The 1,082,970-nt window shown below is 46.4% G+C and overlaps 3 protein-coding genes, 10 long non-coding RNA genes and 3 pseudogenes across 31 annotated transcripts; 8 read left to right on the forward strand and 8 right to left on the reverse strand.

Annotated features, from left to right (window-relative positions):
- The first annotated feature begins 17,210 nt into the window (after positions 1-17,210).
- Positions 17,211-34,616, forward strand: LOC129380458 (uncharacterized). Its single transcript, XR_011895317.1, has 2 exons — positions 17,211-17,524; positions 32,633-34,616. It is a non-coding gene; the product is annotated as an uncharacterized lncRNA (long non-coding RNA).
- Positions 34,617-34,954: 338 nt separating this feature from the next.
- On the reverse strand, positions 34,955-38,888 carry LOC129382685 (uncharacterized). Its single transcript, XR_008610723.2, has 2 exons — positions 38,278-38,888; positions 34,955-38,247 (listed from the first exon to the last, which is right to left on the reverse strand). It is a non-coding gene; the product is annotated as an uncharacterized lncRNA (long non-coding RNA).
- Positions 38,889-69,975: 31,087 nt separating this feature from the next.
- LOC126523407 (cyclin-dependent kinase 8-like) lies at positions 69,976-199,151 on the forward strand. 5 transcript variants are annotated; one of them, XR_008610724.2, is made up of 7 exons: positions 69,976-70,217; positions 97,321-97,418; positions 114,708-114,792; positions 126,589-126,693; positions 156,131-156,179; positions 167,270-167,338; positions 198,375-198,464. XR_008610724.2 is itself a non-coding variant. In XM_055066789.2 (7 exons), exons 1-6 carry the CDS (start codon positions 70,173-70,175, stop codon positions 167,284-167,286), a joined length of 399 nt encoding a protein of 132 aa, XP_054922764.1. In that variant the 5' UTR covers positions 69,981-70,172; the 3' UTR covers positions 167,287-167,314; positions 198,375-198,461. The 5 variants fall into 5 exon arrangements, 4 of the variants coding, with proteins under 4 accessions (XP_054922764.1, XP_054922763.1, XP_050027987.1 ...); XM_055066789.2 differs by having other exon boundaries at positions 69,981-70,217; positions 167,270-167,314; positions 198,375-198,461; XM_055066788.2 differs by lacking the exon at positions 156,131-156,179 and having other exon boundaries at positions 70,011-70,217; positions 198,375-199,151.
- Positions 174,042-174,221, forward strand: LOC126523763 (U2 spliceosomal RNA; annotated as a pseudogene).
- On the reverse strand, positions 179,065-183,329 carry LOC140218897 (uncharacterized; annotated as a pseudogene).
- Positions 199,152-220,425: 21,274 nt separating the features above from the next.
- On the forward strand, positions 220,426-222,438 carry LOC129382582 (uncharacterized). Its single transcript, XR_008610632.1, has 2 exons — positions 220,426-220,559; positions 222,111-222,438. It is a non-coding gene; the product is annotated as an uncharacterized lncRNA (long non-coding RNA).
- A 15,215-nt stretch (positions 222,439-237,653) lies between these two features.
- LOC129382686 (uncharacterized) lies at positions 237,654-283,636 on the reverse strand. Of its 8 annotated transcripts, none has more exons than XR_011895318.1 (7): positions 283,259-283,636; positions 274,038-274,089; positions 272,984-273,108; positions 267,574-267,651; positions 246,251-246,399; positions 242,751-242,880; positions 237,654-238,359 (listed from the first exon to the last, which is right to left on the reverse strand). It is a non-coding gene; the product is annotated as an uncharacterized lncRNA (long non-coding RNA). The 8 variants fall into 8 exon arrangements; XR_008610726.2 differs by lacking the exon at positions 283,259-283,636 and adding an exon at positions 242,980-243,019 and having other exon boundaries at positions 274,038-274,991; XR_008610725.2 differs by lacking the exon at positions 283,259-283,636 and having other exon boundaries at positions 274,038-274,988.
- A 38,716-nt stretch (positions 283,637-322,352) lies between these two features.
- Positions 322,353-326,023, reverse strand: LOC129382583 (uncharacterized). The gene is made up of 3 exons (XR_008610633.2): positions 324,559-326,023; positions 323,729-323,941; positions 322,353-322,576 (listed from the first exon to the last, which is right to left on the reverse strand). It is a non-coding gene; the product is annotated as an uncharacterized lncRNA (long non-coding RNA).
- Positions 326,024-332,474: 6,451 nt separating this feature from the next.
- On the reverse strand, positions 332,475-346,885 carry LOC129382688 (uncharacterized). 2 transcript variants are annotated; one of them, XR_008610733.1, is made up of 3 exons: positions 346,802-346,885; positions 334,450-334,509; positions 332,475-332,723 (listed from the first exon to the last, which is right to left on the reverse strand). It is a non-coding gene; the product is annotated as an uncharacterized lncRNA (long non-coding RNA). The 2 variants fall into 2 exon arrangements; XR_008610732.1 differs by lacking the exon at positions 346,802-346,885 and having other exon boundaries at positions 334,450-336,008.
- Positions 346,886-381,615: 34,730 nt separating this feature from the next.
- On the reverse strand, positions 381,616-856,204 carry LOC126523413 (solute carrier family 41 member 1-like). 7 transcript variants are annotated; one of them, XM_055066791.2, is made up of 10 exons: positions 856,128-856,198; positions 768,505-768,546; positions 733,273-734,066; positions 685,822-685,966; positions 517,472-517,618; positions 462,189-462,333; positions 460,111-460,184; positions 458,999-459,133; positions 428,075-428,223; positions 381,616-384,012 (listed from the first exon to the last, which is right to left on the reverse strand). In XM_055066791.2, the coding sequence occupies exons 3-10, from the start codon at positions 734,020-734,022 to the stop codon at positions 383,776-383,778; spliced, it is 1,782 nt and encodes a 593-aa protein (XP_054922766.1). In that variant the 5' UTR covers positions 734,023-734,066; positions 768,505-768,546; positions 856,128-856,198; the 3' UTR covers positions 381,616-383,775. The 7 variants fall into 7 exon arrangements, with proteins under 7 accessions (XP_054922766.1, XP_072144983.1, XP_072144980.1 ...); XM_072288882.1 differs by lacking the exon at positions 768,505-768,546 and having other exon boundaries at positions 856,128-856,201; XM_072288879.1 differs by lacking the exons at positions 768,505-768,546; positions 856,128-856,198 and adding an exon at positions 793,529-793,727.
- On the reverse strand, positions 407,825-412,847 carry LOC140218898 (uncharacterized; annotated as a pseudogene).
- Positions 428,234-434,404, reverse strand: LOC129382689 (uncharacterized). The gene is made up of 3 exons (XR_008610734.2): positions 434,214-434,404; positions 432,385-433,003; positions 428,234-431,208 (listed from the first exon to the last, which is right to left on the reverse strand). It is a non-coding gene; the product is annotated as an uncharacterized lncRNA (long non-coding RNA).
- A 6,359-nt stretch (positions 856,205-862,563) lies between the features above and the next one.
- Positions 862,564-864,576, forward strand: LOC129382690 (uncharacterized). The gene is made up of 2 exons (XR_008610735.2): positions 862,564-863,275; positions 864,446-864,576. It is a non-coding gene; the product is annotated as an uncharacterized lncRNA (long non-coding RNA).
- Positions 864,577-926,190: 61,614 nt separating this feature from the next.
- Positions 926,191-966,195, forward strand: LOC126523415 (U8 snoRNA-decapping enzyme-like). The gene is made up of 2 exons (XM_050172034.3): positions 926,191-926,739; positions 965,550-966,195. Exons 1-2 carry the CDS (start codon positions 926,542-926,544, stop codon positions 966,012-966,014), a joined length of 663 nt encoding a protein of 220 aa, XP_050027991.1. The 5' UTR covers positions 926,191-926,541; the 3' UTR covers positions 966,015-966,195.
- On the forward strand, positions 947,148-956,581 carry LOC129382691 (uncharacterized). Its single transcript, XR_008610736.2, has 2 exons — positions 947,148-950,728; positions 953,811-956,581. It is a non-coding gene; the product is annotated as an uncharacterized lncRNA (long non-coding RNA).
- A 58,887-nt stretch (positions 966,196-1,025,082) lies between the features above and the next one.
- On the forward strand, positions 1,025,083-1,028,964 carry LOC126523702 (uncharacterized). Its single transcript, XR_011895048.1, has 3 exons — positions 1,025,083-1,025,463; positions 1,025,624-1,026,292; positions 1,026,603-1,028,964. It is a non-coding gene; the product is annotated as an uncharacterized lncRNA (long non-coding RNA).
- The last annotated feature ends 54,006 nt before the right edge of the window (positions 1,028,965-1,082,970 follow it).

The following is a 1,082,970-nucleotide window of genomic DNA, read 5'->3' on the forward strand; positions in this document are numbered from 1 at the left end:
GTGATATCAGAAGTTGATGAAGCCTACATGGTTAATGTATAACCGCTTAGGCCAAAATTATTTAGCTACTTTTTATGAGGACTACATATTTACTGGAAATCTCAAAATAATTATGTTAGTGCAGAATACCTTCCACTAGTTGTGACGTCCTTGAAAGAATGAAAATGTTTGAGTTGCACTTGTGTGGTGCATGAAGTTACTTTAAAAAAAAACAACTCAGCAATGGAAACAAAATGCAAAGAGTAGTATCCGAAATAAATTGCCACCTCTTTAGGGCTAGATGAATTCAAATAATAATAATAAGCAAATGAAGATCGGGCATACAAGATAGATGTTTCGGCTCCCACTTGAAAGCCTTGTTCACAAAGGTTGTGAACAAAGCTCCAGTTGAACCAGTTCTTATTTTTCATTTTTACGGCTGGCATCTAATTTTAAACTACTTACCGTGCCTCTTTTGACCAAACCAGACAGGCTGCCATCAAACTCTTCACTACTTCAATGCAAATAATTGGAGGTTGGCAAATAAATTTTTCTAATAGGAATAGTAGGTAACGAATAGTCAAACACTGATGCATACAGTTACCGCAGGCATATTTATCTTCGAATTAAGCACCATGCTTATATTGTCTAGTAAAAAAAGGACAGCTATCAAGGAAGATTAGGATTATTTTTAAGCAAAAGTAATTATACCTCATATACTTGAAGCAGATGTAGTGCTTCTGAAGAATCACGTCCAAACTGCAAACACTAAAACATTAAGCTGGGATATTCAAAAAGACAAGTACATGTTTTGCTCGCCAAGTGACTTTTAGTGTGCTCAATTATGTAAAGTGTGCTATTATATGATTAATGTAATTTGCTAATGTAAAGAAAGAACAAGCCAGGATCTCTTGCTTCATATATATGCGCTGAATCAAGGAGGTAATTAAGGAAGAAGAACACCAGAAATAAACACGAATATTTGTGTGCTTTCTGGCATAAAATAATTATCATGTAAGCCACATAACATGCTTTCCAAAGCATCCCCTACCTTAACTTACAGCTGCATCACGTGAAGGCACTTTCTAAGAACACACATGCTTCATGATCATTCACTGTGTTAGTGACTCCCACTGAAGTAGACTGAGAACATATCTGGGCATTGCATTCAATAGCTGATGTAAAGTGAAAAGACTGCTGCTTGTAGGTATGAATGAACCAAGTGAATAAGAAATATAGGTTCTCAAACTTCTAGTAGTAAGTGTGGCAGCACTTAAGAAAAACATATTGCAACTAAAAATTGCAACACATGATGAAATAACTGAAATAGCTAGGGAGAGTTTAATAGACCAATAAACAAGAAACTGCAAATTCCCAACATTTCTGAATACTTTTCTTCACATGTACTCACCTCATAAGTATGACTTCCCTTAATGCTCGAACCTCTGCCTTAATTTCATAATTCCCCATTCTCACTGCTTCGCTCATGCTGATTGACATCTAGCACAAAGGTTGGCGAAAGTAGCTGAGCATGTGCATGTGTTGTGAGGCAAGCTGCCCACATCTGGTAGCCGCATGCCAATTTCTCAGAGTAGATGAAAGGGAAGCCTTGAGGGTAAACCATAGAGAAGACGGATACCTTGGTTCAATGATAACTGAAAACACCAACATGGAAAATTTGGACAGCCCACAGAATCAGCAGAATTGACATAGTTTGGAAAAACTGAAAAGATGCATTGTGATATTTATGTTAGACAGGTTCCAGTCAAGTTGAAGATTTTCACTGTCTAATAAACTTATAAGACAATACATGACCAGCAATACTGTATGGAACCTAAACAAGTTTAATAAAGTCACCTAGAAGTCAGGATGGAGAAGTGACTGAATTGAGGATGCTAAAATGGATGAGGTGGAGGCAGATTGTGAAGGCAGGTCTTAAAAAATTAACATTCAACACACACTTAAGTTGGCAAAGATTGGACTCAATGTTCAAGAAGAAATTGACTAAGATAATTTATTGGTATACGTACATGAGAGAGCAGCAACAATACAGCAGAGATAACTGTCATGCAAGAGGAAAGGACGTCAGTCTAAAAATTAACATTTGATCAGAAGAATGGTTATGCATGGGCTCAGGCTCATGTACAATTCTGTATGGTACGCATGATGTCAGAGCTGCATAGCATAAGGAACTGTGGACTTAGATGCCTCGATTATGAAATGATGTGGGCCAAGAGTGGAACAAGGATAGCATCAAAAGGGGGCCTCCTCCAAAAGGAGAACCATAGGGAAACAGGGTGAGAGAGGTTTCCTACGCAACAGATACAGAGTCATAGTCATAGAAACCATGACCCAAGGAGCTGCACAACAAGGTATATAAATTCAAATCTCTATACAGTTAAACCTCAGTATAACGAAATTCTAGACATAACGAAGAATTTAACTTTTCATAACCTCTTCTCCATATTACACCATGCAATTAGAGCCTCAATATAAAGAAGTGTGTTTGTGTGCAATTTCAATATAACGAAATTTCGCTTCTGCCGCAGAGGAGTGCCACTTGAGACAATCAATGGTAACTTCCGCGGACGCAGATAGTCAAATGACTGAATTACAAGCGGCTCCTTGCAAACGCACCTCTCAAACTGCGTGCAGCGCGACAAGAACAACAGCTTGGAGCCGCATCATGTTCCGTATAAATTAAGTCCAAGTGCGATCAGATCCTATCGCGCCCCGTGCACTTAATTGTGCTTTAGGTGCGAGTGAAAGTGTGTGCGAGGGTGAGACAAGAAAGATGGTGGCTTCATAAGTGCGGCCTTCCCACGCGAGCAATGGCAAAGTGGGGAAGGAAAGCGAGCTCGCGGTAACGCGATCAAGCGCGCGCGAGGGGGCGGAGTGGGGGGGGGGGGGGGTAAGTTGGCGCGCGTCTCGGCCATGACTGGCCGAGACGCGGCTGGGCGCATACGCAGCCGCGCACCCTGCTCTAGAGGTAATCTGCTGCGTGTGGAAAGAGCGGGCATGCCAAGACGGCGTGGCACCATGTAAGCTGTTTTCCCGCACGTTTAGTATTGAAGGTTGCGCAATCTCGAGTTTTGATGACCCGTTAGAACGAGAAGCAGACGAAGCATTCGCTCCCAGCTGCCGGCGCTTTTCATGATAGCGTCGTCGCAGTGCGACCGGGCGACGCTTTGGGGGCGGAGTGCACGCGAAAGCATGGCGCCACTCAATTCGTACCGCTGATGTAAAAATATCAACGTGGCATATGAAACCGTATCATTCATCGCTGACTCCTATATTTGTCAAAATAAAATGTTTTCTCATTCAAACTTACTTTTTTTTATTGCCCAATAATTCGGAAAATTGCATGGCCCCTCTCCGTGCAACAAAAACGATCGGCGACTGTACTCATTTGCATAACAGATCGAATTTCAATACAAGGAAATTTCTATATAACGAAGCGAATTGCCGATTTTACCTACTTTGTTATATCAAGGTTTAAGTGTATAAAGAAATTTCCTGTTCTCTACACGGGAGTGGCAATGTGGGCTTGTTCGTTGATCATCATGGAACGGCATGTAGTGTAGCACAGCAAAAACAAGAACACAAGAAGAAATGAAACACAGACACAAGCGCCTAATTATGTCTGTGTTTTCCTTTTTCTTGTGTCCTTGTTTTCGTTGCATTACACTACACGACATTCGATACTTTCACTGTCACATTCATGAGCACTGAAAACCTAGAATCAACTAATATCTTGCCTGATTTGCCATAATTAAAAAGAAAAATGTGGGTATAGTAGGTCTAATTGAGTTCTGGGGATTTTAGTATCACTGACATATAGCTTTTAAGAATGTTTAATCGTTTCTTCCGTTAAGGCAGAGTACATGCTCAACTGCTACAATAAGTGTGAACGTAGGCAAAAACGACATTTTTGGCCCTTGCATCAATTTTATGGCATGTTGCGTGATCTAATCAAGTGGTTTCAATTTGACGAAGTTCTCGATTTAACAAAATAAAACCTCACATCCCAATAAAATTTATTAACTAGACTTACTGTACTTTATAACCAAAGTACTGTATAACTATAAGCAGCTACAGCCGCCATGCGTGGCGAGCAGAATTGAAATAAAATTGCTTTAGTCGAAACACGCCGAGCGCTGCTGCTAAAGTATGCGCCACATGCATTGGGCAACTGTGGGAACCGCGGTACCACACGCAGTTATTCAAAGCAGCACATAAAAGTGCCGTGGACTCAAATTGGTTAGTAAATGCATTCGGAACCAGTCTTTCGCTTACTCAATTAATATATCAGCCACACACTCGCATAGCACGGCCACGTGGCAAACGCGGCCATGCGGACGCTTCACTATGCGCGGATTGGCTGGTTGCAATATTGGGGCACTCTATGGGTGCATGTTTAAAGCACAGCGTTTTTTGCCTATCGCATCATTGTTGCGGGTGCTCCATGGCTGACTGTATTGCATGGTACAGAATTGGCCCCAGTACCAAAAGTACACAGGTAGGGCGGTCCGTGCAGATGAAGTGTGAACGCGAGCTCAACATAACCACGTCGTCATTATTCTGTATAGCGATTATTTATGCGAAAGCGTCAAATGGCCCATTGAGCAAAAAAGCCGGCGTCTGTCGTCTCAGCGAAACAGCGCCTCAAATCCCATTGGCTGCGACCACGTCACGAGCGCGCCTCGACGAAACAGAGCAGGTGAAAGGGTACACCTGCTGTCGCTATAGTGCACCAGGTGTTGCATGAGGGGAGAGAGCATCGCCGCGATGCCACGTCATCGCTGCTCTCGCAAGCCGCCGCCCGGTCCATATCTCCCCCCCCCTCCACTGGGCTTAGCTGCTGCGCGTGCCTGCCGGCCTTGGTGGTCACTGCTGTTTCCTGGTCTCTGGTCATGCAGCATGTCGGTGGCATGCGGTGTTGGCACCGCAGGCTGCTGCTGCTTGCTATCTCGGGCCCAATGTAGCTCTAGGGTGCATCACTTGCAGCGTAAAACTCGGACTGCTCAGTGGCGTTCAATTGGGCATTAATGCTTTCACAATCACAACTCAGATAAGACATGCTTAGCTGTCCTCATATGTTTTTCTTTAGTTGCCAAGTGGACGCATCATTGTTCACCATTCACAGTCTTCAATCTGTCGCCATCATTGCATTGTCATTTCAAATTAGTTGTAATATCACGCCGTTGGATGCTGCCGCCTTCACGCTGTGTGGTAGATACGCAGTCATTGCCATGCATGCACTCATCATCCCAAAGTCGTTATGCCTCAATCGTGATGACTCTAGAATTGTCATGCCATTGTTGTCACCGCATCAGCATCATACTGTTGTCGGCATTCGACAGATGCATTACACAGCTTAGCATTACCTTTTCAGCTTCTAGAACAGAATGCACGTGGTGATCTGCCGCAGTAATATTATGAGAGACACTTGGGCGGAACAATTGCTGGCCTCAATCGCCAAGCCTCCCTGTAACATCATTTATTTCAATCTCCATAATAATCCTAAATTGTGTCACAAAACTTCTACAACAAATGTCAACATGGTTGCCATAAGACCTTGTCTCGCATGAAAAACACAACTATATCGTCATGTTCACTAACTTGATCTCCTCCATTGAACTTAGTTCTTGCGTTGAATGGATGCTTCTAGCGTTTTAAATTCTGCTACTTTGTGCCACTGCCTCCTTCTCCTGAATAAGCTAACTTAATATTGATCCACATGCAATTACTAAAATTCACTGAATGCTTTCTTCATGACTAAACACAATTTGTATGTTAACAACTCCAATTCACAAATCTGTCTTTTGTCACTTCTGGCATGCCACAATGCTGAGTGTTTAGGCCCTTGATTTTTCTCATTTTAGATCTCGCAAAGAACTTAACGTAGAAAACTAAACTTTCTGTTGATGACTGTGTGTTTTGTCGTGAAACAACCAAACTCTGGCAGGTCCGTTTCTGTTCAAACAGACTAAACAAATGGCCCACTGAGTAAAAAAGCCAGCGTCTGTCGTCTCAGCGAAATGGAACCTCAAATCCCATTGGTTGTGACCACATTGCGAGCGTGCCTCTACGGAGCAGATCGGGTGAAAGGGTACATCTGCCATCACTCTAGTGCGCCAGGTGTTGCGTGAGGGGAGAGGGCGCCGCCGCAATGCCACGTCATCCTTGCTCTCGCAAGCCGGCGCCCAGTCCATATCCCCCCCTCCCCCCACTGGGCTTAGCTGCTGCACGTGCCCAGTGGGGCAATGTCTCCACTAATGTCTCTTCGGAGTGCCATCACTAGTTTAAAACCTAATATCAGTACCCTAGCAAAAAAAACTGATAGAAATTTCTACAAGTCTCTTAGGAATATGTATAGGTTGTATGGGTCCTTCTAAGAGTGATATATATTCCTACCTGACCCATAGAACTCTTTACCAGACTGGCAGGCAGCAGATAGATCTCACTGTGCTGCCTACAAGACCAAATAGCATGATGTATCAGTCTTTTAAACCCAGATAGAGATTATCATATGACATACAGGAATCTGATTGAGGCACTGATAAAGCATGTTAGAAATAGCACACATGCCGGTGCCCACACGCCTGAAGAGACGTTTTTAAAATGAACTGAATATACAACCCTGAATGCATTGCCTGCCACGTGAACAGATTAACAAACACAGTTGGGATATTAGAGTATCAAATAAAAATGAAGGGTGTAAACTGTGCAATTATCAAAACTTTTTACAGCTTGTATGCAGATATATTATCCTAAACATGTTTCAACATAAATTAAAGCACACGTTTTCAAAGCACAGCAGCGTTACTTAGCCTGTGAAACTACATTGGGGAAGTTGCATGAAAAAGGTATCAGTCCATCTTTGTAGCAGGTGTGCTCCAGTTCTTTTAATACAAAATTACATTTACAAATTTTGCGAGACGGATGTGCAACATTTAATGCATATCCAAAACAGGATTACTGTCATCATCATCATCGTCATCATCATCATATTTATGTCCACTGCAGGACGAAAGCCTCTCCCTTCGATCTCTAATTACCTCTGTCCTGCGCCAACCGATTCCAACTAGCACCCGCAAATTTCCTAATTTTGGCGCACCATCTAGACTGCTGCCATCCTCTACTGCACTTCCCTTCTCTTGGTACCCATTCTGTCACCCTAATGGTCCAACTGTTATCTAATCTGCGCATTACATGACCTGCCCAGCGCCATTTTTTTCTCTTAATGTCTATTAGAATATCATCTATATACCCGTTTGCTCTCTTGTCCAAACTGCTCTCTTTCTGTCTCCTAAAGTTATACTTAGCATTCTTCGTTCCATCACTCTTTGCACGGTCCTTAACTTGTTCTCAAGCTTCTTTGTCAGTCTCCAAATCTCTGCGCCATATGTCAGCACCCATAAAATGCACTGATTGTATACTTTCCTTTTCAATGATAATGGTAAGCTCCCAGTCAGGAGCTCACAATGTCTGCCGTATGCGATCCAGCCCGTTTTTATTCTTCTGTGAATTTCCTTCTCATGGTCAGGGTTTCCTGTGATTAGTTGACCTGGGTAGACGTACACCTTCACAGACTCTAGAGGCTGACTAGCGATCTGGAACTCTTGTTCCTTTGCCCGGTTATTTATCCTTATCTTTGTCTTCTGCATATTAATCTTCAGCCCCACTCTTACACTCTCCCTGTTGAGGTCCTCAATCATTTGTTGTAACTCGTCCGCAGTGTTGCTGAATAGAACAATGTCATCGGCAAACCGAATGTTGCTGAGGTGTTCGCCGTCGATCCCTACTCCTAAACCTCCCCAGTTTAATAGCTTGAATACTTCTTCCAAGCACGCAGTGAATAGCATTGCAGAGATTGTGTCTACTTGTCTGACTCCTTTCTTCATAGGTATCTTCCTACTGTTGTACTAAAGTTTATTTAGAAAAGCAAAACAAAGCACTTTCAAGACTGTGGATACTAACTGTAGGTCTAACGTGTCAGGCTGAGTTTGTGAATGCCATAAATTAGACACTACCAGCGTGATTTCATTAAAGCTACTTTCTGGGCTAGTTGGTGCATACTTGATTTGAAAATTATGACAACGCTAATGCATCCATCCACAAAGGAACAAGGACAAGACACAAGCAACGTGACTACCAACATGACTAGGGTTTATTTTACACTCCATTATCTAAAGAATAAGCAAGCAACTTTAGCCACATTTAAACAAGCACATAAGAGGAAGAACACAGACTGAAGTACCAACTTCACCATGCCCATTTGTGCTCACAGATGCTGGATAGAACGCCAGGTCTAATTGGCACATGCTTTTATCATATTACAACTTCATATGAAGCTATTTTCTTTAGACTATGCACTTTTGCATTCATCCCAAAAGTATTGTGATATGTGACAGAACACAAGTGAGCTTGTGCAAAAAGAACAAACTGGCATGGCACACTGACAGGAAGCAAGGAAACAGGACAAGCATCGCTATTGGTACAAGATCTACAGCAATATATCAGAACATGACAATACAGCAATATTATTTAAGCAAAAGTGAGTACAGATCTGAGAATTTATTCAAGTAAGAACATGGATTTACCATTTTTAAAACCACATATTCATGAACAAAAACAGCTAAACATCAGTGCACATATTGCAAAATCAGAAGACACAATTCTTCACTGGGTGCTAGTTCAACCACCGCACGTTGAAATGTGTAAAAGTATTTTAACCTGTGTAGCTTTCAGCACGCGACAGCAAAGAAGACTATCAGAACAGGCTTCATATATAGTGTTTGGAGTCTTTGATTCAAACCGTAATACACTGTTAAAATAAAATTTCAGAGTTTGCTTGTTTCATTCAGAAAAAAGATAGTGTCTTAGTCATGCCGCCACAGTTAACGGATAAACTAGCACCAGCTACATTGAGTCAAAGGAGAAAATAAAGTGAGGAAGACAGATGCATGGTGTGAAAATGATGCTGTTGTATCAAGTAGCATAACTGCTCACTTAACATTCAGCTGCTTTCTATGCCTCTGCATACAGACTGAGAAGCTTTACCTCTTCACCATCTGCTAGTGAAGCACTGTTTGTTCACTGTGATCACCCACTCAAGGCAGTCACGTGGTTAAGTAGAGCCCTTCGCTACATGTAAGGACACCGACCCGAAACTGTGCATAAGTCCTGTAAAATATTGTCATGTTTTGGCTACTGCAACTGTTCATCAGCAGCTGCATCACTACTGCCAACATGCAGACCATGCAATTCCCCAAGCACTTAATCAACAAGAGTACAATAATGAAGAGTGGCAAGCTAGCTGGTTCATTAGGAAAACAAGAAGCTATCGCAAGAAAAAATAAACACTCTAGAATTTTGATGGCTCTGGCTTGTGTAATATATTCAAACATCAAAAAGCTGATTATTACAGAATGCCATAAAGCGTGGTGCACTGTTACCAACTGTTGTTTTTTAAAGCTATAACCTGTTATTACCAGACATTCATGTACCATGGCTGAAGACATACTGTTCATCGTTGTCATGTCTTGAGCACGGGAATTAGTCTCTTTCATAATGGTTTCATATTTTTCATTCAAAAATATAGTTGTCTATTTCTATAAACACATAAAGGCGCATAACTTCGCTGGGTGTTACGTAAACTAGTGACTCCTCTCTTCTGACGCAGACTGAAAGGTGCTTTGCATGGAGAATTTCAACAGGAAATAGTTTCTTGCATTTCAGAATTTGTGGGGTTGCGCGACCCTCGCGCCTCCCCTGATGTTTTTCCCGCATAGCGCATCCCCTGATATGCTGTTTTCCCGCACGACTCGCGTGGCCTGGCGCCCGCGGCGGTCGGGTGGTACAAGCGCGGTGCTAGAGATGGCGCGACTGTCGCGGCGGGGTTACTCGGGCGCCGAAAGGGAAGGCGCTTGCGCTCTTGGGTTGGAGACAGCAAGCAGCACGGACGTGCCGTGCCGCGGGTGGAGCGACCTTCTTTTCCCGGCGGGTCGGGCGCACGGCGTGGACGTCCCACGCGCGCGCGGCGACCCATGCTTCTGCGAGACCGCCTGGCGTGGCGGCCTTCGAGCGCGCCTCCGTTGGCGTGACCGAACACGCGAACGACCAGGCGTTGGGATCCAGCATGGGGCGAACATATTCGCTCGCTTGCGGTGAGTCGGACTTCTAGATTTGTCGCGCGCCCATCGGCATGTTTTGGGGGATAGCAACTCGGCTAGCAGGCATTGATCTATGAAAGGTGCAATAAATGCCCTTGTGATTGTTTGCACTACTGTGTTGTCGTTCCTTTGTCCCAAGAGTACGGAGGAGAACCCCGTATCTCCCACAAATTATACAAGAATTCGCTCCAGTAAGAATTCTACAAATGAGAGAAAACGCACCTGAGAAGCTGACAAATGCACTGTTTTTAGTCTTTATAGTTCAAGTGTGCTGGAGAGAGTGGAATGTTTGTTGGTTGATGACCATTCGGTAATATTCCGTGACACTTGTTGAGTCACCGCCACGGTTGTAGACTACAGCCTGTTTTTCACTTTCATCCATGTTCAAGCACAGCTTTCCAGTGCCTAACAAAACTGTCTGCTGACCAGCTCTCCTCTCCTGTACACCAAAAAAACTCACTGCTTCTGGTGAAAGATTTAAACTAGCTTTACCTGCCTGTAACTTTCGAGCAAGTACATAACATTCCAACATTTGTAAAGGAACATCATTAGCTCTGCGTACCAATTTCACAAGAAGTTCATTTCCGCCTTCAAATACAAATGAAGAATGCGACCAATGAGGTCCTAGTTTAGCCGCACTTTTAAGAAGATGTAGGATTTGGTATACATTGTATGTCATTGCACCCAATCCATACAAAGACTGTGCTCTCACAACAAACTCCGAGAGAAGATCAGATGATCTCATTATGGTCATCTGAAGTGACGGTGTCCAGTAGAAGTATATAGACACCCTCCACAAGCAAACTGGAATGTCTGACATACTTATCTGGCAAAAAGCCATGAAGGCATGGTAATGAATAATGAAGAACCCACCACTTCCATTCACTAGCTTTCCAGATTGTGAAGTCTGATAATCTTCGTGGTGTACGTGTGAACCAATTCGGTGGCTTGACTGCCAATAACCTCCTGTTTAAAGAGGCTAAACTTTGTTGTGAACCAATGTAAACATCTCTTCTCTTTTAAATGTGATCACATTTTTATTCTTTTTAAGCTGTTGCATGGTGTGTAGTTGTTCCAACAATCTTTCCTTTCTGAATCCTGGGCTTGATATTTGATTTGTATGTATTGTCTTTTGTGATAATATAAATGCATTATTTCTGACTCATTTTTTGGGCAAATGAGGAAGCTTGCTTCTCCTTGAAGCACATTACACCTATACAACACATATAGATACTGATAGACTATAGATCTGGCAAACTAATATGAATACATTATTACACTAATAAAAGGAATACACTAGTAGAATGGTACAAGCAGAATAGCACAAATACGTCCAGAATAGAACTAAAAGTAATTTTATCAGTGTATCAGTTGTATCGTTTCATAATGCAATAGAAAAAAACTGATATAATTTTTATTAGGTCGCCCTATCAGATTTTTTGCTAGTGATCTTTCAGTGTAAATGCATATCAACTTTTTGACTAATGCTAATAACTGAACACATGGCTTTTTGTGCTGCAAGTTTTCTTGGACTCCTGCTTCCCTTAAACTTATACTGTATAATATGCTTGCAAGATCAAAACTGGAGTATGCTTCATCAATCCGGGATACACCGACAAAAAACACAACTCTCATATTTAGTTGAAGCCATACAAAACCAACCTGTAAATTTTATTGTAGCTGCTTATTCCCATACCGCAAGCATATCAACAATTAAAACTTTCCTTGATTGGCCAGGCTTGTCAACAAAAAAACTTACCCATTTATTTCACAAATTCTCGATTGAAACATATGTTATTACCTCCTTGTATCTCATTGAGAATGAACTACAACCTCAAGGTACAGGTGCCAACTTGCCAAACCAATCTTTACTATTCCTGTAAAAGGCAGCCTCAGAACACACACACGCACACACGTATATATCAATGAGCTACATGGAGGTAATAAAAACATGTTTCAATTTAGAATTTGTGAAATAAACGGGTAAGTTTTCTTGTTGCCTAGCCAATCAAGGCAACATGTAATTGCACAGAACTGCACACATTGCACACAACTGGAACTTGCACCACGATAATGTGCTGGCCCACAGTGCCTTCATCGTCACCGACTACCTGGTTAAAGAAGGGGTGCCAACGATCCCCCAGCCCCCGTACAGCCCGGGCTTGGCTCCCCCTCGACTTTTTTGTTTCCATGCCTCAAAACACCCCTGAAAGGCAATCATTTTGGGACAGCGGACGTGATCAAAGCAGCTAGCACCACAGCATTAAAGGCCATTCTGGAGGAGGACTACCGCAACGCATTCGAGAGCTGCAAGTCTCGCTGGAGCCGATGTATTGACGCAAAAGGAGAGTATTTTGAAGATTTTTAAACTTTTTGTAACAACAAATTCAATAAATGATTTTTAATCGCCTTACTGACACTACTCTCAGGACAGACCCTGTACATGCACCTTGAAGGTATGTATGTGGAAAGCATTTCAACCTATGCTTGCTTTTCTGGCATGGAATAAAACGGCCTTTTGTCTCAAAACCCCTTACTTTTAAACTATTCCATTTGGTTCATTTTTCTAACTTCTGCAGAGTTGCATTCACAACTTTCATAGTTAACCGGCTCCGTTTTCATTCTTGCTTCCTAAAATATGCCCTCCTGTCATGCATAATTTGGAAGGCCTTCTGTTAGCAATGGGTATTGTATTTCAAGACTATCAGTGCAATGTTGCATGAAGAAACCTATTCTTGGAGTGAATTATTGTTCAGCTTGATATCATGATACTGCTGCATGGTTGTTATTTAACTCTGCAAGAGAATGGTCCTGCCATGCTACCAAGAGTGCATTTCATGGGTATTACTCTCTTTCTTTTGACATTAGTTTATGAGGCTCACAGATACGTATCTGTGTCAACAATAACACCTGACATCTAATTTTGTGCAACATGCACTACATTTAATCAGATAAAAGTTGCATGTTTTGTCTCTTGGACCAGTCTGCTCAGTGGTAGGAGGTCGAGACGACAAATGAGAATGGCTGGCCAAGATCTGTGGTGTATGTCCCGTGTTGTGCATCTGACAAGATTTCATGGTGGCAAGAAGACATGTCAGACATGATGTGATCTTTATAGTTATTGTGCACAGAGTTATCAGCATGATAATATCCTTAATGCTATAAAGAGTACCTCCAGCAAGCAGTCTATATGCTTATGCCTTTTTGTTGCTTATGGCAACAAAATCCAACATCCTTTGAAACATGCTCACTTGCTGTCTGATGCACAAAATGAAGAACGCTGCCTTCTCTAAATTTATTAGCAACAAGAAGGCCACTCTGGAAGCAATTATATACATACACAGCAACACACACTAAAACCTACAAATGGGAGAAAAAACACAAACTAGGCTAACAATAAAAGAAACCTGACACCCAACAAGTGTTACATGTTACTCAAGTATGCACATTCAACCTGAGTTAGAGAGATAGATGGTCGACTCCCGCACTCCTGTGCATGCATGTGGATATGTTAAGCCTCAGCTACTCGTTCTATATAACTATCCCAATGTTTGTGAAATATGCTGTACAACCGCAAGAACAATGATGGCTTGACAGGTGGTTTCAATGAGTTCTATAAGGAGGATGCATCAACTCTTCCAGCCATTGATGTACACATTACCACATGAAAGCAGCAGTTTATACAGCACAACACCATACAGCACAAATTATATATTTGCCACGTGTTATTAAACTTACATCATTAAAGTACATTAGAATTGGTGCTAAGGCTGGTGCACAATATATGCATATACTTTAAACAATCATAAATAATGCAGGAGCTTGGAATATGATTGACTATTCTCGGAACTGCTTTGATAATACAAAAGTCAAGGCTTTGTTTTTGGCATCACCCACTCCAATTCGTTTTCTTTCTTTTTCCAATTGAAGCATTGGCAAGGTTTGTGCCATGCGCTTCGACTGTGATTCTTCCTTGTTCGCGCACGGCCATGATCATAATAACGCAGTGGTCCCTGCCTACTTTTTCATATACTTTACCGCAATACATTACGTATGCTTCACCGCATAACATGACTGTATTGCGGCAAAGCTAATTTTATGGAACTGACATTATGTAACGGATCTTTTGTCCTTCTGCTGCTCGCATGAGCATAAGCTCGAAAAACCACAAAATACAGACTTGGTTGCTGCTGGTTGATTTCTAGTTAACATTTCGAGACGTCCACGTTGTTTACAAAAAATTCGGTGAAGTTTCTCGCGCTCGGACGCGCTTCAAAAGGCAGTGTGACCACCTATAATTAAGGCAGTCATAAGCGCCAACGAAATCCACACAAGGTACATCAACTTCCACAAAGCTTCTGCGCAACGCCATCAATAACTGGCACAGGGGCCACCCAGGAGCTGGCAAACGCTGCGATGACATCCACACAAACCACGTCGCTTTCCACAAAGCTATTGGGCAACACGATCAGTCACAGGCACAGGTGAAGTCCGCAAAACACTACATGGGCAGAACTACTACGGCCATACTCAATGACTTCGCCACAAGCTCTCACATTTAACGACATCAAACAGCTACAATCACTTCTCCACAGCCACGGACACAAGCGAAGACCGCACCATACCGCACGGGCAGAACGGAAGCACCGATTCGCGTTCATCGCTTTAGCGCCACCTATTTAAAAATAATATACGGAGCCAAGCCAAACCATTATTTAGCGTCTATTTGGGTGAACCTAACGCTTTCGGGCCCTAAGCGTTCGAACGACCAGGGCACTATAACGCTTACCCCCACTTTCCACTCCGTCGACCGGGTCGCAGGAACGGCGGCCTAGTAAATAATTTGCGTAACTAACCAGAAACGCAATGGAAGTTATACAAAGTGGTGTCTTAGTGGCACTGCGTTTAAGATTGGTTCCAATTGCAGATGCACAGCACTGTGCGCGTCTTACCAGGCTCTTCTCGCTTGTTCGGTAGGCAGGATCCTGCCTCACTTCGTTTCGGGCCTTACACATGTACACACAAAAAAAGAACAAAATCATGAGCCATCCACTCTGTCAAGGTGGTTGACCAGCGAAGCTGTTTACCATGCGACGCAGAGGTGACACATAATTTTGAACAAAAATACGAACTCATTTATTGTCTTGATGGCTGGTCATCGTTGAAGTTGAAGTTCTCCGGCGCAATGAAAATCCTGCACGGCACATATACCGATAAACCCAATGCTTGCTTGCTTTGAAGGTGGAGCTCGTTAGGCCTTTTTCTCTCGCAAGCTTCCTGGCTTTTGCCTGCATGAGCTCCACGCTCACAGCAAGATGCGCGGCTCGCTGTTCTCGGACGAATTCCGTCAGTTTGAGTTCAATTTCAGGGAATGCCCCATTCTTCGGGCCGCGAAAGCTTCTTCGCTTTCCGCTGCACTCGAAAAGTGCTTCTTTTTGCCGTCGCCATCCGCGGATACTTCCCTCGGTGACGCCAAACTGCCTCCCGGCCGCGCATTTACATTCGCTCGCCTGTGCAGCCGGTCGACTGCAGCGCCGCCCCCGCGGCACCAACGGGAACTATATATCTAGGTAACTTTTTGCCCTAGGGGAGCATAGGTCCCCAGTTGTCGTGTAAAAAACGCGCCTAGCTCCATGCGCAACGCCCTAGCCCCTATGCGCGCGCGCGTGCGGCCCATAGAAATATACCATAGCGCAGGGTTTAACCCGCTGGAGCAACAGGGTGGGCGGTTCATTGCGCTTGCACGCAAGCAACACGACCACGAACGAAGCGATACAAGGTGGAACAGCGCGTTTTACGGCAATCGAAGTTGTGTGCGTGTGACGCGTTTGGTGTGCAAAGAGCAGTTTAGTTGCGTGTGTGACGAAGGTGTATGCGCAAAATAGCACGACCACGAACGAAGGTGGAACATCGCGTTTTGACGTTTGGTGTGTGCAGAGCAATCGAGTTGCGTGTGTGACGCGTTTGTTCGCGCAAACAGCACGACCACGAACGAAGCGATACAAGGTGGAACAGCGCGTGTTGCACAGTCGAGTTGTGTGTGTGCGTGTGTGTGACGCGTTTGTTATGCGCAAGGAGCACGACGACGATCGTCTTCTAACTGCGCCAGAGCAAACCTATTGTTGAGTACTACATGCGCAAGGTGGAACATCGCGTTTTGACGTTTGGTGTGTGCAGAGCAATCGAGTTGCGTGTGTGACGCGTTTGTTCGCGCAAACAGCACGACCACGAACGAAGCGATACAAGGTGGAACAGCGCGTGTTGCACAGTCGAGTTGTGTGTGTGCGTGTGTGTGACGCGTTTGTTATGCGCAAGGAGCACGACGACGATCGTCTTCTAACTGCGCCAGAGCAAACCTATTGTTGAGTACTACATACGTATTGCGCGGGCGTTAAAACTAGAGAAACACGGGATTGAGACGCGACCAGCCGCAGTGTATAGGACTGTACGTACGTAAGTTTCCAGCACCGACTTTTAATTCGGAGTGAATAAGGGACACACCACGAGTGATTTGTATGCGGAGGTTAACACATGTGCATTAATTAGCGGTGGTATAGAAAAAGAAAGGGGGGGGGGGGGAAGCGGAGTGCGGCGGGGATTGCGGAGACAGGTGCTCGAAAGCATTTCCGTGCAAGTTTTGTCGGTGTACTCGATGAACTAAATGCCGCATTAAAGAAATTGTGACGAAATGTTGGCACGTGCGTAGTGGCGCAGTTTAAAATGTGTCCGAGAGTAAATCCGAAAAGAACCGAAGCGTACCATGTGTAAAAAATGTGTGAAAACTACAGCTGCAAGCTTGCGCTATGCAGCATTGTCCAATGTCGAGATATTGTTCTTATGAATGTAGCACCCATCGCCCTTGTACACATATGTTCTGGCTTCGTTGCACTATCATCGAGGCATTGATCGAGGTTAATAAAACTGTACCCACAACGAGTGCGTCGCCCTGGTTTCGGTTTCGGTTTTCGCTGCCATTCGTGATAATAAACCGTTTGTAAATCGTACTTTTTGTTGGCAATTCTTTGGATAGGGAACGAAAACAAAAACTGGCAATTAAAATAAGCAATACGTAAAATGTTTTAAACGAAAAACTGTTTCAACATTCTTTAAAGTAACTCTAACATTCTAGGGCTCTGTTTCCGCTAGTCAAAATGTGTCATGGCGGCTTCCTGTCAATTGGATGTGAGCGTGGACGTGAGCGTAACATGGGAGCTTCGATGGTACATCTAAGCTTTCTTGGTTATCCCAAGCTGTTCCTTATCCTTCCGCGTAATAACTCGCGTAATAACTCTTTCTTGTACCCAATAGAATACCGAATAGAGATCGTATAGAAGCTCAGAGGCTGCACCTGTCATTCACATAGACAGGTAAGGTAGCTGTTTGCGACCACTTTCAACTCATCTGGGGCGCACATAATTTTTTTTTGTGTGTGTTATTTATGCATGAATAGGCATGATTTTTCACGCCGCCTGAAGTCCTCGCTAAAAGTACGCTTTAAATGCTCTGCACGCCTTAAATTGACACCCATCTGTAACGTGTTTGAGCCGTTATTTATAGCCCATATCTTGCGGACTACGATTTTGACCTTATGCGCACTACCGCCCCTTTGTTCTGTTGCGCGCGCGATATCAGTGTTTTTAGATCCAGAAGGCTGCTTCCGCATGCAAAAAGAGACTCGCCGTGTTAGATTGTACACATGGAGAGCGAACGCTGTGACACGCTCTTTAAATTGGCCGACTGTTGCAAGCGCTGGCATCATTGCCGTCGCCGAAGTATATATACAGGCACACTACAATAGAGACATACGTATTTACAGTGCCAAATGAACAATTTTCGTCCCTTGGCGCTCTTCTGCTTGGCCTGACAGGCAGAGGTCACGCAGTGCGTTGCAGTGAAAGCGCATGAGCATACAGCGAAATCTACGCGAACGTTTTTATAGACAAATGCTCGAAGATTTCTATCACCAGCTGCCACTTGAAAGTGCGTTTAGCTAGCAAGCCAGCACTAGTGTCTGCGCTTTCAAGCATACACTTGATAATACGAAGATAATGCGACAAAGTGTACACATATGAATGCCAGATTCAATATTTCTTGACACTCGTAAATCCTCAAACCTGCCAGTTCTTGGTTAGTGCATGAAAAAGTGGAATTTTGTGTTGTTTGAAAGCAGACATTGGTTCATCCAAACGTGGCTTTGCGTAGGCCGTCGCATTGTATCAATGAATTATCAAATGCTTGGGCATTGGAGCAATGAGGCGATGTAGCTCCAAAAATGCACCTTTGTTCTCTTTTCACTTTGCCTCATGCTATTCTGTCTCAAGTTTAGCCAATGTCAAAGCAGCAATTTCGACTGGCACAGCAACGCTCATTTGAATGGCATCTGTCAATGTCGTAAGTTGTCATTGTTCCTTTCAGCACATATGTTACATGGCCTTTGACATCATCATCATCAGCCTGGTTACGCCCACTGCAGGACAAAGGCCTCTCCCATACTTCTCCAACAACCCCGGTCATGTACTAATTGTGGCCATGCCGTCCCTGCAAACTTCTTAATCTCATCCGCCCACCTAACTTTCTGCCGCCCCCTGCTACGCTTCCCTTCCCTTGGAATCCAGTCCGTAACCCTTGATGACCATTGGTTATCTTCCCTTTTCATTACATGTCCTGCCCATGCCCATTTCTTTTTCTTGATTTCAACTAAGATGTCATTAACTCGCATTTGTTCCCTCACCCAATCTGCTCTTTTCTTATCCCTTAACATTATACCCATCATTCTTCTTTCCATAGCTCGTTGCGTCGTCCTCAATTTAAGTAGAACCCTTTTCGTGAGCCTCCAGGTTTCTGCCCCCTACGTCAGTACTGGTAAGACGCAGCTGTTATACACTTTTCTCTTGAGGGATAATGGCAAACTGCTGTTCATGATCTGAGAATGTCTGCCAAACGCACCCCAGCCCATTCTTATTCTTCTGATTATTTCAGTCTCATGATCCGGATCCGCGATCACTACCTGCCCTAAGTAGATATATTCCCTTACCACTTCCAGTACCTCGCAACCTATCGTAAACTGCTGTTCTCTACCGAGACTGTTAAACAGTTTTCTGCAGATTAATTTTTAGACCCACCCTTCTGCTTTGCCTCTCCAGATCAGTGAGCATGCATTGCAATTGATCCCCTGAGCTACTAAGCAAGGCAATATCATCAGCGAATCGCAAGTTACTAAAGTATTCTCCATTAACTCTTATCCCTGATTCTTCCCAATCCAGGTCTTTGTATACCTCCTGTAAGCACGCTGTGAATAGCATTGGAGCGATCATATCTCCCTGCCTGAATCCTTTCTTTACTGGGATTTTGTTGCTTTCTTTATGGAGGACCATGGTTGATGTGAAGCATTATATCTTTCAGTATTTTTACATACGGCTCGTGTACACCCTGATTCCGTAATGCCTCCATGACTGCTGAGGTTTCGATTGAATCAAACGCTTTCTCGCAATCAGTGAAAGCTATATATAATGGTTGGTTATATTCCGCATATTTCTCTATCACCTGATTGATAGTGTGAATGTGGTCTATTGTTGAGTAGCCTTTACGGAATCCTGCCTGGTCCTTTGGTTGACAGAAGTCTAAGGTGTTCCAGATTCTATTTGCGATTACCTTAGTAAATACTTTGTAGGCAACGGACAGTAAGCTTATCGGTCTAGAATTTTTAAAGTCTTTGGCGTCCCATTTCTTATGGGTTAGGATTATGTTAGCGTTCTTCCAAGATTCCGGTACGCTCGAGGTCATGAGGCGTTGCGTATACAGGGTGGCCGGTTTTTCTAGAACAATCTGCCCACCATCCTTCAACAAATCTGCTGTTACGTAATCCACCCCAGCTGCCTTCCCCCTTTGCATAGCTCCCAAGGCATTACTTCTTCCGGCGTTACTTGTGGGATTTCAAATTTCTCTAGACTATTCTCTCTTCCATTATCGTTGTGGGTGCCACTAGTACTGTATAAATCTCTATAGAACTCCTCTGCCACTTGAACTATCTCATCCATATTAGTAATGATATTACTGGCTTTGTCTCTTAACGCATACATCTGATTCTTGCCTGTTCCTAGTTTCTTCACTGCTTTTAGGCTTCCTCCATTCCTGAGAGCATGTTCAATCCTATCCATATTATACTTCCTTATGTCAGCTGTCTTACGCTCGTTGATTAACTTCGAAAGTTCTGCCAGTTCTATTCTAGCTGTAGGGTTAGAGGCTTTCATACATTGACGTGTCTTGATCAGATCTTTCGTCTCCTGCGATAGCTTACTGGTATCCTGTCTAACGGAGTTACCACCGACTTTTATTGCACACTTTTTAATGATGCCCACAAGATTGTCGTTCATTGCTTCAACACTAAGGTCCTCTTCCTGAGTCAAAGCCGAATGCCTGTTCTGTAGCTTGATCTGGAATTCCTCGATTTTCCCTCTTATCGCTAACTCATTGATCGGCTTCTTATGTACCAGCTTCTTCCATTTCCTCCTCAAGTCTAGGCTAATTCGAGTTCTTACCATCCTATGGTCACTGCAGCGCACCTTGCCGAGCACGTCCACATCTTGTATGATGCCAGGGTTTGCGCAGAGTATAAAGTCTATTTCATTTCTAGTCTCATCATTCTGGCTTCTCCACGTGCACTTTCGGCTGTCCCGCTTGCAGAAGAAGGTATTAATTATCCGCATATTATTCTGTTCTGCAAAGTCTACTAGTAACTCTCCCCTGCTATATTTAGTGTCTATGCCATATTCCCCCACTGACTTGTCTCCAGCCTGCTTCTTGCCTACCTTGGCATTGAAGTCGCCCATCAGTATAGTGTATTTTGTTTTGACTTTACCCATCGCCGATTCCATGTGTTCATAGAAGCTTTCGACTTCCTGGTCATCATGACTGGATGTAGGGGCGTAGACCTGTACGACCTTCAATTTGTACCTCTTATTAAGTGTCGCAACGAGACCTGCCACCCTCTCGTTAATGCTATAGAAGTCCTCTACGTTACCAGCTGTATTCTTATTAATCAGGAATCCGAAAACATCTTCAGTACGACCTAAATGTGTTTCACAGCTGTGATTGCCTCAGTGCGTATAGAAGCAGCGAAGTGATGCCAAATACTTTTGCAGAATAACTGAAATGTGGGCAAGTTCATTCGGATTCATGATTATGGCAGATTTGAACCCAACACTGTGTAACACTACTACACAGACTGGTGTTTCGGGTAGTCGAGACAAGATTCTTATTAAAACCTCTTTGAGATTTGGCAAACTGTTAGCTAGGTGGGATAAAGTAATTGGATTCAGAATAGTAGCCTCAACATTGAGCACAAGGCAAGAGGTGAGTTTTTTATTGTGATCATTTTCTACAAGCATGCACATTAGCCTTACAGTAGTATGAGCATCTTTGTAGCACATCTTTCCCTGTATAAAAAGGGTCATGTTGCTTACTGTTTAGTTGGTGTTATGCATTGTCCACTTCTGTGGTGTTGATGCCCAGGATCTCTACAAAACGGAACCTATTTGGTACAGTCTTGTGGCTGCTTGTGTTCTCCCTTAGCCAGAGACATGAAGGGGGGTTCACGGTCACTGACCAAGTCTGATGTATGTATAACCCGACGTTTTGGAACTGCATACGGGCTCCTTGTTCACTGAGTTGGACAGGAAATCGTCGTCACTTATGTAGCCAGCACGTGACGTAACAAACATGCGTAAATGGCAGGCATAGTCCCTGGTGTCTGGTTCATCGTAGCTGGCGTTGATTGAATGGTTAGCGATTCTAGCAGCTGCCGGGATGACATGTTCTTTTCTTTGGCAACAACAGTGGCATTGTCCCAGTCAATCTTGTGACTATGTTCCTGCACATGTTTGGCAAATAATAGTCGTGTGACTATTATTTCTTAGATCACATTTTCTTTTCTTTTTTTTTTTTTTCCCGTTTCCATGCCTGATCAGACGAACTTTCGTCGAACCCTTGATTATGTAGCCAGAGGCAGTGGCACTGGTTGTGTCCTGTTTGAGATGAATGGTCCTTTTGTCCGTCTCTATCCACTATGACCTGGGCTTATCTCCTGGCTGCTGAAGTGTGCCTGCATTTTCCAGGTCAACTACTCGGACATTCATGTCTGGATACAAATTGGGTAGATCTTGCATGCCATGCCCAACATCAGAGTAAGTTTTCTGTTTCTGCCAGCACTCTTGCTCATGCACTTTCATTTTCCTCCGGTCCGGGAGTTGTGGAAAGAAGCTGTCTGCAGTAGCTAGAAGTGTAGTCCTAAGCCTTCGGCTCGTAAGCATTTGCACTAACGAGGAGCTATATTTCAGAAGGCTCAGTATATATATCAAGGGAGTTCTTGGATAAGTTTACAGTGGCTTCTGTGAGATCACTGCGGTGTCGGTAGTGTGGACTGCATGCCATTTGTTGGAATTCTTATGAATTCTGCGAACAGCGAGCTGCGCCCTTTTCCAAGCTACAGTTTGTTGTGGTTCACGGCCACTACACTATTGCACGCCTTGTGAAAACAATGAGGCATTGAGTCACAACCACAGGTCCTGTCAAACTAGCCAGTACTAGCTCAGGATACCCTTACTAGTATTTTGTTATGATGAGCCACCGCACCCCTCCAATAGAAGATATGTCCATGGTGAACTTCTGTAACAGCTTTTCTCAGAATCCCAGTTGCAGGAGTGTCACCCTTCTCTTAGCCCTGTGGTGCTAGCATGCATGACATGACTTGAAGACATTTGCTGTTTGTATGTATTTATGATGCTGTACTTTGTCGTCTTGCTAGGCATTTATTGATTCCAAAGTGGCCTTCAAGTGAGAAGTGCTGGGTGAGTAAGCTCCTGTAGCTTTTTGGGCGCTATGGTTTTGTTGCCACAATATCAACATGTCTTGGACTACATCGTCCTTGTGAAGCCAGAATTTTTTCAGACTTTGCAACACCTTGTCCAGCTCTTTCAAGTGAAGATGCAAAGTTGGCAGCAGCATTAATCTAGTACTTGTTCTTTCTTCAGTTCTTGTAAAGAAGGTGGGGAGAGGCAGCATGCATAGCCTTCAATCTTGGTAGGCCCTTCTGGCGCCTGTTATTCTCCTTCACATGAGAACTTGACAGTGTATCAGCTGCGGGAAAGTCTTTGCCTAAGATGTACATTATGCCTCATAATGTATCAATCATATGTGCATTTTATGATTTGGGAAACAGATTGCTGCCCCATTTATAGAATTTATCTCAAGCTTGCAAGAAAGAAAGCACTTCTTTCTATATCTAGGCATAGCCAGGCATTCTGTCTCTGCAAAATATCTTGAGGCGTATCTAGTAACATGTTGCCCATCGTCTTGCTTTTGGCTGAGCACTGCAACTAGACCACAGCACAAAGCATCAGCTGTGATTAGCAGCTGGTTTCTCATTTTGAGGAGCGCCAGCCAAGCACTGGATCTGAAGAAAGTATTTCTTTCCATTTTGAGAATTCTTGAACCTGTGTGGGTTCCAGATAAACCATGCTTTGAAAACAGCATGCTGGGCAATGGGTGTAGTGTTTGTCATGTTAGGAGCGAATAAACCTAGATAGGTGGTCATGCCCATTAGCAGCTGTAGTTCTGGAGGATGGTCTTGGCATGTCTGTGACAGCTTTGAGCTTGTTTTCGTTCATGATATGCCCCAAGTAGGATATTATTGTGATGCCAAACTTACATTTCTCTTTGTTGATGGCAGCTCTTGCACAGTGGGTGCCCTCAAATGTACTGCAGAGTTTGTTGTGTTGCTGTTTAGTTGAGCATCAACTGATAACCTCGACCATATGACAAGCAACACATGTAAGTTCTGGATGAATATCATTCATATACCATTGTATTTGATCTGGGGCACGCCAGATACCAAATCGCATGAGCAGTTAAAGTGAAACCAATGGAATGGTGCTGTAAAGGTGGTCAAGAACTTTCCGTCATTTCTCAGGGATTTACCAAAACCCTGAATTTGGGCATCAATTTTTCATACACCAAGCTGTGACTCGTAGTATCTGAAGGGTATGCTCTACTGCAGGAATTGGATATGATGCTCATAGAACTTGCTTGTTCAGTTTTTGTATAATCCATAAAAGTGTAGAGTGCTCCTGATGGCTTCGTCACCACTACCATAAGCGTGCACCAAGGAGTTGGCTCTGTCATAGCTGTCGTAAAGGCAATCTTAAACCTGGAGAAGTTTGGCTTTTGTCTTCTATGAAAGTAGCCATACAAAACAGTGAAATATTAGTCCAAAGGACGCAGGCTTGAGCTTCAACATTGTCATGCAAGCTGCGCAAAGTATTTGAGGATGCGGCTTTGAATCTCCTTAACCATTAACATTCTCAATCTGGAAGCGCTCGACTTCACCTTCACAATCACCTCTGTGACCTATTTAGCAAATTTATTTGGAAATAGCGGCATTCTGCCTGATGCACGAGATGGAACTTGATGTTGTGCTAGTCGCCTTACACAGTGACCACAGTAACTTGGAGATCACCACCTTCTTGAAATGTCACGAACCACATTGTTTTCAGGTTGATACAAGAAATCGTGTCTAATAATCATCTCTGACAAAAAGAAATAACTGATGCCCGTGGCAAGGTGCCATTCAAGTGGTTGAGCTCCTCCGGGAGGTAGGGGGTGATACGAGTGAGAACCCTCAAAAGCCGATTATGGCCTTAGCCAAGCAGCCCTAGGTGACATAGTAAAGCTTTTTGGGCACGATGTCATTAGGCACCACCCTATGTAATTTATTTGCTTCCACAACCCCTGCATGGCTCACGAGTGTCTGGTGGTAAATTTCTGAAGCCACATCAACCTCAATGTAGCATTCCTAGTTCCGAACACTTCAATCTGCATGCCACTATGTATGGCAGGTGTTACTGGGAAGGAGACTGACGAACAGCTACACATAGATAAAAACTCTCTAAAGGCTGTTATTGCGAAAACACTGCCCAACATCAACACACGCTATATGATACAAGAATGTTGCTACTATGAAAGATGGTTTTACTCAATAGCCTTATAAAAAATGGTAAAAGAAAGCTAATAAATTTGGAACTCATGTTTCAAATCTTGTCTGGAAAAAAAATCATTATGTCTTCAAATATCTCACGCAGCCGCTAATCCTGTTCTACTTCATCACCTTCAGGTATGCTAGAGAAGTCTTTCTCGTCATTGGGCTCCAAAATGTAGTTGAGCAAAAGAAGTAGACCTAGGTGGCTGACAGGATGGCTCTTCTTTAAGTGTGGTGCATAGAAGAAAAAAGCATGCAAACATCTTCAACACTGTAATGAGCATTAACTGTTAGGGATGAAACATGAAAAACCCCAGGGAAAACATTTAGGTTTGGTGGAAATGCAGAAAATACACAGAGACTAAAGACAGTGAAGGAAAATGAAAAATGTTTGTGTAAGCTTCTTCAGCAGTGCGTTTGTTGCCTGTAGACAACACCAGGTAGAACTTGGAAAGCGACCTTCACCCTGAGTTGACGTCAATTCTGCGTGCAATTGGTGCATATTGACACAAAGATGTGGGGCTCCCGCACCGCAGAACGGCGCGCGCAAAGGTCGGCGCTATGAAACACGAAGTGCGTAAACTGCACGCTCTTGTTCTGGCCCCCTATTAAAGAGAAGCGTATATTTTGCAAGACTCCGTCTCCAATCTGTGTTACATTTTTCTGGTGGAGGTGCGGGGTACGTGCTACCACTCCCAGATCAAACACTGTCTACAAACCCAGTACGAAGTCCGGTCAAGCTGACTACTGTGCAAGTACGGACAAGCTGCTGACTTCAAGGACTGCCGCCTGAGCATGAGCCTCTACGCAGTCAAGTAAGAAGGACGAATACATCGGTTCCATCTTCCTCGACCGCGCCGACCGAGGTCGTCCTCAACCAGCCACGAATCCCCACGTCCTTCCATGGGGACACCTTTGAGGATGTAGAGGACTGGCTCGATCACTTTGAGCGTGTTGCAGAATTCAATGGCTGGACTCCAGAGCGCAAGCTACGGAACGGCTACTTTGCCCTCAAGGACTATGTGTGGACATGGTTTGAGAATCGTGAGGCGGTGCCCTATCGACATGGGACGAATTCTGACAACAGCTAATCGGCACATACGCCAGCTTCGATCACAAGGAGCGAGCTGAATCTGCAATTCAGGCGAGAGTACAGAGGCCGAATGAAAGCGTCGCAATGTTTCTCGAAGATATATGCCGACTTTTCCGACGCGCGGATCTATCCATGCCGGAAGAAAAGAAGCTCAGGAACTTGATGCGCAGTGTCAAGCAAGAGTTATTCGGTGCCCTAATATGCAACCCACCAATGACTGTTGCAGAGTTTCTCGCGGAAGCCGTATCAATGGAAAAGGCACTGCAGCAGCGAACAAGGCAGAACCGCGACGTGTCGACCCTATCGCGTGACTCTCTCGCTATACCCCTGGACAATACCGACGCCTTGCGGGAGCTCATTAGGTTTATCGTTCGAGAGTAGCTTCAAAATCTTCAGGTGGCTCCAGCATCGGTACAGCGGCTCGATCTGGCTGAGGTCGTCCGGGAGGAAATCAGGCAGTCAGTCGAAGTCCCAGAGTGAAGCGAGACACCACAGCATGAGGTACGGCAGCCACAACCTTGCATGTCGTATGCGGAAGCAACGTGGAGTTCGTATTTTTCGCGATGTGAGCGACGTCCCGGACTTTCATGGTGTGCACGCCGTTGAACAAGCAACTGGCGACTTCAGGCCTCGCCGCATGCCATTCATGGCTGAAACACGACCACTCCGCAAGAGCGACGTATGGCGCACCGCAGACCGGAGGCCCTTGTGTTTTTATTGCGATGAAGCTGATCACCTCTACAGGGCGTGTCCTTACTGTCAAGCTGGGCTCCTTGGATTTTCACTGAATGCACCGTGCCCGTGCAATGGTGAACGCCCCCTGGAGTTTGAAGCATACCTCGCAGAGGCCAGGACCTTGTTTGCTCCACGATTCCTTAAACCCCGGTCACCGTCACCCGCCCGAAACCGGTCTTCCAGCCCCCTCTTCACATCGAGAGCAACGAGGCGTCGCTCACCCAGCCCTGCCTCCCAGGAAAACTGAGTCCAGCGACCTGCTGTTGGAATCGCACCGCTGGCACGAGTTGTTGTAATCTCGGCGCTGACACCCGTTGTTGCAAATGGGTCGCAAGCCCCAAGGGTAGCGTTGGCCTGGCGGCCTGGGGCACAACTGGAAGCATCCGAAGGTCCCGGCAAAGCATGAGTCGACTGGTAACAGAACAACTTGTTTATTCTAACATCGCAAAAGAGCGGGCGGTCAGGTCGACCGAAGTGGAGAGATGGGAGAGCACGTTACACAGCAGAAGAAATCGGAGCCTCCCTCTCGGTGTCCGGGGGCAGCTGCTCTTATACTCTCGGAGTCGAGGGCAAGAGGAAGGCCTCATGACGAGGCCACGTGATGGCGGGGCACGGACACGCTGAGAGACATGTTGAGACGAGTGTAGTGACGCATCCGCCGAGCAGGCGCCGGTCGGACCTCCTCGCTTCACACTTGGGGAGCTCCTCTCCCCGGCTGCCACGCTTTGACAAGCGTGGGCACCAACATGCACACACACGCACACTTGAAGACACATGGCACTGAAACATGCCTGGACGCGCGTGGCGGGGAGGCGTATCGGCGGCGCTGAACGGGCCAAAATGTCTGCCGCTTTGAACGAAGCCCCGGCGTCCGTTGCATCCGCGCCGGCTGTACCGCGCATCGTAGGTGAAACGTAACACTGCGCAGCTGAGGTTGCTGACGTTGCGAACGCTGAAGATCCTCCACTACGACGACCGCTATATGACGTAATTGAGATGCAGAGAAAGCAGTGTAGTTCCGTGTCAGTATCCTGCGACGTACGAGTTACCATAGATGACCACGAAGTCACGGCGTTAATCGACATGGGTGCAGACACGTCTGTCATGAGCCAGAATCTCGCGTGTATGCTGAACAAAGTTTCGACGCAATGGACCGGAACTCGGATTCGTACTGCAGGAGGGCATCTCATAACTCCAATGGGTCGGTGCACGGCACGAGTCAACATGCAGGGCTTCACGTACATCGGCGACTTCGTCATTCTTCCTGAATGTTCAAAGGACCTTATACTCGGCATGGATTTCCTTGAGGCGAACAGTGCCATCATCGACCTGCAAGAGTCTAGAGTCAGCTTCACGACTACGCAAGTTATGGCGAACAGTAATGACAATGACCGTGACATCGCGCTTTGCGTAACTGACGATCACATCACGTTGCCACCCAAGAGTAGCGTGCTTACCCTTGTCCGATGCGACATGGAGGACGCCGCCGAAGGAATTGCTGAGGCAAACATGCCCCTGCTTCTTGAGCGCCACATTTGTATAGCCAGAGGGCTTCTTCGGGTGCAAAACAAATGTTCAGTCATTTTGCTAACAAACTTTAGCAACAAGTATCGGCATGTACCGCGACGAACGAAATGGCTGAACTGAGCTCATTTCCTCGCGAAATCACTAACGTTACTGACATTGCCACATTGGAAACCGCATCGTCTCAGCAATCTGGGTTACCCAGCCTAAAAGAACGGATTCACTTTAACGCCGCTCTGCCAGACCATCAGAAAGACCGTCTACTGAGTCTTGTGAATGAATTTGTGGACTGTTTTTCAACGTCATCCAAAGTGCGGCGCACGTCCATCACAAAGCACCACATTATTACGGACGAGTCTGCACGTCCTGTCTGTCAGCATCCTTACAGAGGGTCTCCAGTGGAAAGGGAAGCGATCAAGCATCAGGTGAAAGAGATGCTCCAAGACGACGTGATCCAGCCATCCACCAGCCCGTGGGCCTCCCCTGCAGTGTTAGTCAGAAAGAAAGACAACACACTACGCTTCTGTGTAGATTACAGAAAGTTGAACCGTGTCACCAAGCGTGATGTTTATTCATTGCCACACATCGACGACGCAATGGATCGTCTACAACATGCCAAGTTTTTTTCTTTGTTGGATCTTAAATCAGGATATTGGCAAATCGAAGTTGATGAACAGGATCGTGAAAAAACAGCATTTGTGACACCTGATGGGCTTTACGAGTTCAGAGTTCTCCCCTTCGGTCTCTGTTCCTCACCTGCCGCCTTTAATACCACCAGCATACCGTGCTTGCTGAACTCAAATGGCAAACCTGCCTCGTATACTTGGACGATGTCGTTGTGTTCTCGAGCACGTTTGACGAACATCTCACATGACTCGAGAGTGTCCTCACTGCGATCCATACTGCCGGCCTCACCATCAAGCCTGAGAAATGGTACTTCAGGTTCCAAGAGCTCAAATTTTTTCGCCATGTCGTTGGTCCTCAAGGTGTCCGACCAGACCCCGACAAGTTAGCTGCCGTCGCTGAGTTTTCACCACCCACAGACAAGAAGGCTGTCCAACGCTTCCTTAGTTTGTGCGCATATTATGGGCGCTTCGTCAAGGGCTTCTCGAGAATTGCTGAGCCTCTGACAGGGCTTACATGCGACGATGCGCCTTTCATTTGGGCGGATGAGCAGCAGCAGTCTTTCAATGAATTGCGCGTTTGCAAGAGGCCCCGATACTTGCTCATTTCGACGAAGACGCTGACACTGAAATCCATACTGACTCCAGCAATGCGAGTCTCGGCACTTGTGCAGTGGCAAGCTGGTACGGAACGCACCGTTGCTTATGCAAGCCGCAGTCTCACCAAGGCTGAGAAAAACTACTCAACTACTGAAAAGGAATGCTTAGCGGTTGTGTGGGCAATTGGCAAATTCTGACCCTACTTGTACGGTAAACCCTTTAACGCTGTCAGCGATCAACCACGCCCTGTGCTGGCTTGCCAACCTCAATAGATCCTTCAGGCAGACTAGCCCATTGGAGCCTGCACTTACAAGAGTATGATATTACAGTTGTCTACTGATCTGGCAGGAAGCACAGTGACGCTGACTGTTTGTCACGTGCACCACTCTCTACGACCTCATCGGACCCTGACCATGACTTGCCATTTGTCGGCGTTATTGACGCCATAAAGATGGCTGAGCACCAGCGTGCTGACGCTGAGCTGCTGCCGCAGATCGAACACCTCCAAGGAGTTGAAGATGTTTTACCCCGCTCGCTCGTGCGCGGCTTATCATCATACTACTTGTACAACAACGTCCTTTACAGGAAAAACTGCGTAAGCGGCCCCAATACGTACCTCCTTGTCGTGCCATCGGCACTACGCCACGACATTTTGCGAGCCTGCCATGATGAGCCATGTGCGGGACACCTGGGATTCGCCAAGACTTTAGGCAAGGATACGACAGAAGTATTACTGGCCCCGGCTTTATTCCTCTGTGCAACTGTACATGAAGACCTACCGCGACTGTCAACGCCGCAAGAAAGCACCAGTTAAACCGACTGGCTTTCTCCATCCTGTGGACCTTCCTCAAGCACCGTTCCAACAAATAGAATGGATCTACTTGGACCGTTCCCAGTGACCTCTTTGCGCAACAGATGGATAGTCGTCGCTACCGACTACTTAACCCGGTACGCCGAAACTGAAGCTATTCCGCAAGCAAATTCATATGAAGTGGCCAAGTTCTTTGTACGCCACATCGTCCTACGACATGGTGCACCGTCTGTTCTCATCACTGACCGCGGTACAGCATTTACAGTGCAACTTATGCAGGATGTTCTCCAGCTGACGCATAGCTCTCACCACAAGAGCACTGCATATCACCCTCAAACCAATGGATTAACGGAACGTCTGAACAGAACGCTGGCTGATTTGTTCTCCGTGTATGTCAACGTAGAGCACAAGACGTGGGACGCGATCTTACCCTATGTGACTTTCGTGTATAACACTGCTGTACAGGAGACTACACAGTTTACGCCGTTCTAACTTGTATACGGGCGCCACGTCAGGTCAACACTTGACGCCATGCTACCACTGGCTGATAATAGCCCTGACACCCTTCGATACAACTAGGGTCGACGCGACATCCATTACAATACCGGCGGCTGCGTGTGGGTCTGGATGCCTGTCCGCCGCCGTGGACTCTCAAAAAAGTTGATGCGCCGGTATTTTGGTCCTTACAAGGTTACACGCCGCCTCTGTGACATGGCCTACGAAGTGGTCCCCTACAGTTCTAACCCCAGTTCACTCTGTCGTCGTCCTCCCGCTAAAGTTGTTCACGTAGTGCGCATGAAACCATACTATGCGTATACGTGAATGCCGAGATGCACCTGAGGAGCTCCATTTCTCATGTCACTGAAATAACTTTTTGACGCGACCGAGACGGTCGCTTTTCTCATGGGAGGCAATTGACACAAAGATGTGGGGCTCCTGCACCGCAGGACGGCGCGCGCAAAGGTCGGTGCCACTAAAGACGATGAAGTGCGTAAGCTGCACGCTCTTGTTCTGGCCCGCCATTAAAGAGAAGCATATATTCTGCAAGACTCCGTCTCCAATCTACGTTACCATATAGTCCTTGTCGGGTGTACAATTAAACTTCATATTGCATGTTTTACATATTACTTATCTGATGTCTTAGCAGCATAGGTTTTTCCTCTGCCTTTCTTGTAAAAAAATGTTTGGGAAGTGCGCAAGTGCATCTACTTTGATTTTTTTTGTGCATGGCACATGTGCTGTTGGCTTGGAACTGATTCACAATATTAACAGCCGTAGCGTTCAGGGCCCCATGTCGCTGAAAATCCAGCAGTGGTGTTGGCGACCTTTTTCATGAGAAAATTAATCCCAAACCATGCATCCCGATTCATGCAGGCCCTCCACGTGGCATATAGGCGTTACTGAACGAATTAAAATTCTTAAAGTAGAATGTGTGAAAAATTCATGAAGTATGACTTGCACACAACCTCGAGACATGATAGCGTTGGATTGTAATTTGAATATGCGAGAAAACATAATTCTGTTGTGCAGAAACTCAAACACAAACCCCTTTTCCAGCTGCCATTTCAGGTCTGTCTTAGGAGTGGCACGCCCCAGAAAGCTCGCCTTCGTGCATAGCATTTGCCACCAGCATTTCCAGGGAAACATTACAGAAGCATAAGCTGCAGCTGCCCGGAAGCGTGAGAAGCAGCCAGGGATCTTTTAATGCTATCGTGTTCCACTCTTAAAGGCGCAGCTTAAGTGTCCTCCAACCTTTTTTTTTTTTTTTTTGCTGTTTGGGGACTGCCTTCTTGAAGGTGTTGCTTCGTTTCCTTTCTGCTGTAGGGCGAATGTAATATCTGCTTTGAACAACAGCAAAGCCACATTTTGATTGCACTTGATGCTGGCTGCACTAGTGCGGCATCTCTCCTGAACACTATCCAACAGTTCACTATGATGTTATCACTGAAATAGAATACACAAGACACCTTCGTGTACCACTTCAACTACCTCGAAGTAATATGCCATAGCTCTATGATCATATCCTTAACATCCACTACTTTCTTGGATTCATTTCAGATAGCTGGAATGTACAGACTAAAAAAGCTCGGAAGTGCTTGCGCTCTTTGGAGAATTTTGTATGAGCATTTTCAGGCTGTTCTGGTGACACTAAAAAATACTGGCTCTCCTGTAATCGAGAGTGGATGTAAGCACGAAATGGCTGCCAACAAAGCAGATTGATTGTAGATGATACTAGCCACAATCTTAAAATGGGTGTAGCGTACATTCCCAACGGCACACCCCACCCCACCGCACCACGCAACTGTACACTGGTCCATATGGAAGCAAGTTTCCTGTCAAAGACAGAACCCCATTGCAAGTCTCGTCTTGGTCCACCAGATGCGCCGTGGACCTCGCGGACTGCTGGCATTGAAAAGAGCACAAGCAACTGTGTCTCAGTGCCAAAAAATGACAATCAAGTGTACAGTGCCTTGTATCTGCCTCTGAACGTCGCTATTAGAAGTGACCAATAAAACTTCGGCGTACTAGAAGTTACAGCTTGAGTGATATTGTGAGCAAATATTTAGAACTCAGAAGCAATATTTTTTGTAACATGTTTGGGAAGTAACTAGCATATGTATTGCAGTCTTGACTGTTTGCCCGGATGAGCTGGTTTGAGTGACAGGATAATGACTCTGGCTTTTGGTTCATTGAAGGTGGCTGACAACAGGAGCTAAAAGCATTTCATGCATAAAATGTCTGCAGCAGCGGCACTGTTCGGTTAGTCAAGGACCTCATTTCATGGCCCTCATTCTGACACCTTCGAACGCTGTTTCTGCCTTTGTAACGCTTCCTAGAATTTATCCTTCAAATTCTTATGTGAAAGAACCATGCATCAATTTTGGCGTATTTCTCAAACTGTACGAGCAGAATTGCTGCTGATTTCATAAATACAACCTATAAATCAATACAGCAGAATTGTTAGTTGAAATATGTAATCCAAATCAAGGAGCCATTCTCAAGACAATGTTCCCGCTGGCACTGATGCGTGGCATTCCTGGCGTTGGTGAAACCTTTATTCTACATGATAAAGCATGAAACATTCACACGTGCTCTTCTTTCCTTCTTTTTTGAGCTTTGCTGTTTCAAGGAGCTTTGCCCTTTGAGTGGCAGCAGCCTGATTGACATAGCTTCCGACTCACATATTTAACATTTTTGCACAGATTGGTCAAGGAGTAGCCAGATTTTGAGAAGTACATCTTTAGCAGAGTCTATAGGTGCTGGCTTTTGGTGTGGAGAGACAAGCAGCTTCATAGCTTCCCTCCTGTCTCTTGTCATTGTGTCAGCAAACTGAAATGAAAACTCTCGAAACAGTATATTTGCTAATGAGGAATCTTTGCAAGGCACATTGTGAAGCGCATGCCGATGAATTGCTTCAACCTTTCACATTAAACAAATTATGCCACGTGCTGTCGAGAGGCAAATAAAGCTGTTCGCTTTAAAAATTAACAATAATATCCGCAGTTTGTGAAGTGATTGAGATATTGTTACCCAGTACCTTCAACAAAGATATTATGGGAAACAGTGCAAGGAACTAGCATACTTACACTAATAGCAGGTATTTGGCGGAGTTGTATGGGAGACAAGATAGCCAACCAATTTTCCTCTAATGCATGTGAGCTTTGTCATCCTCATGGTGTAATGTAATCGTTTCAGGTAGCGGATAAAGAATGTGTGGTAACATGAAATGGCCTTTGATGACACAGGCGAGTAGTGGATGCCACACTTCAGTTCTAATTAAAGTTACATCAGCACAGAGCATGTATGCTACGACCAAGTTGGGTCCATACTTTGGATTACTGTGTACAGTGTCACACTCTTCTGCATTGCAGAAGATGGAAGCCAGTGTTTCTTTGCTGTTGCCATTTCAATTTAGTATATTTTCATGTTTTCATGCTCTGCAAAATACAGCCAGAGGTTGCACGGTCTTGAAATGAAGACTACTTTTTGTGTTTTCAAGATAAAGTTTTAGCTATAATAAACGCAATTTCCAAAAAACAAATTTTATGTTTGGCCTGCCTTCTTTTGGGTGATCAGACATGGGAGCCATTGAGGCATCATGGCTCATATGTGCTCCATTTATGCTTGAGAGGTGTGTGCACAATGCTCCTTGCATGTTGAAAAAAAAAAAAAAATGGAGACCACCCATAATTGGTGTTGGTTTGCTTTCTTAGCCACAAGTGTTATTTGAAAATATAGCTGGTTTTTGTTACTCTTTCTGGCGGTGCATTTTAGATGCATAAAAATTATGATGGATGTGCATGTTCAGTGTGATTGCAGGAACGAGAAACTTTACTAGAAGATCCTTTGCAAGAGATGCAAGTGCTTGCCCATTTAATGAAAAAAAAAGGCTTTGTTTTCATTGTATACAGTAAGCTAAGGGTCAGGCGGACTTCATCACAAAAGCAAAGAGAGAAATTGGTTGACAGAGAAATGCAAAGCCTGCTGACCACATCGTAACTGTCTAGCGCATAGACAACACCTGCACGTTGGCCAACAGCATGGGAAAGGAGAAGGGATGGAAAGATGAAAGAGATTGCCATGAAGCACATGTGGTGAAAAGGAGAATGAAGCAAGAATTGGTAGCATTCAGAAAAAGCTAGATATTCTTGAGAAAACTGAAACATTGGACAAATAATAGCAACCTTTATCAAGTCTTACCGCCGTATTCAGCAATACATCTTGAAGCTCATGCTTGACTTGATATAAATGACGTATGGTGTGAATGTGCCCAAGATGCTCATTGCATTGCTTATGGTGTGTTCACGACAGGTGTCATTTAAATCGAGTCAAGCATGGGCTTCAAGTTAAGATGCATTTCTGAATACGGGGGTTAGTGTTATGGCATGGTGAGGCTCTCTGGAATGAAGACTTCATGAACTAGAGAATAGATGTGCCCGTGAGAACCTACTTTTACGTATTATCGCAGACATCTGAATCACAGGAGCAGTCTGAAGCATGTGGTAGGTTTGTGAAGAATTTCCGAGAAACCTGCATGGGTTTTCTCTGTAACAGTTTGCTACAATCGGGTGTATGACTCATTTTACATTTCCTGATCACCTTGCATATTTCCGCACAATGCTTTCGTCATTACTGTTCAGATTCATTACTGTTCAGTGGTTCTTGTTTAACAAAATGGAGTCATGAGAAAAGAAGGAAAAAGGGAAATTTTAGGCACTGAAAAGGCAATACAGGCATGAATGTCAAAAGAGGCACTTGTAGACAGGATAAATGCAAGATTACCTAGTTTACATGGCCATAGTTTGTGCTTACAAAGAAGGCAGAAGAAGGATGCGAGGAAAAAATAAGCATTTCGTCTGAGGTTCCTCTCATTATGAAGCTGTTTACAATGATGAGAGCTAAATACAAAAAGTGTGGTCCTAATGAACGGACACGTTCTCCCAGTTGCAATTCATAGTTTAAGTAAGATTTTGAGGGACTTCAATCGCACCTCAAAAAGAAGTCCATGATCAATAAACAGTGCAGAAAGCCAGTATAACAGTTTTCATTGACAGTGAGTTGGCCCTAGGATATGATCCAGTTTGCATCTTCAACAAAATGGCTATTGATTGGCTACTATTGATCTGTACAATAAGCGCAGCACGCATACAGAACAGCACACAGTCCCATTTATGCCTTGGGCCTCACTTATACCATGTTAAAATTGTGGAAATACAACAGATTCATAAAACCAGCTCTCTTTATCACCTTATCTTAGGGAGGGACTTGTCGATGTTACAGTGCAGAGCACGAACATTTCCTTAGGAGAAGGCTTCCAGTTATTTATGTATATGGCAGAGGTTCATTACCTCTTGAAAACTGTTCTGCATAACACTCGTGCTTCTTCACACATCTGTCACGATCCATCAAATACGGGATAAGTTGGGTGCTGCAGATAAATGGTTCCTGCAGAGCCTAAAGCTACAGCATCAATAGGTAGCTAAATTTTCATTCTTGATGTTTGGTCCAGTTCTCTGAAACATACACATAGAACTGAAACTGTTCAATCTGAATACCAATATTAAATGTGTTATTTTGGGGCTTCAATGATTTGCTGAAGTTGATGGAAAGTGAAGGACTGTATAGAAAAAATGGCTGTAAGGTCAACTATCATCTGCGCATAACCTTTCAGATACTGCACTAAATATAATCTAAAACACATGAAAAGTTTTTATAGAACAAAGTACAGCCACACTGGATCACGCTGGCATCATTATCATATGTCACTGGTGTGGCACTTCAACACAATGTGGGAACCACCATGGCTTGCACAATGCTCCGAAGGATACATTGCAATAGCGCAACTATGCTCAATGGCATTTGAACTGTTCCTTGCAATTTACAACTTCTAGCCATGCACTTATTCATTTATAACTTGGATGGTCGTGAAGCCTAAGTGCTTTTCTACCTAGCAATACTGCAAGCTTGTCTGCTGACACTAGCTGCACAAAAGAGCAACAGTAGCTTGTGCTCCAGCAGAACTTGAGGGCGGATTACAAGTTCTTGCCACACTATAGATAAGAAATATGAACATACTCCTAAGCTTCAATATCTTAGCTGGTGTAAAGCTGCAATACAGGTACTGCACTCCCTTAATTGCACTGCTTACAGCTGTCAAACTATACCTCTGGTGATATGCACATTTTGGGGATGGCAAGAAGTTCCACTAGACAAGGTATCAACCACACAGGCATCTAAAACATTGAGTTAAGGGTGTTTAAGACTGACTAAACATAATTTGCCACTTGGCTTGGATCGCGATTCCTTTCCCCTCTAGTGTCATTGACTGAAGAACCACAACACTGAGGAGTAAAGTAGCAATGCTTTGTTGTTTTGCCAGTTTACTAATAGCAAGAAACTACGCTCTAGCACTGTAGCATAATGAAAGAACAAAAGGTCAAGTATATTGAGCAAGCTTGATCAACCAGCTCTCCAGTAGTCTGGGCCCCACGTCAGAGGGTATCGTCGTATGGTGTCATGACTACAAAAGTGCATGAAGCCTACTAGAGGCTGCAGTTTCAGTAGAAGGTAGGGGATAACCCCTAATTAAGGGTAAGCCTTTGCTTTTGACAATGATCGGCCAAATTTAATCACGATTTCCCACTTCTCCGCCGGTGCAGAAATGCCATCGTCCTTTTAAGATTGGCCACATTAAAAAACGTACGTACGTACCAACGTACGTACAGTCCTATACACTGCGGCTGGTCGCGTCGCAATCCCGTGTTTCTCTAGTTTTAACGCCCGCGCAATACGTATGCAGTACTCAACAATCGGTTTGCTCTGGCGCAGTTAGAAGACGATCGTCGTCGTGCTCTTTGCGCATAACAAACGCGTCACACACGCACACACACAACTCGATTGTGCAACACGCGCTGTTCCACCTTGTATCGCTTCGTTCGTGGTCGTGCTGTTTGCGCGAACAAACGCGTCACACACGCAACTCGATTGCTCTGCGCACACTAAACGCCAAAACGCGATGTTCCACCTTCGTTCGTGGTCGTGCTATTTTGCGCATACACCTTCGTCACACACACACAGCTTCGATTGTCGTAAAACGCGCTGTTCCACCTTGTATCGCTTCGTTCGTGGTCGTGCTGCTTGCGTGCACCCTGTCGCCATAGAATAAAGACTAACTTTATGCTGTCGCTCCGGCGAGTTGGCACAAACCCTGCGCTAGCGCATACTTCTATGGGCCTCGCGCGCGCGCGCATGGGGACTAGGGCGTTTCAGGAGCTAGGCGCGTTTTTTGCACGACAACTAGGGCGCTAGGCTCCCCTAGGGCGAAAAGTTACCTAGATACATAGTTCCCTTTGGTGCCGCGGGGGCGGCACTGCAGTCGACCGGCTGCACAGGCGAGCGAATGTAAGTGCGCCTCCCCGGCCGCACTGTTGCCGATTTCCTCTGCCGCTAAAATCACATTTCGCTTGAAAGCTGCCGAGTACTGCTTCCGTGCCCCCGACATCGTGCTCCTTCACTAAAAACGATGCACTTCGCGAAGCGCGGTTAACACGTGAACTGCCAAGGTCCGCACTCAACAAAGAAAGAAACGATGCCGTAGCCACGCTGCAATAGCGAAGGCAAGCCGTAGCCAGGCAGCAATAACAAAGCCAAGTCGTAGCCATGCAGATATTACGAAGCCAAGCCGTAGCCACAGAGCAATAACGAAACCAAAACTTCGAGCCGAACTTTGAAATTTTTGTCCGGATCCGCATATAGTACGAGGCGGAAATTTGGGACGCTAATAACAGGAAAAAAACCTCGTACTATACGCGGGTTTTTACGGTACTTGTCGAAGGTTCTAGTGTAATCACTAGTGCTCGCGTGGTTTCCAGAAACTTCTACACGGTTCGTGTCGCGCATGCAATCTGATAATATAAGGTTTGGTGAGGACATACACAACAGATAGAATGAACGATAACATTTGCGTAAGTTCCAGATCATGCAGGTGCATCTTGTGCTAAGGGATAATGTTAAACATTTGTGAGCCCAACGCCTCCTCTATTTTTTCATTGCCAGCACAATCGCTCGCTCCCCAGTGGGAGCCGTTGGTGCGCCTTAGTTCATTGAGTTGCCGTGATGCAGCGCTACCCAGACGGTACAAATAATTTAGGTACGCCTGCTTGCGTAATGCAGATATCTGAGCGCGCTCCGCTGCCGTTCCCAACGAGAAGTGTTCGACGCTCCATCACTGTGTCTATCAGGTAATCACACATCTTTCAGTCTTCCGCCGACTTCTGCTGTGAGGTGCCACCCAGATGGTACTTTCCCCCCCCCGACCGTAAAGCAGGTACGAATGCTACCCGACGGGGGAGAGTAGGAAAGGACGATAGGAGAGGGTGGTGAACAGTCTGATCGGCCGCATCTGGCTAGCATTGAAAAAATAGAGGAGGTGCTGGTTAGCCTGTGAATGGCGGCCACCAGAGCAAGATAAACAAGCACACGTGTCAATACCCCCCTCTTAAAGAGCGTCGTCCCAATGCTGCATACAAAAGCGGGAAGAAAACCACGAATAATAAAGAAGAAAAAACAAAGAAGCAGTCTCTAAGGTAGTCAGCAGGCGTAGAAAGGCTTAAGGCGCATTATGTACACGACTTCAGGTCATGCATGGTGCTGCTGCGATTGCGAAATGCTATCTGGCATGACCTCATAGTCCAGTGTGCCAATACTTCGAATAATCTTGTAGGGTCCGAAATAGCATCATAGCAGTTTCTTGCTAAGTCCTCATCGCTGTATTGGAGTCCAGACGCAAACACAGTCACCGGGTTGGTATTCCACGTAGCGTCATCGAAGATTGTAGTGCCAGCTGTCAGTTCTCTGCTGGTTCTTCATGCACAGGCACGCGAGGGAGACCGGCAGCTATCGGCCTTCTTCGGCGTGCTGGAGATAGGTGTCACTGTCTAAGTTCTCTTTGTCGGTGATCTGTGGCCACGGTTAAGAGTCGCCCTAGGGTTCCTGCTGTAAACCAACTTGAACAGCGTGATCTGCGCTGTTTCTTGCACTTCCATGTTATAAGCGAAGGTTACTTAAGCAGGATGGCCTCCCATGTCCCCTTCAAGCAAGTTAGGAAATCAAAAACGATACGAAAACCGTGGATTATGAGTGAGCACATCAAAATGATAAAAAAGAACCGCCTTTATCATGCATTTTTGCACTCCAGATCAGAAATTAAACTTAAGGAATTCAAGACTGAAAGAAATAAACTGAATAAAATACTAAGGCAGGCAAGAATAGATTACTATCAACGTCTGTTTTTTGAAATCAACAAGAAACGTCCGGATGCGGTTTGAAAAGTAATAAATAACATTTCAGGTCGTCAAACTAAAAGTAGTGTACCCAAGTCAATAAGCTACGCAAATTGCAAATTGATCTGTAAACCACTGGCAGACCATTTCAATACTCATTTTGTGAATGCAAGCGTTACGCACACCCATGACTCCCAAGTCATGTATTCACTAGATAAATGTGTTTCAGAAACTATATTTATGGAGCCAACTGATGAACATGAGGTGTTTACAACAATAAAAAAATCTTAATAACAGCAATGCATTGGATATTGACAATTTACAAATTAAGCCAATAAAGTATGTCTTACATCACTTGCCATTTATCTGCACGTTGGTCCATATATTCAATTTAGCAATAGAATCGGCGACTTTCCCAGATGGCATGAAACGAGCTAAAGTATCTGTGCTATACAAACATGGTGATATAAATAATGTTTCTAATTATAGACCAATATCTGTCCTACCCATTTTTTTTAAAGTGCTAGAAAAAATTATTGCTACGCGCCTAGCAAAATTTCTAAACAGACATGATGTAGTAACAAACTCACAGTTTGGTTTTAGAAAAGGTAGATCTACGGAAGCAGCCCTTTTATTCTTGAAAGAAAGTATTGTGCAAAGCATAGACAATGGAGAATTCGCCCTCGGGCTCTTCATTGATTTTAGCAAGGCATTTGATTGCACCAGTCATGACATTCTTAAATATAAACTATCAATATATGGAGTACGCGGACATCCACTCACTTTAATGGAATCATATCTCAGAAATAGAACTCAGTGTGTATGTATTAACAACATCCTATCTTCTTTCTTAACACTTAAAAATGGAGTGCCGCAAGGGAGTGTTTTGGGGCCCACTATTATTTAACTTATATATTGATGACTTAGTAAATATAAATCCTACAGTTGACGTCTTTATATATGCAGATGATAGCACTATACTCTTCTGTGGAAAAGACGCAAACGAACTAATTATCAGGTGTAATGCATTGCTAATGAAACTATCTGATTGGTCACATTCAAATGTGATCAGAATTAACCCCACTAAAATGAAAGCTATGCTTTTCAGAGCCAGAAACAAACCTTTTCAGTTGGAATATTCAATCACTTATTTAGGCAAACACATAGAACTAGTTAATAAACACAATATACTTGGAGTTATATTTTCATGTCTTTTGAGTTGGGATGCTCATTTTAATAACCTTCGAAACAAGTTTTCTGCAGTCGCCGGTGTACTATCTCGCTGTAGAGCTTACATGCCGACAAAAGCCAAGCTACAAATTTATCATGCATTGTTCACCTCGCAATTTAATTATTGCAGTTTAGTATGGGCAACCACAACACGAACTAACATAAATAAAATAGTTACAATACAAAAGGCGCTTTTCCGACACATTGCTAATATTGAAGCCCGATCAACAACAAAAACATTGTCACAAACACACCAAATCATATGGGTAGATCGATACTACGAATATCGTCTTTTACAAATATTTTATTTTGCAAGGAAAGAATGGAGAGATTTTCTTACATCACTAGCAACCTTGCAACACCATGACATACCTGTGCATCTCAGGAACCCTGAACCTTGGCTTGTACCGCGCTTTCGCACCGAGTATAAGTTACAATCTATTAAACACAATTTGCCGAAAATTCTAAATAATCATGTTCACACTAATAAATTCTCTCGTAAAGAATTGAATATGTATTTCGTTAACCTATAACATATATATTCATCTATAACAATGCATAAAAATGACCATGTCTTCTTTTTTGTCTTTTTGTTTTATTTGTTACATGTTATTATATTATTGGATATGTTATTATATCGATATGTGATTTTTACATATCCTGTCATAAGCATGTATTTGAGTTTTCAAATTTATGTTTAGTTTATGTTTAGTAAATTTCTGCTTAAGTTTTTTGTACCAAAAAGGTTACTGTTATCGCGCTGCCATGTATAACGCCTCCTGGGTCCAGTCAAGCTGCTGACGGCAGCTTTTAGCCCGGGAGGACGTTTCTAGTCTGTGCTAGAAGAAGAATAAACTTCAACTTGAAGTTGTGCTCAACATCAACATACATTGCTAGCTTGTTGGCAAGGGTCTTGCTCAGCCGCTCCGTAAGACTATTCGCCTACAGGTGGTAGGCAGTTGTCCTCTTATCGCTTTCTGGCTGTATTGTAGAATGGCTTGTGTGAACTCTGCTATAAAGGCCGTTCCTCTGTCAGTGATGAGGATTTCTGGGGCACCATGTTACAGCAGGATGTTCTTGATGAAGACCACTTCTGCTGCACTGCCTTTCGGCAGAGCTTTCGTTTCTGCATAGCGGGTTAGGTAGTCAGTAGCCACGATGATCCACTTGTTTCAACATGTTGACGTCGAAAAGGGCCCCAACAAATCTATTCCTATTTGCTGAAATAGTCGGCAAGGAGACTCGATCGGCTGTAGTAATCCTGCTGGTCTTGTTGGTGGTGTTTCGTGTTGCTGGCAGTCGCAGCATGTCTTTACGTAACCGCCGACGTCGGCAGTCAGGCATGGTCAATAGTACTTCTCTCATATTCTTGTTAGCGTACGGGAAATGTCGGGGGGCCTTGCTGTGTGATTGTTGTTCAGGGCGTGCAGGACTTCTGGCCGGAGTGTTGCGGGTACAGTGAGAAGGTAGTTTGCGCGAGCTGGCGAAAAATTCTTTACGAGGACGTCGTTGTGTAAAGAAAATGAAGACAGTCCATGCCAAAATACCTTAGGGACAACGTCAGTCTTGCCTTCTAAGTAATCCACGAGGCTTTGTAACTGTGGGTCTGCTCGCTGCTATTCGGCAAAGTCGTCTGCAGTTATTGTTCCTAGGAAGGCGTTGTCGTCCAGTTCACCTTGCAGTGGCAGGTTAATATGTGTGCGCGATAGGCATTCGTCATCAGAATGCTACCTCCTGGACTTATATGCCACAGTGAATGTCGAATTCCTGGAGCCTGAGACTGTGATGTGGTAGGCGACCTGAAGGATCCTTTAAGTTTGCTAGCCTACACAAGGCATGTAATTGCTTACCACTTTGAAGTGCCTGCCGTATATGTAAGACCCATACTTGAAGAAAAGGGCTCTACGAAGACATGAACTAAAAGAGAAACATGTACGACGAACAAGGCGCTACTTCCAACTAAATGTTTTTTTGAAGAAACAGGATTTTTCAAAAAGAAACATTTAGTTGGAAGTAGCGCCTTGTCTGTCGTACATGTTCCTCTTTTAGTCCGTGTCTTCGTAGTGCTCTTTTCTTCAAGTATGCAAAACCAATTCGCCCACATCAAGCTTCTGCTGCTTCAGATGTAAGACCCAAATTTCGGCATAGCCGAAGTAATCAAAAGGCACGCTTTCTCGGTTGTAGAATAATTCGCTTCTGCTATTGACATTGACTGGCTACCATAAGCGATTACGCTTTCAATTCCTTCCTTCCTTTGAGCTATCACGGCACCAAGGCCTATGCTACTAGTGTCAGTGTGCATTTACGTCTCGATGTCTTCGTCGAAGTGTGAAAGCACCGGCGGTGACTGCAGCTGTCGTTTCAGCTCCTCACATTTGTCGTCTTGCCTTGTTTCCCATTTAAAGTCAATGTCGGCTTTCGTGAAGTGAGTTAATGGTTCCGCAATGGTCGCAAAGTCTCTTACGAAGCACCTGTAATAGGCACACAGGCCGAGGAACCTGCCCACTGCCTTTTTGTCGACGGGCCACGGGAACATACCAATGGTAGCCGACTTCGCTGTAGATGCTTCTTAGGTCATAGCTTTGGTGGAATGTGCGTATGAGCTGGTGTTGATGATTTTAGGTGTGTGTTTCTGTGTTGTAGCTAACTGAGACAGAGGCTTAACTGGTATTTGTGGTTGCATCGGTTTAAATGAGTTCCTGAGTGTGTACTTGCTGCTTGTAGGAATTATCTTGATGCCATAAAAATTGGGGCATAGTCCATCCCTGGCAAGCAGAATGTCAGGGCCCTGGGGTATTTCAGCATGGTGGAGACTTCAACATTTTTGTGCTGGTGTCCGCTGTCCAGAAGAAAATAATTGAGCTAACATGTTCCTAGTGCGTGAGCTAGGAACCTTTAGAACCCTACACAGCAGAATCTCGTTCATAATTTTTGGGAAAATACGCGAGAAATAACATACTAACCAGGAAAACGTACGATCCGAAGTAACTAAAAGAATTTTACAGACTCAACGATTGTTGACATCTATGATGACATCTTGTAATGCGAAGCGTTGCATGGATTGTTGCAGCATGAGACACCGACGCACTTTCAGCTGGTTGTGCTCCGGCTGCCTGAGATGGGTTTTGTTGTTTTCCTATTGCGGGGTGTTTTAAGAGGGCGACGGGAAACGGAAGCGAAATCGAGCTGGTGGGCGACGCCTGATGCCGCATAAGCGAAACGTGATGCCCACGTCATGCTGTCTGCAGCAGGGAATGGCGCTACATTCAGATTATCACCTACTAAAAGCATGCACTACACTACCAATGGCACTACGCACCATGCACTGTAAAACAGATAGGTGAAGGTGCTTATTGCAATAGGTTTGGCGGCGATATCTGTGAATGCGACGTGCGATGACCCTGGCAGAGATTTGCTAGTATCGGAATAAGGAACTGTTTGTGCCATCATTTTCACGTGAGGCGGGTGGCTACACCGGTGGAAAGTTAACATTTTTCGGCAGGGAGGGGGGGGGGGGGCTGGGATCCAACAGTCTTTTTGGACCCTACCCACGTGTGTGTGTGTGTGTGAACGAGGAGAAAGGAAACCAAGGGCCAGATTTTTATTAGTGATATCATAAGAAGCCAACAAATGACACCAAGGACAGCATAGGTGAAATTGCATGTACCCATTAGTTGAATTGAAAATGATAAATTAATGGGAAGGAGAGTGGATTAAAAAACAACTGGCTGCAGTTGGGGCACGAACCCATGTCTTAACTTAAGCGTGCAATGCTGTCATTGCTGTCTTTCTTTGTTGGCTTCTTAAGATATGACACTATATGAAGCAGACGCGCCCCTGTGTATGTGCTGACTGAAGAGGAAGACGAAGGACCGTGCTGTTATTGCGAGGGAGCCCCGTGCTATGGACAGCCTTTGCAGCGCTTTCCTATACCTAGCGTTCCAGCAGCGTTGGCAACGACAATAAACCTCGTCGCATTTGGTGGAGATTGCTGAGATCCTTCGTCTCGTCCTGGAGCTTCACACTCGAACCCTGCCAACAAGATCACCCTGCACTATGCCTGATCCTGCCACCACATTGCCTGCACCACCGGCTGCCACTGTTGTCTGCGCCGGCGTCCCTCGTCAACGCAACTCACCCATTTTCAGTGGGACCACCAAACATGATGTGGAGGACTGGCTCTCATTGTACGAATGTGTAAGTGCCCATAAGTTGGGCACGGCAGCACTTCAGGCATGCGGACGTCTAACAATCCGTTTCTCTTCCTCGTGCAGTTTTTCCTCGGACTGCTTCCCGCCATCAATGGAGGCACCTTGCGGTTCGGGGAGAGCACCAGTGCGCAGGTTGCCAGCGTGACGTTTTACCATGTGCTAGTGATTCTGTCCTGCACGTCATTGGAGCTGTTGCCTCATCATTTGCCGTTATCCCACCTGGTTCTGTCAGCGCATGATCACCACCCAGCACCATCCCACGGCTCGCCTACAAAAGGACGATCACCACACTCGACGCTTCTTGAGCCCGGCAGCACTTCAGGCATGCGGACGTCTAACAATCCGTTTCTCTTCCTCGTGCAGTTTTTCCTCGGACTGCTTCCCGCCATCAATGGAGGCACCTTGCGGTTCGGGGAGAGCACCAGTGTGCAGGTTGCCAGCGTGACATTCTACCATGTGCCAGTGATTCCGTGCTGCATGTTATCGGAGCTGTTGCCTCATCATTTGCCGTTATCTCGCCTGGTTCTGTAAGCACATGATCAGCACCCAGCACCATCCCACGGCTCGCCTACAAAAGGACGATCACCACACTCAACGTTTCTTGGGCACGGCAGCACTTCAAGCATGCGGACATCTAACTATCCATTCCTCTTCCTTGTGCAGGTGAGAAAACAATATGGCAAATGTATGCGCTCGGAGAACCTTTTCTTGCTTGTGCTGCCGTGCCCACGGTGCTTAGATGTCGTATGTAACCTCAAACTGCTCTTGCGGAAATTACTGCTCCTGTGTGGCGAAATTGAAAAGAATCCAGGACCTACCCTAGACCAAATCACAAGCTCGTTGAAGGAAATCACTGCGGATATTAAACCCATCAAGGAAAAGCGGCTTGCTGATATAGATAAAAAACTAGATGCCTTAGCAAGACTCAAAGATAGGGTTGGCTTGTTTCAAGAGGAAATTGTCAACATGAAGCGTGCATATGAAAGCTTGGAAAGTCGACGACCTAGAAAATCAGAGTAGGCGATCAATTTTAATTCTTTATGGCGTGCCAGAAACTGACGCAGAAACGAGTGAAATTCTTGAACAGACAGTGAACAAAACTGTCATTCAGGACACTCTTGGCTTAAATCTGGTCACTGTCGAATGTGTACAACGTCTAGGAAGAGCAGGACGGAACAAGAATAGGCCAGTAATTTTCAAGCTGCTAGATTTCAGGCAGAGATCAGTCATACTTAAAAAAGGTTATAAACTGAAAAACACCAACTACTAAATCGGAGAAGATTTTTCACCCAGAATCAGAGACATTAGGAGGAAGCTGTGGAATAGCACCAAAGAAAACCGCGAGAAGAACGATAAAGTATCGCTAGCATTTGATAAACTGTTTATTAACAATCGAGCCTTCTTTTGGAACGATGAAAAGAACGACAAAGTCCCTCTCCAAAAAAAAAGGATGAGGTACCACTAAGGCCGCAAACTCGCCAAAGTCATCAACTACAACTGAAGCCCTAACCATTTTAAATGTTAATGAGAGAAGCGTTCTGAACAAAATAGAAGCTCTGGAAAGTCTCCTACTGGAAGGTGATCCTTATATAGTTGGGGTTATGGAAACCTGGCTTTCTCCTGAAATATTTGATCATGAGCTTGTTCCTCCCACCAATTATGTCATTATTCGCAAAGACTGACCTTCCTGTGGTGGTGGCGTCACTTTAATCATTAAAAAATGCCTTTCATATGCATGCCTTCCCATTGTGACAGACGCCGAGGCCGTATTCTGCCGGCTTCTTTGTGATGGCACCCCCATATTTGTGGGATGCATTTACCGAAGCCCGTCATCAGGTTACGAGGGCATCACCTGTCACGAGGATCCCATCCTCGTCGCCAGTGTCACAATACACCTGGGCTCGTGAACGAGGGAGGGCTCGAGGCACCCTCTGTTAGACGGACACTCCGCAGCGTGGTGGTGCTCAACGATGACTGACTGACGAGCAGCCTTGCTCGTCGGTGTTTATTGCGGTGTGGTGACCAATGTTGCCTGCCGAGCTTGGCAGGCCACCGAGCCTGGCGGCAAACGAACATTATGCCTGAGGGGGCGTCACATGCTTGCTACACCCCCTTACCCCCAGTTTGTTTGTTAAATAACAGAAACAAACGTCTCTGTTCAAATTATGAGGTTCTGCCTCCACCCTAGCTGGGTCGACGCTGCCTGCTATCCAGGCGAGTAACGGTCCAGTGGCCTCCACCATCGAGTACTCCGCCTGGGCACCGGTGTTGATGGGTTGGGTGTGGCAACGCCGTGTGCTGCCTGAGCCAGCCTTGCTCCATCCGGAGGGTCCGTAGTGGTCGACCTTGCGAGTGGTGCCGGGCTCGACACCGGTCCAATGGGTGCCGCACCACTGGCTACGGTTGCCGCATCCGAGGTGGGTGGTGCTCCGCTGGAAGCGACTGGTGCTGCCGCTAGTCCTCCTGCGGGCTGGAACTCGGAAGTGGCTTTCGAGGGTGCTGACCAGGTCCCGAGGCGAGGCCTGCCTGACATGGTCGGCGTGTCTCTGCCACATGGCCCTGTCTGGCATGCGGACGAGCAGCGATGAGGCGCTGGCAGGAGACGCCACCTGTCCGGCAGACCAGGGTGGGCCAGGACGGAAGTTCCTGGCGAAAACTGGAGATCCTGACTATGTCAAAGGCCCGGGACGGCACCCTTGGTCAGCAGCCAGCTTCTGCTTCAGCTGCTTCAAGAGCACCGTGGATCTGAGGTTCGGATGCAAGACGTCCAAGGGTGTCTTGACCATCCGACCCAGCAGGAGCTCACAGGGGGCACGGCCAGTGACATCGTGGGGCGTAGTCCGGTACTGAAACAGTATCCGGGCAATCTGCGTCCGGAAATCCCCAGTCAGGCTCTTCTTGAGCTTGTCCTTGATGGTACAAACCACCCGCTCGGCTGCACCATTTGAAGCAGGGTGGTACGGCAGAAGCATCATCTGGCGAATTCCATTCTTCGTCAGCCAGGCCAGGTACTTTGTGCTGGCAAAAGCAGGACCATCGTCTGACACGATGGCGTCCGGCAACCCCTGGGCGGCGAAGACCTGCCGTAGCACTGCAATGGTTGCGCCTGCTGATGGAGTGGTGACAGGTAGAACTTCCACCCACTTCGAAAAGGCATCCACCACCACCACCAGGAAGTAATAGCCCTTGAAGGGTGCCCCGAAATCCACATGCAGGCGGCACCAGTGTCTCTGTGGGAACAGCCAAGGGGTGATTTCAACATGACGTGAGGCCCGCTGATGCTCCTGGCAGATTTGGCAGTTCTGCACCATGTGAGCGATGTCCTGGTCCAGGCCAAGCCACCAAATATGGGACCAGGCCACCATCTTGGTCTTTTCCACACCAGGATGACCTGCATGCTGCAACTGCAGGACCCTGTACCAGAGACCTTGTGGATCACCACCCTGGAACCCTTCACTAGTCAGCCCTGCTGTAAGCTCACCTCGGTGGCCTTGTGGCTATAGGCCTGCTGCACCAATTCCTTCCCACGGGACACCGCCTTGACCACCTGAGACAGGACTGGGTCCCGGCTGGTCGCTTGCGGTACCGCAGATCTGGAGAGCACCTCCAGGTACGCGTGCTCCAGCATGAACACTTCAGTAGGTTCTGGAACAGCATCAGGCACCTCTGGCAGGGCCAGGCTGCTCAGAGCATCATCAGATCCCAGGTCCTTTCCTGGACGGTAAACCAGCTGGTAACTGTAAGTCGCCAGCCTCAAGGCCCAGCGTACCACTCGAAATGATGCCTGCACAGGAGATTCCTTGTCAGGCCCTAGCAGCCCCAACAGCGGCTTGTGGTCCGTGACTGCCTCGAAGTTCCTGCCCCACAGATACTGGTGGAAGCGTTCGACACCGTACATGAGGGCCAAGCCTTCCTTGTCCAGCTGGCTGTAGCATTGCTGTGCTGCATGAAGCCTACAAGAATCAAACGACACAGGGCGTTCCTGGCCATCCTTGTCCCTGTGTGCCAGGATGGCTCCCACGCCATACGGCACCGCATCTACGGTCAGGACGACAGGCTTGGCAGGATCGGAGTGTACCAGCACTGGAGCCTTAGTAATTAGCTCCTTGCTGCGCTAGAAGGCCCGTTCCTGCTCCTTCTTCCAGACCCATTGCTGACCATCTCGAAACAGAAGATGGAGGAGCTGTAGATGCTCCGACAGGTTCGGCAGGAAACCCCTGTAGAAGTTGATGAGGCCGAGGTAGCTCTGAAGCTCCTTCTTGTTCTGGGGCCTTGAGCACAGCATCCACCTTGTGGGTAGCCAGGACTAGGCCAGCCTGGGAAATGACATGTCCCAATACTCAATACGGGGCCAGGAAAGTGCACTTTTTCAGCTTTAGCTTGAGACCGGTGTCCAGCAGTCGTGCCAGCTAGGACATTGTGCAGGTTCTGCAGGTGGTCCTCATCGTCGCTGCCAGTAACCAGGGTGTTGTCCAAGTACACCGCCACGTGACTCATGCCCCTGAAGAGGTTGTCCTTCTCCCTCTGAAATGTGGCTGGGGCTGAAGCCACATGAAACGGTAAGCACGTGTACTAGAAGAGCCCCAAAGTTGTCATACTTGTCATACTAAAGTTGTCGTACTGTGACATACTTCCCGGAGGCATCCTGGAGCACCAGCTGCTTGTAAGCATCTCTGCTGTCGAGCTTGGTAAACTTCTGTCCACCGGACAACGCTGACCAGAGATCGTCAATCCGAGGTAACGTGTACTTCTCAACAGTAGCGACGGGGTTGATGGTAACCTTGAACTCCCCGCAGATCCTGACACTGCCATCTCACTTGAGGACTGGTACGATAGGAGCGGGCCATTCAGACGTCTTAACGGGCACCAGGTTGACCTCTTGCTGTAACTGTTGCAGCTGCTAGGTGGGCGAGGGCGAGGCTTGAAAAAAACATGGTCGGGCTCCCTCAGGTACATAGATGCCAGCCATTGTGCCGGCGAATGTGCCCACCCCTGGCTGGAACAGGGACTTGAACTCGGTCAGGAGGCTGGGGACGTCTTTCACCGCATGCAGGCTGGCTTCCTGGTACTCTGGCAGACAAACACCCAGTGCGTGAATCCAGTTTCGGCCCAGCAGCGTCGGCGACGACCCCTTGGTTGAGTAAAGGGGAAAAGTGTCCTCCCTTTCGCCAAAGTGAACGCTGACCTGTACCTTACCCTGGACCTGGGAGAGCTGCCCAGAGTAGCTGCGCAGCATTATGTCTGAAGCCTCGACGGACATGCCGGGTAATGTACGCTTGAACCATTTCTCGGCCGTGACAGACACGTTGGCCCCTGTGTCCAGCTCCATGGAAATGGGGTGCCCGCAGATTTCAGCGGTCAGCATGTACGGCGGCACAGACGACAGTACAACGCCTGTGTGCCACATGCCAAAAATCGGCGGGTCCTGGGCCACAACGTGGAGCCTTGCTGCGGAAGAATCTGAGCCTGCTGCCGCACGCCCTCGCCGCGTACCCTTGCGACGGCTTCCCTGGCCACGGGCCTGTGTGGTAACTGGGCTTGAACCAGGCTGCTGCAGCTATTTGCTGTTCGCCCTCCACCTTCAGCATACCCGTGCCAGGTGCCCAATTTTCCTGCACGTGAAACACTGTGCTTGAGAGAACTGGCACTGTGAGGGGGAGGGGGCACAACCACAGCGACCCTTTGTCGCCAACTTCTTGACCGCCGCTTCCGCCAACGGTGAGCCAGTTGCACGGGGAATCTCGCCGGCGTCCTTGGCGGCAGTTTTCATTGCCAGCAGCTTTCATTGCCAGCGCTGCCTTCTTAGCGTCGTCCAGCGCGGGGTCGGGAAGCTCCAGGAGTCGCGTCTGCATGGTGGGGTTGTTGGTGCCACAGACGAAACGTTCCCGGAGCAGCAAGTCCAGCTGGTTCCTGAAAACGCAGGCACTCGCTAACTCTCACAGCGCAGCAATGAACTGCCCGAGGGTCTCTCTTTCCCAGTGGCTCCGGTTGTCGAAGCAGAAACGCTTCATTAGTGTGGACGGTGCTGGGTTGAAATGTGAGTGCAGTATGGTGAGCAGCTCATCATCATCGTCATCATCAGCCTGGTTATGCCCACTGCAGGGCAAAGGCCTCTCCCATACTTCTCCAACAACCCCCGTCATGTACTAATTGTGGCCATGTCGTCCCTGCAAACTTCCTAATCTCATCCGCCCACCTAACTTTCTGCCGCCCCCTGCTATGCTTCCCTTCCCTTGGAATCCAGTCCGTAACCCTTAATGACCATCGGTTATCCTCCCTTCTCATTACATGTCCTGCCCATGCCCCATTTCTTTTTCTTGATTTCAACTAAGATGTCATTAACTCGCGTTTGTTGCCTCACCCAATCTGCTCTTTTCTTATCCCTTAACGTTACACCCATCATTCTTCTTTCCATAGCCTGTTGCGTCGTCCTCAATTTGAGTAGAACCCTTTTCGTAAGCCTCCAGGTTTCTGCCCCGTAGGTGAGTACTGGTAAGACACAGCTAATATACACTTTTCTCTTGAGAGATAATGCCAACCTGCTCTTCATGATCTGAGAATGCCTGCCAAACGCACCCCAGCCCATTCTTATTCTTCTGATTATTTCGCTCTCATGATCCGGATCAGCAGTCAATACCTGTCCTAAGTAGATGTATTCCCTTACCACTTCCAGCGCATCGCTACCTATCGTAAACTGCTGTTCCCTTACGAGACTGTTAAACATTACTTTAGTTTTCTGCAGATTAATTTTTAGTCCCAACCTTCTGCTTTGCCTCTGCAGGTCAGTGAGCATGCATTGCAGTTGGTCCCCTGAGTTACTAAGCAAGGCAATATCATCAGCGAATCGCAAGTTACTAAGGTATTCTCCATTTATTTTTATCCCCAATTCTTCCCAATCCAGGTCTCTGAATACCTCCTGTAAACACGCTGTGAATAGCATTGGAGAGATCGTATCTCCCTGCCTGACGCCTTTCCCTATTGGGATTTTGTTGCTTTCTTTATGGAGGACTACGGTGGCTGCTGAGCCGCTATAGATATCTTTCAGTATTTTTACATACGGCTCGTCTACACCCTACACCCGCCAGTTTCTCTAGAACAGTCTGCCCACCATCCTTCAACAGATCTGCTGTTAACTAATCCTCCCCAGCTGCCTTCCCCCTTTGCATAGCTCCCAAGGCTTTCTTTACTTCTTCCGGCGTTACCTGTGGGATTTCAAATTCCTCTAGACTATTTTCTCTTCCATTATCGTCGTGGGTGCCACTGGTACTGTATAAATCTCTATAGAACTCCTCAGCCACTTGAACTATCTCATCCATATTAGTAATGATATTGCCAGCTTTGTCTCTTAACGCATACATCTGATTCTTGCCAATTCCTAGTTTCTTCTTCACTGCTTTTAGGCTTCCTCCGTTCCTGAGAGCATGTTCAATTCTATCCATATTGTACTTCCTTATGTCAGCTGTCTTGCGCTTGTTGATTAACTTTGAAAGTTCTGCCAGTTCTATTCTAGCTGTAGGGTTAGAGGCTTTCATACATTGGCGTTTCTTGATCAGATCTTTCGTCTCCTGGGATAGTTTACTGGTATCCTGCCTAACGGAGTTACTACCGACTTCCATTGCATACTCCTTAATGATGCCCACAAGATTGTCGTTCATTGCTTCAACACTAAGGTCCTCTTCCTGAGTTAAAGCCGAATACCGGTTCTGTACGTTGATCTGGAATTCCGCTGTTTTCCCTCTTACCGCTAACTCAATGATCGGCTTTTTATGTACGAGTTTCTTCCGTTCCCTCCTCAGGTCTAGGCTAATTCGAGTTCTTACCATCCTATGGTCACTGCAGCGCACCTTGCCGAGCACGTCCACATCTTGTATGATGCCAGGGTTAGTGCAGGGTATGAAGTCTATTTCATTTCTAGTCTCGCTGTTTGGCAGCTCACCGCTGGAACAGCTCGCCCAGCGTCTTAACATGCGGCGTGGCTGGCTGGAGAAGGTCGAGCAGGAGACTGAAGACGCGGGTCCCGAAGCTGGCCAGGAAAATGTCCCGCTGTTTGGCCTCGGGTATGTCGTTTGCCCGGAAGAACACGTGGACCTGTTCCTCGTAAATTGGCCAGGCGGATCCATCTCCCTCGAACGGCTTGAGCCGTCCGTACGGCGTCAAGGCGGCAGCAACGGGGGGTGGTGTTTCGCCGCTCGCGGTGGTGTGGGATGGGCTGTGGGTACTCTTCACCAGTGTCATGATCCGCCCGGGTTCGTGAACAAGGGAGGGCTCGAGGCACCCTCCGCTAGATGGACGCTTTGCCGCATGGTGGTGTTGAACGATGACTGACCGCCGTGCTGTGCAGCAGCTGTGCTCGTCGGTGTCTATTGCGGTGCGGTGACCTTTGTTGTCTAACTGAGCCTGACAGGCCACCTAGCCTGGCGGGCCAACGAAGATTATGCCCGAGGGGGCGTCACATGCTTTCTACAGCTTGGCTGTTTTTGTAAACAAAAATGGCGGCGCCAACCTAAGGGTAATGTGATGGTAGTTTATGCAATTTTAGTGCCAAGCAACTGCATTTGAGCACATTTTGGAGCCTAGTAGTGTTGCACGAGTAGGTAATATGCAGGATATGTTTATGGCAAATTTCACTGATGGGGGATTTCAGTTCGGGGACATTTCGTTGTTGAGAGGTATGAAATGCACTGAATCGTATGGGCATTTGCCAGGGATACGAAAATATTTCATTGTTGTGATAATTTTGTTGTCGCAGGGTTTTATTATCGTGGATTTCGACTGTATCTCTTTCGTAGTGCTGGTGTTTGTGGTACAGGGTAACATGTAAGCCTACTAGCATGCCTTTAATACCCGAAGGCAATAATAAGCGACAACCCAAATGTGTTGCCGTTGCCTTTGGCAGGCGGTGCAACATGCGCCTCATGTTTGGCTCAGGGGGCATTGTATTCCTGTGTCGACCACCACCTCGATTCCGTTTCGGTTTCCCATGCCTGTCTTAAAACCCTACAGAAAAAAAAAAAAAAAAGATGACGCGCATCCTCTGGCTGCCCAATCTTCAGCAGCGGCTCGATGCATGTCAGCGTCTCGTGCTGTAACGATTTATGCAACGCTTTGCATTACTTACGTATCGACTACAGTTGAGTCTGCCAAATTTTTCAGGGACTGTGAGCCATACGTTTTCCTGGATAGTATGTTTTTTTCGTGTTTTTTTTTCAATAATGTATGAAACATATGATCGAGGTTCTATTGTAAATGGAGCTCACTCAGACTCACTCACAAAATGCAGCATAGAGCGCGATAGTCCGTCACTTGGCCATAGAGGTAAGGATGAAACTTGGCAACAGCCCAGACAACAAGAATGCATTCCTGTTCCGTAATGGAATAGTTGTGCTCTGATTGTGAAAGGAGGTAACTGGCATAAGCAATAATGTGATTCTGGCCACACTGATGCTTGGCTAAAACAGCTCTTACACCATGACCGCTGGCATCCATATGCAATCTCCAGGGGCATTAGGGTGAAAGTGGGTGAGGATCAGTTTTGGGATGAGATGTGTGATGGGACGACAAAAGGGGGACCCCAGGAGACAGTTACGCCATTCTTCAAAAGATCAGTAAGGGGTCGAGCAGCATCTGCAAAATATTGAACAAAGCGACCAAAGCAAAAGCATAGTGTAACAAAACTGCCAACGTCTGGGACTGACTTCAGAACCGGAAAGTCTCGGATGGAACAAATTTCGTCTTAGTCATTTGTACACCAGAAGCATTGACACGATGGCCCAAAACGGCAATTTGGTGACAGCCAAAATAATATTTTCATAAGTTGCGTTGCATCCTGATCTTATGAAAAACATCAAGTATGGCTGAGAGCATTGGCAAGAAGATAATGCCGTCGAGGTAGCAACTTACAACCCTAAAGCGAGAAGTCAATCATACACTCAAAAATGGCAGGAGCAGTCCATTATCTTAAGAGTATAGTATAGAGGGTGCAAAGGACATGCCCCCATATCACTTGATGGTGGTGCCCTCCAAAATGTATATATTGCACATTGAAAGTAAAGTCGGGGTTCTTCGTGTCACAGCAACAGCGTGGTGCAGTCACTCCTTGCTGACGCGCTTAAGGTAGCTTGACCGTGCTCCAAACAGTGACCCTTCATGGTGTCAGAATGTTGAACACTGAGCTGCCCGCAAGTTCATTGGTAACTGCCAGCATTGACCTCTGCTCTCCGCTGCCCTTCATGTTCAACGACCCGAGTCAATTGCTAACGTGGCTACTCCAATTCGAGGACTATGCGTTCACGTCGGGCTTTCTGCCGCTTCCAAATTGACCAAGGCCCATGTGCTCCTGTACTGGGTACTCTAGCATTCTTGCTTTGTGCTCATGAGTCACTTTGTGCATCAACTTAATGAAGTATATGAATCTAGCTGGTTTCATCGATCTACGTAGACGCCTGGCAAAACGATGGATGCCTTCTACACAGTGCTCCGGAATATGACTGAAAAAGTGCAAATACTTGTCAGCCGCAGTGGTTGAATGCCTCTTATGCGACCGGTTCGTTGTAGGTCTGCTTGGCATTCACTTGTCTGACCAGCTTTGTCAAAACCCCAAACTGATGTTCCAGGACATGCTCACTCAAGCTAGGCAGCACGAAGACGCTGAAAATGACAAAAGACGGCAGAACGGTAACTTGCATCTCGGCTTCCTCAACGTCGACATCATGTCCCGGATGCAAACCAAGACTATCGCAGGGTTACGGTTTTGGGAAGCTTCCAGAAGCAGAGAGAGCCAGCACTGTGACCAGCCTCAAGGTGGACTGATGGGCTTGTGCAGTAGGCTTGTAGCGCAGCTCAGAATGAGCAAAAAGGAAGTGGAAGGGGTATTGAAAAGGAACGGAGAACAGAGTGAGTGCTCACTCTTCTCCGTTCCCTTTCATTACCCCTTCCACCTTCCTTTTTGGTCATTCTGAGCTGCGCTACAAGCCTAAAAAAGTAATGACATACCAACTCACCCAAACTGCCATGCTTTTGTGCAGTTACTTTGGTAACAAGCAGCATTCACGCTTCATCTACCCTGCTCGAAGAGCGACCTGCAACCTTTGCAGAAAATAGGGACATTTAGCATCATGTTGCCGCTCTGGGATGAAGCATCTCAGATACATACAGCTGCTCTCTGTCAAGTCATCACAAGAACAAGGCTGACACGTTGTGGTACAGGTGAACGTCTACTCCCTTAATTTCAATATAGACTCAGGCGCGGACGTTTCTGTTATGACCCACTCGTTTTTGGGATGTCCCTTCTCGCTCGACCAAGCCACTAGGGAACAGCTTATCGGTTCAGGCCGCTGTAAACTGCACTTGCTTGTTATGTTCTCCACTACCCTTTCTTGATGAGGCTGCTCTATCGACCAAAAACTGTACGTCGGTGGCAGTGTTGACATGCCCTTCTTAGACTATGATGCAGTTGTCATGCTCAGGATAGCCCACTTCGTTGACTCTGTAGCAGATGCTCTTGTCGTTGTTACGCTGCCACCCCTGCATGCCGCTTTTCACAGGGCTAGGTACAATGCTGGAAGATACTAGGTAGGATGCTGAAAGATCCACAAGGCGGATACCCATTCCGCTCGGAGAGGGGTGGAATTAACTGGACGAACTGGAGAAGAAAGGTGTCATCCGTCGAGTAGACACTCCCACACCATGGTGTGCAGGTCTCATAGTGGTCCCAAAATGACAGGAGGATACTGTGTGTGTATCAACTTGACCACACTCAACCAGGTGGTCCTGCATGAGGAGCACCGCATGCCTATTGACCAGGTGCCCGGACTGCAGGCGTCTCCAACAGCCTTCTTCAAGCTAGATGCCAGGGCAGGGTTTCATCAAGTACGAAAACTCTCCGAAAACTCGCAAAATTACACTACATTCATTGTCCCCTTTGGTCACTATTGTTACTGCCATTCGCCCTTTGGATCGCATCGGTGTCGGAGCTGTTCCAGTGCCAAATGTCAAGAATTCTGGAAGGTATTGAAGGCTGTATGAACATGGTGGATGACATTCACGTGTTTGCATGGTATTGCTTTGAGCATGAGCCTGTTTTCAAGCCATCCCCCAGAGACGGCAGGAAGCTGGAGTTACCTTGAATGTAATACAGTGCAGTCCACTTATAACGATATCAAGAAGAATGAAAAATCCTATCATTGTAACCGATCATCGCTATATCTGGACTGTTGTAAAAAAATTTAAAAATAAAATGCTGCTGTACATACTTTTGTAGCCCCAAAACCGAATTTTTCATCTACAATAAAAAAATTGACGTTGTGGAAAGAAGGCTGTGAAAAATGAAATGTTTATTTATACCTCTAAACAATGTGTCAAGTGTTCGGCGCGCTGAAATAGTAGAAAATCTGCACTTGCTTTCGCAGAAGTTTCAGGTTCACAACCGCGGTGTGAATCACGTCCAGCGGCTGCGCAAACATTGCCGGCTATAGTTTAGCGTACAGGAAATCAATGAGTGACTCTATCGACAACAGTACACTTTGTGTGTGTTTGCATTGGGGTTGGTGTCAAAGGCGGGCCACTGTCAATCTCGTCACCGTTTGTCGCGACAACAATCGTGTCTTCGGATATCTCTTCGCAGAAAGAGGCAGCACTATCAGCACCCAGAAACTCCTCCATATAAGCACCGCCTATTTTATTGCCAGTAGCGACATGCCCCCAGAGTTCAGTAATGTCAGCGGCTGCCACCGTGTTTGTTTCACACATGGGGGTTTTGGCTGGGCACACAAATCCCACGATTTCTGTTCATCGGCATGGTCACTACTGGTTCTAGAGTTCATGAATGTAGTGCTTGCGGTTTTCAGAATCATTGATATCATTGACTGCGCGAGCTGGTACTTTGAGTCTTGCAAAATTTGCAGCTTCTTCTAAAGCGACACAGCTTTGCGGTTTGTCGGGGCACCTACCGCTTGCTTCCGTGGCGCAATTCCGTGCTCGCTGAGGGAGAGAGAAACATTGTAAAAAGGGAGCACAGGTGTGATTTGCTTCTAGGTGTTTTTTTTTTTCTGGACGCTTGCCAGCGACGCAGACGCGAAGCAGCTGACGCCATCTTGTGGCACGCTGCACCAACTTGCGAAGCTCTCTGTGGCTTTCGCGATCGGCACGCTGGCAGGACGTGCTGTGCGGTAATGGCAGCAGATACGAACTCGTGTAGGCAAACTTTTCGCCCGGTCTCGGTTAAGGGGAACTTAGCAAAGGAAATTTCTTGATTATTCTGCATGGAAAACCCCTTCCAAAATACAGAATTTCGATCATTATATCCGATATGCAGTGAATAAAATGTTGTTATATATGGGTCTTTTCTCATAGCCCTAATGCATAATTTGATACTCTCAAGTCAACTCGTCGTTATAGCTGATATATCACTATATGTGGTATCGTTATAAGTGGGCTGCACTGTATAGCAGAGTGTGGGTTTATCCAGTTGGTGATTCGTGATTTGTGAAGTTACCACAAGGAACACACTAGACGAAAAGGTGGAAAAGGTGGGTTTTCCAAGCTCTCTTTTACTTTCAGTTGCGGAATCACTGCTTGTTAAGCTTTGAAAAAAGGACAAAGAACAATCAATTTCTAATGAACAGGCTAGTAGGAAGAATTTTCCAGTACTTCCCTACATACATATAGTTTCCTGTAATCTTAAACAGATTTTGGGTAAATATTGGGTTGATGTCCTTTCAGCACTTCGTAAACTTTCTAAGTTGTGCAGCATGGTGGCGAGGGGAACTACAGGCTCAGCCTCCTGTGAAATGAAGCATACAAATTTGCATGTGCCTTGCATGACTCAACATAAGAAGCCAACAAACACTGACACCAAGGACAACATAGGGGAAATTACTTGTGCTTAATAAATGAAATAAAGAAAAGATAAATTAATGGAAATTAAAGTGGATAAAAAACAACTTGCCGCAGGTGGGAACCGAACCAACAACCTTCGTATCTCGCGTGCAATGCTCTACCAATTGAGCTACCTCGGCGCCGTTTCCCCATCCACTTTCCTGGGTATTTATGTGTCCTAGTAGAACCCTGGGAGTGTTAGCCAGCGCCACCACTTACTGACCTTGGCGGCGGACGTGGAACGTCCTTTTTGCCGCAGGCTTCACGAGAATGTGATCTTTTTGGGTGAAGGCAACTGGTCAATGAACCCACACATGCTACCTAAAGGCATCAATATTGCCGGATTCGAGACCCTCGTTATGTAATAAACGAGAAGAAAGGGGGCTAACCGAGGGGCCCGATTTTTATTAGTCATATCATAAGAAGCCAACAAACACTGACACCAAGGACAACATAGGGGAAATTACTTGTGCTTAATAAATGAAATAAATGATAAATTTCGCATTTCGCATTTCGCGTTTTACGCTAAATGCAAAGGTTGTGGGTTCGGGTCCCACCTGCGGCAAGTTGTTTTTTCATCCACTTTAATTTCCATTAATTTGTTGTTTCTTTATGTGAAGGAGACTCAAGAAGGAGGATGCTGGCAGGACAGTCTATGAGGGCTGAATGTGCTAAGAAAAAGTCAAGGCTGGGAATTGGGTCATGTGGGCAGTGAGCAAGTACGGTGAAAAGTACGGTAGTGTGACGGCCAACAATGCCGACGTGTGCGTACACATGCCGTCAACAGGTACTTCATCTGCGTGTGGACGTTATCTGCTATGTGGACGGCTCGTGTTAGTGCAGGAGTACAGAACTTTTTGGTCCGTCATCGTAGGGCAGCACTCATAATGGAGGCTGCGACCAAAAGCTGATTTTATTCAGCAATTTATATAATCGCAGGCACACAGAGTTGTCAACTGAATACTGAAACTGATAAAGAAACGGATGAACGAAAAGCCTGGAACAGGGTGAACAAAATAAAAGACTAGCAAACTCATCCTCTGCCATTAGTAAGTACACAGGGAGACACACCCTTGGCGACCAGGTGCACTCTTCGAGCATATTTGAAGTACATCCCCTACACAAGTAGATATTTAAGATACCAGCGACAAGCACAGCAACTGCCTCTGGGTTGAAAAGGCATGGCCATTGAAGTGTGCAATCGTTCATTTAGCATGGCAGAGTTTCAGGCTTCACTGAATTGTTGTCATGTCTGCTCCAGGAAATGACAGAATACTGTGCGAAATGATCAAACTCTTACACCCTGAAACCCACAAAACACAACCATCACTGTTTGACTCCATGTATTCTGTCCGCCTGGAAAGAGCTAATCAGAATTCCTTTTTTCAAAGAAGGCGAGGACCCATCCTTGGCCAGTAGTTACAGGCTTATAGCTGTGACAAGTTGTCCATGCAAACTCTTCGGGAAAATGATTAAGCGGGGGCTTTTTCATTTTCCTGAAATGAACAATATAACAGACTCCATATGGTGCATGTATGGGTGTATCTACCTTCAGAGAAAGTAGAGGCACAGCAGATCACCTTGTCTGCATCGAGACTAATATCTGTGATGCCTCTGTGCATAAACACTTTTTCTTATTGGTATCTTTATATATGGAAAAGGCATATGACACAACTTGGTGTTTCGGAGTTCCCCATGATCTGGCTGGAATGGGAGTTCTAGGCAACTTGCTGAACACGATTCAGAGTTATCTCTCTTATCGCACATTCTATGTTAGAGTGGGTAATGTCCCGTCTCGTCCATTTACGCAGGTGGCTGGTGTACAACTAGGTGGTGTGCTGAGCTGTACTTTATTGTCAAGATGGACTTGCTCTATACTATCATACCAAGTACAATGTTTTTTATCTGTATATGTGGATGACATCCAAATAAGTTACAAATAACGTAATCTTAGTATCTGCGAGCGACAAGTACAGCTTGGCTTACATAAATTGTCTGAGTAGGCTGGGGACAACGATTTTGAACTAAACCCTCTAAAAAGTATGTGCGTCCTCTTTTCAAGCAAGAGAGGTATGTACTACCGGACCCTGTGATTGATCTCCATGGAGAACGACTATCTGTGAGCTCCAAACATAAGTTCCTAAATATTATCTTAGACAGTAAACTAAATTTTATTTTCCATCTGAAGTATCTTAAAGTGAAGTGCTTCGAGACTATGAATCTGGTGAAGCTCTTGTCACGCACATCCTGGGGAAGTGACAGGAGATGCCTCATAAGCTTGTATAAAAATCTAATATGATCACGCCTTGACTACGGAGCCATAGTCTATAATTCTGCTGTGCCTAGTACTTTGAATATGCTAGATCCGATCCACCACTTGTGTACCTGCCTCGCTACAGGCACCTTCAGGACCAGTCTTGTACAAAGCCTCGACGTTGAATCTAACGAATGGTCTCTATACTTCCAAAAGACATACTTAAGCTTTTATTATGCCTTGAAGATACAATTATATGAAAATCATCCGTGTCATTCGATTGTTCGTGACTTGTCCACGGCCAGGCTTTTCCGTAGCCTCCCAGCCACTACGCCTCCTTTGTCCCTCTGGTTGTAAGCACTGTCAGAAGAAATAGGCATACCTCTTCTAGAGAGTGTCCTAATGGCTCCTACTCAGCTTCCACTGCCTTGAGAGTGGCAGACTATCCAATGTGGCATCTCGTTCATAGAAATACAGTAGAACCCACTTATAACAATGTTCAGGTGCCACAAATATTCCATTGTTATAACCGATAATTGTTATAACTGGGTTGCATGAAAAAATCAAAATAAGGCAATGGCAGAGCTGATGCAAGAAAACTGTAATGGTGGGGAGGCAAGGGCCCCTCCCCCACCACCTTGCTCCACCCGGCTCCTGATTGTGATCACTCTAACTGCTTCCTGGGCCCTCCGATCGCGTTTAACAAGCCGCGGCTGTCGGCGTTAAAGAATGGCGCTGCTATAAGAGGGGTCACGGGTGGCAAGCGATATATGAGCACCGCCGAGGCATTGCTTTGGTGGCCCCAAAAGGGGCCTTTTAAAAATGCGAGAAGGTTGCTGCAGCAGCCTGTCAGCTTGAGAAATCAAGAAGAAACGCTGAGGCGAGATCGCCACAAGCATCTTGCCACGTAAATCTCACTGGCTTGCACAAGAAAACTCTATGTCCATCAGCGTTGCATGCTTTACGCTAAGCTTGCCAACATCCTTCTCCAAGGCATCCAGGTGCACCATCTAGTGCAGCGGAAGGTTCTGTGCGAAAATGGAGCCACGGAGGGACTGAATTATTTGCCGGGCCTCCTGTGAGGACAACACTGAGGCAGCCTGCCCTACCACGTCATTGCTGCTGTCATCACCGTCGCTATCCAATGCAGGCACATTCGCGGCGATTGTCTCATCGGTTAGAAGCACTTAGTTTCAAATCTATAGCCGTGCGCTTTCTTTTCACCGGCAACGTCGTGCATTGCCGATGATCAGTGGGCAGAACAATCGTCTTCCGTTTCGGTGACGAGTCATACGAGGCTGAGTTACCCGTGGCCAGGAACAATTTCAATGCAGCCAACAACGACGAACGCGAGGGATTAAGCTGTTTGCAAAACTGCACTGAATGAGGAGCCAGTGAGCAACATGCGAGCAGTGCAGTTGGCGCGGTTCATTCGTGTTTCGGAGGGTGGCGCGGCGTAGAGCTATGGGCGCAGCCCATTCGTGTTTGGAGGGGTGGAAGGGTGACGGAAAAGAGGCGCGCAGAGAAGGCTTGAAAATGAGCGTGCCGCAGCTGTTGGAGCAGCAGGCAGTTGTGCTGCGGCTTGAATTTCTCTTTTTCTTTTTTCTTTTCAAGGATTTTGCATTTCGCTACCTTTCGGCTCGGGCACCCAGCAGCCAGACTTCGTTATAGCCGATAATGCAGCAACAGGGCATTGTAAGTGGGTGTTTTCATCATGGAAAACATACAAAAGTTGATGGTGCAGCTTCTTATTGTTATAACCGACATATTGTTAAAACTGGTATCCTTATAAGTGGGTTTGACTGTGTCAAAACGAGCACCTGAGGCTCATGTTCGTTTGCACTTCCTCAAACTGCAGACAAGGAAGTCATGTGCAAAATTTTATACAGATGCTTCCAAATCTCTTACTGGTTTTGCTTACAGAGCTCTAGGACCATCTTTTTCATTGTGTGGTGCACTGAATCTGCTTGCAAGTACAGCGGAAGCATACACAATCCTCTTGGCATAAACACATTAAGTAAATTAATGTTATGAGAGCAGTTGTGTTTGCAGACTCAATGAGCATCGTTAGAGCTCTGATGAGTCTACGAAAACACAGGAATTCAGTTTATGACCAACTGTTCAGCCTGTTACGCTAAGCCTACATGGACAACCAAGTCGGTTGGGTACTTGGCCATAGAGACATAAAAGGCAATGTAGCTGCAGATGAAAGTGCCACGTCAGTAGTTCTTGCATACACAGACACAAACATAGCTATTCCTCCCACAGACCTAAAGCCTTTCTTGTGCCCTGAGTTGTGGAAATCTTGGCAAAGGCAGTGGGATACTGAAGTGTCTAATAAGCTGCATATGATCACACCAAGAATAGGGAAATGGATATTCGAGAAAACAAAAAGTCACAAGGAAGTGCAGGCTAAGGATAGCACCTGCCTATGGAACACACTCTTACCTCCATACTGGAAGTGATCCTCCAACGTGGGGTAGGTGTGATGACATTCTTACAGTCCTCCATCTTCTTGTCCAGTGCCCTGAAATAGAAGCGCAGCGTAAAAAGTATTTTTATCCCGCATATTGTGTGTACATCCCTTTTCACCCTACATTTTTCATGAGCCATGAGCCGCTTTTTGATTTTAAAACAGTCTTAAAGTCTTCGGCAGATGCAAACACTGTACAAAGTATCTACTCAGGCTATCTGTAGCGCAGCCTCGCATTGCAGGCTGCAGCTGCAGTACAAAAAGTTTTCACAGCATGTGCCTCTCAGCCCTTTGCTTCAAGGACCCTATTGAGGCACTAATGCTATTGCATATGTTTTATAATATTTTGTGACGTCTCTTTGTGACAGAACCTTTCTGTTCATAGCTCACATCATTAGTCATTCTCATTATTTCAATACTCAAATATTTTGTACAATTTACAGCAGCTTGTTTTTAGACTTTTGTACAGCCATGTTGCATCTGCCATTTGCAACTCATTTAATCATTTCATACATAATAGACAATTCATTACCATATGTCATGGTGCTCCTGGCCCTTATGTCATTAAGCACCACACATCACTTTTTCCCATAATTTTTATATTGCACCAGGGCTGTGAGTGATGGTGCCTGTTGGCTTATCTGTTCAATTAAAATTTTTCTTTAAGCATAGGTTTGTTTGTATACTTTGGGCACTTTGGATTGTTGGACGAATGTTGCTTTTGCACAATAATCTGGACAGAACAAAAACGGGAGTAATGTGGAGCAGAGTGGAAGCACAGGGCACCTGATTGGATGTGTGATGTCACCGTATTATCACTGTTATTTAGTTATTGCCTTGCATAAAATGTGCTTACTGTATTGAAATTTTTTAACGTTGTCACTGATCCTACCGTGAAAGAGCCTTGTCTGATCACGGGATTGCACGGAGATAGATAGTAAGGTCACATAGGGAAGCTGTTGATGGTGTCTGCCATCATAGATTTTTTGTCTGTTTATGCACATGTGTACACCAAGTATACATATATATGCATTAGAGAAGCAATTAAAACAGGATACAATGAGTAGTACAGGGGTGATATTCTCAAGCAATCACTTTCAAGGATACTGTCACTTTTGTGAGATTTGGCACGATTTGGCACTGGACACATCAGCATGTATGGCTGAGTGTGTTTCTGGCATTGTGCCAAGCTTTTTATTTTCACACAGCGCAAGGAGCGCAGTGGGCTGTATACTTCAAAGCATGTGGTGCCAAGTCCCTCGAAATCTTGTGAAAGGGGCGGTATTATCCCCAAAAGATGATCCCTCGAAAATACTGACCCAGTATTCAGACATATGCAGTGTGACAGAAATAGACACAAATGACCAAGTGATTGGTTGAGCTAAGAAACAGCCTGGGCACCGTTTAAGAAAATTTGCAAAATTTGGTGCAGCTTCTTAAATGAGCTTCTTCAGAGCAAGGCATCATGTCCGTCATCCTTTGGCATTGATCTTGTACTGCCTCCATGCAATCTTGTCCTCTGAGAAGAAAAATCTGTTGTGTGGGATCACTCAGTGATTTTTTTCATATCAACATTGCAAGTTGCTTAGATGTACAAGGGGGGATTTTGAGTTGTACGCATCTGCTGGCATGGATGCTGTTTGAGTACACTTCCCACATAACTGTGGCTGTGTATGGGGTCTGTGCTCTAAACAAAATACTGCTTATGAAGAAGTTTGTGTCCTGTCCCAACAACATTTTGCAGTGAGCTGTGGTTCAAGAAAACAAAAATTTCATGCAGGCACTGAAATCAGCTTTATAGGAAACTTCAAGAGCTTTGATATATAATATTTTGCTTGAGTTTGTGTGTGAATGGCACAGGGGCGTAGCAAATTTTTGTTTTAATATGAAATATCCCCTTCAGTTACTACATATTAAATCTGCTGTATGTTGGCACACATATTTGTTTGTCTTTTATTGGTGACGGCGTTTCGCCAGCTAACAAATGCTAAAAGATATCACTCAACTCAAAGCGCACCTTTCTGTATCTGAATATTTGCGAATGTTGTCGCTGTTTCTATTCGCTGTCATTACCGAACTTGTGTAATCAGATTCTATGTGTGACATGAATTGCGAAGTACTTTCTGGAAGGCACACGGGCACCAGTGATTATGCTGTAATCTATGATATGTCATGTATAAAAGCTGACATGCTTAAGCCGCAGATCAGACTTTGATGATCACCACCTATACTCTCTGCTATTGTTGTGCTTGAGTATTAGTAGTTGTATTGTGGACACAAATTCACCCAACAGAGTTGGTTTCGTTATTAACAGTTTTTGCTACTGTGTTCTTCATCGTCACTACAATGTGACAATATAAAAAAAAATGTATGGCTGCCATTTCGAGCTCTCCACATTTCAGAATAATCTTGTTCAAATGGTAGAAACTAAAATTTATAATTTTCCTTGTTTGCTGCGAAGTTAGTAATGTACAAATGTTGAAGCGCAACATTATGCATACAAAAAAAAGAGAATAAAAAAGCAGATAGGATAGTACTTTTTTCATTTTATTTCTTGTGTGCGTACTAGTGTGCTTCAAGATCTGCTCATTATGAACATCAACCAACTAGCCCGATTCACCATCTCGTTGCATCGTATTTCTGTGATATCCACGTAGTTTGTGGACATTGCACTTGAAGTCAGAAAGAAGTATTCCACAGAACAAACTAACTATTCACAAGTGTGCTTTGCTAGGCGTGAGGCACAAGTAATTTTTGACACATTCCTGTTTCATTTACAGTCGAATCCCATGATAACAAAAGTATTTTCTTGTCACAACAAAATACTTTTGTATCCCTATCGAATGCCCATAGGTAGGGGTGTGCAAATGTTCGAAACTTTTCAATAACGAATGGAATAGTGTCCTATTTGATACAATCTTCGAATCGAATAGTCACTATTTGTAAATGGAATGTTTTCTAATCGTTTTTCAATATTTCAAGATTTCAATTGTTCCTAATTAAACACAAAGTTTTAGCAAAAGTGTGGTAATTTCCAACCCCGTAGGCAAGTACAGACATAAACTTGTGTAAAAACTTGTGCACTGGAGCAGGCTGGCGTCACTCTGGTGGCCATACTTTACAGGCACTACAGCAATCATTCGCACTCTGTGAAGAGTTGTGTGTATTTGAAGAAACTACTTCCTTGCTCGTAATCCTCCATTTGTGCTTTTAATAAACAACACTTCATAACATACTATGTAATGACAGAAACTTTGTAACATAAGGAATACTAGGATGTGAACATCATTTTATATTAGTTATGATAATGGCTGTTCATTATTTGAAAACTGTTTTAAAACTATCTGATATTCAATTTGATTTGCTTTTGGCACTATGAATTTTCTCCCAACATAAATTGTGTAAAATGGCATCATAACGCCCTTGCGAGACCAACTGCCATTTTTGTTAACAAAAACACTGAAGCACCGAAAGTGATCGTGTGGGCCGGAAACACGTTATGGCTGCCATTTTGTTTGTTGATCGCTCATTTTAAATGACATGACTGCATGTCTTTACCAACATGTCAGAACATTTTTTGCCTACCTAGCGCAATGCTTAATGTGCGGGTCGGTGAGAAAAGTGCAGCAAAAATTAATAAATCCACGTCCCACCGACATAGACTTTCATATGACGTTTGTGCTCCCACAGGGTCTACCATGCCCTTGGCCACGATTGATTGATCAATCGAGAATATGCGTTCCCTGCTCTAAGAATGTTGGTTTTGGTACCACTTGAACAGTCATCGCATGAGGATTCGGTGTTGCAGGATGTAGATTTATGAAAGGGGCCGTATTCTTGGTTGATAGCTTTCGAGGATACGAGATGCGATTACTTTCGCACTCGGCACCGGATGCGTCGGTGTCTATGGGCAAAAGTGTGCACTGGAAGAGCGCCCTGTCTGGTGCTTACACAAAATATTGTGAAATTGATTGTATGTCCAAAAATTATTGTCCGATAGTACTGCTCCGTGGTAGTGCCGCCATCGATGACTGAGATATAAGGTGCACGTTATGCTCTTGCGCGTAGTCCTATAGCCTCAAGCAAGGCTTACCAAAGTATGCTAATGGAATCTTGACACTAAAGTTTTGTTTGTTACGCATTCTTTGTCTGTGCTGTCCCATTTCGCAACAACGGAATTACCACAAAAGTGGATTTTTTTCGCCTTGCCTGCCGATGTTATTATTGCAGGTTTCAACTATATGCTCTACCTTGTGTAAAAGTGGGAGAACCAGTGATTTAGAGCTAATGAATTAGCTCAGGAAAATGCTACATCCCTGTGCAGCTAATCCAGCACTTTGCTGTGAATCCCGGATTTCAGCAGCACCTGGGTATGTAGCTGGACATGATCAGGCTGCGTGTGATGCCAGTTTCTCCAAAGTATTTTTCTGGAGGAGCTTCTCTGTGCCTCGGGTATTGTCACTAGCTGTTGTGCAGCCCGAGAGATCCACGTTGAGTTGGCTCTTTACACACATTGTTCCCTCCCATAGAGTGACATGAAGTGGAGTTTATCAACTCTACCTTGAAGCAGTTTTTCCGCCACATGACGACTTCCTCGTGCACTGATGCTCCTTGAGGTTGATAGCTGCATTCGGTGTCAGTGGGGCAGAAAGCTCTAAATTCACCTCACTTTACTGCATTCTTTTCCAATAACACTTTTGATCACACGCTTGCCATCTGTTCCTGAAGCATGAGAAATTAACACTCTGCACTGCGACGCTTATAGCAGCATCCTGTATGAAACCATTACTAAAATAATTGTGCACCTTGGAAACTCCAGGCAAATCCGACATGTCGAGTGCACTCAACCTTGGAGACATTTGTTCCAGAAAGGTCATTGTTTGAATTGTTGCAAAAATATTCATCATAGTGTTGTCACCAGGCTTTCTTCTTTCAGGACCATGCTTGCAAATAGCATCTGGGAAAACGAGAAGTTTTGACCACGTCAAGATGTTACGTCAAATTGTGGCATTGCCTGCAACACTTCTGAATTCATGACACGGATAAAAGTAGTTATTTTGCATTCATGGGAGTACCTTGCCTTATTAACTGAATTAAAATATGCTGCGCTGCATCTTTGTTAAGTGTGATACCATGAAAAAAAGTAAAGAGGCACGTGCTGCTGATTGTGCAGAACATTGTAACATCCTTTTTCGCCTTTTTTTTTTCAGAAGCATTTCTGTTCATGGACATTACTTATTCATTACTGATTCATTTGACAAACACATGGTTTCGTGGCAAATAAATAGTAGATAATAGGTCAAGAGATGGTTAACTTTATTCTGGCCCCTGTGATGCCGCATATTGTTGACGTTGGCTCATTGATGCCGCCCACTGGCGGCACTTTCAAAACAACTTTCTTCATTACAGTTTTTATGTAGGAAACACTTGGAGTAATATTCGCAAATGTGATCACAGTACCTCAAGGGTGTTCCTGTGAACTGATGTCAACGTTCATGACATTGTTATATAGTGCATCTTTCTCGTTGAGATTTGGTCGCTGTATCAGGTCACACAGAAGCATGGATTTCTTTATTCTTATTTGTTTCTTTCAATCAATGTTGGGCTCAGTGCTGTGTGCGTTCTGTCTCTATCCTTTGCCTGAGCCTTCCTAAGGTGTTTTCCCCTCATATGTGTTTCAGCACAGCCAAGATTTTCTGTGGTTCCCCTTATGGTTGTATAAGCAATACTGTGCTGGTGTCGCAGTTATGCCAGCTGCTCCCTGGTGAAGTACATGGAGAAGCACAAGGTCAAGCCTGACAGCAAGGCTTTCCTTTTGGTAAGCACTAGTTTGGTTCGAAAAAAATAAATGTATTTGGCACAACTTGTACAAGAGGAAGGAATGGACCTCATGGATGTGTTTTTTTGTGGCGGTGGCATGCCTTTCACTAAGGCATTCATGTTGTGCCAGACCTAAACTGCAGGAAATGACTTTCAATACATGTTGCACTGTCTAACGGCACTCATGATAAGCTTCTGCAACTTAAAAAAATATATACGCAAAGTAGCATACAAAAAAAAAACTTCCATTATTCAGTGTGTGTTGTTCCTACTGTGTCTATGTATGCTGCTTGGCTTATAATTTCAGAGTGAACCAGCTAACCCAAATTATTACTTTTTATTGCAACTTGTTTTCATCAAGGTGGCAGCTTGTGTTTTTTGCATGGCTTCCTTCTCTTCCAAAGGTGGAAGGTGGAAAGCCACATGTGAGAGGGGCGATTACTAGTTGAGTGAAATGGGAAGGGGTGGTTGCAGAAAGCAAAGCATCAGAAGGAAGGGAATAGATAAGCATTGTGTCTAAGTAGGGGTTGTACATAGAACTGTCGCACATTTGAAACGCTGAAGATGCGACGGATAGCTCCGAAATTTGAACATCTGTTGAGCGTCCCAACAGTGGCCAGTGTCGATACAATGCCGCCTACTGACTTCTCGCCGACAATACGGCAGATTGTAAGGGAAAAATTGCTTTGATGTCAGCTAATCTCTCATTGCCCCGGTGGCTTTCATGACAGCTATGCAACAGAAACAGAACGCATGCGAACGCCGGCCGCTCCGGCTCCATAGCAGCCATCAGTTAATGCAGCAGATGTCGTCGATGGATACCAAGGAACAGTGTGATCTGGGTACTCATATCGAGCACCCTTCAATTACGAACGCCGTTTTCGCTCATCACGTTTCTCTCAACGAATGTCAGCTGGCTATCGTCCCCATGAAGAGCGATACTACCATTCAATTCCTTCTGAGAGGCCTGGTTACTCCGAGCTGCCGCAGGTATCTTGACCCCTTCTGGTGTGCTACAGCTGTGGCGTCCCGGGTCACATCTCGCGCATTTGCCACTACTGCCATTCATACCAGCGAGAGCCCTTGCACATCTTCCCAGCCTTTTGACTGGCCGTTCTCTACGCCAATGCCAGCACGCACACCTCCCGGTTTACGCTACCCATCGGCAGCCTCTGATCGAAGCTAAACGCCGCCACGAGCTCCCCATGCTCCACGATACCCATTGCCGTGGTGACGCGCCAGAAAACTAGTCGGTGCGGCCAGTGGGCGTAAGGCCGCAAAATGCCATGCGCTATCGACAGATATACCCCCGTCAGTGTTTATGCTCAAGAACAAAGTTCACATACATAATGATGACGTACCTACCATGGCAGTTGTGGATACAGGCGCGACAATATCTGTGATGAGTATCAATTTTAAGAGGCGTCTGGGACTGAAAGTGATGTTTTCTTGAAGGGGGAACATGGCTTGTTGAGATAACATTGTTATTTCTTTATAAAGTCTGAGAAAACTGCATATGCTTATTCAGTGTTTCGTGTTTATTTTAAATATCTAATTGCATTTTGCATATACATAGTAGTTGCTGAGATAATTAATAATTACCTTCTATTGTTTGTTGGAACAGTTAAAATGTAGCTGCTAAAGGGAAAGTTGCAAACAACATATACTTGGATACTAGAGTGCATAAGGATAGCAATGCTGCAAACAGATTCTAAATTGAACAATTATTTGTCATTTTACAGCCCATTGAAGTTCCGTGTTCACAGTATCAATAATAAGAGCAAATGTAAATGTAAATAAAAAAAATTTGTAGCTGAAAATTTAAAAAAGAATGCTCTCAGCATTGCATTCTTAATACATTTAACTTTGTGCCACAAAAGAAATAATAGCTCTAGCCGTTTTAGATCCAAAGATATTGATACAGCAACCAAGCAAAGTGACTAAAAACCATGTTTTGAGAAAAATGAGAAAAAAAAAGCTTTGCTCAGTGCATTGCTATTTACATATTTGCATTCAGAATTGACTCCTAAGCCTCGTAGTAATCTGCTGGCAGCACTTCAAGCTTAATTCATTTAGCTTCATATACATACAAAAATATTACAGGTGTATTAATGTTGCCACAAACAGGCGAGCGAAAAGTTTGTGCGGAGAAAAACAGACAGCTTAATTTATTCAGGAATATAATGAAGTATTTGCAGCGTACCAGTTAACAGGCTAGTATGCCCCTAGCACATGCCCCAGCATTTATGCCCTATTGTGAAACGTTTGTTACCGAAAAAAAAAAAGTGTCATTTGCTGATTACCGGTGCTCCACATTTCGTGTGCAGCGAGATTGTTCACGAAGAATGGGTTGCATGTTTGTTTGACGCAGCACCACCGAAGATCGCGCACGAGATGAATATATTTCATTGGCAAAAAAAAAAAAATCATTTAATGCTATTTGCGAAGGAACGGTACTCCGCATTTTGTGCACAGCGAGAGAGTTTACGAGAAATGGAGTGCACGTTTGGCTGCTGCTCGCGTGCGGCGAACTCCGCGCCAATGCGGCATCGCCGCATATTGCACACGACATGACTATCTCTTTGGGGAGACCGCAGTCATGTTCACCTTTGCCCGCTGCCGCACCGCAACTTGCGTTTCAAACAAGACAGCAGAGCAATTATAGAATCGCGACTTAAGGTAACGAACCCCATCTACCACGCATCCGAGCCAGCCGCAACCTCAACAGCGTGAGGGAGAAAATCCGATTTTTGCTTGGTAGCTGGCATTGAAGCAAAGTCCTGCCATTTTTCTTGTGCCTTCTTCACTTTCTCCAAATCATTGGGGTGCATTGGTAGTGCTGGAATGCCGCATGAACACCGGTCGCTGCCAAAAGCACTTTAATCTGCAAAGCCTATCCTGCAGTCACGGGGGGAGACACTGGCGGGGCTTGGCACGGATAGCAAACTGTTGCCGGCATCTTCTAAAACTACTGCGCACTTACGAAAGTTTAAAACTCCTCTTGTTCTATTCGCCGAATATATAGCTTGTAGCAAACTGAATTTGATATAGTTTCGTGCCGAGTTTCACATGCCCGAGCAGACGACGGTGAAAATCCGCCAATGGCATGGCGTTATTACGGTTACGTGCCACAGTCGACGAATGGAATTGCGCATGGGAACTACTTTTTTGCAGACTTTTTCTTCATAGCCATTCAGCACACAGAGTAGTGAGGGCACAAGAACTAAACAAGAAAAGTTGCTCTTTCAAACAAGACCAAGATGGCTGCATTCTGAAAGTTAGAACGGCAATTGCGCGTCACGGAACAAGGCACTTTTTTGCGCGTTTGTCAGTAAAAGTACAGCTCGCCAACGCGGTATAAAACACCATTATTACGAAAATATTTGTCCAAGGTGCTTGGAAATTTCTGAGATGATGCATCAGACACTAGAATCCAAAGATAATTTTTTCAAACAAGTAATTTTTCCACGATTTTTCGGTCTCTAAGACCTGTGTCCCCCCTTAAGCCGTGGTGCGACATTCCACAGTGTGAGTGGTGATGCGTTGTGTCCTGGTGGGAGTCTGTTCTGTGGACGTGTGTTTGTGTGGTAAAGTGTTTCTCACAGAATTCGCAGTTATTACACGATCCACACATGACGTTATATTGGGAATTTTTTTCAGGAGTGTGGGGCAACTGTTGACTGTAGAAGTGGGCCCCTTTCCATCTCCGGTAGTTTCCCAGCTGCGCTCTTGGAGAATTCATCACGTGATGAATGCTTCTTTGTCGTCTCCGAGGACATGGTCGTTCCTGCATTTTCTCCTGTGTGCGTTCCAGTAACCTCTTCTAGTAACAACCTTGCAATGTTCGATGCCACGCTGGAACCGACTCAATTGGCTTGTGTGGAAAAAAAAAACAACACCACCATTTAATTCCCCATTGCATGGTGTCTGTAGTCAAAGGAAGCGCAAGTGTGTGGACCATTAACAGTTCAATTGCGCATGTAGTGTTGCCTCGTGGCATGAAACTCACTGTATTTAAACCTGAATTCTCTGCGACGCTGGTTGCACTTGTTGCTCCTACAGGGGATAATGAACATTCTCAAGGTTCAGAAGATTCACAACTTAGTCACTTAGTCAAAGCGAACGTCATACACTCCTGGGCGTTCTCTTCAAGCACACGAAAGTGTTCAACTTTTCGAAAAGCTGCAAAATTCCTGTAATTCCAGCGTCTCGAATACGTCATCGGATCAACACCGCTTTGGCGCATCCCATACTGTAGAAACATTACAGAGTGGCACCGTCAGAGCGCAGCATCATCAACGAACAAGTGCAAGAGATGCTAGGAAAAGGAGCAATTCAAGAATCGGCAAGTCCCTGGGTCACTCCCATCATTCTTGTGAAGAAGAAAGCTGGTACGGGGAGATGATGCGTTGATTACTGCTGACTGAATTCTATTACCAAGAAAGACGTCTATCCGTTGCTCTGCATTGGTGATGCCATCAACTGTCTGCATTCCGCTTCCTACTTTTCTTCCGCGGATCTGAGAGCAGGTTATTGGCAAATACCGATGCACCCTGCTGACAAGGAAAAGACTGCATTCGTTACGACTGATGGGTTTTACGAATTCAACATCATGCCATTCGGATTGTGCAATGCGCCGGCGACATTCAAAAGATTCATGGATACTATACTGTGCGTTTTGAAATGGAAGAGTTGTATGTGCTACCTTGATGATTTCGTAATTCTTGGATGCACATTTCAGGTGCACAAAGCTCGTCTCGTTATTGTACTGGATTGCATCGAAAAGGCTGGTCTCGAACTGAATTCCGAAAAATGTTGTTTTGGCGGGCGCCAAACAAACTGTGGTGTTAAGACATCTTGTTGATAAAAATGGCATTAGACCTGACCTACAGTAGATGGCGGCCGTTGAATCATTCGAGCAACCTAAATCTGTCAAGCAGCTTTGTAGCTTTGTAGGGCTCTGCTCATATTTCCTGTGGTTCGTACCTGGTTTCGCAGATGTCGCTCACCCGTTGACGAATCTTCTGTGTAAGAACACTGTTTCAGTGGACCCCGGAGTGTGAAGCTGCTCTTCGCCAGCTGAAATTTTTGTTAACTTCACAGCCAATACTTTGGCACTTTGATCTTTCGTCACGAACAGATTCACCCAGATGCAAGTGGCGTCGACATCGGTGCCATCCTCATTCAGCACTCTAGGAACAAACATGTCGTCGCATACGCAAGCCATTCTTTAAGCAAGGCAGAACGGAACTACACTGTGACGGAACAAGAAGCAATAGTATTTGCTGTGCAACGGTTTTGCTCGGACGTCTATGGTCGCCCGTTCACCATCGCTACAGATTACCATTCTTCGTGCTGGCTGGTCAATGTTTGTGACCCGTCCACTCACCTCGCACAATGCGCCCTGCATCTACAGGAATATGTGTTCACTATTTCTTACAAGAGTGGCCGTCGACACGCTGACGTGGATTACCTTTCTAGGATGCCACTACGTACGACAGATTGTGAAGCCGACAACTTTGATGACCTTATAGTTTCCCTTTTGCCTAACTTACCCATGCCTTGACATTTGCCGCAGAGCAGTGCAAAGACTCAAGCTTGAATGCTCTTTTCTCTGTCACACAAGGGCCTATAACCTCAGGTTGATTTTGCGTTCGAGATGGTCTTTTTTTACAAGAGGAACTTCTCAATGACTGGCGCCCGCTTTCTACTTGTGGTTCCGGAGTCTCTTTCCACATCTGTTCTGTGTTACGCACAATGACTCGACCTCAGGTCACTTAGGGACCGCGCGAACACTTAGTCGTACCAAAGAAAGATTCTACTGGCCTCAATTGACACCTATGTGGCCAGTCGTACACAGTGCCAGAGCCACAAGCGACCTACCTCAGCCACAGTTGGTCACCTGCAGCCAATAAAGCCCTGCAGTTCCCCTTTCGAAAAAGTCAGCATAGACCTGATCGGACAGTTTCCACATTCTTCAAGAGGCAACCGGCGGATGATTGTGTGTGCTGACTACCTGACGCAGTATTGTGAGACGGCAGCTCTATCCTCCGCCACTGCAGCCCAGGTTTCCCAGTTTTTTCTGCATTCAATCATACTCCAACACAGGCTGCCTCGTGTGATAATAAGTGACCATGGTCGCCAATTTATTGCCGATATTGTGGAAGTATTACAGTGTTCATGTGCCTCCACGTTCCGACACTCAACAGCTTATCATCCACAAACTAATGGGCTCACCGAGCGCACAAACCGAACATTGATTAACATGCTATCAATGTACGTCGCTTCGGACCATAAGAACTGGAATGAAGTATTACCGTTCGTGACATATGCTCTCAACTCTGCAAAACACGAAACAACAGGTTTCAGCCCTTTCTTCCTTCTTTACGCGCACCCACCTCGTCATACGCTGGACACTATCTCTTCTTTTGTCATCCATGATGATTTGTCTGTGGCGGAGACTTTGTGTCGTGCAGAAGAGGCTCGTCGACTTGCTCGCTTACGTACATTGACCGCACAAGGCCACTCTAAAACACGCTACGACTGTCACCACCAACATGTTACCTATGTTCCTGGTGACTTCGTGTGGCTGTGGACTCTAATATGCAGACGTGGCTTGAACCAAAAGTTGCTTGCCGACTATGCGGGGCCGTTCGTTATCCTCGATCGTCAAAGTGAGGTGAACTACATGATTGCACGGCTGGCTCATTTCAATGGCCGCTGTTTACGCAAAACTGAGGGGACGCCTGTTGCCCGCCTGAAGCCGTTCACACGCAGGAGTGACTTGACTGGAGGGCTTGGTCTGGGGGAGGAGTAACGTTACAAAGGGTCGCTGAAGAAAAAATATGTGGGAAGCATGAGTGGAGAAAGAGGAGGATGACGTTGCTCCGATTTCCATAATTGTTGTGGCTTGGTGATCATTAAGCAGCCCTTTAACCCTCTCCAGAGACCGTAGCAGATAATATTGACATCCGTACTTGTTTATTTTTATTGGGTGACCACTTTTCACCATCTAGCAAATGTTATCGCTCAGCGTGGGACACGTCCGCCTGTATCGGAAGTTTCTCGAATGTTAACGACAGTTCTATGGGCTGTCTGTTGTCACCTAAGCTTGTGTAATGGGATTACTTGTGCGACGCGAATTGTGTAGAACTTTCTGGCGATTAATCTGGGCCCTTCAATGACTAATGTATGAAAGCCAATGCCCTTGACCGACATATCAGACTTTTGAAGATCGCCGACTGTGTTCGCCACTATCGTTGTTGTTTCAGTGTAGCCTGTTCTTGAGGGTACAGGTTCGCCCAATAAAACGCTAGTTTCATCATTCACAGTTTTCCTGCTTTGTTCACCGTCACTACTACGTGACAATATGATTAGTTTTGCCAGAAAATAGAATAATTTTTTTGGTAGTTTTAAAGTGTATTATAGGGAAAATGAAAAATAATAATAATAAAAGAAAAGAAAGCTTGCATGGGTATTAAGCGATGTGGAGCTTAAAGGGAAAGAAAATCCTATATAAGAAGAAGATACATTTGTGCATAGCTTTTTTCTCCTAGTGGCATTTTTGTCCATGACAACTCTGGTTCAGATTATGCAACGCTAACCATAGAAGTTGATTTGACATAATGAAAGTTTCTGTTCATTTCACTTATGTATTTTATCCTCAAGGTAAAATAAATTTATACATATAAAATGAGCAATACAGTATTCAAAAAATATTTAGTGGGACGAAAATAAACACATATTGGTGAGCTTACATGCAAATGCACAGACAAATGAATTTAGAAATTAGAGTACCAGATTTAAGAGGAGGAACTTCCTGGAGGCATTTGACTGAAGCATCTCTGACATCAATATACACGACGAGAATAAGTTAGTCCTTTCTTTGCTGGTTTAAGAGGGAAATGAATATGTTATAGTGTGGACGATGATTGAGACTAGAGGAGGTGAAAGGGTGAATCGTTGAGGAACAAAGTGTAGGGTTAGGGTGATACATTTTAGGTGCGAAGACCACCACTGGAAGTGCCAGTGGTGCCATCGTTCTATCACCTGACATCACTATGACTCGGCGAGAGAAAGGGCCATTTTATTCCTGCGATTTAGAAAGCTTATTTCAATTTCGTTCTCCGTAAACATTGCGCCTTGTCGACTAATAGTACTGACTACCGCATTAGGAGAGACAAAGAAGTTGCTCGGGGCCTGCAAGATGCTCTTTAATGTGCTCGTTGGATATATCCAACCAAGGCAATGTATTGCTCAGAGTGTTAATTTAGAATGCGGTGACAAGAGTGGGTCTGTGCAAAAGTAAACTGGTCAGAGCTTTTCTTGCCATCCTAAATGGATTAAAGATCTCTCTTCACAGAGCTTCTTGTTGGGCAAGTTGATGCTTAGATCTCATGCTTAGCTGGCACTAGAAAGCAGCCAAGGACATGAACAGACCAACAAATGGTCTTTGTTCGTGTCCGCTTGCTTCATGCTGGCTATACCAGGACATCTTTTCTCATAATTTTGTTATGAGGAAGTTAACTTGTGGTCAAAGATCTTTGTGCTGTCTGTGCCATAACATCTTTGCTCAGAATGTGTTATCACGAAGTTAACTTGTCACAGGTTTGCAGCATTCAAGACGCAGCCATGTTGCCATTGTAGAAACAAAAGTACAGTCGAACCTGACTATATCGAACCCGTTTACATAGAATTATTCTATATATCGAGCAATTTATGAACACGGTATAGTTACAATCAGTATTTATAGCAAAAATTACACTTACATCGAACAAACATAGCAGCAACTCCTGATATATCGAATGTCAAGCGGCAGAAAAGTGCCTCCAGAAGTTGGCTTTCCCTCGCGATGGACCGGAAACTCGGCGGCACGGCTCCATCCAACCGCTCTTCCTACTGCGACTGCACTGCCTCAGACGAGCCGTTGACACCCCCCTACAAGAAATGATCCTGGCCCACCCGCAGCGCTTGCTCAGACAGCCAATCAGAGGCTCTCGTGCCCTCATCGTGCAAGATGGCGAAAGTGCGAGTTGTCTCGCCGCTTTTCTGGTTCATTGTGTGTGCGCCTTTTGGGCCTTCTCCTGCAGTGCTGCCGTGATGAAGCGGCAGAATTTGCCTTTCTTCGTGAAGCTCGAAATCGTAAATCGGGTCAAATGCGGTGCGAAGTCGGATGTCCCCGCAGCGTGCAAGATTCCGAGGAGCACTCTCAGCACGATCTTGAAGAATAAGAGGGAGATTAGGGCTAAAGCGGCCTAACTCGCGACCCGGTGCCCGTGGCGGCCGACGCGTACGTACGTGTATGGCCGTGTACGAGTGGTTTATCCGAAATTGTTTCAGCCGTGCCGGCTTCCGCGTGCTCGATGATGACTGTAAATTCTGATGAATGTGACGAAGCCGTTGCTGGTGTTCCCAAAGTTTGGAGCGAGCTGTCAGAATTTGCAGAAGCTGTTGATGAATCAGTAGTGGATGAGCTTGTGAGTGAAAATGATGGTGTCGCGACCACGAGAGAGCCTGAAAACAAAGACTACATTGCCGACATCGTACCGAGCACAAGTGAAAGTAGGCACAATGAGGAAAGCAACGATGGTCTTTTGCCCACATCCTCTGAAGTGATTGGTGCGCTCGCACTAGTCCAGTGCTTCTGTGCAAATGCGGGAGGTTGCGGCCTCAGCTGCTCTGACTCCTTAGACAATGTGGGGAAGTGCGTGCATCGGAGGCACCGAAATCGCCCAAGCAGAAGAAAATGCAGGACTATTACATGTGAAACTAAGCTAGTTTCATCAATAAAGTGATTTTATAAATGGTATGTGCTTTTATGACATCCAATTATTTAGCAAGCTTATATCGCATTATGCTCTGTATCCAACTGATCAGCTTTTTCTTGCGAGTTCGATATAGCCGGGTTCAATTGTATTTGGCATTTTTTCACATGCAGCACAAATAAAGGCAGCCTTGACTACTGTATGATACTAACAGGAGATAAAATTACACTATTCTTACAGTACGATGGTAAAATATGGCCATCCCCCACCTCACTTTGGGATTTTGAGGGGTTTTGTTTTCGTTTCTTATCTTTGGCTGCCCGCTATGCTAAAAACAAAAAATTACAGTGAGTTTCATCTCTGTAATCATGCACTGGGGCACATGCGAATTAGACACAACTACGGAGCACGTTATGCTTCTTATGCAGGAAATAATAAAGGGTGTTGATTCTGATGGCCTTGCATTGTAAGATCTATAAGCTTAGCAAAGCCACTAGAGAAATTTAGCCACCAGCAATATTTCTAGTAAGTTAAAATGGTGGTCCCATTCCTGCAGCATGTGCTCCACATTTTAGCCCTTGTTCGCGGACACACTGTGCTTTTGGTCTCATTGGACGGATCTGAACTATATTGAATTTGGAAGCTTACTTTCTGCGATTTCCAGTGACACCTAGTACTATCGCCTAGCTTGAAGCGTTACCTAATGGCAGTCAAAACAGTCTGAGCAAAAAATTGCATTTTTGCTGTACTAGCCTCCGTTGTACTACATTTCTGGCAAAACTGACATGAAATTGAAGTTTGCTGTGCCTCTAAATTAAATGTTATACAGGGTTTCTATGAAGACATATTGCGTGTAAATCAATTGTAATTTATGTAGGCTATAATAAAAATGGCCAAAACAATAAAAATTTTGGTTTAATATCTGTTTGGCTTTTCAACTCAGAACAACAATATTTAGTGGTTTTCTAGGCAACAGTGCTCTTATCATCTGTGCGAAGTTGTTTTGTGTTCTGATAAACAGTTCATGAGTTATTATTACTTCAAATTGGCAATTTGTGGCTATGATTGATCACGCATTACTGAAGAAGGGGCAATACTATTCAAGCTGGAACTTCTAAATTTTCAATAATGAAGCCGCAAGCCCTTCTCTCCGATTCTGTGTAGAGAAGCTTGTTGTACGTTTATTAAGAAATCTGCAAGGGAGCAGTGAATTTAGCTAATTTTTCTGCATGGCCAGGTCCATGCAAATTGACATTCTTTTTCATGCACACGCTAATTTACAACTAGTGTTGCCCTTTTGTAGAGCCATACAGTGTCCTGTCCTTACTAGCACTCACGATTTTTGCTAATCAGTGCTTGAAACAAAAGATTTCCCATAAATAATAAATCGGGGGTTTTTGCTGTTGGCATCATCTGTGCAAAAAAATGTCAAGCTGTTCCATGTCAGTTCGAACATTTGTCAAATGTGGTGCCACTCAACATTACAAAGGGGGGAAAACGCAGATGGATTCTTTCTCCATGCTTGAGTGTTTCGCTCAGTCTTGTCGCCGTGCCTACCCCACATTTCTTCAAGCACACATGTCTGCAACCAGGCCTCCAATGTAGTGCTAAGGCAACTCACTCAATTGTGGCTGCTAGGAGAAAAAAAAGCAAATGAAAGAGAGAAAGAAAGTGCTACGCATGATACATCATGACTGCATGCCAGCTAGACAGCAGGTTAGGTTTGCCATTGTGCTGTAGTGCCCAGGAAAATTGCCGATAAAATAAGATTCCTTGTTCACTTTTGTTCACAGGAGACTGTGGAAGTGTTCTTGAAGTGCACGCAGAACTTGCCCTTGCTTTCTTCTATTTGCGAGGCTCGTACGATGATATCTGCAAACTTGCTTTCCCCACACGATGAGGCGCGGCGTGTTTGGCAGAGTACTGCGCTTGCCCTATTCTACGCGCCACCGATTGAATGATAGGATGAGCAGCAAACAATGAGTGAGCCTTTATTTCCCAGACTGCAGTGAAAAGCGCGGTTGGCTGTGTGACCTGCAGCATGCCAAGGCGTGTGCAACAAACCGAACGTCATGTATTCCGACGCCCAGTGAAGTTTTGAAACACAAGATTTCCAGTAGGTGGTCTTCTCGCACAAAGATATATCATATTTACCCGCGTAATCATTGCACTTGCATAATGCTCGAACACCCACATTACCCACTTTCTTTTTCGAGTAATCATCGTACCAATTTAGTGCAGTGATTGCTGTCTGCTTGTTGCAATGCATGGCAGTCGATCGAGTAGAGTTTTAACGCCATTTCTTGTGATGCATTGTATGTGCAACAGTTCACACGTGCTCGAAATTCTCAGAATTCAGCAGAAAAACTGAAAAAGAAAGAAAAAGCACGGCAGCGCGATAAAGGCAGACGTGTGCACAATTTATGCTATATAAACTGATGACTGCTAGAAAGAAGTATTTTAGCAAATAATCTGTTTATGCAGTTCCTGCTTGTGCAGAGCCTGTGATCTTATTCCAAAGGCCAGTGTGAAGACTTGGCATTGGATGCCTATGTCATGGGGAAGTAGAGAAACTGTCCTTCGCGAAAGCAACGAAAACGTCTGATGGCTCTGCGCAAGGCTATGCACGAGTGCGATGGCCATTGTAACCGTAACGGTTGAGCGATCTGTGCTGACAGCGGTGAGCACATGTACATTTCTTAAAGCGAACATTCTGTACTACCACTTCTTTTACCATTTCACTGTACCGCAACTCTGAAACTCGATTGATGTGATCTCCCGATACCGTGCACCTGGGCTGAGCGGGCTCTACTAGCGGGTGTGCCGATGCAGCAAAGCACCTACGCCAGAAGTGTGTGTGATTTCTATACCAATAAAACAGCCCAACCACCTGCACTATGCTGTCTATTTTGTAGGGGTGCACAAATAGTAACTTTTGACTCTGAATTTAATACTACCAAAGACAAATCTGATTCAACAAACGACTCTAATAGGACATTAATATTATTACGGGAAGGAAGAAGCGTGCGTCTATTTACAGATGGCTTTAATGGCTGGGCCAACAAGCGTAGTGCAGCAATAAAAAGCTACCCTGTTCCTCGTCATCTCTCAGGCCACCATCATAGTCCTCTTCTTCACACATTACCGACTGTGACATCACCCCCGTCGAAAAAAGCACCTTATTGGTGCGGCTCATCTGTCCGAGAGAGGTAAGGTTTGAGGCGGCTGACGTGGATGATGTCAGAGAGAGGTGAAGGCACCGTGGCATCCAGCGGAGACACTTCTAATGTGACAGGGGTCACCTGGCGAAGGATGCAGTAAGGGCCATAGTATCGCGAGAGGAATTTCTCCGAAAGACCAACACGCCGAGTTGGATACCAGACTAGCACAAGAGCACCTGGTACGTAATGCACGTCGTGATGGCGCTGGTCGTAACGGCACTTCTGGCGTGTCTGTGAAGCAGAAAGACGAATGCGGGCAATCTGGCGTGCTTGGGTCGCTGTGGTTATGACATCCCGAGTGTACTCTGTCGGCGAGTCGAGCGTGGTCGAGAGGAGTGTCTCGAAAGGCAAAGTTGGCTCACGGCCGAAGAGGAGATAGGAGGGGGAATAGCCAGCTGTGTCGTGGCGCGAGGAATTGTAGGCGAACGTGAGAAATGGTAGAGCAATGTCCCATTCGCGATGATCAGAGGAAACATACATTGCTAGCATGTCAGTTAATGTGCGGTTCAGGCGTTCGGTAAGACCGTTAGTTTGAGGCTGGTAAGCGGTTGTGAGTTTGTGTTTAGTAGCACATATTCGAAGTAGGTCGTCTATGACTTTGGAAAGAAAGTATCTGCCGCGATCGGTGAGAAGTTGACGAGGTGCACCGTGGTGCAAGATAACGTCGTGAAGCAAGAAATCAGCGATGTCTGTAGCGCAGCTGGTCGGTAGGGCTCTAGTAATGGCATAGCGAGTTGTATAGCCCGTAGCGACAGCAATCCACCTATTTCCGTCATTCGATATAGGGAATGGTCCGAGGAGATCAACGCCAAAGAAAGGGTCGGCCGGTATATCCAAAGGCTGCAGCTGTCCGGCAGGAGGCACAGCTGGTTTTTTCCGGCGTTGACACGACTCACACGCGGCAACATAGCACCGAACGGTGCGGTTGAGATGGGGCCAGAAAAACCGTCGCCGAATTCGGTCATAGGTCCGTGTAACGCCAAGGTGTCCAGCGGTGGGAACGTCGTGCAGTTGCTGCAGTACAATCTGTCGCAGATGAGACGGAATGACGGTTAGGAGCTCGGGCTTGTCTGGGTGCATGTTGCGGCGATACAGGATGCCATTTTGTAGTACGAACATGTGAAGGGATGGGTCAGACGGATCAGAGAGCAGGCGTTTGATAATGGGGCGTAACGACTCATCGCGTCATTGTTCAGCGCCTATGTCTTGCAAGGCAGAGAGCGAAAGAACGCAGATCGGTGTGACATCCACTAAGCCGTCCGGTACATCGACGAGATGACGAGACAGGCAGTCGGCGTCCTGATGTAGACGACCCGACTTGTAGACCACAGCGTATGTGTATTCCTGCAGCCGTAGGGCCCAGCGACCGAGGCGTCCGGTGGGATCCTTGAGGGAGGAAAGCCAACAAAGGGCGTGGTGGTCGGTTGTAACTGTAAATGGCCGACCATATATATAGGGTCTCAACTTGCCCACCGCCAAAATGAAGGCGACACACTCGAGCTCTGTAATCGAGTAATAGCGCTCTGCGGGAGAGAGGAGGCGGCTGGCGTAGGCGATGACGTGGTCGTGCCCACATTGGCGTTGAGCTAAAGTTGCGCCGATGCCGTAGCCACTATAGCGTCAGTGCGGATTTCTGTCGGAGCGGAGGCGTCAAAATGGGCGAGAACAGGAGGTGTGGTGAGCAGCGTGATGAGCTGCGAGAAAGCAGACACTTGTTCAGAGCCCCAACAGAAAGGAACGTCTTTCTTCAGGAGGTCAGTCAGGGGACGGGCAACATGGGCGAAATTTTCCACAAACTTGCGGAAGTATGAGCAAAGGCCAATAAAGCTGTGAAGATCTTTGGCACAAGTTGGTACGGGGAAATTCTGCACAGCATGAACTTTAGCGGGGTCGGGGCGAATGCCTGACGAATCGACGAGGTGTTCGAGCATGGTTATTTGGCGGTGACCGAAGTGGCACTTGGATGAGTTGAGCTGCAAGCCAGCGGTGCGAAAAACAGAAAGAACAGATGAAAGTCTTTCAAGATGAGTCGCAAAAGTTGAAGAGAATACGATGACATCATCCAAGTAGCACAAACAGATGGACCATTTCCAGCCACGCAAGAGCATGTCCATCATCCGTTCAAAGGTCGCCGGGCCATTGCACAAGCCAAAAGGCATTACCCGGAACTGATATAGGCCGTCTGGTGTGACGAATGCGGTTTTTTCACGGTCCATCTCATCCACGGCAATTTGCCAATATCCAGAGCGAAGGTCTATAGGAGAAAAATAAGTGGCACCGTGGAGACAATCCAGAGCATCGTCAATGCGGGGAAGTGGATATACATCTTTCTTGGTGATCGTGTTGAGATGACGATAGTCAACGCAGAATCGCCAGCTGTTATCCTTCTTTTTGACGAGAACAATAGGGGACGCCCACGGGCTGGAAGAGTGTTCAATAATCCCTTTGGCAAGCATCTTGTCAACCTCGCTCTGGATAACGTGTCGCTCAGAAGGCGACACTCGGTATGAGCGTCGGCGAACAGGTGCTGCATCGCCGGTATTTATACGATGCTTCACGACCGTAGTTTGACACAAAGGGCGATCGTTCAGGTCGAAAATGTCGGAGTAGGACTCGAGGAGGCAATGGAGCTCTGCGGCTTGTTGGGTTGAGAGGTCCGGTGCAATCATCCTTGTAAAGTCGTCGGTCGGGGCTGATGTAGAAGGCGCAGAATGAGCATTGGTCGAAGACGGCGCAGCAGATAGAGCGGAAAAGTGGCATTCGTGCGTCGGTGACAATGTGGCAAGAGACATGCCTCGAGGAACTACTTGTGGGCACTGTCCGAAATTTAGGATGGGAAGACATGTCTGATTGTCCGCAACAGAAACGATGGTGTGCGGAAAGGAGACATTGTGAGAAAGCAGGACTGAAGTCGCGGGAGTAAGGACGTAGTCTCCGTCAGGTACAGGTGGGCAGGCTAAGACAGGGATGCAGGTTGCTGCAAGAGATGGCAGGCGTATAAAATCCGCGGAACAAAGCTGAGTTGGAGCTTGAGCAGGAAGGTCAATGGGAACAGGTAGGGGTAGGTCAAGTTGTACAACGCCAGCGGAACAGTAAATCAGAGCAGAATGGGCGGCCAGAAAGTCGATTCCGAGGATCACATTGTGAGGGCAACGTTCGAGCACACTAAAGAACACGGACGTGTGGTGACCGGCGACACTGACACGAGCAGTACACATTCCAAGCACAACCGGAGTTCCACCGTCGGCGACTTGGAGCAGTCGAGTTGGAGCAGGAGTCAGTACTTTCTTCAAGCGCGTTCGAACCTCCGCACTCATGATGGAAATTTGGGCTCCCGTGTCGATGAGTGCTGTAACGGGCAAACCATCCACGTCCACGTCCAGAAGGTTCCGATTAGTAGGCAGGGTCAACGGAGGAATTTCAGGCCGGGGTTCTAGAGCAGCGTCACCTCCAGGAGCTGCCCCAGTTAGTTTCCCGTCGGAGAGCGGCGACGGTAAGCTGGGGATGGAGAGCTACGATGCTGGGGCGAACGGGAGCGGCGACTATGGGGTGATGGCGAGCGGCTGGTCACGGTGGCTCGAGCGTCGTCAGGAGCGTCTTCAACCTCGGTGGAGAGTGATGGAGGGCGAGGATTCAGCGGGGAGCGGCGGTAGGCGGGAAAGCTTGGTCGAGAGTGAGCTGGCCAGGAACTTCGACAGTGGCGAGAGATGTGTCCCACATGTCCACAGTAAAAGCAGATGGGTCTATCGTCATGTGTGCGCCATTCGGCCGGGTTGCGATAGCCCGGATATGGACCGTATTGGCTCCGGTGAACAGGGGCAGAGGCAGCAGACGAAGCAAAGTCAGGACGGCTAGCGGAGCAGATGGACGGAAGACCCACATTGGCCAGTTCTTGGCGAATTACCGACTGAATGAGAGACACAAGCGGCCTGGAATCGTCAAAGCTCTGCGTCACTGGCGTGTCAGGAGACGCTGCTTCAATTTCTCGCCGAACAATACGCACGACGTTCTCGCAGGAGGTGGGCTCACGCGGTGGACAAATGTCTTTGCACGTCGATGAAGCTGCGGTATTGGGTAACCGCGTAAACTGTTGAACTATGCGGCGACTCTTCGCGTCTTCAAAGTGGCGACATTCGTTAATGATCTCATTGACCGTTGTCACGTTCTTGTAAACAAGCAGGTTAAACGCGTCGTCCGCGATGCCTTTTAAAACGTGGCTGACCTTGTCTGCCTCTGCCATATTGTTATCCACTTTGGGGCAAAGGGCGAGGACGTCCTGGATATACGCAACATAAGATTCAGTGGACGTCTGTACACGGTTCCCAAGGTCCTTCTTCGCAGCACGTTGGCGGCCGACGGGCTTGCCGAACAAATCTCTAAGCTTCTGCTTGCACTGGTCCCAACTCGTAATCTCTTCTTCGTGTGTTTCGAACCAGACCCGTGCCGTTTTCTTGAGGTAGAATATTATATTGGCCAGCATAAGCATGTTGTCCCACTTGTTGTGTGCGTTGACCTGTTCGCAATTCTGCAACCAGTCATCGACGTCAACGTTGTCGATCCCGGAAAAAATGCCAGGGTCGCGAGGCTGGGCCAGGATGACCGTCGGTGGCGACGACATGGCCGTGGTTGAACTCTCTCCTTCGGATGACATTGTGGCCAGGTTACGTCCGCTGCGGAGCTCCGTCTTGCGCAAGTGATTACCCCGCACGTCCACCAGTGATGTTACGGGAAGGAAGAAGCGTGCGTCTATTTACAGATGGCTTTTAATGGCTGGGCCAACAAGCGTAGAGCAGCGATAAAAAGCTACCCTCTTCCTCGTCGTCTCTCAGGCCACCATCATAGTCCTCTTCTTCACACATTACCGACTGTGACAATATATACGCTATTAAAATTTCACACACCACTACTTGAATTTCATTTCTGGAAAATTTAGCTTCTCAGTACATCTGCAACCTTTAAATTTATAGCTGCTGTCCTATGATAGAGTTCTATGACTGTAGTATAGTTGGGTAAAGAACCAATAAGTGGACATCTGCAATTGACAGATATAACCCATATAATAAACATTCTTCATGTGCATGCATACACATATTCATCATGCCATTGAGTGACACTTATCAGTTGAATTGTAATGCCCTTTTTTTACTTTTTATCTGCAGAGAATACAGTGACACGCAAACAGTATTCATTGGGTTGCATTCCTTCCTTCATTTGTTCGCTTGTAGAATTCTTCATGAATCTGACAAGTAAGTTGCTTAGGCAGTGGCTGCGCATGAAATGTGGATGATTTCTGTTAATATTGACACGAGGCCAGCTGGACGTGGTTTTCGTCCCCTTTTGCACGTGCACACACGAGGCACCTGCGACATGTGCCCTTAGGGCTTGCAACGGATTCAGACGCAGGCAACACCAATGTCTGAGGCGTCCAATGTCTCAAACCTCCCCCTCATGTGACGCTCCCGTGGTCGCACGCCCCCGCTTTCCGAACACTTACGCGGCGAGTCTCAAAGACGAGACAGCAAAAGAATGAGGGCACCAAGCGCCCCTCTACAGCTACGTACAATGACGATGTGGAGTAAGAAGCGGGGCACTTTGCAAACAAGGCTATGCACACGAGGGAAACTAAACCTATTATTCAAACAAGAAGAAATACAAGCACTGAACAAACGGGCAAACGAAAGCACATGCGTCTTTTTGACATCTAGTTAGGGCGGGCTGGAACCGCGGCGCGCTGGCCTCTATGCGGGAAATCCCAAGAGAAAAGAAACACTCGCTCGCAGAGGCAGAAAGCAAGAGTAACGTGTTTCTTTTACCAGAAAGGTCTGGAAACGTGAGGGCGAATTCACAATGGTGGTCATCGCCTGAGGGGGTATCTATGCGACGGCTGAAAGCGGTCGGAAACACCGGATGTGCTCTGTTTCCCGAAACACCTGAGATCGCTGGGCTCCGGCGCCGGCTCGACTGGCCTGCAATGGTAGGCTTTGAAGTCGGCAATGTGAACGCGGCCCCTGGTTCTCCCCGTCTGAGGATCCGTCAGCTCATACACAAGTGGTGAAAGTCGTTTCTCCTCTCGGTAAGGCCCCAGCCATTTAGGAGCCAACGCTGCGGAAAACCCTTTGCTGGTGTCACTAAGAGCGTGGTTGCGTTTAAGCACCAAGTCACCGACCTGAAAGCAGACGTCGCGATGACTCTTGTCATACGGAGCCTTCTGCTGGGCTCGGGCGGCTCCCAAGCTGTCCCTTGCTCTAGAGAAAGTGCGGGCAAGCCGGGAGCGAAGCTGCGCTGTGTACAAGGAAAGGTCCCCTGGCGAATTCTCAACCCCTGCTTGGCGCTGCGTAATAATGGTTAGCGGATTCGCCAGTTCACGGCCAAAAGTGAGGAAAGCGGGGGAGAAACTTGTTGAGTGGTTTTCCGCCGTCCGGATGGCGAACGCGAATTCGTTCACGTGGTCTGCCCAATCCTTCTGGCTCCTGGCAAAGGCCGTGAGCATTGACTTCACAGTACGATTAAAGCGTTCCGTGAGGTTGGACTGGGGGTGGTAGGGCGATGTGAGGCGATGCTCGATCTGAAGGGATGTGCACGTCTCACGAAACACCCGAGAAGTGAAGTAAGACGCATTGTCAGTAATCGAACGCTCCGTAAATCCAAAGCGTGTGAAAACTTCCATTAGCTTATCCAACACTGCCCAAGCCGTCGCCTTGTGGAGCGGAAATAGCTCCACCCACTTTGTAATCTGATCGACCACTACCAAAAGGTGCTGAAAGCCCTGCTTACTCTTTGGAAAAGGCCCAATTAAGTCGCAAGCAGCAAACTGCCAAGGCCGCTGACTGTCAATCGGCTTCATTAAACCCGGCGGACGGCCACAGCGAGATTTCACCTTCTGACAGACGTGGCAAGTCCGGCAATAACGGAAAACGTCGCGCTTCATACCGGGCCAGGTGACAGTGTGGCTGAGTCTTGCAAAGACCTTAGAGCCACTGAGGTGTCCAGCCAGTGGTGCATCATGAGCGTAGTGCAAAAGTGCGCGCCTCAGACTTTTCGGTATCACCACCTTAAACAGGTCAATAGATTCGTCCTCGGTAGCGATATATCTAAGCACGAGCCCATTGTGGTCCAGCAGGTAGGAATCTTCGGAAGTACCAGCAATAAAAGCTGGCCCAGGTACTACAGCGCTCGTTGCAACACCAGCAACGTTACGGCGCTTCGTTGCTGCTACTCTACCAGCAATTTCCTTGCAATATGAATCCTCCTGCTGGGCCTTTAGGAGCTCTTCTCGGCTGAAAATAATCGCGGTCCCTCCAGAGTGAGAGCCGGTTCCATTACTTCCTTTTGGAGATACTGCAAAGGCCTCGTTCTCCGGTGTCTTGGTACGCGGCTGTCTTTCTGCGGTTAACTCCTTGTGCACACGTGCGAGAACATCATGCGCGGTGACATCGTGTTCATTAAAGGCACAGTCATGAACGGTTAAGTTACCACCAGTTACGGGTGATGTATTCACAACGCTCCCCTTTGGCTCGTTTACAACTATTTCCCGCGCTGATGGAGAACTCTCGTCACCGCCCGGCTGTACAATGCTGAAAACCTCTTTTACCGCAGTCTCCTCTATAGGTGGGGACCCGAAGACGGTCTCCCTCTCTTCCTCGGCCACTTCACCGCTCGCACAGGCGGGCGTGTCGGCGGCTTCAGTCTTTCGCCACTCCCCTCCGGCATCAGACGGGTGGGGATGCGGCGCATGCGAAAGCGCGTCTGCGACGACGTTCGTGCTCCCCTTTCGGTACTGCACCGAAATGTCGTAGTGCTGTATTAGAAGTGCCCAACGTGCCAGCCGACCCGCAGGTTTGCGAAGCCTCATGAGCCAGCTGAGCGCGCTGTGATCCGTCTGCATGACGAATTTCGTGCCGTCTAAATAGACGTCGAATCTCCTCAGTGAAACACAATCGCTAAGCACTCTTTTTCCGTCACGGAGTAGTTCTTCTCCGCAGGAAGCAGCGCCCGACTAGCAAAAGACAGAGGGTGAAGGACACCATCGAATTCCTGAAGGAGGACCGCCCCCAATCCCAAATCGCTCGCGTCAGTCTGAACGACGAAGCTCTTGGTCAGATCAGGCAATCTGAGGCGAGCTGTCTCGGCGATGGCTCGGGACAAGCCGCGGAATGTCTGCTCCTGCTTTGGTTCTCAACGCCGCTCCACAGACTTCCCCAACAACTTTGTCCTCGGTGCCTGGAGTTTCGCACAAGATGGAATAAAGGACCGGTATAAATTGGCCATTCCCAGGAAGCGGCGCAGGCCGCGTACATCTTTGGGGGTGGGAAAATCCAGGAGAGCCCGGAGCTTCTCCGAATTCGGCTCAATGGAGCCTCCTCTTAGGGTGAACCCCAGCAAGTGGACTCGAGTTTGCGCCACTTGTGCCTTTGCCGGATGTAGCGTCATGCCCGCTGACCTGAGCTTCCCAAGTATGTCCCCAACGTGACGTATGTGCTCCTCAAACGTTTCGGAATAGATCACGATGTCGTCGAGGTAGCACATGGCATGGGGCCATTTGGCATTACCCAGAACCCAATCCATTAGCCTCTGAAATGTGGCTGGGGCGTTGCACAGACCAAACGGCATTAGCTCAAATTGAAAAAGCCCACGATGGCGCGTGAAGGCGGTCTTTGCTTTGTCCTCAGGTTCCATCTCTACTTGTAAGTATCCCTTAGCAGCGTCCAGAGTCATGAAATACTTCGCTGAACCTAGGCTGCCCACAATTGACTCGATAGTTGGCAACGGATAGGCGTCTTTGCGGGTAAGTGCGTTCAGTCGACGGTAATCAACACAAAGGTGGAAACTACCATCTTTTTTTGGAACCAGGACGACAGGAGATGCCCAGGGGCTATCGGAACGCTTGATGACACCGGTTGCCAGCATCTCGTTAAGCACACCATTGATAGCCTGTCTCTTGGACAGGCTAACCGGCCTTGGGTTGCACTTCAAAGGACGCATATCCCCAGTCTCGATCCTGTGGCGTACAAGGTCAGTGCAACCTGGGTCTTCTGTGAACAGCTCGTCATAGCTGAACAGAACTTCGGACATGTCAGATTTCTCTTTGAGCTCCAGCCCTACCGCACGGGCGATCAAAGGGTGGAACGCGCCACCTCGCGCAGGCACGTCTATCTGAGCGGTAGTGCACGCAGAATACTGCGCCAGAAAGGGCTCAACGCCCTTATCTAGCACGCCGTGCAGGCCCGCCACTTGCTCCGTGCCGACACATGCAGGAGCCGGAGGGTCAGCGAAAAGCCTCAAAGGGGACAACGGTCCCACCCTATAGTCTCTGTTCGCAATGTCTACCACTATATGGGTCTTACTAAGAAAGTCACGACCCAGAATCATGGGAACACTCAAGCCAGGCAATTGAATGAAGCGATGGCACCTCGTTCGACCATCCCAACAAACAGACAGCCTCGCTGCCCTGCCTGCAGGAACGGCGCCGCTGGCTAGGTTAAAAGTTGCTCGGCATTCGCGCAAGAGAACAAAGCGCTGCTGCAAGAGGGTCAAAACGTCGTCGCCAAACAAAGAGGCACTGGGCCCTGTGTCGAGGAGCGCGGCAAATTCGCGACCGGCAATAGTGACAGTGACGAACGGCGCGAATGCATCCGTGGGTAAGCCCGCACGACACACGGAGGGAGCGACAATCACTTCGGTCGGACGTGCGTTCACGCCCGAGCCCCATCCCTGTTTCCCTGCCGGAGGGGGCGTCTGGGGCAGTAACGAGCAATCTGGCCCAGCTCACTGCACTCGAAACAGCGGACTCTGCCGCGCGCATTCCTGTGGTTGAAAGCACTCTGCCCTGGTCGTCCTCCTGCGCCTCAGGCCGTTCGGGACATGCGTCCTCCGCTGGGTGCGCACTGCTGCGGAATGCTTCGCGTATTTGAGGGGGCGGATTGAGCCTTTGCCCCGCACTGGCCGCGCGCCGCACGTACGCATGAGGGTCCAAGGCGCGTTCGCTGATTCCCCAAGCTTGCCGGTTTTCAAAGCCCACCGCAAAGGTGGACTGCGCGGGCACTTGCTGTTGGCGTGAATGAAAAAGAGTTCCCGTCCACGCACAGCGCGGCTCTAGTGCCTCGCTTGCCGGCGGTGGAGGGCGGTAGGCACGCATGGCTAGCAGGTCGCCTTGTATACGTTTGGCCTCGGCGGCCATGTCCTCCAGATCACGGAACTGACTTTCGCGCAGGTAGGCCGCAAAAGTTGGGTGAGCCTGCCTTTTCACCCTCTCGACTCTCTCGTCGCTGGAGGCCGTCGGCTCCGCCATCCGAAACAGCTCCTCCATCGCTCTCACGTACTCGAGGAGTGATTCGTCCGGGGCCTGTGTCCGCAACTCGAGCTCACGCTGCATTCTACGATGGTAGTCAACCGGCAAAAATTTCTGTTGGAGAGCCGCCTTGAAATCTTCGAGCGTCGTTGCGCGGTTGCCGGAAAGCCTGTACCACTGTGCTGCTCGCTCTGTAAGGGCAACGGGCACAACACGAGCCAGCATTTCAAGCCCTACAGCTGCCTGATAGTGCGCCAAACCGTTGAGGAAGTCCGTGGCACTAACCGCATCTGCGTAACCACGATATGTGGGCACTGCCAGCTTAACCACCGGTCGCGGGTGCCTTGGCGACTCCAAGGAAGTACGGAGGGCACTCGAAAGGGACTCAATTAGTCGCGTGGCTTCGCTAAGCAACGCCCCCGCGTCTGGTGCACTTGTCTCACCAGGGGCGTCTGCAGGCGGGATTTGGGCATGCTGGGGCACCTGCTACCCTCCCCTCATTTCGGTTAGCGGTACCTCGCTCAACTGGGTGCGATTCGAGGCTACCTCGCCACCTCGCACAACGGTGCTCGTGGCAGGCGGTAACCCCCTACTCCCCCTCCACGCTTCAAGGAGTCGTCAACAACTTCAACTTCAAGGAGTCGTCAACAATGACGACTCCTTGAAGCTGGAAAACATGGCACGGCCAGACGATCAAGTGGGTCTCCGGCTCATTACGCACAGCAGCAATGCAAAGGCAGTTACTGCCCCACGTTGGGCGCCAAAATGTGGGCTCACTGTATGTCACCGCGCACGGCGTCGCCAAGTGGCCCTCGAGAAGTGGAGCCTCACGACGCAGCACGACGGCACACGGCGATAGACCCACCGCAGGTTCGAGCACCGAGCCGAAAGACCTGGCCGGTTCTGGCCGTACGCATGGGCGCTCTCCCAGGAACACAAGGCGTTCAGGACAGTTCAGGCGTTTATTGATCACAAATGGACAACACGTACCAGACTGCACCCAAACACACGGAGTACACTCGGCGCCCGCGGTTCCTGATGGCGAGGAAGGTGGGTTACACGCCGTGTCGAACAATGGTTTGCGCACGCGGGCCGAAATGCATTCACGAACGCTACCTAGTGCTTCCCGTCACTGACAATGGTCTGCGACAGTTTGGACACGCAAAATGTGACGCACTGAGCACCTGCGACTACCGCAAGGGCGGAACGCAGAGCCACTCAGCAAGCCACACTTACGCAAGCTGACAAAGCACGTGAACATCCCCAGGCTGGGGTGTTGGGGACACAAATAGCTGGTCGCTCACGTACCTTGCAGCTTGCCTCTCGTGACCGGCGCTCGTCCCTGCCGCAGCACGCCTGCAGCACGACTCTCCCGCGCAAGGGGCGATCGTCCCCAGTCGGGGCTTCTTCCCTACGTCACGCCCCACGACCAAATCGGAGGGCCGCGTAGCATGACGTCGCGGGACGCGGTCGCGGCGCCCGGGGAAAACGGCGCGCGGTCGAGGGGCAGGCATTTGGGAGGGGTTTTCCTCGCAATGGCGAATATAAGTCTCGAGCCTTAGGCACAGCAACGACTGCGCCCCGGTAGACCGAAGGAACTCCCACAATGTGTACTTGTTTATCTCCTAATAAAAGTTAGTTTCGTCATTCACATTATTGCTGCTGTGTTCTTTACCATCGCTACTACGTGACAATATCATAATTGCAAGACACATATTTGTGCTAAGTGGTACACAAATAGATGCACCATGTCTGGGAGTGTCTATGCTTCGTCTGTTGGCAGTACAGACCATAAATCTCAGCTATTTGTGACATCTGTATTCTCGCGCCTGAGTACTGATGACTAGCATTCCGAGGACTTTGTCCGCAAGCTTCGACGTGCCAACGATTGCCAAAAACCACTCGGCCAGCTCGTGAGACAACAGGAAACACGACGACTTTCGAAATGAAGAGGAGGCAAGATCTCGCGCCCACGAGAAGGAAAGCATGCCATCGACAGTATAGGGGTGCTTTCCGGCTGCGTCCACTTACCTCGACCTTTGTGTGGATAGCGACAGCTCATCTTGCTTCAGCTTTTGATGCATTTTTGGTGATGAACTGTTGTTAGTGTGGGGAAAGGAGACATCCCTCGCCACCGTTACTGTAACTGTATTGCACAAGATGAACATTTGAACTATTCCATGGCAGGCGGAGCTATCATCAGTGGGCGTTCCTGGAGGGGGCCTTCCTCCCAGGTACTAGCTCAGACAGATCAACGCTGCTTAGCTTCGGCAATTGCAGGAAGTGGCACTCTTGCACGAGAACATGGCCAATGGCCTAGAAACATTTGTTCACCATCCTAATTCCCATTCATGTTCATGCAATTTGAAAACAGCGCCGAAATAAAAAAAAATGAGGAAGGAGAAAAACGCGCTGCCCCTTGCATAAACCACATGTTTTTGGTTGCATGATGCACGTGGTCTGGAGTAACTTACGAAAGCTCTGCGACTTCTTCGAGCAGCCGGGCTTCGCTGCCCCGCTGTTCCACGCAACTTAACAGTACTGATGACAAACTTTTTCAAGGAATCTACTCCACAAGAACTGTCCTTTTTTTTTTTACTTAGTCGCTCTGTTGTAAATATATATAGATTTTTTTCTCTACTAACCTTTACGCCTCCTTCCACTGCTGTTCAAGTGTCAGCAGACTGCGCTACACACTTACTGCAGTCACAATCAGTTTCCTTCCCTTTCCTTTATTTATATATCTAGCTGTCTATAGGCACAAAGCTATATTTACCATTTCAAGCCTAGAACCTTCAATTAGCAGGCCCGTACCTTGCAGAATGCTAAAAAAAAAGGGAAGAAGAAAGTAGCCAGTAGGAAGAAAAAAGAAACGGAACTAGTTGACGATCAACGTCACTCAAGGCTATGTCCATTTCAGTCTCAATCTGTCTTTATTGTTACAGGTGTTGTGTAGGTAGTGAGCATTGCAGCCTGCATGCCATCTACCGAGACAACTTTCGAAGCAGTGGCCCGCACTCACATGACAGCCACGTCAAAAGTGGCAGTGATGAACTCCTCCTATAGGCACTGCCAGCCACTTTACATAGAGAAAAGTTCAATGGAGCCATTGTTGAAGGCAGGTTGAAAACCACCACATGCAGCAACAAAACAACAATGGTGCCAGGCACAACTCGTCCTGGAAAGAAGGGGGCAGGGGGCATTTTCCTCAACTACAGCAGATCACTTGTCACAGCGTCGCAATAAGGACAGACCGGGGCATGCTGCGATGGTGAAGAGCACATTTCTCCCCCTTTTTCCAAACATGACTGAGGGTTGTCGCCTGGTAGGAGAATCCGAACTACACGTAAGGTGATACCTTCATTTTAAGTGACAAAGATGCTTGCATCATAAAAATAGGCAGATGATGCAGCCACATTTCTTTGTATGTTAATGACCAAAGAGAGTGATCTGATTGAATCAAATGGTACGATACAGACTTGTGTCATTATGCAAAAAAGAGGTGAGGCACGCAGACAGGACACAAGAGTAGAGAAGTGGACAACACGAATGCAGACTTGTGTGCCTATTGTACGAACTTTATTTACTTTTACGAAAAAGTATTAAAAGAACATCAATAAATGGTGAACATCCACGACAACATGCCTTTACACCAACTAAAGCCCGAAAACTTAAGTGGTATGTCACTATGCCATGCAGATGCATGTGATCCAACTTCTCACATCGTTTAAGTGCCGGTGGGTGTGACCTCGTGCCCATTATCTCATGAAGCAGGTTGAGGAGGGCTTAGTGGCGAGTAAAGCTAAGGATTAAAGCTGTGCTTTGCAGCTGCAGAAGCTGCTGCTGATGGACCCAACCAAGCGGATCACCTCGGAGCAGGCCATGCAAGACCCCTACTTCCTGGAGGACACCGTGCCTACTCAGGAGTAAGCATGCTTGCTTCTATTGGTGTAGTCAACTATTATTGGGGCACTAAAACAGTTTGAGATAGCAAGTGGCCTGACATTGTTAGGCAGAGTGCTGTGAGGCGTGCCATGTTTGTTCATCCATTGAGCCCTGCTCATTTTAGGATCCTTCAGAGACAGGCCATAATGCCTGAGCCATTGCATTTCCTTCACCTCATCTACATGGAAGTCTCCTGTCGGCAGAATAATGACATCAAATGCTGTTTTTCAATGAAGCAATAAGGCAGTAACCTGGTTGTGCTATGACTCTGTAAATGTTAACACATATCATGTTTCATAGAATGCTGTTGCAGTAGTGCCAGCTGGGTGTGTGTTTCAGCATGCAGTTAAATATCAGGCCATAGGCCTGCGGCTGGTGCACAGAAAACAGGCTTGACACATCTAGGAGCATCTTGAACTCAAACTGCTGACTATGGTCCAACTCTTTTGGGTTGGACCACTGAATGTCACTTCAAGCCATTTCAACGAATGGCCTACCACAGTGACTGCGTACCTGCAGCCTCCTAGTGCACAATCAAAAAGTCCAACTATGCTGATACCCTGCTTTGTCCATGGTGTATCAGGGAGCTGAATACGCTGGAGCAAATTTGCTGAAACATTTGTGCTTTCATCAGCAGACTACAGACTTTACGATGGCATGCCATGTTTTCAACTCTGTGGTCAAGCCCTGGCCACAAGTAGTTCTCTTTACAGGATTTATATATCTACAGTACTTCACAGGCCCTGGTGATGCAGCATTGATTAAGGGGGCAGGGGGGTTACAAAAACAGTTTTTAAAGCAGGAACACAATGCATCAATTTACAAACATATTAAAATATATGAGTGGTAGTTATAGGAGACAGGTCGTGGATACACAGAAAAACAAGAAATACGCTGTAATATTACATTTAATAGTGAAAAAGTGCCAGGACAACTGGAGTGCAGAACAAAAGTAAGAATCTGCAGCAATTATTATACATTTTAAGAAACAAATACTGCTGCATTGTTTCCAGAAAAACCACTGGATCATGTAGTTAAACTATTTCACCGGGAAGGCTATTCCAAAGGCAGATAGCACGAGGAAGCGTGAATGAATTGGGATCTAGTAAAGTGAATGTGTCGGCTAGTTGGTTGAACATCTTGAACTAGGGAACCATGCAAAAGATGTGGACACAGAAGAGGCACACAACAACCACATGTAACGCTACATGTGGTTATTGTGTACCTCTTCTGCATTCTCGTCTTTCACGCTGTTCCCTCGTTCAAGATGAATTTGAAGCCAGCGTGCGACTTAATATGCAACTTAAGTAATTGTGAAGCTAGCTAGACATGCGCGATGAGCTATAGATATGAAAAATATACAAAATGGCTAGAGAATGGCGTATCTCTAAAGGCTCAAGGGAGATGTTGTGTTTAATTTTGGTGATGCTGGAGTATTGATCGTAGTTGCGTGTTAAGAACTGAGCTGCACGGTTTTGCACTGCTTGGGTATTTTCGAGCAAGGGTGGGATTTATGGTTAAGTTCTAGAAACAGAGGCATCAGTAATGCACTCCGCACTTACAAGCAACACCTCCAACTGCACTCGAACACTTCTCATGCTGGGAAGTACAAAACCAGGTTATCGGACGACTTGTTTTGTAGTGGCCATGATTTTCGTGAGACGTGTCACACTATGTGCTCTTACAAACCTGAAAAAGTCGCTGAGTACCCATGCAAAACAAAAACCGTTCAAGACTCATTCCTCCCTCGCACTATCTCCGACTGGAATGAACTGCCTGCAGATGTGGTCACGACTCCAACATTTGACGTATTTTTGAAAGCACTTAGAAGTGTTGAACTGTGCACTTTGTGCTAATACTTTTTCTCATGGAATCAAGTAAAATCTATTGCTACACAGCTTCGTGTTCTCCCAAATGTTCCTGCATTACTTAATTTGATCATTCCTATATATGATACTCATGTTGTTCATACCTGTACTTTTATTTTACCTACATGGTCTAATCAATATTATTACAGCAGTTAGCATTTTTCAGGTTCTGTGTTGTAAAACTTGTACTTGAATGTATGAAATGTGTGATTAGCATTTTTCAAAGATGGTGTTTTAAAGCTTGTGCTGCTCTTTCTTGTATATACCGTATTTACACGATTGTAAGTCGACTCGAATGTAAGTCGACCCCCCCCCCCCCCCCCATATTGCGTGTGACAGGCGAAAAAAATAGAGCATATCTGAAGGCACATTCCATAACGAAAGTTTATTAGTAGCTGGCGTGGTCACTGGACTACTCGTCTTCACTTGTGCCATTGTCCTCACTAGTGCTGCCACTGTCATCGCTGCTACGGTCCCACAGCACGTCGTCACCAAGCGAAATTCCACATTTGGCAAAAGACCGCACCACAACATCTTGCGGAACAGTAGCGCACGCTGAATGCACCCAACCGCACGCAGCCATCAGGGAGCCTCTTTTGACAGGTCCGGTTGTCTTAAGTTCGCGGTCTTCTGCTGCCAGCCACTTGTACTCACGGCGGAGCAGGCCCTTAAAAGGCGAAGATCTGAGCTTATTTCATGATCATGTCGCACTTCATTGACAGGGACTGATCACGCATTTCAGCAACGTATGCCACAAGCTTGGCCTACAACTCTGGAAAGCGTCCAGACTTTGGCCAGTGGAAAATTCCTGCCATCGCAGGTGAAAATTTTGCTTCGCTGCAGTCGCCATTCTCTCGCCACCCATTCAGAAACATTGAACTTGCGGCCCGCTACGCAGTGACTTGTATCTTCTTCGGCGTAAAGAATGGCAGCCCTCTTGAATGCTGCTGTGAACGAGTGCCGAATGTTTAGTGGGCCTGAAGCACTCATGACGACTGAGGAAGCATGGAAGTAGCACATAACCAGTAGTCAAGTAGAATGCATCAAACTAAGAGCTACAGGGAAAGGGAAACACGTGAGTAGCGTCTGCTCTTCCATGAACTATCGATACTCCCCACAAGTGCCGCAGTTCTGAGGGTGCCGCCACGAATGGAATAGCGGCACTTCCGTGAGCTATAGTCACCCCCCCCCTTGAGTGTTGTGTGCACTGTAAAACTCTCAAAAATGTTGAAAAGCCCTTCCGAAAAGTGAACAAACACATGGGATAGCGAAGAGTGTTGGATCTGGAGGACAATCCCAATTGCTGTCCCCCAGATATTTGGACCTTGCCGTTGGGTGCGGGAGTTGTCCGAGGTTGAGGAGGACGTCGGGATGAAAACTGGAGGTTTATTTACATTATTTACAGTGAGAGTACAAATAAATTAACAGTCATAAAGTCATTACGGGCCGGCAGCAACTCGGACGCTGCGGCCCGTGGCAAGAAGCTCGAAACAGATGAATGAAGGAATGCTCTAGGAATGCTCTCTTGCTGCTCCCGGTCTCTGGCTTTTAAGCCCTTCGGTGTCTCGAAGTCACGTCACGTTCGGCCAATCGGTGAGCCTGCTCAGGTGACGCCATTTTCGGCCAATCGGCAAGCCCGCTCAAGTGTCGTCATTTTCAGCCAATGGTAGGCGCCCGTGCGATTCTGTCACACCCAGCGCCGAGGGTCGCTCCTTGGGCCCCAATTGTCCGAGTGCTTACTTCTCTCTGCGGTCTTGCCTTCCCGGCTTGCAAGCACCGTCACAAAGGTGGATGGGGGGATAGCTGCCAGGCCTTCACAGTGCATTACAGCCGTCTTGCCTCGGGACCCAGAACACTGCCAGGCTCTCGCTACGCTTTCGGGAATAGTCGAGCAGTGAATAACTCCACCTGCGGCACATGAAGTGGGGGACGCCAACTCGTTTGCACGTGCCATGCCTCGGGAACGGGGTAGATGTGCTTCTGCGCTCCTTAATTAGTTGTGACGCGATTCGATGTGGTCTGGTGAACTCGAAGTAGGCTCAGGAAAAGGTCCCGTATCTAACAAGAGCTATGGGAGGGGTCATAGAGCAAACATAACATTGTAACTATGTTGTAGCTCCCCTGATATCTCGTTGGTCTCGCTTTTGTGGCGGTGCCATGTTTTGGTTTTGATTGCAAGTCGACCCCCACTTCAGACTTTCAAATTTAAAAAAGATAGGTCGAATTACAATCATGTAAATACGGTAACATGTATATTTTTCACAGTGTATGTGACCGTAGATTCTTGTAAAATCATGCTTGTATTGGATTTTCACACATGTTCTGTTACGTAGTCCTGCGCATGTTCTGATACACTACTGTAAATTGTATTTAACACCCACTCCTGCCTAAGGCCTGAACTACAGGCCGGCAGTACTTAAATAAATAAACAAAATAAAATGGCTGAGCATACTTGACAACTTTCTGAAACATATTGTCCTCAGCATTCTTATTCATTTACTTATTTATTTACATATACTGCAGCCCTAATTTAGGGCTGTAGCAGGAGTGGGAAACGTTACACAATATCAATAAAAGACAACAAAGTAAATACAAGGAAATAATTGAACCAAGTGTCATTGTAAAGCAAACACGTACAGAAAAAGAACAATACAGATGAAGCAATTTACATATTAACAAGGTGTTTGCCAATGGCAACTAAAATCTCCTCTAGTGGTAAGGAAAGAAAGTTTACCAGGCAGAAAATTCCAAAGCTCTTTTATGCGTGGGAAAAAATTGTACATGTGTTAGTACACACAAAAAAGGTCTTATGTTCAAAGTGTTGGAGCTGTAGGTACAACTTTCTTTTGTATGGGATATGGTTACAGCCACAAAGATTAAATATGGTGTTAATTAGTGCATAGAAAAATTTCAGAGCTTCGTTGGGATAACGCAAAAGCAGTGGTTCCATGTTCACTGATTTTAGAGTGTGTGTTTGTAAGAAGTTATGGCTGTAATTTTGGTAAACAAAGCAAATGGATTTTCTTCAAACATTTTTGAGTGAGCTTATTTCATTGTTTGTAGGGGCACCAAACCACGGATGCCTATTCAAGGATGGGGCGAATTAGTGTTTTATATAAAAGCAGTTTAGTGTCACAAGGGATTTTAGTGTGGCAAAAATAGCCTAGAGTCTTGGTGCTTTTCTGCTTACATATTCAATTTGGTGAGACCAAGAAAAATTTTCTGTTTGAATAATGCCTAAATATTTATGTTCAGGCACTCTTTTTTAAGTTCAACGCCATTCAAAGAATAGTCAAAACAAAAGGGCTCTGTCAGTTGGTAAATGACATCACGACTGTTTTACTGCAGTTGATATTCATTTGCCATGTTTTACACCAAGCGCAAGAAGACATGAGGGATTGGACAAGATGGCAATGGTTATCAATAGTATTAATGGTTTCATGCAGTACACAATTATCTGCATAAAGCCTAATTTTAAATGAGGTGCTACAACGTAGGCGATCGGATATTGGAGCGCCGTGCCTGGTCGCTGATGACTCCGCGTGGCCAAGGCTAATCGCGTGAGGTGGAACTGAATGCCAACTGTAGGCGTGTTTCAATGATCGCCGATCGCACCCCAGATAGGCTGAAAGCTTCAGGTCGCTCAGATAAACTGACGGTGACATAACTTTCTCTTTGTTAGATGTGAATGTCAATGCAGGACCTATGCGAAAATGAAGTCTCCTCTGCACTAGCCGAGCACAAGCATGCTTGCTGTCTACACTGGTGTGAACTTTATGGTGGGGCTACTGCAACTCAGATTTTTTAACTGTTGGAGAACTATTTGCATGCAAAAAGATTCATGGCCCCTCTGGTACAGAATAAAATGAGATCGGTAAACCTGTGCCTCTTAAACTAAATCAAAGAAGCAGGGTGAGATGCATATAAAAAGTTCTAACACTTTGTGTGTTCACAGCAACCAGTAGTGCCTCAGTGTTAGGTATCCCTGCAAGACCCATAATTTGGCTCTCATTATGGGGACGAAGACTGTTTGCAACTCATAGAGCGACATGGCCATCAAATTCAAGACCCGAGCCCCCCTGATGGCTACACTGATGGCTCACTAACGAGTACCAAAACATGTGACAGAATAACTGATGGCGAGCTAAATAGAGCAAGGAAACAGCTAACTGGGGGTACAGCTGCAGGGAAGTATTCTGTAAGAGTCCACCCAGTAGACATGTCCATTCATCTGCTGCTGAAGTGCTGATTTGCTGGTCTGCGGTACGTGTCAGAAGGAGGCAGGTACTCCAGCCAATCAGTACTTCAGCAGCAGACAAAATGGGCATGCTCACCAGGTGGACTCTTACTGAATACCCTCCCAGGACTTGGTAGAATTCCTCGCTGCTCCTGAAAAGGTTTAAAAGAAATTCCTTGCAGCCCCTTCATGAAGTTTTGAATGTGATCTGCAGAGGAAAAGCGCCTCAGAGTTGGACCTGCTCCCGCGTAAGTCTAACCTACATGAAGGGTGGAAACAAGGCACTTCTGGACAGCAACCGGTTGATCTCTGCCTGCCCTGCACAGGCTGTTTCGTCACATCAATACATAATGATTTCTGGCCTGGAAGTTGCCTCAAGGACAGTCTCTTTGTGCTAGCACAGTCCCTTAGAGAAATGAGGAAATTGGTGCTTGGAGCGGTGTGGAGCATCACCTGCTGTAGCTAAGGAAGCTAGGTTTACCAAGAAGCTTACTGAACCTTCTTGTATCACTATGCAGTAGCAATGAAGCTGTGTTTCAGCAGGAGGAAAGTTCAACACGCCCGAATAAGATGTTCCGGCTGTCCGCACTCCTCTTCGTATTAGACCTGGATCTGTCAGAGAAGACCTGACCTACACTTAGCAAAAGGTGCCACCTGCAATCGTAGCCTGCCCGCACTTTTCTATGCTGATTAGTGCTGGCAGGAAGCGAGACTGACCTGCATACACTACTGGACCGCTCTTTGAAGTAAGGCACTAACCTTGGCCTGCAGTCCAGCATGTCTAAATCTGCAGCTATGAGTTTGGTCCAGCTGTGAGAACTGGTCCAGGTGCACCTTCCCTAACTGTACAAAGGCAACTCCTTAAATGGTCACTGGAATACAAATACTTGTGAGCGACACCTTCAACAGGGCCAAACTGTAGCCACTGACTTGTCTGCTTACTAACCAGTTACTAGCGTTGCCTAAGTGTTGCTTAATTGGGTCGGCAACATTGGTGTATTGATTAAAGTTTCGTTTGTTGTGTGCTGCAACACGCGCTCGCCTTTTGTTGCGGCCGACTGCATGCTGCTATTGTGGCTGCGGCATAGTTGCTGCTACTTCTTGGCTACGCCCGCATAGCCTGTGACATTTTGGCGATGAGGGAAAATGCCAATGTACCGACAGCTTCTAGGTATGAAACATTTCTGTTCAGCAGCGCAGCTGCAATGAAGTTAGTAGCCTCAGTTTGTGATGCCAGTGTACGGCAACACCAAGCCCTTTGATGGCACTGGTGAAGACTGGCCATGCTCTACAAGGAGCGCCGGAAGACCTTCTACATTGTGAACAATGTTGAGAAAGAAAAGAAGAAGGGTGTCTTCTTCAGCTGCTATGGGTAAAGGACATACGGAGTCCTGTGCAACTTTGTCAAATTCACAATCCCACGAGATAAATCCTGTGAAGAAGTTCTCACTGCTCTCAGCAGTCACTACGGCCCAAAGCCTTCTGCTGTAGAGCAGTGCTTCAGATTCTACGATCGTGTTTGAACAGAAGGAAAGCCTTTGAACAACTTCGTTGCATCACTGAAAAACTTGTCTGAACATTGTAAATTCGGGACAGACCTTGAGAACATACTGTGGAACGTGCATACTTCGGGAAAACGCAGACCTAACGTTCGACAAAGCTGTGAAAGCTGCACTTGCAATGGAGTCTGCCAGAAAAGATGCAAGTCAGCTTTGTCAGGCTGGCTGAAGTACACTTCTAGGCATTTAGTAACGCACATGTCCAAACCTAACATGGGGATAGGCTCCAAGGGTGTCGCTTGCTAATGCTGTGATGACCAAACTTACGCTGTGTCGTGCTGCAAGCACATTAATTCTGCATGCTACTACTATGACAAGAAAGGTCATTTGTCCATTGTTTGTGAAATCGCAAGCTAATTTCAGATTATGTGAAGCTGACAGTATTAGGAAGGCCCAAGCAAGAGTGCATCATAGCAGTGAAGTTGCGTGGACTTGGTCTTACAGAGGGGTGCCTTTCACTCAGGAAGCAGAGGAGACAGATTGTGTACTAAGACCTGAAGTTATAGACAATGTGTTCTTCAGGAAGCTTGACGTTACATGCAAATCAATTGGCAGAATTCATCGTCTCGGTAAACCAGGTGAAGAGAGACCAGTAATTATTTACTTTCAGGACTTCAATGAAAAACAACTAATTCTGAGTAATGCCTACTGGCTAAAAGGAACTGTAGTATTATTGCAAAATGATTACTCACGTATCACATGTCGCAAGCTTCTATGAGATAGTGCGAAATAAAAGAAACAGCATGGAAATAAAGTCGGTTTGAAAGATGACAAACTGCGTGTAGACGATGAACTGTTACCTGGGATGATGCCCATGTCGGGGGGCATCGTGAAAAGGTAGCTGCCGTAGCCACGGTTTATTTAGGCCGGCCAGCAATGGTGCAGCGGAATCTTGGGAGCGGCCGACACTGCGGCCGCTTAGGTCGAGCGCGCTAGCATGTTCTATTCTCAAACCACCTGCACGTGAGCCCATCTTTGCCTGCTGTGGAGGTGATAGTCATGCCTCTACAGGGCCCTCCTCCTATTGCGAAGCGTGATTGAAATAAAGTCCAATGGTAAAGTCCTGCTAAAATGTGCGGACAGTGTTGTAGGAACACCAAGTCTAGACACAGGACGCATTGTCCTATGCTTTGAGGACATCATGAGTATTGTCGAGTTCACGCAATCCAAGAGAGATGTACCAGGCAGCGTAGGTTGTGAGCGAGACACAGCCACAGTGATATGTTAGTGTGAAATCATGACCTTCTGCAGGTTCTCATAGATGCCTGGGCCTGTAGAAGTCGGAGCTCCAAAAGTAGTTCCCCCTGGCACCTCAGGACTAGCGTGGAGATAGCGCAAGTGTTGGTCACGCATGTTGTTGACGTAGAAGTGATTCCAGAGCTGAAGAAACCGGATGGCAGAGCTGCTCCTGCAAAACTTTGGTAGATCATGCATCTGCGGGAGGTGTGAGCACAGAACATCAGAAGGCTCACCTACTGCTGCTTACGATGAAATCTCGAATGGTGATAGAATCAGGGTTACGGTGGTCGCTACAGGCATTGCGAAGGTTGTGTTTGTGGCGTTGTGCATGTGAGAGTGAAATTTGCACCTAGTGGAGCTGGTGGGAGGGTCTCTGAATCGGTGATAAGTGAGGTGCCCCCAAACGGAAAGGGGTCATCTTGCGGGAACGTTCAAGGAAGGACCGTGGCTGGCCGTAGAGTAGCTGAAAGCGCTCGCATTTGGCCCAGTGAATTCCTTGGAAAGAGTTGTGGTGCAGCTTCCTTTGAGCTGGGGAGAAGGTTCACAAACTGAGTAGAGGTCTGATGTTGGGGCCGGCGCCTGCTGACAATTGGCAAGGATGGACGCAGGCGATGTGGGCCGACAAGACGCAGAATGACACTACGGTTGAAATGAAGATAGTTGTCTTAGTGAGTGCTTGAGGGTGACATAGTGAGCAAGGACAGCTGCCTGCAAATCGTCGTAGAAGTAGGGGCCAGGGGGTGGCAACCGGAGCCTGGAACCGTGTTGAGAAGGAAGTGGCTGTCGAGCTGGATGAACCAGATGTCCGTCATGTCGATGTAGAATTCCTGGACATCCTACAACTGCGGGACGTCTGCCGAACTGCTGAGGTCACATCACCCGCCTTGGTAGGGTTGGTATGCGGACGCTGGCATGGCTGGGCTTGGTCGTCTGGGTCACCAATTTCTGAGAGGCAGTGCAAAGAGGGAGCCGCCGTATTCATTGTTTATTTAGGCTGGCCAGCCATGGTGCAGTGAATCTCAGGAGCAGCTGACAGAGCGGCTGCTCAAGTCGAGCGCGCTAGCGTTTTCTATTCTCGTGCTATCTGCACGTGAGCCCATCTTCTTCTTCGCCTGCTTTGGAGGGGATAGTCGCGCCGCTACACCAAAAACGCAAGAATAAATATTCGCAGTCATCAAACTACTTCTATGAAAGCTGACTTAGCTTAACATGTTGCAAAGAACTGAGAGTCCTTAATATGAATGCGTGCAGTATCTTTAATAAAAGTGACCGACTAGAGGTGATTATTTTAGGATACACCCCTCATATAATTGTGATAACCAAAACATGGTTACAAGATATCAACATTGTGGGTGTTTTCCCTCCTCCTTAGTGGGCTTATTGCCGTGGCAGACATATGAGAGGAGGTGGAGTGGCTATCTTGTTCAAAAAACATATTCCAGTTGTATTCTTGTGTCAGGCAGAAAAGATTGACCCTGTCACTTTAAATTACATGCTGGGACATGTCATTGTTGCTGTTTGGCATCTGCCACTCTCCTGACTCGCTACTGCAGTTCAGGCACGAATTGTGCGAACACATGGCATCGTTTCCTTACGACATTGTTTCCTGGTTTCTAGAAATAGATTGAGAGCATGTGATCCCGATTTAGCTACTTAAGTGATATCGTATTGTGTCATAACTTGCAACAAATTGTTAATCAACCAACATGCATCAATGCACTTCAGCGACTGTACTTCGATCTTGTCTTCACCAGCCAGACCAATGGCGGGATTTTTATGTCTATTGAACCTGGTACCTCTGATCATTACATGATGTGTTTTTCTTGTCTACTTACTTCATTTAACAAAAATCGATGCAAAAAGGTTACTGTTGTTACATTTGGCCTCTTTGGTGAACAATTTGTGTCACGCCGCTGTGGAAATGGCGAAAGCTTAGACGTTTTGAATATGCCGAGCTGCCCACAACGGTTAAAGAAACTCCCAGGTGGCCGCAACGTCGAAAAGACTTTAGCATTTGTGCATGCTCTCTGGCCTCCTTCCCCCACTGATGCCTGTATAAGCTCCACACTACCGCCTCTGTTCAGCGAGCAGAACAGTTAAGCTTTGCACATGCATTCATTCCATTCCATTCCATTCAAAGAAAGCTCCCTAGGTAACGCAAGAAACTGTACATCATAAAAGAAAAATCAAATGCTTAGGACGACAAGGTGCCTCTTGTAATACTAATCCAAATATCCAACCTAAATTAAACCACTAATAAGAGACGCAAAAGAAAAGTATTTCCAGCAGACTCTGCCAGATTTCATGTGGAATGCAGTGGAAAAGTTTTGGGCATTTTTGAAGGAGAGATCTAGGTCAGTTTTCCAAATTATGCACGAGGGGTGCCTGGTCTTTGAGAAGCAAAGCATTGCAGAGCATTTCAATGAGTATTTTCCACAGTATTTCCACAGCGCTTTTCCCAGATCTTGTGATTGACCATATTTAAATTTTATGCCATATATTGCACCGCCCGATATAGTCTTGCAACCAGGCGTAGTTTCTATGCTACCTAATATGAAAACTGAATCCTCACCTGGACCGGATTGTATACCAAATGTTTTCTTGCACAAATACACAGAAAAATTATCCCACTTTTTAGTTATTATTTTTCATGCATCATTGTCCTCTGCATTCCTTCCTAGCAACTGGTTAAGGGCACGTGTTGTAGCTGTATCAAAGAAGGGTGATGCTACACTTTTAACAAATTATTGTCCGAATCACTAACTTCTTGTTGCAAACTACTAGAACATATTATTGCCAAAGAGATCAACAAATTCCTTACAGATAGAAATCTTCTAACTGCCAGCGAGGATTTCATAAAGGCTTTTCTACTGTTACCCAGTTAACTAATGTCATTGACAACTTCGTTGATGTTCTTGAAAAGTATGTGGAAATTGATGTAATTTTCTTATATTTCAGGAAAGCGTTTGATCTTGTTTCACACTCATAGCTTATAAAAAAACTTGAACTGATTAACCTTCCAACACATCTAATTAATTCGACAACTGTGTACATAACTAATCGTCAGCAGTTTGCTGAAATTGACAATAACTTTTCAGTGCCCCACCAGGCAGCATTTTAGGACCCCTCTTTTTTCTAATATATATTAATGACATTGTTAACATACTTAATAACCTTCAGTAAGCTCCGCCTACTGGAGGTCACTGTGGCGTGCAGTTGAAATTTGATTTGGATGTTCACATAGACGCCACTGCTTCCGATTTGGGGCCTACAATGCACACACCGAACTCAGAGGCTATCCCTCAGCTTATGGTTGACTTCACATGTCTTATTCCTTTGCTGTGCTACAGTGTACTAAATAGCTATACATGGCTGTCCTTGCACCGAGTGACATGAATAGCACATTTTGTTTTGCACTTATCTCTACAACAGCCATGTAACTTCTGGGGGTCGAACAAACTTCTTCATATTCGCTCATGCGAGTACGTTGGCAGTGGGCACATTGGCTACGTGATGGATGCTGCACTCCGGACTTGCGTTGGAAGGATTCCTGATGTAACAAGCTTTGACCATGATGGCAGCACACCTCAAGGGTGTGCAACTTGGGAAGCAAATGACTGGTTCATCAGATGTTGGTGTTTAGGCCTTGAGTCACGTCACCCACAGATAGCATTCGGAGCACGCTGTTGTCCTCAGAGAGCGCACTTGTCACGGCACCCTGCAGTGGCTGCAGTATCTACGCTACGCTGCAGACCCAGCTACGTGCAACTGTAGTGGCTAACTATGTGCACGACAGGTCTGGAGTGTGTGCTTGCGCTTATGTGCTCCAGTCTGGCTGTGCTATCCGGTGTGGACTGGCTTTGTCTTGCACCAGCTTGACCAGCGGATAGTCGCCAATCCAAATTGTGCATTTTGCACAAGAGCTCAATGCAAAGCGAAGTCTGCCAAGGCATGGAGTGATCAGGAGTGAGTGCGCTGGCAAGCGTATGTCTGGTCTGACTAAGTTTTGCGTGGTGCGAGGCTAGTGGAGTGTTTAGAACTAATCGAAATTAGTGAGGCCTGACAGCTACGACAGTGATAAGTAGTGTGTGGTCAAAGCTTCAATCCTACATGGGTGCGTGCAACCAAGCGTTAGCTTATGATAGTCGGAGATATTACGGTCGCGGTACTTCTGAAAGTACATAATTATTATTGAAATTTAAAATGCAGATTTTCTGTTACTTCAACCTGTTTATTAATTAAACTGCCTAAATAGGAAGGAAGGAAAGAAGAAAGCAGAAGGCAGGGAGGTTAACCAGAATAACATCTGGCTGACTACCCTACTCCGGGGGAATGGGAAAGGGAAACCAAACATGACAGGGAGAGAGAAGAGGGAAGGAAAGAAGGAAATTAGCAGTGAGTTCGCTGACACGTGTGGTCCAATAGTAATTGCACTAATAGTCACAGATGTTCACACAAGCCCGTCGTCCTCAAGAAGCACAAAAGCACCTTCACCACTTTATGGGCCGACGAGCGATGGGAGTGGTGTTCCAGCAGCACCTGCACGAAAAGCAGCTGATTGTCCAGTTTTTGTAGAGCATTAGCAAGTTCTTGTCTTTTGGGGCATATCCTGGACAGTGGCACAGCAGGTGGTCGATATTCTCTTCGGTGCCGCATACCTTGTACGCTGCACTTTGCAATTAATGCTGCAATTAATGTAGTATATGCCTTTGTGAAGGCAACTGCGAACCAAAAGCGAAAGAGAAGCGTAGCTTCACGTCGAGGAAGTCTGAATGGAAGTTGGAGTTGCAGTGAGGGGTTTAATCGATGCAGTCGTGTAAGTCTTAAGTATGGCGAGTTCCACTCGGTCAATGAGAGACTGCATGCCAGGTTTCGAAGCTGTCTTGCAGCGTCTGTCCTCGAAAGCGGAATTGGAATGCTGCGCTCTTCTTGATGTGATGTGCGGGCAGTCTTATCGGCGGAGTCATTGCCACTGATTCCACAATGGCCAGGTACCCATTGAAAGACAACCTTGTGACTTTTTCGTTGGAGGTGATGATGAAGTTTCACGATTTCGTATGTCAGCTGTTCATGACATCTGCGTCGGAGAACTGACTGCGTGCACTGTAATGCCGGTTTTGAGTCGGAGAACACAGGCAATTTTCTAGGTCTTCCAGAACCAATTAATTCCAGTACATGACGCAGAGCCATTAGTTCTGCCACCGTTGAGGTCGTGACATGCGATGTGTTGAACCGCAGTGTTATTCCTCACATTGGTATAACCACCGCACCACCAGAACTGGACGACGTAGTCGATCCATCTGTATAGATGTGCACATGGTTGCTGTACTTTTCATGCAAGAGGAGTAAGCTCAGTTGTTTTAGAGCAGGGGCTGGAAGACCTGACTTCTTCTGTAGTCCTGGAATCATTATATATACTTGTGGATGGCTCAAACACCACGGAGGAAACACTGGCTTGGTCGCAGGTGCGTACCATGAAGTAAACGACGCACAATGTGCACTGACAGTAGCGCTAAATGTCAGGCAGGGCCTTTCAGCAGTGAGGCTCACCAGGTGGTGGGAAGGGGTCCTAGCAAAATGTCTGAGATGTATACGCATTGTCTCAACGGTAATTTGCGTCATGATTGGGTAATCCTGCATAATGGCAATGGTTTCAGCCATTGACGTACTGCGTGGTAAGCCAAGAGATATCTTAGGGGCTTGTGCTTGAATGCTCTGAATCGTACGCAGGCAAGTCTTGCAAGTGTTGGATATTGCAGGCGGGCTGTACCGCAGGAATCTAACGAACCACACCATGTACAGCTGTAACATAACCTGTATAAGTACTCCCCAACTTTTTCCTTCAAGGAACCTGAACAGATGACAGATAGCAGTCAGCCGCTTTTTCACGTAATTCACGTGCGGATTCCAAGACAGGTCTCTGTCAATTACGACTCCCAAGAACCTGTGACTTCTGCTGTATGGTATAAGTTGTCCATTAATTGATATGCCGTAAGCAGAAATTGGCTTCCTCGTGAATGCCACCATTTCACACTTTCCGCATGTAATTTCAAGACCTTGTTGACAAAAGTAGCAAGATGTATTGTGGCTGCCTTCTGAAGCTGAGTGCGAAGCTGTAGTCGTGTTACACCTGATGCCCAAATGCAGATGTCATCCGCATAGATGGAAAGTCGTACGGTGCTTGGCAGGTTATCAGCTAATCTAATGACGGTTAGATTGAAAAGCATCGGGCTAAGCACTCTGCCTTGAGGCACTCCTTGAGGCACTCCTTGAGGAACTGTCTGAATAAATATACACAGTAACAATAGGAAGAAAAGCACTGGTCCAAACACGCTTCTTGAATGATGTCAGCTAGTGGCCAACAGCTGCTGCATATGGGAATCCGCTTTATGGCAGCCTGAGGATAGTTAGGAGAACGCTTCTGTTGAAAAGAGCGTGCTTGAGAAAAATGTGACTTGGCGCTCCGTTCACAAGCTTCACGTGTCACGCATGACCGAAAAATTTGGCTGAGATGTTCACAGCAGCATATGCTATCTGCGGAATGGATTTTTTTCACCAAACCCAAGGGCTGCTTCAGGACCCCTGTAGGTTGTGGTTCTGGCATGACATTTTGATGACAAGTGCTTGGCGGAAATGGGAATTTCACTAGAAATAATCATATTGTGCCTTTGCTGCTACATATGGGAATCTGCTATATGGCAGCCCAAGGATAGTGAGGAGAATGCTTCTGTTGAAAAGAGTTCCTAGAGCTTTCCTCCATTCAAACACAGTCAACTCTCGTTACAACGGACCCTGATAATCTGACAAAAAACATCTGTTTTATCCGAAGTACGTAATATCCGAAACGCCGCACTTCCGAAACTTTGATTGCGATGTCTAAGAATGTTATTGCAAAGAGTGAGTGGCAAACATCCAAAGTAAAAAAAAAAAAAAAAAAAAGAAAAGCAGTTTCGTGAAACATCGATTGCGATAACAAACTAGTAGACAGCTATGTAAAGTAAAGATAGTAGTTTTATCTCGCTCGATGACTGCGAAAAGTCTCAGTCAAAAAGTTGCAGTGACGAAGTGCGGCAGCAGCAGCGAGTGAATTGACCTAAGTGCTGTCTCTCGCTTCAGTGCAAACTAAACGTTGAAAGCACAGTGCATACAAAGCTACCGGTACTGGGTGCACTTTGTCTACATCGCGGATTGCTTTGAAGGTGAGGCCCATGCGCACTTTGTCCACATCACAGGTTGCTTTCAAGATATGGTGCCAGCGTGGGTGAGCACTGTGTCCACATTGCAAATCGCTTTCAACATACGGTGGCTGCGCAGTTGTGCCATAAACAGCAGCCGCCACAGTAGAATCCCCCTCTCCCTTACCTCTCCTGGTGCCTCGTGCGCAAAAGAAGACGGCGCATTTCCGCCCCGCCTTCCTCTTGCGCACGTGATATTGAACTGCAATCGTCGGCTGACCCTTGCAAGTCCATTGCCAGCTAATGTCGACAAGGCAAAAGTACGTTTTATACGCCAGATTTTGAAAAAAGTTGCCACTTATTTTGCCTATTGTAGCCAATAGCCTGTTATGGTGCGGTCCATTAAAAGCAAACTTCTTTGCATAATAAAATAGGTAGAACAAACTAAGGTTGAAATATGGTCCGTTATATCCGAAAGTGTGTTGTACACTGGTTCATTGTGACGAGCGTAGACTGTATCTGCTGCCCAAAACGATACCCAAAATGCAGTTTGAGTCATCCGTTAATTCAAATTATGGGAGTTGGAAATGTCAGGACATGTGTATCTGGTGAAAACTAGAAAGTGGAACATGGCAGTTTCTTGTGCCCTGTGAAATGGGATCTTTTGTGAATTTAAGGCAATTTTCAAAAACCCTGCAGGAGTGGATCCAAACTGAAAGAACTGGTGTAATAATTTCGACCACTTAGTTCATTGATCTGCTTCAAATTTTGAATATTCCATGACAAATAAGGTGCTACAGTTTTGCAATTTAATGCTCCAGAAATGTCCTTCAACTTGTAATCTGCTCCAAATTCATAATATTATTTATTTTATTTAGAAAATACTGCAGGCCTTGTAGTGGCCCTTGCAGGAGGGTCAGAAGTACAGAAAGAAACAACAAGGAAATGCAAGAATACATGAGTAGCAAAACAGAAATAACAATTAATTATCCTACTCTAAGGCTTTTGTTTTTCATTCGAGTGGGTGATTTCCTAATTATTATTGTTTCTTTAAAGCTGCACTTGGTCAGGCAAGGGATCGGCCTTGCAGAGAGGGAAATGCTTGCACTTTTTATGCAAAAGGTTGCCGTAGCTGCTGTTTCTGTGTTTGAGGGGATTTGGAGTGCACTGCACGATGGTGTTGCCTTTTCAGTGTGTTCGCAGGTGTGCCCATTCCATATCCGAAGCGGGACTTCCTTACGGACGAGGAGCAGGAGGACAAGTCTGACGCCAGCAAGGTGAGCACTGAAAGGGACTCCTGCTGTGCACATCTGTTTTGTTGCTGCCATGCCTATGTCATGGTATTGCATGCCATGACATAGGCAGCCGAAGCGCTGGTACTGCTTTGTGCAGGAAATGTGGCAAGGTCCACTTAGCACTGGCCTCACTCATTTTTGAAAACACGGCTTCGTTCTGTTTTGTTTGCAACCCATACTGAGTGCCAAATTACAACTTTTTTAAAATATTCTCTCAGGACAGAAATGTTGAAGGTGGGAAGTAAAAAGGTGCTGCTGCGTTAAGGTGTTTACAAGTTACAGTACAGCCTCACTATAACCAGAATGAAGGTGTATCTGCGATTACTTAGTTATAGCAATTGCTACCCTCATGGCCAACATTGCCCACATGGCGACTCAAAAGTGTACTTCCTAGAGTTGCCATAGTTTAACTTCCTCTCTCAAATGCAGCAACTCTCATTCGCATCTTGTGTGTGCTGCCCCTGTACTCTATGCAGACGATACTAACCTTATAATAGCTGTTTGTGAGGAATGCAACCTAATTAATAAGCTTAACTCTGAATTACAACATTTTGCACCGTTGGTGTACACTGAATGCCCTTCACCTTAACCCAACGAAGAAAGTTTTTATCTTATTTCACTCTGAAAAAAGAAAAACGACTATTCATTCAGATGTCGTTTACAATAACCATCTGATAAAACAATCTAGTTAGACAAAATCTCTTGGTGTTATTATCGATAACCATTTAAAATTCTGCCTTCATGTGCGTTCTGTAGTTCATAAGGCTTTGTATGGCTTGCATGTGCTGTTGAAGTGTCGAAACTATTTCCCTTGCTAAGAGATTTATTAGCATTTATTAGCAACGGGCGCGAACGGGTAGCCGTCCCAAGCGTTCGGCGAAAGACAGCAACCACGAGCTCATGCCGGTAGCGATGGTGCTGTGGAGCAGGCAGGCTACTCTTTTTCGTTACAATCGCCGTCCGCAGAAAAAGGCGCCATCCTGGCGGCTTAAGGCGAAGAGACTACTATTGGGTCGTAGTACGACTTAATGCGAGAGACGTGGACAAGTTCGTGGCCGCGATGGCGTAGGTCTGTCGATGGCGTGAGGGGCTCTACGATGTAATTGACGGAAGACGTTTGCTCCAGAACGCGGTAGGGTCCTGGGTATTTTGCGACAAGTTTTGAGGAGAGGCCGGATGTAGTAGCGGGTACCCGAAGCCATACGAGAGAGCCAGGCGAAGAAGTTGGTACAGAACGGCTGGCAGGTTGACGGGATTGCTGCTGCCACTGGTCCTCGGTGGAAAAAGAGCGGGCAAGCTGGTGGCGTTCCTCGGCATGACGAGCAGCTTCAGATAGCGGAGTACTTTCGGAAGCGTCAGGTGTATATGAAAGAATGGTATTGAGCGTAGTAGAAGGTACTCGTACGTATTGGAGAAAGTAAGGGGGAAAACCAGTAGTTGCTTGGGCCGCAGTATTGTACGCATACGTCACGAAAGGGAGAACTTGGTCCCAGTTTGAATGATCAGAGGCGACGTACATGGAGAGCATATCGTCAAGATTACGGTTGAAGCGCTTGGTCATGCCGTTAGTTTGCGGATGGTACGCTGTACTGGTGCGGTGAACGATTCGGCATTCGTCGAGTAGTGCCTTCAAAGCATCGGAAAGAAATGCGCGGCCTCTATCGCTCAGAAGTTCGCGAGGGGCCCCGTGGCGAAGAACAAACTGTCAACAGAAACGATGCAATGTCGCGTGCGGTGGCAGTCGGCAGAGCAGCTGTTTCAGCATTGCGGGTCAAGTGATCCACCGCAACAATAATCCACTGGTTGCCTGCTGGAGTGGAGGGTAGCGGTCCGTATATGTCTATACCAACACGATCAAAGGGCCGACTAGGGCAGGGAAGGGGTTGTGACGGGTAGACTTGTCCGGGAGGTAATTTTCGGCGTTGGCACTGAGCACAGGAGCGAATGAACTTTCTGACGTAGTTATACATGCCGCGCTAATAAAATCGGACGCATAGTCGAGCATAGGTCTTGAAGAGGCCGGCATGTGCGCACTGAGGGTCTGCGTGGAAAGCGTCGCAGATAAGGTCACGGAGGTGGCGGGGTATCACGAGAAGCCACTTGCAACCGTGAGAGAAGTAATTACGACAATAAAGAAGGCCGTCGTGAATGCAGAAGTGGGTAGCCTGGCGGCGAAGAGCGCGAGATGGTGAAAAGGTGGATGGATCAGAAAGGATGCTGATGAGAGCACTGATCCAGGGATCCTTGCGCTGCTCCGACGGCATGTTGCGCAGTGCATGAGATGGAAGTGTGGGCTCAAGGGCAGATAGGCAAGCGCAGTCAGCGGAGACCGGTGAGCGAGAAAGGGTGTCAGCATCCGTGTGTTTGCGGCCGGAACGGTAGAGAACGCGGATGTCGTACTCCTGTAGCTTAAGGGCCCTGCGAGCAAGTCGGCCAGATGGGTCCTCAAGGGTAGACAGCCAACAAAGGGCGTGATGGTCAGTGACATTGAAAGGGTGACCATACAAACAAGGACGGAATTTTCCAAGGGCCCAAATAATGGCTAAACACTCTTTCTCTGTAACAGAGTAATTAGCCTCGGCCTTTGTCAGAGTTCGGCTCGCGTAGGCAACGACATATTCATCAAACCCCGCTTTTCGTTGCGCGAGTACGGCGCCAAGTCCGACGCCGCCGGCATAGGTGTGGACCTCTGTGGGCGCTGCAGGATCGAAGTGGCGGAGGATACGTGGCGAGGTTAGCAGGCGGCGTTATTTCGTGAAGGCGTCATCACAGGCGGGCGACCAAGTGGAAAGTTCTTTGTCGCCACTTAGAAGGGCTGTCAGGGGTGCACTTATGAAGCGAAATTTCGAATGAAACGTCGGAAGTATGAGCATAAACCAAAGAAACTTTGAAGCTCCTTTAACTTCTTTGGTTGCGGAAAGTCGGTGACAGCGCGGAGCTTCGCTGCATCTGGTAGGACGCCGTCTCGCCAAGAATGGCCAAGAATAATGAGCTTTCGGGCACCGAAACGACAATTTTTTAAAGTTAAGTTGAAGTCCCACATCAGTAAGGCATTTCAGAACTTGCTCGAGACGGCTGAGATGGGTTCGGAAATCAGTGGAAAAGACAACTATGTCATCCAGGTAGCATAAACATGTGTTCCATTTGAGGCCGCGTAAAATATTGTCCATCATTCTCTCAAAAGTGGCTGGAGCGTTACACAGGCCGAAGGGCATTACGATGAATTCTTACAATCCATCAGGTGTTACAAATGCTGTTTTAGGTCAATCAGATGGTGCCAAAGAGTCTTGCCAGTATCCGGAACGTAAATCTAGCGAAGAAAAGAACTCAGCTCCCTGCAAACAGTCGAGGGCGTCGTCGATGCGCGGTAACGGGTAAATGTCCTTGCGCGTTGTCTTGTTCAGATGTCGGTAGTCGACGCAGAATTGAATAGAGCCATCCTTTTTCTTAACGAGGAAGACCGGTGATGCCCAGGGACTGTTGGAGGGCTGCACAACGATACGCTTGAGCATGTCAGCAACCTGGTGGTCAATGACACGGCGCTCAGAGGCGGATATCGGTAAGGGCGCTGCCGTAAAAGTGCATGACTGCCGGTATCTATCTGGTGAAAAACGGTCGATGTGCGGCCCAAACCGGAAGCATGGCTGTCGAAAGAAGCCCTGAACTCCTGCAGGAGAGCAATAAGCTGGCTTCATTCTGAAGATGACGTGCCATCATCGATGGAGCAGTGGAAAGCGTCGAGGAGTGACTGATCAACCGCAGGGTCACAAGTAAGTGCGCCAAGGTCCGCAGAAGTAGAAACGGCAGGAGCTTTAAAGATGCAAAAGGCGTCGACCGGTTGAACAAGGCCTAGGCATTCACCATGAAATAAAGCTAAAGGGCAGGCCGTGGGATTGTCGACGACCATTTTCGTGACACCATTGCGAAGAGTAAGGAGAGCAAAGGGCAACGGAGAACATCGGCAGCGAATGAACAGTTCAGAGGGCGTAAAGAGAACAGTGGCATCAGAAATAGCGGCGCACAGGCACAAGCAGGGAAGAGCGTGGAGGGATGGAATTGTCTTCGGAAACAGAGTTTAACACTAGAAGGGTCGTTTTCGATTGTCTCGACGTCGGGAAGTGCAGAAAGTTCGAGTTCGGCGTGACAACAGTCAATAACGGCGTTATTATTTGCAAGGAAGTCCCAGCCTAATATAATGTCATGGGAACACGAGGGCAGCACGACGAATTCGATGGTACACAGTAGACCATCAATGAAGACGCGAGCAGTACAGGCAGCGAGAGGCGTTCTATTTTGAGCGTTCGCGGTTCGAAGGGAGAAGTCGGAGAGAGGCGTCAAAACCTTTCGTAGTGTGCGGCAGAGTTCGGCGGAAATTACGGATACGGCGGCTCCTGTATCTACAAGTGCCAGGACGGCGATTCCTTCAACAGAGACTTCAATTACGTTGGCTGGAGAATGACGAGGACTTGGGCATTGCAACGTGGACGTAGTTCGTGCCTCGGGAACTGCGGCCATCAGTTTTCCTGCTCGGTGGACACGGGACGGCGCTGCATCGGAGAAAGCGAGCGACGACGGGGAGATGGTGAGCAGCGAGTAGAGGCGGTTGGGCGGTCAGGGGAAAAGGAAGAGGTAGGAAGGCTGGAAGGCGAAGAGGAAAACGGAGTGGGGAAAGGTGGCGCTCGCCGGATGTTCTGAAGAGGAAGCATGCAACGGCGACAATGGCGCGCCACGTGACCAGCACCACCGCAAGCAAAACATATTGGGCGGTAATCGAAGGTGCGCCACTGATGGGGGTAAAGGGCAAGATATACTCCGGCGTAACGCCCGCGCGCGGCGCGGTTAGGCGACGTCGGTGAAAAGCGCGGAGTCTACAGTCCGGCGTCACGGCGTAGCCGGTGTGCCCAGGTGCGCTTGGCGAACTCAACGCCACCGGCGCGGACGTAGAGCGTGTTCTATTTCACGCGGCTGCCGCTAGACCAGAATGCATTGCGCGCTGCAGCGGCCGCGAGTGGAGGCTGAATGGCGGCCTGTGGTGCGCGTACTGAGAGTGCGGCTGTGGTTTTTTCAACATCCGTGTGTGATGACAGCGCGAGTGAGGACGCCTGCTTGAAGCGATTCGCAACCATCCATGTGTATACGATGTGAAACGCATGGACTACCGCGACACAGAGCGGAAGAACAACGCGTGGGAAGCTATACGAAAGCAGTGTGGTCTCGCCACAGGTAAGCTGCATTTCGCAGCTCCTGTACTAGCTGGTGGTAGTCGCCGAGTTGAGGGCGCTTGTCGAATAGCTCTCGTATGTACATGGTCCGCTTCCATGTTCTGGCTGTCAGGCACGGCGGCCGCATTTCGATGGGGGTGAAATGCGAAAAACACCCGTGTGCTCAGATTTAGGTGCACGTTAAAGAACCCCAGGTGGTCGAAATTTCCGGAGTCCTCCACTACGGCGTGCCTCATAATCAGTAGTGGTTTTGGCACGGAAAACCCTATAATTTCTTTTCTGGCTGTCACGACAAGTTAACGCCATGCCGCAAAAGTTTTCGTTTTAGGCGCACAAACAGCGCGCGGAAAGAAAAAAAGCGCGCGCGACCCGAATGGCGCGGGTATATGCAAGACGCGCATGCGCCATGGAAACAGCTATTCGCCGCGGCCGTGAAGTTGCCCTCCCGGACGCACAGATGGCGCCAGCCTCGAGCTGCGCGTGCACGCCGAACTGTAGAGGAAGCAAATTTCTTGCACGCCTGGCGTCGCTAGCGCAGCGTATCCGACTTCGCCTGCCGCGGCCTGGCGCGCCGAGAACGCCGGACTATATCTTGGCCTTAAGGTCCGGGTTGCGGTTGAGGATTCGGAAAATGCTGTCGGTCGGGTAGCGGCATAGGAGGAAAATGCCGTCGGTTGTGAAGTGGCATAGATAGCGGCAAAAATGTCGGTGGTCGATGCATAGATGGCGGCAGGGGCGTTTGTGGACGAGATCGGGAAACAGCTTCAGCTTAAGTGAGAGGAGCCGTGACTGGTGTCTGCTCAACGGCTGGAGGAACTGCTTGAGATACTTGCTCTTGAATGAAGTCGCGGATCGTAAGATGCAAAGCAGGTGGTGGTTCCTGGACAGAAGATATCAAGGATAGCTGGCGGGCGACCTCTGCGCGAACGAATTCCTGAATTTTTATGAACAGATCAGCATGATTGTCGTCAACTCCAAGGCTTGACAGAGAGTCGGCAGGCGGAGTGGGACGCCGGGTGTGAAGCCGTTGCCTGCGCAACTCGTCGTAACTCTGGCACAATTCTATCACTTGTGGGGTTCTCACATCCGTACTCTTGGGACAAAGGAACGACAACACAGTAGTGCAAACAATCACAAGGGCATTTATTGCAATTTTCATAGATCAATACCTGCTAGCTGAGTTGCTATCCACAAAACATGCCGATGGGCGCGCGACAAATCTAGGAAGTCCGACTCACCGCGACCGGATAGCGAGCGAATATGTTCGCCCCATGCTGGATCCCAAGGCCTGGTCGTTCGCGCGTACGGTCACGCGAACGGTGGCGCGTTCGAAGGCAGGCCACGCGAGGCGGTCTCGCAGAAGCATGGATCGGCGCATGCGCAGGACGCCCGCAGCATTCGCCGGCCCGCCGCCCAAGAGACAGCCTGTTCTCCCCTGCGCCCCCAAGCAATCCTGCCGTGAGGCGGCTTTAGCAGCGTAACACTCGCGCCATCTCTCGCACTGTGCCCCAACCACATGACCGCTGCGGGCATCACGCAGGCCACACGGCGAAGCCGCACCGCAGGAGCTATGCGGGAAAACAAGATATCAGGGAACGCGTAAGATATCAGGGAACGCGTAAGATATCAGGGGATGCGTCCGTAAGATAGAATGCGATGTTTCTTAACTTGGTAACGTCGTCCCACTGGTTATGGGCACTCACTCGCTCATAAGACGAGATCCAATCTTCAACGTCTTTGTCATCTGTGCCGGAGAAGATAGGGGGATCTCGCTGACGCAAGGCACCGGCACAAACCAAGGTGGCCGGCGCCGTTAGAGGAGCTGGAGGAGTGCGTGCGTCGTCGGGCATGATGGGGGGTAGAGTGCGACTCCGAAGTTTCAGGGTGGTCGAAACCCAGCACGTCCACTACTTGCTAAGAGATTTATTAGCAACGGGTGCGAACGGGTAGCCGTCCCAAGCGTTCGGCGAAAGACAGCAACCACGAGCTCATGCCGGTAGCGATGGTGCTGTGGCGCAAGCAGGCTACTCTTCTTTGTGACACCCTCCTCACATACTTATCAATGTTTACTATGCACTTGTTCACTCTCACATTAATTACTGCTTAGCGATCTGGGGTTGCACATACAAAACTCTACTGTCTCCGGTGTTTACACTTCAAAAAAGAGCTCTTTGCATTATAGCATCCAACAATATGCAATTTAAGAGTGAAGATTTATTTAAAATCCTGATCATCCTCAACATTTACGATTTGACAACATACAACATCACCTCCGTCATGCATCAAATAGTTAATGAAAAACTAGCCTTGACAGCAGTCTCGATCCATCCCTCACTTCGCAATGTTGGGAATGCACCTTGCTGGTGTTTTTTATTGCCTAAGGTCAGTGCTAATTATGGTCGCTCTACACTACAGTTTACAGGCACCTCAGTTTGGAATAGGCTTGATAGTGACCTAACCACTCTAAGAACATTGCATACATTTCTTAAACAATTAAAGCACTCACTTATCGACAATGCGTAGCACTGTGCATGCTTGCACACGTCCTCACTTTTTCTTTCTTCTTTTCCTGTGCTGATGTTTTCGATGATGTAAAAAAAGAAAATTGTTAGAAAAATGTACCTCATTTGTGAAATTTTCCCTACTACTGTATTTTCTTGTTTTACTTACTTCAGCTATTTCAGTTTTATGTGATTTTACAGTATAAAAAAAAACAGCTGCCGTAGAAGCGTTTCTTCCTAATAACAATCGGTAGGGATCCTTTAACAAATATGTTGTGTCCCAAAGGTGTGTACTTTGCAACTGTATACGTTAATTACGTTAAATAAACTTTTAAACTTTCAAGCTTTTCAAACTTTCAATCGGTCCAGGAGTATTCTCATAAAAGCATTTCTTCATTTTACATCTATTTGAGTAAGTCCAAACGATGTTGGCCTTGAGCTAAAGTTTCTTAAATGTATAGAAAAAAAAATCCATAAATATGAAACCTCACATCATGCCAGAAAACCAGTAAGGCTCTTTATGATTGTCAACTTCACAGCATTTGTGAATACACTTCCCATATGTAGTGCAAACAAGACGATAGAGAGATAGAGAGAGAAAGAGAGAGAGAGATCTTTATTTCTGAACTAGCAAAAGAGAGAGAGATCTCTCTTTGCCCTCGAGTGGGCAGCTTCCTGATTCCAGGAATCCGTGGGCTCTCACGGTCCACCAGCTTTCGCTGGTCATCCAAGCCTGGGCAACACAGCATGGCCTCCCACAGAAAAAAAAAAAAAAGAAAGGAAGAAACATTAATGTGGAGAGAGCCTTTGTGCAGGCCTATAAGGAAGGTAAAACTAGAGTCCTCTGGTACTTTCTTTTTACTGGTTTCAGAACTTCTTTGTCACACTATGGGAGAGCTTCATATGCCGCTAACAGTGACCGCATGGAGGCGCCATGGGTTCACAAGGGATGTGTTGAGAGGGTACCCGGCAAGCGGCGCAGCATTTGGCCCACATGTTTGTGTGATTTTTTTGTAGCGGCTTTATGCACTCTTTCTGCCTTTTAGCCATGGGCAGGGAAGCTTGAATGGAGTTCAGGAAAAGAAAAGAAAAACGGTACATGATGCGATTAGGAGACCTAAAGTGTTCCGTTGTGGAGACCGTGTTTTTCTTTTTAAATAGATTTGCTGGGACATTTGTTGGAACACTATATTTATTTGCGCTTAAAGGGAGTTGAAACATGCTCTTGAAGTTGAAAAGAGTGATTGTCAGCCCCTGCCAGCCGTTGAAGTAGGTAAAGGCAAGGCGCAGAAGACCAAGATTTAGGAAGAAGAACACAAACGACAAGACGGGCGCCACTCGAGACTGGCAAGCTGAGATGGCGATCAAGTTGACGCACAAAATGGCAGGATCGGTGCGAAAGCTTTGATGAAAGAAAGGGCCCAATGTAGAAGAAATATGCTCAAGTAAAACTCTTGCTTGGGCTAGTTGGTTCATGCTTGAAGTAGGTAAAGGCAAGGCGCAGAAGACCAGGACTTAGGAAGAAGAACACAAACGACAAGACGGGCCCATTGGGCCCTTTCTTTCATCAAAGCTTTCGCACCGATCCTGCCATTTTGTGCGTCAACTTGATCGCCGTCTCAGCTTGCCAGTCTCGAGTGGCGCCCGTCTTGTCGTTTGTGTTCTTCTTCCTAAGTCCTGGCCTTCTGCACCTTGCCTTTACCTACTTCAAGCATGAACCAACTAGCCCAAGCAAGAGTTTTACTTGAACATATTTCTTCTACATTGGGCCCTTTCTTTCATCAAAGCTTTCGCACCGATCCTGCCATTTTGTGCGTCAACTTGATCGCCGTCTCAGCTTGCCAGTCTCGAGTGGCGCCCGTCTTGTCGTTTGTGTTCTTCTTCCTAAGTCCTGGTCTTCTGCGCCTTGCCTTTACCTACTTCAAGCATGAACCAACTAGCCCAAGCAAGAGTTTTACTTCAGCCGTTGAAACCAAGCTTGAGGATGTGTATATCTCGTTAGTGAATGTTAGGCCTAGCGCAGCAGACAAATTGGTACACTCACTACCAACGAACCGGAACTGAAAAATAAGAAATTAGGATGAAGGGAACTGCCTTGGTAGTCAAGTTCTGGCCACAGCGATTTGAAGTGTTGTATTGTGCGCACACAAGAAGTGGGAAGTGGTGACACTGCATAGTGCCATCAACCGTTGTCGATTGAAGGCTGCTGGTCGCACTCGCTGGCACTTCCAAGAACGAAATGCGACTACATATATATAGGGGGGGTTCTATGTTTTAAGGACATATAGTGGAGGTTGTGATATTCTGATTCTGACACATTTGTTTGCCTGTTATGCCAAACGACCAACAAGTGAAAAACCCCACAGTACTCCAGTGCACTTTGCTCTACTTCACGGAAGTTATAGGTTGAATAAGTAGTCAGGTTCAGTTGTCACTATAGGAACACTTAGAATAAACTAAGCGACTGTACAGATCCGTTTAACTCTTTCCCTATGGGGGGAATATAGGTGTTTTATGTATGTTACACCAGATTTCTTTTCTGAAGAAACTACTGCACTCGGTGTTTTATGTAATACACAAACGAAAAGCAGAATAAATGCACTTTTCAAGCAAGACAGTTTTCTTAATGAGATTTATGTCACAGAAAAGATATAAATTGCCAAAATCAAGATTAGCAGATAAAACTGAACAAAGTTTGTAAAGACATGCTTGTATCTACCAAGAACAAAATCTAAAATAAATTATGAGATATATAAAATGTTTTGCCATCTAATAGGCACTATCTTGGAAAAAATCAAAATTTTTCGTTGAACAGGTTTTCAACTACAAAAATTTAACTGCAAGCACTGCAGTTGGGCATGCCATGTGGCAAAGCAGTTCCTTGATGTAAAACATAGCAGAATGTTGCATGCCTTGCAGTAAGCTCTTGTTTTCTGCTCGGTTTTCTTGTAGCATTTCTTGCAATTTCTATAAGTCTCCATCTTGGCAAGCTCTCAAACATTCCGAACGACAACAAAAAGACGGGCTGAAGCAAAAAGCGCAACTAACCGGCCTGTGGCCGCCAGTGTTGCGGGCTGGTTTACATCATTGCTGTGAGAGTCGAAGTTCGGCAAAAAGGCAGCATCCTCAGACTTCCTGCGGATTGATACATCAATAAAATCAGCTGCAGGCGCAGTGAAATCATGAAATCTGCAATCTTTCAGATCAAGCGCCGCTTCCGGAGGTGGCCATTTTAGCCTTCTACTTTGATGATCACAAAACTTCGGAGCGCACTCAAAAATTACTGCGAAGCCCGAAGAAAGCTAACTACTGAGGAAACAAAAATGTAGTTCTCTTCTTTCATTCCTGATGGTGCAGTGCGTACATGAGCAATGCGGAAGGTCTCGAAAGTGGTGTTTCACATAGATAGTGGGCTAACGATGCGTAATGGGTGCGGTAGGGAAAGAGCTAAAAGGTTTACAAAAACATACCAGCTTTGTCTTATTACTGTTTACAAGAATGATGTATTACGAACCCATTTTGCAACTTGTCTTTCACAGTATTTCTACTGTGTTCTTTAACGTCACTACCACGTGACAATATAAATTTGAGAAAAATTTGTGATGTAAACTAGCTGTAAGCACTTCTTGGGTGGCCTGCTGTGAAAACTAATTTGCTTTGTTTTTCGGGTGTAGATCATCATGTTTAAGATGATGTCAAACATAATTTCATAGTTTACACACAGTACTTGTGAAAATGCACTAGCACAAACTATGCATTAAATTTTTATCCAGTCATTCTAGTCCCACTCTATGATCTATCCAGTGCACAAAACCTCTGCATTGTGGCAGTTCTACCTAAGAAGCTTTCCCAGCAACGTTGCAGGGCCCCTTTAAAAAATTTGCAAGAACACATAGTGGTGTGTAAGTGTTAAGATTGGCCTATGTTATGAACCATTAAGCAATGCTGAAGTCCCAGTTTTTATCTGTGCCATCACAATAAATCTACAATAAAACTTGTGGAAAGTAATTGACTGTGAGTGGCCCCCAAGGAATTCCTGGCTTGCATTCTTTCAGACGGCGGCTGCCAACAACCAAGGAGGCACACAAGACAACAACAACCATGGTCCTAGTGCTAAGCGAGTACGGATGGCACCACCTACTACGACAGCAGCCAATCAGGTGAGGCCATGTGGAAAGGGTGTGCTGCAGCTTTTCTTTTCTTCTGAACCCACAGCACATCTTTTGTTTTCTGGTGTGGGGCTTTGCTTGGTGTGGGTGTCTTTGGAGACTTGTGGTGGTACTTGGAGATGGGCTGCCTCCCTTCTTGCCATAGCACTGCACCACTATCACTAAGCGAGCTTCGGATACCATGGCAGTAGCTGCCAGCAGCCTACAAGTGGAATCCAGTCTGTGGGTGTATACCCATCTTGTTCATATCAACTTTATTTCAAAAGTCATGTTGGAGTTTCATATCGCAAAGGTAGAACCAGGACACTGACTAAAAGGTTTTAGCGCCTTTTAACGTTTCGGCTCCCATGGAGGAACCAGAACCTTAAAACACTGTTGGCTCCTTTTGGTTGGTGTCCTGGCCCCTTCCTTTTTACTATGTACCATCCCATTCTATAATACTCTTCACTTCATGGCACAAAGATTATCAGATCCACAAAGGTTGCAGGGACAGTTGAGCCGATGCAAAAAAGTACCAGCTGACAAAGGTGAGCAGAAGTGCCGCTACTGTTCCACTGCTTCTTGAGGTGCAGTGACCAGTGAAGGTACCCCCGAGTGTAGGTGTGGCTGCGTGCTCATTTTAAGAAGGATGGACACACAGACCCATGTGAAGTAACAATATATGCAAGTACACTGGCGTGTGCGCCAATATTTTTACTGCAATATAGGTGGTAACCAGAAATAAGCAAGTACGAGTAATGGGCTTTCATTTTGTACTTGGTGTTAGCACACTTTCAGTAGAGCAAACAACAGGTGCTACTTATACAGTTAAACCTCGATATAATGAACTTTAATATAACAATATTTCAGTGCCACCATGAAGGAATGCTGAGGGAATAAATGGAAGCTGCCACAGATGCAGATGGTCAAATGGTTGATTTACATGCATTTGCTTGCAAATGCACTTCACAAAATGCATGCCATATAACAGAAAGTGGTCACCAAAGCGGAGTAGCGTCTTTGTCAGTAGCGGTATATTTAGCTGGTGATGTCCTCCGAAGTCTCACTGCGGGCATTGCCTGATTTTGGAGGTTTTCACTGGCAAGTGCGGTATCGGCGCAGAATATTGCACGTTTGGACTCACGCATTCTAGGCCACTTATAGTTTTTTATTCCGTGCATGCTTTGTGTTAGCGTCCGATTTGGTGTCTTTGTTATGGCCAATTACGCTGCCTCTTCTGGAAACAGGCCAACGGTGATAAACGTCAGTAGCGGTAAAGAACTAAACGCAAAACCCTCTCATTGTCATGTTCCTTATAAAGCCTCAATGCACCAAGCTCCTATAGCAACTTGCTTTCGCAAGGTGCTATACAGCAGCTTGCTATACAGCAAGGTGCATGAGCGAACCAAATTGGCTGATGGCTTCATATGCACTGTATTCTGGTGTGCTTACTGCTGGAAGTCGTGTTATCTAGAGTTTTGGAGACTCATTGAAGCGTGAGGCAGACAAACCATCCACTCCTGTCTGCCTGCACTCGTCGTCATGCCAACGTTCTGGCAGCGTGTGGTCGCAGTCACCAAGTGAAATCTGTTCATGTCTGCCTGTGAACTCGTGCCATCATGCTTGTTAATTTAGTAAGTAAATGTTTACTGCAATTTATAAGCCTGATGAAACTAAAGACCTTTGTGTAGTTGTTAGCACTTTACTATCGCTACCTGTGCTTCTCATTCCTGTGCTTCTCTTCTAAAAACAATATAATACGGATACCGAAATTTCACAGTACCAGATTTTGTTTAAATTCTCGGACATGGCATGCACAATGTTGCAATTTAACAACAAACATGGCGACCGTAAATAAGATGTTTCACCTGTCACCTCACTTTCTTCGTGCAATTTAAAAGTGAATCTTTCTTTCTACTGTCCAACGGGTTTTGATGTTACATTAGTTGGACTGTGTGAAGAGCAGCTTGCTGATGGCGCCGTTCCACTGCAGGCGACACTATCAGCCATGGCGGAAGGGTGGATGCTTAAGCTTCACAGGCTTCGTTTCGTATCTCCGATGTGAAACATTTTATGGCCCCTTACGACTAACAAAGAGCTGACAGCAGCTTTATATACTGTAAAATATAGTGGAAGCGCCCAGTTTTGCACAAGCGCCCAGCGTTAACATTTCCAAAACTTCATAATTCTGAAAAATTATATGTTGAGCGGCCGACCCCTCTAAGGCGCCAGCATCAGCCTAAATGCATCAGCATCAGCCGCTGCGGTCGCAACAAGACCATGAGGGGCGATGACGGGGATATTCGCTTCCTTGTGGTGGAAAGGGAAAGACCGATGGGGGTGAAGATAATGCTGAGTGACAATGAACAGTTCTTGAAAGAAAACCCAGTGGTGGCAGGGCTTTTCTGAGACACATTTTGATAAAGCGTGCATGCAGCCACTGTTCCTACACTTCTTGCGCAATTCGCTAGCCGCACGGCGCAGTCCTACACCGTCGCCAGGAAGGTCGAAGTTGTCGAGTGCATCAGGAAAGAATGTGGGCTGCACCTGTCGACATTTCAAGATTTCATGAGGAAGGGAGAGAAGACTCCTAAAAGGAACCTCTGGAACCTTTCCCGCCAAGACTTACTGAACTTTGTGTCAACTGCTTGGGCGGCTGTGTCTGAAAAAATGGTCATGCGATCCTTCAAGTGGTGTGGGGTCAGTGTCGCGTTGGATAACGGCGAGGACGGGCACTTGCATAGCCGTCTTGCAGGCACTGGAGAGCCCATGGTCTGATCAAGTCGCACGAGTGTCGGCGACGAATACGTTGGCCTCCTATTCTGTGCCGACTATTCTGCACCGACTGTTCACTGGGTTCAGTGACGATGAGTAGGTGCCAGTGTATCCTATCACTTACATTTGAAAACAAACATGCTTTCTTCGATTCCATAGCCACCTTAACCCTGCCTCGAAGTTTTTCGTTGGCTGCCATCTTGGTTTTTGGTGCTTCGACCAGACAAGCGCCCATATCTAAATTAACCCAATCTTCAGTGAAAGTGGGGTGGGTGCTTCTATGGTATTTTACGGCATTTGCACGAGAAGTCGAACTTTTATAGAAGGAAATTTTGATAGAGCGAATTAAAGTGCCGATTTTACCGACTTTGTTATGTTGAGGTTTAACTGTATCTGCATTTGTGGTATCAGTGGTGGCTTTGGTAGCAAACTTTCGCAGCTTTTTTTGGAAGTCCACGTACATTGGCACATCAAATTAAAAATAATTGGCAGAATGAATTAGGATGCTCTTTCACCAGTATTTATTAATTAAGGGGGACGATGGGGCAGGAGAAACAAATGCTGTTTGTCCTGTGAATTTCCTCACATTTCGTGGCATTCGTAAATATGTGCCCTAGTTTGTTTACATACAGCAAGTTGTTGCATTACTTAAGCCAACTGAACATTATTAGAGGCTACATACAGATAGTGATAATAATTTGGATACCAAGGAAGCAGTAGCCAAATTATATTGCTGGGCTTTCTGACAGTGTTAAGCACACCTTTACCTGTTGTGTTGTTTCCTTTGTTGTTGTTGTGTCATTTTTTACCTGTTGTGTCATTTGTAGCTAGATTCAGAGTGAACTAATCACAATACAAACATAAAAAAAATATTAGCCAATAAAAAATAGTGACACAATGCCAGACAGCATGGTCACACGATTCAGGCATCCTTGCTGTGGTTTGATCCTAAAGCGGACTTGCTAATGCATCTGCACAGCTTGCAGTTGCATCAGTAATTGAGAAAAAGAATGTTAGCGTGAGTATGTCGTAACTTGCGGCACTGTGTGTCACAAACATGTTTACAACCAAAGTACTGGACCTGTTTAATTGTAGAGTAGTTCAAATGGTTACTACTTCGCCTGCCTCCCTTAAGACCTGGTCCCTTTTGAAAAGAAAAAAAGGTGCCAACCAATCTTTTAGACCTGCTCGACTATTTAAACTTGTCCACAGCATCGTCATAGCCTCCATAAAGAAACTGTATAACAATGACCAGAATTTCGGACATTGTGGGGTGCCTTGCTTGAATTTTCAAACATTATCATTGGCACATCATAAATCCTAGCTTTCATCCTGACATTTTGCTTACCGACAGTAACGGCGTCATAATTAATGAGTCTGAATGTGCTCAGGTTTTTAATGACACCTTTTCATTAGTATTCACCGAAGAAGACATTAGCTCATCCCCTGACTTAAATACAATCCATGACATTTGTATGCCTGAAATTATGATTAATGAAACAGGTATCTTAGCTTTATTAAACAATCTTAAAATTACTAGTAGTTCGGATCACCTCGGCTTTAACAATAAGATACTTAAGAGTACATCTCAAAGCATTTGTGCTGTGTTGTCCTGTTTGTTTTTGCAATCATTATCACACGGACTAATTCCTAATGACTGGCAAATAGCCAAAGCAATACCTATATTTAAATCAGGTGAGCGTTCCTCTCCATTGGACTATCGACCCATCTCGTTAACCAGCACCGTTTGCAAACTTCTTGAGCATATAATTCACAGCCAAGTGATTAACTACCTCGAAGATCATAACATTATTTTCAATTATCAGCATGGTTTCCGCAAGGGATTTTCATGTGACACTCAACTAGCTGGCTTCGTTAACGACTTACGATTATCACTTGATGTGGGCTTTCAGGTCGACGTAGTGTTTCTAGATTTTTCAAAGGCTTTTGATCGGGTTCCGCATCACAGACTTCTACTGAAACTAGCACAGCTTAACATCCACCCTATCGTGCTCGCTTGGATTAAGGACTTTCTGTCATCTAGAACACAGTTCACCTCCGTTAATAATTCTAACTCCTCCTCTGCTTATGCGACATCTGGTGTACCACGAGGAAGTGACCTTTGCTTTTTTTTAAATCTATATTAATGATTTACCTGCCTGTGTAACAACTAGAATTAGACTCTTCGCTGATGGCTGCATAATTTACCGTAACATTACTAGTGACAGTGACCGCCAATCCCTACAATCTGATCTCAACATAGTAAGCTTATGGTGCTTATCCTGGTTAATCTCATTAAACATTTCTAAAACAAAAGCCATATCTTTCACTCGTCGCATGGATCGCATTCCAACCAATTATATTCTTAACGACAATACTGTAGAACTAACGACAACATACAAGTACCTTGGTGTGCACCTTCAGTTTGACCTATCATGGCATCGCCATATCAACCTCACCCTAGCGTCTGGTAACCGCTCACTTGGTCTTCTCAAACGTAACCTCAGACACACCCCTATGCACGTTAAAAAACTGGCTTATATAACTCTAATACGCCCTAAAATCGAATATGCTGCGGCCGTCTGGGACCCTGAGCAAGCCTATGTTATCAATGTTTTCTGCTCCATCACAATCCAGTACTGAATCCATAGTCTCCCCATCGCTTTGCTCGGAAGAGATGCCAGACGTTGAAGTCTCATATGAGGGAATTGTAGTTCTTCTACTTAAAATTGACGTCAAAAAATCGGTAGGCCCCGATGACATACCCAATGCATTTCTGCGAAGGTATGCGGAATGGGTTGCGCATTAAAAATTGTTTGACGCGTCACTTGCGGAAGGCCGAGTCCCTGATGACTGGCTTCAGCAAAGGTTATACCTGTGCACAAATCTGGAGATAGACAGATCATTGAGAATTATCGTCCAATATCGCTGACCTGCGTTTGCTGCAAGCTCCTAGAACATGTTGTAGCCAAGTCAATTTACACGTACATCGAAAATGCGAACTCATTTTTTTCCAACCAACACGGATTCCGACAGCGCCTTTCCACAACAACACAGCTTCTTGGAACAATCCATGACTTTGCCAGCACATTAAACAATAAGAAACAGATATATGCCATCTGTCTTGATCTGTCGAAAGCATTCGACAGAGTGGTACATACAGAATTGATTGCGAAACTGACTAATATGGGAATAAACGCTGAAATAGTAAAGTGGATAACCGCGTACCTCTGGGGCAGAACCCAATACGTAGAAGTGGAACGCATTAAATCAAAGCCGTTGACCATAACGTCTGGTGTCCCACAAGGGTCTGTGTTAGGTCCTGTACTATTTTTAGTATATATTAATGACATTTCCTCTGCAATTGACGAAGGTATCGCGGTGCGACTTTTAGCCGATGATTGCTTACTTACAAGGAAATTAATAGCACAGAAGATCAGAAGTTGCTCAGTGACGCTCTTAGGGCTATAGAAAAATGGTGTGACAAATGGAAAATAAAAATAAATGAGAGTAAAACTGTTGTATTGCGCATAACGAATAAAATAGATAATATTTTTGATTTTAATTACACAGTGAATTCTTCGGCGCTTTCCACGGTTGACGTGCTGAAATACTTAGGCATACATATATCCGTGAATTTAAGCTGGTCGAACCATGTTACAAAAATATGCCAAACTGCGGAAAAGAAGCTTTGGTTCTTGCGACGGAAATTGCAGTTCGCCTCACAGTTAGTAAAACTAACAGCTTATTTAACGTACGCTCGACCCATGTTAGAATATGCCAGCATAATCTGGGACCCTTATCAGTCAGGTTTAATTGAGAGACTCGAAAGAGTTCAACGTCGAGCAGCAAGGTTTATTCTATCGCGTTATGCTCGCACAGATTCAGTCTCCGAAATGCTTGGTTTGCTGAACTTGCCTACGCAGGCGCAGAACGCAGGCGCACAGCTAGGTTAAAGTTCTTTTTTCTTCTCACTAAAAACACATTCAACATCAATAGCGAACAGTATTTGATAGCACGACAAGGTAGAACACTACGGAAAAGCAAATATAATACTTTTCAAATACCTCAGATGCACATTAACGCTTACGCATTTTCCTTCTTCCCAAGAACCATTAAAGAATAGAATGAATTACCGGTATCAACGCGAGGAAGCATCAGTGCGGAAGAATTTGAGAAAAACTTAAAGCAACATCGAAAGATGCACGCACGTATACGTGCTTTTTCTCTTTTTTTCTCCTTTTTTTGAGCGGAGGGGTGTATGACCTCGTTTATTAACACTGCATTTATAATCATATTAATTGGAGTATCTGTAGAATATTTCGCTTATGTATCTTCTTTGTTCGCTTTTCTACTATTCATGTACTGCCTTCATGTACTGTACTAATTGCCAAAATACTGCTATTTACTTGTTTTATTTTTGTGCTATATGTATTATTTTAATACCATGTATTGTACTAATTGTTGAAGTGCTGCTTTGACCCACCCTGTAACGGCCGACAGGCCAACAGTATGAGTAAAAAAAAAAAAAAAGTAACATCGAATCCTTGCAGAATCACACTGTTCGCCTCATATTTTCAGACTACTCTCCCTTCACAAGTGTTACAGCATTAAAAAAACATGCCAAACTGGAAGATTTCTCATATCACTGCAAACTTGCTCGTTTAACACTTTTCCATAAGCTTTATCACCGCCCCTCCCTTCAAAGTGATTTTTTTTAGTCACCTCATGCCATCTTTCCATGCCGTGATCATTCTTTCAAAACGAAACGTATGAAGTGTCATTCCTCGTCTTACGCCATTTCATTCATTCCCTGTACTATCGTCGAATGGAATAATTTACCATCTGCCATTGCCACAGAAACTGACATCATAAAATTCCAAGAGTTTCTTCGCTGTGACGCAAATGTGTAAAATTTGCTGTTTTTGTTTGTGTTCATTTTTCCTTTTTTGTGTTATGCCTTATGTTTTATTGCACTTATTACTGACATGTATCGCGTTTATTAAAAGCTATATTGTCTCCCCCCTCCCCCATGTAATACCCTCTCCCGAAGGGCCTTTAGGATTAACGTGAATAAATAAATAAATAATCTACGCATACAAAGTCTGGTGAACTTGAAATGATGGCCGTCATGGGCAAAGTTTGTGCGATTCACATTGTCACTCGTATCCGTGCTTTCACTTGTGAGGCATTTTTTGGCTTTCTGAGTGTCATTTGGACACCGTAAATAGATTGACTTCGACCTGGAACTTAACCCTAACTTTGGTGCCCAGCATTCGACTTCGTCCTCATGGCAGAGTTATATGGGCAGTGGCCGTAATAAAAATTCATAACTTGGCAGTATGGAAGCGGTAGCAGGTGACAGGCCGTGGCAGGAAGCATGTCATTAATACGCTTATACAAGGGGCCCATCGGTGATCTTGTGCATGTGTCAGATTGCCAGCCATACTAAAGCAGCCCTTAGTGCAAGAGTGACCAGCAGGCAACTACCACCAGAACACCTACTAAGATCACCTGTGTGTTTATTGGACAAAAAAAGGAGACTTCATGTAGACTTGTGGGCAGAATGTTCCCAACGGAATTTGTGCTAAACAGCCTGCACTTCTGCACTTTGAGGCATTGCCACTACATACAGAGCTACCTAGGACAAACACCATGTCAGTGCTGACAATCACAAAATTTCAAGTGGGTATTATTTCACTGAAGCACAATACTGAGCAAGACTCTGCTAATGGGACGTTTAAAAAGAAAAATAGCTGCACATATGGCATTCATGACAAAAGGCCAGCTAGCCACAATACAAGGATCTTCCTGAGAAGTCAAGCTTCAACTCATCATGCAAGTATACTGAATAAATAATGTTCATGACCATGCCAGAGACTGACAAGTAAGTCCGTTGAATGGAAGCATGCTTAACCCTTTTACTGCCTCTCCCAAGATAACTAGGGCACCCACCCTCGCACAACACCGAATACAGTCGAACCCGACTATATCAAACCCGTTTACATCGACTTATCGAAAGGGGGCTGCATCGAAAGGGGGCTGCGGCTTTGTCAAGCTGTTTCTGACAGCTTTTTCCGCGCCTCCGCTGTCTGTATTGTACAAGGCAGAAATTAAGAATTTGAATTTGAATTTGATTCTACATATCGAACAATTTCTGGACACGGTATAGTTACAATGAGTACATATAGCAAAACTTACGCTTACGTTGAACAAAAATAGCAGCGACTCCCGATATATCGAACTTCAAGCGGCGGCAAAGTGCCCCCAGAAGTTGGCTTTTCCTTGTGGGGGCGAGGAAACGCGGCAGTGCGGCTCCCTCCAACCGCTCCCCCTACCGTGACCGTGTAGCCTCAGGCGAGCCGTTGACACACCCCTGCAAAAAATCATCCTGGCCCACCCGCAGTGCTTGCTCAGACAGCCAATAAGAGGCTCTTGTGCCCTCGTTGTGCAAGATGACGAAAGTGCGAGTTGTCTCGCTGCTTTTCTGGTTCATTGTGCGTGCACCTTGTGGGCCGGGCTTCCTCCTGCAGTGTTGCCGTGATGAAGCAGCAGAATTCGCCTTTTGTTGTGAAGCTCGAAATCATAAATCGGGTTGAATGCAGTGAACAGTCAGATGTCCCCGCAGCGTGCAAGATTCTGAGGAGCACTCTCAGCACGATCTTGAAGAATAAGGGGGAGATTAGGGCTAAACAGCGCTGGATTAAAGGGGGGGGGTCTAAGGGGGCTGCAGCCCAGGGCCTTACCTCGGACAGTAGGAGAAGGGCGGCCATTTATTCTAACCTGCTTAGTATATGGAACCATGGGCAACAGAACTTCGAGCGACATGTATGAAGCGAGAAAACCAGAATGAGCAGACGGGGCCCCCCGCCTAATGTAACAGCATGTGTTTAGCCTGATGATTTGGGGAGAGCTTGTCAAGCTGCACAAACAGGAATCCCCCGCCACCCCGGCGGGGCCCTCTTTCTTACGAAGTGAGGTGTGTTTGCTTGGAAGAGTTGTCGTGGTTTCCTGTCAGTCCGTCTGTCCAGTGCTGTCTGGAGAGGAGGGGCAAGGGGGAAACACCCGAAACATGTAATGTGGGATGAGGACCTAAATCTCCCTTGCCACTCGTCACCACCACGCCACCCTCCACTTCTCATATAGTTCCGCCGCTGTCCTTCTCATAGAAAGGATGCGCTGCAGTACCCAACAGTGCCTCCCATTGGACTTTTCTTTACCATGATGGTAATTTGGGCAGGGGATGATGAGTCTGATAGCAGATGATGATGAGTCTGATGGCAGAGTCTAGGCAGGAAAGGAAAGAAGACGTCACACGTGCAATGTTCGCTGTTCGGGCTTGGGTTGCGGAAGAGTGAACGGGGAAGTTGGAGAGCTGGACACAAAGGCCTGTCTCCAGGGCTCATTCCTGCCTAGTGGCTGTGCGTTCAATGGGAAAAGTAGGTCAGACTGGCCGCCGAACTTTCCAGAAAGAAGTAAAAAAAAAGATGACTCGGAGGCGACGGAGGGCGCGTAACTTCGCCCGGGCTAGGAGTTGCCCTCTCCCGTTCGTTCTCGCACTCGGCATCGACGGGGTGAAAGAAAAATCGAGAACCTCCCAGAACAGACTATTGCTCCTAGCCAATAGGAAGACAAGACCGGAATGAGTGAAGGAGTGAGTTTGTACGAAGAAGGAGGGAATTTGCACAAGGAACTCTATGTGTATGTGAACGCTTGTTTTGGCGCTAGTAACAGACAGACACGGCGCGCGTCTATAAAAGGAAGTTGATCACTGGTTGCGATTCAGCCCCGAGCCGCCAGTTAAGCTTGCATAAGCCCGCCCGCTGAGGAGCTCCCGGGAGACGCACCACTCTCGGCCAGCCGCGGACCATCCAGGCAGCGTGTGCCAGTCATCGGTACGGCCATCGTTGGACACCTGCGGTCGTGTCAGACTGACGAAGTGCCCGGTGAACAATTAGCATCCATTCATGCGAAAATGCTCGGTCGGAAGCATCAAAGTGGCACGTCTAAATGAAACGTGAAGTTAGAAAGAGAAGAGCGTGAAAAGAAACTACCAAAGATGACAAAGTACCCACTGAATGCAGCTTCCGCAGAGCAGTAGGATCGCTCTACCCAGAGTCCGTGTCAAACTCCCAATAGTACTGACTGTGCTTCTGTGGAGGACTTGCCAACTCCATCACCATGGTTTCCTGGAAAGAAGCAAGATTTGACTCATCTTGGTTGTCTGGATCCTGTGAAAGCGGTGCCAACCTCGGTCGTCCATATTTCTGAGCAACCTACGCTAACCGAGCCCTGCCCTGTTCCATAGTCAGCAATGTCTATGCTACTCGGTTGGTCCCCTGCCACAGAGCTCCAGGTGTCCATTCCGCCACCCCCGATTTCTACTACTGCTGATCAACAGGTGCCAAACCTCCCCGATGAGCCTCCTTCTACTGACGAGTGCCAGGAAACAACACTCCAAGAACCGACTCACTTGTTTCCTGTTAATTTGGCTTCAAATAATCATGTTCCCACCCACAAAGTATGCCTCGAGAGGATGAATGAGACGGCTTCTCGTTGCGACAACAGAGAAGTACAGACACCCCTGCAGCAAGAGGTACGTTGCGAGATTCTCCGAAGTGACCCTGCTAAGTGGCCGGACCTCATTACTGACAGCTTTCGGAGTGTATGCCTTGAGAAAGTGCCATTGTATTTTCAAAATCGGGCAGAAAATTTTCCATCCTCTGAAAGGCAATACAAAACTCAGAATCGCTATATGCCACCTCATCTTTTCATGCGAAAAGCTGTAATGGGGAGGCGTACGAGCGACACTGGTTAATTTACTCTGAGTCCAAAGGTTCCGTTTACTGTTTCATGTGCAAATCATATATAAAGGTCTCTGAGACCAGGTGGTCAAGACACGCTGAGTCATGTAAGGCCATTCTGAAAATTTTCAATGCAGTCTTGTGTTGCCTTGAAGCTATATCAAAGAACAAGGAAGAAAACGGTGACACTAGGAACGAAGCGCACTTTCTCTTCAAGAAGATGACAAAACTAGAGACTGCATTCATGCCGATTTTGTGGAGTGAAATTTTGGAGTGCTGTGACAAAATGAGCGTAGCACTTCAGAAACCAGGCCTAGACATTTCAACTGCTGTAGACCTGCTGAGCTCTCTAGAAGGCTTTGTTAATTCTTTGCGACCTCTCTTTGATACCTTCGAAGAGAGAGCATGCACGCTAAGTTCTAATCAATGTTATCAGGATGAGGGCAAACGCATCGTTTTGAGTAAGCACCTGGACGGAAAAAGTGATAGTGCACTACAAGGTAGAAAAAAGTTTATCGTAGAAACCTACAATGGTTGTACTTGACAGTCTAGGCTCTGCTTTGCGAGTGCGAAAGGCTGCCTACACTGAACTCTGCGAAAGGTTCAGATTCTTAATATTGCTGGCAGAAGATGAGAGCGGGACCTCCTTGGCACAGCAGGCTGAGAAGTTGGTGAAAACCTACAAAAATGATTTGGAGCCAGCATTTTCTGCTGAAATCGTTCAGTTTGCGAACTTTCTGCACAACTCTGTGTGCCAGGACACGAGTCCCCTGGGAATAATGAACTTGCTGAACGTAAGAAAGCTTATTGATGTGTTTCCGAACCTTTCTATTGCTTTGAGAATACTTAAGCATACCCGTGGCAAACTGTGAGACCGAACGATTGTTTTCCAAGTTGTCGCTGATAAAAAATCGCCTTCGTTCGAGCCTCCTTGACGACAAGGTGAACTCGCTTGCTATCATGTCCATTGAAAGTGACCTCCTCTGCGATCTATCCTTCGAACAGACTACCATATTTACTGGCTTAATGATCGCACTCGCATAATGATCGCACCCCTGAGTTTTGTCGTCAAAATCCGATTTTTTAAATTTCCCGTTTAATGATCACACCCCGAACTTGCCGCAGCAATATGTCGTGTGCCAAGTCTAGCTAATAACGATCGCGCTTACCATGTGTCGAATGCTACGCGAATGACTCTCCAAGACAAACCAAGCGGTCTGCACACGCCCATCAAACATTCTTAAGTAGATGCCCCATTTCATTACTTTCATCACTTGCCGCACTTCCATGACAAAAAGAGGTTTAACCAGACTTGCCTTTGTTATGTGTAGATTTTATAATGGTTGTGGTCAGCAACAACAAAAAAGGCGCCTTTCGATTCTTCTTATCTACACTCATGGACACGCAACAAATCGCGAGCGGCAACGATAGTAGCCATGTTTACACTGATACGTTAGAAGTGTACCCTATTCATACGCCAACGCTTGTAACAACCTAAGATATTTGCTCACCCTTAGTGGAAACATGCCATATTAGGATAGTAGTGAAGACAGATGCCGCAGTTTTCGCAGCATGCCGGCCATGTTTTTATGTCACTGGCAGCTAAGCGCCCATCTGTTTCTGTCCTCTCAAAGTGGACATGGCTACGTTATTGCTGCAAACTTGCCGATATTAACGATAATATTCATTACTGATATGGAAGAAACTGTTTCAATGCACGTAATGTACTCACTAGAAGAAAAAAAAAATCGCGTTCGGTGCATTCGGCTTGTTCCACCCGCCGCCATTTTTGTTTTGGTGTCCCGTACTACACACAGTGGCAGCTGCCTATTTGTTGACCTGTTGTCATCCCGCAGCAAACGTGGGGATGAAAAAAAAAGTTCTTTTTCTGCTCGCGGGAAATTTAACATGCGTAATGATCACACCCCTGAATTTGCATTAATTTTTTTAACAAGAAAGTGCGATCATTATGCGAGTAAATACGGTATATCTGCTTTCGCCAAAGCGAACGCGCGAAAGATGCCATTTTAAAAGAGGACTGTTTGTGCTATACATGAATAGTTCCAATAAGTTCGTTGTGTCGCCTCCCAGCCTCCACGTTGCCAATGAAATGCTGAGCAGTGTAATTCAAGATATGCAAATCTTCGTTGTTCGTGTCTTGTTTGTTCTTCTTGTGATATTGAGCGTGCTTATAAAGAACTGTATTTTTGTGTTTTTTGATAGTGCCACGCTTATTTGGTGTCGTCCTTGCTTGTCTTACCTTTAACGAAAATATTTTCAAATAATGTTTTGTAATTACAGTTGGTAATTTTCATCTGTATTCTGGTGCACTTTTATGGTGTTTGTATTGACTTAAGTATTGTATATATCTATTGCATATTTATAGGGCAACATGTATAACGATTACTGCAGTGTGATGCTTGAATTTTAATAAATAATGTTTTAGATATAACCATGTGTCTCCTCATGGGATTAAACTTAGTGATGCAAACAAAGCCTAGCTTCAGAAGGATCGACATCTGAACTGTGTTGTCTTTTCTACGTTCTTGTTCGTCTTGAGTGCACTAAGCTTTTTCTTAACGCCCAGCTTTTGCTGAAAAGAGAATGCAGATTAATCACAAAGTGAACATATGTGTTGTTGTTTACAACAGCATCCATTTCAAGCAAGTTTTGTTGTTTTCCTTATAATAATAACAATAATAGTAATCCCGGTGATCGCACTTCATTCTTTTTAATTTGGTGGAATTAAAATGAAACATGGCATATTTCCAGTAGCGTAGCAGGCGACAGGGGGGGGGGGGGTCAGTATAGGGAAAGGGGGCCTGCATGCCTGCAGGGCCACCATTTTTCTTAATCCGGCCCTGGGGCTGAGGCAGCCAAACTCGCGACCCGGTGCTCGTAGCCCCCGATGCGTACACAGGGCCATGTACGAGTGGTTCATCCGAAATTGCTTCAACCGTGCCGGCTTCCATGTGCTCGGTGATGACTGTAAATTCTGATGAATGTGACGAAGCCGTTGCTGGTGTTGCCAAAGTTTGGAGCGAGCTGTCAGAATTTGCAGAAGCTGTTGATGAATCAGTAGTGGATGAGCTTGTGAGTGCAGATGATGGTGTCACGACCACGAGAGAGCCCGAAAACGAAGACTACATTGCCGACACCGTACCGAGCACAAGTGAAAGTGGGCACAATGAGGAAAGCAACGACGGTCCTGTGTCCACACCCTCCGAAGTGATAGATGCGCTCGCACTAGTCTGGAATGCATTCTGCATTCCGGACTAGGAATGAGTGAATGCGGAAGGTTGTGGCCTCAGCTGCTCCGACTCCTTGGACAATGTGGAGAAGTGCGTGCGTCGCAGACAGCAAAATTGCCCAAGCAGAAGGAAGTGCAGGACTATTGCATGCGAAACTAAGCTTGTTTCGCCAATAAATTGATTTTATAAATGGTATGTGCTTTTATGACATCCAATTATTTAGCAGGCTTATATCGAATTATGTTCTATATGAACCGATAGGCATTTCTTTTTTGCGAGTTTTATAAGCCAGGTTCGGCTGTATACTCGTTTTGTGCTTTCAAGGCACTCCCTGCCTCCCCAGAAGCAATTTGGGCAAAAAAATAACATAGCATACCTGTTTTGCCATCTATGGAGAGATCATGTAAACACAGAAATACCTTGCAAGTTAATTTCTGACTGCAAGAGAAGCAAATGTCTCAGTGCTTTGTCACTCTCTCACGGTAGGGCAGCTACGGGGAACCAGTGTGGCAGATCCATGCGTACTTAGCCAGGTGAATAGATTTATGAATACTTGAACTATGAATCAGAAGAAACTGACAATGGAGAACCAGTTTCCATGTAGCATGAATGTCTGCTGAGCCAACAAGAGTAAAAAGAAAGAACTGGGCAGGACTGAGTATCAAAAGGGCAGTTGTGGCCATCATGAGCGTAGCATGTTCGTCGTCCACACTATGACAGATGAAGAACTTCATGGACTGTCCACAAATACTGAAATGAGTGAAAACTGCAACGAAAAACCAACACAACATCCATGTAGCATAAGATGTCCACTGAACCAGCACGTGGAGAAAAAAAAAAAAATACCAGCAGGGGCTATGTAGCAGCTGGAAAAAAACTTGGCAATCAAAGGGTGAAGCAATCATGCTTGACCCAGCAGCACCACTCTCCAAGCCCTTTTGCCGGACAGTCTAGTGAAGTGCACTGACAAGTGTGCAGTAGATCCGTGTACAATGCCACCCTGCCATCAGAATGATGTAAACAGGTTACCTTTGCACTCGTTTTACTGTGCTAGCATCGCAACACTTGCCCCATCTCTCGTCAGAGCTAGAAATTATGAACGTCCTACTCCCAACCATTGCATGTCATGCACCAAGCTGAAGGCTTAATCTGAGAGCTGTGCGGCAAAGACGTACATCATGGGATGTGAGAGAGTCGAGTGTTTCCACATACAGTCGAACCCGACTATATCGAACTCGTTTACATCGAATTATTCCATATATCGAACAATTTCTGGACACGGTATAGTTACAATGAGTATATATAGCAAAAATTACGCTTACATCGAACAAAACTAGTAGCGACTCCCGATATATGGAACGTCAAGCGGCGGAAAGTGCCCCCGGAAGTTGGCTTTCCCTCGTGGTGTCGGGAAAACCCGGCGGCGCGGCTCCATCCAACCGCTCTCCCTACGTGACCGCGCTACTTCGGAGCCGCCGACACCCCCCTACAAAAAATGATCCTGGCCCACCCGCCCGCAGCGCTTGCTCAGACAGCCAATCAGAGGCTCTTGTGCTCTCGTCATGCAAGATGGCGAAAGTGCGAGTTGTCTCGCTGCTTATCTGATTCATTGTGTGTGCCTTCTCCCGCAGTGTTGCCGTGATGAAGCGGCAGAATTCGCCTTTCGCCGTGAAGCTCGAAATCATAAATCGGGTCGAACGCGGTGACAAGTCGGATGTGCCCGCAACGTACAAGATCCCGAGGTGCACTCTCGGCACGATTTTGAAGGGGGAAATTAGGGCTAAAGCGGCCTAACTCGCGACCCGGTGCCCGTAGTGCCCGTGGCGCCCGACGCGTACGCACGGCCGTGTACGAGCGGTTCATCCAAAATAGCTTCAGCCGTACCGACTTCCGCGTGCTCGGTGATGACTGTAAATTCTGACTATTGCGACGAAGCCATTGCCGTTGTTGCCGAAGTTTGGAGCGAGCTGTCAGAATTTCCGGAAGCTGTTGACGAATCAACGGTGGACGAGTTTGTGAGCGCAAATGATGGTGTCGCGACCACGGGAGAGCCCGGAAACGAAGACTACATTGCTGACATCGTGCGGAGCACAAGTGAAAATGGGCACAACGAGGAAAGCAACGACCGTCTTTGGCCCACATCCTTTGAAGTGATTGGTGCGCTCGCACTAGTCCGGTGCTTCTGCGCGAATGCGGAATGTTGCGGCCTCAGCTGCTCCGACTCCTTAAACGAAGTGGAAAAGTGCGTGCCTCGCACGCAGCGAAATTGCCCAAGCAGAAGAAAATGCAGGACTATTTCGTGCGAAACTAAGCTAGTTTCATCAATAAAAGTGATTTTATAAATGGTATGTGCTTTTATGACATCCAATTATTTAGCAGGCTTATATCGAATTATGCTCTATATCGAACTGATAGGCGTTTTTTGGCGAGTTCGATATAGCCGGGTTCGACTGTAGTTATAAAGTAGACTTGAATATTAATACGCAGATGACCAATACGAATGTCACGTGGGCAAATGTAGTGTCGCTTCTTCAGTGCACTGCTGCACGAGAAATGCACGAGAAAAGAAACAGCAGCAATGCTGAAGAAGTTGTTCAAAATGCTGAATGGTGTTCGAATTGTTGACAAGGAGGCCATTGTGGTACATTTTAACTTATATTTTCACAGCGTGCTTTCCGTCCCTTCTGAAACAGTCAGTCACACCCCTGTACCGTGCTCTGATCTCGAAGATATTATATCATTACAAGCTGTTGTGGCTATGCTTCTTAATGGAAGACTAAAGCATCACCTGGCCCTAATGGTCTTCCAAATGCGTTTCTTCGATGCTACACGGAAATACTCACCCCATTCCATGCATGCATTTTTCCCATATTCATATCATCTGCGGATCCTACCGGCTGACTGGCAAATGGCACGTGTGGTGCCCATACACAAGAAAGATGACACCGCTGATTTCAAATTATCGTCCTATATCTCTGACTTCGAGCTGTAAGATGCTTGAACATATTGCTATGGAACAGTATTTGCAATGACGAGGAGGTGAGCAGTGTGAAGCCGACGACGACGATCAGAGGCTAGCGCGGACTGTTGCCTATTGGCCAAGTGCAGCGTATTCCCTTGTAAATATACTTGTATATAGCTTTTCGTCTGCGTCTTCCTACGTAACATATATGGCGGAGGTGGACGTTCCCTGTACCTCATCGCGGAGCTTCGCAGTGGGCGGTACGTCGAGCCTTCCTTCATGGCTCCTGGGGATGACAACTCGAATCCGCCGGCTCCAACACCTGCTGCCACTACGACGACCTACATCGCTCTCCCCGCTCTCCATGATCCTGGCGTATTCTCGGGCAAAGATGGGGAAGACATTGAGGACTGGATGAGCCTATACGAACACATCAGCCGCAATAACCAGTTGGACCCTACTATCATGCTCGCCAACGTAGTCTTTTACCTTGGTGGCACACCTCGAGTTTGGTTTCAGACGCACGAAGATGAGCTCAGCAGTTGGGATTCGCTTAAGCAAAAGCTCCGAGATTTGTTCGGCAATCCCTACGGTCACCAACTTGCTGCGCAGAAGGCGCTTTCTGGCCTTATGCAGACGTCAACAGAGCCCTACATCATGTACATTCAGGACATCCTGGCTCTGTGCTGCAAAGTTGACGCACACATGACTGAGTCAGACAAGGTTTCCCACATCCTTAAAGGCATTGCCGATGACGCCTTCAACTTGCTTGTTTTCAACAACGTGGCGACGGTAGATGCAGTTATAAATGAGTGCCGCCGCCTGGAACTCTCTATAAACCGACATATCAACCAGCAGTTTGCCTGTCTGCCCAACACCCCAGCAACATCTTCCTGTACCGATTCTCCTCATGCCAACAACACTGGTGATGTTACCAGGATCGTCCGGCGTGAGATCGAGGCCGCCTATCCAGCTGCTTTCGACTCCAGCCCCTCCAACGCACCTGCAGTCATGGTTTCCCCGATCCAGGCAGTTGTCTACCAGGAGTTCGCAAACATGGTTCTTCACACCATCTGCTTGGCCCATCGCCCTGATACCCACCCGGCTTCTTTGATTCTGCCCCATCCCGCATCTTATAACCAACCATGTTTCCGCAACCCATCTGAATGGCGCACTGCTCATAACAAGCCCATTTGTTTTCACTGCTGTTGAATCGGGCACATTTCTCGGCACTGTCGCAGTTGCTGGAGTTCCCCGACCCGGTCTACTTATACTGCCTACTCTCGCCTCCCCCAGGTGGCCCTTCTCGTCCCTATGCCGCACGCTCCGATAATGCCACCACTGATTCTCCTGCGCTTAACCGCCGCTATTCTCGTTTGCATTTGCCCCAACAACGAAAATCTCGCTCTCCCCAGACCCGTCGCTCCTATTTGCCAACTCCCTTCGGACGCCACTCCCAGCCGCAAAACTAGACAATGCAGTACCTCGAGGTGACGTCGCATTGCTCCCTACACCGCCAAATCCTCTACTGATGTTGCCCACTCATCTGAACCTTCTTGACGTGCAAGTCGACGGTGTTTCTGTATCTGCTCTTATAGACACTGGGGCGCATTTGTCGGTAATGAGCGCTGACCTTCGTAACCGGCTGAAGAAAATAATCACGCCTGCCTGTTGTCCGTGTCGCCGATAGCGGAACAGCCCCCGTAATTGGTACATGTTCCGCCCACGTCTCCTTCGCCGATTGCTCCACTATCGTGCTATTCACAGTCATCGCCCACTGTCCCCACAACATCATCCTCGGCTTAGACTTCCTCTCCGCACATTCTGCTCTCATCGATTGTTCCGCCAGTACTCTCTGCCTTGACCTGCCTATTCTGGATCCCGCTGAACCACACCCCAGTCGCCTCAGTTTCGTCGATTTCGTTCGCTTGCCACCTTCGGCACTGACTTACGTTGACTTAGCGTCATCCCCACCAGTCCCCGACGGTCACTAAATCACGGCTCCTATGCAAGACATCCTCCTTACACACGGGATCACAGTACCTCACACAGTTGTATCTATTACGGTGAATTGTGTCTGCCTGCCAGTGGTCGATTTTGGCTTGACGACACAAGGGCTGCCACGCGGGACGTCTCTGGCCCAGCTTTGCTCATTCGAGGATCACTCAGTAGCATCTATTGCAGTAGACAACAATTTAGCCGACCCTCCTCTACCATCGCAGTCGGCAACTTGTACCATCGCCGACTTACAGAAAATGATCGCGCCCGACACGCCGTCCAAGCACGCTCGTGAGCTCTACCACGTTCTGTTTTCCTACCACAATATTTTTTACTTTAAGGATCATTCTTTGGCCCAAACTACAGCTGTTATACATCGCATTAATACCGGTGATGCCCCTCCTATTCTTTGCCGCCCGTATCGAGTGTCACCGGCTGATCGTCAAGTTATTGACGTCGAAGTTCGCAAAATGCTTGCCGAGACCATTATTGAGCCGTCGTGTAGTCCATGGGCGTCACCTGTTGAACTGGTAAAAAAGAAAAATGGCTCATGGCGCTTTTGCATGCATTATCAGCACCTTATTAGGGTTACCAAAAAGGATGTGTACAGTGCAGTCCACTTATAACGATATCGAGAAAAACAAAAAACCGATGATCGCTATTTGTGGACTGCAGTTAAAAAATAAAAATAAAATGACAAACGTGGAACATACCTTTGCAGCTCCGAACTCGAATTTGCTACTTGCTCTAAAGAATAGATGATGTAGAAAGTAGGCCGTGAAAAACAAACTTTATTTCTAGTGCCAATGACCGTGTCAAGGGTTAGACGCGCCGAAATAGTCTGAAATCTGCACTTGCTTTTGCGGCAGCTTCAGCTACACAACCGCGGTGTGCATGGATTTCAGCTGCTGCGCGAACATTGGCGGCAATCCTTTAGCATGCATAAAATCAATTAAGGAGTCAATCTACGAGTGCGCTCTTTGCGTGGACATAGAGGTCGGGGTCAAAGAGCCACTGTCAATCTCGTCACTGTCCCTGCTGCCGTCGCCACCGTCGCACAACTTTGCCATCTGTCGAGACAGCACATCTTCGGTGATCGCCTTGTCGGTGACCTCATCGCAGAACGAGGCAGCACTGTCTGCAGTCAAAAACTCCTTTTTCGGCGCACCACCTGTGTCACCAGCAGGAACGAGCTCCCAGAGCTCGGTTATGTCAGCAGCTTCCACCGTGTTCGTCTCAGTGGGTTGAGGAAGTTCGTCCTTACGCACAAAGCCCGCCTTTTTGAAGAAATTGGTGATGAACCACTGGTAAAGCGCCTCTTCAACATCGGCGTACAAAGGGTCTCTAAGCCTTTTCCACTGATCGGCATGGCCGCTGGTAGCTCCTGCCTTCACAATCGCGGCGCTCCCGGTTTTCAAGATGGTTGATATCGTTAACTGGGCGAGCTCATACTTCTTCACAAAGGCGCTCACCTTGAAGCCGCATCGAGAGTCCTGCAAAATATCCATCTTCGTGTCAAGCGACACAGCTTTGCGCTTTGTCGGCACCATCTTCGAACTGGGTTGAACCGTTGGTTGCACGCTGCTTCGGTGGCGTCAGCCTGCTATCTGCGAGAGCGAGAGACGCGGGACAGGCGCCACCGCGCTGCATTGCTTGTCACTTTTTTTTTCTCTCTCTTTCGGAGCGACTGTGGCCGACGCGCATGAAGCAGCTAGCGCCATCTTGTGGCACGCTGCGCCTACCGGTGCGCGGGCGGGACGCGTTGCACGGTAATGGCGGCAGATACGAACACGCAGAGGTAAACATTGCCTCGTCTCGACATCGTTCGTTTCAGGAAACTAAGCAACGCAAATGTTACGATTATTTGGCACGGAAAACGCCGTCCAGACGGCAAAATTTTGATCGTTATATCCGATATGCGGTGGATAACCTATCATTATAAATGGTTTTTTTCCCCATAGACCTAATGCATAAAATGACACTCTCATGTCGACCCATCGATATAATCGATATATCGTTATATGTTGTATCGTTATAAGTGGACTGCACTGTATCCCCTACCTTGGATTGATGATGCCCTTGACTGCCCCCACAGCGCTCGCTATTTCTCCTCTATTGACTTTCGCTCCGGCTACTGGCAGACTGCGGTGGACGATCACGACCGCGAGAAGACTGCTTTTGTAACACCCGACGATCTTTATCAATTAAAAGTGATGCCGTTCGGTCTATGTAACGCTCCTGCCACTTTTGAACGTATGATGGACTCCCTTCTTCACGGTTTCAAATGGTCCATGTGCCTCTGCTACTTGGACGACGTTATAGTAGTCTCCCTAACGTTCACTACGCTCCTCGAGTGCCTCTCAGCAGACCTGGACGTTTTTCGTCGAGCCGGTCTGTAACTCAACACATCGAAGTGCCAATTTGGCCGTCGCCAGATTACCGTCCTTGGACATTTCGTTGATGCGAACAGAGTGCAACCGGACCCAGGAAAGATCCATGCTGTTATGCACTTCCCTGTTCTGAAGTGTGTCAAGGATGTGCGCAGCTTCATTGGCCTTTGTTCGTACTTCTGCCGTTTCGTGAAAAATTTCGCCGCCATAGCACGACCACTAACCGACCTTTTGAAAAAAGACACCCCTTTCCAGTGGGGCGATAACGAGGCCTCTGCATTCTCGCATCTAATCGACCTTCTCACAAGGCCTCTTGTTCTGGCCCATTGCGATCCTTCTGCGCCTACCGAAGTCCATACTGATGCCAGCGGTCACAGAATTGGCGCAGTACTGGTACAACTCCAGTGCTTCAATGACCGTGTTATCGCTTACGCCAGCAGGCTCCTCTCACCCTCGGATCGCAACTATTCCATCACTGAGCGTGAGTTTCTGGCCCTAGTTTGGGCGGTTGCGAAGTTCCGCCCATACTTATATGGCCAACCCTTTTTCGTTGTTTCAGACCATCACGCGCTTTGCAGGTTATGCTCACTGAAAGATCGTACAGGAAGACTTGGTCGCTGGGCCTTACGCCTCCAAGAATATTCGTATTGTCACCTACAAATCTGGCCAACTACACAAGGACGCTGACTGCCTGTCTCGCTACCCGGTAGACGAGCCTGACAATGCTGACAGTAGTACCGCCAACGGCATTTTCTCTGTGCCTGCCTTTGCTAACATCGTCGATGAGCAGTACCGAGACCTATCGCTGCGAGCACTCATCGAGCGTCTGCGCTCTACACCTACCGATGCATCCGTTCAGCGATATGTCCTCCAGGGCGGCATTCTGTACCGAAGGAACTTCCTTCCTGACGGATCTGATCTTCTTGTCATGCCAAAACATCTACGACAGACTGTGCTCTTTGAGATGCATGACACATCCACTGCAGGACATCTTGTGGTAATCCACACGTACGACCACGTCCGCCGTCACTTCTATTGGCCTGGTCTTGCTCGCTCCGTCCGACGCTATGTTGCTGCCTGTGATCGCTGCCAGCGTCGGAAAGCACCTCAGGTGCTACCTGCCAATCATCTCCAGCCGATCACCGTCCCTGTGGAGCTGTTCTTTCGTGTTGGATTAGACCTCCTCGGTCCCTTTCCCACGTCATCCTCTGGGAACAAATGGGTAGCCGTCACAACTGATTACGCCACCCAATACGCTATACCGCGGGCTCTCCCTACCATAACTTTGAGGTTTTTAGTGCACGAATAGGGACGAAAGACAGATGTACGATGCGGACACAGCGCTACCTCTGTCTCTCGTCCCTTTTCGTGCGCTGAAAACCTAAAAGTTATGGAATACCAACAAGCCCAAACCTGCGCTCTTTCTTCCTACCAGTTGCGCCACTGACGTTGCGGACTATATCTTGCGTGACATTGTCTTGCTTCATGGTGCCCCACGACTGCTGTGTACTGACCATGGTCATAACTTCCTCTTAAAAGTTATTGCCGACATTGTGCGTTCCTGCTCCATTCAACACAAGCTGACTATCTCATACCATCCTCAAACCACTGGCCTCAGCACAGCACAATGATAGCGGCGAACACGGTCGGCGATCGTCTAAAATCTGATCAGCGGGTCAAACGCGTCTGCTTTTATACAGCAGTCGTCGAATGTTCCAGACTAATCGTTGGGAACAGCGTGCCTTCCACAAAGTTCTACACCATTCGCGTCAGGCGATGAAATCAGATAACACAAGGTTCGGCGACAACAGACAGCGGATAGAAGCATTGATAACTTTCCAGAAACTTCGGATACATGCAGGTGCGTCCCACGCTGTGCGATAACATTTGTTAGGCGGCGAAACGTGGCCGCCCGATAAAGATAAGTACACATGTCAGTATTATGCCTGTGCACCAGCCACATGAGAGCCATAAAATTGCGTTGCTTTGGGAGAAAAAAAAATTCTATGCTTGAAAGGTAGAGTGCCACCGTGAACCATTACCGAAGTAGCACTGAACAGTGGCCTCCTGATAACAGCGTAGTAACCGCGAATCATTTGCAACATTGCATGGCGGCAGCACGTGGTGCAATGTTCTCATAGACTCGGGGCATGTGGCTATTGACAAGAATGCTTGAGCGACCCTTGTTCTTATGGTGGAAGGACATAGATGGTTGTTCCAAATTGTTGAAATGGATGTAATGCATATGGTGCCGCACAAACAATTGCGTAAAAATGAGTGTGCCACTGTCATGGCATCCGATATCGCACTGGCACACGCACCAGTGCAAGTCCCGTATCGTGCTATTTGTCCTATACGCCTCCAAAAGTATAGGTATGTGCACATGGTAGCAAAGCTTTCATAAAAGCGCGTACGTCCTGCAAGGGTGGCTTGTGGAGCCACGGCAGCGCCATCCACATGTTGCGGCGCCAACTTTTCGGAGGGGAAAAAATAATGTTTGCCTTTCCAGGCTTGTTCTGCTCAGATCACACTGCATTTACTACATACACAGAGCACACAGCAGTATAAATGAAGCGCAAGCAAGTGAGAATGTTTGGCACAATCCAACACCAATTGATAACTGACCCGTCTGTATTTATAGCCCTCATTCTATAACGGCAGCAATTACACCAATGAGCCTTAAGAGTTATGCATGAATTCAGAGCAATAGGTTCACACATACTTTCAACTAAAAACCACATGCATAGGCCCTTAGTACCTACACGCATCTGTTATTTCAGTATCAAAATAAAATCAATGCCACATTGAAATAATTTACAAAAACAGCACTTTTATCTTCACTAACACAGCATGTATGCCACCCGTAGTTTTTATATTGTTCTGAATACATGACTAAAACCTGTTATTTAGTGAAAATGCAGTTGAAAAATAAGGTTACTGACCAAATTTGACATGGTTAATATTAAAAATAATCCTGTTACATTTTATGGTGACCCTTAAAAGGGTTTTGACAAGATTACAATGTTAAATATGGTAATACTGTCGCAGCATATCTCAGCACACATTGCTATGAGCAAACTGTGAAACGCCTGCACAGTTTCTATCTCAGAATTATTCGTGGATGGAAGCAAGCAGTCTGACTTCACATTTTTCTATTCTAATGACATTGTCTGTACTTTTTCAAATGTTTCAATTGGTGACTTAACGTATGCATAACTTTCATCAACTGGTGTTTTGCCTTGCGAGATGTAGTCGTGCTTCATTCGCAACACAATATTTGATGTCACTGCTCATTAGTTTTGAACCGCATTTCAGCCTCACTTTCATGACTATGTGAATTGACTTTGCACCTCCTCTCTGTGCCTTGAAAGTAGAGTGATTGACATTGAAGGTAAAGGGAGTGACATTCTTTGCGGCTTCGAAATCTGCATGCGGCAGTTGCGTGCTCATCTCGAAAGCCGTGTCATCATCGCGGTTAAACTGGAGTGAAGCATGCGCTGCCGTGCGTCCAGTTTGGTTACGCTTCCATGCTTTGGTACTTCGTGCACACCCTCTTTCTACCTTGACTGGTTTCGAACTGTCTTTTTTTAAGAGTATGGCAATTAAAAAAAAACATTACTAATTATATCTGGAAGCAGTGTCAATAGTCAGGGTTGTAAAATTGTAAATGCACTGAAATGTGGTCATTATAACCAATAAATTGTTATATCTGGTATTGTTGTAAGTAGGTTCGACTGCATATAAATAAGAAATAAAAATGGGCCTAAAACAGACCCCTGGGACAATCCCAAGATGATCAAAGCCATTACCATGCACATATCGAGAATGGTTCGACAGGAAGTATTGCATCCAGCTTAAAAGATTAGGATCTGTAATCAGTTTTTGACATCTTCTTTAAAAAGGAGATCTTACGAGAGTGTATCTAATGTCTTTGCCAAGTCTGAAAAATATACAGTTCATAACCATTTTTCTTATGGACTGCTGCAACCAAGTGTCGGTAAAGAAAATTTCTTGTGATTTGAAAGGGCTAAACTTTATGAAGCCATGCTGACATGAAGGAAAATATTAGTTAGGTTCAAGAAAAGACATGATGTTGGAATGTATAATATGTTCAAGAAGTTTGCAAGGCATGCTTGTTAATGATATTGGTTTGCACTAAAGGGGTGAATGTGAGTTACCTGACTTATGCATTGAAATCCTTCCCTTCATTCCAGTCGCTTGGTAATGACCAAGCTTGCAATGACTGCAGAAAGAAATTTCTTAATGTAATGTAACCACTTTACTGGTCACCATGCCAACCTGGTGCATGCTAGCTGATTCGCACAGCACCTACTAAGATGTACTGTGTGAATTAGCCAGCAGCTGGCTGCGGCTAGTTCATTTAATTCTCCCACAGAGCATGCTTGTATGGGGTGGTGACCTGCATGCTAATGATCATGTTCATAACTCCAGGGAAGATGAATAAACATTGCACTTTAAATTTCTACATATGTTTCGACAAGGCATGACACACAGCTATACTAACGCTAGGCAATTGTTGATAAATATTTGGCATAGCTTGCAGTCTTCTCTACACTTGAAACATATATGCTTGATTATTTACTATTATATATTGTCACAGACAAAACCACAAAAGACTTCAGTCGACGCTGTAGATCTTTTTATGAAGCTGTCCTGGCACCTTCGTCGTCGTCTTCTTCTGGGAGCAACCCAACATGCCTAGCATGCTGCACCGGACTGCACCGAGTGGCTGTCAGTTGTGTCAAGGTCGTGCCATTACCCCCCTCCCTAGAAGCATCGTCTCGATGCGGAACATTTATGCACTGGAGATTGCAACAGTGATACTGTTAAGGAAGACGTAGATGGTGAGTGAGGTGTAGAGCTTTGTGGTCAGTGGGAGTAGTATAGCTTCAACCTAGAGACGTGAACGACATCAGACAGGCGTGGGTGTCGGGGACGGCGAGTGGTGCCTTCTCCTCCAGGAATCACTTCGTATGTGACGTCGCCAAGTTCTTGAACGATCCTATAAGGTTCAAAGTAGTGGCGCAATAGTTTCTCCGACCAACCACGCTGGCGGATCGGTGTCCACACCCATACTTTGTCACTGGGTTGATATGTGACGTCTCAGTGACGAAGTGGAGCGGTCGGCGTCATTGTGTTGTTGGTAGTGGATACGCATTCGTGCGAGCTGGCGCGCGAATTCGGCAGTATCAGTGACAACATTAGAACAGTGGGCGGGTAAAAGCATTGCATCCAACTTTGTTACAGCTTCCCAGTCATGCACCAAGCAAAAGTAACATATGGGAGAACGTCGTCCCAGTTTTTGTGGTCGACGTTAACATACATGGAAATCATATCAGCAATCGTTTTGTTTAGCCTTTCTGTGAGCCCATTCATCTGGGTCTGGTAAGCAATGGCTTTGCAGTGAACTGTGCCACTGAGGTGCATGATATCTTCTGGTGAGCTGCACTGTAAATGCTGTGCTCCGGTGGGTTATAACCACTGTTGGAGCACCGTGGCGAAGCACGGTGCCATGTACAAAGAAGGTCGCAATATCATTAGCAGTGCCTCGTGGGGGAGCTCGGGTTTCAATGTAAAGTGTAAGGTAGTCTGTGGCAACAGCAATCCAATGGTTACTAGCCCTCGACGTGGGGAATGGTCCAAGCATATCTATGCCAACCTGCTGAAAAGGGATCCACGGAGGATAAACGGGATGGAGAAGTCCAGCAGGACGCGCGAGTGGTGTCTTGCGTCTCTGGCAGTCGCAGCATGTCTTCACGTGTTGCTTTACGTCACGGCGAAGGTTAGGCAAGAAGTACGTTTGGCGTATGCATGAAAACGTCCGTGTGAATCCCAAGTGGCTCAAAGGTGGCTCATTGTGAGAGGCCCGCAGGATGTCGTCACATAGTGTGGACAGCACTACAAGGAGGCAGGCGGTTGCGGTCAAGTGGAAACCCAGTTTGTAGAGGATGCCATCGCAGAGAAAAAACAATAACTTGTGGACAAACATACGAGGCGGCTCTGGTAGACGGTTCTTAAGATAGTCGATGAGAGGCCAGAGTTCAGAATCATCGCGCTGTTGCTTGCTGATATCTGATACTGTGATAATGGAATGAAATGCGTCCTCTTCATCAACATCGAATGGCGACGCTTGAAGTGGAGCACGCGACAGGCAGTTGGCATCAGTGTGTTTACGTCCAGACTTGAACACTATCGTCATATCGTATTCTTGCAAGTGAAGACTCCAGCGTGCAAGACAGCCAGATGGATCCTTCAGATTGGCGAGCCAGCACAATGAATGGTGATCTGTCACAACTTGAAACGATCGGCCATACAAATATGGTCGGAACTTAGCAGTTGCACACACAAGCAGCCAAGCATTCCTTCTCCATAGTGGAATAGTTCCTTTTAGCTGGAGACAAAGGGCAGCTTGCGTACACAATGACATGCTTGGCTCCATCTTGCCGCAGTACGAGGACGGCACCAAGGCGCCACGTTGCCGGCATCTGTGTGCAACTTGGTGTCACTGTCTTCGTCAAAGTGTCCTAGAACTGGAGGTGCGTGCAGACGTTTCTGGAGTTCACAGAAGACCTCTGGTTAGTCCTGCTCCCAGACAAACGGAACATTATCCTTTGTTAACTGTTGCCAAGGTTCGGCTATCCTTGAAAAGTTAGCCACAAGGTGTCTATAATATGCGCGAAGCCTTAGAAAATGGCAGAGTTCGTGTTTGTTCGAAGGTGTTGGAAACGAAGCAACAGCAATGGTTTTGTTGGGGTCTGGTCGAATGCCTTTGTAGCTGATGACATGGCCTAAAAATTTGTGTTGGTCTTGTCTGAAATGGTATTTTTCAGGCTTTAAAGGCAGGTCAGCAGGACGAATTGCGTCAAGAACTGCTTGTAAGCGCTGGAGGTGCTGCCCAAAAGTTTCTGAAAACACAATGATATCATCTAAATAGACAAGGCATGACTGCCACTTGAGACCTGATAGAACCGTGTTTATCATGCGCTGAAAAGTAGCAGGCGCAGAGCACAATCCGAAAGGAAGAACCTTGAATTCGTAGAGTCTGTCAGGCATAATAAATGTGGTTTTCTTACGGTCACGGTCATCAACCTCGATTTACCAGTAGCCGCTGCGAAGGTCCATCGATGAGAAGTATCGGGCACGTCGAAGGCGGTCCAAAGAATCATCGATGCGGAGAAGGGGATAAACGTTGTTAAGCTTACTATAGTCAACGCAAAAATGCATTGTACTGTCTTTCTTTTTCACCAGAACCACAGGTGGCACCCATGGACTGGTGGAGGGCTGTATGATGTCGTCGGTAAGCACTTGTGAGACTTGGTTTCGCATGGCGTCTTGCTCTTTCCGAGAAACACAGTAGGCACGTTGGCGCACAGGTCTTTCATTGGGATTTGTAATAATTTTGTGTTTCGTAATAGATTTTGGTTTACCTTCGATGTTGAAGCGAGACAGTCCTCAAAAGACTGTAAAAGGCTTCGAATGCTAGCTTGTTGCTCACCTGATAATTTAGAATTCATATCAATTTTGCTGTTGGCTGGTACGTCACAGTTAGAATCTCCAACATTGTGTCCTACAATTAAACTAGCATGAGAGTCACAGACTGGCTCCAAATAGGCGATGGCAGTTCGTGGGGCGAAGTGCTGGAATTCAGGACTGAAATTGGTCTCTAAAATCTTAGCAGTCCGTGACGACAGCTGCAAGATGCTGCGGGCTACGTAAACCTGTTTAGCCAACAAGACTGACAGATTGCCTTCAACTATTCCGAGATGGGGAGGGTCATCGTCTGCTTCTACGGTGATCAAGGTAGTGATCCGTGGTGGTAAAGTAGCGCAGTCACCCGAAACGCGTAACACTGTGGACTGTGAGTGATAGTCGCTCGAATGAGTTGTGTGTTTGCTGGAAAAAGTGACAAGCAACTCACAAAGGTTTATGATTGTGCCGCACTCCCAGAGAATGTCCATGCCGAGTACGACCTGCCTAGAGCACTCTGCCAGTATAAAAAATTAACCGACAAAGGTGGCCTCATGAATTTGTACCCTCGCTGTGCATTTGCCGATCGGCGTGAGAACATGACCGCCGGCTGTATGGAACTTATGTCCTGGCCACAGTGTCAACACCTTGCGAAGTGCAGTAGCCAGTTGTCCGCTCATAACAGAATAATCAGCACCAGTGTCAACAAGAGCGGTTACCGGTTGGTTATCTACAGAAACGAGTATGTCAGCTGAAAGAGGTTCACGGTTTTCAAAGGAAGGGGCCAAAGGTATGCAGTTGTCATTGTCGTCATCGTTATTGTCGTCGTCGTTGGGGTGTTGCAGCGGAGCATCTTTCGAAGTGCGTCGGACAGTGGCCCCATCCCCAGAGGTCACTGTTCTTAGTTTCCTCGACTTGGTCTCTTGGGCCGGTTGCCCACGTAAGCGGAGAACGTAGTGTAGCTGCTAGGTGACGCCGGTCGTTGAGGAGATGGTGAACGTGACTGGCGGCTCTGCGGAGATGGAGATCGGGTCGTTGGCAGGGACTGTTCAAACGGTGGGAACTGCACGTACAGCAACGAATGTTGACTGGCCAGATATTGCTGGATTTCTCTTGGGCGCTCTCCTTCACGTGGGTGACGAGTGCCAGGGTGATAGCCCTGCACTCCTATTCTTTGGTAGTAGCAGGCACGGTACAAGGGGCCCGCTTCGCCACTGTGGAAGCAGAGTGGCTGATAGTCAGATGTGCGCTACACATGTGACTTTCGCGTATTGATTCGGGGGCTCGTGGACTCATACATATTTGTATGTGAAGCTTGGCCCTGGAAGTGGCACAACGGTTCTTCAGAAGAAGGCGGGTTACGGTGGTTCACGGGCTGCGCAGGTAGCCCCACTGCTTGCGCATAAGTCAGTACGGGGGCGCCTTCAGGTCTGGTGTGCATGAGTGGCTGTGCCGCCTGGTGGACTTCTTCGCGGATAATATCTGTGAGGGATGTTACGGTCGGCTGAAATCGCACTCCCTGTAGTTGATCGAGGTCCTCACGCACGACACTACGCACAAGCTCTTGAAGCGCATCGGTGTCACAGGGCAATGAGAGTGAAGATGCTGATCCGAGGGTGATTTGGCGATTGTAGACCGAGGAGCGTTGCTGAACAGCTTGCTCCATTGTTATCGCTTCACTGACGAACTCGGGAACTGTAGCTAGAGGCCTTCGCATCAGTCTAGCAAACAGCTGCTCTTTCACTGCACGCATCAGCAGGTGGACCTTCTTTGCTTCTGTCATGCCAGGGTGAGCATGCTTGAAAAGCTGCGACATGTCCTCTACGAACATGGCTACGCTTTCATTCGGCTTTTGAACCTTACTCTGAAGGGCTTGCTCTACTCGCTCTTTTCTCGTGGGACTGCTGTATGTATCGCGTATCTTCTGTCGAAATTCTTGGCAGGTGGTGATGGATGGCTCGGGGTTAGCGAACCATGTTCGGGCAGAGTCCTCTAGGGCGAAGTACACATTCCTTAACTTTTTCTGTTCATCCCAATAATTGTCGTTGGCCACACGATCGAAGTCATCGAGCCAGTCTTCCACATACTCAAAAGGCTCACCATGGAACGGCCGCGGCCAGCGACGCAGGAGGCTGTCCCGTACCATATGTATCCTGTGTCTGGCTTGCGGTTGTGGTCAACATCCTCGGCAGATCTTGCAGGCCATATTCCGGGGGCAGTCTTTGAAGCCATCGGCTTTTGGGGAGGTTGTCCGCTTCCAGTTCCTTGGGGTCACAGTATATAGACGCGTACCCAGCAACTCCACCAGTTTGTCACAGACAAAACCACAAAAGACTTCGGTCGATGCTATAGGTCTTTTTATGAAGCTGACCTGGCACCTTCGTCGTTGGCTTCTTCTATGAGCAACCCAACATGCCTAGCATGTTGCACCGGTTTGCATCGAGTGGCTGTCAATTGTGTCAAGGTCATGGCAATGTACTTGAAAATGTGTGCTTAAGTCGCTTAAGGCAAGTACATCTTATTAGAATTCTGTTACTTGAAGTTGTCTATGCTTTATTGCATAAGTGCATCACGTGCGATAAACTTCTTTGTTTGTTGGCAGGATAATCAGATAATTATGAAGACAGCATGTTCGAAGTGCTCGCAAGCACACTCAGAAGGTAGCTTCTTTTTCTCTTTCTGAGCTTCACATTCTGCATGGTGCCAGTTCTCTACAATGTGTAGAAAGGGGGGTTAACCGAGAGGCCCGATTTTTATTAGTCATGTCATAAGAAGCCAACAAACACTGACACCAAGGACAACATAAGGGAAATTACTTGTGCTTAATAAATGAAACAAAGAAACAATAAATTAATGGAAATGAAAGTGGATGAAAAAACAACTTGCCGCAGGTGGGGAACGATCCCACAACCTTCGCATTCCACGTGTGATGCTCTACCAATTGAGCTACCATGGCGCTGTTTCCCCATCCACTTTCTTGGGTATTTATCTTTCCTAGTAGAACCCTGGGAGTGTTAGCCAGTGCCACCACTCGCAGACCTTAGCGGCGGATGTGCAACATCCTTTCTGTTGCAGGTATCATGAGGACGTGATAATTTTGGTTGAAGGCAACTGGTCAATAAACCCACACGTGCTACCTTGAAGGCATCAATGTTGCCGGATTCGAGACCCTCGTTATGTAATAAACGAGAAGAAAGGGGGGTTCACCAAGGGGCCCGATTTTTATTAGTCATATCATAAGAAGCCAACAAACACTGACACGAAGGACAACATAGGGGAAATTACTTTTACTTAATAATTGAATTATTAAAGAGATGATAAATAATGGCAATGAAAGTAGATGAAAAAACAACTTGCCGCAGGTGCGGAACGATCCCACGTCTTTGAATTACATGTGCGATGCTCTAACCAATTGAGCTACCACGGCGCCATTTCCCCATCCACTTTTTGGGGATATTTATGTTTTTACTACTAGAACTGACCTTGGGAGTGTTAGCCAGCGCCACCACTCAAAGACCTCCTTTCTGCCGCAGGCATCACGAGAACGTGATCTCTTTGGGTGAAGGCAACTGGTCATGTGAAGGTTGTGGGATTGTTCCCCACCTGCAGCAAGTTGTTTTTTCATCCATTTTCATTTCCATTAATTTATCCTTTCTTTATTTCATTTATTAAGCACAAGTAATTTCCCTTATGTTGCCCTTGGTGTCAGTGTTTGTCGGCTTCTTATGATATTCTCTACAATGTAGCACAATAAATACAAGTGCTGTTTACAAGTTCTCTAATGCATTGATTCTGTCTATGCTGACCACAGAAAAAAAAAAGAAAAAAATCTTAAGAGTTATAAAGACATATACCTTGTGCACTTGATCTGTCTGTGTATTTATGTGCTCATTATAACTCGCGCTTGTCACACCTGTCATTGGAAATGAGCATGCCAGACAACTCTGATCCAACTATGATAGCGTGCAGGTTACGGCCGTGATAATGTAGTAACTTCTGCCTTTGGTAGGTTTACGCAAGTTCTTATACTCTGTGGCAACTGTAGCCACAGCGGCACAGAAGAGTGCCTTTTCTCTCTGCACATCTCACTTTTTGCTGCCAGACACCAACCAAACATTGCGTGAATGTGCGTAACATGCTCTTTGCTGCCACCTGCCTTAGATGGTGCCACCTGTCTTGATCCGAACAGCAGTGCACAAGGCCTATAATGGCAAGCGAAATTTTGAACACTGCGCACCGTGCCACTTGATTTTTCAGACACGACACTGCAAACATGCATACATGATTTTAGAGTGGAGACCGGAAACACAAAAGGCTATCCAATTCTTTACCGTTTCTGAGTGTGAGGAGCTGATAAACAAAACCTTTTCTTGTCAAATAGACATGGTGTCGGGATCTGGGTTTCTGCCACATAACCCGAGTGCTGAATGCGAGACCCTTTTGAAACAATTAAAAGCGAGGTTTAGGCCTCATCGAAAAGAGAAAACTAAAAAATGTCACCATTATCGCTTACACTCATAAAATATCGCACGGTCTAAAAAATGTAGGCTCTCGTTCTGGCATACAAGCTGTATTCAGTGCCCCAAATAAACTTGGCCCTCTATGTTTCTTGGTTCACAGAAAACTCAACAAGAAGTGTCGAGACGAGGTAAATAAGAAGTGCACTACAAAGCATCAGAACATATTCGTTCCATCTGTTAATAGGGTAGTATACCAATTTCCCACACTATGCACGCAAATATACATTGGTCAGAGAGGGCGATGTTTAAGTGCATGACTTGGGGAGCATAAGAATAATTTAGGTGCAAATTATAGTTTGCATTTGGTCACACTGTAAGTCTTGCAATTGTTTGACTTTGTTTGATCAAACTATTGTTCTGTTTCGGCATAAGAACAATTTGGCACATGAAATAATAATAGATTTTTTTTTTCATTTTGAGTGCCAGCAATTTGTGCATTAATGTTCCTTGGTGGCTTCATTGCGAAAAGAGATGAATGTTCTCGGGACAAGGGAGGGTTACATTTGTGGTCTAGTTATTATCACTTTTAACAGTTTGACGCCTGCACCTTGTGTCCTGTTTCATTTTTTCATTGGGCTTGATTATATTTTTAATATTCAAATGTAAGGAGCAGCCTTTGTTAGACTTTGTGATTGCACAGTTAGTTCTATTTCCTTTATATACGTGTTTTTTCCTTCAATGAACTGTTAGTTGTGAGTAAGCACTTGTGTTGTCCTTTTTTTCGACTTCACATGTGCTTTTGGCACTCTCCTAGTTCATGGAATCATATGCGTGGGCTAGACTGATGGTCGTAGTAGTGGACTATGGATTCATGCGAGGGCACCTCCATGTCTGAAAAGTTTGCCAGCTGCGTATGTATTTTGACCAGTGGCTAGACTGAGCTTGGCAGGGTTGGGCCGCAGATGGCAAGCCGACGTGTTGATCCTGCATGATAACACTGATCACACCATTGCATATTTGCGGTGATGCAGAGTCTGTGTACGTAAATTTTTTTTCCCTCTTTGCCTTGTATCGGCACGGCAAGCTGCTGATTGGTGATCCTCGGGAGATCCCTTGGTTTGGAGGCACATTTCTATTGTGGGAACTTGACTGCTATTTATTTGCCATTAATGAGTATTGGATGTAACAAAGGTATTTTCATGTCCAATTTGGCTTCCTTATAACGAGGTTCGACTGCACAGCCTTTGAGTCGAAAGGTTTCTTTAATTGGCTACATTATGATTTGTAGCTATGGTGTGACCGCAGTGCAACATTTTACACCAAAGATTACATTGAATAGTTGCCTTATTTTTCTGCACATCATTGCCAGGCATACAAAGCAGCGCTTTGTGCCTTTTTGTTTTTGAACATTTTTCATACCACTTTGACTACACAAAACGTGACAAACTCAGCCAGCAGGCTTTGTGGGAAAGCCAACCTCTGAATGGGAGAAAGGGTTAGCGTGAGCAAGAAGAATGGTGTGAAAAGGTGCAGCAGGCCTGATCCACTATATTGATGTGTGTCCATCATTCCGCAAATGCCTTGGCATGCAGCTGCGCCTTTGGACGTTGGATCAGACTAGTAGTCGATTATGTTCCATGCTTGGGTGACAAGGTACTTATTCATGTTTTTTGCACTGCTTTCAGTGCAAAGCAATGCAACATTCCTTGTCGCATGCACCAGTGGTCCTGCATCACAAAAACAAATTGCCCGTTATACTGCACCACACTACATTCTAAACCCAGTGGTACAGTTTCATCACACAGTACTTGCATTACAATCATAATGTGATATACACACCATGTGTCCTGACAAGCGCTGTCTTTGGTTGTTAAATGTAGAGGATTCAAGACAACAGGCTCAGGCTTCACAGCAGTGGCAGACATCAGCGTTTGTGATAATTGCCAGTACACCTAGTAAAAAAATTTCAGTGAATAATATTTTTTGCTGCTCAAAGTGGACCATTTGCAAAAAATATTCTGCACATGTGGAAGAAAGGTATTTTCCAACCAAAGTGCTCTTGACCACAGACTGTGCAATAAATTATTGTTACCATTCAACAGCTTTCTTTGCCTTTTCTACTGCCAAACTCTCCTACTCTACGAGGATTCAGCAGTAGTAAAGGCTGTTGAATACCTGCAATGTATTCTCTCTTGGTGGCTAGATTTGGGGGAGCTATGATGATGTAATTTTGGAGAAATTATTGGAAAGCCCTTGTGCTTGCACTTCCTTCTCTTAGGGACCGCACTGAAAGGGAGAAATGTAGTCTTGCATTGACGAGAGCTGTTGGTTGAGAGATAGCCTTGAGAGGCACCCGACTTAGTTTTTTGCAGATGGTCTAATAGACCTATCTCTGTGCAAATGGTCTAATTAAGCTTTTTCTGTGAATGGAAAAAGAAATGGTATCTTCAATAATTATTTGACACAGAACTTTGAGTAAGGAAGGAGGCTGGAAGGGGGCTGGAAAACAAGGCAAAGTGCACGAAGAGGACTAGTTCAGTAGAGATAACAGTGGGGATAAGCCTTGTTTTCCAACCAGATTTTCTAGTAAGTGAATGGGCTGCTGCACGAAACGGTGCATGCATTATTTTGCAAGTCATCTATTCCTTTTTTAATTAATGACCTCAGTGGGCAGAGCCTATTCTTTTCCTAGAAACTTTGGGACTAGCACAAGTTTCTTGACATATGGGATAGATGTATGTAAATGCCTACTGTCTCTTAACATTTTCTGTATGTGTACCTACAGTAAACCCTGGTTAATTCGAACTCTCATAATCTCAACGTATCGGTCAATTCTAAACTGCTTTCCTGGCTTGGTGTCAACTTTATGTATTTTTCACCTCCTATCTTGAAATCTCAGCTGCGAAAATGTCGGGATTATTCAAAGGTTTTCCATATTTTGTGTGCAGCTGTGATATCGCCAAAAAGTTACAGGACCATAAGTTTGTAGCGAATTCCGCCTCATTCTATGCCACTCATGTCATCCACTATTCCTGGCTGGCTGCAATCTCATCAATAATGCAAGCAGAGTGTCTCTCTGACCCTTGATGAAGCGTGATAAGTGCAGGTTGGTACACGTGACTTCCACAGTATGCATGCTCACGTGTGCGTGGAGCGTCATCAGTGTGCTTATTTGCCATGCTCTGTGTTTCTATGTTTGTGGATCCGTGCTCTTCGCCAGCTGCAACGAATGTTTGGTACCGTATTTACTCGAATCTAGGCTGATGTTCTTTTTTTTTTGAAAGGACGATGTGCAAAAGTGGAGGGGTCGGCTTAGATTCAAGTATCATGATTTGACCGCTAAAGGCCCGGCCGCGCTAGCGGCATAATGTCTTGCCATGCATCGATCTCAGCCTGCCATGTGCAGGCAAGGAGAGGTGACGGCGGAGGAGAGAGTAGGTGGCGGTACTTTTCTTATATAGGGAATTTAGCCGGCAAGGGTGGATTGTGTCATGGGATTACGGCGCCGGTGATTGCCATGCACTTTGACACTCCCTTCTCTCTTCCTCCCGCGTGGCGCGGGCACGGAGTTGGCAGTTTTCTGAAAGCGATCGTTCAGTGCAGTCGTGTTGGTTGAGTTTTGGAAGTGTTGCACCTTAACCACGTGCTCGCGAAATGCCTGCGCCACCTGTGCTTTAGAAGCGATGGCACGAACCAAGCGGTGCTCCTACAGTGCGGCCTTTAAGCGAAAGGTCATTTTGCATGCGGAGAAAACTTGGAACCTGCAAGCACAGCGCAAGTTCGGCGTGCACGAAAAGAATGTGCGACGATGGTGCAAACAACGGACCGAACTGTTCAGCTGTGCAGCAACTTGCTTGGCATTCACTGGACCAAAAACGGGCCGACACCATGAGGTGGAAGAAGTTGTCGCCGATTTTATCACGGAACAAAGGGAAGTAGGAATGCTCGTGATGACAGAGATTATCTAAGCGAAAGCCAGGGAAGTTGCCAACGTGAAGGGTGTCGCACGAGCCAATTTTAAAGCAAGCAGGGGCTGGGCAGCGCGCTTTATGAAGCGGTTCGGGTTCAGCCTGAGACGACGTCTGTGTGTCAGAAGCTGCCCGCTGACTTCGAGGATAACCTTGGCAAGTTTCAGTGCTAAGTGATTGACAAATGGCGGGAAAAGGGTTACCAACTGGGGCAAATTGCAAACGCCGACCAGACCTCGGTGTTCTTCGACATGCCAATGGCACGCTCCATGAACAAAAAGGGTGCGAAGGAAGTCAAACTTAAGACAGCGGGTTATGAAAAGCAGCGAACGACAGTAATGTTTTGCTGCACGACCATTGGACGAAAACTCTGCCCATACATAATATTCAAGTGCAAGACTCTACCAGTGGGCGAAAAGTTCCCCAGAAATGTGGTTGTGCGTGTTCACAACAAAGGTTGGATGTCCAGCGGCGTGATGGAGGACTGGGTGAGAATGTTTCGGGAACACCATCCAGGAGCCGCGTTGTGCAAGCAGTCACTTCTAGTCCTCGATTCCTACTGCAGCCATCTGACTGACAGCGTGAAGACCACGCTTTCTCGTGCTGGGACAGACATCACCATAATCCCTGGTGGCATGACTAGCCAACTCCAACCGCTTGATGTCACCATTAATAAGCCCTTTAATGATAGGCTTCGCAAGGACTATATTGACTGGCTTACGTTGGAAGAACATCAGCTCACCCCAACCGGGCGCATCAAGCGTGCTTCGCTTTGGCCAGCTGGCGGACTGGATCGCTGCAGCGTGGAATGAAATTCCAGACGAAACAATCATTAGCGCTTTCAAAAAGTGTTGTATTTTAAAGGCGATGGACGGAAGCAAGGATGATGCCCTCTGGGATGAACTCAGCAACAAAGAGGACAGCAATGTTGCCGACAATGATGACGACGACGACGAATAAACTTTGTGCGTGCGTGCCTGTGAAATGTGCGCTTATGCAATAAAAATGCTGGGTTTTCTGCCGATGAAACTGAGTTTTTTTAATTTGGCCTACATTCGAGGTAAGTTTTTTTTTTCTAGCTTCGGACTTTAGGGGGGGGGGGGGGAGGGGGTTGGCTTAAAATAGGAGTCGGCCTAGATTCGAGTGAGAATGGTATGTCTTTAGAATTTCTTGAAATCACAAGTCCAGGGTCGCAATTTTGTTGTGATGTCTTTTCCCTTGCTGTTTCTTCTTGCGCTTGATTGGTGGTCATGGTGACACTCCGCCCGCGTTATCAGTGGGATGAGCCAGCTGAGAATGGTGGGTGAAAGAAGCATATAATTGAGTGGAAGGCAGGGCTGCAAAATCGTGGCCCAGGTGCAGTAATCTCGGTCGATTACATTTTTGGGATACGAGCATTTTCGCAATATTTCATGTCGCTAGGCTTTGGACACATCGGTGCCTATATGCTGCCTACATGCAACAGTCTTTGCTTGGTTCTGTGCCTAAATCACTGTTGCCTGTAGACGCCCAACGTATCAGGTGCCGTGTCTCACAGTGTCTTGCAAAAGTGATCTAGCAAAAATACCACTCCTGGCGTATTCAGCTTTTGTGAGAGATTTAGCGGTTGCTGGCACCTATTTCAGAAGGCCCTATGTGGTTGGTCTGTGTGTGGTCAGGGGCATATATTTTCGTTAATTCGCTTATCTCGAAACTTCACTTATTTTGACATTTTTCTCAGTTTCTGCAACTTCAAGATAACAGGGTTGTACTGTATGGTCAAAAGTCGTCCATCGCAATAATTCATGGTTGCATTGTACTTTGTGCAAAGATGGCTCATATTGAAGAATTCATTGAATGTTTGGAAAGTAGGCAGTGAAAGGCAGCTTTGCCCAAATGGTATTAGTGGGCTGACTGCTGTCATGTTTTTTGCAGTGAATCTCAAAAGAGGCCCTTATTGTGATTTTGGTTGCTGGCGGTGTCCTGGGCCATTGTCACATCACAGTGGCTTAGAAGCTTGACAGATAAACAAGCACATGCATGCACATGCCACTATCTGCAGCTGTTCTCTCTGTAGTGTTGCTCAAAGTATGTCTGTTTCTGTGGCCATCATGCCTGGATGCTGGGACAAGGTGTATAGGTCAATCGTAAAAGTAAGAAAGTTTGTTGTTGCTCAATTACTGAAAGGTGTGGATACAGCAGCCGTTGTTAGTGTGCTAGGTTCACTGTGTTTACATGTTAGCGATAAACTCAAAAGAGCCAGTGAAGAGAGTTGTCAAGAGCTTTGCTGTGCTAAATTTTGCGTGTCGTATTCTCCACGGCTTGGAGTGGGTGTGAATGACTGAAGCTGTGAACACAGTTTGTGGCAACGCTCTTCTCAGCCCCCTTTTATTTCAATTGGTCCTCACTGCCGGCGGTAATGTTTGTTTTATGTTGCTGTGGTGCAGCCTGGCAGCTGTGCCATTTTTGTTAGCTCCACTTTTATTGTTTTTTCTTCTTCTCCTCCCCTTCAGATGCAAGGTTACAATAAAAATTATCATGGTTTCAAGAAGCCCGAGGTAAGAGTCCGCCTCCCAGCCAGTGTGAGTTCCCATCCCCGATTCCTTCCTCGTAGCTGACATCATCATCATCATTTCATCTCCCGCTTCTTGAAACCACAGGGACACAGGTGCTGTCGTGACAACTTGCATGACAGTGCTCCACAATCCTTTTGCCTTAGCAGCTGTGTTCATAGTCGCAGAGCCATACGTTGTGACCAAGCATCATGTTGTCTACAAACCATCCCTTTAGTTGCCTCAGCTACTCATTGTCACTAGAGGAATGCTGCTGGTCAACAATGCTCAGATGGTGTGAAGTTTCGCAGTGCCCACATGCTGCACAATCCAGCAGTTTCTGCGCTCTCTGATAGGGAAATTCACAGCGGTTTGTGATACCCCTGCATCATAATTATAGCATCTTGGCACTCCCTGCTTTGGTGGCAGCAGTGTGTGCATGGATTGCAATTTTGTGCTTGCTCTTGATTGTGGTTGTTCCAAAGCTGACAATCAGGCACATGGCTTGTTGCATTGTAAGCAAGCCTGTGAACTAGCTGGAACGAACTTGCTGTACAGGTTAACAGTAACATGGATGGAGCAGAGATTCTTAACACTTCCAGCTGACACATTCAAGTGCTAATCAATGCATGTCAAGGAAATCCTAGTGTATTAGCCAGCAGTGTTGTTGCCATGCACAATGTTGCAGCCATGGTGAATTTTCAGAACAAACACATAGGAAACGAGATTGGCGCCGGCAGAGATGCCACTGAAGAAGAGCTGTGGCTGTCGGCTCGAAATGCTGAATTTCTTACCTCCTCTTCTCAGGAATTTCTTCCTTTTTTAAAGTTTTATCAGGCATTGACAGTCCGCAGTGCTGTGACGAGTGATCACAGTATGTGCATAATGAGTGGGCAGTGTAGTCGGTGTGAACTGCTTGGATCATCTAAACTCGAAGCCAGTGTAATATAGACTATGCTATATGCTACATAATGTTCTTACGTGGTTAGTACTGAATATGCAAAGGGAGTAGCTTGATATGTTGAGTGCGTGAACAGCAGCTGACAGTCACTGGTTATTCAAGTTTTGAATTTGCAATGTGCTGCCCTCGACCTTGCTGTGTTTCTTGCATCATTTAAGGAGGATTTACTGTAGCGATAGCTTCAGCAGTGCTCTGCATGGTGAGAACTGAGCAATTTAGGTGAGAACTGAGCATCGTGTGGCATTAAAATGTGTGAACAGCATAAATGGCATGAGAGTCCCTCGCAAAATTCTAACAGGTTCTCATGTTTTTGATCAGCGAACAAGTGCAATGCTTGTGCGTTGTGGTACGCATACTGCCATTTTGGTCATCATAAGTGCACTAGGGAGAGCACAAAGAAGGCGTGGCAGCGTTTTTGCTGTCGAATTTGCTTTCTCTGTTTGTTTTCATGCATGTGCCAATGCCATTCATTACATTAAGCCTCTGTGATAGTGTAGAGTGCTTATAATGTAGGTTACACTGCACTACTATAACAGATGCAGTAAATTCCCACTACTGTCAGTGTCCAACTTTTCGGACTCCCTAGGGGATCGAGAAAATGTCAAAAAAAAAAAAGAAGAGTGAATGCATGCTTTTTACTGCCCCCAAGGACTCGGAGTGCTACATGCACATCCAAAATAGCTCTGAAAGCCTGCCAGTACACTTTAGGCATATTGGGGCTCATACTGTGACAGGAGATAGTGCATGCACACGTGCATAGTTAAGAAATGCATACCGTGTATTGTAACAGTGGCCCTTGGTATCGTGTAACCCCACTGTATTGCGGTGAAGTTAATTTTTGAGAATGGGCATCTTGCAATGCTTGACCCTGGCCATGCTTTAATAAAGGGAAAATGAGACATCCACCGAAACGTGGCAAATTGAAATTTGCCATGTTTGGGTGGATGTCTCATTTTGTCTTTATTAAATGCTTCTCTCCACCTTGTGGGCTTCCACAGAACTATTATGTCTAACCCTTGCCATGCTAACCATGCTTCGAAGCCATCGGCGAGGATGACAGAGGCGGAGTTGGCGCTATTGCTGACAGCAACAAATTCTTTCAATGAAAAACATGGTACCGAGCAGGAAGCTTGGTAGTGAACGTGGAAGCAGCTAGGCATAGCATTGTCACGGGGGTGGCTATGCCAGTGGTCCAGCATGCGAGAACACTGGTTTTAGGCTGCGAGGTTATCAAAATGGCGGCGATGATGACTTCGATTAATGTTATTTTGGTCCTGCTGTCATGGAAAAGGTCAGGAAAATTGGATGGCGAAGGTTTTCATTGTCCAAAATTTCTGATGTTCTTATACATGGCTCTCTCATGAAATCATTTGAATTATAATGCATGTCCGAAAAATCGCCCGTTGACTGTATTTGTGCTTCGTACTGTACTTTGTGCTGTGCCTGTATTCATGTACAATGAAGCTGAATGGGAAGCCCTGCTTACTTCGTTACATTGCCCATTTGGTAGGGAAGGGTATTTAGTCGCCCGTAAGCTGATGCAAAAGCTCACAGCACACCTCCGAATGACCATGAAAGATTATTTTCTGCTGTGCTTTCATGAGTGAGGTGACTGCTTTCTCTGGTGCAGCTGTCAACACTATTCCACAGGTGATTTGGGCCAGTTCAGTCATGATGGCGGTCAGCATACTATGCAAAACAAGGGGCAGCAGCGCCGTGTCCTCATTACTCTCTTGATTTTTATTGTTCCTTGTTTTGTATAGTGCACTTACTGTCATCATGACTTTACCATCATTGTGGGAGCACTAGTGGCTAAACAGCTCACACAGCATTTCGTAAGCCTGTTGGCAAAGTATGGCAAGCCTCCAGTTTTGTACAGTGCACGTTTCTGTACTCAAGTGGACACTTATAAACAACCCACAAAAATAAAAAGCTGTATTTCTTTACATTGACATCTAAGACCAGGCGTTGCATGAAGTCAGAGGCTTGTAGCACTGCATGAGCATGTTCATGAAATGCCAAGCCAAGCGACGGCCGAGAACTTGAGCAGACATTGTATTTTGCACAGATCGGCCCACTCATGCTTATTCCCCACTGATTTCACAGACATGGGATAGAATGTGAGTGAGCGAGCAATAATAGGTGTGATTGGACGCAAGCATAAATGAGCATGAGTGCCAGTGTGAAGAGGAGTGAGCGGTGATCAACATATCAATGAAAATTGATGACAATAAGTTTGAGTGGATGTGATTGTGAACATGAATGACTATCATTGAGTACTAGTTGATGCGAGTAAATGCTGTTGAATGAGTGAACGAGAGTGTGGGCTTGAGTGAGTGCCGGTAATTGTGAATGAACACAAGTGAGCGTTGGTAAGCATGGGGGTGCGTGAGTGAATGCCAACAATCGTGAGTGCACATTAGCATGAGTGGGTGTTGACTTATGGTATTTTGTGATTATCCACATAATTTTCCATTCTTGTCATTCGTCACACCAAGTGTAAGGTCTTGGTGCAGTGCGGCTTCATCTGATCCAGTGTCAAAGGGAGGAAAAATAATACAATTCCAGTATGCGTCCTTGGCTGTGCACGTGCAGCAGCTTCATGGTGACTTAGGTTACACGGTGCAGTGTGCGCCAAAGCATCTTTTTTTTAGATATGCAAGCCATGCGCTGTTCTGTTCATGATTCATTGCAGCTTAATGCACAACCTTTGACCAAACTGCTAAGTGCACAAGAGGGTGCGGGCATCTCCAGCATTGATAGAGCTTGATGCATGATGGCCACAGTCGATGCATCCGTTGCTGCCGACTTGGCAATGCAGACAGTTTGACAAGTTACTAGTGCAGTCATGTGCCCGAGATTCCGGCCTAATTGGGGCTAAATGATCAATAAATATTTGTTTTGAAGGAAAAAGAAATTTTTGTTAGATCTGTCTGTCTGTCTGTCTTCGAGTGCATCCATTGCTGCCAACTTGGCAATGCAGACAGTTTTACAAGTTACTAGCGCAGTCATGTGCCTGAGACTCCGGCCTAATTGGTGCAAAATAATCAATAAATATTTGTTTTGAAGGAAAAAGAAATTTTTGTTAGATCTGTGAGACGGACGGACGGACAGACAGACAGTCTCTGTCTGTGTGTGTCTGTCCGTCCGTCTGTCCGTCTGCCCGCCCGCCCGCCTATCCATCTATCTATCCATCTATCTTATCTATCTTTCTATCTATCTATTTGAAAAAATTTTTGTCATAATAAAATGGCATTTGGCAATTCAAGGGGAGTTACATTTACTTCATTATATTCATTAGTTTGTTGTAAACCGTGCTTGAACAAAATATTTTCAGGTCAACAGGGTTCTTGGTGGGCCACAGTCTGTTGGTTTCATAAATTTGCAGGGTTCACACGATCCGCGGATAGCTGACAAGCAGATTCTATACCTGAAAATAGATTGTTTCATGTGAGCAAGGTGCTCTGGACAATCCGAGATTTTAATGCACTCACAAATCAAAGATGTAGCTCACTTTTGTCGTCTGCTCATTCCAATTGCTTTAGGCCCACAGAGCCAATAGCTTAATATCGGCAAATTTAATCGACACAGTGAGTGGATGTGTATTAGCAAATCTCACTTCCTTTACACAGACTTTACTTGCTGTACATCTTAAAACAGTATTGATTGTTGTTTCTTTTTCTCTCAGTGCTGTCCATAATGTGCCATGTTGACATCAAAACACCTAAATGTGGGCAAGACTTCAAATGTAGTTCACATGCACAGCAGTTATTATAAAATGAAAGCATTATGTGGTTAATTACTAATGCAAAAAGAAGAGCAAAAATACATTCGTTGAAGAAAGTGGGCTGGAGTCCCCGTTATTGATGGCTGCAAATGATGCATAGTGCTCCATCATCTGCTTTCTGCCTGAAAGCCATAGTCCTCCGACTATCCTCGAACTAAGCATAGTTGTGACAGAAATAGGTTGCAGCTGCTTTCAAACTGCTTGACCACACTGCTCAGTCAAATTGAATATAGAAAAGCATCTTGGACAGTCTTCGGTAGTTCAGGGCGACAAAATGGAAGAGTCCTTATCTCAGCCACCTTATTACAATTCAGTCGCCTGTCTCCCTGCCGCCATTTAGCTGCTCGGACTGTTTTCCGCATGTGTTGTACATTGTGCATCCCACGGTGTGACACGTGCCAGTGAACATGGGGCACTTCTGTGTTTGCTACTGGCCATAGCATCTGGATGGAAATAAAGCACTGTATGTGTGGAAGGAATGTAGTGCTCCATAAAGGTAAAGGTCTTTTTCATTTCTGTTATTTACAGATTACATCTTGCTACCATCTCTGTTTGATTACAGGCAAGTTGGAATGACTCAAGCTGAGCTGTTTCTCCAACGTCATAGGCAGAAGTAGCATATGGCAAAATGTTGTCCTATATTTGAAGCTCTGCATCCTCATATATTGAAATCTTGTCGGCAAGCATTCTATTCATTCAGCGTTTGCAACTGGTTGTTATGAGTTAGCTTCCCAATAAACTGCATTAAATGGGCAGTGGAAGCTACTTCTCTGTATTTTACGAAAACATAAGGTGTACCATGCCATTATACTATGTTAATGATGAAAAATTGGCCCACTTCTCTAGTGATTCTCTTTCTTTTCTTCTTTTTTAGAAAGTAGAGACAAGTTAGCATGCAGAGTCAGGTGGTTGATCGCTACTATGATCTGCCATTTTTCTGACACTGAGACAAGAAATGAGCAGAGTAAATTTATTTCCGCCTGCTTCAATAGCACCTTTGGCAGCTCCATTGCTTGGAGAAGACCTGCTGTTTTGAGTGACAGTTTAATCCGCCGTTGACATTATTGACATGATCTGACATAGTGCTGCACAAGAATTAACTTTGGGAAGCAATAGTTAACATGGGCTCTTGTCAAAATCCTACTAAATCCTACGCTTAGTTGTGTTGCTTGCTGATGTGTCATCATAAAATGCTTCTAAGATTTCACCTCCCGGAGTTTATACAGGGTGTGTCAACTAACTTAGGCCAAGTACTAAAAAAAAGGCAACATAGGTGCTACACATGTTGAATTGGTGCAGTATTGTTCTCAGCCATATGGAGACATATAATATTTTTTCCAATCCGCCAATCTTGGTAATTAACAAAGATTGCTTAAATAATTTTTAAAATAGTAGCCCGAGCAAGAAATCCCCATTACAATAATTGTAGCGCTTGTTCAGAGACATTGGATTATTTTATCTATGCTAAGATAACTGCACTGTTAAATTTTTTTCCAGCCTTTCTTTAAAGCGCATGAAATTTTAAAAAATACCACGGTACTGCCGGCTAACACACCGCGCTTTTAGTGCCCTCAAATGTAAGTTGAACAAATTAGCAAAAGCTGCTCTGCACACAGAGATCGATTAAACAGGCTGTCGGCGACTGCGATGGATGTTAAGTGACAGAAGGGGCATACTGTATTAAAAAAAAATATTCAACGAAAAAAGTGACTGCCACGTGTGAATGCGATGTGGCTATGTTACGAATATCTGCTGCATGCACACGACTCAGAGGTGACACAGAACGTTGACCAAATGTACAAACTCATTTACCATGATTTTTGTATACATTCACGTGGACGACTGGACAGCTGTCCCAATGAGCCAGAGGAAACTAGACACCCATGATGTTTTGACAGGACTGCCGCCGCGGGAGAGTGGAAGGAAAGGAAAGTAGAAACGCAAGTGCTTGGAACGCCGACAAAGAGAGTGGTGTGAACGTAGACATGGCCGATATGGGTCAAAGTATAGTATCTGTTCTTATCGGCTTAATATCTGATATGGGTTCTATCTGGAGCCAAGATATTAAACTTATTTTTGCAATTTGGCGGAGGGCTTGAAGCCTGCTTTACCTCCACCACAGGTTGGCGCGGTATTGCACTATCTCCGGGATTGGCCCATGGTTTTTGCACCTGCAGAACAAAAAATGCACAGAACCCTAGCCATAAACAGCTTCACTGTAAAAAGTAAAAAAGAAGGAAAAGTACAGCAAAAGGTTGACAGACGTATTTGCATCATAGAAAAGAATCGCTTATTGCACAACGTGCAATGATATGCACTTACGATGGGTTAGACAATAAGAATGGCTGAAAGTCGGAGCATGTTTTACGTTGAACAGTATTCTTGGGAAGCTTATTCCCGTGTGTTGAAGTAAGCAGGAAAAATGACTTGTGGAAAACATCAGTGCATCATTTGTTGAATCTCCAAGTACTGGGTGAGCAGGAGCAATGCAACTTCTACTTTCTTGTCTGTTCCTTTTTCCTCTGTACAGTGTAGTTTGTGCGTCTTTTAAAAAATGTGCAACATATTCCAACTGGCCCAATTTTCACTTCTACTGAGCAATGCTAAGTCACTCCACTGATGTTTAGCCATTTCAAGTACATTCACCCCTCCAAAAAATCGGACTTTGTTTCATGATGACAGGTGACAACCATTCATATTGCTTGCAACCAAATTTGTAAACAACTGTCCTGTCATATCTTTGTAGCTGTGTAGGCCCCATCTAGCAGATGCACCAGATGGGTTTCTGAGGCTTACCAGCCAGCGCAGTTAATGATTGTCACCAATTGCTTTAAACAGTCCACTTTATAAGTGCAGTCCACTTATAATGATACCATATGTAACAATATATCGGTTATAACCATAAGTCGACTTAAAGGTATCAGCTTATGCATTAGGGCTGTAAGAAAGAAAACACTTCATAATGATATGATGAAGCCAAGGGTCTGACAAAATCTCGTCCGATCGAGAAGAATTGTGGCGAGAACAGTTCACTTGTTCCTTGAGAACCTTGTTCACTTCGTTGTGAACAACACTCCCGTGTGGGGGCCAAAAGGTCAATTAAAGGGGGCATGACAAGGTCACCCAACATTTTGCAGTTTTCCGCGAGAAATCGTAGTAAAGGGTCTATTGTGGCTGTACACATGTAAAAACTGGGTGGTAAAAGCACATTTTTGTTCAAAATATGAGCAAGAACTCGCTGGCTCTAAGCCTTGCCCTCTGGCGCCCACCAGCATATTTAGAACTGAGGTTGAACAGCGTGAATAATGCAAGGACACGAGGAAACAAATACCACAGACAATCACTGACTGCCAACTGGAAGTTTATTTGAATTTCTCCAGCCATTTTATACCTTTTCCAGCATAGGCATGCATACACCAGTTGCAAATACATCTGCAAATCGGCTACACCGTAATCTTTCATGCAAGAAAGCTATTTCTTTTTCTAACAAGGCTAGAGAGGGAGCGCTTACTCATTTATCTCCTTCCTTTCATTTCATTTCATTTATTTTCACGTTAAAGGACCGGAGGCATTACATAAGGGAGGGCTTTAATCACCAAGACAATTTTAGAACAAATGTACAGAACAGTAAAGAAACAACAATAAACAAAAACAAGCCAGGAATAATTGTGAAAAAAGGGGAACATCGTGTTAGAGTAAGGGTAGGTGGGATCGATAATTAAGCAATGTGGTTATTTATCATTTTACGGAACGTTTTACAGTCAGTGCATGACACAATGTCTTCTGGGAGATGGTTCCAATGGGTTATTGCGTCAGGGAAGAATGAAGTGTTCATGGCAGATGATCGGGAGTTAATGTGTGCTATGGGACGACTGTGGCTTAAAAGTGAGAGGATGTATGTAAGGGTAGATTTGATAGGGAATGCCTGGAGTGTGGATGGTAATAAGAGGTGTGAAGCAAGCAGAGATGAGAGATGATCCGGCGGGAAGCAAGTGATGGTAGTTGAAGTGTACGTTTTAGTGTGGTTATGTTGGCTTCATGAGAGTAATGGATGTTATAAACCAAGCAGCGCGATTTTGTGTTGCTTCTATGTCATAGGTAAGATATGATTGGGAAGGGTGCCAGATAGACGACGCATATTGTAACTGCGGATGTACGAATGTTAGATATGCTAGCTTTTTTATTTCTGGTGATGTGGCTTTCAGGTTACGTTTTAAATATCCAAGGGTACATGAAGCATTAGAACAGATGGTGTCAATGAGTTGCCCATGATAGAGTCGATGTCATGTGAATGCCGAGATATTTGTAAGACGGGGCATGATTGATAGGCACTGAATTTATTGTGTAGGTGTGACTGGTTAAGCTGTGGTTGCGGGTGAATGACAGAGCCTTGCATTTAGTAAGGTTAAGTGGCATGAACAATTTCTCGCACCATACTGCGATGGAATCGAGATCCTGTTGTAGTGCGGTGATGTCATTCGAGCCTTGGATAGGGGAATAAAGGACACAGTCATCCGCGAAAAGGCGTAATTTATTGTTAATGTTAGCAGGTATGTCGTTGATGTAGATGAGGAAAAGTAGAGGCGATAAACCAGCGCCTAGTGGCACACCCGATGTTACGCTGCTAAGGGATGAATTAAGGTCGTGCGCATATAATCTGGGATTATATGCCTAGCATACGGCAAACAGGACAGTGTTTCAATGACACAGCTCGTCAGCACAGCAGTAACCTAAAGAATGACTATAGGAGCCATTGAGCAGGACATTGTAACAAGTGTCCTTGCACTACCATATTTGAAAAAACAAAATTCATAGAGAAAGGAAAAGATAAGAGAGAAAAGGAAATAATAAAGGCTTATTACATTAGACAGGAAGGAGAAAATGGGTAAGCGCTCCTTCTCTTGCCTTGTTGGAAAAAAAAATAGCTTTTTTGCATGAAAGATTATGATGTAGCTGATTTTCAACTGGTGTACGCATGCCTATGCTGGAAAAGGCATAAAATGGTTGGAGAATTTCAAATAAACTTCCAGTTGGCAGTCAGCGCTTGTCTATCGTATTTGTTTTCCCATGTCCTTGTCTTATTCGCACTGTTCAACCTCAGTTCTAAATATGAACCAACTAGCCTTCATCAAGATCTTACCACCGCCATATGTGACGTCATTTACCGAGCCATTGTCTGCTACAAAATCAGCCACCACATCACATGAGGGCGGAGCATAGCTGCCGTTTGTTGCCGTATTCGCTTCAAATATCACGTGCCATGTCTTCTACAAAACTAACTTCGCGTGATCAAGCAAGCGACGAAGCAGCACAAGCAGTGATGGCACTAGGCATTTTGACTTGGACCTTACCGCCACCGGCTCAGTGACAAAACATGGCCTTGGAGATATGCACGCAGCAGCCATGGACAAAGCCGGCACGTGCACATCTTGGAAGCCATGAACAGGGACAGCCTAGTAAACATCGTCAACATAAGATGGCGACGTTGCTGCTGCATGAAGTGCTACTAGTGCCTTTCTGCACTCTTATTTCATGCGTGCAGCACTGCCTAGCCAGCTGTTCACGGAAGACGAAGTCTGGTGCTACTTTGCACAATGCAAATTGTTACGTGCGTAGATTGTTTGCTGGCTCTTGGATCCGTACTCAACAAAACTACAATTTTGTTAAGCTGCTGCCCGTTCCCAGCAGTATTTTTTTCCTCTGTAGTTGCGTGCGGCATATACAAACAAATGCTCGCACAGAAGTGTTTGCGGTGCAAGGATTTTGTGCAATGTAAGCTTTGGCTGAAGCAGTACTTGAACTTGCTTTATTGCACAGGATATCGGTTAAAAGAAAATGGCAAGGCTAACGCTTGGCCAGGGCACTGCCTGCCAGATGGGTCGGTGCGCGAACACGGTTGGTATCACGTCTGGCTGCAGCCTCTGCTTCTTCACGGGTATTCCAAACTCGGCAAGCAGGAGCAAATCGTCATAGCTGTCTAGCCTGAAGTGTTGCGAGAACTAAACAAAAGCGTCGGATGAGTGGCAGTCCTTCCTTCCCACATTCATCTCCCAAGCCTTACTCTTTACAGGCTCCTTGGGGAACCTGAAGTAAAATATGAAGCACTTCTTGCTCCGTTCGTTCTGGCACCCAACAGTGCCGCGGTTGCATTACTTCAGCTGCTGCAAGTTGAACAATTCCAATGGCAAGCTGAACAAAGCAAAAGCTTCCCGCATGCCCGCACAGATGAAACACGGATTCTTTGCCAAAATATACATGCTCGCTTGGCAATCATGAAGCCTATGACGTCACAGCTCGCTACCGCGCCAGTGTTGCTCAACTTCTATGCCATTTGAGTGTAATATAAAAAATTAAATTACAAGTTACGTGGTGGCTTAAATGCACTAAAATTTTGTCAACATCTTCTTGAACACACAAGGTTTATCTTACACCATACAGACTATGATCGAAAATTGGGTGTCATGCCCCCTTTAAGGGGGGAGGCTACCCACGCATACCAACTTTCTTGTTTAATGAAAATTTCAGAATAGACTCATAGCAAAAACATTAGCAGAATTACAAAATTTCATGCAGTTATGTTCACTGGTTTTCAAGTTACAGCAATATGTCAGAATGGTGCACATGGTTTTCTCATTCCAGACCTGGAGAATTTTCAAAAGGTGCTGCAACTGTGAAATTCACCATGATGATTCCTAGATAGATGCCTCAGGGCAAGACAGAGCCCTTTTTTTAAATTTCCTTGCTGAAAAATTTTAGCAGACCACCGAATTTAGTGTTGGTGATTAAGATTTTATCAATCAAATTTTGGTTAAATATCACACATCACAGACACTATATAAAAAATGGGCTTTTCTTGCCCTCAGAAATTTATTCAGATACACAATAATAAAAAAACTTCTGGAAATCTGATGAGCAGTTACAGAGATATGGCTGGAACAAGCAGCCTCACCAGCCAAAAAAGCCATTTTGAGAAAATGAGCTTTGAAGATTTCGAGCACATATATTGGTCTAAAATGACCCTGCAGCGTAACTGGAGATGTGCTTAGACACTCTCTTCTTTTGCCGCCTTTCCACCTTCTCTTGCGATTGCTTGGCCTTTTTCAAGTGCAGAGAATCTTTCTCGGCTGCCCGTTGAATGGCCAGGTGGCCAGGTGTTAGCCCCACTGATGAACATAACTCTTGGGTGGCCCTGTGGCAGCCAGCATTATATCTTAAAACTGCCTCATGCAGTACTGTCTCCACAGCAATCAGCGACACATGTTGCTCTTTGGGCATCAGGGACCACAGCACGGACTTAAAGGTTTCCGATGCATTCTGCGCCTTTGCTCCTAGGCAGCGTTGCAGAAGAGAAGCCTGTGAGAGGCACTCATAAACAGGTAACAGTACTTCTGCGACATAGCCTGGAAGATTGTACCGATGCTTCGGAGGTGGCACACCATCACTCTTGCTGGCATTATGATGACACCACGAGTCTGCACCCTCAGGGCACAAGTCGTGGTTAGGATCCTCGTCCGTCGATGTCACGTGGTGGTACAATGCCATCGCTGCATGCTGCATTGCAGCCACATCATTGGAATTGTTCCATAGGGCCCAGCCATAATAGTCGGTCAACTTGTCGTTGAGGGCCTTTGTCAGCCTGCCCTTCCTTCCTAAATCCTTGTCACTTTTCTGCACAAGGTTGCGCAGTGCTGTCCCCTTCCTCATCTCGACGTGGTTCAGGCATTCCTCTTTCAAAATGGGGACCAGTTCATAGACATTTTCTCGCACAAGGGCAGAGAACGTGGTACTATCTCCATCAGACACGAGCGTTGTATAACGGAGGTTGTGCTTTGGCACCGAACATGAGAAAAGGATGACAGCTGCCTCAACCTCCATCCTCCCAGGCTTAGAGTCAGTGTTTTTCTGGCACACATGATCCTCCTGCCAGCTTGCGTAACCTGGGTCTCCAGGCTTTGGTCCTACTTGGCAACCAAGGCACTGGTTCGATAAAACAATGGCGTCCTAGATGAGGCCTGTATGATATTCAATTATTGCACCAACTCCAATATGGGACGTGTCGCCATGCTTGTGCCATGTTCCATCAAAGTTTATGGTGATATCCCTGCTGAATTATGGATCCATTTCCTTGTAGGTGGTTGTCACAGCAGAAGCAGATTCTGCATAGAACTTGTCTATGCACTGTGTCTGCGGTTCCCTGAATTTCTTCAAGTGCTTCTGAAAAGTCTTATGATGCAGGCCACGATGGGACACGCTCATTGCTGCCCGAAAGTCATTGAGCGCTGTTTGTCCCTTCCCTATCTGTTTTGTTGCCACAATGGCTCTTATATTCACGTCAAAGGCCATTGAGTCATCCTGACGAGCAGAATTCCATGAGCTTGCAACTACTCCACAATGTAAACATAGCAGCTCAAGCTTTGTTGCAAGTCCAAGTTGGGTGCCTCCTTCAACCTTCATCCCAGGCGCGAAGCAATGCTGGAACGGGGTCCCAGATAGCAGGTCACCTAGGGCATCCATTTGCACAAGGAGAAATTTTTCACTTTCACTTGCAGCGGTGGCAACTTCAGGATCACGCTCCATTGCTTGAAATTTTCGCTCCGTTGCCGACATAGCGTGAAGTCCTCATTGCACAGCAGTGCATTTTTTATCCACTGCCTCTTTTCCTCGCACGTCAGGAAACGTGTTTTCAAGTGCACAGTGGACGGCACGATCGCAGTGCCTGAGGCAGATGAAAGAGAGTATGTGGAAGCCGCTGTCGATGAGCACGAGACCCCAGTCGCACTCGTCACAACAAATTCTTGCGACAAATTCGTAAATCCTGGCGACGAAAACAAGTGCCGTAAACTGCCACAAAAACAAGTGCAGATTTTGGACTAATAAAGTGCACCTAATGCTTGACATGCTGTTTAGAGGTATAAATAAACATTTTATTTTTCACCAGCCTGCTTTTTACATCTATTCATTGGTGCTAGTGGCAAATTTGCATTCTGAGCTGTAAAGATATGTTTGGTAGCTTTTTTATGGCATTCCAGATATATCGGGGATCGGTTATAATGATTGGACTTTTTTGTTCTTTTTTATATTGTTATGCCCGAAACTATCGTTATGATATTGTTATGTCAACAATTGCCAAAACTTACTTATGGCCCATGTAACCATGAGATCATCTTTCTCTGTAGCTGTGTAATTCGCGTTGACTTTTGATAGTGTACGACTTGTGCACACAGTGACTTTTTTCCTTTCTATTCTGCGAATGAATGATGATGACAATGCCACGTTGGTGTGGACACCTCTTCCAGCTTTCTTTAAAAGTGAGCAAGTTATGAGAACATTACAAGCATCATTGCAGCATACTGTCTTGTTGTTCCTACTACCACACGAAAAGTGCATCTTTCAAAATTGTATAAGTGGTTAGGCAATTCTTGAGTATATTTTGAGATTATTGCACCAAGACGTGACATTCCTTCATAAAATGTTCAACACCGTGAACCTGCTTTAGCTTTTATGCTGAAAAGCACGGCATTTGCTTCATCCTCGACCCATTTCAAAACAGTGCTGTTCAGGGAAGTTCCAGCTGCTTTGCAGTGAGCACTCTTTTTGCTCTGGCTAGCTGTAAAATGCATGGAATATGTCAAAATTTATTTAATTGGAAAGCACCTTACACTTTCTCAATGCCATCAATAAAAACATGGCAGCACTAACAAAGACTGTTTCACCAAGCACCTTCGCAAGAAAGTGACTGAATCTACATGTATATAGAGGTGCGTTTATTGGGACTGACGAATGCATACTTTTGGTAGCTTTCAGCTTAATTCCAACCAAAATTTGACTGTTGACTGCGACCTTGCTACACTGTGGATGGCCAGCTTGCAATGGCGGCAGTATGCCACACCATTGGTAAGCATGTGCCCATGTAGATGAATGAAACCTGTTCAGCTAAATTGCATGTTCATGGGTAGAGAATGATGACAAAAGGAATGTACTGCAGCAACGTCTGAATCTGAGCTAGTTGGTTAGGCAACCTCTTTGAACGAAACAATGCAAAAGACGGGTACACACTGCAGTGTGTTTGTTCGTTGCTGTCCTATCTTTTGCACTGTTTCATTTAAAGACAGAAAGGAAATTTACTGCTTACAACTTGTGATCATGTCTTTTTTGAGGTTCTGAAATCAGACCCGTGTGGTTTCTTTCAAGTGGAAAGTTTTGTTGGGTAACGTAGAAGTCTGATGCCATGTGCTATTTGCGCTGATGTGCATGTATATCTGAAGGCAGTCGTCAACACCAAGGCTATCAGTCTTGGGAAACATCCCAGGGTGATAGGGATGATTATGGGAGAATTGTGGGCATTGAACTCATTGTTGCCTCCATCAATCCATGTTGTTCTGGTGGCATGGCTTAATCAGCTTCAGATTGCATGGGATGTTGCATTAAAATGTTGCGTGAGGAGGAAGCAAAAGGGGTAGTTTGTTTACTACAGTGTATTTACGAGAGGGAGGCTTTGTTTGCAGCATCACAGGCAGAAAACTCAAGCTCTGCTTCCTCATTTTTTTGCATAGTATTGCAGAAACGTAACAATGCCACTTTTGTTTTTGGGATGAAAAGTTCCTTTTTGAAAGTTTGTTGGACTTGCAATCTTCATTCTCTCTTGCGTTGCTTAGAATGTTTCCCGGTACCATTTGTCATTGGCAATTTCAACTTGAGCTTCTGTTTTGGACAGGAAGAGTTGGTGGTTAAATGGATTGTATTGCTCAGATTGGAGCTGCAGTGTGTGGTCAGCACACAAATTTCCCTTGGACACTCGCATTCTGACATTCTACTTATCTTCTGTACATATTACTGATAAGCACTGAATTTAAACACACTTGCTCATGATTAACTCAGGTAAGTGATAAAGGAACAGTACATTTACAAGTATTCAACACAATACAGGTCACATGACATACAGCACAGTATATGATTGTGTAGAACCTGAGCCATAAAGGAAGTCCTGTGTACCATTTTGCATTGATTATAAGCAGGAGCTTAATGACCCAAGTGAGTTGAACGATGCAATGCTTTCGATGCTTTTGTGCATGCTTCCTTGCTTGTCTTGTTGCCTTGCCTGTTCTGCATGTTCATTGCTCTTTAATTGCCTGCCTGATTGTTTGAAACTGGCGCACATGTATAACACTTGCCGCAGATACCGCAATTCTTTTGTTCCGTTAGTCCTTATGTGTTTGATGATCATTCCTTTTCCCCCAGTGCCTACCATTCACCACGGCTGGTGTCTCTGCCATAACTGGTCATTGGGAATGCCCGCTCCTCTGAAAGTACTTTTGCAGCTTGTCATAGAATAATGTACATAAAAACTCTTTTATGTTTGATACAGCAGCTCTGATGAGGACGACGTCTTGTACAGACACACATGTCAAAGTAATTAGCTATCTAATGCTGGTACTAGGCCCACAGAATGATATGTTATCTTTACTGTTATGAGTGGGCCCCAATTTTGGGCTCTCTAATTACATGCTAAACTCTGCAGGAAGCCCTATTTCAAGAAATTAAGAGAGATCAGAATGTTTAGCTCAAGTCTGTGCAAAGCAGCAATTATCTGCTATTCTGAAATTGCCATAAAATCTGTGTCAACGCTGCGCATGATGACCTACCTCACATGTAAGTAATGTCTCCCTTCTTGAGAAATCAGCAGACGCTTATTTCAACAGGACGGAAGGAAGATTACACATTGCTGACACTTCCGTCCTGTCAAAATGAGTGCCTGCTGATTTCCTGGAAAGTATGAGCCAGCTAGCTCAGCTGAGAACCATTGCAAAATGTGCTCCCACATACAAGTTACTGGTGGCAATCACTGCTCTGTGTTCTTTCCATAGATATCTGTTGCAAAGCAGATTATCATTGAAGCTGTTGACAAGATTATGTTTTTCTGCATTTGTTTGTCAACTTTTTTGATGTCTTATGCCATTGCAACATGCTACTCTACCAGCTTGGCCAGCTTTTAATATTGATATGGAACAGCCGCCACAGTGTGCCTGTGCTTAAGAGGAGGAAGACGTGTTCCCAATTGTATTTAGTGTCGCCATCTTGGCCACCGTTAGCCTACGTGTAAATTTATTATAAATAGACGTGCATCAGCTACACATAACATAATTTGGTGGAGGTGCAGGGTAAGGAGAGTAGTGAGAGGAGAAAAGGAATGGCATGACCAGGACCCCAAGAAAAAAGCATGTCGTTCTTCAGAAAGTCTGTAAGGGCAGGTGCAATGTCCACAAAATTCTGTACAAAGCACCGGAAATAGGAGCGCATCCGTACAAAACTATGGATGCCCTTTGTAGACTTTGGGACAGGAAAGTTCGTAACGGTGCGAATTTCATCTGGATCAAGTTGTACACCTCAAGTTGCATGCACGAGGTGTCCAAGGATGGTGATTTCGTGGCGAGCGAAGTGACATTTTGAAGAGTTCATCTGGAGACCGGCCCGGCAGAACACGTCAAGAATTGCTGAGAGGCGAACGAGGTGCGTGTCGAATGTGGGCAAGAAAATGATGACGTCGGCCAGATAGCACAAACAGGTGGGCCACTTCAAATCCTCAAGCAAAGAGTCCATAATTCGTTTGAAGGTGGCCAGCACGTTACAGAGACCAAAAGGCATCACCTTAAACTGATAAAGACTGTCAGAGATAACAAATGCAGTCTCTCGGTCCATGTCGTTGACAGCAATTTGCCAGTAGCCAGATTTTAGGTTGATAGAAAAAAAATAGGTCGCACAGTACAGGCAGTCCAGAGTGTCAATACATGGCAAAGGATAAACATCCTTTTTTTTGTGATTTTGTCGAGGTGGCGATAATCTACTCAAAAGCGCCACGTTCCATTCTTTTTGACAAGTACGACGGGAGAAGTGCAGGGACTGCAGGAAGGCTCGATAATGTTCTTGGCAAGCATCTTTGTTACTTCCTGTTGGATAACTGCTTGTTCCGACACAGAAACACAATATGGACATCAGTGAATGGGTTCGCATCGCCAGTATTTATGCGATGGGTCATTATGCTGATCTTTGTTTTTAAATGCATTCTTCTGCTTGCAACTGTATCCAACGTAGAACTTCAGGCAGTTGCAAGTGGGCATTTACAGCAGACTACCGTTAACACAATTCCGATTAATTCGATTTTCTGGTTAATTCGATCCCGGCCGAAAGTGCCGGTGGCACCTATACATTCCTATAGGCTCAAGCTTGCGTTATTGCGATCTATAAACTGATCTTCGCATGATATTTCGAACTTGACTAGTCAACTTCACCGCAATACAGCTGTGTCATGCGTTGAAGGATACGCACTATCATGCGGAGAAGCATACTAAGAATGGAGAGGGGCCACTGTCATGGAACAGAGTATGTGTTTCTTAATTATGCAGGTGTGCACCGGTCACAGTCGAGGACCTAGACGCCTAGTAAGCATACTTGTAGCCATTCAGAGCTGATTCTGCCGTTGCAGTGGCGATTTGAGCCCTCGCTTCTCCCGCCATGCCTTTCTCACATATAAGACCAGGGCCTAGTACGCGTTCCTTAATTATATGCGCTCGTACGCGCCGTACACCGAGAAGCGGAGAAAGACTAGCTGTGTTTGGGGAAAGCTAGCGAAAAGGAAGATGGTAAAATTAAACTCGGAAAATCGGGGAGACGTTCAAAGCCAACAAAAGAGTGGGGGTCTATCTAAAACTCTGGGGGCCTGTCAACAAACTTATTAGGTGTCTCGGTGTTCGTACTGTGACCAGAAACGGCACATTTGCGTGTGGCAACAGAGGAATGCGTGCTACGTCCCGCAACAGTAACATCTTTCCCTGTTTGGTATCCTGTATTGGCTGTATTGCGGTGAAGCTAACTTTATTTATTTATTTCACATACTGTCAATTCCTCATGGGATTATAACAGGAAGGGCAAATACACATGGTAGTATTTGCGAACAAAGAATATAAATACATTATATAATCATGAGTGTGTTATTACAAAGGTATTGGCTTCGCTAAACAAAAGAATTAACTACTTAATCACAAATGCCACATTTGGGTACAATATACTATAACGAAAAAGAATCTGAGAGAATAAGAAACCAAACAAGAAAAAAATACATCTGAAAACACGTGACATAAAACACCTAATGGACATTAGGTGTTTAGACGGGTGGTGCTAGTCGGAGGTGCCTTCCAAGAAAGAAAAGGCATTTCATTGCAGTCGCTGTAACATTGTTTATATGGGAATTCCATCTGAAGTCATGTGTTAACGTTAATCCGAGGTACTTGTGTTCATGAACTCGTATTAGTGGCACGTCATCATGTGGCAGATGCGTCAGCAGGCGTTTGATGTGTTGCGACACCACGTACCCGAGCACACGAGGGTTGGACCCTCCCGCGTGTAGCCGTGCGTGGCTTAGCTGTGCCTGGAGAAAGGGGGATCCTGGGGGTTGAGCCGATGCCGGGTGTTCGGACCTTTAAGGCCCCCCGGCGCAGGCAACACACCTCTTTGACCTCTGCTTCACATGGATGGCACCTGCAGACTGACTCACCTGGAGGAAATCGGCAATCGCCTTTTCCTGTCCTCCTCTTCAATCTTCGTCTTTTTCTCTAGCCTTTTCATCTTTCCTGTCTTCTTCTCACTTCTTACTTCTGAATTTCCTGGCGGCAAGGGTTAATCGTGTGTAGTATATCCAGTCTTGGTTATATGCATTATGTTATAGTGGCGGTGCATAGCTGGCGTGTGCAAGTTGCTCAGAAACTGTAGCGTCCCTTTGTTGGGCTCGGTGGTGGGTGGCTACCACCGCCGCTGAACTTTGAAACCATGTTATGGCAGAAGCTTTCCCGCGACTTCCAGATGGGCCTCTGAAAAGAAGCCGCACCGATTCACCTTTTCAATTTGCCCTCAGAACCGACCTAGACAACTTTCCACATTACCACATCTTGCATAGTGAAGGAACACTATGCGTAAGCTATCCGCTTTTTTGGTGGCGAAATGCCTCATAGAAAAAATTGGAAAAGACTACAAAGCCTCGAAAATGACCAGTGGAGACCTGTTAATTGAATTGAAGAAGAAAGCACAAGTGCAAAAGCTGTCCGAACTCGCCAGTATTGGTGAAATCAAAGTGACAATTTCTCCCCATCGCTCATTAAACACTTGCATGGGCGTTATCTCTGAGGAAGATTTTCTCAGCTTGAGTGACGAGGAACTCCTCGAGGGGTTCCAAGAACAAAATGTGATCAAAGTGCAAAGAATTACAATCCGAAGAAACAATGAACTCCCCACCAAACATGTGATCCTCACATTTGGTACTAGTATTCTCCCCACCTCTCTCGACGCAGGATACCTAAAGATAAATGTCAGGCCATACTTACCAAACCCAAGGCGGTGTTTTAAGTGCCAGAGGTTCAGACACGCATCACAATCATGTAGAGGCAAAGAAGCATGCACGAAATGCAGTGCCAGCAATCACCCATCAGAAAACTGTAACGCTCCCCCACGCTGTGTAAACTGCAAAGGGGATGATCCAGCGTATTCACGATCATGTCCCTGTTGGAAGAAGGAGAAGGAAGTGGTTGCTCTTACAGTAAAAGGGAAGATCTCATATTTTCAAGCAAGGAAGAGGTTTTCGCTCTTACCTCAAATAAGCTATGCCAATGTGGCGCGGCAGGAGGCAGCACCATGTCGATCTCAGGAGACTACAGATGTCACAGTCTGTGGTCCTGTAGCTACTCCATTTGCCCCCTCAGTGGCAGCAGCTAGTGCTACTCCACCATCATCCAAGACGGCCCTGAAGACAGCTGTTCCACAGGTCCCCAGACTAAACAGAACGCCAAGGCCCGAGGCGCATGTCTCGCCACCTGGCTCTCGGATCATCCAGCACCTCAGAGAAGGCGATGGAGGTCAATACCAAAACCCCGGCTTCATTGACGCCAAAAGAACAGCGCTCTTCTGAGCGCTCTAAGAAGGACAAGGTCCTTATAACTATACAGAAAAAGGGACAGGCAACCTGAACGGTTACTGCCCATTAAACGTGTACTGTCCCATATCGCATGTCACCCTTAATTTTTAAGTTCGCAAACATCACTACATTTTTTATTTTACAACCATGGCTTTCATTGTACACTGTAATTGCAGAGGTCTTATACACAATATAGGTGACATCAAAGACATTATCAGCACTTTTTCGCCAGTTGCAGTGTGTCTTCAAGAAACGAATCTTGGTCCAAAAATAGTAACATTCTCAAAGGTTTTACCATTGTCCGAAGGGACCGCGAACACTCTAGCCGTTTGTCAGGAGGAGTCGCCATAGTCGTTCAGGGCGGCACCCCTACTTGAAATGTTCAGCTGAATACTTCTTTCAAGGCTGTCGCCATCACTGTTCTCTCATATAAAACCATCACCATCTGTTCACTTTATATCCCACCCCATACTCATTTTACTACTAAACAAGTGGAAAATCTTACACGCCAGTTGCCGGAGCCTTTTATTTTAGTAGGAGATCTTAATGCCTATTGTAGCTTCTGAGGCAGCGATAGAACAGACCAAGGGGGGCAAGTAATCGATTTTATTTTGTCTAATAGCAATATGTCTTTTAAGCTTGGGTTCAACAACATATTTTTCACCAAGCTCACGCAAATTTAGCTTTCTAGATTTAGCCTTCTGCTCACCGTCCGTCTTTAGCGATTTTAAGTGGGAAGTCCTCGACACTTCATATGGAAGTGATCATTTCCCAGCATTTATCAAGCTATCATCCACATTACCTACCATAATCTCTAAGCCACGTCGCCGGAAAACACATCTTGCTGACTGGCCGCTTTTTATGAAACATGCAAAACTCGAAGAAGTCTTTTTAAATGAACTCAGCGTAAATGAAATTAATGAGAAGTTCACTGCGGTTTTAATTTCAGCATCAGAAAAGTCAGTACCTCAAACATTCAGCCTTGTGCGCAAAAAAAAAAAAAAATCCCTGGCAGACTCCTGAGTGTACAGAAACAAAAAAGCTTCAAAATATTGCCTGGGGTATGTTACGAGGACACTCCAGCTATACCAACCTTTTATGCTTTAAACAGGCCAAAGCAAAGGCACGATTTATCAGAAGGCAGGCAGAAAAATCATCGTGGAAGAAATACGTATCTTCCGTAAACAGTTCAGTCACGTCTATACGCATGTGGGAACAGGGTGGAAAGTTTCGGGGAGATTACTCACTTTGCACAATACTGTTACTTACAAGTCCAGACACACAAACAAGAATACAAGAACAGGCAGATATACTTGGCGAACATTTCCGTGATGTATCCAGTTCAGGGAATAATACAAAGGAATTTTTACAGTACAAACAGTCTGCTGAAAAACAGAAGCTGCCCACTACTGGCGCGTCAAATGAACCATACAATTCCCCCCCTCACACAACAAGAAATAAACAGAGCTCTTTCTGTAGGGAAAAACACAGTGCCAGGTCACGACCGTATTCACTACGCCATGCTGGCTCATCTATCTCAGGCATCTGTAGATGCTCTCCTTAAATTTTTCAACATAATCTGGGAATCTAGTATAATGCCCGAAGAGTGGAAAAAAGCAATAATAGTTCCATTTCTAAAATCCGGTAAATCCCCAACATCTGCAAGCAGCTACAGACCCATTGCCCTCACATGCTGTTTGGCAAAATCATATGAAAGCATTATCAATATAAGACTCTAATTTATTTTAGAATCAAGAAACCTCATAGACCCCCATCAATGTGGATATAAAAAGGGTTGTTCAACTACTGACCATCTTGTCCGTCTAGAACATTAAATTCGATATGCATTTTTACACAAACAACACAGTCTTGCAGTTTTCTTCGATTTAGAAAAAGCCTATGATACCACATGGAGATATGGAATTTTAAGAGACCTGGCTGCCCTTGGCATCCGTGGCAAAATGCTGAATTGCCTAGTTGATTTTATGTCTAATAGAACATTTCAGGTACGTCTCGGTATGGTACCTTCTCATATATTTACGCAGGAAAATGGCGTTCCACAAGGCTGTGTTCTCAGCACGACACTCTTTAAGGCAGCTTCGAATGGCAAGAAATAAACTTACACAATGGGATAACAAAAATGGTTTCCGTTTCTCCACACAGATAACTGTTACTGTTTTGTTCTCTCAGAAACGAGGGCTACGCAGCGATCCAGTCATAAAATTGAACTACACCATACTGCCGGTGAAAGAAGACCATAAGTTTTTAGGAGTAACCTTTGCCACCAAACTTAACTCACATAAAAGCATTAAAGATTAAAGCAAATAAAGCTCTAAATATGCTTAAAGTTTTGTCTCGTGAGCACTGGGGTACCGACCGAACGTGCCTTTTACGTGTTTACTGGTCTCTTGTGCGTAGCCTTTTAGACTATGGCTTTGTGGTTTACGGCTCAGCCAGACAGTCCTACATCCAACGACTTGATCCAGTTTATAACCTTGGACTGTGACTGGCAAGTGGTGCCTACAAAACTTCACCTATTCAAAATTTATACGTCGAGTGTAATGAACCCTCCTTACAGCAGCGCAGGGCATTACTCGCTTTTTCTTACGTAGTCAGAATTCAGTCATCACCACAACACATATGCTACAACATCCTCACACAATGCAACTCACGCTTACACTATACAAATAAACCAAACATGATTAGGCCACTTGTCCTGCGGTATAAGCAATACTGTCAGTATTATGACATTCACCACGAAGTTCTCCAGGTTGCCAAAAAACCACAACGGTTGGCCCCGTGGTATGATTTCACACACTTATGTGATTGGACGTCAACACATCTAAAAAAAAGAGACATCCCACACGAACACATTATACAAGAATTCCGTGCACTTCAGGACAAATGTCAAAATAACATGCAATATTACACTGATGGCTCTAAAACAAAAAATCACATGGGTGTGGGGGCCGTAACGGAAAATTGGGAAACAAGTATTCGATTGCCACAACACGCCTCTGTTCTCATGGCCGAAGTTTACGCTATATGGATTGTTGTTAAGAGTATCACTGATAAACACAAACATGCACTCATATACGCCGACTCTTTAAGCACACTGAAGGCTCTACATATGAAATCTGAGTGTGAACCCTTGATAGGAGACATTTTAAACATGGTCGCGCTTAATAAATACGGGAGATCAATCCGCTTCTGCTGGGTACCAAGTCAGGTGGGGATACCGGGTAACAAAGCAGCCGATAGATGTGCATCTATGGCAGCGTACAAAGAGATAACACAACACTTCCATACAAAGATAGCATCCATGCGATTGGAAAAGCCTTAACGGCAAAATGGCAACGCGAATGGGATTGTTGTGCCGACAACAAGCTACATCTCACTAAACCCATAGTTGGCGAGTGGAAGTCATGTTATCATCAGGAGCGGTTCATAGAAGTAATTTTATGCCGACTACGCATTGGGCACACACACCTCACGCACAATTATTTACTTACGAAAGAAGACACACCAACATGCGAGAAATGTCAAGAGCCACTAACAGTTATGCACATATTACTCACATGTACGCATATTGAAACACACAGACGAGCACTTTTGCACAAATTATATCAACTACACATACCTTTGCACCCTGCTCTAATTTTAGGTGATGATCCGCTAGTCCCATTATGTGACGTCCGTAAATTTCTAGATGACACTGGCTTTTTACATAAAATATAGATTACTAACACAGCCTTTTCCTTCATAAACTGGATATTAAAACACCTCGTGTTTGCGCAGCATAGCCTTAGCCGCTTTTGCGCCATTAAACCCCATCTAACTAACTAACCAAGACCAAATTTAGCGAAAACTAATGGTATGCTATAGAAACTCTGTGGGAAGGTAAGTATGCTTAGATCATACACAGCCATTGTAAAAAAAAAAAACAAATTATTCAAGTGTTAGGGCGTGTGAGTGTGATATGGCTGGTATAAATTATGCTTCCCAGTGTCCCGACATAGCTGTACTTTACAACAGGTTTATACTTTTTGGAAAGCGGTTGGGAGACATGGTAACTGCAACGTGCAAGAAAATTTTTGCATTCCTGGTCCAGTTAGAAGCGTTGCAAATAATTACTTAGCCGTCGTTTTTGTTTCCCTATATCAGGCGTCTAATATGTTTCAACTGGGTTTCAGTGATGTCCTCAGTGAACTAAACAAGACATTCTGTTTATAATTGGCGAAAATAAAGGGCACGCTGTGGGCAATATGAAGGTAAACTTCAAAGACAGGGGACGAATTATGGCATTTGCAGCACATTACGCATGCAAGCTATCCAAAGTTTTATGAATTTGTTTTGCGAACAGAGAATTTATGCTCTCGCCCTGGGAGAACTGTGAACTCAACCGATATCAAATCTAGCGAAAATTGAGTTGGGGATGGGGGGGCGGGCAGGGAGGGGGGGAGGACGCCGTAGTAAATGTTATGGCAAAGTAACGTGCGTTGTTGAATTACTGGCTTTTTAAAAATTTCCTACAACAAGTGCTCCAAAGTATTACTTGTGGGCAACGTTTCAAACGGAATAGTCATATATAAATGGGCAGCTTTTTATAGTATGCGATACAGTCACAAGAAACTGCAACTTTTGTTGCAGCTGTGTGAAAGAAAAAGCTTCGCTGGAAATCAGGTTGTAATTCCCCAAGGTCGCACACATCTGCTGCCTTTTTTTCTTGTGGATATTGCAAGTAATTTATGTTAATTGTACTTCGTTGCGTATAACCTCGACAATACTACTATGTAAACTAACGATACATTTATGATGCAGACTTAACATCATATACAATTCTTTGTTTTTATGTTAAAATTGTTTGTAACAAATGCACACTTCCTATGTGCACGGTACTGCTGCTGCTGGGCGAGATCTAGGACATCTGTGAGGCACTCATTGCCTTTTGTACATGTATCATCTTGGGATTTTACATAGTTGCAAGAAATAGATGCAAATTCAAATAATTTTTCAGGCCCCCATGGCTCACCATGTGTGGTTCATTAATAGGTATATTTCAGTTAAAAATAAGTATAACTGACAGAAGCATTTCCAGACTCTCACTTATTGTAATAGTAATGTGTGTGGAGAGAGAGAGAGGTCAAATCGTTTGTAGTTTGCCCCCCCCCCACCCCCACTAGAGAAATTGTTGGTACACCACTGGGGAGTGACGTTTTCTTTTTATTTATTTTTTGCCATAGTAAACTCTGAGGTACACAAGGAAAGTCACAGACACACAAAGGTGTGTGCCTGACAGCCATATCGTGTCATGTGATGAGAAGAAGACAGGCTCTGTGAGCATGATTCATCATAATCATCATCAGCAGCAGCGGCGGCGGCGCCTATTTTATGTCCACTGCCGGAGGAAGGCCTCTCCCTACGATCTCCAATTACCCCTGTCCTGCGCCACCGATTCCAACTAGTACCCACAAATTTCCTAATCTCATTGCTCCACCTAGTTCATTCTCTTGGTACCCATTCTGTAACCCTAACGGTCCAATAATTATCTAACCTGCGCGTTACATGACCTGCCCAGCTCCATTTTTTTTCTTTTAATGTCATTTAGAATATTGGCTATACCCATTTGCTCTCTGATCCAAGCCTAGCATTCTTCATTCCATCGCTGATTGCGCGGTCCTTAACTTGGTCCCAAGCTTCGTTGTCAATCTCTAAGTCTTTGCCCCATATGTCAGCACCGGTAAAGTGCACTGATTGCACACCTTGCTTTTCAATGATAATGGTAAGCTTTGAGTCAGGAGCTGACAATGTCTGCCGTATGCAATCTGACCCATTTTTATTCTTCTATGAATTTCCTTCTCGTGGTCAGGGTTCCCTGTGATTAGTTGACCTAGGTAAACATGCTCCTTCACAGACTCTAGAGGTTGACTGGCGATCCTGAACTCTTGTTTCCTTGCCAATCTATTCATCATTATTTTTGTCTTCTGCAAGTTAATCTTCAACCCCACTCTTACACTCTCTCTGTTGAGGTCCTCATTCGTTTGTTGTAACTCGTCTGCATTGTTGCTGAATAGAACAATGTCATTGGAAAACCGAAGGTTGCTCAGATATTCGCCGTCTATCCTTACTCCTAAGCCTTTCCAGTTTAATAGCTTGAATAGTTCTTCGAAGCACGCAGTGAATAGCATTGGACTGATTGTGTGTCCCTGCCTGACCCCCTTTTTTATAGGTATCGTCCTGCTTTTCTGGTGTAGAATTAAGGTAACTCTAGAACCTCTGTAGATATTTTCCAAGGTATTCACGTAAGCGTTCCGTACTCCTTGATCATGTAATGCCTCTATGACTGCTGGTATCTCTACTGAATCAAATGCCTTTTCATAATCTGTGAAAGCCATACAGAGAGGCTTATTGTACTCTGTGGATTTTTTGATTACCTGATTAGTGACATGGATGTGATCCATTGTAGAGTATCCCTTTCTGAAGCCAGCCTGTTCCCTTGGTTGACTAAAGTCCAGTGTTGCCCTTATTCTCTTGGAGATTATTTTGGTGAATATTTTATTTAATACTGGGAGTAAGCTAATGGGCCTGTAATTTTTGAATTCCTTAACATCTCTGATTATGAACATGATTATGTGCACAAATTGGTGCAAGGGCTCCTAGGGATCCACTGCCATGAGTGCGATTGTCAATTTGAAGAAAGCATGCAGTTACCGCCACACATTATGGGTGCGTAGAAATCTTGGGGTACCACCGTATTGAAGCCGATACCACCGGCTTCAATAGTGCTGGGGAAAAAAAAGAGTGTTTAATGCAACAGCGTTAAGGACCCCGTGTTGGAGAAAATCCGGTGTCAGCGTCCAGCGTCGGATGTCGCTTTGGCAAAAACAATTTCCAACCATGCAGGCCCTCCATGTGGCGCAAGGAAGCTATTGAACTAATTGAATTTCTCTAGGTAAAATACGTAGAAAAATTATAGGGTACGGCTTACAACCTACAGACATGATAAGGTCAGATTGTTATTTGAATGTACGATAAAGTGCAATTCCGTTACGCTAAACCTAAAAAAAATTAAAAACACAAACCACTTTTCCAGCACTTCTACAATTCATAGTGGCCGTGGCCTCCCAGATTTGCTTGCACAAATCTCAAAGGCCATAAAGCGGCGTGCCCGGTTCCTTGCAACACCAGATGGTGCTCACCTCTGCTGCATTGCTGCCCATGCAAGAGGCCGCGTTTCTACCAGAAAGCTCGCCTTCGTGTTCAGCATTCGCTGCCAGCATTTCCTGGAAAACTTTACGGTTACATAAGCTGCAGTTGCCGGGAAGCATGAGAAGCAGTTGGGCATCTTTTAATGCTATCGCGTTCCACTCTTAAACGCAAAGCTTAAGCGTCCTCCAAATTTTTGCGTAGGCTGTGTTAACCCATATGGTACACTTTTGTTAGTTTTCTTCATTTGCTTGTGTTATATATTTTAATGTTGGGCGAAACATTAAGAGACAGGAAGAGAGTGGTGTGGATCAAAGAGCAAACGGAGATGGGCGATATTCTAATTGACATAAAGAGACAAAAAATGGAGTTGGGCAGGCCATGTAATGTGTGGGATGGATAGCTGGCAGACCATGAGTTACAGATGGGTGCCAAGAGAAGGGAAGCACAGTCGAGGATGGCAGAAGACTAGGTGCGGTGATGAAATGAAGAAATTCGCAGGCGCAACTTGGAGTCAGTTGGCACAGGGTAGGGATAATTGGAAATCGCAAGGCGGGGCCTTCATCCTGCAGTGAACATAAATATAGGCTGGTGATATACTTTCCCATTTTCTTTGTACCCTATCTATGACACTAATTTTGCTTTCAATAAGCTTTGTAGTTTTCTTGTTGCTGCAGATGTTTTCCTCTTTAGCTCTGGCGATCATATTTTGTTCATCAGAAAGTCTGTGCATGACCAAAAACATAAAGTGACCAGCCACATTTTAAGGGGGTGTGATACACAGAGAATGGCCACAGGACTTGCACTTGGCATTGCTGGTCCCTCATTAACATCCATAAAGAGGTCTTCCAACACTGAGGAAACTTGGCTTCTGCATCCGGTAGTGTACGCTGTGTCCACATTCACAAGGAAATTGCTGGTGTCATTATTTGTCTAATGTGAAAAAGTTGGCAGGTTGTGGGGCTGTGGTTCAGTAGATTTGGAACTACAGGCTTGGCAAAGCAGTATTTCCGAGGAAGCAAAGGTGTATTTTAGTTGAGGGCATTTTGTTGAGGAGAAGTAGAGCGAGTGGCAAGTTCATCGAGTGGTACCCAGAATCCGTTAAGAGTAGCAGAATGAGTACGAAGGGAAGGAAAATTGGCAGTAGCTGACTACCGCAGCTAGAGTGATGGGATTAGAAAATTGCAGAGTTAGGACAAAGCTGGCTGATGCAGCACACAGGATGAGTAACTAAAAGTCACTGGGATGGTCCTTCATCCTGCAGTGGGCAGTTGTGCTATGGCTATCACCACTTTTGTGCATCTACATAAATGTACATACTTGTATATAAATGTATTCCACATAACAATATTGACCTAGAACATAGAGTTTCTCACTATAACACCTAGAGGGTAATCTGGCGTCACCGTCTATGGGAGTTTCTTAAGGGGCACCGTGCCGTCATGGGAATGATGGTATATGTGTCTGCGAGGCTCGCGTTGGCTGGTGTTGTAAGAGGCTTCATCTAAAACGTGGATATGGCTCCGCAAATAACGCGTTTTAAAAGTAAAATCTTCATAAAATGTTTCCATTCACGCATATTACATCTTTACTCACCCACGATGCATGACCAAGTGAAGAAAATCAAGAACAGACAACTGTTTCAAAGCGAGCGCGAACCTTGTCGTCTGTCCTCCAACTTTAGCGGCCCGCAGATACTTTTTACGTAACATGTAGTCGTACACACAAGAACAAGTTCTCATAGTTAAACAAAACATGTTTTCGCGTAATAATAAAGCTAAAACAGCTTTTCACGTGTTGTTCTAGTAGAAGATGAATCATTGTGACAGACGGAACGGTACTTGCCAAGCGCGTCTTCAAGGTGTCCTGTCTCTACGAGAACGATGCCAATCCGAATCCACAATATACCGGCATTCCCATGCATGCCACAGCGCAGCAGCGCCAGATTTCCCTCTAGGTAATGTAGTGAGAAACTCTATGACCTAGAAGGCACGTGAACTGAGGTGTGTCATCTTGAAGTGGTGCAAATGGTGGGATGAAAGAAAACAGTGGTACAGCTCAGCATCCTTCTGTTGCTCTCTGTCTTCTTTTTGATTCTGTTGTTGATGCTCTTTCAAAGTGTCAATATCAACAGCTGCCCTAAACTTTGCCACAAGAAGGAAGTGGCATCATCGTGCAGTTGACGCCTAGGATAAGTAACACTGATCTACAAATGCAATAGCACCCATAAATAATGATATATGGATTTGAGGCCTTGGCTGAACTGCTAGAAGCAGTCAGGGCCAGTGGTTGGCAGTCACTTGTGTTCCACAAACAACAAATTTAAGAGTTACAGTAATTTTTTTTCTTGCATATTTAGGCAACTGTCATGGTGTTGTTCTTTGCAGTATATTGAGTACCACATTGTGCTGTTGCATTTTGCTTTCATTTCATACTTTCGGGATTAGAAAGGCATGGCTGTTATGTGTCGCTTGCAGGACCATCATTCAACAATTAACTTTCGCATGCTTTGAGTCTACCTCCTAAGTTTCTTTGTATCACTACCTCCTTTGTGTCACTGTAAGGTGAATCTGTCATTTAGGCACTTTTCTGCATAACTCCAGTTATATTTTCACAGTTGCTTCATCTTATGCAACATGTGACTTTGTGGCTTGCTGCTGGCGAAAAAGTGGAAGAGGCACTTCTTGAACATTGCCATTTACATAGCACATTTCTGCACTGTGCATGCTTATGTCTAGTGGCCTTAACTTTTGAGACATTTTTGAGACTGAGTGTTCTTACTAGACAAAGTTCTTGCCTGAAATGTCTGCACGGGAGCTATGTTTTGCTGCAGGTTGTATTGGGAGAATTTTATGCATTACAGGGCCTTTTTTGTGTGCTCTAGCTGTGCAACAAGAAAAACACATGAATTTACTGCTCAGTGCAAGTGGGTGAGCAAGGAAAGCTGCTACAGGGGGAATTGATGTTGACATCTGAATTCTTGGCTGTCATAACAGTTGTCTTATCCAAGTGCCAACATATGACGTGTACAGAGTTAGCTGTTATATGTGTGGCTGCCTGGGAGTGTAGGATTTTGTTAGCATAATTTTCTTTCCCCATAAGATTGCTGTAGTCATGGCACTTACTGTGATCTCTCATCTCTTTGTTAACGTAGACTCACAGTAGCCTAAGCTCCGGTGTGCCACCAACCCAGCCACCAGTGTTGGCATTCACCTCAACGAGCGGTACCACCCAGCCATCTGGCGCGCCCACCTTTTCTCAGCGGTTCTGACAACACCAAAGCACTGTGCTGCCTGGGGTGGTGCGATGATGGACCTCTTGAGAGAGACTCTGTTAGGTTTATTCTAATTGTTTCTTTGAGCTGATGGGTCCCCCTTTTTTGTCTGTTGTCCGGATGTGCTCTAGACATTTTTGTCCAATGTGAATGAAGTGCATGGAAATTGACAGCCTCATTGTGATCACTTCTCTGCAACTCATTGTTATGGTCTACCACACTGCAGCATGTAGTATGTGTCCGTCTGCAGCAGAGTGATTGCTGCATGTATGAATTCATGGAATGGAATTTTGGTTTCTGAGCTTGTCAAATGCCAGACTACCAAGCACTCTCTGGAGTTCCAACGAAGTCTTAATAAGGAGGATGTGCAGACTGCAGAAAGTTTATCATGCTTTCATTGTGTAAACAGCAGAAATTGTGATCACGGCCATCCCAGCTGCAATGAGAAGTGCCAGAGGATGAAAGTAGAATGTCACAACTCACATATGCTGTGTCCTAGTTGCTAGAATTTCACTACATGCAAATGTTGGGAAAATTTGCTTTGCGTGAGGCATTTTTACATGGTACTGCATACAGTTGGATTTCATTAGTTGAAACCTGAAATGAATTTGTTTGTTGGTCGAATTATTGAACAGACAGAATAAAGAATGAAATGCCGATGAAGTTACTGTCATCTTGCTCACAAAAATAACTTGCAACCATCTGCTTGGAAGTAAAGCCGTATAGTGACACTTTGAGCCTTATATTTTTTCACACAGTGGACTCTTTAAATGGAACCTCAAGGGACCAGGGAAATGGGCTCTATTTATCAGGAGTTTCATTTACCGAATGACTGAGCTTAGCTTAAGATACACGATGTATTTTAGGAAAGGCAGGTACTTTATTGCTAACAGCAGATAACAGGTGTAGCAGATATGATTACAAAGCTGCTTTTTGCAAGCTTTCTACTTCTACACAGCCACTGACTAAAGAGATAGCAGCACAAAACATAATTTAAAAAGAAGTAATTATTTTAAGAAATATGCATTTTTGTAAAGCAATCACTCGAAGTTATTGCTAACTTTGATCTTCATCTCCAGTTTCAATGTATTGTGCAAACATTTCTATGCCGCCATCGGAAATGCTAAGGAAACTCGCAGCTCACCAGCGTTTCCGGCGCAAAGAAACCACAGCCAGCTACGACCACAGTAGAGCGACATGAATGATGGCACCAACAACAGCTGCCTTGACAAGAAAAAAGGAAAGGCACGAGAAGCATAGAGTAATACGGGAGAAGCACCAGCAGGGATGGGTGTCGCGAGGCCACTGAGATTGGCCGCTCAGTTCTGTTTTTGGTAATATTTTGAGTACCATTTACTCAGAGTGGGAAAGAATGTGGTTCCGTCTAACCAGCTTTCTTTCTTCATTGCCTTGATACAAAATCAGCCTATCATAAGGCTGTTCTGTTAAAGTGGCAGTTCCGTTTAAGTGATTTCTGTTTACCGAGATTCTACTGTTATGTGCACATTTTTCTTGGCAGTGTAGAGATGGTGCCAAACAATAGTAAATACAGTGGAACCCCAATTATACGACTTTCTTGGGACCACGAAAAAGCGTCGTAAAATCCGAACATAAATTATGCCTATAAAAATACTACTTATCTCGCGCGACGGATTTAGGAGAAACTTCAATGTAAACTACTAACATACTCTGCAGGGCTTGTAAACCCAAATTACCAAAAAAGTAAATGCGATAAGAATTAATGCTGCAGTACAGGTACCAACCCTTACGGCACTCCACCACCCACTGCCGCGATTCCCGCCAGCCGGCGCGAACTTTAAAAAAAGTTGCTTTTTTCTTTAAAAAAGCAAAAAGTTTCTTTTGGACCTTATTTGATCTGTGAACCAAGAGCTTTCGCTCGAGTTGGGCAACGTCCAAAAGGAGGTCCTCTGCAGCGTGGCGTGAACAGATGAAGTTCCGGATGCCGTCTATGTGCCGTAGCACCTCGGCGAACGTGGCAGGCACAGGCATGGCATCTGTGGCGTCGTCGTTGTCCTCCTCCGATGTCGCAATGGGGTCAGCACTAGGCAAAGCCTCCTCGATGGTGTCATCCAGCGACACCTCGCTGCAGATCGCAACATTGTCGTCGGCCTCCACATACTCGGCGAAGGTTGTGGTGAGGTTTAAACCCTCGAAATCGCCGTCGGCATAGCCCGCATTGGCCTCAAGCGGCATCGAGGTTGTTGCGTCCCCAGCAGAGGAGGCAGTCTCTCGCTTAAAGCCACAGTGCTTGAATGAGTTAGCGATTGTGCTTTGTGACACAGCATTCCACGAACCGGTAATAAAATGCATGGCGTCAAGCACAGTCATCTTTTTTTTATCAGTCGCTGCACTCCATAGCCGCCAGCCGATGCTGCACTAACCGCTTCCGGTACCCTTGCTTGACGCACTTAAAGGGCCCCTGAAACGGTTCGGACAAATTTTGTAGACGCGTAGGGTACAGCTTAAGTAGAACATTCACACCACAATTTAAGTGAAGCGTTACGTATTAATGGAGCTACAAGCGATTAGAAGTTACCCTCCTCCCTAGTCATGCTTTTCCTCCTCAACTCGTTCGCCGAGCGATCGGGGCTAAGCTCCGCCTTCACTGGTTTCGCGTCACGATGCGACGTCACATCGTCCATTTCCGGTTGTTTTGGAGCCCGCCCCCGCCCGCGTGAAGCCTCTCCGCTAGCCGCTTGGCCGTCGACTCCAAGCGAGAGCTATCGAAGCAGCGTGCGTTGCGAGCATTCTGTCGTAGCGCCGAACGTGTCTGGTATTCCGGTAACCACGGGCAAGCTAGTCATTTCGGCAAATGACTGCAGGCATAAACTCAAGCTGATGAAGGAACTTTAGCGTAGACGTACGTGCGGCCTGATCGGTCTGCCCGGTCCAGCCACTTGTTGGCGCAGCGCTTAACCAGCCAAACAAAGCGCTAATATTGCTCTAACCAAGTGTAAAACATTTTAAACATACATAAAAACAAAGTGTTGATGATTACACTCCTGCGAAAAATACACACCAGCAGCAAAGAAGAATACACTTCGTTACTGCTACTGTGTATGGTTGAGCTCTGTGCCACCAGGTGGCTGCACCGTGCAGACCATTCGCATATGCGATTCTGCTCATCCCATGGCTCATCCCGCTACGGCACAGTCAAGCGGCCAGACCCTGTCCCCTTGCGCTTGCATAAGTCCTAATACCGGACTCGCGAAACGCTATTGCGTTAGTAATCTTCCGGTGTAAAGTGACGGCCACAAACGCGCAAACCCTGGCGCCGATCGGATAGCGGCAGTCCGATGCGCAGCAGCCAGCTCGCTCGTATGCTGCCTTGCAGATGGACACGATGTCGCAGCTTGACATATTGCCAGTCGCTACGTTTGCAGTCCACAAAGTAACAAAGTCGAATCATAGTGCTCGCGAAAAGACTGAGACCGACTCTGACCGCGGAGCTCTCGTCAAAATGGAGTACGTTGTAACACAAGCAGACGACACTTGCTGTGTGCCGGAAGTGCTTAATTGTATTGAAAAATCGTTCTTGTGCATTCTCTTTGTTACTTTCTGTTTATAAAAACAAATGAACTAACATTCCAACTATTACGAAGATCATTTGTTTACCATAAAGTTGGAAAAATTATTGATCACGCGCCCTGGTCAGCCAATCGGATAGCTCGCCCCACTGACGTCATATGGGTGATTTTCGTCATATGGGTAGGGGCGGCTTAAAATTCCGCCGAGCAGCGTGCTCCGATCGGCAGCGATGTGCATGTTTAAAACCTTATAATAAATTACACGCTTTACGCGGAGCACTTAGATGTGTCAATTAATGATCAGAAGGACCTACTCTAACGACTCAGTACGTTTGTAGAAAATCGTCAAAATCGTTTCAGGGTCCCCTTTAAAGGGACCCTGAAACGATTTTGACGATTTTCTACAAACGTACTGAGTCGTTAGAGTAGGTCCTTCTGATCATTAATTGACACATCTAAGTGCTAAAGGGACCCTGAAATGATTTTGACGATTTTCTACAAACGTACTGAGTCGTTAGAGTAGGCCCTTCTGATCATTAATTGACACATCTAAGTGCTCCGCGTAAAGCGTGTAATTTATTATAAGGTTTTAAAAATGCACATCGCTGCCGATCGGAGCACGCTGCTCGGCGGAATTTTAAGCCGCCCCTACCCATATGACGAAAATCACCCATATGACGTCAGTGGGGCGAGCTATCCGATTGGCTGACCAGGGCGCGTGATCAATAATTCTTCCAACTTTATGGTAAACAAATGTTCTTCGTAATAGTTGGAATGTTAGTTCATTTGTTTTTATAAACAGAAAGTAACATAAAGAGAATGCACAAGAACGATTTTTCAATACAATTAAGCACTTCCGGCACACAGCAAGTGTCGTCTGCTTGTGTTACAACGTACTCCATTTTGACGAGAGCTCCGCGGTGAGAGTCGGTCTCAGTCTTTTCGCGAGCACTATGATTCGACTTCGTTGCTTTGTGGTCTGCAAACGTAGCGACTGGCAATATGTCAAGCTGCGACATCGTGTCCCTCTGCAAGGCAGCATACGAGCGAGCTGGCTGCTGCGCATCGGACTGCCGCTATCCGATCGGCGCCAGGGTTTGCGCGTTTGTGGCCGTCACTTTACACCGGAAAATTACTAACGCAATAGCGTTTCGCGAGTCCGGCATTAGGGCAAATGCAAGCGCAAGGGGACAGGGTCTGGCCGCTTGACTGTGCCGTAACGGGATGAGCCATGGGATGAGCAGAATCGCAAATGCGAATGGTCTGCACGGTGCAGCCACCTGGTGGCACAGAGCTCAACCATACACAGTAGCAGTAACGAAGTGTATTCTTCTTTGGCTGCTGGTGTGTATTTTTCGCAGGAGTGTAATCATCAACACTTTGTTTTTATAAATGTTTAAACTGTTTTACACTTGGTTAGAGCAATATTAGCGCTTTGTTTGGCTGGTTAAGCGCTGCGCCAACAAGTGGCTGGACCGATCAGGCCGCACGTACGTCTACGCTAAAGTTCCTTCATCAGCTTGAGTTTATGCCTCCAGTCATTTGCCGAAATGACCAGCTTGCCTGTGGTTACCGGAATACCAGACACGTTCGGCGCTACGACAGAATGCTCGCAACGCACGCTGCTTCGATAGCTCTCGCTTGGGGTCGACGGCCAAGCGGCTAGCGGAGAGGTTTCACGCGGGCGGGGGCGGGCTCCAAAACAACCGGAGTGGACGATGTGACGTCGCATCGTGACGCGAAACCAGTGAAGGCGGAGCTTAGCCCCGATCGCTCGGCGAACGAGTTGAGGAGGAAAAGCATGACTAGGGAGGAGGGTAACTTCTAATCGCTTGAAGCTCCATTAATACGTAACGCTTCACTTAAATTGTGGTGTGAATGTTATACTTAAGCTGTACCCTACGCGTCTACAAAATTTGCCCGAACCGTTTCAGGGGCCCTTTAATGATGCCGGCATCCAGCGGCTGCAGCCGGCTTGTGCAGTTGGGTGGAAAAAAAACAACCTTTATGTTCCTCAGGCTGGACGTATCGGCTGGGTGGCACGGTGTGTTTCTCACGAAAAGCAATTTTATTGCAGGAAGAAAGCAGGCCCACGAGTGTAAAATAATGTATATTTACAAATGGTGTATATGGCGTTCAGGCAACTGCCAGACTTCGTCTTCCTCTAGTCCAATTCAACTTCTTCTTTTTCTTCACCATAACATCACCCTCCCGCTGCAAGTTATAGAGCCTTACTTAATTGGGGGAACATAGGGCTTGAGCCTGGCAACGTGAATAACATCACTGGCGACGTTGGGAGGCACTGAAAGCTGACCGACTGGGGCGCTCTCGTATGTCACGTCGGACAGTTGGCGTAATATCTGGTACACACCAGATTAACGAGAAAGTAGTTTTTCCGACAAGCTGACGCGATGTGAAGGCGTCCAGAGAAGAACAAGGGAACCAGGTGAAAAATGGTGGTCTCAGTGCCGAAGGTCGTAGCGTCGCTTTTCAGAAGCTTGCCAGACTGAGGCGATGACGGGCGACATGTTGGGCCTGGGCTGCTAAGTCAATAGCTTCGTGAGCGTAACCAGTGCTGGGTGATTGTACTGCGGAAGGTAGCAACATGTCGAAAAGCAAGGTGGGGTCGCGGCCATAGAAAAGGTAAATTGCTGAAAATCTGGCACTGTCGTGACGGGACAAGTTGTATGCAAAAGTGATGTATGGTAAAGTGACTTCCCAGTCGCGGCGATCGTTGGAAACGTACAGGGCCAGCATTCCAGTTAGTGTGCGGTTGAGTCGCTGAGGGTGGTACACGGTAGCAATCTGGTGTTCTGTAGAACAGGAGCGGAGCAGATCATTGACGACCTTCGAAAGAAAGTAGCGGCCGCGATCCGTCAGCAGCTGGTGAGGGGCGCCGTGGTGCAGGATGACGTCGTATACTAAGAAGTCGGCGACATCTGTAGCATCCGACATCTGGACAGGCCGCCATTGGAATATGAACCTGGCAACGTTTAACGCTAGAACATTATCTAGTGAGGCGAGTCTAGCAGTGCTATTGGAGGAATTAGAAGGCAGCAAATTGGATATAATAGGGCTCAGTGAAGTTAGGAGGCCAAAAGAAGCATATACAGGGCTAAAAAGCGGGCGCGTCCTGTGCTACCGGGGCTTAGCGGAGAGACGAGAACTAGGAGTCGGATTCCTGAATAATAAGAATATAGCTGGTAACATACAGGAATTCTATAGCATCAACGAGAGAGTGGCAGGTCTTGTTGTGAAACTTAATAAGATGTAGAAAATGAAGGTCGTACAGGTCTACGCCCCTATATCCAATCATGATGACCAGGAAGTCGAAAGCTTCTATGAAGACGTGGAATCGGCGATGGGTAGAGTGAAAACAAAATACACTATACTGATGGGCGACTTCAATGCCAAGGTAGGCATGAAGCAGGCTGGAGACAAGGCAGTGTGGGAATATGGCATAGGCACTAGGAATAGCAGGGGAGAGTTATTAGTATAGTTTGCGGAACAGAATCATATGCGGATAATGAATACCTTCTGCCGCAAGCGGGATAGCCGAAAGTGGACGTGGAGAAGCCCGAATGGCGAGGCTATAAATGAAATAGACTTCATACTCTGCGCTAACCCTGGCATCATACAAGATGTGGACGTGCTCAGCAAGGTGCGCTGCAGTGACCATAGGATGGTAAGAACTCGAATTAGCCTAGACCTGAGGAGGGAACGGAAGAAACTGGTACATAAGAAGCCGATCAATGAGTTAGCGGTAAGAGGGAAAATAGAGGAATTCCAGATCAAGCTACAGAACGGGTATTCAGCTTTAACTCAGGAAGAGGACCTTAGTGTTGAAGCAATGAACGACAACCTTATGGGCATCATTAAGGAGTGTGCAATAGAAGTCGGTGGTAACTCCATTAGACAGGATACCAGTAAGCTATCGCAGGAGACGAAAGATCTGATCAAGAAACGCCAATGTATGAAAGCCTCCAACCCTACAGCTAGAATAGAACTGGCAGAACTTCCTAAGTTAATCAACAAGCGTAAGACAGCGGACATAAGGAAGTATAATATGGATAGAATTGAACATGCTCTCGGGAACAGAGGAAGCCTAAAAGCAGTGAAGAAGAAACTAGGAATTGGCAATAATCAGATGTATGCGTTAAGAGACAAAGCCGGCAATATCATTACTAATATGGATGAGATAGCTCAAGTGGCTGAGGAGTTCTATAGAGATTTCTACAGTACCAGTGGCACCCACGACGATAATGGAAGAGAGAATAGTCTAGAGGAATTCGAAATCCCACAGGTAACTCCAGAAGAAGTAAAGAAAGCCTTGGGAGCTATGCAAAGGGGGAAGGCAGCTAGGAAGGATCAGGTAACAGCAGATTTGTTGAAGGATGGTGGGCAGATTGTTCTAGAGAAGCTGGCCACCCTGAATACGCAATGCCTCATGACCTCGAGCGTACCGGAATCTTGGAAGAACGCTAACATAATCCTAATCCATAAGAACGGGGACGCCAAAGACTTGAAAAATTATAGACCGATCAGCTTACTGTCAGTTGCCTACAAACTATTTACTAAGGTAATCGCAAATAGAATCAGGAACACCTTATACTTCTGTCAAGCAAAGGACCAGGCAGAATTCCGTAAAGGCTACTCAACAATAGACCATATTCACACTATCAATCAGGTGATAGAGAAATTTGCGGAATATAAGCAACCCTTATATATAGCTTTCATTGATTACGAGAAAGCGTTTGATTCTGTCGAAACCTCAGCAGTCATGGAGGCATTATGAAATCAGGGTGTAGACGAGCCGTATGTAAAAATACTGAAATATATCTATAGCGGCTCCACAGCCACCGTAGTCCTCCATAAAGAAAGCAACAAAATCCCAATAAAGAAGTGTCAGGAAGAGAGATACGATCTCTCCAGTGCTATTCACAGCGTGTTTACAGGAGGTATTCAGAGACTTGGATTGGGAAGAATTGGGGATAAAAGTTAATGGAAAATACCTTAGTAACTTGCAATTTGCTGATGATGTTGCCTTGCTTAGTAACTCAGGGGACCAATTGCATTGCATGCTCACTGACCTGGAGAGGCAAAGCAGAAGAGTGGGTCTAAAAATTAATCTGCAGAAAACTAAAGTAATGTTTAACAGTCTCGGAAGAGAACAGCAGTTTACGATAGGTAGTGAGGCACTGGAAGTGGTAAGGGAATACATCTACTTAGGGCAGGTAGTGACCGCGGATCTGGATCATGAGGCTGAAATAATCAGAAGAATAAGAATGGGCTGGGGTGTGTTTGGCAGGCATTCTCAGATAGTGAACAGCAGGTTGCCATTATCCCTCAAGAGAAAAGTGTATAACAGCTGTGTCTTACCAGTACTCACGTACGGGGCAGAAACCTGGAGGCTTACGAAAAGGGTGCTACTCAAGTTGAGGACGACGCAAGGAGCTATGGAAAGAAGAATGATGGATGTAACGTAAAGCGCGGGCTACATGGAGCGAATTGTCACGGCGAACGCGGCGCGGCGAACAGGGGCGCGGCGGCAAGACGTCGAAGATGCGCTGCATAGCAATACATGAGGCGAACAGCGGGCGGACGCCGCCGCGAGTTTGCCGTGTTGGCGCCAGTGTTATCAGACTTAGCATACGCGTTGTGGTAAACGATGAAACAAATATAAGCGCTTTTTAAGGTGGCATATACCGCTTTTATAACTGGAAAATACACCAACACTAGCGCAGACACCAACGTGGTTGCAGAAGACGAGAAAAGGCCCGCGCGCGAAAGACCAACATGCCTACAGCGACCGGAACTGGCGCCTCCCGATTGGCTGTCGTCCGCCGCTGCGCGCTCGACGCTTCCGGCGGCCCGACGAAAATATTTGGACAGGCAGGTCGGCGGCGGCCGTCAAATTTTTGGACGCCGGCCGTCGGGCGTTCGCCGCCCAAGGAAGTTCGTCGCTCGGACGCCGGTTATTCGCTCCATGTATTCTGGGCTTTAAGGGATAAGAAAAGAGCAGATTGGGTGATGGAACAAACTCGAGTTAATGATATCTTAGTTGAAATCAAGAAAAAGAAATGGGCATGGGCAGGACATGTAATGTAAAGGGAAGATAACCGATGGTCATTAAGGGTTACGGAATGGATTTCAAGGGATGGGAAGCGTAGCAGGGGGCGGCAGAAGGTTAGGTGGGCGGATGAGATTAAGAAGTTTGTAGGGTCGACATGGCCACAATTAGTACATGACCGGGGTAGTTGGAGAAGCATGGGAGAGGCCTTTGCCCTGCAGTGGGCGTAACCAGGCTGATGATGATGATATCTGTGGCGCAGCTGGTTGGCAGCGCTCGTGCGATGGCATATCTCGTGGCATAATCGAGTGCCACAGCAATCCATTTGTTTCCTTTGATGGAAATTGGAAAGGGGCTAAAGAGGTCGAGGCCCACACGGAAGAATGGCTCTGTAGGCATATCAATTGGTTGAAGCAAACCAGCGGGAGGCATAGCAGGAATCTTCCGGTGCTGACACAGGTCGCACAAAGCGACATACCTGCGCACAGAGCGATAAATGCCGGCCCAGAAAAAGCGGGTCACAGGCGGTCGTAAGTATGAGTGATGCCCAGATGTCCAGCAGTAGGAGCGTCGTGAAGTTGCTGGAGCACAGCCAGTCGAAGGTGCTTGGGAACAACTAGGAAAAGCACTGTCCGTGAGCACTGTCCGCACGACGCAATTCTCGGCCTCGACTTCCTTTCGAAACACTCTGCCCAAATTGACTGCTCCGCAGGTGTTGTACAGTTGGATCTCCCGCTTCCTGCCGACGCAACCACTTGTGCTTCCCACCGCTTATGTTCTGCTGAGTTTGCAAGGCTGTCTCCACAGGCGGCTACAAATGTCCTCCTGACGCCCTGTCCTCCCGTACCTGATGTCGCGCGAGTACGTTGTGTCGCCGTTTACTGACGTGGTTTTGTCGCGCAAAATTGCCCTACCGAGCACCTTAATCCGGATCCAAACACTGGCCCGTCAGGACGAACGCTACGATGGTATAAAGTTCCATCGCGCAAGGTGAACATCCGGAGGGACGGATCATTGGGCGAGGAGCTTAGGCATTCCATAAGTGTTCAAAGAACAGCATCTTTGCATTGTTCGTCGCCAATACGGAGGAAGCCGGAGGTGGATAGAACACTGATGTCCGTGTCTGCATCGGTATTGTCTGGTTGATCCATGGGATTGCGGGACAGGCAGTCAGCGTCGTTATGCAGGCGACTTATACATAATAGAAAATGTATATTCTTGTAGACGCAATGCCCAACGTGCAAGTCGTCCAGTTGGGTCCTTCAAGGAGGAAAGCTAGCAGAGGGCGTGATGATCGGTTACGACACTGAAGCTCCAACCGAAAAAGCACGGTCGAAATTTCGCTACCGCCCATATGTGCGCGAGACATCCTCTTTCAGTAATGGAGTAATTTCGTTCGGGCTTGGGAAGAATGCGGCTGGCGTAAGCGAGGACAGCGCCGATGCCATGACCACTCGCGTCAGTTCGTACTTCAGTGGGCGCAGAAGGGTCAAAGTGTGACAGAATTAGGGAAGTTGTAAGCCGCTCAATCTGGGTAGAGAAGGCTTTCTCCTGCAGTGACCCCAAGAGAAAGAGACATCTTTCTTAAGAAGGTCAGCGAGAGGGTGAGCGATGTCGGCAAAATTTCTCTCAAATCGCCGGAAATAAGAGCATAAGCCCAGAAAACTACGGACATTGTTTGTTGAACAAGGTACAGGAAAATTTTGCACGGCGTGAACTTTCTGTGGATAAGGTTGAATTCCGGCAGCGTTTACAAGATGGCCGAGCATGTTAATTTCACGGCGAGCGAAATGGCACTTGGAGGAGTTTAGCTGAAGGCCAGCCCTGCGAAACACGGAGAGTATGGTTGTGAGGCGCCGCAGGTGGCTCTCAAAGTTCGGCGAAAAAACAATCACATCATCGAGGTGACGGAGGCATGTAGACCACTTCAAGCCACGCAAGAGTGAGTCCATCATGCGCTTGAATGTAGCTGGCACATTTCATAATCCAAAGGGCATGACTTTAAATTGATACAAACCGTCCGGTGTGACAAAGGCGGTTTTCTCACGGTCCATCTTATCTCATCAAGAGCGTCATCAATGTGAGATAGGGGATAAACATCCTTCTTTGTTATCCTGTTGAGGTGACGGTAGTCAATGCAGAAGCGCCACGAGTTGTCTTTTTCTTTACTAAGACAACCGGTGAGCCCCACGGGCTACTGGAAGGTTCAATGATGTCCTTGTCCATCATCCTGTCTACCTCTTTCTGTATGATGGCCCTTTCTGTTGCAGAGACACGATATGGCCGCCTATGAATGGGGTTGGCGTCACCGGTGTTGATGCGGTACGTGACAACAGATGTCTGGCCAAGTGGATGGTCGTCCAAATCAAAGATTTCCTGATAAGATGACAGGAGGTGATGGAGAGCTGTTGATTGCTCGGAAGGAAGGTCAGGGGCGATCACCTTAGAAACATCGCCCGCAGGCGTCGAGTACGAAGGAGTCTTCCCTTCACTTGATTTCCTTAAAAGACCCCACAAGGGGGTGTTACATAAGGGGTGGGTTGTACAGAGTTGTTACTAATGCCACAGGCTGTTAACAAGACAGGTATATGGATACACTTTGAATACAACATGATGGTCAGGTGATTGAAACAATGTATTGGATATTGGAGTGGGGGCAAAGGTCCGTTGGTACTGAGGAAGCATTCAGAGGTCAAAGAAGAAATCTCAAATTCTTCCAAAGGAGTGATATGCGCTATGGCGATACCGTGTGGCAGCACATGCGACAAAAATCCATAATTGAGGATGGGCACGCGAGCGCATTTCGCAGATCTAGATTAAGGTGCTTAGTAGGGTAATACTGTGCGGCAAAACCACCTCAGTAAGCGGCGACACGACGCACTCGCCATCAGGTATGGGAGGACAGGGTGTCAGGAGGGTATTTGTAGCTGCCTTTGGAGACAGCCTTGCAAACTCAGCAGAACATAAGCGGTGTGAAGCACAAGTGGTTGGGTCGGCAGGAAGCGGCAGATCCAACTGTACAACACCTGCGGAGCAGTCAATTTGGGCAGAGTGTTTCAAAAGGAAGTCGAGGCCAAGAATGAGGTCGTGCGGACAGTGCTCAAGGACGATAGTTATCGTATTTACACGATTGTAAGTCGACCATATTTCTTAAATTTGAAAATCTGAAGTTACAATCGAAACCAAATCATGGCACCGTCAAAAATGCGAGGCCAACGGGAGCTACAACGTAGTTACAATATTATGTTTGCTTTATGGCCCTACCCGTATCTTTTCGCTATCCCGCGTGTTTGTTCTGTTTTTGGAAGGGTTTTTCAACGTTTTGAGAGTATTACAGTGCGCGCATGGAGGAAGGAAACTGAGGAGAGGCCCTACCCTCTTCGCGCGCTAGGAGAAAAGTGTGGATGAAATGACGTAGTAGGTTCTCCTTTGTTTTGCTGTTTTTCTATTTCTTTGCTGTAGTGGCCCCGCCTTTCGGGCCACAATGACGGCTTTGTTATTGTTCTGTTTGCTCACGCGTGTTGCTCCGTAGGTTTCGTAGCGTGGCAAAGGCGCCGTGCGGGCAGGTTTGCCTTGGTCTCCGTGTTTTGTTGCGCTGCGTTATCTGGACCGTGCTCTATACCGAATGTTGCTGTGGCCAGGTGGGACAGGAGGAACTAACGTTCGTGAAATGAACGCGGATGCAAAGCTGTACGCAATGTACCGCGCCACGGCAATGGCAACGGACGAAGGAATATCCGCGGGAAATTTTGCCCTCTTTGGCGGAATCATGCTAACGTGCTAACGATTGTTTAGTGTTGCTGCGGAGCGCGCAGGTAGGGTGGCTAGAAGGGGAAGTGTGAATACCGGCGGCGCAAACGTGACCCCACAGCGCACCGATGCCGCGGGGCGGCGCTGTTGACCAAGGCAAAACGTTGCCCAACTGATTTGGATTTTGTGGCGGATCGACGTGCTTTTCGTGGCTCCGTGGCGACGACGAAATCATAAGTTTTTGTGCATGCTTTGAGCTTGCTTCTCTTTTTTATTTGCTGGTTTTTTGCACTTAAATAGTAATTGGGGGGTTTTCCTTTCCTTTCCCTTTTTTTGTCTCTCGTATTTCGGGTGCGCGGGTGTGCATCGTGTAAATTTGTTTTGCAGGATGATTAGAGCGTCCTTTCGTGCCACGTGTTCCAACACGTGCAGCCGGGTGGGACGTTGAGTGTTTGTAGTCTTTAACTAGTAGCTTGGAAGTGGCAAGACAAATAGCTATTAGCGGTTTTACTGTGCTTGTTTGGTAGAAAAGTGAGAGCATGGCCGCGTGGTTGAGCGCGTGCGAGAGCGTGTCATACCTTCGGCCTCCACGACATTGTTTATTTTTGAAACAGTGGTGACAGTTGCTTTGCGGCATTTTGAGGATTTGGATCCTGTGCGTATCGTTTTTTTTTTGTAAAAGGCACGTGCTCTGCATTGATATAGTATTATAGTATTTGCAAAAAGCCGTGCAATACATGGCGAGAAAGCCGGTAAAGCAGGCAGTACGGGGGGGGGGGGGGGTCCCTCAAGGCAGATGAGGAGCGGGTGAGAATGGAGAGGGCGTCGAAACAACCGGCACACAATGTGATGTCAATACTAGGCTGCAGAAAATGGAGGCTTTTCAGGAAGAGCTTCTCAAACAGGTGCAAGAGCTCAAAAATGAGCTAAACAGTGAGCGTGAGGCACGGAAGGTAGTTGAAAAAAGACTTGAAGCAGCCGAGGAAAAGCTGAACAGGGCCGCCATTGTGAACGACGATGTGCGTGACAATAGAACGCAGACCCCCGACGCGACACGCGAGGGAGGGTCAGAGAAATACGTCGAACGCAGGCAGGGTGATGAAGGGTTAGCTGGCAAGAGCAGCACCTACCTTGAGGCCGCTACGCGGAAAAAGCAGGAGCCCAGACTTCGTGACCAATGCGTTAGCACGCCGTCCTTGTTTCTGACAAAAAAAGAACTTGAGCTTTTGCACGTGCAACCGCGATCTTGAGTGTATAAAAGAAAAAAAGTGCTTGTTTCACATGATGTGCGATCACGTGACTGCGACACGTGAGGGCAATGTTTATAAGAAGCCGTGTTTCTTTTGGAATAAACGTTGTTGAAAGTCAGCGCTTGTGGTGTCTTCTTGTCTCGTCCCTTGTCTACATTTTGCGCTGTTACTAGCAGGATGGAAAACCAACAAGCCCAAGCTGCTATTCTAGCCAGGGGACAATCCCCCTTGTCGAGTCCGAATCACGCGGAAAATGACAAAGGGAAGCAGGGAGAGGTAGGAGAAAGTGAAATGGTCATTATCGCTGGCGATTCAAACCTGGCTGGGTGCTCAAAAGCAATTGTGGAGAGGGTGAAAGGCGACAGAAGAGTGGCGGTAGGGACATTTCCAGGGCGCACACTTGGTTCTATCATGGAGCGAGCAAAAGAAAAGCTCGCGGATAATGCCCACGTGCGCAACCTCGTCATAGTAGCAGGTGGGCTAAATGACGTCCTAAACAGGAAAGGGCCAGGACTAGCCCAGCGCTTGGCGAAGGGGGTGGACGACTTGCGTGAGCTATCCCCTCAGGTGCAGATCGTGGTGTGCACGGTACCGGAGGTGCCTGTGCGTGACATTCACGTACAAAGAGCCGTAGTGGCTGCTAATGAGGCAATCTGGAAAATGAGCCGAGAGAAAGGCTTCGAGGTTGTCGAAGTAAACAGGGTAGTGAGGAGTTGTGGTGGTTTTAAACGAGACGAGATCCACTTCAATTACAGGTTAGCACGAGAAGTGGGCTGGCGACTTGGTGGTCGCGCTGTTGCTTTTTTAGGGGGCCCGCAGGCGCTCAGGAGGTCAGAGTAGATAGTAATGAAGAAGGTCCCCTAGGGGAACATCAGAAGAGCATCGCCGTCGATAATAGAAAAAGGAGGAAAACAAGAAAAAGAGCTCGCCATGCAATAGGCTACATAAACATGCAGGGCGGCAGAAGAAAGGAAAAGTGGGCAGAGATTGAGGAGCAGTTACACAGAGAACAAATAGGGGTGTATGCGGTTACAGAAACGCACCTTAGAGACTCAGAAGAGCCGCCAGTTATTGAGAATTATGTTTGGGAAGGGTGCAACAGAACTAAGTCGGAAAGAAAGGGAGGGGGAGTCGGAACGCTCATCTATCAGGGAGCCAAATGGAAAAGAGTAAATTCACAATGTCAAGAGCATCTTTGGTTATCAGGTACAATGAGTGGGAAAGAAACTTGGCTGGGTGTTACGTATTTGTGGACCGGAAAGAATTGCACAGAGAAGAATAAAGAGTTAGTGGAATGCATAAGCGCTGACATTAAGGGTTTCGGGAGTGGTGCTGAAATTGTCCTATTAGGTGACATGAATGCCCACATACAGGATTTAGATGGCTATACCGACAATAACGGGAAGTCAATGCTGGACCTTTGTGAGCAACATAACCTCGTGATCGTGAATACAGGGCCTAAGTGTGAAGGACAGGTCACGTGGGCAGTGGGAAACCGGCAATCAACCATTGATTACTGTCTGATGACAAAAGGAATTCATGATAAGTTGAGAGAAATGGTCATCGATGAGGAAGGGTTTAACAGCATAGGGAGTGACCATAAACGCATCATATTGAAAATGGGATATGTAGTTGGAAAAGAGAGCAAGGAGAGCAAAATGGCCAGTCCAAATTTGAACGCTGAACAAATAGCAAATACAATCACTAGAGTTGAGGAAGAACTTGGCAAATGGCCAAGTAAAGAGTGGGAATATGGTGAGCTAATAACGTGAGCTAATAACGTAATAATAAAGTCTAATAACGACAGAAATACGGAAAGAGAAACAACATGTTCGTTGGAAAGGAAAAAAGAAACCAAAAAGCTGGTGGAACAAGGAGATACGAGAAGCGATCGCCGAACGACAGAAAGCATCTCGAGAGCACAGGTAGGCAAAGAAGGCGCAGTTGTCACAGGATGAAGTAACTAGTAAATGGGAAATATACCGGGAAAAAAAGTGTATGGTTCAAATACTGGTGCAAGCAAAATTAAAAGGTGAAAGTGAACGTTGGTTGTCAGAAATACGTGAGAAAAAGAAGGCCGCACCTAGAATATTCTGGAACCACATAAAATTATTAGGCAGGAAGTCGACAACAATACAACAACATATCCTAGACGAAGATGAAAGCAGACTGGAAGGAGAAGCGGCAATAAATTACATCCGAAAAATAACAACCGAATCTTTCCAAGGCAATGACGAGGTTGTATTTGAGGAAAAAAAGAGCATGAAAGAGACCCAGGAAAAGGAGCTGGTTCTGACAAATTTAAACTGGAAGAATGCGGAAGAGAAAATTCCTAAGCGCACAGCCACAGGGCTAGACGAGGTTCCCGTCAAGCTGATAAATGAACTAGGACCAAAAAGTAAGGAAGCTCTGGTGAAAGCAAGGTCTGACTACGGGCTAGTTGGAATTCCATGGTATAACTCGTCACTTACAGCGCAAACATAGACGGAGGACAAAAAGGACGTCTTCGTCGTCCTTTTTGTCCTCCGTCTATGTTTGCGCTGTAAGTGACTGGTGAAAGCAGTGGAAAAAACTTTAAAAGATAGACGGATACCAGACAGTTGGCGACAAAGTAGAATGAATTTAATTTATAAAGGTAAGGGGGAGAAAGACAGAATTCACTCGTATAGACCGTTGACCATTACATCGGTAATATACAGGCTAGCAATGCAGGCAATCAAATTAAAGCTTCAAGCATGGACAGAGAATAATGGCATTTTGGGAGAGCTTCAGAATGGCTTTAGAATAGGTAGGCGTTTGGACGATAACTTGTTTGTTCTTACTCAGTGTATTGAAATATCAAAAGCAGAAAGCAGACCGTTGTATGTGGCCTTTTTAGACATTACAGGAGCCTACGACAACGTAGACCGCAACATTTTGTGGGATATTCTGGAAGCGGAAGGCTTAGGTAACGATTGTATACAGCTTTTGAGAGAGATTTACCGAGAAAATACCGTTTGCGTTGAATGGGAAGGGATGAGGAGCGCGGAGAAAGTTCATATCAACAAGGGATTGAGGCAGGGGTGCCCTTTATCCCCGCTGCTGTTTTTGATGTACATGGTGAGGATGGAGAGGGCGCTGGAAGGAAGTAATATCGGGTTTAATCTCTCATACAAACAGGCAGGTACAGTAATAGAGCAGCAACTCCCAGGTTTATTTTATGCGGACGACATTGTGTTGCTCGCTAACAAGCAAAGCGATTTGCAACGTCTGGCTAATATCTGTGGACAGGAAGGCAACAATTTAGGTTTGAAATGTAGTGTTAGAAAATCAGGTGTTATAGTATTCAATGAAAACAGTGAACAGACAGTGGAGATACAGGGCCAAGAAATACCTCGGGTAACAGAATATAAATACCTTGGTATATGGATAAACGAAGGCAATGGATATATGGAAACACAGGAAAAAACCATAACAGTCAAGGGGAAGAGAAATGCAGCCATAATGAAGCACAGAGCGCTATGGGGATACAATAGGTACGAGGTCCTCCGAGGTATGTGGAAAGGGGTAATGGTTCCAGGACTTACTTTTGGAAATGCGGTTGTTTGCTTTAAATCAGGGGTACAATCAGGACTCGACGGGAACCAAAGGTCAGTGGGTCGCCTCGCATTGGGCGCTCACGGGAAGACTACAAATGAAGCTGTGTAGGGGGATATGGGCTGGACTAGTTTTGAAGTGAGGGAAGCTCGCAGTAAAATTGAGTATGAAGAACGGCTGAGGAATATGGAAGAAAGTGTATGGGGTGGGAGAGTGTTCAGGTATCTGTACAGGCAAAACATTGATTCACATTGGAGGAAAAGAACTAGGAAGCTTACCAGCAAGTATGCGGCCTGTGGGGTGGGCAACACAGCAACAAGGAAGGTCAAGCGGAAAGTCAGAGAGGCTGAATTAATCTCGTGGGTGGCGGCAATGGAAAAGAAACCTGCCATGAGTAACTACTTAAGAGGAAAAAACGAAATCAGGAAAGAAACCATTTATGATAACTCAAAGGGAAGCTCATCACTTTTCGAAGCGAGATCGGGATGCCTTAGAACACGCACCTATAAAGCGAGATATAAGAAGGAAGAAGAAGCATGTGCTTGCTGCGGTAAAGCTGGGGAAACGACGGAACATATTTTATTAGAATGTGAACAGGTCTACCCAGCGGTCGATTTAGGCACCACTGGCCTCCTTGGAGCCCTTGGGTTCAGCGAGAGCAGTGGTAAAGCAAACAGGTCCGCAATAGACATTAGTAAGAGACGATTGGAGGATTGGTGGACGAACAGTAGAAAAATGACAAAAGACGGGGACGTACAGTTCGCAATAGGGGATCAGAAAGTTTGAACGTGGTAGTTCATAGTGCTTTTTTTTTCTTTTTTCATTGGTTAACCTAGGTAGGATATTAGGCAGCATAGTAGCAAGAGCTTGGTGGCGCAACCCACCGCCCCGTTCCAAAGGGGACGCTCATAAGATCCATCGATACGGCTAAAAAGCGACTTCCGGTGCGTGATTGATGGGCGCGCTCTACCTGTGGCTCTACGCGCCCCATGCTGGAAACGGTGCGCGAGAGCGCGCGCCTGCTACGGCTTCCGGAAAGGTGGCGTGTATCCTACTCTTTCCACTGATGCAAGTCCGTTCTTGCTCACTCGTTTCTCCCGCCGCCGCGCAGCCGGGCGTGTGAAGCTAAAATGTGAAGCTGCTCTCAGGCGAGATCGGGAACGTGTTGGCGCTCTTTGAACTTGGAGCGAACGTTGAGCTTGCATCGCATACGTAAGCCGCCGCTGCTGCCTCCGTCGCCGTGCGTCAAGTTCTTCTACCTCTTCGACTAACAAGAACTGCAGGAGTACGGTCGGCGGGGCCGTTTTCGAAAAGCGCGCGAAGTGCGATAGCGGATGCCAGACGGCGCGTTCGTCCACCCAATAAACAGTCGACGAATATGGTCGTTAAGCTCCGAAGGCGTCGCACTCGAGCGTGCTCCTTTGGAGTTCGGAGCGCGCTAACTTAACGCGCCCGTTGGCATTGGCGTGGCATTGGTTTGACGCGTTCCACTTGACTGCCGGCTACGTGCTACTTCTATGCTTCCTCAGTCGTCATGAGTGCTGCAGGCCTACTAATCGTTCGGCACTCGTTCACAGCAGCGTTCAAGAGGGCTGCCATTCTTTACGCCGAAGAAAGAAATCACTGCGCAGCGGGCAGAAAGTTCGTTGTTTCTGAACGGGTGGTGCGAGAGTGGTGACTGCAGCGAAGGGAAATTTTCACCTGTGACGTCAAGTGAGAAATTTCCCACGTGCCGAAGTCTGGACGCTTTCCGGAGGTCTAGGCTAAGCTTGCGGCGTACGTCACTGAAATGCGTGATGGGTCCTTGCCAGTGAAGTGCGACATGGTCGTGAAACAAGCCCGGACCTTCGCCTTTTAAGGACCTGCTCCGCCGTGAGTACGAGTGGCTGGCGGCCGAAGACCGCGAAATTATGCCAACCGGACCCGTCAAAAGAGCCTCCGTGACGGCTGCGTGTGGTTGGGTGCATTCGGCGTGGGCTGCTGTTCCACAAGATGTCGTGGTGCAGTCGTTTGCCAAATGTGAAATTTAGCTGGACGCCGATGCGCTGTGGGACCGCAGCAACGATGACGATGGCAGCACTAGTGAACATAGTTTCCTACAAAAATTTTTGTTCGAAACTCTGCTAGTGAAGACGAATAGTCCAGTGACCATGTCAGCTACTAATAAATTTTCGTTATCGAATGCGCCCTGGGGTATGCTCTCCTTTTTTTTTTCCTTTCACGCGATATGGGGGGGGGGGGTTGACTTACAGTCGCGTAACTACGTAAAACAACGGTATAATGGCCCCCAATGGTCACAGGTGCTGTGCACATTCCGAGAACAGGTAAAGTACTCCCATCGCCGACTCGCACAGTGCACGGTACGGCGGGCATCGGAACCTTTTTGAGCCTTCGGCGGAGAGCTGTGCTCCTATGCCAACTAGAGATGTAACGGGAAGGCCATCAACTTCAATGTTCAGTAGGTTTCCACGTGTAGGCAAGGTCAACAGAAGATTTGTGGGCCGGGTCGGAGTTGCAGCTTCACCTCCGGGAGCTGCACCGCCTAGTTTCCCGAAGTGAAGCGACCGGTTGCAGAAGGGGACGAAGAGCGGTGAACGAGAGGAGAACGGGACCTACGACCTTGCGGAGACAGGGAGCGGCTGGATCTTGGTGGAGCACTGTCGGGCGTTAATGTTCCTAGTCGGCGTATAATGTATCGTAGTGGTGACGTTGAAGAACACAGTAGCAATACTGTGAAAGACAAAAGTAACTTTTATTGGGCAAACCTGTGCCCACAAAAACAGGCTACACTTATAGCGGCGAATACAGTCGGCGATCGTCGAAAATCTGATGAGCGGGTCAAGCGCGTCGGCTTTTCTACATCAGTCGTCGAATGTTCCAGGGTAATCGCTGGGACCCGCGTGCCTTCCACAAAGTTCTACATTATTCGCGTCGCGCACACATGCAATCATATTACACAAGGTTCGGTCACAGACAGCGGATGGAACCATCGATAGCATTCCAGAAACTTCCGGTACATGCAGGCACGTCCTGTGCTGTGTGATAACATTTGTTAGGCGTTGAAACCTGTCGCCCGATAAAGACAAGTGCACGTGTCAATAAGGTGGGAAAGTACGATTGTCTGGTACTTGGCGGTAGTGACTCGGAGACGACCACCGAGGAGGCGACAACCAGTGGTTGCGGAAATGACGGGTGATGTGCCCAATACCGGAGCAATTAAAACAGATGGGTTTATAATCCGCTGTGCGCCAGTCAGCTGGGTTGCGACGGAGTTGCGGAAAGTTTTGCGTGTGGGAGCGAGTGGCCGGAGTAATCTGGTAGGCGTTTGTATGGCGGACCGCGCAGAGAGATGGAATGCCCGAACTTGCTATTTCCTCCCGAACGACCGCTTGTATTAGGGAGATAGCGGGCACGCTTTCGGAACAGTCGGAACGAACTGGAGCCGGAGCCATGGCCTCAAGCTCATGGCGAATGATGCGCGTTATATCTTCCGGTCCTGTCGGCTGAACGAACCGCGGCGGGTCTTCGCAAGAAGATATCGCGGCGGTATAAGTTTGCCCGCGCGGCACCAGCGCCGAATGCTCCCCTAGCGGACCGATGGAAGTTTCGAGGGTCGTCGCTGCGCGAGCGCGCGCCCGTGATCTGTTCGGCGGGAGCGCTCGTGCTGGCTCGGGCGCTTTGTTTTCGCGATGGCGAGTGCGACCTCATCAGCAAGGAAAGGTGGCACGCAGTACTGCTGTATTGTTGATTGCCATAACAGCCTCGAAAACACGAAAGGTCGAACGCCGCCCGTGAAATTCTACAGATTTCCGGGGAAGTGGTACGAGAAGGTCAGACGACAAGCATGGATAATTGCAGTGCGCCGAGTCAAGTAAGCACCATACTTTCGTATTCGCGTGCAATATCGCGGCTGCTCGATGAAACGGAATAGTGATATGCCTGTTTTTAGCGCCCAACCGTTTGTTTAGTCATGTCGCGTTGTTGAATTGTGTTGACATCCGCTGCTTGTTAGCGGTAAATGCATGCGTGTTGCGACGCTGAGCTTGACGACGCGAGCTCGATTCCCGGCCACAGCGGCCGCATTTCGATAGGGGCGAAGTGCAAGAACGCCCTTGTTACCGCGTGCTTTGATTTTTGTGCACGTTAAAGAACCCCGGAGGTAATAAGTATTCCTGAGACTAACCATTACAGCGTGCCTCATAATGATTTAGTGGTTTTGCATGGTTTTGGCAGTTAAAACCCCCGAATTTATTTGATTCTACTGTGCCTTCACTCGCAATCGGCATGGACGAGCTTTAGAGAATTATTTCCATTTTCCAAACGCTGCAACTTAATCTTCTAGTTGTGCAGGTAACTAAAGGGGACGCGCGCTAGTTTTGTCTGATAGCAGACAGCATTTAATGCAAGCCGCGGTCGTCGCGTGCGTCGGTAAGCGGCAGATCGGAAAGCAGCCGATCGAGATGTGCGCGTTATGTTTGTTGTTTGGCCATGCTTTCTAAGTTCACAATATCCAAGCTTGCTTTAAGGCAATTACCACCTTGCACATTCTTGCTGATTCACTCTTCCTGCCAAAAACCTTCGTTTCCTGTAGTAGCCGGCCATCGGTGCAAGCTTACTTTAGCTGTTCGCCCGACGACGCACTAGGTTTGCTTTGGTGAGGCATGTATCTCTAATGCTTGCGCTCGTGCTGTTGGTCCTAAGGCCTGTTAACGTGGTCTGGGTTCATTTCGCGGAGCAGTCTGTACGAGCCGATCCTCATTAGCAGTGAAAACGCACCTTGCTGATTAATGCGATCAGTTGCAATGACTCCAACATCTGCATTGAATAAGGCGTGATATACACTAAATATTTATTGCAGCATGATTCAAAGCAATATACGCCTATGTAGTATTTAAATTGTTAATTTTGAGCAGATGTGTGTTTTGGCTGTTGTGTTCTAGGATTTCGTGTATCCTGGGAAGGAAACTGCTTTAGTGTTCTGATGAAGCAGCGTACTGACCAGGACAAGGCAGACACACACATGAATACAAGACACTCGCTGTGCTTGTGTCTTTCCTATTTGTACTGGTCAGTGCGCTGCTTCACCAACACGGTATGATGATTAATCACCAACTCGCCCAACTTCCCACATTACTGCGTTAGCTTTATAATGCAGTTCTCTTCGTGCTACGCAGTGACGTTATTGGGGCAAGAAATAGGCATCACAAGTTACAGGCACTAGCATCTCCGAATCACCATGTATTAAATGCATGTACAGTTTGCCAAAAACAGCTTAATTTGTGATTTGCCTGAACCTAAGCCTGAGAGTGTATAATGAGCTATAGGCTAGGCCACGTTGTTGAAGGTGGGAAGATGGTCTTTCTCGTTAGTAACGTTCCATGCTCATTTGTGCGTAATACATGTGTTCTTTCTGTGCTCGCAGTGCTGATGACACTCCCTGGGAGCCATCCAAAAGCATGCGAATTTACAAAAACAAGCAGGCTTTGCGAAGCAAAGACATCGATAACGCTTGCCGTTGTTCGCTGACAGCTCCGCGCAAATCAGAACGAACACAAACGTGTAATTTACTAATGCTCCAGCCAAGAAATTTAGCAGCAAAAGGGGGAAGCACAAAATGAGAGCAGCCGTGTGCGCGCACTCAGCTACCGAGGAAACTAACGGCAATCGTCACCGTCCCTCCACATCTCTGCAAGTATGCATGACCGCTTTGTGCCTGCATCATATAGAAATAAAGTGGCTAAACTTCTGAACTTGGTGTATACCTCTAAATCGACATCGTATACGATCTTGGACACCTGTGACACGCACTTGGCTTTCACTGTCACATCACCGTCCACGATTTGCTGAACGCCGTACACGTGCGCAAGCAGACGCTCCCCTTTCGTGAGATTGCCGCCACGAAAGAAACTGTCCGCGTCGGCAGCCTTCTTGAAACCGCATTGCAATCTCTGCGTCGCTGTTGCGCAAGCAGGCGATATGCCACCGTCGAAAACTGAGCGCCGTGAGAACGAGCAGCGAAGAAACGCGCGGGCGAACCGGTGTAAACAAAGCGGAGACCGCGCCACGGCACGACCACGCTGCATCATGTTTCCACATTGGGGGCGCTGTCAGGAGGCGCAGTAGCGCCGCCTGGCCATGGTTTTCTCGTCTATTGGACAATCTGTCGAAAGTTTGAGCGACGCGGCTTCCCTTCGCTTGTTCGAAGTGCCAGCACTCCTTTATAATTGCATCCACAGTAGCACAATCCGGACACATCGTGAGATTGAAGGCATCGTCTGCAGTATACCTTTTACTATGTGGCCAATCTTGTCTGCCTCGGCAATATTGTTATCAACCTTGCGACAGAGGGCCAGCACATCCTGTATGTACACTACATAGGATTCTGTGGACGTCTGAGAGCGGCACGCAAGTTCTTTTTGTTTGCTGCCAGCTGACAACCGACAGGTCTGCCAAACAGGTCTCGCATTTTGTCTTTGCAGACATCCCAGCTCGTTAGGTCAGCTTCACGTGTATCGTACCATTGCTTCGCAGTTCCTCTCAGATAAAATATCAGGTTTGCTAGCGTCATTGTTGGACCCCACCTGTTGTCGCACACTCGCTCGTACATCGTAAGCCAGACCTCGACGTTGGCGTTGTCCATGCCACAAGATGTCCGCGGCTGAGTGAGGATGACCGTTGGCACCGGCTGCTGAGGCGTTGTCGCTTGTGTCAGTTGATTTGCCATTCTGGCGGCAGGTAGATGACGTCCGCTACGAAGTTCCGTGATTGTACCCAGCACCTTCCACCAAAATGTTGCAGGAAGAAAGCAGGCCCACGAGTGTAAAATAATGTATATTTACAAATGGTATATATGGCGTTCAGGCAACTGCCAGACTTCGTCTTCCTCTAGTCCGAGTCAACTTCTTTCCCTTCACCGTAACAATATTTTCCTCGCTTTATCACCGATTTTGTTATCCAGCTGCTGCAAAAGATTGCTGAAGAGCGAAGACGTCATCTACGCCTTTTTGTTGAAGTAGCTGCACGGCAGCGTCTTCAAGTTCTTAAAGCACCGTGGCTTTGCAAACTTTCCAACAACGAGCACGGGCAGCCTTTCGGAACCGTCCTCGTTAGCACAGAATAGTGCCGTCACACGCTCTTTACTACGCTTGCCACCATGACAGCTGTCACCCTTAAAGGCAAGGGTTTGCTCGGGCTGCATATGGTAAAGAATACTGCTCTCATCGGCGTTGAAAACATCGCAGGGCTTGTATGCAGCACTCATCTCCGGCAGTGACTCCATCCACTCGTTCACCGTCGAAACGACCACGGAAGTGCTTTCTCCGCAGGAGCGGCTGTACACAATCCTGTTTCGTTTTTTTAAAGCGATCCAGCCACCCGTTCGATGCCTGAAACTCGTCGATGCCCCGACGCAATGCCACAAGGTCCGCCTTTTCTTTTAGAATGGCGCCGTCAACATTAATCGTAGAGCTCCGTGCTTGATGCAGCCACTTGACGAGAACTTTTTTCAAACTTCTCATGTTGTCCTTCTTTTGCCGCTTTCCGCTTGAGCCCGAACTTGTTGGCATTCTGCGATATCACCACTTTGTTTGCCAAGATCGTCTTAAGCGAAGATTCGGGTATCTTAAGGTCCCGGGCAATGCTGGCTTTCGTGGCTCCATGCCGCTTTTCCGCTTCCTCGATAATATTTAGCTTATCGCCGAGCGACAGAGCTGTCCGCTTTCGGAGCATCGTGCATCGCGTTGCTCCACACAACTCAAAAGTTCAGCTGAACGCAGTTCGCTAGGGTTACGACGAAGAACACGTGCGATAAACCTAGGCCTCCCCGCGCTACCTTGTCGGCGATCTGCTGCTGGGAAGCTGGAAGGAGAAAAACACTTCCCCAACGCGACGAGAGGCGACGCCGCCGAGTGGGAGAAAGTGACTGTGGAGAAGAGAAGGCGCTATTTCAGCACAGCGCGCCTCGCGGGCGACTGCTTGTGGGGGAGAGAGAAACGAACGATGAAACGAGGCAGGGAAGAAAGCTGCGCTGGAGCGAATCGGTCGAGCGGTGTCAAGCGCTCCACATACGGAGAGACGGAGCGAGGAAGGAGACCCGCGGCTCTTTTCTTTCGTCCGCCGTTTCGTCCCGCGCTTCGTGAGGGTCATCGTATAATGCGGGTTAAGCATGAAATTGCGTCAGATAACCGGGGAATTTAATGCATTGCTTCTTTGGGGACTTCGTCGGAACTGCGCTAATCCGTTGTAAAATCCGGGTCATCGCAAAACCGGGGGATGTAGGCTAAATGTCTTCTCAGTAAAGTTGGGACCTCCAAAATATTTTGTTATAAAGTTACTTCAGTGTTGAGATTGTAAACGACCTTTATTTAACATGAATTGAAGAGATACTTATTCAGCAAAGTGGCTAATTTTCCTCCGCACACTTCGACCAATGATCTGTGCAGGTATGTCGGTCGACAAAATGATGCAGTGAGAGAAGCTTACAGAAGTTTTGGCAAGTACGACGACAAGTATGAGCAGACACATAGCAGAATAAAATTCAGCTTCAACTGCAGCGGCCGCACTTCGCAAGAAAACGACTGCTGAATTTTAGAGCAAAAGCTCTGCTCCTCGAGGTACTACTGCCAAGGCCAATCTCGGTGCATGCTTGACCTTCAACCGCCAGTGTGGAGGTGTGACGTCACGTAACGTGATCCGCTGCGGAGAGGCGTCACAGCTGCGCTCGCTCAAGCCTCGCCGCAGTGTACCGTGTGACTAGGCGAGAGTTTAAAGGGCTAAATATAGTCCGACGCAGCGCGTGCGTGCAACGTAGCGTGGGCGTGCACATGCTACGCCACGTCGGCGAGAACAACAGCGTCTATAGTTCGACCGATGGTTCGATCTACTGGCACAGGTAACGCGACTGGACGCTGCGAACGTGCTCCAACGCACCTGGCATCGAGCGACGCTCGTCCACATGCCAATAACATCAGGCTATAAACACACCTTAACAGCTGCTTCGGCGGCACTTGGGTGCTCGGTCTCGCCATGGATGAAGCACGCGCCAGTGTGAGTAGATCAACTCTGCCGCAGGTGCCAGGTTGAGTCTGAGCACCCTGCCCATATAGCTCGCCGGGAAAAAGCACTGAAGAGCCGTACCTAACCGTGCTTAACAGAGCTTTCGCTCATATAACTGGGTTCAAGCCACGTTGAAGCCCAGTGACTTTCTTCCTTTTTCCAGCTCCAGCCTAATTCTGGACTGGTCGCTTGTGTGCAGCACAAACTTGAACTTGCAAACAGCATCACAAGGCCAATCCATTGCTTTCCTGTACTTCCTTGTGACAAGCAAGAACTCTGCTTCTGAGCGTACTCCGGAAAGGAAAAAGCTTGTATGCTACACTACACGTATTGTGAGTGCTTTGATGCAGTGCCATGTTTTAAGGCTATAGTTTGCTGTAAAAGCTTGCCGCATTTCGGGTTTACATGTGCAACCTAAGAATTACCCTTTTGCATTCAATTATATGTATAAGACCACAAAGAGTCCACTATTATTTTGTATTCTTCAACTGCTACTGTCGTCCTAAATCATGCAGTTAATCACAGATCATCGAACAAGGTAAGAAATAAATTTTTTACAGAAAAATAAGTTTATTTCTATTGGCAGAAAAGGTTGTAGATTTACTGTATATTGCGAACTTGTACAGCTCGACCCAAATTATCATACATTTCACTTATAATAGCACTCATACGGGCAAAGAAATAAAGCCCGGGAGTTTAGCTGTGCGAATATCAATATTTATTTCATTGTATTTTACATTCCTTCAGCTCAAGTAATTTTCATCACTCATTTCGTGGCATATAAGAATACCACGCAAATTACCAGCATTCCATTGGGGGATTACAATTTGAAAAACGATAGTAGAGACCTTTAGCGTGTCCGGTATTCGGGCAAGCGCGGGCGGTTTTCCGGTTTAGCTGGGGCATCAAGGTGAGCGGCCAGATTGGTGGCGCCAGCTGGTGGCGCAAAGCTCAACCACACAAACACAGAGCTAATTACTATATTCTGCTTAGCTGCTGGCGTAAATTTTCGACAGTGGCGTAATCGTGTTCACAATTACGCCGCTGCCAAAAATTTGCACGAGTGGCGAAGCAGGATATGGTGAGTTACTGCAGTTTTAGCTATGCGTTTGTCTGGTTGAGCTCTACAACACCAGGCGGCTTCACCGCTCACGTTTACGCCCCGACCATCCGGTAATCCGCCCAAACCGCTCCCGTTTACCGGAATAGCGTACAAGCTAAAGGTCTCTAATATCAGCAGCGTCTCAGTAATTTCTCTCGTCGTATTCGAGTGCTGATGGCCGTGTTATAGTTTGTTAACGAAGCTTTCCCTCAAGTCTAAATATTTTAAGGCAGTTCGTCGTGTGCGTATCATGACACGAGACGGTCATTTGAGGAATCGCCAGTCGTTTGTCGGGTGCGAGAGGGAAAATCTGGGGGCGTTTGCGCCTTGGATTTCCCCCTTTGCCTAGGTACCACGAAGGAGAAGTTGATTTGCTTGTTTTGTACGCGTTTGTCTCTAGGCGCGCATTTTGCCGTGTGTCGGCTGGCCATGCTTCAAATGTCTTTCTTGACGAAGCCGTGTGTCGTCCGCAAGTTTTCCTCCTGCGTCTCCTTGGATGTTGCTGGTAGGTTTGTTGCGCTTTATGTCGCAACGTTAACATACGGAACGTGCGACGGGATCAGTGAACCTGTGATATCGAGGACCAATCGGATAACTTTAATGCCAAAGCATTACGCCGTGTCCATCGTATGTTGGTTATCGGTGCATACTGCACCCTTCAAGAGATTCGCGTGAACATGCATGTCTGCATGTTGAAACAGATTTAGCACCCTGTAGCTGGGAAAAGCGAAAGTCGTTATGCAATTTATGGCTGTAGACCACTCTGAAAGGTGGCATACGTCACCGGCAAACGGAGCCCTCACGAGAGCACCTGAGCTTATAATAACGCTCTGTCTAAATGTACGTCCGACGTGCCCGCTTTGCTTCCGTTTCGCTAACTCTGCGGCTCCCGCTTACAGATTTATTGCACATGGTTTTGCTGAAGAACCTTTATTTATATCGAAGGGGACCATTCAAAAATGCCATTTAAAGGTCACGGAGAGCAGCATACAAAAAGCCTTGCACGAGCGAAGGTACTGCTCCAGGAGGGCATGCCTGGTCTACACTATGGCCCCTACTTCTCCCCCGGGAAGAGGCACAAAACATCTTTAATGAGACGAAAGATTGCTCATTAAATCAATAATCCGCAATCACCGACTCGGCACGAGCGCCGCACGGGCGAGAAAGTCTTTCCGACGTACACCCACTTTAGTAGTACATTTCAACTCGACATAGGCGACAGATTTCCAGAAGCACAGGCTGGTACAGTTGGCTCACTGTAGCCCAGTACTGCCTGGTACTGCTATTATTATGACACACCTGCTGCTGCTATCCGTTGCCACAACTGCGCCTTCACTTCCTTAACAGCGCCAGGACATGACGCTTGGCGTCAGTAGCATATGTGACAGAAAATGCTTGCTCTTTGGCAACTGATGACCCAATTAATTTGCTACTTACTTTCTTCCGAAAGTTGTGCTCATAAGTACTGCTCTTGTCGTCACTGTCAAACTGATCTCCTTTGTGTGATCCCTTGTACTTTTTCTGTACCCTTCTCCCTGCACATGCTTGATCACTTTTTGTTGCTCTTCCCTGTCGCCTTTCCTCTACAGTGGCACTGTATTTTGCTATATGTGCCTGACTATTGCTTATGCCGCATGTTCACTGTAATGATTTCCTTCGCCAGATACGTGAATTATTAATTGCTAAAAAAAACTTGTATATGCAGGGTCTCTTGGAAATTCATCCACAGCTGGAAACCGAAATTGTGCTTCATCCTAGACCACAGCTTATCTCCACATCAAAGCCTCATATCACCATTATATCTCCAGTCTCGCTCACGTTCGCTCTGAACAGAAAAAAAGAAAACAGTTGCTGCACTTCACAAGGCAAGAATCCATCTCATCATTTTCTCCTGGGGGGGTATTCTGTAAGAGTACAGCTAGTGTACTGCCCATTTCGGCCACTGCTGATTGGACGCAGCTGTGTGAGAAAGGAGAAGACGAGCAGCCCTAGCCAATCAGTAGTGGCCGAAATGGAGTCCACTAGGTGGGCTCTTACAGAATACCCCCCCCTCCCCTGCTCACCACATCTCCTTGCCTACTGCTTTCTCTTGTCATGCATGGCTTTGCACATACTTTTCGTTTCCTTTCTGCTTTGGCACTGCACCTATGCTTCTTTTTTTTTTTTTGTTCAAGCAATAGCTCTTCATTGCCATTGCTATTTTCTCGGCCTTCACGTATTCTATTGCAGTCACTAGCGTCATACTTACTAATCAGTGCGGAAACAACGGAAGACACACAGAAGGGCACAGGACGAGTGCTTTCTAATAACTGAAATTTATTGAATACTAGCATCAAATGTCTCTTACCTTTGGTTGCTCCATATAACTTGCTAGAAATGCAATCGAAATTTTCATCATAGGGCCTTCAATCTTGGAGCATACTGAAATTATAGCTATTTTGCTTTGTGATGAAATATTGCTTTGGTAAAAACAACTAATTAACTTGGCAAGTTGTTTCCAAAGACTGCATCCTCTGCATGTCCAAATGTCCACACCTTCCAAGTTCCGAAAGAACTTCACAGCTTCAAAGGCTTTTGCTTCATGATTTTGCAGCTTAATTTCGCATTTTACCCCCATTGTTCATCTCATTAATGTGGCTGTTGTGTGACAGTACCGAACTTATGACTTGGACCTTAGCATGAAGCAATGCTTAAAAACTGTTGTGCTCTTACACGCTTTATCAAATCGCTGCTTTGTTTTAATGTTTCTGGTGCTGTGGCTTTGGTGTTGGCTGCTAAGCCCAAGGCCGTGGGATCAAATCCAAGCCCCTGCGGCGACATTTCGATCGGGGCAAAATGCAAAACATGCTGTGCGCCATGCGTTGGGTGCACGTTAAACCCAGGTGCTCAGAATTAATCCAGAGTTTCTCACTATTGCATCCCTCATCATCATTTAGTGATTTTGGCATGTAAAACCACTGAGCTTAATTTTTAAGTATTGTCTTTGCCCAGTACAAATCTAGATTTTGGACGTCACTGCAAATGTAACCAATACACAAATTTAAATACTTTGTCATCTAAAGAAGAATGGGACACTATAAAATGCAATAATCACCATTATGTGCCTTGCAGCCAGAACAATATCGGCACGCTAGGAACCACCATCGCTATTGCCTGTTGCTTGACGACTCCAATACACCTCGACACAGTCAAACAGAACAGCTTTCACCTCTAACTTTCGTCCACTCTCCTTTGGCTGTTGTCTAATCATCTCGCCAAATTCTATAGTTGCTATCCTGTTCTGCGGCTGTGAATTGTGGTTGAACCACTTCAGACGTCTGTTGACTTTTTGATCTGACACGGTGAAGTAAAAGTGTACTGCAGTGATGTTGTCCTATACTCTTGCCAGAATAACCTACTTTTCATGAAATCAGAGTAGTAGTCAGAAGGCTGGAATTTTATGCCAGCTGCATTGCCAAGCTCCTGCACAAAAGCAGAGCTCAGCATCTGAGCATTCGCATCATTCTGAGTATTCTTGCATATCATTTGTGCTCGTTAAACCTTGCTACAAGACATGAATTTTCAGCAGCCAAACCTGACAGTTTTGGTCAATCTTTTGTGCTCTGAGCTGGTTTGATGCAATACTTTTAATGGAATTTCTTTATTGCTGTTTATTATGTGGTCAGTGACAGGATTTTTTTTATGCGAGAGTGTTAAATGGATCCTTCAGTGAAAAAGCCGGCAGCAACTGTAGCAGCAAAACGGTGCCTAATTTGCCATTGACTGTGACGCCATGTGAGCACACGAGGCGCGCTCATGACTTTAGCTTGCACTTGCTGGCTCGTGTCTAAGCAGAGGAAAGCGAGCGAAGGGGAACATCTGCTGCCGCGCTACTTCGCGAGGGGAGAGTGCATTGCTATGACAACACATCACCTTCCCTCTCGCAAGCCTGTGTCCCTTGTCTGCTCAAGCTCTTGTGTGCGTTCTAACTGCGCCTCGGTAAGGCTAAATCAATATGTGCCAAGCGTCTTAACGTGCCCGCTTGCCCGCAAGGAGTTCATAACTCGACAGTGGCGTTCAGTTGGACATTAAAGTATTCACAACTCGTAAGAAGTGCTTAGGTGTCTTCGGATTTTCTTTGTACTTAATGCACAAACTTCGAAGTCATTTTTCCAGGTAGTGAAATTAGTTAAATATCATCGTCCCTTGTCTGCTGTCCAGCCTTTGTGTGAGGCCTTATACATCTTCGCAGCCACTCCTGTCATGCACAGTAATTTGTGTACTTGTGCTTGTATCTTCCATGGCATATGATTAATTAATACATTTTATTTTCATGATCCAGCTAAATATAATCTCAAAAAGCTTCACTTGACTGCTCACTAGTCCCTGTGGCTACATTGTGTGGATGTACTATCAGTGTCAAATGAAACGCAAACAGCAGAGCGCGTGCCTGTAGCATCACTGAATGTATAGTGCACACACTTGGCCAATCATCACCCTCACAGGCGTGCACATCTGGTTTCACACACTGTGTAATGATGCTCGCCCCTATACTGAGGTATTTTTCTTTCTGTTTTGCGTCTTGTTTTCTTAGATTTTTTTGCTTTCAAATAAAAGGAAAGCATAACAGAAAGAAAATTTGATTGTATTCAATGTGTTAGAAAATGTTCACTTAAATTTTTTTTTTCTCACACTTGTATCAAAAGCAGTGTGGCAACACTGAGTCTTGACGAAATGAATTGGCACCCTCGGAAACTGTTCCCACTGGTAATCTGATCTTGAAGGCCATGCTTTTGCCTACTGCAAACACTGGAACTGATTTCAGGAGCTGGGAAATATGTTATGGCCCTCATGCATTGTTTTGCTTTTGCATGTGCATCTCTCGGCAGTTTGCTGCTGCTATTTATAGCACAAGTGAAGGAATTGTAGCAAAAGTAACACTGACACCTGTGCTGCCCTTTTTGGTGCCAGAGTGTGTGAAGGAAGGCTGCTATCTGGTCTTGAAATCCATCGAAGCAGCCTTATTCCCCGACATCACACAGCCTTGCCAAAATGGCGGTTGGCACGAAGTGTCTAAAGGCAGCGACTTGAAATAGAATTTTCGACTTAACATACCAGAAATGGTTTTATTTCCAACAAACTTTGTTGAGTGTCCTCCAGGCGAAAAGCTGCAACATACAGCTTTAATGTGCCTGAAGGCCCTCGCATGGCAGCAGTAAGTCTCCTATCGGCAAACGTATAACATACGAAACACTAATCTATTAGGATATACATTTACAATGTAGCAAAAGAAATGTGTGAAACCTAAAGAAACATTCATCTTTTCAGATAATTATATAGTATTTATAAAATAGATTCCTCTTAATGTGCAACAAAGCTAAGATGCCTATTATATGTATTATACATCCCAAAAGATCAAATTTCAGAAATAAACACTACAGACAACATGTCTGGTATGTACACTCGACCACAAAATATTACAGGGTGCACGAGCGTGTGGAAAAACGACCCTTCTCCCCTTCTAGCTGTGCACCCATGGTATCGAGCCTGCACGCATGCACGTCCCTCCGAGACTGCAAGCGTGCATGTTTCTGCACTTCCTCCTCGTGCGCCGGTGATATCCGAATGTAGCCGTGAGGTGCCCCTCTTGCGATTGGCGCAAAACTATGTAAAGCCTGAGCTTGTGCGTGCTGCTGCGGCTGCTTTTTGTCGAGTCACGAGCGCCGACACATACGGCCCGGTGGCGAACCCAAGTAATTTTTTTTTCTCTGAGCTGCACCATTTCGTGTCCAATCTTTGTTGTTTCTTTTTATGAACGGGGCATTCCCCCACAGAAGAGCATGTCGGAAAACGCCCCCTATAGAAGGAGACGGGTGAGAAGAAAATGAACTCTCAATTTCCATTGTATAAACAAAGTCTTGCCCGTCGAAGCCGCCACAGTGCCAATCACAAGAGGGGCACCTCGCGGCTACATTCGCATATCGCTGGTGCAAGGAGTAAGCGTGGAAACATGCACGCTTGCAGTCTCGAAGGGGCGCATGTGCGCAGGCGTCAGTCTCGACACCAGGGGTGCCCCGCTAGAAGCGGAGGAGGGCCGTTTCGCAACGTGTTCGGGCACCCCATAATATTTTGTGGGTCAGTGTACATTGTATTATGAAAATACTGAGTGTCAATGAATATTACATGAAATAAAGAATATGAAATGTCAATTAGTTTTCTCTTTATTGTGTATTCAATCAAGTTTATAAAGATGCACTCTATTTTCACAACTCGTATAATATGTGCTGAGAGACGTTATGTTTGTCTCTATGACCATGTTGGACCTTTACTCTTGCAATAATAAACTTGGGCCAGTCACGCAACCGTTTCACAACCTCTTGAAGTACAAACCGCATCATAAATTCAGTGTACATACAGCGTAAAACAAAAGATGTAAGCAACAAACAGCACTGATAACCCTGACTTCTAACTGAATTTACCCGCCATGGTTGCTTAGTGGCTATGGTGTTGGGCTCCTAAGCACGAGGTCGCGGGATCAAATCCTGGCCACGGCAGCCACATTTCAATGGGGGAAAAATGCGAAAACACCTGTGTACTTAGATTTAGGTGTATCTTAAAGAAACCCAGGTGCTCCAAATTTCCAGAGTTGCCCACTACAACATGCCTCATAATCACATCGTGGTTTTGGCACCTAAAAACAGCGCAATAGAATTTTTTTTTTCTAATTTAATGTATAATTCGCAGAAGGAACAGTTATATAACTACTGTGCAGTGTACCACCAAAACCAAAATGTACAGAAGCAACTTTGTCCCTAAGTCATGCTACATGGAACCACTGATTCTTTGTCCTATTAAAGGCCGATGTCATATTCACATTTCTTTTATAGTGAGACCAATTGATGGCATACTTATACATTGTCTTATTGCGCCATCTGGGCTACCTGAATCATTTCCCTTGTTGTCCTCTTGCCATTACTGCATAAATTACTGAGATCAAATGCTCTTCTATCATGCACCTTGCATTTTTATGTTCACACAGCCAGCTGTTTCCAGCTTTGCCCAACAGTATTTGCTGCACAAAAGCAGGATCTTGTACAACATGGTTTGCCTTCCATGTAATGTACGACATATTACTTCTAATTTTGGCAGCTGCATAGATATTATGGCTTTCTGTTCTTTTTTTTTTTTGTGATGTCTTAGCATTAGAGCGCTCATGAGAAGGAAAACCCATCTGTCACCTTGTGTACAGCAAGAAAGGGGAAAAACTGGAGAGGAGGACGATGCAGTTGCGAACTGAGGAGGCACCTGATGGGACAGGAGAAAGTGTGCCATGGGGATGGGAGCACCGATTCAGCATGGCTGGAGGGGAAAGGAGGAAGCATGCGTCATACATCATTTGCTCCTGATCCAGGAGAGCCCTCCGCCACCAATGAAAGAAAAGGTGGGGTGCTGATGCAGCATGCTGACGTGCCGCACTTTCAGATAGTCGTGCTAGTGGCTCCGTTTGTGTTCTATGTACTCTATCATTAAAGCTAATGTTGGATGCAGCATCTACTATGAATGATCCTGTACAAGAGTGTTGACTGCTATGCAATGAAGAGGCTATCATGTCTCATCATTTCCCGTAAAACTGGAATCTTCAACATTTTAAGCCTTTGCATGAATCTTCAAAACAGAAATAAAAAATATATATACTGCGCCTTTCCGGAAGTGACCGGGCATTCAGTCTCCTCCACCCCTAGTTTGAACCATTTGTTAGTGCCACTTGGCGAGATTGTTGCTATGGCACAACTGCACAATCTTTTCATGAAGCAATTTGCAGTGGGCTGAATTGTAGGGCAGAATTTGTTTCTTTTTTTCCCATGTGTTTCATATCTCTAACTCAGATGATTTCTGGTGATTTGAAGCTTCAGATGTAAATACTTAATTGCATTTTCAACATGCTCATCATGCATTGCCTGAGAGCGAAACAAGACATGTTAGAATGTGCTTAATAGTTCCAACACACATTTTTCTGCCAGCTTAGTATCAGTCTCTAGCAACCTTGTATTTATCTACATGTATAGATATATTAGTTCCACAAAAATTTTTCACCTGTGGGATTAGCTTCTCAAATTTCAAGTTCAATTTACAGGCGAATGAGAAAATTGAGTTTATTGCACAATCCGTGGTCCATATACTTCTTGCTCATGGGCATAGGTCAAGGTATACATTTCGGGACCCGTTCTAGTGGCTTAGAGGATGTCCAATGTTCCTGCTGGCTAAGAGGTTGCAGCTTCGATTATGGCCATGGTAGCTGCAGGGGATGGAATGCAAAGATGCTTGAATAACATGCTTTGGGTGCATGTTAAACCTCAGATGGGCAAAATTAATCCGTAATCACCCATTATAGCATTCCACTGGGCATTTGCAGGATTTCAAATCCCCTAATTTAATTTTGAAATGATTGAAGAAGAGATGGAGCTATCTTGCATTATGTGCCATGGATTGTTTTGATTGTCCCCACTTTTTATATAAAGAGATGAAAATCATGTTTTTTTCTGTGAAATAAGGGAATCACTGGTTTTCTGTCCTGTGATCAGGTGAAAAATTTCCTCTGTACATTTTAATTATAGTCTTTCATTGCGCACTAGGTACAATAGTGAACGAAAAGGTATATTTTGCATTTTGGTTCCAGTGCGCTGAATTCCTAAGAATCTTGGTGCTGCTTTATGCCATACCACTAGCCTAGGGCAATTTTCTCTTAACATGCACTGCACGTTGCACTATTCACACTCCACAGCTCACCCACTGTGCACAAAACTTGCATGTTCTGAGAATGTATTTAATTCCATGTTTATTTTCCTGAAATTGCCCATACGTGCACATTAACTAATGTGAAGCAAATAACATGGTATTGAAAACAAAAGAATGGAAGAAAACAAGAGGCTTAATATGTATAAGTGTTCTAACAGGCTATTCCAATATTATTACTAATGAGTGAAATGCGACAAAAAATTCAGCAAAAAGAAAAGGTCATAAAATATACAACACACTGTTTTGCAACATACCACATTTTGGCAGAATCAAGAGCCCTAACAGCTTCATTAAAATCCTCTACCATTGTATTGGGCAGCTTGTTCCAGAGCCTTACTGACTATTACAAAGGTGAAAATTTAAAAAATTTATCACAAGCAAACCGTACACATCAACCAGTATGTCAATATATGTCTGCACTCGCAAGAAATTGTAATGGTAGGTGGAGAAGTTAGCCGAGCAGACTTGGCATGCTATTGCCAAGTTGTTGGCGATAGCCAAGTAGTTGGCATGTTTATATACTAAGAGATCAAAAGAAGAGAGAAAGGGAAAACATGCACATGCATCCACTCGCACACAAACGAAGGAAGGGCAAGCAGTGAGTACTACGAAATGAACAAATTCGAAGTTGAATCTGTACGCCACTGTCAATAAACAAAATGTTACCCATCTCTGAACAGGGCTGAAGAAACAGAGGGCTGAAGGCAAGCTCCTGATCTAGCCACACACCCGCATTCCCTAGTACTCCGCAACCCGTACTGCAGGTAATCATAGCTACGTTGGGTTTTGACAAATTGGGTAACCAGTGGTGCCAGCTACAACATTATTTATTCTGGAGAGCAATAAGTAGCACTTGCACAGAGAAGGTTCACTTTCTAAAAACATAGTAAATAGCCTTGCCTTGTTTGCGATAGTTGGGCATGGGTCACTCATAGGTTGTGGCAAGTATTCATCGAATCCAGTCATGGCCAAAGTCAGGGAGCCAGTGTCTCTTCCGCAGAGAGAGATACTTTCCTTAACTCTAAAGTCTGGGGAAGGGCAGTACGCATTGCGAGAGTGACAGGGAAACCAGAAGACGAGTGTATTACGCAATTGTCATGCTGCCTGCTGGATCTCGACGCGGGAGGAAATGGGCAGAGAGGCAGCACTTCTTGCCCAAACCTATGGCATGGCCTAGTGTATGGCATCAAGGCAGAAGCCTTATTCCAAAAACACGTTTTTTTACCCCGCTGCACCTGTTCAATGCTGGCGCACATAGTCCTGGTCTCTGTCTCCCGTTTCTTTTCAGATTGCTGCTGAAAAGTGCACCTGTATTCAGAGGATATTAACAATTAAAAGGTGTAGTCTCATCTGAGGCTACTATTTTACTGTTGCAGCACAGCATTAAAGATGTCTATCTGTGTGACTTATTTATGTCTTGCATAAGGGTGTGTTCAGATAACTTAAGCCAGCCACATATGGCGACAATTTTTAATTTTGATTTCAAAAAGTGTATTTTACCACCCTAGTGTTCAGGACAACGAAAAGAATCTTAGTTCTGCAAGAAAAAGAATTTATTTCACAAACAAATAGATGAACTTCTGGTGGAGAATGGCCAAGTCTTTAAACAGGCACTGGGAGGACGAAATCTCATTTCCATTAGTGTCTTTTTACTTCACTTCGGTGCCGCAAGTTCCACTGCGCACTCTCTCTCATTCATAAAGTGATAGCTCTGCATTCAACAGATTCAACTGTTCTTGGATGCTCTCCACATGCAAGAGATGCACTTTATTGCTTGATATCAGGAGCAGGCCCTCTAAAACCCAGTGACAATGCCCCACCATTCTCTCACTGCACCCATGCACTGTTTTGCGACCCCTGCCCAGGAATGTTCCAAAAGCTCTCAATCATAAATTTTCTGTTTAGGCGATCGTCGAGCCATCATGAAGTGTTCTGGTGTCTTAAAGGAAAAGAACCTGCATCAAGCACCTACAAACACTCTATGTCACAGCAGTGGTGGCATTTATTCAGTCACACTACTTTGTAAATGCACTAGCAAACAAATATAGGAACATGTTTTTCCAGATTGCGTAATTATGTCAATACATGTAATTTTGTAAAATTAAGGAAAGCTTTTCTTTTTGAAAAAAGGTATTTAACATAGCACTAATTCAAACATGCTGAACATGGAGCACTTGTGAATTTTCAGCTCCGACAAGAGCAAATGTATTTTCCTCAAACTTGATGGCTCTTATCGCAACAGGCTGGAAAAATTTTAAGGCATCTTCCTTGTACATGTGGAAGCAAAAATCTGAACTTTCGTCAATCTTTTTCAATGTTTCCTTTTTGTGATTATTTTATTCTTCATGTGGTAATCAGTTAATATTCTTAAAACTCTAGCGACAGCACTTCTTTCTTTAGGGGCTAACAAAATGCAGGTTCAGCAGAATTTGCAAAAAGCACTTGTGACTGACTGGGCACTCCTGCTTTCTTTTCTACTTTATTTTGTGAAGACATTATTGTTTTTCATAAAACTATTATTATGTAAGTTTTCTCGGTTATGAGGCACAAAAAATTCATTTTAATCATCAAAATTAAGAATGCTCCTAGGACAAGTCCGGCCAAACTTGTCAACACACCCATAATCATTCTCAAGGCAAAAACAAGTCACTGTCAGGCCAATGTTCAGCTGTTTGCCTTGCCCAGCAGATATATGTGGTAATCTGTGTGTATGTTCCTGTACACTGTCCATTTGACAAACCTGTAAAAAGATATATAATGTGCAGTTCACACAAAAGCCCATTCTGGTGTAATTCCACTGAATGAAATGCATAGCATGGTTAGAAAGAAGGAAAGAACTGTGCCACCCGGTACTGTTTAATATTTGAGTTTTGCAGTTTTTCTCTACCAGATGACAGTGAGCCCTAGACGTGATCCACGCACCTACTCAACAAGGCAGGTATGACGTAGTTGCATGACTTGTACGACTTGCATGACTCTCCTTTAAAATGTGCAATGCACTGTGCAACCTGTATGCGGCCGTACTTGTTATGCTTGGTTTGAAAAACATTGAGCAGACACAGACACATCAGAGTGGCGAGTTTAGGTCATGTGATCAGACTCCAGTGAACAATTACGGTGGCTCATGCATACAGCCATTCTTACAAAGGCAGCTTTTGCCTGTGGCAAGCAGTCACCTGTGGCTCCTTTGCTCATGTCCATATAGCTTTCAAAATGTCCCTCTTGCCACACTACCTGCTGTTTAATGGACATCTTGTCAACTACAAGGCTCCACATATTTTGATGGTCTCGCTTGCTATTCTTTGAGCAACTTAAGCGCACTTACACCCCCCTTGGAAAATCCTGCTTTTCTATTACTGCTATTGTCCAATTGCCTAAAGTTCAAGGATGTGGCAAACATGCATCAAACACTTTCCTCGTGTACCTGTATGCCTGTTCAGAGTAAAGTTTAAAGTAAGAGCAAAATATCTCGACTTAAGCAAGCAGTCTGTTGGTGTTTGTTCTCTTGTCTGCTTACCCATTCGTTGTTGCAAAAACAACTGATTTGCAGCACCAAGAATATCAAGCACAAAAACCTGCTCTCTGAATAAAATATATTGTGTGTTTTGTCTTTTCAGAACGGATTTCAGTTTAGCATTCTCTTTTTGAAAATGCCACCTTGACTGCTGCAGGCTTTTCATCTCCTTTCTTTGCTTTTGCTGCTTAGAGGCAAGTCTTGCTGCACGAGCTTGCAAGGAAGCCTTCTCAGGGGTGTCGACCTACGATGTAAAACCAAGTGAAAAAAGAAATGCTAACTTGTCAGTCAGTATGCTTTCATATCTGTGCAAATTTAAACTTCTGTTAATGCTATAAATAAGCCAGGGGACATATTGGGCTGCATTCTTCTCTCTTTCCTGTCGATATCCATGTTAATCAAACCTCCCAACTTTGGGACCTCGAAAGAAAATTCGCCAACCAAAGGTGGGGAGGGGGGCCACTGACAATAAAATGATGAAATCACTCTTTTTTTTGGCACACAGAAATGTGAGACTGAATGGCTGCCAGTACAGCTATTAGCCGTCTCAATGTTTGTACTGTGACCGGAGACTCCGCGTGTGCGCATGTATATTTAAGGACCGCATGCTAGGTTCCGTTACAGTGGCCCCTTTCGACTCTTGATATGCTTCACCATCATTTGTGTATTCTATCAAGTGCTGCAAAGCTGACCTAAAAGACCCGGCTGTTATGCAACACCTATTACACCTTTGTCTCACACACATGCTCTTCAATGAATGTCTCCATCTGAAACGAATTTGGCTACTTAGGCCTACACACAAATGTTTTGAATTTAAATGGCACTTCAGCTAGCTAGCTTTCTAGTGCACAATGGCAATTATGACACGGCTGTGCTGCATGATACTCCTTTTTGCATTGGGGTCGGGGCAGATATTTGGGAAATTTATGGCCGTGCTTGTACAACTGGAGAATTGGTTGGAATTCAGGAGTCCCCCAGGCACATTGGGAGAGTTGGCAGGTATGATGTTAATTGGTACTTCAAACTTTTCCAGCTATGACAATTCCCTACAATTATATCATAATCCTGCTTAAAAGAACACCGCACTATCACAGTTACCACTTTATCCACATCAAAGCACAGCCCGTTTAAGCTTTTAATATTCCATGTTCATGCGGATAAATACACCACGTCTAGTTAGTATGCATTATTTGAAATAAAACAATTTTTTTTCATACACATCACTGTCTTCTGTTAGTGTACTATACTGAACTAACGTAATAGTTCTGCAAAAACCCGCAAGGTGGAGAGAAGTAATTCATTAAGGGAAAAATGACACATCCACCCAATCATAGCAACTGCTACAAAGGAAACCCATACGGGTTCCTCCAAAGAAAAGCCTCGTAGTTGAAGAAAATTCGACCTGGTTCATGACTCGGACCCGGGAATACCGCCTTTCTGAAGCAGCCACTCTACCATCTGGGCTAACCAGGCAGCTAGCAGATGGTAGGGCGAAGTCGAATTTGTTGACAACTCGATGCAAAGGCAATTTGACTTTGCCCTGCCATCTGCTAGCTGCCTGGTTAGGCGGTGATCCCGGGTTCGAGTTCTGGACCAGGACGAGCTTTGTAGCGAATTGCCTCACAGTAAATATTCCCATGTTGCATGCTGGCACATTGTAAGAAAATACTCAAGACTAGCATGTCATATCATAACAGGTTACACTACTCGCACTAACACAATAAATGCACTACACTAGTCATCATGTGGGCCACGCACCTCAAGGTAGCACCGTGGCTGAAAATGAGGAAGTTTGCTGGAAACACCAATACTTTACAGTATTTTACCTATTATTAATCTCCAAAAGCATGATCGTACTATGAAAACTTCATCCTAAGTTTAGTTCTTGAAAAAGAAAAGAAAGAAAATTGAAATGCCAGTAAAACATCAGAAAGCAGTCGTGTATTTAAAACAGTTCTGTAAGCTTGTTTATATGACCTTGCCAGAATACCAACCACACTTACTCGTGCCTGCTAACTATAATTGGTAACAGCGACCTATAGATTTAGTAAAATGGACTGAACACCAGTTTTTGTGGAACTCATTTTTTTAAAAATGCAATGGAAAGCTTACCGGTCAGTGTATCCAACCATACAGAGGTAATGTGGAAAATGCTGTGGAAAATTCTTGATATAAATTTTTTTTATCTGGGAACCTGCCAGAAATAGTGACAGGTGGGCATAATAGAACTTATACGCTGGCATTGGTGGAAAGCAGACAAGTGCAGCCCTAGATCTAAGGAGGAGGAGGAATAAACTATTTTAGGACAGCAGATTTCAGACCTAGGCCTCTCTACCTAGATGATGGCCTCGAGCCCCTGGACCATGGCGGCATCTTCGGCCTGCTGGATTCGCTTAAGTTGGTCTTCCGGTGCACAACTGAGCTACGCGGTCTTCCACTGCTTTCTGGTCTTGTGTATTTTATTCTGCGTGGGCATCTGAGTATAAGCCTAAACCATATGGTGTAGGTCTGCCCTTTCTTGACAGAATCTACATCAATTCGTGTTAAGGTCCGGGTAGTAGCAGTGGTAGGCCATTGGGTTTGAATATGTATCCGTTTTTAAGAGGCGCCATGCCGTTGCTTGCCGTCTACTTAGCGAGGATTGTGCTGGGAGGAAATGGGCCCTTCCCAATTTATAGTGTTTATAGCTGTAAGAAAGTAATCTTTGTGTAGAGCCAATGCTCTTGCTGTTCATGTTTTCAGAAGTGTTGAAGTATTTCTACAATAATAGGTACATCCTTTTATCGTTTCCCATCCAACTGCTTTCATCATGTACAAGTGAAAGCTTTTTCATTTTATTTAATCAAGCTAACCTGAGTAGTATGCCAGTAGTGCTATTACTGTAGTGCTGCCAGCCATCTGTGGCACAGTACTCGGGGTATTCAGCTGCAAACTCCTGCTCATACAAAAACACTCACGTTCGCCACCATGCAGTGAGGAACATCAGCACTCTGCCCTTCCACTCGTTGCCCTGAAGGCAGCGCCGCTTGTTAGTATGAACTTTTTATTTACTTCCTAATATGCATACACTAAAGCAGGAACATATATGTAATACAAAGGCTGCAATATTAAGCAATAAGTACGCTGCTCTTGATAACAGGTGACTTACACAGTGACCTCATGGACTAAATCTCAAGTAAAAAGCTTTCATGGCCAGTTTTTTGCAACTTTCTGTGCCAATTCAAAACTATCATTCCTACTTGAACTACAAACAGCATGCTTGGTTCTATCACTATAAATGGCGGTCTTTTCATTTCCACTACCATCTTGTGACATGTTAAGTAGACGTTAGGAACTTAGGTTGAATAAGCTCATGGTCACCTTAAGCATTGGATTTATCAAAAATTACTTGCGCCTTTGGTGCACAATTCTGCTGCCTTCAGTTCTGTTGTGATTCTGACCAAGCTAAAAAAATCGCAGAACAACTTCAATGTTACTAAACCATTGTATTCTGGCTATAATACTGTAAGCTGGGTTCGCTTCATACATGACTTCTGATCACAACATTGAAACCACAGACATAACCAGAAAGTCCTGGGTATGTTTGCAGTCTTCTTTTACAGACGAGGTGCGTTTACCTCCTAGTGTCAACTCCCATTGAAGACCAGCAGTTAGGACACATGGACCTGTGACAGAGAAGCTGCCGGATGGATCTTGGACAGCGATGCTAGCCTGTACTTCCCTATCTTCTCCATTATCCATGGCACCCTGGTATGAAGAGCATGTGTTAGCCATTTATGCTTGAACTACTTTTTCCTGAAAACAGTTAACAAAATGTTTTGCATGGAACAAAGAAGGTATGTTCACCTGCACAAGTAGTGGCTCATAGGGAAGGCTGGCACATAGGCTGGAGGGATCAAGGTAGGACATGTTGATCTGGACTGCACTATTAACTCGAAGTCTATGGCAGCCTGAAAGCAAGAGTGCTTATGCTAATTTTCTGTTTGCCCTACGACATAGAATACACTGCCTACTTAAAGTACTCGGTAAAGCTGTTGAGCAAGTCCAACTTAGGAGGAATTGTAGAAGCCAGGTAACCTGGGAAAGTTGGTATGATTTCACTGAGAGGGAAAATTAATTTGCACCCATTCAAATCTGAACCACTGGAGGCACCACCACCTAAGCCAAAGAACCAGGGGTAGAGAGGCTGGCCAAGACTGCTTTCATCAAAACTCGTAGTAACATGATGGGAAGACGTCTGCCAGCCAATAACCGCTTCAACCAAAACTGTGCAGCATAATGTGGACAAAGCAAGACATAAAAGCTATAGAGACAAGCCCACGATAACTATGCTCATCCCTGTAATGTTGTTTTCCTTTTTCGACGATGCATGGCACAGTTTTACTTCAAACTCATGTTTACAAAATGGCCTGATACTGTTTTATTGTGGAGTAACTGTTTATTCTATCACATAGTCAGCAAGATCATTACAACAGTCAAGTGAAATGTTTACCTCTGCAAGCAGCAACAAGCTTGCATGGGCTGTGAATATGCACAGAGTAAGTGTACGACATGGCTTGTTGCGTCAGGTGTGCTGTCACATTGGGCCACTGTATGAGGAAGCTGGGAGGTTCCAAGCTTGAGAGTATTAGTTATAGTAATGGAAAGAATGTCATATAGCAATAATTCATTACAATTGAACCTTGTTATATGAAACAATGATAAATGGAATTATTGCTTAAATAACAGGTGGTGAATCACCAAGAGAATGACATGTATATGAAACTTCATACATCAAACTTGTTCTGACATTAAATGGATATATTGAACTCCGCAGCATCGGACATTGGGACACATATTAAAGGCTTCACTGCAGTACATCAGCAGAACCTAGGACCTACAAACATAGGACCTACAAATTCTGCATGGGCTAAAGGGTAGAAGGCGCTGCTCTGAATGTATCTATGTAGTCAAACGCCTTTTTAACAAAGTGCTCGCACCTTCAAAATCCTTCGTTACGCAGGTCACGTTGTGCAAAAGGTTGCACAGCTCACTGTTCACAATAGCTAAGCACTTTCAACAAAAGAAAATCTTCAACAAGAATTCAAGAAAGACTTAACGAGATAGGCTGATAATTTTTCTCCGCACAATATCCCTGACAGCATGTTCTACTGTAGCCACCCTATGCTCCATTGAGGTTCCCAGCTTGCTCTCCAACCAAATGCAGGAGCCATGCAAAGCGAAGCCCCCGATTGTCTAGTGCCACTAAGCCTCCCTTGCTGTCAAAATTTTTGGTCGCCTTCATTGACATTCGTGGCCTTTCCATGCATTCGTCAGCCGTTGATGCGTTACAACAAGTAGCATAAGAGTTGAGTGAATCCTGGAGCAGGGCAACAGGACTAGTAATATCAGCACGCTCTTCAAATATGCTGCTGTTAGCACTAGCGCACAGCCTACCCTGGTGAAATCTTCACAGGGCAGTGGCGGCGCTGGTGTGGCATTCGTTTTATAAACATAAATCAGCCGCCAGGGACGCATAAGTTTCTTTGTTGTACAGGCAAATTCATTGTGGTCTTCGTTGTAGAGCTGTTAGACTGTAATCTAGTGCTTATGCTGATGCTACTTGCTGCATGCAGCGGTTCGTTTTCCTCACATGATAGTGTGTGACGCTGTTGTATCTCAGCTTTTGGACTTTAAAACTAGCAAGCATCTAAAACATGCTGCATAATAGACACTTTTAGTTTAGTGTACGCTATAAAATAGTGGGTCATCACTGCGCATGCGCAGAACGCTAAACGACCTATCGCGTATAGTGTACGCACTCTATTTCTCAGATTTAGCGTTAGCGTCTTTGCGTGGTTTGCGGAGTTTGCGTGAAACATGGCGGCGGCCCGGCTGCCCACTTCGAATTGAATTTGGCGTTGCTTTTGTAAAATGCACTTTGTTCTTAGCAAATGACTGTGTAAATGGCTTTCGCTTAGTCTCAGGCTGCTTCGACGACAGAGTATTCTGGATAACCGTGTGGTGTTTTTGAGATCGCTTCTCATTTCGAACGAGTCGAAGCCTAATGAAAGAAACATTCGACATGTTAGCACTACCTATAGCTACAGTCGGGAGATAGCCGCAATGACGGCACATGGCCTCTGAGATCCGAACATCTCACAGGCCAACTAAACTAAAAAAATGTGCGCTGCTTAGCATACGCTATACTATAGCATATAGCGTACGCCAAATTAAAACTCTCTAATGTGAGACCCATAAGTTAGCTTCATCCCAATACAGTAGTGTTACACATTCAACTACGCACTTAGCATTGTGATGAAGTATACCAACAGTGGGAAAGGGTCAGAGACACTGGACATAGCAATGTTACGCAGTCAAGCATACCATAGCGGTGAAGCATACTGAAAGTGGAAAAAGATAAAATTACATGCAGAATATCCTGTGGGATTTATCTAAATGATGCATAAGCATTTGCTACTGATCACCTACTGTTTTGTCATTATATGCTGCTGTGTTTCATATAATTGCGAAAAATGCCACGAAAAAATCATAAAATGGAGAAGCGCAGTTGCAACACTGAAATGTTAAACTGAGACCATCATGAGTATGAAGCAGAGGCCAGTAGTAGCACTGTTCACTCCTTTTATATCATGGTGCGTTTGGATGATGTTGCTGCCTCGTGGAAGATGAGCATTGGCCAATGCTTGCTGTTCTACGTGACGTAATTGAACAGTGTCAAGTTAGGTAGACGTCATACGTAGATGTGGTCAATGACGCTGCCTCCTCTCAATGCAAACCATTATCAACTGTACACCAGCCGCCGCTGCGTATGGCGCGGCTGCGCAGGCCCGATCTTACAATTCACTCGCTCATGTGGGCCTTATCTTGAAAGCAAGCATCTTACGTGACGGACGGGTTTCCTCATTGGGTAAGCATAGAAACCTCTACGCATTTTGTTTTAAAGTGAAGCTTTCTTTGTCTCTTCCTTTGACTTTCCCACTCCAGCAGCTGCTGTGGGCTGCTGCTGATGTCACACACACCACGTCGGGGGGGGGAGGGTGTTCAGTGTGTGTATATACATGACAGGCACAAGTAAAAGAGGAACGGACATGGGAGAAACTTGTTTTCACCCCACCGCATCGAGTGTGCACAATGCCCTCTGGAGCTCCCTGGCCGTTGTCACATTAGCCACTTGACAGCTGCAATTATCCGTGACTCCCCTCAGAAGCACTGCAGAAACTGCAGTGAAGCTTACGTGTGAGGCGAGAGGGGATGCAGATAGAACTGTAGAGAGGAGACGAAGAGGGAGAAGAGGCAGTTCCCATATAAGACGGGGGAAGCGACTTGAGAAGGCAAGGAAACTCCACTACTATACAACAGCGGTTGCAGGGTGCTTAAGTTCAAGGCACGATACAATACGTTGCTGCTATTTATGAAAAATAAATGCCATGCAAGTATGTCAAGCGGGCAACTCACACAGGGCGTGCAGAAGCAGAGCTGCATTAATTAACGTGCACCGCAGCGTCCAGGAAACACTACAGAAGTGGTTGACTGTGAAATCAACACTTCTGTGCCCGCCGCATTAGCTCTGCGGCTATGGCATTACTAGAGGTCATGGATTTGATCCCAATCGCGGGAGCCACATTTCAACGGGGACAAAATAGAAAACCCATGTGCACTTAGATTTGGGACACATTAAAGAACATCACGGTGTCACGGTGTCAAAATTAATCTGGAGTCTGCCACTATGCCGTGCTTCATAATCTGAGTGTCGTTTTGGCACGTACAGCCCCATAATCCAATTCGTTTAATACTTCTGCCATAATGTGATGTGCCATGTGAGGAAATGACAATGCTCAACCATCTCAGAGGTTATAAGATATGGTGCACAATAACGCCTCATGCAAACACCTCTCCCTTTGTGTTCTGCCTATTACGCAGACAAACAGCAGTGGTGCACGCAAGGTAACGTTTAACGTCAATTCGCCAATCTCGTGTTAGCCTAAACGTTGCAAGAAATTAAGCTTTATCCGTCAACACTGCTAAATATCATCAGTCAGACCATCCAGCATGGAAAGCTTCACTTACATCAATTCCCACAGTGTGTGGGATCTGCACAATTTTTTTCTTATTCCTCGTTTTTGTGTGCGTAGCACGAACAGGAAGATGTTCCAATGAGCTCAGTTTTGAAAATATAATCTTATATGTGCAATCTCCGATCACTGTAAAAGCACCGAGACCCCTAAGAAGTGTACAGGCAGGGATTTAGAGCTACTTCCGGCAGGGTTGTGGTGATTTGGGCCTTGCTTCGCCCATCTTGCAAGCTCCATATACGAGACTGCAACGCAGCCTTGCACATGTTCCCGACTATACATGCGCACACGCGCCGTCATCTGTCACAGTATGCGCACCGAGACATCTAATAACTCATCTGGCACCCATTCAAAGCTGGTTCTGGCGTTGCTGCAGTGATGGACCGCAATACATTACGGAAGCTCCAGTGCATAACACAACTGCATTGTGGTGAAGCTCAGTCTAGGGCATTAGCATTGAAACTTGTTTAAGAAATGGCATCTTCTCAAGCCACAACCAGCATGCGTATCCATGCTCTTAAACTGCACAAGGGCCAGCCATGTCTACATGTCGGAATGTTAAGTCAGGTGTAGTTCCGACCAGAATGCGCATATTGTTTGGCTCGTCTAGAAAGTGTTCCTAAAGTCACCTCTGCCGCATTACAGTTGAGTTAAGCAGGGAAGCTTATGCAATGTATTGCGTTGAAGCATATTTAAAAGCGAAAAATTGCAATTATGTTGCAGTGGTGATTTAAGCCCCTTGTTTGGGGGGCCATGACTGTGCCCCTCTGGAGGGCACAAAGGAGCGAGGAATCATGGTTGGAGCGTGGCACTAACCTGGCGATGGCGAAACAGCTTTGATGACCTGCTCTACCGAAACTGCACTGCTTGTTCAGCAGGTGTTAATCAAGAAGCTGCAAAAATGAAACCTAGTAGTCTGGATATTTATTGACTACAGCAAGGCTTTTGACCGTCTGCGACACAAGATTCTATTAAGAGAGTTGACTGCCAACGGTGTACACGGAATGGCATATTCTTTTGTTGTGTTCGTATCTGCTTGATTGCAGGCAATGCGTCGTCATCGGAAATATTATTTCCTCCAACAGGGCAATATTGTTAGGTGTCCCACAGGGCAGCATTTTAGGTCACCTTCGACATTTACATTAATGACATGATGGATGGACATACGAGGGTTGATCCAGAAATAAGGTTCCCATCAATTTTAGAAAGAGACAACACTGTTTATTCTCATAGCAATTTACATTATTGGAAAGATGAAACTTACATAATCGCCATCTTTTTCTACGCATTTTTGTATACAGTGCTCCAATTTCTGTATCCCAGCGTCGTACAAGTCTGCCGCCGACCCATTGATTAAGCGTTTCACCTCTTCGACTTCTTCATCGCTCCGGAAGCGTTGGCCACTCGAATGTTCCTTTAGCTTGGGGAACAAGTGATAATCACTAGGCGCGAGGTCCGGACTGTACGGTGGGTGGGGCGTGACAGTCGAGCCAAAGTTTGTCAAACGTTCCCGGGTTTGACGGGAGACGTCAGGTCGGGCGTTGTCGTGAAGCAGTGTAACAGTGGCTGCCAGTCGTCCTCGCCGGCGGTTCTGGATAGCTTGCCTGAGTTTTCATAGTGTTGCACAATAACTCGCAGAGTTGATTGTTGTCCCACGTTCCATTAAATCGATCAGCAGTACTCCCTTACGATCCCAAAAAACAGTGGCCATGACTTTGCCAGCAGGAGTTTGAACTTCTTTGCGACTGGTGACTCTGGGTGACGCCACTCTTTGGATTTTGTTTCATATCAGGATTTTTTTTTCATTCGTCTCCCATAAAAATGGAGCCCAACAATCCTTCCTTATCTTCTTGACAATTTTGAAGAAACTGGCCAGCACAGTCAAGGCGTTTCTCCTTGTAGTCTGATGTCAATAGCCGCGGCATCCATTGAGCACAACACTTATGATACTCCAATTTTTCAGTCAAAGCTCTTTCTACTGTACCGTAAGAACTCCCAGGAATCAGAGCAACAAGTTCACAGATGTTGATCCTCCTCTTCTGAAGCACTTTGCATTGGGCCATCTTGATAACCGAAACTGACGGTCTTCCACTCCGTTCATCATCGTGGACTTTCTTTCAACTGGCACTAAACTCCCTGAACCACTTTCGGACGTGTTGAACGGACATGCACTTGTCGCCATACACCTCTGTCAACTGACGATGAATATCCATGGGTGGAGTCACTTTGGCGTGCAAAAAGTGAATTACGGAACGAATCTCGTACTTGGCGGGATCAACAATGGGAACCTCCATATCGGACGGGTGCTGGGCCAAGAATGAGCGGTGCAGCGAGGCAAAGTGTGGCTGGGGGGAATAGAGAGGGGGGGAACAGCCGCGTGCATCAGTGTTGCCGAATTTCACCTCACACCTTCCAGTGTGGCTGGAGCTCTTTGGGAACCTTATTGCTCGATGAACTCTCGCAGAAAGCGAGGCAACAACCATTCTATATGCAGATGATACCAACCTCTTTGTCTCTGGTCTGGAGGCTTGCAATGTCATTCCTAAAGCGAACGCGCTCCTTTCCACTTCATTGGGATGGTCCAGCCACAACGGCCTTAAAATCATTATTTCTTTCCAGAAAAGTTGAAATTACAAATTTACCAGGCACTATTTGCGTCTCACATTAACTACTGCATGCGTGTGTGGGGCACCACTGTGAACACTAACACACACAAGCTTTTTCTTCAGAAACGTGCACGTCAAATTATTGCCAACGTTCCATACCTCCACGCAACATCACCACTTTTTACCAAATTTAACGTTATCAAACTGCCAGATGTATATGGCCTTCCTTTACTGCATTCATATTTTTTTTTCCTCTAACAAATTCTCTTCACTTGTAAAGTCACTGTCGGGACTACAGCCAGGATAGATGGATACTTTGTTTAGCGCAAAACAACAGACACAAGAAAGACGACAGGACAAGGTGCTGCGCCGTGTCCTATCGTCTTTCTTGTGTCTGTTCTTTTGCGCTAAACAAAGTATTCATGGATTCGCACCAACTAGCCCGCCAGAATAGATGGCTCGTGCCAAAAAGGCTAACAATTTATCTAATGCAATCGCTAACCTGTAATGTTCCTTAACTTCCAAATAAGTATGAAAACCAAGGCATTATTAATGTTCATGTCTTTATCCGGAAAGAAACGTGAAATAATTTTTGGTCTACAATCGTTCATTACATGATGCCTGTGCGCGGGAACAAATGTATGGATATCCATAACTGGAGTTACTAATGCGCTGTTCTATCTCTCTCTCTATATATATATGTATATACATATATATATACTGTGTTCATGTTAGTTTCGGTTGAGACATAGAGTTGCACTGTCCACCCTCTTTACGATTTTAGAACTGTGCAATTACCATTGTTAAGCACGATCTAATATAGTGTGTAGTATATCACTATATATAATATATGATTATATACATGCTTTATTTTCTTCTACACTGACTGCTGTGCTGTCAAGGACGTTCAAGCTGTTTGCAACAGCTTCTCGCTTGAAGAACCCCAACAAATTGTAACAACTTGTTAGAAATAAAGTTCTGGTTATTAGTTGTCTCCGTGCTCGTACTGACGGAAAACTGGAACGCACGTGTATAATTAAGGAACTCGTGCTGTGTCCCCTCACAGTGGCCCCTTTGCATTCGTGGTATACTTCACCGCAGTGTATTACGGCAAAGTTGACTTTAAGGAACAAAAATTGGCAACGCTTCTAGACTCGCCTATTTTTTCATCGCTGCGTCTAGCCATAACTGCTATGGTCTAGCCCCAGGGAGCCCAAACAGAAAACGAAGATAGAAATGAACGATAAAGGTAATCTAAAATGACACAGGAACTAGGCAGCCGCCGTACCTGCAGTTAAACCAAACATTCAAATTTTGACACTTCACGTGCCAAAGCCGAGATCTGATAATGAGTTGGTGTCTGCCATGAAAAAAGGGGTACCTGGCCCATACCGTCGTCCGACTCATTCAATGCTAAGGATGTTGTTGAAGGGAGGAACTTGTTCTCATTAAGAACGAGGAGTAGGGGTCTAGCACGACTGAAATGCACACTGAACAGCCGAAAATGTCTGCTTAAACACACTCTGTCCTTACTAGATCCCTAGGCCAGGGAAAGCTGCCATCCAACCTTCATCCAATCAAAGCATTCAAAGTCGTCGAAGTACCCGCCTTTAAGGGCGAAGGTTAATATACTCTCTTGCACTTTTGTTTCACTGAACACACTGAAACGAGTGGGGCCTCGTAGACAGATGTTGTCACGCTTGACTCAAGCTGGCACGTCTTGGTTCCTGAGCTGACTCTGCAGTTAGCTGCTGAATCTGTCAAACGACCGTGACTATTACCAGAGTATATGGGGGAACGCCATAGAACAAACTTTTCCAGGAGTTTTCTTGCTCCAATTGGTCCCTGAAGGTGACAGCGAACCAGCTAACAATCCTGTGCGCCAAACGTGTCTAGCCTTACTGGCTCCGTAGGGCTACTCGAAGGGGGCGTGTTGTTGGCTTCACGAAGCGATTCATTGCAGCGAAGCCAGAAGGTCACTATCCCCGCTGGCCAATCGTAACATCCCCCACCCCTATGCCTCCTGGACTCTTTAGGGTACTTGAACAAAAAAGAGTGTTATGGAGTTAATATGACCGGTATAAACAGCTGCATCGCAGCAACATGGACTGCTGCGGATAGTGGCACCAGGTGTGCTGACGACGTTCTGATCATAAGCTGGTACTGCTCTTTAGTGCCTTATCCGTCCACGTCAAATTATTATGCGCCGCGTGCACCATATCTTGAACACCGTGTTCTCGTAGCTTTGCCTTGAAGAGTGGGCCCATATCGTGAAAGCGATCTGCGAAAGGGGCAGGGTGCGGTGTGTGCTGAAAGATTTGTGAGCGCTGCTTCGATCTCGTGGTAGCAACAGGCAGGACAAAGGTAAAGCCACTCGCTGCTGCATGCTCTATCTATATTGTATGCACTTTTCACTTTGTTGAGTGCTTGAAGGCTGTTCACCTCCGCCGTGGGTCGGCCCAGTATTGCACTATCTCTGGGATCGGCCCACATTTTTATCTTGCATGATGGACGTTGGGTAAGCATAGAAATGCTTACACGTTTAAGAAAATTTTAACACCTAGAACCAGCCAATTAGTACCATGCCATTATGTTGCAAATACATTTATTTGAGTAGGTAGAAAGCCATTGTAAACAAATAAAAATTTTGTGGGCTAATGAAAGCAGCTGTGTGCCTAGGCGTCAGAGAGGCAAGAAATTACGACTGCACTAGAACAATTTGCTCTGTCACACAACAAAAGAAGTAAAGGTGAATGTCTTATGTGCATTGCAAATGACATGTGTGCTTTCACAAGCACTATGGCAATATGCACAAGTGCATTACACCCGATAACAACGCAAGAAGCTCGACAAGAGACTGCCGCGAGGCTATGAACGGCGTCCAGAAGGAGGTGCCATAGCACAAATGGATGCAGGATGGCGGTAGTGGGCACGAACAACATTGATACCATTCCATGCACTCAATTTTGTTGCGAGGTGGTTTGCTGGCCTCTGCAAATAGATATGAGTCGATTAATCAGCTAACTGTAGCTTTAGTTGCTGATACCCAACCGACCTGACGAAGCAGTGCTGATTAGGGCCAAAGGTCAGGGTAGTGTGCCATGAAATTAGCTTTTGGTGATTGTGATATGGGCTGCAAGCCGTCGCAGAAAGCTTGGCGCTAATATATTGGTACGATTGGCTAATTGGCGATTGGTTCTGAGATCATTCGTGCGGGTTTTTGATAACTGATGAAGCACTGCTGTACGAGTCCACAAGATCCACAGCAGATGTGCTTTCCATGTGAAGCTTTCATCACTTTAACTTGTATATTATTCTACTATATGCAGGGCTCACAAACCATACAAGATATTTTCTGGACAATAATTTGAACCTGGCACAAGTAACCTCCCCCTCTTTTCACAAGTCAGCAACTATCACAAGCGTGCACAGAAGTTAGTTCCTGTACTTAAAAGATGACAAAGTGTCATACAGTTCTGAACCACGTGCAAGAACACATGTATGCAATGCAAACTGTGTGCCTTCCAGTGGTCAATGGGTCTTATCTTAGCGCATGCCATTGTGCTTGCTATAAATGCTGCTTTTGTCACCATACCCTGTTAGCATTGCATATAGTAATTGCTTCGATCGGTGTTGAGAGCCAGGACGAAGCTTTCACTGAGAGAGGCATGCCTGATAATCAGATCGTGGTATAGGCATGTAAAAACCCAGATTTGTTTTATTTGTGTGCTTGTTCCGAGACAAACCAAGTGCCCTTGAAATGCTGCATGCAATGCATTGATGTCGGGCAATCCATTGCACTACTGCAAATATTACTGAATATTTGAAAAGTCTAGTAGATGATGCATCTCAAACTGAATTACTTGCACATTCACTATTTGGTTCCTATATTTAAGTCTTCTCATACCCCTGCTGAAAACGCTGCGTTGCCCTGAAAGCGTGAAAATACCGCACCTTTGCGCAGTTTGCGTAGCCAGGTTTCAGGCAAGTTGAATTGTAGCTAAATGGTGTAAATGGCGCAGTAGAACCACCACTAAGCATGTGTTGGAAGTCCAGTGCTTAAGTTAGAATAAACCACCCGGTTAGCTTTTTCCAAAGCTACAAGTAAACTAAAGCTGAAGCGGCCTTCAAGTGTTAAGTGTGGAAAAAGATGTTTTGCGGCAATGGCCGTGACTGAAGACAACACGGGTGTGTATGTGGTTTTCCAATCCAAGCACAGAGGCCACGACTTTGAACTGGGTGGTGTTTTTCTGTCCAAGTCGGAAAGAGCTGCTATTGCTGGTAAGAAACCGCTTTTGCCCTGCTTTATAATACATCAAGAGTGGTTGTCGAGTTTTCAACATCACAAATACAAGGCAATACTCATGCCAGACCATGCAATGAACTTGGAGCACATGTTAGTGCATTTGAAATTCATGTCCACATAATTCGAGGCCACCTTTACTGACTGCAGGGCATTGTAGTTAATGACATCATAAACATGTTTATCATTTTGCTACATTGTATCAATGCCTGAAGGGTTCAGAGAGAGAGAGAGAAAAAAGGGAACCGTTCTCCAATTGCACAGTGGTAACAACTACCTTGGCACAGCCAGTGGCCTTTATTTGACCTATATGGCTATTCTTATTGCAGGCAACGACTTTAGTTATTGTTTATACTTGTTTGCATCACTTCATGTACCAAGCAGGAAGGTGTAGTGCCTCCTGGTGCACTGTATGCCACGCAGCAGACTGTGGCTTTTTCCCTTTCAGCTTTATCTTTCAGGCTTGCAGTTACCTGGATTGATATGGCTTATGATCCTAGTGGGATTCAATGTCTCAAAACAGCAGTAAGCTGGAATCATTTCCACTTGGGTTTACTTAAGGTGCATTGTACATAATTATGTCTGCCATTTTGCCTAAATTGAAGTGCAACTATTACAGACATCGATGAAACTGCGACCTCTCGCCACTACTGTAGGTCATCCACAGCAGATGTACTGTCCATGTGAAACTTTCATCAGCTCAAGTTGTATTTTACTCTACTATATGCAGGGCTCACAAACCATGTGCCATATTTTCTGGACTATAATTTGAACTGTTGTACAAGTCACCCCCTTTCCCCCCTCTTTTCACAACTTTCAAAGAAAAAAATGTGTATATAACTCATTGTATAAGATGCATCTATTTTAACTTCGGTCAGCATCGTGAAATGCGATTGTGCATGTTTATACACTTATCCTAAAATGTCATACTTACCCATTTCAGGGCACTAAACTTCAGTAAAAAAAAAATTTTTATGAGCTGAACATTCCAGCAGACAAAATAAACTGCAGGTACATTGCTGCTGACAAAGAAACAGCGCGCGCATGCGATCCCATAGATAAGATGAATATATATATATATATATATATAGAAAACTATCAGTCATAGCTCTCGTAGTATAGCCCTGCGGACAACATGAGTCTCTTTCCACGTAAGTGTGAGGCTCGGAGCAGGAGCTGCGGCGCTTGAAAGTAGCCTGGGGCCTGACGAACCAACCGACTGAGCTATCTTTCCGGGCAACATCGAAGGGTCACGAGTTCAAATCACCTGTTATGTTCCTTTTTTTTTTTCCGCCCCTTTTTCTTTTTTTTTTCTATCTTTTAATGTCTTTGCCTTTATTTTATCACTGTACGGGAACCCTCCTAAAAAAAAAAGAAAAAAAAAGAAAGATATACATCTTCAAATATGTATGGCTTCACACTCACATGTGCAGGTCATAAATGCCAGGTTCTCTAGCCGAGTGCCATCCATGCGGTATAACCGAGCTCAGATTGGGCCACCTTGACTGACCAAGTAGGGCACCACTGTAGGTTAAATGAGGCGTACAACTCCTGCGGGACCCGCCGTGGTTGCTCAGTGGTTATGGTGTTAGACTGCTGAGCACGAGGTCGCGGGATCGGACCCCGACCACGATGGCCGCATTTCGATGGGGGCGAAATGCGAAAACACCCGTGTACTTAGAATTAGGTGCACGTTAAAGAACCCCAGGTGGTCGAAATTTTTGGAGTCCTCCACTGCGGCGTGCATAATCAGAAAGTGGTTTTGTCACGTAAAACCCCATAAATTAATTTTTAATTTAACTCCTACGGGGACGGTAGAGTATCCGTCTCCAGTGCAAGAGGACCGTGATTCAAATCCCGGTGCCGCGCTATTCTCCACCGGAAAATACAAAAAAAAAACCGTGTGTTGAGAAAATTGCACAAACAGGCCTGGAGTGCGGCCTGATCCCGGTGACCAGAACCGGTAACGCACTCTCTCACCAGAGCAGGATTGGCCACCCTGGTGCAGTACTTGGCCACAACCTCCTATATGAATACAACAATCGAACCCCGGCCCTCAGTCCCCAGCAGCCGCGAAGCAACTGACCACGGCGGCGGTCAGATCTGTGACGCTGCAGAGGGTGCTAAGAATACCTGGCTCCGGACAGGCCGCCATTGGAATCTGAACCTGGCAACGTTTAACGTTAGAACACTATCTAGTGAGGCGAGTCTAGCAGTGTTATTGGAGGAATTAGAGGGTAGTAAATGGGATATAATAGGGCTCATTGAGGTTAGGAGGACAAAAGAAGCATATACAGTGCTAAAAAGCGGGCATGTACTCTGTTACCGGGGCTTAGCGGAGAGACGAGAACTAGGAGTCGGATTCCTGATTAATAAGGAAATAGCTGGTAACATACAGGAATTCTATAGCATTAACGAGAGGGTGGCATGTCTTGTTGTGAAACTTAATAAGAGGTACAAAATGAAGGTTGTACAGGTCTACGCTCCTACATCTAGTCATGATGACCAGGAAGTCGAAAGCTTTTATGAAGACGTAGAATCGGCGATGGGTAAAGTCAAAACAAAATACACTATACTGATGGGCGACTTCAATGCCAGGGTAGGCAAGAAGCAGGCTGGAGACAAGTCAGTGGGGGAATATGGCATAGGCTCTAGGAATAGCAGAGGAGAATTATTAGTAGAGTTTGCAGAACAGAATAATATGCGGATAATGAATACCTTTTTCCGCAAGTGGGTTAGCCGAAAGTGGACGTGGAGGAGCCCGAATGGTGAGACTAGAAATGAAATCGACTTCATACTCTGCGCGAACCCTGGCATCATTCAAGATGTAGACGTGCTCGGCAAGGTACGCTGCAGTGACCACAGGATGATAAGAACTCGAATTAGCCTAGACTTGAGGAGGGAACGAAAGAAACTGGTACACAAGAAGCCAATCAATGAGTTAGCGGTAAGAGGGAAACTAGAGGAATTCCGGATCAAACTACAGAACAGGTATTCGGCTTTAACTCAGGAAGAGGACCTTAGTGTTGAAGCAATGAACGACAATCTCATGGGCATCATTAAGGAGTGCGCAATAGAAGTCGGTGGTAACGCCGTTAGACAGGAAACCAGTAAGCTATCGCAGGAGACGAAAGATCTGATCAAGAAACGCCAATGTATGAAAGCCTCTAATCCTACAGCTAGAATAGAACTGGCAGAACTTTCTAAGTTAATCAACAAGCGTAAGACAGCGGACATCAGGAACTATAATATGGATAGAATTGAACAGGCTCTCAGGAACGGAGGAAGCCTAAAAACAGTGAAGAAGAAACTAAGAATAGGCAAGAATCAGATGTGTGCGTTAAGAGACAAAGCCGGCAATTTCGTTACTAATATGGACGAGATAGTTCAAGTGGCTGAGGAGTTCTATAGAGATTTATACAGTACCAGTGGCACCCACGACGATAGTGGAAGAGAGCATAGCCTAGAGGAATTCGAAATCCCACAGGTAACGCCAGAAGAAGTAAAGAAAGCCTTAGGAGCTATGCAAAGGGGGAAGGCAGCTGGGGAGGATCAGGTAACAGCAGATTTGTTGAAGGATGGTGGTCAGATTGTTCTAGAGAAACTGGCCACCCTGTATACGCAATGCCTCATAACCTCGAGCGTACCGGAATCTTGGAAGAACGCTAACATAATCCTAATCCATAAGAAAGGGGATGCCAAAGACTTGAAAAATTATAGACCGATCAGCTTACTGTCCGTTGCCTACAAAGTATTTACTAAGGTAATCGCAAATAGAATCAGGAACACCTTAGACTTCTGTCTACCAAAGGACCAGGCAGGATTCCGTAAAGGCTACTCAACAATAGACCATATTCACACTATCAATCAAGTGATAGAGAAATGTGCAGAATATAACCAACCCTTATATATAGCTTTCATTGATTACGAGAAAGCGTTTGATTCAGTCGAAACCTCAGCAGTCATGGAGGCATTACGGAATCAGGGTGTAGATGAGCCATATGTAAAAATACTGGAAGATATCTATAGCGGCTCCACAGCCACCGTAGTCCTCCACAAAGAAAGCAACAAAATCCCTATAAAGAAAGGCGTCAGACAGGGAGATACGATATCTCCAATGCTATTCACAGCATGTTTACAGGAGGTATTCAGAGGCCTGGAGTGGGAAGAATTGGGGATAAAAGTTGATGGAGAATACCTTAGCAACTTGCGATTCGCTGATGATATTGCCTTGCTTAGTAACTCAGGAGACCAATTGCAATGCATGCTCACTGACCTGGAGAGGCAAAGCAGAAGGGTGGGTCTGAAAATTAATCTGCAGAAAACTAAAGTACTGTTTAACAGTCTCGGAAGAGAACAGCAGTTTACGATAGGTAGCGAAACACTGGAAGTGGTAAGGGAATACATCTACTTAGGGCAGGTAGTGACCACGGATCCGGATCATGAGACTGAAATAACCAGAAGAATAAGAATGGGTTGGGGTGCGTTTGGCAGGCATTCTCAAATCATGAACAGTAGGTTGCCACTATCCCTCAAAAGGAAAGTGTACAACAGCTGTGTGTTACCAGTACTCACATATGGGGCAGAAACCTGGAGGCTTACGAAAAGGGTTCTGCTGAAATTGAGAACGACGCAACGAGCTGTGGAAAGAAGAATGATGGGTGTAACGTTAAGGGATAAGAAAAGAGCAGATTGGGTGAGGCAACAAACGCGGGTAAACGACATCTTAGTTGAAATCAAGAAAAAGAAATGGGCATGGGCCGGACATGTAATGAGGAGGGAAGATAACCGATGGTCACTAAAAGCTACGGACTGGATTCCAAGAGAAGGGAAGCGTAGCAGGGGGCGGCAGAAAGTTAGGTGGGCAGATGACATTAAGACGTTTGCAGGGACAACATGGCCACAATTAGTACATGACCGGGGTAGTTGGAGAAGTATGGGAGAGGCCTTTGCCCTGCAGTGGGCGTAACTAGGCTGATGATGATGATGATGATGACATTGCTGGAGAAAAAGAATGTCTCATGTTGGTCTTGCATATATAAGTTGCACTGTTGTACAAGATGCTTGGACGAAAATTAGGGTGGCACCTATGGTTTGGAAAATATGGTACCTAAATATTTTAAATGCTCATGAATCAGCTACATGAATGAAACATGATTGGAATGATAACGATAATTAGGCTTAGACATGAACCCGTAAAACAGCTTCAAGTGTCCAGTCAGTACTCTACTTGACTGAATTTAACCTTTAACTCAAAAACCCACATGACTGCATAGCCTTCAAAGCATACGTTCACAGGTGTGTCTGCTCCTTGTAAATATGGATGAATGACTGATAAATCAACTATATAAATAATTGCTGAAAGCTTTAATTCATTATATATATATATATATATATATATATATATATATATATATTGACATTAATAAAGTTATGTGCATCAATGCAATCAGTAACAGTGATGTTTATGTTTAAGTTAATCTGGAAATGCTACACGTTTTCGATTGCCGACCCTGTTTTGCCCTTCTATGGTGGCATGCCACTATGGAAGTGGCAATAACTTATGCTATGGAATGTAATTGGAAAATGAAGTTCTAACTGAAGAATAGAAATTGTAAATAATGGCAATATTTAGCAAAGGCAATAAAAGCTGGAAGACATTTTTGCCCTGGGTAGGATCTGAACCACAATCTTCACATGTCCAGTGCAATGCTTTCACAATGGTTCAGTAATGTCTTTTGTTCGAACAAGGTTACCAACAGTGAAGGATGAAATTGGCAGCCTAGCTGTAAACTTGGTACACACAATAAATTTCTTCGCTTACGTACCTGATAACACTGGTGCAGATGATCCCTATGACCGTTTATCAATGACACCAAACATTGAAACACTTAAATATGTAATCTTGCCTCTTCAGCAGCTGAAGGCTGCATAGCACCATGTCCTTGCAAAGAGTTGAGGTAAAAAGAACAAAAATTGCGACAGCTTGAACTATTTACTACACACCATCGCAAAAGGTTTTTATAAGTGAATGCAACTCATTATTCAATTAAAGGAATTCTAAATAATGATATTAAAAATGTTCATCAGTGCCCATTTCACTTCCTTGCATGCTCGGTAATATTTACTTATGTTTCAACTAATATACACTTTCTCTTTACTCTCTCAAGACAAACTGCGAGAAGGCGTGTCCATGGATGCAGTACTGGATAATGTGCGGTCCAACGTGGATGAGACGTTCCACTGCATTAACCTGTTGAGCAAGCAGGATCCACCAAGGACAACCTTACAAAAGTGAAATTTTTGAGAGAAAAAATAAGGACCTTTTGGATGAGAGATTTTATGCTAGTCATTATGACCACACCACAACTGATTGTGTGTGTCGATGGAACACATGGAACAGCAGGTGAGCATTACTATATAAATGCATTAATAATAAAAGCAAAAAAAGAGGGAATGCTGTTTGAGAATAATTGCAATAGATATGATGAGTAGTATTCCTTCACACTTAGGATTTTTCTCTTAATTTTTCTCGCGTTTTTTATTTCATGCAGTTCTCAGTTATCAGTAAACAGAGCAAGAATGAATTCAGCGCTCTGTACACTGGTGATATTCCATTGCTACTGTCCTCATCGCTGCATGCCCTGCATATCCTGTCTGTATTGTCACCACGCAGTTATAATAGGTAACATAATACAGCTCTTATCACAGTTGTCCAGAGTGCAGAAACAGTGCATTGCACTGTGTATTAGTGCCTTCTATCAGAGGTACAGCTGTCTCGAGGCTGTTTGGCATCCTTAACTGTTTGCCAATTAGGCAAACCACTGATTACTGCTACAGTCAAAGGTGCTTTTTCTTAAGGGTGGTTTCCTGAGGACTGCGAAAACAAAACATTTAAAAAATCAGGCAGTCCAAAAAAACAATTTATGCATGCCTTTTACTGCCATTTAAAGGGACGTGCTAGTCGAAAACATAAGAGTCTAGAACTATGAAACCCCAGCTGTTTACACACTTTTTTATGGTAATTTCAAATACTATATAAGTCAGTTTTATAGCAAGTTGCATAGGTTTTGTTCTGTACAACGGCAATGTGTAAAACGTAGGCATTCTTGCCCCCAATTTTTTATCTCTACACTTCCATAATTGCAGACCAGTGATGGCGCATAATCCTCCAAAGCAACTGTAGAATACTGAAATATGTTACCGAAATCATTATGCACTGTTATGTTTGTTATGTAACACTGTATAAGAAGTGTTAAATTAGTACCTGTGAAACCATTACAAAATGTTTAGACAACCAGTAAGTGTTACTCGAGATTTTATCTTAAGTATATAAGTGATGTTGAAGATCAACCCCTCAGTGGTGGTCAAGACAGTTTAGGATTTCAAGCAGAAAGTTGTCATTCTGGAGCAGTCTAGGAGCAGAAAATTTTTTTTCTACTTCGTGTTCGAAAAGTCTTTTTGGAACACTTGTAGTACAGAAGTAATCTGTAGGCATTTGGTAGAGCTTGTTATTACTGTGCAGTCAGTAAGTGCTGCTCAAGAGTGAAGCAAGACACAAAGCCAACAGCAACCAATTAAGCTTGTCTTCCCAAGGACGGTATACCATGCACATCATGTTGCAAACATCTTTATTTGGGTATGCAAGGAACTTAATTTTGTACCCGCCCTAGTTACTTAGTGGCTGTGGTGTTGGGCTGCTAAGCACAAGGTCGCAGGATCGAATCTCGGCCACGGCCGCTGCATTTCGATGGGGGCAAAAGGCGAAAACACCCATGTACTTAGATTTAGGTGCACGTTAAAGACCCCAGTTGGTCGAAATTTCCGGAGTCCCACACTACTGCATGCCTCATAATCAGAAAGTGGTTTTGGCACGTAAGACCCCATAATTTAATTTTTCTTAATTTTGTAAACAAACCACAACATTTATTAGGCTTCTTGGTGCTTGTGCTGTAACAGGAGAGAGTATGTATGTGTGTAAATAAAGAAATACATATCATGCCATGTTACAGTGGCCCCTTTCCACTGCTGGTATGCTTCACCACAATACATTGCATAAGCTTCTTCCTGTAGCAAGCTATATTGCAGCAAAGTTGACGCTTGAAAACCGGCATTATACAACATTTTTGACAATGGTCGTGCCTTCCGCACTTTGAAGGCAAAGCATTTCAGCATCCGAAATTTCAGCTGTCCTTATAATTAATTGCCTCTATGGGGTACGTGGCGGTGTTGCAAAGATACCCGAATTCTCATGCATGCCCGAAAAATAGTTTGTTGGTTGTATTTCTGCTTGGTAATGAAGACGGCTAGGACAGTGCACATTAGTGACACAACAGTGGCCAAATGCTCAGATTCTTTTAAGTAGAGTGCTGTGTGCTTTTATGATTTCGGTGAAGTTAGCATCTCAATTTGCCATACACACACCTGCAAATTATCTATTTATTAAACTCACGCACACAAAATAGCACTATAATGAGAAATGCATAATGTTTTAGCTGTTCCCTGCAGAATGTTTTCTGACAACTGCTGTGATAATGGATGGATGGATAACTTTCTTGAGGTCTGTCGATACGCACGATTACTATGCAGCGGGCCGCTCCCACGTCGGGACAGAGAGGCCATGCCTCTCCGCTGCCTCGCGGGACTGATGGACAGCCCAGAGCTGTGCTTCAAGGTCCGAGCTGTGTAGAGCTCGGTTCCACTCACCCCTGTGGTTCCGGCGCCAGGGGGGTAAGCCCAGAGCATGTGATCAAGGCTAGCTATATCCTTACAGTAGCGACTCGCATTGTGAGGGTGCGCACCCGGAAAGATTTTGTGCAGGTAGACCAGGCATGGGTAGGTACCCGTCTGAAGCCACCTGTACGTGACTTCTTGTGCTTTATTGAGTGCTTTGTGCGGTAGCGGCACGGTTCTCTTGACTAACTTATAATGCTGGGTGAGATCGTTCTGAGTAACGAGGGGATCGCGCTCGCTTGCCCATCCTGCCGAGAGGGAGTCCGGGCTCGCACGGTGAGTTAGAGCTCGTGCGGTCTCGTGTGCTGTCTCGTTGAGGTTAGGGAGCAGCCATTGGAGGAATGGTCCCATGTGTGCCGGGAACCAGTTGACATAGCGTGGGGTGAGTTGATGAGTACCAAGTATTGTGCCGACGGTCCAGGATATGCTCCCTGTTTCGAAGGACAGAATTCTAGGAGTGCAAGGCTGATGGCCGCCTGCTTGGCCACCTTAGGACTATCAGTGCGGACCGTGCACGCGTTGATGACCATGCCATCTTTGTTGACCACCGCTGCTACATAGGCTCGTTTGCCAGGATATTTAGCTGCGTCCGTAAAGCAGCATGCTTTCCCGGAGGCGGCTGCCTGTCAGAGTGCTTTGGCTCGACCAAGTCTGTCGGTATTGTGCTCTGGGTTCATATTCCTGGGCAGAGGGGCTGCCCTGATCTTTTTCCTCTTGTCGGGTGTTAGCCCATGGCTGTTACACTCGATCTCCCGAAGCGCAACACCAATTTCTCGTAGGATCCACCTGCCCGCAAGTGTGCTGGACAGCCTGGTGATCTGTGCCCGTTCCTGTGCCTCCGCTATGTCGCTCGGCGTGTTGTACATGCTTAATGCGTCCAGTGCTTGTGTGCATGGGTAGACCCATGGCTCTCTTACGCAGGAGCGTTTCAAGCTTGTCTCTCCACTTTGGACCAATAGTGCATGGCCACGATGTACATGAAGTGACTGATTACAAAGGCCTGTGCAAGTCTAAGCAGGCTGTCCTCCTTGAGCCCGTGATGCCGGTCGGCTACTCGTCTCAGAAGGTGTGTGGCATTCTCAGCCTTCGTGGTGAGCTTAGCGACTGCGATGGTGTTCGAGCCGTTCACCTCTATTGTCATGCCCAACATCTTGATGTGACCGACCACCGGAATGGGAAATCACAAAATATGCTGCTAGCGTAAAGGCTGTCCAGTAAAAACCACAAAAGCATGCAAACATGCACATGCTGCTTCTTACCATTTTACAGGCAGCCATGAGAAGGTAGAAGCGGCTGACTAGATCATGTAACCGTCTCCTTGATAAAAATAGTGTATCTAGACAGTGAGACATATATGTCCCACTTTTTTTATTCATACATAATCTTTCAAAGTTCACTTTTTAAGAACAATATCTGATCACGAATATACTCTTAATGCTTCACACACAAAACAATTTGTTACCTTGCTGTGTCCATGAAAGGGTTGTATTAAGAATAATTTTTTGGCAGCCTTGTTGACAGTTTGACAGCATCATTCAGTGAATCCTTAACAGGCACTCTGCAACACTTTTTCAAGAAGGAAAACCAACCTACTGAGTTCAACACATGCGATTTTACATTTTATCACAATCTTAATGCAGCTGGCACATCTGGGTTCAAGCTCATATAGTGCTAACTTAGGCCAGTTGGCAAATGTTGCAGCACTTCATTTGTCTCCTTATGTACTGTGTGTTGTTATGTTTTTTATTGAAGCTCATACTTCTGAGCAGCAAGCAAAATGCAGTTGACTTCATTCCATTAATTCGACTGTGACGGGACCGACGAGACAGACTGAATTATCTGGTGGGTCAAATTTAAGAAGGTGCAGAAGAAATGCCGACACACACGACTGATTTATTTGCCATGGTTTACGTACAGATTCTAACATGCCCCAAAGTGAAACACACGCCCGCTGTCTGTGTGTCCAAAGTGTAAACTAGCATAGAAAGGACAAAAGCACCTAAAATGAAAGAGAAATCAAATGCGCACACAATTTTTATTTAAAAGAAATGGAGAAGGGTCTGATGTGTTGCACATTGCAACCAGTTTTCCAAAGTGAGCTTCGCCGCAGTACATCCGTGCTATGCGGTAAAGCATACGAAAATCGCCAAGGAAGTTTTGTTAAGCACGACACATTAGAAATGGGTAAATACCGCAATCAGACGTTTTGATCTGTGATTATTGGTTGGAGCTCCTCCTGGGCAGGCACAAAATAGGCATTTCCTGCAGGAGATAAAGTCTGTTTAACACATCTACTGTCCTCTAAGGTATGTCACCAAAGGGGTCGCTTATTGGGTTCACTGTAGGGGTCAGCATGCATGCCGACTGCTCAAGTTGGAATTACTGGGTGAAGGCCTATTTTAGTATCAAAATAATAAAGTTTGGACCTATAGAAATGCACGTGTGCCGGCTGGGACTTTCAGCCGGGATCAAATTAATAGGAGTCTACTGTTCTGTAGCCACTGAGCACTGCAGCATGCCAATATTCTGCTATGTGTAGTAGGAGATACATTCTTGCTGCAAAGTCCACTGCCGTATGGTACAGTCGACTTCTGTTAATTCGACTCCGGGTAATTCAATCTTGGCCGGCGGTCATACATTTCTACAGTCCCGAATCTCTTATTTTGATAGTAAAATTGGCCTTCGCGGGATAGTTTGAACTTGAGCAATGACTCGCTGTTGACCCCTATGGTGAACCCAATAACGACCCCTTTAGTGGCAGCAAGTCTACCCCGGCAATGCTTAGGAAACAATGTATGCATTCAACACCTGTGATCGCGTGTCGACAACTCCCATTTATGCCTGCCCTAGGAAACTTTTCAAGCAAGAACCATATATTACAACATTTAATTACAGTATTTACCCGATTCTAATGTGTGCCTCATATGTTAGCACTAGTAGAATGCAAGAATTGTACACTTTTCTTTTCAATTACAGTGGTAAGCTCCCAGCCATGATTCGGTAATGTCTGCCATATGCATTCCAACCCATTTTTATTCTTAAGTAAATTTCCTTTTCATGATCAGGGTCCCTTGCGAGCAACTGACCTAGGTAAAATTACTCCTGTACAGACTCTAAAGGCTGACTGGCGATGTGAATTCTTGAACATTGTCTTCTGCATATTAATCTTCAAACCCACTAACACTTTTTTGGTTAAGGTCCTCAATCACTAATAATTTGTCCCCACTGTTGCTGAGATATTCACCATTGATCCGCATTTCGAATGTGCTGCAACTGCAGATTTGAAATGGCCTTAATCAAAGCCAGGACAAGAATAGGAAAGACTATTGCATTGAGGAATGACCAGGAAAGGAACAGTGCCACTGCCTCTTTGAAGGAGCTTGAGCTCAAGAAGCAAAGTGTTGGCTGACACTGAGATGCAGGTTACCCACATCCAAACCAAAATAAACCCCTTAAAGCAGTGAAACGCAACACTGAGGCATGCGCAGGCTGAGAGTATGTCAGGACAGTTGAGGTTGACTTTCTAGTTTGGAGAATCTCACTTGTGACAAAGTTCGGGCGTAATACCAATGAGCTTGCGATCAGTTGATACAAATAGCTCTATTTGCTTTTGTATGCATTATCGGGATTGGAGCGGTCGTAGTTGTCGGGAGGACCTTGGGACGACAGGGCTAGGTGAGCAGGGTTTATTTGCAGGATTTATATTTAAAACATGATATACATCGCCAGTCTAGCGTGACTCCCACATGGAGCACGCAAGACGACGCATACAGCACACTAGTACATTTCGAGCATGACAACGAGCACTCAGCTCATGACGACAAGCACACCCTAGCAGCCGGCAAACGCTGCTTATAAGCACTTGTTCCCCCCGTCATCATTCGACGTCACCGTAGATGACCCGCCCTTTTGGAGGAGGGCTCACAAACACGTGTTGCACAGGTTTCAGTGCCGCACACACACACAGGTGTAAAGGTCCGGAGCCGACGTCAGAGGGCTTCGTAGAACTCTGCTCCGTCAAGGGTGGCACTGCCGAGTACCACATTCCTGAGCTGACCCCGCGCCACGTGGCTGCCGGTTATCCGCAGTTCTCTGAAGTGCACCCCATCTGGTTAGATTGGAACACGTGCAGCGGGCTGAAATAGCTGGCACGTTGCCACCCCGTACGGCCATTCCTAACAGCATCTCTTTTTATTCGCATTTTAATATGTTCGACTCTATTTGCCGTGAGCTAGACCACTTTTTTTACAGCAAAGCTGTCTATGGCTAGGATCTGGCGGATCGCATCCGCGCATAGACCAACAATTTTTCATACGGTGGGCCGATCCCGAAGATAGTGCAATATCAGGCGGACCCGAGGCAGAAGTGAAGCAGGCATTAAGCACTCCCCATATGTGGGCTGATCCCGAAGGTCGTGAAATGCCAGTCCAACCTGCGGCGGAGATGAAGCAGGCTTTAAGCACTCCCCACACACGGGCCAATCCCATAGGTAGTGCAATACCAGGCCGACCCGCGGCGGAGGTGCAGTTCACCATTCAGGGGCCCACATACACAGCCTCGCTGGTCATCCTTCACAGAGTAAAAAGGCACCAAGTTTTTTTCGATATTTTAGTAGCTGTGCATTTTACAAACCCCTCTTTTCAGTTTTCTGTTTTGAATAAAATGAACACTACTCCTTACTGTTCAAACTGGATTGTTGTTTTTATTTTTTTAACATGCTTACCAGAGAGTGACAGCATCAGGTGACATGGTGTTAGCCCATCTTGACATAAAACAAAGTTCTGTGAAACTTGGCGAAAACCTGAAAAAATCAGGGAATTTGAAAATGTCAACTTGGTAGACACGTTCTTCTAAGCATGCAGTATGGCACATAAGCTTGGAGGTTAACAAAGAATCTCGAGAACATGTTAAGGACCGCACAAAGAGCAATGCAATGATAAATGTTAAGAGACAGGAAGAGAACGGTGTGGATCAAAGAGCAAACGGGGATGGTTGATATTCTAGTAGAGATTAAGAGGAAAAAATGAAGCTGGGCAGGCCATATAATGCATAGGGTAGATAACCAGTGGACCATTAGAGTCGCAGAATGGGTGCCAAGGGAAGGGAAGTTCCATCAAGGATGAAATTTGAAAGCACAAGTTCGCATCAGCTAGTGCAAGATAATTGGAGATTGCAGGGAGGCGCCTTCATCCTGCATTGAACTTTAAAATAGGATGATGAATGCGTGCAACTCTGCAAAAAGAAATTTGGGCCGGAAATAGCTTGCACACTTTACCAAGACACGAAACCAAATTTGTATGCTTTGCCACTAACACGGATGTATTCCAGCGAAGCTAACTTATGAAACGCGGCCACCATTGTGCAATCATCTATTTCATTGTTGGAACAGCTTGCGAAACGTAGCATGATGTGTTGGAAGGAGCCCTGTAACTTTTTTTCTTTATAGCCGGCTATATGATGCACATGCTGAATTTTTTCTAATTAATGCTAGGTGATATGCAAATTAAGCAGTAATTTTATGCAGTATTAAAACGTACCTTAGTGTAACAGTACAATGAGAGATGTAATCAAGAATTTGTATGTATGCACATTTGAGTGTGCATGCTGTTTTCCTGAGCCTACTTCGAGTTCACCAGACCACATCGAATCGCGCCACACCTAATTAAGGAGCGCAGAAGCACATCTACCACATTCCCGAGGCGCGGCATGTCCAAACCCACTGCTTGACTCTTCCTGAAAGTGTAGCGGGAGCCTGGCACGGTTCCAGGTAACGTAGGTCCCGAGCAAAGCTGCTTTGCAGCTCTGAAAGGGTGCTCGAAGACAACCAGTCTCCCCCCATCCGCCTATTGTGACGGTGCTTGCAAGCCGCGAGGCAACGATGGCCGTAATGCACCGTGAAGCCCTGGGAGCAATCCCCCCCGTCCACCTTTGTGACGGCAGTTGCAGACCAGGAAGGCAATACCGCAGACAAGTAGTCCCTCCGACAACTGGAGCCCAAGGAGCGACCCTCTGAGCCGAATGTGACTTGCACTTGCACGGGCACCTACCATTGGCCGAACGTGACTTCGAGACACCGAAGGGGTTAAAAGCCAGAGATTGGGAGCACCAGAGCATTCCTCCATTCATTTCTTTCGAGCTTCTTGTCACGGGCCGCAGCGTCCGAGTTGCTGCCGGCCCGTAATGACTTTATGACTTAATTTCTTTGTACTCTCACTGTAAATAATGTAAATAAACCTCCAGTTTTTATCTCAAAGTTCTCCTCAACCTCGGCAAGGTCCAAAATCTGGGGGACAGCAACTGGAATTGTCCTCCAGATCCAACAATGCATGCGTGCTGTCATCCTTGAGTGCGCACAGACGTGAAACTGGTGCACTGGTCTCAGTGCAGCTTGGTAGCTCATAGTTTGTGAGGGGATTCGTAATGGCAATGCTCCATCACGTCACAATGCAGCAGTCAACACTGAAGAGAAGAAATGCTAATCTTACCGACACTGCACATGCGCAACAAGCCAATGAGAGTGCTGACACGTGATCTTGAAGCTCGCCAGATCCATCACCTTAATTTGTGCGTCGTACATGACAGCATAATCAACATTTAATCATCAATTTATTTCAACTACCATGTACGTCGATGTTGCTTCTGTAGTGTTGATACTTTGTTGACACCCCCCCACCCCTTTTTTTCTTCAAGGATACCTCTGACAGTGAAAAATAAGATTGTGAATGTCCACATCAACAGGAACTGGCATAAGATGCAACCATTTGCGACCTTTTTAACAGAAGCTTGTATTGCCTCACTGGTGTCGGTGTTACTGCACGAAAAAACCCAAGCTGCGGAAAAATAGAAATTGCTTATCAGGCTGCGGATTCGAACCACCGATCCACGGGTTGCGAGACCACCACGCTAACCGATTCGGCCAGTGCCAGTTCATCAAACACTGCCTTTAAGGAGGGTAAGTAGAAGCCGCGCAAGGCATGAGCCAATCACGGGCGTACCCTTCCTCCAGAGGAGGGAAAGGGTGTGTTCGCTCGCCTGACACCTGCAGTTTCCCACACCAGTTCAGGCCCAGCAGTCAGATGGGGAGGCCGCGTTTGGTCTGTTCTGCCAAAGAGCAGGCTGCGTTGAAGGAATGGCAGTGGGAACACGCAGTGTTCGATTGATGCCACCAGGAACTCGCTCGAAAAAGAGGTCGACAATGACGTCCGGACCTCGCCGTGAGGCGTTACAAAGTGCCGCAGATCCCAAGCTTCGCTTGCACCCCGCTTCACAGCAGTGGAAGGGCAGTAACTTTTTTGGCCTCCATCCTTCAGTCATAGTCCAAGCATGCTCTTGCTAAATAGAATCATTCTTGGCAACTAAAAGTTAGTGTTTAAGTGCAATTAAAGCTCGTCCATGGAACAGTTTCCAGGAGTTCAGAATTTCACAATAAGTAGAATACCATTTTGTTGGCAAGTACTATGGCAGAGGTAGTGACCTATAGGTAGATACTGAAAGAGCCAGTATTCAGTAAAAACTTATAAATGTAAACAAATTTGGCCTAGTCTAGTTTAGAGTAATTGGCAGATACCTGTTTTTGCAGACTTATTCTAAGTGAAGGTTTAGCGCTACAGGACTGTGTGCCCGTTTCATTCCAACTACATCTGCCCAACTGATGCCATTATAGATTGACATTACTGAATATCATCTGCAATCACATTATTTATTCATGAATTAAACTTGCGCAGGTAACATGTATGTACCGTCAAAAAGAGTAGATTTGAGAGAGATTATACAGCTAGCAACGTACTGCAAAAGTAAAAGGTCACAAAGCGAATTTGTTCTCATGAAAAAAGTATAACATTATTTGCAATGTTGTTAGAACTTCAAAAATAAATTTTTTGTTGTAAGGCACAACTAGTAAACAACTATAGTAAGAATTTCATTTAAAGTTGGAGGAATGGTACAACTCTTCGCATTCTGGGGAGTTAAAAAGAGTGGAATTAAGAGACCTCAACTCTGTCAAGTAGGAATGAAATGGAGGGCCCTGCCCCATTCTGCAACTTTACTGTGGACCAGTGTATGCCAACATGGCAACTAAGAAAAAAAATTGGGTATTTCATGGTGCGTGTAGATCCATAGACTTTTGTTCCCAACGGTATCTTTTGATGACATGCTCAGGCTTTTTTTTTTTTTTTAGTCACTTGTTGCACTTTTATGCGATAAAATCTACTTGAACCTCTCTCTTGTGGTTGCAAGATCCGCAGGCGAGCTCGTTCCCTCAATCGGCTGCCACCACCCAGTACCTACTCATCACATAACCATATCTTGTGAACATTATATACATCTTTTTTTTTTTCACCCCCTAGCATTCTGGGCGATTTCCTGAGTGATGAAAACAAGCAATACATAAAATCAGCAACATCTATCATTACGACAGATTCATAACAATAGTGCTGCCACTACATTGTTTTAGCTTTCTATACTAAATAAACTCACTGGGTCTGCGCTCGGTGTGGGCAGGGGTAAGCTTGAACACGCAAGTTTTTGGTAACATTCATAACAAAGCAAACAAGCTTTCAGGACTATAAACCTTTCAGTCGCATCAGCTACGTGGGAGCAAAATATACATTAAAAAAACTGGAAAAAAAGGCACACTGTTATATGCCACTAATCCTTTCCTAAAAAGCTGCAAGAATTTTAGGCAGTTTTGATAGAATTATAGCATGGCACAAAGCTATTGGTGCTGTGCATTTGGTCACCGCAAGCAGCTGTACATTGTTAACCTCTCTGGTCAATCATGTCTGCTGCAGAAGCATCCCTAGTATGTCTACAAATTTCAAGATACTTGATTTAGTGCAGTATCACTCTTTGTTGGCCTTTTTATCAGACTGACGCAGAAGTGGGAGCACTGTACACTGTTCACATTTTCTTTGAGCGCAAAAGATAAGTATGCGTTGCATTCACCACTAATAGAACATATTTAATGCTGTTCTTAAGTTTACAGCCTTACAGCACATGACACAGGTATTCATGACAAATCTGTGCATGTCATACAGACAGCTGAAATTTCAAATGAAACACCACTTTCCTCCCTCTAGAGAAAGTGCCACACCCAGCCAGAGTCAAGGCAACACAAACAAACAGTGCGACGCAAAACACAGTCTTAAAAGTGTCGCTCACCATGACGCATTACTTCAGTAAATCGCCCAATTCAGAATGCGCAATGCCACGGTGGAATATGTGCCACGCAACAAAACTGGATAAGAAAAAAAAAAATGGGTGGTGCTAGTCACGTGAACCCGATGTGGTTCTTCGGCTCAAGTATGTGACAAGGCAAGGAAGGAACGTCGCTTGCGGATGCTACTCCAGGCAGAGGGAGAAAGTGTCTCTGTTGGCAGTCATGCTCACCTCATGGTGGTATGGTAAGAGGGCATTCAATTTCTTCTGTCTCCTCTAATAATAAACCAGTTTAAAAGATTATTTCGGTAAAGCAATGCGAGAAGTCTGAAGTCATTACTCAAAACATTCATTGTGGATATGAAGTCCAATGCATGTGGAACTGTCAAAAGTGGTACACTCATATTCTTCTCGTCTACTTTCAAGAACTTTCACTCTAAATTGACCTAGACCTCTGCATTGTCACAGACAGCAGGAAGCAACCTTGAAGTCTGTTGAATTCCTCATTAATGCATGAAAATCCAGGATGCAGCAGCAAAGTAACAGTCTACTACACATAACTCCATCTCTCTATCTTCACCTCTGCGTTCAGGCAATGAAATGCAGTTTTTACCATAGCGAACATGAGATGTTTACTTGTTGGAGATGCAGCTCTTAGCCTGCCTACGTGACTGTGATATTTAAAAAGGATGCCAGTTATTTAAAACTATGTTATTATTAAAAAAAAATACCATCTTTCATGTTCGTAACATGCCAGGAGGCAATAATCACCTTGAAAAGTAATTATGTCCCATGGCTGTATTCGGGTCTCAAGAAGCTTAAAATTGCAGTGTAAACTAAAACTTGCTAGGGGGCCTGATCAAAGGCCCTAAAAAACCAGGCCACACAGGGGGCTAAATGTTTCTTCAATAGGATAGAAAGTTTGCGATGGAAAGTTAACACCAAATATAAATGAAAATATATTACTTCAGACTTACCACCAGACTTTCACAATTCGAGTCTTGTTCTCCAAGATGCATTGCCATTCCGATTTGTCCAGCTAGCGAGAAATGCAGTTCGTATTGCCTCCGCCAATGTGTTGCAAATGCACATGTGATGAACTCTACAAAATGAGAGCAGCATTGAAGAGAAACTGAGTAGCTGAAAGTGCACGCACTGTTGCTTCTACGCACAATATGGAACTAAACAGCAGGGTTAAATTTCGTTAAAAGAAATTTCGTTCATATTGAAACATAAGTTGACTCTGAATATAAGACAACCCCTTACTTCAAGACATCGCATTACAGTCCCCTTTATAATGGAAAACTACGTTTTATAAGAAATTGGCACTGAAAGCACCATGCCCCGCTTTGCTTTTGTGTACCATGCAGAAATTCTAGATTCTAAGCTTATGTTTTAAATGTAACGAAACTCGTCAAATTTGGTGCAGTGGTCGCCGAGAAAAACGAATACTCCGTTTACATGTATTTAGATCGGAACACCCGAGCTAAAGCTTCCTCTTAAACGCGCCCGCCACGCGGATATGGTGTCTAGAAGCTTATCTAGACGCCATAACGCGGAGGCATTGCCGAGCCCAAACCGACGGAGCAGTACGGGATCCACATTTTGTCTGCTGGAGGCACCGCCAAATTATACTAAACAAACAAACGTTGCGTACACTTAGTACACGCGCAAATTTCCTCTTTATAGCGACAAGGTAGGGGACTGTGGCTTGCACTGGCAGCCGGCTTTACCTATGCGCCGCCAGTCTGGTTCCTCAGACGTGTAACGATTGCGACAGTGTACGCGGCGGAAGAAGCACCTGGGACTTCTGCAAGACCACACAAAACCTTGCCTCTGTGCATTATCTAACTCCTTCTCATTACCGTTAAACAAAACTCGAGAACACAGTCAAGAATTTCGCATTGAGCTGAGAGTACGCTGCACAAGGTCTACTGAAAGACGGAACTTTTAACGACAGCTTGTAGGCTAACTTCAAGATGTATCGATAAGTAACGGTTCAATAACTGTAGAATAAAGACGTCCACTTGCCTGTCTGTTCACGCCAATACCGCAAGCTCTTTTCAGAAGCACGAGACGGGCGCTGTAAAGCATTGAGACAGTTCATTCGGCGAAATTAACCGCTTGCATTTCCAATGCAGCGAAAAATCAAGTGAACGCTTAGTGTGTATTAACGATGTTGACGATGCAGTCGGCCATTTTGGGAAGTTTTAGGCATGGATCGGCTTGGCTATAGATGCGCACAATCTTTGGAAGCGACTTTTTTGTTGTTGTTGCCAGACGAACTAAACTTTTTTTACTAAAAATCGCTGTGTTAAACTTTTTTTTTTTTTTTACAGAGAAGATATGTTTATCGTAAAGGTATGGTGGCTAGCATACACTCTTAAGCATAATTACACCCTTTTGTCACAACGATAATCGTCATCTGTCTTGTCAGCATTTCCTGTTTTTAACGCGGCGAGCCCGGTACTTTCCAGTAACGAACGGCATGCGCGTTATCAGAATGACATGGCATTCCCGACTGGAAAGTAGCGGGCGCGGCGCTTTGAAGAAAGGAAACGCAAGCAAGGCAGATGACGATTATCGTTGTGTGGCAGAGGTACGCTGCAAAGGGTTATCTCTGCCACGCAACAATAATCGTCACTCTTACACTCTAAAAACAGTTGCACCCTTTGGGGTGTATATTTGCCACACAACGATAATCGTCATTTGTTTTGTACGCATTTCCTTTCTTTAACGCGGCGAGCCCGGTACTTTCCAGTAACGAACAGCATGCACGTTATCAGCATGACATAGCATTCCCAACAGGAAAGTAACGAGCGCAGCGTTTTCAAGGAAATGCGGGCAAGACAGATGACAATTACACTCTTAAAACAGTTGCACCCTTCGGGGTGTATATTTGTCCCACAACGATAATCGTCATCTGCCTTGCTTGCGTTTCCTTTCTTGAAAACTCGGCGCTCGCTACTTTCCTGTCGAGAAAGCTGCGTCACACTGATAACGCGCATGCCGTTCGTGACTGGGAAGTACTGGGCTCGCAGCCTTAAAGAAAGGAAATGCGGGCAAGACAGATGACGATTATTGTTGTGGGGCAAGATACGCCCCAAAGGGTGTAAATTTTTCTAAGAGTGTATGTTGTGGCAAATATACACTCCAAAGGGTGTAAACTTTTCTTAGAGCTTACACTCTCAGGCAAAGTTACACCCTTTGGAGTGTAGGACACACTTTCGATCGGGATAGAATTTCTCAGTCGTGAATGGCTCCTTTGAGGCATCTGCGGGAGGGAAGCCATCGGGGTAGTGAATTTCGATGCGGATGGGACTTGATCGAGATCGAAAGTGGCCGTGTGACACAGGTCTACTCTCTTAAAAAAAGTTTACACCCTTTGGAGCTTATCTTGTCCCATAACGATAATCGTCGTCTGCATTGCTTGCGTTTCCTCCCTTGAAAACTCTGCGGTTTCCTGTCGAGAATGCTTTGTCAGGCTTATAAAGCGCATCCGTTCGTGACTAGGAAGTACCGAGCTCGCAGTGTTAAAGAAAGGAAATACGGGCGACACAGATGATGATTATTGTTTGGGGTCAAAATACAACCGAAAGGGTGTATATAAGAGTGTAGCAGTTCCATGCACTTCAGCATAGAAACAGAGTCTACTGAAATAGAGAATTGTCATTAGGCATATTGTGCAAAAAAGAAAGAAAAAGAAATACAGTAAAACCTAGTTTATAGACATGTACAATAACAGTGCTTGACTATCAAAACTACTTCATACTCCACCGCATTTGTAATGAACTGTTCTCCTGCATCCGTTAAGCATGTCACCACCATCCAGCATCATAAAGATGTGCTCTTCCGATAAATATGCCTTTCTATAAAATGGAGTCTTATAAAAAGTCATACAATCTTGGCAGTTCATTGAATAACCAACTATGTTAAGAATAACTGTAGAAAGTTTAAGTGAAAATATTGCAAAAAGATTTGCTCATATGCTTGTTGGTATATAAAGGAAATGCAATAACACGGGTCCAGAGAAAAAAAATTGAAATGCCGGCAGTGCTTACAAAAAACATGAGCAGAGCTAAAGATTCTCAAGATTCATAGCTACCCTGTCTCCTTCTGATTTTAATTCTTGTCAGCTTGTTTTGCACCATCAGCATGGTAACTGCAGGCCTTCACAGTTAGCATCTGGTGATTTGCAAGACTATTTTGCTTGTGTAAAGGCCAGGTTCCATTTAAGCTTGTTCCAACACATTAAGTATTCCTCTCTTGCAGGCACGAACCCAGGTGGTGGGAGCCCTGCCCGCCCCCTCCCCGCCACCACTCCTCACACATTCCTAAAGCATCGCCAAATGAATTTTGATATTTGACAGCTATTGAGCTGCCATTTTGCTGCCTTTTTCACTCCTTTTGGATGATGGTAGTTATCGGCATTTCTTGGGGTGTGAAGGCCAGTTTTCTCATAGATTCGGTGCCTGCGCGATGAATTCAAGATGCCTTTAGTTTTCACCATCTATTCAACAGTCATGTGCATCGCTGTTGCTTCGTTAGTTCAACCTTCTTTGTTTAGACTGATACATGGACCAGGAAAGGGATTCGTTTCTTAGTCAGCTGGTCTGTATGCTCGTGGAACGAGTTGCAGTCAGAGAAAACACCAATTGCCATTAACTTTTCCCTTTGCTTCATTATTTCCTTGCGTGGCGGCTCGCCGCAACGCTGGCGAGCTGAAACAATATACCCGCGATATGGGTTAGATAAAGTGGAAAATAAAATAATGCGAAACAGCATCAATCATGAAACCCTGCAATAACCCTTAAACCCATAAGCAATATGACTCATGCGTAACCTCATCTGGTTTTTCCCTAATTGTACAGCACTTTTCGTGCAAAATTGGCAACTGGAAACAAGAGTCACAAGGAGCTGAGAAATTAAACAATCTACTAAGGGAGAGAGCCAAGGCAACAGCCAAAGAGGAAAATAAAGCAAAAATTAACAAATTTAACCGTTTATGAAAATAATTATGGATAAACATCTTTTTATTTAAAGAAGAAGTAGAGTAAACGCCACCAGAAGTAGGGAACAATTCCGTGTGTCTTGAATGACGCTTCTACAGTTACCAGTCAAACCGCCTGATGTTGCCACTTCTCTGCTGTGCTTATGTGGGCTTTTTTCTAACCTTTCACGGTGGGTGCAGCATGTCTAGAACCCCAGTGTCCTGCGCTCTATACGGTTGCACGGGACTGGCGGCCACGCATCGTTACACAACTTCCCGAATAACAATAAGAGTCAGTTCTGGCACTTGGTAGAGCAGTAAACGAGGGATCTAAAAGATATGTGATTGTTCCGCAAATATATATTTCTCTATAATTCTTCTAGAGGTAATTCAAAAAACGCAACTATAGTCGGATGCAACCTAAGTATGCAGCGAAGCTTTGCCCATGGCCTCATAACTGCCAGCCACTGTTCCTCTGTGAGGCTGCAAATAATTCATACTTCAAACTTTTCCTGTTAGGCAAATAAGGCAGTAACCACAAAAATAAAATTATTAGCGCGTAATTTTATACATTTTCCCTCGCCTATAAAAGTATAATGGCGAAAGTCGAATTATTTATTGAACTGAAAATTATAAAATGCTTGCTTTGCTGCAACTATTTGTTTTCAAGTTTCAGTGCAGTTGGCAGTGAAGTTTCATGAGTAAAACGGGTTCAGCGGTGAAATGAACTGTACCGCAAACTTTTGAAGAGTGAAATGCTCAGACTCCATACACTTTGTCCGTGTCTGTTGCACACCTCATTGCTTCCGCCAATGAAAAGGCTCTTCAAGAACAGCAGGCTCTCCGGATCTATCAAGCACAACACATTGTTGAAAAGGCCACGTGACGTTGATTTTGTTTGCTTTTGTGATTGGCTGGCTAAGTAACACAACCCCACGTGGTTCATGTGCCATGGTTGCTATGTATTCTACTATAGAAATCTTTAATTTACATTTTCACTTGTTTACTTGTTCTTGGCAGTGTTCTTCCTGTGGTTCTTTCCAGCGTGAGTCCATTTGATGTGGTTCCTTGTTTGCCATGTAAAGTAGAAGTGCATATCACAGGCCTACCTGTGAGGTGCACCTTAATTTCATTTCTCTTTTCGGGTTTATGTGTGTTTATCGTGAATGGTGGGCATTATTCATATTTGTATAATAAAGGTACCCCCCCCCCTAATTTGCATAGGAAAGAGACCTATGGTTGCCCCCCCCCCCCCCTGAAAAAAATTACTGGGTACACGCCTGCTCTGTTGCCATTGATGAAATGACGCAGAGGAATGCATAGAGCAAACTTTAGAGTCGGAAGGCTCGCATCGATGTCACAGGTTGTCCTTTCCCTTTATGCACCATTAAAAGCACTCATTGGGGTTAAAACAATGTTTGACTAGTTGCTAACATATTTCATAGTTTCCTTCCAGCACAGACCCTCACTCCAGAATGCTGCAGTCACACTGAACATCAATTTCCAAGTTTCAGTGCGCTTCCTGAACCGCTCCCTCTGCCAGATCCATCCACAGTAATTTTGGGTAGTTATTCCCGTAAAACTTCCGGGTCCCTTGCCTTGGCACTCAACCTCAGTACACTGTAGCTACTAGTATAGATGAGAAAATTATGCCGTATAAACAGAATAAAAGGCAATTTCCTAAACATGCAAAAGCATGCAAGTTCCTTTAACGCGCAAAAAGCATGGATAGCAGGCATATTTCTAATTTAGTGTGTTCACTGTGCGAAAGCTTACATTTACATATATGGAAGCATAGAAAGAATGTTTCAAAGCATTAATTACATCCTTGAGCTTAATAATTAACATAAAAATTTCTATATAATTTGGGCAATCTAATCTTGCACATAAAACCAATTCATTCAGTTTTGCAGACACTAAATGGCCTCACAAGTTTCACTATGTCTTTTGGAAGAACGACACAGGAACATAATTTCTGCTGCAAAATGTTTTCCAGTAAAACATCTAATTGGGAAGAAAAGCATTCTAAAAAAAATATACAGGGTTTTCAACTTACCTATCCCAAATGAAATATGCAGTAATTTTTGCCAGTCTGTCTTTTACAGTTCTTTTAACAAAGGAATTATTGCCATGTGATGCTTTGTGCACTACACACAAAATACAGTGAATGACAATGTCATTCATGCTTAAAATAAAAAAGAACATTGCTTCCCAAGTGTTGCTAGCGGCTACTTCCTAATATGGGTTGTAGGCACTTAAAGTTCAAAATTATCAAGTGGAAATGAGAGTGAAGAAAGGCAAATAAGGAGGTTAAAGTGAAAACACTGTATTAGGCACACCTGCAACTAATAGAGAAGAAAACTCAACTAACAACCCCATGAAGGTACTAGCAGAAGTGAAAAAGTATGGAAAAAAAATAAACGAAACACTAAATCGGAAGTCAGTCGATACACAAACAGATACGTTGAACATTGATGGCACTCTTGTAGATGGTACGGAACTTGTGGACCGTTTTAACAACTTTTTTGTTAAAGTAGGATGCATAGATCACAACATTCATGATACAATGCATGCCGCTTCATTAAAAGAATCTTTATTCCTAAAGCCTACTAGCATCCCTGAAGTGATTACAACATTTTCATCCTTGAAAAATAGCCACAGTCGAGACCTAGATTTAGAAATTAGGCCAATTAAGTGCGTCATAGACTTACTTGCACCTGCAGTAATGCACATTTTTATTATTTCCCTGTCAACCGGAGTTTTCCCGCGTAATATGCAGGTAGTGAGAGTAATAGTTCACAAAGGAGGTACAAAAATAATATGGGCAATTATCGGCCAGTATCTATACTTCCTGTGCTATCAAAGGGACTCGAAAAAATTGTTAACTTTCGTATTGATAATTTTAAGCAAAAACAGCCTGCTAACCGACTGTCAACACGGGTTTAAGAAAAAGCGGTCTACGGAAACTGCTTTAAGTATACAGAAGGAGCTTATTCTAGAGAACACTGAAAAAAAAAATGTCTGACTTTAGGGTTATACTTAGACTTCAGCAAAGCCTTTGATAGGGTCAACCAGAAATTGCTGCTGATAAAGCTGGAAAAATATGGCTTCCGAGGAATAACAATTGAACTTATCTGATCTTATTTAGAAAGCCGACATCAGTTTGTTGAAATTAATGAGAACAGATCGCAGATAAAACCTTTGACAGCGGGTGTGCCCCAAGTTAGCATTCTTGGCCCGATACTTTTCCTGTATTACATTAATGATATTGTACAAGTGAGCGATATGTGTAAATTTGTCGCGTATGCAGATGATCGCTCTGTTTTCTTTATAGGTAATGATTTAAAAGAAATAACGCCTATAGCAAGCTCCGTTTGTTATGGACTTCGAGCATGGTCTAATTAAGGCAAACGGCCTCATCCACAATGAAACCAAAACAAAATGCGTTATTTTTCATGCTCCGGGAAGTTCTACTACATTGCCAGATAACATTGTGTGGGGTACGTATAAAAATACCATTACATCATCCATAAAAACCGTAGGCGTAATATTTACAGTACATATGTCTTGGAATGAACAAGTTAGTCATGTTTGCTCAAAGGTACGAAAAGTTGTTGGTGTGTTAAATTGCAATAGAAGTGCATTACCTTTTACAGTTAAGCGTCTCATTTATCATGCTCTTTTCCATTCACACCTCAGTTACTGTTCACTTATATGGGGTAACACTACAGCGCAAAATATTCAAATGCTGGAAATACTTCAAAAGAAAGCGATTCGGGCGATAGCAAACGTTTCTTTTTTTCGAGCATACGCAAGAGCTTTTCCAACAAAACAGAATAATCAGAGCCCGTGACATATTTCAAAACATTACTAAGCTATAGAAATGCTATGCTGGGAAAGCTCGATTCATTCCTAGCCCTGGCAACTCTACAACAGACTAGAAGTGCATATTCATATCGTCACCAGGCACCACACACATACTAATTATGGCTGCCAATGCCTTAAACATACACTACCTTCTCTACTTAACTATTTTAACCAACAACATGTTGATGTGTTATCTCTAAACAAAACTAAAATATTGGATTTGTTCTTATAGATGTGTATTGTTAACTGCTCTAACAGTTCCACAGAACTTATCATATACTCTCGTTGTGTTTATACGTTCACACTTGTAACTATTATTCCTAGAATCCAGGTTTCCGCTGCAGTGATTGTGCCCGGACTACGTGGCAGGGTTCTGCGTTGTAAACTGGATGCTGCAAAGGGCGTCTTCGCATTTGTTAAAATTCAAGGATGTGACGACGCCCTGGGCTATGTTGCCGAGATGTCTGTTGTGAAAGCAGCAGCCTATATGCAGATATTTTTTTTTTACATAGATGCATATATATATTTGCAAGTATGTATAATAATTTCTAAACAAAAGAACATTTCCTGATGGTAACTTGTGTTTATTGTACAGTTCTGTGAAATTTGTTATATTTATATATGTATGTGTGTTTATGTATATAGAAGGGTTGAAATCAGGGCCAGTTGGTACATACTTGAACGAAAAAACCAGTCAAAAGCACAAAGGACAAGAGGAGTCTTGTCTTTTCATGCTATGTGATTAGCGATGATGCAGTTGCGCATGCTCTGCTGGCCTTGCTGGGACTACACCGATTCTAATAAACCTCAGTGGATAGTCCAGTCGTTGTGGTGTGAACCTCTCCTCTTGTCCTTTGTGTTTTTGACTGGTTTTTTCGTTCAAGTATGTATATATGTATATATATGTATACATACATTGCTTTTGCATTCTTATGATATATGCGACTGAGTCTGTGTTAAATAATAATATGCAAGATAACAGATTATATATGTATACTGGGAGTCATTTGACACAACTGTATTATAACTAGTTTCTATGTAATAACATGAAAATTTCTATATGTATTTGTGTTCAGAAATACTCTTATATCCACACTTCATGCGTGATTGTATTGCTACACCAGCCGCTTTCGTGCCTGTCTGGGAGACCGGAGCTTTGTCAAGCCGAAGAGATTTCGGCTTTTTTCCGGCTCTCCCTTTTTCACCTTGTATCCAGTGGTGAAAATAAAAATCATGATGATGATGATGTAGCAGAATATGGTCACAGAACTGAAATGCCACTGTACTGAATTTTGTTAAACTGAAAGGCATTTGAATTGGGTTGAATGGTGTTTCGATGGGGGATATAAAAAAGTTTGTACAGCTGAATAATTTGTTTAAATGACGTTCAAGTGGTAGTTTACTGTATATTGGTTTTCTTGGATAAAAAATTTAGTTGGAAACAGTGCCTTGTATGTCCTCATTTTTTCTGAAACATTGCTCGATGAACAAGAGGCGCAAAAAGACGCCTTTCTATTTTGTCTCTTCCGACCTAACTGGCATTTGGCGAATATCTCTTGCGTGCGGGAGAAAGTAAGGAGGGGGGGGGGTGTATATTGGAAAAAATTTGGCAGTGTCTGGCTCCTCCTGGGGTGGTGTTAAAGGTGTGTATGAACCACTGCTTAGATAAATGGAACTCTGTACCTTTTTCTCAGTACAAACATTCGTGAATGTTCACTTCTTATTCCAGCAGTTTAAAAATGTCTGGATAGGCCCTATATCACAATATGTCCCAAGCCTCCTATTTTTTTTCTTTATTTAAGAGGACTTGAAAGCTTTCGAACTTCAATGTTAATGAAAAGAATGTTACAACTTTCAATAGCAAGGGATCGCTATTATCAAGACTCCACAAAATGATGCAAAAAGAGCTGTTCTGCATGAGCAATTTTCAATATTTTAATTCTGAGAAGCAGTTATTAAGTTTTGAGGAGAAAGTTTGTTGAACGTATGTTCCAGCTTGTAAACCGCGCACAAACTATTTGAGGGCAGTAAGAAGATTTTCTATTGTTTAATATCAAGAGTTGACGAACAGCCATAGTTCAGCAATGTCATGTGTTTTTTTCATTTTGAAGAGCAAAAATTATCTCAACATATCTGAGCTATCAACACTACAATAGTTCATGACGTTAGCCATTCATCAAGTGGGGGATCAAGTTTACAATTTTTATCCTGTGAATTTTTAGTTGGTCTAATAGGGCGATGGTTCATCTCAATACCCCCATTCACCAGAGGGCTACAGGATTGGGACACCACCTGTGCATATGTAGGAATAAAATTAAGGCACTGACTATGTGGGCAATAAAGCTATGAAGGGATGGTCAGAACATAGGCAGTAAGCTTTATCATGGTACCACACCTATTAGTGCTGCTGCTGCCTTGCCCACTGAAGAGGGGCAATACAGTGGTGATAGTCTTGTAGACAGTGCCATCGACATCATGATGATAGAAAAGTCTGAAATGGCATCATTGTGTACATTATTCACATAGCCCAGTGGGTCACTGGACAAACTACGACTGTCTCCCAAACAGAAGATAAATCAGTCCATGCTTGCATGGAGGAAAAATTGCACAAGCTTAGCAGGAGTCAATGGGATTAACAAGATTCCACTGTAACTGGAATGAGAAAATACTGCGTTATAATTGACTTACAGTGCAGTGTTAAGCACGACAGCAGCACTGCATTAAAGCATCAATGTTCTAATTGATTTTCCTCAAACATGTTATGGTACTACTCTTAGTGACTAAGTAGGATTTGTATAAAGGCACCAAGCTGGTTTGCTTCAAGAAGTGACTTCTGATCTATACTTTGAGAAAAAAAAATGTTGCACTTATTGCTGGTTCATTGGCATGCATCTTACTCAGTAACAGAAACTTAGCAAGTGGACCTACTTGGCTTGGACCTTCAGGGTGACAGATAGATGGGCATTGACATGTACAGTCAAAGACATAAGAAAATGCCTGGGACCTCCAAAATCGTTCGTAATACTGGTCACTTCGTTGTAAAGATTGTACACCATACTGCCGCTAACAATGGAGCAGGCTGGACATGTTAAAGAAGAGAGAACCATTATTCTATGAATTAAGGGACACTTAGTGAAATAGGTCACTATTTTTGTTTATAGTTTGTGTGGCTGAATGTGCGACTAACATGTCACTAACATTGCTCAAGTTTAATGTTATTGACACATGCGCAGCAGGAGTTGAACGATGATGACTCACCTTCCCTTTCTTCTTTTACTCTCTTTATGCCCATTGCGAATTGTATATATTTGTGCATGCTTCAATAAAGGTGTTGTCGGCAGTCAGCGCTCGTTCTGTGTCCTTCCTTGTCCGTGTTTTTTGGCGCTCTTTTAAATATGAAACATCTTTAGTGGCTTTCTTGATGACCGACGCCGGAATTCTATGGCAGACATCCGTTATCCTTGCCTTGAACTAATCTGACCTCCATCTCAATTACGTAAGCACGATCATTCGCATAAATAACCCCAAAGAAAGAAATCGAGTGGAGAGAGGTCAGATGACCTAGCGGGCCAATTCACAGGCCCGTGCCTTCCAATCTATTGCGCACTGAATGTCGCATCCAGCCAGTTTCGTGCTTGGCTGCTGCTGTGTGCGGGCACCCCATCTTACTGGTACCACAGAAGCGGAAGAGGTGACAGCGGGACTTCACAGAGAAACTCATCCACCACTCCTTCAAGGATTTTGTTGATGTAACACTGTCCAGTGAGTATGTGATCGAAGAAAATGGGACCGATTATAGCACCAGCATAAATTCCGAACCACAATTTGGGCGACTACTGGTACTGGTGCCTATTGCACTTCACACATCATGGATTGGAGTCCCTCCACTAGTGTGCATTATGCAAATGTACCTAGGCGTTTCGGCAAAAATTGGCTTCATCTGTGCACATGATGTTGCTGGTGGTGGTGGTGATAACTTTATTGCACACAGGAGAGTTGCGGACACGCAGGTCCTTGGGCCCCCGCACGGCCCCACTGCACTCAAACGTTCATGTCCCGGAGGCTCATGACGCTGGCAGCCCGGCCTGTGGGGATGGCTTGCTTGGCCGGGTCCTCGGAGCGCAGTAGGGTCTCCCAAGCCTCCCAAGTAGTAAGGTGCTCCAGGCCCCGCGGGGGAGGATCCGCCGGGCAGAGGAAAAGAATGTGATCGAGAGTGGCTTTGGAGTGGTGGCAGAGGGTACAGGAGGGGTCGGTGTGGACGTGGTGATAGCGCGAGCGTATATAAGGGGAGGGTAAGGTACGTGTTTAGAGCCCAAAAAGTATGGTGACTCATGGGCTTTTGTGAGAAATATAAACGATTCTACGGGACCCTATCTTCCAAGCATTGTTGCTGGTTAAGGTGGGATGGGTGAAAGGCTGTCATTTAGAATTCTCCAAACTGACGACTTGGAAATTGGTACCTGGGCGGCCATGTCCCGCATGCTAGCATGAGGGTTTGAGGCCATAAATGCTAGAACATCCCTGCGAAGGCTAGGACTCAAAGATGGAGTCCTCCGCCGGTTTGTTGAAGCTGCTGGTTTGTCTCAGGTTTTCACAATTTCTGATGATAGTCGATGCATTTGGTCTACTGCCACACTTCCATGAGTGAAATACATATTTGCAGTCTTTTTCTTGTTGCCATTTGCAGATGCCAAGGCAAGGATCATGCTTACCGGGTGCTCATTAGAGAAACACATGGCAAATGGGATGGAACAAAACGCACCTTTAAATCTTTGCACTGACGTCAATTCACTTTTGTGGTGACAGGTTCTGTAGAAAAAAAAAAAAGCATCCGTGCACTTTATCTATGCTAAGACAACAGCTATCACAACTTTTTTCCAGGTAACACCAAACGAGACGTGTTACTTCGGCAGGGATGCGGCAGATAAGGCATTAGGTCGATCACAATGTTTTTCTTTATTTCCTTTATTTCATCCTGGATAACTCAGAGGGAGCATGTTCGAGCGCGCTGCTTTATGATGTGGGTGGGAGCACAGTCACGTGGTATTCTCCATATTTCGCAGGGTTTATTTATCTATCATAAAAAATTAGTACGGAATTAGTACGTCGCTGAAAATATCGCAGTTAGATGTCTCTTGGCTGTGCCTTCAGATGCCTCATTGATAATTTGATAATTAGGATAGTACATCTTGACTTAGATAATTAATTACAATGATCAAATTAAATCTCTATAACAAAAAAATTACTGGCAGCTACTGCAATGTACTGTAAACAATATGCACTAGGTTTTCTTCGAGTAATGCGTTGCTCTTTTTAAATCTTAGTGCATTATAATTAATTGGGACACTCTGCATATATTTACGTTTGAATGTAAGTGACGATGTTCCCATCCATAATAAATCTTGTAAATTATTAGAAATGTTCTTTTTTTCACGAGTTGTTGACATTGCTTACTGTAAAGAGAAGCAATACCGAGACACACAACATTTATGTGCATTTCACACACCGTTGATAAAAGAGTCTGCTGAAGGGGTCACTGAAGTCTATAGGTTTTATTCATGATCAAAAAACCACTCAAAACAATTTGAAGCGTCGTGAGCATACAACAACATATTCATTCTCTAGGCACAGGCTATCCATACCGTTAGAAATAATTCTTAATTGGCTACCTCCATCTCTTTCAAAAATATTATAAACTTTGTCCTGTGTGTACATTTAAATATATTGTATATGTGCATGATGTTTACAGTGGAAATTTAAAATAATGTTAAAGTAAGAAAGTACGGATGAGGCAGCCACCGCGAGTGCTTCTGATGGGCGCGTCCCCCTATTGTCACGACTTGAAGAAATAAAGTGACCCGCCGTGATTGCTTTGTGGCTATGGTGTTGGGCTGCTAAGCTCGAGCTCGCCACATCCAATCCCGGCCACGGCGGCCGCATTTCGATGGGGGCGAAATGTGAAAACACCAATGTACTTAAATTTAAGTACATGTTAAAGAGCCCCCCCGTGGTCCAAGTTTTCGGAGTCCCCCACTAAGGGGTGCCTCACAATGAGATTGTGGTTTCGGCACATAAAACTGCATAATTAAATTTTTTTTGCAGGAATAATCGAAAATATGAATTAAAAACTGTTCAAGTCTGCGCCAACAAGGATGCAGTAAGCTATTAGCCTCAGTAAAATTTTAAGGGAAAAGGTCGAGGAAAGTGAAAAGAAACCTCAAATGATGTGGGTGACAAAGCACTGGTATCGGCACTTTAGGTGTGTGTGGGGGGGAAGGGGGAGGGAGGCTTTGGCTTCGCCTGGGGTGGGGGGGCTCAGCCACCCCGCCCCCTGGAAATCTCCGGAGGGGGCTCGGGCCCCGGAGCCCCCCACACAGTCGCCACCTATGCTGCTATGTTATGTACATTTCTCAAGTGAATAAATTAAACAAAGTACAAGTAGTTCATTTTCATGGTAAGCAACATTGAAGGAATCAATTTTGTGTCCTTCTATTTTAAGGTGAGAGCCTTAGATGCCTATGCTTCAAGGTCCCCTAGTGAGGTACAGAAAATATCATGTGACCCATGTATAAGACATGATTAATGATTATCAAAGTTATCACTATGTGGTACGTGTTTTCAAGTTCCTGTGATGATGTCAAAGGTTATTTCAGATGCACTGCTTCATCACTATCATTATATACAGTTCTTACTTATGTGAATGCACTGCTTGTAGAAGACAGGTAGGTAGAACCATAACACAGAATGGACCGTTTGTTTTATAATGAGTGGGACATTGCACCAAACTGTTTGCCCATGACGGTGAGGTGCTCATTGTTACCAACCTTCCAGTGAAAAAAATATACTTTCGAAGAACTCCCAAGAAAAGAAATGTATACATATTGTTTTATGATGGCCCTTTAGAGTGCGCTTTATGCCTGAGAGAGTGATTGTTGCAAGTTTACAGAGATGCTGAGTGCATAACTGAATCATAGTGTCCGTAATTATGTATTTTGATGCTAGTTTTTCATGATAGATACACAATGGAACAAAACTGCTTAATAAGCTAGTGCTGTGGGTAGCTGAACAGTGAAATGCACATTATTGCAGGGACCTGAACTTTAATAAAAGTGGTGACAATAGTAGTCAAAGTTTTCTTATTATTTGTACTAATGCAATGTGAAGATGGGGATCACGATCCTGGCAACGAAAAATGAAAATCAATGATGACAGCAGTCGTTGTCAGCTTAAAGAACTGGGTGGACAGACAGACATGGGAAACCAGCACTTAAGTGGTGTCGGAGCAAAGCTGGAACTTATGGCTGAGCCAAGTAACTTATAAAGGCCGTAGCGCACACGATAGCTGCGCAGCACGTATGGTATACTTGAAATCATCAAGCAGTATGTGCCACATGGTGTTAGCGCATGCTGCCTGCACTAATAGAGATCTCCAACCAAGCTCCTACATCTATACGAATACACAGCCATAAAATGGACGCCGAGATGCAGGATCCGTCCAGTAAAGGAAACAAATTTGCCAGTGGCTTAATATGACATTGACCGACACCGACAGAAGTCGCTTAATCGTTTAAATAATTAGGTGAGAATGACTTGGTTCGACAGGCAAAGTTCTGACTGGTGTTGTATAAGTCGCGGGTCGCTTTTTAACTCGCGACGATAGATTGGATTTTCTACAAGCACTGCTCCAAGAGGGCACATGCTACGGGAGGCCTCAGGAGAGGACCTGAGGTTATAATAAAGCAGGCGGCGCAGGATCCCCAGGGCACCCAAGGGGTAGTGGGGAGGTCAAAGCTGGAAGCACGGTGGCCCGTAGATTGGAGTGGCGGAGGCCTAAGCGTGCCGGACTTAAAATAAATAGTATTACGTCCAGCCGCCAACTTGTGACGCTAAGACTTCTGCAACAGCAGTCAGAAGTTTGCCGTTTGACATACTAAGGCAGCAGCGGAAGCGGACGAAGACACAGAAACGTGAAAAAGAGACCCCACGCTACAAGTTAGTAGTATTTTAAAGTTTAAATTATGGCAATTGAATAACGCGCAACTGAGCCCTCTCCAAGCGTTCGACGCATGGAAAAATTCGCGAGGACGGTAGGATACCAGTGTGACAGGGGCACAAGCAAGGAACGAAAACGCACACACAGGGCAAACTGTGAAGATGCTATATATTTTGCTATATATGTAATACATGCTATATCTATCAAGTGACTAGTGGCATGCACTAATCTTCAAAGGTCGCAATGCTTTCGCAATGAAATTGTTGACAGTGTGCGCTGTGTGTGTATCTTGTGTTCCGGCGCACTGCTCATCGCGATCACACCCGATCCTGATCGAATTTCGCGGTCGTGATTGCCTCCTTTGGACAAAATGAGCGAGAGACCCAATCGCAGTCGATAATTTCAATCCGGATCGGTGCCGATCGCGATCAGAAGTATACGTGTGACACTGGTAGTGACAGGGCAACGCCATATCATACTCGCCTTCACGGGAGACCACTGACCAAACGACAACAATCGTTCGCGCCAGTGCACTGCGCCAGCAACACCCAAGGAGACGCACGAGGAAAACTTGTAGACGACGCACGGCCCGCGCAGCTTAGTCAAGGAAGGAGACATTGATGTGAAGGATCGCCAGCCGACACACGGCAAAATGCCGGCACGCCTAGGGACAAACGCATATAGAACGAGCAAAGAAACTGCTCCTCCGTGGTACCTAGGCAAAGGGAGAAATTTCAGGCGCAAAACGCCCCCAGATTTTCTCTCTCGCACCCGCTGAAACGACTGGCCAATCCCGTGGACTGGCGATTCCTCAAATGACCGTCTCGTTATCATGACCACGTACGCTTATATCGCCTTCCGTTTCTCTACCACGGGTGCGCTTTAAAACCACGGCGCTGCAATTTTGCTTCAGAGACTTTCCTTCATTCTTCTCCTCCCTTAAACTGGCTCTCTTAACTACTACACGCAGAGACAAAGCAACAGCGCGCGCATTCGATAACGCGCTCGCCGTGCACGTGATCAAGCTTTTCCTAGTCTCTAAAGCCTCTCGAGTTCGCTCTTCTCCTCGGGCGGCCATTTTTGCAAGAAAGTATGCCTTCCGAAAATCGATTATCGCGGACAACATCAGTCCCTTTCCACGTAAGTATGCGGCTCGGAGCAGGAGCTATGGCGCTTGAAAGTAACCTGGGGCCTGACGAACCAACCGACTGAGCTATCTTTCCGGGCAACATCCAAGGGTCACGAGTTCAAATCACCTGTTATGTTCCTTTATTTTCCCCTTTTTTTCTTTTTTTAATATCTTTTCTTTTATTTTATCACTGTACGGGAAGCCTCCTACTATATATATATATATATATATATATATATATCCATTATGTGTGGCCACACATGTGCAGGTCATAAATACCAGGTTCTCTAGCCGAGTGCCATCCGTGCGGTATAACCGAGCTCAGATTGGTCCACCTTGACTGATCAAATAAGGCACCACTGTATATTAAATGAGGCGTACAACTCCTGCGGGACCCGCCGTGGTTACTCAGTGGCTATGGTGTTAGACTGCTGAGCACGACGTCGCGGGATCGGATCCCGGCCACGGCGGTCGCATTTCGATGGGGGCGAAATGCGAAAACACCCGTGTACTTAGATTTAGGTACACGTTAAAGAACCCCAGGTGGTCGAAATTTCCGGAGTCCTCCACTACGGCGTGCCTCATAATCAGAAAGTGGTTTTGTCACGTAAAATCCCACAATTTAATTTTTAAATTGAACTCCTGCGGGGACGGTAGAGTATCCGCCTCCCGTGCATGAGGACCGTGATTCAAATCCCGGTGCCGCACAATTCTCCACCGGAAAAAAAAAACAAAAAAAAAACGTGTGTTGAGAAAATTGCACAAAGAGGCCTGGAGTGCGGCCTGATCCCGGTGACCAGAACCGGTAACGCACTCTCTCACCAGAGCAGGATTGGCCACCCTGGTGCAGTACTTGGCCACAACCTCCTATATGAATACAACAATCAAACCCCGGCTCTCAGTCTCCAGCAGCCGCGAAGCAACTGACCACGGCGGCGGTCAGATCTGTGACGCAGCAGAGGGTGCTAAGTATGCCTGGCTCCGGACAGGCCGCCAATGGAATCTGAACCTGGCAACGTTTAACGTTAGAACGTTATCTAGTGAGGCGAGTCTAGCAGTGTTATTGGAGGAATTAGAGGGTAGTAAATGGGATATAATAGGGCTCAGTGAGGTTAGGAGGACAAAAGAAGCATATACAGTGCTAAAAAGCGGGCACGTCCTGTGCTACCGGGGCTTCCAGTGACGTCCCAGTCGCGGCGATCGTCGGAAACGTACACGGCCAGCATTCCAGTTAGTGTGCGGTTGAGTCGCTGAGGGTGGTACACGGTAGCAATCTGGTGTTCTGTAGAACAGGAGCGGAGCAGATCATTGACGACCTTCGAAAGAAAGTAGCGGCCGCGATCCGTCAGCAACTGCTGAGGGGCGCCGTGGTGCAGGATGACGTCGTATACTAAGAAGTAGGCGACATCTGTAGCATCCGACATCTGGACAGGCCGCCATTGGAATATGAACCTGGCAACGTTTAACGCTAGAACATAATCTAGTGAGGCGAGTCTAGCAGTGCTATTGGAGGAATTAGAAGGCAGCAAATGGGATATAATAGGGCTCAGTGAAGTTAGGAGGCCAAAAGAAGCATATACAGGGCTAAAAAGCGGGCGCGTCCTGTGCTACCGGGGCTTAGCGGAGAGACGAGAACTAGGAGTCGGATTCCTGATTAGTAAGAATATAGCTGGTAACATACAGGAATTCTATAGCATCAACATGAGAGTGGCAGGTCTTGTTGTGAAACTTAATAAGAGGTACAAAATGAAGGTAGTACAAGCCTACGCCGCTACATCCAGTCATGATGACCAGGAAGTCGAAAGCTTTTATGAAGACGTGGAATCGGCGATGGGTAAAGTCAAAACAAAATACACTATACTGATGGGCGACTTCAATGCCAAGGTAGGCATGAAGCAGGCTGGAGACAAGGCAGTGTGGGAATATGGCATAGGCACTAGGAATAGCAGGGGAGAGTTATTAGTATAGTTTGCGGAACAGAATCATATGCGGATAATGAATACCTTCTGCCGCATGCGGGTTAGCCGAAAGTGGACGTGGAGGAGCCCGAATGGTGAGACTGAAATGAAACCGACTTCATACTCTGCGCGAACCCTGACATCATACAAGATGTAGACGCTGCAGTGACCATAGGATGGTAAGAACTCGAATTAGCCTTGACTTGAGGAGGGAACGGAAGAAACTGGTACAGTAGAAGCCAATCAGTGAGTTAGCGGTAAGAGGGAAGGAAACTAGAGGAATACCAGATTAAGCTACTGTTGGAATCTCAGTGCTGACGCCCGTTGTTGCAAATGGGTCGCAAGCCCCAAGGGTAGCGTTGGCCTGGCGGCCTGGGGCACAACTGGAAGCATCCGAAGGTCCCGGCAAAGCATGAGTCGACTGGTAACAGAACAACTTGTTTATTCTAACATCGCAAAAGAGCGGCCGGTCAGGTCGACCGAAGTGAGAGACGGGAGAGCACGTTACTCAACAGAAGAAATCGGAGCCTCCCTCTCGGCGTCCGGGGGCAGCTGCTCTTATACTCTCGGAGTCGAGGGCAAGAGGAAGGCCTCGTGACGAGACCACGTGACGGCGAGGCACGGACACGCTGAGAGACATGTTGAGACGAGTGTAGTGACGCATCCGCCGGCCGGGCGCCGGACAGACCTCCTCGCTTCACACTTGGGGAGTTCCTCTCCCCGGCTGCCGCGCTTTGACAAGCGTGGGCACACACACACGCACACACGAAGACACGTGGCACTGAAACACGCCTGGACGCGCTTGGCGGGGAGGCTTTGCGGCAGCTCCGAACGGGCCAAAATGTCCGCCGCTTTGAACGAAGCCCCGGCGTGCGTTGCATCCGCGCCGGCTATACCGCGCGTCGTAGGCGAAACGTAACACTACAGAACAGGTATTCGGCTTTAACCCAGGAAGAGGGCCGTAGTGTTGAAGCAATGAACGACAATCTTATGGGCATCATTAAGGAGTGCGCAATAGAAGTCGGTGGTAACGCCGTTAAACAGGAAACCAGTAAGCTATCGCAGGAGACGAAAGATCTGATGAAGAAACGCCAATGTATGAAAGCCTAACCCTACAGCTAGAATAGAACTGGCAGAACTTTCCAAGTTAATCAACAAGCGTAAGACAGCGGACATAAGGAACTTATAATGGATAGAATTGAACAGGCTCTCAGGAACGGAGGAAGCCTAAAAGCAGTGAAGAAGAAACTAGGAATAGGCAAGAATCAGATGTGTGCGTTAAGAGACAAAGCCGGCAATATCGTTACTAATATGGATGAGATAGTTCAAGTGGCTGAAGAGTTTTATAGAGATTTATACAGTACCAGTAGCACCCACGACGATAAGGTGAGAGAGAATAGTCTAGAGGATCTTGAAATCCCACAAGTGACGCCGGAAGAGGTAAAGAACGCCTTGGTAGCTATGCAAAGGGGGAAGGCAGCTGGGGAGGATCAGGTAACAGCATATTTGTTGAAGGATGGTGGGAACACTGTCCTAGAAAGATTGGCCGCCCTATATACACAATGCCTCATGACTTCGAACGTACCGGAATCTTGGAAGAACGCTAACATAATCCTAATCCATAAGAAAGGGGACGCCAGAGACTTGAAAAATTATAGACCGATCAGCTTACTGTCCGTTGCCTACAAAGTATTTACTAAGGTAATCGCAAATAGAATCAGGAATACCTTAGACTTCTGTCAACCAAAGGATCAGGCAGGATTCCGTAAAGGCTACTCAACAATAGACCATATTCACACTATCAATCAGGTGATAGAGAAATGTGCGGAATATAACCAACGCTTATATATAGCCTTCATTGATTACGAAAAAGCATTTGATTCAGTCGAAACCTCAGCAGTCATGAAGGCACTACGGAATCAGGGTGTAGATGAGCCATATGTGAAGATACGGAAGATAGCTTAGCGGTTCCACAGCCACCGTAGTCCTTCACAAAGAAAGCAACAAAATCCCATTAAAGAAATGCGTCAGACAGGGAGATACGATCTCTCCAATGCTATTCACAGCATGTTTACGGGAGGTATTCAGAGACCTGGAGTGGGAAGAATTGGCGATAAAAGTTGATGCAGAATACCTTAGCAACTTGCGATTCGCTGATGATATTGCCTTGCTTAGTAACTCAGGGGACCAACTGCAATTAGTTTTCACGACGCATGCGCATCAAGGAATTTTTTTTTTCGATAGACCAGATGTAGGAAAACAAGATAGAGACTCTCTTAGACCGCCTAGCACGAGGGCACGGGAAACCGAATAGTGCCCAGACCTGAATTTATACATAAAGCTGATATCAAAGGAAACTTTAGAGTCAGTGCGGCATTGCCGGAAACGCAGAAATTTGAACCGGGCTCAACACCAAATCCTTAAAGAACGTGCGAAAAGGAATGATATTGTAATAAAACCAGCAGACAAAGGCGGCAGTATCGTAATCTGGCCTATAGGAAAGTACAAGAATGAGGCCTCTAAACAACTGAGCAACCACACCCATTACAGAAAACTCGACTCTGACCCAACTTCAGATTGCAGCAATATTGTGATAAACACAATAGCGTTGCTCCTGTGCAGGGAACTTATCACGGAATTGAATATCGCTTCATGATGCCCAAAAATAAAAAAGCAGGCTGCTTTTATCTTCTTCCTAAAACACATAAAGTTCCGGTCGAAGAAATATTTACAGCAGAAATCCCAGGTCGGCCTATTGTGTCTAATAACAACACATCTACTCTACTGAGTCACTATCTAAATTCTTAAATCACCGCCTGTCAACCTGTCAAACATCCCCACTATACTCCCATCTTTCGTTGAAGACACGCCGCACTTCCTTCGAATTATCGACGGCATCAACGCCAACCAAATCCTTTCCGACCGCGCTATTCTATCACTTTGGATGTTTCTGCTCTTACGCCAACATTCCCATGAGTGAAGGAATTGAAGTCGTTTCTAGATCCCTCGCAATCAATCCCCAAGCGCACGCTCCTGAAGTTTACTTATCGCTCCTTAGGTTATTTCTTCCCGCAGGGGCGTCGGCGTCAGCAGGCGTTTGGTGTGTTGCGACACCACGGACCCGAGAACATGAGGGTCGGACCCTCCCGCGTGTAGCCGTGCGTGGCTTAGCCGTGTCTGGGGAAAGGGGGATCCTGGGGGTTGAGCCAATGCCGGGTGTTCGGACCGTTAAGGCCCCCCGGCGGAGGTAACACACCTCTTTGGCCTCTGCTTCGCACAGACGGCACCCCCGGACTGACCCACCCGGGGGAAATCGGCAGTTGCCTTTTCCTGTCCACCTCTTCAACCTTTTTCTTTCCTATCTTCTTTCTTTTACTGTCCTTTCATCTCTTCTCTTCCGTCGCTTCCTAATTTTCCTAGGCGGCTAGGGTTAACCTTGTGTATGTGCCCTGCCTTGGGTATAATATTGTTACGTAGGAAGACGCAGACGAAAAGCTATGTACAAGTATATTTACAAGAAAATACGCTGCGCTTGGCCAAGAGGCAACAGCCCGCGCTAGCTTCTAATCGTCGTCGTCGTCTTCTTCTTACTGCTCGGCTCATTGGAAATACTATCCCGTAGCACTACCGCCGGCGGCAAAAGCGCCGTCCCGGAGCGACTAAAGGCCGGAGTCTGAAGCAGTGTAGTAGGTCTTGAGCCTACTGACGTGCACGACATCACTAGATGCAAGAGTAGATGACGAGGTTGAGCTCACAGGAGCAATTTCGTACGTCACAGGCGTCATCTGGCACAGCACGCGGTAGGGCCCTGTGTATCGCGAAATGAGCTTTTCTGAAAGTCCGACGTGACGAGAGGGTGACCACAGGAGCACGAGTGCACCAGGCGAATACTGTACAGCACGGTGGCGGGCGTTGTACCGACGCTGCTGCGTGGTTTGCGAGTCCGTCAGTCGAGCACGGGCAAGCTGGCGTGCATGGTCGGCGAGGGCGATGGCGTCGCGCGCATACTCGGTTGTTGAAATCGCAGCAGGAGGAAGTACCGTGTCAAGGGGCAAGGTCGGTTCGCGACCGTAGAGTAGATAAAATGGAGAAAATCCGGCGGTGTCGTGCCGGGAATAATTATAAGGAAATGTGGCGTAAGGAAGGGCAACGTCCCAGTCGCTGTGGTCCTTCGAAACGTACTTGGACAGCATGTCGGTAAGAGTACGGTTTAACCGCTCTGTCAGGCCATTGGTTTGAGGATGGTATGAGGTAGTCAGCTTGTGTTGAATAGAGCAGGAACGCACAATGTCGGCGATAACTTTCGAGAGGAAGTTACGACCACGGTCAGTAAGCAGCTGTCGCGGGGCGCCATGCACTAAGATAATGTCACGCAAGAGAAAGTCCGCGACGTCAGTGGCGCAAATGGTAGGGAGAGCCCGCGTGATAGCGTATCGGGTGGCGTAATCAGTTGCGACGGCTACCCATTTGTTCCCAGAGGATGACGTGGGAAAGGGACCGAGGAGGTCTAATCCAACACGAAATAACGGTTCCACAGGGACGGTGATTGGCTGGAAATGACCGGTAGGTAGCATCTGAGGTGTTTTCCGACGCTTACAGGGATCACAGGCAGCAACATAGCGTCGGACGGAGCGAGCGAGACCAGGCCAATAGAAGCGGCGGCGGACGCGGTCGTACGTGCGGGTTACCCCAAGATGTCCTGCAGTGGGTGCGTCATGCATCTCAAAGAGCACAGTCTGTCGTAGATGTTTTGGCACGACAAGAAGATCAGGGCCATCAGGGAGGAAGTTCCTTCGGTATAGAATGCCGCACTGTAGGACATATCGGCGAACGGATGCGTCGGTAAGTGTAGAGCGCAGACGCTCTATAAGTGCTCGCAGCGATAGGTCTTGGTACTGCTCATCGGCGATGTTAGCGAAGGCAGACACAGAGAAAATGCCGTCGGCGGTACTACTGTCGGCGTCGTCAGGCTCATCTACCGGGTAACGAGACAGGCAGTCAGCGTCCTTGTGTAGTCGGCCAGATTTGCAGGTGACAGTATATGAATATTCTTGGAGGCGTAAGGCCCAGCGACCAAGTCTGTCTGTAGGATCTTTCAGTGAGCATAACCAGCAAAGCGCGTGATGGTCTCTGACAACGGAAAAGGGTCGGCCATATAAGTATGGGCGCAACTGCCCAAACTAGGGCCAGACACTCACGCTCAGTGATGGAATAGTTGCGCTCGGAGGGTGAGAGGAGCCTGCTGGCGTAAGCGATAACACGGTCGTTGCCGCGCTGGCGTTGTGCCAGTACTGCGCCAAATCCGTGACCGCTGGCATCAGTACGGACTTCGGTAGGCGCAGAAGGATCGAAATGGGCCAAAACGGGAGGCGTTGTGAGAAGGTCGATTAGAAGGGAGAATGCACAGGCCTCGTTATCGCCCCACTGGAAAGGGGCGTCTTTTTTCAAAAGCTCGGTTAGTGGTCATGCTATGGCCGCGAAATTTTTCACGAAACGGCGCAAGTACGAGCAAAGGCCGATGAAGCTGCGCACATCCTTGACGCGCTTTGGAACAGGGAAGTGCGTAACAGCATGAATCTTGCCTGGGTCCGGTTGCACTCCGTTCGCGTCAACGAGATGTCCAAGGACGGTAATCTGGCGACGGCCGAATTGGCACTTCGATGCGTTGAGTTGCAGACCGGCTCGCCGAAAAACGTCCAGGACTGCTGAGAGGCGCTCGAGGTGCGTAGCGAATGTTGAGGAGAATACTATAACGTTGTCCAAGTAGCACAGGCACGTGGACCATTTGAAACCGTGAAGAAGGGAGTCCATCATGCGTTCAAAAGTGGCAGGAGCGTAACATAGACCGAACGGCATCACTTTGAATTGATAAAGACCGTCGGGTGTTACAAAGGCAGTCTTCTCGCGGTCGAGATCGTCCACGGCAATCTGCCAATAGCCGGAGTGAAGGTCAATAGAGGAGAAATAGCGAGCACCGTGGAGGCAGTCAAGGGCTTCATCAATCCGACGTAGGGGATACACGTCCTTTTTGGTAACCCCGTTAAGGTGCCGATAATCCACGCAAAAGCGCCATGAGCCGTCCTTCTTTTTTACGAGCATAACAGGTGACGCCCATGGACTACATGACGGTTCAATAATGTTCTTGGCAAGCATTTTGCGAACTTCGGTGTGAATAACTTGACGCTCAGCCGGTGATACTCGATACGGGCGGCGATGAATAGGAGGGGCATCGCCGGTATTAATGCGATGTTTGACAGCTGTTGTTTGGGATAAAGGACGATCGTTTAAGTTAAAAATATCTTGGTAGAAAATGAGAACGGGGTAGAGCGCACGAGCGTGCTCGGAAGGCATGTCGGGTGCAATCATTTTTTGTAAGTTGGCGATGGTACAAGTTGCCGACTGCGACGGTAGAGGAGGATCGGCTCAATTGTCGTCTACTGAAATCGATGCTACAGAGTGATCCTCGAATGAGCAAAAGTTGGGCCAGAGACATCCCGCGTGGCAGCACTTGTGTCGTCAAGCCAAAATTGACCACTGGCAGGCAGACGCAATCCGCCGTAATAGATACAACTGTGTGAGGTACTGTGATCCCGTGTGTAAAGAGGACGTCTTGCATAGGAGCCGCGATGTAGTGACCGTCGGGGACTGGTGGGACCAGCGCTTCCGGGACAGGACTTTGAGGATGTTATGAACATTGTTCGCTTTAATTTAATGGCCATTTATATGTGCCAGGAAGTTTAACTTTTTATGAAATAGAATACCTAGAAACTTGTGTGCTTGTATTACTGGTAGTGCGGCTTCTTGTAGCTTAAGAATGGGATCTGGTTGTAGGCCTCTTTTTTGTGAAAAGACAACACTAATAGTTTTTTCAGTTTAAAAGCGAAAACCATTTCCAGATGCCCACTGCGTGAGTTTGCTTAACGTAATTTGAATTTGTCGTTAGCAGGTTGCCAAGTTTGATGCACGACATGCGGTTTGTAGATCATCAACGTATAATGAGTGTGTTACAGAGGATGGAATTACATTACTGACAGTTCATTTTCACCACAAACAGTGGTGTGCTTAATACACATCCCTGGGGCACGCCATTTTCCTGGATGAATACGCGTGTCAACATCGTTCCTAAACGAGCTTGAAATATTCGGTCGGACATGAAATCGGCAAGACATTTGAGGATTCTACCGCGGATCCCTAAATTTGCTAAGTCCCTTAGAATACCAAACCTGCTTGTTGTGTCGTACGCTTTTTCTAGGTCAAAAAAAAAAACAGTGAGACAGTATTGCTTGTGCAGAAAGGCCGCACGTATCTCGTCTTCTAGCCGGACTAGGTGATATGTTGTGGAGCAACCTTTCTTGTATCCGCACTGATGGTTATCTAGCAGGTTCTCTGTTTCAAGGACGTATGCCAATCTTATGTTGGTGATGGTTCATAGGACTTTGCAAGACAACTTGTAAGTGCTATGGGTATATAGCTGGTTGCTGTTGTGGGAAGTTTTCCAACTTTCAAGAAAGGGATTATGATGGCTTTCTTCCACTCTTTGGGCATTTTTCCCGTTTTCCAGATTATGTTGAAGAAAGGAAGCAAGGTCTCAACTGCTTTAGGTGATAGGTGAGCTAGCATTGCGTAATGTACACTGTCCGGACTGCGTGCTGCTTTTTTTTGCCAGTAGTAATTACTCTGTTAATTTTGGAAGTGTTAAAGCGGCATTATACAGCCTTTCTGAACTTCCTGTGGTCGGAAGCTTTAGTTTTTCTGATAATTGCTTATGTTTTAGAAATGCAGCAGAGTAGTTTTCTGAGCTTGATATATCATAGAAATGTTGCCCTAATATGTCTGCTTGTTCTTTTATATTTGTTTGTGTGCCTAGAGGTGAGAGTATGGGGATAGTATAAAAAGCGTAGTCGCCTCTAAACTTATAACGCTGATACCACATTCGTTTGGATGTTATTGAGCTATTTATAGGCGACACATTTTTCTAGGACTCTCTTTAGGCTTGTGTGCTTGTGTACCTGGCTTTCGCTTTTGATTTTTTGAAAGAGAGTAGATATTCTTGTGTTGGGTATCGCCGAAAGATACCCCACGCTTTGTTTTGTAGTTTTTTTGTTTGAGTACATTCCGTCCTCCACCAGGGTTTCAGGTTTTTTCTTAAGAAGCCAGAGGATTGTGGGATCGTCTGTTCTGCTGCAGCGATTATGCTGGCGGTAATCTTGTCATGCATTTCGTCTACGGTTAACTCTTCTGATATGTTATCCAGAGTGGCCTTTTCAGTAAAGAGAGGCCAGTCTGCTAGATGGAGTTTCCAACTGGGTGAGCTTAATGGTATGGTAGGAAAAGGAGATGTTCTTTTAATAACAGCAGGCATATTGTCACTACCATAGGGGTTGTCAATAACACTCCATTGAAAATCGCCAAAGAGAGATGGAGAGCACAGTGCGAGATCTAGGCAACTCATAGCCCCTATGCTTGGGGAGTAGCAAGTTGCCGCACCGGTGTTTAAAAGGCATGTGTCATTTGTTAGGATAAAATCTTCAAGCGTTTGACCCCTGGTGTCAGTTGTTTTACTATCCCATAACGTGTTATGTGCGTTAAAATCACCGCCTATTAAAAATCGTTCAGGTAGCTGGTTTAAAATTAACTCTAGATCTCTTACGGTAAAATGTTAATGCGGCGGAATGTATACTGAACAAATGGTGATGGTTTTGTGTGCTAAAACGGTGACAGCAAGGGCTTCTACGTGAGTGCTAATGGGAACTTCTCTGGCTGCTATACCACCTGGCAGAACAATGGCTACACCACCTGACAGCCGGTTCGCCTGAGTACGGTCGCGCCGTAGAACAGTGAAACCTTTTAAAATGTTCCTGTGTTTTTCGCCTAGGTTTGTTTCCTGTAAGCGTAGGGCCACAGGAGAGAAGTTAATTAGCATATCTTTGATATCACCCAGGTTGTGTAAGAGACCTCTACAATTGCACTGGATAATAAAGCCAATATGAAACTGAAAGGTAAAAATGGCATTAGCGAGTGAATAGGAGATAAGAAAGATGTTATTTGACATAGATCTAAAGAAGGCTGATAAAAAGGAGCAACAACCTTTAGGTTATCGCTTTCTTAGTTAAGGTGGTTACTGGGACTTTGTCCCTCCTTCCGCGCTTGAGGGAGTGCTTGTCCTTCGGCGTCGATGACACCAGGGTTCTTGGGTCGACCTCCATCGCTCTCTCTGAAGCGCTGGAGGACCGAGAGTTGAGCGCCGAAACACGTGTCTCGGGCCTTGCGGTTCGTTTGATCTTAGGGCCCTGCGGGACTGGTATCTGCAGGGCCTTCGAAGATGATGGAGCAGCACTGGCTGCTTCCACCACGGGGGCGGGAGGCGTCACTACGGGACCACTGTGCGTGGAGTGGCAGGACTCCTTAGGCCACTGTGACGATGCCCCCACCTTCGTCACATCGGCATAGCTACGTCGCGAAAGGTATGACAGTCGCTTTCTGGCTTCAAAGAACGAGATTCTTTCTTTTACGGTTAGCGCAATTCTTTTTCTTTTTTTCCAGCAAGGGCAAGACCGCGAGTAAGCGGGATGATCTCCTTTGCAGTTAACACAATGTGGGGAACAGGTGCAATTCTCAGATTGGTGTTCGTTGGAGCTGCATTTAACACAAGTTGTTTGTCCTCGGCATGTATGTGAAGCATGCCCAAACTTTTGGCACTTGAAACATCGTCTGGGGTTTGGGATATATGGTCTCACATTGACTTTAACATAACCTGCATCGAGTGAAGTAGGCATTACGCTTGTTCCGAAGGATAGTGCAACATGTTTAGTAGGGATTTCTTGGTCGTTTCTGCGGATTACTTTTTTTTCAGAATCATAATCGGTTTTATTCAGATGATTAGAAAGGTTACAAGATGATAATATACAGAAGGAGGTCCCGAAGTCAAAGACTGCAATGGGACCTCCTTTACAACGTAAACAAAATAAAAGGAAACATTACAGCAGTTTCAACAAATTGTTAACATGGGAGAATTACAGGTTTTAGTATGAACAGCATGATTGAAGAATTACATGTACATAAATGTCAAGAAAAGAAAGCACTGTAACATAATCTCGTTGACAATGAATAAAGCTGACGTGACAAACACAGTATAATTTGCTAACTCGAATGTATATGCAAGGCAGAGACAGAAGCCTAATGGTATGGAAATGAAAATGAAATGAAGGTACCCTGAAAGAATGGTTGTGAGTATGAACTAGGCATCAGCATTCGACAGAATGTACTTTTTTAGTTGTTTCTTAAATTCGTGAATTCTAAGTGTTTTATATGTAATGGTAGTGTGTTCCAGAATGCGATAGATGAAAAATGGACGCTCTGCTTGCCATAATTAATAGATATTTTGGGTAAAATGAAGTTCCTATTTATTGCAAACCTGGTAATATTAGTATTTATTAGAGGAGATTGTGGTATCAAGCTATCGCATCGTGTGTAATTGATTTGACGGAACAAAAAGGTACCTAGGTTATACTAAACGAGTTGCGTGACTGAAAGAATGTGATTAATTCGTAGAAGGTATGAGGCGTTGTTGTTATATGGGCTAAATGTAATTATCTTGATATTTCTTTGTACTTTAGTAACATTTTGTTCCTGGAAACCTTCCAGCACTCCCTCATCGCTTAAGCCAATAAAGTCTTCTTCAGATGTTACTCCCCTGCTTGTATTAGGGGTTCTGTGGGCTGAAACTGTGACTGTCGCGTCGCCAATACTGGTAAGTTCAGAGAGCTTCTCTGCTTGATCTTTATCATTCAGTTCTAGGAGAAGGTCCCTGCTAGACATTTTGGAGGCTGTGTTTGACGGTCCGATTTTATCTTTCAGGGGAGATCAACTTCCGGTTCGGATGCGAGCGCACGTCTTTTCCTGGCGCTCCGTTTCTTTTCGACAGTTACGCGCGCTGTTCGCGCCTCACCATCTCCTGTCGCACATCCTCTTCATCGGTGTCGCTTCGGCCACACGTCGAGACAAGCCTCGGAAAGGTGCGTTGCTTTCTGGCCGTTTTACGGCCGCTTTTACGCGCCAGCGGGCGGCCTTGCTGAGCCTAATGCATGGCCATGACTGTGTTGATGACCGAGCCCGGGTTATCGAAGCTACCTCCCTCTGACGACCTTGAACAACGCCAGGGACAATCATCTTTGATGACGCCTACCCAAGATTGGGGCCAGGAAGCGGCTACGCCACGTTCCGAAGGCGTTCCGGAAGCGTCTACCACAGTACGCTCTGCTGGGATGCATGAAGAACGCTGTGGGCATACTACCGCTGACCAACAACATAGACGCGAACGCCAAAGACGAAAGAACAATAGGGAACCGAACGAACGCAGCCGCCACCGTCGTGATAGAGACCGCTCTGCAAGTCTGTCAACGACGGCATGTGCGGTATTGAAACGAACGCGGCACGACTCTTTCACGTCATCGACCTGCGAAGACTTGTCCGCCCCTTCCAGTGACGAAGACGACATGCAAACAGAAGCACCACCGACATCCTCAAGCCTACAGTCTGAATTGACAACGCCACGTCAAGCAGAGACTGCATTGCACGCGTCTCAAGAACTGTTTTCTTACGCAAACTCAACTGAGAAGCTAGAGACAATTCGAGACGCCGTAGCCCTCTCCCAGGACGCGTTTGAAGATTACGGTGACGAAGGAGTGTGGAAAGTGCAACGCCGTAAGCACAACCAAACGCGGCCCGAGAAGGAAACACCGCCAGAAACTTTTGTGCTAGTCGTGAAACCACGGGTAAACGTGGCGCTCATGACTGTACCAGGCAAGGACCTTGTGGGAGATACGGGTTTCTCCTCCGTACTCTTGGGGACAAAGGAACGACAACACAGTAGTGCAAACAATCACAAGGGCATTTATTGCACCTTTCATAGATCAATGCCTGCTAGCCGAGTTGCTATCCACAAAACATGCCGATGGGCGCACGACAAATCTAGAAGTCCGACTTACCGCGACCGCATTGCGAGCGAATATGTTCGCCCCATGCTGGATCCCAACGCCTGGTCGTTCGCGTGTACAGTCACGCCAACGGTGTCCCAGGCGGCCACGCGAGACGGTCTCGCAGAACCATGGATTGGCGCGCGCGCGCGGTACGTCCGGCGCTGTGCGCCCGACCCGCCGGGAAAGAGGCAGCGCCTTGTCCCTCGGCGCCCGAGTAACCCCGCCGCGGTGCGACGGTCGCGCCATCTCTCGCACCGCGCTTGTACCACTCCGAGCGCCGCGGGCGCCAGGCCACGCGAGCCGTGCGGGAAAACAGCATATCAGGGGATGCGCTATGCGGGAAAAACATCAGGGGACGCGCGAGAGTCGCGCATCCCCACATCCCCCCAACCTTAAATCACTTCTTATTCCGGCGAAACATGTCACACGGTCTAACATTAACCCGTGCTTCGCGAACAAGGTGGTACATGCAACAGTGGCCGCGCCGGGGAAATGTCCACACGCTGTCCGTAACATGCGAGCCGACTGTCCTTGGGGTACACCGCTGGCGTCCGCCGGTCACAGCAGCAGCTTTGCAGACTCGACGGCATCATTCCAGGCCAGGACTCCGGAAACGACGACGCAGTAGTCGGTACGAGCAAGTGTCGCTCGCGCCGACGCGCCCTGCTGGCAAGAGCCGCCGTAGCTGTCGGTGACCGCTGGCTCCTTTGTCCGCCGCCGAGGGTTGTGAGCTGGATGCAGGAGGCCGCCGAAGTCGCTGCGCCGAACTGGCTACAGCATCACCATCGCCCGGAGTGACTCGATCGTAGTCCAGGGCAGCAGCGCAGACGATGTGCAGGTGACAGCAAGCCAGGGGTGACCCCAATCACGCTGCGTAAACTCAACACACTCGGCAAACACTACAGTAGTGCAAGGGAGAGTAATTCTGCATGCGCATCGCCCACGTGGTACGATGTTCAACTCGGCTAGCAAAAGATCGGGCAGCTACTCAGATGCTAAGTTCACGAGAACGAAGCTCGCTTTCTTGAGTCGAACGAGTAATTTCAATTCGTGCGAGGCTAACTAGAATGAGGGAAGCAAATTGCAACACCTCAACGCCACGGTCCACCAGGTTGTGTCCCTCCACGTGCGACAGGCAGCTTCGTAAAGCCTTAAGCCTAAAGCGTCGCTACCCTGACAACAACCGGCATAAACAACACCCAAAATGAGCGCAAAACAGGCAGCCGCGAGGAGACGTTAGCTCTGTGAGGTGGTCCTACTCCGCTCGGTGCACACAGCATCCGAGTTGACGGCGCCCACCGTCCCAGACGGTGTCGGAGCGCCCGGTGCCAGGCCGCAATACCAGTCAGCCCGTCGTGGCACCCGTGGCCCGCGGCCACCCGGCTCCCAGAGCCGCGACTTCATCCGAGTCAAAGAGATAGAAGAAGCTATTTACATAAGAAATTCGGACCACCCACGAGGCTTCCGTACTCACTCGCTTCAGGCTTGCCACTGCTCCGCGGGCGCTCAGCCTCGCTCTCCCAGGATGCAGACCACGTGGCTCTCGTACTGACGAATGTCATAAAAAAAAAACACTTGCGAAAAGGCTTAGCATGTTGATAAGTTCAAACACACTACAGCCACCGTCGCCTCGCTCAAGAAAGCACGCCGCCGACGCTAGCGATCAAAATCCACGCTAGGCCTACGCTTCGGTTCAAACAAAGGTCTCGAACGAAGCAAAACTGTTAATTCTATCGTCCGATGCCCCAAGAGGTCCACGTTGGGCAGCCAGATGTGGGAGATACGGGTTTCTCCTCCGTACTCTTGGGGACAAAGGAACGACAACACAGCAGTGCAAACAATCACAAGGGCATTTATTGCACCTTTCATAGATCAATGCCTGCTAGCCGAGTTGCTATCCACAAAACATGCCGATGGGCGCCCGACAAATCTAGAAGTCCGACTTATCGCGACCGCATTGCGAGCGAATATGTTCGCCCCATGCTGGATCCCAACGCCTGGTCGTTCGCGTGTACAGTCACGCCAACGGTGTCCCAGGCGGCCACGCGAGACGGTCTCGCAGAACCATGGATTGGCGCGCGCGCGCGGTACGTCCGGCGCTGTGCGCCCGACCCGCCGGGAAAGAGGCAGCGCCTTGTCCCTCGGCGCCCGAGTAACCCCGCCGCGGTGCGACGGTCGCGCCATCTCTCGCACCGCGCTTGTACCACTCCGAGCGCCGCGGGCGCCAGGCCACGCGAGCCGTGCGGGAAAACAGCATATCAGGGGATGCGCTATGCGGGAAAAACATCAGGGGACGCGCGAGAGTCGCGCATCTCCACAACCTCCACCGCAACTTCGTGATGGCCACACCCGCTGCCGTCAACACCAAGCCTTTGACGTACACGTTGCAACCAGCATCTAACACCATAAGATTGCTCGTTCACGACAAGAGGCAAGCAGACTGGCTTCTCAAGCTTTCACACCTAGACGTGAACCACGGACAGATACCAGTACAAGTGTATCAGGCACCCGGACGAGACATGTGCCGAGGTGTTATATACAACGTTGACTGCAATGAAACAAAGGCTGAACTCCGGGCAGCCTTGACCTGTGAGCACCGACGTATCCTTGATGCGCGCCCAATGGGAAAGCGTGGGGCATGTCTACTGATTTTCAAGGACGCCACCCCCCTAACAGAGTCGTGTATTACGGCCGCATCACCCGAGTTTCAATTTACGAACCTAAAAGCATCGTGTGTAATCGTTGTCATCGCTTTGGTCACAAAAAGGATGTCTGCCCGCACGAAGCGGTATGTCCTACATGCGGCAAAACACACGAAGGTAGCATTACTGGCAATGAATGCAAACAGACGACGCCCAGATGCCGCAACTGTGAAGAAGAAGGTCACACGGCGACTGACCCGAAGTGTCCAGCTAAACTGAAGTCCGACGCAAAAATTGCTAAGAAACTCCGCTCAAGGCCCCGCTCTCGTCGTAGAAGGCACGGCGCACACCGATCGAGAAGCCGCACTAGAACTGTCCAGTGCCATGACGTCAAATTGACGCAGCAGCTACTTGAACGTGAAAACATCTCAACGCAGCCACGTACCATAAAGGAAGCAGTGAACGAGATTGTTTCAAAGAACTGCGCACAACCAACAACGGGAGGAAACTGCTGCAACCTCAACTACGCAGCAGCGCTCAAGCGAACTCAGCCAAGTGGAGACAAACCGGCGAACTCTTTACCTTATACCACACCTATGCTACCTTCACCATCGCAGCTGGTTGATGCATCGAAAGACAGTGTAGAAGCTGAGATTGCAGAACTCGCACGACAGAACGTCGAACTGCGGCGGAAACTAGACGAGAACGAAAAAAGGCATGCAGCACTGCTCGAACGTGTTCGTGCCAAGCGACAGCAGCAGCCATGCAATCCGCAGGAGCTCACTAAAATGCAAGAAACCTCTACTACCACACAGCAGACAGACCTGGCTCTGCTGGTACAACAACTTTTGCACCCTCTTCTCCAAGCGCAGGAGAAGCACTTCCAACGACAATATGGCTTGCTCCAACAGCTCTTCGCCTCGCGTCAATAGCCACCCGGCTTCGCGTACAGCCCTCGACAGTCCCACTCCACACGTTTTACAGCGGAACTGCCGAGGGCTCGGCACTTGTGCGACAGAACTGAACCTCTTGTTTGACTGTGTCGGACGCCCCCTTGCGCTTTTACTTCAAGAAACTAATGGCTCAGATCGGACACTACGACAGTTCAATGGTTATTACCAACCGTCAATAGAGCATAGAAACAGGAAACGACACCGAAACCCGCAGCACAATGGTATCGCCAGTGCAGCCGAAGAATTTGTAATACGGGGACAAGCGGCTGTCTTTGTCTGCACAGACATTCCGCAAACGCAGATTGACACTTCTCTGTACTCGACTGCCGTGCAGGAGGTGGTGGCTGTCCGTTGCACGATTGCAAAGCGAAATGCAGTGCTGGTATCGGTATACACGCGCCCTGAAGTCAGCTCCCGTACACGCGGTTCATTCACGTGGATTCGCGCTTTGCGGAGACGTTACCCAAACGATGACTTCCTGATAGGCGGCGATTTCAACGCCAAGCATCCGCAGTGGGGCTATCACTATCACACGCCCCGCGGAATGGCACTCGCAGATGCCACGGAGTCAGCTGACTTAGTGCTCGCAAATGACACAGACTACCCCACCCGCGCCGCCCTGCATAGTGGACAACGTAACACTACCCCAGACCTGACGTTATCCACACCAGCCTACGTGAAAGACTGGCGAGGCGATCCGGACGCCTGGGGCAGCGACCACTATCCACTGTGAATTACTTTGAACGTTGGACGAAAGCGTGCGGCCGGGCGCACGTTGCGCTCGATCAGATGGGATGCCTACAGCAGAGCATTTGCGGAGCAGCCCAAGACTTCATCCGTACGGGAGCGGGCGTCACGCGCCCTGCGCAAGGCCACTACTGAGACTGAGGTGAGAGCTGATGCTCCGGCACCGGACATGCATATGCTAAACCTTTGGGATGCGTGCAAGCGAGCACAGTTGACGTACGAAGCCAATGGCCGACGACATCGCGACCGTGTGCGACTTCGACGTCGCACTGCCATCGCTAGAAGATACGCCAAGCGCTTGTATCGGGAACGTTGGAGCCAGCACTGCTCATCATTCAGCGAAAGAACTGGCCTCCACAAGGTGTGGCACACGTTCAAGGCTATGACAGGTCAGCGTAAAACACGCAGCGCTATTTCAAACGTCTTGCTCAAAACTAGCCAGTCAGTCAGCCAACTCCAAGATGATGCCGCGAACACGTTTTTTCCCCAACCGTCGACGCCCCCGAAAGTCGACATTTACCGGAAAACGCCGCCAGTGACCGATGAGGGCATCCAGGCCCCATTCTCACTCTTCGAGCTCGAACAGACACTTTCTTCCATCAACGCGCGCAGCGCTCCAGGCTATGACGGCGTGACGTGGGCGGCTCTGAGGAATCTGGAAGAATACGCAAAAAAAGCAACTTCTCGAGGAGATTAACGAAGTATGGATCAACGGTGAAATCCCGGCAGGATGGAAGCATTCGATAGTCACACCCATACCGAAGCCAAACAAACAGCCAGATGTACTGTCGAACATGCGCCCTGTATCTCTCACACTTACTACGTGTAAGCTGGCGGAGCGAATGGCCTTGACACGCATATCTCACTTTCTAGAAACAGAGGGTCGTTTTCATCCAGCACAGACAGGGTTTAGACCAAACCTTGGCACCCATGACAGCCTCCTACTTGTAAGGGAGGGTGTACTGCGTCGAAAGACGGTCGCGCAAAGCGACACCCGAGTGTCCTGGTGGCGGTGGGCCTCCGTAAAGCTTTTGACACTGTGACGCATGAGGCAATCATCGAGGCAGCTGAGAGGCACGGAATCACGGGCCGCCCCCTCAACTTTGTGCGTTCCTTCCTTCAAGATCGCACTTTTTCCATACGGGTAGACGGAGACGTCGGGAAGGTTTACCCAAACATAGTGGGAGTCCCACAAGGCTCCATATTATTACGATATTATCGGTAGATACCCGAGAGACGAGCCGCCGTGAGAACGACGACGAAGTGGGTCTGTGCCCTTGGCCCGAGTGAATGTCGGCCTGGCGCTCTGGCTCCAGTCTAGTGTAAATAGTCTGTAAATAGCCTCTTTTGTCTGTGTCTTTCTACACGTAACATTCTGGTGGAGGTCAGCGATCCCCGTCCTCGCCACGCAACTCCGGAGTGGTCGGTACGTCGAGCTTGTCACCAAGCCTCCCGGTGACGAGCCCGCCTCTGCAATGGCTTCGGCTGGTCCGACTGCTCCCGTCGTCACGGTTGCCCAACATCGCGACCCTGGTGTGTTCTCTGGCCTGGAGGGACAGGACGTTGACGAATGGCTCAAGCTATATCAACATGCCAGCGCTAATAACAGGTGGGACCCAACCACTATGCTCCCCAATGTCATCTTTTATCTTGGCGGGACGCCACGCATGTGGTACCAGACGTATGACGAAGAGATCAGCAGTTGGGACTCTTTCAAAGAAAAGCTACGGGAACTGTTCGGCGACCCCATTGGCCGCAAGGTTGCCGCGAGAAAGGCTCTTGCGTCTCGCGTTCAGACATCTACAGAGCCGTACATCCTACATCCTACGTTTCCTACATCTTCGACGTCTTGGCTCTATGCCGCAAAGCTGACGATGCTATGTCTGAATCAGATAAAGTGTCACATGTCCTAAAAGGCATCGCCGACGACGCTTTCAATTTGCTTGTTTTCGGCAATGTCTCGACAATCGACGCCATCATTAAAGAATGCCGTCGCCTTGAACAAGCCAAGAGCCGTCGTATCACACACCACATCACGCGGCTACCCAACGCCGCTGCTACGTCGACATGTGAGGGTCGATCGCGTCAGGCCACCACCTGTGACGACGTCACCCGTATTGTTCGCCGCGAGCTTGAGGCCGCCTGTTCGCCAGCTTTCTCCACGACGCCTCCCGATCCGCCAGCAACCACGATTGCCATGATTCAGGCCGTAGTCCGATAAGAATTTGAGAACATGGGTCTGAACTCCGTGTGTTCAACATCTCAACCCAGCGTTCCCCAGTTTTCCACCGGCCCTCCTCGTCCCCGACAGTCCTTTTCCGCCACATCTCGCCGCAGCCCGTCCGATTGGCGTACCCCTGATGACAGACCAATCTGCTTTCACTGCTGTCGCATCGGCCACGTCGCTCGTCACTGCCGCAACCGATGGCCTCCGTCTCCTCGGACATACGCCGCCACTTACTCCCGCACCTTTGGACCTTCTCTTCCCTATGCCACCCGCCGTGAACCCACTGCCGCTGATGCTCCTGCTCCGAACCTTCGCTACAGCCGCCCGCCCTCACCTCGACGCCGTCAGTCCCGTTCGCCCCAACCCCGCCGCTTCTCTTCGCCGCCTATCACCTCCCGGGCTCAGCCGGAAAACTAGGCACTGCAGCTTCTGGAGGTGAACCTGCGTTGTCGACACTGCCTTCAAATCCTCTGCTCACGTTAAACACGAACCAAAACCTTCTTGACGTTGACGTTGATGGATATCCTGTCACAGCACTCATCGACACAGGGGCACATCTTTCTATTATGAGTGCTGCCTTCCGACGACGACTGAACAAGCTCCTCACCCCAGCGTCGGCACGCGTCGTCCGCGTTGCGGATGGCGGTACTGTGCCTATCATCGGCATGTGTACGGCACGTGTTAGCATCGCCGGCCGCCACACTCCTGTCCTCTTCACCGTGATTGCTCATTGCCCCCACGACCTCATTCTCGGCCTCGATTTTCTCTCCGCGCATTCTGCTCTTATTGACTGCTCTGCCAGTACCCTTCGCCTTCAGTTAACCGATTCTCGCAGAACCTTCTGACGCACCCCAGTGCCGCCTACGCCCCACTGGCTTTATTTGCCTGCCGCCAAAATCAATAGCCTATATTGAACTCTTGTCTTCCCCACCAGTCCCTAATGGCGAGTACCTCGTCACTCCTCTGCGCGACATTCCACTACAGTATGACGTTACCGTGCCTCACAGTATACTTACTATTACTGCGAACCGCACTTTCATGCCTATCTTTAACTTTGGATTGGCGAAGCAAATTCTACCACAAGGTATTTGCCTTGCCAACGTTGATTGTCTCGGCGACCATCACGTGGCAAATTTATCAACCGATCCTTCTTGCGAGCTTAGCAGGCCTCTCGTGCCAGCCTCGGCCGCCGATCCCAAGATACAGAAAATGGTTGCGACGGACCTGTCTTCTGCGCAGGCTGAAGACCTTTATCGAGTATTATCGGCCTACAGAGATATTTTCGACTTCGACGATCGCCCTTTAGGCCAGACGCTCGCGGTCAAGCATCGGATTCTTACTGGCGATGCTACTCCTATTCACCGACGACCGTACCGACTTTCTGCGTCGGAACGCCGAGTAATTCAAAGCGAAGTGAACAAAATGCTAGACAAAAACATCATTGAACCTTCTTCGAGTCCCTGGGCGTCACCTGTAGTGTTGGTTAAGAAGAAGGATGGCACGTGGCGCTTCTGTGTAGACTACCGTCATCTGAATAACATTACTAAGAAGGACATCTACCCGCTCCCACGTATAGACGACGCCCTTGACTGCCTCCACGGTTCCAGCTATTTCTCTTCTATTGATCTTCGTTCTGGATACTGGCAGATTGCTGTTGGCGATATGGACAGAGAAAAAACCGCGTTCATCACACCTGATGGCCTATACCAATTTAAAGTAATGCCGTTTGGATTATGCAACGCCCCTGCCATCTTTGAGCGTATGATGGACTCCTTGCTCCGAGGTTTCAAATGGTCCACATGTCTCTGCTACCTCGACGACGTCATCGTCTTCTCACCCACGTTCGACACTCACCTTGAGCGTCTCACAGCTATACTTGATGTATTTCGAAAGGCGAAGCTGCAACTTAACTCGTCCAAATGTCGTTTCGGCCGCCGCCAAATTACTGTTCTGGGCCACCTCGTTGACGCTTCCGCAGTACAGCCTGATCCTGACAGAACTCGCGCTGTCCGAGACTTTCCGGTTCTGAAGACAGCCGCCGACGTTCGAAGTTTTGTAGGGCTATGCTCGTACTTTCGTCGTTTTATTCAAGATTTTGCGGCAATTGCTAGACCCCTCACTAATCTTTTGAAGAAAGGCGTACAATTCTTGTGGGGTACTGCAGAAGCCGCCGCCTTCTCTCGTCTCGTTACTCTTCTCTCCTCACCACCCATTCTCGCCCACTTCGACCCTGATGCCCCTACAGAATTGCGTACAGATGCCAGCGGTCATGGCGTAGGTGCCGTCTTAGCCCAGCGTCAGGGTGGCCAGGATCGCGGTATTGCTTATGCGAGCCGCCTCCTCACGCCACCGGAGCGCAACTATTCCATTACGGAACGAGAATGCCTTGCTGTAGTCTGGGCGGTAGCGAAGTTCCGTCCTTACCTTTACGGTCGCCCTTTTTCCGTAGTCACTGACCATCATGCTCTCTGCTGGCTCTCATCGCTAAGAGATCCTACAGGCCGGCTTGGTCGATGGGCTTTGAGGCTACAAGAATTTTCATATTCCGTGGTGTACAAGTCTGGCCGCCTGCACCAAGACGCTGACAGCTTGTCGCGTTACCCTGTTGACGACCCCGACTCCTCCAATATTACCAGTGCTGCTTGCGTATTCTCTGTGTCGCAGCTGCTTCATTTCGCCGTCGAGCAACGTCGTGACGCCTACATCAGAGCGCTCATCGACCATTTTGAACACTCTCCGGCCGACGCCACACTACGCCTCTTCGTCCTCCGCGACGGTACTCTGTACCGTCGTAACCTTCATCCGGACGGCTCTGAGTTCCTACTTGTCATACCTAAACACCTCCGCTCAACCGTTTTAGAAGAGCTTCACGACGCACCAACGGCAGGACACCTCGGCGTATCTCGAACCTATGACCGTGTACGTCCCCGTTTTTTCTGGCCGGGCCTTGCCCGTTCCGAACGACGTTACGTCGCCGCCTGTGAACTTTGCCAACGACGCAAGAAGCTTTCCCAGCTCCCGGCTGGTTACCTGCAGCCGCTCGACATCCCTGCCGAGCCCTTCCATCGTGTAGGCTTAGACCTTCTCGGCCCATTTCCGGAATCTACATCAGGAAACAAGTGGGTTGCAGTCGCGGCGGACTACGCGACCCGCTATGCCGTAACCCGCGCTCTTCCGACCAGTTGCGCAACTGATGTTGCGGACTTCCTCCTGCATGATATCATTTTGATTCATGGTGCTCCGCGTCAATTGCTAACAGACCATGGCCGTACGTTCTTAGCCAAAGTCATTGACGACATCATGCGTGCCTACTCAATACAGCATAAGTTTTCCACCTCCTACCACCCTCAAATGAACGGCCTCACTGAGCGTTTGAACCGCACCCTTACAGACATGCTATCCAAATACGTTTCAGACGACCACCGTGACTGGAACCAGGCTCTACCTTACATCACCTTTGCGTATAACTCTTCCCGTCTCGACACTGCTGGCTTTTCTCCTTTTTACCTATTGTACGGCCGTGAACCGACGCTACCACTGGACACTGAACTAGCGCTTATGCCCGTGATGCTATCGCCCATGCTGACCATGCTCGCCAAATTGCGCGCGCTCGTCTACAAGTCTCTCAAGACAAACAAAAGCAGCGCTATGACCTCCATCACCGTGATGTCAATTTTGTCCCCGGCACCCTCGTGTTGCTTTGGTCACCATCGCGTAAAGTTGGCATTTGTGAAAAACTGCTTTCCTGCTACACGGGCCCATATCGCGTGCTTCGCCAAGTGACAGATGTCACCTACGACATCGTTCTCGCCACGCCCACTACGTCCTCTGCTGTGACAACCAGTGACATTGTCCACGTCGCCCGACTCAAGCCCTACAACTCTTCACGTGCCTTGGATATTTAACTGCACCGTGACGGCGCTTTTGCCGCCGGGGGGTAGTATTACGATATTATCGGTAGATACCCGAGAGACGAGCCGCCGTGAGAACGACGACGAAGTGGGTCTGTGCCCTTGGCGCGAGTGAATGTCGGCTTGGCGCTCTGGCTCCAGTCTAGCGTAAATAGTCTGTAAATAGCCTCTTTTGTCTGTGTCTTTCTACACGTAACAATACTATCACCCCTCCTCTTTAATTTGACTATGATAGGCCTGGCTGAGCGACTGGAGGCTATTTCCGGACTGGGCTTCACAATTTACGCAGATGACATCACGCTATGGACTGCATCACGACGAATTGATTAGCAGCAGGAGACCCTGCAGGCGGCACTTGACGTTATTGACTACTACCTGCCACAAACTGGCATGCGGCCATCTCCAAAGAAAGCCTATGTGGTGATCCGAGGTTCAACGCAGGACGAAGCAGCCCTCACGCTCACTCTAGCAGGCAAACGCTGCCGCGAGCGGAAAAATCAGTGCGCGTTCTCGGGATACCCATTAACCGCACAGGCACAGCGGATGCGTGGCTCGCAGACCTTCGCCGGACATGACACAACACTCTGCACCTCATAAGACGAATCTGTTTCCGCATGGGCGGTGCTGGTACCGACGTATGCCGAAAGCTTGTTAGTGCTTTGCTGAAGTCCCGAGCGATATACGGAGCGCGCTGTTATGACCTGCTTGCTCGGCACTGGACACAGCTAGAGGTACTCCACAGATCAGCTCTCCGTGTTATCACAGGGCTCCCGAAACACACACGTGTCGAGGAGCTACATCGCTATGCGAAGTTGCCTACCCTCCGTGCAACCATCGAAGCATCGAAGGCAGGACACGAGGAACGCGTGAAGCACACCAGACAAGGCAGGACTCTACTGGCCTACATGGGAAAGGATATATCAACTTTGCCACAACTGCCATCCGACATCTCACCGTGGGATGACATTGCTGTCGTCGACACTACACCAACGCCCCGAAACATGGACGCCCAACATGCGCACCGCCGGGCAGCATTCGCTGCGCGTCATGTGCAGACATTGGCAGACGCACCGCCAAGCCATGAACAAGTGTACACTGACGCAGCTTTTGACCCACGCACCAGCGAAGGAGCAGTCGCCTACCACGTAGTGGGTTCTGGTGAGACACGTTCTACCTTTACAACTTCTGATGCTGACGACCCAACGGAACTTGAACTCCGCGCAATAGTCTGGGCATTAGATCGCAAGCAAGCAAAACGCAAGCAAAACACATCGATATATACACCGACTCTCAGTATGCGCTGCATGCCTGCAAGTCGCGCCACACAGCGTCATCGGAAGTACTCCTCGTCAAGCAGGCCTTCAGGCGTGCGGAGGCCCACGGGGTCACTGCAACACTTCATTGGATCCCTGGTCACCAGGGCATCGATGGAAATGAAAGAGCCCATGAGGCGGCGCGCGCCCTTCTTTCCAACCGCGTCGTCTCCCGGGATTCTTCAGAAACCCTCACAACCAGCACAAGCAACACGACAAATGGAGCCCCGTATGACCCAGACAGAGCTCTGAGAGCAGCAGCCAACCGACGCAAGAGGGAACTCCGTGCAAGTGTGCCCTCAGACCCAGACCCACTTCCAGCGGGTCTTCCCAGGTCGGGGCAGGTGCTGCTGCATAGGCTCCGTTCCGGCTTCGTCCTCACACCGGATGTGCTGGAGCGGTGGCGACAGTACCGGCCACGTCGTGAAATACGTCCTTCATCTCCGTCTCCCAACTCCCTTCCATCGCAGGAACCCGGCCATCCCACAGCCTCCGCGGACCAAGAAGCGCTCCAGACGCCACACAGGTGCCCTGACTGCGACATGGCCACGCGGCCATCCGCAGCCCATCTATTTTGGGAGTGCCAGCGAGACGCTCAACAGCGGTACCACCACCTGAGGGCGGTGCGAGTGTCGTCCTACGAGGAGTGGATTAGACCGGCAACTGGCTCGATGGATTCCGACAGGGCCATTCTGTACTCACTCTTGGCTTTCGCCAAAGACGCGCAGCTTCTAGGACGGCTCTGAATAGGCCTCCCCCCTCCTCTTCCTATTCCCCATTATAGGCCTTCGCGCCATCCCTTAATAAATACATTTTGTCATCATCATCATCATCATCATCATCTTTCAGGCATTTGGCTACCAGGAACGGAGAGAGCTTTTTAAATGGCATGTCGCTTTCACTGTGGACTACATGGTACTTGGGGAAAGACGGAACGGTACTCCGAAAGGTGAATTGGAACGGTACTTCGGTGCGGCATCTTTTCAGACGCCGATCATAGACAACAGAGGCTTGCGCTGCCGTGAAAAATGTGTATGTTCGGCAACAGCGCCGACCGCCCACCACGGAGCCCAACGAGGGGACGTGGGAGAGCTCGTATACAAGCCTGCCCGGCTCCAGTCGTACACCGTCACTATAACCAAATATGGTGTACCCAAGGTAGAATAGCCACACAAGGTTAACCCTTGCCGCCAAGGAGAAAGGAAGCAAACAGAAGAGAGAAGAAGATAGGAAAGGCCAGAAATTGAGAGAGAAAGACGTAGATTCGAGGAGAAAGAGACAGGAAGAGGCAACTGCCGATTTCCCCCGGTTGGGGCAGTCCGAGGGTGCCGTCTGTGTGAAGCAGAGGCCAAAGAGGTGTGTTGCCTCCGCCGGAAGGCCTTAAAGGTCCAAACACCCGGCATCGGCTCAATTCCCAGGATCCCCCTTTCCCTGGACACGGCTAAGCCGCGCACGGCTACACGCGGGAGGGTCCAACCCTCGTGTGCACGGGTACGTGGTGTTGCAACACACCAAACGCCTGCTCACGCAGACGCCCCTGCAGGGTAAAAAGTGAAAGTGAACGTTAGTTCTCAGAAATGCGTGAGAAAGAGAAGGCCGCACCAAGAATATTTTGGAACCACATAAACGTATTAGGCATGAAGTCTGGAACAATACAAGAACATATCCTAAACGGAGATGGGAACAAACTGGGAGTGGACGCGGCATTAAATTACTTCCGAAAAATAACAGCCGAATCTTTCCAAGGCAATGAGAGGTTGTGCTTTAGGAAAAATAGACCACGAGTGTGTTTTGATGATTCCCGGCCGCTTTTGTTCCTCATTCATTCGGTCATTCGTCAAGAGTATGTGAATGTGGGTCTTCCGCCCATCCGCTCCAACAACCATCCTGGCTTTGCTTCGCCTGCTGCCTCTGCCCCGTTCACTGGAGTGAATACGGTCTCTATACGAGCTATCGCAAACCGGCCGAATGGTGCACATATGATGATAGATCCATCTCTCGCCACTGCCCAAGTTCCTGGCCAGCCCACTTACGACCAAGCTTTCTCACCTACCGCCGCTCTCCACTGACTCCTCAACCGCCTGCACTCTCTACCGAGGCTGAAGACCCATCTGACAACGCTCAAGCCACTGCGACTAGCCCTTCGCCATCACCGCAGTCACAGCTCCCGTTCGCCCCAGCTGCGTTGCTCCCTTCCCCAGCTTACCGTCGCCGCTCTCCGACGAGAAACTAACTGGGGCAGCTCTTGGAGGTGACGCTGCTCTACCACCCTGGCCTGAAATTATCCTGCTGACCTTGCCTACTGATCGGAACCTTCTGGACATGGACGTGGATGGTTTGCCCATTACAGCACTCGTCGACACTGGAGCGCAAATTTCCATCATGAGTGGGGAGCTTCAAACGCGCTTGAAGAAAGTACTTACTCCTGCTCCAACTCAACTGCTCCAGGTTGCCGACGGTGCAACTCCGGCTGTGCTTGAAATGTGTGATGCACGTGTCAGTGTCGCCGGTCACCTTACGTCCGTTTTTTAGTGTGCTCGAACGTTGCCCTCACGATATAATTCTGGGACTCGACTTTTTGACCGCCCATTCTGCTCTGATTGACTGTTCAGCCGGTGTTGTACAACTTGAACTACCCCTTCCCACTGACCTTCCTGTTCAAGCTCGAACTCAGCTTTGTTCTGCGGATTTTATTCGCCGCCCATCTCTAGCAGCAACCTGCATCACTGTTTTAGCCTGCCCACCTGTACTTGACATGTTCTGTACATGTCCTTATTCCCGCGACTTCAGTCCTGCATTCCCACAACGTCTCCTTCTCACACATCATCGTTTCTGTAGCGGACAATCAGACATGTCTTCCCATCCTAAATTGCGAACAGTGCCCTCAAGTGCTTCCTCGAGGCATGTCTCTTGCCACGTCACCATCACATGAGTGCCACATTTCCGCTCTATCTGTTGCGTTGTCTTTGACCAGTGCTCATTCTGCGCCTTCTGCATCTGCCCAGCCCAACGACTTTACAAATATGATAGCACCGGACCTCTCAACCCAACAAACCAGAGAGTTCTTTGGCCTCCTCGAGTTGAACTTCGACATTTTGGACCTGAACGATCGCCCTTTGGGTCGAACTACGGTCATGAAGCATCGTATAGATACCGGCGATGCAGCACCTGTTCGCCGATGCCGATACCGGGTGTCATCCTCTGAGCGACAACTTATCCAGAGCAAATTTGACAAAATTTTAGCCCATTGCCAATGTGGGCACAACCCCGTTATCGCTTACTCCAGCCACCTACTCTCTTTAGCCGAGCGCAATTACTCGATTACCGAGCGCGAGTGTCTCGTCCTCATTTGGGCGGTGGGCAAGTTCCAACCTTACTTATATGGTCAACCTTGCAGTTACAACTGATCACCATGCCCTTTTTCGACTTTCTTCCCTCAAGGATCCCACCGCACGCCTCGGTCGCTGGACCCTACGGCTGCAGGAATACACATACACTGTGGTCTACAAGTTGGGTCGTCTACATCAAGACGCCGACGGCCCGTCTCGTCATCCTGTCGATGCACCGGATTTTTTACTGGATGTCGCACCAATCTGCGCTCCGGTTCTCCGCCTTGACAGACAGTGGTGCTGAACAACGACGCCATGAATCGTTACGGCAGCTTATCGAACGCCTGCTCTCTGATCCGTCTCTGACCCATCCCTTCACATGTTCATGCTACAGAAGGATACCATAGAATAAAGAACCAACTTTAGAGAAAGGAAACTGTATGTTCCGCAGTGGTACGAAAATAAGCAGTGGCAGCGCGTGGAACTTAGCGGGGTGGACGCCAGATGGCGCTGTTCAACCAGGAAGCGGCAGGGGTGCCCTTTGTCCCCGCTGCTGTTTATGAGTACATGGTGAGGATGGAGAGGGCGCTACAAGGAAGTAATATCGGGTTTAATCTCTCATACAAACAGGCGGGTACAGTAATAGAGCAGCAACTTCCAGGTTTATTTTATGCGGACAACATTGCGCTGCTAGCTAACAAGCAAAGTGATTTGCAACGTCTGGCTAATATCTGTGGACAGGAAGGCAACAATTTAGGTTTGAAATTTAGTGTTAAAAAATCAGGTGTTATGGTATTCAATGAAAACAGTGAACAGACAGTGGAGATACAGGGCCAAGAAATACCTCGGGTACCAGAATATAAATACCTTGGTATATGAGTAAACGAAGGCAATGGATATATGGAAACACAGGAAAAACCCATAACAGTAAAGGGAAAGAGAAATACAGCCATAATGAAGCACAGAGCGCTATGGGGATACAATAGGTACGAGGTCCTCCGAGGTATGTGGAAAGGTGTAATGGTTCCAGGGCTTACTTTTGGAAATGCGGTTGTTTGCTATAAATCAGGGGTACAATCAGGACTCGACGGGAACCAAAGGTCAGTGGGTCGCCTCGCATTGGGCGCTCACGGGAAGACTACAAATGAAGCTGTGCAGGGTGATATGGGCTGGACTAGTTTTCAAGTGAGGGAAGCTCACAGTAAAATTGAGTATGAAGAACGGCTGAGGAATATGGAAGAAAGTGATGGGCTGGGAGAGTGTTCAGGTATCTGTACAGGAAAAACATTGATTCACAGTGGAGGAAAAGAACTAGCAAGCTTACCAGCAAGTATGGGGCCTGTAGGGTGGGCAACACAGCAACAAAGAAGGTCAAGCGGAAAGTCAGAGAGGCTGAAATAATCTCGTGGGTGGCGGCAATGAAAAAGAAACCTGCCATGAGTAACTACTTAAGAGGAAAAAACGAAATCAGAAAAGAAACCATTTATGATAACTCAAAGGGAAGCTCATTACTTTTCGAAGCGAGATCGGGATGCCTTATAACACGCACCTATAAAGCGACATATAAGAAGGAAGAAGAAGCATGTGCTTGCTGCGGTAAAGCTAGGGAAACTACGGAGCATGTTTTATTAGAATGTGAAGACGTCTACCCAGCGGTCGATTTAGGCACCACTGGCCTCCTTGAAGCCCTTGGGTTCAGAGGGAGCAGTGGTAAAGCAAACATGTCCGCAATGGACATTAGTAAGAGGCGACTGGAAGATTGGTGGAAGAAAAGGCTGCCTAGGCTGTCGCGTAGCTAGTGCCTTCAATGGCCAGGAGACCAAAGAGCCTCTACTGACGCCCATACAAACAAGCCACGAGTGACTTTATTGGCGAAAGAAAACTAGTGCACCTTCTCGTACAAGAGCAGAAATAAAATTTGCATTTCGAGATGCGCTGAGCTCACTTTCGTCGTCGCACATGACGGTCTGGTAACGAGTGACAATCAGCAGCGGAAGCAAACTGGACAGTGCCCCACTTGTTTGCATCGACAGTCGCCGTAACTTGCACTGCGAAGCAATCGAGTGACGAAGGCATCTGCTGTTACAGCCAACAGAACGACAAGGACTACCCGGCATTTTAACGTTACCTCCTTTCCAAGCTGCACGTTTATTTTCGTTCTTTCGCATGCCGCTAATGTGTAACTCACACTTGGTGCCCCACATTCTCAATATGGGCAAGGTCGGTTTTGTGGGCATCACCATTTTGCAGCCACTTTTGCAGGCCTTTCCACCAATGTGGCTATCAAAATCATACACTTCGGATCATGTAATCACGTATGCTGGTCTCTGTTCACGCCACATCACGGCCGATAAAGGCCCACAAGCATAATATGGCCACGGCTGCAGCAGGAAAGGTCGAACGGGGAGCACCAATTACGGTGTGTGTAAATTGAGAGTCAATGTCGTTGTGTGGACTGCAGGAGCAGATGGTTACCTCCTGAGACTGTCGCCCAATGCAGCTGACCAGGTCGCCACATCCAAGAAACAGCATGGTGGCCATGATCAAATGAGACTGCATTCAATCACCGAATAAGGTTCAGACAATACACTGTACATTGGCTAAGATCGACATGACAACAGTGAGCATTCACGCACTACGGTTGGCTTACAGCACATTCAGCTGTCCGACTTCCCGCACAGTGCTTGCCTTCGTTGCACATGGCGGTCTAGTAACGAGTGACAACCAGCACCGCAAGCAGATTGGACAGTGTCCCACCTGTTTGCATCGACAGTCGCTGTAAGTAGCATTGCAAATCAATTGGGTGATGCACGCATCTGCTGCCATAGCCAACACAGTGACGTGAACTACCCGGCATTTTAGCATCTTATCTTATCTTTCAACCTTATCTTTCAAACCTTATCTTTCAACCGCCGCCGCTTTCCACTTGTTTTTTCATATGCGATTAACAGCGTTCCTGTCGAAGCAGTTCAATCGTTTAGGTATCTGGGAGTCACTTTCTGCCATGACCTTTCTTGGGCTTTGCACGTCACTAACGTCATATCATCTGCAAATAAAACACTTGGATTTTTGCGACGTCATCTACATAAGGCAACTAAGAACGTCAAATTGTTAGCTTATAAAACTCTCGTGCCAACAAAATTGGAATATGCTTCACCAATTTGGAACCCGCGACAACCTTATATTCAAGACGCCCTTGAGTCACTTCAAAACCGTGCCACTAGATTCATTCATCGTTCCTATTCTTATGATGTGAGTGTGTCTTCACTAAAATTAGAATCTAGTTTACCCCTTCTCTCATGTCGCCGCCGTATCGCCAGTCTTTCTTTATTCTATAAACTTTTTCATAGCTCGATGGGTATCCCGCCATACATTGTTCCACCAACACGCATATCTAGTCGCACTGGTCATCCTCTTCAAGTCGCGCGCCCACGTGCACGCACTGTTACCTTTTCTGCGTCATTTTTTCCTCGTACAGCTGCTGACTGGAATGGCCTTCCGGGCGACACCGCTGCCATCCCTTGTCGGTCCACCTTCATAGAAAGCGTCACCAATCACCTTTCACCATAGATTAACACATGGTTTCTGCTTATTTCTGTGTAACCCACCCCTTATGTAATACCCCGTTACGGGGCCTTTAAGGAATAAGAATGAAAATGAAAATGAAAATTACCTCCTTTCCATCCTGCAGGTTTCTTTTTGTTCTTTTGGTGGCCGCTAATGTTCGCTCACACTTGGTGCCCTACCTGCTCTCAGTATGGACATGGTCTGTTTTGTGGGAATCACCATTTTGCAGGCACTTTTGCAGGCCTTTCCACCCATGTGGATATCAACTTCACACATTTCAGACCATGTAATCAAGTATGATAGTCTCCTTTGACGCCAAATCATGGCCGAGGAAGGCCACAAGCAAAATTTGCACACGGCAGCAGCAGGAAAGGATGAAACTGGGAGCACCAATCACGGTGCGTGTAAATTCGGAGTCTATGTCGCTGAGGGGACTGCAGGGGCAGGTGCTTGCCTCGAGAGACTGTTTCCCAATGCAACTGACTAGGCTCCCACATACGAGGAACGTAACACGGTGACGAGTACCAAGTCGCACAGCAGCGAAACCAGATTCCGCAATCAATCACTTCAATGTAGCTCGCGAAAAAACACGGGATGTCGAGCAAGAATAGCAATCCTGAACGAGACTAGGAATTAAATGTGGGAATGAGAAAGCTTGCATTCTAGAAAGAATCCACTCTATCTTGCATGCACTGAAAGCCAAGAACATTAGGAAAAGTTAAATGCTGCATAGCACACGGTGCAAAGGCTAATGCAAGACACACGCCAATGTCGCAGCAGCTATTTCAGGAGAGGAATTGCACATGGCAGCGTACACTAGAAAGAACTGCTACAGATATTTTATACTACTAGACAGTGACTAGTATTAAGTACGAGCAAAGAATCGGTTGATCTTTAATGCTTGGATGAGGAAGAGGAGTGATCTCTTGCAAGAATGTGGAATGAAAAAGATTGCATTCATTGAAAAAAGGTTATACTTGGCACAAACGGTATTTGAGAAGGCCAGGAAACTCATCAAGGAAGGGCAAGCTGACGGAACTGTTTTGGCCAGCGTCGTCTGTGCTTCTTCATAGGTTGCAGGTACATCTGAAGACACATAATTTTTGTTGTTGAGGTACCTGGATGACTCTGGCAATATCCGTGCTGGTGGAATGATGGCGGAGGCTCTTTTCACTCTTGACACAGTCGTCCGTAAACTTGATATCTCATCCAAATAATTCTGGAATGGCTTCTTTGTTCGTGGTGTAAAGCCTTGCGAATTCGGCTCCAGCCTATTCCTGTTGGTGTAGATGGGGGCTCCTGTGATGACGAAGATGTGCATGGCTCAGACTCTGTTGGGGCAGGACAGTAACACATGAGATACAGCAATATCCAAATTCATGTAGTGTTTTCTTTTATGTTCGAACCAATTATGCTGAACTGTAAATATGAACAAACGTTCATATCATCTGCTACAAACAAATGACATATCGTAAGAAGCCAACAACACTGATACCAAGGACAACATATGGAAATTACTTGTGCTTAGTAAATGAAATAAAGAAGCGATAAATTAATGGAAAGGAAAGCGGATGAAAAAACAACTTGCCGCAGGTGAGGAACGATCCCACAACCTTCCCACGGTGTCAGTGTTTGTTGGCTTCTTATGATATGACTAATAAAAATCGGGCCTCTGTGTTATTTATTTATTTATTTAAGATACTTTCAAGGCGCGAAGGCATTACAGAAAGGAGCGGTCGAACATAACAAAAAGTTGTGCAAGATACAAAGACGTATTCAACGTGGCGTTTCATGAATGCTGGTTTTGAAGGTATCGGTATCCAGGATGGCTGCAACGGATGGCTGCAACCCGCTTCTCGTTTATTAAACAAAAGACATGTGTCTCAAGACTAGCAAACCAATACAGCATATATCAAGAATATTTATTTCTGAACCAGGTGTTGTTTACCTTGTAGTAGCAGCCAAAGTCCACACATTGACCTTGTTGTAGCAGGCAGCAGCGTCTTTTTAGTGCAAGGAGTGTGTTGCTTTATACTGGCTCCGTCCTCATTACTGCATGTCTGGAACAGAAATTTTGGCTGCATCAGAAATGGAATAAGCACAATTGTGCAATATGAAATGCGAGAAGGTGTGACTACAGAACACATGCAGATGTACACTGTTTGTTCTAGGCTGCTTAAGCAGCATGGTACATAAATATTGCTACTCTCCATCAAATTGATGTCTAACTACAATGCATGTCAACAGCATAAGAATTATTAAGATCACAAATGAGAACATTTGTGCGCTCATTTATACACTAGAAGAGATCACACTGCTGGATTCACAAGCAAACGCACGAAAGACGTGAATCTATTAGAAATGATGCATTCTTTTTCTGCAAGAACCTGATGCACCGCTTTGCTACTGCAAAAATAAATGTCCTCAGGTAGACCAAACTGAATACCAAGGACATTTGGAAACAACAGGTACGAAATATGGGTGAATTATCATGCGTGCAACTGTTTAATACATTAAACTCAGTACTTTAGCTTCAGTTTATCAAAGAGTTATTCGGTTCTGTGGATGAAAGAACTTGCAGGCGCATTTGAAAAAAAAAATATATTGTCGCGAAGCACTTTGAGCAGAAAGCGTTCGCGACTAGAACGCTGAAGCAGCGAGAGGTAGTGTAGCCGACCGAGCACCGAAACAAGGTTGTTCTTTCTCGTCGTCGCTGTCTCTCTCCTAGCCACAGCCCCACTGCTCCTTATTTTACAGTACAGTTATCTCCCCCGCGGAAAAGGAAGCCGTCCCGGCGACCTACGGGTAGGACAGCACAGGCGGATCATAGTAGGGCTTGAGACGCTGGGCATGCACAATTTCGCGTCCACGACGGCGATGATCCAAAGGTAGCTCGAGGGGTTCCACAATATAGTTGACTGGAGACGTTTGGTTGATCACGCGGTATGGGCCTTGGTACTTCGACGCGAGTTTCGGTGACAGTCCGGTGGTAGAGGCTGGAACCCAAAGCCACACTAGCGAGCCAGGAGCATACGATACAGGAGCATTGGAACTTTCGCGATGGTGCTTCTGGCGTTGCTGGTCTTCTGACGTAAATATACGGGAAAGCTTGCGACACTCTTCTGCGTGTGCAGCAGCTTCGGATAGGGTAGTCGTTTCCGTGGAGTCAGGGCGGTACGGAAGGATAGTATCCATTGTGGAAAAAGGTTCGCGTCCGTACAGGAGAAAGAAGGGCGAAAATCCCGTGGTAGTCTGCGTGGCGGTGTTGTAAGCGTAGGTCAGGAAAGGTAGAACATGGTCCCATTTGGTTTGGTCGGATGCAACGTACATGGCCAGCATGTCACCAAGAGTGCGATTAAAGCGCTCGGTCATGCCATTAGTCTGCGGATGATACGCAGTAGTGGTGCGATGAATGATGCGGCATTCCTTGAGGAGAGCCTCGATGACGTCGGAGAGGAAGACGCGGCCTCTGTCACTGAGTAGTTCCCTGGGAGCTCCGTGGCGAAGGATGATGTGGCGCAGGAGGAACCAGGCGACGTCACGTGCAGAAGCGCTGGACAAAGGGGAGGTTTCCGCATAGCGCGTAAGATGGTCGATGGCCACGATTACCCAGCGATTGCCATCTGATGTGGTTGGCAGAGGTCCATAAATGTCGATGCCTACTCGATCAAAAGCACGTGCTGGGCAGGGCAAAGGCTGCAATGGCGCGGTTGAACGACGAGGGGGATCTTTACGGCGTTGGCAAACCAGACAGGAGCGGACATAATGATGGATGAATCGATACATCCCCCGCCAGTAGTAACGAAGGCGTAGACGCGCGTATGTCTTCAGTACCCCTGCATGCGCGCACTGGGGATCGTCGTGGAACGCTGCGCAAATATCCGAACGCAGGTGTCGCGGGATGACAAGCAACCATTTGCGGCCGCCCGGGAGGTAGTTGCGACGGTACAAGAGCCCGTCGCGAATGGAGAAGTGATGTGCTTGGCGACGTAATGCGCGATTGGTAGTGGGTGTCGATGGGCTGGACAAAAAACGCAGCACGGACACAATCCATGGGTCTTTCTTCTGCTCCAGAAGAATGTCCGTGGCAGCAAGGGAAGACTCGGACAATGAAGCCTTCGGGAAGCTAGCCTCGTCTGTTAGCGGCGAACGAGACAAGGCATCCGCATCCGTATGTTTTCGGCCAGAACGGTACAGCACGCGAATGTCGTACTCCTGCAGTCGAAGGGCCCATCGAGCAAGACGACCGGACGGTTCTTTTAAGGACGACAGCCAGCACAGCGAATGGTGATCAATTATGACGTCAAACGGGCGGCCATAAAGATACGGACGGAATTTGGTTATGGCCCAAATTATAGCCAGGCATTCCTTTTCTGTGACAGAATAGTTTGATTCAGGTTTAGTGAGTGCACGACTGGCGAAGGCAACGACGTACTCATCGAAGCCAGCCTTTCTCTGAGCGAGAACGGCCCCAAGGCCAACGCCACTGGCATCCGTGTGTATTTCAGTTGGAGCACTTGGGTCGAAATGGCGCAGGATTGGTGGTGACGTCAAGAGACGACGCAGCTTCGTGAAGGCGGCATCGCAATCCGGTGACCAGGTTGAAAGGTTGTGGCCACCATGAAGAAGCTGCGTAAAGGTGCTATTATAGAGGCAAAATTGTGGATGAAACGGCGAAAGTATGACGCTAATCCAATGAAGCTGCGCAGTTGTTTCAAAGTCGTTGGTCGGGGAAACTGGGCAACAGCTTGTAGTTTCGCCGGATCAGGGAGTACACCTTCTTTCGACACGACATGGCCGAGGATGACCAGCTGGCGGGCAGCGAAGTGACACTTCTTCAAGTTAAGCTGGAGGCCAGCATCGGCGATGCACTTTAGGACGCGTTCAAGTCGAAGTAAGTGGGAAGGAAAGTCCGGTGAAAAGATAACGATGTCGTCCAGATAACATAGGCATATCTGCCATTTGAGGCCGCGCAAGATGTTGTCCATCATTCTTTCAAATGTGGCAGGCGCATTACACAGGCCAAATGGCATCACGGTGAATTCAACTAAACCGTCAGGTGTGATGAAGGCCGTTTTCGGACGGTCTGACTCAGCCACTGGCACTTGCCAGTACCCGGATCGTAAGTCTAAGGATGAGTAGAATTCAGCGCCTTGGAGGCAGTCTAGCGCGTCGTCAATACGGGGTAGCGGATAAACGTGCTTGCGTGTGATCTTATTAAGTCGCCGGTAGTCCACGCAAAAGCGAATTGTGCCATCTTTCTTTTTTACCAGCACTACAGGAGAAGCCCAGGGACTGTGCGAAGGTTGTATGACACCGCGTTCGAGCATGTCTGCAACTTGCTCAGCGATCACGCTACGCTCTGTGGCGGATACACGATACGGCCTGTGGCGTAAAGGCGCATGGTTGCCGGTGTCGATGTGATGGACAACAGTAGAAGTGCGGCCTAAGCGAGATTGTTGTAGGTCGAATGACGTGCGAAAGCGGTCTAGAAGATGGACGATCTGGGCGTGCTGCGCTGGAGTGAGGTTGGGATCAATACTCTAGTAAAATGTTGGGTCACACGGCGGCGTGGGAGGAGAAACTTGAAGGCCCAGAGTGTCAACCGGAGGAGAAGCCGGGTCGTCAGGCACATAGTAAAGGAAACTTGCTTCGATTCCGTCGGCATAACCAAGACACTCATTGTGGAGCAGCCTAGCAGGGCAAGGAAACAGGTTTGATACATAAAGTGCGCTCGAACCTTGTCGTATGGCAAGAAGGGCAAAATGAAGCAAGAAAGGATGGCGGCGAGTAACAAGCTTAGACGGCGTGAAAAAAACTGTGGAGTCGGAAAACTCAACGCAGGAAACGGGTACAAGTGCGGCAGAGTATGGAGGAATTTCGGTGTCGGCGGTGACGAACACACGACCGGAAGTGTCATCAGTATCTTCAAAAACGTTGGTGCCGAATGGCGACAGCGCGAGTTCAGCACGGGCACAATCTATAACGGCATGATGAGAGGACAGAAAGTCCCATCCTAAAATCATGGCATGGGAGCAGCGAGGCAGAACAACGAACTCAATATGGTATAAAGCGCCGCTTATAACAACACGCACGGTACACTTCCCTAAGGGTTCAATCGGCGCAGCGCTTGCTGTACGTAATGAAATGGCTGAGTAAGTCGTCGCTACTTTTCTAAGGGTAAGACGAAGCTGGTTCGAAATCACTGATATTGCTGCTCCCGTGTCTACAAGCGCATGAACGGCAATGTCTTCTGCATAAACTTCAAGGACATTCGCAGGAAATAAATGAGGTCTTGACGAGTTCGCTAAGATCGCAGTTCTTGCGTCCGGAACTGCGGTCCTTAGTTTTCCTCTCGGATAGCTTCAGGACGACGGATAAGCGGCGACAGAGAACGCCGACGGGGAGACGGAGACCGACGGGTATTGAAGGGTCGGGAAAGAGGAGACGAGGCTTCGAAGGGCTGAGCGGCAGTAGCAGAACGGGACGGAGAGTCGAAACCGTTACTTTGTGCCCTCGGAGAATCCGAAGGATACCATCCACGCCGACGGCAAAGCCGTGCTACATGCCCAGGTAGGCCGCACGAATAACAGATAGGCCGATTGTCATGGGTGCGCCATGGATTGAGAACAGCGGGCGGAGACTGTTGGAAATATTGGCGAGGTGGGCGCACGGGCTGCTGTGGCGACCAGTAGCTGCTTGGGGGGGCAGGAGAATATGTTGCAGCTGCTTGCGGAGGTGAGGGAAAGGCGCTGGTAAGTCTGGATTGATTACCTGCAGAAGGAGGCCTTGGATTAGCGACAACGGCAGCGTACGTAAGTGGCACAGGCGTAGGAGGCGGTTGATGAGCAAGTGGTACTGCGTTAGCGACTTGTTCTTGTATCATGTGACGGAGATCTGGAGACAAGGCCGGCTCTGAGGCTGGAGCGACTGGCAGAAGAGAGAGTTAGCGCGCCACTACTTCTCGTACAAATTGCTTGATTCTGTCAAAAATTTCTGGACTGCAAGGAGTAGAGGTGACACCATCACTCAGAGCTGAAAGCGCGACGTCCGGAGCGAGTGCTTGGCGCGTAGAAAGCCGTTGTTTGCGCAGCTCCTCATAGCTCTGGCAAAGCGTTATGATGTCGTTGACTGTCTGAGGATTCCTTGCCAAGAGCATTTGGAAGGCGTCATCTTCTATGCCTTTCAAGATGTTCTTGACCTTGGCATCTTCGGTCATATCTGGGTGTATACGCCGGCAGATGTCAACTACATCTTCAATGTAGCTCGTAAAGGTTTCGCCCTTTTGTTGGGCACGACAGCGAAGATGTTGTTCAGCCCGAAGTTTGCGCACAGCAGGGCGACCGAATACTTCCTGAAGTGCCGTTCGGAATGCTGACCAGGTGGAAAAGTCAGCCTCATGGTTGCGGAACCAAAGAAGGGCGACCCCGGAAAGATAGTATGGTACGTAGCCAAGCTTGTCAGCTTCAGACCATTTGTTGTGTGCACTCACTCGGTTGTATGATGACAGCCAGTCCTCTACGTCATGATCGTCAGTGCCATTGAATATGGGAGGATCCCGTTGGCGTAGCGCACCAGGACAGACGACTGGAGGCGGTGCCATGGGTGGCGCGGTAGTACTAGTCTCCTCAGGCATGGGGGATGTGAGAGGGATCGTCCGGCTTCGGAGTTCCAGGTTTGCAATAAGTCCAGCACCTTCCACCAAATGTCGCGAAGCACTTTGAGCAGAAAGCGTTCGCGACTAGAACGCTGAAGCAGCGAGAGGTAGTGTAGCCGACCGAGCACCGAAACAAGGTTGTTCTTTCTCGTCGTCGCTGTCTCTCTCCTAGCCACAGCCCCACTGCTCCTTATTTTACAGTACAACATATATATATATTTATAAGGCTACTCAGTCACCAATCACTACTCCTACCAGTCACTACTCCAATGCTATTCACAGCGTGTTTACAGGAGGTATTCAGAGACCTGGATTGGGAAGAATTGGGGATAAAAATTAATGGAGAATACCTTAGTAACTTGCGATTCGCTGATAATATTGCCTTGCTTAGTAACTCAGGGGACCAATTGCAATGCATGCTCACTGACCTGGGGAGGCAAAGCAGAAGAGTGCGTCTAAAAATTAATCTGCAGAAAACTAAAGTAATGTTTAACAGTCTCGGAAGGGAACAGCAATATACAATAGGTAGTGAGGCACTGGAAGTGGTAAGGGAATACATCTACTTAGGACAGGTAGTGACTGCGGATCCGGATCATGAGACTGAAATAATCACAAGAGTAAGAATGGGCTGGGGCGCGTTTGGCAGGCATTCTCAGATCATGAAGAGCAGGTTGGCATTATCCCCCAAGAGAAAAGTGTATAATAGCTGTGTCTTACCAGTACTCACGTACGGGGCAGAAACCTGGAGGCTTACGAAAAGGGTTCTACTTAAATTGAGGACGACGCAACGAGCTATGGAAAGAAGAATGATAGGTGTAACATTAAGGGATAAGAAAAGAGCAGATTGAGTGAGGGAACAAACGCGCGTTAATGACATCTTAGTTGAAATCAAGAAAAAGAAATGGGCATGGGCAGGACATGTAATGAGGAGGGAAGATAACCGATGGTCATTAAGGGTTACGGACTGGATTCCAAGGGAAGGGAAGCGTTGCAGGGGGCGACAGAAAGTTAGGTGGGCAGATGAGATTAGGAAGTTTGGAGGGACAACATGGCCACAATTAGCACATGACCGGGGTAGTTGGAGAAGTATGGGAGAGGCCTTTGCCCTGCAGTGGGCGTAACCAGGCTGATGATGATGATGATGATGATGATGACTCAGTCACCCTAGGCTACGGCTACAACGAGATAAAAAATGCGACGCGCGTTCCGTTATCACTTTCTCTTTCGTGAATGTGTGCATAATGATGGCCTCGCAACTGAAACATTATTTCGGAAACAACAACGGAGGATCCCGGCAGCCCGTATGTAATGCAGCATCTAGTTCGTTAACCTGTCTCCGCCTGCAAGTTAACGAGAGCAATGTTACATAAGGATTTAGGCAGCAATATTAAACGACTCACCGGTGCTGCTCTCCTCAGTCGCAGAATACGGTTCCCGTTTCCATGCAGACGCATGGCTAGAGTGTCTACGCATGGCTCACGACCGAAACGTAGCTTTCGGGCTTACATGTCCGCTTGCAAACACGTCACTTCACCCCAAGTTAAATTATGCGAGACGTCGAAGCGCAAGAAACTAGGTTTAGCAACAAAGAAGTAACCAGTCTAAGTGTACGAACGAATCAATTTGTGCCGCCGTGCACTCGAAAATACCGGTGAAAATTTTAAACCCATGCCAGAGGTCACGCGGAAGATCGATGATGCTGAACGCAATTTGCGTTTATAATAACAAAATATTATAAACTTACTAATAAAGAGTACAATATCTAATTATCAATGATAATATTGTACTCTGTATTATGTAATACACATGCTTCGGTCATTGCAGGAAAAAGTATGCGAGAAAAAATGGATGAATGGATGTTATGAGCGTCCCGTTTGGATCAGGGCAGTGGGTTGCGTCACCAAGCTCTTGCAATTATACTGCTTTTACATCTTTTAGACATCAGATAGCTGCTTCTGTGTTTCGAGGGAAGGAGTACAAAATGGCGAGTCCAAATTTGAACGTTGAACATATAACAAATGTCCTTGCCACGTGCTTGCACAGCATCACGCAGAAATAATGGCCAGCTCTTCGCCACACCATTCATTAGTGAATTCCCTGCACATTGCATGTTACCGGAACTGAAATATAAATAATAATATGCTGTTATTTTCTTTCATACACTGTACAATGAATTTTTCATGCAAAAAGAGGATTGCAAGTGAAAATGCAGCAGGACATGTACTTCTCACCATGTCACATAGCCATACTTTATTATCTAATAAATGAGAAAAGATGCAGAAGGTGTAATTAAAAGGAGTGACAAATAGCAGCAAAGGTGATCATGGATAAATCTTGTAGATGATTGCCGCCGCTGCCAGAGCAGGCCAGCCTTCGTAGGAGAGCACTGGCTGCCCACAAAATCTTGCTGTCCCAGGCCACGCGTGAAGGTTCTTGTAGACATAGGCAAGCAATACCTGCACAGAAGAGGGAAAAAAAGGCGAGGGAGGAATTAGGAATGCTCAAATTGAAACATTAATTAGCAATATGTCCTGAGAAGTATGGCTCACGTTAAAATAAATTTATACCCTTCTCTCTCTTAAATTACGGGTATGTTAAGGTAGGTATGTGATGATGTTTAAGATTACTAGTATATTTCCTCGCATATAGTTATTAAATTGCAGAGCAGAATCAGACAAAGTCAGCCTTCAAAATAATATATGGTGTTTTGTCGCTAAAAAGGCACTTATCAACTTGTCAAACACGTCTGGGAAGCTTTCTGCAAAATATAATCACTTTAAAACAGTAATCCACTCTGAAAGTAAACGATATACTAACTTAATTAAAAAGGTAAATAGCGTTTTATATTGTTAAAGCAAAAGCAAGTTTGACATTTTGCACTGTCTAGATGTTGCCTTTTTTTTTCAAACTTGAACATGACACAGTACAGGGTAAGCAGGTAGCACGCAAAGGAGGACTGGTGATGAAGTAGTGTCCTAAAGCAACACTTCTAGGCTGGATCAATCATTTTTGTTGATATATCTTCATGTGACCCTAATTGGCTTAGGGAAATACCTCACAACAATGACGCATCACCTTGGATGATACGTCATAAAATTTGGCAGTATTTCATGATGTGATGAAATGATAACATTGCCCACTGTCTTGGAAGTGTTAACATGTTTGTTGTGCATGAAAGTGCAAAGTGATTTGTATAGGCAGCAAATTCATAAGGGCATCTACAACCTCAGGTAATTCTGAGCATCTACGTTGACTCGAAATTGAGAAGCCACTGCACACGAAAAGATGTATTCAAGTAATGGTCCATGTTGAATAATTACCCACCAAGTGAAAGGTCAAATAAATTGCTAAGTTCTGTTAACACCTCCGATGATATTATTGAAATAGACGATAAAAACAGCACAGGTAAAGTTATAGTTATGACAAAATTTTAAAAGCACCTCTGCAAACTGCTGGCACTCTCAGCGTCATGCCTGTTCTACACGCACATATGTTGCAGCACAATCTATATCTCGGACGCAGGTGTCTCCACACATCATTGTGTGATCTCACAATAAGGTTAAAAAACAGTCTGCACAATCTACCTGATGTGATTCATTTGGCAAGCGCCAGCCAAATGCTGATGGTGGTAGAGCCAAATTGAAGTTTGTTCTTGTATGGAAGCATCGGCCCATGTTTTATCAATTGTAGCGGCAAAGCATACGTTTTACAGCACACATAAATCTTAAATTAGACTGATTGCTAATGCTGTACAGTAAATTGCTGTAAAGAAAATAAATCACACAGAAAGCATTCAGAATACAGAACTAATCACATACTGGCTTGAGTACATTTGTGCATTAAGGAAGCAAGGTGAAATGTACCCTGCTGTAGGAAATTTTTAATCATACATGGAATACCGGTAAATGACGACACAACAGAGTTAACTTGTGAGTTCTTACATAACACTGACTACATATAGTTAAATTTTGTGAGGTTTAGAGAAACTAATTAATAGTAGAACCGTGTATGTACACTGTTACTGAGAAATTGGTTATAATAGTGGCGGCTTACGTGGGACCAGTGCAAAAACATGTCCGTTTGTGAGACACCAACTAGCTATTTTACCACGAAGCACTCTCTGGCCTTCAGCCATACACAAAGCACTGGGAGGACCAGACAGGGTACAGTACATTGGCTTACACTGATCATGAGGTCCCGTCATTCAGCTAGCGCCAAGGGACAAGAAGGATGTCGAGCCGTCTATGGAGGGAAAGGAACAAAATAAGAGAGCACCAAGTCAGTTGAAAGACAGATTTGCAATTACAAATGAGATGGCCCGCAGTCATTCATTAATAAATTCCAAGCAGTCGTGATTGCAATCCCAGATGAAGCACCTACTAGGCCAATGGTTTTGCTGCTTATTTAAAACAAGACAGCAGCGAAACTTTTACATCAGCAGCCGACTGCATTTGGAATTGCATAGACGAAGTAAACGTTGCAGTTATATTATTGTTTTGCTAGAAAGTGGGAATCCTGCAAGCTGCATAGGCACTGACACGCGCGCACGCAACGCTGTAACCCATGCAAGAACAAAAGGACACAAAATAAGGCGAGTTCACTCTGGGTCACGATTAGAGCCAGCGCGTCCCCTCCGAATGCACTCCCTTCGTTTGGTTCGTGCTACGTTAACTACAAAGACTAACAAGCAGAACCCTCGTGTAAACGTAAAGATGACAAAAACCCTCAGGACAGAAGGGCCCATCCATCCAGAATTGTCGCAGGTAACACCTAAAAATATTCACATTGTTGACAAAAAAAAAAAAAAAACGAAGTGCAAGTTATTTCATTTACTGGAAAAAGTTTTCCGAACGTGCGACGTACAAAGACGCACCGAGAAAAACGAAGGCGGCAAACGCAGATCCCGCCATTCTGGTAGTAAGCCGTCGGCGAAAACACGCAATACAGCCGATGTCACGAAGCACTGATGAAAAACACACGTCAAATGCATCAGCACAGCTAAATGACTCCAGTTAATATCCAGTATAAATGTACAGAACGCATTAGAATGACGCACAACTGGCATAACGAACCCACGACCTGGTGGGCGGCCGTGGCCGTTTTTTCAAACGTCCTGCCTCCCAGTGTTTCCACCACGGAATAAGATGCCTGACAAATTTCGAGCGTGTCTACTTGACTGCCGCCGAAGTATCGCAGCGCGGTGGCTCTGTGAAACCGCTGTGGTCACTGCGACACCGGCGTTTCGCTCCTGCTGCTGCTGCTTCTTCGTGATTCGGGAGAAGGAAAGTGCGTTTAATTCTGTCGCCCATATGGGAGCACGGCGCAGCGTATTGGGGATGGGGGCCAGGGATGAAAGATGATGGGATAGAGGGGGAGAAGGAGAGTAGGTGTCAGGCAGCATGTGTCAGCATCATCCGGAGGCGATGGCCGGCGAGCGAGGCAGAGGCTCATGGGAGGCCGAAGTCTAGTGGCGGTCTAGGAGCCCGTTTGTGTACACATATTCAAGCAGGCTTGCCTGTGGTGGAAGGTGGTAGCGGGCCGGGAAGAGCAGGTGTGTTTCTGAGGTAGCCGGGAGTCCATACCGTCGGTAGGTGGCAGAGACTTGGGCGCGCTCCTGGGCTAATGTAGGACAGATGCACAGTAGGTGCTCGAGGGTCTCAGCGTCACCGCAGCTTCTACAGGCCGGCGAGGCGATGCGTCCCTTGGCATGAAGTCTGGCCGCCGTCGACACGGAGCCCGTGCGCAGACGCAGGACTGTAGAACGGTCCCGTCGCGAGAGAGCGTTCTCAGGGAGGAGTTTTGGGGCTCGGTTGGTAGCTACCCGGATGGCTGGAAGTGAGCAGCTGTTTTAGTCGCTGGCTCCTGCTGCTGTCAGTACGTGCTACGTGAGCATAGAAAATGGTTTCCAAGCGTCGTGTGCCCGCGCCGATGGAAAACAATAACACGCGCTTGATTGATCAAGTTCTAGCGCGAAATTATTGAACATTAAAGCCAACTTTATATGTTGCTTCCTACGAGTTCGATTTGTCTCTGGCGACTTTTATTCGTTTACGCCGACGGCCAACGGTAACCGCACTTTTAGCACGCCGTTTGGCATTTTATGCACTTTCAGACAGACAGACCTAAACAAGTTCTTGTGTTAGAAGTTCTGAATGTGTTTACCAAAATAGATTCCGGTGACACCAGTAGTGGGTTTTACCGCAGATAGAATATATACTAGCGTGTTCCAGGTGCTGAGGTTATGGTTAGAAGAATTTCTATTTTCAGTCTTATCATAGACCAAGACGTAAATGACCGTTTGTAGCCGTTTCAATAGGTTTTTAAGAGGTTCTGTGTTTCGTGGGTTTCTCTCTTTCCCAACTACATATCCAATTTTCAAAATGATGCGTTTATGGTCAATCCCTATGCTGCTATGCCCTTCCTCATCAATGACCACTTCTCTCAACTTATGAATTCCTTCTTCCATCAGACTGTAATTAATGATGGATTGCCGGTTTCCCACTTCCCACGTGATCTGCCCTTCACACTTAGGGCCTTAGGACCTGTACAAAGGTCTAGCATAAAGTTACCGTTATTGTTGGTATAGCCATATAAATCCTGTATGTGGGCAGTCATGTCACCTAATATGATAATTGCAGCATCATTCCCGAAACCCCTAATGTCAGCGCATATGCATTCCACTAAGTCTTTACTCTTCTCTGTGCAATTATTTCCGGTCCACAAATACGTAACATCCAGCCAAGTTTTTTTCCACTCATTGTGCCTGATAACCAAAGATGATCTTGACATTTTGAATTTACTCTTTTCCATTTGGCTCCCTGATGGATGATCATTCCGACTGCCCCTCCCTTTCTTTCCGACTTAGTTGTGTTGCACCATTCCCAAACATAATTCTCAATCACTGGCGGCTCTACCGAGTCTCTAAGGTGCGTTTCTGTTACCGCACCCGTATTTGTTCTCTATTTAAGTGCTCCTCAATCCCTGCCCACTTTTCCTTTCTTCTGCCGTCCTGCAAGTTTATGTAGCCTATTGCGTGGCGAGCTCTCCTTCTTCTTTTCCTCATTTTTCTGTTATTGACAGTGGTGCCATATTGAGGTTCCCTTAGGGGACCTACTTCATTACTACCTACTCTGGCCTCCTGAACGCGTGGGGCCTCTAAAAAAGCAACAGCGCGACCAGCAAGTCGCCAGTCCACTTCTGGTGCAAGCCTGTAATTGAAGTGGATCCCGTCTCGTTGAAAACCACCGCACCTTCTCCCTTCCCTGTTTACTTCGACAACCTCGAAGCCGCTCTCGGCTCATTTTCCATACCGCCTCATTGGCAGCCACTACGGCTCTTTGTATGTGACTGTCAGGTACAGGCACTTCCGAGACCGTGCGCACCACGATCTGCACCTGAGGGGACAGCTTGCGCAAGTCGTCCACCCCCTTCGCCAAGCGCTGGGCTAGCCCTGTCTCTTTCCTATTTAGGACGTCATTTAGCCCACCTGCTACTATAACAAGGTTGTGCACGTGGGCATTTTTCGCGAGCTTTGTTTTTACTCGCTCCATAACAGAACCCAGTGTCCACCCTGGAAATGTCCCTACCGCCACACTTTTATCGCCTTTCTCCCTCTCCATAATTGCTTGTGAGCACCTAGCCAGGTTAGAGTCGCCGGCGATAATCACCATTTCACTCTCTCCTACCTCTCTCAGCTTCCCTTTGTCCTTTTGCGCATAATTCGTACTGCACAAGGGGCACTGACCCCTGCGCTCCTGCTTATTGTGTGGGGGCCTCAACGTAGGTGCCGCTCTTTCCAGCTACCTCCTCCCGACGTTTCACGCATTCCACGTACTTTGCTGAAACTCCCTCTCCTGTCACGATCATTCTCGTTCACAATGGCGACCCTGTTCAGCTTTTCCTCGGCTGCTTGAAGTCCTTCTTCCACTACCTTCCGTGCATCACAGTGTGGGCCGATTGATTCGATTCCCTCTCCATTCTCATCCGTCCCCTCATCTGCCTTGAGGGACCCCCAGCACACTGCACACTTTCCCAGCTATCTTGCCATGTGTTGCACGACTTTTTCGAATGCAAATACTATAATAATGCAGAGCACGTGCCTTCTAGCAAAAACCGATAAACACAAGATCCAAATCCTTAAAATGTCGCAAAGTAATTCTCACCAATGGTTTAAAAGCAATCAATGCCGCAGAGACTTAAGGTATGAGTCGTTTTCACACGTGTTCAACCACGCGGCCACGCTCTCACTTTCCTACCAATGCACACACAGTAAAACCACTACTAGCTGTTAGTCCTGCCACTTCCAAACTACTATTTAAAGGCTATAAAGACTCAACGTCCCACCCGGGTGCACGTGCTGAAGCACGTGGAGTGAAATGGCGCTCTGACTATCCTGCAAAACCAAATGTACACCAAGCACACCCGCGCACACGAAAAAAAGAGAGGCAGGAAAAGAAGAAAAATCCTCTATTATTATTTAAAGGCTAAAAAAATCTGCAAATCAAAACAGAAGCAAGCTCAAAGCATGCACAAAAGCTTATGATTTCGTCGCCGCCACGGAGCCCTAAAAAGCACGTCCATCCGCCACGAAATCTCCAACACTATTGCGCAAAAGGATGGATGGATGGATGTTATGAGCGTCCCCTTTGGAACAGGGCGGTGGCTTGCGCCACGAAGTTCTTGCTATTATACTGCCTAATGTCCTATGCAGATTAAAAAAGAAACAAAGAAAAATCCCAATATGAACGCCCACAACCAAGTTTTCTGACGACCTATTGCGAACTTTGCTTTTGTACGTTTCCGTTTTCGGTCGTTTGCCTACTTTTCTTCTACCAATCTTCCTATCGCCACTTACTAATGTTTATTGCGAACATGTTTACTTTTCCCCTGCTCTAGCTGAACACAAGGGCTTCAAGGAGGCCAGTGGTGCCTAAATCGACCGCCGCTGGGCAGATGTCTTCACATTGTAATAAAACATGCTCCATCGTTTCCCTAGCTCTACCGCAGCAAGCACATGCTTCTTCAATTCTTATATCTTGCTTTATAGGTGCGTGTTCTTAGGCATCCTGATCTTGCTTCGAAAAGTAATGCGCTTCCCTTTGAGTTATCATAAATTGTTTTTTTCCTGATTTCGTTTTTTCCTCTAAAGTACTTACTCATGGCAGGTTTCTTTTTCATTGCGGCACCAACGAGATTATTTCAGCCTCTCTGACTTCCCGTCTCACGTTCTTTGTTGCTTTGTTGCCCACCCTACAGATCGCATACTTGCTGGTAGGCTTCCTGGTTCTTTTCTTCCACTGTGAATCAATGTTTTTCCTGTCATCATCATCATCATCAGCCTAGTTACGCCCACTGCAGGGCAAAGGCCTCTCCCATACTTCTCCAACTACCCCGGTCATGTACTAATTGTGGCCATGTTGTCCCTGCAAACGTCTTAATGTCATCTGCCCACCTAACTTTCTGCCGCCCCCTGCTACGCTTCCCTTCCCTTGGAATCCAGTCCGTAGCTCTTAGTGACCATCGGTTATCTTCCCTCCTCATTACATGTCCGGCCCATGCCCATTTCTTTTTCTTGATTTCAACTAAGATGTCGTTTACCCGCGTTTGTTGCCTCACCCAATCTGCTCTTTTCTTATCCCTTAGCGTTACACCCATCATTCTTCTTTCCATAGCTCGTTGCGTCGTCCTCAATTTCAGCAGAACCCTTTTCGTAAGCCTTCAGGTTTCTGCCCCATATGTGAGTACTGGTAACACACAGCTGTTGTACACTTTCCTTTTGAGGGATAGTGGCAACCTACTGTTCATGATTTGAGAATGCCTGCCAAACGCACCCCAACCCATTCTTATTTTTCTGGTTATTTCAGTCTCATGATCCGGATCCGTGGTCACTACCTGCCCTATGTAGATGTATTCCCTTACCACTTCCAGTGTTTCGCTACCTATCGTAAACTGCTGTTCTCTTCCGAGACTGTTAAACAGTACTTTAGTTTTCTGCAGATTAATTTTCAGACCCACCCTTCTGCTTTGCCTCTTCAGGTCAGTGAGCATGCATTGCAATTGGTCTCCTGAGTTACTAAGCAAGCTATATCATCAGCGAATCGCAACTTGCTAAGGTATTCTCCATCAACTTTTATCCCCAATTCTTCCCACTCCAGGCCTCTGAATACCTCCTGTAAACATGCTGTGAATAGCATTGGAGATATCGTATCTCCCTGTCTGACGCCTTCCTTTATAGGGATTTTGTTGCTTTCTTTGTGGAGGACTACGGTGGCTGTGGAGCCGCTGTAGATATCTTCCAGTATTTTTACATACGGCTCATCTACACCCTGATTCCGTAATGCCTCCATGACTGCTGAGGTTTCGACTGAATCAAACGCTTTCTCGTAATCAATGAGGGTTGGTTATATTCTGCTCATTTCTCTATCACTTGATTGATAGTGTGAATATGGTCTATTGTTGAGTAGCCTTTACGGAATCCTGCCTGGTCCTTTGGTTGACAGAAGTCTAAGGTGTTCCTGATTCTATTTGCGATTACCTTAGTAAATACTTTGTAGGCAACGGACAGTAAGCTGATCGGTCTATAATTTTTCAAGTCTTTGGCGTCCCCTTTCTTATGGATTAGGATTATGTTAGCGTTCTTCCAAGATTCCGGTACGCTCGAGGTTATGAGGCATTGCGTATACAGGGTGGTCAGTTTCTCTAGAACAATCTGACTACCATCCTTCAACAAATCTGCTGTTACCTGACCCTCCCCAGCTGCCTTCCCCCTTTGCATAGCTCCTAAGGCTTTCTTTACTTCTTCTGGCGTTACCTGTGGGATTTCGAATTCCTCTAGGCTATTCTCCCTTCCACTATCGTCGTGGGTGCCACTGGTACTGTATAAATCTCTATAGAACTCCTCAGCCACTTGAACTATCTCATCCATATTAGTAACGATATTGCCGGCTTTGTCTCTTAACGCACACATCTGATTCTTGCCTTCATTTTGTACCTCTTATTAAGTTTCACAACAAGACATGCCACCCTCTCGTTAATGCTATAGAATTCCTGTATGTTACCAGCTATTTCCTTATTAATCAGGAATCCGACTCCTAGTTCTCGTCTCTCCGCTAAGCCCCGGTAACACAGTACATGCCCGCTTTTTAGCACTGTATATGCTTCTTTTGTCCTCCTAACCTCACTGAGCCCTATTATATCCCATTTACTACCCTCTAATTCCTCCAATAACACTGCTAGACTCGCCTCACTAGATAGCGTTCTAACGTTAAACGTTGCCAGGTTCAGATTCCAATGGCGGCCTGTCCGGAGCCAGGTATTCTTAGTACCCTCTGCAGCGTCACAGATCTGACCGCCGCCGTGGTCAGTTGCTTCGCGGCTGCTGGGGACTAAGGGCCGGGGTTCGATTGTTGTATTCATATAGGAGGTTGTGGCCAAGTACTGCACCAGGGTGGCCAATCCTGCTCTGGTGAGAGAGTGCGTTACCGGTTCTGGTCACCGGGATCAGGCCGCACTCCAGGCCTGTTTGTGCAATTTTCTCAACACACGGATTTTTTTTTTTTTTCCGGTGGAGAATAGCGCGGCACCAGGATTTGAATCACGGTCCTCTTGCCCTGGAGACGGATACTCTACCGTCCCCGTAGGAGTTAAATTAAAAATTAATTTATGGGGTTGTACGTGACAAAACCACTTTCTGATTATGCACGCCGTAGTGGAGGACTCCGAATATTTCGACCACCTGGGGTTCTTTAACGTGCACCTAATTCTAAGTACACGGGTGTTTTCGCATTTCGCCCCCATCGAAATGCGGCCGCCGTGGTCGGGGTCCGATCCCGCGACCTCGTGCTCAGCAGTCTAACACCATAACCACTGAGCAACCACGGCGGGTCCCGCAGGAGTTGTACGCCTCATTTAACCTACAGTGGTGCCCTATTTGGTCAGTCAAGGTGGACCAATCTGAGCTCGGTTATACCGCATGGATGGCACTCGGCTAGAGAACCTGGTATTTATGACCTGCACATGTGAGTGTGAGGCCATACATATTTGAAGATATATATCTTTCTTTTTTTTTTCTTTTTTTTAGGAGGGTTCCCGTACAGTGATAAAATAAAGGAAAAGACATTAAAAGAAAGAAAAAAAGGAAAGAAAAAGGGGCGAAAAAAGAAAAGGAACATAACAGGTGATTTGAACTCGTGACCCTTCGATGTTGCCCGGAAAGATAGCTCAGTCGGTTGGTTCGTCAGGCCCCAGGCTACTTTCAGGCGCCACAGCTCCTGCTCCGAGCCTCACACTTACGTGGAAAGAGACTCACGTTGTCCGCGATAGTCGGTTTTTGCCGAGCAGTTGGAAGGCATACTTTCTAGGAAAAATGGCCGCTCAAGGAGAAGAGCGAATTCGAGCGGCTTTAGAGGCTAGGAAAACTGCCTTAAAATATTTAGACTTGAGGTAAACCTTCGTTAACAAACTATAACACTGCAATCACCACTCGAATACGACGAGAGAAATTACTGAGACGTGGAAAATTCCCTTGAAAAAAAATCTGGTTTGTGAGACAAATGCTTGTATGTATTGAACCTCTTAAAAGATGAGGGGGGGAAATATGCGCTCACCGAGAGGGCATCGTCAGCACGAGACATCCACAAGGCACCTTACAGAGATGTGGAGAGCTTCGCGGCCGGAACGAAGCCTCCCTTCTCCGCCGGCCAAGAGGGGGAAACGCGCTTTCCGATCGCTCAAGGTTGCGCGGACAAAGCATAACTCTAGCGTCTAGGAAGAGCTTAACCAGGTGCGATGGCGGCACGCATAGCGTGGGAAGCTAGCCGCCAGAATAACTATACCAAGGACTGCTGCTGATGAGGGCGAAATACCTTCGTGTAATTATAATAACCCTAATAGGACTACTTTCGAAAAAAAAAAGGAAACGGCCCAGAGGGCTATACTACGAGAGCTATGACTGATAGTTTTCTATATATATATATATATATATATATATATATATATATATATATGTATATATATATATATATATATATATTCATCTCATCTATGGGATCGCATGCGCGCGCTGTTGCTTTGTCTCTGCGCGTAGTATAGTTAAGAGAGCCAGTTTAAGGGCGGAGAAGAAGAAAGAAAAGAAAAGCAAAAACTGCAGCGCCGTGGTTTTAAAGCGCACCCGTGGTAGAGGAACGGAATGCGATATAAGCGTGCGTAGCCATGATACGCACACGACAAACTGCCTTAAAATATTTAGACTTGAGGGAAAGCTTCGATAACATACGATAGCACAGCAATCAGCACTCGAATATAATTATAACCCTAATACTAATTGGAAATATTCATCTCATCTACGGGATCTAATGCGCGCGCAGTTGCTTTGTTCTGTGTGTAGTAGTTAAGAGAGTCAGTTTAAGGGCGGAGAAGAAGGGAGGGAAGGAAAGTCTCTGAAGCAAAATTACAGCGCCGTGGTTTTAAAGCGCATCCCGTGGTAGAGAAACGGAAGGCGATATAAGCGTGCGTGGCCATGATACGCACACGACAAACTGCCTTAAAATATTTAGACTTGAGGGAAAGCTTCGTTAGCAAACGATAGCACGGCAATCAGCACTCGAATATAATTATAACCCTAATAATAATTGTAAATATTCATCTCATCTATGGAATCTAATGCGCGCGCTGTTGCTTTGTCTCTGCGTGTAGTAGTTGAGAGAGCCAGTTTAAGGGCGGAGAAGTGGGAAGGAAAGGATAGTCTCTGAAGCAAACTTGCAGCGTCGTGGTTTTAAAGCGCAACCGTGGTAGAGAAACGGAAGGCGATATAAGCGTGCGTGGCCATGATACGCACACGACAAACTGCCTTAAAATATTTAGACTTGAGGGGAAAGCTTCGTTAACAAACTATAACACGGCAATCAGCACTTTCTTCCATATTCCTCAGTCGTTCTTCATACTCAATTTTACTGGGAGCTTCCCTCAATTCAAAACTAGTCCAGCCCATGTCACCCTGCACAGCTTCATTTTTAGTCTTCCCGTGAGCGCCCAATGCGAGGTGACCCACTGACCTTTGGTTCCCATCGGGTCCTGATTGTACCCCAGATTTCAAGCAAATAACCGCATTTCCAAAAGTATGTCCTGGAACCATTGCACCTTTTCACATACCTCGGAGCACCTCGTACCTATTGTATCCCCATAGCGCACTGTGCTTCATTATGGCTGCATTGATCTTCGCCTTTTCTGTCATTGTTTTTTTCCTGTGTTTCCATATATCTATTGCCTTCGTTTATCCATATACCCCGGTATTTCTATTTTGTTACCTGAAGTATTTCTTGGCCCTTTATTGCCACTGTCTGTTCACTGTTTTCACTGAATACAATAACACCTGATTTTCTAATACTAAATTTCAACCCTAAATTCTTGCCTTCCTATCCACAGATATTAGCCAGAAGTTGCAAATAACTTTGCTTGTTAGCCAGCAACACGATGTCGTCCGCAAAAAATAAACCTGGAAGCTGCGGCTCTACTACTGTACCCGTCTGGTTGTATCAATCAATATTTATTTTCATTCTGTCAATCATACAGAAAAAAAACCACTGTGACAGAAAGCGGCTTGTCAGAACAGCTTGACTAGGTCACAGCCCCATAGAAAAATTTCGGAGCGGTAACAGCACTACGTAAACTAAATCGAAAATTGAAACTTAACAGACAGCGTAATACCATAGGGTACACACTAAGTTATGGAAATGTAAAGTTAAGACAGAAAAGTTAAAGAAGTTTTTACAGTTGCCATAAAAATAAATACAAAACAGTTTCTCAGAAAAAATGATCTGACATGCTATCAAATGGCAAATATCTAGAATAAATGCACTGAATGTACAGGAAAAAACAATATAGAAATGAACTTGTTACAAACAGTTACATACAAGCAGGTGAAACAGTTTGATACGGTTATGGATTTGATAAACGATACAAGGTTTGTAATAAAACAAGTGTTAAGCAGTAGGAATCTTAGAGCTATACATCACCGTATATAACTTGCGCATATCCTGATATGAACAATCAGGATATCCGTAGTATGAGAGATTAAACCCCAATATTACTTCCTTCTAGCGCCTTCTCCATCCTCACCATGTAAATCATAAACAACAGTGGGGATAAAGGGCACCCATGCCTTAGTCCCTTGTTATCAACTTTCTCCTCGCTCCTCATCCCTTCCCATTCAACGCAAACGGTATTTTCTAGGTAAATCTCTCAAAAGCTGCAGACAATCGTCACCTAGGCCTTTCCCTTTCAAAATATCCCGCAAAATGTTGCAGTCTACGTTGTCACACGCTCCAGTAATGTCTAAAAAGGCGGCATATAACGGTCTGCTTTCTACTCTTGATATTTGAATTCACTGAGTAAGAACAACTAAGTTGTCATCCATACGCCTACCTATTCTGAAGCCATTCTGAAGTTCTCCCAAGATTGCATTATTCTCTGCCCATGCTTGCAGCTTTAATTTGATTGTCTGCATTGCTAGCCTGTATATAACCGATGTAATGGTGATTGGTCTATAGGAGTGAATTCTATCTTTCTCCCCTTTACCTTTGTAAATTAAATTCATTCTACTTTGTCTGCAACTGTCAGGTATTCGTCTATCTTTCAAAGTTTTTTTTCGACTGTTTTTACCAGAGCTTACAGCGCTTATTACGGCGCCTCTAGCTGGAGACATTAAAACTAACCCGGGGATCCATTGAGTGCGTCTACTATGCTTGTTTTATTAGCAGCGGCGTGTGGTCGATTTTTTTCACCCTCTGTGGCCATTTGTTCAACTTGAGAGTGTGCGGGGCCTATGATACCCTGTATCGTCGCAACATGCGCCTCGACGGACCCAAGCTCCTAACTGTAATTCCGTCTCATCTTCGACAGACTTCACTTCCAGGAACAGCACCACGTTCCCACATTGGCGTCTCTCGAACCTATGACTGAATTCGGCGACGGTTTTTGCGGCCCCGTCTCAACCGCTCCCTCCGGCGCTATGTTGCCGCATGTGAGTTGTGTCAACGCCAGAAAAAGACCATCTGTGCATCCTGCTGGTTTGCTGCATCCTTTGGATATACCGGCCCACCCGTGTTCTCGCGTTGGCGTTGTTCTCAGGCCATTCTTTATATCAAATGACGGAAACAGTTGGATTGCCGTCGCTACGGACTGTACAACCCACTATGCCATTACTAGAGCTCTACCGACCAGTTGCGCTACAGACGTCCCTGACTTCTTGTTTCACGACGTTGTTTTATACTGCGGTGCACCTCGTCAAGTTCTTATCGATTGCGGGAGATATTTCTTGCCAAAGTCGTCGACGACTTACTTTGATCATGTGCTACTGAACACGGGCTTACTACCGCTTACCATCCTCAAATTAACGGTCTTACCAAATGCCTGAACCGTACATTACCTGACATGCTAGCAATGTATGTTTCCTCCGATCATCACGACTGGGACACTGTTGTACCATTTGTCACGTTCGCTTACAATTCCTCGCGTCACGACACAGGTGGCTTCTCACCCTTGTGTCTCCTCTTCGGCCGTGAGCCGACTTTGTCTTTCGAGGCTCTCCTTTCGATCAACTCGCCGACAGAGTACACTCCGGATGTCATAGCCACAGCGACCCAAGCACGTCAGATTGCCTGCATTCGCCACGCCAGAAGTGCCGTTACGACCAGCGCCATCATAACGCGGAATACGAGCCAGGTGCTCTTGTGCTGGTTTGCTCTCCAACTCGGCGCGTTGGCCTTTCGGCGAAACACCTTTCGCGATACTACGGCCCTTACAGCATCCTCGGCCAAGTGATCCCTGTCACATATCAAGTGTCTCCACTGAGTGCCACCTGGCCTCTCTCTGATATCATCCACGTCAGCCGCCTCAAACCGTACCTTTCTCGGACCTAATGAGCCGCACCAGTACGGTGCTTTTGTCGTCGGGGGTGATGTCACAGGCTGTAATGTGGGAAGAAGAGGAAATTGATGGTGGCCTTGGAGAGGACGAAGAGTTTAGGCTTTCGCTGCTCTAGGCATGTTGGCTCCGCCATTAAAATCCAGCTGTGAATAGACGTACGCTTTAAAGCCCCTGCATCCACGCGCCACCGCCGCTTTCTTAAGTAGCGACAACCTTTGTTGTGCGCCGCCTTTTCTCCTCACTCCAAATCCGGTTCCGGTATTTCCGGTTCCGGCATTTCCGGTTTAAAAATTTCCGGTTCCGGCGTTTCCGCTTCCTGGAGTTGCGCTGCGGGAATATCCGTCGCTACCATCTGTGAAAGTTGCGAATACGATGGTGAGACGCCCGCGCGTGCTTAGCAGAGCTGTGGCAGTCACCATAAGAAGAATGCAAATGGGACAAGCTGTGTACTCCGCTGAAGAAGTCGCTCGCGGTCGCTGTTTTCCAAATGCACGAAAAACGGCAGTGGTCTCCAAGCGCCCGGGCACTACATCACTACATTCCACTGTACGTTGTCGCTCGTGCCACAACCGGTCGCAGGTTGACGCGAAGCAGCGAACACGAGCAGATCGCTGGTTACAATAGGCGGTGGTTCTTGGATGGAATCGCATTCACAGCTTCAACCGCAGCTGGTGCAATTAAAGCCTCTCCAGCGACGCGAAAGTAAACAACGCTAAAAAACAAAACGTCACTTCCACTCGGAACAGGAAGCTGCAACTACGTAAGTTCCGCTTGGCGCCGGAAGTAAGGGGGTGAGTGGGAGAGGAGCGTGGCGGAGGAGGGCAAGTTGGCGGTACTTAATCTGGTCGGCGGAAACGTGTATGGAGGGGCTTTAGTACGCTTGTTCCTTCCCGTAACAACGTATATATATATATATATATATATATATATATATATATATATATATATATATATATATATATATATATATATATATCAGGCACGTACCCAGGTTTCTTTCCGGGGGTGGGCAACCCAAGGTAACTTCTTTATGCGAATGAGATGGAAGGTACCTTTATCAGAACAAATGTGAATAATGCCTACCCTTCGCTATAAAGGCAGGTAAACCCGCAAAAGAGACATGAAAAATTTGGAGGACGCTTAAGCTTCTCCTTTAAGAGTGGAATGCGATAGCATTCAAAGACCCCTGACTGCTTTTCATGCTTCCCGGCAGCTGGAGCTTACGTAACCGTAACGTTTACCGCCAAACGCTGGCGGCGAACGCTATGTACGAAGGCAAGGTTTCTGGTAGAAACGCGGAGTCTTGCTTGGGTCGATTTCCTGTTGTTGCTTCGCACTTTTAATATTTCAGTCCTAGAAGAGCTAACATAAAAGGTATACGCTGTCCTTGTTTTTTTTTCATTACTTTTGTTTGTGGGCTGCCTGTCTCAAAATGCGGAGGAATAACTTTCTAAATGTATGAAAGGCGTGAGCAACTTTGGTGGTGTATGGGTGGTTGGACATGCGTGGTCTGGAACTTCGTTCGACATTCTTTTGCCGGACGCCGACGTCGCATTTTCTGCAACACGGGGCCCTTAACGCTGTCGCGTTATAAGGTTTATCTCACAGGTACGCCTGTGAGATACACCTCTCCTTTACTTGGCAAACAAGGAACCACATCAAATGGGGTTGCGCAGAAAAACAGCAAACAATCGAAAGTGTAAAATGAAGATTTGTAGCACCGTTTTCTGATTTATACCTGGAAGAATTATAGAGAAATATATATTGTCGGAACAATCACAGTTCTTTTCGATCCCTTTTACTGCTCTACCAAGGTACACTCTAAGAAAAGTTTACGCCCTTTGAGTCGTATCTTGCCACACAATGATAAACGTTACACCCTTTGGGGTGTATATTTCCCACACAATAATAATCATCTGCCTTGCTTGCGTTTCTTTTCTTGAAAACGCCGCGCCCGCTACTTTCCTGTCGGCAATGCTATGTCATGCTGATAACGCGCATGCCGTTCGTTACTGGGAAGTACCGGTCTCGCAGCGTTAAAGAAAGGAAATGCGGATAAGCCAGATGACATTTATCGTTGTGTGGCAATAGGGTGTAATGCTGTTTTAGAGTGTAAGTGCCAAAACTGACTCGTGTTGTTACTTGGGAAGTTGCGTAACGATGCATGGCCGCTAGTCCCGTGCAACGGCGTAGAGCGCAGGGCACTGCGGTTCTATACTGCGCCCACCGCGGAAGGTTAGAAAAATACCCACATAAGCACAGCAGAGAAGTGGCTACGTCAGGCGGCGGCACTGATAACTGTATAAGTGCCATTCAAGACACACGGAATTAATTTCCACTGCCAGCGGCGTTTTCTCTAGTTCCTTTTACAGCGAAGCTGTATGCCTCTACCGTTCAAGAAAAGTGTCGTGTCGTTGGCGTAGTAAGCAAAAAACTTCCCATAAGTGGGCTGATCCCGGATATAGTGCAATGCGGGGCCGACCCGCGGCGGAGGTGAAGCAGGCGTTAAGCACTCCCCATACGAGGGCCGATACCGAAGATAGTGGAATGCCGGGCCGACCCTCGGCGGAGTTTCAGCTTGCCATTAAGGGGCCCACATACACAGCTTCGCTGGTCATCCTTCTTCACAGAGTGGAAGGGCACTGAGTTTTTTAAATAAAAAGATGTTGGTCCATAAATATTATTCATAAACAACTGTTGAATAAGCTAATTTTCGCTTTTGACTTTTGTTTGGCTATGGCCTCTGCTCTTCCTTAGTAGATAGCTTAATTTCTCAACTCCTAGCGACTCTTGTTTCCAGGCGGGAAGGGGGTGGGGTGATGCCGCTTAATTTCGGGGCGGCCCGGGCCCCCCAGCTTCCCCCCCCCCCCGAGTACATGCCTGATGTGTACATACATATATTGTACTGTAAACTAAGGAGCAGTGGGGCTGTGGCTATCAGAGAGAGGACGACGACGAGAGAGACAAACCTTGTAGAAACCTTCTACAGAAGGTTCTGAGCTACGTTCCGTTCCTGCCGTTCCTGCTCGCTCGCTGCGGCTTCTGTCACTTGGCCAGGTTTTGGGTGATATTGGGCTTTACTAATCCTATTTATTGAGCTCTCACTAATTCTAACGCCACCTTCATCCTAGGCTGATGTCCATAAACTCCCCAGGCAGGGGTTTTTCCCCATGGGCGGCTTCTATTCCAACGGGTGAATTACCTCTAGATTTGTTCATCCGCAGTGGTGTGAGCAACATCCCGGTGGCTCTGGTTCCTTCAAATGGAGGCTTTATACGTCTGACCAACCCCCGTGCGATCCCGAAATCTCTGCAAGCTGCTACCTCTTCATACCAGACCATCACGGAAGTGAGGCAGTTCGGCCGCGGAGGTATCGTGTGTCGATCGCCAGACCAGTCCTGTGTGGCGGATTTGCTAAAGCGCTCATCATTCGCGTCATTACCGGTGAGTGCCTTCATCCCTGCTCACCTCGCCTGCACTAAGGGAATAGTCAGAGGTGTCGATGCAGATCTTTCTCCCGCTGAAACACTTGAGAGATTGTCTGGGACTGGAGTAATCGCTGTTTACCGATGCAATCGAGTGGTAGACAATAAGCGGGTCCCAACAGAATCAGTGATAGCAACTTTTGCTGGAACTTCCTGCCCGTCAGAGCTAAAGGTGTGGCCCCTTGTGTTCAGAGTTGAACCCCTGGCGTCGCGTCCGATTCAATGCCGCAATTGCTGGAGATACGGCCATAGTATGGCAGGGTGTAAATCAAGACAGCGTTGTTGCGCATGTGGGGGAGAACACGCTCAAAGTGATTGTAATGCCCAAGAAGAGCGATGCTGTCTCTGTGATAGAAATCATCCAGCCAATTATTTAAACTGTTCTGTTAGGGCTCAAGAATTACAGGTGATTGAAATAATTGATCGTCGACGCTGCTCTAGGATGGAGGCCGTAAACATTGTGAAAGAAAGGGCATCTGGCTATGCGGGGACAATAGGTAGACAAAATCTTAAAACGGACCGATCACTTACTGCAACTATAGAGGCCGCTGTGGAAAAGGCAGTTGCTAAAGCTATGGAAAGGTTGGCAATGAGCCTTGGTGAATGTATCTCACAAGCCGTTTCTAGCCATTTATCTCATTTGATGCAAACTACCTGCCCAGCTCCTGTACCAACGCAAACAGTTGATCCTGAGCACCAAACTAACCATGAAAGATCAGACGCCAGTCCTTGCAATAACGATATTGGACTTTCAACTCCCTCTTCCGCGGGCCCTACAACTTGTCATCTGATTAATGCAGATTTGGAGATGACAGAGGTAGAACAAAATGCTCGAGCATATAAAAGAACCATGTCTTCTATTAGTGAAGACTCCTCGCCCGGTCCTCACTCAAAAGCTAAGAAAAGTCAGCCCAGTGTTGTGCTAAAAGATAACATTCTACAGAAGGCCGTTTCGACTGCGGCACTTTCCAAAACATAGGATCACTAAAAGTGCTTCAGTGGAACTGCCGCTCTTTATATTCGGCATCAGTAGATTTAACTTGTTTAACTTCTGAATTTAATCCTGATTTAATTATGTTACAAGAAACGTGGCTAAATCCTGAGAAATCTTTTCAACTGAAATTCTACAGGTCATTCCGATTAGACCGTCCTACAAGAGGTGGCGGATTACTTACATTTATCTCATCTAAATTTTGCCATAAGGCTAAAATTTCCTTTCAAGTTTGTACTCCAGAGTGTGAAATCCTAGCGATAGAACTGGTTCTCCCGGGATGTTGTCCTTTTACCGTAGTTAATGCATATTTTCCATCTGGCGTACAGGACACTAGTACACTGGATAGTGTTATTAACTCTTGTGGACGTGACATTGTAATCTCAGGTGATTTCAATTCTCACCATATCTCATGGGGTTTAAGAACAGATTTGTGCGGCACCCGATTGTGGAACTGGTCGTTGGACAATCGACTCACGTGTGCAAACTCCGGATCTATTACGTTTGTTAGAGGCCGATCTTACTCTTCACTAGATCTTACATTCTCTGGCCCGAGTCTCTCCGTAACTTCTTGGTCGACTATTGATTGTTCGACAAACAGTGATCACCTTCCAATAGTATTTGACGTTGCACGTCCGGTAACATTTATAAGTGACCAGGTTCGAACTTTCATAAATTACAACATTTTTAAAAAATGCTTACGAAATGTTCTTTCATCTCTGTCTGATGCACCTACAGAACAAAAAACCACGATTATCTGTTCCGCTTTGGAAAGTTCTCAAAAGAAGGCTCAATTTGAGATTACATTGAATAAACGAAATTCTTACAGTCCTTGGTGGAATGAAGAATGCACTCGAGACTACAGAAAGAGAAAAGCTGCTTGGAAAAAATTATTGCATAACCAGAGTCCCCAAAATTGGAGTGACTATAAATTTTTTCGAGCTGTCTTTAAACATACAGTTTCTAAAGCCAAAGATGAATTCGACTGTAAGCATTTTGATTTCTTGTCTAACAATAAAAATAAGCGTGCATTGTTCCGCTTTCTCCGCGGTAGAAAAGTTCTTCCGCGTCAAATTAATATCGACTGTATAATCTTAAGTAGCGATGAAATGAAACAATCACTAGAAGAAATCGCGAAGGGATTAGAAATTAGATTTTCTTCTGTATTGCCAAGTTGTTCTCGCTTAGAAAGGGCATCAGATGATTTTACAGAAATCTGCATGTTAGAATTGGCTGAGATCGTGGAGCGACTTCCAGATTCAGCTCCCGGTGTGGATGGGGTAACATCTACTATGATCAGAATTTTATTTAAGGAAGCTCCTGATGACCTTTTAGCTATTGTAAATTACTCAATTCGTTTCTCATGGATTCCGTCTGCGTGGAAAATTGCTGAAATCATCCCTATTCTTAAAAATCATGGGGAAGGATATACAATAGATAACATTAGGCCAATTGCGCTAACCTCAAATTTGGTTAAATTAATTGAAAGAATTCTATATGCCCGCATGATTAAATTTATACAGAACAAGGACTTGCTTAGCCCCTGCCAAATTGGATTCCGACCATCATGTTCAATTTGGCATGCTCACGTGGATCTAGAAAGCAGAATAAAATTAGCACGGCGACAGAGGCAAATAGGTGCTCTTGTGACATTAGACATTTCCAAAGCCTACGACAGTGTAGAACACTTAATTTTATTAGATATATTGCGAAATCTAGAGATTCCAAATTACTTTTCAAACTGGATTGGTGAATTTTTAAATGGAAGAACATTTTACTGCAGTCTGAGAGGAGTTTCCTCGAGTATATATAATCAATCACGAGGTGTTCCACAAGGAGCTGTCACTTCACCATTACTATTTAATATTCTGATGTGTTCCATTCCTCTACATCAAGAAGTACAAACGTACGTATACGCGGATGACATTGCTTTCTTTGCATCAGACAGTGATATTCACTCTCTATATTATCGACTACAAAACTACCTCAACGCCATAGAAACCTGGTTAAACAAAATTCGCCTTTCACTTAACGTTAGCAAATGCTCGATATTGGTTTTCCCACTTAACAATCCCGTTAATATATCGATATCCTATCGCCTCGAGACTATACCTCAAGTGGAGTCGGTGAAATACTTAAGTGTAGTATATGACGGTTCCCTCAGCTGGCTCGGCCATATTGACCATATAGTTAAAAAAGGAGTGCGAGCAGTTGGTATGCTACGTAAGCTGTGCAACAGTCGGTCCGGAATGCGGAGAGATCCGCTTTTAATGATATACAAAATGTATGGACGGCCCATTTTAGAATTTGGATGTGTTTTATTTTCTGGTGCTCCAGCTTATAAGTTACGTCCCCTTGTTCTACTTGAGCGGGAAGCCCTACGACTGTGTTGCGGGTTACCGAAATATGTTGCCAATAACATATTACACCAAGAAGTCAGGTTGCCCTCAATATTGTGTAGATTTCGGTTACTGACGGTGCAAACAGTATTAAAATTGTATGAATCCCCTATTACAAGATTGAAATGCATATTCATTTCCCAGCCTGCACTTTTCTTCGGAGTACATTGGCATCGTTTTCATACACCCCAGGTGGTCTTCGCACAAACATTGATAAATCCCATAAATGTACGTCTCTGGGAGGTACCACCTATTTGTGATGTGCGAGAGAACCTACAGATTATATATGATGACATCTACCCAAATAATGCAAAACATCTCCCTTATAATATATTAAACGGCTTATTACAGGACCATTTATTGAGTTTATCTATAAGTACGGTCATTGCGGCAGACGCCTCACAGTGTGAAGAAAAATCTGGAATTGGCATTTTCTCTCCCGCTCTAGACTGGTCATTTGCAATCAGGATTCCGGACTTCTATTCCGTATTTTTGGCTGAATTTCTAGCTGTAGTCCTAGCCTTACGCAAACTAAATTTTTCAATATCGGCAGTAGTAATAATAACAGATTCTTTATCCTTATGTTCCTCGCTCACAGCAAATGGTGTCACTAACCTTTTACGTACATTTCATTTTCTAGTGCCTGCCCACATAAATTTAATTAGATTGCTTTGGGTGCCTGGACATAAAGGATTAGTCATGAACGAAATGGCTGACAGTCTCGCGAGAGAGGCCCTCAGTGGCCCTGTATTACCATTACTTCCTACAATAGCTTACCTGACGACTACAAGATTCAGGAGATACACAATTACTCAAGACTTTTTGAACCCAGCTGTAGCTAATTTTTCAGAATATCGACACCTCCTATTCCCTTGGCCCAAAAATTCCTTTCACACCAGAAAAACTGAAGTCATCTTTACCCGATTACGTTGTCGAATACCAAAATTAAACTTCTATCGTCACAGGGCTGGTCTGGTGCCCTCCCCTCTGTGCCCAGTCTGTGGAGAAGATGAAAGAATAGATCATTTTTTCATATTCTGCCGCCGTTTCACTTCTTTAAGAAAAAATCTAGAATCAAGATTTACACAGCTTGGTTTGAGCTTTTCAATTATACATATCCTTTCCCTAGGAGCCTCCTCTCTTGGAAAGTGCCACAGGGATATTTGCTCAACCGTGGAGGATTTTATAAGTGCTACAAAGAGATTGTCTTGAATTCTTAAACATTTTATTTTTGTTCATTTTCTCCAGTTAGCTTTACCAATTTCAGTCTTTTAATAAAGATAGCCTAATTTCACCCAAATCTTGGCCAATCCCCCACAGTGGGTGTGCGCCATCGCATAAGGAATACCATACCATACCATACCATACCATACCTTGTTTCCGTGCTCGATCGGCTGTACTACCTCTCGCTGCACTATCATTCTAGTCGCGAACCCCTACTGCCCAAACTGCTTCACGACATTTGGTGGATCGAAGGTGCTGGACCTTTTGCAAACCTGGAACTCCGAAGCCGGGCGATCCCTTTCACATATCCCATGCCTGAGGAAACTAGTCCTACCGATCCACCCCAGGCACCGCCTCCGGTAGTCTGTCCTGGTGAGCCAAGTGAACGGGATCCTCCCATATTCGGTGGCACTGAAGATCATGACGTAGATGTCTGGCTGTCATCGTACAACCGAGTGAGTGCCCACAACAAATAGACTGAAGCTGACAAGCTTGGTTACGTACCATTGTACCTTTCCGGGGTCGCCCATCTTTGGTTCCGCAACCATGAGGCTGACTTTTCCACCTGGACAGCATTCCGAACGACACTTCAAGAAGTCTTTGGTCGCCCTGCTGTGCGCAAACTTCAGGCTGAACAATAGCTTCGCTGTCGTGCCAAATAAAAGGGCGAAACGTTTACGAGCTACATTGAAGATGTAGTTGACATTTGCCGGCGTATCAACCCAGATATGACCGAAGATGACAAGGTCAAGAACATCTTGAAAGGCATATAAGATGACGCCTTCCAAATGCTCTCGACAAAGAATCCTCAGACGGTCAGCGACCTCATAACGCTTTGCCGAAGCTATGAGGAGCTGCGCAAACAACGGCTTTCTACGCGCCGCGCTCTCGCTCCGGACGTCGCGCTTTCAGCTCTGAGTGATGGTGTCAGTGCTACTCCTTGCAGTTCAGCAATGTTCGACCAAATCAAGCAATTTGTACGAGAAGAAGTGGCACGCCAACTCTCTCTTCTGCCAGTCAGTCCAGCGTGAGAGTCGCCCTTGTCTCCCGATCTCCGTCAGGTGATACAAGAACAAGTCGCTAACGCCGTACCACTTGCTCATCAACCGCCTCCTACGCCTGTTCCACTTACGTACGCTGCCGTTGTCGCGAATCCAAGGCCTCCGTCTGCAGGTATTCAGTCCAGACTTACCAGCACCATTCCCTCACCTCCGCAAGCAGCTGCAACATATGCACCTACAAGCAGCTACTCGCCGCCACAGCAGTCCTTGCGCCCACCTCGCCAATATTTCCATCAGTCTCCGCCCGCTGTTCTCAATCCATGGCGCACTCATGACAACGGCCCTATTTGTTATTCGTGCGGCCTACCTGGGCATGTAGCACGGCTCTGCAGTCGGCGCGGATGCCGAGGGCACAAGGCAACCGTTACGACTCTCCGACCCGTTCCACTTCTGCCGCTCAGCCCTTCGCAGCCTCGCCTCCTGCTTCCCGAACCTTCAATACCCGTCGGTCTTCGTCTCCCCATCGGCGTTTTCTGTCGTCGCTTATCTGTCGCCCTGAAGCTATCCGAGAGCAAAACTAAGGACCGCAGTTCCACAGGCAAGAACTGTGATCTCAACGAACTCCTCAAGACCTAATTCATTTCCTGCGATCGTCCTTGAAGTGTATGCAGAAGACATTGCCCTTCATGCGCTTGTAGACACGGGAGCAGCAATACAGGTGATTTCGGACCAGCTTCGTCTTAACCTTAGAAAAGTCGCTACGCCATATTCTGCCGTTTCATTACGTACAGGAAGCGCTGCGCTGATTGAACCCTTAGGGAAGTGTACCGTGCGTGTTGTTATAAGCGGCACTTTATACCATGTTGAGTTCGTTGTTCTGCCTAGCTGCTCTCATGCCATGATTTTAGGATGGGACTTTCTGTCCTCTCATCATGCCATTATAGATTGTGCCCGTGCAGAACTCGCGCTGTTGCCATTCGACCACACCGTTTTTGAAGATACTGATGACGCTTCCGGTCGTGTTCGTCACCTGCGACACCGAGATTCCTCCATACTCTGCCGCACTTGTACCCGTTTCCTGCGAAAAGGACTCCACAGTTCTTTTCACGCCGTCTAAGCTTGTTGCTCGCCGTCATCCCTTCTAGCTTACTTTTGCCCTTCTTGCGATTCATCAAGGTTCCAGCGCACTTTATGTATCGAACCTGTTTCCTTGCCCTGCTAGCCTGCTCCACGATGAGTGTCTTGGTTATGCTGACGAAATCGAACCAAGCTTCCTTTACGATGTGCCTGACGACCCGGCTTCTCCTCCGGTTGACGCTCTGGCCCTTCAAGTTTCACCTCCCACGCCGCCGTGTGACCCAACATTTTCCCGGTGTATTGATCCCAACCTCACTCCAAGTCAGCACGCCCAGATCGTCGATCTCCTTGACCGCTTTCGCACGTCATTCGACCTACAACAATCTCGCTTAGGCCCTACTTCCACTGTTGTCCATCACATCGACACCGGCATCCATGCGCCTTTACGCCACAGGCCGTATTGTGTATCCTCCAGGGAGCGTAGCGTCATCGCAAAGCAAGTTGGAGACATGCTACAACGCGGCGTCATACAATCTTCGCACAGTCCCTGGGCTTCTCCTGTATAGTGCTGGTCCAAAAGAAAGATGGCACAATTCGCTTTTGCGTGGACTACCGACGACTCAAGAAGATCACCTGCAAGGACGTTTATCCACTACCCCGTATTGACGACGCGCTAGACTGCCTCCAATGCGCCGAATTCTTATCTTTAGACTTACGATTCGGGTATTGGCAAGTGCCAGTGGCCGAGTCAGACCGTCCAAAAACGGCCTTCATCGCACCTGACGGTTTATTTGAATTCACCGTGATGCCATTTGGCCTGTGTAACGCGCCTGCCACATTTGAAAGAATGGACAACATCTTGCGCGGCCTCAAATGGCAGATATGCCTATGTTATCTGGACGACATCGTTATCTTTTCACCGGACTTTCCTTCCCACTTACTTCGACTTGAACGCGTCCTAAAGTGCATCGCCGATGCTGGCCTCCAGCTTAACTTGAAGAAGTGTCACTTCGCTGCCCGCCAGCTGGTCATCCTCGGCCATGTCGTGTCGAAAGAAGGTGTATTCCCTGATCCGGCGAAACTACAAGCTGTTGCCCAGTTTCCCCGACCAACGACTTTGAAACAACTGCGCAGCTTCATTGGATTAGCGTCATACTTTCGCCGTTTCATCCGCAATTTTGCCTCTATAATAGCACCTTTAACGCAGCTTCTTCATGGTGGCCACAACCTTTCGACATGGTCACCGGATTGCGATGCCGTATTCACAAAGCTGCGTCGCCTCTTGACGTCTCCACCAATCCTGCGCCATTTGGACCCAAGCGCTCTAACTGAACTATACACGGATCCCAGTGGCGTCAGCCTTGGTGCCGTTCGCGCTCAGAGAAAGGCTGGCTTCGATGAGGACGTCGTCGCCTTCGCCAGTCGTGCACTCACTAAACCCGGATCGAACTATTCGGTAACAGAAAAAGAATGCCTGCCTATAATTTGGGTTATAACCAAATTTCGTCCGTATCTCTATGGACGCCCATTTGACGTGATAAGTGATCACCACTCGCTGTGCTGGCTGTCGTCCTTAAAAGAACCATCTGGTCGTCTTTATCGATGGGCCCTTCGACTGCAGGAGTACGACATCCGAGTGCTGTACCGTTCTGACCGAAAACATTCGGATGCGGATGCCTTGTCTCGTTCGCCACTAACAGACGAGGTTAGCTCCCCGAAGGCCTCATTGTCCGAGTCTTCCCTTGCTGCCACGGACATTCGTCTGGAGCAGAAGAAAGACCCATGGATCGTGTTCGTGCTGAGTTTCTTGTCCACCCCATCGAAACCCACTGCCAATCGCGCATTACCTCGCCAAGCACATCACTTTTCCATTCGCGACGGACTCTTGTCCCGTCGTAACTACCTCCCAGACGGCCGCAAATGGTTGCTTGTTATCCCTCGGCATCTGCGTTCGGGTGTTTGTGCAGCGTTCCACGACGACCCCCAGTGCGCGCATGCAGGTGTACTAAAGACATACGCGCGTCTACGCCTTCGTTGCTACTGGCGGGGCATGTATCGATGCATCCGTCTTTATGTCCGCTTCTGCCTCGTTTTCCAACGCCGCAAACATCCCCCTCGTCGTTCAACCGCCCCGTTGTAGCCGGTGCCTTGCCCAGCACGTGCCTTTGATCGAGTAGGCATGGACACTTATGGACCTCTGCCAACCACATCAGACGGCAATCGCTGGGTAATCAATCAATCAATCAATCAATCAATCAATCAATCAATCAATCAATCAATCAATCAATCAATCAATCAATCAATCAATCAATCAATCAAGTTTTATTTTCGCCGCAGACAATACACTGTTACTGCGAAAATAGGGGGCCAGAGAAAAAAGCTGCATCTGTGCAGCTTGACTAAGCTCTAGCCAACCCCTTACAACAGCAGTGACACGACGATTTGTTATCTTGATTCAGTTATATAAACATATCAGCAAATAAACGATCAGACAGTCCGATCACAAATGACAATTACAAGAACAATTAGAAGCATAAGCAGTTTCAATACAGTCAAACATATCGTGACCATCGACCATCTTACGCGCTATGCGGAAACTTCCCCTTTGTCCAGCGCTTCTGCACGTGACGTCGCCTTGTTTCTCCTGCGCCACATCATCCTTCGCCACGGAGCTCCCAGGGAATTACTTAGTGACAGAAGCCGCGTCTTCCTCTCCGACGTCATCGAGGCTCTCCTCAAAGAATGCCGCATCATTCATCGCACCACTACTGCTTATCATTCGCAGACAAATGGCATGACCGAGCGCTTTAATCGCACTCTTGGTGACATGCTGGCGATGTATGTACATTGCATCCGACGAAAGCAAATGGGACCATGTTCTACCATTTCTGACCTACACTTATAATACCGCCACGCAGACTACCACGGGAATTTCGCCCTTCTTTCTCCTGTACGGACGCGAACCTTTTTCCGCAATGGATTCTATTCTTCCGTACCGCCATGACACCACGGAAACCACTACCTTGTCCGAAGCTGTTGCACACGCAGAAGAGTGTCACAAGCTGCCTATGAATGCCTGCTCTATTTACGGCAGAAGAACAGCAACGCCAGAAGCACCATCGAGAAATTTCCCATGCCTCTGTATCCTATGCTCCGGGCTCGCTAGTGTGGCTTTGGATTCCAGCCCCTACCCCTGGACTCTCACCGAAGCTCGCGTCGAAGTACCAGGGCCCATACCGCGTCTTCAGTTAACTATATCGTGGAACCCCTCGAGCTACCTTTGGATCATCGCAGTCGAGGACGTTAAATTGTGCATGTCCAGCGTCTAAAGCCGCGCTATGTGTTGTCGTACCTTCCTTTTTCGCGAGGGAGATAACTGTACTGTAAACTATATATACATATATATATATATATATATATATATATATATATTTACGCGGACGAAGGATTACGAACTGGAGACTATTTACAAAGGATAATGCAGTGCTGGCCAGTTCAGCCGACAGCTCGAGAGCCAGAGACCGTGCGTCGTCTTCGTCGGGGCGCCCGGGTGCATCGCCCGCAAGAAACACGCAATGTGCAAGTATCATTATCTCCGGCGGCGGAAGCACCGTCCCTGTGCATCTAAATATCGGTGATAACAGGAGAGTAATATGGTTTGAGGCGTGCGACGTGCAAAACGTCAGTAGAATTCGGGGCAGATGAGGCACTGGTACTGACTGGGGCGATTTCGTACGTAACTGGAGTCACGGCACGCAGCACTCGATGTGGGCCTGTGTACCGAGACAGGAGTTTTTCTTACAGGCCAACATGACAAATCGGGGACCACAGGAGTACCAGAGATCCAGGTGAAAAGTGGACGTCTCTGTGTTGGCGATCGTACAAACGCCGTTGCTTCTCTTGCGAGGCCGGGAGGCGAGCGTGGGCAATTTCGCGTGCTTGGGCTGCCTTGGTGATGGCGTCAAGTGCATACTCGCTGGTCTCTGCTGCGGCGGACGGAACAGATGCATCCGGTGGCAATGTGGGTTCTCGGCCGAACAACAGAAAAAACGGGGAATAACTGGCAGTGTCGTGACGCGAATAACTATATATGCAAAAGTGACATAGGGTAGGGCAAGGTCCCAATCAGTATGGTCGGACGAGACATACTTTGCAAGCATGTCTGTTAGGGTACGATTTAGACCCTCCGTGAGACCATTAGTCTGTGGATGGTAAGACGTAGTCAGCTTGGTGCTTGGTTGAGCGGGACCGCAGGATGTCGGCGATGACTTTAGAAAGAAATGTCCGACCACGATCAGTGAGCAGTTGGTGTGGAGCGCCATGCTGCAGAATCAAGTCGCGTAAAAGAAAATCGGCGATACCCGTGGCGCAGCTCGTTGGAAGGGTTAGGGTGATGGCGTAGCGTGTGGCATAATATATCGCCACAGCGATCCACTGTTTGCCAGACGTGGATAGAGGGAAAGGACCAAGTAAATCTAGGCCAACGCGAAAGAACGGCTCCGAAGGAATGTCGAGCGGTTGAAGGCACCCAGCAGGCAGCGTCGCTGGTGTTTTTCGGCGCTGGCATATCTCACACGCCGCAACCTATTTCCGGACGGAGCGGGCAAGACCTGGCCAGCAGAAGCGTCGGCGAAACCGGTCATAGGTGCGGGAGACGCCAAGGTGACCTGCCGTTGGTAAATCGTGAAGTTCTTGAGGAACAGCTGACCGGAGGCGCTTGGGAATGACGAGGAGTAGGGCAGGACCGTTGTGGCGTACATTGTGCCGGTATAATACACAATCTATGAGAACAAACAAGTGAAGGGACGAATCAGAAGACGAAGATTCCAAGCCATCAATGATGGCGTGCAAGGTGGCATCACGGTGTTGCTCGTTGGCAACGTGTAGCACCTGAAAAACGAAGAAAACGCAAACGTCGGCATCGGAGTCAGGGTCGGCAGGTGGTTCGTCTACTGGATAGCATGATAAACAGTCTGCGACTTGATGTAATCGGCTCGACTTGCACACTATTGCATAGGAATATTCTTGCAGCCGCAGAGCACAGCGACCAAGCCGGCCGGTAGGATCCTTGAGTGAGGAAAGCCAACAGAGCGCATGGTGGTCCGTGATTACAGAGAAGTGCGTGCCATACAACTACGGGCGGAATTTGGAAAGCGCCCAGACGAGAGCCAGACATTCACGATTTCTAATCGACTAGTTGCGCTCCGTTGCTGCGAGGAGGCGGCTAGCGTAGGCGATAACACGATCTTTGACCCTGTTGGAGCTGGGCTAACACGGCTCCGATACCGTGACAACTGGCATTGGTACGCACCTCTGTAGGAGAGGACGGGCCAATGTGGGGGAGTACACGTGGCGTGATGAGGATGTTGGTAATATGGGCAAACGCGGCAGTTTAGCGGGACCCCACGTAAACGGCACGCCCTTCTACAGAAGATCAGTAAGCGGTCGGGAAATCGCTGCGAAGTCCTTAACGAAGCGTCGGAAGTAGGAACAGAGTCCTACAAAACTTCGGACGTCTTTGACAGACTGAGGTACAGGAAAAGGCGTGACAGCACGAATTTTCTCCGGGTCTGATGGAATACCGGAAGCGTCGACGACGTGGCGTAATCTGCTGACGACCGAAGTGACACTTCGATGAATTTAGTTGCAGTCCAGCCTCGCGGAATACTTAAATGACAGCCGATAAGCGCTCAAGGTGCGTCTCAAATGTAGGTGAAAATACGAGAACGTCGTCTAGGTAGCAGAGGCGTGTTGACCATTTGAACCCTTGAAGCAAAGAGTCCATCGTACGTTCGAACGTTGCTGGGGTGTTGCATAGACCGAATGGCATAACCTTCAATTGATATAGACCATCAGGGGTGACGAACCACCTGATGGAGGTTGATCCCCAGAAATTTGCCAATAACCCGACCGAAGGTCCATTGATGAGAAGTATTTGGCACCGTGTAGACAATCGAAGGCGTCGTCAATGCCAGGCAAAGGGTAGACGACTTTCTTGGTAATGTGGTTTAGATGACGATAATCTACGCAGAAACGCCATGTGCCATCTTCGTTTTAACAAGTACCACGGGCGACGCCCAAGGGCTTGACGAAGGTTAGCAAGGATCTTGTTCTCTTCATCTTGAATAACCTTACGCTCTGAAGCAGAACCTCGACATGGCCGGCGATGAATAGGACTGGCACCACCAGTATTTGTGATGCTTAACAATTGAAGTCTGGCCCAATTGGCGATTGTTGAGGTCGAAGGTGTCGTGATAGGAAACGAAAAGGCGACACATAGCTGCTGCTTGTTCAGACAATAGGTCCGCAGCAATCATGAGACGAAACGTTGCGTCACGGCAAATAGCATCCTGTGGACATGGTGAAGAATCTAAGCAGACGTCTACTGAAAACGTCATGACGTGGTCATCTCTTATAGCGCGCAGCGTTGCAACCGATATGTCTTTGGGTAGAACTTCCTTTGTCAGGCCAAAATTGACGACGGGGAGGCATGTCCCGTTATCGGCGGCGGTGACGATGGAGTGGGGCACAGTGATATTGCGCTTGAAGATGACATCAGGAACAGGTGTGGCACCTTACTCACTAGTCACGATTGGGCACAGGAAAAGACGATAGCCAATCGACGAAAGTCAAGGCTTTAGGCGGCAGGCGGAAGAAGGCGGTCGTACTAAAGTTGTTCGGCAGTTCGGTACGAATATGCGCGAATAGAGGGAGTCCGAGGCAAAGGGTGCCGGCAGAACAGTCGATCAAAGCTGAATGCGCCGCAAGAAACTCCAGTCCGAGGATTAGGTTATGGGGACAATTGGTCAGCACTGTAAAAAGAACAGGAGCGTGTCGGTCGGCGATACTGACACGGGAAGTACACATTCCAGTGACGTCAACAGTGCTAACATCCGCCACGCGTACGGCTCGAGTAGTAGGAGGTGTGAGAACCTTCCTCAGTCGACGATGGAAGTTACAACTCATTACGGATACCTAGGCTCCAGTATCTATTAACGCCGTCAAAGGGAGGCTGTCGACGTGAACATCAAGTTCTGGTTCGTTGGGAGCCTCAATGGAGGATTTCGACTTGACGAAGATAGCGCAGCACTACCCCCAGGAGCCATGGTCCAGTTTTCCTTCTGGGAGGGCCCATAATATGTCGGCGACGAATAGCGGCGTGGCTGGGGCGACGGGGACCAACGGTGCTGAGGTGACGGTGAGCGAGCGGGACGACTGTCATCGACGGATGCGCCTGAAGTAGGAGGCATACGGCGAGGCGAGTGACGGCGCGGGTCGGCATATGGGCGAGGAGACGGGGGAAAAGGATCTCGAATACGGTGACGTCCAGTAGGTGCGGCAGTAGCGAGCGACGTGGCCACTGTGGAAGCAGCGGAAGCAAATGGGCTTGTTGACCGGAGTTCTCCACTCGGAAGGGCTGTGGTATCTCGGAGGGGAATACAGATCGCTGTGAGGCGTAGCTGTCGGCACCGGTCGGGCGTCGGGTCGGGAGACAGAGCAGGCACCAGGAAAACCGAGGTTTGCAAATTCTTGCCGCACAACTGCTTGAATGAGAGAGATCGCTGGGGCCAGTTGGTCGATGGTGGGGTCAAGTGGGCGTGTATGGAACGGCGCAGGACTTATAGCCTCAAGCTCGCGGCGAACAATACCTGTGACGTGCTCATTTAAGGGTGGTGAAGCGGTAAGGTCGACGCAAGACGACGTCGCAGCCGCGTTAGGGAGCCGGAAGAACTGTGGAATGACGCGGCGGATTTTGGCGAGCTCAAAGCGGTGGCATTCCTTGACAATGACGTCGATGGTGGACACATTGTTGAAGACCGACAAGTTGAACGCATCGTCCGCGATCCCTTTGAGTACGTGGCCGACTTTGTCGACCTCGGCCATTTTGTCGTCGGCTTTCCCGCAAAGAGCGAGCACGTCTTGTATGTACGAGACATACGATTCAGTAGAAGACTGAACTCTGGTAGCAAGCTCTTTTCTAGCAGACAGCTGCTGATCGATGGGATTTCCAAAGAGGTCGCTGAGCTTCTCCTTGAAAGCATCCCGGCTAGAGATCTCGTCCTCGTGTGTCCGGAACTAGACGTGAGTTCGGCCCAAGTAGAATAGGACATTCGCGAGCATAATGGTAGGGTCCCAGCGATTGCTTTGGCTAACACGCTCATACAGGTTGAGCCAGTCCTCGACGTCGCCATTATCTTGGCCGGAGAATATGCCAGGAAAGCGGAGGGTGGTAACCGTAACGTACCTTGTTTGCGGGGTCGCATGAGTAGAAGCAGACAAGGTGTCGCCGAGAGCCACGGTGGAATGCAGGACGGGGCGGCCGCTGCGGAGCTCCGTGGCGAGGACGGGGAACGGCACCCTCGACCAAAATATTGGAGGACCCTTAAGCTTTGCCTTCAAGAGTGGAATGCGATAGCGTTATCGCAGCCCGTTCGCACCGCCCACTCCTTCGCTCGGCGTGCTCTTGAGTCACACAAAAACAGTTTTCATATACGACACTTCTAAGTCCTCAGCACAACTTTGGCGCATCCTCGCACCGGTCCCCGTACGGCCCCAATGCGCTCAAACGAGACGAAGGGGAGAAGTGGGCGAGTGGCGCGCCACCTGTCGAGGCAGCGCCGTACATTGCGAGGAGGGGGTCTTCTGTGTTTGCCGCAAGGTGGCTCTGCGTGTGCGCCAAGCATTGTAGCGGAAACGTACTTCGCTACTCGTTTAACTGCGACTTCTGTAATTTACATGCTCATAATTACAGATATATACCGCAGCATGCCTTTCTACGGCCCGTTTCTAAGGCAACACGGCATTCACTAGAGGCGCTTTTGTCCTGCTTTGAACCATCGAACTCATGGCTGGGTGGTAGCGTCTCCGTCTCACACTCCGGAGACCCTGGTTCGATTCCCACCCAGTCCATCTCGCAAGTTGTTTTTATTTATGAATTGCCTTCCGGAGTTTCTCGCTCATGGCCAACGCCGCCGACGCCGACGACACCGGCTTTTCTGCGAGACGAGCTCCTTAACGCTGTCGCGTGAAAATGTTATGCGAACGAAAGATTAGCAACTGGGGACTATTTAGAAAGTATATTTACAAAGGGTAATGCAGCGCTGGCCAGTTCAACCGACAGCTCGAGAGCCAGGGAGCGTTCGTTGTCTTCGTCGGGGCTCTCGTGTGCATCGTCCACAAGAAACGCGAAATATGCATGTATCAATATTATGGGAACTCCGCCATCATAATCATCATCGGAGCCACCGGCATCATCGGAACTCCGGCATCGGAGCCAGAAGTCGAAGAAGCAGAGGACGAAGTGACTCAACGTGATGGCGTCGACATCACCTCCGTTAGTGGGTGCGTCCTTCGGCAATGTAGTGTGAGGACTTCCGCACACTAGGCTCGAGAGGACCTGGCGAGTGGTGCCCGGTGTTCCAGTGAAATTTCGGGCACTCGAGGCCAGTTGTCAACTGTAGTGGAAGCAGCACTCTTCGGGCAACAACAATCATGATAGCCTGGGATCTTGCCATCCTGTTACCGGCGCACCTGGGGTGGCTGGCGCTTGTCTCTGTGCGGTGGCATGACAGTAAGCATGCGGCTGCACCTTCAGGCTACCTAATGCGTGCAATCCCCAGAACGAGGTCGGGAAAGAGGACCGGACCAAGTGTGCCAAGTGAGCAAATCCACGTGTCCTTCCAGGCAAACGACACACCCGACGCCAAACAGCGGGACAGTTTCCTGGCCAGCTGCGGGACCCGCGTCTTCAGTCTCTTGCTCGACCTTCTCAAGCCAGGCACGCCGCACATTAAGGCGCTGGGTGAGCTGCTCGCCATACTGTGCTCGCATTTCAACCCAGCACCGTCCACACTAATGGATCGTTTCCGCTTCAACAACCGTAGCCGCCGGGAAGGTGAGACTCTCGGGCAGTTCGTTGCTGCGCTACGAGGGTTAGCCAGTGCCTGCGCCTTCGGGGACCAACTGGACTCGGTGCTCCGGGACCGTTTCGTCTGCGGCATCAACAACACCGCCATGCAGACGCGTCTCCTGGAGCTTCCCTACCTTTCGCTGGACGACGCCGTGAGAGCCTCGCTGGCAATAGAAGCTGCCGCCAAGGACGCCGGCGAGATTGCCCGTGCGACTGGCACACCGTCGGTGGAAGCGGCGGTCAACGAGTTGGCGACAAAGGGCAGTAGCTGCGGTCGCTGTGGTGGTGCCCACTCTCCCACACAGTGCGAGTTCTCTCAAGCACAATGCTTTACGTGCGGGAAAACTGGGCACCTGGCACGTGTATGGTGAAGGGGGAGGACGAACAGCAAACAGCAGCAGCAGCCTGATTCAAGCCCAGGTACGACACAAGCCCGCGGCCAGGGTAGCTATCGCAAGCGTAGGCAGCGGGGGCGTGCGGAGCAGGCGCAAGTTCTTCCGCTGCCAGGCTTTACGTCGTGGCCGAGGACCTGCCGATTTTTGACATGTGGCACACAGGCTTTGTACCGCCGTCTGTGCCGCCATACACGCTGACGGTCGAAATCTGCGGGCACCCCATTTCCATGGAGCTGGACACAGGGGCCAGCGTCTCAGTAATGGTGAGGAAACTCTTCAAGCGTACCTTCCCCGGCGTGTCCATCGAGGCTTCGGGCGTGATGCTGCGCAGCTCCTCCGGGCAACTCTCCTGTGCCTGACCTGTGCCTGACCCTGGGGTCAGGCACAGGTCAGGCACCCTGGGGTCAGGCACAGGTCAGCGTTCGTTTTGGGGACAGCGAGGCAACCCTTCCCCTCTACTTAACGAAGGGGTCGTCGCCGACGCTGCTGGGCCGAAACTGGATTCATGCACTGGGAATTCGTCTGCCAGAGTACCCAGAAGCCAGCCTGCATGTGGTGCAGAGCTGCCAAATCTGCCAGGAGTACCAGCGAGCCTCGCTTCATGTGGAAAGCACCCCCTGGCCGTTCTCACAGAGACCCTGGTCCCGCCTTATGTGGATTTTGGGGGACCCTTCAAGGGCCATTACTTCCTAGTGGTTGTGGACGCCTTTTCAATGTGGGTGGAGGTTCTACCTGTCACCACTCCGTCAGCAGACGCGACCATTGCAGCGCTACGACAGGTCTTCGCCGTCCAGGGGTTGCCGGATGTCATCGTGTCCGACAATGGTCCTGCTTTCGCCTCCAAGATATTCAAGAACAAGATATTTAAATATCTTGTTGCGAGGTTTTGTTTATACGTGCAGTGAGCTTCGTTTCCAGTGACACTTTTTTGCCCTTTATCAAGCTGTATCTTCGCAATTGTATATTTCATTGTATCTTCGCATTTCTAATGTATGAGGGCGGGTCAAATGAAAGTCAGTATAGCCTTCCCGCGCAATAATGGTTCGGTTCATTATCTGCGAGGCATGCGCATAGCGCACAGGCATCTCTCATATACAAAAGTGACAGGCAGGTGTGAGGATAAATGTTCTTTAATGCTCCCATACACTGCGTTGAACATGGTTCTGTGTCATAATGGACACTGCAAAAGTTGAAGAGCATGGTGTCGTGAGGTTTTCGCCAGCTGAAGGTGTTTGCCAAAAAAGAAATTAGTTGCCATACGGCTGCCCTGTACATTGAACGTCGTATTTCATTGGCCACCGCGAAGCATTGGAGCAAATGGTTCAAAGAAGGCCGTGAAAGTTGCAAATACGATCCAAGACCGGGCCAAAGCGACCTTGCAATCATACCCAACAAAATTGCAACGGGTTAATGAGCTGATTAGATAAGAACGGAACATAAGCATCGATGAACTGGCAGAGCGTGCGACCATCAGCCACGGTTCGTTTTACAACATAATTCACGACAATCTCGGTTATCGGCTCTTGTGTGTGCAACGTATGCCTAAGATTTTGAACCTCCGCCAGAAGACTGAGAGGTTCGGTGCTGCCTTGACTCATCTGATCCGGTATCACAATGAGGGCGGCGACTTCTCGTCTGCAATTTTCACCGGGGACGAATCATAATGCCACTACTACGAGCCTGCAACACGATGGCAAATCTTACAGTGGAGACATTCGAATTCACTACTCCAAAGGAAGATTTCCGCCGGAAAGGTTTTGTTGACTTTTTTTTTCGAGCGGCCATTACTGATAGAATTTGCTAGACGTGGAGAGTATACCAATCATTTCCGATATTGTGAAATGCCGGATGGGATGCGTGTCGCAATCAAGAGCAAATGACGTGGAAATTTGACGAATGCGGTCATATTGCTCCACGACAATGCCCGTCCCTACGGCGCTGATGTGGTTAACAGAAAACTGGCAGCCGCCGTGGTTGCTCAGTGGCTATGGTGTTAGGCTGCTGAGCACGAGGTCGCGGGATCGAATCCCGGCCATGGCGGCCGCATTTCAAAGGAGGCGAAATTCGAAAACACCCGTGTACTTAGATTTAGGCGCACGTTAAAGATCCCCAGGTGGTCGAAATTTCCGGAGTCCTCGACTACGGCGTGCCTCGTAATCAGAAAGTGGTTTTGGCACGTAAGACCCCATAATTTAATTTTTAATTTAAGAAAACTGGCAAAGTTGAAGTGGGAAACGCTGCAACATCCGCAATACAGCCCAAACCTGTCGCCTTGCGACTTCCACATCTTGGGACAATTGAAAAAAAAAAAACAGCTCAATGGAACCAAATTCATGTCGGACGATGACGTGAATGAGTCAGTTGCAGACTTTTTGAAGCAGCAACCCAAGGAATTCTATAAGACGTGAACCCCACTACCGGTTAGTCAGTGGGACAAATGTCTAAATGGTCATGTAGACTACATTTAATTAAAGTACACCGTTTATCATATATTCGCATCGGCTCACTTTCATTTGACTCGCCCTCGTACACTTTGCAGAACACTGCTTTTTATATGTGCGCTCTGTTCCGACTACAATTTCGGTGCAGTTACTCACAATACACGACCGGTGACAGCTGCTCCTACGCAATACATTAGAACAAAGAATAGCGCCATTTAGATTTTTCCCTGGCCGTTGCGTATGTACAGAAATGTAAACAAGGTTCTTGAATGGCAAAGTTTCATTAAAATATTTGTCCTCAACTTGTTCATTTCATGGCTTTTACATTTTTCATATCAGCGGCATGCACTGATTTGCTGGTTTCGAACTGATATAGTTCTAAAGTTCGTGCGATATTTTCTTTACTTGGTAAATAGACAAAAAACGTGGAAGCATAGATATCAGTTATTTCAGGTACAATTTTTGGGACATGCGAGTATATGCTTTCATGAAAAAATACATATTTTACTTGTCTTACAGTGCGTAGCGATCAAATTCGTTTGCAGGCATATTTGGCAATGGCATTGCAGGTATTATTCATGTATTTTATCCCTCTACAAATTCCATAACGAGGAGGCCGAGCTGCAACGTGACCCCCCCCCCCCCCCCCCCTTAACGAAAATTGTGGCCACGCCACTGCCCCTATCCTGGGCAGTCGACCTCGAAGACCCCCCGGTCTATCAATACATACATGCAGCACATGACTCAGGGCACTTGCCGTGTTTCTTTTTTGAGCATATATCGTGCTGATGTACAAGACTGAACAAATGGCTATTCTACTTGGACATTCCCTACTGCTGCTCTACACCTACATTGTTGGATATTCAACTTCTGCGATGAAAGGAGTGTTTTTGTCGTCCTTGGAGTCTGCGCATAGCATCGAGCACCCGGCATGTAGTTCGCCACGTCGACAAGCATCGGAGCATAAATACGTGCACGCATCCTTGTTCACGCGGCAGCAGTGGCGCGAACGGCACGGCCACAATTTCGTCCGGTCTTCCTCTTTGCAATGCAGATTTTACGGCTTTATAATTTGCACTGGTATTCGGTGGACTGCCGTGCCACTGCTGCCACTGTGGAAACGCGCCTGTGACACCTTCCTTTGCTGTACTGTACCTGATTACACTTGCAGGACATCGATGGACGCTTCAAAGTGGCATGGCTAAATTAAGCAAAGAGCTAGTTCCCGTGCTTGAACATTTGAAGAAGGAAATAAGAGCTGAATTCAAAGCTTTCAAAGATTCTTTTGAGCGCGACATGCGCAATTAACTCACGAAACTCAGATCCAGTTTATTTTTAATTGACAAGAAGTATGGCACTGTTCAGGCCAAACAAAAGAAAGTTCTTGCAGAAGACAAACAACTGAAAGATGAAAACCCGTCTCAGGAAACGATGGGACATGCTTGCTGCTCAGGGTATAACAAGGGAAGGGCATTTGTTATAGTCTGAACCATAATGCCAATGTTGAAGTAAGAGAAATACCAGTGGAAGTTGGCGAAAAGTTGACTGAGATAATGTCAAAGACTGGTAAAACAATTGGTGAAGATATTACCGCGGCAGGCATTGAAGTATGCCTTAGAATGACTGTCCCGGGCAACGCGTCAGCAAAGAAAATAATAGCTCAGTTCCTTCACCGGCAAAAGCGGAACGCAGCTCTCTATAAGGCCAGAAAAAATGGGTTCTTATGCGAGGAACTTGGTTTTGCAACAAAGGCGCCTGCATACGTAAATGAGCATTTATGTCCGGATCGTAAATGCTTGTTTGCACAAGCCATAAACAAGAAACGCGATGCAGACGGGAAATTTGTCTGGGTTCGCGGAGGCCAAAACTATGCGAGAAAAGATCAAAGTAGCCGCGCATTAAAAGTTTCAAACACATCCTATTTGGCAAAAATACCCTAAAACAGTCAAGACGAATTGTCACGAGCTTGTTGCGTCACGGGCACTAAAAGCACTCACAGGTGAAAATAGTTTAAACGTTTTATTTCACAGGAACTACCACTCGGCGTACAATAACACTGACGCGTTGCAGTGCCTCTTTGACGCCTTCAATACCGATTTTGACGTGATTATGTTTAGTGAGACTCGGTTGAGACGGAAGATCACGGTAAACGAGAACTTTACATTGTCCAGCCCAGACATTGAAATGTTAAAAGGTGAAGATGCACACAATGTTTTTTTCTGTGCTGTACTGCCGACCGGACGGTGACATAGAAAAATGCCTTAATCTTTTAGAGGGTCTCCTACATTACGTCTAAAGAAATCAGCTTCGTTTATTCTTTTGTGGTGATATTAACATTGACATACAAGTTGTATCACTGTGAGAAAAAGAGTTTGCATCATCGTTACATGCTCACGGTTTTTCTAATCTTATCGATGCCCCGACGCGTGTTACATGCTCCAGTTTCACAACCATACTTATTATAATCACTAAAGGCTCATTCACATCGGCGACTGACAGTGGTCGCGTGACCAAGTTGGTCACAAATGGTCGCTTTTCTCGAAAAGCGACCATTTTGGGTTAGTCGCTCGCTGCTCGATTTTTGAAGTCGCGTGACCGTGGTCACGATGCTGATAAACCAATCAGCGGCGCACCGGAAGTGATCTTTCATGTGTCTACATCCGGCCTCCTGCGGCGTCGCGGCAAATTCCACGTAGATTTCGAGAGTTCTCTCTAAGGACGATAATCTCCGGGATTGCGACTTGCGGATCGCGCTCAGCCGGGCTTGCCGCTGTGAACATCAGTCGGCTTCGGTCGCTTTTTGGTCGTGAGTCGCCAATGGTCGCGCGACCTCCTCAAGTCGCTGGTGTGAATGAGCCATAATGCTGGTGGCCAAACGACTTCCGGTACAATATTTTCTGACATGAGTGATCATCGTCCTGTATTTGGCTTTTTACAGCGAAGCTGCTAATGTAGACCTTGTGCCGTTGTCGTCTGGCTTCGCTAGAAAGGGGCCACATGACCTAGCGGGTGAGAAATAGAAGAGCTCAACCGGGGAAAAGTGGAGTGACCCCTTTTCTTCTGTGCCCCTGTGAGAATGCTATCTTATGCGCGAATCTCGTTCGGCTGTCACACGGTGCATTTTCGACGATCGAGCCAGATCGGCATCGAATTTATCGACCATTGGATTCATCGGTATTGAATTTATCGACCATTCTACCCTGCCGAAAAATGAACAAGTGAACTGGCAGTTTGCGGCTAACGAATAGTGCCCAGCGATTGAAACGTAATACTAGAAGCGCGTGGTTGCCGGCACTTCTCGCGCCAGCAGGAAGTGCCAGCAGCGATGTCTATGGTCGAGCCAATCCAACGAGTCGTCAAAACAATTGTACCGTCCGAATCTCCAGTGGTGGGCCTTGCACCATTAGTGGTGCAATCTCCAGTGGTGGGCCATGCATTAGTGGTTCCCCACATTGCATCCCAGCTACAACTATGGGAAGGTCACTAGTAGTGCGTACTCCTGAGGAAGAAGCTGCCTACCGCGAGCGTCAGCAAGAGTCAGCGGTGAAACGCGCAAAAAACAACAACATTGGGAGAACCGTAATAGAAAAAGCACTCCTAAAGCGTGGTCACCACGTGAAGCAGGCAAAAGCGAAAATGAGGAGAAATAATGGTGAAAAAAAAATCTACACTATAGACTGCCTGCGAAGTTTGACTTGTTGGTGTAACACTCGGTGCAATTAACACAGCTTCGCTGTTCGACCATCTTACGGACTAGAAGGGGCGGTGATATTTTTTCTATGTGCAGCCCTCATCAAACTTCTACCAGTAATCCTTTGCAACATCAGCGAATCGATACAATTACTTTAGACCGTTTACGAACTGCAGTTACTGCACTTCAGTGGTGCGATGTGTTGTCTATGAACAACGTAGATGATTCGTACAATGCACTCATAACAAAAATCAAACCTGTGTATGACAAATGCTTTCCATTACAACGCACTCGAAAACAAAAAGCCAGCAAGCCGTGAATCACGTGCGAACTAATGCGCAAAATAAAAACGAAAGGTAAACTGTTCGTTCAGCTTTTGAAACCTAGAGAACTTTCAAAATTGCAGACATACAAAAAATATCGCATCCTTTTAAACTGCGAACTCAGAGTAGCTAAAATACAGTATTGTAAGAAGGCATTTTCAAATTCACCTAACAGTGTGAAAAACCAATGGGACCATCTAAATAACATACTAAACTGCATTTCTAAAAACACTATTACGTCGCTTATGAAGGATGGCCCTGTACTAAGTGGAGAAGACCTCTCTAAAGAACTTAATATCTTTTTCTTTAACTTTACCGAAACGCTGTGTTGCTCCACAAATTGCGTACATCACGCCCCTGGCGTTTCACACTCGCTTTTTGTGTTTACCACAACGAAAAGTGATTTATTTACAGCGTTTTCGTATCTAAGAACAAATAAAGCTGAAGACAGCGATGGATTTCAAATCAAACCTAAGTAAGTTGTCAATTTGTTAGCTCCAGTGTTGATGCACAGCAGTTTTTCTAGAAGAAATGCAGGTAGCGGAAGTTACAGTCTTCCATAAAGGGGGTGCCGCGTCAAACTTGTCGAACTTTCGACCAATCTCAATACTTGCAGTGTTATCAAAATACCTAGAAAAAGTGATATATATTAGAATTATCAAGTTCCTAATGAACAGAGTGTCTTATCTGATTGTCAATTCTGTTGCCGATAAAAAATGTCCACAGAAGTAGCACTCATGAAGCGAAAATACATTATAATTGACGGATTTGAAGCAAAGGAATTAGTACTCGGGATATATGTAGACTTTTCAAAAGCATTTGATCTCCTGAATCACGACCTACTAATGCAAAACCTCGAGCACTGTGGAATAAGAGGAAATAGTCTAAGATTCTTGGAATCCTACCTGAAACACTGAAAACAGATGGTTGTTCATAACCGCACATTTTCTAGACTAGCGCCCATCCGGTATGGTGTACCGCAGGGAAGCATTTTAGGGCCTCTCCTCTTCATTCCATACGGTATTGATATTTTTTTGCCTCCACAGCAGTAACTATCATAGCGTACGCCGATGGCCTAACCATGCGAATTTCAGGTAGAACAGAACGAAAAGTATTTAATAATGTTACATATTATGCTCCGAAAAAGAAAAGAAGAGGAAGTTAGGAGCGAGCGTGGACACGAGCGCGCGCCTGCATTTCTTTAGTTGTTTTTGCAAACTTCAAATAAACAAGACGTTCTCTACTTCGGCTCCGTTTTCAACAGTATGGGGCCGTGACCAGGATATCAGATCTACAGTTGAAGACCCCTGACGATCAAGCGAGTTCCCTGAAGAGGACGACCGACCAACGCGATCAACGCGACGACGCTGCGACAGAATCGAAGAACGATCCACGTCGTCATGCCTCCGATTATCGACGTGACGTCATGGAAAGATTACGACAAAAGCGTGCTACCGTTAGAGCGGCGGTCACCAAGATCATCAACGACATGACAACTCTTTGCAGACGGAACCAACACCATCTGGTGAGCTGACCGACCAAATTATTCTATTGAAGGTAAAGGAAACTATGCTTACGGACCTTGATAACCAAGATAACCGATCATAACCTTGAAGATGAGCTTCAAAGCGTCGGACAGTATCAAGAATCTATCGTCCTAGCGAAATCCCATGCTGAACGCATTTTATCCGCTCTGCAAATAACCACTACGTACGCATCTCAGGATGACTTTCATCAAGCGCGCGCGCACACGTTAAGCTACCTAAGCTCGATGAGCCGAAGTTTCATGGTGACCCCATTAAACGGTCAGACTTTTTGGATCAATTTGAGTCTACCGTTCACCAGAACCGGTATATCACAGATGTAGACAAATTGAAGTATCTTCGGAGCTACTTGATGGGTGAAGCGGAAGGTGTCATCAGCGGCCTGTCGACAACTAACGAAAGCTATAGCACAGCTACAGAACTTCTCAAAGAAAGATTCGGTCAGAAGTCGCTGATTGTTAACGACCCCATGCGTCGCCTTCTAAACCTACGTAAAGATCGTTCTTGCGAAGATTTCCAAGGGCTTCAAAGGTTGCATGAAGAAGTGCAGACTCACGTGATATCCCTGCATAACCTTGGCGCCGAAGAAAAACAATATGGAGTGCTTCTGAAAGCTGCTATTATACAAAATCTTCCGCAAGAAATTTTACTCCATTATACTCAGCGCACCTTTTCTTCGACAAATACAGGCGTTACTAGTGACAGGCTGAATGAAATGCCTGTTATTCTAGACTTCTTGAGCCTTGAAGTAAGAAGCCGGGAAAAGGCTACAATGACGATTTCTGACAAGAGAGAACAAGTCTCAACCGCAAAACGACAATCTAATGAGTATTTCCAAGGTTCTGCATCTATGTTAACCGTGAAACTGACTCCAGAGAGTTGTATACTATTCGGAGACAAAGATCACTCGCTGGATGTCTGCCCAACGGAACTAACATTAGACGAGAAAAAAGAGAAACTACACAAATTGGGATGCTGTTTCCGCTGCGCTAGACAATTTCACAACGCTAAGGAACGCCGAATCTGGAAAAGACTAAGAGAGAGAGAAAAATGTATTTACAGAAAGGCAGAGAGGTCCGCCTGAGCTGTGCGAAATGCAAGGCGTGACATATCACCACGATGTGTCACCCAAAATGGAAGCAGAATACAGAAACGCAGACAACTGTTTCCAGCTCGTCAACAGGCTCGCTAAAGTACACAGTTCTTCAGCAGACCGCCCAAGTTTTGGTTCTGGGCACTGGAGGCAAATGACTTGTAAGAATGTTGATTGATGGGGGCAGTCAACGCAGCTTCATCACGGAAGAATTATCTAGGAAGCTGAAAGCCACTGTGTTAGCCGAAGAGCAGCTCACCATCTCGGGATTTGGAAACGTTTCAGCACCGCGGAAATATTATAGGAGAGTACGAGTCACGCTGCATAGCCAGTACGACTCAAACTGCCTTGAAGTAGAGGCTATAGAAGTTCCCGAAGTATGCTATGACTTGTCAGCATTGACCAAAACAAATGTACTTACAAAGTTGAAAAGCAAGAACTTACGTTTGGCTGACGTCAACGCTGTTCAGGCCTCACCTGAGCCTGGAATAAGCGTGCTTATAGGTGCAGACTATTAATGGTAGCTCGACAGCGGAAGAATTCATCGACTGGCCGATTCCTCGACCACCATCGAAACTATCATAGGATGGACACTTCATGGCGATACCAGAAGTCCACCTAAGTTCTACAAGCCGGAAACCGTAAGGAACTTCAAAATACGGCTAACGGAAGTCAATGTTTCCCAGCAACTGAGGTCTTTCTGGGAAGTAGAACATCCGGGACTGACTAACGAAGAGAGAGTTTCGAAAGATGACGAATACTTCCTGAAGCACTTCGTGCAATCAACTATTAGAAACAATAGTCGCTTTCAAGTTGAACTGCCGTGGTGCAGCAATTGTTCTCAGCTTAAAAATAACCGGGATGTCGCGTTAAAGAGGCTGGAGTCCTTGCAGAGAACGCTACATCGAGAACCAGAGTTTCAGAAGGAAGACGACAGTGCCATTAGGAGCTACTATAACAAAGACTTCGCTGAGACGGTCACAACGGACAGTACGAGTAAACATCACGTACTATATGCCACACCGAAGCAGTAACGCGGCGCGACAGAACTACGACTAAAGTACGGGTGGTATTCGACGCCTCTTCTCGTGCTTCGGACTCACCTTCACTCAACGACGTCTTGTGGACAGAGTCGAATTTGAATCCCAACATCCTCGACTTACTCCTGAAGTTTCGCAGCTTCAAGATTGGAATTTCCGCCGACATCGAAAAAGCGTTTCTTCAAGTGTCGCTGGCTGAACACGACCGAGACTCGTTCCGTTACTTCTGGTTTGAAGAAGGGTCTTCCAATATTGAAGAACTACGCATGACAAGGGTTCCTTTCGGCGCCTGCAGCAGTCCCTTTATCCTTGCTCAAACTCTACGACACCACTTCCAACTGGTAGAAAACAAATACCCTTCTACTGCCAAACTATTGAAAAAATCATTTCTACGTAGATGACTTGGTCATCGGGGCACAGAACAAAGAAGAAGCGCAGCAAGTCGTTAGCGATTGCTTCAGTATCTTGAAAGAGGCAGGAATGAATCTAACAAAGTGGACGGCAAATGATGGACACTTACGAAACTTTTACAATAATAGAGACTTAAAGGTACAGTTCGATGTAGAAAACAAAAAGAAGATACTTGGTCTCGTTTGGGATACCGACAAAGACATCTTAAAGCTATCACTAACGAAGATGCTTGAATCATTGAGCGAACGACAGGTTAAGAAGAGATAGATTTTAAGCTTCGCCTCACTCATGTACGATCCTTTTGGATTCTTAGCACCGTTCGTGCTGGCAGTCAAGCTATTTATACAAAGGCTGTGGTTAGAGAAATACACCTGGGGTGCGCCACTTCCTGAGTCTCTTCTTATATATAGAGTGGACAGCGTGGACTAAAGGCCTCAGAACTGTTAATCAGCTGGAAGAGACATTTTGGCCAAACCCTTCTGGACAAGAATCTGCAGGTTACCATCCACGTCTTTAGTGACCCTAGCCCAGTTGCGTGCGGCGCCGTGCTTTACCTTCAGATACGAGACTTCAAGGAAGCCACAACAGCTCAGCTAGTGCTAGCCAAGTCGAGAGACGCATCCTCCACAAACGATAAATGTACCACCTAAAATCTGCTGGACAAGCTCCACGTTGAAAAGAAACAAGCACACCGAAATTGTTCCGCCGGGAGCTGTTAAATATTACGCTCCGAAAAAGAAGAGAAGAAATAAAAGTTAGAAGCGAGCGGGGACACGAGCGCGCGCCCTTATTTTTTGGGTTGTTTTTGCAATCGTCGAATAAACAAGACGTTCTCTACTTTGACTCCGCTTCCCGGTTTTCAACAAATAAAGACAATTATTTTCTGCAATATTTGATGCAAGGGGTACTCAAAGACTGTTTAAATACTGATACAAATGAAACTATAGGAATTCCGTTTACACCGAAAGGCAGAATATATTACTGTAATTTTCATCTTTCTTTAGAGAATAGTAAAATTGAGATCTTACCAGCTATAAAAAGCCTAGGCGTGGTTTTTAATTAATTGCTCAGTTGGGATGAGCATGTAGATAACGTAAGGTTAAGAATAAAGGGCATACTAAGTCGCCCTAGACAAGCACTTCCTGAAAAGGCAAATATTTTGATTTACAATGCATATATATTACGAATTATTTCGCACTGTTTTACTATATGGGGCAGAATGAAAAAGTAAAATGAACAAAAATATTGTTGCTAAAAAATAAGCAATACGTCTAATGACGAATGTACCAGGGTACACACAACACTAACCCATACTTCAGTGATATTGATATTTTCAGTCACCGAGCTGTATGCTACAAGTTGTTTTGCATGTACAAAAACGCGATTTGGGAAATAAAGACGAAGTCTTGTACTTGTTTAAACTAAACTGTTCCATACCAGCTTACGATACCCGACATGCTGTCTAATCGTGCCAACATTATTGTTGCACTACATATCGCCAACAGTCGCTATCCTATATTTTACCTAGGTACCTTAACATTCTTAACGCAAATAACATTTCTGTTGTACAAATCCCAAATGGCAAGCTGATTAACCACCTTTACTTGTTTGAAATTGTGTAGTAATTGTTTGTCTGACCTGTTTTTAGGTGATCAGCGTTGTAAAACAATTTACTTATTGATCTATACAAAGACTTGTATTAATGGCCTATAGATACCAGTATGTTTCAGTGGAAGTATCTCTGTGACATAAGTGTTTTACGTCGTATTTACTTTGCTTGTTTATTTTTTTCGATGAAAGTAAGTCGGTTTCTGTCTCTGTAGCAGGAGCAGCATCGGCGTCGCATGAGAATTACGTAGACGCTCGCGTCTACGCAAGGCACGAGCGGCTGGCACGCTCCGGCAGGGGCTAGCGTTCGAAAAAGAGGATTAAAAAAAGAATGCTACGCCAAGAGATCGAGTGTCGGGTTTGTTTTCTCCCGCGAGAGCCCGGGACTTTACCGGTCTACGTGGTCGCTCGTCGCCACAAGTCTTTTCTTCGATCAACTGATTTTCAGCAGCTTTCGTATGATAACATGTACATCACTGCATCCACGCGAAGCTTCCACGACGCCTTTCACGGGACGCATTTAGCCTTTAATGCCTTTAATTGGGCTGCTGCAGGTACACACATCGCCGAACCTCTGGTACTCGTGCGGGGTCGCATAATATCCAAAACAATTATTCGTCTCGTCTCGTGCCAGCGGCTTTCAGAAGCGAGGAGCAAATATTTAAAACACACCTTGCTGAGATCGAAGTCAGCCTTCACATTTGTCGTTCCGAAGAAACAGCCTGAAAAATTGCATAATAATAGCATCTCCGTTCAAATAAATGTTTCTCCCGATCCCCTGCGTGATTAAAAGAAAGTTTTTATCTCGTTAGCTAAATACGTCAAACAGGTGATGTTGTTTTATTTGGCGACTATTGTACCAATTCTGATGAAGTTTGTTGCAGATTAATAAAATGTTTAAAGTATGTGAATGTATAGGAAGCCTACAGTCTGCATGGGCCGTCATTATTGAATTTTACAAAAATCAAAATTGCAAAATCGTAATGCACTCAAGTACCAAGTTTTCAACTCGAACACACAAATGAATTATATCACAATTATGTACTGTAGCCTAATAAAACATGTATATCGAACGAAATTGATGTATTATACATAGATGCCAAATATATATCAATAATTTGTGAGTAGAGCATTTACAACGCCCTCGTAATAACGATTACAATTTGACGTCATCCGTAAGTTGTTTATAAAATTTGACGGCTTGAAATTTGCTCACAGATGCAGCATGCAGAACTGGGATATCCGTTTTTCTGCTGAGTTACGCATTGCACACTTTGTACTTCAATTTCGAAATTACGAATATTCGATAATTCTCGTAAAACTTGCAAGCCATAAATCAAATTTGTGCTTCCTGGCTTCTTTAGTATTTAACTTTCTCCCTCAAATCCAACAAATTTATTTCAAATCGGTTCAGCGGCGGTCTTGTCGAAGCATTTAGGCATGTTACATGTATTTAAGCAGAAGGTTGCAGTTGGCCCCGAGATAAATCTCTTTTCATAAGACGACTTCTTTGACTTTCTGCGCACACAAACAACGCATTCGAGGCCAGGCAAAGCGTGGCGTTGCGCCGAGGCGTGTTGTCGACACTCGTGGAGGTTCCCAGCCAGAACTGCACATGAAACCCGCCAGGGTGGCGCTTGGCCTTTAATTGTCGTCCTGCTCGAGGGCCACAGCCTCAGCAGTGCATATGTATAAACTGTAAAAGAAATGCGCACCAAGTTTAAAGTGCGTACCATCCACGTTAAAGAACTCCAGGCGGCCGAAATTTATTCGTTGCCCTCCAATTGCACGGTGTCTGTCAAGGAAAATTTATTATAGCATGACACAGGACTGAAAGAAGAATGCAGGACAGAGTGCTTTGTGTTGATTTGGGACGCTCGAGGGAGATGTAGATGACGCGTGGCGTGCGGGCCCGTTTCTTTCGACGCGTTCACGTCAGGCGACATTTTCATAAAGTCAAACATGGGCTTCAAGTGAAGGCGTCTAGTGATTCTTTCGTCCGTGTGCGCAACCTAAAGTATGAGTGGGCAGTAAGCTTTCAGCTCTTATGTTGTAAATATATGGTACGCTACTACGTGCAGGTACAAATGGAAGGATACCAAGGCTGAAGTGTTTCAACATTCCAGATCTTCCTTTCTCACTTGAACACACGGTCGACACTACTGTATATATTTTATGAGACCACTAACAATGCCCAACAAGAGATAACGACGCGTTCTTTGTTTCGAGATAGGTCTCATCGTTCGAAACTGGCAATGAGTCGTCTTACTACTATCACAGTTAACGTCATATAGTCCGGTTTTTAATCCATATGCTGCCGTATATATATTTTTCTTAGAGGTGACTGAACGATGCAGGTTGCGCTACGTTTAAAAGCATGCAAGTTGTCTGTGCAAGTGGTACAACTGTCTGCGCGGCTTTGCATCGGCCAACGTGCTCGCCACGACACGGTCTCAGAATTGGAGTGTGCCACTTAGTCTCGCCAGTTGAGCAAGCATATCATATGACACCGTATTTCGTGCATGAAAAATTGACACTGTTCTCATCACAGACCTTAGCAACCACCACCTTCCCCCGTTCTTTTGAAGGGCCCCTCACCAGGTCTGGCCATATTGCGCTGACTAGCGCAGAACATACAATGCGCGCTAGCGATCGTGTTTGCAAAGAATTACATCGCTACGCGCCATAGAAAAATCTGAAATTTCAATCCGAACGCCATTTTCCCTTTCCTTCGCGGCGACCGCGCTCCAAGCCGGACGATGACGTAGTCGCGTCCCTGCGCCTACGTAGTCGTGTCCGCAGTGTGACGTTGCTCGTCGTGACAAGTTACTTTGAGAATTATTCTAGGCGACATCTTTTATTTGTGTGATATGGTGTTTGAATTGACGAATTGAATTTTAGAGAAACAATAGAACACACAAACGGAATCTCTGCGTGTTTTTTTGTTTTACTTCGCACTGAAGCAAGAGAGATGTACTTCCGCTTCGTCTGCTTGTTCCCACGGTCGTGCAGTCACACGCGCAGGTACCGAAACTATGCCATCTTCTACCGTGCTCCAGCGCGTGATCATGTTCTGGGATCCGCTTGCTCTGCCTCAGTATTGGTGTTGCACTGAATTATACCGCTAGTCATGCGCCCTTGCGCACAGCGCGCTAATTCGTGCGCTGCTTGAAACCAATCCCAACAGCTCGGGCGCAGCGCCGCAAAAGAAAAATAGAAAGCGAAGAGAATAAAAAAATGAAGGCGGGGCCCTTGACATATGCGTCACGCGGTCCTCGAGGTCCGGTATGGGAGAACGCAGGGAAGGAACTTCGCTTACGGTGGCTAGACAGGGCGAGTGGAGTGAGCGTCTCGCTATGCAGTGGAGCTCGCCTTCTGAAATCATAGGTTCGCGGCACTGAAATATTTCTATCGCAGCTATTAATCAACCGATTTCAAAAATGCTTGTGACAGAACGCTCCCTAGAGGACACGTAACAACTTCCAGTGTATAACCAAAATTTGCTATGGGGCCTGGTGAGGGGCCCTTTAAGCAGCTCGCCGTCTTATTGTTAAGTTATGAAAAAAAAAACTGTTATTCGTAAGGCTGCGGGAACAGGCTCTGTCATAGAATTTGTTTTGAAATGCGGAAGTAGCGGCACTATCTCGTTCAGCACTGTGAATTCGCTTCGGTGCGTACACTTGGAGTTACGGTACTGCCACTGCAGTTCCTTTGGCGCGTGTTTACGTAGCGTTGTGGTTGCACAGCCGTGCGAGACTGACACACTGTCGAAACGCAGGCGGCGTTGGGGAGGAGCGAACTGCGCTCTCCTATCGGTTCCAACGGGCACCATGAATGCGCGCATGAGGCGCGAAAGAAGTCGACTTGGGACCCTTCCCGCGGGACCAGGGCGACAGCCAGGCAGACGCGCGCGTAGCAGTTGCAAGCACATCCGCTCAAGTGGCACCGAAGTTCAGATGGCGGCCAGGGCGGTGTCGTTGGAGGCCAGCGGCGATACGTGGTGGCCGACGAATCCAGCGACGCTTGGGTCTTGGATGTTCTCGAGAAAGAGGAACGCGAGCAGCAGGAAACCGGTGCCGCACAGGTCCCCGAAACCCGTCAGAAGCGGAATGAGCGCGTTGTCCGGGTCGATCTTGCGCCGCCACATCCAGTAGGCGCCACAGCGGGCCAGGTACAGCAGAACGGTCAGCTGCAATGCATCGAGAGTTTCGCATTCATGCTAAACGTTTTTTTTTACCGGTAACTAATGACATCCATAGAAGCCTCTAACATATTTTGGTCAAACGATAAACCTCATTGTTGAATACTGTTTGGCATAAAAAGAAGACAACTCTCAACTCGCCTCCCCTAATAGGCTCTGGATTTCATTCCCCGTGTTTGATTCAAACGGCTGAATAACAAGAAGCAATGAACAACCTAAATGTCTAATAGGTATAACAAGCGCAGCAGCTAAAAATTTTCTGTCTTAAGCGAGGTGAAATGCTATGACCGGATGTCGGAGTAAAAATTCTGTGGGTGGAAAGTTGGCCTAGATGGTTCACGGTTATATAGGTAAAACGCGAGGAAGACTAGATGCACAGCTTTCCGTCGGACAGACAGCAATATAAAGCGGGAGCATGATTGCAATGTCAAACGCGCTCTTTTGGGGTGCTTGATTGTCCACTGTAAATCGTCCGAACGCTCTCCCGTGTTCAGCAATTCATTGTTTTGAGCAAGCACAGGATTTGCCTAACACGCAAAATTTTTGAAGTTGAAAAGAATGCACAGTTATGCGATACCTGTGTAAGCACTCCACAGGTATCCTTCATAGACATTATCGGCAAATGTGATATGGCAAAGTGAAGTACTTCTTTCTCTTAGTGTTTTATCGGCATGCGAGGATATATACACCTGATGTCCGATGCATCTTTGCGCAGTGCAGGGCCACATTGCGATATGCAGGTGCGATTATTTATGAATTATTTCGAACTACCTTACAGGCGGTATATACAGGAATTGTGATCATAACAACTAGTGAATTATACAACAAATTATGCAACAATTATACAAACGCTACAGAGGGAACGACGAGAGCCTCTACGTTGCGTGTAGTTATAAAGCTTCAACGTTTCTCAGCTCGTTGCTCAATTTCGCAGCAAAATAAGTGAGCGAGAAAGGTGCGAGAGGTACCAGGAGGTTCTCCTCGTACTTAGGTAGAGGAGTCTGAGGTAATGTGACATAGAGCTTGGCTCCCTCCACCAGATTGTTGCCCTCCACGAAACCAACGTATTGTACCCGTCATCGTTCCATTGACGCCATTCCTTTTTTGTCGTTATATCTTAGTGACGTTGTCGTCATTCAATTGCGATTACGAAGCCGTTGTCCTGCCATCGCAGACATTGCGTCGTGTTATGCCGTCCTCGTCGTTCCATCTTCGTCACCCGATCTTTGTCATGCCGTCTTCGTTGTCGTCATACAGTCGTCGTCAAACCATACCACGCCATCGTTGTAGTCGTCCTATTGTGGCCGTCATCCGATTCGCGTCATACAGTCATCGTAACGCCATCTGAGGCCATCATTGGTATATAGTCGTCGTCATACAAGCTACCTCTTTCGATTCCCGGATAAATTAGTGCCCATCTAGCATCGTCATGTGGTTCTAATTTAGCCGTCGTCGTCACGCCATTGTCATCATACAATCATCGTCACTCTATATTACACCATCATCGTCATGCATTCATCGTCATCCAATTGTCATCATATCGTTGTGTTAATCCAATTGTCCCCCATGGCGTTGTCGTTACGCTGTTATTATTTCAGAATCGTCATTGCGCCGTGGTCATACATTCGTTGTCACACCGTCGTCGTCATGCTTTCGTGGTCGAAATTTCGGCTTCGTTATCCGATTCTCGTCACGCCATCGTTTATCATACAGTCATTGTCACGTCATTGTCGTCATACGTTCGTGTCCTCCCATTGTCTTCATGCCGCCGTGGTCACACTGTCGCCACCATTGTCACCATTGTCATAATCTCGAATTCGTCATTGTGCCGTTGTCATACAATCGTTGTCATGCACTCGTTGGCATGAAGTCGTTGAAATGCTGCCGTGGTGGTTGCATTGTTGTCATTCGAGCTTCGTCAACTGATTCTCGTCACACCGTCGTCATCACGCCGAGTCGTCGTCGCGCTATAGTCTTCATAGGGTCATCGTCATACGCTTGTCGTTATAACATTGTCACCATGCCTTGGTCGTCCCGCTGTCATTGTTATATCTCTGTCATCATTTCATAATTTGCGTCACATTTTAGCCGTGCCGTCGTCTTGTCTTGCATCCTCAACAGTGGCGCGTACCCACTCTGGGGGATTGGCCAAGGAGCAGGCGGTTTTCCGTATGCTTAGAAGTAAAGCGAAACTAGGAACGTGGGACGACAGAACCATAATTTCGAAGTGTAATGAAAATAGTGTTAAGAATTTAGATAAAATAACTTAACATAAAGTACTGAAGCAATAGAAATTATTGGTAATTTTAGAAATTCAGCAAGGTACTCTTTTCGTCTCTAGTCGTTATCACACAGCCTTCAGCTTCGTCAGTGTATGCTTAAGAAAGCCAGCGAGAACTCGTGCATCGGCGAGAAGCGTAGCAGTTCAAACGAGAGCGCTATGAAACATCATTTACACTGTAGTGTCACGGAGCAAGCGGGACCTACAGAGCCTCCTAGCGATTCGGCGAGCTCGAGATCGAAAACGCCTAAACCGCATCACAGATAACGCTTCAAGGGCAACTGCAGCCGTTTTTTGATGTGAGCGGAGGCAGAAAAAAAAAAGAGGAGCGAGAAAAGAGCAACAATCCGTTTTCCTCCTTCAGGCCGGTGAGCTCCTCCGTTACACGTGACGGTGATGATGATGATTTATTGGCAACCCCTTTGAAACCCTCCCCTTTGGTGAAAAATTTTGGTGATTTCTCACCGTCCCCTTTGGTGAAAAATCGTCACCTAACCTGCTTCAGTTACTCAGGTATACTAGCAATGCTTTTCCTTCTAGCAATCTTGTATGCCCCCATCTCTTTATTCTTCTTTATTTATTTTGTACCGCTGCCTATGCCGGTAACGGATCCGGTCGTATTAGTCTGTCTCTTCGCTGCTTTTTTCCACCAATACTCTAAAGGTATATTGCTTATGTAAACTGCTGACCGGTTGATATTTCCGTCTATTTTAAACCCAAGCGCTTCTGGAAGTTGTACGCTGCATACTAGTGTCGCTGGGGGAAAGCCTTTGCATTCTAATAGGATGTGCTGAGTGGCCCACGAATTTTTGCTGCAGCATGCACATGCCTCATCTAAATGCGAATATTTTCTCTGGTATATTTTTATCCTTAGGCAATCAGCCCGAGCGTCAAAGAGCAAGGCACTTCCCTTCGTGTTATCGTACAGATGTTACACCTTAATTTCTTTTTTTCTCATTCTTGTAAATCTCCATGCTAGTTTTCGTTTCGATTCCTTGCATCCAATTCGCTATCTCTGTTTCTCTTACATTCTTTCTGATTACTCCTGCTTGTCTATCTACGCTTTTAATTACCCTGTACCTGGTTGCCAACTTTCTTGACCTCATCCTTCATTCTTTCTCCACGCTTTTTCTGGTGCAGATACTTGTGCACTTTAGTGGCCCAATTATTTTGATCCATGTTCCGGAGTATTGCTTCAAAACTAGTTTTGCTTTGCGCTTCTCTGACTTCAAACAAGGCGCAACCCATTCCTCTTGCACCGGCTCATTTATGCTGTTGCCGTGGGCTCCCAAAGCAAACAGGGCCACCGATGTTTGGTTAACTTCCAACTCTGTCAATGTATCCGATTTTAGCACAAAATGGCACTTGCCGACGTCAACGCTGCTACCATGACTCCTTTCCAGATTCCACGCACCACCTCACATTTATTGTGATCCCTAGTGCCCTATGTTTCATTATTGCTCCGTTACGCTGGCCTTTTATATTGTTACGGTTAACGTTAAACCGGCTTTATTTAAGGGACGAGATTGATGGTGAACTTAAGATGGCGTCCCGAGGCTGCACCAGCTAACCTCTTCTTCCTCTTCTCCTCGCCCGGCTCATGACGTAGCAGTCCCCGGTTGCCAGACGAAGCCCGCTGGGCAAGTCCAAATTACTCGGAAAGCGTGGGGTGAAACCGCTTAAGACGGGGCAACATGTACTAACTGGGTCCGGCTAGACCGACGACCTGCGGACGTCAAGCGTGCCACCACGTACAAGTCACTCAAGCGATCTACAATGACGAATCGGCCCGTGTACTGGGGTAAAAACTTTTCACATAAGCTACGTTTACGTTCCGGAGTCAACAACCACACAAAGTCTCCTTTAGCGTACGAGACAGACTGGTGTCGGCTGTCATAGCGCTCTTTCGATCGGTGTTGCGATGCCACAGTACGAAGACGAGCGACACGCTGGGCTTCTTCGGCAAGACAAAGCGTCTTGGCAACAGAGTACTCGCTGTGAAAGTCAAACGGTAGTATAGTGTCAATGCAGTTTAGCGGTGAACGTGCGCAAAGGAGATAAAAAGGACTGTAATCGGTCGTCTCATGCTTTGCAGTATTATAAGCATAGGTGATGAAGGGGAGTAGGTCATCCCAGTCCTTGTGATCGGAAGACACGTACATGGCCAGCATGTTCGTTAGAGTTCTGTTCGTACGTTCTACAAGCCCATTTGTCTGAGGGTGATAAGGCGTTGAATGACGGAACTGCGAACTGCAGAGACGAAGCAGTTCTTCTACGGCGTCCGCAACGAACTGACGACCGCGATCGCTAATGATGACACGGGGGGGACCTTGTCAAAGAATAATGAATCGAAGCAAAAACGTTGCAACGGACGGAGCTATTGAAGATGGTACGGCCGCCGTTTCCGCGTAACGGGTCAGATGGTCGACACATACGATCACCCATCGGTTGTCGTTAGATGATCGGGGAAATGGGCCCAGAAGATCGATACCCACTTATTCAAATGGCAGGCGAGGCGGCGGCAGAGGTTGGAGAAGACCTGGCGGAGCGGTCGTAGGGCGCTTGTAGCGTTGACATTGTTCGCAACTGGCGACGTAGTGCTTGACTGTGTCCCGCATTCTGGGCCAGTAAAAACGCTCCTGTGCCCGGTTCAACGTTCTGATGAATCCTAGATGGCCAGAGGTCACATCGTCGTGCATGGCTCTCAATATGTCCGTTCGCAGACTCTGCGGCACCACCAGAAGGAAGCGTGCGTCTGTAGCCGAATAATTGGTCTTGTAAAGCAAGCCGTCACGGACACAAAATCGACCAGTGACTCCAGGACGCTATGCGGCTACAAATAGAGGTTCCAAACTAATATCATATTCCTGCTCTGCTTTGAAAGTCATCGAGTCTGGGAATGTAGAAGAAATGGGAGCAAAACAGTCATCAAAATTGTCTTCGTCACATTCCGTCGTCGTCAGAGGAAGGCGGGAGAGACAGTCCGCATCTGCGTGGCGACGCCCGGACTTGTAGGAAATAACGAAGTCGTACTCCTGCAGTCGAAGAGCCCAACGTGCCAGTCGACCACTCGGGTCACGGAGATTCACCAACCAGCATAACGCGTGGTCGTCAGTAACGGTAGTGAACGGGCGTCCGTAGATATAAGGCCGAAATTTGTGGACAGCGAAAACAGCTGCCAAGCATTCTTGCTCGGTGACAGTGTAATTGCGTTCCGCATTGGTCAAAGAGCGACTAGCGTAAGCCACAACGTGTTCAGCTCCTTGATGACGTTGCACTAGTACAGCACCGATGCCGATGCCACTGACGTCAGCGTGCACTTCCGTAGGTGCGGATGCATCGAAGTGACGCAATATGGGCCCTGATGTTAGCAGAAATTTTAGCTGGCGGAACGCGTCGTCGCAAGCCGATGTCCAGTTGAAAGGGACGGCTTTTTGGAGAAGACATGTTAGGGGTACACCACGTCGGCGAATCTTGGGACGAAGCGACGAAAATACGAGCACAGGCCCAAGAAACTCCTTAACTCCCGCACTGACTTCGGTGCTTCGAAGGAGCTGACTGCCTCAATCTTCCGTGGATCTGGCCTCACACCGTTTTTGTCGACCAGATGCCCAAGTACTAACGTCTCGGTTTTCCCGAAACGACATTTCTTGGAATTAAGGATCAAGCTGGCTTGTTTGACACAATCCAGAACAAGACTGAGACGGCTGTTATGCTCACTCAATTTGCTGCCAAAAATAACCACATCATCGAGGTAGCACAAACAAATTTCCCATTTAAGTCCTAGGATAGTATCCATGAATCGTTCGAATGTTGCTGGCGCGTTACAAAGGCCGAACGGCATAACGTTAAATTCAGAAAGACCGTCTGGTGTCACGAAGGCCGTTTTCTCCTTATCGTCTGGGTGCATGGGTATCTGCCAATACCCTGATCGCAAATCCAGTGATGAAAAGTAGGCAGCGGTATGTAGACAATCGATGACATCATCAATTCTAGGAAGCGCATACACATCCTTTTTGGTGACCGCATTCAGTTTCCTGTAATCAACGCAAAACCGCCACGATCCATCCTTCTTCTTTACTAAGATTACGGGTGCTGCCCCCGGACTAGAGGACTCTTGAACAACACTTTTCCGCAGCATGTCTTTCACCTGTTCAGCAATAACTGTCCTCTCTGTTGAAGAAACGCGGTAAGGCTTCTGCCGAATGGGGTGCGCAGATCCGGTGTCAATTCTGTGGCGAGCACGAGAACGCGGGAGTGAAGCCTGCTTGTCGCTTTGTGTAAAATCGAACACAGAAAGATGTGCCCACAAAACTTGTGCGAGAGCGTGACGCTCATGTGAGGGTAGCGCCTTGTTGATCATCCGTTGGATCTGCTCTTCAGAAGTGCTTTGGTGGGGATCGCTAGTATGAGACTGCTCCTCCTCGCTTAGAACTGTAATGGAGCTGGAAGTAATCTCGTCGAATTCAGCGAGCTTCATATCGCGCGGGAGAACAGCAGGGATGCAAGAACAATTGAAAGCCCACAAATTTGAGGCGCCATTCACTACTCTCACGACAGAGCGTGGTACAAGTACATCTTCCTTTGCGCAGCTTGACGTAAGTGGCTGGACTTGCGCGTCAAACGATGAAAGGTCGGCAGCAGCGAAATTGACCGGGATACGTGACAGCGACCAAGGCGGTAGCAGCAAATCGTTCGAAACAACACAATAGTTTTTCACTGGTAAGGATGTGTCGGCAAGGGTGGCGAGAAGCGCGCTATTCGAAGTAATTTCGCCTGTGCCACAGTTAACGGATGCACCGCAATCCTGAAGAAAGTCAATCCAGAGAATCACATCATGAGTACACCACGGTAGTACGAGAAATTCTGTTTTAAGATCTTCTCCTCCGAATAAAACACTTGCAACACAAATACCAAGGGGGACTAGGAACTCTCCACTGACACCACGAAACGTCACACCATCATTCCACGGGAACATAACTTTCCGACCCAGCCTCTCTTTGAAGGAAGACGACGAGCGATAGGCTCGCTTCCGAACGCCTGTCGGTAATTTTAAGTCTTTTTTAGCAAGTGTAGAGCGCCTTTTTACTCTTTGTGCCTCTCTTTCACCGAACGCCGGCCTGGGGGTCACCGTCCTGCGAGAGAAGCACAGCAAGCGGCTCCCGAAGCGCACCGGACCGAAGCAGCGCGGCGAGCCTCCGCCGTCGGCCGCCCTTCGTGATGCTGTGATGGCATCCGTCGCAAGCAATCAGCAATCAGGTCAGCACGTTGCTCCTGTAGACCACAGAGAAGATGAGCAAGCAAGGAAAAGGCTACGTGAAGATGACATCGACGCAAGGCAATCTGCAGGAGACAACGAAGAGATGGACCAGACAGCCTTCACTGTTGTCTCTTACAAAAAGAAAAGAGCCGCAGGTGTTCCTGTTATATTCAAGCCAACTCAGCCTGACAGCAGCTTATGGAAAGTAAACCCAAATCTTCTGGCTTCTGCGGTCGTGACAACAGCACAAGAAAAGATACTCAGCCACCGTCTCAACAAGGATGGCAGCCTCATGGTGACAGTGTCTACACTTCCTGCAGCCAATCGTCTCCTCACAGTGACAGATCTATCGGGTATTCCTGTAGAAGCTCGAGTTCCATACTCCTACTCTGCCACGTACGGGAGGATACAGGACGTTCCTGTTGAGTACTCAGATGACGACCTCAAGGAGTATTTGAGCGAACAAGGAGTCATATCTGCTAAAAGGCAAGTTTTCTACGTCCCTAACGAAGATGGCGTAGTAACGGAAACCCGAAGACGCTCGGTCATCCTGGAATTCTCTAAGGACGCCCCTTTACCAAACCGAGTGTCGCTTGGATTCTGCAGTTATCCTGTGACGGAATACATGGGGTCTGCTACTCAATGTTTCAGATGTCAAAGACATGGACATATAGCGAAATATTGTAAAGGCCCCATCCGCTGCAAGATATGCGCTGGTCCACATACGCATAAGGAGTGTACGTCACGTTCCCAGCCTCGGTGTGCAAACTGTGGAGCTGAGCATGCTGCGTCATACGGAGGGTGTCCTAAGAAGAAATCAGCCACTCTTGCACGGACGATGGAGCAAATCCAAGGAAAAGTGCGGAAACGACGAGAACCACCACCGAATCCGGATGTGATGTATACATCTACAAACCAAAAGCAACACGACACGGTGCAGCGCAGCGACACGGCTTTGAAAAAGTCCTACGCCTCAGTCGTGAAAGAAAACCAGCAAAGGCCTTCAACTACAACGAATCCATCAAAGCCCTCAAGTGATATAACCTCAAGCCCACGACAGCAACAAGTGTCCTCAAGGTCGCAGCAGAAGAACAGGAAGAACCAAGAAAAGTTGTTAGATGGTAGCACTGCAAATGAGATACCAAGTATGCTGATTCCCATGATGTTCGCCGCAATCAAGGCTATTCTGCGTGCCAGCCCATCGTTTAAGAGCATCCCTGAAATAGAGGCCGTCCTGGCTTTGGAACCGCTAGTGTCGTCTTCTTTCACGGCGCAAAGCCGTGATTCTTCGCAGTAGCAACGATGGCTTCGCCAACAATCATCTCCCAAGCGGTGTCCACCAACAAACACTTCCGCACATGTACTATATTCCAGTGGAACGCTCGGGGCTTGCGCTCGAAGTTAGCAGACTTTAAGCATCTTACGCGAGTGTACCGATTCCCTTTTTTAGTCATTTCCGAGTCTCGCGTCGACGAGCACTTTAGGATAAAGGGGTATTATTTTCATCATTCAAGGCGACAAAATGGAATTAGCCGACTGCTCGTTGGATTTCGCAACGACATACCTGCCTCTGCGATTGACGTAGCACCACATGACAAGAACGAATATATTTGCGCAACCACAGTGATTGCATCTAAAGTGTTTACCCTGATCGGCGTCTACTTGGAACCAGGATCACCTTTCGACGTGACAAGATTGGAAAACTTGTTAACGAACACTCAGTCTCCACATATTATTTGTGGCGATTTCAATGCACATAACGAGATCTGGGGCAGTTCACATACATGTGCTCGGGGTGCCAAGCTGGCGAAGCTTTTTGCAAAATACAATATAGAGCCCTTGAACGATGGCAGCATAACATACCTGAAAAATCCGACGACTGTTAGCTGCATTGACGTCACATTCGTATCAAGTCAAGTGGCCCCTATGTTCGGGTGGTGTACAGATTTCGAGACTCGAGGTAGTGATCACTACCCGATCCTAATCTCTGCCCTCCATTTTCGGACGTCGCCCAGAAAAGTGAAACTGAAGTCGGTAGACTGGGAAGCTTACACAGCAGCCGTAGACAAAGGAATCACAGCCTCAACTACGAATACAGAAATAATACCGACAATAGCTCATTGCCTCAAACAAAGTACCCGCTCTGCCACTAAGCATTGTAATGTACCAACAAACGACGAGGAATTTGAAAGGTTATGTGCCATTAGAAGGCGTGCCGAAAGGAAGGCTCTCCGTACGAAGGATATCGAAGACCTCAGAACTTGTCGACGGGCACAAAGACATATACGACGTTACCTCACCAAACTGGACCGAAAAAGGTGGAGGGACTTTTGTGGGACACTGGACATACGACAACCGCTGAGCAAAATCTGGCGAGTCGTCAGAGGCATTCGCAAAGAGCCGCAACAGCTGTATCCTTTTATCGCCCTCTCATTACATGAGCGCGCATCCCTGAAAGAGGTGGCAGAGCAGTACTGCAGGCTCCTTTCCAACGGGGCACAACCTTTGCGGCAAATTGCAAGTCGTCAGCCTAGTCCACCTCGAGCTACCCTTCCTGACTTAGAATTACCATTCACCATCGAAGAGCTCACGGCAGCAATCGGCGACGTAAACAAGCGATCATCACCTGGCCATGACGGCGTGAGTTATGAAGCGCTCGCAAATCTATGCCACACATCTCGCCTACGCCTTCTGGAGTACTACAACGCCTCATGGATAACTGGGGAGGTTCCTAGGGAATGGAAGCTTGCGAAAGTCATTCCTATATTGAAACCAGCGAAGCAGCCAACAAATTACGCCTCCTTCAGACCCATATCTCTGCTTAGCTGCGTAGGGAAGCTATTCGAAAAAATGATCTACAAACGACTAAATTGGTTCTTGGAAACTGCAAAAGTTTACCCGGAGGAAATGAATGGCTTCCGGCAAAATAGATCCGCAATTGATAATGTCATTGCCTTGGTCTCATCAATTGAAGAGGAATTGGTCTCTGGAAACATACCTACTGCATTATTTTTAGACATTAAGGCAGCATATGATTCGGTCTATCATAAAGCAATACTTGACGCTTTGGAAACCCTTGGTCTTGGAGGACGGCTCTACGCATGGATTGAAGACTATCTTCAAGGACGCCAACTTTTCATGTGTACCCCGGATGGCCCCACGGCGCTTTATGCCGTCGAGAAGGGAGTGCCACAAGGAGCTGTGTTAAGCCCGGTATTATTTAATTCAGTCCTCATCCATCTGAAAAGAAACCTGCCCCCTGGCGTCAAAATCACACTGTATGCGGACGACATCTGCATTTGGAGTGCGGCGCGTTCCCGCAGTACCACCCAACAACGCCTCCAGAGAGCGCTAGCAAATATATCGGCCTACCTAAATCCAAGGGGTCTGAAATTGTCCCCCGACAAAAGCGTTGCCATGGCTTTCACGCGAAGGTGTATGGAAAAATACCCACTAGTGTTGGGTGGTCGTGCCCTTCCATACGTCAAGACGCAAAGGTTTCTTGGAGTGACGATCGATAGGAACCTCACATGGTCGCCCCAAGTGAAAAAACTGAGTGAGAAGATTTCCTCGGCGTCGCACGTATTCCGATTTTTAGCCGGATCACAGTGGGGCAGCAACTGTAGATCAATGCTGCTCCTCCATAAGGCCTACGTCGACGGAACACTACGATATTACCTCCCGATCCTGCACAAAATATCTCCCACAAGCAAGAGAAAACTCGAGGCAGCACGAAACAACTGCCTTCGCGTATGTCTTGGCCTTCCGAAGGGGTCGTTCCGGTCAGGGACTGTAGCAGAAGCTGCATGCCTGCCTCTGGAAGTGCTATGTTCGCAGGAGACACTTCGGATACACCTCCGCCACGTCATTCATACGAAGACTCACTTTTTAAGGGATATTTCCAGAACCCGTGCTACATCTAGCTTTGGGCAGGCCGTCGGAAGCATATCTATTTCGATTCCTGCTCAGGCGTCACAAATTATGCCGCGAAACATTTCACCATGGACACTGTCCCCACTGGAAATCGTGCCATATATACCTGGAATCAGTGCGAAAAAGAAAATGCCTCAGGCAGCGACTTATCAGATAGCTTTAGAATATATGCACAAAGAATACGCAGCCGCAACGCACATTTTCACAGATGGCTCTACAACTCCACATCGTTCATCATGCGGACTTTTTGTAACCTCTACAGGGCAACGATTCTCGTTTCGTCTTGAGCGAGCGACATCATCTACTTCAGCGGAGAGCTATATGGCATTAAGGAGGCCCTTGTGTATGTACTTCGACAGCAGCCGCCAAAGACATGGGTGATTTTCACAGACTCAAAAGCAGCCCTACAAAGTATCTGGAACAGGCACAAGCGTTGCAATAATCAACCAGCAGCATTTGACATTGCTTATCTTCACCACAGGGCTAAGATTGCTGGGCATTGCATAAAGTTCCAGTGGATACCTGGCCATGCCGGCATTTCGGGAAATGAAAGAGCGGACGAAGCCGCCAGAAATGGACTCCAATACCGCAAGTTCAAAAGAACATATTTTACAAAAGCCGATGCTTCAAACATGGCAAAAAAATACGCCTATCAAGAAAAAGACCGCATCTTGAATCTGCCGCTTCACCAAGATAACTTCCTACGTTACATTGACCCAGAAATGAGACCGAAAATTCCACGACCACTTCCTAGACACTTAGAGACATTGTACCATCGTCTTCGACTGAACGTGGCATACACGAACAATTATCTGTACCGCATAGGACTTACCACTAACCCATACTGTGATAACTGTCGCAACTTAGAGACAATTGAGCACATATTACTAGAATGCCCCGCGTACCGCGACGAGAGACAATTTTTTGAGCACCAAATGGACATGATTTGCCACGAACCGTTAACGTTACCGAGCATCTTAGGTCCAATGCCCGGCCCTTCAAAACAGCGACGGGTGTTGGATTTATTGTTCAATTACCTGACAGAAATTGGTCAAATAGGAAAGCTTTAAAAATTGCATCCTTCCTATACAAAAGCTGAAATTTACCCGCCATGTCACCTGTAAACATTAGTATGAGGTCCACTCGGACATTTCATATTTACTTTTATCCTTTTTTCTCCAACTCTTTTCTGGAATCTTTTAATCCCATTCCCCATCCCTATACAGAGTAGCATGCCAGCAGTTATATACGCGCCGGCAAAATTCTCTGTTTTTCCAATAAAGAGCCCTCTCTCTCTCTCTCTCTCTCTCTTTGAAAGTCACACTCATGACGGAAACGGTAGCACCAGTATCCACTAATGCTGTTGCAGGTATACTATCAATTAAGACACGCACTTTGTTCTTCACCATTATAATAGGCAGAGGACTATTTCGCAGAGACGCAGACTGTCCGGCGACCTTACCTCCATCGGCCGCGCCGGCTAGTTTCCCGACGGCGGTGGAGACGTAGCACGTCGCCGTGGTGACGGTGAACGGCGTTGGCGACTGGTTGGGGGCGTCAGGCTGCTTTCTGAAGCTGGCGAGCCACTGCTTCTACTATATTGACGGAAGGTATTCCGGGGTGACGCGCCTGTGGTGTTGGCAGTATCAGGGTCTGTCGGCCAGCGGTCGTCATAACTGTCACGTTCAAAATTCGGCCAAGTTGGTGGTGGGCCATATGTTGTTGTCTGTCGGCGCCGGCGACAAAAACGAGCAATGTCTCCTGAGGCGCCACAGCTGTACCAAACAGGCGATGCGCGACCGACGTTGTAAGCCTGGGGGTCAACCCTGGGACGCTGCGAATAATAAACGTGATCTTCCGAATTCCTATTCGTGGTGGTAGCTCGACGAGTTCGTTGATCGTGCGCCATGTCATTGGGAAAGGTACGTCGGTGCTGTCGCAGCTGATCGACTCGACAGTCTGCAACGCCTGGCATGGCAGACAATGCGGACACAGCAGATGCATGTTCTTGACGTTGGTTGGAAGCGCATCCAAGCTGTTCGACATCCGCCCCTTTGGTGTGTCGTTCAAGTTCTTCGCGGACAATTTGCCTTATAGTTGCCGCAAGGTCAAATTGAAAACCGTAGTTGTCGCTTTCGTCAACGCTTGCCACCGTTGTGACATTTGCTAACCTGCCGAACTTTGGCGTGATACGGCGCAACTTAAAGGCCTCAAATGTGCGGCAATGCTTGATGAGGTCGGCGACCGAGGCGAGACTCTCCTTTCCGATTAAATAATTATAACATCCTCGGCTATGCCTTTGAGAAGGTGTCCAACCTTGTCCTCTTCGGACATTCGAGGACTGACCGTTCTGCAAAGCTTCAGGATTGCCTCTATGTACGTAGTACAGGTCTCACCTGGTACTTGAGCGCGCTGAAGCAATGTCTGCTCCACCCGCTTCCTTTTCGTTGTGGAATCGCCGAAGCACTGTGTGAGGTGAGTAACGAAGCTGTTCCACGTTGTGCAGGTATCTTCATGGTTCTCGAACCACACTAGCGCAGTGTCTGTGAGGAACAGAACCACATTGTCGAGCTGAGCCGTGGAGTTCCAGTCGTACTTGCTCACACGCTTGTAGTGGGTGAGCCATTCCTCCACGTCCTCACCGAATTTTCCTGAGAAAGGGCGGGGCTCCATCTGATGCACCCAGGCGCCGGTTGTTCGCACTGGAGCAGCCAGAGAAGGCTGTTGGTCGCCGCTGTTGGACATCGGGATCTCAAGCGGTGTTGGAGGCAGTCGAGCGAGGCGTCGGCTCCGGCGTGGCACTTGCTGCAGCAGCTCCGTCGTCTTGGTCGAAGTACCCCGCACCTCCACCACAAAACTGTTACGGTTAACGTTAAACCGGCTTTATTTAAGGGACGAGATTGATGGTGAACTCAAGATGGCGTCCCGAGGCTGCACCAGCTAACCTCTTCTTCCTCTTCTCCTCCCCCGGCTCATGCCGTAGCAATATTGAGATAACCTTTGTGGGTGTTTGAATAAGTCTTTCCCTTGTTTATGTATTCTTATACTATGGGTATGACATACTGTTGAATAGACACTATGTAGTTACTCGTCTCTCCATTAAAGATCATAATTCCCGATTTCTTTGTGCTAAATTTCAGGACAAGAATTGCCGTTGCGCTACTTCACATATTGAACAGTGTGTGTAAATCTGTGGCATTGTCCGCTAGTAGCACTATGCCATCCACATGTATCATTGTGGGGACCTCCTGTTGCGCCATTTGTCTATTGCGCGTGTATGACAAATCATATTCCTATTGACCGTTTTCCAGTTGCCTTTTGATGCCCTTCACAAAAGCGTGAACGACAATGCAGACAGAGGGAATCTGTGCTTCCGTCCTTGATTAATTTCCACCGCTTCAATACAATTTCAGCCTTCCCATACAACATTTAATTGGTTGTGTTTATATATCTCCCTCAGAAGCTCCACGAAATCGTCATTTATGTCTTCGTGCTTCAGAATATCCCATAACAGCTCCCTGTCTACGTTGTCGAAGGCTCCCTTAATATCCAGAATTGCTATCCACAGAGGTCTATTCAGAGCTACTGAAATTTCTATGCGATGAGTTAGAACAAAAATACATTCTAAGCGTGTGTCTGGTTTGAAAACGTTCTCTAGCTCCCAAAGTACATAATTTGTTTCCGCCCCTTTACACAGTTTTAATTTTACAGCTGGCATTGCCATACAATATAGCATCGACATTACTGTAATTGGCCTGTACGAGCCCGTCCTATGCATATCACTTTTGCCTTTGTAGATGAAGTTCATCTTGCTTTCACGCTATTTAAACGGAATTTTCTGAGCTTGAATCACTTGCTCAATAGAATGGTAGTCAGCGGTGCCTTGTGCTTTGGACTGTTGTGCATGATTAGTTATATTAGGATTTCATGGGGTCCAGTGGCGGTGTTATTAGTACGTTTTCTTCGATTTTTTTCAGTAAATGCTTTTTACGGTGACTCTTAATCTCTCAGCCTACTCTGCTGATGCTGCACCTACTAATCTCTCAGCTTACTATGCTGATGCTTCGAATACGTTAACGCCTTCAACCATTAGAGGAGTACATGGTTTCGGAATCTTATTGGTGCGGCTTAATCTCTTTTGTAAATGTTATGCACCCAACGTTCACTTGTGCGCTAAATTTTCTCTTGCACGAACTCATCACCTAACCTTTTCTTTTCTCAGTATTTGTACCATCAAAGGAGCACACCTTCATGTAATCCTAACTTTCTGCCTTCTCGATGATCCCAATATGCATGCTGTCGCTCTTCTATACCTTGCTTTATTTCCTTGTACCATCCCTTTTGCGATTTCCTCTTTCCAATTGAACAGTTTCATCTTATCTCCTTCTGCATCATCAGCCGGGCTACGCCCACTGCAGGGCAAAGGCATCTCCCATACTTCTCCAACTACCCCGGTCATATGCTAATCGTGGCCATGTTGTCCCTGCAAACTTCTTGATCTCATCCGCCCACCTAACTTTCTGCCGCCCCCTGCTACGCTTCCCTTCTCTTAGAATCCAGTCTGTAACACTTGATGACCATTGGTTATCTTCCCTCCTCATTACATGTCCTGCTCATGCCGATTTCTTTTTCTTGATTGCAACTAAGATATCAACTCCTTCTGCATAACGCCTACCAAGTGCTTAGATTCCAGGCTGTCGTAGGAAACGCCTACATTTTCTTCTCTACCTGTTTTTCGATCTCTGTTATTAGCTTCTCGTTCACTTTAAGACATTCTGACGCTATTGTTTTATGTTCGTGGGCTCGGCGGCTTTGTACAGGCGCAAACCGCTAACCCTTACAATCTTGTCATGCAGGGGTATCAGGTCGCATTCGTGAGCCTCTTACTCGCAGACCTAGTTACAGCTTCCCCGACAGCGCCTCTGCTATATCGTGCTTGGCCAAGTGTACATGACGGGACTGCCTGTCATCCATCCGTAGTGTGGGCCTCTGGATTTCAGACTGTACCACCCTTTAAGACATTCGATTTCGTCGGGAGCGACAGTTCTGCGTTTTCACTGCAACCGCTAACGGAGACGGTGGTCCTCGATGCAGCGTGGCAGAATCTGTCATCGACATCAACATTCCGGCCAACAATAAAAGAGCAGGCACTACCGGTGGCGCTTTGTGGGCTCGGCGGCTGTGCACAGACGCAGACCATTAATCCTTACACTCTTGTCATGCAGGTGTATCAGGTCGCATTCCCGCGCCTGTTGCTCGCATTCCTAGTGACAGCTTCCCCGGCACCCCTCTGCTACATCGTGCTTGGCCGAGTGTGCATGACACGACTGCCTGTCATCTATCCGTAGTGTGCGCCTCCAGATTTTAGACTGTACCACCCCTCAAGCCATTCGATGTCATCGTGAGCGACAGTTCTGCGTTTTCACTGCCGCCGCTAACGGAGACGGTTGTCTTCGATGCAGAGTGGCAGAGCTTGTCATCAACATCAACATTCCGGGCAACTATGAAAGAGCAAGCACTACCTGTGGCGCTTTGTGAGCTCGGCGGCTGTATGGAAACACAGGGAAAAACAATAACCGTGAAGGGGAAGGTAAATGCAGCTATAATGAAGCACAGAGCGCTATGGGGTGTACGAGGTGCTGCAGCGTATGTTGAAAAGTGTATTTGGTTCCAGGACTTACGTTTGGAAATGCGGTTGTTTGCTTTAAATCAGGGGTACTATCAGGACTCGATGGGAACCAAATGTCAGTGGGTCACCCCGCATTGGGCGCTCACGGGAAGACTACAAATGAAGCTGTGCAGGGTGATATGGGCTGGACTAATTTTAAAGTGGGGGAAGGTCGCAGTATAATTGTTTATGAAGAACGACTGAACAATATGGAAGGAAGTAAATGGGCTGGGAAAGTGGCATCTGTAGAAAAAACATTGAGTCACAGTGGAGGAAAACAACTAGGAGCTTACCAGCAATTAAGTATCCGGCCTGCAGGGCGGGTGACACAGCAACAAAGAACGTCAAGCGAAAAGTCAGAGAGGCTGAAATAATCCCATGGGCGGCGGCAATGGAAAAGAAACCTGCCATGAGTAACTACTTAACAGGAAAAAACTAGATCGATAAAAACATTTCCTGATAACTCAAAGGGAAGCTCATTAAATACTTTGTTCAGCGCGATACAACGGACATAAGAAAGGCGACCAGGACAAGGCACTACTCTCAACTTCTGTATTGTCGCCTTTCTTGTGTCCAATGTATTGCGCTAAACAAAGTATTTACGGATCCGCACCAACTAGCCCGCCAACGCATTGTGCGGAAGCTCATTACTTTTCGAAGCGACATCGGGATGCCTTAGAACACGCACCTATAAAGCGAGATATAGGAAGAAAGAAGAAGCATGTGCTTGCTGCGGTAAAGCTAGCTAGATGGCAGCGGTGGCGTGAACAGCGCGGGCAGGCGGCTCACAGCTTCGTCTTCCCTTCTACTGCAGGATTTCGTCCGTGTGCTTCGCCATCGACCCGGTACAGTCTACCACGCTGAATCAACATTATCGGGCCGGCTTTCCGCACAAGGATCGTCGATTGCCTGCGTGATAGCCCCTCGCCGCTTCCACTGGACAGCCCGGTGACGTCATCGACATACAGCTACAAATTCAGCAGCCGTGGCCGGCTTCCCCCATATGGCAGCGGTGGCGTGAACAGCGCGGGCGGGCGGCTCACAGCTTCGTCTTCCCTTCTACTGCAGGATTTCGTCCGTGTGCTTCGCCATCGACCCGGTACAGTCTACCACGCTGAATCAACATTATCGGGCCGGCTTTCCGCACAAGGATCGTCGATTGCCTGCGTGATAGCCCCTCGCCGCTTCCACTGGACAGCCCGGTGACGTCATCGACATACAGCTACAAATTCAGCAGCCGTGGCCGGCTTCCCCCATATGGCAGCGGTGGCGTGAACAGCGCGGGCAGGCGGCTCACAGCTTCGTCTTCCCTTCTACTGCAGGTTCGTGCCTAGCACTTGCGGCTTCCGCAATACATATTGACCTTTGCACGCCACTGCTGCCATTCGGGAGTCAAATCTGTCTAACTGTTTTTCATCATGTCAAAAATTAGCAAAGAGTTGAGTGTTGCGCTTGACGACCTGAAAAATGAAATCAAAAATGACTTGAAGCTTTTTCGAGAGTCCTTTGAACGTGATATTCGCAGTGAACTAAGGGAGATTAAGGCGAGCCTGTCTTCTTCAGACCAAAAGTTTAATGAAATGACCGTGGACCTCAAGAAGGTGTTGGATGAAAACAAACGCTTACGGGTAGAAAATGAAAGTTTAAAACAACAATGTAATCTCTTGAATGTTCAACTTAACAAAGCAGACGTAAGGATCACGGAGTGCGAACAGTACTCTCGAAACCGCAACCTGGAAATAAAAGGAATTCCCATGAACCGCGCAGAAAACCTGCTTGAGTTAATCGGCAAAATCGGCGATAAAATTGGAGAGCCTATCCTACCCACTGATGTAGAACTCTGTCACAGAGTGTCAGTTCCTGGCGGTTCAATGAACATGAACGCTATTGTGCAATTCGCTCACCGCCAGAAACGCGATGCTGTCCTTGAGAAAGCCAGAAAGAAAAGGATCACATGTAAGGACCTCGGTTTCACTGCGTCTACCCCTATCTACATCAACGAGCACTTGTGCCCTGAACGGAAGCGTCTACTTGGGCAGACAATCAGTAAGAAACGGGATGTCAACTGGAAATTCGTGTGGGTGCGCGGTGGCCAAATATTCGCACGCAAAGAAGAAAAAAGCAGACTGCTGAAGGTGATCAGCAGTGCGGACCTGGTTAAAATGATCTAGTATATCTTATCGCTCTGATGAATTGTCACGAACTTTTAGCTCCTTCGGTTCTCAAGAAGTATGCAAATGACAATACACTAGGAATTTTTCATCTTAATTGTCGCTCAATTAACAATAAGTTCGAAGATTTACAGTTACTTTTTGAATCGCTGGGTTTCTCCTTTAGTGTACTAATGTTCAGTGAAACGTGGTATACTGATGAATCTGAGTATCTTGCTCTAGATGGTTATAAGCACTTTTTCCTTAACAGATCCGGTCGCAAAGGTGGGGGCGTGTCGATGCATATTCATAATGCAATAACTGTTGCTCAAAGCGAGCAATTTACGTTGGCAACGGAAGATCTTGAGCTATTGACTGTAGAAAGCCATAGTAGCATTTTCAGTGTGGTGTATCGTCCCCCTAATGCAAGACTAGACACGTTTTTCGAAACGCTAGAAGCTCTTTTTGATTACGCGTCTTCTAATGAAAGATTGCTTTTTCTGTCGGGTGATGTGAACTTAGATATGAAATGTGTATCGAAAGCAGGAAAGGAACTTGTGGCCTTAATTGATGCATATGGGTTTTGCAACGTTATCGAAACCCCGACGCGCATAACGTGCTCCACGGCAACGTGTATCGACGTTATCATCACAAATGCAGATAAGTCTAACATAGATGCAGGGACCGTCGCCTGTGACATCAGTGATCACCTCCCAATCTTTGCTTTTGTTAACAATGCTAGACCAGAAAGCGCTTCTAAACCGCATGATTTCAAGTATCGCCGCATTGATCCGATCACCTTGAGTAACTTTCGGAACGCGATTTCCGCCACTGACTGGGAATACGTCCTATCCATAAATGACCCTGACATGGCTTACGATGCTTTTCTATCCAAACTGAAAGCTATTTACAACACTTCTTTTCCCCTGAGGCATGCAAGAAAATGCAAAAATAGAAAACCATGGATAACGGCAGAACTAATTCGTGAAATAAAATTAAAAGACAAGTTATTTACACAGTTCATTAAATCTCGAGACCCTGAAAAATTAGGCGCATATAAAAAATACCGTAATCAGTTAAACCGAAAACTGAAGAGGGCGAAATTGGAATATTTTAGCCATCTTTTTGACCCCGCTTCGAGAAACAGTGCCCGAGACCAATGGGACCAACTAAATCGCTTGCTTAACTTCCGGTCACGCCGTCCTATTGCTTCCATTGAAAAAGAAGGCGAAGTTCTGTGCGGAAAGGAACTTTCCAACCAGTTCAATAGGTTTTTCATTAATATTACAAAATCACTTTGTGTCGCACCAGATGTCCCTGTCGGTTATGCCTGTGTGGCACCGAGCGTTCACGAAACCTTATTTATGTTTCCAACTACTGAATCTGAAATAATATTCGTGTTTTCGAACCTCCGGTCGAGTAAATCCAAGGATAAAGATGGTTTTCAAATCCAACCATTTAAATTTGTAATAGACTTATTAGCCCCGACACTAGTATATATTTATAACCTTTGTTTAAGTAGCGGCGTCTTCCCAAAACAAATGCAGATCGCAAAGGTTGTTGCCATACATAAAAGTGGATCTGTTTCTGACTTTTCCAACTACAGACCAATATCGATTCTTCCAGTACTGTCTAAAGCATTAGAAAAAATTATTCATTGCCGGTTGACTAACTTTCTAAGTAAGCATTCTGTTCTTTCTGACTACCAGTTTGGATTTAGAAAACAGAGGTCGACTGAGATGGCATTGACTAAACAAAAAGAAATTATAATTTCCGCCTTTGAAGAAAAGCTTCTTGTTCTCGGGATATATATACTTATCCAAAGCATTTGATCTAATTGACCACTTTCTATTATCTCAGAAACTCAGTCACTATGGCATTAGGGGCATCAGTCTTGCTTTAATACAGTCTTACCTAAAGTACCGTAAACAAATGGTGTGTTTAAATGAAACCTCATCAGATGTTGAGCCACTCTTATCCGGTGTACCACAGGGAAGCATTTTAGGGCCTCTGTTGTTTTTAGTTTATATAAATGACATTTTTCATACCCCCTTTCCGCTTCATCTCGTAGCTTACGCTGATGATATTACAATGCTCGCCACAGGAAACACACTAGCTGAGTTATCCATCCGTGGCAACCAATTTTTGGAACATTTGCGTCACTGGTGTAATAAAAATTGTCTTAAAGTTAATACGAATAAAACAAAAGCTGTGATATATAGAACAAAAAATAAAGTGGTAAGTGGTGATATCGAACTATTATTAGGTAATGACAAGATTGACATTGTATCCAGTATAAAATCTCTTGGTGTTATATTCTCTGAGACACTCAATTGGGACCTACAAGTTGAAAATATTCGTGCTAAAATGAACAGGTTAAATGGGGTGTTATGCAAACATAGGTTAACCCTTCCCACACAGGTTAAACTCCTCATTTATAAGTCATACATAGCGCCAGTGATTACTTATTGCCACACAGTTTGGGGTACAACGACTCAACACAATAAACAGCGCCTTTTAATTGCACAAAAGCGTGCGGTAAGGCTGATAGCTAATATACCGTGGAATGCTCACACCAGAGAATATTTTAGGCAGTTCAATATTTTAAGTGTAACTACCTTGTATGTGTTCAAACTTCTCTACATTTACAAAACTGCTGTAGCAACTAACAACAACCTTATGCTAACAATGTTTCAGCTTGTACGTCATGAACCTACATATGATGTACGTCATTCTATGTCTTGGTCCCTACCGTTAAGTCGCACCAAATACCGCACACAATCTTTATCGTACAATCTGCCTAGGTATCTAAATGTTCTCGAAGATAATCGTTTTTCCCTTAGGTTGCTTTCTATACAAACTTTCGTAGAATTGATCAATCTTTTCGGGCTTTCGAGCGAATAGCTCACCTGTGTAACTGTATTGTATGTATGTATTGTATGTATTGTAACTGTATTGAATGAATTATATTTATCTGTATTTTTTGGCGTTAGAATTGTGTAATGGGAATTGACGAAGAAATTGTGTAAATGCGTTAATTGTGTAAAATCATAACAATGTAATAGATTCCGGGTAAAAATTGCAGTTATGCAATAGATTACGAGTATTGTGATTTTGAATTCTGTTTGTGTATACTTTGCAACCTGTCGTATTGCCTTTGTTTCTCACCTCACTGCTGCTCTGTAGGGCGTAGGGGGTCCTCAAGCTGCATTCGGCAGCTTTTTCCCTTCCGTCCTCTCTCATTTCTGTACTTTGTTTTTTGAGAGAAATAAATATCTATCTATCTATCTATCTAAACGATGAAGCATGTTTTATTAGAACGTGAAGGCGTCTGCCCAGCAATCGATTTAGGGACCACTGGCCTCCTTGAAGCCCTTGGGTTCAGCGGGAGCGGTGGAAAAGTAAACATGTCCGCAATAGAGATTAGTAAGCGGCGATTGGAAGATTGGTGGAAGTAGGGAAACGACGAAAAACTGAGACGTGCAAAAGCTAAGTTCGCAATAGGGGATCAGAAAATTTGGTTGTGAGAGTTCATAGTGTTTTCTTTTCTTTCTTTAAACTAGGTAGGACATGAGGCAGTATAATAGCAAGAGCTTGGTGGCACAGCCCACCGCCCCGGTCCAAAAGGGACGCTCAACATCCATCCGTCCATCCACCGGCTGTGCACAGACGCAGACCGCTAATCCTTTCACTCGTATTATGCAGGTGCTTCAGCGCGCATTCGTGCGCCTGTTGCTCGCAGCCCTTGTGACAGCTTCCCCCCTAGCGCTCGTGTTGTTGGTCTGCCATCTAGCCTGCAGCCGTCTCTCTCCGTACAGATTTTGTAAATACAATTTCCTATCTATTTTGCTGTTCTCATCCCTGTGGCAATATGAATATGATGAGTGAATAAACCTAGTAGCAGGACTTTGTAGTTACTCGAGTGCATTTATGATATAGGTTTGATGCGGGTTCCAGATGGGAGATGCATGCTCATGTTTCGATCTTACAAATGATTGATAGGCTAACACTTTTACTTGTTGTTGAGTGTGACGCAGATGTGTTCTAAGAAATCCCAGTGATTTATTAGCAGCTGAGATGATGTTAGTAGTATGCAAGCGCAGGGACAGATGACAAGAGAGAGTGACACCGAGGTATTTGAATGATTGGACTGATTCCACTGGGGCGTTAGCGACGAAATAGATCAATCTGAGGGGGTTATGGGCAGCGAGTGAAAGACACAAGTTTGCGTTTGTTAGGATTTAGGTTCATTAGCCAGCGGTTACGCCATTGTTGTGCATTATTACGGTCGTTCTGGATGAATGTGTGGTCAAGTGTGTTTGTAACTGTGCGGTAGAGTGCGCAGTGATCTGCAAACACACGAATGTTACCTGATACATACGATGGTAGATCGTTAATATATATTGAGAAAAGAAGCGGTCGTAAGACTGATCCCTGCGGGACGCCTGATGTTACGGGGAGCCTGCTAGAATAATGTTTATTAACGAAGACAAACTGAGACCGGTTAATTAAGAATGCTCGGTCACCCTGTAGGTGTCCACTGGGAGTATTTCGATCACAGTCAGTGGAACTCTGAACTTCCTTTGGGTTTTGTTGGGGCGCCGGTGTGCTCTGGAACGCAGCGCATGTCTTCTATGTCTCCAACACTCAGCTGGTCTGCTGTGAAGTGATGCTTGTCGAAGTACTGCTTCGACTTTTCTTGCTGGCTCACTATTTCCTTTTGAGCCGTCTCTTGAAGTTGCTCCGGACATACCGACTCGTTATTCTACGTGTTTAGCCATCTTAGAACACCATCCTGCGTCCTTGGTTGATATTCATGCAGAAGCCTGAAAGGGATAGTGCCTGTTGAGACATTGTATGCAGTGTTTAGGTAGCTCTCTAACTCCTTGATGTTCTGGTCCCAGTCCTTCTGAGTAGGGTCCTTGATCGTAGCCATAATACACGGTACTAGAGTTCGATTCACACGCTCTACCTGACCGTTAGCCCTTGGATGGTGAGCAGAGTTCAGTGTGTGAACCACACCATTTTCCTGACAGAAGCCTTCGAAGCCGTGGGACGTGAAACGGGAACCACGGTGTGAGATGATGCGCTCCGGTAGTCCGAACTCGGTTATAAAACTCCGCACGCACCGTAGTACATTTCTCGCTGACATGTCTCGCATGGGGTAGAGACGCACAGAATTGGTTAGATTGTCCACTAACACCAAGATCCACTGGTTTTTATTGGAGCTTCTCACAAACGGACCAACATGGTCCACGTGTACAACTTGAAATGGTATCTTCCCTAGTAGATAGTATGGGGTGTAAAATTCCAGGTTTCTTCTCTCCTGGAATCGTTGTGAGCAGGTACACTTATGGATGTGCTGGTCCACATAGCGCTTCATCCGAGGAAACCAATAAAGTTTCTTTATTTTCGTCACTGTTCGGTCTGTACTAAAATGCCCTTGTAAGTCGTGGAACTTGACACACAGTGTTTTATGCATGCGCTTAGGCATCACGAAAAGAAGTCGTCCGTCTTCCTCCACGTAAAACAGCCTTCCATCCTTCAGCCGTAGGTTTTTGACCTTGACACTTTCTTCCTCGGTCCTTTCCTTGATTGGCTTCTCGAGAATTCGTGCGAGGTTAGCTGCCAAGTCCGCATCTGATCGCTGGGTGATCACAACTTGGTCCTCTAAACTCAAGGCAAGGCACACTTCATTCCTTGTCTCGATAACCATCGAGCGTGTCCTGCGGCGTTCCTACGGGTTCACGACTCAAATAGTCCACGTGTGCGATTTTCTCATCTGCTCGGTTATTCACCTCAGTCACATTCTTGAAGTAAGTCGAACCACCTTGCTATCTGTGGTTTAAGAGTCTTGTGCATATTCAGATACACAATTGCTTGGTAATCGTTTGCCAGCGTGAACGGAATGCCTAGGAGGAATGAACGAAGTCCTTCCATACTCCAGACTATTGCCATCAGCTCCAGTTTTCCCGCATGGTAATTCTTCTCAGCCTCAACGGTTCATTTACTGACACAAAACACCAAGTTCCAGCGTCCCGACTCATCTTCTTGAAGAATAATTCCCGCAAGTCCATGCTTGCTTGCGTCCGTGTGGAGTTCTGTTTGAGCCGAAGTGTCATACAACTTTAGAACCGGAGGCTCTGACAGTTCTCTTCGGAGCTTGTTGAAAGCTTCCTGTTGCTCCACTCTCCGAATAAACTTTGTGTCTTTCTTGGCCAGCGAAGTAAGAGGTTCTGCCTTCAGAGCATAATGGGGAATGAACCGTCTGAAAAATCCTGTCAGGCCCAGAAATCTCTTGACATTGTGAACATCAGTTGGCGTGCTAGCGTCCAATATAGCTTGTTGCTTCACTTCACCTGGCTGCAGGTAGCCTTTCATAATCTTGAAACCTAATAAAAATAAATTATGGGGTTTTACGTACCAAAACCACTTTCTGATTATGAGGCACGCCGTAGTGGAGGACTCCGGAAATTTCGACTACGTGGGGTTCTTTAACGTGCACCTAAATCTAAGTACACGGGTGTTTTCGCATTTCGCCCCCATCGAAATGCGGCCGCCGTGGCCAGGATTCGATCCCGCGACCTCGTGCTCAGCAGCCTAGATCTTGAAACCTAAATAGTCGAGTTCATCACTTCCAAACACACACTTGGATAGCTTCAAGATTAGACCAGCAGCTCGCAGAGCATCCAGTACTTGTTGGAGCCGAACCAGCAAGTCTTCCCAGTCCTTGGCTGGAATCAGCAAGTCGTCCACACACTACACAGTTGCACAGAGATGCGAGGACCTTGTCCATTAATTTTGACGTTGAAATACAGCAGGACCGTTTATCAACCCAAACACCATACGTTCAAACTGCGCGATCTCATCAGGCGTGATGAATGCATTTTTGGCCTTCGATTCCTACCTCAGTGGAATTTGAAGGTATTCTTTAGCACAGTCTAACACACAGTACATTTGTGCTCCGGGCAGTCGTTGCAGCTGGTCATCAATGTTTGGCAAGGGAAAGTGTTCCGGCACCATGTGGCTATTTAGCCGTCGATAGTCTATGCGTACACGATTTTCTCCATTTTTCTTCTTTTCGAGTAGCACTGAACTTGCGTATGGCGAAGATGTTTGGGCTACAATGCCAGTCGCTTTCTACTCTGACAATTTCTTGGACTGCTTCTCTTTCCTCTGCATTAGTCGTGTACGGTTCGCAGCTGACTGGAGTTTTTCCGGAATACCCTGTGATAGTCATTTGCAGTTGGTTACAACACCCCAACTCTGACAAATTTAGTGCAAAGCAGTCTCTGTATTCATTCAGCATCTTCAGCAGTGTATCCACTTGTTGTTCATTGACGTCTTTCCCGACATTCAGCATGCTACGTGAGATCGTGCTACGTGAGACCGTGAGACCTGTGCTTCGGCTGAAGCACAGGTCTCACGGGGGTCAACACTTCGCTCCCTGAAAGCAGTTCAGCGTGAGCCAACAAACTTCCCTTGATCAGCTGTTGGTCTTCATCCTTGTCGCTTAACATGGGTATCTCAACCCTTCCGTTTTCGAAGAGAAGTAGCATTCCCTTACCAGGCCCACTAGGTAAGATCAGATTTCCTTCACTCTTACCGGTCTCCACTGTCACCCAACACACAGTTCTTTTGGGCGGTACAATAGTTTCCTTGACACGGAGTGGTTCCTTGGAAGGCTTCATCTGGGTAAGGTCGATGTTACAAAATGGAAGATCATCTCGGTAGCCAATCCTGAGTTCGTCTCCTATGCGTAGGTATGCAATGTACTCTTGTTCCGTACAGGTTCTGCCAACCAGCATGTCCACGGACAAGGCACTGTTGTCGACGCCTCCATCGAAATGCGGCCGCCGTGGCCGGGATTCGATCCCGCGACCTCGTGTTCAGCAGCCCAACACCATAGCCACTGAGCAACCACGGCGGGTTGTGATCACTTGCTCAGGTGGACACGCGACAGTCCAAAATCCTTGAGGTCGGAGGCTTGGCACAAGGTGTCGTGGCACCTGTATCACCACCTTGTGGCTTGGCCCCTGGTGACTTCTGCATTCTCGATTCGGTTATTCGCTCCAGTCTTCCCAAGTCTGCCAGCAATTCATCCTCATCCTTGTGTTCCTTCGCCGTCATGGAGAACGTGCGTCTCTTAAATCGCAGCCCCACTAAAAATTGCTCTTTGGTATCTTGTACACCGAGGCCCGATCCCTTGCATAACAAGGTCTTTTCGAGGAAGTACGCCGTGGTGGACTCTCCCCTCATCTGGACTCTTTCCTGCGTTTGCTCCAACTTTTCGGCCGTGCTTGTCTGGCCTACAAATGTCTTTTTGAAGGCAGTCTTGAAGTCCTCCCACGTAGTGAGGTCATCCACATGGGCATGAAGTCAAAATCAAGCAGGTCCCTTCATGTGAAGCCTGGCGTTTTCTAGTTTGAAGCTGTCCGGCCAGCCGTGCAGGACTGCCATGGAATCGATACTTTTCAGCGACGCCCCAGCTTCGTGGGATAAGCCCTCGCCGTCGAAATCGTAGATAGCTTTATTCAGGTCCGGCATAACGTGGATCGCTTCAGGTTTCCTCTCGAGGAGCTCCAGTAACCGCCGGTTTTGCTCCAGCAGAGCTTGTATCATTTGGGTTTCGCGAGTTCCGCCGCGGTCTGCCATGTTCGGGGTTGTCTAGGCGTCTCCCTAGGCGTACACACAGTTTTTCGCCTCGAGCTCAGCGTCTAGGCCTACGAAATCACAGAGAGTCTGCACACACGTTTGTGAGGCGGCACGAAGACTCAAGTTTTCGATGTCGGTACACCACGAAGACGGTACCGTTGCGTCTCGTAGACGTGACACAGAGCGTCCGCACGCACGTTTTTCAAGGCAACGCAGAGGGCCCCTTTTACGGTCAGTACCTTACGAAGGCGGCACCAACGCAGCGTCCATTGAAAAGTCAGCGAGCATCACCGTCGACGTCGGCTCCAACAAGATCGGCTTCCACGATCGTCTCATCACGAAGGTTTCGGTGTATTCCACCTCTGGGATGTTAGGAATTTCTTCGCAAACACACAAATTTTAAAGAAGGGCGCTCTTTAATAGATAAATAAAAGAAAAAAAAACGAGTTCAAAAAAGCGTGACGACTGCCTTCCTTCGCACCACGATCTCTCTCCTCTATGTTGCCAGCCTTCGCTTCCGATTCCGCTAACACGCTAAAGCATTGAACACGGTTCCTCACCAACGTTTGCTATAAAATTGTATCACTTAAATTTACACTCCAATGTGGAAAAGTGGATTGAAGCATTCTTGACTAACCGATCTTGTTTGTCTTCGTTAATAACCATTATTCTAGAAGACATCTTAGTGTTACGTTTTGCGCCAGGCGTGCCGAAAGGATCAGACAAGTTCCGGGTGAACGACGTTTATTAACCCATGCTTGTGGGTTGGGGCTCGGGCAAGAAAAGAGAACCGCTAGCAAGCTGCACTCCGCTTTTAACACTTAGTGGCGCATGCGCACTTCGCAGAGTGCTCTTATCAACATGAGCGCCAGCCGACACAACACTTAGGACCGCTTCTGTTTTCAATATATATTAACAATCTACCAACCTATATATCAGGCAACATTCGTATGTTTGCAGATGACTGTGCAATCTACCGCACAGTTACAAACACACTTGACCACACATTCATCCAGAACGACCATAATAATGCACAACAATGGTGTAACCGCTGGCTAATGAACCTAAATCCTAACAAACGCAAACTTGTGTCTTTCACTCGCTGCCCATAACCCCCTCAGATTGATCTATTTCGTCACAAACTTCCCGGTGGAATCAGTCCAATCATTCAAATGCCTCGGTATCACTATCTCTTGTGATCGGTCCAGGAATTTGCACACTACAAACATCATCTCAGCTGCTAATAAATCACTGGGATTTCTTAGGAGGTATCAGCGTCATACTCCACAACAAGTAAAAGTGTTAGCCTATCAATCATTTGTAAGATCGAAACTTGAGCATGCATCTCCCATCTGGAACCCGCATCAACCTTATATCATAAATGCTCTCGAGTCACTACAAAATTGTGCTACTAGATTTATTCACTCATCATATTCATACTGCCACGTGGATGAGAATAGCCAAAATGGATAGGAAATTGTATTTATAAAATATATGCAGAGAGGCGGCTGCAGGCTAGATGTAAACAATACGAGCGCTACTGTGATCGTCGTCTTCACCGTCTTTTTGGCGCATTCTCCCATGCTCGGCAGGATGCGTATTTCTGTAAGCGTCTCGGCGCTTAAGAAGTAGGATCATGTCCGGCAACATAAGGCTTAAGTCGGGAGACGTGCACGATATCAGTGGCGGACGCGGCAGATGATCGACTGTCCACTTGGGCGATCTCGTACATGATGTCAGTGATCTGGCGTAGGACCTTGTAATGCCCGGAGTAGCGGGAAAGAAGCTGTGGCGACAAGCAAAGTGCCGGCAAGGCGTCCAGAGGAGGACCAAAGAGCCCAGAGAGTAATTAACGACTCTGCGATGGTGATCGTAACGGGCTTTCTGGGACAGCTTGGAGGCACAAAGACGATCCCTTGCAATCTGGCGCGCCGTTGCAGCCCGAGAAGCTGCATCGCGGGTGTAGTCTGAACAGGGTGCACAGGTGTTGGTAAAAGTATCGAAGGGCAATGTGGGATGGCGGCCAAACAAGAGATAAAAGGGGGAAAAGCCAGCGGTGTCATGGTGTGACGAGTTGTAGGCTAACGTCACATAAGGCAAGATGCTGTCTCCATCACGCTGGTCTAAGGAAACATATATGGGGAGCATTATGGTCAGCGTGCGGTTGAGGCGCTCGGTAAGCCCATTGGTTTGCGGATGGTAGGTAGTAGTTAGGTTGTGACGTAAGGAACATGAACAAAGAATGTCGTCGACGACTTGGGAAGGAAATGAGCGACCATGGTCGGTCAGCAGCTGTCGAGGAGCGGTGTGTTGAAGAAGAACGTCTTAAAGGATTAATTCAGTCAGTGGCAACGTCAGTGGCACAGCTTGTTGGCAGTGCTCGCGTGATAGCGTATCGTGTCGCGTAGTCCGTAGCTACGGTAATTCATTTGTTCCCAGTCAGAGATGTTGGGGACAGCCTGATGAGGTCAAGGCCGACGCGGTAAAACGGGACACCGGGAATATCTATGGGCTGAAGAGGACCGACTGGCGAGAAGGATGGATGCTTGTGGTGCTACAGGACTCACAAGCAGCAACGTATCGGCGCACAGAGCGGTGGAGGCCTGGCCAGAAGAACCGACGCCGAATGCGATCGTGCGTGCGAGTTGCTCCGAGATGACCAGCGGTTGGGGCGTCATGAAGCTGTTCGAGTACAGCGGAACGGAGTGTTTCGGAAACAACCAGTAGAAGCTCTGGGCCATCGGAGCTGGTGTTGCGTCTGTATACGATTTCGTCACGAAGCCCGAGTAATTGTAGGGACGGGACAGTGGGATGAGAGTGTAGAAGGTGGATAATTGACTGCAAATTGGCATCGCGGAGCTGTTCGCTGCGTATGTCGGTTAAATCGGTTATAGCGAAGACAGGCATCTGAATCGTGCGCTGACAAGTCGGGAGGATCCACTGAATGACGGGATAGGCAGTCAGCATCTTGGTGCAGTATGCGAGACTTGTAAGTGACGTTAAAGCTGTATTGTGCAGTTTCATTGCCCAGCGGCCAAGTCCTCCAGTCAGATCTTTGAGGGAAGACAACCAGCAAAGTGCATGGTGGTATGCGATGACCAAAAAGGTGCGGCCGAACAAGTATGGTCGAAACTTGCCGACAGCCCAAACTAGTGCGAGGTACTAGCGCTCAGTGATCAAAAATTTGCACTCTGAAGAGGAAAGAAGGCGACTGGCATAGGCGATGACGCGGTCTCGTCCTTTTTGCTGCTGGCCGAGAACAGCGCCGATGCCATGTCCACTGGTATCCGTGCAAAGTTCACCGGAGGCTGACGGGTCAAAATGGGCCAAGATGGGCGTTGACGTAAGTAAAGTCGTGATCGTGCGAAACGCAGTGGCATGTTCAGAGCCCCAAGAAAATGACGCTTCCTTCTTCAAGAGTTGCGTGAGTGGACGGGGTAAGTCGGCGAAGTTCTTGACAAAACGTCGAAAATGAGAGCACAAGCCGACAAAGCTCCGCACGTCTTTAGTGGAACGTGACATAGGTAAGTATTTGACAACGCGCATTTTTCTGCGTCAGGTTGCAGGCCTTCAGCACTCACAAGGTGGCCAAGCACAGTGATTTCGCGGCGGCCAAAACGGCACTTGGCAGAGTTGAGCTCAAGGCCTGCTTGTAGGAAAACTTCAAGAACTGCCGACAAGCGGCCAAGGTGGCTTTCATATGTCGGTGAGAAGACAATGACATCGTCAAGGTAACAGAGGCATGTTGACCACTTGTATCCCCGAAGGAGGGAGTCCATCATCCTTTAATATGTGGCTGGGGCATTAAACAGTCCAAGGGCATGACCTTAAATTGGTAAATTCTACCGGTCGTAACAATTGCGTTCTTTTCACGGTCTTGATCATCGACGGATATCTGCCAGTATCTTGACATCAGGTCGATAGAAGAGAAATAGGCAGAGCCGTGTAGACAGTCGAAAGAGTCATCGATCCGCGGCAGAGGGTAGACGTCCTTTCGCGTTACTTAGTTTAAGTGGCGGTAGTCTACGCAGAAGCGCCAGCTGCCATCTTTCTTCTTGACTAGGATGACCGGTGATGCCCATGGACTGCATGAAGGTTCAATGACGTCCTTGGTGATCATCTTGTCGACTTCACGCTGTATCACTTCTCGCTCGGCATAGGACACGCAATGAGGACGTCGTCTGATTGGGCTGGCGCCCCCAATATTGATCTTATGAGTGACCACAGATCTCTGTCCCAAAGGACGGTCATTAAAATCAAAGATGTCGCGGTAGGACTTCAATATGCGCCTCATATCGGCTGTCTTAGCAGGAAGGAGGTCAGACGCTATCATCTTGTCAATATCACCGTCGACGAGATTTCGCGAGGAATGGGAAGGGGCAGCGGACATAAAAGCGTCGGTGACGAATGCAGAAACGGCACACTCATCGATAGAAGGTATGTGGGCTAGAGTCATGCCGCCTGGTATAAGTTGTGTGCACCAGCTAAAGTTCAATATGGCTATAGACGTTTGATTATCCGTAACTCTAATAAGGGTGTGAGGAAGAGCGACGTCCTTGGCGAATGAGACGTCAACGATCGGGATGAAGATATAGTCGCCATAGCGAATGGGAGAAAAAGACCGCAAGTTCACATATATAACTGCTTGAGGAGGTAGACGAACGTAATCCACTGAGCACAAGCGCGGTTAGTGTGCAGTAGGAGCGTCATGGTAGCACGGTAGCTCTAGCTGAAGCAAGCCGGTTCCACAGTCAATAAGGGCAGAATAGGCAGACAGAAAATCCATACCGACGATGGGTTCATGGGAGCATTTCTTGAGCATGGCAAGTAGTACGCTTGTGGATTGGTCAGCAACACTTAATCGAGCGAAGCACATCCCTAGTACGGGAAACGTTCCACCATCGGCGACACGAATGAACGGTAGTGTGGGTGGTGTTATGACCTTCTTAAGGCGGCGACGTAAGTCAGGGGACCAATTGCAATGCATGCTCACTGACCTGGAAAGGCAAAGGAGAAGTGTGGGTCTAAAAATTAATCTGCAGTAAACTAAAGTAATGCTCAACAGTCTCGGAAGAGAAGCAGTTTATGATAGGTAGCCAGGCACTGGAACTGGTAAGGGAATACATCTACTTAGGGCAGGTGGTTACGGCGGATCCGGATCATGAGACAGTATGAATCAGAAGAATAAGAATGGGTTGCGGTGCGTTTGGCAGGCATTCTCAGATCATGACCAGCAGGTTGCCATTATCCCTCAAGAGAAAAGTGTATAAGAACTACGTCGTACCAGTACTCACGTACGGGGCTTACGAAAAGAGTTCTACTTAAATTGAGGACGAAGCAACGAGCTATGGAACGAAGAATGATGGGTGTAACGTTAAGGGATAAGAAAAGAGCAGATTGGGTGAGGAAGCAAACGCGAGATACTGACATCTTAGTTGAAATGAAGAAAAAGAAATGGGCGTGGACAGGACATGTAATGAGGAGGGAAGATAACCGATGGTCATTAAGGGTTACGGACTGGATTGCAAGGGAAGGGAAGCGTAGCAGGGGGCGGCAGAAAGTTAGGTGGGTGCATGAGATTAAGAATTTTGCAGGGACAACATGGCCACAATTAATATATGACCGGGGTAGTGGAGAAGTATGGGAGAGACCTTTGCCCTGTAGTGGGAGTAACGAGGCTGATGATGATGATGATGATGAAGGCGGGGACGAAGCGCCGAATGCATTACTGATATCTGAACCACAGTATCCACTAGAGCAACAACATGTGCGTCATTCAGTTTAACGTCTATCAGGTTCCTTCTGGTCTGCAGTGTGATCAGACGATTTGGCAGGCGAGTTGTCGATGCAGGATCACCTCTGGGAGCTGCATCATCTAGGTTTTCCCGAGGGAGTCGTTCAATCGGCGACGTAGGGCGGCGGGATTGGGGCGACCTAGATGATTGGCGACGAGACAACGGCGAACGGGACTGGTGACCACGTGGCGATGGTGTACGACGATGCGGCATGGAAGGAGCGTCGTCGCCAGTGGTTTGGGGAGGCTCGCGGTAGGGCTGAAATCGGCCATAATCCATATCAGGGCGACGGTTGTGTCCATAGGGGCCTGATACCAATACCACCGGCATTTACAATGACGGGCCACGTGTCGCATATGACGGCAGCTGAAGCAAATGGGACGGCCATCAGCAGTCATCCACTCGGCTGTATTGCGAGTACGGAACGGGGGCCTTTGACCTTGGCCGTGCGGAAGTGTGGAAAGGCGGTCGATCGGCTGGTAAGGAGCTGCGGCGCACCACTAAGAATCCAGGCCTGCATTGGAGAGCTCCTGATGAACGACAGCTTGAACTAGTGGTACCACCTGGGAGCTGTCAGAGGTACGGGCATACTAAGAAGCAGGAGACGCAGCATCACGTTGACGTCGGAGCGATGGCTCAGGTACGTCTTCGCACGACCACGTTGCTGCCGTGTTTGGAAGTCGAGCGAAATGATGGGCAATGCGTCGACTTTTGGCGGCCTCAAAGCGCTTGTACTCTTGGATGATGGGATCGACAATTTCGCCGTCTTTACAGATTAGCAGATTGAAGGCATCATCTGCTATGCCCTTTAACACGTGGCCCACTTTCTAAGACTCCGTCATGCCGTCGTCGGCTTTGCGCCAAAGGGCAAGCACGTCATCTATATAAGTCAGGTACGATTCTGTCACTGTCTGCGCACGAGATGCCAGCTCCTTCTTTGCTGCTGCCTTTCTACCTGAAGACTTGCCGAACAGGGAACGCATCTTCTCCTTACATGCATCCCAACTCCCAATTTTGTCTTCGTTATTCTCAAACCACACCTTCGCGGTTCCTTTGAGGTAAAATAATGTTTGCCAACATGATCGTCTCATCCCAGTGATTGTTCTTACCTGCACGCTCGTACAGGGGCAGCCAGTCCTCGATGTCGACGTTGTCGGCCCCGCAGAATGTACCTGGGTCTTTTAGCTGAGCGAGGACGACCGTTGTCGTTGCAGTCGCCTCGTTGGGCGCCGACCCCTCTTCCGTCATCGTGGAGAAAGCCAAACGTAGGCCACTGCGGAGCTCCGTTGTAACATGTGGTCACCCCGCGCCTCCCACCAAAATGCCACGGGGATGAGAGTAGCCGAAAGGGATACGAAATTGTATTTACAAAATATGTACAGAGAGAGATGGCTGCAGGCTAGATGGCAGAACAACACGAGCACTTCTCTGATCAACGTCTTCACCGACTTTCTGACGCATTCTTCCATGCTCCCCAGGATGCGTGCTTCAGTGCGCAGAGATAGCGCGTAACAATATATCAGCATGTCATCGTTGAAAGCGGAATCTGGTTTGGCAACGCTTTGTTTGCGTGGACAGGTTGCCACCCTCTCTTCCCTTAATCACCCACCTTACATCGTGCCCCCTTCGTACATTTTGCACTAGCCATCCTCTTTAAGTTGCACGCGCACGTGCCCGGACCACCACTTCTCAAGCATCATTTTTTATTCGAGCAGCAAGGGACTGGAATGGCCGTCCACACGCCAACGCAGGCATCACAAGCCCATCTGCCTTTACCGAAGCTATTTCAACCCATATTCGAAAATGACCACCTGTTTCCAATATTTATTTTATTAACCACCCCTTACGTAATGCCCCTCCAATGGGGTTTTAAGGTAATAAAGTCAAGTGTATTGCGTTAGTATCTCTCGCAAATTTTAAGGCTAAACGTTTATGATCGCCACCCAGGCTATCTTCTCAGTGTTGATCTAACATAATTTGGTCTATGAGCAAAACGTGAACAAGGTGAATGCGGGAGCCAACTTTGCGACTTTGTCTTCTTCAAGGCGGTGTACGCTTACGTCGTCGCAAGCGTACGTCGCCTTGAAGAAGACAAGTCCACTTGTCGAAACGTTGGCTCCTGCATTCACCTTGTTCACGTTCCGCTCATCGTCTTGAATTTCCATCTCCCGCATTCCCCATGTTTCCCCATAATTTGGTCTAGTCGTTCGTAGACCGTTCCTGAGACTAAGGCGTAATCGACACGTGACTGCCTATTTCCGCATTGTCACGTTATCTGTCCACGACACTGATTCTCTCTGTTAGCTACTATAAGGTTCTGTTCATCTCACAGATCCAGCCCCAGAGAACCGTTGTAATCAGTATATCCTTCTAAATCATCCATGTGCGCGTTCATAGCTCCCACTAATATCACCTGCTCTATTTTCTTCAACTCATTAATATGGCTTCTAACGCAATCAATCAAGTGCCTATTTTAGAGCGCAGCTTTAAGCGCCCATTCCTGCGCTGAGCGTCCAAGTGTCTCAGCGCTATACCAGCCCCTGAAAGGCGAGTGCTAGTTTTGGTTTCAAAGAACATGCGCACTCCAAGCGGTTGCCGGACAGCGTAACTTATCTTTTTATTTCTCTTTTGGTGAATCGGGCGAAGCGCGGGAAGTGATTGTCTTCGCGCGTCCGTCGAGCTTGCCTCCGTTCACCCTTGCCACTCGCTCAGCGATATCAAAAGTCGGATCGCGCTTGGTCATCTGCTTCGGTCATCGTCCCAAGTATGAAGATGGAAAAGATTCGACAGAGAAGCCTGATCGGGCGTGATAGGGACGGAAGACACAGGAAAGCAGGGCGACCAATTATTAGACGAAGATGGGTAAATCGAGGCATCACATTTGTTAAGCGGCTCTGTGGTGCTTTAACACCGGAAATGCCGGAAATTCCAGTTCAACAAAGTTTTTTCAGGTTTCCTAATGACAGGAGGTAAGCACAAGTACTTCTCTTCTATGCAAGCCTGAGTGGACTAAGATAGGAGCAGTGTCTCTCGGCCCATTCGTTATGACGGCAGGCCACCTGCTGTCGGTGAAATACTTGTACCGCAGGGCTCGAGTGTGTGTTTGTTGGGTTACACATTTCGTGCACTTTTTGTCTACACATACATCCAAGGCTAAAAAAAAGACACAGCCGTGCTGTTTTATGAAACTTTAAGAGCAATGACGGCAAAAGTATGCACGCACGTAATTTATTGTTGCGTTTTGATTCACCACTGCTAAGATGTCGTACTGAAGAAGGTTGAAACACTGTATTTTATCGGAATTTTGGAGCGTACATTGTACCATACGCTCAGTTACATTGCTTTAGGCTCAGATTCATTGTGTGAAAGCTTTTGAGCACTTTTATTATAGAGGAGGCGCTATGTTATTTGTTGTGTCGGCAAAATGTCGTTAATAACACCAGTAATACAAGTATAGAGTATCTAATGCATAAAAGTACGAACTGGTAATCCCCCTTGTGATGAAGAGTGCTATTAAGTTTTTTATGAACGGTTAGTTGCTCGCGTTGCTGCTGTGCCAAATAGTGTCCTAATACTCCCCGTGCTTTTCTGTATATATGAATATAACGTAAAGTATGTGAGCGCTATAGAAATATGCTCCCTCATTCGGCATGTACTTCAAGTATTGAGAGCAATCATAGGCTACTTGTTGTTCATGCAGATGCATGTAGCCAGTTTAAAATTCTGTAGCTCCTTACTTCTCATACTGTCAGTGAAATACAGGTATCCTACTCTACATTCTTTCAGGAAGCCACAAAATGTGTCGCCGTCATAACATACGTCATAGTCAAGTTCCATGTGACCATCAAGCGATGGTTAATTTTCGCTTTGGTTTGGATCTTCTGGAAACTATGTTCGCTCATCATGTACAAATTTCAGTTGTGAATGAAAATTGCTTCTGTAGATTGACACTTTCGCAATGCGTGTAGGTCAGTCTTCTTGCAGTATGGAATATGTAAATAGAAACAGAAACGTTCAACTTTTAGTTGTGTTGAGTTTTAGCTGACTGAGAAATCGGCCAGTTTTAGTTGATTCACTTCACAACAGAGGAACAAAATTAACGATTCATGGTGCCTGAAGTTATTTTCTTCATACTACCCACCACTATACCTACGGACTGGTTTAACTGTAACCCTAAACTTAAGCACAAGTTAGGAATTTGAAAGCTTTGCAATTTGCAATGTCACTGTCATCGCCAGGCCAGGAGGCTTCCTCCTGGTCGGCTTCTGTTCCTAACTCTGATTTGCCGGTGGAGCTTTTCTTACGCAGTGGGACGAGCAGCGTACCTGTGGCCTTGGTTCCCAGTGATGGCGGAGTGATTCGCATGAAGAATCCCAAAGCAATTCAAACCGAACTCCAGATGGCCTCGGCCAGTTTTCAAAAAATCACCGAGGTTAAACAGTTTGGCCGAGGGGGGATTATTTGCTGCTCGTCAGACCAGGCTTGTGTTCAAGATTCATTCCTCAGTTTCATTCCTCATCCCCTTGCATGTACCAAAGGCCTAGTCCGCGCTGTCGACATAAGTCTATATCCGGCAGAAATTTGGGAAATGTTTTCAGCGGCAGGCGTGATTTCTGTGTATCGTTGCAGCCGTGTCGTTGGTAATAAGCGCATGCCCACTGAAACAGTCATTGCTACTTTCGCTGGAATGAACCGCCCATCGGCAATCAAGGCATGGCCACTGATATACCGAGTTGAGCCCCTATCACCTCGTGTCCTTCAGTGCCTAAAGAGCTGGTGGTTCGGGCACTCCATAAGAGGCTGCAGATCCAACACACGATGCCAAATTTGTGGAGAAGGCCATCACTCAAATGACTGTTCTTCCCGAAATAAGTCTTGCTGCCTTTGCAGTGGTCCCCACCTCGCAGATGAGCCTAATTGCCCTGCAAGGTCGAAAGAAGTTCAAATCCTTGAAATTATTGATAGACGTCGATGCTCTCGTCGTGAGGCCATTGGAGAAATTCAGAGCAGGACTCAGGGGTATGATGGTATAACGGCCCGTCAAACGATGTGTATGGAAAACTCAATCTCTGAGGCTGTGGCAGCTTCCGTAGAAAAGGCGCCGGAGAAAGCAATGGAGAGCATCATGTCAAATCTCACCGACTCCCTTGTTCAGGTGCTGTCCTCACAACTAGCTCCGTTGCTTCAACGAACTAATAAAGCCAATATTGAGGATCCGGTGTCAGATCTACCGCGGAGTCCACCAATTAAAATATCGTCCACGCAGTCATTCACAAATAAGGAGTCATCAAAGCCATTATCTTCTGAGAAAATCGACCAAATCTGTCTTTCCGACACAGATGGGATGGAAAATCAAAATGTAGATATGGACCCCCGATCTCTTAAACGAACAAGGTCACCGACAGAGAAAAAACCTAGCTCTCCCACCAACTCCAAGGCAAAAAAGTACGTTAGAGAGATTCCTACTAAGAAAGACTTCTCAAAAGAGCGTTTTAGACCAAGAAGTTTGTACTGCTCGAATTTATTCACCATAGGAACTTTACCAGTATTTATGTGGAACTGCGGTTCCATAGTTTCAGCTGCGACAGATTTATTAAATTTTATTTATAAATATTTTCCAGATATTATTATTTTACAGGAAACTTAGCTTGTTGCTGGTCAGACTTCATCTAAAAAAATTCCGATGTTTTCGATTGGATCGCCTATCCCGAGGCGGTGGTTTAGTTTTGTTTGTCTCATCAAAAATATGTCATAGAGCTACTATAACATACCAGATAATGTCCCCAGACTGTGAAATCTTAGCCGTGGATATAAATACTCCCTGGTTGCACAGCTTTTTCTATAATTAACGCGTACTTCCCCGCTGGAGTACAAGATACCCGCTATCTGGATACCTCAATTGCACGCAGTCAGAAGAACATCATACTGGTGGGAGATTTTAATTCTCATCATGTATTGTGGGGTTTCCGAACGGACACTTGGGGCAAACGCTTGTGGGATTGGGTCTTAACCAATCAGTTCTCTTGCTTAAATTCGAGAGCACATACTTTCGTTCGGGGTCAGTCGCGATCTGCCCTAGATCTTACGTTTGCTACCTCGAGCATGTCTGTCACCTCCTGGAAGACTGTAGACTCCGGAACTAACAGTGATCACCTCCCTATAATTTTTGAACTGCTTACCCCGTTAACTAGTTTAGATAGTATTGTGCGCACTTTTGTTAATTACGAAAAATTTAAAAATGCATTAAAATCAGCTTTACACGCTCAGGAGGGCATGGAGAGGGATATTAAAGCAATGAGCCTATGTTCCATTCTAAAACAGTAATTAAAAAAAGCTCAGTTGTGCAATCTACTAAGGGTGGATCATATTGTCCCTGGTGGAATTCTGACTGCGAGCGAGATTTTAGGCGTAGAAAAGCAGCATGGAAGAAACTTTTATTCAGCCAAAGTCCTGTTAATTGGGCTGATTATACATATATAGCTACTACATTTAAACGAACAGTCTCAAAAGCTAAGGAGGATGATGATTCCAAGCACTACACATACCTTTCGAAGTCTTGCAATAAAAAGGCTCTGTTTAAATTTCTTCGATCTCGTAAAGTTATACCGGCGCCCGTGAATGTCGATTCTGTCGTTCTATCAACAAAAGAAGTATCGGAATCACTTGAGGAAATTGCTCAAGGACTTGCGCGACGTTTGAAACATAAATTACCCTTAGGCCTAAAGAAACCTCCCTTGGTAGACGACTTTGAAACAGTGACAGCGACAGAGATTGAACGCATTATTAGTTCGTTGCCAGCGTCAGCCCCCGGTCCAGATGGAATTACAACAGGAATGCTACAAGTCTTATTTGATTATGCGCCTCAGGACCTCTTAAACATAATAAATTTCTCTCTCAAGAATGCATGGGTTCTAAGAGAGTGGAGAGTAGCTAAAATTATTCCACTATTAAAGAAAAAAATAAGCTGGACTTAGACAACATAAGACCTATTTCTTCTACTTCCAATGTTGTCAAATTAGTAGAAAGAGTTCTTCACGGCCGTATAAGACATTTTATGCAGGATGATACCCTTCTCAGTCCTTGCCAGATTGGATTTCGTCCCGGCCACTCCATATGGTGCGCCCATGAAGATTTAGAGAGCCGCGTTAAACTTGCTCGCCGCAAACGAGAGTACGCAGCTTTGGTGACGCTAGATGTATCAAAAGCATACGACTCTGTAGAACATTGTATTCTATTCGATAAACTTCAGTCAACGAATTTCGCAAAATATATAACCGCTTGTATCTAATAATTTATAAGAGATAGAGAGCTTTATTGTTACCAACACGGTATTTCGACATCCAAACACAAGCAGACAAAAGGTGTACCACAGGGTTCCGTTCTTTCCCCTATATTATTTAAAATTTTGCTAAGCACAATTCCTTTGTGTCCGGAAGTACATGTTTACGTTTACGCGGACGATATCGCATTTTTACGTCCGCAAATAATATACATTCACTACAACAGTCGTTGCAGAATTACTTAGGAATGCTGGAGACATGGCTAGAGGGGTTATGTATGTCGTTAAATATTAGCAAAAGTGCGGTATTAATATTCCCATGAACGGCACAGGTGCATATAACTACAATATCGACAGGAAATCACTCCTCAAGTTGACGAAATCAAGTACCTTGTGGTATAAAGTTTGTAAACAGGAATAAGGTGCCTCTGATAGGCTGGCCAACGTTTCGATAGGAGGACCTATCTTCGTCAAAGGCGGCCTCGTCATCCTGGACATGTTAGTTTTAAACGGTTAGTGCAGTGACGTCACGTGCGGGTGTTGTCGCTCGCGGCTGGTTTTAAAGGGAGAGACTTCAGAGAAAACGAGCGCTGCCGTCCGACGTCTGTGAGCTTCATACCCAAGAAGGGGGGACAAGAGCCGAAGAGTGTTTGCGCCGGGAGAAAAGAAAAGAAAGAAAGGCACATAGAAAAAAAACAAAAAAAAAACAGAAAAGGAAGGGGGGGAAGCCAGGGCGACACCAAGACAGAAATTGTTGATTTTGGACTTCAAGTACCTTGGTGTCATTTACGATGGCAAACTCACCTGGTTCAGTCACATTGAACATATTAAAACAAAGGCAGAACGAGCCGTAGCTATGCTCCGCCGGCTCAGCCACCGAAGCTCTGGACTACGCAGGGATATCTTACTGATGATCTATAAAATGTATGTTCGGCAAATATCAGAATTCGGCTGCGTAATATTTTCCGGTGGTCCCGCCGGCAAAATTAAACCTACTACACTTTGACCCGTGTCGGCCATTTCTACGTTCGCACTGCCCTCTCTTTGTCGGCGTTCCAAGCGCTCGCGATTCCTTTCCTTCCGCTCTCCCGTGGTGGCGGTCGCGTCGAAGCGTCACGCGTGTTTCCTCCGAATTCACGGGGCGGTGGCCCCATCATCCACGCGAATGTATATAAACATCACGGTGAATGAGTCCGTATCTGTTCAAAATTTTGTGTCACCTATGCACCGTATGCTAAAGGGCTTCGATGGTCATCTATCTTCGCAGAGTGGAATGGCTCATGATTTTTTTATGAATGCGCAGCCCTTAGGCGCCCGTTCCTACGGCGAGCGTCGGCGTAACCGAACGAACCAGCACAGCGAAAGATGAAAACGAACGCGGAGCGCAGGGGGCGATGAAAGACGTGAATACGAAAGCGGAGAGGAGGGTGCAGCGAAAAGGGTGATGAGCGAAGCGGAGTGCCGGCACGACCAGGCATGCGCGCAGAAACAATGCGCTGGCGTGTTCTTCGGACCCACTGCGCATGCGCTAGTTCGCCTGCGGTGCCACCGCCGCTGGGGAATGCACTCCGCACGAGCCACGCGTTCTCACTTTCTTTCAAGACTGTGAGCGACGCAACTGGTGGAGTTGCTGAGTGTGTCGCTGCTGAGCAGAGGCTCCGCGCCGCAGCTGAGAGTATCCTTGACCTTCACAATCAAATTCTTTGCCATAATATATCGCGGATTCAAAACGCCTAAACAGCTGCGCTCGAAATTCGCATTAGGGAGTATCGTTATAGTCGGTGAATTTTTTGGTTCATTACATGTTTTGTACTCCGACTTCTGCCCATTCGCACGTGGCAGGTGGGATGTGCGAGGCACGTTCCTAAAGTAAGTTTCGTCATTTTTCTGAAAGATATGATGGTACACTAGGTGAAACAAAAAATCCCCATAAGAATCCACGTCCGTTGCTGGTTTAACGACGGAAGGAGCGTCAACGGTGGAGGAATGAAGCGTACGCAGAGTGCAGAAGAGAAAGTAGCAGCAGACAGGCGTGGTTAGTCGAGTACTGATCACGATGGCCGACAGATGTGTGCAGACAACGCGTTCGCCAGTGGAAGTGGCTGCTGTTATCTGGTATGTATGGGCGCGTGGGACTAGCGCATTTGTCATCCATGAACGCCTACAGATCGTGTACGGTGAAGAGGTCATGTCTCAGGCCGTGCATTGCAGGGCACAGAGTTTCAGCAGAGTGATTTAATGATTGCACGATGCGAAAAATGCATCAATGTCGGTGGCGACGGTGCGGAAAAATACTGCAAGGCGTATAGACCATGATGCCCTGGTGTACTTTTTTTGGCAATAAGGTGTCCGGGTGAAAATAAATGACGAAACTTACCTGTGGAACGTCCCTGGGTAAGTAAGAGCAAGCAGGCAAAAGTAAAACGCTCGTCCTCACTGCGTCAGAATGCTGCTGTCGCAGTGAGTGAGTTCAGAGCCGAAAGAATCGCTCAACTATGCACTCTCTATAGCAACCGGATTTCGTGGGCGAGCCACTCATCGTCGTCTTTCCTGTTACAGACTATCGATAGTTTCCTGCTGAATTTTGGATTTTGCAGGCATCATTTATTAAGTAATTGCTTTATGTTTATACAAATATTTTCACTGCAATATCCAAATATCTTATGTTGACATCTTGATAAGTTTTGACATTGACGTGTCAAAAGCATTTATCACACTTGTAACCCTATCTTGCTGCCACTTGCTCGAATCTCGCTGATAACTATGCACAGTACACCTTACCAGTTTAAGCATTCCTTCAGTACATGTGTCTGCGGCGTTTATTCTATGTGTGGTGATATACCGCACCTTAATTTACGCCTCGATTGTCACTTTCGTTATTTTTTTATTACATGTGTATGCTTTTGCGCCCTGCCTCGGTGTCGTATCTTGGGAACGGAGCTTAAGGTACTTTAAGCAGCTTTCTTCGCGGCCATTTCCTCACCCTCCTCCATTGTTGAATAGGAAATTCATTAATTCACCGTACGCACCAGCACGACGGAGGCGACCAGGTAGGAGAGCACCAGCCCTACGGTGAGGCGGACGTGGGCGTCGCTGATCGCGAAGATGAGCAGCACGAACAGCACGTGACCTGGGATGGAGAGCAGCAGGAGGAGCTGGGACACCCGCGCTTGCCGATCTGTGGGAGATGCAATGATGCGATATGGTGTGCACCCGCTGTCGTGGCAAGCTCCGAACAGAGGATCACGTGAGGTCTGCCAAACGCGCAACACCAACACAATGGTTCTCTGCAGTCACTTATATATGTTGGGTCCGTGCAAGGGGCCTAGTATAGTATGGATGCATGGATGTTATGAGCGTCCCCTCTGGAACGGGACCGGTGGGTTTCAACCACCAAGCTCTTGCTATTATACTGCCTAATCTCCTACCTGGGTTAAAAGAAAGAAAAAGATGAAAAATCCACGATAAACTCCCACACCGAAATTTTCTGACCCTCCATTGTGAACTTTGCTTTAGGACGTCTTCGTTTTTGTCGTTTCCCTACTTTTCTTCCACTAATCTTCACATCACCTCTTACTAATCTCTATTGCAGACATGTTTACTTTTCTCCTGCTCTCGCTGAACCCAAGGGTTTCAAGGAGGCCAGTGGTGCCTAAATCGACCACTGGGCAGTTGTCTTCACATTTTAATAAAACATGCTCCATTGTTTCCCTAGCTTTACCGCAGCAAGCACATGCTTCTTCTTCCTTCTTATATCTCGCTTTATAGGTGCGTGTTCTAATTAGGCATCCCATGCTTGAATTAGTAAAGGCAAGGCGCAGAAGAACAGGACTCAAGAAGAACACACATGACAGGACCGGCGCCTTGCTCTTCTTTTTGTGTGTTCTTCTTGAGTCCTGTTCTTCTGCGCCTTGCCTTTACTAATTCAAGCATGAAGCAACTAGTGCAAGCAAGAGTTTTACTTAGGCATCCCAATCCCGCTTCGAAAAGTAAGGAGCTTCCCTTTGAGTTATCATAAATTCTTTCTTTCGTGATTTCGTTTATTCCTCTTAAGTAGTTACTCATGGCAGGTTTCTTTTCCTTTGCCGCCACCCATGAGATTATTTCAGCCCCTCTAACTTTCCGCTTGACGTTCTTTGTTGCAGTGTTGCTCGCGCTACAGGCCGCATACTTGTTGGTAAGCTTCCTACTTCTTTTGCTCCACTGTGAATCAATGTTTTTCCTGTACAAATACCTGAACACTCTCCCAGCCCATTTACTTTATTCCGCATTTCTCAGTCGTTCTTCATAATCAATTTTATTGTGAGCTGCCCTCACTTCAAAACTAGTCCAGCCCATGTCACCCTGCACAGCTTCCCGTGAGTGCGAGGCGGCCCACTTGTTGCCATCGAGTAGTGCTTGTACCCCTGATTTCAAGCAAACAACCGCGTTTCCAAATTCCTGGAACCTTTCCACATACCCCGGAGCACCTCGTACCTACTGCATCCCCGTTATGGGTACCCTTTAGTGTTTTTTCGTTACTATACATAGATTTGCAGCGCTGTTTGCGGGAAATTGTAGTGGGTCACTCAGGCTAGAGCACCGTCTGTTGCTACGTGCTTTGTCTACTAAATAATTTTTTTCTCTTGGCGCACTGAGTCGCTCGCTACTGTCGATCTTTTACTGAGGTGATTGACAAGTGACCAAGCATTTTGATAGAGCTGGTTAGGGCTAATTATTACAATCTTATTCTAAAGATTGAAGTACTGAATGCCGATCTAAAAAAATTGAATCTTCGGCGCAGCATATGTCAGTGATATAGTTTTGATAGTGTCCTAACGAGCCTTAGGACTATGTTTCAACTGTTGTTCATTATCAGTTGCAGAAATCGGAATGTCGCTTCAGGCAAACTGCGTTTTGACAAAAGGCTAGCCTTCGTCAGGGAAGCAGCTAAATTAATCACTTCGAGCCTCCTGTGAACCTCTTTTTTCCTTTGGACACGAACTGTTCAAACAATGCGGAAAGAAAGACGGGATAGGCGAATCCTATGTGGCGCCCCATCTTAGACCGCACCAGTCACTAATCGACTGGAGCGCTTTTTAGTTCCATCATACTTGATTGTTTTGCCTTGCGCCTTAGATGTCGGCTGTGTTCTAGTGATGCCAAACTCAATGGACAACCACGGCAATGCCTTCGTGGTGATCGCCGTCAAGAATAGCAGAAAAAACGCTGCGGAATCCGTCTCAAGAGGACTGTTGATGTTCATAGGATTAGCATTCAGGCAATGTAGCGACATGCTGTGCTGCTGAGAACACCTTTATTTACATTCTGTAGTGCTAATTCTGAGATTTCCAGAGGTTTGGGTTCGTTACCAATGGCACACATAAGCGACCCGTTCTTTTAGCTCGGAAACTGATAAGGCCCCCTTAGATGACATGTCTTAAGTGCAAGGGATGTTATATAACCAGATTTACTCATAACGGTGGTTAAATTCGCAGCGGAGCATCGTACAGCTGTTGTATTTTGCCTTGTGTTTTTCTCGCACCTTTGGACGCCACAGAGGGTTTATATTAAAATATAAACCGTCTGTCAGCTTCGGACAATGCGTCTTGTGCGGAACATATCGCACCAGCCGCCGCAAACGGAGCGCAGCTTGGCGCCACTCGCTTATCGGGAGGTCGCGGGACGCAGCGCGTAGGAACGTTGCGCGGCGAGGAGACGGCCGCCATTGACTGCGAGCATAGAGAAAGGAATGCAACAGCGGACACTCCCGTAGAGCCCATCGGCCGAATTGACTGCAGCGCACCAAGCCGTCGGCGTTAATACCTGAAGCACACTTCCGGTTCTGTGCGCGCGCGTTTTGAATACTAGCTGGTGCGCGTCACGCCGGCTCCGTTGGTTTTTCCTTTCTTTTCTTTTTTGCTTTTACAGCTCAATCGCGCGCGGTCATCACGCGAAATCTTTTTATTATTAAGCAAAATTGATTCCGAACGATCTTCACAAGCCTCCAGTGATAATGTGCCACGTGCAATTTCATAAAGACGCAAGACACCTTGTGAAATGATGAAATGTTTGTTTTATTCTTTATAAATGCTCGTCGCGGGCTTTTTGTGCATTCGTCCAACGTTGTGGTACCAGGTAAGCAGCAGTAGTTTCCGCAGGAAGCTCCACCAGACGACGTGAGCTGAAGAAATTACAAGCAAGTGTTATTTTGGTATTAACATGTAAGAATAATGCGTGTAGAGGCGAAGCGTGCGAAAGTGGTTAATGGGCGGCATTACAAAAAAAAAAAAGCAGTTCGTATTTACACACACGGCGTACAAAATACCCGACTCATCCGAAACAATGCCGTGCATACCACAAAGACAATCTAATTCCAAGCATTCCCCTCTTCCCGGGACTTATTTCCTGCACTTTATTAGCACGAATGCGCGGGCTACGGTGCGTTTCGCGAACTTTGCTACAACCGACGCGATAGTACGCTACGAATGCAGAGGTGGCCACAACACAGGCTCTCAACCAGACCATGCTGGACGCTCGCACAATTCCTTCTACTCGCACCCAAGACAAATGCGTGGGTGCCGTTCAGAAGACAGAATTTTCGAGTTGCTAGTTCCTGGCCTTTGAGCTCCTTGGCTTATCTCTTGCGCCTTCTGCAGGCGCAAGCAACGCACTCCTGTGTTATCACTCCTGACGATTGCACGTCGCGTTTTCGACAAGCGTGGGTATCGAAAGAAGGCTTAAATTATTGCGGGGATATAAAAATTGCCACAAACTTGTCGCAGTAAGATTCAGTACGCGCCAAACTAACTTTGTCACCACGGCCGAGCTGCTTTTCGCTGCCTCACGACAGGCGCGGTGAGCGGGCCTCATAGGTAACATAGAAGTACCGAAAATAATTTTCAACAATGCTGGGCGTCAGAGAAAGCGCCATGAACATGTCAGTGCATTAAAGCGCGAAACCGCGCACCACGGCCGAGCTGCTTTTCGCTAACCGCGTCACAGCGCCAGGCGCGCCCACTGCGCTCGAAAGGTAGCCCAAAAAGTAATGAAATTAGTTTCAACAATGTTGGCAGTCAGAGAAAGCGCCAAAAGTTGCCGCAGTAAAATGCAGTACACGCGAAACTGCGTCACAGCACCCTGTGCGACTAGCGTGCCCAAAAACTACCGAAATTAGTTAAATATCGGGGCTCACAGAAAGCGTCGCAAACATCTCCCAGTACGATTCATTCATTCAAATTAACTGCTCTACGACGGCCACGCTGTTTTTCGTTAACTGCGTCACAAGTCTAGCCTAGGTGCCGGGCAGTAAGCCTAATTGCTTGAAGTGCGTCGCAGACTGTCGAACAGAGTTTCTCACCTTGCCGTAGTCCAATAGTGCAGTGGCGCCATGTCGAAGTTCCGAAGGAACGCAAGAATTCGCCGGGAGGCCACCAAACCAGGCTAAATCCCAAAATAGAAAAACAGGCAGACGGGTGCCCGAATAGTCCAACGCTCAGATGCGCGGCCGGTCTCTCTCGCTTCGGCGGTTTGTCCATACAGAAAGAAATTTCAACAGGAGCGGACATTCCCACAGAGCCCAGCGGCCGAATTGACTGTAGCACACCAAGCGGATGGTATTAACTCCTTCCGGTTTTGGGCGCGCGCGTTTTGAACACCAGTTGGTACGCGCCGCACTGGCTCCGCTGTCCTGCGCGGCGTTTTTTTTTTTTTTTTTCGCTTCTGCTGAACTCCGCGTGGCCTTGGCGTGGAATCGTTTCATTATTTAGTAAAAGTGATTGCGAACGACCTTTACAAGACTCCGCCGAATCCGTCAGGTGCAATTTCATAAAGAAAAAGCAAGACATCTTCTGAAATGCTGAAATGTTTGTTTTGCTGTATATAAATACTCGTTCCGGGCTTCTTCAGCATTCATCCAAAGTTGGGGCACCAGGTAAACAGCACTCGTTGCCGTACGAAGCTCCACCGGATGCCATCAGCTGAAAGTAAATTACAAGCAGGTATCATTTTGGTATATTCACCTAACAGGAGTATTGCGTGCAGAGGTTAAACGTGCGTAAGTGGTGCATGAGCGGCATTACAGATAAATTCACTTTTACGTACATTTCGCAGCAAAGACTCCTCCCAAACAATGCCATAAAAGTTGAACAAAACGTCCTATTTTCAAGCACCCCTCCTTTCCCGGGTATTATTTCCTGCACTTTAAGTGCACAAATACACGGGTGACTGCGCGTTTCCAAAACAACTTGGCCTCAGTCGACGCGATGGTACGCCAAGTACACAGAGGTGGCTACAACACAGGCTCAGCTAGACCATGTTACACGCTCGCAGAATGCCTTCTAGTCGCACTCGAGACAGATTCGTGGGTGCAACGCCTGTTTTCAGTCGCTCAGGATACATAAATGTCATGTTCTTGAGCTCCTCCGTGTTATCTTTTACGCGTCCTGCCAGCGCATGCAACACTCCCGTGTTATCACTCTCTGCAATCGCTCGTCGCGTTTTCGACAAGCGTGAGTACCGAAATAAGGTATATGTTGTTGCAGGGCTATAATATGCGTCACAAACTTGTCCCACTAAAATTCAGTACACGCAAAACTAACTCACTGTGAACGGCTTGCTTTTTTGCTAACAGCTTCACGACCCCAGGCGCGGCGAGCATGCCTCAACATATACAAAAAAATTACCAAATAAATTACAATACTTTTTCGGGTCAGAGAATGCGTCACGAACTTCTACCAGTAAGATTCAGTACACGCTAAACTAACTGCGGCACACAGCCGAGCTGCGTTTCGCTAACTGCGCCACTACGCCGAGCGCGGTCACTGTGCTTGAAAAGTACCCCAAAAATAGTGAAATTAGTTAAAATAATGTCTGGGGGCAGAGAAAGTGCCAATACTTGTCCCGGTAAGATTCAGTACACGCGAAACTGCGTCACACGGCCAAGGTGCTTTTCGTTAGAAAGCCAGGTGCGGCGAGCGTGCCCAAAACCTACCGGAATAAGTTATAATTATGCTTCGGGTCATAGAAAGCGTCTCAAACATCTCCCAGTACGAGTAATTTACTCATATTAACTAGCCTTGGATTGCGGAGCTGTTTTTCGATAACTGCGTCACTATATAGGTTCAGTTTTGTGCAGTAAGCCTAAATGTGCTTGAAGTGCGTCACTGACTGTCAAACAAAATTCCTCACCTTGCTGTAGTCCAGTAGTGCAGCGGTGCCGTGTCGAAATGCAGACGGAACACAAGAGAACGCCGGGAGCCCAAAAAACGGGCTACATCCAAAAGAGACGGGTCGCCGAGCACGCGAGCTTCACATGCGCAGCCGGCCTCGCTCACTCCTGCGGCTTGTCTGGCGCATGACGTATGCACGCCCGTCTGGCGTGCCGCTAGCTTGTTGCTAGGCAACGCAACAAAAATAAGTTACAAAATATAAGTTCATTTACACGCAAAACTTTTTCACTTTTAGTGGGAAATAAAAAAAATAAAACGTTGTCTGGAAGTTTATTTCACATTCTTTTTTTCTGATGCTCGCGTCAACTAACGGATGGAGTTGAAACTAGGTGTGACGTGTTTCCTGTTGCCAGTTTTTGAAGAGTGTCCCCTCTTGTTGAATTTCTTTCTCTGCACTCTTACACTCTAAGACCAGTGTACACCCTTTGGCTTGCCCCTTCTGCCACACAACAATAATCGTCATCTGCCTTGATGCGTTTCCTTTCTTTATCGCTGCAAGCCCGGAACTTTCCAGTGACGAACGGCACGCGCGTTATCAGAAGGGGCACTCCGAAGGGTGTAAATTGTTCTATGCTGATAACGCGCGTGCCGTTCTGGAGAAGTTTTGAAGTGAGGGAAGCTCAGAGTAAAATTGATTATGAAGAACGATTGAGGAATATGGAAAAAAGTAAATGGGCTGTGAGAGTGCTGAGGTATCTGTACAGGAAAAACATTGATTCACAGTGGAGAAAAAGAACTAGGAAACTTACCAGCAAGTATGCTACCGGTATGGTAAGCCACATGGCAACAAAGAACGTCAAGCGGAAAGTCAGAGAGGCTGAGACAAACTTATAGGTGGCGGCAATGGACAGGAAACGTGATGTAACTTCTTGGGAGGAAAAAACAAAATCAGGCAAGCAACAATTTATGATAACTCAAAGGGAAGCTCATTAGTTTTCGAAGCGAGGTTAAGATGCCTTAGAACACGCAGTTATAAAGAGAAATACAGCAAGGAAGAAAAAGCATGTGTATGGCTATGGTAATGCTAGGGAAACGATGGAGCATGTTTCATTAGAATGTGAATATATCTGCCCAGCGGTCGATTAGGCACCTCTAGCCTCCTGGATGGCCTTGGGTTCAGCGAGAGCAGGGGGAAAGCAAACATGTCCGTATTAGAGGTTAGTAAGAGGCGATTGGATGATTGGTGGAAGTAGGCAAACGATAAACAACGGAGGCGTACAAAAATGAAGTTCCGAATACAGGTTCAGGAAGTATGGTGACGGGTATTCGTCGTGGATTCGTTGCCTTTTTTTTCTGTTTACAGCAAAGCTGCATACAGCTAGGGCATTTCCGTCGTCGGCGAACGCACCCCGAACTAGCTCGTCGGCGGCGCAACCGCGCGCCCCTGGTGACACACGCTCGTCGTCCCCTTCCACAGCTGGCTCCGTTGCCGCTCATTGCTTCAAGGGACACTAACGTGGAAAACGATTTCTTCTGCATCAGTAAATTACCGTTCTACAACACCAAAAACACCACTCTTACAAGGATGAGACGTTTGGTAAGCCAGAAAAAGCGCACGAACGAAATACGGGTGGTGACGCCTACCTAGGTTCCCGCACTTGGTGGCTGTGACGTCTTGGATTTTGATGGCATCTTCTGGGGCCTACTAATTATATAGAGCGGTATAGATTGGCTACATTGTGTTCTAAATGAACCAAACATTAAACACGGCAAGTTTCGGGAACTTTTATCCAGCCAACGCGGCCCAAATGCGAAAACATACTTTGGTATCCCTGACGTCACGGTGACGTACCGGCGCTGGGGTTCCGGCGCGAAATTCAAACACTGATACTTCGACCTTCATTTTCTCATCTAATAGTCAAACTATTGTTTTGAAATGACTACCTGCAGGGTTCTGAAACAATGTTTCATTAGTTTAAACTGATTAAATGTTTCGCTTTAGTTTCCCTTTAAGGGGGGTATGAGACATTCATTGGGAAGAGGAAACTTTCGCCGTCATCATCATCATCAACTATTATTATCAGCAATGGCTCGAGCGTCTTCTTCCCCAGCTGGCTCCATTGCCGCTCATGAGTCCAGTGTAGAATTTCATTTCGCTTCTCTCGTCCTAATGGGGAGGCCGCGTTAAATTTTTTTTTATTTACGGTGGTATAAACCATTGCTTATGGGGATATGAGGTACGTTACGGACGCATTTAATAAAAGGGGTGATACGACAATGTGTGTACCTAGCTATCGTCACGACGACCACGGCTCAGGAGAATATGTTCTTACCTTTGTTCAAAATTCTGTCACCTCTGTTTCGATTGCTAAACAGACTCACTGCTTATCCACCTTCACAAAGTGGAATGTCTCGTGATTTTTTTTAACATAGGTGGGACTTTAGGCAATATAATGATAAGAGCCTGCTGGCGCAACCCACCGCCCCTTTCCAAAGGGGACGCATCCATTCATCCATCCCACGAGAAAGCTGCGGTTGCCGGGAAGCGTGACAAGCAGCAAGGGATCTTTGAAGGCTATCGCGTTCCACTCCGAAAGGTGAAGCTTAAGCATCCTTCAAATTTTGCTGTAGATTGTGCTTTGTGTGTTAACTTTAAGTGTGCAGTGCAAAGGCTTCGTAGGTGTGGCTAGACACTCTTAATAAACGTTTATTATTAATTTTTATGATTATAGATTAAATAATAGTGATTATAAGCCTATTTCTTGAGTTCCGCACAGTGTTAAACTGCCGTTTTCGTTTTTACTTGCCTTACGTTTTGTAGTACGTAGGCTCCTCTTTTCATAATTGTTCTTTTTATTCCTTGTTTTTTACCTATATTACTCTGTAGTTTTTGGTGGGTTTGCTTTGTGTCTTGGTTTTTAATGCAAGCGTGCAGGGGCCATTACTCGGACCTTACGTTTGTTCCTGGGCATGGTGAATGAGTGATTGAGTGATTATTATTATCGACCGTTTTCTCAGATTACTACTGCTACTGCTACTACTGCTTTTCATAGCATAGGTTTACACAGGGGGTGATACTGAGAAGCTCGGCTTGAATCTCGGCCCTTTCACAGAAGGCGGACGACAGGGAACCCCGCATACACGTGTGTTATTGGTGGCACTCCTTTCCTTAGGTAGAAATACAGTTAGAACTTTATCTAACGAAGCCAGATTTTACGGAGTTCCCGATCTAACGAAGAAATTTCCATTCCTCTGCAGGTACCCATAGGGTTTAACGCTGTCATCAACCCGAATTATCGAAACTAACTTGGCCGAACTCGATTCAACGAAGTTTTTCCTGAAACAGATGAGTAAGAGAGCGGTGATTTCTTTCTAATTTTGACAGAGACTTCTTTCTTCGAGCGTGCCCAATAAAGCTAACGCGATCAAACGTCTAGGTGACGTAGTCGCGGCCCAAGCTTTACTTTGACGAGGCTGGACGCCGCGCCTATGCACGGAACTGCGGTCTAAACGCCGCCCCGGTAGGGGCGCCGGTGGTTGCTTGTGTTATTTCATAGTTTATGCAACAGGTGGCTGGATTAACGGCAAATAGGTTGCCGTGGTAGCTTTTGCATGTCGCTACATTAGAATTTTAGATTTCGAAGGACCAAAAATTTCTTTCTAGGTTTTACAAACTTCCCGATTTAACGAAATAATTCGAGAGTGGTAATGACTTCATTAAACCGTGTTTCAACTGTAATTGTAGGATAACTCTTCTGCCGTGATTTGAGTGCGCGTGCTTCAGGGTGCGTGTCATCACTGCTGCACATACAAGAGGCATTCGCGCCTGTGTTGCCGGATCTTTTGCCACTCCCACTAAACCTCGTTCGGGCACAAGCCTACGCTAAGCCCGCGCTGCCCGCTCGGATCACCACAATAACCTATTGCGGGGCTCAGTATGACCTCATAAGCGCCGCACACGTGTGCAAAGCACGCGCTAGAAAAGTACTCAAGCTGTACACTACCAACAAGCAGAATAAAGAATAGACAAAGAGAGAGACAACGACTTCATTGTCAACATAAGAGCTTGAGCAAACTAGACACTGTAGGATGCATGCATGTATGCAGAATTTGAATAGCCTGACATTGACTGGCTCTACCCGTGGCACGGCCAATAATATACCAGTATATATATGGTCATGTTGAGCAACACGGCGGTGAATTGCAATATAGGAGTGAGGACTTAGTACGTCGACGTCGAGCACAAGACGTGGGATGCGGTCTTTCCTTACGTAACCTTCGCTTACAACCGGCAGTGGAAGAAACAACGCAGATCACGGCGTTCAGGGTGGCTTACAGAAGGAACCCGACGCCGACTCACGACGCCATGCTGCCGCACGTTAGGGTCCAATAGAATATAGTCACGTTACTGTATATATGACAAAAACTCTTAAGTTTAATCTAATGGAAGGAGACAGTTCCCATCCGACACCTTCACTGAGAGAGCGTCTTCGTCGTCGTCGCCCTCAGCGTCTGCACAAGCGGCAAACCCACTACACAGCCAACTGTTATGCTTGTGGCATTAGCCCCTTCCAGAAAGCATCGTCTCGATACTTCAAATGCGAAACAGAGCAAAGAAACGAAGCACATACAGGGCAACACTGATAAAGTTTGTGAAGAGGAAAGTGCCACACAAGCGGCATGAAGGCGAGTGAAAGTGAGGATGGCCTCCCTCTTCAACGTGAGTGGTAAGGTTTCATCATGGACACATGGACAGCATCCGTAGGCTGCACGCGACGGGATCGCTGACTCGTGTCTTCAGGGAGAACGTCATCTCGCTGAGGCGACGGAGGACTGTAGGGGCCGAAGTAGCAGCGCAGTAATTTTTTCGACCAACCGCGCTGGCGAATCGGGGTCCATACCCAAACTTGATCACCGGGTTGGTAGACAACCTCGCTATGGCAAGCGCTATACCTCTGGGTTTCTATGTCTACGCCATGGGTTGTTTTCAGTCGGCTTTGAGAAAAACTAACAACTTGCAAGCACAAGTTGAGTGAAGCGTTCCTTGAGCAGGGGCTTCGCCTCGATAAGGCTGGATACCCTACTTCAATGCTGCTCACTGCAAACGAAAGGCGACTGAGGAAAACAAAATCGGAGGACAATGGTATTGAAAGAAGCCGAGAGAGAGAGAGAGAGAACTGAACGTTTATTTTTCGAAACAGTGACCCGAATAAGGCCCGGTATCATCCGAAGGTGGGAAGGCTCCTTAGTCCAGGCACCCTCTGGCTTCGGCTGCCCTCTTGGCCCTGGCGACGAGTTGTCGTTGGTCTTCCAGGTCCCAGAAGGCGAGCTTGGTCTCCCACGTTTCGGATAGGTGGTTGGCTTCTTGTGCTCGTTTTGCTTCCATTTCCGGTTGCATTTCGCTGCGTTCCTGCCACGGGAATCCAGGAGCTAGTGTGCCAGAGTGTCGGGTACGTTGCAGAACGGGCAGAGGTGGCCGTGGAGCGTCGGGTAGAGGCGATATATTTAGTTCCGTGAGCGTACGTGTTACTTTGCAGGCGTCTAAGGATCATGCTTTCTTCTCTGTAGAGCCTGTAGTGTTGTAATATGGCCAAATAGTTGGTGGGCACGGCTTCGGCCTCTTTTATCGCGGATTGTAGCTCAAGATAATAGGAAAATTCAGTAATCTCGTATGCAGGCGCGTAGCCAGGGGAGGGGGCTTATGGGGCTTCTGCCCTCCCCTCCCCCCAAATTTTTTCGTACTGTCTATGCACCGCCGACCAAAACAACTCCCGGCGCCGGAAATCATTCTGGATATTGTGTAGAATGCATTTTTCCCGCTCGGAAAGACATTTCAGCGCGCACATTGCGAACTCGGGCTGGATTTCACGGCAACGCCCATACACCGGGAGTCACATAACTCAAGGAGCCCCATCCGAGCACAAGGTTTCAAGGGCGTTTTGATGGTGAGCGGGCTTGTCGCGGCATCTCGCGGAGGCCGCGGAATCTACGGAGCGCATGGATTTCAATTCCGAAATATTATGGGTATAAAGTTCTATAAACTTTTGATGCGAAAGGTACATGAACATTTCCAAAGTCCTGCTTTAGATTTTCAATTCCGAAACTTTGTGGGCTTAATGTTCTAATAAACATTTTACGGCAAAGGTGCATTGACTTTTCTAAAGTCGTACATCCGAACATACAACAAGACAAGCCAAATAAACAGATCATCAGCCAAGTTGACAAAGCACGCAGCCAGGTCCGATGAGACGCAACGTTTTGGTGTTTCATTTGTGCTGTCGTGTGAGAAAAAAAATATTGAAAATTTTTTTCACTTGCGCCAAAGCCCCTAAAGACTCTAAAGCCAGAAAGCGCAAATACATTCACATTTATTTTTCTACTTTGACTCTCACTCGCGAGGACACATCAAGCCTCTTCAATTTTCTGGTTCTCGCTGTCCGCGGGCTGCCAAAGCCAGCCTGAGCGCATGCGTTTTGCTCGTGTTGCTACGACCACCGCACGGCGCACTTCGGTGCGCGTTCGTTTTTCTCTGGCTGAGTGGGTTTTCACCAGGTAGAGTTTTGGACGCATTCTGGCTAGCAGACGAGAAAAAGAAACAATGGTCGCTCTCCGCCATCACTGTAGGGACTCGACGCAGTGTCACGCGTTCGCTTGAGCGCAACCTCTCTGGAAAGTCTTGTCTCACCAGTGTAGGATACCACACAGTATGCGTATGGTTCTCTGCGGAGGAAGCGTCTCACGTTTTCTTCGATATTCCTTCTGTAGGCACTTTAGGTGCCCAAAGTAGGCATTCGATTGTGGTCAACATGCTTTCCTTTGCGTTTTTTTTTTTCATTTCGGTGCCCCCGCCCCACAAAATAAGGAAAGACATTGTTGCGGCGCAGCGAATTGTCGCGTGGTGAAGGTTCGATTTTGTTAATTCTTTTTTTGCGGAATGTGATGGGCCACGGGACACTTCAGTTGCCGGATACTCTTATTATATTGTTGCGAGAGCAACTATATGGACACCCCAGGCGCATTCCTGCCGTCGCGGTCACCGTCATGTTCCCTATGAAGTCGAAGGGCCCATTTACGCTCAAACCGCCCATGGCCGCACGCCGCACCGCAAGCGAGCGGTCCGCCAGTAATGGCCGACGTGCCGTCACGAGAGGCGGTCGTGAACTTTTGCCTTCGTGCGGCGACCGCATAAACATGGCGCTGGTTCGTAGCGAAGCGGAGCGCGAGGCCTAGGCCCCAAGGCATCAGCGGCAGTTTGTTTTTTGTGTGGTTTATTGTGACCATTGCAAGAGCTATTCAGCAGCTGCAAAGCTATTTGTCGAACGCAGCAAGCCGCTGTGCTCTTCCTGACCTCTTCAGTACGTGCGATCGCCAAAGGAAACAGACGGATGTGTGTTGTGTTTACGCGAGGATCGGAAGGAATGAAGCCGCCGATTTCGTGTGTTTTAGGCCGTTTTTTGCATGTGCATTACAAACTCGAAGGCCATCGCATACAGATGCACTCGAAGCATGACACTAGTTCGGAACGCGCTAAAATGAAAAGATTGCGATCGCCCACCTCATCATATGGTGTTCGTAGGTGTTGTGTGTGCGCGCTTCATCGATACGAAGATTGCACGTTTGTGCAGTGCTGGTTTGTGTTTCAGAAGTGATGACACGATGTGTAGCGATGAGCTTGATTGTCGTCTCATTGCAGGCATTCGTAATGTGCTGTTTGTGTCTTGCTTCGTGTGAGCTGTTTTGCCGGCTGCGATGCTCATTGGTGACCGCTAACACGTACAGAACGTTCGAGCGCTAGGGTTCTTACTTTTACGAGGCGTAAGTGTACTATGATGTGTACGTGCAATGTGTCGCAGTGGTGCTAGGCGTATAAGTGTTCATTTCATGCAATATGCATATGTGCCGAAGTGAACCGTGCATAAGCGTTGCGTGCGAGTTTTGGTTCCGGCTCGTTCTGCCTCGTTCACGTATCTTGTGCGTTTTTCAGTAGTTATTTCTGTGCTATAAAAGTGTTTATAATCGATTAAGGCAATATAAGGAACAGCTTAAAAGTTACATGAGTACATGCGCGCTGTCGTGAAATGTGGGAGCGCTTATGCACTGTTCGCATGAACGCAAATTTCGGGCACTCTTCATTTTTGTCATGTCGACATTGGTGTGAACAGCAGAAATCCTGAGGCGTATTTCTAGTTTAAGCAAAGTATACAGTCTTATACTGAGGGATGTGAGCGCCTTGCATGTGCAAGAAATTCAGCTGCTTCTTTCTTGTTAGTGTCTGAGTACACACTGTTAGTGCCAACACCAGTGGCACAGCGTGATAAGCATATAATCTGTGAAAACTAGATACTTCATTTTGATTCTTGACAAATTGCATTTTTTGATAAAAAGCCATATGCATGTTTTAACAAAGCATGAAGATGACAACACAACTGGTATGGTCAATATATGATTCGAGGATTGTAGCACAAGAACTTACAGAATGCAGACACAGAAGGAACGACTATAGTCGGATACAACTTTAGAAAGAAGGGGAGGCCCCGCCCAGATGATCAAAGCGCGATGTCCGATTGCCTCCGTGACTGAAATAATTCCACTCAAATAATTGTGCTTCTGAAACGCGCAATTCTAGGTATAAATAAAGACTTTTGTATTTTGATAACTGGTTTAGTAGAGTTCTCATGTGCTACAGCACATGCCGGATCGCGACCAAAAAATAACCCCTTGCCTTCCACAACGCTGCCCGTCGTCTGCTCTTTAGATTCATTGCAAGTGACAAAATTAGAAAGAGCAGCTCTGGCTTTTGAGCTTCTTTGCATGTACACGGCACATTTACTACTCCTGTTCCGAGCTTCAAATGAATCAGTTGCTATTGAACAAGTACTTATATAAAACAATGCATTTATCGCAACCATTACAAACTCAAGATGCTCGGTGTCAGCGAAATAACAGTGTTCAAGGTGAGGACGGAGGTCAAAGCTTCGCATATTTCCGGTGGCAAACTGTCGACGCCTTCGCGAAAGTGCCCACGAAATACGGAGAAAAGAAGACGCAGCACGAAGTATGACACGTTGTGCGCACTGAGGTCCTGTGCACGATTTCTTTCACCGCAACGAGATAGCGACGGTCGAGAAGATCAGTAACGAGTTCTCGAAGCGTATATGGTGTATTGTTTGTGCCCTGGGATTTGTGTGACGGAAGGCGAGTGCTATGGTGTGTCGACCGTGGAGGCAGCATTCATCCCCGCAAGGTCCCTGCTTGGGCTGACGACTATGTGCACGACTCGGCTTTCCCCGCGGCTGCACGGCGTCCACGACGAAAGCGGCCACCGGATCACGGGCTGCTATTCGGCTCCTCTCCGTGCTGGCAGCAATGCAACCCCCCTTCCTTTGTCCGGCAGCGCCCGCAACACGAACGACTCCAGCTGTGTTTGGGACGGTTTCCAAAGGAGAGCTGTGTCTCGACCCTGAGCCTTACAGTTGGTTCCCTTTGTCCTATGCGGGCCATAAAACTTCCCCGGCGCACCATTCTGATCGACCGCCAGATAGGCCCGACGCCGCAGCGCGGTTTGAGGAAGTTCCGGCCACCGAGAGTGGCGTTAGGACCACGGAGGCTGCCCAGACCCTCTCTCTCGACCTTGTTTCGTCCTTAGGGACTGTCTGGGGAATCTGTGGCCCGAGGGGTGTTATTTGAGCAGCTTGCAGCTGCTTTGTTGGCCTCTCTCCTGATAACGACGACAACATGTAAACATTGTATAAAGAATTCTTCACCGAGAAAGCTCTCCTCGTCTCTGACTCTGCGTGAAGCCACACATACCTCGACACACGCAACAATGGATCTCCCACCACTGAAGCGGTGTACTGTGCGTCGCCTGCTTGTCGAGATCTGATTCAAGCACAAGAAGAGGAGCCGCAATTCGCTGCTGATCGACCGGGATGACATCGCTGAATGGCGGAATCGCTACCTTCGTGACGTGGAGCGCTATGGGCAGAAGGCCAAAAGATCTTTTTCCTGGACGAGACATGGGTGACCGCGGTGCACACTGGGTCGATCGTGTGGACAGACATCGTGGTGCAGAAGCGCGGACACCTATACGCTCGAGCAAATGGCCTGTCGACGGGTCTGAAACAACCTTCTGGAAAAGGCCAGCGCCTGATTGTGACGCACATTGGCAGCGAGGATGGCTTCGTCGACGGCTGCTTAGATATAGTCCGAGGCCAAAAAACAAGCGACTACCATGAAGAAATGGACAGCAATCACTTCGAGAGATGGTTTAATGACGTTCTGCAGAAGTTGCCTGCTGGTAGCGTCATTATTTTGGGCAATGCACTTTACCATTCCCGGCTAGAAGAGAAATTGCCGACAACAGCTTGGAAGAAGGAAAAAAATGCAGGAGTGACTCAAAAGCAAACAAATCACCTACAGCGAAAGGGTGGTTAAAAAGCAGCTGCTTGAGTTGGTAGCATCTGTAAAGCCACTCTTTCTGAGCTACATCGTAGACAATGCAGCTGAAAGGGCCGGTTGCATTGTACTCAGGCTCCCACCGTACCACTGGGAATTTAATTCTATCGAGCTCGTGTGGGCAAAGGTAAAGAATGGCATAGCTGCGGACAACAGAGGCGTCAAGCTGTCCATGGTCAAAGACGTCTTGAGGGAAAAAATCAAGCACATAACGGCAGAAGACTGGAGGAAGAAACTTCACCATGTGATGGACCTGGAGGCAAAGTTCAGGCTTGATACGTCTGGAAGTGACCGCATCCAACCCATCATCATCCAAATGGGTGAAGATGACAGTGAAGAAAGCTACTCTGACTGCGAGCTGTCCAGCATTGAGCCACTCGATGAAGCATAACAGCTTCTTATTAATGAAAGAAGAGCCCTTATTAGGGCTACCAAAATCTTGCCGGTGGGTTCGCAGCAGCCAAGCATTCTGCCGTCATCTCTCAAATAAATAAGCAGTTCATTTGGTGACGTATTCCTTTTAATGGAAGCCCAATTCTGAAAAAGCAACGTCCTGCACAGATCGTGCTCAATATAAGTATTGGCATGGAAACGTGCTGAAATGCTGGAAAATCTAAATGCAAATACAGTTGTTAACCCTGAATAACTATGTGGGGCCCAAAATGCTCATTCGGGCAGCCACTGTCCAGCTTCACACGAAAAAGCAGCAGTCAACGGGAAAGTGACAGCCACACCAATGTGCACGCCAAAGCACATTGTGCTTTGCGTGCAGTTGTGCTGCCCCTACTGTTATTTCCAGCCCAATGAGATAAATAATGCTAATGTCAGAAGGCCCAAAATACTCTATTGGGCAGCCACCTAGAAGGATGACGGGCCCTGTGATGAGATAAAAGTCGTCAGGGCATGCTTGAAAGGCACCTTTAGCATCTGCACTTCAAAGCGAAGCCATGTCGTAGACATTGTAGGTGAAACAGCAGCAGTCAACGCGAAATTGACCGCCACTTTTAGCAGTTTGCATGCAAAAGCATGTTCACGTGGTCAGTGGCGTAGCCAGAAAGTTCGTTCGGGGGGGAGGGGGGGGGCTCACATTGCAGCTCGACCTCCTTAAGACGAAGCTTTAGCTCGTGTGCACGCACCTGAATACATGTAGAAGGAGAATTCGTTTTTCTCGGCAACCAATGCAACAAATTTGACAAGGCTTGTTGCATTTAAAAGAAAAACTAAAATTCTAGTGACTGCTGGTTTCGAATTTGCCATTTACGATGTCAATTATTTATTAAAAATTGACCAAGATCGCAAATTTTCAGAAAACGATACTATCAAGTTTAAAACTCTAACTCAGCAATGAAAAATGACATTACAATTCTGTGAATTGCACCTAATAGTACATATACAGCGGAAAAAATTGCTATATTACAAATGAATCTCAAGAAATTTAGCAATATGGAAATACGGCTTTCGGAGAACCCTTGTAGACAAAGTAACCGATTCACGCAAGATACAAGTTGACACATCAGATTTGTCCGCTTTGACTGTTATAATAGAGGCCGTTTACAGAACAGCGACATATATACTTTATGCAGAGCTATTAGTTTGTAAACGTCGCGCTTCTACTTTTTGGGACTTTCGAGTTTTTCAAAATATTTTGAACAGTGTTCAGGCCCTAAATGGAAATTCCGCTTCCAACAAACACTAAAATTTAACTTTCTCTCTCAAATGCAACAAATTTCATTAAAAGCGATCCAGAGGCCCTATAACGTAAAACTATTCTAATATGTTTTATTCCAATCTCCTGACGTCAAATTCGCGTAACCGCCGACGCAAGCACCGGGCGGTCACCCGCAGGGTTGTCTGTACAGACCAATCAAATGCTCTGCTCGTTCATAGGAAGTCACTTTTGTTTGTTGAAAAACGAATAACATTGCCTGCACTGAGCGGCTTCTCTTATCTAATTGGCTCACAAGAGCCGAAGAGCATGCTCAAGTGGAGGGGGGATACGATGGGGCCGAGCCACTGCACTGAATATCGATAACCGGATGAAGAGGGTGGTGCCAGCATCTGCGATTGTACCGGTTTTTCTTACTTAGCGTGCGGTGGCTCGTCGACAATTGCGGCGGCATGCAACGGAAGCTTAAGAATGGCGCTAAAACGGATCCTCCGCAAAGAAGAGTTGGGAGAACGGGGTCGCAAACGTGCCGAAAGTTCTCGAAAACGTTACACGACCACGCAGAAAGTTTTATTACACGCAAATAAACCAATGCTCTCCAGCAGGGGCGAGTAGCCAGTGCCGGAGCGATCGGCGGCAGCCATCTTTTATTCCTTTCGGAACGGGGCAGCCTGCGGCTATTCAGAAGAAAATTCAGTTTTGTTCCGCATATTAATGCATCTTTAAAGCGTACGCGTCACTTTGACGCGGTAAGTTTTTACGGATTTGTGGCGTCGCGTGAGAGACAGGTGAAGTGGGTGCAGCCCGAAAACATTTGACCAATAGCCGAGGGCTAATCACAAAAATGCGTCGAATCAGAAATAACTATTTTTGTTTTGTTCGGTCAAATTATGCGTAATAAGTGTGCACACGTCATATCAGATGGGGAGCTATCACGGTTTTCGTGACGTCGTGTAACAGACAGGTGAAGGGGGGGTGGTCCAAAAGAGTTTTTGAGCAATCGCGGTGGGCTGATTGCAGAATTGGAATAAAAAAGTTTGGAATAGCTTTACGTCATAGTGCCCCAGTTCTGCCATGTTTGTTGGCACTTTCTACACGAGTACGCATTTCTTTTTTCTGCTCTGTATCCCTCTTTGTCGCTCTCTGCACTTTTCTGCGTCCTTTTATTTGGCCTCTCCATTCCTTCCAATGCATTATGTGCCGGAGAGTTGCAGAAGCAGGGCCGATTGATGCGGGTGGCCGGTTTCCGGCACATTACCTTGATGGATGTTCTCAGCCATGACTAGCGAGACGCCCATCAAAATCATCCTGGCGAATCTTGCCGGCACACGCGATTCCACCAAGTTGCTCGTGGTGCGTATGCTAGCGGGCGACTTTCATTTCGCGCGGGTGTCCGAACCCCATACGCGCAACAATCACATCCCGCATGTGGCCCGCTCCATCGTTCCTTTTCATGCCTCGAAGCACCCGCAAGTGATCGTGCTGGCGCAGGCCCCGGACTTCGACCTCTTTCCCGTGTACGTGTCCCAGCTGATTGTCGCACTCAGCTGCGAGAGCGCCGGATGGCGTTCGTGCTTGTTGCCACTCATGCCCCACCTCATCGTCCGCTGGATCCATTTTTGGATGAACTGAGCCAAGTTTCCTCTCGGCACCTAACCCAAACCTTCGTTTTTGGTGGCGACTATAATGCTAAAGATGCACTTTGGGGGCCTGACGTCAGTGATGTTCATGTGGCGCAATTACTGCAGTTTGCATGTGCAAACGAATTACAAATCTTAAATCACTCCGACTCTCTCACGAGACGCCTTCGAGACGCCTTACGCACGATCGTGGATTGACGTGTAGCTCGCATCCTTTCCCCTCACAGAGCGGGAATATCGTTGGTTGGTCTCCGAGGAGGAGACGCTGTCGAACCATAGACATATCGAGTTCACCCTCTTCGCCGCCACGACGGCGCGTTACGTCGTCGGACCAATTTTGCGCGTGGACAGATACTAGAGATTCTTCGGGACCATCGCTGGTTCCACGGCCTCTCGCGCTGTCGCTTTTCATCGGCTATCCTGCTTGAATCTGTTTTGGAGGGTTTTTACTCTCTCTATAACGCCATATGCAGGAGCCACCTTCGAAGGGTTCCCCCGCTTGGCGAGGGGGCGAAGTCGTGGTGGTAGCCTCAATTGCGGGACGAACGTGTCAGGGTGCGCGCGATGAGACGCCGGTTTCAGCGCGCGTGTGAACCCGCCATGCGTGAGATCTTTTGTGTCCATAAGGCCGCCGCTTTCGCTACTTACAAAGACAACATCAGGCAAGCGAAAGCTGCGGCAGATCGGGCGATGTATCACGACATCACGAGACGGAATCTCTTTGGCGATCCTTTCAGGGTGGCCTTGGAGAAACTACCTCCCGTTCTAAATCTTCCTCCGCTCGAAGGTCCCTACGACACTTCTACATCATCCGCCCTAGAATCAGCGACCCTTTTATTAAGCGCACATGTAGCCGAGGATGACCCTACAGCCGACAGCGAATACCATCGTAGAATTTGGGCTGTAGTCCGGTGTCCCTATCCTGAGGTACGGGACGACTTCCCCTTTACCACGGCCAAGATCGAGCGCGCGGTGTACCGGGGCATTGCGCAGTCGGCGCCAGGGTTGGACGGGCTCACCGCCATGTTCGTGCGTAATTTATGCCGCTTGCATCCTCGTTTCCTTTTTGTCCTCTTTAATGCCGCCGTTAGTTTGGGCCATTTCCCCTCTGCCTGGAAGGTCGGTCAAATAATTTTTATTCCTAAACCCGGCCGTCCCGCTGACCTACCTTCCGCCTACCGCCCCAAAGTCATGAATTCTCTTTTCGGTAAAATATTGGAACGCCAACTAAACTACTGGCTTTCTTATTTTTTTTTTAATTCACACAACGTACTTCACACAGGCGCGGTGTGCGCCTGCCCTGCACACACTTAAACAGCGCCTCAGTGTGCTCAAAGCAGCAAAGACGCCGACGGTCTTCATTTCGCTCGACTTCACCGGCGCGCTGCACAGCGTGCGGCACTATTCGGTCCTGTTTTTTCTGCGTTCTTTCAGTTTTTTAGCACCGGTGCCCTACGAATCTGTAACATCCCCTCCAGTCATTCGTGGCGGGCCGCCGGGTCGTGTTTCGTGCATAGAGTTTCTCACTATAACACCTAGAGGAAAATCTGGCGCCACCGTCTATGGGAGTTTCTTAAGGGGGCACCGTGCCGTCATGGGAATGACGGTATATGTGTCTGCGAGGCTTGTGTTGGCTGGTGTTGTAAGAGGCTTCGTCTAAAACGTGGATATGGCTGCACAAATAACGCGTTTTCAAAGTAAAATCTTCATAAAATGTTCCCATTCACGCATATTATATCTTTACTCACCTACAGTTACTCACCTAAGAAAAGCAAGAACAGACTACAAACTGTTTCAAAGCGAGCGCGAACCTTGTCGTCTGTTTTCCAACTTTAGCGGCCCGCTGGTACGTTTTACGTAACACATAATCGTACACGCAATAACAAGTTCTCATAGTTAAACAAAACATGTCTTTGCGTAATAATAAAGCCAAAACAGTTTTTCACGTGCTATTTTCGTAGAATATGAATCATTCTGACAGACGGAACGGTGCTTGCCAAGCGCGTCTTCAAGGTGTCCTGTCTCTCCGAGAACGATGCCAATGCGAAGTCACAATATACCGGCAATCCCATGCATACCACAGCGCAGCAGCGCCAGATTTCCCTCTAGGTAATGTAGTGAGAAACTCTATGGTTTCGTGCAAATGCGGGAGACGCAGCGGCGCGTCTGTCCACTGGAAGTGCCCAGGGATCACCGATCAGCCCCTTGTTGTGCAATTTGGTCATTCATTCCATGCTAGACCTCCCACTTTCACAAGGGGTTCACATCCAGGCGTACGTAGACGACACCATCGTACGTGTTCCAGTTCCTCGCTCTGGCAGAATCTATGCTCACCTTGGTTTGCAATTAGGCCCGGCAAAACACGGTCGAAATTAGTCATCAAAAGTCTTATTTCGTCTTCTTCAACAATGGGCACATTGGCACCCCTAAGCGACGTCCGTCCATTACATTGGATGGCGCTTACCTAAAACAAAAAGACCATATTAAAATTAGCGGCGTGGTCTTTGACTACAAACTTAATTTCCATGCCCATGTTGACTTTATTAATACCAAAGCCGAGGTATTGGTTGCACGATCCCTCAAGTTTCTACGCATGCACTTCTCCCTGCGCCCCGTGCTTATAGGGCGTCTGTATAGACAGGTTCTGCTTCCTGCGATTGCATACGCGTCTCCGGTGTGGTGTTTGGTTTTTCCATCGTCTTACTTGACCACCCGCGCGTTATCTGTGCAGCACTCCATTCTAGTGGCTTTGACCGGCGCGTATGACACACCACGCGCACCACGGCACTGTATTTTCTGGCGAACTGTCCACCGCTGAATGTGGAGCTGGATTGGTTGGCGGCGGAATTTTCAATCTTTGCGCTGCACCAAGTATCTCATTATGACCAGGACGCATTTTATCCGAACTCCATCGCGCGTCTTTTTGACCAGTGGTCGCACCATCCTCATGCTGCTTGTCGCTTTTCGTTCGAGCGCTCGACGCCCGGCCAGGCTGCCATTATATCGACATCGCCTGCGTACCATCTGTGCACCTCCACGGGTGTCGCTGCGGGTGCAGCGCATGTGGTATTCGACCCGCGCGGTCGGCTCCTCGCAGTTTAGGGCGGAGAACGCCACAAGCGCGCGCAGTGCTGAGACCATCGCTTTTTGCAGGGGTTCTGGACTTCATCGCGAAATTGCGCGGAAAGGTTGCGGCGCACATCTATACTGATTGCCTGTCCATTTTGACGGCGCTTTCGCTCCTTTATGTCACGGATGAGCGCATATGGCAATTTAAGAGAATCCTGCGTTCACAAGAACTCGCAGGTCGCCGAGTCCTTCTCTACCCCGTCTTGGCCACCGGGGCATGGCGGGTAACGAGGTGGCAGACGCGTCGTCTGCGGCGGCCGCCGGCCTCGTTCGCTGGTGTCTAGCTTCCGTGCGATCGGTCCGGACTCGACTATGTAAAACGCTTCAACATCACTGGTACTGCTACTGACAGCGCGAGGGCACAGACATTAGTCTTGTCCGTAGTGTGTACGCGATTCCGCGCTGGTTCCCTCCGACCCGTCTTTTAACCCATTTCTTCACTGGGCATGGACATTTTCCGTACTACCTTCATCGCTTTCATCTTAGCACCTCTGATCGGTGCGCGTGCGGTGCTCCTTGTGAGCACGAGACCCATTACCTGACCTGCTGCGCGCGTACAGCGCACATTGCGTCGCAATTGCGAACTCTCTTGCGCCTCGAAAATATTTCGCCTGACGTTTATCCGGCCTTGATACGATCAAAACGTTCCCGTGCCCTGCTCCTGCAAAATCTCATCACTCTTTCTGTTACTTCCTTTTCCGCTGATCCCGATGGGCACTAGCCCACTCCTCAGTTTCACTAATGTCTCAGTGTTTCATATTACTTTTTCATCACTGTTTCCCGCCATCCACACTGTATAAGTCAACTATGGCAGGGCTTCCCCGTGCTGGATGGCTCTAACTGCATGCTTCATTCTCATTATTCACCGCTTCCTCTTCACCTCTGTTATCAATCTCTTTGTGTCACCCATCATTGTGTCAAAACATTGCAGAGCACCACCCTGATGAGCCTCATGGTCACCTCATACTACGCATTACCCTGCCTACCAGACCACTGGCATCGAGTCGAGGCGGCAGGAGTCCGGCAGAGAGGAAGGATGCACTGGCGCATGTGAAATGATGCAATACAGCATGGAAGCTTTGCGGGTCCCTGCGCGGGCGTCGGCGCGTGGCCCTGGGGGACGGTCTGGGTGTGGGCGCTCGTTGCAGACGGTAATTTGTTCCTTTCCGGATGCAGTTTTCGGAGAGGCTTCTCAAAATGGGCCTTTTCCACCCACTAACCTGTTTGTTTAACTATTATTTTTCTGACATTTCCAAGCTTAACTCCGCCTTATTTTTTGTATATTAACGTTTTCTCTAAATTCGTCTTGGGTTGCCTCTGCAGGCCCTTTTCATTTATTTTTAATTGGCCTTTCTGCCTACAGTACCTTTCTGGTGGTGCGTGCTTCCCCATGTTAATTTATTTTTATTGTTCGGGGACATACAAAAGCAAAGCTTGATGAGCTGATTAGACAAGAACAGAGGATAAGCATCGATGAACTGGGAGATAGTGTCAACATCAGTCATGGTGCGGTTCATACCATTATTCATGAACATCTTGATTATCGGCCTTTGTGCGCCAGACCAGACCGGACGACTTGACCAGACGATATTCCTAATGAAATCTTAGTGAGGTATGCTGAATGGGTGTCTAAGTTCCTTAAAAAAATATTTAATTCCTCAGTATTGAATGGTTCTTTCCCTACCGCATGGAAACTAGCGAGAATAGTACCAGTTCATAAAACCGGGAACACTTAAGACATTAGCAATTACCGACGAATTCTCCTCACAAGTACATGCTCTAAACTTCTGGAACATATCATATCCAAACACTTGTCACAATACCTAGAAATGTATAGCTTGGTATCCCCTGTGCAGCATGGATTCCGTAAAGGACTATCTACGATCACTCAATTAGTTGAATTGGTTCATGACACTTCACAAACAATAAATTCCCGTGCACAGATGGACCTCATTTATTTGGATTTTGCCAAAGCACTCGATGAAGTTTCCCACTCCAAACTTTTGTTCAAAATTAATACTGTGTTTAAGAGTCCTAACCTCACAAAGTGGTTTACATCGTACTTACAGTGACGTCAGTAGTACGTTCAAATAAACGCGCATAGGTCCAGTCTTCAACCGGTGTTGTCTGGAGTACCTCAGGCAAGTGTCCTTGGACCTCTTCTATTTCTCATTTTCATTAATGACCTGATGCACCACATTTCTATTCGAATAAGAATATTCGCTGACGATTGTGTTGTTTATAATGATATAGAATCTTCCAGTGACCAAATTAAATTGCAATGCAACCTTGATAACATTATGAAATGGTGTTCTGACTGGCAGATGGTTATAAATCCAACTAAATCAGTAAGCATGTCTATTACAAGAAAAAGGAAGATCCTGCAATTTGCTTATAGTATACATGGCAACAAGCTTAAAAAGGTAGAGGAGCACAAATATTTGGGATTATTATTTAGAAGTGAGTTAAGCTGGAATAGGCATGTAGATGAAGTAAGTAAGAAGGCGAATAATGCGCTTTGGAGCCTAAGACAAAATTTACACAGAGCAACCTCTGAAGTTAAAAACTTGGCCTATAGAACACTGGTCAGACCAATCATTGAGTACGCGAAAATTGTCTGGGATTCTTACACAGAGAAAAACCGTAAGAAACTGGAAATGATTCAGAGGTTAGCTTCCCGATTCTTCTTCGACAAATATGGTCGACCTCACTCCGCTTCAAACCTATGTCAGCTTGCAAATGTTTCCAATTTAGAATTAAAGACTAAGTATGATAGGCTGAAGTTCCTGTTCCTTATTATTCTCAATGAAATAAAAATTAATAGGACGAACTATTTTGAAATTTCTACAAACGAATCTTCTAGACATCGCCACAGCATGTATATTCCCCCTCCTGTAACCCGTAATGACACATTTAAATATAGCTTCTTTCTCTGAATGATAAAAGAGTGTAACATGCTTCCCGATTTCGTCGTTCAGTATGTCTCTTTAAATTATTTTCTGAGTAATTTCCATGCCATTATTTATTCTGAGAGCGCGGTGCGTTAATTATCTGACTTTCTGAATCACCTGATTTTATGATTTTATTATTATCTGTGTATGTTGTTCTTATTTTACATGCCTCAAGGTACATTGATTGGTTTTTTATGCTTGCTGTATTACAATGTATATGCAATACAATTTCTTGTTTGAACGTTGTATTCAGATGTATTGTACGTCCTGCCTGAATCAGATGTGTTGACATTGCTTGTTTTATTATTTTTTCTCCACTTCTGTAATGGCTTTAAAGAAAGGGCTGACAGTATCAATAAAGAAGAAAGCAGAAGAAAGAAGAAAGGCTGCCCAAGAGCTTGAACCACCGTCAGAAGACGGAGAATTTCGGCGCTGCCTTGACTAATCTGAGCCGGTATCACAAGGAGGGCGACGACTTCTTGTCTACAATTGTGATCGGAGACGAATCATGGTGCTACTACTACGAGCATGAAACACGACTGCAAAGCTCACAGTGAAAACATTCGAATTCACCACCCCAAAAGAAAGCAAAGGGCGTCATTTCCACCGGAGAGCTGTGGCTGACTTTTTTTTTTGTCGTCAGGAGCCATTACTGATCGAATTTTATGAACCTGGAGAGACTATCAATCGTTTCCGATATTGAGAAACGCCGGATCGGCGGCCTGTCGCAATCAAGAACAAACGACGTGCAAGATTGACGAATGGGGTCATCTTGCTCCACGAGAAGATGATCCCGGCCCGTGCCTACGTCGTCGATATGGTTAATACAAAACTGGCAAATTTCAAGTGGGAAACGCTGCAACATCCGCCATACAGCCCAGACCTGTCGCCTTGCGACTTCCTCACGTTGGGGGAATAGAAAAAAACAGCTGAAGGGAACCATGTTCGTGTCGGACGATCACGTAAAAAAGTCAGTTCCAGACTTTTTGAAGCAGCAACCCAAGTAGTTTTATGGGACGGGAGTCACGTGACTCGTTAGTCAGTGGGACAAATGTCTAAACGCTCATGGAGACTACTTTTAAATAAAGCACTCTGTTTGTCATATATTCGCATTGGGTGACGTGCATTTGACTCACCCTCGTATATTTTGCAGAACTCCTGCTTTCTATACGTGCTCTCTGCTGCGACTATAATTTGGATGTAATTACAATACATGATCGCTGACAGCTGCTCCTGCGCAAAACGTTGGAACAAATGACAGCGTCATTGAGATTTTCCCCAGGCCATTGCATATGTACAAAAACGTAAACAATGTTTCTGGCTGACAAAGTTTCAATAAAATATTTGTCCTCAACTTGTTCATTGCATGGCCTTTACATATTTCAGATCAGCGGCATGCACTGCTTTGTTTGTTTCGAATTGATTCTAAATTTGTAGGATATTTTCTTTACTTATTAATTAGTCAATAAAAAATGGAAGCATTGATATCAGTTATTCCGGGAATAACTTTTAGGATATACGAGTGTATTCTTTTATGAAAAAATACACATTTTCTTGTCTTGACAGTGCGTAGTGTTCAAGAATTCGTTTGCAGCATCTTTGGCAATGACAATGCAGTTATCATTCACGCATTTGATCCCTCGACAAATTCTGTGAAGAGGCCGAGCTGCAACGTGAGCCCCCTCCGAACGAAATCTCTGGCTGCACCACTGCCCGTATGTGCATGGCTGATCGCATAAGCTCAAGAAGGTTGCTGCCAAATATGACGTGAATAGGGCTGTTTTCGGCAAGAGACAAAGTGGCTGGGGGGGAGGTGTTTGCCCTGCGACAAATAGTATGTATGTAACAAGGTGAACAGTCTTACTAATAAGTGCCGGATGCGTCATGTGCACCAGTTTTTACAATGTAAAAGAAATGTGGTACATAAAATTCCTTTCAAGTGTGGGCAGCACTATGTCGGTCAGCCTGACCGATGCATAAATGTAAGGTTAAGAGAGCACTTGGCCTGCTTGAAGGGAAGGCCCTATGCGAATCTCGCAGTGCACTGTGCGCAATATTCATTGTGTAAACTGCTGCTTGGCCAAACCGCTATTTTGCATGTTAGTCCTAATCAGACAAAAAGAGATATCTTGGCACATGTCTGGACTACAGGCAGCATGTGTTAGACATCCGTGTGTCGCTCTGTATGATAGTGAAATTAACTTACTCAATATTAGACGATAGTGGGTGTCGAATATGATGCATTTGATTTATTTATTTATTTATTCATTTATTTATTTATTTATTTATTTATTTATTTACAGAACCCTCAGGGCCCAGAAGGGCGCTACTGAGTGGGTGGGTACAATAATAAAAAGAAAATGCAACACGTTCAAACAATTATTAGTATTTAGAGTGATAAACTCAAAATATAATCAGTTATTGCAATCTTGAAAGATGATTCCTCCTCGATGCAAGCGATGGAGGGGGAAAGGCGGTTCCACTCGGCACTGGTTTTTGGCAGAAATGAATCGGAGAAAACATATGTGCGACAGAAAGGAATTAACACTTTAAACCGATGATCAAGACGCGACGATATGTACGAAGGCTCTGAAATGAAGTCTTGTTTAAGCGAGTTATTTTGGTAACATATTTTTTTGAAAAAGGCAGAGACGGGACATTTTTCTTCGAAGCTGCAAATTAATAAGGCCAAGGTTTGACTTCATTAAAAATGCTAGCTGTGCGGGAGTAATTTGAAAGGATGAAACGTGCTGACCTGTTCTGAGCTGACTCAATGGTGTCTGCTAATGTTTTTTGCCCAGTCCCAGACAGATGATGCATACTCAAGCTTCGGTCTAATTAGTGTTTTGTAGAGCAGTAAATTCAAATGTGGTGGGGCTTTAGAAAAATTCATGCGAATGTAGCAAAGAGATCTGTTTGTTCGTGATATGTTGGATGTGCGCATGCCCCGAAAGGTTACTGTTTAGCTGGATTCCAAGATACTTGTAGGAAGTCACGTGCTCAAGGTTGGTTTTATTGATAATATAGCCGAAAGGAGTTGGTGAGTGTGAGCGACGCGAGAAAGACATAATTTTGCATTTAGTCGGATTTAAGAAGATTAGCCATTGTGAGCACCACCTTGAAATTTTATCCAGATCTGGCTGAAGCATAAGGTTATCATGCTGATTAGTTATTTCATGGTATAGAACACAATTGTCGGCAAAAAGTTTAATAAAGATATTAACTACGGCAGGTAAGTCGTTTATATAAATTAGGTATAGTAACGATCCCAGGACAGAGCCTTGAGGAACACCTGATTTCACGCGCAGTGCGGGGATGCAGAATCGTTAGCTGTTACAAACTGGGTACGGTTGTTGAGAAAACATTCTATCCATTTTAGAATATTAGGTTCAATATTAAGAGTACTAAGTTTAAGAACCAGTAAGTGATGAGACACCTTGTCAAACGCTTTCGCAAAATCTAGAAAGATGCAGTCAATGACTTGGCCTTTGTCTAAAGAAGAAGAAATGTTTTGTGTAAACGATATTAGTTGTGCTTCGAAGGAGTAGTTTTTGCGAAACCCATGCTGAAACGAAGTGGAGAAAGAGTTGGATTCCAGAAATGAGACAAGATTGGAAAATATGACGTGTTCAAGGATTTTGCGCTGGTAAGTGAAATGGGTCTGTAATTGAGAGGAGAATGCAGGTTATCTGATTTCAACATAGGGAGCACCTTCCCCACCTTCCAGTCGGCGGGCAAAGTTTAGCACTCAATAAATTGGGTGATAGGTACATAAAAAATATAGAGGGGTAGACAGCAGTATTCCTCAAAAAATTCGAATGAGTGTTGTTATCATGGGGAACGGAGGCTCAGTTGCCCATGCATGGTGATCATGTGATTTGTATGGAGGGTATATATGTGCCGTTTTTAGGAATAGAAGTTGAGTTGTCAGTCTGCGCTTGTCTTTGTGTCCTTTCCTTGTTGTCCTACTTGATTCAGTGTGCGCAAAACTTTCAACAATGGAGTGATTATACAGGCCACGAGCACGTTTCCAAGCCACACATAGGCACCCGAATTCTTTACCTAGAGTGTTATAGGACGTGCCTCGACAAGTAGTACCACCAAATGAATGAAATTTTCGTATATTTGTTCGACGAGAAAACTAAGAATATCACAAAATAACCTAGAATATTTCAATACCACATTCGATAGAGCGTTTTCTGTAATTACACTGTAAAAAATGGTATGATATTACCTTTACGTAAAGTGAAATTACTGAAACAGCACTAAAGAGTGTATTATTAGAAGATCCTAGATATTCATTCCTCTTTACAGTGGAAGGGCCACATTTCCTTTTCATTTTCTTCCCAGAAAAAGGGAATTTATGTAGCACTGTCGCAACTGAGAAAATATGTAGCTAAGTTTGGTTTAAGTTTTTGATGGGTACCTTGGTTGTATTTAATCTGGATCAGTCTTTATTCATTTGTAATTTAATTTTCTTGGCTGTGTCTTGCCTTCCTTATTGAACTGTTGAAACTTATTGCTCACATTTTGCATTTATGTATGTTCTTTCTTTATAGTTGTATGCAACTTACGCTCATCCTGCTGGCCCTCACTGGAGCCTACAGTATGTTTTAAATAAAAAAAAATTGAAGGGGCTCTTAGTTATCGCTACGTGCATGAATGCGAAAGCCTTGCGGCCACGTCAGCAGAAGTGCCACGGCGTGACCAACGGCGTCGGCACAAGGTGCGCTCAAAGGATAATCGTGGGTTCGACCCCCACCAAAAGTTACCGGTTCGAGCGCCCTAATTAACTCTTCCTGCGCCTTAATAATTTAGCCTTTAATAACACCAAAGGTCGTGGGTTCGTAGCTTGTTTTGGACCACAGTGCAGTCACGGCAACAAGGCCGGACTTTCCGCTACATGAGCCACATATAAGGCCCTAACAAATCTTGCCCGCACGAGTGGTCAGAGCGTACTCACTGCGCCCGCAGAGGCCCTTGAGCGGGTCGACGCAGTGGCGCTTGTCGTCCTCCGGATGCCAGCCGAGCTCGGAGCGCTGCGCGAAGAGCGTCGACAGCCGGCTGGCGTGGATGGCCGCCAAGTTGCCGCTGACCCCTGCGGCCGGGTTGGACAGTGAGCCGGGGGAGCGCGCGAGACGGACGCTTCCCCCCTCACTGTGGTTTGCGCCCAGGCGAACTCACTTTAGTAACAAACAAATGCACACCGCCATGATGATACAACGCAAGATTAGGCGGATTAGCATGGCAGGACGTTTATTTACATATTTCGTTTATGTATTTGCTTGCTTGTTTATTTATTTACAACACTGTGAGTCCTTTGGGGCTCTTACGGGGCGGTTGTTTGTATTGCAGAAGAAAAGTATGCACACAAAATAATAAAGGCAATAAGAAACTACAGGTAGCGTACAAATAGCACACTGTATGTGGCATATACTGCATGTACAAATAACACATGATACGTGCAAGGAACAGCAACTACAAGTAAGTAATACGATGCAATTACATTATAGAAACACCATTATTGTAAACTCCATTATTAGCATAGAAACAACACGCAAGCATGGCGATAAAACCCCAAAATAAACAAGTAGAAACTTGCGTTTCTTTAAAACATCGCTAGAGAATTCGCGCCTTAAAATACCACTGCGATGAGTTTACAATTTACAAATGGCACCGATATGCGGCAACCGCCTGCAGAGCGCGCAAGCAGCGGACTGTATTTCCGGAGTGTCACGCCTCCGCGGATTGTTGCAGACCTGCACTGCGCCTCGTTCTGCGAACTGCCTCCAGATTTCAGTCGCTAACTGTGCCGTTGATTCCTTTGTGCTCCTCACACGCCACTCCTCAATGAGCCTCCGCTGTGCGACTTTGCATCAAACGCAGCTCTCGTCGATTCTGTCCCCAAGCGCAGCAACTCAGTCAGGCCGCTCAGTGAACGGTCGATACTCCAGCCACCAAGAACTTCCGGTGCATCCTCTACACCGTACTAATGTCGTTTTGCGGAAAGCTTGTTGCGGGAATGCCGTGTACCACTACACACCCCACTGGTGGAGAGAAGAGTGGCGTGCTCACCGTTGATGACGGGTTGAAACACGACCAGTCCGCTGAAGTGGGTGACGGCCAGGTCGAGAATGTAGCCGCCGATGCTAGACAAAAACAACAAAAAAAAGCGAAAGCGAGCGCGATATAGAAGTATGCTGAGCACTATGTTTGATTACGGGGAAACATTTTTAATGCGTAACAATGTTTATGCCTACCCAACGAGGAAACCCGTCTGTCTATCCGTCCGTCACGTAAGGCGATCGCTTTCAAAGCAAGGCCCGCATCAGCGAGTGAATTGACCTTTTGCTGCCTCTCGCTTCAATATGGACTAAGCTGTGAGAACACAGCGCGCACGAAGCTATCAGAACTCGGTGCGCTCCATCCGCACCGCAAATCGCTTCAAGATAGGCCCCCTGCGGCAGCGTCATATGCAAGCGCCGCCGGAGCACGGCTGATCACTGCTGATAATGGTTCGCATCGAGAGGAGCCAGCGTCATCGACCACGTCTACGTACGAGGTCTACCGAACGTGACACTGTCCAATTACGTCATGTACTACAGCGCACGTCGGCTAGTGCTTATCTTCCACGAATCAGCGGCATCATCCAAACGCACTGACAACCAATTTGACGATAAAGAAGAAATGCAACGAGAAGTAGAGATAGTGTGCATAATAAATGTTGTATATATTTGCTGTACTTGCAAAATCTCTCTTGTCATTTCATACCACATCTACATCTTCTAGGAATTATCTATAACATAAGCGAATATTGCTGCTTGTCGCCTCTTCCTTGTCTCATGCTGGCCTAAGTTAACATTTCGGTGTTGCAACCGCGCTACTCCGCTTCACGATCCTCTCGCGGTGTTTCTGACAGTTATACCAAACACAGCACCATAGGACAACGAAACTGCAGGTGATTAGTATAAAATACTCGCGCATCGTTTCGATAGCTCCCACAAGAGATTATGTGTGTGATTTTTCCAAAGCCAAGGATGGTCAAATGACGCCTACTCGAGCTCTGCCAGCGTCTTGCGTTGTCCTGTGTGTCTTGCCTCTAAAAATGGCGAAAATCACCCGGAACACAGCAAGTTTGCTCTGCAACGAATTTTTCCGAGCGATACGAAATTTGGATGACTGCGGCTCGTATGCTGCTCTTGGCTGTGTCGCGGTTTCTATGTCGCGACTTGGGCACCCACGCTAGTTTTCTATTTTTGTGTCTTGCGCAGACGCGAACGCAAGAAGAAGCTGACTATTGTGATTGCCGATACACAGGCAGACCCTGTACCATGTGCTGTCATTGACACGAACACAAGAAGACAGAGTTATTGTCAAAATTTAAACCTTCCAACTCCACACAAATCTCGTGCATTCAAAAAGCAATCTCTTGAGATGTGACTGGCTTGGGTTTTACACGTCCCCAAGTCGCTTGTGTCCCCAATTCTAAAACTCTCTATTACTGTCATGCCGACGCGTCGTGCAAAGTTTTCGATGTGTGACATGGTGTGAACATGTAGTGCGACCGCCGTACGTGGGTGCCCTACCTTGGACCCTTCGCCCTTCGCCCCTCGTGACCTTCTTGAGATCAGGGAATCCCTGAAAGCTTGGCCAAAATGCATTCGGACAAGCACCTCAGCAGGCGGCGTATTTACAATACAAATCTGATATGAGCTTGATGCGGGGAACAAGTTCAAATCAGCCTTGGACAGCAAATAGTATACAATTCCTCCCCCTCATAAATCGCACTTGACTTCACCAGTGTTGCCGGCCGGCTCTTCTTTCATTGCTTATGCTCCTTTTTTTTGTTGGCATGCAGATGTGACGTTGGATATCTTTAATACCGTGATCACGTGGTGCACTGGGTTTAGAGGCCGCACGAGACGTTCAGAACGCTGTCGAGGCTACGGTGCGTGCTTTTGTGGCGCATGCTCGGGTGCCGCTCTCGTTTGTGTGATATGTACTCAGCTGCGGGGAAGTGATACAACCGACTACAGTTTTTTCACACACTCAGTGCCTTGTCTGGTGTGCAATATTTCCGATGTCAGATGCTATTCAGAGCTTCATACAATAGGGGGCAAAGAAAGAGAAAAGAAAGACGAAGCTAGCAGCACCTGGAGATGATCATGGCGACGATGATTGGCCACCAGCCGACGGCCAGCACCTTCCTAGAGGTCGGGTGGCCACGCGCCAGGCACACCCACGCGGGGCACACGACCACCAAAGCAGCGCCGAACACACTGGCTATCCAGGGCCGTGCTGCGAAAAAGAGAGGTGTTTACTAACAAAAGCAAGAGAAGGATGACACGAAGCACGGCATGAGCGCTGTAATGCGCGAAATGGCCGCTTCGTGTCACGAAAGATAATGACCTCTTGAAGGTCGCAATACCGACATAAGACTTAGCCAGTAGACAATAAAACTTAGAAATTTTTCAGGGTAACCGTTTTTGAACGTTTGACTGAAATGTAGAAACAATTTGTCCACTCCTGTCCACTTTCGTCCACGACGAAAGTGGACAGGAGCTGGACAGTGAGGCATCGCGCGTGTCACGCGGACGTTACGGATTCATTTACCACTGGCGAGAAGATGTCTTTTCTTCCAATTTCATTTAACGTTTCCTTATTTCGATATTTCAGTTATACATGAACACTTATTGCTTGTATAATTTCTTAAGCCTCGCTGTCTGCAACATTATCGTGGTTGTTACTAAAAATTCCGTGCGCCTTGGTATCTGCGATTATTCGAAACCCTTACCTTGGCTCATACCCTAGCTTTACTCAAGCTATGCTCAAGCTGATACTCACTAAGAATGTGCTCAACACGGCTCACTTCGCAACAGAGCTCATAATATAAGACCCGGCCTGGCTCTCTCAGACTCACCGGCAATCAGACTTGGCGCAGCTCGTTCGGGCTAATTCGATTCAGTCGATGTTATTCGATACACTAAGATACTGAATAATATAGGCAAAACATCGTGATTGCCGATACACAGACACACTCGGTACCATATGCAGTTGGATTGACATGAAGACAAGACAGTTAGTGCCAAACTGTAAAGCTTCAAACCTCACATCAATCTCGTGGATTTAAAAAACAATCTCTTCACATGTGATTCAGACTTGTTTCAATACACTCAGACTCGCACAAGCTTTCATTCACTGGTACTCCCTCTGACCCACAATCATGATCATTTCAACAACCCTCGACTTGCACAGGTTGAGGCCACCGTGGTTTACCTCGGCTCGCTCGGCTTGGGTTTGCTCAGGCTTACATACCAATTGAACTCACTGGAGCCAGCGGCTACCAGTTTAACCGAATCAGCTAATAATTGTAGGGCTCGACGAAAATTCGTCTGGTCAGCGGAAATAATGAAGTTGTGCTCAGTGATCAAGTGAAGGTGAAAAAAAGTTGGGAGGGCGCTTAAAGGGAAGCTGAAAGTTTTTCCAGAAAAAAATGAGTGAAGAGCAGTACGCTGTGGTTTTCAACCCTCTGAATTCCAATATCGCATCGAAATTGAGTGAAAGAAAGCGCAAACATATTCTATTTCGACGAAAAGTGCAGCAGCAGACACGCCCAGCTCGCGCGCCTCGTCTCCGCCTGTGATTGGTCGGGCGCCTCGTGACGTCAACAATGGTGTTCGTCCGGACCGACTGCTGCCGCTACACACGAAGCACGGTGCAAAGTAGTTTGGTGGTGTTTTGCTGAGACGGTCATGGAAATTTTCGAGAGCTTGCGTTTCCCTGAGGAGTTCGGCGTTAAGTCCAAACTCTACGAGAGCGATTTTGCGCGCGACGGTGACGGGCGACGGCTTCGAGCGACAAAACTGGCCGTCGCTTGAACAAATCGCTCGGTGTTGCCGCTTGATCGCTCGTTTCTAAAAATCTAGAACTCGTCGCTCGTCACCCGGAAATGCTATGAGCGACTAGCCAATTGTGCGAAACCGAAACTGGATGTACATAACTCAAATACTGCTGTTTGTCGCACGGAACGAGCGAACTATTGAATTTTACTCATGCAAGAATAAGAACGTAGTGCAAGACCTTCAGAAATATTTTATGCGCCTTCTTGAGTAAAATACGTCAACTTAAATTGATAAAGCATGCGTCACGCTAGTTTCGGCGCGTATATTGCTGCCCTCATTCCGGGAAGTCGTCGCTCAAAGCCGTCGTTCGCGTGGAGTTCGGCTTGCAGACGACGAGTGAACGCGACCGCCATCGCCTCGCTTGTAGCGCTGTCGCTGTCGCGTGCAAGATCACTTGTAAGGGGTTTATACTTGTGCATACTACACGTACGTACACACTTGTACATACTGCATGTATGAGCCGATTGCGAAGAGCCGGCCTCTCCAAAAAGCAAAAAATGTTGGTGCAAGCACTGCTTTCCACGCGAATGAAGGCGAAGTGTTAGCATCTCCTTGTGTTGGAAATGTTCTTTGGCGAGTATGATTTTTGCTAAGCTGCATTCAACGTTCCAGTGAGTACGTTTCCGGGCAAGCAGCTGTAGTGTTATGTTCCTGCATGCCTCCTCGTAGAACGTAAGTTATGTTCCTGCATGCCTCCTCGTAGAACGTAAGCGGTGATGCGATCTTCAGCATTTGTGCGCTGCCCCAAAGCTGTCGGCAATCTACACAGACGGTTTAAACGCGGGAAAAGTTTACCGGCTCTTGTAGCACGTGTAGTATAGAACCTTCATCAGCGAGTCGTTCTCACGCTACTCGTAACCGGCGAATTCCGTCGGCTACGTGAGATGGTGGGTTTCTTATGTGTGCGAGAGAAGCGGGAGTGCAGCGTCTTGGCGTGAGCAGGCTTTCCAACACATGCAAACTTTAAGCTTGCACTGCGTTATGGTAGCTGCATGCAGGCTGTTTCACAACACACGTGCGAATAGAAAATTCGCGGCGCTTGGCGATGAAACCTGCGTCAAGGGTGGGCGATAAACATGCACCTTCCGTTCAGCGTGTTAAACTCCGGTAGTAATCGTCACGGAAGTGGTTAAAGCACAACACTTGTTCTTGAGCGCTTGATGTTGTTTCGCTTCACAGCAGCCTCCCACTTAGCTGAAAGCTTCTTGTCTTGCAGGAACTAATGGAACATCGGAACATCGTCGCGGCCGTTGGTGTTCGTGCAAGCGTAGGCTGCACAGAACGCCGGCATGATCGGCCTACAAGTTCAATTGATGCTGCGCACGTCAACTACCACTCCTATATACACACGAAAAAAGGAAAGTAGGGTCGAGCGAAGCAGATTAGGACGACACGCACGCAGGAATAAGCCCGGTCAGGCACGGTCGCGGAGGCTGCGAAGGAGCGGAACACCAGTGTTGACGTCACTACGCCGCCGTTTGCGGCCTCCGCTCGCATCGTCAGCGTCAGCAGCAGCGCACGGCGCTCGACGGGGGGCGGAGCTACAGCGCAATTTTAACCGACGATTGCGTCGCTCCTAAGTGAAAAATCCCCCCCAAAATGTTACCTTTATGGTTTATAAGGTTCCCGCATCCGTATATGAGCGTCTTATTAAATTCGACATACGCTTCAGCTTCCCTTTAAGCTTCGTCTTTAAGACCGGAACGCGATATCATTCAAAGATCCCTGACTTCTTATCACGCTTCCCGGCAACTGCAGTTTATGTAACCGCAATGTTTTGCAGGCAACGCTGGCGGCGAAGGCTGTACACTCAAGTGAGCTTTATGTTTTTTTTTTTTTTGATGACATTGCAAGGAACCGAGCGTGCCGTGCCACTCCTACTACGGCCTCAGTTGCGGAAATAAGCGCGCGCAAAGCCACGCGCCTAAAAACGCGCGCCGCGAAAGCAACAATTCTCTCTTCGCGCGAGGATGGGTTCTTTCGCGGCGCCGCCTTTCCGCAAACCCAAGCGCGCCAATCACAGGCGCCAAAGTCGTCGCGTGGGCGGTCAATGCTGCCAACGGCAAGCCCGACCGGCGCGCGTGCCGTGTTTTCTCGGCAGGCATCATTCCCGCACGGTGATTCCCGAGGCACCTCGAGAGAAGGCGAGAACTCTCGCCTGCCCGCTGCTTTCCGCGAACGTGCAGTGGTGTGGCCTTCGCGGCGCGTATTTTTAGCGCGCCGCCTTGTGCACGCTTATTTCCGCAAGTGAGGCCGTACCTTAAATCAGACCTCAAACAGCAGCTGGGAGCTGGACTTTTGTTTGAGTTTCCGCGTAATAAAATTACATTTTCTTGTATATTCAAATTACAATAGGACGCCATCATGTTTGTAGGTTGTGTGTAAGTTGTACTTTGCGACTTTTCTGACACATTTTACTTCGAGAAATTCAGTTATTTTAGTAATACCTGTGCCTGCGTGTTTCGGGATGCGTGTTTCCGGGATGATTTTCTCGCCCACAACGACGCCGGGTTTTCTGTGACGGTTCCTTGATAGCACTAAGTCAGACAACAGACGTTTGTCGTTTTTTACGCCAGGATATGATGCAGTGAGTTGAATTTGTAGCAAGTAGGTTCCAATCTATCCTGTTTAACGGAAAGGTGTGACAAAAACAAGCAGCGGCTTCCATCTAAATTTTATTTGGGTGAATCACATATGCCGTGTATTCCAATTAATGCTAGACAAGCTGTACGAAGAAAAAATTCAGGAGACACTTGGTTATCCCTACATGGATGAATGCAAAAGTATTGGGACTACCCCGCAATGCTTAAACGTTATGACACAACGCAAGGTCGAGGGCTCGACTCCCAGCAAACGTCGTGGGATCGAGTGCTTTAACTCTACACTAATTCGCTCTGCCTTAACTAACATTAAAACTAAAGGTGGTGGGATCGACTCCTCCTAAAGATTATGGGTCCGAGTGCCTTAACAAACTGTACCTTAATTCACTGTGCGTTAATTACCTTCCGCTTAACAATAAAGGTGGTGGTTTCCACTCCTACCAAGTGTCGTAGGTTCGAATGCCTTAACTCTATCTGAGTTAACTATGCCCTAGCTAACTTCGCCCTAATTACCACCAAAAGGCGTGGGTTCGACTCCTACCAAGGGTCTGGGGTTCCAGTGCCTTAACACTACCTTAATTCACTACGCCTTAATTAACTTCGCCTTAACACTGAAGGTGGTGGGCTCGACTCCTACCAAAGGTCGCTGGTTCGAGTGTTTTAACTAACTCTATTTAGGTTAACTCTGCCCTATAGTGGTGGGCTCGACTCTTACCAAAGGTCGTGGGTTCAAGTGTTCTACCTTAATCCACTGTGCCTTAATTACCTTCACCTTAATACCAAAGGTGGTGGGTTCCGCTCCTACCAAGCGTCATGGATTCGAGTGCCTTAATTAACTCTGAGTTTACTCTGCCCAAACTAACTCCGCCTTAATTAGTACAGAAGGTCGTGGGTTCGACTCCTATAAAAGATCAGGGGTCCCGTGCCTTAACTTTACCTTAATTCACGGTGCCTTAATTAACTTCGCCTTAAGAACAAAGGTGGTGGGCTCGACTCCTACTAATGGTCGTGGGTTCGAGTACTTTGCCTTACTCTACCTTAATTCAATGTGCCTTAATTAACTTCCCGTTAACACCAAAGGTGGTGGGTTCAGCTCCTACAAAGCGTCATGCGTGTGAGTGCGTTAATTAACTCTATCTGAGTTAGCTCCACCCAAACTAACTCCGCCTTAATTAGCACCGAAAGTCGTGGGTTCGACACCTACCAAAGATTGGGGGATCGAGTGCTTTAACTTTACTTTAATTCACTATGCCTTAATTACATTGGCCTTAACTCTGGAGGTCGTGGGATCGTCTCCTAGCAATGGTCGTGAGTTCGAGTGCTTTACCTTACTCTACCTTAATTCAATGTGCCTTAATTAACTTCACGTTAAGACCAAAGTCGTGGGTTCCGCTCCTAGCAAGCGTCATGGGCGCGAGTGCGTTAATTAACTCTATCTGAGTTAACTGTGCCCTAAATTCGCCATAATTAGAACCGAAGGTCGTGGGTTCAACTCCTACCAAAGATCGGGGGTTCGAGTGCCTTAACTCTACCGTAATTCACTGTGCCCTAATAAACTTCGCCTTAACACTGAAAGTGGTGGGCTCGACTCCTACCAAAGGTCGTTTGTTCGAGTGCTTTAATTCTGCGTTAATTCGCTGTGCCTTAATTAACTTCCCCATAACACCAAAGGTCGTGTTCCGCTCCTACCATGCGTCATAGGTTCGAGTGCCTTAATTAACTCTATATGAGTTAACACTGCCTTAACTTCGCATTTATTAGCACCAAAGGTCGTGGGTACGACTCCTAACCAAAGATCGGGGGTTCGAGTAGCTTAACTCTACCTGAATTCACTGTGTCTTTCATAACTTCGCCTTGAACTGAAGGTGGTGGGCTCGACTCCTACTAAAGGTCGTGGGTTCAAGTGCTTTAACTAATTCTACCTTATTCTAATTCTAACTAATTCCACCGCTGCAGCGGTGGCGTAGAGGTAGAACACCCGCCTCGCGTGCAAGAGGTCCGTGGTTCGAATCCCGGTGCCGCGCAATTTTCCACCGGATTAAAAAAAAAAAAAAAAAATCCGCGTGTTGATAAAATTGCATAAACAGGCCTGGAGTGTGGCCTGATGCCGGTGACCAGAACCGGTAACACACTCCCTCACCAGAGCAGGATTGGCCACCCTGGTGCAGTACTTGGCCACAACCTCCTATATGAACACAACAATCAAACCCCGGCCCCTCAGTCCCCAGCAGCTGCGAAGCAACTGACCACGGCGGCGGTCAGACCTGCGACGCTGCAGAGGGTGCTAAGAATCCCTGGCTCCGGACAGGCCGCCATTGGAATATGAACCTGGCAACGTTTAACGCAAGAACATTATCTAGTGAGGCGAGTCTAGCAGTGCTATTGGAAGAATTAGAGGGCAGTAAATGGGATATAATAGGGCTCAGTGAAGTTAGGAGGCCAAAAGAAGCATATACAGTGTTAAGGAGCGGGCACATCCTGTGCTACCGGGGCTTAGCGGAGAGACGAGAACTAGGAGTCGGATTCCTGATTAATAAGAATATAGCTGGTAACATACAGGAATTCTATAGCATTAACGAGAGGGTGGCATGTCTTGTGAAACTTAATAAGAGGTACAAAATGAAGGTTGTACAGGTCTACGCCCCTACATCCAGTCATGATGACCAGGAAGTCGAAAGCTTCTACGAAGACGTGGAATCGGCGATGGGTAGAGTGAAAACAAAATACACTATACTGATGGGCGATTTCAATGCCAAGGTAGGCAAGAAGCATGCTGGAGACAAGGCAGTGGGGGAATATGGCATAGGCACTAGGAATAGCAGGGGGGAGGTATTAGTAGAGTTTGCAGAACAGAATAATATGAGGATAATGAATACCTTCTTCCGCAAGCGGAATAACCGAAAGTGGACATGGAGGAGCCCGAACGGCGAGACTAGAAATGAAATAGATTTCATACTCTGCGCTAACCCTGGCATCATACAAGATGTGGACGTGCTCGGTAAGGGGCGCTGCAGTGACCACAGGATGGTAAGAACTCGAATTAGCCTAGACCTGAGGAGGGAACGGAGGAAACTGGTACATAAGAAGCCGATCAATGAGTTAGCGCTAAGAGGGAAAATAGAGGAATTCCAGATCAAGCTACAGAACAGGTATTCGGCTTTAAGCCACGAAGAGGATCTTAGTGTTGAAGCAATGAACGACAATCTTGTGGGCATCATTAAGGAGTGTGCAATAGAAGTCGGTGGTAACTCCGTTAGACAGGATACCAGTAAGCTATCGCAGGAGACGAAAGATCTGATCAAGAAACGCCAATGTATGAAAGCCTCTAACCCTACAGCTAGAATAGAACTGGCAGAACTTTCGAAGTTAATCAACAAGCGTAAGACAGCTGACATAAGGAAGTATAACATGGATAGAATTGAACAAGCTCTCAGGAACGGAGGAAGCCTAAAAGCAGTGAAGAAGAAACTAGGAATTGGCAAGAATCAGATGTATGCGCTAAGAGACAAAGCCGGCAATATCATTACTAATATGGATGAGATAGTTCAAGTGGCTGAGGAGTTCTATAGAGATTTATACAGTACGAGTGGCACCCACGATGATAATGGAAGAGAGAATAATCTAGAGGAATTCGATATCCCAGAAGTAACGCCGGAAGAAGTAAAGAAAGCCTTGGGAGCTATGCAAAAGGGGAAGGCAGCTGGGGAGGATCAGGTAACAGCAGATTTGCTGAAGGATGGTGGGCAGATTGTTCTAGAAAAACTGGCCAGCCTCTATACGCAATGCCTCAAGACCTCGAGCGTACCGGAATCTTGGAAGAACGCTAACATAATCCTAATCCATAAGAAAGGCGACGCCAAAGACTTGAAAAATTATAGACCGATCAGCTTACTGTCCGTTGCCTACAAAGTATTTACTAAGGTAATTGCAAATAGAATCCGGAACACCTTAGACTTCCGTCAACCAAAGGACCAGGCAGGATTCCGTAAAGGCTACTCAACAATAGATCATATTCACACTATCAATCAGGTGATAGAGAAATGTGCGGAATATAACCAACCATTATATATAGCTTTCATTGATTACGAGAAAGCGTTTGATTCAGTCGAAACCTCAGCAGTCATGGAGGCATTGCGGAATCAGGGTGTAGACGAGCCGTATGTAAAAATACTGAAAGATATCTATAGCGGCTCCACAGCCACTGTACTCCTCCATAAAGAAAGCAACAAAATCCCAATAAAGAAAGGCGTCAGGCAGGGAGATACGATCTCTCCAATGCTATTCACAGCGTGTTTACAGGAGGTATTCAGAGACCTGGATTGGGAAGAATTGGGGATAAGAGTAAATGGAGAATACCTTAGTAACTTGCGCTTCGCTGATGATATTGCCTTGCTTAGTAACTCAGGGGACCAACTGCAATGCATGCTCACTGATCTGGAGAGGCAGAGCAGAAGGGTGGGACTAAAAATGAATCTGCAGAAAACTAAAGTAATGTTTAACAGTCTCGGAAGGGAACAGCAGTTTACGATAGGTAGCGAGGCACTGGAAGTGGTAAGAGAATACATCTACTTAGGACAGGTAGTGACTGCTGATCCAGATCATGAGAGTGAAATAATCAGAAGAATAAGAATGGGCTGGGGTGCGTTTGGCAGGCATTCGCAGATCATGAACAGCAGGTTGCCATTATCCCTCAAGAGAAAAGTGTATAACAGCTGTGTCTTACCAGTACTCACGTACGGGGCAGAAACCTGGAGGCTTACGAAAAGGGTTCTACTTAAATTGAGGACGACGCAACGGGCTATGGAAAGAAAAATGATAGGTGTAACGTTAAGGGATAAGAAAAGAGCAGATTGGGTGAGGGAACAAACGCGCGTTAATGACATCTTAGTTGAAATCAAGAAAAAGAAATGGGCATGGGCAGGACATGTAATGAGGAGGGAAGATAACCGATGGTCATTAAGGGTTACGGACTGGATTCCGAGGGAAGGGAAGCGTAGCAGGGGGCGACAGAAAGTTAGGTGGGCAGATGAGATTAGGAAGTTTGGAGGGTCAACATGGCCACAATTAGTACATGACCGGGGTAGTTGGAGAAGTATGGGAGAGGCCTTTGCCCTGCAGTGGGCGTAATCAGGCTGATGATGATGATGACCTTAATCCACTGTGCCTTAATTAACTTCACCTTAACACCAAAGGTGGTGGGTTTCGCTACTGCCAAGCATCAAGGGTTCGAGTGCCTGAATTAACTCTATCAGAGTTAACCCTGCCCTAACTAACTTCGCCTTAATTAGCAGCGAGGGTCGTGAGTTCGACTCCTACTAAAGGTCGGGGGTTCAAGTGCCTTAACTTTACCTTATTCACTAAGCCTTAATTAACTTCGCCTTAACACTGAAGGTGGTGGGCTCGACTCCTACCAAAGGTCGTCGGTAAGTCTTCACTCATCATCATCATCATCATCATCATCAGCCTGGTTACGCCCACTGCAGGGCAAAGGCCTCTCCCATACTTCTCCAACTGCTACAGTCATGTACTAATTGTGGCCATGTTGACCCTCCAAACTTCCCAATCTCATCTGCTCACCTAACTTTCTGTCGCCCCCTGCTACGCTTCCCTTCCCTCGGAATCCAGTCCGTAACCCTTAATGACCATCGTTTATCTTCCCTCCTCATTACATGTCCTGCCCATGCCCATTTCCTATTCTCGATTTCAACTAAGATGTCATTAACGCGCGTTTGTTCCCTCACCCAATCTGCCCTTTTCTTATCCCTTAATGTTACACCTATCATTCTTCTTTCCATAGCTCGTTGCGTCGTCCTCAATTTAAATAGAACCCTTTTCGTAAGCCTCCAGGCTTCGGCCTCGTACGTGAGTACTGGTAACACACAGCTGTTATACACTTTTCTCTTGAGGGATAATGGCAACCTGCTGTTCATGATCTGCGAATGCCTGCCAAACGCACCCCAGCCCATTCTTATTTTTCTGATTATTTCACACTCATGATCCGGATCAGCAGTCACTACCTGTCCTAAGTAGATGTATTCCCTTACCACTTCCAGTGCCTCGCTACCTATCGTAAACTGCTTTTCCCTTCCGAGACTGTTAAACATTACTTTAGTTTTCTACAGATTAATTTTTAGTCCCACCCTTCTGCTCTGCCTCTCCAGGTCAGTGAGCATGCATTGCAGTTGGTCCCCTGAGTTACTAAGCAAGGCAATATCACCAGCGAAGCGCAAGTTACTAAGGTATTCTCCATTTACTCTTATCCCCAATTCTTCCCAATCCAGGTCTCTAAATACCTCCTGTAAACACGCTGTGAACAGCATTGGAGAGATCGTGTCTCCCTGCCTGAGGCCTTTCTTTATAGGCATTTTGTTGCTTTCTTTATGGAGGATTACAGTGGCTGTGGAGCCGCTATAGATATCTTTCAGTATATTTCCGTACGGCTCGTCTACACCCTGATTCCGCAATGCCTCCATGACTGCTGAGGTTTCGACTGAATCAAACGCTTTCTCATAATCAATGAAAGCTATATATAATGGTTGGTTATATTCCGCACATTTCTCTATCACCTGATTGATAGTGTGAATATGATCTATTGTTGAGTAGCCTTTACGGAATCCTGCCTGGTCCATTGGTTGACGGAAGTCTAAAGTGTTCCTGATTCTATTTGCAAATTACCTTAGTAAATACTTTGTAGGCAACGGACAGTAAGCTTATCGGTCTATAATTTTTAAGTCTTTGGCGTCCCCTTTCTTATGGATTAGGATTGTGTTGTTGGCTTTCTTCCAAGATTCCTGTCCACTCGGGGTCACGAGGCATTGCGTATACAGGGTGGCCAGTTTTTCTAGAACAATCTGGCCACCATCCTTCAACAAATCTGCTGTTGCCTGATCCTCCCCAGCTGCGTTCCCTCTTTGCATAGCTCCCAAGCCCAAGGCTTTGTTTACTTCTTCCGGCGTTACTCGCGGGATGGCAAATTCCTCTAGACAATTATCTCTTCCATTATCGTCGTGGGTGCCACTGGTACTGTATAAATTTCTATAAAACTATTCAGCCACTTGAACTATCTCATCCATATTAGTAACGATATTGTCGGCTTCGTCTCTTAACGGATACATTTGATTCTTGCCTATGCCTAGTTTCTTCTTCACTGCTTTTAGGCTTGCTCCGTTCATGAGAGCATGTTCATTTCTATCCATATTATACTTCCTTACGTCAGCTGTCTTACGCTTGTTGATTAACTTGGAATGCTCTGCCAGTTCTATTCTAGCGTTAGGGTTAGAAGCTTTCACACATTGGCGTTTTTCCATCAGATCTTTCGTCTCCTGCGACAGCTTACTGGTATCCTGTCTAACGAAGTTACCACCGACTTCTATTGCACACTCCTTAATGATGCGCATAAGATTGCCGTTCATTGCTTCAACACTAAGGTCATCTTCCTGAGTTAAAGCCGAATATATGTTCTGTAGCTTAATTCGGAATCCTTCTATTTTCTCTTTTACCGCTAACTCAGGTAAAATAGAGGACGTCCGAATCAAGCTACAGAACAGATATTCGGCTTCTTTCTCTAGCTTGATTCCCTCCTCATGTCTAGGCTAATTCGAGTTCTTACCATACTATAGTCACTGCAGAGCACCTTGCCGAGCACGTCCACATCTTGTATAATGCCACGGTTGGCGCAGACTATGAAGTCTATTTCATTTCTAGTCTCGTCATTCTGGCTCCTCCACGTCCACTTTCGGCTATCTCGTTTGCGGAAGAAGGTATTCATTATCCACATATTATTCCGTTCTGCAAACTGTACTAATAACTCTTCCCTGCTATTCCTAGAACATATGCCATATTACCCCATTGACTTGTCTTCAGCCTGCTTTTTGCCTACCCTGGCATTGAAGTCGCCCATCAGAATAGTGTATTTTGTTTTGACTTTATCCATCACCGATTCGACGTCTTCATAGAAGCTTTCGACTTCCTGGTCATCATGACTGGATGTAGGGGCGTAGGCCTGTACGTCCCTCAATTTGTACCTCTTATTAAGTTTCACAACAAGACCGGCCACCCTCTCGTTAATACTATGGAATTCCTGTATGTTACCAGCTATATATTCGTATTAATAAGGAATCCGACTCGTACAGAGTTTTTTTTTTCCGAGAGCGGACCGCAGCCACATTGGCTACGATGTAAAGCGCGATCTATCTCTCAGTATTTGCACCGTTGGATTGTGTTCCCAAATCTTACACCGGGGCATACACTATCTCAGCTGCGTGTCAAGACATGCCCTGTAGTAAGGCATCGCACTCGTGTAATACTAAGGGTAGGTTTGTTGATTGCACAATGATATCCTTCACTTCTGTGGCCTAAGGTACGGACAGGCCTTAATGGAAGATTACATGAGCACAATATAAAGGTGCAAAAAGGGAGAGAGGCATTTTTCGCTATGCATTGCAGCCAATGCGGCTGTGCTCAATCAATCTCACTGTGGAAGTAACTGCTAAGCACACAAGCGACAGCACCAGGTTGAAGCCGCGGCAATTGCTGCGGGTAAACCTTCTGTCTTCGAAAAGGAAATGTGTTTACCTCGCTGGAGGCGACTACGCCTGTCTACGTAGAGATTAGAAATGTTCTCCATGTTTCGGAAGCTGTGTTCGTGATCCCGTAAACCTTTGTATATTTCATTTATTCATATTTTGTTACTTTCGTTATACAAGATTCCTTAGATATTATCTCGCGACACAGAGGTACAACTGCACATGAGGAACAAATAAAAATGAGTCCAAAACACAGACCTGTCGCAACGAAAGAAAAAGAAAAGAACATGTTTAAAACACAACACTCAATAAGCTTGCAGAAGCATTGCTTCGGTCAGAGCACCCTTAAAAGCAGCTACTGATGAGTGTCGTTCCATTATTTCAATAACGTATTTATTCTCGTTCAAAGGTTTAGTTATTTGATGATGTATACTTTGTTGGCAGTATGGCACTCTGCATCCCATTGTTATAATACGAAAATTTAGATTCATTAATATGAACGATAGTTCGAAACTTTGATGGTCTTCTTTGTTTCTGTATATATGTAGGTCGCAAGCTTTCGTTTGTAAAGCTGGTCTACCCTCAAAATGCGTGGCAGTCTCGGAAAGACTGCATGCCTTCGCAATGTTTTAAGCCCGCTTAGAGCTCCAATCCACTTTCTTTGGGCAATGAAAATGTTTTCTATATTGGAAGCAGTAGTGGTACCCCATATGCGGAGACAATTATATGTGAATGAACCATTGGAGCGTAAAGAATTGGTATGATATTTCTGGGAATTATATTTCTTTTTTTTCTGTAATGCACCTGTACGTGTGCTCCTTATACAAGGTTTCCCAGCTAACTTGAGCCAAGCATTAAAGACATGCAAATGCCTCCTAGCTGGACACAAGAAAGGCAACGCAGTTTGCCGTCGCTTGGAGGCACTCAGATTACTTTTTGAATTCCACCTATCTAGATAATTAGTCTTAATTATTCAACTTCTCAAACAATATAATTACATGAAAAGTTCCAGTGAGGAAATTTTATAGCGACATTAAAAACTCCCAATACAGATTTCTGTTGCTCCATACGTTCTACATAAGTGTTTTTCCGAATGGGAAAGAAGCCCGCAAATGCACATAATATTGCCGCGTGACCAGCCGCTCGAGGCACTTTGCACATATTCGAGGGCTACTTCCACTCTCCGAAAAACACTTTTATGCAGCACGTATTGACTAAAAGAAGCTGTACTGGAAGTTTTTCCTGTTGCTCTACGATGTCCTCATTGACTATATTTTTATCTAATTATGACATTCGAGAAATTGATTATTTAATTACGAGTAGTTACCGAATTGGGCGGAATGAAAAACGTAATTTGAGTATATCCAAGCGACAGCAAACAGCATTACCTTTGTTCTATCCAGCCACTTGGCATACGCATATTTTTAAAGTGTATTCACGCAGATGAGATTCATTTGCAAGTCAACGGCCCCACCGTGCGCTTCCGTCCTTGGCCTGCTGTCGCGCTGTGCACATCATGGATTAACAACTAGTGCGGTCTCAAACAACCACAACTAAAGTACGGCTACGTCGGCTACGTTTCTGGTGGCCCCGAGAGTGAACGAGATAGTAGGACATAACGCAGCCACCATGACTCGATTTTTTTGCTACTTACGACCGCGAAAGTCAACTCGATAGGCGGTGCGCGTCAAAGGAGAACGTGTCTGCAGTACAGAACCCAAGCAGCGTTGGTTTGTCTTGTCGGCGGGTGGAAACGACCAATATCGGAGTCACGGCGGGAACGGGAAGTTGCGCAGTGGCGCTCGGTTCAAGGGGACGCCAAGGTCGCGGCGGCTGTGGGCCAGCCACCGTCTCCACACAGACAAGTAGGTGCGATTGGAGTCGCGACACTGGGGCAAGAAGAGCTACATAGGCTGGGGGCCGAAGATATCGATTCTCTTATTGCGCTAGACTGAACTAGACTGAGCAGGTGAAGTGTATTAACAGGTTTGCACATCCCTTGATTAGTCTCGTTTGCTTGTGTTCGTCCTTGTTCAAGCTATTTACTCGCTCTATAGCGCAAGAAAAGATGAAACTTCACAAACTAGCCCAATTCTAAACTTCGCTGGCAGACAAGACACAAAATAATATTGGCGGTGCATCTATCCTTCAGAGATGATTGGCGAGCCTAATGCTATTAGCAATCGATCTTATGGTTAGTGCGTAATTGAAGATATTGTTAGAAGCCCTTCCCGTACATTGGAGAAGGCGCAAGCAAGGGAATGGAGACGAGCATCGAAGAAGCGCTCGTGTGGTTGTTGTTGCGCCATCTCGGCTTCTCTCCGCATACATTACCTAAATACATTTTCCCTTTTGTTTTGCCTAGTCTTATCCCCGCCGCATTTTTGGTGGAAGTGCGAGGTATCGATTCCGGGACCTTTCGTATGTGACTTCGCTGTGCTGGCGCAGAATCTTATAAGGGCCAGAGTAGCGAGACAGAAGCTTCCAAGACAGGTCCACGTGGCGGGACGGCGTCCAAAGAAGGACCAAAGAGGAGAAGTGAACGGGTCTGTGGTGACTGTAACAGGGGCCTTTTTGGGATGTCTGCGATACACAGTGACGATCTTGTGCAATCAGGTGAGCTGACTGAGCCCGAGCAGCAGCATCGCGGACGTACTCTGTAGGAACGTAGGAGAGTCTCAAAGAGCAGCGTTGGGTGGTGGCCAAAGAACAGGTAGAAAGGAGAAAAGCCGGCGGTGTCGCGGCGGGAGCAGTTGCACGCCAATGTCGCAAAAGGCAGAGTGCTGTCCCAATCACGACGATCTGCGGAAACGTACTTAGATAGCATCATGGTCAGCGTGCGATTAAGACGTTATGTAAGCCCATTTGTTTGTGGATGGTAGGCTGTGATTAGCTTGTGACATGTGCAACACGAATGAAGGATGTCGTCAACGACTTTCGAAAGAAATGAACAACTGTGATCAGTCAGCAGCTGTCATGGCGCGCCATAGTGAAGAATGACATTGTGAAGCAGAATGTCCGCGACGTTAGTGGCACAGCTTGTCGGCTGTGCCCGGGTGATGGCATACCGTGTGGTGCCATCGGCAGTCGACTTGTTCCCCGTAAAAGAAGTCGGAAATGGTCTAACCAGATCTCGGCCCACGCGGTAGAACGGGACAGTTGGGTTCTGGATATGCTGAAGTGGACCGGCGGGCAACAAGGACGGGCGCTGCCGGCGCTGGCAGGACTCAATAGCAGCAACATACCCACGTACAGAGGGGTAAATGTCTGGCCAGAAAAACCGACGCCACACCCGGTCGTACGTACGGGACACTCCGACATGCCCATTGGTTGGGGCATCGTGTAGCTATTGGAGCACAGTGGAAAGCAGAGATGTTGGAAGTACAAGCAGAAAGTCTGAGCTGTCGGATTAGTATTGCGTCAGTCGAGAATACCATTACGGAGCACATACACGTGGACAGATGGGTCCGATTGGTGAGAGGTGCAGCTGGTAGATTATGGAGCGCAATTGTGCATCATTTAGTTATGCCTCCTGGACATCGCTAATGTCACAGAGGGCACACGCGCCGGCATCGTGAGCATAGAGGATCCACAGGACGACGGGAGAGGCAGGCGGCATTCTACTGCATACGCCCGAGCTTTTAATTGATATCAAAAGTATACTCCTGAACCTTCAATGCCCAGCGACGAAGTCATCCAGTGGGGTTTTTAAGGGAGGACAACCAGCATAGTGCATGGTTGTCTATGATGACCTAAAACGCATGGCCAAACAACTATGTTCAAAATTTCGCGACCACCCAAACTAAAAGCACGGCATTCCCGTTCAGCGATTGAAAACGTTGCAGTTCGGTCTCCTCATTACAGAACTAGTCGAGGGATCAAATACACGAATAATAAATGAATTGTCATTGCCAAAGATGCTGCAAAAGAATTCTTGAACGCTACGCACTGTCAAGACATATAAGATATGTATTTTATCATAACAGAATATACTCGTACGTACAAAAAATTGTGTCCGAAATAACTGATATCAGTGCTTCCATGTTTTTTGTCTATTTAATAACTAAAGAACTTTAGAACTATATCATTTCGAAACCAGCAAAGCAGTGGATACCGCTCATACGAAAAATGTAAAAACAATGAAATGAACAAGTTGAGGACAAATATGTTAATAAAACTTTGTGAGTCAAGAAACATGTTTACATTTTTGTACATACGAGTATGCAACGGCCAGGGAAGAGATCCCAATGACACTGTCGTTTGTTCCAATGTATTCCGCAGGGGCAGCGGTCACCGGTCGTGTATTGTAATTGCACCGAAATTGCAGTGGCAACAGGTAGTAGACATAAGAAGTAGGAGTTCTGCAAAATATGCGAGGGCGAGTCAAATGAGAGTGAGCCGATGCGAATATATCACGACCGGGGCACTTTATTTAAAAGTAGCTTCCATGAGCATTTAGACAGTTGTCCCACTGACTAACCAGCCACGTGATTCCCCTTTCATAAACATCCTCGGGTTGCTGCTTCAAAAATTCCGTAACTGACCGTTTCACGCCATCGTCCAACACGAATCTGGTTCCCTTGACTGTTTTTTCAATTGCCCCGGAATGAGAAAGTCGCAGGCCGACAGGTATGGGCTGTACGGCGGATGACGAGCCTTTCCCACTTGAACTTTGCCAGTTTTGTGATAACGACATCAGCGACGTGGGCACGGGCATTGCGGAGCAAGATGATCCCATCCGTCAATTTTCCACGTCGTTTGTTTTTGATTTTTGTTCTTATTTGTTCTTGTTCTCGTCGACATGTTAGCAATGTACGTTGATCGACGTCGAATACAAAGACGTGGGATACCGTCTTTCCGTATGTAACCGTCGCTTGCAACATGGTAGTGCAAGAAACAACGCAAGTCACGACGTTAAATATTGTTTATAGAAGAACCCCGACCACAACTGTCGACGCCATGCTGCCGCACGTCACTGACGAAGAGAATCTCGACGTCGCCACTTACCTTCATCGCACCGAAGAAGCCCGACGATTCACCCCCCTGCGCATTCATTGCATGCGCAGGCACTGTAGTGCCTGCGCTTGCAGCAGGCACTACAATCTTTGACGACGCTATCTAGAATACCAGCCCCGCAATCGTGTTTCAATTTGGCCCCTGACACGCCGACGAGGACTTAGTGAGAATCTTCTGCGGGGGAAAATTTCGGACCTTGCAAGACCACTCTAACGTCGTGCCAGGCGGAATTTCGCTATCATAGCAGCACCGCGCACGACCTGAAGTCGTCCACGGTGTGCATGTTAAGCCTTTCTACGCCCGCTAACGAACTGTGGGACTTCGTTTCTTCGCTGCTTTATTACTTCTTTTTTCCGTAGTGCCCCTTCGTTTTTCGCTCTCCTGTGATGTTTGTAGCGGAGGGACAATGCTTTTGAAGAGCATTGACACGTCTACTTGTTTATCTTTATCGGGTGACCGCTTTTCCCCGGCTAACAAATGTTGAAGGTTATTGCTCAGCAGCGCAGGACGCGCGTGCATGTATAGGAAGTTTCTCGAGTGTTATAGATGGCTCTATCCGCTGTCTATTGTCAACGAACCTTATGTAATCTGATTCTATATGCGACGCGAATTGTGCAGTACTTTCTGGAAGACACACGGGTACCAGCGATTACTCTGGAACCTGCGATGACTCATGTATGAATCATCGTCTTGATGACGCGCTTGACTCGTAGATCAGATTTCAGCGATCGCCTACTATGTTCGCCACTATCGTTGTTGAATGATTGTAACTTGCTTTTGTGGTTACAGGTTCACCGAATAAAAAGTTACTTTCGTCATTCACAGATTTGTTGCTATGTTCAGCATCATTACGGCGTGACACTATAGTCGTAGATAACGAAATTCAACAAAGGGAGACACTCGGCGAACAATGGCAATGGAGACACGTCTCGTCTAGTGTTAATCCCATCCGTTAGTGGACCCGAGCATCGAAAAAAACAGAATGTGAAATAAATTTACAGACGTTTCATCCTTTTTATTCTTTCCCGCTAAAACTAAGAAGTTTTGCGAATAAAGCAACTTATACTTCGCGACCTGGTTTTCCTGCGTCACTTAGCAACAAGCTAGCGGCACGCCAGACGCGTCATATGATGCGTCATGTGCCAGACGTGCCACCGAAGTGAGCGAGGCCGGCTGCGCATGTGAAGTTCGCCTACTCGTTGACTCGTCTATTTTGGATGTAGCCTGTTTGTTGGCATCCCGGCCTTTTCTTGCGTTATTTCTACAATTCGACAAGGCACTACTGCACTATTCGACTACAGCAAGGCGAGAAATCTTGTTTGACAGTCTGCGACGCATTTAAAGAAAATTTAGGCATACGGCACAAAACCGAGACTAGTGATGCAGTTAGCGAAAAACAGCTCGGCCGTCCCGGCGTAGTTAATTTGAGTTAATGGCCCATCCTGGGAGATGTTAGCGAAGCTTTCTATGAGCACCAGCATTCATGATCATCATCAGGACCAGCGTGGCTACGCCCACTGCAGGCCAAAGGCCTTTCCCATACTTCTCCAACTACCCCGGTCATGAGCTAATTATGGTCATGTTGGCCCTGAAAACGTCTTAATCTCATCCGGAAACCCTAACTTTCTGCCGCCCCTTGCTACGCTTTCCTTCTCTTGGAATCCAGTCCGTAGCTTTTAGTGACCATCGGTTATCTTCCCTCCTCATTACATGTCCGGCCCATGCCCATTTCTTTTTCTTGATTTCAACTAAGATGTCGTTTACCCGCGTTTGTTGCCTCACCCAATCTGCTCTTTTCTTATCCCTTAACGTTACACCCATCATTCTTCTTTCCACAGCTCGTTGCGTCGTTCTCAATTTCAGCAGAACCCTTTTCGTAAGCCTCCAGGTTTCTGCCCCATATGTGAGTACTGGTAACACACAGCTGTTGTACACTTTCCTTTTGAGGGATAGTGGCAACCTACTGTTCATGATTTGAGAATGCCTGCCAAACGCACCCCAACCCATTCTTATTCTTCTGGTTATTTCAGTCTCATGATCCGGATCCGTGGTCACTACCTGCCCTAAGTAGATGTATTCCCTTACCACTTCCAGTGCCTCGCTAACTATCGTAAACTGCTGTTCTCTTCCGAGACTGTTAAACAGTACTTTAGTTTTCTGTAGATTCATTTTAGACCCACCCGTCTGCTTTGCCTGTCCAGGTCAGTGAGCATGCATTGGAATTGGTCCCCTGAGTTACTAAGCAAGGCAATATCATCAGCGAATCGCAAGTTACTAAGGTATTCTCCATTAACTTTTATCCCCAATTCTTCTCAATCCAGCTCTCTGAATACCTCCTGTAAGCACGCTGTGAATTGCATTGGAGAGATCGTATCTCCCTGCCTGACGCCCTTCTTTATTGGGATTTTGTTGCTTTCTTTACGGAGGACTATGGTGGGTGTAGAGCCGCTATAGATATCTTTCAGCATTTTTACATACGGCTCGTCTACACCCTGATTCCGTTTTGCCTCCATGACTGCTGAGGTTTTGATTGAATCAAACGCTTTCTCGTATTCAATGAAAGCTATATATAAGGGTTTGTTATATTTCGCACATTTCTCTATCACCTGATTGATAGTGTGAATATGGTATATTGTTGAGTAGCCTTTACAAAATCCTGCCTTGTCCTTAAGTTAACAGAAGTATAAGGTGTTCCAGATTCTATTTGCGATTCCCTTAGTAAATATATTGTAGGCAACGGACAGTAAGCTGATCGGTCAATAATTTTTCAAGACTTTGGTGTCCCCTTTTTTATGGATTAAGATTATGTTGGCGTTCTTCCAAGATACCAGTATGCTCGAGGTCACGAGGCATTGAGTATACAGGGTGACCTGTTTTTCTAGAACAATCTGCGCACCATCCTTCAACAAATATGCTGTTAACTGATCCTCTCTAACTGCCTTCCCCCTTTATATAGCTCCCAAGGCTTTCTTGACTACTTGCAGGACTACTTTACTACTTGTGGGATGTCAAATTCCTCTAATCTATCCCCTCTTCCATTATCTTCGTGGTTGCCACTGGTGCTGTGTAAATTTCTATAGAACTCTTCAGCCACTTTAACTATCTTATCCATATTAGTGATGATATTGCCGGCTGTGTCTCTTGACGCATGCATCTGTTTCTTGCCTATTCCTAGCTTCTTCTTCACTGCTTTTAGGCTTCCTCCGTTCCTGAGAGCATGCTGAATTCTGTCCATATTATACTTCCTTATATCAGCTATCGTACGCTTGTTGATTAACTTGAAAGTTCTGCCAGTTCAATTCTAGCTGTAGGGTTAGAGGCTTTAATGCATTGTCGTTTTGAATACTGAATACTTAAAGCGTAACTGACACAAAATTTTTTTGTCGTAGCCACGAACTCTGTAATGAGTGGGTGTGACACTGTTCCTTAAACGAGCAACTCATGAATTACATATTTTATAGCGATGAACTAAAAAAAAACGCATGAAATGTTTTGCCGAAGGGTTAGATTACAAGGGACCTTTGTATGTCATGAGCATTGGTCGTGGTCACAAGGTATCACTGATGCAGTAGTAGCAGCTGCATTGTGATCACCTTGTAAAAACGTTCAAACAGTATAATAGGAGAGAAAGGGGCGAGGGATAAACGGCGCTGTGCATTTTGGCAAAATTAACAATAGAGGACCAAGCTCATCCTTCCTTGTTTAAAGCCGGGAAGCGCAGAGTGAAAGAGGACAGTTGTATTTTCGGCGCTTAAGCTTTCTGAAATACATGGTCATTGTGTAGCTTGCAACCAGTGGATTTGACTGATGAACATGTGAACCACCGTCTCTTAATTTCATGACATGCAAAGATGCTTTATAAGCAGACCTTCTTTGACAAAAAACTGCCCTCTATTTGGTGCACATAATGAAATGGTCCTCTTAAAGAAGGTATGAAGGGTGATCTTTAGCTTATTCAAGAAATTATGCCGTGCATAATTTGTTTGCATGATTTGACAGCTGTCTGATAAACCAGCCGTGGTTGCTTAGTGACCATGTTGTGGTGCTGCTAATCACGAGGTCCCGGAATCAAATCCTGGCTACGGCGGCCAGGATTTGATCCCGGCGGCCGCATTTTGATGGGGGTGAAATGCATGAACACACATGTGGTAGTTTAATTTAGGTGCACAATAAAGAATGCCAGATGGTCCAGATTAATGCGGACTCTGTTACTATGGCGTGCCTCATAATCCGATGGTGATCTAAAATTCTCACGTAAAACCTGAAAAGTTATATTATTTTATGTATATGATAAAGAAAGAAAAATCGGATCCACAATTGTTTTCAGTACTCTTTTACGTGAATCCGCAGCAGAAGTGCCACATGCTCATAGAGCTTGCGAGGGCCACATTATTTCGTCAGAAATACTCTTAGCCACACAAACTAAATGTGGCAGCTGCTCTCAAAAATTAGCTACAATGAAGTATAAGACACGTATCATTTCTTGTGTAACAGCTGTTTTCATCTTCCCAGTGCCTTGTGCAAACAACGATAACATTGTCAACTAAGCTTGGGAACATCCCATTTATTATGTTCTGTACAATTTTAATGCGTGTATCAAAGCGGTCACACCTTATCAGAGTTCTCTCAACGACTTTGAGGAAGCTGGGATGTGGAAAAGCTAGTTAATACATATAGTTGCGTTCAAATGAAGCACTATATGCGCACAAGCATATAAAAAAAGAGGGGAAATGCATGAAATTTGCTGACTAATGGAGTTCAGCATAATGCCACAATTGGACTACGCTTATACAGTGAAATCTCATTAAACCATAGTTGGTCGGAGCGTGGGAAAAGTATGTACTGAACGGTAGTACTGCTTAACAAAAATAGCATGAGATTGCCCACTTAGTTGTCAAAAACGGAACTCAGAAAGACTGCGATGGAAGGACAAAAACATGCAGTATTTATTCCCTGCGCACGTCAAAAGTCTGCTATTTTCATTTTAGTTTGATGACGTGGTGGCCTAGCAGCCTAGCTTAGCGGCCTCAAACTTGCTGAAGCTGCGAGCCACCTATTCAGCCAGCCGCCTCTTCTCGGCAAACACTCACATGGCAGGTTCCTCGTTGGCGCTGCATATTCTCCACGCACGCGCATGGCAGTGCTGCAGAAGTCGCCGACCATCTTTTTCATTGCGGGTGCTGTTCTCGTCGGTACGATTGCATTCATGACGCTGACATACCGTGCAGCTTCTGCTACTGTCAGGCCTGAATCGCTCGTGCTGTTGCTTTCGGTGTCGTCCTCATCACTGTTCTTAGGCGACACTTCGGCAACGATGGCAAAAAGCTGAACCTCGTAGCCGACATCCTTTCGCAACTTCTTTGCATTACAAATGCCACATACCGTAGTCAACAGTAGATTCCTATCGCGTGCCAGCGCCGACTTCATGCCACGTTTGATAGCACGAATGATGTCCAATTTTTCTTCTACGGTGAGCAGCCAGTACTTTTTATCTGAGCTTCGGCATGGTGCGAGTCCTAGCTCGCACGACGCCGGAACGATGTTGATGCGGCTCCACGAGCAAACGCACCAGGCGCTTGGAGGCCGTTTTGCTGATATCTGACGCTTGTTGTTCTAACGAACCGCCCAATGAGGACGACGCGCACCGCCATGATTGCGCGACGAAAAGTCGAAACACTACGCGGTAACCGATACGTACGCAATAAGCTGGTGCGGTTTGTGCGGATACAAAACCAATTGTGTTTAATGGGCGCGGAGGCGGGGATTTGATTTTACTGCTTTTGAAACTAAACTACTGTTTAGGCAGGTACGGTTTAACGAGGTTTTATTGTAATTGCATTTTTTTTTACTATGTAAGCATATGCAATTTGGTATGAGTGGGTTCAACTATATTTGGTTCCAAGGGCATAACGCTACCACACAGTGTCCTTTAGCATTGCATTTGAGCTGAAGACGCACGATGGCGGCTATTTATTTTGATGTAATACTACCAATTTTGCAGAGATACAAGTCTGCACTTGCAGCGCCCCCATGCTTCACGAGCGCAAGCCAGGCAGCAGCAGGCTTGTTCGAAGATGTAAATGGCCAGGTGACATTGCTTATGATTTATTGAGATTGTAATTAGTGCGGACAGTTAAACTTTCTTTTGCCAATGATTAGCTGCAAATTGTAAATACCGTCCAGTATTTGTTGTTTAGCTAATTTGGTCTGGTTTAATGATATTTCATAGTTTGTGGGAGTTCTGTGTTGTGTACATACCGGTGCAAATTTGTAAACCTCAAAGTGGACAAAACCAAAGCAAGCTCTTTATGCACTTGCTTACATGTGGGCATAGTGCATAGAAGTACCGTGAACTTGGGTTACGTGACCAGACTTTGGTCAAAGAATATTGTAGGGGCACATTCTTCTTTGTGTACACTAGAGATTTAAAGATTGCTGCGGCATTGATTGGCACTGCCATTTGAATCTGTCCATTATGATATATTTCTGCTGATAATGATTTCTAGGATCAATTTAGCAGCAGAAAAACAGCAGACGGCTACAATTCCGTTTTGCTTTAGTATTTGATATCAAGCAACTGCAGAAATTAAATCTTAAAGGTGCCACATATGGCATACAGGGAGTGATAGCACCCTTTTAAAGCAAAAAATTCTGTTTTTGATGAGGATTGGTGTCCGTATACCTTCTCCTGAGGCTAAGTAGAAAGGGGCTTAACTGAGAAGCCCGATGCTTGTTAATCATATCACGAAAAGCCAACAAACAAAGACACCAATGAAAACATAAGGGAAATTCCTTGTACGTACTAATTTAATTAAAGAAATGAGAAATTAATGGCAATGAAAGTGGATGAAAAAACAACTTGCCACAGGTGGGGAACGATGCCACGTCTGTGCATTACGCATGCAATGCTCTAACCGATTGAGCTACCGCGGCGGGGTTTCCCCATATAGTTTCTTGTGTTACTACTAGAACTAACCTTGGGGGTGTTCTAGTAACTACCTAACCTAGCGCCACCACTCACAAACCTTGACAGCGGATGTGGAACATCTTTTCTGCCGCGGGCGTCCCGAGTACGTGATCTTTCTGGGTGAAAGCAACTAGTTAATAAACCCGCACGTGCGACATGAATGCATCAATGTTGCCGGATTCGAGACCCTCGTTATGTAAGATCGAGAAGAAAGGGGGTTAACTGAGGGGCCCAATGTTTATTAATCATACTATGAGAAAACAAACAAAGACACCAGCGAAAACATAAGGGAAATTACTTGAGCTTAGTTTGAATTGAAGAAATGATAAATTAAATGAAAAAAAAACACAACTTGCCACAGGTGGGCAACGATCCCACGTCTTTGCATTCCTCCTGAAGCTGTGGTGTGCGCAAGCTTATTTCGATGATGACTGTTTCACATTACTAGGCAGCGAATTCTTTTTTCTTTTCTTGTGCAATATCTGCTTGACTCCAACTTTATAGATGATTATATTTGAGAAAAAAATAATTGTTACTTTTCATCACTATCTTTATGAAGGTAAAAGTTGGGCAAGACGTCTTCATGCCTCTTGACAAATGGCTGTTTGTCATGAAGAACGTATCGGATGCGAAGTGCTGTTTGGAACTAGCAAAACATTTTTGGGTGCCCTCCGAGGCTGACACACGCAGTCTTACAGGCCAGGCTTGCCTCAGAATGGCCACCAACACAACAAAACTGCCGGCCACACCAGAGAAGGTTGAAATGGTAAAGAGTAAATATATCCTACAGCAGACATTTCTTGCACACTATTACACATATTGCACTGCAGTGGCTATGGTGTTATGCTGCTGACCATGAAGGCTACAAGCTGGACTCCCACTCACTTCCAATACGGGAATAATTCAAGAACATTCCTGAAGAACCCAAAGTGGTCATAAAAATTGGGAGCCCTCCACTACAGCATTTCTTGTAGCTCAGCTACTTTTCGCTATGTTAATTCACATCATTTAATCAATCGGTCGACTCAAATAAGTCTGTGGAACCGAAAACGCATATACTTGACTCAAGTGATAGAAAACTTACCTCAGCGGAACTACGGTATCAACTTAAATAGGGTTGTGGCATTGGCTGGCTGCCCATGGAATGATAATGATATAGTATATTTCCGTTAACTGGGCCGGTTAATTCGATTCTGTTCTGAAATCTCCAGCTGGCGTTCATACATTTCCATTGGCTCAAATGCATTATTTCTATCTGAAGTTGGCCTTGGCTAGATAATGCAAATTTAGGTAATCATAATTAGCATGCATGCATGTGAGCGCCCAAAAGATGTTCAATAGCTGCTGCATTTGTCTTGGTGCTGTTAAGGGACAGTGAATGCGTTGAAGATATCTTCCTCCAAACACACCATTCATGGCCTCCATGTAGGCATTTTAAGAAGGGAAAAGAAAATGAATTATACACTATTTACCTGAATTTAATGTGCACCTTTTTTTCAATAACATTAGTGCAAAAATTTTCTCCGCAGTACAGTCTGATGAAAAAGACGAGAAAACAGTGCCGCGCACACCTAGCGAAGATATGTGGGCTGGATGCAGTGCGTGGCCAGAGATCAGTTGGAGACTAGTGGTATAGACTATCAAAGCACGCTACTAGTTTAGATTACCTAGCATTACACAGAATATGATAGCAGCACCTTTCTTCGGCAACCTTTTGTGCACAGGTAGACATATTGTGCAAACGAAGCAGCATACAGTACAACCTATTGCCTTCACTTAAATGTCCTCAATCCATGTCCTTCACTTAAATGAAACTTCATTGAACCGTACACTTTTTTCCCCTCATGTTGTTTAAGTGGATTCCACTGAGCGTCCCTTCGGCAATATTTTTCCGACTGCCTCGCAAAGTACCTCGAGTTACATACTTCACTACAGCCACCTAAGCAACATCGGAATAATACAGTGAGAAAGTGCCTGCGCACTTCTTTTACTGAATCTGCACGGCAAGGCAAGACCAAAACATACTGATGGTCAATAAATGGATTCACTAAGCAAGGGTATTGCACCACTTATGTCAAGCACGATGTTATAGTGCGTGTTAGGCCTAATACACATGTTTGACCTGACTTCTTTTTTCTCCATGGGCAAGCTGCTTTTCTTGTTTCATCTTTCTTGGCTCTGAAATTATACATGGTAAACATCAACATTATAGGACTGTTCGATTCACCTGCGCCACTGATAACCAATTTACAGCAGGCCGTAAGTAGTTCAGAAATTATGCAGCTCATATTTAGTGGTGCAAGCCCAACGCTCAAATACGATACTGTCCAGACGCGAAGCATAATGTTTTCTCTGCCTCAAGTGTGCCGCTCGCGTTGGTTTAAGAGATGATTTGCCATCCTTGCCACCGCCCACCATGTACTCTCGCCCACCATCCATCCACCATACAACCCGCCCACCATCCACCCACCATGCTAGCTGCCCACCATCGAACCAGCATGCCCGCTGCCCACCATCCACCCAGCATGCTCCCCACTAGATTTATCCACTATTATAATGGATGCTGCACTCCTGCGATAGCTTACCGCTATCCTGTCTAACGAAGTTACCACCGATTTCTTTGCACACTCCTTAATGATGCCCATAAGATTCTCGTTCATTGTTTCAACACCAAGGTCCCCTTCCTGAGTTAAAGCCGAATACCTGCTCGGTAGATTGATCTGGAATTCCTCTATTTTCCCTCTTACCGCTAACTCATCGATCGGCTTCTTATGTACCAGTTTCTTCTGTTCCCTCCTCAAGTCTAGGCTAATTCGAGATCACACCGTCCTATGGTCACTGTAGCGCACCTTGCCGAGCACGTCCACATCATGTATAATGCCAGGGTTAGCGCAGAGTATGAAGTCTATTTCATATCTAGACTCGCCATTCGGGCTCCAGCCCGTCCACTTTCGGTTATCCGGCTTGCGGAAGAAGGTATTCATTATCAGCAAATTATTCCATTCTGCAAACTCGACCAATGACTCTCCCCTGCTATTCATCGAACCTATGCCATATTCCCCCACTGAATTGTCTCCAGCCTGCTTCTTGCCTACCCTGGCATTGAAGTCGCCCATCAGTATAGTGTATTTTGTCTTGAGTTTACCCATCGCCGATTCCACGTCTTCATAGAAGCTTTCGACTTCCTGGTCATCATGACTGGATGTAGGCGCGTAGGCCTGTACGACCTTCAATTTGTACCTCTTATTAACATTCACAACAAACCTGCCACCCTCTCGTTAATGCTATAGAATTCTTGTATGTTACCAGCTATATCCTTATTAATCAGGAATCCGACTCCTAGTTCTCGTCTCTCCGCTACGTCCCGGTAGCACAGGACGTGCCCGCTTTTTAGCACTGTATATGCTTAATTTGTCCTCCTAACATCACTGAATCGCATTCTCTCCCATTTAATGCCCCGCTGATTCCTCCAATAGCACTGCTAGACTCTCCTCACTAGATAACATTCTAGCTTTAAACGTTGCCAGGTTCAGGTTCCAATGGCGGCCTGTCCGGATCCAGAGATTCTTAGCACCCTCTACTGCGTCACAGGTCTGACCACCGCCGTGGTCAGTTGCTTCGTAGCTGCAGGGGACTGAGGGCCGGGGCTTGATTGTTGTGTTCATATTGGAGGTTGTGGCGAAGTACTGCACCAGGGTGGCCAATCCTGCTTTGGTGAGGGAGTGCGTTATTGGTTCTGGTCAACGGGATCAGCCCGCACTCCAGGCCTGTTTAGGCAATTTTATGAGCACGCGAATTTTTTTCTTTTTTTTAATCTGGTCGAAAATTGCGCGGCACGGAATTTGAACCATGGTCCTTTTGTACGCGAGGCGAATGCTCTACCTCTACACCATCGCGGCCGCCTCCGCATTACTGTAACTTATTTCGGTAGTTTTCGGGCACGCTTTGCGCACCCGGATTTGTGACGCAGCGAAAAGCCGCTCGACCGTAGTGGTGGTTTAGCGTGTACTGAATCTTACTGGTACAAGTTCGAGATGCTTTCCCTGACCTCCAACATTATTGTATTTCGTAACTTTTTTAGGATACTTCTGAGGTACGCGCGCCGAGCCTGGCGTTGTGCCGCACTTAAGGAAAAGCAGCTTGGCCTTAGTGAGGCAGTTAGTTTTGCGTGTACTGAACGTTAGTGGGACAAGTTTGCGACGCTTTGTGTGGCCCCGCAACATATACCTTCTTTTGGTACTCACGCTTGTCGAAAATGCGACGAGCGATTGCTAAGAGTAATGACACGGGAGTGTGCTGCTTGCGCCGGCAGGACGCGCAACAGATAACGCCGAGAAGCTAAAAAACCACGAACTTGAAAATTCTGTCTTCTGAGAGACTGAAAACAAGCTTTAAACCCACGCATTCGTCTTGAGGGCGATCAGAAGGAATTCAGCGAGTGTGTAACATGGTCTGGCTGATAGGCTCTGTTCTGGCCACCTCTGTGTACTTGGCGTACCATCGCGTCGACGGACGCCAAGTTGTTTTGGAAACGCGTAGTCACTCGTGTATTTGTGCTCTGAAAGTGCAGAAAATAATGCCAGCGAAGGGCGGGATGCTTGAAAATCAGATGTTTTCTTCATATTTGGTGGCATTGTTTGGGAGGAGTCTATTTGCTACGACATCTATTAAAATGTGAATTCATCTATAATGCCGCCAATTCACCATTTAGCACGTTTCGCCTCTAAACGCACTATTCCTGTTAGGTCTATATACCAAAATGATACATGCTTGTAAATTACCTTTTTTCAGCTGATCGTGTCCGATGGAGTTTCGAACGGCAAGTACTCCTGCTTACCTGGTGCCAAAACCGGAAGGTGCTAATCCCATCCGCTTGGTGCGCTACAGTCAATTCGGCCGCTGGGCGGGAGTGTGCTCTCATGTTGAATTTCTTTCTCTGTGCTATTGCCGCCCTCCAAACTCTGGCGAAGCCACCTGTCGCGGCACTAACCCCACTGGACATGAGCACCTCGCACAATGCGACGACTTTCCCGACGGGTCAGCCTTCTGGAGAACTGCGCCCTTGGCACCTGGAGAATCTGCCGTGACAACAATTATTCATGCGAACTGGTAAAATGGCCCATTGAGCGAGAAAGCCGGTGTCTGCCTTCTGTAGCAGCGAAACGACCGGTACTTTCCCACTGACTGCGACGTGATGTCACAAGTAGAGCTGGCGAAAGGAGAGACCTGCTGCTACGATAGCGCGCAAGTGTTGCGGAGAGGGCATCGTTGCGACGCCAGGACACCCTCGCTCACGGAAGCCTGTGCACTGTTCCGTTTCTCCCAGCCCCACCGTGCCTGCCGGTCTTGGTGGCCGCTGCTGCTTCCTTGGTCAACTGTCGACGCGCGGGACATCGGTGGCCTGCGGCGTTGGCACCACAGCTGCTTGCAGGCGCGGGCTGCACGTGCCGTTATGGTAGATTACTCGCAGTGCAAAACTCGGAGGACCGCTCAGCGGCGTTGTACTGGACATTGATGCGTTCGCATTCACCACTCATAAGAAGTGCTAAGGTGACCTCGGATTTTTTTGTTAAACTCATGGATAGCTTAAATCTGTTATCAACTTCCCGCGCTGAGTTTGCAGCTCAATCGAACAGCACAAGTCTTGAGAAGCAGGTTAGGCCCATTTGACTTCAGGCGTTTCAGACACGTATCGAGCCTCCGCAGCGAGGAAACTTCGAAACGTCGACAACACGCCCCTCCAAGGCCAACCGCACTCCGTGTACGTCTACCAACCCAAGGATCACAGGAACTCGCGGGCGTGCGACATGGCGTCCTTCTATTGCTCTCAGAGAACGCTGTGCGCGGTCAACTCGTGTTTCAAAGGCGCCACATTCTTTAGTTTCTCCGGCTTGGGCAGAGGAGTAGCATCTGCTTTTCGACCATTTATCGACTATGCCCGCAAAAAAGACTGAGCCAGTAGTGTTTAAGCATCGGATTGACGTGTGCCCCGACGCTGCCATGTGCTCTTGTAGCGCTTTTTGCAGCCAACGTTTCCCATCCGGTACCAAGTCGTCCACTACGTCCTGTGAGTTTGGTGAACAGTGCAGCATCTGTAGTGGAGCGCACCAGCAACTGGTCGAAAGCGGCTAGCACGACAGGTGGTGGACGAAGCAGCGCTCCGCCGCTAGGGGTTCAACCACAGTCGGTGACAATGCTCTACTTACCGACCACACGCCGCAGTTGCGATCGTAATCGCTGCCGGACAGCCAGATGTATCCATAGCTGTATACCAACAAAGTGCAGCACAAACCGACAGTACAGTATCGCGCATTCAATTATAACATAAACGAAGCAATCTCGCACTGAAACACTGCGACCTGCCCGCAACAGCACTTGGAACCAACACCTTCAGCTGTTCTAGTCCCAGAAGGCACACCTTCGCGATCCCAAAACCAGCACCACCCAGTCGGGATCTGACTGCTTCAAGAGAAACTGCCAGTGGCCTGGCTGCATTGCTTACCGCCGTTGTGCCCAGCGTCATCTAGTGTAATTTGGTGCATATTCCAACAAACGTGAGCACGACGTTGCCCGCTGAATAAGCGAGTCGACCATCGGCCAAACGGTTCGGCACTTTCCCAAATGAAGTTACCGTTTTCACAGTCACCGCACAAAGGTCTTGGTAGACGTTGTACATGAGACTCCGCTGAGCACTTTAAGCAGACGTACGGTACTTGGTAGCATAAAGGTGCGTCGCATATCCCTCTGAACAGTGGTTCCACTTCTGTGGTCATTTACGATGTGGACGGCTCTGTCTGCCGCGTTGACTTGCCTATTCTAGTGAAGCTAGCTCTTTATGGCCTCACCATAACTCATGTGTCCCACTTCAGCACATCCTACTGCATGAAGATAATGTTCAAGGGCGAGTCTCATGCTTCCTTCCCACGTCAAGGTGGGCCACTTTAGACACCTCTTTCAACCACTTATCTCAAAGCCACTCCAGTGCCGCAATTTCGTGAGGCTAGGACACGGGGGCGCAGAGCCTTTGCAGCCACCGTTCTCAAATGCCCTAATTGCCTTCGGTCCGGTGATGCTTCCTCGAGGGCCTGCCCGAAATTGAAGGAAAAGCACCCTCGTAGATTGAAGTATTTCTTCCATTTAGTTGGGCTAAAGCCCGAACGAGCTGACGTGCTCCCGCGGAAAGCTTACTCGAGGACCGCCACACTCTGACGTCGTATGATCGGAAACAGAGGTGGTCGTCGACGCTACGTGAAGGAACTGAATTCGTCTTTGACCAAGTACTTTTGAAACTGCGCGACGGCGTCTCGCAAGTGGCGGTCCTCCAATCGGAGCCGCTTGGTCTCGGCGGCTTGTTCCGCGGCCGTTCGCTTGGCGGGTCGCTGCTTCTCTTGTACTCCGTCGGCAAGTCGCTTCGCCTACTCCCTTGGCACTATGGTATGCAACGCATACCTCTATAGTCACTACGGATCCATTGCTCTCTTACACTCGTTTTAAGTGCTCTTCAAATTCGCCGAAAATATACCGTCTATACCTAGCCGCGTTCATGGCCGCATGCGTACGGGAGACTCCGAAACCACGATGCTAGAACCATTGAGAAAGGCTATGTTGTGCCACCTCTTGCGATTAACAAAACCCGTATGTCGCGGATAATTGAAGCATATTTCCAAGCATGTAGGATCCTCTGGGAAGGAATTCTTCGACGTAAGGTCGCCTCACTCTGCCTCTGGACGCGGACGCGTTCGGACGAAAGATGTCTAGCTCTGCAAGAGTGATTTCAGCGGCCACGTCTGGCCGTGCTAACAGGTCTTTTGTCGCTCCACTGGTCTATCGGTATGTACTACCGACTTTGCCATCAGGTGAAACTATGAAGGAGTGTCTGTTCTTACACTGTGACGTTGCCGGGGCGCCATACCGCCTCGAAGATTTCCGTGACCCGCTGCAAGAGCTCGGTGCACTGAAAGACGTGGCCGGAATCGGGCCCTTCCAAATGACGCATGTGTGGCTCATCAAGCTACGAACTCCAGAGGTGAAGGAATTGCCGATTAAAGCGGGTAGCCTGGAGTTAACAGGGCACTTTTGGGCCGTATTGACCCAGTGCAGCAAGACATCAACTCACTATGTACTGGGTTCCATTCCACGTTACCGGGGAAGCATTGAAGAGGGCTTTCGACCACTATGGCGAAGTGAAAGAAGTACGACAATAGGAGTGGAAGGTGAGGGGCTTCGAGCAAGCCGAGTCTACCGCGCGTATTGTGCGGATGCCTCTCCGAGAGAACTTAACATCGGATGCTCTGCCCCATTTGTTCAAGATATTTGCTGGCGCAGTGCTGGTCGTCGTTCCTGGGAGAGCTCCAGTTTGCCTTCGATGTCGACGCAAAGGACACATTAGAAGAGACTGCAGAGTGCCAAGGTGTTCTGAGTGCCGGGAATTCGGCCTTGAAGCAGATGAATGCGTGCGTACGTATGCAAGAGTTACTGGCAGCACGCAGTCTGACGACGAAGGTCTCGAATTGATGGAAGAGGAGGTAACGAAAAAACTTACAGCGTCCTCGGAAACGCCTGTCGAACGGGGCAAGTGTCGCGAAAAAGGTGGAAACGCCATCCGCCTCGACACAGGACGTCGCAGCAGGAAGAAAGCAGAAAGAAAGAAGAATGAACAAAGAAGAGAGGACACAGCCTGCACCCAAAGAACCGCACCATGGGGGGCGACGGGTTTAACGTGGAACTGAGGACGCGGAGCCAGAGACGCCATATGAGACGCCGGATGAGACGGCCACTGAGGAGCCGGCCATGCCTTCCAAGCGGCACCGAAGTGATGCTCCAGATCAGGAGGCGCCGGCGGACAATGTCAATGCCTGCGGCCGCAGTGGATGGTGGTCCGCTCGACCCGGGCCAAGAAACGGAAGTACGCCCCCGCGCAAAGGTCAGCGTCGCTCACCCGAGAAGGGCAGGCGACGCAGTGACCAACGCGACTGGCGCCGGGGGGCCCGTTTAAGCTGTCGTGCCGACAGGAACGCTCGGTTTTTGAATGTTGCTATTTGCTGGGAGCCCTACCGTTGTTTTACTCTTGCTGTGTGAAATGGCTATGTCATTAGCTCCGTTGCGCGTGGGAACGCTCGACGTTAGCGGTCTCGGGACGAGACGGCGGCAGCTCCGACGCGTAATGTTGGAAGAAGGTTTAGATATATTGGCGATTCAAGATACTAAAATAGAGAGTGAGAGTCAGACTGACGGTATGGTTGCACAGTTTAGTTACCGCTATACCGTATACGTTAGCCATGCTGTCAGCACAACGGCCCGTTGCTGCATGTTTATTAAGAAAAGATTGGGAATAGTTGAAGAAACAATTATAAGTTGTCAGAGTGGACGATTCGTGCTGTGCAATTTTGTATATTGCAACATAAAATTCCGAATACTATGTATGTACGCACCAACGAAAGTGAATGACCGGCTAAGTCTCTTTGAAAAAATATCGCAATATCTGAAAACAGACAGATGTTTGATAGTGTTAGGAGATTTCAATTGCGTTTTGAGCTCGGACGATAGTTCGAGGGATGGATACTGGGCTGATAAGAGCGTTGTCTTTCTGAGGGGGGCCATTGGAAGAGCTCTGTTGGAGGACATTGCACATTACGCGAAAGGAGGCAATAATCGGCATTATACTCATTTTCAAGGCAATAGCCATGCAAGGTTAGACAGAGCTTATCTTTCGCAAGAAATCGCCATAGTGTGTGATGATTACAAGGTGCTGAACATAGCATTCAGTGACCATGCTTTAGTAACCTTCACGTTAGGGAAGAAGATCACCGCAAAACCTAGAATGAAATGGGAAACATGGAAATTAAACGCGATACTCCTGAAGCACGACCAATTTCTGGGTGGGGTGAGCGATGGGAGCGATTTAAGGAAGTCGTCAAAATGAACGCGATGGAGCGAGCCGTACAAATACGTTTTGAGAAGCGCCAAGATGAAAATAACCTTAAAAAATGCTTCAGGAATTGGTGAATGCTGCAACTGCAACACCAGGCACTTATATGGAAGAAATAAGGGAAACAAATAATAAAATTGAGGCTATCGACACGGAAAAATACCGTGGCGCACTTATTCGCGCACGAATGGGAAAGATCTTGGCTGATGAAATGCCAACAAAGCGTGCTTTGGGAACTCAGACAAAGTGTGCGAGGAGAAACGAAATAGTTGAGTTTGAATACAAAGGGAAAATATCTAGAGATGCCGAAGAAATCAATTATGCGTTTACGGAATATTACAGGGAGCTCTTCAAGTGTAGAATATTGAGCAAGACTGGGTATGAAAGCCATTTTCGAACCTCTCTACCTAGGCTAGACGCCGAAGAAACAGAAAAATTGTCAGAAGATATCACAGCAAAGGAGATCGAAATGGTCATTGAAAACCTCAACCCTCGAAAATCGCCAGGACCTAACGGCTTAAAAGCTGTTTTTTACAAAGCCTTTTGCTCGAAGATAGCCGTCGTATTAAACGTGTTTTTGTGGAGGCGTATCAAGAAGGTCGTATGCCACCGTCCTTTAAAAGGGCGTATATAGTCTTGATGCCAAAAAGCGATGACGCGAATAAACTTAACGAAGTAACAGGCTACAGGCCAATTACGCTGACATACGTAGATTATAGAGCATTAATGAAGATATTTGCGCGGAGTCTACAAGGGTTTATTGGTGCTTTAGTAGGACCGCATCAGACCTGCGGGACAAGAGGGAGGTCTATATTTACTAATATCCATGTGGCTCGCAGCATTCTTGAAACTTGTGATGCAGATTTTAGGAAAGTCGCTATGTTACAAATTGATCTAGAAAATGCATTCGACAGAGTAGGTCACGATCTCCTGTTTACAATTCTTGGTTACGTCGGTGGTGGATCACGGATAACAGAGGGAGTTAAAATGGCATACAATAATTGTACAACTAACCTCATTATCAACCATAACCTAACTGAAAGGATTGAAGTACGTTCCTCTGTTCGTCAGGGATGCCCCCTAGTCACCTCTTTTGTTCGCAATATATCTAGAGGCCCTCTGTAAAAAAATGATTGATAGTCCGTATGTGCGTGGATTCAGCCTAGAAGGGTGTGAGGGGCGTTTATTAGTTTACGCTGATGATGTTCATTCTGCGCTGATAAGGAGAGTGTTCGAGTGGCCATGACAATTATGTGCGAGTTTTGTGACATGACGGACAGCAATATAAACCTCAATACGTGTGTAGGCTTGTGGCATGGCCGGTGGCAAACAACGCCGCGTGTTTTTTAAGGTATGCAGTGGAAGCTCACGCCTGGGATTTATCTCGGTGTACCATTAGGCACGCATCGAGACACCAAAGATTTATGGAATGGCAAAGTGCAGGAATTAAAAGCTCAGACTGATAAGTGGGCCGGGCGTGACCTCTCCATATTCGCACGTGCGTCTATTTGCAGAATCTTCTTGGTGAGCAAGCTGTGGTATCTCATGCAAGTCCTGAGCTGTTCCCGATTCAATTTTAAGAAATTTCATAGAGCATTTGCTGTGTTTCTGTGGCAGTCTAAATATGAACGAAAAAGTAGGAACTACTTGTTTCGCAAGTTGGGTCAGGGGGGCTTGTTATTACCGAATTAATACGCAAAACAACCGGTTTCTAGATTTTTGTTCTTACGAGACGCGACAAATCATTTCTTGCGAACAGTTATTCAAGTCCGATTGAGTGATGTCTTACCTAACTTTGCTGTCTCGATGAGGGAGGGTGGGTGTTCCGCAACGAGTAAATTTTTATGTGAGGTGGTCGTAGCATTTAGATTTTTAAACCATCACTTTTCCATAGAATATTTGGCTACAGTGAGACGTAAGCGGATAAGCTCGAATTTAATAGACATTATGTTCCCAGAACCATTATATAAATTATTGTACCGCCAAGGCCAGGAGAAGAACGTGCTAAAACGTGTGAAACGAATGTTTGTACCAGGGGGAGTGAAAGCATTCTTTTTTAAACTACATACTAATACCTTGCCTGCGATAACATGGCTAGAAGAAAGAGGGGAATATTTACCATGCGGGGCTAACTGTTTGATTTGGACTATGGAACACCTTTTTCTAGACTGTTGGAGTGCCGTGCTCTTTTGGGGTTTAATAGTTCTCATGCAAAGAACTATTAAAAAAGGAATTGCCGTTAACACCGCGTGGTATTCGTTACCTAGCCACAGTGCAAGACAGTATACCTTATGGCATGTTCTTTCTTCTCGGCCTTCATAGTATCTGGAGAAACCGCATGGCTGTAAGGAATTGTAATATAAGTGTGAGAGCAGTAAAATCCTACTTTGCCTATATCCTATATTGTTACGGTGAAGTGAAGGAGTAAGTTGAATTGGACTAGAGGAAGATGAAGTCTGGCAGTTGCCTGAACGCCATATCCACCATTTGTAAATATACATTATTTTACACTCGTGGGCATGCTTTCTTCCTGCAACATTTTGGCGGAAGGTGCGGGGTACAACCACGGAACTTCGCAGCGAACGTCATCTACCTGCCGCCACAATGGCAAATCAAACGACACAAGCGACAACGCCTCATTAGCCTGTGCCAACGGTCATCCTAACTCATCCGGGGGACCCGGGGACATTTTGTGGCACGGACAACGCCGACGTCGAGGACTTGCTTACGATGTACGAGCGAGTGTGCGACAACAGGTGGGATCCAACAACGATGCTAGCAAACGTGATATTTTATCTGAGGGGAACTGCGAAGCAATGGTACGACACACATGAAGCTGACCTAACGAACTGGGATGTCTGCAAAGAAAAAATGCGAGACCTGTTTCTCAGACCTGTCGGTCGTCAGCTGGCAGCAAAAAAAGTACTTGCGTACCACGCTCAGACGTCCACAGAATCCTCTGTCGTGTACATATAGGATTTGCTGGCCCTCTGTCGCAAGGCTGATGACAACGGGACCGAGGCAGACAAAATTGGTCACATACTGAAAGGTATTGCAGATGATGCCTTAAATCTCCTGATGTGTAAAGATTGTGCCACTGTGGATGCAATTACAAAGGAGTGCCGGCGATTCGAACAAGTGAAGGGCCGCCGCGTCGCTCAAACTTTCGACCGATTGCCCAATACCGCCGCGACATCTTCTTGCGAAGACCCGCCGCGGTTCGTTCAGCCCACAGGACCGGAAAAAATAACGCGCATCGTTCGCCGTGAGCTTGACGCCATGGCCCCGGCTCCAGTTCGTTGAGAATGTCGGGAAAACGTGCCCGCTATCTCCCTTATACAAGCGGTCGTTCAGGAGGAAATAGCAAGTTTGGGCATTCCATCTCTCTGCTCGGTCCGCGATACGAACACCTACCAGATTTCTCCGGCCGCTCGCTCCCAGACGCAAAGCTTTCCGCCACGCCGTCGCAACCCAGCTGACTGGCGCACAGCGGATGATAAACCCATCTGTTTTAATGGTTCCGGTATTGGACACATCGCCCGTCATTGCCGCAACCACTGCTCGTCGCCTCGTCGGTGGTCGTCTCCGAGTCACTACCGCCAAGTACCAGACAATCGTACTTTCTCGCCCTATACGCCGACTAGGAGCATCAACGCCGACAGTGCTTCACCAAGATCCAGCTGCTCCCCGTCTCCACAAGGTCGTAGGTCCCGTTCGCCTCTTCTTCATCGCTCTTCATCCCCTTCTGCAACAGGTCGCTTCGCTTCGGGAAACTAGGCGGTGCAGCTCCCGGAGGTGAAGCTGCAACTCCGATCCGGCCCACAAATCCTCTGTTGACCCTACCTACATGTGGAAACCTACTGGACATTGAAGTTGATGGCGTTCCCGTTAGATCTCTCGTTGATACAGGAGCGCAGTTTTCAGTTATGAGCGCTGCGCTCAGCCGAAGGCTCAAAAAGGTTCTGACACCTGCCATACCGTGCACTGTGCGAGTCACCGATGGGAGTACTTCACCTGTCCTTGGAATGTGTACAGCACGTGTGACCATTGGGGGCCATTATACCGTTGTTCTATTTATCGTCCTTGAACACTGTCCACACGACCTAATTCTCGGCCTCGACTTCCTTTCTCAACACTCTGCCGAAAACACTCTGCCTAAATTGACTGCTCCGCAGGTGTTGTACAGTTAGATCTGCCGCTTCCTGCCAACGCAACAACTTGTGCTTCACACCGCTTATGTTCTGCTGAGTTTGCAAGGCTGTCTCCACAGGCGGCTACAAATGTCCTCCTCACGCCCTGTACTCCCGTACCTGATGAGTACGTCGTGTCGCCGCTTACTGACGTGGTTTTGTCACGCAATATTGCCCTGCCGAGTACCTTAATCCGGATCCGCGAAAAGTGCGCTCGCATGCCCATCGTCAATTTCGGATTTTCGTCGCATGTGCTGTCACACGGTATCTGCCTTGGAAGAATTTGAGATTTCTTCTTTGACCTCTGAATTCTTCCTCAGTACCAACGGACCTTTGTCACCCACTCCTTCGTACTCGACGCGTGCGGACGATGTTTCTAAGATGATCGCCCCTGACCTTCCTTCCGAGGAAACTACAGCTCTTCGTCACCTCCTGTCATCTTATCGGGGCATCTTTGATTTGGACGACCGTCCACTTGGCCAGACATCTGTTGTCACGCATCGCATCAACACCGGTGACGCCAGCCCCATTCATAGGCGGCCATATTGTGTCTCTGCAACAGAAAGGGCCATCATACAGAAAGAGGTAGACAGGATGATGGACAAGGACATCATTGAACCTTCCAGTAGCCCGTGGGCATCACCGGTTGTCTTAGTAAAGAACAAAGACAACTCGTGGCGCTTCTGCGTTGACTACCGTCACCTCAACAGGATAACGAAGAAGGAGATTTATCCCCTGCCTCACATTGATGAAGCTCTTGACTGCTTTCACGCATCCCAATACTTTTTATCAATTGACCTCCGCTCCGGCTATTGGCAGATTAGCGTCGATTAGATGGACCGCGAGAAAACCACCTTCGTCACACCGGACGGTCTGTACCAATTTAAGGTCATGCCCTTTGGATTATGCTACATTCAAGCGCATGATGGACTATCTCTTGGTCGGCCTGAAGTGGTCTACATGCCTCTGTTACCTCGACAATGTGATTATGTTTTCGCCGAACTTTGAGAGCCACCTGCGGCGCCTCCCAACCATACTCTCCGTGTTTCGCAGGGCTGGCCTTCAGCTAAACTCCTCCAAGTGCCATTTCGGTTGCCGTGAAATTAACATGGTCGGCCATCTCGTAAACGCCGCCGGAATCCAACCTGATCCACAGAAAGTTGACGCCGTGCAAAATTTTCCTGAACCTTGTTCAACAAACGATGTCCGCAGTTTTCTGGGCTTATGCTCCTATTTCCAGTGATTTGTGAAAAATTTTGCCGACATCGCTCACCCTCTCACTGACCTTCTGAAGAAAAACGTCTCTTTCTCTTGGGGACCACTGCAAGAGAAAGCCTTCTCTACCCTGATTAAGTGGCTTACAACTTCCCCGATTCTGTCACACTTTGACCCTTCTGCGCCCGCTGAAGTACGAAGTGACGCGAGTGGTCATGACATTGGCGCCGTCCTCGCTCAGCGTCAACAGGGCCAAGACAGTGTCATCGCTTACGCTAGCCGTCGCCTTTCCACGTCCGAGCGAAATTACTCCATTACTGAGAGAGAATGTCTCGCGGTCGTATGGGCGGTTGCGAAATTTCGACCGTACCTTTTAGGTCGGAGCTTCTGCGTCATAACCGATCATCACGCCCTCTGCTGGCTCTCCTCTTTGATGGACCCAACTGGACAACTTGCACGTTGGGCATTGCGTCTACAAGAATATACATTTTATATTATGTATAAGTCAGGGGGCCTGCATAAAGTCGCTAACTGTCTGTCCCGCAATCCCGTAGATCAACCGGGCGATACCAATGCAGACTCGGACATCAGTGTTCTATCCCTCTCCGGCTTCCTCCATATTGGCGACGAGCAGCGCAAAGATCCTGTTCTTCGAACACTTATGGAACGCCTAAGCTCCTCGCCCAATGACCCGTCCCTTCGGATGTTCACCTTGCGCGATGGAACTTTATACCATCGCAGCGTTCGTCCTGACGGCCCGGAGCTCCTCCTAGTTGTTCCCAAGCACATTCGAGTCGCCGTGCTCCAGCAACTTCACGACGCTCCTACTGCTGGACATTTGGGCATCGCTCGTACATACGACCACCTGCGGCGCCGCTTCTTTTCGCCCTGCATTTATCGCTATGTGCGCCATTATGTCGCTTCTTGCGACCTGTGTCAGCGCCGGAAGACGCCTGCTATGCCTCCTGCTGGTTTGCTTCAACTGATTGATATACCTACTGAGCCCTTCTTCTGTGTGGGCCTCGACATCCTTGGCCTCTTTCCAATTTCCATCAAAGGAAACAAATGGACTGCTGTAGCACCTGATTATGCCACGAGATATGTGATCGCACGAGCGTTGCCAACCAGCTGCGCTACAGATGGCGCCGACTTCTTACTATACGACGTCATCCTGCACCACGGCGCCCCTCGCCAGTTGCTGTCGGATCGCGGCCGCTACTTTCCATCAAAGGTCGTCGATGATCTGCTCCGCTCCTCTTCTACAGAACACCAGATTCCTACCGCGCACCACCCTCAAACGAACGGCCTCACCGTGCGACTCAACCGCACACTAACTGAAATGCTCACCATGTACGTTTCCGACGATCACCGCGACTGGGACGTCGCTTTACCGTTCATCACTTTCGCATACAACTCGTCCCGTCAAGACACTGCCGGATTTTCACCATTTTACGTTTTGTATGGCCGCGACCCCACCTTGCCCTTTGACACGGTGCTACCTTCCGCAGTAGAATCACCCAGGACTGGTTACGCTCGCGATGCTATTGACTTAGCCACCCAGGCCCGAGATGTCGCCCGTCATCGCCTCACAGTCTCGCAAGCTTCTCAAAAGCGACGCTATGATCTTCGGCACCGAGACCACCATTTTTCACCAGGTTCCCTTGTTCTTCTCTGGACGCCTTCACGTGGCGTCGGCTTGTTGGAAAAAACTACTTTCCCGTTATTCTGGCCCATACCAGATCTTACGCCAACTTTCAGATGTGACGTACGAGATCGCCCCAGTCGGTCAGCCTTCAGTGCCTCGTAACGTAACCAGCGATGTTGTTCACGTCGCCAGGCTGAAGCCCTATGTCCCCCCATTAAGTGAGGCTCTATAACTTGCACCGGGATGGAGCTACCCCGCCGGGAGGGTGATGTTACGGTGAAGTGAAGGAAGAAATTGAATTGGACTAGAGGAAGACGAAGTCTGGCAGTTGCCTGAACGCCATATACACCATTTGTAAATATACATTATTTTACACTCGTGGGCCTGCTTTCTTCCTGCAACAATATGAATAAACTACGGGAAGTGTTTCAGAAATTAGCGTATGACGATGAACCGTTGTTATTGATAGATGCCCTTTGTAATCTCAACCTCTAGCTCCAAGTGCCGTGGTGGGAAAGTGAATATTGTCAGATGGTGGCAACAGTGTGCATTGATGTGTTTGCCGATTGTCTGGAAATACAGAAAAAAAAAAGACGTAAGGTGGCCTGACAGCCCGCTGCGTTATCTGACTAAGCTAGCTTGGATGCTCGGTTGCCACAGTGAGAAGTTCGAATCCACACGTTAGATTTTTTTATTATTTTGTGTTTTTATTATTCTTTCTTTCCTGCAAATCATATTGACCGCAAAAAAGACGGGGACAGAGGAAGAAAACACATAAACAGCACGGGCGGTATGTGTTTTGTGTTTTCTGTTTATGTGTTTTCTTCCTCTGTCCCCGTCTTTTTTGCGGTCAATATGATTTGCAGTAAATACCAACTAGGCCAAACTGAAGTTCTTCTTTCTTTCCTGGTTTTCTTTTTCTTTTTTTTTTCTTTTTTTTCTGAGGTTGGGAAGCCTCACCTCCCCCAGTAAGCTACATCTCCCGGCTTGGAGTGGCGCCCGACACTGGCCAAAGCGCCGAGAGCAAGTGGAGCTATACTAATCCAGGTGCCAACCAAATTAGGAAGACCCGCTAAGCTTCAAGAAGAGACTCCCTCACCAGAACAAGAATTAGCCTTGCTGGTGCAGTATTCGGCCACTCCTTCCAAATGACTCATTAAATTAACCAATGGCACTCTGTCCCCAGCAGCTGAGGAGCAGCTGACCAAGGCGGCGGTCCGACCTGTAACGCAGCAGAAGGTGCCAAGAATCTGTGGACCCGGACAAACCGCCAATGTAAACTGACCCTGGAAACCTTTAACACTCGAACTCTCTCGAGTGAGGCTCGCTTAGCAGGACTTTTTGAGGAACTGTCAGGCATTGTTTCGGATATCATTGGCCTTATACATTGCTGACAAATGGCCACGTCCTCTGCTATAGAGGACTTCCAGATAAGAAACAGTACGGAGTAGGAAACACAGTCATTGAATACTTATCGCCCAACGAATCACTTAAGTCCTTGAACGTTAATACATTTTCTCTTATTGCCAGCATGGTTTTCGAGCTAAAAGATCGACAAACACATCAGTATTAGCTTTGTCTGACTACATAAATTCTCACTTGGCCAACAACAAAGGTGTCCTAGGCATATTTATAGATGTGCGAAAAGCGTTTGACACTGTAGGTCATGTCATACTGCTAAATAAGTTCGAATGCTATGGTTTTTGAGGACTAACTCTTCATTTTTCCTGCAGCTATCTCAATAGCAGCAAACAACTAGTAGACATTGCAGATACCAAATCCGACGTTTCTTACATTGTTACAGAGGTCGCACAAGGCTCAGTACTGAGGCCAATATTTTTTTCTTTATTTGTAAACGATCTTCCGGATGCCTTAGAAAACTTCTCTGCTGTGATGTATGCAGACGACACTGTTTTACTTTGTGCGCTGGACTCCTTGGACAGAATGTTTCAAGTGGCTAATTATGAACTTCGAAGTGTTAACCAGTGGTTCGCGTCAAATAATCTAACTCTGAATACCAAGGAAACTAAACATATTCTCTTTACTTCTTCGTGGAAAGCACTTCTAAGAGATTGTCATTCGCTTTCTCTAAACCTTCAGCGGGAAAGTTCATTTCAATACTTGGGTGTCACACTAGATGAGCATCCATTGGAAGCCTCACATTGCATTGCTGTGTAGAAAGTTGAGCAAAGCTTGTTTTATGCTGTAAGAATGGCGTTATTGCTTTTAAAGTGCCACTCTGAGAGCAGTTGACTTTAGCATATTCCATAGCCATCTATCCTACTGTATTTCATCTTGGGGTAACATGTACGTTCCATATATAGAATCTAGTGTACTTCAGAAAAGGACCTTGCGATTTATGACCTTTTCAGATTAGAGTGCTAAATCAATGCTGCTGTTTCAAAGTTTAAATATACTGCCTTTTAATTAAATACTGAATTTTAAAACTATATTACATACTCATAATAGCACAACCACTAACTGCCCTTTGAGTTTACCAAATTTTTTACATTGCAGAAGAAATAGACGCAGCACACTTAAGGTAAATTTTCTCTTGCCAAAAACGCATAATGTATATGGAAGGCGAAGGTTAAACAGCACTGGAGCACTCCTATGGGACAGCTTACCATGGGAAGTAAAACAAGCAAAATGTTTTTCAATATCAGTGAAATCCCATTATCACTCACTACTCTTGTCTGCATAGAGTTTTCATCACTCTGTTGTACATATCTGTTTTCCTTTTTCACTTGCAGTGTATAATTTACTACATACAAATTGCTTTCTATAGGTTTCTCGTAGCTATTACACGTACCCTGCCTTGTGTTTATAAATGAATATTTATGTATATATGATTTATTTATGCTTTGTGATATTGCCGTTATGATTGTGAGTTATAACTAGCTTGGATCCCAACTAGCCTTGAGGTAGGGATTCAGAAGTGCTGTACGATATTTCCTGTGTACTTTTCCTATTTTGAATAATCTTCAACTTCAACAACTAACCAATAAGGACATAGCGTGCAACATTGACGAATTATTCAGCATTAATGAGAGGATAGCAGTAGTTGTAATGAAACTAAATAAGAGGTATACATTAAACGTAGTACAAGCCTACGCTCCAACCTGCAGTCATTCTGATGATGAAATATATCAGTTTTGGGAAGATGTAGAATTTGCGATCAGAAAAGTCCAAACTCAGTATACTGCAGTCATGGGCGACATCAATGCAAAAGTGGTGAAAAAGCAGGGTTGTGAGCAAGCAATTGGAAAACTTCAGAACAACAGCCTCCACACGACTATGCCAGGTAACTTGTGAGTCTCTCACAGTACAGTTTGTGTCAGGCTCGCGTAATTTGTTGCGGGCGTTAACGTAATACGTATTGCACAGTTCACTGAGCATGTTGTGGTTAGTCTGCATGTTTTAACACCATTCCTACGCGACGTGTACTTTGTTTATATAAGCAATACGTGGTCTCGTTAGTCGTATTTGGTGCGCTTAATCATGTTGTGCGCCAACAAGCTAAAATGGGCGGGCACGCGAGGCTGGGTGCGATAACCTGATTACTACACTTTTTAAGATTCAGCACAGCATTTTGACACAATTCCAGGCTCGATCATGAAATCTCCTGTTAGGGAAGCAACTATATGCCTTTTGTGGTTACTTACTAGGCTTCTTTAGGTAGAATAGCTTTGTTTGCCTGATTTGTTTGTAGTCGTCGTTGGTGGTCGCCCGGTGGACAAAGGCACCGATGAAAAGCGTGCGTGTTCTCCCGAAACCGAGGTACACGGTGCGTTCGTAGCCGAGCGTCAGCATCTTCAGTCATTGAGCTAATTTGCGTGAGCTTTAAAGTGTGCAAAGGTTAACATGCGCCTGGGGAGCACTAGCAAAGAAAACATGCGGTCGCCCGCTCGTTCCACTATAAGTTCCACTATGTTTCTGAGGCGCACCTGCTGTGATTTGTGACTGCAAAGGCAAAGCTATAATGCATCTATGCTGAAAATAAACTATGAACTTGCTAAAAATAAAACACCATTTCACTTACCACAATTGCGGCCGCGTCATAGCACGGCAATTCTTTGCGCGGTCATCACTTCACTGCTACTTCGGAGCGTGCGCAACGGTCCTCATTGCATGCACCTTAATGCGACTCGGTTCGCAACAAGTAGGTCACTTAATGAAGACACAAGGAAATGTTATTCGTGATAAGTCACTAACGAGAAAAAAATTTACTCAAGCCCACTATGTTCTTGTTTGAGATTGTGTGAAGCGCTGTTATCGCATTTCCGCTTCGAGAACGAATGCTAAAAAAACTTTTTTTTTTATTTTCTGTGTACGCAGAGTCCTGACACGATGATCGGTCGCGGTATTTCTCTCGACTTAGAGGCACGAGAAAGATGATGGCACCAGCGCCCACCTATGAGCCTTTTGGGCGCTTAGAAGATTGGCAAGCACGTATGTTGGCGGGACTGTAGTTTGTAGCACTCTTTCGAACCTTCAGAGCAGCGATCGTTCGTGCCCTCTGTCAGCCATTGTACGTCACAGCTTATACGCGCCACGAATTCACATCGTACGGACGGTGCAGATTATTTAGGCTACTGAGGGCTAGCTGGGAGTCAGGATGTTGGCATCCGATCGTACATGTTTTATATACAACAATTCGCAGTAAGGTCTTGTGACACGCACTTGACGAAGGTTGCTTACCTAATTGTAGTGCGCGCGATACATTCGGAGTCGTCATGGCCGTTGGCGCTCGTTCAGATATCTTTTAATAGTTGTCGAAACAGGAAAAAAAGCTGCCGTCACTGAATTTGTATAACCGTTCGTATGGAAATCCTATGCTGTATACGAAGTTACTCGGAGCTTGAAAGCCAACGCGAACGCTAAAAGCGCATGGCATTACTATGCGTGCATTTTCTCTACGAAAGGTCGTCTGCTACACTCGAGCGGTGTAGGTGGCGCCATGGTAGAAGAGGGAACGTGAACGAGAAGAGAAACGAAGAGGAGTGAAAGCGGAGGAGGAGAATGTCGCTACTTCACGAAGTTTAAGGGGTCATAGGTGGGTGTATGGATGGATGGATGGATAGATGGATGTTATGAGCATCCCCTTTGGAACGGGGCGGTGGATGGCGCCACCGAGCTCTTGCTATTATACTGCCTAATGTCCTACCTAGGTTAAAAAGAAAAAAAGAAAAAAGAACACAGTGTATTCCCACAACCAAATTTTCTGACCCCGTACTGCGAACGTTGCTTTTGTACGTCTCCGTTTTTTGTCGTTTCCCTACCCTTCTTCCACCAATCTTCCAATCGCCCCTTATTAATCTCCACTGCGGACATGTTTGCTTTTCCACTGCTCTCGCTGAACCCAAGGGCATCAAGGAGGCCAGCAGTGCCTAAATCAACCGCTGTGCAGACGTCTTCACATTCTAACAAAACGTGCTCCATTGTTTCCCTATCTTTACCGCAGCAAGCACATGCTTCTTCTTCCTCCTTATATCTCGCTTTATAGGTGCGTGTTCTAAGGCGTCCCGATCTCGCTTCGAAAAGTAATGAGCTTCCCTTTGAGTTATCATAAATGGTTTCTTTCCTGATTTCGTTTTTTTCCTCTTAAGTAGTTACTCATGACAGGTTTCTTTTTCAGTGCCGCCACCCATGAGATTATTTCGGCCTCTCTGACTTTCCGCTTCACGTCCTTTGTTGCTGCGTGCCCACCCTACAGGCGGCGTACTTGCTGGTAAGCTTCCTAGTTCTTTTCTTCCACTGTGAATCAATGTTTTTCCTGTACAGATACCGCAATACTCTTCCAGCTCATTTATTTTTTCCATATTCCTCAGTCGTTCTTCGTAATCAATTTTACTGTGAGCTTACCTCACTTCAAAACTAGTCCAGCCTATATCATCCTGCACAGCTTCGTTTGTAGTCTTCCCGTGAGCGCGCAATGCGAGGCGACCCACTGACCTTTGGTTGCCATCGAGTCCTGATTGTACCCTTAATTTCAAGCAAGCTACCGCATTTCCAAAAGTAAGTCCTGGAACCATTACACATTTCCACAAACCTCGGAGGACCTCATACCTATCGTATTCCTATAGCGCTCTGTGCTTCATTATGGCTGCATTTCTCTTCCGCTTTACTGTTATTGTTCTTTCCTGTTTTTTCCATATATCTATTGCCTTCGTTTAACCATATACCAAGCTATTTATATTCTGTTACCATAGATATTTCCTGGCCCTGTATTGCCACTGTCCATTCACTGTTTTCATTGAATACCATGACACCTGAGTTCGATATTACTTCCTTCTAGCGCGCTTTCGAACTTCACCATGTACATCATAAACAGCAGTGGGGATAAAGGACCCCCCTGCCTCAGTCCCTTGGTGATATCGACTTTGTGCTCGCTCCTGATCCCTTCGTATTCAACGCAAACGCTATTTTCTAGGTAAATCTCTCTCAAAAGCTGTAGACAATCGTCACCTTCCCTTTCCAGAATACCCCGCAAAATGTTGCGGTCTACGTTGTCATAGGCTGCTGTAAAGTCTAAAAAGGCCACATACAACGGCCTGCTTTCTGCAAAATAGCGAGCGCCATCTGGGGCACATCAGACAAAGCTGCAGCGCTCTGCGTGCGAGAGCATATGCTTAGAAAAGGAATTTCTCGCTTTCTTCCCTGGCCTCTGCCGCGGCAACGCCACATGTTCACTGCGGCAAAAATAATTGAAGAAGCCGTCACTCCGTTGCAGTTCTCGTACATGACATGGACCTCCGACTTCAAGCGTGCCATTCAAACTGATCGCGTGTGGCAGTATCTGCTTTCTATAAGTGCCACTATTCGCCAGGCTCATCGAGGTTTCATAATTTCATAATTTAATTTCATAATTTATTTATTTATTAGTAAAAATACAGATAATTGCATGTGCGTAGTATACATAAGGAGGTCCCATAGTCAAAGACTGTATCGGGACCTGTATCGGGAAGATTACGTTAAGGATATCATATATTCGGAGGCTGCTGCTGCCAGCACGGACTGAGGCGAGCGACATGCACTCCTTCAGAAAGTATCGCAATGCACGTCGTCGAACCGCGCTGCCGAGTGTGCCCACGCCTGGCTTCGCAGACTGGCCGCAAGGCCGTCTGCGAACCTGACCACCTACTGACCACCTTGCAAGGCCGCTCGCCTTATTCGGCCTTTGCTGCCGACCGAGTATGGAGAGAACCAACTCTGTGTTCATTTACCCGCGACATAATCGTCTTGACCCTAAAACGCTAACGAAAATAAATGCTTTATGACTCGCGGCGTTTTCATTACAAGCGCCGTCGGCTTCGACAGCTGGGAGATATAGGCCTACCGGCTCGAGCGATCGGCGGCTGTCGGCAAAGTGATCGCATCGAGCGTGACGCTCCGCTGAGGAGACATTAACGTACTAACACGGCCCAGCTGCAACAAAGCAAAGTTGCACGGAGCTGTTTGTCTTATTACGACGGGACTTTTTCGCGTACGGTAAATACGGAAAAGTCTAAAACGGGCGCGCCGTTCTCTCGACTGTATGCACTAACTGCCCTCGATGAGGATCGAAGGCTTTGTTCGCTGGCCGTGGGTGTCGCCGGTTACGGAGGAGGATAGGATAGGAATAAACTTTATTTGTTCAACGGTTATTTAATGTTGGCGCCCGGGGCTAGGCTGCCAGGGGTCCATCGCCCGAGGAAAATCTTTCGAGATCCTCGGCAACGGCCCTGGCCCGCTGGACGGCCCACTCGTGGTCTTCGGGTGCCTCGCCCAGGAGGGCGGCTTGCCATCTCTCACTGAGGCGCCCCGCTTCAGAGGGTCCTCATGTTGTCTTCTTCCTTCCTCCTTGTCCTTCTTCCTCATGGCGTTGGCATTCCCAAAGCACATGAGCCATATCGGCCCGTTCTCCGGTTACGGAGAGGCTTCTGCTAGCAATTGAACGCATAGTTTTCTGCGAAATCTTTAACGCGTGCATGAATACTAAGAGCCTAAATTAAAAATGCATTTGGATATCTGTACACCGTTGGCAGAATAAACCAAACCAGGCGAACAACGCCACACGGTGGTCGCTCGGCGCTGCCCGTCGGCGACACCTACTGACCTCTGGTGGCGTGTTTCGATCGTGGCAGTTGCGTCGTGCTTGCCGCTGATTGTCACACGCTTTCGACGTCACATTATAATATTTATTATAATTACACGTCACCGACAACTCGGGAGTCATAAGCTGTGATATCAGCCATCATATGCCTATTTATCTTTTTCTAGAAAGTAAAGGCGCCGTTAAAAGTGCGTGCACTGAAAAGACAACGCACAGCAACATATCCGCTCAAACGCTAGATAAATTCAGAGAAGCCGTGCGCTAAATAAACTGGTGCGATGTTTTTGCCATTGAAAATGCCAATGAGTCATATGATAAGTTTGTGAGCAAACTCAAAGCGCTGTACTTCAAAACATTCGCGTTTCAAAACTATCGCAGTCGAAGAATGTCACGCAAGCCATGGATTTCGAAAGAACTCGTCAAGCAAATCAACCAAAAAAAAATAAGTTTTATCAGTCTTTTATCAAGTCGAAGGACTTGTCAAAGTGGAGATAATATAAACAGTTCAGGAATAAATTGAGCAAAGAAAAAGAAAAGGCGACAAATGACTACTACAGCCGTATATGTAACAATGATTCTATGCGCAGAAGTGACAAAGTAGGGAAAAAAATAAACGAAACACTAAATCGGAAGTCAGTCGATACACGAACAGATACGTTGAACATTGATGGCCCTTTTGTAGGTGGCACAGAACTTGCGAACCATTTTTACAATTTCTTTGTTAAAGTAGGATGCGTAGATCACGACATTCAAGATACAATGCATGCAGCTTCATTAAGAGAATCTTTATTCCTAAAAACTACTAGCACCCCTGAGGTGATCACAACATTTTCATCCTTGAAAAATAGCCACAGTCGAGGCTTAGATGATTTAGAAATTAGGCCAATTAAGTACGTCACAGACTTACTTGCACCAGCAATAATGCACATTTATGGAGGCGAAATGCGAAAACACCCATGTACTTAGATTTACGTGCACGTTAAAGAACCCCGGGTGGTCGAAATATCCGGAGTCCTCCACTACGGCGTGCATCATAATCAGAAAGTGCTTTGGGCACGTAAAACCCCACAATTTTTCAGCAATGCACAATTTTAATATTTCCCTGTCAACCGGAGTTTTCCCGCGTAATATGCAGGTAGCTAGAGTAATAGTTATTCACAAAGGAGGTGACACAAATAATATTGGCAATTATCGACCAGTATCTATACCTCCTGTGCTATCAAAGGAACTCGAAAGAATTGTGAACTTTCATATTGATAATTTTTCGCAAAAACATGGCTTGCTAACGGATTGTCAACACGGGTTTAAGAAAAAGCGGTCTACGGAAACTGCTTTAAGTATGCAAAAGGAGCTTATTCTAGAGAACATTGAAAAAAAAATGTCTAACTTTAGGGTTATACTTAGACTTCAGCAAAGCCTTTGATAGAGTCAACCATAGTTTTCTGCTGATAAAGCTGGAAAAATATGGCTTCCGAGGAATAACACTTGAACTTATCCGATCTTATATAGAAAGCCGACATCAGTTTGTTGAAATTAACGCGAACAGATCGCCGATACAACCTTTGACAGCGGGTGTGCCCCAAGGTAGCATCCTTGGCCCGACAGTTTTCCCCTATTACATTAATGATATTGTGCAAGTAAGCGATATGTGTAAATTTGTCACGTATGCAGATGACTGCTCTGTCTTTTTTACAGGTAAAGGTTTAAAAAAAATAACGCCTATAGCAAGCTCCGTTTGTTATGGACTTCGAGCATGGTCTAAGACAAACGGCCTCACCTTCAATGAAACCAAAACAAAATGCGTTATTTTTCATGCTCCGGGAAGTTCTACTACATTGCCAGGTAATATTGTTTTGGGTCCATATAAAATTAACATTACGTCCTCCATAAAAACCCTAGGCGTAATATTCACAGCGCAGGTGTCCTGGTATGAACACGTTAGTCATGCTTGCGCAAAGCTACGAAAAGTTTTTGGTGTGTCAAATAGGAATCGAAGCGCATTACCTTTTAAAGTTAAGCGTCTCATTTATCATGCTCTTTTCCATTCACACCTCAGTTACTGTTCACGTATGTGGGGTAACACTACAGCGCAAAATATTCAAATGCTAGAAATACTTCAAATAAAAGCGATTCGCGCAATAGCGAACGTTTCTTTTTTTCGAACATACGCAAGAGCTTTTCCAACAAAACAGAATAATCAGAGATCGTGACATATATAAATTCAAAACATTACTAAGCTATAGAAATGCTATGCTGGGAAAACTCGATTCATTCCTAACCCTGGGATACGACACAGCTCGCTCGAATTCACATTTGCACGCGCCCACGCATGCACCAACGCACAAAAATTTACGCTCGCACGCACACACGCACGTTCGCACACTCACACAAATGCACACACACGCACTGATACGACACGTGCTTTCACATTTACACTCGCCCACGCATGCGCCTACGCAGAAGAGCCTACGCACACACACACAAACACGCGTATGCTTGCACACGCATACACACCCTTGTGCGCATGCATATTCAAATACTGAGACACAAACACGCACGCACACGCAAATACAAGTACACACGCACGCACACTCAAGGTGTGTACACGCATACACACTCCCTCTTCTTCCCTTCTGCCTCACAAAAACATGCGCGTGCAAACAGACTGAGTGACACTCGCTCTGCAACTACCGTTCAAAACTCAAGCGGTAATAAATCACTTTACTGTTTAAATTTCGCGCTTCTTGAAGTCAATGCGCGCTATACTGAGAGGGGGTAAGACCGTTTGCTCCTGTCGTGTGACTTAACGACATCACCGCCCATCTCCGGCCAAAACACTGCTTTAACGCACCACCAATGTTCCGACTAGGTGCCATAAGTGCATATGTTGTTACAAAAGACTCACCTCTTGGCGCAGACAGTTGAAACTTGTTGATACTCGGCTATTATACAGAAATAAAATTGCTTAAAAATATCTACATTCGGTTGTGAATGTGCATTGCCATGAAGTTCTACAAGATGGTGAAGGTGCAATGTCCCGAATTCCTGATTATATCCCTGCTACAAGGCACGATAGTATATTTTTTAACGTAAGACAAAGATATACGCATGCTTGTCGTTATGCTGTCCAAGGAATAAAATCTGATAATAAAAGCTATGACTTAACAAAGAAGCAACCCATTCCTACATTTTCGCAAGCAGAAATAGAAAAAAATATTTGAAGGGCCCTCCTGAAGAAAGCAAAACAGAAACCTGATCCTGACTTTTGTATTTCGGCCACCTGGTGGAAAACTGTCGTACTCAGTACTACGTGGCGTAAAAAAAAAAAAAAAAAAAAACATACACCACGCCGCACGGCATCGAACGACTGCCAGCATAACGCGTAAGGATAGGTGCGAGCGACTAAACGACAAGGCCACGGCTTTCAAAATTTTCGCGAATTGTACGCTCGGGTTTTTATATATACCACGTCAATTTGCACTGCTGTGGGCCAAAAATTGCTTTTGGGAACAGTGTTACGCCATGTTTAGAGAGTCGAAATAGGCATCAATCGAAAGCTGAGTCTCCGGACTACATACGCTGCTGCGACTTTTACGATAGACGCCGTAATTTTATCACAGCTACCGTTTTTGTTTTGAAAATCGAGTACAAATTTTCGTCGTTTCCATGGGCCTCCATCGCTGAATCTTTTAACCACTCTGGGAACAAAATTCTTGCTTGCCAGGGAGTGATCACCGCATTTGGCTCGTGTGGATTGTCTTCCAGAACATGTCTGTCAACTGCCTTTCTCAATAATCGACCTGCAGCGTTTGTTATTGGCGAAAGCCCCGCTCGTTCCATTGAAAACGGGCTAGCTTCGTGCCGAGGCCGCTTGGGGCGCTAGTTGGTACGCGTCCAGAAAAGCTGGATATGTACACAATGTATTGATTTATTAGCTCAAGCAGGCTAAGTGACTATTTGTCGCCCGCCACCCCAAACCCACTTCAAAGGGGATGTGATTACAAAGCAGCATCATTCTGATGTTCATTATCCGGCGCCAATAAAGCTCCAGCTGAACCGCGGAGAATCGGAGTAGTATAGCACGAAAGATTGCACTGATCGGAGGCATGTCGAGAGCGATGCGTCGCATTCTACCGAACTCGTTCAGAGTTGCAGTGACATCATCGCTAGAAATGTTGAAACACCGAACAATTGTAGTGGTTATTTCTTAGCTTTTACCTAACTATAGCCATCAGTCATTCGCCGCAGCAGGTGTATTCGCAACAGCTTGGACTTTGACGATGTAGAATACGCAGATTCTGGTGAGCTGGTGAGCTAGCGGCGTACCTGTTATATCTTAGGAATAATCGCTACGCATGTGGATTTCGGTTGTCGCTAGAAAAAGTCTAGAAAGTATTTGTGGACAATATTTTTACATGGTTTTTCGCACGTGTACTGAAGGGTCATAAGCCCCGAGGCCTCCTAGCTGAACAGGGCGGCAATGCGGGCCAGTGGCGATAAAGATCTCGTACGAGACCGTGGAGACAGTATTTAGACAGAAGCGTGTATATAAAGGAATATCGACGTTTCAGTTCAACAGGCAGCCGCAGATTGCCAGGCATAGTTAAGACAGTAAATTGTTAAGCACAAAAGGTGTTCTAGAAAGAGTGTTACAGATTAAACCAGCTTGGGTTATTGACACGAAGGCTCAAGAAAATTGTCTCTTGGGCCAGCAGCGCAAGCTTGTCATCATCGCAAGACAATGGCGATCCCTGCAGCAGGTCATCTTGCCGGAAGCTGTCGGTTGATAGAACAAGGCCAACTATTTTTAATCGGCAACTCGAACACTTTTTAGCTCGGCACCATGGATACTAAACCCGCTTTATACCGAAGTGACCTAATTTGAAGTATCGTTTTATTCCAAGTTTTTCGTGGTCTAGGTCGCATTTACTGCATGTTAGGCCGGATTACTCGAAATGCAGTAGCCCCGGACTCCGAACTTAGTACGAAACGCAAAATCAGTACGGGATCACATGACCCAGAGAGAACTTTCGTTTCATCCTACCGGGTAGAAGAGCCCTACGTAGGTACTTCTGCCGCGTGTCGGTATGACATTCATTTATTTGCTGATTTATATTCAATTAATTCATTTAGGCATACTGCGCATAAGCATACGGTCCGGATAGGACAATATCTGGCGACGTTCACGGGTATGAAATTTGTTCCGTTGGACTCGGGTGGCCATCAGCTTTACTAAGAATGTTTAACAGCCCTTTGGCTTTAACAAAATATTGCTCATAGTGAGGGGAATTTTCCACCTTGATAATTTAGTTATAGCGAGCGTTCCCTGTAATGACAAAATGTAGATACTCACCTATTTGTCCATGTAGGAGTGTGGAGAAACCAGCCAAGATGGCCAATGTGGTCATGTCGCCAAGTGCGTCCACCACTGATGTGGCCACATTGTCCGGATTGATGCGGCAGCGGCCGGAATACGCAACCACCAGAACCATCACTGTTCCTGCGTCAACGAGTATATGAATCAAATCGAGTACTTACCTGCATGCTGCAGCTACTCCACTCAGGGTGGGACCAGGTGACCATTTTCTCATAGGCCCGAACTGCCCGCTGCGCATAAAGCGAACGTAGCGCGATAGGTTCTCAGTTGTAGTGTTTACGCGGGAAATAATCGGGCGGCCCGTGTTTCCTTGTTTGTGAATCTTCGGGAGCATGTACAATCTACCAGCCACAGCACTGATAGGTAACAGTGACCGAGCAGTTTTTTCATCCATCTTTTTCTCTTTTAGTAGTGCCATAAGCGTATCCTACAAACTGCCCTTAAAGTTACCGGTTGGGTCATCCGGAAGTGCTTCGTAGAAAGTGGCACCAGACAACTCTCGGATGCCACTCTCGGATGACACTCTAATGCCGGTTACAGTAAATGAAGTAATTACAGAATTTTTATCACTCAATAATAGTAAAGCTACAGATGCGTCAGGTTTCCAGATACAGCCCATAAAATTTACTATCGACATTCTTGCACCTTGCCTTGCCCATATCTTCAACTTATCTTTAGTTTCCGGCGTTTTCCCGCGTCTTATGCAAAGGGCAAAAGTTATAGTAATATATAAAAAAGGGAACAAAAATGTAGTGGGAAACTATCGCCCGATATCCATCTTACCTGTGTTTTCTAAAGGCCTCGAAAAAGTTGTTCTTAAACGGCTATCTTGTTTTAGTGAAAGATACAACATTAACACTACAGCTCAATATGGCTTTCGTAAAAACAGATCTACTGAGTTAACTCTCCTTGCTCAAAAAGAATTCATACTAAAAAATTTTGAATCAAAAAACATGGTACTAGGATTATTTCTAGATTTTTCAAAGGCGTTCGACCTTGTTAATCACTCTGTGCTGCTTAAAAAATTGGATCATTACGGTATTAGAGGCATAGCCCATATGCTGATTGCCTCATACTTGCGACATAGGTCTCAGTTTGTTAGTATTGCCGGTGAATGCTCCCAGTTGAAAGCCGTAGCTTCCGGCGTTCCGCAAGGGAGCATTTTGGGTCCGTTTCTTTTTGTTCTTTATGTCAATGATATTGTCCACATCGACAGCACTGCTAAGTACATAATTTACGCAGATGACACCAGCTTGTTTTTTTCGGGTACTTCAACTGCTGATCTCGCAAATCGAGCTAATAAAACCTTAAAAGAAATAAATACTTGGGCGGCTGATAATCCCTTAAGAATTAACGTTAGCAAAACTGCAGCAGTCATGTTTCACCCACGTCACAAACACTTTGAACCTCCTCTAATTGAATTAAACAATACCAGAATAGAATTTGTGCAGTCTGTGAAAACTCTGGGCGTTTACTTTGCAGCAGATATGTCGTGGAATGATCATATTAATTACGTAGTTCAGAAACTTTCCAGAACAGTTGGTATCATGCGCCGCAATTGCTTTAATTTTCCTACATCAGTTAACTTGTTACTTTACCACTCTTTGTTCTCTTCCATAGCCAACTACGGATGTATTGTGTGGGCAACAACAACAGCTGGAAACATTAACAAACTCACTGTCTTACAAAAACGTATTATACGCATTGCATGTAAAGTGCCGTATTTCTTCCACACTGCAGGCCTTTTCCATCAACACAACATTATACAGATGAAGTCCATGTATAACTACAGACTGTGCTATAAATATAAACTCGCCATGATGAAAAATGATGACTCCTTGCTTAGACTTGCTGGGTTAGAGCAGAGCAGGGGTGCTATGCAGGATGCGCCGAGTTTGGCGAAACTCGGGATCTTCACGAGCTCTGGCGACACCCCAAGATGAAAGCACGAATGGTACCGAGACACAGTTTGTCTTTCGACAAGCCTCCAGTTTCATTGGTTTATCTAGATTCACTCTGGCTGGCTATCATTCCTTGGGCGTTGCCTTCTGGGCGGTCGACAAACTGGGGCTCACGTGATCATACCGTCGGTGCATGGTCGTGCCTTCTTTCACTTGTTTGTCGTTCCACCGAGTGCATTACATGCAGAAGCAAGTTGTAAAACAAATGCATTTAGTACAATATTATTAGTTACTTTAACGTGGTTTAGAAGCATTTTGAAACTTACGAGATGTGCACTGAATGCGTCTTAGACTAATTTGTAATTTAGTACGCTTCGCATTACACCACGAGGGAACGCTGTAGTGGCGTCATCACATCCATTCACTGGGCAAGCATGGCGGCTAAGCATCAGAGAGGCCCAGTGTAAACAAACCCGTACAACGAGCTTGCAGTGCGCGACGTAGTGATCAGGCTCGACGATGGCCACTATTTCTTGGATAGTTCTGTTCCTCCGTGGGCAATCTTCCCGTGCACCCGGTAAGACTGCCAATAGCTTCGGCGATTTTACAGATCGCAACGCGCACCTACTGTTCACGGCGAAGTGCTGAAGAAACAACTTGTCCGGTGCTGCTTCTGCGAGTGCGCCGAGTTCCTCCACTCTGCGTGACTGCGAGCGTCACGAACATTACATAGTGTGGGCAAAAGGCAGACATCCTATATAGCTGCGATGCGAAAAGGAGGTGGTACCGACGATGGATCTCGCTACCAACACAGTGAAGGAGACATCGACAAACTGCAGATAAGTATATTTCTACTGTTTCATATTTAGCATACTGAGTGCACGGATTAAGTCACTTTCGTAGTAACGAACTGAATGTCCAGCAGTTTAAAGAAGGGAGTGAGAACCAATGAGTGCTCGTGCTTTTACATGCAAGTGGGCCCGCGAAAATATGGAAAAGATGAAGGTAACCTTCACTAACTTGGTGAGATAACAGAAATTCATGAGTCACATTAAGCCAGCAAAATTTATGGAAGAGTATCTTTATCCAAGTGAAATATCAATAGCAAGTACTGATATAAAGCAGGAAACTTAGACAAAAATTTCATGGGTTGAACAGCACATGGAAGGCATTGCCGAATCGTGATCGCCACGTTACCGATATCCTTGAAAAAAGTCTAGAATCATTGCATTCCACCTGTTATGCGATATGGGACATAAACCTGGAGGTTAACAAAGAAACTTGAGATGTCAAGGACTGTGCAGAAAGCGAAGTAACAAAAATTGTTGGAGATAGCGTTAAGGCAGGAAGACAGTGGCGTAGAAAACCGTGGCAACTGATATGCTAGCTGAGATTAAGAAAAAAAGGAATCGGCAGGCAGGACATGCACGTATTCGATCACTTGTTGCCAATTCATATCAGGTGATTACATAAGCATGACAGAATGGATGTCAAGGAGAGAGAACTACAGCCGAGGATGGTAGAAAATTGCGTATTGGGACAAAAATATGATGTTTGTAGGCATAGGATGCAATCAGCTCATATAAGACGGGATTGTAGGGTGAGGCATTTGTTTTCCAGCGAACAAAAATAGGTTTGTGGTGCTGACAGTAGAGACTCGTGAAGGTGCAGGGCCACCTCAGCTGCTGGCACACTAATCAACATGACAATTGGCTCTGAAAAAGAAAACCCCAGTTATGAAAAATAAAGCGACGTTGTACCAACGCATTGTTTTATTATGCATACTACACTAGAGGCTTCCACAGTTAAGGGCACTTAGTACTAATAGTGCAACGAGCATTTTTCTTTGTAAATAATGGTTTGTATGCGGCTGATTCATTCCGATACACTTTTTGCAGCAAAACATTCTGCTGCTGGAGGCACTCAACCGCCTGGTGGCAGTAGGCGAGTGCCAGGCACGTGCTCTTGAGAGTGTGGCAGAGGTCCAGACGGCTGCTCTGCAACAGTAGTATTGGTGCCCTCACTGCTCTCCTGTCGAGCCCACAGAAGGCACCTTATAAAGGAGCTTTCAGTTTAATATTTTGTTTATTATTCAAGAACATGAATAAAATTATTGCAGTAAACATTGTGCTGTGCATATTAGGAGACTTGTAACATGCACTTGGTGTCCCTTCAAAATAGGCAAAAACGTAAGAAAACCTGTGCCACTCTTGGACCATGTAAATAAAAATACAGCTATGCAGCATACACGTCATCATGCTGTTTGTTCTTTCTATGTGCAAGAATACAGTGCGTGTTGATTAGCCACAAGATGAACGGTGTGTGTAATTCACAATGAAGACAGGAAAGAGCAGGAGCTTAATAATGCTATCACCTATAGACTGCATATGACTGCAACACTCCCCGATTCAAATGTGCCATTACATGCATGTTCGATACCACATATTCTTTAACATTGTCTTATAATTGCATGTACTATATTTCACACATCTTAAGCCCTTGCATAGCACACTTCTGATGTATCCATTTCATAGGCCAAATAATTGTACACTTTGTCCTTTTGTGTTGTATGAAAAGCAGCATCCTTTACAGTCGGATAAAACTTCAGAAGACAGGAGAGGCCCCACCCAGATGACAAAAGCGCAGCAGCCGATTGCCTACACGTCTAAAGAAATAGTCCCTCTCCAACGAGCAAGTATTAGTCTGTCCGGCAGCACGATGTCAGTCTAGAGTGCGTGCCCATTGGTGCAGGCTTGTGTTCACCTGCCTTGAAGTGCAGATTCCGCAGCCTCCTAAAGTTGTATCCGACTATAGAAACACGTAATGCCTTGCACCAGTTGCATAGACTTCTGCAACTTGATAGCACACAATCATCAGGAGCAGAAATCTATAAAGGCATCCAAGCAAAGCTGGCTGGCCACACTTCCATTATGAGGGGCTGAAAAAGGTCTCGCCAAATATTCCCATGACGTCCTTGAAAAAGAGGTGGTGTTTGTCACTTCTTTAGAATCAAAAACAGATTACACTGAATGTTGTGTAGCACATCAAAACAAACTGAGCTTGGTTATTTGCACAGCATGTAATGGGAGGTTGTGCTTCACATAGGAAACAAACTGCTCTGTGCAGTACAATTTTGAGGCCGGTATGGCACCTATTATGTCAACAGTGTCTACATACAAATTACTTTTCACAGGCCATTGATTTCACCATTATTTTTGTGTGATGGTTCTTTCAATCAGCGCTTGTATTACATGAGCAGGTGGATTTGAAAGCAAAGCTTTGTTCGCAAACCTTCCGACTTCCATAATTGTGTGGCAAGGCACTGGCATGCTGTCGAATAGCTCACACTTCCTCGGTCCTGCACCAAAGATGCCCAATGCTCTATTTGAAGTTGGATCGCACAACAATTCCACGGCACACAAAGAAGTGTAACACACACAGCAAAGCATTCTGCTGTGTGTATTTCTCTTTGTGTCCCGTCGAATTGTTGTGCAATTAAACTTCAAGCTTCTATACCAATACACCGTCTTCAACCTCACCAATGCTCCAGTTATTAGGCCACAATGGTGCACATCTTTGAAATTTCCCAACACAAATTAGCTCTCCAAAAAATCACAAATGTTAAATTTTGCAGCACAGCTGTATGTATGCACGTGCCATATTCTTTACCACTAAACTCACAGGAATCAAAGAGGCAAGCATTAACCAGCCTTGCTGCTGCCGTTACCATTATCATCATGACACCAATGGAAAGACAGTGCCACGTTTCAGTAAAGGGAGTGCTGGAGGGAAAGGTGCGACAGCGAGGGCTTACAATAAAAATAACGGTTACGAGACATGTTCAATGCCAATATATGCTGCATGTCGCTCAGCCTACTTTGGCATTGCGGCAAGGGTTTACTCGTTTGGGCATATCACGTTTTGTGTAATCATTGCTCTAAAGCTGTACAAATGGTCTATTTGCTCTGCAATTTTTATTTTTATCATGGTGGGTTAAAGACCCACTTTTCATTGGCATCTGCACCACATTTCTCCCGATATGTAATTTTGCCTTGGTGGTTCATGACATCTTCACGTACAGAGAGTTCTGCAGAGTATCGGATGTGCATTGTTCTACTGCTTAAGAATTAGAGTCCCATTATGAGACGAAAATATTCAATTGATCCATCCAGAATAATGCTGCCCCCCCCCCCCAAAAGAAAGAAGATGCACTGAACCTCTGGCACATGCATCGACAGTGAACAGAGCAAACAATCTGAAGTATTTTCTTCATGCAAGCCAACACACTAAGATTCTCAATGCATTTTCATTTCGCCACAAATGCATAGGCACAACCGGCTTGGTGCAACATCCACATCTCGCGCTGCAACAAATTGTGCAATGCCTCGCTGTTTCATAGTGCGGCCGATAGATTACGCATGACCAAAATTCAGCATTGTGCATACTTAGTAACTTCACCAATGAAGAACCCCAAGTTCTTTCTGAGATTAGGAGTCATAGGTTACTTCACACAATTTGTGATATCCATTTATCTATTTATACTTAATTAACCTCTTTCCCAAGAAAGTGAGCCATTCGGAAGGCACCCTGATAGACAAGTAGAACAATCGGCAAAAAGTGATCAACCAGCGAAAAAGTCTGTTAATCACAGTAACGCTGACATTGAAGGCGCCTTAATTCCTACGTCCGCTCCGTCGACACACCCGACTACGTTCGTAATGTTCCCACGAAGTAGGAAGCATTCTTTTATATATGCCCGCTCCGCCGCAGTATTCTGGAAAGCTAGCCACCGCTTACGCACTGCCGCATCGATAAGCGCGTCAGACACATCTCTGACACAGTTGCTAACAGTTGCTAACAGTAGTTTGATGGCGTCCAATGTAACGCTCGGCGCCGACGCTTCCCTGAAAACTCCCAGTCCCGTAGAAACGGAGGGCACAGATGACTTGCTCTACGACGGTGAGCGAATGAAGCCCGCCACGCTGTCTCCGCAGACGAGAGTCTTCACCTAGCTCGTCACACTGATGTCTTCGACAGGCGAAAATGACGCTGAAACTCCCCGTCGGTCATGCAGGTGAACGGGTCCGGACGGTCATACTAACGCTTGCTGCCGCTGGATGCAATGAAACAGGCTACTGCTGCCGCCGCCATGTTCCCGAGTTGAACTCGGAGGGGGTTTCGCGATGTACGAGTTTAGCACGAGTTCGCCTGTCAATCAAAACCAGAGGTCACGCCCCGCGCGAGGCATGTAACTATTGCGCGCGCACCCACTACAGTTGGGCCACGCCCAACTTATCTTCCGGCAACAGCGACGCGGTGTCGAGCTGAGAGGCATCAACAATCTTGACCGCCGACATAAAACACGCACAACGCACTCTCATCGGTGATGTACTGAGCACCACTATCAAAAACAAAGCGTTGACTGTCGCTGGCTTATGCATACATCTTCTCGGGCTGAGATGGCCGCACAACACGGTTTCATTGCCTGCATTGTGGCGCGTAGCGCACAGTAAATAATTATCGGCACGTCAGTGTAGCTGCTTGCAAGACGTCGATGGGTCGAGGGGGACGACGATGCTGAGGAGTGCGTATTGCAGCAGTCGTTTGAGATGGCTGCTCTGTCATCGGTGATGAAACGAAGCCACAGCGTCGTAAACACGATCAGCGTCCGAGAATCGCTCGCTCTTCTAGACCCAGTGCAATGGCATTTCTTCATCACAAGCACAGCGCACTCAACAGTTCCAACACCTCTCTCCGTTCGAAATCTGATTTCATAACTGCACACAAGAGCCCTCACCTGCCGAAATGCGAGTGCTGCGGCGTCGTTACGATATCCATCTGCGATCGCTGCTGGCTCCAGCAGAGGTAATCCGCAAGCACCTTCGACTGCACAACACACTCATATACTGCGTACATGCGCTCAGAGGCGCCTTCACTGGGCAAGCGATGACAAGCGATGAATTGTGTCGCTGGGGAAGCACGCACTTTTCGCAATGTATGGCAGAGACTTCGCGCACAAAGACAAACTGGTAAATTTTCACTGAACTGCGTCACTACGCACTCTAAAATAACATACCGCCATTTTCCAGCGACAGCTGTTGTGTCGTTTTTAGTTGGTAAAGCGGGGGCCTTAATTGCCTAGTGCCTAGTGAAGCGCCTGCGATGAACAGCCGTACCGCGGCGCTGCGTTTCTATTCCCCTAATAAAGAAAGAGTGGCCATGACCCTCCATGGATCATGACCGACTTTATTGAGAATAGCACTGCAGCGCCCCTAGGCGACTTATCACCGTATGAACGCCCTCGTGCGTGCGACCCGCTTCAACGTACCGCTTCTAAGCTTTCGCCTCCCTGTCGCCACTCGCGGCAAGAAGTGCAAAATTTAATAATTTGCTCGATATCCGTTTGTCATCACAAATTTCTAGCGTTGAAAACGAAAAACAGATACCTAAAGAAATAAAACTGTTCGTTATTTTATTTGTTGTATTTTAACGTATTCGTTTGAGTGACAGTGTAGGTGCAAGAATGCCCCGCATGTACCCTGTTCGCATTCGATGGCGGATAGAAAGACAGTGCCCGAAAGATGAGGCACGCCCTTGACGCGCCCGGGAAAGGCGTGGCAAGCGGCTCACGGCAAGTGTGCAGACAGACAGCGGGGCAGTCACGGTATCGCTAAGTTGCGATAATCCGTTGATAACAATACGCGGCGCTGGCGCGTTTCGTTGTGCAGCCTTCTGCGCTTGAAACGTAGAAGCAGCATCTGCGCGGCACGCGCAGGGTGCGTTCATGTTGTCATACGCGGCTTTTTGTCTACATATTTTTTTGCCTGCACCTTCCGCGCGTTCCGCGCTATCTCCGTTCACTGACTGCCGTCGAGCAAACTCGGGTAAAACTCGGGTGAACGAGAAACTCGGCGCATCCTGCATAGCACCCCAGAACTGCGTATGATACCCGCACAACAGAACCTTGGAATGTTAAGAAATGCCGCACAAACTATGGCAAACAAATGTTGCAGCATACCTTACCGACACTTCTGAACCATTTGTACTGCTACGAGAATATCGATTTATCTAATATTTCTCTGAAAGAATTGCCCCAAATGTTCGTGTAGTTTTGTACTGTACAAGTACAATGTACTGCGTACTGAACGTGCATGTCTCATTCTCTGTACCGAACGTACGTGTTTTTTTTGTCTTTTTTGCTTTTCTCCTCACGTTTTGTTTGTTGTTGTGCTCCGCCGCCGTCAATGCTGCACTGTAAGAGGAAGCCAGGACCTCTCAAGCTGTCTATACAGCTTTTTCCCTGGCTGTCCTCGCAACACCAGTTGCGGAAATAAACCTTCAAACCAAACCTTCAAACTTTCTGGACGTCACAGTTACGCTATCGACAGGTAATTATTCAGAAAGCTTTTTTGTCAAACCTACTCATAGGAAACAGCTTCTACATTTCCGGAGCAGCCATGTGCGACATTGCAAAACCCGTATCCCCTACAGTCAGGCTCTCCGCTTCAAGCGATTTTGTTCGGATCGCAAAGATTTCATTTCTAATTGCGAACAACTCAAAAGTTAATCTCCTTAAACGGCAGTATCCGTCAAAGTTAATTGACGACGCCACATGCCGAGCAGATATTCTTAGCGAAAAACGGCTACCCGAAAAACGTAACAGCACCAATCTTGTACTAACATTCTCGGCATCAGCGCCAAAAGCCTTTTCTATATTGAAACGCCACCACAATATCCTCTCCCAAAGTGAACATCTTCTCGATACTTTTCCTGAACCGCGTCGCGTCGTTTACCGACGGTGTAAGAACCTCCGCGATATATTAACGTCCTCCAAATTAAATGAGCACAACAAGACGTCTGGCTGCGCCCCATGCAACAAAGCACGTTGCAAGGTGTGTGTGCACATGGAAACCACACAGAGAGTGATTAGTACGTCCTCAGACTTCACCATAAATCTTCGCGCATCTTTCAATTGCGATACCTCGAATGTTGTATGCATGCTTGTGTGCACAGTCTGCAGAAAACAGTATTTTAGCCAAACAGAAGCCTCGTTTCGAATACGCTTTAATAACCACAGATCGCATGCTAATACACTTTCTAACCTACCATTATCAAGACATATTCCCATACCAGGCCATTCTTTCGAAAAACTCAGGGCTACTATACCTAAATCAGGCTTTCATTCCCGTCGCGATCGTGAAGTCTGCGAGTCTTGCCGAATCTGTAAGTTTAACACCGTGTCATCTGGCATTAATGAAAGCACAGGCACACTAACCAGCGTGCCTACTGAGCATCCTTGACATTAGCCGTGATGCCTTATGTATGCCACGAGAGGCAGCTTTCTTTCAAGAACCCTTCATTATTATTCTCTTTTTTTCGCACTTGCGTCAATTCTGTGTCACATAATGTCCATAGCCCGCAGACGAAACTGCATTCCACCGTACGCATGCGAATAAAATCACTGGTCATTCATCCTGCTAGGTATGACGACTACTGAGCATTGTGCTTCACCCGCACCCTGAATGTACTATCGCGCGGTGCCTTATAATCTCCATGTTTCTTTCTATTGTATTATTTTTTTATTTATTGTTGATTTCAAGTGGTTTGCATCGTAATATTGAGTAAACGAACGATTCGTTTCTGCCCTGTGCACCACGTCTATGGTGTCGCTATATTTATGTTGTTTTTCTTGTTATTATTATTGCGCACAACTTTATCGGATGTATCGCGGGTTTATAACGAAGCCCAAATGCGTGTACATGTTACTTTGACAAAGTCTCGTCCACCAGCCGAAATGTCAGTCAAACATGCTGTGCTTATTGAACGTACGTCGTACTCTTCTTCACACACACACACACACACACACACACACACACACACACACACACATATATATATATATATATATATATATATATATATATATAGGGTGTCCCAGCTAACTTGGACCCACATTTTATAAATACCCAAGAGCTCTAGCGAAATTGTACCGACTGCATAGTAGCCGTAGTCGTATGTACTTAAGGCCAGCCTGTCTTTCATTACGAAGCATTACTTCACTGATTACGTTTACTTAGTGAACTTTCTAATTGTAGCTTGAATAGCAAACATATCAATTACAATGTTGTAGGGCACCTTAAATAACCTCCGAATCAAGCAGTTATTTCGTGCTGATGTGGTACTGGTTGTTTTTTCGAAGAAAAAGCAAAAGCCTGCGAAATACGCGAAATACGAAATAGATGCATACTTGCACGCCGGTATTCAAGCGCCTACAAGCAACCATTGAAATATACTGCTGCATTCTCTTATCGCCGCATCGTACAAGGCTCCGCAATGCTTATCAATGCGTCAGGGAGGTATTGTCCTGATGCCACGACCATAACATAGCGTGAAGCCCTGTATCGAGCTGCCGCCGCATCGTAAAGCCATGTATCCGTGGTTATTCGCTTGGGAGCGCATGAGTAGCGGTGCGCGTGCGCCTATTTATTTCGTATGTTGGATGTTTCGCGCGCTTTTGTTTTTTCTCGGAAAAACCAACGAGGCAAAGCTGTGCACTAAATAAATGCTTGATTCGCAGGTAATCTGAGGTGCCCAACCACTTTGTAATTGATATGTTTGCGATTCAAGCAATAAATAAAAAGTTCGCTAATTGAAAGTAATTAAGTAATCCTTCGTGATGAAAGAAATACTGGCCGTAGTACATACGTCTACGGCTACTATGCAGTCAGTACGATTTCTGTAGAGCTCTTGGGTATTTCTAAAATCTTGGTCCAAGTTAGCTGGGACACCCTTATATATGTGGGTCATTCCTTCTCTAAGTGCACTCGCTGTTTTATCGACCATCTGCGATTCTACTGAAAAAAATCATACTGATTTATCTCAATGTGGGAAGTAATCATTGAAGCGATTTTTTTTTGAAAAAAACATTTTCTAATGCCGTGAGGACGCTTTGAAGTTTGCGCACACAAGTGAAACTATGCCAGGTAGAAAAATTTTTACAAAGATATTGCTTTGACCTGTTACTGCGAATATTTTTTAAATTGTCGCCAGACGGTACTCTTTCGTGACTATTGTTGTTTAATACTTTCTGTTTTAATTTACATAATTTTTAACCGTAAGGAAAAGTCGACAATGGCCCCCTTTTTAATATTTTTTATAAAGGAAAGTAACAGTTCCATGAGGAATATATTCACAATAGGAGCTTGGTATGCGTGTATACTAGACGATAAAAATATTCTGAAATAAAAAAGAAATAAAACCTAAACTTTGGCTTAATGTCATGGTAAAAATGAAAAAAAATTACGTTCTGACTCAAATTGTGGCTTCATTTTCCCAATGTAGCGTTTCAAGTAAATATATGGCATAGTCGGCATTGCATAGTATGCTTTGTTGTCTATCTATGCACAAAGATTTAAAAGACTAAATTTTGTTTTAAGCGAGAAAAAAATTTTTGAACTGCACAATCACAAGGTTGCGCGGAGCATCTCTTTGCTTCGCCTTCACTGCATAGCACGTCGGCCGGCGTTTCAGTCTGGCTCATTTTACGTGTTTCTTCTTTTTCTTTTTGAAGACGACGTCTTCTTTGGCGACTTTAGGTTGATTTGCGGTTCGTGGGGACTGAGTTTCTGGCCATTGTCATCTTGTGAAAATAGATAATTGCAGGCCTTCTAGTGCACGGAGGACAAGAAATTGGCGTCTGAGTTAAGCTTGGAACGAAAAAGATGCACAAAGTTAGCGTACTACTACATACGGAGAAGTTACAACGCCTAATGGCGAAATAACTTTACATGTGCCCGTTCGCACAGCATGAGCCTAAAACCGGAACCGGTAATGTGGCTCTACGAAAGATATGGACCAATCCCGGAGAGATTGCTGTCTAAAATTTGTGGCTGATCCCAAAGGCAGTACACTCTAGACAACAAACCACATGGTGCCCTAATGTGCCATGGAAGACACTTTCTTCGATGACCACCGCTAGATGTTGAGTCGTTTTTTTTTTTTTTACCCAGCGCTTCGTTTGCAAATATTTACGATGCCCAAAATAAAACATCACAAATAGAATATACGTTCTCATGGCGGCCTGATGTCGCACGGCATTATTTCAAACTTACTTTGATATAACTTATATACCTGCCCGTCTTGTCTCCGTTCGCGTGTAGCCTTCCGCTGTAAGCATAGTTCACTTCGATACTCGAACTACCTCGGTTGTTGAATAAGATGTAACCCCAGCGAGAATTGAAGCCGACGAGAAGGGCTTAAAGTGATGAAACTTCCGTGTGCCTTTTATGGTAGTCACTTTGCTGAACCGCGGGGACAGCACAATTTTTCTTTTTTGAACAGTTTCCTTCGAAACCCAAAGAATAGTTATCCCTTGGATACTCTCCTTCGCCCATGTGAACAGCTGGTGTGGGGTCATGATTCGGTCACGAATTGGCCTCTGAAGACTGGCTCGGGCTGCTAGCCGTTTCACGGTGCCGCCAAGACCGTCACAGGCACTCTTGCCATGAGCTGTAGCATAAAAATTCCATTCTGCACTGATTCCGAAGTCATCTTCGTGATTGCAGAGGTTCACAAGGTTCGTTTTGTTTTTGTACTGTGCTGGAGCTCCGTCAGAAAAGTAGAGGATTTTTCGTAGATGTGACAACTGTTGCTTGAGTACTGTCACAACTTCTGCCTGGAACGCGGACACTGCAACGGCGCCGTGCTCTGTACAGTCAGAAATGACAGCGTAATTCTTGACTACACTTTCTCGGTCAGGGCAGCAATAGACTACAAATGGGTGCAGCGTTGCTTGCTCATTCACCCAGATGATGATGATGATGATGTGTGGTGTTTTGTGGCGCAAGGGCCAGGTTTGGCCAAAGAGCGCCATGACAAGTGGTAATGTTGAAGATGTATTATGGGAGATGTGACTTGGCTGTAAAGTGGCCGAAAAATAGTCGCAGTAAAGTGCTTAAATCTACGTGCTATAAAATTATGGCGATGACTAATGAATACTATGAACATTAAAATCCATCGTAAAAGAATGATGCATTGTTTAAAATATGCGAGATGTTAAATTGCTTACAGCACTACTGCCTCGCCAGAGCCCTTGAACCACAAGGGCCTAGAGGCATGTGCTATTCAATATAATTATCGCAGCGGCATCCTCTGAAGAGAGGAAGCGCTACGAACGTGTGGGGCTAATAACATGCAACACAACATCTTTCAAAAAACCTAGGATGGCGTTGGTGTCAAAGAGTGGTTCTGGACCAAGCAACATAACAGGATGAAGGGGGATGTGCTGCCGGTATGCTAAGAGAAAATGTTTCCTTCTTTCAGATTCGGCTTCCCGACACTCCAGTAGAACGTGGAGGACGGTCAGCCTCTCCCCGCATCTACCACAGGTTGGAGGCTCGTTTCCCGTGAGTAAAAAGTTATGTGTTCCAAAAGTGTGTCCTATTCTTAGACGGCAGAAGAGGACATCTGTCCGGCGGGATTTTGTTACAGGAGGCCAGAAACCTAATTGTGGCTTTATTACGTGCAGTTTATTATTTATTTCTTCGTCCCACATGCGTTGCCAGTGGTTTCGTAGTTTCTTTCTTAACAGAGGCTCCAGGTCTGTGACAGGGACTGAAGCAGTAGGATTAACTGCATTCAATGAAATTGATGTGGCCATCTGGTCCACTAGAACGTTACCCTGGATGCCCCTATGGCCAGGCAGCCAGCAAATAATCACATGCTGGTTAGATACATATGCCTTACATAACACGGAATAGAGTTCAATTATAACAGGATTTTTGTGCTTACAGAACGATATCAAAGACTTCACGACACTTAGGGAGTCTGTATATATAACTGATCTTTTGAGTTTTGATTTCCTTATATGCTTCACGGTCGATAATATTGCGTAGGCTTCAGCCGTAAAGATACTAGTTTCCGGATGCAGTACGCCGGATTCCGAGAAGGATGGACCGACGGCTGCATAGGACACCCCGTCGTGCGACTTCGATGCGTCTGTGTAGAACTCCGTGCAGGAGTGTTTGTGTTGGAGTTCCCGGAAATGCATTTGGATTTCAATGTCTGAAGCGTGCTTTGTAACTTGAACGAAAGATGTGTCGCATTGTATCAGCTGCCACTCCCAAGGAGGTAGCAGCTTGGCTGGATGCATTAGGCGAAGCTCGAGGAGTGGAACTTGCATTTCTTCACTAAGCTCCCTCACACGCAGCGAGAAAGGCTGTCTTACGGAGGGGCGATTGCGAAAGAGTGTAGCGTATGTCATCTCGTTAACGGTATTATAACACGGATGTTGAGGATTAGAGTGGACTTTCAAAAAATATGTTTGGCTGATGTATGTTCTCTGGATATGAAGTGACCACTCATTCGATTCTGCATATAAACTTTGTATGGGACTCGTTCTGAAAGCGCCCGTGGCTAAGCGGATTCCTAGATGGTGGACCGGATCTAGCATCTTTAGCGCGCTCGGGGCGGCAGAGTGGTAGATCACGGCACCATAATCTAATCGTGACCGAATCAGGCTCTTATAGAGATTCATTAGGCACGTCCTGTCACTACCCCACGTAGTTTGCGATAGAAGTTTCAAGAGGTTCATTGTTTTCAGACATTTTTCTTTAAGATGTTTTATGTGTGGAATGAAAGTGAGTCTATTGTCAAGTATAACACCTAGAAATTTGTGTTCTTTGTTTACAGGTATCTGTTGTCCACACAGTTCTAAGCAAGGATCCGGAACCAGGCCTCTCTTTCTTGTATACAGAACACAAGAACTCTTGTGAGGATTGATTTTAAATCCATTTTTCTCTGCCCACTGTGACACCTTGTTCAAACCATGCTGTACCTGTCTCTCGCAGACTGTGAGGTTGCAGGATTTAAAACCTATTTGTATATCGTCTACATAGACGGAATAGAAAATAGCTGGTGGTAAAGATGCACGAAGCGTGTTCATCTTTACGACAAAGAGCATGCAGCTGAGTACGCCACCCTGGGGTACCCCAGTTTCCTGTTTAAATGTACGCGACAGTGCAGGACCTATTTTCACTCGAAATGTACGGTTCTCTAGGTAGCTCTCTATAGTATTTAGCATATTGCCGCGGATACCTAGCGCGGAAAGATCGCGCAGGATTCCGTACCGCCAGGTTGTGTCGTACGCTTTTTCCATATCCAGAAATACAGATAAGAAGGATTGCTTGTGCACGAAGGCATCGCGAATGCTCGCTTCGATGCGCACAAGATGGTCGGTTGTAGATCGCCCTTCCCGAAAACCACATTGAAATGGGTCAAGCATTTTACTGGACTCTAGGAGATGCACTAGACGGCGATTGATCATTTTTTCAAATACCTTACAAAGGCAACTTGTCAGGGCTATCGGGCGGTAACTTGCCACTGAGGAAGGATCTTTGCCTTGTTTCAAAACCGAGATCACGATGGCTTCTTTCCATGTAGTCGGGAAGTATCCCGCAGCCCAAATCGTGTTGAAGAGTGTGACTAGTGTAACTTGGGTGTCTTTATGTAAGTTTTTGATCATTTCATACATGATTCTGTCAGATCCCGGTGCAGAGCTCTTGCATGCGCTCAAGGCAGCTCTCAACTCGGCAATGCTAAAAGGACAGTTGTATGGTTCATTCTGTTGACATTTTCTCATGAGTGGCTTACATTCTTCTATTTGTTTATATTTTAGAAAGGATTGCGAGTAATGGTTGGCACTTGACACGCTCTCAAAGTGCTCACCAAGTGAGTCCGCCTGATCTTGTAGGGTATCGCCTTCTGTGTTTACCAAAGGGAGTGCATGTGCTTGTCGCCCTCTTATCCTATTGACCCTGTTCCAGGCTTTCGCCTCATCTCTGAACGAGTTAATACTCGATAGAAACTTCTGCCAACTTTCTCGTCTGGCCTGTCGGCGGGTTCGCCTGCCTTCGGATTTTACTTTTTTAAAGTTGACTAGATTCTCTGCAGTGGGAGAAGCGCGTAGCAACCCCCACGCCCTGTTCTGTTTTTTACGAGCGATCCTACAATCGTCGTTCCACCATGGGACACGTCGTTTGCAGGCCAAGCCTTTTACTACTGATATGCATTTAAATGCGACATCTATTATGAATGCTGTAAAAAACTCGACTGCAGCGTCAATTCCTAACGAAGACAGGTCAGCCCATGAGATACTAGTTAGAGATCGAAATTTCTCCCAATCAGCTGTCTCAATCTTCCACCTAGGAGCGTATGGTGGATATTCGTTTTCTTTATATGATCTTAGCAGTATAGGGAAGTGGTCGCTACCGTAAGGGTTGTCGGTAACTTCCCATTCAAGTTCAGGCAGTACAGACGGGGAGACTATACTGAGAGCTATTGACGAAAAGGATCGGTTTGCAAGAGAGTAATATGTGGGTTCTTTCTTATTGAGAAGGCACGCTCCAGAAGAAAAAAGCAACTGTTCAACAAGGCGACCTCGCGCATCTATACGAGAGTCGCCCCACAGGGAGCTGTGCGCATTGAAATCGCCAAGAAGAGCATAAGGTTCTGGCAATTGATCGATCAAGGAGTGAAATTCATGTTTGTTCAGTTGGTAATGCGGGGGTATGTAAAGGGAGCAAATGGTGATGAGTTTGTTTAGTAGGACAACTCGAACCGCCACTGCTTCAAGGGGCGTTTGTAGCTGTAAAGGTTGACACGCAATAGTTCTATGAGTAAGAATCGCAACACCACCCGATGATGCGACGGCATCATCGCGATCTTTGCGAAACGTAACATACGTACGGAGAAAGTTTGTGTGTTTAGATTTTAAGTGTGTTTCCTGTAAACACAGCACTTTTGGATTATGTTTGTGGATGAGTTCTTGCAAATCATCAAGGTTTCTAAGGAGACCTCTGATGTTCCATTGAATGATTTGTGTATCCATGTTTAAGGTAAATTGGTGCTGTGTTTACGGAAACGGAGTGGATGCCTTATATAACAGAGCCCTTTCGAGGCCCTGTAATAGGTGTTTTGTTCTTTTTGAAGCGTTCGAGCGATTCTCGACGCTCCTTAGGCGTTTGGTGCACCTTGGGGACAGGTGTAGTGTCCATTGCCTCGTGTGAGACGCCGGACAAGCGCTCTTGCGAGCGAGAGGTTTTCAGAGGGAGTCCCGCCTTGGAGGGCAAGACCCCTGCGCCCACCAGCCCGGAGGTCGATGGGGCTCCCTGAGGGATTTGGCTGCGCTGGCCGTTGCCAGCGCTGGAGGGGGCCTCGGAGGTTGGGGCAGCCTCGGCTGCGCCCACCTTCGGGGTCGATGGCTCCGTCTGCTCTGTTGGCGGAGCAGCGCTAGCTGCAACCACCGTGGGGGCAGATGGCGTGACTGGTGACTCACTGACTGTGGGTCGGACAGCCACCGGAGGCCGTTGTGACGCTGCCCCCTGACGCGCCACATCGGCAAATGTTTTCCTGGGCAGGTACGATACCCGCCTACGTGCCTCCTTAAAACTTATATTTTCCTTTACTTTTATTGTTACAATTTCCTTTTCCTTTTTCCACGATGGGCACGACCGCGAGTACGCGGCGTGCTCCCCATCACAGTTTACACAGTGGAGAGTGTTTGCACAAGCTTCAGTGGCGTGTTCAAGGGCACTGCATTTGGCGCATGTTTGGCGGCCTCGGCAGCTCTGCGAGCTGTGGCCAAAACGCTGGCATTTGAAGCATCTTAGGGGATTTGGCACATATGGCCTGACACGGAGCTTGATGTACCCGGCCTCTACAGACTCGGGCAGAATACTTGAACCGAATGTGAGTATCAGGTGCTTTGTTTGAATTTCTTTTCCATCCCTTCTTATCTTAATTCTTCTCACATTGACGACATTCTGATCACTGAAGCCCTCCAGGAGCTCAGCCTCTGCTAGTTGGAGCAAATCGTCATCCGCGACAACGCCGCGGGTGGTGTTGAGAGTGCGGTGTGGAGTTACTGTTAGTGGAACATCTCCAAATGATACTATACTGGGCAACTTTTCGTACTGTTTCTGATCATGGAGCTCTAACAAGAGATCACCACTTGCCAGCCTTGATACCTTGTAGCCTGGGCCAAGGATATCAGTTAAGGACCTGGAAACTAGAAAAGGGGAAATGTTTCGTACTTGTTTGTCGGATTGTTCTGAGTGGATGACATGGTAACGTGGGAAGTTTGGTCTTTGACGTCCAAGGAACTGGAAAACTTCATCGGTGCGCCCTCTTTTGTGAGGGCGATCAGGGAGCGGAGGGAAAGAGGTTGCCATAAAGGGATTGAATTTTCGGCAATAATGCCAGCCACCCACCATGGAGTCCTACAAGGGGACGCTACAGGGACTGTAAGAACAGGTCCTGCAAACGCCAGCTGTACGTTATCACTATAACCAAATATGAGATAACTTAGGTTGGTTATTCACACAAGGTTAACCCTTGCTGCCTGGAAAATTGGAAGTAAACGGAAGCTAGGAGGAGACAGGAAAGATGAAAAAGTAAGAGAAAGACGAAGATTAGAGGAAGAGAGAGACAGGAAGAGGTAACTACCGATTTCCCCCGGGTGGGTCAGTCCGGGGGTGCCGTCTACGTGAAGCCGAGGCCAAAGGGGTGTGTTGCCGCCGCCGAGGGGCCGTAAAGGTCCAAACACCCGGCATTGGCTCAACCCCCAGGATCCCCTTTTCCCCGGACACGGCTAAGCCGCGCACGGCTACACGCGGGAGGGTCCAACCCTCGTGTGCTCGGGTCCGTGGTGTCGCAACACACCAAACGCCTGCTGACGCAGACGCCCCTGCGGGGTGCTCATTCACCCAGTGGTAGGCCTGCGGGGCATCTTGCACAATGAATGTATTGTTCTCTGAAAAGTCTAGAAGAACAAGCGCTTCGGTTTTGGTAAGCTTTGACTTCGCATGACGAAGGTAGGAGGCTTGTTTCTTGCTGATATAATGATGAATTTTCACTTTGGCTATCATCTCCAAAAATTTCTCGCGAAAGTCATCCGGGGTTAGCAGAAGAGTTTCGAGTTTGCATCGTAGGCCACCTACCCACTGCTGCACATGTATGTGGTCCACTTCGTTGTTAAGTAGTGGGCTGTTACGGAGCGCCATTTCGGCGTTTTCAGTACCGGGGCAGGTCTGGCACCTCCCACGCATGCAATCTTCATTTTCTATCTCACACACAGTTGTTGCCAACAATTCTTGCAGGGATTTCCTTAATCCGGAACTGTGGATCATCGACTTAAAATTTTGGTGATCTATGCAGACGCAAATGGAGTGTGTGCCACTTGCCCCTGCTACCACGCAGTTTCATGGTCGCAAACTTGCAAAGATGAAAAATCGACATTTGATGTTATGAGTACTTTTCCACTCTGCATACAGCTCCTTTAAATTCAAAAGCAACAGTCGCTTTTGTCGGCCTACTATTACATCTTTCTTCCCCGGGAGACAGTATGAAACACTATGGTCTTCATAAAAGTCCCTTATCAAAGTCTTCACGCTTTCGCTGATTGTGTGGCCTTTCTTCATTGGTGGGGTGCTGAGGATTCCATGTTCAGTTCTCAGTTTGATTGCTGCCCGTACTTGTCTTTGCGAGGCTCCGAAGTAGTCCATAATTTCTTTTTGAGACCAAGACACAGGAGCAAGGGTTAAGAGCTATATCTTCCTTTCGCGTTTTCCTTCGACGTGAAGCCTTTTTCTTACATTTTTTATTAAATTCACATAGTCGCTAAGCATAAAATCGATACGTTGTCTCTTTGTCCTTGCAGTCTGACTGGGTGCCGGAAAGGTTCGCGCTTGTCTCTGTGCAGCGGTTCCGTGGCTCAGGCCTTCGTCTGTTACACAATATGTTGGGCTTCCTTCATCGCTTGCTCTGCTGGCTGATGTCTCCACAGCAGTGGCACTCAACCCATTCACACTTCCCACATGTGCGACTACCGAATGGGCCGGCACCTTTAGATACCGAAGTACCTCTCGAGAAGAGCGCCTCTTCTCCACTTCAGAGCACCGGCGCAGGCAAGCTTGGCACAATCTAGTTCCTGGAATCAGATCCAAAGATGGGTGCGAATCTGACAAGGATAGTGATATCGCAGATGAGCCTCGGTAATTCCTGATGTGTGAAAGAAACGGATTCGAGCACCATTTGGATGCTATGTGCGATGTGTACTTATTTACGTAGAGGTGGTGACGATGGCCACATACTGTATCATCCAGTGTGCATTTTGAACGCAGAATCAAGAGCCGGCGATCAAGTTCGCTCAGTTCTTTGACACTACTGATGTACTGATTTTTCACGTAGATTGTCCTGTGGCACCCATTCGGTCCAAGTGAACAGTTCGGTAGTTCAGCACCTGAAAATAAATCGTAAATATACTATTGCCAGGAACACGTGCCATTGAGTTATATGTTGGCCCATACATGCCAGAAAGTCTAACTGACATAAGCCGCCTGTGCCACACAAAAAGAGCAAGAAACGTAATTCAACTTTATGGCCACATTTTTTCGTCATCCTACGAATGTAAGGCTAGAATTTTTATGTGCGTCCGGCAACACAGTGGTGTTAAAATCACCCCTTGTCCTAGAGAGGAAATACGTGAACTAGAGACATCGCGTAGTTTAAACGTGCCATGAATTATTACGCAAATCCATGTACCTGAATTCTCAGAAACTGAAGACGCACCGAAACTGTCGTCCAGACCGTCGACTTGATTCATTTTCTTCACACATGGACCATAGGAAAGAAACTGTAAACATGAACGCCAGTTTGCTTCTGTGACAGCTGTAGCATTGCCTGGGATAAAGAGGAGCAGTAGCAGACGACACACCTATCGTCTGCTCGTAATGCACGCTCCTCCCGTCGTTTTGACGTCGCTTTCCCAACCTCGGTGGGTGGCGTCGCGGGACGCGTTTACGATACGAATACGTGTTCCAACCCCACATTTAAAGCCGCTTCGCAGACATTCTGGGTATCAAGCGGGCCAGTGGCCTTTTTCTTTGATTTAGGTTTAGCAGAACGCCACAAATCGCCTGTTCGTTGAATAAAGCCACAGTTCTGGTTCCTGTTCTGGCGCGTTTTTGGTGAATGGTGACATGTGGATCGAATTTATTTCTTCGTATTTTTTAAGAATTACGCGTTATAGCTTCTCCGTATGTAGTAGTAAGCTAACTTTGTGCATCTTTTTCGTTCCAAGCTTAACTCAGACGCCTATTTCTTGTCCTACGTGCACTAGAAGGCCAGCAATTATACAATTTTACAAGATGACAATGGCCAGAAACTCAGTCCCCACGAACGGCAAATCAACCTGAAGTCGCCAAAGAAGACGTCGTCTTCAAAAAGAAAAAGAAGAAACACGTAAAGTGAGCCAGACTGAAACGCCCGCCGACGTGCTATGCAGTGAAGGCGAAGCAAAGAGACGCTATGCGCAACCTTGTGATTGTGCAGTTCAAAAATTTTTTTCTCGCTTAAAACAAAATTTAATCTTTTAAATCTTTGTACATAGATAGACAGCAAAGCATACTATGCAATGCCGACTATGCCATATTTTTACTTGGAACGCTACATTGCGAAAATGAAGCCACAATTTGAGTCAGAACGTAATTTTTTTCGTTTTTACCATGACATTAAGCGAAAGTTTAGGTTTTATTTCTTATCAGAATATTTTTATCATCTAGTATACACACATACCAAGCCCGTGTTGTGAATATATTCCTCATGGAAATGTTACTTTCTTTTATAAAAAATATTAATAAAGGGGCAATTGTCGACTTTTCCTTCCGGCTAAAAATTATGTAAATTAAAACAGAAAGTAATAAACGACAATAGGCACGAAAGAGTACCGTCTGGCGACAATTTAAAAAATATTCGCAGTAACAGGTCAAAGCAATAACTTTGTAGAAATTTTTCTGCCTGGCATAGTTTCACTTGTGTGCGCAACCTTCAAGGCGTCCTCACGGCATTAGAAATTTTTTTCAGAAAAATCGCTTGAATAATTACTTCCCACATTGAGATAAATCAGTATGATTTTTTTCAGTAGAATCGCAGATGGTCGATGAAACACCGAGTACACTTGAGATGGAATAACCCATACATATATATATATATATATATATATATATTGTCACGTGGTAGTGACGCCAAAGAACACAGTAGCAGTACTGCGAAAGACAAAACTAGCTTTTATTGGGCGAACCTGTGCCCACAAAACAGGCTACACTTAAAGCACAACGATAGCGGCGAACACAGTCGGCGATCGTCGAAAATCTGATCTGCGGGTCAAGGGGGTCGGCTTTTATAGAGCAGTCGTCGAATGTTCCAGACTAATCGTTCGGACCCGCGTGCCTTCCACAAAGTTCTACACCATTCGAGTCAGGCGAATAAATCAGATAACAGAAGGTTCGTCGACAACAGACTGTGGATAGAAGCATCGATAACTTTCCAGAAACTTGGGATACATGCAAGCGCGTCCCGCGCTGTGCGATAAGATTTGTTAGGCGGCGAAACGTGGTCGCCCGATAAATATAAGTACACGTGTCAATATATATATATATATATATATATATTACGAACCATGACATATTTTATATTTACAGTTAAATAAGTTCACCAAACAGGCCTGGAGTGTGGCCTGATGCCGGTGACCAGAACCGGTAACGCACTCCCTCACCAGAGCAGGATTGGCCACCCTGGTGCAGTACTTGGCCACAACCTCAAAAAGAAAGAAATGGGCATGGGCAGGACATGTAATGAGGAGGGAAGATAACCGATGGTCATTAAGGGTTACCGACTGGATTCCGAGAGAAGGGAAGCGTAGCAGGGGGCGACAGAAAGTTAGGTGGGCAGATGAGATTAGGAAGTTTGGAGGATCAACATGGCCACAATTAGTACATGACCGGGGTAGTTGGAGGAGTATGGGAGAGGCCTTTGCCCTGCAGTGGGCGTAATCAGGCTGATGATGATGATGATGATGAAGTTCACCCTTGCATTAACCCATGAGTCACCCCCCAGTCAGCTCCATCTATAAACCCAGTCTACAGCTACAGATTGCCTGCATATTGTCTGCTCACACCCTGTGAACTGCAAGTAGGAATGCTTGTCTTTAATGTGCGTGCCCAGTATACTGGGTGTTTCAGCGAACACTTTCAAAAATCTTTAAACGTTGCCAGTGGCAGATATCACAATTCTAGTTCATGTGCTGGTTTACTCGAAGCGGCGGACAATACTTGGTCAAAAAATTGAGATGCAAAATCGACGAATTATTAAAAATTCACTAATTAAGTTTTTAACTAAATGCATTATGGCCCGTATTGCAATTTGCAAATTCTAGCCGTGGAGCTCGCAAGGCGGATCCACTTGGAACAAATTTTAAATATAACACCAGTTCCGAGATATAAATTCCCGAAATTTGCGGAGAAATGCATTGGTAGTTCCAGTTAACTTGTAAACAAAACGTAGTTTCATGCATTGAAGCACACAAGTAACTGAAACGCCAATGCATTTCTCCGCAAAATTCGGGAATTTATATTTTGAAACTGGTGTCATCCTGAGGATTCGTTCCAAGTGGATCTGCCTTGCGAAGTCTACTGCTAGAATTTGTTAATTGCAATATGATTGATATGATAATTGTCTAGAAAGTCAATTATTGAATTCTTGTTAATTATTCCATTTCGCATTTGAATTTCTTGTGCAAGTAGTGTCCGCCGCTTGGAGTAGACCGGCTCATCAACTAGAATTGAGCTATCTGCTACAGGCAACCTTTAAAATTTTGGAAGTGTTCGCTGAACCACCCTGTATATAATGACACATATACTTGTATATCTTTTTCGTGCGAGCGCTTATCACCGTCTAAAAATGACATCGCTCTGCGCGGGACGCGCCCGCACTAATCACAAGTTTCTCGAATGTTATCGACGGTTCTTGCTGCTATCTGTTGTAAGCGAAGCTTGTGTAATCTGATTGCACGTGTGACGCGAATTGTGTAGAACTTTCTGGAAGACACACGGGCAGTAGCGATTTCTCTGCAACCTTCTATGGTTCATGTATAAAAGCTGACGCGCTTGACCCGCAGATCAGTTTTCGACGATCGCCGACTGTGTTCGCCGCTATCGTTGTGCTTTAAGTGTAGCCTGTTTTTGCGGGCACGGGTTCGTCCAATAAGAACTAGTTTCGTCATTCACAGATCTTTGACTGCGTCCTGCCAGATGTACTACGTGACATCTGGTGGAGTTGCTTTGCGTTCATGTACCGGACGCCCACACAGAGCCATGACCCAAGCATGGATACGGAAGACAACACCAAAGTAGCCATGAATCAGCGAGTTAGCCGCAGGCTGCAAGGACTGCCCTGAACGATCAGCCTGAGACGACAAGGCAGATCGTCGCCAAGTCAACCTCAATGGTAGCCCCAGCGTCCCCCATCGTGCTGCAACAGCCTAGGGAGCCACGACCTTCCGTGGATCATCGTCTGAAGACTCAGTAACCTGGCTGAAGACCCATGAACAAATCGCGACTTTCAACAATTGGGACTCCGACGAGAAACTGTGGCATATATACTTCTCCTTAGAAGACGCCGGCAGAACGTGATTTGAGAACCGGGAGTCGACCATGACAACATGGGAACTGTCCCGTAGCGGCTCCCTGCGGACACTTACAAGCGTCGTTCGTAAGGAAAGGGCCGAAGCTATGCTGGAAGCCCAATTACCCCACGAGACCATGCCGATCTTCACCGAGTAGATGATGCGCGTGTTCCGCTACGCTTACCCGGATATCCCTGAGGAGAAGAAAATTCGGTTCTTCGTGCGTGGGTAAAGCAAGACCTGTTCGCCGAATTGATACGCAACCCGCCCAAGACTGTTGCCAAAGTTATATCCGAGGCCACAACTATCGCGAAGATGCTCGATATGCTGACAAGGCAATATAACCGCACACCGCTGGCCGCAAGCCACACCGAACTTCAAGCACTCGGCAGCGACGACCTGCGAGAGACCATCAGAGCGGTCGTTCGCGAGGAACTGCAGAAGCTCTTTCCAAGGTCGCAGCCACAAGTAGCCTCAATTACTGACATCATCAAAGAAGAGGTTCAGCGATCGCGTGAAGTTCTTGATGTACAGCCACAATCAGCGCAGTCGCAGCCAGAAGCGATGACCTACGCAGCCATCGCCCGCCGTCAAGGGCCCCCTCTGCGACCGCGGCAGGGCCCTGTAACGCCGCAATTCCGTCTTTCACCGCCGCCGCCACCAGCACGCCCACCCGTCGCCCCGCGCTACTACGCGAGGAAGGTGGACCTTTCGCTCGCCTCCGACTACCGTCCACTCTGCTACCACTGCGGAGAGACCGGCCACATCTACCGCCGATGTCCTCACCGCGAGATGGGATTGTGAGTGTTCGCCGTAAACGTACCGCAACCTCAGGAAAGCCAACGCCCTCGTGATATCACCGACTACTTCGCCACTACTCAGTGAAGCCCTCGATGACTGTCCCGTTCGCCGTCACCAGGCCGCTGCCTGTCGCCGCAGTGCCGTCCATACACCCAGGCCAGGGCCAGTCCGTCAGCCCGTATCCGGAAAACTAAAAGCAGCAACCGATGGAGGTGCGGTTGCTGTTCGTCGAATTGACGACAATGTCGAAGAGACTATCTGGACGACATAACACCGACAGGCTGTCATCACGACGAAGCCTGGAAGCAAAGAATGCACCGACCAATGACCTGACGGCGCGACGTGCCAGCCACACGTCAGCACGACGCAGCCGTGATCCGACGCCAAGACCTAACTGCCATCATCATCATCAGCCTGGTTACGCCCACTGCAGGGCAAAGGCGTCTGCCATACTTCTCCAACTACCCCGGTCATGTACTAATTGTGGCCATGTCGTCCCTGCAAACTTCTTAATCTCATCCGGCCACGTAACTTTCTGCCGCCCCCTGCTATGCTTCCCTTTCCTTGGAATCCAGTCCGTGACCCTTAATGACCATCGGTTATCTTCCCTCCTCATTACATGTCCTCCCCATGCCCATTTATTTTTCTTTATTTCAACTAAGACGTCATTAACGTTTGTTCCCTAACCCAATCTGCTCTTTTCTTAACCCTTAACGTTACACCCATCCTTCTTCTTTCCATAGCTGGTTACGTCGTCCTGAATTTAAGTAGAACCCTTTTCGTAAGGGTTCTACTTAAAGGCCCCGTACATTAGTACTGGTAAGACACAGCTGTGATACACTTTTCTCTTGAGGGATAATGGCCACCTGCTCTTCATGATATGAGTATGCCTGCCAAACGCTCCCCAGCCCATTCTTATACTTCTGATTATTTCAGTCTCATGATCGGGATCCGCGGTCACTGCCTGTCCTAATAGATGTATTCCCTTACCACTTCCAGTGCCTCGCTACCTATCGTAAACTGCTGTTCTCTTCCGAGATATTAAACATTACTTTAGTTTTCTGCAGATTAATTTTTATACCCACCCTTCTGCTTTGCCTCTCCAGGTCAGTGAGCATGCTTTGCAGTTGGTCCCCAGAGTTACTAAGCAAGGCAATATCATCAGGGGATCGCAAGTTACTAAGGTATTCTCCATTAACTATTATCCCCAATTCTTCCCAATCCAGGTCTCTGAATACCTCCTGTAAACACGCTGTGAATAGCATCGGAGAGATCGTACTTTCCTGCCTGACGCCTTTCTTTATTGGGATTTTGTTGCTTGCTTTATGGAGGACTACGGTGGCTGTGGAGCCGCTATATATATGTTTCAGTATTTTTACATACGGCTCGTCTACACCCTGATTCCGTAATGCCTCCATGACTGCTGAGGTTTCGACTGAATCAAACGCTTTCTCGTAGTCAATGAAAGCTATATATAAGGGTTCGTTATATTCCGCACATTTCTCTATCACCTTATTGATAGTGTGAATATGGTCTATTGTTGAGTAGCCTTTACGGAATCCTGCCTGGTCTTTTCGTTGACGGAAGTCTAAGGTGTTCCTGATTCTATTTGCAATTACCTTAGTAAATACTTTGTAGGCAACGGACCGACCACCTACGCCTAAGCTGATCGGTCTATAATTTTTCAAGTCTTTGGCGTCCCCATTTTTGTGGATTAGGATTATGTTAGCGTTCTTCCAAGATTCCGGTACGCTCGAAGTCATGAGGCATTGCGTATACAGGGTGGCCAGTTTTTCTAGAACAATCTGCCCACCATCATTCAACAAATCTGCTGTTACCTGATCCTCCCCAGCTGCCTTCCCCCTTTGCATTGCTCTCAAGGCTTTCTTTGCATCTTCCGGCGTTACTTGCGGGATTTCAAATTCCTCTAGACTATTCTCTTTTCCATTATCGTCGTGGGTGGCACCAGTACTGTATAAATCTCTATATAACTCGTCAGCCACTGGAACGATCTCATCCATATTAGTAATGACACTGCCGGCTTTGTCTCTTAACGCATACATCTGATTCTTGCCTATTCCTAGTTTCTTCTTCACTGCTTTTGGCCTTCCTCCGTTCCTGAGAGCATGTTCAATTCTATTCATATTATACTTCCTGAGAAAAGCTTTATTGGCGGCTCCTAATGCAAAGGCACAGCAACCGGCAACGGCGAGGCAGCCCGAAGCACTGTCCAAACGGACGTCAGCAATCAACAGCGCGAGCCGAGACGAGCCGCGCGTTGGCGATGCGGCTGTGCCGCGAGGCGCGTCTTCTTCTTCACAATCTCCCCCCGGACAAAAAGAGCCATCCTGGCGCATTAAGAATCGGGAGGCAGAGGGTCGTGGTAGGGCTTGAGACGCGAGACGTGCACAATGTCACGCCCACGCGGGCGAAGTCTTCAGGTGGTGACAGGGGCTCAACGAGAAAATTCACCGGGGATGTTTGCTCCAAGACTCGGTAAGGCCCTTCGAATTTTGGGACGAGTTTCGAGGAAAGCTCCCGCGTTTGGAAAGGGACCGACAACCCCACTAGAACGCCTGGAGCGTAGGTTGTGTTCGGAAGCGTGTCGATGCGGTTTTCTTTCTGGCGCTGCTGTTGCTCTGCCGTAAAGGAGCGCGCTAGCTGGCGGCATTCTGCGGCTTGTCGGGCGACGTCGGACACAGGTAGACACTCGGAGGCGTCAGGACGGTATGGAAGGAGCGTGTCGATGGTATGCGTAGGCTCGCGGCCATACAGGAGGAAGAAAGGTGAAAATGCCGTAGTGGCCTGGATCGCGGTGTTGTACGCGAACGTGATGAATGGAAGGACGCGGTCCCAGTTACCATGATCAGATGCCACGTACATAGAGAGCATATCACCAAGTGTGCGGTTAAATCGCTCTGAGCCCGTTAGTCTGTGGATGGTATGCCGTGCTTGTCCAATGAATAATATGGCATTCCGAAAGCAAACTTACGACGACTTCGGAGAGGAAGGCGTGACCTCGATCGCTGAGGAGTTCTCGAGGTGCGCCGTGTCGAAGCACGAAGCGATGTAGGACGAAAGGGGCTACATCCCGCGCTGTAGCACTTGGTAAAGCAGCAGCTTCGGCGTAGCGTATCAAATGGTCAAAGCGACTACGCTCCACCGATTGCCGTCTGGCGTCATAGGAAGTAGGCCGTATATAGGTCGATGCCGACGCGATCGAAGGGTGTGGCAGGGCACGGGGGTGGCTGCAAGGCACCAGACGGGCGTAAAGGCGGCGATTTGCTGCGTTGACAGTCAAGAGAGCACCGAACAAACTTGTGTACAAAATGGTACATGACGCGCTCGTAGTAGCGGTGGCGAATTCGTTCGTACGTCTTGAAGGCTCCGGCGTGGCCACACTGCGGATCGTTGTGGAAAGCGGCACATATTTGAGGCCTTACGCTGCGGGGAACCATCAGGAGCCACCGACGACCTTCAGGAGTGTAATTGCGTCCTGGTCACGAATGGCAAAATTAACTGCTTGTCGTCGGAGGGTTCGGGATACAGGGATGGTCGAAGATCCAGAAAGACAGTCGAAAAGAGAAGCGATCCGCGGGTCACCACGTTGTGCGTTGGCAAAGGAGTCCATGTCGAGAGATGACACGGAATGTGCGGAAGTTGTTCCGCAGGCCGAGTCTGGAGGTAAAGGTGAACGAGACAAGGCGTCTGCGTCGGAGTGTGTGTGTCCGCTGCGGTATACGACGCGAATATCGTACTCCTGGATGCGTAGTGCACAATGGGCTAGGCGGCCAGTGGGATCTTTCAAGTTTTCGAGCCAACAAAGCGCATGGTGATCTGTGACCAAGTCGAATGGGCGCCCGTACAGATATGGTCGGAATTTGCCAAGTGCCCATACTAAAGCCAAGCACTCTTTTTCGGTCACGCTGTAATTGGCCTCAGGCTTCGTCAGCGCGCGACTCGCATAGGCAACTACGTATTCGGGGTAGCCCGGCTTTCGTTGGGCGAGGACTGCGCTGAGACCGACCCCGCTAGCATCTGTATGTGCTTCAGTTGCAGCTGACGGGTCGAAATGACGCAGAATAGGTGGGGAGATGAGAAGACGACGCAGCGTAGCAAAGGCGGAGTCGCATGCAGGGGACCAGCAGGAGAGGGCGGCGTCACCGCGTAGAAGCTGAGTCAATGGCGGCATGATCGATGCGAAATTTCGAACAAAGTGCCGGAAACATGAGCATAGGCCCACGCAGCTTCGAAGTTCTTTGATGGTCTGAGGCTTCGGAAACTCAGCGACTGCTCAAAATTTTGCAGGATCGGGTAGAACGCCATGCTTGGACACAACGTGGCCTAAAATGGTAAGCTCTCGCGCAGCGAAGCGGCACTTCTTGAGGTTGAGTTGAAGGCCAGCGTTTGTTAGACAGGTCCAAACTTGTCTGGGGCGGAGCAGGTGAGTAGGAAAATCAGGCGAGAAAACCACGACATCGTCGAGGTAACACAGACATATAGACCACTTGAGGCCACGCAGCGTGTTGTCCATGAGTCGTTCAAAGGTGGCAGGGGCGTTACAAAGCCCGAAAGGCATCACCTTAAATTCGTATAAGCCGTCAGGCGTAATGAATGCAGTTTTCTGGCGATCGGCCGCAGCCATCGGTACCTGCCAGTACCCTAAACGCAAGTCAAGGGACGAGAAGAATTCCGCTCCCTGAAGACTGTCGAGGGCGTCGTCGATGCGCGGCAAAGGATAGAGTCTTTGCGCGTTACCTTATTTAACCGACGGTAGTCGACGCAAAAGCGAATAGACCCGTCCTTCCCTTCTTGCGAACGAGAACGACAGGAGATGCCCAGGGACTGTGCGAAGGTTGCATAACATCACGGCGCAGCATATCTTCGACTTGGGTGGTAATGACTCGACGCTCTTCGGCAGAGACGCGGTACGGTCGTTGACGTAACGGCTGATGTGAACCGGTGTCAATGTAGTGCTGCACTTCCGACGTGCGGCCCAGGTGAGGTTGTGAAACGTGAAATGAACTTCTAAATTTGTGCAGGAGATCAAGAAGGTCGGCGCGTTCGGCAGGTCTGAGGGTATCGGCGATGGCATTCGAGAACGCATCCCTGGACGTTTCCTCAAGCGCGGATATCGAAGACGGTTGGCCGGAGTCGACATCAAAAGAGTCTCCGGAGACGTCAACCAAAGACGAAGAGTCGAGGAGTTCCACGAAGCCAAGGCATTCACCAACGAGCAACGTAATAGGCGCACAGAGGGGATTGTAAAAGTATATATTGCTGCAGCCGCCAGCCATGTCAAGCGTCGCGAAGGGTAGTGGGAGAGATTTACGGCTCATGAAGACGTCGGACGGTGTGAAGAGGACCGTTGCATCAGCGATGGCATCGCAAGAGCCGGGTACGAGGGCGAAGGAGCCAGGTGGAATATCTGTGTTCTCGCGCACGGTAAGTTTAGAAGGGCGGCCACAATCTTCGTCCAAGGGTGCGTCATAAGGGGAAAAGTCAACTTCGGCGCGTGCGCAGTCGATCACAGCTTTGTGACTGGATAAGAAGTCCCATCCGAGGATGACGTCATGCGAGCAGGTGGAAAGAACAATACACTCGACGATGTAAACAATGCCGTGAATAAGCACACGTACAGTACAGGCTGCGTGCGGAGTGACGTGCTGCGCGCTTTCCGTACGTAGCGACAGTCCAGAAAGCGGCGTGGTCACCTTGCGCAGTGAGCGTCACAGTTGGGCGGCTATCACAGAAACGGCTGCGCCGGTATCTACAAGAGCAAATTCAGGAACACCTTCTACAAAAATTTCTACCATGTTAGCAGGAGAGGTGAGAGGACTTAGACAGTTCGAATGGGGCGCAGTTCTTGCCTCTTGAACTGCTACGTTCAGTTTTCCTGGTCAGGTAGTGCGGGTCGCCTACGCATTGGGGAGAGCGAGCGTCGGCGAGGGGATGGCGAGCGAAGCGAAGGAAATTCTGGGATGTCAGTACGAGCGTACGGTTGGGGGGAAGGAGCGGCGCATTGACGAAATGGCTGGCTGCCGTACTGGAAGGGCCGCGAGGCGTCGCCGACCGCTTGAGGGCAACGGCGGCAATATCGAGCGACGTGTCCGGGAGTGCAGCAAGAATAACAGATGGGTCGATTGTCAGGTATCCTCTAAGAATTAGCTCGCGCTGCGGTCCAAGATGCAGCATGGGCTTCCGGTGGCAGCGGTTGGGACTGGGTCGCGAAAGACGCCTGTGGAGGCCTGCGTACTGCCTGCGCGTACGTAAGAGGCGCGGCCACAGGCAGGACTGGCTGCGCATAGGTGAGAGGCGTGGCGACAGGCTGCACTGCCAGCGCAGAGTTGAGATTCGCGGCTGCAGGCGGCTGATGGTGTGCGGAAGGGACAACTTGGGCGACCTCTTCGGAAATGAGGGTGCGGAGCGTGTTGGGAAGACGGGAGGTGGGCTCCTGAGTGAAGGAGACTAAAGAAAGTTGGCGGGCAACTTCCTCACGCACGAAGTCCTTGACCCGCTGAAAGAATGAGGATGGGTCGCACATGTTGTCAAGGCTCGCCAACAAGTCGTCGCTTCCCAGAGGACGCCGAGTCGAAGCGCGTTGCTTCCTTAACTCATCGTAACTTTGGCATAGGCTGACAACTTCAGACACAGTGCGCGGATTCCTGGCTAGGAGCATCTGGAATGCGCCATCATCGATACCTTTCAGTATTTGGCGAATTCGCTCAGCTTCGGGCAATTGCGGAGTTGACTCGTTTAAAAAGGTCTACGACGTCTTCTATGTAGCTTGTGAACGTTTCTGCCGTCTGCTGTGCTCGGGCGCGCAAGCGTTGTTCGGCACGCAGCTTACGAACAGCGGGTCGGCCGAACACTTCCGTAAAGGTTCTCTTGAAGACTGACCATGTGGGTACATCACTTTCGTGCTTGTGAGACGACACTTGGGCAACACCAGCCAGATAAAAGATGACGTGGGTTAACTTGGCTGGATCATCCCACTTGTTGTGAGCGCTCACCCGTTCATATGACGCAAACCAGTCGCCTACGTCTTCGTCGTTTGCGCCATTGAAGATCTTGGGGTTCCGTTGTCGTGGAACGCCGGTGCAGGTGACGGACTGTGGCATCGGTGCCGTTTGGGATGAGCTGTCGGTCATGGCGGGCGGTAGTGTTCTTGATCTCAGCTCCAGGGTTTCAAGCGACGGGGTTTGAGTCCCAGCACCTCCACCAATTGACAAAAGGTTTATTGGCGGCTCCTAATGCAAAGGCACAGCAACCGGGAACGGCGAGGCAGCCCGAAGCACTGTCCAAACGGACGCCAGCAATCAACAGCGCGAGCCCAGCGCGTTGGCGATGCGGCTGTGCCGTGAGGCGCGTCTTCTTCTTCACAATCGTTATGTCAGCTGTCTTACGCTTGTTGATTAACTTGGAAAGTTCTGCGAGTTCTATTCTAGCTGAAGGGTTAGATGCTTTCATACATTGGCGTTTCTTGATCAGATATTTCGTCTCCAGCGATAGCTTACTGGCATCCTGTCTAACAGAGTTACCACCGACTTCTATTGGACGATCCTTAATGATGCCCATAAGATTGTCGTTCATATTGTTACGTAAGAAGACGCAGACGAAAAGCTATGTACAAGTATATTTACAAGAAGATACGCTGCGCTTGGCCAAGAGGCAACAGCCCGCGCTAGCTTCTAATCGTCGTCGTCGTCTTCACAATGCTCGCCTTTTCGTGATCGCATATATTGTTCCGTAGCACTACCCCCGGCTGCAAAAGCGCCGTCCCGGAGCGACTAAAGATCGGACTCGGAAGCAGCGCAGTAGGCCTTGAGCCTACTGACATGCACGACATCACTAGATGCCAGAGGAGAGGACGAGGTTGAACCCACAGGAGCAATTTCGTAAGTCACAGGCGTCATCTGGCGCAGCACGCGGTAGGGCCCTGTGTATCGCGAAAGGAGCTTCTCGGAAAGTCGAACGTGACGAGAGGGCGACCACAGGAGCACGAGCGCACCAGGCGAAAACTGTACGTGACGATGGCGGGCGTTGTACTGACACTGCTGAGTGGTTTGTGAGGCCGTCAGTCGAGCACGGGCAAGCTGGCGTGCATGGTCGGCGAGGGCGATGGCGTCGCGCGCATACTCGCTTGTTGAGATCGCAGCAGGAGGAAGTGCCGTGTCTAGGGGCAAGGTAGGTTCGCGACCGCACAGCAGATAAAATGGAGAAAACCCGGCGGTGTCGTGCTGGGAAGAATTGTACGCAAATGTTACGTAAGGAAAGGCAATGTCCCAGTCGTGGTGGTCCTTGGAAACGTACTTGGACAGCATATCGGTAAGAGTACGGTTTAACCGCTCTGTCAGGCCATTGGTTTGAGGATGGTGTGAGGTAGTCAGTTTGTGTTGAATGGAGCAGGAACGCACAATGTCAGCGATAACTTTCGAGAGGAAGTTTCGACCACGGTCAGTAAGCAGCTGTCGCGGGGCGCCATGAAGCAAGATAATGTCACGCAAGAGAAAGTCCGCGACGTCAGGGGCGCAACTGGTAGGGATCGAGAGCCCGAGTGATAGCGTATCGGGTAGCGTAATCAGTCGCGACGGCTACCCATTTGTTCCCAGAAGATGACGTGGGAAAGGGACCGAGCAGGTCTAATCCAACACGAAAGAACGGTTCCACAGGGACGGTGATCGGCTGGAGATGACCGGCAGGTAGCACCTGAGGTGTTTTCCGACGCTGGCAGGGATCACAGGCAGCAACATAGCGTCGAACGGAGCGAGCGAGGCCAGGCCATAGAAGCGGCGGCGGACGCGGTCGTACGTGCGGGTTACCCCAAGATGTCCTGCAGTGGGTGCGTCATGCATCTGAAAGAGCACAGTCTGTCGTAGCTGTTTTGGCACGACAAGAAGAAGATCAGAGCCGTCAGGGAGGAAGTTCCTCCGATACAGAATGCCGCCTTGGAGGAGATATCGGCGAACGAATGCGTCGGTAGGTGTAGAGCGCAGACGCTCTATAAGTGTTTGCAGCGATAGGTCTTGGTACCGCTCATCGGCGATGTAAGCGAAGGCAGACACAGAGCAAATGCCGTTGGCGCTACTACTGTCAGCATCGTCAGGCTCGTCGACCGGGTAGCGAGACAGGCAGTCAGCGTCCTTGTGTAGTCGGTCAGATTTGTAGGTGACAGTATAGGAATATTCTTGGAGGCGTAAGGCCCAGCGACCAAGTCTTCCTGTAGGATCTTTCAGTGACCATAACCAGCAAAGCGCGTGATGGTCTGTGACAACGGAAAAGGGTCGGCCATGTAAGTATGGGCGGAATTTCGCAACCGCCCAAACTAGGGCCAGACACTCACGCTCAGTGATGGAATAGTTGTGCTCCGCGGGCGAGAGGAGCCTGCCGGCGTAAGCGATAACACGGTCGTGGCCACGCTGGCGTTGTACCAGTACTGCGCCAACTCCGTGACCGCTGGCATCAGTACGGACTTCGGTAGGCGCAGAAGGATCGAAATGGGCCAGATCGGGAGGCGTTGTGAGAATGTCGATTAGATGTGAGAATGCAGAGGCCTCGTTATCGCCCCACTGGAAAGGGGCGTCTTCTTTCAAAAGCTCGGTTAGTGGTCGTGCTATGGCGGCGAAATATCTCACGAAACGGCGGAAGTACGAACAAAGGCCGATGAAGCTGCGCACATCCTTGACACACTTCGGAACAGGGAAGTGCGCAACAGCATGGATCTTGCCTGGGTCCGGTTGCACTCCGTTCGCGTCAACGAGATGTCCAAGGACGGTAATCTGGCGACGGCCGAATTGACACTTTGATGTGTTGAGTTGCAGACCGGCTCGACGAAAAACGTCCAGGACTGCTGAGAGGCGCACGAGGTGCGTAGCGAACGTTGGGGAGAATACGATAACGTCGTCTAAGTAGCACAGGCACGTGGACCATTTGAAACCGTGAAGAAGGGAGTCCATCATGCGTTCAAAAGTGACAGGGGCGCTACATAGACCGAACGGCATCACTTTGAATTGATAAAGACCGTCGGGTGTTACAAAAGCAGTCTTCTCGGAGTCGAGATCGTCCACGGCAATCTGCCAGTAGCCAAAGCGAAGGTCAATAGAGGAGAAATAGCGAGCACCGTGGAGGCAGTCAAGGGCGTCATCAATCCGACGTAGGGGATACACGTCTTTTTTGGTAACCCTGTTAAGGTGCCGATAGTCCACGCAAAAGCGCCATGAGCCATCCTTCTTTTTGACCAGTACAACAGGTGATGCCCATGGACTATATGATGGTTCAATAATGTTCTTGGCAAGCATTTTGCGAACTACTGCGGTGAATAACTTGACGCTCAGCTGGTGACACTCGATACGGGCGGCGATGAATAGGAGGGGCATCGCCGGTATTAATTCGTTGTTTGACAGCTGTAGTTTGGGCCAAAGGACGATCGTTAAAGTGAAAAATATCGTGGTACGAAAACAGAACGCGGTAGAGTTCACGAGCGTGCTCGGACGGCAAGTCGGGCGCAATCATTTTCTGTAAGTCAGCGATGGTACAATTTGCCGACTGCCATGGTAGGCGAGTATCGGATGAAGTGTCGTCTACTGCAATGGATGCTACTGAGTGAACCTCGAATGAGCAAAGGTGGGCCAGAGACATCCCGCTTGGCAGCACTTGTGTCGTCAAGCCAAAGTTGACCACTGGCAGGCAGACGCAATTCGCCGTAATAGATAAAACTGTATGAGGTACTGTGATCCCGTGTGTAAGGAGGACGTCTTGCATAGGAGCCGCGATGTAGTGACCATCGGGAACTGGTGGGGATGACACTAGGTCAACGTAGGTCAGTGCCGAAGGTGGCAAGCGAACGAAGTCGACGGAATTGAGGCGACTGGGGTGTGGTTCAGCGGGATCCAGAATAGGCAGGTCAAGGCGGAGAGCACTGGCGGAACAATCGATGAGAGCAGAATGTGCGGAGAGGAAGTCTAAGCCGAGGATGATGTCGTGGGGACAGTGGGCGATCACTGTGAATAGCACGATTGTTGAGCGATCGGCGAAGGAGACGCGGGCGGTACACATACCAATTACGGGGGCTGTTCCGCCATCGGCGACACGGACAACAGGCGTTGTGGCGGGCGTGATAATTTTCTTGAGCCGGTTACGAAGGTCAGCGCTCATTACGGACAAATGCGCCCCAGTGTCTATGAGTGCAGACACAGAAACACCGTCGACTTGCACGTCAAGAAGGTTCAGATGAGTGAGCAACGTCAGTAGAGGATTTGGCGGCGTAGGTAGCAATGCAGCGTCACCTCGAGGCGCTGCATCGTCTAGTTTTCCGGCTGGGAGCGCCATCCGAAGGGAGTCGGCGAATAGGAGCGACGGGGCTGGGGAGAGCGAGATTGTCGTCGTTGGGGCGAAGACGAACGAGAATAGGAGCGGTTCGGTGCTGGAGAATTAGCGGCGGTGTTATCGGAGCGTGCGGCATAGGGACGAGAAGGGCCACGTGGGGGGCGAGAGTAGGCAGTATAAGTAGACCGGGTCGGTGAACTCGAGCCACTGCGACAGTGCCGAGAAATGTGCCCGATTCGATGGCATTGGAAACAAATGGGCTTGTCGTCAGCAGTGCGCCATTCAGATGGGTTGCGGAAACGTGGTGGGTAAGAAGATGCGGGACGGGGCGGAATCGAAGAAAGCGGGCGGGTATCAGGACGATGGGCCGAGCAGATGGTGTGAAGACCCATGTTTTCGAACTCTTGGCGGACAACTGCCTGGATCAGGGAAACCATGACTGCAGGTGCGTTGGTGGGGCTGGAGTCGAAGGCAGCCGGATAGGCGGTCTCGATCTCACGTCGAACGATCGTGGTAATATCGCCAATGTTGTTGGGACGAGGAGCGTCGGCACAGGAAGATGTCGCTGGGGTGTTGGGCAAACTGCTGTTCGATACGTCGGCTTTTAGCGAGCTCCAGGCGGCGGCATTCTTTTATAACAGCATGCACCGTCACTACGTTGTTGCAGACGAGCAAGTTGAAGGTGTCATCGGCAATGCCTTTGAGGATGTGGGCAACCTTGTCTGACTCAGCCATGTGGGTGTCAACTTTGTGGCACAGAGCCAAGACGCCCTGAATGTACGTGACATAGGGCTCTGTTGAGGTCTGCACACGGCCGGAAAGCGCCTTCTGCGCGGCAAGTTGGTGACCATAGCGGTTGCCGAACAAGTCTCGAAGCTGTGTCTTAAGTGAATCCGAACTGGTGAGCTCATCTTCGTGCGTGCGATATCAAACTCTAGGTGTGCCACCGAGCTAAAAGACTACGTTGGCGAGCATAATAGTAGGGTCCCACCGGTTATTGCGGCTGACGTGTTCATACAGGCTGATCCAGTCATCGACGTCTTCCCCATCTTTGCCCGAGAATACGCCAGGATCACGGGGAGCGGGAATAGTGATGTAGGTCGTCGAAGTGGCAGCAGGTGTCGCCGCCGGCGGAGTCGGGTTGTCGTCGCCGGGAGCCATGAAGGAAGGCTCGACGTACCGTCCACTGCGAAGCTCCGTGATGAGGTACAGGGAACGTCCACCTCCACCAGATATGTTACGTAGGAAGACGCAGACGAAAAGCTATGTACAAGTATATTTACAAGAAGATACGCTGCGCTTGGCCAAGAGGCAACAGCCCGTGCTAGCTTCTAATCGTCGTCGTCGTCTTCACACTGCTCGCCTTTTCGTGATCGCATATATTGTTCCGTAGCAATATGCTCAACACTAATGTCCTCTTCCTGAGCTAAGGTCGAATGCCTGTTCTGTAGTTTGATCCGGAATTCCTCTATTTTCCCTCTTACCGCTAACTCATTGATCAGCTTGTTATGTACCAGTTTCTTCGGTTCCCTCCTCAAGTTTAGGCTAATTCGAGTTTTTACCATCCTATGGTCACTGCAGCGCACCTTGCCAAGCACGTCCACATCTCCACGACCACGACCAATACCACGAGCACGTCCACGACCGAAGCTTGTGTAATCAGATTGTATGTGCGCCGCGAATTGTGCAGAACTTTCAGGAAGACACGCGGGCACGAAAGATTACTCTGGAACCTTCGATGGCTCATGTATGAAAGCTGACGTGCTTGACCCGTAGATCAGACTTCCACGATCGGCGACTCTGTTCGCGCTATCATTGCGCTTTAAGGGAACCTGTTATTGTGGGCACAGGTTAGCCCAGTAAAAGTTAGTTTTGTCATTCACAGTATTTCTACTGTGTGCTTTGCCGTCACTACTAGGTAACACTATATATATATATATATATATATATATATATATATATATATATATATATATATATATATATATATATATGCCTCCGGGATATGCCGTGAAAGTGCATGGGAAACGCGAATACATGTTCTGTACTTAAAAATTGAGACGCTGTCTATTTACTGCTTGCTCGCCCCTCCGCATGCGCCTCAAGGGCGCGAGCGGAAAACTAATAAATTCAGTTTCTGGACCCTGCCACTGAAGTGGTCATTCTGAGTGACCTATTGCCCTTCTTGAAATACGCGCGTGCTGACTTGATGGCAGTTGTCTGTTAAACGTTAAAAAATTGCACCACAAGGAGGCTATCTAACTCGGCTCCCTAAATCTAAGCCCATGGGCGCACTTGCTTTGCGAATCCCACGCATATATTCTTTTTTGGAACTAGATTTTTTTTTTTTTTTCGCACCGTAGCTGGACCACAGAGTTGCCGGAACGGGCCGTGCCTTGTATATGTGTACTGTGACACTGTGTTTCTTTCCACAAGTTGCCGCTCTTCTGTCTTCCTTCTGGGCCCCTTCTCTATTGTGCCCCCCGCCACCCGATTCAACTTGCCCTCTCTCCCGCTACAACGGCAGCCCACGCACTGGTGCTGCGGAGCGACCGTTTTCTCCCTCCTTGCCTTGGGTGCACGGGAACCTAGCTGCCGCTACTTCCCGCCCCCCTCACTCTCCGACTCACGTCTCCCTCCTCCTGTGTGCTTTATTCTTTTTCTTTCCTTTTTCTTTCTTTTTTCTTTTCCCCCTTTCTTCTTTTCTTTTTCTTTTTTTTCCACTGACCTCCTTGCTCTACATACATGTGACTCCGCCTTCCTCTTGCCCTGCATAGCTGCCAAAGGCCGCTGTAAATCTGCCAAGGCGCCGAAAATCAATCACTGTCACAACTGTTCCTCTCGGTTTGATGTATGTAAGAACGACCGGGCACCCGGTCTGGTGTCTTCACTACCAGGGCCGAACTGCCATTTTTTTGTAAACCCTGATGAAGATCGGTCCACCGATCGAAACTGTCGAAATTAAATACTTGTTCTGTTTACCTAGTAGCACCACTCAAGTTCTTTATATATATATATATTGTAACGAAGAAGAGTTGCCTGCCTGCGCCACAGCACCATCGCTACCGGTATGAGCTCGTGGTTGCTGTCCTTGCCGAACGCTTCTGACTGTTACCCATTCGCCTGCACCCATTGCTAATAAATCTCTTAGCAAGTGGTGGATGTGCTGGGTTTCAACCGCCCTGGAACTTCGGAGTCGCACTCTACCCCCATCATGCCCGACGACGCATGCACTCCTCCAACTTTTCCAACGGCGCCGGCCACCTTGGTTTGTGCCGGTGCCTTGCGTCAGCGAGATCCCCCTATCTTCTCCGGCACAGATGACGAAGACGTTGAAGTTTGGCTCTCCTCTTATGAGCGAGCCAGTGCCCATAACCAGTGGGACAATGTTACCAAGTTGGGAAACGTCGCAGTCTATCTTACGGACGTTGCGAAACTATGGTTTCTAAACCATGAATCTGACCTCACTTCGTGGTTGGTCTTCAAGACCAGCTTTACCACAGTTTTCGGTCGGCCAGCAGTACGAAAGCTTCGTGCAGAACAACGTTTGCGCACACGATCCCAAGAGGCCGGAGAGAACTTCACGAGCTACATTGAGGACATTGTTGGCCTTTGCAAACGGATGAACGCGTCGATTTCAGAGGAGGAGAAGATCAAACATATATTGAAGGGTATTATAGAGGACGACACATTCGATATGTTATTATCGAAGAGTCCGCACACTGTCGCCAAAGTGATAGAATTGTGTCAGAGGTACGACGAGTTGCGCAGGCAACGGCTTCACACCCGGCGTCCCACTCCGACTGCCGACTCTCTGTCAAGCCTTGGAGTCGACGACAACCATGCTGATCTGTTCATAAAAATTCAGGAATTTGTTCGCGCAGAGGTCACCCGCCAGCTATCTTTGATATCTTCTGTCCCGGAACCACCACCCGCTTTGCCTCCATGCGATCCGCGACTTCATTCAAGAGCAAGTATCTCAAGCCGTTCCTCCAGCCGCTGAACAGACACCAGTCACTGCACCTCTCACTTAGGCTGAAGCAGTTTCCCGATCTCGTCCACAAACGCTCTTGCCACCATCTATGCATCGACCACCGACATTGTTGCCGCCATCTATGCCGCTACCCGACCGACAGCATTTTCCCACTCCTCAACCACGACTCAGACCTTACCCCCACCAGTGGCGCACCTTCGATGCCCGCCCGATATGTTTTGCTTGTGGTGGTTCTGGTCCCGTGGCGCGCCATTCCCGTCGATGCATGCTTCCTCTTCGGAACATCCGGCGAGCGCCCCATTTTCCAGCTACGTTTTGTTCAATCCAATTTATTTCCGGAATTATAAGTGTTCTGGTGGACACCAAAGGTTAAAAGCTACAGCTTGACCAGACCGATGGTCCGTTACAAGGCATACATGGTGGTTGCATCAAAATGGTAACATTGTTAGACACTCAGAATAAATTAATTACATAAATGCATGACAACAAAACCGAAAATAATATAGAGACTAAGAAAAAAAAATATATTTGGTACTTCAGAAATATGGAACTATTTGTGTAAGGCTTACTAACAAAGCTAATACAATTCGCTCTGATATAGAGACTAGATAATACAGACTAAAAAAAGAAGAAACATTCGATACATCAGAGGATAGAAATACATGTGTTTGGGTTACAAAATCAATAACACGTACAGTTTTCTCTGAAGAACGATAAACAATCACTGATCACATGTTTACAAAATGCATTCGCCGTTCCTTGGATGAAGCAGTATATGTACTTTCATATTTATTTAAATATTTGGTAGATTATGTTTTAATGACTGTAGACTATATTTATTACGAAACCACGGAACATACCACGTATCACTATTTCTTGTATTGCAAGAATTGAATTTTGGTGTCAAAGATGCACTAGACACTAGGAAATTTTTGAAGGCAGTATTTGAGAAATAAAATGAATCTAGAAGGCGAAAGGTCTAGAAATATTCTATTTTTGTAATTTTATGCTTTAAGAACGCTGGCCGCGTTGTCTCCAGATAACCCATGCTGTCAATGTGCCGAATCATTTTCTTTTGCAAAGAAAGGATTTTCATAACATTTGTCTTTCCTGTAGTCGCCCACACTAAGCTACAGTAATCTAAATGAAAAAAAATAAGGCATAATAAATGCTAAGTTTTACTGTGGTTGGAAGAAGACGCCGACATCGAGACAGAACGCCTGTGATAGCAGACATTTTTGTGCAGATATTTTCAATATGTTTATCCCAAGTAAGGTGCGAAGAAAAACTGACGCCTAATATTTTATGTTCATCCACGATTTTCAGTTCTTTACCAGCACACACTAAAGTTTGATTACTAGCAATAACTTTATTTTTTGCGCGAAATAACGTTACTTTAGTTTTCATAGGGTTTATTTTAGGCAATTAGCGACTGACCATTCAGATAGCTTAGTGAGTAGATAGTTACATTTTTTCATTATTTCTTGGGAATTCGGACCAGAAATGAGAAGATTAGTGTCATCGGCATACACGATAAATCTTACAGTTGTGTCAATATTGCTGCCCTCGTGTTCCCATAAGTGACCCTGTGGTTCCTCTTCGCCTTCCAGCCTTCCTACCTCTTCCTTTCCCCTAACCGCCCAACCGCGTCTACCCGCTCCTCACCATCTCCCCGTCATCGCTCGCTTTCTTTGATGTGGCGCCGTCCCATGCCCACCGAGCAGGAAAACTGATGACCGCAGTTCCCGAGGCACGAATTGCGTCCACATCGCAATGCCCAAGTCCTCGTCCCTCTCCAGCCAACGTAATTGAAGTCTCTGTCGAAGGAATCGCCGTCCTGGCACTTGTAGATACAGGAGCCGCCGTATCCGTAATTTCCGCCAAACTCTGCCGCCAACTACGAAAGGTTTTGACGCCTCTCTCCGACATCTCCGTCCGAACCGCGAACGCTCAAAATATAACGCCTCTCGCTGCCTGTACTGCTCGCGTCTTCATTCAAGGTCAACTGTATACCGTTGAATTCGTCGTGCTGCCCTCGTGTTCCCATGACATTATATTAGGCTGGGACTTCCTTGCAAATAATAACGCCGTTATTGGCTGTTGTCACGCCGAACTCGAACTTTCTGCACTTCCGGACCTTGAGACTGTGGAAAACGGCTCTTATAGTGCTAAACTGTTTGTGTCCGAAGACCATGCCGTCCCTCCACGCTCTTCCCTGCTTGTGCCTGTGTCGTGCGCCGCTACTTCTGCTGGCAGAGTTCTCTTCACGCCCTCTGAGGTATTCGTTCGCCGCCGATGTTCTCCGCTGCCCTTTGTTCTCCTTACTCTTCGCAGTGGCGTCACGAAAATAATCGCCGACAATCCCACGGCCTGCCCTTCACCTTTATTTCATGGTGAATGCCTACGGCCTCGTTCAACCAGTCGACACATTTTGCATCTTTGACGCTCTTGCCGTTTCTACTTCTGCGGACCTTGGCGCAGTTACTTGTGACCCTGCGGTTGATCAGTCACTCCTCGAAGCTTTTCACTGCTCCATCGACGATGGACCATCATCTTCAGAAAGAAGCCAGCTTATCAGCGCTTCTTTCGACAGCCATGCTTCCGGTTTGGGCCGCACATCGACCGTTTTTCACCAGATAGATGCCGGCAGTCATGCACCTTTACGGCGGCGCCCTTACCGAGTATCCACCTCTGAACGCCATGTCATTGACCACCAGGTTGCTCACATGCTCAAGCGTGGCGTTGTGCAGCCCTCCAACAGTCCCTGGGCATCACCGGTCGTCCTCGTGAAGAAAAAGGATGGCTCTATTCGATTCTGCGTCGACTACCGACGTCTGAACAAGATAACGCGCAAGGACGTTTACCCGTTACCGCGCATCGACGACGCCCTCGACTGTTTGCAGGGAGCGGAGTTCTTTTCTTCGCTGGATTTACGTTCCGAATACTGGCAAGGCCGTTTGGCACCATCTGATCGACCTAAAACAGCATTTGTAACACCTGACGGATTATACGCGTTCATCGTAATGCATTTCGGCCTGTGTAATTCTCCAGCCACTTTTGAGAGAATGGTGGATAATATTTTACGCGACCTCAAATGGAACACATGTCTATGCTACCTGGATAATGTAGTTGTCTTTACCGCTGATTTCCGAACACATCTCAGCCGTCTCGAGCAAGTTCTGAAATGCCTTACTGATGCGGGACTTCAACTTAACTTTAAAAAATTGTCGTTTCGCCGCCCAAAAGCTCATTATTCTTGGCCATGTTGTATCGCGAGACGGCGTCCTACCAGATCCATCCAAGCTCCGCGCTGTCACCGACTTTCCGCAACCAAAGAAGTTAGAGGAGTTTCAAACTTTCCTTGGTTTATGCTCCTATTTCCAACGTTTTATTCAAAATTTCGCTTCCATAAGTGCACCCCTGACAGCCCCTTCTGAGTGGCGACAAAGATCTTTCCGCTTGGTCGACCGCCAGTGATGACGCCTTCACGAAATAACGCCACCTGCTAACCTCGCCACCTATCCTCCGCCACTTCGGTCCTGCAGCCCCCACAGAAGTCCACACCGATGCCAGCGGCGACGGACTCGGCGCCGTACTCGCGCCACGAAAAGCTGGATTCGATGAATATGTTGTTGCCTATGCGAGCCGAACTCTAATAAAGGCCGAGGCTAATTACTCTGTTACAGAGAAAGAGTGTTTAGCCATTATCCGGGCCTTTGGAGAATTCCGTCCTTATATGTATGGTCTCCTTTTCGATATCGTCACTGACCATCACACCCTTTGTTGTTTGTCTACCCTTAAGGACCCATCTGGCCGACTTGCTCACTGGGCCCTTAAGCTACAGGAGTACGACATCCGCGTTCTCTACCGTTCCGGCCGCAAACACATGGACGCTGACGCCCTTTCTCGCTCACCGGTCTCCGCTGACTGCGCTTGCCTATCCGCCCTTGAGTCCACACTTCCATCCCATGCACTGCGCAACATGCCATCGGAGCAGCGCAAGGATCCCTGGGTCAGTGCTCTCATCAGCATCCTTTCTGATCCATCCACCTCTTCACCATCTCGCGCTCTTCGCCGCCAGGCTACCCACTTCTGCATTCGCGACGGCCTTCTTTATCGTCGTAATTACCTCTCTGACGGTCGCAAGTGGCTTATCGTGATACCCCGCCATCTCCGTGACCTTATCTGCGACGCTTTCCACGCAGACCCTCAGATCGCACATGCCGGCCTCTTCAAGACCTATGCTCGACTACGCGTCCGATTTTATTGGCGCGGCATGTATAACTACGTCCGAAAGTTCATTCGCTTTTGTGCTCAGTGCCAACGCCGGAAATTACCTCCCGAACAATTCTACCCGTCACAACCCCTTCCCTGCCCTAGTCGGCCCTTTGATCGTGTTGGTATAGACATACACGGACCGCTACCCTCCACTCCAGCAGGCAGCAGCTGGATTATTGTTGCAGTGGATCACTTGACCCGCTATGCTGAAACAGCCGCTCTGCCGAATGCCACCGCCCGCGACGGTGCATCGTTTCTGTTACGACGTTTCGTTCTTCGCCACGGTGCCCCTGGCGAACTTCTGAGTTATAGAGGCCGCGCTTTTCTTTCCCATGCGTTGAAGGCGCTACTCAACGAATGCCGAATTGTCCACCGCAGCAGTACAGCGTACCATCCGCAAACTAATGGCATGACCGAGCGCTTCAACCGTACTCTTGGCGATATGCTCTCGATGTACGTCTCCTCGGATCATTCAAACTGGTACCAAGTTCTCCCTTTCGTGACGTATGCGTACAATACCCAAGCAACTACTGGATTTCCCCCTTACTTTCTCCTACACGGACAAGAACCTTCTACTACGCTCGATACCATTCTTTCATATACACCTGACGTGTCCGAAAGTACTCGGCTATCTGAAGCTGCTGGTCATGCCGAGGAATGCCGCCAGCTTGCCCGCTCTTTTTCCACCGAGGACCAGTGGCAGCAGCAGTCCCGTCAACCTGCCGACCGTTCTGCACCAACTTTTTCTCCTGGTTCTCTTGTATGGATTCAGGTACCCGCTACCACACCCGGCCTTTCCGCAAAACTTGTCGCAATATACCTAGGACCCCACCGCGCCCTGGAGGAAACGTCCTCCGTCAGTTACATCGTAGAGCCCCTTACGCCATCGACGCACTTACGCCATCGCGGCCGCGAGCTTGTCCACGTCTTTCGCATTAAGCCGTACTACGACCCAATAGTAGGCTCTTCGCCCTAAGCGACCCGGATGACGCCTTTTTCTGCGGAGGGCGACTGTAACAAAGAATAGTAGCCTGCCTGCGCCACAGCACCATCGCTATCGGTATGAGCTCGTGGTTGCTGTCCTTGCCGAACGCTTTTGGCTGCTACCCATTTGCCTGCGCCCGTTGCTAATAAATCTCTTAGCAACACACACACACACACACACACACACACATATATATATATATATATATATATATATATATATATATATATATATATATTGTCGCGATTGTCACCCAGTAGTGACGGTGAAGAAAGCACTAAAGCCGGGAATGACGAAACTAGTGTTTTATTGGGCTAGCTTTCGCGCTCAGAAATAGGCTACACTGAACGGCGACAGCGGCGGACACAGTCGGCGATCGGTGAAAATCTGATGAGCGAGTCAAGCGTGTCGGCTTTTATACATTAGTGGCCGAATGTTCCAGAGTAATCACTGGGACCCGCGTGTCTTCCACAAAGTTCTACACCATTCGCGTTGCGCACAACAAGCAATCAGATTACACAAGGTTTGGTGACAGACAGCATATGGAACCATCTATAACATTCCAGAGCTTTCTATACATGCAGGCGCGTCCTGCGCGGTGCGATTACATTTGTTAAGCCTGTTCCACATGATGCGATTTCCGTCGAACCGGAAGTGCGATTTTCGTCGTTTGCGACGAAAATCGCAGTCACAGTGAATACCCCCCCCCCCCCCCCCCCCAGATTTTCAGCTGCGACCAACCGGTTGGTCGCACAGTCGCGCCGTCGAAATTGCGCGGAGAGCTAACATGGAGCTATTTCGCCGGATTTTGTCGGAAAATGGCGTCTCGCACAACAAGTGCAATGCGCGGAGACCTGGATTGCGAAGTTCGGTACGTACGCGAAGGGAGGATAATAAACTTGTGCCGCAGATTCCATTCTCAGGTTTTTATGCGTTTGTTGACATGCTACACAACACATGAAGTGCATTTTCGCGTTCCCTTCGTATGCCTTTGCGAGTTGTCAGTACTAGTAGGTGTTCGATCCCCACCAGACTACGAGGGCTTCACAATTTTCTTTTAGTGAGTAGCATGCAAAAATCGCGCTTACGGAGCAGCTTAAATTATTTCAATCTCGGCAAGGGCAAATCACAAGACAGCAAAGTACCCGAAGTTTCAACGTTGTGCTGAGCGTGGTACCGTTCAGTTGCATTTTTTTGTCGGTTTTCAAGCGTGAATCTCCCGATGCATATTGCAAGGTTATTTTACCTCACTCCGGACAGGCCGCCATTGGAATATGAACCTGGCAACGTTTAACGCTAGAAGGTTATCTAGTGAGGCGAGTCTAGCAGTGCTATTGGAGGAACTAGAGGGCAGTAAATGGGATATAATAGGGCTCAGTGAAGTTAGGAGGCCAAAAGAAGCATATACAGTACTAAAAAGCGGGCACGTCTTGTGCTACCGGGGCTTAGCAGAGAGACGAGAACTAGGAGTCGGATTCCTGATTAATAAGAACATAGCTGGTAACATACAGGAATTCTATAGCATTAACGAGAGGGTGGCATGTCTTGTTGTGAAACTTAATAAGAGGTACAAAATGAAGGTTATACAGGTCTACGCCCCTACATCTAGTCATGATGACCAGGAAGTCGAAAGCTTCTATGAAGACGTGGAATCGGCGATGGGTAAAGTCAAAACAAAATACAGTATACTGATGGGCGATTTCAATGCCAGGGTAGGCAAGAAGCAGGCCGGAGACAAGACAGTGGGGGAATATGGCATAGGCTCTAGGAATAGCAGAGGAGAGTTATTAGTAGAGTTTGCAGAACAGAATAATATGCGGATAATGAATACCTTTTTCCGCAAGCGGGTTAGCCGAAAGTGGACATGGAGGAGCCCGAATGGTGAGACTAGAAATGAAATCGACTTTATACTCTGCGCGAACCCTGGCATCATACAAAATGTAGACGTGCTCGGCAAGGTGCGCTGCAGTGACCATAGGCTGGTAAGAACTCGAATTAGCCTTGACTTGAGGAGGGAACGGAAGAAACTGGTACATAAGGAACCAATCAATGAGTTAGCGGTAAGAGGGAAACTAGAGGAATTCCGGATCAAGCTACAGAACAGGTATTCGGCTTTAACCCAGGAAGAGGACCATAGTGTTGAAGCAATGAACGACAATCTTATGGGCATCATTAAGGAGTGCGCAATAGAAGTCGGTGGTAACGCCGTTAAACAGGAAACCAGTAAGCTATCGCAGGAGACGAAAGATCTGATCAAGAAACGCAAATGTCTGAAAGCCTCTAACCCTACAGCTAGAATAGAACTGGCAGAACTTTCTAAGTTAATCAACAAGCGTAAGACAGCGGACATAAGGAACTATAATATGGATAGAATTGAACAGGCTCTCAGGAACGGAGGAAGCCTAAAAGCAGTACAGAAGAAACTAGGAATAGGCAAGAATCAGATGTGTGCGTTAAGAGACAAAGCCGGCAACATGGTTACTAATATTGATGAGATAGTTCAAGTGGCTGAAGAGTTTTATAGAGATTTATACAGTACCAGTAACACCCACGACGATAAGGTGAGAGAGAATAGTCTAGAGGAACTTGAAATCCCACAAGTAACACCGGAAGAGGTAAAGAACGCCTTGGGAGCTATGCAAAGGGGGAAGGCAGCTGGGGAGGATCAGGTAACAGCAGATTTGTTGAAGGATGGTGGGCACATTGTTCTAGAAAAACTGGCCACCCTGTATACACAATACCTCATGACCTCAAGCGTACCGGAATCTTGGAAAAACGCTAACATAATCCAATTCCATAAGAAAGGAAACGTCAAAGGCTTGAAAAATTATAGACCGATCAGCTCACTGTCCGTTGCCTACAAAGTATTTACCAGGGTAATCGCAAATAGAATCAGGAATACCTTAGACTTCTGTCAACCAAAGGACCAGGCAGGATTCCGTAAAGGATACTCAACAATAGACCATATTCGCACTATCAATCAGGTGATAGAGAAATGTGCGAATATAACCAACCCTTATATATAGCCTTCATTGATTACGAAAAAGCATTTGATTCAGTCGAAACCTCAGCAGTCATGGAGGCACCACGGAATCAGGGTGTAGATGAACCATATGTAAAGATACTGGAAGCTATCTATAGCGGTTCCACAGCCACCGTAATCCTCCACAAAGAAAGCAACAAAATCCCAATAAAGAAAGGCGTCAGACAGGGAGATACGATATCTCCAATGCTATTCACAGCGTGTTTACAGGAGGTATTCAGAGACCTGGAGTGGGAAGAATTGGGGATAAAAGTTGATGGAGAATACCTTACCAACTTGCGATTCGCTGATGATATTGCCTTGCTTAGTAACTCAGGAGACCAATTGCAATGCATGCTCACTGACCTGGAGAGGCAAAGCAGAAGGGTGGGTCTCAAAATTAATCTACAGAAAACTAAAGTAATGTTTAACAGTCTCGGAAGAGAACAGCAGTTTACGATAGGTAGCGAGGCACTGGAAGTGGTAAGGGAATACATCCACTTAGGGCAGGTAGTGACCACGGATCCGGATCATGAGACTGAAATAACCAGAAGAATAAGAATGGGCTGGGGGGCGTTTGGCAGGCATTCTCAAGTCATGAACAGCAGGTTGCCACTATCCCTCAAGAGGAAAGTGTATAACAGCTGTGTCTTACCAGTACTCACCTACGGGGCAGAAACCTGGAGGCTTACGAAAAGGGTTCTGCTGAAATTGAGGACGACGCAACGAGCCATGGAAAGAAGAATGATAGGTGTAACGTTAAGGGATAAGAAAAGAGCAGATTGGGTGAGGGAACAAACGCGGGTAAATGACATCTTAGTTGAAATCAAGAAAAAGAAATGGGCATGGGCCGGACATGTAATGAGGAGGGAAGATAACCGATGGTCATTAAGGGTTACGGACTGGATTCCAAGGGAAGGAAAGCGTAGCAGGGGGCGGCAGAAAGTTAGGTGGGCGGATGACATTAAGACGTTTGCAGGGACAACATGGCCACAATTAGTACATGACCGGGGTAGTTGGAGAAGTGTGGGAGACGCCTTTGACCTGCAGTGGTCGTAACCAGGCTGATGATGATGATGAGGATGATCATGATGATGGTGATGAACTATAGCCCACATTTTAATTAGGGGTAACTCTGACCTTTGAGCCACCCATGAGTCACTCACAAACACGCGCAGCCTGACGGACGTGTGTGTGTATTCTGCACCATGACACATTTTATCATTACGGTGAAGTTTGTCAATTTAACATTTCGAAAGCTTTGCCACTTATTGCTACAAGCAGTCGATAATGGCAGGTCCTTAAATCAATTATTATTAACTGATTTAAGGTAATGTTTACATGACTTTCAAATTAAATGCAGCAGTTTTACTGTGGGTCGATTCACAGCCTGGATGTAGGTTCATAAATACCACGTTACGCCGTCGCCATCCATCCTGCCACCTAAAGCATGGTTGCTTTCCGTGCCGGCTCTTAGGAGGCTCTGCCCCAGTGGCATCAGCGCTTTTCAGGGCTCCGTGGCGGTGACGAAATCATAACTTTTTTGTGTATGCTATGAGCTTGCTTCTGTTTTTATTTGCTGATTCTTTTAGCCATTGAATAATAATTGGGGAGTTTTCTTTTTTTTTTGTCTCTCTTTTTTCGTGTGCGCGGGTGTGTTTCGTGTACATTACGTTTAGCAGGATAGTCAGCGCGTCCATTCGCGCCACGCACTTGAACACGTGCAACCGACTGGGACGTTAAGTCTTTACAGCCTTTAAATAGTAGCTTGGAAATGACAACAGTAATAGCTATTAGTGGTTTTACTGTGTGTGCTTTGGTATGGGGCATATGGCTTCGGTAGGAAAGTCAGAGCGCGGCCGCGTAGTTCAACATGTGCGAACACGTGTCATCCCTTAAGTCTGTGCAGCATTGATTGCTTTTAACACATTGATCAGAATTACTTACGTCATTATAAGGGTTTAGATTGTGTACGTATTGGTGGTTGCCAGTAGGTACGGGCTCTGAAAGCTTCGGTATTTGCGTTAGAAAAAGTCGCGAAATACATGGCAAAAAAGCCGGGAAGGCGTGCAGTGTGCGGGGGGTCTCTCAAGGCAGACGAAGGGACAGATGAGAATGGAGAAGGAATGAAATAAATTGGAGGACGCTGTGATGTCGATGGTAGGCTGAAGAAAATGGAGGCTTTCGAGAATTATCTTGTCAAACTGGCCGAAAAGTTCAAAGATGAGCTAAATTTGGAGCGTGGTGCACGGAAGTTAGCGGAAGAAAGACTTCAAGCAAGCTGAACAGAGCCGTCATTGTAAACGAGAATGGTCGTGACAATGGAACGCAGTCCGCCGACGTGACAGGAGAGGGAGTCTCAGCAAAGAAAGTGGAATGCGTGCAACGGGGAGAGGAGGTAGATGGAAATAGCGGCACCTACCTTGAGGCCGCCACACACAAAAAACAGGAGTGCAGAGGCTATTACCCCTTGTCGAGTCCGAATCGTGCATTGAGAAGGACAAAAGTAAGCAGGAAGAGGTAGGAGAGAGCGAAGTGGTGATTATCGCCGGAGACTCAAACCTGGCTAGGTGCTCACAAGCAATTGTGGAGAGTGTGAAAGGCGATGAAAGAGTGGCGGTAGGGAAATTTCCAGGGCGGACACTGGGATCGGTCATGGAGCGAGAAAAAGCAATGCTCGCGGAAAATTCCCACGTGCGCAACCTCGTCATAGTAGCAGGTGAGGCAAATGACGTCTTAAGCAGGAAAGGGACAGGACTAGCCCAGCGCTTGGCGCGAACCATTCCATCAGGCGTAGATCGTGGTGTGCACGGTTCCGGAGATGCCCGTACGTGACAGTCACGTCCAAAGAGCCGTATTGGCTGCTAATGAGGCGATATGGAAAATGAGTCGAAAGAAAGGTTTCGTGGTTGTGGAAGTAAACAGGGAGATGAGAAGGTGTGGTGATCTTGAACGATACGGCATCCACTTCAATTACAGGCTTGCACGAGAATCGGGCCGGCGAATTGCTGTTCGCGCTGTTGCTTGTTTAAGGGGCCTACGGGCGCTCAGGAGGCATCAGTAAGTAGTATTGAAGAATAATTGCTGAAAATCATCAGAATAACATCGCCGTCAATAACAGAAAAAGAAGGAAAGAAAAAAGGAGCTCGCCATGCAATGGGCTACATAAAGATGCAGGCCGGCAGAAGAAAGTAAATGTGGGCAGAGATTGAGCAGCACTTCAATAGAGAACAAATAGGGATGTATGCGGTTACAGAAACGACCCTTAGAGACTCGGAAGAGCCGCCAGATATTGAAAAATTATGTCTTGGAAGGGTGTAACAAAACTAAGTCGGAAAGAAAGGGAGGGGGAGTTGGAATGTTCATTCATCACGGAGCCAAAAGGAAAAGAAGTAAATTGAAAATGTCAAGAACATCTTTGGTTATGAAGTACATCATCATCATCAGCCTGCCTACGCCCACTGCAGGGCAAAAACGTCTCCCATACCTCTCCAACTACCCCGCTCATGTGCTAATTCTGGCCATGTTGCCCCTGCAAACTGTTTACTCTCATCCTCTCACCTAAGTTTCTGCCGACCCCTGCTACGCTTTCCTTCTCTTGGAATTCAGTGCGTAATCCAGTCCCTCATAATGCCCTGCCCATGGCCATTTGTGTTTATTCATTTCAACTAAGATGTGATTAACTCGCATTTGTTTCCTCACACAATCTGCTCTCTTATCCATCAACGTTACACCAATCATTCTTCTTTCCATAGCTCGTTGCGTCGTCCTCAATTTAAGCAGAACCCTTTTCGTAAGACTCCAGGTTTCTGCCCCGTATGTGAGAACTGGTAAGACACAGGTGTTATACATATCACTTGTTGCATGATATATATAGTGCACCTGTTATATATCAGGTAAAATAAGTGGGAAAAATACTTGGCTGGGCGTTACATATTGGTGGACCGGAAATAATTGCTCCGAGTAAGATAAATTGCTAGTGGAATGCATAACTGCTGAATTAAAGGATTTCGGCAATGATGCCGAAGTTATGCTATTAGATGACATGAATGCTCACATGCAGGATTTAGATGGCTATATCGACAACAACGAGAGATCAATGCTCGATTTTTGTGCGCAACATCACCTTGTTATCGCTTCGCTGCTTGATCTTCCGTTTGCTGAAATCCATGGACCACAGCGGATGCGCACCCTGTCCGGCGCCGCCCTCGACGAGGTGGACTGGCGGGAGAGCGCACCCTACCGCTTCACTTCTACAACTGAGATGGCAGCGATACCAACTGCGTATAAATGGAGCAACTTGTCCATCGTCGGCATTGGGCACGGCCGCACCGCAGTGAGCTTGGCGCTCACGAACCATCTTTCCCGTCCAGCTGAGGAAGGATTACGGGAAATGTTTTCGTAGTAACGATGTGTTTTTTGTGGTGCTGCCGTGCCCATGGCAAATGTGTTCACTTGTTGCCGAGTATGCTGTTTCCTTAAGAGATTTGTTACTCTTGTCTGGAGACATAGAAAGCAATCCTGGTCCTACTATTCAAGAAGTCATGAACGAAATACGCGAAATGGCTGCAGATATTAACGACATTAAAAGCGAGAACAAGGCGGCTTCTGAATCCTTAGCAACCATTCACACCAAACTGGATGGACTGCCGCACATCGAGGGTAGGGTAGGGGACGTAGAAGACAAAATTATCCGATTGGAACGAACCGTGACTAACCTAGCACGGCAGGTTGACGACCTCGAAAACAGAAGTAGGCGATCGAACCTAATCGTTTACGGAATTAAAGAAGAACAAGAGGAGACTGCCGAGCGCCTTGAACATGAAATATGTGTGAAACTCACTCAAAATAAACTTGGTGTCACTATTTCTGGAGTAGAGAGGATTCACCGCATTGGGGCCAAAAAAGAAAACAAGACACGGCCTGTCATTTTTAAGCTGCTTGATTCCAGGGATAAAACTAAAATATTTAAGAACTGCACCAACTTAAAGGTACCACCATATGAGCCTGCGAGGATTCCTCGTTAAGGGTGCGTAATATTAGGGAACAACTATGTGATAGCTGCAAGACCAATCGAGAAAATAAGGCTAAAGGCAAATTGATCTTTGATAAAATTGAAGTTAATGATGACGTGTTCGTTTGGGACGAAGAAAGTGGCGTCAAAGTACAATTAAACAGAAAAAAGCAGAACTTTGTAAAAAACGGGAACAGCCTGATCAACAAGAAAAGCTAACTATAGTGAACATTAATTCCAGAAGCGTTGTAAACAAAACCGAAGAACTAGAAGCATTTCTTCTGGAGCACTCTCCGCAAATAGTCACAATCAGTGAAACATGGCTGTCGTCACGAATTCCGAGCAGCGGTATCTTTCCACCCGGCTATATTGTCCTGCGCAAAGATAGATGCACCCGGGGGGGGGGGGGGTGCAATTATGGTGAGAGACGACATTCCAACGATGCCCATGCCTGACGTACGTGGTATAGAAGCACTGCGGTGTAAGATTACTGTCGGTAAATTCGTATTCTTCGTCAGAACTATTTACCGGCCCCCAAACGCCGATTGCAGTATGCTTCACGCACTGGCTGATTACATGCAACGTTATCTTCAGGAGACTCATAAAATTATACTCACGGGTGACTATAACCTACCCTCAATAGACTGAGCAACGCTTGACGGCGGAACTGCCGATCCGTCCTGCGCAGAAGCACTGCTGGAAATTGCCCTTAACTTTAGTCTCAAGCAGATTATACATGCACCAACACGTGTAACCACGAAAACCAGCAATATATTAGACCTCACCTTCTTAAGCGACAATATTCCCGATAACACAATCTCTTGGGAAACAGTCAATGGCATTGGAGATCACAAAGCAACCATATGCTCATTAACATTACACAACCGGCCGCGAGCGCGAAAGAAAGACTCAAGTATACGACTGGACAAATGCCGATGACGTTAGTGTTCTTGACTTCCTAGAAGAACCTTACCCAGAATTCCTTCGGTGTTTCCACGATGGAAGCATGCCAACTGATAACCTATGGGTACTTTTCAGGGCCAATGTTGAGCACTGTCTCAGAAAATTCATTCCTAGGAAAATAAAAACCGTACGCAAAACGAACCCACGGATATCAAGAGAGATTATACATTTAAAACGCAGAATTGCAAGGCTCACAAGACTTAGAAACAAAATAACTGTTTTCTTCAAGTGTACAAGAAAAATTAGCGAACTTTCTCACGTGTTGAAGATATCAGCGAAAACGGCTAAACAAAAGTACTTAGGTGAAACCTTAAATACCTTAATTAAAATCCCCTCATAAATTTTGGCACTATCGCAAATCTAGGGTTCCGAAGAAGAGCCACTTTTTGCCAACAGAAGCCTTAACCAAGGCTACCCAATTTAATCAATTTTTCCAATCAGTTTTCACAGTAGACAATAACACTATCCCAGACAAGGTCGCACAGACAAGTGACATAGGTGAAGTACCATGTGAGCTAAATATAACGGAAGCGGGAATTCTTTCTTTATTACTTAATCTTGATATAAAAACATCCAGCGGCCCAGACAACATTCCAAATACTTTTCTCAGAAGGTACGCTGAATGGTTTTCCAAATACTTATTGGTAATTTTTACAAAATCCTTGCAAACTTCTGAGGTTCCTCAAGAATGGAAAATTGCAAAAATTATTCCGATACATAAATCGGGTGATGCTACAAATCCTTCAAACCTCCGGCCTATTTCACTCACTTGTACAGCGGGGAAAATTTTTGAGCATTTAATATTAAAACACATCGTAACTTTTGTTGAAAGTCATTCTCTAATTAACCCTAACCAACATGGATTGAGGAGTGGTTTGTCTACAACTCAATAAATAGAGACTATTCATGACCTAGCATTAACAATCAATAAGCGAGGACAGGTAGACATAATTTTTCCAGACCTATCAAAAGCTTTTGATCGGGTATCGCATCCAAAAGTAATCCATAAGCTGCAAGGAATTCTGGGACACGGTATTCTTACAAAATGGTTAAAAGCATATTTGTCACGACGTCAACAATTCGTTCATTTCGAAGGGCAATCCTCAGACTACGTTGAAGTTTTATCCGGTTTGCCTCAGGGCACAGTTTTAGCTCCCATTCTCTTCCTTCTTTTTATCAACGACATAGCAAATGGCAAATGGCAACGGTACGCATGTTGGCAGGTGACTGCATTATTTATAAACCAATACAGACCAAGAATGATCAGGTTGTTTTGAATGACGCCCTTAAAAATATAGCAAAATGGTGTCAGGACTGGCAGATGACGCTAAATGCAGAAAAAACTGTCTGCATGACAATCACCAGAAAGAAAGCACCACCAACTTTTCCATACTAAATTCAGCAAAGAGAACTACAAAGGGTAAGAGAATACAAGCATTCAGGTATCATTATTTCTTCCGATCTAAACTGGAACAAACACGTGTCATACGTTGCAACAAAATCACTCTCAGCGCTTTTTTCCCTCAAACGGTCCCTCAGATACGCTTCACCCAACAGCAAACTACTCGCGTACACGTCACTCATTCGCTCCGTTATACAATACGGTGCCATATGCTGGTTTCCATACACTAAATGTGCCATTGCGAACTTACAGAACGTACAAAGAAAAGCAGCCAGATTCATTTATAATAAATACCGTCGTCATGATTCCCCAACTGAACTTCTACGCTTAGCTGGATTCCCAACAATTAGCGATCGTGCTAGATATCTCCGACTAAAATTCCTGTTTATTCTCCAGAGCAATGCCCTAAAAATAGACAAAAATAAGTTTTTAGTACACTCTAACGCTAGAATTTCAAGAACGAAACACAATAAACAATTATCTGAGTATAGGTTTTACAATGACGCCTTCAGATATTCGTACTTCCCACAAGCTATCAGAAAATGGAATATGTTACCACAAGAGGTTGTCGATTGTACAACCCTCGATTCCTTTTTGTCTAAGCTGTCTAACCATATCTTTGTTGCTACACGATAAAATCTGGTTTTTACACTATGTTCTATTGTCACCAAGAATGTGCATTGTCTATATCGCTGTACGTATGTATGAATAAGCTTGTTTTTAAACCAAAGCCAAGGTCTCTTGTAAACGATTATCGTTGAACCCTGTGTGAATGATGTATTTTCCCTTTTATGAATGTACCCTTTCCTGCCGAAGCCTTCGTTAAGGCTAGCAGTATGAACCAAATAAATAAATAAATAAATAAGTACAGGGCCTAAGTGTGAAGGGCAGATCACACGGGAAGTGGGAAACCAGCAATCGACTATTGATTACTGTCTGTTGACAGAAGGAATTCATGATAAGTTGAGAGAAATAGTCATTGACGAGGAATAGTATACCAGCATAGGGAATGACCATTATCGCATCATTTTGAATATGGGATATGTAGTTGGGAAAGAGACCAAGGAGTGCAAAATGGACAGTCCAAATTTAAGCGCTGAACAAATAACAAATAAAGTCATTAAGTCTAGGAAGAACTTGGCAAATGGCCAAGGATACAGTGGCAATATAGTGAGCTTCTAAGTGTAATAACGACAGAAATGCGGAAGGGGAAATAACATGTTCGTTCGAAAGGAAAAAGAAACCGAAAAGCTGGTGGAACAGGAAGATACGAGAAGTGATCGCCGAATGACAGAAAGCATCCCGGGAGCACAGGCAGCAAAGAAGGCGCAGTTGCCGCAGGATGAAGTGGCCAGTAAATGGGAAATACACCGGGAGAAAAAGTCTATGGTTCAAATACTGGTGCAAGCAAAGATAAAAGGTGAAATTGAACGTTGGTTGCCAGAAATACGTGAGAAAAGGAAGGTCGCACCTAAAATATTTTGAAACCACATAAAATTATTAGGCAGGAAGTAAACAGCAATACAACCACATATCCTAGACGAAAATGGAAATAAACTGGAAGGGGAAGCGGCATTAAATTACATCCGAAAAATAACAGCCGAATCTTTCCAAGGCAATGCTGAGGTTGTATCTGAAATAAAAAAAGAGCCTGAAAGAGACCCAGGTGAAAAAGGAGCTGGTGCTGACAAATTTCAACTGGAAGAAAGCCGAAGAGAAAATTCCTAAGCGCACAGCCACAGGGCTAGACGAGGTTCCCGTTAGGCTGATTAATGAACTAGGACCTAAAAGTAAGGATGCTCTGATGAAAGCAGAGGAAAAAACTTTAAAAGATAGACGAATACCAGGCAGTTGGCGACAAAGTAAAATGAATTTAATTCATAAAGTTAAGGGGGAAAAAGAGCGAATGTACTCGTATAGACGGTTATCCATTACATCGGTAATGTACAAGCAAGACTGGGGCAGAGAGTAATGGCATTTTGGGAGAACTTCAGAATGGCTTCAGAATAGGTGGGCATTTGGATGATAAATGGTTTGTTCTTACTCAGTGTATTTAAATATCGAGAATAGAAAGCAGACCGTTATATGTGGCCTTTTTAGACATTACAGGAGCCTATGACAATGTAGACAGCAACATTTTGTGGGATATTCTGGTAGGGGAAGGCTTAGGCGACTATTGTCTACAGCTTTTGAGAGAGATTTAACTAGAAAATATCGTTTGCATTGGTGGGAAGGGATGAGGAGCGAGGAGAAAGTTGATGTCAACAAGGTATTGAGGCAGAGGTGGCCTTTATTCCCACTGCTGTTTATGATGCACATGGTGAGGAAGGAGAGGGCGCTAGAAGTAAGTAATATCGGGTTTAATCTCTCATACAAACAGGTGGGTGCAGTAGTAGAGGAGCAGCTTCCAGGTCTATTTTATGCCGACGAAAATATGTTGCTAGCTAATGAGCAAAGTGATTTGCAACGTCTGGCTAATATCTGTGGACAGGAAGGCGAGAATTTAGGCTAGAAATTTAGCATTAGAAAATGAGGTGTTATGGTATTCAATGAAAACAGTGAACAGGCAATGACAATACAGGGCCAGGAAATGCCTCGGGTAAAAGAACATAAATATCTTGGTATATGGATAAACGAAGTCAATAGATGTATGGAAACACAGGACAAAAGAATAACAGTAAAAGTGAAGATCAATGCAGCCATAGTGAAGCACAGGGCCCTATGGGGATACAATAGGTACGAGGTGCTCCGGGGTATGTGGAAAATTGCAATGGTTTCAGAACTTACTTTTGCTAATGCGGTTGTTAACTTGAAATCAGGGTACACGCAGGACTCGATGGGAACCAAAAGTTAGTGGGACGCCTCGCACTGGGCGCTTACGGGAAGACTACAAGTGAAGCTGTGAAGGGTGATATGGGCTGGACTAGTTTTGAAGTGAGGTTAGATTGATTATGAAGAAAGACTGAGCAATATGGAAGAAAGTAAATGGTCTGGGAGAGTGTTGAGGCATCTGTACAGGAAGAACGTTGATTCACAGTGGAGGAAAATAACTAGGAAGCTTACCAGCAAGTATGCGCACTGTAGGGTGGGCAACACAGCAACAAAGAACGTCAAGCGGAAAGTCAGAGAGGCTCAAATAATCTCGTGGGTGGCGGCAGTAGAAAAGAAACCGGCCATGAGTTACTACATAAGAGGAAAAAAGGAAATCAGGAAAGAAACAATTTATGATAACTCAAAGGGAAGCTCCTTACTTTTCCAAGCGAGATCGGGATGCCTCAGAACACGCACTTAGAAAGAGAGATATAAGAAGGAAGAAGAAGCATGGTGCTTGCTGCGGTAAAGTTAGGGAAACGATGCAGCATGTTTTATTAGAGTGTGAAGACATCTGCACAGCGGTCTATTTAGGGACCACTGGCCTCCTTGAAGCCCTGCGGTTCTGCGAGAGCAGGGGAAAGGTAAACATGTCCGCAATAGATATTAGTAAGAGGCGATTGGAAGATTGGCGGAAGAAAAGTAGGGAAACGACAAAAAACGGAGACCTACAAAAGCAAAGTTCACAATAGGGGGTCAGTAAATTTGGTTGAGGGAAGTCAGCTTGGTTTTTTTTTCTTATTTTTTTAACCTAGGTAGGAGATTACGCAGTATAATGGCAAGAGCTCAGTGAAGCAACCCACCACCCCGTACCAAAGGGGACGCTCACAACATCCATCTGTCTATACATCCATCCATCCAGCGCCGGTAAAATTACGGTTGAGATTATTTTCCTGTCGTTTGCTGTCACGGCTGTCACTGTGTGTGCACGCTGCACTGACGCCGACCGATGTGGTGGTTTAATCGTGTGTATGCCGTGCCTAGAGAAATTGTGGTGCTTTTTGTCTGTATAAATGATCCGAAACCCCTGGAGCTGCTTAACGTAGCTCGTATTATCTTTCGTGTGGTGCGCCGCTGTCAATTATTGTAGTTATGGCCCGTTCGCGCTTTCTTTGTTCCCGGCTCATGAAAAGCCGCTAGTACTATCGCCACGGTCGCATTCGATCACCGTGCACAAAAGAATTTGTTGAAAGTTGTGCTATCCGTGCTAGAGTTCATCTGCAATTCTACATTGTTTACGCCGGAAGCACCTTACACCGACTGTCCTTGCCGCGGTACTCTTACGATGCCACGGCACCTGTGTCACGAAGGAGCGTTTGCCGAGTACGCCTAGAAAGGTGAGTCCGGCACGTTCCCGTATTCTTGTATTCTATTTCCCGTGAAGTGTGCGTTGCTGTACTTATAACCAGATGATTCGTAAAGCGACAGAAATTATAAGTGTGCTTTTTGAATGTTCGTTCTTGTCGCTGGGTATATTTAGCGAACTGTGTGATGAAAATTGCCCTGAAACGTGTTAACGTTTTTAAAAGCTCTACCTATCCATTATTTGCTTTCTGATATTGTGGCGACGAGCGATCACGTAGACCGGTAAAGTCTCGGGCTCTCGCAGGAGCGGAAGAACCGACACTCCACTTCTTAGCGTAGCATTCATTTAATAATCTCCTTCGGAGAGAGAGAGAGAGAAACATTATTTGATTCTTTCAAGGATTTAGCGTCTCGAGGTCTCCGTCGTCTTCTTGGGCGCCGGCGACTTGAAGCCTCTTCCGGCAAGGGTGGGCCCCTATTCCAGGGCTCCACTGAGCCTAGCTACCTCACTAGCGTGCTGCACTAAGGCCCTTTGGGCCGTGAGCTCGCAGCTGGTAAGCCGACTCTCCCATTGCTCCGCACTCGGGTTATTGTGTTGGTGGAATGATTGATTGCGTTTACATTCCCATGTGACATGTTAGAGTGTGGGTTTGGCCCCGCACCATGGGCAGGTGTCTCTGTATTGTGTTGGGTACATTTTGTTTAGGATGTATAAATTTGGGAAGGAGTTTGTCTGCAGTCTGCGCCAACTCGTTGCTTCCTCCTTCGTTAGAGCTTTGTGCGGTGGGGGATATTTGGCTCTCGTCCCTCTGTGTATGTTTAAGATTTCTGTGCATCCTCCTTCACAAGCGTGTGGGTGATACTCCGGGGCGTGCGACTGCTCTGCTCGGAACGTGGTCTCTCGAGCTAGGCTGTCTTCCCTTTCGTTACCCTCTGTGCCTTCGTGGGCCGGAATCCAGACTAACTTGTGCGTAACGTTCCTCTCGGGGAAGTTGGCTCCGCCAAGAATTCTGAGGGCGGCTTTGCTAATCCTGCCCGTCGTGTAATTTCTGCACGCTTCCTTCGATTCTGTTAAGATGTTTAGAGGCCTGCCTGTCCTATATCCTTCTACTGCCGCCAGCGCCACGGCAATTTCTTCGGCCTCCGCTGTGCCGGCTGCCTTTGCCGTCGTACATGTGATCAGAGTCCCGTCGCCGTCCACCACCACCGCCATGGCCGTGCGCTTCCCTTCTCACGGGTACGTGGCAGCATCCGTGTATACCGTGTTGTCTAGTCGCGCTAGTGTCTTTTCCACATATTCGGCTCGCGCCTGCCTTCAGCTCTCGTGGAGGTTGGGGTCCATGTTCTTAGGTACTGGCCTAACGCTTATTGTTTTTCTTAGGCAGTCGGGCACGTCTGCGTATCTATCTACGTGTCCGCTCGTGTCCCGTCCCAGCCTAGTCAGGAGCGCTCTCCCTGCAGGGGTGCTTTTGAGTCTGGCTTTTTGCGTTTCGAGCAGGGCTTCCGCCAGTTCGCTGAAAGTGTTGCTGATGCCCAGTTGGAGCAGTTTTTCGTTTGACGTGTTTTTTGGCAGATGCAGAGCCGTCTCGTATGCTTTCCTGAGTATCGTGTCCGCCTGTTCCCTCTCTCCTTTGGTCATCTTGTGGTACGGTAGCGAGTAGATGACTCGGCTGACGACCAGGCTGCCGACGAGTTTCAGTGTGTCTTCCTCTGTCATGCGGTATCTTTTTTGGGAGACCCTGTTGATCATCCGGCCCACCTGCTCCGTCGCGTTGCTCAGCAGGCTGATGGTGTGGCTGCATTTTCTGTTGCCCTGTAGCCACATGCCCAGGATTCTGATCATGTTCTTTTCCGGGATTTTTTGACCGTCAAGCGTTACTTCCAGCGTTCCAGCGCCGATCCACACTGCTCGTGTTGTGCAAGAACTGCTGGAAAAGCGCGCCGTCACTCTCTTGGAGTGGCCGTCTCAATCCCCAGGCGCCAACATCATTTAAGATGTCTGGAGCTCGTTGAAAGTATCGGTGGCGCACCATCCCCTCTATCAGTCGCCCGAGATTAGGCTTGGATCCACCATCGTCAGCGACTGAGACGTGCTGCGAATGAACACATCCCTGATCAAATCACTCTACACTTCACAGCCTTCCAGGATGAGCGCTGTCATCGCTGACGCTGCGGACATGACGAGATACTAACTGAAGTTCGGAGCGTGACGTGTCCCATTCCCCGCCGGCGGGCAGGGTCTGTCTGGTGCAGTGAATGATTGTCGAGAAAAATCACTTCAAGCTCATTGTCTTAACCTAAAACATTCCTTTATCGTATCCGTTTGTTTCATCGTGTTCGACCCCGATAATTATCATTGTTGAGTGCTTTGTTTTCCTTTCGAGTCAAATAAAGACTGAGCAGGTTGCGCGCACATCTTGGTGTGTCTTGTCGCTGCTTATTACGGTAGCACACACAGTGAAGAAATATACGTGCACGTGCTCAGTACCCCGGCCTTTCGAAAGAACAAACGAAGCATGCTGTCAAAAGAAGTTTGTGGAACTCCATTATCGCCAATGAAGGCTCAGAGTTAGGCGTCGCACAACGTTTAGTAAAGAATATCAGCTCAATTCCCACCATAGAGTTTCTCACTACATTACCTAGAGGGAAATCTGGCGCTGCTGCGCTGTGGTATGCATGGGAATGCCGGTATATTGTGGATTCGGATTGGCATTGTTCTCGTAGAGACAGGACACCTTGAAGACGCGCTTGCCAAGTACCGTTCCGTCTGTCACAATGATTCATTTTCTACTAGAACAGCACGTGAAAAGCTGTTTTAGCTGTATTATTACGCGAAAACATGTTTTGTTTAACTATGAGAACTTGTTATTGTGTGTACGACTACATGTTACCTAAAAAGTATCAGCGGGCCGCTAAAGTTGGAGGACAGACGACAAAGTTCGCGCTCGCTTTGAAACAGTTGGTCGTCTGTTCTTGCTTTTCTTCGCTTGGTCATGCATCGTGGGTGAGTAAAGATGTAATATGCGTGAATGGAAACATTTTATGAAGATTTTACTTTGAGAACGCGTTATTTGTGTAGCCATATCCACGTTTTAGACGAAGCCTCTTACAACACCAGCCAACACGAGCCTCGCAGACACATATACCGTCATTCCCATGACGGCACGGTGCCCCCTTAAGAAACTCCCATAGACGGGGGCGCCAGATTACCCTCTAGGTGTTATAGTGAGAAACTCTATGGTTCCCACAGTACCGATGAAATCGGTGCACTGCCCCCGACAGTAGCACGCTTCCCGACAATGCGGCAAGCGTGTGCGGCCGTAGCAGACGACGCAGATCACGACTCCGCCCCTCGAGCGTCTGCGCCTGCTCGAGCTACTGCCGCCGCACGACTGCAGTGCCTGCCGCGTCGCGATGCAATACGTTCCGAGTTTTCCCCTAAGTGTGAAGCAGACTGCACACGCTTCTATTTGCCTTCAAGAAGATCTGCACCCTTGACGATTACTTTTATGGCTGCAATGCGGCGAAAGGGCAGCGTCTGCTTAGCCATGTAAGTGACGCTGAGCAGGTAATCGGAAACGACATCGTGTGTGCCGCCGGAAAAATCGTCGGCACATACGATGCGGCACATACATACGGCACATACGAGCTAAAGTAATTTTTGCAGTTTCTCACAAGATGTTTGCTACAAACCCGTGTTGTCTCTGTTGGCGACAACGGACTTCCATCGACACTGTGCGGAAATAAAATATATCGCTGCATAGCACAAGTACGACATGCGCACACAACTTTTACTAGTACGTCCCCTACAATATAGAATAGAGGCAGCAATGTAAATAGCTTGGCGATTTTTTAACAGTGCTCAAGAGGCGGAAGTTGAAAGTGTTAGTAATCATTTCTGCTTCAGCAATGCCGGCACGTCCAAGACGCGGGCGTGTATCGTCAGTAACTCGATCGATCGGTGCAGTGGTGATACAGGAATGAACTCCGGTATGTTCAATACATCGTGCACATACTCAATTTCTCGGCATGCGTGAACTTCGGCCACTGCTAGCGCATACAACAGAAGTGGTTTCCATTCGTGGGCAGCGCACACACAAACGAAACACGAAAATGAAGACAGGACAAGCGCTGATCGAACAACTGAAAGTTTTTATATGAATAAAAGGATTATATACCGAGTAATTATCAAATTCATGTGGGTTACATATAAAGACCGTCATACACTCAGGAGTGATCAATGAACGAGCTCGCTTCGTTTGCCAGTTGTTTACTTCGTTCAGCGCACCGCACTAATCCATGTCTGTCGTCTGATTTTTTCGTACCATTTTCTTGTGAATCGGCAGAATTTCACTGGTGGCATCAACCATCTCGTGTTTACATTGCTGTTGTGACAGTTAACAACACAATAATAATTTTCGGTCATCCAAAGAGGGGCCGTCGCAAACAAGAGAAGTGTCACGCGCAGCGCGAACTGAACGCGGACGCGGTCGTGAAGGGAAGCGGCAGCGGAAACCTACACCCGTTGGAGATTAAATCGTGCCGCCAGGGGAGAAACGAGCGCTGGCGTCTAGGATGAAATAGTGTTCCTGTATATACTCCCGCAGGGAGCAGAGTTGCGCATACCTTTTTCGGCGCCGCTCGCACCGCTATTCGCCGAGCGCAATCACGTGCGCAAAATGACGTCAAATGACCAACCGCGTGCTCCGAAGCCAACTTTACGCAAACGGCGCCGACTCGTTTCTGTCAGTGCCACCAAAATTGCAATCAGCGGACCGTCGAGCGAGCGTGCGTAGCAACGATCGGCTCCGGGTTGCAGGTATGGTACTCGAGGATATTAAGTTAATGACTTCGGTGAAGTGCTACGAAGCAGATCATTTTGACTCTTGTATTCGAGTATGACGGGTTGCAGCGCACCAAACTGCGCAAATCGCACGGAAGGTGGCAAAGCTATTTACGCGGTGCCGTGCGGACGGACAAGACCGGCCGGCTCCGAAAGGAACCGGGATATGCGAGGTCCGTTCGCCTTGTTTACAGAGGTGAGTTTCGCTTGTTGACACTAAAGCGGCATTTATCTCGAGTAACACTCGTGTGCACGCTGAAATGCGTACGCCTGGCATGAGAAGTTGCTCAGTTGTGCAATTTTTGGTGTATATGTGCAGCGCGACACAGACGCGGTACAAAGAAAGGACGGCACGTCTGTGTCGCGCTGCACATATACGCCAAGAATGTTAACTTACCAACTCTCTCAATTCGCTTTGTTGCTTGTACTATTGTTCTGACTATGCGGCTCCAGAAAAGTGTGTTCAGAACAGAGTAAATGCCAGCAGGTACAATTTGCCCACTGCACCCTGGCTTTTCTCTGCACCGCTCTTTTTTTTTTAATTTGTCGGCGTTCTGATTTTTCATGTAAAGTCGATTGCTGTGCTGGTGTTCATTGTTTTGTAGTAAGCGAAGACACCGTGCGCTCCTGCTTATGAGACAGCTACGATAGCTTCAGCATTTACCGCCCGCAATATGTCGCTTGTTCGATCAGCCTTAGTCGACGTGAGGAATGCGAAATTATTTTTGTACGTTTAGTAAGCGCTGTGTTATAGCAAATTAACCTGAGTAGTATGAAGAGATAAAGAACGATGTGCTGTCATATTACATTCTCTAATGTGTGAATAATTACTTTGCCAGTTTGTCATCCTATGTGATTAGTCCAATAAAAATAACCGGTTGTTACTCTTAATAACTTGTTGCCTTTCCAGTGTCTTTGAATTCTTCCCTCCGAGGCTCCAAGAACCAGCAGTCATCCCCTGCTACTACCAGCCATTGCTCATCCATTCCCTTGTACGAAATAAATTTGATCTAGAAGCTCGTGCCTCTTCAATCTTTTTCCATTTGCAGATTTGCTGCTACGAAGCAGCTGTTAAGTTTGCGGTATGAATCGTAAAAATAAGCTTTGCATAAGATGTGCGCACGTGGACATTTGAAATGCGTTTAAATTTACGCGCCTGCACCGTATATATAGAAAACGTGCAGTTGCTGTGAACGACGTTTAGTGATGAATGACGGTCAACGGCCACTCACATAATTGCAGGCACGATAGTTCTGTTGGCGACATTGATTATTCGTCTCGTTTCGGCAGCCAAAATGTGCTCACATAATTGTCTACCACACGTGTGTGAAGTTTTCTTTAAACACCCTCGAAAACATTTCTTGTCTTCCGCCTCCGCGAGAAAACTTCGTATACGTGCTGAAAAACATTGCACCGCTTTTTGTTGCAAGGTAATGCGCGTTTGCACGCGAACTTTTGAGCTGTTCGAGCCACGGGCGTAGTCAGGATTTTATTTCGAGGGATCGAGGGGGGGGGGGGGGGGGGCTACTGTTTATATGTACATTCGTGCGTCTGTTTGTATATGTGCGTGTATATATGTACACACAAATTAAAAATTTCGGTGGGTTGGCGCCTCTACGTCTGCGCCAATCGTTCGAGCTTTGCCTGCATTAAAAAGTGTCACCTTACTCAGCGCTTGCGTACAGTCGCCGCATGTAGCTCGCGACCAGCAGACGAACAAGCAAATGGAACACAAATAGAACGACCCAGCACCCGTGTAACAAGAGGATCGGAAGAATGGATGATAAGGCACCATCGAACAAATTACTTTATGGAAACCCTGACATACAACGTACCCGCGCAATTAAATCAACTGCAGAAGTGTGTAAATGGAGATACAGTTCTATCACGCATGCTATTCCGCGATATCTTTGTCTTTGATAAATTTCACCTGACTGTTTAAAATTTGTAAATTAGTTGGTTTTCATACCTATTCACAATTTACTCGTCACATGTATATTCATTTCATTTCTTGTAAGTTGCACGTGCACATTCTTTACTGTTGTTTCACTTGCTTTTAATTATTGCTTTTAATAATGTTCATTTTTTAAAGTGTAACAGTATATATTTCCCTGGCGCTAATGTTATTCACCCGAATTTCAATGCGCTCGGAATGATTATGCCAGTATGAAAGTCTATTCATGCCCAGGGAAGTGGATATACACCACGTGTTGTATTACTGAAGCTACTTACGAAAGCTTATTATTTGCACTGCGGATGTGTGCGATGCTGATGTTACCTGGTGGTGGCCCCCTGGCCTCGTCAAGCTGTATGTTTACAGCTTTCTTGCCAGGGTGGCCTTCAACACTGTACTTTGTACATGTTGTAAATAAACTTGACTTGACTGCGCGGCATTTGCCTCCTGCGCGCGCGAAGAGTAGCTTCACTGCAGGGCTGGATCATAAGCCGGACTTATGCGCAACTCTGCTCGCTGCGGGAGCATATACAGGAACGCTAGGATGAAATAAAATCCCTTGATAATTTGAAAGTAGCGACACTCTTTGAACTCTGCCGCCGCCGCGCGACCTCCTCGCCTCCTCCTCGCCGCTTGCGCGTTCCCCCGCGGCAACCAGTTTGCCCCCGCTTTTCTGCACGACGATTGGTCTCCCTGCCGTTGCCCTTGGAAACGCGCGGATCTTGAGTTTTGCTTGTGTTTTTCTTTTTCGTTCGCGCCATTTTCCTCCTGAGCACGGCTGGCTCGGCGCTTTAGCTCGGCGTAGCGAACGTTGTACGCTGTTTCCTGCTCTATGTGCTAGCGCTATGCCGGGCTGTTGCGCATATAACTGTCGCAAGAAGCCTGAAGATGGTTATGCCGTTTTTATGATACCACAAGGAAAGCGTGACGGCTTGCGCAGGAAGCAGTGGCTGCATGACATTGGCCGAAAGAACTTTGTTCCGACGACAGTGTTGTTTGGGAGCTGAGGTGTCCTTCTTATAGCTCGTAGCAAAGCATCCCGTAATGCTGCATTTTTTTTCATTCTTCCGGCCTGCTCACCAGCGTTTTTGTTGCCGTTGTCCTAAGTACGCTTAATATTCTGGGGTGACTCCATCACCTCGCATGTCGCTTGTTATTCAGTCGGAAGTGCAGCATTATAGATTCTGCTTTGCGCCCTGAAAAAATTAGTGGCAAGTATACCCGTGGTATTTCAGGTGATGAGCGTTAGCTAGTCAACATTGAGTTTCTTTAAGTTTTAAGGCGAAAGCCTTTGGATCTCTATGTTTCAAGGTCGCGTTGTAAACTGGAAGTATCACGTGACCCAAGGAAGGCCAGAGGTGACCCAAAGCATGTCCACCCCTGTTTAAGAGAATGATTACCCAAGTTAATTAATTAATCATTAGTGATTGTCATAATGTGGATTAGGGAGGTTTAAGGTTGATTAGACTGTATTGAAGAAGATTAAGGTGGGTTAGAGTGTAATAAGAAGGATTAACATGCATGAATAAAAAATTAAGGTTGGTGGAGGAGGATTATGGAGGAATATAGTGGATTAAGGTGAAAGGTTGATGAAAGGGTATTAAGACCGATTAGGCTGGATTAGGGTACATGAACAAGGATTAGGGAGGATTAAGGTTGATAAAAGAAGGTTAAGGTTGATTAATGTGAATTGTGGTGAATCAGGGTTGATAAAAGAGGATTAAGGCGGATTAGGCTAGATTAAGGAGGATTAGGGACCATGTAGCTGGATTATGTTTGATAGAGGTGGATTAGCGTGTATTACGGTAGATTGGGAGAAGGATTAGGTTGGATTAAGGTGCATGAATAAGGAGTAAGGCGGATGAAGGAGGATTAAGGGGGATTATGATGGATTAGGGTTGATAAAGGGGGTTAAGACCGTATGGGGTAGGCTAAGGTGCATTACGGGCGATGTAGATTGATTACATTGTATTAAGGTGGATTGGGAGTATTTGGCTGGATTAAGGTGGATGATGGAGCATTAAGGTGGATTAGAGTGGACTAAGGTGAATTAGGGTTCATTGAGTATTAAGACCGATTAGTCTACCACCACCGAATCCACACTCATCAACCTTAATCCTCCGTCATTTACATTAATCCACCATAATCCACGAAAGTCCTCCTTAATGCACCCTACGCCACCTTCATCGACCTTAATCTACTCTAACCCTCCTTAATGCAATTTAATCCTCCTTAATAAACCCTAATGCTCCCTCATTCACATTAATCCACCCTAATCCACTATAATCGTCCTTAATTCACCTTAATCCACCTGAATCCACATTCATCTACCTGAGCCCACCATAATCCTCCTTAATATAATAATAATCTTTATTTCTCTCTTTCCACATAATATCGAATAATGCACCTTAATCCTTCTTAATCCATCCTAATCCACTATAATAGTCCTTAATGCACCTCAACGCACCTTCATCCACCCTAATCTACCTTCATCGACCTTAATCCAACCTAGTCCTCCTTTATGGACCCTAATCCACCTTCATTCACCCTAATGCACCTTCATCGACATTAATCCACCTTAATCCTTCTTAATACCCCCGAATTCATCTTAATCCAATCACTAATCAATCATTACTTTGCTAATCACTAATCATCTCCTATACGCGGCTGCACATGCTTTGGTTAGCTTCCCGCCTTCCTTCGGCCACGTGATATTTTCTGTAGCTCACAATGGGAACTTCAAACAGAGGTCTAAGGCTTTCGCTTAATAAGCCACACACAAAGGGATGTGTCACAAGCAATACTAGATCAGACGCACGAAGTAAATCATCTGATCGTGTGGCAGAAAGATTGTCTGCAGTATAGAACTCGCCTCAAAGCTCCCTTTACATCGGTATACCCCGTTCATACGGCTTCAAGAAAAAACCAACCTCCTCATAAACGTTGCCTCCAGCATTATCGATGCTGTTATTAGCATTTCTCAAAATTTTCAACCCCACTGGGGCGCGCAACTGGCCCAAAATAACACGCCTCTATAGAATTCTGCGGCCCGTCCGCGGGAGCCCAGGAGGAAAAGCGCGCCGTGCGCAGCCAACGGGCGAGGAGAATCGAGGAGGAAAGCGCCGTGAGGAGGAGAGTGTCGCTACTTTCAAATTATCAAGGGATTTTATGATGAAACGGCGTGCGGACGTCCATGGGTGCCTGTGAGTGCATATTGTGCGCGTGTGTGCGTGGGAGGGAGATAGTGTGTTTCTATGCGAGGAAGACAAAGAGTGTGGGTGCGTGTGTGTGTGCGCTTGCGTGAGTATGTGAGAGGGAGAGTGTGTGTGCGTGTGACTGCGAGGGAGTGAGAGAGTTTGTGTGTGCGGGAGAGGGAGAGCGTGCACGTGCGAGTACCTCCGTGTTCGAAATTGCATGCGCGTGAGTGCGTGTATGCGTGTCTCAGCATTAGCGGCGTGTGTCCATGCGTGCATTCGCGTGAGCGTGTGCACGCATGCATTGGTGCATGTGAACGCGTGCGTGTGCGAACGTGCGTTCGTGTTTCAGCATGCATGCGTGCAGACAAATGTGCGCATGTTTCTTTACTCTTGGATATCTGTGCGTGTGTATTGTGTGTATGTGTGTGTGCGAGGGAGACAGTCTATGTACATGAGGGCGAGAGAGTGTGTGTGCGCGCGCGGGCGAGGGAGAGTGTGTGTGTTTGTGGGTGTGAGCGAACATTTCCGTACTTACTCCTACTCTCAGAAACAGACGCAATGTGGAGATCATTTAAGCCCATAATAAAATCAACGAGACAACAACGAAAGACACTGCATTGACAGCATGCATTTACGGCCTGAAGCAACACCGCTGACCGCGTGTTTAGAGGCATCAAGGAAGCCTTGGCCAGCGTTACGCTCCTCCTCCACCTAAAATGCGACGCCCCAACGTCTATCATGATTGACGCATCGACCACCGCAGTCTTGCATCAGTTCGTTGGTTATGCTGGGCAGCTCATCGCTTTCAAGTAGCTTGTGCCCCCTGAGCGCCGCTCCATTACGTTCGGCCGAGAGCTGCTCGCTATCTATTTGGCGGTGAAGCAATTTCAACATTTTTTGGAGGGACGGTCCTTTTAAGTCCTTACCGACCATAAACCATTGACTTCCGCCCTAGCGTGCAGCAGCACCTCCTACGCTCCCGCTAAATCAGACAGCTCGCCCACATTTGCGAATATACCAGCGACATTCGTCACGTCAGCGGAACATCCAACGCCGTTGCCGACGCATTTTCTCGAGCCGCCATGCATGCAACGGACCACGGCCGACTGGTCATCGACTTCATGGCTATAACTACCGCCCAGAGAGTCGAAGCCGAGCTCCAGCTGCTTCGCATGAGCTGTACCTGTGTGGTGTTTGAAGATATCTTGCTTCCTCACTGCGACGTGCTACGTCGTTAGTGATACATCCACCGGACGGCCTCGTCCTTACGTTCATCGCGCATAGCGCCGGGTCGTCTTTTATGCCCTCCATTCTTTGGCTCATACCGGCATTCGCGCAACAGAGCGACTCGACACTTCTCGTTATATGTGGCCGAGTATTAACGTACACATTCGTCGCTCGTCACGCACGTGCCTCCACTGCCAACAGTCTAAAGTGTATCGCCACACTGCGAGTCCTCTTGGCATATTCGGTTCCCCGGACGCCAGCTTCAGCCATCTGCAGGTCTATATTTTAGGCCCCCTTCTCTCCCTGCGGAAATCCTAGGTACCTGTTAACCTGCATTGAGAGGTTCACCATGGATGGATGGATGGAAAGTAGGAACGTCCCATTTAACCGGGGTGATGGCAGTTGCCACCATGCTCAGCTTTTTATCTTTGTTTAACTGTGTTGTAAGTTATTAAAATTGGCCATTTTCTTTAAATACGTCTTCCTAAACTTTTAACCTTATGTCACCTCTCTGCTTTTGAGCCATCAATCTTCCAATCGCTTTTTGCTAATTTCCACCACATATTTATTTGCATGACTATTTTTATCTCTAAACCCTAGGGCCTCAGGAAGCGTGACTGTGCCCGCATCGACATCGCGATCAATACCATCACATTTTAGTAAGAGGTGTTCTATTGTTTCTACAGATTTAGCAAATACAGTACATGTGTCTTCGCTAAATTTCTTTTTATAGCTGCGCGTTTTAAGACATCCTGACCTAGCTTCAAAGAGTAGGGCACTGCTCCTTGAATTATCATAAAACGCTTCCTTGCTGATCTCCTGTTTCCAGTATCGATATAGTTCCGCACTATGCTTCTTTTCTATTGAATTTTTCTAATTTTTACCTTCCGCGTTTTTAACCTGTCGTTTAATGCTCTGTCTTTCTTCGTCCTCCTGTCTGGCATACTTAATGGTTGGCTGCCCACCTGTACGTCCTCAGCTGCCCACCTGTTAGCGTCCAATTTCCTCTGGCGTATTTCGTATAGGATTTTACTCTGAGCTTTCCGTGCGTCGAACGATGCCCAGCGCATACCCCCCTGTACTGCTTCGTTTGTGGTTTTCCCCTGGGCACCTAGTGCTAATCTTCCAACAGAGCTATGATTTACTTCTAGTCTCGAATGTACTTCTGCCCTTAAGCACAGGACCGCATTCCCGAAAGCCAGCCCCGGCGCCATTATTTCTTTCCAAATACCTCTCAGTACTTCATACCTGTTGTACCCCCCCAATGCCCTATGTTTCATTATCCCTGCATCTCTTCGCCCTTTTGCTATGAGAGACTGTTCGTGCGTTTCCATCTACATCTGCTCTTTGTTTATCCATACCCCAAGATATTTGTATTCGGCCACTCGGGGTTTTTCATGGCCTTATATTGTAAGCTCCTGATCAGTTGTATCGTTGAAAACATCCCATCGGACTTTGCTGCGCTAAAACTGAAACCTAGACTGTCGCCTTCGTCTCCACAATAATTAACCAGAGTTTGCAAATCTTCCTGGCTATCTGCTAACAGCACAATATCGTCCGCATACATTAAACCCGGTAGTCGTTGTTCAACAACCTTCCCGCCTAATATGTACCACAGATTATACCCTAGATTGCTTCCTTGTAGCCTTCTTTCCATACTTATCACATAAATCATGAACAGCAGCGGTGATAGAGGACAACCTTGCCTAAATGTTTTGTGTACCTCGATAATTGTCGTACTCCTAATTGCTTCCCATGTTATTTCAACATTATTTTCTCGATATATTTCCTGTAGGAAATCAATTACCTCATGACCGATATCTTCATCTTTTAATATGTTCCACATGAGTTCCCTGTTCACGTTGTCGCATGTACCGCTTATGTCCAGGAAGGATAAAAAGAGAGGTCTATTTTCCGCCTTAGCTATTTCTATGCACTGGGTAAGCACGAACAGGCGCCTACCACTTCTGAACCCGTTCTCAAGTTCTCCGAGTATTCTATTACTTTCTAGCCATGACTGCATTATTAAATTTCAGGCTTGCATTGCCAGACTATCTATACCTGATGTTATCGTAATTGGTCGGAAGGATTTTATGTTCGTCTTATCGCATTTCCCTTTGTAAATCAAATTCATTTTACTCTGTTTCCAGATGTGCGGAATTTGCTTATTTGTTATGAGTGCCTCCAATACTTTTATCAGTGTTTCTTTGCTTCTTGGGCAAAGCTGATTAATTAACTTGATTGGAATTTCGTCTATCCCTGCGGACGTGCATTTTGGAACATTTTCTTCCGCCTTTTTCCAGTTACGATTGGTCAGTTCTAAGCTCTTTACTATTGTGATATCCTGTGTTGCTCCCACATTTGGGGCGATTACCCTATCGTCTTTCCTAAATAACTCAGCTATAACTGAACCAATGTAGTTCTCAGCGTCATCCCCCAATAAACATTTTCACTCGGCATCGTAATCTGTTCCTGCTTTCTGTGGTTTGCTTTACCCAGCCAGATTATATGGTCCCAGAGTTTTCTTGACCCTCCTTTAGTTGCATCACGAACTTCAGCCAGCCAGCGATCAGAGGGCTGCTTTATTTTAGCCTGGACGAGGACCCGAACTTGTTTCTTTTGTCGATAAGATTCCCATTTTTGGCCTGTTTCCTCTTCGGATAACTGCGCCCTCTTTGCTTCTCTGTGTTGCCGTGATGCCAATCGTCGTTGTTCGATGGCCTCCCTAATTTCCTTATTCCTCCAAATTCGTGGCTTCCTCTTTCCTCTCCAGCGGTTTACGCCGGTTACATTTTATTTTTGTAGTAATGAGTTGTTCTAACAGATTATAATCCCTCTTTTCCATGCGATGTTTCTCTATTGCTTCCTCTATGTCGGCCGCTATTTGCGCTATTTGTTCGTCATTTAATTTTGCGTATTCTTTTTGACTTCCCTGCATTTCCTTTTTGAGCCGCGCTCCCAGCTGTAGACTAATACGCTTATAATGACTGCCAAGGCTGTACTTCCCCTTTTCGTCTATTTCCATTATTACGAGCTTGCTCTACATCCCCTGCGACATTAAGCAATGGTCGTTTGCCTGTCAAGGGATTCCCACGTGATTTGTACCTCACACTTAGTTTCTCTATTTACTATAACTAGGTTCTCTCGCTCACATAAGTCTAGTATCAACTTCCTGTTACGATCTGTGTATCCATCCAGATCGTCGATGTGGCCATTCATGTCACCCAGCAGAACAATATCGGCACCTTCTCCAAGCTGCTTTATATCGTCATTGAGACACTTCACTAGATCCTTGTTCTCTTGCTTGCATTTGTCCCCTCTCCCTAAATAAACTACTACTGGCCATGTCTTTTTACCGGCAATTGTACCTGATACCCAGACATGTTCACTAGGGTTGAGGATTGGGCGCGTTGGTATTGCATTCTAGAACTGGTACAGCGCAACACACAAAGGACTGGCCGGCTCGGCTTGTTACTTCCTTTGTATGTTGCGCTGTACCAGTTCTAGAGTTACAGACATGTTCGTTGCAAGTTGATTTTATTCTTTGCCAATTTGTTCCTTGATGTATCAGCATATCTACTATTATACTCCTTCCTTCCTCTCCATTGTTGTTCTGTTGCTCCCTGCCCAGACATAGCCCTCAATAAACGGTGGGTCTTCTAGATCCCTGAGATGGGTTTCGCATAGCGCGTATACACCTACTTCTTCGTCCTTTAACTGCTGTTCTATTTATAACCACTTCGCTCTTTTTCTACCGCCTTGCATGTACCTGATCCTGGTGTTAAATTTCTTTTGTGTAGTTTTTTTCCTGGACCTCCTAGTGGCCATTTTATTGGCGTCAGCCTCTATTGTTGCACTTTCTACATTTTTTCTACCTACCCCTACGCCCTGAGCCACAGTGGACCCCCTAAAAAAGCTACTGCCCGGCCTGCCAGGCGCCAGCCGATTTCGGCTCCTAGCCTTCCATTAAAGTGGATGCCATCTCGTATAAAGCCTCCGCTAAAGCCTGCTCTATGCACTTCTCTGTTTATGTCTGCCACTTCAAATCGTTCCTCTTTTCTTAGCTTTCTTATCTCCTGCTTAACAGCCACGACATCCTTGGTAATTTCTCCGTTCAGTCCTTTCACCTCCGGCAGTGCATACTACGATCTGGACTTGCTGTGCTATCGCCCTTAAATCGTCAACTCCCTCCGCTAATCTTTCCGCCACTTTTGCAGCTTCACCATTCAGTACATCATTTAGCCCCCCCCCCCCCCCCTACCACTACCAAATTGCGCTCTGCAACATTCTTAGAAAGTTCGGTTTCTGTCTCTCTCAGCACTGCGTCCATTTTCCTGCCTGGGAAACTGCTATCCGCTTATCACCCTTTACACGCTCCATTATAGTTATTTTGCACCTACCCATATTTAAGTCACCACCGATAAGCACTAGGGTATTCCCTTCGTCCCTCCTAACTTCCAGATTATGCTGCCTCTTATTATTGACGGTGACCTCATTCCTTGGGGTTAGCTTGTTACCCTCCTCTCCATCGCCTCCTGACTTCTTAGTTGCCGCGTGTGCGTAGCTATTCCTGTCTGTACCTGCCTGACCATCTTTCCTATCACTGTCCATGCCAGTGCAGGCCCCATATACGTGGCTGGCGCTGGAAAGTCCGCCAATGTGACTTCGCATGGCGGTGTCAGCCATTTTTTTCGTCCAATAATTCGCTAAGCTGCTCTTGGAGTTTGCGCTCCTCTGTCCTCTCTACCTGTCGCTCCTTTTCTAGAGCATCCATACGTAACGCTAGGCTGGTGTTTGCTTCGTCAGCCCTGTCCAGGCGTGCATTTAATACGTAGTATTTGAACATAATATCTGTGCCTTCGGCCTGCTCTACACATTCGAACCATGTTTCCTCCAATTCACCGACACTTCATGCTCCTTACATTTAACATTCAGTTGCTTGACCATCTTAGCAGCACTCTATTATCGCTACCACAAGAAGCTAGAAAAAACCACTTGGAACCACATGCTCAAATAAAATTTTGCCTACTGTAAAAAGCCGATCACCTAGAAAAGAAATACTAACTGCCTGTCTAAAGTAGTTAACTCACAAATGAGCCCTGCAAATCTATAGCTCCAGGCCGGAGAAGACCTGGCCGTTAGGTCACTGACCTGCTCTTTCTCCAGCACTTCACCTGACTAGACTACATCTAAAAACTAGCCTAAATCTAAATTCTAAAAATATTGAAGGAAAGAACTCATCTATTTGTCGTAGTCACGGCGCTCTTGCAGTCGTCCGCCCGTTCGGTCCCGGTGACCACGCGTAATCCGAAGAGCACCGAAACAAGCGTCCGCACTGCACAACTGCATACTCCAGATGGCCTGATGATGGCCTGAAGCATGCCAGATGGCCTGAAGCGATGCCCCTTCTGGACATAACAGTGGAGTCAATAGCTCGAGCACTCGTCACACTCTCGATTAGCCGCTACGGTGTCCCTTCCACCATTACGACTGACCGTGGTCGCGTCAATTCGACTCAAGATTGTTAACGAAGCTATATCTGCTCTTCGGCATCAATCACATCAAGACTACCTTTTACAACCCGATACCCAATAGGATCCTCAAGTTTTTTTACCACCAACTGAAGGCTTCACTCATGACTTCAACTTGTCCTTCATCATGGATCGAGCGCCTTCCTTTCGTTATGCTTGGCATCCGCACCGCTCTTCGCAGTGACTCTTCCTCGAGCACCGCCTAGTATATGTTCGGTACCACTCTTCGAGTCTCTGGTGGATTCTGCGACGACTCGCCAACCTTACCGGCTGACGTTTCCAACTACACCTACAATCTACGTATACCGCTATGTGCACTGTCGTTTACCCTAAGAACTACATTCTTCGCGGAGTGTATACGTCAATCCTGGCCTTTGTGCGCATCTTTGTGCGCCACGACGCTGTGCGTCCTCTATTACGGGCTCCGTATGACGGTCCATTCAAGGTACTCAAGCGTGCACCTAGAAACTTTCCATTGCTCATCGACGGCCTGGAAGATACGGTATCCGTCCACCGGCTGAAGCCTTTCTACTTGGACTCTGACGCTTTAGCCATTTCTGCTTTCACATTGCTTCCCGTCCAGACCAGTCCTACTCGCCGCGTGCGCTTTGCAGCAGAACCGCTTTAATCCGCTCTTCGCCATTCATCCTGCCCACGGCTTCCTCGTTAAAAGGGTGGCCCTGTAGCGCAACACTACGTGCCAAGTTGTCCGAACATAAAAGACGACGACGACACGCCCGGCACCTGACGGTGCGCGAGCAGCGGAATCAAACATGATTGAGCGGGATCTGCTGAAATATAATTTGTGGACACCAGGAACCAGCGTCGTTCTGGTTTTTCCTCAACCACATCTCTTTCGGAAAGCGAAGCCGACAAAAAAAATGGCTGAAGGCTTAGCCTGGTTAAGCCTGGAAGATTGCGAAAGCAATACCCTTGGCTGCGCCTTGGTTCGGCTGATCGTGTGGACATGGTTGCCCTTTGTTAAACTTATGGCTATACATCATCCGACATAGCGCAAGGCAGCGCGCCGACCACTGCGAGGAGCCGAGCTGTAGCCCCATTTATCCTCCTAGCGTGACGTCACACCAGCGAGCGCCCTCTCTCGGTAGCGCCGCAGCAGCGGCGCGCAAGGCTTCGCCTCCACCATCGATGCCGCGAGCTGGGGCCCCGTCTCTCGGTCTGGCGTGACGTCACACCAGCGAGCGCCCTCTCTCGGTAGCGCCGCAGGAGCGGCGCGCAAAGCTTCGCCTCCACGATCGATGCCGCGAGCTGGGGACCCGTCTCTCGGTCTGGCGTCCCAGTTGAAAAAGACAACAGGAATTCTTGTCGCAACTACAGAAATTTCTGTTGTACAACAGAAGTTCCTGATGTTTCTGTAATTGCGACAGACATTTCTGACGTTACGACAGAAATTCGGATGTCGCAACAGAAACATTCTGTCGCGATGACCAAGAGTTCTGAAGTCGCAACAGAAACGTTCTGTCGCGTCAACAAGAGTTCTGAAGTCGTTACAACAGCTTTCTATCGTGACAGCGATTCTGACGTTACGACAGAAATTCTGTCGTCGCAATAGAAAGATTCTGTCGCGAAGACGAAGAGTTCTGAAGTCGCAACAGAAACTTTCGGTCAAGACAACAAGAGTTCTGTAGTCACAACAGCTTTCTATTGTGACAGCGATTCTGACGTTACGACAGAAATTCTGTCGTCGCAAGAGAAAGATTCTGTCGCGACGACGAAGGGTTCTGAAGTCGCAACAAAAACGTTCTGTCGTGACAAGAATTCTGTAGTCACAACAGCTTTCTGTCGTGACAGCGACTGACTTTACGACAGCAATTGTGACGTCGCAACAGAAACACTCGGTCGCGACGGCCGAGAGTTCTGTAGTCGCAACAGAAACGTTCTGTCGCGACCACAAGAGTGTATGGAGTCGCAACAACAGCTTTTTATCGCAACAGCCATTCTGACTTCACAACAGGAACTCTCTGTCGGGACTACACAGAAATGTGCTACTTTTTGTCGCAGCGACATAAGTTCTGACGCCTCGACAGAAGCGCGTTCCGTCGCGACGCTTTAAAATTGTATGTCAGTTTCGCATTGGTGGTGTACACTGTACTTTTTTCTTGCACGGTATTCAATCGTGCTTCTCTGAAGCCGGCAATGATGATAGCGCCGACACCGGTATTAAAGTCGACGTGGCCAATTGTTATAATTGTGCCTTACGACAAGGCACTAGCAATGCCATACTGGCCTTTTCAAAATCATACCATCTGCGGGAATGGCTGCGTATCCGTTTTACTTTACTTGGTAAGATGTGGCACACAGGCCTGAGGACTCAAATGTGCCGTAACACTGAAACATTGGTTAATTTCCCAGAAATATCGCATAAGCTTTTGCGAAGCGAAAAGGAAGTCTTGGGTTGTTCCTCAAAGTTGCGTGAAAAGCTGTTTCGCTCTGGTCTCATTATTCTGGTACAGCGCTGCGGTGAGAAACCAGTATGCTGTCAGAAAGAACACTCATCCACGAATATTTATGTAGCTATTTTGCATTGAACACACGAATTATGTGCGCGCTCAAAAGTCTAAAGAACGAGAGACAACTGTCGAAATTAGCAGTAAAAGCCCCAATAGTCACCGTTGTCTATGTCTGAATTTCTTATTTAATATGGACATCGTACATCAATATTGATGTTCTAGCACTCCACGATGTACCTGTCGATGGTAACAACACTTTTGCTCTTCTAGAGATGCGGCAGGGGACGCGGTGGAGTGATAGCGGATCTTGGCTCTTAAGATGCAAATGTAAACATCAGCGCATAGTACTATTGACATGGCCAAAATGTACACTCGACAGACATGTGAGGAGTGCCGCAGTGGTAAGATGCTGGGCTCAGGATCGTTAGGTCGCAAGTTCGAGTCCCCGATGGGGACGTATTTCTTTATTTTTTTTACTTTTATTCTTTTTCTTTATTGCACTAACAAATTTACATAGCCTTAAGGAGGTCTCTGTCAATTTTTAATTAAATATTAATGAAGAACTACAGGACGTCACACTACAGCAATAGAACTACAGCAATAGAACTACAGGCAATAGAACTACAGAAACGTCCCAAAATACGACAGACTGAAAGTTCCTGTTGTGTTTTTCAACTGGGGTGACGTCACACGGTCACGTGACGCGCAGCTGTGTAAGGAGGCGCCACGACCACCGATGGGCCGAAAGTGCGAGCAGTATTGCTTTCGCAATAAAAAGCGTCTGTGATGTCAGCATTGCCAGCCTTGATGGGCACGGCCCCGGGAGAACCTGCTAAGCGGTTCACTTTCGCTACTTTGCCTGCGCCGGCAGCAGCGCAATGTCTTGAGAGCAATGACGCTCTAAATCTGCACCATCACTGCATCGTGTATCATTTCTGTGACCAAGCAAGCTTTGGACAGCACACGTTCGCTGCTACGTGGATACTGAAACTTTAAACGGCTTGCCATTGGAAAAACAATGTGCATAAAAAACTAGAGCCATCTGGCTGCAAGGAACATGCTCACGGAGCCCAACCTTTGATGAAAATACCACAAAAGTCTGGGAACGCTCAGGACCAACAATCTTTTCCCGAGTAAGTTACGCTTTCAGAAAACACCTAATTGCAAAATATTTGTTCTCAGTTATTGCAGGAGCATGTTTAATAAACGTTTTTTCGCTAAGCTAGTAAGATCTCGAGGACGGGCTCCAAACTACTAATTTGCTTTAGCCACCCAAGATATTTAAGTCAATTAACGTAGCTTCGCGAATTACGCCTACAACTGCTCAACTTGCTCCGTATCCGGAGGTTACCATCTGAGTATTCGAATGATAATAATATGAGGAAGATTTATATTGGTCTATTTCTTAAAATTTGGTGCCGTTAAAAATACCGCTGGTATGTTAACATTGTAGTACCCTTCTGATAAAGCAGGTGCGAATGCTTGGATATGTTTTCTTGACGGTATTCAAGTTCATGAACTAAGAACGCCTAAGCGCCAGGGCACATCACAAAACGTGTGCGGGAACACTGTCTGCGCTCCCGATTAGATTTATGACCGTTAGTGGCAACAGGCTTGCTTTCCTGACGTCATTAGGAATGAAAGGAGCACATACCTAGTAGCCTAAGGCGGTACATTACTTTGGGCACTGGGTCGGCGTAAGATCATTCATAAATGGGTAGGTATATAGATAAATAGATCGATCCTGAATATAGCTGAAGTATAGGGAAATAATGCTTTTCGCCTTAATACCAGCTTACTGGGGGAAAGAATTGCATAATTTCTTCAGTAATTCGTAAGAGATCGGGCACTGCTACCCGATTAGATTTGAGTTGGGACAGAAAATGCAAAAATTTTAGGATGAGTACATTGCGGCATATTGATTGCTTACGGTTAATTATAAAGTTTTAGGTTTTACGAGCAAAACCCAAATATGATTATGAGGCACGTTGTGGTGGAGGCTCCCAATTTATTTTGACTACCTTGGGGTTCTTTTAACTTCCACACAGTGCGCGGTACGCGTGCGTTCTTGCGTTTCGCGCTCATTGATGTGTGGCCGCCGCGGCCGGCATTCGATCCCGCCCCCTCGGGTTTAGCAGCACAACGCCAAAGTCACTGCGTGGCTAGAACCAGGAGGTGCGAAAACCGGCTTCTGGGGAAGCTTGTCGGGATGGGCGAGCCCCTCGCCGTGGCACTGTCGTCGGGCGCACTGGGCGACTGGAAAACAGTGAATGAAAGTTTGCTTTATCCTACGCGCATAGTAGACGAAGGGCGCAAACGAAGGTTGTATGCGGACGACATTATCCTATTGGCGGACAGTGTAAGAGATTTACTGACACTGGCGAAAGTTTGTGACAATGCAGTGACAAATCTAGGCCTTAATTTTACGCAGAGAAATCGAGAAATATGATCTTTGAAAAAAATGAGCAATTACGTGGTGTCAATTCAACAGCAAGTTATACCCATAGTTTAACAATACAAATGCCTGTGCGCATATATAAACGGATGAAAGATTTAGTCAAGCACCCACCAAGATAATGCAAAATAAAGGGGAAGCGGAATGCAGCAATAATGAACCACGGATCATTTTAGGCCACAATAAGTATGAGTTTGTGGTTGGAATCAGGGAAGGAGTAATGGTGCCACACATAATGTTCGCAAATGATATTCTGCACTTAACATCAGATATTTTATTGGGGTTAAAAGTTAACCAAAGATCGGTGGGCCGGTTGGCTTTTGGGGGCCCAAAGTAAAACCACAAATTATGCAGTGGAGGGTGACATGGGTTGGGGCTCTTCTGAAGTTGAATAAGCGCAGATTAAAATTGGTTTTGACGAGAGACACATCAACATTGTTCAAAATAAATGGGCGGCTAAAGTGCACAAATATCTGTACCTCAAAAGCGTGGTCACAGAATGGAGCAATAGGTGGAGAAAGTTGGCATCCAAGTACGGGGTGACTGAAAGTGTAAATAGACAACCGGGATTCATCAGAAACGAAGTTAGAGAAAGAAAGACAACAAATTGAATGCAAGAAGTGGAAACATAAAGACTATGGAGACTTAGAAGAATGGGAAGAAAGAAATTAGAAGGGAAAATCTATACGATAACACATAAGTCAGTGCATTGCTATTTGAGGCTTGTTAGGGTTAGCGCCTGGCACCACGTCCTGACACGAATTTCAAACGAGCATCTCACCCTGCCTCGTCGAAATGAGGCGTGACTTCGCCTGCTATTGTTGGCGTCCCGCTCCACGTGCAGAAAGAACTTTCTTTGACCCGACCTGCTTCCACCAGGCCTCGTCGAAATGAAGCGTGGCTTTCTAATTCGCCATGACCGTTTCTAGCGTCTGCCGGTCTGCCGGAAGCCCCACAGTGCACAGGCCTCTTTTGTGTGTGTGTGTGTGTGTGTGTGTGTGTGCGTGTGTGTGTGTGTGTGTGCGTGTGTGTGCGTGTGTGTGTGTGTGTGTGTGCGTGCGTGCGTGCGAGTTGAGAGAGACCCTTTCCTCGAACAAACTACAGGATAACTTCCCCGAGCCCGCAACGCGCAGAAGAGACGGACAGGCGTCTACAATTCCAGGAGGTGGGACGACCTCTTCCTTTCAGCAAGCTCGGTATAACCAGAGCAGGAGGGGCCCTCTTTCTGTGCCGGTCACGTGAAGTCTACGCAAGCAAGATCCCGTCCACGATTGTAGAGAGCCTATTTAAGGGCCTCCGAAATGTACTTTTAATCACTTCATGCTCTTCTCATTTTCTTTCATCTACCTTTGAATAAACCGTGCAAGTTTCGCACTAGAAATCGTCTCGCCCTTGCTTGGTCGCCATGGTATACCGGATGCCTGCAGCCCGCCGACAACGCCACGCTACCCAATAGGTAACGTCGGTCGAGCTTCGATAGGCAGGCGTCGCTACTTCTCGGCAGCAGTACGATACGCTACCCTGGAGTACGCAACAAACTGACTGGCAGCGATTGGGATACGGAATCCTGGAGACCCCAACTTGGACGAGAACTACGAGATCGTAGCCGCTTCGCCCTGGCGACAACGTTCGGAAGGATGGTGTCTAGATTCATGACTGCATATGGTCAGTGCACGGCTTTTCTTCATTCAGATATCACTTGGCTTTTACGTATTTTTTTGGAAAGTATAGCGCAGTGATTATTATTGAACTGTTGACGGAAGTTTGAGTACGTCAAGGTTGTTTTAGAGTGAATAGTTAGCAGCACTAAGGGCTGCAATGAACTTGAAGGCACTAAAGAAGCCGCAATTGTTGAGCTTGGCCAAAGAATTGGGCCTCCAAATTGTCGAACCAAAGAGAAAGCCGGAGATCATTGAGGCGATCGAAGCGATCGGGGCAGACTACGATGAACTGACGGAATGCCTAGAGAGCATTGCAGAGAAAGAAGAAGAACGTAAGCGCTTAGAAGAAAAAGAGGAGCGCGAGCGGGCAGCACGTGAGGCCAAAGAAGAGCGCGACCGTGTTGCACGCGACGCACTTGAAATGAAGCGCCTAGAGGCTGAGCTCCTGAAAGCTCAAAATACTGGAAGACCTAGCACAGAGGCACGTGAAAGCGAGCGCAGAATGACAGACTTGATGGCACCCTACGCAGTAGGAAAGGACATAGGTCTTTTTCTAGTACAGTTTGAGCGCACTTGTGAAAAGGCAAAATTCGCGAGAAACACGTGGCCGCAACGCTTGCTTACGTTACTGCCACGTGAGGTAGCTGATATCATCGCCCGCATGGGGAAAGAAGAAGCAGAGGACTTCGATGAAGTCAAAGCGAACCTGCTTAAGAAGTACAGATTGTCAGCGGAAGCATTTAGGCGAAAATTCAGGGAAGTCGAGAAGACCAAAGGTGAGACCAAAGGATAGACCAGGCGTAGACGCTATCACGAGAGCGGCAGATCTCGCTGAGGAGTACGTAACTCGCCGTGCGGACGAAGGCAACGAAGCTCCTAAGAAGGAGATGATTAAATACAGACCCGACAAGCCAAAGCGATGGTCAAAGTCGAGTCGGTATAAAACAAAGGAAAGATCAGATTTAGTGAAAAGTAGTGACGAGGACAGCAAAGGAAAGGAGGAGTCGCCCGAACGGAGGGCAGAAAGGCCAGAAAACAAGGCTTTCGAGGCAAAGAAACCAGTAGTTTGCTACAACTGCCAGCAAACGGGGCATATCTCGGTGGGGTGCAGAAATCCCAAACTAGTATTGATGTCACTAAGTAGTAACGCAGAAAATGTGAACTTGCTAGGACCATACATTCGAGACCTCGTTGTAAACGACAAGCCGTGTAGAGTGCTTCGCGACTCGGCAGCCACAATGGGCGTAGTGCATCCGTCGTACGTAGAGGAAGGACAATTCACGGGAGAATGTGCTTCCATAAGGCAAGCCGTAGATGCCTCCAGTGTTTATCTCCCGGTGGCCAAGATTCGTATCGAAGGCCCTTTTGGAGTACTGGACACTGAAGCCGCCGTCTCAGCACATCTCCCGCCGCAGTATCCGTATTTGTTTTATAACAAATCAGAGGATTTGCTACGACGCAAGGGAATCGGGTTTAGTGAGGGACCAGCGCAAGCCCTAACTCGTTCGAAGGCAAGGGAGCTCGCGGCCAAAGCAGTGTACGAATGTCCAGTGGTGGAGGAAACAGGGTTGATGGAGGATCCGTCAACCAGCACCAAACAGGACAGCCCTATAGGGGATAGTGCAGAAAGTGCACCAGCTAAGGAAGAGGTCAGGAAAGAAGCGGAGCCGGAAATGTCTCGCGAGGCAGAATGCAGAAAGTTATTGAACGTAAGCACTGCCACAATGATCACTGAGCAGGAAATGCGTAAGGCACGAATCAATGCTGAGCATTACTATGACAGGACGGCTCACACGCGACGCTTTGAAGTTGGGGAAAAGGTAATGATCCTGAAACCCTTGTTGAATAACCAACCTGAGGAAATGCCTGTCGACTTTCTAAAGTTAACAGCAGTGATGGAGGCAAAAGACATTCACGAGACCATTGACAAGCTAGTAGAACAGGCGGAGTTGAATCCCAATCAAACGGCCGAACTGAGGGAACTCTTGTTTGAATTTAAAGACGTATTCTCAGACACACCGGACAGGACCACTGCGATCGTTCACGATATCGAGTTAACCTCATCGGACCCAGTTCGTTCGAAAGCTTATCGCGTTTCGCCTCGTCAACGTGAAGTCATGACCGCTGAAATAAACAAGTTGTTAGAGCTAGGTGTCATCGAGCCAGGAGAGAGTGATTATACCTCGCCTCTTATCTTAGTTGAGGTCCCAGGCAGGCTCAATTTAATCATGGACCGCAGGCTCAATTTAATCACGAAGGACCTGACTTATCCAATACCGCTATAGAGGAAAGGCTTGAGAAAGTGAGCAGTGCTAATTTCATCTCTACGCTCGATTTAGTCAGAGGGCATTGGCAGGTTCCGTTGACCGAGAGGGCAAACAGGCTTGCGGTTTTTATTTCCCCGATGGAGCTTCGCAGCTTCTCGCTCCCGGGGGGTGACTGTAGCGAAGAGAGACGCTAGTGGGTTCAGCGCTACTGGCTCTAAACGCTAGTGGGTCGAGAGCGCTCCTGCTCAGCAACGGCTCTCGTGCTTGGAAGCTGTGACTGCTCTGCCCGTCGACGTTGCGCTGCTCCGAGCTCTGCCAAATAAACACCTTTAGAATATATATATATATATATATATATATGTGTGTGTGTGTGTGTGTGTGTGTGTGTGTGTGTACGTGCGTGTGTATAGATGCTCTCCTACGCTCCGATCACTCGTACTGTACCACGTGACGTGAGACACTTCATACACATGCGTTTTTTCCCATTTGACATTCATAATGCTAACTCTAGAATAGGCGAACGAATAGATAAAGAAAAGTAGTATAAGAAAAATAATGCAGAGGTAAGAGAGTGAACACACTTGCGGAGGAATGGTCGCTCACACAAGAATTCGTTCACACAGTACAGTCACTTTCAGGAAGTACTGTAGGTCTATTGCGTCGATGCGCATAGGCCGAGCTTCCAGGATATTTTCCTCCGAGAGGGGTCTACCGTCGAAGCGGCTAATTTTAACTCACGGAGCAGAGCAGTGAGTGTGGAAGTGGCGCAGAACATGTTCTACTGTCTCGTCACCCAATTGCATGGTACGCTGTTGGCCATTCCAAAGTAATTGTAAATGCAATGCGCAGCCCTATGCAACACAACATAATTTTACGATGGGCGCGTCCAGGTGATTGAGAGGGTGATTATGGAGATGAAGAGGTGCTATTTTCCACCGCAATAAATAAATCATTGGGTGACTGAATTTATTTATTCATTAAGAAACGGTAGTAAAGAGGAAGAAAACCTCGTAATTAAGAAAAGGGAGAAAACGTCATAATTTAATTTTAACAATAGTGGAGAAAGTAGCCCTTAACAGCTTCGACGTAAAAAAAAACAAAGAAAGAAAAAGAAAAAGCCCGCCTGAGCCGTCAAATATCTCCGCCCCACATTTCGTCATGATGGCACCGTCACCATCTGCACGGCTCCCTGAGAAGCTACAGAGCTGTTCACTTTCGTTATCTTCCTTGCCTCTGCGGCAGCACATTGTCTTGGTGCAAGCTAAATCTGCACCAGCATTGCGTCATGCATCGCTTCTGCGACGAAGAAAGCTTTCGGCGGCACACATTCGCTGCTATATTGACACTAAGACTTGCCTTGAAAAAAGAGCGTGAATAAAAATCGAAAGCGGATTGGCCACAAGGAACATGCCCACGGGGCCATACTATTCGTGACAACATCGCAAAACGCTCGGTGCGGCTAGGGTGACTTAACAGGTTTGCAAGGATTGACTGACGGGCCAGTTGGTTCATTATCACAGAAAGAACAGCGCTTCAAGTGTTTAGCGCAGTGTGTGTGTGTGGTTCCTACTTTGTGTCCTGTCTTGAAGCGCTGTTCTTTCTGCGATTTTACAGATGTTCCTTTTCTGTGTCAGTTACGGCTTCAAAGTGCGTTTACTTGGAAAATGTTTGTTCGCAGAGCCCTTACAGAAGCATGTTTAATCGAAATTTCTTCGCTAGGCTGAATATTCTCGAGGACGGGCTCGAAACTGCTCATTTTCTTTAGCCACGTATGACCCATTACAGAAAATTTAACGTAGCTTTCTTAATTACGCACATAACTTCTCAACTTACTCCGCATCCAGAGGTTACCAATCTGAACACTACAATGAAAAAATGGTGTCACCAATACTTATATTAGTTTAATAGTTTTCTTTGGTGCAGCTAAAAGCAGCTGGCATATTGACGGTGGAGTCATCATCATCTTCATCATCAGCCTATGTTATGTCCACTGCAGGATGAAGGCCTCTCCCAGCGATCTCCAATCAGCCCTGTCCTGCGCCAGCCGATTCCAACTAGCACCCGCAAATTTCCCAATTTCGTCGCACCACCTAGTCTTCTGTCGTCCTCTACTGCGCTTCCCTTCGCTTGGTACCCATTCTGTCACCCTAATGGTCCAACGGTTATCTACTCTATGCATTGCGTGACCTGCCCATCGCCATTTTTTTCTCTTCATGTCAATTAGAATGTCATCTATACCCGTATGCTTTCTGATTCAAACCGCACTCTTTCTGTCTCTTAAAGTTATGCTTAGCATTCTTCGTTCCATCGCTCTATGCGCAGTCCTTAATTTGTTCTCAAGTTTCTTTGTCAGTCTCCAAGTCTCTGCCCCATATGTCAGCGCCGGTAATATGCACTGACTGTATACCTTCTTTTTCAGTGATAACGGTAAGCTTCCAGTCAGGAGCTCACGATGTCTGCCAGTTGGCAGCAGCAGTTACGGATACGTGCACGCATACTGAACCGATTCTTTCCGCCTGTACAGATCACAGCTGCAAGGAACTGCCGGCAAGAAGACTTCATCTACCCCGGCTGCGCCGCTTATCGCCCTAAGAAAAAGTATCCTGGCCGTGGCCGTGTCTACCGCCTACCGTCTACCGCAACGCTGCTGCGCGGGATACCAAGCCCCTTGGTTTAAAAGTCCTGCAAGAAGCACGTTCGCATCAGTTGGCAGCAGCGGTTACGGCTACGTGCACGCATACTGAACCGCTTCTTTCTGCCTGTACAGATCACAGCTGCAAGGAACTGCCGGCAAGAAGATTTCATCTACCCCGGCTGCGCCGCTTATCACCCCAAGAAAAAGTATCCTGGCCGTGGCCGTGCCTACCACCTACCGTCTGCCGCAACGCGCCTGCGCGGGACTCCAAGCACCTTGGTTTAAAAGCCCTGCAAGAAGCACGTTCGCATCAGTTGGCAGCAGCGGTTACGGCTACGCGCACGCATACTGAACCGCTTCTTTCTGCCTGTACAGATCACAGCTGCAAGGAACTGCCGGCAAGAAGATTTCATCTACCACGGCTGCGCCGCTTATCGCCCCAAGAAAAAGTATCCTGGCCGTGGCCGTGTCTACCGTCTACTGCAACGCACCTGCGCGGGACTTCAAGCCCCTTGGTTTAAAAGCCCTGCAAGAAGCACGTTCGCATCAGTTAGCAGCAGCGGTTACGGCTACGTGCACGCATACTGAACCGCTTCTTTCTGCCTGTACAGATCACAGCTGCAAGGAACTGCCGGCAAGAAGATTTCATCTACCCCGGCTGCGCCGCTTATCGCCCCCAGAAAAAGCACCCTGGCCGTGGCCGTGTCTACCACCTACCGTCTACCGCAACGCGCCTGCGCGGGACCCCAGCCCCTTGGTTTAAAAGTCCTGCAAGAAGCACGTTCGCATCAGTTGGCAGCAGCGGTTACGGCTACGGCCACGCGTACTCAACTGCTTCTTCCCGCCTGCACAGATCACAGCTGCAAGGAACTGCCGGCAAGAAGACTTCATCTACCCCGGCTGCGCCGCTTATCGCTCCAAGAAAAAGCATCCTGGCCGTGGCCGTGTCTACCGCCTACCGTCTACCGCAACGCGCCTGCGCGGAACCCCGAGCCCCTTGGTTTAAAAGCGCTACAAGAAGCACGTTCTCATCAGTTGGCAGCAGCGGTTACGGCTACGTCCACGCACACTCAGCCGCTTCTTTCCGGCTGTACAGATCACAGCTGCAAGGAACTGTCGGCAAGAAGACTTCATCTACCCAGGCTGCGCCGCTTATCGCCCCAAGAAAAAATTACCGACGATTACGTTACTTCCTAATGCGAAATTTGAGCGCAGCAAATAAGCTGTTTCACCTTTTCGATAGATTGAGGCAAAGAAATCGAGCAACACATGTATGCGCTATCACAGAATTTTTTTTTTATTTTTCACACGTATTCCTTTAACAAAGACTCCACTAACAGTTCTTGACAGTCATGAAGGAAGCTTTGTGGTCGGAGAAATAGACTGATATATGTTCGACTTGGTACACCAATGCATGATTCTCAAAGACGAGATCTATACAAGTGCCTCGCGAGGTTGTCACAGCCGTGGGACGCGTTACGAGCGAGAGGAACGGGATGTTCTCCCGCATAAGTGTTAGCAAATTGCTGTTTGTCTTTATGTCAACATTAAAGTCCCCCACTACTAACATCGGTGTGGATCGATGGACGGTTAATGCGAGTTGCAGGAAGTGCACGACGTCTTTCGTGAGTGCGGTAGGGGCGAAGTAGGCAGCTACTACCAGCAAGATAATTTCGCAGTGGCGAACGGCAGCGGCAATTTCGGCTCGGGCGGTGCACATATACAGATCCGCCGCCACCGATCAGGCTCTCTGATTGCCACCGCACAGGGCGAACGGCAGCGGCAATTTCGGCTCGGGCGGTGCACATATACACATCCGCCGCCACCGATCTGGCTCTCTGATTGCCACTGCACAGGGGTTGCATTGGAGGAGGAGCGAAGAAAGGAATTAAGTTCGAGCCGGCGCTTTGACAACCGGAGACTCGCAGGAAGAGGGGGGAGGGGGGCGGCGTGTACACCCAGCGGCAAACGATGGGGGCAGAAGCGCGCGCAGCAAGCGGACAACACGATAAAGGGAGGAGGGAAGAGATAGCAGCGACTGACTGATGCCGCTGACGCCGATAGTGAGTCAACCCCAGCTGCGGAGTTGGTTTCAGGGACAACGCCGCCGATGCCGACACAAACAATATGATACCCTCGCTTCCGCAGCGCTAAGAACCAGGTCTAGCCGTGGGAAGGTGGTCACGTATTCGTCGACGTGCCGGGGCCTACGTGAAATAACCGGCGCGTCGGCAACTGAAGAGCACCCTATCCGCCACACAAGAACAGGGGGGGGGGGACCCTTTCCTCCTCTTTCTGCATGGCGGCGACGGTGTTCTATGCAGTCACGTTATCTTGACTCTCTAGCGGCGTCAGCGGCATCCAGCGGTATCAGTCGGTCGCTGCTAGCGCTGGGGGGATGAAAGGGGGGCGGAGCTGGTTACGAGGCCGACGACAACGCCGACGACGACGCGAAACCCAGGAACGGACGCCAAAGAGCTGCGCTCTAAATGTATCCTGGCCGTGGCCGTGTCTACCGTCTACCGCAACGCGCTTGCGCGGAACTCCAATCCCCTTGGTTTAAAAGCCCTGCAACAAGCACTTTCGTATCACTTGGCAGCAGCGGTTACGGCTACGTGCACGCATACTGAACCCCTTCTTTCCGGCTGTACAGATCACAGCTGCAAGGAACTGCCGGCAAGATTTCATCTACGCCGGCTGCGCCGCTTATCGCCCCCAAGAAAAAGTATCCTGGCCGTGGCCGTGTCTACCGCCTACCATCTACTGCAACGCGCCTGCGCGGGTCTCCAAGCCCCTTGGTTTAAAAGCCCTGAAAGAAGCACGTTCGCATCAGTTGGCAGCAGCGGTTACGGCTACGTGCACGCATACTCAACCGCTTCTTCCCGCCTGTACAGATCACAGCTGCAAGGAACTGCCGGCAAGAATACTTCATCTACCACGGCTGCGCCGCTTATCGCTCCAAGAAAAAGCATCCTGGCCGTGGCCGTGCCTACCGCCTACCGGAACGCGCATGCGCGGGACCCCGAGCCCCTTGGTTTAAAAGCCCTGCACGAAGCACGTTCGCATCAGTTGGTAGCAGTGGTTACGGCTACGTGCACGCATACTCAACCGCTTCTTCCCGCCTGTACAGATCACAGCTGCAAGGAACTGCCGGCAAGAATACTTCATCTACCCCGGCTGCGCCGCTTATCGCTCCAAGAAAAAGCATCGTGGCCGTGCCTACCGCCTACCGTCTACCGCAACGTGCATGCGCGGGACCCCGAGCCCCTTGGTTTAAAAGCCCTGCAAGAAGCACGTTCGCATCAGTTGGCCGCAGCGGTTACGGCTACGTCCACGCATACTCAACCGCTTCTTTCCGGCTGTACAGATCACAGCTGCAAGGAACTGCCGGCAAGAAGACTTCATCTACCCCAGCTGCGCCGCTTATCGCCCCAAGAAAAAAATTGGCTGAATTGCGGGACCCCTTTGTTAAGCCTGGAAGATTGCGAAAGCAATAACCTTGGCTACGCCTTGGTTCGGCTGATGGTGTGGACATGGTTGCCCGTTGTTAAACTTATGACTATACATCATCCGACATAGCGCAAGGTAACGCGCTGACCTCTGCGAGGAGCCGAGCTGTAGCCCCATTTATCCTCCTAGCGTGACGTCACACCAGCGAGCACCCTCTCTCGGTAGCGCCGCAGCAGCGGCGCACAAAGCTTCGCCTCCACCATCGATGCCGCGAGCTGGGGCCCCGTCTCTCGGTCTGGCGTGACGTCACACCAGCGAGCGCCCTCTCTTGGTAGCGCCGCAGCAGCGGCGCGCAAGGCTTCGCCTCCGCCATCGATGCCGCGAGCTGGGGCCCCGTCTCTCGGTTTGGCGTGACGTCACACGGTCACGTGACGCGCAGCTGTGTAAGGAGGCGCCATGACCACCGATGGGCCGAAAGTGCGAGCAGTATTGCTTTCCCAATAAAAGCATCCTGGCCGTGGCCGTGTCTACCGCCTATAATCTACCGCAACGCGCTTGTGCGAGTCCCCAAGCCCCTTGGTTTAAAAGCCCTGCAAGAAGCACGTTCGCATCAGCTGGCAGCAGCGGTTACGGCTACGTGCACGCATACTGAACCGCTTCTTTCTGCCTGTACAGATCACAGCTGCAAGGAACTGCCGGCAAGAAGACTTCATCTACCCCGGCTGCGCCACTTATCGGCCCAAGAAAAAGCATCCTGGCCGTGTCCGTGTCTACCGCCTACCATCTACCGCAACGCGCCTGTGCGGTACTCCAAGCCCCTTGGTTTAAAACCCCTGCAAGAGGCACGTTCGCATCAGTTTGCAGCAGCGGTTACGGCTGCGTGCACGCATACTGAAGCGCTTCTTTTCGCCTATACAGGTTGGTGATTTTTATGCCCCTCCTAAATAGTGGGATGCACATTCGGCCGTAGCTGCTGCTGCCACATTACTGTTCATGCCACATTGCTGCCACATTCCTGTTACTGTTATTTGTTATTTAACTCGCGTTCTTGTTCGCTTATTTTCGTTTTGTCCCACGCTCTGGTAGCAATGACAGGTAAGCAAGAGCTCTCTAAACTTTTCGAAGAACTTAAACGTGAGTTGAATTTAGAGAACTGCGCGAATGCCTGAAAGAGACTTAAGGAAAGAAATTAGAGAAATGAAGGGATTCTTGGAATTGACGAACAAGAACTATGTGGAAATGAAAACAACTGAGTGAGCTGAAAAATGAAAAGTCTGATCTAAGGAACACAGTGTCGGGTCTGGAAAAGGACCGAGATGCCCTGCTCGAAAAACTCGGGGATTAGGAAGTAAGGCTCATGCAAAATGAACAGCATACCAGGTGTTCCAACATAGAAATCAAAGGTGTACCAACGAAGCCAAAAGAAAACACCCTGGATATAACCAGAAAAATTGGAGGTGCTCTTGATGTACCTTTCGAAAACCTGATGTTGAAGTTTGCCACCGAGTTAGGACAAGCGGTAACGCTAATTGCCCTAATACTGTGGTGCAGTTCACACACAGGGCCAAGCGCGATTGTTTCCTAGAGGAAGCAAGGAAAAAACAGCTGACAACAGAAGATATACAGCTGGAGCCTAGCACTCCGATTTACATCAATGAACACTTATCTACTCCCATAAAACGCCTGTTTGGAGCGGTCAACAGCAAAAAGAAAACTCGGTTGGAAATATGCCCGGTATCGTAATGGCAAGATTTTCGCCCGGAAATCAGAACGCAGCTCCATTGTCCCCATTTGCCATCTTGATGACTTGCAGCAAATGACGTAGGAACAACAGTTGAGTCCATTTTTTTTTCTGGTAGCTCCTTATTTAAAATATGGGTGATGTACCGTCCGAGGTAAAGGATTTTATATCAAATAAACAACCAACAATGACACTTTTTCATCAAAACGCTCGATCGCTCGCAAATACGACAGATGAACTTACCATGTTGATACATAGCTTCGGAATACCGATTACAGTCATAATGTTAAGCGAAACGTGGTTAACGCCCATATCACAATTGTTCCAGCTATCCGGTTATCAGTCGTTCTTCTGTAGTCGACAGGATAAGCGGTGGGATGGTGTAGCGCTTTTACTCAAAGCTAATATTTTTGCGGAACCAGTCGACTATTTCACTGGTATAATTTCTGATTATGAGGTACTAACACTACAAAACCAAACAAACTTGTCCTCTGTTGTGTAGAGGCCACCATCAGGCGATGCCACCCGCTTTCTTGCTTTCGTTGAAAAGGTTTTCAGTTATGCAACAGAAGAAAAAATGAATCTTGTTTTAGGAGTTGACGTCCATATAAACATGCTGTTATCTTCTCCGTTGCAAAATGATTTCCAGACCCTAATCACAACTTGCGGTTTTTCAAATACAATTTCTACAGCAACACGCATAACTGTTGACAGCGCCTGCTTATTAGATGTGTTCATATCAAATATAATTATTCATTCATTAGAGGCCGACGGTCTGTACACTGATATCAGTGACCATCTAGGCATCATTATACTAGTGAGTAAAATCAATCGTATGACTCAGAAAACTAAGGAATCAGTTTATATTCAGTCAATTACGCCATCAAATATGGAGGCTTTTCGCCATGCCATTGCTCAGCAAACTTGGGATAGAGTTTATTGTGCACACGACAGCGACTCTGCATATTTTGCTTCTATTAATATTACGCACTTTCCAATATACGCACTTTCCATGCAAAAAAATTAGGAGGACACCTCAAGCGCCGAAACCTTGGCTGACCCCTGAGCTTCTTGACATGATTAAGCAAAAACATGTTTTATATGCCAAATTTGTGAAATCTAGGGATGAAGACTTGCTTAAGAAGTTTAAGAAGTACAGAAACAGTTTAACAAATAAACTTAGAGCTGCCAAAGATGCTTATTTTTAGGAATATTTAGTGACCCTGCTAACCAACGAAGTGATGTACTTTGGCGCAAATTCAATGCATTGTTACAGCGTAACTCTTACTCAGATATTCCTGATATATTGGAACATGGTGGGCAGCAAATTTCTGAAGATGCATTACAAAATGCATTTAATGAAGTCTTTAGCACCGCAACAGGACGTAGAACACAGCCTCACTAACTACGCTCAGTTTCTTCCAGTAAACAGGAATGGAGCATCGCTTTTCCTTGCTCCAACTTCTCCTGAAGTTTTTTTCGTGTATCAGACCTACAAGCAGCAGCAACTCACAAGACGCCGACGGTATCCAGATTCGCGCTGTAAAGTATGTGCTCGATATTATAAGCCCTATTCTAGCCCATGTTTATAACATAATATTATCAACAGGTGCCTTTCCTAAGAGGATGCAAATTACCCGCGTTGTTCCCGTCTTCAAGCGCGGTGATAAAACAGCATTAAATAATTATCGGCCTCTATCAATAATTCCAGTATTTTCTAATGGCATTGAGAAAATAATGCATGTGCGATTACTCTCATTCTTTAACCGTCACCATTTGACTGCAGACTTTCAACATAGTTTTAGAAAGCACCGCTCTACGGAAACAGCCCTCCTGAGCCAAAAAAATAATTTTAGATGCATTTAGCCGGAAGCATATGGCACTAGGCATATACGTAGATTTCGCTAAGGCTTTTGATTTAATTAATCATTCCATCCTTCTAAACAAATTAGAAATGTATGGTCTACGTGGAACCGCACACTGGCTTATGACATCTTATCTGTCCCACAGATCACAGTTCGTAGATGCCAGTAATGCAATTTCTTCAAGGAAGCCAGTTATCACTGGTGTGCCGCAAAGAATTTTGGGCCCACTTTTATTTTTGGTTTACATAAACGACATTGTACGCTGTACAGATAACGCTACACTCGTTTCCTATGCCGATGACACAACCGTGTTTATTACAGGCAACGTGGAAAGAGATATAGAAATAAAGGCTAATAAGACGCTGTCTGACTTAGAACGCTGGCCCGCGATAAACTGCTTAAAAATCAACCCTAAGAAAGCAAAAGTAATCTTGTACGCGCCTGGAGGACAGTTGTTGACAACTAATCTGAGTTTGTGTCTGGGCAGTGAGCAGTTAGAGATAGTGGATTCCGTTAATATCCTTGAGGTGCGTTTTACAAAGCACCTTACCTGGAATGAGCATGCTGATCATCTCCAATCAAGATTGCCACCTGCCATTGGTGTTATTGCTCGTTTGCCTCGCGCACTCCCGACCAAGGTAAAAATAATGCTATACAATGCTCTGGTGGTATCTGTCTTGCAGTACTGCGTCGTGGTGTGGGGCACAACTGGTGCGACAAACTTGCACAAACTACATTTGCTACAAAAAGGAGTTGTGTGTTACACAGCTGGTGTCCATTTTACGCACTCCGCACAACGACCTTTTTCTAAATATAAAATTCTTCCTGTGTTTCGTTTTTACAATTACAGGTTGATGTTGTGCTACAAAGGTTTCGTAAAATTTGGCTTGATGATACAATTCATCTGGCAAAACATCGAGAGAATACAAATATTCGTCAGACTCGACATAAAGAAATGTGGTTCGTACCCGTACCGAGGACCTCCTATGACGAGCAATCTTTATCTTATACATTACCTTCGCTATTAAACTTATTAGACCGACAAAATTTTGATCCCTCCAGAAACCGAAACTCTCGCATTAAACGTTTTTGTCAACTTATTTATTTGCAAGACCAGACCATGCCTTCATATTCTCCTAATTTTGTTCCCTACTGTTGTTTATGTGTGTTGATTATTTCTTGCCGTCTTGTTTCACTCTGTATTACCCGCTGCTTTGTGATGCTTTTTTCATTTCTTGTGTATGACTAGCTGTCATCTTGCTGTTACGCCAACTTACAAGGGGTCGGGACCTCGTCAAGCTGTCCAAGTTTTTAGTCCTGTACTCCTCCGTTTTTAAGGAAATAAAAAGATTGATGGATTGATTGATTGATATGTGATCCAACCCATTTTTATTCTGTGAATTTCCATCTGATGGTCAGGGTTTCCTGTAATTAGTTGACCTAGGTAAATGTACTCCTTCACAGATTCTAGAGGCTGACTGGCGATTCTGAATTCTGGTTACCTTGCCCGGTTATTCATCATTATCTTTGTCTTCTGCATATTAATCTTCAGCCCCACTCTTACACTTTCTCTGTTAAGGTCCTCAATCATTTGTTGTAACTCGTCTGCAGCGTTAGAACAATTTCATCGGTAAACCAAAGGTTGCTGAGGTATTCACCGTCAATCCTTGCTCCCAAACCTTCCCAGCTTAACACCTTGAATATTTCTTCTAAGCACGCAGTGATTAGCATTGGAGAGACTGTGTCTTCTTGTCTGACTCCTTTCTTTATAGGTATCTTCTAATTTTCTTCTGAAGAATTAAGGTGGCTGTGAAGTCTCTGTATATAATGTCCAAGGTACGTAGGCGTAGGCGGTCAGTAGGCGGTCAGTACGTAGGCGGTCAGTACTCCTTGATTACGCAATGCCTCTATGACTGCTGGTATCTCTACTGAATCAAATGCTTTTTCGTAATCTATGAAAGCCATATAAAGAGCATTATTGTACTCTGCGGATTTCTAGATAACCTGATGAATGACATGGATGTGATCCATTGTATAGAATCCCTTCCTGAAGCCCACCTGTTCCCTTGGTTGACTAAAGTCCAGTGTTGTCCTTATTCTATTGGAGATTATTTTGGCAAATATTTTATATAATACTTGGAGTAAGCTAATAGGCCTATAATTTTTCAGTTCTTGAATGTCTCCCTTTTTGTGGATTAGTACAATGTTTGCATTCTTCCAGTTTTCTGGGACATTTCATATAGAGAGCCGCCAGGTTTTGAAGCATTATGTCTCCTCCATCTTTGATTAAATCGACTGTTATTCTATCTTCTCCTGCTGCTTTTCCCTGTTTCATGTCTTCCGAGGGCCTTCTGACCTCATCTCTAGCTATATGAGGAGTTTCTGTATCCTGTTCATTATCGTTCCCAATTGAGTTTTGAGTCCTGTGGGGACTGTACAGGTCCGCATAGAATTCTTCAGCTCCATTTATTATACCTTCGAGATTGCTGATTCTGTTACCCTTCTTATCTTTCAGTGCATACATCTTGGTTCGTCCTATGGCAAGTTTTCTTCTGATTGATTTCAGGCTGCAACCATTTTTGATGGCTTCCTCAGTCTTTCTCACCTTATTTTTTCGAATATCACTTATTTTCGCCTTGTTGATCAGTTTTAACAGTTCATTGAATTCTATCTTATCTCTTGAGTTGGACACTTTCATTCTTTGTTGTTTCTTTATTAGGTCCTTTGTTACTTGGGAGAGCTTGCCTACTGGTTCCCTTAGTGCCTTGCCTCCCACTTCAATTGCGGCCTCTGAAGCTAGCATAGTTAGTTTCATTCATTAGCTTTATGTCATCATCATCTCTCTGTTCTAAGGCTGCATATTTGTTTGTAAGTACCAGCCTGAATTTTTCTGCTTTTACCCTTACTGCCTCTAGGTTTATCTCTTTCTTCTTGACCAATTTGGCTCTTTCTCTCTTCAAATTAAGGTGAATCCTAGCTCTCACTAACCTATGATCACTGCACTTTACCCTACCTGACACTTCTACATCCTGCACTATGCTGGGACCGGCACAAAGAATAAAATAAATTTCATTCCTTGTTTCACCATTGGGGCTTTTCCAGGTCCACTTTCTGTTGCTACACTTCCTGAAAAAGGTGTTCATTATTCTCAGCTTATTCCTTTCTGTAAATTCTACTAGCACCTCTCCTCTAGCCTTTCTAGAATCGACGCCGTAGTTGCCAATTGCCTGTTCACTCGCCTGCTTTTTCCCCACTTTTCGATTGATGTCGCCCATTACTACTGTATATCGAGTTTGCACTTTTCTCATCGCTAATCCAACGTCTTCAAAAAACTGATCTACTTCCTAATCGTCGTGGCTGGATGTTGGAGCGCAGGCTTGTACTACCTTTAATCTATACTTCTTATTAAGTTTGGTTACGACTACGGGTACCATCTCACTAATTATGTAGAATTTGTCAATGTTGCCCGCTATGTCCTTATGGATTACGAATCCTAATCCGTATTGCTCCTTATCGAGGAGGCCTCTATAGCAGATGACATGGCTGTTATTCAGCAACGTATAAGCCTCACCACTTCTTCTAATCTCACTAAGGCCGATGATATCCCAAACAATCTCTGATATTTCTTCGAACAGTACTGCTCAGCTAACCTCACTCGACAGAGTTCGGCAATTAAATATTGACAGGGTCAGTTTCCATTGGCGGCCTGTCCGGACCCAGAGATTCTTAGCACGCTCTGCTGCGTTACAGGTCTGACCGCCGCCATAGACAGGTGCTCTGCAGCTGCTGGGGACTGAGGGCTGTGAGTTAATCGTAGATATTATTGGGGAAGTTGTGGCCGAATACTGCACCAGGGAGGCCAATTCCTGTCCTGGTGAGGGAGTGTCTTTCTTCAAGCTTAGTGGGCCTTCCTAATTTGGCTGCACCTGGATTAGTATAGCCCATTCGCTCTCGGCATCTTTCGCTGGTGTCAGGCGTCACTCCAACCCTGCAGATGTAGTACGCTGGAGGATTTCATACGCAGATACCCCATCGTAGATTTAAGAACAAGGGGCGGGGAGATTTGAACTTCCGACTACCGCAACCGAGCATTCGACGTAGCTCAGTAAGACAATCCCGCCGCCGGCTAGGCTACCACGTCGTCGAGAAGTGCGGCCCAGAGGGCCCTACGTGCCTAAGGAATTCGCTGATTTGTCCGCCCTTTGCGGGTTGCACAATATAGTATCGATTCTTCCTGGTCCTAACATCTTGTTTCCCGAATCACACGCACGCACGCAGTTCTTGAACGCGCCTAGGCACACGACATATTTTCGCTCAAGTTGAACAGCACTTAACACTTGCGTGTAAAAATAAAAAGGGAAACGTTTTCTGCGTTTACCGGGAGGCCCCGGGCCGGGTATAATTCGTTCGTAGCGTCTGCGTGTATATTGGCGTCCGAAAGCTAGCGCTGCCGGGTATCCAGAATGTTTAGTCCTGTCGCCGTATCGTTACCTCTCCGAGTTTCGCGCAAAGGGAGCGACCTTGAAAGCTCCCAACTGTGTCTCCACCCTTTCTTCAGCTTTGGACAGCGCTTACAATAGAGCTAATGAGAAGGAGATAATTGGGGGGGGGGGATAACTGACCCCGTAGTTTTTCTGGGTACGCTGCGGCCCCAAACGCTAGAGAGTTGGGAGTTGTATGCCTCCTTTAACCTACAGTCGCGCCTTCTTCGATCAGTCAGACATGGTTGGACATTTCGGGTGTTAGTGTTGTAGATAAACCACTGCTGCGGTATATGCATTATTTATATTTCAAACATCTGCAACAGCTGCCGAGAACACCGTATGGGGCAGCCCAGAAGAGGAAGTAGCTGAAGTTTTAAGTATACTTAGGCAGAAATAAAGTTGAATTAATAACAGCAAATTATGTCAACCTGATCAACCTGAACTCCTTACTTTTCGAGGAGTTGAATAGGTGCAGGTCTGCAAAACTGAAGTGCTGAATGTACTAGTGCTGAGAAGGGGTTGTATTGACAGCAGCCATGTTGTACATGCTATGTTATTTCAATAAAGAGAAGTTACATTTTATTCACCTATTTTTACTTTGGTACCAATGAACTAGTATGAGATGCACACAGTGGCACTGAGACAAGGGACAGATAATCATTTTAGTGTGCGTTGAAATTTTAGCATATGTCCACATATTACAACAGCAAACTGAGTTGGTACAAACTTGCCGGGGAAGTGCCACAGAAGTGAAGACTGAGCAAAGGGAGCATAGGACATGAGCTGATGAAGACTATCACCTGCACGAAATGTTTCTAGACGGCCAAATCTGCCATCCTAATGGGCTCTTTTTAGTTTTGTGAAAGCCACAGGTTCCCTTCAGTCGGACAATGACAATGCGGGTTCTTTACGACAGATTGGTGCAGTAACATGCTGTTTTCCCCGCCCTGCACTTGCCATTATAACCTGAACTACGTCACTGCTCCAGGCCTGTTGAGCAACAAAACGAACTGTGTTCACACTTCATTCTGGCACAGTGACGGTGCAGTAGGCTCCTTATAAAACAATTATGAATGCTTGGACAAGTTATCTTGGCGCAAATAAAGTTCGTGAACTTAAACGCATGTGCCCAACTGTGCACTTCTGCCTCTACAACTACATTATACACGAAGCGCCTCAGTGCTACGGTGCATCGCCCAAGGTGTGCGAGAACATTGTACACGCTCTCGATTAGATTTCTGAGCGTTGGTGGCATCAGGCTCGGTTTCCTGCCATCATCAGGCAAAATAACAGCTGTCTGGGCGACAGCATTGGATACATTTTCAGTTTATATAACATATGGATCAGCGCGGACATGTACGTTAGAAGGAAAAGTAGTGAAATATTATGACGAGGGTCTTGGTGCATGTATTTTGGCTGTCTAATGCTAAGGTATAAAGAGAAAATGCTGTAATTTTGTGACAAATAATGCAGACAAACGCACAGTCACATGAAATATGAGCTCCGACACAGCAACCGTGGTGGAACTGGCCCCTGGACTACAGTGCTACATTGAAGCACGACATGCACGTTTGATAAATACCAGTAATCGGAACGCGTTTAGTTCTTGAATTTCTTGCATATCGGCCCCGCTGTGCAGTGTTGGGGGCCTTTTGTCCCCACGAGCACTATGTTTCAGCTAAGACTTACACAATTTCTTCTTTCTTTTTTTAGGTGAGCTTTCGTTAGCGTCTGACCACTGTTCCAAGGTTATCGCATGGCTCAAGGCGCGCCTGCATCCATTTTAGATATCCATAATGTTGTCACGGATTCAATAGCGAGAGACTATTATCTAATCAGATTGCGCTTGTGAACAGAATGCTGGCGTACATTCTCGATCACATTTGAGCGCCTGAGCTTGCGCTGCAATCTACGAGCATTCCAATTTGATGAACCGATGCCTGAATTCGTAGATCAGAGTGAGAAGGAGCACTACCTTGCGCGCAGCTATCGTGCTTTGAGTGTAATTATTTTTTTCGAACGCAATCTCGCCCTATAATTAGTTACATTCGTGACTAACTGTTTTGGAACTGCCTTCTTCACATCACTACAACGTAACAGTAAAAATGTGCTTCATCTTCACCGAGTGGATACTGGGAAATGAGCCAGAACTGTTGTTGCGTATGCGTTTACACATTTAACGCAGTAATTTATTATTTATAACTTAGTTTTTAATTTAGGAGGTTGTAGAGACAGCAATCTTGTATTAACAGGAGATCTGAAGAATAAAGGCAATTTAAATGTTTATTAGTCTGCATTCACCTCATAGTAAGGAAGGAAATTTCAATGAAGATATCCTTATTATTATTAAAAGCCTATCCGCTTCACAACGTTTCATCTGAGTTCCCCGTTTGCAAGCTGATACTGGCCAGAAAGTGGTTCGCATCGTGGGCCCTTGACATATGTCCAACCGTCGAACAAAGGGTTATCCTGAATGTTTCACTTCGGCAAGGCTTGTTACCCTCCTGCCCTTCACTACTGTTCGCAAGCACGCATAAGACCAATGACTGCGTAAAGAGCGTCATTAGTCCGAACACACGAGCTACCGTAACTCACCTCGACTATATCGCTGTCAATTAGGCTTAGCTAAGAAATGTATGTTTTAATTCGACGCAAAACGAACCCGAAATGAGTTGCCTGCGACCAGCCCAGCTAGGTTCCTTTCATTTCGTACTTCGTCCAAGGCCACTAGCGAAGAAATCAGGTTGGCAACTGACAAAGGAAAGCGCAACAACGTAGAGAAAAGAACAAAGAATGGAAGAGAGAAATGCTGGGAGGTTAACCATGGACGTTCCCGTTTGGCTACCCCAGAAATGGGGACGGAAAAAATTGGATCCTGGACCTCACCTCTGTGAAGTCCCGGATCCATGATTGATACCACGTTACAGGGTGTGTTTTTCTAGCTGCACCAAATATTTAAAGTTAGAAAAGTATAAATCACCGTAACGTTATGTTCACCATTCCAGTATACGGAATGCCAGCCTCTCGATCTAAAGCAATTTTATCAATTACGTGCGTTATTAGCGAAGTTACAGTAATACGCTAATTAACTTTCTAATTATCAATAATAGGTGGCTACAGCGAATGAGTATTTTGGGGCCCGTCCTCAACACTACCTATCCCAACGATCAAATTTCGAATAGCGGAGTTATATGGGAATTACGCGAACAGTTAGACCCCCTTGGTAGGCTCCTTTAAATCGTAATTGACGGGAAAAAGAGCGTCTGTTTTGTTGATGTTGCGCCCCCCCCCCCCCCCCCCCCCCCGCCTTTCGTCACGTCTCCGAGGTCACCGCCGGCCCGGCCCCGCGAGCAGCTTGCGTTATCTCCTTGCTGACTGCGGCGTTGGCCTAGCGCTTCAATGCCGGCTGGCTGTCAAATTTACTTCGTCATTCCGTTGGGCGCATGTGTCCACTCCCACCGACGAAATTCCGTTTCAGGCTTTTTGATGAGAACGACGTTTATTCAAAGTTCACTTTCTCCGGGAGAGCTATCTCAAACGTGCACGTGCAAGTTCTGAACGCGCCTTTGTCACGGTGTATATTAGTCTCTATTTGTGCACCTTGTATAGCTGCTGCCATGTAACGGTCACGTGGTGGTAAAAGGAGTTTTCATGGCTTTTAGCCCAGCGAACCTTCCAGCATATTGCCTGGTAAATAAACTTCAATTTGAATTTGAAAAGCGCGTATACTAAAGTGATAGGAACGTTACTTACAGAGTGAATAAAAAAACAAGAAATACCACATGGTTCACGCTACAGACTGATATCTAAACGCCCAAAGAGCGGGGTCGGCGCTACAGCGGCAACGTGGCGCCCAACGGAATGACGAACTAAATTTGGCGGCCCACCGGCATTGAAGCGACATGCCAATGCCGTAGACACCAAGTAGATAACGCAAACGGCTCGCGGGTCCGGCCCGGGGTTGACCTCGGAGACATCACGAAATGCGGAGGGGGGAGGGGCGCCATCGACGATACATACGCTCCTTTTTCAGCTAGTTTCGGTTGCAAGGAGCCTGCCAAGGGGAACTAATTGTTCGCGTAGCTCCCACATGAACTCCGCCATTCAAAATATGATCATTGAGATAGATAGTATCGAGGACGACTCACTTGCTGTAGTCACCTATTGTTAATAATTAGACAGTTAATCACTGTAACATAGCTAATTACGCACGTAATTGTGAAAATTGCCCTGTATCTAGAGGCTGCCAATCCGTAAACTCGAATGTTAAACAAAGCGTTACCGTGATTAATATTTTCCTAATTTTAAAATTTTGGTGCAGCTAAAGAAACACCCTGTATATGCTTCCCTAAGCGCGCCCATCCCTACTCTACCTCTCACACGTGGCTAGCTTGCCAAAAAACCCCACGCTTATATTTTTTTCCACTTTGACAATGCTAATGCTACGCTTTCAAAGAAAAACAGAGAGATGAGGAAACAGAAAAATTTGGAAAGGAATCAAGAGGTAGGGAGATTGAACACTAGTACACACAGTGAAGTCGCTTTCAAGAAGCACCGTTGGTTTTTTGTGGCCTTGTGCATCGAATAATGCTTAGGCCAAGTTCCCCAGATATTTTTCGCCGAGAGTGGTCTGTCCTCGAAGCGGCTAACAGTCGCTCACGGAGCAGAGCGCTAAGTGTGGAAGTGGCAGAGAGGGTGCTCTATGGTGTCTCGTCGTCCACCGAAAATTGCACGCTGCGCTGCTGGCCATTCCTAGAAACTTGTATATGCGACGCCAAGCCGTTTGCAACACAGCAACACTGTCTTGCGATGGGAGAGTCCAGGTACGAGACAGGGTGGTTATCAAGATGAAGGCACGCTATTTCCTGCAGCAATTTAAGACAGATTGAATGAATGCCTTCATTTATTGAGAAAAAGGAGGAGCAAACATCGGTGGAAGCACGTCTCAGCACATTGTGGAAAGAGCGAGACACAAAAAGAGGAAAAGTTGGAGTCCAGGTAGCAGGCGAAGTAGCAGTTTAGAGTCGAGAGAATATAGGCGAGAGTTAGTGAAACCGGTTGAATTCCAGTGTAGATGTGTCATGTGGCGAGTAAATGATTGGAGTTACCGCCCAGCATCCGTCCTTTGCGATAGTATAAGCATCCGCCGTTCTTTATAATAAACGTTCACTGAATACCAATCTTCGCAAGTACTTATTCATTGGCCATACCTCGCCGCGTGTTCCTTAGTGGCAGGCTCTATGGATTACAACTGCGCTGTCGCGGCAAGTTACGACCACACCGTGACGCTTGCGGTTACGGTTGCCATACTTGTCGCTCTTACTATAAACATGGGCTTACTGTACAAGTTAAAGAAGAGAGAGTTTAGAACAGCGTTTCTCACCTTACATGCGATCAATGCAAGCGCCATTGCAGCATTTTACAGTGCACATCCCGTCAAGAGAGAGACGCGAATGCAAACATGAGAATGCGGTAGAAGACGGTGCCGTCTTGGGGCTCGTACCAAACATATCCAAGCCAATATATTACCAACCACACTCTAAGAAAAAAGAGAGTAAAAAGTGAGTCACGGCAACTTGACTCTCTTTTTTCTTACGAAGACCCATTTTCGCGCGGGTAGAGTCACAAAACAAGAGTCAACATTTGTGTATGGGTCGTTTGACTCTTAATAGCACGCGAAGAGTCATCGTGGAAGATCGCGACTCCTCTGATATTCGAGATGAGTCTGGCGAGAGAAAGATTAAAATGCTGGAGAAGAAATACCAGATAACGTCTTCTGTTTTAGGCAGGCCCTCGGGTTCCTGTCCTGGTTGTAATGCGGTGTATCATTCTTTCATCCTTGTCATGTTCTGCAATTACATCGAACTCTAAATATCGATTTTCCTTGAACATGTTTGTTAATATCTCACACGCTTAAGCGATAGCTGGCTTCCTATGCTAAGGAAGACCCGGATTTGGCACACTGGATTCTGCCCATAAGTAAATCTAAAGACAAAGCATTGGCTACAGAAGAGATCACAGCAACGAGATAAGTTCATTAGGCGCACTCAACAGTGTCGATTGTAAATGTAATTGCGCTACGTAAAATTAAATGTTGAGGATTTAGGTTCCGAAATCAAGATCTTGTATTGAGGCGTACGGTAATGGAAAACTGCAGATTTATTTTCAGCAGCTCGAGTTATTTAACGTGCACGGTATGCACAGTATACGCGCGTTTTCGCATTCTGCCCCCATTGGAATGCGACTGCTGCGGTTGTGAGATTGGACCCATGACCTCGAGCTCAGCAGCGCAACACCAAAGCCGCTGGGCTACCGCAGTGCGTTGCGTTCCGCGACCAGAAACAAATATTAGCGTACGCAGCACTGCTTTTGAACCCCCTAGAAATGTAAAAACAAAAATGCAGCAGTTTCCCCCCAATGCTGCATGAACCACTGCACGAACAACTGCACGAACCTAGGTTCGTAGTTTCATCGCCTGAATAAACTGTAGTAAACAATGGCTTACTCCGTAAATTAGCAAGCACGGGGTCGCGCGCGCACGTGACAGCGGCGAATACTGTGACAGCGGTGAACACTCGCTGTCACAGCGTCGGCGTGATGAAGGGCGCGAACAGAGCGGACAGAACGCTGCTGCTGCCTCGTCCTTCAAAGCGTCTCCGAAACTTGAAATGGCGCTATAGAAGCGCCCTCCCTCTCCCCCCCCCCCCCCCCCCTTGCTTTGCACCCATCGGAAATTATCTCCAAGGCAGAGCGAGAGTGACGCCAGACCGGGCTAGAGCAACGGCCAGAGGAGGAGCGTGCTAAACCAGCGCCTCCTTTCCCCGGCTTGCGCGCGTTTTATCACGTGACCACCTATAGCTACTTGGGACACCCATCCAGGCACTATACGTCTCGGCTCACCCTCGTACACTTCCTTCAACGCGCACAGCCAACGGCGCAGGATAGGATCTTATCGCACTTCAGTGGCGTAGCCAGAAATTTCGTTCGGGGGGGGCTAACGTTGCAGCTCGGCCTCCTCCTAAGAGGAAACATTAGGTCGGATGCTCTTATCTAAATACATGTAGAAGGAGAATTGGTTTTTCTCGGCAACCACTGCACCAAATTTGATGAGGTTTGTTGCATTTAAAAGAAAAACTCAAATTCTAGTGACTGTTTGTTTCGAATTTTCGATTTAGGTAGTCAATATTTTTTTGGAAAGTGGCAAAATCGAAAATTTTCAGGAAACGATACAATGCAGTTTACAACTCTGTATATCAGCAATGAAAATTGATATCACAATTCTGTGATTTGCACATAACAGAACATCTACAGCGGACAAAGTTGATATGTTACACATGAGTCTAAAAAAATGAAGTCTTATGGAAATACGGCTTTTGCAGAACCCTTGTCCATAACATAACCAATTCACGTAAGATACAAATAGACATATCGAATTTGTCCGCTTTGAATGGTGCAACGGATGCTGTTTACAGAAGCGGGATATCTGTTCTTGATGCAGAGCTATTACTTTGTAAACTTCGTGTTTCTATTTTTTTCGAAGTTTCGAATTTTTCAAAATATTTTAAACAATGTTCAGGCCCTAAATCGAAATTCCGCTTCCAACAGACACTAAAATTTAACTTACTCTCTGAAATGCGACAAATTTCTTTAAAAGCGATTCAGGAGTTATCTCAGAAAAGCGTTTCTACGTTTTACGTGTATCTGAATAGGCCACGTCGGAGTTCGGCCCGAGCTAAAGCTTCCTCTTAAACAATTCGCCTATGGATCAAATACATAAATAATAACTGCATTATCATTGCCAAAGATGCTGTAAACGAATTCTTGAACGCTACGCACTGTCAATACAAGTAAAATATGTATTCTTTTCATAAAATATTATACTCGTATGTGCCAAAAATTGTGCCCAACATAACTGGTGTCAATGCTTCCATGTTTTTCGTCTATTTAATAAGTAAAGAAAATATCACACGAACTTTAGAACTACATCAGTTCGAAACCACCAAAGCATTCCATGCCGCTGATATGAAAAATGTAAAGACCATGAAATGAACAAGTTGAGGACAAATATGTTAATGAAACTTTGTCATTCAAGATCCTTGTTTACATTCTTTTACATATGCAACGGCCAGTGAAAAATCTCAATGACGCTGTCATTTGTTCCAATGTATGACGCAGGAGCAGCTGTCACCGGTCGTGTATCGTGAGTAATTGCACCGAAATTATAGTCGCAACAGAGATCACGTATAAAAAGCAGGAGTTTTGCAGAATATACGAGGGTGAGTCAAATGAAAGTGAGCCAGTGCGAATATATGAAAAATGGGGTACTTTGTTTAAAAGTAGCCTTCATTTGCATTCAGACATTTGTCCCATTGACAAACGAGTCGCGTAATTCCCGTCTCATAGAGTTGCTTGGGTTGCTGCTTCAAAACGTCTGCAACTGACATTCACGTCATCGTCCCAGACGAATCTGGTTCCCTTGAGCTGTTTTTTCGGTTGCGCAAAAATGGGGAAGTCGCAAGGCGACAGGTCTGAGCTGTCTGGCGGATGTTGCAGCGTTCCCCGCTTGAACTTTGCCAGTTTTGTAATAACCACATCAGCGACGTAGGGACGGGCATTGTCGTGGAACAAGATGACCCCATTCGTCAATTTGTCACGTAGTTTGTTCTTGATTGCGACACGCAGCCGATCCGGCGTTCAGCAATATCGGAAACAATTGATAGTCTCTCAAGATTTAGCAAATTCTATCAGTAATTGCCCCTGACAATCGAAAAATAAAAGTCAACAATACCTGTCCGGCGGAAATGACGGCTTTTGCTTTCTTTTGGGGTGGTGAATTCAAATGTTTCCATTATAAGATTTGCTGTCGTGATTCAGGCTCGTAGTAGTGGCATGATGGTTCGTCTCCGATCACGATTGCAGACAAGAAATCGTCATCCTTATTGTCATACCGGATCAGATGAGTGAAGCCAGCGCCGAACATCTCCGTATTCTGGCGGTGGTCCAAAATCTTGGGCATCCATTGCGCATACAAGAGCCGATAGCCGAAACGTTCATGAATTACGGCGTGAACGGTGACGGTGAACCGAACCGTGAGCGATGTTCACACGCTCTGGCAGTTCATGGATGCTTATCCTCCGTTCTTGTGTCATCAGCTCATCAACCTTTGCAATTTTGTTAGGTGTGATTGCACGATGGCTTTGGCCCGGTCTGTGATCGTCTTTGCAACTTTCACGTCCTTCTTTGAACCGTTTGTTCTAACGCTTCACAGTGGCCAATGAAATGCAATGTTCGACGTACACGGCAGCCATACGGTGACTTAATTTCTTTTTGGGAAACACCTTCAGCTGTCAAAAACCTCACGGCACTACGCTGCTCCACTTCTGGAGCGTCCATTACGTCATGCAACCATGTTCATCCCAGTGTATGAGAGCGTTAAAGAACATTTATCCTCAAACCTGCGTGTCACTTTTGTAAATCACAGATGCCTGTGTGCTACGCGCAGGCCTTGCAGATAATGAACAGAACCATAATTGCGCGGGGTGGGTAAGCTCACTTTCATTTGATTGCCCTCGTACATTAGAAATGCGAAGATACAATGGAATATACAAATGCGAAGACACAGCTTGATAACGGGCAAAAAAGTGCCACTGGAAACATAGTTCACTGCACGTATACACAAAACATACGTATAAGTCTCCAATAAATCTACGTATCCAAGAAAGAGTCACGCTATATAATGGGTCAAACAAGGCAAATAAACACGTTACGCAATCACAGATTCACAGAATCCTAGATCCCGTCCCCATTCCATCCACTCCCCCCGATGTATTGTGCGCGACCGAAGGCGGCGCACTTGCTCCTCACTTTTCTCCCTTGCGCACGCAAGACTGAGCCACCATCGTCGGCTCACCCATTCCCCCTCACCCCACACATGCTTTCACTCGCACATACAGCATGCGGTGCACGGTCACGATGTTATCGCCCTTAGAATTTATGCGGAACATGAGGGCGACGGCGACGGCAGGAATGCGCCTAGAGTCTCCATATAATTGCTATTGCAATAATATATTAAGAGTATCCGCAGCTGAAGCGTGCCATGGCCCATTACTTTCCGCAAAATAAGTAACAAGATAGAACTTTCACCACGCGACAACTCGCTGCGCCTCAACGTTATTTTTTTTTTCCTTTTCTGGGGCGGGGGCACCATAATGAAAAAAAAAACGCGAAGGAAAGTATGTTGGTCACAATCGAATGCCTACTTTTGGGCAACTAATGTGGCTATTAAAGGAATATCGAAGAAAACACGAGACGCTTGGTCCACCAAGAACCATGCGCATACTGCTCGGTATCCTACACCGGCGAGGCAAGACATTCTGGAGAGGTTGCGCTCCGTCGTCCCCACAGTGATGGCGGCGAGCGACCATTGCTTCTTTTTCTCGTCTGCTAGCCAGAAAGCGTCTAAAACTGCCAGACGAAAATGCACTCGGCCAGAGAAAACCGAATGTGTACCGAAGTGCGCCGCGCGGTGGTCGGGGCAACACGAGAAAAACGCATGCGCTCTGGCTGGCTCTCGCAGCCCGCGGGTAGGGGAGCGAGAACAAAAAAATTGAAGGGGATCAATGTGTCCTCGCGATTAAAAGTCAAAGTAGAAAAAATAAATAAGAACGTAGTTAACTTGGCTGGCTTTAGTGTCTTCACTGGATGCTTTGGCGCAGGTGAAATATATGTTGATATTTTTTTATGTGACATGACGGCTGGAATGAATCACCACAACGCTTCGTCCCATCGGGCCTCGCTGCGGGCTTTGTACAACTTGTCGGATAGTGTGTTGATTTGGCTTGTCTCGTTGTATGGCCCGATGTGTTACTTTGGAAAAGTTAATGCACCTTTGGCGCCAAATATTTATGGGAACATTAAACTTACAAAGTTCCGCAATTGAAAATCTAAAGCACATGTTTTGAAATATCAATGCACCTTTCACATCAAAAGTTTATGAGAACTTTATACCCATAAAGTTTCGGAATTAACATCCACGCGCTCCGTCGATTCCATGATAGAGTGTAGATTCCGCGGCCTCCGCGAGATGCCGCGCCAGCCCGTTCGCCATCAAAAGGTCCTTGAAATTTTGTGCTCGGATGGGGCTGCTAGCGTTATGTGACTCCCGGTGCATGGGCGTTGCCGCGAAATCCAGCCCGAGTTGGCAATTTTCCCGGTGAAATGGCTTTTTGAGCGTGAAAAGGACGTTCTAGACAAAATCCAGAATGATTTCCGGCGCCGGGGCTTGCTTTGGTCGGCGGTGAATGGACAGCACGAAAGAATTTCGGGGGGGGCTGAAGCCCCATTAGCCCCCCCCCCCCCCCTGGCTACGCCCCTGTCGCACTTGACTATATACGTAAGCTCACGGCAACACCGACAGATATATTTCGGCGGTTGAGTCCATATAATTGCTATCGCAAAATTCGCAATATATAGAAAATTTTACTAAGCACCAACCACGCTGTTTCTCCATATGTCGTGATAGAGCGGTGAACTATAGTTCTAGAAAATGTGTTGCTAAATCTCCGTCAAATGATTACGCTCGCATTTGGTGACAGCGGCACACAGTCGCAAGAACTTGTGGAGGAAATACCGGAGTTCTGGCAGCTTCAGGTGCACTAGATCATTCAGTAACATGGGCGGCTTTGTAGTTCTACCTTACATCAGAGCAAACTGCACTCGACAGAAATCAAGGGCAGCCGCACCGTTATATCTAAGCAAATTAAGGACAATTACGCCGCGTCTTCACACTTCGAGCACGCTCCGACAGCCCAATGATAGATATTTCAAACGCAACCACACTCGGACGAGCAAATCTTGCTTCTGCCAAGTGAACGTAGCGGGTATTTCAAGACGCTTATTAAATTCATGGCTGTTTCATTCGTGAACATTACTTAAGTGACGTAAAATTATCAGTGCGCAAACAGTTTTTATCTCAACGCGAGGAAACAAAACCGAAACTAGCGCAACTGTTTTGCTCAGTTGTGCAGATACAAAATGATCCAAAGCCGAAGCCGTCAATAGCATGACGCCATATTGAAGTTGTGCTGCATCACGCGCGAGTACGTTGTCGTTGAGTGGTTCTGAAATCGCTGCGTTAGGGGCGACTGCAACCAAGCATTGTGGCAAGTTACGGTGGGATCTTCTGTCCGTGCTGTGTGATTGCGACGAGGGCACCGCCGCCAGCAGCAGCGTATCGCCGATTTCGTCTTTGCCGACATCGAGCAAGTGCAGCTCGCCGGACCGCCACAAGCGCCCGAAGTGCTGCGGTTTGCACTGCATCTTTCATTGTGATATGGGAGATCGCAACGGACAGAGACGACCAGATGCATACGAACCACTACCAGCGGGGACCTGTGACTTGTGCCATATTTCTCTTAACGTCTCAGGTAAGCATATCAGCTTTTGTTCCGAGTTTACAAGCAGCGCGTACTCGGCCCTTCCGGTATGGCTACATTTTGCGCCACGTTTCTCGTGGCAGTTCACAGACGTTTCTTAGGCATGCGTGCGCGTATGTATGCGAAAAATACTACTGGCAGACGGAAGCCTCAGGAGAGCATCTGAAATTATTGCAAAGTTGTACTGCCAGGAGAAACACCGTTCTTAACGACTCTAGTGACGAGTGGCCTGTCGCATCGAAAAATCCGTAGAATATCAAGTACTGCGTAACTTGAAGTGTAGATACAATACTAGCACCAGTGTGACTTTGGCTGGCGAAGACAGGTAGTCGAAAAGACAGCTTGTGTATTCTGAAGATTTACTAGCGCTTCAGGTATATTACCGCGAATAATAAAAGCGCTACAACGCTGTATAGCAGTGTCAGGCGATGTGGCAGCACATATATTTTAAGAGCGGTAAAGCGGCTGCACGCACAAGCGAACAGACACAGCACTTTAAAAGCGCTGAAAGAGAACAAATTTTATGTGCATTTGGCTGTGAGTAGAAAACACAAAACACATTAGCTTACAATCTAAGCCTATATATAATGTATAATTTTTACGTAATCTTTATTTTCACGGTTGTATATATTTAAAAGCATGAATATGCTGCAACATTTATATAGTAAATCCTACTAGGCTTACAAAACGTGGCTGTGTTATGTGGTGAAATTGTAATATTGCTACTGGATTTTTTATATTGAGTCCTGTGTTTTATGAAAAAAAGGGTCCTTTTATTTGTAGTTTTATGTTAGTGCGTATAGTTGCCAAGCAGAAATGAGTTGATTGCAAAGTTTTACCTTCCTGTGAGCTGCATATGAACCGAAGTTTATCCTGTCTTGGCTATTCTAATGTGCATACAACAATTTTAAGTATATACAGCTGTAGTTGGCTTAGTCGCTGCAACATATTTTGTAAAAGTAGAAGGCCATTTATTATTTTGCTGCTTCCATGCAGAAATACCTTTTTTTCTTGTACCAAGAAATGCTGACAGTATTGAATGAAATGAAGTGTGGTGTATTTTTCTGCTAACTTAATAAAGGAAATTTCGTCTGCCGTGTATCAGAGATTAGTTTACCTTCTTGTACTAAACAATGCATTATGTCCTCGGCTACTGCTGTTATCCTGTGTATTTTTATAATTTTGGTATGTATTTTATTTTAGGTATTCAAGAATGGCAACAGCCAGAAGTCACCATCTTATCCAGCACGTTATGGGTGAGACAAATTGTAGCAGGCACTTTTGCATATCTCATTAGCATATGATGCTATCTGTTGTAATTTTTGTGTCCACTTTCCTGTCTTTATGCATTTTAGTATTGTGCAAAGGGTAATAGTTTTACATTGAGACAGAGTAATCGCCCAAAGGGGAGACATGGTTGGAGAAGACAACACACACAAGCCTCCTTTGTCCGTATCTCTATGTTGCGCAGTTACTCTGTCGTTATCTACCAACAAGCCCAAATTCCTCGTCAGCTACATTTACTAATGATCTGTTATTACAATTTCATTGACATAACATTGAAAGTACAGAGGTACACAGGAAGACAGAGACTTGACATGATGAAGAACAAGGAGCATCGCTGGAGCCAATGTTTGGACAAAGAGGAGATTTTTCTCAAAACGTTGGCTCTAGTGAATTTTCTTGTTCTATCACTATTTACGGTTAAAAGAAAGCAGTATTGCTCTTGCTCAAGCATTATGCATTATGGAATAGAAATTAGCAGGGTGAAATATCAGGAATGTCAAAATTCTTGTATATTCCAACGCTAAAGCAAAAGCCAGAAAAACAAGATGTAGAGAACCACTTTGTTATTTTTCACTGCCCAGTTTGGCCAGCTTCATTCCGAGCTTGCACTTTGTTGCATTAACTTCCACTGGAATTCGTTAATTGAATTAGCTTGGTGATTTACTTATGTTAAGAGATTTTGAACTTGTATTAATGCAGCTTACATAATGCATGTAAAGAAATTTACAATGACATTTTAAGGTGGCAGGCTTGCAGTTGACTAGCAGATCACTTGATGGTATGAGCTCAGGTTTCAACCGAGCTTCCATGCACAAATCGGTTGCACATTTGTTTTTTCATTGTTTGGATTTTCATAAACTTAAAGGGACACTAAAGTGAAAGATAATTTCTTCTGCATCAGGAAATTGCCATTCTACAACACCAAAAACACCACTCTTACAACGATAAGACGTTTGGCAAGCCACGAAAAGCGCAGGAACGAAATACGGATGGCGACGCCTACTTAAGTTCCCGCACCTGGGGGCTGTGATGTCTTGGATTTTGATGGCATCTTCTAGGACCTACTAATTTTATATTCCGGTACAGGTTGACTACATGGTGTTCTAAAGGAACCAAATAATAAACATGCGAAGTTTCGGGAACCGTTATTCAGCCAACACAGCCCAAATGCGAAAACATACTTTAGAATCCCTGATGTCACGCTGACGTACCGGCGCTGGGGTTTCGGCGCGAAATTCAAATACTGATACTTGGACCTTCATTTTCTCATCTAATAATCAATTTATTTTTTTGAAATGACTGCCTGCAGGGTTCTCAAACAATGCTTCATTAGTCTAAACTGATTTATTGTTTCACTTTAGTGTCCCTTTAAGTACCGTTTCTTTTTTGTCAGGGTTATAGTTGTGTAGTAGGACCTAACTGTTTGCCTTTATTTGTATTGATAGCCATGTTACACAGACAGCTCAATTTTTATTGTAAATCGTGACGTGGTAGAACTAAGAACATTTGTGCAAATTTGTTGCAGGTACGCTCTGGCGGCTCCTACCCCTGCATCCTACCACCACTCTCTCCCGACTACGTCCACTAGAGAGTTGGGAGCCTTTGGCAGCTTCTGCCCCTGCATCCTGCCACCACTATATCCCGACCACGTCCAGTAGGCAGCTGGCAGCCTTAGTGATGACGCCAAGCAGGCTTACAGCAGGCAGAAATATTCAGGTAAATACCTGTAATTAAGCGGCGTCTTTTTGAGTGAAGTGGCTTGTAGCCACTCAGCAATGAAAGAAGTAACTTCGAAGCAGTTTATACTCCCTTCTGTCTGTGCAGGGATGCTCAAGTCTATGCATTTTGTCTTAGCTTCCAAGAGGCTGTGTGTATTAGACGAAACGCGATGCAAGTTTTGAAACTACAAGAGACCAATTGTAAAATTGTTTTCTTGCGTAACACAAAAACTACTTTGATAAAGCTTTACCAATTTAAGAACAATACAGTGTTCTCTCATACATGGTATTTGGCATAAATTTACTAGGGCTGCCTGATTGGTAAGTAGGCCGATAAACGTACACCAAAACTGACTTCTTTTTCAAGTTCATCCTCCTCTCTCTGCTCTGCTGCATAATGTGTCTTTCTGAAACCAGTTCTTGCACACAGCAGAAGTCCTAAACACATGGATTACATAAATTTACAGCTTTTGCTGTAGGTCACTTTTGTGAAAATAAAGTTAATAAGCCATTTGGTCCATTTTTAATCGGCCATAATAAAGTGAGCAGTGGCTAATAAGCAGTTAAGTTCTTGGTGTAAGGCCTCTCTTCATTGTCATTAAAAATTTGGCCCTCTTAATGAAGGAACCAATTTTTTTGGCTACGCATAGTTTGGTGCGTTACACAAAATGTGACATAGTGTTTACGCGAGTAAAATTTTTCTTTGCTTTAAGTATTGCGTGAAATTGAGATTTGTTCTATATTGAAGGGCCCCCAGTTTTCAAAAAGAAATTCCAAGTAGTCATGTGCCAGGTTGGAACAGCTGGCATGGAATAGCCTACTGACACAAATAGGGAGGGTCGTGTACACTTGACTTTATGTTAAGATACTATTATTGATATAGAAAAGACAAAATGAAGGATTCCATCCTACAAGCAGCTCTTCACATTCATTTACACTTTTGCACATTTATATACCTTGAGTCTGGTGACTTGTGTCTGTTTTCATCATCTGCTATGTGCAGATGGTAAACTTCAGATTTGCCCTATGGTGCAGAATATTTTGGTGCTTATATATTTGGATCTGTGTTTTTCAGGTTGGCTTGAAATTTTACCCAAGCCATGCCACATACTCGGGCCAGGCCTCTTGTGAACTACGTATGACAAGGCTCAACGCATCAGTGTCGACTGAGTCCGGAGATCAAGGAAACCTGCTGTGCAACCAGCGCGCAACACTTGGTGACCCCTCTACGTGTTCCATCTATTTCACAGCTGTACCTTAGTTTCCATCTATCCATACAGCATCACCAGCTGTTTCTTATCTTATCGATCACTTATTAAATCATGGATGAATGTTGGGGTGGAGTGATTTGAACAGACATTCTATTTGTCTCTTCAAATTCTTTGCAAATATTTCTATTATTATAATTCCTATGTTTCTTTAGTACCTAGTTTTTAATAGTTCCTTTCTCGTAAAGTTCTTACCATCAACTCCTGCTATTATAATGTATACCTGTCTTTATGCCCCGTTTCTCATAGTTCTTTTGTACTTGTGGATGTAATTGATAGGTTCTTAATTCTTGTTGTACAGAAGGCTAAAATGCACACTTACGGTATTTTGTCTTCCTTTGATAACCTACAGCACTGCAATGTGTTCAAGAAATTTAACATAACACGGGCTCTGGTGCAGGATAAATTTAAGAGCAATATAGAGTACTTATTTCAAGCACCCGTTATTTTTGAAAAACTCGAGGATATAAGAGCACAAGAAAGAAAATATTAAACTATAGAAACATGGGTTCCCCTCATAAGCCTGGTAATAATGTGACTTTTTTTCGCTGCAAGGATACCAGTGGTACTCGCATACAAGGTTTGAGACGTAAAAGCTATGATACCCTTGGCATTTCTCAGTGCTTATTTGCCACACTGACGAATGTCAAAGGCAGCATAGGTTTCATGCACACATTGGTTAAATTACACCTTTTGAGTATTGCATTTCTCAGACATACAGGTTTACAGCAGTGCTTTAAATAGCAGATGTATTTCCTAATTTTCAGAATTTGTTAATGCAAGATTAACGTTACAGGTCATGTATAAATAATTTTACAGACTATATGTCCATGGATGCATGCTTCTTCTGATGACGAAGCAGTGCCATGTGGTCGGGGGATAAATGTCTTTCTTTCAGATTTAAACATTGGCTTCCAGGTCTGGGTTAGTCTCCTACACTGAGTATTCTAGGTCAGAGACCATTTACTAGAGGAAAGTGAATTAAACTAGGAATTGTAAACACCAAAAGATCTTGTTCGGGACAATAATGTGACAATCAGCAAGGTGCTTTGTGCATTCATTTCCAAATTTGTGAGATTATATTTTGACTGGTTTCACTAACGCGAGAATAAATATTTGTTTGTTCTCACACTAGAGTTGGCTGCCCCCATTGCCACACAACCCCTTTACAGGCTAAACATTCAGTGTATTAATAGGCTGTTTTTTGGTTTTACGCACTCAGTGTTAAGGGATCCAAACGGTGACATACAACAGAATGCAGAAAAATGACTAAGGAGTACAAGCAGGGCGTGGGGCTTTTTAGGCAGATGCATGCATGTGCTACTTATAAAACTCCTTATGGTATGCCTGAAGGCATTTTCTAACCCTTTTGTAGAAACACTAACACCCACTTATTAAGGGGAAATGCTTCTCGAAACAACTTCTTTTAATTATTTGTGCTAGAGGTTTGAATATACTGCCATTCATAGGGAGTTTTATGTAGATTTGAATTGTCATTGGTTTTTGTATAGCTGGTGTTTTTTAGTTATATCCTACATAGTGGCAAAATATTTTTATGCACACTTGCTTGTAAATATTTCCCAGTTATTTTTTCAGGCTACAATTTTTGGTAATAATGGTATTCGTTGCAGAAAGGGCTAGTACATAGCATTTAATAAAAAAGGTATTGGTCTGTAGATTTTCTGTCTTCAGTATTTGTTCTGTTCCGCAGCTGTTTCTTGAAATCTGAAATGATGTACCCATCTCCTTGTTAGCGATAAACAGGGAAATCTGTCAGTATGTTTTGTTTAAAATGGAGCTGACCAAACCAATAGTTAGGCTATTTGCTAATTATAAATTACAACAATAATAGTACAGGACCATAAAAACAGATTGATGCTGATGTGCCCAGCTACATCCACACAGCTGTGCCACACAATGTGCATGTGTTCAGAAGAGCCAAATGCCCCAGAGAGAAAGCAAGAGTAACTTATTGTTTGTCATTTTGTACAAGCAGATTATGGGCCAGATGTAATTTATGCTCAGTAAATACATAAATCAGTCATGTGAGGTGTCTCACCTCAGGTTGCAAGTTCGAACTTCTTGTAATCTTGCTTGTTTTTATTTTGTTTCCTTTGTGAGCATGAGTGACTTAGTTGCCTTGGCACATATTGTCAAAACTGTTTCTTCACTGGGAATCGCAAAATTTTAATTACACATAATATTCCCAGTTATTGATATGGTAGACTTCGAGCTTAATTCTCTTATCTTTCATATGTTTATCTACCAAATAGTTTTATCATTCGTTGAAACATATCCATGCAATGCACAGTGGGAACCCAAATTATAAATATCTGTTCTTGCTTTCTACCCTGCTCTACAACATAATGATACAAAGCAAAACTATAAGTTTGCAATTGTCCCCCATAACCAGAGTTTCGCTTAGAATTTGAAAAACAAAATTGACATCCTGCTATGGTGTGAGAGTTCCTTTGGGCACCAAGTGAACTGCGTAGCACCTGTGCTAGAGTACACAACAAAGCAGAAAATCGCACCAGATTTAAAAAAAAATAAATTAAGTTATGGGGTTTTACGTGCCAAAACCACTTTCTGATTATGAGGCACGCCGTAGTGGAGGACTCCGGACATTTTTACTACATGGGGTTCTTAAACGTGCACCTAAATCTAAGTACATGGGTGTTTTCGCATTTCGCCGCCATCGAAATGCGGCCGCTGTGGCCGGGATTCGATCCCGCGAATGGCAGTGGTAAGTTAAGAGCAGATGTTTTATTTCGCGCACCATTAATGTGGCTTATCATCTGCTCCTGTTTTGTTTTGTGGGAACGCATACATTGGGAAGACAATTTTTTGCACCAATCTTACCTTAGCAGCACACCAGAGAAAGGTAGAAATCAAGAACAGGTATTCACACTTTGTTGCCCACAGTGTATTATCTGGATGTGTTTCACTGTGCAAAAGACTACTGTGGTAGATAATCGTAAAGACAAAGACGAACGAATTAAGAGGTATGTGTCAGTCATCCTTACATGACCTCCAGTGTTTATAGAAACACTTCTTTCTGTATATGTGCCAAGCCGTTGGGAGGCCTTACGTAACTCAGTCATGCTTTCCAAGTTAAAAATCGGAATAAGGACAATCAAAAGAACATATGAGTGATTTGTAAATGTGGCACCTAATGTAACTTATTTACGTATGTGCTGAGGGTAGATTACAGCCAGTGAATGATCTGCTCTTACAGGATAACTTGTGATGAGTAAAAAAAGCCTTCCTCACATCTTCCTCTTTGTTTCTTTTGGATCTTGGTGCACCATGTGTATTGTTACAGCTGCGTGCATGCAGCTGGGTATAGTTTGTTTATGTGTTCTGCTTCCTCCCTTGTCCTCATTGTTCATGTGCTATCTTTGCCGTAACAAAATACAGCTACCTGTGCTACATATTTTGTCAGCGTGTTTGCATTATGGCAAGTTTTGTATTAGTGGTTATTGCAATCTGTGAAATTGTCTGTGTCAGCTATTATGCTTCGTCTTGGAAAAGTATGTTTGTCAACATAAATAAACAATTAGTATAAATGTTGCTGTATTTATTTTTGTAATATCATCTGTTGTGAAGCTTTTATACACTGTTGCATGTTGTATGACAGAATAAAATTGATGCACAACTTTTTAATGTGGTATTTTCAGATCAATTTTCGACTAACGCTAACACGCACAAGTTGTGGGGAAAAAGTGCCAACAAGAGTACCATAAGGTAAGACAGCTGTTTTTACTGTTAGATTGGATTATCAATTGCCAACCAGTTGTTTTCAGCAAGCATAGTTTAATGCATAGATATGTAATCTAAGTTGGAATATTGTTTTTATTGCACTTGATGATCTGGCTCTCCTTTGTACATAAGTGCAGCCTTTTTTTATTTGTTATGTGTAGCTTACTTGCCTAAAATGTTAAATCGTAAGTTCTAAATAAAAACATGTCTCGAAGAACAGTGAAATAGGTTTAACGTATAAATGTTTTGACATTAGAGACTTGTGCAGTGCTGAATTGAACTTCTACACGAGTTACATAATATTTTGGGTCTCATTATGGTTCTGAGTTGCATTGCAGTGTCATGCATATGCACCTGCAGGCTACATATTGGATGTTTATTTAAGACTGTTTTGCATGGTTGGCTATTGATCCCAGTTTAATAGTAATGAGAGCTGTCTTGCTTTCATGGTGATTCTGTGCTGACTAATACATTTGAATTTTCCAGAAGACGACAAAGGGTGATGAAATGTTAACTTTTTGTTGCTAACCTGCCATGTCCTTTTTGGCAAGTTTGCTATGGGTTCTTTCTTATATGTTGTCTTTTTACAGTATTCATCTTAAGAACTAGCCATAGTCGTGTGTACTTACAGCAAAAGTTGGTGACATTTTGAAAAGCAGCTGGACACTGCCATCCGAGAGTCAAACGACTTACATGGATTAGTTATTTTACTCTATCTGCAAGAGTCCTGCACCACGCACTAAGGGTAACTTGACACACACTGCTGGAGTGATCAGACTCATCACGAATATTTACCCGAATCCTTCAGCAGTGGTCATGTGACCCTTTATCTTGAGTCGTCTGACTCATGCAGAATAGTTAACGGACTCCCTCAGCACTAGTCGTATAACCCTTTTGAGAGGGTTAGGAGACTACTACAAGAGAGTGTGCATGACTATTGGGTATGGAGTCACGTAACCACCTTGTATCGAGCACAGATAGTCTCGGGACTCTCTTCCGAAAGAGAGTTCGGGTGTCTCCCACAAAGTGTGTCGTATACGTGGCGAGTCCAGACACTCCGAAAAGAGTAAGAGATACTCCTTTTTTTCTTAGTGTGCATGCTCTTGTTTCTATGCAAGAAGGTTATATACTTGAACTTCTAGAGTGACAGTCCCAGCCGCCGTCTACGGGAGTGCGTGAAGCCGCCGGCGGCGATAATGCCAGAGGAAAAGGAGCGCGGCTACAGGACGTGCCCGTGGTATACGCGCAGCGCTCCCTACGCTTGTGGTTCCATGATGAAAAATAAAATTAAACATCCTTAAGAAGTATATCAGTCCGCCGTTGTGTGTCGCTGTTGTCGATAAAAAATGTGCCATGGTGGCGCGTCTCTTGTGTTCTGTGTATAATAAGTTGTGAGAACTGAGACAGTCGTATTTTCTGTTTTCATCACTCAGTAACCTGCCGCGTGCATCGGCAATGTGATGCCCTTTCGTCGATACGTGGTATTGGTATGTGCGGATATTGGCAGCGACATGATCTCGAAATATGGCATCCTTATGCCATTTCATAAAAAAATCACAATTTGTGTAAATGAGCGTTGAAGTGGCTAATGATGAAGCTGTTGCTGCTTTAAAGTTAGGAATCAGAATCAGAATCGGTTTTTATTGAGATGATTAGAAAAATTACAAGATGTATACAGACAGAAGGAGGTCGCGAAGTCAAAGACTGCAATGGGACTCCTTTACAACGTAAGCGTAATAAAACACAAATTACAGCAGTTTTAACAAATCGTTAACATTGAACAACGAGAGGTTTTAGTATGAATAGCATTATTGAGGAATTATATGTGCATAAATGTCATGAAAAGAAGCACTGTAACATAATCTCGTTGACAACTAATAATGTAACAGCGTAAGTGACGTGATGAACACAGTATAATTTTCTAACTCGAATATATATATATATATATATATATATATATATATATATATATATATATCAAGGAAAAGTTCTGTAGGTCCGGTGCATAGATAGTTGAACAAACGAAGGAGCACACTTACGAAAATTCCATTTTTAATGTTGTAACGTTTCGGCCGTGGCACGGCCTTCGTCAGAATACAATACGAAGGCCGTGCCACGGCCGAAACGTTACAACATTAAAAATGGAATTTTCGTAAGTGTGCTCCTTCGTTTGTTCAACTATATATATATATATATATATATATATATATATATATATATATATATATATATATATATATATATATATATATATATATATATATATATATATATATATATATATATATGGCAGAAACAGAAACATTATGGTATGTGAATTAAAATGAAATGAAGGTACCCTGAAAGAATGGTTGTGAGTATTAACTAGGCATCAGTATTGGACGAAATATAATGTTTTAGTTGTTACTTGACTTCTTGAATATTAACCGTTTTTTATATCTAATGCTAGTGTGTTCACGAACGCGACAGATGAAAAATTGACGCTCTGCTAAGAAAGCGTTGAGCGAAACCTGCGAAAAATGAATGAGCGTTTTTGGTTGAAACCTAGGAAACAAGGAAACAATACAACGGTAGGTCTTATTTTTGTCCGGCGTTTCAGTTTTAACCAAAGAGTCGGTGAAACCGAATTCACCAAAAAGTTAAGACGACGATCTGCACGCAGCCGCAAGCGCATATGCGCTACAATGAGAGTAGCCTGCCAAAGTTAAGGACATGTAGATCAGCAATCTACATGAGAAATGTGCATCGACAGAATGTCAACTAGCGTGTAATTGATACTCCATTAACGTCGTTGCGTGTTTGCGTTGTGTCTAGCACGAGCGAGTAGTGTAAGCGATGATACTGGAGAGAAAGCGGTGGGCGAAGTCCACAAAAAGTACTTGAGATAGCCATATTGAACGTCAACGTCATGTTGAGGAAAACTGTGATTTCAGTTGCTTAGGTTCCAAGAAAGGTTTGAGTGGTAGCATACCGTTGGGCGTATTTGGTAACCACAGCGATAGACACACACTTTGCGGAAATAAACAGCGGAAAAGGGCCGCGTGAGCTGAAAAATAACGTAATGACAGCGCTCTTATAGTATATCAAGAGACTGAAGAAGACAATCAGGTTAAATGGACGGCCTTTTCAAACTCGGGCATAGTTTGAAACATGAATCTCGCGAAGTATGACGCACAAAATAGTATATGCCAACCTAAATGAATGCGCGTGGTCATACCACAATTTAAATTTGTTCGCACCCTTATGGGTGTAATGCGGGTGTATTTATCTTTCACCTTGTAAACACCCTTGCAACACCCTTTTTAATGGAAGAAGGTGTTCAATAAGAAAACACCCCTTATGAGTGTAGTGCGGGTGTCTTTAACTTTTCACCCTTCTAAACACCCTTGCAACACCCGTTTTTAAAGGAGAAGGGTGTTCAATAAGAAAACACCCTTGGAAGACCCAAGTCTTTCTAATTTAACCATAATTTTACGGGAGTAAGTGAACAAGCTTACAGTGTATGATAAATGAACATTGGCAGTTTACGTTTTGATATTGGCTATACATGAAATGCGCGCTACCTGCTCTTGAATCAGGTAGCTGGAATAATTAGATCGGGGCATCTAGGCAACTGCGCAGTGACTCCGAACAGGGATCAAAAATTAAGTTTCCCACGAATGTTGATTTCGAACGGATGACACTAACGCGCCGACTTTGCAGCCAGATATGCGCAAAAGGTCTCGCATGATCACTGACAAAATGTTTACAATGCTACCACTGAATACTTAAAGGTGTGCAACCAGTTAGACTGGGAATGGTTAGGAGTGAGGGCTAACGGTAAATAGCCCACCAACTTACGGTTTGTAGATCACATTGGCATACTCAGCAACGCTGCAGACTATTTGCAACAAAGATTTGAGGACCTTAGCGAAGAAAGTGTAAGAGTCTGATTGAAGGTTAGTATGCAGAAGAGAAAAGGTAATGTTCCACAGCCTGGCGAGAGAACGAAATGTCATTATTGGAAGTCAGCCTCTATAACCTGTGCAGAAATACGTTTATATAGGTTAATTGCTCGCAGGGGCCTCTGATCAAGGAAATTTACAAAAATAAAAAAAATTGTTGGAGGGCTTTACTAAACCATGACCATTGAGCTTACTGCTAATCATTGCTTTCTACCGTTACTAACATATGGAGCCGAAACTTGGAGGTTGCCAAAGCATGGGAAGACGTTGAGGACCACGCAACGAGCGATGCAATGAAAAAATGTTAGGCGTGACGATAATAGGCGGGAAGACAGCGATGTCAATTAGAGAGCGAACGGGGATAGCTGATATTCTGGTTGACATTAACAGGAAGACCATGCAATGCGTAAGGGAGAGAACCGCTGGTCTATTGGAGTTGCAGAATGGGTGCTAAGGGAAGGGAAGCACAGTCGAGGAAGGCAGAGAATAAAGTGAGCGTGATGGAATTAGAAAATTTAAAGACACGTGGAACCAGTTAGCACAAGACAAGGGTATTGGAGATGGCTGGAGAAGCTTTCGCCCTGTGATGGACATCAAAATGGGCTGATGATGAAGATGTCACGACATCCATGCCAGCTTCGTGGCATTAAAAAAAATTATGGGGTTTCACGTGCCAAAACCACTTTCTGATTATGAGGCACGCCGTAGTGGAGGCCTCTGGAAATTTCTACCACCTGGGGTTCTTTAACGTGCACCTAAATCTAAAGAAAGAAAGCAACAAAATCCCAATAAAGAAAGGCGTCAGGCAGGGAGATACGATCTCTTCAATGCTATTCACAGCGTGTTTACAGGAGGTATTCAGAGACCTGGATTGGGAAGAATTGGAGATAAAAATTAATGGAGAATACCTTAGTAACATGCGATTCGCTGATGATATTGCCTTGCTTAGTAACTCAGGGGACCAATTGCAATGCATGCTCACTGACCTGGAGAGGCAAAGCAGAAGAGTGGGTCTAAAAATTAATCTGCAGAAAACTAAAGTAATGTTTAACAGTCTCGGAAGAGAACAGCAATTTACAATAGGCAGCGAGGCACTGGAAGTCGTAAGGGAATACATCTACTTAGGGCAGGTAGTGACGGCGGATCCGGATCATGAGACGGAAATAATCAGAAGAATAAGAATGGGCTGGGGTGCGTTTGGCAGGCATTCTCAGATCATGAACAGCAGGTTGCCATTATCCCTCAAGAGAAAAGTGTATAATAGCTGTGTCTTACCAGTACTCACCTACGGGGCAGAAACCTGGAGGCTTACGAAAAGGGTTCTACTCAAATTGAGGACGACGCAACAAGCTATGGAAAGAAGAATGATAGGTGTAACGTTAAGGGATAAGAAAAGAGCAGATTGGGTGAGGGAACAAACGCGAGTTAATGATATCTTAGTTGAAATCAAGAAAAAGAAATGGGCATGGGCAGGGCATGTAATGAGGAGGGATGATAACCGATGGTCATTAAGGGTTACGGACTGGATCCCAAGGGAAGGGAAGCGTAGCAGGGGGCGGCAGAAAGTTAGGTGGGCGGATGAGATTAAGAAGTTTGCAGGGACAGCATGGCCGCAATTAGTACATGACCGGGGTTGTTGGAGAAGTATGGGAGAGGCCTTTGCCCTGCAGTGGGCGTAACCAGGCTGATGATGATAATGATGATGATAAATCTAAGCACACGGGTGTTTTCGCATTTCGCCCCCATCGAAATGCGGCCGCCGTGGCCGGTATTCGATCCCACGACCTCGTGCTCAGCAGCCCAGCACCGTAGCCACAGCTTCGTGGCATGTCATTCTTGTTATGTCATGTATGCGCGTCATTCACGTTCTGATAGCTCGATTGCTTCTATTGCGGGTGGGGGGTGAGTCGCGGCGTAGCCAAGGGGGGACACCGGGCACTTGGAGCGCTTACTAAAAGTAAACCTTTTGCTACTATGGCACTGGCCCAGCTCCTTCCCCTCTATGGTCAATTGGGACCCCCCCCTAACACAAAAAATTTTCTGACTACCTATCTTGAAAGTGATCTGCGGAACGGGCATAGTGCGGCATGTGCTGAGAGCTTCGTGAGTGCTGTGTTCTCGCCGCTTCAGTCGCGTTGGGAGCGAGAGCTAGCACGAAGGTGAATTCACTCGCTGCTGCGGACTCTATATTGAAAGATATCGTACGGTACTGACGGACAGACCGATGGTTTTTCTTGTTAGGTAAGTATAGAAATGCTTACGTTATAAAAAAATCAAAGGGCCCGCGAATTTCGCGATAACAACCAGCACCAACCTACTCCGCCGCCCCCCGCTGAGCGATGCCGTCTTGGTCGCCCCATCCCCATCCACGGGAAAAGGGACACTACGCCTCTATTTGAGTTGAAGAAACGATTATGAAACGCTAACGACCAGAACGGCGTTTCCTAACGCGTTGTCTCATGGCCTCCGAGATTTGCGCGCGAAGCTGGCGCGCGCGAATCTGGGAGGCCATAATTCACCGCTTAATAGCATAAAAACACAAAAAGATAATGCCAAGCGAAACAGTAAAAATGTAAACAAAGAACTGATCTTAACCATACTGTTTGGGGAAAGGAAATAAAGAAATCAGACAGCCATAACACACTCCACTAAAGCCACCACCGCCGGCATAACGCGGAAGCAACAGTTGGCAACATTCATTCGCGCTTTTCCGCTACACCATTGCTTCGTCTCCGCAGCGAGAGCCGCCATCTTCTCGCGCCTATCTTTTTGTTTTTCTGCAAGTCCGCGCGCTCAGCTCATCGGTGGATGCACGGCTGCACGGCGTCGCATTATGGCCTACGCCATTTTCTCGTGTTCGCACATTCGGTGTGAGACACGTCGCATGTGAAATGTTTGATAGAAGTGCCTCACGTCCAAGTGAAGCGGCCGAACGGGTGCTATGACGGTGTGCCTCGTCCTCGGAAGCGTCGTCGGGTTTACGGCATGCAGATTTCAGGTACGTGCAGATGCGTTTCGCCCTCCTATTCAGCTCCGGGGCAAAGTGTGCAATATTTCATGTGAAAGATGCAGAGCCCGTCATCATGGTGTGAATTTCGAGCGGCAAACGAGAACTGCGGCACTTAGCGCACAAATTGATTTACGTTGCCGTAAGATATTGCTGCCAGTCTAGCCTGTGGCTTGTGGGCAGCTAGCCCACTGACTTTTGCTTGTGGCAGCGATAGGTATGTAAATGGACAGCGGTAATAATTTTAGAGAGCAGACAGTTGCTTCGCTCGATGTTTGGTCGTGTTCATGGCGTTATGAAGGCTAGAAAACTAATTGGCTTGATGGTGATTAGTTCCAACTTCAAAGGGCGTAACGTTATGGCTGTATCTGTTTGTTTTCCGTGCCGCGAGTACCACTTTCATGTTTTGTTGCATGAGAGTGGTAGCTGCTACGTGCCACCTGGCCAGAATAAAAAAGAAAGCAATTTTCTTACTTTCATACGTATGCAATGTGACGTAACAAAATTTCCAGCGTTTTATTCGGAGCGTAAATATCATATCCAGTATAGTTTATTAGGAAACTCAAATTCAATCTTAGCTTAGCAGCCGTGAGACAAGTGAAACTCGCCTTCCTTTTTGAATGGTTCGTCCAAACCGCACCGCCCCTGGCAGATCCGTCATCGGGTATTTCACAGTAGCTTCGCTACGTGAGTCGTTCTATGCGCAAATATTGCCAGGTTAATATCCTGTTAATTTATGCTGACACTCGCTCGTCTTATTTTTAAGCGATCACTAGCTCCGAGTATCGGGCAATGCCAAACTTGTTGTGAGGTATAGCAAACGCGGGAAATTGAAAGTGGCATGCCTGCTAGTTTCCCTTTTTTACGTTTCTTGTATTCAAAGCCAACGCACACAGTATCACTGATTTATTTCCATTTCTGCTGTACTTTATCAACCTCATGTGACAACTGTATTTGGTCGCTAATCTTCTGTCTTTATTGGGTGTTCAGCTTGGCTGCCAGGAAATGCTAGGATTTTTTCAGTATCCAAGTGACGGAATATTTCACTGACGGCCGTGTATGAAGCACGCAAGATGACAAAACTGATAGCAAAACGATGAGATGTTTCTTCTATAGAGTTTGGACTCGACTTTTGGTGAGGATGTCGATCTACTTTGGGCTTGGTGACAGCAAGCCTGACATGGGCAAAGTGCAGCCTGTCAGTTGAGTGCCCCCGAATAGACCATCAACATCAGAAAACGAAGCAGAGCAGGTAGGGCCAATTTTCCCTTTTGGAAGAGCATACTAACAGCTGCCTTGTTTTGAAGAACGAAATAGCATATTTACAAAATCAATCCTTACTATTTGTGCAGTCTACACAGAATTTTTTTCTTGTTATACAGATCTTGAGAAAGCAGTTCTTCTGAACCCTTTTTGCATGCACAAATAAATAAAGAGGAGTGCACTTTCTGAAGAAATTGTTGCACTGAAATGTGCTTTTGGCGCACACAGCGATATAACATAACCAAAAACTTTAAAGCAGTAAAAAAAAACAGGTTTGAAAGATGTTCTAGCATCCTAATCCGCCTTGGCAACGGAACTAAATATAACAGCAACAGAGGTGTATGCAGAGAAGCGTTTGTAATTGTTTGCAACATATGGACATTGCCTAAGAAATGGTTTTTATTTACTTGGAGCTTCTTGGTGCAATGGAAGTACAGTAAAAGCTCATGATGTTGTCCTGCTCCCAATGAAGCACCTTTAGGTTTTAAAATTAATTTCTCTGGTTTTATACGCCAAAGTCACAACCTGAAGTTTTGGCCACCTGGCCTTCTTTAATGTGCACCTGAATCTAAGTGCCCATAAGCGTTATGGCATTTTACCCCCATTGGCCGCCATCACAAGCCATCGCAGCAGAAGGCGACGAGGGCACTGTTGCGGTTTTTGAGGGTGACAGAATTGGACAAGCGGCTGTAGCCTGAACAGATGTTGATAGTGCTGCAAGTGTCACTGTGCTGTGCGATGACTGTATGCGGTGACAGTGACCGATTGTGATTATGTGTCTATGCTCGTTTCTTTCCTTATCTCTACTTTGTTACCACTTTACCTCCCCCTCCCCTCTCTTCTCAGCGTAGGGTAGCAAATCGGATCTTTTTCTCTGGTTAACCTCCCTGCCTTTCCCCTTTCCTCTCTCTCTCTCTCTCTACCCACATTGGAGGGCAGCTGCCATGGCCTAGATTGAAGCTGTGACCAGCATGGCACCATAGTAACTGGGCTATAACACCAGGTCAGGATGAGAAATACTGCTTAGAACTGCCAACTTCTTGGCTCACAAGCACTTAGCACTAGGTTAAAGGAGTATGCAGTACTGACAGCCACCGTTTATGTACCAATTTCTTTTTAGACTGCCGACTCCATAATTAGGGTGCGAAGCTTCAATTAGTCAAAACCACCCTAAATTACACAACCAGCTCAAAACACGCACCATGTATAGCAGGATTTGGACATGAAAATGGAGTCAATTCATGTCGCCGAAAATGGAGGTGGCAGCCACACTATTTCATGCATTTTGCCTAAAACATAGTGAATATTAATTAATCAATTTATAAAATATTCTTCTCTAAAAGTGTTTTTTTTTTAGCCTGGAAGAAGGAACCAAATGGTGTTCAGGTGCACGAGCGGTTAGTTCCGCGGCACTTATTTCATGTGTTCACGGGCTTCATTCAAGCTTGAAAAAAAATTAGTATTGCACCTATTAAGCAGTAGAAAGCTGGATTGGGAATTTTTCAGGGGGCTCTACAATTTTCGCACTGACACTTTTGCTTTTAATATAATATTTGAGAAGTTAAATAATCGTAATAACTAATTACCTATTTAGGAAAAATGCGAAAATTGGTTTCACTTGCTCGAAACGATAGCAAACGACATTGCCTTGGTTCTGTTCAGCTACGTGGCCCTTGTACATATTTAAAGCTTTCACAAGTCCCACAGACCACCTTGTATGTACAGAAGCGGCTACGTTGTGTGAGCCAGCCATGTGTAGTGAATCATGAGAAAGAGCCATATTTCTTTGACTTAAGGCACGATGAGGTTTACATGCTCGACACATTGTATCAGTGCGTTCTTGGCCTGTTGGTAGCTTAGCTGCTACATAAACCATTTTTCTGTGCATGTAAGCTCATATGCATCTTAAAAGTATATTGCCTCATGTTTCCAAAATAAACCATCCTCGTACTTCCTTCATTATGCCTTCATCTGTTGCTGTGCTAAATTTTCAACATGCAACTGCACAAGTCTTCATCTAGTTTTCATATTTCCTCGTTGTATGATGGCTTTATTTCTGAACAAGTTGTTTTCTTTAAAACCTGTTGCACACGCAGTACACATCAGTGTTGTCTAGAGTGGGAATTGCTTTTTTTTCCAGATTGACATTAATACAGCTTGCTTGGGCAATGTAAGGCTTTTTACGTAACACGGCCCTGCAATATTGTTTTATATTGCATTCCAGCATCTTGCAAAAGCTGTTTACTTACTGTTGTATATGTGGTTTCGGTTCCGGTTTGGGGATCACCTGCCGCCAGAGGCACCAGTGTCGCTATATGTATATATATGACTGTATGTGGCAATAAACCGGGAATTGTTTGGTTGCTAGCAGTTCGTGTACTTGGGCGGCACCCGCCGCCACAACATTGGCGACGAGGGTGGGACCATTTCGGGGGGCGTGACTTTCGCCGCTTGCTTTCCGGCGCCATGAGCATTTCTGGACTCGCGCCGCCGCTCCCGTTCCTGCCTGTGCCTGGTCGACCTGCTGTTGCGTGGCCGCAATGGTTCCGCATCTTCGAGAACTACCTGCTTGCTTCGGGGGCCTCTGACTGCACGCCGGATCGTCGCAAAGCACCACTTCTTCACAGCCTCGGCGTAGAAGGTCAGCGCATATTTTATACATTACCACTTCCATCGTTGGACAACGTCAAGCTCGGTGAGCAAACTGCTACTGAGAAAACGTCGGAAGATAGCAAGGGCACAGGCGACACAAGGCCTGAAGTATCGTCGTACGATATCGCAGTCGCCGCTCTGCACGCCATTTTTCGGCAACAAGCAATGTTGTTGCCGAACGGCATCGTTTCAGTAGGCGAGTTCAGCAAGCTGGTGAATCAGTAACTGAGTACATCACTGCATTGCGGGAGCTTTCTGCTACATGCTCTTTTCCTGTCGAAGAAGATTCGCTGCGTGACCAGTTCGTTGCTGGTATTTCGTCTCGGAGCTTGCGGGAGCGTCTTCTGCTTGAAGGATCGTCTCTCTCGTTCGCTAGAGCAGTACTACTGGCAAGGCAGTTTGAGCGGGCCTACAATGATCTGCAAGAATTTCCTTCTGTAGATGTTGGACGCATAAATACTCGTTGAAATACGCCTACGCGTACACCAGAATCCGACGAGAGCTCGAAGCGGTCGCACAACCGGCAGTCTCATTGTTACCGCTGCGGTTCATCCCAGCACAATGCAGCATCAGTTCGCTGTCCAGCCAAAAGCAAGCGTTGTCACCATTGCGGTGTCATGGGTCACTTCCGCTCTGTTTGCCAGAAACGAGGCTCCGCTCCGGTGCGTGAGGTAGACAGCCAAGACTCTCCGAGCGAGGAAATTTTGAGCATTCTGGCTGTGACGACGGCCGCTCGCTCCGCTGTTCACGTCACAGTTTCGATTGGCCGTGCGGACATAACTTTCCTTGTAGATTCTGGGTCGTCAGTTTCCATGGTTGCACACGATTTTTTTAAGCATTATTTGGAAGGCCAAGTACTTTTGGCCCCGACTGTTCGGTTACTGGACTATTCAAAACAGCCAATTCCTGTTCGTGGCTGTTTCTTCGCTGACGTTACGTACAAAGCTAGCACAACAAGCCTTCTTTTCTACGTCGTAGAACAAGGCACCTCACTCTTGGGTATCGATGCCATCAAGGCCCTCGGTCTACAGATTGATGGGTCATCTCTGCAATGCCTTGAAACGACGCTAACTCGAAGAGAACAACGCCCTGACCCGACGAAAGCCGTGCAGGATATTAACCTCCCAAAGAAATTAGTTGGCGAGTTTGGATCTCTTTTAGATCCAGACCTTGGCCTCGCGAAAGGTTTTGTGCATCACGTCAAAACGCGATCCACGGTGCAGCCATCATCATCAGCCTGATTACACCCACTGCAGGGCAAAGGCCTCTCCCATACTTCTCCAACTACCCCGGTCATGTACTAATTGTGGCCATGTTGACCCTCCAAACTTCCTAATCTCATCTGCCCACCTAACTTTCTGTCGCCCCCTGCTACGCTTCCCTTCCCTCGGAATCCAGTCCGTAACCCTTAATGACCATCGGTTATCTTCCCTCCTCATTACATGTCCTGCCCATGCCCATTTCTTTTTCTTGATTTCAACTAAGATGTCATTAACGCGCGTTTGTTCCCTCACCCAATCTGCTCTTTTCTTATCCCTTAACGTTACACCTATCATTCTTCTTTCCATAGCTCGTTGCGTCGTCCTCAATTTAAGTAGAACCCTTTTCGTAAGCCTCCAGGTTTCTGCCCCGTGCGTGAGTACTGGTAAGACACAGCTGTTATACATTTTTCTCTTGAGGGATAATGGCAACCTGCTGTTCATGATCTGCGAATGCCTGCAAAACGCACCCCAGCCCATTCTTATTCTTCTGATTATTTCACTCTCATGATCTGGATCAGCAGTCACTACCTGTCCTAAGTAGATGTATTCTCTTACCACTTCCAGTGCCTCGCTACCTATCGTAAACTGCTGTTCCCTTCCGAGACTGTTAAATATTACTTTAGTTTTCTGCAGATTCATTTTTAGTCCCACCCTTCTGCTCTGCCTCTCCAGATCAGTGAGCATGCATTGCAGTTGGTCCCCTGAGTTACTAAGCAAGGCAATATCATCAGCGAAGCGCAAGTTACTAAGGTATTCTCCATTTACTCTTATCCCCAATTCTTCCCAATCCAGGTCTCTGAATACCTCCTGTAAACACGCTGTGAATAGCATTGGAGAGATCGTATCTCCCTGCCTGACGCCTTTCTTTATTGGGATTTTGTTGCTTTCTTTATGGAGGAGTACAGTGGCTGTGGAGCCGCTATAGATATCTTTCAGTATTTTTACATACGGCTCGTCTACTCCCTGATTCCGCAATGCCTCCATGACTGCTGAGGTTTCGACTGAATCAAACGCTTTCTCGTAATCAATGAAAGCTATATATAATGGTTGGTTATATTCCGCACATTTCTCTATCACCTGATTGATAGTGTGAATATGGTCTATTGTTGAGTAGCCTTTACGGAATCCTGCCTGGTCCTTTGATTGACGGAAGTCTAAGTTGTTCCCGATTCTATTTGCAATTACCTTAGTAAATACTTTGTAGGCAACGGACAGTAAGCTGATCGGTCTATAATTTTTCAAGTCTTTGGCGTCGCCTTTCTTATGGATTAGGATTATGTTAGCGTTCTTCCAAGATTCCGGTACGCTCGAGGTCTTGAGGCATTGTGTATACAGGGTGGCCAGTTTTTCTAGAACAATCTGCCCACCATCCTTCAGCAACTCTGCTGTTACCTGATCCTCCCCAGCTGCCTTCCCCCTTTGCATAGATCCCAAGGCTTTCTTTACTTCTTCCGGCGTTACTTCTGGGATATCGAATTTCTCTAGATTATTCTCTCTTCCATTATCATCGTGGGTGCCACTCGTACTGTATAAATCTCTATAGAACTCCTCAGCCACTTGAACTATCTCATCCATATTAGTAATGATATTGCCGGCTTTGTCTCTTAACGCATACATCTGATTCTTGCCAATTCCTAGTTTCTTCTTCACTGCTTTTAGGCTTCCTCCGTTCCTGAGAGCTTGTTCAATTCTATCCATGTTATACTTCCTTATGTCAGCTGTCTTACGCTTGTTGATTAACTTCGAAAGTTCTGCCAGTTCTATTCTAGCTGTAGGGTTAGAGGCTTTCATACATTGGCGTTTCTTGATCAGATCTTTCGTCTCCTGCGATAGCTTACTGGTATCCTGTCTAACGGAGTTACCACCTACTTCTATTGCACACTCCTTAATGATGCCCACAAGATTGTCGTTCATTGCTTCAACACTAAGGTCTTCTTCGTGACTTAAAGCCGAATACCTGTTCTGTAGCTTGATCTGGAATTCCTCTATTTTCCCTCTTAGCGCTAACTCATTGATCGGCTTCTTATGTGCCAGTTTCTTCCGTTCCCTCCTCAGGTCTAGGCTAATTCGAGTTCTTACCATCCTGTGGTCACTGCAGCGCACCTTACCGAGCACGTCCACATCATGTATGATGCCAGGGTTAGTGCAGAGTATGAAATCTATTTCATTTCTAGTCTCGCCGTTCGGGCTCCTCCATGTCCACTTTCGGCTATTCCGCTTGCGGAAGAAAGTATTCATTATCCGCATATTATTCTGTTCTGCAAACTCTACTAATAACTCTCCCCTGCTATTCCTAGTTCCTATGCCATATTCCCCCACTGCCTTGTCTCCAGCATGCTTCTTGCCTACCTTGGCATTGAAATCGCCCATCAGTATAGTGTATTTTGTTTTCACTCTACCCAACGCCGATTCCACGTCTTCATAGAAGCTTTCGACTTCCTGGTCATCATGACTGGATGTAGGGCGTAGACCTGTACAACCTTCATTTTGTACCTCTTATTAAGTTTCACAACACGACATGCCACCCTCTCGTTAATGCTATAGAGTTCCTGTATGTTACCAGCTATATTCTTATTAATCAGGAATCCGACTCCTAGTTCTCGTCTCTCCGCTAAGCCCCGGTAGCACAGGACGTGCTCGCTTCTTAACACTGTATATGCTTCTTTTGGCCTCCTAACTTCACTGAGCCCTATTATATCCCATTTACTGCCCTCTAATTATTCCAATTGCACTGCTAGACTCGCCTCACTAGATAATGTTCTTGCGTTAAACGTTGCCAGGTTCATATTCCTATGGCGGCCTGTCCGGAGCCAGGGATTCTTAGCACCCTCTGCAGCGTCGCAGGTCTGACCGCCGCCGTGGTCAGTTGCTTCGCAGCTGCTGGGACTGAGGGCCGGGGTTTGATTGTTGTGTTCATATAGGAGGTTGTGGCTAAGTACTGCACCAGGGTGGCCAATCCTGCTCTGGTGAGGGAGTGCGTTACCGGTTCTGGTCACCGGCATCAGGCCACACTCCAGGCCTGTTTATGCAATTTTATCAACACGCGGATTTTTTTTAATCCGGTGGAAAATTGCGCGGCACCGGGATTCGAACCACGGACCTCTTGCACGCGAGGCGGGTGTTCTACCTCTACGCCACCGCTACATACTACATACGGTGCAGCCAGTGCAATCCAAACTTCGGCGCCTTCCGCTCTCGCTACGACCATTGGTCTCGGAAGAGCTCCATCAGTTGGAAAATCTGGACGTGATAGAGAGGGTGGAGGCATCTGAATGGGTGTCACCCATTGTGGTCGTTAAGAAGAAAGATGGAGGTATTCGCCTCTGTGTAGACCTTCGACAAGCAAACAAAGCTGTCGTAATAGACAGCTCTCCCCTTCCTCATACAGAAGAGCTATCGCATAGTTTAGTGGGGGCTACAAATTTTTCTAAGCTAGACCTCGCATCAGCTTACCACCAGGTCATGCTTCACCCTGCGAGTCGCGATTTGACCGCATTTATAACTCACGAAGGCCTCTTTCGTTTTAAACGAGTGTGCTTCGGACTGGCTTCCGCGCCTTCTGCATTTCAGAGTATGATGTCCAAAGTCCTGCAAGGATGTAAGGGCGTGCTCTCTTATATAGATGACATTATAGTCTTCGGGCGGGGCCGGCAGGAGCACATAGATAACCTTGCAGCAGTACTTCAACGCATTAAAGAGGCAGGACTCAAACTGAACAGCAAATGTATCTTCGATACGCAGGAACTTTCATTTTTGGGTCACAGGGTCACAGCAAGTGGTATTGTTCCGCTGGAGGAAAAGGTTGCTTCCATCAAGGATACACCGGCACCCACCAATACAGCCAGCCTTCGATCGTTCCTGGGACTGGTCGAATACTACTCTAGGTTCGTTCCCAACTTTGCCGATATGGTTGAACCGATGCGCGTTCTGCTTCGAAAGGGGCAACCATTTGTTTGGTCTTGCGAGGTAGACTCCAGCTTTCGAAAGATCAAAGAGGCACTTGCGTCCAACATAGTCCTGCGGATGTTCGATGCATCTCTTCCAGTTGTTGTTTCCACTGGCGCTTCAGACTGTGGGCTTGGAGCGGTTCTCCAACAGGTGGAGGGAGAGAAACTACACACTGTCGCCTTTGCTTCTCGAGCGCTTTCATCTGCAGAGAGGAGATATTCAGTAGGAGAACGCGAAGCGCTTGCGTGTGTTTGGGCGTGCGAGAAGTGGCATGTTTACTTGTGGGGACGCCATTTCACGTTGCTTCAAGCCTTGGTCGCATTGCTGTCTACTCAAGGGCCAGGAAGGCGTCCTTTGCGGATAGCACGGTGGGCGGAGCGCCTACTGCAGTACAACTATACAGTAAAGTACCGGAAGGGTTCGCAAAATCGAGTAGCAGATGCTCTCTCTCGTCTCCGTGCGTCACCTCCTCAGGAAGAAGAGACTTTACGAGATGAAACTGTATCAGTTGCCCTTATATCTTCTTGCATTACCAGGGAAGAGTTTGAACAGGCCCAGTCGGAAGACAGCACACTGCAACGAACCAAGGCCTACATTGAATCGTCCTCGCCTGCGAAAAAATCTCTGCCGGGTGAGCTTCAACCTTTCCTCAAACTTCGCGATGAACTGTCAGTGGTGGACAATTTGATTTTGCGTGGCGAACGCCTTGTGGTTCCCGCATCACTTACAGCGCGGATAATTACCGCTGCTCATGAGGCTCACCCTGGAATTGTACGAACGAAAGCACGTCTGCGAGAAAAATTTTGGTGGCCAGCCATGGACAGGCAAGTCGAGCTAGCTATTCAAACGTGTAGTATATGCCAGGCAGCGCACAAGAGCATGAAGGTTATGGCTGCACCATTGAACCCGGTCCCCTTACCAAAGGAACCGTGGCTAAAGCTTGGCATGGACATTGTTGGCGCGTTTGAGAGAGCACCACACGATTGTCGATATGTGATCACGCCGGTCGACTACTTTTTTAAGTGGCCCGAAGTATACTTTTGCAACCAAGCCACAACACGCACAGTAACAGGCTTCTTGGTGTCAGTGTTCGCACGTGAAGGTTACCCAGAGGAAATTGTTTGCGATAACGGGCCACAGTTTGCATCTCGAGAGTTCCAAGCTTTTCTGCAGGATCGCGGCATCCACTTGCGGCATTCGTCCGTATACTACCCGCAAGCAAACGGACAGGTAGAACGGTTCAACAGAGTTTTTAAAAGCTTTGTTCAAGTGGCTACACTCGAGCAGCGTCCCTTACGCCAAACGGTAACAGAATACTTGGGCATTTACCGTTGTACGCCGCATGCCACAACTGCAGTTGCTCCAGCACTTCTCCTGCATGGACGTCTGCCAAGGACTCGGCTCGATGTCATTGGGTATCCGTCAGCAATATTTGCAACCGACCCTACTTCAGAGCTCCACCGCCTACGCGAGCGGGTGAAGCAAAAGCAGCAATCCAGTAAACTATACACAGACGCTCGCAGGGCCGCAAGGGAAACCAAAGTGAATGTTGGTGACCTTGTACGAGTACGCAGACAAACAACTGCTTTTAAACGTGACCTGGCTTTTAGCCGCCCAAGAAAAGTGATAAAAAAGCAGGGGCAATCGTCTTTCCAACTTGATGATGGAAAAACATGGAACGCTTCAAAGTTGTCAAGGATGCCACGAGCTTCTGCATCTATCTGTGGGTGGGGGGAAAGGAGTGACACAAATGACACCGCTAGGGAAAGCAGCTCACCGCCTACCTTGGAGAGACCCGTTTCAGAAGCGCCAACCGGAACTTCAGCTGTGGCTGCTGCGAAGCAGCCGCCTATGCCACCAGTGACCGGCTGTGAGCCGGAAGAGACTTCGCCTGCCGCCAGTGGTTTCTCAGAAGCATGGGGACCTCAGCGTAGGGTACAGCCATCAAGGAATAGACGACCTCCAGACCGGTATGGACACTAAGTACAGAAAGACACGTTTTGCAGCGAACATGAACCTGTCACAATCTGCACGAGTGTTGAGTTTGCTGACGTTGTGAAATATGGACATAAATGGAGTTGTATCTTGTTTTCCTCTTCTTGTTTTATATTGTTGTATTAAGTGCATACGACAAGCACATTGTTGTTACTGTAAATATAATTCTGCAAAAGTGCACTAACGTACTACCGCTACTAAATCACTAACCCATGTAGCTGTCTTTTTTTTATAAGAAAGGGAATATGTTGGTATATGTGGTTTCGGTTCCGGTTTGGGGATCACCTGCCGCCAGAGGCACCAGTGTCGCTATATGTATATATATGACTGTATGTGGCAATAAACCGGGAATTGTTTGGTTGCTAGCAGTTCGTGTACTTGGGCGGCACCCGCCGCTACAACACTTACCAGATGAGAATATGTATGTTTTGGAAGTAACAGAACCGGAAGAAGCCAGCAGGTAATGAGGCCAAGGAAAGCATACAGGAACGTGTTTTTAGTTTCTCTATATAGAGTATAGAAATGATAAATTCAAGGGAAATGAAAGTGGATCAAAAGACACCCACCTGTGGGTGGGGAACGAACCCATAACGTTCACATTACGCATGTGATATACTAACCACTGTGGTACTACCGCCGCGTTCTAGCGTCAACAATCTGAGCGGCCGTTGTGGACGGTTAAATGCTGCCTTGGTAGCAAAGTGGTTAGTGCATCGCATGCCTAATGCAAAGGTTGTAGGTTCGTTATCCACCCATGGTTGCTTGTTTTTTTACCATTTTCATTTCCTTTTATCATTTCTACATTTTCAATATAATATTACAAATAAGTTTCGACGTGCCTTCCCTGGCTTCTTCCAGCTGTGATTAGGAAACATTGGAACCCTCAGTTCCCTTTCTTCTCGTTTGGAAGAACAGAAGCTTCCTTTTAAAAATAATGAATTCACCTTTTACAGCATCTCAATGTGGTCTCAAAGAAATCTTATCGCAGCAAGTGCATTACTAAGTGAAGCTTTTGTTAAGATGATGATACAGCATGTAACCTAATTATAGCCTTTGTGTACAGAAATATGACTAGTCTAATAAATAAGGAGGATTTTAAGAGGCACTTCTAGCATGGTCTGATCATGTGTTTAAAAACTTTAACATGATTTCAGGCATAACTGTTGCCCCTGAAAAATATTTGGATTATCGGCATTGGTATTGTTTTTAGAGAGAACCAATACTGCTTTGATTTAAGTAGTCTCGTGGAACATGAAGCATCGCTTCTTGCTGAGTCAAGGAAATCTTATCTGCATTTCTGAGGTGCATGTGTCATGCCCGAATGCTGTTTAAAGGCTGCTAATAAGAAAATTACTTCACTATCCTTCCAGAGATTGCTGAGATTACTTCAGTACTCTAGGCTACTCGATCATAACCAATTTACCAGAGTGAACTTTCATCACAGTTGGCTTTGCAATGTTTATGCTAAATACCACGATTGCCTAATAGACGTGTGATTGCACTAAAACTTGCAATTAATGACCAGTAAGATTTATGGGACAGCAAAAGTTAGTTTATTACTCCAGAACAAAATGCCACGCACTTCGGTTATTTCTGCACCTCGCTGGTGCAGAAGCGGCACCACACCGGCTGAATAAACATGCACTTCCTTTCGGCCAAGTGCAGGGAATGCTGTGAACTCGCCCTCTACAAAGCCTGCACTAAGTAACACGAATCACAACGTGCAGTTCCTGCCATGTGGAACTGGTGGAACGAGCAGTGAAATGCAGCACCTCCTGAACTAGTTCAGAAAGTGCAGGTGAATCGAGTGGAGATTATATAGTAACAGAAGTTGAGTGATTCTGCGTTACATTCATGAAATATACTTAATTCTACCTTTCCATGTATTTCTTTAGTTATTAAGAATCATTTTTGCATTCTTGGACAAAACTACAAAATGCCAACATGTTTTCTAGCATTCACTGGTAGCAAACATGTGAAAATTTGTTCTAGTTTCTGGATTACCGCTTTACCCTTTAACTCCCATGTTAATTCCGGAAAAATTTACAAAATTCTCAAATTTTTTATGTACTAATTTTTTCAGTGTCATTCTCATTCTAAAAATATATTACTTCATTGGTCTCTGGTTAGAATTAACACAAAAATAAAAGCTGCTCTTGAGGGCAACTTTCCCTCAATGACGACAGTAACTCATATTTGACAGTCAGAGCAGCATAACATCGGACAGAAAGAGTGTGACTCATCATTGGCGATATTGGTACTACCTCCAGTCACTAGTACGGCTCGGGATCAAGAGTTAAAGGTTGTGACTTCGTTGCTGCGCAATTTCAATTCTGCAGCTGTTACACTTCGGTGTATCTTGTGTATGTACGTGTGCATTGATTAAAATGACTTCATGCTAGAGCAAACCAACTGTAGTGCAAAGAGGGCATCAGTCGTGTTTATATATTTGCTTTGTAACGATGCGCTAAGTTTATCTTTGCAGTATATACTTGGCGCTCTTTCGCCAAAGATGCCCTTGTGCTATTGAACCTATCAATTAATTATCTTCTTGCAGTAGCACGTTCTTATCATTCTTTTTTCAGGATCGGTGCGCCAGTTCTAATTTGTTTTTCTTGAACCGTGCACTTCCCACTCACAGGACTGCATGTCATCTGAGGTGTTCCTTTTTCAATCAAGAGTTGAGGTTGTCTTTGTGAAACTCAATTTCTTGCCTCAAACGAGCTTGTACAAATTGACCAAACTAATAATTCTACCTGCTTATATATGAAATATGTTGCGGTGATGAACCCTCATAATGAATGACACATAGTACAAAAATGTTGCGTAATGAAACAAGTTCATGAAATTTTTAAATATAATCGGAACTTGACCATGCTTTTTTTACCACAATTCAGGGAGAAAAAGTCCCGGTAACACCATTCATTCAGTATGGTGGCCCAGACTCTGTGTATGCAAGCAACCTCCTTCATGTTGACCAAGAACTACTCTTCAGTGTCTCGAAAAGACTTCCATGCGAAGCCCTCAACATTCTCGTCCCAGTCGAATGGCTATTCATCTATCAGCGTGTCCATCACGAAGACTGCCGGTTGTAAAGCTTCTGAACCCCTTTAATAAAGCTTAATGATTTATTTACTTTTCACGGATGGCCGTAGGATCTGAACATTTTTGATGTTTCTAACATTTTTACCTAGCACAAAGCGGTGCAATAACTTTTATACCAGTGTTCAATGTATTTAAGTGATGCTCACTTTAATGTCTATCTGGTTTTCTTAGTGCTTAGGAAATTCGAATGTCTGATGAGGTAACAGCATTTGAATTAGCCGTCGCGGCTCGTTTCGATGAGCTGCTAGGGAATAAGACGCAAAACTTACCATACGCCAGATGTAGCATTTTTGTTTTCATGACTATAGCATACACGTTTCAAAAGATTGAAAGTGGTAAAAAAAGCCTCAAGAACATAATCATCCTATGATTGTCCTGTCCGAGTAAAAAAGAGCTTTGGTAAACAATAAGCGCACATTCACTTGAGCTTAAAAGTACAGTATTTCATTACTAGTCACTCCATATGAAATCATGCTGACGGCTTACTGCTCTGCAATGACTAATCCCTCATGCATCTTGGGAGCACATTGGCCGCAATGCCTACAGGTATATTTGATAAGAGAATAGCTTGCATCTAGATTTGCAACACAGTTGATGGCTGATGGCTTTTTTTTTTTGTCGTCTTCATGTGAATACCATGTATTCAATATTCATTTCTCAGTTAGGTAACCTTAGACTGGCTGATTGTTATTCTGATAGTTTAACTTACAATGCCTGTGGGATATTCAGTGCAACCACAGAGTGAAAAATAAACTAAATTATTGTGTATAAGCAGGTCACTGGCATTAAATGGAGCATACAGAAATTTGAGGAAATAGTGCATGCTTATATATTAAACAGCATGCACAGCTACACATGCAGTTTTGTTTATACATGCTGTAACATTATTCTAAGTAGAAGCGCTTTGTTGCACTTTGTTGTTTGGCTTTCAGTGCTACCTTTAAGTCATTATGTACTAGTAGAAGCATTCCGTGGAGATAAATGGCAACTTTGATGAATAGCGGTATAGGAGTTGGGCTTAAAACAGGGCATCAAACTGTCTGCTTGACAGGTGAACGTATGCTTCTGTAGTGCTGCACTGGTTACCGTCGCCAATCCATGCATTGCTTGTGCTCTATTGCATTCAATATGAGCTACAACAACAAGCTGTGGTGGCTTTCCCTCCAGGTCGAGCTGGTGTTCCTGCGAAAAGTTTTTACCAAGAAAAGTGGAGGTATTTAATTATTTTAGAAATGCATGTAACATCTTGTTTTTGGTTGTGTGCTCTTTCCATGGAGTGATAAGTACTGGTGCGCCAAGGAGCGGCACATCCTGTCCTTAGTGCAGTACGCTTTGTTATTGCACTCTGCGTCCTGCCGGCAGTGTACTTTCACTGCAGAGGAAGATGATGAAAAGCATGGGGTGTGTGCATTGCTGCGATTGTGAAAGTTAAATTTTTTGCCTGAGAGAGTCGCACATTATATATACTACCACATGATAGACCAGAAGTGCAATTTGGCGACGCCTCACAGATTCTGGCCTACATCATAGCTAAGGCTAGGCAGCATTCACAACAGCTAGTCTGTCCATTAACTACATGACTGTAGTGAATGCTAAAATACTTGCAGGGATAACACCCTTCGGAGTGGTGTTTTCCATGCTACATGCATCTTGAAAGGGTGGTGTCTGTGTTACACCCATATAGGAAGGGTGTTTGTTTTACATCCATGTCGTGAAGGGTGCTTCTTATTTAACACCCATAGGCAAGGTGTCGTCATGTTAGCACCCTTTCCTTTGAGGGGTGTCACTTCACACCTATTTGCTTGGGGTGCAGCAATACACCCAAAAGGGTGTCACCCGTGGGCCAAGTCATTTACGCCCTTAAGGGTGTTACAATGTTTAGACTGTGGCGCTTAAGGCCATGGTGGTCTGCCACCAGGACATCATAGAGTTGTGGCGATGACAGCTTACATTCGGTGCTTGAGAATAAAAACGAGCTCATCAGAGACGTCCAAGTGACGTTGCTACGGTACAAGATCCTATCCGACAAAGAATAAAGCTTGCGAATAGGGGCATCAGAAGATCGAGTACGACGGCGCTTGTTGATCTTGTTCAGGATGAAATCAGCGTTTCAGTCAGCGTTTATTTCTGAGAAAATGAGTTCAACTTACGTTTATCTTCATCACAATGGTGGGTGTAATCAGGCAAAAATTGAAAGCATTTCATTAGAGGGTGCCTGAGTACTCTGCGTAGATTACGCACCACAATGATAGCAAGGATGCTTTATTGGGGAATATAATTAGAAAAAAATTCACTCAATAATACAGTGCAGTAAAAAGGAAGTACCTCCACAGTATAGCTGTAGAGCACGCAAATAATCAAAAGGCTGAAAAAAACAGTCTTCTAGGTCTAGAGTAAACTGGATAGACCATTCGCGTCTTGGATACAGAATAAGGTCGCTCGTGAAGGCAGAAAGTCTAGTGGGCAAGTCGGTCAGTTGGCTCTCGCAGCTTAGGAATCCCGCCAATGGACGCGATGACGCTACAATCAGTGCACATGACGCCCCAATCAGTGCAATCAGGAACTGCGCCGCAGTTTCTGCACCACAGTGCAGAAACTGCGGCGCTTACCCTTATCCTAACTTGCAAGTCCTGAAGAGAGGTAGATAGAATGGTAGAGAGGGGGCAGGGAGAAGAGGCGGAGAATGGGAAGAACAGGGGTATTCGCGAAACGAGTGAATAAGGGCCTTGCCATTCTTCGCTCGCAGTTCGCATTCAGGCGCGAAGGACGCGAGAGCGAAAAGGCAGCGTGACAAGATAACGAAGCGCTACTGCTACAGACACGACAGCGGTTGCGGGTGAACTGAAGGCACGGTACTTTACATTTCTGCTATTTTTAAAAAAAATAAACACCATGCAAATTAGTCAAGTGGAGAAGTGACGCATGGCGTGCAGACGCAAAGCCGCAATTATCAGCCGTAGGGTATAGGCGACACTACTGAAGCAGTCGCACGCCAAATCAACACTTCTAGCCGCGGTAGCTTGACGGTTAAGGCGTTGCTTGAGGTCGCGGGTTCGATCCCGCGAACCGGATTCCGATGGGAGCGAAATGCAAAAACACCGTGCACTTTGATTTAGGAGCACGTTAAATAACGCCAGGTTATCAAAGTTAACCGGAGTACGCCACTACTGCGTGCCTGATTATCCGATAGTGTTTTCGCACGTGGCGCACCATCATTCTCCAAACACATCTGCCTGGATGCGATGTGCCATGTGAAGCAATGACAATGCTCCACCCTCTCATAGGTTACAAACAGTGGCGCACAACAACGCCTCAAGCAAATACGGCTCGCTGTATGTTATTTACTATGCACACAAAGAGCAGTAGCGCAGGCAATGTAACATTTGCCATCAACTCACTGATCTCTTATTGCACCATACGCAGAAGAAAAACATTCGTAGTCAGCATTACCGCTAATTAACGTCAATCGAAACGAACAACACAAAGCTTCGCTTACATCGATTCGCAGAGTGCGTGGCATGGGCATAACTTTTTAGACTGAATTTATGTGCTGAAGAATGGCACTCAATAATGCAATATTTCATTCGCAGTGAGCAAAAGCGGCTATCGTGTCCACGGCAGAATTGACTTATACGGCTTCCATCCCATGGCCATAACATCATTGCCAAATTCCGTGGGATCGTATTCGTCGAAATCGGATACAAGTTGCAGGGAAATCAGGAGGCTGATAAACGGCAAGAAGGTAGCAGCTTGCACAACACCTCAGGAAAATAATATGTCTTTTTGAGCAGCATGGGGAGGGGGCCCTGCTATGGTTTCAACGTCTATTAAAAATCCCCCAAAATATGAACGGACAGCGACAGAAATGCGGGCACTTTGGGAAAGGTAAAACTGCTGGAAATCTGAGGACAACACTAGCTTAAATATAAAAGGTGACCTAAAGATAATCATAACACATAACGATGAGAGGGTGAGCAAATTTCTGCAGAAATAAATTGGCCGTTGAAGCACGTCAGCTGAAACCCGATGGTGCGAGTTAAGGCGAGAATGGCGGTAAGTGTTGAAGAGTGGTGAAGTAGGTCCTGCAACCGAACGCAGCGCCCGGCAGCTGTCAGGCGACTGCACTTATAAGCGAGATGCCTGGTTGTTACTCGTTAAAAGGTAATTTGTGTCTGAAATTTCGGACGCACACTCCATCACATTAAATGCAATGCACTCTACGGTGCCATTATTCGATGGCTCGTACCGATTCTCGCACAATGAGGATGGGAAAAAATTATCTCAGATGTTGACTGTCAACTTCCTAGGACTGCCAAAATTTCTTACCCGCCGCATTTGCTGAGTGGCTATGGTGCTCGGCTGCAAAAAACGAGGTCGTGGGATCGAATCCCAGCCACGGCAGCCATATTTAGATGGGTGTTAAATGCGAAGACACCCGTGTACTTAGGTTTAGGCGCACGTTAAAGAACCCCAGGCGGTCTAAATTATTCCTGAATCCCCCACTATGGCGTGCCTCATAATCAGATCGCGACTTTGGTACGTAAAAGCCCATAATTTATTATTTAACATTCCTGAAGGATTTCCTTAGCGGTCTCATGACTCTTGAATACAAGTAAGCGTCAAGGGTTGTGCGCGAGGTCTTTGAGTATCTAGGTAGCCTTTACGGCGTTCGATATCTGCTAGTCTACATTGCGGCTACATTATAAAGGCGGAACGGCAACATGGCAGACAATATGGAGAACAGACTAGCACAATAATTTTAAATAGCGGTCTCCCTTCACGCACGTGGATAGCCGTGACAGGAAACCACTTTGGCAACTAACTGCAAGTACTATGTATGTCATACCCAAAGATGTACCTGGCCCGGTGGCCAGTAAATGTGACGTAATATTGGGAGCAGCTTCCTCCAGCATGGTAACGGACGACGACACAGAGACAGTTTGCACAATTCTTATTTCGTGCCTTTTACCTCATGGTACAAAACCAACATATCCATGCATATGTCTTAACATTTGAGCACATCTCGATTTGCAGCTGCTGCGGTAGCCCATGAGTGCGGACAGGAAGATCGATAGGGAAATAATTGCGGGCACCTTACCAAAATTGATAGATCAAAATCAAAAGCAGTCCACAAAGGCATGTCTCGTAGACTCTGTGCGATGTTCGGCTGTTAAGAATGTGTACCGACTGCAGAAAGGCTGCCAGGGAGTGCTTCCGACGATTACCCTAGCTTGTTGACTCCGTAGCATCAAAAAGAAAAAAGAGAACCGCATCAAAAGCCATGAATCAATCAACGCTCGTCCCGACTAAACGCTCCTAGGATGGTTAATCGTTTCCAGCCAACGAGTAGCTACGCTTTACTAAGAGCACTGATAACGCCGGCGGGACAAGCATTGCGGTGAAGTTCAGTGCGCAGGGATAGCTTTTAATTATTTTATTTTTGTTTTGTTGGCGTCATCACCGCGTGACCGCTGGAAGTTTTAAAAGTTTAAGTTCAGTATGCCAAGTAGGGGCACTCATGCGAACTCTACCCTCGTGTCCAGATAATCTGGAAACGAGAGTTGCGTCAATAACGGAAACGGCAGTACCAGTGTCTACAGGAGTATATGCACTGGTGTGGTCCACAAAAACTTCGACGGTGTTCGACAGAAAAGGGTCATATTTCGGCGTTTGGACAGCAGCACAGTTCTTGCCTCCTGAACTAAGGCACTTAGTTTCTCTCTTCTCAAGGGACAGACCGACGACGCATTGGAGACGAAGGGTGGCAGCGCGGCAAATGTCAACGACGGGACTGAGAAGGTGGATGGCTATTCAGGGACATACTGGATTGTGGATCCAAAGAGTCGTAACGTGGACGGGGCCGGTCAACGTAGTAGGTTGCATGGCGAGCGCACTGAAATGTTTGCACATGACAACCACAGTGTCTGGCGCTATGGCTGGGGCCGCCACATGCAAAACATATCGGCTAGTTATCGGGCGTACGCCAAGGAGTTGGGGCGACGACGGGACGATGCCAAGTAATATGTGGAGAAGGGGCTGTTGAGGTAACGGGACGATGCCAAGCAACAGGCGTAGGAAGGACTGTTGTAGGCGATGCTGGATGAAATGGCAAGTAAGTTTGTGGCCGGTGGCATTTAGCTACATCAGCGTACTTCAGGGACGTGGCGATAGGCTGCTGGTGGAAGGGTATAGGTAGGTCCTCCGTCATATGCTCCTGTGTCGCGTGGCGGAATATAGGAGCCAAAGAAGTGGGCTGCGGCTGCTGCTGCTGCTGCTGCTGTTGTGGCGGGTCCGGAGAGTGAATGGTGGTGGACACTAGAGACAGCTGACGAGCGACCTGTTCACACACGAACGTTTTGATTTGTCCAAAGAGGGATGAGTGGTGAGGGACAACTGTCAACCCCGCGAGTGGCTCGTCGCGTTGGTAAACATGCCAGGTCAAAGCTAGTTGCTTCCACAATTCATCGTAGCTCTGATACAGCGACCACAGTGAAAAGGGACTTCGCGACAAGCACCTGAAAGGCGTCGTCGTCGACACCCTTCATAATATGAGACCATGTCATGGAAGGGTCGACACGCTTGCACAGGTGGACGACGTCCTGTATATAACTTTAGATCTCTCACCAGGATGCTGCACCCGAGCGCGCAAACACTGTTGGGCACGCAGCTTCCGGATGACAGGGCTACCGAAAACGTTCAAGAACGACGATATCCGTTATCTATCACCCTCCGGCAGGGGATGTGCTGCGTTTTTTAGATTTATTCGAACAGTCGCTAGATTACATAAGTAAGAACAACTATTACCTAGTTTGTGGTGGGGACCTTAATTTAAATATCCAGGACCAAGAGTGGTCTGTTCGTGAGTTGAACACCACGCTCTCTTCATACGGTTTTGTCAACTTAATTACCACTGCAACCAGAGTCACAACAATGTGGCTCTACTGCGCTTGACCTTCTTATTACCGATATTGACACTACCGTCGGTAGTGCTGGCACAGTAGCATCAGATTTAAGCGATCATTGCCCAGTCTTTCTTATTTACTCCTCTCGTTCCGCGGAAAGGGATGCCACATCTGGTCCTTTGATTGTTCAGCGAGTTACCCAGGTCAGGCTCGTATCATTTAAACAAGACGCCATGAACCATGATTGGTCATCTGCATTTCGTAAAACCAATGTAAATGATGCGTACACACAATTCCTGCATGCTTTTGTGCGCATTTACGCACGATATGTCCCGCTCATAGCGATGAAGGTATCTAAAAAGATACGGAAGCCTTGGGTGACTCAAGAACATATAAACATGATAAAAAGTAAAAATCGCCTCTATCATTGTTTTTTGCGGACGCGTTCAGAAAAACCGCTCAAACAATTTAAGAGATTTAGAAATCAGCTGAACACAGAGTTGCGGCGATCCAAGATAAACTTTTATCAACACATTTTTGGACATATTACTCGGCAACGCCCTGATGTTGCTTGGAAGACAATAAATGATGTTCTCGGTCGTAATACCAGTATGCCTTCTATCAAAACGTTAACTGTAGGCCACCGTGAACTTAAAGGCAAAGAGCTTACAGACTATTTTATTACTCACTTTGTTAATGTAAATGTAGCCGATAATAGCCCACCAGACATAAGCACACAATATAGCCATCTTGTTGACAGTATATTTCTCGAACCATCCAATGAACATGAAATCCACAGCACGTTTATGATATTGCGAAATAGTAAGGCTCTAGACATCGACAACATCCAAGTTGAACCCGTTAAGCATATTTTGCCGTTCATCACTTCCCCACTTGCTTACATCTTTAACTTAGCGATGGAGACTAGAATTTTTCCCGATGCCATGACATAGGCTAGAGTATCAGTAATATACAAGGGGGGAGACAAAAACAATGCATCGAATGTTCTACCTGTTTTTTCTAAGGGGTGGGAAAAAATAATATTTTCAAGATTAACGAAATTCTTCGACATGAAAAATGTGATAACAGATTCTCAATTTCGCTTCCGAGCGGGAAGATCTACAGAATTAGCGTTATTGTCCTTAAAGGAAACCATCCTAGGAAACATTGAACAGCAATTGTATACAGTAGGTCTTTTCTTGGATTTTAGTAAGGCTTTTGATTCCATTGACCACGACGTTCTTACGACAAAGCTTACACAATACGGGATTCGCGGGAAACCTTTGGCCTTGCTTGAGTCATACCTGCGTGACCGACATCAATGTGTTTTTATTAACTATGACAAATCATCTTTTTTACCCGTCACGCACAGAGTGGCTCAGGGTAGCGTATTGGGTCCACTTTTATTCAATACTTATATTAATGACATTGTCCTGATAGACACCGAAATTAAATTTATGATATACGCTGATGATGACACTTTTACTGTCTGCGGTTCTAATTTAGATCAAACAATTATGAAATGCAATGAAGTTCTCAATAAGGTGTCTTTATGTTCCAAAAAAAAATAGACTCAGGATTAATGCAACTAAAACGAAGGCCATCATATTCTGTGCAAACTACAAAAAGGTTTCCTCGTCCCATCAGCTTAGCTATGAACACCAGCCTGTTGCCATTGTCAGTGACCGCAAAACTCTAGGAATATATTTTTCTTCAAACTTGAAATGGGATACTCACATCTAATTGCTTTGTCGAAAGTTATCTGCAGTTACAGGGGTACTATCGCGCTGTCGTAGTATTCTTTCACTACAAACGAAGCTTCAAATTTACTACGCTCTGTTTTATTCACACATAAACTACTGCAACCTAGTTTGGGCTACCACAACTAAAACTAATATAGATAGATTGTTACCATACAAAAAAGAATTATACGACAAATTTCAAATCTTGAACGCACAGAAACCACGAAAGAAGCATTTCTAGAGCATAATTTACTTCGCGCGGATAAAATGTATGAATTTCGGTTATTGCAGTTATTTAATTTTTCATCAACTAAAATCGTTAATTACTCTCTTCTCTGGCATCGTTACAACGTTACTCGTCGACTGTTAAAACGCGCTGCACTGATATGTGGGCAATACCACTTTTTCGTACGAGTTACAAACTTCAGTCACTTGCTCACTATGTTCCCCTAACACTTAATAAGCACCAAAATACTGCTGGATACAGTAGAAGGCAGCTTCGAACATATGTTGTGCAATTGTAAATAAATAAAAGATCTAGCGTATTGTGAGTGACCTTTCGGTTTGATATCGTGTTCCTGGCCTATCGTGTATTGTTATGTACAGAGTGTTTGCGATTGCTTATGTATCGTGTTACAAGTCATATTGTTTTTTTATTTTGTGTTTTCATGCCTACTGATTGCGTACAGTGCATTTGAAATTGTTATTTGAGAATGAACTTCAACTTTGTGTCTTTTCCTTACCTGTTCTCAACTTTGTTTCTTTCTTTGAATACTTAATTTGCAGTTCTTTGGCGTATCTTGTAAAACTGATTTCTTAAACTGAAATCGTGTTTGATTCCATTGCTTGCGATTATACCTGTTTTTTTTATGCGTCTTGTGCGCTATGCCTTGTAACGGCTTCCTGCGCCTTTTGTCGAGCTGCTCTAGCAGCTTTTAGCCAGGAAGCTGTCCAGATGCTTCTGGGAAATGAATTGAATTGAAAAAATATTGAAAGCGGGCCAAGTCTGAAAGTGCGTTTCGTGGTTCTTATACAACATGTTTGCCGAGAGGTACCGTCCGAGAGGTAAAAGATGTTGCTCAACTTCGTGGTGTTATCCTATCGATTGCGCGTGCTCACCCTCTCCTACCATGCGAGCCCGACGCGATGGTTGTGGTCGTCTGGACATAGCGGGGCCTCTTTGGCGAAGCGCGCCGGAGCAAAGGACGGCTGGTGGTGGTGAGGTCTGCTGGGCCGCATCGGCTGGCATGGTCGATTGTAGCATGCGGGATCGCAGTTTCAGGGCACAGGCGTTGTGGAGATCCTTGAACCTCCGCCACTTGAAAACAGGTTTATCAGACGTGGGCCGTGAATCAAGAAAGGTCCGCAATTAAGAGCACAGTGGTAGGAAGAGCACTGTATCGCGTACTGCGTTGGCGATCAAGCTTAAGCTTCGGCTGTTCTCCTCTTCTTCATTACACGTCTCAGAACATCGGGAAAGGGGCGGCGGACATAAAGAGAAAATATTAGAAAAGTTCAGGGGGCAGGCGAAGTCGCGATTAAGGCTCGAGAGAATACAAACAGACCAGTTGAACTCGAGTGTTGAAGTGTGATATGGCGAGCAAACGATTGGAGTCACCACCCGGCATCCATCCTTTGCAGTCATATAGGCGCCCGCAGTTCATGGTGATAAAGGCTTCTTAAATATCATTCCTGGCATCTACTTCGCCATCGGCCATACCTCGTTGTGTATTTCTTATCGGCAGGCGCAGTGAATCACAACTCCGCTGTCGTGACAACTTACAATTTAAAGAACAAGTGTTAGTGGCAGTTGCTGTGAATTACTCCGCTGTCATGGAAAGTTACAACTTGGAGAACGAGACATACTTTTGACTCTTGCGATAGTGGGAAAACTAGAAATATGGGTTCACTGAAACGCTATTCAAGACAGACAGTTTGGAATAGCATTGCTCTCCTCACATAAGTTAAACGCAAGCAACTCTACCGCATGTTACGGTACGCAACCCTTAAGGACTCTGTTTACTGTGCGGGAACACCAACATAATAAGACGTTAGGAGACAAGGTGCTGTCTTGTTTCTCATGACAAACATATCCAAGCCAACACAATGTATTAAAAAATATCCTGTCGTCTCTAGGCCGACGTGTCTCGTTAGACCTGTGGACGCCGGAATCCCAATGGCGGACACTCCACGGTCTGCTCCAGGAGCTTATATAGTATTAGCCGCTTGAATGGCAGACTGCGCTCGGAGGAAAAGGTCCTGGGAACCCCCAAGGACTAATAGATGCTCAAGCCCACAAAGACCGAGTGCGCTTCTCGAAAACGACTGTTCACTGTATACGAACGCTTCCGATTGTTGGTGGTCACGAATAGGTCCACTCTGGCTATGCATTCACCACTCTTGTTACCCTTTTTTTCACTTATCTTTGCCTCTTTTTTCCTTTAGTCCGTATCAGTGTGCAAAGGAGGAACTCAAATGAATCGTTTTGAGGTGGAGAGACTTTTAAACACAGCTGAGCTCGATCTAACGAAACCCGATTTTACGAAATTCCCGATCTAACGATGAAATTTATATCCGCCTGCATGTACTCATAGGGTACGATGTTATCGTCAACCACAATTAACAAAACAAAGTTGGCCGAACTCGATTTAACGAAGTTCTTCCAGAAATTTTGACACAGACTGGTTCTTCGAGCGCACGCTCTAAAGCTATCGCGTTAAAGCATCTAGGCGCCATGGTCACATCCGTAGCTTTATTCTGACGAGGCTGCACGCCGCGCCCGTGCACGGGACAGCCGACTCAACACCGCCTTGGTAGGGGTGGGGGTGGTTGCTTTCGCTATTTCATGGTTTATGCGACAGGTGGGCGGATTAGCGGCAAATACAATGCTGCGGTTGCCTTTGCGAGTCGATAGTTACAATTTTAAATTTCGAAGGACCGCAAAATTCCTTGCTTGATTTTACGAACTTCTCAATCTCACGAAATGATTCGAGTGTGGTCATCAGTTCGTTAAACGGAGTTTCAACTCTATGCTAAGGATATTTTTGTTGAATTTTCCTTTTCTGCCGTCCGGTCAAACCAGAATAATAAGCAATAAATTTTGTCTTTTCTCTTAAGACATCTTGATGACACCTAAGTTCCTTTATTTTACGATTTGGATTTGGATTGGAAAAACTTTAATATTATTTTACGATCTATTACAGGAGAAATTCAGTTGTGATTTATAAAATGTTGCGTTAGAAGAGCAAAGCAAGCACAATGAAAATCTATGATCCATTTACCCGTATTCCCTCAATGAAAATGTAGCAAGTCCTTACTGTCACGCAGAACTCATGCTGAAGAACAGAGCTGATTCCATCATTATGAGTCGTGAATCTAACTCCAAATTTCACGCACTTGTGCCCTGAAAAAGAAGTAATGATCAAAGCACAACGATAGCGACGTGCACTGTCACTCGTTGTAGAAATATGATTTGCAGGTCAGCGCGTTGGTTAATTTTAATTGGAGATAAATCATCATAAATTTCAGCGCATTCGCTGGCGCTCGCGTTTCATCGGAAATTTACGAAAGTATTCGCTTCACGCGCGCACTCCGAGTAGAGCACACTCTATCGCTATAAAATATGCGACAGCATTCTGGAAATTTTCTATACATGCAGGCACATCTTGCGCCAAGCAATACCATTGCGATAGTGGTTAGACGCTGAATAAAGGTCACTGGAAAAGGTTAAAAGAAATGTTGTACAATCGCCCTAAATATTACCTCTAGCATGGTCGAAAGGGCCCCAAGACTGCATTGGGGCACCGACATACCAAAAATTGCAGAGCTTAACGCTGTTCCAATTACTGATAAATGAAAAATATCGGCAGAATGTTACACTCCTGTAACAGGTGAAGGTGAACGCCTGCTGCACAAGTAGTAACGCATTAGGTTAGTCGATCGGAGTGGTCAGACTTTTCGCAAGACACAACGAGCCGCAGTAAACGTATAGCGCTGTAGGTCGACCTGTTCAAGGACACGCATTACCTAAAGGAGTGGTAAGAGTGTTATAGTCGGCGGAGGACAGTGGCCTGCGCTGTCGTGAGGTTGCTGCATGGTAATTTTTTTCAGTCGGTGGCAAGCGCTCGGCACACGCTTACGCTTGTCTTTGGTGCAGATTTCGCTGGGTGCAACAGCACTTGCTGGGAGCATCTGTCCGATTTGTTGGCGGCGCGGAACGTGCTTCAACCATCCTGGAGGCCCTCGCCTAGCTTCTGTCGTCGGAAGCTAATCACTGGCTGCAAGATGGCGCACTAGTCAGGACGCCTGTGCATCTCCAACGTCCAGGAGGATAAAGTCTCGTCCGCGCAGCAGCTTCTTCAGAGTCGGCGGCAAGCGCTCGGAACACGCTTACGCTTGTCTTTGGCGCAGGTGAGGCGTAGTAGTCACTGTTTTCGTTTTTCACAATACATCATGCTTGCCGCCGACTGCTGCCTTTCTGGTTTGTGTGATCACAATGGAACCGAACTGTGGTTGATGTAGGAAAGTGCTGCCGGCTGAGCGCAAATTTCTAACCTGCGTTGAATGCCAACAGGATTTTCACTTTGGAAAAAAAATGGGCTGGCTTCGCTGAGAGTACCATGTCGGGCAAAGGAGCTGATAAGCGAGACAGTTGGAGATACCGTGCTTGTCTAGCGGACAACCAGGCAGCGATGGAAGATGAATTAGTGCCTGTTTCGGCATCGGTATCTGAATTAGCAGCAAAGGCTTACTTCCGCTGAAAGCCGTCATCAACTCCCTTGCCCTAAAAGTAGATGAGCTTCTCGCTCTGAGAACTACGGTGGATGCGCTTCACAAATCGGCGCAGAACGTCGGATCTTCCCTTGCTTTCCTGTCGGAAAAGTATGAAGAGGTGCGCGCTTCGGACGCAAAGCGCCAGGTCACCATTGAAAAAGTGGAGACAGAAGTAGCAACACTGCGCTCTGCTGCCTCTAAACACTCAGAGGAAATTGTACATCTGCGAAAGGAGGCGAATGAGACAGAGCAGTACAGCAGGTTTCCCAATTAGGAAATTCACGGTTTCCCGAAGAAACCTACGGAGGTACTTTTTTCGCTAATCGGTTACTTGGCACAAAAGCTGAAAGTGTCTTTTGATGATTCTGATGTGGAAGCCATCCATCGCATGCCAGCGAAGCGTGAAGGGGCACCTGTCATGCTGGTTAGGTTTGTGAGGAGAATTTCGAAAGAGAGATGGATGACTTCACGTGGGAAATTATGGTCCCTAGTTCAAAGCAAAGATATCCCTGCCATGTTTATCTGCGAGAATCTAACGGGCTTTACCAAACAATTGTTTTCGGCTGCGCACCAAAAGGGAAATGAAATGGAGTACAAATTCGTGTGGTCAAGAAATGCAATCATTTTTGTCAGGAGATCAGAAGGCACACCTCTAATACGCCTCAATGGTTTTGCCGACCTTGATAGGCCTGTTCGGCAATGAACGCTGTCTTTCACGAATGCAACGATTTAGCTGCCGTCTGCAGCTTATCGCTTCAAGGGGGCAGAGCGTTTTCGGCTGTGCACATGAACATTCGTAGCATTCGTCGTCACTGGAACGAATTTCTTGCCCTTTTCCATAACACTGACCACATATTAGATGTGATCGTCCTAACGGAAATCAACATTTATGTCGATTTAGTTCCTCTATTCTCGCTTAAGCAATATTCCAGCTATTCTTTGACACGGCAGATAGGGAGAGGAGGTGGCGTGATGGTGTTTGTGCATGAAAGGTTAAAAGTTTTATCTTTCGCCACAAAATTCATCTCTGTCGAGTGTGTTGCGCTAAATATTTCAGCGCCTGATGCCGATATCAGCCTAGTTTTTATTTACAGGCATCCCTCAAAAAATGCAAATTTATTTTTAAAAGAATTAAACGGTCTTCTTCACACCTTATCACAATATATCTATTTTGTCTGATTGGGGACATTATTATTGGCACTCTATCGCCATCAAGGCCAGTGGTTTGCAAGTACCTTAACACTCTATCAAAATGGGGAGTCAGTCCAACCATTAATGCCTACACGCGAGAGGAATACAATGGAAGCAAAATAGTGTCATCTTGCCTTGACCATGTGAATGTAAGAGCCCCATTGGCTAGCACCGTTTCAGCGGTAGTCAAGTGTAAACTGGCCGATCCTTATATTGAAAGTTGTCATCTTGCGTTTCAAGTTCCCTTTAGATCCCGCCCTAACCTTCATCGCCTAAACATCCTTAATATCGCTAAATTTGACCATCTTCTGGCCAATTATGATTGGACCAAATTTTTACGTAATGTCACGACGTGCACCGCTTATACGCGTTTTGTTGATGCAATCCGTTCTTTAAAAATTACCGCCCAGAAAACAATCGCCGTGAAAAAACGCAACCGGAAACTTCCATGACTAACGTGCGATATACTGACGGCTATCAAAGAAAAAGATGGCCTTTGGGCACGTTGTAAGCGTTCCCCAAACAATACACGCCTTAGAGATCTGTACAGATCGCTCCGGAACAGGGTAAACGCCATGATTCGGTCGGCAAGGCTTCAGTTCGGTATTTTACTAAGACCTTTTATGAAAGCCAGCATTCCCCCCAAAAGACATGGTCAGCTATTAAAGAAGTATTCGGACGAAACACCAATCAACCTTCAGAAGATGTATTCGCAAAACATTTCAGCAACTTCACGTCATCCGTTCAAGAAGTTAATTACTCTTTTTCTACAGTGTCTTCACATTTTCAGTCTTTTGCTCCAGATGCGTCTAGCGCTGTTCCTAATACTGTACGACCGGCACTCTTGCCACCGGTTACTGCAGGAGACTTGCGCAGCATCTTATTTAGCTTTAGACCTAAGAAACCACCTGGCATAGACAGTATCTCCATACATGATATTCAACGTAATTTTTCTGTGCTTGAATCCGTCCCTCTCTCCATTATTAATGGGTATATGGATCATTGCGTTATTCCCAGCAATTTAAAAGTGGCTGTGATAAAGCCGCTCTATAGGAGGGGTTCTCATAGCAAAGTAGAGAACTACAGACCGATTTCCATTCTGCCTGCACTCAATCAACTAAGTGAAAAACACCTGCTCGTAACAATGACCAATTTCCTGAATAAAAATAAGGTTCTGTCACAAGCACAGTTTGATTTCATCCTGGGAAAAAGCACTATTTACCTACTAGAAAAATTTAGTGTACGTACGTACACTATCTATTCAGCTTTTGATAATAACGAATTCGTATGTGCTCTTTCTTTAGATGCAAGTAAGGCTTTCGATACCGTTATTCACACATTACTTTTTGATAAGCTAGAAAGAATTGGCTTCAGGGGCCCATTTATAATGTTGTCTAGTTGTTTTAGTAATCGCTCTCATGTGGTTCGAATAGGTGACTATTCCAGTACAACAATAATGTTAAAATCGGCTGTTCCCCAGGGGTCTGTTTTATCTCCACTTTTATTTAACCTGTACGTCAATGATTTGCTTCAATTTGTATCAAAATGCCGCATATTCCAGTATGCCGACGAGACTGTCCTTCTGTCAACTCATGCATCATTTAATACATGCGTTTATAACCTTAAAGCAGATGCCACATCTGTAATAGATTCGTGTCGAAGTAATGGAATTGGAATTAATAGACGAAAGACTAAACTAGTTCGCTGTCATAATCGCCATAAAAAATTGATCGTCCTGTGCCATTTCTTTGTTCACGACTCTAATTGTATAAACTGCATTAGAGTTCGCAAAGAATGTAAAATATTTAGGCATCATGTTTGATTCTGATATGACATGGAACACTAATTTTACAGGTATTAGCAAAAAGCTACGTACAGTATCCTGTCTTCTGTATAACTCTAGATACCTGCTCCCGTTTTCTGGCCGGAAAGTCATTGTTCACGCACTTGTGTACAGCTATCTTAGATACGGAATTACCATATTTGATCACTGTTCATATACATGGCGCGCGAAATTGAATTCTATTCTGAAATCTGTTCTTCGAAATGTTGCATACAATGAGATCATTTCCCCTAATAATAATCTATTTGCCTTTTTGCAGTTACCCTCCATTCGAGGCATTATTTTTTCAAGCTGTGGTGATAAAAGATTTTTGGAACAGTAATTCTTTTTCCGTTGATTCCTGTCAGACCACTGAGACACCATAATACGTTCACTACCCCGCGGTGTCATAACCGTTTTGGTCGTTATACCAGAAGATATGTTCCCAACATTTTTAATTCTTTACCCACTGAACTGTCCTCTATCTCATCAAAACGGACACTCAAACTGTACCTAAAAATCAATTATTCTTCTGTTTAGTTGTCATTACAGCCGGTGCTATAGTTTCGATTAGTTTCGTTTGGTCTAGATTGGTGTGTATCCTTGTTTGTTTCACTTTATATCTTTTGTAGCTTGCGGTTGCTCGTAGCTCACGTTTTGTTTGTGGTACTTTGCTTTTGTGTTGTATCCTCCTTTTGCGTTGTATTTCGTTTTTGTTTTTGTAAATTGCTTCTGTTTATAGCTTGCTAACCTTGCTTTATTTTTTTTCAGTACTTGTCGCTGACTGCCGGGTACAGCCTGACAAGCCTTCGTGGTTTTTCGAATGTGTAATATTTTCATGAAATAAAGGATATTATTATTATTATTATTATTATTATTATTATTATTATTATTATTATTATTATTATTAAATTTTCCTGTCGTCTTTATGTAGGCTAGTAAGTTCGTTGTAGGAAGTCACTACCTCTCATACGTGGAGTTCGGTTCCAACGGGACCAAGGGAAGATTTATTTTGGTTCTGCCTTCCTGAGTGAAGTTTCTCAGGATATTGACTGTATTGAGTCCCAGATTGCCCTTAATAAAGCTGAGAATAGCGCTCTTAGAGTCACTGAGGATAGTGTGTGTAGTTGGGTACATGACGGCCAGCGCTATGGCCACTTATTCTGCCACGTTGATTGATGCGGCTCGAGGTGAGGCCGCATATACGAATCTAAATTCTCCGTCCACGGTACTCAGGGTGTATGTGCTGTGTCCCTGGTTGACAGCGTCGACGAAGACCGTGGTTTGAGCCATTGCGGCTGATATTTCTTGTACCACTCGTCTAGTTTTTGTATCACTCTTCTTTCCTTTATCACTGGACTAGACGCCGCTTTTTTCGGGTACTAGCCCTTGGGACGAGCCACTTCAGGCTTTCGCCTTCCTAAACCAATATTTCGTGTTCTAATGTAGGCGTGCGGTTTCGGGCTGCTTCCACCACGGGCATTATGTCGGAGCTCATATTTCACTTGACTGTGTACGTATGTCAGCATTATTTGTCACAAAAACGCGGTATTTTCTTCTTTATGTGTTAACAATAGGCAACCAAACTGTATGCCGCAATGCATTCATCCCTATACTTCAGCACTTTTCGTTCTAACGCACATGTCTGCGCTGCACCATCTGCTACAGAGTACCGAAAATATTATCCGATATTTTTTCCCCAGGCAGCTGTAATAATTTCTGATAACGGCATGGAACCGAAGATAATGCCGCCAAGGCTGAGATATCTAATCGGGAGCGCGCGTGACGTTCTGGCACACCTTGTTTCATGCATCATAGCGCTGAGGTGTTTCTTGTATAATGTAGGAGAGTCCACTGTAAAGGCAGAAGCAGATGGTTGGGCACAAGCACTTAAGTTCATTAACATGAATTGCATCAAGAAAACCTGTGCAAGCGTTCTTACCAGATTTATCAGAAGCCTACTGCAACATGAACATCCCTGCAGTATTTTTAATGGTACCAAATTTTAAGAAATAGGTCAATGTAAGTCCCGCTGAAATTGTTGTTATAATTCAAGTGTTCAAATTGGTAACCTCTAGATACGGAGTAAGTTAATTGAGCAGTTGTTTGCGTAATAAAGTAAGCTATGGTAATTAACGTATCAATAATTGGTCTTAGACGGCTAATACAAATGAGTAGTTTGGAGCCAGTCCCCGAGATTGTCTAGCTGAGCAAAGAAAATTTTATCAAACATGCTTGTATAAGAGCCACACGAACAAATTTTATGCAAGTGAACTCTTTGAAAGCCTAACTGACGCAGAAAAAGAACGTCTGCAAGGGCGACCTGACAGTGTCAAGCCTTTTGTGATATTGACATCAATGGTATCGCTCCGTGAGCATGTTATTTATTTACAGTACACCCTGCAGCGCGGAAGCATTATAGCAGGGGAGTGGGTACAACATGAAGTGACTAGCACGAGAACATAATCACACAAAAGAGAGGGATGACAAAGTAGCAATGCATCAAGACAAAATAAGTACATGAAAAAAGTACATGAAATAAGTACATGAAAAAAGTACATTCAGCCAGCAGTCATTGGTTTGGAAGAAGATTGCAATTACAAATCATTGATTAGTCTTGAAAATGCATCCCGAGGAGCACTCACAACTTCAACTGGCAACTTATTCCATTCAGAAATACGCGGGGAAAAAAAGAAAACTTCATATAGTTCATTTTGCAGGAAATTTCACGTATTTTGATACTCTGGTCTCTTCTGTTTGAGATATAGTGGGGTGCTTTAAGGTATTTTAGCTTGTCAATGCCTGTCGCGTCAGTGTATATTGCGTGCAAAAGTTTCAGTCGGTGCTTCTGGCGTCTTATCTGTAGCGGCTCTAGTCCGATGTGTTTCTTTATTGCTGTTATGCTTGCGTGCCTTCAGTACTGCCTTGATATACACCTGGCAGCGCGGTTTTGTATGCCTTCTAACTTATCAATCAGGTACCGCTGGTGGGGATCCCACAAGGCGGTGGCATATTCTAATTGCGGCCTTACCAGCGGCTTATATGCTATGGTTTTAAGTATCTGAGGGGCAGTTCTAAGGGTTCGTATAAGTAGGCTAAGCATTTTCCAGGCTTTCCTGACGGTCATATCAATATGGCTGGAAAAGGACAGATCAGCAGTTAGATGAACACCTAAGTATTTAATTTCGTTAACCTTCCTCAGTATGGAATCTCCCAGTTTTTAAGTAGGTCTATTAGTGATTTTAGATTTAGTGACTGTTACCCGGTAACATTCATCAGTATTCAGGCTAAGTTCCCAGTTTTGACACCAGGAGGCTATGCTGTTGAGTTTCTGCTGGAGTACGTCTATATCATGTTGATTGCGAATGGATCTGTAAACAACGCAGTCATCTGCGAAAAGTCTAATTTGTAAGGAAAGGTTTGAAGCGATGTCATTGATGTAAATTAAAAACAGCAGCGGCCCCAGCACCAAGCCTTGTGGCACGCCAGAAGTGACTTGGACTCTAGATACGGAGTAAGTTAATTGAGCAGTTGTTTGCGTAATAAACGAAGCTATAGTAATTAACGTATCAATAATTGGTCTTAGGCATCAATAATTGGTCTTAGGCGGCTAATACAAATGAGTAGTTTGGAGCCAGCCCCCGCGATTGTCTAGCTGAGCGAAGAAACTTTTATCGAACATGCTTGTATAAGAGCCACACGAACAAATTTTATGTAAATGAACTCTTTGAAAGCATAACCGACGCAGAAAAAGAACGTCTGTAAGGGCGACCTGACCGTGTCAAGCCTTTTGTGATATTGACATTAATGGTATCGCTCCGTGAGCATGTTCCTTGCGGCTAGTTCGCTTTGTATATATATTTACGTTCTTTTTTCGATGGCAAGCTCTTACAAGTTCTAATGTCAATATAGTAGTGAACCTGTGCAGCCGAAAGCTTGCTTGGTCATAGAAGCGATGCATGACACTATGATGGTGCAGATTTAGCGCGTCGCTGGCGCCAAGACAATGTGCTGCCGCACAGGGAAGGGAGATAACGAAAGTGAACCGCTTAGTAGCTGCTCACGGAGCCGTGGCGATGGTGATGGTGGCATCGAGACTAAATACAGGGTGGCAATATTGACGTCACAGACGCTTTTACAGCGAATATGCATACCGTTGCCCCGCAATGCGTTTGTGGTGTCCGTGGGAAAAATGTATGCAGATGCCTGATGCAGTGCTGTACGGCGCCGTCCCGCGGCGGGGGTGAAGGAGGCTTGAAGCACTCCGCCCCAAATAATAATAATAATAATAATAAGAAGAAGAAGAAGAAGAAGAATAAATGAAACAAATAAATCAAGATGCATTGTTTCAAGTCGATGGGTATATGCTATAACTGTTTGTGAACAGCACATGGACTCACGAGCAGGAGGCATTGCCATATATGCAGATGAGAAAATGTATGTACGTCCATATACCCTAGGCTCGCAAGAGGAAAATGTCACCGAATGTGGGTTTGTCTGTGCCGTACCAACGTAAGACGGAATTTGGATATCCCCAGTGTAATATCTCCAAGCACACCAAAGTGTAATATCGAGAAGTTCATGACCACGCATGATGCTACCGTCATGACACTACCCCTGTGATCACCATTGGAGACTTCAATGTAGGCATTTCAAAACCGTAGAAGATGTGGTTCACTGAGTTTGTGCAAGAAGCGTTAGGTTTGAAGTGCCACACCAATCCAAGTCACTTATGGAAGCAACAACGGTCATGTGTAGATTTAAATTTGGCCAAGATTCTGTGTAAGGTTGTTACCGAACCAATCCGCGTATATCACAGTAATCGCGAAACTGTCGTCACTACAATTACCAAACGATGAAAATGAAAAAATGTATATATGGCCCTTGTCTAATCCTGAAGAAAGGGGGTTAACCGAGGGGTCCGATTTTTATTATTCATAATAGAAGAAGTCAACAAACACTGACACCAAGGACAATATACGGGAAATTACTTGAACTTCATAAATGAAATAAGGAAACGATAAACTGTTGGAAGTGAAAGTGGATGGAAAAAAACCTGTGGCAAGTTGTTTTTACATGCAGGTTGTGGGATCGTTCCCCACCTGAGGCAAGTTGTTTTTTCCATCCACTTTCATTTCCAATAATTTATCGTTTCTTTATTTCATTTATTAAGCAGAAGTTCTTTTTTTCTTTATGTTGTTCTTGGTGTCAGTTTTTGTTGGCTTCTTATGATTTGTCTAGCCCTGTGTGACGTGCTACAGCTTAGCTAGTCATCCACCTTCACAGAGGGAAATGGCTCCAATTTTTTGCTCCGGTTTCGCTTGCGAACCGAGATAATGCTGCAAAGGCAGTGTCATTCGTTCTCGTCTCTGTGGATATAAATCTGGGTTCACATGAATTCTACGTTGGCGCCGTGGTGATTTAGTGGCTATTGTGTTGGGCTGCTAAACACGAAGCAGGTTGATCAAAATCCCGGCCACGACGGCCGCATTTTGATGGCGGCAGAATGCGAAAACACTCGTGTAATTAGATTCAGGTGCACGTTAAAGAACCCCAGGTGGTCGAAATTATTTCGCAGTCCCCCACTACGGCTTGCCTCATAATCAGATCGTGCTTTTTGCACGTAAAAACCTCATAATTTGAAACTCTATATCCCATTTGTCCCTGAGAGTAGGTGCAAACAAGGAAATGCTCGCTTGCTCATACACACACACACACAAACACACATACAACTCTCTCTCACTCACACACACAGATTAACATATGGCACACGTTCACCCCCATACACATTTACGTACGCCCATGCACGTCTACACGCACAATAACGTACGCACACCGCACACAAAAATGCACACATGTACAAACGCGCGTATGCTCATAGACGCGTAAACTCACTCGTGCGCAGGCATATTCAAATATGGAGACAAGCACGCGCTCACACACAAACGCGAGCCTACACGCACGCACGCGCATGACGTGCACACGCATATGCATTCCCTCTTCCTCCATGCTGCCTCTCAAATCCCTGGGCGTGCAAACAAACTGAATGACACTTGTTCTGCAATTGCCGTTCCAACGCCAGCTATAATAAATAGCCTTGCGGTTTAAATTTGGTGCCTCTTGAACTTAATAGGGTTATTTTATTGCAACAGCAAATACATGGACACTCCAGGCGCATTTCTGCCGTCGCCGTGAGGTTCCGCACGAGTGAAAGCGTGTGAGGGTGAGCCGGCGAACGCGCTTCAATCTCGCTTGCGCGAACGAGGAACGCGGCCTGGATGCCTCCTGTCGTGCGCGAGGCAGCGGGGTCAGGCGAGGGAGGTGGGGCCTTTTTCTCCAGCGTCCACTAGGGTGCCTCAATGTCCTCCTCGCCCGCCGCTCCGTACAGAGTGCCGACAGCGCAGTGTCTGCTACGGCACTGGCCACACCAATCGCGGACGCCGTAGTAGACGCCTTTTGCGGAAGGGTCGCGTTGCGGGAACGAGACGTTCATTTGAGGAATCGCCAGCCGTGTGTGCGCAGGCGCGAGTAAGAGCGGGCGCGAGAGAGAAAATGTGTGGGCTTTTGCTCCTTGAATAAATGACTCTGCCTAGGCACTACGGAGGAGGTTTCTTAGCGCGTGTTGTAGGCGTGGGTCCCTAGGCGTTCCGGCATTGCGGTGTGGGGTCGAGTTTGTTTATTCTCGGACGCTCGTTGATTACCATAGCTTGCTAGAAGGGGCTAATCTCTCGGCGTAGTCAGTTGAAACTTGTTGATCCTCGGGCGAAATTTTGTAATATATATATATATATATATATATATATGATTTTTAGTTTTACCTATTCAGTTACGTTTGTGTATTGTTTCGAAGTACCACAGAATGTGCCCGGAATTCCTGGGTATGACAAGTACCGTATAAAAGATGTTTTACCAGTTTTGGACTATGCTTGCCGTGTGTGAAATGCGTTTTCTTGGGTGCATATGAATGCATTAAAAAAAACCAATCCCTCTCCTCAAGGTATCTCAAATCTAAAATGAAATGTTGGTCTTCACAGCTGGAGAATGCTGCTATCGCAGCAAGTTAGCGCACAGCCGAAAGAATCACTGAAATATGCTTTCTTATTTTATTCATTTCTTGCCTGCGGAAATTTAAGTGCTGATAAATTGCTCGTGTAGAGCCATCAACTTTTACTGAGCAGAAACGCTCTGAGCCGAATCGACAATCCTTTTGTGATGTTTTAGGATGAATGTTATAAACTGCTGCCAACCCAAGCAATATCACGCGGTATATATATAACTGAAACAGCCCTGGCTAATGTGGAGTGCTTGTAATTACATAGCTCTTTATATTCGCAGCGTTTGAATAGTGCCCGGAGGGGAACAAGTGTAAATCTCTGTTTGTGAATTTCACCCAAATTCCAGGACACTGATTTTATTAAGCCATGCGCGCTGCCTGGTTCCGCTAGTCATACCGAGGAATCGCGCTTCTTCTCACTGTTATAGGTCAAGCATCATTTCCAGCTGTCAGAATTTCTTTCTTTTCGTATAATGAATGCTTCTTTTGCTAGTGTTTCCTGACGGAACTTCTCGGATACGACATTAAAAATTTCGCACGAAGGCCGCATTGTGTCTTCACACTCTCAAACTAGGCTTTTCTTGCTGTAGCAGGTTTTGCTGCAATTTTTTTAATTCTAAAGTGCTAGGCTGAGCAGGTGTGGGGTGTAAACAAGGCGGACGGATCATGCGCATTTTGTGTTTGTGTTCTAAATATTCTCTGTTACACCTTCTACGAAATATGCCATATATGTCGAAATATTAAAAAGTGTTACCTGACAAATCTCTTGCAAGAAAGTTTCTTGATTCACTCCTTCGAACTCTCTGCTCAAAGTTATATTATTCTTGCGGTTTGGCGATTTTTCAAAATAAAACACTGCCACATACATTTGTCATACCAACATCTCTGAGAATATTTATTTTTATTTTACAGTGCAAGCATCTCCTCCAAGTAAAGGTAAAGTCGCTGAGAAGTGGTAGCCAATTCAACGAAACCACCACGTTATCGTGGTCCTCGGGGGTCTGACCAGCCCGCCGTCATCCAAGCACTGACCAACCTGCCTACCGACGTCAGCTCCCTGCCCTGAAACCCCTGGACAGCCTACCGACCTCGGCACCTTGCCCAATTTGTATCCTGATGGCAGTGCCTGTAAATAAACTGTTTGAAGATAACCGAGCGTCACCCATCTAGGTCCACGGAAAATGCCTGTTTGTGCAAATTTATTCGCAAATGAACTGTCATAAAAGTTAATTTCAGAATTCTTTTATTATTATTTGCAAGTATAGAGGACTTCTGCTTCTTGATATAATATCTTTTTGTCGAGCTTTCCTAGCTACTATTGAGGAAGACGATATGGGGAGAACTGCTATAAAAAATGCCGCTAGCAAAAGGTTTGCGGTAACAATGGCTGCGTGCTCTAGAGCCAGCATATCTAAAATATTCGTCATCCAAAGGGTATTGGCTCAAAGCTGGCAATAATAATGGCAACGATATGGCTCAACGCTGGTCCTACGCTCGCAGCACAATGGCTGCTGCATTGACATAACATTGGTCCAATCTTGGCTTTAACGCTGGGCCAGCATTGGATTGGGTTGCAGTTTGCCAATATGCCAACATTGGTCTAATATTGGTACCAATTTCTGCCAGCATCGGGCTATGCTTGGACCATTGCTGGTGTACTGCTTAGGTCGTAATTTTTCTATTTTTAACGCTCATATTCTCTGCCTGATAGTGCTAGTTCGCGTGCTCGGACACTTGAATATTTCTACAGTACGATAAGTAATGGTTTCGGCTAACGTCTTGTCCATTGTGTCTTTTCCTTACTTTTAGGCGGCCGGTATTCTAGCCGTTTCACCAGCACTGCCGCGCACACCTGACGCCTTCTTGTCAGCGGCGTTGCTGGCAAACTGTACGCACGCGCTGGGACAGGCATACCTTGCGAACACGTCCAATATTATGTACCCCACATATAAACTCGCTCGCGCTCACGCATCGCTGTTAACGTCTGCAAAAAGCGCGATGGAGCTTTGGAACAGAAAGCAGCAGAAAGTGACGCACCTAGTAGGAAGCTGGCGACGGCGGCGGTAGCCATGCTGGATGCTGCCACAAACAGCGCTTGGTCGAGCCGGAAGGCGTCGTCGGAGGCCAGGCCCATGACGATCGCGAACACCGAGGACAGCAGGGAAAGCACGCACGCCTGGCACTGCGCGAACATTGTCCACATTGGGATGTGCCCACTAAGGTGCATCGGCAAGGCTCCAAGGATTTTGGCTCGCGTTTCCAGTTCAGTCACTCACGAAGAATAGCGCGCAAGACAAGGGATGAGGAAGAGACACGACACAGCGCTGTCTAGCAGTCTCCTCCTCAGCGCTATTCTTCGTCAGCATGGAATAACTGGTCGAGCGTTTAGTACTTGTGAGTTTGGTCTGTCTCACGTGACCGTTGCGGTGACGTGTCATTACCGACTTGACCTGAAATTGAGCACACTCGCTTTGAATGGTTCATTATTGAGCAGTAGAGTCTTGCGCAGGTAAAAATAAAGTGTGATATCTTGAGAAAACGTTTGAAGACGCCAGCACAGTATTCAACAACGACGGAACCTGATTGAAGCAGGATGTGGCGCTAGGTACTGAGCCTTTCAGCCTATAGGCCGACAGCTTTCTAGGGATATTGATGTACAATCAACCACAAAAGCTTACGGACCATGGGATTTGGCAAAATGTTGAACTTGGGAGCAGTTTGTGATTGTAGACAGTGTACTATACATTCTCATCGACTATATTCCAACACCAGGCTGCGTTCCGTTATTGCGGATATATTAATCCTTTTCACGGATCCCGTGGTCGGTGAAATTTTGTGGTAGACTGTACTATCTTAACCTTTGTAAGCATGAATATTGGACTGCCTGGCTATGCGGTCAGAGTCGCCACGCGGCGAGGCGTTGGCGTATCCTGGCACTCGTGCAGTAATGGCGTGGCCGTATTAACGTGCATATATATATATATATATATATATATATATATATATATATATATATATATATATATATATATATATATATATATATATATATATATATCAGGGGCGTAGCCAGGGGGGAGGGCTTATGGGGCTTCAGCCCCACCCCCCGAAATTTTTTCGTGCTGTCCATGCACCGCTCACCCAAGCAATCTCCGGTGCCGGAAATCATTCTGAATTTTTTCTAGAATGTCTTTTTCACGCTCGAAAAGACATTGCAGCGCGAACCTTGCGAAGTCGGGCTGGATTTCGCGGCAGCGCGCATGCACCGGGAGTCACATGACGCAAGGATCCACAACCGAGCACAAAGTTTCAAGGTCGTTTTGATGGCGAACGGGCTCGCCACGGCCTCTTGAGGAGGCCGCGGAATCTACGCAGCGCATGGATGTCAATTCCGATATTTATGGGTATTAAGTTCTCATAAACTTTTGATGTGAAAGGTGCATTGACATTTCCAAAGTTGTGCTTTAGATTTTAAATTGCGGAACTTTGTGGGTTTGATGTTACTATAAATATTGGACGCCAAAGGTGCATTGACTATTCTAAAGTCTTACATCGGACCATACAACGAGACAAGCCAAATCAACACACTATCAGACAAGTTGACAAAGCCAGCAGCGTGGCCGGATGAGATGAAGCGTTGTGGTGGTTCATTTGTGCCGTTATGACACATAAAGAAATATCAACATTTTTTTTCACCTACGTCAAAGCATCCGTGTCAAGACACTAAAGCCAGCCAAGGTAACTAAGTTCTTATTTATTTTTTCTACTTCGACTTTTATTCTCGAGGACACATTGAGCCTCTTCAATTTTTTTGTCCTCGCTACCCTACCCGCGGGCTGGTAGGGTAGCGCGCTTCGGTAGTAGGGTAGCGCGCCGCACCACCACGCGGCGCACTTCGGTGCGCGTTCGCTTTTCTCTGGCCGAGTGTATTTTCGCCTGGCAGAGCTTGGGCACTTTCTGGCTAGCCGACGAGAAAAAAAAAAACTATCGTCGCTCGCCGCCATCACTGTGGGGACTCGACGAATTGCACCGCGTTCGCTTGAGCGCAACCTCTCCGGAAAGTCTTGCCTCGCCAGTGTAGGATACCGAGCAGTATGCGTATGGTTCTCGGTGGACCAAGCGTCTCACGTTTTCTTCGATGTTCTTTCGGTAACTACATTAGGTGCCCAAAGTAGGCATTCGATTGTGGCCAACATTGCGCTTTTTCATTTCGGTGCCGCGGCCCCACAAAAATAAAAGAAAGACATTGTTGTTGCGCAGCGAATTGTCGTATGGTGAAAGTTCGATTTTGTTACTTCTGTTGCGAACAGTAAAGGGCCGCGGGACGCTTCAGTTGCCGGATAGTCTTATTATATAGTATTGCGATAGCAAATATATCGACACTTCAGGTGCATTCCTGCCGTCACCGTCACCCTCATGTTTCGTATATAGTACAAGTGCGGTAACATCGTGACCGCGCGCCGCATGCTGTATGTGCGAGTGAAAGTGTAGGGAGGGGGATGGAGGGCTGAAATGGGTAAGACGACAATGGTGGCTCAGTCTTGTGTGCGCAAAAGAGAAAAGCGGGGAGCATGCGCGCCGCCTGCCGTCGCGCGCGATACATCGGGGGGAGTGGATGGAATGGGGGTGGGATCTAGGATTCTGTGGATCTCTGATTGCGCAACATGTTCATTTGCCTTGTTTCACGCATTGTATACCGTGACTTTTCTTTAGATACGTAGATTTATTGGAGACATACACGTATATTTAAATATCTTGTTGTGGGGGTTTTGTGTATACGTGCTGTGAACTTTGTTTCCAGTGACACTTTTTTGCGTTTTATCAAGCTGTATTTTCGCATTTGTATGTTCCATTGTATCTTCGCATTTCTAATGTACGAAGTCGAGTAAAATGAAAGTGAGCCAACCCACCCTGCGCAATAATTGTTCGGTCCATTATCTGCGAGGTTTGCACGTGGCACAGAGGCATCTCTCTGTTACAAAAGTGACACGCAGGTGTGAGTATCAAGGTTGTTTAACGCTCATACACTGGGTTGAACATGGTTGCGCGACATAATGGACGCTCTAGAAGTTGAGCAGCGTGGTGCCCTGAGGTTTCTGACAGCTGAAGGTATTTCCTAAAAAGAAATTAGCCGCCGTATGGCTGCCGTGTATGTTGAACATGGCATTTCATTGGCCACTGTGAAGCATTCGAGCAAACGGGTCAAAGAAGGACATGAAAATTGCAAAGACGATCCAAGGCCGGGCCAAAGCCATCGTGCAATCACCCCTAACAAAATTGCAAAGGTTGATGAGCTGATGAGACAAGAACGGACGATAAGCATCGATGAACTGGCAGAGCGTGTGAACATCAGTCGCGGTTCGGTTCACGCCATAATTCATCAACATCTCGGTTATCCGCTCTGGTGTGCGGAATGGCTGCCCAAGATTTTTAACTACCGCCAGAAGACGGAGAAGTTCAGCGCTGCCTTGACTCATCTGATCCGGTATCACAATAAGGGTGACGACTTCTTGTCTCCAATTGTGATCGGGGACGAACCATGGTTCCACTTCTACGAGCCTGAAACACGACAGCAAAGCTTACAGTGGAAACATTCGAATTCGCCACCCCCAAGAAAGGAAAGACCGTCGTTTCCGCCGGAAAGGTGTAGTTGACTTTTTTTTTTTCGATCGTCAAGGGCCATTACTGATAGAATTTGCTAAATCTTGAGAGGCTGTCAATTTGTTTCGTTATTGTAAAACGCCTGATGGGCTGCGTGTCACAAAGAAGAACAACCTACGTGAAAAATTGACGAATGGGGTCATCTTGCTCCACGACAATGCCGTCCCCACGTCGCTTATGCGGTTTATACAAAACTGGCAATGTTCAAGTGGGAAACGCTGCAACATCCGCCATACAGCCCAGACCTGTCGCCTTGTGACTTCCACATTTTGGAGCATTTGAAGAAACAGCTCAAGCGAACCAGATTCATGTCGGACGATGACGTGAAAGAGTCAGTTGCAGACTTTTTGAAGCAGAAACCCAAGGAATTTAATGAGACGGGAATCACGCGACTCGTTAGACAACGGGACAAATGTCTAAACGATCATGGAGACTACTTTTAAATAAAGTACCCCGTTTGTTATATATTCGCATTGGCTCACTTTCATTTGACTCGCCCTCGTATATTTTGCAGAACTCCTGCTTTTTATACGTGCTCTCTGTTGCGACTATAATTTCGGTGCAATTACTCACGATACACGACCGGTGACAGCTGCTCCTGCGTAATACATTGGAACAAATGGCAGCGTCATTGATATTTTCCACTGGCCGTTGCATACGTACATGAATGTAAACACGGGTCTTGAATGACAAAGTTTCATTAATATATTTGTGCTCAACTTGTTCATTTCATGGCCTTTACATTTTTTCACATCAGCGGCATGCACTGCTTTGTGGTTTCGAACTGATATAGTTCTAAACTTCATGTGATATTGTATTTACTTATTCAATAGAGAAAAAAACATAGAAGCATTGATATCGGTTATTTTGGGCTCAGTTTTTGGCACATACAAGTATATTCTCTTATGAAAAAATACATATTTTACTCGTTTTGACAGTGCGTAGCGTTCAAGAATTCGTTTGCAGCATCTTTAGCAATAACAATGTAGTTATTATTCATGTATTTGATCCCCAGACAAATTGTTTAAGAGGAAGCTGTAGCTCGAGCCCAACTCCGACGCGGCCTATTCAAATACATGTAAAACGCACAAACGCTGTTCTGTGATAACCCTCGGATCGCTTTTAATGAAATTTGTTGAATTTGAGAGAGAAAGTTAAGTTCTAGTGCCTATTGGAAGCAAAATTTCGGTTTAGGGCCTGAACATTGTATAAATATATTGAAAAACTCGAAGGTTAAAAAAAAAAACACAGTAGCACGACGTTTACAAACTAATAGCTCTGCATCAAGCATACATGTCGCTGTTCAGTAAACGGCATCTATTATAACAGTCAAAGGGGACAAATTTGTTGCGTCAATTCGTATCTCACGTCAATTGGTTAAGTTGTGTACATGGATACTGCGAAAGCCGGATTTCCATAATGTTAAATTTCTTGAGATTCACGTGTAACATAGAAATTTTGTCCACTGTAGATGTACTATTAGGTGCAATTCACAAAATTGTGATATCATTTTTGATTGCTGAGTTACATAGTTTTAAACTTGATAGTTTAAATTTCTGAAAATTTGAGATTTTGGTGAATTTTTAATAAAGAATTGACAACCTAAATAAAAAATGAAACCAACAGTCACTAGAATTTAGGTTTTTCTTTTAAATGCAACAAATCTCGTCAAATTTGGTGCATTGATTGCCGAGAAAAAGGAATTCTCCTTCTACATGTATTTAGATACGAGCACCAGAGCTAAACCTTCGTCTTGAGGAGACCGAGTTTCAATGTGAGCCCCCCCCCCCCCCCCCCCCGAACGAAATTTCTGGCTACGCCACTGATATATATGCCACTGCACAAAAAAGGAAGGGAGAAGGAAGACACAAGCAAATCAACCCAGCAAGAGGAACTGACAGAGGCAGCTAATGTGTCAAAAACATTTCTTTCTCCAATAAGGAGTCTGATGGGCAACTAACACAATCCCTATTCCAAATCTCTGCAGCTTCTACTATTTCTCAGGTGGAATGGTCAGGGTGTCTGGCCAGCGATTGAATGCGATAAAACAGAGGCTTGCGTCTGCAGCATGCGCAATGTCCGGCAAGATGGCCTGATATGGCTAGTTTTTCAACGTTGTTCCTGTGCTCAGGTAATCGCTCGTTGATACATCTACTTGTCTCTCCCACATACTCTTTGCCACAGTCCAACGGGATGCAGTAAACCACCACTTCAACACAAGAAAGAAATGGTTTTCGATGGGTCTTGTTGCATCCAAGTGGCTTGCGCGTATCCGCGTTTACCCTTGTGCAGAAACTAGACAGCTCCGAAGGTGCAGGGAAACCGATATCTACACCGACACATTTCCCGAACTTTTTCAGATTGTCACTAATCTCATGTAGGTAGGGCAAGAGGATTAGTTTCTTCTTTACTTGTGTCACCTGGTCAGTGGCATTGCGAATGCTGCCTGCCACGGTGGTCAATACATTCAACGGGTAATCTGCATCTAACAAATGTGAGACTTCGTACTGAAAACTTCTCTGAACCAAGTGCGGGCTAGACTTCACAAGGGCGTTCTTGAAGCACAAATTGACAAAAGCTCACTTCCCTACCTTTGAATGAGGTCAGTATGCAAAATGAGTTTTTTGCCTCTAGGCTCGTAAAAACAAGAGGCAAAAAACCCATCCTTGCATACTCATCAGCTCATGAATGTCCATAACCATAGTGTCTTACATAGAGTATTCTACATTCAATTTGACAGATTACTGCCGAACAAGTATTTAGAAGAAATACTCCATATTGAATAGAGTTATGAACAAATTTAAAGAAAAGTAATTGCCAAATTCTATATCTTCTTGATTGTAGATTGAAAAAAATTAAATTTCCAGAATGCACCATGAAAGAAATTTACATGTACATTTACAGCAAGGTTTTACAATTACTTTCCCTGTACTCAAAAATATAATCTGCATGTAAATTTGTATTTTCTCGGCCAGATTGAACTTTGACAGATATGCAGCTGAAAAGGACTTTGCTTGAAGCAAATGGCAACTCGTGGCATCAAATTCTTTGGTGGAGCACGCAGCAATGATTAAGTACAACAGTGACTGCATGAACTCTACTGCAATTGGCCAGGAAAGAAACTGGAAGCCACACCTGTACCTGTGGGGTCCCAGAGATACAATCAACAGGACACACGCTTATCGAAACGAAGGAACCCTCTCCGTGTTATGCGCGATGCTTGCGTCAGATGCTAAAACCTGCCTAAATAGGCAATTCTTCTTTGTCCCATTAAGAATAATGCTTTCGAATGGAAACCAAACTGTCTAGCTTTTAAAGTTTTATTTGATTAGTTTATGTCATTCTGTGTCATGTTTCCTCCCGACCAGACAAGCTTCCATCAAACTCTCGATGATAGAACTTTTGTGCGAAAGCATTAAGACACTTTTTGCCTAAGCCATGCATTTGGGTGGCAGAAAACATTTTTCTAGGTGCTCTAGAGCGCATTATTCGCAATATGAAACCTCAATTCGCTAAGTGCAACAAATTATTACGCTATATCAAAAAGTAATTAGTTCAAGTATTAAGTGCAGGGTAGCTTGAACTTGAAGCAAGCCTCCTTGCGACATCTTGGTAAATCCGAGGGAAAGTTAAATCTATTCTTCGCATTGCACATAATTCCAAAGAACAAGCTTTATTTTTTGCCAACTAATGAAGGGCAAAGAATTTAGAAAAATTATGGCAATGTAACAGTGCATTGTCAGCATTGAGCTGTACTGTAATGGTATGGCTTGCAACTACTGCACTGGGCTGGATGTTACATGATTCAGCAGTTTCGTATACCACGTTACCAACTTAAATTTCTGTATTGTATAAAGGAGACCAGCTTCCAGCCTGAAACGAACCTGCACTTGGTATTCATAGTGAGCTCCCAACAATAAAAAGATTAATAATTTGTTATAAGTTTGAGGAATTTAACTCTCGTACTGATTACGAATTCTGCAGCTGCCTAATAAAGCAAGAAAATATATTGTTTTATGCAAATGTTTTTAGGAGGTGAAGTATGGCATGCAATACATAAGTGTGACCGATCAGAGGGAAGAATATAAGGCACACAGGCAATAGTGTGAGAATGTACCCCCGTAAGAGTGAATAATGAAAAGATAAAAATTATACACATCTGGACACCTCATGCATCTGAACGAGGTTCTTAAAAAGGCAATTTGGCTAGATAATTATAGAGTCTGTACGGAGTATATCATGCATAATTACTTAAGCCCCCCCCCCCCCTCCCCCAATTATATGTAACTCCGAGGAGGCTACTTTGGTAAGTTTATAAAACTAAGGGCACTCCAAATCAGCAAAAGATAAAATTCAAGTGATATGCCACTATAAATCCCGAAAATAGCACATACAGTAAAATGATTGCACATTACACAAACGCGCCCTACATCTCACAAGGTAGCGACAGTTTTGTACGCACCTTTGTGAAAGCATGCAGATCAGGTGCTTTATCGTTGTGCTGCCCAGCTTACAGCAGTGCAGCAGGTTCCTGCGGGGTGTAGGGATGCCTCCAGAATTCGCATAGCCTTCAACAGTAACAACTGTTTGTTTAATGTACTGTGAAAGTAGAAATTTGTGATTTACCAGTGTCATGTGGAATTGCAAAGAGTGCCGCACATAGCTAGCTACATCACTCGGTGTCAGGTTGTACGAATCTCTCTTCGTTATATCTCAGGACGTTTACACTGCTATTTTGCGACAAGTGAAACTTCAAAAAGGAACGAAATCAGCAGCAACAACAGACTACCAGGACGATCGTCAACAGAACTCAAATATATAGTAAAGCACAGAGCATTGGATTAAGAAAAAAATATTGAGCCCATGAAAAGCATGCTGAAAGCAGGGCCGCGATTTCGTAGTGACGCTGTTGTTTTCGCTATTCGTTAGTGGTCTGACCGACTCCCCGGTCAGTGTTGGCCGGCCGTTAGCGGTGGGCGACAAGAGTGGCATAGAATCGAGCGGGAAGTATCGCTACAAAATCGCAGTCCACCTACGCTTGCAAAAACTGACATCCAGTTCTTAATGTATGTATAGTAAAGACCAGCGTTTCAGTGAAATGTCTCGATTAAAAAGAAACATTGTTATTGAAATATCGGCCTATATCTCCTCTGGATCACAGCCAAATTCGCGAAGACACTCAAGAACTTAAACAATACCGACAGGTTCTCGTGACGCGGATCTTCAAACCCAACTGTATACGTACAAAAATTTTCATACAAGGCTGAATCGTCAAACTTAGCAATCGTGTGCCAAAGCGCGAAGCCCATGACACATCGACGTATACATTACACATGTACTATAATTGCGGGAATGCCAATATAACGCAGAATTTCTTTCCAGGAAACTACCGAGCAAACAGCAACTTCCAGTGTTTTCATAATTGTGTGCCAATTCAGTTATAGCAATCAAGGCGGGTAGCATATACTTCACAGAAGGATACTAGTACGCTGCAACATCAGACGAAGCTTTCGTAAAATTGCTTGCTAAGTGAACACAGCAGCATGGGAAACCTACGATCAGAAAGCGCTCTGCTCTGGCTAGTTACATGACGCTCATTACATCAACCATAAGCTTCAAGAATGCGCGCAAGTGCCAAATTTGCTTACCATTCAAGACGTAGTCAGCAAACGCTCCTTCGTCTTACACGTACCGCGGCGCCGACGTTTTTCTGGCGCAAGCACGGTAGAACTTTCGATGAACTCCAGCTCCACAAAATCACAACCTCCAACAAAGTTTTCCATAAACTATGATTCGTAGCCCCAGTACCAGACTTTTCGCGAGAGCGCGGGCAGGCAGCTCGGCAGAACAAAGGCACCTCGGACGGGTGCAATAGTAGGACACTCACATTCGACACTGGTGGATCGCACAAAACACACGGCGAAGTAATGGCGTTACACGAGTCCGGAAGGTTTTGCGATGGTTAATGCCCACGACAAGAAGCACATGTTTTCTAGGCACTTCTAAAACATAATTCCTCTACCGCCTTACAGCAGCGAGCACTTAGTACAACCAACGTGGTCTGTGGGCCAAACAAATGCTGCAGTAGCGCCATACTGCGGTTCTTAGAAAAATGTATTGTAAATTAGAAAACTGCGTATTTGTTCCTGATAAGAATCGGTAGGGACCCTTTAACGAATTTGGTGGGTTTAAACAGTCTGTACTTTGTAAAAGTATGCACTTTGTGATACGAAGTTTAGGCAAATGTACACAAGAAAAAAAAATGTGGATATGGCTTCCAAGTTTCCCATTCGCTTTAGGCCCAAGAAGTTTTCAAAAGCACCGCCTTCGAGATCTGATTTTGTTACTCAAAGGTAGCTGCAGCTGGGAGGAGGGCAGGCATTAAGGCCCCAATTGGTGGGCTTAAAGTATCTGGGTAGGCTTCCTTATTTATAAAGCATATGCAGGGACTTAAGCCGAACCATGAGCGAACTTTAGTTGGCGAACACGAGGCTATCAGCGCGCCGTCCGTGCAGGTCCATCTGCTTGCAATGGTGGACGGCCTACTGGCTTCCTTGACTCCTACCGAGCGCACATTCATGATCACCACCCATATACACGCTTCCTATACCCAGCATCCAGTGTACAGTGCAGCGCAGGATTATGGGCCCAGTGCCTTGCGCTGAATGCGGGGGCGCTGGGCAGGCGCGGCGTACTGGGAGGCGCTGGCTACTGGTGCAAAAACCAGCTCTAGCGCGTTAAATACGCGGTGCCTGGACACCGCATAATTATTTTGAATGCAGAAAGCAACATAGAGCGTTTGAGTGCAATCAAAAAAGAAAAAGAAAGCGTAAAAATACAATTGCTTTGACAAGGATTAGATCGTCGGACCTACAGATCCCAAGCCCGGTACTTTACCGCTGCACCACACCAGGAGTTGAACGTAAAAGGATAATTTGTCAGGTCCAAATCCAGAAGCAGTTTCGGTTTTACAGAGATGCACTGTAAACGAAAATGAGCCGAAAAGGGCATTTTAAGGGATGTAACCTCCCTTGAGACTGCGTGCCTGAAAACCGCGCCCCCTTACAGTGGTGTAGAAATGTTCAGGGTCCTCCATTTTGCTCCATCGCAAAATGGGGATGAAAGAAGGAGAAAGAACCCCAATTCTACATCCTTCTTTAAGAGGGAGTTTAGAAGCTAGAGGCCTCCCTTTAGCGTAAGCGGAGTTCTGTTTCTTATTTTGTGTGTTATTTTATTTTAATTTACACATCTGTGAGAAGGAAACGAGAAAGCAGAGATAAATTGTCCAAGTGGTTCTTTTTCTTTGTTTTTTTTATTTCTGCAAATTTATACATTTCCAGAGTGCAAGCCAACTTATTCAGGGGCGATATAATAGACGATTTGTTTGTGTGATAACGTGCGGCGCATGGAAACGGCGCCGGTACTACCTGATGTGCGACGTCACACCTGCCTATAAAATGTATGCGCTTGTGAATAAATTGTTCTTGCTCTGTGGTCACTAGGTCATATCAGTTCGTCTCGTCGACCACAATGTCCTATCGCGCTGCCAGAACCCCTGGTCGGCCCCTGACGACCTGTCTTCGGAAGCGGGACCATGCAAAACTTCGATGGCTTCGGCCGCGGAATGTCCTCGCTTCTGTTCGTTTTCCCATCAACTAAAAGTGAAACTGAAGGCAAAGCGCGTTTCACTGCCTTAAAAGAAAGCACCTAGCCAATCTCAATTCTTTTTCTTGTTTCTTGCCCTTGTTGTCCACATACCTGAATGTATTCCGAGTTTTTATGCCAAGACAACGGCAGGGCATCACACATGCTAGAAACATTAAAACAAGGAACAAGGAATGTGGCACAAATGATCCACAGAGTCACAAAACAACAAAAAGGATTCAAAGAAGCGGAGGCAGTCAGACTTGTGTAAGCATTCATTATTAGCAGAGTGACCTATAGCCTCCCCTTTCGAAAACTAAATAAGGCTGAAATGTCTAAAGTGAGCTGCATCATCAGGGCAGCTAGGGCTCCCAAAAACACAAGCGCCAAAAAGCTGGAGACTCTTGGTATTCACAACACATTTGAAGAACATGCCACGGCAGTGGTTACGCCACAGAGAGAACGTCTGAATTCGACAAAACAAGGAAAGGCCATGTTGCAATAAGTGGGATACCCCTGAGAGCGCAGTATGGCCGGGAAAAAGTTTTGCTACCCAGACAAACAAGAGAGAAAATTCTAGTTTCACTCATTCCAAAGAGTATGAGCATGGAACACCACCAAAGCAGAAGAAAAGCGCAATCAAAGGCTTTACAAAAGAAATATGAAAGAAATCCAGACATATATTACACAGATGCGTGTGGAGTGGCGACAGACAAATTCACGATAGTGGCCTTCAATCGGTCCACAGTGATAACAACCTCTATTCGGAACCCTGCAACCTGCACCGTGGAGGTAGCAGCCATAGCACTGGCCTTTCGAGATGCAGAAGCAAAAGAAACAATCTGCATTGGCCATTATAGACTCTAAGGCAGCATGCTGTTCGTTCATGACGGGTACTGTCCCCCACAAAATTCACAGAATTGCACCAGGTGGTAATTTGGAGCCCGGCGCACATTGGACTCGAGGGAAATGAGAGGGCGGACCGAACTGCTGGAGCAATAAGCATCCGAGCACTAGTCGGTCCTTTCAAGGAACCCCCATTGACCCACTCGAAACCTTCGAAAACCATGTAAAAGCGAGACAGAAATACAGCTACCCACACCTCAACTTTATGGGAGAACAGGCCAGGGATTGGCGCTGTGTACAGACTAACCACGCATTTACACCTACAAATACTCAGTAAGATACAAGCTGCATTCTATGAAAGTACATGTTCTTGGTGCGTGGAGCTGACAACTCTTGCCGACGTAACATGAACATATAAACTACAGCCTCCAAATTCCAATTGGCCCTTACGGCGCAAGTGCCAAGTAACAGGCACTGGGATGTTTGGCTTGCTAGTGAAGATGTACAGAGCCAGAGAGCTCTTCTCGATCAAGCCCAGCAAACCACCGAGACCAGTGGAGCCCTGGACTAAGGGACGAACCGACCGCTCAAACCACTAAGAGAAATAAAGTCTATACTACTACTACTTGCCCTTAGTGCTATCAGGCATCATGTTTACCTGCAATACAAATGAGCCACTTCTCACTTGATTCACTCAGTTTCCATCTAGAAAATGCACTCTTTGTAGGAGGGCATGTGCAACAGTTTGTTGCCACAGAGGGGCATGTAATATGGAAACCGACGTAAACATTAATGCACTCTGCAGTAACTTGTTCTGAATTGAACTTTTAAAAATAAAGAGCAATTTAAATAAATGGCAACATGTGTTAGTTCTTTTAATCGGTGAGTAGTGTGCCACCATCTGGGACTTTTTTTATTCCACGTGGTCGAGGTGTGTGGCTGTCATTGTATTGCTTTCAAGCTCCTGCGTTAAGTGTGCTTGTGGCACCTGAGACAAATTCGCAAAGCAAATACATTTCAGATAATAGTGAATTCTTGTCAAACATGACACACATATTGCTGTATTTGTCTGGGAAAATTCATTCGGAAAAGGGGCTTTTATCGCATCAGTAAATTATTCATTGTGGCCATTTCAGCTGACCTTTTCTGAGATTGACCATTAATTTTACAGCAGTGGCTTTCTACAATTATAGTATTCAGTGTGTATACTGCTTCTTTTCAGATATATTAACATCATACAAGTCTACATTCCTAAGAACTTAGCCAGAGGCCACATTGCAAAGACGGGGATCTGAGTATCAAGAAAAAAAAACAATATTAAAGGTAGCAAGAAGTACTCACGCGCAAATGTTCATTGTCAGAGGGATGGAAGAATAATACAGACCATCCAGGGGGTGCACGAAAACCACATAACAGCCACAAAAAACAAAGCCTACTCGTATGTCACAGCCATTTTATTTAAAGATGACATTTCACTCCAGTGTACGCATAATGAAGCCTTGCTAATTATGTGAATTTACTAGCACTACCGCCCAGTACTGCTGTGCTCCTGGTGTTTCACATTTGCAGGCAGCCATAGGTGCAGCCACATCCATCATTCGTGCATCACTCATATTGGACGATACACACCTTGCTGCAAAGAAAAGGAGCCACAATATAGCTTTCAAACAATTCTTGGCAATTAGTTTGAGAGAGGCGTTTCCAACCACACGCGACTAGACCGGCATTGTCTTGCAGCTTGCTCGACACCGGAAACGTAACTCCTTGCCCCCGAGCCCAAAATTTCTGTTTACCTGGCATAAGACGATGTGCAGACAATGCTCACCTGCCCCCTACCCTCCTCTCACCCCCAACGCATGCCCCAAAGTATTCCTGGCTACGGCGCTGGTCCTTGTTGCAAGAAATAGAAGTACAGATCCCTGCTCTCGATGTTCGCCAATCCGGAACAAGACCACATTGGCTAGGTAAAATAAAGCAGACACCAATGTCAACCTTCCACCTGATATGAAAGACTGCTTCTAAATGTGGAGGAGCATGTACCGAAGTAGCCGGTAATGTTGTTTGGTCTACTCCAGCCACGTATTATTTATCAGGCTCAGTTTTACTGACTCTCACGGAAGCAGAGGGACCAGATTGAGATCATTATTCATGGCATCCAAAAAATTATCGAATCATTGAAAGTGTCCTCAAGCCCAGGAATTGACCTTATCAATGCGAAATCCTTAAAAAGTACCAAATATATTCTAGTATTATGCTATCCAAAATATTCCAACAATCAATTGATGAAGCGACACTGCCATCCGACTGGAAAGTCGGAAAGGTGGTTCCAGTTTATAAACCTGGAAGTAAAAATTCACCCCTAAACTACCGCCCGATTTCACTAACTAGTATCGCGTGTAAAATCCTCGAACACGTTCTTTACACAAACATTGTTAATTTCCTTGATGTCAACTGGTTCTTTTCAAAGGCTCAACATGGTTTCCGCCGATCTCTTTCCTGCGAAACATAATTGGCTTCCTTTACACACAAGCTACATACAATTCTTGATCGTCGTTCTATAGCTAACCGTGTCTTCCTAGATTTCGCAAAATCTTTTGAAAAAGTTTGACACAGTTTACTTCTCTTTAAATTAAGCAAATTGAACATTGATAGGAAACTTCTCTCCTGGATCGAATATTTTCTAACCGGACGCTCACAATTCGTGTCTGCTAACACTTATAATTCCCCGTTGAGGCCAGTTCATTCTGACCTGCCCCAAGATTCAGTGCACGGCCCTCTCCTGTTTCTCATTTATATTAATGACTTGCCGCAATGCGTGGCCTCTAACATTCACTTATTCGCCGACGATTGCGTAATCTTCCGAGAAATTATTGACCAAAATGATGTTACGATCCTTTAAAACGATATTAACTGTATATCTAACTGGTGTAATGTCTGGCTGATGGAACTCAACACAACAAAATGTAAGGTATTACGTATCTCCCGTACAACATCTTGTCCCATTTCCTACTTGCTCGAGAATTCCGCTCTCGAATCCGTAACATCCTATTGCTACTTAGGTGTCCACATAACTTCCTCTCTTTCTTGGTCTCTTTATATTAGCAAAATAATTATCAAGGCAAACCACTCGATAGCTTACCTCCGGCGCAATTTTCCATCTGCTCCTGTTTCTTTAAAACTCCTCCTTTACAAATCTTTAGTCCGAAGTAAACTCGAATATGCCTCTTCAGTCTGGGACCCCAGCACTGCTATATTAACCTCTGCCCTCGAGCTTGTCCAAAATAACTCTGTCCGCTTCATTCTAGGAAACTACAGTCGTACTGCCTGTATCACTTTAATGAAAGAGTCCCTACAACTTGTGTCACTCGCCTGTCGCCGCAAGTTTTCTCGCCTATGTCTCTTCCACAAGATATACTACAGTCCCGCCCTACACAACCACCGTATTCTTCTCCATCATACATTTCCCCTCGTTTCGATCATGCACAAAAGGTGGGAATAATGTCGTGCTTAACGCAAACATGTTATCAATCATTTGTACCCCGCACCTCACAGGACTGCGACCACCTTCGTGGAGCAGTCACGTCCACTGTTCACTATTCCCAGTTTCATAATGTTTTAAACACAAGTGTATTGCAATGTAACTAACCAACTATGTAATTATATTTGTTATCGGTCAATTGCTTGAATTTTTGTTGCTTCCCGCAATTATCTCATCGTTTTAGCTAACATTGTATTAGCAGAAGAAAAACCTGTATAGGGTCTTTTTTCCTGTATGTTCCACTCCCCTCTGCAATGCCTCTGGCCCTGAGCGCAATGCTAATAAATAAATAAATAAGTAAATAAATAAATAAATAAATAAATAGACATGATGAGTGCAATAGCTGCTCTCCCTCTGTTCGCTCAAGCACACGCCCAGGTGAACACCATGGCAGCATTGTTAATTCAACGTGAATGAGCATGTGAAATAAAGAGGTTGCATGTTGCAGTCACTTCTAATTGCTTGGGTGCAAGAACAGACCTAAGGCCGTCGTACGGCTGTACACTGATGTTCCTTTGGGCCAATCTATTTTGTACAGACGCTGCTATTACAGGAGATGGAAGCGTAGAATAATTCAGCCTTAAGTACTTCCCTCTTTATTAAAATAAGGGCTATACAATGGATGTCTGCAACTCTACTTGAGCTTCATACCATACATGACAAGAGTCTGCAGAACAGGGCTGGTACACCGTAAAGTCAAACATAGCACCAATGAGGCAGCCTCATTTTTATCAAACATCGCCCAAATGGAGACACACACCAATTCCTTGAGTGCCATTTAATAGCTGAAGGAAGACAGTAAAGCCACATAGCTTTGTCAGAAGATAAACAAGCTTCACAACTACTCGCTTTTAGTGCTTGCTTAACTAGGTACAGGGACACATCTCTGGCCTTTTCACGGCCATGGCAGTTAACAAAGCACACAACAACATAAGAACATCTATCTACCCGCACCTATTGTGCAAGGCTCACTTACCGTCTTTCTACCCCGAAAAGTTTACTCTGATGCGACACATGCTTTTACGCTCAAATTTGACAGCCTTTGCTGCATCAATTTTGCCAGCACTGTCAAGGACGCAGTATTCTTAACAGCAATTTATCATCAGGAAATATGTAATCTTAATAATGTGAGCACCGGCATTTTGAATTACTTATTATGAATGGAAAGAAATGTCACTGCTGCCTGAATGAAGAGAGTAATCTTCTGCAATTGTCGAGAGTCAGTGTAGCTTCATTCAATACTGTTTCACAGCAAGTTTGTACAAAGGATTATTACAGGCAGGGAATTATAGGCCTAATTATGCTTTTCACTTGCTCTGAATGTGACCTTAAACAAAGCATTGTGTGTAAAAAGGCAAATGTTCTTTGAAATGAAGCATCTATCAGCGAGTAGCATTTCGCCTTTTGAGACTTTTTAGCATCCATGGCGGAGAGAATAAATTGCCACTGTATCTCTATAAGTCATGCCTCTAAAGATGCACATGGCATTTAGGAAGGCAAATTTTTTTAACCAGGGAGGGATGTAGGGAAAAAACTTTAACGAGAAAAGGATCTGCAAGGTTGCCAGCCTGGGCTCAGGTCACCCGGGCATCCAGGCCCACTGGACAGCCCATAGTTGGCCGTGTAGTTCCAAGCTAGTCAGAGCGCTTAGCCATTGCTCCTCGAGAAGGTCTGGTTCTATCTTGTCCTCTACATATACTGATCTGATCTGTGTGCACTTCCATAAGATGTGTGCCATGTCTGCGTGTTCGTGCTAGCAGAGCTTGCAGCTCGCGTCTGGGTATCGTGTTGAATTTGCTCTGTTTATATGCACTGGGTTTTGGAACGTTCTCGTTTGCAACCTTCTCCAATCTGTTTCTTGAGACCTGTCGAGTTGTTTGTGGGGCTGTGGGTATGTTTCTCTTTGTTTTGTATAGTGTGTCAGTATGCCGTGCTCCGTGACCAGTCTGTCCCTGTTGGGTCGTATCGCTACTTAGTTGCTGTCTCCTCCCCGCAGTCCTTCCCCTTTCCCCGGGGTTGCGGGGTGTTGGGCCGTCAGTGTCTGAGCCGCAGTGGGTTAGGTCTCGCCCGGCTCGGTGGACCTTCTCGTTGAGGTTGGGAGGGCTACTCATGGTTACTTCTCCCATATGTACCGGGATCCATTTGAGTTATTTGGGTCATGTCAGAGAAACACTAATGTATTTTTCAGAAATGGTACAGTGTTACTCTGCTGTTGTAAAGGTGATTCAGAAGAGCTCTCTAACTCCATTGACTAAGTTTTCAGAGGTGATTGCAATGGGTGATTCGCCTGTTACTCTGGGATTGCTAGTCTGGCGCTTACTGTCAGTGATATACACAGCATACCAGTCTTAGAGCTCAACTTTCAAGAGCCAAGAGACACGTCACGGATGATTTAATCATGGATTTTCTCAGACACATGGAATTACCACATTAAGACTGTGTACAAGCATTTAATCATCAGTACAACTGTGAAAAGGTGGTAGTTTCTTGCGGTATAGCCTCCAAAATGCTTGACCAGTGGCATTCATTGTTGAGCTGACCATTCAGGCCTCCCCACTAGCTAAATTGTGGACACCACAGGTAGTATCACCTCCATGTTCGGTTACGAGTTTATTAGGCTACCTTTTTGTAAACAAACAAACAATTAATTAATTTATTTTTGCTGTCATTTTGATGACCTGTCTATGCTTTTTATTTTAAAGGGCCATATTATTTTCATTATTATGACCTTCAATATTTAATTGTAATATCCCATATAATCCACCGTGATTACTCGTAAAAGTAATAAACATAAAACAAACAGCAGATGTGGGCAAATGTATGGGCATTGACTTGAACAGTCACCTGCGAAGGTTTACAGCCAGGTTGCTCAATGGATTGAATAATCGCAGTTGGAAAGCAGCACTGAGTGTGTTCAGTATATATAAATGCATGCCTAACCAACACACTTTCAGACTTTAGCACAATAAGTTAATATTATCGCGGTACAACGCGGACAGAACACAGGGAGACGTTCTTCACGAACAACAGGACAATCTGTTCAAAAACAAACAGAGCAGAGACACGTCTTCTTCGTCATCACCCAATCTCGCTCTGACCCACTAGGCGGAGTCCGTTAGTGCTCCCATCGTCGTCGTCGTCGTCTGCATAGAATACACGCGTCATTTGTCCCTCCCCACGAGAGCACCGTCCAGATGCTAGACAAGAAATGTCAGTTGCGGAAGTAAAGGCTGCTAGCATAGTTATTCGCTAACATATGGCTTGATGCGGAGAACGTGCACAAGTTCAGGACGGTGTGTGCGGCGCCGCGTACAGTTCAGATTATCGGGAACGACCTCGTAGGTGACATCACTGAATCGCCGCAATACCCGATATGGTCCGAAGTTACGCCTTAACAGTTTCTCGGAGAGGCCTCGTTTCCGTACGGGTGTCCAAACCCATACTCTGTCGCCGACTTCATAGGTAACTCTTCTACGGTGAAGATCGTAGCGGCCTGCCTCGTAGTCTTGCTGCTGGCAGATCCGCAAGCGCGCGAGCTGCCGAGCTTCTGCGAGTTGCGCAAACACATCGGCGTCCGTATCAGCGTCGTCAAAGTCGTGTGGAAGCATCGCATCCAGCATCGTTCGTACATCTCGTCCGTGAACAAGCGTGAACGGAGTCATGCACGTCGTCTCTTGTTTCGCCGTGTTATATGCAAAGGTGATATACGGTAGGGTGTCGTCCCAATTTTTATGTTCAACATCCACGAACATTGATAGCATGTCTTCAATGGTTTTGTTTAGGCGCTCTGTTAACGCACTGGTTTGTGGATTGCAGGCAGTTGACTTTCGATGGGCCGTTCCACTTAGTAGCAAGACGTGATCTAAAAGTGCAGCCGTAAATGCGGTTCCTCAGTCTGTTATTACGACGGTTGGCGCGCCGTGTCGCAACACCACATGCTCAATGAAAAAGCGCGCTACGTCGGCTGCTGTGCTGCTCTGGATTGTCTTTGTTTCGGCGTAACGTGTGAGATAGTCGGTTGCGACGATAACAAAGCGATTGCCTGCAGTAGAAGTAGGAAGTGGGCCCAAAATATCCATTCTGATTGGATCAAATGGTCTTCGAGGGACCTGGACGGGTTGTAGGAGGCCGGCTGGTTTCGTCGGAGGCGACGTGCGTCTCTGGCAGTCGAGACAAGGGCGAACGTGATGTTTCACGGCCGTGGTAAGTCTCGGCCAGTAGTACCTTTGCTGCACTCTGGCTAATGTTCGCGTGTAGCCTAAGTGACCAGAAGTCACTTCGTTGTGGCAAGCTTGAAGTACTTCCGTACGAAGAGCTGCAGGAATGACAAGCAGATAGGGGGACCCGGTCAAAGAAAAGTTTTTTTTTTTGTAAAGGACCTTGGCCCGTAAACAAAACGACAACAGTCCTCTTGCGAAAACTCTACGTGGTTTCGCAGATCTTCCCTCCCAGTAATTGATTAGTTCAAGCAACTCAGGGTCGTTCCGTTGTTGTTGCGCGATGGCGGATGTGTCCATAACACAAAGAAATGCTGAGTCTTCTTCTTCGGGCGGAGCAGGTGAATATCGGCGATCGAGACAAGCAGTCAGCATCCGTATGTCGTTTCCCCGACTTGTACGTGACAGTCATGTCAAACTCTTGCAGCCTTAGGCCCCAACACGCCAGTCGTCTAGAAGGATCTTTAAGGTTTGTCAACCAACATAGTGCATGGTGGTCGCTGATAACTGTGAAGTGGCGGCCATACAAATATGGGCGAAATTTCGTAACCGCCCATACCACGGTGAGGCATTCTTTCTCAGTTGTGGAGTAATTAGCCTCTGCACGTGAGAGTGTTCTACTTGCACAGGCAAGCACTCTGTGTCGTCTTGCCGCTGCACAAGAACAGCTCCCAAGCCAACATTGCTGGCATCAGTGTGGAGTAATGTAGGAGCGATCTCATCAATGTGAGCAAGCACTGGAGGTGTCTGGAGACGTTGCCGCCAGTCATTGAATGCACCTTGCTCTTCGTCGCCCCATACAAAAGCAACGTCGTCTCTCGTCAGGCGAGTTAACGGCGACGCAATGCGCGCAAAGTCTGCAATACACCGCCGGTAATAGGCACAGAGGCCGAGGAAGCACCTGACAGCCTTTTTATTGGATGGTATGGGAAACTGTGCGACGGCGACAATTTTTTCAGGATCAGGCCGGACACCAGCGTGGCTGACGACGTGGCCGAGAAACCGCAGTTCCCCGAAGCCAAAGTGGCACTTCTGCGGCTTCAGGGTAAGGCCGGCGGACCGTATGGACTGCAGAACCGCTTCAAGCCATTCTAGGTGTTCTTCAAACGTTGCGGAGAACACGATGACGTCGTCGAGATACACTAAGCAGGTTTTCCACTTCAGACCCGAAATTACAGTATCCATGAGGCGTTGGAACGTAGCAGGGGCAGAACACAAGCCGAAAGGCAAGACTTTAAATTCGTATAGGCCGTCTGGCGTCACGAAAGCAGTTTTTTCACGATCTCTCGGGTCTACTTCGATTTTCCAATATCCGCTTTTTAAGTCGATTGAAGAGAAGTAACGTGCCTGTCGAAGCCTGTCGAGTGAATCATCTATACGAGAAAGCGGGTATACGTCTTTCTTTGTCACCTTATTTAGCTTTCGGTAGCCCACACAGAAACGCAAGCTGCCGTCTTTTTTCTTGACCAGAACTACAGGAGATGCCCAGGGACTCGTTGATGGTTGGATCACGTCATCTTCAAGCATTTTTGTCACTTGTTGTATGGCTTCACGTTCTCTAAGAGCCACACGATATGAATTTCGGGGAATTGGTCTTGCCGTATCCTCTGTAATTATTCGGTGCTTTGTTAGAGGCGTCCGACCAACGCTGGAGGTCGACGCAACGCAGTCGTTGAACTTGGCCAATAGCGTAAGAAGGCGCTCTCGTTCGTCCTGCAACAAAGCAGTGCTAACGTCAAGTACAGTTTCAGTTTCAGTTTATTATTCGTTCATAACAATTGTTACAAAATATGGTGTACAGAAAAGTGTATACAGGAGCTGCGTCTTGCGTAGGTGCTTCGAGTAGTGAAGAGCAGCCACGAACATCCGCAACGGCGTCAAAATAAGCCACACCCGTGCCTTTGAGAAGGTGCCGTCGCTCTGTGCTAAAATTTGTTAGCAACAGGTTTGTGCGCCCGTCGGTGACATTCACGATTCCTCGTGCGAGCGAGATACCGTGAGTAAACAACAACGTGGTTATTCGGTCGGCAACTCCTTCGCAACGAAACGGTATGCCACATGCTACCGAAAGAAGGGCGCACGATCGAGGGGGGATGACGACGTCGTCTTCTGTTAGACGAAATGAGTTGTGTTGCGGCGATAAGCAATGGACTAAACCGGAGCTCTCATAAAACGTCACCATGCAGTCCGGGATGTTAATTACGGCGCCATATTCTTTTAGGAAGTCCATTCCAATAGTCAAATCTTGGCAGCATACAGGAAGGACGATGAAAGCGGCCACAAAAGAAGAATCCCCGATGTTAACTCTAGCAGTACATCTTCCAGTAGGCATCAGTAATTGGCCGCCTGCCGTCCTTATGTGAGGTCCCGTCTATGGCGTCTTTACTTTCTTCAGGCGGAGGACGAGTTCCTGACTCATTATAGAGAAGGCGGCACCAGTGTCGACTAACGCTGTCACCGGCTGCCCATCCACGAAAACATCAATGTCGGCGCTCACAATTTCTTCAGTGTTTATCGGCTTCACGTCGTTATGCAGCGAGAATGTTGGGGGCGTTTTAGTGTCTTGCGGCGGGCCTGCAACCTTGCCCCCAGTGGTCGCCGCCTTCAGTTTCCCCGACGGGGGCTGGGCGACCTTCGTCCTCGGAGCTCCGCAAAAGTACGTCCAGTAGATGAAGCCATCTGACGTGGAGGGGTTGGAGGGCGTGACCGACGGCCGAAATCGGACCGATCATTGGGCACGGATTCGTCGTTCGGGTGCGCTATTGGGGGTCCCTGAAAAGCAGCGTCGTCGCGGCGTAGCATGGCGTCGTCATTTGCACGATGCCAACAATGACGCGAAATATGGCCGGCGCCTCCGCAGTGAAAACAGAGTGGGCGCCTATCGACAGTGCGCCATACGTCGGTTCTCCGAAGTTGCGGCCGTCCCGTAGCGTCGTTTTGCGACGGTGACCAAGACGTGGCGAACGACGGCTGGCGGTATGACTGAAGCGGCATAACGGCTGCGTGCTTCGAAGCCTCCTCTTGTGGCGGCGACCAAGGAGCGGCTGTCGGAGGTTGGTGGTACAGCGAGGTGGTTGCAACCAGTGGTGGACATCGGACAGCGGCGGCGTAACTCAGGGGTCGCTGGTGGTCTTGAAGATCGGTTACCGGAAACGCCTGCCGGATTTCGTCACGCAGCACTTCGGCGATTGACGCGACGGGTCTATCTAGTGTCGGTGTCATGATCTTTTGGATTTCCTCTCTGTTGAGATCTCTGTCCAACTCACGCACGGAGTTCTGGTACTCGGCAATCACTGCGGCGGCATTGATTGCAGTGCTGGTGGACAGTCGATCGTGTTGCCTGCATCTTTGATCAAGGGCCCGCTCAACAGCCGTAGCCTCTTTGATAAACTCAGCAACAGTGACTGGCGGATTGCTCCGCAAACAACTGCTCTTTTACAGCTCGTATGAGGTAGCGCAACTTCCTATCTTCGGTCATGTTAGGGTCATGTCCTCGGCGAACATTGTGACCGACTCATTAGGTTGTTGCACGCGTAGCTCCATCGTTTGCTGGGCGTGGTCGCATCGGTCGGCACTCGCAAATGTTCCCGTGATCCTCTGCCGAAAGTCATGCCAGCTCGTGAGGCTACCCTCGCGGTTCTCGAACCAAGTACGGCCACTCTCGTCAAGGGCGAAATAGACGTAGGAGAGCTTTTATTGCTCAGTCCACTGATTAATCTGTGCGACGCGTTCATACTTGTCCAGTCAGTCTTCAATGTCTTCGAAGACTGCACCGCGATAGCGATCGGGAACCGGCGGATGCAGAACGGCTACCTGTTGTGGAGTGGGAAACTGACTGATTTGGGGTGCTTGTGGTGGACTGGTTTCGGCCATTGCGAGATGTGTGCAGCTCCTGGTGAGAGGTGGTTGAAGAGCGGAGAACTCCGGGGCAAGGCCTAGCCGTCGACGGCTAAAGCGATGCACGGGTGTCGTAACTGGTGACAGTGCATCCCGGCTAGATGAACGACTCCCAGAAGGACTCCGACGCATCACGCGAGGTCATTACCCCTACCTCCACCAGTGTCGCGGTACAACGCGGACAGAACACAGGGAGACGTTCTTCACGAACAACAGGACAATCTGTTCAAAAACAAACACAGCAGAGACACGTCTTCTTCGTCATCACCCAATCTCGCTCTGACCCACTAGGCGGAGTCCGTTAGTGCTCCCATCGTCGTCGTCGTCTGCATAGAATACACGCGTCAATATGTTGTGTAACGCTGTTTAGTTGAGACTGTGAATCGAACCGTTATTAAAATAAGCAACCTAGAGACAACTATTTCAGCGTTTAATGCAGTGTTTATAATTTTTGGTAAGCACAGGATGATATTACAAAAGAACATAAATAATGCTCGTCTCAATGTTTCTATCTATGCCTTTCATACATCGCTTAGTCTCGCTAAAATTAAGTAGCAGGGCATGACACAAGCACTGCGGCCAACGTTTATAATGAAGACATCAGTGGGTTTCAGACAGAGCTAACTCCTGTCCCTTATTCACATATGTTTTGGCATTTTCAAGAGTGTTCCTGTCATACGAAAGGCAAGGCACACTGGCCCTCAGGGTATTGAAGCTTGCTCACCAATTACTTAGAGTGGATGATACATTTTCTGGGTTTTGTCAGGTGCCATCTGCCTTGCCTTAATCATGGTATGAAAGGTAGGTCCTGCTGGTCCAATGCAGCTATCTTAATAAATAAAATATTATCATTTGAATGTTTTTTCTCTTGGCCACCGAAGTGCCTCATCCAAACAGAATACAAACGCTTTCCTTCTTAGGTGCACAGTTGAAAACAAAGGCTTGCAGCCACATGCATGAAGCAAGTACAAAACAGTTTATGCAACATGCTCTGCAGTATGCGGATTATGCAATGTGAAATGTTTACAGTAACTAAGGCTGCACTTCTAATGCATTGTGACTGTATTCAAGATTATGCAAGCTTTTTGTAAATTAAGCCATGTTCTAAAATTGGATTGCATACCCTAGCTGTATGTGACTAAAAAAATGTGGTAGCTCAGTTGAAGGTAGGGTATTTCTTTCATTTGAAAAGCAGATTTTACTCATGATTACAACGAATGCGCCAAATAAAACAACGGACGTAGGAAGGAGACACGAGACAACCGAGCGTTTTATTTCCTGACACAGGTATAAATACCTGTTGTCAAGGATCTAAACAACAAGAAAAAACAGGGCCGTCATCTGCATCGCACAAGGAAACCACAATACGGAACACCTTCTAAGTGCCGCTCCCAAGATACGCCAGTTCCTTTGTCGAAAGGGAAACTGAGGCTTCACTGATGCAATCATCACCACGCTTTTTGACCTCAAGCGCTTCCAACATCTCCCTTGTCAGTTGATCATCGGCTCTGTTCAAAACACAGGTTCCACCAAAATCTGGAATGCACTTGTGAGCCTTATAATGCGCACTTATGTGACCGGAGAGCTGGTTTTCCATCTTTTATCGACGCTCATGCAATCTATCATTCAGACATCTGCCCGTTTGGCCTACATATGATGAACCACACGACAAGGGATCCGAATAATCTGCTTTCTTTACGCATCCGACATGATTCTGCCCATGTTTTTTTTTCGCGCACACCAGTTTATTTTGCCGATGTCCTGCGTTCACCTTGGCACACATCAAACCAAGACGTTTCGAAGCGGAAGATATAACCCCAACACCAGCTCGTTTGCCTACTTTTTTCAGATTGTGAGATATGCCGCGAACGTATGGAATGAGTGCACACCTCGTTTCAGAAGGGCCTGTTCGACCCTGGTTTACAACGTTAGGTTCCTAAACCTGTTCTACCCTACTAAATACTAAATAGCATTTCATCGGCATGTCGTCAGCGAGCATATCTCATGAGAGCCTCTCAAATGTACGTGCCAATTCGACCGAGTCATACATACATACGATGCGATTCGGCAAACATGAACATATCTACAAGGCCAGTATGTCACATGGATCCCTTTCGCGGGGTTACCTTTATTATTATTACCTACCGTTAATATAAATGACCTATCGGTGATAGCGTACGCGCAGCACGGCAAGGAAAGGCCCTAGCGAGTACAGCACCTCGATCCGGCCTGCTTGCTCTATGGCCGACGACGTCACAGGAAAAATTATATATATTGGCTTTAAGCATAACCATCGGAATAAAGTGATCGCAATCGCACCTACTGTGTGACACGAAAACAAAAAAAAAGCGAATGCCAACAGAGCTGCGATACGGAAGCGACCGACGTTTCACGTACCGTCTGCACGCTAACTTAATTGTTGACAAAATATGAATTTATGACTAGCACTGAGCAGACAGAAAGCTTGGTCGGCCGCATATGCCAAACTCGGTCCGAGGACGCTCGGGACGGGCAAGCAATTGCTGACTCTGGCCTGGGCCGGGCTTGGACATTGGAGCGTCTGGCCGGGGAACATTCATTGGCGACAGCCGGGTAGTCAGCGAGTCGTTCAAACTTCTTGCGCGAGCGAAACGCAAGCGAAATTCAAATATGTTCATTTCGACGACAAATTTACAATATCCGCCATCTACAATCGGGCAGCGCGAAGCATTGGGCCGCGCAACTTCTACGCAGTTAATCTAAGAACCCTCGGGTAATCACAGGTCATACATCGAACCCCGTGTCGTAAGAATGGGCTATTTTCCCATGCCCTTCACCTGCGGGGTTCCCTCACGCAGCGAGCACGCCATCCAAAACTCAATCTATAATTGCGCGGCCGGCATCGCGTACGGTGCACGTGAGGCGGCACACTACGACGGGAGCTTTGCCCAAGCGAGATTAGCCAAAGGAAGAAACTGCCATATTGTAATAAGTCGTGGTTATCAACGCGTGAAATGACAAGGAAGAGCTCGATCATAACCTACGCTTATCCATACCGGCCTGGTCGCTGTGGTCGCGGATAGGACACATAGCGTTACAGAAAGGTGTTCACAGACCATCAACAGGCCTGCTCGTGTATTTAATAACATTTTCCACTCATCGTACATTTGCGCTAGCTGTTACCAGAAGTAAGATAAATCCTAACCAATTTGCCCACCTTGCTGTCTTGCTGAAGTAATATGACTGGTGAAAGTTATTCTAATCCATGCACATATCGTATTCACATGTGCATATATTGATTGTTTACTTCAGCATGATAAAAAAGAATGCTCGATCTGCATAATTTCACATAATTACATTTTCCTACCTTTCTTTCCTTTATTTTACTGTTGCGGTGGGTTGAGTAAAATATGTACAAATATTATATATGACGTAGTAGTTCTGCGGAAACCCGCAAGGTGGAGAGAAGTAATGAATAAAGGGAAAATCAGACAACCACCAGTTCGTAGCCATTGCTACAAAGGAAACCCATACGGGTTCTTCGAAAGAAAAGCCTCATAGTTGAAGAAAAATTCGTCCTGGTCCGTGACTCGAACCCGGGACCGCCGCCTTTCCGGGGCAGCCGCTCTACAATCTGAGCTAACCAGGCGGCTAGCAGATGGCAGGGCGAAGTCGAACTTGTCGACAACACGAAGCAAAGGCAAGAGTTTGGCGTAGTAGTTCTGCGGAAACCCGCAAGGTGGAGAGAAGTAATGAATAAAGGGAAAATCAGACTGATTTTCTGATTTTCCCTTTATTCAAATATTATATATATATATATATCACTTTTGCAGTGCTCCATCATTTAGGACCAGCAAATCAGCAATCAGGATGACAGGTATATTTATTATCTTATTAATTTTTTAAAGTTTGTATTCAGTATGAAACAGCTCACACTTAGCTTGCTTGGTTTTTAACAAGCTCTTGGTCAACGACAACACGTAAGTTTCGGACTTGAAAGTAAACTGTGCAGTGCGTCTGTCTCCGCATGCTTTGGAATGACAAGTCAAACCTTCATCTTCTGCAAGTGTGGAAACTGACAGCTTATGCAACCACACAACCATAACACTTCTACAAACCTATCATTCTTATGCACAAACGGTTGAACTGTGATGTCAAAATATGTCACTTTCATCACTCATTGATTCATGCTCGACAGCTCTTCTTGTACTAACTAAGACGTGGCTAAACGATACCATCTCCAATAAAATTTTCTTTCCACATCTGCATACAACACTTTTTGTTGTGAATTGTGCAACTGCATAGAAGGTGGCATGCTCATAGCTTTAAAAAAAGTAATTTCTTGCACTTCCAACTGGCGTTCGTTCATTCCTAGAGCACATTTTCATTTCACTTGAATGCTCAAGCATAATGTTATCATCAGTGCATACTACTGCACTCCAGATGTAAATTATGTATTTTCAAGCGAGTTTCAAAACATTCTAAATGAAGTGCATAGGCTATTTTGGCATTCTACTCTGATCATTTATGGCAATTTTAATTTCTCCGTTATTACCTGAAAACAGAATCTGTCACAGCTGCTCACGCTCAATAGCATATTTTCCTTCATTCCTGTCTACACTTCACGTTACCTTAACTCATTACTTCTATTCTAGATCTCATCACAGGTAGAAAAAAATTAACATTCAAATATGCAAAACCATCGAAATCGCCCTGGGCCTACCATCTACGGCTTCGACTACGATACTTCTCAAGATGGGCGTATACAACACCTGGCAAGAATTAGCTGAACTCATAAAGGCAGTCAGAATGACTTAAGCTCACGCCCACCGGGAGATCACTGCTGCAATGACTGAGCTACGGTGACACATTTATAGACCACCATGGACCGAAAATAAATAATTCTTCCAAAGATCCGCAAATCCTAGTACATAGCACCAATTACACGCAACATGCACCTACAAAAACGTACCACAAAAAAAGAAGACAAGCCCGAGTGGATGCCCTACGACGAAGACGCAGGCAAGATCCGGACGCCAGATACACCGATGCAGCCAAATACCCGCCAAAAAATGTTTACGCCCTGAACGTCGTATATTCTCACGGCAGAGAGTTAGCGTCTGCCTCAGTCCGTGCACAAAACCCTGAGACTGCAGAAGACATTGCGATTGCCCTAGCAACTACCGCGTGCGTGGACGCAGCTGTCATTTTTTTCCGATTCTGAAGCAGCTGTCAGGAACTACGCTAACGGTCACGTGTCGACAGAAGCACTAAAGATATTGTCACGTGGTGGTGACGTTGAAGAACGCAGTAGCAATACTGTGAAAGACAAAACGAACTGCTATTGGGTGAACCTGTGCCGACAAAAACAGGCTACACTTACAGCACAACGATAGCGGCGAACACGGTCGGCGATCGTCGAAAATCTGATCAGCGGGTCAAGCGCGTGCGCTTTTATAGATCAGTCGTCGAATGTTCTAGAGTAATCACGGAGACCTGCGTGTCTTCCAGAAAGTTATACACTATTCGCGTCGCGCACACATGTGATCAGATTACACAAGGTTCGGTCACAGATAGTGGATGGAAGCATCGATAACATTCCAGAAGCTTCCGATACATGCAGGCGCCTTCTGCGCTGTACGATAACATTTGTTAGGCGGTGAAACATGTCACCCGATGAAGACAAGTAAGTACACGTGTCAATATTGAAGCACGACAGCACGCCGATTCCCTAAACCTGCGTGACCTGGGTTCCTGGGCATGAGGGGCTGAAGGGGAACGAAGCAACACACGCCGCTGCCCGAGGCCACACCTGCTGGGCCAACCCTTCCTACTCTCAAGATGCCCGGTCTGCGTCAGCAGGGGCAGAGACCGTACTCGTCACCTGCTCAGCGATCCTTCAACATCACAGGCTGGAACGCAGGGTGTACCCACCACCTCACCCAAAGCTCACCAAAGAAGAAAGTACCACACTCAGAAAACTACAGAGTAACACATACACCCACGGAATACTCATGCACTCACCATGAATACTCATACCCAATGCTACAAGGATACCACTGCCCAATGTGCGGCTTACCAGACACCTTGGCGCACCTTATCCTCGAGTGACCATGGCATCTAGATACAGACGCATCGGCTTCACCGAAAGAATATAACGCCCGACAAGGACACAAACACCTCAATGAAACGGGGTAGGCCAAGCTCGTCTCCGAGGGCCTGGAAGAACAGTGACACCTCGTCGCCAGGGCCAAGGAGGCAGCGAAGGCCAGAGGGTCCCTGGAATGAGGAGACCTCCCACCTAGAGTAGAACTGGGGTTTAACCCAAGGTACTGTTTCGAAATCAAGTGTTTATTCCTCCTTCTCCTCAACTCGACGAGAGATCCTCTAATCTGTTCCGGCATTACTCACCTGGACGGGCTGTCTGATCGTGCAGTTATAGTAGGTCTGCTTAACTTCCCATTAACAAAAAAGAAAACAGTACTAAACACATTAGGTGCTAAAATAGGGCCAACTTTACTCGGCATAATTTTGAATTAGTCAACTTTGCAGGCACACTCGAGCTATTGAAGAAAACTGGGTTATGCTTAGAGCCACCTTTGCAAATCTTATCAAAATGTTCGTCCTTTTTCTCAGCATTAGATGTAACAAAACCTTGAATGAACGCCTGTAGCACCTCATAAATTAAATGAAGTGCTCTATAGAATGGCGAATAAAAGGAACAAGTATTCCAAGGCATGGCAAAGATGCATATTATGTGACAAAGAATGCCAGACGCTATTAAAATCCACACGTCAGCAGATTTACAGCTATGATTTATCATGAATAGCACTGATTAGGGCACGTAATTAACCCCTATTCAAAGCATGACATAATCCTAATTGTGGTGGTGACGTAGTTCCTGAGTGATAGTGTATGCACTTACTAAATGACATGTTTTATTGAGGGTCCACCTGCGAAGACATCACTGCATGCCCTGACTTCGCCACGCGATCTGACATGTCTGAAATTGTTATTAATAAGCCGGGCATTTTTACCTTACTAAACAGATTAAAAACCTAATCTACATCAGGTCACAGCGAATTTAATAACAGGCTACTCAAGAATGTGTCAGAGTGTCTCGGCATACCCTCCTGGGTCAATTCTTAAGACTGGTGAGTGGCTAAAGTCATCCCATTCTACAAATCCGACACGCGTTTCTCGCCCCTTAACTACCAATGAATATCATTCACCAGTACAATTCGCAAACATTTGGAAAACATTATTGATTCACAAGTCATTGACTATTTCGAAGATCCAAGTTTAACCTTCAACTACCAGCACAGGTTTTCACTTACATTACGACTTAACATGAAACCACCACATTTACTCCATCTTTGCAGCAGTTCGTCACTCTCTTGGCATCATCAAATGAAACTTAAAGCATACTCTTGTCAACATACATAAACTTGCTTACACTACACCAATCCACACAAAGCTCGAATACGCATCGCTAATATAGCACTCTGACAGGTATACAATGTTGACGAGATTGCATTTGTTCAAAACTGGGCTGCTCGCCTTCATATTTTCCGACTATTCATCTTACACTTTCGTCTCATCATTAAAAGCATGTACTGAATTGAAAGCACTATCCTTTCGCCACAAATTAGTGCGTCTTTGCCTGCTTGACAAACTTTATAATCATACTTCTCTTCACAGTGATTTCTTTCAGTCACCGCCTGTCGTCTTTTCATGAACGGGTTCACCATCTCAAATTCAAGTGCATACCATGTGGCACGTTACAATACGCATGCTCTTTTATACCCTGCATCATCACTGAATAGAACTGCTTTCCCTCTGATATTGCCACAGAATCTGACAGTGTAAAATTTTAAGACGTCCTGAGCACTGTTATTTAGTTGCCTTCTTTTATTACATTCTTGTTTAGTTGTTTTTGTGAGTTACCAATAAATACCTGTATTAATACCGTAGTTTATGTGGGTATGCATATTTTCAACATTTGATTGTGATTTGTGCATAACTTTAGTTTTGCAATTTTTATGATTTCTTACATTCTGTTTCTGAATAGCTAGGCAATCGTGAGCATCTGTTCAGCAGCTGTTCTGGTTGTATATAGCTTTGCCATAGAACGCTAAATTTATCAACCTGATGGAAGTCCTGGTTTTATTTACCGAGCTTCAAAGTGCATTGAAAGCAGCAGACCAAAAGTTTTAAATTTTTTTGAATGAACATGAATTTTTTAGTGAATGCTTACATCCCTATTCAACTGTGGTTTGAGTGGGGCAGCTCTAAGGGCCATCTTGAGTCAACTTAGAACTTTTACAAGAGATTAACTTTGTGTTTTGGATGGCTCAAGCTCAAGGGCATATCATATGGTATTTGTTACTTTGCATATTGCAAAATCCTTCAGGATTAACTTTGTAACTCTGATGCCTAAATTTGTGCATTTATTTATACAAGGCAGTCCTCAGTCAACACAGGAAAATACTCAAGAAGCTTTTTAATGTGTATTTGGGCCACTGGTAAATACGAACCGCATATATCTTAATTTTTTTATGGAACTTTTTAAAGAGAGCTCGGCTGCAAGATTTGAAGGTGACACATAAAAACTTGCTGCTTTCTTGACAAATTATGGTTCCCGCTTAAGAAGCAAGAATGAAGCATGAAATTTGCGCTCAAAGCTTTAGCTTTTTAATCAAAGATCACTTGACGTAAGGCGCTTATAAGATGATCTACCAGCAAGCGACTTACATAGGTGAGCTATGCTGTTCTGCATGCAGCAGGTAAATTGTATGTTTTCTCAAGCACAAGGTATACAGGTTACTGATGTTTAGGGCAAGCAATCAGCCATGTTTCGAGCAGCAAGCTTTGAAGTTTTATTACTAAATGGCATATATTAGGTTATAACATCACATTCCCTCACTAGCTGCTATGCCAACACCATTATAGTACGAAATAAAGGGTGGCAATGCAGATGAAAGCATCCATTGTGAACCTTTTATCTCTTTCTCTCCTTTTTTAATTTTGCATTTTGCATGCATTAAGCTTTTATGAGAAAGAGGACAAGTTCACATGGATGATAGTAATAAAATATTCAATTTGTTAAAGATGTAGGGTTTTCTTTCTTTTCCAGCATACCCAGGCACCTTGCACGCCATCTGATGTGCTTAGAGAAAAAGACATATGCTTTATCAGTCTTCCTTTCTTTTTCTTCTTGTGCAGGGGGTGTCCACTAATGGAGGCACTCAATGCACTTCAATACATATATTTTAATATTGCTTATGATAATTTTGGTATGTCGGTATAGGAATTATGCAGCCTGAAGATCAAATAAGTATACCTGCACGGAACAGCAAATTAACAGAACAAAAGCATCTGCAGTGATGGGAGGCAGAGGGCTGGAAAAGTCACTTTCCTGCTGCTGAGCTGCCCGGTCAGATATGATTCAAACATTATTAAAGTGCTCATGAAATGTGTGGGAGAGCAAGCCATGCTTTAGCCCAGCCCAAGCCCTAATCCTCTTTTGATGCCTTTCTAGACATACATTTTAGAATGTTTTTGCAGGATACAAAGACGTTGGCTTCGATGTAACAGTGTTGTGAGGCATTTTGCTACCCCAGGTAAAGTCCAACTACTGCACTCCTCTCCACTCTCGCACCAAATTTAGGCCCATCAGATGAAGAATGTTAAAACACACTTTGAGGCATTAGTAACTAACATGGGAACAAAGTGCACAGGTTTCCAAGCATGAATTCATTGGTCTTTCAAAAGTCAGTCATCCGTAGTGCATTTGAAATTGGATATTTCATGGAATCCAACATTGTCCTTTGCCCATTTGTGAAATGTAAACGTTAAAGTGGGGTGAGAAATGACTAGGTGCGTTGTGCCCATCTAGAGCTGCCAAACCTAAGTGGCCACCTGTTTCGTCTACAGCATAAAATACATCTGCTTGTATGTGTTGCTCTTATGAAATACACTAAAAGATAACAGAAGGTGCTGCTGTGCCAATATATTCCCACAAGTCTTTCAATATATTACAGGTTCCATCCATTAGCATTAAAACATGGCCTGTACAACAAGCACAGTATCTTCAGCGGTAGTTGTAGTGTTATATCTTGCATGCAGAAATGAAGAAAAGTTTAAGCAAGGCACTGTGCTAAAATTTGTCTTGTGAGTTCCTACTGTGCCAACTGTGCAGATTTATGACTTATAATCTGATGTGGGAGCTAGCCCAATGCACATGTAAACAAAGGAAAATGATTTACCTCTTAAATATGTTAAGTGACGCCCTGGTAAGCACAATAAATTTTCAGCTCTGTAAGCTTCAGTGTTATGCTGATTTCCAATTATATACCAACTATGCATATAGAAGAAGAATTTACAATCTTTTAGGCTGTGTGTTAAAATACCATGTATACAAACAGTTACAGATATTAAGAATCAGTTTCGTGGATGCCCAGCCTGATACTGCGTGATTATATTGACACATATGCATGCAATTGCTTATCCTTTTTCCGTGGGTTGCATTTTACCTACTTACAACTGAAAGATATCAGTCAACGCGAGATGCAAATAGTGTTGTACTTTGCGGAAGGTATATATATATATATATATATATATATATATATATATATATATATATATATATATATATATATATATATATATATATATTCTGATGAAGACCGGACCCCGGCCGAAACGTCAATAAACCGCTTCATACGCGCGTCTGCTTCGCTGCGAATATTTACCCGGACCCAGAACTGCTTTTTTTCTGGTACACACACACACACATATATATATATACATCTGTGTGTGTGTGTGTGTGTGTGTGTGTGTGTGTGTGTGTGTGTGTGTGTGTGTGTGTGTGTGTGTGCGTGTGTGCGTGTGTGCGTGTGTGCGTGTGTGTGTGTGTGTGTGTGTGTGTGTGTGTGTGTGTGTGTGTGTGTGTGTGTGTGTGTGTGTGTGTGTGTGTGTGTGTGTGTGTGTGTGTGTGTGTGTGTGTGTGTGTGTGTGTGTGTGTGTGTGTGTGTGTGTGTGTGTGTGGCACCAGCGATTACGTTACGACCTTTTACGAGTCAAGTGAAGCGCTTGGCATACCATGTTCGCCGCTAGGTTGTTCTGCTTTGAGTGCCACATGTCTTTCTGGGCACAAGTTTGACCAATAAAGAGATAATGCTTTGAACTGATGTTGCCAGTGTCTTATTCTACACTCTCACGACAACGCGACAATGCTCGGAAGTATTTTTATTGATTTGACAGCAAGAATTCCTTAGACATTTTCTGTGGCATGAAGGAAGGAGATGCAGATGTGGTAGCAGATCTGAATCATTATCATTAATATATATATACTTATTATTACTGTATTAATCATTAACATACATCCTTGTACTGTGTGGTAGTACGATATATAGTATACCGATCAACGCAGTCAGTGCTCAAAGTTAGCCGGGGCTCGAGAGAGTCCGGCCTCTCTTCCATTTTCCAAGCAGGGGTTCGGCCCTGCCTTTGCCGGTCAACTGTAGCATTGCGGCACCCATTCGACAAGCACTGTAGGTGATTTTATTGCCAGTAGTGCCTTGTGAGGGGAAATTCTAAGTCTCCAATTTTTGGAATAATGACTTAAATAAATAACAACTCGGTTTACAACCTCTGTCTGAGTGGCGTGATTGTGAATGTCTTAAATTGTTGCATAATCTAATTAACACCCCACGCTACTCATTAACGAACAACTGTCTCCTGATAATTCGAGACCTACTATGAATAACCATTAACTTAAGCTTGCACCATTTCAACCGCGTACTAAGCTATTTAAGTATAGCTTCTTTCCTCATACAATTGAAAAATGGAACTTACTCCCAGGCGAAACTAGGTCCCTGCCTTTGGAGGAATTTTTGTGTAAATTAACTTGATCCATGCTGTGTTTATTATACTCATTGTATCTTTTATTTTGAAGTTATCATGTTTCTTCAGGTGTTGAAGTTGATTCGTGCAGAATAATATTTTATATGCAATGTACAAATCCACTCCTGCGATGCCCAATTGGGCTGCAGTATGTGAAAATAAAAATAAATAAATAAATAATAGTGATTAATCAGTTGATAGGGCATGAGCAAAACCAGGTCTACAGCAATTGTCCTACTTCTGCATGCATTTTCCCAAGGCATTGCACATGACAGTCACCACCCTTAGTTGCTCGACAAATTAAGATTCTTGGAACAACTAGCATACTGTTTCACGAGTCAGTTTAGTGTGAACCTACCTGTTCACGAATGATTGAAGGTTCGCCTTGGTTTCTTAGTTTACCAGTTAATTTTATGTCGTTTATTTTTGCATTATCAGTACTGTGCTATACCAAAGATGCGCGTACTTTGTACACTTATGCAGTAAGCAGGTGTGAAACTGTGAAATATATTCTTGTATTACCCTGAGGTTCTAGGTCCTTTTGGCTCCTCTTACCACCGGTATCACTAGCCGCTACCACCAGTGGTGCGGCCGGTATGTCGATACCGCCGGAGTGCTTTATTGAGCGATGTGTGAACGTGACACAAGCGGCTTGCCCGTAAATCCGTTTCACTTGCGCGTGCCGCGTCAGCAGAAACACGCCGCTTTTCTTTCTTTATTGTTCTGGAGAAAATGCGGCACAACATCGAATAAACTAATCTTTGCACAATACGTTTACAAACGGACAAACACGAAAGAATCAGCAAAGTCTAACTCATCATTAACATGTCTTATTGACCAACGATTTCACGGCTGTCCATTCTATTTGTTAGGTTGTTAATTATGCTGTTTCTCACTGGTCAGCCAAGCGAGACTGTACTAGTAATCGTGCAAGCCATTCGTGACTTGCCTGTCCGGCTCCTTTTGCCGACGAGGAGCAGCCTAATACTCGCTCCATCCCCAACAGCAATACTCTGCAAAACGAAATATTGTTCCTTCATTTAAATCTTATTCTACCAGGTTCAATGTCCTTAACATTGAGCCACAATATGTAAGGAATACCGTTTAAAGGCCGCAGGCCAGCTGAGGATGGAAATAAATCGGAGGGGCCGAGGGGCCAAAGAAACTAAACTAAAACATTGTTTGCCGTGAGTATTTTCTCAACAGCATGTGCCTTATATCTTAATAAATAAATATAAAAATCTAGATGGATATATGTTAGAGCTTTGTTTCGTTTTGTCTATATTCAAACTCTTCTAGGTGGTGCCACAACAGCTCATTGAAATGCACGCGGCGCGAATTCGAATCCACGGCGAGATTTGAGCGCGGGAAGCTGCTGTGTGCCGGTATGCCGGGGTAGTCTTGACAACTCAAAATTTTCTATTTGTACTTACGAGGCAGCATTATTTGACAGAAAATAATAATACTTTGATGCTCTTCTCACACCTACAAGCGAGGGTGGCGTGGTTAACAACACAGCGTAATGGGCAACGGTGAACGCCAGCGAACTGCGTGCCACCACCAACGTGGACGAAGCATTTTGGTAAGCTTGTATTTTATTTCTTGTTTGCAAAGTTTGTCGCAGGCAAATAATTTTTTTTATTTCTAATAGGATCGTATGTGACTTCGCTATCGTGAGTCTCACGCCGTGAACAACGGCTTCTGCGATATCCAGAAGGTATTGTTGTGCTCAGTGCGCATTCATGATGTAATACGATACTACTGATATGGAATAAGCAGAACTGTGTAACCTCTATATCGTACAGGGGGGAAATGACACGTAGATAATATGTCACCTAAATGAAAAGGACACGTCTCGTTTGTACTCGTCCTTTTGTTTAGTTACTGCATATTTTGTTAATGTATCGTCATATGGTTTACTAGCCATGGCCGGACTTGGTGATCTCGTTCTCGCGTGCAAATGTCCCGGTTTGCCGAGGTGGCACTGTGAACAGCGCCAGACAGGGCGCGACTCCCCCCGGTTCTTGAGCCCCTGGCCAAAAACTTATTTCTGGTAAAGGAAATATTTTCACAGCTCTGCACTGTACCCACCATAGTTGCTTAGGGACTATGGTGTTGTGCTGCTAAGCACGAGGTCGTGGGATCGAATCCGACCACGGCGGCCGCGTTTTGATGGGGGAGGAATGCGGAAACACCCGTGTACTTTGATTTCGGTGCACGTTAAAATTACATGATCAAAATTAAATGATTCTATAGCGTGCCCACTATAGCGTGCCTCATAATCAGATCGTGGTTTTCGCAGGTAAAACTCCATGATTTATTTTTCTTACCTCTGCACTATGTGTCTTGAAATGTTCTCCCGTGTTTAAGCGTGTTGGTACAAGCCTTTACCTTAGTTTTAGCTTTAAGATTTGCCCATATTCTCTCGGTGCGTAATGCATTTATATACAACAACCGTGGAAAGAAGCTGCGACTGTTTGAGATCGTAGCGCCTTTCCTCTAAGGTTTAGTGATTACATGTCATTGGAAATGTGTAGGGTTGGAAATGCTTGTTTTCATCCTTCACATTCTAGAATACAAATTTATACTAGGGTAATTAAAACTTGCAAAATGAAGTGTGAAACTTAATGCTAAACTTTATTTAATTATTCAAAGAAAATAAACAATATTTTCAATGTCCCTTTATAATAGCATCATTGCGCTCTGTGGACACTGAACTGGTTCGAAGGTACAAACTTACTGAATGGATTATTCTCTTGCTTTAGCATAACTCAGTTTGAAAAAGAAAGAAAAAGTACAGGTGACAGGATGAGCGCTATCTTCCAACTGGTTTTATTCTATTACCCTACTGCACATTAAATGTGCCGCTCATAGCACATATGACAAAAACAACTGAAACAACAGCCTTGCAAGAAGCACACGGCTGCAGTTCACTGAAAACGTGCCAACCAACTTAGAAGCTAAAGTTCCTTGCCTGATAAAGATAAGGAGGGTGTACTCACGCACACCCTAACGTATTTGGCAATGGTATTAGACTCAATAATGTCGCGCATCAGTTGAGTGTGACATTCTTTAAAAAAAACTAGTTTGCATCCACAGGTCTTGCACTGCATGGCAAGGGACCTACTTCATTAACTTTTATGAAGGTTGTAACTATGCTCGCCCAAGCAATAATTGATACCCCTTCCCGTCTGTCTGATGTAGATGCCGTTGCACGACAAGGGAAACTTGTATACCACAGCTCAAGTGCAATCAACATGCCCGTTCATGTCTTTTTTCCAACCAGTGTGTCAAAACAGATGTAAAATACTGGCAAACATGCAATGACCAGTACGTCACTTCCCATTTATTCTGCGATATTCCGCTATCTCAAATGCAGGTTGCCAAGAATTAAAAATTACCAGAGGGCACTACTCGAATGGTGTTCACTGTACCTTGAAGAGTGTTGTTCATGGCAGCCACTGCGAATATTTCTCAATCATTGGGCATGAATATGTTTAATTAGCTAAATTTTTAAATTTACTTAATCGATGAAATGTCAGTGAAAAAGTTTTGTATGATGGTTACATATGACTGGTAGCAGCATTTAAAACAGCCAAGGATTTGCGAAGACTTCCTTTACAGAGAAAGAAAGCCCGTGAAGTAATTAAAAGTGAAAATAAACTGGCCTGACCGTGACAACACTTCTGCGCACCAAATATTGCATCAATCTTTACGCAAACTTTGTCAATTAGGGGCACTGGGAATGCGTAGCTGCAGTGCTTTCTGGACATGTCAGCAGTTTTTGGCGTGCAAGAACAGTCCCTACCAAACGCGAAGTACCGCGATCTTCGTAACAGTTCGCTTTGCGAACCATTACAAGACTGCGCCCCAGGTTTGCACATTTGTAATATATGCAGTGCACTGATGACAATGTTTCCATCTGAGACCGCTTATATTACTGATGCGGGGCACGTTGCCACGCAAATTTTTCAAGAAAAATTTGCACGTTTTGTATTCTTTTTTGTCAAAAAAAAAGACCACACTTGACCTAGGTTGCTAACGCTGTTATCAGTCATTTCTTGGCGTATTCCACAATCTTTGCATTGGTACCGTATTGTATAAGCATGGAAATAAACATTCACTACAATTACATATTATTTGCTTGTTCACAACGCAAAAAAAATTGAGTAGCACTAACGTAAGCCTATGAACATACAGTTGGCGATGTTCACGGAAAGCCCTCACTAATTTTTTTCTTGGCCACACTTAGTTGTCACATCCAGTATGCAATTTACGGGTAGTTTCCGAGAAACCTGTACAGGTTTCCTTCATAGCTTCATGCTAAAGTAGGGTGGGTGAAACTTTTTCCTGTCATGAATTTTACTTGCCTTGCAGGCTTCCCCAGAACTGATCTGCCATAATCAAATTCGCTCTGTAAAGCAAAATAAGGAACACCTTTTCTTCATATGCTTGTATTTCACTCATTGACCTTTACCAAGCTACTCATGTAAACATGTATTTACTGCTCCAAAACGGGCAATTCATGCTCCAGTGTGTCAAATTTGCTGATCCCAGAGCTGCTCCAAAACTTCTTTGACTGCTTCCATCCCTGTATGAATGGTCTATATAATGTTTAATGAAATTATTGCTGGTATCCCGGAAACGTCAACATGTAAACATTCGTCTGCCAAAGTGCCTACATCTAAAAATTTTGGTTAGAACTGATCACTTTATTTGCTGCAGGACGGAAGCTGCCTCGATATTGACACGTGTACTTGTCTTTATCGGGCGACACGTTTCACCACCTAACAAATGTTATCGCACAGCGCAGGACGCGCCTGCATGTATCGGAAGTTTCTGGAATCTTATCGATGTTTCTATCCGCTGTCTGTGACCGAACCTTGTGTAATCTGATTGCATGTGTGCGTGACGCGAACAATGTAGAACTTTGTGGAAAGCACGTGGGTCCCAGCGATTACTCTGGAACATTCGACGACTGCTGTATAAAAGCCGACGCGCTTGAACCATTGATCAGATTTTCGACGATCGCCGAGTGTATTCGCCGCTTTCGTTCTTTGAGTGTAGCCTGCTTTTGAGGGCACAAGTTCGCCCAATAAAACCAATAAAACGCTAGTTTCGTTGATCACAGTCTTGCTGCTTTCTTCACCGTCACTACCACGTGAAAATATCTACAATACATTGCATACTACGTGCACGATTATGAATGGCTACCTGAACGCTGCTTCAAGCGGCAAGCTCTACAGCATCACTTATGCTCCTTTCCATGGGTTGGCAAAAGGAACCGTGGCACGCAACTCTACGACCACCTGTGCTCTTCACTACCTTCGGAGGAGATGCATTGGTATGCTGTACGTATATTTGACTGTGGGTTCCAGCTGCATCTCTTGCATTGTCATTTGATAAGCAGGCAGAGGACTTACCTATTGGACGCACATATTGGTTAAAGATACAAAAAGGAACGTGCTTCTTTGAACACCGATGACCCTGTCCTCCAGTTCTTTCTTTTCATTTTCTTGTTACCGTATTTTTGCTGACTATATAGCGGTCGCAGGCAATTAAGCCAAGAAAAGCATTGGTGTAATTAGCTGTGGTTGAAATTGAAATGTAGAAAATATTGGACAAAAGTAATGAAAGCAGACGAAAAGACCTCGTCTCTGGTGGTGACTGAACCCACAACCATTGTAGTACACACGCGATGCACTACCAAATGTGCTAACTTGGGTATTTATGTGTGGTATACGTGGCCCTTGGAGTGTTAGCCAGCGCCACTTAGAGCCATGGTGGGCAGATGTGGAACATCCTTCTTTTGCACGATGGTGTCGCGTAACACCTGGACTGAAGAGAGCAGGCATGCGGCTAATAAACCCACGCATCCTACCTAAAGGCATCAAGGCTATGAGGCGTCAGACCCACGCATGAACGAATGAGGAGAAGGAAAACGGGCTTCATTTTTTTTTTAATCACGACCATTTTTTTATTCACGGGGCCACTAGGTATATGCGGCGCTTCAATGAACTTTTTTGACACAAACTTGTGTATGTACACTGAGTATGTGCCACTGCATATTTGCCACTCTTTAACGAACCTCTTTGATGCTCACTTAGGTCATGAAGCATCACAACATGAACCTACGTAGTGACATCTGTGTATGCATGTAAGTGTGAGCTGGAATTGTCTGCTTCGATTTTCTTTCCCTGACGACGACTAGTCTCCTTGTTGAATTAACTTCAGCCTGAGGTATCGCCTGCTTGATTACTGTTGACACATTATGCCCATTTTGCTGTGAACTTGTCATGTTCTCTAGCTGGCAAGCTTGAATTTGAGGTACTGCACAGTGCTAAGGAAATGGATTCAGAGTGGGTGGTACTACCTTGGCTTCTTTTTCTTTGCAACTGTGCGTTATATGAGAAAATAAGTTGTATGTCGATGTCTATTGGAAATAGCATAGAGGTATTCAAAGGTACTTTCATTATGCTCTAGGTCATTGGTACTGTCTGGCCCCCTTTGAATCATTCATTGCAGCATGCTCGTTGACACGCCAAAACAAATGTGATCTGTTCTAATGCATGCAAGGGCTGCCCAATAACTCATGATGTTTTGAGCCACTCAATTTCAGTTTTGGCTGCACTTGTGGATTTTCAACTGTACTGAAGCTTGCAAAGTGCTTGAATTTTCTGTCAAACTGGTTTGCTTGTTTCTATCCAATTTACTGAATTATTTCACTTTCATTAGGCTAATAGTCATTGATTGTACTGTCATGCTGGCACATATGACTCTGGAACTGCAATAAATTTCCAGACATTTTATTGCTTTGTCATGGTTTTTGCACCTCGTTAGACACAATCTACCAAACACACACAAGAAAGCTCCCTTCAACCTCGTAAAATTTCTAGGAGCATAATAAACTGCCAGACCTACCTGTAAAAGCTCTAATAAAGAGCTAAAATGCACTCCCAAAACATCTGTTTAAAACTCCCTTAATAAAACAGCTCCCTAAAGCTGTGAAAATTCCCACCCAAACATTCGCCAATATATTCCCAACAAAAGCAAAAATGTAACTCCCAAAACTATCCATAAGTGCTCCCTTAAGCAAAGCTCCCGAAATATGGGAACAGTTGCTCCCAGACTTGCACCTAAGCACTCCTACAAGGAAGCAAAATAATTTCCCAAAGGTCTCCTTCAAAACTCCCTTAAGAAGCCAAACGTTTTCGAAAATATGTACGCAAGAACTCCCATCGCTTCTCCTATAAATTCCCATAAGCGGCAAAATAAAATACCCATGTCAACTTGTAGAAGCTCCCAAAGCTCCTCATAAAAACTTCCATAGTGCTGGTGTTCAAAAAAGGAATAAAAAACTCCCAACGTTCCTCACAAAGACTCCTGCGACCGCTCAGGGGTTGGTCTTCAAAGGAGAATTGACAAACTCCCATAATTCCCCATACAACCGCCAAACACAAAGGTCGAATGGAGTATATTGTTCTCCCGTAAGGGCTTGAGTTATGCAACGAGGCCAAAACTCCCTAAAAGGGTCAAAGCTGCTTAAAGTGTACGTCTCGCACAGGCATGGTAGATGCGCTTTCGCCCCGCAACTAAAGCAGACGCCTGTATCACAAAGACAAATCCGCTGTCCATAATCAACATGCCTTTCAGTCGACACGTCTGTCTAGTCATATATTTTCGTCAGAGAAGCGCAGGCTAGTACTGGTAGCTTTCGGCGACAGCACATATACCTGTGCTTATGACGCGTCACATCGGCGCTCATCGCTTCTTGTGCTGGCACTGTAAACATGAAAAAATGGTTTATTTAAGAACACCGATGCGAAATCTGAAATATAAAGTGATTTATTCTTGTTAGACTTCTTGATTCCTGAGCCTACACGCGCCGATAGCGTGCAGACTGACTCGAAAGGATACGCTATGCCTAAGCTTCGGTGGAACCGATTTCGGCGCGGGTAGCTGGCGAAAGCTAAAATGTGTCTATTTGAGCCTCAGAACCCTGTTTAGTACAATAGCGGAAGTTGAAGCGCACGAATCGGCTCATATTTGTTATCGGTGCGATAATATCAATCCGCGGTAGGCTTCGAACTCGGGGTCCGTTCGAGCGCGTCTGAACGACTTCTGGATTTCATGTCCACTCCGCAACACTGCGACAACGGCGACAACTCCCAGTCATATCATAAGTGCGAACTACTAAAAAACGCGGTGTCCTCTGCGTTTGCGTGATTTCGTTCAAGAATTTAGCTATCCGCCATGACAAAAGGGAAAAGGCAAAAAATGAAAGTGATCTTCAGTGTCAAATGTGCATGAATAAACAAGGCAGCTCACGCACCTTTATTCCAAGCTACGACACGAAATTGAATTTTATGACCCCAACGTATAGCGTTATTTAGGATAAGAGACTAGTATAAAGCGATGAAATTCTATAAAGCATTTATTATTTTGCAGCGCTTGTCCTTGAGTACTGGAACCAGCGCCTGTAGAGCGCAAACCCGTGCGCCCCAGCTTCATGGCACTGCAACCAGCGCCTGTTCCAGTGTGACCCAGCTCTTATTCAGCGTTCTCATTGGTCTCCCAGTGAGTCCCAGCGAGCGTCAGCGTACCCTGGGCGATCCAGTGCCAAAAAACGTGCTGGCTTCACATTGGAAGGCACTGGAAGACGCTGGTTTTTGCAATAGGGTAGGTGTCGTGTTTTCAAAAATATGTGCCCTCATCTTGAATTGGTGAGACCATTTCCTCTTAGCGTCAGAAGTAACGACGACAAAACGTGGCGATGGCTGACGTGCTACAGCAGCTGGAGCTTCGGCCGAAGTGAAACAAGCGTACTGTTTGCACGCACGCGTAAACAAACAGATACGCCGCGCTTGGTGCACAACTTTCACTACGCAGTCAACTGGCAATATTAGATTACTCAGTTGGGCGCCCAAGCAAGCATTTACGGGATTCGTGCTGCCGTACTTATCTTCAACGCCAGTCTCAACAGAGCGATCACCCGCAGTTATTAAAAGAAAGGCACTTCTAACAGAAGCCGCAAGTACTGTATTTCTGAGAGAGCCAAGTTCTATGTATAATTTGTATAGAATAGCGAAGAAAGGTTTGTTAACAAGCCGAGGTCAGAAAAAAAGAAAAAGGCAATAAAGCGTCGCGAACAAAAGTAAACAGGCTTACAATACGTCAAGAAGTCCAATGCTGCCACTGTTTTAGATGGAGCAAAGGTAGTGTCTCCGCCTCACACGGAGACGTAAAGAGACTCTACATGCATAAAAGTATTTTTTAGAGTAGAAGAAACGTAATAAATAGACAATTTCGCCAGTGTACGCCAATATATTTTACCTTTGCTTCTGCTGATTATATGTCCATACGCAGCAAACATTATTCTGTCTCCTATTATTGCTTTCTTTTAAACTGCAGGAAGGAATTATCACTATGACACTCTGGCATTTGTACTAGTTATTGTATTACCAATTTGCATATTATGCTTCTTTATCGCAGTTTTGAATTAACAAATGAATTAAACAAATACAATTGGTATAATTTTTTAAACCAAAGTAAGAACAGAGCCTACCAACTTTTCTAAAACTTTCTTTTAGCAAACTTTCTTCAAACGAAAGTAAAAACAGAGCCTACCAACTTCCTTTAACTATTCTTTTATCAAACTTTCTTCAAACGAAAGTAAATACAAAGCCTACCAACTTTCTTGCAACAAGCGTTGATAGGAAGTAAAAGTACATAGTATGTTAATAAAGTTGATAGAAAATTGGAAAGCAGTCTAAAGAAAGTAAGTACGCATTTCTGTGTGGGAAAATAACAGATTTGCACACCTACAATGGTGACGGGTACAGTTGGTAAGCAGGACAGGACACATAACGTATCGGCACCTGTTCGTTGCCTTGTAAAACAGTGATGGATAAATAAACAGAATGCGACGGCTCTTTTGAGGACGCCGTTTGAAGAAAACGGGTGAGCGTGTGGAAGAAAATGGGTCAAGCAAATCCCGAAAAAGTTAATTTAAACGCCTTGCGGCTTGTTTGGCCTGCTGGAATTACTGAACAAAACTGTTTTATTCGAGGGCGATGATCGCCTGAAACTAAGCAGCTCTTTGAGCAATGTATCAAGATATAATAGAAGGCTTGTCAAAGTAAACAGCGCAACAAACATCCACGCTTTTACGCTGTCTCGTATGTTTTTCCACATATTGCTGCTGACTAGGGTCAACTACTGAGCTGCATTAGGCATCTTTAGATTAGGGGATGCAAAGCGGCCAACGCATCCAAAGCGAGCACAGCGCGAAGGGCCCACAATGTGGGGCTGCGTCGCCCAATGCTTGAGTGGTGCTTGCCTTCGCTAATCAAAAGCTATCTAATATGGACACGTTCATAACATAAACGTTTATGAATGTCATCTCCGAGACTGACGTGTAAGCACGTGTGCACGCAATTGCACTGCGTCCCCAGCAGCAGACGCCCTGACCATGTCGAGTTAAACCACTTCAGCACGTCTCAGAATAAATTTCACAGTCATGGGAACTAAACTTTGCCACACCGAAAACAAGCACCAACTGCAGCCGTGCGTATCTCTAGTACGCACAACAAATCGTTTTGCATAACTAGTGTCGAACCGCTCATACGTAGATGGCGCCATCGCGCACGCATTGTGGCGCGCAGTGCATTGGATAAAACGGTTTTCTCGCGTGATTTGTAAACGTTTTTTGTTATTTTTTTCTTTGGATTGTGCCGAAGGTTATATTTCCTAGCTGAATTCGAAGGGATCATTTGATTTCGCGCTGATTATCTGTCTTTTCATATTTCGTATCATTCGCGTTTGTGCAGTGAAAGCGTTTGCTGCGTGCGATCACCCTTGCTCAACGGAAACAGTTGCCGGTACTCGTGACCCCCCGCCACACGTAGCAAGCAATGTGAATATGCAGATCTGCTCGCCATCGTTCAAGAGAATATGCGGACATGTGCAGTAGAGTATGTTGCTCGGTGAGTCGGTTCAAGTCTGCAGGCTGCAAGGACGATGAAATCTTTAGCAAGGAGAGCTGTGTTCCACTCTCCTCGCCTCACTGACATGGAATGGGGCCGCGCCGCATGCAACGCACTCGGGCACACAGCAGCTACCGCTAAGCGATGCTGTGTGGCGACGCAGCCGGCAGTCCGATTGTCGAACGTACGTGGTTTTATTTTGCAGACTGGAAGATGCCACCAAATTAGCCACCTCGTACGCTCTGATTGGTTTAAGGAGCTCTCTCCCAATTGCTAGCATAGTAGAATTTAACAGTTTCCAGAGTAGTAATTAAAAAATTAAATTATGGGGTTTTACGTGCCAAAACCACTTTCTGATTATGAGGCACGCCGTAGTGGGGGACTCCTGAAATTTCGACCACCTGGGGTTCTTTAACGTGCACCTAAATCTAAGTACACGGGTGTTTTCGCATTTCGCCCCCATCGAAATGCGGCCGCCGTGGCCGGGATTCGATCCCGCGACCTCGTGCTCAGCAGCCTAACACCTTAGCCACTGAGCAACCACGGCGGGTAGTTTCCAGAGTAGTAATCCCCACTCGAGTTCCGGGACAAGGCGGGCCCGGTTTATTTTCAGGCGGAATATATCGACTCCAGTGTTCACAATAGGACATGATTAGCGCAAACCGTAATATGAGAGTTGTGTGTATATTGGGCTTCGTTTCGCTTTAAGCATGTGCCGCTATTAACTGTTTCGCGTCATTGTGCAAAGTCGAGGAGTAGACGCTAGAGCATCGAGCAGAGCGACGGCAGCATTGCTGTGCGGGCGTGCGCTCACCTGAACGAGAGCCATGTTTCCGAGAGCAATGTCCCACACCTGCCTCGGCGTGTCCATGTTCCCCAGGTTGGCTTGCGTCGACAGCCTGGCTGCTAGCGTCATCTCCAGATTGCCCTTGAGGCCTAGAAGCGGAGGTACCACGATGAACAGCTCGGTGACTTGCTGGAACGGCGGCCAGAACTGAACCGTGTCAAGAATAAGGCCCGCAAACACCGTGCCGAGTCCGCCAAGAAAGAAAGGCACTACCGCCTGCTTGAAGATACTCAGCAGCGATTCTTCGTGAGACGTCCCAAAGATGCGCTTTTGCCTGCTGCTTGAGGAAGATGAGTGTTCATCGTCGTCTCCGACAGTGTTCGGTTTCAGACGCAACGTGGTAGGCTCGTTCAAGTTCTCGTCGGTTACGGCTGCGCTGTTGTCCGAGTAACAGACGATACTGTCTTTACGGAACTCTTCTACATTCCTGTAGTAGTCGACACTTGCTCTCCTCGAGGCACGGCCATCGTCCGCTGCGTAGTCGCGATCGTTGCACGAGATGACGCCTACGTTGCTATAGACGTGACCATTTTCTAGTTGGTTACGCGGCTTCGCAGCTTCGGGGCAGGCCGCTCGGTCCATTCTGCTCGCGTTATGGCTGTTGCAGAAAGGGCCACTGACGTTCTCACCATCGGTGTCGAAGTCATGCGAAAGCCTTCGAGATTCGAGTTTGTAGTCCGCCTTGACGTAGACACCGTTCCGAATATCAGTGTTCATCTCTGCATTCACTGCGCTCCCACCTCGGTCAGCCTCCCGGATTCCTGCAGCAAAGAAAAAACTACATGGAACTGTTTTCCCTGCTCGCCCCGGCTGCACAACCTAACAATGCCCCGGGGCTGCGATGACAAACGCTGCCCGTTAAACAATGAAGCGGAACGCGTACCGGCAACGAAGCACGCGCGTCCTCTCGATGGGGCGTCCTGCGAGTAAAGGGGCAGCCGCCGTTTCCACGCACCGTCTCGAGTGCGGCGTTGATTGATGCGCAACGACATGAAGTGGCGCCACTCGATTGGTCGCCACCTCGCAGCGCTCACGTGTTGGTGTCGTACGGAGGCGACGACGTTTTGCTATTGCGATACTCATTGTCTTCTAGGCAATAAGAAATATGTGCAAATCGCTGCGCTTCCCAAGTAACAGGTTGACTATATGCTATTTAGAGCACACTATGCGCAAAAATTGTGCACGTTTGTGATAAAAATGGTAATATCCATGTAAAACTCGCATGTCCAGATAAAACTCCAACGAGATATTTTAAGCTGTTAATGAATTAAATGCCGCAACACTAAAGGCAATGCACGCAAGTGTATTTAGTGTCATAGTATGCAATGTCTAATCTCAAACATCATTTATGTTTACGCACCGTACAGGTCCCAAACTTTATCACATGCAATTTTTGTGGTCAGAAGCTATGCCGAAACACAAAAAGCAGTTCATGCACACTGAGACATCGACATCGTGATGCCTCGAGAACCTGACCGCACTCTAAGCCAAAGGTATGGTATCAGCCTGAGGTATGACTTCTAATATTTTGATGTGCAAGTGGGCTGCCTCCTACTTTAAGAAAAAAAGTTGGAAATAACGCTGGTGCTAACTGCGACGGACTCGCCGTGGTTGCTTAGTGGCTATAGTGTTGGAATGCTACGCCCGAGGTCGCGGAATCAAATCCCGGCCACGGTGGCCGAATTTCAATGGGGCGAAATGCGAAAACACTCGTGTACTTAGATTGAGGTGCACGTTAAGAACCGCAGGTAGTCCGGAGTCCCCCACTACAGCGTGCTTCATTATCAGATCGTGGTTTTAACACGTAAAACCACATAATTTTTTTAACTGCGATGGTTCAACGCTTAGTCTACTTTGCATACACCCTCCCTCTTCAAAAACAAAATGGCACATACCCGGCAAGCTCAGCGAGTAATGCGTGTAGGTTACCGCTGCACGCAATCCCGGCTGGGAAGGCATAAACACTCGGTGTACACACAAGAAAGGTTTGCATATTTTGGAGCTTATCTTATAATCAAAGAATAATGTACACATAAAATTTGTGCATATTGAACAGAGTTTGGATGGACTGTGATACTTTGTCGCAGTTCACAAGCAGACATTGAATGCCAATCTTTATGTATAACGACAAGAACACTAAGTTCAAGGAGTAAATTTTGCTTTGTATTATTTGTTATCAGTGAAGGGATCAGTGTCTGTAATCACAAGTTGATAAGGTTCCTAAATTGGGCAGCGCACACACAAACGGAACACGGCAAAACAAGACAAGCGCTGGCCCAACTGTTAGGCCAGAGCTTGTCTTGTCTTCTTTGTCGTGTTTCATTTCTGTGCGTGTGTGTGTTACCCAAGAAGGCATTGGTTCCAATTCGCCCTCTTTTTATCCTATTGATCACTTCACTATGCCTCGCGCTGTATTTGACACAGGCTGACTCACCCAGAAAAAATTTTGCTTGTGTCTAATGCAACGTGCTGCGTACTTGGACGTATTCTCACAGGCTTCATATCGGGCACCGGTATTTCGAAGGTAAGAAAAACATTCCAACAATATGTTACTGAATGCGAAGCATTTCCTGGGGATCATTTGCCACTTTGACAGTATCTATCTATCTATCTATCTATCTATCTATCTATCTATCTATCTATCTATCTATCTATCTATCTATCTATCTATCTATCTATCTATCTATCTATCTATCTATCTATCTATCTATCTATATAGCCGCCTATATCTTCATGCGCCCATGGTCGTTTCGGTAACTTGGTATGTACCAAAATTGGCATAGTATGACAAGAGTGTATGGTGAACACAAATGGTAGGTCATGACATGAATATCATGACATGCGTGTCATGTATGTCTTGAAACAGCCGCCTACACCTTGGCATGTACGAAAATTGGCATAGTATGACAATAGTGTATGATGAAGATAAATTATAGGTCATGACATGAATGCCATGACATGCGTGTCATGCACGTCATTGAATATCCGCCTACGTCTTGGAGCTCTCATGATCGTTTCGTTAACTTGGTTTGTGCCAAAATTGGCATAGTATCAGAAGAGTGTATGACGAACATAAATCATAGGTCATGACATGCGTGTCATGTAGGTCGTGAAACAGCCACCTACGTCTTGGTGCTCTCATGGTCATTTCGTTAACTTGGTAGACTCCCCGCACACTGCTTCGCATAACATCGATTACCACAGGGCTTGCGATCTGCCAACATTTTTTGACTGATGAAAGCTCTCACCCACCTATACGGAAGTTTTATTCACAAACAGTAAATGTTCGAAACGGCGAGTTGAGCGCATTTTAGGACGCGGCCTTAGCCTCTTGCGCATGTCGGCGGAAGGATGCGATCATCGCGAATGGGCATTTTTTTTTTTTTTTTTTGTCTGGAAAGCAAGCCACTCCACATAAGGCCGTGAAATACAGTTTCTTTCCTGGTGATAGGGAAGCATTGTCCCACGAAATCACGAGGCTGCCACGTGCTTCGCAAGTGCGTCACAAGCTGTATTTTTCATTTTGACATAATACAAATGTTGGCTCTACCAGTTTTGTAAGGCGAAAGCCTTTGGTGCCTGTGTGGGCGGTGACTTCGGCGAAACTGCGCCGTGACGGAAAATGACCGACGCTGCAAAGAGTAAAAACACGTCAATAAATGCTCAAATTGACGTCACATTTTTTATAAAGTTTTCTGCTAAGAAAGTAATAAGTGGCTTTCAAAAATATATATATATACGTTTCCGTCTGGGTGGGTATCGAGCCCAGGCCGCCGGGGAGCGAGACGAGCACACTTCCCCCGACGCCATGGTGGCTCCACGGTTCTGGCTGACTAAAGTTGTGCCTAGTGCGTGGCTGATTGCACACGCCTCATCGCAGCCATCTCGCTGACTATTGCGTGCGTCATTGGGCGGCGCACGTGACGGTGCCGAGGAGGTGGCGACAGGAGATGCGTGTATAAATTGAGCGCGTTGATGGCGTTTCGAGGCCTGCAAACAGTATAGTCCTTTGGTACTCCCACACGTAAGCAGTCTTAAGTATCTGCCGAATTCTAAGTTTAGGAATTGCTGTCGCGCCAGGTGTTGTTGCGCAGAAACGCGGGCGCGCGCGCTCTGCGTCACAGTGGGAGCGGCGGCGGTGGTGGTTGTCGGCGGCGAGCAATGGGGGAGCGTGCACGCTCTTGCAGGTCGATAGGATGGCAGCGCAAGTACGTCACTGCGGAAGAAGCGCATGCCTCTGCGCCTCAGTGAGGAGGTCGCCATAGTTCCACACGTGTACTTCACATTGCGGTTCGTTATGTCTTCCAAAAAGTCTAGCCCATATTGTATAATTTAATGCATTACCAATATGTCTTACAAAGCAATGTAACCTCGATTGTATAACTTGATGTAATATCAAATGTGCAGCAGACTTTCGCCTTCTTGTATTACAAAATGGCAATACTGGCCTTACCTTTCAAATTACGTATTTTGTTTTGTAAACCTAGTTGCTTTTGGCGCAGTGTATTATGTACACAATACCTAGAATCCATTCCATCTACAGCCAGTACTTCACATGTACCAGTGTACCAGTCCACGCTGTAAACTGTAGGAAGGAACATGGGCCCGGTTGTCTTTGTAAGTTTTCAGAACAGGTGCTGAGGCCTCCTTCACTGAAGGGACATAAGCAATGGCGGTACGAGCTCTAGTGCGCAGTGCATGTGATTAAAATTACAAAAATTAAATTATGGGGTTTTACGTGCCAAAACCACTTTCTGATTATGAGGCACGCCGTAGTGGGGGACTCCGGAAATTTCGACCACCTGGGGTTCTTTAACGTGCACCTAAATCTAAGTACACGGGTGTTTTCGCATTTCGCCCCCATCGAAATGCGGCCGCCGTGGCCGGGATTCGATCCCGCGACCTCGTGCTCAGCAGCCTAACACCATAGCCACTGAGCAACCACGGCGGGTCGCAGTGCATGTGATGTCGCTGGCTTCCAAGAGCAATTTTTCACGGAAATAAGGAAACCTTTGGAGTATCCGCTTCGGAAAGCTGCCGGCGTACTCTGAGCGTTCCAATTAAAGCAAGTTTTCCAGGCTCAAGATTTGCTTTAAGCAGGACCAGATCTGGATTTGACCTGCTGAGAGTAAGAACGAGTGCGTATAATTCGGAATTTGCATTCGTTCCGTAGAATATCACCTACAGACCCCTGCACATCTCATGCCACGCGCCCTCGAAATCGCACCGCCATTCCCTATGTCCCCTAAGTGAATGAGACACTCGCATATGTTCTGAAAACTTGTAAAGCCAATGCAGCCAAGGTGTCTGCCCGCTAGCTGAAGCATGAACTGGTAGCTATGGAGATACAAACGGCGGAGAGGTTTGAAGGCGTTGTATACAGAACCCAATACGTGAACGCCGACTTATTTTAAATCGACAAAGGCATCAGTTTTGAAAGTGCTTGACGCCCACGTTTGTGGTAGAAAAGAAGAATGAGAAATAAATTACAATTAAGAAAGTGTCGTTTCCGATGCACTTCCAGAGCAAGTGGTATCATCTGAATATGAAAATTATTGCGTCAAAGCGACCGTGATTGCGAATGAAAGTGAGGCGGCATCGATGTGCCGACGTGCCAACGACGACGAAGTGCGTCAAGACAGCACGAGCGGACCGAGCACGTGAGGTTAAACGATAAAGTCGTTGGTTCTTGCATTTCAACGTGGCCGCATCCTTTTCCTGCATCGCCACAGTGGTGACACCGGAACATGGAAAAACGCGTTCCAGAAGATTCCACCAGGCAACCAACTAGCACCGAGTAAGCCAAAACCCTGGTGCCATCTAATATTACGGTGTTTCTGCCGGAAGAAACCTCCGTGCGCTGCATCCTGCAAGCACCGTAGTGCTCCGAGTTCTGTCCTGGTGGCCGTACTCTCCAACTTTTCAAACTGGAGGCGTGTTTCTACCTCCAAAGCATCACTTCGAAACAGGACAAATATTACGTAGGGTTAGCCATGCTGCCTTCAGGGGCGGTATTCTGTAAGAGTCTACTTTGTGGAGAGGTCCATTGCTTATGCTGCTGAAGTTCTGATTGGCTGTGGCACCTGATTGCTGCGAACGCGCAGCACAGCTCCGCCAATCTGAACTTCCACAGCAGGCGAAATGGATATGTTCGCTAGGTGTATTCTTAGAGAATACCTCCCAGTTCAGTGCTGCGATGTCCTGCCTCCTGGACTACAAGCATATGACGCGCTTCGGCAGTTCGTGTTAGGCCTAACAATAATGGCACTTCCCCCTAACTCTCTTGCTGCCGTACAACCTGGTCGCCACCTACGCCCTGCCGATGCAACTACTTCATCTCTGCCCGCCGCATCGCTCAAGGCCCCTTCTGCAGGATTTAGCACTATGACGCCTATAGATTCACAGCTGACCAAAATATTATCAGCGCAGAACGCCTCCTTCCCCATGGTGCCCCTATCAACGCTGTGCGTGTCAGATGCGCCGACTGGCTGTCACACCGTGTCAAGAGTATTTCCAAGGCATCCTGATTTCGCCAAAGCTACGTTCCCCGCCTCGTTTTAACGGACAAGTAGCCCCGACTTCGACACATACGAACGCGCGCACGAACGTACAAGAACGCGCCGCCAACCTCCCGTCTCGTGCACGCGCAGCATCCCTGTTTATTTGCGGTCACCTCGCTGCTCTGTTCGTGTCGCCCACCGCTACATGTTACAGCCGCCGTCTGTCGACTCCTGCAACGTTCTTTTTTTGTTTTTCGCTTATGTAAATAACCTGGAATATATCTACACAGATTCCACAGCCACCTTAATTCTACACAGGAAAAGTAGGAAGATACCTATAAAGAAAGGGGTCAGACAAGAAGACACAATCTCTCCCATGCTATTCACAGCGTCCATAGAAGAAGTATTGAAGCTGTTAAACAGGGTAGGTTTACGAGTCAGGATCGATGGCGAATACCTCAGCAACATTCGGTTTGCCGATCACATTGTTCTATTAAGCAACACTGAGGATCAGTTACAACAAATCATCGAGGACGTTAACAGGGAGAGTGTAAGAGTAGAGCTGAAGATTAATATGCAGAAGACAAACATAATGATAAATAACCAGGCAAGGGAACAAGAGTTCAAGATCGCAAGTAAGCCTCTAGAATCTGTGAAGGAGTATGTTTACCTAAGTCAACTACTCACAGGGAACCCTGACCATGAGAAGGAAATTCACAAAAGAATAAAAATGGGTTGGATCGCATACGGCAGACATCGGGAGCTCCTGACTGGGAGCTTACCACTATAATTGAAAAGGAAAATGTACAATCAGTGCATTTTACCAGTGCTGACATATGGGTCAGAGACTTGGAGACTGCCAAAAAAGCTTGAGAACAAATTAAGGACCGCACAGAGAGCGATGGAATGAAGAATGCTAGACATAACTTTAAGAGACAGAAAGAGAGCGGTTTGGATCAGACAGAAGACAGGTATAGATGATATTCTAATAGACATCAAGAGGAAAAAAATGGCGCTGGGCAGGTCGTGTAAGGCGCTGGTTAGATAACCGTTGGGCCATTACGGTGACAGAATGGGTACCAAGAGAACGGAAGCGCAGTAGAGGACGCCAGAGGACTAGGTTGTGCGACGAAATTAGGAAATTTGCGGGTGCTAGTTGGAATCGGTTGGCACAGGGCAGGGGTAATTGGAGATCGCAGGGAGAGGCCTTCGTCCTGCAGTGGACATAAGACGCCGATGACGCCGATGACGATGATGATGATGATGATGAAATCTGCATGCCCGTATTTACGGCGGCGCTGCTGCAGTCAGAAGCTGCCCCGTGATTCTGTCTCTCTGGCGGGAGGCTCTGTCGCGGAACCGATGTGCTGACGTGCCCACGAAGACGAAGGGCGCCAAGGCAGCGCGAGTGGAGCAAGCGCACGAGTAGAAAAAATGTAGTTGGTTCTTGAAATGCAAAGTCGTAGCTTTCTTTTCTGTCTGCAACGCCACAAAAGAAACTGCATTTCGCGGCAGCATATCTAGTCTCTTGCTATCGAAACTAAAGAAATACGCTCTTTTGCAACGATGGCATTCTACTTAAGCTCGCCGTCTCGGGTAGGTTGTGTTGGGAACAAGACAACTGCGCAGAAGCTGGAACGTCGAATTCTTATAGAGTTGAAGTTGAAGTTTATTCAAGTCTATTCATGAGTGTGGCTGTCTAGGCTAGCTGGAAGATATTTTAACAGCACCCGTCCTGTTACTCGTCTTGTCATCCTCAGCAATGGCGCTGTTATGGGTTAAGATGTCTGTTTCCTAATAACACCTTTCGGTATAATTTTTTTTTTATTCTGAAAGGAGGATAAGCTAGTAGAAGCCATATGCAGGATTGAAATTGAATTTCAATATTTTGTGAAAGTACGCAACTTAATGCGAGTAAAAGACTCAAGAAAGCAAAAAATTTAGCTGGTCAATCTTTATGGTTCAAATTCTTAGGACGTGTAAATTCTGGATAAGCCCATTTGCAAGTTAATACGAGTAAAAAAGAGAATATGACAACAATTTGGCTATTCAGCAATTTATGGTACAAATTACTAAGACGAGTACAAGTACAACGATATGCAAGTTCATGCAAGTAAAATACTGAAGACGGCAAGAATTTAGATATTCGGCTCCCTATGGTTCCAATTACTGAAACAAGTAGATTTGCAGAAAACGGTATTCAAGTTAATGCAAGTAAAAACTGCAGATTGCGAAAATGAAGCTGCTCAGCTCCCCATGGTTCCAATTAATAGGAAAAGTGGATTTGGCATAAAACGTTATGAAAGTTAATGGAAGTAAAATATTGATGATGGCAAAATTTTAGCTATTCAGTCTCCTGTGGTTCAAATTACAAGAACAAGTAAACTTGGCGGAAAACGGAATGCAAGCTTAAACAAGTAAAATATTGCAGTTGGCAAAAATGTTGCTTTGCGATTCCTTATGCTTCGCTTCTGATTCTTATGCAAAGGGTAATCTTGATCCTGATTCTGATGTTCTGCAACAGATTTTACATACCGTCACAGAAATTAAGGCTTCCCAAACTGAACTTCAAATAGGTATGCTGGGCGTCCAAACACGACTGTCTCTCATTGAGAACACGCTTGCAACACTCAAAGACTGCAAAGAAAAAGTTGAAAAGTGTGAAACAACTGCTAGTGCGGTTCAAGAGCGAGTCGCACATTTATACAGTAATATGGACGACTTAGAGAACAGAAGCCGCCGGAACAATATTGTGATATATGGTTTCCCAGAAAGTATCGATGATGGCCCCGCATCTTTGAAGAAATATGCCGAGAACGACATCTTCAACCATTTACTGAAAGTAAAAATAAAGACTGTGGAGCGCATCCATCGCGTTGGCAAAAGATTAGCTAATCGACATCGACCCGTCATACTGCGTTTTTTTTTTTTTTTTTGCCGACAAAATGAAAGTTCTGCGCAACTGTTTCAAGCTCAAATGCATGCATACTTATCGGTGTCGGAGGATTTTTTCATTTGTAGTTCGTGAAATGCCCAGGAAGGTATGGGAGTCCTCAAAACCAAACCGAGCATGCGGTGATAGGCTTGTGCTTCGTTTCGATAAGCTGAAAATAAATGACACGCTGTACTCATGGCATAAGCACGATGAAAAGAGGCTACCTCTTAAACAAGCGCGTTCTGAGATGACTGGTCATGAGGGTGATAGTTCAAATGCATGATGCCAAGAAAGTACACCGTCATTTTCTTTATTGTGTTTCAACGCTCGAAGCATAGTGAACAAAACAGATAAACTAGAGGAGATTTTATTGGCTTGCGAGCCTGACGTTTTAGTGATTACAGAAACGTGGCTTCATCCCTATATCCATGATTCAGAAAAAAAAAATTCCACCCGCCGTGGTTGCTCAGTGGCTGTGGTGTTGGGCTGCTGAGCACGAGGTCGCGGGATCGAATCCCGGCCACGGCGGCCGCATTTCGATGGGGGCGAAATGCGAAAACACCCGTGTACTTAGATTTAGGTGCACGTTAAAGAACCCCAGGTGGTCGAAATTTCCGGAGTCCTCCACTACGGCGTGCCTCATAATCAGAAAGTGGTTTTGGCACGTAAAACCCCATATTTAAAAAAAATCCAGAAGACTATAGCCTAATTCGCAAAGATCGTGATAGCCGTGGAGGCGGAGTGGGCATTGCTATGGTCTAAAGTTCAAAGAGGAACAAGGTATACCTAACCACGAGAGTCTCTGGTGCACTGTCCCATTTCAAACCACACCTCTACTAATGGGTGGAGTATACAGACGCCCTGGGGCACCTGAAACTTACCTTACGGAATTACACAACTACCTCCTGGAGGAAATGCATGATCGGACGAAGCTAGTACTTGTTGGCGACTTCGACTTGGCAGGAATTGACTGGGATAACCTGACCGCCAGCAACAGGGAAGTAAACAGCTGCGAACGACTTTTCGATACCATGCTAAGTTTTTCTTTATCCCAACGTGTAACGTAAGCGACACGCGTACAAGGGCTTGTTTCTAATATTTTAGACCTTGCTTTGATTTCTGCACAGTAGATACTGAAGTTAAGGTGGAAGATAAGATACCTGACCATAAATTGATTCTAATTCATTTTCCCAATCGTAGCCTGGCCAAAAGTAACACTGAAAATTCATATATATTTATGAAAGATTACTGCAGAGCAAACGACGAAAGCCTTATTGATTACCTGGAAATGAATTTAGACGATTTTTACGCTTAACCTTCCGATGATGTCGAGAAGTTATGGCTAAAATTTAAAGCGGCAATTTTTCACTGTGAGAAAACTTATTTTCCTACGAAACGTAAGCGGACAAGACGAAGAAATCCTTGGATAACGCGAGAAATCATTCATATGAAATGGAGGCTGAAAAGAATCCGGAAGCGTAAATGCGATCAATTACCACGAATTTAAAAGCAGGAAATAACTTTTTTTCACACACTTTAACAGATTTCATGACAAAGCAACCGAAAAAATTTTGGCGTTACCTTGCTAAGCCGGACAGTCCAATTCGTAAGATGGAAATCAGCAGCACCGTTACTGAAAATACGCACACAATAGTTAACTCATTCAATTCTTTTTTTCCAATCCTTATTCACACAAGCATGCCCAGTCCAAGTACCGCTTGTTCAACGTGACTCGGCTATGCCGGAAATCGAGATAACCGAACGAGGTATCTTGAACCTGCTTCTACAATTAGATGTCAAAAAATCCCTGGGCCCAGATAAAATCCCAAATGCGTTTCTTACGCGTTATGCAGAACAACTTACCCCCTTTCTGCATAAAATATTTACGCTTTCACTGAAAAGTGGTGCAGTTCCGACAGACTGGCTTCGTGCTAGAATAATCCCAATTCATGAAAGTGGTAACAAACTTTCTGTGGAAGCGTATCGACCCATATCACTAACTACTTGTTGTTGCAAATTGATGGAGCACATCCTCAACAAAGCCATCACGGACTACCTAAAGTCTAACAATATACTGTGCCCTAAACAGCACGGCTTCCGTAGAGGGCTGTTCATGGTAACGCAACTTGCGGAAATAAGTCGTGACTTCGCTGGCATAATTGATTCTAAACTTCAAGCTGACACAATACTCATAGACTTTGCGAAAGCATTCGGTCGCGTACCTCATTCTAAATTAATAGCCAAGCTTGAATCGATTGGCATTAATAGCAAAGTAATAGGATGCATTTCGGCTTACCTTACAAATCGTACCCAGTATGTAAGTTTAAACAATGTAGATTCTGGCTGCCTAAGCGTTTTGTTCGGTGTACCCCAAGAGTCTGTTTTAGGGCCAACATTGTTTCTTATATACGTTAACGAGATCTCTTCTTGTGGAGAACCAGGTGTAACTTTGCGACTTTTCGCAGAGGATTGTGTCATTTATACTGTAATTCGCAGTACTGACGACCAACTAAAGCTTCATTCTTCTTTACAAAACATTGCCCAATGGTGCAATACGTCGGGGGTGGAAATAAATGTCTCTAAAGCAGCGTTCCACAGCCTAACCAAGAAAAAAACGACCTTTATCATTTACGTACAATCTTAAAGGATTGAATATTACGCAAGTCGACAAAGTAAAAAACTTGGGTGTCACATTCTCGCAAGACTTAAAATGGGATAGGCACATCACCGACACATGCGCTAAGGCATTCAAGCAATTAGGGTTTCTACGAGGAAGACTGAGTAAAGCACCTCAGGCCGTACCATTAACTGCCTATAAAACTGTGGTCCGACCAATGTTAGAATACGGAAGCATAGTGTGGGACCCTCATCAAAAGTACCTTCGCGATAAACTTGAAAGATTACAGAATAAGGCTCTTAGGTTTATCTATTCAAAATATTCTCGGCACGACAGTGCGACGGACATGCGCAATCAAGCGCGTTTGGCAACTCTTTCCTGCCGGCGTCATGTTGCATCTATGAAGTATTTTCATCTCCTCTTTAACGGACACACCAAAATCAGAAAAGACGACTATATTCATCCGCCTGGCCGTCAGTCTAGTAGGACAAACCACTATAAGTGCATCTGGCCATTTAATACGCATTGCAATACGTTTAAGATTTCCTACTTCCCTCGCGCTGTGAACGCTTGGAATGCGCTACCAAGCGAAGCTGTAAATAATCCAAATTTAGATCAGTTTTGTTCTCTTGTGGAGCAGCTAATGGACCCTGTATAACTACTTTTCCTGTTGTAAAACGGCAGAAAGTATCTTGTAGTGTTGTATTGTTCTCGTCTGTACATTTCTCTCATGTATAGCATACGATCTATAATGCTAGATTTTCTCTTCTAGTGTACGCGAAGCATAACCATGTAGGTAATATCATATTGATGCACTTGTCGTTGAAAAGTGTTCTGATCTACCTCATGTTTTCCTGTTGTCTTTTTGGGAACTTGTACCTTATCACATGCCTATGAGCCCAGCCGCGACGTCATCACTAGCGGTACTGTGAAGACCGACATACTGCTCTCGCATCTTGAAACTTCGAACAAGCAATGGTTTTCAAGAATATACTTGTGTGAAGGATATTGGCAAGTACCCTTAAAGAAAGATACAAAGAAATTCGAAGCATTAGCTACACCGTTTGAAAGTCCCTTCTGGTGTGCCTCAAGGGGTTGTATTAGATGTTCCAAAAGGACTTCTTCTTGGGAAAGTTGGTGCTTAGATTTCCTAGGTATACCTTGTGGCGCAAAATACATTTCTGGAAAAGGGACAGAAGAAAGGGAGACAGTGAAGCGCCAAACTACCAACTGTTTAATGACAGCCTGAACAAACGTATAGAAGAAAATACAACTTCCGCTCATGCGCAGGGAGCCAAGGTGCGACAGAACAACGTGGTCATGATAACATACTTTGTATGAAGCACATTTCTGCGGAATATAATACGATAGATGTATCGCTGACACAATCAGACCCTTTCTTTTTAATATAAAACGCTTCCAACAACTCCCTTCCAGTTTGGTCCCTACTTCTGCCAAGAATCAATACTCGTTCAAAGCATGGTCTACAACGACAGGCTTTACAGTGCGCAGGAAGATGCGCGTTCTCACTCTTGCCGATGCTATTAGCGTGCTCCCTCAGTCTGTCATTAATGCAACGTCCCGTTTGTCCGACGTATGACTTGCCGCAATCTAGGGGTATTTCGTAGACCACCCCTTCAACGCAGTCCCTGAAATGTTTGGCGTGCTGCTTCTGGCAGCCCCGCGGCCCCTCGCGTGTGATCCGGGGGCACAATTGAGCTAACTTGTTGGGAGCGGAAAAGACAACCGGAATGCCATATCTGGTAGCAACCTTCTTGAGATTATGGCTCACACGGTGCACATAAGGTACTACTTCTGGCTTTACTCGCTCCCTTTCCTTCGAGTGCGTTTTCCCACTCGCAGCGGTAGTTTTCAGCTTCTGTAGGAGGGACTCGACCACGGCATTTAAGACAGACTGAGGGTAGCCTGCTTTTTGAAGTCTCTCAAGTTGATGGAAAAAACTCGCCTGCATTACATGCACACATGACTTGCGCAGAGCCGATTCCAGGCAAAGTAAGGCGATTCCACGCTTCACAGTCTTAGAGTGCGCTGAGTCATATTGTAGCAATTCTTTTTTACCTCGAGGGAGGTACGCACAGCAAACGTGATCACTCTTAAGTGTTAGGTTAAGGTCTAAAAACTGCAACGAACTGTCCTTCGGAAGCTCGTTAGTAAAAGTAAATCCTTTTGCGTTTGCTCTAAAAAACATCCAAAAGCTGCTCAACCATTTCATGGCATGGCAAGGGGCATCTATTGTCAATAACAACTAAAAAATCCTCAACGTATCTAAAAACTTTAAGAACATTAGGATGAGATGAATTGAAAACACATTGTAGTGCGTGGTGCGTGCTTCATACAAAGTATGTTATCATGACCACGTTGTTCTGTCACACCTTGGCTCCCTGCGCATGAGCGGAAGTTGTATTTTCTTCTATACGTTTGTTCAGGCTGTCATTAAACAGTTGGTAGTTTGGCGCTTCACTGTCTCCCTTTCTTCTGTCCCTTTTCCAGAAATGCATTTTGCGCCACAAGGTATACCTAGGGTTGTATTAGGCCTTTATTGTTCCTTGTTTATATTCACGACATCGTTAACACAGTTATTCCTGGCGTAGAGATTCGTTTGCTTGCGGATGATTGCGTGCTGTATCGTGACATTACATGTTCTAATCACCAGCATGACCTACATAACTTTTTAACTAACATCCCAGCATGGTGTTAAGAATGGGGTGTGGTTCTAAACAAAGACAAAACGAACTTCCTTCGCGTATCAGGCAAAAAACTTCTTTTCGATCACAGGTATCACCTTGGACAATCACCCTTACATGAAGTCTGCAGTTTTGAATTCATAGGTGTAACAATAACTAACAATTTCTCCTGGAATTCACATGTTGAAAATATCTGCTTGTCTGCCTTTTGAAAAATATATCTTTTATAGAATAAACTTCCGGCAGCCCCCCTTCAGGTTAAACTATTGGCTTATATTTCATTAATCAGGCCTAAGGTCGAGTATGCATGCATGTTGTGGGATCCATATACTAAACCAATATTAAAAAATTGAAAGAATTCAAAGGAAAGCCGTAAGGTTTATTTATTCAAAATTTTCACCGTATAATTCACCGTCTGAACTAATGAAAAATAACAGTATCCAACTCCTTGAAACACGAAGAAAAAATATGCGTCGAGAATTTCTTTACTTGCTAATAAATAAAAAAATTTGCGCTTGATCCTGCACCCTATTTATCGTTTCTAACCACAGGCCACACGAGTCACAATCCACCCGGTTCACTAACTCCTTACTTTGCTCTCACTGACACATTGAAATTTTCCTTTTACCCGTGTAGCATTAAAGAGTGGAATTCGACGACACAGTAACTGACAATGCATTGTGATGCTGCGTGTTTTGTTGTTTTCACTTGCTACCTTTAAACCTATGTTATCAATTTCTGTATTTGATCTGCTTGGATCTGTAGCATAATCTACGGTATGAAATAAATAAAAATAAAATAGAAAAAGATATGAATATAATCGGCTCCCGTTCGAGTGCAAAAACTCGGGCGCATGGTTTCAGAAGATGATGAATGGTGTACTGGAGGATTTCCTTGGGAAGTTCTGCAATCTATACGTGGACTTCCCCTTCCCCTTCCCTTACGTAGAGTAGCAGGCCAGATGCTCCATTTTCCAGCCGACCTCTCCACATTTTCCAGTCCATTACACTACTTCTTCTCTCTCTATACGTGGACAACCTTCTAGTTTATTTAATGACCAGGAACAACCACGTGACTCACCTTTCAGCAGTACTATAGCCACTCAGGGATGTACATCTGAAAATCAACGTCAGTAAAAGTGAATTCTTTGTCGTGGTATTTCACGACAGATGCTTTCATGGAAAAAGCCAAGCGTACCAAGTAACAAGGTTTGCTGCAGATCAGGTCTCTTTCAAAACCTCATGACATTCATTACCTGCGGCTATGTTTAGGCCTCGTTGGTCAATTTGGAGCATATATCAAGAGCTATACCAAGAAGACAAATTCCCTAACAGCCTTACCACAGAAAGGCACTTCATTCGTGTATTCTGACGAATGCGTGCACCCTGAATGGGAAATAGTTACCATCGTCTCAACTGGCCCTGTACTGTCAGATCACTTTACCTTTTCAGCTGTACACTGACGCTTCACACTGCGAAACTGGGTCTGTTCTTTACCAGAGAGATGCCTAATAACCTGCGACCAGACAACTACGAGGAATAATATATTTCAGTGCGAAAGCACTGCTTGGCTCGTTAGGCGTGTTGCCGGTGTCAGGGGGTGGTGGTACATTCAATGGTGGGAAGGCTAAAATGTAGGTATAGTATGTATGACAGCGATGTAGGGTATAGAAAAAGGTCATATTATATCGAAGGCCGTTGTGTGGATATCACATCAAGCTTTCCTGGGCACGTGCCAACTAGCGCCTCAAGCGGCCACGGCACGAAGCTAGCACATATTCAATTCGACGAGCGGGTTTTTCGAGAATAACAAAAGCTGCAGGTCGATAATTGAAAAAGGCAGGTGCCAGACATATTCTAGAGGGCAATCCACACGAGCCAAATGCAGTGATCACTTTCTGGCAAGCAAGAGTATTGTTCAACAGAGTGGCGAAAGATTCAGCAATGAAAGCCTATGGAAACAACGAAAATTCGTACTCGATTTTCGAGAGAAATACGGTAGCTGTGAAAAAACTACGGCGTCAATCGTAAATGTCATTGCAGCCTATGTAGTTCGGGGACTCAGCAGTCAATCGATGCCTATCTCGACTTTCTGCAAATGGAGTAACACTATTCCCAAAAGCGATTTTTGACACACCGTCGTGCAAGTTCACGTGAATCCCTCGCACCTATCGTTCCGCGTCATACTGGCAGCGCTTTGACGCAGTGTTACATGATGCCTTTTTTTTTTCCAACGCCGCGCAGGACTGAATTCAACAGTGTTCCACTTGATTGCTTTAGCGCATTTACAGCCGAACATTTTATTGCGTCCCACCCGAAATTCTGAATACTGGCACATCCTCCGAACACGAACGAATTACGGACTCCGAATGTTAAAATTTATCGTTCCATACGTATTCAATCTGTTCAAGCTTACAGAAGATCACTTACGTGTCCTTTCAGGAAGATAGCTATTCAACAGTTCACATAATCCGCTACAAGCCTAGAAAAATTCTATTGAAACAAAGCACTCCTTTCTATTTACAGTATGTCTTATTGTTATGTTACCCTGCAATAATTTTCTTGTCTATCCTTGGTTTCGCTCTTTTGTGCGTGAATGATTGATGTACTTGTAGTCACCCAAGGGTGCATATAATTATGTCTACTTGACAATTATCGTACAAGATTTATTTATTTATTTTGTGTATTTGTATTTTATTTATTTATTTTATTTATTTTATTTTTAATATTTTATTTATTTGGCAATTATCGTACAAGCTTTATTTATTTATTTTGTTTATTTTTCTTTTATTTATTTATTTTATTTTATATTTTTTTATACGTTACCACTGTATGAAGTTAGCTGTACTGTCGTTCTGATGCCGTGTACGGATGGAAGGTGGGGCTAGTCAAGCTGCATCAGCGATGTGTTTTTCCCACTTTGCCCGCCACAACTGTTCTGTGTAAGATACACTGTATTGTTGCTGGTGACAATAAACTTCGACTTCAAATTCATAAACGAATAAAAATGGGTTGTACCGCATACGGCAGACATTGTCAGCTCCTTACTGGAAGCTTACCATTATCATTGAGAAGGAAGATGTACAATCAGTGCATTTTACCACTGCTGACATATGGGGCGGAGACTTGAAGACTGACAAAGAAGCTTGAGAACAAGTTAAGGACCGCGCAAGGAGCGATGGAACGAAAATTCCTAGGAATGATGTTAAGAGATAGAAAGAGAGCGGTTTGGATCAGAGAGCAAACGGGTATAGACCATATTCGAATTCAAGTCAAGATATTCAAGTCAAGCGAAAAAAAATGGAATTGGGCAGGTCATATAATGCCTCGGTTAGATAACCGTTCTACCATTAGGGTTACAGAATGGATACAATGAGAAGGGAAACGCAGTCGAGGAAGGCAGAAGACTAGGTGGAGTGATGAAATTAGGAAATTCGCGGGCGCTAGATGGAATCGGCTGGTGGAGAACAGGGGTGATTGGAGAGGCCTTCGTCTTACAGTGGACATAAAACAGTCAGATGATGATCATGATGATGACTGAATAAACCGCATATTGTGTTAGTTGAAATGCAGAAATTTCTTTTAAAATCTCAGGATGATATGTTCTTGCAAGTAGCACGGTATTTCATTCCTATTAAAGGTAGTAATCGCAGGTGATATCATTATATTGTTTTACACACTAATATATGTGATCACAAACTTATTAGAAATATGTAAGGCATGCATGTTTCTGTACACTTGATCAACTGTGAACGTGCAAGAACCGTTTGTACTTAAAAAGAGTCCAAGATTGACAGGATGGGATGGAACTGGCTGACTTCACTGCACATTTTGATTTATTTTTCTTTAACGTGTCGTTTTCTACTGTTTTATCGCCACAAGAACAGCCTGTTTGCCTGCTTTTCGCATTGCTGCACGAGTTTTACATCACGGTGTGCGTCAGTGCGCCGCTATAGCAAGCGAATAACTTACCTAATTTCCTAACTGTAGAGTCAATTACCGTTCCAAGCAAGTGTTAATACCGATGCAGTAAGGGTACAAAGTCTGCAACATATTCAATGTTTACTGGTTTCTCTGCAAGCAAAGAAATTCTCCAGAGAAGAGATGCAACTTGACCTGCGTGAAATATTCGAAAACAAATTAACGGCGCTGTTTATTCAAGCCACGGAGTTAATGCTATCGTAACAAATGCATTACGGTAGCCTACACGTTTGCTCTGTCAAATTTAATAAGTAAGTGAGGTAAGATAACCTTTCAAGATACATCGGGAAATTCACGCTTGAAAACCGATACGAAAATGCAACTGAACGGTGCCGCATTCAGCAGAAGTTGAAACTTGCTGAGGTTGAAATTATTTAAGCTGCTCCGGACGCGCGATTTCTGTTTGCTATTCAACAAAATAAAACTGTGAGGACCCCAAAAGGCCATGTCGTCTCGTTGCACCTTGCAAAGGTGTACGAAGCAAACGTGAAAATGCACTTCATTTGCGTGTCAAGGAATGCGTAGAAATGGGAGAATGAAATCTGCGGGACAAGTTTCTTTTTATTCTCCCTTCGCGCACGTACCAAATTAAGCAATTCACGTCTCCGCGCATCGCACTTGTTGAGCGAGGCGCCTTTTCCCAAAACAAACCGGAGAAATAGCTCTTCGCGCAATTTCAAAGGAAAATCGTAGCGATCGCAGCGACGGTTCGACTGTGCGACCAACCGGTTGGTCGCAGCAGAAAATCGGGGGGTAGGCACTGCGACTGCGATTTTGGTCGCAATTTGGAAATCGCACTTCCGGTGCAACGAAAACAGCATCACGTGAAACAGTCAGCACGCCAAGCGTGACGCTCCGCTCAGGAGAGTTTGGCGCCACGAAGCGAAGTTTCACGGAGCTGTTTGTCCTATTACGACGGTCTTTTTTCGCGTACGGTAAATACGGCAAGTCTCAAACGGGCGTGCCGTTCTCTCCACTGTGTGCACTAACTGCCCCCGATGAGCACGGTATATAGGCCTTGCTCGCTGGCCGTGGGGGTCGCCGGTTACGGAGAAGCTTCTGCTAGCACTTGAACGCTTAGTTTCTTGCGAACTCTTTAACGCATGCATGAATATAAAGAGGCTAAATGAAAAACTCATTTGGATATATGTACATCGTCGGCAGAAAAGAGAGCTCCATGCAAACTCCGTCGCACGGTGGTCACTCCGCACTGCCCGTTGGCGACACCAACTGCCCTCGGATGGTTTGTTTTGGTCGCGTCAGTGTCGTAGTGCTGGTTGCTGATTGTCATATGAGGTGCGCTTTTGATATCACTTTATAATATTTATTGTAATTACATGTCACCGACAACTGAGTGACACCAATACGCTTTTGCAAGTGCTGTTCGTCCTCGTCCTTCTTGAGCTTTCCACGTTCCGGCAAAATGCGGCTGCGTTTAAGGGCGTCTCGAAGCTTGCAGGCCGAAATAACCTCGCGGCGCTTGCATATGAGAATTCAGTAGCCGAAACTAGCGCGATGAGAACCGGCTCTGCGAGGAGCGAGCAAGTTGTGTGCTGTGATGGCATCTCCGGCCGTCGCTTATCTATGCTGCTTTCCTCGCCAGATAGCTCTTCTCGGACGGAAAACGAAATGAATTCCTGCTCCGTTTGCTAGTGAAGCAATTTGTGCAGAATAAGCAACACAACTATCCGGCCTTTTCACGAAAATGTCGCGATCAAAACCACCACAAACCGGCGTCTCAAGACACGCTAGGTCTGCGTTGTTTGTTCGTTCGTCTGCTTCTCGTTTCTAACATTGTAGAGGGCGCTCATGACAGCCGTGTTTCCGCATGCGCAACAGTATTCGTGCTAACCGTCCATTGCACGGAGGAAGGAAACTAAGGAGAGGCCCTGACGTCACTCTTTGTGAAGCAAAAGTGAAGCCGGAATTTGGCGTTGCTCATGGCGATGCTCGGCCTTTTGGGCCACCCTCCTCTCTTGTTTACATCTTTCGCGAAACCACGCCGCGCTGCGCGTGGTGTCGCGCGCGGAGCGCGCGCGCTCGCGCAACATCTGGCAGAGCACGGTGCAGGTAACACAGCGCAACAAGACACGGTGACTAACGCAAACCCGCCCACTCAGCGCCTTTGCCACGGCCCGAAACCTACCAGAGCAACACGTGTGAGCGCTCATAAACCATAACAACGCCGCCATTGTGGCCCAAAAGGCGTGGCCATACAACAGAAAAAATAAAAAAGCAGCAAAAAAATGAGAACCTACTACGTCATTTCCGCCACACTTTTCTCCTAGCGCGCGGAGGGGGTAGGGCCTCTCCTTAGTTTCCTTCCTCCGTGGTCCATTGGTACATGTTAGCTTAATAGCCCTAATCTGCGCGGTTTGGACCGTCAACTGCACATCACTAACAGATATTCCATCGGCGCATTGTAATTTCCAACACTCACTGCCAAACTACCGTACCTAGGTGAACATTCAAAAATACAATTTCAGTTCAGACGTCGAAACTTGCCGCGAATTTCTCTTAGTCATCCCAGTTATAGTAACGTACGCAAAGAAAAGCAGTCTAGCACAAAAATACAAATCCTCGGCGAAATCTAAGCAAAACAGCATGCCAAAGTGTCAAAGAATGGTGGTAATGTATTCGCACTCTTCCAACCAGAGAGGATGGGGCGACAACAAACCTACAATCCCTAGATCGGCTTTTGCGAAGTGCCGACAAGTGCCTCCTCTTCTACGACGCTTTCCTTTGCGGCTCGAGTCGGCCGCCATGTTCTTCGTAACGCGCTCCGGCGGCACGGTTGTACGCGCTGTATGCACATGAATGGTATGCATTTGCAGTCACGGCTTTCCTGTAAGAGGCACTAAAGAAAGGTGGCCATTGAGTTAGGCACTGGCAAGAAGGTAAACGTGCCAGTAATGTGTTGCAGCTATTATTTAGGTGCTATTTTGTCGTGCACGGTGCGAACGGTGAAGTCGTGGTGCGGCTGCCCAGTTCGCGAGAGAACAGTGCACGCGCTTTGTATGCGCACCGTGCCATTGCAGATGTTTCGATCAGATTTCTGCCGGCCGCTGCTTGTGCGCGCAACACCTCAGATAGCATCTGACACGGCCGGCACCGTATTATCCTTTCGATTTATAGTGTAATAAACCACTAGCCAATGTCTTGTATGTTGCTGTTAAATATTCAACAATAACTCAACTAAGGGATTTTAAGTAGAATGTCGCACTGCGCGGTAGCGCGTCATTGCCGCTCAGGAACGAACCCCGGATCACAAAGCCAAATTTGCCGTTCATAGCCGAATCTGGTTAGCGCTATGCAGACTGATGCTGGGTTTTTCTAAACGTCCATTGCGCCTGTAGTGCTATCTGTACCTTTATTATACGTAAATCATTGACTTGAGGCCAACAATGAAACATTGCAGCAGCAGGCAAGAAGAAGCGTCCGGGAAGGTACGCTGACTTCCAGCAAACAGCGACAGATATACTGAAGTCACCTTTGCTGATAATCTCTAGCCCGCACAACTGCACAAGCCAGAAAACAAGCTTGCTAGCGCTGGCAAGCTCAGCAGCTGGACGGGCCCAGGAAGAACATGGCGGACAGAAGTAGCTCCCAGCCGGAAGTGGGCACTGTCCAGTAAAGTGGGCCGGTGGCACCGCAAACGTTTTTAAAGCTCATCAAGGGACTTTAAACAAACCCACCCCGCGTGCATTTATGGATGGTTAGACTGCTGACTGGTGATAAGGTCCACGCCTTATCCTCCGTGTACCAGAAGCATGCAACGGGAAGGGGCGTAGAAACACATGCTCAATTTATTCATATAAATTGATGACCCCGACATGAGAAACAGGATAAGTAAACTGCAAGTAGATGGTGCAAAGCTTCGCGGAAGGAGTGCGGGTCACATGCAACACAAACTCTGCCGCGACATGCGACACAAAGCCCACCACGTGGAAATCTACAACACTCGCGAAATAATAAAAAATACCCGACAGAAATGAAAAATACGCGTGACAATAAACGCCGCAAACACTACACTAACAGAATATGCAAAAATCAACAAGCAATGAATAAGCGAATGAAAGATGAAACGCAAATAAAAAGGGGGTCCGGAGGAATGTTCTGAGACTGGGTTGGAACACAAGGCTTATCTGTGGCGTGCTCGCCGAGATCCCGATCTGAAGAAGCGTCGGGCTGCTGCTTCCTCGCTGCTAATCAACTTGACGGACTCGCACCGTCTGTCGATCTACCGGCGCAGACTTCGGCCTGGGAGTTTCAGCCTGTCGACCTCATCTTCAGCTGTCTCTCGGTGCATGACCACGCCACTCCGTCTTCCAAACTACTCTCCCTTCTCGCTCGGCCACCTCATCCTTCGTCACGCTCTGGCGACCCACGTGACCAACGAGTCCGGCGAGCTCAGGAACAAAAATTGAAGGACACTTTGTAAATTCCAAAGTGTGTTTGGCAAAACCTGTGCCCATTCGACTGACTATGGCATGTCTTTTTTTGTTTTTTGTTTTGTGCATGATACTCCCAGTGGAATGGGCACAGGCGTTCGCCGACCACACTTTGGAATTTATAAAGTGTCCTTCAATTTCTTTGGACAAAGATTGACGAAGTGTGGTTTGAAGTAAACGATGGACTGTTTATTCATGAATTTGTTGTGTCTTTGCTTTAATGCACCATGAATTCCTTATGCTTGGCTTAGTCGACGTCTACGATAGCTGTCTTGTGATCACTGAAATGTACTGATATGTACCCGAGATTTTTGGTTGTTAGATGTGTCTGGAAGACGAGATTCTGCCATGCTGCGTGGTGGCTGCTGTCGTCGGTGTGACCAACTGTAACGCAAGTGAACTTTGTAGACTGCTGACAAATGCATGTCTGTTCCTAGCCTCTTGGTTGAAATCCCCGAGAACGTTCCAGGGCACGGACGGACGGACGGTCAGATGCCGCGGGTATGGGGCATTAAAGAATTTCGCCTTAGTCGCTTCTGTTCCGCTTCGCTCGCCTTGGTGCGCGGTGACATGTTAGCCGAGCGCATGCGCATTCGCTCATTTTTCTTCTAGCGTTTGGTAGAGGGGGAATCCACATTCTTGGGGCGCTTCTCCGAACCACTTGCCGTGGAATGATCACCGGGCTGCTTGGGAGCCATCCGACTAACTCGACTGCTGCAACGAGACGTCTGACGAAGGAGCGCTGCCGCGCGTGCCGCTGTGCCAACACGTGATTGCAGAGGGAGTGTAAGGAGGAGAGGCCACAGCTGTGGCGGCGCAACTGTTGCTATGCGCCGCAGGGCCATCACGTGATAACTGACAGAGTGTGACGGGGAAATGCCCCATCTGGCACCGTTCCAGGGCACGGACGGACGAACGGTTGGACGCCGAGACTATGAGCCAATAAAGGCTTTCGCCTTAAAATAGGGAGCTTGCCTCTTTACCACCATGTAAGCGGCACTCCGGCTGTGGCTGCAATGGCAGACATGTCGAGATGGACGCGGGCCCGCTTTTTGTAACACAAAGCAAATGCTTTATGTGTAACAGCACATCTAAGAATATATTTGGTAGAAATCGCGCACACAATAAAATAAAACCATTGCTTGATAACAATGATAAACATGTGGTCAGGCCCTACGTTTTAGAGCAAGCAACACATAGCAGACAGAGTTTAGTAGATGCGCTCGCTTCTACATTTCCTGACTGAGACGTGAGATGGCATCTGCAGCTTCAATGGGCACACCGTTCTATGTGTACGATTTCCAGATCATACTGTCACGTGGTATTGACGGTTAAGAAGGCAGCAAGAGAGATAGAGAAAACAAGGGTAGGAAAGGCAGGGAGGTCAACCAGAACAACATCCGGTTTGCTACCCTACACTGGGGGTGGGGGAAAGGGGAATAGAAAGAGGAAGAAAGGGAGAGAGGAAGCACTGAGTAAGTGTGGGAGCGACACCATACACAAGGACACTATAAACGGTCTGTTAAGCCCGTGCACTTCAAGTACCGCACTAGTGCACGAATCGCTTTTCGAGCTAGTGACGGGTGTGGCCACGGTCCGAGTATCTTTGACTCGGTGAAACATCTCGAGTCCAGTCTGCGTAAAGTTGCCCGCAGAGAGAGGCGTTGGACATCGTAGCGAGGGCAGGTACACAATAGGTGCTCGATGGTCTCCTCGCACCCACAGGAGTCGCACATCGGGCTCTCGGCCATTCCCATACGGTAGGAGTATGCGTTCGTGAACGCCACTCCCAGCCACAAGCGACACAACAAGGTTGCTTCGCCGCGGGGAAGGCTAGATGGCAGTTGTAGCCGTAGCGTGGGGTCCAGTTTACGTAATCTGCAATTTAGGCAGCAAAACTGTGATTAACGAAACGAGCGCTATATTGGGCGAACTTGTGCCCTCAAAAACAGGCTACACTCGAAGAACAACGGTAGCAGCGAACACACTCGGCGATCGTCGAAAATCTGATCAGCGGGTCAAGCGCGTCGGATATTATACAGCAGTCGTCGAATGTTCCAGACTAATCGTTGGGACCCGCGTGCCTTCCACAAAGTTCTACACCATTCGCGTCAGGCGATGAAATCAGATAACACAAGGTTCGGCGACAACAGACAGCGGATAGAAGCATCGATAACTTTCCAGAAACTTCGGATACATGCAAGCGCGTCCCGCGCTGTGTGATAACATTTGTTAGGCGGCGAAACGTGTCCGCCCGATAAATATAAGTACACGTGTCAATACCCCCCCTCTTAAAAAGCATCGACCCGATGCTGCAAACAAACGAAAGTACTAAAGAACAGCACTAGTAGCAAAGAAAACAACAAAATAAGGAAGTTCGTCGGCGTCCGTAAAAGGGTTTAAGGCACACCACGTGGACCACTTCAGATCGTGCGCGGCGCCACTGTAAATGCGAAATGCCGTCTGGCACGACCTCATAGTCCAGTGCGCCAATACGTCGGATGACCTTGTAAGGTCCGAAATAGCGTCGCAGTAGCTTCTCACTAAGTCCTCGTCGGCGTATCGGGTTCCATACCCAAACACGGTCACCGGGCTGGTACTCGACGAAGCGTCGTCGGAGGTTGTAGTGTCGGTTGTCGGTCCTCTGCTATCGTCGAAAATCTGATCAGCGGGTCAAGCACGTCGGATTTTATACAGCAGTCGTCGAATGTTCCAGACTAATCGTTGGGACCCGCGTGCCTTCCACAAAGTTCTACACCATTCGCTTCAGGCGATTAAATCAGATAACGCAAGGTTCGGCGACAACAGACAGCGGATAGAAGCATCGATAACTTTCCAGAAACTTCGGATACATGCAGGCGCGTGCCGCGCTGTGCGATAACATTTGTTAGGCGGCGAAACGTGGTAGCCCGATAAAGATAAGTACACGCGTCAATACTTTCGGAGCGTCAATGCCCAAAGTGTGAGCCCAGCACTGCAGGGAACCGATCGGGCTAAGAAGGTCAGCGGGTCGTGGTCAGTCCTAATCCTGACGTTTCTGGTGTCTAGGCGCTCTAATGCCCATACAATCACGAACGTTCGATTGTAGACAATTTCTTCTGCAGAGGGCTCAACATTATACTGTGGAATGCAACAAGGCGCTCATCTCCATCAGCCTTCTGAGAAAGGCAAATCGTTTTTTATGAAGCGTCCGTGGCCGAGTAGAATTCTTCACCCGCGATTGATGCTGTTAAGCCAGGGACTTATGTGAGGGCTTGTTTTACCACATGGAATGCATTCTGTGCCTCTGCGGTCCATGTAGACGTATTTGAGACTCTCTTGTTTGTTAGCCTCACCAATGGAAGGGGCTAGCTTGGGACGTAGTCTCGATAATAATTTAGGAGTCCCAGAACACTCCACAGTTCTTTCTTTGTTTTTGGTGGCCTGAGCTGTTGGATGGCGCGAACCCTATCTGAATCTGCATCATGAATGCCAGTACCTACCTCATGCCCCAAATACTTTACCCGCGGCTCGCTCATTCACCTCTCGACTTCCGCTCTGAGAGCCATCGGCACATTGTACGAGTGCGTTCGCGACTGCTTAGCCCCCAGAACCAGTGTGATTGTGTGCTTTCCTCACTCGCAATGATATGGCCTGTTCGACATCACCTCTTGAAGATCAGCCAGCACTCTACTTAGCTAGTCTTTCTGGAGATTGCTGAGATTACTTGCCTTCTTAACCACCAGATATCGTTAGAGAGGCGCAATGGCATGTGTTAGCTGCGAAATTCTAAGTCAGCCTGAAACATACCACCCACATTACTACTTCGAGCGTAGTGAGACCTCATTTTATTCGCATGCACAAGATCCTCAGTGCCAGCGAAATCCACTGTCAAGTAGCTGTCAGCAAGCCATTTTTCCTTCACAGGTAGAGGAGGACCAAGGCATTTCGGTTGCATCTTGCCTCTTTCTGCATTTGGGGTCACAAGTACCTTATCCCACATGCTAAAAACTCTTTCTGCCTAACGCGCTAGTTGTACTTCTGTGCATAACCAACGCCTGCTTTACTAGATGCCCGCCACGTTGCTCGCTTTCCCATTGTAGCGGCGGTTCCCTTAGTCCAGCATAAATTCCGTGAGGCGGCGCTCGTCGCTTTTTCAACTTCCGGCGGATGCGGCGGCTGAATGCTTCCGCCGGCGCGTTATATGCGCGGGCGTCTGTTAGCGAGCGTTATCGCGGGCCCCGAGACGGTGACAGGTGCCATGGTAATCTCAGCGGCCGCAGCACGTGGCCTAAGTTGCAGGCGTTCGCCATGAGAGGCGTTCGTTGCCTTTTCGCGGAGACGAGAAAAGGAAGAGGGCGCGGAACCGAGTTTACCGGACAACGCGGCAGGCATCTAGTAAAGGAGGCATTGGCATAACTCCTTTGTATCCGACTACAGCGTTCGTCGACCATTGGCTCTTCCGCAAAATAGCCTTCAGTAGACAGCCTAAGCCGCTCTTTTTCTGCTGTGCGATCCATCTGCAACGGATCTCAGGCGGTAGCAACACTGCTCGGTGTTCTGAAGTCGGTTCCAGCTCCTCCTGTTCGGCGATCCCACTGATTCCATCTCTCTCAGTCCTACGTCGGCCTCGCAGCATGCGTCATCCTCAGCACCTGTGTTATCGTAGCTGGAATGGGCTGCGGAATCTACATCATTTCCTCTCGCAACCCCCTTGCTCCAGTGATTCCTCCGCTAGGCCCCACTTACCGCATTCGACGTCACGCCCCCGACTCATACAGGGTGAGATAAAGACTTTCGTGGTCGTCTGGAGTCAGCAGCAAATCAGTGTTCCTGTCACCGCGCAGAGTAAGGGGCGCGCTGAGTAGCATTGCCTAGAATACGGGAGGCCTAGGGGAACCTACATAGCGTCTGCAGTAACAGTTTGACCAAATGCACCCGTGACCTGCACCACGGCTTTGCTCTAGAATCTCACGTGGTACCTTGCTTGCCCTTTATTACGGTGACGTCCGCACCTGAGTCAATGCTAACTTTGCAGAGAGTTTCCCCAGCGAAAATCCCAACTCACGTATTTCCCAGCTTCTTGTGGGCTTATCCGAGAGTCTCACAGGGGTCGTTCTCTCACGCGCACCTTCACTTCTTGTGGCTATGCGAGAAACCTCTGTTTCTAGGGTCGATGTGACGCAGCGACTTAAAATCTCTCCGAAAATATCCAGACTCTGCGCGAGCGAAGCAGTGCAGAAACGCCTGATCGCACACACAACACTTTCCGCACCGCAGCTACGTTCTACCTATCCTCGGTGCTCCGACGCGGTCAGTTCGTTCATTGACTGCGCCAAGCGTTTCCTCTGCTGCCGCTGTCGTCTTGACCAAGCTATTTTAACCGAAGCGCTCATCACGTGAAGACCCCCTTTCCGCTTGCAGACGCTCCTTTCTTATCCACTTTAGCTCTGTTGTACGCCCGCCACTTTCGGCGTAGGCTTGTTCCGGCTGCTGGCCATTCAGGCTACTGCTGGTTCGTTTCAAAGGGGTTCTAACATGTTTCCAAGGTGCACCGTGGGCTCCTTGGAGCTTCTTGAAGGAAGTTGTCGAAAGCTTTCACTTTCTTAAGGCTCGCTTTAGTATGGTTTAGATTTCTACTGTTTCCCGCAAAAAATTTCTGCTGCACTCATAGACACATTGTTCCCTGTTCCCCATTATCGGGCGCCTTATTTTGGTCTCACCCAGATGTACTTAAGCGTGTCCGTGGAATGATCGTTCCTCCACTACTATTTTTTTAATTCACGACGCCGAACTTCGCATCTCTGTCGCAGAACCTCTGTCTGCGCTGGTACGCTGGTGCGCTGGCGCTGGTACATTTGTACGTTAAGTGCCAAGGTGCGTTTTCACGCCTTTCTACAAGACCATAATTGTTGGTACCATCGACAAGTACTTCATGAAGCGCTATAACATTAATTTTGCTTTACGATATCTAAGCTACATAAGAAATTCAGAAATGGACAATGGCGGCCGGGAACGCCGTAAGGGTTGTTGCTACTAATTTCCAGAGTTGCCTCTCGCTCTTTACACTTCCCAGCGTGCATATAATTTGTGTGTTCCGTTCTAAATAGCCACGTAAACATTCGTGGATAAGTACTCATTTGGACAGCGTACCGATTTTTTGCGTTAGCACCTGTGCCAGAATGCTGACCCACGAGCGCGACAGATTCTCACGCAGCTTTGTGGAACAAGGCAAAACTTCTTTTCCGCTGGGCAAAAGCTTATGCAATACTTCTGGGACATTAACTAATGTGTCAGCGTAAAAACGCGTGTAAGTCCACAGACCTGTGCGTCACATCTGACAGAATAAAACTAAATAGGTACGCGGCCGCTGCCACATGTGCGATTACTTCTATCAGCGGCCGATTTTGAGGAGGCCGATAGGGCGACTGCTGGCCCCTCATCGTAATGGCACACTTACGACAATTAGCCACGTCGACTTTATTACCGGTGTTGATGCTATCACCACTGCCGGATTAAAAGAACGCACCAACTGAACACCGCGCAAGAGAAAAGTACGGTGTACACCACCGATGTGAAACTGGCATAACATATTAAAGTATCGCGACGGACAGCGCTTAGGCCGTGGCGTTAGAACATATGTCATTGCGATAGGAAGTAGCACATTTCTAACGCCGCGACAGAAAGTGTCTGTCGTCGACACAGAAACTTCCTGTTGCGACGTCAGAACCACTGTCATGACAGAAAGTTGTTGCGACTTCAAAACCTTTTCTGTCACGACAGACGGTCTCTGTTGCCACTTCCGAACTGTTGGTTGACACGATAGAATGTTCCTGTTGCGACATCAGAATTTCTGTCGCAACGTCAGAAGGGCTTGTCGCAACTACAGAAACGTCAGAAACTTCTGTCGTACGACATAAATTTCTGTTGTCGCGACAGAAATGTGTCGTTGAAACAGAAACGTTTGTTGTCTTTTTCGACCGGGTACAGATGAAATCATTTGCTAGGCGGGTTCTTCTTTTACATATGAAAGTGTAGTGACGTCGCTTCCTGCTTTTGTATGCTACAGAAGCCGCTCCCGGCCACTGCAGCTTGTGCAACCGTAATCGTTACCGCGAAACGCATGCGGTGAACGCTACGGGTTTCGCATTGTTCAAACGAGCCTTATCCTCTATCTTGTGGTTTTGACACTTGTGCTTATTTGCTGCCATATTTGGACCCTCCAGGCGCATATTTGTTAGCGGCGTAGCCGTCGCGTGATGTTTCGCATACATAGTATGCGCGTGACGTCACATCCGCTGCTGTCGTCTGCTTCCGCTACCTTCTGCCATCTTGGGGAACCTTATCAACAGGTGCGCGCATAGGCCCGCATAGGCCTTGCGCGTACCTTTTCCAAGTTCCCCAACATGGCGCCACCGTACACCGGAAGTGGCGGAGTATCCTTGAATGATGTACGTGCATACTATGTATAAGGTTCAAGGGTGATAACACCATCGCCGCGCGTCGTGTGTACGAGTGAAAGCACGTGAGGGGAGGCGACGATCGCGGCTCCATCTGGCGCGTGCGAAGGAGTAAGCGGCGAGCAAACATGCCCTTCGCACGACAGGCCGTGGGTGGATGGAAGGAAGGGCCGCCCTTGTGCTCCAGCAGCTACTGCGCGGTTCGTGGCGGGGCGAAAGCAGAAGTGACGCTTGCGGCTCAATCTCGCCCGCCGTATTGGGGGCGAGCTCCACCACAGGACAAGCTGGCGCTGCCGTCGGCGTGACGTGTATGACGGTTCTCCAGGCCCCGCACACTCTCGAGTTCCAGCGATCGCCACAGAGGGCGAAAAATCAACCGTGGCGCGTTCCAGCATGAAGTGCACAAGTGGAGTTACTGTAATTTGGTAGCACACGTTAATTTGCATTTTCTTTCTGCTCGGCGTGCTCAACGCGGCTAAATATTTGATGTATAAATGCACATATTGTAACCGTCAAACGTAGTTAACGTGAAATATTCTGCTAAATAAGCAGACAATTGTTTGTGTTGTACTTCTGTTATTAAAGTCTGTGTTTTATTACTTGAAATAAGGTTTTGAGATCTCACTGACGTCCGACATGCAGCAGCTCACTGGTACCGAATGCAGTACGTGCCGTTTATCAATACAAATTGTACGGCGGTAATGTTTGCGAACGGAGTGGTCGTTTTCTTTGAGCAGCATTACGCAGGTTCATTTTAATTTGGTAACAACAATATCTTAGTCAGATTATGCGTTCAAAATTCTATAGCTGCCACCAAGCGAACGTGTTTAAAGACGGTGAATTTTATCAGCTGTGGTGTTTCACTGCCACAACAGCTGCATGCACGGCTTCCGTCGTTAGTGATCCGCTGCGTCTGGCCGCGCGATGTCGTGTTGCTTTTAAGAAATGTGCTAGCTAGCCTGAAATTTTGCCGCTAGAACCGAGCACAGTCCGTTTGGAAACTACCCACGAAAATGGATGAACCTTGCAGCCTCTGCGTGTGCACCGGTGAGTAAAAAAGCATTGCTTCGCATTTACAACTTTGAATTTCTTTGCGTGCGAGGCGGAAAAACAGATTCCGGTAGTCATTTCTTAAAAGTGGAAAATAATAATTATAAAGTTATCGCTCTTCAAATGAAATTCAAACAAAGCTCTTTTCATTTCGCCACGTTGCGAAAATTCCCAACACGGAGTACAGCATAAATATTAAATACTTTTGGCTGTTTCTGCATAAATGATACGCTGTGATAAATTCACTGCATATTAGCGCAGTTGGGTTGCATTTGGGTTAATTGCATTTGGTACATGACAAAATTGCTCCGTTTATTACCTAGTGCCTGACAAAAAATTTCGTCTAATCGAGGCTTCACTAAGCACAGCCCACACAAGGACACCATTGAAACAAATGCCGACTCAAAACAGTGTTGTGTGTGTGTGTGCTTTTCTGTCATGAAGCATTTTGTGCAGTGTTCTCAGTCGTACATGAATTGCAAACTCACCTACACTTCCGCCATAGTAATTGAGGCCCTTTTTTCTTTCTACTACAGCATCCAAGACGCTGCTCATAGTTCTCCTCCTTCGGATCACTCCTTTAAACTCTATTGTCTCTGGACGTACAAGCCAACAGTTAATGCGTCAGCAAAGAGCCAGAATCCTCGCAAGGTATGTTTCTGAACACTTCAACTAGAACCGTGATTTGTTCATTTATTTGAATAAGTTTTGTTTCGCCCTTTTCTGCTTGCATGTTTGCCATGGTTTCGTAATTTTTCTTTTCAGGAAGATGGACAAAAGAGAGATTATTGCTCTGCAAGCGGTCCACGCCAAGCCATAAGAAGCTCAGCAGTCTCCATAATGACAACAGGTCCTCTTGAACTAGGTGGCTGACCATAAAATGCTTGCAAGTTTACCACATAGAGGGTTGTGAGCCCTATCAAGAAAGTAACAGCCTACAGTTTTGTATCGTACCCAGCAGGAAGGCTAAAATTTGACATACAAGCTTACTTGCTCTTAAGGGCGTTTTGTGACAATCGGAGAAGTAACATGTTGAGTCCCAACTTGTTTCTTTTCTCGTCATTACAGCCATGACGACTAGAACAGAAACAATGTAGCAAGCTCCTACTTGCTAATGCACCAACTCTGACATCTGCTATTTGCAAATCAGATTGACGGGCCTGACCACCAAGTATCACATGCTCCCCATAGCGTTAATTTGTTATATGAAGCTGCAAAGAATTTTAAAACCTTCAAAACCGCCCAGTGCAATTTTGTGGAAATTATGCTTCATGTTGACAAACTCTAGCAGTCACTCTTCACTTTATTATTCTCTTTTTTATTTAAAGTACGCTCAGGGCGATATGCCACGAAAGAGGGGAATGGCTACAAAGCAGCAGAGTAAAACAAACAAACAAGAGCAGTAAGTTCTGGTAATGCAATGATTCTCTCGATTATAAAATGTTAGCTAATCTTTTGCCAAAAAGTTTGTTATTGATGATGTCTACGATACTTGAGGGAAGGTGGTTCCATTCCTGGAGTGTTCGGGGGATGAAAGATTGAAAGAAAGACTTCGTTTAACTAGAATCAATTCCTGCCTTATTGCGATGACCGATGCGGTTTGGAATGTCCTTGAGGTCGCGGTATGAAGCTGTCGTTAAGTGTGATATGGCGGAAAATTTTATGAAATAGTGAAACACGAGTGACTGCGGCGGTTAGCTAAGTGAATAAGCAGGGTTTGCGTGCGGGCTAGTTGGTGTTCCATTGTTACAAACGTCACTTACAGCGTGTCCATAGGCGGGGACCAAAAGAAAGTCCTGGTTGGTTTCATTTAGGTTACACTCCCGGTACTGTTATAATTAGAAACGAGCATAGTGATGCTGTACTAGTTCAAGGGAAGTAATAAGATGAAGGCGGCTACGTTCCTATACTGCACGTGCGTATTCATGTTTCGAGTGTATTAGAGCCTTGTAAAGGTGTAATGTTAGATTAGATTATGGGGTTTTACGTGCCAAAACCACTTTCTGATTATGAGGCACGCGGTAGTGGAGGATTCCGGAAATTTCGACCACCTGGGGTTCTTTAACGTGCACCTAAATCTAAGTACACGGGTGTTTTCGCATTTCGCCCCCATCGAAATGCGGCCGCCATGGCCGGGATTCGATCCCGCGACCTCGTGCTCAGCAGCCTAACACCATAGCCACTGAGCAACCACGGCGGGTCAGGTGTAATGTTAAAGTAGACTTTGGAAAAGTTGCAGTGTAAGTGCCCGAGCAGGTGAATAGCATTGTTAATTACATACTCTATATTGATCCAAGTTATTTGTAATGTGTACACCAATATAGTTATAGGACATGACGAAATCTAAGGTAACGTTGTTAAGACGATAAGTCCTAGGATTAGAATTAGATCTCGATATTGCAATATTTTCATTTGTTAACTAGAAAAGGCTCATGTACAATTTTCATGAAATCGGTGACTAGGATAGCCCTGCACCGAAGAGTTGGCTAGAAAAGGTAACTTCACGCAGCCGGCCTACCCCATACTTCTTAAACATGACAAATCATTAAAATGAATTTTTTTCTTTCTCTTCAAGCAGCAGATAACATACCTGACGACAGTGTGTTCACTAAAAGCTTTTGAAATATACTCCAAGTTTGGCTTAACATTCAGCCAGTCAACAGTGGACGAGCAAGGGAAGCCTCAGCATAGGAACTTGACTTCGTCACGGCCCTCACAAATGTGTTTGATTGTTGAAACGTTGGCTACAAGCTGAGGCTTCCCTTGCTCACCTCTGTTAGTCAACTGAAGTGTTCGTCCCCTTGTAACGTTTTTGAACTGTTTAAACACAGAAACCGAGATGCTTTTTCAACATTAAACCGCCAATTGCATATTCCAAGGATCCGTGAGCGTTAATTGGGTATACTTATATATTTATTTAGTGTCCTTGTTTAAACACAATATTTGCAGAGGTCCTTGTACGCACTGTCGCCTCCCTACGAGTACTCCACTTGTGTCAAAGCCTTTACTCCTGCACCTGAAGGCTACATGTGCAGCAGAAATATCAAGAACAGACTATAAGTAATCTAACATTTACCATAACGTTATTTTTTCTACACTTCGCGCCTATCGCCAATGTGTTATGAAAACAATGCGGCATTGCAGCTCGAGCTTACCTTACTGACAGTACATCTTCGCCGAGCACTTCTTACGTTGCTTTTTTTTAATCTAGCTGAAAGCGGCGAAGGCAGAGAATATACGCATAGTATGAAACACTTCAAACAGCACTGTACACAATACAAGTACGAGTGTAGCCGAGCCGAAAAACCGTTGCCTGAAGCTTCCTTCTCCTTTAGCGGCACGCCGAACACGATGATAAAACTTCGTTCGATTTCGGCTTTCAATTCCGCTAAATATATTACTATCTGTGTTTCTGTATGTTGTAAAGTCAGTCATTGACGGCATTAGCTCCACCTGACCTGCACGAAAATTGTGGGCAGGTATTGCTTCATTGACGATTGACAATAAAGAACGTAAGCTTACTTGTCTGACGTGTTTTCTTGCTAGTTGAGGCCTCTGGGTCACCTGGCGATATAATAATTAAATGTATCTGTAGTCACAGTACCGTACATACGAACACCGCCCGGAAAGCGGTAGCGAAACGCCCAAAACCAGCGAGCGAGAACCGCAACGAGCCCCACCAGCCGCTACCGTAGCGGCCATGTTGTTCACTACGTAATGATGATGATGTTAGTTTTGATTTTGCCAGCACCATCTCTCGGTCGCATACTTTAATTCACAACGCTACCGCTACTCTTATTTCCGTTGCACTGTGGAAGGTACAGTCTCCCTTCTCTAAGTTTATATAGGTGTTCTCTGGGTTCACGATCACACAGCGGCCGCGTCGGTTGCTTCGGAATCGCTCAAGCGAGCTGAAAACGAAAGTTTAAAGTCTCATCTGTGCTGCGGTTCTGATTAAAGGGCTCCTGAAACGGCTCGTACTAATTTTGTAGGCGCGTACGGTACAGCTTAAGTAGAACATTCACACCACAATTTAAGTGAAGCCTTACGTATTAAGGGAGCTACAAGCGATTACAAGTTACTCTCCTCCCTAGCCATGTTTTTTCTCCTCAACTCGTTCGCCAAGAGATCGGGGATAAGCTCCGTCTTCACTGGTTCTGCGTCACGATGCGACGTCACATCGTCTACTTCTGGTTGCTTTGGAGCCCGCCCGAGCGAAACCTCTCCGCTAGCTGCTTGGCCGTCGATCAGCAGCGAGAGCTATCCAAGCAGCGTGCGTTGCAATCGTTTTGTTGATGGTCATTCGCGTCATGATCCCGGAGCTTGAGAAGCGGTTGCGCTGGATGAGCGAGGAGATGGGTTTTGACCCATATAGCGACACAGCTTTTCGCAATCCGCTCCACGCTGACGACGGCAGCAGCGATTCGCCACCACCAGACTCGCCGAATTCCCCTGACGGCCCCGACGACGACAACGATCACCCGTAAGCGTAAATACGGAAATCGACTTTCTCTATTCGATACATGTCTGTTTTCTCGGAGCTGTCTAGCTTGTAACAGGCAAAACTATTACGAACATTATTTGTTTACCATAAAGTTGGAAAAATTATCGATCACGCGCCCTGGGCAGCCGATCGGATAGCTCACCCCACTGACGTCAATTGGGTGATTTACGTCATATGGGCAGGGCGGCTTCGAATTCCGCCGAGCAGTGCGCTGCGATCAGCAGCGATGTGCCTTATTAAAACCTTATAATAAACTACACGCTTTACGCGGAGCACTTAGATGTATTAAATAATGATCAGAAGGACCTACTCTAACGACTCAGCACGTTTGTAGAAAATCGTCAAAATCGTTTCAGGGTCCCTTTAAGTGGGGAGGTTTTCCCACTTCGGGGTGTTTGCTTGACAGCACCTGAAAACAATACAATAGATAGTGGCTACCTTTGAAGGCGTCCAGCATGCTAGACCATACTGTTCGGTGCCGCAGTCCCGGACTTAGGCAACGGAGCCTGGTGTCAGCCTTCACACGTGCCCGCAGGACAAGAAGCTGTGTGAAGCTTGGATCGCGAAACTTAGGGCCAAACAATAAAATTTTTCTTAGCTCAGTAAGGAAGCCTTCATTGCGATGAGGCCACCTTATGTCACTCTGAAAGCTTCCTTACTGAGGGGGCCTCGGTGAAGGCTTCCTTTGTGCTTCCTCAGCGTAAGGTAGCTCCGAAGCTACCTTCATGCGTCCTTACGCCGCTCCTGGCTCTGAACGAACGCTTCACCTCAACGCATAGCCACGTGACGTTTCCTTGCGCATGCGCACTGTCATCCACCTGCGGAGAAGCGCGAGCACGGTACCTCTTGCCAGGCATGTTCGTTTCAGTCACGCGTGCGGCATGAAAACGTTGCTAGGCTTTGCCCGACGCAGCGTGCCAGCGTTGCTGGAGCACATCAAGTTTTGCACTATAATATGGTACTTTTTTTCCGTTTAGTGAATAAAACTAGAAAAAAAAAACACCCACGCATCTCTATATTAGCTCTTCAATTTAAATATTGTGTGACGATACATTTTTTTATTGAATAATGGTGTTCGCGTAAAGCTTTTTAGAGATCATCTCGAACCCAGGCATGCGACAACCACTCCTTACGTGAGGACGGGCGAAGGAAGCTTTCAGAGTACGCTTGCTTCCTCCATCGGTCCTTCGCTGTAAAGAGGCCTCACGTAAGGTTAGGAAGCGCTCGAAGGAAAGTAACGTTTCATTGTTTGGGCCTTAGAACCTGCAAGCAGCCATCGGATACAACTCGGGAGTGCATCAAGCACTTCCGCGAGGAAGATTTCTAATACGACGTCGAAGCTGCGACGTTCCCGGTGAGCAGCACAAAGCGCGCACCGAGGCTTTCGCCCGCGCGCGCTGCCCGTCTCATGTCATGATTCATGAAGCTTTGGTCTATGAACTTGTGCACGCTAGATACCGGCTAGTTCACTGGAATGGAAATGGAATGATAAGAAGCAAATTAACAAAGGAGGCATTCCATATGCTCATGCTTGTGACGTGGCACCAAACACTGAATAATGCACTGGAGAGAAAAAGGAGCAGCGGGTAATCGCTCGCTGAGAAGACCGATAAACATACAATGCGACGCAACTTGAGAAATAATGATATTGCAACGTCCAAAACTTTGGAAGAAAAGAAAAGAAAATACGATGCAAGAAAACTGGATCGTCACGACGGCACATCACAAGTCGCCGTAGACGTCGAAGTTTCTAGCTGTAACGAAATTATTTTGGAGCCGTTCCGATAGTGTCCACGCAGCAATGGTCGCTTGTGTACTGTCAAATGCTCATATGCTGCGGCCTAAAGCTCACGACACCGTGCGAAAACATGTCCGCAGCGAAAGCGAAACATTGTGCACGGACATGCATCCAGACGCGCAGTCGATCGCTGCGAACCCGTGCGATCGCTGCACTGAGGCTTCATTCTGCTATGCTCCATTTGGTTGTACAGACAGTCCGCTATAAGAACACATTTCACATGGTCTGCTCTCAGCCACTGACGACCTTTCACGCGAGAAACCGGTTCAGGGGACTCGATCACGGCGAGCGCGTGCAGTGGGCGGTGACTGTACGTATTCGGTAAAGAGCTAGTATGCCTGCAAGCCGTTCTGTGCTTTCTGTTCGCCCAAAATTATTATTTTGGCACTAAAGAACTTCCTTCGTTTCGAGAGTACTTACATAAACATCCAGGAGTAAAAACACCACGCGGGAGCGTGGTGTTCTTATTGAGTGCCGGCAGCCAAACCTATGAGGAGCGCGCCGCGTTTCCCTGATACTACGCAAGAGAGGCGCTTCCGACAGATGGCGACTCTGTAAGTCGACGCCTAGAGTCACTGGAAAAAATTTCAGAGTACCGCATTCGTTTTCCCCGCGCCGCCGACGCGCTCATTGGCCCAACCGTACCATGTGACCTCTGGGGTGCCATATACCTTCCAAGCGCCGGGCGGGCCGGCTGAGTTAGAGCGCAGGCAGCGCAGGTTCCCTAAGTTTTTTTTTTTTGTGTTTTCTAATTGTCGCGCTCGCATTTGACTGCAAGGAAATCCTGCCTGCCTGCTGCACCTTCGGATGCAGCAACCGAACTGAGTCTGGAAAGATTTTTTTCTAGATTCCGACCGGGAAAGATGGCCGAGATCGTCGTTCTGCGTGGTTACACAAAATCGGCCGGGAGAACTTCAAGCCTACAAAAAACACCCGCGTGTGCGGGGTATAAGTACACCTTGCTTGTGCTTTTCGGCACTGTTTTATAAGATATTTAAGCGAAGTGCACGCAGTGTTAGCGATGCTACGAAAATAGGAGTTCATTGCAGGGATCGTTCCCGTCTTGCACTCTTGACGCGGGTACACGTGTACGCGTTTGTTGCTCAACACACGCGGTTATTCCGTGCTCGTGGCACGCGAAGGCACACTTGTCGCGCGAGAATTCCGCGTCCTCACGTGCACCAGGTATTTGCATGATTTCTCCGCGCACGTGAGCGCGCTCTCGCCTCGAGTCACTCGACCCATATGGCACTTGTTTTTCTCAGATCGTGATGATCGTAGTCAATAAAAACGTGGTCAATACGAGGCCCATGATACTTCCTTTTTTCCACTTATCCTTTGCTCATTTATACATACGCATTTCGAGCTTGAAACCAATGGCCAGGTGATAGTCACAACACATGCTGCAAATTTTGAGCTTGTAAGCCGAGCACATGCAATGAACTGAAGTCAGCATACATATTATGTTGAAATGCTACTGTGCATACACAAATAATGTGCTTGATGCATAACAAGAAATACAAAACAACAGAACACCCAGTAGCTTTAGTTTCACTCTTTCACTATGCATGTTACATAAGTCGCTCTAAAAGCGCAAGAATTTTATACATCGCCTATGTAACTTAGAAAAAAGAAGTGCTGCATCACCAGCGGGTGTTCCTGCTTTTTTTTTTACACAGGCAGCAAATCTTGGAAGTCTAAGAAAACAGTCATAAATAAGTTGAGAAGAGTAGCCGCTCATGAACGCACTAGACAGCCGCGTTCATAAATCGCAATGTAGCAAACTCTCGCTCATTATCAGTGTACAGAAGTACATGTACGTTGCTGTAATCACGCAAATGGCTCATATTGGCCTTCCACAAGATTTAGTGCGCAAAATGGTCATCGAAGTTGGTTTTTACGCCTGCTGTGCACAGATCGTCTTACTATCACGGCCAAACGTACACCGGTGTGCACATGGCAGTCGCAGTGTGTCGTGCGTATACGGCGGACAAAGTCGCCCTGCAGAATCGAGAACGCGCGGTATTCGTTTACAAACTTAATTAGATGTATCCGATTTAGCTTGTGGAATTATACAATGAATGTACGTGCCTGTGACATTGTCAGGTCTTAGTTTCGTCCTGCTTGGAAACATTCAATAGAAGCCGACGGCGGTCCACGATGTTCATGCCCAAAAGCACAAGCTTGCCTCATTCCGGCTTGAAGTAACGAAATGTTCCTTTCGTAGCTCGCTCCGCGGAAGGGGAAAAAAAAGCGCGTGCATAAGCTCCCGATAGCAGCGCTAAGCTGCTGCCCACAATCGTAGCACAGTTCCAGCAGTAAACACGATCGGCGTGCAAAACAACCACCGGCTGCATTACTTCGCACAACATAACATTTAATTTTCGTTCTTAGCAATCATTATTTCCGGGCACAAAGTATTTGTACTTCAGCAAACACTCAACCCGATGTGTCACCGAATATCAAGCTCTTCCAACACGGCAGCCTTCCCGCGACGCAGTCGGCTTGGAAGGTATATGGCGGTGGCCGCTCAGTGTTGCCAGTCAAATCCCGACCTTTGCGGTACTCTGAAATTTTTTCCAGTGACTCTATCGACGCCCACATGGAGGAAAGCGGAGGCTGCGCGCGAGGGAGGGGGGGGGGGAGGCGGCTTCGATTTCGCCAACAAATGCGTACTTTGCACGGTCGCGCGCGCCGTATCTTGAAAGAGATCTGAAGACGGCTCGTACAGCTTTGTGCGCAAAGTGTTCTCGCCGCTCTTGCGTTGAAGTGATCGACCGCACGAACGTCACTTCGCTCGCTGCTGCTGCCGCGCTCGCTCGCGCCAGTGTCCAGTGTTTTGCAGCGAGTGTCCACGCTCATTGAGTGTGATGTGCTCATGTTTGCTTGTGCGCGCTGACAGCATGCTTATTAATGCACTTAGTAAGTGAGTTTTTGCAAGTTTATACGGCCGATAAAGCTACCATTCTTACTTCTTTTAGCTGTCTACTAATTTGCTATCGCAATCAAGGCAAATAAACATGTTGCGCAATCACAGAAATTCACAGATCACAGAATCCTAAGGCTTGCCCCCCCACCTCCTCCCCTCCCTCCGCTACTCCTGATGTATCACGCGCTACGGAAGGCGGCGCGCTTCCTCCCCGCTTTTCTCCCTTGCGCACACAAGACTGAGCCACCATCGTCAGCTCACCCATGCCAGCTCCCATCTAGGTTTTCACTCGCACATACAGCATGCGGCGCGCGGCCACGACGTTATCGGCCTTGGTCTTTTTACACACCATGAGGGCGTCGGCAAGAATGCGCCTGGAGCGTCCATATAATTGCTATCGCAACAATATAATAAGAGTTTCCGGCAACCGAACGGCCCCGTGGCCCATTACTTTCCGCAAAAGAAGAAGCAACAAAATCGAACTTTCACCGTGCGACTATTCGCTGCGCCCCAACAATGTCTTTTTTTTTTTCCTTTTGTGGGGTGGAAGCACAGAAATGAAAAAAACGCAAAGGAAAGCATATTAGCCACAATCGAATGCCTACTGCGGCTACACCCCCCTGGTGGTACGCTTCCATTACCTCACGCACGGTCTGATTCTGCCTAAAACCATTACCTCACTGAAGCGTGGTCCGCACATGGCTGCGGGCACAACGCCATTCTTAGTAGTATTTAGGTCCTGTTTCTCTTTCAATTACCTGATATTGTGATTACTTGATGACTTTCAAGTACAGTACCGCCTATGACATGGTCAGCAGCCTGTCTTCATTTATTCGCGAAGGATAAATTATTTGTAAAGTGCTGCCAAGAATGCGCCATTATTCTTTTGCTTCCTAAACTTGGTTTAGATATATAGTTACAATAAATATTAAATGAAAAGTGACCATCGACTATTCATGAAAGCAATCATATATATTGTAACACAAAGTCGATTGAACCCACGAGGTAATTGGCATATTGCCGACGATTAGCACACTGGATAAACAGGTGCGTACAAGAGCCACATTTCTAAGAGGTACAGTGCTCAGCGATCGAAACGCAATACTCGGACAGCATGGTGGCCGGCGATTTTTGCGCCACGGGTGATCGCTGTGTGGCCGAATGCAGTCGTGATGCATGAAAAAGATTATCGCTTTCATGTGACATAAAAGTACATCATCTCAGTGCCACCAGCACTCACCGGCGGCACAAGAATGTACCGGCCGCCATGTTGTCCTAGTATCACGTTTCAATCGCTGAGCACTGTACATTTGTTAACCAGTGGTAACGGCGCGTGTAATACCGGCGCTTCGTACGAGTCTTCTCCTTTCGAGCTGTTGATGATTCGCCCAACTGCTGCTGTCTCTAGTTGCCTCTGTAGTGTTGCTGATGCCTTTGCGACCATCATACATTGCATATACTTCGAGACGCCATTTCATGATTACTACCAGTAAGGATTGCGCGCAAGCACGTCGATACTACACAATAGAATGCAGCATGGCTACGTAGACCCAGCACTGCTATACACACGCTTCCCAGTATCTAATCACACAAGCATCCACCAAGAAACTTCGTTGTGTTTTCCAATGAAAAGAAGAAAATGTAGGCTGAGTTATGAAATACTATATCGCAATAGCGTGGAACTTATTTCTTTTCAGGTATTAGTCTATGCTCCTTATAGAGAGACATAGAGAGAGAGAGAGGCTTTTTATTAAATATACAGAGACTATTGCCGGCGCGTATACAACCGCTGGCATGCTACTCTGCATATGAATGGGGAATGGGATTAAATGATTCCCGGGGAGAGTAGGAAAAATAATAAAAAAAGAGGAAAAGTAAATATCTGCGCAAGTGCGCCTGATACTAATATTTAGAGGTGACATGGCGGGTAAACTTAGGCTTTCCTATATGAAATGTTGAATCGTTAAAGTTTTCCGATTAGTCCAATTTCTGACAAGCCTTCGAAAAGGAAATCCCAAACCCGCCACTGTATTGAAGGGCCGAGCATTGGGTCTAAGATGCTGGGTAACGTTAATGGATCGTGGCAAATCATTTCTATTTGTCGCTCTAAAAATTGGCTCTCCTCGCTGTACGCGGGGCATTCAAGTAATATGGGCTCCTTGTCTCGAAGCTGCCACAGTTAACACAGTAAGAATAGGTGGTGCGTCCTATGCGGTAGAGATAATTGTTCGTAATAATTAATATTTGGGGTTTTACGTGCCAAAACCACTTTCTGATTATGAGGCACGCCGTAGTGGAGGACTCCGGAAATTTTGACCACCTGGGGTTCTTTAACGTGCACCTAAATCTAAGCACACGGGTGTTTTCGCATTTCGCCCCCATCGAAATGCGGCCGCCGTGGCCGGGATTCGATCCCGCGACCTCGTGCTCAGCAGCCCAACACCATAGCCATAATTGTTCGTGTATACCACGTTTAGTCGAAGACGCTGGTACAATGCCTCTAAGTGCCGAGAAAATGGTCGTGGAATTTTCGATCTCACTTCTGGATCAATATAATGAAGAAAACTATCTTGGTCAAGCGGCAGCTTCCAGAGGGGGTCTTTTTCTTGATAGGCATATTTTTTTTGCCATGATCGAAGCGTCGGCTTTGGGAAAAGTATTATTCTGAAATTACGGTATTCGAGTCCATTTCGGGCTCGAATTTTTTTCTTTTCGTTTCCAAAACACCGGCATTGCCAGGTATCCACTGGAACGTGGTGCAGTGCCCAGCAATCTTAGCCTTGTGGTGAAGATAGGAAATGTCAAATGCTACAGGTTGGTTATTAAAACGGTTGTGCCTGTTCCAATACTTTGTAGGGCTGCTTTAGAATCCACGAATATCACCTATATCTTTTGCGGCAGCTCTCGAAGTACATACACAAGGGCCTCCCCAATGCCACATAGCTCAGCTGACGCAGATGATGTCGCCCGCTAAAGAGGAAATGAGAATCGTTGCCCTGCAGAGGGCACGAAAACTCCGTGCGTGAGTTTGGGCAGGTCGAGACATATTTGTCAGCACTCTTTGGGGACATTGGGTGTTATTGCCGTAACGCGCCGCGCTCCAACTGCAGCTGTCGTCGCCATACAGTGTGATGCTGACGTCACGGGGCTGTTTTGAAACTGATGAGGATTAAGCTTAATAATATCGGGCTTAACACAGCTCCTTGTGGCTCTCTTCTCGACGGCGTAACGCGCCATGGGGCGATCACATGAGAAGTTGGCATCCTTGAAGATAGTCTGCAATCCATGCGTAAAGCTGTCCTCCACGACCAAGGGTTTCCAAAGCGTCAAGTATTGCTTTATTGTAAATAGCCTTACAGGCTGCCTTAATGTCGAAAAATAATGCAGTACGTGTGTTTCCACCAACCAATTCCTCTTCAACTGATGAGAGCAAGGCAATGACATCAATTGCGGACCTATTTTGACGAAAGCCATTCATTTCCTCCGAGTAAACTTTCGTAGTTTCCAAGTACCACTTTATTCGTTTGTGAATTATTTTTTGAATAGCTTCCTTACGCAACTAAGCAGAGATATGGGTGTGAAGGAGGCGTAATTTGTTGCCTGTTGTGGCTTCAGTAGAGCAACAACTTTCGCAAGCTCCATTCCGTAGGAATCTCCCCATTTATTCATGAGGCGTTGTAGTACTCCAGAAGACGTAGGCGAGATGTGCGGCAAAGATCTGCGAGCGATTCATAACTCATACCGTCGTGGCGCGGTGGTGATCGCATGTTTATGTCGCCGATTGCTGCCGTGAGCTCTGCAATTCTAAATTATAACCCACCGTCGCTGCTTTGTTGTCTATGGTGTTGGGCTGCAAAGCACGAGGTCGCGGGATTGAATCCCGGCCATGGCGGCCGCATTTCGATGAGGGCGAAATACGAAAACACCTGTGTGCTTAGGTTTTGGTGTACGTTAAAGAACTCCAGGTAGTGCAAGTTTCCGGAGTCCCCCACTACGGCATGCCTCATAAACAGATCGTGGTTGGGGCACGTAATACCACATAATTTTTTTTTCAATTGTAAATGGTAATTCTAAGTCACGAAGGGTAGTCCGAGGTGGGCTAGGCTGATGACTAGAAATATTTAGAGAATGTTTTGCCTCACTGGAATTGAGCCTACAGTACTGCTCTGCCAGCTCTTTCAGCGATGGGCGCTGATGTAGTGACAGTGCGATAAAAGGGTAAAACTGCCGCGGCTCTTTGCGAATGCCTCTGACAACTGGCCAGATTTTGCTCAGCGGGTTTCGTAGGTCCAGCGTCTCACAAAAGTCCCTCCACGATTTCGGCTCAGTTTGGTGAGCTAACGCCGTATGTGTCTTTGTACCCGTCGACGAGTTCTCAGGTATTTGATATTCTTAGTACGCACAGCCTTCGTTTCGGCACGCCTTCGAATGGCACATGACTTTTCGAATTCTTCCTCGTTAGTAGGTGCATTACAATGCTTAGTGGCAGAGCGGGTACTTTGTTGAGGCAGTGAGCTATTGCGGGATTAATTCTGCATTCGTAGTCGAGGCTGTGATCCCTGTCTCCGGCTGCTGTGTAAGTTCCCCAGTCTACCGACTTCAGTTTTACTTTTCTGGGCGACATTCAAAAATGAAGGACAGAAATTAGGATAGGGTAGTGATGGCTACCTCGAATCTCGTATTCTGTACACCAGCCTAACATAGGGACAACTTGACTTGATGCAAATGTGACGTCAAGCTAGCAAACAGTGAGTTTTTCAGGTATGTTATGCCGCCATCGTTCAAGGGCTCTATGTTGTATCTTGCAAGAAGCTTCGCCAGCTTAGCACCACGGGCACATGTACCTAAATTGCCCCAGACTTCGTTCTGTGCGGTAAAATCGTCACAAATAATAGGTGGAGATCGAGCGCTTGTCAACAAATTTTCAAATTTTGACGCGTTGAAGAGCTCCTATATAATTACATAAGAGAGAAATGATTCGTGGAACATTCACCTAATTTGGAAGACAGGGTTAAACTTAAAGGTAAAAGTTAAAATGTACAGACTCTTCAGAGCAGTTTTTTAAGGGGATATATGTTTTATAAGATTTATTTGAAATCTCAATATAAGGAAGAAGCTCAGGAGTCCCGCCTATTATTCTGTTGCTCAGAAATAAAGAATACAATATTGTAATTGTTCAAAGTGGGCCTATTGTATTGACACGTGTACTTATCTGTATCGGGCAACCACGTTTCACCGCCTAACAAATGTAATCGCACAGCGTGGGACGCGCCTGCATGTATCCGAAGTTTCTGGAAAGTTATCGATGCTTCTATCCACTGTCTGTTGTCGCCGAACCTTATGTTATCTGATTTCATTGCGTGACGCGAATGGTGTAGAACTTTGTGGAAGGCAAGCGGGTCCGAACGATTAGTCTGGAACATTCGACGACTGCTCTATAAAAGCCGACGCGCTTGACTAGCTGATCAGATTTTCGACGATCACCGACCGTGTTCGCCGCTATCGTTGTGCTATAAGTGTAGCCTCTTTTGTGGGCACAGGTTCGCCCAATAAAAGTTAGTTTTGTGTTTCACAGTATTGCTACAGTGTTATTTGACGTCACGATCACGTGACATCTGGTGTAGGTGCTTTGCGTTCATGTACCGGACGCCCCCACAAAGCCGTGACCCAAGTCCTCACGCGGAAGACACCAACGTCGCCAAGAATCAGCGAGGTAGCCGCAGGCTGCAAGGACTGCCCCCGGAGCACGGACTTTTGCCTGAGACGACTAGGAAGATCGCCACCAAGTCCACCCCAATGGCAGCCCCAGCATCCCCCGTCGTGCTGCAGCAGCCCAGGGAGCCTCCGACGTTCCGCGGTTCAACTTTCGAGGACCCGGAAAGCGGCTTGAGACGTATGAGAGAGTCGCTGCGTTTAACAACTGGAACAGCGACGACAAATTGCGACATGTCTTCTTCGCATTGAAAGACGCAGCCAGGACGTGGTTCGAGAACCGAGAAGCCACCTTAACGGCCTGGGAACTTTTCTGTAGCGGCTTCCTGCAGACATTCGCAAGCGTCGTGCGCCGAGAAGGAGACCAAGCGCTAAACCTGGGTGCAGCTACCTAATGAGACAACCGCGATCTTCACGGAGGAAATGAGCCCTCTCTTCCACCACGCCGACCCTGAAATGCCCGAGGAGAAGAAAGTCCGCCTACTCATGCGTGGTGTGAAGGAGGAACTTTTTGCCGGAATGGTACGAAGCCCACCGAAGACCATCGACGAGTTTCTTCGCGAGGCCACCAGCATCGAGAAGACACTCGAGATGCGAAACCGGCAATTCGACCGCCGCACGAACTCGAGAAACTACGCCGGAGTTCAGCCACTGGCGACCGACGACCTACGCGAGACTATCCGAGCTGTTGTGCGGGAGGAGCTACAGAAGCTGTTCCCATCATCACAGCCTCAAGTGGCTTCGATTGCCGACGCCGTATGTGAGCAGCTCCAACAACAACTCGGAGTAGCCCCTGAATCGCCTCAGCCGCAAGCGATGACCTATGCCGCCGTCGCTAGCCGTCAGGGTCCCCCTCCACGACCGCGCCAGGGCCCCGTAATGCCGCAATTCCGTCGACCACCACCGCCGCCGCCAGCACGCCCACCCGTCGCCCAGCGCAGCTACCCGAGGAAGACAGACGTTTGGCGCGCTCCTGAGCACCGCCCGCTCTGCTACCACTGCGGAGAAGCGGGTCACGTCTACCGACGATGCCCATACCGGGAGATGGGACTGCGAGGTTTCGCCGTGAACGCTCCGCGCCCGCAGCAAGGTGAACGCCCTCGCGATATCGCCGACTACCTCGCCGCTACTCAGTGGAGCTCTCGACGACCGTCGCGTTCGCCATCACCAGGCTGCTACCTGTCGCCGCAGCGCCGACCACACACTGGCCCAGCCCGGGGCCGGTCAGCGATCCCGTATCCGGAAAACTAAAAGCAGCAACCGATGGAGGTGCGGTTGCTGTTCGTCGAACTGACGAAGATCCTCCGCAGCCGACGAAGACACCGAAGAAACTACCTCGACGACATAATAACGACACGCCGCCGACCCGACGAAGTCTGGAAACAAAGAATACGACGACGAAAGACGACCTGACGACGCGACGTTCCAGCTTCATTTCAACACGACGCAGCCGCGATCCGACGCCGAGACCTAACTGCAACGCCAGACAAAGAACCACCGACCTCGACGTGCTTCTCGACGGCCACGCAGTCACCGCCTTAGTGGACACAGGGGCTGATTACTCCGTCACAGGAATGTGCACGGCAAGAATTACCATTCACGACCGGACTTACCCTGTCACCTTCGTTATCCTCCAACAGTGTTCACGAGACGTCATTCTCGGTATGGACTTCCTGAACCAACACGGCGCAATCATCCACCTGAAGTCGAAGTCAATAACGCTGTCGGAAGATAAATCGATACTGCCGGAGAGCCCTCGTATTCACCACGCCTTGAGTGTGCTCGAAGACCAAGTGAGCATCCCACCTCGCTCCAGCATAGTTATTTCGGTCGGCACCGAAACACCCGCTGACGTAGAAGGCGTCATCGAAGGCGACCAACGTCTACTGCTAGACCGTGAAATTTGCGTCGCAAGAGGGATCGCTCGACTTCATCGAGGGAAAACTGAAGTATTGCTGACAAACTTCAGCCAGGAGTTCAAGCACATCAACAAGGGCACGACGGTCGCGTACATCGAGGAGATTCTGGAAACCAGTAATGCGTTTGTCCTCTCGGATTCCGCCGCATCTACCCCGACGACGATGGTTCCCGAACCAGACTACGACATTAATCCAAGTCTCCCCGTGATTAAGCAGCAGCAGCTCAGAAGTCTGCTCCGACGATACAAAGGATGCTTTTCGACGTCATCGAGGATTCGACAAACACCAGTCGCCAAGCATCGCATGATCACCGAGGAGTGCTCTCGACCACTCCGCCAGAGCCCTTACCGAGTTTCACCGCGAGAACGTGCAGCTATAAGAGAACAAGTCGACGAAATGCTGCGCAACGACATCATCCAGCCGTCGAAAAGCCCGTGGGCATCGCTTGTTGTCCTGGTAAAGAAAGAGGACGGAACCCTACGTTTCTGCGTCGATTATCGTCGTCTGAACAAGATCACGAAGAAGGACGTATACCCCCTCCCACGAATAGACGACGCATTGGATCGGCTCTGCAACGCTAAATACTTCTCGTCGATGGACCTCAAGTCTGGCTACTGGCAAATAGAAGTCGACGAAAGAGATCGCGAAAAGACGGCCTTCATCACCCCAGACGGCCTCTACGAGTTCAAGGTTATGCCATTCGGACTGTGCTCGGTGCCTGCAACGTTCCAGCGCGTCATGGACACGGTGTTAGCAGGATTGAAGTGGCAGACCTGTCTCGTTTACTTGGATGACGTCGTCGTCTTCGCCGACAATTTCGACGATCACCTCAAGCGGCTTGCGACAGTACTAGAGGCCATCAAGTCGTCAGGGCTTACTCTGAAGCCGGAAAAATGCCGCTTCGCTTACGATGAGCGTCTGTTCCTAGGCCACGTAATCAGCAAATCTGGTGTCCGTCCAACCCGCAAAAGACAGCTGTCATCGCACAGTTTCCGCAAGCCATCAACAAGAAGGCAGTGCGTAGATTCCTTGGAATGTGTGCCTACTACAGGCGCTTTGTCAAGGACTTTTCACGCATCGCCGAGCCGTTGACACGTCTAACTAAATGTGATGTTGAGTTCAAGTCGGAAACGCCGCAGCCCGACGCATTTGAAGAACTCAAATGACGCATGCAGTCGCCGCCGGTACTTGCGCACTTCGACGAGTACGCCGATACAGAAATCCATACTGACGCCAGTAGCCTAGGCATCGGTGCCGTTCTAGTCCAGAGGAGAAACGGAGTCGAACAAGTGATAGCTTACGCTAGCCGGTCGCTGTAAAAAGCGGAAGGCAACTATTCTACGACCGAAAAGGAATGCCTCGCCTTCGTTTAGGCTACAGCTAAATTTCGCCCTTATCTTTATGGCAGGCCATTCAAAGTCGTCAGTGACCATCACGCATTGTGTTGGCTAGCGAATATAAAGGATCCTTCAGGACGACTGGCGTGGTGGAGCCTCAGACTACAAGAATACGACATCACTGTAACCTACAAGTCCGGACGAAAACACTCCGATGCCGATTGTTTATCGCGCGCCCCCATTGACCCGCCGCCGCAAGACGACGAGAATGACGACGCCTACCTTGGAATGATAAATGCGGAAGGCTTCGCTGAACAGCAATGGGCAGACCCGGTGCTAAAAGGCCTCGTCGAATATTTGGAAGGCCACACCGACGTTGTCCCGAGGGCATTTAGGCGCGCATTATCTTCCTTCACGCTTCAAAACAATCTACTCGTGAAGAAGAACTTCTCACCAGTCCGCGCCAACTACCTTTTTGTTGTCCCGTCCGGACTTCGTCCAGAAGTATTGCACGCCCTACATGACGATCCGACCGCTGGACACCTCGGATTTTCCCGGACACTATCGACCGCGCCTGACCGCCGACGTCACCCGTTATGTCAGAACATGCCGAGACTGTCAGCGACGCAAGACACCGCCGATAAGGCCAGCCGGATTACTACAGCCAATCGAGCCTCCTTGCCGACCATTCCAGCAGATCGGGATGGACTTGCTGGGACCCTTTCCGACGTCAACAACCGGAAATAAGTGGATCGTCGTGGCGACGGACTACCTCACCCGCTTCGCTGAAACTAAAGCACTGCCGAAAGGTAGCGCAGCCGAAGTGGTGAAATTCTTTGTCGAAAACATCCTGCTGCGACATGGCGCCCCAGAATTTCTCATCACCGACAGAGGAACGGCCTTTACAGCGGAGCTCACCCAAGCCATTCTGAAATAGTCACACAAGCCACAGGAGGACAACGCCTACCATCCGCAGACAAATGGTCTTACGGAGCGGCTGAATAAGACCCTCGCTGACATGCTAGCGATGTACGTCGACGTCGAACACAAGACCTGGGATGCCGTCCTGTCGTACGTAACATTCGCTTACAACACGGCGGTGCAAGAAACAACACAGATCACGCCGTTCAAGCTGGTTTACGGCAGGAACCCGACGACGACGCTCGACGCCATGCTGCCGCACGTCACTGACGAGGAGAACCTTGACGTCGCTACCTATCTCCAGCGCGCCGAAGAAGCCCGATAGCTCCCCCGCCTGCGAATAAAGAACCAGCAGAGGACCGACAGCCGACACTACAACCTCCGACGACGCTTCGTCGAGTACCAACCCGGTGACCTTGTTTGGGTTTAGACCCCTATACGCCGACGAGGACTGAGCGAGAAGCTTTTGCGTCGCTATTTCGGACCGTACAAGATCATCCGACGTATTGGCGCACTGGACTATGAGGTCGTGCCAGACGGCATTTCGCTATCACAGCGGCGCCGCTCACGACCTGAAATAGTCCACGTTGTGCGACTCAAGCCGTACTACCAGCGTTAATGAACTTTGGGGCTTCGCGTAACTGACCTTTGGACTTTGTTTCTTTTCGTTGTTTTGTTATGTTTAATAAGTGTCCTTTTGTGTTTCGCTCTCTTATATTTGTAGCATCGGGATGATGTTCTTAAGAGGGGGGCATTGACACGTGTACTTATCTGTATCGGGCAACCACGTTTCGCCACCTAACAAATGTAATCGCACAGCGTGGGACGCGCCTGCATGTACCCGAAGTTTCTGGAAAGTTATCGATGCTTCTATCCGCTGTCTGTTGTCGCCGAACCTTATGTTATCTGATTTCATCGCGTGACGCGAATGGTGTAGAACTTTGGAAGGCGCGCGGGTCCGAACGATTAGTCTGGAGCATTCGACGACTGCTCTATAAAAGCGGACGCGCTTGACCCGCTGATCAGATTTTCGACGATCGCCGACCGTGTTCGCCGCTATCGTTGTGCTATAAGTGTAGCCTCTTTTGTGGGCGCAGGTTCGCCCAATAAAAGTTTTGTGTTTCACAGTATTGCTACTGTGTTATTTGACGTCCCGACCGCGTGACAGTATACTCTTAAAATGAACAAGATTGATGTTTTATAGACGCCTTGGAGATATTTATTTATTTATTTATTTATTTATTTATTTACATTGCCCCTAAGGGCCCTCACGCGAGGGTATTACAAAGGCGGGGGGGGGGGGGGGGGGCACGACCATGAAATATACGCAAGAAATAAAACTACATGAAATAAACACCCCCACACACAAGCAACACAATATAACTAGATATGAACAAGGAATATATGCACTTAGTCATGAAAACACAAGAACATTCTACATCATATGTCAAAATGTGCATATAACAATAACTAATACCTAACCTGCTACCACTAACCGTTTTCTTGCAACAAGGTTTGGAAAGATGGCAAGTTAACTTCAGTAGCTATGCGTAATGGTAGGTTATTCCATTCTATTATGGTGCGAGAAATAAATGATTTGGCGTAGAGCGATGAGCGGCACATTATGCGTTTCACTTTGTTAGCGTGGTCACGGCGCGGGAAAACTGCAGGGGGTGGTGAAAAGAAGTCATCGTGAAACGTGGAATGGCAATAAAGTTTATGAAATAAGGTTAGGCAAGCAAACTGGCGTCGACGTGATAGTGATTCCAACTCGGCACGTTGTTTTAACGATGTGACGCTGGTGAAGCGTGAATAATCGGAAAAGATGAAGCGAACAGCACGGTTTTGAAGAGGTTCAATGTTGTTGATTATGTATGCTTGATCGGGATACCATATGGCAGAAGCATATTCAATTTTTGGGTGGTTCAGCGTGATATAAGCAAGTTTTTTTAAGTGTGAAGGTGCGTGCTTGAGGTTACGCTTAAGAAGACCGAGTGCTCGGTTAGCTGATGCTAAGAGAGAGAGAGAAAATAATGCTGAGAAAGGCAGGGAGGTTAACCAGAGGTAGTTCCGGTTGGCTACCCTGCGCAGGGGGAAGGGTTAATAGGGATAAAAAGAGAAATAGAGTGGAAGGGGGAGATAGAAAGAAAGGGAGACAAGCACGAACAAAGCGCGTACACTACAGAACGGTAGGGGGCGGCATTCTTAGAGTCTGTCGTGAAGCCCCGTAGACCGCAAGAACGTTAATAGCGCGAGTAAGGCCTTCAACGCGGATGTTCTTTCGGAGCATTGGCCTAAAGCTTTTAGTTCTGAAAGTGGACGATTGTCCAGATGGTCCAGTACCCTGCACATCACTTGTCTCTCAGCACTGTATCGCGGGCAGACACAGATAATGTGTGCGAGCGTCTCGTCGATGTTACATGTGTCGCACGTGGGGCTGTTGGCCATTCCTATGAGGAAAGCATAGGCGTTTGTAAAGGCAACGCCTAGCCACAGACGGTAAAGCATGGTCTGTTCACGTCGTGGTAATCCAGGCGGGAGGTGCATCCGTATGTCCGGAGACAACGAACGCAACCGACACATAGTGAAAACATTTGAGTCCCACAGGGGCAAAGTACACTCACGGGACATCAATCGCAGCCCAGCCGCAGCGTCTGTTCGCGAAAGCGGAATGAAAACTCGTTGACCACTTTCATGTGCCGATCGGGCGGCTTCGTCGGCTTGGTCATTCCCGCTGATGTTACAATGTCCTGGAAGCCACTGAAAGATTATGTTGTGACCCTTATCATAGCTTTGATTATATATGTGCCGAATTTCTGAGGCCAGTTGTTCATTGGGTCCGTGGCGCATTGGGCTTCGTATGCACTGAAGGGCTGCCTTGGAGTCACTGAAGACTGTCCATTGTTGCGGTGGTTTCTGCTTAATGAAATCAAGTGCAGCACGGAGCGCCGCGAGTTCTGCACCCGTCGATGTGGTCACACATGAAGTTCTTAATTTGATTCCCTCAGATTGTGCCGGGATGATGACTGCAGCAGCAGCGCTGTTGAGTTTTACTGAGCCATCTGTGTATATATGTTTCCGGAATCTGTGCACGTTGTGAATGTGCTCCAAAGTTGCTTGCTTCAAAGCTTGTAATGGCGCTCCAGCTTTCTTTCTGACTCCTGGAATTGTCAGTTGCACTTGCGGCCGGTGCAGACACCACAATGGATCTGACAATCGTGAAGCGGGCGTAAATTCTGATGGCAAGTACGACTGATGTCTTACAATAGTTTTAGCAAAAGTTGAAAGTGGCCTTTTTGCTGGCAAGCAAGCAAGATGGTGTGAGGGAATCCGAGTCAGGTGTCGGATGTGCGCTCTCAGGACATCTGTATCAATGTGGACTGTCAAAGGCGCGTCTCTGGCTATGGCCACTGTCGCAATCGATGACGTTGTTTTGGGAAGACCGAGACAAGTCCTGAGTGCTTGGGCTTGCACGCTCTGGAGTTTGCGAATATTCGTAGTACAAGTATTACCTATTACAGGTAAGCTGTACCGCAGGAAGCCCAAGAACAGTGCTTGATATAGTTGCAACATTGACGGTACTGTTGCGCCCCAGGACTTCCCGCCGAGAAACGCAAGAAGGTCCACAATGGCGGCCAAACGCTTTGTCATGTACGAGATGTGAGGGCTCCAAGACAAGTCTCTATCAATGATGACGCCAAGAAATCGGTGCGTTCGTCTATATCGTATGATTTGGTCATTAATCCGCAAAGCATACGGGGACATCGATTTACGAGTAAAAGCAACGACTGCACATTTCTCAGCAGAAAGCTCCAGGCCTTGTCTTCTTAGGTATCTTGACACAGCCGTTGAGGCTTTCTGAAGTCGTGCGCGGACTTGTACACGTGTCACGCCTGAAGCCCATATGCAAATGTCGTCTGCATATACGGAGAGCTGTACAGTTTGCGGTAACGAATCAGCGAGACCAACGAGCACCAGGTTGAAAAGGGTAGGGCTGAGTACTCCGCCTTGCGGTACACCACGACTGGTATAGCTAGATGGCGTTGGTCCGTCTTCAGTCAAAATAAAGAAAGATCTTCCATGCAAATAGTTGCATATCCAGCGAAAGGTGCGTCCACCAATCCCTACAGCTTCTAAGGCGTCCAGAATTGCCTGATGATCTACATTGTCGTACGCACCTTTAACATCAAGGAATAGGGCCGCAGTGATTCGTTTCAGATGTTTCTGGTGTTGTACGTATGTTACCAGGTCGATAACGCTATCTATTGACGAGCGGCCACGTCGAAAACCAGCCATTACCTCTGGATAGACGTTGTAGAATTCCAAGTACCATTCTAGCCGTGCAAGTATCATTCTTTCCATTACCTTGCCGACACAGCTGGCCAGTGCTATTGGACGGTAAGATGACAATTCCAACGGGGATTTGCCAGCCTTGAGGAGTGGAACAAGCCGGCTGGATTTCCACGTTGTAGGGACCAAGCCGTCACGCCATGATGCGTTGTATAGGCCAAGAAGGGCATCTCTGGCCTCTTGACCAAGGTTTACAAGCGCAGAGTATGTGATGCCATCGTGTCCTGGTGACGAAGATCGCCTGCAACCAGCAAGTGCGGCCTCCAGTTCTTCGATGGAGAAAGCAGCGTCCATACGAGGATCCCGGGAGCAAGGGGGCACAATGGGAATAGGTGCGCAAGGTGAATACGTGAGCGCCGGACCCGCGATCCTTGCGCAGTAATCTTCGGCCACCTCGACTTCTCGGCGTCCTTGATGTAGGGCTAGAGACTTAAATGGACGACGCTGTTGAGGAGCTGTTCGAAGACCACGGATTGTTCTCCAGACAACCGACAGAGGTTTACGTGGGTCGAGAGACTCACAAAACGACTTCCAGCGTTGATTGTGCAGTACAGCAAGACGACGCTGCATTTTCTTTTGAATGCGCCTGGCCTCTCTAAGGTCGTAGAGTGATTTAGTCCGTCGGTACCGTCGCTCCGCTCGCCGGCGGATTGCACGGAGGCTCTGTATTTCCGAATCAAAATCTGTGTATTTTTCTAATGACCGAAATGAGCGCATAGCATCCTGCATAGCCTTGGCGATCTCAAATTCTAGTGTGGACGAAATGCCTTCGTGACATGCGTCTTCCATAAGGGATTTAAACACGGGCCAATCTATTGTTTGTTTAAAATTTGATGCAACGGATTTGGTGAGGCCTTTTATCTGCAGGTAGGTAGGAATGTGGTCGCTTCCGTGGGTTTCTATATCTGCGAACCAATGGACGCAGCGAGTGAGGCATCGCGAAACAAATGCTAAGTCTAAACAACTACTGTATGTCCGGCCGCGCAGAAACGTGGGACTGCCATCATTTAGACAACAAAGTTCATGGTCGCAAGCAAAGGACACGAGGTTTCTTCCTTTCGAATTTATCTTGTTGCTTCCCCAAAGTGAATGATGCGCGTTGAAGTCCCCAACAACAATCCATGGACCAGGTGTCGCATCTATAATGTCACTCAGTCTCTGCCTATCAAACCGACTTGATGGAGAAAGGTAAGCGCCCACTAAAGTAAACGCAAGGTTTTGTTGTTTCACGGTCAAACACACATACTGATTAGTGTCATGTGGCCGCACTGGATGAACAACATAAGTCAATTCACACCGTATGTAGATGGTCACTTTGCTAATGTCAGTACAAGTCGATGACACATGAGGTTCATAGCCTGAGATCCGGACGGGTGTCTGTAGCTTCGGTTCACAGACGACAACAATGGGGAATCGATTGGTGAAAACGTAATGGCGAAAATCACTGCGGGATTTCAGGCCACGGGCATTCCATTGCATAATAGATGCTTCCTTGACTTGTCTGAAGAACGGCTGATGCGGTAGAGCCATTGTGCTTGCTACTCGAGGCTCGCAAGAACCGGATCCAGGCCGTCCAGCACTTGTAGTGCACCTCGAGCAGATGGCGTCTGCATGTCGTTTAACAACACGCGAATGACATTCATTAGAGATCTTATTATGGCGATTACTTGCTTGTCTTGACCTCGCACGTGATCTGCGCCCTCATTGGTTCGTCGGTAGTCCACCGTCGACCTTTGTTGGGCTGGAGGACTTAATGTCGGAAGTGCAGGCCAGTCGTTTGCAGTAGAGGTATTCACTGCGTCATCAGACACCGTGTTGTTAGTGTGGGTGAGCGCCTTGGGAGCACCAGCCTCAGGAAGTATCGGCTGTCTTGCGACGGTATCAGCATTTCTAGTAGACGAGGATCGTCTACGGTGACGGCAGACACTACGCCGTCGTACTTTGGCGGCGGCCGCTCTGTGAGTCGAGTTGTCTCTCACCATTTGTTTGAGGACTTTCCGCTCTGTCTTGTGTCTCGGGCAGTCTTTCGACGATGCTTCATGGGGACCGGAGCAATTGGCACATTTGAAGTGAGTCGCACGGCAAGCATCTGCACTGTGCTGCTCAGAACATCTCGCGCACACGGTCGAATTTTTGCATATGCCGCTGACATGCCCGATCTTCAAACAATTACGACACTGAAGTGGTCTTGGAACGAACGGTCGCACTGGATGACGAAAAAATCCAACTTTCACGTGGGACGGCAAGCTACCTCCCTTGAAAGTTATCCTCACACAGCGTGAATCTCCTAGGCGACGGATTTCAATAATAGGAACATCTGCTGTGGCGGGTTTGACCAAAATAGGCAGATCGTTGTCGTCGATTGACTCATCGACATCATAAATCACACCTGATATAGTATTGCTGTCCTGTGGTATTATGGGGCGAACATTTATCTTGCCCAGCATTTTCACTGTACTCAAGATATCCAATGCTGCTCTGTTCTTGACATCAACCGCGAGAATGTTCTTACGGGTGTTAACTCTCATATCCGTGAGCTCATTTGGAACAACAGCCTCTAGTGTTACAGATACGGCTTGCCTGTTTAGCCGATTCAGGTTGTCGGTCGGCGTCACGGGTAAGAAGAGGATGGTATGAGCCGTGTCATGGGCCTTTGCTGCCGCCGTCATCCTTGTTGAAGACGAGGAGGCAGTGACGATTCTCCTCTTTCCTTTTTGCCTCACAACTGTCAAGTAGTCGCCGTCATCCGACAGATCTTCTTCTGAAGCAGAGTAGTACAGCAGGGTGTCCTCGCTGCCTGTGTCGCTCATCAGGTGATTGCGCTTCCTCGGAGCGCTCGACGCTGTGACGTCGGTCTCCTCCGGACGTCTAGCTGACTCCGCTTCCATCGCCGAAGGTCTCGGAAGCGGCGCCTCCCGAAAACACGCAAAAATACTCGCAAAATGAGAACAGTAGAAAACGGGGTTCCACACAAGAGCCACTTCTTCGTGTGTTAATATGGTAATGACAAGATAAGTCAGACTGAAGATGAAGGCCAAGATACTTTCAAGTTGGCACAAGTTCTACTCTAGCATTATTGAGAAGGTAGGTGGTAGGAAGTCAAGTGGAATGGTTGATAAATGACATTATCTTGGTTTTAGACTTACTTAAAGACATTAACCACGAGGAGCACCAAGCGATCACCGCATCAAGATCAGTTTGTAAGGAAAGTCGCTCAGCGTCATTACTAATATTATGATATATAACATAATCATCTGGGAATAATCGAATTCGAGATGAAACACACTCGAGTAGATCATTAATAAAAATTAAGAAAAGTAGGGGACCGAGTGCGCTGCCCTGGGGGACTCCAGATGTTAAAGGAGCAGAAGAAGAGCTACAGCCATTAGCCCAGGTGAACTGTTGTCTGTTGGAGAGGAAATCTTTAATCCATGCAAGAACCTTTGGGTGAATATTTAAGTGTGTTAATTTGATTAGAAGCCTGTGATTATGAACGCGATCAAAAGCTTCAAAGAAGTCAAGAAACACTGCGTCAACTTGGAATCCTTCGTTAAATGCGGAAAACTTATCGTTAGGAAATCCGGCGAGCTGAGTGGCGCATGAATAACCCCTGCGATAACCGTGCTGGTACTTCAAGATGATATCATGGTTTTCTAGGTAGTTGATGACTTGTGTATGTATGACATGCTCGAGAAGTTTACATATGTTGCTAGTTAATGAGATAGGACGATAGTTAAACGGGACAGAGCGATCACCCGATTTAAATATTGGTGTTACTGTGGCTATTCGCCAGTCATGAGGAATAACGCCAGATGATAATGATTGTGAAAACAGGGCTGATAGCACTTGAAAAATGTTTAAGGAAGCGTTTTTAAGTATCTTATTATTGAAACCAAGGTGATCAGAGCTGGTAGTAGTTTTGAGGTTATTCAACAGGACAAGAATACCACATTCTCTGATGACAATTTCTGGCCGGGAAATGTTAGGCAATGGCTCTAATATTGGCGAAGAAGTTATATCTTCATTGGTGAACACTTACGAAAATGCATCGTCCAGAAGCTGAGAACACTCAGTTTCAGTGACTGGTTGTCCGTCAGCATTAATTAGTACTATATCAGGATAGGAGCTCGGATTGATAATGCGCCAGAATCTATGAGAATTACTGGTTAACATAGTAGACAGGTCGTGACTGAAGAAATTATGACGGGTTGTTCTAAGCAGGGACTCTTTATCGCAATTCTTGTACTTGTTCCATGATGACAGGAGACGTGTGGTCATTGCTTGGCGGTAAAAACGTTTTTTCTTATTATTAAGACGACGAAGACGATGTGTGAAATAAGGTGAATTTTTATGGTGTCGGATGGTGATGATTGGCACATACTTATCAACAAGAGGAGACAAGGTGGTTTTGAACGACCGTCAGTTTAGTTCAATTGTGCGTGATGAATACTGAGCCAGGAAGTTTCCAGAGAAAGTGTGTAGTTCCGAGTTAATCATCTCAAAGTTCGCGCGATTGTAGCAAGAATTCGCTTAATGGTAGTTTTCTTTTCAGTAAATGGATGCGTGATGCACCCGGTGATACTGTCGTGATCGGGTAAGCCATTTAAATGCAGTGTATCAGAAGGAACGTCCGGGTTACTTGTTAGGACAAGATCAAGGATATTTGCCGTGGTATCGGAGCGACGGGTAGGACTCATAATAAGTAGAGCAAGAGAAAAATGTAATATACCACGGATTTGGAAGCAGAAATGTCGCGGAACTGTCCTAAACATTGGAACACGTTCACGTAAGCGGCAGCGTGATATCCCAGTTGTCCCCTTCAGACGGTCTAGCAGATGCACCTTAAAGAACAGCGATATATTGGGTGGGGATGAGCTACTCACTTGGAAACTTCGTGCGTCATTTTTCTTACAACAGATGTTTGGTGATATACGTAAAAAAAAAAAGAAAGAAAGTATCCCGCGCATTTTGGAAACATTGCTTCGCATTGCACTGTGTCACAACTCCTCGAGCACACCACCGAACGACGCTAGGTAGGGCGAGGAACCAACGGAAAAGAAGCACATCGATAAGTACCGTGCGTTGCGAAGCCTGGGCCCATCCCACGGTCCCAGCTGAAGGTCGGTTCGCAAGCGCCGCCGCTCCGCCGCTGGGCGAGGAGGGGGACGCGGCACTCATGGGGCTGGGACACAGGTCCGGAAAAGCGGCAGCTGCGAGCCTCTCGTTGGCAGCTGCGATGCTGTCGTCTACTGCGCGCGACTTCGTGGGACGCTGCGGGTGCGCACATGCTTTCCGGCTGAACCGGAGGGCGCAGCTGCTCGCATGCAGGCCGCAGTGGCCGCCGCCGGGTGGAGAGGGGAGGACTCGCAGGGCGCGCCTCCCGTGCTCGGGCAGCAGTGGCGCGCTCTCACTGGCCAAGATGACGCGGGACGAAGCAAGCGTTGCTTCCACCAGGAGCGTGTACACCGATCGGGGTGTTGATATAAACAGGGGTAAAACAACAATGACACAGTGTACCTGGCACTAATTCCATCAAGGAATGTTCGGTTAATTCATATAGCCTTTCTTTTAAAGCGAAGCTTTCTTTGCATTTTCCTTCGGCTTTCCACCTGCTGCTGCTGCGGTGGAGCTCCTGTCCGGCACACCGCCTCGGAGGGGGGGGGGGGGGGGGGTTCAGAGCGTGTATATACATAGAAGCGTGGCAGAAAAGAAAAGAGACGCGAGGAACTCGTTTATACCGCACCGCGTTGAATGTGCACAATGCCCTCTGTAGCTCCCGGGTCGTCGCCACTTTAGCCTCTTGAGAGCTGTAATTATTCGTGACCCCCAGCAAGCGCTTACCTATCTACCAATGCGCAAGTCCAGAAAAAAGCTAGATAGAATGGAAGAGAAGAGCGGGAGGTGCGGCAGGGAATGCGTAGAACCGACGTAGCCGCGAAACGAGTGAATAAAAGCCTTGCCACTCTTTGCCCGCAGTGCCCATGCAAATACATGGGGTGGGTGGCATAAGAAAAGGTGACGTGAGAAGGCAAGGAAACGCTAGATAAACTTATGATCAAGGTACAGTACGGTTTGTTTTTGCTACTTCTGAAAAATAAAACCATGCAAATATATCTAGCGGACAATTTACGCAGGGCACGCAGAAGCAAATCAACATTAATTAAAGCTCACCGCAGGCTCTAGGCGACAGAGCGGAAGCGATCGCACGTCAAATCAACACTTCTGTGCCCGCCGCGATAGCTTTGCGCCTATGGCATTGCCTGAGGTCGCGGATTTGACCGAGGCAGCCGTATTTCGATGGGGGCGAAATAAAAAACACTCATCAACTTTGATTTGCGGGCATGTTAAAGAACAGCACGGTGCCAAAATTAATTCGGAGTGCGCCACTGCGGCCTGCCTCATAATCCGATTGTGGTTTTGGCACAAAGAGCCCCATAATCCAATTCAAGTTTAATTATTCTTCCCCGATACAATTTACCACGTGAGACAATGTCAATGCTCAACCCTCTCAGAGGTTATGAAATATGGCGCACAAGAACGCCTCATGCAAACATCTCTCCCTTTGTTTTTTGTGTACTACGCAGACAAACAGCAATGGTGCACGTACGGTTACGTCTAACATCAACTGACCACTCTCATGTTGGACAAAACATTGAAGAAATTAGGCATTCGTCGTCAACATCACCGCTAATAATCGTCAATCAAATCAAACAGCCCCACCAAGCTTCGCTTGGTGGGGCTACAGGGAAGTTGTTCGAAACGAGGCCGTGTCGTTTCAAAAGAGAGCCTCAGCTATTAGTGTGGCGCAGATTACACTGTAAACGCAAATAAACCCGCCTGCGAGTTTTGCCTGCAGGCATATCGGAATTTCGTGCGGAAACATATTTTTTCAGAACTACAGTGTTGTTTTTCTCCAAACTTTATTTTCGACGTTCTCTCGTTATGCGAACGCCAACAAGATGCAGTTAATACCCGCAACAAGATGTCCATTTATATGAGCTTTTTAGGAAGGAGTCAAAGTTGTAACTTTCGAACTGAAACAATAAAGCTTGTTCCGTAAAGTGGCCACATCTTCCTGCGCATCAATATGACCGTAGTCTGCGCAAAGTGTTTCCTCTTTTATTACACGTTCAAGTGGAAGAGTATGCAGATATACGCTAAATATAGTTGATCCCTCTTTCAGAGAAATTGGTCATAACACGGAAAGGAAACGCATACTCTAAGAAGCAGTGGGCCGCTTCGTTGCACATTGACAAGCACAAGTCCGTGAATGTGCACAGTATTTTATTCATTAGGCTAACTGCTTCGCTAACGCTCCGGTGTCATCGCGCACCCATACCAATGTTCAAAGGTGGGCCGCCGTAGCGCCACTGAGCGATGATGGCTGCTCCGCGATCACGCACGCAAAAGCATCGCCGCCCGCGGATGCCGACAGAGGCAAGACGCTTTAAATTACGGCCATTTTTATTCCCCTGATAAGCTGCCGGCCATATTTTCTACAGATTTACTCAGCGATAAAACGAATGTTATGTTAATATCCAGATTGCAACAAATATACATCATCAACGGGTGAGCCGCCATTGGCTGGTGTGTCTGCACAACCACAAAAGGCTCCGCAACAGGGCACCGCGTAACGGTGCAGCGCTTTCAGCGCACTCTGCAGGATTTGCCTAACAAACGTGCAGCGCCATCTTTGCAAGCCACAGTCTGCAGCACACTTTTCTCGAAATCCCCGGAAGCTTGAATGCAACATTGAGCTTGCGTGTCCACTGCCGAAGAAGGAGGCTTTCGGTGCGCCATTCCTCGGGCGTTGCTCACGAGTGCCAGCTTGCCGGAGGCCTTGCTGGCATTGACAGCGCAGCAGCTCACTTGCTATGTCACATTTCCAGGTGCGTTCATTAGCAATGACGCCTGCAAAATCTCGTGGAAAGGAGTAATGGTATGTTCTATCGAAGAGCACCCTGAAAAGCATTTTCAGGTGGTAAAAGGAAACACATACGCAGAAAAGGGATATATAGGCAATTCATAGGTAATGTAATGTAAGTGCTAAACCACTTTTAGGCCATTCTTTAAACAAGAAAAAAATATTTTGCAGTGCGCAATTCAAAGGAAGGAAGGAAGGAAGAAGGCGACATGGCAAGGGGCTGTCCTGCCACCTTCTCCCTTCCTACGAAGGGCGTAGTAAGAATGTTTTTTTTTTCTCTCCCTGCTGAAGCAATGGTTAAGCGACCAACCCGGACAGCCACGCTTTTCTTAAGCCATAATTAATGCTCATACACCACCAAAAAAAATAGGGGGGGGGGGGACACTAGCGCGCAGAAAGAAGTGCGCACTTGCCTCTCTAATTCGGCCTACAAGAACAAGCGTGATGGCAGCCATCGTGAATGTAACGGAGCGTATGCCACTGGCTGGTATCGTCGATATTTGAGTGAATGAAGCCCCACCGTGCAGCTGCCACGCGCATCTTTCAGGCGTCCTGCCGCTGTTATTGGCGTCATCACGTTTAACTAACATTTAAAAAACGCCAGAGGGTAAAAAACGATGCAATTACGTTGAGCGCTCTACGTTCTAAATCAGCGACGGGCCATGAGATGCGCCGTAGTTCATCCGCAACTCCAGAACCTGGGAACCCCTAACATCCACTTTCCGTACCCATCAGTAGGAGGCCGCCGTGAGACAAAATTCGCAACTCCGTGTCAGCAGCAGAATTAATAGCCAATGAGCTACTGTGGCAGGTTGATAACGAAATATATAAAAAATAATGTTAAGGACCGTGGTGTCTGGTTAGTTCTCCGTCTGTAAACGAAATATCGCAAGTTAACCGAAGTGAAACAATGGAAAAAAATCGAAGTAGTGCAGAAACAAAATGAATAATGCAAGGTTTTCTTTTTTGTTTACGGTTTCGCGGTTGAAGCTTGCATTGATAACCTGTTACTCTCGCTTGTCGACCATTTAGTGTCGTCTGATCATGTAGCAGTCTTACTTTTTTATGCAAGAACCAGTGTTGTTTCTTTGCAACAATTCCTTTTACATGCGTGTGAGGCACAAAAATCCTTCAGCAGCCTTTGCTTATTTTCGTTTTTCACGTCTGAACTTTTTCCGGTAACTGATAGTTTAGCGTTATTTGGAAAGTAGTCATCAGCAGCTGTTTGTTCTTGGAAACCTTGCTTGCAACCAGACTAAAGATGCTGAGATGCTGGTTATGCAGTTTTCTAATGGCAGTTACGATGTGGTGTTTAAGACGAAATCTTTTCTGTGATAACTGCTTCTTTTTTTCGCCAGTCAGCACAGACGCGGTACTTGATTATACCAAATAAATGAGGTTTTAAATACATCTGTCTGTGTTTTACTAATCGACATCCGATTTGATGCATTGGACACGTATTATATGTATTCGATTCGTATTCGAAATACGTGATTCGCGGGTTTCCTTTCGGCCTTTCCACGATCTGTTCGCAGCCGGACCGCTTGGACCTCACCATTCTTGTAATAATCGGTCCCACTAGGAACTCTTCCCCGCACATCACTGGACAGAATATGGCCTCCGTCCTTGGCAGAGCGACGCGTCGCAGCTTCCTGCCTGCGCCGCACGAACTATTCTGGGCTCGCGAGGCCCGGCAGCGCAGCTGCGTTTCGGCGCAAACTGGTTCACCGCGGCCGCCCTTGGCGCTTTCGTTTTTCGAGTCCAGCTCTTATTGGGGCGTATAACATGCACAGCAATTGGAATTCACCTTCAAGTGTCGAAGCCAATTACCGCTCGGTGCTATATTACTCGGGCTAATACATATCGGCAGTGACGTTTCTTGCGCGACTTCCACAACGAACCGTTGAAGCACCTTTACATTGCACTGCAAGCGCAAGCGAGTATTTGTCACACGTGCCAGTTGCTTACATTAGAAACGTTTTTGTACGCCGCTATGTACGAACGCACCTGCACTACACTTCTATGTGCAGGTGCTTTCACCTGTGAACGTGTCTCTAGCGCTGCTCCCGCCTGAATATAGATGGGAAGGGGCCGCAAGAGGAGCTCTATTCACTGTTTAATGTGCCTGTGCATAGGTTTAGCTAGGCATGCTATATAATTAAAGAAGAACATCGATATTTTGTGCCACCTTTGTGCAAAGTTAGACGTTTCGTAGAGCGCAACAAGAATCTCAAACAATTTTTTTTCCCTCGTGGAATGGAAAAAGACGCCGAGGAGTAGTGTTCCTTGCTCACTTCTTACAACTTTGAAAAATATTGTCACCGGCCTGTGAACTATTGGTTAATGATTTGGTTTTTTTCAGATCTTCTCTCCTAGTAGTTCTTCCCCATGGTCGCTGTAAACTAACGTTTACTTTCCAACCTGTACGCGTATAACAAATTATTTTTATGGTCCGTTAAAAAAAGAAAGCTCACCGTGTCGTCAATTTCGGCGACTTGAATTCAGAGCATATCACTCGGTAGACTGGGGCACCGTATGGACGTCTGCCCAAATCCCCAGGACAAGATCTGCAGGGGCTGCGGTGCCAAGAACCCAGACCCTAATCACCAGTGCACCCCGAACTGCCGCTTATGCGGAGGGAAACACCCTACGGCAGACAAATCCTGCCGAGCAAAGTTCAAGACCCCTTATATAGTCAAGAAACGAAGATGGGAAATGAAAAGAGCCGGAGCGGAAGCAGAACTCGAGGCGGTCAAGGAATCCGGAGGAGAGCAAGCCCCCGCCCTGCAAAAGCCAAGATCCAGATCCAGAGGCCGGGCCAGGTCCAGATCGACGTCGGCTACCGGGACCCCTCGATCCCGCCAGCACAGACGGTGGAGGAGCAGAGCTCGCAGTCGCACCCCGGTACCGGGCCGAGCCAGGTCCAGATCCATCCAGGCCCTCCCAGAAAAGGTGAGCTGGGCAGACGCGGTCAAGGGTGCGCCAAGGCGCGAGGTCTACCGAGTAACTGCCTCAGAACCGCAAGTCACAAAGAACATAGACAATGAGATTATTGCAGAAATAAAACGTGAGAACCCCATGCTCAGGAGTCTAGTACAACAGCTAACCCAAGAGGTACGCGAACTGAGAAAGGTCGCGCCTCCCGCGCAACCCCCTAGACCCACTCCCGTCAGCACTCCTGCTTCGAGCAACAATGGCGACGGACAGGACAAAGCAACCCCACCCGCGAAAAAGCGAGCCGTACAAAGCCAACACACCAGCCGCGCCGAACAGGCGAGGTCGGAAATAGAAGCCATGCTTACCGAACTACAAAGTGCAATCGGCAATCTGCCTTCCGCCATATCCGGCCTCACAACCAGGGTGGTCAAGCTCGAAGAATGTGCGATGTGGGCACCATCCCTGTCGCAATCACCACAGCCAAACACGGAAACTCATAATATAAATCCCGTAATCTCAGACGTTCCCATGGTGTCATCGCCCCCCGCGCACCGCTCCAGTTTCTCAACAGCTCCTTATTCAAGACTCCAGGAGGGCCAGACACGATAAAGAGCTATTGGTGTGGTAGTGGAACTGCGTAGGTATAGCCGGGAAAAAACCTGGCCTGCAACAATACGTAAGAAACATGCAACCAAAACCCGATGTGATAATGCTACAAGAAACCGTGGGCGCGTCGGCCAGCATCCCGGGCTACCGCGCCCTCATCCCTAAATTCCAAAAAGATAGGGACATCGCCACACTAATCAGAAATGGCCTAGTACCCATAGAACATGAGATTAAAGGCCCGCAGGCGGAGCATATAATGATAGAAATTATTCCTAACAGAACGCAGAAGAATAGCATCTTTATGCTGAACATATACAGTAACCCATCCAAAAGACGGCAGCGTTTTCTCTCCCTGCTCAAAAAGGCAGCCGAGGTCGCCGCCCTGAACCCGCTAATAGTGGGTGGGGACTTCAACGCACCGTGCCATGCCTGGGAATACGGCCACACCACAACCAAGGGCAAACAGTTATGGCAGGACTCGCAAGACTTGGAATACACGCTCATCAGAGATTCCAGCGCCCCAGCGCGTATGGGCAATTCGGTTGCAAGAGATACCACACCGGACTTAACAATGATCAAAAACATTGAGATTGCTACCTGGAGAAACACCCTAGAAGACATAGGTAGCGACCGCATGATCATCGAGATCACAATCCCCCGAGCGGGAACCACCCTCCCAGACAAAAGCTTCAAATGGACAGACTGGGACAAGTTCCGGAAGCATAGGGATATCAGGCAAGACGACAAGCCAATCAGTTACATTGACAGATGGATCGCGGACCTGACCAGGGATGTCGGGGAGGCCACGCAAACCATCACTCCCGATTTCCTGACGGAGAAGATGGACAGTCGCCTCGCCCTCCTCTGGGAAGCCAAGAAATCCATACAAACACGATGGCAAGGCCAGCGGCTCAATCGAAAGCTGAGAAAAAAGATAGCCGACTTAAACAAACAAATCGAAGAGCACTGTAAAACCTTGAGCTAGCAACAGTGGGACGAAGTCTGCAACGCCGCGGATGGCCAACTCCACAACGGAAGTACGTGGCGACTGCTGAGGCACCTGCTGGGCGAAACCCAATGCAAATCCAAGCAAAGAGCCGACATGCAGAGACTTCTACCCAAAGAAAAAGGGGCGGCGAGCGAGAAGAAAATCGTCATGAAACTCTGCGACAAGTAGAGTACCTCCCGCAACGACCGACGGTCGAGCACGGCCGGTACACTGGCAGTCCTAGTCCCAAGTTAGATGAAGACTTCAGTAAGGCGGAAATCAGAACGGCACTCCAAGGACTCAACGGCAAGTCAGCCCCAGGACCGGCCAGGGTTAACAACAAAACGCTCAAAAACCTGGACGACAAATCTGTCACCAAACTCACGGGCTATATGAACAAGTGCTGGAGAGAAGGCCGCATCCCGGAGCAGTGGAAGAGGTCCAAGGCTATCCTCATACCCAAGCACGGAAAGCCGTTGAGTTTGGAGAACCTACGCCCAATATATCTCACGTCGTGCGTGGGTAAGGTCTTGGAACACGCCTTCCTGAACCGTATCAACAGCCATCTAGAAGACACGGAAGCCTACCCCACCCCATGATAGGCTTCCGATCCCGCCTGTCCACGCAGGACGTCATGTTACAACTAATGAACAAGATCCCTGACGACAAGACAAGAAACACCAGAGCCATCCTAGGACTAGACCTGGAGAAAACATTCGACAACGTCGCTCACGAGTCGATCCTTAAACAAGTGTCTAATCTGAACCTGGGGGAAAGGGCCTACAACTACGTGAGGGACTTTCTGAAGGATCGCAAAGCCACCCTGACGGTTGGCGACCTCGAGTCCGAAGAATGAACCCAGAAAAGTGCAGGTACCCCCCAGGGCTCAGTTATATCTCCACTCCTTTTCAACTTAGTCATGCTGGGTCTCCCCAGCAAACTACGGGAAATCGAAGGAATCCACCACGCTATATACGCAGACGATATAACGATTTCGGCAGACCGCGGCAGTGACGGTCAAATTGAACACGCACTGCAAACGGCCATTCACAAAGTCGAAGAGTACCTCAAGGAACGGGCCTCAAATGCTCCCCGAGCAAGTCCGAACTACTGCTTTACCAGCCCACGCGCAGAGGCATGCCACCAAAGAGCTACACAGGACCCCGGGAGTACTAGGAAATCGGTCTGTACACCCAAGACGGAAACGCCATCCCCAAAGTAAACAAGATCAAAATCCTCGGAATGATCATTGAGGCCAACGGAGCTAACGGCGAAACCGTGAGGAAGTTTGAAGGCAATGTCACCAGCGCCACGAGTCTCATAAAGAGAATAACCAATAGACACGCGGGCATGAAGGAAGAAAACGTCATTCGATTGATCCACTTATTCGTTGTCAGCCACATCGCCTACGTAGCCGCCTACCACAACTGGTACGTCGCGGAAAAGAACAAGATCAACACGCTCATAAGGAAAACGTACAAGATAGCCCTGGGCCTCCCGGAATCGACGAGCACCGAGCTCCTGGCTCAGCTGGGCATATACAACACCCTAGAAGAAATAGCCGAAGCACAACGCATCTCGCAGCTCGAACGCCTGTCGACCTCCACGACGGGAAGGTACATTATGAACACGCTCGGCATAACGTACCACAACCAGCACGGCCAGAAAATGCAAATCCCCAACAAAATCAGAGAGACCATTAAGGTGGCAACCATACCAAGAAACGTGCACCCCGATTACAACCGAGGTAGAAGAAACGCAAAAGCCGAGGCTCTGCTCCGTTCACTCGGCAGGGAGAGAAAAGCGCGCTTTGTCGACGCAGCCGAATATGCGAACGGCCAAAAATACACCGCCGTAGTCATAGACGCAGAGTCAAAAATCAGAACCACATGCAGTGTATACACCAAACACTCGGAAATAGCGGAGGAAGTAGTGATTGCGCTGACCCTCACAGAACAGGAATGCGAAGTCGTACTAAGTGACTCGCAAACGGCAGTGAAGAATTATGCCAAAGGTCGAATTTCCAAGGAAGCCCTGTCCATTCTGGCCAAAGCGGGCAGATCCAAAACCGCGAGCTCGAGGATCATATGGTTCCCCGCGCACGTTACCACGGAAGGCGACGCGCTCCCGAACCTAAACGAGACGGCGCACCGGACGGCGCGAGACATGACCCGCCGCGCCGAACAGGGCAACGCCTCTCGCACGATAGTTACCACTTCTCGAGCAGAACGGGACAGGCTCACCAGATACAACGACATAACCAGTGCATATTTGAACGCCAGAAGGATATACCCACCGCCGAGTCCCCAATTGAACAGGAGGCAGGCCGTCGCCTTGCGACAACTCCAGACGAACACCTTCCCTAATCCATTCCGTCTAAAACGTATCTTCCCAAATAAGCATCAGGACAACACGTGCAAATTGTGCCAGGAAGGACCAGCAACACTCAAACACATGCTGTGGGAGTGCAATGTACTTATTGGAGGGATTGCAGTTACTCCGGAGACCCTGTCGTCGAGGTGGGCCGCCGCTCTGCGCAGCTCAGACCTCCAGACGTGGGCAGCCCAGCAAGCCCGTGAGGCGGCGTTGAGGCAGGGCCTTGACGTTCCCCCGTGGGAGACCTGAGCCCGGGTCGCGTTAAACCTTGCCGGACGTACAAGAAAGTTGTATCCATCCATCCATCACTCGGTGTAGCTCGGGCAAACGTGGTGAGTTTTTCTGGCCATGGTTAACGTCCAAAGAATTGTTTCAGTTAGCGTGCTGTCATGGAAATTACATTTTTTTCAGTTCTGTCTTTGCCGCCGAGAGTCAGTGACAAAACCATGAATTTTGTCGATGGCAGCTGCGCATAAGAGTGCACTCCACGGCCGATAACTATGCGCACGCGCGGTTCATTGTGTTCGATGGTGCACCAGACAAGTCCAGCTCCATTACGTACGTGTTTCTACTAGAAATCAAGCAAGAAGTTCTCCTTGGTGAACTGAAGGATATCAAATGGCGTATCCCCTTAGAAAGCTGCAGAATAAAGGTTTCTTCACAATGCGAACCCGCTAAGTTTGATAAACTACAACTTTTAGCTGCTCCGTGTGGGCCAACAAATGCGAAAGCTAAGATTATGTAGCCGCTTACGCATTCGATCAGAAAAATTGGAAAGCCCGTCACAGATTCGTGGAGCACAAAAAGAATTTGTCAGTGAGCATATTTCTCGCTCCGACGTCTTGGCGTCAGTGGAAGCTAAAACTGAGATTGAACGCTAAGCACGCGGCCTTTCACTGTGGTTTTATGCACATCGCTCAGCTGCGTTCAGAATGCCTTCGCCGTGCAAAGACTTTGAAGAGGCCAACTCTACGAAGCTCTGTGGTAGTTTGTACGAGATGTAGTCATCTCCGGGGTAGCGTATTCATTAGCGTGCTGCAGCATTCTTGGCACGTGAAGTTCCAGGAAAGGTGATGAAAATTGCAAACCTTCTCCATGAAAAAGAAAAAAAAGAGAAACTCATGGCTTCCCAACGAGTGCAACATGGCTCAAATAACTTGCTTTTAAAAGACACATCGAAAATGTTCAACTTGAAGAACATTCGGCCAATCGTAGTATTTCTTGACATGGCGAAATTGATGAAAAGAGGCGTTCTTGTACAGCAAACTCAACACATTGTGCGATTGATGACTGAAGCACTACTCACATTTGCGTTCATTGTAGCTGTTATATTTTGACCGGGAATTTAATTTAGAAAGCAAAATATGGACAGCAAGCACAAGTCCAGAACTTGTGGCCTTCGATGCTCCACACGTTCACAGTATAGAGCATATAGAACACACGATGACAGTATATAGCATAAGATTCTATTGAATAAATTGGTTGCCCTTAATTCTATGTCATTGCTTGAATCCCAAAATTCTTGCACGGAATAAGTTTTTTCTGCACAGATCGTTCTGATTGGTTCACGCAGACGAGAGGCGTACCTCAGCACACAGTGTTTCCCCATGGATGCTAATGCACTTCCCTACGATAGTCCAAATTGAGAAGGTGTCGTAGTTTCGTTTATGCAAATGATATTGCCTTCGTTGCTGCTGGTAAAAATATCCACATTTTTTGCCAAAACTGGCGAGAGTTCTGGCTGTATAATTTGCGGTTGGCCTTTGACACCAACGAAAGTTCCCTGTTTGTATCGATTGGCATCGATCACATCGATCACTTTCGCTATCACTTCTGTGTCAAAATGAATTGATTGCGCAGGTAGGCGATATCAGATGCTTAGGTGAAATTTATGACTATGACCTAGATTGGCGTCCACATAAAACAACATTGTAAGGACAGCGGAAATTGCTTCAGGTTGGAGAAAAAAGGCAGCAGGAAGTTCGGTATGCGCAAGATGGATTGGATTGGGAAAACTTTAATAAAAGTCCTGCAGGACGCACCTCAGTGCGCAGTGGGCGTCTCCCACGCAGGGACTGACAGGGAGTACCTGGCGGCCGCTGCACGAGCCTGCTGGACGGCCCATTGCTGGTCTTCTAGGAGCGGGCTTCGTAGGGTCTTCTCCCACTTGTCGGAAGTAGAGTCGGGCGGAGCGTTTCTGCACTCCCAGAGCACGTGTGCGAGTGTCGCCGTGACCCCGCACGAAGGGCAAGCATCGTCTGGGTAGACGTCCGGGTAGATGATGCGTAAGGTGGCGGGGTTTGGATAGGTATCTGTCTGTAATAAGCGTAGCGTTAGCGCCTGCAGCCTGTTTAGTTTGGGGTGCGGGGGCGGAAAGAGACGTCGTCCCAAGTAAATGTGTTTGGTGATTTTATTGTAGGTTACTGGGGCGACCCTGTTCGCCTCCAACTCATCGAGACGTGGTTGCCCAGGGGTGCCGGCGTGGTCGGTAAGCGCGCGCGCAGCGTCGTGGGATGTCTCATTGAGGTTGGGCTTGGTGCCCGGGATCCGACCCAGGTGGGCGGGAAACCAGATGACGCTGTGGTGCTTGAGGGTGCTCGGATCAGCGCCGCGGAGGACGCGTAACGCCTTGTCGGAGAAGACTCCTCTCTCGAACGCTTTGATGGCCACTTCCTCCGCCACCTCGGGGTCACGTGTGCGTACCGTGGCAGCGTTTAAAGTCCGCGGCGAGGACGAGACCACTACCGCGGCGAAGGCTCGGTTGCATCGGTAGGCGGCGGCTTCCACGAAAGCGACGTCGTCCGCTTTCTTGCTTAATTGTTTGAGGAATGCGGTGGCCCGGGCTAGGCGCCTGCCTCGGATGTCTTCCGGATGGCCGTTTCGCGGAATGGGTGCGATCGTGATCAGGTCGCGGAGCTCACGGCGAACCGGCATAAACTCCGGTGGATCCTGGGTGTTTGGTGGGAAGTACCCGAGCTCGCGCAAGATGTGACGGGCGGTCTTCGTCAGCGTCAGTCGTATCATCTGCGCTCTCTCCTGAGCCTCAGCGATCTCTTCGAGGGTACTGTGCACCCCGAGCTCGAGGAGTCGATACGTCGGCGTCGTGATCGGGAGCCCAAGGACGCGCTTCACTACCTTTCGGATGAGTGTATTGAGCTTGTCACGGTGCGATTGTTTCCACTTATGCATTGCTGCGACGTAGGTAAAGCGACATAGGACGAACGCGCGTACGCGACGCAGCAGATTGTCTTCTTTGAGGCCGTGGTGGCGGCTGGCCTCCCTGCATACGAGTCGTATTGCGTTGTCCGTCTTTGTCGTCAGCTTATGCATCTTCTGGATGTTTGATCCGCCTGCCTCGATAACCATTCGCAGTACTGTGATGGAGTCGACCCTGGGGTTTGGGCGACCGTCTCTGGTGCGGACAGTGATGTTGCGCTCGGTCGGTGGTTTCCATCCCTTAGGCCTTTTGCCTTGTCGTTTTAGACTGTACAACAACAGCTCCGATTTGGCGGAGTAGCACTTGAGGCCCGTGTGGTCGAGGTAGCATTCGGCAGTTTCGACTGCCTCCTGTAGAGCGGATTCGATAAAGGCGCCCGGCCCCGCGGAGCACAAGATGGTAATGTCGTCCGCGCATGCCGTATGGTTGAGGCCTTGTATCTTCCAGAGGCGTTCGGAGAGCCCAGTCATCACAAAGGTTGAACAGCGTCGGCGAGAGGACGGAGCCGTGGGGGGTGCCTCGCTGTCCGAGCTCGACTTCTTCCGACGTGAGGCCTGCAGCATGGAGCACGGCCTTGCGATGGTTTAAAAAGGAGTGGACGAACTCATAGAACCAGCATCCGAGCTTTAGGTCCACGATCACCTTAAGTATTGCCGAGTGCGTGATGTCATCGAACACCTTCTCCAGGTCGAGGCCAAGTATGGCGCGGATGCCCCAAGTGGTCCCGGCGTCTATGATCTGGTGTTTCAGGAGAAGCATCGTATCCTGCGTCGCGAGCCTGAGTCAGAAGCCGATCATGTGGTTAGTGAAACAGTCGTGGTCTTCGAGATACCGGCCAACTCTATTGAGTACGACATGCTCGGCCACCTTACCCAGGCACGATGTGAGCAAGATGGGGCGAAGGTTATCGACGCCAGGCGTTTTGCCCGGTTTCAGAATGAGGATCGTCTGGGCGAGTTTTCAGGCATCAGGTAACTCGCCCCGCCCCCACACGTCATTGATGGCGCCTGTGAGGTACACGATCGAAGGGTCGTCTAAGTTACGCAGGAGCTTCTTGGTTATGCCATCGGGGCCCGGGGCGGAACGGCCGTTTAGTTCGTGGAGAGCTCGGCGTATCTCTTCGACGGGAAATTCGGCGTCGAGGTGGGTGTTGTCGGTACCTGTGTAATCGGGATGTAGGGTCGGCGGGCCTGTGGGTATCGGCAGGTACTTGTGCACAAGCGTCTTGACGATCTCATCTGGCGAAGCGGTGCCTTTGGCCTGGTGAAGGACTTTGGTGAGCGAGTGGCGCTGGTTTGTGCGGGTGTTGGTGTCGTCGAGCAGGTGTTTGAGGAGGTCCCACGTCTTCCCGTAGCGGACCTGTCCGTCGACTGAGTTACACACCTCGTCCCATTGCTGTTTGGATAGGGTGCTGCAGTGTTCCATTATGGTCTGGTTCAGTTCTGCAATGCGTTTGCGGAGCCTGTGGTTGAGACGCTGGCGCTTCCATCGTGTCAGTAGAGACTGTTTGGCTTCGAGCAAGTGGGCGAGGCGGCTGTCCATCTCCTCGGTTGGCATATCCGTGCTGAATGTTTCGTGGCCTTACCGACGTCGGCCTTGAGCTGAGCCGCCCATATGTCGAGGTTCGGGGCAGTGTCTGAGGGGAGTCGTGAGGCGCGACTCTTGCGAAAGAAGTACAGGTTGACCCACGTGTACGATTTGGGCTTCCTGACGATGCTGGGTAAGTGCACGGCCAGTATGAGATGGTCGCTGCCAAGATCGCCCGCAAGATTGGACCAGCTGGCATCGACTGTGTTCTTCACGAAGCAGAGAGTCTCTGTGCGTGCACGTGCCGATGGGGGTAGGGAATTTCCTGTCTGTCACTAGGGTGAGATGGAGCTCGTTCGCATGCTGCCACAGCGCGGTACCTTTGGGGGAGTCATATACGTAACCCCAGGTGCGATGCGCAGCATTGAAGTCGCCAGCTATCACGAGCGGGTTTGAGCCTGCAAGACGGATGGCTCTCTGGAAGAGGCGTCGGAAACGGTGACTATTTTGTCTGGGGCTGCTGTACACGTTGAGTATGTACCCACTTTGTCGGGACGCGTCGCTTGGGAGAATCTCCGTCATGACGTTGTCCACCTCAGACGTGCCGAGGTCATGCGCGAGACAGGTAAGCTTTTTAGAGACCAGCGTGGTGGTACCACGTCCTCCCGCGAGGCCTGGTAACCACTGGTAGCCGGTGAACGTGGCGGTGTGTGTTAGAGTTTCTTGCAGTAGGATTACGTGGGGCTTGGCGTCGTGGCTACGTAGGTATTGCTGCAGGGAGGCTTTCCGCGTAGTGAAACTCCTGCAGTTCCATTGCCACATGCGGAGCGCCTCATCTCGCCTGGCCATCTTGATGCTTGTGGGGGTCGGCCCGGGCGCCTGACGGTTGGCGTCCGGATGGATAGTCCTCTTTACATTAGTGGCACCTATGTAAGTCTCGCTCTGGGATTCGATTCTGTGTATTGATTTCTTGCTCTCCAAATTATAATTTACAACCAATGTCTCTGTTAGAAACGTGGGCCCTACGTGAGTGTCTTGGTGTTGCTAAGTATTATTCTAAGTCAGGTTCACAAAATTTTGATGCTCGGCAAGTTAGTTCACAAAGCTGAAGAAAAAAAAACTGCGCATGAAGCCGACAAGCACGAGAGGGTAGGGACTTGGACAAGCACAAACTTTCCAATAAAGTTTTATTTCATTGAGAGTCATAAATTTATGCGTATCACAGCACATGCGCAATGAAGCAGCACAAAGGAAATATAAAAGAACCCCGGCTAAATATGTCCGAAACGACTACGACGCCGCAGTACGCCACGCAAGAACTTCTACTCATGGCTAAGCTAATAAATAGACGTATCGCTTACGCATATAATAACTTCCAAAGCAATATAAAATGCATGCATCAGCTGTCTGTGTTCCACGTTACATTTTTATATCAGTGACTAAACACACAAAGCAAAAGACACGAGCGCTTCCGCGCAAGTAAAGTTTAGGGCCAGATACATTGAATAAATACATAGAGTAACACCATATAAAAAAGAAGCCAACCAATCACAAGTTTTTGAGCTATCACATGCGCGCCGCCAACAAATATTGATGTATAACCACCAGCCACCGAGAAAACCAATTTCCTTGTAAGCCAGAGGAACTGAAGCTGCGCTCACCCAAACATACTCGAGACCCATCATTGTTGCTGCTGCCTCGACAATCTTACGCGTGCAACGAGCAACGATTCCCCCCCCCCCCCTTAATATAGCCAGAGTTGTCAAAGGCTGGGGCATACCCACCATTGCAACAATGGGACGTGTGTTTAGTTGTCCTAAAATTCGGTGCTAAGAGGAATGGCGTGCCGATCAGCTCGAGCCTGCAATTTTCTGTCTGCTAGTTGCCTTACAATGCGCGTCAAGTACGTGTCGCGCAGCCGCTCAAAACAGGATCACTAACCCGCGCACTACCGGATGCGTTCGGCAATCCGCTTATTGGTAGTGGTGAATAAGTAGCAAAGGTCTATGTACGCTCGAGCAGCCCATCGCCGCAAGCCGCACTGCCCGCTCGTGCGAAAAATTGCACATGTCGAACATTTGTGCACACATCTTTGCTTACACTGTGCCCGCACATGCAGTGTAAACCGAAATTTGTGCGCTAGTTTTCGACACGTGCAATCTCTCGCACTGCCAGACGCGCGTGGTGCGGCTACCGGTGATGGGCGGCTCGAGCGTACATAGACCTTTGCCACTTATTCACGCAGACGGAAAAGGAACCGTGCAGCTCATTACGCAATGAGACACCGAAACTGCATGAAGCTACATCAAACTATAACTTCAACGACAAAGGATTAGAGTCACCGGAAAGAAGTTTACAAGCAGCTATTGGGGCAAGAAAACGGCTCCGAATAGAATATTTGATTCTTTAACGTTAGTTTACCGCCCACTGGAGAGCCAAATAGAAGTTTTTTTTTTTTTTATTGAAATTAAAATAAAAGAAAGAGATGTAGTCACCTTATAATGGTGACGGCTACTCCTTTTCTCATAGGAGAAACAAAAATATAAAAAATATGTAGGAAAATGAAAAAAGCTATGAAAGAAAATCACTTCATAGGGTGAGAAAGCCACAGCACAGTCCTATAAGCCTATGAACATCACAGTGTAAAAGTCAAATGCAAGTTGCACCACAATGAGTTCGTAAACAGTCACAAACACACACAAACGGCCATGAAGTAGACTTCGATGAACATATAAACAGAAGAGGAATTACAGTGTTAAAATAATTCACGCACAAGAAGAAATGTATAACGCGTAATATACAAGCACTAATAATTACAAATAATAGAAGAATGTTTTAGTGACATCGTGTGTTTATTCAATGCACTAGCTAGTATTTGTTGAGGATGCCTGTGTCCTCATAAAAATGTTCAATTCCGTTCAGTGCTTTTCGCTGTGCTATTTTCGATGGCCATGGGCCCAGCAATTTTGCGAGTGAGAAAGGCCGGTGACGATGGATGGAGTGTAGCTCTTGTTCTGGCTGCTGTCTTTGTATCTCGTATATGGGGCATTCAAGGAGTAGATGGCGAACGTTGTGGCCACAGGAGCAAGCCGGGGAAGGAGCCCGTTTGATGCGATGCAGGAAATGTTTGGTGTATGCTGTCCCAAGGCGCAGTAAGTGAATTAGTGTCTCGGTACCTTTAAAAAGGTGTACATTCAGCTGGTATTTGAGGTGAGGGTCTATTTTGTAAAGTATTGATTCCTTAGTATTTTCATTAAACCATGTTGACTTGTTAAACCACGTGTCCATTGGTGATAACGGGATGAGTTCGATTTCTGCGTCTTTATGCGCTGATTTCGCCAATGAGTTCGCTAGTTCGTTGCCTGCTATACCAGCATGGCCCGGGACCCACTGTATTATCACTTCATGTTTCCCTTCATTAGCCTGAGGTAAACTGTTGAGTATTGCGTATGTTATTCGTGCGTGTGGTTGGCTGTCGTCAGTATTTTCAACACATGCTAAAGCCGATATGGAGTCCGTGCAAATTACCCACTATGTTGGTGTTTCATATCTTTTGATAAAATAAGTGGCTTGGAGAATTGCCACTAATTCCGCTATTGTTGGTGACGACGTGTGTCCTAGTCGACAAGCGTACTCTACCTCTAAGGATGGTATAACATAAGCTGCAGTCGCACTTTCTTTGACTACAGAACCGTCCGTGTAGACGTGAATGGATTCCTGGTACTTCTCAAATAGGTGATGTAAGGTTAATTGTTTTGCTGCTAATGTGGAATGTGGAATGTAGGTACTTGAGTACCTACAAGATAGCGCAATCATTTCCGTTAAGAGGCAGACCAGATGGCTCCGGCGAGAAGACGGAACAGCGGAACCACATGCACTTCGGAGCGTCATCCTGCAATTCTTGCCTGACAAGCCATTGCCAACACGCGTCCTACTTGGATTCACGAGTCATCCAGTCGAAGAATATTTAGAACCTGCAACTCGGTGCTACAATTGCCAGCGATTTGGCCATGTTGCTAAGTCCTGCCATGGCCAATTGCGATGCAAGATCTGTGCGGGAGCGCATGATTATAAAGCCTGCACCTCTAGAAATCAGCCCAAGCGCGCCAACTGCAACGGAGACCACACAGCTTCATACGCCAGATGTCCCAAGCATCAAGCGGCTTCATTACTCAGGCGACAAGAAATATTACATGGCCGGACCCCGAAGCAAGGCTCGCCTCCTCCGAGCTTAGATGCTGTCAACCCCGTGAAAGCAGCTCCTCCGTTACAATCAGCAGAGCGCAAGAAAACGTATGCGATGGTGGCTTGTGGTTTACAGGAGATGAACGGCAAACCAAGCAGTAAAGAGAGCCAAGGAAAGACGTCGCCAAGTGTTGTCGACCGCCAATGTGAGTCTCAGCAGGCATTCATCCCTTTGAGAATACAAGCACCTGCTCATGTCTCACGTCAAGCGGAACCATCTCAGCAGCATATGGTGGTGTCTATGCTCTTGCGTTGAAAGCAATTCTGCGGGAATTTCCTATGGCAAACAACCGTCCAGAGGTGAGCGCAGTTCTTTCGTCAGAACCACTGGTACTATAAGAGTAGCTTACAACATAGGACAATGGCTGGCCAGATGGATAACTGCTTTCGAAACGCAACCGTATTTAAATGGAATGCAAATGGCATTCGATCTAAGAGTGCGGACTTCAGGAAGCTTGTTTCGCAATACAAGTTCCCCGTTGTGTGTCTTAACGAAGCCGGTGTAGACCGTAATTTCCGTCTTTCGAACTACGTAATATATTCCTCTTCACGAACTGCGAGCCCTAGCCGAACTACGTTATGCGTCAGACTCGATATACCTTCCTCTCTTCTCTTTTCCTCGGACTCTGATGTGCCTGAGTTCGTTGCCTGTAAAGTTCAGTTTAAAAAGCTGCTTGTGACCATTGTTTGCGTTTACATGCAACCAATATCGCGAATTACTGAGTCAACTTTCATGCATTTCTTTCAAAGGATTCAAGAACCAGTCCTATTCTGCGGGAACTTCAATGCTCATAACGTTACCTGCGGCAGTAGCCACACTGATGCAAGAGGCAGGTCTTTAGAAAAGGCTATAGACTCATGTGGTCTTGTGCTCAATGATGGATCGATTACCTTGTTAACAGACTACAATTACGCTAGTTGTCTTGGTATTACTAAAGCCTCCCTTGACCTTACGCGTGGTATTAGATGGTGCACAGATTATGAGACACGGGGTAGTGACCACTACCCAATTCTCATAGCGCACCCCCTATGGATCCGGCAAGATCTCCCAGAGTAGCTAAACTTACTAATTGGCAACTATTTCGAGAATATAATTCTGCGGTACTGAACCAAGTAAATGACCTGGACACATTCATGTAATCGGTACTAAGAAATTACTCTAGGGCTACGCGATACACAACTGTTCCGGAGGGACAAAACAGTGTCGGCGCAGAACGACTCCGAGCCGTTGGACGGAGAGCAGAGCGTCGGTTTCGTCGTTCCGGATGGCTTGAAGATTATCAAGAAAGTCAAGCTGCACACAGAAAATCTAACTGGGACATGCAAAAACTGGGACAGCAACGGTGGCATGAGTTCTGTACGTCGCTTACCTCCTTCACTCCCTTGCCGAAAATTTGGAGATTAATAAACGCCCTTGGTCATTCGGTATCACAATGTAGTCCCTTCAAAAGCCTTGCTACAGCTCTTGGCGTATCTGAACGCGAAATTGCAAACATGTTCTGCGCAACCCTAGTAAATTTCGCAAATCCTGTATCAATTCAAGATCAATCTAACTTTTCGTTGCAACAACAGATTGATAATGCTTGCAATTTACCTCATACCCAGTTGGATACTCTGTTCTCTCTAAAAGAACTGCAGCAGGCTCTCTCGAAGACACACCAAAGTACAGCGACTGGTGCTGACAGCATCTCTTATTGTACCTTGAAAAACCTTGGCCGAACAGGCACGTCCACTCTCCTACACGTCTTCAACAAGATGTGGGAGGAAGCAGATGTTCCTATGACTTGGAGGATCGCTAACGTAGTCCCATTGCTAAAACCTGGCAAAATGCCACTGTCTCTTGACTCCTTCCGTCCTGTTAGTTTAACGAGCTGTGTTTCAAGGGTGATGGAAAAGATTATCGATATTAGACTGCAATGGTGGATAGAATCCCGCAGTTGTCTACCAGATCAAATGGCTGGCTGCAGAAAACGCAGATGCACAACGGACTGCATCTTTGACTTGGTAACGTTTGTTGACCACGAGATTAGCTGTGGGAACATTGCTGTTGCTGTGTTTATTGATATTAAGAAGGTCTTTGACTCGATTAGTCACCTTCACGTTCTGCTTGGACTCGCAACTCTCGGAGTGCATGGCAGAGTCCTCAATTGGATCGCTAACTTCCTGAAAGACAGAAAGATATATATAAATGCAAATGACGGCCAAAGCGATGAATACACCATAAAAAAAAGGAGTTCCGCAAGGAAGTGTATTAAGTCCACTTCTTTTCAATGCAGCAATAGCAGGTTTACCAGCAGTACTTCCAGCAGACATCAACATATCTATGTATGCTGATGACATTTGCATATGGACATCGAACACGTCTCTAGAAGTTGTCAAGCATCGGTTGCAGGAAGCTTTGAACGCAATAGGTGATTATTTAAGAGAACGGGGCATGAAGATATCTTGTGCCAAATAAGCGGTTCTGCCTTTCACAACAAAAAAGGTTAGAAATTTTGGTCCTTCAACAGATGGCCATGCGATCGAGCTGGTTCTGAGACATCGTTTTCTCGGCATGATTTTAGACTACCAGCTTCGATGGACTCACCATCTGACCGCCCTGGAGGACCAAATTAGTTGTGTTATAAATGTTCTCCGCAGAATCGCAGGCACGAAGTGGGGTGGAACAACTGCAGCCCTGCTTCACGTCCACTCAGCACTTGTGCGTCAGAGAATTTCTTACTCCGCCCCTATATTGCAGAAATTATCTGCGACGTCCCTCCATCGGCTGCAGCTATTACAGGCTCGGAGTTTACGAGTGTGCCTAGGAGTCCCACAAGCTACGTCCAGTCACCTCACTATTGCAGAAGCTCGAGAACCGCATTTCACGGTGATTCGGAGCCCGCAAACATGCCGACATCTCTTCAGAATTTCTACTCAGCATTCTGCACACCCCCTTCTCTCTCTGATAGATAACCGTCCGGGTGCACAGATACACGCCTTCTTTCAAGAGCATAAATCACGACTCCCACGATCACTTTTTTGGCACTCCGACCTCTGCTACCCACCATGGCTTCTGCAAGCGCCGAAAATAGAAACGTCAATCGAAGGCCTTAAAAACAGATAAAAGTCATTTTATTTCCCTTGGTCGTTCTAAGTCGCCCACGCGCAGTTTAGGACGCACCCGTCAGACATGGGCGCCGCCGACAGTCGCTCACTCCGTCCACGTGACTGCACAGAAGACGAGCATTGTCTGGCGGCTGAGGTACGCCCACTCTAAGGGTTAACTGTTTGTACCTCTAATGCACAAGTGCCGTGCTGGCATCACAACCCGCCTTTAGGTTTGTAACTTTGCCGAGATGTCGCTGGCTAGACTCAAGTAGAAAATTAAAGCATGCAAAACTGTACATGTTTATAACTTGTCCTGATATAATTTAATAAGCAATATGATTTAAGAAACATGAGCCATTTTGTAGAGACAGCGCATCCTGTATTTTTTATTGCAATGTCTTTGTAGGGCCGCTTGGCATCAGCGTTAGTCTGAGAATCACTCATGAACTCACTATTATTGGTCTATAATTACTCTAGGGCACTATTTGAAACTGTGAAAATAATGCTGTGACGCTGATCAGGGCTCAAGACATGTAAAGTTAGTCGGGAATATCAACTTTTTCTGTTCTGTTACAGTTGTGTTCTGTGGACGAGAGTACTTCGAGTGTATTTTGGTTAGACTTTTGTACACGTCATTTCTATAACTACTTCGCAACTTTTTCCATCACTTGTCCATACCAACGGTTCAAGCCTGTTTTTGAACTTGTAGAAGACTGTCGACAAGAAGGTGAACCGAAGGGCTGTGTTTTTGTTCTTGAGAATCATATGAAGCCGCAGCATATATTGAAGAGAAGGAAAGCATATGGTATGTGATTTGTTCTATTTGAAAATGCAGAACATTTAGTGTAAAGCCAAATGAATGTGGACGAAAGAACTACTTGCCGCCAGGTTAATCCCAACCCACTTCCAGCACATGACGCCGCTTCACATGGTTGTGACTAAAGAAAATCTGGACCTTCTCCTTCATTTCATAGCGAGGGTCTCCAATCCGGCAGGTTTAATGCCTTCTGGTGGCACATGATGGTTGATTGGTTAGCTGCCTGCTCATGAAGATATAATACGTGGCGCCGTCGGTCAACTGCGTGTCCCCCATCTGTCATTATGATTGGTACTGACTAACGCGTCCCGAGTTAGAAACGCCCATGCATGTAGACGGGTGCTTTTTATGGTATAGTGAGTCGTTTGTTCAATTTGTGCTTTCCTTGCGAGCTTTTCTGCCGGAGTGCTTCTCATGGTTCTTCGGTGTTACTAAATGTTCAAGTACTTCTCCTACCTCGAGGTTAAATTCCTCAAGTTGCTACTCCAAAACGTCGGCTTGACGGCCACAGTCGGTGTGTTCGAACGCAGCTGTCCTTCAGTGCAACTGTAGAGGACTTAAGTCCAAAGAAGGCATGTTGTAAGAACAGATGACACTTAGCAAGGTCAATGTGTAAGCTCTGCTTTCGCAGGAAACCAACGCCTACAAGGCGTCGAAGCTTAGCACAATGCCTACGATATAGAGCTATACACTACACAAACACTGGCGAAACGAAAAATTGTAGGGACGTTTCACTTCATGAACGCGGGTCACGCGCAAACGTAGGAATGCTGTTGCGGAGTTTCTAAACTATGCCGTTTTACATGACACACCCACATCGTCGTAATCCGCCCAGCACGTTCTTCGGGAGCACCCTGCGCACGCCTAGCCCATGCCTTTTGATGGTCTTGTTGAGCTTCTGCCGGGCGCTTGCCGATGACTCGTGCTCGGCCTCTCCATCGCCAGACGAACCCGGTACATCCATAGCGCACATAGAGTCCGTAGCAACTGCCAGTGAAGGTGAAGCCAGCGCCACTCGGCCTACTCTCCTACTCCGCAGCGCTCCGCATCCTTCTTCCCGACCCCCTCCAAGTGGCACTCTTCCACGCCATCCCCGGCGCGCGCTCCACTTCTCCACCTCCTGGAGTACTCCTCCTTCTCCGGCGCTTGCTTCCCTCTCCCAGCTCGGCTGCCTCCGACTTACGGCTGTTTCACATGCTGCGACGGGAACGACAAAAATCAGTCGTCACACACGTGGCAATGCAATTATTAGAGGACCCATTTCACATGATTTTGATTCGAAAAATGCGACTGGAGCAACGCCCAGGGTTGCGTGTGGCCAGGCTTTGTGGCACACGCCGCATAATTATTTTATGTAATAAAGAAAACTTGTACATTATAATATTGTTGACCTGTATAAACTCAACACTTCAGGATCCATTGGGTCGTCTAGGTCGCTGGGCACTATGTCTTCGAGAATTCAGCTACACAGTGGTGTACAAATCCGGTAGGCTACACCAGGATGCCGACTGTCTGTCTCAGCACCCCGTCGAGGCTCCTGACTTCAGTGATGGAACTGCCGGAATATTCACGCTCTCCGCCTTCCACTACACGGGCGAGAAGCAAGCACGTGATACAAGCATGCGCGACCTCACCAGTCGGCTCCGTTCTGACCCGTTAGGCCCCTCGCTTAGCTTGTTCCTCGTTTTGGACGACATCTTATACCGCCGTAATGTGCGCACAGAAGGACCTGAACTGCTGATAGTCGTTCGTTCTCATCTCCGGGCAGCTGTACTCGCGCAACTCCATGATGTCCCCGCCGCTGGCCACCTGGGTGTTTCCAGGCCCTACGACCGTGTTCGGCGACGACTTTCTTGCCTGGACTCTACCGTACCGTGCGACGTTATGTCGCTGCTTGCTAGCCATGCCAACGTCGTAAGAAGCCTGCTTTGCTTCGGGCTGGAACCCTCCAGCCCATTGATATACCACCGAACCGTTTTATCGTGTTGGCCTCGACCTGCTGGACCCTTTCCCTACTTCCACAGCTGGAAATAACTACATCGCCTTTGCAACAGAATATTCAACCCGCTATGACGCCACACGAACCATCCAGACCAGTTGTGCTACTGACGTCGCAGAGTTCCTGTTCCAAGACGTCATCTTACAGCACGGAGCTCCTCGCCACCTTCTCACAGACAGGGGCCGCTACGTTTTATCTCGGATTATTGAAAATATACTTCGCTCTTGTGCCACGAAACACAAGTTCATGACAGCATACCACCCTCAAACGAACGGCCTCACTGATCGCCAGAACTAAGCACTTACAGATATGCTCTCGATGTATGTCTCCTCAGACCATTGTCACTGGTACGCCGCGCTTCTATTTGTGACGCCCGCGTACAAGTCGTCACGTCTCGACACCGCTCTCTACTCCCCCTTCTATCTCCTGTTTGCTCGTGACCCGACATTGCCTTTCGACACTCTCCTGCCTACTGCTCTCGAGTCCCCGTCTGAGTACGCTCGCGACGCTATAGCTACAGCCGCCCAGGCACGTCAGATTGCCCACCGTCAATTTTCTGAGTTGCAGGCAAGGTAGAAGTCTCTTTATGACAACCATCGCCGTCCAATTCTCTGCCGGCGGCATCGTTCTCCTTTGGACTCCTTCACGGCGTGTGGGCCTTTCGGAAAGCCTGCTCTCCCGGTTCTCTGGCTCTTACCGTATCGTCCTGCAGCTCAGTAAGGTGACTTATGAAGTAACTCCTGCCGATGCTTCCCCGTCGTCCCCTTCAACTGATATCGTCCACGTGAGTCATCCCAAGCCATATCATGCGCTCACCATCTAGTAGGCGCCGAGTCGGTGCTTTCGCCGCCGCAGGTTATGCCACGGTGCGACGAGAGCGACAAAGACGTCGATCACTAACAAGACGAAGAAAACGACGTAGTGGGGTTAACCTTACACTCGGTCGTACTGGTTGTACCAGCCATATCTTCTGCAGAGTAAACACGGCCCCATTTAACTTTATATATCTGCCCGTTTCAATACATAAGCAGTTGAACTATTCAGTCGGTGCTCGAGGATACAACCAGTAACTGAAACCAAGTAAAAAATTAACTAAGTAGGATAAATAGCTGGTAAGCCCTTCCATGAAGAAAGATGGGAAGATATCTTAGCAATAGTCATCTACCCATGATTTATGCATGATAAAGTAGATTCTAAAGAATTTGGAGGACCCTTAAGCTTCGCCTTTTACAGTGAAACGCGTTAAACTTCAAAGATCCCTGACTGCGTGTCACGCTTCCTGGCAACTGCAGTTTTCTTGCAGATTCGCGGGGCCGAACGCGATCGCGCTGCAAGCAACTGAGCGGGCCGCGCCGCTCGGAAAAGGGGTATGTGTTCGAGTTTCCGCGTAGCAGAATTATGCTTTCTGGTATATTCAAATTACACTCAGATGCTATCATGTCTGCGGCGTTTCTGTCGTACTTTACTATTTTTGACGTATATTTAAGGAACTTGAATTTGAAGAATTCAGTTAGTTCCGCAGTGCATCTGCGCCATGCGGAGGGCCTGCGTGGTTGTGGTTCGCAATGATTTTTCGTCAAGCGACGTCCGATGCCGACGTCGGATTTTTTGCCACACGGGGTGCTTAAAAAGCGTACGACGTCAGTAATGCGAGAAAGGAACCTTGTACATTTCCACAGATCTGACAGCGTGCGTTTTTAGACGTAAGAGGTTCCTGTTATTTTCAAACAATAACAAAACGTATGAATGTCTGCTATGGTGGAAAAGCAATCGATTGCAATTGCATTGGCGGACATATTTAGGAAAGAAAGTACCACTGGAAACTGCAGCTCTACATTTGTATTGTCCTATATTTATTACATAGTTCAAATGCGTGACGCGGAATACGGGCATGATAATGTTATACTCGATGTAACAACTTTAAACGAAGTCCAATTTTCGTTGCTCTAGCGACTCCCACCCAAGCCTCGCTTCCGACTTTGTCGCACTTAATTGAGTGTCCCTGCCTGATGCACTCAGTACGTAACGGGCTGCCATTGATTCAACGTTTTCGAACTTACATTTGTCAACAGCTGTTGAAGGGTTTCCCACGTGACACTACCCGCGGCAACATTTATTTTGACAGAATTCCTTCAGGACCACTACACTGTACCTGTAAATTTTTGCTCGTTCTGGCGAGAGCGCATTCATGTGCTTTCCTTTGTATGGGACCTGTTGTTGGGTTGTTTGTACGTATGTATTACTAATAAATCAATTGCAACTACAGCGCGAATATTTTAAAGGTGCGCGAGATTATATGTCAATCGATAAATTTCCTTCAATAAATTTTTACCATGCTAATTTTGTACTCGGCTATCGCTATTTTTCAGGCGTCACCATTCATAGGGTACTTGACGCGCTTTGATGGGATTATCTGTCTATGTATGTTTCTATGTATCTATGTTCGTATCTAACCGTCTCCCCACCTTCCTGGGTCGCTGGGTAAAATGGTTAAAGGGGTAAGCGCATCGGGCATGTGTCGAGGGAATAGGGTTGAAACCAGCCGTTCGACCAACTTGGCTCACGGAGTATGCGGCAGTGTGCACGTCGCTCTTGAACGAACCTGTTTCACCCTGACGTGCGTCACTTCAGAGGCGGGAGCTCAAAAGAATACATTGCTGGGCCAGTTGCTGCTGTATACTTTGCAAGGTAAAGCACACGTAGGACGACAGAATGAAACGAAGACACATAACAGCCGATTGTTTACTGCGCATACTCAATACATATATATCATAGTGTATATGTATAGCTTTGTTATCCTGTTTTCTTGCGCAATAAACAATCAGTTGTTATTAGTGTCTTTGTTTCCTTCTGTCGTCTTGCATGCGTGCTCACTTGCGATTTACCTCAAGCCAATCGGTAGGTGCCGCAGGAACTATTCCGAGCCGATTTGGAGCACTGCGTGTGTGCCACTGCCTTCAATGAACTTCTTTGACGCCAACTTGGGTAACTAGGTATGTGCCACTGGAAATGCGCCGCACTATAATGACGATTCTTTAGGTTTCCCTATTGCTCAGCGGAATCGAACCCACTTCATAAGGATTTCTCAAGTGCAGCCACACGACTCTTTCGCAGGCTGCGCCACAAATGCTTTTCTTCCCTTTAATAGACTGGTTATATGCCGCTCTTCAGTGAACATCTTGTCAACTTGGATCGCTGAGTATGCCACTGCGTGGGTGGCAAGCTAGGGAACAATCCTCAGCGTTCGCAGGCACGCCAGGCTTGTTGTCTTGGAGGTCATGCGCGGACTTCTCAGCTACGCCACCACATGGCGCCACGTGTCCGGAAAGAAGCGCGAGAGAGGATCCTGGTCGTCGCTTGACGAGTTTCTCGGCGTCGGCACTCGCCGATGCACCATGCATTACGGAGTCCCCGCGCAGGCCATGGCTCCGTTTGATGGCGCCGAATGTTCTTAGCGAAACGCGTTACGTACACGCCTCATAAATAACTCGTTTCGACAGTGGCAATATGTTTTTTCGCTATGCTGATTTAATGCTGAACGCATTACCGTTGACGCTCATCATGGGATGGGTTCTGCCGATATTATTGTTTTCATTGTGTTTGTGTGTTTTAATGCTGTATTAACTTTCCCTCCTACTTGCGAAGGACGTTACTGGGTGCCAGTCTGTTTTCTCAGCAAAGGTGAGTACCCTAAACACTTCATTTAAAGCAAATCAAATGTATACATAATCTTCACATACAACTGCAGCTGCATACAACATGCATACAGACAACCGGTATAAAACTTTTTTTTTTCAGTAAGTGGGCAGATAATGGGAGTTGAATGGAGACCCACTTATGTAAACTGCTGATGAAGTATTAAAAATTTTCCTCTTTCTTGAAACAAAGGCTGGTTAGAGCTTCTTTCTGCGCTGAACCACTATATTCGCTACTTTTTCTTCGTGAATAAATAAGCGAATGTAATCCTTTGACTCTTCTTGTTTTTATTCATTCCACTTCGCCCACAAGAAAAAGAAAATCACTCCATGCATGTGCACTGAATGTTTCGGTGTAGCAAAATACGCGCAATGCTAACAAAATAGCCATTTCAATCCATGCAGGCCAGTTCTGATTATGTTTAGTTGTAGGATCTCAACTAAAAATATGCCTCGAAAATTTAATAAGCAAAGTTCCTACTTTTAGTGCTGCTATATATTCATGCAAAATGTTAAAGATTGCTGGTTTCTAAATATCTAGCGGAGAATAATAGGTATCAATGTTTTAGCTAGTTTTCTTGGTCGATAAAAGTCTTACAGCAAAGCTGTTTATGGTTACTCCCCGAGGAAATCGTGGCAGTGAACAAAAAACGCCTTGCGGCAAAGCCAACTTTCTCGCGAATGCTGCGTAGCTCTCACCTAATGCATGTATCATGAAAAAATCATACAGAAATTGGCCGCTAGGACCACTCTGTCATTACGCCGAGTTTCATTTACTTGGTAATGAGTTAGTTCACAGTAAAGTTGTGAACGTTACAGAATTCCCGTCTACTGTCAATACGTGGAGATTTCGGAGGCAGTACGGTTAAAGAGAACGGCCTTAACTCTTGCTTTATGAAAATTACATAAAAAGTTATATGAAAATTAGCCAGTACGATGAGTCTAAGATTGCGCTGAGTTTCACTTACTTTTCGTGATTACATAGTTCACAGTGAAGTTGGAAATATTGTGGCATTCTCGTCTGCTTTCAAGACACGGGCCTCTACAGGAGGGAAACGGACAGCCCCACTTTAGTCTTTCCACGTTTCCTTCAACTAATTAACTATAAAGTAAACTCAATCGCAACCTACAAATAAATCTGTCTTGTTTTGTTGGATGTCCGACAGGAAGACACGGCTCCTATCACTCAGTAATTCTCGGGGAGCACCATGGTGAAGAACAAAATTGTGAAGGATGAAAAAACCAACGTCACGGGCGGTCGCTGCGGGCAGAGCTGCAGTCTCAGCGTAGCGAGTACGGTGATCTATGCCGACAATAATCCACCGATTTCCATGGCCGCTGCATGAAAACAGGCCGTAGAGGTCAATGCCGACGCGGTCGAACGGACGAGACGGGCATGGTAGCGGCTGCAACGGTCCTGTGAAGCCCTGGGTAGGTGTCTTGCCTTGTTGGCATGTAGTGCAAGACTGAATGTACTTTTGCACAAAGTTGTACATGCCTCTCCAATAATAGCGCTGACGCAACCTTGTGTAAGTTTTGAGGACGCCGGCATGAGCGCTTAGGGGGTCAGCGTGAAAAGACGCGCAGACGTCAGAGCGCATATGACGAGGTATAGCGAGGAGCCATTTGCGTCCGTCGGGCATGTAGTTGCGGCGATATAGAATGTTGTCCCGCACGGAAAAGTGGGCTGCTTGGCGACGCAGTGCTCGTGTCGAAGGGACATCAGACGGAGCAGCAAGGTAGTCAAGTTACATTGCAAGGGCTGGGTCCTTGCGCTGCTCTGTGAGCATGTCAGTGATGGTGAACGGTGACAGGGTGGACGAGGAAGCTGACAAAGAAAGGACAGAATGGTGTCGGTTGTATGCGAAGGATGACGGCCTTAAGGAAGGTAAAAGGGTGAGAATCCGGTAGTGGCCTGAGTCGCGGTGTTGTAGGAGTAGGTGACAAACGGAATAACTAGGAGGTCCCAGTTAGAGTGATCAGGTGACGTATACATGGCGAGCACATCACCAAGAGTTCGAATAAAGCGTTTCGTGGTACCGTTAGTCTGTGGGCGATAAGCAGTACATTTACGATGAACAATAGCGCATTCAGCTAGTAGTTGTTAGCAGGTACAGCAGACTGGCGATACCCTGGCGGGACAAGAAGCTCTCGTCCAGCAAGTACGTCGAGCAGCCATGGCCAGTGGAGTCCTGGAATGAGGACACCGCCCACTCGGCTTCAAAAGGAACCCCCTCGATGGTCCGAATAAACGTTTTCTCTCTTTCTCGCGATCGCATGGCGCGAGCCTTGCTCTCTTCGCTCCTCCTCCAAACCCGGATCACGTGTTCTAGCCTATCCCCTCAACTCCTTCCTCCGCGCAGCACCGCTGTAGTGACACTCGCCGCTACCGTCCACTCCACCCTCACCGTTGCTTCCCCTGCTGTCGCGGCACTGCCTCGGTGCCGGCGGCGGGCACTCCATGTCCCCTCGCGCGTGATCCACAGCTCTCCACTCCTCCGTCTCCGCGTCGCTCTCAGCCGTGTCTTTCACTTCCCCGTTTGCGGGGCGGGTATGAGTGGCATTTGTCATGGTCATGGTCGCTTCTGGCAGTGCTTGCGCCTGGCTGTTTTTCTCCCGCCTCCGCTATCACCCTATACCTCCCCTTACCTGGCGCAGTGCCATTGCAGCGAATCGAAAGACGGTTATAGCGTTCCGTCCTCTTACTTACTTCTACTTCCCACCGCAACCTTGTGCGGCCACATTGAGGCCTGTGTGTGAGTGAATGAGTGTGTGACCTCTACTCAATACCCCTATTCTCCACCTGTCCTCCATCCCACCTTTGAAGAAACATTAAAAAATAATTGGTAATCCACTCCCTGTCCGCGGCGTTGACCTGCTATAAGATGGCGCGATGGCACGTCACCCGTGCGCGGGCTCGATAGCGGCGGATCGCGGTGTGTGCTGCCCAGCCCTAAACGCACAGCCACCTCCATTCGGCACTGCGTGTTCTGTATGTGCTTGCGTTTTGTTGAAATGAGGCGGCCGCTGCGCTCAAAGATCGCATTACCAAGAAGCGTAATCGTAGGCCAATTTCTTGTAATTCTGATAGCTCTTAAGATGATCTGTGGATTAGCGCATCTTTACAATATATTTCGGCGCATTTCGATATTTGCATAAGCATCACGCAGCGTGTTCTCCTTGTGCGAGCGATGACTGGTGCCGCACTTGTACCTTCCTCTTTCAAAATTATTGCACAGCTTCCATACACGGAACTTGGGATGCTAGAATCTTCGGGAACGTACTTCGGTAAAGGTGTGCAAGGACTAATGTGGCTCGACACTCCTCACTTTAGGGCAAGAGTGGGGGAGGGGGGAGCTCCTTTCAGCAATGCCACGAATAATCCTAATAAGCAAAGAAAGCATGCTGTGCCAGAAACGAGTGTTCTAGAAAAGTTGAACTGATTTTGCCTCCGTCTTTTGTCGACATCCAAATTCTCATGACGGATGACCCCCGGCCAGTGACTAAACTGATATAGCTCCGAAACCTGTCCTATGCTTGAAACATGTCGCAGGAAACTGAGCATAAGGGCCCTGTGAAAGAAAGTGCATAATGTACGTTCAGCGTTATAGAGGAAAAGTCTTCAGAACCATTCAACAGGCAATTGTTCTGGGCAGGTTGCCATGATTATTCGAACGCAGCCGCTTTGAGTTACTTTTAAAAAATATTTCTTCATGTCCTCACGCTACGCGTCCTTTGTGCATTACTCTGTCCTTTCCCCAACCTCAACTCACGCTCCAGCTGCCGATTGACACATACTTCTCCTGCATTTACTGTTTATCGAGAAAAAAAAAACTTGGAGCTATTTGTTATTTGTCTCAAATGTGCCATTTGTTTCTAGATGATAAAAGAAAGTGCATTACAAATAGTAAGACAGATCCGCAACATGCTCGTGAAGAAATTCGTAATGGTGCCGTGTTAGCAATTTTACAGCTCTGAATCAAACTCTGCTGGTCTTACATGTTGTAGCGCGAAACAAAAACAAATATGAAAATAGTATATACATATTCAGTATAATGTGCTAAATATTTAGCGGCGCATTACCATAAGCAGAACTATGCAGACAATTTACTAGGTATAGCATTGTTTTCGACTAGCATGTATACCCGCTGAATGGAATAGACAGGAAGTTGTTTTTACTCGTATGCGAGAGATGTGGATCTGCTGCTCTTCATAATCTGTTTATTATTCACGTAGAACTGTTGCGACAAAAATTACTTCGGTAGAGTTGTGTTGCGCTCAGCAAACAAACATGACCTCTGTAGCAATTTTCTATATATAAGAGCCCAGACCGGCCAGCTTCTGTCACCAGCAAGGCTACACCTCATCAACCCGCACTCATACCCGAGCCCTAAGTGCCCGGCATGCCCGGCCAGAGGTACGGCCGAACATCTTCTGTGGAGCTGCTCGGACTTTGACACGGTCCGAGAAAGGGCACTACGCTCCCTGGGCGGGAACCGACCTGGCACCCTGCAGGAGTGGCTCGACCCGCCATCGCACATTGGGCTCAAGGACGCAGTCCAGCTTTGGAGGGCTTTCTTGGACTTTTTAAGGGACAAGGAAGGGCCGCGCCGCCTTTTTGCAGAGCCGACCTCGGGACCACTCCACCTCGAGGAAGAAGAGAGCACCGGTCCCCCTCCCCCATAGAGCACCCCTTTTCTGCCGCAAGACTTGGCCTATTAAACGCAGAAATAAAGACGTATTAAAAAAATTGTAGGAATCTGCCTTTGTAGTTATAATCGTACGCCCATTGGGTATGAATAATGAGATACTCGGCTTTACATTGTGTTCTGTATGAATGCCATATGTTAGTATTAAAAGCAGTGAATAAACCAAAATTTTCTGCTTACTAATGTTTTGCCGAAACAAACTAGCCGCGCGCCATGGCGTACTGGCTCGCGCATCTTGAACAGAACAAGTCTTCACATAGAGGCATTGTACACATGCTCTGAGTATGAAAAAAAGATAGAATCCAAAGCGTGGCGAAAACAAGATCTGAACGACGAAAACAATGTGGAAAAGTAACTGTAGCGGTGCTGGTTTCCGTTGGCGCCAGCAGAGAAAGCCGTTGTGCTCGTCGAGCGCATAGCACGCAGCGAGCAGGACGTTTCCCCTTCGCGCATCAACAAAACTGTTGCTGTGGCCGCATGCTTCACTTTCTTTTTTGCTTTTTCTTCCGGAAGTTTGGCCTACCAAATACCAGGAGAGAAATTGGTGCTCGTGACGTAATGCTCGTTTACCTCGCGAGTGTACCCGCCGTCGTAGCCGTGCCTCCGGCGTTGATCTGCCACGTGCCCCACACGCAGTAGCACATTAGAGAGCTTGAGATTAGGGCACGCAAGCGGCTTGCGTACGCAAGAACTAGGGATGACGGTACTGCGCATGCGCAGACCGAAACGTAGGGGTCTGCGATGCGCTGTACCATGGCCCCTAGTACTTGCGTACGCAAGCCGCTTGCGTCCCTTATCTCAAACTCTCTAGTTTTGCGCGCATACGGGACGTCCTTGCTTCACTGCCGTTAGCGTTTAGCTGAAGCTGCTAGGCCGGCGTTCTGACAACACGAGGGGCATGACTGCGCGATGTGACGGACACGGTGCTTCGGTTCCGAAACCACGGACGTGCAAGTACTTTTCCCGTACCATGGCTACTGCGTGTGGTAAAACGATGGCACAAGCCGACAGGGTCCCCATAGCGTGTCTCGTCTGCACAGGCTGTTTCACAATTCGTTCCAGCAAGCAAAGTTGTCGAACTTGAGGTCTTACAATACAACTTTTGTGCACCAGTCTCTGCGATTGGAACACGAACACACCTAGACATCTCTCGTCATCTGGCATTCAAGCTCTGACGAAAAGGGAAACCATACGCTTAATGGGAGTAATGTTCTTCAGAGAACATATTAAACCAAACGATTCAGTATTTATATGTGCAATTATCATTGAGGGCAAAAAATCGCATGGAGTGTTCACAACGCGCCATGCGTCTGAACGCACTGTCTTGCAAGCAGGAAATTATTAAGGCTGTTCTATTCCTTTTAGTAGCATGCGCCCGTGGCCTCACGGTTGGAGCATCGAGCAGTTGTGCTAGGCGTCCTCTGTTCGAATCCTGCAACCGGACAATTAAATTTATGTTTATTTCTTAAAGACGAACTCTTTCTTAGAGCCGTAACACAACTTTTCCGTATCGCGTATGCCTATGTCTTGTTACTATGCTATCCCCGCCCATCCCCGAGATAGGGCAGCCTAAGAGCCCCTTTATATTCCAATCCCGGAAATAGTACACACTAAAACATCTTTCGTGGCCGATCCCAGAGATTCTGCAGCCTAGAACCTCTTTCCTCGGCCGATTCCGGAGATAGTGCAGCCTAAAATCTTATTAGTGGGCCGATCCCGGAGACAGTTAAGTCAACGACCTCTTTCGTAGGCTGATCCGGCAGATAGTGCGCCCTAGAACTTCTTTCGTCGCCCTTTTCCGGAGATGATGAAGCCTAAGACCTCCTCCGTGGGCCAATCTAAGAGAATGCAGTTTTATAAAAGCTTTCTTGGGCCGATCCCGTAGATAATGCAGCCTAAAACCTGATTCTTGGGCCAATGCCAGATTATTCACAATGAAACCTTGTTCCTGGGCCGATTTAGGGAGATTGTGCAGCCCAAAACCTAATTCGTGGGCCAATCCGAGATTCCGGTACAAAAAAAATTGTTGAGAATTCACTGAAATATCATTGGTCAATGTTGAGCTTTTATTGAGTAATTATAGAGTGTTCGTTGGAGAATTGTTGCGTGGAGTGATGAAGGCTCTTGAACATTGCCCACTGAAATTTAATTGAAACACCATTGGATATCTCAATGTTGAATAATTGTTAAGCTATCATTGAAAGTTCGTTGTGGTTAAACGTCCCGTTGTGTTCGTTTTGTTGAATGGTTGTTGGGTTACCATTGATTTTCCGTTGAACTGATGCTGTGGTAATTCTGGTGACTTGTTGTTGAGTTATTATTGCCACAGCACTGAAAAGTACATTGTGGCCCAGTTGAGATGGCATTGAGATTTCAGAAGTCGCCATTGAAATATGATTGACGTTTCGTTGGGCTAGTAGATTTTTATGCAAATATTGAAATTGCTTTGCTGTTCACACTTGCATGCCCAGGTGTCTGCTCATAACTTTCCCAAACACAAACAAAAGCAAAAGAGAGACTGATCAATTTGAAGTACCTTTATTTACACTACAGATGCGTGCACATGAAACATTATTACAGTACATAAGGCACCACTACATCGAACCTGGAGATATAGGCTAGTACCTACAGCACTCGAGCAGTGTAAATACATCTGAAAAAACCTATACATATGAATTCAATCAAAATGATATTTGTGGTCTTCACTTTCGACTTAAGTTTGTGACTAGAAGGCAAACCGACTCAAAAGGCAGGGCTTAAGCATATCCCTGTAACAACCAACTCTGAACACATGAACACTTGAAGCTGCTTGTGTGTGAATGCACAAAAGACATCCGAATATGTTAGATTAAAGTGTTTCGCACACTTACACATCACAGGAAGAGCTACGGCTGACTGTGAAAAGGCAAAATAACAGACATGAAACAAATAATTTCACGTAAATATATACAAGCTTTAGCACACGTCTTTCACCACGATTAAAATTTAATGAAGTACCAAAGTAGACTTGCCTGAGCTTTTTGTCTTCGAGATGTATTATTTTTATGTTGCCCAATTATTTTATAAAATAACATCACTCAACTTAGCTATTAATTGACGAGACATCATTTAGAAAGTTCTCGGGCATGGTGAACACCTGAATATGTTTCTGACGAGCCAGATTTGCTTTCTTCAGAAATAAACTTGTAATACTTTTGTGTAATAAATGCAGCTTATCTCTCTGGCACAAGTCAAGAACAAACTACACCGTTTGATTATGTTAATTTGGGGTACAGAAGAGTTTGTTGGCATCATTTCCTGAAGTTAGTGAGCTCATTTTCAAGTAATTTTTCTGGACTTGCACAAAGCTAATTAGAGCACTTTTTGGGGCCTTTTCCTCTATACCAAGCAACTAAGTGGTATCTCATTCAATAAAGAGATAAGGCAAGGCTACCTTGCCTTATACCTTGAACGATACGAGAAAAAATAATTTAGCACAGAAAATTGGTAGTAACACACAGCTAACACAATTCCAAACAGCCAAATAAATGGTCACCTGCACTTGCAGTATCAAGTCCCCAAGAAATAGTCATAAAGGATGAGAAAAGGTTCCAATCACAGGACAGCCAGATTGGTGAGACCGTGAAAAACGCAAGTAAATGCCTATACGAAACACCAATGACCTCATTTGCGCAGGTAAAATGTTATTAAAATGCTACCGGAATTTTGTTGCATAAAATACATAAAAGTTGCATAAAAATTGGGGCAAAGCCGTAACAAAGACGGAGGTAGATACAGTACCCATGTTGAAAAAAAATTACATGTGATATACATGCATATTTAAGCTCACGACAATTTTTTCTGAAATATATACAAAAAGAACACATGCTCTTACCGCATAAAAAAGGTTCCTGCGCCTGGAGAATGCAGCACAGTACAAAGCAGCGTCATGGGAATCAAAAAGTAGAGCTTAGTATGTTTAAAAACTACGAATGCTTGCATACCTACAAACAGGCATGTGACATGTCATGCCTTGAATGGATGAAATCCATAAATCTTGTACACAAAGGAAGTTACCATCACTCTTATTGGCTTCCTCAGGGGACTCCTTGAAGTTGAACTAGAAAAATGTACATCAGTGTTAAAACAAAGAGAAGACAAGACCCTATAGCGTTCTTCCTGAAATAAACAGCGCAAATAACTTCATGTATCCACTCTATGGACACTTTGCCAATTCGGAGTACATTTATACTTGACAACCACCCAAACAGAGACGAGAAGGATGAATTAAGGTAGGAAGACACATGAACGCTGACTCAACTAGAAGTTTATTCGTGAACACAAAGATTTTAAACACACTGGCCAACTTCACAAAGAAAAAGCCATGGATGCGGAGCAGAAAGAGCCCGACACAAATAAAAAGGGCCGAAAGGCGTCCTGTAGAATAAACATGTGCGTCAAAAACTCACAAAAACACGAAAACTGAAAGGTTTGTCCTGTAAGTGATATTAACGAGAAGTACTGCAGCAACTCATTCCCACTAAGGGTCACAGAAATCTTGCTTACGAATTTTTCTTCGTGATCAATAAATAATGCTTCCATAAGCCCTCTTGGGTTCTCGTCTTTGTGATGAAACAATCGTTCTTTCTGCTCTTTACCGCTACACCAGAGGGGTTCCAGAAGCAATATTTATTGACCACAAAGGAAACAAATGCACAACCAAGTTATCTGTTGCCCTCAGTGCAAAAATGTTGCAGTTCTCAAAAGAGTATTTCTCGTTGGGTAGTATCACTTATCGGACAAATCTTTCGCTTTTTCGAAAGATTTGTCCGATAGTTCTCGTTTTTCACATACGTTTATTCTACATGACATGGCTTTTTCATATTTTTTTACTTGTCGCACGTGGCTGTTTCTGCCATGCATGCCCGGCTTTTTACCTTTGTCAAGTTGACCAGTGTCTTTAATACCTCTGTCATCAAAAGTCAACCTTTAGTTGAGCTTGCACTCGTGTGTGCTCCTACCAATTTCGTCGTCCGTCCTCCACCTCTGTTCGTGCTGCTGTTTACAGTATGCACGTATCACTTGGTTGGGCTGGTAAACATTCCCACAAACAAAAGTAAATGCCTCCCCTCAAAAGGTAGCCCATCCTTTACAACTAAACGCCAGAGCAAATCGAAAGTAAGCCTGCACAGCGTCTATGCGGCAGCTTGTACACCACAGAACAGCACAAAACATAGTTGAAAATCCCACTTGATGGAGAGTGGCAACAGAGATGCGAGCTTGCTAGTGAATCAGCCACATATCAACGGGTGTCTCTTGCACTACGCCAAAGTGCTCTTGACATAGAACACTTTAGCACCTGGGAATTAGCTGCATGCGTAATCTGTGAGAAGGGAATGTGTGGACAGAAAATGTGATTACGTGGATTAAGAATCTGCCATACACTGCACATAACTGCGCAAGGAATAGAAGTACGCACTATACTGACGAGCAAACATTTGCGACTCTTTACAAGTGCCGTCGAGAGAAGGAAGAAATGGGTTGCTACCGTAAATCTTAGCTAAAACACGCACAGCGATGTTTCACAGCGCGGAAAATATTCCCGGCTCTCTCGCAGAACCAAAGACCACGGGACAGTGCATAGCCGATACCAAGCAGATATCGAATCTTAGGGTAGGAGTCCAGCCGCAGGAATGACCTAAAGATACGCCGAGAGCGATGCGAGCGTGAGCGTGCCTGTACTAGTGCGAACATGTACTACATGTAGCGCTTCTTTGAAGCTAGCCGCTCAAGCGTGGCTCCGATAATCCCACGCGGTTTGTGTGTAGAACGTCGCGTACACGCCCTTGCGCGTTTTGCGCGGTAGCGTCTGCGCAGTGAGCTAGCTTCATGCATGAGTCATTCTTCGCCGCGCAAACGATGCTCGAGTGCGACGCTTAGCTCGAGGTGGCAACGCGCCGATTGGCGTTCCTTTCGCTTCTGCAAGCAACGCACATTCGGATCGGTCCGACTCAAAGAGGCAGCAGAGAACGGTGGCATGTTGCGGTTATCGCCTATTAAAATTGTACAGTACGCCTTCAACGGCAACGCGCCGCGCAGATAAAAATGTTTACTGCGGTTGTTTTGGCCGTGATAGGCTATAAGGCGAGCCCGTCGGCGGCTGGGTTCTTTGCCGACGTCGTCACCACACCTCCGTTCATTTGCGCTGTGTTACCGTGCACAGTCCCCGCGCGGAAGCTGTGACTAATCGGTTGGCCCTTCTCCGCAAATCCCAAAGAGGCGAAATATAGTTTGCGGTGCACCGCATCATTAGCCGCAACCTAAATCGAGGCGCGCTTAACCACTACGGCACAAAAGGTCATCACATTAACCGTATGGTATACGATGAGCCACTACGGATTAAGGTGGTTAAAAGGTAAACAAAAACCCGGGGCACTACGGATTGAAAAAAAGGTGATTCTGATGTCCTACGTGCCAAACCAACGATCTTATGAGGCAGGTCGTAGTTGGGGACTCCGTATTAAATTTGACTGTCTGGAAATTTTTACGTGCATACAATGCACAATGCACGAGCGCTTTTGCATTCCGCTCCTTTGAAATGCGGCCGCTGCAGGGATTGTATACACGACCTCGAGCCCCAAATTGCCACGGCGGCCGCCATAGTTACGAAATGCGTAAGCGTGAAGTGCAACTAAGTGTGGTGCAAGCGTAGCACAGCTGCACACCTGCTGTACAATTATTTGTCGCGGTTCTCCTCAGCTCGTAGTGTCTGCCTAAATACCTTGAAATGCAGCGCGCCTCTCACGTATCGGAAAGCGATAACAAGCGCTCAGACGGCCCACCTGAGCCCCTATGAAAGATGACGTGGCCACTGTACAAAATTATCACTGCGCAAAGAAGCTCATCCTTATGTTTCGATTGTGTTCACTCATACAAATTATAATATAATATAATAATATTTGGGGTTTTACGTGCCAAAACCACTTTCTGATTATGAGGCACGCCGTAGTGGAGGACTCCGGAAATTTTGACCACCTGGGGTTCTTTAACGTGCACCTAAATCTAAGCACACGGGTGTTTTCGCATTTCGCCCCCATCGAAATGCGGCCGCCGTGGCCGGGATTCGATCCCGCGACCTCGTGCTCAGCAGCCCAACACCATAGCCACTGGGCAACCACGGCGGGTCTCTCATACAAATTAAGGAAACGTTATTAGACAGGAACAAATGAAGCAATGCAATTTTACGCACGTGGGGCGCCGCTGCCTCTTCGCCTACCATTGTTTCAAACGAAGTGACGGCGGCAGCGAGAGTTAGTATCCCGTGCTTGTGCTCCGGGGCATGCGGTTTGCTTGAAGAAAGTGAACGGTGTGCTTAACATCTCACGCTTGTCAATGTCAAAATAGAAAAAAGGCTACGTGCTCAAGAAAACGAGATTACTTGCCTATCTGCAGAAGTTGGGCTGCGAGTGCTTCGGGGTGCCTTCTCTCCAACAGGCATCATGACCTCTGCCGCGCAACTCACCAAAACAACCAGTCTCACAGATCAGTCGAAGACTAGTAGCTGGTTGAGCCAACGACGTCAACGGATAAACGTCCCACTTATCGTCGTTAAAGCATTTCACTAAAATGTGCGTCATGATATCCGAAAAATAAAAATACTTTCATCAAAAAGCCCGAGGCGCGAACCACCACACAACTGCAACCAAGTAACTGAGTCCGAAAGCCGTGCACAGCTTCACTATCGTATCGAGTTATAAAAATTTTCAGACACAAAATAACGCCACTGAAAAATCGCCAATTAGTAATAATTTTTCAGCTACTAAACTTTACAAAGCTTTAAGAACAACCTAATTTGTAGCGTAAGCAATAAATACTACGACCAAAAAATGCGACTACGAAACTAGCCGTAACCATGTGTACTGTTGCAAAAGTGTGCGAAAAACGAAGCTACAACGGTTGCAACCGCGTGCGCACGCACACACACACGCACCCAAACGCTACCTTGACGTTTGTAGCGCCACCTAGATATAAAAATACTATTAATTTTGCTATTTTTACAAAAGTAATGCTTCTAAAATAGTTTGTAGCGCCTATGCAGATGACGAGGTGATAAGTAAGGTATGATAAGAGTTCGTTACCTGTATGTATTTCATTTGCCTTTGGTCTTCTTCCATTTGACTGAACATACGAGACCTGCAGGCTTGGGAAATGAGAGGACGACAGTTCGGCGAGGCTCAAATAAATTGCGTGCTTCTTCCAAGGCGAGAGTCGGGAGCATCCGTAGATACAGCGATTAGCTGTGATACTGTTGCGGTTGCTGCTGAATCCGAAGCTCTTTGAAGTCAATGGTTATAGCGGCTGCGCGCTGCGATCTTAAAGCGCATTCGTTCTTTGATCTCTAGTGCCATGGACATTGGATAAAAAAATCATATTTGCTTGACAGACAGAGGGTACGCCGCAGGAAATTCGAAGACCCCACACGTGCATGTTTGTAGCGTGTGCGCGCTTGCCTCCTACGGTTCCCACAGCGCGTCCGATGCTGGAAGGTAGCGTCGTCGCGTGTCGGCACCTGTCTTATCGCCGGCCGGTATGCCGCCGTGCCTACTTTTGGGGAACTCCACATGCGGGTAGTCACCGTGTTTGCAAGTGAATTTCGCATTCTTCTGCTTCCCGAAACGTGCTCATTTTGGATCGTACCAATGGCTGTGTCATCTAGTGTATGTTAAAACGACGGTGGCATTTGTATACCGGCGAAGAAATGTTAAATCGTTATGAATTTGGGCGGTCATGAAGCTAGTCTAACGTTGCAGTTTTTACGTAGCGAAAACGGCTACGAAATTGGGGCGGTCCCGGAGATAGGCGCTTCAAAGCGCCAGCCATAGCGACATCACGAGGAAATGGCACGCGGCGCACGCGCCAAGTATTTCAGAACCTACTGGCTTTCGAATGACAGGAGTATGCGCGCTCTCGTGGCCTGTTGGTTAGGGTACCGGGCTCGACGGCCGACGTTCGATTTCACCCAACGGTCACACATTATTTTCTTTTAATGAAAGTGAGGCGAAAGAAGAACCTACCTGCCGCAAAGTTACAGGAATGAGGTTGGAACGCTTCGCAATAAATTTTTTTGGAATGTCTTCATATGCGAGTTCTAATTATTGTTTACTGGACTCAACTGCTGCACAACAAAAAAAACAACTAGAAAAATCAACACGAAATACCCAATAAATTGTTTATTGAGAACACTCAACGGTAATACTGTTGTGCAAGAATTGAGTGAACTCAATTGCTATTGAAAATTTGTTGAAATCTGTTGTTTCAACAATGGCCCAACAATGTATCAATGGTTAATCAACAGTCATTTTTGTACGGGTTGTTAACGATAAAACCTCTTTCGTCGGGCGATGCCGGAGATTGTGCAGCCTAAAACCTGATTCATGGGCCAATCCCGGAGATTATTCACAGTGGAACCTCTTTCATGGGTCGATCCCTGTGATTGCGCCCGTACAAAAATGAATGTTGATTAACCATTGATATATTGTTGGGCAATTGTTGAAACAACGGACTTCAACAAGTTTTCAAAAACAATTAGGTTGATTCAGCACTTGCGCAACAATATTACCGTTGAGTGTTCTCAATAAACAATTTATTGGGTAATTTGTGTTGATTTTTGTAGTTGTTTTTTTTGTGTAGCAGTTGAGTCCAGCGTACAATAATTAGGAATCGCATATGAAGACGTTCTAAGTATTTAATGCTAAGCGTTCCACCTCATTCTTGTCACTTTGCGGCTGGTAGGTTCTTCTTTCACCTCGCTTTCATTAAACTAAAATAATGTGCGACCGTTGGGGTGGCATAGAATGTCGGCCGTCGAGCCCGGTGCTCTAGCCATTAGGCCACGAGCGCGCGCATACTCCTTTCGTTCGAAAGCCAGTAAGCCCTGAAATGCTTGGCGCGTGCGCCTCGTACCACTTCTTCGTGCTTATCTGTGGGACCGCCCCACTTTCTTAGCCATTTTCGCTAGGTAGAAGCTGCAACGTTAGACTACACTCTAAGAACAGTTTACACCCTTTGGCTTGCCCCTTCTGCCACACAAAAATAATCGTCATCTGCCTTGATGCGTTTCCTTTCTTTATCGCTGCAAGCCCGGAACATTCCAGTGACGAACGGCACGCGCGTTATCAGAAGGGGCACTCCAAAGGGTGTAAACTGTTCTATGCTGATAACGCGCGTGCCGTTCGTTACTGGAAAGTTCCGGGCTCGCAGCGATAAAGAAAGGAAACGCATCAAGGCAGATGACGATTATTTTTGTGTGGCAGAAGGGGCAAGCCAAAGGGTGTAAACTGTTCTTAGAGTGTAGCTTCATGACCGCCCAAGTTCATAAAGATTTAACATTTCTTCGCCGGTATACAAATGCCATCGTCGTTTTAACATACACTAGATGACACAGCCATTGGTACGATCCAAAATGAGCACGTTTCGGAGAGCAGAAGAATACGAAATTCACTTGCAAACACGGTGACTACCCGCATGTGAAGTTCCCCATAAGTAGACATGGTGGCAGTGCGGCCGGCGATAAGACAGGCGCCGACCCGCGACGACGCTACCTTCGAGCATCGGACGCGCTGTGGGAACCGCAGGATGCAAGCGCGCACACGCTGCAAACATACGCGTGAGAGGTCTTCGAATTTCCTGCGACGCACCCTCTGTCCGGAAAGCAAATATATTTTTTTTTTCATCCAAGGGCCGCAGTACTAGAGATCAAACAAGGAACGGGCTTTGAGATCACAGCGCGCACCCGCTATAACCATTGACTACAAATAGCTTCGGATTCAGCAACAGCCGCAACAGTGTCACAGCTAATCGCTGTATCTGCGGCTGCTCCCGACTCTCGCCTTGCAAGAAGCATGCGTTTTATTTTAGCCTCGCCGAAGTGTCGTCCTGTCGTCCCCCATGCCTGCAGGTCCCATATGTTCAGTTAAATGGAAGCAGTCCAGAGGAGAAATGAAAGAAAGCAGGTAACGGACTCTTATGATACCTTACTTGTCATCTCGTCACCTCCAAAGGCGCTATAAACTAGTTTAATAGTGGTACTTTTGTAAAAATAGCCAAATTATTAGTTGTTTTATATCTAGGTGGCGCTACAAACGTCAAGGTAGCGTTCGGGTGCGTGTGTGTGTGTGTGTGCGCACGCGGTTGCAACCGTTGTAGCTTCGCTATTCGCACACTTTTGCAACAGTACACATGGTTACGGCTAGTTTCGTAGTCGCATTTTTTGGTCGTAGTATTTATTGCTTACGCTACAAATTAGGTTGTTCTTAAAACTTTGTAAAGTTTAGTAGCTGAAAAAGTATTACTAATTGGCGATTTTTCAGTGCGGTTATCTTGAGTTTGAAAGGTTTTTGTAACTCGATACGATAGTGAAGCTGTGAACGGCTTTCGGACTCAGTTACTTGGTTGCAGTTGTGCGGTGGTTCCCGCCTCGCGCTTTTTGATAAAAGTATTTTTTCTTTTCGGGCATCATGAGGCATATTTTAGTGAAATGCTTCAACGACGATAAATGGGACGTTTATCCGTGGGAGTCATTGGCTGACCCAGCTACTAGTCTTCGACTGATGTGCGAGCCTGGCTGTTTTGATGAGTTGGGCGGCAGAGGTCATGATACCTGTTGGAGGGAAAGCACCCCGAAACAGTCGCAGTCGAACTTCTGCACATAGGTAAGCCATCTCGTTTTCTTGAGCACGTAGCCTCCTTTTTTTTCTATTTTGACACTGACAAGCGTGAGACGTTAAACACACTGTTCGCTTTCACCAGGCAAACCGCATGCCCCGTAGCGAAAGCGCGCGATACTAACGCTCGCTGCCGCCGCAACTTCGTTTGAAACAATGGTAGGTGAAGAGGCAGCGGTGCCCCACGTGCGTAGAATTGCATTGCTTCATTTGTTCCTGTCTAATACCTTTTCCCTAATTTGTGTGAGTGAACACAATTGGAACATGAGGATCAGCTTCTCAGCGCAGTGAAAATTTTGTACAGTGGCCACGCGATCTTTGATAGGGGCTCACGTGGGCCGTCTAACCACTTGTTATCGCGTTCCGATACGTGAGAGGCGCGCTGCCTTTCAAGGAGTTCAGGCAGGCATTATGAGCTTAGGAGAACCGCGACAAATAATTGTGCAGCAGGTGTGAAGCTGTGCTACGCTTGTACCACACTCGTACCAGAAGGCAGTGTTGCACTTCACGCTATTCATTTGGTAACTATGGCAGTCACCGTGGCAATTTGAGGCTCGAGGTCGTGGATACAATCCCTGCAGCAGCCGCCGCATTCCAAAGGAGCGGAACGCAAAAACGCTCGTTCATTATGCATTGTATCCACGCGAAAAATTTCCAGCCAGTCAAAATTAATACGGAGTCCCCCACTGCGGCCTGCCTCATAATCAGACCGTTGTGTTGGCACGTAGGACGTCAGAATTCCTTTTAATCCGTAGTGGCTCGTCGTATACGATGCGGTTAGTGTGATCACCTTTTGTGCCGTAACAGTTAAGCGCGCCTCGACTTAGGTTGCGGGTAATGAGGCGGCGCACCGCAAAATATATTTTGCCTCTTCTGGATGTGCGGAGAACGGCCAACCGATAAGTCTCAGCTTCCGCGCAGTATCTGTACACAGATACACATCCCAAATGAACAGAGGTGTGGTGACGACGTCGGCAAAAAACACAGCCGCCGACGGGCTCGCCTTATCGCCTATCACCGCCAAAACTACCGCAGTAAGCATCGTTTCTAGCGCAGCGCGTTGCCGTTCAAGGCGTACTGTACACTTTTAATAGGCGATAACTGAAACACGCCACCGTTCTCTGCTGCCTCTTCGAGCTGGACCGAACCCAATGTGCGTTGCTTGCAGAAGCGAAACGAGCGCCAGTCGGCGCATTGGCGCCCTTGGCGCCTCAAGCTAAACGCACTGTTTGCGCGTCGAGGAATGACGCGTGCATGCAGACAGCTCGCTGGACAGACGCTACCGCGCAGGGCGCGCTAGGGTGGGTACGTCATGCGCTGCACAGAAATCGCCCTGAATGATTGGAGCCACGCGGGAGCGGACACTAAGCTTCAAAAAGGCGGTACACCTTGTCACTCCTACAGGCACACTCAAGCTCGCGTCGCTCTCGGCGTACCATTAGGTCATTTCTGCTACTGGACTTCTACCCAAAGATTCGATGTCTGCTTGGTATCGGCTGTGCACTATCGCGTGGTTTTTGGTTCTGCGAGAGAGCCGGTAACATTTTTCGCCGCGGTGATCGCTGAGCGTATCTTAGGTGACATGTACTGTAGAAACCCATTTCTTCCTTTTCTCGACGGCCCTCGTAAAGAGTCGCAAATGTTTACTTTCCAGTATGGTGTGTACTTCTATTTCGTGCGTACTTATGTGCACTGTGTGCAGATTCTTAATCCGCGTAATCTTATTTTCTGTCCGGATTCCGTTCTCACAGGTTACGCATGCAGCTAATGCCCAGGTGCTAAAATGTTCTACATCAAGAGCAACTTGGCGTCGTGCAAGAGACACCCGTTGATATGCGGCTGATTCCCTAGGAAGCTCGCATCTCTGTTGCCACTCTCCATCAAGTGGGATTTTTAACTATTTTTCTCTGTTGCCACTCTCCATCAAGTGGGATTTTTAACTATTTTCTGTGCTGTTCTGTGGTGTAATAGCTACCGCATGGACGCTGTGAAGGCTTACTCTAGATTTGCTCTGGCTTTTAGTTGTAAAGGATGGGCTACCTTGTGAGGGGAGGTATTTCTTTTTTCTTGTGAGAATGTTTACCAGCCTAACCAAGTGACAGGAGCGTACTTGAAACAGCCGCGCGAACAGAGGAGGACGACGGACGACGAAATAAGCAGGAGCACACACAATCGCAGGCTCCAATAAAATTTTATTTTTGAAGAAAGAGGTATTAAACACTCTGGTCAACTTGACAAAGCCCCACCGTGGTTGCTCAGTGGCTATGGTGTTCGGCTGCTGAGCACGAGGTCGCGGGATCGAATCCCAGCCACGGCGGCCGCATTTCAATGGGGACGAAGTGCGAAAACACCCGGTACTTAGATTTAGGTGCACGTTAAAGAGCCCCAGGCGGTTAAAATTTTCGGTGTCCTCCACTACGGCGTGCCTCATAATCAGAAAGTTGTTTTGGAGCGTAAAACCTCATAATTTCATTTTAACTTGACAAAGATAACAAGCCAATGCATGCGTGGTAGAAACAGCCACGTGCGACCAGAAAAAAATATGAAAAGCCACGTCATGTAGAATAAACGGGCGGAAAAAGGAAAACTTTCGGACAAATCATTCGAAAAAGCGAAATAGTTGTCCAGCAAGTGCTACTATCCAACGAGAAATACTCTTAAGAACTGCACCTCTTTCCCACTAAAGACAATAGATCACTTGGTTATACATTTGTTTCGTTTGTGATCAATAAATATTGCTTCCGTAACTCCTCTGCTGTTGCGGTATTAGGTAGAAAGAACGATTGCTTCATCACAAAGACCAGAACACAATAGGAATTATGGAAGCATAATTTATTGATCACGAAGAAAGATGCATAACCAAGATTTCTGTGACTTTAGTGGGAAAGAGTTGCTGCAGTATTTCTCGTTAAATAATAACACTTACAGAAGAAACCTGTCAGTTTTCATGTTTTTTGTTACTTTTTGACGCACATGTTTGTTCTACAGGACATGTATTTCGTTCCTTTTTTTCTTTTGCCGGGCTGTTTCAGCTGCGCATCCATAGGATTTTCTTTGTGAAGTTGGCTAGTGTGTTTGAAATCTTTGTCTTCGGGAATAAACTTCTAGTTGAGTCGGCGTTCATGTGTGTTCCTATCTCAATTCATCTTTCTCGTCTCTGTTTGGGTGGTTGTGAAATATGTATGTACACCGAATTACCCAAGTGTCCATAGGATTGATACATGAAGTTGTTTGCGTTGTTCATTTCTGGAAGAACTCTATAGGGTCTCATCTTCTCTTTGTTTTTAAAAACACCGATGTACATTTTTCTAGTTCAACTTCAAGGAGTCCCCTGAGGAAGGCAGTAAGAGTGATGGTAACTTCCTTTGTGTGCAAGATTTATGAATTTCATCCATTCAAGGCATGGCATGTCACATGCCTGTTTGTAGGTATGCAAGCAATTGCAGTTTTTAAACATACTGGGCTCTACTTTTCGGTTCTCATGACGCTGCTTTGTACTGTGCTGCATTCTTCAGGCGCAGGAACCTTTGTTATGCCGTAAGTGCATGTGCTCTTTTTATATATATTGGAGAAAGAACTGTGAGCTTAAATATGCATGTATATCACTAGTAATTTTTTTTCAACACAGGTGCTGTATCTCCCTCCGGCTTTTTTACTGCTTTGTCCGAATTTTTATGAAGCTTATGCCACCAGAATAAAATTCTGGTGGCATTTTAGTAAGATTTTACCTGCGCAATTCAGGTAATTGTTGTTTCGTATATGCATTTATTTGCGTTTTCACTTTCTCACCAATCTGGCTGTCCACTCCTTGGAACCTTTTCTCATCCTTTATGACTATTTCTAGGCTACTTGATACTGTAAGGGCAGGTGACCATTTATTAGACTGTTTGGAATTGTGTTAGCTCTGTGTTACTACCAATTTTCTGTGCTAAATAATTATTTGTTCTTTGATCGTTCAAGGTATTAGCGTTGCCTTATCTCTGTATTGAGAGAAGTACCACTTAGTTGCTGGGTATAGTGAAATAGGCCCAAAAAAATGCTTTCATTAGCTTTGTGTAAGTCCACAAAGATTAATTGAAAATAAGCTCACTAAATTTAGGAAATGCCACCAACAAACTCTTCTCTGACCCAAATTAACATATTTAAATGGTGTAGAGTTAGTTGTTGACTTGTGCCAAGGAGATAAGCTGCATTCAGTACCCAAAACCTTTTCAAGTTTATTTCTGAAGAAAACAAACCTGGCTTGAAAGAAACGCATGATTCAGGTGTTCATCACCATGACCGACAACTTTCTAAATGATGACTCACTAAGTTGAGTGATGTTGTATGAAATAATTGGGAAACATGAAAATATATACATCTCGAAGACAAAAAGCTCAAACAGACAAGTCAACTTTGGTACTTCATTAAATTTTAATTGTGGGGAAAGACGTGTGCTAAACCTTGCATTTATTTACGTAAAGTCATTTGTTTCCAGTCTGTTATTTTGCCTTCTCAAAAGCAGCCATAACTCTTTCTGTGATGTGTTGGTTTGCAAAACATTTTAATGTAACGTATTCAGATGTCTTGTGTATTCACACATGCAAGTGAGCTTCAATAGTTCATGTGCTCAAAGTTGGTTGTTACAAGGGTATGCTTAAGCACTGCCTTTTGAGTCGCATTGCCTTCTAGTCAAAACTTAAGTCACAAGTGAAGACCACAATGATTGTTCTGATTGAACTGAAATCTGTAGGTTTTTTTCGGATGTAGTTACACTGTTAAGAGTACTGTAGGTACTAGCCTATGTCTCCAGGTTTCATGTAGTTGTGCCTTATGTGATGTAATAATGTTTCAATCAATCAATCAATCAAGTGTTATTTTCGCCACAGACAATTCACTGTTACGGCGAAAATAGGGAGCCAGAGAAAGAAGCTGCATCTGTGCAGCTTGACTAAGCTCTAGCCACTCGTACAACAGCAGTGACACGACGATTTGTTATCTTGATTCAGTTATATAAACATATCAGCAAATAAACGATCAGACAGTCCGATCACAAATGACAATTACAAGAACAATTAGAAGCATAAGCAGTTTCAATACAGTCAAACAAACAGGTCAAATAAGGTTTTGTTAGGAAGGGCCAGAACGTCCACACCCTTTCGGTCTAGCTCATTTAGTGTAGTTGCCAGGGCGCAGTCAAGTTTTTCTTTTCCATAATGGGTGCGCGAGTGCACGCATCTTTAGTGTAAATAAAGGTACTTCAAATTGATCAGTCTCTCCTTTGATTTTGTTTGTATTAGGGAAGTTATTGGCAGGCACCGGGGCATGCAAGGGTGAATAGCAAAGCAAGTTCAATATATGAATAAGAATCCACTAGCCCAACGATACGTAAATGATATTTCACTGGCGAGTTCTGAAATGCCAATGCTATCTCCACCGGGCCACAATGTACTTTTCAGTGCTGTAGCAATAATAACTCAACAACAGGTCAACAGAACTACCTCAACGTCAGTTCAATGCAGCATCAACGGTAACCCAACAACCATTCAACAAAATGAACACGAGCTGTGTAAGCACAATGGACTCTCAATGGGAACTTAACAATTATTCAACATAGAGACACCCAATGGTGTTTCAAATAAATTTCAGTGGCCAATATTTAAGACTCCTCAACACTGAGCCCAATAATTCTCCAACAAACTCTCCATGATTCCTGAATGGAAAACTCAACATTGACTAATGGTATTTCAATGCCTTCTAAATAATTTTTTGTAAGGGCGTGCAGCCTAAAAGCTCTTTCGTGGGCCGATCCCTGAGATAGTGCCACCTAAATTATGCCGTGCATGTAAAATTACATCACCTTCATGTTTGAACTCCGATATTGTCGCACTTTTAATATTCGATAGTGAAAACATTCAGGATAAAAGGCATGCGTTGTCAATGTTATGTCTCCTGATATTTGTTTGTGGGCTGCCATTCTCAATATACCGAGGAACAATCTTGCGAAGAGTGCAAGACCTGGTATGAGTAAGTTTTACGATAAAATAGTGTGGCCATCTAACCCGCAAATGCAGCAAGTCACAAAGCTTACATATATGTAAATATATGCGAAGCCTGACGGCAACGCGGCGACGACTGAAAATTTTCTTGGAGCGCCCATATTTGCTGTCGTAATAAGAAAACCAACGGTTTCAATACTCCCTAATGGGAAATTTTAGTGCAAGTCTGTACGTGTTTTAATTGCGCGATATATTGAGGCAAACAGTTTCTGAGAGATACGTAGCAGAGTCGGCAACCATCGAAAGCTGGTCGGGGAGCTCAAGCTTGTCGGCTTTTGTGCATGACTCATCCGAAGTCGCGCGTGGCTTCCTGAAAGCACTACACTATTCGCTTTGCGCTAACAAGCAGATTACAAAACGATCGCAAACCATGACAATGAAAATAAGCTAGAACGAGACCAAACCAAACAAGCACGAGCGAGAGCTGACGTGAGCAGACGATAGTACGAAACGATTGGTGTGACTGAGAGCGGATATGAGCAGGCGTCGAGCGATCGGGCCGGTCCGCAAGACACCAATTTCATATCAATTTCATATCAAAAGCAAGTAAATGCATGCGTAACACTAAAAAGGCATTCGGGATGCATCACTGTACGATCCGTATGCATTTTGAGTGTTACGCATGTATTTACTTGCCTTTGATTTAAATTATTTCCGCACATAAATTGCATATTTCTTGTTCACTTCGGTCAAATAACAGTTATATGGATACCTCTAACTCGAAAGCACAAATGTTTTCAAAATAATTTTATTTTGATTTGATGTTCATTGTAAAAACACAAGCTGTAAGATAGAATTCGCAGAACTGTGAAAACTTATCAACAAGGAGAAAATAATGGATATTCGAAAACATATCGGGAGAAAGACTAAAGTAGCCGTAAAAAAATGGATGCAGCATGACATAGGTGAGAAGGAAACTTGGCACAGGACAAACTAAGATGTACGCACTTAAATATAAGCAGGGTAATATCATCAGCAATCTCGAAGATATAGTTAAAGCAGTGGAAGAATATGATACTGACCTGTATACTACCCATAGGAGCCACGATACCTCCATTCGAAGCACTACTGAAGACGTTGCACAGACTGATTGTATAGTTAACGATGAGGTTAGAATGGCCTCGCAAGACATGAAACGTGGAAAAGCCGCCAGAAGAGATGCAATAACAGTCGAATTAATCAAAGATGGAGGAGGCGTAATGGTTGAATGACTGGTGGCTGTCTATATGAAGTGTCTATTGACTTCAAGGGACCCATAGCACTTAATGAATGCAAACATTATACTAATCCACGAAAGGGAGGCAAAGAATTGAAAAATTATAGGCCCATTAGCTTACTCCTAGTGTTATATAAAACATTCACCAAGATAATTTGCAATAGAATAAGGGCAACACTGGACTTTAGTCAACCAAGGGAACAGGCTGGCTTCAGGAAGCGATACTCTACAATGGGCCAATGTAACTAATCAGGTACTCGAGAAATCCACAGAGTACAATCAGCCTCTCTATACGGCTTTCATTGATTACGAAAAAGCATTTGATTCCGTAGAGATACCAGCACTAATGCAGGCATTTACGTAATCAAGCAGTACAGGCCGCTTACATAAATATCTTGGAAAATATCTACAGAGATTCCACACTACCTCAATTCTACACATAAAAATAGGAGAATACCTATAAAGAAAGAGGTCAGACAAGGAGACAATCTCTCCGATGCTATTCACTGCGTGCACGGGAGAAGTAGTCAAGCTATTAAACTGGGAAAGCTTAGGAATAAAAATCAACGGCGAATATATCAGCAACCTTCGGTTCGGAGATGACATTGCCCTGTTCAGCAACACTGCAGACGAGTTGAAACAAATAATTGAGGACCTTAATAGAGAGAGTGTAAGAGTGCGGTTAAAGTTGGTCAAGGAAACAATAGTTCAGGATCGCCAGTCAGCCTGTAGAGTCTGTGAAGGAGTACGTTTACCTAGAACAGTTACTCACAAGGGACCTTGATCATGAAAAGAAAATATTCAAAAGAATAAAATTGGGTTGGAGCGCATACGGCAGACATACTCAGATGCTTAAGGGAAGCTTACCATTATCACTCAAAAGAAAGGTGTAGGATCAATGCATTCTACCGGTGCCAACATATGAGGCAAAAACTTGGAGACTGACAAGGAAGCTCGAAAACTAGTTAAGGTTCCCCCAAAGAGCGATGGAACGAAGAATGATAGGCGCAACTTAAGAGATAGAAAGAGAGCGGTTTGGATCAGAGAGCAAACGGGTATAGCCGATATTCCAAGTGGCATTACGAGAAAATAATGGAGCTGGGCACGGCATGTTGTGCATAGGTTCGATATCCGGTGGACCATTAGGGTTACAGAATGGGTGCCAAGAGAAGGGAAGCGCAGTCGACGACGGCAGAAGACTATGTGGGGCGATCAAATTAGGAAATTCGCGGGCGCTAGTTGGAATCGATTGGCGCTGGACAGGGGTAATTGGAGATCGCAGGGAGAGGCCTTCGTCCTTGAGTGGACATAAAGTAGGCCGATGATGATGAAAATAATAAATATAGCGTTTTATTAAGCTCTCTATTTAAAACGTGTGTTTAAATCTCCCGCTTATACTTGATAAATTGTGTGTATTACCTCTTACTGTACTGTATGTGGTTTGCACCAGCCGGATGTACACAGAGAATGCAATGTATTGTTCCTGTATCAGTGAAGGAGGTTGAGGCTACGTAAGGAAATTCCCTCTTTACGCGCGAGGTCTCTTATGCGCTGTCTATAACTAACAAGATAAATGAACTTGTACTAATTCCACGCTCAGTCTAACGGTGCCGCCAAAGAAAGATTGCGACAGATGTTCACATTAATTAAAGAAAAAATGCTTCACAACCTTTGCTGACAACACATGTTTGGCTTAAGCGTGCCACTCGACCTAAGAAACAAACTCTGCAATTTTTCAAATATTGTTGCTTTGACGAAAGTACAGAAGTCTTTGCGAGTGGCACTCAGAAAACGCTGCACTGTTATGCGGAATGTGCTTTTAATTGTACGGTATTTCTCTTAGCTCTTTTTTTTTGCTAATGAATACAGCTATATAAACACGCAAAAGTTCGTGATAGGCATTCGGGAAAGCTTTCGCCATAGGATAGGTTGCAGGTCCAATGAAATGTTTGATGAAAGCGGGGACCCATCCGTGAAACAAAAAGACCCAGTTGTAACGTTAGCGTGAAACACTAATTAGACATCATCTAAGCCCCTTCAGGGAAAACAGCTGTAAGGCGGAAGATGAAAATTCAAGACGGTGAGCAAAACAAGAAGTTGGTCGTGGTCTATCCTATAGGATAGCCGTTGACACGCCGTTGACACGCCGACTGACACACGGCCGTTGACATGTGACTAACAGACGACCGTGTTACCGGCCTTGTGCACAGCACTCCCTTATTCCCAATTCTACACCCTCGCCGTTAACACACCTTCGCTCGGTGCCGCACCCACCCGCCTTACCTACTCCCCCCTTTAGAAGAACCCTACGTATATATGTACTTTGCCGAGGAAAGTATACGTCGCCCTGAAAAAGAACTTGTCGAAACGCTGGTTCCCGCTTTCACCTTGTTGTCGTTTTGCTCATCGTCTTGAATTTCCATCTCCCGCCCTCCCTCTGTTTTCCCTGGATTTCTACCGACGGAAAAAGAAGGAACAAGCTCTGCGCCCTCTGCTTTCTTTGTCACAAGTAGCACTAATTGGAGACAGTCACTACAAGTACATTCACAAGCACTTCCCGCCAGGCCAACACCCCTAACACACTAGCATTAAGAGTGGCGCCACAAAACACACCATCCGAGACCTCGTTGCCGCAGCACTACATCACAAGACACATTTCGTCATTCACTGCGGGACTAATGACCTTAACCACGAGATAGTTAAGGCCATGAAAACGCTCATAGACGATTTGCACACCAACAGACCAAACGCAGAAAGCACCCTGACAACAGTACTTCCCAGGCTCGCAAACAAACACAGGCCACTTACTCAACAATCAGAGATACTCCCAGCTCACGCACTAGGGATTCGGAAGCTCAATGATTTTCTTCTGGACATTTGAAACCAACACAAAAAAATCCATATCATCCATCACGTTGAAATACACCAGGACTCCGATATTCTGCTCACCCGGGATGGACTGCACCCCAAGTTTTATTGCGTCAAGCTAATCACTAACAACATCAAATATAGGCACAGGAACTCTTTTAAATTGACGCAACCAACACCAGTAAATCCTGCCTCCCAGTTAACTTCAACACAGGAACACAGGCCTGAAATTTTCCACACCAGCTCGCACGCAGGTTCCAATAAAGCTAGAACCTACGAAGCATCTGCACAGAAGGTTGACGCGGAACCAACACCACCTGAACAACACCCGCTCCTACAGAAGCCCACAACCACCCGCGAAGCCTTCACGCAAACAGCTACATAGACTAATAAGCAGACAGATAGACAGACATCGATGCAGGTCTCGACAAGAAAATGAAGTGTAAAAAGAGACCACCTGAGCATGTTTCGTCCCGGAGGTCTGCCGAACGAAACAGAAATGACTCAGACGCACTACGGATAGCACACGAAATAACAAATCTCGCCATTTCCTCCAATACCGCAAACTCGCCGCCAAACTAATTAGATATTTCACCTAAAATCTTCACTACCTGCATGAAACAGAGGAAAATGCCAAAAGATGTGCCCTCGGTTCTTTGCTCTCCAGGCTATTATTGAAGCGGAATGCTGTTTTAGAAAATGCACCACTCTCTGTAATTGATATTCGGGAAAAACACTGCAAGGGACAACTCAAGATAAGTACTGATCAAATTGACAGCATAAATTTATCTGAACCGGAAAAAATAAAAGTTGAACAATTCGTCCAAAGTAGGGAGCAAAAATTACAAGATAAATACCCGCACAAAAGTATTAAAGCTGCAGATCCACCCAAGAAAACTAATGTAACCCCTACAGCTCATAACCCCACCGATACTGCTACAAGCGAGCATCCAGAGCACTGCAGCAACGTAGGAGACATATACCAGAGTCTTAAACCCCGATGAAGTTGATCTGAAACGTGCTATAAAGTTTTATCCGACGAACAACGCAGTAAACAAATGCGAACTACATAAAGGTATAACAACAAGGAGTTATTTTTCCATAGGCCAGACCTAGGAAAACGGCATAGACTCGCTTAGACCACCTAGCACGTAGACACCGGAAGCCGAAGTGCCCAGACCTGGATTTCTACATAAAGCTAATCTCAAAGGAAATTGTAGAGTCAGCGTGGCATTGCCGTAAACGCAAAAATTTGTCCCCGCTTAGCACCAAATCCTTAAATAACTCGCGGAAAGAAATTATATTGTAACAAAACCAGCAGACAAAAGCGGCAGTATCGTAATCTGGCCTATAGAAAAGTACAAGAATGAGGCCTCCAAACATTTGAGCAACCACACCCATTACAGAAAACTCGACTCTAACCCAACTTCAGACTACAGCAATACTGTGCAAAGCTCGATAGCGGAGCTCCTGTCCAAGCAACTAATTACGCAATCTGAATATCGCTTCATGATGCCCAAGAACAAATTGGATTGGATTGGAAAAACTTTAATAAGAGTCCTGCAGGACGCACGTCAGCGCGCAGTGGGCGTCTCCCACGCAGGGACCGACATGGAGTACCTGGCGGCCGCGGCGCGAGCCTGCTGGACGGCCCATTGCTGGTCTTGTAGGAGCGGTCTTCTTAGGGTCTTCTCCCGCTTGTCGGAGGTAGAGTCGGGCGGAGCGTTTCTGCACTCCCAGAGCACGTGTGCGAGTGTCACCGTGACCCCACACGAGGGGCACGCATCGTCTGGGTAGACGTCCGGGTAGATGATGTGTAAGGTGGCAGAACCAGGCTGCTTTTGTCTTCCTCCCGTCGAAGCAATATTTACAGCAGAAATGCCAGGTCAGCTTATTGTGTCTAATAACAGCACACCTGCCGAGTCACTGTCTAAATTCTTAAATCACCACCTGTCAAACATCCCCACCGCCCTCCTGTCTTTTGTTTAAGACAGGCCGCACTGCCTTCGTATTATCAATGGCATCAACACCAACCAAATCCTTTCCGAGCGTGCTAGTCTCGTCACTTTGGATGTTGTCGCCCTTTACGCTAGCATACCGATGAGTGAAGGAATCGAAGCCGTATCGAAATCCCTCGCAATCAATCTCCAAGCGCACGTTCCTGAAGTTTACCTGTCATTCTTTAGGTTAGTTCTCACGCGCAACTATTTCGAATTTGATTCTATTCACTACCTGCAAACGTTTGGACACTAGCATGGGAACATCATTCGCTCCCACATATGCGAACATTTTCATGGGACAGCTTGAAGCAGACCTGAAATCCTACCCACTAAAAGCCCACGCCTATCTTCGTTACATCGACGACGTATCTATGATATGGGAACACGACACAAGCGCGTTAACGCCTTAATTTTCCACATCAGTCGCTTTCACCCGAGCAATTAATTTACTGCTCACCACTCTCCTGGTGAAATAAACTTCCTCGACACGACGGTCTACACAGAAAACTGAAAACTGAGACCGACACTTTACCGGAAGCCAACGGATAGCCAGCAATAATTCGACTACAACATTAACCACCCGTAACACTTCAAGTAAGGAATTTTTGTCGGACAAGCGAAACGAATAAGAAGAATCTGCAGCGGAAACAACGATTACATCCACCACCTAAATGACCTTAAAAACAACGCTAGCAGAAATAAACTATCCACAAGTTGTTCTCGATAGAGTTTATGATGTTGCGTCAAGATTGGAGAGACAGTCGTAATTAGCTAAGAAACAGCCTACACCCGAACCTGAAAGACCACCAGCCTCTATAACAAACATAAACAACATCATATGAAAATACCACCCCATATTATCAAGTACCGAGCGTACGAGAACAATGTTCCACGATGTACCAAGAGCTACCTATTGCCGCAAAAGAAACTTTAAAGACATGTTAGTGCGCGCAAAAGTCAACCAACATCATTCCCCGTAATAAAAACATGGTTTCGCCCCAGGTGCAAAACCTGCAGGCACCTTCACAGTGGCATTAAAATTAAAAGCACCGCCAATAGTTATACACACGAAGTCAAATCTAGCTTCACTTGTACAAGTTCGGATGTGATTTATATGCTTGAATTTTCCTTCTGTGAGAAACAATACATCGGTGAAACAGGACAATCAATAAACGTCAGATTAAACGTACATCGCGCGGACACAGCTAAAGAGCTTCCCAAAGCAGTCGCCGAGCAGTTCAACCATCCAGGTCATAACTTTGATGAACTTAAACTCTACATCTTACAGTGAAACTTCCGTTCTGAACGAGAAAGAAAACACAAGGAATCATACCTTATCGATAAGTTCATTGCAACCAATAGGCATAAAAGTTTCAAAGGAAGCTTTAGAATCCATTCGCTAGCTAAATTTCAAGCTATAGGCAAGAACACATAGTTTGGTTGCTTAGTGTTTTTCTTTTTCTGTTTTTTATTTCTTTCCGTATTTTTCCTTTTATTTATTTATTCCATTTCACTATTTCCTTTCACATTCTTTTTCACGAGCACCAGTTTCTGCCGGAACCTCTATTATCTGATTCTATTATCTATTATCTGATCAGGTAATAGAAGGGTGTTGTGCACGTCATTTACGCGCCGACTTACACACGACCATGTCACCGGCCTTCTGCACAGCACTTCTTTGCTCTCAACTCTGCACCCTCGCCGCTAACACACCTTCGCTCGTTGCCGCACCCACCGGCCTCACCTCCTCTCCCCTTTAGAAGAGCCCTACCTAGAGACCTTTGCACTGAGGCTTCCACGGGCGCCACCATATTTCGACTACCGGCGCCGCCTAGCGCTTGCTTGGCGGCGATGCCATGCTGGACTGTCGTTGCTCAGCCTCACCCGGCTCAGCGCTGCTGTTGCTGTCAACGAACAGATCTAAAAACGTTGGTTGCTATCTACATCTGTGTTTCTGCGCATCTTCGGCCTTCACAGAGTCGTCTTGCCACTTTCGTGCTATTCTCACCAGTGTCCAGAGGCATCGGCTATGCATAGAGACGGAAACTTTCCTGCTGGCAGCGGCCGTACGACTGCGCGCGACTGCCGGAAGGCGCCGGCAAGCGTCAGCTCAGCGCTGCAGCTGCTTTCACCTATGATTATCCGTGTCGTAAGTCTCCTCAGCGCCGTTTTGGATCTTTAGTGCAAGTGTCACCAATGTTGAGAGGTGAGAGGTGTCGCTTTACGCATTAGGGCGTACTTTCCTGTTTTGAGCGCCCGTGGCTGCGAAACAGTGCATCTTACCTTCCTCGCGTATCGGAGCTGAAGCATCGGCTCTGGATTCTCAGATGTCCGCTTCCCGTCGATAAAATGAATCGAGCAGACGCGTGACGACTCCGTAGGAACGAACCCCTTACGATTTACAGCGCTAATCGGGCCATGCTTCAGTACCGCGTCGGCAGGAAACCGATACAACATGTACATATTTCAGCCGCAGTCCTCTTGCAGAACATTGTGCATGCTGCACTGCACTTTTCTTGCTGCATTGCGCTTCTTCTGGTTGTTCGAACAACCATATACAGCGCAGTGCCGCCCTGACGTTCGCATAGCCTGTGCGGATAAGCTTAAAATCGCGAAAACGGCGTGCAGTCAAGCGGGAACTGCGCGCGTGACAGTCCAACAAGAGAGGGCAACTACGAGACGCTAGCTACTCTCGCTACCGGGGGCCTCATATCCGTTTCCGACTATCTAGTTCGAGGCTTCCGGTGCAAAGGTCTATATAGACTGTGCCGAGGAAAGCATATGTTGCCTTGAAAAAGACAAGTCCACTTGTCGAAACGCTGGCTCCCGCTTTCGCCTTGTTCTCGTTTGCTCATTGCCTAAGCCCGGGCTTCTTCAGTCATGAATTACGAATGGGTGCTGCCAAGTCGTCCGAATTAATAAATTTTTCTATAAACACGTCGAAATATTACCGGAAAAATAGTTGCGTCCCAATAAGCCAGATATTGTGATTACAGTTGAGTATTGACATTATGAATGACGCGTTGTAAATGGAAAGAACCAAAATATTTGTTACAGGTAGATGCACTGGCTTTTATGTGTTGATAGACTTCTGATGCAAGAAAAAAAAAACACGAATATCAGTGATACAAAGCGGCACGTCAAAGTTTTTGTCAAACGTAGTAGTAGAACCTGTTAGAATACCGTAGCTAAATGATGGTATAATGTGACTAAAAGTGTTATGAGAAACGCTCGGAAGACTACTTGAGAGCACTTCGATAGAATTATTGCCGCGCGGGATTGACTTAATGCCAGTCAATATTCTCGTATCGAAACGAGCAATTGGCTCATTGGTTCATCCGCAAACAGCTCGTTCATTGCAGTAAGCCGTCGCGTATATCGTCGAGCCAACAAACACGACGGGCGACACCGCCACATCGCTTTTCGGTTCGTCGGCGTTGGCAGATTACCACTTATATTTCTTTGCAGACAAGCATAGGACCGGCACGTTCACTTGTACATTCCACACGAAATTAGTCGGTAAATACTGCTTGCGCCAGCCTTAGACGTTGACAGCCGCATATCTTTTCGATTATTATGTAAAAGTCTTCTATAGACAGTTCCAGTACAGAGGCCGCGATTCGAAGGCGCTATGTTATGAGTGAGAGCGTCTTCAGATGAGCTAACTCGCCAACGCCAAGTCACGGTCGATTGCTCGACGGTTTTCCTGTTTGGAAAGTTGTCTCGAGCCCAGTGAGTTGAACTTGTTAAGAACTGGTTATTTTCCTAGATTGCTGAAATGAACATTTGGGGCCATACTACGTAAAACTATTCCGATATGTTTTTACTCCAATCTCCTGAGGTCAAGTTTGTGTAACCACCGGCGTAAGCATCGGGCGGTGGCAGTAGCGTTGCCTGAACAGCCCAATCAAACACTCTCCTCGTTTATAGGAGGTCACTTTACTTTCAAGATGAATAATATTGCATAGATTGAGCGGTTTTTCGTTTGTATTTGGCGGCCAGGAGGCGAGGAGCATCCTCAAGAGGAGAGGGTTCGTAGGGGCCCAGCCAGTGCACTGAACATAGATAACCGGATGAAGAGGGCGGTGTCGGCGTCTATGATTGGTCCGCCTTGCCTTACTTAGTTTGCGGCGGCTGGTAGGAAATCGCGGTGGCATGCAACAGGAGGCTAAGAATGCTGCTAAAGCGGATCCCCAGCAAGAAAGAGTTGGCATGTTGTAAACGTGCCGAAAGTGCTTAAAACGCTACACGGCCATGCAAGATGTTTTATTACACGCAAATAAACCCAAGCTCTCCAGTGGGTGCGAGTAGCCAGTGCCTGACTGATCGACGGCAGCCATGTTTTATTCCTTTTGAAACGGAGCAGCTTGTGGCCATTCAGAAGAAATTTCAGTTTTGTTCGGCATATTAATGCATCTTTAACGCGTGCACGTCGCTTTGACGCGTGAGTTCTCGCGGTTTTGTGACGTGACAGGCAGGTGAAGTGGGTACAGCCCGTAAATTTTTGACCAATAGCAGAAGGCTAAAGGCGAAAAGGCGTCGAATCATAAATAACTATTTGTCTTTGTTCGGTCCAATCATTCAAAATCAGTGTGTACACGCCCGATCAGATGGGGAGGTATCGCGGTTTTGGTGACGTCGCGTGACAGACAGGTGAAGTTGGGGTGGTACAAAAAGTTTTTGACGAGTCGCGGAGAGCTGATTGCAAAAGAGGAATACGAAAGTTTGCAATAGTTTTAGGTTGAAGTTTTACGTTTACGTTAAAGCTTAAGCGAGGCACACAGAGAGGCAGACCATGCTGACGTCAATGCTTCCGTGACCTTTTGGAGCAGCATATATACAGGGTGTTTCAGCGAACACTTACAAATTTTTTTTTTCAAATCGCGAGCGGCAGATCGCGCAATTCCAGCCTATAAACTGGTGTACTTGAAGAGGCGGATATTACTTGAACAACGCATTGAAATGAATAATCAGCTAATTAAAAAAATATCAGTAATGAAGTTTTTAAGTAATTACCTTATAGCGCATATTCAAATTTAGAAATTCTAGTGGTTGCGACTGCAAGGCAATATCCACTTAAAAAGAAAGGTACCGATGAGACCATTTACGAAATATGCGCTGTCAAACTTGCGGTAAAAATACACTCCCGTTATACATGCTTTTCGACAAAACATCCTTTGTGCACTGAAGCACAAATGTAACTGGAGCGCCAATGTATTCCCCGCAAAGTTCGGGAAGTAATATCTCAAAACTGGTGTCATCCTGAGAATTTCTTCTAAATGGGTCCGGCTTGCTAAATTCCCGGCTAGAGTTTATAAAATGCGATATGTGCCATAAGGTATTCAGTTAAAAACCAAATGAAATAGTTTTTTGTTAATCAGTCGATTATGCATTTCATTTTTTGTAATGTCCACCGCTTCGAGCACACCAGCTTATAGATCAGAATTGTGATATCTGCCACAGGCAATTTTTTTTAATGTTCACTCAAACACCCGCTATAGTACTTGAGAGTTTTTAACGTTCAGTCGCGCTATTTCTGCCCTTAAGACCCAACAGTTGAGTCTCTATTTGTATCTTCACTTAGAGTGAACTATGAACACAGTCGCCGCCAACAAAATACTTATGGCTTTTGTAAATGAATATTGGGTAGCGCCTCACGGAAAGTACCCCTTGCGCGGATCTGGCGCCAGTTCGGCGTCGTAGCACAGAATTCGGGCTCACCTGGAGACGCCGTGCAGCGTGTTGTTGCAGCCCGGACGGCCCTGGACGGGCAGCTTCGAGTGCCCCGTCGCCAGTGCGCGGATAACGGAGATAAGCTCGAGGGCGGCGCGATCGTTTTGCCTGCAGCCACCGCCGCATGGAAAGCGGATATCCTTCCGTGCCCGTGGCACAGCCGGCTGTGGGCGCGCCACTTTTCGAAATGGGCACTGAATTCGTGCAGTGAGCAATGGGGGCGATGTTTCCGTGGTCGCAAGTGCCTGCAGGGTCCATAGGCAGGCGTGGAGCGTTATATCGACACGAAGCCTTCTTTGAGAACTTCCAGCAATTTGAGTGTCTCCTTTCTTTTATTTGCATATATCCATATGGCCGTGACAGTGTGGGTAGGTACCAGCACGTGTAATAACAATACAATTCGTAAGTAATGCAATAATGGTAGTTACAAACAAATGAAAAAACATACACAAATGCATATAGAGAAACGATCCATTAAAGAATCACGCAATGCAGCGAGTATACATACATACATACATACATACATACATACATACATACATACATACATACATACATACATACACACATACATACATACACACATACATACATACACACATACATACATACATACATACATACATACATACACGCGCACGCACACGCACACGCAGCAGGCCACATGCCGAGCCCCCGTTACTTGCACGTCACTCACCTACCCTGCATCGCCGCTCGTTGTCTTCCATGTGTCGGCGTCCTTCACCCACTCAGGAGGAAAACAAGGTGCCACAGTTCAGGAGGTAGGAAGTGCATCGCCATCCATCTGTACAAGTCCTCCGTTGTGGCCTTCGAACGTTGTTGTCCTTACTGTTGACGTCGTACCTACCGTTGCGCCTATTGATACTGGAATATCCGTGTCTGTACTAAACGAACTCCTCTTTCGCGCTCTTCGAAGCGTTACGACGGCACTTTCTGGGCTTCCTCTCCCCACAGCAAGCGCCCAACCAGTTCAGCCTTCAGCAGCATGCACAGGAAGCGTTTTTATTCAGGGCGTCCTCTACATTGTCGAGTTTGTGGTGCTGCCGTCTTGCTCTCACGATGTTAAACTTGGTTGGGACTTTCTCTCGCCAAGTAATGACGTGATTAACTGTGCACGTGCTGAAGTCGAACTACCGCCTCTCTGTGATGTGCCCCTCGCCGGCGCCACTTCCCGCTAGGTTGGTCCTTCGGGAAGACATCCCAATACCGCCGTATTCGTCTGCCGTTGTTCGCGTTTTTTGCGCCGCTCTCTCTGAAGGCTCTGTCTTCTTCACTGCTTCGGACCTCATCCTAAAGCGCAAAGATATTCCCCTCCCTTTCGCCACGCTTCACATTTCAGTCGGTCTCAGCTCCATAGTTGTCTGCAATCCGCTTCTTACACCACTGACGGCTCTCTGCGGCGAAGCACTTGGCCGTGTTCAGCCCCTTGACGGCACGATTATTATCGACGTGCCGGATGCTTCGGATGCAGCGCTCACTGACTTTTGTCCATTTTCCCTCTCTGCTCTGCAATCACCTGAGGGGTTCGCTCCTTTCATTGCCGATGACCTTACTTCTGAGCAACGCTCCCAGATTCTTCACCTGCTTGCCCCTTTTCGTTCGTCTTTTAGACGTCGCTCAGCCTACTCTGGGCTGCAGATCGACCACAAGCCATCACATCGACACTGGCTCCAACGTGCTATTGTGGCAGCGTCTGTACCGTGTCTCAGCCAAAGAGCGTAAGGTCATCTGCATAGAATAAAGTACCAACTTTAGACAAGGGAAACTGTGCCTTCCACAGCGGTTCGACAATAAGAAGCGGCAGCGCATGGAACTTGGAGGGGGGCCCGACAGATGGCGCTACTTAAACAAGAAGCGGAAGTGCGTTTCTTTACTGCAATATTCAATATGGCCGCTTTTTACCGGTGGCGTACGCTTCGTACGCGCCATGTTCGCCTTGCTGACTTTGCGGCATGCCTCAGCTGCCACATTTTAATTGCCAGGAGACTAAAGAGCCTCTACTGACGCCCATACAAACAAGCCAGAAGTGAGTGAACAGCACGTGCGACTTTATTGGCAGAAGATAAGCAGTACACCTTCTCGTACAAGAGCAGAAATAAAATTTGCACTTTGATATACGCTGAAACCATTAATGCGAACTCGTAAACTGCTCCCTTTCGGCGTTGTGCATGACGGCCTGGTAATGTGCGACAACCAGTAGCGCAAACACATTGGACAGTGTGCCACCTGTTTACACTGGCAGTCGCCGCTGAACATTAGCAACTTGTATTACGAAACAATCGAGTGACTCGGGTATCTGTGCTGCCGCGGCCAACACAGCAACATGGACTACCAGACATTTTAGCGTTACCTCCTTTCTAATGATTTCTCCTTTCTAACCTGCACGTTTCTTTTTGTTCTTTCGGGGGCCGCTAATGTGTAACTCATACTTGGTGCCCCACATTCTCAACATGGGCATCACCATTTTGCAGCCACTTTTGCAGGCCTTTCCACCCATGTGGCTATCAACTTCGGATCATGTAATAACGTGTGCAGTCTCCGCTCACGCCACGTCACGGCCGATGACGGCCCACAAGCATAATTTGCCGGTGGCTGCAGCAGGAAATGTCGAATGGGGGGAGCACCAATTACGGTGCATGTAAATTGGGAGTCTTTGTCGCTGTGTGGTCTGCAGGAGCAGATGGTTACCTCGGGAGACTGTTGCCCTTGCAGCTGACCAGGTCGCCACATCGAAGAAACATAACACGGTGACCATTATCAAATTAGACTCTGTATTCAATCACCGCATAAGGTTCAGACAATACACTGTACATTGGCTAAGATCCACATGACAACAGTGGGCATTCATGCACTACAGGTCACTTACAGCACATTCAGCTATCCGATTTCAGGCACAGTGCTTGCCTATGTCGCACATGGCGGTTTTGTAACGAGTGACAACCAGCAGCGCAAGAAGATTGGACAGTGCCCCACCTGTTTGCATTGACAGTCGCCGTAGCTTGCACAGCAAATCAATCGGGTGACGCAGGCGCCTGCTGCCATAGCTAACGCAGCGACATCAACTACCCGGCATTCTAGCGTTACCTCCTTTCATACATGCACGTTTCTTTTTGTTCTTTCCGTGGCCTCTAATTTGTCTCTCACACTTGGTGCCTCACCTGCTCTCAATATGGACATGCTCTATTTTGTGGGAATCGCCATTTTGCAGCGACTTTTGCAGGCCTTTCCACACATGTGCATATCAACTTCATACACTTCAAACCATGTAATTATGTAAGTCTCCGTTCACGCCATATCGCGGCCGAAGAAGCCCACAAGCACACTTTACCTACGGCTGTAGCAGGAAAGGACGAACAGGGAGCACCAGTCACAGTACATGTAAACAGGGAGTCTGTGTCGCTGTGCGGACTGCGGGAGCAGGTGCTTACCTCGAGAGGCCGTTGCCCAATGCAACTGACAAGGCCGCAACATCTGAGAAATGTAACACGGCAACCATGACCAAGTAGGACAGCATTGAAACAAGACTCTGCAATCAAATCGCTTCAGCATACTCTAACATAATACTCAATCTATACATTGGCACAATACACTATACATTGGCTACGATCCACATGACAACAGTGAGCATGCACGCACACGTGTCGCTTGCGGCACATTCAACCGTCCGACTGTAGTCATAGTACTTGCCTTCGTCGCACATGGTAGTCTGGTAACAAGCAACAACCAGCAGCGCAAGCAGATTGGACAGTGTGTTTGCACCGATATTTGCCGTTGAAGATGAGCAACTTGCATTTCAAAGCAATTGGGTGACGCAAGCATCTGCTGCCGCAGGGAACACAGCCACATGGAGTGCACGGCATTTTAGCGTTACCTTCTTTCCAACCAGCACATTTAATTTTGTTCTTTCGCATGCCACTAATATGTAACTCACACTTGGTGCCCCCCATTCTCTAAATATGGGCATGGTCGGTTTTGTGGGCATCACCATTTTGCAGGCACTTTTGCAGGCCTTTCCACACATGTGGATATCACCTTTATACACTTAGAACCATGTAATCATGTATGAGAGTCTCCGTTGACGCCAAATCATGTCCAAGGAAGGCCACAAGCAATATTTGCACACGGCCGCAGCAGGAAAGAACGGAACGGAGAGCACCAACCACGGTGTGTGTCAATTCGCTGTCTATTTCACTGTGAGTACTGTAGGAGCAGGTGCTTACCTCGAGAGACGGTTTCCCAATGCAACTGACCAGGCTCCGACATACGAGAAACGTAACACGGTGACAAGTACCGATTCGGACAGCAGCGAAACCATATTCTGCAATCAATCACTTCAATGTAGCTTGCGCAAAAACACAGGCTCTCGAGCAAGAATAGCAATCCTGAATGAGACTAGGAATTGAATATGGGAATGAGCAAGCTTGCATTCAAGAAAGAAGCCACTCCACTTTGCAAGCACTGAAAGCCGAAAACATTACGAAAAGTTAAATGATACATACCACACTGTGTAAAGGCTAATGCAAGACACATCCGCCACTGCCGCACCAGCTATTTCAGGAGAAGAATTGCACATGGCAACGTACACAAGAAAATACTGCTACATAAATGCTATGCTTCTAAACAGTGACTGGTATTCAGTAAGAGCAAGGAATCGGTCGACCTTTAATGTTTGGGTGAGGAAGAGGAATGATCCCTAACAAGAATGTGGGATGAAAAAGCTTCCGTTCATTGAAAAAAATTATACTTGGCACAAATGAAATTTGGCAAGGCCAGGAAGCTCACTAAGGAAGGGCAAGCTGATAGAGCTCTGTTGGTCAGCGTCGTCTGTGCTTGTTGAGAGGTTGCAGGTACATCTGAAGACACAGAATTTTTGTTGTTGAGCTACCTGGATGAGTCGGCCAATATCCGTGCTGGTGGAATGATGGCGAAGGCTCTTTTCACTCTTGACACAGTCGTCCGTAGACTTGATATCTCATCCAAGTAATTCTGGAATGGCGTCTTTGTTCGTGGTGTAAAGCCTTGCGAATTCGGCTCCAGCCCCTTCCTGTTGGTGTACATGGGGGCTCCGGTGATGACCTAGATGTACTTGGCACAGACACTGTTGGGGCAGAACAGTGACACATGAGATGCAGCAAATATTATCCAAACCCATGTAGTGTTTTCTTTTATGTTCGAACCAATTATGCTGAACTGAAAGCATGAATAAACATTCAAATCATCTGCTACAAACAAATGACGTGTATCTCAAGACTAGCAAGCCAATACAGCATATATCAAGCATATTTATTTCGGAACCAGATGTTGTTTACCTTGTCCACACCAAAGTCCAGCCAAAGTCCACACAATGACCTTGTTATAGCAGGTAGCAGCTTCTTTTTAATGCATGAAGTGTGTTCCTTTATACTGGTGCCGTCCTCATTAGTGCATGTTTGGAACAGAATCAGACTGCATCAGAAATTGAATAAGCACAATATTGCAATATAAAATGCGAAAAGGTGTGACATATACATTGTAATGGCTTGTCACTACAGAACCATGCAAATGTTCACTGTTTTTTCTAGGGTGCTTAATCAGCATGGTAAATAAATATTGTTACTCTCCGCAAAATTAATGTCTGCCTAACTACAATGCATGTAAACAGCTTAAGTATTATTAAGATCACAAATGAGAACATTTGTGCGCTCGTTTACACACTAGAAGCGATGACACTGCTGGTTTCACAAGCAAATAGATGAAAGAATGAAGCTATTCTTTTTCTGTATGAACGTTGTGCACCGCTTCACTACTGCAAAAATAAATGTGCTGAAGTAAACCAAACTGAACAGAAAGAACATTTGGAACCAACAGGTGCGAAATATGGGTGAAATATCAAGCGCGAAGCTGTTTAATGCAATAAATTAATATAATATCAGGAATTATAATTTTGTACTCTTTGTGATGTAATAAAGACGCTTCGCTTCTTGTTGAGGAAAGTTTGTAGGTTAAAATTCAATCAGGAAACAATATAAAATCAGGAATGGTAATTTTGAACTCTTTGTGATGTAATAAAGACGCTTCGTTTATTGTTGAAGAAAGTTTGTAGGTTAAAATTGCGCTCACTACGTTGCCTTTAGCGGGAGATAATGCGCCCACGGGGGAACCTTTTTAATTGTTGTACTATGCCTATTTTTTTAGCAGCGCCCCGCGGTAGATTTTTTCGCCCTCTCTGGCCATGCATTGAACTTGAGAGTGTTCGGGGCCTCTCATCTGTGAGCATGTAGACGACACGCTTCAGTGCAGCGTCATTCGACCTTCGATTGGTCCTTGGGCATCACCTGTGGCTCTCGTCACAAAAAGATAATTCCATTCGGTTCTGGGTTGACTGTCGCCGTCATAATAGAGAGCTTTAGTATAGAGTAAAATGCTTGCGTTAGCGTTAGCATGCGAAGCACGCTAAAGCTTTGCGGCACGCTATTTGATAGAGCTTTATTACAGCGTAAAACAAAAAAATTATCCGCCTCAAAGCGCGAAACTTCACCGCGCCATCTAGGTGCGAGTCATGAAACCTCCAAAGCTGATTGGCTCGCCATCTAGTTCACAGTAGTCAAAGCAGCAAGCAGCGGTGCGACAGCAAAACTAGCCGTTTAAATCCACGCCGAGCCCTGGGAAGAGCCTGCGTAACCATAGAGAAAGGAATATAACAAGAGCGGACACTCGGCGAAAATTGAAAACAGGAAACATGTCACGCTATAGTATTAACGCCGACCATTTGGGGCCGCGAGCATCGAAAAAAAAAAGAATCTGAAATGAGATTAACAGAAATTGTTTAATATTTTTTATTCTTTCCCGGCAAAAGTAAAAATATGTGCGTATAAATTAAATTGAACTTTGCGGCTTACTTCCGTCGCCTAGCGACAGGCGAACCGGCGCATGACGAGCCAGATGCTTGCGTCATTCGTCAGACACACCGCCGAAGCGAGAGAGACCGGCCGCGCATCTGAGCGACGGACTATTCGGGCACCCGTCTACCTGTTTTTCTATTTTGGGATTTAGCCTGGTTTGGTGGCCTCCCGGCGAATTCTTGCGTTCCTTCGGAACTTCGACATGGCGCCACTGCACTATTGGACTACGGCAAGGTGCGAAACTCTGTTCGACAGTCTGCGACGCACTTCAAGCAATTAGGCTTACTGCCCGGGACCTAGGCTAGACTTGTGACGCAGTTAACGAAAAACAGCGTGGCCGTCGTAGAGCAGTTAATTTGAATTAATGAATCGTACTGGGAGATGTTTGCGACGCTTTCTGTGAGCCCCAATATTTAACTAATTTCGGTAGTTTTTGGGCACGCTAGTCGCACAGGGCGCTGTGACGCAGTTTCGCGTGTACTGAATTTTACTGCGACAAGTTTTGGCGCTTTCTCTGACTGCCAACATTATTGAAACTACTTTGATTACTTTTTGGGGTACCTTTCGAGCGCAGTGGGCGCGCCTGGCGCTGTGACGTGGTTAGCGAAAAGCAGCTCGGCCGTGGTGCACGGTTTCGCGCTTTAATGCTCTGACAAGTTCATGGCGCTTTCTCTGACACCCAACATTGTTGGAAATTATTTTCGGTACTTCTATGTTATGAGGCCCGCTCGCCGCGCCTGTCGTGACGCAGCGAAAAGCAGCTCGGCCGTGGTGACAAAGTTAGTTTGGCGCGTACTGAATCTTACTGTGACAAGTTTGTGGCAATTTTTATGTCCCCGCAACAATTTAAGCCTTCTTTCGATACCCACGCTTGTTGAAAACGCGACGGGCAATCGTCGAGAGTGATAACACGAGAGTGCGTTGTTTGCGCCTGCTGAAGGCGCAAGAGATAAGCCAAGGAGCTCCAACGCCAGGAACTAGTAACTCGAAAATTCTGTCTTCTGAACGGCACCCACGCATTTGTCTTGGGTGCGAGTAGAAGGAATTGTGCGAGCGTCCCGCATGGTCTGGTTGAGAGCCTGTGTTGTGGCCACCTCTGTGCATTCGTAGCGTACTATCGCGTCGGTTGTAGCCAAGTTCGCGAAACGCACCGTAGCCTGCGCATTCGTGCTAATAAAGTGCAGGAAATAAGTCCGGGGAAGAGGGGAATGCTTGGAATTAGAATGTCTTTGTGGTATGCACGGCATTGTTTCGGATGAGTTGGGTATTTTCTACGCCGTGTGTGTAAATACGAACTGCTTTTGTTTGTAATGCCGCCCATTAACCACTTTCGCACGCTTCGCCTCTACACGCATTATTCTTACATGTTAATACCAAAATAACACTTGCTTGTAATTTCTTTAGCTCACGTCGTCTGGTGGAGCTTCCTGCGGGAACTACTCCTGCTTACCTGGTGCCACAACGCTGGATGAATGCACAAAAAGCCCGCAACGAGCATTTATAAAGAATAAATTAAACATTTCCTCATTTCACAAGGTGTCTTGCGTGTTTATGAAATTGCACGTGGCGCATTCTCGGTGGAGGCTTGTGAAGATCGTTCGCAATCAATTTTACTTAATAATAAGATGATTTCGCTTGAAGACCGCGCGCGATTGAGCTGTAAAAGCAAAAAAAAAAGAAAAACCAACGGAGCCGGCGTAACGCGTACCAGCTAGTATTCAAAACGCGCGCGCACAAAACCGAAACCGGAAGTGTGCTTCAGGTATTAACGCTGACGGCTTGGGGCGCTGCAGTCAATTCGGCTGCTGGATAGCCGCTGGGCTCTATGGGACTGTCCGCTCTTGTTTTATTCCTTTCTCTATGGCGTAACCGCGCGTGGCGTTCAGAGCTGGTTCTTTATTTTGTGGCGTTGACTTTGACTTATAAGTATTTGTCCTGTGAGTACATTGTGTGATGAACGATGCCACCGTCTCTGTTGTGGGACAGGTAATATCTTGCAGCTCTTGGATGGGTTGACACCGAAGCGCTTATGACAAGAACATCAGAGGTGCATCCCCGGGATTTACGTCTCGCAACATGGCTTATTGAACGTTGAGGAAATGCCACACGCTGTTTTTATATGACACTTTCGCTTTGATAAAACAGACTTCTGTGTTCTTCAGTGGGCGCTGAAAATTTCAGAGGTAGTAACGAGCGCTCAAGGTGTTCACGTTCGTGGTTTGGAAGCGTTATGTATTTGTTTGAAGCGGCTGGCGTGCCCAAACCGACTTTTTTGCCTGCGGCATTTCTTCGGCCGTCATTACAGCTGGTTTTCCAGTATAAGCAACAAAGTGTTTGATCCCATAGACACTACGTTCGGCCTGCTTTTAGGTGACCTCACCAAGCACGAGTGGCTCTCACTTAACCCCTTGGACAAGCTTTCTCAGGTAAACCAACTGAAACCGGATAAATGTTTTCTATCGTCGCGAAGAAATAATGAAAAAGAGAAGTTTAACGCCGGCATGCATTTTTATCGGCGCTGTGGCGAATGGCTAGGCGCAAGGAGCAAGAACCAACGACAATATTTTTCAGTGCACAAGCGTTTGGATGCCCTCGCGTGTAAAGCCGTGACGTGTGCAAATGGCCTCATTTCTGACCTCGACGGCCCGTATCCAGGAAAGCGACATGATGCTCGTGAAACCACATGTGACTACATTGTTTGAAAGCTAATCACATTAAAGCTCTATCAGTACATACATACAATAGCACTACAAAAGATGAAATGAAATAGCGCTACAATAGCGCTCCAAACATGAAAGAACAAAATATGTTTTGGTCAGATTTTGTATGATTTTGAGGCAATCGGTATGTGCTTATTCCTTACCAATCCTCTAGAATAGCTATACTCGACTGCGACACACGAGGTGCAGCACTCTTGCATATGGCTAATACTGCACTGTGCCCGTCACTGCCTTTTTTCCTCAACACGCATGGAGCCTCACCTTTTGTGAGATTGCTGCGTGGACGTCTCCCACTATGCATCCACGTTTTTTGATGCATGCATTGTAATGAAGCTAGCAAGTGATGTAGTAAATAAACATTGCATGAGGTTGCCTGTCATGCTGTCGAATTTCATTATGCAAAATATGAACGTGTGCCAGGACCTCAACATGGCAGCCACGGTGACATCAATTGCAATCTGACTATAACCTTTTATTAACACTTAAATACACCTTTGGATCACATAAATTCTAATATGTGCATTTGATCTGCATAATTGTTTACATGCTTCTAATAAGAGGTTCTGTAGCATTTACGCAGATACCAGTCATTCAGTTCCATAAATAATGGAAAACGTTTGTTTCACTTTAGGCATATTGCATGAGAGTGACCTGTATGGAAAACTGAACACCTTGGTCCAAGGCCGGGACTATGACATATATGGGAATCCTGCGCATCTTCTTTGGCTGCTTCTCATGAAGCCGTATGGTGGCGCCCACCTTACTCAAGCACAGCCACAATTTAACACATCAGTGTGTTAGACAAACAGTATATATAGTGGAGGTTTATGAAGGTTGTCCCACAATACGCTCTTCTAGGCTTGAAAAAAATCGGAAACTTTTGCTTCAGAATGTTCCCGCATGTATAGAGTCGCCGTTATTCTCGACTGCCATGCATGCATGTATGAAAACCAAATTCCTATTTATTTTGGTACACAACCACCCAGCCTCCATGCTTACTTGAGGCCATGAGCCTTGGCACATATCTACTTGAGCATTGCTGCCCGGCCTTGACGACCTGCAGGTGTAGTACGACGTACTATTGGTGGTGCATTCTCTGTGAGACATGCTTTCTCTGAAATAAATGTACTTCTTTATTGTGCCAAATAATTTTGGTACAATTTCAAAAAGGGCACTCACGTTTTCCCGCCGCTACTCCTCCATGCGGAGTTGGCTTTCCCGCTGCAAGCGCTCCCTTCCAGCCTGCTTTTTTCGAGCTCGATTCTTTCTCCTTCAAGTCCTTGAGCGCCTGTTCGTGCTTCGACCTCTCTTCAAGAAAAGCGTGGTCAGCAGTTTGGCCTTGTCCTCGCTAGCCTGGAAAGAATGTTTAGCGACATACTCGTAATATCTGAAGGCACAGATCACAAAAGTCACATATGTGGATGAAAAATAAAATAATGGTCACCAGACTTCCAAGCAAAGCTTATTCGCACAAGCCCTAGTGATTGTGATGAGAATATTAGTCTACATAACGCATAGTATGTATCTTAGCTATACCCGCACTAAAACATGCTGCAGAGTGTAGTATGCAGGCTATAACTATAATTACTTTGGAAGAACACACTTTCTTTAGAGGGAGGGGTGGCTCAGGAACGGCATTAGCATTCTGTGGTACGTATTTGTGACCTCGCACCGAAATAGTGCTGGCCTTCGATACTGTGCTCATGTGCACCTACTGCGAACCACACGCCGGCTGGGCAGTGCAACCGCTGCATCGTTCGTCGCTGTTCCTCTCATATCATATTGACCGCAAATAAAGACGGGGACACACGGAGAGAACACATAAAAAGCACGTTCTCTCCCTCTGTCCCCGTCTTAATTTGTGGTCAATATGATATGCGGTAAAAACCAACTAGGCCAAAGTGAAATTCTTCTGTTCGTCTCAGTTCACCAATATGCCACTGCTGCTGTTGGTTGCTGCTGGCTGCTCGGTTACATCCACCCACTGGATGCCATCGGGCTCGAAATATATTTCTTGAAAAGAGCTGTTGTGGTGCTGACTGCACCTGAAACTGATATTAGTTATGCAAATAAAATAAACGGCTGTTTTAACATGTTTTAACATGTGCAATACTGGAAAAAGTGTCTTAGAGGATGTAGTGAAAACATGGCATTTGATTGGTCCAGTTGGTGCATATCAACAGGTTCCGTCCCCAAAACGTTGCATGCGGACGACGGAGAACGGTGTACTGCTTCCTTTGCTGGTGTATTCGTGCTGCACTATGGTGGCCAAACACGTTCACTGGCTGAATTGCGCAAGGAATGTACAAATGATGTAGTTCTGGAGCACTGCAAACAAGCATTGCTGGCAGGTTGTAGTACAGGCTGTAGTTATGTGCCTGCAACTCTTGGCTTTCATGCAAGCAGTGCTCACAGCTTATGGTGCAAGCTGTAGTGATGTGCATGCATAACTGATAGATTTGTGTTTGGCGTCAACGACTTAATTACAGGTAACTGTCAATGAAAAGATATTTATCATCACTTTGAGACACACTAACATAACACATTGCAATTGCACGAGAGCGGGTCTGCTCTCGATGGTGTTCTAAACAAAGCAGTCAGGCAAGAACACTTGAGCATGAGCTCCTGGTAACCTGTGCGCACGAAATAAAAAAGAAAGGGCTTACGCTCAGTGTCCTCTTCGAAGGTGGGCAACAAGGCCGAAGATGCAGCGTCTCGTGCGAGTGACGCGTTTTGGCGCTCAGCCTTTGCTACAAGGTTGCTCCTTCTCATTTTAAATTTGTGCCCAACCTCTCGCACCAGTTGAAGAGGCTCTGTCAGCACCTGTTCTTTTTCTGAGTATTTTTCTTATGTTCTGAAATTTCGGAGAGTACCACACGTGAAACCACTCGCAGGGAAGAAACGCGTTTGACATTCTTAACGACGGAAGCTCTTAAAACAGGCAGAATGGGGCCAGAGGCTTGTAGGATAGCAAGGAATTAGTTACTTCCTTAGGTTGGCAACAACGGTACTGCAGAACTGCGACAGCAGCAAGGGAAAATGGTCTCTCTCCGCGCGCACAGTGGCCGCTGTAGGAGTTGGAGGACGATCTCGCCGCTACCGCCAGTTGTAGGAGTTGTAGGTCGTAGGGAGGAACTTGGGGGGGGGGGGGGGGCAGTACTAGGCGAGCAGGATTTATTTACAGATATTTACATTAGAACAAGGGATACACTCGACAGCCTAGCGTGGCTCCGAAATGGAGCCCGCATGACGACGCATACAGCATATGAGCACGAAGCTCAAACGCACTGCTTCTCGAGCACGATCACGAGCACATTGACGAGCACGATCACAGAGTACGATCACGAGCACCCTCTAGCAGCCGACAAACAGCCGAATATAGACACGCCGTTCTCCCTAGATCTCTAGGTGAGGGAGACGTTCGAGTCCTCGTATATCCGGCCCGCCTTTGAGGGAAGGGGGGAGGGGGTTTACACACATATATTCCGCACAGGTGTCACTGCCCCATCCGAGGTGAGACGGGCCCCGCTGAACTCGGGGCTTACATATACAAAGGCGCGTCTTATTCCCCGACCCCCGCAGCGTGGCTGCCGCCGGTTGTCCATTGCCTTCCGTCCTGTAGTCGCCACGAGTGTCAGCAGACTGTGACGAATCCTGGGGCCCTCGTACCGCAAAGCACCCTTTTTTTAGGGAAGCTATTCTTGTTGCAGAAAGACCATGAAGACCCGGCAAATCAACCAACAATACACGGGGTGCCAAACGTGGCCAGCACTGCTGCCGTCACCGATTCTCCGAACGAGGCGCATGATGGATTAAGGAAGTTCATGGTCGGTTAGCGCTGTCGTCCTCGCTGGTTCTCTGAAGGGCGCCGCCACCGCGGGTCGATCGAAGCACCTGCAGCGGGCTGAGATAGCTTTGCAGAGCAGTACCCTTCAGGCCGATCCTAACAGCTCCTCCATGGCCCAGAAAATCTCGCCTGGCCAGTGCTGACAACCGCTCGGCAGGAAGAGAATGGCTGGCGAGCAAGAATACTGCTTCTTTCCGCAACAACTGTGCCCTTGGAATGCCCTAAACCATCTCACAACAACCGGCACAGAAGAGTCGATCCCGGCAACACAATACCACTCAGCGTGCAAACGCCCGTAATCAGCTGTTAACCCACCAGGCTTCCTATCAAAATTTCAATGCAAGCCACTCAACCGGGAACCCCAAATTTTGCCCAAAAATTTCGTGCCGCCAAAGCGAGCATTCACGTTCCCCGTGAGTTCGACCAAACCTGACCCTCGCGCTGCACAAGAGCAAGGGTTCACGCAGAACTAAACCGAAGGCTCTCAACCACCAATACACAAACATAACTTAAGCAGCCTAACTTCACGAACAGCCTGTTCTTACCCTGTCGCAGTGGCGTACTTATCTCACCTACTGTTGCCACTGAACAGTCTGGCCAACTCCATAGGTACGTAATCAAAATCGCGCTAGCTACACACATACACACATACATACATACATACATACATACATACATACATACATACATACATACATACATACATACATACATACATACATACATACATGCATGCATGCATGCATGCATGCATGCATGCATAATCACGATATGCAAGTTAAGTATGGTTTCTCGCCTTCGAGGGTATATCGGTAATAAAATGAGATAGAGAGAACAGCGTTACATTATAGTACAGCACGTTCTCAACACATTCATTCTATATTGAAACATTTTTATGGTGAAGCTTTCGCGTACCGATGTAGGCAAGTCATTTCGTTCTTTGATCGTTTTTGCAAAGCAAGAGCAGACACAGGTTGTTGGATGCTATTGCGATTGTTAAAAAAGGCCATCTCTGTTTCTCCTGAACTGTCGACCTTGTTCTGCTGTCCTGCTTCTTGTGTTGCTGTTAGAGGTGGCGTGGTGGGAATGTTTGGGAATGTTAAAATAGTTTCTAGCACGGAGGAAAAAAATTCAGCGGAGGTGCACGCTGTCTTTCGACTAGCGTACTAGTTTAGCTGTCTTAGCATTTTGGATACATAGTCTGTTCGAGCGTACCTAGAAAGTATAAACCTGGCTGCTCTACGTTGTACCTTTTGTAGTTTATCGATCAATCCTGTCTGAGTAGAGCGCTGTATAATGCTTGCATAATGTGGCGTTGCCCTGACATATGTTAGATATGCCGTTAGCTTAGTTGACTGAGATGCTGATTCCAGTTTGCGTCGAAGGAACCAGAAATTTGTTTCACGTTTTTGCAGACGTCCTTGATGTGGTCTTTCTAACTTAACTTTTTTTTTAGGCCAAGGTACTTGAACGTGTGAACTTTAGGAAGTTTGGCTGAGTTCACTGTAAAAACATGTTCAAGCTCGTACTTCTGTTTATTTGTTATGCCTAATACGAAAGTTCTGTCTCCATTAATTTTCATTTTCCATCTTTCTCCGCACTTTTCAATATTCGTTAAGGCTTCATTAAGCGATTGTTGGGCGTTTTTGCTACTAATTCCTAGAACCGAACAGTGATTCCTTTGTCAATGCTAGAAGAAATGTCATTGATACAGTCTAAGAGCACGAAAGGGCCCAACGCTGATCCCTGCGGTACACCTGATGTTACTTTCAATGATTTTGATTTTTTACACTCACTTTGGACGAATTGGGTCGTGCCTTTGAGGTACGCGTTAATCCATTTAATCATTGGTCGGTTAATTCCGACACCTCCTAATTTTATAATCAATTCGGTATGGAGTACACTATAAAATGCCTTTGATAGAGTAAGACAAATGGCGTTGATTTGTCTCGTATCATTTAATGACTCTGCTAAACCATCAACTATTTCAAGTAGTTGTGTCACTGTTGTTAGACGCTGCCGGAATCTATATTGATTGGGGGACAATGACTTAGTGTTCTCAAGGTAGGTGTAAAACGATTTAGATATTACATATTGTAATATTTTGCAGCATACACACGTTAACAATATCGGCCGACGGGTACAACCTTAGCTACACGCCAGTCATTAGGGAATGTACTTTTGGGAAATTGATGCGTGAAGTTTAATTTCGTAAACACAGCTCTACAAATTCTGCATATCTTCGCAGGAAAGCATTCGAACTACCGTCTGATCGCACCAATTTTTTTTACGCCCATGTTCAGCAGAAGCGCTAAAATTTCTTGATAACTAACTTCTACATCTCGCATTTTCTCTGAGTGCGAGTGATACTTAATGTGTGCACTACTGGCGTCACACTCAGATAGTGTGCGCACGCACGCACGCACGCACGCGCACACGCGCACACGCGCACACACACACACACACACACACACACACACACACAAACACACACACACACACACACGCGCCCGCACACCTACCTATCTACCTAGTGTGGGGATTCACAGAATGTGTCCACAGTTAGTGGCAGCAAGGCGAATAGCGACTGGAAAAAAGTGTTGTAACAACAGGCAATCACTGCAGAGCCAGTGACAACGTTATTGTTTACAACAATATATCGTGGATCATTTTCTTTTTCGAACACATATCGCCAATATTTATGTGGAGATCACATCATAAAGATAGTCAACGTTTCCTCCTGATAATGCTTTCTGGCTTCAGCGAATTTCTCGCTTAACTGCGCAGACAGGATCGATATCCTTGCTCGATCTTCTGTGGCCTTCTGTTTGTGGCAGTTCATGTTACGCTTCAGTTGGATGATTACTCGGCTAATTCGCAGAGTTTGCTTTTGTTTTTGTCGTTTTTGGAGCGGCATATAACTAGTGTTGCAATGAAAGGTAATGGCTTGAAAAGATCCCCACATGATATTCACCTCATGATTGGAATCAAAGTTCTCCAGCGCATGACAAGTAGTCAAAGACACCCGTATTATCTGCTTTTCCAAAATTGGAACGTAAGAAATATCTTCCTTTGATTTTCATTTTAGTTCATCGCGTGTTATTTGAACAAAAACGAGTTCATGATCCGATATCCCCTTATCTGCGGATATCTCGAACTACTCAAAAAGTCCGTCAAGAAACAGCAAGTCTAACGTAGGCTGCAGTTCCCTGGAGACAGATGTGCTGTCCTGTACTACTTTCGTGAGGTTGGTCGTGATTAAATGCAATGTCGATATGTGAATCAGAAGGAGCTTGCTCCTACATCTCAGTTTGAAAAGTTTGCCAGTTGATGCCAGATAAATTGAAGCGCGAGTAATAATGAGCCTATTGCAACGTTTTACAGCTAAGCTGTGTATGGCTAGGGTTACGTGCTTTTTTTTTTCTCCGTAAAAGAAAACTATCATCATCAATGGCTCATACTCCCGTAAGCAAGCAAGAAAACTCAAGGGCTCATAGCCCCCTAATGCTGAGGCTACGAGCACTCAGTAAAGTGAAGCGAACAGTGCTCAACTCTTTTTAATCGCGCAAACAACATGCAAAACAGCATGTCGAAAACTGTCATCATCAATGGCCCATACCCCCTTAAGCAATGGCTCATACCGCCGTGAGCAATGGCTCATATACCCTCGTAAGCAAGCAAAAAAATGCAACGAATATTAGTCCCGTAAGGTTCACGGCTACTCACTTTGCGTGAATTAGCTGCGGTGACAATACTCCTGCTGTCGTTGTCGGTGATTTCAATGTGGATGTGTCGGTACCGAAAAGGGAGCGTTTTACGCGTTCTGTGAAGCAAACATATCCCTTACGATGCCGCACTGATCTGGCCCAACTGACCACCTTGCGGCGTACGTACGTTCATCCACTTGACGTTATAAAAGAATGTAATTGCAGTTGCGAGTGAAATAATGACAACCGATCAAGACAAGAAATGAGTGTACCCGCCGTGGTTGCTCAGTGGCTATGGTGTTGGGCCGCTGAGCACGAGGTCGCGGGATCGAATCCCGGCCACGGCGGCCGCATTTCCATGGGGGCGAAATGCGAAAACACCTGTGTGCTTAGATTTAGGTGCACGTTAATGAACCCCAGGTGGTCGAAATTTCCGGAGTCCTCCACTACGGCGTGCCTCATAATCAGAAAGTAGTTTTGGCGCATAAAACCCCATCCTTTTTTAAAAGAAATGAGTGTGCCTACCTATCGCCACCATGTCCATCCATCAAGACATTAAAGGAGTTCGGACCTTTGTTCAAAATTATGTGTCACCTCAGTGTCCTGTGCTAAGCAGCTTCGTTGGTCAACCTCCTTCATAATGTGGCATGGCTCACGTTTAATGCATATATATTTATCTATGCCGTACTTCAGGGTAGATCCTATACTATTCAACAGCAAACGTTGCGCGAACCATGTCTGATGTCCTTGAGCGAATTGTTCCCCACAAATTTGAGAATCATACCACGCGAACAAAAGTCATCAAAATTTTCATTCACAGTCCATGCCTTCTTATTATTATCTAGGTGCGTTTAGATTGATTCTACGAATGAAAGAGGCGATTTCAGTGGTCGGTAAACTGTGTAGAGAAGGATCGACATTTTCCCCGTGTTATTTCACAGCAGAGGCTTCTGGGCTGCGGTATACCATGCAGTTTCTTTTAATGTTATATTTTCGTTCGTTGCAATCGCAACATCTCTACCCCTTGACCCGCGATTACGGCGTATTGTGTTATTGCCAAGGGGAACTATTTCGTCATCTTGTATTTCAGAACGTCTCAGCGATCGTAACTACGTGCGGGTTGTGATTCACCAAAATGTACTCTACGCAGACACGTACCTAGGAGGGGGGGCGGGCCCCCCCCTGAAATAATGTGGCATATCCCCCTCCCCGCCCACACCCGCCCATTTATTCTCACACACATTCCTAAAGCGCTGACAAGTCAATCTATTCGGCAGTCAACATTTTGGTGCCTTTTACAGCGAGAGCTGTATATGACTAAGATTACATAGTTTTTTCGGGCCGATCCTGGTTATAGTGCAAAAAGGGTACAAGCTCAATGGCACGTACCCCTGTGGGCTCGGAACCTGTAACGTGCCCTTCGAAATCTTCGGGATGGGCCCACGTATGGGGAGTGCATAACGCCTGCTTCACCTCCACCGCGGGTCGGCCCGGCATTACACTACCTTTGTATGGACCCACGTATGCGGAGCGCTCAACGCCTGCTTCACCTCCGCCGCGGTTGGGCCCAGTATTGCACTATCTTAGGGACCGGCCCACGTATGGGGAGTGCTTAATGCCTGCTTCACCTCCGCTGCTGGTCGGCCCGACGATAGTGCATTGCCGGGCAGTACCCGCAGCGGAGGTGAACCAGGCGTTGAGCACCCCCCTACGCGGGTGAAGCACTTTGCTTTTCGTTTGAGAGCTTTGACTGTCGTCAGCTCTCGCTGTCATTCCATCTTCACAGAGTAGAATGCTTGTCAGTGTTTTCACTCCTTTTAGATGGCGGTAGTTATCGATATCTCCTGGGGCGCGAAGGCCAGTTTTCTCATCGATTCGGTGCCCGCGCGATTAACTCGGGATGAGTTCAGTTGTGATCATCTATTCAACTATCACGCGCATCGCTGTTGCTTTGTTACTTCAACGTTTTTTGTTTACACTGATCCAGGGACCAGGAAAATGATTCGGATCGTATTCAGCTGGTCTGTATGCTCGAAGAACGAGTAGCGGCAGGAGAAAACGCCAGGGGCGTTAAACTTTTCCCTTTGCTTCATGATTTCTTTGAGCGACGGCTCGCCGCGGCGCTGGCAGATCCTCTGAACCATATACCCATTATATGGATTAGATAAGGTGGAAAATAAAATAATGCCAAACAGCGTCCATCATCGGACCCTGCAATAACTGGTAAAACCAAAAATAATGCGATTCTCACCCGTTACGTCGTCTGGATTTTCCCTAATTGTACAGCACTTTTCGTGAAAAATTGGCAACTGGAAAAAAGTGTTGCAAAGAGCTGAGAAATTAAGCGATCCACTAAGGGAGAGAGCTAAGGAAACAGCCAAACAGGAAGGAAAAGCGAAAATGAACAAATTTTAATTTTATTTGTAAAAATATTTATGCATCAACATCTCTTTATTTAAAAAGGAAGTATAGAAAAGGCCGCCGGAAGTGGAGAATAATTCCTTGTGTTTTGAATCACGCTTCCACAGTTATCAGTGGAGCCACCTGACGTAGCCAGTTCTCTGTTGTGCTAATGTGAGTGTTTTTATAACCTTCCGCGGTGGGCGCAGTATGTCTAGAACCGCAGCGTCCTTCGCTCTACGCGGTTGTACGAGACTGGTGACCAGGCATCGTTACGCAACTTCTCAAATAGCAACACTGGTCGGGTTTGGCGCTTTATTTGGTAGAGCAGTAAGCGAAGGATCCAAAAGAACTGTGATTGTTCCAGAAACATATATATTTATCTATAATTCTTCCAGCGCTAACTCAGACAACACTACTAGAAATCTTTATTTTTTTACTTTCGCTTGTTTACTTGTTCTTGGCAGCGTTCTTCCTGCGCTTCTGTCATGCGCGAGTCTATTTGATGTGCTTCATTGTCAAGTAAAGTAGTGGTGTATCTCACAGGCGTATCTCTGAGGTACACCTTATTACAATTCTCATTTGCGGATTTACGCTTCTTTATGGTCAATGGTGGGCATTATTCACATTAGTGCTAGTAAACCTACCTCTCCACCCTCATTTGCATAGGAAGAGTTACCTTGGGTTGCCCCCCCCCCCCCCCCCGAAAAAATGTCCTGCGTACGTGCCTGACTTTACGTCATCTATTTTATTAACAAGGCTCCTGGCGTCCAAGTTAACTATTTAGAAAGCATTGCGTTCTTTGTCCCATTTTCTTAAATCTTGACTGGCCGCTAATGGAACGTTTTTCATACATCTGAACTTGACTCGCCTCGTCCTTTCATTACCCCAGCGGTACACGTCGGTACTGATTACAAGCTTGTCGTAGTCAACGCGTATGGGATAACCTTGTTTCTTTCTTCTTGAGCTGAATCCCAGAGAAGCTTGCGCTTCTCGACCTCTTTACTGAAGTTGTCTGCGACAGATACTTCAGACCCTTTGAATTTTTTACACTTTACTGATTGTTGTGCCTGCTTCCGTCTTCCAGTGATATAGGCCATTCGTACAGCGTTCTAACAGTGGTGTTCAAGGTATTAGTTGCTTTGTTTAGCTTGTTTAAAAGTTTATTCAGTTCTTTCACAATCTGTAGAGTTGTCTATATTTATTTCATCCTGTCGCTTAAGGCAGCGAGATCAGTTTGGATAGGTTTTTGGACATCGAGCAGCTCTTTCATAAGCCCTTTACCTTCAGGCCTAGGCTTCCTTTCTAGATCACCACACAAAAGCAGACACATCGATGCGAAAGCACAGTAAAGCACTTTTGAGCATGGCAGCACTACGACGAAATGATTGTCACTCCTAAAGCCGCAACATGTAAAAAACTGACGTGTTCAAGGAACAGAAGCAGGGTTACAGGCAACAAGGCTCCAATGGTGCTGCCGTGCCAACTAATGTAGCCACTCGATTCCACCACGTACCCGAGCACACGAGGGTTGGACCCTCCCGCGTGTAGCCGTGCGCGGCTTAGCCGTGTCTGGGGAAAAGGGGATCCTGGGGGTTGAGCCGATGCTGGGTGTCTGGACCTTTAAGGCCCCCCGGCGGAGGCAACACACCCCTTTGGCCTCGGCTTCACATAGACGGCACCCCCGGACTGACCCACCCGGGGGAAATCGGTAGTTGCCTTTTCCTATCTTTCTCTCTCTTAAACCTTCGTCTTTCTCTCTCATTTTCCACCTTTCCTGTCTTCTTCTCACTTTGTTTACTTCCAATTCTCCAGGCAGCGAGGGTTAACCTGGTGTAGTTCATCCAACCTTGGATCTATTATATTGGGTTATAGTAGCTATGTACAGCTGGCGTCTGCGTTTCCTTCGGGTCTCGCAGCGTCCCCTTGTTGGGCTCGGTGGTGGGTGGCTGGCATAGCTGCCGAAATGTAATAAGTTATTAATGGCTTTAAGCACCTTTCCCCGACTTCCTGATCGCCCTCTTTCGAAAAGAGGGCGCACCGAAGAAACTTTTCAATTCTCTGTCCAACGCAAGGAATCCTTCCCACGCTACCACGTCATACATAGTCAGTGCCCTGATAAAACAGTAAGAACCCTTTCACCATTCACTGTTGCGAAAGTTCTCACCGATGTTCTTGGTCCTGGATACAAGATTACTAAAATGGCCAGCGGCGACCTACTGCTTCAAGTACGTGACCAGCTCCAACGTGAAAAGATTTCAAATATTCTTGCTTTTGGTGATGTCGAAGTCACAGTGACGCCACATCGATCTATGAACACATCCAGAGGTGTGGTATCAGACAGCGATCTTTTGAACCTGAGTGAAGAAGAACTACTCGAAGGATGGAAGGAACAAGAAGTTGTCAAAGTACAAAGAATAACGATCAAGCGCGACAACAAAGAAATTCCTACCAAACATCTCGTTCTCACGTTTGCTACAAGTGTTCTGCCAGAATCTCTCGATACAGGATACACAAAAACACGAGTAAGACCATACATTCCAAATCCACGTAGATGTTTCAAATGTCAAAGATTTCGCCATGGCTCACAAAGCTGCCGAGGCCGTCTCACTTGCGCAAAATGTGGTCAAGAGCACGCTTCCGACAACTGCACTGGCGCACTCCACTGTGTGAACTGCGACGGTGATCACGCCACATATTCCCGATCATGTCCGACGTGGAAAAAAGAAAAAGATATTATTACACTGAAAGTTAAAGAGAACATATCGTTTCAAGAAGCGCGGAAACGTGTTTCATTCATTCATACCGCAGGCTATGTTGGTGCGGCGCGTAAGGGGGCAACGCTGCAGCAGACTCCGGCATCAGCCCGGCCCACAAAGAGTGTGGCCGAGGTTGTGCCACCAGCCCCCTCGGCGATAGCAGCCAACGCTGCCTCGCCGTCACAGAAAGAGGGCCCATCGACCTCAGGGTTGGTAGGCACGAAGGTCTCATCTGCCCAGGTGAAGCCTTCACGACAAACGCGCCGCTCACAAGAGCGGACGTCCAGTGCCTCTCAAGAGGCAATGGACACTACTTCAAGCCAGACGGCGCAGCAAGCGCCCAAGGACCGCCGCCAGTCTCAGGACGGCGGCAAGAAAGACAAACTCCGCATTACAGGGCCTGGGAAGGCCCTGTAATCTAAATCAAGTTTTCCTCTCTTAACACACAGCACACACACACACTATTAGCTATGGAGACACGAATATTACAATGGAACGTCAGGGGTCTCCTACATAACCTCGATGATGTCAAGGAGCTCTTGCGTAAATATAATCCAAAGGTGCTGTGTGTACAAGAGACCCATTTGAATCTTACACAGACAGGATTTCTACCCCAATTTAACATTTTTTGCAAGGACCGTGACGATGCTTTTGCTTCGTCCGGTGGTGTCGCGATTATAGTTGATAAGCGTGTAGCATGCCAGGCCTTGGAACTCCGAACGCCTCTTGAGGCAGTTGCGGTTCGAGCCTTACTGTTAGGTAAACTCATTACAATCGCTTCTGTGTATATACCACCCCATTATCGACTCCAAAGAACAGAATTTCTTAGTCTAATCGATGAGCTGCCTGAGCCCTACGTACTCGTTGGGGATTTCAACGCGCACCATACTCTCTGGGGAGACTCTCGATGCGATGCCAAAGGCCGCTTAATAGAAAATTTCCTTGTTTCTTCAAGTGCATGCATATTAAATAAAAAGGAGCCGACATTCTATAGCACAACACATGGCACGTACTCTGCGATAGATTTAGCTATCTGCTCGGCTACACTTGTACCTTGCCTAGAATGGGAGGTAGTCGAAAACCCATATGGGAGTGATCATTTTCCCATCTGCCTCAAAGCTTTAGAACAACCCCCTTTAGAACACCCCCCTCAATGGAAAGTTGCATCCGCAGATTGGAAAAAATTTGAGGAAATCACCCAGATGCAGCGAAACACTTTTAAAGATTTTAGTGTGAACAATGCAATTGCTTATTTTACCGCTTTTATAATTGACGCTGCAATAGAGTGCATTCCACAAACGAAGGGGACTGCAAAAAAGAGGCGCGTGCCGTGGTGGAATGAGCAATGCAAGAATGCGCGTAAGGAGCAAAACAAAGCCTGGCGTTTACTACGTCAATCTCCAACGGCAGAAAACCTCATCAACTTTAAGCACGTGAAATCCAAAGGCAGACGAACGCGTCGTATCGCTAAAAGAGAAAGCTGGGAAAAATACGTCACAAGTATAAATTCCTATACACAAGAAGGAAAAGTCTGGAACAGGCTAAGAAAATTAACTACTCGACAAACCTACAACATGCCTTTGGTTGATGATGAAGGCCACAGCCTTCAAGACCAGGCGAATGCTCTGGGACGACACTTCGAGCGAGTTTCTAGCTCTGCGAACTACTCGCAGTCATTGCAGCAACATAAACAGATAGCTGAAAGTAGGGCACTGAACCGTAAAGCTAGCGGAAGTGAACCGTACAATCATCCATTTAGCATTGCTGAGTTCAAAGCTTCCTTGAACGGCTGCACGAAATCGGCGCCAGGAGCCGACAGAGTCATGTACATAATGATAAAACATCTTCACCCTGACACGCAGATGGCTCTGTTGTCTATTTTCAACACTATCTGGGAAACAGGAGACATTCCATTGGCATGGAAAGAGGCGATAGTAATCCCTGTTTTGAAACAAGGTAAAGATCCGTCCTCTGTGGCAAGCTACCGGCCCATAGCACTCACAAGTTGTCTATGTAAGCTTTTTGAGAAAATGATAAATCGCAGGCTCTTGCACTTCCTTGAATCAAACAAGCTCCTTGACCCATATCAGTGTGGTTTTAGGGAAGGCCGATCGACGACAGACCACCTCGTTCGCATTGAAGCATATATTCGGGAGGCTTTCATACACAAACAGTTCTTTCTTTCTGTATTCTTAGACATGGAAAAGGCTTACGACACCACGTGGCGGTATGGAATTCTACGTGACTTATCAGAGTTGGGCATCCGCGGAAAAATGCTTAATGTAATCGAAAGCTATTTATCTAATCGCACGTTCCGTGTCAGAATTGGTAATGTCCTCTCGAGACCATTTCTACAGGAAACTGGGGTGCCGCAGGGTGGCGTGCTTAGCTGCACACTTTTTATCATAAAAATGAATTCCTTGCGCTCATCAATACCGCGTAGTATATTTTATTCAGTATATGTTGATGACGTTCAGATTGGATTTAAGTCATGTAATCTCGCTATCTGCGAGCGACAAGTACAGCTTTGTTTAAACAAGGTGTCTAAGTGGGCTGATGAAAATGGCTTTACGCTCAATGTCAGCAAGAGTACCTGTCTTCTTTTCACTCAAAAAAGAGGTCTCATAGCAAATCCTGAAGTCGAACTTCAGGGACAGCACATACCTGTGAGCACAGAACACAAATTTCTAGGCGTTATTTTAGACACGAAATTAACCTTTATTTCACACCTGAAGCACCTCAGAAACAAATGCCTAAAAACCATGAACATTCTTAAAATTTTGTCACACACAACGTGGGGTAGTGATAAGAAATGCATCCTGAACCTTTACAAGAGCCTCATTCGAACACGCTTAGATTATGGGGCAATAGTTTATCATTCGGCTAGCCCTAGTGCATTGAAGATGCTGGATCCTGTCCATCACCAAGGTATCCGCCTGGCGACCGGTGCCTTCAGGACAAGTCCTGTGGAGAGTCTTTACGTTGAAGCTAATGAGTGGTCGCTTCATCTTCAGAGGTCGTACTCAAGTTTTATGTATTTTCTGAAGGTAAATGCAAACCGTGAGCATCCCTCTTACGCAAGCGTAAACAACATGACATCTGCAACTTTATTTAATAATCGACCGGCAGTTAGAGAACCCTTCTCACTGCGTGTACGGAAACTCAGTCAAGAAATGGATGTTCCACTTTTTGAAAATCCTCTTATGGCTCCTGTCATGCTATGTCCGCCGTGGCAATGGCAGCTCATTGAGTGCGATACTTCATTCGTTGAAATAACAAAGAACGCTCCCCAGGTACACATTGAAATGCACTTTCTTGAACTTCAGTCGAAGTACTCTTGCCAGGAATTTTACACAGATGCCTCAAAGTCGCATGCCGGCGTTTCGTATGCAGCCATCGGTCCATCATTTTCAGACTCCAACGTCCTGCACCCAGAAACAAGCATATTCACTGCTGAGGCATACGCAGTACTGACAGCTGTTAAACATATCAAGAAAATGAAATTGCAAAAGGCTATTATATTCACAGACTCCCTTAGTGTTGTAAAATCTCTAATGTCACTCCAGAAACGCAACAGTCCTGTACTCAATGAGTTATATTCGCTCCTGTGCACAGCATATACATCTAATCAGCACGTCATAATATGTTGGGTACCTGGGCACAGAGACATTAAGGGCAACATGCTTGCAGATGAAATTGCCACATCCATTGCAACGAAAGCTGGCAGCTGTTCCGTAGGTATCCCTGCCTCAGACTTAAAGCCATTTCTGCGCAAAAAACTTCGAAGGCATTGGCAACACAAGTGGGACACAGAAACCTCGAATAAACTCCATTTAAATACGGCGAATCGAGGTCCTTTTCTGCCGCCTTCGGATAGGTCATACGTATGGCACGCACTCTTATCTCTTGACCGGTAGCGAACGTCCCATATGCTGTAGATGTGGCAAGACACAAACCGTCCTCCATGTTTTGCTGGAGTGTAGAGAAATGGAAACTGAAAGGAAAAAACACTTCCCTCTAGCCTACCGACAAAACATTCCTTTTCATCCTGCAATGTTGCTTGGTGCTGACCCATTTTTTCACAGAAAGTCAGTTTTTAACTTTCTGGAAGATGTTAATTCATTGCAAGTTATAGGCCGAAGAGATTCGTAGCACAGCATCTTACCAGACGCTGCAGCTGCGATAGTAGCAATTTGTAGAGCACGTGCCTACAGGCCCTTGCACCTAAGGGCCTCTTGAGGCAATAGTGCTATTGGAATTAACATATTTTATTCCATCCCTCCATGAGAACATATCTTTTAAATTCATAGTACACCTTAAAAGTCACTGTGACAATTTTAATAGATATATATTAATTTTACTATTGTTTTGAGGCCCCTATACAGCCAGGTTCCATTATTATAGCCAACCACGACGCCATTGATCATTACTTGCATCACTGACTCCATTAAAACATTGCCTGGCGCTCTTTGGCCATGAGTGGCCCTTGCGCCATAAAACCCCACATATCATCATCATCATCACTCGATTCCACTGCTTTTATAGAAGGTTACGATGTTCCATTGAAGAGTCCTTGGTATCTGTCATCGAGGCTGTCGGCAGCAGGCAAATCCCGATCAAAGATAGCCGCGTCAGCCTCTGGCCCGTTGATGCATTTGCTCGAAGCGCTCCCATGACAAGATAAGCAGATCATCAGCCCCTTTTCAAGGAACAGAAGCCGGGTTATAGGCAACACAGCTCCAATGGTGCTGCCTTCTGTGACGCGCCAATGGGTGCTGAGAATATCTGGATCAGGACAGGACACCACTGGAAACTGAACCTGGCAACGTTTAACACGCGAAACCTCTCGAGTATGGCTAGCTTAGCAGGGCCCGCTAAAGAATTGTCAAGCATTGTCTGGGATGTTCTTGGCGTTAGTGATATTATAATGTATTGGCGCGACTATCGCCTTCAAAGCAGGTGAAGAAGAAGGTGGGCTCACGTGCATGTAGCGCGAAATATAGAACAGGCTCGGCCTGCGCGGCCGCGGTGCCGGCCGCTCCCGAGATCTCGCTGTACCATGGCTGCCCGACATAACTAAACCGTGGCTACGGCTCTTCGCGCCGCCTCCCACGAATTGGTGACGCCGAGCGACCGAGCCCTGCCATGCCAACGTCAGCGCACCGACTCTGCTGAGGCGAGAGTGCCGTGGCCTCACGCACTCCGGCAGACGTCCCGCGGTTGTAGGGTGTCCGGAAATTCTAGATCGACATGCCGGACATCTTATTTACCCAGCTAGACAGCCACTTCCTTCTCAACACTTTTCCAGGCTCCTACTGCGTTCCAGGCGACGGTTTCCATCCCTCGACCTCGACGTCTACGACGACTTTTGGGATAACGTCCTTGCTCACTACGTCACCTTGAGCGCTCACTCACACCAACTGGCGCTATTTCAACCGTTGCGTCATTCTGCGTCTTGTCGGCCCACATCGCCTGCCCTTACCGATCGTCAGCACGCGCCGGCCCCAGCATCAAACCTACGTGAGCCTCCTCCCCAGTTCAAAGGCAGCTGCGCGGCGACTCTTTCCAAAGAATTCATTGTCGTGGAAATAAGGCTGATTAGGAGGAACATAACAAACATATTACAAGCCTATGCTCCTACATGCAGTCATGACGATAAAGAAATAGAATTGTTTTGTGAAGATGTTGGACTAGCAGTGAGAAATGTGCAAGCGCAGCATACTCTAGTCACCGGCAAGTTCAGTGTGAAAGTGGGGACAAGCAGGTGTGGGAATATTGAATTGGCAACTACGGCGTCGATTCTAGCAACGCTAGAGGAAAGATGAATTTGCAGAAAGCCGTAATGAAGAAATAAGAAGGGAAATCGATTTCATACTATCTGCCAATCTCAGCACAATGCAAGATGTAGAAGTGTTAGGTAGGGTAAAAGGCACTGACCATAGCTTAGTGAAGCCTAGGATATTTCTGAATTTTAAGAAAGAGAAAACAGACAGATGCAATATGGGTAAAAGTGGACGAATTCAGGCTGGAGCTCTCAAATGAATATGCAGCTTTAAAGCAGGAAGATAACATAGATGTAATTATTAGAACCGTAACACGGCTGATCATAGAAGCGGCAACTAAAGAGGGAGGCAAGGCACCAAGGCAACCAATAGGTATCCTCTCTCAAGTAAAAAGTGACCTAATAAAGAAACGACAGTGTAGGAAAGAGATCGTTATAATTCGGTGAACTGTCTAAACTGATCAACAAGAGTGTAAGAAATATTCGAAGTCATAACGTGGAAAAACTAAGGAAACAGTAAAGAATGCCCTCAGCAAGAAATCTGTGAAAAGAAAAATTGGTATATCAGAAGGCAAGATGTATGCACTGAAAGATAAACAGGGTTGTGTCATCAGCGACTTGGAAGAAATTCTAAAAGCAGCGGCAGAATTTTATACTGACCTATACAGTACCCCCGATTAGACCTTCATTTAAAGTAGCGAAGAAATTTTCCAAAGGAAAGGGGAACTCATACTTCAACGTATTTTTTTTATCACTGGCTTTACTCAACAATAAAGTATAACAAGAACAGACGTTTCCCCGCCGACGCGGGTGGCATCATCAGTACACACATGGCAACAAATGGAATACTTCCTGGTCACGGTTACGACGAATAAACGATGGTTTCACATATTTTCTTGTGCCCCATCTCCGTTGCTGTGCTAACGTGGCTATATTATCAAAATCGAAAATGCGTCTTTTTGTCAAGCCAAGATCCACCAGTTCCGTCTGTGAACCTGTGGCACCCGTTGTTTTCGTAGCGTCCCTTACGTGCTTCCTGAGGCGAGTGAGACGTCGCTGCCCGCTCTCGCGAATGTAGCTGGTATCACAATTCGAGCAGTCAACCTTGTGTTCGACGCCAATTTGTTTGTCCGGAAGCGTGCGGTCCTTTGGATTCGGAAGCACGTTTGCCAGTGTGCGCACGGGTTTTAACACAGTTCGAAACCCAAAGGCCGCAGAGCCCAGCGCACTGTGTCTTGCACAGCGCGTACTGATCGTGTGCACACAAAGGAAGCCGGCCTTTCGACTCACCTCTCGCGGGATCTTTGCGCGCGGCGTTGGCTATCATCGAGAAAACACTGAGGGTCTCCGTTTATTCAAAACAGCGGCAACGTTAGTTGCCTCTTGCTGCCTCAGTATCTGCGTTGACGACAGTGCTTCGGAACGGGACAGGAGCGTCCGTACCACGGCATATTGTGTTAGGTAGGGTGGTGCCAGTCAAAACTCGGCACACTCCCGCTATCTCAAGTTTTGAGATCGACGTACCAGCCCATCTGGAAGGGTTAGGCGGCAGCTCCGCTTCACAACTAAATTAAATGGCATGATGAACGGCATTAAGCATGCCATGCAAGTAATTCAAATTTTTCTTTTTCACAGCGACGAAAATTCCTGGCGCCTCAACATTCATATCAGGACGCATTACCAGCGAAGCTGTTTAGGCTGCATACGTGGGCTGCACGCATTACGAAATCAGACTTTTTTATTTTCATGCGGCACCACAATATAGCCGACACAGGCGCCGTCGCCACACTCTTTCCCACACTCGTTTATCGTCAAACAGCATTGCAAACAAATAAAGCGCCTCAAGGCCAACTTGGTACACGAAGCGCACTTTCTTACACACACACACACACACACACACACACACACACACACACACACACACACACACACACACACACACACACACACACACACACACACACACACACACACACACACACACACACACACACACACACACACACACACACACACACACACACACACACACACACACACACACACACACACACACACACACACACACACACACACACACACACACACACACACACACACACACACACACACACACACACACACACACACACACACACACACACACACACACACACACACACACACACACACACACACACACACACACACACACACACACACACACACACACACACACACACACACACACACACACACACACACACACACACACACACACACACACACACACACACACACACACACACACACACACACACACACACACACACACACACACACACACACACACACACACACACACACACACACACACACACACACACACACACACACACACACACACACACACACACACACACACACACACACACACACACACACACACACACACACACACACACACACACACACACACACACACACACACACACACACACACACACACACACACACACACACACAAGGAGTGTTTCAGCGCACACTTTCAAAAATCTGCAAGATTTGCCTGGGACAGACAACGCAATTCTCGTTCATGAGCTGGTCTACTCGAAGCGGCGGACAATACTTGCACAGCAAATTGAGATGCAAAATCGACTATTAATAAAGAATTCAATAATTATATTTTTAACTAATTATATTATGGTTCATATTGCAATTTACTAATTCTAGCCTTGGAGTTCGCAAAGCGGATCAACTTGTAAACAATTTTCAATATGACACCACTTTCGAGATATATGTTCCCGAACCTTGCGGAGAAATGCATTGGCGTTCCAAGTAATTTGTTAACAAAACGTCATTTCATGCACTGAAGCGCACAACTGGAATGCCAACGCATTTCTCCGCAATGTTCGGGAATTTATATATCGAAACTAGTGTCGTCCTGAGATTTCGCTCCGAGTGGATCCGCCTTGCAAAGTCCACTCCTAGAATTTGTAAATTGCAATATGGGCCATAAGATAATTAGGTAACGAGTTCATTAGTGAATTATTGTTAATTAGTCAATTTTGCTTATCAATTTCATTTTCTAGTAGTGTCCGCCGCGTCGACTAAACCGGCTCATAAACTAGAATTGAGCTATCTGCCACAGGCAACCTTAAACCATTTGACATCTGGCATTTGAGCATTTGACACAGGCTGGTCCAACATCCGAAACGTCAGTGAAACATACTGTGGTAATTCAACGTACGTCGTATCGTTTTTCTTCATTTTACTACCGGGGCCAGCGTGATTTCCTCTGCCACAACTCTCTCTCTCTTTCTCGCTATATATATACATATATATATATATATATATGCAGTGAAGTAGACGCGCGTATGAAGCGATTTATTCACATTTCGGCCGGGGTTCGGCCTTCATCAGAATACAATGCATGGCGTAGGTACAGTTTACCTACATGCTCATATCAACCAGATAAAGATATGTTTACATAAAAGCCGAAGAAAATACGTGAACAGAATACGTGTCAATCGTTCTGACGAACAGTTGATACATGTTTACACAGATGGCGTTCGCAAACACATTTCAAGATACGCACAAAATATGAAATTCGAAAGAATTATCCGGTGACAGCAAAAAACGTCACCGAATAGGTGCTATGCCACCAATCAAGAACAACAAATGAAAACGATAATAGTGACGTGCTTGTAAAAGGGTAAACAATTGCCGTACTGGTAAAAAAGAAAAAAAATTAAATTATGGAGTTTTACGTGCCAAAACCACTTTCTGATTATGAGGCACGCCGTAGCGGAGGACTCCGGAAATTTCGACCACCTGGGGTTCTTTAACGTGCACCTAAATCTAATTACACGGGTGTTTTCGCATTTCGCCCCCATCGAAATGCGGCCGCCGTGGCCGGGATTCGATCCCGCGACCTCGTGCTCAGCAGCCCAACACCATAGCCACTGAGCAACCACGGCGGGTGGTAAAAAAGAAAGGAAACGAGGGAAGGCGTGAGGGGCTATGTGGCCAGGTAACTCAATTTTCCGACACTTTCATTCAAACCAGACGCGACGGTATCAAACTTATAGATAAGAAAGAATAAGGATATAGAAGAAAGGAGACGAGTTACAACAAATGATTGAGGACTTAGCAGGGAGAGTGTATGATTGGGGTTGAAGAATAATATGCAGAAGACCAAGATAATGATGAATAACTGAGCAAAGGAACAAGAGCTCAGGATCGCAAGTCAGCCTGTATAGTCTGTGAAGCAGTACGTTTACCTACGTCACCTAATCACAGCGAACGCTGACCATGAGAAGGAAATTAACAAAAGAATAAAAATGGGTTGGATCGCATACGGCCGACATCGTGAGCTTCGGACTGGGAGCTTGCCGTTCTCATTGAAAAGGAAAGTATACAATCAGTGCATTTCACCGGTCCTGACATATGGGGCAGAGACTTGGGGACTGACAAAGAAGCTTGAGAAGGAGTTAAGCACCGCGCAAAGAGTGATGGAAGAAAGAATGCTATGCATAACTTTAAGAGACAGAAAGAGAGCGCTTTGGATCAGAGAGCCAGCGGGTATAGACGATATTCCAATAGACATTAAGAAAAAAAAAACTTGGAGGACGCTTAAGCTTCGCCTTCAAGAGTGGAACGCGATAGCGTTATCGCACCCCATTAGCACCGCCCGCTCATTCGCTCGGCATGCTCTTGATTCACACGCAGCGTTCGGTGGGGCAACGAAACGTGCGCCTGAGCAAGCGGAACGAACCAAAGAACTTGGTGTCTCGGAGGGAGAAACGATCTACGCGAGCCAAACGTCGTGATCGGCACGGAGAGCTGGGCCGCGACGTGCCATGAAGGTGGACGTGATCATGGGGCTGACGCCTCGGTGGGATCGTCCTCTATCTCGCTTGGGAGCACCACGCAGACGCATGACTCCTCGGAAGCAGCTTGGCACACATCGCAGGGGACGCTTTCCCATCAGACGCGCTACGGCGCAGCGATCACGTCAGAGGCGTCCCGCATCGGACGCTGCACCTAGGAATCGCGCTTTGAGCGGAAAGAGGACCCGCGTCGCCTAAACACGAGGGTTCGAGTGACGCACGCTGAAAGTTGGAAGGGGAGAGAGCAAGAAACTTATCAAACGCAAGGGTATTGGGGCGTCCTCGCACCGGTCTCCGCACGGCCCGAAGGGGAGAAGCGGGCGAGTGGCGCGCCACATTTCGGGGCAGCGCCGCACATTGCGAGGAGGGGGTCTTCTGTGTTTGCCGCAAGATGGCTCTGCGTGTGCTAAGAGCGCAGAAGAAATGTAGCGGAAATGTATTTCGCTACTCGCGTAACTGCGACTTCTGTAATTTACATGCTCATAATTACCGATATACACCGCAGTATAAGTTTCTACGGCTCGTTTATAAGGCAACACCGCATTCACTAGAGGCGCTTTTATCCGGCTTTGAACCGTCGAACTCGTGGCTCAGTGGTAGCGTCTCCGTCTCACACTCCGGAAACTCTGGTTCGATTCCTACCCCGCCCATCTTGCAAGTTTCTTTATTTATGAAGTGCCTTCCGGAATTTATCGCGCACGGCCAACGCCGCCGACGCCGACACCGGCTTTTCTGCGACACGAGCTCCTTAACGCTATCGCGTTAAAATGGTGCTGGGCAAGTCATGTAATGCGCAGATTAGATAACCGTTGGACTATTAGGATGACAGAATGGGTACCGAGAGAAGGGAAGCGCAGTAGAGGATGGCAGAAGACTAAGCGGTGCAACGAAATTAGGAAATTTCAGGGTGCTAGTTGCAATCGGTTGGCGCCGGACAGGGTCAATTGGAGATCGAAGGGAGAGGCCTTCGTCCTGCAGTGGACATGAAATGGACTGATGATGATAAGAAAGGATTCACGGGCTTCTCTATCATAACTTGAACGAAATCCCGATTCAAGCAACGTGACTTTCATCTGACCAAATGAGTGGTCAGGGAGATAGATGTGATTGTTAAAACGCAATATAAAAGGCACCTTATATTTGTCCAATATACTGTTTCTTGCACAGTGTACATTCAAGGATATAGATTACGTTTTTAGTATCGCAGTTGAAATCTCCTTTGATTTTTATAATAAAGTTTGAAGCCGTAGTAGTGACCTGCTGCGATGTACACATGTAGGGGCATACCTTGCACCGCGGTTTTCGGCAGGATTGCTTCCGATGGCGTCAGAGCAGTCATTTTTTTATGATGATGATGATAGTATATCTCGAATATTTCTAGTTCTATGGTATACTACTTTAGGCGGCTCAGCGAAGATGTCTTTAAGGTGTTCACTTCGCATTAGAATATTTTAGTGCCCCTTTAGTACAAGTGAACCCGCCATGGTTGCTCAGTGGCTATGGTGTTGGGCTGCTGAGCACGAGGTCACGGGATCGAATGCGGGCCACGGCGGCCACATTTCGATGGAGGTGAAATGCGAAAACATCCGTGCACTTAGATTTAGGTGCACGTTAGAGAACCCCAGGTGGTCGAAATTTCCGGAGACCTCCACTATGGCGTGCCTCATAATCAAAAATTGGTTTTGGCACGTAAAACCCTATAATGCTTCTTCTTTAGTACAACTGAAACACGCGGAACTGACACAAAATGAGTTAGGGCAAGGTTTGTCTAGGTTAAGGGAGTCAGTTTCTTCGCAGTGGACAGAAGAGTCCCGCGTTCATGCACGTTTGCGAATTTTATTGCGTAATCAATTAGTTGTGGTGGATTATTTTGTTTGGCTAAAGCGTTCCTTGGGGCTCTGCAATGTTATTGAAATACGGATTGTTCAGAGAAGTTTCTTTTGAAATGTAAGGCCTGACTATAAGGCATGCTAGTCTTGCAATGTTTAACCTGGTTACTATCAAAGTGCACATATTGATATCGGTCTGTCAGTTTCTGTACAGGGCGCTGAAACGCTGACAGGAAGGAAGTTATTAGTAGATGCAGAATACGTGTGAGAGAACAATATGGATGGATGGGCATTGTCAAAGTCAGAAATGAAGGAAAGCAGTTCCTGTTCACCAGGTGACCAAATCATAAAAAACATCGTTGATGTAACGCTTGTAGTACAAAGGTTTAGCGCCCGTGTTAGCAAACATTTATTTTCTAGCTCACCCATAAATATATTGGCGTAGTTGGGGTCCATCCCCGTACCCATTGACGTTCCACTAACTTGGACATAGATTTGACCCTGAAATTCGAAGTTGTTTAGTTGTAAAATAAGTGCCAGCAAAGTGGCCAACGTATTGCTGTCGATTAGTTTCCCGGGTAATGCTGCTTCGTAAGGACTGACGACTGCCCTGATGCCATCTGCATACGGAATGTTGGTGTACAAGGATGCTACATCAAGTGTAAGAAAAGATAGCCTTCAATAATATTGAGATTGATAATATCTGGCAGGAAGTCGGTACTATCCCTTACGTAAAACGGACATGTAGCTGGAATATTACTAATGAGAGAATCTACGTAGCTGGACAAATTGTCTGTGACTGTACCTATACCGGCAGTGATGGGACGACCGAGGTTGTTGATCTTATGTATTTTAGGTAAATCCTAAAGATTACCGGCAACAGCACTTAGTGGAATGAGAGAATTAATTGCGTTTTAGGCATCTTTTTATTTTTGACGAGATCATGCACCGTGCTTTTCACCAGAGATTTGTATTATTCAGTGGGGTCATGATCAATGCGTTTATAAAACGTCGCATCTGCAAGTTGTCTGTGCGCCTCTGCGGTATAATCGGACTTGTTCATTATGCCAACGGCACCATCTTTGTCAGCAGGCTTAATGACGATATCTTTGCGAGAGGACAGGGTACCTAGTGCTTTCATATCGCAGGCGGACAAATTACGGCGGAACGGTGCGTGTTTTTGATACAATTGCAGAACGTCTCGCTGTACTGCTTTGATATACATATCCAAGCATCTATCGCGTTGTGAAGGAGGGACCCAGTGCTTGCTAGAAGGTACCGCGTTTTTCGAATAGCTCGAATTGGACCGCTCATGAAAGTCTTCGCGTAGGCGTAAGTTATGGGCGAAATTATCCAAATCTATCAGCAGTCTAAATTCACTGTGTCCGCCTGTAGCTAGAAAAAATTGAAACCATGACGCAGAACACTGCACTCATCAGCTGTTAGTAAAATGTCCGAGATATTAACAATACTGCTCTGCACTCGATCGGAACAGATGGAATGACAGAAGTCGAGACACTACGCCTCGTAGAGACCTTCGTCCTCAGCCGAATCACCTTCGCCTTGCCTTTTCAAGCTACACGCAAGACCGAAATAGAACACATCGATAAGCTCATTAGAATCGCATACAAAGCTGCATTGCAGCTTCCCAATGGCACGAGCACAGACAGACTCATGTCGATCGGCATAAATAACACATATGAAGAACTGGCCGCCGCCACGCTAATCGCACAAAGAGAACGACTCAACACCACACACCAGGGCAGAAAACTGCTGCGAAGACTGGGATACCCAGTCACCCTCCAATACCGCGAAGACGAAACGGTGATCGTACCGATGCACCTACGGGAACGTATCATCGTGGAACCGGTCCCCAAGAACATGCATCCGCTCTACAACCAAAAGCGGCGGCAAGCGCGAGCCCGGAAACTCCTCCAGAGAACGAGCGATCCTGATACCTACTACACCGACGCTAGCCTTTACTCTACACCACTAAAAGGCCCCAGAAAACAGGCATTCGCAAAGGCAGTAACCAACCAAAGCAAGGTGGTGTCCTGCGCGTCTATACGAACCAGATCAAGCGCCACCGCGGAGGCAGCAGCCATAGCCCTCGCAATAAGAGAAGCAGAGCGAAGGGGTCGCCCCGCATACATTCTGACAGATTCACAGGCCGCCTGTCAGTTATACCTCAGAGGCACACTTCCCACGTGCGTCACTGATATCCTGGGCCTCGGATTGAATGAGGACCATGCCGTCGCCTGGTGCCCGGGGCACACGGGCCTGAGGGGCAACGAGGAGGCGAACTGCGTAGCTCGAGGACTTGCTGGCCGAGCTGCAGAATCCTCCTCGGGACCCCCTTCAGATTACCATGAGGAAACCATCACTGGCAGGCAGATTTTGGAGTACCAGCGCCTTACCAGACAGAAGTGCGCTCCTCCACATCCCAACTTAAGCAGCCAACAAGCCAGGGACTGGCGCCGCCTTCAAACAAACACATACCCGCACATATGGAGACTGCACGCAATCTTTCCAGAGGTATACACAACAGGGATATGTCCGTGGTGTAACGACCACACAGCCACACTGACACACATTACTTACCAGTGTACGGAGCGCCCAGCCCTGGCAACATCTAGGCTGGTGAGCTCATCACAAACACTCATGACGTGGTCTTGGGAGGCACGGCTTTCCGAGCTGGCACTGGGAAGCCAACTGGCGACCCTGGACCAGGCCCGGCGAGCCGCTACGGCCAGTGGGGCTCTACAAGAAGGCTCCACCCGAGATTAACCCCACGGAGTTCCTTCGTACAATAAAAAAGTTTATTCTCTCTCTCCTAACAGAGGATGACGAAGAAGTAAGGGAGTGCACTTCAAGAGGTTTCGTTTGAAAAGGGGTGGAGTTACATACCCTGTCCTGGCTTGCAGAAGAGCACCCAACACCGTCACGGGGCAGTTTATTGGCTTTCATGTGTGAATATCATTACGTTGTTTTTTTTATTAGAATGCCTCTAGTGCAGGGGATTGGGTAGATGACAAGTTTAAACTTGATGTAATTTGACTTTTTTGGTTCTGGAATTTTTTACTATAAGAATGACAGTGATCCAACACATCCCGAGTGAGTTGTAGTGAAGCATTTGTTAGTAAGCTATCCCATCTAGCCTTATTGCGTTCAGACGTGTCAGACGGAGCTAGATTTATAACGATGCGGAGACCCTTTGGTGGAACAGGCGCAGCCAGGTAGATATTTAGCGTATGTACATGTAGATCATTGCGATTTCTTTTTTCTACAACCTTCCTTAGCCTTAGCAATTCATTTGATAGAGATAAGCGGCATTATAACCGGAAGACACAGTCTTTAGTCAGTTCGCAGGTGTGTCACTCACGGCTTGGATGTGGGCTTGGCGAAGCTCGTAGCGAGGACCCCTAGGGGAGGAACCTGTCGTGTCCTGTGCTGAAGGGGACTGTTCAGCTGACAAGGCTCTCGCTGCGACGTTTCTTGGGGGATTCTTTGAAGCAGCTTTCTTTCGATTGCGCTGCGTTTTTCGATTGTCGGGTGACGATTCCTTTTGAGAGGGACTACCATTCGTTTTCTGGGTCATCATCAGTGCCGGATTGGAAGATTGGCCCGCAACGGACTCTTCCTCTGTGTATTGCTGAGGTGGATCGCAGGGTGCACTGTCTAGCCAAGAGTGGGACGTTGCACTAAACGGCTTGTAACAGAGGTGCTGAATGCGGCAAGCCATAAGTGAGACGCCTTCGAAGTTCGGGTGTAAGCCATTAGCGGCGAGCGCGTGGTCCGGGGCCAGCCATTCGAATCCATCGAAGAAAGGTACCAGTCGAGGGTGACTGCATAATTTTTTCAGCAAGGCGTTGAAATAGCACGCTTCTTCGATGAAGCAACGAACAAATGTGGCACTGGGGGTATACCCTCCTCGGTGGTTCGTGGTTCTTGGTAGAACGAGAGTGGCATAGATTCTGGTGACTTCAGGGAGTTCTTTGGCGATGTGGTTAATGACTTCACAGTAGCTGTCGCAAGCTCTTCGGGCAGATATACTGGAGATATGTCGTGGGTGCCTACGTGAAGAGCGATTGTGGTGGTCTTCTGGGAAACCAAATCGAATAGTCCCGGCACTTCACTGATTGATGCGCCACACTGAGACACAAATGCTGGTGCTTCGTTCAACGTAGGAACAAAATACTGGTAAATGAGCACGATGCGACAAGGTTTAAGGCGATGTGGTTAAGTCATCTGGGTTGGCATGTTCTTTTTGCTCCGACTTGTGTTTCATATGAAATTTCATTCTTTTTCCTGTAATTAGTTTTTTTCTTCCCCTGTAACCATTGTAGCCCTGCTGCCCTACGCATTCGCTGACGTCTGTGGCGTTCGTGGCATAAAGGCAATATTGACAAGCACTGTTTTACCTATCGCGTTCTTTGCTTCTTTTTATGTCCCTGCGTGCGTTGCATTGTTATATTTTTATGACCTTTGTTTTTATTATCTACCTTGTATACGCTACCCCCTTATGTAATACCTCGACAAGGGCCTTTAAGGGACAATACATGATGATGATGATAATGATGATGATGCCATTGAGGATGTGACAAACCGTCCCTGGCTTAGTCATGTGTACGCGCCCATTTGGCGGCATAGGCTAAGACGTCTTGAATGTACGTGATCTAGAGCTCTCTTGACAGCTGCAGACGGCTGGATAATGCCTTTGACAACTGCGTCCACCATCGCCACGTTAATGAAGACAACGAAATTGAAGGCGTCATCGGTGTTGCCTTTGAGAATGTGAGAAACCGTCCCTGGCTTAGTCATGTGCGCGCCAACCTGGCGGCATAGAGCTAAGGCGTCTTGAATGTACGGGACGTAGAGCTCTCTTGACGGCTGCACGCGGCTCGCTAACGCCTTTGACAACTGCGTCCACTATCGCCACGTCGATGAAGACGACCAAATTGAAGGCTTCTTTGGTGATGCCTTTGAGAATGTGAGAAGCCTTCCCTGGCTTAGTCATGTGCGCGCCAAGTTGGTGGCATAGATCTAAGACGTCTTGTATGTAGGTATACAGGGAGATGCGATCTCTCCGATGCTATTCACAGCCTGTTTACAGGAGGTATTCAGAGACCTGGATTGGGAAGAATTGGGCATAAGAGTTAATGGAGAATACCTTAGTAACTTGCGATTCGCTGATGATATTGCCTTGCTTAGTAACTCAGGGAACCAACTGCAATGCATGCTCACTGACCTGGAGAGGCAAAGCCGAAGGGTGGGTCTAAAAATTAATCTGCAGAAAACTAAAGTAATGTTTGACAGTCTCGGAAGAGAACAGCAATTTACAATAGGCAGCGAGGCACTGGAAGTCGTAAGGGAATACATCTACTTAGGGCAGGTAGTGACGGCGGATCCGGATCATGAGACGGAAATAATCAGAAGAATAAGAATGGGCTGGGGTGCTTTTGGCAGGCATTCTCAGATCGTGAACAGCAGGTTACCATTATCCCTCAAGAGGAAAGTATATAATAGCTGTGTCTTACCAGTACTCACCTACGGGGCAGAAACCTGGAGGCTTACGAAAAGGGTTCTACTTAAATTGAGGACGACGCAACGAGCTATGGAAAGAATAATGATAGGTGTAACGTTAAGCGATAAGAAAAGAGCAGATTGGGTGAGGGAACAAACGCGAGTTAATGACATCTTAGTTTAAATCAAGAAAACGAAGTGGGCATGGGCAGGACATGTAATGAGGAGGGAAGATAACCGATGGTCATTAAGGGTTACGGACTGGATCCCAAGAGAAGGGAAGTTTGCAGGGAAGGCATGGCCACAATTAGTACATGACCGGGGTTGTTGGAGAAGTATGGGAGAGGCCTTTGCCCTGCAGTGGGCGTAACCAAGATGATGATGATGATGAAAGTACGAACAGTAGACGCCGCCAAGTAATATTTCATAGACCTATATAAACCCTTGTGAAAGTTGTACAGCGACACTGATCGACTGCGTGGTACGGATTCGCCGTCACTCTGAGGCGCGTGCGCACTTGTATATAATTAAGAAACGTGGGTCCCTGATTTTCGTTGCGATCTTGCATACGGGGTATGTTAAGCGGGTGAGACAAGCCCTAAAATAACCATAGCCACGTCCGAAATACCTCTGAAGGCCTGTCAGCACATTCATTAGGCACGTGTTTGCACTGTGACAGGAGACGTGGCGGCGAGCGCCGCGATTATCACCCGTGACAGTTGCCCCTTTACCCTCTTGCTATGCTTCACCGCAGTACATTGCGTATGCTACGTCGTATACCACCGATGCGTTGCTACGAAGCTGGCAGTAGGGAACCGCATCATGCAGAGCTTGAGCCTTCTTCTGAGTGACTGCGCATAGAATACATATACACGTTCAAGAGCTTTTCCTCGATGTTTGCACCTCCTTATATAATGAAAAGGATAACGTACGCCTGTATACGTGAGTTCAAATATTGATACAAACTCTAGGCACTTACTTGCAGTGTGTAAAAAAAAAACATATTTATGCAGGTGTCCTAGCTCCTGTAAGAAACTGCAATTCAGTAGTGACCCTGTGGAACTGGATCTGACCTTATAGAAACACAGCCGGCTCATCAGTCACAAAGCAGGTGCTGAAGTGTACACTCTAATGCTTATGTATACACCTCATTTTTAGGGTTTAATTTGTCGTTAGCAAGCGATAAAGACAATGCAATAAGCAATGAGCCTTAATATTCAGCTCTTACGTGGCGAACAGGCGAGCAAAAGGTGAGAACGATGTTTCGAGTTGAGGCAGCATAACCTTCACCTGTGTATTGAAATTATCTTTATCATTTGTGTAATGTCAGTGCACCCACTTCGTTAAGTCTAAGTTTTCTCCGGTCTTTTAGTGTTTTCTGAATGTGGAAGATCTGGCTGAATGCATGTGCATCAGAGTTTCGCCTTCATTTGATTTAATGGTACAGTTCACCTCGCGATGACTGACATATTTCCGGAGCGACAAGATAATACACGGAGTTCAGAGCAGGTGAGCACTTGCTTGCTTTCGCTGCTCACAAGGCTAGAACAATGGCAAAGTAGTTGAGCCGTCTACTTGTGGAGGATATTTTTGGCACAATCTGTCCAGTGTAGAGGCATGTGCAAACAGTTGCAGAAACCACAACATGTTGCCTAGCATGCATGATTCATGATTGTGTGTCCATCCTTTTTTTCTCTGTGTTTTTTTTTTCATCCTTTGCCACCATACCCATCTTGTTTTGATGTTTTGTTCGCGTAAGAACCTGCCATTGGTATTTCCTGTGCCCTTTGTCACTGTCATTAAGCGTACACCCCTACGACTTGCAAGAGCTGCTTTAGACAATTTAATCACAAGGCATTGAATGTCGAGCATATCAGAATTAAGAGAATTATCTTTCCGCTTATTTTTTCTTTGCAGGAAGGCCTCTAACCTTGTGTGATGAAATTTCACTTTGGTACCAAACAACTGATCATACATCACAATTTATTTCCAAAGACTACATTTTTTGTACATTGAAAGTTCACACAGTTGCCAAGTTCAAAAGAGCACACATGTCTCAAAGAATTTCGCAGCCATATAGGTCTTGTTTCATACTTCTGCCACATGGTTCCGCATTTTATGTTCACTGCTGACCTTGTTGACACTGGCGATTTTTGGCAATACTGAAGTTACGACTTAGTACTTAGCATGAAACGATGCTTTAAAATCATGGCGCTGTCCACTTGCCTCATCACGCCACTGCGTCATTTTGATCTAACTTCTCTATCAGAAGTCCAATATTCACCGAGTACAAATTTAGATGTAGAGGGCATAACCGCACACGCAAGCCATGCAGGGTTGAAAGCTCAGCCACTTGATCAAAAGAACTGCTTCCACCTCCAGCTATTTTTCACGCTTCTTAGTCTGTTTAAAAGCCTCGTCGAATACCGTGGTCGGTAACATGTCGGAAAATGTTCGCTGTCAGATGAACTGAATTGTTGATGTCACACAGCATAAGTGAAAGACAGCGTACTAGCTGGAAACTGTGCTACGATGAGGTTGTGCTTACTTCTTGAGTTGCCAGGATGGCCAAGTTTCCGGGAAGCCATAGCAGTACTCAGAACAGTAGCCCAGTCAAAATGGCATTTATGAAGACTCCATCCAAATGCTGCAACACATTTTCCGGCAGGGAGGTCTGGCAATGTTGGTCAATTTTTAAAGCTCTGAGCTAGTTTGATGTCATCTTTTCGTTGAATGTTTCTTCATTACTGTTTCTTGATTATTTGGATAGTGGCACAGGCTTTCTTAGCAGCAGTTGCTGAAGTAGGTGCTTCCCAGGAAGAGGAATGTCAGTTGGCTGTATATATATTTCGAACTCAGAAAACTACTTTTGTGGTGTTTCTCCAGCTGACCAACATGACACATTGTGATTCAGACACCTATAACTGGAAGGCACTGTTTTTGGTACTTAGTGCAGAAACATCAAAGCCATTTTTTCTATTAAAATGGGCTAAAAGTCACTGCTGCTGGACTCCTGTCATTTGTGTGAACCTGAGACATTTGATCGACACTTCTGTTGTGTACTTGTGCTTGTACCTGCAATAGCATCAGACTAATTAGTTAACTTGCTTTGCACAGTTCAGCCGAACATCACCTCACAAAGCTTCACTTGAGTACTTAGCTCTCTCTGTGACTGCACAGGGCAGAGGCACATATCAATGACATAATGCTTGTTGATTGGGATGACAGTACAGTATAAGAGGCACATCTGGTGGTAAACATATTGAGCATACACATTCAGCATGTTAGCATTTATGCTGATGGACACTTTAGAAATGTCATGAGTATTAGAGAGAGAGAGAGAGAACAACTTTAGGGAAAATGCCTGCAGAGTCGGTTAGGCTCCCTCCACGCAGGGAGGACAAGCTTTTACCGCGACGCGGCCACTACGTCAATCTCGTGCATTGTGCTCCTCGAGGGCTTGGTTCCTCGCTACTTCCGCGGATCCGAGAGGGCCGCCGCCCCCTTCCTCGGGGTGCTGCCCCCTTTCTCCTCGGTTTCGCGAGGTCGCTGCCTCTCTAGAGCTGCCGAGACCTGCTGGACGGCCTTGAGTTGTGTATCTTGGTCATATATCTTCGTTGCAGCCTCTAGCTGCGGCGGGATCGTCGTTTTCTCGCCGGCTTCTTGTGGATTTATACGACAGTCCCAAAGGATGTGAGCCGCGGTGGCTCTCTCCTTAGCGCACAGTCTACATACGTCACTCGCGTACACGCTCGGACACACGTGTTTAGCTAGCACCGGGGTGAGCAGGGACCCCGTCTGTAATTGCCGGTATAACACTGCCTCGTTCCGGGTAAGCCCCGGGTGAGGTGGCGGCATAGTCTGTCTGTTAAGTCTGTACCACTTCACGATCTCGTTGAAGGTGGTCATCTTGTCCTTGGCACTGCACCGCGACCAACACTCCGAGTCGGCCGTGCTTGCAGCTGCGCGGTTGGTTAGTCCTCGCGCGGCCGAGTTGGCCGTCTCGTTGTGGTTCACGTTCCCGCGTTCCGACACGTCACTGCCCATGTGGGCCGGAAACCACTTGATCACCACAGCGCTTGTGCGTCCGATGTCTTCGGCCTTGCGCAGTATGCGCGCAGCCTCACTACATACCATACCCTTGGCGTAGTTCTTCACTGCCGTTCTAGAGTCACACAACACTGAGTATTATAATTTTTCTGGATCTTCCTTTATTTATAGTTTGAATAGTTGGACGTCCTTAATTGCCCTTATTTATGTGAGTGAATGAGAGTTGAAAATTTGTTGAGTAATATTCTAGCACCTTTCGTCTGGATATTTGTAGCAGCTTTCAATAAGAAGAGGCGATGAATCTAAATAATATGTGTAAACTAGCCCTGATTTCTTACACGTCATGCGAAGTAATACGCTTTTAGAAGTGTTAGGTGTCATTCCACAGCACCATGCAAGAATTTTATTCAAGCTACTTTACAGGTTAGCTTCAAACGTGTTTAGCGTGCTTTCAATTTATTGTTAATTAAGCCCCTACCCCCTTGTCCTTTTTAGGAAACTATTACGGGTATAGGCTATGTATGTACATGTGTTGCGTTGAGGCCGAGATCGTTAAGCGATACGTCTTTATTTTTTGCATGCCTTCTCAGGCAGATGGCACTAAACAACTGCCTGCTGACGTCATGTGCCTACGTCACCTATACCTGATTATTTCTTTAAAAAGTGTGCAATAAAGATATATAAAACAATTTCGCATGTCGGCCCGTCATCTTGTTCAACTCGTTTTTTCGGCAGCGTAGCTCGGCTATTTCGATCATTATAGATTTTCTGCATCGTACCCTAATCGGCAAACCACAATCTGCTGTGAGCGCTTCTCCATGCGGTGGCCGCTTTTGCAGTGACAGCGTGTTCAAATACTGGCTCCAAACTAACGCGAAAAATGCGTTCTGTTTCGGTTTTATGCTCGAAGCACCACCTGCTTCCTGCAGAAAAGGTGTCATGACGGCTTCCTGTTTGACTTTCATAGTTGAGTTGAAGTAGCTGAGGCTCGAAGCTTTCTCCTGCGGTTACTTACAATGCAGTGCTAATAAATATATATGACTCTACGCTACAAGACCTTTGGGAACCTCTAGAAAGTTGTGCATTGATATTTGTGCAAATCTTTGTATACGCGTCATACCGGGAGGTAAGCAAGCCGTCACTGTCACCTGCGCCAACTTGCCGCGACCTTCATGACAACACGAATATTTATTGGTAATCTTAATTAACTCATGCTTTATCGGCATACGGCTGCATATAACCAACATCGTCCTTCCTTCGGGGCATGACGAAAAATGAAATTCAAACCAGAGTTATTGCTTCAGTTCACGTTTGATTTCGATTGACGTCATTCGTTATTTACTAAGCGTATTAGCTTTGTCTGATTCGCGCATCAAAAAATTGTCACAGCCTAACGCATACCTCACAATCAGAGAAGCTTGCAGGTACGTGGGCTGTTTTCGCTGCGTCTTGAAAGTCCGCACGTACGACGCAGATAATGGCACCAAGTGTGCTTATTTGAATAAGTAGGAGTAACAAATGCAGTACTGGTACGAAATTTTAGTTAAAGTAGAGGCACATGCAAAATGTTCTTAGGCAAAGTATTCGTGCACATATGCATGGATTTGGTAGCGTCGATGTAGTTTCTTGTAGTATAAAATTGCCACCGCTATTTGCTGGACAATACAAGCTTGATGCAGACGCACAGTAAGATGCCCAGTTATTCTATGGCATAGTCACGCAGCAGGTATATGATTGCGTTGTCGTTTGCAGTCGGCAAACGATTCTGGTTGTCAGACTGAAATAGTACTTGCGGATATTCCCCTCTTGTGAAATCAATTGTAACACAGCTACAGAAAGCTGATGGTGACATACTAGGTGACAGCAGGTTGGTGTAAGGTAAAAAATGTCGGAAGTGCCAGAGTTGTTGCTAGTGGCTGTCTTTTTGATGGTACGCTAGTGGCTAAAATAGCCTATGGGCTTCTAGGTGTTGTTAGTAAGCTGTATACTGCGGCCAGTCTTGGTGGTACTACACTAACGTCCCTGGGTAACAACCCCCAAACTCCCAGCCGGCAACCATGCGAGATCAACGAGGAGGCGCGGGCTACATCCACGTGAACCCCATCCCGAAGAACATGCAGCCCGAGTAGAACCAAGAACGGCGGCAGGCGCGGGCCAACGCCCTCACCGAACAACACGCCCAAGACCCGCAGGCCCAGTACGTGGGCGCAGCGGAATATGAGCGGGAAGCCTTCGCAGAAGTGGTCATTGCGACGGCTACCAGCACCAAGACAACGGCAGCTAGCGTGCGGTGCACGGACGCCACAGAAGTTGTCATCGCTCTGGCGATCTCCGAGGCCGAGTGTCGCACCGTGCTCAGCGACTCGAGGAACGTCGCGCGCAACTTTGCCAAGGGGTGAGTATGCGCACCGGCAGCCGCCATCATCGGCAAGCTCCAGCTCCAACACCGCGGCAGCACCATTCTTATCAAGTGGTTCCCGGCGCACGCCGGCGAGTGTGCATCCTCACCAACCACAAGAATTCGGCGGTGCAAACGCTTACCCTCCGCGCCCCCGAGAGTGACCGTTCCGTGTGGTGGTTCGAAACCAAGGCACGAGTGGCCAGTTATGGCGAAGATGCGAAGTGTTACCGCTTAGTTCGACGGACAAAGCCGCCTCCCCAACCGGAACTCAGTCGGGAGGAGGCCGTCATCCTAAGGCAGATACGGACCAGGTCACTCCTCACCCCGGCAATGCTACACGTGCTTCACCCAGGACTATATCCGAGTGATGTGGGCGGTGTTTGTGCAGTGGTCTAGCGGGCCAATGGCACATCATGTGGGGTTGTGCCAGGTTCCCGACCAAAGCTACCTCCAGGACTTACCCGCCCGGACTTCAAAGTGCAGTGCAGGACTGGGGTGCACTCGAAAAGTACAAGTCTCACGATTCACCACGAACGGGCCGAAATGGGGTAATGCACAGTAGTGCGTAACCCCGAGTTGACGCTTGGCCAACGTCACGACGTATTAAACCGTCGGTTGCCGGCATTTTAATGAGGTTATTCCTATCCTATGCTAGTAGGATGTCTGTAGTGATACCCTCGACCAGTACTTGCGCAATGATAGTAAATGCATACAAAATGGATGTATACGACAGCTGTACTCATACTTGCTGATATTTCTAGCTGTAAGACTGTTTAACCACCACTTACCTATTCTCTAGAATTCCTGGAAGGGTGCGCATGTGTGAGTACAATTCATAGTCACAAACGATTACTCAATGACTAGTGTCTATAAGACTCCTGTAGTATCACTGCTGACGTCGCATAAGAAACAAAGAGCCACAGGCAAGACCAAGCAATATATTATGTGGGAGACTTTGTTTCTTAGACCTAAACACCAAAAAGCTCTCTTTAAAAGCTACAAAACTTACTGCACATCCTCCTATCCTCATTTGCCTGCTCTCTGAGCTGCCACGAATGATTTTTTTTTTTATTTTTCACAGTGCATAAACGATAAGGTGGGAGAAATAAATGTTCATTTTACTAGGATGTCTAAAATTGTCGGGAGATGTACCGGCAGAGATGCACAATAGCAAGAAAGAGTAGTTCCCAAGTGCGTAAATTAGTTACGAAGAGGTGAATCTGTCAACAGCCTACTACGTCTAATTTCCTTCTAACCTTGTACAATGCAATATTAAGGAAGGTTGCACAATTTGTTTTCCAATACAGCTTTTATGGTGGAAGAGCCATAAGTCATGAATGAAATTTTAAATCAACGAGGCTATGTTTTAGCTCTGTATTGCCTTGCACTGGTACCTGCTTCGCTATCTGAATAAAACTATTGTGTGGCAGCGTATTGCGCAGCATTGTTTGGGACAGCCGAACGCTCCACTGAGTGCAAGCTTGCCTTGTTTCACAGATCGTAATTACACTATCGTTCCTTTAGATCAGTGGCTATTTTTTATCCTAACATAAATATTCTAATTCGTAGGACACATTGTCATTCTCATATAAGCAGACTTGTACATAACAAATTACATGTACCAACTCTTGTAATCTATTAAACATTTTGGTAAGGTTGTAATTTAACGATTACAATTTTTTTCTTTGTAACACCCACTGTAATTCAATTAATTTTTGTCACTGACCTTTTACATGGAATTTATTACTTTACTAACGAGACAAGCTGCAGCGGTTGGCGCAGTTTCGGGGACCTGAACTTGGCGGGTACTGCAACAGAACCTCCTAGATCGTGCCACAAAGGAGCCAGCTCAGACAGGCAAACACTGGATATTTGTTTCTTCGTGTTAACGATCAACCACATATTGGCCAGTGAATTAAACTGGTGCTGGTATGTCTGAACAGCGACGGCCACTTGCGACCACATTGCTACGATGTCACCTATGGATGATTTTTACAAGTTTTTATTGACCCAATCGGGAGTGCAATGTCCTACCAAAAGTAAAGCACTGCACTTGACAGAGAACCTAGATCGTCGTAGATTTTGGATGTTTTTGGGTTTTGCTGGTTTCGGTATGAGAATTATGTTAGCTTCCTTCCATTCCCGTATAACTGTACAGGGTTCCACACTTTGTCAATAAAAAAGTCCGTTAGTTGAGCTAGTGTGCCGTCATTTAAGTAGCGAACATAGCGTTCGTGATTCTCATCACTACCTGAGGCGGTGTTCTTTCTGAATGACTGTGCCGCTTCATAAATCTCTGCCGCCGTTATGGAGCTTTCGAGTTTGTCGTTTTTCATGCCCCTGTATGACGTGTATGCCGCTGTATGACGCGGCGCCCGTATATGGTGTCTGTTCTGTGTGAAGTCTTCTTGAGGTGTTCTACGAGTTCCACATCTGTTCCTTTGAAGTGATTGCTTATATGTTGGAGTGTGGTGTACGCTAATATTTTGGTGTTTTCGGGGTCCATCATGCTTCTGACAATATCCCATGTTTATTTTGGTGTGGAGGGTGCCTTGCGGAGAGTCACACAACTGAAGGGAAACTAGAGAACAAAAGAATATCTCGAGAGGAGTCCAAGCTAAAGAAAAATGTGACCTTGTGTAAACCACAATTCCTTTCCACTAAATGCAGCTGGTGGCTTGCTAGTGTAGTTTTCGCTTTCCCTTTATTATAACGCCTCCAATATTTCCATTGTGCTCTGTTTGTGGTGACTAAACGAAATCAGTATCTCTCTCTTTAGGTGCATCCACATTTCCTTCTATCTGCTGGCAGTTGCCCCAAAGGCATTCGAGGATGATAAGTGCTTCCTTAACTGTGCATTACCAAAATAACCAATTTGGTCAACATATACACTTCCCCAAGACATTGGCAGCGATAAACAATGCCTGTTGAAAATTGCCAAACATGAAAATTGCTTAGCCTCTCGGAACACACACTGAAACCAGTTTTAGAAGGACATAGCCTTCTTTGCACGGGAAGGCAAATTCTGACCAGAAAGCATCTTCAGAGAACATATAACTATATGCACACCTAATGGCGTCACTTTGCTTCTCCACACCTGGAGTGGCAGCGCAACCTGCCCCTCCCCTCTTCTTTCTCTTGCCAATCCCTAATATTTTTAACACCCATATTGTAGAGTAAATAATTTAACAATGCTGCGCTCCAATTTCTGGCTGAAATTCGGCATTTATATTTATGTTTTATGCCCTACTAAGGATTGAAGTTGCTGTTTTCTTTGCGACTTTATTGCGGAATTTAGCGTATTCTGCAGTTTCAGGCATTGAAATGCAACACTAATTAGCACTGCTGCATAAATATCTTCCTTTGTATATTTCGGTAGGAGTTAAATAATTGAGAGCCGGTGGTTTAACACCTGCCCCTAATTTCCTAGATTTATTGCACGTATTGTATGAAACAACTGATAAATTATATTCAGTCACCAATCACGCCGACTTCGCAAATTACAGTGAACATTTTCCTTTATACATTAGCATACATTAAATGGCCACCACTTATACGTTTCGGAATGGAGCAGCAAGTTAGCAGAACATTAGTAATGTCAGGATTCGGGGCTCAATCCCATCGCTCGTAACCCGTTGTCAAGATTGGAGTCCGGCATGAATTCGAAGGTAGCTGGCCCATGCCGTCGTCCAACTTATCAACGCTGAGGACGTCGATGAAGGGAAGGACTGCTTCTCATCGAGAACGAGGAATATGGGTTTATTTACAGTATTTACATGCAGTTCATCAGTCTAGCATGACTGCGAGAGAAAGTACGTCAGTCTAACACGACTGCTTGAGAAAATGTCTCAGTCTAACATGACTGCTTAAGTGTGTCGAGCATCCGCACAACAGCGGTTTATAAACACTCAGTCCCTCATTGATTCCAAGGGACGGAAACGTTCGTCCAGTCATTGCAAACATGCCCCCTCTCTCCGGGACGGCTTACACACACACACGCACACACACACACACAGGCGCACGCAAACAGCGGTTATGAACACAACCTTCGAGCTTTCTGGCCTTCAAGAGATCTCTGCTCGTGCAAGCACAACGTTGAACATATGTGTGCAATATTTAGTGAGAGAGAGAGCAAAATGAAAAAGACGTTACATTTGACATTCAGCCTCGCTTTTTTCCGAAAGTAGGAGACGAGAGAGTGTTGGATTAGTAATTTCTGTGCCCCAGATGCTTTTGTTTATCATAAGCAGCCCAAAGGTGATGTTATTTTTCAGCGGCAATGCTGATGTCTATCATCGATTTTCAGCGTTTTAAAGTATAATGGCACCCCGCAGGGGTGTCTGTGTCAGCAGGCGTTTAGTGTGTTGCGACACGCCGTACCCGACCACACGAGGGTTAGATCCCCCCGCGTCTAACCGTGCGCACTTAAGCCGTGTCCGGGGAAAAGCGGATCCTGGGGGTTAAGCCGATGCCATGTGTTTGGACCTATACGGCCCCTTGGCGGAAGCAACGCACCTCTTTGGCCTCTGGTTCGCGTAGACGCCACCCCCTGACTGACCCACCCGGAGGAAATCGGTAGTTGCCTTTTCCTTTGCCCCTCTTCAATCTGCATATTTCTCTCTCCCTTTCAATCTTTCCTGTCTTCTCTCTTCTGTTTACTTCCGACTTTCCAGGCAGCGAGCGTTAAGCTTGTGTGGGTGGTCAGCCTTAGGTACTCCAGATGGGGTTATAGTAGCACCGTACAACTGGCGCGGGCTTGTCTTACTCGTCAGATTTGCTCTGTCCCCATGTTGGGCTCGGTGGTGGGCGGTCGGCGCTGCTGCCGAACTCATGATCCCTATATTATCTATTTTTAAAGATAACCTTTTAAATATTTTATCTCACCAGTCGTGGGGAACAGATAGGTATTGTCTCCCATCTCTTTTTAAAAGCCTTGTGCTGTCACGCATAGACTATGGCTGTATTGTTTACCAGTCAGCTTAAAGACAACACTTAAGCTACTAGATCCTGTATATCACATAGGTATCCACCTAGCACTTGGTGCCTTTCGTACGAACCCTGTCCAAAGTCTCTCTGCAGAGTCGGATCAGTGGCCACTGGATTATCAGCGTACATATTTCGGTGTCACCTATGCAATAAGAACCATGTCGCTAAAGCAACATCCATGCAAAGCACTCATAAAGGATTAGTCCACATATCAGTTGTATTTAAACCGGCCTTCAGAAGCCCCGCCATTCCCGTTAGCAGTAAAATCTGTTGCGGAAAAACTCGCAATAGTTTTCACAGATCTGCAGGAAAGTGACTGTGCTGAACTCATCCCACCTTGGGAGCAATGCCTAGTCACCTGTGACTTGTCTTTTGAAGAGCTTAATTAACAAAAAGAGTTGTCCAAGTGCCCTCATCCAGCAATATTTTGGCCCTTGAAGACAAGTATAGATCTATGACATTTTTCACTGATACTTCAAAGTCTGCAACTTCGGTATCATGTGCAGCCCATGGCCCAAACTTCTACTCTAAAAGCTTGCATAACCATAGCAGCATGTTTACAGCGGAAGCGTGCGGTATTCTGATCACTGTTGAGTACATAGTACAGCACAAGATACAAAAGCCTATAATATACACAGATTCCTTAAGCGTTGTCACAGCCCTGTCCTGTGTCAACAAAGCTAAAGCCACATTTTTAAGAACTAAATTATAACCCACTTTCTGGGAGCATTTTTCTAACCTTTGGAAGAAATGCCGTAGAAATTACAAACCCAGTCAAAATTTTAGAAGTAAATTCCAATTTGTTTATGTCATGGGATACTCACACTGAGCATCCGCAAGATAAACTTGCTCATCAAGGTGGAATAATGAGAAAATCTCATTATTTACTTCTGCTATAAGCAAAGTTTGGGTTGTACCGCACATTATTGGAATTGCGATTCAAATACTGCATTTTGGTGTGGGCAGTACAACATAGACAAACATCATGAAGCTGTCAGCTATTTATTTATTTATTTATTTATTTATTTATTTATTTATTTATTCTAATACGTACATCGCTCTGATCGAGCATTATTCAAGGGCGCGGGTGTACATAAATGAAATTTGTTGACTATTCTAGAGTTATCATGGTATAATGCAAGTAGATAATGAAGACATGCGCTCAATACAGGACATCACGCAAGGGCACCAAACATGTGCGGAGTACATGACCATAGCAAAGAAGCAGCGCAACCGGATCAGCTTCACAAGGCATCTATGTAACCAAAAAGTAAGCGCAATTTTTCATTGACAAAAATGATAGTCTAAATAGACATGCAAATACAATATGGGAAAATTACAAAACACGAAATATTCATGTAGATAGGCCAGTCATGATACAAGGAACAAAACTGATATATTGAACATTAGACGCTGCAAATTAGTAAAAAATGATGTAGGCAAGGCGACGACACGATGGTCGGGCAAACCGTTCCACTCGTGAATACTTCTTGGAAAGAATGCATATTTAAAAACATTAATTCTGTACTGATTCGCACGTGATCTGTAGTTAGGTTTACTAACAAAAGAAAACCCATGGCCACTAGTTATGTTTTGGGTGATGTGAACTTGTTTTGCGCCTCTGAATAACAATTTTTTTTTTGCCAGAACACAACACGGATTCAGAGCCCGCTTCTCATGCGACACACAGTTAGTAGTAGTGTAAACACAGCAGTCATCTGCATACAATCGAACAATGCTGGAAACATGCTCGGTAGGATCATTGATGTACACCTAGAAAAGAAGGGGGCCCAGAACTGACCCTTGCGGGACAACTGATAACACATTCGCATCTGATGAAACTGCTCCGTCAAGCGAAACACATTGACTTTGCCCAAAAAGATACGCCCCCAACCATTTAAATAACTAAACCGGTATTTTTAAGGCAGACAGCTTTTGTAATACCAGATTGTGCGAAACCGAATCGAAAGCTTTCTGGAAGTCTGGAAATGTGCAATCTAGTTGGTGACCATGGTTCAGTGAGGTTGCTATGTCATGTGTAAATTCTACTGACTGTGTGTCGCATGAGAAGCGGGCTCTGAATCCGTGTTGTCTGGCAAAAAAAAATTTTATTTTCAAGATGATTCATTAGTTTGGTATAGATTGCATGTTCCAAGATTTTGCACATTGTGCACGTTAGGGATATAGGCTTATAATTACTAGTCATTGGTGTGCCTCCGCTTTTATGTATACGAACTACGTTAGCGTACTAACAATCAAGAGGCAATTTGCCTTGATCGAAGGACATTCTGAACAGCGTTACTAGATACGGGGCCACTGAGATAGGGCAATTCTTTAGAATGTGATTGGGAAATCGATCAGGACCGGGGCCCGAATTTATTTTAAGCTTCTGCAGCAGTGAGGCCACTCCCACTACGGACAATGTTATATCATTCGAGTGAAACTGTTCCAAAATAGAGCGTCATAATCTGTTCCGTCGGTTGTGAGAACAGGGAGTGAAAATACGAATTACATCCTTGAACCTTCCTTTGAAACTCAGTTGCACAATTGGTGCCGTCAATTATATCAGGAATTGTGTTTTTGGAGCTTTTCTTACTTCTAACATATTTCCATACTTCTTTCGGGTTGCTGAGCAGCTTATTCCGTAGGTTTTGCAAGAACGCACTTTGAGCCTTCTTAGTTTGTTTAACAACAATCTTGGTTTGATCTTTGAACTTGGACTGAAGTTCCGCACATAGCAGCATACATTACCGGCGAAACAGGCGATTTTTTTATTGATTCAAGTTCTAAGCTCTGTATTCATCCAACGCTTATCATAGCGACGCTTCGCTGAAATGACACGGTATGGAATAAACGCTTGCATTAGAGATAAGATTTTAGTTTTGAAAAGATTCCATACAGAGTTTATATCTAGTAATTCGCAAAGCAACAGGAATTCAGGCAAAACGGTGTTAAATTCATGCGAGATGGAGTCGTAGTTGCCCCTATGAAAAAAAAGACCTTACGTGATTGTGAAATGGGGCGAGCACAGCAGAACAGGAAATAATTCTTGCCACAACTACCTCATGATCACCTATACGTGGAACTGCGATGACCGAAAACACAAGGTCACGATCATTGGACAAAAGCAAATCAAGTACGGTTGCGCTAGTAGTTCGGAGTCTAGTTGGGGTTTCTACAAATTGGCAAATCCTGGCCACGGCGGCCGCATGTCGATGGGGGCGAAATGCGAAAACACCCGTGTACTTAGATTTGGGTGCACGTTAAAGAACCCCAGGTGGTCGAAATTTCTGGAGCCCTCCACTACGGCGTGCCTCATAATAAGAAAGTGCTTTTGGCACGTAAAACCCCATAATCTAATTTTTTACAAATTGGTATAGTGAATGGGCACTAATATTTTCACTTCAACCAGTATATAAAAGCGACGATGTGGAAAATATCGGCTGATAATTAATCCACTTTAGGTTAGGCAAGTTAAAATCTCCAGCTAGAAGAAGATATGTCGCATTTAAGGCCAATAAAACGTTATTCAATACAAATAAAGATGCGCAGTGTTGGATCCAGGTGGTCTATAAAAGAAGCCAATGGCGACAAACGAGCCGTTGGAAAGCGTGACATTGCACCAGACTGTTTCGCAAGTTTCACGGCCACCTTTGATTGGAATGCTTCTCAGGCTATTATGCAGATGAATGCGTTTAGAGCAATAGCTGTCGTGCCTTACAGGACACATTCTGAACCACTTTTTATAAGCTATCGAATAACGTGCTTCTCAAACATGTACGATAGACATCCTTCACAGTTACACAAATCACAGATTGAACACGGCATGTGATTTTTATCCGAAGTGTCTAAGCTTCACACCAACATTCACTACTACCCTACATGACACCTTGAATGCTGGTCTGTGTCTCACTCACGTATGAACTACGATTTACATACTCAAAAATTTTATTTGCCTTTTTTACTGAGCGGGTTCGAGTTACTTTACACCTCACTTCATGAAATTTCTCATAATTTTCTTCGAGACATCTTTCCTTAATTTTTCCTTCTGTGCATTGGCCTGCCACTATTTCTTTGTTATTTGTATTCAGTGTCTACAATGAGATTATACTGTATTTTTATATGGTTCATTTTATGCTGCTCCGCATGTTCTTTGTTTTTGGGTCTTCCTTGTGGGCTTGGTGACACCACTGGCAGACGGATGCTGATCCCGATTCTTTTTGTCCAGATTGCTTGGCGGACGCATTTCGCCGTAGGATCGAGGGACCCTGCCTTGGAACGGGCATCCTCTGACAAGCATGCGGCAGCTGACATGATCATCGCGGCATCGTCAATCAACCTGCAAGATCCGACGCCCCATGGGTACTAAGCCTGTCACCTTATCAGCTCGGTGACAGCATCAGATACTGACGAATTCAACTATAAATACCGGAGCCTGTTAGAAGATTCTTTCAGTGGGCTTGGTGTCACCGCTGGCAGACGGATGGTGATCCCGATTCTTTTTGTCCAGGTTGGTGACAAATATTTAATTTCTTCTATTAGAGACAATTCAGTCACATTGACGGTGTTGCCAAGCCCGCAGTGTTTGCTCTGTTTATTGTTGAATCACGTGGATGTGATCAGATTGTTGCTACTAACCTCCGAAGATATAGAGCTAAACCCTGGTCCTTCTGATTCCGAGTCCGAGACACACTTAAACAGTGAACTATTCAGAAAAATTTTGAAAGAGCAAACCAAGACAAATAAGACTCTCGTCGCACTGACTACAAACTTGAAACAGTTTGATCAACGGTCGAAGGTATTCAAGCTGAGATTACAACTATTGAGCAAGAACTCTGCCGAATCGACAAAAGCGATCAAAGGTTGGAGAAGTGTGATGAAGCTTGCAGAAACACTACCAAACTAGTTCTTGAGTTAACTGCAAAGGTCGAAGACCTCGAAAATAGAAGTCGGCGTAACAACGTTTCGGTCTGGCTGAATAAACGTACACTTGCCAACTGAAAAAATTGAAAACACAGATGGACGTTTCGGCGCCCAATACGGGTGCCTTGTTCACAATGAACGAATGCATGGTGGTCTTTATTATATACGCGTGGGAAGACGTAATCCGCTTGCGTAGAACTCAGGGAGGGGTTCCCGTGTCCGGTTTATCGTGTTAGTAGTAGATTGTATGCAGAATGATTTAAGCAGCAAACGGGATGATAATTTTTTCTCTCTTTCGATGATAGAAGCCGAATTCCAGTAAATATTGTGTCCAGTCTTTTCGTGATGCTCTGCCAGGGCGCTGGAGACCGTGTGTCCTTTGGCTACATCATTGCGATGCTGATGTAGCCTTCTTTTAAAGTTCCCCGTCTCGCCTACGTAGCTTGCATGGCAGTCCTGGAAAGGAATTTTGTAGATGACGCCCGGAAATTTTTCTTTTCCGAGGCTGTCTTTCACTCGGACGAGTTGTTGTTTTAGCTGGCTTGAAGGGACGTGGCAGATATGTACATCATAATCTTTGAAAATTCTTGATATTGACTCGCTGACGCCTCGTGCATAGGGAAGAGACGCCCCTTTTCTTGTTGTCATCGGCCTTACAGCGGGTTCAGCTGCACGCTTTTCTTCAGTCTTTATAATCTGACCGGGGTAGCCATTGCTGACCAAATCCTGCGTCACTTTCTTCAACTCAGCTCTGCGTGCGTCAGTAGTTGAGCATAATCGGAATGCACGGGTGAACAATGTGGAGGCAACAGACCGTTTTTGTCCAAGGGGATGGGCCGAATCAAAGTGCAGATATTTTCCTGTGTGGGTAGGCTTTCGGTAAACACTTGTGGAAAGGCCGGATCCACTGCGCATGACTTCAACGTCAAGGAAGGCCAAGCGACCATTAACTTCTTCAACGGTGAATTCTATTGTGCTTTGGAAAGAGTGCAGGTGCTGTAGAAAAGGTACGACGTCTTCGCGGCGTATAATAGAAGAACAGTCGTCGACATACCGCAGGAACAATTTTGGGGTGGGCTGAAACGTCGTGAGGGCTTTATCTTCGAGGGCTTCCAAAGCAATGTTGGCACAAGACACTGACACCGATGCTCCCATTGCCGTTTCAAACACCTGCCTGTAAAATTATCCATTAAATGAAAAATATGTGTTGCGTAAGCAAAAATCCAAGAGGCGGCACACGTCGTCGACTTCGAATGGGGTGCGCAAAGGCAGAGATGTGTCGTTTTGTAATGTTGTTCTGCAGCAGTCAACCGCATAATCCACAGGTATGCGTGTGAACATAGACTTAACATCAAAGGAAACCATGACGTCTTCGCTCCCTAAAGTCACGTTCCTGACCTTGTCGACAAAATCAGCGGAGTCCTTTACGTACGTCGGCGTTCGTCCAACGAGAGGTCGGAGCACACCATGAAGATAGGCAGAGAGACGGTGCAACGGAGAGCGAGTGTAGTCTACTATAGGCCGCAGCGGGACATTAGGTTTGTGAACCTTGGGCAGGCCGTATATTGCAGGAGCTGAGCCGTTGTAGCACAGCAGCTGGTTATACAGATGCTTCTTTTCGGGAGGCACAAACTTGAAAACGTCAGTCAGTAGCTTCTGAAGTTCTGACTCGGTCTTTCTTTTGGGGATGTGTAGAGGCTATGTAGAGCTGTAAAATGATGGGGATACGTGGTGTTTAATGGCGCAAGGGCCAATTGTGACTAAAGATTGCCAAAACAATGTTAATAATGCTGTGAGATGGTGCTATGTAAGATGGTGCATGTAGCATGGCTGTAAATGGGCCTAAAAGTACCGTAAAATCTCTAAAAGCTATGCAATAAAAGCATGGGCGCCTACACTTTGAAGCAGTTAAATGTTTAAGAGTTCACAGTGTTCCCAGGTAAACAACATTAGAACAGCACCTGTAAATTGTCATGTGATAGTATGAGTTGATGTCTATTTATGCAAGGCTGGAGGATATCGTTCGGCCGCCAGAGTAATCATACACCTGCTGAAGCAGGTGCAGTGAGACTAGCGACAATTATGAAATGATAGCAATCCCTCCCTTCCACGTAAAAGAGAGAAACCTGTCATTTGTTAGTAGCCCTGTGTAGATATAACTTCCAATGTGCCAACATCACTGAAGAATGCCATCAGTGTGCTTGCTTTAAAAAGTGGTTCTGTTCCAAGGAATAAGGCAGGATGTAGTGGAATACAGTTGTCGCAAATTTGGGCAAAAAATTTCTTTCTGTGAGTTTCTAAGTGCGTGCATCCTATTAAGACATGTACTACAGCGAGCATTTCCCCAGATCTGCTGCAGGTGGGGGGGGTTCATTACCTCTGAGGTAACAGTGCTTCCCAAATGTGTTTCCTATTTTCGATCGATGTTTTTCAATATTTATTTTATTTCGGACAACAATGCATGTTGTCCGCGGGCAGAGGCTAAAGGAGGCTAAGAGGTCTCCTGACGAGGCCTAACACCCGCATTACACGTCGGTGCAGATGGTGCGGAGTAACATATCAGTGAGAACAGTGGTACATCAAACACAGCGAGACAAGAATTCAAGATAAGCAATTATACAAGCACTGGTCAGGCAGAAAATAATACTGAAGAAGTCATCAACAATGAGCGATAGGAAGTGGTGTAGAAAAGAAAAAAAACACATTCGCACAGAGCAGTGGGAATAACAATGAAATGCAGCAGGTATGCATAGCAAAATTTCACACGGGTGTGTTCAAAAGATGGGTAATTTTCTTCTTGAATTGATGAATGTTGACACTCTCCTGGGCACAAGCAATTAATGTTCGATATGTGTCGCATAAAATTGTTATTTGGTGATCTGTAGTCGAGGCGCTGTAATTAGTGCGAGGCCTAGAACCAATCAAAGAAATTGTGCGCAAGTTATGTGTGATTTCTCTATTCAAATAAGAACGAGAAAAAGATTCAAAGTCATGTTTTATTTTTTGGTAGATTAGGGGTGCTAAGTAGTGTTTGTAGAATAGAAAGAACGGTAACACCTTACAAGAGGTAAACATGCCATTAGTACCAGCAGCATATTGTCACGTGGTAGTGACGGTGAAGAAAGAAGCAGTACGGTGGAATACAAAACTAGCTTTTATTGGGCGAACCTGTGCCCACAAAACAGGCTACACTTCTAGCACAACGAAAGCGGCGAACACAGTCGGCGATCGTCGAAAATCTGATCTGCGGCTCAAGCGGGTCGGCTTTTATAGAGCAGTCGTCGAATGTTCCAGACTAATCGTTCGGACCCGCGTGCCTTCCACCAGGTTCTACACCATTCGCGTCAGGTGATGAAATCAGATAACATAAGTCTCGGCGACAACAGACAGCGGATAGAAGCATCGATAACTTTCCAGAAACTTCGGATACATGCAGGCGCGTCCCATGCTGTGCGATTACATTTGTTAGGCGGCGAAACGTGGTTGCCCGATAAAGATAAGTACACGTGTCAATATCTACCCAAAATGCGCAAGACTCTTTTTTGTAGGGAGAACAACCTATCCGAGTCAGTTTTATTACATGCTCCCCACACTAAGAGACTATATACAATATGAGAATGAATAAGAGAAAACTATGACTGTTTTTTTTTACATGGAATGGAAGAAGATAGCGCAGTCGTGGAATTGTCCCAATTGATCTTGATAGTCCTATCCGCAGACTGTTGACGTAATCGGTCCAGCCCAAGTCACTGCGGAAACGAACTCCTAGAAACTTATGAGAATTCACCTGCTCAATTTCTGTGTTATTAAAATATAGTCGGATATTATGATCAAGAGGCTCATTTTTAGCGTAGAAAAGCACATCTTTAGTTTTTTTTATGTTTAGTCCAAGCTTATTGGCATCAAGCCATGTCCGCACTTCATTGAGCCAGGTATTCGATCAATATTCAAGCAAGCTAAGGTTGGGACCGGAAAAGAAGACATTGGTGTCATCAGCGTAGAGGAGCATATTTGAAGCTGAGTGTATATTTACTATATCATTAATATATAAAATGAAAGGTAGAGGGCCGAGGATAGAGCCTTGTGGTACACCGAATTTTATTATACCTGTGTCGGATTTAAGCTCCTGTAGCCATGTAGACTGCCTCCGTCCTGTGAGATAGCTTTCCAGCAATTTGTATGCAATACCGCGAATTCCATATTTTTCTAGCTTTAGTAATAAAATATCGTGTTTAATTGAACCAAAAGCTTTGCGAAAGGCAAGAAATATTCCGATGGTGAAAAGCTTTTGTTCGAAGTTAGAAAGAAGGCAATCTTTTATGTCCAGTAGAGCAGTCTGCGTGGATTTACCAGCCTGGAATCCATACTGTTCTTTACATATAATCTTTTTTTTATCTAGGAAGCTTTGTAATCTTTTATATACCACACGTTCTGCGATTTTAGAAAACAGTGGCAATATCGAGATAGGGCGATAGTTGTTCATATCATTTTCGTCACCTCCCTTGTAGATTACTGTAACTCGAGCTGATTTCATCTTATCAGGGAAGATACCAGTCAGGAGCATTCTGTTGCATATATGCGTTGAAGGTGGACTAATGCCTCTGACAGCGGCTTTTACTGGTACCGTACTTATATCATCATCACCTGGTGAACATTTATTTGTAAGGGAATTAACGATAGCTAGGACTTCTTTAGACGCGGGCGCCAGAAATAGAGACTCACAGCAACTAGCTTTCATATAAACCTCTATAGGTGATGGGCGACACGCGCCTGCTGCGATATGACTAGCGCCGGCATTAGGAAAATGTTCATTAAATGTATTAGCAACTGTTACACCAGAGCAGGAAGTTCCAGCAATCTGTAGATCGGAAGGCAGACGAGGTTTCCCATTGGATATCATGGCATTTAGAACATTCCAAACTTGTTTGGCTTTGTCCACTATTGAACGAAATTTGTTTTCGTAATAAGCAGTTTTCGCCTTTTTTAGATCCAGATTTAATTTGTTTCTGAATTTCTTAAATTCTTCGAAATCGGTTGGGTCTCTCGTTTCTAAAAAAATGAGCAAATAAGGAGTTTTTATATCAAATGCGTTTGAGAAGAGCCGGCCTAATCCAGCCTTTCTTAGGTTTTTTGAGCTTATAGACGGCAACCATAGGAAATGCAAGGTTGTAACTGTGTTGTACCTTTTCTAAAAACATATCGTACGCTATCGGACAGATAATTTCCCAGATATACTTCTGCCCAACCAATTTCAGCCATAAGTGAACAAAAATAGGCAATTGTATCATCATTCACTTTTCGTCGCTTGTACTTAAGTTTGACAGAGTGTTGCTTATTTGAGAACAGGCCAAAAAATGGCATATGATCGCTTATGGCCCATGAAAAGACACCTGCGGTAAACGTACTTGGGGAAACATTTGTAAAACCGTGACCAATGAGTGTTTCTGTTTGCTGACTTATTCTGGTAGGTAGGTCGATAATATTTTGGCAACCATGTAAGAACATCAATTCAAGTAGTTTAGTCTGCATCGGGTTTTTCATAAGCAAATCGACATTCATATCACCAAATATAATGACACGCCACCTGTTTTGACTAGCTAAATTAAGGAAACTATCAGAGAAATCAAGGAATGCATCAAGATTACCATGAGAGGGGTGTTATACTACAAGTAAAGCAATGTCGCGACGCAGTAAGCTAACAACTGCAAAGTTTTCATTTACAACACATGACTCTGTAAGAACGTCATAGGGCAAACGTTCGTGTACGTATAGAGATATACCGCCTCTGCGCTTATCTTGTCAGAACATAGAAATGACATTGTAGAGTGGAATCTGCACAACTTCTGCATCAGAGCTATACCAGGTTTCCGTGAAACCAATGACATCAAAATCACACTTTAGTTCCTCTCATTCAGCTTCAATTTCTTCGACCTTATGCTTCAAGCTGTGTATATTTAGGTGATACAAGGAGAGGACCTCTTGAGGAGGAAAAGCGATGGCATTGAACAATTGATTGAAAAGGTCAGTGTTAGAGTAAGCCATCATTCCAAACAGAGATTTAGCAAGGTTGCAAGTTTGCGATGCCTATACTATTTTGCTTAGGTCCTCCTCGGAACCTATCTTTATTGGTAGAGTGCCGCTCTCCTTCCTCACAACAATCTTTCCCTCTGTTGACCACACAAAAGTGTAGTTTTGCTCGCGCGCTTTCGTTTTAGCTAGCCATCGAAGTTTCTTGTTAGTGGCAGTCAAATTATCAAAAAATTGTATCTTGTCATCCTGTTCTTTGAGGGCTGTGCGTTGTCTTCAATGCACAGCACATTGACTTCAATGCATATATGCCCAGGCACCCAACATAATGTGGGGGTTGGATATATATGCTATGCAAATCTCAGAGTATAGCTCATTGAGTACAGGGTTCTTGTGTTTCTTCAAGGATTTCACTATTGCAACACTATTACAACACTTAGCGAGTCTGTATATATGACAGCTCTGCTAAGCCTTTGTTTTCTGACGTATTTCACAGCTGACACTAAAGCAAGCGCTTCGGCAGAAAATATACTCATTTGTGGATTGAGAACCCCTGACAACTCTAACGATGCCCCCAAAAGCGGCAAACTATACCAGCAAATTTAGAAGCGTCTCCATAAAATTCAGGCCACGAGTATTTTCCTTGTAATTCTAGGAAGTGACTGCGTATTAATGCCTCGGGAGCGTGTCGATATATTGTAAGAAAAGATGTGCCACATTCAATAAAGTTGCCACAGCCGTGGTGGTGTTGGGGGCGTTGGTGACATTGTTCGATTGGCAAAAAGTGGGATGCCAAGCTTGTCAGCCAGGCTTCTGATACGCAGTGAGAAAGGGACTCTTGCTGTTGGTTGCCTCAAAAACAGAGTAGCGGAAGAAAGGTCGATCATTAATCACGCTGTAACCGGGATGTTTAGGCCCCTCTTAAGTGACCTTCAGAAATGCGTGAAGCTTGTGGTCTCCTCGCTACGCTCACGGCGCGCACGCACCGATATCGCGCGCGCCGGACGACCACCGTGGGTTCGAGCACTCCGAGCCGCCACGCGTGCAGGGCACCGCGCCCGCTCCGTGTGCCGACGCGCCCCGCCGGCCCCATCTTATAGGGGAAGGCGAGACCGCGCGACTAGCAAGGGAGTCCCTCGGCAAAGCTCTCTAGAAGCCACAAAGAACATTTATTAAGCTGAGACTCAATACAAACACACGTTTGAACATCACGTCTGAATCTGAAGCTAATTAAGATACAAAACATGGCCAAACGGTCACCGGTGGCCGCTAGCGGTGCACCGCGATAGAGAGAACAAAGAACCCGGCACTAAGAGGTTGCCTATCCTTCGGTCAGCGCCCGCCATCGCGCTGCCCACAGCAGAGAAAATGGAAATAGAAAGAAATGACAGACGAAAAGATGGTAGCACGATCGGAAGACGCTGCCTCAGGACATCGAGAAGACGGAAGAGTGCGCGCGCCCGCCGAGGCCGGTACCTCGCTGAGACGAAGTAACCATCGGCCGGCGGCGGACAAAGGGGGCCGGCCGAAAGGAGCACGTACGCACCTTCAGACGCCTCGATGTGGTCTCTCCGGGCCCCGTCTTGCGCGTGCGTACCCGGAGCGCACGGAAGCAGTGCCCGAATCCCGCCAAAATGTCGGCCAATGGGGAGAGCCTGTTGACCTTCCCGTGGGCGGGGTGACAGCAGAGAGACACTGTGTTATGACCCGCTGCCACCCCGTCCAGGCAAGGAGGAGAGGGACACGGAGCCCCCGGCAACACAACGCAATGGCCTCAAACAACCACCGCGAAGCCCAAAACTCCACAAGCTGCAATATGATCTACACAGATTGAGTAACCACATCTTTGCTTTAGTTTGTTTAGCTTGATTTCCTGTTGATATCATATATACAAACCAGAAAGCACCTATCGGCAATATTATGCTGAAGATTATGAAAGGTCGCCCAACGCTGCCTTGCAACGTTCACAGGCATCTGGCTTACCAGAAGACAGCATTCTTGTTAGCAACAGGGTGAAAGGTACATAAAAACTTAAGTACATACATTGCTTTTATGGCCTTCACTTTCAGTGCATTATGCGATATAATGGCTTCCCAACGGGACGGAGCCGGTGCCATGTGCATACACGCTGTTCACCGGCTGCAGTTGCTTAATATCGACACAGGTGACGTGCAAAGATGTCTGTGTGCTTGAAGATGTGTGCATGTAAAGCACTACAGTGCGATAAAACTACTTACTTCCTGTATACATATATAACATCACTGCTGCTACTAAAGGGTGACATAATGAGGTCGGATGCCATCAGCGATCCCATGCACAAATTATCACAAGTTTTCAAATAGCGAGAGATTCGACATAACGCTGATGTGCTAGCCACTTCCTTATTTGAGTGCGCTGTTCAGTTTGTGCATGTTATAGTTCAAGCATACTACCAGTGCGGTTGAGCATTGTGAAAATCAAGTACACTGCATTGCCTAATTAAGCACGTTAACATTTGTGCGATACATTTTTTTTTTTGCTCAACAGCTTTTGCTTTATACAGTGACGTAGAGTGTCAAAGTAAAGGTCTAGGATTATTCTAGGATGCGAAGAAATTCACTTTTCTACAGTAATGAAGAACACTAAAAAATGTTATGTACCCAGAATGTTACACTTGATATAGTAGGCAGAGAGTCTGTGCTTGCATCTTTATTGGGGCTGTTACGTTTCGCCTACAACGCGCGGTAATGCCGGCGCGGATGCAACGGACGCCGGGGCTTCGTTCAAAGCGGCGGACATTTTGGCCCGTTCGACGCCGCCGCAACGCCTCCCCGCCAAGCGTGTCCAGGCGTGTTTCAGTGCCACGTGTCTTCGTGTGTGCGTGTGTGTGTGTGTGCCCACGCTTGTCAAAGCGCGGCAGCCGGGGAGCGGAGCTCCCCAAGTGAGGAGCCAGGAGGTCTGTCCGTCGGCGGGTTGGCGATGCGTCACTACACTCGTCTCAACATGTCTCTCGGCTCGACCGTGCTCCGCCGTCGCGTGGGCTCATGCTCCGCCGTCGCGTGGGCTCATCCCGTGACCTTACTTCTGGCCCGCGACGCCGAGAGTATAAGAGCAGCTGCCCCCGGACGCCAGGGAGAGGCTCCGATTTCTTCTGTTGAGTTACGTGCTCTCCCGTCTCTCCACTTCGGTCGACCTGACCGGCCGCTCTTTTGCGATGTTAGAATAAACAAGTTCTGTTACCAGTCTACTCTTGCTTTGCCGGGACCTTCGGATGCTTCCAGTGCCCCAGGCCGCCAGGCCAACGCTACCCTTGGGGCTTGCGACCCATTTGCAATAACGGGCGTCAGCACCGAGACCCCAACAGGGCATAAGGGGGGGCCTGACTTCGATGTCGGGAGGGACTAAAACCAGGAAGTCGCATGCCAACTTCAGTGCTTTGGCTGAGTGCCTTTATGCGGCGTAAATATCTCATGCCTGCCAGGCACAGTGCATACGGCATGAAAGGAGGCAATTGCCACCGTGTCCTTTTTCTCACACTAGTATGTGACGCACCAAGCGTATGTGCCAACAGTGAACATCACATGAATTGTTCTGGCACTTGCCTGTGTATGGGAATACATGTGGACTGAAACAAGTACAGTAGCTGCTGAAGAATGCAATAGTAGCAAGAGTGAGCAGAAGGAGGGGTTAGGTGTCTCGTAAAAACAGTTGAATTCGCAGTGATCCCCTGCATTGAACCACGTGTGTTATCCTGTGGCTCTGGAAGTGCGTCGGCAATCTCGAGGTGAAACGTGTCATTAAATCTGATGGTGGAGAAACTGTGACACATGAATTCTGCCAGATATTCCACATTCGGAAGACTAAAAGAATACAGGAAAACTTATAAAACTAGAAAATGCCAACTTTATTTGAGAAATCAAAAGTTGTGCAAGTAAAAAAGCATCTGCACCGACAGAAGCTGAAAGTTGCATTAAACATAATACTTAAAAAGAGTGCACTGACGTTATACAAATACTAAACACGATTTCACTACACAGATGCCTCATCTCAAAACATCGTTCTCCCATACTGCTCTCCTGTTCGCCTCGCATGCGCTGCATATTAAGACTCAATGTTTAGTGTAATGGCTTTATCACTGGCTAACCACAAATGAGGTGTATCTATCATCATTAGAGTGTACTCTTCAGCTACTACTTTCTCACTGATGAGCCGGCTGTGTTTCCATAACACCGGATATATCTCCACAGGGTCACTATTGAATAGCAGTTTCTTACAGGAGCAAGGACACGTTCATAAATACAGTTTTTTTTTTACACATTGCAAGTGTCCAGAGTCTTTATCAATTCTTTAACTCACGTACACTTGCGTAACTTATCCTTGTTTTTCAATAAATGGGTGCAAAGATCGACGTAAAGCTCTTGAACGTGTATGTGTTTTCTATGCGCAGTCACGGAGAAGAAGGCTCAAGAGCTGCATGGCGCCGGTTCCCTATTGTCAGCTTCGTCGCAGTGCATCGGTGGTATGCAATGTAGCGTACGCAATGTGATACGGTGAAGCGTACGAAGAGTGTAAAGGGGCTACTGTGACCGGTGATAACTGCAGCGCTCGCCGCCACGTCTCCTGTCACACTGCAAACAGGCGCCTAATGTGCTGACAGGCCTCCAGCGGTATTTCGGACGTGGTTGTGATTATTAGAGCGCGCATGCGCGCATGCGCCTCAGAATGACTGCGAGTCCTACCACGTAGTGTTCGCACATCGCTCGCGCAAACTGTACTGGTTTCGACAGCAGGACACCCGATCCTGAGATCACTTTCTAGCCCCGCGGGCAACGTTAAGCTTAGTGTCACAAATTGGCGGCGCCGCCACGCCGCTACACTACCCGAATACGGGTGAGTGAGACGAGCGGATGGGGCGGCGCATGCATTGCAGTGAGGCGCGCGACGAGGAAAAATACTGTGGCAACGCTGCGATCGAAGTGGATGAAGCCGCAACAAGGTCGCGCCGGTGGATACTGCTGGCGATACTACTCGGAAGGGTCATTCGTAATACTTCGCACGCTGGTATATCAGTACAGACGTGTTTACAATTGGATATGGCATGATAGGGCATATACTTTCTTTCTTTCTCTTCTTAATTTCATTTGATATTTTTAGTACCGCTCGGTGATTGCGCGTGCATTGCGACAGCAGTGCAGGCTTTCATTCTACTGTGTTAGTGCACGGTTCCCTTTGGAGTACAAATATATTTCCCTTCGCTCAAGAAGCATATTTATCTCGTGCATATTTTTGCTCATATAGTTTTCCCTCAGTAGGTGTTGGGAATGCACGCGGAAAAGCATATGTAAACTTCCTCCTTGCCGCTCCAAAAATATGAAACATATCTGCCCCATCCGGCGTCTTTTAGTCAGATTTACGGGAACTATTTCTATCGAAAAAGAAAAAAATAACTGCATTGCAACGTTACATTCATGTTTCCGTCCTCGCGTAGCAGAATACGGAGTAATTGGTACGGGTTCTCTTATTGCGGTCGGACCTCGTGTGCCAAAAACAATTTTAGGTAGCCTTTATATATGCTAATCTTCGGCCTTTAAGCCGTGCAAAATTTTTGGTCCAATTCCTGCCTACTAACAACAAAAATAAAAAATAAAAAGTGGCGTGGAAGGCTAATTAGGGGCTATATAGCAGATAGGGCGTTACGCTGCTACACTCTAGCTCCCGGGTTCCAATCAGGTCGCGGGATTCGATAGGAACGAAATGGAATAACACTCGTGTACTTCTGTTTAGATGCACGTTAATGAAGCTCAGGTGGTGGGAACTGAACAACGTCCCTCATAACCACATTGCCCGAGTGAAAACGACAGAATTTGTTTAACTAAAGAGAAGACGGTAGCTGCGTCCTTCGGCATTTTTCTAGGGGTGTAAACGAAAGAAATTATTCTCCGGTCTGATTTCTGAGGAAAAGAATTTACGCTCATCTTATATATTTCATAACTCAATGCAATGCCGTTCCCAATTGAACGTACGCTCAACTAAGCAACTTCTGTATTACAAACGGTTGCTTTTCGTTATCCGGTGCACTATCATAAGGGCAATAATGAAGCAAATAAAGCAACGGCTTGCATTAAATACACGTAGAAATATTTGTAGATCTGCTGTATTCGTTGAAGAAGATAAATGTGGTACCCCATTGGGCACCCAGTGTTGATGTGACGGTGAGGCTGTCAAAAAAATATTTCCCTTTCCTGAACCCAGTTAGCAGATTTACAGGCTGCCCCAAAACGGGGCGTTTATACTGAATGGCAGCTAGAAACTTATTAAGCAGAACCGATTAGAACCTGTCCTTTGATCATCCGCAGCTGGTGCGCCTCTGCGCGACAACCAGTGCTCTTCTGCGGCACAATCATTCGGAACTGAATAAGAGTCCTCACTTGCATCGGCCCCACAACTTCGAGACTTCGAAATTGCTGTTATGCGTTACATTCGAACGCAAAAGGCTATATGATAATTTTCATAGTGAATTCTGAAGTCGAATACGATATGAATAGCAAATACCATTCGATTAGACTATATGCTTAATACTTCATTTCGGTTCAAGTTGATCGCCAGACAAGCCACGGAGATTACATTGGTAAAGACTTCCAGGCCTCCCTGATGCAGTCTTTGTACATAGTCAAAATATTTTCCCGAACACTGTTGCTCATATTAACGTCTAATAGCTGCCTTGATGTCCTTGCTGGGAAAGTCGATCGGTTCACCTGCGGCTGGTGCAGCCTTTAAAAGAAACACGCTTATTGCGGGCGGGAGTTTTCACTTTTTCAATCATTGCATTTAGAACATGTGATAATTTTTCGCTTTCATATATGTTGTGGATATATGTGTCTGTGTACCCGTAGATTTACATAGAAGTGTATTGGGCATCTGCCTCTCTTCGCGCGGCGCAGTTAATAAACCCTGTTTATTTCACTATAATATTGGTTTCTTTGATCATTGTCGCTGACCAATATTCCAGCAACAAGAAACGTACGTAAAATGACACGGTAATAATAAAATTTACTTACGTAGCTTCATGTTGCGGATAGGCGGCTTCTGTGGCAAAATTACGTGTTACTTTTAGAAAACGGTGTTAAGGAGAGCAGTTCACCTGGCTAAAACTACATTTGGTACCGGCCGATAAGAATCGTGGGCGCACCAAAGCAAATAAAGCCATAGAAAATTGTACTGCACAGACTTTCTGCGAAAAAGACTGGGCGTCCCCCAGCGACCGCGCAACGAACGCGTGCTCGCTAGCAGACGACGCACTTAACGACAGCAAAATTGCAGACGTCACTCGTGCCTGAAATATCTATATCTAGCAGAAAGGTTTCAATATAAGTTTGCAGTAGAAATAAAGCACCATTATAACAGCGTACGCGCGCAATCGGTCTCAGCGCCCGCAGCGAAATTGCGTTGAAAAAGCAGCGAAGCGCGTCCACGCACTACTCCAGTTCGCTCGCAGCGCCCTCGCACAGGTTTTCCACACGGGTCGCCTCACCGGGAGACCGCCGTGCACCCATTCAACCGTTGTCTGGTACACTCTAGTGACACATAGGCTCCACCGGCCGGCTGAAACAATATCGCTGCGCTGGATCTTCTCCAATTTGCGAACGCTGCAGCTATACGGGGAATCCCACCGACGACGACGACGTAGTGCGAAGCCATGGACAAAGCTGAGCCGGAGAAGCACCCGCTGGATCTGAGCATCGTAAGGAACCTGAACCTGAACCAGAACGGCTTCGAGGCGTGCGCCCTGTCTGAGGCCCTGGCCACGGGATACCGGAACGCAGCGCACGCCATGCTTTGGGCTCCTGCCGACGTGCTCGTTATGCAGCGCTACCAGCAGAAAGCAACAATCCTGGTGAGCGACACGATCTGGCCACTTTCGGTTTCGGTGTCACCGCGTCCCGTTTAAATTCCATGTAGATAAGAATGTCATCGGCTGTGTGCGCCTGCTTGCTGATGTAGTCGATCTTATATCATGATTCAACGCAACCCGAACACCCCTAAACGAAGAGCACATTACCTCAGAAAAAATGCTAGCCTGCGCTTACATGGTTGTGTCCTAATTCACGCCCTATCGCCCAAAGTTCTGCACATGCTTCAGTTTCAGAGTTCCAATTCAAGTGCAACACACAATTGGTGGAATGGCCGGACGGCGCTCTGCTGCGGAGGCGCCGCGTGTGGAAAAATTGCGAGAGGGCGCTGTGAGCGAAATGCATTAGGGCGGAGACGCGCTTCGCCGCATATTCAACGTAATTTCCCGGCGGGCGCTGAGACCGAGTTCGCGCACGCTCTTATAATGGTGCTTTGTTTCAACAGCAAGATTTTGTCACCCTTTCCTGCATATACATATTTTAGACATGGGTTATACAACATGACGTCTTCCATTTTGCTGTCGTTCTCTAGCGTGTCGTCTGCTAGCGAGCGCGCGTTCGTTGCGCGGACGCTGGCGGACGCCCAGTTTCTTTCGCAGAAAGTCTGTGCAATACAATTTCCTATGGTTTAGCTTGCTTTGCTGTGCTCGCGACTATTATTGGCTGGTACCAATTGTAGTTTTAGGCAGCTGAACTGCTCTTTTTAAGACCGTTTTCTAAGAGTAACACGTAATGTTTGCCACAGAAGCCGCCTATCGGCAACAGGAAGCTATGCAAGAAAATTTTATTGATACCGTTTCATTTTATCCGCGTTCTTGTTGGTGGAATATTGATCAGGGACAATGATCAAGGAAAGCAGTATTACAGTGAAATATACCAGGTTTATTAACTGCGTCGCGCGAAGAGATGCAGGTGACCAATGCACTTCTAGGTAAGTCTAAGGGTACATAGACATATGTATGAACGACTTCTATGTAAGAGCAAAATTATCAAATATTGTAAATGTGCTGATTGAAAAAGTGAAAACTCCCGACATGGATAAACGTGTTTCTTTTAAAACCTGCACCAGCCGTAGGCGAAGCAATCGACTTTCCCAGATAATGAATCAAGGTAAAATATTAGACGTTAATATGCACAACAGTGTCAGGGTAAAGATTTTGCTTTGTACAGAGACTGAATCGGGGAGACCTAGAAGTCTTTACCAATGTAATATCCGTGGCTTGTCTGGCGATCTCCTTCAACGTGCCAGCAGGCGAAATGAAGTATTAAGCATATAGTCTAATCGAATGGTATTTGCTATTCATATCGTATTCGACTTCAGAATTCACTATGAAAAATTATCATATAGCCTTTTGCGTTCGAATGTAACGCATAACAGCAATTTCGAAGTCTCGAAGTTGTGGGGCCGATGCAAGTGAGGACTCTTATTCAGTTCCAAATGATTGTGCCGCAGAAGAGCACTGGTTGTCGCGCAGAGGCGCACCAGCTGCGGATGATCAAAGGACAGGTTCTAATCGGTTCTGCTTAATAAGTTCCTAGCTGCCATTCAGTATAAACGCCCCGTTTTGGGGCAGCCTGTAAATCTGCTAACTGGCTTCAGGAAAGGGAAATATTTTTTTGACAGCCTCACCATCACATCAACACTGGGTGCCCAATGGGGCGCCACATTTATCTTCTTCAACGAATACAGCAGATCTACAAATATTTCTACGTGTATTTAATGGATGCCGTTGCTTTAATTGCTTCATTATTGCCCTTATGATAGTGCACCGGATAACGAAAAGCAACCGTTTGTAATACAAAAGCTGCTTAGTTCAGCGTACGTTCAGTTGGGAACGGCATTACATTGAGTTATAAACATATAAGATGAGCGTAAATAATTTTTCTCAGAAATCGGACTCGAAAATTATTTCTTGCGTTTACACCCCAAGCAAAAAGCCCAAGGACGCAGCTACCTTCTATTCTTTTACGAAACAAAATATGACGTTTGGCATCTGCCGATGTGGTTATGAGGCACGCTGTTCAGTTCTCACCACCTGGGCTTCTTTATCGTGCACCTAAACAGAAGTATACGCGAGTGTAATTCCGTCTCGTTCCTATTGAATCCCGCGACCCGGTTTGAGCACATGAGCTCGAGTTTAGCAACGGAAGGCCATATCCGCTATATAGCCACTAATTAAGCTACCGCGCCGCTTGTTGTTGCTGTTTCTTATTTATTTATTTATTTTTTTACGTGAGAGCGTTAGGGCCCCTTGTCGGAAATCCGGCATCGGCGTCAACCGTCCTTGACTGAAAAAAAAATTATTGCGTACCATGCATACCCAACCACACAGGCCTTCCGTGTAACGCCAAGACAAATTGATTCGATTTCTGAAAGTAAAATGCGCAAAAACAATAATTGTCCAGTACGACCTACACACAACCTACAAACATGATAGTGTTCAACTGCAATTGAAATATACGAGAAAACACGCTTTTGTTACGTGCAAACTCAAACATAAACCCTCCTTCCAGCGTTTCTACCAGTCATAAAGCGGTGCGCCTAGCTCGGCTCCTTGCAACACCACCATCCCGATGGCCCACGAAAGAGGCCGCTTCTCTGCCAGAAAGCTCGCCTTCGTGCATTGCGTCCGCCGCCAGCGCTTCCCGGTGAACATTACGGTTACATAAACTGCAGTTGCCGGGAAGCCCGTGAAGCTGTCAGGGGTCGTTGAATGCTATCGCGTTACAGTCTTAAAGACAATTTCTTAAGCATGCTGCAAATTTTTTTCAGGCATGGACTGGACGAATAGTTTAACATGGCTTACGGACTAAATGTTAGCATATATAATGGCTACCTAAAACTGTTTGTGGCGCCAGATGTCCGACCGCAATAAGAGAACCCGTACCAATAACTCCGTGTTCTGTTACGCGAGGAAGATGGAAACATGAATAAAATTTGGCGCTGCAGTTTTTTTTTTCTTTTCCCATAAGAATAGATCCCGTAAATTTGAGTACAGGGCACCGGGTGGGGCAGATGTGTTTTATTTGTTTAAAGTGGCAAGGGGAGGCAGGTAGGAAGGTTACGTATGCTTTTCCGTCTGCGTTTCGGAAGAACTGCTCACGGAAAATTATATGCGCAGAAATGTGCACTAGAGATCCATGCTGCTTGAAGAACAAGAAAAATATTTGTTCTCCAAACGTAACAGTACAATACCATAGCAGACTGACAATCGACACTGCTCCCGCAATCCACGTGCAGTCACTGAGCGGCATCAAAAAAAAAAATAATAATAATAAAACGAAATAAAGAGAAAGAAAGACATCATTCCTAAGCCATAAATGCATGTCATATGCAATTATGAACACCACTCAAGCGGTCTGAATGCCTATACCAGCGAATGAATATACGAATGACCCTTCCGAGAAAAATCGCCAGCAGTTTCCAACGGCGCTACCTTGACGCCCGCCACAGCATTTCTCGTCGTCGCGCGCCTCTCTGCAACAAAGGGTGGAGGAAGGCAAAATATGGAAGGGAGCATTACGTCACGCAGCCAGCCGTTGCAGGCGAACACTCCGTGAAGCCACAGCGCTGGCCCAACACGTGACCTATTGCGTCAAGTTCACGGAGGATGAATTGATATTTGCAATCACGTTTGGTTCTCGTTGGCTACGCCAGTAGTTTTTATTCGGTGCGCGTTTGTTCAGCTGCCCTGCCGTGGCTCTGCCTGCCGAGCGGGAGCACTAAAACTAACCGCAAAATTTGTCGTGTCATCACGTGTTGGTCCAACGGGTTGGCTTCAATCGTGTTGCGTATGCTTCCTCCTATCTGCAGAGCATGCGCCTCCTCAGCCGCTCGTCCCACTCAACCTTATTCTAGTACAGTACGGCTGGTGGTCCAATACTGGCTTAGACGGCGAAGTAGTGTGGCGACTGGGGTTTCGTGGCTGATGTGATGTCCAGTTGCTGTCGTGCCGTGGCAGTCGTCAGGACAAGTTCAGGGATGGAAGAAAACTTTATGCACGTATTTACGCCTTGTTGCGCGTTCTTTCTTTAATATTAATTTCTTAGCAACAAAAAGTGTGATGGAGGGGAAGAAAGCATACATTTTAGAGAAGAGGAATGCAGCGTCTTGATTGATCTGGTAAGCAAGTATAAGCACCCTGTGGTAAACAAACAGACAAGAGAAAAAAGACGTGGAAACCAGTGGCATTGCCAGAAATTTCGTTCGGGAGTGGGGGGGGCTCACGTTGCAGCTCGGCCTCCTGCTTATAGAGTTTGTCGAGGGATCAATTACATGAATAACTATATTGCCATTGCCAGAAATGCTGCAAACGAATTCTTGAACGCTGCTCACTGTGAACGCAAGTAAAATATGTATTTTTTATAAAAGGATATTCTCATATTTCCCATAAAGTGTGCTCGAAATAACTGGTATCAAGGCTTCAATGATTTGCTTTTTTTTTTGTCTATTTAATAAGTGGAGAAAATATCACGCGAACAGATGAAATATATCAGTTCAAAACCAGCAAAGCAGTGCATGCTGCTGATATGAAAAATGTGAAGGTCATGAAATTAACAAGTTGAGGAAAAATATTTTAATGAATCTTTGTCATTCAAGAACTTTGTTTGCATTTTTGTACTTATGCAATGGTCAATGAAAAATCTCATTGATGCTGTCCTTTGTTCCCATGTATTGCGCAGGAGCAGCTGCCACTGGTCGTGTATTGTGAATAACTGCAGCGAAAGTATAGTCTTAAGAGAGAAGAAATATAGAAAGCCGAAGTTCCGCAAAATCTCTTCTTTATCGCAATACAGTACATGAGGGCGATGGCGAAGGCAGGAATGCGCCTGGAGTGTCCATATAATTGCTATCGCAATACTATAAGTATCCGGCAATTGAAGTGTTCCATGGCCCATTACTTTCCGCAAAAGAACAAAATTGAACGCTCACCATGCGACAATTCGCTTCGCCGCAACAATGTCTTTATTTTCTTTTTGGGGCGAGGGCACCGAAATAAAAAAAAAAAACGCGAAGAAACGCATGTCGGCCACAATTGAATGCCTACATTGGGCACCTCATGTGGCGACCGTAGGGATTTCGAAGAAATGGGGAGACGCTTGGTCCACAGAGAACCATACGCATACAGTTAGGTATCCTACACCGGCGAGACGAGACTTTCCGGAGAGGTTGAGCGAACGCGTTGCAATCTGCCGAGTCCCCGCAATGATGGCGTCTGCTCGGCAGAAAGCGTCCCAAACAGTGCCAGGCGAAACTCAGCCAGAGAAAAACGAACGTGCGTCGAAGGTGGTGGTAGAAACATTTATTGCCAATGATATGAATGGTGGGGGCGAAGCCCCCTACATGGCACTTGAGTGCTTCCTTACTATGAGGGGGCACCCTTACAAAGCGAAGGAGAGTCCTTGAAGCGCAATCCTTCTTATTGCACTGGAGATGATCCGGACTGGTCTTGAGCGGAAGTGCAGGTCAGAAGAGTCTCCCAGTAAGACACCGCCACGGCAGGTGATGGGGGATGAGGGAAGGTGGGGCATGTGAGGAGGGTGTGCAGGAAGTCTCCTGGTTTGCCGCAAAGTTTGCATGTTGAGGGGAATTGGTCTGGGTATCTGGCATGTAGTAGTATGGGGTATGGCGCAGTCCGAGTTTGTAGTCGACGCCAGTTTGCGGCCTGCTCTATGGTGAGGGATGGGGCTAGGGGTGTGTATTCCCTTCGTTTGTACCGGTAGTACGAAAGAATATCACAGAAGGAGAGCAGGCACTCCCCGGCCCGTAGAGGGGGCTCGGCTCCCACTGCCCGGAATGTGAGACCTCGGGCGAAGGAGTGAGCCCCCTCGTTGCCGGGGAGGCCAGCATGTGCTGGCGTCCAGATTAGGGTTATGCGGCGCCGGGGCTGCCAGAAGCGTAGTAAGCGCGCAGCGGTGCGGGATATGTAGCCATTGGCATAGTTGAGAATGGCGGATTTGGAGTCAGTGATAACTTTGGTGGCAGATGAAGAGATGAGAGCAAGCGCGATGGCTGCCTCTTCTGCCTCTGTGGTGGAATTGGTGATGATTGAACTGGAGGTTAGAAGCTTTGCTCGATTGTCGGCTACCGCCAGGGCCATACGGGAGCCTGACGTATATTCCGCTGCGTCCACGTAGACCACCTCATGGTCCTCGCCATGCTGTTTGTGCAGGGCCCGAACCCTTGCTATTCGGCGGTTCCCGTCTCGCTCAGGGTTCATGTTCTTGAGGACAGGGGGTATGTTCAGGTTAGAGCGGAGGATAGGAGAAAGGGGGACCCTCTCGGTAGGGTGTGCAATTTGGGTTAGGCTTGATTGGGATAACAGAGTGCGGCCAGGCTCTGAGTTAGACAGACGGGATATGACGTGCGTCGAAGTGCGCCGCGCGGCAGTCGGGGCAACACGAGAAAAACGCATGCGCACTGCCTGGTTCCGGCAGCCCGCGGGTAGAGTGAACACAAAAAATTCAAGAGGCTCAACGTGTCCTGGCGAATAAGACTCAAAGTAAAAAAATAAATAACACAGTTACCTTAGTTGGCTTTATTGTCTTGACATGGATGCTTTGGCGCTGGTGAAAAGAAAGGTTGATATTCTTTTCTGTGACATGACGGCACAAATGAACCACCACAACGTTTCGTCTCATCAAACCTCACTGCGTGCTTTGTGAACACGAGACGTTCATTTGAGGTATCGCCAGCCGTTTGTGCGCAGGCGTGCGTAAGAGCGGGTGCGAGCAAGAAAAACCGGAGGCTTTTGCTTCTTGAATACCGTACTTTCGCGATTCTAAGCACCTACCGATTCTAAGCACCCCCCTCTATTTTCGCGAAACAATTGGGAAAAAAAGTTTGCATGCGAATCTAAGCACCCCCCTATTTGTTAGGAAAAGCGCGCAGCCAAGGCCGCCAAGCGCGCTTCCTCGCGAGCCGGATCCGTGGGAGTCCCGTGGTGGAACGGCGCCCGCGGCGCGATCTTGCCGCACAGCTGGACTGCAGAGCCGTGCGGACTCGTGAGCGGCAGTGATAGTGACTGAGCATCCGACACAAGCGGTGGGTTAACTGTCTTCAACGATTTTTCTTTTGGATGTTTGCAAAATAAAATGTAATTTCTCGCACCCGTCTCGTCGTCATGTCGCGGCGAAAGAGGGAGGGGGGGTCATTCTAGATTGTTCGAATCTAAGCACCCCCCCTCAATTTGGGCATCGATATCAAGAAAAAAATGGGGTGCTTAAAATCGAGTAAATCCGGTATATGACTCCGTCTAAGCACTACGGATGAGATTTCATGGCGCCTGTTGTATGCGTTTGTCCCTAGGCATGCCGGTGTTGCGGAGCGGGGTCGAGTTTGTTTACGCTGCGACGCTGGCTGCCCGCGCTTAGGCAGTGGGCGCGGGCGCCCCATTTGCTGATCGCTGTACTTGACGGAGCAAGGTTCTGACTGCTGTTGTATAAGTCGCTGGTTGCTTTTTTCGTCGCGACGATAGGTTGAAATGTCTACAAGCACTGCTCTAGGAGGAAACGTGTAACCGTAAACGGAGACCTCAGGAGAGCATCTGAGCTTATAATAAAGCAGGCGGCGCCAAATCTCCAGGGCACCCAAGGGGTAGCGGGGGTGTCAAAGCTGGAAGCAGGACGCCCGGTGGGTTGGGCCGCGAAGGCCATGCGCGAAGGCCGAAGGCCCAACGACTTCTGCAACACCAGTCAGAACTTCGCCTCTGAAGGTACGTCGGACAGACTTTCTCGCGCCTGCGGCGCTGGTGCTGAGTAAGTCATGCCGGATTAAACCTTTCTTGCTCCTTACGGCGCTCTACCTTCAAAAACACATCACTGATTTTTCCGGGGGAGCAGTAGGGGCCGTAGTAGAGGCCCAGCGTTCGCCAAATCTGGCGTCTGTGCCCGCTGTTTCACCTATTTTACCGCGCCGGCAGCCAGCGTGCGAGCGTAAACAAACTTGACCCCACACCGCAATGCCGGGACGCCTGGGGACAAATGCGTACGACACGCGCTAAGAAACCTCTTCCGTAGTGCCTAGCCAGAGTCATATATTTAGGAGCAAAGGGCCCCAGATTTTCTCTTATATTGTGTTGATTTGGCTTGTCTCGTTGTGTGGTCCAATGTACGACATTAAAAAAGTCAATGCACTTTTGCCGTTAAACGTTTATGACAACATTAAACCCACAATGTTCCGGAATTAAAAATCTAAAGTCCCGCTTTGGAGATGTCACTGAGCCTCTCGTATCAAAATTCTATGAGGACTTTATATCCATTAAGTTCTAGAATTGAAATCAATGCGCTCCGTAGATTCCGTGGCCTCTGCGAGATGCCGCGACGAGCCCGCTCGCCACCAAAACGCCCTTGAAACTGTGCTCGGATGGGGCTCCTTGCGTTACGATATATGTGACTCCCGGTGCATGGGCGCTGCCTCAAAATCCAGCCCGATTTGGAATGTTCGCGCTGAAATGTCTTTTCGTGCATGAAAAGCACATTCTAGGCAAAAGCCTGCATGATTTCCGGCACCGGGGGTTGTTTTGGTCGGCGGCGCATGACAGCATGAGAAAATTTCGGGGGGGCTGAAGCCCCATAAGCTGCCCCCCCCCCCCCTCTGGCTACGCCCCTGGTGGAAGCGTAGATCACCGACGAATTCAACTGCCCGCCCAATGCTCGATTTCGCACCGTACTCCAACTCCGCAGATGCTGGGATAACTTAAAAGAAAATTGGAGGAAAGAGAAGGCTGACGACATGAAGGAAGGGTTTACGAGAGGTGAGCTCCTGTTCTCTCTGTTCCGTTTTCGCTACTCGCTACTCGCTACTACGGAGCTCCGCAGTGGACGTCGCATCACCATCCTCACCGTGAATGCCATGTGAGCACGCGGGATCAACATCGTTGTCGCCTCCAACGTCACCGTCGCCAGCTACGTCGCTGTCCCCTTCGGTTGTGGTTGTGCAATTCAAGGATCCCGGAACTTTCTGCGGGACCGATGGCGCCGACGTTGAAGAGTGGATGGCTATGTACGAACGCCTGAGTAGAATCAGCAGATGGGAGTCGACGATTATGCTAGCTAAACTGTTGTTCCGCCTAAGAGGCACGGCAGAGGTGTGGTACGAAAACCACGAAGAGGTTGTAGTGCCTGAAGAAACCTCCCGTGCCACTTGTCGGACAACTCCATCCGGTTGAAGTTCCCTCCGAACCTTTTTTTTCGCGTAGGCCTTGACCTGCTTAGCCCTTTTCCGACGATAACTAATAAGTGGATCGCCGTCACTACTGATTACGCGACAGGCCACGCGATAACAAAGGCGTTGCCGACTACTTTCGCAACTGATGTTGCCGATTTTCTCCTCCACAACGTCATTCTCCACCACGGGGCACCTGGACAGTTACTGACAGACCGCGACAGATCCTTCTTGTCTCGAGTTGTTGACGACCTACTTCGCTGTTGTGCCACTGAGCACAAGCTCTCCGCCGCCGACCACCCACAAACGAACGGTCTTGCAGAACTTCTCAACCGAACACTCACAGATATGCTGTCGATGCGCGTCTCAAACGATAACCGCTACTGGGACGCCACGCTGTCCTTCGTGACATTCGCGCGTAACTCCTCCCCACATGACACTGGAGGGTATCCACCCTTTACCTTTTCTATGGTCGCCCCCCACATTACCGTTTGACACCATCCTACCTACTGCGCCACGTGTTGCGACTTAGCACTCTCCTGATGTCATTGATCGCGCTCACATGGCGCGTCAAGTCCCCCGATCTTGTTTATTAGCCTCGCAGTATATTGTCACGTGGTGGTGACGTTCAAGAACACAGTAGTACTGTGAAAGACAAAACTAACTTTTATTGGGCGAACCTGTGCCCACAAGAACAGGCTACACTTATAGCACAACGATAGCGGCGAACACGGTCGGCGATCGTCGAAAATCTGATCAGCGGGTCAAGCGCGTCGTTTTTTATACAGCAGTCGTCGAATGTTCCAGACTAATCGTTCGGACCCGCGTGCCTTCCACAAAGTTCTACACCATCGCGTCAGTCGATGAAATCAGATAACACAAGGTTCGGCGACAACAGACAGCAGATAGAAGCATCGATAACTTTCGGATAAATGCAGGCGCGTCCCGCGCTGTGCGATAACATTTGTTAGGCGGCGAAACGTGGTCGCCCGATAAAGATAAGTACACGTGTCAATATTCAAACAGAGCGCTACGACCGGTGCCATCGACTGTTACATTCGCCCCAGGTGGTTGGGTGCTGCTTTTGTGGCCATGTCGTCGGGTCGGCCTCTCCCAGAAGCTTCTCTCTCGCTACACAGGGCCTTATGAAGTCCTACGTCAAGTTAACGACGTCAATTACGAGATCTCGCCGTTACAGTTTGATCCATCCTCAAGTCCGACGCCTGTTGGCATCGTGCACGTTTCGCGGCTGAAGCCGTACTTCGCTCGCAGTCTTCGCCTAACATGCGCTGAGACGGCGCTTCAGCACCCGGGGGTCCTGTTACGAAGGGAGAAAGGAAGAGAAAGGAAGAAGATCGCGAGACGCTGGCTGCTGCGTGTTGTTGCTGGTTACCCATCTGAACCACAGGACTCTGCTTGTATATATATTGTAAATGCAATTTGTCTATGTACTCCCAATACCCCCGTAACAATATTAAAATAAAACAGCATGCAGAAAGGCTTCTTCCTGCCTCTAGACAGACACAACCTTGAAATAATGAGTTCATAAGAGTGGCTTGTTGGGCTAGTTGGTACATGGTTGTACTAGGAGAATGCCAGCAAACTGGAGAGTAGAAAAAAAATTAAGAGGCAGACATAGACAAAGAGACAGGAAGGTGGCTGGACTAACCATACAGGTTAGTCCCAGACCAGAAAAACCACACAGACAACCAGACAAAGAGACAGGAAGGTGGCTGGTTAGTCCAGCCTCCTTCCTGTCTCTTTGTCCATGTCTGCCGCTTGACTTTTTTCTACTCTCAAGTTTGCTGGCATTCTCCCAGTATAACCTGAAATAATGGAAGCAGTAAGAAATGCAGTTCACTCATAGATACAAATTTGATTCATTATGGTTGCCATGCATATGACTAATACAGTGGGTCCGCAGTAAATGCAACTTCTTTATAGAGAACTTAGAAATCCTAATTATCAATACACCCAGAAAACAAAATTGGTAAAATTGTAATTCAAGTGTTTATAAAATGGGTACAGGGACAAAGTATTTTTTGAGAACATCGCTATTCTCAGTAGACTGTATTTCCAAATAAAGCAAACGGTGCAGAGAAATAACAGACTAAGACTTTGACGGAATTTTAAGCTTAAAAGGCATGCAAAGGCGTACACACAGTGCTCTCTTGAATATACTGGTAACCACTGTTCTAAAAGACTTATTTTTCCCAAATCATGGCTGCAAAAACTATACCATTGCGTCACAAAGTGCGTGCCCGCGACCCTCTCGAAATGGCTGCCATTGCGGCCGCAGCCGCAGCGCCGCCTACATAATGGTAGGGAGGCAAGCTCCCTATTATTCCCGAGCTCGTCGGACCGGTTGGTCACGTGGGTCGCCAGAGCGGGACGAGGCGGCTCGGCGAGCGAGCAGAGCGGTTTGGAAGACAGAGCAGCGTGGTCGTGCACCGGGAGACAGCAGAAGATGTGGTCGGCAGGCTGAAATCTCCAGGCCGAAGTCTTCATCGGCCGATCGGCAGACGGTGCAAGTCTGTCAAGATCTTCGGCAGCGAGGTGCCAGCTGCCCGACGCTCTTCAGATCGGTATCTCGGCGAGCACGCCACAGATAAGCCTCGTGTTCCAAGCCGCTCTCAAAACTTTCCGCCGGACTCTTTTTTTTTTTTTTTGCTGCGTTTCACCTATCATTTAATTATTCATCGCGTGTTCATTCTTGTATGTTCTTTTAGTGTAGTGTTTGCCGCGTTCATTGTCACGTGCATCTTTTATTTATGTCGCGCGTTTTTTGTTTATTTCGCGAGTATTAGTGGTTCTCATGTGGTGGGCTTTGTGTCGCGCGTCGCGTTAGGGTATGCGTTCTGTGTGACCCGCACGCCTTCCGCGAAGCTTGGCACCATCTGTTTAGAGTTTGATTATTTTTTTTTAATAAATTGAGCGTGTGTTTTCCCGTCGCCTCCCATCTCGCGCCTCTGGTCCACGGTCGATCAGGCGTAAACCTTATGGCCGGTCAGCAGTCGAACCATCCGTAAACGAACGCGGGGTGGGTTTGTTATTGCCCCATCCCCTCCGGTTCGGAGAGTGCGAGTACTTTAACAACAATCTTTGACACATTGTCACACAACACAAGCACTGATTTGTGATAGTTTCAAAATTTACCAAGCGGAATACAACTGAACTGTGGCTGGCCTACCACAAAGACCTCGTTCAAGGCCCTAGAGCCATGTTTTGATTAGGAGGCCGACCATTTGTGCCAACCGAAAAGGCTTGATTTCGACCCTGGCATATTTTGTTGCAATTTTCTGCTGACAACTGGGACTTCCATGCAGAAAGTCGGTCGATCAGATCACAGCTACGGAACTTCCTTCATCGTGCCACTTCAGGGAAAGAGGCAGCAGATTACACAAGGATTGGCGGGCTCGATGGTTTCCAGTATCCTTCACCAGTGAAAACAAGACACGAACAATGTAAATAAAATTGTGCATCAAAATTTTTACTCCCCTTTAAAATCAATCGGTGCAGCTAGGAGAAATTCATTAGGGGGTACTTAGACAAAAAATTATGCAGATCCCACGCACTGTCGGAATCGATGTAAGCGAAGATTTCCGTGCTGGATGCTTTGATTGAAGATAATTTGTGGTGATTTTGATGGCTAAAGCTTAATATCTTCAACGTTTAAGCAGACATGAGAGTGGTGAGTTGATGGTACGGTAGGCTTCCCGCAGTTTACAGCGATATGTCACAGTTTGTGGCACTTATAGCAGCGGATTGGTCTAAAAGATTCGAATTTTCTTTTCTGCTCTTTTGGTACGGTTTCCCCGTTAGACTTCTCCTCGCTCTTTTCTGCGGGCTTTTCCACCACGTCTACAGGTTCCGGTCGTCTAGTCTGCGAACCCTTATTGAACGGAAATGGTTTTAGCGGTCCATTTCGACCGTCCCAATTTCTGTCCTCGGCGTTCAGCTTTCTACACGTTGCGTACTCTTCGGCTAATTCAGCCGCCCTTTCCACAGTGTTTACATTTCCTCTCTCTTGCACCCACAGCTTCACATATGGTGGGATACTTTTGTTAAACTGCTCTAGACACATGCATTCAATGATCCTGTCTCTGCTCTCGTAGGCTTCCGCGCTTTTCAGCCACTCGACTAGGTTGGCCTTTAAGCCGTATGCGAACTCCGGATACCCCTCGCTATCCTTCTTGCCTGTGCTTCTAAACCTTTGCCGAAAAGCTTCGGCTGAAAGGTGGTATTTCTTGAGAAGACTAGCCTTAACTTTCGCATAATCATATGCATCCTGTGCTTTGAGTCGGGCGATTACTTCCGCAGCCTCACACGGCAACGTAGACAGTAACCGCTGTGGCCATGTACTCGAACCAAAGTTCATCTTCTCGGAAGTCCTTTCAAAATTTCCTAGGAACAAGCCTATGTCGTTCCCGACCACATATGACTTTAACAGCCTGTCCATGCGGTATGATTCTGCCTCACTTGATTGTCCCAGAACCCCCTTCACTTCCATGAGACAACTCTAAGCGTTTGCTTTCAAGTAGAAATTGCATTTTTCTTAACTCGCAATCTTCCTCGCGTTCCTCTCTCTCTTTCTCTGTCCCGTTCTTCTCTGTCCCGTTCTTCTCTATCTTGTTCTCTCTCTCTGTCCCGTCTCTCTTTTTTTAAGAAGTTCCAATCCGATTTCAATGGCTTCCTCACTGGCTTGTTCGGAAATTAGCGGGAATAATTCCGATTTTAGCATTTCCTGGCGTACCTCTAGGCCCAGTTTCTCACCAACAATCAACAATTAGTCCCTCAGCAGTGTCGTTAACTCCATGGGTGCGGCTTTAGTGCCTTGGTCTTGCTCGCTAAACCTACCCAGGAAAACACAACCTAGCTAACAATCAACAAACTAGCTTCCCTACTGTTCTAAACAGAACGACCACAAGATGACGCGTAGAGTCAAAGCAAGAACCAAGCACTCACCACAGACACAGCACCACGTCGCAAAGGCCATCCCACCGCTGCCAGCAGCTGTGATGGTTGGAGTCGGGCATTAAATAGATGGTAGCTGGCTCATGCCGTCATCTAACTTATCCACGCTGAAGACGTGGTTGAAGGGAAGGACTGCTTCTTATCGAGAACGAGGATGATGGATATCGTTTCTTGGCGCAAGGGCCAGAAATGGCCAAAGAGCGCCATGACATTTGGTGATGAATGGCAATGAATATCGATGAATATGGCGGTAATCGAGTGGCTGTATATTGGCCTAAAATATTCGCTTTAAATGGTGTAAAATATGTATCTATTAAAATAATGTCAATGAAAAGTGAGTCCTATGGTTGTAAAAGAACGTTGAGAACAATAAGATACTAAAACATGTTAATTTATAGCACCACCAGTGCCTCTGCAGAGCCCTTCAGTGCAAGGGCTGCGAGGCATGTGCTCTGTAAGTGATTTCATTGCAGCTACAGCCTCTAAGCAGAGGCTGTGCTACAAATAGCCTGGCCAAATGATTGCTATGATATTAGTTTCTTCTAATAACTTGAGTACTGATTTAAAATTAAATACAGGGTCATTGCCTAAAAAGAAGACTGGGTGCAGAGGTATATCATGACTGTATAAGGAAGGGAAGAACTTTTTTCTCTCCATTTCTAATAATGGGCACTGAATGAGAACATGAAGGACTGTAAGTCTACTTCCACACCTAGTGCATGTCGGAGGGTTAGTTCCAGTTAGAATATACGAGTGAGTGCTATAGGTGTGTCCAATTCTTAACCTACAGAGGAGTACTTCCTTATGTCTCGTTGTTTTTCAGAGATCCAGTTTCCTATTTTCGGTTTGATTAGGTGCAGTTTGTTGGATACCTGAGTGTCCCATTGCCGTTGCCAATATTTCCGTAGTTTATGCTGTAAAAATGGCTTAAGGTCTGTGTCGGGTACAGGTATATTAATGTTTGCATCACAAAAAGGTACGGATGTAGCCCTTTGGTCAGCAGCTACGTTGACCTCTAGGCCTCTATGGCCAGGCACCCAACAAAGAACAATCATTTGGTTAGACATGTATGCTGAACATAGAAGGTTATACAGTTCATTAAGGATGGGGTTTTTGTGTTTTCGTAGACTTGATATGCAACTAACAACGCTTAATGAGTCTGTGAATATGAGAGCCTTTATTATACCTGTTTGTTTTATATGTTTCACAGCAGAGAGGATCGCGTATGCCTCCGCTGTGAAAATGCTGGTGTTTGGATTTAATGCACCGGACGTTGAAAATGAAGGTCCGAGCGCTGCATAAGCTACACCATGAGTAGACTTTGAAGCGTCTGTATAAAACTCTGCGCAGGAGTACTTCGCCTGGAGTTCGAGGAAGTGTGAATGTATATGCACCTCAGGCGCATGTTTTGTTATTGCGACGAAAGACATATCACATTGGATAGACTGCCATTCCCAAGGTGGTGCAAGGTTAGTGGGAGTCATTAGGACTGTTTCTCGATGTTTAATACCAGTTTCGTGAGCCAGTTGTTCTAAGCGCACAGACAGAGGAGGTCGAACAGATGGGCGGTTGTGGTGATGAAGTCTTGCAGAAGACAAGTCAAGTACGGTTGAGTAACACGGACGTTCGTTATTCGATTTACATTTTAAAAAGTAGGAGAAGCTTAAATACGTTCTGCGCAGATGTAACGACCATTCGTTCGCCTCCACATACAGACTTTCCACAGGACTTGTCCTAAATGCGCCTGTTGCCAGCCGTATGCCTAGATTGTGGACTGGGTCGAGGATTCTGAGAGCACTATCCGATGCGGATTGGTACACCACAGCTCCATAGTCGAGGCGTGATCGTACAAGGCTCCTATATAGGCTAAGCAAACACCTCCTGTCACTGCCCCAGTTTGTACGAGAAAGTAGCTTCAGCAGGTTCATTGTCTTCAGGCACTTCGCTTTGAGATATTTCAAATGTGGAATGAAATTAAGTTTTGTGTCCAAGATAATACCTAAAAATTTGTGTTCAAGGCTGACCGACAGTCGTTCTCCATTAAGGTCAATAGTCGGTCCTGGTGATATGCCTCTCTTGTTTGAGAAGAGAACACATGTGCTTTTTTGAGGGTTAAATTTAAAACCATTTTCTTCTGACCACTTTGAGAGTTTGTTTAGGCCAAACTGTAGCTGTCTCTCGCAGATGCTAAGATTGCACGATCTAAAAGCTATCTGCACATCGTCCACATAAACCGAGTAAAAGAGTGTGCGAGGTATGATGGTATGTAAGGAGTTCATTTTAACAATAAAGAGTGTACAGCTCAGCACTCCACCCTGCGGTACACCTGTCTCCTGTACGAATGATTGTGACTGTACATTGCCAACTCTAACACGAAACGTTCTGTCAGACAGGTAGCTTTCAATAATGGTCAGCAGGTTGCCACGTATACCCATTCCAGAAAGATCCCGAAGGATCCCAAAGCGCCACGTAGTGTCATACGCCTTTTCCATATCAAGGAATACAGATACGACAAGCTGTTTGTGGATAAAGGCTTCACGGGTGTACATTTCCATGCGGACAAGCTGGTCTGTCGTCGACCTACCTTCCCTGAAACCGCATTGGTATGGGTCTAATATTTTGTTGGTTTCAAGATAGTGAAGCAAGCGTTTATTCACCATCTTTTCAAAGAGTTTGCATAGGCAGCTTGTCAACGCTATCGGTCTATAACTATTTGCCAAAGAAGGGTCCTTACCCTGTTTCAAAATGGGAATTATAATGGCCTCTTTCCAAACAGAGGGAATCTGGCCGGAAGACCATATACCATTGTAAAGAAAAAGAAGGGTTTTTTGTGTCTCAGATGGCAAGTGCTTTAACATTTCATATATTATGCGGTCAGAGCCTGGGGCAGATTTGTTGCAGCCATTTAGTACTGCTTAAAGCTCTGCTATGCCAAATGGTCTATTATATACCTCACATATTGCAGTTTTTCGTACTAATGGCTGCCGTTCTATTCGTGCTTAATGTCTTTGAAATGTGTCCGAATAGTGCGACGAACTGGATATGTGTTCAAAGTGTGCGCCTAGAAAGTTCGCCTGGTCTTCCATACTATCTCCCTGTGTATTTACTAAGGGTAGCGAGTAAGGTTGTCGACCTTTTATTCTGTGCACTCTATTCCAGACCTTTGTCTCATCCGTGTAAGAGTTAATTCCTGATATATAATTTTGCCAACTCGCTCTTCTAGCTTGTCGGCACGTTCTCCTTCCCTGAGATTTGACATGCTTGAAATTAACAAGGTTTTCTGCAGTCGGAGAATCGCGGAGCAGCCCCCATGCTTTGTTCTGCTTTTTACGCGCGTTACGACATTCCTCGTTCCACCATGGAACACGGCGCTTGTTAGGTGACCCCTTTGTTTCTGGGATACATTTGGTCGCGGCATCAATCAGAAAAAAAGTGAAGTATTCAACCGCGGCTTCCAGGCTTAGAGCAGAAACGTCAGCCCACGATATGACAGTAATTTTTCGGAACTGTTCCCAGTCGGCTGAATCAGTTTTCCACCGAGGAAACTGTGGGGGACATTCATTCGTCTTCGGTGTAGACAGAACTATCGGGAAATGGTCGCTCCCGTATGGATTTCTAATAACGTTCCATTTAAGATCAGGTAAAAGGGTGGGAGATGCAATACTGAGGTCTATAGAGGAATAGGTCTTATGTGCAGTATTATAATATGTAGGTGCCTTACTATTCAAAAGGCATGCACCAGATGAAAAGAGAAACTGTTCAATCGGTCGACCTCGCACATCGCAATGAGAGTCACCCCATAGGTTGCTGTGTGCATTAAAATCTCCTAGAACCAAATAGGGTTGGGGTAATTGATCTATTAATGCATGGAATTCATGTTTATGGAGATGATAGTGCGGGGGTATATACAGAGAGCAGACGGTAATAAGTTTGTTTAGAAGTATGGCTCGAACGGCCACTGCCTCTAAGGGCGTTTGTAGTTGTAGATGTTGACACGCTATACCTTTATCGAGTATGATGGCTACGCCGCCAGATGATGCGATGGCATCATCACGATCTTTACGAAAAATAACATAACGACGAAGAAAGTTAGTGTGTTTAGATTTAAGATGGGTTTCCTGTACACACAGCACTTTTGGGGTGAGTTCGTAAAGAAGTTCTTGAACATCATCAAGGTTTCTGAGGAGACCTCTGACGTTCCACTGCATAATTAGCGTGTCCATAATGAAGTTAATTTGGTGCTGTGTGTACGGAAATAGAAGTTATGCCTTAGATTACAGTGCTCTTTCGAGGCCCTGTAACCGGGGTTTTGTTCTTTTTGAAGCGTTCGAGGGAACCTCGCCGCTCCTAAGGCGCTTGGTGCGCCTTGAGGATAGGTGTAGTGTCCATTGCCTCTGGTGAGGCGCCGGACACGTGCTCTTGCGAGCGAGAAGGTTCCCGGGAAAGTCTCGTCTTGGAGGGCAAGACCCCTGCGCCCACCAGCCCGGAGGTCGATGGGGCTCCCTGAGGGATTTGGCTGCGCCGGCTGTTGCCAGCGCTGGAAGGGGCCGGGGAGGTTGGGACAGCCTCGGCTGCGCCCACCTTCGGGGTCGGTGGCCCCGTCTGCTGGGTTGACGGAGCAGCGCTAGCTGCAACCGCCGCAGGGGCAGATGGCGTAACTGCCAACTCACGGCTCGTGGGTCGGACAGCCGCCGGAGGCCGTTGTGACGCTGCCCCTGACGCGCCACTTCGGCAAAGCTGGCCTTAGGAAGGTATGCAACCCCCCTGCGTGCCTCTTTGAATGATATGTTTTCTTTTACTTTGATTGTGACTATTTCTTTTTCTTTCTTCCACGACGGGCATGACCGCGAGTATGCGGCATGCTCGCCATCACAGTTCACGCAGTGTGGAGCGTTTTCGCACGTTTCAGAGGCATGGTCACGGGAACTACATTTTGCACATGTCTGCCGGCCTCGGCAGTTCTGGGAACTGTGGCCGAAACGCTGGCATTTGAAGCAGCGGAGAGGATTTGGAACATACGGCTTGACCTGTAGCATTACATAGCCGGCCTCGAGTGTCTCAAGCAGAATGCTTGAGGAGAAAGTCAGTACAAGATGCTTGGTTTTTATCTCCTTCCCGTCGCGCCTTAGCATGATTCTTTTAACATTGGTCACGTTTTGCTCACTCCAGCCTTCCAACAGTTCGGCTTCTGTGAGCTCCATCAAATCGTCGTCAGAAACAACACCACGGCTGGTGTTCATAGTTCGGTGTGGGGTTACTGTTACTGGGATTTCCCCAAACGACTTAACTTTAGGAAGATTTTCATGCTGTTTCGGATTGCGGAGTTCCAGAAGGAGATCGCCGCTAGCCATTTTCGTTGCTTTATAGCCTGTACCAAGAGTTTCAGTTAGGTGCTTAGATACGAGGAAAGGAGAAATCATTCTCATGGTCTTTTCGGGATTGTTTGAATGAATAACATGGAATCGGGGGAAGTTTGGCTGTTTGTTCCCAAGAAATTGGAAAATATCTTCGGTGCGCCCTTGTTTCGGAGGGCGATCAGGTAGTCGGGGAAAAGAAGTGGCCATTAGAAGTATGGTTTTTTCAGCAGGGATGGCCGCCGCCCACCATGGAGCCCAACCAGGGGACGACACAGGACGGAAATATTCAGTTCTGCGCACGCCAGCGGTACAACCCCGCTATAACCAAATACATATACCCAAGACTGGATATAGTGCACAAGGTTAACCCTCGCCGCCTACGAAGCTGGAAGTAATACGAAAATAAAGTGAGGACAGGAAGGATTAAAAGTGAAAGAAAGACGAAGATTTGAGGGAGAAAGAGAAAGGAAAAGGCAACTACCGATTTCCCCCGGGTGGGTCAGTCCGGGGGTACCGTCTATGTGAAGCAGAGGCCAAAGGGGTGTGTTGCCTCCGCCAGGGGGCCTTAAAGGTCCAAACACCCAGCATCAGCTCAACCCCCAGGATCCCCCTTTCCCCAGACACGGCTAAGCCGCGCACGGCTACACGCGGGAGGGTCCAACCCTCGTGTGCTCGGGTCCGTGGTGTCGCAACACACCAAACGCCTGCTGACGCAGACGCCCCTGCGGGGCGAGAACGAGGAATATGGGATTTATTTACAGTATCTACATGAGAACGTTACAGTTCATCAGTCTGATATGACTGAAAGAGGAATGCACACTGAGGAGCCGCCACCGGCTCCTTAAATACACAATGTCCTCCCTAGATCCTTAGGTAAGGAAAAACGGCCGTTCAACCTGCTACCAATTCGGAGCGTTCAAAGTCATCGTAGCCGTAAACTCTCCCCTTTGAGGGGGAGGGTTTACACACACTTCCGCACAGGTTTCACTGACGACGCCGAGGTGAGTGGGTTCTCGGACACGGGTTTTGCCCCGAGCAGGCGCCTCTTCATCCCAGTGTTGACTCCGCAGATAATGGCCGCCGCGTCTGTCCATGATTTCTAAGCCCCGTGAGACGGCCGCCAGACATCTCCCAGGAGTTCCACCGCTTCTAACAAACTGTGGCGGCCACGGCGAATCCACGAACAATACTTGGTCCGCCGACCGCGTTTAGTCATAGGGGCGCCGAGGGAGTGTTGATGAGGCCCACCGTCGTCCCTGCAAAACGAGTCGCCGCGGCAGATGGGGAAGGCTTCTATGGTCGCGTCTGGGAAGCTCGCTACCCTCGCTGCTGCGGCTGGCTGGGAAAATTTTGTAGGTCGGTACCCTTGCAGGCCGTTCGTAACAACAGGGAGAGGTGTTTACTTGAGGTGTTGTGCGCCATATTTCATAACCTCTGAGAGGGTTGAGCATAGTAATTGGTTCACATGGCACATCACACTGTGGCAGAAGTATTAAACTTGAATTGGATTGTGGGTCTGTAGGCGTCAAAACCATAATCGGATTATGAGACAAGCCGTAGTGGCGGACTCCGGATTAATTTTGACACCGTGATGTTCTTTAACATGTCCCAAAATCGAAGGGCACATGCGTTTCCTGTTTCGCCTTCGTCGAAATGCGGCTGCCGCGATTGGGATGAAATCCACTCCCTCTTGTAATGCCACAGCCGCAAAGCTAACGCGGCGGGCCCAGAAGTGTTGATTTGACGGTCGGCCGCTTCCGTGGTGTCTCCTGCACCCTGCGGTGCGCTTTAATTAATGCGGCTCTGCTTCTGCACGCCCTGCGTAAGTTGCCCGCATGGCATATTTGCATGGCGTTTATGTTTCATAAATGGCAGAAATGTACTGAGCCGTACCTGGAACTTAAGGTTATCCTGTTCCCCAGCAACCGCTGTCGCGTAATAGAGAGATTTAGTTTAGGGGACGCAAGCGGCTTCCGTCCTCTAAACTACAGCTCTCTAGTAGTGGGGTTTCCTTGCCTTCTCACATCACCTCCCCACTCTCTCTTATATGAAAACTCCCTCTTCTCCTCCCTCTCCTCTTCTCCTTTCTACAGATCTATCGGCGTCCCCTCTGTGCTCGCACTTAGCATAAAGGGAAGCGCTGCAGTTTCTGCAATGCTTCTGAGCGGAGTCACCGATAATTATAGCTGTCAAGCGGCTAATGTTGCGATGGCCAGGGAGCCCCAGAGGGCATTGTACACATTCGACGCGGTGTCGTGAAAACTACTTTCTGCTGTCGCCTTTCCTCTCTGAAGGCCCAACCACTGACACGCGTCGCCAAGCTTCGGCATGCGCCAATGCGTCAAAAGCGTCGGTCGGGAAGGAGGCGAAGCGTGACGACGAGCAGCAATTTTGTAGACTGCCGATGCTAGAAGTTCGCCGACACGCGGCGACGCTACGCTGGCGAGCACCAATCATAGGCTGCGACGCGTCGCCGGCGTCAACCAATCGGAGGCTGCGAAGCCTCCTGCTGCTATGGCTATGCTGCTATGCCTATGATGGCCGCCCATGCGAAGATGCCGAGACCAACGATCGTCTGAGATCTTTTTACGTATGACGCACGTGACAGTGTTACTAAATGAGTGTTGTATTAGTGGGCAGACGACATGACCGACGACCGTGGGTTGTGGCAGTGCGACCTGAATACGAACCGACCTGGATACAACGCCGAAAAATCCAACCTGCTGCTCACTGGGTTCCACCGGTCTCAGTGTGATCGTCTGTTAAAACATCCAACCACATCACGATTGCCGCAACGTCTGTACTTGGTATATGTGTATTTTGTTGTGCTCGAAGCTAATGGAAACATGCTTCCGAACTCAGAAGTCTGCATAATCGGCACTCGCCTTTCGCCCATGTTGTTTACGTTACGATATGCGTAGCGCGTCCATCGAGTTCGTAGCTGGCGAAGCTGAACGAGCCCAGCTGAGAAACTCTGTCGAAGGAAATGAATTTTCAGTTCTGTTTGGCGCTGCAGCTATTTGAAATATGGCACTCCTGACTTCGTGTGGTGTGTGATGTGGTGAATGCACTGTCTGAACCGTGGCGTTTTTCATGTGGTCTCAGGTGACTCAAGTTTGACGGGCTATCTCTGTGCTGTTTCCAGTGGCAAAGATAACGTTCGAAAGCGAAAGAGACTAGTAGCCGAACAATGGGAAGTACGTGTACATCAACAGCCATGCCGTCCGTTTCAGGTGACAGTGCGCTCTTCTATTCGGCATGTGAATGCAGTTCAGTACGAGTTGGCTGTACTCCCTCACTCACTTCTTTCAACTGCATGCGTCTTTTGGGCTAGTTGGGGATAAATCGCTCGTGCCGCACTCAAGAACACTGACGCACTGAAGGATACGTGACGCAGCGCGGTTATGTTTGAGTCAGTGTGTCCTTATACTTGAGCACTGCAAAAAGAAATCTCTTTGCAACGTGTGCAGTGCATAGCAAAACTGCATCATGCAAGACCTATGCATGTAGCAGCGTATACCAGGATAGCTTCGATGACTGCTTCAGAAGCAGCAATCACTGAGTCAGTGAAACTGTAATTGATTTTTTCTCTCAGTTTTTGTTTATGGAAAGTGCAGACGGTGTGAGTGCATTCTTGGGATGGTGAAAATGTATCATCAGTTCTTTGTGAAGTCGGTATGCTTAAACTGCCCAAATCTCTTCAACTTCTACTAGAATGTTTCTTGCTGTGATACTATAAACTGTAGTCCGGAAAATGATCAAGTCGAAACCAAGTTCCTAATGCATCTTCGCAGAATGTGTTTTATTAACAAGTCAACACCTCCACTGCAACATTCTGCAGATATACAGCATATGTTCTTGAAATAAATACATTCCGTAAAGGTGAACGACTGGGCCCACAATAACAAACTTTCTAGTAGCACTGCAAAAAGTACTGCCATATGTATCAGCCACAACAAAACTGTTGCGTCTCCAACCTACTTCGTTGGAGGCACACCTATAAAGACTTTTGGGGCCCTTCCCATTCTGGGTGTAACATTCAGCTCCTCTCTAAAGTTTTCCGCATATGTCACCAGCACTGCATCTAAGGATTGGGCCATTCTTGGGTTTTTGTCCAGCGTGTCCCTCTCCTGATGACCTGAGGTTTTCCGAGCGCGCTACACTTACATGATTCTGCCACGACTTTAGTATTGCTCATCAGTATAGTCCGCGTACCAAACTCGCGTCGCTAACAAACTTGAGCTTGTTCAGCGCCGGACAACACGCACCCTCTATTTCCGTCTTTTCGGTTGTGGCAAGCCCATGCCAGCCTACGAAGATTGTCTCAAAGCCGTCAAGTAGCATACGCTGAAATACCAGCGCAACATTGCACTAGTCTATCTATTCTGCAGGTTGCTTCAGGGCTCTCTGGACAGCACTCATCTTTCTTCTTCAGCTCGTCTGAACAAGTGGTCAGCACCGCCTAAGCCCCACCAGGTCTGTATGGCCCGACACCAGAACTCCATGATTATATCTGGCATACAGAGCTTTCTTTCCACCCTCCTGGCAATTTGGATTGCCCTTCCTTGCAACCGGACTGAATTGGCACACCTATGTGTTATGCATCCATTGGACTGTGTGCGTATGAGCCGTGCTGTGTGCTTGAGCAAGTCTGTGTGTGCGTGTGTGTGCGCGCACACGTGGAGAGGAGGGGGTGTCTCGTGTATACTGCAAATTCCTGTCTAGATGGCTGGCTATCGGACGCTCTAGCGTACAGGCATTAGCCTTTTTTTAGTCTAGAGTGCCATGTTACCACTGGGATTATTGTTGTTGTTGTTCTTGTTGTTGTTAGAATAATCACTACGACCACATTGGTTGTGTTGAAGCTAGCGTGACGCATGAAAAAAATATATTTCTGGAGCTTCGTGCGCTCTCACTCTTCGAAAAAGAGTGCCAAGGATGCATGTCTTCTTGATGAAAATGGTGATGTCTAGAACACTGCTGATGCCTTTGCAGAGCATTTCTGTTGGCTATGTGGTGTGAAATATGCTTCAAGTAACCTTCCTTCTCAGTCTGGCAAGGTGTATGTGCTTTCAGTCAATTAAAACCTTGTTTTCAAGGATATGAAGCGCCTCAAACCTTCCCTTTTTTGTGGTGCTGATGGTATTTATTCCGCAGTGCTTAACCCTTTGAGACGCTGTCTACACAATTGTGCACAACAGGATAGTGCATCAATAGCAAAAGCACTGATGAAAGGGATGATATTTAAAATTTGTGTCATCCATGTTGAAACACATTATTGGAACTGAGCTGCAATTTTGAATAACGTGCACAATGTTTTAGCGAAATGAGTGGTAGATAGACGACTGGGTGTTCTTACTTTGTGTCAGAATGTTCTATGTAGCGGGTTCACTTCTGTCATCGTTTTTAACAATGTCATGTACCAGGCATAATGTTCAAGTGGCTGGATAAGTGCTTTTTCAAGCTCTTCAAAACACAAAATAGTATACGTTCTCATATTCGATGTTCCTGTGGCAAGTTTTTGCATGGAGTCGAAATTTTGTACACTTGACGAAACTCGCTAAACAAATGAAATTCTTAATCTTTTCTGAGCAGTACACTTTCTATGATTCTGAAGATGCAAGGGATGTGGTGAAAGCAAGTTTTCAATCAACGGGATAAAGTGGTGCCTGAAATGGTTAAGACGTATGGAAGCATACTTGTTCCCTGTTTTTACAAGTACCGTCAATAGTTCCCTAAAGTCTAGTACATTTTCTAGCACTCGAAAGGTATCGTGGGCATTGCCCGCGCACAAATTGGGTGCTAGATGTGCAGTTACTAACTGCCAGCCTATATTTACCCTCTTCAATGCATCGCAGTCGCTATTGCATTCTTTGCTTTCTGTTAGTGCTAATAGCAATTTAATAAATGAACAGCATGACTTTGTGTGCCGACGTCTTCAAGCTATTTGAGACTGTCGACAGTGTTCACCACTGCATCGACCTCCAAAAAGACATTGTTTTCACTCTCAAACCGATGCAGAAACAATAAGGTACTCTTAAATGCTTCCAATACTATGGCATTAAGTTATATGCGGAAAACACACCGTGTGCAATTTTCTTACACCCCACGGGATGTTCCACTGCCCAAGGTCGATGAAATGAAAGATCTTGGTGTGTACTTCGACAAAATGCAGAGCTTCTCTTCACACAGATAATCATGCAACATGCGCCTCACGGTCTTGGAGTTGCATGCCGTACATTGCATGATTTCCACTCCCCTGTGGTGTTTCTGAAATTCTATTCTGCTGTGTGCCTCAAACTACGGGAGTATGCCTCTGCAGGAGGGTGTGCAACGGGCAAAATCTAATTCTGACCTCATTGAACACGTCCATAATAAATTGCTATCTATCTTCAAGCACTACTTTTGCCATTCTTGCGGCCACAGTTGAGCCTTCTAAAATATACCTTAACTCGCACCTCTATATTCAAGACATAATTAATCAGACCTTTTGTTCCTCTGTATAGTTTTGCCTGGCCTTCTTGCAAGACTTTGCTATATATGACTCGACTCCAAAACACATAAGAACTGTGCCTGTATTGACGTACACCAAAGTTCATTTCCTGTGTTTTCTTTTGTATCTGTTGATAATCATGTATGGTTAACTCCCTTTTATTCTTCCTCGTTTTCCTTTTTCCCTATTTGCTTCTCTATCTCGCATTTTTTTGTCTACCACAGTCGAGTTTTCTGCACATTTTGTCTCACGTATTGCTCTTTAAGTGCTCCAGTAGCAAGTTTATCTAGCTGTTCCTGGGCATTGTAATAAACATTTGATTGTTTGATTATGATTCTAGTATAAAATCGCGCTTTTTAAGTGTGTACTAGTATATTATTTCAGTGCAGTAGCTTTTGTGCAATTAAAAAAAGGCATAAATTAAGAAATGCAATAAAATGCAGCGTGCCTGATATATGCATTATGCTATTTATTTCTTCTGAGTTTTAATAATGCTTGGCTACTGTATTCAGTATTGTACAATAAAATATTATGCCACTGCAAATATTGCGTGCTTCCCAGAACAAGTTAAATGTCTTTCTCAGTCAAAACATCATAGCAGGCTGAAAACAATAAACTATTTTGTGTGTTGTGGTGACGAAGCGTATAATTTGTAAAAATAACCTGTTTATATATACACTGACACGTGTACTTATTTGTCTTTTCCGGGTGACCGCTCTTCACCGTCTAACAAATGTTATGGCACAGCGCAGGACGCGCCTGCACGTATCGGAAGTGTCTCGAATGTTATCGATGGTTCTTTTTACTGTTTGGTGCCACCGAACCTTGTGTAATCTTATTTCATGTATGTGCGACGCGAATGGTGCAGAACTTTCTGGAAGACGTGCGGGCACCAGCGATTACTCTGTAACCTTCGCCGACTGATGTATAAAAGCCTACGCGCTTGATCAGCACATCAAATTTTCGACGATCGCCGACTGTTTTTGCAGCTTTCGTTGAGCTTTGAGTGTAGCCTGTTTTTGTGGGCACAGGTTCGCCCAATGAAGTTAGTTTTCCCATTCACAGTTTGGTTCCTGTGTCCTCGACCGTCACTACCACGTGACATCTGGTGGGGGTGCTGGTTTGTTCATGTGCCCGACGCCACCGACAAGCCGTTATGCAAACCCGGACCGCAAAGACAGCACCAACATCGTCCCGGAATATTGAGCAAGCCGCCGACTGCAACAGCTGCCCCCGGAGTACGGACATATACCTGAGAAGACCAAGAAGAGCGTGGCCAAGACAACACCAATGGCTGCCCCAGCGTACTCCATTTTGCTGCAACAACCTTGGGACACACCATCCTTTCATAGACCATCGACTGAAGACCCAGAATCAAGACTAGAGACCTACGAGCTAATCGTGTCTTTCAACAACGGGGACTCCGAAGACAAGCTGCGGCATGTATACTTCGCCTTAGAAGACGCCGCCAGAATGTGGTTCGAGAACGGCGAGTCGACCCTGACAACGTGGGACCTATTCTGTAGTGGCTTCGTGGAGAATTTTACGAGTATGGTGCGCAAGGGCCGACGCTACGCTAGAAGCCCGACTACAATTACCCAACGAGACCATAGCGATCTTCACTGAGGAGATGACGTTCCTCTTCCGCCACGCCGACCCGGATATGCCTGAGGAGAAGAAAATTCGGTTCCTCATGCGTGTGGTAAAACAGGAGCTCTTCGCCGGCTAGATACGCAACCCGCCCAGGACTCTTGCTGAATTCGTTTCCGAAGTAACAACCATTGAGAAGACGCTCGATATGCGGACAACGCAGTATAATTGCCGATACTGCACCGATGTTCGATCACTCGGCAGTGAAAACATGCGAGAGACCACAAGAGCGGTCGTTCGCGAGGAACTGCAGAAGCCCCTCCCTAGGTCGCAGCCTCAAGCTGTCTCAATCGCCGACATCGTCAAAGAGGAGGTTCAGCGATCACTTGGGGTTACTGAAGTGAAACCGTCGTCGCCACAGCCCCAGCCGGAAACGATGACGTACGCCGCTGTAGCCCGCCGTCACGTTCCCCCTCCGCTCCCATGGCAGGGCCCAGTGACGCCACCGTTCCGTCGTCCACCACCGCCGCCAGCACGCCAACCCATCGCCCTACGCAGCATTCAAGGAAGACTGACGTTTGGCGCGCCCCCGACCACCGTCCACTTGCTATCCCTGGGGAGAAGCCAAGCACACCTACCGTCGATGCCCTTACCGCGAGATAGGACTGCGAGGGTTCGCTATCAACGCACCGCGCCCACAGCAAGGTGAACGCCCACGTGACATCGCCGACTAGTTCGCTGCCACACAATGGAGCCCTCGACGACCGTCCCGTTCGCCGTCACCGGGGCGCTACCTGTTGCCGCAGCGCCGTCCATAAACTGGCCCAGTCCGGGGCCGGACCGTCACCCCATATCCGAAAACTAAAGGCAGCAACCGATGGAAGTGCGGTTGCTGTTCGTGTTCGTCGAACTGACGAAGATCCTCCACCACCGACGAAGACACCGAAAAGACTTTTTCGACGACGCCATGCCGACGAAGCCTGAAAGTAAAGAATACGCCGACAAAAGACGACCTGACGACGCGGCGTCCCAGCTTCAATTCTACACGTTGTAGCCGTGATCCGACACCAAGACCTAACGGAAATACAGCCAGACAAGCCACAGTAGGACAACTGCCTGCCACCCGCAGACGAATGGTCTCACGGATTGCATGAACACGACCTTCGCCGACATGCTAGCGACGTACGTCGACGTCGAGCACAAGACGTGGGACGCGGTCCTGCTCTACGGAACGTTTGCTTACAACACGCAATGCAAGAAACGCAGATCACGCCGTTCAAGCTGGTTTACGGCAGGAATCTGACGACGACTCTCGACGCCACGCTGTCACAAGTCACCGACGAAGAGAATCTTGATGTCGCCACATATCTACAGGGCGCCGAAGAAGCCCGACAGCTCGCCCGCCTGTGCATCAAGAACCAGCGGAAGACCGACAACCGACACTACAACCTTCGACGACGCTATGTCGAGTAGCAACCCGAAGACCGTGTTTGGGTTTATACCCCAATACGCCGACGAGGACTCAGTGAGGAACTATTACGCCGCTATTTCGGACCCTACAAGATCATCCGGTGCATTAGCTCACTCGACTATGAGGTCGTACCAGACGGCATTTCGCTATCAGAGCGACGCCGCTCACGACCTAAAATAGTCCATGTGTGCCGCTTAAGCCGTTCTACCAGCGCTAATGAACTTTGACACTTTACATAGCTGAACCTTACACCTTTTGTTTTTGGACTGTGTTACTGCGGCCTTTTCTTCTTTCTTGTTTTGTTGGTTTAGTTTAATAAGTGTCCTTATTGTTTTCAGCTATCCTGTTTGGTTTTCAGCATCGGGGCGATGCTCTTTGAGAAAGGGGAATTGACACATGTACTTGTTTGTTATTTCCGGGTGACCGCCTTTCACCGTCTAGCAAATGTTATCCCACAGTGTAGGACGCGCCTGCATGTATCGGAAGTTTCTCGAATGCTATCGATGGTTCCTTTTACTGCTTGGTGGCACCGAACCTTGTGAAATCTGAATTACTGTCTGCGCGACGCGAATGATGCAGAACTTTTTGGAAGAAGCGCGGGCACCAGCCATTACTCTGGAACCTTCGCCGACTGATGTATCAATGCCGACGCGCTTGATCCGCAGAAGAGATTTTCGCCGATCGCCGACTGTGTTTGCTGCTTTCGTTGAGCTTTGAGTGTAGCCTGTTCTTGTGGGCACAGGTTCGCCGAATAAAGTTAGTTTCGCCATTCACAGTTTTGTTGCTGTGTCCTTGACCGTCACTACCACGTGACTATATATTTCTTATATTATGCAAATGAGCTGCCCCCATACATTCGAATAAGCGCTTTAATAGTACAACTTGGCAAAGGGCAGCGATATATACCAATTAAAGCCCTCGGATTCTCAAGCTTGTATTATCTGACGGTATGTCATTTCATTAATGTTCAGAAAGACAAACTTGACATGTTGAAACCAGTTACAATAGAACATGACCTTTACAATGCGAAAATTTTTCAAGCAATACACTCAATATGAAAGCCTCCCGATGCGGGTTTGTTGCATCAAGACAACCTAGAATAATAAATGATGTGCTCCATGGGCAAATTTGACAGAATCAAGAATCGGGAGGAGACAAGCTACGAATTACGTAAATTTTTAGTTATTCTAGATGTTTTTTTTTGTGTGTGTGTGAGTGCGGCAGGCGTTTAAAATGTTCTTGCTGATTTTCTCATAACCCACTTTTTCACGTTTATTTCATGCACCAACAAGCGTAATTACATTGACAAGGATACTTTGTCTGTATCCGGTGACCGTATTTCACCGGCTAAAAGATGTTAAACATTATCGGTCGGCGCAGGATACGCCTGCACGTATGGAAAGTTTCGCAAATGTTATCGATTGTTCTGTCGGTTGTATGTTGTCGACGAACCTTGTATAATCTGATTGCATACGCGACACGAATTGTGTAGTTGTTTCTGGAAGGCGCCCGGGCATCAGCGAATACACTAGAACTTTCGAAGACCGATGCATGAAAACCGTCGCGCTTGACCCGCAGATGAAATTTTCGACGATCGCCGACATTGCTCGCCGCTATTGTTACGCGACAATATTTAGAACACATATATTTTCAATTATGCTTTGCACGCCCAATTCTTACATAGTTAGCTGTGCAGTGAGCTGTACAACAGCGTTTGATATGATATGGCATCGTCGTGCAGGTGTTTGCAAAGCGATCTTGTAGACAGATGGGGGGGACGCGCGAGCGCAAGCGCTGATGTCGATATTTTGTGCACTGTTGTTACTTCAAAGATAAAAAGAAACTGTTGCGGCAGGCCTACATTCATTAATCAAACGTGTTTTCTTTATATCATAAGGTCTATACAGATCACCGACTTATTGTTTCTAGCTTAGTTTACAGCAGGCTGGTTCAGGCTGGATTGTGATGGATGAAGACAAAATAGTCCAGCAACAGTGCGCCGCAACCGAGGAGCGAGCTTCGGCGCCGCGTCAGAGCTTGTGTCCAATCATGGAGGAAGGAAAGTCAGGAGAGGCCCTGACGTAACTTTTCGTGAAGCTAAAATGAAGCCGGAAGTTGGCGTTGCTCATGGCGTTGCTCCGCCTATCGGGCCAGCTCTCCTCTCTTGTTTACATTTCTCGCGAAACCACGCCGCGCTGCGCGCAACCGTTGTGCACGGACGCGCGCGCTCCGCAGCAATACTGAACAATCGTTAGCACGTTAGCATGATTCCGCCAAATAGGGCAATATTTCCCGCGGATATTCCTTCGTCCGTTGCCATTGCCGTGGTGCGGTACATTGAGTACAGCGTTGCATGCGCGTTCATTTCACGAACTTTAGTTCCTCGTGTCCCACCTGGCCACAGCAAAATCCGGGAGAGCACGGTCCAGCTAACGCAGCGCAACAAAACACGGAGACCAACGCGAACCTGCCCGCACAGCGCCTTTGCCACGGTACGAAACCTACGGAGCAACACGTGTGAGCGCACAGAACCAAAACAAAGCCGCCATTGTGGCCCGAAACGCGTGGCCGCCACGGCAAAGAAATAAAATATCAGCAAAAACGAGGAGAACCTACTACGTCATTTCCTCCACACTTTTCTCCTAGCGCGCGGAGGGGGTAGGGCCTCTCCTTAGTTTCCTTCCTCCATGTGTCCAATACTTGCCTGCCCTCTTCCTGCGACCAGCGAAGTGTTCGCTTATTGGCGCGTGCCGAAGCTTGCCGACGCGTGCCAGTGGTTGGGCCTTTACTCGCGCCTGTCATACACGCTCTGAACCACCCGCCGACGCGGTGTGTGCGACAGCAGCAGCCCACAGGAGCAATAGTGGGAAAGTCGAAGAAGCAAAGAAAGCTTCGTCTTAATATCGTATATTCGGAGGCTGCTGATATGGCAGCACTGGGCTGATGCGAGCGACGTGCACTCCTGCAACAAAGAGCGGAGTGCACGTCGTCGAAGTACACGGACGGTGGCGTCGCCGAGTGTCCCCACTTGGTTTCGCAGACTGGCCGCGTGCAAGGCGGCTCGCTTAGCTCGCCGTAAAATTGAGTATGAAGAACGGCTGAGGAATATGGAAGAAAGTGAATGGGCTGGGAGGGTGTTCAGGTATCTGTACAGGACAAACATTGATTCACAGTGGAGGAAAAGAACTAGGAAGCTTACCAGCAAGTATGCGGCCTGTATGGTGGGCAACACATCAACAAATAAGGTCAAGCGGAAAGTCAGAGAGGCTGAAATAATCTCATGGGTGGCGGCAATGGAAAGGAAACCTGCCATGAGTAACTACTTAAGAGGAAAAACGAAATCAGTAAAGAAACCATTTATGATAACTCAAAGGGAAGCTCATTACGTTTCGAAGCGAGATCGGGATGCCTTATAACACGCACCTATAAAGCGAGATATAAGAAGGAAGAAGTATGTGCTTGCTGCGGTAAAGCTAGGGAAACGACGGAGCATGCTTTATTAGAATGTGAAGACGTCTACCCAGTGGTCAATTTAGGCACCACTGGCCTCCTTGAAGCCCTTGGGTTCAGCGGGAGCAATGGTAAAGCAAACATGTCCGCAATAGGCATTAGTAAGAGGCGATTGGAGGATTGGTGGAAGAAAAGTAGGGAAACGACAAAATACGGAGACGTACAAAAGCACAGTTAGCAATAGGGGATCAGAAAATTTGGGCGTGGCAGTTCATAGTGTTTTTTTTTCTTGTTTCATTGTTTAACCTAGGTAGGACATAGGCAGTATAATAGCAATAGCTTGGTGGCGCAACCCACCGCTCCGTTCCAAAGGGGACGCTCATAACATCCATCCATCCATCCATTCGCGCATGCGCAATAGTATTTTTGCAAACCATTCATTCCTTGAACAGCACAAATACTTATTACATGAAATTTCATGCAGCTAGTTCAAAATGTACTCCAAGTGCATTACTATTTTAGACACGAAGCAAGAGACATTTCACATCGACGAAACCATAGGTGGCATTCAAGCTGCGCCGCAAACAATTCAAGCACGAGCCAGCTGCCTCAATGCAGTATTTGACGGTGATATGAGCATGTCACTAAAAGCCGCCACATTGACCCTTCCAATTTGATACTTCTTTAAATACAGGAGGACTCTCTCCCCTGTTGTGCTGTCGAGTGTTTAATGATCTCTGTTTTCGTAGCCTGGTCATAGCCTATGTGTATACGTCAGTTGTGTCTGGTACCATGAGATCCCCATATCGAGTATTGGTGACATGAAGAGACTTCTGTTCCACGTCCGAAGCTACACTACACTTTGCCCATGTTTTGAGCTGCAACACTAAAATCTAATGTATTAATTAATAATTCTTCATTAATAAACAAATAATTGAGGCTCCATAGCATAATTATATAGTTGACAGTTATCCATTAATGATAAAACGAGACAAATGTTTTGTGGCATAGTCCTAGAATAACTAAGTACCCTCTCTCCATACCCAACAAGCAACTCGATAATCATTGCTTTTAGGCCAATTCACACTGAATATTGTCATATAGGTGACGGCGAGCTGGCTGACACGCAGGCAGACAGAAAGGGACACGACTTCTGCAGTAAACTTTGAGTTTATTGGACGAACCCGAAAGCAAGCGAACGACGGCAAAAACAGCAAGCGTGCGTTCGTCGGACTGGGCCAGCGGTCGTCCCGACCTTGCGTCTCGCAATATTGCGAGACGCACCCACCGCGAACGTCGCTGCGCCTAGAAAGAAGAGTGATGATACACGTGAGCGGTAAAGCCGAAATAAATGCATGTGGCGATATGGTAAATTCCAAAGGGCAAAGGCCAGTTTCCTTACTAAGAAATATCACAGCATAAGATTCCCTTTCCCGATGCTGACAGCGTTTAAACATTGCAATTTGGGAAGCTGGAGTTCAGACTTATACTTCCGGCTAGAAGAAAAACCTGGAAGGTTCCTACCATTAAATGCAAGCATAGCTCACTTTCACATATGGCCGAAAACACAGTAAGAATTTTATATACTTAAAGGTATAAAATGCATCGCATTTACCTTTGAGTCGCAAATGACGCTAAAGCAGTAGTTTATTTCACCAGGTGTGCCACTGTTTTAATTAGAGCGTGACAGCATATTACCTGACGTTGAGTCGTTCCTAGTTGCCTCTGAAATTCAGCAACCATTGATCAGCTTATGCATGCACCACAAACGACTACTTAAATTAGAATAGCGAAATAATAGCACATTGGCTATTAACAGCCTTAAGCTGCACTGGTTTATGTAAGGGAAACAGTTTAAATGTGATCGCTGACTATTCAGCAAACACAATTCACTTTGTGTTAGCCTTGTTTCCTGTCTCAAATTTATTGTCACTGCTTTCTCTCAGTAGCCAAATTAACTGCACTACTTCAACGTCAAGTTCAATGACAGCTATGAATCGCTTCATCCTAGGTTTTTCTCTTGCAGGGAGAAAGGTAGAATTGTGGTATGAACAGCGATAGCTTGCAAATAAATTCAAATGATACCTCCGAGTAAAGACAGGGACTGCGCAAAAAAAAATCGTAGTGCTCGGAACAACAAAAATGGAAAAAGATGCAGACTATGTTGGCTGCACACTACTCTGTGAGAACACTGCAAGCGACACAACTGTCTTGACAGTCACATGGTATGGTTCTGTGCTGAAATATTTCAGTAAAAACAGAATAAGGGCCAACTTATGGTTAAGGTATCGCACTTAAACATATTTTTTTAAATAAATTAAACGTACTGAACCAAAACAATACACGTAAAAGATATTGAAAGTTCATCATGATTTGCGGGTGGGTTTTAACATTTCACAAACGAATACTGAAACGAGCTTCAGAGCACTAAATTTCTTAAATTTGAAATTGCAAGTTTAATTTAGCTGATGTGTAAAGGTGATATTTTTCTTGCGCTCGAAATAGCATGCAGTGGCCGTCAGATTTTTAGGCCACAATAAACGTTCAATATTCATGACATGTGTTGTGCTCATCAGCTGCTGATGATGTTGCTTTACTCCACTGTTGCTTCTCTTTTGACAGAATTGTAATCTCCTGTTCTTTACTGTCGTCGTTGTACAAGAGAGCGGGCGGCCGCTACCTTCGGCGACCGCGCTTGCCGTGCCGTTGGTGTTATTTTCGTCGCCTCCACGCCTAAGAGTGGATTGGACACACTTCCAATGCGGGGTCATCTTTTCCTCAATTTCGGAGGTCAACGAACGGCGTTGAGGCCTCTTTCGTGCGATATTTGTGTGGTTTCGCTTACTTTTCGTCTGTAGTCACAACCTGCGAGTGTTATTTACGCGATCATGTTTTAATACAGTGCATGCATGATGATGAATGTAATATCGCAACCGCATATTGAGTCGGCAACGAAATTACACAGCTCCCATCGTAGTCTCAAAGCTAGCGCCTTATTCAAGTTGCAAAGAGCCAAAAGAAAAAAGAAGGCTGCTAACAAACCTAAAAACACTTGCTATCTGAAACAGGCTACGCTAACTGACGTTCGCGCCGTTCAAATCGTGCAACATGATTTTCAGTTGGAAATCTTCAATGATATCGTAAAATCACTAAGAGAACCGAACAAAACGGTGTTGTTGCTGCCGTTCTTGCAAACATGATCATAAGTTCTCCATTCGGAAACTCGTATCACTTTATGCAAGTAACAGCACCAACAAACCACCGCTACTGCTGCCGAAAGGTTCAAAATTGCCAAGAAAATAACAGGAGAAACCGGAGAAAACGTAAAAGGAGAAACCGTTGCATGTGGCGCCACCTTGGCTGCCGGCACTGTGGCTTGAATAAGGCAATGTTATATTTTATCATGTTTACATATATTCAACTTTAATGCAGAACAAATATCTTATTTTTGTTACTCCTTACACATCTTAAATTGCGCTTACATTTTGCGGGCTGCAAGTCGATGTCGCACCTGGCAACAATGTGGCACACCATTCGAAATGGTGGAGGTGCACGCTTCAAAATTGTCTACGAAGAATGCTTTTCGGCGCGCTCCATTGCGGAAACACGTGCTGATTACGCTACGCGTTTCAGCGCAAGTCATCATCAGCAGCAGCAGCCTATTTTATGTCCGCTGCAGGACGAAGGCCTCTCCCTGCGATCTCCAATTACATCTGTCCTGCGCCAACCGATTACAACTAGCACCCGCAAATTTCCTAATTCCCTCGCACCACCTAATCTTCTGCCATCCTCTACTGCGCTTCCCTTCTCTTGGTACCCATTCTGTCGCCCTAATGGTCCAACGGTTATCTAATCTGCGCATTACATGACCTGCCCAGCGCCATTTCTTTCTGGTAATGTCTAATAGAATATCGTCTCTACCCGCTTGCTCTCTGATCCAAACCGCTCTCTTTCTGCCTCTTAAAGTTATGCCTAGCATTCTTCGTTCCATCGCTCTTTGCGCGGTCCTTACCTTGTTCTCAAGCTTCTTTGTCAGTCTCCAAGTTTCTGCCCCATATGTCAGCACCGGTAAAGTGCACTGATTCTATACTTTCATTTTCAATGATAACGCTAAGCTCTCAGTCAGGAGCTCACGATGTCTGCCGTATGCGATCCAACCCTTTTTTTATTTTTCTATGGATTTCCTTCTCATGGTTAGGTTTCCCTGTGATTAGTTGACCTAGGTAAACGTACTCCTTCACAGACTCTAGAGGCTGACTTGCGATCTTGAACTCTTGTTGCCTTGGCCGGCTATTCATCAATATTTTTGTTCTTCTGCATATTATCCACCCAATGGTAGCAAACGCTACAAAGGAAACCCATTCGGGTTCCTCGAAAGAAAAGCTTCGCAGTTGAAGAAAAATTCGTCCTAGTCCGGGACTCGAACCCGGGACCACCGCCTTTCCGGGGCAGCTGCTCTACCATCTGAGCTAACCAGGCGGCTAGCAGATGGTAGGGCGAAGTCGAACTCATTAACAACTCTGAAGCAAAAGCAAGGGTTTGACGTTATAGTTCTGTGGAAGCCCGCAAGGTGGAGGGAAGTAATTAATAAAGGGAAAATGAGACATCCACCCGATCGTAGCAAATGTTACAAAGGAAACCCATACGGGTTCCTCGAAAGAAAAGCTTCGCAGTTGAAGAAATATTCGTCCTGGTTCGGGACTCAAACCCGGGACCACCGCCTTTACGGGCGGTGGTCCCGGAAAGGCCCGGAAAGGTCCCGGAACCCCCACTATTTCACTCTCCCTGTTAAGGTCCTCAATCATTTGTTGTAACTCGTCTGCATTGTTGCTGAATAGAACAATGCTATCGGCAAACGGAAGGTTGCTGAGGTGTTCGCCGTCGATCCTTACTCCTAAACCTCCCCAGTTTAATACCTTGAATACTTCTTCCACGCACGCAGTGAATAGCATTGGAGAGATTGTGTCTCCTTGTCTGACCCCTTTCTTCATAGGTTTCTTCCTACTTTTCTTGTGTACAGTTAAGGTGGCTGTGGAATCTCTGTACATATTTTCTAGGGTATTTACGTAAGCGGTCTGTACTCCTTGATTACGCAGTGCCTCTATGACTGCGTGTATCTCTACTGAATCAAATGCTTTTTTGTAATCTATGAAAGCCATATAGAGAGGCTTATTGCACTCTGCGGATTTCTCGATAACCTGATTATTGACATGGATGTGATCCATTTTAGTATATCCCTTCCTGAAGCCAGCCTGTTCCCTTGGTTGACTGAAGTCCAGTGTTGCCCTTATTCCATTGGGGATTATTTTGGTATTTTATATAGTACTGGGAGTAGGCTAATGGGCTCAATCCAAGTATCCCCCAACATCTTCAGAAACATGCTGGTGACTTGCGCGCTTACAAAATTTATCGACTCGGCCCCTCCCCCCTTCACTGTATATATTACATATTTTTTCGAACTAAACATCTTCACAATTACTATTTCGTGTAGCTTAAACACACCAAGTCCTAGAATCTCGAAAACGTCTAAACAATAGCTTGACACAGCGCTAGCTGCTTGTAGCCTGCTCCAGATGTGCCGAGCTAACTAGTAGCCAACTTGCACGCAGTTGCCAAGGTCAGCGCATTCTGCCAGGAGGGTGCGGTGGCTTGGCGAGGCTATGCACGCATGACGAGTTTTGCGCGAGTGAACAGTGGGATCTGCCTAGGCTGTTTCCGTCAGGTTCAGTTGCTTGGACGAAAATTTTATGAACATGCAATCATTGACCCTATGATTACACGTATCCGCGTCGTTCAAAGCGGCTTTTCTCTTCCATTCACCACCATTTACAGTATGGTGCATTGATGCTGCACTTTTGCATCGTGTGATGGACACTGCATGCAGAGGTCTCGCGGCGTACAACGCTGCACTGCCTAGCCTTGAACTGCACTGCGAGTCGCCCACGTCACGCATGCATGCACGGTTGCTCTTCGCAAAAAGGGATCAATGAGATGTTATCAAAACCTTCCGGGCTGACAGGGGTGTTCGAATAATTCCTTTTTAATTTAAATTTCCTTTTTCGCACTGCCCGATTATGTGCGTTTTTTTTCTTGTCCTTTTTATCTCCTCCGCATCTAGACTATACAAACTGCTGCTGTACTTGTGCGAGATGAAAAACGGGTGATGCCTACTCCTTGCCCTTTTTATCGGTAAACAACTGCCTGATAAATTTATGCAAATATTACTAGGGGTTGTATTTCACTGGGAAGCTCATTTGTGAGGCATTTATGCGAGGTGCTTAAGTGCTCCGCAGGCGGTGGTGCGCTTCGACGGTTACCTGGGCTTCCCTGGAGGCCTGGTGGACCCGGGCGAGAGCCCAGCGCAAGCCGTGAACCGGGAGCTGCGCGAAGAGCTGAACGCGGACACCTCTAGATTCTGGGCCACCGAGAGCGACCACGTGATCAGCTTCCGGCAGCAGGAGCGCCGCTTCGCGTGCCACTTCTACGCACTGCGCGTGTCGGCCGACGAGCTGCTGGCCACCGAGCGCGCCGCCATCGGCAGCCGGGAGCACGGACACGAGACGCTGGGAATCCTGCGGGTGCCCCTCTACACCATGGCCGACGGAGTGCGGGGCCTGCCGGTGTTCCTCGCGCAGCGCTTCGCCGGAACCGCGCGCGAGCAGCTGCTCTACGCGGCCGTCAGGCTGGGCTTGCTGGACGAGGCCGCGGCGCGCACGGCCCTCGGCCAGAGCGAGGTCGCGTTTGCCAAGAGCAGGTAGCCGTCGCGAAAACGAATGGGCTCCGCCAGATTTCCACTGTGGAGCGATTCGGGTGCCGGTAAACTGGTGCAGTTATGGACAGCGATGATCAAGTTTAGCCTGTCTGGCGTGATTGCCGTACGGGCATGCCTTCTTTGTAGCTGGCGCGCGAACGAACGAATATTACGCACGCTTGTTTATATATATACGTGTGTGTGTGTGTGTGTGTGTGTGTGTCTTTCTAGAGGACCACGGGCGGGAACTAATGTTCCCACGTTGACGGCCAACGTGGGCCGTATATTGGCCTATTTTTGCGGTTTGTAAGCCATGATGAAAACGGGTCGATCAGCCAAATTCATTTAAATTTATTGCTTGTTCTATGTGTTATCTTGTAGCGTTGCTCAAGCTTTTACGTTTGAATGGTATGCATGAAGAATGTTTACTTATGTTATAGATTCTGGGGTGTTGCGTGCCGAAACCACGATATGGTTGTGACGCACGCCGTAGTGGGAGACTCCAGGTTAATTTTGACCACCTCGGGTTCCTTAACGAGCACGCAATGCACAGTACACATGTGTTCTTTCATATCCATCGAAATGCGGCTGCAGCGGCCGGGATTCGATCCCGCAACTTGGGGCTTAGCAGCGCAACACCAAAGTCACTACGCCACCATGGAGGGTACTTATGCATCTTATGTTATATATACATGATATCGCCAATCAACTTTCTGACGATGTCGGCACACCCGAACATCCTCTTTGTACGGTTTCGCAACAGCCTTCATTAATAATATCCAGGGGCAATAACGCAGAGAATTGCTTGTGGTCGTGCAATCTTCTTTTCTTTGGAATGGTGAACGATCCTAACGAAAACTGGGCAGCATCTGAGCAAAAAATCATCCAATTTTGTTCAGAGAAGCTCGGCATAACACAATAAACATACAGTTTGAGTGAGTACACAGACCAGTGAAGTATGATGATAAGAAACGTAGACCAATTATAGCGAAATTAACGTATTTCAAGGACAAAGTGAATATTCTTTCATGTGCACGTAAACTGAAGCGTACTTCCTTTTCCATCGAGGAAGATTTCTCGCTTGAAATGCGAAGAAAGAAACTTCACTCACTTGCGAAGGCGCAAAACAAATGTTTCAGGTTGTCTTTTGATAAACTGCACATAGCAGATAGTGCTGTACGGACAAGCAGATAGCTAGGCCACAGTAAATGTGCAAATTACTCCAACGAGTCGAGTGCAGGTCATTATTCACTATCATATGCAAATACCCGCAGCCTCGTGCGAAAACGCGATATGCTATCTTCGGTCCTATACGATAGTGAATCGAACATCGTCATTCTTACAGAAACATGGCTCAATCCTAACATTACAGACGATGAAATTCTTCCCGATGCACATTCATATAACATATACAGGCGTAATCGTATTGATAAAAGAGGCGGTGGCGTTCTAGGAAGAAACAGGGCTTTGACGTCATACTCAGTGAACACCGATCCAAATCTAGAAATTGTCTGGGCAGCCTGTTTAATATCTTCTGTTATTGACAGGCGCTTGTTACCGTCCGCCAGATTCTGGTCATTCGTTGGTTAATTAGCTGCGCATCAGTATTACTAAGGCTACTGAGCTATGTCCTACCGATAGCATCTATCTCATGGGAGATTTTAGTTATCCCTTAATCAACTGGGCTCAACTATCATCACCTTGTCACATTTCAACGAAATTCTATAATTTGACACTTGATTACAACCTGACCCAAGTCATTAACCAACTCACCCGTGAGATCAATACATTAAGTCTAATACAACAGCACGACAAACGATAAAAAGATAACACACTTGGGGGGATTCAGCGATCATCATTTACTTCAGCGAAATTTAGAAATTCCAGTTCCGTTTATGGGCTATGTGACGAAAATAATTTACGATTACAATAAACCTGATTTCACAGATATAAACACAGAACTTGAAACCTTCTTTTACCTTGAATTTCTACCTTCATTTAACAGCCGAGGCATTGATGAAAACTAGGCACTCTTTAGATATAGGGTTTCATCTTTGGTCAGCCAGTACGTCTCTCTAATCACAATAACTAAAGATAAATCTAACCCTTGGTTCTCAATGAAGCTTTAGTCACTAAGGAATAAAAAAAGCGGTTATACCAGATTCCCAAGCGCGTGGGTACCCGTTCACCTTGGCATAGATACAATGTCTGTCTAAAATTCTATTGCTCTGCCTTATCCACTGCGAAAGAAAAATAATTTGCACATGATCTTCCATCACTTTTTAAAACTAACCCTAAAAAGTTTTGGAAGCAAATATGCCCTGATGGTGACATTAGTTGCATTCCCCTACAATGTAACACCACTTCCATCTCAGACAATGAGTGCCCCGAAATATTCAACACCTTCTCATCTGTGTTCACTTCAGAAGTTCACTCTAATCTTCCTGAAGTTCGCGATCTTGATTACCACATGACACGCATTGAAATAACTGAAGAAGGCATGAAGTGCCTCATAAATTGATGGAATAAATTCTATGATATTTAAAAATGCTATTTCAGTGTCTAGTAAATTTATATTTCACATTTTTCAGCAATCTTTAACTACTAGAACACTACCCTCTGACTGGAAGATAGCTAAAGTAATACCCATATTTAAAACTGGAAACTGAACCTCAGCTGAAAATTACCGTCCTATATCTCTTACATGCATTTGCTGCAAAGCGCTAGAACGTGTAATCGGATCTAATGTTTTCAGTCATATTGAGCACAATAACTTTTTTACGCTAATCAACATGGGTTTAGAAAGAATCATTGCTGCGATACAATTATTCGAACTAACGACCGACTTGCATTTTAATATTCTAATGAAAAAGAAGAGCGCAAGAACAAGGCCAGCCAGATCGTCTGTTCGATGCCTGCGGTGCAACCTGTGGGCCAGCCGGATCGCCAGTGCTTAGCACGCGTGTGAGCCGTTCGGGCAACCAGCTGTTCCTGCTCTGCGTCACCTGCCTTCTCGGTTACGAACAGACGCTACCATCTGAACTGTTCAGTACACGCCATTACAATATGAACGATAACCTACAAACTGATTGTATATTTTTGACTTCGCCAAAGCCTTCGACCGCCGTTGCTCACTGCCCCGTGATTTCAAAATTATCCTCACTCCGTTACACTCGTTAACTTTATCATGGTTTCTTAACGTCCTTTCGCATCGCCAACAGTTCATACTTGCTAATAATCTGTCCTCAAATCTTTCCCCAGTTACCTCCGGTGTGCTGCAGGGCAGCGTAGTCGGTCCATTATTTATTTATTTATTTATTTATTTATTTATTTATTTATTTATTTATCTTTTTCACAATACTGCAGGTCCTCGTCGCTCGCATGCAGGAGTGGTTACAACATGGAATACAGTACAAAGAAGAGAAAAAAGTGAAACTACAGTATCCAAAACAAAAAGCATTAGCACGCACAAAAAGGAACATACTCAAATACTGTTTAAATGAGCGGTTCGTGAAGCAGGACAAATATTTACCATAAGTATGCCTCGACAAGAGGCTGCTTCTGATGCACAGGTCACTGCAGTTACTTATCACCATTGAAATACCAGATTCTCGATACTGTCAATAAATGCGTTGGCAGATGGGCAGTTTACGACTCTAGAGGGTAGCATGTTCCAATGGGAAATGGCGTCTGGGAATAAAGAGTACTTGTGAGTGTTATTATGTCTGGCATGGCGCCGTATTGATTTAGTATTATTCGTTCGGGCAGAAAGTCTGAATGGCGCTTGAATGTTTGTTGCTCGTGGTTGTCGATAGGAGCAAGTATAGAAATTTTAATCTCGAGATCATTCTACGTTGAGCCCGTGGTTGAACGTTAGCCTTGACGCGCAGGTTCGTAATGCTCGTTTGACGCGAATACTGTGAATATATCAATCTCAATGCTAAGTTCTGTAGGCGTTCTAGTTTGTCGGTTAAATACCTCTGGTGCAGGGCCCAAATAATGTCAGCATACTCTAAAGCGGGTCTAATGAGGCTTCTGTATGCATTTAATTTAACACTAGGAGGTCTGTTTCTAAGTTTTCTTCTAAAAAATGTAGTTTACCTAACGCCTTGTCCTATATGTTATTTATATGAGCTTCCCAATTTAATTTCGTTCTAAGAGTGACTCCGAGAGGTGTGACTTCATCGAATTTTCTTAGTGGTATATTTTTTATTGTGTATGTAAACTGAAGCGCATTTTTCTTGTCTGTGAAGGAGATACTGGTAGTTTTTGTTGCATTCAGTTTCATGCCCCATTTGTTGTACCAACTTTGTATTGCAGCTAACAAATCGTTTAGTTTTGCCTGATCCTCTCTGGTATTCGCTGTTATGTACACTACATAATCATCGGCGAATAAGCGCATTTGAATAGGCGGCTGAACGCATGAACGAATATTATTGATGTAGACCAGAAATAGGAGGGGCGCAAGAACCGAGCCTTGTGGTACACCAGGAAAAACGTTGATGTAATCAGACGCAATAACTACGCATTGCTTACTCTTTTCGAGATAGTTCTTGATCCAAGATACTGTTTTCTCGTGTATACAAATGGCAGTTAGTTTAGTAATAAGATCTGGATAAGGAACAACATCAAAGGCCTTTGAAAAATCTAAGAATATGGCATCTATTTCGCTTCTGTTATTTATTTAGGTAGCTATATCATGGGTTATCTCAGCTGAGTAATAGTACTTATACCTGAACGGAATCTATGTTGCCGGCTGTATAGTAGGTTATTGTCCTCTAACTGCAATATTATGGCCTTATAAATAATATGATCGAAAAATTTACTGGATGCACATTTTAATGAAACAATTCTATAGTTACTTACGTCGAGTTTAGAGCCAGATTTGTGCACAGGCAGTACTTTGGCCATTCGTCAGTCGTCAGGTACCACTGAAGTTTCCAGGGATCGCCTGTAAATTACGTATAAGTATTTTGACTTCCAAACTGCATGTTCTTGCAAAAATGCGTTTGATATAAGATCAGGGCCACAGGGTTTTTTACATCCAGTTTTTGCAAGAGTCAAAAAATTCCTTCTTGGTCGATATCTATTTCAGGCATTGGATCATCGAACTGGTACCGTGGACAGGGGCCGTTAAAGGTAGTTCTGTTAAATACCGATTGAAAAAGATGATAAAATTTGCTTGCTGTACTATCCTGTCTTCGCATTATTTCCGTAATCCCTTTTTATTCTCAGTAACTGTCATTCTTGCAAATGTGCAACTATTGTCTCCACGTGCTTGTTATTTGAAGACAGCTGTTTCAGTGCTTTGTTCGTTTCCCTTTGTTCTCTTAGAATGCGTTTCATTAGTTCCCGCTGCGAGCATTCATCCGAATCAGTCAGGGCCTGGATCTTGTTCCACGTCTCGGGATGTTAGTAACATTAAGCGGACAACATTAAAACAATCCCGCAAAATAGCAACGCAGCATTGTGGACCTGGGAGCACCGTCAATGTTACGTCGTTGTCTCTAACTGAAGAGACTAAATGCACGTGGTATAGATTCTTGCGACGTGTTTCGTCCGATGAAGCCAGCAGGCCAGACAGCCGGAGGTAACAGCTGATAGGCCTAATGCAGCACATGCTCAAACCCTGCGTTGACCAATGTGGTCCACGACAGCACGATCTGTGCGATCAGAAAAAATTTGATCGGCATCCGTGCTCGTTCGGTGCTTCCAAGTCCACTGAACGGTATGTCGAAAAGGCTGCTGCTTTTATCCGAGGGCCATGATGTCTACCTCGACGTCACCATGCTGGTCAGGTGGTCCCAGTGCAGTGCACGTGGTATAGATTCTTGCGACGTGTTTCGTCCGATGAAGCCAGCAGGGCAGACAGCGGGAGGGAGCAGCTGATAGGCCTGATGCAGCGCATGCTCAGACTCTGCGTTGACGAATCCGGTTCTCGACAGCACGAGCTATGCGATCAGAAAGAAAATTGATCAGTATCCGTGCTCATTCGGTGCTTTTCGGTGTTCGGTGTTTTCGCTGATCCGTGCTCATTCGGTGTTATTTGTTATTTATATAAATGATTTACCTAATAACATTTTTTTTGCTGTATGCGAATTTTCGCGGGTGATTGTATCATCTACCGCCCCATAAAATCTGCTAGTGACTACCTGGCACTCCAATCCAAACTTCATCTTATTCAAGAGTGGTACAAAACTTGGGTAATGACACTTAACGTATCTAAATGTAAAGTCATCTCATTCAGCCATAAACATAACAATTCTAGTTATACATATCAGATTCAAAATGACTTACTCTCTCACGTCTCCCATTACAAATATCTCGGTTTTAACTTTTAACCAGGGCTTTCATGGTCATTTCATATCACATCCATATGCGCCGTCGCCTCTAAGCTTTTAGGGTACCTATGCCATAACCTCAGAAGTACCGCTACTAATATTCGCAAACTAGCCTACCTTACTATTGTTCGCCCACAACTTGAGTTTGCCTCCTCAATTTCGTCTCCATATCATAACAACACGGTCACCACTTTAGAATCCATCCGAAATAGGGCCGTGCGATTAATCTCAAGAAACCATAACTACCATTCAAGCGTCACTCAGATTAAAGCTGATCTTTTTCTCCAATCTTTAGGCACACGCCGTAACATCGCTCTACTAACAGCATTTCACAAGTATGAACACTCCAATAGATCATGTTCCTTTCAACTGGATGTCCCATCCCGCACGCCCGATAGATTGCATAATTATTTGAGTCTTATACGGATCTATGGTGACACTTTAGCTTATAATTCATCAGCACTTCCACAAGCCATCACATTATGGAATATTCTACCCTACAGCATCGCATCTCTGTCTAATCCTGATACATACCATTACTAACTAATTACACATTTCACTGAAGCCGTCGTTTAGCATGTTTCATATTGTTACGCAGATGAAACGCAGATGTTACGCAGAGAGACGCAGATGAAAAGCTATATACAAGCACATATACACAGAAGTACGCCGCACTTGCCCAAGAGGCAGCAGCCCGCGCGAGCCTCCAATCGTCGTCGTCGTCCTCGCAATGCTCGCCTCTTCGTCATCGTAAATACTGTTCCGTAGCACTACCCCCGGCGGCAAAAGCACCGTCCCGGAGCGATTAAAGGCCGCACTGCGAAGCAGTGCGGTAAGCCTTGAGCCTACTGATGTGCACGACATCATTAGATGCTAGAGTAGAGGACGAGGTTAAAATCACAGGAGCAATTTCGTACGTCACAGGCGTCACCTGGCACAGCACGCGGTAGGGCCCTGTGTATCGCGAAAAAGCTTCTCTGAAAGTCCGGCGTGACGAGAGGGTGACCACAGGAGCACGAGCGCACCAGGCGAAAACTATGTCACGGTGGCGGGCGTTGTACTGACGCTGCTGAGTGGTTTGCGAGGCCGTCAGTCGAGTACGGGCAAGCTGGCGTATATGGTCGGCGAGGGCGATGGCGTCGCGCACATACTCGCTTGTGGATATCGCAGTAGGAGGAAGTGCTGTGTCAAGGGGCAAGGTCGGTTCGCGACCGCAAAGTAGATAAAATAGAGATAAATCGTGCCGGGAAGAATTATACGCTAATGTGACGTAAGGAAGGGCAATGTACCAGTCGTGGCGGTCCTTGGAAACGTACTTGGAGACCATATCAGTAAGAGTACAGTTTAACCGCTCTGTCAGGCCATTGGTTTGAGGACGGTATGAGGTCGTCAGCTTGCGCTGAATGGAGCAGGAGCGCACAATGTCGGCGATAACTTTCTAGAGGAAGTTACGACCACGGTCAGTAAGCAGCTGTCGCGGGGCGCCATGAAGCAAGATAATGTCACGCAAGAGAAAGTCCGCGACGTCAGTGGCGCAACTGGTAGGGAGAGCCTGCCTGATAGCGTATCGGGTGGCGTAATCACTTACGACGGCTACCCATTTGTTCCCAGAGGATGACATAGGAAAGGGACCGAGGAGGTCTAATCTAACACGAAAGAACGGTTCCACAGGGACTGTGAAAGGCTGGAGATGACCGGCTGGTACCATTTGAGGTGTTTTCCGACGCTAGCAGGGATCACAGGCACCAACATACGGTCAGACGGAGCGAGCGAGACCTGGCCAACAGAAGCGGCGGCGGTCACGGTCGTACGTGCGGGTTACACCAAGATGTCCTGGAGTGGGGGCGTCATGCATCTCAAAGAGCACAGTCTGTCGTAGATGTTTTGGCACGACAAGGAGATCAGATCCGTCAGGGAGAAAGTTCATTCGGTACAGAATGCTGGAGGACATATCGGCGAACGGATGCGTCAGTAGGTGTAGACCGCAGATGCTCGATGGGGAGTCACAGCGATAGGTCTCGGTACTGCTCATCGGCGATGTTAGCGAAGGCAGACACAGAGAAAATGCCGTTGGCGGTACTACTGTCAGCGTCGTCAGGCTTGTCTACCGGGTAGCGAGACAGGCAGTCAGCGTCCTTGTGTAGTCGGCCAGATTTGTAGGTGACAGAATAGGAATATTCTTGGAGGCGTAAGGCCCAGCGACCAAGCCTTCCTGCAGGATCTTTCAGTGAGCATAACCAGCAATGCGCGTGATGGTCTGTGACAACGGAAACGGGTCGGCCATATAAGTATGGGCGGAACTTCGGAACCGCCCAAACTAGGGCCAGACACTCACTCTCAGTGATATAATAGTTGCGCTTTGAGGGTCAGAGGAGCCTGCTGGCGTAAGCGATAACACGGTCGTGGCCGCACTGGCGTTGTGCCAGTACTGTGCCAATTCCGTGACCGCTGGCATCAGTACGGACTTCGGTAGGCGCAGAAGGATCAAATTGGTCCAGAACGGGAGGCGTTTGTGAGAAGGTCGATTAGATGGGAAAATGCAGAGGCCTCGCTATCGCCCCACTGGAAGGGGGCGTCTTTTTTCAAAAGCTCGGTTAGTGGTCGTGCTATGGCCGCGAAATTTTTCACGAAACGGCGGAAGTACGAACAAAGCCCGATGAAGCTGCGCTCATCCTTGACACACTTCGGAACAGGGAAGTGCGTAACAGCATGGATCTTGCCTGGATCCGGTTGCACTCCATTCACGTCAACGAGGTGTCCAAGGAAGATAATCTCGCGACGGCCGAATTGGCACTTCGATGCGTTGAGTTGCAAACCGGCTCGACGAAAAACGTCCAGCACTGCTCAGAGGTACTCGAGTTGTGTAGAAAACGTTGGGGAGAATACTATAACGTCGTCCAAGTAGCACAGGCACGCGGACCATTTGAAACCATGAAAAAGGGAGTCCATCATGCGTTCAAAAGTGGCAGGAGCGTTACATAGACCGAATGGCATCACTTTGAATTGATAAAGACCTTCGGGTTTTAAAGCCTTCTCGCGGTCGAGATGGTCCACGGCAATCTGCCAGTAGCCGGAGCGAAGGTCAATAGAGGAGAAATAGCGAGCACCTTTGAGGCAGTGAAGGGCGTCATCAATCCGAGGTAGGGGATACACGTTGAAGAAACTGCCAACTTTAGCCTCATTCTTTTCGTCAACGGGAAACCCTGTGCTCCTCCAAACTCGCTCAGCAACGGGCATCACTATCGAAATAAAGTTTAGTTGTTTTGTTCATCTCAAACGAAGCAGTCGGTTCTTTTTTGACCTACCATAATTTCCTAAATATTTGGTGCCGAAACCCGGGAGAAACGATCGAACTTACCATTGAGGCAACGAGATCAACAGACGTCGACAGCACAACGAGCTCTGGGAAAACCAGCGACAATCCTCGGGCAGAAAACGATCGACGAGCCGCGCCTTCAACAACAAGGCCTACGGACGCCACACCCAACCGAAACCGACACCACGACTCAAGCCCCATCGCGGTAAGAAACTGTAAACATTGATGCCACGATGGAACGGCTCAAACTGAAAAGAAGTCCATTGAGAACTCAAGTGAATAAGCTGATTTCTGAAGCGTACTTATTCTTGGAGAGTCATGCGGACGAAGGAGCTCTTAATACATTGTCTGCGAGGCTTAGCGCCCTCCAAATACAACTTAACGAGGTGGACTCACCCATCGAGCCTTTAGTGCAAGACCAAGACGCAGAGCAAAATTATGTGCGGACCATAGAATACAACGACCGTATCGTCGGACACATGGCAAAGCTCCGCCAAGAAGCAGAAAAAGACCTGCGAACAAAAGCAGAAATGGCGGTGACGCGGGCGCAGACCGACATCCCTCAGGCAGGGGCAAAGGGCAAAGTGAAACTGCCGAAGCATGAGTTACAACGATTTAGCGCCGCCGCCACGCAGTGGCATTCCTTCTGGGAGCAGTTCGAGCAAGCGGTGCACGGAGACGATGGCGCCTTCAACGCAGGGAAGTTTCTGTACTTGCGATCGGTGCTTTCCGGATAAGCCGCAGCGGCCATTGCCGTGACTTGGGCAAATTACAGAAGTGACTAGGGCAAATTACACCACTGTCATCAAACTTCTGAAAAAGCGCTTCGGCCGACGATACGTGCTGATTCAAGAACACCTGACTCAGTTACTCGACTTGCCACCGGTACAGAACGAAAAGGAGCACATCGGCCTACGTCGCCTCTATGACTACCTGCAACGCAATATCGCTGGTCTCACGACGCTCGGAGTCAAAACAGACAGTTACGGCGCCCTCATCTCCTCCGTACTCCTGCGAATGCTGCCAACCGATCTTCTTGTCGGTTACCACAAAGGACTTTCCGCTGCAAGCAAAAATAACTTGATCCATATCAAAAGTTTGCAAGCTTTTCTTAAAACAGAAGTAGAGAGCCGGGAAAAGGCACTGCAACCTGGTTATCTCGCAGCCAGAGAATCAAAACATCAAGACAAAGAAAAGAGCAAACCTCAAAAAGGGTCAGCAGCTTCTCTTCTTTCTGCGGGTGCTTCGAAGCAGTCCGATCCATGTGCATTCTGTGCTGCAAAAGATCATGCGACTCGCAATTGTCAGGCAAAGATCTCATTGGTTGAAAGAAGAAAAGGCTCACTGCAGGTGACCGGTGCTTCCGATGCTGCATAAAAGAGCACACTTCAAGAGAATTGCGCAACAAAAGAATAAAATGCAAAGAATGTGGCAGAACACATCTGACTCGGATGTGTGACCCGACATGGAAGCCACCCGTGAACAAAGCCGCAGAGTTGCACTCTTAGACAGAAAATAAATCTGAAAAGGTACCAACTGTGCTGCTCCAAACCGCTCAAGTATGGGCAGAGGCACGAAGAAGAGCGCTCACTCATCTCTTCTTTGACGGAGGTAGCCAACGAAGCTTTGTCATTAAAAACCTTTCACGTGATCTGCAACTGAAGGTCGTAGGTGACGAGGACATCACAATCTACACATTCGGAGGAGCAGAAAACATTATCAAAGTGAAGCGCTGAAGAGTAAAAATTTGGCTAAGAAGTGAACACGACCGTAAAGAGCACTCTATCGGAGCTCTGGAAATACCGGAGATCTGCTCTCATCGGCTTCATGTTCCCGAGGACATCCTAAAGAAGGTGCAAGCGGACATGGGTGAATTGGCAGATGCGACTGTTCCGCCAGCCCATTTGATGGGAAGCGGCATTGACATTCTTATTGGTGCTCACTATTACTGGACTTTTGTGTGTGGTGAAGTCAAGAAGCTGCAAGGCGCACTAATTGCGGCAAAGACCGAATTTGGCTACCGCTCCTTGTAGAGTCCAGCCAGCAGTAGCTCAGCTCCCTACTGCTCAACCGTGGCAGTGCTTCGTGCCGGAGTGTTCGCCGACTCAACCAGCCTGTCCAAGGAGCTTAAATCGTTTTGGGAACTTGAGAGTATTGGAATTATCGGCTCTTGTGCCCAAACGAACGGAGAAAGCAGAGAAGTCATGAGCACATTTTCGGCATTGGTAGAAAAAATGGACAAGCGCAATGAGGTAGCACTGCCCTGGAAACCCCTGAACATGCAATTCACCGACAACAAAGCTGTTGCAAAAAAGCGCTTGACTAATCTCACGAAGAAGTTAATGAAAGATGAAACGACACTGATCAAGTATGACGAGGCTATCCGTCAGTACCTGGAACAAGAGTTCGCAGAACGACTTCCATCGCAAGAAAGCAACAACGATGCAAGCAGATTATACTACATGCCTCATCGTGCAGTTTTGAGACCTGACAGCCTTTCGACCAAGATTAGAGTCGTCTTTGACGCATCTTCTCACGATGCAGGTTGTATATATCCGAACGAAGCCCTAGAACCAGGACCGAACTTGAATCCAGATTTACTTAAGGTTTTGCTGAACTTATGAATTCATCGTATTGAATTAAGTGCAGACATTGAAAAAGCATTTCTGCAAATTTCGGATCAACCGGCGGATCGCGATGCCCTCCGATTTCTCTGGTATGTACATCTTCCAACGAAGGAAGACCCAGAGCCTCCTATTGAGGTCTGGAGAACGACACGTGTCCCTTTTGGCGTGACAAGTAGTCCATTCCTCCTCGCAGCCACCGTGTGCCACCATCTGTCCGCGACAGGAGATTATCCAGAAATAAGAAAAACCATCAGCGAGAGCCTTTACGTGGACGACCTCATAATAGGAACGAACACAGCGGCGGAGGTTACAGATTTCTACCGAGGGGCACTAGATGTCGTGAATCGAGCAAGCATGACACTGCGCAAATGGAACTCGAATTCCAAGAAGCCGCAACTGTTGTCCAACAACGAAGGAACCGGATGCGCCCTTGGCTATGTGCAATGTCCAACAAGAGTCTCACTGGTCCTCGGACTTGTATGGCATAAGGACAGAGATCACCTAGCATTTTCCATGCAGGCCATCTTAGATTTCCTAGACCGAAACAGCAACAGCAAACGATTCATTCTTCAGGCATCCGCTCGTATATATGATCCACTTGGTCTATTTCTCCGGTCACAGTTACAACCAAGTTGATGTTTCAAACACTGGGAATTGGGTATTGAGTGGGACGCCCCTCTGCCTGAAGAAGTCAAAGCAGCTTGGACGCAGTGGCACACCCAGCTACACCATTTAGCGGATGTAACAGTGCCAAGACCATATGGTAACTTACATTACGATAGCTGGAATGAAGTACATGTCTTCACAGATGCCAGCCCCAAAGCTTACGGCGCAGTTGTGTATTTGCGCATCTCTGGGGTCAAGGAAGCAAAAGTTACTCTGGTCCTCTCAAAGTCCCGAGTAGCGCCAATTAAGAGAATTTCTCTTCCAAGACTGGAATTGATGGGCATGGTGATAGGTGCTCGACTGAGGGAATATTTGCAGCGGTCACGGAACCTGCCCATAGCCAAATGGTATCTGTGGACTGATTCATCTATTGCGCTGCATTGGGTGCGAGGTCCCGCACAACAATGGAAATTCTTTTTCGCCAACAGAGTTTTGGAAATTCAGCAGCGATCGGATCCAGACATCTCGAATCACTGTTCTGGGATCGAAAATCTCGCCGACCCTTTGACAAGGGGAGTCACAGCTCAGGCACTCAAGTCGAGCTCACTTTGGTGGAATGGACCTGCTTGGCTTTCGCACTCATCTACTTGCCGGCCAAGGCATGAGGGCACCGCTGACATGATCCTCGCAGAGGAGGAAAGAAGAACCCTTCGTGTTCACAACGTGACAGTAAAGGAATCTGTCTTGCCTCTGCAGAATTATAGCTCCCTCTCTAGACTGGTTCGAGTGACAGCCTGGGTTTTACAATTTTTCTACAACGCCAAGCATTCCGGCCAAAAATACGAGGGACCTATTACGACAGAGGAAGTTCAAAAGGCACATACTTGTTTGATTATTCAAGTGAAATTCGAGGCCTTCCAAGAGGAACTACAGTGTCTTCGCCGCTCGACACCCATGCCAAGCGATTCTCCGATACGTGATCTCAGCGTCATCTATGCCGACGATGGATTGCTGAGAGAGGGACGAAGGCTCAGTGCAGCCGAGTTGTCCTACAACTTGAAGCATCCTGTCATCCTACCGTCAGGGAATGCCTTCACAGAGCTAACGATCAGCGCAGCGCAGCGCCGGCTACTGCATGCCGGCGCACTAGAGACTCTTACCGAACTGAGAGAAATGTAATGGATCGTACGGGGAAGGCAAATGGTGAAAAAGGTGCTTAAGAAATGTGTGACTTGCAACCGTTTCAACAGCCGAGCTGCTACTGCGCCAGTCGCTCCTCTGCCACGTGAGAGGGCGACACAAGCTCCACCCTTTGATGTTACCGGTGTAGATTTTGCTGGCCCACTGAACACAAAGGATCAAGGAAATAACCGGAAGTCTTACATCGTTATTTTCACGTGTGCAGTGACTCGGGCAATACACCTTGAATTGGTGACCGACATGTCCACCTCAAACTTCCCGATGGCGTTCCGAAAATTTATCTCGAGAAGAGGAGTTTGTCGAGTGATCTGTTCTGACAACGCCAGGACATTCCAGCGCGCTTCTAGCGATCTAAGGCGACTATGGACAACAACAAGAGGAGAAGAAATTCATAGCTTCTTCACAAGCCACGAGATCCGCTGGAAATTTATAGCTGACAAAGCTGCTTGTTGGGGAGGATTGTGGGAAAGGATGTTTCGGTCCGTGAAACATCGTTGAAGAAGGTCTTGGGAAACAGCTACTGCGACTTCGAGGAGCTCGCGACAATCCTAACTGAAATCAAAGCTGTCATCAACTCCATACCCTTGACCTATGTCTACACGGAGGCAAACGAACCCGAACCTCTAGCACCATCGCACTTTCTAGTGGGAAAACGACTGACCACTTTTCCTGACAGTGGTTCCACTACAGAGGTGGCTCAGCCCCCTGGTCAACTCACTCGTCGCTGGAACTGCAGACAAAGGATGGTCGACCAGTTTTGGCGTTGCTGGCAAAAGGAGTACCTGACGAGTCTCCGTTTGGCACATTTCGCTGTTCCGAATTCGTCAAGCGCACTGACGAAACAAACTCTCGTTCTAGTCCATGAACACTATCTACCGTAGCAACTGTGGAAAACTGGACAAGTGGCAGAAGTGCTTCTCGAACGAGATGGAAGAATCAGAGCTTGCATGGTGCGCATGCCTAATGGAACCACATTGAGAAGACCGATTCAACTGTTGTACCCCATGGAATACATGGACGAATGACCTGAAGCTCATTCCGGGGGGAGTATGAAGAAACTGTCAACTTAGCCGCATTCTTTTCGTCAACGGGCAACCCTGTGCTCCTCCGAACTCGCTCGGCAACGGGCATCACTATCGAAATAAAGTTTAGTTGTTTTGTTCACCTTAAACGAAGCAGTCGGTTCATTTTTAACCTGCCATAATTTCCTCACACGTCCTTTTTGGTAACCCTGTTAAGGTATCGATAATCCACGCAAAAGCGCCACGAGCCATCCTTCTTTTTTTTACCAGTACAACAGGTGACGCCCATGGACTACATGACGGTTCAATAATGTTCTCGGCTAGCATTTTGCGAACTTCTGCGTGAATAACTTTACGCTCAGCCGGTGATATTTGATACGGGCGGCGATTAATACGAGGGGCATCGCCGGTATTAATGCGATGTTTAACAGCTGTAGTTTGGGCCAAAGGACGATCGTTAAAGTCAAAAATATCGTGGTAGGAAAACAGAACGCGGTAGAGCTCACGAGCGTGCTCGGACTGCATGTCGAGCGCAATCATTTTCTGTAAGTAGGCGATGGCACAAGTGACCGACTGCGATTGTAGAGGAGGATCGGCTGAATTGTCTTCTACTGCAATAGATGCTACTGAGTTATCCTCGAATGAGTAAAGCTGGGCCAGGGACATCCCGCGTGGCAGCACTTGTGTCGTCAAGCCAAAATTGACCACTGGCAGGCAGACGCAATTCGCCGTAATAGATAAAACTGTATGAGGTACTGTGATCCCGTGCGTAAGGAGGACGTCTTGCATAGGAGCCGCGATGTAGTGACCGTCGGAGACTGGTGGGGATGACACTAAGTCAACATAAGTCAGTGCCGAAGGTGGCAAGCGAACGAAGTCGACGGAACTGAGGCGACTGCGGTGTGGTTCAGCGGGATGCAGAACAGGCAGGTCAAGGCGGAGGGTACTGGCGGAACAATCGATGGGAGCAGAATGTGGGGAGAGGAAGTCTAAGCCGAGGATGATGTCGTGGGGACAGTGGGCGATGACTGTGAATAGCATGATAGTGGAGCGATCGGCGAAGGAGACGCGGGCGGCACACTTACCATTTACGGGAGCTGTTCCGCCAATGGCGACACGGACAACAGGCGTCGTGGCGGGAGTGATTTTCTTCAGTCGGTTACGAAGGTCAGCGCTCATTACCGACAAATGCGCCCCAGTGTCTATAAGAGCAGACACACACCGTCGACTTGTACGTTAAGAAGGTTCAGATGAGTGGGCAACGTCAGTAGAGGATTTGGCGTTGTAGAAGGCAATGCGGCGTCACCTCGAGGCGCTGCATCATCTAGTTTTCCGGCTGGGGGGGACGTCCGAAGGGAGTCGGCGAATAGGAGCGACAAGGCTGGGGAGAGCGGGATTGTTGTCGGTGCGGCGAAGGCGAACCAGAATAGGGGTGGCTCGGCGCAGGAGAGTCAGTGGCGGCATTATCCAAGCCTGCGGCATAGGGACGAGAAGGTCCACCTGGGGGCGAGAGTAGGCAGCATAAGTAGACCGGGTCGGGGAATACTAGCGACTGCGACAGTGCCGAGAAATGTGCCCGATTCGATGGCAGTAAAAACATGGGCTTGTCGTCAGCAGTGCGCCATTCAGATGGGTTGCGGAAACGTGCTGGGTAAGATGCTGAACAGGGCGGAATCGAAGAATCCAGGTGGGTATCAGGGCGATGGGCTGAGCAGATGGTGTGAAGACCCATGTTTGCGAACTCCTGGCGGACAACTGCCTGGATCAGGGAAACCGTGATTGCAGGTACTTTGGAGGAGCTGGAGTCGAAGGCAGCCGGATAGGCAGCCTTGATCTTATGCCAAACAATCCTGGTAACATCGCCAGTGTTGTTGGGACGAGGAGCGTCGGCACAGGAAGATGTCGCTGGGGTGTTGGGCAGACGGGCAAACTGCTGGCCGATACGTCGGCTTTTTGCGAGTTCCAGGCGGCGGCACTCTTCTATAACTGCATCCACCGTCGCCACGTTGTTGAAAACGAGCAAGTTGAAGGCGTCAACGGCAATGCCTATGAGGATGTGGGAAACCTTGTCGGACTCAGGCATGCGTGCGTCAACTTTGCGGCACAGAGCCACAACGTCCTGAATGTACGTGACGTAGGGCTCTGTTGACGTCTACACACGGCCAGATAACGCCTTCTGCGCGGCAAGTTGGTGACCGTAGGGGTTGCCGAATCAGTCTCAGAGCTTTTGCTTAAGCGAATCCCAACTGGTGAGCTCATCTTCGTGCGTGCGATACCAAACTCTAGGTGTGCCACCGCAGTAAAAGACTACGTTGGCGACCATGATAGTAGGGTCCCACTGGTTATTGCGCCTGACGTGTTCGTACAGGCTGATCCAGTCCTCGACGTCTTCTTCATCTTTGCCCGAGAGGACGCCAGTATCACGGGGAGCGGGGAGAGCGATATAGGTCGTCGAAATGGCAGCAGGTGTCGGAGCCGGCGGAGCCGAGTTGTCGCCGGGATCCATGAAGGAAGGCTCGACGTACCGTCCACTGCGAAGCTCCGTGACGAGGTACAGGGAACGTCCACCTCCACCAGGTAAGTTACGTAGGAAGACGCAGACGAAAAGCTATATGCAAGTATATTTACAAGGAAATACTCCGCACTTGGCCAAGAGGCAAAAGCCTGCGCTGGCCTCCAATCGTCGTCGTCTTCACACTGCTCGCTTCTTCGTCATCGCAAATACCGTTGCGTAGCAATATTCACGTTACAGTTCATATTTTGAAGTTAAGCATTTCGTTCCCCCCTTTTTTTGCTTTCTTTTTCTTTTTTACATTTGATATAATACGCTTGATGAATTGCGCAATTATTCATGTGCCATGCGCGTTTTATATTATCGTGCGCTTTTAAACTGTGTACCATATTTCTTCCCATTTCCGCATTGCTTACTTACCTCTTCTTTACTGCTATTATGTGCGCAAATTTTATTTACCATGTATTGTACCTTTTTCTTTTTCATTGGGTTGTGTATGAACTGTTCGGATATTTCGCTCCCCTCTTACACATTGCCCTACGGCCCTCTAAGGTACTTCAAATAAATGAATAAATATATATATAAGGGCCGTTCAATAAAGACTGACTCTGGCACGTTTCGATGCCCACTCGCTGAGCCATCTCCTGGCGTTCCCTCGGGACGTTACGACTCCCGCTAATTTTCACCACAAAGCACGTCATTATCTGCCAGGCATGGCGAAAGATGTATTCATTTGGAGATGACAAAGTATGCAGTCGCCTCCTGTTCTGCTGGCTGCGAATGCTTTCTGGGCGACCACACGTTAGACCTGCTACGTGACCAACTTTTTCTGTCGCTTAACAAAACGGCAGCAGATACTTAGGCCGATTTCACTTGTGCATTTGGCGATCTTTTTATGTATAAGGCAACTTTGTTCGGTGTCTCAAGGATCCCAAAAATCGGAAGCATATACGTCGATCGGTGACCACCGTAGGCTTTCTCTTGTGTTTGCCGAAACGTCCTCACTTTTCCTCCTTCCTCGCTTTTACGAAGTCCTACATTGTTCGCTCTACGCACACTCATTTTCCCTTCACAACTTCCTCCTCGATCGACTGCTTCTCTTGCCGACTCGGTCATTTGTGTGCTGCTGGCTTCGCCACTTTGGGAAGGGTCTGAGGGTGATTTCTCGCCTTCCGCAGGGAACAGATAGTTTCAGGGGGCACGCTAGGAAGAGTGGAGAGGCTTTGCTAAGAAGACATAGATTAACGGGAAAACTTGAATATGAAAGCGGGTCAGGCGCCAGTGGCGGTACCAAGAGGTGGTTGTCACGAAGGCGATCCCTCCCTCCAAGCACATACACGAAATCTCGCATCAAGAATGAATGGGAGAAGCTTGCGTCCGCTTGTGGAAAAAAACTATTTTTTGTGGTTCATGTAAGATAGAGGAAAATTCTACTGCCTGCGCCGCAGAGATGGGCCAGCAAAGGAGGAGGGGTGCAATAAGGAGGGAATACATTAAGAAAAAAACACAGTGGGGTGAAAACAAGTGAAGAGGGACTATCTCTAATAAAATTATAGATATCGTTCCATTCTCCTTAATAAATAATTCTGCGCACTATTCTTTTTAATAAAGTTTACTTTCTTCTTCTATCGTAGAGCCGCTTTTTTAGACAACGGAACACCATCATAAACACAGGCGGTTCTCAGAATGGCCAAGAACGAGCACTGACGTGATAATGATCGTCCTATCTTATGGCCCGTACCCACCAATGAGGAAGGATCTGACGGAGTGCGACGGTGGCTCTATGTGCCACCTTAGTCCGCTCTGCGGCACCCACACAAGCTATCCCCCCACCTTCCGCATTTCGTGCACGGTCACTCCGCTGCCCTTGACGGGAACCCTCCGTGTCAGGCATTCTGGTGACGAAAATTGACTCGCCCTCCCGGCCCTGTGAAAATAGATGTCCAGCGAAGCTGCTGAAAGCCACCACTACACCTGCTGAGGGGGTATGCGTTGCTTTATTGCTTTATAGTAATGGTAGTAATTGTAATTTAGAGTAATAGGAGGAGTGGTAACATTCACAGCACGTCGCCGCTGGTCGTATTGCCGTTTCTTTTTCCCTTTGCCCCTCCTCGCATTCACGCTGCTCCTCAGGAGTCCTAGCTATACGTGGCCTACCCATAGCGGGGCTGCAACAACACTGAAATAAGTTACTAGGCTGGTTCTGTTATATACAAAAGGCTAGTAACGTCGCTCCACACGTCGCAAGCTGCCGTCGCTGCGACATTTCGCGCAATAATAATCTTTACTGGGAAGCGTATGCGGGGAGCGCTACGTGCTTCGCATGTCAGGAGCGCCCTCATCAATTATGCGGACATTGAGACAACTGCTTTCCTGTCTCTTGTATGCGTTTTTCACTTCACTTTGCCGACTGCTTGAAGCCTCCGCCGCGGATCGGGCCCGTATTGCACTACCTCCCGGATCGGCCCACATTTTTGTCCATGAATATGGACACGAAAATGCCGATCCACGCGAGTCTAACGGCTTCGCTGTAATATACGAAAAAAATTCAAGACGGCGAAGGCTTAGGAGTGAGGATCGACGGCGAATATGTCAGAGACTTTCGGTTTCCAGATGACATTATCCTGTTCATCAACACTGGAGACGAATTGAAGCAAATGATTGCAGGACCTGAACCGAGAAACTGCAAGAACGGGGCTGGAAAATAACATGCAGAAGAGAAAGATAATTTCCAACAGCCTAGCGAGAAAACAAGAGTTCATGATCTCCAGGAAGCCTCTAGTGTCTGTAAAGGAGTACATTTATGTAGGTCCATTGCTCACAGGGCACTCGGACAATGAGAAGAAAATATAGAAGAATAAAAATGAGTTGGAGTGCATACGGCAGACATCACCAAATCCTGGCTGGGAGCTTATCACTGCCGTTGAAAAGAAACGTGTATGATGATTCCATTCTACTAGTGGTAACATATGGGGCAGAAGCTTGGAGGTTATCAAAGAAGCTCGAGTGCAAGTTAAGGAGCGCTCAAAGAGCGATGGAACGAAAAATGTTAGTCGTCATGTTAAGAGACACGAAGGGAGCAGTGTGGATCAGAGAGTAAATGGGTATAGCCGATGTTCAAGCTGACATTAAGAGAAAAAATGGAGCTGTGCATGTCATGCAATGCGTACGGTAGCTAACAAGGGACGATGAGAGTTGCAGAAGGGGTGCCAAGGAAAGGGAAGTGCAGTCGAGGGTGGCAGAAAATTAGGTAAGCTGATGAAATTAGGAAATTTGTAGGCGCAAGTTGGAAACGGCGTGCGCAAAACGGTAATTGGAGATCGCAAGGAAAGGCCTTCGTCCTGCAGGGGACATAAAAACGGTGTGTGTGTGTGTGTGTGTGTGTGTGTGTGTGTGTGTGTGTGTGTGTGTGTGTGTGTGTGTGTGTGTGTGTGTGTGTGTGTGTGTGTGTGTGTGTGTGTGTGTGTGTGTGTGCGCGCGCGCGCGCGCGCTTAGAGGGAAGGGGCAGGTTGGTGAAGGAGATCGATATTGTATTTATCTCGGGCAGAGTGGTAACGGCCGGCAAAGAACAACCCCCCCCCCCCCCTCCGTCTCTTGAAATGAATATTTAGCTACCTCACTGTAAGACGTAGAAGAGGAGTATATTTGACTGCTCTCATGCAAAAAGAAACGACTCAGTGCATTCCATTGCAACGACCGCAAACAGTGACAGTGTACTGTATTTTGTGAAGATACGGTGTGGAAAGAGTTCAGTCTTTTCATTTTGCCCAGGATGGTCATTTCGAAGTTACGCACTACCGGCGCGGCAGCCACTCTTCAGCCAATCTATAAGGAGTGCGCCACGTTATCTCTCTTGCCTCACCCGCGGCGTGGCCCCATAGGTACCCCATAAGGCCCCACCGTACGTCCTCACTCAGTTATCATGCAGAAGTGACGCACAAGTGTAAATAAACACAAAATATTTTGGCTTCGAACTAGAATTAGAAAACATATATTTTAAATTGGAATGCCAGCTCTAGTGTAGTTGTATTTGAAGTTAAAGATCTCACTTCTGCGATTTCGACTTTGTTAGGATCCCTTCAAGCTTCATCACAGCGGGATTACACACATCTATACTCCTTAGAACTCAACAGCGTTGCACAAAGAAGACTAATGGAAAAGATGTAATACTTGCAACACCCCACAAAACACTACCGCAATGCTCAAGCGGTTGAGTTGTCCACAAGTATTCTTACTTCCAAATAATGGGTCATGCAAACTACGGGGTACTTGCCAAGAAGCAGGCGCTTTTACAAGTGTTTTTTTATTGAGATTGTAGCCAAAATAACACATGAGATCGCGGGTGAAAGATAAAAATGAATGTAGAACCGTGAAGAAAGCTATGAAAATTGTGAGATCTCAAGTGTGGATGTGATACAGTTACTGCATATTACAGCGAAGCTGTTAGCCTCTCGTTGGTCGGCATTTTTTGTGCCCGTGTCCGTGGGCAAAAATGTGGGCCGATGCCGGAGGCAGTGAAATACCAGGCCAATTCGCGATGGAGGTGAATGAGGCTTCAAACACTCGGCAAAGTGAAGCGAAAAGTGCGCACATTCTTTATCACGTATACGACATACAGAACAGCATTATTTTCAATAACCACATAATTGATAATAAAGCACACCTGGAAGCACGCAGCGCGCCCTGCATAGGTCTTTCAATAAAGATTGCTGTTCCGCAAGCTCCCTCAGCGACGGCAGCTTGCGACGTGGGAAGCGACGTCACCAGGCTTTCGTATATAAAAGAACCGGCCTAGCAACGTATTTTCTTGTTCTTGCAGCGCCGCTGTGGGTAGACAACGCATATTTAGGACTCCCGAGGAGCAGCGTGAATACCAGGAAGTGAAAAAAAAAACGGCAATATGACCAACGGCGGCGTGCTGTCAAAATTACCATTGCTCTCATTACTAACATTACTCTAAATTATCACTACTGCCAATACGCTAAAGCAATAAAGCATTGCACACTCTTCTCAGGAGTTGTAGTCATGGTTTTCAGCAGCATCGCTCAACATCTAATTTTGCAGGACCGGGATGGCGAGTAATTTTGTCTTCCTTTCTATGTACCCACTTCCTCCTCCTTCAGGGGTGTCACTTGCAGCCTGGGATGCCTTCACGTTGGCTCGATGGATATAGCCATACAAATTCGGTCTGCTAACTTTATTGTGCAGTTGACAAGAATTCAGAGAAACTTTTCGGAGATGACATGTGTGCGGCAGTTTGACGTAAGTTGTCGACACCCATAGGACAGTGCACGGTAGGTAAAGCGTAAATGTGTGGTTCGACGATTAATTGCGCAAAGATGCAATGAGTTTTGTTCGTGTGGGATGATTGCATTTTCAGAAAACGTCGCAATTGTTTCCAGCAACATCAAAAACTGCAATTTGGATGATGAAGTTGAAGTATATTTTACTCATGCAGAATTTTATTGCACAAAGGACTGCTTGTCTTGTTCGTCATCGTCGCGAGCACGGCACAAACGTAACAGCCAGGACGGCAAGGACCCAGCAATAATCGCTGAAGTTACATACACCGAGCCTGTACAAGTAGCACAGACTAGTGCAATATCAGAATAATCTCGCAGAGATTTTAGTTCTTGACCTAGATATCGAGGAACAGATGTGGCCGCTTCTTTGGTGCCTTCGCCTTGCACATTTGTGTGTTTTGACAGCACTGCCTTTTCCTTTACAATATTATGCAGCGCTTTGTTTTAACGCGAAGCATTCATTGCGAACTTCGCGTGCTTTGAGTGAATCTATCTAGCCGCATACGTCGGGCTCGCTTCGCGATCGTTTCTTCCACTAGGCATGCATCAAAATAAGCATAAGGGGTGGGGGGGGGGGGGGGATATGCATGCATACATAACAAAGATGACGTGCCATGACATCAACGTCATTACAGAAATGATAATAATTACATGACACCGTCGTGGTCGTTTCTTTACCTCGATATACGTAATTTATCCCACATAACATGTCCTAATACACGCAAAATTGCCACTCGACTGGCCGGTGGAGGCATTTTGCGTGTATTAGCGGGCTCCTTTCACGCTCAGAAAAACACTTTTACGTAGCACGTGTTGATCAACAGAAAGCTTTATCGGGAGTTTTTGATGTTGCTATGCAGTTTCCTCATTGACACATGGGCAGGACATGTAATGTAGAGGGAAGATAACCGATGGTCATTAAGGGTTATGGACTGGATTCCAAGGGAAGGGAAGCGTAGCAGGGGGCGGCAGAAAGTTAGGTGGGCGGATGAGATTATGTTTGCAGGCACAACATGGCCACGATTAGTACATGACCGGGGTACTTGGAGAAGTATGGGAGAGGCCTTTGCCCTGCAGTGGGCGTTCCATGCTGATTATTATTATTTTTATTATTATTATTATTATTATTATTATTATTATTATGATTATTATTATTATTATTATTATTATTATTATGTCGGAGATCCCTGCTATTATTCTAAAACCAGATGCCTCTAAATCTAAGAACAATCTTCCGAAGGAAGTCGTGCAGCGCCTTAGAATCGATTTGTGCCACAGGAAGAATGTGTGCAACATCCTTGTTTGAAGAAAGCAGGCTCTGTATCATAAATACGTGGTCAGTTTTTGCTGCAGTTGATGAATTTACCGCAGCACCAGTAACAAAGCCAGCCTCGTAATAAAAAAATAATTGAAGGTGAACCTCATCAATCAATACCGTTACAGTCTTTTAATGCTCATTATACCTGCTTACAATATGCTTTGCACAGGAAAGAAAGCTACATTCCTGCAGCTCCATTGCAGGGCTTATATCGCACGATGAACACAGTCTTCTGATATATCAGGATGCGGCATCTTAAGCTTCATCGACCTACTGAGGAATCTGTATGCATGAGGTGAAATTGTGGACAAAACGCTAGCAAAACCGATAAATCGGGAGGATATCAGCCAGCAGTACTGAAAACAAGATCAACTTGACTCTTCAAGAATTTGAGCACTTCCAAATGCCATTCTTGCAACTTGCATCCGAAATGTTTTCCACTTACTTTCTCTAGCAATGTCGAAACCAATGTCAGTAGATGACAGGCCTTTTCATAACACTCAGTGCTGATATCCTTATGTGTCTATTCGATGATCTGTAACACACTTTTCAAATCTCTCAAGTCGCACAGCTTTTCAGGAACTAACACATCACCACACTTCTTCACACACGTTTCAACAAAATATACATCAATGCGCAGGTCTGTGGACACGATCATCGAAATACGGACTGCAGGAGCAGCTTGAAGGGACAAGTCCAAAAATAAAACCCTGGAGCCCTAGTTCATTACTGTCCAGAAGTCCGAACTCTGAAACTCTGAAATCCGAACTCTGGCAAGGCCTTCAGCAAGCCGGCAAAACCACAAACCACATTTTTGGCGTCCTCTTTGCTTGGGTTTGCTATGAAAGCATTATTCCTTTTCGCAAATATGTGGCTTCCAAGCGCGCTCTTTTGGCAGCCGGCGCTTCTCGAACGCACGCTTGCGTACGCGATAAATAGGCAGGGCAATTGGGAAACAAGCTCGCAACTGCAGTTCCCTTGAGACGAATGTTTTTCATGGCAACTTCGACCACTTTTCTTGTCTTGACGTCCGTGTAAGATGTCGTCTTCAAGTAATCGGATTGCAAGAAATGCTTTTCACAGAGCTGAACTAAAAAAAAAAAAAAGCCGTTACAGATATGAAGCTCGACCGAAATGTAGAATTTACAAGCGCGTCGACAGGTGTACAGACCCATCTATTGTGCACGCGTGCACGGACACATTGCGCACTATGCTGACGAAACCTATTCCTCTGGAAACCCAGAATAACAACAGAAAGAAAAAATGCTTACCACTGTGTACCTCCTTGCGAGAAGTCTTTCCGAGGAACAGCTCTCGTTTATGCTGCATGAATCGCTCGGTCAGATAGGAACTTGTGCACTCAGAACTTGTGTCCTCCGTCATAATTGGACTTGCAGTTCGGTGCGCAACAACAGCCAGGCATCGTTGCGCTTCCGTGTACGACGAACCACGCATAATCGAAGAAAAGAAATCGTGTTTACGGTGCAGCATGCGCCACCAAAGCCACCTAGAAAAAAATTAGCAGTGCCTTAGCTAGGCTATGCCAGGATATACGTAGCGTGAGCACGTCGCTCAGCCTCCTGGTGACGCCACTTTGCTAGACGTTCCTTCCTTTGCTACGGTGTCGCCGCAGCATGTTTTGCCTTCTTCTGTTCGCTCTTCCTACGCTCAACCGCTAATTGCCAGGCAACTACTTTGGGATCCGATGAGTTAAGCTTCTCCACTTTTCTGCGCCGCTGAGCAGTAATTTCGCTCTCCTTCTCCATGGCTATACCACACTGGCAAACGCCCCGCTATATGTATACCCTCACTGTTACCTCTGCGCAGGCGCACAAAATCAAAAGCGCTATCAAGCGGCTCCGACGCCACGTCAGACTTAGCTACTGCGCAGCGGAGACGCACAGCTGTGCACGCGCCGGCGCCAGTGCGTCTGCCGCGGCTATGGCGTCACTCCTATGGAATGAGCAGACCGGCGAGGCGCGCGCGGCGGCGGCGGCTCCGGCGCGCCAGCTGTGCGTCGTGTGACGTCACTGCTCCTCGCGCATGCGCAGCACGGCTCTCCAGGAGCCACGCGAAAGTGCTCAACCTCGACCAGCATAGCTCATGCTACAAAAGCTCCACGCGATGCCGCTCTAGTGCGCTCTAGCGTTGCAGTCACGGAGAAATTTTAATTTTAGAACGCGCTCCGCTTTGTAAAAACTCGGCGCTCCCCAATCCGCCGCTATCCTTCCGACTCTCGTGACGTTTTGACAAGGAGAGGAGGCGATGCGGTGGCCTTATATGTTTTCTGGGTGGCTGGCACAATGCACCGCAGCGTTCTGTGGCCGTTGTGGTATCCATGGCCATGAAAGCGACGGATGTGACCATCCTTGTCGGCATTGCGGGGATGGTCACCCTACAGTCGTGTGCCCTGTGTGGCGTTCATATTCAGACACAACTGGTGGTGCCTTTCCCCCCTTACCGCCGGCGTCGGCTGTGGTCGCGATTGCGCCTGATGCCGAAACCAAAGAGATTGCCTTGATACGGCATCAACCAGCGTCGGCAAATGACAAAGTATGCATCGAGCAATCACAACACACCATGTTCGCCAGCCTCGTCGGCCGAAAGGGAGGACAGTGCTATTGATGACGTGGCCCATCGAAGCACGCCATGTTCGCTGGCCTCCCAGGCAGCGAGGGACACGCGCACTGTGGTGCTACCATCAGTCCTGATCGCATGGAAGATTTGGACACGGCTAAAACACCTGGCCCTGCAAATTCTGCGCTTGCTACACCAACGAAGTCTGTGGTGGCTTCATGCGCCTCGGTGGCGTCGCTTACAACGCCACATTCGACTTGTGGCTCTTCTGCAAAAGCCACTGCGCCGTTGCATATGAACGAGCCCCCGGCTGCCGAAGTTGTCGGTGGCGATGACATCGATCCCGCAGACCAACCGCTACCAGCATCATCATCATCTGAGTAATAGCTTAAGCCTCGGAGTTTCATTTCATTTCATTTCCTTAAAGACCCCGTAGTAGGGGTATTACATAAGAGGTGGGAATACAACATAAATAAACAAGTGTTATAATGCATTCAAATCTGTAAATAAGAAGTTACATGTTGAACAAATTGTGAAGAGAAGGTGATGGCAGCAATTTGATGAGGAAGGCCATTCCAGTCTTTAGATGCTCGGTAGAAAATTGAGGCTGAAAATGCATTTGTGCGTGAATGTGGTTGTGCTACCTGCTGGGGATGGCCGATAAGTCGCGACCGGCGCGTTGGGGGAACAATGCATGGTGGTTGATTGAGCGTCAAATAGTAGAACCTGTGGAAGAGGGAAAGGGTGGCAATGCGGCGACGAAGGCATAGAAGCGATAAGGAAGATTCTTTTTTTTAAAGATGACATGCTGACGTTGTAAGAGTATGTGGAATGAATATACCTGGTGGGGCGATTTTGAACTGCCTCGAAGGCATTGGCGAGATATGTTTGATGCGGATGGCAGATGCGTATTCGAGTTTCGTTCTTACCAATGGTCTATAGGCTAACAATTTTACATGCAATGGAGCGAGGCGAAGGTGGCGTCTTAGAAATTCCAATGTGTTGTTAGCCGATGAAATAACATTAGTTACATGCGCATTCCAGGTTAGATCATTAGTCAAGGTTATGCCTAGGTATTTGCAGAATTCCACTGATTCAACGGTGACGTCACCAATCCGATAAGAAAAGCGAAGAGGGTGATGACGACGGGTAAACGAGACAAGTTTGCATTTATTAGAGTTGAGTGTCATCAGCCGAATATCAATCCATTCTTGTACCCGGTTAAGGTCAGATTGAAGAGTTATTTGGTCGGTGATGGTATTGAATGCGCGGTAAATAACGCAGTCATCGTCAAACATTCAAACATACGAATATGGCAGGACAGATGCAGGGGTAAGTCGTTAATGTAAATTAAGAAAAGCAGGGGGCCAAGGACGGACCCCTGTGGTACGCCTGATGTGACGAGTGTACTGTTTGAATCGTGGTTATTAAATGAGACATACTGTGAGCCGTGAGTTAAAAATTGCTCAAGCCATTTTAGAATATCAGGATGCAAATGCAAACGAGAAAGTTTTAGTAATAGGCGTTGATGAGCGATTTTGTCAAATGATTTCGCATAATCCAAAAATATGGCGTCTGTTTGTATGTTAAGGTCAAGGTTAGCATGAACATCATGAAGAAATAGTGCAAGCTGGTTCTCGCAAGAACGGCCCCTCCGGAACCCGTGCTATGAAGAATGAAAGAAGTTGTTAGCGTCTAGAAAGTTCACAATATGAGAGTAGATTACATGCTCCATGATTGTGCAGGGAACACTTGTCAATAAGATGGGGCGGTAATTTAGGCGACAAATTTTGTTGCCAGTTTTGTAGACTGGAGTAACCTTCGCCATCTTCCACTCGTCTGACATGGTGCCTGGGGAAAGCGACTGTGAAAATAATAAATATAGAAACTCTGCAGAAATGTGCTTCGTGTTTTTTAGTAGTTTAGGGCTAATGTCATCGATTCCAAATGATGAAGACAAATTAATATTTTCTATCACAGATAAATAAACAAACGTAACACAATAAATTAAACGCTGATTTAAAAAGGCTAAGATCTCCTTCTATCAGTCCCTGTTTGCTAAAATATACAACAGTCCAAGAAAATTATGGCAGGAAATCAATAATTTGTCTAATAACTGTAAGGTTCAGTGCTCAATTAGTATTGCAGCTTTTGCTCAAGGCAAGGCGGATGAAGACGCCCTAAAAGTAATGAACGAATTTTTTTCCAACGTTGGCGACTACGTGTCTCCGAATAGCCATAGTGATTGTACTAAAACGCCACAGTTTGCATGTACAAAACTGGCCAATTCAATTATTCTTTCACCGGTTACTGCACAAGAAGTCACAAATTTCATTTCCAGAATTAAAAACAACGTCGGCGCCGGGTTGGATGGCCTGAGCGCTGTCCCTATTAAGCATGTGGCGTCTAATTTAGCCTTACTGCTGACATTCATAATTAATCAAATGTTAGATACTGGTATATTTCCCTCTGACCTTAAACTGGCACGTATAATCCCTGTTCACAAAGATGGAGCCGTCAGTGATATAGCAAACTACCGACCAATATCTGTTCTGCCCATCTTGTCCAAAGTTTTTGAGGATGTCATTCATACACGGCTCAAAAACTTTATCACTAAATATCGCGTTGTGAATCGTTCACAATACGGCTTCCAGAAAGGGAAATCTACCGAAATGGCGTTAGTACTAATCAAGAATGAAATTCCTAGCAACATAGAAAACAGACTTTTTACTGTGGGATTGTTCATTGATTTAGAAGCATTTGATTGTGTAAATCATAACATTCTGCTGTCAAAACTGCATGACTACGGCATACGTGGCGTCGCCCTTGATCCCATAAAAAACTATCTCTACAATAGAAAACAGTGTGTGAAAGTCGATGGCTTGTCATCTCCGACTACTGTGGTATGGAGTGCCTCAGGCGTCGATTCTAGGGCCCTTATTGTTTATACTTTATATCAATTACTTATGTGATGTGCCTAATTCTCCCAAACTGGTCATGTAGTCTGATGATACTAATATTTTCTTTTCCGCACCAACTTTAGCTCACCTAAACACAACAATAAACAATTACCTAATTAACCTTGAACAGTGGTTGAACTCTAACAGATTAACCTTAAATATTAAAAAAACTTAATATATTATTTTTAAACCTCTCAACAAAGTGACTTTGAACTCACCCTAAACTTTCAAGGAATGGCCCTGCAACGCGTTGCATCTGAAAAATTTTGGGGGTTTTGGTTCGAAGAAACAATGTCTTGGAACGTGCACGTTACTAAGCTCACGATTGAATTAGGCAAAGCAGTTGGTTGCCTCTACAGACTGAGGGAATTAATTCCAATTCGACTAAAGAATGCAATATATTATGCTAATTTTTACTCACGTCTTTCATATTGCACTTTAGTTTGGGGAACTACAACAACCACCAACTATAACAAACTGGAGCGGCTCCAAAAGAAGGTGTTAAGAATCTTTGAGAACTTTAATGAACACCCCAGCCTATTACCCACTAGCTCCCTATTCATTAAACATAATATGCTTAAAGCGTCTAAGTTATAAGACTATAAACTATCTCTTTATATGTATAAAAATAAACTCCCACATAATACAGAACATTCCCCGTATGACTACAGCATACTTAACAGGCTAATACCAGTGCCGCGTACACGTACAAATTAAGGTAGATCTAGGCTGGATTACTGCATACCAGCACTATACAACCTCGTAAAAAATCACATTAATTTCAGTGCCCCACTCGGCACGTTTGAATCGGAGGTGCGTGATTGCCTGATGAAGCCATGAACTTTTTCTCTTTTCTCCTGGCTGCTGCATTTCTTGCAGTGTTTATGCATTCTCTGATAGTGTCCACCAAGTATGCTGTATCCCTATCAAGCAAGTTCATTCCTTCTTCATACTGACTGTATATAATTACAATTGTTCGAATTTGTGAAATCCACTGCCTGCTGCTGTCTGTAGGCCCCCAGGTCCCGTCAATCTGTGTGCGACAGCTTTTTGCTTGGGGGCCCCCAACTAGTGTGTTGGAAATAAAGTGGATTATGATTCTGATTCTGAAAGCCCACGTACTGTGAATGTGATGGCTGACATGTTGCATTGTATGTTTGTGGTTGGCGGGGTTGGAGGTGTGTTCATTTCATTAGTGAAGACTGAAGAAAACACGTTGTTGAACATATTAGCACAGGTTAAATCTGCCAGTGATTCACCCAGCTCGTTAGTGAGATTATTGATACGCGCTTCTTCGTGGTTTATCACCTGCCAGAATTTTCTTGGATTAGTAAGTAAAATGTTTGGCAGGTCATAGTGAAAAAAGTTTCGCTTGGCATCGCGAATTTCAATCAAGTACGCAGCTTCGGCAGCGTAATATTTCTCCCACGCAACTGAGCTTGCCTTAAATTTAGCGTGGCGATAAAGGCGCTTTTTTTAATTTTCTAGTCGTTTTATAGATCTCGTGAACCATGGTTTTTGTCAATTGGATGGAATCGTTATCCTGGGAATACATAGGTTCTTTAGTTCACATAGTTTGTTTTTAAACAACAGCCGGTTATCATGAATCGAATGGTTATTAAATTCATCTGCAAAGGTAGAAAAGAATGCGTTTAATTCAGTATTTATAGCCTCATAGTTACCTTTGTCATATAAACAAATTGTCTTCTCGTGCATGTCGCGTGGTGGGGGAGCGAAAGTGAAGCCAGCACGAATAACTTTGTGATCACTAATCTCACAAAGATATGTAAGGGATGTTAAGCTTTCAGGATGACTGGTTAGTATAAGAGCTAAAATATTGGCAGATGTGCCGGACACACGGGTTGGTTCCAGCACTAGATGTGTTAAATTGTAATTTAAACACACTTCTATAAAGTCGCTCGCTTCAGTTTGATTTGTTAGGAAAGCAGTGCCATTGTGCCAGTTAATGTCGGGAAAATTAAAGTCTTCAAAAAAGAGAATAATAGCATTGGGATGCTTTGAAGTAAATTCATTTGATATGTTGTTCAAGGGATTGGAAAATTCCGGTTGATGGTGAGGGGGTCGATAACAAACACCTAGCAGTGCTGTTTGTGGGGAACATTGACATTTTAACCACAGTGTTTCCAAGTGGCTGTCAATGTTAACTCGTGTGCACAGCAATTGTTGGGTCACGGCAATCGGAACACCTCCGCCACGTGCGTCTTTCCGATCGCATCGATAGGCGTCGAAGTTGGAAAGATCGGCCAGGACTTCTGCGTCACTTATTTCTTTTGGAAGCTACGTTTCTGTTAGTATCAGTAAGTTACTGGCGGATGATGACATAAGATTTGATACGTGTTCGCGCTTTGGCAGAAAGCTGCTTATGTTCGTAAAAATTACTGAAAAAGACAGATTATTACGTGGGATAGGAGGGCGAGTTCTTATATTCGTAGGATAATGCGATTGCTATGCTGTTTCTTTGACGGTCTGTGATTGTTCACGCTTTGGCAGAAAGCTGCGTATGTTCGTGAAAATTACTCAAAAGGACAGATTATTACGTGGGATGGGAGGGCGAGTTCTTATATTCTTTGGATAATGCAATTACTATGCTGTTTCTTTGACGGTCTGTGATGTCTTGTCAAATATGTAGCTGTTAGTACGTATGTGCAATGTTTTTAACACAATAAAAAGCGAGCAGATTTTGCTTTCGCAAAAGCAACAAGGTGCCTGCGGGCGTTCTGTACAGCCTTAGAAAAATCTTCGCCGACACTGTGTTCAGTGCCTTTGAACTTACGGCCATTTGGTAAGACAGTCTCTTTTGTCTTAAAGTACGTAAATTTAACAATTATAGGGCGACGGCACCCAGCGATATGCCTCCCGAGACGATGTGCTCGTTCGATTTCTTTTGTAGCTATGTTAATGTTAACGTGCTGAGAGCACAGCTGGGTTACGGCTTCTTCAGGCTGGGCGAATGTTTCTAGTAGCGTTGACAAGAGCGTTGGACTCTCACCAAGCCTGCATGGACTCGACGTAGAGATGGCAGTCCCACGAGACGTAAAGCGTGGCCACGCGTCAGCCTCTGGCTCGGACGGCGCCCCGGATCGCTTTCTAGATCTGACCCAGAGTCATGGCATGCGCTCAAGGTGCAGTGGCGTCTGCATTGTTCAGTTGAAGGTCGTGCACTGAAACGACACACGTCAGAAGAACTGGCGGATACTGCCATGAACCTCCGCATTGCTCTTCAGGCCAATCAACTGACTCCGCTGATGTGGTCATGGCAGCGTAAGCTACGGAGACGTTTCCAACGCCTCATCGCAGCGTCGTCTTTGTCAGCTGCTGCTTGGCTATGCAGACGTAATGATTGTGCACACCCTCAAGTTCTGCGCTTTGCAAGAAACTCTCTTTTTAGACAGCTGAAATAACTCGGTTCTATGGCCCCAAGAGCACTTCCTGTTAGGTCGCCTCCCGCGCGTGATTATTCGCTGTTCGTATCGCATGTTGAAAACATGGCGCCTACGAATATGCAGCTTGGTTCATGGATCATGGTAACGTTCAAATGTTTAGGGAGTTGCCTAGGTTCCACCTGAAATCGCTGAACGTCTTTGTGCACGACCGTCAGCTGACGAAGTGAAAGCAGCATTATCTTCCGTGAAGCGTGGCTCGGCCCCAGGGCCGGTCAGGTTACCCGTAGAATTTTATCTAACATTCTTGGAGATATTGGTGCCACTTTCGTGTCTGTTATCAGCCGCTGCCTTGAGAACCTTGAATTCCCGTCTAGTTTTCGCGACAGTCGTATTGTGCTGATACCTAAGCATGATCCATCATCACTTCGGCCAGAGGAATGGAGGCCAATCACGCTTCTCAACGTTGACTACAATACCTGCACAGCTGTTCTCACCCGACGCTTGGGAAGCCTGATGCCTTCCTTAATAGGACACCATCAGGCATGCTCAGACCCTGGCAGAGAGATACACAGTCTCTTTCGTCACGCGTGACAATGACATTCACGCTGACCATCACGTGCTCTCTCAATTTCACTAGATCAAGAAAAGGCATTCGATTGTCTTGAACATAGTACGTATTTAATGTACTGACCTCGTTCGGCTTTTCGTCAAATTTTGTTGAACTTATTAGGACTGCCTATTCAAATATCCGAAGTACATCGTTTCTTGATAGTCGGGAAAGTGCACTATTTCCCGTTACTCGTGGTGTTCGTCAGGGGTGCCCTCTATCCCCAGTACTCTTTGTGCTCAGCCTTGAGCCATTTCTGCTCTCAGTACTGAGAGACCCTTACGTGTGTGGTCTCCAACTGCCTGGTAGCGGTGTTGTGAAGGTGACAGCCTTCACCGATGACATCACATTGTATCTCAAGAATGAAGATAGCTTATCCCACAGCCTTCGAATATTCACTGAGTACGGAAATATTTCAGGTGTTGCGCTAAATTCTTAAAAATGTCGTTATTTATTCTTTGGTTCACCACAGACACGCCTAAGGCCCGTTTTCCGTCTTCAAAAGAGCGACTCTATTCGTATATTAGGTCTTGATTATACCTATGATGGCATGTCAGACTCTGTGTGGCTCTCAATCCTTGAAGATGGAAGACGAAATATTCAAGATGTTCAGGGGTATGATTTGCCCCTATATTAGAAAGAAGGTACTTAGCACAGTCTGTATTTTGCGGCCGCGTGTGATACGTTTGTCACGTTGTACAGTCACCATTACGGGTTACTAAGTCCTTGCAGCCCCTTCTCGGTTCCTTCTTCTGGTCGGGCAGTACAGAACTGGGCTGCCGCGCGGCGCTTGGGCAACCACGCTCTCGCGGTGGGTTCGCGTTCCCATCCGTGTTTGTCTGCTGCCGACTGCTTGCCCTGCGATTTCTGCTCAGTCTGTTACAGCATGACAAGTGTCGTGCGCGTGAATTTGCCTGCTATTTCCTTGGCACAAAAATTCGTTACATGTTACTAGGCGTGCAGTTAAATCACGGACCCAAGTGTTAATCGCACCTGCATTTTACTCTGCATCCGTGGCATATTATCACCACATACAACAGGTATGTCCTGATGTAGACGTTCTCGAAAACTTTGTTGTGGATACCATGTCAGCCTTACTGCTTCCTCTATAGTTCTTCCAGCGCGCCGCGCACGTTCCAATAATCTGTCGTGGGATGCAATAACGGCGTCATTTCTGCCTGGCCACCTACGCGACTTCATATGGCGTCTAGGGTGGCAAGTGCTTCCAAATCGGGAAAGGCTAGAGCGGTGGGGTGTAGTCCCATCTTCGCTGTGTCCCAATTGCCCCCTTCAGGAATCCAATAAACATATGCTGCTGCAATGCGTCGTTGCCAGGGTGTTTTGGAGGGCCGTGCATGCTGGTTTCCGTGGCCTTGGAATTAACCACTTTATCACATCTGGTCGCTGCCGCGTGGCGGCTTTGCGCGACCTTTAATTGCTGCGGGGGCCTTTTGTCAATGGCGTAACCGGTGCGAGGCAGTTGCTGCGGGGCATCGTCGCCGTGCTCTGTTTCCACTTCTGGGGAGGTTCTACTCTGAGCTACTATTGTTTCTGTCAGAGGAGCTGTTCTTTCTTGTGGAAGAAGAGTTCCTTGGGCAGCGGTGATGCCGTTTCCTGTCGGTTCCTGATGGACGCGTACCGCTTAATTTTCGACCAGCCTGGTTCTTGTAGCCAAGACATCAGAAGTGTTCATTGAATGTGCACAGAATGTAAGTGCCTGCAGCTTCTGTGTGTCCGTGTTCTCTTATACATGATCATTTCTCTATATACACATCTCCGAGCATCACTTCAAAATTATGTAAAGTGTCTGTGTCATATCATCACTGTACATAACCGTTGTGTACGCTGTATATATTGAACATCATTTTATGCACGTGACAATTAGTTCATGTTTAACTGTGCTTTTCCATGGTTCTGTATTGTTACATGTCAATCAGTGAGGACTCGGACACTACTTTGGGAACGTGCCATGCTTACAATCTTTCGTTTCTTGTACATGTTATCGTCCTCGTGCCATTCTGCCGTGATTGTGACTCAATGTTCGTAACGTCCCTTCTTCAAATAAACTTTCTTTCTAGACACAGAAGCAGAAACTATTAAGGAATGGTCCGGAAGTATTGTGGTGGCCTCAGGTGGCGGCTCGAAGTCCTTGGACTCGCGTGGCATCTTCGGCTTGCCGGACGGCCCAGAGCTGGTCTGCCAACTCTGAACTTTTGAGAGCCGCCTCCCAGCGGCGGCGACACCGACGGAGAAGGTCCCCGGCGGTTCCAGTAACCAGGGTGGCGTCGGGGATAAGCGAGCTCGAGGCTTCCCGTACTCTGGCAACGGCCGCAATTATGGACGCGTCACGAATGGAGGTAGTTTCATTACCGTTGTTGCTGGCACTATCCCAGATCATGTGTCGCAGCGTTGCTCTCTGTCCGCAAGCTTTACACGCATCTGTTGGATATAAACCCGGGTAGCAGTGATGTAAGACGGCGAGGCTAGGGTAGGTGTGTCTGGAGCAAGCGTAATGTTACGGCCTCGTTCCTATTTAATTTATCGTGTGGTGGCGGGAATGTGCGTCTTTCGAGTATGTTGTGTTGGGTGAGGTCTCTGAACGTGGTTAGGCGAACGCTTCACGCCCACTGTGATTCTTGTTGCTGCATTTTTTTCGTAGTATCCCGATCCGGCAGATCCGATGCCGCACTCTCGGGGGCGGCGGCTCGGCATGTGAGACCTCGAGCCGTGGCGTGGGCCGCCTCTTGCCCGCGAGCGGGACGTCGATGTGTGCCAGGTCCAGAGGAAGAAGAGCTTAGAATTTTGAGGTTGCGAGGGGAATGATGAGTCGCCGTCGTAACAAATTTGGAGTATGCTGACCGCTTCCCGCGAGATGCGACCACGCGCGAAGCCGCGGATTGCCGCCTGCGAGTCGCTGATCACGATCGCAGCGTTCGGCGCCGCGGCGAGTGCTAGGGCTATCGGGGCTTCTTGGGCTGCCTCCGTGTGTCCCGTGGTCACCGTGGCGCTCGTGAGGCACTTACCCGTGCAGTCTACAACCGCGATCGCGTGTGCGCTTCTCCCGCCTCCATATCGCGTAGCGTCTACGTACACAGCCTCGTTGCTGTTGCCAAACTTCTTCTGAAGGTCGCTTGCTCGTTTGTTGCGTCTCCGGGCGTGGTGCGTCGGGTGCATGTTCTTAGGAAGCAGCGGGATGATCAGGCCGTCGCGGACCGAGGCGGGAACCGCCGTCTTTCCTCCATGCTGAGTGTGGTACGTGATGACGAGTGACTCGAGGATGCATCGACCTGTCTTTGACTTCGATAATCATTGGTATTGCGCAACGTCTTGCGCCTCGATTAACTCGTCAAGTGAGTTGTGAAGTCCGATCTCTATAATCTTGTCGGTGCTCGCATTGAGTAGAACGCCGACCGCCCTCTCGAAAGCCTTTCGTATCATGCAATCGACCTTCTTTTTTTCGGACCATATGCACTTCAAGTAGGGGCAAAATACGTTATGCCACTTATCGCGTACGCCTGCACGAGACGAATCGCAGTATTCACGCATACCGTCTTTTTCGTGATGCGACGCAAGAGTCGGATCGTGTCATCTACCACACGACGAAATCTTCGCACCGTCTCTCCGTTATGGCCATTTGTCTGCAGATATAACCCCAGGATTCTAATTTTGTCTACGTGCGGTACGGAAGTACCATCTGCCAATATAATGCGTATTTTGCAGCATTCCCGTTCCTCATCGCGCAGGGTTTTACGACCTCTCTCCTTGTGGGTTTGGGGATTAAGAGTTCGGACTTGGTAGCCGAGCACTCGAGGCCCGTTCCACGCTAGTAATTATGAACCGCACCTACTACTGCCTGTAGTGTTCGCTCGACGTGACCGTCACATCCTCCCCGGGAACCCAGCGGGTGATGTCATCCGTATAGAGACTGTGATGCAATCCTTCTACTTCTGTTAATTTATCTGGTAGACCGCGTAGAACTAAATTAATGAGTAATGGTGATATGACGGATCCTTGCGGCGTGCCGGACGGACCCGTCTCAAATTCCGGCGATTCCTCGTCGTCGACGACGATGCATGCGCGCCTGCCCGTGAGGAAATCTCTAACTTAATTATACGTTCTTTGGCCAAGTCATAATGTTATCATTGTTTTTTTTTATCGCTTTGTGTTTAACGTTATCAAAGGCCTTTTTAATATCTAGGCCGAGAATCGCCATAGTGGAGCTGGTAGTGTCGTCTACGATCTGGTGTTTAAGCTGAAGCAATACGTCCTGTGCGGAGAGGTTGCGGTGCAATCCTAGCAGGGTGTGCGGGAACGCGTCACGGTCTTCGAGAAAGTCGGTCAGGCAGGTGGGAACTGCGTGTTCCATGACTTTGCCGACGCAAGATGTAAGTGAAATTGGTCTTAGATTATCGAGCGTAACTTGCTTGCCGGGTTCAGGAATCATGATAACGCGGGCCCGTTTCCACGCTTCGGGAAGGGAGCCCCCTCGCCAGCACTCGTTGACGTAGGTCGCGAGTCGGGAGATTGACTCGTGTATGTGTTGGCTACCTGGTCCAGGCCGGGCGCCGATCGGGTGTTTAGTTCGAACAAGACTATCAGAATTTCTGCTTCGCTAAATTCCGTGTCCAGTTTCTCGTTTGCGACGCTGTCGTGTTCGGCGTGCTTGTTGCTTTCGGCCTTCTTAAAGTAACGGTCACGTATTGCGTCGAGGAAGTTATCGCCTTTGTAATCTCTTACTAGTCTACGAGTCTTGTGGCCTTGAGCGGCCCGAGTCTCCTCCGGATCTAATAGGTATCGAAAGAGGCACCAAGCGCTCGCCCCGGTCATCTGCCTCTCGAGGCCGTTGCACGTGTCTGGATTGCGTGTTCTTCCATGTATCTGTGCTATGCGTTTGCGCAACTCCTTATTATGTCTTTGACATTCTCATCTCTTTGGGAGTGCTCGCTTTGCTTACCACATGTGTAGGAACCTGCTGTTAATTATTTCGAGGTTCGCCTCAGGCGGAACGTCGCTCGTTACCGCGTCTAGGTCCCTTCTGAGCGCCTCGGTCCACTCGTCTATGCCCGTAATCGGCTCGTCGCCTCACCCCGCTTCTTCTATTTTCTCGCGGAACGTGTCCCACATCACAAGTTTGAGTTAACGGCTTTTTCCCGCAGGGTTAGTCGCACGACCGCTCGGGCCCGTGCCTATCGTGATCTCGGTCAGCGTCTGGTCACTCCCCAAATCTTCCTGCGTATTTTGCCAGTGCGCTGCGGTTACATTCGAAACGAACGCGAGGTCTGGTAGCGTGTCGACACCCACGCTGTTCCCTCTGCGTGTAGGATCGGCGGGATTCGCGATCAATTCAAGACTTTGGTCTTGCGAGTCTTCCCAAAGGTGTATGCCCTTGGGTGTTTCTCGGGCGTAGCCCCGGGCATCGTGCGGCGCGTTAAAGTCGCCCGCAACAAGTAGAGACTCGCCGCCGGAAGCCGCGCGCGCGCCCCGGAGCAGGTCCCCTAATCGGTGGTGCAGCGTGGGTTTACTGTACACGTTAAGGAAGAAGAGTCCTCGGCCGCTCTTAGGAATTAACTGTACGAACACGTGAGATATCGTTACGCAAGCAAGTTCGCGCTGCGCCACAGTAACGTAACGTCGAACGAGCACGGCGGCGACCGGCGCCGATGTGGCGGGGGCGACGGCCGGCGATCCGCTGCCGCGCCACCCGCCACGCGGGGTGTAGCCCGTTTCGTTATTTGTCCGTTGTCCGTCGCGGTCGCGTCTATGGCTTTGTAGCCAGCTAGGTTGACCGGATGGTTTGGCTCCTGTAATGGATCACGTCCGGTTTTCTCTCACGGCTGCGTATGAATTGCTGGAGATTATCCCACTTCCTCCTGTAGACCCGGCAGTTGCGCTGCCATATTGTGTATTGTTGTTTCCCAGTGTTAGTGTGGTTCGTTCCGTGCGTATCCATGATGATGCTTTTGTTTATTTTAACCCGTCGCAATCGAGGCGACTTGGTTGGTGCTGCGGCCGCGTCTCTACGTCTTTGAGCGGGCTTTGCTGCTGCTACTGCTGCTGATTGTGTTCTTGCTGTCTAGCGCACGGCTTGCTCTGTCGTCTATGCGTCTATGCGCGCCAAGTGCGCGGCGAACATGTTCGTTATCTGTGAGGAAATTATGGTAGGTCAAAAAGGAACCGACTGCTTCGTTTGAGGTGAACAAAACAACTAAACTTTATTTCGATACTGATGCCCGCTGCCGAGCGAGTTCGGGGGAGCACAGGGTTGCCCGTTGACGAAAAGAATGAGGCTAAAGTCGGCAGTTTCCTCATACTCCCCCCGTAATGAGCTTCAGGTCATTCGTCCATGTACTCCACTGGGTACAACAGTTGAATCGGTCTTCTCAATATGGTTCCATTAGGCATGCGCACCATGTAAGCTCTGATTCTTCCATCTCGTCCGAGAAGAACTTCTGACACTTGTCCAGTTTTCCAAAGTTGCCTAGGTAGATAGTGTTCGTGGACTAAAACAAGAGTTCCTTTCTTCAGTGCGCTTGACGAATTTGGCACAGCAAAATGTGCTGATCGGAGACTCGTCAGATACTCCTTTTGCCAGCAACGCCAAAGATGGTCCACCATCCTTTGTCGGTAGTGCCAGCGACGAGTGAGTTGACCAGGGGGCTGAGCCACCTCTGTAGTGGAACCACTGTCAGGAAGAGTGGTCAGTTGCTTTCCCACTAGAAAGTGCGATGGTGCTAGAGGTTCGGGTTCGCTCGCCTCCGTGTAGACGTCGGTCAAGGGTCTAGAGTTGATGATAGCTTCGATTTCAGTTAGCATTGTCGTGAGCTCCTCGAAGTTGCAGTAGCTGTTTCCCAAGACCAACTTCAACGATGTTTTCACGGAACGAACCATCCTTTCCCAGAATCCTCCCCAACAAGCAGATTTCTCAGCTATAAATTTCCAGCGGATCTCGTGGCTTGTGAAGAAGTTATGAATTTCATCTCCTCCGATTGTTGTCCATAGTCGCCTTAGATCGCTAGAAGCGCGCTGGAATGTCCTGGCGTTGTCAGAACAGATCACTCGACAAACTCCTCTTCTCGAGATAAATTTTCGTAACGCCATTGGGAAGTTTGAGGTGCACATGTCGGTCACCAATTCAAGGTGTATTGCCCTAGTCACTGCACACGTGAAAATAACGATGTAAGACTTCCGGTTATTTCCTTGATCCTTTGTGTTCAGTGGGCCAGCAAAATCTACACCGGTAACATCAAAGGGTGGAGCTTGTGTCACCCTCTCACGTGGCAGAGGAGCGACTGGCTCAGTAGCAGCTCGGCTGTTGAAACTGTTGCAAGTCAAACGTTTCTTAAGCACCTTTTTCACCATTTGCCTTCCCCGTACGATCCAGTACATTTCTCTCAATTCGGTAAGAGTCTCCAGTGCGCCTGCATGCAGGAGACGGCGGTGGGTTGCGCTCATCGTTAGCTCTGTGAAGGGATGTCTTGACGGTAGGATAACAGCATGCTTCACGTTGTAGGACAACTCGGCTGCACTGAGCCTTCCTCCCACTCTCAGCACTCCATCGTCGTCGTAGATGACGCTGAGATCACGTATCGGGGAATCACTTGGCATGCGTGTCGAGCGGCGAAGACACTGGAGTTCCTTTTGGAAGGCCTCGAATTGTACTTGAAGAATCAAATAAGTAAGTGCCTATTGAACTTCCTCTGTCGTAATAGGTCCCTCGTATTTTTGGCCGGGATGCTTGGCGTTGTGGAAAAATCGTAAAACCCAGGCTCTCACTCGAACCAGTCTAGATAGGGAGCTATATTTCTGCAGAGGCAAGACAGATTCATTAACAGTCACGTTGTGAACGCCAAGCGTTCTTCTTTCCTCCTCTGCGATGATCATGTCAGCGGTGCCTTCATGCCTTGGCCAGCAAGTAGATAGATGGCTTCGAAAGCCACACAGGTCCATTCCACCAAAGTGAGCTCGACTTGTGTGCCTGACGTGTGACTCCCCTTGTGAAAAGGTCGGCGGGATTTTCGATCCCAGAACAGTGATGCCAGATATCTGGATCCGATCGCTGCTGAATTTCCAACTCTATTGGCGACAAAGGGTTTCCATTGTTTTGCGGGGCCTCGCACCCAATGCAGCGCAATAGATGAATCAGTCCACAGATACCATTTGGCTATGGGCAGGCTGAGTGACCGCTCCAAATGTTCTCTCAGTCGAGCACCTATCACTATCCCCATCAATTCGTCTTGAAAGAGAAATTCTCTTAATTGGTGCTACTCGGGACTTTGAGAGGACCAGAGTAACCTTTGCTTCCTTGACCCCGGAGATGCACAAATATGCAACTGCGCCGTAAGCTTTAGGGCTGGCATCTGTGAAGATGTGTACTTCTTTCCAGCTATCGTTGGGTAAGCTATCACTGTTATGTCCGTTAAATGGTATAGCTGGGTGTGCCACCGCGTCCAAGCTGCTTTGACTTCATGAGGTAGAGGGGCGTCCCACTCAATACCCAATGCCCACAGTGTGACCGCAGAAATGAGATCAAATGGGTCATATATACGAGCCGATGCTTGAAGAATGAATCGTTTGGTGTTGCTGTTTCGGTCTAGGAAATATAAGATGGCCTCCATGGAAAATGCTAGGTGATATTTGTCCTTATCGCATACAAGTGCGAGGACCTGTGAGACACTTGTTGTTGGACATTCCACGTACCCAGGGCGCATCCAGTTCCTTCGTCGTTGAACAGCTGTTGCAGCTTCTTGGAATTTGAATTCCACTTACGCAGTGTCATGCTTGCTCGATTCATTACATCTAGTGCCCCTCGGTAGAAATCTGTAGCCTCCTCCACTGTGTTCGCTCCTGCTATGAGGTCATCCACGTAAAGGCTCCCGCTGATGGTTTTTCTTATTTCTGGATAATCTTCTGTCGTGGACAGATGGTGGCGCACGGTGGCTGGGTGGAGGAATGGACTACTTGTCACGCCAAAAGGGACACGTGTCATTCTTCCAGACCTCAATAGGAGGCTCTGGGTCTTCCTTCGTTGGAAGATGTACATACCAGAAAAATATGAGGGCATCGCGATCCGCCCGTTGCACCGAAATTTGCAGAAATGCTTTTTCAATGTCTGTACTTAATGCAATACGATGAATTCTGAAGTTCAGCAAAACCTTAAGTAAATCTGGATTCAAGTTCGGTCCTGGTTCTAGGGCTTCGTTCAGAGATATACAACCTGCATCGTGAGAAGATGCGTCAAAGACGACTCTAATCTTGGTCGAAAGGCTGTCAGGTCTCAAAACTGCACGATGAGGCATGTAGTATGATCTGCTTGCATCGTTGTTGCTTTCTTGCGATGGAAGTCGTTCTGCGAACTCTTGTTCCAGGTACTGACGGATAGCCTCGTCATACTTGATCAGTATCGTTTCATCTTTCATTAACTTCTTCGTGAAGTTAGTCAAGCGCTTCTTTGCAACAGCTTTGTTGTCGGCGAATTGCATGTTCAAGGGTTTCCAGGGCAGTGCTACCTCGTAGCGCTTGTCCATTTTCTCTACCGATGCCGAAAATGTGCTCATGACTTCTTCACTTTCTTCGTTCGTTTGGGCACAAGAGTCGATAATTCCAATGCTCTCAAGTTCCCAGAAAGATTTAAGCTCCTTGGACCAGCTGGTTGTGTCGGCGAACACTCCGGCAAGAAGCACTGCCATGGTTGAGCAGTAGGCAGCTGAGCTACTGCTGGGAATCGCTCCTTGCAGAGTCCAGGCAAATTCGGTCTTTACCGCAACTAGTGCGCCTTGCAGCTTCTTCACTTCACCGCAAACTAATGTCCAGTAATAGTCAGCACCGATAAGAATGGCGATCCCGCTTCCCATCAAATGGGCAGGATTAACAGTCACATCTGCCAGTTCATCCATGTCCGCTTGCACCAATTTTAAAATGTCCTCAGGAACGGGAAGCCGATCAGAGCAGAACTCCGGTATTTCCAGAGCTTCGATAGAGTGCTCTTTACGGTCATATTGACTTAATAATAATAATAATAATAATAATAATAATGCCTTTATTTTCCATCCCAAGGATGTGGGAGGGGGAGAGAAAAAGCTAGATATCCAGCTTGACGGGCTCTCGCCTCCCCGATACAATACATGATGTTTAGAAAAAAAAGGCAAACAGTTCAAGCATATAAGTACACACGCAAGGAATATCAGAAATGACAATTTTTACAAAAAATGTACAATTCCAAAAAAAAACAAAAAAAACAAAGCGATGTACATAATATGATGTCATACATTTCAAATAGAAAGTGCCGCCCTTTCACTTATAAGTGAAACAAAATGACGCAAATCTTTTGACCGGGTGCGTTGGAGATCTAAATTGTAATGTTGGCAAATGTTTGAGAGATGTGGAAGAGTGTTTCTGAGCATATGTTGTCCGTAACCTGTTCTGAATGAATGTATGTGCCAACTATCGGTGTTTCTGGTTGCGTAGTCGAAATTTCTTTTCTGCAGTGATGCCAGTTGGGCAATGAACGAGACGTTATTTTTGACCTCGGTAATGTATTTAGTGATTAGGCGGTATGCGTACAGATCATGAATCGGCATTATGTTGTCTTTCATAAAGAGCGGTTTAGATGGGTGGTCATATGCTACATTGTATATTATTCTGAGCATTCTTTTCTGCTGAACGTGTAATTTTCGTAGATTCGCGAAGGATGTTTCCCCCCAGACCAAATGACAATAATTTAGATGCGAACAGAACAAGGAATTGTGAAGGAGAAATTTCACTTTTATAGGGAGGATGTCCTTATGAGTGTAAATCGATCCGATGACACGTGACAGCTTAGATGCTACGTAATTTGTGTGGTCATCCCTCGGCATTTTCTCATAGAAAAGTACACCTAGTACTTTAAAGGAATTTACTATATCTATGTTAAAATTATTAAGAGCGATATCATCGGTAATATGAACATCCTTGTTCTTTGGACGGTAAATAATGGCCTTTGTTTTGGAAGTGTTAATTTTTAGAGCGTTATATTTTGTCCACTTCTCAAGCTGCCTAAGTGCTGTATTTGCTTTCATGACCACGTTCGAGGCAGACGAGGCTGAAAAGAATAAGCTGGTGTCATCAGCATATATGACCATTTTTATTTCTCTGTCTATCTGTGTTATGTCATTCACGTATATATTAAAAAGAAACGGGCCCATCATGCTGCCTTGCGGTACGCCGGAAGACAGGGTTTTAACATTGGATCGGTGACCGTTTATTTCGACATACTGTTGTCGACTTCCGAGATAGCTGCTCAAAAGCATCAATGACGTTCCTCTGAAGCCATATACTTGAAGCTTTTTTAAAAGTAACTTGTGGTTCAGGTGGTCAAAAGCCTTCGAAAAATCTACATATATTCCTAATGCTAAACTCCTGTCATCAAGAGATTTTAGAATGTATTCTTTTTGTTCTAATAGAGCGAGTTCGGTGGACCGGTGTTTTCGAAAACCGAATTGTGAGGGTGTCAGTATATTATGCTTACTACAAAAGTTATTCATCCGGGTCAAAATTACTTTCTCAAGCCCTTTCGAGAAAACAGGTACTATTGACAAAGGCCTATAGTTTGCAAAGTCATTCTTGTCACCTTTCTTATAAACAACTGCTAATCTTGCAATCTGCATTTGCTGAGGAAAGACACCATTTGCCAGACAAAGGTTAAATATATGGGTGAGACTCGGTGCTATTACATCCATAACATATTTCACAGGTTTCACCTTAATACCGTCTTTGTCACAACTCCCGGAATTATTTAATGAAGAAAATACGGTCTTTACTTCGGACTGATTGACAGGACTTAGGAAACATGTCTGATTCATGGTACAATTTATGTAGTCCAGAGCCATCACATCATAATCATTTCTCTGGATATCAATAAAAAAATCATTAAACGCATCAGCCAACTTCCTGCCTGACAATTCTTCATTTTCCCGACAAATTTTTATAACTTGGTTTGATAGAGAGGGAGGATGAAGCACACTTTTTAACTTTTTCCACGTCACGTCAGTCCTAGAAGTTGAGTTAAAAAAGAAATTGGAATAATACTCGTTTCTAGCGGTTCTGATATCTTTCGTTAGTTTATTACGAAGGCATTTGTATGTTTTAAAGAGATCAGAATCGCGAGTTTTCAAGAACTTCTTATACATCCTAGCCTTCGCTTGAATTCTAGTAAGTAGACTTGGCGTTATCCAGGGTTTACGTATTTTTTTTTTTTTCGACTGCGTAAGGTACTTGTAAGGAAATGATGCATTATATAACTTCAAAAAGCTACTCAAGAATAAGTTATATGCATGATCTGCTTCTATTTCACACAACACATTGCTCCAATCAAAATTATTGACTCTTTGTCTGAAAAGTTCTAAGTTTTTAGGTGTTATTTCTTGGAACTGAACACGCTGTGTGCTCTTTGGGCGTGCGTGGTTGATTTCAAGGTACATGTATATGGCATTGTGATCGCTAACATCACTGCATATTACTCCGGCTTTGCAAGAAGGTGTGTAGTTATTTGTTATAAATAGGTCAAGTAGTGTTACAGATGTAGCGGTAATTCGGGTGGGGGAACTAATAACATTTGAGCATCCAAAGGACAGAAAGAGCTGCTCCATTTCTCTTTTAGCGGGAGTATCAGTAAGCATGTTGATATTGAAATCTCCGCCCATTATAATAGTGTACTTATTATCACCGACAAAAGCCAGTAAAGACTCCAGAAAAATAAACCAGTTGCGTGCGTCTCCGCTCGGGGGCCTGTAAACAACAGCAATAATATTTTTGTCTATTTTTAATGACAGGATTTCATAGTCTGTGTGAATGCATGAGTAGGCCGGCAAGATTTCACATGAAAACTGTTTTTTAACAAGCACTGCTACACCGCCCCCACGGCCGGTAGTTCTGTTGAGATAAAAATTACTGTATTCCTTCAAGCGAAAGGCGTTTGAATCGTCAACGTACCACGTTTCCGTTAACATTACAAAGTCGAAATGCGACTGAATTTCAGAGAACAACGTTTCGAGTTGGGTGACCTTGTTTCTGGCAGACTGTACATTCAAGTCAAAAAACTTTAAAAAATTAGAGTGTAGATTGCAAGATTGTTTGGCAAGATCGGAAGGTAAAACATAATCGGACTCAGCCATGGTAAACTGTGGGACCAAGGTTAGAACAAGAGATCAAACGAACTAAACGAGCTTATCTAGGTCCTCCTCGTGGCGGACGTTGATAGCGTTGTCACCGTCTTTTTGGCGAAGATATATGTTTCCATTTCGATGCCACGCATATTTGAAGCCATGCGTTCGTGCCCAGTTTTTCACGTTTGCAAGAAGTGTCCTGTTTCTTTTCGTCAGATTTTCAAGGATGTGAAATCGCTCATTCAACGCGTTTAGTTCCTTTCTTCGTTTCGTGAACGCCTCCTTTGTCGACTGCCTTCCAAAACGGACAATAATTCCTGGCACCTTATCTTTAGCGGCTGGCAGCCTGTGAATAGCGACAACATCATGATCAGTCAACTCCGGGATTTTAATCTTCCTTGGTACTTCATTTACCTTTGACAACAGGTTTACTTTTTCAGTCGCCGGAATGCCGTGAAACTCGAGATTCATTTTCCTGCTTTGCCATTCTAGCTGGTCAACCTCTTTCATAATCTGGGAGGTATCAAAGATTTTTTCTTGCCTTTCAATTGTTTCAACACGTTTCTTCAGTTCGCCTATTTCGTTATCCTGGCGACGCATGTGGAGCAGAATTTCGTCATACTGACTTGACATCAGCTGAACTCATTTCTCGATACTTTCAACACTATCTTTAAGCGTTGCAAGTCCGTCCACCTTTTCATTCAGAGCAACCAGGAGTGTTGCTAATTCAGCTTCAGTGCTGGGCTTGGTTTCCTGAACACCCCTCGTCCGGCCCGTTCTACAAGTAGGACACCGCCATGCCTTTCTCCATGACTCGCCTTTTGACTTAAATGTGTTCTCAGACACGTTAGAACAACTTCCAAAATGGTATCGCTAGCCACACTCCGCGCAAAGCAGTCCTTCGCTATCCAAACACTCGTCGTTACAACACAAACAGATCTCTTTTTCCGTGGAAGCCATGGCAGAAAAAAAATATAGAATAATACCTTTACAGCATTTGCTATCACTACAGCAACGCTAAAAAGCCAAGGCAGCAGTGGCAGCGGTTTTAGACCGGAGCAGTGGCAGCGGTCTAATTTTTACTCTTCTGTGCTTCTCTTTGATAATTTTTCCTGCTCCTCCGAATGGGTAGATTGTGATGTCCTCTTCACCTACGACCTCTAGTTGCAGTTCACGTGAAAGTCATTTAGGGACAAAGCTTCGTTGGCTACCTCCGTCAAAGAGTAGACGAGTGAGCGCTCTTCTTCGTCCCTCTGCCCATACTTGAGCTGTTTGGAGCAGCACAGTTGGTACTTTTTCAGATTTCTTTTCTGTCCAAGAGTGCAACTCTGTGGCTTTGTTCTCGGGTGGCTTTCATGTCGGGTCACACATCTGAGTCAGATGTCTTCTGCCACATTCCTTGCATTTTATTCTTTTGTTTCGGCATTCCCTTGAAGTGTGCCCTTTTATGCAGCATAGGAAGCACCGGCCAACTGCAGTGAGCCTTTTCTTCTTTTCAACCAATGAGATCTTTGCCTGACAATTGCGAGTCGCATGATCTTTTGCAGCACAGAATGCTCATAGATCGGACTGCTTCGAAGCACCCGCAGAAAGAAGAGAAGCTGCTGACCATTTTCAGGTTTGCTCTTTTCTTTGTCTCGATTCTTTGATTCTCTGGTTGGAAAATTACCAGGTTGCAGTGCCTTTTCCCGGCACTGTACTTTTGTTTTAAGAAAAGCTTGCAAACTCTCTATGCGGACCCCGTCATCTTTGCTGGCAGCGGAAAGTCCTTTTTGATATCCGACAATAAGATCGGTTGGCAGCATTCGCAGGAGTACGGAGCAGATAAGGGCGCCGTAACTGTCTGTTTTGACTCCGAGCGCCGTGAGACCAGCGATATTGCGTTGCAGGTGGTCATAGAGGCGACGTAGGCCGATGTGCTCCTTTTCGTTCTGTACCGGTGGCAAGTCGAGTAACTGAGTCAGGTTTCTTGAATCAGCACGTCTTGTCGACCGAAGCGCTCTTTCAGAAGTTCGATGACAGTGGTGTAATTTGCCCCAGTCACTTGAATGCCGGCAATAGCCACTGCGGCTTTTTCCGAAAGCACCGATCGCAAGTACAGAAACTTCCCTGCGTTGGAGAGGCCGTCGTTCCTGTGCACTGCCTGCTCGAACTGCTCACAGAAGGATTGCCACTCCGTGGCGGCGCCGCTAAATCGTTGTAACTCGAGCTTCGGCAGTTTCACTTTGCACTTGCCCCCTCCGGAGGGTCGTCGGTCTGCGCCCGTGTCGCCGCCATTTCTGCTTGTTTTGTCAGCAGCAGGTCTTTTTCTGCTTCTAGGCGGAGTTTTACCATAAGTGCGACGATACGGTCGTTGTATTCTATGGTCCATACATAATTTCGCTCCGCGTCTTGGTCTTGCACTAAGGGCTCGATGGCTGCGCCCACCTCGTTTAGCTGTATTTGGAGGGCGTTCAGCCTCGCAGACAATGTATTAAGAGCTCCTTCGTCCGCATGACTCTCCAAGAATAAATACGCTTCAGAAATCAGTTTATTCACTTGAGTTCTCAATGGACTTCTTTTCAGTTTGAGCAGTTCCATCGTGACATCAATGTTTACAGTTCGCTTACCGCGATGGGGCTTGAGTCGTGGTGCCGGTTTCGCTTGGGTGTGGCGTCCCTACGCCTTGTTGTTGAAGGCGCGCCTTGTCGACCGTTTTCTGCCCGAGGATCGTTGCTGGTTTTCCCCGAGCTCGTTGTGGTGTCGGTGTCTGTTGACCTTGTTGATCAATGGTAAGTTCGATCGTTTCTCCCAGGTTTCGGCACCAAACATTGAGGAAATTATGGTAGGTCAAAAAAGAACCGACTGCTTCGTTTGAGGTGAACAAAACAACTAAACTATATTTCGATAGTGATGCCCGTTGCCGAGCGCGTGCGTCTATTTGTCGCACAAAAATCCCTCACGTGTCCTGATCCTAGGTGCCTACGCACAGCATCGTTTAGGGATTTTTGAGAAGGCGCGATGCTGGCGCCGAGCGACGCCGTGGCGTGCGTGTTTGTCCTCGGCGCAATCGTTCTCTGGACCGCGCGTTTTTCAATATTGCTCATGTGATTGTGCGTGCGTTGCTTGTGTGTTGGTTGTAGGTTCTGTGTCACTTGGCCGAAAGTCGTGAGTAGTGGCGGTGCGGCAGTTTGGCTTTGGCCTCGGTGAGCTCTCGCAGTACAGAATCTGTGTTGTGTGACCCGTGCTTTCTTGAAATATCGAAGTGGCCTAGCGCCTCGGCAGCAAAGTTGTGCGAACCGCAATGTGGCGTCGCCGTGTCCGACTTTGCTTAACGGACATCGAGGGATGTGCTCCTCGCTGCAAGTCATGTAAATGCAATTGCGTCGACTGCCCACTGTTCAGCGCTGAATATGTGTTTGGTGTGTTCTGCTTGAAACGAGTGGTGCAGCCGTGCAGCGGGGGTGGCGGAGGAGCAGAGTGGCTTAGGGGCTCCGTTTGCGCTTTGACAGAAATGTGCTCCCGTCTTGGTCTCATTAGAGGCTGTCGCGGGATCGTGGTGTGCTAGCTCCTTGCCTAGTATGAAGTTTACGACGCTAACACACAGCATGTTCACGTTTTTCCGCGCTATATGTCATTTGCATGACGGTCGAGTTGAAAACGAGACATATGTCTGTGTTCTTTGCGTTTGTGTGTTGTAAATTACATTCCATTGTGGAAGTTCTGGGAGTCTTATTACGCAAGGAGTGCGAACGTAAACATAAACACATATGTGTGTCTGAAATTTTGAATTACCCATAATACCCTTTACGACTGATAAGTGAGCTACACTGCCTGTGTATCAGCTATCGTAGTTCGCGACGCTCTTCCGTGTGGTAGACTGATGCATGGTGCGCGTTTATTTCTGTACTGTTGTACAAGCCATTTGTTAATTCACTCAATACAAATGTACGGCTTCTTCCCCGCAGTACATTTTAGTTACGCGGTGAAGCATAATAAAAGTGGGAGAGGGCCGCTATCAGCCAGCATAGTATGTCCACTTAGGCGACCTGAGAGGCGGCGGGTGCGCGAGTGCATAATTAAAGAACTCTTATTATGTCCAGTGACAGTGGCCCCTTTTCACATTTAGTATGCTTCGCCGCAGTACATTGCTTAGGCTTCACCGCGAAATATTAGTGTATTGCGAGAAAGATAATCGTAAAAAGCCGAATCATGCAACGTTTCTTTCGTAGCTTGCTACAACGCAATACAGTGGTGCAAATAAGCATCGTGCAGTAAAGCATACTAAGAGTGGAAAGGCACTAGGTTTACATTGTGCTCATTATTTTCAATTGTGACATAATTTGTAAGTGCATCTGTGCTCGTGGTAAGCTTCATTGACAATTCTTTGTACATTACGAATTCATATTGCAGGGAAGCTTACTAAACCACATTCGCCATTATGGTACGTGTTATTCACTTTCAATGCAGGAGCACAATGCGGATTCTTGCCCCTGCTTTTGGCTAGACTGCACACGCTCTTTGAGAATTGATTCATTCCATTGATTCATTCTTTGATTAAGCATGAGACCTAGCAATGGGTAGCCCAAATAGATTTGAGAAAACCAAAACGAATTCAGCAGTAAGAAGCTAAAGGGTTGTTTTGGTGTAGACCAGTGCCCAAGTCCGGATATGAAAGAGGAGGAAGAAAAGCCGAGTCTTTCCACTTCAACACTGGAAGGAGGAGGAGGACGAGGAGGAGGAGGAGAAGCAATAAGCTTTTATTGTACAACCAGCACTTTATGAGGGCCGGGCCTAAGCCTCCCATGAAGGGACTTCGAGGGCTTGCCTCGCCGCCGCCTCACTGGGAGGCACAACTCCCACAAATAAATACGACTCTTAATTATTTGCCTTTTTAAAGGAGATTATCGACTTGCATTGGCAACTGTTCACTTCAACAAACACTGCATGAAGTAAGCTTCCTGCACATATTTCACCAGCTACTGCATCATTGTTTCACATTATGAGTGAAACTACAATTTTCTTTATGCCACAACTTGCCCAATTTTGTGTTTTGCAGTAGGATGTTAGCAGTGCTATTAAGGCACTTAAATACTCATGAATAGTAATAGAGAGAAAAAAATAAAAGTAAGAAAGCAGTGGCTTTTTGTACGTAGACTATGCATACACCTGGTGCTCTTATGGTCATTTTTTCCCTATCCGCTAAACCATTCTAAACAAGAAAAGTTTATACACAATTAGTTTACACACAGACCACAACTAAGCCACAGGTATCGTTGGTAAGCAAAGTATATTTATTCGTTGACATTTTCTGCAGCCCTGCTATTAGGTTTTCCTTCCTTCCTTGTCAGCTGAGCAGGTTCATTAAGAAGTGACGAGACAGTTTGACAATTTTTATCGTTGAAAGACAGCGAAACCTTTTTCTGGTTGTTTTTTCTTGGTTTCAGACTCTGCACGTTGCATTTTAAGGCGTGTTTTCTGTGTTAGTTGCTTTTTCTTTATGGGTAGGGCATGTCAAAATTTTTTACACCATGTCAAGTATGTAGTGCCATAGACTGTTCTTAGATGGAGTCACCCAAGCTTGAAAGATTGCTACCCACTGCTGGTGGCATGATACATGGGACATTTCTTTTTCAATAAAAGGAAGTCTGTCACTTATCCTGTGCGCTGGTTGTCTTTTGTCTCTTTGAATTGCTATTTGTTGCCTATATTTGCTCTTTTGTGGCATTTCAGATTAGGAATGGCTATCATAATTGACATTTAACCATATTGCACACAATGTGGATGATATGTAATTGCAATATGTGGCCACCATAAATACAATAAAAGTTAATAATTCAAGAATAGTGCCTTTGCATGGTGGTGCAGCCATGAATTGTGGCTATAAGGTACCAGCGCTGCAGGTAGCACTGCTTGTGCATAATATAGTTCAACTCTACTACTTTCAAACATCATTGTTTTTATCTGCATTTGCATAGCTCCAGTTTCTGTGAATAACACACATCTGGTGGAAGAGTGGCTTGCACCTGCAGTTGGGTCCAATCAATAGCCAAATTTCTGCCCGTTTTCATGTTATTAGCATATTAGTAAGGGCAGTCGTTTCTATAGTAGCCTGTTTGCCCATTGTAGAAGCCGCTGCAGGGTGTCAGGATCTCATACACATCTTCAGCTTTGCAGGGGACACAGCATCTGGCACATAGTTTGTCACAGGCCATGTATTCAGGGCAAGTTGAGTTTACTCATTAGCAAAATGAGAACCAAGCTTGTTGGATATGAAGTAAACCACCTGTATACTCAGTGGCCTTCTTCATTTCGTGTGACATATGTGGTTATAGCGACCCTTGACTTAAGCACTCTTTGTCCAGCAGCAGTCGTTTGCTCTTGAAACACTCAGGATAGCTTTCAGCAAGCTGGTCAGGAATAACACTGAAAAACCAGCAGATGTTAATTGTCGCACTTATCATGCGAAGCTTCGTACAGTATGATGAGGGTGTAAATAAATATAAATGCGGGTGTTCCTCAAGGACTTGTAGCACGTCACAAGTTTGGAGCAACATGATGTATAGCACTTTTTTGATCGCATGCTATAGGTTTAGCAGGTGTGGCCATGGTTGAAGGGCAGTGCAAGGTCAAGAAAACAGATATCTATGATCAGCACTCTGGCAGCACCTTGGTAAAGGAGACTCTGGGAAACCTTGTGGGAAGCCTGTTGAACATCTGGTTGACCCACTTGCTGGCTCCATCAGGCAAAGCATGATAAAGAGATGGGAGTCATCAACACATCAGAAGGTTTTTACATATAAACACTGTGCTAAGGTCATAACATGCCAACAAGCTTAGTGCGCAGGCTATGCACGACCAACTACATATGCCTTCTGTTCGCACATTGCTCATTGTAACTAACCAGGATGGAGTGGACAAAAAAAGAACAGCAGCTCCATTAATTTGGTTTCACTGGTATCAACAGTGTTTTGTAAGTGTACATTGCCATACTCCCCAATACCTTCTTGGGTGACATCAGCAAGGACCAGCTTGAGGCAAGGGGTAATAGACGTCTTTACAAGCTAAAAATGCATGCATGCATGGAGAGCACATTGTGTCCGAAAAGTAGGCACTTCACAGGGGCACTGGAGACGGAACAGATTATTGACAGTGGGCAAAGACAAGCTACTAAACAGCCAACACTGTTGCCATGTAACGACCTCTTTGTGTCAATATCATCTTTGTGTATCCATAAAGTGGGCAGATGGGCAAAGCCCCTTCAGTAATGCTGCCAGCATTAAAGCCCACTTTGTACATACTGAATGCTTCCTTCTTACGACTTCGCTGGGTGCAAGCATTCTACTGTCCAAAAGCTGTCATTGAGAGCACTGTTGGTTTGGTGGCAATACAGTTCAGAAGCGATTGCAACAAACCTCCCTTCCTGGTTGGCCTGGATGCTCATAGTGCTTACGAAGCAGCACCTTGAGGCAAGTAAGGTGAACGGATGCCTCCAAGTCCTTGTTCGTTTATCACACTGTTCTGTTAGTAACCACCATGAGACTTGAAACCAACAAGCTCAAGTTCGGCACTTGCGTGGTTACTGCGGAGGATCCATAAAAAGCACAAAAACAAAAAACTCAAGGGAAAAAAGACCATTTAACACTTAGTATTGCTGCAGCCCACCCCCTTCTTTTATTTTGTCTGGCCGTGCTACATCTTTTTACTATATATAGGCATGAACTTAGGTGATGTTCCCAATCAGTGTCCAATCTTTATATACACTATGTGCTGGTTCAAAGAGGCTCGAAACACTGCAATGAAAGCTTCAAGCAGAAAAGGTGCCTGGAAGAAAAAAAAAACTGTGCTGCAACCATCTCGGCAACATCTAGTCCCCTTAATAAAAATTGTGCTTTCATATCAACTTGAGCCCTCCAGTTTAGAGTAAAGTACCAGTGCACTTATGAACAATGAATCAATTCTCAAAGAGCATGTGCAGTCCAGCCAAAAGCAGGGGCAAGAATCCGCATTGTGCTCCTGCATTGAAAGTGAATAACGCGTACCATAATGGCGAACGTGCTTTAATAAGCTTCCCTGCAATATGAATTTGTAATGTACAAAGAATTGTCAATGAAGCTTACCACGAGCACAGATGCACTTGAAAATTATGTCACAATTGAAAATAATGAGCACAGTGCAAACCTATGGGCCCTTTCCACTCTTGGTATGCTTTACTGCACGATGCTTATTTACACCCTTGCATTGCGGTGTAGCAAGCTACAAAAGAAACGTTGCCTGATTAGGCTTTTTACGGTTATCTTTCTCGCAATACACTAATATTTCGCGGTGAAGCCTAAGCAATGTACTGCGGCGAAGCATACTAAATGTGAAAAGCGGCCACTGTCACTGGACATAATAAGAGTTCTTTAATTATACACTCGCGCACCCGCCGCCTCTCAGGGCACCTAAGTGGACATACTATGCTGGCTGATAGTGGCGCCCTCCCACTTTTAGTATGCTTCACCGCGTAAATAAAATGTACTGCGGCGAGGAAGCCGTACATTTGTATTAAGTGAATAAACAATGGTTTTTACAACAGTACAGAAATAAACGCGCACCATGCATCAGTCTACCACACGGTAAAGCGTCGCAACATACGGTAGCTGATTCACACAGGCAGTGTAGCTCGCTTATCAGTCGTAAAGGGCATTATGAGTAATTAAAAATTTCAGACACACATATGTGTTTATGTTTACGTTCGCACTCCTTTCGTAATAAGACTCTCAGAACTTCCACAATAGAAAGTAATTTCCAACACACGAACGCAAAGAACACAGACATATGTCTCGTTTTCAACTCGGCCGTCATGCAAATGACATATAGCGCGGAAAAACGTGAACATGCTGTGTGTTAGAGTCGTAAACTTCATACTAGGCAAGGAGCTAGCACACCACAATCCCGCAACAGCCGCTAATGAGACCAAGACGGGAGCACATGTCTGTGAACGCGCAAACGGAGCCCCTAAGCCACTCTGCTCCTCCGCCACCCCCGCTGCACGGCTGCACCACTGGTTTCAAGCACAGCACACCAAACACACATTCAGCGCTGAACAGTGGGCGGTCGACACAGTTGCATTTACATGACTTGCAGTGAGCAGCACATCCCTCGATGTCCGTTAAGCAAAGTCGGACACGGCGACGCCACATTGCGGTTCGGAGAACTTTGCTGCCGAGGCGCTAGGCCACTTCGATATTTCAATGGGCGTCTTGCGCTGGAGTTTGATGTATAGTAGCGGCTCCTCGTGGCGGCACGGAAAACGACATCTGGGTCGTACCAGCTTAGGTCGTATTGAGCCCTGGCTGTGGCGAAGCACGTTCCTAGGCCGAGTTTTGCGTCGATTCGCACTTTTTTCTGCCCTGTTGCGAGTGCGAAAAGGCTCTTCACTTCTCACAGACCACGTCGACCACGCTGCGAGCTGGTTGCAGCCTATAGTTTAACGAAAACGGACTCTCCGTGTGCCATGGGACGTAATGCTGGAAGCAGAAGGAATCGGCGACGCCGATCCGGAGGGACCCAGCTCAGCATCGAAAAAGCATCACCGTCGATACTGCTGCGTCGTGGGCTGCCATGAACAAGAAGGCCTGAATCCCAACATCCGATTCTATTGTTTCCCTTCAAGGCCTCACGAAGCGGAGCGTCGGGCGCGCTGTATAACTGCAGTTCGTCGCGCTGGGTAGGCGAAACTTCGCGCCATGCTGACTGCTTCACCTGTCTTGAAGCTTGCTTGATTATAGACCTGCGTTCTAAAATTCGGTCTTTTGCACCTACAGTCCCGACGGCAGACCGACATAGCAGCAGGCATGGCTGGTGATTCACAATTCGAAACCCGGCCACAGCGACAATTAACAATTCGACAGGTGCGAAGTGGTGAAGTGCCCAGGTGTGTGCAAATGACCACAAATGGCCGGGCTGATTCGGTGACAATTCACTACCCCACTACCAGCAGCACAGGTTAGAGAGTTAAATGTGCTCATACTTGACCTCAAGCCAGCATGTTGAGGCAGCGCAGCAAGATAGTATTGATTACAGCAGATCGATTTTCGAGCGTTGTCATTAAAAGCTACATCAAGCGACCAGCGCACGAGCTCGCGCTGCAGCGCGATTCGCACGTACGTGTGAGCTCATATGCATTGCATCAGTTATTACCAGTTACTAAAAGGGACAGATGGCCGCTACTACAACGCAAGCATAACTACTTGTTTAGCGGCATGCAGTCAACAAAGATTGCAGGAGGCCAGCCGTTTCGCGGCATGTCGAAAGACCGCTGCCGTCGCGGCGCGTACGATCGTGCGCTCGAGCAGTTCGTACATCGCGGCATGCTGAAAGACCGCTGCCGTCGCGGCGCGTACCGTCGTGTGCTCGAGCAGTTCCGTACACATGATGTCTGCTTATCGCTGCTGTGGATTCATTTATAGCAAGCATTTCCTCGCGTTTGTGCGCCTGAATATAGCAGCGTGCAAACCTTACCTGAAGTTCCACTTCGTACGCGACTCGCTTCACTTGCGATTGACACCGCGCTTAAACTTCGCCGCTTATTTCTTGAACGGCATACACGTATTCGGCACTGCATAATTTCTTGCCTTTACGCAGCGTGCCATTCCTGACAAAAATCTTCGGCGCCCGATATTCGCTGCAGGCCGTGATACAACACAACCGAAAGTTGCGGGTCCATATTGTAAACGTGCTTTCCGAAGCAGACGACCGAGCTTGGTACGACCCATTTTAGGACAGAGGGAGCTTTTTAGCACCTTTTTCTAAAACCCCTTGATAATTGAAAGTAGCGCCATTCTGTGAACTTTGCCACCGCGCCGCCAACCCTCGTACATCCTCCTCGCCCGCCTCTCCACTCGGCGCTTTTCTGACCGATGATTGGCCGCTCCGGCCGGCCCCAGCCGTCGCCTTGGAAACGCGCGCGAAAGCGTCGCTTTGCTTGTGTTGTTGTTTTTCTTCGGCGCCATGGGCAGGCCGTGTTCCTCTGTCGCAGGCCGCGCTTTATTCTGCTAATTCGAACTCTGCATTTCGCACCGCGTTATGCCGGGTTGCTGCGCATTTCAGTGCACAAGCCGGCGTGAAAATGGCTTCATGCTTTTCACCATTCCTCGAGGGAAGGATGACATCAGTCGCAGAAAAAAGTGGATTCACAACATCGGACGTAAGGACTTCACTCCGACAAATCACACCGTCCTCTGCGAGGTATTGTGCATTGATTGGTGCATAAACTAGTCTGTATACTTGAAACTTCTTGCGAGCTCGTCAAGAGGCTGACAATCTTGCTTAATTCGCTCATCATTGTGTGTCTTTTCGAATGTTATCCTTTCCACCTGATGGCATTGCTCTGTGTTGCGCCTATTATAGCCGCCTTAATTTCCGAGTCTTGGTGTGGGTTTCCCGCTAAAATGTTTCCATTGCATACGTAATTTTTTTTTCCAGTATATACACGTGCTTCTAACGGTCGCGCAGAATAAGAAGCATGTCGATTTTCGTAGCGTGTGCCCCAGAGCTTTGCTGGGGTCGGAAAAAACAATGCCGTTGGGCACTATATACGGCGGCGTGATTTAAAAGTTTCTTAGCGCGCGTGCACGTGACCTCACATATTAATTTAGGCTTATCAGTTTGGTTTATTTGATCACTAAAAACCCTGAAACCCTTCTTTATCACGCGCCTTTTCGAGTGGGCTTGAATGAATTAAGCAGCCGAGTATTAGCTACGCTTTAAAAATTGATTCAAGCGAAAGTCTCCACGAGGTGCATTGGAATTAACTTTATAGCGTTTTGGGAATTTTTCTGTGCGAGTATATTTTGCTAGCACAGGTTTCCTTAACAATATTGCATAACATTGCAGCTCCATTTCGACACTGATCAGTTTGAGCCGCTCATACTGCAGAAGTACGGGAAGAAGAAATTAAAGCCTAATGCGATTCCGACCATTTTTTCTCATCGGAGTGCACCTAAGCAAAGGAAGCCTCCTGCGGTAAGGCTGCCACTCCCAAACAAAAGCGGTGAGTGATATTTGTTGCATTTTTCTGCAGCATGAACGACAAATATCTAGTAAAACATTAACTTTGTACATAGATACCCAGTAAAAAGCTAGCAGTGTGTCGGTGACTCGCGAACATTTTCCGGAACTAAATTTGCTGTCGGTGTATATGAAATATTTGTTTCGCTCCAGCATGCGTACCTGCGAACAACGTCACAGCAGTAGTGCCTGGCAAGTCATCCTGTGAGCATGCTTTTTTTTTTTAATTGCGCTTGCAAGCATACCTAAACTGGTGCTTCAGGCTTTCAGGAGGCTTTGGCTTTTCCATTTCAGTCCCACCCGAAGATGTCTCGATTTATAATGACAGTGGCGAGCAGTGCACTCCTAAGGGTGAGTACTAGCTTGGTCACACCGCATGCATTTCCAGTGCCTGACATTGTCCTTTCACGCAGATTTCTTGACAGCCGGAGAACTGCCTGATGGCAGCGTCATGCCTTCAAGTCCTGCTTCGTCTACCCTTGAACATGATGGTAAGAGGCATTGATTTTTCCTTCAAACATATTAGTTGCATGGTCGCAAGATGCTTGCCGTTTTACAAATTGCTCGCTGCTGCTCAAAGCGCTCGCAATGGTATAAATACTTGAGATCAGGGACTCAGTATTTGAACAGTGCTTGGCTCCCTCATTTCAGTCGAAGCCGAAGATATTGAGGTTGATGAGTGCACAAAGCTGCCTTTTACAGACGGTAAGTGTTAGGTTTGACTAGGTATCTGCTACCTTTGTCTGATGCCTTTTTTTTTTTAGCAGATCAGGAAACAGCCACGTACTCTGCGGACCGCATAGCGACACCAGAGCCTCCTGCATCTGATCTTGAGCATGCTTGTAAGATTTTGTAAGATTGTGCAAAGTTTAAGTGTCTATTTTATTATATTTAGAAATTCGTCACTGGTGCCTGAATGAATACTTATTTTTTTCTTTAGCAACACACCAAGCCCTATTAGACCGCTTATCAGAACTGGAGCGCCTTCATGAGGAGTCGAAGAGAAAACTAGGAGCTGCTAAGAGAAGATATCTTAAAAGTGAAGAAGAAAAAGATCGGCTGAAGTCAAAGATTAAACACATTTTCAGTGACGACCAGATGAGGTCAATGGAGCGGCTTTCAGCCCAAGGGATGCGCTGGGAGGCCAACACGCTTGTAAAGTCACTCAAGCTGCGTCTGTCCTGCGGGTCCCAAGGCTACAGTCTGCTGAGAAATCAAGGTTTGCCGTTTCCGTCCGAGCGCACACTCCAACGCCATTTGGAGAATTTCAAGTTTCAGCCTGGGCTTCTTCAAGACATGATCGAGCCTCTCAGAATCAAGGTATACTAAATAACTATGTATACATGAGCCTCATACATAAAAGCGCTACGGTTCTGAATCTGCCTGTAAGATATGAGAGGTAATTGAGTGCTATGAATTAGTAATGGCATTAAGGTTCCTTTTAATAGTATTATGATTTATTACGAGTATACATTAAAGCGACTGTGTTATTTTGTTTCTCTCAATACTATAAAGATTGCTGCAATATTTCTGTCTACGGTATTGCTTTGAAGATAGATCAGAGTTTAGATATGGCTGTGGTGGATGTTATATTTACTCCGTGGTGCGTATTATGTTTTTTTCCTCCTAGATTGACCTCATGAAGCCTGAAGAGCGCCACGCCACCCTAATGATTGACGAAATGCAAGTTACACCAGGGCTTGTTTACGATCACTCATGTCGCTGTGTTCTCGGCGCTCCGACATTACCTTTATCTGACGGTTCCCTGCCGGAAGATGCGCTAGCTACTCACGGCTTAGTGTTCATGTTAGGAGGGTTGTCCACTAGGTGGAAACAAACGATTGCTTATCATTTAACGGGGAATTCATTCGATGCTGTAACACTGAAGGAAGAAGTAATTAAAGTAATAACGGAATGCGAGGCACTGGGATTGAAAATTCATGCCATGACCTCCGACATGGGGGGCGGAAACCTGGCGCTCTGGAGGCTATTTGGCATTCATGCAGGAAGACAGCCGGCCGCACACAAGCTGTGTTCACCCCTGTGATCCTACACGAAAGCTGTGGTTTTTTGCTGATGTGCCTCACTTACTAAAAAATTTGAGGAATCACTTGACTAAAGGTCAGTTAATTTACCTTCCGGGTGATGTAGTTAAAAAAAATGGCCTGCCAACTAACGTTGTAAACCTTGAATATATCAAGATTCTTGTCCAGCGTGATGCAAAATCTGAGCTCAAACTTGCTCCTCACCTTAATCCTGCATGTGTAGACCCTACTCATTATGACAAAATGAAAGTCAGTTTGGCTTACAGTTTATTTCACAACGACACATCAGCTGGTTTGCACGTTTTGGTAGAGAAAGGCTTACTGTCGAAAAATGCGCTTTCGACGGCATGGTTTGTCGCAACGGTCTTCCGCTGGTTTCGCTTGTTGACATCACGAACCAGCAAGCTCGCGTTTAGCAATGCAGATGGTGGAGCTTATGAGGATGGCGTATCATTTCTGAATGAGACAGTCAAATTGTTTTCTAAAATTTCTATTGGTGCGCAGACTAAGGCGGTATGGAAGCCTGTTCAAACAGGCATCATTTTGTCAACACTGTCTGCACTCGAAGTGCAAGACACGCTACTAAAGAAGTGCGATTTCGAGTATGTTTTATTAAGTAGGTTCAGTCAAGATGGACTTGAGAACCTGTTCTCAACTCTGCGGGCAAAAAACCCCATCCCACGCCTCTACGAGTTCAAGTGCAGCCTTAGGAGCGCAACACTAGCGCAGTTTCTAAGGCCGAGTAGGTACGGTAGCTACTCAGATGATGAAGGATTTTTGCTCATAGGTTTGAACGCAGAAAAAGAACAGACTGAAGAGGGCAGCATTATAGCTCCCTCTGACCTTCTAGACTTAAGCTCGGAAGGAGAGGAGTCGCTAGTGTACCTAGCAGGTTACGTTATTTCCAAAATAACAAAGAAGCTTCATTGCGAAGACTGCAGTGCTTCTCTAACTTCTAATGACGCAAGCTGCAGACTAATTCAGCTCAAAAACTACTCCTCATCGCACTTGTCGCTCACCAGCCCTTCTGCAGGGGTGGTTGAAGTCATTAAAGTAGCAGAAAACTTTTTCCGTGCAAACAGCGAGGCACTGCTATCAAACCGTGTCAGCACATTCGACGCTGAGAGACCAATACTTCAGAGTATAGTGCCTGAAATCGTTCGTATGTTCTTAAGAGTGCGAATGCAAATATTTGTTCGAACTGAGGCTTCTGTGAGGGCACTTACCGTTACCAGTAGCAAGTGTGGAAGCAAAAGTGTCGGCATGCATGCTGCGGTATCCGGAATACGGTAAAATATTTGAACCTTTGCTGCTGGTGCACATGGCAGCAATACAGCGCGTGTCATCAGCCAGGCTTCTGCAAGTAATAAAGGCAGCATCTACAAGGATTTACGCGCATTCGCTGTCCTTGGGCCGATTCGTTGCATTTCTACTTTAAGGGACCTAATATTATGTTCACATGACGCTTTCATTTCTTCACCGACTTGAATGCTTTTCTGTGTTGCCTGAATGTATTCTAGTAATATATGTCGTATTTGTATAAATATTCTAATCCTTGGCGTGATAATCTTGTTTATTTCATTTGCTGTACATGAGTGTTATCGCGCGGCTTTTTGTTGTACCACCTGCCCAAAACTTTGTGAGCATACAAACCAGCTGCTTCCTTTCCTTCAGTTATGTTATGTTGTAAAATTTTAATGTTGCATCTGGTGCGCTACTCTGAATAATATTTGTTCCTTTTTCACGCATATCGTCTGGAGGCTAACACCATGCAATGTTTCATGTTACTGGGTTCGAGCTTATGGTACTTCTAACCGGCGGTTTATATAAATACTTTTATTTTCCGAAGTGTGTGCCATCCTGGATGTGTTGTGTGTTTTCCGTGTAACGTTTCAGGAGTCACCTGCAATAAAAATTGCGTCTGGCCAGATATGTGCTGGTGTGTCACAGCGGCTGTGTATTCTATGCTCCAGACCTGTACTCTGCGTCTGAAATTTGCGTTGGGTGGCACGATGTTTTCAGTAAGCAGCTGAAAAAACTGGCAAAACCCTGGCGCCCTCTCAGATTTATGGTAATGGCTGCGGCTGGCAGCTTTTCCAGCTCTTACGAAACAGCTTCATTGGCAAATTGCAAAAGGAATGACATCTGGGAGAGTCATTAATGCCACAGATTGGAAGAATAATGTGCAAAGGAGGACCAAAACTTCGCGCAAATAAGCTTTGAGCATCTTCTTGCCTGCTATGGATCTTTAGAGCGATGAAGGCCTTCGTGTGACCGCCGCGACTGTGAAAGTATACCGCGATTCCGAGGTCTAGCGGCACGTGAGGAGCGAGTCAACAGAGATGCCTTTTAAGGCTGACTTTCATTCGCCATAGGTGAAATTTTTACAATTTATATTTAGTTATGCTATCAAAATAACGTCAGATTCTTAGGTTCTGTGTTTCTAAAATAGTACGAATTGTTTCCTTGAAACCGGCCCAGTCACAGAATGGCTAAATCCTTTCTTATCGTCCTTTACAGCGCTGAATATTGCATCACCACAGGCGTCTGAGGCACTAATTGAATGCATTCGATGGGTTACACTGAATAAGTCACAGAGACAGCACCACCTTCCCATCTCTTAATCTAGTCGTCCGTTGCCGTCAGCAATCATTCATAAATTTCAAGCCAACCCTTGGCTACGCTCACTTCTACAGTAGTCAATAAAAATATATTTCTCTTGAGAGCACGAAAAACTAGGAAAAAGATTGTTCTCTTTCAAGCAGGAATGAAATTTGTATAGCCCAGGTATTAAATGCGCGGCATATGCATTACACCGAGGCCCCAAGCCTTTTAGAACTGAACCCCTGCCCCCCCCCCTCCAAAAAAAAATAAAAAATTCCATAATCACGTTAAAGCAAATTTCGCATCATTTTTGTGGCCACTGTCCTGCTTCTGAACCTTCACGCACGCAATGACGTCCAACTAAATTACCGCATTCTCTGCCTGGCTCGACTGCAAAAAGATAGTGTCATAAAAAGTACTTTCGCGAAAATGCAGCGCTAGTTGAAATTGCATTTAACGGAGCGTCACTGTGTCGAAAAATATTAAAGAATGTACAAATTTAAATTAAATACTGTGCTAAATAAAGCTCTGCCCTGTTGAAGTGACCAGTATAAAGATATCAAAGCCAATGTGGGCTATATACAGTACGCTGCGATTGTTAATTCATGCCGCAAACGCGCACGTTTAGCGCTTTCATTGCTCAAACGAGAAGGTGATAAGTGTGGGTCATGGTAGAGTCAAGCACATTGCATCCCTTTCTAGTGCTTTCGTTTAATAATAGAGCGAGAAAAAAATCCCGAAGTTAGGTGCGATCACGGGTGCCAGCTAATGCATCGGGCCGGCGAGCGCGCGATGGCCTGCGAAGCGTGCCGTGCGCAGCGCGCACAGCCGGCGGGCGAGGAGAATCGAGGAGGAAAGCGCGGGAGTGGAGGAGAGTGTCGCTACTTTCAAATTATCAAGGGGCTTTACCTTTTTCGCAGCGCCCCCTGGGCAATGCAAGAGCCCCATTGTCACCACCGCCGGGTTCTCAAGAAAGCATGGGTCACACAACGCAGATTCTGTACTGCCAGAGCTCACCGATGCCAAAGCCACACTGCCGCACCGCCACTACTCACGACTTTCCGCCAAGTAACACAGAACCTACAACCAACACACAAGCAATGCACGCACAATCACATGAGCAACGTTGAACAACGCGCGGTCCAGAGAACGATTACGCCGAGTACGAACACGCACGCCATGGCGTCGCTCGGCGCCAGCATTGCGCCTTCTCAAAAATCCCTAAACGATGCTGTCCCTAGGTACCTAGGATCAGGTCGCGGGAGGGATTTTTGTACGACAAATAGACGAACGCTTGCCGAGCGAGTTCGGAGGCGTCGCGATAGAGAGAAGACTGATCCTCGGGTCACGTGGTTGCAAAAGTCACGTGACCATACGAGCTAGGCACTTAGGTACTTCTTTGTATAAAATATAAGGAACGCCTAGGTACAGCTGGTGCTCTTAAATATTCGAAAACGTCCCTAAAGTTGCGGTCTTGCCTGGATACGAGCCTGGCTTTGACTTCTGCCTTTTGTAACATGTGCAAACGGAGCAGCGCAAGTATGGCGCCAGGAGCGCGGCAGGAAAAGTTTTCATATATGAATGTTCCGTCGTCCGTTCGATCCGCCAGCACGTTGGTTTTTTATCCCATGACACCACTGTGAAACAGGTCACGGCGTTGTACAAGTTCAGACATTGTGCATCTTTGTGCGGCGGTGCACTAGCAAAGACGGCGCAAGGAGTTTTCGTTTCGAAATGTCTTAAACCTACGTTTGGTGGCAACGAGTTGTTTAAACAACGAGCAGGTGTTGTGCAGTGGGCAGTTCTAAATTTTCTTCATGTGTGTGTGTGGAATTACGCGCGTTGGTAAGCGCCTTCGTATGCCTACTGTTTATTCCCTCTCTTAGCGATGTTTGCTTTCGATGTCTTTGTGGTCCTAAAGCACATTTTTCATGTGCACTGTTTGTATGTCATGTAGATTGGCGACAGACGATGTCGTGCGTCTTCGTGTTCGTTAACACAGTTCGACCATGGTTGTGATGTTTGTCGGTGTTCTCAAAGCAGCATTTAAATGCGGTCTCGTCAACCGCGCGTGACTCCCAGTGAAATATGTATACGTAAGGTAATCACAGCTACGCATGCGAACCCACATGTTCCAGCTTTTCACACGTTATCATATGAATTATACCGGCTTCACACGGCAACTTTCTAACATGGTAGAGCTCGATAATTTTTTTGCATAAAGACTCTGAACACCGCAGTTTTATTACACGCTAAGTTTTATCACACGCTCATACCACTGTGCTTGTGGTTAGCGTTTTGTATGTCTAATTGGAATTACATTCAGGTGTTTTGTGCCCACGCTGCTTAATTAACTGGTAATCCACATTGCTCTGTATAGGCCATCACCAAATTATATACGATGCTTTATGGAGAGGCAAGCATTTATTGAATTAAAAGGAACATTTTATTGAGGCCAATACTTCAGATATGTTGTGAATTTTTGTAGGAAATTCCGGCTATCATTGTCATAGGATACTTGGGAGTCAATAAACTTCACTTCTGACCAATGTTTATGAATGACATATCACATTTAATGCTTTGCCTGACATTTGTAGTAGAAAGTGTATGCTGTATTTGCTTTATAACCTTGACCTCCCGAGTGTGTCTGCTGGCAATAATGGACAGAGAACTGTGTGCACCTTTTTTTTTTAAATTGGCATGCTGTTTCATCAGCTTTCTACAGCATGTGGAAGCACTTCTACCCGCATGTCTCTTCATTCCCATGGTAAAAATACTGACGAGCCATAATGTCAAATTGCCTCAAAGCTATAAGCACGCCACTTCCTCCTTTGACTATGCCAAATATTACTGGTGTATTCGTGCAAGTATGTTGGGAGAACGCCTATACTGCTACTTTGCTGTACCACACTCTGCTGGCAGGTGTACTAGGATATCATTTGTTTGATGCTGTTTTGTTGTGTTCCAGTCAAAAACAGTTAAATTTTTGGTGTTGGGTTACATGGAATAGTGTAGATATTACAGCTCCAATGGTTGGTACAAACATGGGCCATCCATGGCCCATCAAGCACTTTGCAGACATATTCACACAGTGTCTCTATTGAGTAAACAAATGTTTGCTTAATTTCTGCTCAGCTACAGCTTCAAGCAATTTGTAATCAAATGTAGCATGTCTGCACTTATATTTCACAATGCTGTTGCTTCTGCACCATAACAATTACCAGCATGTTCAGTTCTTTACAGGGAGAGTAACCCACATTACAGTGGATGTGTTAAGCAAAACCCTGTACGTTTGATTAGGCACATCATGGTGACAAAAAAGACTGCTTTGAGAAGTATAAAAAATATGTGAGTTTCTATTTTAAAAGATTAAGTTGATTAGATGAATAACGTTTGTAAATAACTTTATTGAAATAAATTTAGGGATGGTTGCCTACAAGCCATATCCATTTTTTTCATTTTTCCTGTGTTAGAACAGGAAAATTACAGTTGGCCCCATCATCATTAAGAAAAATGATGCACTATTACATGGTAGTGTGGTTTATATTAGGGTTGTGGCTTGGACTAGTTGGCTCATGGTGCGAAAGTAGGGTAACAGTGCAAAATTGATGGAACACAAGATGAAGAAAGGATGAACAAGGCAAACATGGTTTATGTGCTTCATGAACCTGTATTTATGTCTTTTGTTGGGAGATGTGGTACTTCCGTTCTAAGAAAAAGTAAACTACTTGAATTTAAGGTTATAAGGTCACCCTGAGATTACAGGTGTGATGCTGGCTGCAGCAGTCGTACTGCTGAAGGGCTGAGTGTTAAAGTACTTATGTTCCATGATTTGTGTCCACCTTAGAGAAATCCAGGTGTTCAAAATTAATCAGATGGCCTCCCCACTACAGCCATATTTTTCGACAAGAATCGCTAGAGGGAACTGTAGTGCTGCGATGAGAACATTGGGCGGTACATGTATTTGTCTAGTGTTTGTGCTTGTGGCTTTAAATAGTCTTGTGTTGTTGCTTATCGCAATTTCTAAATGTCCACGCAATCATACTAGTTTTCTAAACACCGCAAGCTAATACGTCTTTGTTCAAATGCATAACCATTGTGAATTGTATTTGTAAAGCAATGTTTTGTTGAGTATGATAAACTCGTCAAGTGACAAAGCCATTTGAAGTCAGAAGGACAAAGTTTATGCAAATCTGTGTACTACGAGTCGTTACACTCATTCCCATTCTGGCTGAACTGCCATACTTGCAGCTTCCAGCGACAATAGTGTCAGAGTTCTCTGTAGAAATTTCTGTAGGAAACTTTGTGACTACAGTGCCCCTCATAACCCCTCTCTTAATTTGAAATGATTGGCTCCATAATTTATTTTTAGAGCTTAAGAGGTTTCAGAAGTAGCTGAGTGGACTCTGTGAAGTAATGTGCATAACTAAAAAAATATAAGAAGTAATTAAATTGTATACAAGATGAGTAGCATGCACACCGCAGTTGTTATTCAGAGGTGCACCAGCATTCAGGATTCTGTGTTATAATGTAGCTTGCACTATTTGGTTTATATATGATTTAGGGACCTCATAATAATATCTTCAGAAATTTGTATTTCAATGGTTTTCACACATATGGTCACGGCGGCCGCATTTCGATGAAGGCGAAGTGGAAAGACACCGGTGTACTTAGATATAGGTACACGTTAAAGAATCCCAGGTGGTCGAAATTAATCCGCAGTAACCCACTACGGCGTGCCTCATAATCAGATTGTGGTTTTGGCACATTAAACTCCATAATTTCTTTGTAACACAGTCATTGATTACAGTCTGATTTATTTTTGACCATGCTAGCAATATTAAGCCAATCTTGCAGCATTTTCTCAGTGGATATAGTCGAAAATTACTTTGCTGAACCGATGAACTAAAGTAGCAGTTATTGTATAGTAGGTGAATCAGCGCATGAGACAAGTAATAACTGCAGAAATTAGATACACAGGGAACAGACTTCAAAGTTATTCATTGGCATGAACACGCATCCTTATAGACATATTTTGTGCACGGAACACTAGACAGTGCTCGTCTACTGTTCCGTGTTTTCTTTGTCCCTGTGTCCTTTGCGCTGCATTCCCCAACTAATTGTGAACCAACTCGCCCAAATCAAAGTCCTGCTTCACCTCTCTTGAGCTCTACGCCTCAGAGAGCTGAGGCGCAGAGGTCAAATGCATTCTGGTTTTGCGGGTGGAGCTTCTGTGTAATTGTTAGGTTGTCACTCAGTGTAAGGTGTAGGTTCGAAAAGAAACACAACTTTCCCTATAACATCTTTATTGCTTATTGTACAACAGATTAAGCACTGTCCCCCTTAAGGCAGTCCCCTCTACCAGCAATACACTGTTCCCATTGTTTCATCCATATTTGGAAAGCCTCCTGGCACGCACTTCCTGGGATAGCGCGCAGGTCTGTTGTCGCATTGTCCTGAATTTCCTCTGTGGTTTGGAAACGATGTCCTCTCAATGTCGTTTTAAGATTGGGAAACAGCAAAACGTCTGCTAGGGCTGGGTCTGAAGAATATGGTGGATGGGGCGCAACAAAAGTGTAATGTTTTGCCTAGATAGCTGCGAACAAGGAGCGACGCGTGAGCTGGTGCATTGTCATGATGCAACATGCAAGTTTGGTTTTCCCACAATCCAGGCCCCTTACTGCACACAGGATCCCTCAAACGCGCTAGAATTTCCTGGTAGACTTCTTTGTTTATCATCTGACTGTGTGGTACAAGTTCCTGATGGACGATGTCATTGCAGTAAAAAAACGCAACCAATATCACCTTGATCATTGACCATGCTTTTTGGACGAGGTGACCCTTTGCCACTCACCGCAACGACTGCACCTTCGTTTCAATATGATAGCCATAAACCCACGTTTTAGCACCTATTATGATATTGTTAAGGATGTTTTCATTGTCATTGGCAGTGGCAAGCAGTTCCTGGCTAATTTCAACACAGGTCTGTTTCTGATCTGCACTCAGCAAACGCAGCATGAATTTTGCAGTGTCACAATGCATTTCAAGTTTGTCACTCAAAATTTGATGGTAAAATTGTCCGCTGATGTCCACTTTGTCAGAAACTTCTCGAACAGTTAAACAACAGTTTCCATGAATCATAGCACGAACTTTCTTGGCATGGTCATCGTCTGTTAACGTGTAACGTCATACAGGCTTGGAATCGTCACCGATCGACATTCCGCCATGTTCCAAACACTTAAACCACTCATTGCACTACGTGCGACTTGTAGAGTCCTCCTCGTTTGCTTGGCTAAGCAACTGAAATCTCTGTCTGAAAGGTTTTCAAAGTTTCGTAGCAAAATTTCGCGCACAAATGTTGTTCTTCAAGCTCTTTCATTGTCACTTTGGCACTAATCTGATGAACAGCTTGCGCACATGCTCACTTCAGCGGCTGTAGCTCACCAACTAACAGTCAGTGTGATACATGGTAAATGGCAGCTTGTTGTCTAAACCTGCCGCTGTGTCCGCTCAGTAGCCGCAGCACGCTCCCTCTGGCGGTGAGCGCGCTACTTCAAAAGTTCAGTTTCTTTTTGAACACACCTATAGTCACCTGCAATTTCTTTGTGATCATTGTGACAATCGTTTTCCATCTTACATTGCCCCACATTTTACAGTACTTTACCGAGTAAACGAATTGGCGTGATTTGTTCTTTGGGTCACAGACCTCACTGTGACCCTTCTAACTTCTGAAAAAATTCAAGTATTCGAGTTACTGTTCCATATTAAAGCGTCAAGTACTCCACTACGAAGCACATATTTACTGACGGCTCCTCCCCACAATGTAGCTCTTCCTGTGGTATTTTCATTCCTTCCACTGGCCAGACATTTTCATAGTGTTTAGAGCGAGTAACGTCATCAACGTTGTTTGAGCTCTGAGCTGTACACGATGAAACAGATGCTAAAATACATACTACAGCAGCTTTAACAACAATGGGCAATCTTAGACTTGAAAGCAGCATTGCAAAGCCTTGCTTGAAAAGCACTAAATCATGCAATCACATTTAGGTCCAGGACATTGCATACCTACACTACTCGGAATCTAACGCCAGGCATGTGATAGCATTTTAGTGGCTTCCAGGACATTGCGGTATAACAGGTAATGAAAAAGTGGATGAGGCAGCCCGCAAAGGACATGATCACATAAAATCTATAAAAGTGTTTTTTTTTTTTCACTGAAAGTGAGGCATCAGCTATGATGAAGCGCTATGTGCTCAATGAACGGCATAGAAGATGGCCGTCACCTTCAGGCAATTGAAAGTTTTTGTTCAGCATCGACCCAGAACTACAATCAAGGCTCCCAAAATGTCTACCACAGCATTTGGAGACACTCTAGACACTCTATCACCAGCTTTGACTGAACGTTGCACACATGAGCAATCCTCTTTTTCGTATTGACCAGTCCACAAATCCATGTGAAAACTGCTACTCCATGGAATCTCTAGAGCACATCTTGCTTGAGTGCCCAGCTTACAGAGACGAGCAACGTCGATATAAAATTAACATGGAAAAGCTTGACCAAGGCCCCTTGACATTGGCATCGATGCTGAGTCCCGGGCCTTGTCCATCAAAACAGCGCAAATGGATGGATGGATGGATGCAAAGCCCTGAAGTTTTTATGTATTGAGTCAATTGGTGTATTGAGTCAATTGGTTTGTTGTCTAAACTGTGACTCGAACGCCGTCTCATCAAAACTATGATTTTATTTTATTTTGCATTTACCATCTACTTTAATCGCATCGGATATTTACTGCTGGTATCATCTCAAGACCTGCATTTTTTTTCTCCTTTTTCTTCTGCCCACTTTCTTCTAGCACCTTTCTCCTTCATCCTACTCCCTGTAGAGTAGCATGTAGAAGTAAATATTCTGGCTAAATACTCTAGTTCCTTTTTGAACAAAGAGCTTTCTCACTCTCTCCATCTCTTGAGTTTGAATTCATTCGAAAGGGGCCGCATTTTACAGACGTCTATTTTTTGTTAGTTTCATCTTGATTTCACTGACTGAAATGCGCAGCGATTTCAAATGACTTCCTTTTTTAATTATTTTGGAATACGCGAGAAGAGAGAGAGGGCTTTTTATTGGAAAAACAGAGAATTTTGCCGGCGCGTATATAACCGCTGGCATGCTACTCTGTATAGGGATGGGGAATGGGATTAAAAGATTCCAGAAAAGAGTGGGAGAAAAAAAGCATAAAAGTAAATATGAAATGTCCGAGTGGACCTGATACTAATATTTACAGGTGACATGGCGGGTAAATTTAGGCTTTTGTATAGGAGGGATGCAATTTTTAAAGCTTTCCTATTTGACCAATTTCTGTCAGGTATTTGAACAATAAATCCAAAACCCGTCGCTGTTTTGAAGGGCCGGGCATTGGACCTAAGATGCTCGGTAACGTAAACGGTTCGTGGCAAATCATGTCCATTTGGTGCTCAAAAAATTGTCTCTCGTCGCGGTACGCGGGGCATTCTAGTAATATGTGCTCAATTGTCTCCAAGTTGCGACAGTTATCACAGTATGGGTTAGTGGTAAGTCCTATGCGGTACAGATAATTGTTCGTGTATGCCACGTTCAGTCGAAGACGATGGTACAATGTCTCTAAGTGTCGAGGAAGTGGTCGTGGAATTTTCGGTCTCATTTCTGGATCAACGTAACGTAGGAAGTTATCTTGGCGAAGCGGCAGATTCAAGATGCGGTCTTTTTCTTGGTAGGCATATTTTTTTGCCATGTTTGAAGCGTCGGCTTTGGTAAAATATGTTCTTTTGAACTTGCGGTATTGGAGTCCATTTCTGGCAGCTTCGCTCTTTCATTTCCCGAAATGCCGGCATGGCCAGGTATCCACTGGAACTTTATGCACTGCCCAGCAATCTTAGCCCTGTGATGAAGATAAGCAATGTCAAATGCTGCTGGTTGATTATTGCAACGCTTGTGCCTGTTCCACATACTTTGTAGGGCTGCTTTTGAGTCTGTGAAAATCACCCATGTCTTTGGCGGCTGCTGTCGAAGTACATACACAAGGGCCGCCTTAATGCCATATAGCTCCGCTAAAGTAGATGATTTTGCTCGCTCAAGACGAAACGAGAATCGTTGCCCTGTAGAGGGAACAAGAAGTCCGCATGATGAACGATGTGGAGTGGTAGAGCCATCTATGAAAATGTGCGTTGCGGCTGCGTATTCTTTGTGCATATATTCTAAAGCTATCTGATAAGTCGCTGCTTGAGGCATTTTCTTTTTCGCACTGATTCCAGGTATATATGGCGCGATTTCCAGTGGGGACAGTGTCCATGGTGAAATGTCTCGCGGCATAATTTGTGACGCCTGAGCAGGAATCGAAATAGATATGCTTCCGACGGCCTGCCCAAAGCTAGATGTAGCATGGGTTCTGGAAATATCCTTTAAAAAGTGAGTCTTCGTATGAATGACCTGGCGGAGGTGTATCCGAAGTGTCTCCTGCGAACATAGCACTTCCAGAGGCAGGCATCCAGCTTCTGTTACAGTCCCTGAGCGAGACGACCCCTTTGGAAGGCCAAGACATACGCGAAGGCAGTTGTTTCGTGCTGCCTCGAGTTTTCTCTTGCTTGTGGGAGATATATTGTGCAGGATCGGGAGGTAATACCATAGTGTTCCGTCGACGTAGGCCTTATGGAGGAGCACCATTGATGGACAGTTGCTGCCCCACTGTGATCCGGCTAAATATCGGAATACGTGCGACACCGAGGAAATCTTTTTACTCAGTTTTTTCACTTGGGGCGACCATGTGAGGTTCCTATCGATCGTCACTACAAGAAACCTTTGCGTCTTGACGTATGGAAGGGCACGACCACCCAACACTAGTGGGTATCTTTCCATACATCTCCGCGTGAAAGCCATGGCAACGCTTTTGTCGGGGGACAATTTGAGACTCCTTGGATTTAGGTAGGCCGATATACTTGCTAGCGCTCTCTGGAGGCGTTGTTGGGTGGTACTGCGGGAACGCGCCGCACTACAAATACAGTTGTTGTCCGCATACAGTGTGATTTTGACGCCAGGGGGCAGGTTTCTTTTCAAATGAATGAGGACTAAATTAAATAATACCGGGCTTAACACAGCTCCTTGTGGCACTCCCTTCTCTTTGCGTAAAGCGCCGTGGCGCCATCCGGGGTACACATGAAAAGTTGGCGTCCTTGAAGGTAGTCTTCAATCTATGCGTAGAGCCGTCCTCCAAGACCAAGGGTTTCCAAAGCGTCAATGATTGCTTTATGATAGACCGAATCATATGCTGCCTTAATGCCTAAAAATAATGCAGTAGGTATGTTTCCAGAGATCAATTTTTCTTCAGTTGATGAGACCTAGGCAATGACATTATCAATTGCAGATCTATTTTGCCGGGAGCCATTCATTTCCTCCTGGTAAACTTTTGCAGTTTCCAGGAACCAATTTAGTCGTTTGTAGATCATTTTTTCGAATAGCTTCCCTACGCAGCTAAGCAGAGATATGGGTCTGAAGGAGGCGTAATTTGTTGGCGGCTTCGCTGGTTTCAATATAGGAATGACTTTCGCAAGCTTCCATTCCGTAGGAACCTCCCCATTATCCATGAGGTGTTGTAGTACTCCAGAAGGCGTAGGCGGGATGTGGGCATATATTTGCGAGCGCTTCATAACTCACGCCGTCATGGCCAGATGATGATCGCTTGTTTACGTCGCCGATTGCTGCCGTGAGCTCTTCGATGGTGAATGGTAATTCTAAGTCAGGAAGGGTAGCTCGAGGTGGACTAGGCTGACGACTTGCAAATTGCCGCAAAGGTTGTGCCCCATTGGAAAGGAGCATGCAGTACTGCTCTGCCACCTCTTTCACGGATGCGCGCTCATGTAATGAGAGGGCGATAAAAGGATAAAGCTGTTGCGGCTCTTTGCGAATGCCTCTGACGACTCGCCAGATTTTGCTCAGCGGTTGTCGTATGTCCAGTGTCCCACAAAAGTCCCTCCACCTTTTTCGGTCCAGTTTGATGAGGCAACGTCGTATATGTCTTTGTGCCCGTCGACAAGTTCTGAGGTCTTCGATATGCTTAGTACGTAGAGCCTTCCTTTCGGCACGCCTTCGAATGGCACATAACCTTTCAAATTCCTCGTCGTTTGTTGGTACATTACAATGCTTAGCGGCAGAGCGGGTACTTTGTTTGAAGCAATGAGCTATTGTCGGTATTATTTCTGTATTCGTAGTCGAGGCTGTGATTCCTTTGTCTATGGCTGCTGTGTAAGCTTCCCAGTCTACCGACTTCAGTTTCACTTTTCTGGGCGACGTCCGAAAGTGAAGGGCAGAGATTAGGATCGGGTAGTGATCACTACCTCGAGTCTCGAAATCTGTACACCATCCGAACATAGGGGCCACTTGACTTGATACGAATGTGACGTCAATGCAGCTAACAGTCGTCGAATTTTTCAGGTATGTTAGGCTGCCATCGTTCAAGGGCTCTATATTGTATTTTGCAAAAAGCTTCGCCAGCTTGGCACCCCGAGCATATGTATGGGAACTGCCCCAGATCTCGTTATGCAATCCTTGTAGATAGCGTCCGTGTGTGTGTCCAGAACGCACGCGTATGCGTGTTAGCTGCAAATCCATGCTGCAAGTGCGTGCACAAGAACAAATAATCCGATTTATTTTATTTTTTTATTTATTAACAAGCCCGAAGATGTTATGCTGAGTTTTTATTACGGTTTCAGTTTTTGCCTTGATGATGATGATGGCGTTGCGAAGCGCCACCTGCATTAGTGAAGAAAAGAAAACATGGCGGTTGTTTACATTCGTTCAAATATGATATGAGTAGTCTCGAGCTCATGCTACGCGGTAAGTAGCAGATCGAATCTGATTTCTTTTATGCAAGCGGTTAAACGCCTAAAGTGCACACGGCGCAGCGAAAATTGTGTGCCTGACTCTCGTCTCCCCGTAAACGTGAGTAAACTGAATGCTGCGTTCTGCGCTTTCGACCTCGCGATACGATCATTTGTAACCGTTCTTTTAGGACTGCTTGGTAAATAAATAGTATTGAAAAGCGTGTGTAATAGTCGAACTGTCCCGCGAACAATCGGGCCATCCGTTTTAGTCAGTCCTGTTCTTTCGTTACGACGATATATGTCTTCGAAGACGCGAACACCGGGAGAGTTGACAACGATTTAGCGAACGTGCCGTGAAAATTCATGCCTACTGATGCAAATGCCCTGCGATACAAGTGGAAGCGTTCGAGCTTCGCAGCGCGGCAGTGCTTGAGGTTTGCGCATTTGATTATGCAGTCATTTCATCGAGGCGAATGAGTAGACGTTCTTGTGCGTTGGCTTAGTGCATGTCCCCAAACATAGACTACATATACACTTGTTCACTGGATCTCTAAATCAACATAATACATTTGCTCTATTTTACAATAAATCTTGGTGTTTTTATGAATGACTGTTAGCTTTCTGCGACGATTTGCGGAGCTATTCTTAACACTTCCATTTCAGTATTTATTGTTACCGTGATCATAGAGCATTCAGCATTTTTCAGTATTTTTTTTACCGCGTAGCTTGTAGTTAAATAAATTCTGGTGCGAACTAAACGTGTTTCGTAGCGATGTTGCCCTTACAAGAGTGTAATCACACTGGGAAAGCTGTGCTTGACATCACAAATCTGCATATATGACATTAAACAGGACATTTTGTTCCTTAATTTACTGAAGTACTATAGCGCCAAACAGACAACACAAGAAGAGACACGGATGAGCGCTTACTGACAACTCAGTTGTCAGTTGTCAGTAAGCGCTCGTCCGTGTCTCTTCTTCTTGTGTTGTCTGTTTGGCGCTATAGTACTTCAGTAAATATGCACCAACTAGCCCAACAAAAAGTTCTGCTTGTTCCTTAAGCTCATGAAATTTGTCTAATGTACGAGGGCGAGCTCTTGCTGTGTGCCGGGATGGTTAACGTCACAGCCGCTTTTTATCATTATTTAAGGACATAGAGATGAAAGGGATGAAATAATGTCGCAGTTTCCAAAATGTGCAATTCCTGCACTGGGTTCTTAAATAAACCTTTCCAGCTCTCACAACATCCCATGCAGGACACGGAAAAGTCGCACAGCGCTGGCAGCATGTTCACGTTGTGCATAATCGCATTGCCACTGTGAATCGGTGGTGAAGCACAGTCTAGCTGGTGGTGCACATACCTTTGAGAAATCATATGATGGTTTATAAGACCCCCATTTTCGTTGTGTAGTTGAAAAGCTTATCAAAGATGTTCGTAGCATTTCCTTCATAGCTTGTAGAATTATTTAACGAAATTTTTTGAACTGCGAGCTCATTTGATATCAGTATACGGGGATCTGCACTACTGTCAGATTATAGTGATAGCGCATCACAAAAAATTGAACTTCAAACGAGTATAGCTTTCGTAGCAAAAATGTTTAAGCTTTGCGTTTAAAACATTTTTAGGTGTATGCAAATTGTGCCCCGCTTCTCCGAAACTTCTAATTAAGGTATGGGCATATTATTTTTTTGTTTTCTTTTGTTTTTCTTTGAAGTGATGTTTTTTGTCTGTTAAGATTTGCATGTACTGGCTGCTGCTGTCTTGCCAAGCAGACACAAGCCTATTATCAGCTACCACAATACCCACTATACTCTATTTCATATTTAACACTATAGAAGCTGTGCAGGTTTGCTCATCAAGAAGTATCACTCCGCATGTTTCATGGTGAAATGGTTTAGAGGTCCAGCTGTGAATCAAAACACCATAGGTTTGACTACTCGCCTCAACGATCCCAGGTGAACCCACACAGTGGCAGTTCCTGCGTCTCGTGTGCTAGTTCAGTTAAAAATTTCTTAAATATATAAAATTCTGCTAGGAAGTGCATTTACCTTGCAAAAATGTAAGACAGCATTGCCTTAAACATTAATTACGACAAACACTTCAGTGACGTCATCACAAAAAGTTTCTGATACCAGGCATTTCTAATAATAATAGTTAGCACGCAATATTAGAGAAGTACAAAATATTACATTAGGTGGCAGCCTGCAGAGCAAAAAACAATTTTTTTGACAGCATCCTGTGCACCGTGCGGCATCCCAGAGCCCGAGAGATGTTGCACAGATGCACATCTCTGGCGTCATCGCACACAAACTTCTCCCACCAGCAGATGATAAAATTGGCGAGAGCAATTTCAGCTTGGTGCACAACTGTAGATGAGTAATATGAAACCAAGACACGGATGGAAGCAGCAAGACAAGTGCCAACATTCAACAGATGTTTATTGGAAACACGACACAACGTATATAGCATGAATTCAATGCAAGTGTGCGTGTCTTACAGCCATAACTTCAAAAATTGGCTCGAAGAAACTCGAGTTCTTTTCCTAATCATCCTACAGATGGCGAGCTTAAGCATTGTGCTCAGCCTGTCAATCACTTTGGTCTCAATTTTCAGCCTTACTAAATTTTCTTCATTCTTGGATGTTTTGTCTCGTAGCAGGAAAGTCTTCTTCCTACTCATTACAAAAAGTGCAGATATCATCCACTGTTTGAAGAAGCTGGTGCAACATCAGAGGGAAAAAAAGCCAGTTAATTATTCTGGTCATGATGACCTACAGGCTGGGCGCACAATGCACGAGCACCTATGACGTTTCACTACTAAGCTCGAGGGTGCAGTATCGAATCCCAGCCGCGGCGCCGGTATTCCGATGGGGTGAAATGCAAAAACGCCTGCGTGCCGTGCATTGGGTGCATGTTAAATAACCCAGGTGGTCAAAATTAACCCTGAGTTTGCCACTACAGTGTGCCTCATAATCAAATTTTAATTTTGGCACGTAAAACCTAGAATGTAATAAAAAATAATGCGTAAGCTTGCCATCTGTAGGATTATTAGGGAAAGAAACTGCATTTCCTTGAGTCAATTTTAAATCATTCTTGGAAGTCATAGCTGCTTGACATGCACATTTACTTTGAATCTGTGTTCAAATATGTCCCGTCGTGCTTCAAATAAATGTGTTGAGTGTTAGCGCTTGTGTGTCGATCTCCTCTGTCCATGGCTTGGTTTTGTATGCTATCCTTCTACAGACAATTGTGGCAAGCATGCATGCCCACGTTGACATCACCATGTGCTGTGTTGAGAGCAGTAACCGAATGCTGCAGTATGGACTTATATTCACTACAATGGATCCGTATAACTGCAATTTTTGCACTGTCATTAGGAGGGTCAGGCCCTGAGTGAGTTGCTGTCTGCCACATGAAAGTATGCCATTGTGAGCCGTTTGTGAGATTGAAGCACCCAGTGACCCAGTCTTGACACCATGTCTACTGCAAGGCTGTGAATATTGTTGCCATCATAGCCTTGCTGAGTCGTGCAAACATTCTCAACTCAAAACTCGAAGAAACTGATGTAGCTACCTCTGTTACGCACAATTGTAAGCTGAAGCTTTCTTTGCCCACGTGCCAGAGATTTGGCAGGCTGTCGTGTATCTCATCGAGTAAAATGACCCATGTGAACACTTCAGATCAGGCAAATGCATCTGACGGAGATATTTAACATTTGTTTAGAGCCGCACATTATTGAGATTTTTATATGAAATAGCTGAATGAAAACTTAAGTATGCCTTGACGAGCCATTATCATTGCAGTACTTATAAGGCCTCAAATTTTTGTGATAAATCTGCACTTCGCACCTGATTGAATAACATTTATGAGATATTCAAACACTTCAGCCTGAAACACAAATAGTTTTTTTTCATTTATGACAGGTAGTCTGGGAATTAAGGTTCTGCATAGAAGAAGTCATTGTAGCTCTTGTTCTCAAGGAAAGAAATTAAAGGAGTCATCCATTCGGCTGCTATCTACAGGCCTGTTGTGCTTATGACCTGTCTGTGCAAGGTCTTTGAAAAAATGGGAAATCTTCATCTCCTACACCTGCTTGAAAGCAACAAGGTACTTGATTCATAATAATGTGGGAGGGCAGGTCGAAAGCGCATTTGTGTTGGAGTTTATGTGTGCGATTGCTTAAATCATGTGGCATCCCAAGCCACCTCGGTTCGCATTATATCTGGTACTGGTCTGCACTCTACCCGGGATGGCAATTGTCTAAGACTGCGGGCAGCATCTTACACATACTCTGTGAGACATAACTACTGGCCCAAGTTGTATAATCGGCAAGACAGTTGCAATCAGAAACCAAAAAGTGGGTGGAACAGCCAAAGAAAGCTTCCCTTTAAAAATTCCGCTGATGGCTTTTTATATCTGGAATGTCACTTATTTGACAGCCACACCATAATAAATGACACATCAACACCAATGCAATTACAAGTCAGGCATGTGGTATGTTTTTGCATTTGCCTACTCTGGGCTTTCTTGAAAACAGTCAAATGAAAACTGTGTGAAAGTGTTATGAATTACTCCAGTGCAGATTATTTTTTTAAAACTATTATCTACTCATTAGAGAAACACATACTAATGCCTTCTGCGCATTGCTGCTAGCAATCTCAAGTTGGTGTTTCCACACTGATAGCTCCATTTCTCTTTAAAGACTTGCCGAATGTTTGCTCTAACATGCTGCATATTGTTGCATCTAAATATTTGGAAGTGCAAAGCTGCAGCGCATTTTAAGCTACTCAACTCGCTCCATTGTAGTATTCATCACAGTAACAAACATTGTTTAATTTGTCTGCGCGCGAAAGGCTGACAATGGCAGATACCTTGAGACATTTACACAATGGGCCACTGTCGTAGGACCTCTTGCTAGGCGCATGGCCACAGAGTTGGCAGACGACAGAGACAATGCGTGCTCTTTCACGTTTCCTAGGTGACACGGGCCTGGACTCACGCCTGTGATACCAGTCGTGTAATGTGTCCTTCACCTCGTTCCTCCAATTATCATCCGCCATTGTGACCCTTTTTCTTCCCTTCTTCCCCTTCTCTTACGTAGAGTAGTAGGCCAGATGCTCCATTATCCGGCCGACGTCTCTACATTTTCCAGTCATTAAAATACTTCTTCCTTGTCCTAATGCAAAGCTTTGCATGGTACAGGTGAAAATGCGTCATTTAAAAGGGGGCAAGCCATTACTCATCTTAATACCTTCTTGCTTTGCTTTAAATTACAGTTCCGGTCATTTCTTTCATTCTGCGAAGAGTCGGTACTAACACATGCCTGGGCGTTTGTGCGCAGGTATTGAGGTATGTATTGGCAAAAGTAAATGGGTTTGAATTGAAAAAAAAAATTATTGCGCCAATGACTGGCCTCTAGAACATTCAACGTATTGTATCATGGTCTGTAAAATAAACCTGGTTTCCACCCCTTACCACAGAAAGTGCTCTTGTTTCATAGCTATGGGACTTTTTCAACATTTCTTCTTTTGCCCATATTTTGTGGCAGCTCACCGAAATGCACTTATGTTTTAAAGTACCTTCGAAAATTCCTTTTTTTACACCTACCATATTAACATTTTCCAAAATTGCAGGCCTCTGAAACTAAATGGCACTTAGTATGTGCAGTGATGCCATCTGTGTTCAATGCAAAGTGTGGTTTCTTGTGGTGAAGTGACCTCAGTGTTATTGTTCCTTAGTTGAGGTTTGTCGATATTCGCAATGCAGCTAAGAAGCACAATCTCGCTGGTTGTTCCCAGATTGTTTAGCGTAGCTTTCTTGTACAGTAGACAGCAATAACAGTAGGCAATCAGTATCGGTAGACAATATGTTTATTATGGTCACTAGCATTAAGACATTGGTGTTCTTGTAGCACGATGACAATCTGCTGAGGTGGTCCAGGGCAGCCAATGATGGAATGTGCACCTGTAAGATCATTGCAGAGTGCAGCATCACGATTGTGGATTGACAGAAATTTTGCTCATGCACATATGCTGCAAGAAAATGCCTCGTGCAATCTTTTGGTGCTAATTTTAGTTTGGATGCATCATCTGGAGCAAACTGCATCTCAAGTTTCCAACCATCTCACCACATATCCTTTGTTTGAAATACTTCCACCCTGGTAACTCGATATTCAAACAGGCGAATTGCCCAAGGAAAACACTCACAGGCTGTGCAGTGACAGCCAAGCCTGCAATACATCCACATTAGGTACACGTACAGTGGATTCTCTGTTAAGGTGAAATTAAATGAGGAACAAAGCTGCAGTTTTGTTGTGTGCACTTGTCAACACAAACTAGTCTTATAGGAAGAAGGTAATATACAGCCTGTAATTGCATATTGATAACTGCAATGTGCACACGCAGTGTGACATATTTCAGTTGTCAGGATAAAACACTTTCCAAACTTTCTCAAAATACTTCAGAGGGCTTGTACAGACAATACAGTAAACTGCTATTGTGTGTTATTGGTGATGCCTCAGAATCAGCACATTTGCTGTCATCATCAGCAGCAGCACCTTGTAGTAGTGCCTCAAGGAATTCAGCAGTTGCTTTCTGCACTGTTCCAATGAGTTCACTCTTGCTTGCCCTTAAATGTTACATTTTTCTGAACTCTTAAAAGCACACAGGGGCCATTCGGACAACTGTAATCACTTCATGTTCCCACTGTGTAGAGCTTTTTGTTCATGTTGGCAAAGTTTGGTGTAATGAAACAAGGGCAAGCCATCAAAGCCAGCTTGCATTAAGTGTCTTATTTGTACTGTGTAAGGAATATGGCTAACCAGATCCATTCAGCTTAGCAGAAGCCCACTGCACATCTACCAGCAGCATGTCCCATCCAATTGGACAGCACGTCTGCTTATAATGTCTATTTACATTGTACATACACACTTACAAGCAGCACGTGTGGCCAGATCAGAGGTGCCTCTCGCGCTCTAACGCACACACCATCCGATTGGACATCACGTCTGCATACAATGTCTGTTTACACTGTACACACACACTTATAAGCAGCACGTGTGACCAGCTCAGAGGTGCCTCTCGCGCTCTAATGCACACACCATCCGATTGGACATCACGTCTGCATATAATGTCTATTTACACTGTACGCACACACTTACAAGCAGCACGTGTGACCAGCTCAGAGGTGCCTCTCGCGCTCTAATGCACACACCATCCGATTGGACATCACGTCTCCATATAATGTCTATTTACACTGTACGCATACACTTACAAGCAGCACGTGTGACCAGCTCAGAGGTGCCTCTCGCTCTCTAACACACCACCATCTAATCCACAGTCGCACTGCTGCACATAATCGTCTGGATCCATTTGCAACACCCCACTGCACACAACTAGCCTAGAAATGCTCCTCATGCCACACCGATAATACTTAACTATGCCATAGTGCAGGCAAAGCACGCCTTGCTTATGACAACCGTACTCTGCCTGTCTAAACAAAAACGGCATCTTCCCTAGCTTTCTACAAAACTAAGCTACTGCCACACTACTACTAAGCTTACTTTGCTGGCCTGTAGTAATGATGGTCATTCCCAGTATGAATAAATAAGGTTTTGCTGTTCATATCCCCACCTAAAAGATCTCGCTTTATTGCTTCTTGCTCCAGCATGGTTGGCCGATGACCTAGTGCCATTTTAGATTTGCTCTTTTTGGGTGCTGCATACCTCCGCTGTTTCTGAAGGTTCTTGTTTGCAGGCACCAATCTAAGCTCTCCTGCAGGTTCTCTCACGTCTGCAAGCTTGTGCTTTTTAACTAACTTCGTTAAGTCATGTTGTATAGAATCCATCTTCTAGCAACTTTTTTCAGGAAGGTTTTTCAATATCTGTTGAAAAGCAGCTTCAGCTTGCACTTTGAACTTTTCAATTCTTTTTTGTTTTTTCTTCTTTCAAATATTGCTATGTGCTCTGCATGATACCTTGAGCACTGGCCATTAAGCAGCTGGGATCATCAATCGCACAAAAGCTTTGACCACTGTTATAAAAAGTGACACCAGGGCAACTGGCTTCATGGCTTGGCAACTTGCTTGACTGCAGCTCCATGAAAGCAACAGCATGAATGTGCTTGCACATGTGCACATATGTTACATGGTCAAGACATGTACATGTGTACATGTTATGGCAAGCCTCACAGTGCTTCAATGGGGCTCACAACCTGTGCAAGTCCTGCCAGTCTTTTTCACGATGTGATGAAAGTTAACTATGCTCTGAGATTTTACCTGCCATACGCCATCTCCCACTCTGTCAATATCGGATGTCTGAATACCAACGCCTACTTTGTGCTTTTTGAAGATGGCAGATTTGCGATGGTCGACTTTGCCTTTTATAAGTGCAACAGCCCTGTTGAAAAGTTTGTCAGCTGTCAAGGTAAAAAGTACATAGATTAGCTTGTCCAGCCGCACATTTACTTGGCCACCAAAGTAGAAGTACTTCAGAGTCTTGTGCATTGATTCAATGTGATTGTTTGTTGTTAAACCTACCTGCTTTCTATAGCAATATGCCCACTGAAGTACTCTGTTAGCATAAGTTTTCTCAAAGTATTTAGTAAAGCTTTCCAGATCATCTAGATCTTTGGAAGCAAGGTTATTCTATGGGTGCAACTTGGAAGGTAGGTTAAGAAATTCTTTTACTTTCTCATCTATTTCTGTTTCGTGTGCATTGATTAGTGCGTGCAAGGTTTCTCTTGTGACACCCCTGTACTTTATACTACTAATCATATTGAGGTGTGCGTTCCAGCTGCGCATCACATGCCAGATACACAACCACCGATTCTTCTTCACTTGCTCCCATGTGTTGCCATAAACAGGGGCATCATCGGACATGAATGCTTTACACGCTATCACGCCTACCTTTTCCTTGATGGCCTCGAAAACCTCACCATGGTTTCAGTGTTAACTCTCTTGGAAATCAAGTAGGCACATAGAATACCAGAGCCATCTTCTGAGATGGTTAGCAGTGTTGCCAGTTGAAACTTGTACCTATTTGTGCCATGCGTAGAGTCAATACACAATTTCTCAATTCCTAGCTTACAAAGTAGTTCTCTCTGTGGGAAGATAATCAAGGCAAGCTCAAAGTTGCCTTCAGAACTGCTCGGATCACCCTCTTTCCTGTAATACAAAAGAGGCGAGTCACTGCCTGCCTTACTTGGTTCATTTTCCGGGCACATAAGCTCAATTCCTGTGTTTAATTTCTTCTCTTCTTCCGTTTCTTTAACCCATAACTCCACACTCATAAAATCATCAGGATGTCGCCGCTCTGCTTTGTCAATATTATACTTATCACGGATGTTCCGAAGGTCCTCTCTTGTGACAAGTTTCATCCGACTGCTAGCTGCACTTGTGCCTGCCTTGATTTTTTGCAAAATGGTCTTCGGTGGCACTCCTTCTGCTAGTCTACCTGAAAATTGTAAAGAGCAACTCATCACCAACCAAGGAGGCTGCACATCTCTGTTTTTTTAGTTTACGCAGACATCACACTATCTTTTTACTACACCTGCGAGGGCTGGACTGCCCCATGGCAGGAGCTGCACCTTACACTGTGCCCACTGCTGGTGGGCACAGTGTGAGGTGCATCCACTGCTATGCTCACATCAGACACATCAATACGTCCAGACAGATGGACTCATCACTAATAACGGGGACTCAGCTAAACTCTTAACAGCGGGGACTTCCAAACATTCAAAAAGTTTCTATCCCTGTCTACTGTAGTTGCTTGTTGCTATGCAGCAGAATATCATCAAGACTACTTTTTTTGCCTAATCACTAAGTAATTCAGGCTGCTGACTTCTCGGAATACAAGGTGTGAACACGTACTTTGTTGTTAAAATGCCTTTGCTGGCAGATTTTATGTAGCTTGAACCAGGATGTCTTTACAAAAACCTAACGATAGTATCAACACATGCCTTAAACATGGTGCGATTTAGACAAATTCCGTGTCATATGGGAACAGACAGAATGCTTGTTAAATTAGTGTCATGATCTAACCATGCATATACTGTGTGTCCCAGTTAACACGCACCACGCCATTCAATGGAAATTTTAAAAAATAAAACGCGATTTTAAGACTTGCGGTGCTCGGTTATCAGACCTCTGACTTAACATAGTCAACATTATAACTATCTTTCACAGTGTTCTGAAATACTTTTTATCCGTTGAACAGTTTGGCTAACATTAAAATGATCCCTGTTTTCAACCTGAAGTGCGTGCATATTCACAGCTTTTCGATATCTGACAGACTAACAAATGAGTGTTTATTTTATAACAGTAATAAAAAGAAAGCATGTCCACTACCATGTTGAAGGTATTGGCTAGTTGCCCAAATGGCATCGCACATGGTCTTTTAACGCAACATAGACAGAGCCAGAAAGAACACGCAGTATAGTGCTTCTGTGATTGGCAGAGATAAGACATTTTGAAAAGTTATTTGTTGCAGGGTTTTTGTAAAGCCATTAAAGTAAGGGTGTGCAAATAATTTTGATTTGGAAGATGGATTGAATGGGTAACAACAGTAATTGCAGTCTACAGGGAGACAGATAAATGTGGCGACTCTTTCAAAGGATTCTGCTGCAGGGAGCCACAGTTGTTGCGCAGAGGTACCAGTTGGTGAGAAAGGCATGAAACAATAATTCACACATTAACTAAGGGCTCCTTGCCTTTAGGCAGCCTACAAATTTATTTTCTCGATTTAGTCCATTTATTCACTATCCAAGCTATAGTATATATAACAAACTTATTCTGGTGATATGCTGTTCTTTTGTTTCCTTACTATAACTGAAATAGCCTACCAGATATAACCTTTCATTTGTTTCTCACTTATGAACCTCCACAGTTGACTTGGCATCCAGTTTTAAATAGCATCCGTGTGTAAATAGCCTTCATTTTTTTCTTTTTTACTAAAAGAACACAACCACATTTCAGTTCAGAAACGGCTTCCCTTACTAGGGTCTGTTCTTGTACATGTAGCTAAATACTAAATGCTAGCAGCATGTTAATACAATGCATTTAAAAACAATTTGATCTGTCATTGAGAATGCAGCAGTTACATTCTGACCTTGTGACACTGGAAATGAATGGCATGCATGAAGTCTTACCTGCAATTACTTTTGTCTCAGCCACAGAGAGCCTCTGATGAGCTATCTCATCTAGGTGTCCATAGTGGTTCTTCTGAAACACTACAAAGACTTTGCTATCCCTTTCTGTTACCTCAAGCATTGCGAAGCAAGGTATGCCTATTTTGCTACTGCCTTGCACTTTAATCTGATGTTTACGCTGCGTTGTAGGGAGCTCTATATATGTCCCGGAACGGTGACAATTTAGATACCGCCTGAACACTCCTGACGAATTTTCTTTTCTTCCAGTAGAAGCAACAAAATGGCTGCAAGTCTTGCTCTCCACATTATCTTTCCAGGGCAGGAAATCTGAAATAAAGGCAGTAGAAACGTCAACACATGTATCTTGCATTCTACTGATTCGTTACAGAGGGTAAAAATTGAAACCTACGTTCCACGGACTCTGATCCAAGCATCAAACGAGCAGGTTGCAGTAATTGCAGCAACTTTGATGGTATAACATGTTTGAGTCCATTGCATTGCTAAAAGCACAACAGCTCTCATGCTTTTTTTTTTCTATGAGAAACTTCTTTATAAAATGCAGAGTGTAGCATGTTGTGGTTACAAAAACTCTTGCTAGTACCTTTCTAGTACATTTACAGTGTTTGGCAGCAAATGTAGGCAAATAAATGTTCCCACATTTGTTGCAGCGACTTTTCTTTTTCTCTTACACATTACTCATTAAAAAAAATATGGGGTTTTACGAGCCAAAACCACCATCCGATTATGAGGCACGCCGTAGAGGGGAACTCCGGAATAATTTGGACCACCTGGGTTTCTTCAACGTGCATCTAAATCTGACTACACGGGTGCTTTCGCATTCGCCCCCATCGAAATGCAGCCGCCGCACCCGGGATTCAATCCCGCGCACGTCGCCTTATTACGTGCGCGGGTACCAGACATCGTGGCAACGCCAATTTATTTCAGTCACACACATTTTCAGGATGGTTAACTGTTTTAAGTCTGGCGACGTCTACGTAAAATTCTTTACGCACTTTCTTTCTGTATTTGTGACAAGTTGCACGGAACTACGTGCACACAAATACTCGAGCACGCTCGAGCCAGGAATGAACGTTTATTGTGTGAAACAGCAAGAAAGTGTTCTTTCTTCGCCCTATGTGGGCGGCTCTCTTAGTCCGGAAAGCCGTTGGCTAATGCCGCAGCCCGGGCCCGGTCCACCAGACTTCGCTGATCTTCCAGGCTCTTTGCCTTTAACATTGCCTCCCACGTTTCTTCGATCGCTTGTAGCGGTTCTGGGGCATGATCTTGACTGTTCTCGCGGTGGGGGCACACCACCACCATGTGTTGCAGGGTGTCTGGTACCTCACAATATCGGCATAAGTATGAGAATACGGTGAGGTGCATTCGGTGCATGATAATTCCATGGACATAAGTATTCGTTTGTAGTCTGCGGAGGGCGGTGGCTTCTTCCTTGCTTAATTTTGGATGTGGTAGAGGATATTGTCTTCTTTCCAGTCGGTAATGTTGCAATATTGCGGCGTAGTTGATGGAAACGTCCTCCACCCTCGTCGCTTTCCGGAGACCGTGCGGCAGGAAATCCCGGCTGGTATGCTCTCGGGCGACAGCATGTGCTGCTTCGTTTCCTGCCAGGTGTTCGTGGCCTGGGGTCCATGCGACGTAGGTTTCGGGTAGTTCTTGGCGTCTTGTTATTTCTTTCAGAATCTTCACTGCTGCGGCAGATGTTCGGCCTTTTCGTAGGTTTCTACATGCCGTTTGCGAGTCGCTCAAGATGATTGCTGTGTCTTTGCATGTGGCGATGCCGAGGACTATGGCCACTTCCTCCGCCGTTTCTGGATTTCTGGCCGGTATGGCGGCAGCGATTAGCTCCTTCCGTTGGTTGTTGGTCACGGTAACTGCGTATGCTCTTCTACCTGGGTATTTTGCCGCATCTGTATATCTCGTGTTGGGGTCCTTTGAGTATTTCTTGCTCAGCGCCCTGACTCTTGCTTGTCTTCTGTCTTTGTGGTATGTTGCATGCATGTTGCGAGGTATTGGAGTGACTGAGATAGAGTCACGAAGACTTGGCGGCAATCGGGCTTTCGCGTCTGAGTCTGCTATGAAGTTTTCGCTGTATGCGAGTTTGCGAAGTACTGCTCTGCCTGTTTGAGTCAGCTTAAGGCGTTCCAGCTGGCTGGCTCTCTGCGCTTCACTCATTTCTTCCCAGGTATTATGAAGGCCAAGCTTTAGGAGTGTCGTGGTTGAGGTCGTACTGGGTAGTCCTAGAGCGCTCTTGATTGCTTTTCTGATGATGATGTTGAGTTTTTTCAATTTCAGCTTTCTTGAGGAGTAGATACGGGGTGTCATATGTGATCCGGCTTTTAAGGAGTGCTTGGATTATTTGGACGGTTTCTTGCTCTTTAAGTCCTCTTCTTTGGGTGGTTATACGCCGAATGAGATGGGTTACTTGTGTTACGGTCCTCTAAAGCTTCGGAAGTGTAGCTGCGCCAGAACCGTCTTTATGTATTTTGAGGCGAAGGACGCGGAGTGAGCCAACTTGAGGGATATCGATTCCATTGAGTCTAGCTTGTTTCACATGATGCGATTTTCGTCGCACCGTAAGTGCGATTTCCGTCTTTTGCGATGAAAATCGCAGTCGCAGTCCCGACCCCCCGATTTTCGGCTGCGGCCAACCGGTTGGTCGCACAGTCGCACCGTCGCACCGATCGCTGCGATTTTCCGTCGAAATTGCGCGGAGAGCTGTCAACGGAGCTATTTCGCCGGTTTGTTTTGGAAAATGGCGTCTCGCACGACAAGTGCAATGCGCGGAGACGTGGACTGTCGAATTCGGTACGTACGCGAAGGGAGAATAAAAAACTTGTACCGCAGATTCCATTCTCTCATTTATGTACGTTTGTTGACACGCTACGCAGCAAATAAAGTGCATTTTCACGTTTGCTTCGTACGCCTTTGCGAGTTGTAAGTGCTAGGAGGTGTTCGATCCTCAGCAGACGACGAGGTCGTCATAACTTTCTTTTGTTCAGTAGCATGCAAAAATCGCGCTTACGGAGCAGCTTCAAATTATTTCAACCTCCGTAAGGGCAAATGACAAGACAGCAAAGTACCCGAAGTTTCAACGTTGTGCTGAACGCGGTACCGTTCAGTTGCATTTTCTTGTCGGCTTTCTAGCGTGAATTTCCCGATGCATCTTGAAAGCTTATCTTACCTCTTACTAAATTTGACAGAGCAAAAGTGTAGGCTATCGTAATGAATTTGCTACGATAGCATTAAATCCTTGGCTTGAATAAAATATTAGATGCACGTTAAGCTGCACCTCTTCTCTGGAGTATCTTTTTTTTCTTGCACAGAAACCAATAAAGATCGACTATGTTGCGGACTTTGTATCCTTACTGCATCCGTATTAGCACTTGCTTTGAAAGGTAATTAACTCTACAGCTAGTAGATTAAGTAAATGACTTGCTTGCTATAGTGGCACAGTGACAACGTGCTCTCCTGCACCGTCATGTAAAACTCGTGCAACAATGGGGAAAGCAGGCAAACGGCCTGTTCTTGTGGGGATAAAGCAGAATAAAACGACACACTGAAGAAAAGTAAATCAAAACTGTGCAGTGAAGTCAGCCAGTTCAGCCAGTACAAGCAGTTCTTGCACGTTCACAGCTGATCAAGTGGGCGGAAACGTTCATGCCTTACATGTTTCTAAGTTCGTGATCACATATATTAATGTGTAAACCCATATAACGATAGCTGATGTGATTACTCTTTATAAGTAATGAAATACTATGCTACTTGCAAGAACATATCACCCGAGGATTTTAGAACACATTTCTACATTTCAACTATACACAATATGTGGTTTATTCAATAAAGGACCACAATCTGGGCTTTTTTGCAATGACAAACTTATTCCAAATTTTACATACAGGGCAAGAAAGAAAATCTATAGACAAAAATATTGTTCTTCAATTCATTCGCCTGCCACTGTGGCTATAGCATTCTGCTGCTAACACAAGGCGAGGGGTTGATTTGCCAGCCATAGAAGTCACATTTCAATGGGAGTCATGGGTAAATAAAAAAGCTCTTGCACTTAGATTTAGTTCATCACCTTTTATTGAACCCTTAAACCTCAAAATATTACTGCATAGGGGGGCATGCTTATGCAAAATCTGACACCAATAGAAACCAAAGACCAGGATTGTAAAACAACCATCTTTAGTGATAATTCGAGTGTGTAAATATTCATTGCACCAATAAGTATTGTTCAACAGCACTGCACAAATAAGCATAATCAGGTATAGCCAGTACTCTGTCAGGAAGCTGGTTCTACAGATGTATAAACGTCAAGGCATGAATGCTCATACTACCTCGCACACATAGCTCAAGGAAAACCTTTTTCAAGGGTTGTCCCTTCTGGCAGATATGAGTGGGCCATAAGCAGCAGAAACTTTATTGCAGGACATTGTGTAATACCGCTTATGAAAGAATGAAGAGAGTGAAGAGGCTTTTAACAGCAGTACCTCATGCTACTCTAATAAGAGGAAAGATGAGCAAAAACATTTCTGGTAGAGCACTTAAACAGTAACTTTCTGAAAGACAGAAAATTCCAGGTGAGAGTTGTAGGTACATTTGGCCCACCCATACCAACAACACAGGCATACTAAAAGAAACACTACAGCCTATGGTGTATTACAGTCTATGGGAAAGCTATCTTATACAGAAATCAAGAATGATGCAACAAGCCCTCGACAACACTACAGACTTTCTTGGCCAGTCTGGCCTCTCGCTTTCTGATAAGTCGCTTACATCGACATTGGAAAAAAGACTAGAATCAAGAACTACTCCAGATTGCACATTGTGCTCCCAATAGCTGGAGAAACATACCCGCAAGTCAACATCCACAAATCCTCAGCTAGTGTAAGACCATGACGGCAGAGCCAGCATGTGGGTGAAACAATTGTCATGCCTGGACGCAAATTCTACACCTAGTGAAAAGAATAATCTTGAAATCATGGGGGCTGGACGAGTGGATACTATGGAAAATCGCAGATGCTGTGCTTGTGTCCAAGGTATGGTACGGTATAAATTACCAGCAGCACACACAAAAGACAACTCATCGAATAGAGGCATTGGGTAACAACAGGTATTTCCGACTTTACCATGCTTGAAGACCTCTATGAGAAAGAGCAAACGAACAAGCACGTAGACAGAGTAGAGTTGCAGCCTGCATCAGAAATTCTTTGCCTCAAGAGCGCAGAACCTGGTCCGAAGATACTATGCCAGCTAGCATATGAGATGCAAGTATGACTACCCCTCCCTTCAGAAACAACCTCGGGAGCAACTGAACTTCAAACACAACAGGCCCATACCGTGAAATATGGGGGCAAACAATTAAGCCAGGAGACTATGCTACTGCCAAACACACAAACGAGGTTGCTAATCATAAATATGCAAGCAAACATCAGGCAAACATAGTACACTGATGTGGCAATAGCAGTGTAACAGTAGTATGACATTACATAAAACTAAACCCCCTATAAGTGAGTACCATTCCAGGTCATCCTACACCTAGAAAAGCTGAACTGAAAGCAATCAAGCAGCACTTGTAGTGCAAATTACACCCTGTACAACACCCTGCATGGATTCAGCAGAAACTGTCTGGGCCTGCACATCACACGAGATTGTGAGGAAAATCAGGAGATTGACACGTGACTTGCAAGCACATGGCCAGAAATTAAATTACAGGATACATAACCATGCAGATATTCCAGGACACAAGCGGGCTTATAAGCCTGACATAATAACTTAAAACTGGATGAGTTGGTGTGTATTCATTATTAACTAAAGTGCAACAGATAGACAACAAACAAGAACAAAGCACTCTGTGTGTTCACTTCGTTCTTGTCCACCGTATTTCTGTTGCACTATAGTTCATGAATTCATAGGGCTGCACAGGGGAAGAATGATTCCTCTGCCCAAGGGCCCGATTTCACATCCAAATCCACGCGTGCACACACTCACACACACACACACACACACACACACACACACACACACACACACACACACACACACACACACACACACACACACACACACACACACACACACACACACACACACACACACACATACACACACACACACACACACACACACACACACACACACACACACACACACACACACACACACACAATGTTGCAAGAGTGCCTAGCATGAAGCAGTATCAACAGTATGACACTAGAGATGGATGAGGACTAACTTTCAACTGAGGTTCATTTGTAAAAATGTTGCGAGTTATACAAATTACCAGAAAAAAAATACGATGAGCAAAACGAGAACAAGGTGAAAGCAGGAGCCAACGTTTCGATAAGTGGACTTGTCTTCTTCAAGGCCCACTTGTGGAAACGTTGGCTCCTACTTTCACCTTGTTCTTGTGTTGCTCATCGTCTTGAATTTCCATCTCCCTCCTTCCCCGTGTTTTCCCCAGAAAAAGGAAAGACATCTTTGAAGGCTAGATAAGAATTGGTGCTTGATGCAGCCAAACATAAATAAAAATGCTACAGAAAGAATACATCTATATGTATTTTCTCCCTTTCCCGCTTTTATGTTTGGTTTCATCAAGCACTAGTCTTTATCAGGTTTTATTGCTGTACTACTTTCTGGTAACCTTTATAGATCACTGCATTTTCACAATAAACCTTTTAATTAGAAGTTAGCGCACCCTTTTCTTACTCCTTCACCCTATATATTCTTGCTACATTGGCCAAATAAAAGATTTTATAAGGTACACAGAAGCATCGTATAAGCCATTAGAGTGACTAGTTGCAGTCTAAAAAAAGTAATGAATAGCCTAGCTGCAAATGGCACCACAGAACACATAGGACGAACAAGAAAAACGAGATGACCTAACAACCAAAAGTTTAATGTACACACTGAGTAAATGCTCACTGACAAGCAATAGACCGAACGCACACAAAAATGAGAAGCAAAAATTCATGTGCGTTTCTTGACAGGAAGTGCATCCATTTCTAACGGAGGCCGTCCTGACAAGATTCTCCCAGCATCTTTAGATCTACAGCTTCCGTAATTTCTCTAGGCAGCCGATCTGCACAGAATGCTAGCTTCTTCCTCTACAATGCACGCTCAGATGTGGAGAGTGCATTGTAGAGGAATAAGCTAGCATTCTGTGGAGATCAGCTGTCTAGAGAAATTATGGATGCTGTAGATGCAAAGACACTGGGAGAATCTCGTCAGCATGGCCTCTGTTCCACTTTCAGAGATGCATACGTTTTCTGTTGGGATCTGTATGGACACACATCAGTTTTTGCTTCTACTTTTTGTGTAACTTCGATTATTTGCTTGTCAAGCAGCATTTACTCGGCATGTTCAATAAACTTTCATTTGTTAGTACGCCTTGGTCTCTAGCTGAAAGGTGTTCATTCTTTTTACAGTGAAGCTGTATATGCCTAGACAAAACACTCATGGTCCGATCCCAAAAACCCTAGTGTAGGGGTATGAGCCATTGTTTAGGGAGGTGTGAGCCATTGCATTCGCCTTGCATGATGGACGGAGAAATTTCTTGTTGGGTAGACATAGAAATGCTTATGCATTTCAAACATACATTTATCTACGTATTATTGCAGGGAAGGGACAGAGAGGGGGATGGGGTTAAGACAAGATCATGATTTCATTACTATCTAACAAAAAGGTGTGGTGGGCCATTGGCTAGACCGATAGTGACGTCATTTCTCTGTAGCAGCAGGGTGCGCGTGCAGCAGTCTCTCTCAGACTTCCCAATAGGTTCAAAAATGTGTCCCTGTATTTAATTAAATGAAATGTGCAGCGCCGGTCTGTCACTTGGTAACTACAGTGCATAACCGAGTCATAAATATTATGATTAACGCGTTACAAAATACAAATGCGTAACATAATTCAGAAAGACTTTGATGGACCCGCTGGATTAACACAATGAACCATTCATTGTACTTTCCAAGATAGTGATATTGCAAAGCGCGATGTGTGGCATTCCAAATAAACAATGTGATAAACCTAAGCCAAACGTGTGCATAACCTGATTAAGAAACACAGACATAACCAATAATATAGAAAGACTTGAATAAACCATTGGAATTAACCCAGTGATAAACACTGGGACCGCACATTTCAGCTTCACTGGTTTACCATCTGTACAGGGTGCATGGGCAGTAATTTTTCTGTCATTAAGTAATGTATAATGTTGTGCCCTTCTTCCTTTTGTAACAACTTTTTTATTCCCCCTCGCATAATACTCCAACCTTGCAGCCTGCGAGGTATATAAATAAATAAGTACATAAGCACGTCATTCATTCATCTGCAGACACCTCGCACCATTCCTTGCTCAACAAACATCACTGTGTTGATGTCTCGCAGCGTGCATCTACATTAACTGCCGTTTGCGTTTCGGTATAGTTTGTGAACAGTGTAATGCATAAAGATTACAAGACATTAAGGTTGTGACCTATGCGGTGCATAAGCAAACCTTGCAAAAGATTACATGTAGGACTGTTGAAAATAAGACGAATTGTATATATCGCAGTTACTTTAACCGCATTTAATTGACCACTTGACAAAAACTTCACTTTGCATAGATTCCAACACATACACTTAATCTGCAGTTTTTTTTTTATTAATGTGGTCGTTACTGCATGGCCACATTGTAGATTTGAAAACAAAATTAAATAAATTTGTTTGTTGCAATATAACAATATGCGTAGATCACTGCGATTGCAACACCAGAACTTGATACAAACATGCGCACTATAGGATGCGGACAAATGCTCAGGACAAACTCCAGAATGTTTGCATCCTGATACTTATGAAAGTGAACAGTTTCATTCCATGGCTGTCAATGAGAGGGAGAAAGAAAATTGTGTTGGTGGAACAAAAACGCATTGATAAGCTTATAGATATAGTCATTCCTTAACACTTTCGAAATGAATAATTATAGGTTGCTACCGACATTGAAGCAGCCTTTCGACAGCAAGAAAAGGAATCACATTTTCCAGCTCTGAACAGTGAATTGCAGGAAATGCAAGCAGGCATAAAATTGTGCCAGTATAATCTCTTTAGGAATACCAAATTGGAATAAACATTGAGACTTTCATTTGTACTTTCTCTGGCTGAGCAATCTAGTTTGAAATGACTCCCATAAGCATGTCGTAACAATGTTGATCTAATACAGGTTAGATGCATGACTAGCTTAAGAAATATGGATGATTGCTCTAAATTACAGTGAAGAAACTCTAATATCTAATAACATTAATAATATAATAATAATATTTATTTCCACAAAACAGGCTAACCGTGAGCGGCGTGCGAGGCTGAGCAGAAAGCTGAAAAACCCTACGGCAAGTGCGCCTGCCCTGGGCCTACGATCCTGCATTATGGATAGTGCGTATTGATATAGCCTTCTTGATAGAAGTTCCGAGTATACTACCAGCGCGAGACGCGGGACAGCAAAGTGGATGAGAAGCGTGTCTTTTAGAATGCTATGTTGCAACGTACAGGTTTCTACAAAAGTGACGATAACGGCTCAAAACATTTGATGCGTCGGCTTTTGCGCCTTGAGAAATATTTAGAGAGGGCTCCCATATATATATTCGCAGCGCAAGCACGGCGATTGACGAACCAGGCTAGCGCTAAGGTTGAATTTCACAACACAATTTTCATTCCACGTCCAGTAATCACACAGACCATTTGAGGCTTCGTTCAGGGGCACACGCGGGTGTTCGGGTTGGTGCTTCTTGTTGCGTTTGGCGTAAGGATATGGCTAGGAGCAGGCACCACATATGCGCAATCACGGGCAATATACACGCATCATTTCTCCAGAAGCTGACGCCGAGCACGGTTAGCGCGAGGATCTTTTTGGGCTGACACGACGACTTCGCGGCAGCCGAATTCCGAATACTGCATATGCGGTGAGGGTAGCTATATGAACTTGTCGATAGGTCATCTTGTAGATTGCTGTAGCGCAGGCAGAGCGAAACGGTCATAGAAGGCAGATTAGACAACACACAGCGCTGGACCACTTGCGAACAGCTGTTTACGTGCGGATGTCGCACTGAACTACAGAAACCGCAGTCGCGCACTCCAAGACAAGTTTTAACTAACGTTTTCAAATTAATAAACGTGCATATTATTTGCTTTTAATCAAGAAAAGTTAATAATATTATAATGTAAACGTTTTATTCATTACAATAAAAGAATTACACAGCGTGTGCCACAAAACCTGGCAGTAAGCAACCCTGGGCGTCGCACCAGTCGCATTGTTGAAATCGCAATTATTTGAAAGGAGCCCTCTAAAAATCGCATTGCGACGCGTGCGGCTGCACCGATTTTCGTCGTTCCAGTCGCAGCATGTGAAACAGCCTTCTGTCGTTGGGATCTGGAGCGACATAGGCTGGTGGTCTTGCCTTGAGTATAAGTAGCTCTGATTTTTCGGGGGCGCACTGGAGCCCGCATCTTGAGAGGTACTGTTCTATCTGATCGATTGCCTCTTGGAGAGTAGTTTGCTGTTCGCCGGTTGTGGACGCTTTTGTCCATAACGTTATATCGTCGGCGTATATTGCATGGCTTAAATCTTCGATTCCTTCGAGTCGCTGTGGGAACTTAATCATGGCGAGATTGAACAGCAAAGGTGAAATGACTGATTCTTGTGGAGTTCCTTTGTTGGGCATTTCGAACTTGTCGCTGCGGATGTTGCCGATACCCACCTTAGCCGTGCGATCTCTGAGAAAGTCGTGTACGTATTGGTAGGTCCGGATTCCGCAGTCTGTGTCTTGGAGATATTGGAGGATTGCTTCATTCTTCACATTATCGAAGGCTCCTTTAACATCTATTGCTAAAATAGAGAACTTTTTGTGGCGTTCTAGGTAGTCCAAGAGGTCTTCCTTGAGCTGTAGTAGTATATCGTGTGCTGAGAGGTGCTGTCAGAAGCCAAACATTGTATCAGGCATGAGTCCTGAGTCTTCGAGGTGTGTGGTGAGGCGATCGTGAACCATGTGTTCGAGAAGCTTTCCGGCGCAGGAAGTAAGGGATAGGGGCCGTAGGTTGCTGATTTGTAGTGGCTTGTGTTTTGGGATCATAATGACTTCTGCGTGCTTCCATTCTGCCGGGAGCTTACCTTTTTCCCAGCAGTTATTCATGTAGTCGAGGAGTCCATTTAGGGCCTTGTCTGGGAGGTTTCGTAGGATTTTGTTGGTCACCTTGTCATTTCCTGGCGATGTGTTACGGGTCAATTTGGCAAGGGCGGCATGGTGTTCAGGAAGCGTGAAAGGGCTGTCGAGGGTGAGATTTGGTTCGCCTTTGTACGGTCGGGGATCGGTAACCTTGGAGGCATTGTCTCCGACAAGTTTACGCTTGATTTCTTCCAGAATTTGTTTCTCAGTTCCTGGATGGGAGTTAATGATTTTCTTGAGGTCATGTCTTTGCTGAGTCTTGGTTTTGGTGGTAGCTAGAAGGGCTCGCAGTATATGCCAGGTCTTCTTCGTGCTGAGTGTGCCTTGAAGTTGGTCGCACAGCTTATGCCAGTTCTAACTGCTCAGTCGATCTCCGTATTCTTCTGCTTGCTCTGTTATGTGAGCAATCCGTTTCTGCAGTTTGCGGTTAAGTTTCATCTTTTTCCACCGTCTCAGTAGTCCTCTTCTGGCATCCCAAAGATGCAGGAAGTGAGAGTCTGCGGCCGGCGTGTCCATTGTGAGTTGGATGACTTTAGTATGCTTCTCCGCCGCCTTCACCACTTCGGTGAGCCACTCTTCAATATTTTCGATGTTTTCTTCTATGTCATGTTCTCGGAAGGCCTTCCAGTCCATCAGCCTTGCCGTTCCGGTTCTGCTCGGCTTCTTATGGTGCAGGATTTCAAGCTGAAGGATGTGGTGGTCGCTGCCGAGATTTTCTTCCAGTCGGGTCCATTCCGCGTTCATTATTCCTATTGTAAAGGTCAGGTCGGGATTTGTGTCCCTGGGCACACTGTTGCCTATTCGAGTCGTTAGTTTAGGATCATTCCAGAGGGTGAGGTGATTCTGTTGCGCCGAATCGTACACTCGCGCTCCTTTCTTGGTCGTGTGCTGGTAACCCCATGCTGTGTGTGGGGCATTAAAATCCCCCGTTATTACGAGATTATGGCCTTTAGATAGTCTTCTGGCTTGCGTGATGAAGTTTACAAAGTCGGATAATGGATCCCTGGGTGGACTATATAAGCATAGTACGTATAGTCTTCGGTGTGTCTTCTTCTCAGGTAGCACTTCCACTAGGGTGTGTTCCACGGTTGTTCGCTGGATTGTGTGACCTTGCGTGGTGAGATTTTTTTTCGTCAGGATGGCTGTTCTCTGAGATCCGGTGTGTGTATCATAGCCCTGTATGCGCAGATTGGTGCGATAAGTTTCTTGGATAGCGATTATATCTGGTTGTTCCAGTTTGGTCAGTTCTTAGAGGTTTGTTCTTTTGGTTCGCATAGAGCGACAGTTCCATTGCCAGAGCTTCTTTGGGAGTTGTGGTAATATCTTCTTGGTATTACTCGCCATCTTGTCCGATATCGTTGTTTTCGCCCCGGGCCATGGATTCCGGTCTGGCTGCATTGTGGAGGTCTTTACGTGCTTTCTTGCGAGCCGTGTCGGTGTTGTTGAGCAGCTTTTCTACTGTGGCTTTCGTTACGTGGTTCTGCTTGGCATAGGACATGAAGTCGCTGAGGTCTTGGAGGGTAGCATGGATAGGGGGCAGCTGAGCGGTGATGTGTTGCTGGAGCTGTTGTGTTATCTCCTTTGCAAAAGTGGTCATGGCCTCCTGTATCTGCTTCTGCACCTCCATTGTTACAATTTCCTTTATTCTTTCTTCCGTAAGGGGCGGTGGGTTGTTTGGTTTTCCTTGAGGTTTTGAGGCTTGAGTGGCGGTGTTTTGTTCTTTGCACCTTTGTATGAGCTTGTCATTGAGGGCTTGCTGATTTTGGAGTTGTGCTCGCCGATCTCATTCGGTTTCTGTGGGTTCTGGTGCTCGTGCGTTTCCTCCTGCAGCGTCTGCATACGCGACTCGCTTTTGTGGGTTGCGTGTACGGGAACCAGACCGTGATCTTGACCGGGGTCTATTGTTTGCTTCATCGCCTGTTGATTTGGAGTCACTTCTGGATCTCCGTGCACTGTGTAGTGAGGTATTGCTTGATACGGATAGTGCCGGGAAGTCTGAGTCTGAATTTGAGTTCCACCTGCGTTGCTGCTCTTGGTTCTTGTTTTTCCATTGCAGTCTGATCTTGTACGGTGGTGGATTTGGTTTCAGTTTATGTCGGCACCCCTTTCCTGCTGTCTCATGGGGTTGTTGACAGATTTTACAACTTGGTTGGCAGTCATGTTCTTCCGGTTGATTTTCCATCCCGCACATGTAACAGAAGTTGGTAAGGGGTTTCGGGCAGATATCTTGCCGATGCCCTAGTTCTCCGCAGGTTCTGCAGTATTGCACGGATTTCCTGTATGGTTTGCAGCGGTAGTCACAGCATTTATATATGATGTATGGGACGTGCGGCCCGTGGAAAGAGATGAGTGCTGTAGACGATCTTCCCAGCATGCGTGCTGCGAGGACCGTGCGAGGACCGGATGTTGTAGATTACGCCTTTGCTGATGCCCTCTGGTGTCCTGACATGTGCTTTAACTTCGTAAATAGACCATCCAAGCTGGATGTTGGTGATCTTGAGGAGCATGTCGTACGCCATGTCTTTGTTTGGTGTACTTGCGATTATTATATTCTCGACATGTTGCACTTGAATCCGGATGTTGTCATAGAAGTCTTTTTGGGACAACTTGCTAGCTCGGCCGATGGCATGTGTCACTGCCACCAATGTCCATTTGGAGAGTTGTAATCCCGCCTTAGGTCTGTAGATGATCTTCGTGTCGTCCACTGGCAAAGGCGGAAGTCTCCGTTTTCTATAATGTGGCATGTTTCCCGCAATAAGTATTGTTGCTCCGGCTTGCTGCGTTCGTATTTGGTCTGCTTCCTCGGCTGTGGGTTTTATATGCACCTGAGTCTTCTTGCCTCTCCTCTCTCATGTGTGCCATTTTTCCTGGATGTTTATCGCCTTTCCGCTGCTATCGTCATACGTCCACTCCGCTGCCAGTTGTTGCTGCTCTCGTATCGTGTCCACCTGCATTTCAGTGCTGTTGTTTTCCTAGTTCAGTTCTCGTGCAGTTCTTGCTGCGTCGGATGCCTCAGTCATTGGTACTGAGCGGCGGCGCACGAGCGCTCACGAGCCACGGGACACGCTCCGCGGGTCGCGGGTCACGCGCGTTCGGCTGACCGCTTAGCCTTGTAGGGTTAGCTCCGTTAGCGTGGCGTGAAACCTTCAAACGGCAAAAAATGACGGGAATTCCACGTACCGCTCATAAACTTGATATCCTCCGGTACCGCTTCCCGTGCCGCTTCCGTCGATGCCACAGTTTCGATGAATAAAAGCAGGTGTCCGGAAAATTGCCGAAAAATGCAAGAGCCCATGCGAAGTGCGTCAGCTCTGCTTAGCCCCCTAGCGGGATCCCCTACGCTCGAGCCATTACAGAAAAAAAAGCACATTGTCAAACAGGTTGGAGTAGGGGCGAAAGGACCACTTGTCAAACATTATGCCTTATGGCAAGTATAATCGAGCGAGGTTTCTTACCTCCATATGTGTCAAACGTCAATGTCTCCACTTCCACTTCGAAGTTATGCTCACTCTCATGGTGCTGCCGCAAGTCGCGAAGCGTTGCAAAAATCTTGGGACACAAATCACATGCGAGGGTTCGTTTCTTACTGGGTATATTTGCCTCCTCCTGTACAAAATTCTGCAAAGCTACTACTCTGTGAATATTTCTTATGTGCTTTTTTAAATTACTGCGATTAGAAAAAGTCTTGTCGTGAAGTAGACAAAGCGGTCCTAGGCGTTGCGCTTTCACAGCTGTCCATCTCAGTGTTCAAGGCAAGAGTGACAGCGGCGCACGTGGGCGACAGCATGCGAAGCTCTAGGTACAGCGTACCCTAGGGCGGCATTGCCAAGGGCGGCTTTATTTTTCCTGTTCCTTGAAGCGAAGAATTCCCTAGAAAATGGCGTTTCGAGGGCACCGAGTTCGAAGTAGCACAGGGTTGCCCGTCGACGAAAAGAATGAGGCTAAAGTTGGCAGTTTCTTCAATTTGCTCAGAGAGCTTAGCTACCGCATTATTGAACATTTCGTTCGTATGTGCCGTCTGTTTTGCAAAACGTTCCTCGAGGCTCTTCTCGATGCAGTCTACTCGTTTCTGTAGTTTCTCGTAACGGCCGCATCGCTGTTTCGCGTCGGGTCTTGCGGGATCTAGTGCGATCCTTTTCGCGGGGCGTCCGTCGGTGTCGTAGCTGCATCCTGTTGGGCATTGGCGTCCCCATGCTTGGGGCGAGCTCGATCATGGGCTTTGATGGCAGCCTGTATCCCTAGGCTTCGGTCTTCATATTCCTCCGGGGAGGTGGTGGTGGTACAAACTTTATTTAGGGAAGGCCAAAAAAAAAGAAAGGAAATTAAGATGCCACCGTTCCGTGGGTGGCCTTCAGGCTGCCGGTCGTGGCCACCAGGTCATGCCTGGCGGCGACTTCCACTGCCCAGATCGTTAGCCGTAGCTGGACATCCGGCTCCGAGCTGGCCAAAGCAGCCTCCCACAGCTGCGGACTAGATACATGCCAAGAGGCAGGGGGTGAGTGTTTAGGGCACGAATACAGAATATGAGCATAGTCTGCTCGTGGGTGACTGCAGAGCTTGCATTCAGGTGAGAAGGCACCGGGGTGAATAAGGGCAAGTCGGGCAGGAGAGAGGAAAGTGTGGGCCTGTAAATGGCGCCACGTGCTCTGTTGGAGCTTAGACAGGGATTTGTGAGGGGGAGGGAGGGATAGGCGAGAGTTGCGGTAATGAAGGGTGATGTCATGGAAGGTGAGGAGGGAGTCACGCGTGTCCATCCCGGAGTGGAGGGGGCCAGCTCGGTCTGTCATCTCGCGAGCGATGGAATTTGCCGCCTCGTTGCCAGGGTGCCCCGCGTGAGCCGGAACCCAGAGGAGTTGGATACGACGAGAAGGGGGAGGGGAGTGCTCAAGGATGCTGAGCGCGGAGGGGGAGATGCGACCTTTCGCAAAGTTGTGGACTGCAGCTTTGGAGTCGCTGACTATGAAACGGGCTGGGGTAGTGGCAATGGCGAGCGCAATAGCTGCTTCCTCCGCGGCAGTGGAGGTGGGGGCAGGTTTAGTGGCAACGGTCAGGGAAGAAAGTGTATGGGAAATGGTGGCAAGGGCGTAGGCGGGGTGGGAATTGTATGGCGCCGCATCGACATACACAGCGTTAGACTGTGTGCCGTATTGGCGCCAGAGGGTAGAGGCACGGGCAAAGCGGCGGGCGGCGTGATGCTCAGGGTGCATGTTCTTGAGAAGAGGATTGACAGTGAGCATGGAAGATACAGAGGAGGGTAAGGGGTGGGTTACACAGAGAGGGGACACAGGGGTCAAGCGGAGGGAAGAGAGAAGAACTCTACCAGATGGGGTGCCAGAAAGGCGGTCGAGTTGTGCCGTGCGATGGGCCTCCACAAGCTCTGAAAGAGTATTGTGGACGCCCATTGCAAGCAGACGAGATGTGGGGGTGTAGGTGGGGAGCGCAAGGGCTGACTTGTAGGCTTGGCGGATGAGGCAGTTCACCTTGTCTTCCTCGGCGCGAGAGAGAAAGAGATAGGGGAGGGAGTAGACAAAGCGGCTGAGAACGAACGCCTGGACAAGACGACGGAGGTCGTGCTCACGCATGCCGTGGTGCCGGTTAGCGACACGTCGAATAAGTCTGACGGTCTGGTAGACGGTGGTAGTTAGGCGGGAAAGGACGGTAGTGTGTTTGCCGTTGGATTGGAGAAGGAGACCCAGAATGCGGAGGCAGGAGACAGAAGGGACGGGGTGCACGTCAATAATGATGCTAAGGGTGGGGGAAGAGGTGCGGGGCGTGCCTCGAGCCGGGAGGAGCAGAAGCTCCGACTTTGACGGGGAGCAGGCCAGCCCGACTGCGCGAGCATGACCGGCAACCACGTCCGCACCCGCCTGGAGGACGGCCTCCATCTCTCCAATATTTCCGGTGGTTACCCAGAGGGTGATATCATCGGCGTAGAAAGCATGGGACAGGTTGGGAATGGCAGCGAGAGTGCGTGCCATGGGGAATAGAGTGATGTTGAAGAGAAGGGGGGAGAGGCAGAACCCTGGGGGGTGCCCTGATTTCCAAGAGTGAAATTTGGAGAAGTCAGAGGGCCGAATGAAATCTCAGCGGTGCGACGGGCAAGGAAAGCCGTGATATAACCGTGGATACGAGGACACACGTTAAGGGTGGAAAGAGCATCTAGGATGGCGGAATGAAGGACGTTATCAAATGCTTTCGTCATGTCTAGTGCCAAGACCGCACGAGTGCGCTTGGCGTGAAGAGGGTGAAGAACTTCTTCGGAGAGCTGGAGCATGACGTCATGGGTAGAAAGGGAAGGGCGAAAGCCAAACATCGAATCGGGGCAAAGGTGGTTGTCTTCTAGAAAGTTCTGCAAGTGGTCGAGAACAACGTGCTCCAAGAGCTTACCGAGACAAGAGGTGAGGGAAATAGGGCGGAGAATTTGGATGTCTATTGGTTTGCCAGGTTTGGGGATGAAAGTTACCTTAGCGTGGGTCCACTCGGAAGGCAGAGTGCTTTCATGCCAATGTTAAAGAGGTCAGTGATGGCCTCGCGAGATGGGGTGTCCAGATTACGGAGGGCCTTGTTAGAGATTTGGTCGGCCCCCAGTGTGGAGGTGGTGCGGAGCTTATGCAGTGCGGCACGAACCTCACCCAGGGTGATATCTGCGTCGAGAGCAGAATTAGGGTTGCCGGCGTAGGAAGGGAGAGAGGAAGGGGGGTTGGTGCAGAGATAGTGATCACAGAGAGCAAGAAGAAAGTCGGAATCAGAGAGGGGAGATGAGTGGAGGAGGCGCGTCACGTCCCTGCGGTGCGTGGCCTTGGAATTCGATGGGTCAAGGAGGACACGTAGGAGAACCCACGTATCCCTCAGCCCGAGGTTACCGGCCATGCGCTCGCAGGTCTGGCCCCACTGCTGTCTGGTGAGAGAGGAGCAGTGCTCCTCCATGTCCATTGCCAGGCGAGCAAGGCGGAGGCGCAGCGAGCGGTTGTGTTTCTGGGAAAGCCAGCGACGGTGCAGGGAGTGATACGCCTCCCAGAGGTGCAGGAGGCGACTATCAGCCGTGTAGGAGTGAGGAGGGGTGGGGACGGTGGAGGTGGCAGAGGAAACATCCTGAAGCAAGTTAGTGGTCCACTGAGAAAGGTCTGAGATGGAGGTGGAGGCTTGTTGCCGCGACTGGCGGAAGCGATCCCAGTCCACCACCTGCACCAGACGCTTGCGGGAGGAAGATAGGGTGGGAAAGGAGAAAGAGACGGACAGGATATTGTGGTCGCTACCGAGAGAGACCCAGGTGTTCGTCCACACCGCGTCCGGGATATTTTTGCAGATGGAAAGGTCCGGATTAGTGTTCCGTTGTACGCTGGAGCCAATGCGTGTGGGTTCCGAGAAATCGTTAAGGACGGTCAACTGTTCGTTCTGCAAGAAGGTCCATAGTGCCAGGCCCTTCCTGCAGTTCTTGGGGTAGCACCAACTTACGTGATGAGCGTTGAAATCCCCAAGAATTAGGAGCGCGTTCCGGCTCGCGCGTGAGGTGGCGTTGCGGAGAAGGAGTAGGAGGGGAGCTGCAGGCGTGCGGGGAGGGCTGTATACATTAAGGACAACGAGGCTGGCATCTTGCTGCCGCCGGGGAAGGAGTTCCAAGAAGAGGTGAGTGCACTCCAGAACGTCGAGCATCCGGATGCTCGATTGCCATGTAGGCGCGATGAACTAGCGTGGCAACGTTCGGAGGTGAAGGGGAAGCAGGGTGGAAAGCTGTGTAGTCCCGTAGTTTTACTGGGGAGAAGGTTTCTTGAAGGGCGATGATAGCGGGGAGGTCGGAGGGAGGGATGTTCTGGAGGTGGAGCTGCAGCGTGTTCCGCTTTGCGCGGAAGCCGCGGCAGTTCCACTGCCAGAAATTAAGGCGCGGGGGGTGTCTGGCCATCTTGTGGCCTGGGTGCCCCTGCTGGTGCAGGGTGTTTGGGAGATGAAGATGAGGGGAGGAGGGATGAGACATTAATGGTCATCTGGGCAAGATCGGCCTCGAGGCAACTCTGGCGGGCCTCAATTTTGGCCATGCGGTTGTTAATTTGAGCCATCCAGCTCTGCGTGTCCGTACGCAGAGCTGTAATGGCGGCCATGATGCGTCGTTCATGTGCCTCGAGGAACGAGGCCGTGTGGCTGATGACAGCCTCCATCTCCGGGGTGGCGGCAGGTTCGGTAGAGGAGCGCCTCTTATGTGGAGGGCTGCGGGAGGGGGAGGCGGCACGTGAAGACGCGGCCGAAGAGGAGGCGGACATAGGGGCGGGAGGTGGTGGCGGTGGGGTCTGGAGAGCGATGGGTTGTGAGGTTTGGTGAGGGGATGAGGTGGGGAGGTGGGGGCGCGCGAGCAGCGCCTGCAGCTGTTCTTTCAGTAGGGCAATCTCGTTGCTCTGGGCTGCGATTTGAGCTTTTAGCTTTTCTTTTTCGGGGTCGTGTGTGGGAGGCTGCGATCGCCAGCTCACCTGGGAAGCAGTCGATGGGTTGTCTTGCCCCGGTAGCGGTGGAAATGAGACGGAGCGGTGGCGGGGGCCGCGGTCCCGGCTTGATCGGGAGCTGGATCGTTGAGGGGGACGCGATGAGCGGTTGTCTTTGGCGGATGGTGTTGACTGCGCTGAGTTGGATGGCGTTGACTTGGGACTGGATGCGAGTGGGGAGGGAGCCCCCCGTTCGAAGCGGAGCTTACACGGGCGGGACCCCGTGACCTGTGTGCCGCTGCACAAGATGCATTTAGGAGTGCAGTCAGGGGGGTCCCGAGCCGCGTGCACAGCTCCGCAGCGTGGGCAGCGTCCGGACCTGGGCTTGGTACATACGTCGGAGTGGTGACCATGGCTCCAACAACTAAAACAAGCTTCAGCCTTGGGGCGGAAGGGGTGACAGATGAACAGGCCGCAGTTGAACACCACGGTGCGAGGGAGTTCTTTCGTGCCGACGAAGGTGATCAGGATGGACCGGGTGCGACCCATCTGCCTTGCATCGGCGATGGCGTAAGTGCTGCTGGGATTCATAGCCTGCAGGTCCTCGATTATCTCCTCTTGGTTTTGATTGTCCACGGCGTTGTAGATTATGCCGCGGAGGGCGTTGTCAGGTGCGGCCACATAAGCGCGCAGTGGGTACAGCTGGGTGGCGAGACGCAACTCAGTGGTTCGCGCATACTGTCGGGTGCGTTGCTCCGAGGGTGTAATGACGGTGAAAGAGTTGTTGTACGGGTTTATGCGTACGCGGTCCTCGACACGGGCGTCGCCGTACTCAACGCTGGCGCTAGAACAGAGTGAGGCAAGGAGGGCCCCATTGGTGGTTGTGCGGAGGTCGAGGCCACCTCCAGGGCGGAAGACGATTTTGTAGTCTTCCGCTGGGAGTCGAGGCAGCGGGACGTGGCGGCGTAGGCGGTGAGTCTTCAGCGATGGCGGGGGTGCCATGGCGGACTTGAGGTGGGCGTTTGTGGCTGAAACGGCTTCCTTTGGATGGGCCGCACGGTGGGCTTGGAGCATTCGAGACCAGCGAGGGTCGTCATCAAATTCTTGTTGGGAGATGAGTGTACCGTCGACTATACTTTTGATATCGGCGGCTTCGAGACAAGGGGAGCGAGTGCCGGCGCAGCGGACGCCGGTGCGACGCTAGGTGCAGCTGCGCGCTGCGGGCGAGGTGGCGTTGCGCCGAGCGTTGGGCTTAGCTCGGCGGCCCCGTGGCTGGTCAAAGATGAGGTCTTGGTGAAACGTTGGTCGGCGGGTCCGGGCAGATGAGGTGTCAGGAAGGTCCTTACACCTCCGGGTGCTCGGTAGCAGAAACTGGAGAATATCCCGGGCGAGAAGCTAAAACCAGGAGCAGAAATCGCGGAGCCCATGCGAGGCACGTCCGAAGAACGCCGGGCGTGGGTTGCGTCTCCCTCCTCCGGTGAGATTTCTTCTCCGTCTACGGCGTACTCCATCGCGACAGCGTCGGTGACGGCTCGAGGGGCCGGCGGCAACGCCGATAGCGCCCCTAATCGCGCTAGGCCTGAAGTAGGCCCAGCTCGACTAGTTGCGGCCGGTGAACGAAAGTGCCCCTAAAGGGGTAAAAAGGGGTCTTGCACGTCGAAAAACAGCGGCAGGGTTCCAGGCACTCTCTGTGACCTTGTGGGAGCAGGTCCGGGTCTGCTGGTACAGATCGTCGCTCGGAAAAGACCTTGCTGCTTCCTGCTCCTCGTCTGCAAAGTACTTTCGTTGTCCCTCACGCCCGAGAGCGCTGACGAGCGCGGACGCTCGTCGCGCGTCCGTCCAGTCGCCACCGCCGGCCGCTTCGAGGTGGGCCTGAAAAAATTTTTTCCATCGATACCATGGAATTAACGGTGGCCCTGGCAATTCAAGAAAAAATTGGAGGACGCTTAAGCTTCGCCTTCAAGAGTGGAACGCGAGAGCGTTCCCGTCGACCCGCCAAGGGGTGTAAGACAATGGGCTACGGCGCAGCGACTACGTGCCCCGCATCGGACGCGGTGAGCGTCGAGCAACGCAGCGTTCGGCCCGACAACGAAATGTGCGCCTGAGCAAGCGACGCACGCCTGAGCCTTAGAAACAGCTCGTTTCTAAGGCAACACCACGTTCACTAGAGGCGCTTTTGTACCGCTTTGAAGCATCGTACTCGTGGCTGTTAAGTGATGGTATTCCTGTGCTGTCGTCTGTGAGACAAGGCTGTCCTTTATCCCCCCTGCTTTTCGCTCTCTACCTCGAGCCCTTTTGTTTGCGGCTGCTGAAGAGCCCAAACATTCGGGGTTACACTTTTCATAAAACTGAAGTTCGGGTTTTAGCATATGCTGATGATGTAGCAGTGTTTTGTACGGACTATGACAGTGTTAAAGCAGTTGTACAAGAGGCTGTAGAATATTGTACTGCAAGTGGAAGTGCTATTAACTGGAAGAAGTGTCTTGGTTTTTGGCATGGGAATTGGCAATACAAGCCTGAGACTTTTTGTAACATGCAATGGACGGTAACTCCGGGCACCTACTTAGGTGTCCCCCTCGAACATTATCGAGATAGCAAAGAATATTGGGACAATGAAGTAGTGCGAATGAAAACCCACACCGGCAAATGGGGAGGGCATAAATTTTCAATGTTTGCAAGAGCCACAGTGTGTAACTTGTTTTTAGTAGCGAAAATCTTTTATGTGATGCAAGCGTTGTGTCTGACGAGGATGTCTGTGCAAAAGCTACATAGAGTATTTGCGATGTTCATTTGGGCCTCAACATGGGAACGTACAAGTCGTAGTAATCTGTTCCATAGAGTGTTGAATGGGGGGCTGGGGTTGTCACATTTGTTCCTCAAACAGATTGTAAGCAGGTTTATTTTTTTGCGTGATCAAAAGGATGCTTTTCTGAGAACAATGATTCAAGCTAGACTGCGTGATTCATTGCCTGATTATGTAGTGTCGTCCATGTATGCGGGGCCAATGCCTTTGAGTGCTTTTTTGCGTGAAGTGGTCGCGTCTTTTCGAATACTAAAAGCAAGATTTTCTAGTGAATACCTGGCCGTTGTTACTAGTAAGAAGTTGTACAAAGATCTTGTTGATGTATTCTTGCCTGTACCGTTGTACCGTACAGTATTTATTTTAGGTTCAGAACGAGATGTCCTAAAGAGAGTTAAACGAATGCCGGTAAGAGCTTCTGTTAAATCTTTCTTTTTTCAACTACATACAGGCACTCTCCCAGTGAAACCGTGGCTGCAAAGCAAAGGCATTTTTGTACCTTGGTCTGTGAATTGCTTTATATGCAAAAAACCGGAGACGATTGAGCATATCTTTTTGGACTGTCATGACGCAGTGTTTTTGTGGGATATTCTAAAACGTAGCCTTAAAAAGGAATTGCCCTTAAGTGCTTTCGGAATACGCTTCCTGCCATGCGCGGAACCAGAGGGAGTGCCTGTTGATCTGTTAATGCTTCTGTGCATGCACAGTGTGTGGCGAACGCGTATGGATATTAGACACGAGCGCATTGTTCAGGCCCCAGCACATGAATATTTCATTGAAAGTGTGTTATATATACGCGAATTTTTCTGTGCACTGAGTGATCCTCCTGATTGGCTAAGTGCTTTGGACAAAGTGACTAGCCTACATCGTTCTTATCACACCACACTGATCCGGCATTGACTAGTTGTTTTTTATGGCCATGTAATACTCACATTGTATTTTCTTTTGCCAAGCCGGTAATTAAAAAAAAAAAAAAAAATACTCGTGGCTCAGTGGTAGCGTCTCCGTCTCACACTCCGGAGACCCTGGATCGATTCCCCCCCAGCCCATCTTGCAAGTTGTTTTTTATTCATGAAGTGTCTGCTGGGATTTATCGCTCATGGCCAACGCCGCCGACGCCGACGACACCGGCTTTTCGGCGACACGAGCTCCTTAACACTGTCGCGTGAAAACGGGAAGGTTCGCCGTAAAAGAAGCCATGCCGGGTAGCGAGCAGGAGACAGTGCAGGAGACAAGCCGGAGCTCGCAGCAGGAATGGGGCAACGAAGAACAAGGGGGGCGAGAAGGCCTAGGCTCGGAAGCCTCGCGACGCCAAGTGCGTCGGCGGCGTTGCTTGCCGTGCAGACACAGGAAGGGTCGCTTCACTTACGAAGCTCGTTGGTTTCCCGGGGCTTCGGTCGGAACCGCAGCGGCAATCCCATCCTCGTCGCCATAAGATGTGTCGGCAGCGGCAGGCAAGTGGGGGCCCCCGACCAGCGAACGCGCGGCGAGCGCACCGTTGTCAGATGGTAGGAGGACTTGGCAGCCAAAGGCGCCGCGTCCCAGAGCTTACATGTACTCATCAACCCAACATCATTCGGTACATTGACCCCGGTGCTCCCCCACAAACCGTGCTAACTGGGTGGGGGGAGTTGGTTCGGGCCAACGGTTTTTCCCGGACAAGGGGGATGTTGTGGTGCAGCCCAACTGAGGGACTGCACTCAACACACAAACAGCCATGTCGGTCTTGCAGGGCACAAGCCTGACTGAGCCTCGGACTGCCTCGACGCAAAAGAGGTCAAGGCATACAACCATGGAGAGCACCAAAGCCGTCCGCGGAGCAGCGCCACCACCGGTTCCAGCTCCGGGTTCCATTGAGCCAAACAAAACCCCGTAGATCGACTGGCGCACACGGCCGAGCGCCGACGCAGAGAGGGAGACGCGGAGCTAACTGCTCCTGATGAAAACCGGACAAGGACTGAGCCACAGAACACCTATACAAACTTGGAGAAGGGAAACTGTACCTTCCACAGTGCTACGGAAATAAGCATAGCGGTGGCGTAGTTTAAAGTATGGGACCACAGGTGGCGCTGTGGAACAGGAAACGGACACGGGGTTTTGCACAGTACGGCGGCCGCTTTACCAGGTGTTCTGTAGCTTTACTGGGTTTCTGGCTGCTGCGCCTCGATCGTGCTCCCGCCAGTTTAGTTGCTGTGTGGCAAACGTAGCGCCTACATATATGTGTAGGCGCCTATATGTGTAGCGCCTACGTATATGTGTAGGCACTACGTTTGCCACACAGCAACCAAACTGGCGGGAGCACGATCGAGGCGCAGCAGAATTCATGTAGCGCTGAGTAATATCGAGTTAAGGCACACTCTGAACTGACTTTTAAGGGCATCCCGAGCGGTTTTTCGTTTATTACGCCGCCGTTACCCCGAGTAGTGCCGCCGCGCTCCAGCTGTTGCATTTCGTGTAGGGCTACTGACAGAATGCGGTTTCCAGATGGCACGATGGCCTCGACTGGAATAAACGCACAGGACACCAAAGATTGAGTAAGCCTGAAAATATTTTATTTGCATTCTACAAGTACAACAAAAAGCACGCGTCTACGCATCCACACAAACGCGGTTACATAGTCAAGAACATAGTCAAGAGATGGCTCATTAATACGGGTAGCACAAACGCACAAGAAAGAAGACCTAAGCTACAAAACATACGGTCGGCTGCTAAGTATAATAATGTCCCTGTCACCGCGTGTCACTTTTATACAGCATCTTTACAGTACTACCAGGCCGGGTAGTTTGGCGGAAAGAACGCAGCAGCTTACGGCCGTCAGCTGCCTCTTCCTTACGGGTGTCATAATTATTCTAATCTCCGCATCAACGTCGTGCAAGTCCGCATACAGGTATCTGTATCTGAACCATATGTGCCAGCTTAATACATGTGTAGTGAAATTATGATAACCACTGCGTCTTATCAAACGTATTGGTTTTGCAAATGCGCATCACAGCTGACGGAACGACATACTGTAAGTGAAGCACAAGAGAACAAGGACAAAAGGAGGATACAACACTTGAAGAAGAAATGAAGAATTAGTAGGCGTACAGCAAACAAGCGATGACGGAGAACACACAATGATGCATCGGGTGTTCTGTGACATCGGTTTGCGTACTTACGGTGTTATGGAGATCAACGGCATAAAAACGTACCTTCAAGCGTACTCCTTCAGCCTCCGCCGCATTCATTATGATAATCAACGCCTAAACAAAATGAGGCACTATTTTTTGCTAAGAGTAGACCTCTTTACAGCAAGTCTATGTAATGACTTGCAGACGAAACCAGCATGCTTTCGAAAATGTTTTACCGCCGTAGTATTCGAACGCCAACGGCCAGGAAACACATCGATAGCAATAGGCTGTCGGTGGTTAATCAAGTACAAAAACCTTGACGCTATGACTAGAAAGCAACTTCAACAAAAAAATTTTTAAAAATCAACTGCCTATTTGCCTGAGGTAAAAAAACATCCTTAGACACCTCGATTGTTTATGTGAATGGTTTGTGTAACGTAAAAAATTCAGCATGTTCAGCGCCCCTAGCAGAAAAAGCACCAATTAAAGTATTCGACCAAATTACAGTAGCTCCACTTGCGCGCTTACGCTGAAACACGCCTCGATTGATTTTTCGCCCTCTGTGGCCATTTGTTGAACTTGAGAGTGTTCGGGGCCTGACTGAGCCGGCTCGCGGCCGTTTATTACTAAAAAGGACTTCACACAGAACACCTATAGACTTCACACGCCAGATGACACCTCCTGATTGGTCCAAGCTCGTCACATGACAGAAAGGAGGTGCGCCATCTAGCTAGACTACTACGAAACATAAATGTATAACACGGAGATCTGGCAGGGGAAGACACTATACCACACTACTCGTCGTCAGCAAACATTATTTATTGGGTTAAAATCAAGATAAATGTTGTACACGTCATATATAGCTAGCTTTTGATTGTGACGAGCATGTTGCACCATGGTGGGTATGGAATCCTAACTAGATTCTTATGTGCTGTGCTTTTGCTTCTATGCTTTTATTATTCACGTGAGCTACCGCTGCAAAGTGCAGATCCGCGCATGAAAAATCCGTAATGGACTGGTCTGAGCTCCCTGAGTGGCACTATAAAAAATTATGGGGTTTTACGTGCCAAAACCACTTTCTGATGATGAGGCACGCGTAGTGGAGGACTCCGGAAATTTCGCCCACCTGTGGTTCTTTAGCGTGCACCTAAATCTAAGTACATGGGTGTTTTCGCCTCCATCGAAATGTGGCCGCCGTGGCCGGGATTCGATCCCGCGACCTCGTGCCCAGCAGCTTAACACCATAGTCACTGGGCAACCACGGCGCCTTTGAGAAATATGTTGTTGTCTAGGAAATAAGCTTCTTGATTATATTTTCGCGAATGAAGACTTTGTAAAGATATATTTGAGAGGTCCGTCATAAGTATACGTCCTAAGCACAGGCATGAAAAGCTCTCGATTATGAATATTAACGCTAGAAGCATTATAAACAAATTACCTGACTTCTTGTCTCTTGTGTGTTCGCACTCCCCACATATTGTGGGCATTACGGAAACGTGGCTTCACAATGGCGTCCATGATTCTGAATTCACTCCCCCAGGCTATGTGGCGATACGAGCGGATCGACAGGATAGCAAAGGCGGAGGGGTCGCTCTTATCGTTCGATCTGACATTAAGTTCTCCGTTATGAATGCGCCAGCAGAAATTGAATCTGTCTGGTGCACAATTTTTCTTAATGAACAGTCCATTGTAATCGGCATTCTTTATCGACCGCCAGGTTCATCTGTCGATGTATTGCGCATCCTTAATGATTATTTGAACACACAAACATTCAAACTGTCTAATCTTATTTTGATGGGCGATTTCAACGCACCAGGTATCCATTGGCCATCATTTACGTTTTCTGGTCGGGATACATCCATCTGTCAAGAATTGCTGAACATTTCCTTGTTCTTTGATTTAAAGCAAATTGTTAACGAAGCAACAAGAGGTGACTCGCTGCTTGACTTGGTCTTTCTCGGTTCAAATATTTATCAGTGTGGTTTTGAATGTGATATTGTTGATGGAATTTCGGACCACAAGGCTGTGGTAGTTACTATTAACTGTCCTGTTTTCGCGCCGCTGTCGACTTTCACCACATTTCCTGATTTCGCTCGCGCTGACGATATTGCTATCACCGATTTTCTTGCTTCTTCTTTCGATGCTTTTCACACGATTAGTCACATGGGTGACATCAACGAACTAGTCAGCAAACTTGAAACTATTGTCAGTGATTGCATGCAACGTTTTGTTCCGCTAAAAACGAAGAAAAATAACCTCAAAGTACCCTGGATGACAGGCGATATCCTTCACGTATCACGCCGCGTTGGACGCCTCAGGCGCGTGAAGCGTTTATCAGACCCTGATAGTGCCATCGGGTTTCGTAGGGCAAAGGAAGAACTGCGAGTAATTACGAAATCGGCAAAAGATCGTTTTTTCAATGTCCAGTTAGGAAATCTTCTAAAAACTAATCCTCGCAAATTTTGGCACTCTGTCTTGCCAACAGAGTCTACATCGGCATCTATAATCGTCAATGATGAAACAACTAATGATCCTTTAATAATAGCTGATGCTTTTAATGCCTACTTTAAATCTGTGTTTTCATCAGATACTCACGAAGCTCCATCCTTTGACCCTCCTAAAGTAACAACTCCGATTACTGATATCATGATTAATGAGCATGGTGTACTAAACCTAATACTACAGTTAGACACTAAAAAATCAACCGGTCCTGATGGTATACCCAATTCTTTTCTCGTTCGTTATTCATCGTGGTCTGCTCGCTACCTAACCATCATCTTTCAAAAGTCCCTCAATACCGGCATTGTTCCATCCTCATGGAAGCTGGCCAAAGTCCATCCATTATTCAAATCTGGTAATAAGCAACTCTTACCTAATTATAGACCTATTTCATTAACATCATATTCATGTAAGATGCTGGAGCACATTATTCACAAACATATAGTGGAATTTCTGGAATCTAATAACATGATTTCTAACTTTCAGCATAGTTTTAGGAAAGGTTTCAGCACCCTAACACAACTAGTAGAATTCTCACACGACATCCTCTGCGCCCTTGATATCGGCACCCAGGTCGACACTATATTTATAGATTTTTCCAAGGCTTTCGATACTGTACTGCATTCTAATCTCTTAATAAAGCTAAACATGATCTTGAAAAATTCTCACTTGGTTAGTTGGATTGCCAGTTTCCTTTCTCATCGGTCCCAATTCGTATAATTCAACTAATTCTTCTTCTGTTGACGTGTCATCTGGTGTACCCCAAGGGTCAGTTCTTGCTCCTTTACTATTTCTACTATACATTAATGACTTACCTCGAAATGTCACTTCACACATACGCCTTTATGCGGATGACTGTGTTTTGTATCGCGTGATTAACACACCAGAAGATCATCTTGAACTAAATTCCTCATTTGTCAGCTTCTGTACCTGGTGCAACACTTGGCAAATGAAAATAAATTTTACTAAAACTGTGATAATATCATTTTCTAATAGCGCCTCTCCTTCATTGACCAATTACACTTTCAACGACTTATCCTTGCACAGGGTCTCAGAATACAAGTATCTTGGCGTCATATTTACCACTAACATGTCCTGGTCAAAACACATTAATTTCATTTGCACTAAAGCACTCCGGAAGCTCGGGTACTTGAGGCGCAATTTTAACAATTCTCCAAAGGAAACTAAGTTACTAATGTATAAAACTTTAATTCGCCCAATCCTAGATTATGCTTCTCCTGTCTGGAACCCTCATAAGCAGTGCGACATTAACTCCATTGAGAGCATACAACGAAAATCTATTCGGTTCATATATCGTCGCTATGATCACTATTTTTCACCCTCTCGTGCCTTATCTTCTTTGAACCTAACCCCTTTATCCATACGCCGTCACATTGGGTCATTGAAGTTTCTGCATGGCGTCGTCAATTTTTTTTATCGTGTCTCACATCCCATATATATTCCTTCAGATATTCCTCGATCAAGTAGGAGTCACGATAACCTTAATATTAAACCTTACTTTGCTCGATCTAATAAATTTAAATACAGCTTTTTCCCACGTACTATTGAATTCTGGAACTTAATTCCCGGAACAATTAGGTCACTGCCATTAAACGACTTCCTGTTAAAAGTACCACACTTGATTTTATGTATTTTCTTGTTACAGTGTATTGACTCATTCTCGTTTTTGTACTGACTCTCAGTGTTGCTGTTATTTTGAGTTTCATTTGTGTCATCTACCTTATTCTTGTGAATTTTTTTAATATGTTATTGTTTAATTGTTTTTTTGTATGACTTATTTTTGTTAACCCACTCGTGCAATAGCCCCATAAAGGGGCTGCAGTATGTATAAATAAATAAATAAATAAATAAATAGAGAACGAGAGCGAACAAACGGAAACACTGCAGAAGGCGCCCAGGCAGCACCCGAACTGCAGCAGACGACAGGCGCGAGTCCGTGCCCTGACGTCACGCGAGCGCCGCTCGCAGCGCCCCTCCAGGTCGTTCTCGGGCTATTCGCGTTTGTCGACGCGACGAGCGATTACCAAGAGTGATAACAGAAGAGTGTGTTGCTTGCGCCGGCAGAGCACGCAAAAAGTAACCCCGCGGGGTGCTCAAAAACCCAGAATTCGAAAATTCTATCTTCTGAACAACTGAAAACATGCTTTGCACCCACACATTTCTCTTGAATACGAGTAGAAGGCATTTTGCGAGCGTCTAGCATGGTCTGGCTGAAGGCCTCTGTTGTGGCCACCTCTGCGTATGTAGCGTACTATCGCGTCGGCTGAGGCTATGTTTTTATGCGTTGTTATGCGTTGCATATTGC

The sequence above is a fragment of the Dermacentor andersoni genome, chromosome 6, assembly GCF_023375885.2.
Source record: "Dermacentor andersoni chromosome 6, qqDerAnde1_hic_scaffold, whole genome shotgun sequence".
NCBI lineage: Eukaryota > Metazoa > Arthropoda > Arachnida > Ixodida > Ixodidae > Dermacentor > Dermacentor andersoni.

Bases quoted from the DNA above. Each gene is read 5' to 3' on its own strand.
- LOC126523407 (XM_055066788.2), top strand. From the start codon at position 70,173: ATGGAGAAGCACAAGGTCAAGCCTGACAGCAAGGCTTTCCTTTTG. The intron at 70,218-97,320 runs GTAAGCACTAGT...TGTGCTTTGCAG, and splicing joins ACAGCAAGGCTTTCCTTTTG to CTGCAGAAGCTGCTGCTGAT. The intron at 97,419-114,707 runs GTAAGCATGCTT...TTGCCTTTTCAG, and splicing joins GACACCGTGCCTACTCAGGA to TGTGTTCGCAGGTGTGCCCA.
- LOC126523413 (XM_072288879.1), bottom strand. From the start codon at position 793,553: ATGGGCCCAGGCTTCGCAACGCACG. The intron at 462,334-517,471 runs GTGAGTATCTAC...TCTTTTTCGCAG, and splicing joins ACTCCTACATGGACAAATAG to CACGGCCCTGGATAGCCAGT. The intron at 384,013-428,074 runs GTGCGTACGGTG...GATGCATTGCAG, and splicing joins TGGTCGCCTCCGTCGTGCTG to CTGACCGTTCTGCTGTACCT.
- LOC126523415 (XM_050172034.3), top strand. From the start codon at position 926,542: ATGGACAAAGCTGAGCCGGAGAAGCACCCGCTGGATCTGAGCATCGTA. The intron at 926,740-965,549 runs GTGAGCGACACG...AGTGCTCCGCAG, and splicing joins AGCAGAAAGCAACAATCCTG to GCGGTGGTGCGCTTCGACGG.